We start from the raw sequence: 920,286 nt of genomic DNA, 5'->3' as shown, positions 1-920,286 counted from the left end.
GTGGAAAGAAAACCTGGGTCATCTCCAGGTCTCCATTCACAGAGAATCTAGTGTGAATTTGGAGGTCACAAAATCCTCCCTCAACCTATGTCCCTCTTCAGCTACCATCCTATCTTTATTCTTTCCCTTCATAGTCAAGGCTCTTGAAAACATTGCCCATACTCACCATCTCTCCATCGTCACCTCCTATTTGCTCCTGGTAGTTTATAGGATTAAACTCAACTGTGAGTAATTAAGAGGCTCAATCAGGAGAGAGATTTAAGAGATTTTAAGAGGCAGACTTTTACCTCTTAAAAGTTCAGAGGTACGCAGTCCTGGACTGGTTTAGTATCTCTCAAAGAGCTAAGAGACCCAGGCTCCTCCAAAATATTGTTCTGTCACGTGTGATCTCCCTTCCTGAAGTCATGTCATAGTCAGAGCTGGCTGCTGCAGCTCCAGCCATCATGTCTGCATTCCAGCCTCCACAAAGGTGGAAGGAGCAAAGAAGAGAGGCCAAGGAAGCGCACCAGCTGCCTCTAATGGAACACTCCCAGAAGCTTCCTCAGGACACTTTCACTTACATCTCTTTGGCCAGAATTCAGTCACATGGCCTTATTCAGGTTCCAGGGAGACTGGGCAGACAGTCTTTGTTCTGCATAGCCGTGAGCCTCGCCAGAAATCCAGGGCTCCATTCCCGTGGAAGAAGCAGTATTTTCTTACTCCTCAACCCTTAGCAGTCCAGCTTCTGCCTCTCCCATGCCACTAACACTGCTCCCCATAGTCACTGGTGCCAGATGCAACAGGCCTGTCTCAGGCCTCTTCTTGCATCTTTTATGAGCAGCGTTTGGCATTCTGACCACTCCCTTTCATATCTTTATTTTCTTTCTTTAAGTTGGTTTTATTGACACATGATTCATATACAGTTGAATTCATCCTTTTCAGGCGTACAGGTCAAAGAGTTTGGATACACTATACGCTCATGTAACCACCACCATAATCAAGATAAGGAACACTACCATCACCCCAAACAGTTCCTCTGAATCCCTAGTCAATCCCCTTCTCCTGCCTCTAGCTCCTGGCAACCACTGACCTGATTTCTGTCTCTGTGGTTTTGCTTTTCCAGAATGTCATATAAACAGTATGTAGCCTTTTATATTTGTCTTCTTTCACTTAGCAAATGCTTCTGGGAGTCATCAATGTTGTGTGGAGAGGCAGTTTCTTTTCATTGTTGAGTACATTGTACAAGCGCACTACAATTTATTTATTCATTCACCAGTTGATGAATATTTAGACTGTTTCCAGTTTGTGGCAATTACTAATAAACTTCTATAAACATTCAAGTACAGAGCTTTTGTGAACATATGTTTTCACTTCTTTTGAGTAAATACCTGAGGTCACTCCTTCCATTCTGGAACTGTCCTATTCGAGACCATATTTCCACAGCTCTATCTACCCTTTCTCTGATTCTTGTCTTCTAAATGTTAATGTTCTACAGGATCTGGTCTAAACTCTCTTCCCTTCTGACCATACATACCCTCCCTGAGCAATTTTATCTACTTCCATGGCTTTAATTAGCTGCTTTTATGGTACTCTCTTCCAAAACTAAATCTCCAGCACTTGTCACTACGTGGAATATCCAAAGTCCACTGTAACATCTTCACAAACACCTCAAACCCAATATGTCCAAAAAGCACTTATCATTTTCACCTGTAAATCTCCTCCTAGTAACCTGTACGCCTCTCCTAACAACAGAGAGGGAAATGTCCACACAGAAACCTGGGCACCTTCTTGAATTCATCACCATCCTCACCTCCTATATCCAGTCAATCAAGATTTATCAAGGCTGCCACCTGAAGAGTCATGGAGCCCATTCACTCCTATCTATCTCCCCAGCTGCTGATAAAACAGCCTCCCTTCTGGCCTCTTTGCCTCTAGTCCCACCTTACTGAGTTCCAACTCATCCAACTGTACAGCCAGAGCAATCTTCCAAAGACACAGATCTAATTATATCATCCCCTTACCTAACACCTTTCAACGGGCATCTCTTAACTTTAAGATAAAGGTCAAATTGCATTGTAGGTGCACCCCAAGTTTTTTTGAAGTTAGATATTCACTATTATAATTTTCAAATGCAGTAGAAAAATAAGAATTAATTCGTTTTACAGGGCTGGCCTATACCTTATTAAGAGTCGGAAATATATCATTTGCTACATTTAACTGTAGGAAAAAATAACAGATTTTAGCCAAACAGACTCCGGTTAAAATTCCAGCTTAGTCATTTATTAGCTTTGTGATTTGGGAAATGTTTTTTAACCTAATTCATAGGTTTCTTCATCTATAAAATGAGGACAATAATTCCTATCTTTAAAGATTGGCTTGAAAATTAGACATAGTGTATACAAAATGTCTAGTACAGTGCCTGGTATTTAGTAGACACTCAATTAACAGTAGTAATAAACTATTATCATAATTATTACTGTTGCCATATCATTATTATTACATTATAACTTTCCTCTGAAATCCCAAACATCATAACAGCTCTACCTTCACAGCATCCCTTTGAAGAACTGAAACTAAAACAGATGTCGAGACTGTGAAGATCAACTTGTTTAGTCTCTTTGATGAAATAAGAATATTACACTAGATGATATACTATTTATTCTTTAAAATGATATAGATATATCAATAATATAACATAGTAAAGTAGCATACAAAGTAACAGAGTATGGCTATGTAGATACATCGATACAAAAAAAGATACATTGATACACATTCTCTAATAGTTTACTCATTTAAGTTGAGCTCACTAGATACTATTAGTACACCAAATACACGTTAACACCTCTCTAACTTGGAAGCCAATACCTTAACAGATTTACCCATCTGAAATTTAGTCTAGAACCGGTAAATAAAAGGGTGATATAAGGTCCATGCTATAAGCAATTATTCTTAACCTCCTTAGGGTCATGAGTTCCTTGAGTATCTGACAAAAACTAGGGATCCTTCTCCCAAGAAAATCAAGTGGCACAAACTCAATTTTTCTTATAATATCAGATGATTTGCAGACCCCCCTGAAGCTGAACCATTGCCCGTGGCCCTCCGGCTAAGTTCTACTGGCCTGGAGTTTGCCACTTGCTCCCATATACATTATTTTATATTAACCTGTGATTGTCTTATGGACAGTTATTATTATCCCCATTTTGTAGATGAAGAGACTGAAGCTTAGAGTAGGTTTTTTTTTTATTTATTTATTCATGAGAGACACAGAGAGAGAAAGGCAGAGACACAGGCAGAGGCAGAAGCAGGCTCCACGCAGGGAGCCTGACGTGGGACTCGATCCTGGGTCTCCAGGATCACGCCCTGGGCCAAAGGCAGGCACTAAACTGCTGAGCCACCCAGGCTGCCCCTGAAGCTTAGAGTAGTTAAATACTTGCATGAGTCGCATGTCAACAAGGGTCAAATTCATAAAACCAAAACCAAAGTCCTCAACCTCCTGACCTAAAAAGAGAATAAGCAGCTCTGAGAGAAACCCCAACATGATTTCTATCTAACATCATAATGTCTAAGCTTTGGAATTCTCAAACTGGGCACCATGGATGGGCTTTGTGGGATCTGCCTCAGACTACAGGCAAAATTATGGGCTGGGATTGGTGTATGAAGTACAGAGAACAGGTCCTTGCCTCTCCCTGTGTTTCCTCAGTGTTCCCTGATTCAAAACAAAATTCTGAATAGGACTACTAATACTTAGTATGTTTGGTTAAATGGTTTCTGGGTCACTAGAATTAGAAACACACATTAGAAGAGGTTGGAGAGGATCGGGAAAGTGTCACTTTGGGCCATGACGGCTAATAAAAAAAAAATGAGGAAGAAAAGTATGAAAATGGTCACAGGACAATGAAACAAAAACACCAGCGTGGAATCATTCAGTGTAGGACCTGACAGTCATAGACATCAAAGTTGCTTCTGAGAACATCACAAGATAATCATGTTCAGCACCTGTGTTTAAGACTAAACAGGCTCTCAAATGTTCCCCTTCATATTAGGTTTTTAATGTTTATATTTCAGCTAGGCTAGAATCGAGTTATTTGGAAAGTGCATTGGTGATTCATGTTCAGTCTCATTTCTCATCCATGTTTGGTTAATGGAGATATTACTATAATTTTCAATGTCTAACTGGGTGGGAAGGGAATAAAAATAGGCACAATCACTTTGCTAAGCTCAAGGTATAATTCAAATACATGAACAAATCCAAAGCAACTCATTAGACTGATCATTAAAATAGAAACACAGGCAGTTCCCTAATTTACCTGGCATTACTGGATTTTAACTCTAATCCTAGAAGTAACAGGTCCTATGGAGATTTATGTATTTTTTTATATTTTATAACACACCACTTTACCTTTTTACTTCCATGTAAATAATGTTACTACTAGAGGTATGTAGGAAAGAAACATCTCTAACAGAAACTGGGTTATTTGCTCATCTAGAGCTGTGCATGTGGGGGATGGGGAAGTGTAATTAATTTACTGAGTTTCATTGATCTGTAGATTTCCCACTTGGCTTATAGAGCTGGAGTTAATACGGAGGAGGCACTATTAGACTTCAAGTCTCACTCTTCTTCCACCATTAATAAGTCCTCTCTAAAAATATGTCACCTCAAATGGCTCCATGTAATTCTGACGTTGGGTAAAATTAACCCATAGATTGTGACGGGAAGGATATTGGCAAAATGCAAGGAGTTCTTTTGTTTGGTTAAACACGGGCAAAGTTTATCTCTCTTCTTCATAGTCCTTCTATTGACTTCTCTATATATTTATGACTACACTCAGACAAGACACTAATAGCACTGCCTTCTGAATCATGGATGATTCTTAGAATCAGTCTATTGACAATGGGAGGGATTCTGGGGTTTACCTAGTCCATCAGCCAACACAAACTTCTACAATTGACCTGGGATCATCCTTCTTGTTGAAACACATTTATTGTTTTCTTTTAGTTCAAAAAGCTGAAAAGGCCTATTTGTTTTTTGTTTTTAGAATCCTCTCACCCACCCACCAAATGACGTATGTGTTCAGAACAGCCCATGATTATGTATGTACAGATGTAGCAAGAACATTTATTTCACTACTGCCAAGTCTGACCTATGATGGAAGACGAACAATGACCTCTCAGAGATAACGCCAGTGACACCATGGACTCATCAAGGGGACTTTGCCAAGGAAAAGCCGCCCCTCTACCACACACTGGAGAAAAACCAGTTCAATGTCATCCAGCTACACTGCACATTGGTTGAGCTGGGAACCAGAAGACCTTGGTGATGTTTAATTGATATAAGGCCATTAATACTTAATTTAGTATAATCCTATCAGCTCTATCATTCATTATCCTGAATGAAGCTGGAAAAGCTATTTGGTTACTTGGTGGTATCCTTAAAGGTTGGCTTATCTATATACTCATTAAATACTTTCATCTCCTGATACAAATATTAAATGTCAATGTTAAAAGTAACACGACTGAATATGAACCTCAAGATTTTTTTAAACCTGTTTCAGGGAGGATCATTGGAAAGTTGAAAACCACTTTTCCCTTCTGAGAATTGGAAATTTGGATTTATTCTTGAGGTAAAATGTTCTTTGACTCTAGGAAAAAGAAATGTGAGCGGAACATTTTGCTTTTGCAAATGCAATCAAGTACCCATTAGAATATAAGCCCTATGGGGACAGAGATTTCTTTTTCTATTTTGTTCACCCATATATCCCCTAGAACAGTGCCTAGCACATAGTAGGCTCTGAATAAATACTTGTTAAATAAAATAATGAAAAAAAATCATCTTATGTAAGACCCCAAGAAATTGTACTTTCTTGGATGTACCTTTTATCAAATCCAAGTCTTTCCCATAGAAGTGTTTCTTTCTCTAAGTCTGCATTGACTGCTCTGTATAATAGTGTTCATGTGTGTATGATCCTATCTCAGGGATCAGGAACATGACCCATTCACTCAAGCACACACACACACACACACACACACACACAAAGATAGGCAAGAAAGTATGCAGATCTGTTTCTCTTGGATGCTTGGATGCTGGAGAACATTTTAAAAAGGAACTGGATAATGCTCAGGTGATACAACTTGGTGTAGACTTCTTCAGTGTTTCACCTATTGATTGGTATTACTATTAATGCAAAAATGGTACTGGCATTTGGTATTAATACTCAACAAACCTAGACCCTGGGAATATGTGTGGGTCCAAGTATTGTGTTTAATGCCATTCAGGGATTAGGAAAAAAATCATACACCAGTAGGTAGGGCAAGGTTTCCAGTGAAGGAAGTATATAGTTCCATTCTCATCATCCAGGGAATGGGCAAGCCTTGGGATGGGAAATCTGAACTGCAGAAAGGAATGTTAGCAAATGGTCAAAGGAAAGATGGTGTCAGTTCCTACTATGGTAGGAACTGGGACTGCAATGATGCTTGAGACATGGTGTCTGCTCTAAGTATCTTAGGGTTTAGTGGAGGAAAAACTTATATCTAGTCAAAATTGAAATACAATGTTGTGAATGTGATCACAAAGGTGAGGATGAGTAGAGAAATAGGAAAAGCTTGCTGGTAGAGTTTGATGCCTATGCTAGGTCTTTAAAGATGAATAACACTTAACCAGAAGTGTGTGTATGTGTGTGTGTGTGTGTGTCTGTATGTGTCTGTGTATCCAAGGATGTGGGAAAAAGTATTGAAAAGATCTTCCAGGAGGGGCCAGAAAAATCAAAGACAAAGAAACAAGACCCAGCAGGGTAAGGTCTACATATTTCTGGCATTTACTGGAGTGTACAAAGAGAAGGACTACAGTATCCCACAACTCCAGAGGCACCATTTATATACAATCCAATGTAATGATATCCGCTGGAGTTGTCCTAAAGGAAGTGTTAAGGATGACACTAAAGAAGGTCAGGGGATCCCTGGGTGGCTCAGCAGTTTAGAGCCTGCCTTCGGCCCTGGGCTGATCCTGGAGTCCCGGGATCGAGTCCCGCGTTGGGCTCCCTGCATGGAGCCTACTTCTCTCTCTGCCTGTGTCTCTGTCTCTCTCTCCCTTTGTGTCTCTCATGAATAAATAAAATCTTAAAAAAAAAAAAAAAAAAAAAAGAAGGTCACCAGAGGTATTGAAACTTACCTAAGGGACAGGATGACATTGGCAAACACAACACCCCTCCTTACCTCCAAATCACAGCAGATTATCAAGCTGATTCATGGTCTCTCCTAATTTATAATCCTATTTCTTCAAAACTTTTGGGATGTGCACAGAATATACTCATGTTTCATGATTGACACAGCTGATTTCATCTGTAATCATAATTTATGTTTGCCACATTTCAAACAGTTTAGGTTTCCTCCCCTCTGGGATATCGAGACAATATGTGCTGCAAGGAAGGGGCTATCTGGAGGTTTGGCATCATGACTTCTCCCACTCAGTCTTGTGTTATTGCTTCCGTGTCATGTTGGCAAGGTACTGGCACTCCGTGACAGCATGGATGATGGATTTTAGGGTGGACAAGACTGAAGGCTGGAAAGCTAGTTAAAAAGCTGTTGCAATAGTTTAGACAGGTGATAAGGTCTTAAATTAGGGCAGTCGGAGTTGGTATTGAAAGGAAAAAGGGGGCGGCCCAGGTGGCTCAGCAGTTTAGCGCCACCTTCAGCCCAGGGCCTGATACTGGAGACCTGGGATCGAGTCCCACATTGAGCTCCCTGCATGGAGCCTGCTTCTCCCTCTGCCTGTGTCTCTGCCTCTCTTTCTCTCTCTGTTCCTCTCATTAATAAATAAATAAAATCTCTAAAAAAAAAGAAAAGAAAGGAAAAAGGGTCAAGAAATATGCCAGGGTACAGAATGTGTGGGTAAGAGAAAGGCATTACGCCTGATTCTCACTGCTCAAATGACTCACTGAAAGGTGATAAGACCAACTGAGCCAGAGCATTCCAGAGGAGGCTGCAGGTGCCACCAGAGGATTCTGACCTCAACAAACAAGCAGCTTATCATTTCCCTCTAGACCAAGACCACCTTGTATTTTGTACATTGAGCTGCTAACAGTAGAGCTGTGCAGAGAAGTCAGGAGAGGGGAAGCAACATTTGAGGACAATGGAATTTAATTTTCTACCATATACTATTCCAGAGAGCTATGAAAGTATAGTATCAGAGGGCTCAGGGAAAGTCGGTAAAGTAACTGATTATTCCAAAGTTGTGCTATTTGGTTATGTGTTAATCTAGAGAACTAGGTAAGTTACTCTCAATAAGAAATCACTTGATTTTCAGGTAGCAAACTTTCCATCAGTAGAAAGATTAGTAAATTAGGCCAGGTGTCCTCTTAGCTCCCAGTTGCCACTTCTTCCCCATGAAACTTCTATTCTCAGATAAAACTTTTAAATATCTCCCTTTGAACCAAGTAAACCATACCAACTACTCCCTCCATTACCTTTGCTGGTTACTCACATTCATTGACACTCCCAGAATTCCTCTGTAAGCCAGATACCATCATCACATCATTGGATTAAATGCTCATGTGAATGTCTTGGGAAAATCCTTTCTTCACAGTGTCTTGACCTCCTCAACCCAGCAACTTAACTTCCATTCCACTTAAGTCAATGACACCCATCAGATTTCACCCTGAAATGCCAAATATGAACATGACCTACTTTTAAAGGAAAGATAAGTTTTATTTTACTTTCTCAGATTTCTAGAATCCATGTTTTTCCATATCTACTTTGCTTCCTTATATTCCTACAAACTTATTGCAACATGAAAAGAACAGGGGGTGGCGAGGGTACTCCAGGGTTGAGGTGCAGATCTTAGGAAAGAGATGGTACAGTGGCATCTCCACACTCTTCTTGATTCTCCTTTACACAGGCATAGGTTTTGGAAACAGAAGCTGAGAGGAGGTATGGGGCAAGGGTAGGTTCTCTCCTTGCTTCCCCAAGCTAATATTCTTGGCCCTGGAACTCTCAGATTGCTTAGGGAAAATGGAAGTATACCTTGGTCTCTTTCCAATGAATGAGAGGGAATATTCCTGCCCACATCTCCAATGTGTGCCCACTGAGGCTGACACAAATGCAGATCTGGACAGGAAACGTGAGTCTGTAAGAAGGTCCAAGTCAGGATCAGGATAAGGTTTTATGGCCTGTAAGGAGTGAGTGTCTGGTACAACTTTTTGAAAGAGGATAATTTTGTCTGTAGAACCTCCCTACTGCTTTCCTATCCTCTCTGAACCATTTTCTCTGAACTTACTTGTACCAAGTGAAGATGTTAGCTAAGGATAGTTATAGGTGAGTTTGGCAAACTCAGCATACAGAGACCAGGCACATATTTTAAGTGATAAAGTGGGCTTGGTAGAGTGATAATAGGGAACTGTGGAAAATGTGACCAATCTATACACCATCTAGAGGTAATAACCTCTACTCAGCCTCAGCCAATTACCACTATGTAGGAATATAGGTCTGGTATGTCCAGATCTTCTGAATTTTCTCAAAGAAAAAAATTATTTTTGTAAAATCTCCCCCAAGAAAATATGAGTACCTACTAAAAATTTCTAAATAATCCTGTGGCCTTTTACACAACCTCTGCTTTAAGGAATCCACAGTGATGGATTTGAATTTCCCAAATCACATGGATGTCTTATAGCATCTTGCAGAGTCACACAGTTTATTGCATGGCTATTCGGTGATGGATTGGGAATGAAGGGTGTCCGGATAATGTTGGTTGTTAGGAATGGGGAGAGGCCAGGGCATATACAATTTTCTTAGGGGAGTTATGGGTTTCAGGACAAGTCAGAACAAGCTACTTAAGGAGCCTATAAGCAAATGAGTAACAGGAGGGGAACAGGGGTACTTCTCACAGAGCTCAGAGGTGGCAGCAGTCTCTGCAGCTTCTCTTCCTGGAGATGATTGGCTCAAAACCCAGTTAACAAAGATGTCGACTGTAGGTGTTATATGAAAGATGGTGGCCTGAAGTGCATATGTCCCTTTGTCAGACCCTCTGCCAAGGGTGGCCTTTCTGCCTCTCCAGTCGTCCTTGAAGCCTCTCAAGCCCACTCCACTCTCTGGGCCCCTGCCTTCACCCATGGTTTTATTTCACATTACAGATAACTCTCCCTCTAGGTATTCTATTTAATTTGAGCTCTTAAGCAGCTTACAAAGATGAACTTGAGCTAACTGTGTTTGTCTCCAACAATAAATAACTTCCCCTTTAATTTTCCATAATTCATAAGCTTCATTTGCACAGCACTGCAAAACCAAAACATGAGAAAGTGTTTGAGAAGTTTAAACAAAAATAGTGGGCAAGGAGAGGCTGCTCTAAAAAGTGAAATTGATCTCAAGAACCCCAGAACCTCTCCCAGTCTTACAATCCTCCTGTGGAGATTCAGATTTCCATGGAGGGCACTTAAGGACCAAAAAATATTTTCAAGCTCCCTTCATCATCAAATGAATCTCTGATGTTCAGATTCAGACACTGTGACTGGTCTTGGGAAAAATATTTGGGTACCACTTAGTCTTTGGAATAATATCAATTTTAAAATGAATATTAAAGTCACAGTATGAAGTTGCAGATTGACTAGACCAAATACAACATTGTATAAATCATAGGATTCTCCCATAAATAAAATGCTAACAATCAATGCCTTTTAGAATATAATAATTCTGGGCTTTGACTTCCTTTGCTATAAGGCAAAATGTTCTAGAATGTGTTTTGCTTCTGCACCATGTGCCTTTCAACTACCTTGTGAAAATCAAAGAGGCCTTTGCCTGATTAGCACTGCAGGAGCCAGGTCAATAACCAAATCAAGTGGAGACTTCCAAGTCAACAGAGGAGAGGGGAAGACATCAGACTCAGGGACAATCTGAGGTCAGAATCAGAAAACTTGAGGAAGAGCAAGATGAGATACCAACAAACCCAAGAAAAATATGCAATCTCACTAATGACTGAGTCAGAGTACCCTCAGGAAGTAGTTTGTTAGATGAAGAGTCAAGCAAGTCCCATGGGTCTTCCTGCAACTTCACAGGGTAAGAGCACAGGAGGAGTTTCAGGTGTGGAGTGTGTTGTTATTATTAGATCTAAATGTCAATAATAGGCTCTTCCAAAAGTTTGGCCTATTTTGATTTTTAACATACCGTAGCCCATTCTACCTCCACAGAATCCTGGAACCCATATGCACAATAGTTACTTTTTTGGCATATTGGTCATTTGAGGCATTTTCTTTGGCTTTAATTTTAATAACTGAGATTTTCTTCAGCTCTTGAAGTGTCTCTTCAAGAAGTCATTACCTTTCACTTTTATTTTTATACCATGTCAACCAACTCTGAAGACATATCCCCAATTGGTAGAGATGTTAACTCTTAAACCTCTAGTAGGGAGACTATCTGAAGAGAATAAGCACAGGTAACAATATATTTTCTATATTGTTTTATATATATACATTCTTATATAATAAAATATTTAAAAGTTATTGTATATCAGAACAAAGAATATATATGAGGTATTATTAAACAACATATTAGGATTACAATCAGAGTTGAATTATCAGTCAAGTCAAAATGAGGATGGTGGCATAGACTGGAGACTGGTCAGGAAGAGCAAACAAATAAGTAAATGCAGATGGGTAATGGGAGCCACGTTTCTCAGTATCTGCAAAAGGAGCAATAAATATACAAAGAGTGAAAATCAAAATGAAACCTGTGGTGTTGGACTGGAATTAGAGATATTGGTGTTAATGCATGGTCTTTAAATATAGATTGGCAGATATAAAAATTAATATAGATACAAATGTGTGTATATGTAAGATGTATCTGTAATATAAACGTGCAAACATATTCTCTCTGGCTCTGTTCATAGAGGGTCTGAAAACAATGACACCCCAACAAAAGTGAGGTGAGGATACCTACTCCCCCATTCTGGGTTTCTGGATATTATTCTCCACTAAAAGGCACCAAAGCCCCCAGGAGAAGTGACTCATTTCAAAATTGGGTCAAAAAAGTACAAGATGAGCCTGAAACAACTTATGCCAGAGAGCAAAAAAGTACTTGAAGAATGAAGAATACATCAGAAAGGCACAGGAACCAACTTGCACTGATTTGGTCTCAGGAACAATTAGGGACAATAGAAGTAATGATGGAAACAGATTATAACCCATTAGAAATCCATGAGTCAATAGTAATAGAAGGGAGGGACAGAGCAAGAGAAAAGCAGCAAAAGAAGGTAGCTAAGTTGGATGACAAATGAGCTACTGGGAAGAGACCTTTACAGTGGAGAAGACTGGAAGACACCACCTTAGCCAAGTGACTGAAGTGAAAACCCCCAGTAATGGGACAAAGTGACAGCCTGCACCACCTGATAGGATGCTGTGAAAAGAACAAGCATCACTTCTGTGATATTCCTGCCGAAGAAGCTTAACCTGTGTTAAGTCATGAGGAAACATCAGACAAATTCAAAATGAGGGATACTCTATAAAATAAGTGACCTATAATCTTCAAAGGTTTCAAGGTCATGAGAGTCAAGGAAAGAGTGAGGAAACATTCCAGACTAAAGGAAACAAAAGAGATGTGACAACTGGATGCAATTCATGATTCTGAACTAGGTCCTTTTCTTATAAAATATATTATTAGAAAGTTTGAATGTGGTCTGAGGATTGTAGACTGATAACATATCAAGGTTAATTCCCCAATTCCAATGGTTGTATCTTGGTCTTACAGAAAAATGGCTTTATTCATAAGAAATATTGTACACATTAGACAGAGTGATAGGGCATTGGGCTGGCAAATTGCTCTCCAGTTGCCCAGGAAATAAAAGGTCTTTGTAGTATTTCCAGCCTTTCTATGTGTTTGTGATGGTTTCATCTGTAAAATGTATAAGACTGTATAAATGCATATGTATAAATGTGTAAAATATAAATATATATAATATACAAAGTTTGCCATCTTAATAAACTGTACAATTCCCTTGATAAACAGACAAAACATCCATTCTCTTGTATATTAACATTTGTTATTTATTTATTTAAGACAAGGACAGGGCAGAGAGAGTCTCAAGCAGACTCCATACTGAAACCCAAGCCTGACAAGGGGCTGGATCCCACGACGCAGAGATCACAGCCTGAGCCAAAACCAAGAGTCGGCCACTTCACCGACTGTGCCACCCAAGCACCCCTCATATTTATTTTTTAATATGTTATACCAGTATATCAGCTTTTTCTATTAATTGCTCCCTTTAACCAAAGCAACCAATTTTTTTCTCCAGATACAGAAAACCTGAAGCAGAAAAGCAAGAACTACTTTTATCTACATTATATCTTTCTACAAAGAAATTACCTTTTAAATTTTAACTTAGTTGAACACATGCTTTTGTAATTTTGTCATCTTAAATAAAGGGATGTTAGTTTACCTAACCAACTAAACCAGTATTAAGAATTTAGGAAATTTTTTAAAAAAAGAATTTAGGAAATTCAAATTAATTAGCCTTTTCCATAAGAAAATATATCCAACATTGGCATAAAGGAAAGAGATAATGTCTTTAAACAAATTTATTAAATCTGTCTAGTTTTTAGAGGTATTTTGATTATAAATATTAAAAGAAAATATTTTCTATAACTTTATATTACCATATGTTAAAGCAGCCAACATGTTTAAAACCAAATTTTTCCATTTGATTTTTGACCCTATATCCAAGGCTGTTAACGAAACTTTCAGTAAAACCTTTTTCTGAGTTACAGCTTTAGCAAGAAAAAACTCTTATACAGTCAACTTATTTAAATCATATGTAGAATTTTTAGTTTCTCTTACTTGACATTTATATAAGGACTTAATATTTTGAAATTGTAAAAGCTAACTGGAAAAGGTATTTGCCCCATTAGATTTTAAGTACCCTTATAATCTAATTTATTAGCTAGCTCTGTAGGTAAACAAAATATATCCATTTAGTTGCTCAGAAACTGATTCATATTTATAAGCTGGGAACTTGTATCAGTTTTTATGCAAGTTAGAGGAGCTAATTGTGATAGGGAACTGAATTTGAGGTGGAAATACAGGTGCCCATATTTGTTAAGGATATTGATCAGCTAAAGAATAAAGCATGTAATTGATCACCATTTGCTCCTTTTAGGAAGCATTAGTGTTGATATTGTGTAATTTTGTGAGTTTTCCTTCTTAATCTTGGTAGATTTAGAAAGAATCTACAAAGATTCCTTTTTATCTAGTGCCCCTCCCCTTTTTTAAATAATAGTGACAAATCTTGCTTTGACCTTATTTATAATTCCTGAAGAAAGTAATTCTGGAATTATTCAATCACCAAAAGAAATGAAATCTGACCCCTGAATACTCATTCCAGATCTGGGACTAAGAAAGTACATGAGGGAAACCTGAATGGGAAGTCATCAGAGAGGGAGAAAAACCATGAGAGACTCTTAACTATAGGAAACAAACTGATGGTTGCTGGAGGGGCAGTGGGTAAAGGGGATGGGGTAAGTGGGTGATGGGCATTAGGAGGGCACGTGATGTGATAATCACTGGGCATTATATGCAACTGATTAATTATTAAACACGACATCCGAAGCTAATGATGTACTATATGTTGGCTAATTGAATTTAAATAATAAATAAGTAAATAAATAAATAAATACAAGATGAGCCTGAAATAATTTATGCCAGAAAGCAGAGATTCTGCTTCCTTTTAATTTGGGTGTAGCAATTTTCACTTTGCAGATATTGGCCCAATCAATTGGGTCCAGAATAAATACACGTGAAAAATTACCAGAGTTTTGAAAAAAGACTAAGACTCTGATGTTTGGAGTCAGAGGAGCCCAAATTGACACAAACCAAAATACATATAAATAGAAAGAATGCTATCAAATGCTATCAAAGCTATAATCAAAATGCTATCAATGCAAGAAAAACACTAAAAACTTTTCAACCCTGCATTTTCCAGTGCCAGGCACCATCAGAATCCCCATGCAAACAACCCAAGAAGGTCATGGAAACCAGACTGCAGACTCCCTTCAGCTACAACTTGACAGATACGACTTAATGAGCAGGCCATAAAATTAAAACCCAGATCCTACCACTGTTGTCACCAAAGTAGGTTCAATCAACCCGGTTCAAGCAGAGCAAGAACCAGAAGCAGAGAGAGATGGGACCAAGAATCAGCTTTAGCATGTAAGAGCCAGAGAGCACAACTGCCACACGACATAGGAACCAAGGGATGAGTCGAGGACCCAAAGGTCCAGGGACAGACAAGATATAGACCAGGTGAGGGGCGCCTGGGTGGCTCAGCGGTTGAGCATCTGCCTTTGGCCCACGGCATGATCCTGGAGTCCCAGGATCGAGTCCCACATTGGGCTCCCTGCAGGGAGCCTGCTTCTCCCCCTGCTTATATCTCTGCCTCTCTCCCTGTGTTTCTCATGAATAAATAAATAAATAAAATCTAAAAAAAAAAAAGATACAGACCTGGTACACTTTAATCCACATGTTTCTGTGATGGGCTGTGTCACAGTGGACCCTCCAGAATCATGGTCAAAAAATAACTCCAAGACTTACAGTAAAACTAACATGCTATTTTTTTTTTTGTACACAGGGAGAAATATCAATAAGCTGGTTTCCTCTAACAGAGGCAGAAAAAAAAAAACAATCGAACAGGATTTAGATATAAGAAAGAAGTAGAAGAGGGAAAAAAAGCCATTTTGGAATACAAACTTTAATTTCCATACTTAGGGTACAACGCTGATTGGCTGGCAGCCACCAAAAAGCAAAAGGCCAGTGCAGGGATAGGATTCTGTCCCTGGGCAGCTGAATGGCTCATCAAAAGAAGCAATTTGACTCGTTTTTTTATTCTCCAGAAGACCTGAGGAGGTTAACTCAGACTCTTACAGAACACAGTGTGTCTACATCGTGCATTACATCCCTCAGCGTATTCTCTGTCAAAGCTTCCAGTTCAGACTAGGCTGGGTCTGCACCATGTCTTTATTTGAATTGTGCACTTATCATCAAAAAGGTAAAGTAAAACAAGCCAAGTCAATCCAGATTTCAAATGAAATTGCAAAAAAATGAAAATGCATTTCCACTGTTGCAAGTGCAAGAATCCCTGATTGGGCTTGCTTTCAGATCAAGACTGCTTCTGCGCCCCCCCCCCCGTCTCTCATGAATAAATAAATAATAAAATCTATAATAATAGTAAAAAAGGGGGATCCCTGGGTGGCTCAGCTGTTTGGTGCCTGCCTTTGGCCCAGGACGTGATCCTGGAGTCCCGGAATTGAGTCCCGCATCGGGCTCGCTGCATGGAGCCTGCTTCTCCCTGCCTGTGTCTCTGCCTCTCTGTCTCTGTCTCTCATGAATAAATAAATACTAAAATCTTTTAAAAAAAAAAAAAAAAAAGGCTGCTTCCCCCCCTCCCCCATCTTGTTCTCCATGGTCAGCAATCCTGCCATCCTGTTGTCTTTCTTCTTCAAGACTGGCCTTTGCTGTATACTGTGAAGGTAACCAACTTGCTTCTGCTTTCCTGAGGCTCTCCAGTTTGGACACTGAAAGTCCCACCTCCTAAGAAACCTCTCCATCCTGGACACAGGGGGACAGTTGGGACCCCCCTTGCGCTTTCCCTCTGGATTGTAGTAATTAAGACCACACCACAAGGGTAATAAGATCAGGAATGCTACACTTTGAAGAGGTTTCTGGAAGCATCTTGTATTTTCCATCAAGTTTTTTCAGTAATTTTTTATATTGCGGTAAAATTATACATGACATAAAATGTACCATTTTATCCATTTTTAAGTCTACAGTCCTGGTGGCACTGAGTACATTCACATCATTGGGCAACCATCCATCTCCAAAACTTTTCCAGCTTCCCCACCTAACACTCTATGCCTATTAAACACTAACTCCCCTGTCCCTCCTCCCCCGAGCCCTTGGCAACCACATTCTACTTTTTGTCTCTATCAATCTGACTGCTCTAAGTATTTCATATACATAGAATCATATAATCTTTGTCCTTTTCTGGTTTCAAGAATTTATTAAGATAGGGACACCTGGGTGGCTCAGCAATTGAGTATCTGACTTCGACTCAGGGCGTGATCCCAAGGTCTAGGATCAAGTCCCACATTGGGCTTCTTGCAGGGAGCTGCTTCTCCCTCTGCCTGTGTCTCTGCCTCTCTCTCTCTCTTTCTCTCTCTCTCTCTCACTCTCTGTCTCTCATGAATAAATAAATAAATAAATCTTTTTAAAAATTATTCTGGTATAAATTGAATTTTATTGGTTTACAATTATCATAGCTAAAATAACCAGCTGTTGACTGGGTATCACTAGCAGAATGAAATCAATACACAACTTTTTCTTTTCGGCCTTCCACCCACCTGTAAAAATTCATTCAGTGAATGAATGAATGGTACCCTGATCCCTGCCTCAAAACTTAGGCCCTGGGACTTTTGCTAGTAGCTCTTAAACAATTAACAGTTGGTCATACTCAGTAGCAAGCAAAAATCTCAGTTCCAAAATCAGGGCACTTTTGAAGTGTTATCAGAAATCCCGTCATCTTATCATCATTCATTTGGGGGGTGCTTTGTGTTTGGCAAAGCACCCTCCTGGGCCTCTTGGTGACAGTGACACCCTTTGTAGCATTCACATATTGAGGAAAGAAGAAAGCGTGTGGTTGGTTCTCACAAATCTTTCGTAAATCTGATCTCACAAGACAGTGAGCGGAGGTATCTGATAGGAAGCCAGCTGAAGTACATTTACCTTTATACCTATGCTCTTCCCCCAATTTTAATACACCCGGGACCTGGGACCCAAAAGCCAGAATTTCCTTGCACGTAATACACACTGTAATATTCTACATTTTTTGATACAAAAAATGTATCATTTTTGTATCAAAAAATGATAAAAAAAAATGATACAAAAAATCCACATAAATAGGATGGAGTCTATCTTCTACCTCTTTTTTTGTCATAAAAATATTTCATGACAATATTTCATAAAAATCATAAAAATGTTTCGTCATAAAAGTATTACAAATATATATAGATAGATATTATGTTACATTATATCATTCATTCATATCACTCATTATCTTGTACCGTGCTCTCTTTTCTTTAGCAAATCATATCCTACTCTCTTTGAGTCTTTGTAATCCCAAAACTTTGAGAACAAGGGAGAGCAACCGCAGTGGGTACTCAGGGTATGATTTAGAGACACAGATATAAAGGAGACATTGTCTGGTTGTCCAAAGCTAGCATTATTTGTCTAGCTGTGAAAGGCTGCTGACTTTCATTCATAAAGCATAGGTGACTGTGTTCTTGAATGAAAGAAAAGAGGAAATGAATGAATGCCCCTTAGACGGAGGAGGTAAATGATCAAATTAAGCAGCCGGTTGGTTTAATTTCAGCTTTTAGGCTTCCTGCAGCTAATAAACATTGCAATCATTCCCCCTCTGGTCACATATAATAAGTAGATTGTATTATGTTTGTGATTATATGTCTGAAATCCATGAAGGGAAAAACAAATAGTAAATTCATTCCTCGGATTTTTTTTTTCTTACAGTTTTACATGTGATCTATCTATTTTGCAAAGATTCCACTGTTTCCACGTAATGCTGTGTAGACCGTCAGTATCATAATTGTGAGGAATGCTAAGTGCAAATGCAGATGCCTAGGCCATAGTTAGACCTCTCCTACTCCAATCAAAGTATCTGGGGAGAGAGAGAAATAATTTGCGTTTAAAAAACTTTCCCCAGGTGATTCTAATGTACACTAATCTGCTTGAGAACTTCCTTGAGGCCTTCTCAGAGGCTCTGAAATTTACCATCTTTCCTTTAAAAAACTCTAGCCATCTTCTCTAGACTTCAGACTCCTGACACCCCTCTTATCTCCTCTCCCTCTCCATCTGCTACACCTAAGTAGGTCATGAAAGGGGGAACCTTACCTACTCTTGGGCCTGACCCAGTGCAGGCAGGTCTATATAGCACCTAAGTCCCCAGTAGAACATGCAGAAGAAGCTGATGATTTGGCTGAACCTAAGAACTGCCCTTGACTCTGTTCAGATACAAGGAATATTCGCTTTGAGTCAGCTAGGACCCTGAGAGGTGCTAGAGATAAGATACTTTCTATCTCCAGGAGAGGCCAGAACAGTGTATGCTAAGAAGAAATGCCATGAAGAGTGAGGAGAGCAAGGACCAACAAGGGCACTGGCCACTGTCAACACTAGCAGCCATGACCATGTAAAGGTCACTCTGTGAATGAGTGACTGAATTAATCAGTTTACCACATTTTGATGACCAAAAAGAACAGCCACAACAACAATGTTCTAATTCCTGAGATTGTTGCCCACTTGAAAAAGATACATAGGTGCTTTATATTTGTCATCAAAAAATGGCATATATATAATATAAATTGCAGAATTATAAATATAAGTTGCAGAATGTCATCTACAACTTTTAGTAATGTCTACAAGTAAAATTGGTGGGAACATATTCGATAGGTTTTAAGATTCCAGAGGATAAAGCATGGAATTCCCTAAAAGTGTTTTGTCATGACTACTCCACAAAGAAAGAGTTCTGGAAATGTGTGGGTGTCTGATTCAGGGCGTCACAAACATGAGAGAGGAATAGTGAAACTGAGAAAAGCTAAGGTCAGGAGGCTGCCCTGCACACACAACACTGCCCACCAGCTAATTCTAAACTGTTCTGCCCAAACTCAAGGAATCTGAGCTCTTTCCTGGTTCTAATTTGACCAGACATTTCCTCCGTTAGATTATGATGAAAGGGGGTATAAAAGAAGAGATTTTTGGAGGGAATAGAAAATAATGTTTTATGGGAAAGATTAAAAAATCAGCTGATATAGGGACATAAATTTGCCACTGGGACATTATAGTTTCTCCGGGAATATACGTTGTCTGCTGAACCTATCCACAAAACTTTTTGAAACTCTGGAACATGCAGCACATTCTTTATAAGAGAATATTACTATGATTCCCTGAGCCAGGGACCACATCTTTGTGGTGGGTTGATTCCAGGTGGTTCCTAATGATCTCCTGGTATTCACACCTCCTGCGTAATCCCCTCCCCACGAGAGTGGGGTGGTCAATAGAGTACAGTGGAGATGATGGCTCTTGCATATATGATTATTATCATAATCTCTGTTTTGCTAACAGATTCTCATTGTTTTCTCTGCTTGCAAACTTTGATGAAATAAATGGCCATGTTGGAGAGGTCCACTTGGCAATGAACTCAGGGGAGCCTCCAGCCAATAGCTATAAGAATTTGAGGCACTCAGTCAATCAGTCCTCCAGGAACTGAATTTTGCCAACAATCCGAATGAGCTTAGAAGTGGCTTTTTCCCCATGTGAGCTTTCACATGAAACCACAGCCCTAGCTGGTAACTTGATCCCCTAAAACAGAGGAATCAGCTAAACGGTCCCCATGCCCAGATTCCTGATGCACAGAAACCAAGGTAATAAATGTGTATCATTTTAAGCCACTAAATTTGCAGTAACTTGTTAAACAGCAATAAATAACTAATACAACCCTGATCCAAGCTGAGATACTGAGGGAAGGATGTCTGGTTTTCACAGCTCTGAACAAGTGCTGCCCTTGCTTTGTCTAGAGTCTGTGAAATAAGCCATACTCTTCCAAGCTGACTGTGTCCAGCACATATATGACAACCACTGCAGCCACAGGAGAGCTCTGGGATGTTGCCAAATGGGGAAGATTATGTCCACGAAGATACTTACTGATTTGTTAAAATAGCAACTGGTATTGGTTTATGTTCTAAAGAGTCCTTTAAATATCAGGAAAGAAGATGATAAATCGAGAGCCACATCCTCATTTTCAGTCAGAGGCTTTAGATACAAGTAATTCCATGTGCTGGGGCCATCAGCTGTCTGCAAGGGGGCTACCATATGACATAAGCCTCCATTTACCTGAAGTCAGGACTTATTTTTTTCTTTAAAATGAGATCTACATCACCACACACACACCACACCACCCCACACCAGGCAGTGTTTGTGGAAAGATGGATTCCTTTTAACTCACTTTTCAATTGCATCAGCTTTTTTTATGTAGTGATGAATGGATTCAATTAGATGAAAACCATATTTGTGGTTGGCATATCAATGTGTCCTCTTTCTTCCCACAGATTTCATAATGTGCAATGACTAAAGGCATCGATTGCCTTTCTTTGCTGTCTCTTCAGGTCACACCTGTATGCAGCCCTCCCCTGAGATGGTTGTCAAGAGACAACAGCATTAAAAAAAAATAAAAAATAAAATAAAAGAGACAACAGCATTCTTTGTTTTCTTTTTACTCCTCAGGCCTTTCTAGACTCAGCTAACCAATGGAGTGTAAGAGCTGGGTCACCCAGGGTTTCTCTTTGCCAAATCTGTACCCCCCATTACAAAGGTCAGGAGTCTACAAAATTATCTTTACCTCTGTCACCAACTGCAAGTTAGAATGTAGAGGTCCCTAAAATTACAATTCTAAACAACACGGAACTGTTGAAAGTTTTTGAGCAAGGACTTACCATGACCAAAACTGTACTTTAAAAGAATTGAACTGGGGATCCCTGGTGGCTCAGCGGTTTGGCACCTGCCTTCAGCCCAGGGCATGATCCTGGAGACCCCGGGATCAAGTCCCAGGTTAGGCTCCCTGCATGGAGCCTGCTTCTCCCTCCTCCTATGTCTCTGCCTCTCTCTCTCTCTCTCTCTCTCTCTCTCTCTCTGTGTGTGTGTTTCTCATGAATGGATAAATAAAATCTTTAAAAAAAAAAGAAAAAAGAGTTGAACTAAGGGCACCTGGGTGGCTCAGTCAGTTAAGCCTCTGAATCTTGGTTTCAGCTCAGGTCATATGAGATGAAGCCCCGCATCATGCTCTGCACTCAGCAAGGAGTATGCTTGAGATTCTTTTCCCCTCCCTCCCCCTCCCCCTCCACTCCTCTATCTAATAAATAAATAAAATAAAAATATTTTTTTAAAAAAGATCTCAGGCAAGATCAGCTTCATGGCTATACAAACTATGCAGTCACATAGGAGGGTCCTACGCATGATGCAATGCACTGCTGTTGTGTTGAAAGTTTGAATAATTTTGAATATGAGTCCATGCATTTTCATCTTGTCTTGTGACCTCCACATTATGTGGCTGGTCTTGAATTTAGGCTATGGGGTTATGAATGATTAAAATGAGGGGGGAGTCAGGAGGCAAGGAGACCAGATAAGAAACCACAGTCACAGTTCAAGTGAGAGCTAATGAGGAAAAGAAGTGGGGTAGCCTTTCTGATCTAAGTAGACACTATAAGTATCTAGGGGTAAAGAAAGCCTTGGGTCACAGACCTAAGGATATTCTCTGAATCCCTCAGCCCCAAACTATACAGAATGATTTATCATTAAATCCTGAAGTCAGGAGGTAGTCAAAAGACTACAAGAAAACTTGAAAATGTTTAAGCAAAGCTATTACATAAGATCATCCGATATTTATTGAACACCTGCCATCTGCCAAGAAGAGTGGTGGGGTTAGGAACCCACTGGGCAGGGATCCCTGGGTGGCGCAGCGGTTTGGCGCCTGCCTTTGGCCCAGGGCGCGATCCTGGAGACCCGGGATCGAATCCCATGTCAGGCTCCCAGTGCATGGAGCCTGCTTCTCCCTCTGCCTGTGTCTGCCTCTCTCTCTCTCTCTGTGACTATCATAAATAAATAAAAATTAAAAAAAAAAAAAAAAAAGGAACCCACTGGGCAGCAAAAGATTGACAATTCCTGCCATAAATGCTGCCACAGTTGGGAGAATTTTGAAAACAGCTATCATTCAGTTATGGTCACTACATTTGATCATCATGTAAAGTGGCGAACAGAAAAGAATTTACCAGTTTGTGGGAAAATATGGGAGAATAGCATTCTGCTGTTAGAAATGCTCTGAGGACCTGTCAGTAAGAAACCGGGTGGTAGGTGAGGAATTGGATCCAAGAGGAATTTAAACCCCATGTCAAGCAATGTGCCATTTCAAAATGCAGGGCTAGCTTCTGGGATCTTCAAAATCAAATCAACAAATCTCGAAGAATACACTAGTCTTTGTGTTATGGGTCAGCTGCAATTTTTTTTCATTTTCAGCAGGCACAATGACAGAAAATGACCAGCTGGGACCTAGCTGGAAATATAGAGAATGATTTATTTTTTATTTTTTATTTTTTTTAGACAATGATTTAGGATCATTCCAGCCTACATTGGCTGTTACTTAGGACTGACACTAAGCAAAAGAATAGAACTCTTGCCCAGGTAATAATCCTACAGCCTTTCTCTACATTACTAGGGACAACTGTAAATTTTCTTTTTTTAGACCAAATGCCCCACCAATACATTCTTCCTGGCTTTTCCTTTGGTTATTCTGCTGACCTCAGAGTTCACAGCTGTTGGCTTACATAACCTGGAAAAATCTAATGGAATCCATGAAGTTGCCATTGAGGGTGAGCTGGCTAAGTAAGCTCTTGAATTTGTATCACCCTCTCACAGGGGCAGGGTTTATTTTTCTTACCATGAAAACAGGAGGTTGGCAGGGAAGGCGGTGAACAATACAAATGCAGAGACATGGCTGCTCTCTGAGATTTTTCATCTCCTCCTCAGAAGGTAACGTGAATAGACGTGGGTGTCTGTACTGTTCTTCTGCTTTGTTCCTTCCCAACCTCTTCCCTTCTAGCATAATCATGCATCAAAATTAAGCCTTTTGGGTAATGGGTATTGGCAAGAGAGAGGTGGATTTGTCTGGTAGGTGCCCCATTCTGAGAAATGCAAAGATCTACTGCTATCTTCCCAAGATGCAGCAGTCTCATGGGCCAAAGAGGTACATGGTGTCCCAGGCTTGGCCACATGGCAGCCGGATGGAACCAAAACCCTGACAGGGAGAGTAGGGGGCTAGGGAAAAGGCAGAGGATCAGAGAAGGAGGAAATGGGGGAAACCTGAGAAGGGCTCCCTGAATTCCAATTTAGGTTGTAATGTATATATACTACACCTTTGGTTAATCCCCTGGGATGATAGTAACTGCTTGTGAGGAGGACAGTTCTCCCAGCACAGAGTTGGTCATGCACACCTTTCTAGTTCTGCAGGGCATCATGACTCCCAGGGAACCAATTTCTTAATATGAAGTCTTCTCACCCTCTAGGTCTTTACATATGCTATCCCTCTGCCCTCAATTCTAATCCTCCATGTTGACAGCCATTTAAGACTCGATTTGCATTCTATTTCCTCTTGGGAGCTTTCCCTGACCTCTATAGACAGTTAGGGTCCCCTTTTCTAAGCTACTTCTGGACATCTCTGACAGGTGGTAAGTAACCATCACTTGTATAATTGTCTCCTTCACTCAATTGTGAACTGCACAAAGGCCGACTGGGTCTTATTAATTTCATGTCCATACTAACTAGGTCACTAGCCCTTATACTAAGGTATAAACACCTTTTAAGTGTTTAATTAGTGTTTAGTGAATGAAAAAGCCAAGAACAAAGGACCAACTTTTGTAAGTACATGTGCTACCCACTTGGAGATATGTATCCAGTGTAGGGTCTTAGAGACCTAAAGACCATACCTTCCATGGTGTTCTGTAAAATTTGGGGTAGATGGAAATTGTCTTGCTAGCTTAAGGAGAGCATCCATGCTCGATGCTCCCCTCTAGGGAGCCCCAAAGAAGATAATTATGAACTGCCATGAAAAATGAGAATGATATGGAGTAAATTCCTCAGACCTCTCAGGAAATCTTATCCATTCATAATCTATGGTGTTAGAGATTTGTGTGTTCCTCTCTAAATGTCACTCTTCTACTTGTCTACTTATAAAGGGCCAACAAAGGGCAGAAACAACCCTTCTTCATCTGATTAAAGATATTCTCACAAGCATCTAAAAACAAAGTTACCCATGAGTTTAGACTCCCATGGAAGTAACTATTGGGGGGAGGGGGGGTCATGCCAGGTGCTACCTTGGCCATGGCCTCTTCTCCAGGGTGTTGTGCATTAATTTTTTGTTGTTGTTGCTGTTGTGCATTAATTTTGAATGGTTCTTGATGTTTGGGCAGAACTGAGAAAATCATTTTCAGGAAAAGGCGCCTGTCTTCAAAATAGGTGTGTTTCCTCTTAATCTAAATGATATGAGTTAGAATTATTATCCTACCCAAAAGAGGCATATGATAATAATAGGAACTATCTGGGTGTGATATGCAACTGATAAATTATTGAACACTACATCTGAAACTAATGATATAGTATATGCTGGTTAATTGAATTTAAATTAAAAAAATTAAAAATTTACAAAAATTTAAAAATAGGAGCAAAGCTTTTTTCACATTTCAGAGTATTCTCATATATAGTATCTCACTGATAAACTCACCAACAATCCTAAAGGTAGCCAGATCAGAGGCTATGACCACAATGTTAAGATAAAGGAATTTGGGCTCAGAAGAGGAATAAGTGACCTATCCAAAAGTACAAGGTGATAAGTGGCAGATTTAGTCTCAAGATTTCAAAACCCTATTAAAACTTAACCTGATTTTGCCTAAAATATAAATGATGATGTTTCCAGATAATATTAAAGTATATACTACAGGGATCTAACTCCTTGTATCAACTATTTCAGATTCTCCACATAGGCACATGGTGGGATTTGCACTTTAGTGTCCCTTGAAATGAGGTGTGACCAAATGACTTGCTTTGAAAGATTGACGTTTTAGGATCCAGTGCATAAGTTGTGACACTTCTTCCCCCTGCCACAACAACCAGCACCACTTGGGTGGTGGCTGCTCCATCAGCCTGGGTTCCAGAGTAAAGACGATGAGGAGCAGACCCCCAGTTGATCCACAGTGAACCCAGGAAAAGAATAAACCTTTGTTTTATTGAGGTGTATTGTTACCACAGCACAACCTGACTCACTCTGCTTGATACACTACACACGTGGGCTTTCATTCAAGGGCGCCATGGAAATAACCAAAGAATCATAAAAATAGGGGGAAATGGCATCTCTCTAGAAGCTAAGGAAGAGTACCACCCATAAGCCACAGGGTTTGGGGAATTTCAGCAAAATTTCAGCAAAAATAAGTTTAAGGAAGGATCTAAGGGATGACCCAATACTCCTTCTTTAAACAAATTATATCTTAGAAAATTTTACTTCTTCATGCTAAATAGGGACATGGTGAGGAATTTTCACACACACACACACACACACACACACACACTAATGCTCTCCAAGTTTATACTGGTTTTGGAGAAGGAAGTGCCTTAACAGTAGTTGGTGGGGCATGCTGTGACAAGCACTAGCTTTGTTCTAGAACATGCCATTCTGCTCTCTCTAAGATAACACACAATATAGACACACAAAAAGAGCAAACTAGAGCTCACCTCCCAGGTGGAGCTGGTGGTGTGAGGTGACTCAAAAACTATGTGCTGAATCCAATGGAGTGTTGAGTCATGGGCAACACTGGCCCACCTGTTTCCCAACCAGTGTTCATATGGTGCCCCTGTGGAAGACTCCATCTCCTGAAGCAAAACTTGAAGAGTGAAAACGGAAACATACTTGGCATATTTCTGTTGCCTTTTAAATCACAGAGAATAAAAACAGAAATAACACTACATGAAAATTATTTGCATTTTGGGTAAAAATGATGTCAGAGTGAAATGAAGCACATTCAGACTGATAAGGTATGCCTACCACATGGGGAGCAAAGGAGGGACAGGCAGTGGGGAGTATCAGGTCACGGAAAGGGCAAACAAACCAGAAGGTAATCCCTGCCTCTCCCATTTAGCAGGTGAATTGTGTTGGCTGAATTTCTCATTAAAGTTCAGACTCTTGATCAGTGAAAATAATAAATAATACCTGCAATTGAGCATTGCCGTGAAGGTAAAACAAAATCACATGTGTGCAGAAATGCTTTGTAAATTATGAAGCCCTGGTACAAGTGGTAATTGCTTATCTTTGGTCAGTTCGGAGCATTGTAAAGTCCTTTTTTAAATAGCTTAAAGCTGCCTCCTCTATCCCCCTGAGTCCACCAGTTCAGTTCCTGACAAGTGACATGTTGGAGGGAAGGAGGAAAGTAGGAAAAAAGAAAACAAAAAAAGCACAAATTTTTAAAGGTGCAGAAGTAAGAATAATACAAGGAGAGGGAGAGGAATGAGCTTGGGAGAGGAGGGGCTTTCAGCTAGGCTATGTAGGGAACCACCAACTGGTTCCAAGCTTTGCCTTCAACACAAGAAACAGCATCATATATACAATTCCAACATCCATGAGGCAAAAAACAGATCCAGCATTCAGTAGTAAAGATAAGAACTTTCCCAAGAGGACACCATGGAAGGAAAGCATGACATCCTAGTATTGCTTTTTGACAGAATCAGAAGCTTCCTAGGGCTTGGTGCATGAAGACACTAAAGACATGCTAAAGGCTGAAGACATCAAATCAAGAAGCAATTCCCCAAAGCAAACTGCATGCCACCAGGACAGTGCAACCCACCTTCCTGGGTGTCTTTGATTCAATAGGACTCGGAATATGATAGATTATCTGGAGGAAAGGATCATTAGCATGTCCTTCAGCAGTGGTCCCCAAACAGCATTCAAGTCCCCACAAATGCTTAACTCTGCCAAAGGGTACGTAGGACAAATTAATAGTAAATGATCCTAAACATAGTACTATGTGACCAAGAACTCTTGGTGCAACTCAAGGGGAGAGGATGAAATAGTGAAGACAAACCTCGACTTGTTAATCAGCGATAAAATCAAAACCACAAGATAAGAGTTTCCTGTCATACAAGAGGGACTGCTTGACAGGAGTCCCTCTGAGGCTGATGGGATTAAGGGCACCTATTTCCCCCTTTATTTCTGCCATGCAGAAGTATAAAGGCAAAGATATAAAGCCTAAAATTAGGACTATACCAAGGTAAATGTGCTGAAAGCAGATTATTTATAACCATACCACATAGTAAAATGTTTTCTCAGTAAAGGCAATGTATGGGTCTCTTACCTTTCCAGAAGAACAGTCACACAGAAGGCCTCTCAAGGGAATGCAACAGGACAATGCACCCAGCTTTTTCATGATGTGGGTGGCTCCCCACCTCGATGGGCTGGCCCTCCCTTGTGCATAGCTCCTTGCTTATATCAAGGCAAGCTCTGTGGGCCAAGGACAGGCATTTTCATAATTTCCTGATGGGAAGTAAAGCTGAAGCTTGTAAAGGTCAGATCAGTCGTCACTAAGTGGGACTCATGGGAAAGAGAAGCCTCGAAACTCATGGCTAGAGAGAGGAATCAGATCATGAAACTGGCAGGGGAAGAACAGGAGCACCATCTTTCAGGAAAGACAGTGAGGGGAAGAGAGTAACAGTGAAAATAAGGACTAATAATTTCTTGAGCACCTGCTCTATCGCAGACACTGAGCACCCCTCTTCACACATAACCTTGATTATTGCCAAAATTAACTCTGGAAGTAGATACTCTTATTCTCTCCACTTTACCTAGGCTGCGGTGGAGGATGCAAGGTGCTAAAGAGTGCTTCCAACAGCTGAGTCGGGGGTGCAGGAAGGTGAATGGGCTGTGATGCTCCTCCAGGGAGCATGATGTCCCTCAGTGGAATCTACAAAAGTCTCCAACAGAGGATCTGTAAGAGAAGCCCTTCAGAGAGTTGAAACCCACTTCTCCAAGTAAGCTTCATTTAGGTTCTAGAGTCCTTTGAATATCATTTATTCTCTAGTCTAAGCATTCTTGATAAGGATGACATCAACCCCAGAGGGGCCAATGTTGGTTCTTGGGATCTGTACTGGGTCAAATAGTGTCCCCCAAAATTATGTCTACCTAGAACCTCAGAATATGTCCTTGTCTGGAAATAGGGTCTTTGCAGATATAATTAAGGTAAAGCTTGAGATCATACTGGATGGAACCACTCTCCAATCAGAGTGTCCTTGTAAGATGCAGGAAAGGACGGACAAAAACACGGAGAGAAGAAGGCCATGTGAAGACTGTCACCGGAGTTATGCAGCCACAAGCCAAGCAATGGTTGGGGCCACCAGAGCTAGACGCAGCAGGGAAGGTTCTCCCCTAGAACCTTCAGGAGGTGCACCACCTTGCCAACACTTTGATTTTGGATTTCTAGTCTCCAGACCCATAAGAGAATAAAGTTGTGTTGTTTTAGGTCACCAAATTGATGACAGTTTTGTTATGGCAATCCTAGAAAATCAATATAGGTGGTGAAAAAAAATCTTACTCTTTTTATGTGTAAAACACAGATAAACATACAATAAGTACATAAGCAGATATGCGATATTAAATTTTTGTGGGAGAAGGAGAGTAGGGAAACAAATGTCTGAAAAAGCTCCTTACTGGGCCATAATGAATAAAGGGTGAGAAACCTTGCTCTAGGCTGTGAAGACTTTGAGGGAGGCTGGGGGGATGGGCAGGGCAGGGAGAATGATTTGGTCAAAGGCTACGTTCTGTAGCTGCTAACATCATTCTTGTTCTTAGCATTTAAACTCACTATTCCCAATTGTTTCCTCTTCCATTCCGGCCCAGATGCAATTATTACAACTTCTCAAAAGTTTGTTCTGCTATCTATTTGCAATAGGCTGTCCCCAAACGAGGCAGAGCAATCACCTGCAACATCTCCCCTTGACATGTTCTCTTGTTGTCACGGGAGTTGTAAGGCCGTAAGGCAATGTTGATGTTCTCTGCATTTTTTTTTCTCTGGAATCTCCAGCTCTATCTCACAACTTTGATGTTTTACAGAAAGATAAAGGTAGTTGGTTATCTCTCCGTGAAACTTGCTTTTTCCCTGATATTTCTAGGATAGCTAAAAGGAAATTGCAAATGGTTGTTCATTATACTGACTTTCAATGGAAGCCATGGAATTAGATCATAGTCCTATGAAGACCATTCAGTGAATTGCCTGTCCTGGCCTGATATGGGAGAGAGAGTCTAGACGGCTGGGGTAGCTCCAACTGTGCCCAAGATATTGACAGAAACCATCTGGCAGTCAATGCAAAAATGAAGATCTCTAGAGACTTCCCAAAAGCTAAGTAATTCTGAGTATTTGATGTGTTTAAGTTTCTAAATTCTTCACAGTGAAAGACAGGGAATGTGAAGCTGTTGGCCCAATAGATTTTGAGAGCAGGCATTACTCAACCACATTTACTGCAGTAGGATCTTAATTATCGTGCTTCCTCTGGAATGTTCCGTTTTACTCAGAACTGCCTCTGGGTGTGTGCAGTTCGAGTTACAGGGTGTTAAATAGGACTTCTCTCATCGAAGTTTCAGCTGAGGACCATAGGACAAGGTCACCCTCCTAGGATGTGCTAGGAAATGTGAGGGAGGCTGCTCGGTCCTTCACTCTTCACATTGGGACAGACTCAAGGATTTGCCACAGATATCAGGAAGTGGGCAGGTTTTTTTTAGAAAGAGACTTGGTGCACTGTGGCATTTCTCCTCCCTTCCCATTGGGAACTAGGAAGGATGTGGGAAGTTGTTTTCACCGTAAGCCACATAAGGTTACTGAGCTGAGGCTACTTTCAGGTCTCAGAGAGCTTGATAGGTATACTCTAGTGATAGAGAATGGACCTGTCCCACACTTGACATTGTCAGCACATGAAAGGTCAGCTGGCCAGAGGGACTGCTGGTCAAAGGGGGCTGCAGTAAAACTGGCCAGCACTTGAAACATATGGAGGGGTCAGAGATGCATATATGCTTCCCACATGTTAGATAGGGATCCCTCAGAAGGAAAGAAGGCTCAGTCATCTAGAGGGACAAAGGGCAAGTCATCTAGGGGGACAATCCCACCAGAAAGGGTATGGAGGGAGCCACTGAGAGTCAGGGAGTGTCCAAGGAAAGTGCTATGTCAAGGAACAGGAGGCCTCCTTCCAGGAAGGAGCCTGTAGAGAGACGGGCATTTGTCCCCTGGCCCCACCCGGAGGGCACCAATGTGGATTATAACGATAGCAGTCAAGGCAAGCATTTTCTGACTCTTCACTCCCTCCCTTTCTGGCCGGAACCATGTAGAAGCCAGAGCAACAGAGAAGAGGACAAAGAGTACGGGAGTGAGGAAGAGTGAAGAATGCAGCCACACCTCCATCCCCCCCACAGCCCCGTCTCCTGCCTGACAGAGAGCCACACTGTGGGGGAGAAGAGGCTTTAACTGGGATGAAAGATTGAAGTTTGCTATTCATCAGACCTAGACTTAACGAATGCCTGGAAAATTAGACAATGTGTTAACACCTGAAGATTATTGGAAAGGCTGTGGGAGCTACCCTCAGTTTCATCCAGGGCAGAGGAAGATGAGTCAACGGACAGATTTAGAGAAAAGGTAAAGCCCTGCTTCTTCAATAAGCTGATGCCCTTGAGAACAAAAGTGCACCTACAAGGTTTATCAGATTAGGCTAGCCCATGAAATGTATCATCAATACTGCACAAGTTAACCCCACTTCATTATATAGGTGATGTTGTTCAGCTGCCTCAATAGTTCCAGGACAAAGGCAGAGTTTTGGTAAATGAAAATATTGTTTATATGTGACTTCATAACTGATGCCCAATATAAGGGCATGACTTGGAAATCCTAAGTGAACTCAGTGTGGAAACGCATTTGACATGCCCACAATTACTGATGCTTTATATCTTAATCTCAGGAGTCATCGAGACCGTGGCTGACTTACGTCTATGTGCTCTCTCTTGGAGATATCCAAGAATATTTGGAAGGGGCCCCTATTTCCCTTTCAGCCCTGAAATGATTTTCATAACCACTCTCTTCTTCTGACCTGGGAAGGTCCTCCATTCTCCTCCAGACACAGCCACCTTCTGGGAAGCCCCGGCCCAACTGGGGTTCTGATCACATCCCTACCTGCAACACCCTAGTCTTAGGAGCAGGTGAGTGCTGGGAACACTACAGACGCGTGGGGTACAGTGGTCAACAAGAGGCAAACTTTTTGGCATTTAATGAACATCTCATTCTGCTGCATACCCTTCAGTTATATTTATTTTCAACTGGTCAAAGAGTGCTTTCCATCCTGATTCCATCCTCAAATAGCTCTTTTGCAACTACAGTTTTCCAAAATCTTGGTAGAGAATATCTGTGTCTTAAGAGTCCAAATGCTTAGGACGCCTGGGTGGCTCAGCAGTTGAGTGTCTGCCTTCCACTCAGGGCGTGATCCTGGGGTCCTGGGATCGAGCCCTGCATCAGGCTCCCCTCGAGGAGCCTGCTTCTCCCTCTGCCTATGTCTCTGCCTCTGTGTGTCTTTCATGAATAAATAATATCTTTTTTAAAATGTGGAAAAAAAATAAAATAAAATAAAATGTGGAAAAAAAGAGTCCAAATGCTGTATGTTATAAATGAACTTAAGCTGCATTAGTCACCCAAAACTCTTAAATTCATTGTCTTGTCTAAATCAAAAAGCTCTGGGTGTAGGGATGAACTACTCCCCCATAACCTCACTACCAGGTTTTTATGAAAGCAGGTCTGAGACTAAATTCTTTCACATGTACAGATTTATTGATTAAACAAACTTTTATTACTAGTAGGCATAAAACATCATACAACCCTTTTTGGTTTATAGGTGCTCTCACTGCACCTCACATAGAAAGCAACCAGAATCATCCCCCTCTGGCTCAACACAGGACCACTTAGGTACCAAACCTTGAGGGCCATCCCTCCCCAAAAAAACAGGCTATAGGACTTGCTAAGGCGGCAACTGTCTCTAAAATATTATCGCCAATCTCCATATCTGGGGAACATGTCATTTTACTAGGAAAAGCTTATTTCTAGTATCTATATGCAGATTGGTGAGACATAAAGTTCATCCATGAAAACTCATTTCCGACATTCATTATGTTAATTAATAAAGTCTCTGGTGGTGATTGAGATACAACAGCTTAAATGCTATAGCAGCTCCCTTTGGGTGATGGACTTTCAGATTAAATGCTAAACTCACACCCCTGGAGTGTGAATTATGGTTGAGGGCAACCGACAGCCCTTAGAAGCTCAAATTCATTCTCAATCTCTCTCCCTCTCTTTCTCTCTCTCTCTCTCTGTCTCACACACATATCCATGCTGAAGTAATTTAAAGCAAACTATAGACATCATAAAAATCTACAAATAGAAAAGAACATCTGCCCAAAGAACAGGCTACCTCATTTTGGTATTGCTATAACTGACATTCATAACCATAAGTGGAATACTCCTCTCAATAATATAAAAGTAATGAAAGGTGTTGGTTTTATTCTTACAAACTCCACCTTTTAATTTTTTTTTAATTTGGGAACATAAAACCATGAATTGGGTTAAAATCGACCACAATCCTATATGGAATTCATATTAACTTTTAGTCTTTTTCTACGTACTCATTAGACACACTTTCTTTTCTAAAATTGGGTAGTCCTGAAGATAATACTGGACCATTTTAATTTGTCATTAAGTATTTTTTCAAAAACTTGAATTCAGACGCTATTATTTTATCTCATAGCTACACCACAGTTTGATCAACGAATCCTCTGCCATTTGTGATTATTTTAGGTGGTTGCTGACCTTTTACCCCTTGTCCTACCTCTCAGCAGGACACAGGTGGTACATTGAATCGGGAAACTCAGGGAGAGCTTAATCAAAGTACTATTTACCAAAAATAAAAATTAAGGTACTATTTACAAGTGAAGGGGAGGATTTAAGAAAAGCGACTGCAGATGGTGCACTGCCTGGTGGCTTGAAGTGCTGAGGAGCTGTTACCCTCCCCAGGCCTGATGGAGAATGAGTGCACACAAGAAACCAGACAGCATATGGAGAGAGCTGCCAGACAGGAGCTGTAGCCTGCATCAGAGGGATGTGGCCAAGCCACAGTGACCAGGCAGGGAGGGAGTGACAGGAATAAAATCGGGTCCCCAGGCCGTGCCTCCCATTGGCCAAGCCCAGTCGGAGCCAGAGGCGGGGGCGGGGGAGGGGGGGGACCCTCTGCTGTCGTGCATAGAGCATCAACCTCCCAACACAGAGCAAGATAAAGGATGGAGAGAGTGAATCAGGAAAGGCAGATATGCCACAACTTTGAGAAATATTTTTTATTTCCATGCACAAAATCCACCAAAACATATATGCTTAATGAAAGCATGAGCACATGATAAATAGCTTCAATATTAAGAAATACTATTGATGAGCACAGTAAGGGGCGACGGGGGTAGCCTTCTCTTCAGGGTAGGTTTAAGAACCCCAGCTGCCTAATCTGTTGATGGAGAAAGCTGATGCAGGACTGAACAAGCCAAACCACCGTGGGACTGGCAGGGAAAGAGGACTGGTGTTTGGCAGGGACTTCGACGTGTCTGGATGAATCAGTGAGGTAAAAGCCTGTCTCAAGAGGCTTCTCATAACAGTTCCCATTTTTCTAACCCAAACTACTTAACAGGCCCTGTGATAAGTGCCTTCCATACATTATCTCATTTAACACAAGATTCAAAGTGAATATTATTTCCTCATGTTTATACAGAGGAGACACTGAGGCTCGGAGGAGTCAGGAGCCGTGGCTAAGATCACACACCTGCTAAGTGTGTGGAGCCAGGATGTGGACCTAGATCCACCAGCCCAATGCCAGTCCACTTAACCACCCCGATAGACAGCCCCCTCCATCAACTATCCCACCTGGAGCTGCTTTAGGAAGGAATGAATGGTGGAAACCTGCAGAGGAAAGATTGAGCCTCTCCAGGGAACATCTGCCAAGAATGAAAGGAACGAGAAAACCACCTGAGGGTGCGGCCCAGGTTATGTGATCATTTAAAAATAATGACTGTGTGGAGGTTCCTCAAACAGTTAAAAATATACCTGCCCTACGACCCAGCAATTGCACTGTTGGGGATTTACCCCAAAGATACAAATGCAATGAAACGCCGGGACACCTGCACCCCGATGTTTATAGCAGCAATGGCCACGATAGCCAAACTGTGGAGGGAGCCTCGGTGTCCAACGAAAGATGAATGGATAAAGAAGATGTGGTCTATGTATACAATGGAATATTCCTCAGCCATTAGAAACGACAAATACCCACCATTTGCTTCAACGTGGATGGAACTGGAGGGTATTATGCTGAGTGAAGTAAGCCAGTCGGAGAAGGACAAACATATGTTCTCATTCATTTGGGGAATATAAATAATAGTGAAAGGGAATATAAGGGAAGGGGGAAGAAATGTGTGGGAAATATCAGAAAGGGAGACAGAACGTAAAGACTGCTAACTCTGGGAAACGAACTAGGGGTGGTGGAAGGGGAGGAGGGCGGGGGGTGGGAGTGAATGGGTGACGGGCACTGGGGGTTATTCTGTATGTTAGTAAATTGAACACCAATAAAAAATAAATTAAAAAAAATAATAATGACAATAGGGGCACCCAGGTGGCTCAGTCAGTTGAGTGTCTGACTCTTGGTTTCAGCTCAGGTCATGATCTCAGGGTGGTGAGATCAAGCCCCACGTCAGTCTCTACATTTAGCACAGAGTCTGCTTGATATTCTCTCTCCCTCTGCCTCTCCTCCCACTCACGCCCAATCAATCAATAAAATCCAAAAAATAAATAAAAATAATGATAATAATACCCATTGGTCACTTTGTGCCAGGATATCAACTCATTAGGATATTGACACACAAGAAGCAACTGGCCAAATCCAGGATATAGGAATTCCTGCAGGAGAAATGATCATATTTCTTCCTCAAATGAATAGCATGACAAAGGTGCGGGGTGGGAGTGGACCCCACTCCCAACAATCCCGTGCCTTTTGATTGTTAAGATCAAAAGATTTAAGGGAGCGACGGTCACTAATTTTTCCAACTTCTGGCTTTGTGTAACCATTACTTTCACTACCAAAAAAGAAAAAAAATGATCTTTTCCAAGGTGACCTAGCCCACCTTGAAGCAGGACTCAACATTTCATCTCAGCCTGTGGCCCCAAATATTTTCCATCATCAGGAAGGAGTAATATAAACTTTTCCAGGTTTTGATGATGTGATGGAGGGAGGATCTCCCTCCCCACTAATCCCAGTCCAACACAAGCCTTCTCCCAAACGTCTTTCCCCCCTAACTGCCCTCTAATCATTCTCTAGCTCTCGCCTACAATCCCAGAATGCTAAAGGTTATCTTCCCAAGGATGACTTTGATTTCAGCAAACAAAACAGTGTTCGACCACAACCAATTCAATGGGAGAATTATAAATTTCAACTAATTTTCTTCTTTTATGACGTTCCCTGTCACAAGCTGATGCCTCCAACTCCTTAGACTGCTGCACACACCACACAGCTGTCCCCACTTATGTGGGAGGTTACATTGCAGGACGCCGGCTGGATGCCTGAAACCACACACGGTACATTACCCTACATATACTAAAGCTTTCTTCCTATACCTGTGATATAGGTACATACCTGCGATACAGCTGAATGCCTGGGTGGCTCCGGAGGCCTGGGTGGCCCAGTGGTTGAGCATCTGCCTTGGGTTCAGGGCATGATCCTGAGGTCCCAGGATCGAGTCCTACATCCAGCTCCCTTAATGGAGCCTGCTTCTCCCTCTGCCTGTGTCTCTCTCATGAATAAATAAATAAAATCTTTTAAAAAAAAGCTGAATGCGTAAATCAGGCACAGCAAGAGATGAACAGCAATGATTAATAATAAAAGAGACCAATGGTAACAATATACTGCAATAAAAGTTCTGTAAGTGTGGTCTCTCTCTCCCTCTCCAAATATCCCACTTTGCCATACTCAGCCTTCTTTGATGATGTGAGAGGATAAGATGCTGCAAGGTGAGAGACAAGTGACGTGGATGACACAGGTGTGGGACGTCGTGTGACACGTGGCTGCTAATGACCCGCTGAGGATTCATCAGAAGGAGGAGCATCTGCTTCCCCAGGGCTGAAGCTGCGCAAAGCCAAACCGCAGGTTTGGGGCCACTACTGTAATTTCAAATGTTCTCACTTTCCTACACAAACATTTGAATTTACTCCACTTTCGTTATACCCACCTTCACACATAGAACACAAAACTACATGTAAGATCATGGCCTGAGATTTTAAATATAAGAAAGGACCCTAATCTCCATCATGCTAATGATTTTGCTTCTACGGATGTGGCTTCAGACCCCAAAAACTTCCATAGGGATCGCTTTCCACCAGTTATTTATGTTGAGATTCCTGGCAACAGAAATTCTTTTTTGCACACGCTTCCCTTAAACCACATCCTTTCCCCCATCCTGTACTTGAGGCATTGTTTTCACATGGAAGGGCTGACGTCTACAAGTTCTCCCAATTAAATATAATTTTAATAGATTACTCTATCATTTTGACCTGTCAACATTTGGGGCACCCCAATTCTATTACCCAGCATTTCTATATTCCTAACTTTTTAATGTCACATCGGAAAATTTGAGGCATGTTTCATCTAGAAATAAGGCAGATCCAAGGGCAGAGCACTATCATCTGCCCTAGAAATCTCTCTCCAAGTTAACTTGTCTCCGTAAATCAAAATTCTTGATGAGTCCTACTGATCATCACATTATTTTCTAAATGTTCCCAGGTAGGATAGTTGAATGCTCTTCAATTCTTCCAACGATCATATCCATCACGTTCCTGGTCTATAATTTCTGTCATCTACCCTTTTCCTGTCCTGAAAATCCGTGACTCTGGGCAAGGTGTGCAGGTGATACACTACTTTAAGAGCGACACATAGAGAGACCATACACCTGGGGGATATTGTAGATTTGAGTCCCGAATATTACCCAAATTGTTCTGGCAGAAGGCCATGAAGTGTCTTATTCTCTAAAAATTATATTATGATAATTTTTCTATAGATGGAAGCAAAGTATGTTGAGAAAGAGGTGCCTTTTGCTATGTCACACAAAGTCTTCATATGGGCCGGTGGTGGCCTTGCTGAAAATTACATTAACTCACACTATGACTGAATGTTTTTGCTCCCCCAAAACTCTCCATTAAACCCACTCCCCAGTGTGAGGGTACTTGGAGGTGGGGCCTTTGGGAGGTGCTGAGGTTATGAGCATGGAGTCCTCATGAACGGGAATAGTGCCTTTACAAAGAAGACCCCAAAGAGTTCCCTTGCCCTTTAGCCACATGAGGACACAGGGAGAAGAAGGTCGTCTATGAAGCAGGAGCTCAGCAGACATCAAATCTGAGGCCACCTGAATCCTGAATTCCTTCCTCAGAACTGTGAGAAATAAATGGTTTCTGTTTGTAAGCCTCCCAGTCCATGGTACGTGGTTCCAGCGGCCCAAGCAGATTGGAGACTCCCCTCCAATCTCCTGGATGGCACCAATTTTCTACAGTTTCTCATAGGTTGTTGCCAGCAACTTCCTATGGTGGTTCTAGCCCTTTAATCGCCAGAATATGCTTCATCTGGGCCGAGCACCTGCTATTTCCTTAACCGAATGGTTGCAGTTCCCTTTTCACACCGTTCTACCCTTTCCAGTTCGAAGACCATACCCCTGAGTGAGAGAGAATGGAAGAACAGATGGGAATCACTCTTCCTTCTTTGTCAACAGCCTGGGGCCAAGCTGTGGCCCTGTCACTCTCTCCTGTATGCCCCCTGGGATCCCTTCCTCCCAAGCTTCCTGTCCCCACCTTCCTCCCGAGTGTGGTCCATTGTCCAGGGCTTCCTCTCTGATCCCATTTCACTGATGACTGCCATTGATCGGGCTTCTGTTCTCACACCTGTCTCCCAGCTCACTTGTTCACATCAACTTGATGTGATTATCAAGTTCTTCCTTCTTGAATCAAAGATCTCTTTTATTGGATCGCTTTCCTTTCTCCACAACACCTAAGTATAATTTTTCTGAGCCAGCTCTGTTTTGCAAAACCTGCCATTCAGTCCAGCAGGTCTGCTCCCCAGCTGGCCTGCAACTTGCCCCGTGAAGCCACCTTTCTCCTGTCACTGTGAAAGCCTCCCCTGAGGAGAGCTGTCATGACACCCAGCGGACAATGTGCTCTGAGAAACCCACGATTCCTCTCTTTTCACTCTAAAATTCTTATTGATTTTTCTCCAGAGAGACAATAAAGCCATTTCTAACATAAAGTCAGCCAGGCCTCTTTTTTTTTTTTTTTTTTAAGTTGCCTTCAATAGGTCACTCTCTTGGAGAAATGTTTTCTCTGCAAGCTCCCTCTTTCTAGTTTTGCTGTTCATACTTCTCAGGTGTCCCCTTCGTCAAGAATGCCTTTGTTTACCTTTGCCTTAATTTGGGGCTGCTGGTCAGTGTCACAGCACCTCCTCAAGTCATCAGAGTTGTTAAATTATTAGGGGTGGGAGGTCCCAATTGTAAGATTTTTGTCCTAGCAAATTGACCCTTATATACATGCGTGCGTGCATTTGTTCCACAAATATGAGGACCTACTACATGGCAAACATTGAGATAAATAAAGTCACAATCTCCATCATTAGAGACCTAAAGTCCTGTCTAAATATAACTAGAGCTCTAGGTGACTCCCTTTGGTGCATGGAGTTGTAATCAAATGAACCATAGTTTGAGGGGTGCCTGGGTGGCTCAGTCATTGAGCATCTGCCTTCGGCTCATGTCGTGATCCCGGGATCCTGGGATCGAGTCCTGCATTGGGCTCCCTGCAGGGAGCCTGTTTCTCCCTCTGCCCATGTCTCTGCTTCTCTCTCTGTGTCTCTTATGAGTAAATAAATAAATAAACAAATCTTTAAAAAAATAAACTATAGTTTGATAAACAAAGATAATTAAAAACAACTCATTATCAGCGGCAAGCAGAAGACCACATTCTCAGTCCTTGGCAAAACACTATAACGTGCCCTTTGCCTATCTCTCCCATCCTATGTGTCTCCGGCTGTCGGCAGAAGTCTCCTGGATGCCCTGGGTCACCACAAAACACCGACCGGTCATAAAAGCATCTCCTCCCTCTCCCCACCTCAGCTACAAGCATGTAGAAATGCAAGATAAAATGCACAAGTCTCTCAAAATAAGAACCTTTTCAATATACATATGTATTAGCAAGAAAGAAAATCCATAGATACAGTGAAGGGAAGATATGCACAGCTCGACCCAGGGGCAAACCCTAACGCCATGTGGTTCACAGAAGGATGAGAACTGGGTCTGGCCTCTAGTGGTCGGGAGGCTCAGGGACAAGGGGCAAAGCCTCAATGTTCTTGCAAAAAAGAGAAGATAGATCAGGACTCCACACACCATGCCTTGAGCTACAAAGGGTTGCCTGGGGCATCAGATGGAGGCCAGAAAAAATGCCACACACTGACCTGGAGAAAGGATCTGTTCCCTATCTCAGGCCACTCTCTTCCTGCCCTTGTGTCTAGAATCAGACTTATTCCCACACCCACCCTAAGCCACAAGCACACCCTGAGGCTTCCAGCCATGTCCAGCTTCCCTTCCTAGGAAACCCCACATTCCACCCACTAGGACTAGGCCCTGGACCCTGAACATCACCCACGATAATCAAAAGAAAAACTTAATTTAATTTAATTTAAATTTAAATAAGATGTGGTTTCTATCTCCTGACAAGACCTTGACTGCTATGCATCAGCAGTGCCATTATAAGGAACCCTGAGCATCCCCTCTGAGTGAGGCCTTCTTGACAGGCCCAAGGCCAGGGCCAGGTGAATGATGATCATGTCCTGTGTTTCATGCAGGCTGGAGTTCCTCGTGGACTGAGAAATCTACAGACCTGCATGATTTCCACATTCTTGGGTAACCTTTACTCATAACTGACACATAAGGATTAGCTAAATCAAGGATCAGATTAACACAGGACAAAATCTCATTCGGAGTATCTCTCTTGTTCTCAAAACAATGCATGAGCTCCTGTTGGGAGATTCTTTAAAAAAAAAAAAAAAAGATTGTATTTGTTTATTCATGAGAGACACAGAGAGAGGCAGAGACACAGGCAGAGGGAGAAGCAGGCTCCCTGCAGGGAGCCCTATGCAGGACTCTATCCCAGGACCCCAGGATCATGACCTGAGCCAAAGGAGATACTCAACCACTGAGCCACCAGGTGCCCCAGTAGATTCTTTAATTGTGATTTCAACTTTGCCAGTCTAACCTACTGTCTCTGCTAGATTCGCTTAGGAATAGGCCTGTGTGTTCTGAAAGCTTCTTCTCAGTGAACAGGAGAAACGCTGAAAGTTTTTGCTGAGGACGCGAGTGACTGGACATATCTGACCCTGCAAATGTTTGAACAAACATTCACTAAGCAGCTACAAAGTCTGCAGGTCAGAAGGGCTTGGGGGATAGTTTAACTTTGTGCCAGGAAAAGCAAATACATCATATATTATCTCTTTTGTGAGGAGAAGTGCAGACACCTGATGGAGACAGGTCTATAATGAAACCATCACTCTCTGTCATCTCAGCCCATCTTATCCCTGTGGCCACAGGACTCCACAGCCAAGGCTCCAGGCCCCAACATGAATATACCACCAGCCTTTCCCCCATGTGTTGTCATTGGCCTTGCGGTGAGCCTGAGGCTGAGCAAGTCTAGCACATATTTTCTTTGTAGTGCTAACATGAACTGAAAATTAGAAAAAAAGGCAAAGTATGGTACACAGTGGGGAGGAATCCTCCTTGCTAATCCTTGCCATTAGTGATGACATCAGGTGCACCCTTAGGGGACTTGCCTTGGACATCGGATCACACTGTGGGCACTCACAGGGGGGAGGAGCCACTCTGTGAAATCTCAAGAGCAAAGGGATCAGGAGACTCCTCTGAAGGCAGGAGAGAAGTTCATGGACAGATTAGAAGCGGCAAAAGAACCGATAGTTCCAGGAACTCACATGAGACACCCCCTGGGGCACCAGAGGAAGCCCCACCGACCTCCTGAAGGCCGAAGTGTCAGATCTTACAAGACACAAGAGGAGTCTAGATGATTTTTTTCTTCCGATGGGGAGGGTGTGCTAGGTCCTCAAAACTCTAAGCCTAAAAAGAGGACTGTTGGAAAAAAAGAGGGGGTCTAGAGAATGAGGTATGATCATCATAGAGAAGCTGTACCCCCTTAGGCCAAGTGCTCTGTAGCAAGCAGGGAAGATGCAAAACAGGATCCTAATTCCCTATTCCTGCCTCACCCCTGTTGCCCTCCCCATCATCCAGCTTTGGTCATTGACTTGAGCTCTTGCAGGAAAACAAATGAGCAGATCTCCAACAGAGTCAAATGTTTAATTAGTCTAGGGGATGCAGGCAATGCGTGGGCTTCTGATAGACATCACGTGGATTATTAAGCGGAGAGGAGAACTGACCAGCTGGCAGACTCTTCAGCCTAAGAGAACCATGAGGCTGATTCCCCAGGTTCATTACCCGCTCACCCTCCTCTCACAGCTCCCAGCATCCTAGAGAACAGCCAGGGATCCCTTTGAAGGCACGTAGGTCACTCCCCCTTCAAGCCCTGGGTGTCTTCCTCTTCGGTACTCCTATTCTTGCTGAAAATTGGATAAGCCAAGGTTTCCTAAAATCATGTTCAGAATCAATCCGTGTTTATTCCAGTATATGCTGCGGGAAAAGGCAAGATCTCATCGCAGTCCAAACCCCCCCTGCCTGCCATGAGAGTGTGCAGAAATGCAGGAAAGCCAGTCCCACTTGGAAACCTCAGTAATTACTATGGGAACCTGTCGGATGCCAGGAGGCTGGGAAGACAGCTTAATTAAGTGCAGCCTCTGACGGTTCTGATTGGGAAATTGAGGGCACGGTAACAGGGTGCCATTCAGGCAACAATCTGCTCCTTTTGTTAAGACACGGGGAGGGTCTCTTCTTTTGCCTACAACAAACAGGAGAGCTATAATTACACAATGTCAGACTGCAGCTGGGCGTGCTATTTTGGATTTCGTATTTTCCTGAAGGGTTTTACAACCAAAAAGATGAAGTGCCTCCCCACTCACATAGTGGTTGTATTTAAGGTACTTGAGGTCCTACAACACTCTACAGCCTTAATTCTACTTCTCATGGTAAAGAGGGGGCAGCAAGCCAAAATCTGGTGGTTCACACTGCATGTAGCTATAGCCGCCTTGTGTATTTGTTTCCTAGGGCTGCCGTGACAAAATACAACAACTGGGTGGCTTAAACAACAGAAAAGTATTGCCTCCCAGTTCTGAAGGCTTAGAAGTCCAAGGTCAAGGTGTTGGCAGGTCGGTTCCTCCTAAGGATCATCTCCATGCCTCTCATCTAGCTCATGGTCGTTTGCTGGCAATCTCTGACATTCCTTGGCTTGTAGATGCATCAGCCTGACCTCTGCCTTTTTCACCTGGCCTTCTCCCTGGATGTGGGTTTCTATCTCCGGGTACAAATTTCCCATTTATAAGGCTACAGTCATGTTGGATGAAAGCCCACCCTAATGACTCATCCTAGCTTGATCATCCGCAAAGACCCTATTTCCAACGATGGTACATTCACAGGTACTGGGAGGTAGGGCTTCAACACCTTTTAGAGGGACACAACCCATGCCACTATGGTTCCACTGAAATCTAATGAGGATGCTCTCAAAAAAAACAAATGGAGCTTCTCTAATTGACATGAGCCTGCAGAGTTTCGGCCACCCCCTTAGCACCGCCCTCTTCCTGCAGTCTCTGCAAGGTGTAACAACTCTCCTCAGTTTTAGGGCAAGTCAACTGAGAGAAAGGGGACCTGGAGGGGTTTCTCCTTTCGTTTTTTTTTTTTTTTTTTTTAATGAGCACGTGTCAAAGATTTATTTAATCACCATAAGGTGTTACAACCAGATCAAAGGAGCATTCAAAGAACACACAGAGGGAGTCAATCCGGAATGCAGAAATGAATTTACAAACAAATGCAAACCTAGTCCACATCCACAGTGCAATAACCAACTGCATCTCCCCTGGACAAAATGCATTTGCATTTCTATGGGCAAGAATCATTTGCATTACTATCAGTTTTCTACAAATGACAGAATTATAAAAAAGATCTGAAGCAATAAAAGATGCAGATAACCATGAAGGGTGCACTAGACAAGACACCCAGTAGGCATTTTTTTGCCCATTTCAATGTCTTTCACATTTTCTTTTCCTGGCAGACTATATGCCTCCCAGGTGCTAGGGCCACCTGCTTAAACGTCATCAATCACCTAAGGCATTTACCTCTGTGAGGGGGGAGTCTCCTGGGGGGAAGGAAGTGGCCTTCAGGAACTTTTAGGATGGCCTCTCTCCTCCTTTACCCACTGCTGCTCCCAAGGCCCTGACAGCAGGAAAATTAATTTCTCAGTGGTTACAGGGCTTCCTCAGCTCCTCCAGGAAGACCAAGCTTTCCCGTCCCATTGCCCTTACTACCAAGTCCTTTTATTCCCTGTCCCTGGTCCCACCGATTTGTCTCTCCTTTTCCAGTATACACTTCCGGGGTCAATTCAGCCCTGGCCAAGCATCCTCCTCGGGCCACTTTCCTAAACTGGGAAGTCCATCAGTCTCAAGACCAACCTTGTTCTGCTTCTCTGTTGTGCTTCCTGACCACTTGGAGACTTCGAGCTAAAAGTCTGAGACCAGAGACGTACATTTTTCTAGGTCACTTGATGGCTATGCGATCTAAGCGACATAATTTCCCTGAGCCCCAATTTCCATCATCCTAAATCTCCGCACTTGTGTTTGTATAAATGAATATAGCAAATGCTATGGTCTTCCGTCCAGAACCCCCCACCCCAGGATCTAGAACTGGGGCACTCATTCCCCCAGCTCATAGCACAGCCTTTCCCCAGGGCCAAAGGGAGCTGCCTCACCCAAGGATATGACCTCCCCCCACCACCACCTCTACCCCCTACCCCCTACCCCCACCAGGAGCAGCCTACTTGCAACTCAGTCCAGGTGGGGATACAGAGCCTCAGCCCTCTTCCTCAATGTGGAACATCTCCAAAAGGCCACTTCCACTTCGGTGCTCCCCATGGGATCGGCTGGGGTCTCTGTTGCAACTAAATCACAGCTCAACTTCTCCTTCCGCCCAGTCCTGCCTCTTTAGCTCCCTTACAGGTGCGTTCCCAAGGGTCTATCCAATAAATTTCTTGCATGAGAGCTTCTGAGTCTCAGAGTGGGTTTCCTTGGGAACACGATCCTGCAACAATGAGAGAATACTGAGCATATGGTAGGGGCTCAAATATGCCACTAGCAAGCTACATGAGTCCCTTCTCTCTTCACAAACACGCGGTTCCACGCTGACACAGGTATGAGAAGAAAGGACGGCCGGCCTTGGCAACTTGGCTAAGAAGTGGAGCGGTGGGCGGGCAGGGGGCCGGTGTTTGCTTTCTGCCTGCCCTGGTGGAAATTCCACATAGCAGGATGAGAGTGGGGCCAGGTAAGCCAGCCTGAGATTGTTTCCCTTCCACATCCTGCCAGCCTCCCGAAACGGATATCCCTGGGAAAGGCTGACATCTTACAGAGTTACATTCTCCGGCAGGTCAGCGTCATCCTCGGCCAGGCCTCCTACATCTCAGATAAGGGCTGGGATCTTGTCAGGCAGCCACACAGCAGCAGCCACATGGGGGATGAAGTTTCAGTCCACTTTTGGGGTCACTGCTTCTTGCTCAGCCGTGCCCAGGAGCAGAAGGACATGGTGCAGCCCTCAATCCCTTGACTAGGGTACTAGGGTACCGTGTGGTCACTGAAACTCACATTTCTCTTTCCTGCTGGGAATTGCGGGGGGACCTTGGGGACCATAGAGCCCATAAACAGTGGTAGAAGTGTACTACACACACACACACACACACACACACTTCCCACCATTATCTGACTGCCATTCTCGCCACGTCATTCCCAAAAAAACACACATGATTCAAACTTACGTAGATCTTTGTTATTTGTGAGACCTTGGACAAATAAAATGTTCTGAGGCTGTTTTTTCCCTCTACAATGGAGATGAGTGTTCACGTGAGTACCACGGCTGCTCTAATAAGCAAGCTCCTAAAAATCTCACTGGTTTAACCCAGTAAACCTTTATTTGTTGCTTGCTGGAAGTTCAAAATGGGTGTCACTGAGTGGTGGTTGTCCTCCAAGATGTCACTCAAAAGTCAGACTCTGGGGCACCTGGGTGGCTCAGTGAATGAGCATCTGACTTTGGCTCAGGTCGTGACCCCGTGGTCCTGGGATTGAGTCCCTCATCAGGGTCCCCACAGGGAGCCTGCTTCTCCCTCTGCCTATGTCTCTGCCTCTGTGTCTCTCATGAATAAATAAAATGTTTAAAAAAACAAAAAAGTCACACTCCTCCCAGCTTATAGTTCCAACATCACCAGGCTTGCCTTCATAAGATAGAGGAGGAAAAAAGAACATGGAGGGCCAGAGCTATGGGAGGAATGGTCAGCCAGTCCTGGAAGGAACACACAACACTTTGCTAACAAGCCTTTGACCAAAATTCAATCATATCACCATTCTTTTTTTTTTTTTTTTTTTTTCATATCACCATTCTTAACTGCAGAGGAGCCTGGGAAATAGAGTTTAGCTGTGTGCTCACAAGGGGAAGCCAGCCAGTCACTGCCATAGGGTGATGACCTTATACGATTATGGCAAGATTCATAAAATAAGCATTCCAGGTACACTGTGAGTGTTCAGTAAATATTACGGGTCGCAGTTATTAACACCCACAAGGACAACTCAAAAGATCCCTGAGAAGTGGCTGCAAATGCTGCATTAGACGTGGGTCCCGGGCTAAGGAGATTGATTTTTGCCTTGCTTGGGTCCAAACACCACCCACGATAGGCTCGCATGATGAACTCAAGCTCACCTCTGCTGACTCCCCTTGTGGGGAGGAAGGGGGGTGGGCTTTAGTTCTGACAAAGGAGGAGGCAGGAAATAGTGGGTTCTTCAATTGCTCCCCACCTACCGTACCGTGACCAGTTTTCTCCCTAAAATACTAAAAGGCTAGCATGACTTGGAACCACAAGAATTCATTACCCTTCCTAGGACTCCCAGTCAGGCTGTAGGAAGAATGTATGTTCTCGCACAACTTTGACACTGGCCCACCCCTTGAGAAATAATAGCCTTGGCATTATATTTCCATACATAATATATTTCATTATATTTGCTTCTTTTCTTCCTTATTTTAAAATGTCTGCCTAAGACATTTGGGACAAAAGCTCCATGCTCAAATTTCTTCTCTCTGACCTCCAAGGTTCTTGCTCTCTCTCTCTCTTTTTTTAAGATTGTATTTATTGGGGTGCAAGGGTGGCTCAGGTGGTTAAGCATCCACCTTCAGCTCAGGTCATGATCTCAGGCTCTGGGATCGAGCCCTGCATCGAGCTCCCAGCTCATCGGAGAGCCTGCTTCTCCCTCTCTCTCTGCTGCTCCCCTTGCTTGTGCTCTCTCTCTCTCAGAGAGATAGATAGGTAGATAGATAGATAGATAGATAGATAGATAGATAGATAGATAGATAGATAGATATTTTAAAAAAATAAAGAGGGAGGAGCAGACTCTTTGCTGAGCAGGGGGCCTCACGGGAGGCTCCATCCCAGGAACCCAGGATCATGACCTGAGCTGAAAGCAGACACTTAACCAACTGAACTGCCCAGGCACCTGAGTTTGTTCTTAATAGTAGAACAAAGGAAAGGGGTATTAAAGCCAACACACAGGAAAAACACAAAACACAATTATCTGATCCAACTGCTACCTTCCCTACATACATGCGTGTACATATGTGAGTGCACACACACAAGCAACAGCAACAACCCTCAGATACACCTGTCATTTTGGCTTGGGACACAGGAAAGAAGCAGGAAATGGAAAAGAAGGGAAGTGGAGGGAAAAGGAAGACGCAGTATAAGATTTGGGAGAAAAAGGCAAGTAAAAGTTCCTTAGAGCTGTGCATGATGTGAATTGTTGCCATCAAAAATAACTTTATTTCTAATGACCTAGGCTTCTAACAAGAAGGAAGCATCTTGCAGCAAATATTTTTTTTAAAAGCTCAAGATGCAGAAAAACAGAATAAAATGATTTTATAGTAAAACACCAGTCTTTTGAGAAATATTGGTTCAGTGCCTCATGCAGATCTTCTAAATGTTGGCTCATATTATTATACAATATCAAAAAAATCCCATGTGTTAATATTACCACAAGTTTCATTAGAAAATTCTTTAAGAAAAAAAATTAAAAAAAAAAAAAAAAAAAAAAAAAAAAAAAAAAAAAGGGATCCCTGGGTGGCGCAGCGGTTTGGCGCCTGCCTTTGGCCCAGGGCACAATCCTGGAGACCCGGGATCGAATCCCACATCGGGCTCCGGGTGCATGGAGCCTGCTTCTCCCTCTGCCTGTGTCTCTGCCTCTCTCTCTGTGACTATCATAAATAAATAAAAAAAATTAAAAAAAAAAAAAAAAGAAAATTCTTTAAGAACCGAGAAGCTGTCAAGCTCAAGGTTGCAGAAACAAGTTTTCCAAAAATTCAAATTTTTGGTCGCAATTTTGTATTTTTATCATTGGTAGCAAATACCATCAGTTATTTCCTTGATTAAATAGGTTCATTTTTGGGATCCCTGGGTGGCGCAGTGGTTTAGCGCCTGCCTTTGGCCCAGGGCGCGATCCTGGAGACCCGGGATCGAATCCCACGTCAGGCTCCCGGTGCATGGAGCCTGCTTCTCCCTCTGCCTGTGTCTCTGCCTCTCTCTCTCTCTCTCTGTGACTATCATAAATAAATAAAAATTAAAAAAAAAAAAATAGGTTCATTTTGTTAACTTCCAAGAAAATATCCCCCAAACACCCTAGTCTGAATAACCACAATTTGTCTGCCAATCATTCTTTCAAGTAAAAATGGTGTTCTATTTAAAAAGATAGAGAGAGAGAGAGGGAACTAATTGAGTTCTCAACTCAAACATACAAGTGCTTTTTTTTTGCTTTTTTTTTTTTTACACAAGCACTTTTAATAAAGACAACCATTGTACCTCAGAATGCAGCAAAGGTACTTTATACATACTTCAATACTCCGGACATATTTTTTTGAAGATTTTTTTTATTTTTAAGCAATCTCTACACCCAAAGCAGGGCTCAAACTCACAACCCCAAGATCAAGAGTGGTGCACTCCACTCACTTAGCCAGCCAGGCACCCCCTACTCAGGATATATTTTTAAAATGTGTATCCAAGAGGGGCCACCTGGGTGGCTCCGTTGATTGAGTAGCCAACTCTGGATTTTAGCTCATGTCATGATCCCGGGGTCCTGGGATGGAGCCCCCATTCGGGCTCCATGCTGAGCAGGGAATCTGCTTGAGGATTCTCTCTCCTTCTCTGTCCTTCCTCCCACTCGCTCAACTCTTTCTTTCTTTCTCTCAAATAAGTAAATGAATCTGTAAAGAAAAAAAAATTGTGGCAGGACAGGACACAATGACAGCTCCTTGGTTTGGGGCCCGGGCACTAAGGACTCATGTCAATACCATGAAAAAGACAAAGAACATCTTGATGTTGTTATGAAAACAGTTTTGATTCTGAGGACCCCTGGAAGAGTCGTGGGGACTCTCAGGGATCCTCAGACCACACTTTTGAACAGCTGCTATGGATCAAGCACAAGTCCTCTTCATCTGTCACCAAACCCATTTCCTCCAGTAAAGCCACCACCTCCCAGACACTGAAATACCCATAATTATCGGATTGGTAATTGGCTATGGACTATAGCCATAGAAAATCTGTAGATTCTTTGTTATTTTTACATTTGGATAAATATCATGCTGAGTATGCCAGTTTGCAATGTGCTATTTTCTGGCAATAATGTATTTTTGAGCTTCACTCACATTGATTCAGACAGATCTAGTCCACTCTTTTAATTGTACAGAATTCCATCAAATGTATTACCCTGTTTTATTTAACCACTCCTCTCCTCAAAAATCTCTTTTTTTTAAAAACGTTAGTCTTACTTTGTTTACATCTTAAGCAGTACATTTTGAATTGTATCATGAGATGTTCCACACACATGATAAGCTCTATATGACATGCATGCACTATCAAGAATAATACACGGTCGGAGCCCCAAGGACAGGGGTGCACTCACCCCGCTGCAGGGGCCTCATGTTCAGCTGGGAATGGTGCAGACCCGGCCAGGGTGAGTTGGGTTTGGTTTCTCACTCAAGAGTTTTGGCAGGGCCTCAGGTACCCCTTGAAGACATGAAAAGACATCATTCTTGAAGGTTAAGATGAAACTTGCTATTTTACCCAGGCACAAGGCCCCCCCTTCTTCTGGAACTGAAAGATACACAAAGTTTCCTTGTTCCCCTAAAGCGGAGCCCAGGTTGGAAAGACAGGTCATTTTCCACTGTTTGCTGTCCACACAGGAAAGCACAATGAGTTTATTTTTTAAATGCCTTTAACATTTCTGAGGTTCCCAGGTTGCACTATGAAAACAAGTGATCGTCTTCTTTGGCAATTCTGTGAAAACTTCAGCATTTTTATTTGAAAAAGTGATTACTCTGTCAGTAGTCGCTAATTGTTTTCAGGCAATTAAAAATGGGGGGATGTCCTGAGGTTGGAGCTGAGGTTCAGAGGGATGGCCATGCACTCTGGGGTGGGGCAGAGATGAGTGCAACTTGCAGCTCTATTGCGCAGTGGTTGTGTGATCTTGAGCAGGTCGCTTAGCTCCCCTGCACTTCACTTCCTGCAGTGGAGGGGAGGAAAGGGGCACTCCTTTGCCCCTTTCGTGTGCCCATCCCTGTGTCACATCGGACAAGAAGGGGGGGCCTTGTGCCTGGGTAAAATAACAACGTAGGCAGTGTGTGGCCATCTGAGTGCACGATAAATCACAGCCGTGGATGCTTATTCGTCAGCTTTGAGGATCATATCACAACTTGAGGATACATTACTTTGATGATCAGAATGATGGACTTGACTTGAATCTATGATTCTGAGAAATTTTATAAATACAGCCTGAGATGAGATACCACGTCACACCAGTGAGAACGGGGAAAATTAACAAGGCAGGAAACCACAAATGTTGGAGGGGATGTGGAGAAAGGGGAACCCTCCTGCACTGTTGGTGGGAATGTGAACTGGTGCAGCCACTCTGGAAAACTATGTGGAGGTTCCTCAAAGAGTTAAAAACAGACCTGCCCTACGGCCCAGCAATTGCACTGCTGGGGATTTACCCCAAAGATACAGATGCAGTGAAACGCCGGGACACCTGTACCCCGATGTTTATAGCAGCAATGGCCACAATAGCCAAACTGTGGAAGGAGCCTCGGTGTCCATCGAAAGATGAATGGATAAAGAAGATGTGGTCTATGTATACAATGGAATATTCCTCAGCCATTAGAAATGACAAATACCCACCATTTGCTTCAACGTGGATGGAACTGGACGGTATTATGCTGAGTGAAGTAAGTCAATCGGAGAAGGACAAACATTATATGGTCTCATTCATTTGGGGAATATAAAAAATAGTGAAAGGGAATAAAGGGGAAAGGAGAGAAAATGAGTGGGGAATATCAGAAAGGGAGACAGAACATGAGACAGAACTCCTAAATCTGGGAAATGAACAAGGGGTGGTGGAAGGGGAGGTGGGCAAGGGGTGGGCGTGACTGGGTGACGGGCACTGAGGGGGGCACCTGATGGGATGAGCACTGGGTGTTATGCTATATGTTGGCAAATTGAACACCAATTTAAAAATTTATTTATTAAAAAAAAAGAATAAATACAGCCTGACTCTTCATTCCTCCTTGGACTGCCATTCACACTAAGCTTTCTGCGATCCATCTTCAGTCTGCCACGTCACAGAACCTTTCCTTTCCATAGAAGACATGACCTTCATGTGGCTGAACCCAGTGGCACATCCGTGCCCTCATTATATCTGACCTCTTCGTGGCACTGACATTGCCAACAGCTTCCTGCTCCTTGAGACTCTGGCCTCCTTGGCTTCTGTGACCATTGTGTCTCCTAGCTCTCCCCAGCTCCCAGGCAACAACATCCTTCGTGGACACCTAACTGGCAGTGTGCCCCCGGCTTGGTCTCCAGCCCTCATCTCTTCTCACTTTTCATTTCTCTTCCTGAGTGATCTCATTTGGTCTCACATACAGATAAGACCCATATCTCCATCTCCAGACCTGGCCTCTCTCTGAACTTCTGATTCTGTTTTTGACTCTAATGAACTCCTCTGCATTGCAGTCTTTGAGCATCTTGAAGTCAACATATCCAAAAGTCACCATCCCACATGGCTTCATCCTGAATTTGTGCTTCCTTCTGAAAGCCCCACCTTGGTCATTACCTTGTCACCATCCATTTGGTCACCTAAGTCAAAAACATTAGTATACGCCTAGGAGCATCACATCAGCCACCAGCTGTATAAATGCTGCTTCCATTTAAAAAGAAAAAAAAAATACACCTGCATTCTGAATTCTCCAGTCTCACCTGTGTCATTCAAGACCCTCCTAGAGGACTCTCTGTCTCTGGTCTAGCTAATGTCTTCCAAATCTGCTCTGCAAAGTGTATCCAGGATGATCTCCCTAAAACATCCTCATACACATAGAGTTGACCCACAAATTGCCAACTAGGTGTGACCACGTAATTTATCAGCCAAACAGACACTTTTGATAGTAATAGGGTGTGCTATGAGTAATTGCACTGGAACGGGAAATAAACCCTAAGTCTCTGCCAGGTACTGTGCTAAGTACTTTCTATACCCAATACACTTATCAAGCAACTATTATTATCCACTTGAGGTGAGGAAATTAAGGTTTGCAGAGGTTAAGTGATTTGCCCATGAACACACAGCTTGAAACTCACAGTTGGAATGAGTAAGATTCAAACTTGGCACCAGCAGCTGATCCTACAACTCATACTTTTTTCTTTTCTTTTCTTTTCTTTTCTTTTCTTTTCTTTTCTTTTCTTTCTTTTCTTTTCTTTTTTCTTTTCTTTTCTTTTCTTTCTTTTCTTTTCTTTTCTTTCTTTTTTTTTTTAATTTTTATTTATTTATGATAGTCACACACAGAGAGAGAGAGAGAGAGAGAGAGGCAGAGACACAGGCAGAGGGAGAAGCAGGCTCCATGCACTGGGAGCCTGACGCGGGATTTGATCCCGGGTCTCCAGGATCGCGCCCTGGGCCAAAGGCAGGCGCCAAACCGCTGCGCCACCCAAGGATCCCTCTTTCTTTTTTTTGAGGTATAGTTGACACACAATGTTACGTTAGTCTCAGAAGTACAACATAGTGATTGCATAAGCCCATATATTATAGAGCTCATATGCTTAACCACTTCCCTATACTGATGCTTATCATCCTCTTATTTTTAAAAAAATGTGCTAGGCCTCCCTGTCGATTTCACAACCAAGTTGTCATGGTCTGACATGACCCCCACCTTCTCTCTGACCACTCCATCATAGGAGCCTTTATGCAGCTGGGCACAACCAACCGACTTTTTCTTACCTCGGTACACTTGCTCTTCATTTTCCCCACAACTTTTCTCCTATATCCTTATCTAATCCCTCGTAGTCCATCAAACTCAGCTCATATGTCATCTTTCCAGGTTGGCTGCCTCTCCAGTGGGCTCCCTCGGTGTCCTGTGTATATATAGTCGGAGTGTGAATTGTGCTATAATTTCTGTCCCCCAACAGGAGAACTTGCTCTGTTGTCTTCTTCAGACTACTGTAACCAAATGCTTCATTTATTTGCCTTTAAATGTTCCTGTTTTCTGATGAATGCATTTGAAAACTATAATCTTCCAGGGCACCTGGGTGGCTTAGTCGGTTAAGCATCTGCCTTTGGCTCAGATCTGATCCTGGGGTCCTGGGATTGAGCCCCATGTCTGGCTCCCTGCTCAGCAGCGAAATCTGCTTCTCCCTCTCCCTCTGCCCCTCCCTCTGCTCGTGCTCTCTCTCTCTCTATCAAATAAATAAAATCTTTTTTAAAAACTATAATTTTCCCTTTAAATGCTGTTTTTTGGCTATGCCTCATGAATTTTGACATATAATGATCCCTTTAACCCAAAGATGTGGGGGGCCTTTCTTTGGTTTTGGTTTATTCCTTGTTAATTTCCAGGAAATGGAAAATGTTTAACTCTTTTATTGTTCTTGGTTTTTTATTTTATTACATTATGATCATAGGACATAGTTGACATGATATTGACTCTTTAGAATGAACTGTACCTTTTTCTATGGCCTAGAACCTGGCCAATTCTAATAAATGTACAATGTATGATCAACATGTACAGATTCTGTATGTTGGCTATGAAGTGTGATGTGTATGTATTTTCTCAGTCTTGTTAGGTATGCTATGTAGTTCTTCTATACCTTGCTTATTTTAAGTCTGCTCTGTAATAAAATTCTAATTACTCTACACAAAACTGTATACCAGTATTTAGTATAAGTACTAGACATAGTACAGTTTGTAGTTGAATAAGTAAAGATACTGCTATGACCTTCTCTATATCTAGGACTCACCTAGTTATTTATATTTTTCAAAGACTTTATTTATTTGAGAGAGAAAGAGTATAAGCAAGGGGAAGGGCAGAAGGAGTGGAAGAAACAGACTCCCCGCTGAGCAGGGGGCCCAAATTGGAATTTGTTCCCAGGATTTGGGATCCTGGGATCATGACCTGAGCCGAAGGCAGATGCTTGACCAACTGAGCCACCAGATGTCCTAGGCACAAGTCATTTAGGACTCAACTAACCTTTAGCTCTGACTCAATATGCCCTTGGCCACCCCAGTGCCACTTCCAGAGAAGGGTTACAGGGTGGACAGAGGCCAGGGCCCATGCAACAGAGGGTGCTAGTCCTTAAACTTCATAAACTCTGTGGCAACTCTTTCATTTGTGAAAGTTCTTTCTTGTGATGTAGGTATTTGGTTTTAGCTTCATGCCAGGACCACCAGGGAAGTGAGTAAGGATTGTTTGCTTGTTGCTTGCTTGCTTTATGGGGAATAGGAGGGGGTACAATTCAGGTTTTATTATCTCAAATCTCCAACTGAGAATCTGAAAGACTAGATCACACTACAGGTAATGATCGAGAATGATTGGTAATGACAGAAATCCCAGTCTGGTTGTTTCACAGCAGCATACAAAAGCCTACTAATTTCCTTTAAAAAAAAAATTAAGGGCATATTACTTGGAACCATGCTTGAGAATCTGGTGATTTCCCCTTCATTAATTTGTGGTCACAAGAACACGGTAAATCAATAACAAGTATTGGCAAGTATATGGAGAAAAATGAAAGTGGGAATGTAAAACGGAGCAACTATTGAGGAAAACAGTCTGGAAGTCTCTCAAAAAGCTCAGTAAAGAGGTCACCTGGGTGACTAAGTGATTGAGCATCTGCCTTTGGCTCAGGCTGTGGTCCCGGGGTCCTGGGATCATTGGCTCCCTGTGGGAAGCTTGCTTCTCCCTCTGCCTGTGTCTCTGCCTCTCTCTCCCTCTGTGTCTCTCATGAATAAATAAATAAAATCTTAAAAAAAAAAAAAATAACAGGGATCCCTAGGTGGCTCAGTGGTTTAGCACCTGCCTTTGGCCCAGGGACCGGTCCTGGAGTCCCAGGATCAAGTCCTACGTCAGGCTCCCGGCATGGAGCCTGCTTCTCCCTCTGCCCGTGTCTCTGCCTCTCTCTCTCTCTCTCTCTCTCTCTCTGTGTGTGTGTGTGTCTATCATAAATATATAAATAAATAAATAAATAAATAAATAAATAAATAAATAAATAAATCTTTAAAAAAAAAAAAAGCTCAGAGAGACCACATATGACCCAGCATTTCCACTCTGAGGTATATACCCGAGAGAATTGAAAACATATGTTCACACAAAAATTTATGCATAAATGTTCATGGCAGCATCATTCATAATTGCTAAAAATTGGAAACATCCCAAGTGTCCATCAATTGACAAATGGATAGATGAAATATAGTATATCTATATGATGGAATATTATTCAGACATAAAAAGGAATGAGGGATTGATATAGGTTGCAACATGGATGAACCTCGAAAACACAATGCTCAATGAACAAAGCCTAACACAAAAGGCCACATATTGTATGATTTATATGAAATGCCTGGAATTGGCCAATCCTTAGGGATAGAAAAGTAAATTCATGGTTTCAGCCGGAGGGAGGGGGGGTGTTGTCGGGGAGGGGGAAATGAGGAGTGACTGCTAATGAGTATGGATCTCTCTTTGGGGTAACAAAAATAATCTGGAAATAGTGACAACGGTTGCACAACCTTGTATTTATACCAAAAACCAGTGAACTGTGCATTTTAGAAGGGTATATTTTATGGCATATGAATCACACCTCAATTTTTAAAAAGGATGGCAAATAAGAATCACAGACCCCTGCCCTAAATCCCAGGAGGAAATGCCTTAGAAGCAGTGCAGCATACACGACCTGGACCTCGGAAAAACACAAAGTATATTCAAGTTCTACCCCTCCAACTATGATCTCCAGAACTCGGGCATTTTATTTCATCTCTATAAACATCAGTTTAAAAAAAAATCAAGTTTTATTTCCTCTAAAACGAGGGCATTATTACCTATTTCACGTGGTGGTTGTAAGGATTAAATGAAGCCATCTACCCAAGACAGCTAGTACTCTATCACAACATGTAATAAATGACCGCTCTTATTATTTTTACTTGTATTATCACAATTATTATTTTCACATCTTTCAGATCATTCGTATCTAATAATTTTTTTTTTTTAGTACTATTCTCATATGACACTTCCAATAACAGAGATACTGAATGGTCCCAGTTTCTAGGAGCACAATCTTGGCAAATTCTTTAGACAATATGGCGTAAAGGAAAATCTATTTTTAGTATACTGAGATATGCACTGTGCTTGTTCCATGAAATAAATAATAATTAGCAAAACAGCTGCTGAAAGCCCGTCACATGAATTCATTTAATATATGTTATAAATAGCCGTAGAAATATTTGCCCATTGCGCCCTCTTGTGAGAGTTTAGGGGAACTAACTTTATTCTAGAGAGAATAAAGGGAACTGCGGGCCTTGCAATTCAAAGGGTGGTCCTCAGATCAGCAGCGTGGGTATCATATCATATCTAGCAGCTTGCTAGAAATGTAGATCTTGCATTCCAGAATCCTCCATTAGAATCTACATCTTAACACTCTTCCCCAAATGATGTTTATACATGTTAATTTTGAGAAGTACTGGCTTGGAGCATATAGTAAACACTTATTTTTTATTCAGGAAGCATTTATTGAGTGTCTTACTATCAAATGTTAAACATTGTGCCAGGAACTGGAAAAAGCAAGACAGATGTCACTTTTCCATAAAGAAATCTGTGATTAAAAGCATGTAAGAAATAGAATTAATTGTGCACCGTAAAGAGGTAGATTATATGATTGGTGAATTATATTCCACCCCCTCCCCCCCAAAAAAAGTATGGCAAATCAAGAAACATAGATCACTGCTTTAAATTCCAATAGAAAAGTTCCAAGGAAGAAGCAGAGCACACAAGAGTGTGGACTTTTGAAATAGATGCACCATATTAAAATTTTACACTTCCCATCCAATGAACACTATGGTGGAGTTGTACATAAAATCAATGTACATAAAATCTCATCAAAGATGAGAACAACTAACTCTGACTGGAAGAACAGAAGGAAGATTCAAGGAGGGGGCTGAATTTGAGACTGAGCTTGGTAAGCAGAAATATGCCATGTGGAGAATGTTGGGCAGGGTATTCCAGTCTGAAGGAATCTACATCCATGAGGCAAAGCACATACACTCAAGAGCATGTGATATGTTAGAAGAACATCGAACCCTTTGTTGACTCTTTGGTGGGCAGAGTGTTGGGTTTTTTTTAAAAAAGGGGGGGAAAGGCAGTTCCCTTGGGGGCGTCTGAGTGACACAGTTGGGAAGTACCTGACTCTCAATTTTGACTCAGGTCATGATCTCATGGTTTGGGACACTGACTACCCTCCCCCCCCACCCCCCCCCACCCCCCCCCACCCCCGCTAAGTCAGGCTGCGTGCTCAGCAGGGTCGGCCTGAAAGTCTCTCCCTCTCCCTCTGCTCCTCCCTCTGCTCCTGCCCCTGCTCACATGGGCTCACTCACTCATAAATAAATAAATAAATAAATAAATAAAATATTTTTTTAAAAGGCGATTACCTCAAGGGGGATTGGATTATTGGAAATTCTTGCTTTCTGAAATATACATTTCTGTGAGTTTAAAAAGTTAATGAAATAAGCCATAGCTTAAATGATCTAAACTTCCATCTCAATACAGAAAAAAGCACACACACACCCACAAATTAAATGCAAAGTACGGAAAAATAAATAAATAAATGCAAAGTATGTAGAAGGGAGAAAATAATAAACATAAGAGCAGAAATCAATGATATACAATATGGTCAAACAAACAAACAAAAATCAATTACACCAAAAGTGAAGTCCATGAAGAAAATCAGCAAAATTTGACAAATCCTTAGCCAGACTGCCAAGTTAAAAAGAGAGAAAACACAATTACCAATACTATAAATGAAAGAGGAGTTGTAATAATGGACAGTAGGGTGACTATGGTTAACAGTGTATTGCATATTTGAAAGTTGCTGAGTAGATCTTAAAAGTCTTCATTACACACAAAAAAAATAACCTGTAACTATGTACAGTGAGAGATGTCAACAAGTCTTCTGTGGTGATCATTTCACAATATAGACACATATCAGATTGTTATGTTGTACACCTGAAACTAATATAATGTTATATGTCAATTATGCATCAATTTTTTAAAAAGAAAGAGGAGAAACACAAGTTAGTGATATCAGAAATAAAGGAACACCACCATCCCAGTTTGCAATCATGAAAGCAACAAAAAGATAATATTAAAAGATTTTTGCCAATAAATTCAACAACCTCAATGAAGTAGATAATTGTCTTGAAAGATACAAATTAGCAAAACTGACTCAAGAAAAAATTAGGAAAAAAGAAAAAATCAGGAAATCTGAGTATCCCAATATCTGTTATAGAAAATAAATTATTTGTGATTTTAAAACCTTCTGACAAAGACACCTTCAGACCCAGATATATTTACTGACAAACTCTAGCGAGCACTTAAAGAAGAAATAATACCAATTCTACACAAACTCTTTCAGGTGATAGAGGAAAAGAGATCACTTCCCAACTCACTTTATGAGACCAGGACAACTTGGTGTCGTAAACCAGGCAAGAAATGAAAAACGGAGACCAATGTCCATCATACAAACTTAAAAATCTGTAATAAAATTTTAGCAAATCGAATCAGCCAATGTATAAAAAAAGGTAACACATGGGCCAAGTGTTAACAGATCAAAGGAGAAAACCCACATGATTTGCTCAATCGATGCAGAAAAAAGCATTTGCAGGACAACAATTTCTTATAAAGTTAAATACACATGTGCCACAAACTCTGCAATTCTACTCCTAGGTGTTCCCCCCAGGGGGGAATTAAAACATTTGTCTACCCAAAGACTAGCATGCAAATGTTCATAGCAGTGTTTGTCATACTGATCAGAAACCCGACACAATCCAAATGCCCATTAACAGGGGAATGGACACACAAATTAGTACATCCATCCAATGGGAAACTACTCAGCATAACATAAAAGAGTACATATCGTATGATTTCATTTATATGAAACTGCAAAAAAAGACAAATCTATGGTAATAAAAAGCGGATCACTGGAACCCTAGGACCAGGGGCAGATGGAAAATTGACCGAGGAAAGGCACAGGGAACATTGTAGGATGGTGAACATGTTCTTATAGATTGATTGTGATCCTGATTTTACGAATGTATAAATACGTCAAAAGTCAACAAATGAAACCTAAAAGAAGTGCAGTTTAACATGGAAGTTATACCTCAATAAAACTGATTTTTTTTCTTTTCTTTTTTTTTTTTTTTTTTTTACAAAAACACATCCCTGGGGATTCCCATTGGAGAAAAGAAGTGTCCTTACAGGGTCTTGCAGATGCAATGAGGTATGAGTTTGGGCTGGACCACGGAATGCTCCAGCATCCCCAACTGGTGAGGTCAGAGAAGCCTGTCTGCTGGGGTTCTGGTGACAGTTTGAACCCCAACCTCATATCAGCGCAGTGGATATAGACAGAGCCGCTGCGGCTGCCAGATCGGTGAAGATGTGAAGATCTCAAAACACATGGGGGGGTGGGGGGAGCTTAGTACTTGGGTCACTCATGACAGTTCCCAGACTGGCAATATCAGCCTGGCTACGTGGACAAAGGGGATCAAGTCTCCAGCCGCTTTTCCAGGAAGCTCCTGGGGCTGGGGCTGGCCCTGTAGTGAAGAGGAACGAAGAGGGATGAAGTGAGAGGCAACCACAGGCAAGAGGAATATAGCTGTAAGAGTGGAGAGCCCAGTCGGGTGGCACAAAGCCAGCTAGGCAGGACTGTGTCTTTCCTAGGGAGGAAGTGAGAGTGAGAACCCGGGGTTCCTGGCTAGGATGGAGGGCAGAGAGGCACAGGGGAGGACATCTTCCATGTCCTTTCTAGGGGACCCAAGTGGCCTGAGGAAAGGCACCGCCTCCATGTCCCAATCCCTACCTTGTCAGAGCTTCCCTCCCAAAGCTGCCTGTTCCAGGCCAGCTCCGGGCACACACCTCTTGCCTGAATTACTCTCTTCAGACACAGAGCTGCTGCTCCATTGATCCTGGGTCCTTTCCTATTCTTTCCCATTTCCAGTACTGCTTGATGGTCCCCTAGGATCCTTGAGGTTAAAATGATGGTCTTAGAATCAGTTGTACCCCCTCATATTCTGAGAAGGAAAGCAGAGATTTGGTAGGGGGAGGTGGTGGTGGAGGGTGACGTCCAAATCATGAATTAGAGAACTTTAGATCCAAACGGATCTGAGTTCAAATTTCCCTCTCTCATTTACTAGCTGGATCAAACCGAACAATCTCCTCAAAGTCTTCAAGCCTCCTTTACCTTAACCGTAAAATAGGTACAATGACCATTTTAGGTCATTAGTGCATCATGGGGTTGTCCCAAGGATGACACAAGACAACCTGTGCCCTGCACCTGCAGGCTGTCCATCACATCACAGGCCATCAAAAACCATCCTGGGGGTAGGAGGGAGTGCTGTATCTTGCCGGATAGCTGTCCTGGACATATCTCATCGCCTTCTCTGGCCTCTGCTCCCGCATAGCTGAACCTCAACGTTCATCTTGGTTACTTACTGTTCATTAGTATCTTTTCTTCTTCCTTTTTTTCTGCTCTTCTTTATCCATGTAGAGGAAACTGAGCTCTCAATGGGAGTTTACTGGACCAACCCATACCCTTTGCCAGCTGTGTAACTGAGGGTGGTGGTGGCAGAGTCAGGGACACCAATAGCCATGGTAGGAAGGTTGTTGACACCCAATCCCACCCACACAGGCAGGCTCTGCCCTCCTTAGAAGCAGCAAGGGGCCAGGAACACATCAAGGCACAGATTGCCACAATCCCTGGCAAGCTAAACCCACACACAGAAGCCACTGTCTCCCCGTACAGAGTGTTCTCTCACCATGGCCTGGGCGAGCAGGACAGACGAGGGCATGAAGCTTATTCTAACAGGTCTCAGCCATGCCTGGAAGAGAAATTACAGGCAGATACATGTGCAAGAGGCTTTCAAACTCCAGCCCAAGGCACCTCTCTATCTAGAGCTCACATTCTTCCCTCAGTAGCTGGCCCCTCCCAACCCCTTCCTCTAGGTGGGGCTCATGAGCCACAGATTACTATTACTGATTCCTAGTTACTTCATCTGTAGGGGGGTGGCGCATCATGCTGTCATCAGCATAAAGAGGCAACTCAAAACTCAGGAAACCAGAAAGGAGACTCACACCATCAGCCCTTGGCCAAGACCCCAGGTCATATTCCATGAGTGTCCTTGGCTCACTTCCCTATAGTGGTCACAAGAAAGTCAAAACTTCACAGCTTTCTACCCGAATACATTCCATGTGCTTACTACTAAAACCTCATAACTGAAAAAAAAAAAAAAAAAAACCTCATAAGTGTCTAATAAGTGTCTATATTCTGATACTGTAGATTTGTCTTACGATTGGCGCTACTCTTCAAATATTATCAGTAATGGCCAACACTTACTGAGCCCTGCTAAGTCCAAAGAACTGTGCTAAGCATTTGAGATACAACGCTTTCACCTAATCCCTACAACATTCTATGAGGTAGTTATCATTATTATCCTCACTTCACGAAAGAGGAAACTGAGGTTCTGAGCCTTTGAGTCACTTACTCGACTGGTAAATAATAGAGGAGGTATTTGAACCCAGGTCTGTTCTAATTATCATCCCCAACCCCATTCTGTCATCACTGGTTAGAAAGCAGAAGAGAACCTTTTCTCTTAGCCGCTGTGATGTGGGGATAATTTCTTGGTGATGGAGACACATGATATCCTATTAAGGAGACATTTTACTTACTAGACAATCAGTTTATTATAAAAGAATATGACTGAACAACAGCCAGATGGATGAGATGCAGAGGCCAAAGTATGGAGAAAGGGTGCAGAGCTTCCAAGGGGTCTCCAGGTGCTGCATCTCCCCAAATCTCCACCTGTTCGCCATCCTGGAAGTTCTCCAAACCCATCCTTTCAGGTTTTTACCCCAATCATTGGTCATTGACAATTGATTCAACCTCCAACCCCTCTCCCCTCCCGAGGTCTGAAAGTTCCAACCCTCTAATCTCAGGGGTGCTTCTCCTGCCAACCACTCCCCATCCTTAAAGGTCTTCTAGAAGTTACCTCTTTAACATAACAAGACACCTTTATCACTGTTGGCATTTAGGAAATTCCAAGGGTTTTAGGAGATCTGCACCAGAGAGGAGAATGAAGCTCAAATATATATTATACATTATAGGGGCACCTGGGTGGCTCAGTGGTTGAGCATCTGCCTTTGGCTCAGGTTGTGATCCCTGGGTCCCGGGATCGAGTCCCACATCAGGGAGCCTGCTTCTCCCTCTGCCTATGTCTCTGTGTCTCTCATGAATAAATAAATAAAATCTTACAAAGTATAGATATTATACATTACAACATCACAGAAGGCAAGTGCCTTCATTGTGTCACCTTGTCACCTAGGCCTAACACAGTTCAACACAGCTCCCAGCCCCTTGTAGATGCACAAAGGTCACTGGCAGGCAGTGCGGGTTGCAGTTGAATTGCATAATGTAAGAAAACGCCCATCTGTAAAATCTCGCCCCACCGCGCACCTTTTCTTGATAAAACAGCTGGAAGCTTATTTTAGGTTCACAGCCAGGAAAATGAGACTTGACCTTGCAGTCTTCCTAAGCTTTTGCCCTCTCTGTGCCTGAGGGTGGCTTCCAACCACAAGCATGTTGTCTGGGGCTGATCTTTCCTTCCTCCGCAGGCCCGGAAAGCAGGGACCTTACCCCAGCCTTTGCTGTTGCATCTCCTCTCCCTCAAGCAAGACACATTGGACAGGCATTTCAACACCATTCCACCTCCTGCTGTCCCTTGGGGTTACATTAGAGTTTGTCAGTCTTTCTTGTATAGTGAAGGACTTGGTCCTGAAGGCTGCTCAGAAAAGAAGCTTGCACAGAGCTGAGCATCTGGGGGCATGTGGTTCAGTCAGTAGAGCACCTGACTCTTGATCTCAGGGTTATAGGTTTGAGCCCCGTGTAGGGTGTAGAGACTACTTGGGAAACTCTTCACCATCTGGGAACCCTCAAACGTCAGAGATACACGAGCCCATTAACTTGGATCTTTCCAAGCAGGAGCCTGTTTCTCAGAAAGAATCCCCTCCCTTCCCACCTCCACCTACATTTCCTGATAACTCCTGGCACCTCCACCTTGACTACAGGTGTGGCTTCTCAGGACCTTGACAATTAATTTAGATGTTTGTTTCATGTTTGTGAACTTGAATAGACCTCTGGGAATAGGAGCCACTCTCTGCCGGGCACCTGTTCTTGCAGGCAAGCTAGTTTCTCTTCACTTCCCCTGGGTGACGTCATTCAACACTCCCGGAAAGATAGAGAGGTTGGTTCTACCAGGCCCAGTTTGGATTAGAGGACCCTGAAGCAGTAAGAGGTGAAGTTGCTTATCTGAGTTCACAGGACTAGGAATTGAGGGACGCAAGATGCTCTGTCTTATTCTGAAGCCCAAGCTCTAGACACCTATGCTCGGTGCAGGGCTCCCCAATGTTGGAATCCCTGAGCCGGTACGGTAGTGACTTACATTTAAATTTAAGTCAATGAAAATCAAGTAAAATTAAAAATCCACTTCCTCTGTAGTAACAGCCCCATTCCAAGTGCCCCATAGCCATGCCTGGCCAGACCACAAACACAGAACATGTCCATCCTGGTGCGAGTTCTCCGGGACAGCCTACAATGTGGTGCTTCTATCATATATACACCTGGGCACAATGCAAAGTCAGTGCCTTGCCTCCCTGCCCTCACTGCTACCCAGTCCATTCACTGGAATAGCCCCAAAGGCTTCTTTGCAGAAGCATGACCCTGGCTTGTCTTTCTTTTCTTTCTCCCCTCTCTCTTCAGGCTCTAGGAGTGTGGCAGGAACCCTCACCACAGAACCGGGAGGGGGGAATGAGATTTGAGGGCCTCCCCACCCATCCTGGCTGTCCAGCAGGAGAACTGCAGGGAGTGAGGTCCCCAGCCGAGGCCCCAGGCAAAGGGCAGTCTGGACGTCACTGACCTTTCAGAGCGTGCTCCTGGCCCCCAGCTTGTTATGTCTTGGCCAACTGTCCCTGGAAACAAGGCTTCTACTAGGCTTCTGGGAGGGTTAGTGTTTTCCTGAAGCTTTGGGCTCCTCTTGGCTTCTCTACACTCAGAGCTTACGTCTGGAAAAGAGACTTCATTCTCAGATCAGCTACCATGTGGTTTCTTTCTACAAATAAACTTTACGGAAGGAATGTACCCAGCGCATGGCCTGTTGCCCCACCCTCTCACCACCCCATGCTCCGAAAGGATATGCAGTGCCCCCCACCCCCCAGCCCCAATTTGCATCCTTTTCATGTCTGGTCCAGACACAGCCTCCTGCTGGCTGTGGGTCCTGCTTAGCTTGCTTTTTTGTGACCACCCCCTACTCCATTGGGGTGAGAGACAGGGGTGAGCCCTGCTGGTATGGTTACATGCCAGTTGACCCATGATGAAGTAGAAATCAAGGTGCTGAAGTTCTTCTCAACGCAGTACTCAGTGTACATTCCAAGCCTCAAGCCACTGCGGCCAACTCAATTGGGGATTCAATCACAGGATAACTGAACCTCTTTTCCTTGGGTAGTGTCTCTAGCAGAGAGAACGACCAGGACCTTTCCTCTGGCTTTGCTCTTCCACATCAGACTCAGTGTCAGACAAGAGATTGCCAATGGACACACCCTCCCTACAGTCACCCCCTCTGGAAGGGCTTCTCTCCAGGTGACTCTGGACCCTCCCTCAGCTAGGGACATGCTTTACCATTTGGACTTGCAAATGGCAGGCATTAAGGATCCTCTTCCCATTGGATAACACAGAGAAAGCAGAAGAAAGAAGGGCAGGAGGAGGACCAAGCCCTGAAGAAAGGTTGACTGGAAGTAAAAGTTTTTACAAAACATTTGCTAACGAGCCACTGTCAGGTCCAAATTCATAACTATTCTGCTACTAGAAAAACAGCCCATACAGGCTGACAAAATTTTCAGTGAAACCCTTGAAAAAAAAATAATAAGCAGAGTTTATGAAAAGGCAATGCTCACACACATACATAGATGTGCCCACAGGATAACTGAAACGTCTAAAATGGAACGTGTTCCATGCACTGACCGCCAGGGAAACAAAATGTAGGTAACTATGAGAAACCAGTTCTCACCCATTAGATTGGCAAAAATTAAACAATGATCATTGCCCATGCTGGCAGGTTGCTTTGCCAAGAACTGTGAAGGGTCTGGAATGTCAGGTCACTTGCACAATTTTTGTACTTTCTCTGTGTGGATACGGTACAAATATGAGGTGCTTGGATGGGGGAAGGCATTCTTTACTGATGAACAATCAGAGTAAATTGCGGTGTCAGGCCCTGACACCTATATCAGTCCCTGACACCTAGACCCACAGGCAATGCTGGGACTGCCATAGCAATTCTCTCATGAGTGGCAGGTTTCACTCCACAGACAAAGGGTGGGAGAAAGGATTTCTTCCATTTGTATACAGGAGAAAGGCAGCCATCCCCCTTCTCTCTAGAAAGGAAGGAGAAAAACCTTAGTTCTTTGGAAAAGGGATGAGAAGGATCCTGGCTTTTCACTCTGCCTTTCGGAACATAAAAACAACTCTCTCCAAGGGCCAGCTAAACCCAGAGTCTTGGGCTTTTACAATCAAGAGATGTCTCTGAGGTCTGGACTTCATTCCCTTTGAAATGTAAATACCTGGCAAGATAGCAGTCCAGTATTCCTGACACTTTGGAAGCTTAACAGAAGTCTAGTCCAGGTTATAATCATTGGTCCCTCTTGGAGAGAGAAGTTTGATTACCCTCTTGAACTAGAGGAATTAACCAAAAAGACTACAGATCTAATTCTCATATTCGGTGGAAAGCAAAATGTGCCTAGGAGAAGTGAAGTCAGACATTCCCTGGCTTTGCACCATGCACATTCCTCTGTCTCAGGAGGCGAGGGCTTTTTACAGGAATGCTGACAAGTCCAGGGAAGATTTGTGCCCCCACAAAGGGTTGCAGAGAGAAAAGAGCATTCTTGGGCTTTGCTGGTAGAATGTGAATTGTCATAGCTCTTTGGGGAAGTAATCTAGCAAATCTATTCTGACCACACACCTTCATACTCTAGAAATCCCACTTATGGAAGGCAACAAATAGAAATGAAGCACAAGGTCAAAAGAATATACATGGAAGAATGCAAATTGCAGAATTGATAGAGAAATTGCAACAAACGGAAAACAATCAAAAGGCCTATCAGTATGAACTATAGTATAAATTGCTGAAACAGTTATGCCATCCATGAAATATTATGCGAGGGTTTTTTTTTTAATGCTTATTCTATGTCTTGACCTAGAAGAATTTCCATTATGTGAGAAAGGCGATGCAAGAGCTATATAAAATACCAGTTTTGAAAAACAATGAAAAAAACATACATGTACATATGTCATATGTGTGCATGATTGTACAACCAGGGAGAAAGATAAGGGAGGATTGACTTTTACTATTCATTGCCTTTGGGAAAGTGTAGATGGGAAAAGAAAGAGGAAGGTAAGGCTTAAATGCAGAAAAAGAAGAAGAAAGAAAGAAAGAAAGAAAGAAAGAAAGAAAGAAAGAAAGAAAGAAAGAAAGAAAGAAAGAAAGAAAGAAGAAAGAAAGAAAGAGGGAAAGAAAGAAAGACATGGATGGCCTGGTACCAATGGAAAATTCAGGACATAAAATTCTTTCTGTGGTATTGCCAGAAGTATATACAAATTGGATCCATTCATGGATAAGGACTAGAATAGGATATCAACACACGAGAATATTCGCAGATGGAGATTTATTTATGATTTATTTATTCACTCAACAAATACATTGAGTATGGACTCTGTGCCAGGCACTCTTCTCATCCCTGGAGGGATAGTCCTGGACAATTATCTTTGAGCTCATGGAGTTTACTCTCTAGTGGGGAGCTAGACAGTGGCTTATGGTTGGAAACAAACGTATCAGAAGACGTCAGGCGGCAATAAGAGCTAAGAAGAAAAATTAAACAGGAGAAGGGCCAGCACAACCAGGCTGCTGTTTGAAACACGGTGATCGGGGAAGGGCTGTCTCACCTGAGCAGGGATCTGAACAAAGTCAGGAAGCAATCCCGTGCTTTCTCTTCCCCAGGTGGAGCATCATCAGGCTCTCAGCCCCTCGTTTTGTTACCAGAGCCGGGTTCTTGGACCTGACAAGGGTAGAAACGAGGCCAGACCCATAAATCAGAGGCACAGGCAAGGATTTATGGGGACATAAGCACCAGCTAGCTGAAGGAGACATGGTGCGAGTGGTGAGGCTGGCCTCCCCAACAATCCCAAGGCCATGCTTCTCTAGAGAACTTTCTAGGAGACACTTCTGCTCAGGATCTCTGGGCCATTATATTAATGAGGGATACAAACCATGAGAGACTCCTAACTCTGGGAAACAAAGGGTTGGAGAAGGGGAACTGAGGGGAAAATGGGGTAACTGAGTGATGGGCACTAAGGAGGATATTTGATGGGATAAGCACTGGGTGTTATACTATATGCCAGCAAATTGAATTTAAATTGAATTTTAAAAAATATAAGGGATAGAAAAATGTCTCGTCCTGGTTCATTGATACTGGCAAGAGCAACTCATGCAGCTCTTTGGTGCTTAGGGGAGCTGTTTTTCAGGTTTGTGGAGGTTCTTGTGGGTTTTTTGCATGTCCGCCGGGTATGGCTGCAGCTGTTGGATTTAAGTCTGGCTTGTGTACTGGGCCACATCCTGGTTCTGCTCTGTAAGAGAGGCAATTCAGCAATCACAGCCAACAGGAAGTACCCCACGTGCAAAATGTTGTTCACTCGGGGCCTGCTCCCATGGTCCCTGACTGTCTCACTTTCAAGATTTATTTCCGGACCCTCTCTTAGAGGACTCCACTTGGTAGAGCCCAAAACCAAACACAGCGGTCTTCTGTGCCACATAGTTAGCGCAGGGTAGAGGCCGTGAGTCCGTGCCTACCTTTCTCCTGGAAACATACACCATGTCATGAGTCGAAGAAAATTGTTCTGGAGCCAGGAAGATGTCACAGTGAAAAGTATGCAATCCAGAGTCAAGCATTCTGGATTCTGCTCCTGGTTCTCCTACTTCTCAGCTGCATGGCCTTGAGCAAGCTGTTTAACTTCTGTGTGACCTTACCGGCAAAATGGGGCACAATAATTTTATCTAGTCTCATAGAGACAAAACATTTTAAAGATTTAATGCCTGGTGCATAATAAGAGCTAAAAACAAAACAGCTCTTGCAAGAAAATGCAATGAGAAAAAGTCTCCTCAACAAATGGTATTGGGACAACTGGACAGCTACATGTGAAAAGAAAATGAAACTGGACCACTTTTTTATACCATACGCAAACTCAATAAACTCAAAATGGATTAAAGACCTGAATGTTTGACCTGAAACCATAAGAATCCTAGAGAAGAACACAGACAGTAATTTCTCTGACATCAGCCATAGCCACATTTTTCTCCACATGTCTCCAGAGGCAAGGGAAACAAAAACAAACAATAAACTGTTGGGACAACATCAAAATAAAAAGCTTCTGCGCAGCAAAGGAAACAACCAACAAAACTAAAAGACAACCTCCTGAATGGGAGAGGATATTTGCAAATGACATATACAATAAGGAGCTAATATCCAAGATACATAAAAAAAAACCTATACAACTCAACACACACAAAAAATAATCCAGTTTAAAAATGAGCAGCTGATGTGAACAGGCATTTCTCCAAAGAAGACATATAGATGGCCAATAGACACATGAAGAGATGCTCAACATCACTCATCATCAGAGAAATGAGAATCAAAACCACAATGAGATATCACCTCACACCTATTAGAATGGCTAAAATCAAAACCACAAGAGACTAGTGTTGCCAAGGATGTGAAGAAAAGGGAACCCTGTGGGACTGCAAACTAGTGCAGCCACTGTGGAAAAAGAGTGGGGAGTTTCCTCAAAAAATTTAAGATAGAACCACCATATAACCCAGCAATTCTACTTCTGGGTATTTACCTGAAGAAAATAAAAACACTAATTAGAAAGGATATATGCACCCTTATGTTTGTTGCAGCATTATTTACAATAGCCAAATTATGGACGCAGCCCAAGCATCCATGGATTGACGAATGGATAAAGAAAATGTGGTGTACACATACCAACAACATGGATAGATTTAGAGAGTATAATACTAAGCAAAATAAGCCAGTCAGAGAAAGACAAATGCCATATATTTCATTCATATGTGGAATTTAAGAAACAAATGAACAAAAGGGGGGAAAAAAAAGAAACCAAAAAGCAGACTTTTAGCTATAGAGAACAAAATGATGGTCATCAGAGGGAAGGGGGGCAGGGGGAGGGCGGGTTGGTGGGATGGATGAAACAGGTGAAGGGGATTAAGAAGACACTTATCACAATGAGCACTGAGTCTTGCGCAGGATCATTGAATCACTATATTGTACACCTGAAACTGATGTAACACTATGTTAATTACACTAGAATTTTAAAGAAGTAAAAAATAAAAATAAATTTTAAAAAACCCACAGAGAACCAAATATCCTTTTAAAAATAGCTCTTAAAAAATAAAAAATAATAAAAAAATTTTAAAAATCGCTCTTGTTATTGATATTAGTATTACTACTTATTATTGCTATGGCTACTAACCGAAGGATCAGCATCCTTCTTACAAGGTTGACTCACATTGAGCCTGTAGAATTCTGAGGGCCCGGTTAAAAGTTATAAATTGTCACTGCTCTTCTCTTAGCACTTACCACCTGTTGGCAGGGAGGAAGGGGGACTGAGACAAAGCCAGGAATGAGGCACTGCTATTTTTGAATCATACAGTCCAACCAGGCTTCTCCAAGGAGGTGATATTTAAGTTGAAAAAAGTATGACAGACAAATATTTTTCATTATTAAGAAAATGAGCTTGTCTGAAAGAATATGTACCCAACCTGAAGATACTTTTGGATTCACTCTTAATTGAATCAATGAAACATGAAAAAATTTTTGACATCTGGAATATTAGTCATAGGATGAATTTTACAAAGTAATTTATTTGTGTTAATGTTCTTCTTTAATATTTTATTTAAAAATATCAGATAAAAATCATTTCCGCATATTTTTGAAATACATAATCTTATCACAGCCATTGAGTCACAATTAACAAACCTTGTATTTTTTTATTATGTCAGGGGTCTTTTTTTTATGTCAGGTTTTTAAATCAGAAAATCTCTAAAGCTTTGGGTATAACTCAACCCCAGAAAAATGATTCCTTGTTTACTATTAATGGTCACTCGTCATTTTAAAACAAGTAAAGTTATGAAAAATTATGTTTTAGATTTTTAAAGAGAATAACATTTTTTGCAGGATCCCCCCCAAATTCCATGAAACTGCCATTTTTTGTTCTTAAATCCCTAAGATAAATATCTATCAGGAATTTGGAAGCATTGCTTTCTAGTGGGAGGAGTCATGCAATAATATGGAAAATATGAATATATCAGAGAATGTCAGGTGGTGTTAGGAGCCATGAAGGAAAATAAAGCAAGATAAGGGGCTAAAGAGAAATGAAGTTTCCTGTTTTTTTTTTTTTTTTAAGATTTATTTATTTATTTATTTACTCATGAGAGACAGAGAGAGGCAGAGTCACAGGCAGAGGAAGAAGTAGGCTCCCTACAGGGAGCCGGATGTGGGACTCGATCCCAGGATCCCAGGATTCCAGGATCAGGACCTGAGCCAAAGGCAGATGCTCCACCACTGAGCCACCCAGGTGCCCCTGAAGGTTGCTGGTTTAAATAGGACCGTTGGCAATGAGGAAAACATGCAAAGAGAAAGAAGACAAAGTAGAAGAAATCCGAGCAAGTCTTTGAGCAATCACAAAGGAGAGAATGATGGATCATGAACCCATGAAGGAGGTCCTAATGAGCTTTGACTTGAAAGCTCAATGTTTGGGAATGTTCTGGCAAGGAAGGGAGGAAAGTGCCTTCCAGCTGCCAGGCACTGCAATGCATTCAGTAAGGGGAACTGAACCTGCCTGGGCGTGTTTAGAAACACGAAGGCGCTGGGTGTGGCCGAAGCACAGGAGTGGGGCAGGTTGCAGTGTCCAGGGAAGTGGAACTGGGACAGGTGCAGAATGCCTTGCATTCCGTGCTCTGGAGTTCAGCGGACAGGAAACCACCAGCATATCGTGGCTGTGATCTGGTTCCTTTTGAGGAAGATGCCTCAGGCCACAGCAGCATGACTGATGGACTGAACCCTTCCTTCCCAAAATCCCCACCAGGATCGTAGCACAGACCACAGCAGGACATGTCCTAATTTTCTTGCCTTTGCTTCCCACTTCCCGCTCTTAATCCATGCTGGGCTTGTGCTAAGGGCTGTGTCTATAAAGACAGGAGAACCAAGGTCTTGTTTTAAACCTGAGGAATATAGAGGTCTTCAGAGGGAGGCAGACAGATAATCAAAACAATACCACATACAGTTAGAGGTGCCAGGACAAAGGTGTGTGACTCACTCCATGACACTATGAAGCAGGTAGTAGGGACAGTGAGGATGGGGTGTGTTAAAAATGGGTCCAGAGTAGAGGTAATACCTAAGCTAGACAGGAAGGACATATTGCCCAGGCAAAGGGCAGATGCAGTGGAGGTAGGAGGTGAAGCCAAAGAGCACCAAGGCTGGACCACCACTCGCCTTTAGAGCAAGGTACGCCGCGCCACAGAGATTGATTGCTCGAATGTGGGGACTGAGATCAGAGATGCATCAGAACACCACATAACTAGGTGAGGGACCAGGGTCCACTAGATAATTTAATCTGGGAAGAAATCTGATCTAAATTTAAGTCTTTAAAAAATTATGTTAGTAGTAATACCCAGGATAGATTTGGAGAGGGCATATTTTTAAGCTTACAATCAGATATATCTAATGTTTTAATGCCATGGTAAACTCCGAAGAGTTGAAAGCTTTAGAATCCAGGGATCTCAACCAAGGTTCATGCTCTGTCACTCCCCAGTTATGAGGCCTCAAGTAGCTCATAGAACTATATTGAGCCTCAGTCTCCTCATCTGTAAGGTGGGGATAATAACCCACTACCCAGAGTTGTTATGAATGAATGAATGAAACAAATTATGTGAAGGCTCCTTGTAAACCTCACAGGACCACACAAATGTGCACATTTGTTCTTGTTTTGCTCTGAAGGGCATTTTTTGATCAAGGTGTCATAATCGAATAAAATCGATAATAATGTTTAATGTCTGTGAAGTGAAACAGGGAATTTGGAGATGGCAGGGTTGTTGAGGTTTTTTTTTTTAATTTTTATTTATTTATGATAGTCACACTCAGAGAGAGAGAGAGAGAGAGGCAGAGACATAGGCAGAGGGAGAAGCAGGCTCCATGCACTGGGAGCCCGACGTGGGATTCGATCCTGGGTCTCCAGGATCGCGCCCTGGGCCAAAGGCAGGCGCTAAACCGCTGCGCCACCCAGGGATCCCGAGGTTTTTTGTTTATTTGTTTGTTTTGCTTTTTGAGGTTACAAGATGGCCTATTGGATGGCAGAGCTGGGCCTTGAAGTTCAAATAGACCCAGATGACAGACCATCACTGGCTAATTGTCAAGGGCAAGACATAGGAGTCCAAACCAGAAGATCAGTTAGAGAAGGCAGGCAGAGGCGGAAGCAAGCATCACAAGCCAAGGTCCACACTAATTCAAGGCCTGTCCCAGACAGGTGCACATCTAGGCAGCAGAAACCAGTGATCAGCAGAGATCCACAGCATAGAGATCCAAGCCACCAGGGTAGGTGGTATGAGAAGAGTATGATGGCTCTTGAGGAGCCCCCTCTACAAAGATGTGGGTTTGTTCATTCAACAAACATGTACTTAGCACCAATTACATTTCGTGGTCTAGGAATACAAAATTAAAGAGTGAAGGAGCTAACAATCTCATGAAGAAGACAGATGCACGTGATAATGCTAATACAACCCGGTAAAAGAAACAACAGAGAGAAACACAAAGTATTCTTGGACTACCAGGAGGAGCAGCTGATCCAGGCTAAGTTGTGTCGGGGACAATTCTGGAGGACGTGATGACTGAGTGGAGTTCTAAAGGATGAACTGGAGTTAGCCAGGTGAACCAGATACATTTGGCAGGTGAGGGCATTCCAGGCAGCAGGAGCAGCAGGAGCAACAGTAGGGAAACAAGAAACAGGAAACAAGGGGATTCTGAGGAGGAGTGGCTGGGGGTGATGGATGATGGGGACCATGTGGGGTGAGACCGGAGAAGTTGACAAGAAAGCTCCCGGGTCCAGCCTAGGAAAACTGGGACTTCATCCTGAAGGCCACAGGGAGCCACAGAAAAGCCAGTGAGTGTTAGGATAGGAAGAAAATTACCGAGATCCAGGGTGCTCCGGCTGAGGGGACAAAGCAAGGGATTTGGGTACAGAGGAGGTGATGGGCCAGGAAGACACAGAAGAACAAAGCAGGAAGTTGCATTAGGCAGGGGTCTCCAGAGAAACAGAACATATCCATATTTAAATATGTATTCCCATATTTAGGAATTTATTTTAAAAGATTTATTATAGAGGCTGAGAAGTCCCAAGATCTGCGGTTGATAAGCTAGAGACCCAGGAGAGCCAATGGCATAATTGCAGTCCAAGTCTGAAGGCCTAAGAAACAGGAGAACCAATGGTGTAAATTCTGGTTCAAGCTTGAGCCCAAAAGCAAGAGAAAATTGATGTCCCAGCTCCAAGAGAGTCAGGCAGAGAGAGCAAAATCTCCCTTACTCCACCTTTTTGTTCTATTCAGGCCTTCAGTGGATCGGGAGAGGCCCACCACTCTGGGGAAGGCATTCTGCTCTCCTCAGTCTACTGATTCAAATGTTGATCTCATCCTAAAACACCCCCACAGACACAATGAGAATAATGTGTATTTTTATTTTTTTTAATTTATTCATGAGAGACAGAGAAAGAGAGAGAGGCAGAGACACAGGCAGAGGGAGAAGCAGGCTCCATGCAGGGAGTCCGAGGGACTCGATCCCAGGTCTCCAGGATCACACCCTGGGCTGAAGGCGGCGCTAAACCGCTGAGCCCACCTGGGCTGCCCAAGAATAATGTTTAATCAAATATCCTGACACCCCATGGCCCAAGCAAAATCATGTGACACTCAAAATTAACCATCACAGAAGCCCCACCGGAATCAAGGTCCCACAAAGGAGCATCTCCAGCTGCCTGATGGACTTGAGTGCTGAGCCCAAGAGCTGCTACTCAGAGCGAGGCCAAAATGGGAAGTGGACCGTGCATGGAGGGGGAGTGAGAGGGAGGTCAGAAGCTCTGTGCAACAGAGCTATTAGAAATTGTGATTAAGGTATAAATCTGTATTTCTAGACAGAGAAAGGTGTCCACTCACTATTGTCAAGATTAAGAGGTTTAAAAGGCAGAATTTCACAATGAGTATGAAACAACCTCATTTAAAAACACATCGTGTGTATGTGTGTGGGTGGATGTACGCGCACCTAGGGGGAAGTCTGGAAGGATAAGCACATATGTTAATTGCAATTTCTCTTGGTGTTGGAATTCCAGGTGACCTTCTTCCTTGTATCTTCCTGAACTATCTCTGTTTTCACAACTGGCATGGATCATGTTTATAAATCAGAAAAATCAAACTATTTCCATCTTGAAAAAAAATAACATTACAAAATGCAAATGAGAATCTTACTAATTCACCCCTTGTTTCCACTTTTGGGTGGTTCCTTGACATAACCTGCAGGATCTTTCACAATGTGGCTACTGCTATGAGAATACTGGCTTCTGACTACTGTTCTTTTTTTTTTTTTTTAAGATTTTATATATTTATTCATGAGAGACACACAGAGAGAGGCAGAGACATAGGCAGAGGGAGAAGCAGACTTCCTGTAGGGAGCCCCATGTGGGACTCGATCCCAGGACCCCAGGATCATGTCGTGAGCTGAAGGCAGACGCTCAACCGCTGAGCTACCCAGACGTCCCCTAACCACTGTTCTAACACCTCACACTGCCTCCTCCAGCAACACTGAGCCAGCACATGTGGACACACCCTGCTGTTTGTCGGTGTGAGTCTTTGGCTCCACTCTCTCCTCTCCCTGCTAATTCCTTCCCCCTCTTTGTAACGAATGGTTACTCTCTACGAGACTCAGTCCAGACACCTCTCCTCCCGAAGTCATTTCTAATGGCCCTATATCAGCCTTCCACATATGCCCTGATGCGTGTCTCTACTACAGCACCTTCGTGCTGAATTTCAGGACATGAGTGTGTGTCTTTCTCTACTGGATAATGTGTCTCTTTTCTCTGTCTCTCTTCAGGGTTCTGGTCCACAACCAGACTCAAAAGCTTTTGGTAAATAAAATATTAAAAAAAAAAAAAGGGGGGGGGGACGCCTGGGTGGCTCAGTGGTTGAGCATCTGCCTTTGGCCCAGGGTGTGATCCTGGGTTCCCAGGATCGAGTCCCACGTCGAACTCCCTGCATGGAGCCTGCTTCTCCCTCTGCCTCTGTCTCTGCCTCCCTCTCTCTCTCTCTGTCTCTCATAAATAAAATATTTTTTTTAAAAAAAGCTTTTGGTTGACTAATTGGGCTTTCTGAGTGATCTGTAAGAAGTGGAATCCAGATTATATTTTATCATGGCGGGTAACAGGGGGCAGAGGTAAGAAAGATTTACAAAGGGGAGATGTTGATACTCTTAATTCACGATAGTAGCTCGTCTCCTCTCTTCTCCTATTTTGTCTCCTGCTCTCTTTTCCTCTCCCCTTTCCCCTCTCCCATCCCCATACCCACCCTCTTCCTTTTCTTTCTAGAGAAGTGTTCCACAAATGTTGGTGCACAGAATTACCTGGGGAGCCTGCCAAATGCAGGTTCCCAGGCCCTGCCCACAGTTCTAATTTCTTACAGCAGGGATGGGGCCCTGCATCCTAGCAAGGGTACCAGACAATTCTGTTCTGACTTTGAAAAACTCTATCTTAGAAAATGTAGGATTCCTGGGATCCCTGGGTGGCTCAGCGGTTTAGCGCCACCTTCAGCCCAGGGTGTGATCTTGGAGTCCTGGGATTGAGTCCCACATCAGGCTCCCTGCAGGGAGCCTGTTTCTCCCTCTGCCTATGTCTCTGCCTCTCTCTCTGTGTCTCTCATGAATAAATAAATAAAATATTTGAAAAAAAGAAAAAACAAAACCTCACACATATTCTGGGGTAGAAAGCAGCTTTCTATGTGGTTTGAAGCATGTACAGTGGCTGAGCAACATCTCCCGGAGCCCTCAGTGAACCTGATGCACAAGTGTGATGACTCCGCCTCATTACTTACATAACAGCAATTATCACCATCATCATACCCCCTGTAACTGGACCAAGTCCCTACTAGGTGCCTGACACTGTGCAAAGTGCTTTACTAGCATTATCTCACTTAATATGCACAGCAGCTCCATGAGGCAGATGCTACAATTATCCCCACTACTCCAATGAAGAAGCTGGAATTAGGGAGGTTATGGCCAAAGTCACACAATCCTAAGGGTGGAGTCACCTGCAACCAGACTAATCTGACTGCAAATCCCATGGTCTTCCCACTCTGGTTCCTGATTTATTTTCCTACCAATGATGTCCTATAACAAAAACAACAAACAATATAGCAAACTCCATTACTCCTTACATTAAAATCAAGTCCAGAAGGATCAAAGATTTTTAAAAGATGAAACTTAATAAGTTTCAGGAGAACTTCTGGTGGGGTGCCTGGGTGGTTCCATTGGTTAAGAGTCTGACTCTTGGTTTCGGCTCAAGTCATGATCTCAGGGTGGTGAGATCGACACCTGCATCGTGCAGACAAGATGAATGATGCCCACTATCATCTATCTCTAGAGGAAGGATAGGAAGAAGAAAAGGAGAAAGAGAAAGAGAGGAAAATGAAACAGGAAATGCTTGAAACTGTTTAAAAAAGGGGGGGGGAGAAAAAAAAGGGGGGGTGCTATGCCAGTTCAGTTAGAGAGATTTAGGGGGTGGGATTTTGGACTGGGGAAATAGCCAAGCTGGGTGTGAGAACAATGAGTCAATGATAGATGATGGATGGATGGATGGATGGATGGATGGATGGATGGATGGATGGATGAATAGATAGATGGATGGTAGGTAGACAGATAGGATAAATAGGAAGGGAAAGGGGAGAAAAAATGAGAAAAGAACATATGGGAATAGGGGGGACTTTGCTCTCTATAAAGAACTTACTCTCAGAGCTTCTTTGAGAGGCAGAGGTAAAAATTTGGATTATATCAGGATGCCAGATTGGTGTTTCTTGACATGCAGTGGTGCCTACAAGAGACTACTGAGTAGGGGCCACATGGACATAACCCTACTGGCTTCATAGGGGCCACATGGACATAACCCTACTCACTCTAGCTGAGGTGGAGAAGGCCAGTGAGATCAAAGATACAAAACCGCAATTGTTTTATCATTAAGTTTCCTTTGGTTCTCTACTCGGATCTTAGTTCAGATCAGTTGCCCAAAATTGTGAGCACCAAATAGCTAGAATAACGAGGAAATTGTAGAATTGTAGCCTTTGCTTAGGTCTCCGAGAAGCACCAGTTGCACCCTACATCTGCTTCCTGTCAGCCACCACATTGCACTGCCCTCCTTCCCCTGGGCTACGGCTGGGGGTGAGGGGCATGCTTGTGCTTAGAGATATCAGGTACAGCCCAGGTTGGTTTGGTACATCCTGGAGGAGAAGGGACCTGTGCCTCACACCAGGTGACACCTGAGGAGAGATGGGGAAACAGTCTCCTCTGCCCACCTCCATGCACAGGAGAGGAGGGAGCAACTTTAGAACAAAAATGACATATGACAAGGCTAGACCAAGAGGGCCTGAGATAGCCCTCCGGCATTCCCCAGATCCTCTGCGTGGCCCAGGAGAGCCACCAAACATCTCCCTTACAAGGAAGACACAGAAGCTAGCGGAAAGAAAGAGAGCTAGCAGTTCTACAGATGCCTCAAGATCACGTTTAAACAAACCGACAAACAAAAACACCACATAACAATGAATGCCAAAAAAAAAAAAAAAATGAATGCCAGCATTTTCCAAATGTCTGAAGACCAGACGGGCCACACATTTTAATAGCAGCCAGGATGGGAAGACCTCTGACCTCTGAAGGCCATACACATCCTCCATCTCTCTCTCTCTCTCTCTCTCTCTCTCTCTCTCTCTCTCTCACACACACACACACACACACACACACACTCCTTTCAGTGGCTTGAACTTATATATAACCATGGAAAAAAAGGGAGGGTTGGGGAAGTGCTGAGCCAGCTGAGAAAACCTAGAATTGACAAATTTCTACTACCAGAAGGAATTAGGGCCCGGGAGAGAAAGCAATTGAAGCTGTAGAAGAAAGCCACCTTTGTGGGCAGATCTGAATTCTAAGTCCCCAGAGTCACACTCCCTACAAATGTTTGTTGATTGAATGAATGAACCAATTGTGTTGGGGGAAGGAAAATGTGTTGCATGCAGCCAGTTCCTTGGTAGAGCAGGCCTGGCTGTTCTCCAGGGAAAAATAGTAATTACTCAAAAGAGTATCTGCTCTCTAGCCCTCGCTCGGTGCTTATCTGTTGTTCCTTGAGCAGGTCGCAAGGTTCGTTAGGACTCGGTTCTCTGATCTGTAAAATGGGCATAATGAAATCTGCCCCGCCTTCCTCTTATCAGGAGAACAGATGGAGATAAGGTATAGGAAGTTGCTGTACATGTACACTGTCAATTAGGACATGTGGATCCCCTCGGTCTTGGGATTCAAGAAGCAAGAGTAAATGAGCTCAAGGATGAGAGTTGTGGGGTACCCCTCTCCTCCACCAAAAGGTCTTAAGAGCCCACAGGGAGCAGTGACCAAGTTTTCCCTGCGACCACAGTAGTGCTACTGGGAGGCTTCCGAGGACTGCACTCTCCACATCACAGAGCATACTTCACCGGGAAGAAATTCTCGGGGCACGAAACAGATTTATTTTCATTGTGAAATCGTCCGTCTGCTATGCAACAACAAATTAAGCTCTGGGTGACTATTCCCGTAAAACACGTCCTGTGCTCAGCGCTGCTATTATGGGGTGGATCGCGGAGGTAAAGAATCAATTAAAACTCTGACACATTAAATGGAGCTCAAAGACCTGTTTCACAGGTTTCCCCAGAGGAAAATAATCACGTTGCATTATGCTTTGGGAGCCGATCGAGGCAAGAGTCCTGAGACAGGTTCTGGGGTTTACCAGACAGACTGCGGCCTTTCTAAGTCATTCTCGAAGCGCCACTCGCAGCGTTAGGGCATTCCACGCTCCCTTCGTCCCGGGGCACCATGGTCGAGCAAGAGGGATTATCGTCCTGCGGGCATCCTTCTCCGGAAAACCGTAAGTTTCCTGGAAACAAAGCATTTAAAGAAATGGTGGAAATATTGCGGTGTTTGCATTCACGCCCATTCTGGAATGGAAGCAAATGTCAAGCAAGGAAAACCAGAGGCCTAATAAAACTGAATATCCTTTCTATTTTTATAATAGGGCTTTGCCACCCAAAGGGGGGTCATGGTTTAGAAGGTCTGTTTCCAGAGAAGTTCTAGGATTTCAAGGGAAGCCTCACAAGAGAAAAGGAGAAAGAAGAAAGAAAGAAAGAAAGAAAGAAAGAAAGAAAGAAAGAAAGAAAGAAAAGAAAGAAAGAAAGAAAGAAAGAAAGAAAGAAAGAAAGAAAGAAAGAAAGAAAGAAAGAAAGAAAGAAGGAAGGAAGGAAGGAAGGAAGGAAGGAAGAAGAAAGAAAGAAAGAAAGAAAGAAAGAAAGAGTTAATGCTAGAATGGGAATAATGGGAATAACGTTTGTGGTCGCACTGCTCAAACCATGTTTCCATGACAGCCGGTAGGAATGTTAACGTTAAGAACCTCGTGTGTGCTGGGCTAAGTCAGACATCTGTGTAAACCATCTTCGATCTCAGTGCCTGAGTAACTTCTGTGCCTCAACCTGAAAGAGGAGAAGAGATGTGGAAGTTCAGGCGGTGTCTTTTCAGCAGTGTGGCCTGCAAATGAGCTTCACAGCAATAAAGAACCGGACGAGGCCAAAGCAAGGCGAGTGTCAGCAGTGACCATTGCCCAGGGGACAGGTTGCGGCCTGCCAGCGCCACAGGCGTGGCAGGAAACGGTCGGGGGCGGGGGGGGGGGGGGGGGGGGGGGACCCAGCTAACCCCTGACTTTAGGGGCTCACTCAAAAGCAGAGAAAAGGCAACGCGAGGGTGCAGTGTAAATGTCCCACTTGCTTTTAAGATATTTTCCCCCCAGGAAAGCGAGAGAGACAGAAAGAAAAGGAAACTCGGAGGGTTAGGACAAGACGAAGCCTGCCCTTGACGTGCTCGGCTTTGGTTCAGAACAGGACATTTTTCAGAGGAAATGCTCTCATGGTGCAGGAATCCGTTCGGTTAGGAATGTAAACTGTGTGACAACTCTGTCACGAAGTCAACCGCCAGTAGCTCTGCTTCTTCCTTTTTTCAGGATGAGGAGGTGAGAAGGAGGTGGGATACCCTCTTTTTAATCAAGCGCGCTACTCACTAGAACTTTTCATAAAGAAAGACCTTTTGTTCTTTGCTCACGTTGCTGCCTCCATCCTTAAGTTCCCCTTTATTGCTTGGGGGCGGGGGGGGGGGGGAGAAAACTTTTTTACAGAATAATATGTACCGGGTGCACAAATGCTTTCCTAATCTTTGTGGAACAGAGGTCTCTCACAGCTACTGAGGGGAGCTCAGAATGTGCTGGCACCTTGGGATCTTGGGGTCTTGCCAAGGTCCTTGGGGCTGCAGGAATAGAGGGTGCCCTGCATTCTGGCCTCCCTCTCAACTCTGTCTCCTCAAAGGGGTACCCCAACCCCATTGAGTTCACAGGAAAAACAGTGCCCATTGCTTTAAAGGAAACCAAAAAATTGAGTATCACTAAAATATGCAACCTTTTCATTCGACCGAGAGAGGACTCTAACTTGCCAGAGAATTATAATGAGTTAGCTAAAGGCAAATCAGCAATAGACGCCAGGCATATGGATGACTGGTTCTAACTGGTTCTACTACACTGGTGTTCCCTTCCCCTTGTCCAAAGGAGTCGGCAGGCTCTTCTTCACCTCACCCACTCTCCATCTCCACTTAGCTCGTTACTCATATTCAAAGCTTTACCGCATACACCACATTTTCCTCAAGGATAAAACTGTATTTAGTCCTCCTAGAGTCAATCCAGTTCCACAAATATTTTATTTTATTTAAGATTTTATTTATTTATTCATGAGAGACACGGGGGTGGGGGGTTGTGCGGGCAGAGACACAGGCAGAGGGAGAAGCAGGCTCCATGCAGGGAGCCCGACGCAGGACTCGATCCCGGGACTCCAGGATCAAGCCCTGGCCCAAAGGCAGGCGCTAAACCACTGAGCCACCCCGGGATCCCACAAACATTTTACTGAGCACCTTCTCCATGAAGTCCTAGGCCCCCCTGAGATTCACAGATGAAGAAGACACAATCCCTGCTCTCAGATACGTATATAGCCTGTTATGATTTTTTTTTAATTTTTTTTAATTTATTTATTTATGATAGTCACAGAGAGAGAGAGAGAGGCAGAGACACAGGCAGAGGGAGAAGCAGGCTCCATGCACCGGGAGCCCGATGTGGGATTCGATCCCAGGTCTCCAGGATCGCGCCCTGGGCCAAAGGCAGGCACCAAACCGCTGTGCCACCCAGGGATCCCTAGCCTGTTATGATTAAAGGCATCTTCTAATTGTACTATGACAGAAATTCACCTGAATATATGGTGCTATTGAAACACAAGAGAAAGGAGAGGAAGACAGTCTGGCAGTTCCTCAAAACATTAAATATCGAATTATCATGTGACCCAGCAATTCCACTTTTAGGCCTATACCCAAAAGAATTGAAAACAGGTACTTAGACAAACACATGTATATGCTGCACTATTTACAATAGCCAAAGATGGAAGCAATCCAAATGTCCACCATCAATAGGTGAATGGGGAAACAAAATGTGGTATATTCATTCCATGGAATACTATTCAGCCATTAAAAAGAAATGATTTCAAGGGCACCTGGGTGGCTCAGTGGTTGAGCATCTGCCTTTGGCTCAGGGCATGATCCCGGGGTCCTGGGATCGAGTCCTGCATCGGGCTTCCTGCAGAGAGCCTGCTTCTCCCTCTGCCTGTGTCTCTGCCTCTCTCTCTCTGTCTCTTTTGTGAGTAAATAAATCTTGTTTTAAAAAATGGCATGAATTTCTAACACTGCCACCACCACAGCTGAGCCTCAAAAATTCTGCATTACTTAGAAGAAGCTAGACACAAAGTTCACTCATTGTATGATTCCATTTATGTAAAACATTCAAAATAGGGCAGCCTGGGTGGCTCAGTGGTTTAGCGCTTGCCTTTGGCCCAGGTTGTGATCCTGGAGTCCCAGGATCGAGTCCCACATCAGGCTCCCTGCATGGAGCCTGCTTCTCCCTCTGCCTGTGTCTCTGCCTCTCTCTCTCTCTCTCTCTCTCTCTCTGTCTCTCATGAATAAACAAAATCTTTTTTAAAAAATTCAAAATAGATAAATCCACAGAGACCGAAAGCAGATTGGGGATGGCCAGGAACTGGGGAGCAGGGCAACAGGGAGTGACTGCTTCATGGAATGCAAATGCTCTAAAACTAAAGGGTAGCAATGGACTGCACAACATTGCAAATGCACTAATGCTACTGAACTCTTCACTTTAAAATGGTTAGTTTTATATTCTGTAACTAAGAGGAGGGCTCTGAAGAACCCGGGAGGGAGCCAGGAAGCAAGCTTATAGAATCCATTGAGGATAGGCTCCTGCAAACTGGGGATATCTTTGAACTTCATCCTGTGAGAAGTGGGATAGTCAGTGAGGAATTTTAAGCAGGTGGATGACCTTTTAAACTGGACATTTGGGGGATGCCGGGTGGCTCAGTCGGGTGAGCATCTGACTCCTGGTTTCCACTCAGGTCATGATCTTGCGGTCATGAGAATGAGCCCCGAGTAGGGCTCCTCACTCTGCATGGAGTCTGCCTGAGATTCTCTGTCTCTCCCTTCACCTCTCCTCCCACTCCCGTGCTTCCTCTCTCTCTCTCTCTCTCTCTCTCTCTCTCTCTCTCTCTCCAAAATAAATTTAAAAAATCTTTAAAAACAAACAAACAAACAACCTAGACATTTTGAGTGGATGGCTGAGGGGCTGAACCCATGGAAACAGAATGTGCAGTCTGCTGGCCCAGGGAGAGAGCATAGCAGATATACCAGGATGCACACTACCTCCCTAATCATGTTTCAGTCAAGTGATTAAAACCATCTTCCACGAAATGTGAACTCAGAAACAGTAACTGGGAAGAAAAGTTGTGGGTGTTTTTTTAAACAGCTAAAGCCCCTATTTTTGCACATCCTACCACCTTTGGCATCCAACAGATTTTAACGTAAAATTAACCTGCTTCCTCTTTCTCTAAAGATTACTCATTAAAGACTTGTCTTTGAGCAAATACTTCACCGCAGAAGAAAGGCTGGTTTTGATGAAAGCAAATTGCAGTCTGAAAATAGGTTTAGAAAAGGAAGTATGATCCAAAATTAATACACTTATTTTCTCAGTCTCAATTTCAGCCATGGTACCATGTCAAGAAATACGGCATGCTGTAATTTTTTTAATTTAAATTCAATTTGCCAACATATAACACCCAGCACATATCCCATCAAGTGCCCTCCTTAATGCCCATCACCCAGTTACTCCATCCCCCCACCCACCTCCCCTTCTGCAATCCTTTTTTTTTTCCCAGAGTTAGGAGTCTCTCATGGTTTGTCTTCCTCTTTAATTTTTCCCTCCTTTCCTTCATGGTTCCTTTCACTATTTCTTATACTCCACATATGAATGAAACCATGTGATAATTGTCTTTCTCCGATTGACTGATTTCACTCAGCATTATACCCTCTAGTTCCATCCATGTAGAAGTAAATGATAGGTATTCATCCTTTCCGGTGGCTGAGTAATATTCTATTGTATATATACCACATCTTTATCCATTCATCCATCGAAGGACATCGTGGCTCCTTCCACAGTTTGGCTACTGTGGACATTGCTGCTATGAACATTGGGGTGCAGGTGTCCCATCATTTCACTACATCTGTACCTTTGGGGCAAATACCCAGTAGTACTGGCTGGGTCATAGGGTAGCTCTATTTTGAACTTCTTAAGGAACCTCTACACTGTTTTCCAGAGTGGCTGCACCACTTTGCATTCCCATCAACAGTGCAAGAGGGTTCCCCTTCCTCCACATTCTCACCAACATTTGTTGTTTCCTGTCTTGTTAATTTTAGCCATTCTCACTGGTGTGAGGTGGCATCTCATTGTGGTTTTGATTTGTATTTCCCTGATAGCAAGTTGTGCGGAGCATTTTTTCATGTCTGTTGGCCATGTGTATGGCGTCTTTGGAGAAATGTCTGTTCACGTCTTCTGCCCATTTTATGACTGGATTGTTAGTTTCTTGGGTGTTAAGTTTTGATAAGTTCTTTATAGATCTTGGATACTAGCCCTTTATCTGATATGTCATTTGCAAATATCTTCTCCCATTCTGTAGGTTGTCTTTTATTTTGCTGACTGTTTCTTTTACTGTGCAGAAGCTTTTTATCTTGATGAAGTCCCAATAGTTCATTTTTGTTTCTCTTGGCTTCGTAGATGTGTCTCGCAAGAAGTTACTATGGTCAAGTTCAAAAAGGTTGTTGCCTGTGTTCTCCTCTAGGATTTTGATGAACTCTTGTCTCACATTAGGTCTTTCATCCATTCTGAGTCTATGTTTGTGTCTGGTGTAAGAGAATGATCTAGTTTCATTCTTCTGCATGTAGCTATCCAATTTTCCCAACACCATTTATTGAGGAGATTGCCTTTTTTTCATTGGATATTTTTTCCTGTTTTGTTGAAGATGAGTTAACCATAGAGTTGAGGGTTCATTTCTAGGTTCTCTATTCTGTTCCATTGATCTATGTGTCTGTTTTTGTGCCAGTACCATACTGTCTTGATGATTATAGCTTTGTAATACAGCTTGATGTCAGGCATTGTGATGCCCCCAGCTTTGGTTTTCTTTTTCAACACTCCTCTATTTAGGGTCTTTTCTGGTTCCAAACAAATCTTAGGATTATTTGTTCCAACTCTGTGAAGAAGTCCACAGTATTTTGATAGGAGTTGCACTGAATGTGTAAATTGCCCTGGGTAGCATAGACATTTCCACAATATTTATTCTTCTAATCCATGAGCATGGAATGTTTTTCCATATCTTTGTGTCTCATGCTGTAACTTTTTAAAGGTAGTCAAATGGGATTTCTGTGTACAGAGAATAAACATTTGAATGAAGCCACAAGGAAAATCTGATCTACTCCATGCTCACCAAATACTAAATTGAATGTGACCTATTGGGACCATACAGAATCCATCTAACTGAACTTTAGAGGAAATTCAAAAGGTCTTGATCTTGTAGTTAGTGTATCTGCCAGTCAGCTTCCCCTTGTCTTTTTAGAGTGACCAATGGTTCCAAAGAAAGCCCCAGGAGGGAGGGGTTTCCCAGACCCCAGACTTCCAGTACTGAAGCCAGAACATTTGGGTACCTGGTTTCACTGCACCCACAACCCCTTCCAAAATTCTTTTTTTTTAAGATTTTATTTATTTATTTATGAGAGACAGAGAGGCAGAGACACAGGCAGAGGGAGAAGCAGGCCCCGTGCAGGGAGCCTCATGTGGGACTCGATCCCGGGACTCCAGGATCACGCTCTGGGCCTAAGGCAGGTGCTAAACTGCTAAGCCACCCAGGGATCACCCCCTTCCAAAATTCTATCTTCTGGGCCGGATTGTTTACAGTTGGAAAGTAAAAAATAAATAAATTAATTAATTAATAATAATAAATAATAATAATAACAGCAGTGAAGAAGAGAGAGGGAAAGATGGGCATCATTTGGCATCCATCATGTAGAAAGAGCAAGAATGCAGGAAGTCAGTAGGGTGCAGCTGTCAAGGCTGCAGTGCATTCCACAGGAGCTCCGAGACTCGAGCTTCACACGTGTGCCATGATAACCACGTGACTTTCACGCAGGCTGCAAGGGAATGTCTTCTCACCCTCCAACTCACTCACTGAGCAAACGTCTACCGAGGTCCTTACTTACCATGCATGTGCCAGGCTTGGGATCAGGTGTTGGGATCCGGAGATGAAGATGTGTTAGGCTGGCCTCAGGAGTTGCTCACAGGCCAGAGGCCAAGTAGAGGAGATGCACTAAGTGACCATCAGGTCTAACACCATGTAATTAATAATTAGAGCTCCCAGCTTCCAAGAACCAGACATTTATATAGATTGTCTGTCATTCTCAAGGTAGGTAAGATTTTCCCCATTTTAAAGAAAAAAAAATAAAAACTGAAACTCAGATTTGCAGAACTTGCTCAGGGCCACCCAGCTGGCAGCAGCAGAGGCAGGCTGTAATCCAACATTTTGAGCAAGTTTCCCTTGATCTCCAAAGCTCTGTCCATTCTACTATTCTCAGGTCCCTTTTCAGTGTGACCAAGGTTAAGATCAAGATCATTCTGATTCCTGACCTACTTACTCCAGCCTATCTTCGTCTTCCATCAGAGAGCAGCTATGTCTGCCCTTTGAATTGATAGCAAAAGTGCTGAGTTTTAACTATTCATGCTAATGACAGAGGCAGGGTGGAGGTTGAAAAGCTAGATATTTATGCATAATTAGCAGACAATTGGAAACTGTTATGAGAGGTTGGATCAAGACAGCATGCAGAGAAGAACGATGAGGGGGATCCCTGGGTGGCGCAGCGGTTTGGCGCGGGCCTTTGGCCCAGGGCACGATCCTGGAGACCCGGGATCGAATCCCACGTCGGGCTCCCGGTGCATGGGGCCTGCTTCTCCCTCTGCCTGTGTCTCTGCCTCTCTCTCTCTCTCTGTGACTATCATAAATAAATAAATAAAATTAAAAAAAAAAAAAAAAGAACAATGAGACTTCAACGCTATTGGAATTGGCCCTGATTTTCTTGGGGAAGACACTCAAGTCACAAGCAACAAGAGAATCAACAAAGTGGACTTCATCGAATAAAAAACTTTTTTCCATCAAAGGACACAATCAACAGAGTGATAAGGTAGCTGATAGAATGAGAAAAGATATTTGAAAATTACATCTGACAAAACATTGATATCGAGAATATAAAAAGAATGACAAAAACACAAACAACCAGATTCAGGTAAAGTACTAGAACAGACATTTCTCCAAGGAAGATATACAAATGATTAATAAGCACATGAACAGATGCTCAACTTCGCTAATCATTAGGGAAATGAAAATCAAGAACTCTAATGGGATACCACTCCATATTTGTTAGGATGACTATATTATCAAAAACAAAACAAAACTAAGAGAACAACAAGTGTGGGCAAGGCTGTGGAGAAATTTGAATCCTTGTGCACCACTGTGATGTAAACTGGTGCAGCTGCTATGGGAAACAGTATGGCAGTCCCTCAGAAAATTAAAAATAGAATTACTACCTGATCCAGCTATTCCACTTCTGGCTATATACCCAAAAGTATTAAAAGAATTGGAAGCAGGGACATGAAGAAATATTTGTACACCCACGTTCACAGCAGGAGTATTTACAATAGTCAAAAAGTGGAAAGAAATCCAGGCATCCTTGATAAACAAAATGCGTATATACATACAATAGATACTATTCAGTCTTTAAAAAAAAAAAAAAGAGAGAGAGAGAAAGAAAGAAATTCCAACACAGGGCATGACTTGCATAAAACTTGAATACAATATGCTAAGTGAAATAAGCCAGTCACAAAAGGGGCAAATACTGTATAATTCCACGTAGGGTAGTGAAATCCATAGAGACAGAAAGTAGAAGGGTAGTTGCCAGGCACTGTTGGAGAGGAAGGAATGGAAGTTGGTGTTTCATGGGTACAAACTTTCAGTTTGGGAAGAAGTAAAAGTTCTAGAGTGGGAAGGTGGTGCTGGTTGCACAAAAATGCAATACACTTCATGCCATTGAACTATATAATACCTAAAAACAGTTAAAATGGTAACTTTCATATAATATATATTTAACCACAATTTTTAAAAGATGGCATTCAAAGGACGTGCATCTACAGACTCAAATTCCACTTCAAGTTCTATTTAGTGATGGAAAAAATATAATGTATAGAAAGTGTACCAATATTAATAGAATAGTTCAATTTTTATACTTACATAGACTGTTGAAATCACCACTCAGATCAAAATAAACATCCAGCCCTCCAGAAGGCTCCCCACCCTAAAGATAGTCACCATTCTGCCCTTCAACATCATAGATTTGTTTCAACTGTTTTTGAACCTCATACAAATGGAACCAGAAATTACAATGCTTCCTTGCATCTGGCTTCTTTTTGATCAATTTATCTCTTTGAGATTCATCCTCTTTATTGTGTGTAGCAGTTTGTCCTTTTTCATTGATACATAGTTTTCCATTGTAGAAATATATCACAATTTGTTTTTTATGCTACGATTAATGAATATTTGAGTTTTTTCAGTTTGCTAAGAATATTCATATACGTGTCCTTTGATGAACATAGGAATGTGCTTGTCTTTGGTATACACAGTGGCATGTTTGGACATAGATTTACTTATGTTTAACTTTAGTAAATACTGCCAGTTTTCCAAAGTGGTTGTAGCCACAAGAATTCCCGTTGCTCTATATCCTCGTTAACATTACCTTTATTAATACTTTTAATCATATCAAGAGATGGGGTGGGGAAGGATGGAGGATCACGTGGGGGTCTTATCCCTAGTTTTACTGAGAAATAATTGACATACATCACTGTATAAGTTTTTGGTTTTTTTTTTTTTTTTTGGTTGGTTGGTTGGTTGGTTGTTTTTTTGTGTTTGTTTTTATGGGGGGGGGCAGTGGGAGGGGGAGAAGGAGAGAGCGAATCTTAAGCAGATTTCAGGCCCAGTGCAGAGCCGGGGGTCGATCTCACAACCCTGAGATCATGACCTGAGCCAAAATCAAGAGTTGGACACTTAACTGACTGAGCCACCCAAATAATCCATCACTGGATAGGTTTAAGGCATATAGCATGATGTTTGATGTACCTACAGTATGAAATGATTACTACAATACGTTCAGCTAACACACATCTTCTCCTAAAATTCAATTTTAAAAAAGAAAAAAGGAAGAAAAAAAAGACAAAAAAAATTTTCTCCTTGAGATGAGAATGCTTAGGATCTATTCTCTTAATGTCTTTCCTATATATCCTACAGCACTGTTGGCTACAGTGATCATGTTGTACACTACATCCCTAATATTTATTTATTACCAGAAGTTTGTACCTTTTGACTCCTTTCCTCCAACTACTGCTCCCTGCACTGTCCACCTCTGATAACAGCTCTGATCTTTTTTCTATGAGTTTGTTGTTGTTGTCCCTTATCAATAACTTTTTTAACTAACAGATTTTCTCTTGAGCAGTTATAGTTACAGAGTTCCCATACATCCCCTCAGAGGATCATAAGGTTTTAACTTGCATTAGCCAAATAAATAATGATACTGAGCACCTATTCATAAGCAACTGACATTTGGATATCCTCTTTTCTGAAACAATCATTGCTATTTTTAAAATTAGATTGTATGTCCTTTGTTTATTGATTTGTGAGAGCTCTTTATATATGCTGAGTATGAGTCGTTCGTCAGATATATGTGTATTGCTAATATTTTCGACTAGTCTGTGGTTTGCCTTCTCTGTTAATAGTACTTACGATGCATAGAAGTCATTCATGTTAATGAAATCCAATGTATCAAGCTTTTCTCTTATGGTTTATACTTTTTTGTATCCTATTTTTAAAAATCTTTGCATACCTCCCAAGATCACGAAGATATTCTGCAATGCTTCCTTTTAGAATATTTATTATTTCATCTTTCACATTTATATTTATGGTCCATCATGAATGTTTGTACATTATGTGAAGGGTGCAGTTTCTTCATTTTCTTTTCCTTTTTTTGAAAGTTGATGCTTTCTTCATTGATTTACTGTTGAACATTTGGCATAAATCAAATGACCATATATGGATGAGAATGTTACTGGGCTCTATTTTATTTCATTGGCCTATTTGTTTATCCAGGTATCACACTCTCTTAATTTCTGTAGCTTTATAATAAGTTTATACCTGGTAGTGGAAATCCTCAGCTATGTTAATCTTCTTCGATAATGCCTTGGCTATTCTACGTCCTTTGCTTCCATATAAATTTTAAAACAAACTTGCCAATATCCACTTTAAAAAAAAAAAAAAAAAGAAAGCTTCCTGGAAGTTTTATTGAGTTTGCATTAAGTCTGTAGATTCATTTAAGGGAAATTCATATCCTATCCATCCTATGTCTTCCAACTCATGAACATGGTTTATCCCTCAATTTATTTCATTTTTCTTTAATTTATCTCAGGAATGTTTTATGGTTGGCTGTATACTGGTCTTCAAAATCTTTCATTGGAGTCGTTCCTAGTTCTTTTGTGTTTCCTGTATTACAAATTGTATTGTAAAAATTTTTTCTAGTTGTTTGCTGCTAGTATGTAGAGGTATAAACGTGTTTTGTACATCGACCATCGATTCAGCTCCCTTGCCAATTTACTTATTTAATACTTTATATTAGATTTCCTTACATTCAAAACATACAATCTGTGAATAAATACATTTTATTTCTTCCTTCCCAAGATTCATGTCTTTTTTAAAAATGTCTTAATAAAGTACAGGCTTCCATGAAATAAAACTGGCCAATTTTCATTATACAATTTCATGAGTTTTGACAAATGTATACAGTCATGTAGCCATTGAGATGTGGCATTTGGCTGATATTTCCATCAGCCAAAAAGTCCTCTCAAGGGCCTCCTTGCAAAAAAGATTGGAAAAAAAAAAAACAGATATACTGTTTGCCCCTTCCTGGGCACAGAGCAGAAAGCTTGAGTTAAGTAGCATAGGGTTGCAGAACACAAGGCAGCTAGATTCTCCGGAAGAAGAGTGGGAGGTGAAGCTTCTCCACGAGTTAGTCTTCAATCCTACTTGCACGCTAAAATCGGCTCTTAAAATACTGCAGCCTGGACCCAACCCCCAGAGAGCCTGATTTACTTCATCTGTGTTGGAGCCCAGGCACTGGGGATCTTTTCAAATAGACAAGGTGATTCTCATGTGCAACCAACGCTAAGAACTTAGTAGGCTAAAGGCAGATGGAAGACAACTTTTTTAAAATTGTAAAAACCATATGGCAGCTGTCACTGAGGGAAATTACTTAAGAGGAGAAGAAGCATACGTAATCCTGTCTTTGTTGCACAGCAAATATTCTCAACATGCAGACATATTTTTGCACAACTGTGCTCACTGTGGTGATGCAATTTTACTTCGTTATTTACCATTTATAATGAATTTCTTGCTTATATCCCTTCATAAGGGTAGTGGTTCTGAGTGTGGGCTTTGGAGTTAGACACACCTGGATTAAAATCTAAGATTTTTGACTTGCCAGCTGTGGGTCTCCAGCAAACCGTTCAATATACTTGAACTTCATAGACTACTTGAGAGGTAGGAAGAATGGTACCTACCTCATAGGTTCATTATGAGGATGGGTGTTTGTAAAGAAACAACAGGAGAACGACTTGCCCACTTTGGGCTCTCTATGAATGGTTGCTGTTACCACCATTGGAACGAGTGAGGTTATCGACTGAATGGAACGCTATTCTAGGGCAGTAAATGTAAATAGACCAAGGGCTTGGGAGATAAAGGAAAGGATCTCATTTCCCCTCAGCAATAAAGACTCAGGCATCGTGAGGAGTTACGTGCGTGTGTGTGTGTGTGTGTGTGTGTGTGTGTGTGTACATGAAAGAGCTAGGAGTCCAGGGCTCTGTGGGGTTCAGTTCCCATGGTTGAGCATGATTCTAGGGGAGGGAAAATTGAAGAGGGCCCCTGGACCACTTGTTTCAATGGCAACACCAGACACCCACAAGAGCCATTTAGAATGGAATGCAGAGGCCCTTTGGGCAAATTCTCTTGTTTTCTCTCCTTGAGGCTAGAGAACCATACTGACTCCAAGGAGGACAGAGGAAACATCCCTGGGGTCTTGGACTTATCACAGGAGGTCAGGCCCTGAGGGTGAAAGAAAAGCATTCTTATGTCAGGCAAATGGGGTGGGAGTATCAGGTCATTCAATCTGACAGTTAAAAATAATAGGAGCACCTGGGTGGTTCAATGGTTGAGCATCTGCCTTGGGCTCAGGGTGTGATCCTGGGGTCCTGGGATTGAGTTCCACGTTGGGCTCCTTGAAGGGATCCTACATCTCCTTCTGCCTCTTTCTCTGCCTGTGTCTCTGCATCTCTCTCTGTGTCTCTCATGAATAAATGAAATCTTTTTTAAAAAATAAAATTAATAATAATAATAATAATATAGCAGTCCCTAGGTGGCTCAGTCAATTGAGCATCCCACTCTTAATTTCAGCTCAGGCAACGATCTCAGGGTCGTGAGATGGACCCCCCTCCCCGCGCCCCCCCACCTCCCCTCTCCATCAGGCTCTGTGCTCAGCAGGGAGTCTGCTTGAGGATTCTCCCTCTCCATATGCCCCTTCCCTGACTCATGCACTCATGCTCTCTCTCTCTCAAATAAATAAATCTTAAAAATATAATAACAATATACATTCACGGAGAGGACCATTCCAGGCACTCCAATCAATTCAATTAAATTAAGCACTTAAAAAGTTTTTTTAAAAATAAATTAAGCACTTACTCCTCACAACAGTCTTATGAAGTAGGTATTGTTAGTAACCTTGTTTTACAGATGAGGAAACTGAGGCATAGAGCAGTTAAGTAAACGTGCCCAAGGTTACACAGAAAATAGTAGAGTCAGGATTGAAAACGCAGAGATGATGCTCTTAACTACCCGCGTACCCCAAGCCAATGAAGTGAGACATATTAGTTACACTATAATTGTAAACGGTCTTTGGAAAGATCCCATATCCTGATTTGCTCAGACTGTTCTCTTTTCATGTCTTATTTTCCGCTTTCAGCTGAAATAAGCATCCTCATGCATCTAGCTTCTCTCGTCTGTCGGAAGTCTCCTAGGATCACTTTCTGTAAATGGCATTACTTGCTCCAGCAGGATAAAGTATGCTATGGTTGTTCCTACATATTGTTGTAGCGTTTACCAAACAGGCTGCACCATTTGACAATGTCACCACCACCTCAAGCAGCACGGTTGGAATTATTTGTATAAATGAATATACATTTGAAAAATATATATATATATAAATATTTTTTTTTAATTGGAGAACTTAAAAAAGCTGGAAATTTGCAGCAGAGGCTTGCTGATCAGCTGTGCTTCTGGGAGTTTCCCTTTATTCAAGGCGCCTTTATTCACCTCACCTGAATTTGAACCATCGTCCCCTATCAGGCCAGGCCCTGGACTTCCAAACCACCTGGAACTTTGGAAGGGGAGGGGGCATACGCTTCTGATCTTTTGCCTACAGCATGCACCAAATGCCACAATATTTTTTGGCCAGGTTCTCTTTCCCACTTTTCAAACTGGCTTTCCTGAACAAACTGGGATGACTTTTAAGCCAGGCTCGCTGTCCCCTTGGTCACTGAAACCAGCACCTCCTAGACTGTATGTGTCTACAAAACACCTGAGATCTCGTCAAAACTAAGATTGTGGCTCAGTGCATCTGGGCAGCCTGACAAGTCCCAGGTGGTGCTAATGCTGCTGGTCCAAAGAGCTTAACTCCTTTATCTCTTAGATAAACCAGACAGCAAAGACAACCCAGACAATCCACACCAGAGCCGTCTAACTCCAGCTCTGCCTCTGACAACCTGCAGGGCCTCTCTGAGCCTCAATTTTCCCATCTGTACAATGAGAGGATGACAGTAGACACTCTCTGAGTCCTTTCTATGATTTTCATCTCGATCTTGGATTTCTTGAGCCCGTTCATGTTATTTTTCACATACTATTTACTCAACAAAGAATATTTAAGCTGCAGGGGGGAAGCACGGGCACCTTTTTAAAACACCAGCAACGGAAGAGCGAACAAGAGAGGCACAGTCCCTGCTCTCATGGGAGCGCAAGTGTACTGAGGAAGACGAGCAAATGGGAGTCGGAAATAGTTTGCTAAGTGTTTTGGGAGGAAGAGCTCAGGGCACCATGGTACCAAATAGAAAACAGATGTCACTGCGACCAGTGGGAGTCAGAGGAGAGCTCCCAAAGGAAATCATTACTGAGCTGACCCCAGAAGGAACAAGGTGGGATCAAGTGGGATCCAGGTGAAGCCAGGCATGGGAAGTGGGAAGTGTTCCCACTGTGTTCCAGGCAGATGGGAAGCCATAGCCAGCCCAGCGTTCACTGGTTCCAAGCTCAGAGCTGCCCCTCTACTCCTGCTCCTCCCCAGCCTAGACTTTTCTGCAGGGGGCCCTCTCTCTTGTTGGTTCATTCATTCTTCTCACCATTCGTCAGCCATTCAGTAAGCCTGAACTGAGGGCCTTTGTGTCACACACTCTTCTGGGGGGCAGGAAGGGAATATAGAATGAGCAACCCCAGGTACCGTGCTTATTAGGATGAACGGCACGTCCACAAGTAGCTGCCACACAATCCGAGGACCATCAGAGTGCAGGTGGCACCACGTCAGGGTGTAGAGGCTTCGGGCAACAACTGAAATTCTGTGGGCAGGACTTCTGAGTCTTGGAAAGCATGCAACAGGCCTGGCCTTTGCTTCGCGTCCTGGGGGCTTCTCCTGGGGGCGCCCTTGCTTGCTCACGGCTGGGTGCAGACCTAGGTGGCCTCTCCTTTCAAACCGCTGGCAGGGCTGCAATTGGACAGCAGAGGGCAGTGAAAGACTGCGCTTGAGCCAAGCTGCCTGGGGCTTGGCAATCCAGGAAAACGCTTTTGCAAAGGCTTAGGCCGAGGAGGAAGTAGACAAAATCCAGAGAGGGGAAGACATGTGCCCAGGATAACACAACTGCTTAGTAGCAGAACAAGCACATTGCGCCAGGCCCATGCAATTTGCTCTGCAAGGTCCTAAATTTTCTAAGACTCTCAGTTTGTATAATTCAGGATGTTTCTAGAAATATTCTTCTTTTCCTTGTCCCCACCCCCCCCCCCCAGCATAATGTAGAGGCATAGTTTTGGTTTATAAACCTCTTGCAGATAAATACAAGATATAGAGGGGTGCCTGAGTGGCTCAGTAGGTTAAGCATCCGACTCGATTTCGGCTCAGGTCATGATCTCAGGGTGGTGAGACGGAGCCCTAGGTCAGGCTCTGCGCTGGGCACGGAGTCTGCTTAAGATTCTCTCCCTCTGCCTCTGTCCCTCTCTCACTAAAAAAAAAAAAAACAGCAACAACAACGACAAATACAATATATGTAAGTGCTTCCTCTTTCTTCCTGAATCTAAAGCTGGTGACACGCTCCCTGGGGAAAGTGCAGTGGTTTGGAGCATCGGCTCCCGAACAAGGCTGAGTTTGAAGGCAAGCTCTGCCTCTCCGTGGGTGCATTTCTTAACCGCTTCTCTGGATCCTAATGTTTAGAATCAGGCAATGATCGCACACATACCTCCCGAAGCTGAGGTCAGGGTTAAGTGAGCTGCTGGAAATGGAGTGCTCCGACAGTTCCTGGTCAGGAGCAATCATTCTGTCAACGGGTGCTCTTGTTTTCAGTCTCCTGGCCGAGGAGCACTGGTCAGCCACTGCACGCCACGCCCGTGTGGGTGAAGAGCCCAGCCATGTGTACTCGAGCCCTTGGAATCAACAGGCTTGCTCGGGTTCAAGTCCCAGTTGTGTCCTGTCATTTATGGGCTGTGCCACCAGGATGAGCAAGCCCCTTCACTGCCCCTGGGCCGCAGTCCCTCATTCCTCTAATAGGGCTGATAATATCGCCATTATTATTATTACTACTTCTGCTAATGCAGCAAGAATTCCTTTTAGTTCTGTTCAGCAGATATTTTCTCATGCCCTGTTATGCCCTGGGCCCAGTGCGGGGTCCCAGAAAGAAAGAGACGAGTAGGTCACAGCTATGTGTGCGAGGATCTAGTCGTTGAACAGGCTAGAAAGGCCGGTGATCGTACATATTACCAAAGACTATGATGAATATAAAGAAGGAGCACTAATGAGGGAGTTCCAGGAAGTCTTCCCGGAGAAGGTGGACTCTCAGTCGGCTTTTGAAGGATGAATAAGAGTTTGCCAGACTCGTCTTCCTTTAAAGACAATGGAGATATTTGTGGAGTCAGGAGTCCCAAATGGGAAGTGTGTTGCACATACCCGCCAGAGCTGCTCTTTTGTCTTAACCTCATGGACCAGCCCCCCTCCCCACACACACATTACTGCATGCAATCTCCCCTCTTTTCTCCCAGACAACCCTTGGAGCGTAGACCTGCTTTAGAAGGAGAGGAGTCCAGATCACAGAAGCTGGGAAAGAATGGGAGGTTCCCGGGCCACAGAGAACACTTGGAGGCAGGGGTACCCTGAGCAGCACCTGTCCCAGGCCCGCCCCCCACATCTCAAGACTCTGAGTTGGCTCCCAGCAGAGCGGGCACGAAGAGCTCAGCTTCTGTTCCTCCTCTCAGCAGACAAAGCAGACCTAACACTTCTGTCTCCACCTGAACTTCTATCTCATTCTTTTCCTGCCCACCCAAATTCTCCATGTCCCCTCTCCTGGGAAGCCTCTGTGTCCTGCCAGTGCTGGCACAGCGGTGCCCCCGGCACTTCCAACGTCACCCTGGGCCGCCACATCACCGCCCTGCATCCCGGGGCTCTGTCTCCCGTTAGGCTGCGAGCCCTCTCTAGGCAGGTACTGGGTCTAAGTCACTCTCCGTGTCCCCGGCTTCTGGCACCGAGCCCGGCTCGGAGGACCTCGCTCAGCAAACATGTTTGCTGAATTGAATTGAACTGAACTGAACTGGGCCCAGAATTCCTGACTCTTTCCAGTCACTGTTTTTGTTTTTCTGCCTTGGCAGGAAGCGGAGGGCACACTCCAAGAGGTAATTGATGAGCACGTAATAAACGAATTCTTTAGATGTCTGGATGGAGTCAGAGGAAATAAAGACAGCGAAGCCCCCCAGAGGCCAGCTGCTGTGAGAAGCCGTGACTACCCCGGGCCTGCAGGGGTACAGGAAGGGAGCTGGCATAGAATCTGGGGAGAGCGGCAGCCAGCAGGGGGGCTGCCCAACAGGAGCCATGGATATAGCGGCAGCCAAACCACAGCTTGGCGGGGGGTGGGGGGGGGGGTGGGGGTCAATGCCCACCCTGGTGCCGGCCACAGAAGGCAGCCTGACTGGACACAGACTACAGCTACCGGTAAAAGCAAAGAGCAGATCTGGAGGGAGGAATGGGGAATATCCAGCACGAGTAGCTTCGCTCAAAATATGGCCCACATTGCATCAGCATCAGAAACCTTTCAGGGAACACCTGGGTGGCTCAGTCGATGAGCATCTGCATTCAGCTCAGGGCATGAACCTGGGGTCCTGGGATCAAGTCCCACATTGGGCTCCCTGCAGGGAGCCTGCTTCTCCCTCTGCCTGTGTCTCTGCCCCTCTCTGTGTGTCCCTCATAAATAAATAAATAAATAAAACTCTTTTTTTTTTTTTTAAAGAAACCTTTCAGAAGCTTGTTTCAAAAGCAGAGTCTTAGGCTCTGGCCCAGACCAACTAAATCAACATATCTATCCGTGGGGCCTGAGGATTTGTACTCTCAGAAAATACCTGAAGGTGACTGTAGAGATCACCTGGGGATCTCTGGAAGGTATGGAATTATGAGAATTTTGAATGCTGTTAATTCGTAACTTGAACCTACAGAATCAGGTTATTTTTTTATTTTATTTTTTTTAATTAATTAATTTATTTATTTGTGAGACACACAGAAAGAGGCAGAGACACAGGCAGAGGGAGAAGCAGGCTCCATGCAGGGAGCTAATGTGGGACTCGATCCTGGGACTCCAGAATCATGCCCTGAGCCGAAGGCAGACGCTCAACCGCTGAGCCACCCAGGGATCCCCCAGAATCAGGTTATGATACAAGGTCTAACAAAGCTGGTTTTCCATCTGCTACTTCCAGAGCACCAGGGGACTTCACTCGTTCATTACTGAGCATGGCCTGGGCTCCCTGGAGAGTTCTGGCCAGATGAAGTTGAAAAAGGATGGTCCCCGCGTGAATATCCTAGGATAGCCTCTTACATACATGTAGGGGTTCTTCTAGGACTTCCAAAGTCATTCCTACCATGTGCAGATGACTCTTCAGTGCGTCTGCAAGCAGCTCTGGGCAGGCAAAGTAACAAGCCAAACCCATGATTTCAACCACCATCACACCTTATGACACCCAAATACTTATTTCTCCTGAGTGTGGGTGTTCAGCTGCCTATGAGACATACATTTAGAGGCTCCCCAGGCCCCCTGCTGACCCACGTGACCCTAAGGGAACACATCTTCCTCCCCACCCCACCCCAAGGCTCCCAACCTCAGTGAGTGGTATCATCATGCGGCCTGTGTTTAAGCAGCAGCCTGGGGCCATCTCAACACTGCTCTCTCCAGGTACCAGGCGCCAGGTACCAGATACCTGGTCCATCCATTCAACCCCTAACTCTCCCATTCCCTCACTTTTCTAGGTTTCTAGCAACACTCCAGGTCATCGAAATTTTCCCCCTGTATTCCTGTTATGACCGAATAAGCTCCCTTGCTCCTTCCCAAGCCACAACCACCGTCAGAGGGATCTTTTAAATACGTAAAATCTAAACATTTCACTCCCCTGCTTGGAATCTTCAGTGCTCCCCAGTGTCCTCAGGGCCTAGTCTAGACTCCTCACTGTAGCACACAAGGCTCTTCACACCTGGCCAGGCCTGAGTTTCTACCTCATTTCCCATCATTTCCCACACCCTCCCTGCCCTCCCCCCACACCGGGACACCCTCATCATGGATTTTAAGTTCATGCACTTGCTTAACCTTCCTCCCCAGAACGTTCTTCTCCTTTTTCTACCTGGTCAACTCCTCTTTGCCAATCAAAACTCAAGTGTCATCTTATCCTTGAAGTCTTTTTCTGAGCCACCAAGCTGGATTAGTCTGCACTGCCTTCTTATCTTGTTCTCATTTCTCTGACAGATCTTATCTCAGCACCTTGGAATAGTCTACTTATCTTTCTATTAATCTGTGATCTCTACTAGGACAAGATCTGCAATGCCTGATTTGCCTGTATATTTCAGGGCCCAGCACAGTGTCTTCCTTTTACCAATGGCAGGGTGTGGGGGTGGAATGGACAGATAAACTGAATTTACAATAGCCTCCTGCATGGAAAAAGATCTCGGGAGAGACAGGATCTAGGGAAGACTGCTTCATTAAATTCACTTATTGTGACCAGAGTTTCATCTGGACTCACAACTAGTGGGGTATACCATGCACTACACCAGGTTCTGTGCCAGTATCTCTTCCCTCAGGGACCTGTGACAGTAGAGGAGACATCACCTAAGTTAGGCTCATTCGGGTTGCAAGGAAAAGACCTACTTGGGTTTCTTGTCTTTCTTTTTTTATTTTTTTAAAGATTTTATTTATGTATTTGACACACAAAGAGAGAGCAGCAGGCAAAGGGAAAAGGAGAAGCAGGCTCCCCGCTGAGCAAGGAGCCCGATGAGGGGCTCGATCCCATGGGCCCAGGATCATGACCTGAGCTGAAGACAGACGCTTAACTGACTGAACCACCCAGGGACCCCCATACTCAGGTTTCTTAGGTGCTGGTGTAAATGGCTACATTAAAATATTCCTTACATGGAAGGGTTTACTTGTACAGAGGAAAGGAAGTGTGAGAGACCCCCACCCCTACCCCCCACAGCAGCCCAGTTCCTCTGGAACAGCAACCCCAGTGCAAGGATGTCGAGAGGAGCTCATGGAGGAAAGAATCGATCCGCTGTTGCCCCAACAATGTTACATAACAAACCACTCCACACACAGCATCTTAAAACGACCACCATTCCTTCACAGTGTGGTTCTACTTCTCGTGTTTCTCGTTCTCCTGGGACCAGCAATCTACCTGGGGCAGTCTTTTTATGGCAGAAGCAGAAATGCAAGAAGGACAAGCTTAACTACGCAGACATATTTCAAGCCTCTAATTGTGTAACACCTGCTAACAACCCATTGACCCATTGGCCAAAGCAAGTCACACGGCCAGGCCCCCGAGTTGAGCAGGGACATATCCATCTACTCGTAGCATAAGGAGCTTCAAGGTTACGTGGCAAAGAGCATGGATGCAGAGAAGAAGGAAGAACTGGAGCCAATGCAATCCATGCAGTCCTGCTTTTCGGGCTACAGGTCATCATAAAAGCAGACGACAGTGACTCCACTTTCTCTCTTCACATTTAAGCTCCATAAAATCAAAGACTTCACACTATCTCTAGAACCTAGAACAGAGTATGACGCATCACGGGTGCTAATCAATATTTGGTGAACAAATGAAGGCTTCTTGCTGCCTCCTCCTTACATTCTCACTTCCCAGGAGATGCTGTGCAATCAGACAGATGTGTTGCTATCAAATACCCTGCAGACTAAGGAGTTTAGACTTTTCCAGGAGGTAGGCCATGGGGAAGCATTGTATATTTTCAAGCAGAGGAGCCTTGTTCAAATCTGTGCTTCAGCAAGATGAACCTGTTATCAGTATTCCGAGAAAAAAAGTGAGAGGAAGCTGGCTGACCAACTGGGAGGCTATTTGCAAGAGCTCCAGTGAGAGACAAGAGGTCCTGAAGCAGAAAGCAGAGCTTGGGAAGGATGTGAGAAATCTTGTGGGGGTAGAATAAAGAGAAGAAGTCATTTTTCTTGGATGGCAAGAGAGAGGGAGGGAGGGAAAGAGGGAGGATTTGGAGCTGGGAGCCCAGGCCCCCGGGCAGATCGTCAATGGACAAGGAGCAGGCTTGTGGGCTGGAGCCAATTTGTTAGTTTGGAACTGGTTGGGTTTGAAGTGCTTCTGGGACACCCAGCTGGAGGTAGCTAGTAGACGCCAACAATTCAAAACTGGCCTTCAGAAGAGATTTCTCACTAATATCTTAAATTTTCATTTATATCAAACATCACATTTATAATAATACCCACTTAGGAAAACTCTCCTGAACCTGCTGGATAGTCCCACCCATTCGAGGTCAGGCAAGCAGCTTGTTGCAAGTTGTTTGGTTTTCCTAAGTCTTGGCATGGAGGAGAGAGGGATAAAGGACAACAGCAGGAAATCAGAGTCAGAGAGCCATAAGTGGCCACTGCCAGGCAGGAGCATTTTTCTTTCCCTAGAAGTTAAGACCTCCCCAAAGACAGCCCGGAACTTTCGTGCAATCAACAAATATTTGTTAGTCCCTTCTCTGTGCCAGGCACTGTGCTCAGGGCCAGAGACCCAGGGAGGAGTCAGGAAAAGTGCCTGCCCTCGAGGTGAAGGAAGAGGGTAGAGTGATCTAGGTAAGTGCAACCAAGTGCTATAGGATCTTGGATGGATGTTCAGTGGGGGTTCAAAACAGAGGCTGGTCAATTCTGGCCAGAGGGTGGAAGATAGTAACAGACACCAAAGGTTCAGGAAAGGTCCAGGTAGACAGGGATTGGACATTAATAAAGAACATTCCAGACGTAGTGCCCCAGCTTGAGCCAGGGCTTGTGGAGGAGGTGACCCAGCAATGCTGCATTAGCGTTTCTGAAGGGCTGGCATGGGGCAGGGTGGGGATGAGGGGGAGCAGGAAGGTGTGGAAGAGAGGGGTCAGGAGAGACGAAGGTGATGCAGGGCTCAGATTACACATGGCTTTGAACACCACATGAAGGAATTAGAAATGTAGCCAGGGCTTCCTATCCCTGAAACATTTTATGTGGGGATCCCAAAGGGCTGGCTCTCCCTTCCTTAGGAGAATGAGATAACCCATAATGAATCTGGTTGCTTATCTAAAAGTCAATGGAAATACTATAATCCCCTGCATGACACATTTATGATTAAAGGCTCACGAATCACGTGCATGGTGTGCTTAGTTTCAAAGTGCCGTCATGCACCTCACCTCATTTTAGTCCTTCAGGCACTAAAGAGGGCAGGTGTTAGGAACATCTGATTGACAGATGAGACATTTAGGCTTAGAAAGAGTCCCTAACAAATACTTCTCACAGTCATCATGAAAACCTCTTTAAAAAAAAAAACAAAAACCAGAGAGAGATTAGTGTGAGATATCTAATTGAGGGAGGGATGTGTCCTCTGTTCTCCAGAATGAGAAAAGTGTGTCTGGTGGCCAAATGACTTTCAGAAAATTGTGTTGGTTGGGCCAGTGGTTTCCAAATGCCCTTACGCTTGTGGACCAGCTGCATCACATTCACCCAGGAGTTTCTTAATAATACACATAATAGATTTTCACTTTCAGCAATTTTCAGATTTGGTAGGTCAGGAGTGAGGAGCAGGGACTAATATCAAGAACAAGCTCCCCAAGCGATTCTGGTGCACAGACAGCTGGAAAATTGATCAATTGGCTTTTGATTTTGAGTAACTTGAGGCCCTGATGGTGAAGATGGGTCCCACAGGCCACCTGCCTTGGCTTCACTCAGGTGGCTTAATAATGGTGCAATTTCCAGAGGAGGATGGGGAAATGGGGTGACTGGGTGACGGGGACTAAGGAGGGCACTTGATGGGAGGAGTACTGGGTGTTCTACTATACGTTGGCAAATTGAATTTGAATAAAATATTTTATAAAAAATCATGATGCAGTTTCCTGGACCCAACCCAGAGTCAGAGTCTCCAGAGGTGGGGCCCTGGAATATATATTTTATTTTAGTTTAGTTTATTTATTTTGAGAGTGAGAGAAGTGTGGGAGCATGGAGCTGGGGGGAGGGGCGGGGAAAGCGGGGAGAGAGTATCTTAAGCAGGCTATATGCCCAGCACAGAGCCTGACGTGAGGCTCGATCTCACAACCCTGAGATCATGACCTGATCGAGAGTCAGACACTTAACTGACTGTGCCACCCAGGCACCCCTAGAATCTATATTTTAAATAAGCTCCCAAGACCTGCTTGTTCATTTACCTACAAATATGTCCTAAGGTCTTGCTATGTGACAGACACCATTCCACTTGGGTGTCATGGTGAATAAGACCCACAACATCCCTCTCCTAAAGACACTTGGATTTCGGCTCAGGTCTTTGAACACTGGGGTTTGACACCACCTGCCTTAAAATAACACAGTGTTGCTAAAAGACTAAAAAGATAAGTAGAGATGATGGAAATCTCAAAGAAAAGCAGTTTGGAAATGGAAAGGATGTAAGGCGGAGTCCTCAGTAACAGGACTTCCTGTTCCTTCCAGTTATCCATTGCTGGTCACAAACCACTCCCAACACAGTGGCTGAAAACGACAATTTTTAATTTTTAAAAAATATCTCATGATACAATGTGTTGGCTGAGTGGTTCTTTTACTGGTCTTCTCTGGGTTCAGCTGAGACAAACCTGCATGGCTGTGCCTCTCTCCTCTCTCCTCTTCATCCTGGGCTTCTAAACAGTGTGGTGGTCTCAGGGTTCCAAGAGGGCCAGTCCTCGTGCACCAGTGTCTGTTAAACATCTACTTGTGTCATGTTCACTGATGTCCCATTGGCCAAATCAAGTCACTTTGGCTAAGCCTCTGTGTGGGAGGGGACAACACAGGGGTGTGTACATCAGGAAGTCAGTTTGGTACAAGTCTTTTGTGTAATATTCAACCACAATTCCTCTGGCTGTCTCTTGATCTTAGGCTTTCTTTGTGTGTCTTCACATCTTTTCTGCTGTGTTTAAATTTCTAGGAGGGAATCCGACTGATCATGCTAAGTGTCTCCCTGGCTCATGGGCTTCCCAACCAATGGGGATTCTAGGACTCAGAAGAACTGCCAAGAGGCCTGGTATAAGGGAGTGAGGTGGCCATGGGGATCATAGGTACCATAGTTAAACCTCCCACAGAAGAGTCATGAAATTCCTGTGGTCAATGCTACAGTCACCCGGATATAAAAATACCTTCCCATATGATTATCTGAGAAAAAAGCTTTATGTTTGCTACTGGTCACATAGATTTTAAAAAATATTTCATTCTTATTTTTGAAGTGCTATACATATGTTGTAGAAGATTTGAAAAATATGAAGAAAATCACCAGTTGTTATAAACTGAACATGTCCTGCCAAAATGTCTAGGTTGAAATCTAATCCCTAATGTGATGATATTTGGAGGTGGGGCCTTTGGCAGGTGATTAGGTCATGAACGTAGAGCCCGCATGATTGGGATCCGTGGCCTTATAAAAGAGACCCCAAAGAGTTCCCTCACCCCATTCTGTTGTGTGAGAACAAAGTGAGAAGAAGCTGTCTATAAACCTTGGAAGCACGTCCTCATCTGACACTGAATCTACCAATGCCTTGATCTTGAAATTCCCAGCCTCCAAAACTGTAAGAAATAAATGTTTGTTGTTTATAGGCCACCCAGTGTATGGTATTTTGTTGTAGCAGCCCGAACAAACTAAGATATCGGATAGATACATCATTATCTAGAAGTCATTACTCTTAATATTTTACTATACTTTCAGGATTTTTTACGCTCATAAATTTATTTATTTTTTTACAAAGTTATGCTATGAATACAGCTTTGTCTTACACTCTTTATCTAAACTATATCACAAGCATTTTCCCAGGTCATTACAAACTCTTTGTAAAATAATTTTAAGAGTTATAGGGTAATCGGTGGGACACAGGGTTGCATATTCATTCAGTCCCTTATTTCATATTTTTAGCAATTATCAACAGTGCTAAAATAATCCATTTCTATTCATAAGGCTTTATCTGCATTTGGATTTTTCCTCTGAATAGATTGGGTCCATATTTTTTTTTCTTTGAATAGCATGGTTTTCAAGATCACTTCAGTGTTTCTTAATAAATAGCAAAAGAGATATTTTTCCTCCTGGATGGGACGGGTACTCTCCTCGGCTCCACACACCAAGGCTGGTTTGCAGAAGGGGTGTACTTCCTCTTGCTCTGCAGTCCTTGTCTCTCCTCATTTCCGTGTGGGCGCACAGGATAGCCAGGCTGGGTTGGCTTTTCAATGACTTCACCAGAACCAGAGACAGAGCTGTACATGTTCCCACGGTCACCTCTTTATCCAAACCATGGAAAACTGACTTTTTTTTTTTTTTTCATAACTGGCACAGGCTGTGTTTGGGTCAGGAACCCAACATTAACTACAAAGACTGACCTCAACCCAGGGAACTTGAGAAGAAACTAGATAACACTGTTGGGAAATTGTTCTCTCATGTGAATTGGCATTTGAAATATGCGCTAGTATTATGTACATTTTTTTTATGCCAATGAACCAAATGTAATGGAAAATAATATGCTGGCCTTAGGAAGTCAAGGGACTTGGACTGACAGAAACACATCAATAAAGCAATCCAATTTCAACTAATTTTCTCACTCTTCACACTCTTATTAGGTGCCAGATTCTATCTAGGTTCCCATCATAAAAAAAAAAAAAAAATGATGTGAGTTCACAGTTGGGGCAGCTGGCTTGCTCAACTGTATGTGATGTGTTAAGCGTAAATCTAGTGGGATCTAAATGCAGAAGGAGGGGCTCCTGAGTCGGCCTATGCAGTCAAAGAAAGCCTCCTCTTACTCAGATTGTAAATGACCGAGAGAGAAATGAAAACTGCCCTCAATCCTTTGGACCCTATAATGTAAGGATAAAATATTTTCATGGGTGCTGACAAAACCGGGGCAGCTTCCCAAGCTTGAGACTGATCATGATTCTAGATTACAGTGAAATTGAAACTGCAAGACATCAAGGAGTTTTTAGGCCCCCTCTATTCCCTGGTAATTTCTATGATGGATTTTATTCACCCTGTGGTTCCTGGTCCTACTGCCCAAAGATGAAGGTCATGGGCCCCAGAGCTGGTTTGGAATTAGCTCACGCAGCAACCCAGGTAGACAACAAAGGGGTGTGTCCTTGACCTGTAGACCTTCTGCCAGCACAAGGAGGTGACTCCCAAGTGTGGAGAGGCAGGGGCAATGTCCTAATTCCTTTGTTTTACGTAGAAATTGAGAGTGCACAAATTAATTATACTTTATTTGAGACACTACTGCTCATTTTTCTCCCTTAGCTTATCTTCTATATCTTCTTATATTCCCTGTGTGTCTACATCTGTCTGTATCTCTTTTCTGTCCATTGGCCACTTAATTATTAAGCTCGCAAGCAGAATTCCAGAAAGAACTCCAGAAGGATTTTAGATATGCCAGAACTTCTTGCTTATTGCAGAGAGGCAGGCAATTTTTGAGAAGAGACTCATGGCCCTTTGCATACCTTGCTCAGAAATAATAGTCACAGCCCACATGGCATCATGGCATCATGACATCATGACCCCATTGAGAAGATTTTCCAAGAGCCTTCCAAAAGGGGCATGTACATTAATAACTACATGGGAGTCAGCACACGATGAGAAACATGAAAGAACAGACCAAAACTGCAGGGGTGCAGGGATTAGACTGTTCATAACCACTTGGGGTAACCTAGGAAGAGGTAGCTTGTCAGATAACTTCAAAAGAAGGGTAGGATTTCAACAGGCAGCGATGGTCAAATGATCTGTTTTAGGAGGTTGACATGAGTCGCCTTCATTCTTCAAGAGGAAGCAAGAAAGATTTGCCAGTGATTGGGCCGGATGACAAGGCTGGGCAAGGTGGTGGCATTGAAGACCAAACTAGGAGAAGCCCAAGGAGATAAAGAAATGGACAGAGAGTAATGTTTTCTGATATAATAGCTGGAGAACTTCACCCTGGATCAGAGAATTTGGGGTGAAGAAGAACAGTATCTGGGTAGGCCTTGGTGGCTGCCACATGAAGTCTGTCCCTGATCACTGCCCGGGTGTGTTGGCAGAAAATCATATGACTCTCAGTAACCGGGACGCTGTATGTGAGGATGGCTTGCCTTAGGAACTCTGATGTCCCTGGCCGAACACGGATTCCTTAAACTTCCCATGTGACTCGTGTTTATGGAGGCATCGCTGGACTATCTGTTTGGACTTCAATGCAGTGACTGTGTGTACCATGGAAAAAATGAGAGCAACATCCTAGCAGGACGCCGGGGCGCAGTTGAGGAAATCCTGTGGTGTGTCATCCACGCAACACTAGAAGGTCACCAGAGCACTGGGCAGGCTGAACAGTGCCCCCTGTTCTTGAAATGTCACCAGGGATTGGAAGCACAGTTTTCTTTGGGGGTCAGATCAGGTTTCTAGTGTCCCCGAGGATAGAATGGTCAGCCAAGCAAGAACAGATTTCAGATGATCGTCTTTCCATGCCTGTGACTTCCAGGCAAGGCGTGGGTAGCTACTCTGTCTTACTTCCCGGCCGTTTTCTTACCAGCTGTGTCAGGAAAGTATCATTCTTGACCTCGGGATCACTGAAGTGATTTTTCTTATTCCTTTATCCTCCTCCAAAGCGCTCTTTCTGTTCCATCCCTCAGCCACATGAATTGCCAGTAGGAGTAAGAGCCCGTGACCTATGGCTCTTTCGAGCAAGCTACACCGTGCTACGCCCTGCTGTTATTCATAGTTACGGCCTTGATTTGTCAAGTAACCTGGGCTTTGTATTTGGCCAGTAAAATTTAGAGGGACTCAAAATGTAAAAAAACCAATTTTTTAAAAACCATCATGCATGCATCATGATATATTTTTTTTCCCACAGAGAATGTACTTTTAAACAGGTTACACATCACATGGTGCATAATTCAGAAGGAACAAAAGGGTTTATGGCAAAAGGTAAACACTCATCCCTCCCCTGCCCCCACTTGTCCAATTCCTCTTCAGGAGGTAATGACCTTCTCAGTTTCAGTTTTGTGTGTACTCTACACACTCCAATGTGTTTATTTTAGTGTCTACTCCTCTCAGCAAACATCACCACCACTGTGACTATCACCATTACCACCTCCTCTCTAGTCACATGGTTCGCTTCCTCCTGGCCCCAGGAAAGCATGGTCAGGTGGATGGAGTCAGAGATCCAAGGTCAAGAGTAGAAGGCAGAAAGCCTGCCAGCTCTCTACTAGGGGTCCCTATTTGCCTGCAGGAGATGCCCTCTCTCTACCTCCTGTCCCCTCTCTTTCTACCCCTTTAAATGGTTAAGAAGCTGAGCCTGTGGTCCTTTGCCCCATCCATCTAAGTAAGCATCAGTGATTTCTACAGGACCACGGTCATCTTTTGGTAAAATTTCGAATCCTCTTAGTTTATCAGACTAGGTTCTTAGTGTGGAGGCTACAGGACAGAGATTATAAAACTTCAGTGTACAAAAGATTTCTTTTTTTTAAAGATTTTATTTGTTTATTTGAGAAAGAGAGAGCACACACGTGTGTGCACACACGAGTGGGAGGAAGGGCAAAGGGAGAGGGAAAAGCAGATTCCCCACTTTAGCAGGGAGAGGGCTCCATCCCAGGACCCTGGGATCATGACCCGAGCTGAAGGCAGACACTTAAACGACTGAGCCACCCAGGCACCCCTTTATAGTTAATTATAAAATGCAGGTTCTTGGAGTCCACAAGCAGAATCAGAAGCTCTGAGCTGAGGCCAGAAGTCTGCTTTTACACAAGGACTCCATCTCTCAAGGTGATCATGATGTGTGGTTCTGGATCAAAGTTTAAAAAATGCTGCCTTCAGTATTTCCCAGACTCTACTCCTTAGAATCTTCTATTAGGGTATTCCTTGAATCTTTCCCTTAAGGTTGCTGATTTTTCGAAGCCATGACCTCTGTATGACTATTCTATATTCCCTGGGTATTTTTTTCTCTCTCCTTCTATTGTTGGACATTTGAACCTTAAAGGTGTGGTTGGGAGACTTGACAAACCCATTCTCCCCAGCTTTTGTAAGATGACACCACCCACTGCTTAACCACCAACAGCCACAGTTCAGGATACCAACTCTCATTCCCCACATTTGTCATCATTTCTCTTTGTCTCTAAAGCTACAACCTTCTGCTGCCATTTCCAGAGCAGGTTTCCGAAATCCCTAGACTTACCTTTCCATTTCTTGTGTAGCAGCAAATCTATATGGTGGTCCATGGGCCTACTATTTTAAAAGATTTTTAAAATATTTATTCATAAGAGACACAGAGAGAGACATAGAGACAGAGGGAGAAGCAGGCTCCCCATGGCAAGCCCGATACAAGACTCAATTCCCAGGACCTTGGGATCACGACGCGAGCCAAAGGCAGATGCTCAACCACTAAGCCACCCAGGCATCCCACCACTGAGCCACCCGGGCAGTCCCCGTGGACCTATAATGGTCCTTCCAGTCCTCTGGTACATCCACAGTGTGTGCATCAGGAAATTATTTTTCCAACTCAGGTGTGTGTATCCCTAAGCGTTCACTCAAGTGTTCTTGAAGGCCCAAGATCCCTCTGAGATAACTGGTTACATTATTTTTGCATTTACATGATAATATTAAAAATGTATGCATACTCGGGATCATATGGCTGACTCTCTTATAACAGAGGCCTGCTACATCGAGCCCTGCATTGGGCTCCTTGCAGGGAGCCTGCTTCTCCCTCTGCCTGTGTCTCTGCCTCTCTCTCTGTCTCTCATGAGTAAATAAAGAAAATCTTAAAATAAAATAAAATAAAGTTGCAATTCCCCAACCACCTCACGTCCAGTACCCTTTCTATGAGCCTTACCCTCGGTCTCTTAACACACAACATAATTCACTGGTTTATCATGCTTGTTGTTCATTGTCAGGCTTGCCCTGGTAGAGCATGAGAGCAGAAATTGTTGTTTCTTTTGTTCACTCATGTCTCCCAAGCACTTAGAGCAGTGCCCGACACACAGTAGGTGCTTCATAAACATGTGATGAATGGGGCAGCCCCAATGGCCCAGTGGTTTAGCGCCGCCTTCAGCCCAGGGTGTGATCCTGGAGACCCAGGATCAAGTCCCACACTGGGCTCCGGGCATGGAGCCTGCTTCTCCCTCTGCCTGTGTCTCAGCCTCCTCTGTCTCTCATGAATAAATTTTTTTAAAAAATGTGATGAATGAATCCACAACGCTGCTCTTGTACCCAAGCCAAGTTCGTTCATCAAAGGACAATGGACAAGACTCCTTTGGTGGTGGTAATTTGCAATGGAAAGACACTTTTCAATGGATCCCACTTTAGGCTAACAATTTGTGTTTCTCAAAGGGACATCCACAAAGTCCCAGAGTCCCAAGAACACAGGCTGAGGGGATGAACTGGGTCCCGAGTCAGACGAACACCCCTCCACAGGCTCCTGACTAGGCCACTGACCGACCACTCCTTCCTCTCCCTCCCTCCTGGGCCTGGAGCAGACATTCTGTCAACTGCCAGTGCCGGTCAGGGCAGGGTGGCCTGCCCTCTCCGTGAAAGGAACCTCTCAGGTGTCTGTACAATTCCACAGTAGCTGTTTCCCCTCTCTCCGCCATTTTGTTTGGCTTGCCAGCTTTTAAAGCTTGTTTCGCTTTTCCTGATAATGAAAGAAACTTACCGTAAAATAAGATTTAGGGACATAGCAAAGAAATAGATGCCCAAAGACCTGAGGTTCTCCTATAAAAGCTCCCTTCCATACCTTGTTTCTCTGCTTGTAAATGCAACGCTCAGATAGAGTCACCATTAGTATTTTGGTGCAGTTCTTTCCAGTCTTTTTTCTATGTGCATGGATTAAGTTGAAATATAGGAAGTTGCCAATGTTCAACCGTTATTGACCTACAAAATGGCCGTTTTATGTGGTTTGACTTGGTAATTCAGCGCGGAGGCCATACTATTTATATAATTTTACATTGTATTCTTTTCGCTTGTCATTAACAGCACCACTTGCCCATGTATTTGGCGATGCTTAGGCCCTTCATGAGCTTGCATTAACAACACAAATAATTGATGAGCATTAGCATCTCAGCTGGGAGCCCTGCCCTGTAAATCATTGAAACTGTCTATGTGGTGCCCAGACTTCCTGAGTTTGATGTGAATGACAATCCTCAGTGATTCTTCCAGGAAATCCTTCCTATAAATGCCCCCAGCCAATTGCCTGTGTGCAGTGCTTGGCACCAGATTTTCTGTCCAAATGGCAGCTTCTGGGAATATGCTAGTAACCGTGTCCAGTTGCACATCTTGCATTCCTCTTGTACGAACCTGGCCCATTACGAGTGATGCCTACTGGCTTCGTGGCACACCTTCTTTTCCAATGAAATGACCCATTGGCTTTCTGTGTTTCTTGTTGTTTAGGGATTTCTGGGCCAGGAACAGTCAACCAGCATTACTAAAAGAGAGAGCTGGGGTGTTTTGTTTTGTTTTTGTTTATCAGCAGTAGGAGGAGGGCTGCTCTTAGGGCTCTGGCTTTCTCTTGGCAAACATCGTCAGGACTATCAGCCCTGTATCTTTTCATCACAGTAAAGTTCTGAGGAGTCCGTGAGCCAGGTAGTTCCATTATGCTGTGATTTTGACTCCCAAATAATTACCCAGGGAAAAATAATCTATGTCTGGACTGGCCTCATGATCTGGGACTAGGGATGGCCTTAGTCCCGACAAGGCCTCTATTTGCTCTCAATATGGCTGGGTTCAACCACACAGACTAAGAAAATTATGTGTCCATCCAAAAGCTTCATTTCCATAAAGTTTGGGAGCTTATGATATAAGATCAACTGTCATTGCTGATAATAACGTCATGTCACTCTAGGTGCAACAGCTGAAAAGGATGGACTTTAACATTTTGGCTCCAACAATAAAATAGTAACAGGAAGCCAGAACATTTAAAGGCAATTTGCAGCCTACAAGCACATCAAAGGTAGAAAAAATAAGGCAAAAAAGACACAAAATGAAGGATATGTGGTTTCTCTTCTGATCAACACATTGTAAGCTACTACACAGGCAGGCAGTGTTGTAAACCCTAACACCCTGGCTTTGAGGTCAGACCAACTGTGTTCAGTCCTAACCTTGTCTCTTACTAGTTGTGAATGGCTCCTAGATTGTTTCCTCTTCTATAAAACTGAGCTAGAAACACCCATCCTGGAGAGTGACTATGAGGATTAAAGACACATTATGTGTAAAATGTCAAGCGTACTTGAGCCTGATAATAGTAACTATTGTTTTATTATGATTAGACTTTCCCAAAACTTCACAAATTTGTAATTTGGTCTTTTGCTGTTTATTACTGCAAACACAACACTGTGACAATAATAAACTTGTGTTTTTCGTGTTTTTTTAGCAATAAACTCAAAGAAACCAACCACACTCCTTCCCCCCCTCCCATTAAATTATTGACATTTTCCCGTATTTCCTTCCAGTCTGGGTGAATGTGCAGACATAATCTTTATGCAGTGTATTTGTGTTTTCAGCTTTTCCCTCCCTCTGAACATTGTACTTTAAGTTTCCCCCTGCTGCAGTATGGTCTACTAGCTTAGTCTAAACTAGTTAGTATTTCAACGAATATACCATAACCTAACCATTCTGCTGATTTCGGACGTTCATTAGTTTCCAGTTCGCGGAATATTCTTTCCTTTTGTTCCTGCTTCTGTTTATGGTGATCGAAACGCGCAATTTTACAAAGATCTAGGTCTCTTTCCCTTACGTGTGCAGATATGTTTTCGCTTGAATATAAGAACACTGTTTAAGCTCATGACTGTTGAACGTGGGGAAAGAAAAGGTAGTTACTGCCTCAGCCGTCAGGGAAGGCAAACTGAGACAACTCCAAGAATCCACATGTCGGTGAACTTAACGTTTCCTTGCAAGCACTTGGCAAGCTAGTAGCAGATGACACACTGAGGTAGGCGCTCAGGACATGGATCTTTTTAAATTTTTATTTATTTATTTATTTATTTATTTATTTATTTATTTATTTATTAAACATATTTTATTTATTTATTCATAGAGACACAGAGAGAAAGAGGCAGAGACACAGGCAGAGGGAGAAGCAGGCTCCATGCAGGGAGCCTGATGTGGGACTCGATCCGGGTCTCCAGGATGACACTCCAATCCGCAGGCGGCACTAAATTGCTGAGCCACCAGGGCTGCCCCATGGATCTTTTTTAAAATTTATTTTTTAAGATTTTATTTATTTATTTATTCATGAGAGACACAAGCAGAGGGAGAAGCAGGCTCCACGCAGGGAGCCCGACGTGGGACTCGATCCCAGCACTTCAGGATCAGGCCCTGGGCCTAAGGCAGGTGCCCAACCGCTGAGCCACTCAGGTGTTCCAGGACATGGATCTTTAAAGTTGGATTAAACACGTTCACTTTTTTTTTTTTTTTTATCCCGTTCAGCCCCCACATTCCGCCCAGATCCAAGTGATAGGTATTCGAGTTATTGGAAGCACAGTGGGGGTAAGGGGCTTGGCCCAGATCACACAGCGCAGAGGGCAGGGAATAATGCCTTTTGGAGACTCTGAATTCCCAGGTTTCCTATTGCGCTTTGCGAGGGGGAGCGCCCCCAGGCCCTCCGGGAGGCATCGACAACCAAGGAGGTGCGTGCGGGCTGGGCTCTGCGGGGGCGCCCCCGGGAGACCCCTCCTCGCCTCCCCGGGCTCCGAGCATGCCCAGTGAACCCCCGTCCGGCTCCACGGGCGGGGCGGGCGCGGCGGCTCCAGGGTTTGCGAGCCACCGGAGGGCGGGGCAGGGCCGGGGCAGGGCCGGGGCGGGTCCTGTTCCTGGGACTCCGCGCCCGGGTCGGAATTCCCCCCGACGCGCCCGCTGCGGTGGCGCTCCCGGGACCAGGACCCAAGGAGGTGCCAGGGGCTGCCGGCGGCCACCGAGTGGCCCCGGGGCAGACCGGCCCCCAGGACCGCGGGCACCCCGGTCGGGACCGCGCGGCCCCAGACCCCAGGCCATCCCCCCATTCACTCATTCACTCCACAAACAATGTTTGAGCGCTTACTGTGTGCCACGTGCCGCCGGACGGGAGCTGGGACACCGCAGGTAAGACCGGCAGGGCCGCTCAGCTGCAGCGGGTCCCTAAGTGAAGACACAGAAGTCAGCGCAGGAGAGGGACCGTCACCTCGCCGACCTCACCTCCTACTCGGTCCTCCTTGCCAAAGCCCTAAGGTGTCGCCCCTTAGTGTCCGCACCAGGTGTCCCCTGAGCGGGGCTGCAACGTCACCTTCTCAAGGTCACTCCCACAGGCTGATGAGACCGCCTCTTTGAGAACCGTGTCCCCTAGACCATCACCTCCTTACCCTGTTCTTTTTCCCTTTTGGGGACTCCCCCCACCCTCTAATATACCCGCACAGCTTGCGGGTTTACCCGTTGATTGGTGCCTGCCTGTCTTTCCCCCAAACTCCACCTGGGGACAGGATCTTTGCCTCTTTGTTTACCGGCGTGAAGAAGCGGGAGTAAGGTGATCAATAATTCTTCGATGAATGGCTCCGTGGATGATGATCAACGTGAAGGAAATGAAATGAGGGCATGGAGAGTGTCCAGGAACAGGGTGTTGATTTAGCAAAGGTGCTCGGGCCAGGCCTCTCGGATAAGGAGGACACAGGTACGAGGAGAAGGTGCCAGCCGCGTACAAGGCCGGGCAAAGAGGTCCCACACAGCGGGAGGGGGACAGGCATGTGCAAATGTCCTGAGAGTCTGGGGGACCGAAAGGTGCCCGTGGGGCTGCAGGAAGGCCGGGGTCAGAGGAGCTGTCAGAGGGCAGCAGCGCCCAGACTGGGGCGGGGAGAGGGGAGGGGGGTGGCAGGTACCGAGAAATTCTGGAAAGAAGGTTCAAGCCGGTGAGCTTGCTGGAGGAGCGGGAGGAGCCCGGACTGCGAGTCCTCCTGTCAGATGCGCTGAGCGCCGTCTGCGCGACCTCCCTAAGCACAGACCCACGGCGGGCCGGGCGCACAGTAGGTCCCCGGGAAATGGTCAGGGAGCGGACGCCGCGGGCCTGCGCCGGGGCCCGGGGGCGCGGGGCGGCGCGTCGGGGCGCGCCAGGCCGGGGCGGAGCAGGGGCGCCCCGCGGGGCGGCGCGGGCGCCCGCCCCCTGCCCCCCGCCCCCCGCCCCGCGCGCGGGCCCGTCGCGGCCAGCCCGGCCGGCGGGAGCCGCCCGCGGGCGGCACTGGGCATGCTCAGACGGCGGCCAGGTCGCGGCGCGAGCGAGCTTCCGCGCCGCCCGCTCGCGCGACCTACCTGGGCGCCCCGCGCCCCCGGATGCTGCAGGTACGGGCGGGCGCGACCCCGGCGGCCCCGGGCAGGGCGCGCGGCTCCCCGGGGCTGGGGCGCGCTCCGAGCCGCCCCGCCCCCACCCGGCCCCGCGAGCGCCGCAGGCGGGCGGGCGGGCGGGCAGGGGGCGCCGCGCCCCGGGGTCCCGGGGCCACGTCGGGGCGGGGGGGCCCGGGCCGCGCTCACCTGGCGGGGCGGCGGCGGCGGCGGCGGCGGCGGGAGGGAGCCCGCGGGGCGGGGTGGGGCTCGGTCCCGGGCGGGACGCGGCGGCGGCGGCGGGGCGTGGGCGTGCGCTCCGACCCGGGCAGGGGCGGACGGGGCCGGCGACCCGGGAGGGCCCCCGCCGCCCCAGCCCCAGCCCCAGCCCCAGCCCCAGCCCCAGCCCCCGGCGCCGGGGGGCGCGCGGCCCCGCGGGGAGCCAGCCGGGCGCGGCGGCCAGACCTTCCCGGCTCCCGGGGCGAATCCGCCTCTCGGCTTTCAAAGATGGCATTTCCTGGGCCTGGCACGAACTCCAGCGCCGATAAATCCTCCCCGTTCCGCGGGCGATAGGGAATGATTTATCAGGTACCTGCGGTGAGACAGCTGCAGTGGGGGAGTGCACGGGAGATGGGCCAGCCCCCCATCCTCCCCTCCCCCCACCCCCACCCCAAGAAATTCCCATTTTCAGCGACCTGAACTTACTGAGAAGTTGCGGGTGCCTTAAAAATTCATGGGAAGTTGAGACAACTTGACACCTGGGGTTTCCGAGCCGGTGGAAAGAGCTTGTGACTCGGAAACTGGAGACCTCCGTTCAAGTTGGGCTCCCCCAGGCCAGCTGGTGACCTTGGGCGACTTGTTTAACCTCTCTGATCTTCCATTTCCTCCCCTGCTAACAGCCGGTAATAATGCCCACCTCACTCGGTGGTTGGGTGGATTAAGTGGGATAAATTATGTGGAGGTGTTTGGCACCGTGCCCAGCACAAAGCAAGGGAGCAGTTGGCGTGATGTGAATTTAATTCGTTTAGAGACCCTCGTGGCTCCCATTTGACCAGGAAATTAGAATGACGAAAGCATCTTCAGGGCCTGGTGGCAGAGTGACAGACCCTGTCTGGTGCCCTGGAGAACTGCAGAAGTCAAGGGCTTCGGAAAAACAATTTAGCCGAATTGTAGTCGGAGAGCATCTTAGTTAAAAGCAGTTTTATACATTCAGAAACTCCAGAAGTTGGCAGTTCAGCTTTACTTACAAAAGAGCTGTTTTGCAAGATGATCCATCTTGCGAATGTTTAAAGAGATGATGCGAGGCGAGGAAGAACAGCCTGGTTAGGAGGATTTCTGTTCTAAAAAGCTCTCCTACCCAACTTTCCCTATTATTTAGATCGAGGTTTCTTAACCTCAGCACTGTTAACATTTGGGGTTGGATAATTTTTTTTTTCTTTTTTGTGGGGCCTGTCCAATGCATTGCAACATGTTTAGCAGCATCCCTGGTCTTAGCCGGTAGATTCCAGTAGCAATCCTTCTCCCTCAATGGTGCCAACCAAAAATGTCTCCAGCCGTGGCCAAGTGTCTCCTGGAGGAGGGCAAAATATCTCCTCTCCCCCTTTAGAACCACCCTGCTGTCGTTGGCCTACCTGAGTTGTTCGAGAATTTTATCTTATGTTTGTTTAACTCGCCTTTTATAGCTTCATAGAACTGTACAGGGTGCATCCACATGCATCACCTCAATTTGTACAACTGCCCCATGAGGCCAGGTGTTATTCCCATTTTACAGATGAGGCAATTGAGGTCTTAAACAGCCATCACAGGGTATTGGCCTAGGTGGGATATAACTCAGGTCTTCTGCTTCTATGGGCAGGTCTTTTTCTTCTGCATCAAGCGGCTCTTTATTGTATGGAGACTTGCAAATAGATGACTTTCCTGGCGATTAAATCAACATGTAAAGGAGACTGGAAGCTGGAAACCTTCCTGAGATTGACTAGTTGAAAATTAACAACGGTAAGCTATTATCTGACAGAGAGTAGGCTGTTCTAGTTAAATATTCTAGTTTATAGTGAGCTCCCATAAATCCCACATACACTTAATGGAATACCAATTTGCAGAGAATTAGAGTAGAATAAAACATGCCTAATACTCTGTATTGATCCTGAATTGTCTCTGGTGATTTGCCATCTCCTAAAACGGACTCTTATATGTAAATTAGGCATTAGCTGAGGAATGTAAAAGGTCAAGTTACTGAAGGCATTTTTCTGAGTGGCATTCCGTTCAAGCAAGCATTTATTGAGCTGCTTCTGTATATTAGATGCAGTCCTGGGTGGGGATGCTGAGTAGGCCAGTGGACCCCAGCAAACTCAGGGTACTTGGAAGAAATTCCCTGCAAGGAGAGGGCAGGTCCTCGGGGACATCTGGGAGCAGGAGAAAGAACCCAACTTAACACAGTCAAATTCAGGAAAACTCACGGCTTCACCATTCCTGTTTTAAAAGTCTTCTCTCACATTTTTTCATAGAGAAGAATTCTGGTAGCTTTCAACCTCAGTCAAGTGGCAGGAACTTGGTCAGAGGCAAATCTTATCCCTGAAAGAGGTTGGGCTTCCCAGCTGGTAACTGGCCTCCGGGGATTGGGACTAACTTCCTTGACTGTTGACCGTGAATTGGGAAGGTTCACGTACATTGTTCAGTTTTAGTGCTGTTCTCTCCCACTATTGCAGTTGAGAAAACTAAGTTTAGCAAAGGCAGCCTGGGGCCAGGAGCAAGAGGGACCAACTGTGACCTTCTGAACCTTGGGTCCAGGCACAGAAGGAATTGTGTTTTCCAGGATGCACGGAACCCACCAGCTTTGGGGATTTGAGGGACCGGGAAGGCCTGGCCCCCTACCTCCCCGCTGAGCCCTCAGGGTTCGTGGTACGATGGAAGGGAACCTGTGCTATGGAAGGGAACCTGTGCGTGTGACTGTAATCCCAGTGCTCAGCTTCCTTATGCCAGACAGCAGTGGTTCCTGGAAAGCGGGGCCAGTCCCTCTTCATCTGTTCCCAGGTCTGTTGCAGGGGCTGGAATGCCTAAGGCAGTCGGCACTTGCCCTGGCCTTGACTTGCGCTGGTGGAGGCAGGGCAGCCTGCTAATGTTTCCCAAGCTTGGGCTCTAGACCGGCTCTCTTAGAGGCAGGCCAGGATCTGGTCAGTGTCGACGCTGCTCGGGTCTCACAGGTGTCTCCTTTCATCCACCTGAAGAGGGATGAAAGGGAATGCTTTGGTAGGCCCCTGGCTAAAATCTGATCTAGTCATGGGCTCCAAGACCTAGAGATCTTGCATCTACATAGCTTCTGGTTGTGTGTCCACCTGAAGCTACTTGCTGCCTCCGGGGTAAAGGCCAGCGGACAGCACAGATTTCACAGCAAATTCAGACACCTGTTGAGTTGTGCGTCAGGCCCTAGGGTTACCGAGAGGAAAGTCAGACCCTTATCTTGGAAGGACAAGTGGTAGAATTGGGAAGACAATGACAGGCCTGCGCACACGTGCTCTGTCTAGTTGTGTGTCTCACAATTACTTTAAAAGGAGATAAAGCCAGATGCCGGAGAGGCCAGTGGAGGCGGCCATTCATTCTGATGGAAATCAAGGAACACCATAAGGAGTAGTTGGCATTTGAATTCAGCCTTGAAGGTAGAAAAAGATAGTGGGGGGGGGGGGGGTGAGCAGAACATCAGGTGCTAAGGCCCCGAGACACAGAGACCTTGTGTATTTCAGAAGTGATGACTTCCCCAGGTCCTGCATCCTGACCTTGGCAAATGCAGGCCCTACCTCCCATAGTCAGGGTGCCAACCCCCACCCTGTGTCTGGAAGGGGCCCCAGCCTCACTCAACCCAGGGGTAAGGGCCCATTCTCCTTATTCTCCCAGAAGTGATGCCTGTGGGTTCTTTGAGGCATGAGCACTTTCCGCCCAGGATGCCTTTGGTTTTCATTATGAAACACTGTTATGGCACTTACTGGCTGCCAGGTGCTGTTCTGAATGTTTTCTAAATATTAACTCATTCATTTAAACCTTGGAACAACCCTCCGGCTGTGCTTCCTACCTGGGTACCGGCAGCTTGCTGGGTGGGTGGGGGCAGAGCTCATCTGACCAGTCCCTCTGGGGTGGGGGGGGGGTGCTCTGATCATGGTATGGCTTCTCCTGGCTGCGGTTTATACCAGTGTGCCGGGAAACAGCCCAGCCGAGTCTGAGCTGGGATGGAGTACTGGCTGCCACGACTCCGTTTCCATCGGGGGGCCAGCAGGACTCCACCGGCTATATTTTCTGAACGGAAGACTAGGATCTGTAGTCTGAAAAAGAATGTGCTGCTTCTTCATGTAAGAGGAGGCCTGGGAGGTGTTGTTTGGATACTGAGAGAGTGGAATTTTTGAAACCTTTTGATGCTTTCTGTGGAAAGTTAGGACAGAGGATTTGACGTTGGGATAGTCCTGGAAAATTCAGGTCCCATGATTTACTGTCAGGATATACAAGCTTTTAGTAAATATTTAAGCGATGTGTAGTTTGGAGTGGATTTTCTGTACTGAGCCCCTTGGTGCCTCAAAAGGGAATAAATAGTACTATCTAGTCCCAGAATCTTGTTCATTCCCACCAGCCCTACCTTGCCGGTAGGGTGAAAAAAACGAGGCTCAGAGAGATGGAGTGACCACCCAAAGGGCTTGTTACTCATAAGCAGGAGAGCCAAGATGTGAACCCAAGTTTTTTTCCTGAACAAATCATTTAACTGTAAAATGAGGATAATAATGGAACCTATTTCCTTTAAATGGTCTATTTTAAAGGAGTTACTGAATGAAAACCCACTATGACAGAACTTGGCACAGGAAAGGGTCCCCTCCCTTTGTGGTTGGGCCTCTGACCCTCCAGACAAATGGTATGTTCAGTGTTCGGTGCCAAGAGTCACTGTGGGTGAGTAATGGTCCACTCCTAGGCCAGGGCTTCAGGTCCTAGGTCTCAGGGCTAAAGGGACATTCCAAGGAGTAGGATCCAGGACCAGAAGGGGGGCCGTGGGCAGCTGGATGCTGTGTGATGGAAGGCGCTGGGCTGACTTTGGGAGTGGAGCATGAAGACCTGACCTCCCCTGCCCCCCTTGCTTCCCTAAGGTGGAGTCAGCCTCAGTTTAGACCCAGGGTACTTGTGAGCAAAGCAGCAACCACCCCCATCAGCCATCCCTTGACCCTAACCACTAGCAGGTCTGGAAAGGGGGTGTGACAGTCTGAGCCTGCTTCACCCCCGCCAGCCCTGTCCCCTGGTCTGGTTATCAATGAGTTCATACATGGTTGCTGTAGAAAATTAAAGTGTCAGGGAACAGAAAAAATTATCAGCGATGTTCATCCTGGAGGCGACAGTCGCCACCACCGCTCCGGTGGACTCCACATGCCTTCCCACCTGCCAGCCCGTTCTCTGCAGTCATGGGGGTCTTTCAGAAACACCTCCTATTGCTCTGAGAGGAGAAGACTGGTGTGGGCATCTCCTGCAGGCAGGCCCCCGTGTGGCATGTATGGTTTGGTCCCCGCCCTGCCTTACCTGCCACGGGGCTGTGAGAACCTGGAACCTTGCCTCCCCACCCCCCAACTCTTGCTTTGGGTGTTAGTCCGTGACTGCACATGACTGGGGTAAAACTGCCTGCTGTAAACGCTCATGCCTCCGGATCTCTCTCCTTTTACAGTGTTCTCGCAGTTGCAATTTTGCAGTTAATTAGTGTAATTATTTGTATTAGTACCTGTCTCCCCAGCGACACGGGGTGCTCTCTGAAGTCAGGGTCGATCTGGCTTTGTTTTCAAAAAAGGAAAAAAAAAAAAAAAGAAAAAACAACCTTTCTCTGGGACTTATTTTTTTTCTTTTAACTTTTTATTTTGACCTAATTCAGACGTACAGCAAGGTTCTCAGAATAGAACAAAGAACTCTCATACCCTTCACCCAGATTGCCCAAATGTTACCGTTTTATCACATTTATTTTATTCTGCTCTTTATGTATATATATATTTTTCTCTTGAGTCATTTGAAGGTTATTTATAGATTTTTCCTTTCCCTCAAAATACTTCAGTGTATTTCCTAAAAGCAATGACATTCTTCTATATAACTCCAGCACAATTTTCAGAACCAAGAGATCATTATTGAAACAATACTATTATCTAATCTGTAGATCTCACTTGGGTTTCTTCTAGCTGTCTCCATAGTGTCCTTTGTAGCAAAGCACCTCCTCCCCCCATCCTGCATTTCATAAGGTCATCCTGTCTCTTTAATCTCCTTTAAACTGGAACTGTTACTCAGCCTTTCTTTGCCCTTTATGACCTTGACATTTTTGGAAAGCACAGGCCACTTATTGTATAGAATGCCCTTCAATTTGAGTCTGTTTTAACTCCCCACTCTGTCCCCAGTACCACTGGAACATCAGATGCACCCCGTAAATATTTATTGAATGGAAGGAGGTGGAAGGGAAAAAGCAGAGGTTTTCAAGCCCCCGCCCCCCCCCCCCCCCCCCCCCGCCACTACTTTCCTTGCCGAAGGATGTTGCAGTCATACTGTCTATAGGTTTGCATCCTGCTATTTTTATGATACAGCTTTTCCCAAAAAAAAGAGAGGCTTCATCAGGGGCGAGCGAGCCTGCCGTCCCTAGAAGTATACAAGCAGACGCCGGGTGACGGCGTGGCAGGGGTGCTGGAGAGGAGAATGGGGCGTTTGAGGAGGGGCGAGACTCAGCCTGGAGGTCCCTCGAGTGCTCAGCACCTTTCTCTATCTGGGACGCCTCCTTTGCAGGCTTAGGGGCCCCAAGAATCAAGCGACGAGAATTCACCACCTAAACCAGAACAGTTTGAGATAAAAGTGGGGCTATTAATAATTGCATCCCGTGAACTAGCTTCAGCTGGGGCTGCCCTAGGCAAATCTGGAGTTGTGATCACCCTACCCAAATGTGACTTTGAGGTTGGAGATCAGCCTGGAAAGCCCTCTAGCACTGGGAATCCCCTGCCTGGATAAAAACAGAACTAACCTCCTTGGCACCGCCTGTCCAGCCCCTGATCGTGGCGCTAGCCCTCGTGGTGGTCACACTTCCCTTGCCCTGCCCAGTTTTGCTCCTGCTACACCAGCCTTGTTGTGGCCCTCCCCTCGCTTGGACCTTCCTGCCTGGGGACTAGGGAGGTCGTTTACATACTTTGGGCTGGACGGAGGAGGAGGGACTGGCTCTGTGATGGACCAACAAGCCAGCTGTGTTTCCCACTGATAAATTCTAATGGAATTTAAGAGCCAGGGTGTATAAGCGAGGTGGGGCGGGAGACCAGAGCCTCCCTGCCTAGACCTTATCTTTTTCCCCCGGTGCTCACACTTCCACTGTCCTTCCTGCACAAACACCACATCCCTCTCCCAGCCCTAGTTCTGAGATCAGAACCAAGCTACTGGCCTTTGGCAGAGGCAGGGAAGCAGGTGGCATCAGGGACCCAGGCACAAGAGGAGGCGCATTGGATGACCAGTAGGTGTAGACAGGGAGTTGGATTCAGAGAAACCAGGCAGGAAACCAGCGTCTCGGGATTCCGGTAACAAGGTCAATACGAGGCCATTTATCAGGAAGCCTAGACTTGCAATGCCCTGTCCCCAGACACTGGGGTCAGAGGGGGCAGGCACGGGGGTCTGTATGGTACAGCTCTTTAACTCGTTCTCTGCCTAGCAAAAGAGAACAAACCCCGCCTTCCTGGATTAAAAAGTATCATAGGATAAAAATGTGAAGGTTTGGAGATACTTTCTGGGCCATCCCAGTCATGTGGACTTCATGAACACAGGCCAGTGCAGGATAGTATTTTTATAACTCGAGGCATTGGTGGCTTTAATGGCAAAGCCAGTGAGGGAGTGTCCTCGTTCTTAGAATGCGAGACACTAGCACTTACTGAACTTTGGAAAGGTTTTCTAGTTAACTGTGATATGATGTTTTTACCAGTTAAAGATATTCTTTCTCCCTTGCTGAAGCACAGCTATGTAAAAGCGCTTGGTCCAAGGTCGCTTTTTTATAGGACAGAAGGAATCACAGTGTCAGAACTGGATGAGACCTCAGAAGAAATGTTTATAGCTCCCTCGTTTTATAGATGGGTAAACTGAGGTCCCAGGAGGTCTGTAGCATGCTCCACGGCACACAAGTAGCCAGTTGCTGAGCAGGGACTAGTCCCACATTTCCAACCCCAGATCTGAGGTGTGTTTTCTAGATCTCCGTCTAAGGAAGTTTATGAGGTGGACCGCATATTTCAGTGGTTAACAGAAATTTTATTAACCACAGAAATGAATTGTGTTGGCATTAAAGCAGTTATCATTTCTGGCTCTTTTACGTGGAAGTTGCTAGGCTTTTTTTTTTTTTTTTCTATTTTCATACGAGAAATGGTTTGTCTCTTCCACTCAATTTCTGTAGTATATACTGGTTTCTTAGATTTTATCACATCAGAATCATGTTAAAACATGGGCTGCTGGGCCCCACTCCCAGAGTTTCTGATTCAGTGGGTCTGAATCAGACTCAGGTGGGGCCTGAAAACTTGGATTTCTAACAGGCCCCAGGTGCTCCCGAGACCAAGGACTGTCCTTTGAGGACCTGAGGCTCAGCGGTAGTGTCAGACAAGTGCTCTGTGCTTTGCAGCCAGCTTGTCCCCACCCGCCCCCCAGCCACCTCCCCTCCATCCCACCATGTAGCCAGCTCTCTCCCCTGTTACTCCCACACCAGCTACCCTGACCATTCCACGCTCTCCAGGTCTCCTACCTGTTGTCCTCACCTTGCCTCTCCAGACGGCCCGTGGCCCTGAAATGCCCAGATTCCATCACCTTTCCGGCCCTGTCCTTCACACTCTGGCTCCTCTCCTCTTTCTTCCTGTTCTCCAGTCTGAGAAAACGAGTGTCCTTTGGCTCAGGCTTGCCTCTTCACTTACAGCTGAAGGCTGTCGCCCCATCACCTGGGAAAGAAAGACTTCCCCGAGCCCAGCTTCACCATTAGGTCACCACCCAGTCACTCTCTTCCCTTTTACTGCCAGGCTGGCTACAGGAGGAGTCTGTGGCCCCTGAAAAAGATTTGCTCTCACCTGTCAACACAGACCTCCTGCTCAGTTCTGTGAGTGCAGATTTTCTATGCCTGTGACAAAAGATGTAATTGTTCTAGATTGTGGTAAAATGCACCTAAGTGTACAGTTCAGTGGCTGATATTAGGTGGCAGTCATGTTGGTGCGCTCCTGTCACCCCCCCGTGCACCACATGCCACTCTTCATCTTGCAAAACAAACTCCGTACCCATTAAAACACTAACTTCCCAGCCCCCAGCGACCACCCTTCTACTTTCTGTCTCTGTGTGTTAGATGATTCTAGTTACCTCACATACGTGGACTCACACGGTATCTGATGTTTTATGACTAGTTTATTTTGTTTAGCATGATGTCCCCAAGGTTCATCTGTGTTACAGCATGTGTCAGAATTTCTTTCCTTTTCAAGGGTGAGTACCATTCCGTGGAATGCACGTATACCATATTTTGTTTATCATTCATCTGTCACTGGACACTTAAATTGCTTCCACCTTTTGGCCATTGCAAGTAATGCTACTGTGAACATGGGCATACACAAAGGCGTCCCTCTGGTTGGGACTTGCAACCTCAGGCAGGGTGTTGAAGCATTTGTATAGCAATCCTGACTTTATCTACCCCAGCGTCCCCCAGCTGCCTCTTGACCAGCACTGCCCTCACCATGATGGTCAGAGACCACTCACTCATCGAGACCAGTGGCTGGTTCTCATGTCTCAGCCTGCTGGGTCTCTGTGCAGCGGGCTGATTGCCCCTCCCTCATACCACGGCTTTTATGATGTGGCTCCACACCCCCCTACACACACACACACACACACACACACCATGGCTCATCTTGTTTTCATCCTTCTGCAAATGTTTCTGGGTAGACTCACCAGATGCCATCATCAGGGCCTCACAGGACCAGGTCATCTCTGGGCAGTTTTGGTCATATGTGCATCACATATGAACCTCTCCATGAGCGTCCCCAGGTCCCTCCTCTGCACCTTCTTCCTTAAAAACACCCTCTCCATAAGTGACAGGTCTTCCAGGTTAGAAACCCAGGGACATCCTTTACTCACCCCCACACCTGCACTGGACAGATCCTGCTCATTGCACCTCAGACATTCCACCTCCAGCCTGCAGCCTGCCCTTCCTTTCTACCCACTCCCCCACCCTCCCCACCCCTGCAAAAAAGTGGGTTAGTCCCTGTGCTTCTCCCATTTGCCTTTACTCTGGCTTCCTTCCCCTTCTCCCCAGTAGGTCCCTCACACCTATACCTCCTTCATATTGCTGCCAAAAAAATGTTCCCTACAAAAGCACCTAAGATCACCCTGTTCCCCCCATCTGGCCTTGATTCCCCCGTCTCCAACCCCAACCCCACAAGCCAAGTGCTGTAAGCCCAGGGCTTCCCAAGCTTTGGTGTTAAGTTGCAGATTCTGCTTCTAGGATGTCTGGGGTTGGGCCTACAGTCTGCATTTGTTACAGGCTCCCGGGTGGTGTTGAGACTGATCCACAGACCACACGTTGAGAAGCCAGACTCTGGAATAGATCTATGTTTCACAAATAAAGTTCTACTAACATATTTTCAATCTATAAATAATGCAAGAATTTTTTTAATGTGGTATAGTTTTAATGTTTTCTTTTTTATACAGTTCGTCTTTACTTTCTCAATCATAAAGGCTGACTCACTGTTGCAGTGATTACTTGCACTTTAAAGACATTTTAGAAGACAAAGAAAGGCTTCCATTTTTTAAGACTTACCAAATAAGTCAAAGTGTGTGAAAGTACAGGGGTCTCGAAGATGTTTTCCTCTTAAAGAGCTGTATACTCAGGGTCAGGGCTCCCTCTTAGCTTCTGCAGGGCAGAGACTGTCTCTTAATCAGCTCCATCCCTAGGGCCCAGCCCGGACCTCCTCAGGATGTTAGCTGGAGGCGAGGAGGAATCTGGGTCTTCCTCCAAGAGGAGCTCATCATGGAAAACTGTTGGTGTGATGTGCAATGCCTAGGTGGGAAGGGGAGCCTGTGCCCCCGGCGCTTCTGGAGAAGGCGCTATCCATCCTAGGAAGAGGGAAGGGATTCCTGACAGCTGGCCCTGGTTGAGGAGCACGTTGGCCCTCATTTTATGACTCTTAATAAGGCTTTGCAGAAGGGAGCCGATTGGGAGAGATGTGCTGGTGGTTTTCTGGGAGCTGGGCTTCAGCGTGGGAGGGGAGAGAGGAGGCCCTGGAGGGCTGAGGGCAAGGAGGCAGGGAGTACCTGGGAGAGTCTGACACCAGGAGGGCAGCAAGGACCACAGGCAAAGAATCCTGTACATGGGGGTGAATTGTGGGATGGATGTAGCCATTTTTGACCAGCCTGCTCCAAAATATTGCTACCTTCCTGTCACCCAGTAAGTCTAAGCTCTGTAGTCTGTTAGCAAAGTGTTTCATGACCTGGCATCTCCCGCTTGTGGGACCTGGCTCCTGGGCCAGTGCACATGGGCGGCCTCAGCCCAAAGCCCACATTCCACAGTTTTCTCTGCAAGGCTGCAGGGCTTGTTCTCTTATGGTACAGGTGGTAAGCTTGGGATCCTCTCTGGCCCCCTCCCCCACTAACTCCGTGGCCCTAGTTGAGCTCCTAACGTCTCAGTTTCCTCATCTTCACACTGGGAATGACAAGTATCTCCAACTCACCAGGTCCGGGGAAGTGCTTCTCCCAGTGGCATCATGGTTTTACTTAGGAGCTGCAAGGTTTTCACTTGCTGCCTGCCATCCTGTCTCCTCAGTAAGCTTGACAAAAGGACCATGGTGATATTTGTCCACAGGTGGAGCCAGAGGTCGCAGCTGGAGAGAGCTGTGGGTGCTGCCCTGGGCAGGGTGGGCCCCGAGGTGGTGCCACGGTGGGGGGTAGATGGGAAGGTCCTTGGAGCTGAAGACACAGGCGCTCTGGGGGTTGGGAGTCCGCTTGTTGTGTGAATGATAAAGGCACCAAAAGAAAAGATGGCAGCTGGCAACAGTAAAAAGGAGGAAGCTGAAGACCAGGGGGACGTTGGATTGAGGTGGAGAGCAGGGTCCCTCAGACTTTAACTTGCATACAGGAGGCTTCAGGTCCTGTAGCTCTGGGGTGGGGCCTGAGATTCTGCATTACTAACAAGCCCTCAGGTGACGCTGATGCCAGCTGCCTAGAAACTACTCTTTTGAGTGGCATTGGTCTGGAACGTGACTATGGTAGGGAGGAGGCTCCTGGAGAACATATAGAAAAAGCAAAATAAGCACAGCTGTACCCCTTTCTCTTCAGCTCCGTGGAGATACCTTGGAGTGGCAGGTGCACTCAGGTGTCTGCAGCCTGGCAGCTAGATTGGAATCAGATTGTGGTGATGGTGGAGGAGGGGCAGGAGGGGACCCTGAGAGCTCTGAGATCAGCGTTGAGTTTTGACTTCGTTGCTTGATAGTTCATCCTTCAAGGTCTAGCTTTGCCAGAAGAATTTCCATAGAAGCTGCCTTCGTCGCAGGCTGAGCTTTGGTCACAGCCTAGACAAGGCCCAGCGGCCAGGGGCACACAGCTGTTTTCAGAGCACTGCCACACTGAAAGGCGATTATTTGATTATTCATGCGTTTCTCTCTCTGACCAGCCTGTGACAGCCAGAGAGCAGCGAGCTGAGACAGCCTCTTGGTCACCTGAACCCCAGCCCTTGGCGTGGAGTCTGGCCGCAGGTGGGGCTCATTAAATGCCTCAAGTATTAGGGACGAAGGCAGAATGTTCAAGAAGGAAGCGTGTGTAAATCCCTGTGACCGAGAGAGCAGGGGAAGCAGGCACTGAGCTGAGATGGTGGGAGAACGTTGGTGTGAAGGAAGGAAGACGACTGAAGGAGTCTTCAGGACCTTAAGTAAAACGCCAGGAATGTCTTCTGAAGATAGAATGGGGCCTCACGAGGGACAGCTGCTGGGGATTTGGGCATCAGCTCTGCGAGTTGGGCTGCGTGCTCTCTAAAGGAGCCGAAGGCCAACCAGGGGATAGGGATTTCAGCCAGGCACCCATTGTCTTGGTCTGAGGTCCAGGAGCAAACTTGCTTTTCTTCTCCCTTCAGGAGAGGACAGGTGCCCAGACTTAGGCAGACAAAGGATAAAAAATTTCAGCTTCATGAGCCTGGGCAGAAGCAGCAGATTGAATCAACACGTCAGGGCTGGAGCATATTCATAGCCCTTAGCATGTTGAACCTCCCTACAGAAGGGTCCTGCGGGGTAGGGGTCCATTGGCTCCCTGGACCTCAGTGCCCTGCGGGGTGTGGGTCCATTGACTCCCTGGACCTCCATGCCCTGCGAGGTGGGGGTCCATTGGCTCCCTGGACCTCAGTGCCCTGTGGGGTGTGGGTCCATTGGCTCCCTGGACCTCCATGCCCTGCGAGGTGGGGGTCCATTGGCTCCCTGGACCTCAGTGCCCTGAGAGGTGGGGGTCCATTGGCTCCCTGGGCCTCAGTGCCCTGAGAGGTGGGGGTCTGTTAGCTCCCTGGACCTTCAGAGGCTCCCATGAATTGGGGTCAGCCTCATTCTCCTGAGTTGGAGATGGTGTCTCAGATGTTGAGTAACTTGCTCGAAGCCACAGAGCTGGGAAGTCGAGGAGCAGGCCTGGGGTCTGAGAGCTGGGAGAGTTGGGTGGGGCAGCCCAGCCTTGGAGCAGAATTTCTGGGGGAGGATTGGTTGCAGGTGTGGCTGACAAGGCCCAAGCGCTGGCTGCGGTTGGGAGGGGAGTTGGGGGCAGGCCAGAGGAAGAGGAAGAAGCAGGGTGGGGTGAGTGCAGACACAGGAGAGGAGGACGGGAAAGAGGAGGAGTGATGGACAGAAGGAGAAGGAGGTGGCCAGACTTGCATACTCTGGGGGCCAATAAAATATCAGGTGACAGCTTTTTTTTTTTTTTTTTTAGGTTCTATCAGTTTGATTTTCTTCAAATTCATTATTGCTTATTATAATTTAGGAAATACAGAAAGGCTGAAAGGATAGGAAAACCTAGCAATTATATTTATGGCCTTGAGTTCCTTTATAATTATCTTTCATAGTTGTATTCACTGTAGATACACTGTAAAAAAAAAAAAGCCTTTTTTACTTAATATTGTAACATTTTCCATTGTGTCACTATGCCATTATGAAGTCTTCATGGGCATCCTGTGCCTGTTTTGTGATTTACCTACCTAGCCCTCTACAGTTGGAAATTAGCTTTTCTGATTGTAATTCTCAATGTGAAGCGTTGTTGGGAGGAAAATCTTGGCTGATGACTTTCATGTCTGGCTATATCCTGGCTACTAATAGGTTCCTAGGCATGAAGTCCGTCAGACCACCTCCCAGCATTGTTGGGATGATCTTATTGCTGACACAAGCCTTCTGAAAGTGCAGGTGTAAGCCCTGTGCACATTAGTTGTTTGTTCACTCACTCCTGTGTGCATTTCACAAGCATTTATTAAGCGCCTGTGGGGAAAGGCTCCATTTTCTCTGGCCAGGTCAGCAGAGGAACAGCTGCCAGCATCTCTGGCTTGCCTGAGACGTGTGGGAGTGTTTGATCACACACGGCGTCCCAGCCCCGCAAGCCCCCGCCAGCAGGGACAGCCCGTGGGTCCAGAAGTAAACTTGCAGGCTTCGTGGCTGCAGGGTCCAGGCAGTGCTAACCATGAGTTTGGAGCTGTCTGCCCTGCCTGCTGTAATGCTTAGCGGTCTGGTGAATACTGGCCATGCTGTTCCCCACTTTACCTTCTGTTCATGCATGCCACAGACACCTACTGAATACTTCTGTGTGCGAGACACTATTCCAGGGGTGAGGGGTACAGCCCTTAACTAACCAAAGTCCTTGACTTTTAAGAAACTACCATTCCTGTAGGAGGGAGGGATGTGGGAATTGTGAGGAGACAAGAAATAATACATCCAGTGGTGATAAATGTTAGGGAGAAATAGGGAGTTAGAATGACAGGAAGCCCATCCTGATATGTAAAATTCGAGCAGACACAGGGAGAGCGCAAGGGTGGAGGATGTCTGAGGGAAGCAAGCTTCCAGCAGTGGGAATGAGCTGGGCATGACCTGGGAACAGGCAGAAGGGCAGAGTGAGAGCAGTGAGGTGCTCTCTAGGAGGGCAGGAGATGGACCTTGTAGCGTAATGAGATCTAGGACCCAAGGTTCAGTCTTTTCACTAGGAGGCTTTCCTGCTTTTTGAAGCAATTCAGACTAACCTCCTACCTTTTTGTTGCTTATCTATGGCGGGTGATCGCCAAAGCCTGTGTTGGGTGGGGAAAGTCATGGAAGCTGAAACCCAGACTTGGGAAAGTCAAGACTTCCGTTGGCCCTTGGGTCTCGTCTTCTGTGCGATGTGGAATGTTAGCTAGGAAATTGGTAGCTGGGGCTTTCCAGGGCTAGGACTCCATTAAGTGCCATTAGTTAAATCTTGGTTATTTCAAGTTAACTTATTAGAGTGTATAAAAAATCGTTGACAGATGTTTCTTTTTTTTTTTTAAGATTTATTTTTATTTTTTTAAAGAGAGCCCAAGTATAGGAGCATGAGCAGGGGAAGGGGCAGAGGGAGAGACTCTTCCGGCAGACTCCTCGCTGAGCTTGGAGCCCAACATGTGGCTTGATCCCGCAACCCATGAGATCATAACCTGAGCCGAAACCAAGAATTGGACCCCCAACCAACTGAGCCACCCAGGTGCCCCCATAGATGTTTAGTTCTTAGTAAGTGTAGCTTGTCAGATTTATTACAAGCAAGAGTTGCTCAGCTAGCTGTGAGTACTTGTGTAGTGCCAGGAAGGTGGTGGGGATGGAACATGCCCCCCAGTTTATCCATTCAGTCACCTATCCATCTTGCAATTATCGAGCACCTAATGCATACCAGGCAGTTGGCTGCCTACCCCAAAGTGGTGATTTATTACGGTTTTTATTTATTCATTTGACTGAGTGAGAGTGCAAGCAAGGGGAACAGCAGGGAGAGGGAGAAGCAGGCTCCTTGCTGATCAGGGAGCCTGATTTGGGGCTCCATCCCAGGACCTTGGGATCATGACCTCAGCTAAGGGCCAACACTTACCAATTGAGCCACCCAGGTACCCCTCACAGTGGTGATTTTTAAGAGACCCAGATTTCTGTCTTCATGCATTTTATGGTATAGTACAGCAATGCTAGCCCTGCCAGAGGATCATGGTGGGGAGGGACCCAGGTCAGAAAGGGCAGGGCAACCCTACCTCACACCATATACAAAAATTAACTCAAAATGGATCAGTGACCTAATATGAGCCAAAGTCCTAAAACTCCTAGGGATAATAAATAAATCATGACCTTGAGGTTAGCAGTGGGTTCTTAGATATAAGAAAGCACGAGCAAAAGAAAAGTAGATGTACTTCATCAAAATTAAAAACTTGTGCGTCAAAGGACATTATCAAAAAAGAAAAGACAACCTACAGATTAGGAGGAAATACTTGCAAATCCTGTATCTGGTAAAGGTATATTCAGGGTATGTAAAGAACTTCAGTAACTCAACGTAAATTAAGATAACCCAAAATATGGACAGAGAACTTTGAGTAGATGGGTCTCTGAAGATCTACACATGGCCAATAAGCACATGAAAAGATGCTCGACATCATTAGGCATCAGGGAAATGTGAATCAAAGCCATAGTGAGACACCACTTGACGCCTACTGAGATGGCTATAATCAAAAAGGATAAAAAGTACGAGAGCAGATGTAGAGAAATTGGAACCCCCTTCCATTGCTGATGGGGAATGTAAAATGGTGCAACCTCCATAGAAAAGTCTGGTTTCCTCAAGAAGCTAAACATAGAATCACCATGTCCCAACAATTCCACTCCTAGGTATATACCCAAAAGAATTGAAAGGGGGCTCAAATAAATGCTTGCACGGAGATGTTAAATGCAACACTGTTCATAGTAGCCACACAGGAAACGAAGTGTCCCACAAATAGATGAACAAAATGTGTCTCTGTACAATGGTGTATTATTATTATTCAGCCTGAAAAAGGCATGGCATTTTGACACCTGCTACCACATGGATGAACCTTGAAGATACTATGCTAAGGGAAATAAGCCAGACACAAAAGGACAAATAGTGTCTAATTCCACGTATATGAAATATCCAGAGTAGGTAAATTCATAGAGACAAAGTCGAGGTTGCCAAAGGTTGAGGGAGGAATGAAATGACGAGTTATTGCTTAATGGGTACAGAGTTTCTGTTTGGAGTGACAAAAAAGTTTTGGAAATAGTGGTTGGTTGCGCAATGCGGTGAATGTAATTCATGCCCATCAATTATATGCTTTAAAATGGCTAAAGTGGCAAATTTTGTGTCCTGTTTGTTTTACCACAAGAAAGACGGAGGAGAAGCAGTGTGAGGTTTGGGAGGAGCATGACTGCCCAGAGCCTCTCAGTTTGATTCCCTTCCGATTTCCCTGCACACCGGATCAGCTCAGGCTCCATCCTTGCCACCTGTAGCCTGGTTCTCCTTTGATATGGAAGTCAGATGTAGAGTGTGGTTCATGAGGGACACCTTCCCATCCCCTTTAAATGTGTCCTTCCCAAGTGCAAAAAGATTGTTCTGTCTGGTGGAAAAGACCAGAAAACAGTACATCTGGAGGCTTTGCCCAGATAATCCTCATCGATTATCTCCTCCTCTGTTTTGCCATTTTCCCTGGGGAGGTGGGGGGAGGGGCCTCTTCCTGTCCCCTTGCTGCCACATGTCTCTGGTGCTTTTGCCCTAAAGCAGGGCTCCTACGGGGCCCCCCCTTCCCTGACCTTTGTGGCAGCCCTTGGTCACGTGCTGCCTCTCTTCACATTTACTATGAGCTCTTTCAGAAGTCGGAGCCCTACAAACTAGAGTCACCTGGACACCTAGCCATGGTTATATGATATTACCAGGTGGACTATTGTAAACTGTCACCAAAAAAATACCGATGAAGTGTTTGAAATACCTGAACAAATGTTTGATATGGGATAAGGAACATGTACTACTAAAAAAAAAAAAAAAAGCCCCCAGTCAAGACAACACCGTCCCTTGGCTTGTTCTATCCAATGTGCACGGATCTCGGAGCACACCTTGTGTGGCAGCTCGTCCGCATAACTGCCACCTCCTTCCCCTCCAGGGTTAGCTACCTTCGGGTGATGGGAGCCACCTTGACCTTCACAGCCATGCAGCTAGATTCTGTGTTGCTTGCATACCTCCCACAGCTCGCTAAGAGCAAGGTTTAGATGCTGTGCAGCTGCCCTCCCTGGATCCTCCTGGAGACCCAGACCCTGGCACACCTCGAATGCCCCACCCCACAGCTGTCCTCCTGAGATCCTTGGCTTAGAGCTCCCGTCCCTGAAGGTGAAGGGAAAGGGTCCAGGTGAGCTCAAGTTCACTAAGAAGCCCAGCCTCCCGAGGGCTGCAGTGAACCTGGGTTTCCATCGGGACTCCTCCAAGTTCGAGGATCCCTGGAGGCAGGTGCTGTGGAAGGGGGCACTGGCTGCGTCGGGACGGACCTGTCACTCTCAGGGTCTCCCTGGAAGGAGAGCCCTTGGTCACAGAGGTCCCAGGCCACCCTGAGGGCCTGGCCTCAAAAAATGAAGTGACCTACTCCTGTTCTCCTGCTGCTAATAATTAACCGGGGTGGCTGCCTGTGGAGCTGGACGGGCCTGTAGATATCATGCACACGCACTCCAGCCCACACCTTTTGCAAAAATGAGAGGAAGTCCTTTACTACGGTTTCCTCAACCCTGAGAGTTGTGTGCCGCGTCTTAACTCCTGTCTAATCAGCAAGACCTTGGCGATCCAGGGGTACTTTGTGCTCTTTCTTTAAAAAAATTTTTTTGAAACACCTGTTAAATCAATTGTGTCATCTTAGAACAGAGGGATTAGGGTAATAAATACCCAAGTCATTACTCAGGTTTCTGATGTTGCAGAATTAGGGGGAAAAGGTCTTCTGGACCATTTCCTCCTTAAGAGGAAATCTACCAACATGTGAGCTATAGGGAGTGTTTACCAAGATTATCTCAAAAGGTAAGAACATACCTTTAGTCAGTAAATTACAGAGTGTCGTGCTTAAATGGGGCCTCACCATCCCCCCCACCCCCACCCCACCAGCAGTAGTGAATCACCAGTAATTCAACTTCCTTCCGGGTCACGTGGGCCAGCAGACTCACTGGGCAGGTGTGTGGTGCCTTGCACTGTGCTTGGGCTCATCACCCCGTTTGGAGACTGTGACCTGAGCATGGCTAATCTACCAATCTGTAAAATGGGAACAGGAGTATTGCCCACTAGGCCATGGCAGAGTGAATGGAGTCAGGAGGAATGGATGCAAAAAAGGTATTTAGGAAGCTCTGAAGCCCTGTAGGACCCTCGGCTGTTCCTCAGGACAAGAAGCCTGGGGATGGCAATGGTCCAGGGACTACAAGTGAGGTGTTGGAATGGGTGGGAGCATCAGTGCTCCCAGCAGCTGGCGGTGCCTGCCGTGGGCCAGGCAGGAGGGCATTGCTCCTCAGAATTATTCACCTATGAGGACACAGACTTAAACAGAGTTCTTCTGACCCAGGGGCCTGTCATCTTCCGGGTGGCAGGGCAGAGACTGGAGCTCAGGTCTGGCTTACTCCTTACTCTGGGCCCCCAGGAGCCCCCATGGCAGTGGTGTTGCTTTTGCTCTTTGAAATCAAAGAACTGACTTTGTATTTGTACAGTCCCAGCTCCTAGCGCGTGGAAGGCCCCAGTACAAATAAATGTAACCCAGGGCAGCAACCAGATACATTATTTGCATTCAGATCTTCCTAAGCACTGTTACTCTGATTAGCATTTTGGCAGGCCCTTATAAATCTTTTTTAGAATCTATGCGATTTCCTTTCATTAATCTTCTGACTCCATCTCACCAAACCCTAAAGCCCCGGCTGATTTAGGCTGCATAAAAATACATCTTATCTGGGTTTCTAGAGACGCCCGGTTACGTACCTAATATAACCCCCGAGAGATGGCCCCTCGGGTTAAAACCTTACAGGCAGGGGGTTCTAAAAGCTGGGAGGAGCCTTTGGCGGGCTCCAGAGCTGGGAAATCCGTGAAAAGAAATCAGTGAAAACTAAAGAGAAATGGAGCAGCAGCTTCCCGGGCCGCTTGGCTGGTTAGTGACCAGTGGGATGATGCTTTCAGGGGGAGGGCTGGAGGGTATTTTTCTGAGTTTCCTTGAGATAAAATGATGGCGAGGGCTGCTGGTGGTTGAGGATTGGGTTTCTCTGGCCAGGCCACCCCTGCCTTCAGACTCCCTGGCAGGAACAAAGCTGGCAGCATGGTCCTGGTGTGGGAGAGTCCAGCTCCTTGGCTGGGATGAGTTGCGATTAGCACATCTCAAACCTTTCAAAGTGACTTTAGCTGTTTTCTTTTCCGCAGGCTTCTGCTACTTTTGGCTGTAAAGGGGTGGGGGCTGGAGCTCAGGATAGAAATACCAGGGACTGACACCCAAATGGGCGTGTCTCTGCCGCCAGGGCAAATATTAGCACAGTATTTTTGTAAAGTTTATGCAACTTGATTCATGTCCCTGTAGAGTAAATTTATTCCATCCTGTTTTCCAGTCTGTTTGGGGCCTCATGGAACTATCCAGAGGGAGAATGGAAAGAGACTGGTAGCTTAATTTTCGATGGAAGCGGCTCAGTATAAAACATTCTATTGTCTGTATTTTGAGCTTTATGCATTGCTTTTTGTCCATGCCTATTCTTTTATCCCCCGCCCCCTTCCAACGATGGGCCATTCTAGTGTTTTTCAAGAACGAGGTCTCCCTTCAGAATTATTTCCCATGAATAGTCTGAGAAATCCAGTTTTAACAGCGCTGCCTTGAGTGGGCTTACATGCACAGAAACTTAACCTTGGCATCGTTAAAACAGAAGTCCTAATAGGAGCATGGTCTTGGAAGCTCGTGGTGAACCCATCCCACCTCCCCCAGCGCCAGCCTGCCCTCTGCAGCCTTCTCACTGAAGGTCTGATCCAGCCCCTCTGCTTGATCACCTCTGGTGACGAGGAGCTCCCTCTCTCCTGACACAGTCCCTTCCATAGTTGCGTGGCCTTTACTGTTCCAAAGCTCTTCCTTATGTTGAAGGGAAATCCTGTTTCTCTTAACCTTCTACCCATTGAACCCTTGGGGTCTAAGTAAACCAGTCTAATGAGAATAGTAATAAGTACCTTCGATTGGACCCAGCTAGGTGCCAGTTAATGCGCATACATACTCAGTGCTTAAGACTTTGGAAAGCAAATTTCTCCCCTTTTACAGGTAAGGAAATGGGTGAGTGATTTCTAAATTCATGCAGCTACCAAGTGGTTAAGCTGGATTCCAGCCCACATCTGGGTCCATTGTTGTTGACCTCCCCGAAGCCTAATCTCCTGGAAGCGCCTAATCTCCCTGAGATTTCTCTAGGATACCAGTTACTCCTTAGACACTCCCGCTAAATCTCTTTCTTTGGAGATCATAAAATGTGTTTTCCCCCCTGGCTTTTGCATATGTACTGTGTTGGAACCCATTCTACCAAGTAGACTGTTTTATTCTGCGGAATTCCCCCACGAGACCATTGTGGACTGGTCCCACTGGCCATCCCAGGCAGGTTGGGAGCCCTTCTCCTGTTCCTCTGGTGTCCTGGGAAGCCATCTCCCTTAGACACTGAAACTCCAGGCACCTTACTCTCCCCGCCTCGCCCCTTCAACCCCGCCTGACACAGAGCAGGTGCCCAGTAAATGAACATTGAGAAATGGTCCGGAACTCCTTTGCCAAAGTAGTAATCAAGGCTAAAAGTAATTATAAACAAGATTAAGGGTCTGTGAAATTGTAGTCCCAGTCCAACTGGGACTCTGTGGGACTTTGGCCAGTCGTTGGGAAGATGTAAGAACAGCTTGTCTGGGAAGTCCTGGCAGTCCTTTTCCTCAGCATGGTTTGGTTCAGTCTCTCTAAGGGCTGGCAGGTGTCCCCCCCTTCTTTCTTCCGGGAGGCAAGCTTGCTGGCCTCTGTAGTTTCTGGGTTCACCGAGGTGACATCTTAATGGGAGAAGTTCACTAGGCACTGTTCAAAGCCTTACCTGTGGGGAGACCACATCCCAGCCTTCTCATTTCTCTGTAGCCCACACTACACAGGTGGCAGAGGCATCCACATGCATGCTGAAAACAGCCCTGGGAGCTCTGAGTCCTGGGAAATTTGGGGATGGGGGTGCAGTTTAACACTGTACCATGATAACATTTTTTAAACATAAACAAAAACAACCCGACCTTCTAAAAAAATCTCACTTAAAAAAAAAAAAAATCTCATGAAAGGGCACCTGTCTGTCTTGGTCAGTAGAACATGTAGCTCTTGACCTCAGTCAGGGTTGTGAGTTTGACCCCATTTTGGGAATAAAGATTACTTTTCAAAAATTCTCGTGAAGATAGTGTTAAAAGTCAGAAGAGTGGTCCTCTCTGGGGGAGGTCATGTTGGAAAGAAGGCATGGGGGGGCTCATGCCAGGCTTCTTGAGAGCTGTGCACTAAGGAGTTGTGCTTCCCCTCCCCTCCCCCATGTGATCTTTGAAGGGGGTGGTGATAATGACTTCATTTATTAGACTCACAAGTCTAACATGAATTTTTCTCATTGCTTGGGGGCAAACTTTGTGTTGAGTTCCTCAGGGTCTCATTGCCATCCTGAAAACTTTGCTCAAAACTTTGCTCGTAAGAGGTTGGCTTCTCTTTATAACAGCGTTCCCTCTTTGCCCAAACTGCATGCAGCTCCCACAGAGCTCTTTATCTTGCCCTTCAGGGAGCTTAAAACTACTTCTTGTTATCCTCCCAGTATCAAGTATAACTCTCTCATTTTGTTAGTTTTGCAAGTGTCATGGTGTTGAACCTATAAATAAACCCCGACTCCATAATAAGAAAACTATTTGGCATTTTGAAGTTGTAGGAGAAGGAGGGTGCTAATTACCGATCTCTGTTTGAATACAACTAATCCTACAAATTACTCCACCCTGCTTCCCAGGGGGCTCCGGTTTAGAGATCCACTCCCTGAACAAATTACAGGATCTATGGAACAAATGATTTGATCCCAAGACTGTACTTCTGGAGTGTGAGGATTAATAATTGCAAGATAATTTGAGTATTGAGCTGTGCTATTGAAGTGACTTGAGTGAGCATCTTCTCTCACGTGATGACAAATAATGTGACATGTGAGAGTTAAGAGCTTTCATAAATGTGTTTATAGAAGCTTTATTTTTCCTCTGACCAGATTTATTGAACATAAGAAAATTCTATGTATAAAGTGACCTGGATGTGCTGCTTCAAAACATGATCTTTTCTTACTACTATTCTGATAAGTCAGTCCATTGAGTGTCAAAAAGCAGCTTACTCTAAAATTAACAGAAAAGTGCCCAATGCACACTAAATAAATGGCTTAACTACTGAAACTTTAGTCATTCTACAAGATAATTAACATAGGATGGAGCCCCTATGACAGGCTGCTGGAGAATTGGTGAGACGTCAAGAGGCCACTTTGTGCACTGCCACTGTGATGTCGTCGTGTTTCTGGATCATAATGTTCCCATTATCTGTCTCTAGACACACCACAGGAATATCAGTGGGGTCTGAGGTCAGCTTAGCTGCTTGCTGGGCTAGAACAGATACCACCACAGCATGCTCATCGGACAGGGTCCCCTTGCAGCTCAGATTAAGTCCTTGTGAATCTGTGCACAGGACTCCCCAACAGTGGATGGATTCTTCATGGTATCCTCCAAGTGCTGCTCCAAGTGGCCTTCATCCTGCTGCCTTACACCAGGCCCAGGATGCATTTATTTTTTAATATAAATATTACTTTTATATATGCATGCCCCAAATTAAAAATAAGTCTCGTGCACCAATACTTCCATTGTCAGCTGTGATCATTTTCAAACCAAGCTTTAAGCTTTAAAAATGCTATTTAAAAATTAATTCATCTGTAAAAAAAAAAAAAAATTCATCCTGAGTCTCTATGCCAAAAAATGAGTGCATTGGCTATAACGTTGAATTAGCAATATGAAAATGCCACCCTTCATAGACTTTTTTTTTTCTAATTTAGTGATACTCGTAGTGATTGTTTACATTATAAACTAGTTTTTAAAAGAAGCCTGGGTATTTATCTTCGTATTGTTATGCAGTGTCGTACTTTGGATATTAAAAAAGCCAAGAAGGGACAGGGGTGGTGATTGCCAGAAAGTAGTGTTGATAAATTTATGGAAATTGGTCATGAGGAAAATTAGATTTCATGTACCAATTGTAATTTTATCAATTGCACATAATTTGAAATTATTAAAGTGAAGGGCGCCTGGGTGGCTCAGACCGGTTAAGCATCCAACTCTTGATTTCGGCTCAGGTCATGATCTCAGGGTTGTGAGATCAAGGCCCATGTCGGGCTCTGTGCAGGGTGTGAAGATGGGTGTGGAACCTGCTTCAACTTCTCCCCCTCCCTCTGCTTGCACACAAGCGTTCTCTCTCTCTCTCTCTCTTTCTCTTTCTCTCAAAAACAAATTAAAAGGGACGTCTGGGTAGTTCAGTGGTTGAGCACCTGTCTTCAGCCCAGGGCGTGATCCTGGAGTCCCAGGATCGAGTCCCACATGGGGATCCCTGAATGGAGCCTGCTTCTCCTTCTGCCTGTGTCTCTGCCTCTCTCTGTCTCTCATGAATAAATAAATAAAATCTTTTAAAAAATTAATAAAATGAAATAGTATATATGGAAGTGTTTTTTTTGGAAGTGTTTTTTTTACGGTATATGGGTTTTTTAAAAATAAACTAAAATCACTGATTGGTTGAGCTGAGTTTCGTTAAAAATATTTGCAAAGCCTAATAAATCACAAAACATGTGCATCTCTTTTCCTTTTGTCACTTTCCTTCCTCGCCACGGTAGTAATTGACTTTGTCCCCCATTTCTGAGGAACTACATTACAGAAGGCACTGCTGTCTTTTTTATAACTTGGATATTACAAATTGTCAAGAGTCACTGTGCAAGATTGTGAACTAATTTGAGTGAACAAGCCAAGACATCTGGTTACGTAATATCAAGTGATAGAATCCTTTTTGAACTAATATTATTTTCATGTTGCTTTCTTCCTCTGTTATGACAACAGTGCTAATCCCAGCACTGACATATAGACTGGAAAGCCGGTGTTATTTCAACAGCGTCTTAGGAAGGGCTTCCCCAGACTGAGTAAGGGGACAGCTGCTAAGCTACAGAAACTCCTGTTAGCTCTGGGAAGTGATTTGTAATGTAGGAAAACTGACCCAGCCTGGGCTGTACCGACCTAACCAAGCCCCTTGGCTGTAGATAGGGATGTTTATTAAAAATGTGACTTCTTTCTGACAACTAACGCAAGGCAAGGTCCTGATTTGGATCCTGGATCAGGAGGAAAGAAATCAAGGATGTTAGAATGATTTGCAAAACTTGAATATGGGCTGTGTTACATAAGTGCTTTATCAATGTTAAATTGGCTCCGTGCAGTAACTGTACTGTGGTTTGAAAGGCCCTCGTTCTTGAGAGACATGCTAAAATATTCAGAGGTAAAGGGGCATGATCTTGACACCTTCTGAGTGTTCAGTAAAAAGCATAAGGGGTGGTGTGTGTGCAGGAGAGAAAGCGTGTTGGCAAAATGTTAATTAGATCCAGGCCGATAAGGGTATATGAGAGTTCTGTTTTTCTATAAGTTGGGGGAAAAAATTAACTTTTAAGATGCAATTTCCTTGGTCCTTACCAAACCATAATTTCTGTGGGTGGTGCCCAAGGATCTATTTTTAACAAATTCCCCCAGATGATTGAATCAAGCACATTGAAGTTTAATTTAAGTCTTTGGTTTAAAAAGTCTCGTTTTAATCGCTATTTCTTTGTTAGCTTAATTACTGAGCATACATACATTCTCACAGTTTGATCTGCCCTTAATCTAGCACTTAATAAATAAATCCCCCATCTAGGCATTTATAAATCTTTAGAAGGGAATCCCCCACTTCAGAGGTGTTGGAGGAACTGTTAAGCCTGGCTGTAAAACAGACCAGAGCTAGAAGCCATCATCCTATGCGAGATGCAGTCAGCCAGCAGTCGGGAGGTGGTTTATGTTCTCCTCTGGGCATGCAGTGAAGTCTTGAGTGGTGTGCATTTGCCCCTGAAGCCTTGGTTAAACCATGAATGCAGCCTGACTGCTGTGCATTTGCAGGGAAGAGGAGGAGAAGGCAATATTGGTGTTTGATGAGTCATCTCTCTAGCATGGCTGATGATCCTTGAGTGTTTATTACTTTTCCACGCTCTCCATCAGGCATCTGTTGGGGCTTAGAAATATCCTCCCCACCTCCCAGAAGCTGTTCTGAGTTTACCAGGGAAGAAGAGTTAGGGAAAAGGAGAGAATTGGGATACAAAGAAGGCCTTCTGTATCGTGAGGGATTTTTTTTGAAGTTGAACTGGGATAAGAAGGAGGGAGCGTGGCTGTGCCTGTTCCCCTCCAGGAAGGAAACAGGAAGTCCTAGGGTAGGAGGTGAAGTGTTTTCCTCTCGAGCCCACTAGATGGTAGCATCGGCCTAGGTCAGCTTGATGAGTATTCCGGTTGATTCCTGTATTGAGCCACTTGTGGTTCATTTGTAAGGTTTATTCACAGACCAGGTGTTAATAAATCAGGATTGCTTTCTTTTTTTCTTTCTTTCCTTTCTTAACTGAAACATGCACTCTTCAACTAGAGGCCTAACTTCTTATTTTGGGGGGGAAAAAAGGGTATGAAATAACCTTAACACTTTCTTTTAAAATGACCAAAATGGAATTGAGTTGCTTTCCGACTTTGTCTAATGGAGACGAGCATAGTTCTCTCCCTTTTTTTTTGTCTGTGGTTCATGAGCTTGTGAAAGAATAGAGTTCCCCAGGTCTATGTGTGGACTCGGGAAATCAAGCCTCACCCTCTTCCCCATCCCAAGCTCCAGGGCAGACAGGGAGCCCAGAAGGGATAGTGTTGAAGCCTTGTTACCCACCCCTACCCACGAGGGCTCTAGCAACACACGTGCCCCAGATTGCCATACTCCAGGCGACGTGCTCCTGCTCCTGGAACCCGAGTTTATAGAGCAGCTGATAGGACTGTCACACAGCTATTGTATCTTTTAACCTTAAAAGCTGTCTTTATTCAGGTTTTAAGAAACAGAACATGGGATCACTGGGTGGCGCAGCGGTTTGGCGCCTGCCTTTGGCCCAGGGCACGGTCCTGGAGACCCGGGATCGAATCCCACGTCGGGCTCCCGGTACATGGAGCCTGCTTCTCCCTCTGCCTGTGTCTCTGCCTCTCTCTCTCTCTCTCTGTGTGTGACTATCATAAATAAATAAAAATTAAAAAAAAAAAAGAAACAGAACATTTGTATATCTTAGAAGGTATTTGAAATCAGCATTGCCTACAAAATCTGGAATCTAGTTGTCACCTGATGGCATTAACTTAGCATTTTTAATGAGATGCCTTTTATCGAATACCTAGTAGGTGTCTCACATTGGTTAGACACTTTACACATGCTAACCCTAACACCCTTGGTATGCACTGGGGCCCAACTGTGCACCAAGTGAGAGGTGGCCTCTTCCTATATGTCTGGCAAATACAGTCTGATAAAAACTATAGTCACAGTAGAACCTTTGTTGTGCCATACAGATACTGAAGCCATAACAGATTGGTTTTTGTTTTGAAAAATGTGAAGAGGGATGCCTGGGTGGCTCAGCGGTTTGGTGTCTGCCTTTGGCCCAGGGCATGATCCCGGAGCCCCAAGATCGAGTCCCACATCAGGCTCCCTGCATGGAGCCTGCTTCTCCCTCTGCCTGTGTCTCTGCCCCCCGCCCCTCTCTGTCTCTCATGAATAAATAAATAAAATCTTAAAAATGTGAAGAACAAGCTTGGCTTCCATATTATAAAATGGGTCAGTTGCAGCTGTAATCACTTGTGGTTGGGGAGGCCGGTGTGTTCCTGGTTGGGGCTGTGGCTTTGTTTAGAATGAAGAGGCTTATAAAGGAAGCCATAGAAAGCCTGAGTTCCCCGATTGCTGTGGCACAGGAAACAGGCCAGTCAGGCAGCATCCATTGTCTTGACCCGATTGTTTAAGATAGAATTTCAAGACCATCTGAAAACGCCCCTTGGTTGTTCAGCATGAGGCTTGCTCTGATCAAGGCTTGCTGCAGGAACAACCGTGGGAAGAACATTTCTGCGACTTTCATGAAATTCCTATTTCCGAACGTTGTCGTTAGGTGTCAAGCCCTTTTCTATTAGCAGAGATCGATGTGTGGAGGAAAAAGTGTCTCTTCTGGGTTACTGATGTCCCTTGTCAGCTGGCTATGTGACTGTGCTGCGGGGGGGAGGGGCATTAATCATGGTCAAGTTACTAAGTCCCACTGGTACCCACACTGGTGCCAGCTACGTGGAGCTGCTCAGGTGAGCAGCAGTTTGAAAATCAGTGCCCGCGATTAGCCCGTCAGTCCATGGTACTGTCACTTGGAAACTCTTGTTCAACAGCACCTTTGGCTTTTTCCATCCAGGGTGCTGGTGTGACTAGCGGTTAGTTTTAGCTGTTGTGAGGAACTGCCCTCCTGTTGCACGAGTGTACCCTCAGTGAGTGGCTCCGATCCCGTGGGACCTGTGTTCTGTGACCCTCCGAGACACATCCTGAATTTCCCTGAAAACCCACTCCTCTGGCCATCGACTGCCTGGCCCTTCCTTTGAGGGCTTCCCAGAGGAAAAGTCATTCTGTGCCACACCCCAGGATGCTGAATCACCGTCCACGGGTGTGGCCAGGACAGGCCTTTTTTTTTTTTTTTTTTTTTTTGGAAAGCTCCCCAGGTGATACTTATGTGTACCTCCCACCAGGAACCGCACTTACAATGATTCTATTCTATTGTATCTTTAAAAAATATATAGCCCACCTGAAATTCTTAGACAAAGATTAAATTTGACATTTTTAATGCAGTACGGTTAAGGTATTATGGATCACATTTGTAGTCTTTTGATGACTTTTGCCATTACTCAGAAAACGCATCCCTGCCTCTGATGACATTTTCGATGGAAAGAGCAAGGTGGAGGTGGTGGGGTGGGCGGGATTGTGTAAGTGAGACAGTAAGTTTTCTTCCGCGGCCCGTCCCAAGGATTTGTTTTGCTGGTATTAGAGATTTCCCTGTGCCTGACTACAGAAGGATGGAGGTTTGCCTGGAGCTCCTTCAGGAGCAGGAGGACAGGGGACCAAGTGCACCTTGCACCTTCCCTCCTGGAGGCTCTACCTCCTTTGGGTTTTAGCTTCCTGCAGCTGAGCTATGGGCCTGTGGTTCCCTGAGGCTTCGATTCTAGAGGCACGGCTCTGCTTTGTCCTCCCCCCTCACTTGCTACTGATTCCCAGATCTTGATCTCTGGCCCTGCCTGACATTTAGAGCTGCTTTTCCAGCGTGGACCCTGGAGCCATGTGGGAGGCCAAGAAATGCAGACTCTAGGGCATCACTCAGATGCACTTGAATCCTAGTTTGCACCTGATCAAGGTCCCCAGAGGGTGTGTTGTGTGCCAGGAGCCCTGGTCTTCGGGATGTCCCCACCCTCATTCCATCCTCCTTTCCTGCTCCCACCAACCCACGTTTGTCTGTTAGGTAGCACTGTTTCTCCAGTGCTTCCGTTTTCGTTTCATCCTTCCTTTGTTCAGCTCTTTATTGGCTGCCTCCCAGAGGTGGGTGTTGGGAGATGCAGTGAGCAAAACCAGAGCTGTTTCCTACCCTTGTGAAGCTTAGCTTCCAGTGGCAGAAGGAGATCTTACATACCTCACCAGCTATGACTGTGGAATTAGACAAGCATCGGAGAGGAGAGTCAGTAACGCAAATGGAGAGTAGTTAGGGACACCAGGGAAGACTTTGCTAAGGAAGCGATGCCTGTGCTGGGTACTGGGGCTTGAAGAGGAACAGAGAGAACTTTCTAGGCAGCGGGAATTGCATGTGCAAAGGTCCAGCTCATCATAGAAAGTTTACAGAGAATTAATTAAAAAAAGAACATTAAATTGCACTCAAGTCCTCCATCTTTATCTGTTCTTCCATCCAGCCTCATCAGATTTTAAACCTTCTCCATTCCCTAAGCTGTGGAGCTAGCCCAGGCCCTTGGCTTTCCTGCCTGCGTGATGCGGCCCTGTGCTCAGTCGCACACTTCCTCAGTCTTATTTAGTCTTCCATTCTACAATTGCATTTGCTGGGAAAACCTCTTTCCTCACTGTTCCCTGAGTACACCAAAGTCAGATTGTAGACTAACTCCCGCTTCATATGTGTGTTATTTTGAGTGAATTTGATATCAAAATATACAGAAAAGAACACAAATAAGAATGGAGCTTGATGCAGCTTTACAAAGTAAGTACACCGGTATCATCAATACCCAGATCAATAGATAGGGTATTATAAGCTTCCCAGAAGATCTCTCTCTCTCTGCTTCTCTCTTTCTCTCACACACACCCTCACTTGATGCGGAAGTGACCACGCTTCTGTCTTCTATTAGCATTGATTAGTTTTGCCTGTTTCTGAACTTTATGTGAATGGGTTCAGGCTATTGGTAATATATCATGTCTGGCTGCTTTTGCCAACATAACATGAGAAGAATCCATTTGTTTCTGGCCTAACAATAGTTCATTTATTTCCTTTGCTATAAGGTCATGCGTGGTATGACTGTACTGTAATTTCCCCATCCTATTGATGGGCATTTGAGTCTTTTCCAGTTTGGGGCTATTATAAAAATTCTCATGCGTGTCTTTTAATGGATAAATCTACATTCTCCTGTGGGGAATGTGCCTGGGAGTGGAATTATGTCACAGGGTATGCGTATGTTCAGCTAGTAGTAGTAAATACGGCCAGTTATTTTTCCAAAATAGTTATGCTAATTTTCATTCTTACCAGTCGTGCCAGAAAGGCCCAGTTGCTACAAGTGCTACCACTTGGTTTTGTCAGATTTTATTGTAGCCACTCTTGGTGGGCCATATAGTGCTATTACTTTGTGGTTTTAATTTGCATTTCTTTGACGACTAATGTGGTTCCCATTTTTTACAGATCGCTTTGTTTTTTCTCTTATTGATTTATAGGAGTTCTTTATATATTCTTTATATATGCATATTGCAGATATCTCTGTGGGTTGTCTTTTAAGTGGTGTCTTTTAATGAATGTAAATTATTTAATGCAGTTTATAAGCGTCTTCATGTTAGATCATTTTTACACCACAGTTCTGTAAAAAAAAAAGTAGAATACACAAATATACATTTTTAAAAAATGATAAAAGATTAAAAGCCTGGGAAATAGAAATTAAATTTAGACCGGGGAGATAAGACACACAAATAACCCATATAATTCTATTAAGGTATTATAATTGAACAATAAATTTTGCTTAGAGCCACTTAGAAGTCAAAATTCAAATGGAAACATGGTCTGTTATCTGGTTCACATTCATTGTGAGTTCTTCAGTTTTATGAGGGGTCAAAGCAGACAAGGGATGGATGGACTGTGAGGTGTATCCACATGTAACAGGCAATTTGATTGTCAGAGAGCTAACAGGTGTACCTTCTGTTATAGGTTATTCAGCGATAGTTATGACCTCCCGGTTACGTGCGTTGGGTGGAAGAATTAATAGTATACGCACCTCAGAACTACCCAAAGAGAAAACTCGGTCCGAAATCGTCTGCAGCATCCGCTTCCTAGATGGCTTGGTACAGACCTTCAAAGCTAATGTAAGTTCTCCAAATTCAATGTTTTCTAAATTAATGCCACTGGAAATAATTGTTCTTCATTTTATAAGCCAAGAGATGAAAACTATTTTAAAATGAAACCCTGAGGGGGTGCCTGGGTGGCTTAGTCGGTTAAGCGCCAACTCTTGATGTTGGCTTAGGTCATGATCTCATGGTCCTGGGATCGAGCCCCAGATCAGGCTCTGCACTCAGCAAGGAGTCTGCTTGCCCCTCTCCTTTTGCCCCTCCTCCAGGCTCGAGTTTTCTGTCTTTCTCTCTGACTCTCATAAATAAAATTTAAAAAATAAAATAAAAGCTTGAGATCTCAGTTCTTGTATATTGTTATTGAACTGGAAATAACCCTAAAAACTTTGCCCACATTCCTGTTCACCTGGAGTGTCTTCCCCCGCCCCCCCCCCCCTTGGTGACATGAACCCAGAGACTCTTTGATGTTACTTCTTCTCTGTGACATCTTCGTCAGCTTCCTGAATTAGTTCTTCCATAATGGTGCCCTGTATGCTTTAGTGGAGCCCATATCGCATTTCATTAATAGTAGTTATAATCACTAGATTATATGTTCTTTAAACCGTGAGCTCCTCAAGGACAGAAATAGTATCATTTCCCCCTGAGCCTGGTCCAGAGCCGGGCACTTAGGACATGTGTGAGTGGATGGGTCCAATCTGAAGGGTGGTGAGACAGTTCCACTCATAGATGGCTGGGCTCAGGAGAGCCTGGCTCCTCCCACCTCAAGCCCACGACAGAGGCAGGACCAGAAACGCAGCCTCCAGTCTCAGGAGTTGCCTGAGTTGCAATAAGATGCCTGAACTGTAGCAGTCCATGCTGCCTCACTCCACCCCAGTCACTGCTTCAGCCAATGACCTCTGCCTCCCTCTCCCATCCTCTAGCCAGGCCTGAAGGGGTCAACCCCAAGTCTGGACTGGCTGCCAGCATCTGCCCCAACCTGGAAAGTTCAGTGTGCAAGGAAAGGGGTCAGAAAGAGAAGAGTGGGGGAAAAAAAAGAGTGGGTACAGGAGAACAACTAGGGGTAATAGAAGGCACAGGACTTGAAAGGGTAACAGTAACTGGCCCCTGGGTCTTCCATTCCCACCTCTAACTTTGCCTCCCGCTGGCCCCAGGTCACCATGGGCCTTGATGGCTGAATAGACCAGAGGAGAGTGCTGCTTACAGGAGGTCGCAGCATGGTGGGTGCTCTCAGAAGGTCACAAGTGTCTCTTCCACGTGCTATAAACTGACAGTATAAGTCTGGCTCCTTTGTTAAAATGTATGTTTTCTGTCTAGGAGCTATTTCTTCGCTATATATCTTCCTCCTGACAAGAACATGAATGTTTATCTAACATGTTTACTGAGCACCTACTATGTGCCAGGTTTCACGCTGGGTATAATGAATATAGCAGGGAACAAAATGGCAAAGTATCTGGCCTTTTAAAGGTCACATCCTCGTGTGAAGAAATGGACCATAATGAAGTGTGTATCAGGTGGTATGTGCTTAGAAGAGAAATAAAGTGGGATGAGGAGGGTAGAGCATGCCAGAGCAGGACAGGGGTGGGATTGTCACTCTACAGAAATGATCAGGAAAGACCTCACCTGAAGGAAGTGCAGGAAAGAACCATGTGATTCTCTGGAAGGGAAGCTTATTCCTGGTTTTTTAAAAGAGCAGAGCAAAGGTCCCGAGGCAGGATCCTACTCAGTGTAGTTGTAGTATGGACACTAGTATGTCTGGAGTGGAACGAGCAAAGGGGAGAGTAGCAAGAGAGGTCAGAGGTAATTGGTTTCAGGATGGTCAGGGGGACTGTGGGAAGCCTTATGGGTCATCCTGAGGGCTCTGGCTTTATTCTGAGAGAGGCAGCAAGCATTGGTAGTTTTGGGCAAAGACCTTACATAATCTGACTCATGATCTCACTCTAGATCCCCGTCAAAAGTGGACTTGATGAGGGTGGGGTGGCAAGGGCTAAGAGATTATTCTAACAGTCCAGGGGGGTTGGGGAGGAAGAGGGTTGGTGGACACGGTGGTGGTAGTGTGGAGGTGGCTAAGAGTAAACCAAGTCTGAAAATATTTTTGAGGGCAGAGCCTGTGGGATTTGCCAACAGGTGGAATTTGGGATGCGAAAGGGGCCTGATGGTGACTCCCAAGGTTGTTGGCCTGGACAAGCAGCAAGATGGAGTTGTAGTTAAGAGATGGGAAAGGCGGGATCCCTGGGTGGCGCAGCGGTTTGGCGCCTGCCTTTGGCCCAGGGCGCGATCCTGGAGACCCGGGATCGAATCCCACGTCGGGCTCCCGGTGCATGGAGCCTGCTTCTCCTTCTGCCTATGTCTCTGCCTCTCTCTCTCTGTCTCTCTCTGTGTGACTATCATAAATAAATAAAAATAAAAATTAAAAAAAAAAAAAAAAAAAGAGATGGGAAAGGCTGTAGGAAGGGCAGGTTGGGGGCTCTGTCATGGACACGTCTGAGGTGCCTGTTCCTCATCCCCATAGAGATGGTGATACACAAAGAAGAAGGTTCCGGGGAGGGTCTAGGCTGGGATACAGATGTGGGGCTTACTAGGGCGGAGATGGTATTTCAAGCTACGAACCTGGATGAGGTCCCCTGAGAAGTGAGGACAAGGAAGATAGGAACATGGTTCAGCGTCGGAAGGTTAGAGGGATGAAGAACAGGCATTACAGGGGATGGGGACAGACTGTCCCGGAAGGGAGGAGGAGAGCAAGAGCCAATGTCTGAGAATCTGGGCTAGGAACCTCTTTAAGGAGGAGTGATGAGCCCTGTAAACGGGGATGAGGAAATCGCCTGCCCAGAGCGATGATCCTAGAACACAGCCTGGCGCTCAGCGGGCGCCCTGTCTTTCTTGGTCACAGGCACCGCTGTTCGTGTGTGACTTCCCCAAGCCGCCAGCAGTCGGGTCAAAGCTGACTCACGCTGAACTTGAACCTGAGGGTTCTGGAGGTCTGGTGGCAGCTGAAACCCCATTTGCGTTAGATTTTCCACTTGCAGGGATCGTTGGCACCAACTCTTGAGGCATCATTGGGAAGCTGGCCTGGACATCCGTTCTTAGCCTGGCCCAGGGAGCAAGCTGGTCACGGACAGTGACCTGGCGTAGCAAAGATGACCTCTTGTGGGGTGGGGAACTGGGCTGAGAGGCTTGTTCTTTATAAATGTGTGCCTTATTGTATTTCAGTTCCTTTTGAGAACTTGGAAACTTGGGCAGAAATACTAGAAGGGGGGTGAGTTACACACTCTACAGGGGAGATGCGGCGCCATGGGGACGTGCAGGCTTTGACAGCCAAGGGCCTGGAGTCAGGCAGGCAGACCATCCATCATCAGCTGATGGCATATGGCATGGAGCCTCCCAGCACCTCTGTTTGCTCACAGCCAAGGGGATGCTGGTGATGCCTTCACGAGTAGCTACAGAGAGTAGAGATGGTTTAGGAAAAGTGCACCTCGTATCATGGCTTGTTGCGGGTGTTCAGTAGTTATTTACCTTTTAAATACAAAATCCTATAGAGATTTTAATAAGGGGAACCAATAGCTCTTTGATGCACCAGGAGAGTAGCTCGTAATTCAGGAGGAGAGCATCTCATGACTTGCAGTATGTGGCCTGGGCTGTCTTTCCCCCACTGTCACGATTCCCTCGTGAAGGAAGCTGTCCTGGGTAGAGGAAGCAGCAGGTGCAGGGCCCTCGGGCAGGAAGGGGGATGTGTTTGGGGAAATGGGTGTATCTCCTGTTCCCACACTTATGACCGAATAATACAAGATCCCACCAAAGAAGAGGTTGCAGGAGGGGGCCTGCCAGCTACCTAATTCTCCTCTTCCTGGTCCCAGTGGCCTGTTTCCAGGTACATCATCTGCTCTCAAGCACTCAGAAGAGGAGCTGTCATTTGCTTGTTCTACGTAGTCTATTTCTGAGTCTCATTGTCCTTAAGTCAATGGCTTGGTTCAAAAGATTCCTGAGAAGCCTGCCCGATAAAGGAGAATTTGCGATTTCCCAGCGGCACCATGCTGTCTCCCTCCCCTGTGCCTTTGTACCAGGCCCTCTGCTTAATGTTGCCTTTTCTTAATTTCCTCTGGAAGGGGACGGGTGACAGCCCTGTCACCCGTCCCCCTCCCGGGTCAGGAGTTGCTTCCGCTTGTCCCCAGGTTGAATTACCATCTGTGTCTGTTCTGTGTGTTTACTGGGCCCAGAGTGTCTCATGGCACTTGACCGCATCTGACACACCACGTCCTGGTCACTGCTTCCACGCCTGGCCTCTCTGGGACACTTACTGTGGCTCTGTCTCCGTGCTCAGCATCGTGCCTGCTCCGTAAGCTCCGAGTGGTGATGGTAGCCGAGTCCTGCTCTGGACGTGAAGCGTGGCCAAATGTCTCCACTGGCTTCTCACTTCAGATGGCGGAGAGCGGAGACGCAGATAATCCCTCAGGGTGTCACGTATCAAGTCACTTTGAGGGGGTTTAGGATGGCATTTTCGTGTCCTTAGCCATCTTCTTTCACACCGTTAGTAGAGCTGTGTTCCCTGTACACACTGCCGTGGCTCCCAAGGAGCCAACAAACTGATGTGGGATTAGCATTTTGCTCTGGGTAATCCACGGGTAGGTCATGGAGAGTTTACTCTCGTCGTGATCTCTGTTTTCCAATTCAGACATCACTTGGGAATCTCAGCTGAGGGGAAGGAAGAAGTCTTAGAAAATTAAGCTATGCTATCTTAAGTCATATTTATGTGGTTTTTTTAGCCCCACTTCCCATATATACCATGTGACTTCTTGATGTGACATTTATTAAAGCATTTCTTACTGTGAGGTATGAGTGCATATAAAATCTCTAAATGTTTTAACTCCTTTTTTGCCTACAGTAAAGACTTTTAAAAAGATTTATTATCTTAGCACGCAAGCGCATGCAGGGGGAAGGGCAGAGGGAGAGGAAGAGAAAGAACCTCAAGCAGAGTCCATGCTGAGTGTGGAGCCCGACGTGGGGCTCAGTCCCAGGACCCTAAGATTAAGACCTCAGCAGAAATCAAGAGTTGACTTCCTATCTGAGCCACCCAGGCATCCCTACAATAAAGACATTAATTTGTTTTAAAAATCTGCCCACTAGAGGCACCTGGGTGGCTCAGTTGGTGAAATGTCTGCCTTTGGCTCAGGTCATGATCTCAGGGTCCTGGCATCGAGTCCCCTGTTGGGCTCCTTGCTCAGCAGGGAGTCTGCTTCTCCCTCTCCCTCTGCTCATTCTCTCTCTCTCTCTTTTTCTTAAATAAATAAAATTTTAAAGAGACGCTTGGGTGGCTCAGCAGTTGAGCGTCTGCCTTTGGCTCAGGGTGTGATCCCAGTCCCGGGATCGAGTCCCATCGGGCTTCCACATCGGGATCGAGTTCCACATGGAGCCTGCTTCTCCCTCTGCCTGTGTCTCTCACAAATAAATGAAAATCTTTGAAAAAAAAAAATAATAAAATCTTTTAAAAAAAATTTACCCGCTAGACACTTTTTTTTTTTTTTCTTCTAGAAACAAGACACCGGTCAAGTTCTTCTGGATATGGCATACAACCACTTGGGTGTGACTGAAAAGGAGTATTTTGGTTTGCAGCATGGCGATGACTCAGTCGACTCTCTGGTAAGTACCAGCCCTTTAAGACATGCTGGACTCCTACATGGTTTGGTTTTATATCTTATGTTTTCTTACCCAACAGAGATGGCTGGAATCAAGCAAACCCATCAGGAAGCAGTTAAAAGGTGAGTGTGACCTTCTCATTTCAGTTGCACACCGAACATTAGTATATCGTGGCCCCTTTCTCTCCTCCAACCCTCAGTGTGCTCCTAACATCTGGGACCTGGATTCTCCGTGGTCCAGGTGGTATGATATGTCTGACTTCTCAGTGAGCGGAGATGCTTCCCAATCAGCCCTCCTCAGCTATGAGCAGGAAAGGGAAAGGTGAAAGAAGGCAGCCAAGAGCCCAGGAACCTACTTGCTTCTTATAAGGGAAGGAGGATGGCCTCTCTTAGACCAGTGTGAGAGCCAGGGTGGGAAGGACACATGTGCATGCACACACACACACTCACACTCCCTCCCACTGGAGCCTAAGACATAGGTAGGTAATATCATAGATACAACATACTGCTCCCCAGCCATGAGTGGGCCCCAGTGCTGTACTTGAACTCCCAGTTAGGAAAGGCTTCACAGCATGCCCTGTCCCCACCCTCCGCCCAGACTGTTCTCAGCCTGGTTTCCCAGCATCACACTCTCTGTTCCCCTTTCTGCACCTTATGCTCCAGACAAATCTGGCTGCCCTGCCAGGCTGCACACATTCCTCTGTATCTTCCTTCTGTCCCTTCCCTCTTGTTTGAAATGCTCCTCTCTCTCCTATATCCAAATCTTGCTGTTCTTCCAAGCCACTCAGACTGCCATCTCTTTTATTAGAGGCCGTGACTCTGCCTACCCTCCCTTACATTTGTTGTTACCTGCTTACCTCCCGAGAGCACTCTTTCATCTTGTAGTTGCCTGCCTTTATCTTCCTTGGAAACTGCAAGCTCCTTCAGGGAAGGATGCTTGCAACGTTGTCTGGGCACCTCACAATGCGCCCCCCTCCTCAGGAGGCAGCCAGTGAATGGCTGAGGGGTAGACAGCAGGTGGATTTCATACAAGCATAAACACACGTATGCCACCTCCCCCCACCTGCCCCAGCACCCCGATGGAAAGGAGTAGAGAGAAGGACCCATGGCCATGATCCCACTGCTGCCTCCAAGCCCTTACCTCCCTTAGCATTCAGAACTACCCATGGGGGGCCACAGAGCCACGGTGCAAGTGAATATCTGTCCCCCATTTGAATTCTCAGAGCCTTAAGTCCCCACAGGCATGAATAGGTATCATCATTCATTCTCTCACTAACTCATTCATTCAGGAAATGTGCCCTGAGCTCAGATTTTGGTAACACACTGGGCTAAGCTCTGAGAACCTGGCCCAAATCAGATTGGGACCCTGCACTCGAAAAGCTGACAGCCAAGCATGGGGATGTAGACAAGGAGAGCGATGGTTCTAGGCTAGTTCTGAGCACATGATAGGATGTTCTGGGTGCACAAAGGTATCCTGAGACACTGTGACAAGTTACAGTGGGGAGGGGAGCTGGAAGACTAGTCCAAGGCAGTAGGAAGACTGAGCTATCCCCCAGATGTACGGGTGGTCAGACTATACCGAGTTACAGCGCCACCCACTGGTACCCGAGCACCTGTGCAGAGGTACATTCGTAGGTGAACACACCACCCCCCATACCTTTGACACATGCCAGAGAGACACTGACATTAAGTACTACAGAGAGAGAAAGTGAGGTATCCCGCTCCGTGGCAGGAGCAGTGAGAGGAGCAGGGTGGAGAAGGCTTGAATTTCAGAAGCAGCGAAGCGCTGAGCACACAGGGCCAGCAAACATTCAGTGTGTAATGGAGAGGGGTGCCGTTGACCTGCAGAAGAGCGTGGAATCTTAGCAGCACAACCTGATCCTCTCCTGTGACCATCTCCAGCAAAAGAAATGGGCTAATTTTATCTCTACAAGCAAACTGACTCTTGGTATTGTCGCATAAAGCCATATTTGAGTATGTTAATTCTATAACACTTGCCGGTATGTTCATCACTTTGGGAATTTACTTTGCGTTAAAAGCATGAACTGTTTCCCAGTATCCAAAAGACTGAGGTGTGGCATAGCAGAATCAAAAACCTCAGTGCTAAAGTTCTGATTTTGTCCTCAGTTGTGTGCTGAAGGCCCATGTCTATGCCTGTTGGCTTATCTGCAAAGCAGTGCCATCAGTATCACCCTAGCCTACTCATAGTCTTGGCTATGACTGGTCTTTATGCTCAAGAACATACATGGAAGTGTTTGGGGGAAAAGTACAAAATCGCTATCTATGTGAGATTATTTCCTTGTGAATGTTGTATAATCTGTCGATTTAAAGAATTCAGAAAGAAATTCCTGCTACAAGTGACGGAGTGCGTTGTTTGAACACAGCCATGTAGTAGGGAGGGGATAATACCTCATTGTGTGCTCGTGTTGCAAAATATCTGACTCTTTGCAGACTTGGAGATTTCTAAACAGTCGATTGTCTTGTGCACTCCTTCTTTTGAAATTCGTCCTTCTATTGATGAAAAAAAGCTGTGGTCTAGTGAAAAAAAAATGCATCACTTGTGGGAGAGTAGCCGCTTACCTGCATTGACTTTTTTAAAGGGAAAACTTAAATTTGTTTTTGAAAAATGTTGTAGGAGGTTTCCCCTGTACTCTGCATTTTCGAGTAAGATTTTTTATACCTGATCCCAACACACTGCAGCAAGAACAAACCAGGTAATAACATTTTTTTTAAAGTTTCCTTTTTAATATATGAAAATGAGTAACCACTAAAAATGTACTCTTTATCTTATCACTGTGGCCGTACACTGCATTTGGGTATAACCACACCAGCGGTTATGAAACAAGTGAAAATCAGAGGGGTACATAATTGAAATTTTCATCAGCCAATTAGTTTCTCTGTCTTGGGCCTACTTCCTTCCTTATTTGGTGCAATTTCAAGTACACTCCCGCCCACCACCTCCTGCCCCTCCTGTTACCCCAAACCCCTCCTGCCTGTGGAGCCTGCAGGGGCCCAAAGAAAGTGCTCCTTGCTTCATTTGCTAACGCAGGCAGGGTTTGGAAGATAACATGGTATCTCTGTGGGGCGAGCATGGGGGCCCTTTAGGATCACAAGAGGTGTCTGAACTGAGCATTCTCGACCAGATCCCCAGTTGGTAGAAATAGAAAGGAATGCAGGCTGGACCAGCTCCTCTCCTGGGTGAATCAGGCTGTGCAGGCAAAATGTGAACCAGATAAGGGAGAGAGCCCAGATAGGATTGTTTACCCCTCAGGGCTTGGCATAGGGCCTGGCCCTTGTTTTGTACCGGCACGTGGGTTTTCTGGGTGGGGAACAGTGTTTGGAATGGAGGGGGCGGGCACAGGAAGGTGACTGCTGTTTGAACAGTGACCCCGCCTCTACTTGCCCTCCCCCACAGCAATGGTGAGCCCTTTTATTAATGATATGTTTATTTTTCATAGGGAGGGCAGCTTCCAGAGTTTTTTTTTCCTTCACCAGAAAAAAAAAAAGAAAACCCAATGTATGTTCAGGAATATTGACTCCCATTCTTTGTTCACTGTGCCCATGAGACTGTGTCCAAGAAGGTGACATTAACTCAGGCATCGAGTACGGTGTTTTGTTTTATTTTTTTGAGGGTCCTCACATGATGACATTTTAGCTTTCGGTTTGTTTAAAGGCTAAATATTAGTCTATTATTCTGTTTTGCCTTTGTGCACCTCTTCCCTCCACAATAGCAGACATTGGAGATTTAACCGTGTTTACTGTTGAGTTAAATTGTAAGCCAGAGTCAGAGATGTCGGCAGGGCTCATTGGGTAGCTGTGGGGGGTTCATGTGCTTTGAGTTTTCCCCATCATGGCTCCTTATGCTGGTGGCCTACGGGGTTAGTGTAGGAGCTCAGTTCAGAAGCCAATGGACACCCAGGGGTGACACTGTCTATAGGAATAGGCGTTTGAGGTCACCCCACTATGGTTCCCCCAGGCCATTACTAAATATCAAGTTCTGTTCAAGGGATGCATTAAAAATATTATGACGACACACACAGTATATGGTGTGTGTGTCTACATGTGTGTGGTTTTAGCCAGTGGACTTTTAAATCACAGCCACGCAGCAAAGATACATTGTGCTTCACCCTGCAGTACAGATATGTATTATGAAGCAAGTGTTTACATTAGCAAGGACAGAGCAGTCTCTCGTCTTCTCTATTTCCTTCTTTTAAAATTCCAATTGTGATCCATTAAATTCACGACGAACTGATAGGTCCCAATGCCAGGTATGAACCACCTTGCCTAAACTAGTCCTTGTCACCCCTCATTCTGTCTCCCCCGTGATGCTGGAGCCACTGGGGGTGTGGCGGCCAGTGGGCACGATGGAGGTCTCCAAACGTAGAACTAGAGTGGAGGGATTGCTAGGGCTGGTCCGTCTCCAGTGGCCCTCTTGGTCATTGGGCATCCACTTCCCGACCCCACCAGAGAGAAGCTTCCTCCCTCTGGGTGCCAACAAAATCATCCTGCTGAGCCTCCTTGTCATTTGAGGGACCATTTGAGATGGAGGGAGGACTTGGGGAGAAACCGGGCTGTCTTGAGATCTGGAAGGGCCAACATGGGTAAGGGGAATTAGACGTGCTTGGTGGTAGATCATGGCCAGTGCGGGGAGGATGCAGAGAGGCAGATTTGGGCACAAGATGAGTAATAGATAAATTTTTGTCCTTCCCTGAGTCCAAGATCAAAGTTTGTTTGAATCCCTGCTACAGTTCACTGTGTTAGGACTAACACCTGACCCTAACCACCCCACCTTCCAACTTAAGATGCATGGTATTCCCCAGGGTGGAATAGAGTGTAGCTGTCACCTCCTGGGAGTGTGGGCACCAGATTTCAATGTAACAGGAGCCATAGCAGCAGCCACCCACGTGGCTCCTATAGAGCTGGTGGGCAGCCAGGACTGACAGATCTTTTTCTTATGCTGAGCTAGACTTCCACCATTAATTCACGTGTGTGTGTGTGTGTGTGTGTGTGTGTGTGTGTTTAACTTAGAGTTTTGCCTTGTTTTGCCTTTATTCCTGACACACAGTATCTTATTAAGCCCCAGATCTGTAGTTTATCCAGAAATAAGTTCCTTTTAGAGAAATTTAGCTCTCAAGTGTCAGAGAAAGCAGTATTTGTTGTTTTCTGTTTGTTTTCTAGAATTCTAGGCAGGGAGGCATTCGTTGCTTTTGTGTGTGTGTGTGTGAAGTTGAGGTCACGGATGGGATACACTCTAGGAATGATCTTTACATTTCTGAAGTTGGATGCGCTGAGCAGCTCTTCTGTATGGTTTTCTTTTATTCTAATTGCTAGACATCTCTTTGACTGTGAGCCTCCACAACTGCTGTTCCTGATAAATTTAGGTCGTTGTATACCGAATTTCATTTACTGGCAGTCTCGAAATGAGGCTCCTGCAGGATTTCCAAGAGACCCCTTACTTTGGGCCTCCTCCCGCTATAACAGTCTCTTTGTATGATGTCATGGGGTTGACTCAGGCAAAATAGCCTTTGATGAATGGTGACATCCAGGTTCATGTTCTCCTTTCTATCCCTAGGAAGATACACCAATTAGGCTCGTCACTGGAGGGCCAGATTCACCATCGGATTATCTAGCATTCTCTCCCTTCTCTACTTTCTTCCAGTAGCATTGTAGGAGGAGAGAACACTTAATTCTGGTTGAATGTCAGCTTGGATAAACATAGGAACAAACTAGAAAGGACTGGTGATGTTCTCCTAGGTGAAAAATATAGTCTCCAATACAGAGTAAGTGTGAATCAGCAAATGTATGCTACACGATGTCTCAGTGCTGGTCTTCAACACGTTAAGGATAGTTGATGATAACTACAGGCTATGTGATGATATCAGAAACAGGAAATTGACCCTAAGCTGAAGTCATTAGATGCAGAAGAAATTTGTAGCATAGTCAGGGTTTTTCATAGTGTGAGCGTCCAGGTTAAAATAAGATCTAACTGACCCCATGTAACCTATCTGAATGCCTGTTTCCCCAAAAAAGAGGAGGTGGTGGTGCCTTCTTCAGAGCTGGTAGGAGGCTGAAATGAGGCAGTATATTATAAATTTCCCACACCCGGCCTGCATCTGTGCAGAGAGGAGGTCGTAATGCCCTGTGAAGTAGTCACATCTCGGAACACCAGCCTTGACCTTTGAATGTATAGCTATAAAGGAATAAGGAGACCCCATGTGTTTTAAATTGCCAAAATTATCACTCTCCTGCCCCAGAACACTCCTGCTGCATCTGTATTATATTTCAAGAAGTTCCCCTTTTGTCCTCTTGGCCAGACGCTGGAATGTCTATCCCATTTGAATCTGGGCTTTAAAAAAGAGTGGGAGCTAGTAGCCAAGTGTCACATGTATGCCACATCCCAAAATATAAAGCTTTCCATGGCCCTTCGTGGCTGGTGCAGCACTCTTGCTGCTGTTACCCAGTCCCTGGATGGTGGGCAGGTTCACAGGGCGAGGAGCCCGTGATGGCTTCCTGAGCGCTGCCCACAAATCAGGTCCTGGGTTTTGAAGTGACATTGCTGGTGGCTCACAAGGGCCAACCAATTTCAGCTCGGAGGTCCTGGCAGCTGATAGCTGACTGATGTTTATGTTTCTGCTCAAGTACCCACAGTTCCTGGGACACAGGAAAAAACTCAGCTGGGTGCTTGCACCCAGCCAAGGAGGTGTCCGCATGGCCCCACCTCCTCTCTGCAGCTTCATGCGGAGGGAATGTGGGTGTGTTCTGAACCGCGGCCCCCCAGCACATGGGGGCTGCCAATGCATGATGCCTGTGGGTCCTGTGCTCTTGGAAGCCCCAAATTTGGTTGGGAATGTCCAGGGTGGGGGTGCCCACTGGCAACAGCACCAGCTGATCTTTGGCGGGCTCAACCATCCCTGGGACAGCATGTGCTGGCGTGGGGCTGGCTGCAAGTCAGCAGCCACATGAACCATTGTTACTGAAGGGGCAGCTTTGCAACGTACAAAATAGTGCCTGATAATTCAGATGGAAATGTGTGTGTATGCATTTTGTCCTCCACATGTACAGATCTTGTCCTTATCACTTTTTTTTTTGTATTTCCATTTGAGTACGATGAATTAATAAAAACAATTGTTTCGTAGGCATTTGTATTTCTTACAACTGAAGATGGATATTTGTGAAGGAAGGTAATGAGAATTTCACGTTCTTCTTTTCCTGTCAGCTGCCGGGCACTAAAATTCCTGGTTTTTTAATCTAATGAGCGTGTATTTCTGGTAACAGTATTAAATCTAAACAAAGGGTGGATGTTGAAAGCAGCATCCTGCACGGCATTACGCTCTGGACATCTGGTTTTAACTCAGTCTTGATTTTGAGAAGCCGAGGATGGATAAAACTTCAGTTTTATGGGAAAAGGTACAGTTATCTTTCTGGTAAAGACCTGAGAAATTTTGAAGGGAGAATGTGAGACGGGCTTCATTCCAGAAGGCAGATTGGACCTAATATAGATTCACTTCCAAGCCCCTCAGTTATCTAGAGGTGATTCCTTTTCTCTCTGGGAGCCTTTCTGCTGGAAGACGAGTGTCTGCCTGCGAGTCAGCACGTCTTGTGTGTCAGGACCATCTCCAGGAGTGTCTGAAATGGCTCGGGAAGGGGGAAAAAATGCCAAGCCACTTGTCCCTGAGCTCCCTCCTTCAAATCCTGGCTTTTCCTTGACCTAAGGGAGAACCTGCAGCAGGTGAACTGTGGAAACAGTCACTGCTTATTCTCCTCATTCCTGCTTTCCTCCTGCCAGCTCTCCTGAGGAGGGTCTTCAGAAGCCTCTATGAGGGAGCCTGCCATGAGGTTGGGGGCAGTGAGACAGGAGCCCGTGAGGCGATTGGGACCAGTATGGACGTTGCAGACCCCAGTTGCCATGAGGATTTAGAAGGAGTGCGGGCTGGAGGTCTTTGCCCTGTGCCACCCCCTTGGTCTCAGCTGAAGAGCACATGTTGCAGGCTTACAGAATAGAGTTGGGAGGCTCTTCCTGTCAAAGCTAGACAAGCATCTTGTGTCCAGCAGGCAGAGGAGAGCTGTTGGAGGTTCTTAATCGGAAGGCATGTGGCCAGAGCAGCATCTACAAAGATCATGGCAGTGCAAGGAAGGGAAGGCTACAAGAGGCTGGAGGGGCTTCATCTAGGTGGAAGGGAGATTTGCGGGCAGGGCCATGAAGATCCTGGGGATGGGGTTGGGGGAGGAACATTTAGAAACAAGACATGGGTTGCTTTCTGGACTTCCAGAACCTGTTGACTGCTCAGAGCTCCTGGAATTCGAGAATTATTGTGATTTAGCTCCTTCTCGCACTCAGAGAAGGAAGGAACCCCTTCTCTAGCACAACTGCAGGCCTTGGGCCTCTGCTTAAGCATCCCCCAGAAAGGAGCTCCCCTTTTTTGTGAGAGAGCCTTCTCACATGTGAGGGTGACACAGGTGAAATTACCCACCCCTCTCCTGGGTCCAGCCTGCCCTCTGCACCAAAAGAAACTTGTCTCTCCCTCTCTCCTAGGCACTAATTTCTTTTCCCAGCAAATGTTTTGCAAGCACCTGTTACGCGATGAGCTCTGTGCTGTGCTGGTCAGATAAGGCCGGGCCTCCCACCCCCAGGAGCTCTCTGTCCAGCCAGTGGAAATTGGCTGTCTTCATTCTTCTCCAAACACAATACCCCCGTTAGTCTCTAGTCACACCTGTTGAAGGGCATCTCCTGCCTTCAATCCCTGGCATAGCTGGTCAGGTCTGCTGGTTGCCTTCACCACCTCTCTCAGGAGAGGGTCTCCTGCTACCAGACACTTGCTGGGTGTGTTAGGGTGGGCCTGGCCATTTGTGGCTGTGGGTCTTTGAACAGACGGGATGGATCTAGTTAGCCTTCTTCCTGGGTGCCCTGACTTGCTCCAACCATCTGTGTCAGCGGCTCTGGCTCCGAGGCATGCTCTCCTTCCAGCTGAGAACAGGTGACCCTGTCTGTCAGAGTGAGAGTCTAAAGCCTGGAGGGAAAGAAAGGGGTCTGCCTGGGGGCATCGTTGAGTGGCCATGCAGGCTCTCAGCATTCCTTTTTAGTTTGTATTTACACTATTATTTGGAAATATTCTTTTCTGACTTCTTCATAGTTGTTCCTTCCCCGTAAATGGAACCTCCGTAGCTTCTCCTCAGTTCCTTGAATCCCATTCATCTGCTCTGCCTCTAGCAGGAACACTGACTTAAGTGTCTTTGAAGCCCATCTGGGTCGGACAGCAAGTGGCTGGGGTTTGCTCTCCCCACGGGCTCTCTGGGTCCCCAGATGAACAAATAGTTGGTGAGCATCCCTGGACGTATCTCCAGACATGGAGAGATCATTCAGCAGTTCTAGCAGGAAACACCTAGTCACCTGAGGAAAGTTGGGGGCCCCTCCATTGAGGAAGGCCGGCTTCTCGTGCAGCTTCAGGACAGGTCCCAGCCCAGCAGACAGGAAGGGGAACCCTGGGCTGCCCAACCTGATTAGTCAGAGAGATGGGGGTGACTCACATCTTGGGAATTTCAGGAGCTGCCATGGAAACAGTACTTTTCCCCCACTTCCCCTGGGGCTGCTGGGAAGAATGCTCTTGAAATCTGGTTTCCCCACCCAGCAAGCCTTCCTTCGTGCTGCTTCTCTTCAGCCTCTCCTCAGCACATTTCTCTACCTGGCAGGGATCCCTGGCCCGGGTCTGCTGGCCAAGCTCAGACAGATGGTGGCGTTCATGGTTGAACAGAGGGAAGGGAGCAACTGGGGGACTCGAAGTATGACTAAGCTAGAGCTGGGGTCATTGGCAGAAATGGGCTGTTTGGAGGATAGTGAGCCTGAGGGCCGGGGAGCTCAAGTATAACCCCAGTCCTTGGGTCTCTGGCAGGTGGCAGGCAAACTGGGAGGCAGATGGACCATTCCCTACAGATCAGAAACTTCAGGAGGGTAAATAGATTTAGGAAACTTAAGTAGCTGTTACTAAGCAATTTAGAACTCACAGGAGTTTTTAAATTTTAAGATCCTTTTTTATTTTTCCCATCTAAGAGGGTGTCCCCTCTCTAGAAAGTGGGTAATCAAGAATCACGGAGTCAACAAAAGTCAACAATTGAGTTAGAAAGCCCTACAAAAAGTCTCACGTCTTTACTAGAAAGATATGAAGGTGGCCCATTGATCTAAGAGTATAATTTTCCTCACTTTTCCCTCTCAGTGATATGAGCCTGGCCTCTCTTGACCAGCCCAACAGTAGGCCTCTAGCTTCATGGTATTTGTATTAATGTGCATTAAATACAACAAAGTTCTCTTTTAATTTTGACTCTTTAGTGTTATATTTATCTTTACTATTTGAATTATATCCTAAAATTGTCTTTGTTACGATCCATGATGTTTTTTTAATGGTTAATCCATGAAAGGGACAGGTGTTCCCCATGATGGATGGTTAAGGCTGTTGTTGGTTCTTGTGACTTTGCTAATATCTTTTTCTCCTGACAGGTTAACCTGCCCCCTTAACTCGGCAGTGGTTCTAGCATCCTATGCAGTACAATGTAAGTCACCCAGGGAGCATTTCCGAGATGGACAGACTGTTCTGACCGATGTATTAAGAAAGTCCCTGGCCTTTCCTGTTTGACCAGGTCACTTCCCCTCTTCCCAGGAATCCCGTTGGGCATGCTTCGCTCCCACTTTCACCCTGACATGCTCCGCTGGCACAGAGATGTTGGTTAGGGAAGGTGTGGCTGAGCCCATACAGCAGAAGTCACCTATCACACATTGCCTTAACCAGACCTTTGCTCATGTATTAGATCTTATAACAAGCCCCAGGGGGCAGATATTTCTAACAGTCACCTCTTAGAAACATGGAAACCGGATCCCACAGTTAAGGAATTTGCTGGAGGCCACTCATGCTACTTGCTTAGGACCGTAGGAATTTATTTTTAGAATTTCAGTAGAAAAAAAAAAAGAATTTCAGTAGAGTTAATGAGTTATTTATTGGTTTGTACCAGCAGTGTCCAGTAGAAGTATAATGTGAGCCACATCTATAATGTTAAGTTTTCAAGTACCTAGTATTAAAAAAGGAAAATGAAACAGGTGCAATTAGCTTTAATACTTTAATTAATCCAGTATATCCTGAATATTATTTTATTTTTAAAAAATATTTTATTTATTCATGAGCGGCAGAGAGAGGCAGAGACACAAGCAAGAGGGAGAAGCAGGCTCCATGCAGGGACCCCAATGAGGGACTCAATCCTAGGACTCTGGGATCACGCCCTGGGCCGAAGGCAGCTGCTCAACCGCTGAGCCACCCAGGCGTCCCCTGAATATTATTTTAATATGTAAGCAATATAAAAAACTAACAAGATATTTTACCTTTTTTTTTTTTTTTTTTTACGTGAAGTCTTTGAAAACCAGTCCAGATTTTATACTTAACAGCATATCTCAATTGGACCAGCCGCACATTGGATAGAAAGTCTGTGTTGGAATTTCCCATTAAGACTTGTTTAAGAATTCACTCATTCAGTTGAACTTTGTTGAGCATATATACCACATCAGGCCCAGTGGTAGGTGCTGGGTATGCACCATAGAAAGGGTACATAGCCAGATGGAGGGCAAGGTATCACTTCAGAGTTAGCTGTGTGGTGCCACTGCAGTACACTAACAGAGTTACATGGTAGCCCAAGACTGAAGAAGGCTCCTCTACCTTTCTGTAAGCTCCACACCATAACTCTTTTGGCTGGCTGTATGGTAGGGAGTTGAGAGGACAAGATGGTCAGGTCTCAGAGCAAGTGCTGGCTAAATTACTCACTCTAATTTGGTCTCAGCGGCAAAATAGCAAGAGAAGGCTGACAAGAACTCCTGAGGTGACCTTAAGTCTGTCCACACCCCTGGCTTCAAGGAACAGGAATAAAAGAGGTAAAGAGCAAAGTGGGCCTATAGCTTACCTGCCCATCTGTGTGATACTGGGAGATAGAAGACAGACTTAACAGTGACCCTACTCACTAGTCAGCTAAGACCTGGTTTCAATCTCTGCAGATAGCCTGCATCTCCTCCTCAGTGGGAAACTGAGAAGAGGTTGCACAGTGGTGGGTCTGGGTAGATTTGAAAGTTCCCCTCTCCCTGCAGTGCAGCTGGAACAGACTCCGCTAATGTTACATCCGGGTGGGAAATGACATGGCCACAGTCAACCTGTATCCTTACTGATCCCTAGACCTCATGGATTCCGTCTCTGCCAGGCTGATCGGCTGAAGAGACAAACTTAGCCACATTCCAGAGTGAGTTTGTTGTTCACAGTGAGAGCTTCAGGTTTGAGAGACAGGAACACTTTTAGAAAGGACATAGCTTCGGATGCATTCCGACTAAATTTAAAGCCTGGCTCCTCCATTTGCCACGTACGTGGTATTACCTCCCTGAATCACCCATTTTTCCATCTGTAAGATGGAGGTGAGGATGTTGATGACAACTCAGAACTGACTGACTGAGTCCAATCACACATGTGAGATGATCTATAACTGGAAACTATAGTTGGACCCTTGCCGTTAACTGAGTCGATGAGAGCACACCTGAAGCCATATTACCTGGGCTTTGGCTCTTCCACATACACACCTATGACCCTGAGCCTCTCCAGGCCTCAGCTTTTTCATCTGTCAAGTGGGGCTAACAGTGTTTCCCTATGGGGTAGTAGTGAAGATAGAATGAGTGATTATATGGAAAACCCTGAGAACTGTGCGTGGCACACGGCAAGTGTTAACTCTCCGTTTTCATGTCTTCCCAGAAGAAAGCTTTCTAAAGAACTGCCTGTTGTAAACAATAAACTCTATTTAGAGTAAAATTTAAGAGCCAAATAAGAAAATCCTATTCTAAGTGTCAGTGGTCGGGTTCCCCTCTGCCAAGGATGATAGACTGAGGGTAAAGGACTGTATTAGCACCTAGAAAGTACAAACTAGTTTCAGCAGAAATAGTAGCAAGATCACCATGCTAATAAAATCATGGATTGTCAGACGAGCATTTTTTAAGTATAAGCTCTTTATTCCTTCACTATCAGGAGGTACATATGTATTTTTCCTCAAACTTCCCTGCACACATTTCTGTAAGATTAATTGTGGGATGGGATACTGCTGGATAGTCTACATTTTTATCTGCTCCCTTTCACTAAATAGTCCCAACAGGGTGTGTCGTAGCATGATAAGCCCCACCAGTGATGAGCAAACCAAAAGCACATTTTCTTATTAGATAAAAAGCAATGTAGGTAAATACTGAAAAGACTGTAGGTGGCTGGTGACCTCAATTATTTACGAGGCTCAGAGAATAAAGTTTTCAGAAATACATAATTTATCCTGTAATGTCTGCTGACCTCTGTCACGCGCAGGCTCTGCACCCACCTCAGGGCACAAAGACAGACAAAGCATGGCCTCTCTCTGCGAGGGGTGTCCTGCCTGGTGGGCAGGCAAAGGTGGGCCCGCTGATGCTGGCGTTGAGGGCGAGCATAGAGAATACACTGCATCCTGCGTGGGGTGAGAAGCGGGTGCGTCCAAAAAAGCTTCTTAGTGATGACCACTGAGAAAAACCTCCAAGATCAAGTTGGAGATGGACAAATAACATGGAAAAGGCTTATAAGATGCAAAGGACTTTCCCAGCAGAAGAGTGTAACCTCTGGAAATGCTGCACATTTGTGTGCCTAGAATATACCTCTCTCTTTCCTGAACAATATAAAATATTAGCCAGAAGAATGCATGGAACTTAAGACAATGTATTTCCCAAATAAACACTCATTTCCTTTTCTTCCTGCTATAATTAGCTTTCGCATGCGTTGCTTCTCCACAAATAGGAAAGTGTATTACCCTGGAGGTTAGGGTATGTGGTAGTCAGTAGATGAAGGATTTTGGACTGTGGTCAGATTCTAGGCTCCAAGTTACCAGCTGAGCAAAATGGGCAGGTCCCCTCCTTGAGTCTCCCTTACCTTAACTGTTTCATGAAGATAAAAGCAATGCCTGTCACTGGGTTGTAATGAGCATCTAATGGGTTGACGGCTTTGAAAACATCGTGGGAAGTCCCTGTGCTTTCCTGGTGTTTGCAGATGACTGTTTGACTTTGTTTCCCTCTAGTGGTTAGCATAGGACTTTGCACAGAGTAGCCAACTAAGATTTCAAAGGAAGACCACCCTACTGGGAGGCTCATTGACCATTTATTTAAGTTCACATATTTGTCAGTGACTTAACGAAAGACAGCCTTGCTATTCATATTTGTAGAAGGGCCTGGGGGTTGGGACTTGTTAGCTAATATGGATGACCAAATCAAGATCCAAGAGGATCTCCATGAGCTATAAAACCTACAGAGTAAAAATTTTTTTAAAGATTTTTTAAAAATTTAGGGATCCCTGGGTGGCACAGCGGTTTAGCGCCTGCCTTTGGCCCAGGGCGCGATCCTGGAGACCCGGGATCGAATCCCACATCGGGCTTCCGGTGCATGGAGCCTGCTTCTCCCTCTGCCTATGTCTCTGCCTCTCTCTCTCTCTCTCTGTGTGACTATCATAAATAAATAAATTTTAAAAAAAATAAAAAATAAAAAAATAAAGATTTTTAAAAAATTTATTATTTATGCGTGAGAGACAGGCAGAGGGAGAAGCAGGCTCCATGCAGAGAGCCCGACATGGGACTCGATCCCGGGACTCCAGGATCCTACCCCAGGCCGAAGGTGGCACTAAACCGCTGTACCACCGGGGCTGCCCTACAGAGTAAAATTTAATAGGACTCTGCCTTGAGGCTCAGGACAATCCCTTGTAGCATTTGCCTGCCTTCTGGGGACATGACCGCTGTCCTCAGCAAATGGCCCACCAGCAGCAGCCTTGGACCTGGCAGGCTGGCTGGTAGGTTAGGAGCACCAGCTGGGGCATGCATCACCTGGGTTCTGGTCTTGATTGCTGAAAGTGGCTTCTGTGACCAGGAAGTCCCTTCTCTGGTCCAGTTTCTTCCCTTTTTTAAAAAAAATTTGATTGCTTCTTCCCTTTTAAAATGAATTTACACAAGGTAACTTTATGGCTTTCTCAAGCTTTCCTCCCTGGGTGCTCTGTGTCAGGGCATCTAAATTATTTCCCAGATGTACTGTTGTACATTTCACCATTGTACAGACTCACCTGAGCGTCACACTGGTGCTTGTATAATCCAGCCTCGATGTTTCTGTCCATAGCTTAGCTGCATTTGGCTGGCCTTGACGGCCAATGGTCTGCCCTTGACCAAATCTGCATGCGTAGATCACTTGACTTTCTGCCGCCTTCCCCTTCCAAAATCGAACTTTGTAGTAGCTTTTATCTGGGTTAGTTCCAAGCACGGCATCCCTGAGCACCTACCGTGCGTGTACTCTGCCTAGGTGCTAGGCCCCACAGATGAGTCTGCCTCACTCCCAGCCCCCAGGGAAGACTGTAAGGAGGAAGCCTCCCTTTACGACAGTATGGATCTCAAAGAGCAGCTCTTATGTGTGATGGCAGTTGAGGATGAGTAGGGCCACACGGATGTAAAGAAAGACATGCTTGCATCTGGCTTCTCATCTTTGTGATGAAATCTCCCGAAGCAGCTCCCTGGCTCCTCTCCTTCCCTTCTGAGATTGGCCACAAAGCATCACTGCAGCTTCTGCCAATCCCCGTCCTTGTGACACAGATGGAGCTATTTGATTTAGAAATCTGTGTTGAATGGGTACTGTGAAACATCAGTCCTCAGAAGCTCGCTGGCGTGGAGACCAGCTGCAGGAAGAATTCATTGCAACCTCTGGAAAGATCAAGGTTAATATTTTTAAGAAAAAGATGAAAGTGTCTTATTAAGAAAATGAAATACCACATAATTGCCCATCAAAACTAGAACTTATTCTCCTATTTTTATAAAGCTGGAAGAACTGAATCGTGGAGAAGGGAAGCAGGTGTCCTTGGGTCCCACAAGCCAGATCCTTGGCTGTTCCACCCAGGGTCTTTTTCCCAGTCTCAACAGTCCAGACACCCAGACGGTTTGAATCCTCAGGGCAACCATGTATGCTTGTACAGGTTGGCTACTGCACAACTCTCAGGAATACCTATGGCCATAGATATCAATGAGGCATGTTTGTAGAATGGCAGTCAAGGATCTCAAGGGAGAGGTACTGTTTGGACCAGAGATGCATCTGGAAATCCCTCTAGAAAGCCACTTTCCTCGTAACCTTGCAGTTGCAGGTCCTCGTTTCCCTGATTCCTCTAAGAATGTTTCCTTCTTCCCAAGAACTCTGCCCTCAGCCTTGCCAGGGCCCAGACCCATGAGCCCCACCCACTCCCACCCCCTCATGCCATCCCCCACCTTCCCTCTGGGCCTCCGAACACATCCTGGTTCCATTTCTTCCAACCTTATCCAAATTCCAAGGAGCCAATCAAGGTGCAAGTAATAGGTCAGTGTGACCTCTTTGATGCCCACACCCATTGTTTTAGAGCAGGTTGGTCCAGTGCTCTAATCACCTGGGGGTACTAGACTGCCTGTCTGCACGGTGCCTGGCATACAGGACGTGGCATTTCCGAGTGGGCACTCTCATGTGTCTGTATCCGGGGTACAGTGCAAACTGCTGTGGGTTTAGAACAGGACCTAGGTCAGACTGCTTAAACATCTGGCCTCAGGGAAAGAGCATTCAGCTGAAGCATGCATGGAGGTACTTGACCCATGTAGGGTCCGATAACCATGTGGAATCTGAAGCCAACGCGAAGGCCAAGGGCATGTGGTGGTAGAACCTCTCGGAAGAATGCTCCCCATGCTTTGCTTGTGATGCTGTCGATGCCCGTGAATGCAGACCGTATTGAAAGGCGATTTCTTCCTCATTCTGTCTTGGTAGCTCATTTTGGAGACTATAATTCTTCCATTCATCATCCGGGCTATCTTTCTGATAGTCAGTTTATACCAGACCAGAACGATGACTTTTTAACGAAGGTGGAATCGCTCCATGAGCAGCACAGGTGAGAGGAGGGGTGGGGTGGTGGCCTACTTTGGGAACCCAGGCTGGGCATTTCGGACCTTGCGTCCTTATGTTTGATGTTTGCTTCCTTTAGTTCACGAATCCTCTTTTAAGCTGTCGGGGGTTTGTGAATCTTTGAGCTGTTATGATGGCAGATATATTTGGCATAACTAGCATTTCTGTAAAGTGCAAAATCCAGTAAGAGTTTAGGGGGATTTACAGTGTTCTTTTTTAGGATGTCACTGAAATCCGTTAATTCCTAGGGGAAATGCCCTTTTTAAAGCGGACCGCCCCACGAATGACCTACCAGGCAGACCTTTGAACGGTTGGCCACATTTAATAAAATGGGTGGCTCCTTTGAGCATCGTGGAATAGCCAGGCATCTGGACTAAGGTCGCCAGGCTGTGTGAATCCCACGTCCTCTCTGGGATCGGGTCACAAAACTCCCTAAATTCCTGAAAGGAGCCCCAGTGTCCCGCAGCTGCCTCAGGCCAAGCCTGCCCTCCACCAGACAGGCCCTCTCCCGGCCTCCTCATCCTTTGCCTCGTTTTAGTCCAAGCTGCAGTGGCATCTGTTCAGTCCCAGGTCAAAAAAGCGCCATCCCAACCGGGAAGGCCAGGTCTCAAGGGACCTGCCATTCTCTGGAAGGCTGAAAAAACAAAGGCCAAGCAGCCAGCGTCCCTTCTAAAAGGCAACTGCCAATCCTCCCTCCCAGAATTGTTTCCCAGGCAGAAGCCAGCATCCTAAAATAGCCCAGTGACGTCTGGGAGCTGGAGGCTGCCGGAAGAATAGATAAAGGTGGAGAGACCTGAACTTGGAACAAGGAAGGTGGGAATTTCAAAAGGTGGCAGTCTTCTGGATCTGATACTGAGAGCCCACTGGGTAAGAAGTAGTATTTAGTAAAGGATGGAGCAGGCTAGATGAAGTCCTATTCGGTGGACAAGAAAAGGTCCTGGTTTAGTAGGATCCAGGGTTAAGTTGTTTAAGATTTATAACATAAGGTATCTAATGACCTTACAACAATGTTATGAATTTGGAGAGGAATTTTATTTTTAAAGTTGGAATTATATACTCTATTGATTGGCAAACTCTGCGTCTTCTCTCCTCTTCTGTAGTGGGCTAAAGCAATCAGAAGCCGAATCTTGCTTCATCAACATAGCACGGACCCTCGACTTCTATGGAGTGGAGCTGCACGGCGGTAGGGTAGGTACCCTTGGCCCAGTCGGGTTCAGAAATTAACTTCTGAAAGTTTTAAAACTTCTTGAAACTGCCTTTTCCAGAATAATAATAATAATAATAATAATAATAATAATAATAATAATAATAAATAATAAAAGACCTTCCTAAACAATATTTAGAAACTTTATAAAGTAATGTTGAGTTTGGTTGGTTATTTATCCAGTTGCTTGTTTCATGTTTCCATGGGGTAGGGGCGTCATGGGGATTAGAAACAAGTAGTTTTTGTAAGATGATTTCATGTTACGGTTAAAGAAGCGAAGGAAGTATATGCTCATTAGAGCGATGCTTTAATGAGCCAAGGGTTTAACTGTTTCATCTCCGTGCTGCTCAAAATACAGCTAACTGCTCAAATATGACCGCTTCTAAAAATTATTGAAAACTATTTTAAATTGATTGTTCCTTTTAAATAAAATTGGCTAATATCTTTCAATGACTGAGCAATTTCTCTCTGCCAGACACAGTGGCTTGCTTATTTCAGTAATGCCATGAGGTGAGTATCCTCATTACCCCATTTTACAGATGGAGAAACTGATACTCAGGGACTTCTCAAGGGTCACATAGCACACAAGTAGCAGCTTCAGTACGTGACCCCAGCACTAATTGGCATCCAATCTTTATATTTTCTACCAGTAATTGTCCCACATCATGTCCAAAAGGAAGCAAATATTGGTTGAACAACTAATAGGTACTAGCCATTGTTCCAGATGCTTTTCACAAGACCACAAGGTCTCATTTAAAGATTATTAGCAATCTTGTGAAATCGGTATGCTAATCATCCCATTTTACACTGAGAAAATGGAGGCTCAGGGAAGTTGAGTAAATGACCAGCTTTACATCTGTAGAGTATTTTTGTAATTCATAGACACACTTTCATTTCTTTTGTGCCTCTTCGGTTTTATAACCCTGTGATAGGCAAGTTATGACCTAAGTAATAAAATAGGAAAAAGATATGAGATCTTAGAAAATACTAACTTTGGGACTTGATGGTTAATTTTCACTACATCTGCAAATAATAATTTGTTGTAGAATGTTGTCGAGAACTTTCTACACTGGTGAAGTGGGCTTTATATGTGTCTGAGTTGATCTGTACTCTCCCCACCACTTGCGTCCCATGAGAGACCTCAGGCCAGATGATTACCTGCCTGGCTGACACCCCCCAAGGTGTCAGAGGGAGTTGGGTTACCTTCGGCTATGCTGGATCACCCGAAACCCCCTAAGTATCAATAACTCAATACCATAAAGTTCATTCTTCAGTAGTTCAAAAGCTGCGATGGGTCCCAACAACCCTCCAGAGTAGCCTTCCTTCATGCAGTGACTTGCTTGGCAGCCAGGCTGCTTCCGTCTTGTGGCTTCACAAGCTTCACACATGGCCTCATGCTTGTGGCAAGGAAGGAGGAAGCTGGAAGGCGGGGTAGCAGCTCCTAAAATGATTCAGCCCAGAAGAGACCCATCACTTCTCCTAGAACATTGACCGTGCCTGGTCATGTGGCCCTGCTGAGAAATGTGGGGATGGGCATGGGAATTTAGTGAACAGTAACCGTCCGGGGATGAGATGCATGTGATTTCAGTGGGTTGCCCAATAGTAAATGCTCTCCGGACTTTTGCATGTGTCAGCACTGTTTTCTTTGGACAGTTTCTCTAATTCCCCACGTTCACATCACTGTTCACAAGTGATTTATCCCTCTATGTCTCGAGAGGCAAAAGAGAATGAAAGTTCATTACACCTGCCCCATATTCTCTAATTTCAGCCTGATAAAAACCCTTGGGGAGGTGAATTTGATAATCGTTCTTGTACAAAAGGAAAAATTGAGGCTCAATAGCCCAAAATAACACAGCTAGTAAGTGGCAAACCTACCATTCACACTCAGTGGTAACTAAGTCAGACTGTGCCCCCCTCCTTTTTTTTTTTTTTTTTTTTTTTTAAATTTTTATTTATTTATGATAGTCACAGAGAGAGAGAGAGAGAGAGAGAGGCAGAGGGAGAAGCAGGCTCCATGCACCGGGAGCCCGACGTGGGATTCGATCCCGGGTCTCCAGGATCGCGCCCTGGGCCAAAGGCAGGCGCCAAACCGCTGCGCCACCCAGGGATCCCCCTCCTCCTTTTTTAATATAATTACAAGTATCTGATTGGGTAAATTGGGATATAGATGACTCAGGGGAAGGAGCCCTTTTATTTTTAAATTTTATTGTACTCACCTTGTTCTTAAATGACTTTAAAACACCCTGTAGTTAGTCACCATATCTTCTGTATTTTCATTGTCAATGGCAATGCGTGGCACACAGGCTCTTAATGAATGTGGAGTGTACTGGATTTATAGGCAATATTTATTTATTCGTTGGATTTAAAGACAGCAGTCCTCCCCTTCAAAACAATAGATAACTAACGCCTTTTTAGTGATGGGAGCTGAGATTAGTGGGAAGCTGTGCAGAGGGTGAGGCCTTTCTGATACCAGCATGATATCTAATTGTTGAAAATGTATAATCGGATGCTCATTTGAAGATTCTGTGGAATGATGGGTGGACCTGCCTGGTAACAGAGTCTCTAAGCTGCTGGGACCCAGGTGTAGGTGCCAGGCAGTGTGCATTCGCTTTAGAAGCATCTGGTGCTGAGTATTTGGATCTGAAGTATCCCTTGCCTGTTTTCCATAACGTTTTCCCTTTGGAGCTTATACATACTGCTATTTATAAAAGCGTGGGTGCTTGAGTTACCAGAGGGCATCGGCATGACTGTGACACGCTGTGAATCTGAGTTCTTCCCTTTTACAGGATCTGCACAATTTAGAGCTAATGATTGGGATTGCTTCTGCGGGCATCGCCGTGTACCGAAAATATATTTGCACAAGTTTCTATCCTTGGTAAGTGCAAACCAGTTCTAATTATTTTTCTGAATCATGCTTTAAAAATATGCCGAACAAAAGAAACGTTATGTCTAATTTTAAACTTTTATTTCTGAAGGAGGGGTAGAGACTTTACCCTAGGTTTTTACCTCTGACCTCTGGGAGGCTTGACCCAGATTCAGTACTTGGGACCAGTAGTTGGGTTTTCACCGGCATCCTTTTCCCCCAGTCACCCTATTGTTGGGATACTCTTTAGAAACATGGATAAACTGGTACAAGCCCTGGGCAGCACATTGGCCAGAATTCAGAGAACTTCCTCTGGGCAGGAATTGTATTGTCAGTGTGGTTCCTCAGTTAGTAGTTGGCCCTTTACCAAGTGTTCAGACTTGAATCCTCCCAAGACCCTCTGAAGAAGGCAGTGCTCTCCATGGACTTCTGATGTGGGACTCCACGCATTCCTAGTTGCATGATCTTGAGCATTTAGGTGAGGTCTCTGAGCCTCAGTTTTGCTTTCCGAAAATGGGCATAATCATGGATTTCAGGACTGTTGCAAGGCTTAATTGAGGGACTGCTAGTAAAGCTTTTAGTAGGGGACTTGTGTATAAAAATGCTGTCTGTGGGAGCTCTAATCGTGTCCTTATGCAAATAATAGAGGAGCTGTTGACACGCAGCCACAAAGTACCAGAGCTGGGATGTAGATCCAGCTCTGTCTGTCCTCCTGCTTCCTGTCCTCCTGCTGCTGCTCCACGCTGCCCTCAGCCGTTCTCCCCAGACCCACGCAAGCTCAGGCCAAGCTGCAACATCACAAAAGCAGCTGACCACAAAGAGAGCACATTGCCCATGGTTCTTGTTCTTTAAAAGTTACGTCATAATCCAACGGCCCTTATGTGATCCTCAGCTTCAGTCAGCTCCTTGGTATCTGGCCGAGGCAACGAGCTGCCATCATTTCTACCCTGAGGTAAATTCTCGGAAGCTAGGAGCCCGCCTTCCTCATGGTCACAGAGTAGAGGACACACATGGAGAGGTGTCAGCTGCCACCCATCTGATCCCTATGTGCCTTTTGTGTGTTTTATTTTTTTGCAGGGTGAACATTCTAAAAATTTCTTTCAAAAGGAAAAAGTTCTTTATACATCAGCGACAAAAACAGGTGAGTTATGTCTGTGCTTGCTTTGTTTCTTGAGGTTTTAGCCACCTCAGCCAGTAGCTCTACGGCAGGTGAAGGCAGCTGGCCATCTGTTGGGGGAGAAAGAGCTTGGCGTGTGGTGGACGGAAAATGGGAGTCGGAATCCAGAGTTCCCATAGAATTCCCTGTGCTTCTCTGGTTGGAGATGTAACTTGCTTGGGAGTCAGTGAGATGGGTTTGGATCATCGCTCTTCCACCTCCACTGACCAGCCAGGCAGGTCCCTTAACCTCCCTTAGCCCAAGCTGTCTTGTTCCAGGAATGCAGTAGGACCTGCCTCTCAGGGAATCAAGTACATTAAACGAAAGAGCGTTGGTCAGAGCACCTGGCATGAGCCCACACAGAGTAGCAATGAATGTCAACAAGATGAGTTCCTTCCCTTGATGTGTTTAACGTGCACAGGAGGGGCACCTGGGTGGCTCAGTTGGCTAAGCGTCTGACTTTGGCTCAGGTCATTATCTTGGGGTCCTCGGATCGAGCCCTGTGTCGGGCTCTGTGCTCAGCGGGGAGTCTGCTCCTCCGTCTCCCTCTACCCCTCCTCCTGCTTGTGTGTATGCTCACTCTCAGTCTCTCAAATAAATAAAATCTTTAAAAAAATAAAATGCACAGTCATCTTCGCATATGTCTCCTAAGAGGTGACCACCCTTCTCCAGATGACTCTGGATAGAGAAGAAGACTCAAAGTTTTCGAAACTGAGGCTCCCACAGTTTTCTGAATTTGAATCAGAGACACCTGCTCTTTCCACGATACCACACTCTGTCCTGTTATACTCTATATTTTTTTACTTCTCGTCGCTATGTTCATTTTCCAGGGTTTCAGAGATAATATGTACTTAAAATGTCTCCATATAGCAGTGAATGCTTGGAAATGAGGACACTAATGCTCAAACTAGAACTAGAATCTGGGTCTCCTCTGACCCCCACCCCATTGCAAGATTGAAAGTGGCCCCAAAATGCAGAAGGTGGTAATTTAATTTGAAAACAAAAGAAAAGCTTAGGTAGTTGAAGATCAAGGAAATCATTAAAATGAAAATATGTGAGCACTTGATTTAATTCCGTGCTCGGGGGACAAATAGAGAAATCCACAGGCTTATAAAATATCAAGTTGCAGAGAAATGGAAGAGTGTGTTTCTTCAGGAGAGATTTTCCCAGAGCTAAATTTTAAAAGATGTATCACACAGCCTTTTTCTGGTTGCTCCAAATATATCCAACCTAGGAATGTAAGCACATTCAAAATCAGAGTCTTCATGAAGGATCACAAGTGATGGTAAAGAGTAGAGTCAGGTCATCTTTACCACATTAATAAGATGGTTAACAGATCCTGTTCCTGAATATTCCTGTAACATTGATTTATGGCCTCGGACATTTTGAAGCTGGTTTTCTGCTCTCTGTTGCACCTTACCTGGTGTAGACACAGAACACCTGTGAGCCTCTGCTCCTTCACCTGTGGAGATGAAATCTCTACTCTGTTTTTCTCCCCCAGACTGAATCCAGGGAACATATCGTGGCCTTCAACATGTTAAATTACCGATCTTGCAAAAACTTGTGGAAATCCTGTGTCGAGCATCATACATTCTTTCAGGCAAAGAAGCTACTACCTCAAGAAAAGAATGTCCTGTCTCAGTACTGGACTATGGGCTCTAGGAACCTGAAAAAGTGAGTATTCTTAAGTATCCACAGTAGGCTGAGATGTAAATATGTCCTGGTCACTGCCGGGTAGTAGACATCCTCGGGGGAAGGGGTTGCTATCATCCAGGGACCCCAGACACTGGAGCTGGAGCTGCACGGCTGAAAGTGTCTCCAGGGACAGCAGGGTCTCCTTCCACGAGGACTCAGGTACTGCTCGTGTTCTCATCCTTCCTTTCGGCCTCCACAACTCTGTTGCCCGGGCAGCGCCCAGGCAGCCAGAATTACAACTGCTCCCACTCCATGTCCCTGTAAGGGAAGCACGTGGCAGTGACTCTGGGGGTTGTCGTGGTACTAAGACAGGCTCTCCCACAGAATGTTAATTCGATACAGTGCTCCCGAATAGTGAATGAGCAGAGATGAAGTTTCCCAGAGTCAAGTGACGCTGGGACATAATACATATAACAGTCACAAAATAACAGCAATAACGAAAACTGGCAATTGTTTCCTTTGTACCATGCACATACTTAATTATATTTAAATCTTATAACAATCCCATGTGTACTAGTGTCTACAAGAGTGATAATCAGAATATTTCATGAGCAGTGCAGCGAAAGAAATTACTCTTATAAAATTTTACCTTTAGATTAAAGTGGATTTCCTAAACTAATCCAGTTTGTATTTTTGTGTATTTATTCTAAGACTGCCGCCTTTCTTTTTTTTTTTTTAAGATTTTATTTATTCCTGAGAGACAAAGAGAGGCAGAGACGTAGGCAGAGGCAGAAACGGGCTCCCTGCAGGGAGCCCAATGTGGGACTCGATCCCAGGACTCTGGGATCAGGGCCTGAGCCAAAGGCAGACGCTCAACCACTGAGCCACCCAGGTGCCCCCTAAGACTGCCTTTCTAAGTAAAGATACAACAGAAATTATCAAGTTAATTGTAAACTGTTTGTTGACTTGAAAAATTGTTTTCATAATTTTGTGTTGTTGATGTGGCTCTTACTAATGAAACAATGCCCCCTGTCTGAACCATTATCTCCTACGTGGCACTGTATCAGACTATTCCAGTGACTTTCCCATTATGTTGATAATCATTAGGTAGCTTTTTATAGACTCAATTAGTATTTCTGTTAGCATCAGTGATAGTATTTATGGTGCTAAGTGCTCTCTCTCAACTTCTGATGAACCAAGAACAAATATATTTTCAAAGTTTCTAGCTTCTATAATATCATCTAGTATTTTATACATTCAGTAGCCCTTCCTGAACATGTCACAGACGTAATTTATTGGAATATAGTATTCACTTTAGTTGGATCTGAGCCTTCAGGCCAGCTGACAGGATTGAATTGGGAGCAGTTGAAAACATGGATTTTGCTAAGAAAACTGAGTTCAAATCCTACTACCTGCATCACTTTTAGTTTGAATTTGTTTGATTTTTTCTTTTTTTAACTGACTGAGCCACCCAGGCAGGCACGATTTTTTCTTTTTTTAAAAAAGATTTTATTTATTTATTTATTTATTTATTTATTTATGTATTTATTCATGAGAGATACAGAGAGATAGAGACATAGAGGGAGAAGCAGACCCCATGCAGGGAGTCTGATAATGGGACTCGATCCTGGGACTCCAGGATTATACCTGGGCTGAAGGCAGATGCCCAACCACCGAGCCACCCAGGTGTCCCGAATTTCCTCATTTCTGTAACATACAGCCAACACAGAGTTAGGGGTGAGGTGGGCAGGTTCTGTTTATCCATTATAGCAAAATAAACTACCCCTATTTTCGTATGATAGAACAAGCCTCTTGGGGCTCCTGGGTGGCTCAGTTGGTTAGGCGTCTGCCTCGGGTCATGATCTCAGTGTCATGGGATTGTGTCCCGCATGGGGCCCCACGCACTCAGCGAGTTTCCTTGTCCTCTCCCTCTGCTCCTCCCCTGCGCACACACACGCTCTCTTTCTCTCTCTCAAATAAATAACATCTTTTAAAAACAAAAAAACAACCATCTTTCTGTTCTATCTTGAGATTTTGTGAATTGAGAAATTGAGAAGGGCTTGGCCAGCCACCTCTTTTGCTCCATGTAGCATAGACCAGGGTTTCTCAGCGACAAGCAGCTGGTGGCTGGGCTGGGCTGGGCTGGGCTGTAGGTCCAAGATAACATGGCTCCCATGCTTGATGGAATGATTGGAAGGCTGGATTCGCTTGGACCCTCCACTTCTCTCTGCTCTCAGGGCCTCTTCATGTGCACTCTCCAGCAGGGTCATTTGATGTCTTGTGCAGAAATTCAGGCTCCAAGGGCCTAAGGCAGAAGCAGGCAGTCATCATCAAGGCCAGGCCCAGAACTGGCACAGCTACTCTTGATCAGAGCAGTCACAGGCCAGCCAACATTCAAGAGTCCAAGAACTTGAGCTATTTTTAATCTGCCGTTGGGGGTCATTTGGGATATCGGTGGTTGGGGGCCATGGATCAGCAGTTCTTTACTATTAAGACCAACTTCATTGTATTGCAAATTTCAGCCCTCACAGTGTCCATTTCATAGATGAGAAAATTGAGGCTTAGTTTACATGATTTGCCCAACCCTAGAGCTACACACACAGATTTGCATATGGGGCCTCCTGATAGAGGTTCCACATAAAAGGAACTTGATCAGAATTTTGCAAACTTAAGAGACATTGGGACTCCTCCCCGCCCCAATCAAAGAGAATCTATTAATAATCTGTAACACATGGGCAGCCCGGGTGGCTCAGTGTTTCAGCGCCACCTTTGGCCCAGGACATGATCCTAGAGACCCGGGTTTGGGTCCCACACCTAGCTCCCTGCATGGAGCCTGCTTATCCCTCTGCCTGTGTCTCTGCCTCTCTCTGTGTGTCTCATGAATAAATAAAATATTTTAAAAAAATAATAATCCATGACACATACTATGGGGAACTATGACCTTAAACTTGTGAGTCCTCTCACGTGCTCCCCTTGTTCTGAGGCAGTGTTCTCAATCAATGCTAATTTGCTTTCTGATGTGATTCTCTCAGTGATGCTGCAGTGAGCATTTTGAGCAGGGTGACAACGGAGATTTGTTACTGTAAATTAGCACATTGATATTCTAGGGGGACTTTTGTGTTCTTCTGGGGTCTTAAGACATTGTTTAAAATTTAGGAATGTCAGAACTGAGTTTCTTTTAAACTGACTTCAAATGCCATCCTTTCAAGTAGTTCATTCCTTGAGGGGTCTCATTAGATAAGATTTAAATTCTGTAGGTGTCAATAAAACATGAAAGTCAGCCTCAGGGTGTCCCGTTCATGTAGCACGTGGCATGGAACTCTGCTGCCGAAGCATGTTCTCGGGCCTTCTTTCAAAGAGTGCTGTGATTTAGGGCTCATGGCTTCTGCCAGCTAGGATGGCAAAGAGCACCTTCCTGGAAGGATGGTTCATGTTTGTATTCAGGCCATTGTGAGCGAAGCAAACATTCCTTGACATTATGCGAACTTTATGCGTGTTATCCTGAAAATTCCTCCTCATCTCGTGGAAAGGTTTGGTTATATCCTTAAAGCAGCTTTATTGCTTGCAGTAGTAAGGCCCAAGAAAATATTTTCACCGGAAGAGAAGAAACAACAAGAAAAAGCCAGGACAGAAAGGAACCACTTGTGATCTGTGTACCTCTACTCCTTGTAACCTTGGCTGGTGTCATCCAGGTGCTAACCAGCCCTTCATCGGAAAGGGAGCATAGATAGACTGTTTATTATATGCTGTAATTTCTTGTTGAACACGTCTGTCCATGTAGAAAGTGAACCTTGCATCTGGTTTTTCAGGTCTGTAAATAACCAGTATTGTAAAAAGGTGATTGGAGGGATGGTGTGGAACCCAGCCATGCGGAGATCATTATCAGTGGAGCACTTAGAAACCAAGAGCCTGCCTTCTCGATCCCCTCCCATCACTCCCAACTGGTACGTCCTCCTTTTTTTTTTTTTTTTTTTTTGTATTACCCACCACTAAACACTTTATGTCTCTTAAAAATTCAGCTTTGTAAGTTTTCCCAATATAGATGTGGCCTGTAGTCGGAGTTTATGTTTGCATGCTTGGCTGTTACAGAACTAACAGTTGGCTGTTTTTGTGAAACATGCAAGCCTAGCTGAACATTTTCCTTAGTGTGTAATGCTGGGATGTCCTTTTTAAAAAACTTGCCTGGTCTGAATTTGAGAACTACAGCCTACTGAAAAAAACACCCCTCTTGGAATTAAGGGGCTCACTGGCAGATTAACATTCTGGGAAGCCCTGTGAGTAGGAAGCCCGCTGAGATTTATTTAAGCTGTTTTTCCATTAACATCACACAAAATGAACTAGGGGAGAACGTGGTAAAGGTACACGGTGTAGGATGCGTGGCCCTCAGCAACAGTAGTAGCAAATGCACGTGGGGAAGTAGCCTGCCAGCATTTAACATGATGGCTTAACAGGAAGGAAGTTGCACTTGGCGAAGTGCGAAGGACGTGTGTGGCTGCATCACCCAGACTCAGATTTTGGCTTTTCTGTTAATTCACAAGTTTCTTTACCTCTCTGGTCTCAGTATTCCCATCTGTCAGAGGGTTCAAACAATCACCACAAATGACAGTGTACAAGTGCTTTGTAAGTGATTTTTTTTTTAAATGAGGTGGAATTATTATCATTATTTTATTAGAATGGTTCTTCAGAGACATTGGATCAGTTTTGTGAACGTGTCCAAAATGGCCAGGCACTGTCAGCAGGAGGGAAACTAAGCCAGAAACATTGCCCCAGCTCCACGCAGGACTAGAGACTGTGGCTTTGTATTCATTTCACAGAAGACCCAGGTGGACCTGTAAATTGCCAAGGAGGGATCTAGGAGGACTGGGGGAGATTCTCTTTCTTTTTTCTCTAACTTAAAACCCTTTTAATTTGTATAATAATTTATGTAAATGGAAATGGACAGTATGTCTTAGAAATCGGAAGAATTCTAAAAGAATCCATGGAATTCAGTAAATTTGATAAAAGCAGTAAGAATGTTTGAACATTCATCATTCTTTAGGGCACTGAATAGTAATGCCTGAGAAAGTCTAAGGAAAATTATACAAAATGAGCAGACACAAAAGGGGTTCTGAAAAGAACAATTATTCGTTATTATTGCCTCAATAGGTATAATCAGTGATGATGATAATAGTGTTTTTGAGTACTTATTACTAACTCATTTCATCCTCACAGCAATTGTATGAGGATATACTATTATTATTTCCATTTAACCGATGAGTAAATTGAGGCACAGAGAAATAATATAAGTAATCTAAGGTTAGATCTGGGATTTGAGTTTAGTATCACTGGGTCAGAGTTCATATTCTTTTATTTTTTTTTAATTCAATTGATTAACATATAGTATATTACTAGTTTCAGAGGTAGAGGTCAGTAATTCATCAGTCTTATACAACCCCCAGTGCTCATATCCCGTGCCCTGCTTAATGTAGGACCAAGGGAGATCCTAACAGGCACAAATGGAGCTACTGTGCAAGACGGCTGGGTGAGGACCCTGCCCTGGGGCCAGATGCTCTAGGCAGAGATGCTGATGGTATTTAGTGTCAGAAATCTTAACATGACAACGTAGATTTGTGTCCTGGTTTCCTAAGATTTAGGTACTTCGTTCTAAAACGGTAAGTTTATTCTGTAAAGTAGCAGCTTAATTGGTCTGAAAGCCTCCAAGGCAGCGATGCCAGGGCCCCAGAGCAGAGGCCCAGGACAGCATCCAGGAGAACAGCGGGCTTTGATGTCGCCACACCCGTGGCCTGGAGCTCCTACTACTATTTATAGGTCCCCTCCTGAGGAGTCACAAGCCTTTCTCCCCTACTCTGGACACAGTATTATTGATTATCTGGGCCCCAAGGGAATAGGAATAGTGGAGGCCCTGACGGTGTCCAGGAGAAATGGCTAAGGAAGAAGGAGGTGGAAACACAGAGAGAAAATAGAAGGTGGCTCAGCAGCCTGGGGTCACCCACTACAGGAGCTGATGTCCGGGGAACATCGCTTCATTTGGTTCACTCTCAGGAGCAGGTAGGTACAGCTGAGGCCCAGAGAGGTGGTGTGACTTGCCTGAAGCCACACAGCTGCTGCTGCTATCAGGGGAATGGGATGGTGCTGCCGTGCCCATCTCATAGGGCATAGAGGATATATTTTTAAAAGCAAACCTTTCTTCTTGGATTAAGTGAAATTCACATGAAGGGATATAATTGTAGTAAGGTTTCGGTTTTGCCAAAAACTAACCTTTGGCTTCTAAACCCTTTAGTTAATACTGGTGTTTGAATGAATCTGGAGAACAGATCAGTAGTCAGTACAGCCTATTATTTTGTGCATTAAGAGCTTGAGTCCTCCCAGAAGAATAACCCACCCTAAATCAACACTCCCCACTTCCCAAAGGGCATAAATTAGTCTCGTCTGCCTATTTATATGGCTGAGGCTTCCTTTCTGGAGGCTACACTGCGGGGCTGAGAGTATCGAGGATTCGTGTGGCCCTTGGTGGATTGCAGTGTACTAACGGGTTAACCGGTTCTTCATTTCCAACAGCGTCTGCCAAGGCATCCTTAGAAAGGTCAGGGCACAAAGTTAGATCCCGATGCCTGATAAAGTTTTTCAGTGGAATTTGCTTTCAACACTTCCCACTCGACCTTTTCCCCACACAGGCGAAGTCCTCGGCTCCGGCACGAAATCCGAAAGCCACGGCACTCTTCTGCAGATAACCTTGCGAACGAGATGACCTACATTACCGAAACCGAAGATGTGTTTTACACGTACAAGGGCTCCCTGTCCCCAAAAGACAGCGAATCCGAGGTTTCTCAGAACCGAAGCCCGCACCGAGAGTAAGAAACCTGTTCTCTTCTTTGTATCTGCTTGTGGTGGCTGTTGAGGAATTTGCCCAGGCCCAGAGAGAGCCGTTTAAGTCAAGAGCTGGAGCCTGCAGCCAGCTCCCTAGGCTGCTCTGTGCCAGGACGGCAGCATAAATCAGGCTGTCCCTTCTGCCACAGGAGGACAAGCCGTGTGCCTGGGGTCTCGAGCTCACACTTCTTTTTTGTATGACAAAGACCTACCGTCCACGTACGTGTTAGATTTCTTAAATAAGTTTCCAGTTGATGATCAAAGCCCAGTTTAAATCAGTTCACATTCCAGAAGTATAGTTATGTTAACCTGAATAGTAATATTTCTCTAGATTGTCAGAGTTTTACCCCTGCAAGATTTCTGGATTGCTGGAAATATGCTTATGTGGACCCATCCACAGAAAGCCTTCTCAGATCCACAGTAGGCACTCAGGGTGTTGGGTGGGGAGAGAGGGTTGTTTTTAATGAATTGTTAGTGTAAAGCAAAAACGTGCGTAGAACGTCTCCTGAATTTCTGTTAAGTTTTTTGTCAGCAGTTCACGTTAAATTCTTGTATGTCCCCGCTTTGCTTTTTTAAATGTGACAAACTCCCTTCACATCTTAAGGCCAGGAAAAACTGTCTCTCCAAAAGTACTGGCTTGGGTTCTTTTATTATTCAGTAAGCTGTATCGAATTCACGAAGTTTCCTTTTTGTCTTGATTGCCAGGGAACTGAGAGCTCCAAGTTAAGGGTCAGTTGCATGGACTTCCCTTAGTACAGGTTTCTGGTGTAGTCCCTACTCTTCTTTGTCTTATTCATGGGTCTTTTTTTTTTTTTTTTTTTCTCTTAATGAATTCACAATTCTTCTGTATCCATACATTTTAGAGTAAGCTATCCTAAATCAAATTTTTGAAGTGGACAAGCCCTAATCATAAATAAAATGACATTTTAAGCTGAAGTATGAGAGGACTGGATCAACCATTAGGGAGTCAGCCAGAGGCACTGGGTATTGATTCTGTTAGGGCCCAAACTATACCTGATATATAGAAACCTAACACCTCCCTTCACAGCGTGGGATTAGGGAGAGGGCACTTCAATTAATCTGTCAATTTTTGCCACTCTAGCTGCTAGGCTTAAAGCATTAAATGCATCCTGATTATATTCTAGACATCGCAGGTGAATTGCAAATCTTCCCACTTATAGTGTGAGGTTGTTACCTCTCTGTTGTCTCTGACCGCAGCAAACATGGTTTCCAGCTTAACTGTGTTCTTAACACCTCTGGGTAAATAATCCTCTGGTCACTCTTTCCTTGTGACCTGAGCTCAGATGATGCTTTTGTTGAAATGATCACTATCTCTTGCTTTAACTTGCAGCCCCATTGAAGTGACAGTGTGGAAGGGCGTGAGTTCCTTTGTGTGACACCATGGTTTTGCAGATCTAGATCTACCGGGCAGGAAAGGCAGGCAGGCAGGCATGACCTGAGCCCCTTGGAGTCGGAGGTGGGGTCCTGTGGCTTTGGGGAAAGGAGAAGGAGGGTTTAGGAAATGGACTGGGGGTTCTGGGAAGCTCGGTCACACTGTCCCTGCCAGCCCTCTCTCTTGTGGCTTGCAGTCCCATCATGGAACTGTGGACCATCTAGACTTCCACAGACCAGTGCAGTAGCCAGTAGGTACCAGTGGGTGTTCAGATTTAAGTTACTTAACAGTTATATCCCGTTCCTCAGTCATATAAACCTCCTTTCAGGGGCTCAAGAACACCACATGTAGGTAGTGACTACCATACTGGCCAGCACAGAGAGAGTCTCTTTCCATCGTCACAGAAAGTGCTGCTTGCAGTACTTGGTGCTGGGTAGAGAGAGATGGATTCTTCCTGGCGGGGCGTGAACGTTGTCAAGGGTTCCGTGCATTGCTGAGTGCAGCAGCACACCTCATACACGCTATGCTGCTCACAGAGGGAACGTCAAGGCAAATTAGACAAGTCTTTGCCTTAAGGGGCCTCCAGGCCAGCCGAGCAAATATTGGCACATTGTCAGCCTCTATCGTTGCATTGTCTGCCACTTAGGTACAAGCAAGAAGTTTGGGGAACGGTCTGAGGGTTCTGAGAAGCCCAATTACGTGTCCCACGTCAGATTTTCTTGCTGTGATCTGCACTGTGGAGCAGCCAGACCTTCACAGTCCAACACAGAAGCCACCAGCCATGTAGGGCTATTTAAATTCATATTCAGGAGCTCCTGGGTGGCTCATTTGGTTACGCTGCCAACCCTTGATGGCAGCCCAAGTCTCCATCTCAGGGTCGTGAGTCCACACCCCCGAGTTGGGCTCCGTGCTGAGCGTGGAGCCTACTTACAAAAAACAAAAAAAAAAGAAGAAAAAAGAAAAAAAAAGAAAAGAAAAAAATTTACATTCATTGAAGTTACTTTGAAAATTCACTTCCTTAAATCCTGTTTGATTCAAGTAATCTCAGGCCCCGTGCACCCCTACGCATTGCACATCAGTTCTTTCTGAAACTCCTCCATGAGACCTTATAAGATGCGTCATCCTGGGGCCCTTTTTATTTTGCAGCTAAATGTTAAAAGTAGCAAATAAAGGTGATTGATTCAGAAGCAGCCTTCGTTGCGGCAGCTTCGCCAGGTGCACCAGTAGACGCCTCACGGGGTCAGGTTAGCAGCCATGGGTTGCAAGTAGGGTGAGCAGTTGAAAATGGCAGCCCTTACCACCTCGGGGGGCAGGGGGCTACCCCTTCCTGCTGGCAGGAAGCTGCGGCCTGCTGGGTCCTCAGGCAGCTGCCACCCCCTTCCCCTGAGAGTCTGGGGGCCCTCCCCTGCCCAAGGCAAGCAGGAAAGGCTGGTCTGTGCCCGGTGTGTGTGGGGGGAAGCCAGGTAGTTACCTGAGTATTTATTTGCAAGGCATTTAAGAAACGTCTGGCATGTTTTATGCAGCCCGGTTGTGCAAAGAGGCGAAAAGAAGCATTCTGTCAGAGAAGTCAGATGAATAATACCAGACAGTCCGGAGGGTTCCTTGTAGAAAGGAGAATTAAGTGTAACGTTCTGTACCCATGTAAACAAGAAGAAAGAGAAAGGAAGAAAAAGAGCAGATAGACTTTGGCTCTGAACCCAGAGCGGCGCGGCTCGGGCTCTCTGAACATTATCTTAGCGGGTGAGTCACCCTCCGGCTCGTTCCGTATTTATAGCAGCACAGCAAAGTTTATGATTATAGTTATGAATCCTTGGCAGTTTGCTTTGTGCCCGAGTCAGCTGCACTCTTGTTACTCCCAGGGCTCGCTCAGCCCGTCCGGGGCCCTTGGCTTGCTTCAGAGCGAAGGCCGAACTCTACAGAAAAGGAAGTTTCCATCATGGCAAAAAATAAAATAAAATAAAAATTCAATCCCATCACTCCCCACCACCCAGAAAACGTGGCGGGGGAGGAGGAGGTTCCCTAAAGGGAAAGCGACTTTGCACAGCAGAGATTGGAGGAAACCCCACTTGGGCGCAGAGGAGGGCTGTATTCCAAGAACTTTGCGGTGGGCGCTTCTTCACACTTGTCCCGACGGGTCCTCCGAGGGAGCGGGGCTTCGTGTCGCAATGCCCCGATGTTTGCTTGCCCCTTTCTTTAGAGCCTGCCTTGTTCCAGAGGACACGGGGCAGCTGTCACTTTTTATCTCAAAACTGTGCACGCAACGGTGTGAATGCACTTAATGCTACTGAACTGTGCACTGAAGAAAGGTTAGGATGGTACATTTTATACTGTGTGCATTTAACCACTGTTAAAAGCCTCTAAAAAGAACTTCCATGCCTTGAGAGGGACTTTGGGAATGCCCTCGGCAGCCCCGGCGGCTGTGCAGGAACGCCCTGGGCCCTGTCACCTGTCACCCAGGCGCCCCGCTGGCAACGGGGAGCTCTCCTGCGGTGTGGCAGCCTCTTCTGGGCCTCGACTGCCCGATTTTTCCATCGCAGGAAGTGTTGTCCTTGACGCTGACCCAGCACGAGCACTGCCATCCGCAGATCCCTGCCTGGAGCTTCTAGAACAACACAAGTAGCGTCCGTTTCTAATTCTCCCTGGCGACCCCGTCTGCTCTCCCTTAAATGAATTCCTGCTCCATCAGCCACTGTCCGTCCTCCAGCCTGCTAGTCACTGTTCTCTGAGTGCACCTCTGACCCGTACCAGGGGGTGACACCCGGATTTGGACACGGTGATGGGACCCGTGTACATAAGGGTCTCTGTCGGAGGAGGCCAGCCAGCGACAGGGCTGAGCCATTCTGTGTCCATGATCCCTGCACCTCGCCTGTCCTCCACCAGGCATCTGTCATTTATTTTGCAGCTGAATGTTACAAGCAGCAAATAATGGTGATTCAAAGGCAGCCTTCCCTGTGGCGGCTTCACCAGGTGCACCAGTAGGCGTCTTTCACAGGGTCAGGTTGGCGGTCACAGGTTGCAAGTGGGGTGAACAATTGAAAAATAGCGGCCCCTACCACGTTGATCTGGGGGACCCCTTCCCGCTGGGACGTATGACTGATACTTTTTTTTTTAGATTCTATTTATTCATGAGAGACCTAGAGAGAAAGGCCAGAGACACAGGCAGAGGGAGAAGCAGGCTCTGTGCAGGGAGCCCGATGCTGGACTTGATTAAGGGACTCCAGGATCACACCCTGGGCCAAAGGCAGGTGCTAAACCGCTGAGCCACCCAGGGATCCCATATGACTGATACTTTAAACCCCAGGGCCCCCGTCTCCACCTGTCATCTCTCTGTCCTTACCTGTGGCTCCTCCTGACCTTGGCGAGGGGGGCCACGTTTTGCTACCACCCTGTTTGTGCCCATATCAGGAGCTTCAGTCGTCCTCGACTCCCTTTTCTTTGCCCTTCCTCAGCTAGGCTCTCACCTTGGTAATCTTCCTCCCAGACCTGCCTTGAATCGGACCCCTGCCCCATGCCACCACACTGCCCGGGGTCAGCCACCATCATCTATCACAGGATTGTCGCGACAGTGCCCCATTAGTGTCCTCCTGTCTTGGGTTTCTCCTCCTTCACGAGCTGACGGGCTTCTCTTTGTGAAATCTGTGCCCCCGCACATCACCGCCCCCCCCTCCCCGCCCCATGCTTTTTCAGAGTTTCATGCCTCTGCACGTGCTGCTGTTTTGTCTTTTTTGTTCTTAGTAATCTGCCTCAACCACCTTCTCCTTCCCTCTTCCCTATACCTCTTAAGACTCCTGCTGATGCGTCTTTCAAAGGCCGGGTCCAGTGCCCCCCTCCTCTGTGAAGGCTCTCCTGGCTCCCTGCTCTTCCCCAGACGTCTGAGCGTCTCAGTTACAGCATGAGGATTTTATTCGATTGAGCTCTTTGAGGGCAAGGATAGTGCCCTGTTCACCTCTCCTTCCCCCAGACCTGGCATGATGCCTGGCATTTGGTATATATTCAGTGAGTATTTGCTATGGTTGGACAGACAGATGGACAGATGGTCACAGGGCAAACTCCTGCGTCTTCACAGTGGGACGCCCCGTCTGCCGCCTCCATGCTAGGTACCCATAGCCTAGGAACAGCATCACCCGGGATTTATATGCCACGAGGAGAGCAAACAGATCTACTTTGATGCTGTCATCGGTGAGCAGAGCCATGCGGTGGGTGCTGCTGCAGGGCACATGGCAGGAAACTTATCTGACAACTAAAGCATGAATTGACAGAAGTGTAACAAGTGCTCTCTTGCTGTTGAGATGTCTTAATGTCTGAGGGGCAGCCTGAGGTGCGGGATGAATGCATACCCCATGATTCCGTTAGTGAGGAAATGGAGAGCCCAGCAAGCAACCCATGTGCACCATACCCCCTGAGCCACTTCAGCAACTTTGTGCATTTTGATCTTGGGCTCTTGGCATTTATCACATGAAGAATGTCTCCAAGTCATAACCCACACTTGAAAAGAGTATTCTGTTTGCCATTCAATGACCCTGATGTGAAGATAAGAATCCACATGAAAAATTTCTCCAGGAATCCCATTCAACACAAACATGGCATTGGGAGTGAGCCAGTGTCCCTTCTTCTAGTCCCTCGTACTCCTGTTCTGGCCACAGCGCCAGGACATCAGCATCTCCTAAGTGCTCCCTGGAAATGTGAACCTCAGGGGGCATCTGGGTGGCTCAGCGGATGAGCCTCTGCCTTCAGCTCAGGGTATGATCCCAGGTCTGGGGATTGGGTCCCGCATCAGGCTCCCCGCAGGGAGCCTGCCTCCCTGCCTCTTCTTCTGCCCCTGCCCCTCTCTCTGCGTCTCTCATGCATAAATAAATAAAATCTTTAAAGAAAAAGAAAGAAAAGAAATGTGAACCTCAGGCCCACCACAGGCCTGCTGAATCAGAGTCTGCATTTTAACAAGAGCCTCAGGGGACCTATAGGAATGTGCCACTCTCAGAAGCTCTGAGCTCGCAGGAGCGGGGAACTTTCTAGCCCACCTTTCCACCCTGCTTCCAGGGGACCGAGTGAGTTCTGTGCTCTTCTAGAGTAACTCGGCCAAGCCCAGATGCTTCAGCACCTTCATGCACTCAGCACCTGGCTTGAGCACTTGCCGCGTGCCTGGCTGTCATATGTACTAGGAGAAAAAGAGAAAGAGGATGAAGGTCTGTTCCAACCTGAAGAAGCTCATAGGCTCGAGAGAGAAATGTGACACCAATGTGACACCAATGGCCCCTGTCCCATCACATGACACAGCTCACGCCTCCTCCCCGGGCACCCAGTTAGAGCCGGACACCCTCCGTGGAGCACTGCTTGAGGGTAGAGGTCATCGTCCTTTCGTAGGCTTTAGGGAAGTGTAGAGAAGCATCACGCAGGAGGCTTCCTTTCGTGGACAGTCCTGCCATTTATAACTTCTTTGGCTTTGCTTCTCTTCTGAGAAATGACTTTTGGCATGGCTTCTCTTCCTGATACCTGTTGATGGCACTTGCAGTTCTGAAGCATCTGCTTCCTCAGGGTGACTACCCCCTGGTCTGCCCATCGGTCTGTCCTTGCCCCTTTCTCCCCAGGGAGCTGGAGGTGGTCAGTCCCCCGCTGGCTGCTCTGGCTCCCAGACCTCAGTGACAGTCCCTCCTGAGTCCCCTGAGCACTCTGAAGAGTGCTCCCTTCCTGCCTCGGGGACAGACCACTTCCCCGATACTGGCTTTGTCAGCCCACACTGTCTTCTTGCTCCGGCTCACCCTACTCCTTTCCCTAGAACCCAGGTACCCCCGGCAGCTCCCCTCGTCCCTCATCCCCCCCTCACTAGCACCTCACACTCTGCCCCAAGGAAGGAGGAAGCCCACTTGGTTTGGTCTCTTCACTCCTGGCATCCATCCAGCTGCCACGTTCTTGTTGCTTCTCGTTTGATGTCCTCCTCACCATCTGTCTGTCCAGCCTCCACGCTGAGCAGAACGTTACTGCAGCCTACAGGGAACGTCTGCACATAGCTGATCAGCCAAGAAAAAAAATCGTCATATGTTTAATAAATTGCTCTCCAAAAGTAACCTCTCTATCCCTACTCAGAAAATAGGATTGGGCGCATAATGGCTTTGAACATACTATTTTTAGCACTGTGGGCTGCGTTAGATAGACCTGTTACATTTTATACTGGAAAGGAAAAATACTTCAAAACTTTATGTGATGTAAGCCATACATCCAAAATGTAGGAATTAAATATAATGACTATAAAATTAGAATTTTACTGAAATCAGTCTGTTCTCTTCTGCTTTGTCACCCTGCTCTTCTGCTTCCTTGTTGATACGCCCTTCACCCGTTCTGTGACTATCAGCCTCCAGAGTCTTCCAAACGTTTGCTAATAGTGTGTTTGCTATTCGCAACTTCATGTTAAAGGTTCAGCTCCACCCCTAGAACTGGAAATAGTGTTTCCTAAACCGGGTTTGGCCTGGTGTTGGTCTAGCGACTGTCAAAGCAGTTGCCCCTCTTGCCACCAGGGGGTGCTCTTAGCAACATTAAAACGGTGGAGTTACCCTACCTGGGGGTAATTTTTTAAGTTTTTTTTAAAGCTTTACGTAAATTAAAGATTTGTTCCTTTTCACTCTGAAAACTTACCACTGGGAGATAGCTTTACTTAACAAATATCCTGTCTCTGAAATGCCTTCCCATCCGTTGCACCCCTTCCCTCGCCCAGCAACTGGAAAGCCATAAGGCCAAACTCTTTTCTAGCATGTTGCAGTGTAATTTCCACACTGGTCTGTCACTGAATTTTTATATCCACATAAATTGAGATTGTGATTTATCGTGTGAATATGATACAGATTTTATATTTAGAGTGAGATAATTTGAACTTGCTAGGAAACCGAGAAGCCCCAATTTAATGAGAAATCCATGGAGAAGGGTTGGAGATAAAAATTTAATGAGGCAGCAGCAACCGTCTTTTGCCTATTATGTGTCACTGAATGCCTTGTCTACTGACCTCAGTCATCTCCTGAGTCCATATGAGGTTAGAATGTGGCAGAGTCGGTAGAAGGTAAGGAAAACCCTATAGGCTGTAGGCATTTTAAGGCATCTTCTGCTAGGCTTGTGGTTCTGGAAGGGAGATAGTGTAGGTGTGTGTGATGCAGAGAAGTCGAGTGTCCTACACAGTGACAGCTGAGATGGTTAATCCCGTAGCCCTCTGTGGTGGAGAGGGAGGGGGTCCCTAGGAACAGACTTGGCGTGGCCTGGAAGAGAGCGATGCTTGGGGACCCCAGTCCATCAGATTCTGTATGAGAAATGAGGGGAAAGCTGAGTGCCTTTGGGTGAGTCACTGCCTCTCTAGACCACAGTTTCTTCATCTGTGAAATGGGAGTTGGACCGAGGACCTCAGAGGTGTGTTCAGTTCTGATAGTCTGTAATCCTCGAAGACAGCACCGTCTCATAGAACTTCCCATGCTGATGAAAATTTTTCTATAAATGATGTGTCCAAAACAGGAGCCGCAAGCCGTCTGTGGCTCTTGAGCATTTTTGAAATGAGACTGATACAACCAAGGAACTTCCTGATCTTCATTTAAATTTAAATGGCCACATATGACTAGGGGCTACCATATCGGACCCCGTGTGGGCTCTGAGACACGGGAGGACATAAATGAGAGGGCGAGAAAGTATAACCTCATTGTAGACAATTCATGGAGGTCACAGCAAGTAATGCAAACTAGGATTAATGTAAATCTTGGATGTGGAACATTAGTCCTATTTGGGTGTGGGGGGGGGGGGCAGCCAAGAGTCCTACTGAAACAGAGCTAACAGCAGGAATGAAATGGAAGGTAAAAGCTTTCATAAGGGATGGAGGCATGCATCTGAGTGAGCTTCAGTAATTAAGCCACCAAAGTAGCTGGCACATTTCCCTGTCACCTTCAGAGCAGCTGGGAACGGAGCTGAGTTTTCAGCAGCTCCTGGATCCTCCCTGCTCTCCTGTTCCTTTTCCCCGAAATGTGATGATATTTGGCCAGACAAGGGGAAGGGTGGCCAGTGGGCCCCCACGTGTGCCAGAGCCCTCGGCTTGACCTTTGGAGCTCTTCTATGGTTGCAGGGATTCATGACAGCCCTGGGATGCCAGGCCCCAAAAGTCAGTAATGCTTGCTCTGCTAAAATGTCAATCCAGTTATTAAGATATCTCCTCCTTCCCCATAATGAAGGAGTATATCCGAGAACAATCCAGCACAAAGCTGCCTGACCCAGAAGTCATCCAGTTCTGTGTCTCCATCTTCAAATGCTCCAGGCTCCTGCTCACCAGAGGGCGTCGATCAGCAGTTCTTAGAGGACTTCCACAGGGTGACCAAAGGGGGCTCCACCGAGGACTCCAGCCAGTACTACTGTGACAAGGTGGGTGAGCTCGGGTCCTGTGGCACCTGAGCGGCCAGGCGACCACTCAGGCTTTCCTGTGCCGAGGTGCCTCATGGGCAACTTACGTGGTTAGGACCAAGAGAAAATACCTCCTCACCACCCGTTGGAGAGAGAAGTAACATAATTAATCATTTTTGCAATGTTTTCCAGAATGATAATGGTGACGGCTACCTAGTTTTGATCCGCATCACACCAGATGAAGATGGAAAATTTGGATTTAATCTGAAGGTAAGTTGTGTGTCTTTTTAAGGGTGGCTTTTAAATTTCCATTAGGAGTGTGTTGCGTGCCTAAGTCTACAGTAGGAAACTGGCTCAGCCCTCAGAACTGGGGAGGTTTTAAAGTGGCCGTAATGCTGCCTCACACCAAGGGCCTACTCTGTGTTTGGTACTTGCTGTGTACTTCTTTTTTTTTTTTTTTCTTAAAGATGTTATTTATTTATTTGAGAGAGAGAGGAGGCAGCAGCCAGCAGCAGAGGCAGAGGGAGAAGCATACTCCCCGCTGAGCAGGGAGCCCAATGTGGGGCTCGGTCCCAGGACCCTGGGATCATGACCAGAGCCAAAGGCAGACGCTTAACCAACTGAGCCACCCAGGCGCCCCATGCTGTGTGCTTCTTTATGTCGCCTTACTGAGTGCTTATAATCGGTGAAGGTGGTATTTTTAAACCCGTTTTAGAAATATGTACTAGGGCTCAGAGATGACACACAGTTGGCCAGAAGAGGGGTTTTTGAGGGAACCTGTTGGCATCACTAAAGCCGATGAGAGAGAGAAACAGCTCAAGTTGCAGGGCCATTTCCAGGGCCTTCACCTACATCTGCCTGCTTTGGCCCACAAGCCTCATCCTATCTGTTTCTGAAAATAAAGTTTTATTGGAACGTGGCCACACCCATTCATTTACAAATGGTCTGTGGCTCTCTTGGCCTCGTGGTGGCAGAGGTCAGTAGTTGCACCAGAGCCCTCACTCCCTTACCTAAAATGTTGGGTACCCTCAGGCCCTTTACAAAGTTAGAGCAGAATGAGGGCAGGTGGTCTCCGCTGCCACCACGGAGTCCCTGTGCTGTACCCAGCCCCGTGCTGGGAACCTGCCCTCAGGCATGTGACGACTTCCTACAGCTTCTCTCTCCAATGATGCTGGAAACTCCCTTCCCAGCAGTACTTCTAGGCTGTGCTTTTAGAGTCCTCTAAGCACGTTTGCATTTTTAAAAAGAACGTTGACCCCTCCGAGCTCATCTTTAGTTCATGGAATCGTAGGGGTGGCAGTGAGAGGCTTCTGGTTATCCCACTAGACCCCAAGGAGTCAGGAAACTTGTAATTCTGAAAGGATTCCCTGGGCTTAGAATAGGGTAAAGTGGAATTTGAACCCTCCATGTGTCAGCAGTATCTGCATGTCTTTGTTGCTATGAGCTATTCAAGTGTTTCTGTTGTTTTTTTTTTTTTAATTTAACATGTTTATAGGGAGGAGTGGATCAAAAGATGCCTCTTGTGGTATCAAGGATAAACCCAGAGTCACCTGTAAGTGAACATATTTCGTTCTCGCCTACGTTTGTTTTCTATTAAATCTAACGTTCCTATTTCTGTGTCCTGTTTCTCTGCCAGCAACAAAGGGGGTGTGTAAATGCATGCATATAGATGGAAAGAAAGTGTGGAACCCATGTTTTTCCAGAACTTTGCTAGTCAGGGTAGCACCTGCATCACCTGGGAACTCATTAGAAATGCGGAATCTCAGGCCCCACCCTAGACCTCCCAAACCAGAGTCTGCATTTTTAACAAGATTCCTGAGTGATTGGTGTGCACTTTAACATTCAGAAGTACTCTCAAGAAAAGGAAACTGAGGCGCAGAGTGTGTTGCTCTGCTCACTCTGTGCACGTGCACCCACCGTCCCACCAGCAGCACCCTGCCCTCTGCGCTCCGTGTAGGCCTCCTCAGAGGATTTGCTTTTCTGGAGCAGATGAGCAGCCAAGAGTCACTCACTGCGTCTCCTAAGGAGGAACTAGTTCGGGGGTTTTACTCGTAAGTGGTCCTTCAGCACGTAGTTTGCTTTCTCCTACTGCTTATGGCCCCACAGGTCAGGAGGGCTTCCATTCCTACACTGTTCAGTGCACTCTTCTCTCCGTGCTGGCTTCTGCCTTTGGGGTTATTTATGCTGACAGAGGCTTTCTCCACCGCAAGATAGACAAACGCTCACGTTCGGCTGACAAGCCATTTTCTAGCAGCACATCGAGAAAACAAAAGATCAGAAGCCTCGCGGTGACGACATTACAGTAATAGGTGAAGGTTGGCTCTCGTAGAGAAATGGCTTCAGTACGTTGCGTAGCTTTATTCCGAAATGCCGCATGACTTAGGTCGTGAGCAGCACTTCTTTAGACTCCCACAACCAGCGACCACGTCCGCGTAGCAGCGGATGTAAAAATAATGGCCCGGCCGCCCCCGAGGGAGACCAGAACCCGCACCTGGTCTCAGGTGTCTGGGCTCCGAGAGCGCCCGCGTCCTGCCCTTGAGGATTGTGTTATGGTAACCGAAGAAACTCGCTCTTCCTCTCCACCCAGGCGGACACCTGCATTCCTAAGCTGAACGAAGGGGATCAAATCGTCTTAATCAATGGCCGGGACATCTCAGAGCACACCCATGACCAGGTGGTGATGTTCATCAAAGCCAGCCGGGAGTCCCACACGCGGGAGCTGGCCCTGGTGATCCGGAGGAAAGGTAACAGCCACCGCAGGGGAGGAGCCACGGGGCCTCAGGGAAGCAGGGCCCTCTCTGGCCCATTCCGTGGTTTTGAAAATGTTGAGCTCGTAGCCAGCACTGGAAAATGGAGACCTTTCGCCTGACAACCAGGATGTGGGACTTCTCACTTGAAAAATGTGAAGATGCGCCCACGCGGGGCCCAGCCCCTCAGGGCCAGTGCTCTGGAGGTAGGCAGCACCTACCCACCCCCTCTAGCCAGGACACGAGCCCTGATTCCTCCCAGGCCCACTCCCCCCACATTACGCCCCTCCCTTCGCCGTCTGGCCCTGCACATGTTTGCTTTTTCAGCCCCTTCGTAAAGTGTTGGGTTCTGTTGACGTCGGTAAAGCAGAAGTGGGGCAGGAGCCTGGCTGTCCCCGGGGTGATCCTGCCTCCACCTCTGTTGGGTTGAGGGATCTCGAGCAAGTTTTTACCCAAGTATGTGCGTCGGTTCCCTCCGATGTAGAATAAGGGCACGATAACCACTCTGTCACAGGGTTCTAGCAAAGATGGAATGATGCTTATACTTGGAAAGCACCTAGAGTGCTTCCTGATACCTGGTGGGCATTTGAAGGATGGCCGCTGTTAAATACAATTATTTGTGTTGTTGTTGTTGTTGTAAAACAAGCCGAGTCCTTGGATCCTTCTGCCCAGGTTAAAAATACTGAAGGTAAATGTGTGTGTAACTCGAGGCCCTGCCACATCTCTGTTCTGGTTGCACAGGTGTACGTACAGCCCCCGGTCCCCCTCATACCTGCTTTCCCTCTGCTTCCATAAATCTCCAAGCCCAGAGCTGTGCTGCATGTGTGAGGCCTCACCAGATCTCTCCAGATCCCTTCCCGTGCCCCCCAAACCTTGATGCCACAGCCTCCCACCTGACAATGGCCTTGAGGTAGAGGTCGCCTGGGCTCTGTGGGACCATGTTGTTAATAGAAGGAGAGACAGGTGGGTGGAAGAGTAACCAGGTCAGAACAAAAGCAAAAAAAGTGAGGTCTCTTTAAAAACATTAAAATATACATATATATATATATATATATGTATATTTAATTTATTCATGAGAGAAACAGAGAGGGAGAGACACAGAGGGAGAAGCAGGCTCCCTGCAGGGAGCCCGATGCAGGACTTGATCCCAGGACCCCAGGATCACACCCTGAGCCAAAGGCAGACGCTCAACCACTGAGCCACCCAGTCACCCCACTTTAAAAGCATTCTTTCCAGGCACCTGGGTGGTTCAGTTGGTTGAGCCCACTTCTCCCTTTGCCCCTCCCCTGCTTGTGTTCTCTCTTGCTCTCGCTCTCAAAAAAAAAAAAAAAAAAAAAAAACTTTCCCTTTCTCTTACCTTTGTCAAAAGGCTCTAAGTACAAAACACCATCATTTAAGACTAACCAGAAAGATTAGTATGTCATTTTGTATAATTAGCACTTACTGAATCATTCAAGAAGTAGTGTCTTTGGTGAAAGTGATTACCATGAGCTTAATCGTTTAATAAGCTGTTTTAAACCATCTGCATTCAGGTGTCGTAAGTATAATTCTTTTTGAGGAAACCGATCAACCAGAACGTTTCTACCCCTGCCAGACACACTCTTTCTTGTTCACTACAGCTGTCCACTCATTCACTGACATCAAATCCGACGATGAGCTGAACCAGCTTTTCCCAGAGGCCATTTTCCCCATTTGCCCAGAGGGTGGGGATACCTTGGAGGGATCCATGGACCAGCTAAAGAAGGGCCTTGAAAGCGGGACGGTGCTGATCCAGTTTGAGGTAAGAGGCCACAAGGGCCATGTCCTGGGCCTGTGGGGAAGCCACAGCAGCCCAATGTCTCCGTGGGCTGCTCGGATGCTGCTGAGTGACCCAAGTCTCCAGGCAGCCTGTGCTCGTCATGGGAACACAGCAGGGGACTCAGAGCACAGGGCAGCAGAGCAGGCCCAGAACACCGGGAACGGGACCACAGCCTGGTGCTGAACTCAGCCTCACCCTCTTACCTAGTAATGCTCCGTAGCCATGGAGAAACGTGTCAGAAATTGAGGAGGAGGGACTCTGAGCGTATTTAGCTGCCAACACAAAAGCTCAGAATGCTCGGCAGTGGAAGGTGCTGGAGAGGCAGTGTGGGTGAGCCCCGGAGGGTGGCGGAGGAGCCAGCCAGTCCCTGACCCCACCAGACACCCTCTGTAGTTTGGAGCAGGTAGGTAGCATCATCCCATAAGGGCGGAGCAGCCGGCCTGCCCGGGTCCCCCAGAACCGTGTGAACGGAAGTAGAATCCAGAGGCAGACCCTGTCTTCCTTCTGCAGGAGGAACCTCTAGTCATAGAATTGAGCCTGTGACACAGCTCAGTTCAGGGCCCTCCCAGAACAAAGTGGGAACACAGGAGATTCGGTTTTTAAGTCCACGGATGGATTGCTAGCAGAATGAAAATGGAGTGTGTGTATCTTCTAAATTTTTTAAAGGTAGAAGAAGAGTAGTTCATGCCATAAAGGATAACAGAAGAGGATAACCTAACATAGACCATTAAAAGAAAATAGATCGTGATTAGCGACTACTTACAGAGTCAGGATTCATAAATTAGGAAAGAGTCCAGATTCGGTTCAAGCGCAGATGTCAGCAATGCCATTTGTATTTGGAAAGCTACAGAAAGGGAAAAGTCACAAAAGCAAAACTGAGAAGTTTGTCAAATGCATGTGGTCCCATATGGATTCAGGAAAGCATAAGTGACCTCAATATTGAAGAGCAAACACCATAAAGCAAAGACTCTTAAGTGAAAGAAAGGTTTATAATGGCTTAAGGAGTAGCATGTAGATAATGTGCGTTACTAGAGCAATGTGTATCCAAACAATAGTAGAAAGTATAAAAAAAAAAAACTAGAAATAAAAGATGAGAATTAACCCCACCCCGAGAAAAACAAAAAACAAAAAATAACCTCCTATCTTGTGGAAATGAAATCAGGGTAAGAGGGTAGGAGTACTACCATTACTTGGTAGAAGTAGTAGACAGGCACTGAGTATCTACAAAGAGGAGCAGCCCCTCTTTCCAGTGTCCTGCAGGAGGCTACACTGATTGAAGATTTTGAAGGACAAAAACGTAGAGGTTATGTTGTCGGGCCCTGCACTGCAAAAAAGTTCAAAATTGAAATATACATTGTAAACACTGTAAAACTCAACTTTTTAAACACTCTCCAAAAATCATTGAAACGAGAAGATAAAAGCTGGTTGCAGAATATGAATAAATACTTGGCATTGGAGGGGATGGTTCGGAAAGGCGGGGAGACACTTTGGAGGGGCTCATTCAGCGAGCCTGTGTTAGGTATTCACCACATGCCAAACATTGGGTCAGGAACACAGGGGAAGAGAGGATTTCTGGCCCCAAGGAGCTAATGGTCTAAAATTGGTGTATCTGGGGGATGTATCACGAGTCCCTGAAACAGCTACAGACCAAGGATAGGGCAAGATTTCCTTACGTAGGACGTATGTTCCCTAGGAAATGGAGGTGGGGCGGGGGTGGTTCCAGGAGGTCCTCCGGGGTGAGATGTATTAAGAGGATGGATGGGATTAAGTGTGGAGGGAAGGTCATGCCAGGAGGGTCACAGCCTGAAGGCAGACTAAGTTCCTAAGGTGTCAGGTAGTACAGGGAAACACACGTACCTACCTGGGTTGAGCAGTGCCACAAGGAGTCCTGGGAGGAGTCTCCAGGTGTTGGGAGTCCTTGAATGGCGCACCTCTGTCCTCGATCGGATTGTCCACAAGGAGGCACTGTGGGTCCTCAAAGAGGGAAAAAGAGCTTAACCGTGGTCTTCCACAGTGCTCCGGGAAACCCCCTCCATGCGGCCAGCTCCGCTTTGGTTTTACATATGGGAATCCCACGTAAGATTTTCCTTGAGCACTGTTCAACCGACCTTCACTGAGAGGTTCAAAAATACTTGAGAGACAAGTACCCGCCATCCCCTGCAGTTTTGAGTAGTGTCTCTCCAAGGGTGACCCACTGACCCACCGCCTGCATGGAATATACCCCCAGGTGCTTGTGAAATGGGGCTCAGCCCACAGCTGCTGGATGAGCCGCACGCATGGGGATGGGGCCTGGCTGTTGATCCTCCTCACAAGATTGGCGGGAGATTTCTGATGGACACGCTGCCCCAGGGGGACCACAGAGTGGGGACTGTACCACTGCTGCCCATGTCAAGTGTCCTCTTTAGAGCTTACAGTTGGACAGCAGCATGAGAAATGGAGACCTTAGAAATTTTAGGGTTACATTTTAGGATGTGCACGTTTCGTTCAGTCTATACGTTTCCTAGAAATCAAGTGGGGGAAAAACCCTCTTTTTAACTATGGTCTTTTGCAAAATAGGTAACACCAGAGCTGCTCCCTGATGGAGCTGGTGGGGTACCTGGAGCCCTGCCTTCTTGATCTCCCCACACTACCCCCCCCCAACCAAGGAACCCTAGAGTGTGGAACATAATATAACGACCCCTGTTATAGAAGGAGGAAGATGTCTCCCACACCTCCTTAGAGGGGAGGAATGCTCAAGGAAACCAGATCAAACAGGAAATGACTACAAAGGGAAACCTTTAATTGAGCACTTAGTGCATGTGCCAAGCACCTTGTGGGGGGCATCGCCTCACAGAACTGTTCTCCCCACTGTATTGATGAGCGATCAGAGTCTCAGAGAGCTTACTGCACAGTAAATGGTTCAGCCCGATTAGAACCAGACAAGCTAATTCAGGAGCTTGTTCTCTTAACAAGTATACAACTTTGGAAACAACAAAGTGGCATTTACGTGTGGGAGTTGTTATTAGAATAGTCCAGCAGCATCAGACCTAGAAAAGATCTGAGAAGCAATCTAGCCACACAGAGCCAGGCTTTAAATCCTGGCTCTGTCGCTCACTCCCGGCGTGACCTCAGGCAGCATGTCCCTTCACCTCTCTGTACCCTCTACTTCCCTGTCTATAAATTGGGGAGCTCATGAGTTGGCTATAAGGGTTAGATGAGATACATACTCAACGCATGGTTTAGCACATGATAAGAATGCAATAAAGAGTAACAACTATTATTATTTATAAACAACACGTTTAGTCTCCATATAAGAAGTGGTTGTGTCTCCTGGGTTTGGAACTCTGGGCTATCTGACTCCAGCGTCTTGGCTTTTCTGGTTTTCCACCTGTTTCTCCAGTACCATTGGCAGATGGTGGCAGCATATCTGATGGGGGCTGTGCTCTTGGCAGGAGCAGGGTGGGGGGGGCTGGTCCCTAGCAGGTGCCCGCACTACCCACCCCCTTAGCGTCAGCTAAGGGCCTGCCCTGGTGTAGCCGGGCCGTGGATGCAATACCCCCTGTGATGGCTAGCTGGTTTTCAGCAAAGCTTGTTTGGAAGCATTTTTTTCATTAGGGGAATTCCCCATCCCTCCCGTGGCTTTTGGTAAACAATTACTAATGTGTTCCAGAAAGCATTCGGTCCCAGCTGCGATAAAATCACGCTTAATAATTATTAGCATTTCTGTAGCACTTTGGAATCTGCCAAGTATGTTGCACATATGTTGTCTCTGTTGATTCTCGCAACTTTAGGAGGGCACCTTTGTAGATGGAGAAAATGAGGCTGGGGGGGGTGGGGACTTGCCTCGTGTCAAGTGGCCGGTGGGACAGAGGTAGGGTTAGAACCTGTTAACGTCTAGCGAGTGTCCGAACTCACCACTGCCGGGTGCTCCCCCAGCTCCTCACCCAGCCTCCAATCGGAGCCCTTCCCTCCGGGAGCTACAGATTGGCATCTAACTGCCTCAGTACTCTACCTGGTTCAGCCAAGCGAGGGCGTCGCTCTGTCTCACGTTAAAGGGGAAGATTTGGGGTTTGCACGCTCCAAGTCTTACCATCTCCAGGGTGCTCTTTTGTTAAGGAACTCATTAAGTCGGCCCCGGGTTCATTTCTTTGCGAAGGAAACTCTGTGGCTCGTTTCATGCTTTCCCTGAGTTGACCTATTTAAGCAAGGGGAGGGGTGTCCTTTGAGAACCAGCTTCCCAGCAAAGGACTTTTGCGCCCGTTCCCATGCGGTGACCAAGTGATGTGTAACTTCTCTGCCTCTTTCTTGTCCAGTGAAGACTTCTTTTTGGACATTTGGAGTGAGGACAATAGGAAATGAACCTCTGTGCTCCTCCCTCTCTGCACTGATACAGCAGAGACCTCAGGACTCCAGCTCAGAAACCCCCACCCATTGCACTTCAGCATCATTGTCCTCCTCTACGAAACCCAGAGCTTTTTCTCTCCCGACCCATTTTTCCTGAAGCCCCTCCTACATCCCCCTTACAGGAAACATCCATTAGTGTGAAAACTAGTGACTCACTGGCTCCTATGACTACTATAAAAGTCGATTTGGAAGGACTGAGGTAGCTGAAGACTTAATGAGAGGTTCAAATTGACACACGTAGGAATTAGTGAAGGCAATTACAATTAGAATTCATACCTTAAAAAAAAAAGCATTTAAGAATTTTCCTGGTTTTTTTTCTTTAAGGAAAATGTTTCATAATTGTAGAATACAGAAAGCAAGTGGGAGGGCTTTGCGTTTGAAATTCCGGAAGCCCTTTAAAGGCAGTGTCACCCCAACTCATTATCCTGTATTTATGTGTGAAAAGGACTCAAAGGAATGCTTAATCCCAGGCTGGGGGGATCTACATCTGGGATTGTGTAGCGCTTTTGGAGGTCCCCAAATTACTAGCAATAGTGTTTATTTCAGCAAACCTTTATGGGAATATAAGGGGAGGCTTCAGGTCCCCTCCAGACAGCGTCCCTTGCCCTCTGGCTGGGTCAGGTACCATCTTTCTCTTACCAAGGGAAAGAGAGGGGAAGTCCCCAGTGTAGACAGATCACCCCTGAGTAGCGAATTATGTCTACAAAGTACTACAAGGGAAACAGCCTCTCAAGACCCGCACCCTCGGCTTCCCTGTATGGCTCCGTGACGCCTCTTGTCATGCTTTACTCAGTGGTCTGCACCCTCTGTTCAAGCTGCAGATCCCACTGCTCCATCGCTCTACACATTTTGATGAAGCACCTACCGTGTGCCAGGTCCAGTGCTGGCCTAGGGTTTTTTTTTTTTTTTTTTTTTTATGATAGTCACACAGAGAGAGAGAGAGAGAGAGAGAGGCAGAGACACAGGCAGAGGGAGAAGCAGGCTCCATGCACCGGGAGCCTGATGTGGGATTCGATCCCGGGTCTCCAGGATCGCGCCCTGGGCCAAAAACAGGCGCTAAACCGCTGCGCCACCCAGGGATTCCTGGCCTAGGGTTTATGGCAATGGACAAAGCAAACAAGATGCTGCCTCCATGAAGACCGCTGTTGGTTGCTTGATACGGGAAGTAGGCTGTAAGCAGCTGTTTGAAAAATCCTTGCCCTTCAGTAGATCCTGGTCGTTGCTGAGGGTGTGAAAGGAACCTTTCTACTGTTTGAGCTCTCCTTGCCTGTTGCCCCTTCAACTCCCCCTCCTTTTTTTTCTCCCTACCCCCAGCCCCACCCCCTTGGGTTCTCAGCCTTCGAGAATTCTCCTTTTCTCCCGTGAGAGAGCTGACAAAATGTTCTCTTGCCCCGTGCGGGGCCTTGCCAGCATCCACGGATCAGAGCCTGTGGGGTGTCTGAAGCCTTCGTCCGAGGATGGCGACCACATTTCACACTTTTGCTTGGGCCAGTAGTCTGGGGAGATCAGAATCCTCTCCTGATGGCCTCTCTCTAATATTAGAGGATCTTTGGAAGAAGAAGAAATGTTTAGGCTGGAAAGCCACACATCCTACCCATCCCTGCGATACTGTGTTGGAGACATCTAGTTTCCGCTGCTCAGCTTTCTGTCTTTGGAGGCCAGGGCCACTGATATTGGTGCTAACTTAAATATGGTTGTTCCACGGCAACCCTTTCTCAGCTGATGTTTTTATCATTCACCCTTGGTTTCACAGCTTCTTAGAACTACAGTCCGGTAAGATGAGAACAAAGCACTATAGGATTTAAAAAATAATAGTTTTTTATAAAACTTCTAACCCTCTGCCCCTGAGACTCCCTTTCCAGCCTCCCGGTTGCTCTTGTCTTAGGGCACAATTGAAGGGTGCTGTGACTGGGAGCTCTTGCTTGCCTCACATACCTTCAGCCTGGGAATAACCGAAGCCAAGTATACTTTTATAATGAGTAGTAGTTGAAAGAGCCTGCTCTAAAGGTCGCCTCCAGACAGGGGGCTGTGGGACTTTAATTTCTTTCCCTCCATCCCTCACCATTCTGGGAAGACACATCTGGGTTTCCAACCCCTCACTCTCCACCCCGGACCACCCTTTTCAGAGTAGTGTTTGCATAGCCTACTGAGCAACTCACAAGATCTCGAGAAAAGGCCAATAAATTAAAGGAAGTGGAAATCCAACTCTTAACACCTTCAGAAGCTAAGTGGATGACTAGGAAGCAGTTCAGTAGAAATGGGGTTCAGTGTTCATCTTGGCGAGGCAGACATGAATATGAGTGTGTTGTCCTACTTTCTAAAGGCCCCCCAAAATCATCTCCCTGTTCACCCAGCTTTTGGTTGAATTTTAAAATTTTATGTATAGATTTATTCTAGTTTTTTTTTTTTTTCCTCATTTAGTCATTTGAATTTAAGAAATATTTTGGCTGGGCCTCCTGGGTGGTTCAGTCAGTTGGACATCCAGCTCTTGGTTTCCGTTCAGGTGGTGATCTCACAGCGGTAGGATCGAGCCCTGCCTGCATCAGGCTTCATGCTCAGCAGTCAGCAGAGATTCTCTCCCTCTCCCCAGTCACTTGCACTCTTATGCACACACACACACTCTCTCTCTCTAAAATCATAAAAAGAAAAGAAAAAAAAATCATAAAAAGAAAGAATTCGGCCGGAGGGGAGGAGTGGGCGATGGGATAAATGCATGATGAGTATTAAGGAGGACACTTGTGATGAGCATTGGCTGTGGTATGTACGTGATGAATCATTAAATTCTACACTTGAAACCAATATGACACTATATGTTAACTAAATTTTAAGACTTTTTAAAAAAGAATTTGCATTGTAATAATTCAGGCAATTCAGGAATAGCCAAAGTAGAATTGTCTCCTGACTCCCTTCTTGTTTACCTCTGTTTGTTACAATTTACAAAAAACAATTTGGTGCCTGTCCTTCCATACTTGTTCTGGTGCTCTTGCAAATATGTTTTATACACAAAAGTGCACACGCATATACATTATATATGCGTTATGTGTGTGTGCTGTTGTACACAGAAAGGATCACCACTTTATTCTGTGATTTGCATTCTTTGCTTAAAAATAGATGAATGCATATCATTCCAAATCTGCACTTTAATCTTATTCTTTTCATTGCCCATCGTTTTGTGGTATGACGGTACCATAATTTAATGCAACACTTCTTTCTCCCTATTGGGAAATTTTCAGGCTGTTTCCAGTATTCTGCTAATAAAAAAATACTTTGCTGTGAAGAAGTTTCTTTGATATGAATCTTTATGCATTCCTGTCAGATAAACCCAGGGTATGCACATTTAAAAATGTCTAAACACTGCTATTTTATTTTAGTACCTTAATCTTATTAACAGATCATTATTGCTAAGATATATTTATTCATGTACTGTACTTAACACCTTTTGTTACATCTGTGCTTTTCTGTTAGACCATCTCAAGTTGATTACATTTATGGTTTTTTATTTGGGGGGAAAAAAATCTTTCAACCTCCGGCTTAGCTTTACTGATTATATTCACTTAATTGGATTTTACCTCCATGCAGTTAGAACCAAAAAGTCATTTTGGGAAATTTGACTCAGATATTCTCCTTACAGTATCAGACCAAACCTTCTCATAAATCATAAATTTATTTCTAGAATGGTCTCTGTCCATTAAAGCTGGCAAATGTGTAAGAAGTTGTTCAGTGGCTACTTGATGGTTATGAACCTGAATGGTGAAGTTCAGTAGCTGAGCTGGGGGAGAGATTGCAAATTCTAAACATTTGGTAAATGCATGAGACCTGAAACAATTACTGTTGCCAAAACTCAGTGCTAATCCTCTCCTGATGATTTCTATGCAGCTTGTTTATTTAGTGAAAAAAAAACTAATAAGAGAAACGCAGACTCCCAGAGGTCAGTTTACAAAACAAGAAATACAATTTGCAAAAACACTGGGGGGAAAATACTCTTCAGCCTTCTTCAAATTGTAAACACATTGATGATTTTGGCCACAATTTGATGGACTAACCATTCTCATTCATCCCTGTAGGGCAACTTAGTTATACGTATCAAAGTCCCTAAAAATATGTTTTGAAGTAATTCTCCAGGAAATTTATAAGAATAAGAACATTGAAAACAGCCCAATCAAAAAAGTAGAGTCAAAGTTAAGTTATAAGAGACGCCGGGGTGGCTCGGTGGTTGAGTGTCTGCCTTTGGCTCAGTGTGTGATCCCAGTTGGGGGATCGAGTCCCACGTCGTGCTCCCTGCAAGGAGCCTGCTTCTCCCTCTGTCTATGTCTCTGCTTCTCTCTGTGTCTCTCCTGAATAAATAAATAAAAATCTTTAAAAAGAAAAAGAGTTCAATTATGAGAATATAAATTAATACAGGGAAAACATCATTTTATATCGAGAATATTTAGAAGATTTAATGGCACAGGGAAGTAGACACTGTAATAAGGAGGAAAAAACAGCCTTCAAAATTATGGTGGTATTTCCCAGAATACCTCTTAGGAGATGTGAGTTCCTCCATGGCCTCCAAATTAGCTTGAGAAATGCTCAGGTAATCAGAATTAAGATAAAGTACTTTAGGGCTGGCCTTCTTGGAGAGTCATAGAACCTACAGGTGGCTTGTATTTCCCAAATTTCTTTGACCTTGAAACTTTCTCTAAAATACTTATTTTTTTTTTTAATTTTTATTTATTTGTGATAGTCACAGAGAGAGAGAGAGAGAGAATGAGGCAGAGACACAGGCAGAGGGAGAAGCAGGCTCCATGCACTGGGAGCCCGACATGGGATTCGATCCCGGGTCTCCAGGATCGCGCCCTGGGCCAAAGGCAGGCGCCAAACCGCTGCGCCACCCAGGGATCCCTTTCTAAAATACTTATTAGCGTCTTTCAAAATGCTCAGGTTCCATGGAACATAGTATAGGAGGTGCTAATATGTAGTTGAGTCTCATTTTTTATTTTTAAAAATGTAGCACGTCTGTCTTACATGTTTACATGTGTACTTATGTTTATTTGTATGCATGTATGCATAGAAAATTAGAGAAAACATATGAAAAGGGTTGTTTTGGGGGTTGTGAAATTACTGGTAATATTTTTTTCTTTAAACCTGTCTGAATTTCCCAGATTTTCTAGGGGGAAGAAAAGAACACTTCCAATATTGAAAAAAAAATCGCATTGTTTTTAAACTTTCATAAAGTTAATTTAAAAAAAAAAACACTGGCCAAAAAAAAAAAAAAAAAAACCACTGGCAAGGGGCATCTGGGTGGCTCAGTTAGTTGAGTGCCCAACTCTTGGCTTCAGCTCAGATCATGATCTCAGGGTCATGAGATCGAGCCCCAGGTGGGGCTCCACCCTCAGCGCAGAATCAGCTTAAGATTCTCTCTCTCCATCTCTGCCTCTCTTCTCTGCTCACTCAGGCTTTTTCACTCTCTAGTTCAAAGAATGAGAAACAGTTGTATAAAAAAAAACTCTAGGGGCGCCTGGGTGATTCAGTTGGTTAAGCATCTGCCTTCAGCACAGGTCATGATCCCAAGGTCCTGGGATTGAGCCCCACATGGAGCTCTCTGCTCCGTGGGGAGTTTACTTCTCCCTCTGCTCCTCCTCCTCACTCATGCTCTGTCTCAAATAAATAGATAAAAATGTTTTTAAAAAAAGAAAACCCAAGAGCAGGGGAAACTGGTAAGGAATGGATGTGTCTGTGGCCTTTGTGGTGGTGGTGGTTTCACTGGTATATACTTATCCCCACCCGACTCAGCAAGTTGTATACATGAAGTATGTACTACATCATACATGACAACCACACCTCCATAGTCTGGTTTCAAAGAAAAAGAAAACTCAAGCTTTGAGTCAGATCTGAATTCAGCCTGTCATTCGTGATTGTGAGCAAGATATTTGATCTCTGTGTCTTGCTTGCAAAGTAAGGGTACCTCCACGAGCCGTTGCCAGAATCCTATCAGGTGCCGCACCAGTGTGCCCATAGGTGCTTAGAGATGTGCAAAGGTGGTTTGAATTGCATTTTTTTTTTTTTGCTAGCTATTACATGCACAGGGAAATGCCTGTTTAAATGAAGTTTACCGTTTTTTGCTGTAGAAACAGACTTCTGAAATGATGAATGAAATGCTCTTGTTCTTTAGTTAAGAAGCTGGTTCCTTCCATTGAACCAGAGGGAAATGTTCCTAGACTAATGTAAATGGTTTCCATGCAACTTTGAGTCAGGATCCTTTCCTTTCTCTACTTGCTCCTAGCATTTGTCAAATAACTGTCATAAAGGCGAGGTTTTACTTACCAACGTTCCATTATCTATGACTCAGACCCCTTCCTATGACTTCCTTTTCCCCAAAGATCCTTAGGTTTAAAAAAAAAAAAAAAAAAAGTGAATCTAGTCTGTTTCTCATGGGAGTGTAAAATTCCTCATTAGGAAGAGTTTTCTTTTAAAATCTAGTACCCACGGGCACCTGGGTAGCTCAGTCGGTTGAGCATCTCACTCTTGATTTTATCTCAGTTCGTGATCTCAGAGTTGTAAGATCGAGCCCCCTGTCAGGCTCTGTGAGATTTTCTGCCTCCCCCGTCCCCCACTCTCTCAACTAATTAATTAAAGCATCTAATCGCTTTTAAGTGCTAAGATCTAGTGCCAGGAGTGGTAGACTTTATTGTTAAAGTAGGTTTCCTCACTCCCTCCATAGCTGTCTTTTGCAGTGTTGGGTTGTTGGTGTTTTGGGTTTGGGTTTTTTTTTTGTTTGTTTTTTGTTTTTTTTTCTCACTTCTGTATTTGTTATATAGCAACTCTATAGAAAGAAGCCCGGTCTGGCCATCACGTTTGCAAAGCTGCCTCAAAATTTGGACAAAAACCGCTATAAAGATGTGCTGCCTTGTGAGTACCCAGTGTGAATGCCTCCCTCCCCTCCTCCACCGCCACCAGCCCAGGCCTCCCCCCGCCCCCCCAACACGCTGAGATAATGTTTCCCTTTTTAAAACAGATTGTCTGGTATTCTGGAACGATTCTCACTGTGTCTGTAAACACCACCGTCTTTATTGCCGCCATGTCAGACTCGGAACAGTTGGGGAATCGTGTTGATGCTAATGAGGCGAGAGCTGCAGATGGGGTTGCGCACTGAACTCTTGTTTACTTGGCAGGATAAAAATAACGCTCGGGATAATCGGCAAATTTTTTTGTTGTTGTTTTTCTCCCCCGCAGATGACACCACCCGGGTCTTGTTGCAGGGAAATGAGGATTATATTAATGCGAGTTCTGTGAACGTAAGTCAAGAACCTGGACCCCGGAGCACGTTGATCACTGTCACGAGCGCGATCGTGGCACGGGTGGGGCTTGCCGTGGACGAACCCCCTCATTTCAGCCCCTCAGCAGCCACTGAGGGAAGGCAGCGTAGTCCCATTTTACGGAGGGCAAGACTAAGGTTCAGAGATTAAATAATTTGAAAAGTCACAAAGCTCACGGAAGGTGAGACCAGAACCCGGATCCCCAAAGTTCACATGCCTTCTGGCCTCAGCTGTGGACATTTTGGGCTTTTTTATTTTTTCTGTTGTTCTGGGGTTTTGGTTTTTTTTGTTTTCTTTTGGCCCTTGCCAGTGCTATGCTTGTAACTTTGTGTTTCCACCCCCCTCCCACATTATTACCGTACATCCCACCTAAAAATAAGGGGTAAAAAATCTGCTTGTGCATATAATCTCAACAGAAAAGGTACAGGATATCACATGTTGTAGGAAGGGCATTCATTTCACCCTGAAAATGCATCGTGTGCAGCTTACTTGGGCTCTCTGAATCTCAGTTTCTTCATTTAAACCAGGGTCAGTACACTTTTTCTGTAGAGGGCCAAGTGATAAATATTTTGGTTTTTGCAAGCCGTGGCAAAATGGAGGGTATTACTTAGGTACTAACATGACCATTTAAAACACCACCATGTAAAAATATGTTTTACACACTCTGAGCTTGCAGGGCACCTGGGTGGCTCAAATAGGTGTATGACTCTTGATTTCATCTCCGGTTGTGATCCTCAAGGTCATGAGATGGAGCGCTGCATCAGGCTCCACATCTCACATGGGGTCTGCTTGAGCTTCTCTCTCTCTCCTTCTGCCTCTGTTCCCTCCCCTGCTCACACTCTCTGAGTAAACAAGTTAAATCTTTGAAAAAAGAAAGACTCTGAGCTTGCAAAGTGGCAGTTACATTTGGCCCTCAGGCCACAGTTTGCCAACCCCTGCTCTAAATGAACAGAGGATTTCTCAAGTTCTTAAGTTACAGCAAAGTATCAAGAACTACCCTAAAAAAATGGGTCTTATCAGTGATTCCATTTATTCCAAAACACCTATGGAATTCATTGATCCTCACTTCACCATTCCTGGTGTCTTGACAGCAGAGCATCAGAATTGGTGAGGTCAGCAAGGTCAGGTGATCCAATCTCTCTGATCATGGGGATGTAGGGACACTAAGGGTTGATGAAGCCATTTACCCAAGCATCAACCAAACCATGAATTAGGCGCCTCTGTTTGCCTTCCCCACCTAAGAATGAGTGAATCACAGTGTCACTTCAAAGCTCAGCAGGTTCTGCGTCGTTTTTCATAGAAATGACTCAGTTCAGAGGGAAGAAGTCAAAGCAGACCAACCAGGATGGGGGAGAGACACTGAGGACAGTTGAAAACATTTTGACGTTTAACGTTAATCAACTCGAGTGGTAACTGAGGTGGTAGATGTGTTCATTAGCTAGATTGTGGTGATCATTTCACAACATATGCGTCTATCAGAGCGTCGTGTTGTAGACCTTAAACACATGCAGTTTTGTGTCGATCCTACATCAGGAAGGCTGGGTGGAGGTCAACTCAGTGACACAAGCGTTGGCGGCCCCACAGAGAGCTAAGTGCAGCATTTGCGGTGGCATAAACCTGTATGGGCTGTGCTTCAAAGAAAAGTAAATGGATTTTGATAGAAAGCCCTGTCTGGGGAAAGATTTGGAGCATGAGGGCTGGTATGTATTGCTGAAAATACAGATGGCCACTATGGATTATATTTAGGATACAGCAGTAAAGGTCATTAAAATTCTTGCCCTCTTGTAGGCACATTTCTTGATTATTGCCTCCTGAGTGTCAAACAGCATAAGTGCTTAATGCTAGTGTTACGCCAAGGGTCTTTCAAGGATTTTTAGAAATAGCCTTTTCTTTGATTTTCCTTATTGGCTGTAAATTGATAGGATATTCTGATGTGACTGACATCAATGATCAACTTGAAGAGTCTTTAAGATCCAGTTCCGTGTCCACCTTGTCGCAGTGACAGGTACTAATGCCTTAACAATCTCTTGCCAGATGGAAATTCCTGCTGCTAACCTTGTGAACAAGTACATTGCTGCTCAGGGTCCCCTGCCACACACCTGTGCACAATTTTGGCAAGTCGTCTGGGATCAGAAGTTGTCACTCATTGTCATGTTGACGACTCTCACAGAGCGAGGACGGGTAAGTGGCTTGATTTCCAGTTCCAGTGTGGCCATGTCACACTGTGCTCTGTGGAACCTGAATCTCAGACCTGGAAAGGGTCTTAAATGTCCTCTGGTCCAGCCTGTAAATGACCCATAAGACTCCTTTACAGAGCTACTGATAGGCACCTCCAGTGATGGGCACCTCAGCACTCCTGCTCCCTCCCTGGCCTTCCCTGAGCTCACGAGTGATCCAACAGCCCCTCACTCCTAGCTTAGATCCATCATAACAAGCCAGAAGGCAATTCCCCTTGCCTCCCCTCCCCTCACCTGCCCCAGAACCCCTGTGTTGACTATATTCTCAGCCACCTAGGACAAGCGCTGGTCCTGAAAAGAACAGTGTGGGGTGCCACAGTGGCCATAAAAAAGTAGGAGAAGTTGTAACCTCTGTCAGCCTTCACTTGGGTTGCCTCAAAACCCGATGCACAAAGAGGAATAAGGGCTTGATTAGGAGAGTGATGGGCACCACACTGTGCTTAGCGGGCAGGCATTTCCAGAGGAGCAGATCGCTGGTTGTATAACAGAAGTCACTGTGCAAGGGATACCTGTGTTGTGCATCCTCTAACTTGTGCATGCATCAACATAACTTCATTATGAAACATTTATTCAGAAACCCATTCCAAAATCAGATATAAATTAACTTTGAGCCACCTGCTTTGAATGATTTGTGTGCAGCTTCCTCCGAGGCCTTTCTCCTTGGTACATAGTTCGGAATACCAAATTGATCCAGGCTGAAAATCAAATTATGCAGGATAGAACGACTAGTATGTTTGAGAACAGTCTACACTCTCACCTGAAACAGCAAAATAAGGATTCCTACTTATTCTGCAGAGCCCTGTGGATTGCAAAGGACTTCAGTGCATTGTCCCAGGCAGAGGGCTCCCGACTCTTGCAAAAACACCTCCAGGGTCCATCCTGTGGGTATTCAGCTCTAATTAAAAAAAAAAAAAAAAAAATTCTTCCTTACAACTAGCTGAAATCCACATGACTTTGGACCTTTACCCCATGTGCTTCTCCCACTTGGAAGATGCAGAATAAGTTACCCCTGTCTTCTCGTAACTGGCCTTTTAGGTATCTGAAAATAATCTCAGACTTTGTGAAAGCTTATAACCCACAGGCCCTGCTTCCTCCACCTGCCCTTGTGGGTCCTGCCCTGCCTACTGACGTCCCACCTCCCTGCCTTTTGTTGGCATCTGCCCTGAGCCTGAGCCCCTGTGAGGTCTCCCTGTGACCGTGGGCTTTGTCTCCCAGCCATCTACCTGACTGAGCGCATCCCAGCCGGCCCCCGGTCCTGAGTCAGCATTCCCTTCACCATCTGGGGCCCTGGGGACTTAGCCCTCCTGTTTATCGATCATGAGAAACCTGTTCTTCTAAAATCCAGGCTGCACGTTTCCTCCTCCTGCTGTTACACACCCTCGGCTGACCTGAGCCCTTTATCTTGAGGTCCCTTATCTGGTCCTCACCACCACCCATGGGTTCTCTCCAGGTCAGCAGCTTCACCCCGTCCTTGTTCTGAGAGATGAGGCTTTCAGCATGCCCCATGTGCTTTCACCCCCCACCCGTGCATTTAGCAGAGCGGGCCCCCCCACAGGCATGGGGCTGGCCGGAGTCCCCTCTCACGGCTGCGCCCAGCAGGCATGTCTGCTGGTGCAGGGTCTCCTCTAGCGCCTGTGTCGCCCTGTAGCCTGTGAGGGGCTCCCACTGCAGCATCACTTTGAGTTCTGCCTTTTCTCATGCCCACCCAAAATGTTTTTCATTATAGTCTCTCTTCAGGTTCACAGGTTTCCTCCTAGAGAAAAAAAGACCTATGGAGATACGGCTTTTCTACTGAAAAAGCATTCTCCCGAACCTTCCATCAGGGATGCTTCCTTTGAGTGAAAATTATTTCTTAGATCTATGTGTGCACCACTTCTGATACGTATGATCGGCGGCAGATTCACACTCAGAGCCTCCATTTACTCATATGCAAAGTAGAGACACCAATGCTGCCTACCTCGTAGGGTTTTTTGAGGCCCAGCTAATGTCCTTAAAAAGTGCCATTTAGCGCTGGGCATGCCCTGTTCAATAGCTGGTAGGCTCTAGCATCCTCACCCCCCACAGCCAGCATTAACATGGAGACGGAGACTCAAAAGAAGTCTGGTGACTTGCCCAGGATCACACAGTTGGTTAGTGGAGCTTATTATTAGAAACTCCGGGATTCCACAGACGCCTTGCTCTTTCTACTACACCCTCAGTGCTTTGAGATGCAAACAGACCTAAAATCTAAATTGGACCAAAGGGTAGAGTCTAGTTCTGGTCACATTCACTGGGAGTCTCTGGAAGTAGGTATTTGCATCTCTGCCTTGTATGGGCTGATCACTTCAGAGACCCTTCCCATCAGCTGTCCTGTGGGCAGGACACTCGGGAGTCTGTAGCAGAGAGCTACGCCACCTCATATTGGTCCTACCCTCCCGGGGGCTGCCCAGGTGTGCTCTGCACCCCCACCCCTCTATGCAGGGGGTGGGGAGAAACTGAAGGCAGGCCACCCCAGGTTGGCAGGTGGCAGTTGTAATAAGCAAAGGGAACTTCCAAGTCTAGTCTTGGGCAGCAGCAAGACACATGGATCCCTGCGATTCCCGATAAATCTTAAAAGTTTATAACGAGAGAGACCCTATCTATGTATGTGGTATGGGTGTCTTCAGCACCACATTACTTACTGTCTTAAGGCTGTGCCCTTGGAGCAGCCTCTGGCAAGCAGAACCCACATTCTCCGGTCAGGGGACGGCGGAGGGTTGAGAGGGTGAGATGCCTCTGAGTGCTCAGGGCCAGTTCACGGGCCACAGCGCAGTCACAGCCTTTTGATGATGTTTTCAAACACCCTGTGAGGATGAGGCAGGTGTAGACCAGTGGGTGTCGACTCTGCCTTGGGTTGGGGGCGCAGCCGCCCCTTCATGTCTAAGGGAAGTTGGGAAATGGCCACTAACCAAAACACACCCATATTTAAGGTTTACAAGTTAATTCTTAACTCCAGCTCTCCAGCCGCATATTTTAATTTCAGATATTCACTGTGACGTTCAGAAATAAGAATAGAAAAGCTGTTCTAGACAAATTACGTGCATCTGTTGGTTTATAGCCCCTTTTAGCTGTACACAAATATAATTTTTATGTAAGATGTTGCAACTATAGGCTTGGAGGAAAAAAAATTTGAATGAGTCAGAATTTGATGGAACTATGATGGGATGGACAGCTTGGTCCTGAGTTTTGCTTTGAAGCCGGAGGCAAGAGCTGAAACAGCTGTGGCCCAAGCGTCAGGATTTGGAAGGGAGGATCAAACAGAGGGAGAGGCTGTGGGCTCAGGGAGCCGGTGGGGAAGCCACAGCAGGCCCTACGACCCTGGGCAAGTCGCTTACCCCCTGTGAGGCCGAGGTTCCCTGTCTGCCATCTGGGAGATGCGTCAGCTCCGTGAGTCACGGACAATGGCATCTGAGGGTCTAGGGGATATGGCTTGAATGTAACGGGATGTTCATCTCAGTTTGGAGACTTCTTTCACTGAGATTTCTGAGGAATTTCTGATCATCCTTAGTGAAGTTGATGTGGGGCCCGTAGCAACAATGATAACCTGCCCCCCACCCCCACCGCACCCCCGGGTAAGCCTAGTACTACACACTGTTAACCTCCCGCCTCTGTCACCACCTGGGAAGCAGGTGCAGTCCCCATCTATCAGGCAAAGACGGTGAAAATCTGAGAGGTCGAGTAGCAGGTTCAAAGTCACAAGGCTAACCAGTAGAGGAGATGAGTCCAGGGGCGCTCTGACTTCCCCCTGTGTGCTCTTAACGGCTATGCCTTGAGGCCTCCTACTCGAAGAGGCAGGGGATGGATGGTGAAGGAGGGTGAGGCGAAAGGGGGTGTGGAGAGCAGAGAAGGTGGGGCCTGTGGCCTGGAGTGGGCTTGATGGGGGATGGGGATGAATGAGGAGGAGAGGTCGCTCCTGTATCAAGACACCCTGTCTGAAAAAAAATAAATAAATAAAAATAAATAAAAATAAAAATAAAAAGACACCCTGTCTGAGACCTCTCCAGTTCTTCCAGCAACGGGACCCGCGTAATGAAGAGGATGAGCTCTGGACTCCTCCTCCAGGCTCCAGCCCCAGCCCTGGCAGGCCCACCCCCACCCTGCTCTCCAGGGGAGGAGGGGAGGCTCCTCTGCTGCCCTCAGGAGACAGGCACAGAGCAGATTGGCTTTGCCTGAGTCTCTCTCCACCTGGAGCTCTCACGGTCCCTGGTGTGAGTGTGAGGGCTCTGGCCAAACACCCCACCTGGCCGTCCAGGTGACTGCTCATGTGCACCCCCCACAGCGGAGGTCAGCTCACCCCCAGTGGTTCCCTTGCAGACCAAATGTCACCAGTACTGGCCCGATCCTCCCGATGTCATGGAACATGGCAACTTTCACATCCGATGTCAGTCAGAGGACTGCACCCTCGCTTACGTGTTCCGAGAAATGCTGGTCACCAACACTGAGGTAAGCAGCGCCCCTGCAGGGACTGGTCGGGCACAGCCCAGCTTAGAGGCAGGTGCCACATCAGCATCCACCATGGTCCCGGATGATAGGGCAGTGCTTCCAGGTCTGTTCCCCATTTTTACCTGGTGCACATTTCGGTAAACGTACAAGCCGACTTGTGAAAGAACCAGCATCCTTGTTCACAGCACCACTGTTGACACTAGCCCGCAGGTGGGAACATGCGATGGACATTGACGGGTGAACCGGTGAACAAGATGCGGTATATTTATACAGTGGGATCAATTCAGCCTTTCGAAGGAAGGCCCTTCTGATGCATTTATAGCAGGGGTAAACCTTGAAGGCATCGTACGAGGTCAAGTTAGCCCGTCGTGAGAGGAAAGTACTGTGTGACTGTGGAGTACTTGAAGTAGTCAAAATCAGAGACAGGAAGTGGAAGGGTGGTTGGCTGCGGGGAGCAGCGCATGAAGAGTTAGTGCTTTGTGGGTACAGAGTTTCGGCTTGAGAAGATGAAAAAGTTCTGGAAATAGTGGTGATGGTTGCACAACACTGGGAACGTATGTAATGCCACTGAGCTGTACTCTTAATAGTTAATGGCAGACTTCACGTTATGTATATTTTGCCCCACTGATGGCAAGTACTGTAGGAGTGGAAGGGGAGAAATCATAGTGGGTGCAAGAGGAGAAGCAAGAGGTCCTGAGGGGGGCAGGCCCGAGCCGAGTCCTAGAAGATGGGCGCGTGGGAGAGTAGCCGTGGAGGGTGAGTGGGAGCTTGCAGGGGCCTCGGCAGGGTTGTGCACAGTGGGCGCAAGGGCAGCAGGAGACCGCACCACCGGAGCTGGGGCCAGGCCCGGAGCCTGCCGCCCGCCTTCCAGATTGACTCACCAAGGCCGCCCTGCATCTTCCGCAGACCGGGGAGGAGCACACGGTCACGCATCTCCAGTATGTCGCGTGGCCCGACCACGGCGTTCCTGATGACTCCTCGGACTTTCTGGAGTTCGTAAACTATGTGAGGTCCCTGAGAGCGGATGGCGAACCCATGTTAGTTCACTGCAGGTACCGTGGCTGGTCTTGTTTGTTTGAATCCACAGACTCCGTAGGGAAAGACCTGGAGAGAGTTGGCAAGGATCACCCTCAATCCCCCGAGACCATATGCTTTTACCAGAAGGCTCTGTTTACTTTATTTCTTCACTATTTCAAAAGATTCGGGATTTTACGAAAGCGTAAGTCTCTGGATGTAGACCAGAGGAGGAAAGCCCCACCCTCCGCTTTCCCTCTCTCCTTGGGTCGCCTCACATGAGATGTGAGAGTGGGGTGCAGCCTGCACTGAAAGGTGGGTTTCTTTTCATTGGTGTTTGAGCCCCTGGCCTCAGAATATATGAGGAGAGGCCTTCTCAGCCTGTTGGAGAGCACGCCCTGAATGTGTTTTGTATTCTTGAAGGTCAGGGGAGGAAAGCTCTGTTTGAGTAAACGTGGGAACTGGCTAGGAGTTAAGCTGGGCCGTGCAGAAATACGGCCTGAGCAAATCCCAAGTCTCCGCTTCTGTCCCCCCAGTGCTGGAATAGGTCGGACCGGTGTGCTGGTCACCATGGAAACAGCCATGTGCCTAATTGAGAGAAACCTGCCTGTTTACCCACTGGATATTGTCCGGAAGATGCGAGACCAGCGCGCCATGATGGTGCAGACATCAGTGAGTAGAAAGCCATTTGATAAAAGTAGTAACGATGGGCGACGCCTTCTGAGCCCTTGCCGTGGGCTGGACCTGCCGAAGGGTTTTGCAGGTCAAGAGACCAAGGCCACAGAGCTTGTCAGTGGCTGAGCGATCCCCAAAGCCCACCCCTTCACTGTCCTTCCCGTTTCCCTCCCTCCATGACGTGTTTCCTGCCAACCCCATAGCCAGGCAGCAGCCCTGGTTGCATTTTCTTTTTTTAAGATTTTTATTTATTCATGAAAGACACACACACACACACACAGAGGCAGAGACACAGGCAGAGGGAGAAGGAGGCTCCATGCAGGGAGCCCGACATGGGTCTCGATCCCGGGACTCCAGGATCATGCCCTGGGCCAAAGGCAGGCATCAAACCACTGAGCCACCCAGGGATATCCCCTGGTTGCATTCTACATCGTCAAGCCCCTGGCCCATCATTTATCCATCAGAAGTAAGCAGAATCACCCGAAGATTTTACCCCACCTGCCTGTCTGTGGGTGAGCCTTTTGGCTTAATGGATGTTTCACACGGCCCTACCCTCTCCTCCTTGGGCCGTCTCCCGGGTGTGTCACATCTGGGTAATGGACACTGCAAGTGTCCTCAAGAGGAGATCTTGTGGTTTTCCCCCTGGAACTTCAAGAGAAGCGGGGGGAGAGGGGGGTGATGTAGAAAAAAAAGAGCATGATTCCGGCTACCCCACATATTGGGTGACCTTTGGATGGTCCCTTAACCTCTCTCCAAGCCTCAACTTCCGCATCTGCAAAATGGGGACCAGCCCACATTCGTCTAGAGGATTGCACACGTTGGAAAGACCCGGGCTTGTATGTGGTGGGAAAACTGGATTAGTCCGTTATAAATGTCAACGGTAATGGAGGAAGTCCAGGGGGGAGTCTGAGAACTCAATGGAGAGCAGCGAAAGCCGACTTTGGAAAGTCAAGGAAGGCTTTCTGGAGGAGTGACTCCAGATGAAGGAGGTGGAGTCAGCAAAGAAAGGAGCGGAAATTCCACGTTACAGCCAGCTCTGTGTCCGCACAAGCTCATGGACAGAGCGTGTAAGATTTCTCTAATAATTGTGAGCTCTTGTTTTATATTATACTCTGGAAATATGGTTAAGAGGAAAAAATCAGACACTATTGTTCTCTGCCCTGTTTCATGTTATGGGGACGGCTGGTTAAAAATGTTTACAGTGCATCCTGGTAGATCTTCCTAGCTGCTGAAGCATGGTCTAAATGCTTTCTTTCAGCCTGTACACGTCACTAAGTAAGTTCCTTAGGTGTTGGTGAATAGAAAGAACCGTATCCTACAGAGCAGCTTTCAATGGCCCTCCTTAAGACAAAGTCCAGACCCCTTACCCCGGCACAAGGCCCTGCACAACCACGTCCCAGCCACCTATGCAAGCCCTGCCTCCCAGGCCCTGGGGTTCCAGGCAGGGGCTCTGAGCCCTGACTGTGCCACGCGGAACGGGCTGTCGGAGTCTCCACACTTGAGCATACACTAGAATGGTCACCCTGCAGGGTTGTGTCCCCGACCCGCCCCCCCAGACCCCTGGTCCCTCCCTACACTGTGGTTTCCGCCATCCATTGCCCAGCCCTCACATGTAGGCCTGACGGCTTCACGGGTGTATCTGCTCCACGGGTGCTTCCCTGGCGTGTAGCACAGGGTGTGGCCTGGCCCAGAGCTGGACCTCAGGGCATATTTATGAGCGATGTGAAAGAGTGGGCATAGATGCGAAACGGTGCAGTGTTCATGGAGCTGTGGGTGGACCGACAGCTTGCTTTTCTCTTCTTTTCCAGAGCCAGTACAAGTTTGTATGTGAAGCGATTCTTCGTGTTTATGAAGAGGGCTTAGTCCAAATGCTGGATCCCAGTTAAGACAACTGTGAAAAACGTTCATTCCTCTTTCCCAAGGGCATCCTCCTTAAGGACAGACCTTCTCTCTGGAAGCAGCAAGAGGGATTTGTAGGCTGTGGGGGAGGAATGAGCACATTTGAAGCCGGGCACTTTAAAGTTCTGTAGAAGAGGTATCGTGTACATAGGAACTGTGTAGATACGCATGCAGTTACAGCAACATTTAGGCCTGTTATTCCTCAGAAATAAGCAAAAGGGGATCTCAGTTTGGGGCCTGTCCTATTTGCCTTCCTCCCTAGACATTACTATGTTCCTGTAAACCATCCTTGGGCAGTTGAGAGGGGATGCCAGCGATGCTGCTGACCTTCCAGAAACAAGAGGGTGCGGCACTTCGGAGTTGCTTGGATGTTTTGTGTGTATATGTGTATAGGACTCTAAGGGCTGAGCTTTCTGGGCTTCAGGGCGGAGCTGGAAGCATTGGCGTTCACCTGCCGATGCTAAGGGCACCCTGCTGCATGTACTAAGTGGCAGGGTGGGGGGAATTCAGGCTGCAGGGCGGGCAGTACCCTTTCTGCCCTGCGTTCCTCTATCCCCACTCCCTCCCACTTCCCATACTGGTGTTTCTGAGAATCCTGTCTGAAACGCCCCGCTTGCTCCCTGCATCAGCGACCCTCTTCGGGGGCTCACACAGGGCCTGGACCGGATTAGTAACGTAGGTTCGGGCGAGTTTTCAGTTGAGACTCAGAACGAAGACTCCCAGTGCGTCTTGTCATCCGTCGCTAGTTTTAGGAGTGGGTGCTTCTCGCCTCCGCCTGCCTCTTGCTGCACCTGCAGAACCCAAGACTGGAATTATCGACTACTGAATCTACTACATGGATTGCTGCTACTTCAAGCTATTAAACTTGAAACATTACGATTTTCCTGAGGGGAGATGGGATATCATCTAACTATTCAGAATCTTTGGCCCTTCTGAGGAAAGATCTAGTCATGGAACCATGGGAACCCCAGCTTCTAGAGGGTTGTCCGTGGATGTGTGTGGATGTGTGTGTGTGCGCCCATGGTAAGTGTTTCTCAGGATTCCTAACTTGATTCAAATTACAGTTGAGTTTCTATAAAGAATGAGTCTCTGTATAGAAGAACAAATGTGTGCATTCACCCTCGGTTAGAATGGTCTCCATTTCATTTCAAAGGAGAGGATCAGGCTATCTGAATATAAACACAATTTGATGTTAATTTATTCTAAGTGCACCCTAATTTTGATTTTCCTAAAGAATTCTGCCTTTGTTCATACTGTGTTAAATTTTTTAAAAATTTGTGACAGGATTGTAGCAAATTATTATTTAAGGAAAATAAATTACATAAAAATTTTAACGTGGTATTTTTAAATAGCGGCTTTTATGTGTCCCGAAGGAAGAGGAAGCTAAGCCAGTTTCTCAATGGGACTTATAGAAAAAGGATGCTTTTATATCATAGTGCACAGAAGTGAAGCCATTTTGATGCCTTGCAAACTCTGGACCAATCGAGTAGTTTCCTGGTTGCAGGCTGGATAAAGACCTAGATGATGGGAGCCGGGTTTCTAAAGGTTCTTTATCTCCAGACTTAGCACATTTAGTTGCATACTTCCCATCTTTTGCCCACTAATATTTTACTGCTCACCGGCAGTGGTGGGAGGGAAGTGTTACGCAGTGCCATAGCGCTACCGTGACCGGGGACCCTGAAGCCCCATCGTTGTCCAATTCGTGCTAAGCTAGCAGAATGAGCCGGGAAAGCTTGGAATTAACGCAGTTGGAGATCTGGTTCCTGGTCCCACTCATCGATTAACTGTCTCCTGGCCTGGTCACTTGAGAGCATGACCTCCCTTTCATCTATTTCCTGTAAAACAGGAGAAATAATACTGAGGCTATGGGCTGAATATGAGGACTGAATAAAATGCTCTCAGCGGGAGTTGTCATCAGCGGGTAGCGATCTGACACTGCCACAGGTGCGTTACTTGGAAAAGTTAATTTACCAGCCATTAGCCCAGAAACCCATGAAATAGAAGTATGATCATATGGCTCTTTCCACAAAAGAAAATTTCTTTTGCCGAGAACAGAAGCACAAAGGAATATCCTCGTACCAGTGCCTTTCTTCAATCTGGACTCAAAACATTCTATCAGTTATGTCCCAAAAAAAGAGGGGAAGGTGGAAAGCTGACCTAAATTTAAATGTCATCAGGATGCCTAGCAAATCACTGCTATTTCATAAAAATGCATCCTTACCCTGTGTACAAGAAGCTTAAGAAGTCTAAATGTGTTTGGAGTGTTGTTTTTTTTTCCTTAAAAAAGCAAATTATTCAATATAGTTGCGGAAATGCTGTCATTATCGTACATAAATTTCTAAAAAGCTGGCCACGAGCCTTTTTCTGCCATCATGCAGGCCAGTAGTTCAGACCCAGCAGGGAACACAATTCATGAAATGCAGAGGAAGAACAGGACAAGAGAATTATCTAAAGGGGCGAAATACACAAATAAGTTATTACTACAGATACAGCCGATTAAATTCTGTGCCTCAACATTCGTGCTTCAATACCTTGTACATGTAGGCAATTACACTTAAGCCTTTTTTTAGTCGTAAGTGAAAAGCATCAAGACCACAGGGAATACTTTGCCTGGGAAATTTGGCGGGGAGTGAATAGAGAGGACATTTTACATCTGTGTTTTGTTCTCTGGAAAATCTGCTGGGACCCATTGATGTGCTGACTTAAGATGGGACACTCCTCCCTGTGTCACTATAGTACCTGCACTTGGTGTTTTGACTTTATAAGAAAGAAAGCTTGAACACAATTTGGGTGGGGCAGGATGGGGAGGGTTCTATCACGGACATGCTGGTCTGTAATTCCTACCATCGTAATTTATACTTTAAAATGTGTTTTAATTAAGTTTTTTTTTTGTTTTAATTCCAGATAGTTAACATTAAAAATGCTTTTAGGTTAGTTGCCATTGCTCCTGTGTTGCTACCTGATATTTTGTTGTTGTTCCTCAGAAATGATCATTTGAGTGGGAAACAACAGGCTGCTTCATCCTTCAAAGGCAAACAGAGAGGCAGGATCAATAGGAAAGGCTCAGAGGAGCTCAGATGAAGCTCACTGGGGTCTAGACCTAGATTTGGTGAGATGTGTCGCCCTCAGGCCTCCATTTCCTTATGTGTAAAAAAGGAAGAGGTTGGGCTGGACTAAATGAGTTCTTTGAATGTTTATCATTCTGGGAGTCATTGTTCCAGAGAATTGAAGTTAGCCCCCAAATCAAAGCCATATAGCTATTAGAGAGGTATCCCACTTCCATGACCTGTCTCCAAGAGATTGTCCCTCCAACCTTAGCAGGGTTGAATGCCGAGAATGACCAGGATTGCCACCATCTGGTTCTCGCCATTCTACACTGAGATTGGAATCCGCAAAGACCCTGACCTCAGCCTAACTCTGAGGAGCCAAACACGTGAGAGTCCAATGGCTGACTGTCCACCATCTTTATAACCCATTCTGTTTGGAGCAACGGAAAGATTGGTATTATGTAGTTTTGAAAAGTATCTTAACGAGCAATATTTTTTTTTCTGTAAATCGAGGATGTTTTGCGCTCTGTCAGTGACTACTGGAAAAGTTTAATCAATATAAAGACATTCAAGCTATGCAACACTTACGGTGTGTTGACATTTTTATTCTAGTAATTGTCTTGATTTCTGAAAGGGTTTTTCACTCTTTTTTTTGTTTTGTTTTGTTTTGTTTTAAGTAAATATTACCTCTCACGGACGAGAGTGCTCTCTGCCCATCCCTCCCTTCCCTCTGGTCAGGAGCACGAATGACCACGCACAGTCCCTGTTTCTGTCTTGACTTTGTGGGGCAAATTCTAGATCTGAATTAGGTTCAATTGTCATTGACAACAGTAGCTTTTACAGAAAGAAGTTTCTGTATTTTCTATCGCACAGGGCTGTCAGGGGGGCTCCATGATCCCTGGGGTCCCAGGTTCCTTTTCACTTGGTGCCCTGCCAACCCCAGTATGCGGCTCTGATGCTGAGGTCCACGATGATGGCTCCAGCCAGCAGGATGGTGGAAAGAGGAAGGAGAAAACAAAACCGCTTCCCTGGGGTGTGTCGTCTGGATGTTGTACATCACATCGATCAGAACTTAGTGGCAGGGCTATAATTACTGCAAGAGAGCCTAGGGAAGGTTTTTATTCCAACAAACGTATCTAACAAATTCAGGAGTTCTGTTTCTGAGAAGAAAGAGTTTGAGGGACAATTAATGATCTCTGCCATAGTTCAACTCTTTGGTTCCGCCATTCCATTCTCCCCAAGGTAGACAACCCACTCACCAGCCACCTGTGGTGTGAAGCTAAAGCTAAGATCACCTTCAGGTGTTCTGTGGACTTCTCCATCTCCAACTCTGGGTGGCTTCTTGTCTAATAACCTATAAATTTGAGACAAGTGATCGCTCAGCACAGCGCATAAACAGCAGTGAAGTAGAAAGAGGAAAACCATTCCCTCATAAGAGGGAAGAACAGCAAACGCTACCCCCAGCGATTATCCAAGCCCACTGCACAGGAAGAATGAAATCACTTCTGGCACGCCAGTAAGTCCCTTCGATAGCTGCCTCACAACCAGGTCCTGCTCCCTGGGAGGACCTCCTCATCCGTGGGCCTCCATGGCCACATCCAAGGTGGGACCACGGTGGGCAGCGTTCTTGGGGACAGCTTTTGTAGCCTATCTGCTCCTGGGGCAGTCTTGGCAGGGGCCCCAAGGTTGTGACTTCTTTGTCAACAGAATTCCAGCAAGTACCCACAGCTGAAGGTCTGGCCTAGAATGATGTTCTGCGCTCTGCCCGTACGTCTTAACTTAAAAGGTGGCTACCTAGAGGCGACCAGAAAGAGAAGCTTGGGTGGGAAGGCAAGACCCTTCAGCTGACCATTGGAGCTACCTGGTTCCTATTTCCTAGCGGAAAAGTCTTGAAGATGGCTTGCTGCCCCTAGCCTTGTCCCCTGCTTGAAGGTCACCACTTTGAGTAGCTGCATTTTGAAGAACAGCAGCAGTTGGCATTTACTGTACTTGAAGACCATCAGTTTTGAGCACAGGCTCTAGATTGCCTCCCTTGGCAAGCCAGGCTCCCTTCCGTCTCTGCTGCAGCACTCCCCCCACCCCCGCCCCCGCCCAGCAGGGCTCTAGCCCCAGGCAATCTCACTTCTAGGGGACTTTGCAAACAGCAAGAGGGAGCAACACCCACACTTTCTGTACGCTCCCACCATTTTCTCCATTATCGTGGCCTTGGTCAGCATGAGGTCCCTCCTCCAAAGTACCACAGATGACACTTTCATCAAAGTGACACATTAATCACTCGATAAAGGGCAATATCTGTCTTTGCCATCTGCTGGCCTGCCAATTCCACTAAGCCAATGCCACATTTTAGATGTTATTTGCAGCATCCCACTTTTGAGGACCAGATTCCGAATCCCAAAAACCAAAGTGAAGTGGACTGGAGCAAAACAGAAGTTTCTTTCTCTCTCAGATCAACGCAGGTGTTCAGAGCTAGTATAGTGGCTGCGTGGTTGCCATTCTCTGTGCCTCTCCCATCTGGTTCCTCCCCTCGCCTCAGCTGACACCTTCCAACTTTCCACCTCATGGTCCAATATGACTGCTCCAGCTGCAGTCATCATATCTGCATTCCAGCTGGAAAGAAAGAGGAAGTGAAGTCTTTATTTTGGATTGCACTCAAACAAAATTCAGGAGTTTTTGGACTGAAGAAGGGGAGATGATTCTTAGGGCACATTAGCAGCTCCCCTGCAGATTTCTTGACTGCAGGTCTACTGAAGAGCTGACTTAGGAGGCATTACCCTGCTCCAGCCCCAGCACACAGGAACAGATGTAATGATGTCATTTAAGCGAGGCCGATCCAGCACCCAGGAGTACAGCACTCACCCACTGACAAGATCAGCACCCACCCATTACATGCAGAAGTCATTGCAATAGGAGTAAACTGATAACCCAAACTTCACCTCTTTTGTAGAAACCCCAGAGCCCCACCCCTGAATTAAGCAAGTCAGTCTTCCTGTGCAGCGCCCACCCCCCCGCTTGTATCCAATGCTCATCAGTCCCTAAACCTCTGGATTCCTCTCGTGGTCAAGAAAGGCTCCAGGATTTCTCCTGAGGCTGCCCCCAGGACTTCCAGCATCGTCGTCCAAACCAGAGGAAGAGCCAGGAAAGACCTGTTGGGACCTGTGATGGCAGAGGTCCGGGAGAGAGATGGCGAGGATGAGGTGCGTGGTCACAGCCCCAACATATGTAAGAGGAAGGAGAGGGGACTCTGTAACCAGTGGGTCTGCCCAGGAGCCCAGGATGGGCCAGCGTCTAGGGTTGGGCAGCGGGGTGGGGGCGGGGGCGGGTGCCACCAGCCAGAGGGACTAGGTGTGGAGTAGGGGGTGAGATTGTTGTTTGGGTCTGAAGCGCCTAACATTAGGGACACACGTAGCCAGCCTGAGGAGTCTCAGCAGTGTCTGAGCACAGAGGTTCGTTGTTACCTGACATAGACCCCCTGGGTCCCGGCCACTCCCGTTGGCCACAGTAGATGCTTTTTGTTTGGTACCATTGGTGCTCACATTCTGATCTGCTCTAAAGCTCTCCAGGTCGCTCAGTTACGAAGGCAGCCGTCCGCAGTGATCCGCCGTTGTCCTGGGCGCGTCAGGCTGCGGTAGCAGAAGAGCACAGACAGGACGTAAAGCGGTAAAGGGAGAAGTGAGAGAAGAAAAGCAAGGTAAAATATCTCTAAATATTGATGCGGCAGGGGTGCCCGGGTGGCTCAGCGGTTGAGCGTCTGCCTTCGGCCCAGGGCATGACCCCGGGGTCCTGGGATCGAGTCCTGCATGGGGCTCCCTGCAGGGATCCTGCTTCTCCCTCTGCCTGTGTCTCTGCCTCTCTCTCTGTGTCTGTAATGAGCAAATAAATAAAATCTTTAAAACATATATAATATGTATTGATGCGGCCAGGACAAAGTACAACTGCCTGGTGTGAAGGGACCTGGCCCCGGAGGCACGCTGGCTGGACTCTGTCCCGGGTGCGGGGTCACCGTGGCCTGGGCCTCTGGGGCTCCAGCAAGGAACCGGGCGCAGCCTCGGCAGCAGCGAGACACCAACCTGGCCATGGCCAGATGTGTGCACATGAGAGCAGGCCTCAGTGATCGAGGCCGGGACGTCAAGTCACCCATAAAATTTTTTTTTAAGATTTTATTTATTTATTCATGAGAGACACACAGAAAGAGAGGCAGAGACACAGGCAGAGGGAGAAGCAGGCTCCACGCAGGGAGCCCGACGTGGGACTCGATCCCGGGTCTCCGGGATCACGCCCTGGGCTGAAGGTGGTGCTGAGAGGCACTTGGGCTGCCCAAGTCACCCATAAAAACTCAAGAAAATGGAAACAGAAACAACTGAGCAATGTCTAGAAACAGTCTAAGGTAAACGCTAAGGGTAGAGCCCTCCGGTGGCCAGTCCTCTCTGGGAGCAAACCTGGGTGGTGCCACCTACCGGGCCCTATGGGCCCCTTGTGTCCCCTGTGTCCGTATTTTGCAGGCACTGTGGCCACAAGGGGCCCCGGAGGCCGCCCTGCTGCTCCCCAGCCTGCAGACGGAGCCCAGCAGCCTCCGGTGGGCTCAGGCCGAAAGGAGACTGGTCTCGGCAGGCCTGCGCCCGCGGATTCCTTATCGTCCCCTTCCTGCCTCGCTCTCCCAGGTAGGCTCTCCTGCCTTTGCTTCATCCCACCGAGAACTGCGAAAGATCTTCACAGTGGCCTGCCTCCTAGGAAACCAGCCAGACGTCCTCAGCTGATGCCTAGAGACCCAACGCCTGCTCTGTCCTTGCGGTGGAATATTATTCAGCCACGAAGAGGAATGAAGTGCTGACACACATGACACCGTGGGTGAACTTTGAGAACATGACAAGTGAGTGCAGCCAGACGTAGAAGGTCACAGATTGTTAGGATTCTGTGTGTAGGAATGATCCAGAAAAGGCGAGTTCGTAGAGACCAAGTAGATCCCAGGGGCTGGGAGGAAGAGGGCTGGGGAGTGACAGCTAGTGAGTGTGGGTTCCCTTTGTGTGGCCCTCTGATGGCTGGGAATATGTCCCCCTCTGCTGTGTTAGCCCCTGGTGACGCTTACCTTCTCTCCCCGCCCGAGAGAATCACAGCACAAGTGGGTGTCGGTAAGCGCCTGTTGAATGAACATGAGCCAGTGCCCTCTCCCTTATGCTGCTGATCTCAGATAGGACCCCGTTCCCCCTAACATGCTGCCTTTTTTATGTCACTTAACACCCCCTCTCACCCATATCCCTCTGGCGAGAAGTTTTTTTTTTTTTTTTTTAAGATTTTATTTATTTATTCATGAGAGACACAGAGAGATGCAGAGAGAGATGCAGAGACACAGGCAGAGGGAGAAGCAGGCTCCACGCAGGGAGCCTGACGTGGGACTTGATCCCAGGATCAGGCCCTGGGCTGAACCGCTGAGCCACCCAGGCTGCCCTGGCAAGAAGTTTATAAAGGGGCTGGGAGGAGAGATGAAAGAAAAAAGATCTCTAGATCTGACCACATAAAAATTTAGGACACCATAAACACAAGAAAAAGGCAATCAATAAACTGAGAAAAATATTTGTAACAAATATGACAAAATTTTCAAATAAGAGATGCCATTTGCAGCTCCCACTTGGCAAAAATAAAAGTCTTGTTTTTAAGCATATTTAATGACAATCTTATGGGAGATATTTGAATAGAGAAAAGCCTAGAAAGAAAGAAAGTCAACATTTTAATCATGATTAGACCATAATTGTGGGATTGCCCGGAGGGGAATTTTTTGTTAGGTTTCGCTCTTTTCCACTTGTTTATAATAAATGAGCATAATCTGTATAATCATAAGGGCAAAGCAACAGATGCCACGTTTTGCTGACTTTCCTATAGGATAAGCCTCTATGGTAAGAGGGTCGTGTGATGAAGGTGTTGGATCATAAACGGGTACAAGCTTCCAGGAGGGCTACCAGTTTAACAGCATGTATTAAGATCTTGAAAAATATGGATATTCTTTTATCTAAATTCCACTTCCAGTCATTGATTCTGATGATTAGAATAAAAAGTGTCTGAAATCAAACAGAAATGGGATCAATTTATATACAGTATTACCCATTGCAGAGGCTTCTAAAACATAGAAAAATTGGAAACAAATAAGTGTCCAATATCAAGGATATAAGTTAAATAAATTATGGTATGGCCATATAATATAGAATATGCAATCACGGAAAATGCCATTTGTAAAGAACACTTAAATAAAATTAAAAACGATGATGTAATAATGTTCAGGGTAAAAGGCTCAATACAAACTAGGTAAGTAGCATGATCTTCAAGCTGTGTATGTGTGTGCGTGTGCGTGCATAAAAAGAGGTTCCAAGGATTATACCAGTAGGTTAACAGGGAATATTATCTAGGTTTTGTTTTTTTTTTTAAAGATTTTTTTATTTATGAGAGAGAGAGAGAGAGAGAGAGAGGCAGAGACACAGGAGGAGGGAGAAGCAGGCTCCATGCAGGGAGCCCGACATGGGACTCAATCCCGGGTCTCCAGGATCGCACCCTGGGCTGAAGGCAGGCGCTAAACCGCTGAGCCACCATATTCTCTAGGTTTATGAATTAAAGGTGCTTTTAGGGTTTTTCCACAACTACCATGTATGTTTTTATAATCAGGGAAAAAAAATCATTTTCTAAAAGGTCCCCAGGACTTTTAACTGGTCACAGGTTGCTTAGTAGTACAACTTAACATCACAAAGGCACATCGCTTTGGCCTGGCACTTTCAACCTCTTGAGTGTGTTCCTCACGTGTGTGAAGTAGCCCGTGTACCCGATTATTCACTACAGCACTCTAATGGCCAAAAGCCGAAAATAACCTGCATGCCCAGCATCGAGGTCTAAGGAAATTATAATACAGACTTACAATGGGATATTCAGCAGGCACAAAGAGGAAGCCCTTTATCGTCATCACTCTGTAGTCATACATTACTGGTAATCCTAAATATTCCATATTGCTCTTTTATTATTCTTCTGTACTAATACAGAATGCTCTCCAGGATAGTGTTAAATGAAAACAGCAAGATAAGAACCAAGTGTAGAGGAAACTTCCAATTACATAAAAAAGTTGAAAAAACATCCATCTATGTGGGCAGATAGATTTGTATATACGTGCACGTAGAGACGCCTGCTTCTGTCGGCATGAAATAACTGGAAGTTCACCCAAGAAACTTGGAACACTGGTTTTCAAAAAACAGACATGTTGCACTCTAGACGATTCTGTACCTTTTTTTTTGTCATTTTTATATTTTTTGTTTCCGTAGGACTAACATCCGATCACCAACTGTATTGCCCATTCAATAATAAGTAACACACAAAATTAAAGGCAAAATGAACAACTGCTGGTTCCCTAGCATCGTTGTTCAGAGCTCGAACTGTGGATTCAGCTTGCCTCATTTTAAAATCCCAACTACACTGCCTGGTGACAGGTGTAAACATTAGGGAGATTTCTTAATGGCTGTAAGCTCAGCCTCCGTCAAGAAATAGAGGTGACAGTAACACCAGCCTTGAGGGATTGTTAGAGGGATTAATGAAATTACTAAGTGAGGATTAAATGAGATAATCCATGCAAAGTGCTTTATTGTTTACATACAATACACCCTATTATTATTCCTTGACTGTGCTGGGCATGGCTGGTTCACAGGCCCACTGGAATCTTCCCTGCCTCCCCAGTGTGGAATGGTTATCACCCGCTTCAAAAGACTGAGCAGATTAAGTGAATTAATACAATTGAAATCCCCGAAACAGTGCCTGGGCCATAGGGAAGGCCAACGATTGTTATGAACAGAACCGTCCTTTAAAAGGCCGTTCCCATTCTTTCCTCACATCTCTGAACTCATGGGCTCCCTGTATTTCAATAATTATATCTTCCCTAGAATCTCTATGTAGAAGTGCGCCTGGGTGGCTCGGTCAGTTGAGCAGCCTGCTCTTGATTTCGGCTCAGATCGTGATCTCAGGGTCCTGGGGTCGAGCCCTGTGTCAGGCTCCACACTCAGCTTGGAGTCGGCTTCAAGATTCTCCCTCTCTCCTTTTGTCCCTACCCCTGCTTGCTCACGCACACACGCTCTCTCTCTCTCTCTCTCTCTCTCTAAAATAATAAATCTGGGCAGCCCCAGTGGTGCAGCGGTTTAGCGCCGCCTGCAGCCCAGGGCCTGATCCTGGGGTCCTGGGATCGAGTCCCACACCAGGCTCCCTGCATGGAGCCTGCTTCTCTCTCTGCCTGTGTCTCTGCCCCTCTCTCTCTCTCTGTGTCTCTCATGAATAAATCAATAAAATCTTTAAAAAAAATAATAATAAATCTTAAAACTTTAAAAAAAAATTTTTTTCTATGTAGACACTTTTCAAACCTGCCCATTATTTTTCCCTTACTGTTCTGCTCTGGTTTTAAGGTTCAACATATCTGCTTCTTTATCACTCCAACTGTAAACCTGCTTGCTTTAGAGGTTTTTTTTCACATCGTCTTATTATCTTTAGTTCTTGGGTTACAAATTCTCCATTCGTTGCAGCAGCCCACTGCATGTGGCTGATTTCCTCACTTGGGTTTGGAAATGTGTTGCAAACCCATCTTTATTGGGTGTCTGAGTGCCCTGTGCCTCCGACTATACAAGTGTCCCTGTCCCTTGGCTTCATAAAGGACCTTCATGTCCCCCTCCCGTTCTGGACAAGTTTTTACAATCATCTCTCCACTTGGATAGGTGAGGGGCACCCCACGTCTCCCCGAGGGCCAGAGCAAGAGGCCGAGTTGTTGAGGGTCCGCTTCCTTAGCCAGGCAGCCTTTGTGCCTCGTAGCTTTTTTCAGGCAGGCAACGCATTTTCATCTGCCTGCAAGCACAGAGCCCCAGGCGGGACTCCCCACGCAGGCGGGCCTGAGATCTCCAGCACCCACCACCCAGGTTTGATATCTTATTAGCTCCTGCCTTGAGCTTCACCGTGTAGTGGTCGTGGCACACTTCACAGGGACGGAGAACCTCCGTGAATCCAGGACTACACTGACATCTGAAGAGAGAAATAGGCCCAGGAGCTTGAGAAAGGCTGGGAGAAGAAAGCCGTAAGTGTCTGGCCCCACAAACCTCTTGGAAAATCAGGTTTTGGGACGCTCGGGTGGCTCAGTGGTGGAGCATCTGCCTTCAGCTCGGGTCGTGATCCCAGGGTCCCGGGATCGAGTCCCGCTTTGGGTTTCCTGCATGGAGCCTGCTTCTCCCTCTGCCTTTGTCTCTGCCTCTCTCTGGCGTCTCTCATGAATAAATAAAATCTTTTAAAAAATATGTTTTCAAAAGCAAATGACATAGACTCGTGGAAAACCTCTTTTTAACAATACACCTCTATATTGTTAAAACCACGTGCCCCAAATGGCATCATTTAGACCAAATCCCCAAACCGGGGGCTTAATATCTAATCTAATTGCAGTTTCAACATTCCCCAGGGGGTGAGTCTGAACCAGCCAGTCAGAAATTTTCTGATCAGCACCAATGAGGGGACCAGCCACAGGAGCTCTCTCTTTCCCCTAAATGAAGATGAGGTCATCTGCATGAGAGGACCCTCTGCTCTTCCCCCTAAAGGCAAGTGACCTTCCCTGGATACAATCCTGTTCCCTTGCTAATAACTTCCTTGGCCCAGCCTCCTTCCTATAAAAACCTTCCATTTTGTGCAACTCCTCGGAGCATCTCTCTACTTGCTAGATGGGATGCTGTCCAATTCATGGGTCATTTAATAAAGCCAGCTTTTTAAAAAGATTTATTTATTTATTTTAGAGAGAGAGCACAAGCAGGAGGGGCAGAGGGAGAGGGAGAAGAATCCCAAGCAGATTCCACACTGAGTGTGGAGACCAACCTCAGGCTGTGATCTCAGCCCGAGATCAAGACCTGAGCCAAAACCAGGAATCAGACGCTTCCAGGCGCCCCAGATGTGTAAATTTACTGCTTTGAATTTTGTTTTTTAACAGTACTGAAAAGACATTTGGAGGACATGTACCAAAATGTTAACTGAGCCAGTTTTTGCGTTAACAGGTATGAGTAACTTTTCTTTCTCCTTGTCTGTATTTGCCACATTCTCTATTCCCTTCACCTTAGGGGAAAACATCATAAGCCATTTTTTTAGAAGTGGTTTTCCAATCAGGTGGTGGGAGGTTGCTGGGGTGACAACGGAGGACCCACCTTCTCCTGTCAGAGCCTGGGGGCCAATAAAGCAGGGGCAGGGAGAGACTGAACAAGCAGTGTGCTGGCCGGGGAAGGATGGGCCGGAGTCCCTGCTCGGTCGCATATCTGCTCCACCACCCCTGAAAGTAGCATCTCTCCGAATCTTCTTTCCCCCCTTGTCAGTGGAGACTGTCAGTCAACTCAGTTGTCCCACAATGGTTCACTGATGACATGCCAGGTCCTTGGCCCTGCTGTGAGGTCGAGGCCTGCCGCAAGGAGCTGGACAGACACACGCTCAAGTTCCCAGCCAAGGGCAGCACCACCCAGGAGCACTGGGCAGGATGATGAACATGTGCTCTGTCTCTACCATCCAGGCCACTGACACATGGGGCTGCTGAGCACTTGGAATGTGAGCGCTCCTGAGGGGCAGACCGTTAGGAATTAAATGCAAACAGCCACGTGAGGCAGGTGGCCACCTCGACAGACTGTGCCTGGAAGAGCAGATGACACCTATCACCCTCTCTCCTAGTCTGTAAGAGGATCAAAGCAATGTATAAATGGGGCCGCAAGCATCCTGGGACGTGGGGATGTATCAGCGGAGAAACCTCCACGGCGGGGATCTTGCAGAGCAGGAGGCTGCTGCTGTGAGCTCGGGCAGGGGAAGAAAACACGCAAAGTGGTGGCGCATGGACTGCGATCACCTGCTCCCCGGGCCAGCGGGGGCCCCCCGGGGCACAAGGCGTTCTGTATGTGACAACAGGGAACCGCATCCGTCCCAGGGACATCCGACTGCCCGCTGGCTCCAGCTCGCTCCTGCAGTGGCCCTGGGTCCCCCCTCTGCCTCCGTCCCCGTTGTCCCCTATCTGCAGTTCAACTGCCCTTGAGATGGGCCATGCCAGCCCACGTGGCTTCATTCCACACACACCTGCTCTTCCCTCTGCCACCCTCACCCCTTCATTCCAGATCAAGCCGGTTTTCTCCTTAGCCGAGAACACAGGGGCAGCAGCCCCGCCTTCTTGCTTTGCCTGGCACGGTGCTGTCACCCTTTCCCGGGCTCTCAGGGGCCTCACTTGCTCCGGGAGCACCCTTTATAATATACTGGACACCTTTCCCACGACACCTACCTTCCCCGCTGAGCCCTGCTCAGGGGGAGGCCCTGGGCCACGGTCCCTTCTGCACCCCCTGTTCCCCCCAACCACAGTTGATTGACCAGTGGTGAGTGCATGACCCCTCAACCAGCCAATCTAGAGGCCCCCCGACAGCCTGTGGGGTGCTTGACCTGCAAAGGTGGGCCGAGCCTAGCTGGTGCTTTCTTGCAGGGACTCGTACAGAAATGCCCAGAGAATGAGGGAGTTAGCGGTGGGAGGTCAAGTAAAAGAAGTTCTGAGATGGCACCAGGACTACCAGAGGTCACGGGCCAGCCTGGCTCTCGGAAGCGGCAGTGCGCAGGAGCTGCGAGGGGTGGTGAGAGAGACCAGAGCAGGTGGCTCATGCCTCTCCAGCTCGAGGCCCGGCCCCTGTAATGAAGACACCTGAGAAATCTCTTGTGGGTACCTTGTCATGTAGCACAGTTGGGTTTCCAGGAAACGGGCTCTGAGGCAGGCTGTGTGCCCAAGAGGTATTGGAGAAGCTTCCGGGAGGTAGGCCAGGGAGAAGTGAAGGAAGAAGGACTGCGTTGAGGGAAAAACGATGAAATGCAGCTGCCACTGAGCCTCAGTTGATCCTCCAGGGAATTCCAGAGCCAGGATGGCCCTTGAGAGTTGTCCCAAAATCAAGACAAAGGGGCTGGGCTTTTGATCCGTGCATCAGCCAGTCCTTGGCCATGGACCACCCCATAGGAGGGTGCCTAATGGGGGGCAGGTGGTCCCCAGCAGCTGAAGGCAATGTCCCCTGAAGTGCACAGCTGGGAGCCATCAGCAGCAACTCTTCCCAGCGACTGGGGTACAGGAGCAGGGACACTGAAGAAAGAATCTGCGTGGAGTAGCATGGCACGGTGCGACACGTCTTCACACACACGTACGCACACACACACGCACTTAGAATTCCTGGAGGGCAGAGATTATGTGCTGTTGTGTTTTTTCACTTCTAGCCTAGCACCTGGCGCAGAGTATTGTTAGAGTCAACAGAAACATTGAGCATCTCTCCTGTGCCAGGCGTCGTTCTGGGCACATTACATGGAATACTCGCAGAATCCCCGAAATGATTCTGTATGGTGCAAATCTTTCCAAAGTACAAGTTGTTAACAGCATCTTACAGAAGCAGAAATCGAATCTCAAAAAGCAATGTGCCCTGTCAGCCAACAAATAAGAGCAAAAGTAGCATTTGAATACAGGATTTGACCCAAGCCTCTTTCCTTCTTTCTTTTTTAAGATTGTATTTATTTATCCATGAGAGACACACACAGAGAGAGAGAGAGAGAGAGAGAGAGAGAGAGAGAGGCAGAGACACGGGCAGAGGGAGAAGCAGGCTCCATGCAGGGAGCCTGACATGGGACTTGATCCCGGGTCTCCAGGAACGCGCCCTGGGCCGAAGGTGGCACTAAACCACTGAGCCACCCGGGCTGCCCCCAGGGCTCTTTCTGAGACACCATCTATGACCAAGACAGGTAACTGCCCGCCCAGTACCCATTCTCTTCTTTTCTCTTACTGAGGGAACCTTAATTTTATTTGGGGATGACTTGTTATCAGCTAAAAGGCTATATTTCCCAGCATTCGTTGTTTAAAGGGTGGCCAGTGTGACACAAACAGATATCCTTAGCTGAGACTTTGAGAAAGTTTTTGGAGCAAAAGCATTGACTCAACTTGAAGACTCACACTTGTCCATTCCCACTCCCTTCCTCCTGCCTGAAAGTCGACACGAGACCTGAAGCTGCAATAACCATCTTGGGACTTGGAAGATAGAAGCCATGCTCTCAAGTTGGCAGCAGAACGATAGAAGTCTGGGACATCAGAGAGTTGCCATGCCAGTCTTAGAAGGCCCACCGCTATCTGTTTAAGCCCCTGGTTGTAGAATCCACAATTCCTTACAGGTATATTAGAGTTTGCTTATTATTCTGTTGTCTTGTAGATACAACCTAAAATTATATTTGGATTGCACAGTCCCTCAAAATTTACTTTTGCCCCAGTTGGAAATTCTATTAGGTAAATATGGGTTGTTGTTGTTTTTTTTTAATATTGCAATGTTTATTTCCCACACTAACATATAACACCAGATCGAAGTAATAGTAGTAACACCCTACTTTCATTTAGCTCCTTGTGGAATATGCATTATCTAATTTGGTCTTTGTAACAACTGTGCAAAATAGACAGGAAAGTGCTACTCTTCTCAATGTATTAATGAGAGAAACTGAAATTCAGAGATAGCAAGTCAGAGAGTCTTCAGATCTTGGGACAATAAGAGACTGTAAATAGTTGGATCACGTCCATTTCATAGCAAGTATCCTTCGGCTCTTTCTTCTGGAACAAATAGAATCCAAACTTCTTAGATGGCATTGCAAGCCTTTAAAACCAGAATCCCACCTAGCTCTTGTACTTCATCTTCTTCTGATATGAATCTGTATCAGATACTGTTGCTCTGGGCTACAGGAGGAGTAACGTGATTGACAACTGAGCATTAGCCTGGGATCCCTCCAGAAAGGGAAACAAGAACTTGAGTGCAGATAGTTTATTTGGGAGTTGACCCCAAAAGTGAGAGGTAACAGGGAAAGTGAAACAGGGAAAGTGGGAAAAGACAGTTGAAGAGTATGTTATGTTAGTCACCACTGGGGCCATTGGACCTCAGTCTTGCTATGGCCCCCCCTGAGGAGCACACAGGAATTATCTACTCTAAAATCAACATGGAGAAGTATTTATCCATTGACTCCCATCCCCCACTATATGACGGCTGCCCCAGAAGGCCCACACTCCCCCACCCTTCTGGGCTGCACATGTGTAAACCATCCTTCCCAGGAGCATTGGAGAAGCCAAGTGGCAGAACATGAAAACTGTAGAGCTTGTCCTTGAGGTGAGATCTGTCAGGGCGAAATGAATGAATTAAAAATCTGATTAAATAAGATCTTGCTAGATGAATAATCCTACAGACCACAGCTATAAAATCTGGGCATGATGCAATGAACAGCTCCCTGAAATCACTAGAAGGGGGACCAGAAATCAGGCAGATTCTGGGGCAGGGAAATCGTACAACATGACTTCCCATTTTCATAATGTCCAATTTACAATGTAAAATAACCCAGTGTGTAATGAACAAGGAAAATGGAACACATTCTCAAGACAAAAGTAACTGGAAACAGCCCCAAGATAATCCAGATGTTAGAACTAGAAGATGAGGATTTTTCAATGGCCGTTACAACTATTCACAATGGAATAAAAGAAAATATACTTCTGATGGATGAAAAGCTAGAAAATCTCAATAGGGAAAGAAAAATCAAAATGATTTTTTCAATGAAATGGACATTCTAGAAATTAAACACACACTATTTTAATTTTTTTTAATGTAATGGATAGATTTAAAAGCCAAGTGAAAATAACAGAGGGAAGAGTAAGTGAACTTGAACGTAGAGCAACAAAAGTTATATAATATGAAGAACACAGAGAAAAAGAGGTTGTGTGGGTTTGGTTTTGTTTTTTTGTTTTTTTAAGAAGAGACTCAGGGAGCGCCTGGGTGGCTCAGTCAATTAAACATCTGCCTTCAGCTCAGGTCATGATCTCAGGGTCCAGGGATCCACGTCAGGCTCCCTGCTCACCGGGAAACCTGTTTCTCCCTCTCCCACTTCCTGTGGCTCTGCCCACTTGTGCACTCTCTCTTTGTCAAATAAATAATAAATAGAATCTTTAAAAATAAAGAAGAGACTCAGGGCTTGTTAGATACTATCAAGTGGTCTGTCATATATAATTGGAGTGCCAGGACAGGAGAGAAGGAAGTGGAGCAGAGAAAATATTTGAAAAAATAATGGCTGAAATTTCTCCAAATTTGGTTAAAAGCATAAATTTCAAGATTTAAGATACTCAGTGGACATTAAACAGGATGAACATGAAGAAGGCTATGCTGAGCTACATTAAAGTCAACTAAAGCCAGTGATAAGGAATAAATCCTGACAGTGACAAGGATAACAGCAGGTTACATACAGGAAAAATTGTGTCTGTGGGCATCATGAAAGTGTGCACAGAACATCATAAGGAATATACAAAAGAAAAAAAGCTATAGAATAATAAGTGAATCCATCAAGATTAAAGGAGTCAAGGCCAAGATACAAAACCTAATTGCATTACTATACTGAGACGAGCAATTGGAAAATAAAATTAAGAAATCAACTGCATGTATAATACACTCTAATGTACTATAATCAAGTCACTGAGACCCTAGCATAAAGGTAGACACAAAAATCAATGGAAAAAATAGAGATTTTAGAAATAGCCCCATTCTAATGTGGTCAATTGATTAGACAAAGAAGCCAAGGCATTTTAAATGGAGAAAGGATAGACTTTTCAACGAGCGGTGCTGGAACAACTGGGTATCCATATGGAAAAATTTAACTTTGACCCATATATCAAACCACGTAAGAAATTAACTCAAAAGCATTCACAGGGATCCCTGGGTGGCGCAGCGGTTTGGCGCCTGCCTTTGGCCCGGGGCGCAATCCTGGAGACCCGGGATCGAGTCCCACGTCGGGCTCCCTGCATGGAGCCTGCTTCTCCCTCTGCCTGTGTCTCTGCCTCTCTGTCTCTCTCTGTGTGACTATCATGAATAAATAAATAAAATCTTTAAAAAAAAAAAAGCATTCACAGTTCTAAATATAAAAGCTAAAACTATAACTCTCCTAGGAAAAAGAAAAAGAGAAAAATGCTTGTGACCTTGGGTGTAGGCAAAGAACACAAACTTTAAAAATAAAATTGATAAAATGGACTTCGTCAAAATGTAAGCTTTTGATCTTCGGAAGATATTGTTAAGAAAACCAAAGACAAACCAGAGACTGGGAGAAAGTATTTGCAAAACATATATGTGATGGGAATCAGCGATTTAGAGACATGATGTGATCCACAAGTACCTGAAATACAGAGCTTAAACAGATGAGGGTTTATTTTTCTCACACAACCAAAAATCTAGAGGTGAGAAATAGATGGCAATGGTTTGGCCTCTCAACGATGCTGTCAGAGACACTGGCTCCTTCTTTTTTCTCTGTGCTATTACTGGCATGACGTCTTTATCCTCACGTTTCTTGCTTCATTACTCAAGATAGCTGCCATGGTTCCAGTCAATGCTTCATCACATAAAGCAGGAAAGAGGAAAAAAAGACAAGGAGCCATCCCTGCTGCATCTCTTTTCTTTTATCATGGCAATAAAAGACTTTTCCAGAAGCACCCTTTCTTTAGCTGAAGTCTGCTGAGATCTCACTGGCCAGGAGAAAAATCACATGGCCATCACTAGCTCCAAAGGGATCTAAAAAGTGAGGAACAAAATGGTCATAATTGGCCTAGATCTCCTTGTCATGATCACCTTGGAAATGGTACTACAGATGCCTCTAGGATCTAAAATCAAGGATCCTTATCAGCAAGGAAAAAGAAGGGTGACCATATATTGGGAGTCAACTTAGTAGTGCTGTCACTTTACCCTAAACTCTAGCCATAAGCTTGTACTTTCCCATATATTCCAAGCTCTTTTGTGTGTCCATTTCTTTGCATCTGCTGCCTGGAAAGACCTTGCTCTTTGTCTTCACCCAACAAATGCCTTCTTAGCCTTCAAAATTCAGGGCAATTTTACCACGATAAAAATACATATTAAAATGACAAAAAACAACTGGGCAGACATCATCTCCTTTGGAATGCCTTTCTCTCTCTCTCTCCCTAACGTGGATTAAATATCCACCATCAGGAATGCCCGAACTCCCTGCAAAGCTCACCTACCTAATGGATTGTCCATGAAGCGAACAGCCAGCTTACTCCCTTTTCTCTTCACAAAATGGTACCAGAGCAAGAGAAATCTTGCAGTGGCTCTGCATCTCCTGATTCTAATCCCTGCCTGACGTTCAGTTGCATTTCTGCCATTTGGTTCTTGAGGACCACCCCAAATCCTTAAAACTCTTATAATAAACTTCCCTTTTTGTTTATGCTAACTCAAGCCGGTTTCTGTTACTTGAATCCAAAGAATCCTGGTTAATACATGATTCCTTGCTCACTGGTATCGTCGCATTACCCGCGGGGACAAAGACCCACCCACGAGGTGTCTGTGAGCTCCCCTGCATTTCCCAACCTCCACAGATGGTAATTTAGGGGTGGTCAGGTGACCCAGGTCTAGACAGTGAGCTATGGACAGAAGTGATGTGTGTTATTTCTGGGCGAAGGCAGTTAAGAGCCAAGGTACCCCTTCACCTCTCCTTATCCAACTGCGACCATAATGTGTCCTATATGGTGTGGCTATGAGACGGAAGGGGGCTTCTTAACCGGCATTGGACTTTGCATGGGCAAAAAAACACAAAAAAACCTGGCTTTGTTTCATGATCGGCCACTATTCTTGGCAAGTTTGTTTGATGCAGCAGCTACCATTAATTACACTATTCCATCCTTAAATTATAGCTCTGTGTTACCGATCTCTTTCATTAGAACGTGATCCATTTGAGGTCATTAGTAAGTGTTTGTTGTATCGCTCTAGCACCCGCCCCTACAGAGCCTGGGACAAGTGTGTTAAATGTGTGTTAGGCAACTTACGAGTGAATGAGTCATTCCACCTGATGTTTTAACACCTCAAGTAAACACTAGTAACCGGAGAGAACCTTCTAGAGCTGGAAATTGAGCCTAGAATCTTCTAACTCCACGCCAAGGGCTTTTTTGTGACTAGCCGTCGTCATTGCGGGTAGGTGATGGGAACTGTGAATTAACGCCAATGTGTGGCAATTCAGAGACAGGCAGTCTATGTGCAGCTTTCTAGGACAATTATTCTGGAAAGTCTTTTCTGGGAAAGGGCCCAAGAATTTATGCACAGCAAAGGAGAAAGACTTCTTTAAACATTGACTGCTTCTGTTGCTCTGGTCATGAAACTCTGAAAACAACGCAAGTCAGAAGCTTCCTAGGGGACAGAGGAGCATCTGTCCTTTCCAAAACTTCAACATTCCTATTAAAAACTCTACTACTGTCTGTCTTCAACGTGCCCCTCCGGTCACTCTACCTTTCTGCTCTGAGCTTCATAATGCCAACCAGTATGCGCTGCGGTCTAGGGCCCTGGCCTCCAGGAGCGGGCCCTGGCCTCCAGGAGCGGGCCCTGTCTAGCGGGGATCTCTAGCAGGAGCTCAGGAGGGAGGTGCGTGACTCTTTAGTGGGCTTTTGCCCCAACTGAAGGTTCCTGCTCTCTGTTAACTCCTTTTTTGCCCCTTCTTTTCAGCCTAGAGATGGTACCAGCTCTACTGTTTCTTCTTTTTTTTAAGGTTTTTAAAATTTTTTATTTATTATTCATGAGAGACATAGAGGCAGAGACACAGGCAGAGGGAGAAGCAGGCTCCCTGTGAGGATCCTGATGCAGGACTCGATTCCAGAACCCTGGGATCACACCCTGAGCCAAAGGCTCAGGCAGAGCTCTGCCCCTGAGCCACCAGGTGCCCCAGCTTCACTGTTCCTGTACCTCAGGTCTCACAGCATCCCTTGAGGTTCCCTTGTACCTTTGTAGCTAACCCCTTTATCAGGGAACCTTCCCCCAACTATTCTGATATGAGTGTATCATCTGTTTCTTACTGAGACCCTGATAGAATAACTTTTTCCAGATTACAGATTCCATATCCTGATTACATTTTTACATGCATAGTGTGGGCCCTTCAGACAGAGATTGAAGAAGAAAAATAAACATCATCCATAATGCTACTCCTAAAGATATCTAACATTTTTGGAGGATTTCTTTCCAAGATTTTTCTGAGCACACGTTACACGGGTTTTCTTCTTAATTGTGGTGAAATATAAACAACATAAAATTTACCATGTTAACAAGTTTTTAAAGATTTTATTTATTTATTCATGAGAGACACACAGAGAGAGGCAGAGACCCAGGCAGAGGGAGAAGCAGGCTCCCTGCAGGGAGCCCGATGTGGGACTCGATCCCAGGACGCTGGGATCATGACCTGAGTGAGCCAAAGACATACGCTAAACCACTGAGCCACCCACGTGCCCCACCATTTTAACAATTTTTTTAAGTATATGATTCAGTGGCACTAAATACATTCACAATGTTGTATAAGCATCACCTTTATCTTCTTCCAGAACTTTTAAAAATACTTTTTTTTTCTTAAAGATCTTATTTTTAAGCGATCTCTACATCCAACATGGGGCTCAGACTCACAACCCCAAGATCAAGAGCTGCAGGCTCTACCAACTGAGCCGCCAGCTGCCCCAATACTTTCCTTGTTTTAGAGCAATTTTAGATTCACAGCAAAATGGAGAGGAAGGTACAAAGATTTCCCATATACCCCAGTCCCCCCATCATCAACATCCCCCCCAGAGGTACATTCGTTACCATTTGATGAACCCACATTGACACATCATAAACACCTAAGTTCATAGTTTACATGAGGGTTTACTCTTCGTGTTGTACATTCTATGGGTTTGGACAAATGTATAATGGCCTGTACCCATCAATATAATAGTGTACAGAATATTTTTCACTTTCCTAAAAATCCTCTGCATTCCCCCTATTTGTACCTCCCCATCTTACTTATGTTTTTTTACACTATTTGTATCTCAGTGTATATATAATTTCATTAACACCCTTGCATCACGAACATTTCCCTGTGTCTTTTTTTTTACAAGTCATTTTTATTTTTTTGTATATTTTTTATTGGAGTTCGATTTGCCAACATATAGCATAACACCAAGTGCTCATCCGTCAAGTACCCCCCTCAGTGCCTGTCACCCGATCACCCCAATCCCCCGCCCACCTCCCTTTCTACCACCCGTTATTTTCCCAGAGTTAGGAGTCTCTCCTGTTCTGTCTCCCTCTCTGATATTTCCCACTCATTTTCTCTCCTTTCCCCTTTATTCCCTTTCACTATTTTTTATATTCCCCAATGAATGAGACCATATAATGTTTGTCCTTCTCTGATTGACTTACCTCACTCAGCATAATACCCTCCAGTTCCATCCACGTTGAAGCAAATGGTGGGTATTTGTCGTCTCTAATGGCTGAGTAATATTCCATTGTATACAGAGACCACATCTTCTTTATCCATTCATCTTTCGATGGACACCGAGGCTCCTTCCACAGTTTGGCTATTGTGGCCATTGCTGCTAGAAACATCGGGGTGCAGGTGTCCTGCTGTTTCACTGCATCTGTATCTTTGGGGTAAATCCCCAGCAGTGCAATTGCTGGATCGTAGGGCAGGTCTATTTTTAACTCTTTGAGGAACCTCCACACAGTTTTCCAGAGTGGCTGCACCAGTTCACATTCCCACCAACGTTGCAAGAGGGTTCCCCTTTCTCCACATCCCCTCCAACATTTGTGGTTTCCTGCCTTGTTAATTTTCCCCATTCTCACTGGTGTGAGGTGGTATCTCATTGTGGTTTTGATTTGTATTTCCCTGATGGCCAGTGATGCAGAGCATTTTCTCATGTGCTTGTTGGCCATGTCTATGTCTTCCACTGTGAGATTTCTGTTCATGTCTTTTGCCCATTTCATGATTGGATTGTTTGTTTCTTTGGTGTTGAGTTTAATAAGTTCTTTATAGATCTTGGAAACTAGCCCTTTATCTGATAGGTCATTTGCAAATATCTTCTCCCATTCTGTAGGTTGTCTTTTAGTTTTGTTGACTATTTCTTATGCTGTGCAGAAGCTTTTTATCTTGATTAAATCCCAATAACTCATTTTTGCTTTTGTTTCCCTTGCCTTCATAGATCCTCCTCTAGGATTTTGATGGAATCTTGTCTCAAATTTAGATCTTTCATCATTTTGAGTTTATCTTTGTGTCAGTGTAAGAGAATGGTTCAGTTTCATTCTTCTGCACGTGGATGTCCAATTTTCCCAGCACAAATTATTAAAGAGACTGTCCTTTTTCAGTGGATAGTCTTTCCTCCTTTGTCGAATATTAGTTGACCATAGAGTTGAGGGTCCACTTCTGGGTTCTCTGTTCTGTTCCACTGATCTATGTGTCTGTTTTTGTGCCAGTACCACACTGTCTTGATGACCACAGCTTTGTAGTACAACCTGAAATCTGGCATTGTGATGCCCCTGGCTCTGGTTTTCTTTTATAATATTCCCCTGGCTATTCGGGGTCTTTTCTGATTCCACACAAATCTTAAGATGATTTGTTCCAACTCTCTGAAGAAAGTCCATGGTATTTTGATAGGGATTGTATTAAACGTGTAAATTGCCCTGGGTAGCATTGACATTTTCACAAAATTAATTCTGCCAATCCATGAGCATGGAATATTTTTCCATCTCTTTGTGTCTTCCTCAATTTCTTTCAGAAGTGTTCTGTAGTTTTTAGGGTATAGATCCCTTCCCTCTTTGGTTAGGTTTATTCCTAGGTATCTTATGCTTTTGGGTGCAATTATAAATGGGATTGATTCCTTAATTTCTCTTTCTTCAGTCTCATTGTTAGTATATAGAAATGCCACTGATTTCTGGGCATTGATTTTGTATCCTGCTGCACTGCCGAATTGCTGTATGAGTTCTCGCAATCTTGGGGTGGAGTCGTTTGGGTTTTCTATGTAGAGTATCATGTCATCTGCAAAGAGGGAGAGTTTGACTTCTTCTTTGCCAATTTGAATGCCTTTTATTTCTTTTTGTTGCCTGATTGCTGAGGCTAGGACTTCTAGTACTATGTTGAATAGCAGTGGTGAGAGTGGACATCCCTGTCGTGCTCCTGATCCTAGGGGAAAGGCTCCCAGTGTTTCCCCATTGAGAATGATATTTGCTGTGGGCTTTTCATAAATGGTTTTTAAGATGCTGAGGAATGTTCCCTCTATCCCTACACTCTGAAGAATTTTGATCAGGAATGGATGCTGTATTTTGTCAAACACTTTCTCTGCATCAACTGAGAGGATCAAATGGTTCTTGTTTTTTCTCTTGTGATATGATCTATCATGTTGATTGCTTTACGAGTGTTGAACCAGCCTTGCATACTGGGGATAAATCCCACTTGGTCATGGTGAATAATCATCTTAATATACTGTTGGATCCTATTGGCTAGTATCTTGAGAATTTTTGCATCCATGTTCATCAGGGATATTAGTCTATAATTCTCCTTTTTCGTGGGGTCTTTGGTTTTGGAATTAAGGTGATGCCTCATAAAACAAGTTTGGAAGTATTCCAGCTCTTTCTATCTTTCGGAACAGCTTTAGTAGAATAGGTATTGTTTCTTCTTTAAATGTTTGATAGAATTCCCCTGGGAAGCCTTCTGGCCCTGGACTTTTGTGTCTTGGAAGGTTTTTGATGACTGCTTCAATTTCCTCCCTGGCTGTTCAGGTTTTCTGTTTCTTCCTGTTCCAGTTTTGGTAGTTTGTGGTTTTCCAGAAATGCATCCATTTCTTCTAGATTTCCTAATTTATTGGTGTATAGCTGCTCATAATAGGTTTTTAAAATCGTTTGTATTTCCTTGGTATTGGTGGTGATCTCTCCTTTTCCATTCATGATTTTACTAATGAGTCTTTTTTGTTTTTAATAAGGCTGGCTAATGGTTTATCTTTCTTATTAATTCTTTCAAAGAACCAACTCCTGGTTTTGTTGATCTATTCCACAGTTCTTCTGGTCTCTATTTCATTTGAGTTCTGCTCGAATCTTTATTAACTCTCTTCTTCTGCTGGGTGTAGGTTTTATTTGCTGTTCTTTCTCCAGTTCCTTTAGATGCAAGGTTAGCTTGTGTATTTGAGTTTTGTCCAGTTTTTTGAGGGATGCTTGTATTGCGATGTATTTCCCTCTCAGGACTGCTTTTGCTGTATCCCAAAGATTTTGAACGGTTGTATCTTCATTCTCATTAGTTTCCATGAATCTTTTTAATTCTTCTCCAATTTTATGGTTGACCCTTTCATATTTTAGCAGGATGCTCTTTAACCTCCACGTGTTTGAGTTTCTTCCAAATTTCTTCTTGTGATTGAGTTCGAGTTTCAAAGCATTATGGTCTGAAAACATGCAGGGGACAATCCCAATCTTTTGTTATTGGTTGAGACCTGATCTGTGACCCAGTATGTGGTCTATTCTGGAGAAAGTTCCATGTGCACTTGAAAACAATGTGTATTCAGTTGCTTTTGGATGTAAAGTTCTGTAAATATCTGAAATCCATCTGGTCCAGTGTAACATTTAAAGCTCTTGTTTCTTTGGAGATGTTGTGCTTAGAAGATCTGTGATTTGTAGAAAGTGCCATGTTGAAGTCTTCCAGCATTAGTGTATTATCTAAGTATTGTCTTTACTTTGGTTATTAATTGATTGATATACTTGGCAGCTCCCACATTAGGGGCATAAATTTTCATGATTGCTAGGTCTTCTTGTTGGATAGATCCTTTAAGTATGATATAGTGTCCCTCTTCATCTCTTACTACAGTCTTTGGGATAAACTTTAATTTATCTGATATGAGGATGGCTACCCCTGCAGGACCATTTGAATGGTAAATGGTTCTCCAACCTTTCATTTTCAGGCTGTAGGTGTCCTTATGTCTAAAATGAGTCTCTTGTAGACAGCAAATAGATGGGTCTTGCTTTTTTATCCAGTCTGAAACCCTGCATCTTTTGATGGGATCATTAAGCCCATTCACGTTCAGAGTTACTTTTGAAAGATTTGAATTTAGTGTCATCATAATACCTATTCAGTCCCTCTTTTTGTGGATTATTTCTTTGGGCGTCCTCTCTCTTTTACAGAGTCCCCCTTAATATTTCTTGCAGAGCTGGTTTGGTGGTCACATATTCTTTCAGTTTCTGCCTATCTTGGAAGTGCTTTATCTCTCCTTCTATTCTGAATGAGAGCCTTGCTGGATAGAGTATTCTTGGCTGCATGTTCTTCTCATTTAGGACCCTTAATATATCCTGCCAGCCCTTTCTGGCCTGCCAGGTCTCTGTGGAGAGGTCTGCTGTTAATCTAATATTTCTCCCCATATAAATTAGGGATCTCTTGTCTCTTGCTGCTTTAAGGATTTTCTCTTTATCTTTGGAATTTGCAAGTTTCATTAAATATCGAATGGTTTTTATTGATTTTAGGGGGGGGACCTCTCTATCTCCTGGATCTGAATGCCTGTTTCCCTTCCCAAATTAGGGAAGTTCTCAGCTATGATTTGTTCAAATATGCTTTATGGTCCTCTGTCCCTCTCAGCACCCTCTGGGACCCCAGTTAAATGTAGATTTTTCTTTCTGAGGCTGTCATTTATTTCCCTTAACCTTTCCTCATGGTCTTTTAATTGTTTTTCTCTTTCTTCCTCAGCTTCCTTCCTTGCCATCAACTTGTTTTCTATGTCACTCTTTCTTCTACCTCATTAACCCTCATCGTTAGGACCTCCAGTTTGGATTGCATCTCATTTAATTGATTTTTAATTTCGGCCTGATTAGATCTAAATTCTACAGTCATGAAGTCTCTTGAATCCTTTATGCTTTTTTCCAGAGTCACCAGTAGCTTTGTAATTATGCTTCTGAATTGGCTTTCTGACATCAAATTGTAATCCAAATTCTGTAACTCTGTGGCAGAGAGCACTGTTTCTGATTCTTTCTTTTGTGGTGAGTTCTTTCTAGTCATTTTACTCAGTGCAGAGTGGCTAAAAATTAGTTTTACTTGTTAGAAGTGCAAACTCTTCTCTCTGTAGCATTCCAGCTATGTATTCTGGTCGAATTCATAGGTTTTCAGGATGATTTGAAAGTTATCTAGATAAGTTGGTGGGGACAGGTGACTTGGGGACCCTACTCCTCCTCCATCTTGCCCCGACCTCCCTGTGTTTTTAAAGTCTTTCTTAAAAATCATATTTCAAAGTTCTATACCGTAATGTGGCATGATTATTTTTCCCCTGCCCTTATTTAGGTGATTTCTATGTTTTTGCTATCATAACTGGCATGGCAATGGTTATTATAATTCGTAAGTCTTCATTCAAATTTCTAATTACTTCCTTAGGTCCTTCAAAGTTTTTACGCTCAAGTAATGCCCAATATATTGTACACACTAGAGGGAGCTTGAGAGTTCTCAAAAACAATAGTTTTCTGTGTCCTGGTGAAGAATGAAAATAACCTGCCAAGACTGGAAGAAATATTAAAGGCATCTGAGGGCTTCCCCTCACCACTGGCAAAGCTATGCTTGATCTCATGAGGAAACAATGTGAGCATTTTCTTCTCAGGCCTGGTCCCATCTTGGGTCAGGAGCAGAGCTCAGTTGGTAATTTTGACAAGTGTGGTCATGAATCTTTAGATCTTTAGATGACCAATGGGTGACCACAAAGGCCAAGCTCAGCCGGTGAAGAGGGCTATGGAAGCAGGCCCCACCCCAGCCCCAGGGAGCCACAGTCCCCGTGAGCTCCCAGAGCCCCAGGCCAGATCTTGTGGAACTTGTTGTACTAGTTCTCTGCAGTTGTAATGACTGTATTAGAGAGACTGTTGGGGGTAACTGTCCTCAGCCCAAGGCTCAGGGTCACCAGCCAACAAGTGGGTGGCAAGCCATGTGACTAGGACTCTTGACCTACTTGGAGGAGGTGGAGGCAGGGGCTCCCCAGGCTTTAGATCCTCTGCGATCCCTCCCACCTTTTCCTTTTTTTTTTTTTTCCCCTCCCACCTTTTCTAGATGGTTCTTATAGCAGAAGAGTCCAACACAAGGAAAGCCTGCCAGACCCATGCAGCCAACAGTGGCTGGGCAAATGCAGATGAGAAGAGAAAGAAAGTGCCCTGGGAATGTGGAATACCGCTGTGGCAACCCGACATCCCCCGAGAATTAGGATGGCATGGTCTGTTGCCCTGGGACCACGGACTTTGCCTCCTCTTCCCTGCCACTCCATCTCCTCAGGGATTGGCCCCTCCTGGGTCACCAGCCTTGATGTGCTCATTTGTGCAGGCGATAAACTAAGACCTCCTTTCCTTAAACTATAAATATAGGAAGTTTTGACTGTGTGCTAGAGTACTCGCAGGTACCTAGGAAGACAGTGGATGTTTATAGTAGGCAGAAATAGGAAGCTTTGGGAAAGGTGGATCTAGCCAAGCTCAAGGACCCACACTTTTAAATGCTAAAAGCAACACAGATGGGGTTCAGGTAAGAATTTCCCTTAAAAAAATAATCTGTGGGGATCCCTGGGTGGCGCAGCGGTTTGGCGCCTGCCTTTGGCCCAGGGCGCGATCCTGGAGACCCGGGATCGAATCCCACGTCGGGCTCCCGGTGCATGGAGCCTGCTTCTCCTTCTGCCTATGTCTCTGCCTCTCTCTCTCTCTCTCTCTCTGTGTGTGTGTGTGTGACTATCATAAATAAATAAAATAATAATAATAATCTGTGGTTCTCAATCTTAACTGCCTAAAATCACCTGGAAAATTTTTAAATAAAAAAAATGAAATTCCCACTCCCAGAACAATCATATCAAAATGCCTGGGGGTGGGACCCATTCATCAATGGTTCTTGGAGCAACCAAGGTGATCCCATTGCATAGCCCAGATTGAGAACCATTGAGCTTAAAAGAATAATGAAAGAAGGCCAAGGCTTTAATGGATTGATGGCCATATAAATTTAATGGCCATATTTCTAGTCTGTACTTAGGTATCTGATTTCTTTAAATCTTGCTTTATAATGTACTCTGGCCTTCACTGACAAAGCCAATTAGAGATCTATAAACAAGTTAAAATGTTAATAGTTGGAATTAATGAGGGAAAAAAATACCTTGAGTCACTGTGCTCTGTGAGCTACCCCCATCTGAGAAAGGCTTTGTGAGCTGGCACATCTGGGGCCACCCTTTTTTCACTAAACAGGCTTGGCTTGGAAGACTGAGAGACGAAGTCAAAGTGCATCAAAGCAAAAACTGGAAGATAGCAGATCGAGAAGCTGGATGGACATCAGATATGCACCCTCGGGGAAGAGGCTGAATTTTAGATGCAGTAGGATAGCCGGGAAGACAAGAACAGGAGCTTACCTGGGCAGCGGCACCAGCATCCAGGAGCCCCTTGGACTGGACTTTTGTTCGCCTCGCAAGCAGGAAAGCCCAGGTTCGTCACATCCCAGAGCCTCAAAATGCTGCCCTCTGTTTTCTGCATCCTTTCCTCTTGTCAACCACAGACACTGTAGTGTAGGGCACAGCAGGAGCAGGGACCCGGGGTTAGATCAGCGTGGGTTCCTGGGTTCAAGCTCCATCACTTACTAGCCACGGGACAGTCATGAAATGTTCAACCCTTCAGAGTTCTGTTTCTCATCTAGGGACTCAGCGGGTGATCAAGAGTACAGAGTGCTGCTTTGTCAACCCTGCATGGCTTGAGATGAGATCTTGTGTTCCCCTTGGATTAGGGAATTTGCCTCTTGCACCTGGGTTCATCCTCCCAGGGATCGGCCCCCTCCTGGCCAGCTATATAGTTGACTCGCTCATTTGGGCAGGAGATTAATAAAGTCAGAAAAACTCTTTAGACTAAGGCAAGAGGGTTCCCTGCTCTGGTCCTCTCAGTCTATAGGGTCCTGGTCTGGTGTTCCTTTGCCTCAATGCCACCCTGCTGGGTGAGCGGTTAATAAGACCAAAAGGACCTGTTGCTTAAAACCCATGCTCCCCATCTAGACTACACAGAAGGAGCCAGATCCCCCAAATCCCCTTGTCCAAATGGCTTGTACCCATTTTTAGGATCTGTAGGGGCTGCTCCCCAGATCCCTGCTCATGAGGATATGCTACGCTGCCTGTGTGAAGCCCGGTGGAAGCCAAGGGCAGCTGTTGGGGAGCAGGAGACGGGGATGGAGGTGGGCAGAACAGAGACATCTGGTTTCCACACAGCTGTGTCCTCCTAGTGGCTTAGGACAGAGTCCGGGTTGAGAAGAGAAGGGGCGGTTCTCCCCACCTCCCCACACTTCAGCTCAGAACTCTAATGAGGCTATGGATTCTAAATTGGAACTTGGCCTCCCAGGTCATTATGAAAATATTTGTCAATTTAGGAGATTAGCACTTATTTCAGCAACTTCTTAGCTTGATTTTTAATTTTGAAACATTGAAGCATGTGGTATGCGGTATGTGGACTTACACTGGCCCTGCCAATGTGACAGGCAGGCCTGGGGGAAGCAATCCTATCAGTTAGGTGGTTGTGAGGATTAAATGCAAAAAAAAAAAAAAAAAAAAAAAAAAATTGTATCAGTACAGAGTAGATAGGTGCTCAATAAGGATTATACCCTTTTCCTTCTGGCTCGTCGATGTCACTCAAAAGATGAAGTTACAGGGGCACCTGGGAGGGCTCAGTGATTGAGCATCTGCCTTTAGCTCAGGTCATGATCCCGCAGTCCTGGGATCGAGTCCCACATCGGGCTCCCTGCATGGAGCCTGCTTCTCCCTCTGCCTGTGACTCTGCCTCTCTGTGTGTGTGTCTCATGAATAAATAAATGAAATCTTTAAAAAAAAAATGAAATTACAGGAGAGAATCCTTCTCTAGGTAGGCCACCACTTTCCTCATTTCTGGTTCTAGAATGCAGTTCATGCAATGTTGACTTACTGGGGTTAACATGCCCTCAGGCCTTTCCACTGAGAGACCAATCCAAGGTTGAGAGTTAAGCCCAGATCCCACAGTTAACTGTGGCCCAAAGAGTGGCTATAATGCCAACCAGGAAGTCTGTGGCCCCTTCTGAAGTGGCTCTAGGGAGAGGCAGTCTTAGGGCAGGGCTCCAGGAACCAAGGCCTTCTATGTGCATCCAGGGATCCGGCAAGACCTGTGGAGAGAGATTTCCAGGGTGGGAATCCACAGGGAGGGTAAAGCAGCCACCTTGGAGACCCTGACAGCTATCTGCAGAGGTACCTTGGCCTAAGCTCAGGAATGGTACCCAGAAACCCAGGAGTGCTTTCCTGAGGGCCAGGGGAAGGGGCAGGGGGAGGAGGGAGCTGGCCCATCTGGGATTCAGCCCTTGAGGACTCAGAGAAGCCAGGCTTCCTGGAGAAGCTGTTGGAACCAGCTGAACAGGTTCACTCTGCTATGTATGTCATATTTGCTAGTGGATCTACTTCATACTTTGAAAGCACCCACTTACTGTCTGCATTTTAAACAGTAAGTAAGAGTATGCCAAGCTGTCAAAAAATAGGGCTGGGCCAAGGGGACACCACAAGCACAGGGACTGTTGTGTGCAAAGGGCTGGAGGCACTGAGGAGGTGATGTGTCAAAGGACAGCGAGTGAGACAATGAGCCAGGGGTGGTGGGGAGACAGTGGGGCCATACTGAATCGGCCCCAGAGCCCTTTGCTGGGCCTTCATGGATCACAGAGCAAAATGCACTTAAGACCGTAATACAATTTCCTTCTCATTAGAAAACTCTCATTTCCTACAAACTTTAGGAGATTTTTCATATTGGTTACCACATGTTAAGGAATGTTTAACCCATGTAGGGGCTGGACCTCTTGCTGCTTGCATTTTCTCTCTTTCTTTTCTTCCTTTCTTTCTTCTTTCCTATCTTTCTTTCTTTCTTTCTTTCTTTGTTTATTATTTTAATTTTTATTCATTTATGATAGAGAGAGAGAGAGAGAGAGAGAGGCAGAGACACAGGCAGAGGGAGAAGCAGGCTCCATGCACCGGGAGCCCGATGTGGGATTCGATCCTGGGTCTCCAGGATCGCGCCCTGGGCCAAAGGCAGGCGCCAAACCGCTGCGCCACCCAGGGATCCCCTCTTTCATTATTTAAATAATCAGAAATAAAAATGTAATAAGAAACAAAATTTATTTTTCAATCACAGAAATTTCATCTGACGATTTTGGCATTCCACTTAGTTCTAGTAACACATAGTGGAAAATTACTATTAAAAAACATTCCTGGGGGCGCCTGGGTGGCTCAGTCGGTTGAGGGTCCGACTCTGATTTTTGGCTCAGGTCATGATCTCAGGGTTGTGAGATCCAGTCCCGCGTCAGGCTTATGCTCGGCACAGAGTCTGCTTGTCCCTCTCCCTCCCCCTGTGACCCTCTGCTAGCTTGCTCTCTTGCTCACTCTCTCGCTCAAATAAATAAATAAAATCTTAAAAAAAAAATTACTGGAGACTTAAGATGTCAAGAACAAATGAATTTTATAAATATTTTCAATGTATTCAAATGCTAGAGAGGGCTGTAACTCTGAGAAACAAGGTCTGTTTGGCCATCCAGGGCAGCATTATGCTTCCTTAAGAGCAAGAAATATGGGCTCACTTTGAGGCCAAGCATAAAAAGCCTTTAGATTTATCCTCGACCACATTTTACCTGAAGGGCTGGGGGTTAAAAATGCAGTAAATTCACCTCCCTGCCTAACATTGTCCACCCTCCCCACGATGCATACTTTTTAACTCCCTGTTGCCCTTCATATTAAACCCCAGTTGGCTAATTTTGATGATAAAACACTAGTTCTTTATACCTATTATTGGTATAAATGCATCATTGTTTATTTGCCAAATCCCTGAGAGGCAAAGATCTAATTAATCTATTAAGGCTTCTCTTGGAAAAAAGTCAAACCTTTCAGATGAGAAACCTTGGTCGATATCATCAGTGTGTTTTGTAACAGGGCTGGCTCGATTGCTCCAGACCAATCAGAAGGTCTCTGCTCAGCACGTTCTGAGGTTTCACGCAGGCTGGGAATGCAAAAGAGGGAGCAGTTGGGTTTGGAGCTATTAAGCAGAAGGGGCCCTGCAGTGGGGTACCTGGGTGGCTCAGTCCTTTAAGGGTCTAACTTTGGTTCAGGTTGTGACCTTGGGGTCCCGGGATCGAGTCCCACTTGGGGCTCCCAGCTCAGTGGGGAGAGTGGTTAAAGATTCTCTCTCTGCCTCTCCCTCTGGCCCTCCCCCTGCTCATATTCTCTCTCTCTCTTTCAAATAAATAAAATTAAAAAAAAAACAAAAAAGCAAGCAAGCAAGCAGGCACCTGCAGCATCTAGCAAGCCAATGTCCCAGGCCCCACATCCCTGCAGTGGAACCGCTAGGCCTGTGTCTCCAGAAGTGGGACCCGAATAAGGGGAGACTCAGCTGAAAGTGAGGCCTCAGGCACCTCTAGGGCATGTGCCAGTAATCTGCCAGTGAGGGCTCAGCTCTGCTGAGTGGAACTCTCTCCTGAGGCTTATCCTGATGGGACAGGGGTTCACATGATCCCCCCACAAGACCTCCCAGGGCAGCCTGGTACTTAGTAGTAGTTGACCCAGTGGGAGTGGGAAGTTTGGTTTATTTATTTTTTTTAAATTTTGTTTCCTTTTTTTTTTTTTTAGATTTTATTTATTCATAAGAGACACAGAGAGAGAGAGAGAGGCAGAGACACAGGCAGAGGAAGAAGCAAGCTCCATGCAGGGAGCCTGACGTGAGACTCGATTCCAGGTTTGGTTTATTTTTAAGCTACAACTTTCCAGGTGTCCCCCATTCCTTCATAACATTCAGACCCCAAACTCCTTCCCTCTTTCAAGGTTCCTCTCCCTTTATAGGGACACAAAAACCAATCACCACCTTGTTGAAATTATAGCAATGGTTGTGTTGCTAGGAAAGAAGGAAAGGAGGACCCAGTTGACCCTCCCTCTTGGCAAAATGAGAGAAAATCCAGGGAAGCTCTCCATCCAAGAAACCTGTGAGCAGTGACTTGACAGGGTCAAGTGTCCCTACTCAGATGACCTTTATCACGTGGCCCTGGCTCTTCGGATTTCCAAGCACAAATGCTAACCCATTAAGAGATTGCCAAGCTGGCTTTGTGACATCGGTACCCAGCAGGTGGGCCCGGTGTGACCAGTGTTCAGCGATGGGGTGGTGGGAAGAGACCAGGGCTTGCTCTACAGCCCTGCCCAACAGAACTTTCTGCAGTAAGAGGAGCGGTCTGCATCTGCAGGCAGCCCACGGCCACGGGACTCATGCGGCCTTGAGCACTCGCACGGGACCAGCTTCAATCCTCCTGGACTTCTCTGTTTTCTTGCTTCCCTCACATTCAGCTTCTCCTTGTTGGTTCATCAGTCTCTAGCAGCTCCACGGCCAAAGCCTCTCCTCGGCTAACCCTACCCCACTGGCCAAACTTCAGCAAGAAGCAACGTTACGCTATCTGCTTTGAAAAGACTGAGTGTGGCTTTCTCTGAGCAGGATGAGGTTGGCAAGGATGGCTGAAGCTGGGCGTCATGTTCCAAACTGCTAATTTGCTAAAATAATTTGGGAAAGTGCTACTTTAAAACCCCGACATGAACGAAAGCAACCTCTCTGCAATTTGTAGGAGGCAAAAGTCCATGCTACTGGAGGTTACACGTGCTAATTGTCTCAGTGGTTGTTTATGAAATGGCTATAGAATATTTGTTTCTCTCTGTCAGAGCACTTGGCCCAGAAAGGCAGGCTCCCTTGCTGAGGTTTTCTATCGTGGCCCAATCCAAGGACTCAGCCTGATTTCTTATCAACTGGAAATTTGGAATTACATAATCAGCTCCCTGCGCCTGCCCTCCCCCCACCCTCAGGAGCTGCAGATGTGTTCATGGTAGCCTTTGCAGTCCAGGCAGATTGTCCCGTGCAGAGGTCCTGCTGAGCAGAGACAGACAGGCGGACACAGGGGACTGTGTTTTGTACTATTCTGGTCAACCGCCTGCCGTTGGCTGGATCAGGGCTGGGCATTGACCCCAGAGCCCCTGGCTTCATAGGCTGGACAGTGACCTATGACCTTGCACAAAAGAATGCCCTCCATGGGGGGATCCCCAGCTGGCTCAGCAGTTTGGTGCCCACCTTCAGCCCAGGGTGTGATCCTGGAGTCCCAGGATCGAGTCCTGCATCTGACTCCCGCATGGAGCCTGCTTCTCCCTCTGCCTATGTCTCTGCCTCTCTCCCTCCCTCTCTCTCTCTTTCTCTCTGTGTCTCTCAGGAATAAATAAATAAAATCTTAAAAAAAAGAAAAAAGAAAAAAAAAAAGAATGCCCTCCATGGAGATTTCCTTTCTCTGGACTCTAAACTGGAAGCAGAAATGGCAGATGGGGGTTGAGAGAAGAGGAGCTAAACGGAGTGGCTCAGCGAGAGAGCCCTCTCAGCCAGAGACTGAGATTTTGCATAAATGGGGGAGAGCCTCGGAATCTGTGTTTTTAAAATTCCTCCGGAGACTCCAACGCACTCCTATCCAGTGTGTTTTAATTCCATAGGTACTTAGTCACCTCCCACAGGACACTTGTACCTAACCTCACACCTCCCGTTTGAAACTTTAACCTAAGAGACCGCCGGTATTTTGCTCTTGTTGGTAGTAATTCAGTGTAAGGCTTTCCATTTAATATTTCCTTAGGATAGATTGCTCCTAGTGGGGTTAATCGTCAAGGAGATACTTATCTTTGCGGTTCTCGCCACAGGTTACCTCCCAACTGGTTGTGTGACTTCACTGCATCGTTGATTAACTGAGCGTGTCAGTTTTACCACAACCTTGCCAGCACCGACAATATTATTTTGCATTTCCCTCCTAATCCCCTGCATTTCTTTAGTAAAGGTTTGAAAGTGCCTAAAGTCTGCTTTAATTTACGTTGTGTTTAATTATAGTTAAGATAATCATTAAGATAATGTGTCCCATCGGTGCAGTTACTACCTGTGTTTTCTCCCTGCGTTTCCCAAAGTAATGTCATCTAGACACCCCCTTCTCCTACTATTTTTCTCCTTGTCTCCCATTTTCGAAAGCACGCCCCAGCTTTTGATATTTCCAGCGGCAGCATCCCCGACCCCTACCCTCCTCCCCCGCCCGAAAAGCAGTCTTTTTCCATTGTAGCCAAGTCCCTATTGTGTTTTCCAGGGCTGTTCTGCACGCAATGACTGGGACGCATACTTGTCCAGGCACCATGTCCTTATAAAGACAAGGCAACCGGATTAAAGAAAATCAAGCCCATTTCTTAACTGCAGGGCTTCTCAGAGCCTTCAGTACTCCTTTAACAAATGCTTGGTGAACTTCCAAGAGAATTTCACACCTATTTGGCCAGCCTTATGATCCTTGTGTGCCCAAGCATGCCGAAGGAATGGTGACCTGGAGGAGGTACTTCGAGAAGCCCCGCCCTGGCCTAGAGGTCATGCCCACACTAAAGTCAGCAGGCTGCCCAAAGTGGGCAAAAACATGGCATCCCTCAGTCACTCCACTTTGGACACCAATACACAGTGATGAAACACAGCCATATCTTTCTTTTTATTTTTACTTATTTTAAAGATTTTATTTATTTATTAGAGAAAGAGAGAGAGCACAAGCAGGGGAAGGGACAAAGGGAGAGGGGAAAAGCAGACTCCCCACTGAGCAGGGAGCCCAATGTGGGGCTCAATCCCAGGGCTCCAGGATCATGACCTGAAGGCGGACACTTAACTAACCGAGTCACCCAGGCACCCCCATATCTTTCTTTTTAAATATTTATTTATTTTGAGAGAGGGAGGAGGCTGTGTGTGCACAAGCAGGGTAGGGGCAGAGGGAGAGGGAGAGAATCCCCAAGCAGACTCCCTGCTGAGAGGGGAGCCTGACCCAGGGCTCCGTCTCAAGACCCTGAGATCGTGACCGGGGCCGAAATCAACAGACACTTAACCGACTAAGCCACCCAGGCACCCATAAACCCTGACATATCTTAAGAAATATTTTAAATAATATATTTGAAAAATCAGTGAGGCTGCTGGAAAGATATTTTGTGGCTTGAAAAAGGAAGCAACAACATGACATGTGGAAGAGGATCCCATTTTTGTTTAGAAAAAAATATCTTACTGATGACTTGTCACCTCCAACCAACCCTTACTGTCACTTGAGTAGCTTTCCAACAGCAAGAAGGTCAAGTCATACAGACCATTCTAAGTCTGCTTAAAATTTTAGGATATATTCATATTGACAGACTATCGTGTGTGCTGATTGCACCGTCATATCACGCTTTATCTTTTGTTTTAAAATGTCTTTGTGTTACACTTCTGTGAAATAAAGAATGTTGTTTACTTAAGAAGGTTATTATTAAACTATTAAACTTTTAAAAACTTATTGTTAAATTAACTTTATTATTAAACCGACTCCCTCTGTTAGGTATTGCCTGAGAGTACTGTTTTCACAATGAGTACGATGCTGTAAGACGACATTGAGGGAAATAACCAGTCTATCGAGAGAGGCTCAGAAAGGCTTTACCAAGGGGGGCAATTTGGGTTTTGAAGGGTGAATAAGAGTTTGCCGGTGGGAAGGTAGGAGAATATATTGGGGGGGGGGGTGGATTGGCATATAAAGGCTTGCAAAGAGGTTTATAGTTTGGGTTTTTAGATTTAGGTCCTTGGTCCATTTTTGTTTTGTTTTTAAAGGTTTTATTTATTTATTCATGAGAGACAGAGAGAGAGAGAGAGAGAGAGAGAGAGGCAGAAACACAGGCAGAGGGAGAAGCAGGCTCCCTGTGGGGAACCTGATGTGGGACTTGATCCCAAGACCCCGGGATCACGACCTGTGCCAAAGGCAGACAGACGCTCAACCACTGAGCCAGCCAGGTGGTCCCTTTGGTCCATTTTTAATTAATTTTTGATTTATGATATAACATAGGGTCCAACTTCATTCTTTTGCATGCAGATACCCAGTTTTCCCAGCCCCAGTGATTAAAGACACTGGCTTTCCTATCTGAATGGTCTCGGCACCCTGGTAGGAGCAGAGTCTGAAACCCAGCTCTGTCACACTTCAAGTGCTATGGCGTTTTTGTAGTAGAGTGTGTGCCCCAGTTTTCTCCAGTCTTTCTGTCCCAGACCCGGAAAGGCTGTCAGCGGCCAGGCCTGGAGAGCCCCTGCCCTGCCTCCCCGTGGGGTGAGTGGGCCTCAGGCAAGGCCCGAGGGCAGTGCTACTGGGGCCGGGCTGCTCCCTCTGGATGGGGCCACACCAGCTGACGGGCCTGGCTCCGGCTCAGGACCGCCCAGACCGGTTTGCAGGGTTTCTGTTACTGGGAGCTGGTTCCCGGGGCCACCTTGGCGGCTTCCTCTCTCTCCCTTTCTTTCTGGTCTATTCTTAAATTCTCTTTTCCTTTCTCTTCTCTCCTCTCTCCCAGGCCCTGTACAGTCCCTGCCAACCCCCAGGCCCAAGGCCCGGGGCCACAGACTTCACTTCCACTTCCATGCCCAAGGCTTGGGGTCCCTGTCCTCCCCTGGGTCACCTTGCCTGGCCTGCCAGGCTCTGACCCAGAAGGTTTCTATTTTGTTTTGTTTTGTTTTTTTAAAGATTTTATTTATTTATTCATGAGAGACAGAGAGAGGCAGGGACACAGGCAGAGGGAGAAGCAGGCTCCCCGCAGGGAGCCCGATACAGGACTCAATCCCAGGACCCTGGAATCACGACCTGAGCCAAAGGCAGTTGCTCAACCACTGAGCCACCCAGGGGCCTCGGTTTCTTTCTTTCTTTCTTTCTTTCTTTCTTTCTTTCTTTCTTTCTTTCTTTCTTTCTTTCTTCTTTCTTTCTTTTAATGGATGTAAAATTATCGATAATTACAGGAACAGAAACACTAACAAGAACAAGTCACATTCATTGGGTAACCTTACCAGACATAGTTGGCATACTTCACGTCCTTTATTCCGCACACCAGAGCCGTGAGGTCAATACTATTATATGTCCTGTAAACAGATGAGACACTAAGGAGTGAGGGCTCAGATTCTGTGCCCAAGGTCATACAGCAAGGATTCAAATGCCACCTCTGAACCATACTTCTGGATTGGATTGCTTGGTGACCAAGGTCATTTACTGAACATCTATGTGCGTCAGCCATTGTGTGTGTGTATGTAAAAGAGAGAGAGAGACCAAGAGAGAGACACACAGAGAAAGAGAGAGAACAGGAGTGAGCACACCCTTAGGACAAAATGGCCCCGGCGAGAAGTCCCTTAACTCAAGTCAGGGTGGTAGGGAAGGGTAATATTGGGTCTCCAAGTGAGTTTTTCAAACCCCAACCGTTCTAGCTTCCCGTGGGCATTGATCCACCCATAGCAGTTGGGGAGCAGGTTAGGGGCAGATGGCCAACAAGTGAAGTAACTTGTAATGAATGTTCTTGGACACACGCCCAGGACCACTCACCGGGTGCCCCTTCCTCACGCCTGGATCCTGGCTGGTCTCACCGATACTGGTTTCTCAGCAGGCTCAGGCCTACCCCTTCTGATGGAATTCCCACAACTGGGTGCTCACTGGGGCAGGGGATGGACCCCTGAACAAGACATGCTCCGCCTTCAAGGAGATCTTAATCTGAGAGGGAAGAGGACTCACCAGCCCACAACCTAGGAGCAGCCTGACACTGCCTCCCTTGCCCCAGTAGCCCATCCCTCACCACATTTTATGGGATTTACCTCTTTTTAATCTCCTAATTCTTTCTTTGTGCACGCTAGCCCCAGCTGCCCTCATCCGTAACAGCTAAGGACCAAAGGTCTCAGCACAGAGAGGCTGCCCCATTTGTGTGGCAGAGGGAGATGCGTGTGCCTATGGTGCCTAAGATAACAGAGAGGGAAACAACCAGGTCTATCTGGAGAGGCTCAGAAAGACCTTACCCCGAGGGCCCATCTGGGTTCTGAAGGGTGAATAAGAGTTTGCAGGTGGGAAGGTGGGGGAATGTATTGGAGAGGGACTGATTTGCATTTAAAGGCTTAAAAGGTGCCCGAGGGTGTCTGAAGACAGGCAATCATTTAGAATTCAGAATAGGGGGTGAAGTGAGATGGGGCTGCTCGGGCTGCTCGGGAGGCAGGGCCAGACTAAGAAGGCCTTTTCCCCGTAGGTAATGGGGAGCTACTGAAAGACAAGACCTCCAAAAGTGAGGGCAAGTCTGGTTTAAAACCTGTTGCTCAGTGATTGAGTGTCTGCCTTGGACTCAGGCGTGACCCCGGGGTCCTGGGATCAAGGCCCACATCAGGGTCCCCTGCATGGAGCCTGCTTCTCCCTCTGCCGTGTCTCTGCCTCTCTCTCTCTCTCTGTCTCTCATGAATAAATAAAATAAAATCTTTTAAAAAAGAAAAAAACAACCTGTTAGGTCTCCCCAGCAAATAAATATAGGCCAGCTAAGAATATGTATGTGGAATTTGTCCAATATAAAACATAGATGGCCCCAGGCCCCCTTCCACACTCCTGGGACCGTCATTTTTACCAGTGTCCCTTGTCATCAGCCTCTGAGATGACATTATAAATAAGAGAGGGATTGAGATTATAAATAAGGCAATGGTTTGGCCTATTTCCTTTTCAAAAAATCATGGGTGGGGGGCTGGGTAAAGGGTGGATGGGAGAGGGAGGGACGCGTTGGAGTGGTCCAGGGGATGGGCTGGGCAGGGTGTGGGTGTCCCGGGGAGAAGGAGGGCTGGCGGGCCCTGCAGTCCTCCTGTCCTCCCTGCACCAGGGAAGTCTCCTTGGCACCCCTGTGCTCTCCACCCCAAGAGGACGGAATAGGAATCTGATTGGTCAGATTCCAACGACGCTGGTTAGGTCAAGTTTACTTGCATGGGGGTGGGGGTGGGGGGTCAGCGAGCATAAAAGTGACACTCGAGAATGTGCTCCTCTCCTCCTTACACCCACACCTAGTGCCCTGCCTCTGCATCTGGAGCCAGTTACTGGCAGGGAGGAAACATCCCACAAACAAAGGAGGTTTTAGGGAGAGAGGGAAGGGGGAGGGAGGGGGAGGGAGGGCGAGGCACTCCTAGGCCTCTAGGCCAGGCCCCAGGCTCCCTCTCAGCTTTATCAGAGGCCCTGGGTGCTGGGCAAGCCCAGCAAACCCGAAACAAAGCCGAGCCTGTGTGCAGCCCAAGTGCCCTGGCGGCCTGTTCCCCTGGGAATCTCCGGGGTGCGGGGAGGGGCAGGGCAGGGCAGGCCTGCAGTGGCTTCCATCGCAATGTCATCAAAATCCCTGCCTTTATTTCTCACAGCTTAATCAAAAGGGAGAAGGGGGGGGTGTGTGGAATGAAGGGATGAAAAAGAGGGCAGGGCCTCGGGAGGTCCGAAACTGGCTCTGGGGAGCACAGAGGATGGGGCCCCCTCCCAGTGAGTCAGCGAGGGCGGAGCCGAGGGCTGCAGGGAAGGGCCGGGCTGCTCGGAGAGGGCCAGGAGGGAGGGAGGGAGGCAGGCCCCGCCAGGCAGCTGTGGGATCCAGGGGTTCCAGGCCAGCTGCTGCTCACCCGCTATGGGGCCTCAGGCAGGTCCCACAACTTCCCTGCGCCCCCGGTTCCCAGGCTATAAACTGGGCACAAGAAGGCCTCACGGCCCCGGTGGTCCCGCAGCGGCCCTAAATGCTGTCAGGTCCGTGAGGGCGCTTAATAAACAATCCGACCTTGGGATCCCTGGGTGGCGCAGCGGTTTGGCGCCTGCCTTTGGCCCAGGGCGCGATCCTGGAGACCCAGGATCGAATCCCACATCGGGCTCCCGGTGCATGGAGCCTGCTTCTCCCTCTGCCTGTGTCTCTGCCTCTCTCTCTCTGTGTGACTATCATAAATAAATAAAAATTAAAAAAAAAAAAAAAAAGGATTCCCTTGGGAATGAAAAGCAGGGTGCCTCCGATAGGCATTTGCCACTTTGCAGCTCCAAGCTCCACCCAGCTTCTCTTTGCTCAGCTTCACCAAATGCCGCCTACCCCTTCCCTCCCACCCTCTGTGTGCCTGTTCTCCCATAGTCCCTCATCCCTTGGGGGTCTCCCCCTCCAGCTGCGTCTTCCTTGTTTTCCCCTAATGTGCCTTAGCCTCCGCAATATCAAAATAAGAACCATCGTCTCAAACCCCTGCTTGGTCCTCTTGCCTCTTCTAGTTACTGGCCTATTTCCTCTTCCTTTCGGTCTTCTTTGTTTACAGGATTTTGCTGTTCATAAAGTTTTCTTCCTTGCAGCAGCTGGAAGTCCTAGCATTAAAAAACTTCCAGGGTGGTAGTATTGCTATTGGTAGTATTGATACCACCAAATGGGTACTTGCCCATTTTACAGATGAGAAAAGCGAGTCTCAGACAAGAATCCCGCAGAAGTCCCACGTTCTTTCTTCGATAATTCACTGCCTCCTTTTGATGCTAAGCTTTTTTTTTTTTTTTTTTTTTTTTTTTTTTTTGATGCTAAGCTTTTAAAACGAGTGGCTTGGACCTACCATCTCCACTTCCCTGCTCTCATTTTCTCTTCAACCGTAGAATCCACTCACTGCTTCCACCCCTGTCCCATCCTCGAGGCCACCAAGGCCATAGCTCTTCCCCAGCTAGCCCACCTCAGAGGCGCCTCACAGAGCTCATTCCTCTTAAACCTTCACCTTCGCTGCCATCTGACCCTACTACCCACTACCTTCTCTTTCTTCAAATTCTCTTTCTTTGGGTTGACCTAGGGCTCGAAGTCTACGTCTGAGGAGGAGGTGATGGGGAGGGGTCCCTGGTTGTGGGGTGTTAACGCAGGCGAGTCATGGAAGCCTCGCTTATTGCAATACTGCTTCTGCAGTGCGCTCTGAGCCATAGCAGGGTCTCAAAAGCACGGCCCCTCCGCCACTAGCCCAGCTGCCAAGGGCTTTCCACAAAAGAACAATTTACCTTGGCTTCACCAACTTGACAAAAGTTTGTGTTTTGTTTTGTTTTGTTTTTGTTTTTTTTACTTGATGACAAAGAGGATCAGAGCTATCATCTTGTGACTTGGGTGGGCATGGCAAGGTTGATGTCAGCAGTCTGGGACAGAGCAAAAGGGGCCAGTCTTTGGAAGTAGACTCTCCTAGCAGGCGTGGAGCGGAGACTAGGCCGGTGAAGCCAGCTGTTGGTGACAGGGTGGGGTGAAGTCTAGTCCTGCCTTGTCTGACATGGTGACCCCTAATCATACATAGCTTTTTCGATTTAAGTGCAACAAAATGAGATATTTAGTTCCTTGCTTGCACTAGCTACCTTGCAAGTGCCTAATGGGCATGTGGGGTTAGTTGCTGTCACCTGAGATGGCACAAGATGTAGAATGCTTCACTGTAGAAAGTTCGATCGGACGGCACTGATTTTAGAGCACCGGGTAGAAAAGAATAAAAGGTAAGCAGCTGGCTAAGAGAGTAAGAGAAAGGCCAGCTCCTCGGGGACGGCCAGGAGGAGGGGCAACACTGGAGATGTAGCCAGGGAGCCAGCAGGGAGGGCAGGCTCTATACAAATGCCTCGTTTCTGCCCTTTGTGTGCATCTCCAGTAGGAACGGTAGGGCTACACGTCGGAGCCAGAGGTGTTTTCCCGAAGATGGATGCATGTCCTCTAGGGATGAAATGGGTCCTCAGATAGGAAACTGATGCTAGGGCTGGCATCAGGGAAGTCAGGGAGACAATCTGAGTTCCCTCCGGATGTTGGTCTTTTGAGTCTAGACAGAGGGCTGGAGAGTAGATGTATGGAATGGAGATCTAGGGATGAAATGTTGAGGAGGAAGTCAGAAATATGATCTGGAGCCGGGGGGGGAGGTGGGTAAGAATTGGCTAAAAATACAAATTTGGAACTCAATTGTAGTCACCACGTCCTTTTGTCATTGCCATTTCTGTATCTAAAAATTTAGATGATTTGTGTTAACAAATCCCCATTTATTTCTGTACAATTCAGTGCTGAGCATTGCCTTGCAAATTACTCGCTGGAAGACGAGTCCTTTAAAGAATGAACAAAGTGAGCGTCCATTCAAAACAATGCTCATGCATTGGAAAGAGAGTGAAGGAAGCAAAAGAAAGATCTGGGACCTGGAAAATCATCATGCGAATCAGATTCACTCCTTCAGTTGTAAATTCCAGGGGGTAGCTTCAGGCACGGCTGGATCCAGGTAGTCAAAAATGGAATTGTCACCAGAAAGTGATGTCTCTCCATCTCTTGGTTCTGCTTTTCTTAGTGTTGTTATCATCCTCGGTTTTCTTCCTACAGGGTGCCAAGGTGGGCACACGACAAGCAGTTCCAGGCTTAACACTGTGGGTTCCAAATGATTTCAACAAGAGGTCCTGGGCTGATCTCCATGGGTTACTGCCCATTCTTGAGGTAGTACCAGGTCTCTTGGGACACGCAATGCTCTGATTAGCCAGGCCTGATCAAGAGCCAAACCTGAGGCAGGGGATTGGGGTCAGCCTCAATTAGATCACCAGGCCTCCGGGTGCAGGGGGAGTAGTTTGTGATGTAACCCAAAGAAGGAAGGTGTAGGCAGGCACAAACCACCATGGCCCTCTACACAGTCCATAATCAATGAAAGCTATTATTATTGTGGAACAACCCCCGAAGGATTAAGCGGACATTTATCCAACACTAGAAAGCGTGTTTGCTATATAGTGGTGTATACCTAGCTATATATAGCTCGTGGCACACAGTAAGGCCTCAGTAAATGTCCACGGAGAAAACTTGACAAGAGAGTACATAGGAACACGTACTAGAGTGTAATCTTGTTCTATGAAGAAAGGAGTCTGATGGAATGAGGGCATGATTTTATGGAGTCTAGGAAAGGAGCCAGGAAACAAAGGATAGGGATAAATGGCACACTTGTGAACCGAGTTCCTTAGAGACGGGGCTAAGGGCTGTTTAATTAACTTGTAAAACGACTCTGGAGGCAGGGAGTGCGTGAGGAACTCTCCAAGGTTTGCGGATGATGCGAAGTGCGTGGAGAAGTAGCGTGGGCCGGGACAGTGGGGAGCTCTCGTGGACCTGAGCAGGTGGGTGATGAAGCGGGAGCTGAGCTTTGATGAGGACCCGGCAGGGAGGTGACTCTAGGGGCCAGACTCCAAATATGGCCCAGGACACCGAGGAAGTCAAGCTAGTAGTGACGATCCAGGAAAGGACCTGGCACTTAGCAAACACTGTTTCTTGGGAACTTCAGCTCATGATGGTTCTAGACAGAAATGCAAGGGAAAACACTGAGGCTCCTGAATAATGGTTTGAGGACCAAGGATCTCATAAAAGAGTGATGTGTTGGGACGCCTGGGTGGCTCAGTGGTTGAGCATCTGCTTTTGGCTCAGGGCGTGATCCTGGGGTCCTGGGATCAAGTCCCACATTGCGCTCCCTGCAGGGAGCCTGCTTCTCCCTCTGCCCGTGTCTCTGCTTCTCTCTGTGTGTATCTTCATGAATAAATAAATAAAATCTTAAAAAAAAAAAAAGAGTGATATGTTGGCAAACAGGATCCGTGGGCAGTTCTGGCCTGTTCACACTGAGTACAGAGGAGGGCTGGGAAATGGCAATTAATGTTTTTGAAGCGCTGGTTACAGAACCTTAGATAACAAGGAGAGGGATTTCTAGGCCCAAAAGGCAAAGATGAAGAAAGAACATTGCTCTTTGGAAATACACAGCACCGCGAGTGGACAAAATGAAAACTGGCTCATCAAATGTTGAAATTCTCAGGTTGAAACATGAATGACACGAAATTTAATCAAAGGAAGGCCTGAGCCTGTTTCTGCTCCGCGTGGTAGAGACAAGAGTGCTTGAATCACTCATGTGATGAGGACTGAATGAGATCCTGAAGGTGACAGTGCCTCATACAGAGGAGGTGGAGGGGGCAGCCCCGGTGGCGCAAGGGTTTAGCGCTGCCTGCAGCCTGGGGTATGATCCTGGGGACCTGGGATCGAGTCCCACGTCAGGATTCCTGCATGGAGCCTGCTTCTCCCTTTGCCTGTGTCTCTGCCTCTCTCTTGCTCTCTCTGAATGAATAAATAAATCTTTAAAAACAAAACAAAACAAAAACAGAGGAGGTGGAGGTAGACCTTAAGCCATGTGGCGGCCCCTCAATGATGAGGTGCTGTTGGTAGCACACGGGATCGGCAATGGCACTTCCTACCCCATAATGCCAATGAAATAAGATCCTGAATTCATGCAACAAGTGTTTTTTTGTTTGTTTTGTTTCGTCTTGACCACCTACTGCTTACCAAACAGCAAGCTAGGTGCTAGGTGGGGATACAGTGATGAGTATGAAAAAGCTCTGTCCTTCCAGAGGTTGGTGTCTAGCAGGAGACCATGTTGAGTGAATAATCACAAACTGAATGATGCTCACTATAGAGGGGTGGTTTGAAAACTGGTGCACCAAACTGATATGATTTAATACTGCACTTGTATTCGTTTCCTATCGCTGCTGAAATAAACTACCGTGAACTTAGTGGCCTAAAGCAATACACATGTATTATTATCCAATTCAGGAAGTCAGAGTCTGAGGTGGAGTTTATAAGCTAAAATCAAGGGCTGCATTCCTTTTGGAACATCTAGCAGATGATCTGTTCCTTACCTTTTCCAGCTTCCAGCAGCTGCCTGCATTCCTTGGTTCTTGGGTCCATCACGCTGACATCCGCTGCCAATGTCACATCACTCTCTCCGACTCTGACCCTCCTGCCTCCCTGTTATAAGGACCCTTGGGATTATAGTGGGCCCATCCAGATCATCTGGGACCATCTCCCCACCTCAAACTCCTTAATTTAGCCATATCTGCAAAGGGGATTAGGATGTGGAGATTTTGGCGGCCCATTATTCAGTCTAACTGCTGCTTCTGGGCTATCAAGTAGGAAATGAGCTGTCCTTAGAAACTGGTAAGCAGACTGGGCTAGCTCTGTACACCAACTTGTTGACGGTATTCCATGAAGTCGAGTCTTGCAGGGAGGGGAGCCGAGTGGGTATGTGGAGGCTGACTGCAGATGCCCCTCACGGCACCGTGTCACGTAGTAGAGCCCTGGAGAGCGTCCAGAGAGCACCATACAACAGGTGAAGGCACTGGCTGCTGCCATGCAGGAGCTCTGAGACCTCAGGCAAGGATATTACTCCTCTAAGCCTCAAACTCCACCTAAGTCAATGGGGATAAACAGAATTACCTGCAACGGTTGGAGGGAGGATTAATGAAAATATCATCCATGAAATCACCTAAGACAGGGCCTGATCCTCAATCAACATCTATTTCCGGCTTGTTGTCTGAATTCATCCCTCCCTCTTTCTCTGTCCCCTTTGCAAGGGAACACGCGGCAAGTGGCCACTGCCTCCTTGCAGGCCTCTCAGAAACCCTCACTGTTTGCGGGTCCTGCCACATGCCTCAGCCTGGCGGTGATTAGCAGCTCCCAAGCCCTGCAAATGAGCCCCTGTTAACCTTGAGATCTGGAGCAAGTCTCTTAGGCGTGCTAAGCTTCAATTCCTCCTCTGGACAATGGGGCTAAGACGTCTGTGGAACCAAGTTATTCTGAGGATTAAGTGGGATGATGAAGGCAAAGGGCTTACTTAGCACAGTGTCAGGCACAAAAAAAAAAAAAAAAAAAAAGCAGTGTTATTGTTCTGGAGAGGCCTGCCTTCCTTTCAACCGGGTGTTCCCAAGGTTTTTTCCAGCGACAATGACCGACCCACTTCTCCCTGAGGCCTGCTGGAGCTTGGATACCTGAGGAGCATGTTGGTCTACACTTCTCTGCCTCCACCTTTACCAGCCTTTCCGGTTATAGCTATTTATTTATCTCTGCCTCAGTATTGGATACAAGCTTCTTGAGGAAAGGTGTATATTTCTTCTTCTTCTTCTTCCCGCGGAGTAGGTTGGGAAAGTGCTCCCCCTCTATGGCTGGGGCTCAGTTTCCTTCTTTGGACTGATGCATTGGCCCCGAATGGCTAAAAGGGCCCTTCCAGCTCTGAGATCTTAAACGGGTAGAACTGAATCTAGCAGGGACGCTGCGGATCACCCGCTGCGCCCCTCTCCTTTTCCAAAAGGGGAAACTGAGGACCCAGGAGGGCCTTCCCTGAACGCTGGTCTCTCCGTCGCCCTCCGGCCGCGGGGCCAGGCCTCCCGCGGGGCACGCGGCCTCGCTGTCCTCCCGGGGCTGGGGCGGGGGGCGGGGGGTGTGGGGGGGCAGTCCCGGGCGGCCGCAGGGCTCCGGGGGCCCGGGGCGCCGGAAACACGTGTGTGCTCACCTACGTGCACACACGTGAGCACACCTACAGCAGCAGGGGGCGCTCGGGCCGGCAGGGGGCAGCACAGCCCCGGTTTGCAAGTACCCGGCGCAGCCCCGAGGGAGGAGGGCGTGCTGCAGTCCCGGCGGCGGCGGCGGCGGCGGCGGCGGCGGCGGCGGCTGGAGGTGCAGCCTCCCAGGTGGGAGGCGGGGGCCGCGGGCGCAGGAAAAGGCGCCTCGGGAGCCGGCGCTCGGCGGGGCCTCCTGCGGCCCCGGGCGCGGCGCGGCGAGTGGGAGCGAGCGCGCCGGGAGCACGCAGGCGCCCTGCTCGGCTGGCCCTCGGCCGGCGCGCCGCGCGGGAGCAGCCCGCAGCCCGCAGCCCCCCGCGCCCCGCAGCCCCCCGCGCCCCGCGCAGCCCGCGCCCCCCGCAGCTCCGCGCCCCGCGGCCGGCCGTCGGGAGCGGCCCCTGCGCCGCGAGCTCAGGCCGGCGGCCCGGGGAGCGCGCGGCGGCGGCGGCGGCGGCGGCGGCGGCGGCGGCGGGACGGCCCCGGGGCCGCCCCGAGCGCGCCCTCCCTCCCGCCCGCGGCCCCTGGCGGCCGGCGCTGGCCCGGGCGGGCGCGCCCCGCGGGCAGCCGGAGCGCGGCCTCGGCCTCGGCGGGAGCGAGCCCCGGGCCGCGGGCGCCGGGAGGCGGCGCAGGCGGCCGCGGGCACTGACGGCGGCGCGGGGCGCTCCCGGGCGGCGGCGCGGCGGCGCAGGGGGCGGAGGCAGGGGGCGCCCCCGGCCAGGATGCTGCGGTTCCTGCGCCGGACCTTTGGCCGCCGCTCCATGCAGCGCTACGCGCGGGGCGCGGCGGGGCGCGGGGCCGCCGGGCTGGGGGACGAGCGCGACGGGGGCCCGCGGGGGGGCCCGGCCGCCGCCGCCGCCTCCTCCACGCTGCCCGCCGCGCCGGGGGGGAGCGTGTTCCCGGCGGGCGGCGGGCCCCTGCTCACGGGCGGCGCGGCCGTGCACATCTCCGCCGCCGGCGCCGCCAGGGCCACCCTGTACTGCCGCGTCTTCCTGCTCGACGGGACCGAAGTGAGCGTGGACCTGCCGGTGAGTGACCGCGGCGCTGGCAGCCCCGGGGACCGCGCCCCCCGCCCCGTGTGCCCCTCCGGGCGCCCCGCCTGCACCTCCCCGGGGGCCCCTCCCCGGGTTCCCTCTCGGGCCTCTCCGCCCGGGTCGCTCCGGACCCCTCCGGACCCTTCCGGACCCCTCCGTGGGACCTTGCGCCGCTGGGGCGCGCGCCTTCCCCCGCTGCCGCCCGGTCCTCTGGGCCTCGCGCCCTCCCCCGCTCGCCGGGTCCCCTCGCCCCGAGTCCCCGCCCCCCCAGGTCGCAGCGGGGGCCTTCTGGGTGCCGCGCAGTGGGTTAGGCAATCCCAGAGCAATGCGGGGTGCCCCGGGGGGCCTGCTTGCCCCCGCAGAGTCGTCACCAGGCCTCGTGGAGATGGCGGGGGAGAAGCCCCCTCCCCTGCTGCCCAGCAGGCGCCCCAAGTTTGGGAGGGGATCGGGGACCTTTTCTCTCCCGGCCCCTTCTCGGTGCCGGCCCCCGCCCCGTCGGCACCCGGGAGAGCCGCGACAGCCCTCCGCTCGCAGGGGCTGGGTGACTTGGGAGCTCACTCCGGGATCGACTCTCCTGGACCTGCCCAACTTTGCAGCAGCGCAGCCTCTGCTGGGGCGCTGGGAGTCGGGCCTGGCGCGCCCAACTCGCCCCTTCCCACCCCCGGCCCCGTGCGTGGGGGCGGCGGGGGGGCCCCGGGGCTGCGGCGCGGGGTCCCGGCCCCCGCCCACAGGTGGTTGCACCCCGCCCCCCTCCAGCCCTGAGCTAGGCTGGCGCTGCTGCCTCCGCCTGGGCCCCTGCTTTCTGGCCCGGAGGGGCCAGATGTGATCGAATCAAATCAAATGGGGCGCCTGCGGGGCACCCGGCGCTGCGGCAGACGGTGCCTTTGGGAATCTCTGGGTGTGACTGAGGACACAGCCCCGATCGAGCTTTTCGATGAAATGTCACAGATCATTCCGAGGATTTCACGCGCAAAAAAAAAAAAAAAAAAAAAAAAAAAGCGCATACCCAGACTTCCAAAGGAACCATGTAGGCCTTCCCGCGTGGGGGACCTTCTTGAGACTTCCCGAGGGACCTAGGAACCCATAAGGTTTTTAGATGGGAAGATCAGAGTCTGCTTGGCCTGGACTTTAATGCTGCCTTAGGTTTTGATTTTGAGACAGTCTCAGTCGATGGCCATTTTTATATTCGTGCCTCCTAGCGCGCTCTCCATAGAACATCATTTTGTTATGATCATACCCTTGTGGGGCCTTTTTATTCACGGAGGAGCCGGCGTTCCTGTGCTTAGAGCTGTTGTCTTTAAAATAGCCTGAAAATGTTCCTCCTCCCCACGACTGAGGCTCTCCAGCTCGTCTCCGGCTCGGAGGGGGAGGCCCGGGGAGCCAGGAGGATCGGAGAGGTGGGCAGCTGCTGTGTGGAGAGGATGTGGCGCATTCTGCGTCTCGGATCGGGGGAAGGAATGCCCCCCCTGAGAACTTTGTCGGGGCTCCTTGAGGATTTTCTCGCTGTTCCCCAGGGATGGTGCGTTTAGAAAACGTATTGCTTCTGTCGGATTCGTGCGACAGGGCTTAAGGGGTGTTTCTGGGATGACAAACGCAAACTGAGTCAAGTGCATGCGTGGCGGGTAAACCCAGACAGGTACGCGAGGATCAGGCTGGGATGGGGCCAGGATCAGGCTGGGATGGGGCCGAGGATCAGGCTGGGATGGAGCCAGGATCAGGCTGGGATGGGGCCAGGATCAGGCTGGGATGGGGCCGAGGGCTGACCTGGGTGGCCGCTGGAGCCCTCCCTGGGCGTGGAGGCGGGGCCCTTTACATCCGGAAAGGTTTCTGCGCTTTACCAAAGGTCGCTTGACAAAAGATTTCCCCCGGTTTTCTTACGGTGGCAGATTTCTTGATGCTCTAAGAGGCGATCGCGAGAACCTCACATCTTATTTACACGGACGCCCGCACCTATGCACACACACGCCCTGTCCGAAGACCCGACACAGGCTTTTGTCGTGGGAGCCCCCGGGGGGACAATGATAAAAATCACCAGTGAGCAGGGCTCATCGATTTACAGGTTTATTAGATATCAGAACTGCATCCCACGGGCTCCTAGGCTCGCCTTCCCGGATCAGAGTTGTGGTTCCTTAATTAATTCTCAGAGTACGAGGTTAGCGCCGGGCGGCGGCTCCCAGTGAATTCGCAGGTGGATTTGCAGCTCGCGTGCTCCTTCCCCGGGGCTCCCTTCTAATGCCGGCCTGTTGGGCATGTAGCCCCTCTCGTCATTGTTCCCCCCTTCTGCTTCCCTGGATTTCTACCGCCTCCTGGGCCCCGGTGTTGCGTTGCTGCCTGTCACACAGACAGGATTTACCTCTGGCTGCCATAGCCCTTAGCTGGATTCTCTGTCCCCTGTCACTTCCGCAGGCACTCAGGGCACTTGACAGGCTTTCCCGGCTCCTTTGTAATTAAAACCCTCTGGTGGGTTTAGCTCCGCGAATTCTTCTGCTCAGCCTGCTAACAGTGGCTGTGCCTTGTCATAAGCCATTGTGTCAGCCCTGATCTGAAATCGAGCACAGCAGCACCTTCAGGGTACCAGGCCCCGGGGCGCCTCAGTCCTCAGTCAGCGTTTATGGGGCGCTGTGCTGTGGGCGCAGGGGGGAACGAGGGGTGTCCTGGAGGCTCTTGGGAAACACAGGTAGAAACAGGGCTTTTTATTCTAAGTGATGCTAAGTGATGGGGCTGGGCTCACCCAGCCGGGGTGCTGCTGGGGGATGAGCGGGTCAGGAGGGCCTCCTGGAGACTTCCACGCTTGAGGTTATAGGATCTCAAACCCGGGGTCCCTTGTGCATTTTCAGAAGCCTCGTCGTACCAGGTCCACTCCTTAGCTAACCCGTGGCCCGTTGGCGTAGGTCAGAAAGGACGAAGCGACCGTAGGCGTCTTCAGCGGTTCCCTGGCGGGGCCTGGAGCCTCCTTGCCTCCCGGTGGGCCGCCTCCCCTCGCGGGCCTGCCCGGTTTTAACCTTCGCTGTGGTTTCTCAACCTTTGAGAAAAACGTGAACAACAGGATCCTCTAAAAACAACCCGTCTGTAACGTGCAGCCTCCGATGGGCTACGAACCCCGCTTCCAGGGGAATCCCGGGCTCGCCCTACAGCCCCCAGAGGCGCCCTGAGCCACTCCTCTGCGGAAAGCCCGCCCCGCTTTGGACGGCCGCGTCCCTGCCCGGCCCAGCCCTCAGGTGTGGCCTGGTCGGGTCGGGCAGGGCTCCCTCGGCCTACCCTAGACACCTTCCTTCTATTAATGCAGCTGAAGATCCCATTAGTGTGCTTGGCAGCGGCACCCGCTGTTGACTCATATTAGCTCTCTGTTGACTAAATCCCTGGCATCGCTTTTGCTCGTGCGGCTGTTGCTCAGCCCCGTCTCCCCCTCCCCTGCGTGCACAGTCTTCCAGCAGCTCCGCGTGGAAGGCTGCGAGGCTGTGTGTGCGCGTGGCTGGCTGGGTGGGCAGCACTCTCGCCAGGCCTCGGGGGGCACGCCGGTCGGCCTGGAGCAGTGCGGGTGGCGCAGTGGCTCTCCCCGAATCCGGAACTCAGCGTAGACTCCCTGTGCTACCGTGCAGGCAGGGCGAGCCTCGGAAGACCGGGCCTGAGCCTTTGCAGGCCAGCTGTGCACCCTTGGGCGGCTCAGGCTGTCTGAGCATCGACTTTCTGGTCCTTCAGATGGGGGTGTTGGGAGGGTTATGCGACTAGAATGGTCTAAAAGGCTTCAGTACCCATGCACAGCAGGGCACCGAAGGGTTGCTCAAGGTGTGGCTGCACCCCAATTCTCACACCTCCTCTCTGGCCTATGGGAAGGGTTTGGGAGCATGTCCAGCAACCGATGTTAAAAACAAACCAAAAAAAGCTGGGGCAGGAAGGCTAAACATCTCATTTTGTGAAAATTGGAAGTGGTATGTGATACGAGACATACTTTTTGAAAGTTTCACTTTTTTTAAAGATTTTATTTATTTATTTACTTATTTATTTATTATAAAGAGAGCGAGCGCGGGGAAGGAGGGCAGAGGGAGAGGGAGAAGTAGACTCCCCGCTGAGCAAGGAGCCGGATGGGGCCCGTCCCAGGACCTGAGATCATGACCTCAGTGGAAGGCAGAGGCTTAAGGGACTGAGCCACCCAGATGCCCTGTTTCACTTTAGATGAGAAAGGGTTACCCCTCCCCCCAGCCTCAAATGCAAGTTCTTAGAGACTTATTTACTTATTTTAAAGATTTTTTTCTATTCATGAGAGAAACATAGAGGCAGAGACACAGGTAGAGGAAGATGCAGGCTCCCTGCGGGGAGCCTGATGGGAAGACTCGATCCCGGGACTCTAGGATCATGACCCGAGCCAAAGGCAGATATTCAACCGCTGAGCCACCCAGGTGTCTACGTTCTTAGAGTTTTAGAACTAGAATCGCTGAAAGAGCAGAATGCACTGGTAGGATGTAAAGATCGTGTGCTTTATTTTGCAGCTGAAAGGGACCCTCAACAGCATATACCCCATCCTTGGTGTATATGGGAAACTGAGGCCTATAGCTAGAAAGTGATGTTAGTCACTCAGAGAAGAGTTGGAATGGGTTACCCTGGAAACCCCAACTGCCTAGCCTTTGGAGTATCAGTGGTAGACTGCCCCCCTAGTCCTGACACAGGACTATGGAAAGGGGATGGGATATATTCCTGGCAGTTGGTAGTAGGACAGATCTTCTCGAACAATGGGGAACTGCGGCAGAATGGTTCTCTGACTTCGGCGTACTCCAGGGTGCTTCTGGGATTTCCTCTCCAGTTGCAATTCCCAGGGTCCACCCCAGAATTCCTGATTGAGCAGATCAGGAAATTGGGCTTCTTACCAGGATACTTATCCTGGGTGATTCTGATAAACAGACTCCCTTCACACCTTTTGAAAAACACTGGCTGTAGACCTGAGAGCAGAGGGCAGCCAGGCTGTGTATTAAAACTGCGTAGGCACAGGAGGCAATGGTCAGCTCTGAGCCAGGGCTTGACAATATGACCCCTGAGCCCTAGGGAGTTTTTGTCACAGCAGAGTGAGGCTGGGGCAGTTGTGCTGTTGCAGTGGCCCAGGGGAGGGGTGACGAGGGCCTGGCCCGGAGAAGTGGGCACAGTACCAGAGCAGTTGGCAGGGGGAGTGGGTTGAGTGAGGCCTAGTGGAGTCTAGCCTGGAGGCAGGGAGGTCTTCACCCTCAGTTGTGGGAAGAGATGGGACACCCCGGAAAATAGGGGACCAGCAGCTCCTCATTTCCACCCTCTCCCAAGGTTCTGGCTTCCGTGGACACCTTGCCTCATCCTGGGCCTCTGGCTGGCTGGCTTTATCCTGCCCCTGAGGGGATGGAGGTATTGGCTCAAGGTGGCCCTCCAGTGCTGACCCCCCTCCACTCCATCCCAGCTTATGAATGAGACCCCCCGGGAACTTTGAACCCCTACCTGGGTCATGCTGAGTTTATTTAAAAAAAAAAAAACAACTTTGTCTAAAGGAGGGCTAGTGGGGAACAATGGGGAGTCTGGGAGGAAGAGAGATGAATGGTGAACATCGTTCCCAGTGGGATACAGGGGTGACCCCTGTCACACTGTGGTGTCACCCTTGGTGGGTTGTCAGGGTTAAGATGGGGGGAAGGGGTGTCTGTCAGCCTTTCCTGTGCCAGTAACATGACCCTGCACCGGTCCAGGACCGAACAAATATTAACTCGCTAAGCACTTTCACGTGCATAATCTCATTGAATTCTGTCCCTAGTGCACTGCTGTGGATGAAGGCATAGGTCTGTTTAATTTTGAAATAGCAAAAGGTCAGCGTATGTGTGTGTGGAGGGAGTATTTTCCCTTAGATTCCTGCATAGGGACTCAGAAAAAAAAAATCTACTTGGTAACCACAGAAATCCTCCACCCACAATTTGTCCTCAAAACAGGTGTTCATCCTTGTCCACTGCCTGAGTGCCTGCACCCGGCCTTCGCTGCTCTGCCTGGAGCTCTGTTCAGCAGGGCCCCGGTTCTGTGGGCACTCGGGCTTCCTTCTCTGGCCCATGGCAGCTGCCTGCAGGCGGGGTCCACTGCTGATTCGTCTTGCTGGGTTTTTTGTTTTTTTTCCCAAGTTAGTGTGTGCCTTCGGCCCCTACTTTCATTTCACATTTGAACATGCTTAAAGCAGAGAGGCTAGAAAATAAATGTGGAGAAGCTGGAGAAGTGAAAACATCTAAAATTTCATCAGAGATGACCACTGTGAAAATTGTGGTGTATATCCACCTGTAGTTTTTTTCTTTTTGTGTTTAGATATAATTATGTACTCAGAATGATGAATTTGCATGGGTTGATCACAGTCTCTTCACCCCTTCAGCACAGTTGAATAGGGATCACAGACTCTGAGTTTGTGTCTCTTGGGGGGTGGAGGCTCTTGGCCATCCTATCCCCCCCTTACACTGCCAGCGACCCTTAGCTGGGGTGGGTACCCCCAGTGCTGGTTGGCCACTGGAGCTGTCCACCTGTACTGCCCCTGCCTGAGTGAGAAGCAAGCTCCCCGTCCTTGGAGCCTCTCCCCACCGTTGTCTCTGCCTTCTGGTCCTGCTGCTGTGGCCACAGAATTCTCTCATATTTGGGGGCTTGTGTGCTGAGCACCTGCTTTGGGGCCGTCACTTCTCTCACCTGCCAGGGATGTGCATGCTTTGCTCACCAGCCAGAGCTGGGCAGGAGCCTTGCAGCCTCCCAGGTGTGCCCCCTGTGCCCCAACCGCCCCCACCTCCCTGTCTCCTCCTGCAGCCTCTTTGGCTTCCCTCTAGAGTTGGATTTAATCTCACTAGCCCCACTGGATTTTAATTTCTGGCTTATTTCTAATTGTTTTCCAAAATGTTTTTGTTTACCCGTAGTGCATTTTCTCTAGTCAGCAAGGGCTTACTGAGCGCTTACACGGCGTTGAGCACTGGGGAGGGATCCACACGAGGGATGAGAGAATTCTAATCTCAAAGGGGAAACCAGGTAAATACATAACTTGAAGCTGCACATAAAGTAGCGCAGAGGGCGAGCAGCTGAACTGTGGGGTGGAGCTGGCGATGGTCTGATGCCCAAAGTGACATCACGTTGTCCCAGAGGATGCCCAGGAGTTCAGCTGTAGATTTGGTTAGAAGGTGTCAGGGCAGAGGAAACAGCAGGTGCAAATGCTTGGAGGTGGGAAGCCAGAAACCCCCACAGAGTAGGGGAGGATTATGAGCTCTGGCTGTGTCCCTGAATCTTAAAGGAGCAAGTGGGGAACCTTTCAAGTGCAGATACGTGTCTTAAGCTAATAAGAGCCGAGGCTTACTGAGCATTTGCTGTGTGCTTGGTGCTGTGCTAAGTGCTTAAGGGATAGGCTTGTTGAATTCTCACAAAAACTTTGATGGTGTTATTGCTGTTATCTCTGGTTTGTAGAGGGGACAATCGGGGCTCAGTAGTCAAGGTTAAAAAATTTGCCCGTGGTTTTTAAAGACCAGCTTTAAGCTCCGACTGGCCAGGGGAGATTTGTGGTCCGGAAAGTCCCCCTGACGGCAGGATGGAGCATTGGTCGGGTGGGTGGTGAGTAGGTTCTGAGACTGCCCCAGCGGCCCTGAGGTGGATGGGGACCTCTGAGCCTCCTTTGCAGGCCAGGTGGGATTTCCAGAAATCAGATTTACAACTTCCTTTTTTTTTCTTTTTTTTTTAAGATTATTTATTTATTTATCCGTGAGAGACACAGAAAAAGAGGCAGAGACACAGGCAGAGGGAGAAGCAGGCTCCATGCAGGGACCCTGATGCAGGACTCGATCCCAGGACCCCGGGATCACACTGAGCCAAAGGCAGATGCTCAACCACTGAGCCACCCAGGTGCCCCCATTTTATTTTCTTTTTAAAATATATTTCTTTTTTTTAAGTAATCTCTACACCCAGTGCGGAGCTTGGACTCCCAACCCAGAGGCCAAAAGTCCCACGCTCTTCCGACTGAGCCAGCCAGGTGCTCCCAGATGTACATCTTCAGTCACGTTCGTCGAATACAGTCTTACCCCGCGTGCATTCTGGTTTGATGGCCTTGAGTTTTCAACGCTGAGGTCAGAAGTAGGCTACATTTTTAAAAAGTGCTTAATAGGGGCAGCCCGGGTGGCTCAGCGGTTTAGCGCCTCCTTGCAGCCCAGGGCGTGATCCTGGAGACCTGGGATCGAGTCCCACGTCAGGCTCTCTGCATGGAGCCTGCTTCTCCCTCTGCCTGTGTCTCTGCCTCTCTCTCTCTCTCTGCATCTCTATGAATAAATAAATAAAATCTTAAAAAAAAAGTGCTCAATAGAACAATGTTAAACTTATCACACAGGAAAGCATATTACAAATTCCCATCCTGCTGCATAGCAGCTGGTCCCCCCAGTCTGTGTGCTTTCATAGACATGTGCATAAACATGGTGTAGGGTTTTTTTTTTTTTCTCCCATCCAAGCCTTCCTCAAACTCATCAGTTTGGTGCCCTCTTTTGTGATTATTCTAGATTAAATTCACCCCTGAATTGTGTGTGTGTGTGTGTGTGTGTGCGCGTGCGTGCGCATGTATGTGTGACGTGAGGAGTACCTGTCTCTACCTGTCGTGGGGTTGGTGGTTGATATGCAGAGCACCTGCCGTCTTCTGTGTTGGGCAACCCTGCCCTCTAGGCTTGCAGAATCCGTGTCACTTCCCTTAATTGCTGCCGTGTGAGAAGGTATTATTATCCCGTTTACATATGGTCTCAGGGAGCATGTGGCCTTGGGCCACTCGGGTAAGAAGTGTGGCAGAGTCAGAAGGGAATCTAGGTTTTTCTGACTCATTTTCCATTGCTCTGCCTCCAGCCCATGCTGTGCACGCTCAGCCTCCAGGATCGAAATGTGTGCTCCTTGGAACTCCTTCTGTGACTTGACGGGTCACAGTGTCATGCCATAGACCACCCTGTCATTCTTGAACCTCTTTGCCTTTCAGGACCCCTGGCACTTGGCTTCTGTTTTATCATTTCTGAGGTTCTTTGCCTTAAAGTCGTCGCTGGCCGAGTGCCCAGCATCTCCTTGGTGAAGCTAAGGGCTGGAAGATGATATCCCCAGGGTCCCGTGCCACCCGCGGGATCATGTGGAGCTTCCCTGTCTCCCAGGCCTGAGCTCGGTCCCCAGAGTAGAACTGTCCTGCTGGGAGGACGTGGACCGCCTGGTCTCGCAGGGGCCTGCAGGGCTGGCATCCGTCAGCCCAGCCGCACGGTTCTCTTCTCTTGTTCTCAGCCCCATGGTACCTGACCTCTGCCCAGGCAGGTGGAGGTGGGCGTGGTGGTGCTTCTCCATTAGCCCGCCTACCTGCTTGCTCAGCTGCAACCCCTTTGAATTAGGGATTTTCTTTTTATTACGATACAGTGGAAGTAACCTAAAATGTACCATTTTGAACACTTTTGGGTAGACAGTTCAGTGGCGTGGAGTGCATCCACGTAGTAGTTTTACAGCTGTCACCACCCTCTGTCTCCAGATTGTTTTCCTCTCTGCAAACTCAAACTCTGTACCCATAGGACAATAATTCTCCTTCACCGCCCCCCTCCCCGAAGCCCCTGGCAACCGCCCTCCCGTGTTCGGTCTCTACCACTTGGGCGACTCCAGAAACCTTCTGTACGTGGAACCGTACACTATTTATCCTTTTGTGTCTGACTCCTCTCACTCAGCGTGGTATCTTCGGGGTTCATCCGTGTTGTAGCGTGCGTCAGGATGCCATTCCTCTTGAAGGCTGTGTAGTATTCCCGTGTACGTATACACCGCCTTTGGTTTATCCATCATCTGGGTTGTGGATTTTTGTGCAGTTTCGGGCCTTCCCTTTTTTTTTTTTTTAAAGACTTTATTTATTTATTCATGAGAGACACGGGGAGAGAGAGAGAGAGAGAGGCAGAGACACAGGCAGAGGGAGAAGCAGGCTCCATTCAGGGAGCCTGACGTGGGACTGGATCCCAGGTCTCCAGGATCACGCCCTGGGCCGAAGGCAGGTGCTAAACCCCTGAGCCACCCGAGCTGCCGGCTGTACATGAATTTTGAAGTCAGTTGCTGCTGCTGGTGTTTGGTGAGGAATTGTAGGATCTACAGATTTTACTTCAATTCTGCCTACTTTTTTTTTTTTTTTGCAGTTTTTACCATCGACATGTCTAGGCGTAGTCAAAAATAGAGAGAACCCCATGTACACACCACATAATGAGCATAATGACCCCCACGTACCCATCGTCAGGCTTCCTCACCTGTCCATATGGCCACTCTAGTTCATCTTATCCTTACCCCTGTTCCTTCCCAGTGATTCTAAAACATATTCCAAACGTGTAATTTCAAACTTGTACTGTAGCACACATCTCTAAAAGACAAGGGCTATGTTTTTATAAATAGATCGACTATACTGGTAAAACGCCTTAAAAAAAAAAAAAAGTTTGGTATCAAGATATTTAGGCAGTGTTCAGATTTTCCTGTTTGGTTGTCAGCAAGGTCTTTTCATTGCATTTGGTTGCTATTCTATCTAGAGCTTTAAGAAAAATTTTTTAGAAATATTTTTTCCCTCGCTTCTTGAAGTATAGTTGACCAGTAAAGATCATATACATTTGGAGCGTAAAGCTTGGTGATTTGATAGAAGTTATAAATTGCAAAACCTATTACTGTGCATCAAGCTAATGAACACACCACACCCATTGCCTTACCAGTTACAGTCACGTGTATCTTAGTAAAGTTTTGAAATCCACCGTTTTAGCAAATTTCAAGTGTATTTTACATTGTGATCAACTATAGTCACCGTTGCTGTTTATGAGATCCCCGGAACTTGTTCATCTTCTAACTGAAAGTTTGTGTTCTCTTAACTGACATCTCCCCATTTTCCCCACCCAACAATTTAAAGCTCTTAATCTAGAGTTTTCCCCTTTCCCCACCTTTTTTTTTTTTTTTTTTTTTTGGTCATTTATTTGTTGATTTGCCCTGTAATAGTTTCTCACTTTCTGGATTTTGTTGATGGCATCCTCAACATTTGGTTACCCTGAGGTGCACTTGGTACAGGGAACTGGCATTATTTGAAACACTTGACTTAGGGCACACAGAACAATACGATGGGTTCTTTGCCCTCAAGAAGCTGGGGTGGAAACGAGTGCCATAGAGAACTTTATCAGTAAGCCCCCCAAAAAAGTCTAAGGTGTGGCGGCTGAGTGGGAGAAACGGGCAACCAGAAAAATCTCAAGAGAAAAAGTTGGGCTCTGAAGACAAATGGGAGAACACCTTTCCTGGTGGCCAGGTCAGCATATGCAAAGGCACTGAGGCTTGAAATAATACATCCAAGATTCCTGCTCCTCGCTCAAGCCCTGCCAGTGAGCCCAAGCATCCTGTATTTTTCATCGGTTGTTGCTTCTTTGAAAAGGTCCAAATTCCTCATCTCTGGAAAATTTTCAGTAGATTTGATGGAAGAATGTCTTTTTCTTTTTTGTCTAACTCCTGTTTCTTCATTAGCTCCTTGACTTTTTGTTTTAGAGAGAGAGAGAGAGAGAGAGAGAGAGAGAAAGAGAAAGGAGGAGGAGGGGCAGAAGGAGAGAGAGAATCCTAAGCAGGCTCCTGCGTGGAGCTCTAACACAGGACTCAATTTCATGACCCTGAGATCATGACCTAAGCCAAAATCAAGAGTTGGATGCTTAACCGAATGAGCCGCCCAGGTGCCTCTCCTTGACTTTGGTTTTGTTTTTTTTTTTTTAAGATTTTATTTATTTATTCATGAGAGAGACACACACACACACAGAGGCAGAGACACAGAGAGAGAAGCAGGCTCCATGCAGGGACTCGATCCTGGGACTTCAGGATCACGCCTGGGCTGAAGGCAGGCGCTCAACCGCTGAGCCACCCAGGCATCCCTTGACATTGGTTTTGAATGTCTCCCCTGACCTTGAATGTCTCCCTGACCTTGGATCCTTTCTTTTTCTAGCTCTCACTCCTGTTTGGATTCCTTTCCATTATCTGGGAGGCCCCCCAGGGAGCGCTTTCCCTCTCTCCAGGCTGGACGTGCCAGCAGACATTTTAGGGAGCAGAATCCCTGAACCCTTCCGAGAGAGGAGACACGGGGCAGATGGCAGGGCAGCAGGAACCGCTGGCTTGTACCCCTGAGGGAGCACTTGGGGACCACACGGTGCAGAGCCTCATTCCGGATGGCAGATCTTTCCTGTCTGCATTGGAACACTCACGCTGCTCCGTGCAGCCAGCCCGCCGCTCACCTGTGGCAAATGAGCAGTAATTAGCGTGTAATCAGCGCAGCCTCCTGCACGCAGCCCTCCGGGCTGCTCCTGCTCTCCCTCCGAGGCCAGCTGACAGTCGGCAAGCCTCTTGGCCTCTCTGGGGCCGTGCTTCCCCCCAGGCCCCCGAGAAACCTGGCCTGCCCCGGGGCCTGGCCCTGGACGTGGGCTCCATCCAGGAAAGAGCTCGGAAGCTGTAAGAGGCTGATGAGGGTTAGTTATTAACCTGCACTGCTCTCCGGCAGCCTGTTACGCGGCGTTTCACTGACCGTAGTCCGTTTATTGCTCCTGTTTGCTGGGGCCTGAGACCTGAGGTCTGAGCCACCTCCTGGTTGGGTCACAGGGTGTATGGAGTGGCATCTGCGGTGTGGATGGCAGTGAGAGTGGCCGGTCAGAGTCCAGGGAAGGGTTCATGCACACAGGCTGGCAGTGGCAGTGGGGTTCTCGAAGGCGAGAGCTGAGACGAGGGGGTCCGGAGTGTTTTTTTTTTTTTTTTTTTAATTTTTATTTATTTATGATAGTCACAGAGAGAGAGAGAGAGAGAGAGAGAGAGAGGCAGAGACACAGGCAGAGGGAGAAGCAGGCTCCATGCACCGGGAGCCCGACGTGGGATTCGATCCCGGGTCTCCCGGATCGCGCCCTGGGCCAAAGGCAGGCGCTAAACCGCTGTGCCAGCCAGGGATCCCGGTCCGGAGTGTTTTAATGGGAGAGCGGGGGGTCCAGGGTCGGAAATACCTGTTTAGGATACCTCATCAGGATTGTGTATGGCATTTATTTTGCTTTGAGGTCCAAAAGTATTTAGCTTTGTTCTAAAAGCTGTGATGGATAGTTCCTCTGAGACCCCTCCTGCCCCCCCACCCCAAAGAAAAATGCAAAAATTACCTGCTGTCTTCTAAAAGAAACAGAATTGTGTGTATTCGAGCTACTGGGACATGCCATTTATCTTATTACAACTCACTTCAGGGAATGAGCTCTTCCACACATAGGAGTTGTCCAGGAGAGCTCCGGTTTGCTTATTGTTTCACCTTATTAAGGACAACAGCAGTTAGAGATCATCTAACGTGCGTGAGGCCCAGTGCAGGGAATACGAAATGGTTAAAAATGGGGGCCCTTCTTAGGAGGAGCACATTTGGGTGTGGAATTATTCTTACATTGCGTTGCACACCTGCTGTCCCTCTTAAAAAGGAGAATGAACAACTTTAGCCTTGCCCGGGGGTCAGCGTGTGAACACCCCCCCAGCCCCTGTGGTTTCAGGCTGCTCCACCATAGGACCCTGGCGGTCAGCTTTACTCCCTGGCTTTGCTGGGGCGCACGCCAGGCTGCTAGCACCAGAGACCCCGTCATTACAGGGTATTTTTTTTTTTAGACTCCCCGGGGGTAATTCCATTGTGCAGCCAAGTTTGAGGACCAGTGTTCTAGAGCGTCATACCCCCGACGTCCTTGTAGTGTTTTAGGTTTGGTGAAATATTTAATCCTGTTAGCACCACCTTTTGGAGAGAATTACAGGCATCCCAGTTTTACAGAAGCTTCAGCAGGAAGGCTTTTTTGGCCATCCCACAGCGGGTAAACGTCGGAGCTGGACCTAAAATCCTTGCCAGGCCTTCCCACGGGCCTTCCCTGCGGCTGCCACCCTGCTGCTGCTCTGGCACCTGCTGCCTCCGCTCCCCATGCTTCACCTCTCCCTGTGCGCCTTGGCTTGTGCTCTTCCCCTCTCTAGCCAGTTCTTTCCTGGGAAGGGTCTAGCTCTTTCCGGACACGTCTCAGATGCTACCATGATTGTGAGGCTTGTCCTGAACACACACACACACACACACACACACACACACACACACACACACACACCTGCCCAGAGTATTCCCTCTCCTGCCTGGGAACCTGTGGGCCATTTGTGCCTTGCACGGAAAGTACGTTTCCTACTATAGTAGTTGTCTATGTAGTAATTTGAGTAATAGGAAACATTAGTGACGCGCCCCCCCCTTTTTTTTCTAAATGATTTTCCTTTGGTAAAATACACACTAAAAAATGTAGCATTAGTGACGTTTAGTATACTCACGGGGATAGGTCACCGTCATCCCTGCCTTGCTCCAGAACATTGTGGACCTTACGAGGAAACCCTGTACCCGCTAAGCAGTCCATTTTCCATTGTCCCCTCCGCCCTGCCCCTGGCAACCACTAATCTGTTTTCTGTCTCTATGGATTTGCCAGCTGTGGATATTCCATATAAACAGAATTGTACAGAATACTTAGCCCTTTGTGTCTGGCTTCTTGGACTTAGCATAATGTTTCCAGAGAATATTGACCCATGCCGTATCGTAAGCACTCTACATGGCTTAACTCATTGACTCCTCACAACTGTATTAGCTAAATACTCCCTATGAGCAGCCTCATTATACAGATGAGGAGATTGAGGCCCAGAGAGGTTAAGCAGCATGCTAGAGCACACACAGCACGTAAGTGCTCTTGGCCTCCTCGTTGGCCTGCTGGTGTCTGCGCTGCCTGCCGTTGACCTTGACCGATTAAAAGTGTAAACTCACCGTGTGAAGTAGAAATTTAAGGGCAAAAATGCAACTTGAGGAGAGAATTAATCCACAGCATCAGAACCACATACAATGCTGCTCCAGGAGCAGAAACCGTTGAGAGGTACCATGAGAGGTACCCCCTCAGGAGACTGACTGCAGAACAGAATTGCTAAGACGGATTCTACAGTTAAAGTTCTTGGTTTACCTGGAGCGGGTCAATTTTGTTACAGATTTTTTGCAAATGTCAGAGATTGTGTATCTAGTATTGGAAGCCAACTGGTATTCCAGGATCACTGAAATGTTGAGGACTGAGTCTCAAGAACTAAAAAGGGCTCCCACCTAAAAGGTTTCTTATAAAACTAGTGCCCGCTGTACGCCGGACACAGTTCTGAACGTGCACTGACGCTTTTAATTCTCACAAAAACTTTACACGGTGACTACTGCCATTTTACAGACCAGGGAACAGGTGCAAAACAGTCAGATCCCCTCTTCAGGGTCTTGCCACTAGAATGTGGTGCACCAGGAAGTCTGGCTCCAGCATCCAGGCTCTTCATCTTTTTTTTTTTTTTTAATCCTAATTTTCCGTTTCTGATTCTAACATACTTTTCCTGAAGGTAATGAGATCAGAACAGCCTCGTTGCCTGAAAAGGGGAAAAAACAATGAGAAGAATGTTGGTTTTATTAAAAAGAAATGCTACCTTGTTACACCAGTTCTGCACTTTTTATTTATTTTATTTTTTAAGATTTTATTTATTTATTCATGAGAGACAGAGAGAGAGAGAGGCAGAGACATAGGCAGAGGGAGAAGCAGGCCCCATGCAGGGAGTCTGACATGGGACTCGATCCCGGGTCCCCAGGATCACGCCCTGGGCTGAAGGCGGCGCTAAACTGCTGAGCCACCAGGGCCGCCCAGTTCTGCACTTTTTAAAAATAAAAGGAATCCTGTTTAGTTTAGAATTTTTAGGGATTACAGGTTAAAGAAGGTACAGAGTACAAAGCATAAAATGCCTCCACCAAGAGAGTACCACGTTAACATCTCGTGTATGGCCCTGTCACATTTTTTTTCCTAAGGGTTGCCAAAAAAGTCTTTTTTTTTTCCCCAAGAAAAATGTGATCATACTATGTATATATTTTTTAAAGTTTCTGGTGAAGCATGTTCTTAATCTTTATACTCTACGACCTCTTCTATGTAAAGAAGGGCTTGGAGAGATAGGTCCTTGTTGTGGGAGGGAGAAATCTCTTTGCAGCCGAGAGAGCAGCTATCCCCTGGTATAGAAGGATGCACAATGGCTGTGGTAGGAGAAGGCACATTGCTGGGAACTTATGGCTCATGATAGGGCTGAGGTTGGCCACAGGTTCTGAGCCCCGCTGACAACGTTGGATCTTCTGTGTGTTCCGGTCTGCATCTCATTTAAAGCTCATAGGCCAGCAGAACAGGTGTTCTCATTCCCATTTGGCTAAGGGGGTGGGTAGACCCGGAAAGGTAGATTTGTTCTTTTGACTCTTTGAGGCTCTCTGCCACCTGACTGTGCTGCTCAGATGACCAGGATGACCGGGCACCACCACGGCCGGACAGGTGCAGTCGTGTAGAAGCAGAAGTGGATTTGGAAGTAGAGGCGGATTTCCACTGGGGATGGCTTCAGGGGAAGTGACTGTTGGGTTGATTTTGACATTGAGCGGCGGAGGATTGGCAGTGCAGGTGGAGGAACAGTGGGACAGATGGCCTCACCAAGGAGGGCAGGAGGAGCATGTGTCTGAAAAAGAGAAGCAGAGGAGAGGGGAAGGGGAGGGAGACTAACACCGCTGGACAGGTGGAGTCTGGCTCTGCAGGGTGATTGGCGGATGGTGGGGTTAAGAGGCTGTTACCTGCATCGTGCGTCTAATTTAGGGTGATGCTGCTGGACTTGGACATGCAGGCAGGTGCACTGGCCTTTGAGGACCTGGAATCCAATGGGTTTGGCGGCTGGATTTAGGAGTGGGATTGATGGAGAAGCCAAGATGGGACCCCTATGTCTTGCACGTGGCAGGTTGGGGGGATGGAGAATCCTGAGGGCAGAGCAGTAGCAGAGGGGGGCCCTAATGCTACGTCAGCTTGGTCTTTGGTTTTTGGACAGTTTGCAGATGTAAAGGGGTTTTCTTTTTGTGTTTTCTTTCTTTAAAAGGACCTCCAGATGGTATAAGTTTTAAGGTGCCACAAAGCCTGGATTCACTACTGGTGTGTTTTCCATGAGGCCAGTGTGGGGCCAGCAGATCAGACTCCTGGCGAAGAGTCTGAAGCGGGCTTGGAATGCAGTTCATGTCTGGCAGGGCCAGCTAGGAGGCTGGAACAGAGGAGCAGGTGCCGATGTCTGTAGATCTAGAGACACTTGTTCTCTGCCAGGCGCTGCACTGGCTGCTTTACGTGGATTTCTCAGCTCACATAGAGTCCCTGAGCGTAGGTGCCGGTATTCCTGCCACTATTTTACAAATGACAAAAGGAAGGCACCCTGAACTCTTGGCCATTCTGCTCTTTTGCCTCCCAAATCTGGGTGGGGTTGACATTTTCAAAGAGCGAATAATGGAGAGATGGGTATTTATTGAGTGCCTGCTGTATACCCACAGCCAAGCCAAGGGGCCGGGTGGATACAAGACTGAGTCAGGGATGCATCTTTTTTCTTCAGCAGCTGCAAATTTAGCGAGAAGATGTGTCTTTTGCATTCGCAGAGAGCTCTACAGCTTTTCCATGCTTTGCTCCCATTTTCTCGCTCAACGAGGAAGAGTCAGGGCAGAGGACAGGAAAAAAAAAATAGTGATACACCTGGCTTTGTAAGTCAGCTCTTGTCAGTGAGAGCTCTGAGATGGTTGTTGCTAAAATGTGTAAAAATTCATATCTGGAACATGAGACCCAGGGAAGAAAGCAGGACTTGAGCAATCCCCTGACAATCGTGGCTCCAAAATCCCAGCGTGGGTTATTTTTAGCCTCAGTTGTTTACTTTATCGTGCTCCACCTAAGATGGCATGAGAAGGTGATGAAGACGTGTCTATGTGGTTTGGCCCAAACTGAATTTTTAAGCCTCCTCTTTTTGTATTCCTGTGCATTCCTCTGAGTGAAATAAACCTTCCACAAAAAAGTATCCCCCCCTCCCCATGATTTCACGCATATGCAGTTCTAGAACTGGCAAAACTAGTCTATGGAGAAAAAGAAATCCGGATAGCTGTAGCTTCTGCAGGCCTGGAGAGGGCTGCTGGGATTGCCTGGGAACTTTATGGGGAGACAGGAAGGTGCCGAATGGTACCAGAGCGGGGCAGGGGGGCAAGTTACACAGATGTTTCCACCTGTCAAAATGAAGCAGCACAGATTTGGGCATTTCAGGGTAAAGTAAATTTATTACCACCATCCGAAAAAAAGATGGGTAAAAAATTAATGGAGGGCAGTGGGGAGGAATGAAGGAAGAGGATACAGAATGTTGATGATTGTGAAAGCTGAGTGGCAGGTGTTCGCTATACTGTTCTGCTTCGTGTTTATTTGAAATCATCCAAAATAAAAAGTTTTCTAAAGAAAGAGCAGACCAGGTATTCTTTATTGATTCCTCCTTTTGGGAATCCAGTGAATTCTGTTCCTTCTAGAGAAGTCTGGTCTCCTGGGGAAAGTGCAGGCTCTCTGGGCACTGGGGTTGGTCCGAGCCAGCCCTGGCTCTGGTCTCTTGTTTGCTTACTTTCTGCCTTGCTGGTGGCCATGAATCTTGAACTCTGGCTTTCTCCCACTGGCACCTGCTGCCACCTCTATTTTTTTTTTTTTTTTTTTTTTGTCCCTGTCCTTTTGCTGCCCCTTTGACCCGGGAATAGACCCTCCCCTTCTATGGGACTTTGACCATCCCACTCCACCCATGCCTGGCTCCGTCTTATCTCTGACTCTCTGACTCCTTGGGGCCTCAGTGATTCCAAGTCATTCTCTGCTATAAATCTACTTGGGTCTCATTTCTCTTCTGCTTAGGGTTGTAAAGTGCCACCTGTGTGCCTCTGTTCAGACATACAAGGTCTGTGAATTAGAGGGGCACTGTCCCTGCATTCCTATGCAGCTGTAAACCAGCACCTGCTGTGTGATTCCATTTATCTGAAGTCCGAAACAGGCAAAACAAAGCTGCGGTACCTGCGGGATGGAAGAAAGCATAGAAATTGGAAAGAGGCACATGGTGGCTTCTGGGAGTCCAGTAATATTCTATTTGTTGACCTGTGCGCTCTTGCCTATGTCCATCACCCTTCAATTAAAAAGTAAACTAGAGGTCTATACCAGGCTTTAAAAAAATCATCACGTTTCACATTAAAAAAAAATTCAAATTTGTAGACTTTAAAAAAAAAATTGGAAGATCTGAATTCCCAGAGTGGTAGGTGGCTAGGTCTGTGTGGTGACTGCCCAGCCCCCACCCCCCTTCCTCTTGGCCCACTTCACTCGTGGGAATGGCCCTGTCTGTGCACTGTTTCCATTCCCCACCTCCCGCACCTCCGGCAAGAATCCCTCCACGTGCCTTGTGTGGGGGTGGTACCTGCGTAACCCCGCACAGGTGTTCCTCCCACTTTTACATTCCGTTGGTCTCTTAGAACGTCTGAGGGTTGTGGTAGGTTGGGGGGGGGGCAGTGTCAGTGCCTGATTTAGTGGCCGTCATGTAGGAATTACCTTTTGGCATGGATTTGAAGCCCTGATATGCTGGGATCTTGTATGTTGAGACATTCCAGGTGAATTAGTTCTGCTTGAACCGGGGAAAACTGGGTTTTCAAAATTGCTTATGACCAGTCCACAGCAATTAAAGAAGCTACTCTATTTGTACCACGGTGTTGACTTCTAGAAATTGTCTCCTACGTGTGTACTGTGTTTTGAAGTAGCATTCCACAGTAATACTAGTCAGTGCTTGCACCTTGCTTGGTCTTCTGTTGTTGCTTTTAAAAATGCATATATGATCGGAGGGCGGCCTGGGTGGCTCATTCGGTTAAGTGCCTGACTCTTGATTTCGGCTTAGGTCAGGATCTCAGGGCCCTGAGATCGAGCCCTGCGTCTGGCTCTGTGCTGAGCGTGGAGCCTGCTTGAGATTCTCTCTCTCTCCCCCTCTGTCCCTCACCCAGCTCCAGTGTGCATGTGTGCACTCTCAAAAAAAAAAAAAAAGTACATATATGATGGGAATTTTTTTTTCTTAGTTAATGGATATGAAAAGCTAACTTGCTGGGTGGTAAACTTACAGTCAGGATTCTTACAATAGTTCACACTAACCACAAACCACACACCTCAGGGAAATAATCTTGTTAATGCCATCCTTACAAATCCAAACCTACAGGCTGTAAGCATCACACCTCCTTTCCTCCATCTGAATGTGTCATTCTCTGCCTTCTTCTTGCAGGAGTTTTTTTTTTTTTTTTTTTTTAAGATATTGAGTCACCCAAAAAAAAAAAAAGGTGAGAGATAAAAGAAAAATCGAAGGCCAACCTGATAAAGACAACTTGGTTTGTATACCCCTCCATCACACGAATGGAAGCTGTGCCTCAGTTACAGTTTTATGTCTCTAACTGCCAAACTCACCATAGACAAGGTTAAAAGTCTTATGTGCTTTTTTACCCCGGAACTTTTTTGAAAATTGTGCATGCACACAGAGCCAAGTAAAAAGCCCTAAAATTCTGTGCCTTAGCAGTTGGTGTGATCACTAAAAGTTTTAAACTGTAGGCAAATTTGCTAGTTGAGTTCACCGCCCATGCTTATGGAATACCAGCTATGGGTGGGACCCAAGGAAGTTGGGCTCTATGACCATGCTGTGACTCAAGCTGTGCCACCCAGCGAAGGCTCTTGGATCCCCAGAGGGATATGGTGGGAGGTTCCTGGGACTTCACGTCTGAGGTCCCGGGCACAGCTCTGGCTCTGGCCCAGGCCAGCTGCATGTTTCCATCTTCTCCACACATCACTGGGTGCTGTGTCATCTCCATTTTACAGGCAGAAAACAGACTCCAAAAGCCTAGGGGGCTTAGTTGGGATCATGCTGGTCATGAGTGGTGCAGCCCAGATTCAGAACTGGTTCTGACTTGAAACTGTGTGCCTCCTTGTATTAGACAGCGCAGGCTGTTATAACAAAATACCATAATCTCTGATGTCTCTGTGTGACCTCATCTCTCTCTCTCTCTCTCTCTCTCTCAGGATACCAGTCAGATAAGAGTAGGACCCACTCTAATGAACTCATTTGAACCTCATTACTTCTTGAAAGGCTCTGTCTTCAAATCCAGCCACATTCTGAGGCATAGGGAGGAGGGAGTGTATAGGGCTTTGATTTGTGGACTTTGGGGAGACCCAGGTTCAGCCCAGGAACACACTCCCCTGTTACTTGATCTCTGTAAAGCTTGTCTCCTTCTGTGAACGGGCTTAGTAGGAAGAAAGAGGCCACCTCCATCACCGGGGGTGTCCAGTGGGCTCACCCTGGGCCAAGCCCTGTTCAGTCCTTCATTTCATCTCATTTCATTCTTAGACACCCTGACCAGGTAAGAAATTCCCTGACCCCAGACTCAGCCTGAGCGGGGTAACAGAGCTGGGACTCAGACCCCTGGCAGGCTGACCCTCGAGCCCGTGCCCTCAGCCACTGCATCACGGGGTGTGCTGCGGCATCCAGAAGCTACTTTCAGGGCCCTGGAGGGCTCCACAGAGAGGAGGCCGTCAGTGTCTACAGGCCTGGGGAGTCGAGGGAGGCTTCCTGTGTGAGGTAGCCCTGATGCTGTAAATTGAGTTGCACTCCTAAATCTCAGGATGCATGGGGGCAGTCTTCCACCCAAAGTTAGTTCTCTTCGTGTTTCTTGGCTAGTTTCCCTGGGAATTCGTTGCATATTTATTTATGTGGGGTTATTTGCTTTCAGAATTGCATGGCGGGGGAATCTGCAATCTGGCTGCAAAAAAGTAATTTGGCAATTTATTTTCAGGGCTGCCCTTCTTCCAGCAGCTTGTTTCAAACTCAACCTCTGGCACAGAGACATCCATCATTTTAATTGCGTGTTACTGTTTAGTCAGGCACAAATTTGTTTCATTTTCTTTTTCCTTTCTCCTGTGGGTTTTTAAAATTTTTTTTTCCTGAACCACCGTTTAAAAAAGCCAAAAATATTTCCCCAAACCAAGCACTTTTTATAGTTAAGGAGTTTTTAACACTGAGATTTCTGGTTTTTCGGGATCGCCTGTTTGGTTCTTAACCTTTCAGAAACGCGAGGCTTGCCTGTTCCTTTCCTGTTCAGATAACGTCCATAATGCAGTTGTCGCAGGATGGACCAAAGAAAGAGAGTTGTATTAGTCACAGGGTCAGAGGCTCCTGTTCTATTCCTGGGTTTGCATTGGCTGCCTGACAGCATGACCTGCCTCTGGCCTCATTATTGCCACCTGTAAAATGAGGGCCTTGGAGGTGCTGATTTCTAGAACATTCCTACCTTCTTACTTGGTACCTTGGATGTCGTATAGGGCTCCTTACCAAGGCCTGCTCGCTGTGGCTATCTAAGGATGCCCACCAGGAAGCATGTTCTGTTCCATAGCCAATGCTTTTACTCTGCTTGGTCACAGATGGTGGCGTTTTTTTAGGTCAAGGTTAAAAATCAATCCTGTGTCCCTCAGAAATGTTCTAAGGGGTAACATCATTGATTTCACAAAATCAGATAGAGTAGAGCGTTTAACTTTGGTGTCCATAGCTTAAAAGATGTAGCTTTCGTTGCTGCCCATACTTCCTTGCTATATAAAAGTGTTATTTGTGTCTGTAAAGTTGGACAGAGTGCACCCCTTTTATAAGCTGTACCAGGTGCTGGGGGTAGGACTTAAGATCCATAGGTAGGTACTGAGTTGGATCCCAACAGAAGACTGTATACTGGATTTTGTCTTAGTGTCGAGAAAGAAAGCGAGTTGTTAATGGCTTGGAGTCATTTCCCTCTTTTTTTTCAAATTTTATTTTATTTTATTTTATTTTATTTTATTATTTTTTTCCAGCTTTATTTTATTTTTTTATAATAAATTTATTTTTTATTGGTGTTCAATTTGCCAACATACAGAATAACACCCAGTGCTCATCCCGTCAAGTGCCCCCCTCAGTGCCCATTACCCATTCACTCCCACCCTCCACCCTCCTCCCCCTTCCACCACCCCTAGTTCGTTTCCCAGAGTCAGGAGTCTTTATGTTCTGTCTCCCTTTCTGATATTTCCCACACATTTCTTCTCCCTTCCCTTATATTCCCTTTCACTATTATTTATATTCCCCAAATGAATGAGAACATATAATGTTTGTCCTTCTCCGGTTGACTTACTTCATTCAGCATAATACCCCTCTTTTGCATCCCATGGCTTGCAACGTGGACTTGTCCCAGCCAGTGGCTTGGATCCTCAGAGGCAGGGCTCAGGCCAGACTGTGTTGACACCCCCCACCCCCTAACTCCTTTACAGTTTGTAACCTTTAAGTTTTTGTTATGGAGATTTTTCAAGTACACGAAGTAAAAGTAGGGAGAATAGTATGAGGAAACTCTCATGTGCACAACACCCATTTATTAATGATTTTTCTGGAGTAGTTTAAAGCAGCTCCCAGGCAACTTAACATTTAACCTGTTATACCCAAGTGAGTATCTCTTATGTGTAAAAACACGCATGTGCGTGTATGTGTGTGTCTGTGATACCATTGTCATACTCCACAAAGTGAACAGTGGTGCCTTAATGTCATTTACTGCCAAGTGCTTGATTGGTTTTCCCCAGTCCTCTCAAAACCCTGTTTAGCGTTGGTTTGTTTGAATCAAGAGCCCACGACAGACCACACATTGCATTTAGTAAATAATGTTTCTTAAGTCTCTTAATCAGAAACAGTGTCCTCCCTTCTTTTTGGCGCAATTTATTGAGTTCTTAATATGTAGTTGGTGAGTGTAGAGTAAGACAGCCTCGGATAGTCCAACCCTCGATTTTAATGCTTCTCCTAAGGAGAATTAGTGGCCTTTTTTTTTTTTTTTTTTAAGATTTATTTATTTATTTATGATAGACATAGAGAGAGAGAGAGAGAGGCAGAGACACAGGAAGAGGGAGAAGCAGGCTCCACGCAGGGAGCCTGACGTGGGACTCAATCCCGGGACTCCAGGATCACGCCCAGGGCCAAAGGCAGGCGCTAAACCGCTGAGCCACCCAGGGATCCCCAGAATTAGTGGCCTTTAAAGAATAGTTTTCTGATTTGTTTATTCCTTTTTTTTTCCCTAAAGTGAGTATGTTTAATATTCTACTTCCTTATCTCCAAGCAGGTGATACCCTAAGTTAGCATCATAGTGTAGGGATTTCCAAAGAAACATTTTTTAAAGTTACAAAAAGCTTTTATGTACATATGCATATGCCATGAACACCTGCTGTATCTGTGTGTATGTATGGTTTTCATCCTGGTTATCTGTTGTTGCATAACAAACTCCTCCACTTACACTTAGTAACTTAAAACAACAACAACGATTCTCTCGGTCAAGAATTTGAGTGGGGCTCAGCTGGAAGATTGTTCTGCTGCTCACGGCATTGACCAGGGTCACCAGAAGTACTCCTTTGGAAGATGGGCTGGTGTGGAGAGCCAAAGACAACTATGCTCACATGTCTGGGGCTTTGGTAGGGATGCTTGGAAGGCTGGGCTCAGCTGGGCAGTTGACTGGAGTATCTGCCTGTGGCCTCTTCAGCCTGGCAGTCCCAGGGTAGTTGGACCTTTTACATGGTGGCTGGCTCTACCCATAGAGAAGCATCCCAAGAGAATGGTCACCTCACCTTGGAAACCACAAAACATTACTAACACCATATTCTGTTCAGCTGAAGCAGTGCCAGGTTCTTCCAGATGCAAGGGAGAAGAACAGAGATCTTGCCGCCATGTTTGTAAGCACCACAGTTAAAAACCAAACCAAAACAAACAAAATAAAAACTCACAAAGAGTGACATCTTTGGTACCTGCCCCCTGAGACCCTTAGAGTTCCTTGTGTACTTGCTTGTCTTCTGGCGGGAGATCATGCGGAGAGCATGTGCCCTTTCAGGTCATTCAAGGAAGGCTCCTGTCCCCTGTTCCCATTCACCAGGGATTTGAGGGGACTCAGTGTGGGCAGAGAGCACTGTGATAGGTTGCACGACTCATCTGGCCTAATGAGGACGGTGACATGGAGAGGTCCCCCAACTTAGAACTTGTAAGAGCAATTGATCAGTGGATCTTGTGTTAGGGAGGTTGTCTGATGCTCTGTTAATGTCCGTCGGTAGGAATAGCTACAATTTGCCTGTTAGCAATGTCACCCCAAATTAAAGAGTAATCAGCACATGCGGTCTCTGATGTTTCTGATGTTACTGAAGAGTTGGAAGCATAACATTGAAAGATTTCTTTACTTGGGGGGTGGGAGGAGCAGAAGGGAGAGAATCTTTAAGCAGACTCCTCACTGAGCGCCGAGCCTGAAGCTGGGCTCGATCTCAAGATCCATGAGATCAGGACCTGGGCCTAAACCAAGAGTGGAATGCCCAACTGACTGAGCCACCCAGGCATAACATTTGAAGTGTTGGTCAAAACCACTTTTCAGACAGCCAGGATCAAGTGGTTTTAGGTATCTGGACTTCATTCAGCATCCTAAGGAATAAATGAGAAACCATCCCTTAAAGTAACAATTGAATCCCATGTGTTAGGCATGCTTGGAAGGACCTATAGAGAGACAGAAATTGAGGTCACTAGATGTTAGCTATTCCACATTGATTGAGAGAAGGTTCATAGGATCATGGCCAGTGGGGTCATTTAATTCTAGCAGCAGCCCTGTGAAGGATGTAGCATTAAGGGAACAAATGAGTGCCTTGCATTTCTGCTGCTTGGCCTGAAGACAATTTACCAGCCAGGAACAGAGGCTGATCAATAGTTGATCAATAATACAACCCACAGTCTGTGTTTTAAATTGATGTCCATTACTTGAAGCCAATATGGCGCTGTCGTGTGGTGGAATGGTGAGACCTAAAATCTGCCCGCCCAGTCCTCATGTGGCACAGCAAGAGCCCCTTGCCCAAGGTGGAAAGAGAACGCAGGCTCTCAGTGCTGCTGACCAGGTGCACCTCTGTTCACTGAGTCACGCAACCAAGGTGGCAGTCGCTTTCTTCCAAGATCCTCCTTCCTTCCCCTATTGATCAAAATTAAGGGCTGTTGTTTTTGTTACTTCCTCTGATTTCTAAGAGATTGTTAGCCAGGCAAGTCAGGAAATTAATATCATTGTGCTCTGTTTTACCAGAATTGAATTTCCAGGAGCTGCCCAGACTGTTGAAGTCCTTCTCGGCACAGTGTCTTGGCTTCTGTGTCCGTTTGTGAGCGAATCATCTGCTGTCCATTCTGCCACAACTTGCCTGCCCTCCAAACAAATTAGTACTTGCCTCCCCACCATGCGATCTGTTTTTGCTGGACCGTGTGGCCTGGTAACCCCCGCTGTAGCCCAGGCCCTGCTTGAAGGAGCCTCTCAGTATCTGTGTGTTGACTTGGGCTTAAGAAATAGTTCTTTAAAAAAAAAAAAAATTTATTTATTCATGAGAGACACACACACACACACAGAGAGAGAGAGAGAGAGAGAGAGGCAGAGACACAGGCAGAGGGAGAAGCAGGCCCCATGCAGGGAGCCCGACATGGGACTTGATCCCGGGACTCCAGGATCAAGCCCTGGACCAAAGGTAGGCACTAAACCACTGAGCCACCCAGGGATCCCCAAGAAATAGTTCTTGTTTGCAGCACACGTTCTGTGTGCTCAGAGCCACAGAGGCAGATGAGTAGAGAAGCAATGGAGAGAAGGAGAAAGAACTCTAGCCTAAAAAAAATATCAGAAAGGCTAGATCCAGATTCTAGGTCCACCACTAAGAAGCAATATGAACTTGATCACGTGATTTCTCTGAGGCTCAGTTTCCCTCTGTGCAAAATGCGGTCCAGCAACATTGGTCAACACTGAAGCACTCTTCACCTGGGTGGTGGAATTTATAAGCTGGACCGTCTGGCCTTCACTCCTGCAGATTATGGGTACTATTACGAGTCCCCAAATCTTGCCGATGGCCGAGATGGTAGGTCTCATAATGAAATTTCGTGGTGACACCTTTTGGTAATTTCAGATATTTATTTGGTAGATTCAGTAGTTGGTAGTTTCAGATACCCTGGAGTAAACAGTTTATATCTGTTCCTAATGACTTAGTACATTGCCTAATGGCAATGGGGACAGAGATGCCTGGGCTGTGTGTGTGTGTGTGTGTGTGTGTGTGTGTGTGTGTGTGTGTAAAATAGCTAGTTTCTTACCAAGAATGTAGGAAATTAGCAAATTATCAAGTTGTGAGGATGGGGGACCCACACTGGCAACAAATCGTGAGATTAGCACTTCCTAGAAACAGTTGAAACAGGCCCTGAGGCAGATGCCTTCTGGGAACCGTTGGCCACGAAGCAACCCCCAGGTGGAGTTCTGAGAGCTACTTAAACTGGGGGCGCTTAAGAACTTGGAAAAGAATTAATTTCCAGGGACCAACATGGGCTTACAGAAATCCCCCAAACCAGACCAGTCTCAGCTTTTGTTTAAAGGAATTACTAAACTGCTATAGATCATGGACTCCCTGAACTTTGGTTTTTGCGAAGTATTTGGCAAAAAGCACATTGTAATACGTCATTCCTGTGGAGGAGTGAGAGAAATGAGGTTTGGTTGGAACTCATAATAATTCCTTTGTGTGTGTAGGACACTGCAGTTTACAGTGCATGCTCATAGGCTTTCTTGCTTTCTTATTTTTTATTTTATTTTCCTTTATTTATTTTTTTAAGTAAAACCCTGAGATCTCACAACCCTGAGATCAAGAGTCACATGCTCGACCAACTGAGCCAGCCAGGCGCCCCTCTTGCTTTTTTATTAATACAGTGACTTAGCAAGATTGACTGTGCAGGGGAGAGTACCCCATTTTTCAGATGAAGCTGGGACTCCGTGTGGTTCCTGAGGTTATGGTCATATGACTAGAAAAGAGGTACAACTGGGTTCTAACCCAACCTGTTTGGCTCCTAAGAGTCTCAGGGCATGGCCCTGCCTCGATCACCCTATATGTGTTCATAACTGGGTTGAGGCCACCATCAGATGGGCAGCGTTCGTACTGTACAACTCAAGAAAGACAGCACCCCACACACCATCTCCACCCCCCGCCCTCACCCCCCACCCCCACCTGCAGCCCCATTCCCACATATTGTCAAACTGAGATCAGTTTCTGAAACATGGGATAACAGCCTGGGACTCAGGATGTTCTTAACAGGATATGTCGTGGGCCAACTTAAGTAAGATGACATTTATTTGAACGAATGTAAGTGCTTGCCCTTAGGTTGAGAAACTATCGCCACAATTATTTTGGTTATTTTCTTAGCCCATCTGTAAAAATCCAGAACTTGATAGTATTTTGCGGATAAATAAGGCATAGCTCAGTGTGCGGTGTGGTTTCCAGAACGCCAGTGCGTTAGAGCAGACAGGGTGTCTGGAAGGCGGGATGGTAGCACCAGGGTTCTGCAGGCCCAGATCCCAGCTGGCTGGAGAGAATTCCCAGCGGAGATGGACCAGGAAGATCAGGCTTCCGAAAAGCCGGTCATGTGGAGACTGTTGTGGGAACTGAGGATCCTCCTTAATCCATCCACATCAGCGTCTGCTTATTGAGCTTCAGAATGTCAGATGATCGAGAAGCAAAGAGGAACCGGACAGGGTGCCACCAAGGAGAAGTTTAATAATGACCCTTGTTACTTCAGTGTGGCCATGGGGGTTGGCTAGCTGCCAACCGGGATGGGACTAGGGATGGATGAGGAGGGCACCCACCCAGGGAAAGGGATGACACGGGCGAAGCCATGGGGATGGGACCTGCAGCGTTTGCTGGGTGGGTGTTGTGGTTGGAGAATAGGTTTGATTGGAGCCCAGGATACATGTGGGGCCTGGGGAGATACAACAGGTGTTGGGTTGGCCAGTGATGATTGTGCAGAGTCTGACACCGGGCTGAGGAGCCTGCATTTCATCCCCGGGTGCGTGTTTTTGTGCAGAGTAGCGACTGAGGTGAGGGCTGTGTTGTGTGCAATCCATTCTGGCAAACATGAGAAAGATGGGTTTTAGGAGGGGCTCTTGCTGTGGTCCAGATAGAAGGTGGTGTTGCCTGTGCCGTTGTGGGGAGGAAAGGGAGAGGGTGGGCGCGGAGGGGCATGCCATCGGGGAGAAGCGGAGTAGGTAGACAGAGGAGAGCCTCGGGTGCCCCAAGGAGAAGCCTCCTGAAGCCCTTGCACTGCCCGGACGTCCTGCGACCAGCACACGGCTTCTCCTTTCTAACCTGCCTGGCCGGCACCGTATGCTGTGGAGACTAATAATAGTCTCCAGGAAGATCAGGCTTCCAGATGGATTGGCTTCTATCTTCTTTTTTCTTCCAGGACCACAGTTGACCTGTTACGTTGCACGTGGGTCAGGTCGCAGTAGGACGTTGCCAGTTGCCTCTTATCTAAGAGGGTCAGGATGGTTAATTTATTTGGGGAGACAGTTAAGACATCAGCTGTCCAGGAGTCTTCCTTATCAGAGGTATGGCTGGGAACCAGAAAATAAAATAGGAACCTCTGAGTGGCCGGCACAGATAGCACGGTGTCCGTCCCTTTCCCCTTCCCCTGCTGGCTGCCTGCCTGCCTGCCTGCCCCAGTCTTCAGCTGGTGACTCTGTACCCTTCTTTTCCACATGATGTTAATGAGCTTGGTGATTTTTAGCTCCTTTCTGATCAGCAGTTGCTGCTCCCAAGAGACATACTGACTCAGAACCACTAGTTGCTGGTCCTTGTGAGAAGCGATGTGTTGAGACGGGTGGAGGGAAAGCTACGCAACGTGGAAGCAAGAACTTGAGGGCAGAGCTTTTGCCTCGCTGTGTTGGGGACGGGCTGCCCCGTGTGTCTCGAAGTCGAAGCATCGAGGAATTCCCAAATAGTGATCTGGACTAAGGCTTTCCAGTTCGGGACGTCCTGCTTCAGAAGGCAGGGAGATAAGTGCTGTTGCTGCACTGGTCCAGGTATCAAGCGGTTTTTGGAGGACTTGGCTCCCCAAGGATGACTTAGGCGGTGAGGGCTTCCTGTAGCTATTCCCTCCCAGAGTTTGTGACGCCAGTGTACCCCAACACCTACAGTTGTGGCTGACGCTTGATGAGCAATCGGTAAATATTTGTGAAAGGAAAGAGTGAGTGGATTCATCACAGAGGAGGAGACAAGAAGGCAGCGAGGCAACAAGGAGCGGCTCCCAGGCTTGTCACATTAATGGATCTCCTATTGTAACCACTAGACAGCACTTCACATAATAGCCACGAAATCGTGTTTAGGTAAACGGCCTTGGAAGTGCAGCACGGTTCCCTAGGCACTTGTTCCTGGAATACTTAATTTGAAAAGATTTTAATGAGTGTATTCTCACATTTAGGCCTGCTGCTTGCGAAGCATCAGTCTGTTGTCCGTGTTTTAGCGTGGTCCATCCAGAAGATCTAGTTCTTGGCCCCGGCCCCCACACATCCCCCAAGCCTGCAGAGCCAGCCAGCTAGCCATGCAGCAAACAGATGTTTATGGAGCGCCTGCTGTGTGCTTTGGGGACGGAGGGAAGGGGAGACAACACAGCTGGTCCCTGGCCTCAGCCTGAAGTCGGAGTGAGACAACGACGAAGGCAGTGCAGGGTGATGAGTGTGTGTCCTAAAGAGGCGTGCTTGCTTGGGGGCACTTAGAGCCCTGGGTTAGGGGAGGGGTGGGGGAGTGAAGGAGGCGCTGTTTGGGCTGAGCCCGAGATGCCAGTCCGTGGGCTTCCGGGCCCTGCCCCAAGTGGCACGTCCTGGCTGGCAGGACAAGTGAGTCCTGGAGCCTCAGTTTAGAGAAGCGCTTCCCACTGTGCGGTGGTGGGTTCGGGTGCTGTGGCCCGGCCCCACCTGTCTTCGCCTGACCTGTCCCTCACTGGGACCTCGGTTTTGAGGATCCCTCTATTCCAGCCCTCATAATCTCGCCAGGTTCTTTTTAGATCTGGAGAGGGCCATTGGGAATTCTGTCTCAGAGGAAGAGACCAAAGGGCACCAGGGGCCGGGGGAGGTAAGGTGGGGAAGCATCTACAGGCGAGTCGGTAAACGTGGTATTTCCTGTCCACCGCACCCTGCTGCGTCCGCCGCTTCCGAGTCCCTGCTTAGCGAGGGTCTGCCCACGCGGGAGCCAGTCTGGCTCAGCAGAAGGGACCAGCTGACCCTAGGAAGGTTCTTTCCCCATCCTCCACCTTGGGCTCCTTCTACATAGGAGCCGTTTTAGAAAGACCTCAGAGGGGCGCCTGGGTGGCTCAGCGGTTTAGCACCTGCCGTCAACCCAGAGTGTCATCCTGGAGACCCTGGATCGAATCTTGTGTCAGGTTCCCTGCATGGAGCCTGCTTCTCCCTCTGCCTGTGTCTCTGCCTCTCTCTCTCTCTCTCTCATGAATAAATAAAAAATAAATAAATCTTTAAAAAAAAAAAAAAAGAAAGACCTCAGAAAAGGAAGATCTGGAATAACCTGGAGAGAAGCTTAGACTAACGGCCCTTACTTTACACGTGTGCAACTGTGTTTTTTTCAGGTCCTATTCTGTGAGTGTTAAAACGATTTACCTGGACGGTAAGCCCTGAACCAAAATCGCAAGAGCAGTGGGATCTGGGGTCAGCTGAGTTTGAGCGAGCTTGCCCGTTCAGGGCGCCGTGCCTGATGTGCGGCTGCGTGGGAAATCCAGGATGGTCGTAGGGATTTGGGGAAATTATGAATTGCTTAAGGGTCGCAGTTGATGCCTCTGGGACTAGAGCGTGGATCTCTTGCTTCCTGCCAGCCCCGTTCTGTCTGCCACATCCTGCTGCTAAGCAGTGTGCTAACTAGTTCTGTCCCACTAGGAAACCCACTAATGAGGCATTGGCGCCGTGGTAATAGGTGTCGGATAGGCCGGGAGTGCCAGAGCCCTAGGAGGGAGTACATCCGGAAGAAGAGTGCCAGAATGGTGATTTTTTTTTTTTTAATTGTGTTTGTTGTCTAACAACTGCCAAAAGATCAGTGTTAAAGAACACTTCGGAAGCAAATCATCCATAGATTCTCTATCCCAACACAGCTATTTTTGTTTTCACAAGCCGTTTCTATCCAGCAGTCCATACAGCACATGCATATTCTTTTTTCTTTTTTTCTTTAAAGATTTTATTTATTTATTCACGAGAGACACAGAGACACAGGCAGAGGAAGAAGCAGGCTCCATGCAGGGAGCCCTGATGCGGGAACTCGATCCTGGGACCCCAGGATCACGCCCTGGGCCGAAGGCAGATGCTCAACCACTGGCCACCCGGGTGCCCAGCACACACATGCTCTTACGTAGTTGGAATCCCAGCTTCTTATTCCTTTGTGGTCTGTTCACTTAATGTCCACATAAGAATTTTCCTTATTTCAGGATCCCTGGGTGGCTCAGCGGTTTGGCACCTGCCTTTGACCCAGGGCGTGATCCTGGAGTCCCAGGATCAAGTCCCACATCAGGATCCCGGCATGGAGCCTGCTTCTCCCTCCTCCTGTGTCTCTGCCTCTCTCTCTCTCTCTGTCTATCATAAATAAATAAATATCTTTAAAAAAAAAAGAATTTTCCTTATTTCTGCCTCACCTTGGTAGTTATGTGTCCCAGCAGCCCAGCAGTATTCCTGAGTGTTAACCGGCCCAACTCTTGTGTCTCTGCGGTTGGAGTTTGGGTGGTTTCTTCTTCTAGCCCTGCCCCCAGCTTTATTTCTCCAGGAGGCAATGCTACAGAGAACGTCACTGTGCACGGAGCCTTCTGCTCCTGTTGAATCGTCGCCTTCAAGGGGTATTTCCAGGAAGGAAGGAATCTGAAGGTTGTAATCCACTGCTATAATTTTGAGGGGTTTTTTTTGTTTTTTGTTTTTGCTTTTTGTTAGTGCTGTCTTATATAACACAAATACAGGATGTACAAATAAAACAAAGGTACAGTCTAACAAACTACGGGAAGGCAGATGCCCTGGTACCACCCACCACCCGAGTCAGCAGCTGGGATCCTGCCGGCCAGCTGGAAGGTTACCGTGGGCCCTCTCCCCGGCACATCCCCACTGGGCCCCTGAGAGCAACAAGTACCCTGACTTTATAGTTTATTGTAACCCTTTCTTTACCAGCTCTTCGAGTTTTATAACCCAAGCGTGCATCCCTACTCATCGCAGTTTCTTTTTTGGCCTTTTTTTTTAAAGATGTCTTTTAGGGGCACCTGGGTGGCTCAGTGGTTGAGAGCCTGCCTTTGGCTCAAGGTCGTGATCCCGGGGTCTTGGGATCAAGTCCCACACCAGGCTCCCCGTTGGGGAGCCTGCTTCTCCCTCTGCCTGTGTCTCTGCCTCTCTCTCTGTGTGTCTCATGAATAAATAAATACAATCTTAAAAAAATAAAGATATCTTTTAAATCTTTTTTACCCTCTGGTGCCCCTTTATCCCTTTACTTTTCTGCCTCTTCTGTTTGTTGGAGAAGCTGTGTTGGAGGAAGAGTTTCTAGAATTCCCCACAGGCTGGATCTTGCTGATTGCAGCTCCATGTAGTTGAGAACAGTCCTCTGCATGCATTTCCTGCAGTTGGATCTAGTGGTTGAGTCGGCCCCAGCTTGGTTTGTTATTGTTGGTTTTTTTCCCTGTGGAGGGAGAATGGCGGGGAGCAAGATGACATCTTGGGTGGGGGTGTTCTTCAGCAGGAGGTACTCGATGGCTGGTTGTCTTGTGATGTTATAGCCACTGGGGCTCAGTGCTTAGCACCTACCGCTCGTTAGGAGTTGCAGAATTGTGATATTGCAATTCTGGTATTCCTTCTCCATTTTGTTGTTGCTGTACTACTATAAAGAGAAATTCTGTGCATCTCCTATTTTTAATACCTTTATTGAGGTAGACATACCATATAACTCATCTCTGGGCTGTAGGATTCGGTGGCTTTTAGTATATTTATAGAGTTGTGCGTCTATCCCCATCGATTTTATTTTTTATTTTGAATATTTTATTTATTTGAGAGAGAGAGAGCGAGAGAGCGAGCTCGAGCAGGGGGAGGGGCAGAGGGAGAGGGAGAAGCAGGCCATGTGCAGGGCTTGATCCCAGGACCCCTGAGATCCTAACCGGAGCTGAAGGCAGATGCTTAACTGACTGAGTCACCCAGACAACCCCCCATCATCGATTTTAGAATATTTCATTAACCCCTCCAAAAACCCTGCTCACCTTGGCTGTCACCCCACAAATACTGCAGCCGTAAGCAATCACTAATCTTTCTTTTTTTTTTTTTTTAAGATTTTATTTATTTATTCATGAGAGAGACACAGAGAGAGAGGCAGAGACACAGGCCGAAGGAGAAGCAGGCTCGATGCAGGGAGCCTGATGTGGGACTCGATCCTGGGACTCCAGGATCACACCCTGGGCGGAAGGCAGACGCTCAAGCGCTGAGCCACCCAGGTGCCCCCTCCATACCTTTTTATAGTCCAATAATATTCTATCATGTGGATAAGATTTTCTACCTATGTCTATCCATGCATCAAATGATAGATAGTTGAAGCAAATTGAGTTGCTTCCACTTTGGGGCTACTAGGAACAACGCTGCTATGAACGTTTTTGTACAGATTTCTGTACGACGCAGTGTTTTCATTTCCCTTGGATATATACTTGGGGTGGAATTGCTGGGTCAAATGGTGACTCTATATATAACCATTTGAGAAACTGCCAAATTGCTTCCCTAAATGGCTACGGTTTTTACATTCCCATCAGCAGTATATGAGGGTTCCAATTTCTCCAAACAAACAAATAACATTTGTTATTATCTGTCGTTTGTTATAGCCATCCCAGTGGCGGTGGGGTAGTATCTGATTGTGGGTTTTTTTTTTTTTTTAAAGATTTTATTTATTCATGAAAGACACAGAGAGAGGCAGAGACATAGGCAGGGGGAGGACAAGCAGGCTCCATGCAGGGAGCCCAATACGGGACTTGATCCCAGGATGCCGGAATCATGACCTGAGCCTAAGATAGATGCTCAACCACTGAGCCACCGAGGCGTCCCTGATTCTAGTCTTGATTTGCATTTCCCTAATGACTAATGATGTTGAGCATCTTTTTATGTGCATCTTAGGTATTTCTATATCTTCAGAGTTCTATCTTTATATCCCTTGTCCATTTTTAAGTGAATTTTTTATTATTGAGATGTAATAGTTCTCTGTGTATTCAATTTTTTAAAAAAGATTTACTTATTTATGATAGACATAGAGAGAGAGAGAGAGAGAGAGAGGCAGAGACACAGGAGGAGGGAGAAGCAGGCTCCATGCCGGGAGCCCGACATGAGAGCCAGACGTGGGACTTGATCCCGGAACTCCAGGATCACGCCCTGGGCCAAAGGCAGGCGCTAAACTGCTGAGCCACCCAGGGATCCCCTTCTCTGTATATTCTAGATAGAAATCCCTTATCAGATATGGGATTTGCAAAAGTTTTCTCCCCTTTTGGGTTGCCTTTGTGATTTCTTGTGTTTCTTGTGTCCTTGTGTTCTTTGAACCATGAAAGTTTTACATTTTGATGATACCTGGTTTATTGGTTTGTTTGTTTTTTTTAATTTAAGTAGGCTCCACACCCAAAGTGGGGCCTGAACTCATGACCCCAAGATCAAGAGTCACGTGCTCTGCTGACTGAGCCAGCCAGGCACCTCTGGTTTTTTGGGATTTTTTGGTTGCTGGTGATTGTGGTGTCATATCTAAGAAGTCATTGTTTAATCCAAGGTCATGAAGATTTGTTCCTTTGTTTTGAGAGTTTTATAGTTCAAGCTTTTGCATCTAGGTCTTTGATCCGTTTTGAGTTAATTTCTGTATATCTTATCATCTACTCCTTGGTTACCCAATGCTACATCTAACAGCCAGATCAGTGCTTGATTTTTCCCCCTTTATTAGCCAGTTTTCATAATAAGGCGTTAGTTCCCTCTTCATCCTATAAAAGTGTTCTTTGGTGGTTTGTTTGCATTATGAGTAATCAGATAGAATAATGAGTTTTTATTATAAAAATAATTAAAATTTTAAAAATGTGTACATATACACGTATGCAACATAAAGACAAAAGTGATTTTGGTTTTGTTTCTTTTTTTGTTGTATATGCGCTGCCAAAGCGAGCGCTGTTTCTTTTTAAAACGTTTTGCTCTTATCCAGCGGTCACATCCTAAATTTTCATCTGTCCAATTGTCTTCCAGAAACATGCCAAAGGCCAGGATCTTTTCGATCAGATCGTGTACCACTTGGACCTCGTGGAAACCGATTACTTCGGCCTCCAGTTCCTTGACTCTTCCCAGGTCGCTGTAAGTACTCCTTTGATTCGTCTTGGGGTAGGTTGACTTTTCATGCTAATTGCAAATCCACAGTTGCTAGAGATTGGTAGAGGAAAAAGAGGAGTTAAACCGTGATGTTGCTGCAGTAGCGAGCCTGGGGGTGGTGGTGATGGTGCCCGCGTGGAATTCATCCATATGCGCCCCCCTCCCCCGCGCCCCTAGAGGTGGCCAATAACAGGAGAGGAAGAGAGAAAGAAGGATTCCTGTTGTGCAAGGGAATGCATTCGGGAAACGTTTCCAAGCAGAGGGATGTGATATAGGCACATTTCTAGAGTAGGTAGGAAGCAGCAGATACACCATTCTGGAAATTCTTTTAATGATGCTTTATTTTTAACCGGCAGAGAGGCTGCAGCAGCATCTTCTGTGGACTCTTGCCGGGGGGAGAGCGCGGGTGCTGTGAACACACTGAATGTGATCCCAGCCAGGCTTAGCGAGTGCAGGGGGCCAGTCGGAGCAGGGCTTGGCACTGCTAGAGGACCATCTTGCTGGCTCCAGGAGGTGGTGTTAGGTCAGCAAAGACTTCCCTTGCTTTGCCTGAGACAGAACTGTCCACAGTGGGGGTGCCAGAGGGAGTGAACCTGATGTAGCTCAGAGCCACTCTCTTCAAAAGCAGGAGTGGCTTCAGACTCTCCCTCCCCAATGAAACCTAACATCGGGTTCCAAAGATAATATATTCAACAATCTAAAAATAGTCCTTGAGGTCGAGGGGTGGGGGGAATGAGTGAGATAAAGGGGATTAAGAGTATATGTATCTTGGTGAGCACTGAGAAATGTGTAGATTTGTGGAATCCTTATATTGTATGCCCGAAACTGTTACAACACTGTATGTAAATTATAATTGAGTAAAAGAATATTTATTGAGGATCCGTTATGCACTGGGCCCTGTTCTTAAGCACTGTGGATAAAGCAGTGAACTGCATCCATGACAGATGGTAGTAAATGTTAAGAAACAGAAAGCAGAGTAAGGGGATAGGCAGACCGAGTAAGGGGCGGTGCTATTTTAGACTGTATGAAAGGATGGGTTCCCTGATAGGAGGTGTCTGAGCATCCGTGGCTAAGCCTTGCTTCCTAGAGACACTTCTTCAGATACCCCCCGGGAGGGTCACATGTGACGATTAAGGCGAAGATGCTCAGCACCGGTGCCTAGAGATTAGGTCCGCCCGAGAACATCTGTGTGATGCGGAGTCCGAGATGGCGCAGTGGAATCAGGATTTCCCAGCATCCTGGCCTCCATCCCCTTCCCTCCCTGACTCTTGCCACCTCGAGATGGTGGCCGGATCCCTTCTCCATTTCCCAGCTGGAGACTCATCCCCACCCGCTGGGACCTGGGACCCTGGATGGGGGACGGATGAGCTTTTCTCCTCCTGCCTCCCTGCCGAGTTCTGCTGTCGTCTGACCTCGCCCTGGTGTCTCAGCCTGTCTTCCCCACCCCTCGAATTCAGATTACCTGCCCTAAATGTCCCGGGCACTGTTTCCTCACCTTGAAACTCCACTTGGGCAAACCTCGCGCATACGTTCGCTTGGGTCCCCTCACCACCCGATCGCTGCAGGAACTGGAATTCCATCGTTCCCATTCCATGATAACTTCCTTGCTTCCATCCTTCCGGTCCCTCTGCATGTGGAGCCTCTGACCTTCACCATCCCCTCCTGCCTCGTTCTCCCCTCTGGAGACCTGACGGAAGGAGCCTCAGCCACCTTGCCCGTGTGCTCACCTGCCCTTTGATGCTCCTGCCCCCATGACTGTGCCCTGGTCCCCCCTCAACATGCGGGTCCATCTGTTTCCTCTGCTGCTTCTCCCAGGCTGGAGGGTCACGGCCCAAGCCCTTTGGCACCAGCACAGGTCACAGATGACAGATGCAGTGAAGTCCAAGCCCCTGAGCTGCTCTGGGAGCCTTGTGTCAGCCCCTCGTGGCCTCGGTTCCCCTTAGGAATCCTGACCACAGCCCTGCAGTCCAGTCTCTGCAACGACTGTGCTCGCGCTTGGCCTTACCTCCTGCTGAGAAGACTGGGGTCATTTAGCTAAATCCCTTTGAATTTTCCTACCCTATAGGAAAAATTTCCTTCCCTCTCTATCCTTTACACTATTTGGTTTTAAGGAAACGTGTGTGTTTCTCTAGCATGTACCCCCTAGACCTGCATCACAGTTCCGTTTCCAGCTGCTTCCTGAGTGCCAGATTTAGAGTGTTCCCCTCTGTGTCTGGTATCTTCCAGCTGTCCCCAGCTCTGATACTCGTCAGCCCTCCTCTTCCCGGAAACGCCTCTCCCTTCTGCCTTCTGTGTGTCTACACACATGCAGTATTTTGGAGCTTCAGAATGTCTGCAGCCCCGGACTATGAGTCTGACCTAGTCCTCATTCCTGGCTCTGCCCCTCACTTATTTGGGGCTTTCTCCCTTGTCCTCAGTTTTCTCGTCTGTGAAATGGGGTACTTGGACCAGTTCCTAAGAGCTCTTCTAGTTCTCATGTTCCACGCGTCTGCCCCCCTTCGCTTCTCTTGTCAGAGGGAGAAAACAGCCATCGTTTCTGCCAGCAGAGCCATGTGCTGCCTGTTGCTTTGGTGCCGTGTCCTCATCCCCAGGTGACCCCTCTCCAGCCACTCGGATTCCCAGAAAGCCAAGGATGTGGCTCCATTATGAAAGACCTGGCTGTGCACCTCTGCTCACTGGGCCACCATTCATTCCCATCCGCCGGTGCCCTGGCACAGTCTTGTCAGGATCCAGGCGTCCTTCCAAGGCCAGACACCTGCAGACACTCAGACTCTACACCCTCTAATGTCTTTCCAGCTCCCAGCTCTGAGTGCCACGAAGCAGATGCAGGATCCTCGTCCACCTGACTTCACACCTGACTTTAAGGATTCCAGGATGTGCAGCAGCTGCTCCCAGAACCCTTCTTGTCAGTCTGATTTCTAGGCTGGGCTCATTACGGGCTGCGATCTGGTGATGCCTGCACTTACGTGTGTGCCTCTGCCTGTGGGTTCCCCTCCTGGCATGTTCTTTCTTACCCTGTTTAAACTTCCAGCTGTCCTTCAAGACTGTTTCAGACGACAGCTCTTCCTGCATGCGGCGTGTTCTGCACCTCCATTGCTTCTCCTCCTCTCAGGAAACCTTTGAGCTTCTTTGCCTTCTGTGGCCATTTGCTCATCTGGCCTTGGGTTCATGATCTCACCTTTCTGATGAGATCCTGAGACGTAGGACTGCTCCTTCTTGGTGACTCTTGTTGACAAGGCATACAGCCTACGACCTCAGTCTGCAGCCCCAGAAGGGACCTTAGAAGCCATTTGTCACATTTTTCTGTCTTCTTGATGGTGAAATGAAAGCCTTTAGACTTTGGCAGGGTGCTCAGTGAGTAGCATGGCTCGGATTCAAACCTAGGTCTCAGGACCTCAGGGGTAAGTGCTCTTTTCAGTACACTATGCTTGCGAGCCTGCTCTCAGCTGTAAAGTGGAGGCTGTAACATCTGTATCACGGGGAGGTTGAGGGGCTCCCCGAGCTCATAGAGGAGGAAGGGCTTTGTGGACTAACATGGGTGTTGGTTTCCTCTTTCTAGCTGGGCCAGCTGAGGGGGTGGGGGGCCAGAAGTCATCACAGCTGGGCAGCCCCGGTGGTTTAGCGGTTTAGTGCCACCTTCAGCCCAGGGTGTGATCCTGGAGTCCTGGGATCAAGTCCCACTTCAGGCTCCCTGCATGGAGCCTGCTTCTCCCTCTGCCTATGTCTGCCTCTCTCTCTCTGTGTCTCTCATGAATAAATGAATAAAATCTTAAAAAGAAAAAAAAAAGAAGTCATCAAAGCTCCTGGAGGTGACATACTTAGGCTAGCTGGAACCTGCAAGGCTGCCTTGCCTGTGGGAGAAACATTAGTGATTTAGGGTGATCCCTTTGGGACCGTTCCCTGAATCATTGATTTTCTGGGCGCCTGGGACAAATGAAGCAATTGATGGCAGGTATAATAGATGGGGGCCAGGAAGGGGACGGTCCACTGGGCTTATTGCCATGTGAGGCTCCTGCAAGAAATGATGTCCCCACCCTGCCTGGGCATGCAAATCAGAGGGCTGGCAGTGGCGGGGCTCTTGGCACAGCTCTCTGCATACCCAGCTTACGTCTCCCTTCAAAGAGCCAAGCCTGGTTACCATAGTGCGCTGCCCAGCCCTGAAGCAAGGTCAAAGTCTATTGGCATTGCCTATTTTTAGCAGTTGGGGCTGGGGCCCCCTGTTTCCCTTTTCCATATCAAGGCAGGCAGGAGCCCATTCTGTAGATCTCACCTTTGCGTAGCTCAAAGCAGGGGCAATGGTCTATTTTTATAGAGGAAAGCTTTCTTCTGAGAGAGGAAGCTCTGGCCTACACCCACCTGGCTTTCTTACAGACCGGTCAGATAGCTGCTGTTTCTCGAGTCCTCACTCTGATGAGCTCTGAGCCACACATCAACCTGAAAACTTTCCATAACCTTTATTTAACCTTCATCATCTGGAAAACGAGCCAGAGAGCAGGCCCATTTTACAGCTGACAGAGCTGAGCCTCACTAGGAGCCCTGTAAAGGTTCAGGTGAGGAGTGGAGGCAGGATTCAGAACCTGGTCTCCTTCCAAAGGGCAGCCCTTTCCACCAGGCTCCACTGGTACCCTGACCCATGGTAGCATCTCAGCCACGCACGTCCGTAAGCACGTGCCCGCAGAAAGAACACGTCCAGGCGGCAACCACTCAGCACACTGTGCCTCGGAGCTTCCTCGCTGTCAGTCTCTGTGGTGCAGAAGCAAGCAGGACACTGTCCCCGCCTGCCTCATTCTGCTGGGGGAGACGGACCATCCCCGTGGAATCCAGGGGATGGTCTGACTTCACTCTGGAGCGTGGAGGAGGACTGCCTGAGGATCAGTGATGAGCTGAGCAAGATGTCAGATGGGAGAGGAGTGGCAAGCTGGGGCAGGGGTCATAACAACCCCCCCTCCCTCGCCCAAGCTGGATCCCCCCTTCAGGTCCTGGGGGGACCGGAGTTCTGGAGGACAGGTGCGGCCCTAGTTAATCCCTTCCAGAGCCGCTCCCAGTGTGAAAAGGGAGCATTTTTGGGTGGTACACTTTGCAGCAAGGGATCCAGGAAAGGTGATTTTGGCCTTCGCCTCTAGACTTGTGGGATGTTTTTCCTCTGGTCTGTGCAGCCTAGAATCAGGTGGATGGGTAATAAGAGGCCCAGCACGGTGAGGTGAGGTTGACAGGGAATCGGTGGCCGCCCAAGGGGGTCAGTGGGCACTGAAGGGGCATTTTTGGCTTCACTCTGATGATCGCTTGGAATGCCCTCACATATGCCCCTTGTATGGACCCTACTGAGCCTTTCCGCCATCTCAGATGCAGCTGGAGGGAAGTGCTATTGGCAAGTGCATTACTGTGAGAGACCGGAAACCCTTCCTTGGCCCCTGAGTTGATTGTTCAGACAGTGTGTTAGGGCACAGCCCAGTGCTCACATGAGCAAACGGTGTCAGGGGTCTCACGCCCATGGCCACACCCCAGGTGGGTGGCAGAGCTTGGACTCGAACTCTGATCTCTTGCCTCCTTCGATTTTTGTACAAAGGAGTGTGAAACATTCACAGGCCTCCCAGCAGCCTGTCTCTGAAGGCTGGGAGAGCAAGGGTTTTCCTGCCCATTTGCAAATATTGATGCTGGATGGAGAGCTATTGATAAAAGGGTCTTTGCAGTTGATTCAGATGAATCCCCAAGAAAGTCTTGAGTAGCTGGTGTAAGTGAGGTGGTTACAGGGGCCTCATCGTGGATGAGGAGGAGAGGTCCCTCCTTAGGTGGGGAAGTGCTTCGAGCTAGTGTGTGGTGTGGAGACCCAGGGCCCTGGATGCTGACACCGCCTGATTTCTTTTTTTTTTTTTTTTTAATATTTTATTTATTTATTCATGAGAGTCACAGAGAGAGAGAGGCAGAGACACAGGCAGAGGGAGAAGCAGCTCCCTGCGGGGAGCCCGATGTGGGACTCAATCCCAGATCCTGGGATCATGCCCTGAGCCAAAGGCAGACACTTGACCACTGAGCCACCCAGGTGTCCCGACACAGACTCATTTCTGACCCTGCCTCTGCCTCAGTAGCACTGTGATTCCTGGGCCTCTGAGCCCTCAGCACAGCTACCTTCATCTGCTCTGAGACCTGAGTGAGCCATAGGTGTGACGCAGTCCAGCGTGGTTTTCTGCCGACACCCCCGAGCAAAAAATTCTGGCGCTGTCTACCTGTGGGTAGCCTCAGATCCCATAGGTGAAGGCCTAGTCCTACAAAACTGCCCCCTCCCACCTACCTCCACTCCACACTTCAGATGCCAGTCATAAGTCCAGTGCCTGTGCTTTCGCAGTGTAGATAGGAAGTCCCCCACGACCCCCTCTCGAGTTGAGTTAATTTTCTAGAACAGATCATAGTACTCAGAAACATTTTACTCACTCGATTGCCAGTCTGTTATAAAAAGAGGTAACTCAGGAGCAGCCTGACGGAAGAAATGACTCGAGCAAGGTGTAGGGCACAGTGGGCACGACAGAGCTTCCACGCCTTCCCTGCGTGTCCCACTCTCCAGATCTCTGTTCGGAAGCTCTCCGAATCCTCCGTTTTAAGTTTTTACGGAGTCTTTGTCACAAAGGCATGATGGATTAAATTATTGGGCATTAGTGATTGATCCAGCCTCCAGGCCCCGGCCCCCTCCCCCTCTCCAGAGGTCAGACTCAGGTTTAACCCTTGGTCACTGGTTAGTTCCCCTGGCAACCAGCCCCCATCCTCAGGTGCTTTCTGAACGTCCCCTCGTTAACAGAAACTCAGGTGTGGTTAGAAGGGATTTGTTACCAATGTCAGGACACCTTGATTGCTCTTGTGGCGTACAAAATTCCAAGGGTTTTAAGATCTCTGTGCCAGAAACTAAGACCATATATATATATATTTCTTATTATAAATCATATCACACCAGTAAGCTCCAAAAGTGTCCTTTCCCTTCTTTCTCTTTTCATCCTTTGGATATGATTTTCTCTTCAGATTTCCTTCCAGCTCTAATTTAAACATGAACTAGACACTCTGTAAGCTAAGAAAATCTACAGGTTATTAGGAAGCGAGCTACGAGTTCCACCCCTCCGACTTGATGGTGAGGGCGCAGGGGTCGTTCTGGCAGGTTTTAGACTCTTTCCAACCCCTGAGCTTCTCTTGGCCGTTGTGGTTCAAGTGCTTCTGCATAGATCTGAGACAGCTCAGTTCTACAACCAGCTGTGTGCATGTCATAGTCCATTGACGTACCGTCGGAACAGATGGGCTTTGCCAAATCGTCTCCCATCTTGATTTATGGCAGGGGTTTTGCTAAATAGACTTGGATGAGAAATTCAGATCAGAAACCACCTTTCTGGGGGATCCCTGGGTGGCGCAGCGGTTTGGCGCCTGCCTTTGGCCCAGGGCGCGATCCTGGAGACCCGGGATCGAATCCCACGTCGGGCTCCCGGTGCATGGAGCCTGCTTCTCCCTCTGCCTGTGTCTCTGCCTCTCTCTCTCTCTTTCTCTCTCTCTCTCTCTGTGTGACTGTCATAAATAAATAAAAATAAATAAAACGAACATTTAAAAAAAAAAAAAAAGAAACCACCTTTCTAACACCTGTTAGAGTGTTTGAGTTAAACGGCGTGCCCTTTGAACTTAGACGTGCACTCATCTATCTCCAGTGACTGGTTTACTGGTCCCTTAAGAGGGCTGGAGCCATTGGCCTTGGCCTTTGCCGACAGGCAGCGTGGCTATATTTAGCCGGGATGCAGGTGAACATCTGAGGCAGGTCCGCTGCTGCTAAATGTAGGCCTCCAGGCCCAGTCAGTGTAGGATATGATTTACCAAAGGCCACGTTGGGCCATAGTGCTTGGGTATTCATCATGAGTTGGTGTTGTAGGATAAAATATGAGTAATCAGAGTCTGGTCAGCTCCTGCAGCTAAAAAGAAAGTCGGGTCATTTTAAACTGGTTGGATACAAGATAGGTTTTATCATCTCTTGTTTTAGGATTATGGCTGGATTTCTTATCGCCTCTGATGCAGGCATGCCAACCTGATCTGAACCCTGTAGGGCCAGGGAGCTTTTAAAATGAAACTGTTTCCGATGACGTTCCCAGCTTACTGAGCCCCAGACTTTTCACAAGCCTCCATCCTGGCACGTCCTGCTTTGAGCTGCGCCCTGTGGCTGGGCACGAAGGATGGAGGCCAGGGAGGGATGGAGGCCCTGGGCAGGGAGCTCCTTAAGCAGCGTGGCCAGAGGGGAAAGCAGTCCGGGAGGAGCACTGGCCGTGAACTGTCACTTAACGCCAGCCATAAACCCTGAAATTGCTTGAGATTTTAGAAAGCCTAGACAACGATGTTCAGAAGGGGTCATGGGCATGTCAAGATCCCCAAGATCAGTAGGGTATATTCCTGGGTAAGAGGAGGATGTGGGAAAACTAAAGCACTAAATATTTAATGGGCTCTCAGGAGCCTTTAAAAAACCACTAATGCTCTGAGATTCTGTTTAATGGATCTTGGGTGGGACCTGGGTAATCGTGACTGCAATGCACAGCCAGGGTTGAAAACCACCGGCAAGGGAACAACACAGGTCACACTTGGATCAAGACTGTAGTCGGACAGCGGAGGGAGGGGAACAGTGGGCTTGACGTGTTCTACTCCAGATGTAAGGGGACCCGAAGCAAAGAAATGGGACCAGCCCCTTTAAGCTCTGAGCATCTGGGGCTGATGAGATTAGAAGGCTGGCTGCCCCAGAACTTTCTTTGCATGGCGATAGTAAATCCATTTCAAAGCGAGGGCAGGGAGTTTAGTCATAGCCATTAGCCTGATACTTTGGCAGGATAGTAAATATACTTTTATTGTGTCTGTATCTGTCCTCCTCTGGGGGCTAAGGTCCGAGGTTTTCTGCTTGGCCGAGGGCAGTGGTGGTAGCGTATTCCGATGGGGCAAGTTGATCTTCAGAACCGGCCTGGTAGGCAAACAACCGAATGCGTAATGGAAGGGACAGCCTGGCCCAGCCCCTGGAAACAGTATTCTCATTAAAAGTAAAAGATTAAAAAAAAAAAAAAAAAAAAAAAGTAAAAGATCATGCAGAAAAGTAAAAAAGAAAAAAATAAATGGCACTCACAGCCCCACATCTGAAACGAACATCCATAAATCCTTCCGGACGTAATCTTGATAGAAAAATAATAATTTTATATAAACAGGATCTTGGGTTTTTTTTTGTTTTTGTTGTTTTGTTTTTTTTCTTTTCATCAAGCGTTGAGCTGCGGGTCTCTTGCCACATCGGTAAATAGGCCCACATCAGTTTTAAAGGCTGAATAGTATTTCATCATACGGATGAGCCATTTTTTTAAAATCCTTCTCTGTTGTTGATGGACATTTAGGTCATTTCCAATTCATAGCTATTACCAGTGAGATAAAGCATCCTGCGCTTGTGCCTTTGAGATACACATCCTGCTGGGCTGATCTTCCTTTATTGCGTGATTGCTGAGCCGGAGGGTGGAGATGACAAAAGCCCACGTTCTCCCGTCGCGCTGCTCACAGCTTATTGTGTTATAAGTCACCTGTTATTTGCTTTTGTGTTTCCTTATTCCCCTCCTCCCACGCAGTCACAATGGGCTCTTTGGTGAGGGGTAAGAGTACACCACACTAATTTAGTCCCACCCTTTCTCATTATTAGAGTGTGCAGAGTTGAGATTGCTTCTCGAAGTGTGTCGGCAGTCAGCAGAGGGGTCTCTGATTCCGAGCAGCTAGCGAGGAACCCATTCTGGCTGTGTCGTTCCAAACGTTACCCCAACGGGGACATTTCAGTGTGTACCCAGTTGGCGTAAAGTGGTTGGAGAAGCTCCCTTTACTCCCTTTAAAAAACAATGATATGGATCATTTTATTTCTCACGGATCTAATCCGGGCCTGCTGGGGGCCGTGCCCTGTGCCTGGCATAGGACACGAGAATGATTAGAGCGCACCGTCCCTGCCCTCCAGGGCTTGGGATCGCCGGCAGGGGCTCACAGTGCAACGGTCCTAAATGCTGTTTGCCATAGAAGTTGAGCCGCTGACGCTGATCAGGATGTACGTGTCAACCACTTGAACATTACAGAGGGACCTGCATCTGAGGGAGATGGTTTTGTGATTTCCTGGGGGTGGATGGGACCCAAGTATTTTTTCTGATGAAAACGACAGGGAGTTGAAATGTCCTCGTTGACCAGAGCAAAATTCTCTCCAGCAAATCCCCTGCCTGTCTTCCCATCTTCCTTGAGAAAAGAATAAAGAGGTTTGGGTTTTATCATTTTCACATTTACAGCGACAGAGATTCAAGACCCATGCGTGGTCAGAGATCCCTGCAGCGTGGCTTGTAGTCTTTACTAGGCTGATGGTGACTTTGGGATAGATAGTTGAAGAAGATTGAGGGTAACTAGAGGGTCTTCTTACAGATCAATTAGTTAAAAGGTTTTGAGTTCTTTTAGGCACCTCTTTGAAACGTTTACTCTCCCAAGAAAAAATGTATTTATTGTGCATAAGCGTAGTTTTTTTTTTTTTAATACCATCCCAAGCAGTTTGCTGATCCTGGTCTGAAAGCCTCGATCCCTGGTTTTATGGGTGGAATGACTAAGGTTTACGGAGGAGGGTAAATGTGGGTTATATCGACTAGCTGATGAACTATACCTAAAGAAACTTTTTCTTTCTTATCTTTCAGCACTGGCTGGATCATTCCAAACCCATAAAAAAGCAGATGAAAAGTAAGTAAGCAGAATTTAGCTTACTCACTTATTTCTTTTATCAGAGAATTAAAAAAAACTCCTTTGCCAGGGTTTTGAGGTATTATGTTATCCTCAGGACTTGAGAGGGCTTTAAAATAGATTCGGTTTTAAGTGGATGATTTTCCATTTCTTCAGGCTGGCCAAAATGTGAGAGTTTAAAATATGGATAAGAGTTTTTGGGTGGGTATTAAAAAACAGACTACGCTCTCATTTGAAATCAGGCACCCTTGCCAGTGAGAACTGATTAATATGCTATTCAGAAGGGTGATTTTACACCTATTACATTAATTTGCTAATGAGTTAGAAAAGTAGACTCAGAGAACGGGAAAGCAGGAGTTCTGACAATCTGGTCCAGCTCTCGGATTTTACAGGTGTGGTAAGCACATTTCTTCAAGGTTGTGCATGCGTGGGTAATTTCAAAACATATATAATACTTTACGGTGTCCTTACTGTATTTTTAGATTACAGAACACTTGCTGTTTATGCGTCACTTTACTTTAGCCCACTTCGTATTTTGTAAAAAGTTAGTATCTGTTTGGAATATCTTGGCAATTGGGTGAAAGTAAAATGTCAGCTCTTAGTAATTCATCTAGACGGTTAGAGTTTTTATTCCAGAATGAGTTACTCGCTACTGCATCTTCGTCAACATGAAAGCACATTTTAGGTTTCCAAACTCAAGGATTGAAAAGGACTCACTAGCTTTAGAAGCCCCATCGTGCCCTCCCCAGTGTAACAGTGAATGTGTGACTAGATTTAACATGTTTTTTTTTTTTTTTCCTTTTGTCCATTCTGTGATCTTCAAAACTGGGGGAAAAAAAAAAAAACAACCTCTTCATCCTTCCATCTCCATATGTTTAGTCGGACCTGCTTATGCTTTGCACTTTCGAGTTAAATATTATTCTTCAGAACCGAACAACCTTCGCGAAGAGTTTACAAGGTAGGTCAAAATGTGGAACAAGATCCCCCCACCCCGTGCCCCCGGTAGCACTTACCTTATAACTCATGGGTCCTCTGAGTTGTGGGGCGGCCTCCTCTTCCATGTGCTGACTTTATATTCTGAGCAAGAGTTATTAGTACTTTGCCTGTGCTTATCTCTGCATTCTGTTGGAAATCTACCCTTTGCTCCATCTGACCTTTTTCTTAGTGAATCGCAATTAAAAGATTTATTTTCTCGCCACATTTCTATCTCACTGGGCTGTGGGTCAGTTGGTTAGTCGTTCTATGGCACTTCATTTTTGTCGAGGTACAAGAAGGGAAGGCAGGTATTGGAAGAGCGTTTCTTAGTCCCAAATTGCCATCTTATTATTTTTTTTAAGGGGCTGCACAGTGTTCCCTTGATTGCTACCCTATCAAAGTTGTTGGAGTCCCTTCATGTTGTCTTGCAGCCCCACTGGATTTCTTTTGAAGTGTGCCCGCCTATGCCTGTCTCTTAGACTTCAGAAACAGTGTTGAAGCAAAAGAGACTTTAAAAACATTTTAAGTATGGAATTTCCCTCCGGCTGCCCTTCTGTCAGTGAGCTTCTCTACCCAGCCTTCTGCTGCTTTTTGCTTCCCTAGAACCTCCTTGTCATTTACCTGATAGATAGTAGTGGTGACATGTTAGCCCATGGTGGTGGCCACTAGCCTGGAGATGAGCACCTAAGGAACACTTCAAAGACTGCTTATCACCATTCTCTGCGCTGAAGAGGTCCACTGACCTTGGGTAGTTAGGTTTTCCTGTAGAAATTGGAGGTTCTGGCCATATCAGCATATCAGCACTTGTGTTCTCTCTGATGTGGGTACTCAACTCAGTGGTGGCTAAGCAGCTGTCGGAAGCAGGAACATTCTGGAATGTACTAGAACCTTCAGCTCCCCCATCCTTTGATTTCTGGGTCACCCACATTCTCCTATATCCATCCCAACAGAGAGTGACTGTCTGCATTGTTTACAAAGTTTAAACAAATTATTCTAGAGTTCCACCTCCGAGTCCCTTATGAAACATGCTGCTTCTAGCCATCATCAAAGCCAGTGATTCTTAACCAGGGTTGTGTGAATCAGAAACACCTAGGAAGCTTTTGAACAAATCAGATTCCTGGGGGCCACTCTTGCATGTAAGGCTGATTCCCTAGGTATGGAGCAGAGCGTGGGTAGCTTTGGCTTTTACAAAGCACTATAAGTGGTTCTGATGCCCACATCCTCCTGGTTAAAAAAAAAAAAAAAAAAACAGTTAAGCCAAGACACTTAATCTTTTTTCTTCTTTTTACTTAAGTGAACACTACTTGTGCTATTTGCTGCTTTCCTCTCCCCATTTCTCATTACCCCACAACCCGCTGCAGCCCAGTTCTGGGATTTTTTTTGGGGGGGGGGGTGTGCGTGTGCGTGCGCATGCATGCGTACACGTGTTTGTTTTTAAAAGACAGAGTCTGCAGTTAACCTGCATCAGGAAAAAAGCCTCAAGCAGTTGCTAACTACAGTTAGCTGTAAACGTTCTGATACAAGCAGCTGCACCCTTCCCGGAATCTGCTGGTGGGACTGGCTGAGGGCCAAGCCCAGTGGCCTCGCCCTGTCCGTTTGACTGGACGCACCGCATGCCCGTGTGTGAGCTCCCTTCTCAAGCACCAGCCGTGCTGCAGAGGCCGTCATTAGACTGTGCGGTGTCTCATGTTCCATCTTCCAAGTATCTTGCAAATTCTATACCTGCGCTCACCTGCCTAAGCTAGGTTCTGGGATGCCTTCCTGGAGACTCAGGAGGAGATGCTTCCACCAAAGTTCTCATTTGATTTGGACTCCTTTTTACAATGCAGAATTCTGGGCTATGTGCGGGGCGGGATCTGTGATGGGAAGTTGGGGATTGGGAGCGGCTGGGAAAAAGTACCCTCTGTTGACTTTTGTGTATGTTTGTCAGGTACCTGTTTGTTTTACAACTCAGGCATGACATTCTTTCAGGAAAGTAAGTATGTTTTTGTTCTAACTCTTAACCCAGGATAGATCATAGTATATTTCTAAATCACTGTTGTTGTTGTTGTTGTTTTAACTCTTCTACCCTTGTTCCCTTTTCAAAATTCAAAAAAAGTACACCAGGCATTGTAAAGTGAGTCTAATACTTGTATCACTGTCATCATCATCTTATTTTTAAATGATTACTATATGGCTTGAAGCATTTCCAAGAGCATTAATATCTTAAGTGATGTGTATTTGGGAATAATTCTCTCCTTAATCACATCACTGCCCCATTCATAATGGCTTTTGTCGTATTTGCGAGCAAGATACGTTATTAGTATGTATACACTTACAAGCATTTGGGTAGTCAGAAGTCTCATTCATCACCATCTGCATTTAAGCAACGAAAGAGGTTATGTTCTGATTCTGATAGGAGGTTTAGACATCTCATCTCATTTCCTTTTCCCCTCTTAAAAAATGATTTTTCAATACTAGGCCTCTGGCGACAATGATTGCTGAGCACAAGAAGCATTGGCACTGATGTGGTTGGTCTCGCCCGCAGTATTTATTTTAAAGATGTGAAATTTCAGCGGTCATAGCTTTTACAGTTGTGTCACTTTTCCACATACACACTGACCATTTTCTATTCCATGGAAAACGAAGACTTATACTGAATCTAAAAAGCGATCCCTGATGTTGACAAGAGCACATCTTGATTTTGAATATAATCAGAAGGAAATCTGAAAAGTGATTTCCGATTTTGCAGACCCTGCACAGAACAACATGCTATTAAAAACCCTAGTGCAGCATATACCATAGAACAAGTAGATTGTACAGTGTATACATTTGCCTTATTCAGCTATGCAATACAAATCTTTGGTGTGTGTATTATGAGTGTGTGTCTATTTTTATCTCTCTCTCTCTCTCTGCATACTGTGCTCCTCATCCTGAAGGCCTCTTAACTCTAGTAACTGTCTTCAGTTTGGAAAAATATTAATGGCGACATCTTGCATTTGTACAGTACTTTGCAGTTTATGTGCGCTTCAGCCTCATTTACTGTACTTCAAAGCGGAATGGTGTTCTGGCCTCCTTCCCTCTGGATGGCCTTGAGCAAGACACCTGAACACTCAGTTCCTCGTCTCTAAATTGGGGGATGGATGGGGGAGCCCTGGCCACACCCGTCTTAGAGGTGTATGAACTCCACGCATTGAGCACACTCAGTAGTACATGTGAAAGGCTTTGGAAACTATGAAGTGCTATACAATGTGTGTCATTATTATTTTTCTAACTCAATTTGTAATTCTAAGTGTGAATGAGATCAGTGATTTGAGGTTTGTAATACACCTCTGTGGCTCTGCCTCCGTTATACTTATTAGAACGCTTGAGTGTATCCAGCTGTCCTGGCAGTGTTAGATATTGTGTCTGTCTGTTTATTTTTAACACTATGACCTGGTTTCAAGAAATATTTAAGGCAGCTTGAAAAGGCGCATGTACTGTATCAAGTAAGTTCCAAAATCACAAGGCAAAGGGAAGGCTTTTCAGTCTATTTCCCAAACCTCCCCATTCTTGCCAAATTCAGTGAAATTGCCCACAGGGTGGATAGAAACTATACCTGGTTGGGTTGTTTTGCTAGATGGTGAGCCTGACTTTGGGAAATAGGTAGTGGAAGTCAGCTTGTTTGCATTCTTTAATGTGGACGGCAAAAATAGAAGCCACTGGGAAAAATCATTATCTAAATATCACTACCTTTCGAAAAATGACTTTAATGATATTTTGTATGGTTTATGAGTATTAAAGTTCATATACAGAATTAATTTCCTCTCTTTTTTTCAAGATTGAAATGCCCCTATGAAACGGCTGTGGAATTAGCTGCTCTCTGTCTACAAGGTACATTATTCTTTAGTGGTAATTAGCATTTTCATGTTATGCTCTTGTTTCAACAATTGATTATCCTGTGTACCAGGCTCAGTTCTCCTCTTTGGGGGTATAAATGAATATAGTACGGCCTCCATCTCTCAAGTAGCTAATGGTCCCGTGAGGACATGGCAAAACCACATACAGGGTACAGTGTAGTTCCCCCAGGAAGACCTGCAGGAGGCTTAGAAGGCGAAGGCCCTTCGGGGGATAAAAATGAACAAAGGAATCAAGGACACAAAGTAGAAAAGTATAGAGAGGTGCCAGCAATGGAGCGGTGTTGGAGGGTGGAAGTTCGGAAACCTGGATAAGTGGACAACCTTGAACCTTGTTTAAAAAGCATGACCTTCATGCTGGTCAGCAGTAGGCCTTTGAGGGCTCTTAAGAGGAAGGCAGGCCTGGGGAGGTGTGCATTTGGAAAGGTCACATTGGCTGTGATGGGGAGAAGGGACTGGAGCAAGACCAGGGTGAGGGGTGCGGTGAGAAGGTTTTGCTGTAATAAAAGGAAATTGACTGGGGCAGAGGGGTACACACCCACACACACACATCCCCAAAAAACCAACATTGGTGGTACAAGAGAAGGACCTGGTCATTAGATCAGTATTGAAAAGGGGAGTCAGGGAAGGTCATAGATGGATTCCAGTGGTGTGTGATGGGAACAGTGAATGGTTAGGAGAGTTGGCTCCAATGGAGGAGATACCTGTGTAGGGCCTCTTGGTTGACAGATGCCAGTGGGACCTTCAGTAGCTTCTTGAGTTTGCACATCAGAGAGGTCAAGCCAGAGCATTAACAGGGAGTCCTCTGCTTGCAGGTAGGAGTTAGATGGTGATTTGCCTGCATGAGCGTCAACCTTGACTTGACTCTTCCATCTTTTGCACTGGTGGATTTTAGTTTAAAATGCACAAGAAACACTTGCTAGAGTCTCCAGCATTAATTAAGAGGATACTAACATGTAACTGCACATAAGGAATTTTATCGGCACATCAGAGAGACATATGTTGTAGATTTGTTTACCAGCATGTTCATCGGCTTCTATGGGATAATGAATTATGATGTATTCATTCATAATTACTAATTAATTTTGAACACCATATTAAGATTTGGCTTCCAGTTTTTGTATTTGCCAATTTTTAAAAGTGGATCTAAGTCTTCAAATCATAAAATCAGTACACATTTATCATAGAATATCAGGACAGCCGCACAGTAGACAAGTAGAAGGGAGGAAGGAACCCATCATCCTGCCATCCGTAGACAATCAAGAGTTTCTGTGAGTTGGGTACAGTTTTTAAAATGTAATTCTGATCAGTTATATACAATTTTTTATGATTTTCTACTTGGTATTTTTAGTACATGTATTTTGTCATAAAGATGATTTTTAATGACCGGAGGATATTCCCTTATCTGACATTTCTATTCCTCAGTCACTTTTCAATTCTTGTTCTCTAATGGGGGCTCGCATGTAGTAGGTGCTCAGTTAAGTATAGAATGAATCAAATGAAGTTGGAGAGGCCCCTCAAAGACTTTGGTTGGAGATGCCTGAGTGGCTCAGAGAATCTGCCTTTGGCTCAGGTCATGATCCTGGGTTCCTGGGATGAGTCCCGCATCGGGCTCCCCACAGGGAGCCTGCGTCTCCCTCTGCCTGTGTCTCTGCCTCTCTCTGTGTGTCTCTCTCATGAATAAATAAATATATAAAATCTTTTAAAAAAAACAAAGACTTTAGTTGAAGGAGGAGCCTGCCCATGAGGTCTGAGAGCTACCTCTACCATCAGGTGGTAGAGGTGACAATATGGCCATCTGTAAATGTCTGTGCCACATACAGTGCCAAGTGCTTCACGTCCACATTTTCATGACACAACAGTCCTTATGGTAAGTGCTGTAAGGATCTATAATGGCTTAGAGAACGTGGAAATCTCTCCATTTTGGCCAGGGACAGATTTCCCCAGCTGGCCAAGTGGCATCCACTCTGGAGTTTCTGAGTCTCCAGGAGGTATATACCATTAGAGTTGGTGGCCTGGCGATAGGTGTCAGAGTGTAGTTAACAGGATGAAGGCAATCAACCCACAGGTCCTGAACCATTAGAGCTGGAGGCGCATGTATTACCATCTCCCCTCACCCCCCTCCGCACTCCCTCACTTCCCTGCCATGTGCTGAAGGCATCACTACACTCCCAAAGCCCGGCTCTGATAGGACCATTTGCTGTGCCCCAGAGCCGAGGCAGACGTGAATGAGATCAGCTGTCTGTGAGCCTTTCTCCTGGAAGTGACCCACTTGAGTTGAAACTACAACAGAGTGTAATTTAAGATGCAGTCATTGTGTCAAGTACAAATGAAAAGGCTGAAGGCTTAGACACTCAAGTTGGGAAGTTCTTGTTACGTTGTCCCTCCATGGCCTCTTTCCCCCACATCCCATTGGGAAGCGCCACAGCCTTTCCAGTGCAACCACAGCGAAGCCAGCTTCATCAGACCATCAAGATCGCTCGAGCAGGGTCTGGGTTCAAATAAAATGTGGGCTGTGTTTCCTCCCTTGCTTGGGCCTTGAAGACGTGTCTTGCTGTGGTTGTCCTTGAGTTAGTGGTACCCCTCCAGAGTTGTGATGCAGTGGCCCTGAGTGAAGGCTGTGCTCTTTTAAGGTAGATTTGAAAGTTAATCCAGGCAAAAAGAAAGGGGAGGAGGAGAATGGAACAGTCGTTTGCTGGGTGCCCATGATCTTCCATCCTTGCAGCAGTTCCCATTTTACTGACTGGGCATCAGAGATGGATGGAGAGCTGTTAAGTGACTTGCCCAGATCCTACAGATAGCGTATGGTAGAGGGGGATTCCAGCATTCCCGCGTCCGAGCCGTTTCCACCACCCTCGGCACCCTCCACAGCGAGGACCCTGGCTGCAGACAGAGTTCACAGATGGTGGAGGGTCGTTTTGCAGGCAGATTTTTGGGAGGCAGGTGTGCTGTCTCAGAATCTATGTACCGGGCATCACTCAGGCCTGTTCTGGTCCAGTGATGGTGAGAAGGGACACTGGCACCCTTTCCCAGTCTCAGGAAAACTTTATCATCGTCTAGTTTCTCCCTCTGTGCTCGATGATTCCAGTGGTGTCGCCGAGACACCACTAAACCCAGGGCTCTGTTGCCCCACTTTGGCCCATGGGTGCAGGAGAAGGGTGGTTCACAGGAGGGAGATCTCCTCCCAGACTGTCCCTCTAGCCCCACCAGCTCCCCAGTTTCAGGGTGAGTGCTTGGTTAGAGGACAGTGGTGGCCCTAGCAGCCCAGCCCTTCCCTTGGCTGGGTGAATATTTCCAGAGCAGAATATTCATTTGTGACTTTGCCGGAGGTACAAGTAGCTGCACACACACCCCCGACCCCCACCCAGACCACCCTGGTGATTTTAGGGTGCCCTCTGCCTCAGATGCTTCAGAGTTGCAAATGAAGGGCTTCCATCAGGTGAGGAAGCATTTACCAGCATCCCCCACACACTCCATGGCAAGCAGTGTCTCTTACAGCACCCCCCCCCCCCCCGCCCCCGCCCCGCCCCATGGCTCCTCTGAGCTCACTTCTGCAAGCGCACCAGAGTCCCTCCAGGAGGGTGAGCTCTGGCACTGGAAAGGCTGCTGGGTAGTTAGTTGCCCGTTGCTGGTGAGGTTCAGACGGCTGCTGACTCATCAGTTGGTGGGATTTGTTGTGTTAAGCAGTGATTCTCAAGGTGTGTTCCCAGGTCACGCTGCATCAGCCTTACCTGGGAACTTGTTAGAAGTGCAAATTCTCAGGATGCCTGTGTGGCTCGGTGGTTGAGCAGCTGCCTTCCACTGGGTTGTGATCCCAGGGGTCCTGGGGTCAAGTTCTTCTGCATTAGGCTCTCCGCAGGAGCCTGCTTCTCCCTCTGCCTATGTCTCTGCCTCTCTCTCTCTGTGTGCCTCATGAATAAATAAGTAAAATTAAAAAAAAAAAATTCTCAGGCCTTATTCCAGACCAGTGGAATCAGAATCTTGGGGGATGGGCTTCAACAGTGTGTGTTTTAACGAGCCCTCGGGGTGACCATAATGCACATGCCAGTTCAAAAGCCAGTATTGCAGATCCATGCTTTTCAAAGTAACCTGTGCACCAGTCACCTGGGCATCTGGTGAAAGGGCAGGTTCTGCTTCAGTAGGTCTGATGATTGTGCGTTATGAGCAAAGTCCCAGGTGATGCTGATGCTGGACCACCCTTTGTGCAGCAGGGTGTTAGAGAAACCTCTGGAAGATTCCCTTTCATCCAGGGGTCTGCTCCCTGAGCTGCAGGGGTGGGGTCCGGGGTGGGGAGAGTGGATTTTCTCATTTGTGTCTTGGAAGCACGGGACCCCCTGTGTCCTCGGGCCCTTCATACTGTGGGGTAACTTGGCCAGAGCCACTAGGGTGCTGCACACTTTGGGGTTTTTGCTGGGGCTCCTGGTGTGGCTGCTCTTCTTTGCACTCCCGGCTTCCTCCTGGTTCTGGCCGACTTGCTGCAGTTGCTCCTGCAGCCGGATCACCCCCCCCTCCTCCCTGCCCCCCCCCTCCTCCCTCCGCCTCTCTCCCTCCCAAGTATTTTCCCCCAGACTCTACCCGTACTGAATCTGGGATTGGGCCTCTGGAGCAGGGCGGGCTGGGGAGCAGGCTGGGGGGTGCTGCTGGGGGGGTGTTGGGGGGCCTTCAGTGAGAGCTGGGTTAAATAGCTGTTTCTGAGCACGCCCTCATTCTCTGCAGTTGCCTTTTATTGCAGATCTGGGCTCTACCACTTTACAGGGGAAATACAACCTGGGCCTCCTCGGGTGGGAGAAACAGTCGAGAGCAAAACTGTCCTCACTGAGAGAGTGGTGTTTTGCCGAGTGGGGCGGGCGTGAGGAGGATTCTTGGGGATTCTGAATGTGCTGCGGGCACCAGGTGGGAAGGGCGCTCCCCCCGCGGGGGCACCTGCGCTTTATGATCGTGCCAGCTGCCTCTGGACCTGGTTGCAGCAGTCACCGAAGGAAGGTATTCAACGTCTCCCCGTTTTTCTCCCTTTTATGACCCTCGCAGCGGAGCTGGGGGAGTGCGAGCTTCCAGAACACACGCCAGAGCTTGTGTCTGAGTTTCGGTTCATTCCAAATCAGACAGAAGCGATGGAATTTGATATCTTCCAGAGATGGAAAGAGTGCAGGTACCTCGATGCTACCCTCTAGCATTCTGATAATGTTTATTTTGTGCTGTGTAAGCGTGTGTCGGACTCTGATGTGCCAGGAGAATCGCTCCGGGTGAAGCCTGTGAGGCTGCAGCTCCAGCTCTGCACTTCTGGCCTGTTGTTCCAAAGGCCCACGCGACCCCCCGTCTCTCCTGAGATACTGAGATACACAGTCAGGCCCGGACCAGGCCCCCGTCGCCCCCTGAAATCCAGAGCCCGGTCCTGATGGGCCCGTTACTGTGGGGCCGCCGCTCTCCTGGCCTCCCGGAGAGAGCAAGGAGGCTCTGCCTTGGTACATTCCTACAGCCCCGGCTCTGTGTCCACGGCCCAAATCTTCTAGAATGAACCGTTTAGAGAGGCCCCGTTGTTCCGAACAGGTGCACTCGTATTGGAGACCACGTGGAGCACGGCATTACCTTTCAGGACATGTGGTCACCGCAGCTAAATCCAGCCTTGTTGTTTATGTCTGGCCTCCTCCACCCACCTGCCTGGCCCCCCACCGCCCGGGGTCCCTCTAGGGCGACCGTTCCATGCCTGGACTACCGGTGCTGCCCTTCCGCCCTCCCAGCCCACCTGCCCAAACCCTGCGCTCCGAGTCAGTCTCGGACTCAGAGGGCTTAGCCTCGTTTCCTCTCGTCCCTCAGCCCTCCTAAGGGGTGCGATGACTTCTCTGAAACTGGAAAGTGACATTAGCCCATGCTCGTACCATGTTGAAATATATGGCCGTGGCACTGCACCCCCCACCCCCACCCCATGCACACGCACCCCGTCCTCTCCTGCGGGCAGTACTGTTACAGCCCCGGGGGGGCGGCTTCCCGGCCCTTCCACTTGGCATGTCCATGCCCACGTCCACGCACAAAAATTGTGGCCTTCCGTGTTCCCATCATAAGCAGGGCTGTCATCTCTCTAGTCCAGTAACAGTCTGTCCATGGAGGCCTTTTCCTGTTAGTACAAATGCGTGTCCCTCATTCTCTTAATGGCTACAGAGGGTGTCCCTTTAGTGTGGCTGTGCCCTTCAGAAACCCGTGGGTGTACGAGCTGCAGTTTACATGTATTTCCATTGGTTTTTCAAAGGGGAAAGAGCCCTGCCCAGGCGGAACTGTCCTATCTGAATAAAGCGAAGTGGCTGGAAATGTATGGGGTAGACATGCACGTTGTCAGGGTAAGAACTGTGTGCGTTTGACGGGGGGTCCTTGGGTTTTGCTGTGCCCGAGCCATGTATAAAAAATGTGCAAACAAAGTAACGCGGTGAGGAAACTGTTTTGCATTCTGCTCTGTGACGACCTGTTAGAACCCTCTACCGATTGTCACTTCGTTTATTTGTAGGGAAGAGATGGCTGTGAATATTCTCTTGGACTGACCCCGACAGGCATATTAATCTTTGAAGGAGCTAACAAAATAGGCTTATTCTTTTGGTAATTTAGTTTTGTCTAATATTAAAAATGTCTTTTCCTATTTTGTGGTGGAATTCTATGTGATGGATGATTCTTGAGGGATATTTGCAACACCCCAATTTGCTTTAAAAAACACACCATGCTCTTCTTAATATATTTGCGGGTGTTTGGCAGTGGCAATGAAACCTCTGGATAATCACACTTGAATGAATGAATGATTTCTTTAGCAAATCTAAGCTTAAAAAGTAGAAAGGAAACTGCTGTTTGTGTAGATAGCATTCCTTGCAGATTGTACTTTTAAAATGTTTTCTCTCTGCCCAGGCCTAAAATTACCAAAATGGATTTTAAAAAGAGCAAATTGACACTGGTGGTGGTGGAGGACGATGATCAGGTAAGCCTTGCTCCTGGATTTCCTCCTTGCTGCAAATGAGCCTTCCTCGAGGTTCCCGACACGCACTGAATCGAGAACCTTGTGCTTCACCTGTAAGGGGCGGGAGCAGGAGCACACGTTTGTATTCCGGCTGGACAGCGCCAGAACCTGCAAGCACCTCTGGAAATGTGCGGTTGAACATCACGCCTTCTTCCGACTGCGGACGCCGGGAAATAGCAAATCGAACAGATCAGACTTTATCCGCCTGGGGTCTCGCTTCAGATTCAGGTGGGCACTGGCACTGCTCTTTACAACGTGGATACCACGTTTCGGAGGAGGGCAACAGGGATGTTTCTTGTGAATGGAGCGATGAGCGGATCTGTGTCCAGAGGCTTGGGTCGGACTTCCCATCCCTGCTGCTTTCTTAGGATCTGCCCTTTGGTTGAATCACCAAAGCTCTTTTAGCCTCGTGTCCTCATTGATAAAATGGGGCTAATAACAAAATTGTTAATAGCTGACATTTAGCTGAAACTATGCCATCTTAAGCAGTAGACATTAGTAGCCACGTGTGGCCATTAAGATGAATATTAAATAAAAAAAATTTTAAGTTTGAGAGAGAGAGAGAGAGAATGTGTGTGTGTGTGTGTAAGAGAGAGAGAGACAGAGAGAGAGAGTGTGTGTGTGTGTGTGTGTGTGTGTAAGAGAGAGAGAGAGAGATTTGGGGAGGGGCAGAGGGAGAGAGCCATGAAGTAGACTCCTTGCTGGCTCTGGAACCCATCGCGGGGCTCGATCTCACGACCTGAGCTGAAATCAAGAGACACATGCTCAACTGACCCAGCCACTCCGGCTGCACCAAGATTAATTAATATTAAATAAATTTTAAAATTTAGTTCCTCCAGGGGCACCTGGGTGGTTCAGTCGGTTAAGCATCTGCTTTTGGCTCAGGTCATGATCTCTGGATCCAGAGCCCGCCTTGGGCTCTCTGCTCAGCAGGGAGTCTGCTTCTCCCTCTCCCTCTGCCTGCCTGCATATACTCACTTGCTAGCTCTCTCTCTCTCTCAAAAAAGTAAATAAATAAAAATCTTTTAAAATGTCATTCTTCTGTCCCAATAAATGCTCAGTGCATGTGAGGTAGGTGGCCACCATAGTGGGCCTGAGCATAGAACACAAATTGTGCTAGAGTTTTTCATGAACCAGTGTGTAATCCTTGCAGCAGTCTTGATGCAATTGGTCCTCTGGTTATTCCCATTTTACAGATAAGGAATCTAGGGCTGAGGAATTGCATAATCTTCCCAGAGTCATGGCCAGCAAGTGGTAGAGCTGAGATTCAACCCCAGATAGTCTGGGTCTCGTATTTTAATCACTACTCTATTGCCTTTCATGCACCAATGTCAAGAAATGTGGTTGATGGTTGAGAAGGAGAGCAGATGTCCATGTGTGTGCAAGTGACCCAGGGTAGGCTCAATAAATACTTCAATCCAAAAAAGACCCTGAAAACATGGAGAATTTAATCTTTCACATACTTTTACCTATGGCTTATAAGACTGTGTCTTTCAAAATACATAAAAACTTCCTTGGGGGGGTATTAAAAAAATGAAGACTTAGGACCTCATCCAAGACCCTTGTAATCAGAATCTATGGGTGCACACATGTGCGTTCATGAGTAAGGCCAGGGGATGTGCATTTTAAATGCCCTCCCAGGGTTGATTTTTGAGGCTTGTTTTTGGATCTGAGAATCGCTGTTATAAGCTCTAAAACCTCACCTGATTTCATAACCTCTCTCCACACATGGCATGTCCTTGAACTCTATTGAATATGCCACAGGGTGTGCATTTATCATTTCAGATTTATCTACTATGCAAGGAAATGGCTATTGGGATGGTTGCCAAGATAGGCTTTTCCATCCTGGGAGGAATCTCCCCCAGGATTTGGCCCAGACCAGGCTCCCTTCCACTCCTTGAGGAGAAGTAGAAGGAAGGGGAGGTTGAAGACAAGGACGCCCCTTGGAGGCACTTAGAGCAGGTGGCAAGTGGCCCCTTCTGTGTGTTAAATCATCCGCCAAGAGTGGCTTGAATAAAGCAGCGATCTGATAAAAACAGCACACCTCCTGAAAGCTGCGGCGGGGCCACCCAATGGTTGAAACCCAGCAAGTCTTGGTGAAAGAAGTAATGTTTCCGTTGGCATAGTAAGGAAGGCCAAGGCTTAGTCAAGTGGTCATTGATAATAGCATTTTAAAAGAGTTAAATGTCTACGTAATGTGTGTTACGAAAGGTTATTTTATTTGTGAATCATTGTTCTCTTGTCAGATGTTCCGAGTACTTGGACTTGCTCGGTTTCTGCAGCCAAGTGGCTGGGACTTAAATCGCAGGCTTTGTCTTTTGGTGGAAATATCTGCCCCTAGAATACATCTTGGATTTGGCAAAGGTGCATTCATTTCCAAATGCAGGGCTAAATTTAGTGTTTCTCTTCACCAGAGGAGTTCACGATAAGTTGACATTTACATTGGAGCTCTTGAAAACAGAAGCGCACTTCCAAGTGTGTATAATGTACTGGCACTCTGGATGTTGGTAACATGCAATAAAATATTTACTTTCCAGTGGGCGGACAGAGTATCAGGCCACGCATGGCGCCAGGTTACGAAGAACCAGCACCTTTGAGCGGAAGCCTAGTAAACGCTATCCATCCCGGAGACACTCGACATTCAAAGGTGGTGTGGTGTTCGTTCTACCTGGGATTTTACATTAAGGTTTAGTTGGTTAATTAAGCCCCAAGGAGCTTGGTAAAGCAGTTCTTAAAGGAACCTTCTGCTGTTCTGGTCTCATTCCAAAACTTTTGACTGAAACCCCAGTGGGAGAGATTCTTTGGAGGGGAGTCAGGCCACTTTTGCTGTCCGCTGTCTTTGGTTTTTCCCATTGGTTCTGTTCTTTTTCTTTTCCCTCTTTTTCCTATTTCTTTTCTTGTGCCTCTTTGTTTCTGTTGGGACCTGGGACCTTAGGAATATTGTAGGTAAAAAAAAAAAGGAATATTGTAGGTTACCATGTTTCTTGCCCATGGAAGATGATGATGTGTCTTAGAGGGGAAAACAGTCTCTTCTCTCCTCCATTGTACAATTTCAAATGGGGACATTAGTCTCATGCTAACCAGAATTCTGTCCACGTAAGAACAGCAGATCTAGAACCTTTTAATTCTGGATTCAGGCCCTCTGGTCCATCCAAACACAACCTGCCCTTGAATTTAGTCTGCCCCTCCCTGCTTCTCCACATCACTTACTCATACTGACCATTCCATAGGTTTCCTTGTATAACTCAGGACTTAGCGGGCCTTTGTGGGACCTGCACCTCTACTTTTCCCCCTTCTAGAATCTTTAACCTTGTGTTCCCCCACTGTTTCCTGCCTTTTTGAATGAATGGTGCAATAGCATGGCAGCCAGAAGCTCTCTAAAGTCATTCTTGGCTGCTCTGATGGAGGAAAAATAGCTAGAGGCTAGGAGATGTGGCCTCACCTTCAAGAAAGACCAGAGGGTGAGAGGACTGAGGGCATAGGACAGAGGTGATTGGTTGTAGGAACTGGGAATGACAACTGACACAGTGCAGGGAGAGGAAGGGCTGCGTTGCCTCCCTGTCAAGCCTCATGCCTGCTGTGGTCCATTGGGTTAGTGTTGTCCAGAAACACTCCAGTAAAGAACTTCCTTTACAATGGTGTTGTCCAAAGATAGAGCCATCTCAAGACTGTGCTGAGCTCCCAGGCCCTGGAGTAGTGTGCAGGCACAGAGGGAAGGACCCCTTGGTGTAGCCGCTGCAGAGGGAGGAGGTGCCTCTGACATGACCCTTGACCCCATGGGTGGCTTTGGAGCTCTTCCAGACTACGGGTTCTCTGATTCTCCTCTACTTTCCTTCCCAGTCTCTGTCCTCTTTTCCTCTTCTGTTTTACTGGCATTTTCTCCAACCAGAGTTCTGACATCTCTGTGAAGCTTTTAATGATTTTTCCATGCTATGTCCTTTGAGAAACGAAATGGAGTCTAGATGAAGAAGCTCTAGCTCTGTCCATGGTCCCCTCCATAGACACAGCCCTGCTCCAGCCCGAAGTGTCTGTCTCGAGCTCCCCAGTGCCATCAGGCTCATATTTCAGCCTGCATCATCCCCTTATGCCGCTTGATTTTACGCACCTCTCTGGCTCTGTGTCAGGACTGAGAGCTCCTTGACAGCAAGAATGTCCCTGCTCTTTGGAGAGCCCCCGGCCCTGGGAGCATGCTCAGCGTTCACTGGGGGAATCGGGCGGGCTTGGTGCAGGGGAAGGGAGACGTTACCTCCAGAAAGAAGTAGCGAGGGTGAAGATTCTGTGTCCTGGGGTGAGGACCCCTCTGGGATCACAGCAATCGCCACCCTGCTCATTGTCATCGCGTGGCACACGGTGATACAGCTCTCTAAGATGGCATACTTTCTGTTTTTCCTTTAAAGCAAGCAACCCGGTGATAGCGGCTCAGTTCTGGTAAGTGTCCCCAGACTCTGGGGTACGGCTCTTCTCTCTAATTATTATCTTTATTCGCAATGTTGACTTTTTCCTTAATACAATTAAACCACAGAGTGAGTCACCTGATGATTTTTCTCCCCTTTTTCTGCTGCTGCCTGGCTATACCATTCTCCTGGTATAAGTACACAATAGAATGTTCCAAGAGAGGTTTTTTTTTTTCTTTTTTTTTAAAACACAGCCGCTTTGTTTGCATAGCTTTGTGTGTTGTTCATTACAACGGTGGGTGATAAGGGTGAGAGGAATGTGTATGGCGCGCTGAGCTGATGGCATTGCAGGCTGTGATGGGAAAGAAGGGCCGTGCTCTTGAGCAAAAGCCCCACGAGGACAAATCCCGGATCCGCTCGGTGACGTGCAGGCTTTATAGTCCTACAACATAGAAGACCTTCACTAAACACCTTTATTGAATTTTGTGCAGACAAAAGAACACGTCACAAGCCTGAACCTCCACAGGTGTGAACAGACTTCCTGTAAAGTGCCAAAGAGTAAATACTTTGGACTTTGTAGGCTATGCTGTGTCTTTCATGACTGCTCAGCTCTGTCGCTGGCACACAAAAGCAGCCATAGACAGTATGTAAGTCAAAGGACACAGCTGTGATCCAATAAAACTTACCCCACGAATGCAGGTGGGCCAGGCCTGGCCCACAGGGTGAGGTTTGCCGACGCCCCACCCCTTCCCCAGCACAGGCGTTCTTGATCTTTGCTGTACAGTGGAATCTCCTGGTGAGCCTTGAGTTACCGGCCTCAGCCAGGCCACGCCCCAGGCCATTTGCATCAGTCTTGGGGAGAGGGACCCAGGCATCTGGTTTTTTAAAGCTCCTAGGTGATTCTAGTGTGTGGCCCAGGTGGGAACCACCACCCCACCTTGCATGTACCTCTTTTTCTCTCTCTGAAACAACCGTTTGCATGCATGAGTTTTGACTTAGAAGGACAGCTGTCGTGCTCTAGGGAATCACAGGCTGTAACTGTTTGGGCCCTGGTGTCCACGCTGCAGCCACTGGGATCCCTGTGTAGTTAGTCCCTGGGTCTTCCCAGGTACAGGTCTCAGGCCGCTGAGGGGGATCTGAGAGGTGAGCACAGCTTGACTGTGCATGTATTCCGGACGGTTGGCAGGGCCCGGCATGCGGGGGAGTGGGGAGCTGATGCCCTGGTTGGTGATGAGATGCAGGCCAAGGGACCAGGAGTCTGCCCGCCTTGCCCCAGCCTTGTTTTCAGCTCTGGGGCCTTCCGCCTTCCTTCTGGGCCTCCTTTTTCTCACTGAAAGCAAGGAGGTTGGGCTAGATCAGTGTTTGTCTAAACTTTTTTAGCCTCTGATCTTCGCCCCCTAGAAAGAAACCTGAGCGGGAAGCCCAGTGTCTAGCACAGACAAAAGTAGAGCTGCTCTGAGTGGAGCCAAGCGGGGAGAAAGAGGCTGGTGCCTGCCTGTTCGCCATGTCCCCTCTCCCCCCGAGCAGTCGCAAGACACCTGCCAGGGCCCGGGGTGCTAGAGAACGCAACCAGCCCCTCTGTCACCCAGCTGGAAACTCAGCCTTGTGCCTCTGATTCCAAGTTTCACCTGCAGTGCCGTTCTGTTGGGGGGGGCAAGCAGCTGACTCTTGAGTCTGGGTTCACTTCTCAGCACCCAAAGAAGGGGCCCCGGAGTCCTGTGGAGCTGTTGTGCATCACACCCCCGCCCCTTCCTGAGGCAGGGGGGAGGTCTCAGAGTTCCTTCCCACAGGCACGCCTGTCTCTAGGATCCCCATGGCAGGTAGCTTGCCAAAAGTAAGTCACACCTCTTTCCACCTGTCAGCGTGTCTTGCTTTTATTTCTCAAGGGCTTGTGAATTAGATCATTTCTTCCCTTTGCTTTCTAAGGAAGTGATTGTTTTGTTTGTTTACCCCTAATAAAATTATATTTTCCTTTTAGCATCTAGTGGAGATTATATATTATTAGGAACCAAAACGCACACACAAAAAATGTCCACTGGAAAAAAAAAACCCGTAAATATACCCTTTAGGAACAAATGAGCTAATAACCAGTGTTCGCAGCTGTTCAATTGCTCTTCACAGCCTGTGGGATCCCGGGGTGAGTAGGATTGCTATGGGAGCCAGGGATGAAATTGTGCTCCGGGCTGCAGAGGTGATACCAGAAAAATAGCACCTTGCTGAACACTTACCCTTCCTGATGAAATCCAGCTGGAGGTGAATCTGGCCCAGAGCCGGGTGCTCTGCACTGGCCCTCTCTGAAGACTGGAACACGGAGCCATTTAGACCCCAAGCTAGACTCATAACAATGAAATGTTTCTCTCATTGTTGGAGAAGCAATAAACCTTGATTTCAAGCACACCGCCCTGGCAGCGTAGCCCAGCGATTGTGCTGTGTTTGTGGTTTTCCCTGGCAGATGCCAGCCTTGCGTGTGAAACACATTGTGTTTTACCCCTAAAGGCAGCCTTCTCTGCCCATGTTTGTTTGGGTGGGGTTGGTTTTTCTTTTCTTTTCTTTTCTTTTTTTTTTTTTTTTTTTTGACCAGAGTAGTTACACTTAAGAGTCCAAGATAGGGTCACGGACGAGGAGCCCAGAACCTTTTCTCAGACCCTCAAGAAGCCAGTTTGGCTTTGTGGAACGTAGAGGGGCTTTGGGCTTGAGCAGATGTCCCTTCCAGTCCTGGCTGTGCCACGGACTAGCTGGCCGGTCCCGAGCAGGCTTCCTTCCTTCTCTCTTAGGCAACCTTTCCTTTATCTGCACAATGAGGTGGTACCAGTTATTGACCTCATAGCCTCATTGTGTAGGTTAAATAGTAACAGATGTGAAGCTCCCAGTACACAGCCTTATATGGCATGAGCGTCCCAAAGTGGTGGCCCGATCACAGCACTTGTTGGTAGCAGCAGGAACCACAGTGGTAGACGCTCAGGAGCTGCTGGTAGGTCTTCCTGCGGTTGGAGAAGGCGCTGGGTGGTGCTGGGGCTGCCTGGGGCCCGGGGTGCCTCCCAGCAGTGCAGCACGGACCTGGGATGGGAAATAAAATCCCTTGGCTTGTCCAACCGGAAGGATCTCGTTTCTGTCGCCGAAACATGACATCACGAGCAGGATTCTGGAATAATGCCTTCGTCTTTCTATTTGCGAGCTCAAAAGTGATGAGTGGAAGTTGCTATTTGGTTTCCTGGGTCATATGTTCATTTAAACAGCTAATAACCAAAAAGAAACGGTGTTTGTGGAAGTTCCTAACAGCAGTCGGTAGGATTTGTTTCTGATCGTCAAATAAATCGACTAATGATGCCACTTTACCACCTGTTACATGACAATTTTTCCCTTCTTTCCTTTAGCTCTAAAACAAATCCCGAAGTCCATAATTACCAGGTGAGATACTGCTTTTAAAGATTTTCGTCAATACTTCTTAAAGTTTCAAAATTCTCTACCTCGTGCCATCATTATGCTTATGGTCAGATTTTGAAGAAACAATAACAAAACATTTTGTGTTGGTTGGCGGGGCGTTGGGGGTGGGAGAGTTGTTTTTGTATTTTGAGAAACACAGTAAGAGGAGAGAGCCTTCTTCCGTGACCCCTGGTCGGTCCCTCTTGGTCATTTCAGCTGGGCCTATTTTTTCTTAACATTGTCAGCTGGCAAACAGCTGGGACATGTGTTTAAGTTTCTGGGTGGTCAAATACAACCTCTTAGGGGCACTCAAGTGAGACCGTGTTTTGTCAGCGTGTTCTCGGCCTAGGGAACATGAGTCCCTTGAGATGTGCCTCCAGGAAAGGACGTCTGAGTCACATGTTTGGGAGATGGCGTGTCCTTCATTCCCCTTCTTGGATCTCACAGTGCCTGTTCGGGTATCAAAAGTACTGAGAAATCCTACAAAAAAGACATTTTTTTTTAGGCCATTGTTTCCCCAAATCATTGGACTGTGAAACAACCCTTCCCTTAATTTAAAAAAAAAAAAAAAAAGACCTACAGAACAACTAGCCTCTCACCTCCCTGCCTACTTTTTTTTTTTTTTTTGGATAGTGTATCTGTTAACATCAGTGGAGCATTGATTTCCAGAACCTCCTTTGTAAAGTATTGTGCTGGGCCTCTTGAGCCCACAGAAGGAGCAGAGATAGGTTTCCCTGGCTGATGTTCTGCTGTTCCATGGGCCCTCACCCCCTGCCTGCCCACCCACCAATATCTGGAGGTGGCCCTTGCTGGCCATTCATGGCCTTCTACAACCTAGCTCCGACTTGCTTTTCTCCATTTATTGCCCCCCTCCTCCTAGCTCCTCCTCACACATCGTATGTTCAGCTCTCCGAGAATCCCTTAATCATTGCCCCATAATTTCTTCCTGCTGTTCCTTTGTCTGTGTTTCTCTGCCTGAAATTCCCTTACCTGTCCAGGCATTAAAATATCCCCCAGAGTCCCCTCAGAAGCCACCTCCTCCACAGAGATTTCTCTGATCCTCTTGATTGGAAAGTACTGACACCCCCCTGCAGCTGTACATTCAGACCATCTGGCAAGCTTTGAAAACCTAAGCAGTGCTTGGGCCTCACCCTGGACTGATTGAATCAGAAGCTGTGAAGATGGGTCTGGGGAATCAGACAGCTTCTGAGCACCTACGGTGGTTCTGATGAGCAGCCAGGCAGGGGGCCCTGCACTGACAATGTGTCCCTCGCTAGGTTTGTGCGTAGAGGCAGCATCCGTGTCTGATGACCTCCTCACTTGGGGACGTTTTTCTTGTGCTGGACGGGTTCTGTCCAAGGCCACTGCTCTCAGGTTTCTCCTGTCACCAGTCTGGTTTTGAATGTCACAAGTAAGAAGGAGTTCACCTGGGAGCATTATTCTGGTTAGTGTCTTTCTTGGTCATTTGTTACTCTCGATAGCAACTCCTTAGAGGGGGTGGGATCCCAATGTGTGCCATCTTTTCAAGGTCTCCAAAGTATGTTTTAGAAGACTTTTGCAGTATCATCTTCTGTCTCTGAAATCCTGTTCCCAACCTGCAGAACTTCTGAGTTTGAAGGAATAACACATAAAAAGTGCTTTGAGGGTTCCCTGGGTGGCTCAGAGGTTTGGCACCTGCCTTTGGCCCAGGGCACCATCTTGGAGTCCCGGGATCGAGTCCCACGTCGGGCTCCCGGCATGGAGCCTGCTTCTCCCTCTGCCTGTATCTCTGCCTCTCTCTCTCTCCCTATGTCTATCATAAATAAATAAATCTTTTTTTTAAAAATAAGTGCTTTGAACCCGGTAGGGGAACAGCCAGGTTTCTCAATCTCATTGGCTTCTTGAGGTTCTTGAGTCTTCTTGGTCACAGGTTGGCTTTTTGGCTTGGTCACAGCGTCTGGCTGTGGGGGGAAGGGAAGAGCTGTGGGTGGACGATCCCCGCTTGAAGGCACGGAAAAAGAAATGAAAATAAAGCAGAGCCTTCCCTGCTCAGAGTGAACGTTGGAGGCAGTCGTGCATTGAACTCCACGCTCAAAAACTGTTACCTAGACGTCCTTCTTCTCATAACGTCTTTGGCACCCACTGGTCCCCTACACCTTGCCAGTTTTGGAGGTTCTGTGTTGCTCCATCAAGGTTTGGGAGTGACTTGACCAGGAAGAGAACATCCTGAGAAGTGGCCTGATTGGGAAGCATCTGAGTGCTGAGAAGGAGGGTGGGCGGCTGTGTCCGTGTGGCCACAAGCTCAGTGAGGTTGGCCAGCTGCACAGAAGGATGGATCGCTGTGGTTTTTGATAAGGGCCCTGTTGACATTTGGGGAGGGACAGTTCATTATGTGACTGTCCTGAGAGTTACAGGATGTTTAGCTTCCCTCTTTCTGCCCAGTAGATAAAAGGTAATCGTGTAGAATATCATGAAAAGCAAAAGCGCACATAGATATTTCCAATTGTCCCCAGGCGGACACAACTGCCCTGGTGAGAGCCATCTGGGCTAACACTAAAAAAATTGCTCCTTGACAGCTTTAGAGTGTGAATAAATTACCAAAGGAGACAAAGGAAGGTTTGGGAATATCCTTCTAGGTCTTTCACTAATGAATCGGGTTTGATTGTGCTTGAAGACAAGGCGTAGAATAGAAGGTCCATTTCTATTCTAGATTATTCCCTTTTGTTGAAGACCCAACTGGTAGAGCCTCATTTGAGGCCCAGCTACGTAACCAAAACACTTGAAGCATTTCAGCTTTGGGCAAATCATCTAAAACTGGGTGCCTGCCCGTCTCCCTGAGAGAGGTCAGCTCTCAGGTTCTGCTCCTGAGATCTTTCCTCCAGATCCTTTTCCCTCTAGCATGTCCTTCTGGAGGCTGCACACTTAGCTTGCTGACAGGCATCTTTGAAGGAGAGAGGCCACTAGAATACAGAATAAGCAGGGAGGGGGAGGGCACCTTAGGTTCCTGAAAACCGAATGAACAGAATTACCGAGAATTTTCCACAGTACAGAACAGGTTTCTGCTTATTAACCAAAACAGCAGGGGAAGAAGCATTTGACAGAGTAACGGTGGCAGGACTATGGTGACTTAAAAGTCCGGAGGATCTGATGTGCCCCACAGAAAGTTCAGCTTTGAGAAGCCTCCTCCTCACCCCCCCACCCCAGCTTCTGGGGCCGCCGCCTTCTGCAGGCCAGGGGTGGATAGGCACCCCTGCTACCCGCCAGGCCCCCCTTGTCTTCACCTCTGGTCCTTCTGTGAGTCACCAGTCTGGGTCTGTTTTCCCATCTGTAAATGGACAAATTCTTCCTTCCGTTTGATTCAGGATAATAAATGCTCTGGGTGGTTTGGGGTTTTGTTTGTTTTTGGTGGCAACAGGGTGGGGGGTGAGGTTTGGTACCGGGTTTTGGATCACATTTTAGAAAATTGTTCTCACTGCTCAAACGAGAGAGAAAGGGATCGCCCACAGTCCTGTTGCCTTGGTTTTCCTGTCCAGTTCTCTTGGGTTTGCAGATGTCCCTGTTACGCACGGTTGTGGTCATTTTCAGCGATGACAAAAATCATTTCTGAACAAAGAAATTGCTTGTCATTCTCCCCACAACTTGGGTGTCTTCCGTCTGTTCCCTTGGGGGAGAGGAGTATTGCCTGTCCTGGGTGCTCTGGGGGACCCTTTCCGGGCAGATGCCTTCCCCTGCCCTCCAGCCTTTGTTATGGAGGAAACGTGATCATCCTGGGAAGCCACCTCCCAGCCAGGGGTTAGTGAGAGGTTTTCCATTCACATCTCTGGGCCCCTCAGCTGGATGCCAGTGAAAGAGAAAGTAAATGAAGACCATTGAAATCAAAAGGTCATGGAATAATCGAGTTTGGTCTTTCGTTTCTAGCCTCAGTACCATCCCAATATCCACCCCAGCCAGCCCCGGTGGCACCCTCACTCTCCAAATGTAAGGTAAGTGCTTGAGCTCACAGAGCTGTACTTTCTCGAAAGTTCTCCCTTCATCTGCAAAAACTCGAATTGGAGCTAGCTACAAATCGAAAGTCTGCATCAGAAGCAGCTGTTAAGAGTTGCCGTGTCATGGCAAGAGATTAATGATTTGCCAGGCAAAGGAAGCCAGTGATGAGTCTGGATTTGCCAGAGTTCTGCTTTTTGAAATAAAAATGAATTGGGTTTTGTTTTGTTTTTGTTTTTTTGTTTTTTGTTTTTTTGTTTTTGTTTTTTTAAGTCATTCTAACCTCAGATATTTTTGGTTTGGTTTTGTGTTAGAAATGTTACTTAAAATTTCTAAGTAACATTTTCCTGTCCCAAGAATCCAGTTACTAAAAATGTGCCTCAAGCTTGGGGATTTTTGTTATGGGTTTTTTTGAAAGGACTTTTTTCAGGGGTGGGGTGGGAGGGTTTGCTTTTTTGTGACAGTGGATCTTTTTTCTAAACCAGGGGGTCAGTAACCTTTCTCTGTCATGGGCCAGATCACTGGTATTTTCAGCTTTGTGGTCTCTGTCACAACTACCCAACTCTGCTGTTGTAGCTTGGAAGCAGCCAGAGACAACCCAGAAGCGAACAGGCCTGGCTGCGTCCCAATAAAACTTACGAAAACCAGGGTTGGGGGGGGGGGTGAGTGGGCTCCAGCCTGGGGCTGTGTTTCCTCACCTCTGCCCTAACCCACCACGATCCTTTCCAAGTAAACTGGCACCTGCCTTGCTGGGTTTTTCATTAGGCTTGAGGGTGTTTTAATGCCAGCTTTGTAAAGGCAAACGTTCCTTTTCAGATTTGAATTTTAGATCAGTCTTAATTGGTGTTTATGTGTGAAGCTCTTTCTGTTGGTGAATTCACTTTGCATAAAGTTATTTCTTGGTGAGGTTGCTAGCCTTGCTGCTTGAGAAAGTACCGAACAGAATGATGAAAATAAATCCATGTGGAGCAAAAGGCAGATGAGAGCCATTCATTCTTGATAGTTCTTGCCACTTTTGTTGGGGGACCTTGGAGGGCAACAGTGCAATTTTATCAATAACACTTGATATTCGGGTCACTTTTTAAAGCTCGTCAGCCCAGCGGAGTCATAACTCTAAATGTTTCCGAATTGCAAAGATGGTTTATTTTTTGGACATAAGAAAACAGAAGAGATGTCTAGAAATGCTATTTTTATTAACCTTATTTTTACAAAATTTTATGCTTTTTAGTGCCTAGCTTGTCACATTAGTTTCCTTCTGAGGCAGGCCCTCGCCCAGCAGCTTGCAAAGGGAATTCTGTGGGAGGCCACAACACGGCTCCCCTCCTGGCAGGCGTTAGCCTCATTGGGGAGCTTGCTGATACAGACCCCCTGCCCCACCCACCCCAACCCTGCTGGATCAGTGTCTGGGGATAGGGCCCCGCGTTCTGTGCTTTATCAGGCTCTCCAGAGGTAGAGAAGCACTGCCTGAGAACCTACCCCAGGAAAAGAGAGCTCCATGGTCCAACACTCTTGGCAAACGCTGCCTGAGACCTTGACAGTGCCCATTAGCTTGGTCGCGGCCCTGAGAGGCACCTGCTAAAGGACCCCTATTCACCCGACTTTCCCCAGACTCACTTGATCACCAGGGTGCCCTTAGAGAACTGACAGTTGTATGGCTGCAGAGCCAGCTTCCCTCGACTTGGATGTTGAGAGCTAACCTGCATCTGGATTTTAAAAATACCTTTAGAAAATCCATTCGTTTTTGTTTGTAAGCCATCCTCATTCACGTGGCTCGTGGTTTCTCCTGCCCACCTTCCCCCCCCTCCATCCCCCATGCTTGTGTTGTTTCACTCACATCTCTGAATTTTCTCCCATCCCTCCCGCTAACCATCCACTCTGCCAACAAAACAGGCCATGCTTTCAGGATGACAGGCCGCACTGGGAAACGTCAGCCAGTGGAGGTGACAGCCATTTCGATTATGTCCACGACCAGAACCAGAAGAACTTAGGAGGAATGCAAAGTATGGTGTATCGAGATAAACTCATGACCGCACTTTGAGAGACTGAAGCACCTTACCTCCATTCACCATCGTAGTATCATTACATCCCATGAGAAGTGTCTTGGCATCACAGAGATGTGTTTGCAAAGTGTCTTTAAGGAATAGTTCTGAAAGATGTTCCTGGCGTCCGTGTAAATATTAGCAAACAACCGCAATCACTAGTCATGATTTCCTGTTGACCGCAGTCTCAATAAAATGAAGGTAGTTAAAGGCTCAGGAATCATTTTAACATTCTGATTTTGAAAATTGGAGTAAAAGTCTGTGTTTATCGTATGGCTGTACGTGATATTTCTTTGTTATTTAATGAACGGGACTAACTAAAACCAGAAAAACGTAGGAAGATAGGTCTGCGTTGAGGACAAGACAATCCTGGGGTGAGGAAGAGGCTTCCGGGGCCCAGCCCCTGCCACTGCGAGATTGTGGACAAGCCTTTCTCCTCTGTTGGCCTCCTTTTCCCCCCATCCGAAAAGACTGGGTTGGACTGAGTGATCGCCAAACTCCTTCCAGCTCTACAAATCTGTGATCTGTGAAAAGTTAATATTTTAAGTCTGAGGATCTAACATTCAAGCAAAATCTCTCCTAGGAAAACTGCAAAATTCCCTCCTCTCACAGAGAGTTGCCCCTTTCAGAAACTGAATAAAGTATGTAACTGCTTAGGTGTGACATACATACAGGGAGGCTTTGAGTTTCCTGTCTTAAAGCAGTTTAGCCACTTTGAATCTTAGCAGTTTTACTAATCACAAATGCATAGCGTCCATTTTAATAGAATTTGCTGCTCAAGTACAAGAATAATTTTTTTAAATTATTGATTGGTGCTGCTAACTTGCATGATTTCAGAAGACATAATTATGAATACACACTGTCAGGATTTATAGAATTTGAGGCTTGGTTTTCACCCTGGACTTCATTCTTTTAAAAAGCAACATGCAATCCAAGATCCATTTGTGGCTCACATTAAAGTGTCTAGGATTTTAATGAAGTTGTGCCAAAGCATCCTATAGAATAGGATGGGATGGGTGTTGCGCAGTCATTTTGTAGTTCCAGCTAGCAATGTGTTGTCTCTTAGGGTAGAATCTTGTACCGAAATATTTATTTCCCCCCACCTCAAGCCACAAATCAAACATTTTTTTTCCTCTTGATCGACTTGAGATATCTTTCATTAGTCTTTTTTGCGAAAACAATTCGTAAACGCCATTTTAACACGTGTAATTGTAAGTAGGCCCATTTTAAGCCTTTTTTTAAAAAAATGTGTTGACATCTCTTGAGATATTTTATTGCTAAAATCTGGTCTATTTTTGGTTGCCACAAGAATCTGTCCAGAAGGAGGGACTCAGCTACACGCCCCGCACAGTGGAGTCAATCACCTACCAAACCCTCCCTGAGATATCTGTTTACAGGTGTATTCCGTTTTAGCAGCTGTTTTGATCCTCAGTGTCTGTGCTGCCTACAAATAAATGTGTTCAGAATCTTTTAATCTTATTGATACATTTTTACAAATGTGTTTCCAAGGAATAAAGATTATTCTGGCTTTTTTTGGACTCCATCTTCATTTTACATTGCGCAGAAGTATCATTGGTGGACGACATAGATAATGGGACAGGGAGCTTTTGGAAGTCTGAGGGTGAGCATTCAGTTAGGTGACCTAGAGCAAGTTCATCTGAGAATAAGGCTACTCTTGGGAAGAGTGGCTCAATAACGAGTGGATTCAGTTGTCTGCAACCAAGAAGTCTAACCAGGATGCATATTTATGACCTCCTGATTGTTAAATGACGTGTACACTTTTCATCCCTCAACTTCATGGACCTCTGTCTGCTGCATCTGATGGTGGTGGTCGCTCACTCACAGCTTCTTGAAATTTGTTCCCTTGGTTTCTGTGATATCTGGTTCTCTAGCTCTTTGACTTTTTCTGGTCTTTGTAATAGCTTTTCCTTCTGTCTTCCTCTTAAATATTGGTGTTTTCCAGGGGTCCTTCCTCTGTCTACTGCCTTTCTCACTATCATAGTCAATGCTGGGTCTTCTCATGCTGGCACCATTTTAGGGCTGTTGACCGTGAAGTCATTATCACTAACCTAGACTATTCCTATCAGTTTTTAGACTGACATTTCAACCTGTATATCCCATGTCATATTCTAGCTCATGTCAGAAATCAAATTCTTTATCTTTTACTGGAGAAAAAAGAAGAGACTTCCGCCTGATTCTCTCTCCTCCACCTGCAAGAAGGATATATACACACACCGTCCATAGCTCTTCTGAAACCTGTTGCCACCCATATCCAGGCAGTCCCCAGGCAGGCCTGCTCAGCTTGTCAACCCCAACCTTACAGCAACATCCTCCCTCTGCCTCAGAGGTGCTCTTTCAGTTCTCCTTGACTCCAGGCTCCTGGTGAGCTCATTGTCCTCCCAGTCATTCTGATGCTCGACATCTAGCAGGGTTCTCCAGCACCCACAGGGTGAGGTCCAAGGCCTTCTCTATGGAATTCCTTTGCTGTCTGCTTCCGTTCTATTGCTGTAGCCTATATCGCCCCATTTCTTACCCTCCCATTTAAATTTCTACACCACCAAGCTGCTTGTCGTTCCTGGCATGCACCATATCCTGCTGTTGCTCCCATCTGTGCTTTGCAAATACTATTCCTTCTGCCGAGAACATTCTCACTCCTATCCTCTTCTGCCTAACTCCTGCTCACCCCTTATGCCTCCGCTCAGATGTGTTCTTTTCTCCAGGACTCCGACTACCCCCACCTCTGCAAACTAGGTTAGTTTCTATGTTCTGCTCTGTGCCTTCCCCTAAGCCCTGCTATATCAACGTTGCATTCACTACTTTACATTAAAACTTCTTCTTTTGTTCATCTCATCCTGGAGCCTGCACACTCCTTAGGCAGGAGCTTTGTATTGTATTTGCTTTTGTTCCCCATGCCCAACAGAGAGCATGTGCTCAATGAAAGTCTGTTCAGCAAATGATTTATTCCACAGTCATTCTAACAGAGATGTCTAACCAGATAACAGGCAGCACGTGGTCTCTGAGCTGGTCCGAAGGTATCTGAACAGCCGTACCTAGTCCAGGGCGTCACGTTTTGAGTAGGACATTGGCCATCAGCTGTGTTCTGGCTTCAGCTTCATCATCTGAATATTCCCCAGTGTGTCTGCAGGTGTTCCCATTCGAAGCATCGATCTAATGATGAGCCTTGTTACTACAGGGCAGATGATACTGGAGATGATACTAGAAACCCTGGTAGGTCGACATGGATCCGTGCTAACGTGCAGGGACTGTTAGCCAGATGTGTGTTTCCAGCACTACATGTGGCACTTCACTTGATCTCGGCCACTCTGTGTTGGAGGGGCTGTCCTCTTTTCTCACATTTGGAAGCTCAGGCTTTGGGTTTAATCAAGTAGCTTACGTGTTATCACATGTGCAGTTCTGACTCCCAGCCCGTGTTCCCAGCCGTGTGCTCTAATGCTTCTCACTGATGACCATCTCGCCATTGGGACCCTGTCGATCTATAGATCTCCATGAGACTATTACTAGATGAACTTAAAGAGTTCACTACCCCAAAATCCGGTTACCAACTGGAAAGCCACTCACCACCACCAGCATCCATATGCCTGTACATCAGTGGTCTTGTCACCTTGTCCATCATCATCACCAGTGAGCTAATAACCCTGTTCCTCCCCTCCCCACACCCTTCCCAGGGGCCTAATTACCCCTACTCACCCCCTCCTGCTGCAGTCTAGAACCTGCATTCATTCAGCAAACTCCTTTTAAAAGGAGCAGAGATTGAGCATTATTTTCTTAGTGAACCACTCATTTGTGGTCATCCACTGCTTCCTTTCCCAGAGCTCACAAACTAGTCGTTTCTTCAGAAGTAATTACCTGCCTGCACAACCAAACTCGGGACTCCGTAATTAACAGATTTAGCTTTTGCATTTTTGAAACTTGGGTACTTACCTGTCTTGTATCCTCTCTTATTTTTCTGAGATTCCCTCAGAATTCCTAACAGTGAATTGACAGTGTTGTCAGATTGATGTAATTCATATGGACTGAAAGATTTGAAATCATGCCAGGCAATTATCTTGGCCTTCAAAAACCTCTTGCCTATTTCATTTCTTGGTTTGCCATTTCCACTGAAAATGGTTCTTAACTGTGAAGATGAAGGAACAAGGACAGTGAGGGAGTGCTGGGTTTTTTTTTTTCTTGCCTGTTAATATGGCATCATCCTTCCAGGTCAGTGACTCCAGCCTCCTGGGTCCTGGTCTGAACACAACTAATAATAGATCCTTTTTGTTGCCCTTGACTTTCCAGCTTTTAACTAGTCCTTTAAGATCCGAGCTCATCAAAGAACTCCCTGAGCAGCTATATTGATCCTTTGGATCAATATTCCCCAAACTTGGCTCTAAGTCAATTCCCTGACTGAATCTTCCAAAAGGACCAGGTAAATACCCTAAGTAGGCTTAAGGATGATTTGCCTCTGCCATTTCTCTGTAGGAGGCAACCGACAAATGCTGAGGCAAGGCATAATGGGGCAAAGAGAGGGAAAATGTGAGCGGCTGTTAAGGAAAGAATCCCTTTGCACAAGAAAAGTAGCACATTTTTAAGAAGCCCTATGGGTATCTAAAAGGTGAAACTAATGGGAAATTGACATTCAGCTGAGCCTCAGCAAAAGAAATCTTAAATAATTCTGCAAATTGGATAACTTCCTCAAAATTAGGGAGCCAAAGAATTGCTTGGACAGCTTATTAAAAATGGAAATTGCTAGGCTCTATTTTAAGTGGTTGGTGGTGAGATCGAAGGAAGCTTCATTTGAAGTCTCCAGGCGAGCCCACAATGGCCAGGTGTAGGACCTCCCTTTGGAAAGGCACAGCTTCCTACCTGGTTGGCCCTTCTACTGTGGTTCAATTTTAACTCTTCATTTAGAGCCCAACTCTTTTTTTTTTTTTTTTTTAAGTAGGCATGATACCAAAAAGTAAATGGATACATCATAATAAGTACCTAGATACATCTACTCAGCATAGCTTTGCACTTGTGTAGGTTCATAGTGAAGCAGAAGAATACAAAAATTCTAAGGTATCTTTATATGGCTTTAATTTCAACATGAGCACCCTCCCCTAAGTCTGTCAGACGGAGTCTGTCATGGTTTTGCTTTCCTCACGCCAGAAGCAAGGGACTAGAGAATTGCATCCACTGGAGAAGATGACATGGACATAACAGTGTAAGGACCCATGCTAACATTAGAACTCATCGTGGGGAAGACGCAGAAGTTTGCAGAAGCAAAATGGCAGGATGTTGCTCATTGATGAGAGACCGACTACGGGTCCACTGTGGAGTGGTGATTTTGTTGAGGGCAAGAGCCCTACAGTTCTCATGAGGTGAAATGTGAATGCTCTAGAACTTGCATGGTTTGAAACCCAACTGTGCCATTCACCAGCCATGTGTCCTTTGTCCAGTTTCTTCTCTATGCCTTATTTTCTTCATCCCCAAATGGAATTAAAGGACATTATGTATGCAAGGTGCTTAGCACAATGTTTGAGGCTAGCTGGTCGCGGTTTTTGGTAGTATTTGAGAGGTAAGGCCTTAGCATGAGAGACAGGTCAAAGAAATTCAGAGTCTTGTTCGAGGAATGGGCTATGTTAAAGGTTGCTGGCTTGAGATGTATGGTCTAAGTTTAGCAATGGAAAGGGGTGTTTGGCCCCAAGAGAAAGATCAGATGGAAGAGGGTTAGCGCAATATGTAAAGACTCATCTCTGAAACTCTTAACGAGTGAAGAGCAGAAACACAGCGGGGATCTTTTGAGATGAGATGAAAAGAAATAAAGATGATATTTCTGTCTGAGAGTCCTCGAGAATAACCGTCCAGGCGGAACGTGGACAATGCTTTCCCATCTGTAGACGGCCGACCTGGTGGAAGGAGGAACTGGTGAAACCACTGAGGATTCATTCTGCGGGTACAATGGGACCCACGAGTTAGGAGAATGGAAACCGCATCTGCTCAGCTCCCAATTTGTCTAGCTCAGGATTTCATCTTACACAAACCAGAGGAGGCTTTTTAACAATTAGGAGATTAAATAGAAAGTCAGCAATAAAGGGAACTGCTGCGCTTTTTGACTTATTTTAGTAGGTAATACCAATGGTCAGAATTCAAACAAAAATATCTAAGTTACTTTTCCTTTCCACCTTTGTATTTATTTTTATTTATTTTTATTCATGAGAGACACAGAGAGAGAGAGAGAGGCAGAGACACAGGCAGAGGGAGAAGCAGGCCCCATGCAGGGAGCCTGATGTGGGACTCAATCCTGGGACTCCAGGATAACACCATGGGTCAAAGTCAGATGCTCAACCACTGAGCCACCCAGGCGTCCCTCCTTTCCACCTTCTTTTTTTTTTTTTTTTAAAGATTTTATTTATTTATTCATGAGAATACACAGAGAGGAGAGAGAGAGAGAGGCAGAGACACAGGCAGAGGGAGAAGCAGGCTCCATGCAGGGAGCCCGACGTGGGACTCGATCCCAGGTCTCCAGATCACGCCCCGAGCTGCAGGCGACGCTAAACTGCTGAGCCACCAGGGCTGCCCCTCCTTTCCACCTTCTTATTCCCTAGATGCTTAGTTCTCCCCAGAGGCAAACGTTAGCATCTCATTGTGTCAATCTAGGGCTAGTCCACCTATAGACAAGCACTGTACGTATTTAACCAATCAATACTGATGACCATTTAGGCTGCCCCGAATCTCTAAAATTACAGTTTTTTTCTGCTACCCTCATACATTCCGTTGATGTACTTGAGTAAATCTATCTGTAGATAAACTCCCTGGGGGTAGGGGCACTGGCTGAAAAGGTACGTTCATATTTCATTTGGACTTTGCCTAACAGTTTCCCTCCCAAGTTATCCTACCCAATTACACTCTCTCCCAAGCCCCCCACCCGACCAGCGATTTGACAGGGCCTCTCATCCCACAGGGAGCAAGCTCACAGCCTTAACTAATTATTTTAAACCTTTGTTAGTCCGATGAGTAAAAATTAGAATTTCCATTTTAATTGTATTTCTCAATAAGCAAGTTTGCGTACCCTTTCATCTTTTTTGAACACCATTTGTTCTTTGTTTTCTCCGAACCGTCTGGAACCTCTGCTCTTGTGCCGTGCTCTTTAATAAAGACCAGACTGATGAAGTAAAATTAATCATGTCAGCATAGTCTTTTTAATAGTGGAGAAAGGGAAGGATGGGAAGAGTTGATATTTACCAGACGGGTTTTGAAAGCAGACTTCCAGAAGCTCAGGTAACAGTCAGCATGATACGATGCCCTGGAGATCAGAAAAAAAGAATATGGACAGCATACAAATAGCCAGAACGTGATTTCTCACATCCATATTTCCTTTCTTTTTTTGGGAGTTTGTTGAGAACTTTCCACTGCAACTTCGTAAATACCCACTCAGACCTTGTGAATGTCCCTGGTGCATTGGCCAGGGAAGGAAGGATTTACCCTTAATCACAATTAAAGTTCTAATTTATCAGGTCTAAAATCCCACTGTATTCCAAGACTTGCCAGCGGTTATGTTGGAGGAAAGGCTGCAGAATTTAAAACAAAACTGCTGTCGTCCAGGCAATTCACTTAATAGGGTTAGAATAATTAGAGGAACATCCCCGTAGGCTCGTGTTGTAAGAAAGCCACAGAACCTGCCTAATCATCCCCTACTGAATTGTGAATGGCTTAAACATCCACTTTCTGCAGCTGAAACCTCAAAAGCAAGAGGTGTTGCTATGCTAACAGCTCCACCAGCTTCGTTCCGAGGCTGAATAATGGATGCTGTATCTATATTCAAGGCAATTAAACGAGCCCTTAAAATTAGGTCCAGTGTATAGCTTCAGAGGCCAACTAAGGATGTTTATGATAGAAGCTTCTTGAAAACCTACAAGAATTGCGGGACAGAGAAAGGATCATTTGAGGAGATTTTCAAACACAAAAACCAAAATAGATTAGTCCTCATCTGTATCACCTCAAGAACACATACCCAGTGTTCAGCTCCAGCTCCTGCTCACACTGGTATCTTGTGCAATTAGAATGTCTAAAACCTGCCCTTAACAGAGCATGCATTTTATTCATCTAACTCGAACTTCATCCTGGAATGAATAATAGTTTAATTTCATTCATTCTGGTGAGTTGGATGATGTCTGCAGAGTGGAAAAATAACACTCTCAGCTCATGCCCAAGTCTGCTATGGCTCTTTTGAAGTGCAAAGACTGGCTCCTTAGACATTATTCTGCACAACTAGTAGCTGCACATTTGTGGCAATGATTATTTTGTCTTGCTGCTCCTTGAGGCTTCCCATATGATACTGTTTGGAGATGCATTTACGGCAGTAGCTAGGGGCCAGTCGGTTAATGCCATTATCCACCTGAAAAAAAAAAAATCTTCATTTAAATCAAAAAGTGGGCACTGGAATGCAGAAATGAGAGACAAAAAAAATCTGTAAGAAACCAAGAAGGGAAAGCACTGTTAGGTTTATTACAAGTGAATGCTGTAAAAGAAAACAACTATATTTGTGTCAGTATTTTTTTTAAGGCAGGAAAGAGATTGAATAAACTCTTAGTCATGAGCCTCTGTGCAGAAACGAACTCATGAAATATTTATTCTTTGGGCTCAGATCCTGAAACTGATCCGGAATTGCTAAAATCCTAGATTTCACCACGAAGTTTCTGGAGCCCTTCCTCACAGCTTCTCCGTGCCTCAATCAGAGAGACATTATAAACTTAGTAAGAAAAACATTAGGCTAAAATGGATTTTCTAGCAGAAGATCATCAAGGACTGCTTACCCATTTTTACAGCCGTTCCCTGAGACCACGTGATGCCAGTTTCGCCAAAGGAAAATTCTAGATTCAAAGACGGGGGCACGTATCCTGCTCTATCTCACCACGAAAGCTGAAGAGGCTCTCGTCGCTCCTTAAGATGTGGCATATTGTACAGTTTTACAGAGGCTGTCTAATGTTAGGAACAACCGGGGAGCTCCTGACCAAAGTGAAGCTTTTATGAATAGACACTTGATAAATTACCTAAGGAGAATAATTCAAATTTAATGCACTACAACATTTGTTCAACAAATATTTACTGTGCGTTCCACGCCGTGCCAAGTACAATAATAGGCACTAGGAATTGATGCTGAAGGAGATGCTGCCTTTGGCTGTAGGCAGTTAATAAACTCATCAGAAGGACAGCTACCAGTCTTATGGATTCAGACATTACCTGTGCTAACACTAGAATTAGTTCCAGGTTGATTGCTTGGAAGATGTCTTGAAAGAAATACAAATTGAGAAAATTTCCATCTGCCAATGAGTCTATATAAAGGAATCTAAACCACGAAAAAAAATATAATTTTTGACCTTTTCAGATAAGGGGAAAATGAGATCGGTTGATCTCTGCTCTCTCTCTCTCTCTTTTAAAATAAAACCACTACATTATTGTAAGAAATCATCCTTGATTAACAGACTTAACATTCATAACGTGTCACATTTCTAAGATGTTTGATAACAGTTTTCTTCTCGAACCCATTATGAAAAAGGTACAGTTTTTCAAATATGCTCTACTTACAGCCAAATGGTATGCTTACCCTGAATTTAATAAGAACTTGTAGCAATATGTTAGTCTAATGACCCACTCTGTTCAGTCTCTACTAAATTAAAATGGAAGTAAGTGACAGGTATCCTGGAAACCATGATGAGCAAATGCACCTTCTCTCATCTCTCGGTCAGACAAGGCACAAATCAAGTTATTTCATTGAGCTGTAGTTCCTGGCATATAAATACTTAATAAATGTTTGTCCAAAAATGCAGTGTCTGGGGCCCAGATCAGTGAAATGAGCTACCTGAGGTCACGTGGCTAAGCGGTAGCAAAACCAAAACTAAATGCCCTCCAGGTTTCAAATCCCAGTTCTGCCATTTACTAGCTGTGTGACTTTGAGAAAGTTAATTAATGTCTCTGCTACCATTTCCTTACCTGTAAAATAAGGATAATAATAATTATCCCTTCTTCAGATGGCTGTTAGAGGATTAAATAAGTGAATAGATGGCACAGTGCTGGGCAACCAAAAATGTTAGCATTTGAGTTTTTTCCTCGGTGAGTATTTAGAGAGCATGATTAATGCACCAGTGTTCCGCCAGGAAGTATGATTCTGGCGGACACCATCTGCTGTAAAAACATGGTAATTGAGGAGATTCTGCTAAGAGCCCCAACTGGAGAGCCACAGTTCAGGCTAATGGACAGCATGTGGACTAGTGGAACCTTTTTCTTGTCCTAAGCACACATAGAAAATGACATATTTGTATAGCACATTGGGGTAAGCAGACAAGGCTGCTTGAGCTGCAACCCATCCAGAGTCCATCAGATGGGAAGCTCTGCTGAGATATCTGTCGATACCTCCCTGATGCTTTAGCTCCAATTAGGAATGTGGAATTGTCCCTAGTTAGGCTAAAAGTGAAACAGGGGTCAGTTTGCCCAACCAGGTTCCTCTAGAAGGTGTTCAGAGCATCGACGTGCTGTGTAGGCTCCAGAGAAGCTGTTCCTGCCCCCCGGGAACCCTGCTGTGGAGCTAAGGCCAGTGCCATGAGCAGTAAAAGAGTACCTCTGAGTCCACAATAAGTGCAGTGAGCAATCTAGACGTGATGCCGGAGGACACTGGATAGAGGATATTCACTGTGTTTTCCTAGGAGAGCCTTTAAGCTGGCACAAAACCTATGGGGGATTTTTTTGGCCATCCAGACATTGGCATTTCATTAAAAGCAAAACATCTGTTGATTTCTTGGCCTACCTGCCTGATTGCTTCATTGTTTGGAAGGTAGAAGAAACACTGCCAGTCTAACCGTTATTAATTCTGGTCAGCAAGGGAGACTAGCTTGAAAATGTGTAAGTGGCAAGATCCTGGGGGAAAAAAATGACTCATGTCTTGAAATCGTTCATACAAAGTAAGTGGAACTCAGGGTTTAATCCTTCATGTCACAGAGAAAATAGGTCTGAAAGGGAATATTTTTCATGTGGACTATGAATATATCCTAGATCATCTGAAAGAGAAAGGCATTTAGGGATCCACAGCTTAAAACACTATTTTATATAGATGGAGGGTGGAACATATTTAAAAAAAAGGGGGGGGGGGTATAGACCATTTTGTTTTTTATATATAGACCGTTTTTTAAAAGGACTTTAAAGTTTTGTAGATGTATGGTTTAGTTGGAGCAAAAAGATGAATAATCTAATGACAGCCATTCTATTTTTTCATAAGATTTTATTTTGGAGTGATCTGTGATAGCCATTCCTGAGAATAGTATAGGAGATTAACGAATAGAATGAGCACTACTCAACTTCTGTTTTACTTTTCTCCTTTCCGATAAGGCAACCACGCAAAATACTAACTGCCAAGGGTGAAAAAGAACAAAGAGAAGGAAACTGAAGTCCAAGATGAGAGAATAGTCGGGAACTACTTTGCTGTTTTGTAATTAGTTTAAGCCTGCGGGCTTAGAAAAATGGCCATGAGGAATAATGAGAGAATTTGCATATGTCATTGCTAAGTCAGCATCACTATGCTTTGAAAAACTATGGAATCTCAGGGAAATGCCAGAACAGACAGGGAAATGTCATACAGTTTCTTGAAAAATGAATTTTAAAAACTGGACTGATAATCTTGATGGTGATATTGAAAATCTTTTTTAAGCACTTACTTAAGGAAATAGTGTTCACTGAGTATAGCATGGATTTGCTCGAATAAATGGTGCTAACGTTTCCAGGTTCTTAGTAGGCTAAGAGCAAAAGGACTGTCTCTAATCTGATGAGGTAGAATTTTTCAGAAACAAAACTTTAATGTTGAAACATTAGATAATTTACAAACCACAAAAATAAGGACTATTAATATTCAACATCATTCTGGAGGCCTTACCAATGCAATAAGCCAAGAAAACAAAATAAGCAATAAATGCCAGAAAAGAAGAAGTAAAATGTATGTGATTATCTAAAATACAAACGAGATACAGTTAATAAAAGAGTTTAGCAAAGTGGCCAGAAGCAGAAATATCCTACTCAATGATTTTGTGTATCTAGTGGTATGGAATTAGAGAAAAGATAGTAATACGTGAAATCTTATTTTCAATTGTGACAAAACTGAAGTATACCTAGGAATTAAATTAATATATGTTGCTTACCTTTATGGAAAAGTCAAAAATTCTAACTGAAGGACATTTAAAAAGATCCGAGTAAATGGTGAAAAATACTCTATTCCTTATGAATACCCTTTCTCAAATCCAAATCAGAATTCCAATGGGATTTTTTGGTGGTAGCTTGAGTTGTAAAATAATCTGAAAGAATAAGCGCATAATAATAGTCAAGAAAAAAATGATATGGGTAAGGGAACAGGATTTGTCCTATCCGATATTTTAAAATATATATTAAAACAGAAGTAATTAAGACAATTTAGTGCTGGTCAAGTTATAGATAAATAGATCAATACAAATAGGAAAGATTTAGAAACAGCCATAAATACATGTCCAGTATTTTCACCATAAGCATCTCTACCACAAGCATTTTCGCTGCAAACATTTTCTCTGCATAACTACTTGGCTGTAAGGTAATTTTGCCCTAAAAGATAAAAATCATGAAAAATAAAAGAAGGGCATTCCTTTATTTTTTTTTTAAAGATTTTATTTATTTATTCACGAGAGACAGAGAAGCAGAGAGAGAAGCAGGCTCCATGCAGGGAGCCCAACGCGGGATTCAATCCCAGGTCTCAAGGATCATGCCGTGGGCCAAAGGCAGGTGCCAAACCGCTAAGCCACCCGGGCTGCCCCAAGGACATTCCTTTAAAAGGACATAATAAGGGCAGCCCGGGTGGCTCAGTGATTTAGCACTGCCTTCAGCCCAGGGCCTGATCCTGGAGACCCAGGATTGAGTCCCACATCAGGCTCCCTGCATGGAGCCTGCTTCTCCCTCTACCTGTGTCTCTCATGAATAAATAAAATCTTAAAAAAAAAATAAAAGGACATAATGAAACATGTGAAATTGATAAAATTTCAAAGACTTCAATGCAAAATATAAAATATTTGAACACATCAAAAACATATAGCATAGAGTCGTGGCAACCCTGCACAAATAACCGCTTTATTTGGTAGGTTGTACCTAAGTGCTTGTCTTCAAAGTCTTCTGTTCATAGTATTATATGTATTTTGGATGGGGGGGGCTTAATGATCCATCTCCTCGTTTGGCATTGCCCTAAGATTGGCATTGCCCCATCTTAGTTTTGTCACTAAGATTTCTTCTTTCATTAACAGAGGCATCAGTTTCCAAGTGCTAGGATACATATTTACAGCTGGGCTGTGTATTGTTTCCTGAAAGCCTTCCACACTGTTGTTTGTTCTTAGCATATTGTCCCGTGTCTGCTGCTAGATGTTCCAAAGTTCTATGGGAGAAGAACTGCTAATGCTATAACGCGTTCGCACTGAGCTTTGTTACCATTGCAACTGACGTGTCGTTTTCTATCACAGTATACAGTGTGCAGTCTGGCTTTACACTCTTATTTCACACTTCCAGTAAAGTTTTTATCACCGTATTTTCTATCAAGCTGACATCCGTAGTTATCGTCCACTAAATTAAGACCACCCCATCTACTCATTGCCCTATGGACCATTATGAGGGCTGGCTAAGATTTACAGGCTATAAAAATGGGAACTTTGCCAATGGAGCAATGAAACCAGACTGTCAGCCAGTTATTGTATATTTTACGGCAGAATTCTCTTACAGCCGATGAGATATGCAGTGGAAATGGGGTGGAAGTGTTTGTGGCAGAGGTGTGTATGGCAAAGGTTATTTACGGAAAAACTACCCAGAACAAAGTAAGGATATTGTGTGTCAGTCATGGGCAATCAGGAAAACTGAAACCACAGGAGGCATTTCTTACAGAGGGAGCTTCATACGGGGAATTGGTTACACAAGGGATGAAGAACTAGGAAGCTAAATTGGCCAGTGAGGCAACACTAGAACTAGAGCAAGAGGGACAAGGGGACAGAGAGGGAGGTAGCAGTGCTCCAGCCATAGGGAACTCACAGCAACTGCTAGAAACATCACCTGAGGCAGAAAGAGGGAAGCAATACCTTGGCTTACCCCTTTTTCCCACCTTCCAGTCTGCCAGTGCCTCCCACTGGCCAAGCCTACATAAAAGCCAGAGGGCAGGGAGCCTGAGAAATGTATTTCCTTGGAAACACAGCAGGTGAGGGCAGAGCAGAGCAGGGATCTGAGCACACAGGGAAAGTGAGAGGCACCTGCAGAAGATGGCATTTTAAGTTAGTGGGACAAAGATGAATTATTCCTTTGCTGATGTTGGGACAACTGGGTCATTTCAGGGGAAAAAAAATGAGAACTTTCCCTTAAAACATGCACAGAGATTCTTTTTCCCTGTTGGCTCTTCCCTGGGCTACATTAGGTGCCCCTCCTCACTTAACCCTCATCAAAGCACCTGTCACACGCCTTGGACTTGTTACCCAGCAGTGAGCTCCTTGAGGGCAAGGACAGCCTTTTGCTTGTCTCTTCACTCTTGTGCCCAACGCAGTGCTGGGCACAAGAGTTAGCCCTTAAATATTTATTGGATACATTGATATTTAATTTTATTTTCAACCTAACCAGTATTAGTTGAACACCTGCTGTGTGCTTAGCACAGCAGAGGATATGAAAACATATGACATAACAGTCTCTGTTCCTACTGTGTCGTTGGGAAGGCAAGATGTGTACACAAGGATGTCTCAGGCAGTGAAGTTCTGAGGAGGTCTCAGGATTTTCCCGATGAGTGCATTCGCTGCCTTAAATAGAAGCCAAGACAGATGGGAAGACGTAGCAGATGGGCAGCAAGCAGAGAGGCAGTAGTCCTGGATTGTGTCCCAGGCTCAGCCAGTTGCCCACGGTATGACCCGGTCACCTCATTCCCCCAGCAGGCCCCATTTCCTCATCTGCAAAATAAAAGGGTTGGACTGGGGCAGTGCTTCTCAGCCCTGGCTGCCCCCTCGATGATGATTGTGTAACTGGTCCGGGGTAGGGGCTAGACATTGATATTTTTCAAAATCTTCTCTGGCGACTTTTAAAAATCAATTTTATAAAGATAGAAGCTAGTATCATACAATTCGCCAATTTAAATTGTACAGTTCAGTGGTTTTCAGCATTTCCACGAAGTTGTACAACCATCACTAAAATCTAATTCTAGAACTTTTCCACCTCTCCTAAAGAGACCCTGTATCATTAGCAGTCACTTCCTGTCCCTCCCCTCCATCCTCCCCAGGCCTAGGTAACCACTAATCTACTTTCTATCTCTATGGTTTTGCCTATTCTGAACATTTCTTACAAATGGAATCCTCAGCATGATGTTTTTCAAGGTCCCTTTACATCATAGCATGGATCAGTGTTTCATTCCATTTTACGACTGAATAATATTTCATCATATGGCTGTGCCGCATGTTATCTGTTCAGCGGTTGATGGACATTTGGGTTGTTTCTACCTTTTGGCCACTATGATTAATGCTGCTATGAATATTCATGGACAGGCTTTTGCATGGACATGTTTTCATTGCTCTTGAGTATATACCTAGGAGTAGAATTGTTGGGTCATGTGGTAACTCTCTGTTTAACCATTTTGAGGAACTTTCAGGTGTTTTCCCAAAGCAGCTGTACTGAATGTACTGAATGTACTTTTGCATTCCCACCAGCAGTGTGTGGGAGTTCCCCTGGTGATTTTAATATTCACATAAAACTGACAGAGGGTCTCCATTTTTATAATTCTGTGATTTCTTATCCAGGATTTGATCCCCAGAATTTGGCTGAGCTATTGAGTATATGGTACAATTGGCTTCAAGAGCACCCTCTTCATCCCTGGCCTTATTTTTGAGAGAAAGCCCTGTGAGTTCTGTGTTCCAGCTCCGGACCCTGCCCTGGTCACAGTTCTGGCAGTGGATTCTGGAGGATTATTCTGGAAAATTATACCATTATTATACTAATTGTAATATTTAGTAAATAATGGGACAGTAATATTATTAATATTATTATAGTAATACTATAATACCATAACAATGAATATGTTACTGATATTATAATAATATTATTAATATTTTAAATAATTATCCCATTACTCAGTATGCAACGCATTTTGATTGAGCATGCTGGGGTCCCAGGGTCTCTCTCCCGGTCCTGGGCACACAGGTAGCCCTCTTCTTCCGCCCCAGATTTCTTCTTAACTGCCAGCCCATGGAAGCAGAGGTGGAAGCCTACATACCCCTCTTCCATCACCCTCTGAGGAATCAGGACTTGTGACCTTCTTTCCAGAATGCCAGAAGCCTCATGAACCTCAGTCTCTGTTGACAACGAGCATGGAGCTGGTCTCATTTCTTGAACTTTAACCAGTGGTTCGCCCCAAGGCTCTGGGGCTGCTGAGTGCTGCTGGACCCTCTGGGTGGGCTTGACCTTCTCTGGGGTCCCTGCAAATAGGGCAGATACAATTCTCATGGATGCCATTTACATCATAGACGATGTGAACTGCACCTCTTTAGAGTCCATGAGGCCATGAGCAGTGGTTTCTTTAACAGACCCACAACTCCATAAAAATCCATGAACTAAGATCTCCGGGATGGTGGTCCTTCACGTGAATGAGCTGAGGGAGCTCCCAGGTCATCCCCCTCCTGCTTAGAAACCTTTGCTCGCCTAGACACCCTTACCCTGACAAGATTCAAGCAGCTTCTCTGACCCCTTATTTCTCTTCCCATTTGTCTTGCTCCGTCTTCCCCATAAGTAGCTGTGAAAGGAAAATCACACATGCATATTTCATTTGACTTGTTATTAAATGCAATTTATCACTCCCTGCATATATATTTATTTCCCTGTTTAACTTTTCACTCTGGGTTTCCTTGAAATAAAAAATCACACACTCGTAACTTGGAAAGACAAGTACATGATACCACTACTGTAGCCCAAGTCCATGGCAAACATCACTAATCAATCACAGCCCTCTCTCCTCCTGAGCTGGGCACAACCTCAGAATCCTTCTCAATCTTACTTTCCAAGCAAAGGGTGAGAATCACTTGGAGCTGGCATGGGAGATGGTGACTATTTGCCATTCCTCAGAAGGTCTTACTGAAAGCTTTCCAACTCCACCTCCAGCCCTAAATGTGCACCAGATCTCTGCTAGGGGACATCTTGCCCCTTGGGTGTTCATTCTCACACTCAGGGTAATTCAAGAGGAGCCCTAAGTAGGGAAGCCCCTAGAATCCTCTGAGGCTAAAGAGAATTTTGTCTCTCCTGAGACCTCACACTCTGTGTCTCTTTAGGACAGATAGTATTTTCAACATACATGAGAGACAGGAAAAGAATGCCAACGGGCTTTGGCATCCACATAGCTGTTGTCAAATTCCAGATGCACCGCTTCATGAATCCTTCTTCCCTCCCTTCCTCTCTCCCTTCCTCAAGAACTTATGGAGTACCTACTACTGTACCAAGCGAAGGTCTCGACATCCATAAAGTGGCATCATTTAATGTGAGATGGCTAGTACACTCCCTGGGACGGAGCAAGCCGTAGGTACACAGTTGGGAGAAAGGATGATTTTCAGGCCTGGAAATGCACCCAGCATCACCTGACCCACCTCCTGTCGCAGAGGAGGAAACCGAAGCCCAGAGCAACTGCCCCAGGTTCCTGCACAAGGTTGGGACAGAACTAACACTAGAGCCCAGGCCTTTCAACTTCCACTCGGTGCACCTTTTGCTGCCCCTGTTACGGGCTGCTTGGGAAGCTGGACACCCTTGCGTACGTTCCGTGGTGGGGAGGTGAGGCTGGCCTGTGAGCCCGAGAAGCCGAGTCACGCCCGATTCCACACCCTTACACACACGCACACGGTGTGAACCTGTCCTGAGCCCCGGCTCCGGAGGCGGCCCGGGGCATAAGCTCGGCGCCCTGGCTACGGCTCTGCGGCCTGTGGGCTGCACGGGACAGTGGAGGCAGGAGGAACGGGGTCTGTTTCAGGAGTCTAAGCCGGCGATGACCGATGACATGGGCTCCCTCTAGGGTGGTTGTGGTGGAAACGGAGAGAACAAGTGGAATCGTACCCTTAGCAGGTGTCTTCTGTGCGGTGGGGGGTCAAGACTTCTGTGTGCGTCATGATCTTGGCCCGGGATGGCTAACAGATTACTTGCTAGTATTGCTTTTTATTTCCTCCGCCCACTTAAGGGATGTCTTTTCTTGAAGTTATTTGGCTTCAAATTCAGCATTGAGTTAAGGTGCAGGGTCTCTGATATACGCAAATGTCCACCTTCTACTTTGAGCGCGGTGTCGCCATCGTGTCCTGTTTCACGCAAACCCCGCAGATCTGGTGGGTGAGCCCGTTTCTCTCGGTTGTGAAGGGCCAGAGAACGTCTTTGAAAGTACGCAGGGGGCAGCCCAGGTGGCGCAGCGGTTTAGCGCCGCCTTCGGCCCAGGGTGTGATCCTGGAGACCCGGGATCGAGTCCCAAGTCGGGCTCCCTGCACGGAGCCTGCTTCTCCCTCTGCCTGTGTCTCTGCCTCTCTCTCTCTCTCTGTGCGTCTCATGAATAAACAAATAAAATCTTAAAAAAAAAAAAAAAAACGCACGGGAATGTCAAGACACTTTCCTTTTCTAAATCCTGACTTTGACACCCTCCACAGCTTCCCGCTCCCTTCCCCAGGGCTCAGCAGCTCCGACCGGCTGCCCTTCGGCATCGAGGAGAACGGAGGCACTGCCCGGGCCTCGGCCAGACACCACCACCATCACCACCAGCACCAGCATCAGCACCACCCCAGCTACGGCCTCTCGCTGACGCTGGACAACAAGGAGGGGCCTGCGAGGTCTCCCAACTCCTGCAGCAAATCCCTTACGAGTAAGTCCAGTAAGTTGGGGAGGGGAGGGTGAAGGGAAGGGAGGGATGCTGCAGGGAATGGACAGCTTCCCTAGAGCCCCAAGACCTTCCAGAGCAGCGCAGAAAGGCAGTCACGTCAGAGCTGGGTTGCCAGGCCTGGGCCAGAGCAGACAAGAGCCTTGTGCATTTGGGGCGTCTGGGGGGCTCAAAGGTTGAGCGTCTGCCTTGGGCTCAGGGCGTGATCCTGGAGTCCTGGGATCGAGTCCCATGTCAGGCTCCCTGCAGGGAGCCTGCTTCTCCCTCTGCCTGTGTTTCTGCCTCCCTCTCTCTCTCTCTCTGTCTCTTGTGAATAAGTAAATAAAATCTTTAAAAAAAAAAAAAAAGAGCCTTGTGCGTTTAAGCAGGAGCAACTGAGGGATCGTGGTTTACCAGTAAACTTTAATTTAATTCCACTGTCGCAATTCCGTCTCCACCGCACACCTTAGCAGTTCCTACTTCCACTGGCTCAAGTAATAGGAAGAGGAGGGGGGGCCAGGAGGCTGGAATCTCTGCTTTTCCTGGTGACAGGACAACCTATTCTGTCCCATTTCAGACATCCCTCTTCTGTGAGCAAGGTGATGCCAGGGAGGACCAGGTGTGCACCCTTTCAGATCCCAGTGAGAGAGGTTGTGGAAATGGGAGAGTAGGCAGCTGGAAACATTTTAGCAATAGGATAGAGTGATTTTTATATCCTTTAAAACTAATTTAAAAATGGGCTTGGGTTTTGTATGATTTTATTTTTCTAGAAGCTCGCTTTTCTTATGCTTTATTATCAAAGAGTTGATCAGTGACAGACCAGAAGGGGAAGAGCTGGTCCTTTTTTTTTTTAAGATTTTTTATTTATTTATTTATTTATTCATGAGCGACACAGAGAGGCAGAGACCCAGACAGAGGGAGAAGCAGGCTCCATGCAGGGAGCCGGATGCGGAACTCGATCCCGGGAGTCCGGGATCACACCCTGAGCCGAAGGCAGACGCGCTTAAGCGCTGAGCCACCCAGGCATCCCAAGCTGGTTCTTTATCACATATGATGTGCAAGAACATTGAGCCAGAGGCAGGGATCAAGACACTTCGATTCTGGTTTTCATTATTGAGCTGTGTTCCCTCTTGTACCCTCAGTTTTCTCATCTATGAGATGGGGGAGAGGGTATCTGGTGGATGGCCATGGACTCTTCCAGCTCTGACATCTCATGAGTCTGGGTGGTGAAATGGTGAGCTGATGAGGAGGCTTCAACCGTAGACCACAGGGAACAGTTCTGGGTTGGCTGAGTCCGAAACGGAAATTTATCATTCACGTGGTGTTGGTGAATCAGAACTCTGCACCCCCATCGCTATGCACCACACTGCCTCATCTAGGCTGTGCCTCATCTTTTTGTATCCGGGTATCTGTCACAGCCCCTACGGGGCACCTCCTCCAACGCAGTCTCCATCTTATAGCTGCCAGAGTGAGAGCTCTGACCAAATGCCTTAAGACCTTTCAGCGGTGGGGCATCCAGGTGGCTCAGTGGTTGAGCATCTGCCTTTGGCTCAGGTCATGATCCCAGGGTCCTGGGATCGAGTCCCGCATCCCTGCAGGGAGCCTGCTTCTCCCTCTGCCTGTGTCTCTGCCAGTGTCTCTGTGTCTTTCATGAATAAATAAGTAAAATCTTAAAAATAAAAAGGGGGGGGCCTTTCAATGGTATGTCACTGTCCTGAGATCAAGCCCACCCTTCTGGGCATGGCCACACGCAGACCTTCCCCGCCTGGCCCCTGCCGAGGCCTTTGGTCTTCCCCGAGTCTTCACTACAGTCTAGCCACACAAAACTACTCCCCTCTCCCCAATTACTGTGCTGTGTTCTAGCACTATCCTTTGCACCTGCTGTTCCCTCTGCCTGGAAGGCTTTTCTCTACCCTAGTGAATGCCCACACATTTCTTCAGGAACCAACTCAAATGTCGTGGGTGAAACTTTCTCTAACACGCCTTTCTGGTTCCCGGCTTTGGAGCACCTTCCCTTTTGGCCCTCTAGCAACTACATAACCTTTGATGTCTGCACATGTCTCTGTCTCCCCCAGTAGACTAGAACTATGCCTCGTTTATCTTTTGATTCCAGCTGCCCCAATCCCAATTGCAAATGATACTTGGCCCAAGCTTTAATATGTAATGAATACTTAATAATTAATAAAAACTTCTCTGTATAAATGGGTAAATACTACCCAGTGGAAAGAGTGGTGGCAAACTAATCCAAACTAGTACAGAAATCAAAAATCAATGAGTTTGGTCTTAGAAACATAACACAGTTTTCAAGGGCACCTTCTTCCTACGCCTGTTAGCCCAAACACTCATCTTTCTAATTTGCGTAGCGTTTTCTCGTTAATAATGCATTTGTAGTTAAATGACCTCACCTCATATTCACAGCAGCCCTGTGGGGGATGTAGTTTTATTTTCATGTGAAAATGGCCCAGAGGCTCAGAGACATGAAGTGACTTGCCCAAGGCCACCCAGCTCGTCTGTGGGGGAGGTAGGCTTTGAAGCCTTGATTTTGGCTGTTTTCACAGCGCATCAGCTGGTGCGTATTCAGGGAATCGGAGGGGAGTGGAGAAGGCAGGCAGAAATGTGCTGGGGGGTCAGGGTCAGCATCTTTTATCACGTCTCTCTCTCTGTCCTTTCCACCTTTTCTTCTTCATCACCACCCCCCCTCCCGCCACTTGTAGAACTGAGTCCAGGAGCACCTGCCCTGTTCAGCGAGGCTGCCGCCCATCTGAAGAAGCTGGAACTGGAAACCGTGAAGGCTGCTGGCCCCTGGCCTGCTCTGCACATCAACATAAATAAGGTACCGGGGACCAGGGCTGGCTGATGAGCCTGGATCTGGGGACCGTGTCAAACCTCTCCTTATTCCCCTGCCCCACCTCCTAGATTACATGCCTTTGTCTTGGAGGGATCTCTACTCAGTTTTTCCTAACATTTCTGCTCAGTCTCCTAAAAGCAGAAATTCACTTACACTCTTTTTGGCTGAATTACAGCGCTGGGAATTGCCCTTGGTGCTGAGTCTGACAGGCTGGATCTGCTAGTGACCTCTCCTCCTTGACCTCAGTGAGGAGGCGCCCACGTTTACCTCTTTCTGTCTTTACCCGTCTGTATTGGTCTGCTCAGGTTGCTATAACAAAATACCATAGACAGGGTGGTTTAAACAATAGACATTTATTTTTCATTGTTCTGGAGGCTGGAAAGGCCAAGATCCAGGTGTCAACCACTTTGATTCCCTGGGAAGGGCTCTCCTCTTACCTTGCAGATGGCTGCCTTCTCATTGTGTCCTCACCTGCAAAGAGAGCTCAATTTTTCTTTCTTCCTTTTTAAAAGATTTTATTCCTAAGTAATCTCTGTACCCAGGGTGGGGCTTGAACTCACAACCCTGAGATCAAGAGTTGCATTTCTACTGACTGAGCCAGCCAGATCTCTTTTCGTCCTCTTATAAAGCCACTAATCCTATGACGAGGGCCCCATCCCATGACCTTATCTAAATCTGTTCACTTCCCAAGGGCCCCATCTCCAAATGCCATCCTATGTGGGGTAAGGCTTCAACATATGATTTCAGGGGAGACACAGCACCCTCTCTCTCTCTCCCTGACAGCACCTGGCATAGTAGGTGTTCAATAACTGTTTGCAAATGGAAAGAAGGGAAGGATTGAAGGAGGGAGGGAAGGAGAGAAGAAGAGAGAAAAAGATGCTGGGAGCAAAACTCTCCTTTGGCTAGACCTGTTCTTATATCCAAATGAACAGCCTTATGAAAGCCAAAGTTTATCCTACAACTGGAGAATGTCAGTACAGGATTCAACGTACGATTTAGTTCAACTTTCTTACCACCTGAGATCAGAGGAAGGGAAATTACTTTCTCAAGGTCCCACAGCTGGGGCTGAATCAGTGCGTCCCTCACTCCCGGTCCAGTGCCTCTGCACTTCAACATGCCTCTTCGTTTGCACACCAGGGTTTCTCAGCTTTGACACGGCTGACATTTTGGGCTGTGCTTGTTGCGGAGGAACTGTCCTGTGCATTGTAGAATGTTTGATGACATCCCTGGATTTCACCCGCTAAATCTCCATCAGTCTTGACAACCAACCTTGTCTCCAGACACTGTCACATGTCCCCTAAAGGGCAACATCATCCCTAGTTGGGAACCAGTGTTTTACACATATTTTAATTTTTAAAATCCCCAAAGCAGTGTCTTTCACTTGTGAATTGTTTCTTCCACTCTGATGCTTAGCTTTGCCCTTTTCTAAGAGGGCATAGGAAGTCGGAAGATCTGGCCCAGGAAGCTCTACCTCCTTATGCACGCTGGTGAGCATGGAAAGGTTACACTTCCTCCCTGGGCTGTTTCCCCACCACAGCCAACCCTCTAGCCTACACCAGATTTCCAGGATTTCTCAGAGCACCGTCATTTCCTTTCATTCCCTCAAAGGGCAGCCTAAAGTCCCTTTGACAACATCAATGGCCCACTCACCCTCTTTCTCTTCTATACCTACGTCCCTGATGGCCAGCTGGAAAGAAGCCCTCCTGTAAAATAGCACTGACATTCACTCAATCCATGAATGCTTATTGAGCAGATCTATACTAGGTGCTAGGGAACCAACCCAGTGTCTCACATACCCCCTGCACTGATCTTCTTTCTCTTAGTCTGTTTTCAAACTTTTGTTCTGCAATCCATACAATAAATGGTTTCAACAGGCTTACCTAGAGTTTGGCAGAAACCAAAACTATTTTTGCAAGGAAATAAGCAGAAAGCAAGCAGCAGATTGCTCACAAGCTCTATGTAATTTGTAGTTGCCATGAATATCGGTGGGCCATCAATAGTAGTGGCTTGCTCTGGGTTAAGGTATATCTGAGACAACTGTGGGTTACTGAGCATTTTTTCTCCTTCTCTTGAAGAGATACATCAGTGAGCAAGTGGGCTAAAGTGATGTCAGATAACTTTGAGTTTGTCCTAACACATAGACAAAGGATGTTACTTCATGCTACAATTCTTTCTCCTTAATCAAACATTCTGTGCAACAGAGCTCACAATTTTTTGTGACATCACAGTTGGCAACCAATGGCTTCAATGGCTTTCAGGGTTTTTTTTCCAGTCTCAAGGATCAAGAATCCTCTGATTCTTCAAAGATTTGGTAAGTTCCTGTTCTCGATTTGGTGGTGAGGAGACCTTTCCGTTGCCTATGTCCAAAGTTGTGCCCGAAATTATCAGAGGAATTTAAATCTCACCAGATTTCAGTGTATAAACAATTTTATAAACAACTAAAAAATGCATCTGATCATTTCTTTATCCCCAAATGACTTCCCCAAACAGATGGACTGTTTCCAAATGTAATCATCTCAAAGCCCACTTGTCATTCATTTGTATGTTTTAAAATCTGTATTTCAATATTGAATGATAAAGCATCTTTTCACAATTCAAATTGAATGCAAAACACAACACGTGGTCATGCAAAAGAGAGAAAGCAGCACATACTTGGAACCATCCTTCAGGCTAGAATGATGGACTCCTTGTAATCCAGATGTTTATCTCCTAGAGATGCCTTTGATGCAAACATATTTATATAGAATGATAGTCAGATTTTCCAAGTTTTATATTGATCCTCACCTGAATCCATTCATAGAGCTGACCAATAGCTCCTGCTTCGTCAGATAGAACAAGCCAGCTTTGATTTTATATCCAAAAAAGCAGTTTAAAAGGATTAAATGCAAAGGGAGAACCAATGCTGAATTCTCATTCTTTTCTCATTTTAGCAGCATTCACTTTTTCTAAAATAGATCTTCGGTCATTACCATCAGTATAACTATATCCCCTTAAGCAATTGTCAAAAACCTCAAGTGGGCTTTAGAGCCAATTTAATTCTTATATTCCAGCATATCATTCCAGAAAATTAAATCTAATTAAAAAATTAACTCTTCACACCCCAGTGAAAACACCCATGCTCGTGTTAAACAATTATCTTCACGTGGCAGGATTTCCAAACGTAAGATAAATTATCCTAGAGCTCTACTATCAGGCTCATTTTTCAAGATAAATAGGTGGCTTGTTTTCAGGGGGATGCTGAGTCTTTTAGGATAATGATTCCAATCAAAGAGGCTGTTCTCTTTATACCCAATGCGATGGCTTAGGATTATTAGTAGTCTCATATCTGATGTTCTTTCAGTTGTGTTTTCTTTTCCAAACAAAGAATTTAACATAAGAGTACCATTCCTATCTTGTTTTTTTTCTCATTTGCTTATCACAATATTCTTATGATGAAAGAAACTGAGATTCGGGGAGGTTAAGGGGATCCAGTATGGCTGAGTGGTCAAGATCTGTAGCCTTGGAGTCTCCCGATCCTGAGGGTGAATCGTGGCTCTTCTGTGTCCTTTCTGTGTGACCTTGGGCCAGTGACTTACCATCTCTCTGCTTTGTTTTTGTCATTCTATAAAATAGCAATAATGATCATATCTACCTTCAAATGAGATGGTTCAATGAGAGGAGCCCCTGAAATGTCCTTAGTCAGTGGCTGCCCCACAATAAGCTCTCCGTAAATATGAGCTTCTGGTATTGTTTTTCTTTTCATCCTCATCGTCATCATCATTTTTGTTTTATGGTGCCAGGGAGGGAGAGAGCTGAGATTAAAATCCAGCTCTTCTGTCTCTGCTGATCTTGCTGTTACATGAAATTGCTTCGTTCTACTTGTTACACCAAATGCTCCTCAATGCATTTGGAGGTCCCGCTGGGAGACTGCCTTCTGTGCTCTCTTTTCTTTATTAAGTGATGTCAACCAGCCAATTGCCCTATACTTCCTCTAGGGCTTTCATAACGCTCCTGCTATGTGTACCAAGGTACTCAACTGGACTTTTGAATTAGCAAATGGGATTAATTTAGGAACTCACAGGATTTGAGGCCCTTAGAACATTTTGCTCTTGCACTGTACTAACATGCCACCTTGAGTTCTGCTATCACTAAGTTGACTTTTAGCAATCATACAGTCTTGTACCTTTCTTACTAAACACATCTTTTTTGATAGTAACTATATATCATTATCATCTTCTTTAGTAGGTATTTATTAAGCACCTGCTGTGTACGAAGCACCACATTAGCATTGGGATATGCAGTGACCACAATAGGCATGGCTGACATTAAGGTTTTATTCCCAGTGTGGTGTGTGTACCATCAAAGATGATTTCAGGTTATACACATAGATGAGTATTTTTTTAATAGTTGTTAATTATCATAATGTCTATTATAATAAATATAATAGTCACAAAGCCTATTATTTCAAAGATATTATTGTTTAGGACACACTTAAAAGAGGTAGTCTCAGGATAATCCACCTTAACTAGATCATATAAATGATAGGTACATGTTGGGGCACCTGGCTGGCTCAGTCTGTGCAGCATGTGATTCTTCATCTCAGGGTTGTGGGTTTGAGCCTCACATTGGGTGTAGAGATTACTTAAAAAAAATCTTTAAAAATAAAATGGGGGACACCTGGGCGGTCCAGTGGTTAAGCATCTGCCTTCAGCTCAGGGCATGATCCCTGAGTCCCGGGATCAAGTCCCACATTGGGCTCCCTGCATGGAGCCTGCTTCTCCCTCTGCCTGTGTCTCTGCCTCTCTGTCTGTGTGTGTCATGAATAAATAAATAAAATCTTTTTTAAAAAAATAAAAAATAAAATGGATTATAGGTACATGTTTAGTTAGTACCTAGAAAATGCCAAAATAGTGAAGGCAGGGTACCAGATTGCTGACATCTGAGACACTCTGCAATGAGGTGGCATAGATAGAAGTTTCTTGAGATTCGCAATTTGCAGCAAGATTTGCTGTAAGAATACCAATGACTAAAAAAAAAAAAAAAAAAGAATACCAATGACTATTTTGCAGTCTTTCCCCAACAAGTCACAGAATTGAGTCTTTCTGTGTAAGAGGTGGCAGTTATGGAGGGAACAGCCCTGTGTTAAGGGATGGAAAACTCGAACCTTGCGTCCTGGAGCTGCTGCTAGCTCTCGCTGCAGAACTCCGGAAGAGACTCTCCTGTTTGTCCCGTCACCCCGATGTCTGGCTCGGAGGTCCCCTAGTACATCCTCTCCCTGCTTCACAAGAGAATGAGAGCATGTGCTTGTGAATCCTTTGCAAAGAGTAGAAGCAGTGGCACCCATATAAAAAGTTGGGGGCACACTTGTGATAAGACCGTGTTATTTGCAGTTATGCTTGATGGAAAGGTTAATGTAGGTGTTTTCTTTCCTCTTTGTTGACAATCTGTCGTGTGTGTCTCAGGCTGAGGAAAAAAAAGTTTCTGAGAAGACTCTTCAGACCCCACTTTTGCCTTCCCCTGTAGCCGATCACGTGAAGTGCAACATTTTGAAAGCCCAGTTGGAGAACGCATCCCGAGTGAGTGCGCAGGTACGTGGAGCTGGTGCATTCCTTCAACTTCACGTCCCAGATTTGCTTCCTGCCCTTCAGAAGCAGGAGGCACTCTAGGCCTGAAATATGGTGTCTGACAGGGTCCAGCCAGGAGACAGGAGCCACACCTGTTATGTGAACAGAGATTTAAACACCGAGTTCTTCACTGGGAAAGTGTGCGGGCCAGCTCTGTAGGTTGTTGATGGGTTGAAGGCCACGGGCTGCTGCACTGACACCCCGTGTACCTTCATCAGGCCTCACTGGCCGAGTGGGTGTCCCCTCCTCCCCCACCATTCTTTGTGGGACTCACCAGAGGGAGGAGGACAAGGCTTCTATCAAAATCGTATGACGTAATTCCTCCCAGGCTCGTTACACTGATATGAAAAGACAGATTCTAAATTCCTTTGTAAGCTGTAAGTGATATGTGAGCATGGAGCTGATTATTATTCTTGATCTACAATGTGAGGTGGGGGATTAAACTGTGGGTTTGACTTTTCCCACACTCTCCCTTTCCCATTCAAGCATGAGCTGGCACCTAGCAGGTGCTCAATAAATGTCTGAATGCAAGCATTGATTGCCTTTGAGTGATTAAGTGTTAATCCCCGTGATGGGGAGTGACTCACGAAAACATTTTTTTCTTGACTTATATAAACACCGGAGAAAATTTGTTATTGACGGAGTACTCAGTGAACTACCTCTCTGAGCTACCTTCCCATTTCTGGGATCCTTCAAACGTTGGAGCCTTGAGAACAGTTTTGGCCCTTAGAAGATTTTCCCTTTTGACTAACCTGCCTGTTTTCTCTAACAGGTTGGGAAAGAGGAATCAACGTTTGTAAATATCAATAAGAAATCCAGTCTTCAGGATGCTAATGTAAGGTCTGTTGCTTCTTGTTTGACTGGGGAAACGATACTCTGTGCCATCAGTGTTATCCTCGAAACATGACTCACAAGGGCATTTGCTAATAAACTCAGAGAGGAAAAAAAAGAAAATTGCAAAGCATGTCAGTACGAAGAGAGAGAAAAAGACTGGCTTAAAACAACTCAAGTCTCAAAAATGCTGCTTATTCTCGGTTTTCTTATTTCTAACCGCCGTGCTAACAAAGAAATCACTTTGAGTTGCTTCTCAAGGATACAGATAAGACCTTGTCATTCCCCTGCTTGACATCCTTTCTTTAAAGACTCTGCTCTGCTTTCGGAGTGGAGTCCAGACTTCTCCACAGAGCACGGGAGACCCCTTCACACAGGGCTTTTGCTCTCTGTCGCCATTCAGTTCATCACTCTTCCCTTGGCCATTGATGTACTCTTTATCCTGAGCTCCTTTCTGGTACTAGAACCACACGTGTTCCTTTTTTTTTTTAAATAAAGGTTTTATTTAGAGACAGAGAGAGAGAGGCAGAGACACAGGCAGAGGGAGAAGCAGGCTCCATGTGGGGAGCCTGATGTGGGACTCGATCCCAGGTCCCCAGGATCACACCCTGGGCTGTAAGGTAGCGCTAAACCGCTGAGCCACCTGGGCTGCCCACCACACATGTTCCTTAAAGCTTCCAGGCCACTACCACTTTAAACCCAGAGGAAAACCTTCCTCTTCTGATCTCACAGAGAGCAGATGCCCTTCCCCTCTCACCCCAAGTAAGGAACAACCTGAAAATCATGGCAGTTCCTTGCCACCTTGGTGGTCTGCTAATACTGGCGGGGTATCACTACGGTAGAGTTTCCTAGAATGGGTCCAAGGGTCACTGCAGCAGTATTGCATTAAAAACACAGACCTTTAGGGGTGCCTGGGTGGCTCCATTGGTTAAGCCTCAGACTCTTGATTTTGGCTGGGTTGTGATCTCAGGGTCATGAGATTGAGCCCCATATCAGTCTCTGAGCTCTGTGGGGAGTTAGCTTGAGATTCTCTCTCTCCCTCTTCCCCCTCCCCCGTACCATGTGCATGTGTACTCTCTCTCTCTCTCAAATAAGTAAATAAATCTTAAACACACACACACACACACACACACACACACACACACACACTCTTGGATCCTACCCCAGACCTTTCAGATGCTTTGGGGTGGGGTGCGGTGGGGTAGACAGGAACCAGAATTTCAGCAAGTACCCTGAGTGTTCCAGGAACTGCTACTCTGGGGAATTCTTGATGTTAAAAATAAAACTGATACTTTTCTATGTCACCTTTGATTCCTAATCTGTGTTCTCAGTATAAGGTTGTCTTACTCCAGCGAATGTACCCAGCTGCCTCCTGGAGTTTTCAAAATCTTAATTCATCCCTTCCCATCCTACCCCAGTAACCTATTTGTCAATCTTGGTTAATGGCATTATTACCTACCCATTTCCCAGATCTGATGCCTGGGAGTCCTTGACTTTCCTCTTTCATCCCCTCATGAAATTGGTCACATGTCTTGCTAATTCGATATTCGTATTTCCCCTCACATCTATCCTTTCCTCCTTCATGACCCTTATCCTTCATGACCCTTATCTACCACAAGCCTTCACCATCTCTCTGTCTGTATACCTACTACCACAGTCTCTAAAGATGCTCCCAGCATCTTTGAAGAGACTCCATCTCTTCACCAGTATTCTCTTCCTTGCTCTAAGGGCTTTTCCAGAAAGCAAGCCTGACTATGCCATTCCCTTGCCTAAAACCTTTAGTGACACCTTGACCTTCAGTGTAAACTCCTGAGTCTGAGGCCCCTCATGACCTGGTCCCTGCTTCCCCCTCTTGTGGAAATGCCTGGTTTCTCTGCTGAGACCTCACCCACAGGAGGTTCCAGCACCTTGCATTCTGTAGCTCTCTACTCTGTCTTCCTTGGAAGTCTTCCCTCCGTCTGCCTAAGTGTAAACTCCTCCATGAAGCTTTCCAGATGCCAACCATTCCACCCAAGTGAAGTTATGTGCTCCCCCGGTTGAGCGTGAGTTCTTCCAGGGACTACGTTCAGTTGACTCTAGGGTCCTAGCTTGAGGAAATCATGAACCTAAGCTATGGTGATTCCAGTTTCTCTATTTGCTCTTCTTTCACATGTTTATTCAACAAATATTGATTAGGCACTGGCCACATGCCCATCACCATATTAGACACTAAATAGAAGAGGAAATGAGGGCTCAGAATTGTTCAGTGACTTGCCAGAAGTTCCTTGTTGAGGACCTCAACTTCTTTTGATGTCCTTAGGTCCCAGAAGGTAATTTCTGATTTGTTAAATGAAATTAGTCAAAACTGCTACAAAAACACGTGAAAGCTTTTTCTTAAAAATCAATGTTTTGATTGAGCCCATTGGTTATCTGGCATATTTCCTTGAGGAAATATAGAAGTGAAACAATTTTTACCATTTTCACATATACACAAAATTAAAATGTTATAGAACAAGTCTTAAAGGCCTTCTGATTATGCATTTTTCACATTAAATACTGTGTTTATATTTAAAAAAATATATTCTGTGCTATATTTAAAATAACATAGCTACCAGATTACTTGGAAGTAAAAATGGGTTATCCACAGGCTTCTCTTTGCTCATTTTATTGGCAAAACCTGGGAATGAACCAAACCCTGGAGGTAGGTGTTTTGGGCAGGGAAGCTTTATGCTGTACCCCAATTACACTCAGTTCTTACTTGCTATATTTTCTTCCCTATGATTTTGGTTTTTGTTTTTGGATTTTCTATGACATATTTAAAAATTATATTTAATAAGTAGAGTGGAAAGGAGGAAAAATGGGTATGTTGACCATCAATGTTATTAAGGGTTTAAAATAACTGAGAAAGCAGTTCCTACAGCCAAAACTAGACCATAAACTTTTCTGTTGGTGATGTTCTGTTTTTGGTATGTGTCTAGAAGTCCTATTCCTATACGTGTGGAAACTACCCAACCAGCAATGGAAAAGCCGGAAATCAAGCCTCCCCGAGTGAGGAAGTTAACAAGACAATACAGTTTGTGAGTTCTGTACTGCAAGTTTGTCAATTATAATCACAAAGTTGATGCTATATTTTCCGTTATAAATGCTTCTTAGCGTCTCACACCATTTCCAAAGAGCCATCCCCCAAAATATAGTTTGTTTCCAATTTAGGTTATAATGGTACTAGACTTTTCTCCCTAAAAACATTACATGGTTGGCATATGTATTAATCATTGATTGCTGTGTAATGAATTACTCTGAAATTAGTGGTTTTAAATAGTCTGCATCTATTACCTCACAGTTTATGTGAGTTGGAAGTCTGGGCATGGCTTAGTTGGATCTGTTGTGTCAGGGTCCCTTAACATTCGAGGTGTGGGCAAAGGCTGTGGTCTCATCTGAAGGCTTATTCTTGCAGATTGGGACAGGATTTGGTTCTTGCCGGCTGTTGTCTGGAGGTCATCCTCAGTTCCTAGCCACGTAGACCTCTCTAGCTTTCCCCATCAGAGAAAGTACACAAGAAGAGCCAGAGAGAACTCTTGCAAGGCAAAAGTCACAGCCTTTTGTGACCTAATCACAATGACATCACATTATTTTTGCCATATTCTTTTTTTATTTTTTTATTTTACTTTTTATTTTTGCCATATTCCGTTCATAAGAAGCAAGTCACTAGGGCCAACCCATACTCAAGGGTCAGGGATTACACAGGGGCATGAAAACCAGGATGGGGAATCATGAGAAACTATATCGAAAGCTACCTCTATTCCATAATTGTGAAATGGTAGCATGGTCTGCAAAGAGAACCAAAACTAATCACTGAGCTGTATGAGATCTATGGGAGGAGTCATATCCCAAAGTATCCCAGAACCACCAGGGCCTGTCCAGTTTTGTTCGGATTAACAAAAATTTATTGGCTACCATTTGCACAGCGTTGTTTCAGGCTGTTCTAGGAAGAACAAAATGACTTTGACTGTTCCCATCTGAGGGGTCACAATTTATTGGAGGGAGAGACAGATTGTAAATAATTACAATCCAAAGAAGACAGGCAACTGCTGTAATAAGAGTAGTAGTATTGTAGTAAAAGTAGTAGTGCTAATCACAATGGTAGTTCCATTTCTTGACCTTGGTGTAGCACTCTGCTGGGTGTGTAATTGGTCAGAGGGTTGCAGGGATATCTTTGGTTGCTATGGAAACCATGCAGCTCTGGAGTCAGAAAGGCTTCTGGCAGAGTCCTGACTAGTTTATTGCTCTAAACTCTTAAAGAAATTACTTTTTCAGCCTCTCTTTCCTTGTCTGTAAAATGGGTGACATACCTAGCCCTGAGGAATTTGGTGAGGGTTGACATGGGGTAATGTGAGTACAGCCCATAGCAAGGGACCTGGCCAGAAGATGAGCTATCTCCCTTTCCTCTCTTCTCAAGGACATGAAAGCCTCTGAGAAAAGGTCAAGATTGGGGGGTACCCTGAGTGCAAAGTGTAGGCTGAGAAGGGTGACCTTGGATAAACAGCCATCTCGAGCCTGCCACCTGCACCTGATGAAAAGGAAGACACAGCCACCTCCCACATCATTAGCCTTAATAGAAACTCTGGACAGTTAGAGCAGCTGTATTTCCTAGGAAAGCCAAAATGAGTAATTCAAATAATTAAAGTCCTAATGGTTTCTGGGGGACAAATTAAACCATGAAAAAATCTGCTCCCTTGAGGATAAAGCTGTCAGGATTAGACTTTCCTTTTACATTTTGAAACTCCAAATGCTATTATCACCTATTTGGGATATGTAATCATGTTGGAAACAATGACTAATATGTGGCCTGGAAGGGAAGAAAATTTAACTCACTACAGTGGCTCTTTTAAATAAACCCTTTTCAAACCTCTAACTTCATATATGTATTTCTTAAGTTGCCCCAAAGTATTTTACTTCAAAAATCAAGGAATAGCAGCATTTTCTGCATTAGTAATGAAAGAAAAATTAATGGATGAGATTTTCCCAGGTTTAAGGTTTTGCACCATAAAAATAGTTCTTCAGTTGCTGACACTAGTCACCACGTATTTTCTCATCTCTTCCAGTCATAGATATTGATAACTTAATAAACACAATGTCAAGGAATATAGATGGAAAAAACTCAGATTTCCCATTTTATTTTTTAAAAGATTTTATTTATTTATTTATGATAGACAGAGAGAGAGAGAGAGAGAGAGGCAGAGACACAGGCAGAGGGAGAAGCAGGCTCCATGCCAGGAGCCCAGTGGGGGACTCGATCCCGAGTCCAAGACTCCAAGATCACACCCTGGGCAAAGGCAGGCACCAAACCGCTGCGCCACCCAGGGATCCCTCTGCATTACTATTTTTGAAACACACACACACATACATACACACATACACACACAGCCCTTTTGACTGTTGGGATATTCCAAGTTCCTAGACCAGCATGATGTGTATTTGGATTTTAGGGTTCCCCACCAAGAGCATCATGATGTTCAAATGCTCTGAACAAGTTTTCAAATTGATGTTTTTATCTATTTTTTAAAATATGTTTTAAAGATTTTATTTATTTATTCATGAGTGACACAGAGACAGAGAGAGGCAGAGACCCAGGCAGAGGGAGGAGCAGGCTACATGCAGGGAGCCCGACGTGGGACTCGATCCCAGGACTCCAGGATCATGCCCTGGGCTGAAGGCAGACGCTCAACCGCTGAGCCACCCAGGCGTCCCCAATTGATCCTTTTAAGGATATAAACAACTCAGCCATGTTCTTTCCTGGAAGTAATGACATAGCGAAGAAACATAGCCACGTTTCTGTGGCTGCTGTGTGTAGAGAAGAGAGAGACACAGAACTCTATGTAGAGTTTGAGGCAGGAAAGAGTGTCCTTCTTTGATACTAGCCAGGATGTTTAGAAAATGATGGGCGGCTTTATTTTCATCTAGAAATTTAACTTTACTATTTATTTAAACATAGTATAAAAGTCTGAAAATATTCTAAAGAGAAAAATATTGTAAGTCTGAAGAGAAAAACTAACCATTTTCCTAGAATCACGCCATCAAAAATAACCCATGTTCACATTTAATGACTATTGCTGTAGACATTTTTCACATATTGTTAAAATGGAAGGAAATCATTTCAAAGAAAATAATCCAACTATACACAAAATTGTCCTTATTAAATGATATTTCATGAATTTAACATGAATTTACCTCAAAAACTGAGGTTGAATTGAAAGACGCTTTGTAGTTAGGCAGATTATCTCTTTGCCACAAAATCTGAGTTAGGACAAAAGGTTATAAAAACTATCAAGAATCTGGAGTCTTTTTCAATTTTAGGCAGTGTCAGTTGACTTCCTGCTGTGAGAGATTAGCTATGTTTTTTTTTTAATGGCCTATAATGTTAAACTACATAACTATGCTTTTAAGGTTAGGATTTTCTTTTGTAATGAGGCAGAAAAGAATTTTAACCCCCGTCTTCCACTTAACTAGCTGTGTCACCTTGAGCAAGTCGTGTCACAATCAGCCACTGACTAGCGTCTGCTTCTCTGAAGAGTGGAGATTATAATGCAGGGCTGGTGTAAAAATTATATGGGCAAATGCATGAGTTACTGATCTGATTAACTTCATCAGCATGGATCTACATATGTGGCATCTTATTCATTTTTCCCACTTACTTGTTCCAGCCTCACCTGTCTCCTTCCTAAAACTAAGTCCTAAATCCTCCTCTTAAGGCTTTTCCGTCGACAGAATGATCACAAGTCGCCCAGAAACTCCCTCGACCAGTCCCACCTACAGCTCAGTTGTATACCATGGCCACATTTTGCACAAGGCCATTGGCATGATGAGGCCCCTGTGAGGGACCCTGCTCAGGCCGCACTGGTGCCCACTGTCCATGGAACTTTTATCTACACCTTTTGCTCAGCCACCATTTCTAAAACAGAACTCCTGGGATGCCTGGGTGGCTCAGTGGTTGAGCATCTCTCTTCAGCTCAGGGAGTCATCCTGGGTCAGGGGATCGAGTCCCACATAGGGCTCCTTATGGGGATCCTATGTCTCTGCCTTTCTGTGTTTCTCATGAATAAATAAGATCTTTAAAAAATAAAAATAAAACATAAATAAAATATAACTCCTGTGCCGGGGTAGCTCTAGGAGTTCCACATGGAAGCCCCCCTAGGAAACATGTATCAGGGTCCCTAAGACTACCCTCAAGTCTGATTATTCCCTGGAAGGACTTGCAAAACTCAGAAAAGCTGTTATCCTCATGGTCATGGCTTATTCCAGTGGAAGGATACAGATTAAAATCAGCAAAGGAAAAGACACAGAGTGGATAAGAAGACTGGGCGCCAGCTTCCACTTGTCTTGTCCTGAGGAGTCACAGGGTCAGTGTTTAATTCTTCCAGCAACAACATGTGACAGCATATGTGAAGTAGTACCAAGCAGGGCAACTCACTGGAGCCTTGGTATCCAGGCTTATTATTGGGGGTCAGTCACATAGTCATGGAACAGGTACCCAGTCTCCAACAACCACCCCCTAACCCCAAGATCAAATTGATATTAGTGTGAGCATATAGTGAAGACCTGTAATCAAAAGCAGGTTTTGTCTGCAGGTCTTCACTAGAAGTCACATTGCTAGCATAGACTATGTGGCATGGCCCAAGGTCAGGTATGCAGTGACACCCTTATCATGCAGATATGCCCAGGGCCCCGAGGTTCTCCCAGAAGCTCATCAGTGGCCAGAGGTTTGGAATGTGCCGAGTTAGAGCACCCCAGGCCTGCAGGGTCAGCCCTTTACTGCACAGGCAGCATTCTGGTTGACATTAGGGGATCAAGGACTTGGCTTAATTTCTGTAAGTTTGAGAAGATACTGTCCATACTAAGAATGGCTGATTGATGGCACTGGTCTGTCCTGTGCCAGTATGAGCAGATTAACAGGGCGTCCTGCCTTAATATACTTGGTTGTAGGCCAAGCCTGCCCCACAAATCCAAGCCCTGGAAACAAACCCAGAATGCAATCCAGACTTCTCCTCCATCGTGGTGACTTCCTGTCTAGTGTACTTTCGCACCTGCATCATCCCATTCCACCAGAGAGGTCCCAAGACCAGAGCTGTGAGGCCCCAGACAAACATGCCCAGCTCCTCCCCTGTAACTATTTTGTCACACCAGAGGAACAGTTGTTATTAGGCCATGACAGGGGTGATTATACTTTTCACTCAGGTGGTCAGTTGGTTGGTTCTTAAATGGCTTGTATTTACCCTCCTAAGGGAGGTCACTCCCTTGGTTTGGTGGCTCCTCAAAAAAATTCAGCATAGGACTACCATATGACCCAGCAATTCCACCTCGAGTGGAATCCCAATCCAAAGGAATTGAAAGCAAGATCTCAAACACATGTTAGTACATCAACAGGTGCATGGATAAATAAAACATAGCCCATCAATGCAATGGAATATTATCCAGCCTTAAAAAGAAATGAAATTTTGGTGTATGGTGCAACATGGATGGGCCTTGGAAACATTATGGTAAGTGAGATTAACCAGATACAGAAGGACATATATTGTTTTATTCCACTAATATGAGGTCCCTAGAATAGTTAAATTCATCCAGACAGAAAGCAGAACAGCTGTTACCAGGGGCCTCAGGGAGAGGACACTGCAAGTTACTGTTCCATGGATACAGAGTTGCTTTTGGGGGTGATGAAAAAGTTTTGGGTGGAGATGGTGAGGATGGGCCCCCAACATTGTGAATGTATCGAATGTCACTGAATTGTACGCTTCCCAATGGAAAAGAAATGATAAATATTATGTATATCTTTCCATAATAAAGACAATTTTTTTAATCCCTTGGCAAATGACAAAAAAAAAAAAAAATTTCAGCCCAAATTGGCTTTGGCAAAAATGTCACTGTCTTGCCTCCTGGAAGCTGGACATCTGGCAGACATCTGTTTGGGGAGCTCCCCCACCCCCTCCCGGCCCTCCCTCTGCTCCCCACAGCCTGTTTATTGTCGTAATGAGCAGAGCTTCATGTGCTTTTAGTAACCGCAGTGATGAAGATGACCTCCCTCCTGACCTGGCCGAGGCAGTAGGAGCGCCCACAGCCGCCGCCACAAACACCACCACGGCCACCACGCAAGTCTCAGCACCGCTGGTGTCCCCCAAGGGCCACAAACTCAGCTCGCCTCAGAACTCAGAAGGCAAGGGCCAGCTGTCCCCGGGGGCCAAGGTACGGGGGGGAAGCCCCAAGGAGTAGCTGCACTTGCTAGGAATTCAGTATCAATTTAGTGCATGGCATCCCACGTGCATTGAAACTTGGCGCAGTCAACCGTGTGCTCATAAAACAAGGGTGACAACCACGAGGGCAGGGGTTTTATATAACTCTCCCCAGAAGAAGACCTGTTTATGAGCCCCAAATGATATCATAAAGGCTTTGCACACTGTACTTTAAGAGAAAATGGAAGAGATCTTTGAGGGCAATTTTGGGTTTAGAGTATCATCCCTATATAATCTTCACTGCACCATAAACATAGGAAACAAGAAATGGTTTTCCCCTCATCGTGGAAAATTTGGAGCAGTAAAAACATGGCAGTGTCCCCGTCCCACTCCTTATATTGGATGGGCCCATGTGAATAGTTTGAAAATGGGCAATATTATTTTGACAGTTCACAATTTCAGGAAGTCGCCAGCTGCGAGAATGGGCTGTGACAAAGGCCTTGCTCAAGGCATTTCTCTCGGTTTTCTCTGAGTGACCCTTAGCTGTGGTCATTCTGCAGCAGTTGGTCTGAATACGTTCAAACCTATTGCTCTACGAGTAGATGGCAAGTCAGAGGCTGCTTGGTCTGTGGTTCCCACTGAGGAATGGTGGGGGCCTTGAAGTCAAGAGCAGCCCCCAGACTCTGTTCCCAGCTGGTCCTTTCACACGCTTGAGACGTGCAAGTACGCCGCAGACCTGTTTCCCCAAGCCTGTTTCCTTCCCTAAAAATGGGAATAAGGTCTGCTTCCCTGCCCAGCTGATGGGCCAGCATCAGGTCCAGTGGAGGTGACATCTGGGCCAACTGGTCATGATTCCTAGTAGCCTCTAGGTAACAATGGGCCAGGCCGTATCTGTATCCTGCTTGACCAGCTGGTCATTTACCAGCTCCTCCTGCCCAGGATCTTTGGGAATCCCTTTGTGGTGCTCAGCAGGAGATCCTGCTCAGGCCAGGGACCCCTCAGCCAGGGACCAGCCCAGACTGCTTTCCTGTAAATCACCTCCTGGTATGTTGAGCTAAGTTTCCCTGTCTTGTGCAGAGCCCCTCACACTGCTTTGTTCCCCCTCACACTGCTTTGTTCGAAGTGTGAACATGGGTTCCTATCATGTATTCTTCACCATGGTTAAAACCAAGCAAAAAAAAAAAAAAAAAAAAAAAGTATGAAACAAAGGAGAATTCAGTGGGGATGGGGATGTGGGTGGCTTCCTACCAGAGGCCACAGGGCTCCCTCTCCTGGCCATCTCTCTCCTTAGGGCCCTGCTTGTACCAAGTTGATGGGGGTTATTTTTTTTCCCCATAAAGGGCCTGTAGGCTTCCCATGCTGCTGAGACTCCAGGGCAAAAAGGGAAAAAAATGTTTTCCGAAAAACTGCATGTGGGTTTCAGAGATACCTTCCTCCCATCATGAAGATATTCCTCATTACTATGCAGTTGGCGTTTTCTGTTTTTTAATTTTTCGGGGCGCCTGGGTGGCTCAGTTGGTTAACCATCTACTTTCAGTTCAGATCATGATGATCCCAGGGTCCTGGGATAGAACCCCGCCTCTGGCTCTCTGCTCAGGAAGGAGTCTGCTTCTCCCTCTCCCTCTGCCATTCCTCCTGCTTGTGTGCTCTCCCTCTCTGTCAAATAAATAAGTAAAATCTCTAAAAAAATTTTTGTTTTTAAAATAAACTCTGTGCCACACATGGAGCTTGAACTCATGACCCTGAAATCAAGAGTTGCATGCTCGACACCCTCTGGGCATGTGAGTTTAGCTCCTTGAGGGCTTGACCCACTAGATCCAGGATGGGATCTTTTCTCTATATATATTCAGAGGACTCTTTTTTAAAAAATTTTTTTAGATTTTATTTATTCATTTATTCATGAGAGACACAGAGAGAGAGAGAGAGAGGCAGAGACACAGGCAGAGGGAGAAGCAGGCTCCATGTAGGGAGCTCGATGTGGGACTCAATCCCGGGTCTCCAGGATCATGCCCTGGGCTGAAGGCGGTGCTAAACTGCTGAGCCACCCGGGCTGCCCCTCAGAGGACTCTTTGAAGCATTTCCCCTCACAAAGACCAAAGAACACTCAGAGCACTTAAAAGAAGTTCTTTGCACCTTTTTAAAAAAGGCGGTTCCCTAGCCTGCACACAGTTTCTACCCATTAAGGTTTCAGAAAACATTTGGGGTTTGGTTTCTATAATTTGCACACTGCTGGGCAAGCAAACATTCTGGGGGATTGGCACGGTCAGGGGCTCAGTGATGGAAAAAGTCTGTGTTTTCTGGGGACTTCCCTTGTTGGTCCAGAGTTGACACTGACCAGCGATATTTTTATCTGCCTTCCTAGAGTCCCTCTGACCGAGGAGGTGCCTTTACCTTGGAGCCAGGCGATCTCCTGATGGACTTCACAGAAGCTACTCCTCTGGTAAACTTCCCATTTTGCTAAAACCAGAAAAGCCACAGACCATAGAAACATCTTGGCAGTGGGTGGGCAGAGGTGGGCATCGCTGTTGGGAAGGCTCTTCCTCTTGTCCTGCTCACAGCCTGGAGGCTTAGGGATCAGCCTTCTTTGGGGGTTCAGGCACATGGGTCCCTTTACCTCCCAGAGCCCTCAAGGAGACGGTGCTCTTTTTCCCCTGAAAAGGGCGGCTACAGGGGTCCCACCCTGCCTGTCTGCTGCTTCCCCAGCGGGTTGGGATCCTTGGTGCTTGGGTCTTGGCTTTTTGGCTTCCTGGGCTGCTCCCTGCATGCCCACCCATGGGGCACCTCTCGCTGCTGCTTCCAACAATGTGCTCTGGTCCGAAGCACTGGCTCAAGGCCTCACTCCAGCTTTCCAAGGCCTCTCGTGCCCCCCTGCCCTGCCATCCTCCATCCTCTGCATACAGGTCTTCCCTTAGGGATGGTGGTCCTCATGAGACTCCTGCAGGCGAGAAACCCTTGCAGGGGAGAGAGCCCTGGACCAGGAGTCATGCAGGCCAGACCTGGCTCCAGTCTCTGCTCCTCTCCTTAGGAGCCTTGCCATGGGGTAAAGGATGCCATCGTTTGCCGTATCTGCCTAAGAGTGTCTTAATGATCACATGAGACAGAGAAAGCCCTCGAAGAATAGAAAAGCACCATAAATGTGTGTGAGATATTATGAATAGCATTAGGTGACACAGGCAAACTTGGATGCACTTTCGGCTGATACCCAAGTGAACCTCAGCATAGATCATGGTCCGCAAATGTGGAATGTGAGTCAAAATGTGAACCAAGTCAAAACCTACCTCCCGAGAACTCAACGCACAGTGGGTCGTGTGTGGGAGGCTCTGGGAGAGGACGGGGCAGCTGGAGGCTGGAGGGAAGTCAGGTTGATGGAGGGTCAGGCTTGACAGGAGAAGCCAGGAGCGGGAGTCGTTCAGGAAGGGCTCGCGGGAGGAGCAGGTGGTGGATAGGAAGGGTTTCTGGAAGGCTTTCAAAGAGGGGACGAATGAGGCAGACAGATTATGGTCTAGGCTTTAGGAGGGATCACCGTCCCTGCTTTAGCTGGCACAGGGCACTCATTTGTGATCTGTACAGAGTTGGTACCGTCCGAGAGCTTCGAGTCAGCACGTTTGGATGAACAGCTGAGAACGGACAGTGGGCGAGCTGGCCTGCTCCGGGAACGTTGGGGGTTACTCCCTTCCCGTGTCAGAGAAAATGCAGCTGAGTTATCGATGGCCTTCTTGTTAGACAAATTGCCAAAATAGGATAACCCAGAAGCAGGGCCTTCTCTCATCAGCTTGTCATCCTTTTGCACAGATGGGGAAACTGAGTCCCCAGGTGGGGATGGGGCCAGAGCCCAGGTGTTCCAGTTCCTTCTCTGCTGCCCTTTGCATCACCAGATTGGGCTGATGTGGCATCTGGATTTCAGAGACTCGCCACTTTGGGGTAGAGCAGTGCCTGGAAGAGGGGCTGTGTTTAAAGCACTCCTCAGACTGAGACGGGGTGTGCGGGACGAGACAGCAAGTTAAACAGCCTGGGCCTGGTGCTACGTCAGGATCCCAACTGAGTGTCCCGGTGGAGGCCTTACACCCTAGGAGGGCCATGGGGGTGGGGGGCGGCTAGAAGCCAGGGCAGCAGTCTGAGGACATCAGTCTAGCTGGAGGGCAGCAAACCCCAAAGGGACCTGAGAACCCCTAGGGCACAATGTGAGGGCCTACGGAGGCAGAAGGGGGAGAAAGCTGAGTTCCTAGACCCATGCTGAAGAAAACACGCTGGGCAGGAATAGGAGGCAGTGGGGGAAGATTGCTCTCTGAGTTAGGCTTGAGCAATTTCCAGAATGTGGAGGCATGCTGCAGGTAATGCCATCTAAGAGCCTATAGGAACTGCTACTTTTGTGGGACCCAGTGCTTTAGCCTGTCTGGGGGCCACTGAGCAAAAGAAGGCTTCATAGCATGGGGTTTTTGAAGTATGAGTAGGAGTTTGCCAGATGGAGGAAATGGACCAAAGCATCTTATGCCAAGGGTGCAGCATGAACAAAATACTGAGTCTTTATTAAAGGTTCTGGCAGACCTGAGAAACTCGGGGTAGTTTATAAAAATATATCTTACGTGGCTCTGACAGGATCAATAGGATTTCCTGAAAACACATTGTGTTGCCGATCCAGAGGGAAGATTTCATTGTCCCATCTTTATCTTTGAACGTTAATGGTCTGATAATAGAAAGGAAGCAGCATCTGTGTGGGACCCAGAGGTCACCTGATCTGAGGTGCCAGTGCCTCTGCTGGTACCCCCCTGGCCACAGGGAGCTCACTCCCTCTCTGAGGATACCTTGCCATATCTGGGCTGCTCTGACTGAGCTCTGAAGCGGGGCCCAGGGTGCTGCACTGCCCGGGCACAGGGCAGCTGAGGTCCTCGTCCTGTAGCGGGACCTGGCTGCCCCCTTCACAACTGGAGTGTGCTGTGAATACAGATCTCAGGATGAAGCATCCTTTGTCTTGCTTATGTGGCTTTGGGGTGGGAGTGCATGTCCATCCACGTACATGTTCACACGGAAGGTATGCAGGAGGGCTGGTGTTTTCATGAGAGCCCACTCCATTTGGGGCTGTCCTTGGCATCACTGGCTCTGACCTTATGTCCCTCCAGACTCCTGTCTTCACCAATGCCAAGTGGTCCTGGAGAGGGAGGGGGCTCCAGCAGCTTTTTTCTCCTGTCGGGTCTTCTTACCCCCATGCTTCACCTGCTCTGCCTCGCATCGAAATGCAAGCAGCAGTCCTCTCTGTTCTTCTGGAGGAGAGGGTGGGGGCGTGGTGTCTCTGCCCCAGAGGACAGCGGAGGAGAGATGGATTTAGGGCCTGGGGCTGGATGAGACTCCCAAAGCCACAGCACCACCCTGCTTCCTTGGGCCAGAGCTCGAAGGACAGCAGAGAGAGGATTAGGACCAGATTCTCTTGCCTTCGTTCGGTGACGTTCCATCAAGGCATTAGAAGTGCTGGTCTAACCCTTAGGCCTCCAATCCTGATGATCCAGTCTCTGTGTGGAGTGGTTTTCAAAGAAGCACAGTCCAAACAACTGAGAATAAGAGTAAGCTTCAGTCTTTAACTGGCATCTCTCAAAAAGCATCCAGGATTAAATTATCACCTCTCTGGTAACACTTCTCAAATCCCACTTCTCTTCCTTCTTAATTCTCTTGCACCCTGCACGACTCCAAGGATTTTCATCCTCAAACTCTCCAAAAACACATTCTTTCCAGTGTGTCAGTCTTGCAACACTCTCTCCTCCTTCTTTCCCATGTCTTTTCTTCTCCTGCCCCCAACTCTTCCATTCTGTAGCTCCATTTAGCAATAGACGCCCTGCCACCTGTGTAGCTTGTTGCTTGCCCGGGGCTGGAATCCTCATCGCACACCTGACAGTCAGACTGGAGTTTCTAGCCGGGATGGGAGAAGTGGGGCAGGAGAGAGGATCGGGAGGGAAGAAAGCAAATGAGTGGAGACCCACTGTCCACGGTGGAAGGTGAGTCTGGGCACGTGCACGGGGTGTTGGTGTTGGCGGAGTAGAACGAGGACACCTCGCCCAGCTGCAAAGCGGAGGTGCTCAGGACCCAGATCTGTTCTGGGCCTGGGAATATTAGAGTTCACGTGCCAGGGAGGAGCCTGGCCTGGCCACAGGAAGGTTGTGTCGGGCAAAGAAGTGGGCCCTGGGCCGGGTGTCAGAAGAAGTGGTTTTCCATCTCTCTCAATAACGTATTTTTTTATTTTGAATCTCGTTCTATCGGGAAGGCTGAAGCTTGACCCCAAGTCAAATCAGGATGCCTCTTCCATCTTCCTGGGGAATCATCCATCTTCCCCAGGGCACAGGAAGATGGAGGGAAGTCTGTTTAGTTTGTGACGTCATCTGTTTGCTGATGCATCTGGGGCATCCCCTGCTTCCCTCGTGCCCCTTTTGGATGAGAGGCAGTCTCTGTCCTGCTGGGACGAGCATCCCTTGTCCTTCTGGACATGCCATACAGCCATCCATTCTGCCCCGGGACCTGCCACCTCCCCAGTTCCACCTGGGCAGAGGGACACTAGTCCCTCTCTGCTCTTCAATCCCTGTGCCCGAGCCTGAGCCTGTGAAGGAGAGGCACAGGCCCCGCTGCTCACTACTTCCCAATGTCTACCCGTCCTCATGTGCTCTCTGACTTGTCTCTCCAGTCCTCAAACTGGCAACCTCTTTGCTTATCTGAATGATAAAGAAGCCTTTCACATTTTCATCTTCATTTGTCTATGCCAGAAATCTTTCTGTTCCCCCAAAGAGTCAAGATTTTAAACCTCAAAAGCCAAGTAGCTTAGAAGAACTTAGGTGCCTGGATGTGGAAAAAAAGAGCCAAGGAGGAGAGGAAATGCCGAGAGAAAAAAAAAATAAAATGGAATCTCAAAATTGTATTCTGTTACACGTGTTATCTTGTTTCCTGTTCGTTTACTAACAGATGCACATTTAGAAAGGTCATGAATGCGTGTGGGATGGATCAACATTTCTTCACCGTAAAAGTCCAATGCTGGGCAAAGCCTTAGGACATTCATCATAATCTTCAGCTAGGACACTAGTGGCTTGTACACATTATGGCATCCAAGCAATAGGGTCCATGTTTATGGATCATTTATACCAGCTTTTATTTCCTTCAAAAAGCACACAGGAGTGCCTGCTTATCTGCAGAGGCAAAGGCCCTGTGGCCTGGGGTCCCTGATGTAGCTGATTCTGGCTGGGGCAGCGTTGAGAAGCGAGGCTGGAGGGCAGGCTGGAACCTGTTTCAATCAGGTCTCAAATGCCAGCTTATGGAGGGTAGAAGGATTCCCCCCGAAGGCAGGAGAGAGCAGTGAGGGGGAGAGTCTCAGGAGGCCGCTAAAACTTGGCAGCCGGTGGTTAGCACGGCCTCGAATGTGTCTGAAGGATGGATGCAGAAGCAATCAACAAGAAGGTCTAGAACCACAGGCTTAGACTTCGCAGATGCCATTTTTCTGTATCTCCAGATCTGAGTAGTAAAGCAAGGTGGTCCCCCAGACGGTTGGAGACCCTGGTTGTGAAAGCCCTTTGGAACTGTCCAGGCCGCACCGGTTGTAGAGGCCGGCGTCAGATCAATTTGGAGACAGAAAAGGCGCCTGCAGTGGTCTTGATCATGTTTCAGTGAGACTTCCCCAGAGGCTGTACTTCGTCCCTTATGGCAGGATGTCCCCAGCTACTCAAGGAACTCTCTGGAATGCAGAGATGCGTGGACTTACTGTCTGGAGTGAATGGTCCCTCCTGAGGGACAGGCCACAGCATCCTGGGCAGCGGCCCCCGTCCAGGCCTCAGAGCATCCTCTCCTCACCATCCGAGCCTCCCAGTGCAAGCTGTCGGCCGCTGCTGGTGCATGGCACTGTTCAGGGCTGGGGTGGGGAAGCCGTAGTACCCCAGGCCATCTGGCATTTTCTCACGATGCTCGATGCCTTCCAGCTAAAGCAGCAGGGGCCCTCAGTGGCGACACGAGGTGTCGAGGTGTCATGCGGCCTGGGCCAGAGGGCTGGGGGCCGGGTGGGGGGCGGTCAGGGCCAGTATGTTTTCTGCACCCGGAGGACAGATCCGAAAGTGCACCGAGCCGTGTCTCTCCTGGAGCACCTGTTGGCCCCCCGCTGAGCCCTGCACCCCGACGTGGGTGCCCCCAGGCCTGGCAGGCCCGCCTCCCTGATTCGTCTGTGGCCTGGGCAGGTGCTCCAGGAAGCCGCCACAGGCCCTGCCTGCCAAAGCCCGGGAATGGGGTTTTTGGAGGGGTGGTTCTGCTCAGATAGTGGAGGAGACACCCGAGCATCAGAGAGGAGGAGAGAAGGCGGGGAGAGGAGGGAGGAGGGGGCCCCGAAGCCCGCTGGCCAGAGACTGGAAGCAGGCGGGGCGCAGGCTGGCTCCAGGGCAGCCTGGGGTTGACAGATCCTTCTTGCACTGTGCTGTCTTTCTCTCCTCCCCGTCCCCCCTCCCCTGCCTCCGCCCCCCCTCCCCTGCCTCCGCCCCCCTCTCCTCCGCCTCCCCCCTTCTCTCCTCCCCTCGGAGCAGGCCGAGCCAGCCAGCGCCCCCCACTGTGCCCACTCTCGCTGCTCTCCTCCACTCTCTCCCCTCATGAAGGAAGAGACCACTGGAGTTTGCATGCACCCTCCAATCAAAACGAGGCTGGTAGGTACCCTGGCAGGGAGAGGGGCCTGGCCAGGAGAGCTGAGGCGGGCAGGAGCCCCCAGGCGGCCTCCCCACCCGTGTGCATGGGCGCTAGACCTTCTGGAAGGGCCCAGCTGACAGGTGCTCTGACTCCGGGATGGATGACACAGTTTGGCCAAGTTAGGCCCCACAGGCTGCAGTCCATCCTGCCCTTTGTCTGTAGGTCTCGAGGACCAGGAAGCATTTGTTTTCCTAAAGTTCCGATGAGCAGAGATGCTTTTCCAAGAAAGAAAGAGAGAAAGAAAGAGAGAAAGAAAAGAAAGAAAGAAAGAAAGAAAGAAAGAAAGAAAGAAAGAAAGAAAGAGAGAGAAAGAAAGAAGCTGCCTTTCTACTGAAAATAAAAACTTTTTTTAAAAGGTTTTATTTATTGATTCATGGGAGACGTGGAGAGAGGCAGAGACACAGGCAGAGGGAGAAGCAGGGTCCATGCAGGGAGCCCGATGCGGGACTCGATCCCGGGACTCTGGGATCACGCCCTGAGCCAAAGGCAGTTGCTCAACCACTGAGCCAACCAGGCGCCCCAAAACTTTTTTTTAAGGTTTTATTTATTTATGCAGGAGAGTCACACACAGAGAGAGGCAGAGACACAGGCAGAGGGAGAAGCAGGCTCCTGGTGGGGAGCCCGATGGGGAACTTGATCCCGGGACCCCCCGGGGTCCCGGGATCACACCCTGAGCAGAAGGCAGACACTCAACCGCTGAGCCACCCAGGCATCCCTGAATGTAAAAACTTCATAAACTTGTCTTTCCCTGCTATGTTTCAAGGTAACAGGATGAGTGTTACATGACAACCTGAAAGGAATCACCCATCATCCCAGCGTGGCACGGTGTTTTTGTTTTGTTTTGTTTTGTTTTTTCCATTTGTGCATGTTTCCTTCTAATAGCATTCGTATTCATTCATACTTTTACAAAGTGAAATCATAGTCTCCATATCATCTCCCGTTTTTTCTCTTTTCCCTTAGCGGTGGACTGTCTCTACCTTGTTCTTGTTACTGCATTGTAAATGACCGTATTCCATCCAGTGACTGACTGGTCTACCATTTACGTAACAGATTCTTAGGGCAGGACGCCTGCTTTGTTTCCAGTGTGTCATTATTCGAGGGGACACAGATAGCTTTCGTGTCAGGTATTTTATTTTATTAGGCTAGACCCTAGGCCGGGTTCAATATTGTGACTTTGGCTTTGCTCCCTTTCTAAAGTGGTTCTACCAAGTGTCAGCACCATCGGAAGAGTGAATGTGCGTTGCTGTCGCCGAGCAACACAGAGTGTAACTGTTGGGATCGATTTTTTTTTTTCATTTAGGGAAGATAGAGTATATAATTCATTGAGGCTGCTGATATTCACATTTCTTTAATAGCAATAATAATAATAATAATAATAATAATAATAATACTTCTTTTCCCTTTGGCTTCGTGATGGTCTGAGAGTCCTATCTGTATGTTACTTTTCACTTTGCTCTTGGTCTCGGCACACACGCTGAACCATGAGGTGGTGGGAGGAGAACGCACCATGGGGAGAAGCCGCCCCCCCGCCCCCCCGCCCCTGGGTCCTCTCGCTGCCTTGCAGGCAGCCGCTATCAGCAATCTGAGCTGGCACCTGGGTCTTAAGGCAGTTTGGGGCCCATTCTGGGAATTTTGAGATGTTTAAAGAGACCAAAGAAAGTTTGGGAAAGAGGAGCAGGGGTGGACTGCACATCTCCATGCACATTGCAAAGACACTGTCATGCTCTGAGTGGTTGAAAACTCCTCCACCCATTCAAGAAACCGCAGCAGATTTGGGTCTGTTCTGTTGTGCTCTTGCACATCTGCCTTAACCCCCATCAGAGTGACTCAAGAGCATAAAATAACTACCCTCGGGTCTGCAGACAAGCCCCCAGGGAGAGACACAAAAGCAGCTGCCCGTGGGCAGTGGTGGCCTCAGTGCCCGGGCTGCAGCCTGCTGGTGGCAGGTGGCCTAGCGTGCATTCACCAGCAGGTGTGCAGGCAGTTTCTGTGCCCTGGGGGCCGCAGGCAAAGCTAGTACCAGAGTCGTTAGACCCCTGGGCCTGCTGGCAGTCCTCTAGGCTGGTATAAAGAAATAAGCACACTCCATATTCCCTGAGGCCTCCAAAAGTCCAAAGACAAAATGACCAAAGAGAATGAAATAGAAGCAAAGGCTGTTTTCGGCCACTCGCCACACCTGTGCTTACTTCTGACCAGCCCTGTACCACAGCCACCCCAAGCACTGGGCACTTCTGATCACAATGCCTTTTATCCCAAAGGCTACGGCCGCAGGATTCTCATGTGCATACAGGGGCCTCCCACTTCCCCAAGGTTTTTCCCTGTGGCCCACAATTTACAGGGAGCCCAACAACTGAAGGGAACAGACAGGAAATACTTGCTGGCCTAATTAGTGCAAAGCCTCCTGGTTCTCTGTCCACCGTCACAGACTGTGTCCCAGGATGTGGCCTGCCTCTAGTCCCTGCCTCACAGCTGTGGGGAAGCCATCAGCAGCCACCCAGGCAGCTCTGGCCTGCCGCATTACACACCCTGACCGTGGCCTTTATGGATCAGGCCACACATAGGGCCCAGTGTGTCTAGGAGACCCACACAACCTCCAGGGAAGGGAGTTCTGGGGACAGGTAAGCGTGGGTGGCCTGCACACACAGGATTGCAGCCTGTCAGCCCTGCTGGGTCCCAGCCCTACAGCACAAGGACCAGCACAGATACAACCTCTGGCCAAGGGGTCTCTGGGACCTTCTATATGTTTCTTTATGCAAAGGACGAGGGCTCTGCGTGTGCTCCCCTGAATCCTTCAATTCGGTTTTAAAAGCGCGCTGCCAAAGATTTCAAAACTTTTGTTTTCTTTTGTAACCCTCCTGTCTTTCTCTTTTTTGAAGATAAAAACATTCCCGGCTGATACAGTGACCCCATTTCCTGATGCTTTCAATACAGGGCCACAGTTCACCGTAAGTAGATTCAAAAAACAGGTCTACGTTCTAAAATGTTGTTTCTGTGCTTTTCTGTGGCGTGCCAGACAGCACTGTCGACGGTTGGTTTTGTTTTTTTTAAGATCTATTTACTTTGAGGGAGTGTGGAGGAGGGGCAGAGGGAGAGTCTCAAGCAGACTCTCTATTGAGCTCATAGCCCAACACAGGGCTCAATCCCAGGACCCCGAGACCATGACCTGAGCTTACATCAAGTATTGGAAGCTCAACTGACTGAGCCCCCCCAGCTTCTTTTAATCATATGAACTCTGTGAGCTTGAGAAGGAGTTGGGGTTTGGGACCTCCATCCTTTGGTTATTTTATTTTATTGAAGTGAGCATCACATAAGATAAAATGAATCATTCTAGAGTGACATTTACTACATTTAGTGTCATGCAACTGCTACCTCTCAATCCAAAGCACTCTTTAAAAAAAAATTATTTATTTATTCATGAGACACAGAGAGAGAGGCAGAGACACAGGCAGAGGGAGAAGCAGGCTCCCCGCAGGGAGCCCGATGTGGGACTCAATCCTAGGGCCCCAGGATCATGCCCTGGGTGTGAAGGCAAGCACTCAACAGCTGAGCCACTCAGGTGCCCCAATCCAAAGCATTCTTATAACCCCCAAAGGACACTTCATTCCCATGAAGGAATCACTCCCCATTTCCCCCTCTCCCTCCAGCCTCTGGCACCCACCAATCTGCCTTCTGTCTCTGGACTTTCCTTGTGGATGTTTCAGATAAATGGAATCTTATAATATATGACTTCTTGTACCTGGCTTCTTTCACTGAGCATCATGTTTTTGAGGCTCATGTACACTGTAGGGGGTATCAGTACTTCATTTCTTTTCATGGTGGAATAATATTCCATTGCATATATATACACAGCCCAATTTGTTGATCCATCCAGTCACTGGTGGGTCTTTGGGTGGTGTCTACCTTTTGGCTACTGTGAATAATGCTCTGTGAACACATGTGTACATGTGTTTGAGTTCCTGTTTCCAGTCGGGTTGGAGCTACATCTTGATAATGGTGTGATCTTAGGTAAGTCACTTTGTACTCCTGGCACCAGTCTCCTCTTATGTGAATGGAAATGGTAATATGAGGGACCCCTGGGTGGCTCAGTGGTTGAGCCTTTGGCTCAGGTCATGATCCCAGGGTCTTGGGATCAACTCTGCATCAGGCTCCTTACAGGGAACCTGCTTCTCCCTCTGCCTGTGTCTCTACCTCTCTCTGTGTGTCTCTCATAAATAAATAAATAAAATCTTTTAAAAAAAAGAAATAGTAATATGAATATCCTGTTTGTATCCAATATGAATATCCAATTAAGGATCAAAAGGATCACAGAATGTCCCACAAGTGTCAAGCATGGTGGTTGTCCCTCAAGGCCACAGAGGAAGAAGGGTGTAATTAATGAGAGCAGGGAGTCATGACAACCTGCTTCATGTCCCCACCTCCCTTTGTGTCACTGAGCAGCTTGTTTGAGTCCTGCAAAATGTCAAAATATTCTTAAACATTTAAATACTGTAGTTTTGGGGCAGCCCTGGTGGCTCAGCAGTTTAGTGCCACCTTCAGCCCAGGGCGTGATCCTGGAGACCTGGGATCGAGTCCCATGTCGGGCTCCCTGCATGGAGCCTGCTTCTCCCTCTGCCTGTGTCTCTGCCTTTCTCTGTGTGTGTCTCTCAGTGAATAAATTAAAAAAAAAAATCTTACCCCCCAAAAAAATAAAAATAAAAAATAAAAAAATTTAAAAAAAATATTTAAAATAAATAAATAAATACTGTGGTTTTCTCATGTGCAACATGAGTGAGTTTGGTGATTTTCAGACTTCGTTTTAGGCTGCAAGTCTTTTCTTTAAATGAAAGCTTCTGCAGAAGCTCACTACATAAGGAGTGGCTGCCTGGAGCAGAAGTGGGGGGTCCAGGATCACCTTCTCTTTCCCCTCACCCTCTCCTCCTCCCAGGGATCAGAGTTTATAATTCCTGGAACTGAGTGATCCCCGAGGCTCCTTCCAGAGGCTTCCTGGCCAGCCTGAAGGATCTGTGAGATGGGCTGGGGGTAGCCTAGGGGTAACCAAAAGTGCACTCTCTTGAGCTAGATGACGGTCACTACCTGAGGTGGCTTTGGCCACGTGGACAGAGAGGGAAGGGGCAGTGGCTGGTGTAGCTTTGGGGGTTGAGCAGAGGTAGGGAGGTGTCCAGCGGTCCAGGCAGAGGCAAAAACAGGTTCCTGGAATAATGCATTTCCAAGGTCATGAGCTGCTTCCAGCACCTGCCTTGTGAGAACCAGAGGGCAGAGACACAGGGCTCAGGCCAGCCAGTTAAATGCTACTACCCTGCAGTCATCCTGCCCCTGCAGCTCCACTGGGCACAGCTCCCCAGCTGGAGGCTCCGGCTCCACTTCCCTCAGCTGGCCCATGGCGGGCTCTCTGGCCTCCTGCCCAGCCTTGGCAGTGCTGTGAGACACCCAGGGAAGCCCTTCCTGAAAAGCTGGGGGCCAAGATGGAGCAGGAAGCCAATGTCAGAAACCACACTGGCACTTTTAAGAACTGGGCAACCGTGGCTCGAGGGCAGCACTTTTCCCAAGGTTCAAGACAGTACTGATGCTGCCAGTCTGGGGACCATACTTTGGGAAGCACCGAGATACTGGTGAGAAACACCAATTCTGGAGTCAGCTTATCCTGCTCCTAAGTACTGGTTCTTCTTAACATTTACTGTGTGACCTTGGGAAAATTACTGAACCTCTCTGAGCCTTACTTTTCTTTATCATGAAGTCAGCTCTAAGTAAGATACACATTTGTTTCACCTTTTAACTCTCCAAAGTCAGAGTTCATTGCGTTAGTGGGTGCGACAGAGTTCGAATGGCCACATTTTTCTTTCTCTGTGGCACATGCCAAAATGGTGGATCTCACAATGGATGGTGTCTAAGGTGATGGAGGATGCCCTCTACCTGAAGGATTGTCAAGAGGTAATACGTATAAAGTGCTTAGCATAGAGCCCGGCTCAAAATAAAACCATTTAATAAGTGGGAACTGATTTTAGCTGTTATTAAAAAATAACAGGAATTGTGTGCTAAGGCTTAGGGAGTAGCTGACAGTTTAGAAATGGAACCCAAATTGAGATTGATTTCCTCTTTTCTGTTTTCTCTCCAGGCGGACTTTAGAGACAGTAAATTACCGTGCTGTCCTGGCCAGTCTTCCCCACTGATTCCAGCAGTGACCCTGAGGCCTTTGACAGAGACCATCTCCACAGTGCAGACCATCTACACCACTCGGAAGCCTGTTTCTCTGGCAGCCAGGTGAGTCCGACCAGTGGGTACCTACCAGCAGGTAACTGGTGATGGGAAAGCAGGCACAGGCCCCAGTTTCATTGGGTCTCTGATGTCTAGAAACCTTTTATTTATTCTTTCATTCATTTTATGTATTTGTTGAAATGTCTACAAAGGCTACATAGTATTATTCGAGGTCCCTGGGATGTAACCGTGAATAAAACAGATAGAAGTCCTACCTTTGTGGAGTTTACAATTTAGTGTTGGGTGTGAAAGAGAGAGAAAGAGAAGAGAGAGGGAGAGATGGTGACAAGCTAGGGAGGGAAATGAAACCAAGGGCAGGCCAGGAAGGCCTCACTGAGGTGGCTTGTAAGCAGATACCTGAAGTGGGGAGGGAGCAGGCTGTGGATATTATGCACTTAAACAACTCATCAGAGGGAACAGCCAGTGCTAAGACCTCTGAGCTGGAGCATGCACGGAATGGTTAAGGAAGGGAAAGGGAGCCAGCGTAGCCAGGGCGGAATGAATGACAAGACAAGAGGCCCATGATGTTGTAGGTTGGGGCCAGACTGTACTTGTTGGCCACAGTAGAAAGGGATTTCTACCCTGTATGAGATTATTTAAAAACTTGGTTTGTGCTTTCGATGTACACTTCGTGTGTGTGTGTGTGTGTGTGCACGCGTGCCTGAGCGTGTGTAAACAATGGAGAAGGATCCCATAGTTAGGCTGCCGGGTCCAAGGGCCAAGAAGTCAGAGGCAACCCCTCAAAGGAGCCAATCTTATTTCACTCAATTTGTTTATTAAGATATGGGGGAGAGGGGGCTCTGGGAGAAAGCGCATCTGAAACCGATTTAGAGCATGACTGAAAGAATTCTAAGCCGTGGACATCTTCCGACTCATTCAGAAGACCTTTATGGAGAGGCGGCTATGTACCAGGTCCCATGCTGGGCTCAGGGGCGTGAGAGACGAGTGACACATACGGCCAGTCGGCTGGGGAGCAGTGCCCTGAGCAGCTGTCAGTCTGGTGCAGTGGGGGGGGACCCAGTGGGCAGCCAGACAGTTTAGGTCATTGTAATGCTAGCAAATGTCAGGGGTCCTTAAGGAGCCTGAAAGGGAAAGTCAAGAACCAAGGTCAGGGAAGAAGACGGTGGGGGGTGGGGTGGGGGGAATGACACCGTCCTTGTCATTTTTTTTTTTTTTTAGTGTAATCTCATTATTTCATCACCTGCTCTTCTTCAGCGCAGAGACGCTCCGGCAGGAACTGGAGAGAGAGAAAATGATGAAAAGACTGTTGATGACCGAACTGTGAAATTCTCCGCTTGTTGCCTGGAGGATGGCATGGTGCCTTCTGTCCGTTTTCCTTCTTCGGGCTTTGTGTGCTCACTCCAGCACAACACACGGATGTGTGCTCTGCTCACCCAGGTCTCCGTGGTTGGGTTGAAGCCAACGTCTGGCTTGACTTTCATTGGAGAGGTTATTTTCTGTCTCCTGAGTATTAGAGGTTTTCTGCTACTCAATCTAGCTGGGACGGGATTGGGTAAGCCTGGGAGAAGAAAGATGGGGAAATGGGATTCCCTTTTAGTACTGCCTGTGTGTCTATATTCATAACCACAGGGTTAATATGGAACGGAATCCTTTGTTATCAGTCTCAACCATGATTTTGTATGATTGAAACTTGCACCAAGCTTCGACTGTTTGTTAAAGAGTCATTTTTAATGAGAGAACAATTCTATACTGCTGGTTTTTCATTTACACTGGTAATTATACAGGTCTTATAAAGTCTAACTTAACACTCATTTTTATTCAGACATGAGTCGATGAGCTAAAAAAAAAAAAAAAGAAAAGAAAGAAAAGAAAAAAGAAAAGAAAGTTGTGATCACCAGGACTGAAGAACTTCAGCGAAATCTAAAATACCATTTAAATTGTGGATCTGTTGGATGCAATATTATTTGGCATAAACAGAATTCTTCATTTGGACCCAAAGTAGGGAATCAGAGCTGACAGTTATCTAAAAATTCTTACAAAGATGAGATAATTCAATATCAAGATCCATTTGGGTGTCCCATTAAGGAAAATTCTTTCTAAAGTTGATGAATTCTTGTCCTGTTGATAGAACCTTGACCAGATGACACTTTGTTCTCTTTTTATATAGTTTCAAGAAATGTGTTTTTAAATTTTTATTATGCACTTGAACAACTTTGCAGGAATAAAGGCACCCCCTAACCACAGACTAGCCCCCTAAAGTGTTTCCCACGCTCTCAGTGAATATGCACACATTTTTTTTTCCACAGCTGTGATGAGTGTGTACATACTCTTTGGTTGTACTTCTCCACCTCACACATATCTTCCCTTTTCAACACAGACCCTGTGCCCTCAGCAACTTCAGTGTCTGTATATCCACATAACATGGTTAACCTCACTTCTCCCTGTTATTAGGTATTTGGGTTGTATCCAACTTTTCACTCTTATAAATAGTGCTGCTATGAATGTCTTTGTAAACAGTGCTCCTTCCTTTGGATTCTTCCCTTGGGAATATCTCCACGAAGGGGTTACAAGGTCAAAGAGCATGGAATATTTTATAGCTCTTGTTTCATATTGCCAGATTGCTTTCTAGAAAGAGCCAATCTCTGGGTTGGAAGGACCTTAAAGGTCGTGAGGTCCACTCCCCCTTCTTCCCTCTGAATGCTTGAATCCCTCTACAATTTATGATGCCACCAGCAATGTATAAGCATTTCTACTTACCAACAGTTCTGCCAGTATTGGGTTTTGCCATTTTAATTTATTTTTGCTAGTTTAATAGGTGTGTACAGTTGTTCTTGAAAGGTTGTTTTCTTTCAGTAATTGCTAGCAAGGCTGAGCACTTTTCCATGTGATGATTTACTAGCTGTATTTCCTTGTATGTAGACTGTCCATCCACTTCTTATGACCACTTGTTAAGTGGAATCGATCTCGTATATTTGTATCAGAACTGTATTTTTATGTTGTATTGTATAGTTTGCTCTCCTGTCCCGATCCTTAAAACTGAATGGTGCCAATAATTTGATACTAATGATTATAAAAAAAAATGTAATGCCTCATTTTCTCGCATTGTTGTAAGATGAGGTATGTAAGCAAATATTCAGATAACAGAGGATTAACCCTTTAAAGTGCTGAATCTTTAAAATTTTAATATTTTTTTGAGGGGAATCTTTCTAAAATGCGTTACGCACTTCCCTGCCTTAGTAAACGGTATACTGGAGAGTACTTAACCTTTTCTTGATGAGTCACGGTCATCCTTGTACACATCTGCCCCTTTTGTACCTTGGTGTGGTGCCGGTGATGTCCTCGGGAGAAAACATAGGGCTTGGCTTTGCCTTTCACAGACTATTGTGCTGTTCTCACTGATGAATTTTGTTGCTTTCTGCTCTATTGGTGAAGCCATCTGGGGCATTTGTGGTGTTTGGGACTTTTTACTCCCATTCTATAGCCCCCCCCCCCCTCCGGCTATACTTTCAAAACAGCTTTACCTGTTCTTTATTCTTGTGCACACGATCCAAACTGTGTTCCTGTACAAGACGGGGGAGCTATCTGTGTCTGGGGTTGTAACCTCTTGCCAATCCAGCACCCTCCTCCCAACCTGCTTTCTGAGTCTTCTGCTCTTCACCTCCTGCTCTCTGACGGAAACCTCCTGGGCAGAATGGAAGTTTTCTCGGAGAAGCCAGGGAGCCAAGTATGACATATGTGTCAGGTGTGCTTTGCTTCTGAGGAGGGCTGCATGGGCTTTTGGGACGCTGTTTTCAGGAGGCTGTGAGCCTCCTGCTTTTTTTCCCCACATCCCCCTGGGTTCACAGATGTTCAGCAGTTGATGTCACTGGAAGTCTGATCCCAACAAGTTGGCTGTTACTGTATATGAAAACCCAGTACCTTTGGCAGCTCAGCTCTAACCAGTAAAATCAAGAGGATTCCATTGTTTCAGCAGTTGTCCTGGTTATTTGCCTACTTAAATGTATGACGGGGGCTTGGCGTGGTGACCTGAGGAGATGACATCATGTTGGTTGGATTCATAGGGACAAAAATAAATTGATATAATTTTATCTTTTTTATATACTTAAAACAACAGCACCATCCAGTCACACAACACATACCTGATGTCTGGGGGCGGGGGTGGGGGGGCAAGGGCAGGGGGGCAGCTTATTGACATATTCTTGCCAGAACAACGGCTCCAAACTGTGGACCACAGACTCCTGGTGGGCATGGGTGGGGGCACTACAAGGGGCCTGAGAGTCCTGCAACCCACAGAGTTTGTGGACCATAGACCTGCATGGAAGATCCTTATGTCCGAAGAATTTAGAAACTAGGTCCTAAAGCATTCAGAAGATCCCATCTGAATGTACCCCAAATTTTATATTCTCAATATATCACAGGAATATCCTGAGGTCTTCATCTCTCTCCTTCACCATCTCAGTTTTTTAAAAACCGGAAATCCACCATCTCACCCACTTTAAAGTGTACAGTTTGGTGGGGCTTTTTGTATGTTCCCATTGTTAGGCAAACCTCACCACTCTCTAATTCCAGAATATCTCCATCGTTACAGAAAGAAACTGCCTGTCTACAGTTACCACCAATTCTCCCCTCCCCCTACCTCCTAGCAACCACTAATTTACTTTCTGTCTCTGGATTTGCCTCTTCTGGACGTTTCATATAAATGGAATCATACAATATGACGTCCTTGGTGACTGGCTTCTTCCACTTACCACAGTGTTTTCAAGGCTCATGCATGCAGTAGCAGGTATCAATACTTCATTCCTTTAATGGGTGAATAATACACACCATTGTATGGTGGTACCACATTTTGTTTATTCATCATAAACATTTGGGTTGTTTTCACTCTTTGGCTCTTATGAATAATATAAACATCCACATACAAGTTTCTATATGAACATATATTTTCAGTTCTCTTGGGTATATAACTAAGATTGGAATATAGCTGGGTCATATGGCAACCAAAGGTAAAAAAAAAAAATCACATATACTAGGCAGTCAGAAGAATGGGTATATCTGTTACTGGTCAGATACTGTAACATAACACTGATTTTGGGGAGTTTTTATAACAGAAAAATTATTTTAGGGAAATGGTTTTGGTGAGAAAGAAAATAAAGTTGCTGTCTGTCTTTTAAACATGAAAATGAAATTCAATTCAGGTGCATCCCTGAGTTCTTGTTCGAATAGCCGGCTCTTGTTCAGCCAGCAGACTCTGAATGTTGGGAAAAGTGCTTCTACAGAACATGTGCACTGTTGCGAAAACCACAGTGTTGATTGGCTGCTCGGCAAATTCACATCATTGAGGAACAGAGAGTCTCTGCAAAATCTGGGATGTAATAGAGGGGAGTGTGTGCTGAGAGTGGGAACAAGTCTCCCTTTAGGGCTCAAATCTTATAAGAAAACACAAAGAAGGGCACCCAACTGGCTCAGTTGGTGGAGCATGTGACTCTTGATTTTGGGATTGTGAGTTTGAGCTCCATGTTGGGTGTAGAGATTACTTAAAAAGAAAACACAAAAAGAAAATCCCAAAGGGTAATTTAAGTAAATGGGAGAGAACCTCATGAAAGGAAGAGCCAGGTCTGTAGGGAACTGAGAACCAGAGTGGTTTGCAGGCAGACTGAGTGATGACAGCTATGAAGATTTTCCCTAGGAAAGAATCCGCACATCACATGGTATTCCAGCACCACCCCTGAAGCCCATCTATGGCCCCCACCTTGAGCCCATGGGCTCCAGATTCTTGATAGTTGAAACCCACAGATTACCTGCAAGCTTCATTTTAGGCTGTGATTGCAAACCCACCTCTAACACCACTCCCCAACACCCCCTACCAAAGAAGGCCCACAAATTCCAGACCAATTCACTGGAAGAATGACCTGGTTTTCATTTGCTTTCTATCCGGCATCATCACTGTTCATTATAGTAATTTAAGTGAAGGGAATAAAAAAGAAAGTGAAAGATAACAGGTTGGATTCTAAAACCAGAGACTCAGTACTGAAATCGGAAGTCCAGTGCTTCCTTTATTGATTGATTGGTTTTTGCTAAATGTCGGTCCATTGATAACTTACCGTATCTTTCCTGGTGAATAGGAAGAAAAAGAAAAAGGAATTGCAAGTTTTAAGAATGAGTTTTTCTTTTTTCTTTTTCTTTTTAAAAGAATTACAGGGGCAGCCGGGGTGGCTCAGTGGTTTAGCGCCACCTCTGGCCCACGGCCTGATCCTGGGGCCCTGGAATCGAGTCCCACGTTGGGCTCCCTGCATGGAGCCTGCTTCTCTCTCTGCCTCTCTCTGTCTCTCTCATGAATAAATAAATAAAATATTTTAAAATAAATAAATAAATAAAAGAATTACATATTAGCAGAGTTTCTATTGGCTTTTTTTATATTTTAAAATGTCACACATTGTAAAGCTATGGGGGGTTTTTGTGTGTTTTTTTAAAGATTTTATTTACTCATGAGACACAGAGAAAGAGGGGTAGAGCACAGGCAGAGGGAGAAGCAGGCTCCCTGTGGAAAGCTGGATGCGGGACTCGATACCGGGACCTGGGAATCACGACCTGAGCCAAAGGCAGACGCTCAACCACTAAGCCACCCAGGTGCCCCACAAAGCTATGTTTTTTGAGGAAGAAGCTTCTTTTTTTGATTTTCTTAAGTAGTTACAGTTCATCTTATCTTTTTTCAAATAATAAATCTATTTCTTATACAACTGGTGTACTGGGAAACCTAGTGAAGCCCAAGCTTTTCATGAGTGGCACCTGATTCACCTGTCAGGCTAAACATGTTTAAACTTCAGTGGGACAATTCACCATCGGTATTAGCTGATACACAATAGCAAACACCTGCCTCTGGGTCACATAGCGCTTTTTCCTATTTCCATCCCATCTCCCATCTCCCCCGGTTCAAAAAAGGTTGAGATCACTAGTATCTCTTTGAGTCTTTTGTAATCCTAGGCATTTCGCTCATGCCACCTATGGCATCGAACCCTATCAAGCCTCACCTGTGTCATCTTCCCTCACCTTCCTTGTCTTCACAGAGGCTACAGATGCACCACTCCTAAACTGGCTTTCTGGACCTGCATTTGGAACCTCTATGCTCTTCTGCCTCCATAATTATTTTCTTTGTTTATGCAATGAAATATAAAGAAATGGAAAAAAAAAAGCAGGCTAAAATGCTGGCTCTGCACTACCAGCATGAAAGGAATTGGTCCATGTTTTCTAACGGAAAACAGCTTAGCAGTTATCACTTCAAAACCGTCAGAAGGACTCCAGGACCTGGCATCTTTAAGTGGGTGGTGTGGATAAGTCGAGTAAACAAGTGAAAGGGAATTGCAAGCCACAGGAACGGATTTGAGAGAGTGGAGACTTGGGGGCGGGGGGTGGGGGTGGGGTCATCAGGCATGGTGAGGTCCTGCCAAGGTCTGTGCTGCCTGCTTCCCGGGAAAACAGGGTAGACCAGTTGCTTAGTTTGGAAGGGGTTAGGTCATTCAGGGGAGCCGGGGGGCAGTCTTTGCTGAGTGCACATTTCTAAAGTGGAGAGGAAGCAGTGAATCCAGCCCAAGAGCGGAGTTTCCCCTCTGGCTCTCGGCGTCTCAGTTCACCTACCCAGAGAGTGGGGATCCTGCTCTCTCACCTTGTGAGATGATCCCAAGAAATAATGGGTGTAGTAAGTGCTTCGTGTACAACAAAAAGTGCTGGAGCAAGATGATGGGGCGGGGGGGAGGCAGCAGTTCCGGCAAGGTGCGCCCAAGGTCCACCCTCCAGGACTCGGGTGCGCATCGAGGCCTCCCGGGGACGTCCTGGCTCACGGGTCTGCAGTGAGGCCTGGGACCTCCGGGGCTGCCCGCGGGCTTCCTGGGGATGCCCAGGCCGCGGGGCGCGGACCGCACGGAGGCAGGGGCGTAGCGGGGCGGGCGCCGGGGGCGCGGGCGCCGCGGAGGGAGGGCGCCCGAGCGGGAGCAGAGGATGCGCGGAGCGAGGGGAGGCGGCGCGCGGGCTGGAGGCTGCGCAGAGCGGGCGCGGGCGCGGGCGCGGGCGCGGGCGGCGGGGCCGCGGGGCGCGGGCGGGGCGGGCGCGGGGCGCGGGGGCGCGGGGGGCGGGCGCGCGCGGGCGGCGGCGGCGGCGGCGGCGGAGCACAGTGCCCGGCCCGGCCCCGCGGCGCCCCCGCTGCGGCCGGAGCGGCCTGGCTGCGGGCTCGGAGCGCGGGATGGCGCGACCGCCGCGGCGGCGCCCGGGGGCCTGGGGGCCGCTGCTCTGGCTGCTGCTGGCGGGGCCCGGCACCTGCGCCGCCAGCCCCGCGGACGACGGCGCGGGCCCGGGGGGCCGGGGACCCCGGGGCCGCGGGCGGGGGGACTCGGGCGCCGACGAGGCGGCGCCGCGCCACGACTCCTCCTACGGCACCTTCGCGGGGGAGTTCTACGACCTGCGCTACCTGTCGGAGGAGGGTGAGGCCGCGGGGGCAGGGGGCGGGGGGAGGGCGGGGGGGGCAGGGCGCGGGGGCGCGCGCGGAGGAGGCGGGAGGCGGGAGGCGGGAGGCGGCCCGGGCCGGGTGCGGAGCGCGCTGCTCGGACCCCGCGGCCTGCCTGGCTGCCAGCGCCTTCCGCCCGCCGCCCGTTTCACAGGCGGGGAGACTGAGGCCGGGACGGGGAGGTGGTCAGCCCGGCCCTGGAGGCTGCGGGCAGGGGGCGCTGAGCCTAGGCTCCCCCAGCCCCCGGCCGCCCGGCCCCCACTCTCCCTGTCGGGGTAACGGGTGGCGGGGGAGGAGGCCGCCCCCTGGCCTGGGGTGTGTGAGAGCAGGGTGCGAAGCAGAAATCACAGGTTTTTAAAATTAATTAATTTATTTATTTATTTTAAAGATTGTATTTATTTATTAGAGACAGAGAGAGAGAGAGAGAGAGGCAGAGACAGAGGGAGAAGCAGGCTCCATGCAGGGAGCCTCATGCGGGACTCGATCCCAGGACCCCGGGATCACGCCCTGAGCCAAAGGCAGCCGCTCAACCGCTGAGCCACCCAGGCGTCCCCAGAAATCACAATTTAAAGTGATTTATTTTTCCTCCTCCTTGTCTGTATTGACCTACATTTGCAGGGACGAGTGCCCCAACCTTTCAGCGTTCTGTTGCTGCTGGCTGCCCTGCCCTATTTCTGTCCCCACTCTCATCCCAGTTCTTTTGTGTGACCACACACGTTAGGGTTCCCGACTGTGAGCCACCATTGTTGGGTGCTGCTGGGCCCGGAGAGGAGGGGTTTATCAGCCACAGACCTCCCTGTGGAGTTGCTTTAGTGAGCACAAAAGCCAGCTGATTCTGTGTAGAAGGAATAGAAACTGGCCTCTTCTGCAATTTGGAAGGTAGCAGTTTTCCTATTCTTCTGCTGAAAGGACTGGGCAAGAATAAAATTGGGTTTGAAATGTACCCGCAACTGATATGATGCTGGGTATATCTGTTATGAAGGATTTGGGTTAGCTGTATACAACAGGCACACATTAATAGCTTAATTAAGATAGAAGTTTCTTTGTCATGTAAAGAAATCTAGGAGGAGGCAGTCTGGGCTGGTATTAGAGGCTCTACGCTCATTGGACACCCTGGATCCTGATCTTCTGCTTCTTTATAATTCCTAGCGTGTAACTTCATGGCCCAAAACGGCTGCTTGATCTCCAGCCACCTCATTCACTGTCCAGCCAGCGGGAAAGAGAAAGTGGAAAGGTCACTAACCTCCTTTATAAGGGGATTACTCAGAAGTCCCATATAGCAATTATACTTCATTTGCCACAACTTACGTGGTCACATGTAAATGTAAAGGAGGCTGGGAAACAGAGCCTTTTAGCTGAGAGGTAGTATGCCCAAGTAAAAAATTGAAATCATTGTATTGAAGTGGAGAGGATGGATTTGAGGAATACAGTAGTTGGGTGGAGGTTCAAGCGCTGAAACAGAGACCCCATATTTAGTGGCTTAAATAAGATAGTTTTTTTGTTTTTGGGTTTTTTTTCCTCCCATGAGTCTGACTGGTCTGGGCAGTTGGGACAGCCCTATTTTACAAGGTCATCAGGCAACCCAGGTGCCTTCCATCTTGTTCCCCATCCAGTAAAGCTTTGTCCTTGTCTGTGTGGTAGAAGATGGGTTGCCTATGTGGCCTTGTTCAAGCTTGAGGAAAGGTGGGATGCCTGGGTGGCTCAGCGGTTGGGCATCTGCCTTTGGCTCAGGGTGTGGTCCTGGAGACCCGGGATCGAGTCCCACATCGGGCTCCCTGTAGGGAGCCTGCTTCTCCCTCTGCCTATGTCTCTGCCTCTCTCTCTGTGTGTGTGTGTGTGTGTGTGTGTGTCTCATGAATAAATAAATAAAATCTTTTAAAAAAATATTGAGGAAAGGAGAAAGAGGAAACTCAGAACAAGCAATTACCTTTGAGGCTGGTTGCACAGATCACTGCTGTTCACATTCCTTTGGCAAGGATATAATTCCATGACCTAGCTGCAAGAGAGGCTGAGAAATGTAGGCTTCCAGCTGGGGGGCCATGTGGCCAGGGAGGTGGAGAGACAGGGGAGGGGTGAGGGGGTGAGGATGGCAAGCAGAAGCAGCATCTATCACTCTGGAAAAGAATAAATGTTTCAAAGCCCATCTGGTTCCCAAAGGATCGAATACCTGTTTATTCTGTTCGTGCTCAGCCCAGCACACTGCCAGGTGACTCACACGTGATGCCTGAGAGCTCATGTCCTCATCGGGCGGACGGACCTAACAAAGGGAGGAAAGAAGGTCAGATGTTCTGTATCCAGTTGTACGTACGGAGAGAATGAAGTTAGTTGTAGAGTCCAGACGGTTTTATGAACACGGACCCCAGGTGGCTGCAGACGTAAGGAAGGCTTTATAGAGTTGAGCTAGGAGGTATGAAAGACTTTGATGAGCTAGAAGACAGGACATTTAGGTGAGATGCTCCCCCCTCCTCCCAGGCAGCAGGGCTTGCAGGGTGTGTACAAATCCCTGGTTTGCCTGCTTGCCCTTCTCACCCATTCTGCACATTCAGCCTGAAGCTCAGTTCTAACCCCCAGAAATCCACGATGGTTCCAACCTGCACACTGGATGAAGCTTCAACTCCTTTATCTGGAACTTTCTCTTTGGCTCAACTTCCTTTTATAGCCCTCTCTTACTCCTCCCCTTCGCTCTCCCTGGGGTTTCACTGTCCTTTCGCCTGTCTAGCACTTTCACCTATCTTCAAATGCAGATCCTACAGCCAGCTGGTGGGTGCTAGTTGGGGATGCTTGTGGGCTGACCTTCTCAGGGGCAGCCCCTCCGCTAGATTCCTTTGGGCCTCGGTTGTAGTGCTGTGGATCCTGAATAGAGACTTTCTCAAGATCCTTAGAAATAATCAGTGACATTGCCTTAAAAGGGTTACAGCCAGAGAGGGAGAAGCAGAACCGGGAAATGTCCCAGGTGGATGTTGTAACCCAGAAAGCCATGGGAACACTAGCAGTGTCCCTAGCCATGGTGAGGCCTAATAGCGTGAGGCTGCAAAATAATTGATGGATTCAGGAGATTAGAGGTGAATTTTCCTGGGATAAATTCAGTGGAGAAAGGAAGGACCCTGATTGATTTTGAAGGAAGTGGCAAGTAAAGAGGTAGAAATAGTGCATTTAAAATACTCTATTGGTACAAATGAGACTGTCTTTTTCTAGTGATTGGGCTACTTGTTTCCTCTATGCAGGGTACCCTCTTCTCAGGTTCAAAGTAGACAACTAACTGAGTTTTCAATGAAAAGATGGTCTGGTACTATGTAAATTTATTTATTCATTTATTTATTTTTTAAATATTTTATTTGTTCATGAGAGACACAGAAAGAGGCAGAGATGCAGGCAGAAGGAGAAGCAGGCTCCATGCAGGGAGCCTGGTGTGGGACTAGATCCCGGGACTCCAGGATCAGGCCCTGAGCCAAAGGCAGATGCTCAACTGCTCGGCCACCCAGGCGTCCTGTAGTATGTAAATTTAAAAAAAGGGGGGGGGGGCGGAATTAGAATAATGGGGATGGAGAATTCACTGAAACTTTAGGAGAGTCCACTGACCACTACCCACCCTGTCTAGAAACCATTTCTCCAGTGTCCTGATCGCCCAAGACTACCCAAAGCCAGAGGCTGAAAACTGGCTAATTTGGTATATTTAATTGCCCCTAAATATGTTCATTTTTAAAAACTTATTTTATATTTTGGTTTAACGATGCTAAGTGGGGTTTTTTGGTGAGTTGTTATTTGGAGACAGTGTGAAGAGGTGGGGGTGGGGTGGGCAGAGGGAGAGAGAGAGAGAATCTTAAGCAGGTTCTACCTGCAGTGAGGAGCCCGTCACAGGGGCTCCATCTCATGACCCTGAGATCATGACTTGAGCCAAAATCAGGAGTCGGACACTTAACTGACTGACCCACCCAGGCCCCCATTAACTGTGTTATATTTCAGAATTCTTAGCGGTTCCCACTGTCTTAACCTATACCTCTCATCCTTACATTCCTAACTCCACTGCCACCTCTTTCAGGGAGCCTTCCTGGATTTCCTCCTTTCCCATCCCCTGCCACTAAGCAAGGATGTTGTCTCACACCGTACAATCTAGCCCCGCTCTTGACCCTATTGGCTCTCTATGGTTAAGAGTTTGGATAGGGTGCTAATGCTTGAATCCTACCATTCATACCTCTTCCTCTTGAGGCTCTTAACACAGAATCTATATATCCAGAACAACAGAATGTAAAACAGATTACTTTGTGATTATGGGCAAATATTCTATTCTGAAGGTTCTTTGAAAAAACTGAATTGGATGTTTTTGGCTTAGTGTTACATCCCAGGTAAAGCCTCCTGCTCTCTTTTCCCTGCCGTGAAGATCTCTACAAACCCTGAAGCCTTACCAGCCTGCCGTATGGAGGGTGGTAACTGACTCGCCATACCCTGCCTTGGCAGGAAAAGAGGAAACATATTCATGATTGCTTATCTCTAAGGCACAGTGATCTGGCCACTTGTAAAATGTGGCCCATTTCTGAGCATCGGGTTTTGACCACAATTTTTCCTACTTGGGAAAGAGCTAGTAAGACAGTAAAGAGAAGAACAGAACTTGGGGAAAGGGCACGGACTCCTTCATCTACCTGTGTTCTTCCTACACGTACCATGTAATGTATAGGGATACCTAACTCGTCACCCTGCCAACCTGGAAGTTCTTTAAAGGTTAATAACCTCTATCTGAATGATCTATATATTCTCCATGATTGTAGTCTGATGATAACACTAAATGGGGCTCACTTTTAATATATACTTACTGTGCATCAGGTATGGTTCTAAGTTCCTTATACATATTAACTTTTTAAAAAAGATTTTATTTATTTATTCATGAGAGACCCAGAGAGAGAGGCAGAGACACAGATAGAGGGAGAGGCAGGCTTCATGCAGGGAGCCCAATGCAGGACTCGATCCCAGGACCCCGGGATCACGCCCTGAGCTGAAGGCAGGCGTTCAACCCTGAGCCACCCAGGGGCTCCTTTATCCATATTAACTTTCATTCTGACAGCAAACTGATGTCGATGCCCTTTAGCCCGACTGAGAGTTCAAAAATCTGACCCACAGAAAATTTAAATATCTTAGCTAAAGCCACATAGCTAGAAAGTTAGCAGGAAACTACATAGATTTGTTGATTGACTTTATGGATAAGGTGGCACAGGGTGGCCACCTCTTTGGAGCAGAGGGTCCCTGTTGATCTGCAATAGGAAATACAGTGGGACGGGCTGAATGAGGTATTTTTGTGTGCAAACTTGAGCAAAGGGGTTCGGGATCGATGAGGTTGGGCGATTAGCGTGGGGAAGCGTGGGTTCCCACCTGCTGGACTGCTGTGGTGAAACCCAAATGGTGGGACATCCAGGTGGCTCAGCGGTTGAGCGCCTGCCTTCAGCCCAGGGAGTGATCCCGGGGTCCAGGGATTGAGTCCCACATGGGGCTCCCTGCATGGAGCCTGCCTCTCTCTCTCTGCCTATGTCTCTGCCCCTCTATGTGTGTGTCTCTCATGAATAAATAAAATCTTTTAAAAAGCAAGCAAGCAAGCAAGCTGAATGGCCATTCGCCTGTGTGGGGAGCATTACATATTTTATACTTTCTGAAGCCCCTTGCCATTTTTACTTCATTCTATGACTGAGAAGCAGAAGCAACGATTCAGGCAGTTCAGAAAGAGAAAGAGGCTGGTGCAGTAGTCTTCAGATTTGAACAGACATCTGCTGGTTAAAACTTTAAGGAATCAAGTACTAAATTAATACCTGAGGGCTGTGAGCCAAGCAGTCAATTAGAAGCAATAAATAGCGAACCAGAAGCCATTAACCACCCAGCAGAGTATGGCAGGACAGGCCCAAGGAACTGCAGAAGAGGAATATATCGTGTCTGTGAATTAGACAAGAGAGGAAACCACAAATATTCACCAATTGATGGATATTTGGGTTATTCCCCACTTGGGGCTATTATAAATAATGCTGCCATGAACATCTGTGTACAAGTTTTTGTGTGAATATATGTTTTTTTTCTCTCCGATATGAGTATTTACATGGAAAATTGGAAAGAATTAACAAACAGATACATAATCAAGAGATCGCAGTAAGGTCACCATAAACAAGACTAGCATGTGTAAACCAAAAGCTCTCTTCTTCTTTAGCAACAATAAGCTAGAAAATGTCAAAACAAGATACTATTTAAAATAGCAACTGAGGGCGCCCGGGTGGCTCAGCGGTTTAGCGCCTGCCTTCAGCCCAGGGTGTGATCCTGGAGACCCAGGGTCGAGTCCCACATCAGGCTCCCTGCATGGAGCCTGCTTCTCCCTCTGCCTGTGTCTCTGCCTCTCCATCTGTCTCTCTCTGTCTCTCATGAATAAACAAATAACATCTTTAAAAATAAATTAAATAAATAAATAAAATAGCAACCGAAATCCATATAATGTCCAGATTTTGTCTAACAAAGAGTGCCCTGGTCCTGTGTGGAGAAAAAAATGTAACTATTAAGTGATATAAAAAACACAAAGGGGAAATATACTATGATCTTGAAAGGAGTAACTTTGTATTATAAAGAGGTCAGCTCTCTCCCCACTCATCTGTTCATTTAATGCAGTCCCGTATAAGAGCCCAAGAGTATTTGGGGAGAGAACTTGACAAATGAGGATCTATCCTTTGCATGGAAGAATCAAGTTTTATGAATTGCTGGGTTACAAAGCTTAGTATTTCACATAGTGCGATCCTGGCTCAGGAACAGTCAAAAAAAAAAAAAAAAAAAAAGAAGAAAATCCAGAAATAGTCCTATATTCCTATGAGAACCAGTAAGTTATTGAGGTGTCATCATAAATCGTGTTATTTAGTAAATGATGTTGAGAAAAATTGAGTCCATGTAAGGAGAAAAATAAAACTGTTTTCTTCACATCATAGAAAACCATAAATTCTAAATGCGTCAGGTCTAAATTGAAAAGAGTACTACAAAGTTAATAAATAAATGTGTAGGGAAAGATCTTCGTGTCCTTAGAATGGAGATTCATCTCTTAGGCAAGACTCTAACAGCACAAACCAAAAGAAGAAAAATTATTTCCTCAACTACATCACATTTAAAGATTTGAGTCCAGGGAAGAATATCATTGAAAAAAGTAAGATTGGTGGCAGACTAGAAGGCGGGGGGGGGGGGGGGGGGGGGGATGCAGCATCAGAAACCACCAGTGAGTTGATATCTGGAATACACATAAACTCCCATAAGAGAGACTGAAAATGAAGTTTAAAAGAGAAGCGCAAAATAATAAAATAAAAAATAAAATAAATAAAAAAGTGTAAAGATTATGTGTATACACGTCATAGAAAAGGAAACCCAAGCGGCTCATGCAAAATATGAAGAGATGTTTAACCATGCTAGTACCTGGGGAAATAGAAATAAAAATACTGAGGATGTCGGATGGTATCCAGTACAGGCAAGAATGTGGGGAAATAGGAGCCTCATGTACTATGAATGAGATTATAAACTGGTGCTGGTAGTCTGAATCCTAATCTTACTGAGCTTTGTGGAATTAAAGATGGGAACTAGCTATTGCTCTCTGGGGTTTACTGAAACAAATCAAAAACCTCTTGCATATGTCTACGAGAAACATATGTAAGGCAGTTCATCTCATTATTGGACAAAGCAAACATTGAAGGCATTTTAAACATTAAGGCAATGGGGAGGTTATTTCAAAACCTGTGTTTATATGCACATCACAGAATGCTATTCAATCAGGAGTAATAAGAGGTCTCACGTTTACATATAGGGATAGATTTCCAAAGGAAAATAAAAATAGTAGAATGAGATTTACTGCACAGTGTCGCTATTCTGCAGCTTAAAAGCATACAAAACCATCTACTTTTCAAGAACACCCATGTCTAAAAATAAACATGAAAAAATTTTAAAAAATAAACATATGGATGGTGGATGGTAAATGAGGCTGGGCTCTTGATACTGCTTTGCTCTGGTGCTTCCAGACCTTGGGCAGGCCTTGGGATGGCCAGTAGAGTGCAGCTGTGGACAGCATGGCAGGGTGGCACTGTTGGCATAGTGAAAAATTGGCCTGGAACCTCAACTTTATTTTTTTTAAAGATTTATATATTTATTTATTCATTCAGAGAGAGAGGGAGAGAGGCAGAGAGAGAAGCGGACCCCATGCAGGGAGCCTGACGTGGGACTCCATCCCGGTCTCCAGGATCACGCCCTGGGCTGCAGGCGGCGCTAAACCGCTGCGCCACTGGGGCTACCCGAACCTCAACTTTAGATCCAGGTTCTGGTGAAGGCACTTTGTTGATTATTTTATAAGGTAATCATGCAGGACTTTCAGGATGGTGTTGTTGGGAATACGAAAGGATTTTTGCAACAGGGCAGGACCTGATCCTGGGCAGGTGGAGTTCCGTGCCCTAGGAGGAGCTAGCAGAGATGAGAAGCTTACCTCCCAACCCCATGTTGTCTGGTACCCATTATTACTAGTGTGTGCTTTCCGTTTATCATGGTAAAATATTGCTTTTCTAAGATATATGTGTCAGAGTGCTCATTTTGTTAAAACCTGCAGCCTTTGCAGAAGGATGTGCATAAAATACTCCAGACCAGGAGGAAAGTGGGTTTAGGCAAGGATTAGGGTGAAATAGAAGATGAGCTTTGTATAGACTCCTATGAATGTCCCATAAACCAAGAAATGTCATCAATTTAATTTGGTGCACCTACATACTTAAAGATTAAAATTCTGCCATCAAGATAATTTTCCGGTAAAATTGTACAGTGCGTGTAAAACATCCTGTTGGACGACACTATTCTCTAGCTTGTTATCGAGATAACGGCTAATAAGGTACAGTCTGCAAATCCATTGTGTAGGTATTCAAGGATTAATCAATTTAGTCTCTCTCCAACAAGATCCAATCAGAAAAATAAATCATTTCTAGGCTTTTTTTTTTTTTTTTTTTAAACAGGATGACCAGCCCAGGAGCTATCTAAGTAGGTGTCGGGGCATGGGAGAAGCAAAAAGGAGCACAGAGAGAGTAACTGTGAGAAGCAGCTGCCACCACCCCTGGGCCTGGGGTGGTGAGAAGGGTCTGGGCACAGAGAAGGACTTGAGGCTGTAAGAATCTAGAAGCTCAGACAAGAGACCCCCGCAAAAACTCCAACCCATTCTCTGAGAATGGGGCTCCCCACCCAGTGGCTGTTGGTTCCTTTGAGGGCACGACAAGGCTGGTTATGGGAGTCTAGATAAAAAGCCAGAAGCCAAAAAAAAAAAAAAAAAAAAAAAAGCCAGAAGCCGGAACCAACTGGCCACTGCAAGGATGAAGCAGAAGCGCCCGGACTTGTATAGTGGACAGCAATCCAATCGGAAGGGATGGTCTTCCTGCCTCCTGCCTCCTAGCCTCCCTCCAGTGCTTCCTTTTGGCAGAGCCTAGCCAGCTGGCAAAGGAGAAATGTGGTTTGCAGAGAATTCAGCCCATCAGAGAGTTGGCTATAGAAGGCTGGGTTCTCAGAGACAAGAGCTTAAATACTGGCACATGATCCAAACTAAATTTATGCCAAATCATTTAAATTCAGGGGAAAAGTGTTATATTGCTGCGCTTAATATTTTTCTGCCAACACCAACTAGTATAGTGCAATTAATTTCTGGTGCTAATAACCCAGAGCTAGCACAGACCCCCCTCAAGCTAAAAGGGGTGGTCCATCACAAGACTGCTCTCACTTAAGATCAACTGGCTGCAGATCTTGGGGCTACCCACAACGCCCCTCGGATTCTGTGATTCACTAGAATGTTTCACAGAGTTCAGGAAAGCACTGTACTTGCTATAAAGGATACAATTCAGGAAGAGCTGGTGAAGACACACTAGAGTAAAGTCCTGGGGGGGTCTCCCAAATGCAGAGTTTCTGCCCTCTTCTCATGGAATCAGGCCTTGTCGCCCTCCCTGGTATTAGTTTGTTCACCAGCCAGGAAGCGGTGCTGAGCTTATGTCCAGAGTTTCGATTGGGGTCTCATTACATAGGGATTATTGATTTAATCACTGGCTACATAATTAAATGCAATCCCCAGCCTCCCTTCCCTCCCAAGTAGCTGACAGCCCCAAACGTCTAGTCACATGGTTGGTTTTTCTGGTGACCAGCCCCCAATCCTGAGTCATCTTCCGTCTTAGCATAAGCTCAGGTGTGATCCCAAGGGGCTCAGGAATCACGAAGACAGTCTGCTGGGAAATTCCAAGGATTTGGAGCCTCTCTCACCCTCTCTCCAGGGACCAGGGACACAAACCAGTCAAATTCTTTATTACACAACACCTTACAAAACAAGAGAAAAATATACCCCAATGCATCTGGCAAAACAAGTTCTCATTCCAAGTTTTAGAAGCAGATGAGAGAATAGGAAATTAGTGCTAGAAAAGCCCCGAGAAGCCATTTGCCAATGCTAATAAGGTAGTTTGGTACATTTATAAGTGAGTTTTGTTCCAAAGCTTGCTCTTAATTTAGAATTTAGAAACCCATTCTTTTAGAGATGATCTTATCCTATGGTTACTAGTTCTCAATCCAGTTTATAAAACTTAATAGTAATAGTAATCCAATATTAATAATAACTGGCGTTTATTGTGATGGAATTCTGCTGTATGCCAGTGCGTTATTTTAGGTGCTGGGAAATGGTAAGGATAACAGGAAAAGATGGGGAAATTGAGAAGCTACATTATAAGAGATCGTCTTTTTCATTTACCTATAGAATTTTTTTTTACTTATGTATTTATTTGAGAGAGAGTGTGTGAGCAAGAGGGGCAGAGGGAGAAAGAGAATCTCAAGCAGACTCTCAGGTGAGCATGGAGCCCGAGGCAGGGCTTCATCTCAAGACCCTGAGATCATGACCTGAGTTGAAACCAAGAGTTGGACACTCAACTGCCTGAGCCACCCAGGCGCCCCAGTTACCTGTAGAATTTTTATTTTCTTTAATTAATAAAATTATTTATTAGAGAGAGAGAGAAAGTGAGCATGAACAGGGGGAGAGGCAGAGAGAGATGGAGAAGCAGGCTCCCCCTGAGCAGGGAGCCTGACATAGGTCTCATTCCCAGGACCTGGAGCTCATGACCTGAGCCAAAGGCAAATGCTTCACCAACTGAGCCACCCAGGTACCCCTAGAATTGTAAAAACATAACTAGTCATTGCATTCCTGGATAATTATTCTGAGAAAAAAATAGCCTCAGCATGGTAGTGAGAAATCAGAGCATATATGAAGATGCTTAATGTAGTTTGTAGCATTAAGCAGTTGCTCAATAAATGAGAGAAAAACAAAAAACTTGTCCAAGGCAGGACTTAGTCTAGAGTACTGAAGTAGATTTAGGGCTCAGCGTAAAATAAGCATAAAAGTAGAAAAAGTAATGTACTTGGCCCAATTACTTAGAGATAGAAAAAAGCTACTAGGGCTGTATTTTAGCACGTGAGCAAGATCTAGGATAGTAGAAATGAACTGTCCCAAGTGTACAGATAAGTGGAAACCATGGCCCAGTGGCTTTTTTTTTTTTTAAGTATAACATGATGTGGGAAACAAAGGCAAAAGAGAAATTAAATTTCCTTACTATTTACAGCCCATTCACAAGTCCTTGACACAGGCAGAATGACATTCCTCTAGGATCTCCGCTGCCTCGATGTTAGTTCTTTACTAAGGCCAACAGTCCCCCAGGACCCTATGAGTCTACTTTAACATATAAAAATTCCTTTGGAAACGTCCTTTATCTCTCCCCCCAAGATATATATTGGCAGTCAGTCATCCCCCAAGCATAGAACCCACTGATACACATCTGAAGGGTCTCATGACTGAGTCTTTACTAACTAGTAATAAATGACTTGTTCCTAACAATAGTTGGCCCCCTCAAGGCCCTGAAAACCTTGTTTCCAAAATACAGGAGGTTTGTGCCATCCCTTCGCCCCCATCCCAACTTGAAAGTGTATAATGGGCCACTCCTCCTGACCCCAGTGCAGCTCTTTCTACCCACGGGTCCTGTTTCTGTGCTTTAAGAAAATCACCTTTATGAACCAAAGATGTCTCAAGCATTCTTTCTTGGCCATTGGCTCCAGACCCCAATGTCTTTCCTGCATCATAATGGAACAAAGTAAACAAAGCCTCAAGTTTATATATATATATATTTTTTTTTAATTTTTATTTATTTATGATAGTCACAGAGAGAGAGAGAGAGAGGCAGAGACACAGGCAGAGGGAGAAGCAGGCTCCATGCACCGGGAGCCCCACGTGGGATTCGATCCAGGGTCTCCAGGATCGCGCCCTGGGCCAAAGGCAGGCGCCAAACCGCTGTGCCACCCAGGGATCCCTCAAGTTTATATTTAATTGCCTAATATCTGTGGGTGATTTTATTTATTCATTTGACAATCATGTAGTCGGTGTCCAGTGCCAAGCACTATGCTGGACAGAGAACCCAAGATGACTCACGTATGGTTCCTGTGTGCATGAAGTTAACCACGGAGGAGAAAAATCTTGCTGTCACCAACTGGAAGCATAACTCAGGCCTACCTTTCAGTGTGTGGTTGAATGTATCATGATATGAAGTGATCTTACAAGAAAGATACCGAACTGTTAGAAACAATGTGTTTGTAGAATTTAGTGAACTATGAGACTGTCCTATACAGCTTGATGACAAATGCAAGTTCAGAGAAATGGGAAAATCCTATTATCGTGTGTAGGTATAAATGGAAAACCTCTACGATCCAATATACAAATATTTCATTGTTGGTTTTTTCCCCTCTTAGAGCACAGGTATCGTATGAAAGCTGTGATTTTTGCACTCCCAGGGACGGTGATGAGCCGTGGTTGTTGAAATTATGTCACCTCTCTGCCTCAGGTTCCCTACCTATAAAATGGGGGAAAGGCCATATATTCTCAGTTAGCATGTAAGTCTGGCTCAAAGATGTGTGACCTACACCCTCCCCTCAGGAAGAGGGTAATGAGGCTTACACAAAGCCCTCTTCTGAGGCCCTAAACATTCCTGGACATGTGTGTTTGAAAATAGTCAACCTATTAAAAAGAAAAATTTCTCCTCAGGAAAGCTGTCACTGGATTTTCTAACCATTGTTTATTCTCACCATCTAGGTTATCCTTTCCCTACCGCTCCTCCTGTGGATCCATTTGCCAAAATCAAAGTGGATGACTGTGGAAAAACTAAGGGATGCTTTAGGTTGGTAGATCCGTGAGTTGGATAACTTGAAGGCTAAGGAACTGATTTACTTCTCAAGGTGGTATTTAAATCGCATACAGCTCATTCTAATCAGGGCCCTGCACCCCCTCAAAGCTTCAGCAGGGATGTGGCCTGTTTCAAATGGCCACCCCTGTATTCAGTCTTAGAGGCCATATGCTCTAGAAGGCTACTGGTCACTGGAACATTCTTGTCTGCTATTGACCCAAGTATCTACTCCTAATTAATTGGCTATATGAAAAAGAATCACATGGCACAAGCTATATTTTATTAGGGCTGTGAGTGGGACAGACCATGATAGACACGTCTAAGACCCAATGCCTTCTCAATTAAGTCATGACTTAGGGATCTCTGGATAATACTAACTAGTCCTTGAACACGGGTTATTGTAGTTAGCTTGTTATCTCTGGTTTAGTGACTCCCTACGTGATTGCTAGCAGTGTTCTATTAAAGCATAATGGGGTGAGCTAGCGAACACTAGTATAGACAGCTCTTTTTTTGTTGGAAAAGCTGCCTCCTCTTTGAAATTGTTATTTCCTAAAATAAATTGCCCTTGAGTAAAGGTCATGGTGGCCACGGTACTGAAAGTTTTTAATTTTCTTTTGTTCAACGCTCAAGGTCTAATGAGAAAAACTTGAACAAAGGGGTTTTCAGTTCTCTTTGGATTACAAGGGTATTTTTAAGGAATTTTTTTTAAGATTGTATTTATTTGAGAGAGAGAGAGCACGAGTCAGGGGAAGGAGGAGGGAGAAAGAAAAGCAGACTCCTCGCTGAGCAGAAAGCCTGATGCAGTGCTTGATCCCAGGATGCTGGGAGCATGACCTGAGCTGAAAGCAGACGTTTAACCAACTGAGCCACCCAGGCACCCCTCCAAGGAATTTTTAAGAATCCAAATAATACAATTATTGAGGAAGATGGCCAGCAATGTTAAGTCTGGTGATTGGGGGACATTTTCAAAAAAAGAAGGAATTTCAGTACCTGCTGGCTTCAGGGTGACTTACTTTCTGGCCCACTCACTCTTCCTGTAGCTTTCCCTTACTTCCATCCAGCATTTTCACCGTGTTCTGCATTGTCCTGAGCTTACATCTCTTCCCAGCCATTCAGGGTACCTGCCAGCCTGGTGGCATGTGCCTACAGATACCTTCCACCTGACCTTCGATTGTCTCACCCATTGCTACAGGGTTCTGTTATTTGGAAAATGGCGTAAAACAACCTTCCTCCACTAGACCTTTCTGATTTTAAAGGATCCACAAGTCCTCTGTAAAGAAAATTTAAATCTATGTTTCCATTTCATTCATGCTTCTTAAAAAGATTAATGTTTGCATAATCTGATTATCTGGATAACCAGTTTATACTGCTCTGTACTCTACAGTCCCAATTTGTAATTATGTTAGCACCAAGTAGCCCAATAGAGCAAAGGCAGATTTTATAAATCAACGATGCGTTCATGCTCAGTGAATACCAGATGAGGTTTCATTTCATGTGTCGTATGTATGAGGGTTTTACAGCAGTTCAAACAGATTAAAGTGGAGGGAGGTGGAATCGTAATCGTAGTTAGTAGTAAGAACGAGCTCAACCAAGAGATCCCGCACAGTGTAGTCAGAGAGACCCCATGCAGGTAAGCAAAATCTGCCTTCAGTAAAACGACATCATCCATCACATGAATGCTGAGAACTTAAATGCTCCGGGTTTTGTAGTTTATATTTAATTTGTATGTTTTTGTTAATTTAGCTGTGTTAAAATGTCTAAGTAAAAAGAAATTGGTGTACATTTAATTCACAAAGACAGCTTATTAGTTTATTCACTCGGAGAATTTCTGCCTCTGAAAGGGATTCTGAAATGATTCAGTAATAAGTAATATCTGAGAAAACTCTGAAATAATGCTGAGAACCCTGGTTGCACGTGAGGCCCACGTGCAAGTCCTGTTGCAGCTACTGACTCAACCACGCAAGCAATCCCCTTCCCATCTCTGGTCCTCAGGTTGTATGTAGATAAAAAGGAGCAGATACTCTCCACGGTCTCTCCCGAGTGAAATTGTGGTTTTCAGATCCCTGGTAGCAAAGAGCTAATTTATGTGATAATCTTGCTTCACTATGCCTAACATATTGTTGCCTTCGTAATGTATTGTGAATAAGTAGATGAAGCAGCAGTGCTGTTTTGATACATCCTCTAGATATGGCAAACCGGGCTGCAATGCGGAGACCTGTGACTACTTCCTTAGCTACCGGATGATAGGGGCTGATGTGGAATTTGAGCTGAGTGCTGACACAGATGGTTGGGTAGCAGTTGGATTCTCTTCAGACAAGAAAATGGTAAGATGCAAATCATGATAAGAGATGATTTTTTTTTTCCCCTTTAGTTTGCTGTGCTACTTTAGATTTTGGAGAATGGGCATGGTTTCTCCAAGCTACCATGCCTCTGTTAAATGTGTGAATTTCTAGCATTTGATTTTCTTTCTCAAAGCAAAGGAAATAAAGTGATAAAAGCGGCGTAACGATTATATTAGCTGTGGCTCTCTGATTGCAAGTTAAAAAAAATGAAGCTAGCTTAAACAGAAAAGGAAGGGTTGGTTATGGGAATACGAGGTATCTTGTGGTGCCTGGGTTTATTAGTTATTATGGCAGTAATGCTGCAAGGAGAGCTTCCAAAACCACATGGCTTATAAGCATTTATTTCTTGCCCACGTGTGTGTGAATTGGACAGGGTTCAGCTGGGCTTGGCTCCAGCCCATGAATTGGATTCGGGCTTTTTCTAATCATTCTGGAACCAGCAGCTAACAGGGCATGTTGTTTTCATGGCAGAGACAGAAGGGCAAGAGCCCTCCAAGCCTATTTCAAACCTCTGCTCACATCATATCTGCTAACATTCCATTGCTCAAAGTAAATCACACGGCCAAGGCCAGAATGAAGGGAGAGGGAATTTCACTCCCCTTCCCAAGAGGCCCTGTGAAGGTGTGGGGATATAACACTCCTACCAGGGAATGAAGCAGTAAGGCCAACAATTCAGTCTTCTGCAGTATGCATAGGCAAGAACACATCTGGACCTCAGAAAAACCAGGGACCAGGATCAGGACGGGTGTCTGGATCCCAAGCAGCTGTCCATCTCTTACCTCTGCTCTTTCTGTGCCTCTGCTATGCTCTTCCCTCCTCCCATCATTTGCCATCTCACTGTGGCAGCCTGCTTCCCAGACAGCCAGACTTTCTTGGGCCTCTGTACCTTTGCACATGCTCCTGCTCTGCCAAGAGGAGCCTCCTTCTTCTCTTCACCTGGCCTGTCTTGAGGCTCCTGCAATGACAGGAGGTCAGCTCAGATAGGCCAGCAGCAGTGGGAGTGGTGAGAAGTGCTCAGATCTGGGATATCTTTTGAAGGCAGCGCTGTGTTCGCTTATGGATTGTTGATGGGTTGTAGGTGGGTGTTAAGTAGAGACTGGAGGATCAGGCTATGCAGTCAGAACTCCAGTGACTTTGTTCTTGGAAAGGTCACCAGAAGAATGAGCTGCTACCGAAGCCAGTCCAGGCAGTAAGACAATGGGCCTAACTGGTAAGACTGCATGGATGTGAATCTGCATCTCTTGTCTTCCACTTTAGGGTCAGTGAGAGGAACAGCAGGTGTGTGCCATCCCAGAAACTGGCTTGCAATGCAATTGACCATTTCCCATCCTAGAATGCATTTGCACCCATAGTGCAGCTTTTAAGATTAGGGCACTCAGAGGAGGGAGGTTGAGTAAGACATGTTCTAATTTTATGTTTGGCTTTTTTTCAAAAAAGATTTATTTATTTATTTTAGAGAGCGCAAGTGGGGGGAGGGGGGAGGGAGAGTGAGAATCCTCAAGCAGACTCCCCGCTGAGCATGGATCCTGACTTGGGACTCTATCCCAGGACCCTGAGATCATGACCCGAACCAGCTTAACAATAACCCACAACCCTCGGACCAACTCATGACCTGAACCAAAACCAAGAGTTGGATGCTTGACTGACTGAGCCACTCAGGCACCTCTATGTTTGACATTTTGCTATCTGAAGGCTTTTTTTTTTTTTAAAGATTTTATTTATTTATTCATGAGAGACCAGAGAGAGAGAGAGAGAGAGAGAGGCAGAGACACAGGCAGAGGGAGAAGCAAGCTCCACGCAGGGAGCCCAATGTGGGACTCTATCCCGGGTCTCCAGGACCGCAACCTGGGCTGAAGATGGCGCTAAACCGCTGAGTCACCCGGGCTGCCCTATCTGAAGGCCTTTAACAGATAAATCTCTTTTCTTCTCCTGTTATTCCAAAGAGAAGCACAGCTGAAAATGTTTTCAAAACCAGATGCAAAGGAAAAGCAAAATGAACTCCTTTTTAATAGTCTTAAACTTTTTTGAAATGGTATATTATTGGGTTTTTAAAAATGAGAACTTTTTTTTGAGACTTTATTTTTAGAGCAGTTTTAGGTTCACAGCAGAATTGAAACGAGGTACAGAAAATATCCATATGCTCCCTGCCCCACACACGCATAGCCTTCCCCATTATCAGCATCCCCCACAGAATGGTATATTTGTTATAGTTGATGGATGTCTTTAACTTTTTGGACCTGTTTTTTTCTTTTTTAAAAGATTTTATTTTTAAGTAATCTCTATATCCAGAATGGGGCTCGAACCTGCAACCCCGAGATCAAGAGTCTCATGCTCCACCGAGTGAGCCATCCCGGCACCCCATTTTTTTGGACCTGTTTTTATTTTTATTCTTTTTATTTCTTTATTTTTTTAAAGACTTTATTTATTTATTCATGAGAGACACAGAGCAAGAGAAAGAGAAGCAGAGACACAGGCAGAGAGAGAAGCAGGCTCCACGCAGGGAGCCCAATGTGGGACTCCCGGATCACGCCCTGGGCCGAAGGCAGGCGCTAAACCACTGAGCTGCCCAGGGAGCCAGCCCCTGGATCTGTTTTTAAAAAGCTTAAATGTACAGACAACTGCAAGGGCAGTGCAATACATATGCTTCACAAAGATTCACCAAACAACTTTCTTTTTGTTGTGTACAGTGTACAGAATGTAAAGTCTACCATTTTAACCATTAAAAATGTGCACCTCAGTGGCTTCAGTTATGTCCATAGGGTGCAACCATCACCACTATCTACTTCCAGAACTTTTTTTTTTAAATAATGAGATTTTGCCACATGCTTTATTTCCCCTGCTGTTGCTGCTACTACTTGCTTTTATTTTTATTTTCTGGAAACTTTAGAGATTCAATCTATTTGTTAAATTCAGGAAGTTTAATATTAATATGATAGTATCATTGCCCATTGTGCCAATACTACTTTTTTTTTTGAAAGAGTTTATTCAAGAGAGAGAGAACGAGTGGGAGGAGAGACAGAAGGAGAGGGAGAAGGAGACCCCCCTGAAGAGTGGGGAGCTGAATGCCATGTTCAATCCCAGGACCCCAGGATTATGACCTGAGCCGAAACCAGATGCTTAACTGACTGAACAACCCAGGCATTCCGCCCCCCCAATACTACTCTTTATAGAAATTCTTATTTTATGAATTAAGATTCTGTCTAGGAACACTATTAGTTGTCATGAATCTTTAGTCTTCTTTATTTTGAAATGATTTCTGAAAAAAAAAAAAAAGAAAAGAAATGATTTCTGGGACGCCTGGGTGGCTCAGCGGTTGAGCATCTGCCTTTGGCCCAGGGCGTGATCCCCACATCCTGGGATCGAGTCCCACATTGGGCTTCCTACATGGAGCCTGCTTCTCCCTCTGCCTGTCTCTGCCTCTCTCTGTGTGTCTCTCATGAATAAATAAATTAAAAAAAAAAAAAGAAATGATTTCTTAGCCTTTTGTTTTTTTTATGATATTGGTCTTTTGAAGATTGTTTAAGTACTTTTTGTAATCCTTTTTTGTAGAATAACTCTCACTTTGGGTTTGATTGTTTCTTCATGATTAGGTTTGGTTTGCATTTTTCAGCAGGAAAACTCAATAGCTGGTGATGTATTTTCTGAATAGCACACTGGGAGGTACCTGATTTCAGCTCTTGTGATGCTAAATTCCATCAATTTGGTTAAAGCTTTTTAAATAAAAAATAATTTTGAGGGGTGGGATTTCAAATTACAGAGGTAATGGATATATCTGAGTGAAATTTCTTCCTAGCAGAGAAGTTTGCAAAAGATGCACCTTTGACTTTTTCCTTCCTCGTTTTTCATGTTAGGGTGGTGATGACGTCATGGCCTGTGTCCACGATGACAATGGCAGGGTCCGCATACAGCACTTCTATAATGTAGGCCAGTGGGCAAAGGAGATCCAGAGAAATCCTGCCAGGGATGAAGAAGGAGTCTTTGAGAACAATCGGGTCACCTGCAGATTTAAACGCCCTGTGAACGTTCCCAGAGATGAAACAATTGTCGATCTGCATTTGAGTTGGTATTACCTGTTTGCTTGGGGTCCAGCCATTCAGGGTAAGCTTACATTGTGGCATCTGGATTAAACACCAGGTGCTGTTTTGCTCGTGTTCATTATTTACTGGGCAAGAGAGTGGTCAGCCCTTTGGATAATGTAAAGGAAAGAGGAGATATGATCCTGCCTGTAGGAAATTGTAATGGACTTACTATATACGTGGACATACAAATGGACAGTAATACTCATACATAGCTAGCACGGCACAAGGTAGCGTATGATGAGCTACCGGCTTCATGGAACAGATCATGTGTCTGCTGTATGTGGGGGTATGTGCTGTATTCAATTCTCACAACATTCTCATTTACTCCTTACCACATCCTTGAGAGGTATAGATAGTATCATCCTCATTTTAGAGAGATTAAGGAATTGCTCAAGGCTATACAACTAATTAGTGGAGGAACTAAAATTCAGTCCTAGAACTCACTGACTGCAAAGTCAGTGAGTACTCTTAGCTCCTGTGCTCTAAATCTAAAAAATACAGAACAGGAAAGGGCATCTGGAGACTTCTGCAGAGATGGGCACCAAGCATCTCATTATCATTAGTGTTCACTTTATGACTGTCCTGGTAGTCACACATCCACCAAATTATCCTATAATTTAGCCCATTGCTCCTCAAATTTTAATGTGTACAGGAATTGCCTGGTTGTATCATTAAAATGCAGTTTCAGGGACGCCTGGGTGGCTCAAGCAGTTGGGCATCTGCCTTTGGCTCAGGTTGTGCTCCTGGAGTTCCAGGATCGAGTCCCGCATGGGACTTCTTTATGGTGCCTGCTTCTCCTCCCTCTGCCTATGTCTCTGCCTCTCTCTGTGTCTTATGAATAGATAAATAAAATTTTAAAAAATAAAAAAAAAAATAAAATAAATAAATAAATAAATAAATAAATAAATAAATAAATAAATAAAAATAAAATGCAGTTTCAGTAGGTCTGGGGTGGGACCTGAGATTCTGCATTTCTAACCAGCTTCCCAGTGGATGCTGGTTTATTGACGACCTCACTTTGGGTGGCAAGGCTCTTGAGCAGACCCCGGCAAAGACCCAAGCGTACATTGACGACCTCACTTTGGGTGGCAAGGCTCTTGAGCAGACCCTGTCAAAGACCCAAGCGTATCATTAGACCTTTTGGAGGCTGCCAAAAACAAGTTACATGGTGTCAGCGTTCCTCCTGTCTGATCAAGCCTAACAGCCTAAGCATGGAAGTGAGTTGTTCATGGTCTTTGTAGGAGAACTCATTCCGGCTCCCAGCAATTGAGTCTTTCTCTGCTGTGTGTTCATCAACTCTCAGTTGCCTAATCTGATCTGGGTTGTCTTTTTCTATTCTTCTTTTTCAAAGTGTTTCCAGGGATTGGTCTGGAGATTTTATACCTTTTTTGCCTGTTTTTTTTTTTTTTAATTTTTTATGTATTCATTTTGAGAGAGCAAGCCAGAGCATGAGCAGGGGGGAGGTGCAGAAGGAGAGGGAGAAGCAGGCTCCCTGCTCAACAGGGAGCCTGACGTGGGGCTTGATCTCAGGACCCCCAAGATTGTGACCTGAGCCGAAGGCAGATGCTCAACTGAGCCACCTAAAAGCTGCCTTTTATTGCCTGTTTCTAATTGGAAAAACATTTGGATGCCTCCAGATTTGTGATACCTTTCCCATTTGCTTATTTCCCAAGATCCCAACAATGGATCTGCAGTTATATCTTTGGGTACTTCTAGTACTCACGGAAGTAAATTCTATCTCATCCCGGAAAAATGGACTCATTTAAAATGGTGGGAATTGGAGCCTAAAACTTTAAATTTGAGCATGGGTTTTTCCCGTTGGTAGCAATACCCAGCCTTCATCTGAGTTCTGAACTTCAATTTCTTTGTATCTAAAATGGGGGTGATTGGGGCAGTCCCTGTGGCGCAGCGGTTTAGCGCCGCCTGCAGCCCAGGGTGTGATCCTGGAGACCTGGGATCGAGTCCCACATCAGGCTGCATGGAGCCTGCTTCTCCCTCTGCCTGTGTCTCTGCCTCTCTCTCTCTGTGTTTCTCATGAATAAATAAATAAATAAATCTTAAAAAAAATAAAATAAAATGGGGGTGATGATAATACCGACTTCATAGGATCATTGTGAGCATTAAATGAAAACAAGTATTTGAAGTTCCTTTACAAATTGTAAGGTGCTGTACTTCAGAAAGTCATCGTCTGACATAAATGGAATAATAATAGCCTAATATATTGGGCCCCACTCAAGTCTGATCCCACTTCATCTGATTAGCCCTCCAGGGCTTTGGTTGTTTTCACTGTCCTCAAACAGAACAAGCATATTCCTACCCCATCTACAGGCTTGTATACCCTTTATTGATTAAATACCTCTCTATTGATCAAATACACATTAAGCTAGGGTTTAAAGGGGATATGGGATTAGGTTTCCCTCAAGGGAAGCAGAGGTGCATGGTTATGCCTAGGAGCCTATGTACATGACCAGTCACCAGGTACATGACCAGGTTAGGTTAGATGGGAGAGGTGAGTGGATCTGTTGAAAGAAAAATTTCTGCCAACCTGAGGACTTGGCATGAGTGGGCACAGATGCTGGAGCAGGGAATTAACATGTCAAATTTGGCAGGGCCTCCCTAGCAGATAGGATTTTTTAAAAAACCCTCACTCTGAGCGCTATTTCCAAGGAAACCTTTGCTCTGAACTCACATGCCTGTAGTCTCTTTAAGCCAAGTTCTATGTGGCTTATTCAGGAGGTCAAGCACTATGAATGGGGTGCATAATAAGTGCACAGCCTTTTTCTCTTTACACATCTAACCAGTTTATAAAAATGTCTCTAGTCCAACCACTTGTTTGGTATCTTAACCCTCCTACCCTCTGTACCATTCCACCTCATTCTGACTCTCAGACCTACAGATGCACACAGAGCACACCCACACACTCTCTGATCTGACCTGGGCAGGCCACCACTTCATCTACCACAGCCAGTGACAGAGCCTGCCATCTCTAAGCAAGCATAGCGTCATCAGAAATGTTGATGATCCGTATATAAAAGGCATATTTGAGGGGAATAAAAATAGTAGCTCTTGCTGTTGAAATCAACATACAGTTTTCCTGATCGTAGGAGTAGGATAAAACTCGTTAGAGACCTTGAAAGTAGGCATTCATACAATACTGAGCAGCAACAAAGTGGGGTGAAATGGAGAGAACAGCACTATTGTTCAGGTAGTGGGAGTGTGGATTCATGAGAGCCAGTCTTTGGAGGTATATTTAGGTCATTTCGATGTTCTTTTGTATTTTTAAAAATATTTTATTTATTTATTAATGAGAGTCACAGATAGAGAGAGAGGCAGAGACACAGGCAGAGGGAGAAGCAGGCTCCATGCAGGGAGCCTGAGGTGGGACTGGATCCCGGGTCTCCAGGATCACGCCCTGGGCTGAAGGTGGCGCTAAACCGCTGAGCCACCCAAGCTGCCCTGTATTTCTATATATATACAGTTGTGGAGAATTCTGATGATTAGCTCTAATTCCTGATTCCAGATCTTTATAATTTCTACTTATGTATTTGATGCTAAAGACTTGTCTAGTCTTTCTCTTGTTTGCATACAACATTTTAAATCTGTTTTTTTTTTTTTTTTAACTGTCCTCTTCCTTCTTTCCTTGAAGGCTCTATCACCCGACACGACATAGACTCACCACCGACTTCGGAGCGTGTTGTCAGTATTTACAAGTATGAAGATATTTTTATGCCATCAGCTGCCTATCAAACCTTCTCCTCTCCATTTTGTTTGCTTCTCATTGTTGCCCTGACCTTCTACTTATTGATGGGAACCCCTTAACCACAGCTACAAAGCCAACATGTTAAACGGATTAGAAAGTCTTTAGTATAAATATATTTTTAAAGAATATGCAGTATAATTTTAGCTTTTCTTATTTAAATAAAAAGACTGCTATGATTTCAGTTTTTTGGAAGAAAGAGCAAGCTGCTTTTCTAATCAAAGAGGATTGTTTAATATTGATCCCATACTTTTGGAAAGTACTTAAAAATTTTTTTCTAAGCACTTTCAAATGTGTTTTCTTATTTGAGCTTCATAACATCTCTGAGTTGGCTTGATGAAAATTATTAGTGCCATCTTACTGAATGGGATTTGAGGTCAAGGAAAGCTGTCTTTTTTTGGTGACCCACACGCCATGTGGCCTTGGCTACTTGGTCCGATAACATGTAGCAAGGTAGAGAAAGAGCAAGGCATAGGGATTCTCAACAACCTTTACTCTTCCAACTACAGCTCAGGAGAGTTACTTGAAGCATTACTAAAGAGCACTTCACTGGATGGCCCTAGTTCACAATCAGCCTTTTAAGGAGAAGTTTTCAATTTCCCTGAGTGTGTTTGGATGTTTACACAGCTGATGGGGGAGAATGGGAAAGATTACAATGATAAGATAATCATTCGTATTTACTTGAAATTTCTCCTTAGTAGTTATGAGAAAATATTTGTTACTGCTGTTTGGAAAGGTCAGAAACAGAACTGTGAGTGTTCTTGAGGACGTAAAACTATATTAATGATATTAATTAATGATAAAAAAATAAGAGCATTCATAGTGGTTAGAATTTGGACTCTTCTATTACTGTATTTTATAAGTTACGTGATTCATCTGTGGTTACAGCTAATTCTGTTGTCAGAGTCGAGATCCATGGAACATGGTTAACTATGTTTTATAATAGGCAAATCATCTTAATAAAAAATTTAAGGCATTTTGAAAAACAACATTTTTGGAGATTGTGGGGATTTGGAGTAGAAACTTTTTATAGATGAAATTTCTTTTTTAAATCAGAAAATGGGAGATGACCCCTAGAGTGAATTCACCTAGAGTTTCCATTCCAACAAGTTCAGACTTGTAAACTGGACCAGCAGTTAGCAGAACTTATCATAAAGCCTTGACTTTGTGCATTCCCTTTTTTCAAAGGAGCCCAAATGTTCCTTTGTTCTAAATATCTGTGCTAACAGCCCATTCACAGGAAAAGAGTCTATGGGGTGTCTTTGAGTTGCTGATGGATTTCCATTGTAGAGTTTTGCAGTCCTCTGGCTTGCCCCCTTCCTTGCTTTAGACCTGGCTCCAATTTTGTGGATTTTGTGATTAAACAAGAATGGAGACTGATTTCTAAAGCCATCTTTGGAATTCACTGGCAGGGTGAAAGTCTGCCTGAGGGGAGAGCTTTCAAATTCTGGAACTGTACAAAAACAAAGAAAACGTTGAGCTTCTATGACACACAGTCTACCAAGTGATGTAGGGAGAAATAATCCTCATTGCAGGTGGGGAGAGTTTAAATGACATTAAGTGAGCAAAAGAACTGGGTAGGATTCAAACTCAGGTCATCTGGCTCCAGTCTGTGGCTCCACCTCCTTGCCATGGCCTTGGAGCTAAGCCCTCCCATCCCGCTGAGGGTGGCCTGTGCATACCTTCTGAACTATAGTGGTTGTTCAGTATTGGGGATACAGAGTATGCAGGCACCCACTGTGTAAATAAGAAGGCAAATATTTTTATACGTCACTCTCTTATGTATATAGTATTTCAGCTATAAATAGGTTAAGACTAAAGAGAGCCGGGCTAGCCTCTATAGCAGGCAGGGAAGGAATACATTAACGGATTTTCCCTCTGCTTATATTTCAAGTCAAGCCAATTATTTCACGAATTATTTCCACATCCATAACCAGTCTTGCATATTTGTACTTAGAACTTTTTCTGACTTCTAATTGCCATTAGGGTAAAATGAAATCCATTTCAATTACCTCCAAAATCATCTTTTGCTACCGTTCCTCACTTGCAACGTCCCTGCAAGACAGTTGCTCTCAAGTCATCTCTCACGGTGTTGCCTGTGTCCAGACTCTTCCACTTCTGGTGCTTGCTAAACTCTTTCAGCTCACAGCTTCTATATTTCTTCCAATCTCCTGGACTAGATAGGTTGGGGTCCCCCCCACATGCTCCCACAGCACGCTGGGCTTCCCCATCCTGTCGTTCACCACACTTTCCTGCAATCCATTGCTTGCGCTCCCTTGCTAGCTCCCTAATGCAGGGACCATTTCTTGTTGCTCATCTTAACAGACGCTGCTACACTCTAGGCACTCAGCAAACACTTGGTTGGACAGAAGAAGTAAGTGAAGCTGTACTCTTGCAGCAACTTTGTGTGGTTCAGAGGCTTGTATTTCATATACAGTGCCAGCCTGGCTGGCGTTTTTCTATTTTCACCTGTGATCAAACCATAAACCATTTCTTTAGCAAACACTGAACCTTTGAAACACAGAGTCCGTGAGTACCAATGCTGTTTTGCCCTGCAGTGAACCTTAATTGATACTTTTAACAATAATTATTCTTCGCAAATAAGAATTAACAGAGCAGGGATGCAGAACAGCATTTGACTGTCATTTCAGAGGATTGTTAGTTTATAGGCACACTGAAATTAAAATTCTGTAGACTTCAGTTTCATTTATTCTTACCTAATTGAGAGTAAATTTCTGTTTTATCTCTGCATTCTCAATTTCCATATAGTACTTGTCATAGGGGAGATGCCTAACCAATGTTTTATGTTTTTTCTTTATTTTTTTATTATTTATTGATTGATTGGTTGATTTTATAAATTTATTTATTTTTGGTGTTCAATTTGCCAACATATAGAATTGCACCCAGTGCTCATCCCATCAAGTGCCCCCCTCAGTGCCTGTCACCCAGTCACCCCCACCCCCACCCACCTCCCCTTCCACCACCCTTAGTTCCTTTCCCAGAGTTAGGAGTCTTCATGTTCTGTCTCCCTTTCTGATATTTCCCACTCATTTTTTTTTCCTTTCCCCTTTATTCCCTTTCACTATTTTTTATATTCCCCAAATGAATGAGACCATATAATGTTTGTCCTTCTCCGATTGACTTATTTCACTCAGCATAATACCCTCCAGTTCCATCCACGTCAATTCAAATGGTGGGTATTTGTCATTTCTAATGGCTGAGTAATATTCCATTGTATACATAGACCACATCTTCTTTATCCATTCATCTTTCGATGGACACCGAGGCTCTTTCCACAGTTTGGCTATTGTGGACATTGCTGCTAGAAACATCGGGGTGCAGGTGTCCTGCCATTTCACTGCATCTGTATCTTTGGGGTAAATCCTCAGCAGGGCAATTGCTGGGTCATAGGGCAGATCTATTTTTAACTCTTTGAGGAACCTCCACACAGTTTTCCAGAGTGGCTGCACCAGTTCACATTCCCACCAACAGTGCAGGAGGGTTCCCCTTTCTCCACATCCTCTCCAACATTTGTGGTTTCCTGCTTTGTTAATTTTCCCCATTCTCACTGGTGTGAGGTGGTATCTCATTGTGGTTTTGATTTGTATTTCCCTGATGGCCAGTGGCCAGTTTGTTTTTTTAATATATAAAGTGCCAGAGTAGAACCATAATAACAGCTAAATGTATTTAGTGCTGTTCTAAGCACTTTATGGGGATTAACCCATTTAATTCTCACAATACCCGTAGGAGATAGATTGTTTTGTTAATCCAATTTTACAGATGAAGAAACTGAGGCTAGTCATTTGGCATAAATGACCAATGCTGGAAAAAAAAATGACCAGTGCTGGTAAGAACTTTAGAGATCATTTAACCTAATGCACTAGTTTTACAAGAAGGCAGCTGAGGCCTAGGAAGGTGAAAAGATTTCCTACATATTTGTGTCTTTATCCACACTCATTAGTATGTTTATTAAATGGAATCCACTCTCCACATTTAAATTAGGTAGGTGCTCCCCCTCTCCCCCCTTTACTGATTCACAATAAATAGGAGGACTTTTGTAGTTCTGTTTGGGGAAAGAGGTACATTTTTCTTAAACTTTCTTCTCAAAAACATTTAAAATCTTTATCAGCCATGTTAGTGCTTTTAATAGGTTTTTGTTTTTTGTTTTTGTTTTTAATACACAGATTGGACAATCCTGGAAGAGTGTATTTGCCTTAATGTTTTAGAAGTGATTTGCCTAAAACCCCAGGTCTTCTCTTTTGGAACCCAATGTCCTATTATAGTTCCACTGTAGTCTCAAAGTTGAATTTATGACCATTATTTCAGACAAAATGCAGGAGCCATATTCAGTGATTTTTTTTTATATTCAATGATTTTTAAATTGACTTTTGTCAAATCAGAAAGTTCGGACAGGTCAGGGATGGATTTTTCATCCCAGACGGTTTTTACTACAACTTCTTGTAATTAAATTTACTGTCCAGATTCTGGATTTTGTGCTTCCAAGATGTTACCACTGAGGTTGTGTGTCATTCTTCGCCCTCGCCTGGGGTCCACAAACTTTTTCTGTCAAGGGCCAGATGATAAAGATTTCAGGCTTTGTGGTCTCTGTTTCAGCTGCTCAACTCTGTTGCAGTAAATTCAGAACCGAGTAAGCAGCAGTTTTAATTTCTCTAAGCTGTGGCGATCATGAATGACTCTTACTGGTGAATTGCTCTTCATGGTGGGGATTACAAGGTTTCAGAGTAATTAATTTCCCTGTAGATTTCTTTTTAAGCACTATCTAAATCTGTTACACCCAGGGGAGAGTTTTACACACGTGACTATGGCATCTCTCTCGTGTGTCCTAGTGGAAAAATGTTTGAGAACCCCTTCACTAGGCCAGATGCTGAGATGTATATACTTTGTTGTATATAATTGTAGTGTATATACTTGTTCTCTAAACAGAACCGGTTATGTTTAGTGGACAGTTTGATTATTCTGAGTGTGTGTATATATATATATTTGTACATACATGATGAGGTCTGTGTGTGTTTGTACATAAATGCCTATAGATACATGCCATGCCCATGTGAAGGTCTTTGTCAGGATTGTTCCTCTTACTGATCTCTTGAATACTCTAAAACCCAAGAGATACCGCATTGTGCATATTATAGGCAACACTACCCTTGAGTTTTTAGGAATTTAGTTTGTAGAAAGGATTCCTTTATTAAGCCTTGCCGCCTCCACTCTGCATTATATGAATGGTTAAGAATGTATAAAGTATCACTCTTGAGTTTGACTTGTCTATACTTTTAGTTAAGAAGCTAAGGCTAATGTTAATTAAGTAAATGGCATGTTGATACAACCTACACATAATTTGTATTTAGATTCCTTATTCAGATATTCAGTTATTTAGTTTCAAGTTGGACTTCTTTGCTTTTTATATTTAATAAACAACCTAAGTCTAAGTTCCTTTTCACAAAAATAGTGGCTATGCTAGTGTGATTTTAAATACATCTGGAGACTGAATATTGAAGTGAATCATCAAGCTTTTTGAGATTTTTCACTTAAAATATACTGATGCTTGACTGTTTTCAGCCCCCTTACCCCCACATTTGTTATTAGGCAAATAGCTGTTCAGTTCCATCCTTCTGGAGGGTAAGTGACTCTCTAGTGACGGGGTGTTGCAGTGGTTGTGGCATTCACCCGGGTCACTAGAGTAGTTACCATTTCATCACGTACAGTGTCCACCTGAAAGAATGAATGCAGCTTCTCCACATGCCTTATTCCCGCAGACACGCTGATATGCTGGAACAATCTGGCTCCAGGAGTATTAATATACTTTTTTGAGACTGTCTACAAGATACTATTTTGTAAAAACTGCCTTTAAATAGACACTGATGGGTTATATTTGTTTTATAATAATTGTGTACCTAATGTTCACTTGAAATTGATTTTGAGATTTATGTATATTTATAAGCCTGTCCTATGTGAATTTTTACTCTAAGATGTGATACCTTACTAATAAAGACATGGATTTCTATTTATGTAAAGTAATTGTAGCAATATTCCTAGATGCTACCTAAACGATTGTTCTGTCCATTTGCCATCTCAAGATACTTTTATCTTTAGAGGATTATGTTACAGTTAGAATATATATGAGCTAGGTTAAAACTTTAAAATATAAATTCTCAACATGGTTTGAACTTCTTCCTGTTGATATAATTAAAGTTAGTTTATAATTCCTTATTGCTTTGCTCTGGTCTATTTTTGGTTTTCTGTTGTTTGTTTTATGTGCTTTTATTAGTAGTCTTCCTGAGTTTATAGACCTTGGAGAAGATGATGGCCTGTCTTGTCTGACAAAGAGGAAAATCATGTTGCAGTAGTCAGATAAAAGTCCTCGTAGAGAAACAGCTTGCAAAATGAAATTGTATTTATAGCTTCAGCTTAATACTTTTATCAAATAGTAATGGAGGCCTATAATCCCATTTAAAGTATACAATCTTAATTGGTTAGTAGCACATCATTAGCTCATAACTCATGATCTCGGTTATGAATCTTAATGGAAGCTAAATCATATTTTATGTTAAGAATAGTTAAAGATGCCTGGGTGGCTCAGCGGTTGAGCATCTATCTGTCTTCGACTCAAGCAAGCTCCCAAGAGGAGCCTGCTTCTCCCTCTGCCTGTGTCTCTGCCTCTCTCTGTGTCTCTCGTGAATAAATACAATCTTTAAGAAAAAAAAAAGAATAGGGTTTAGTAGTAGAGCCTCATGATCATGAGGGAGGTGTGGGACTTGCAGAATGTAGCAGCTGAGCTTCAGTACTACCAGGGCTAGACTGAGAAGCTCAAGGAATGTCAGGTTAGGAAAGAATCAGGCATTATCACATTCTATGTTATAGGCTCTAATCCTCAATGCCCCCCCACTCCCCCACCCCCATGAAAACAAGTATTTTGTTATTTCTTGGTATTTTAAGTGTTCCCTCTGGCATTTGTTTGGCAGGATCCTCAGTGGCTAGCTCAGCTGTTAGACCTGAACCTGGCTGATGGCTGAGTTGGAATCTTCTTTGGGCTCAGTCCTAGGTACAAGGGCCAGGGGACAAGCTGTAAGAAGAGACAGCTGAAGTATAGTGGATGTGAAATCACCTGAAGCCGGGAGGTCAAGAAGCTTTACCCACTTGTTCATTCATTCATTCAACATATACTGAGGATTCTTTTTCTTTTTAAGATTTTATTTATTTATTCATGAGACACACAGAGAGAGACAGAAAGGCAGAGACACAGGCAGATGGAGGAGCAGGCTCCCTACGGGGAGCCCGACGTGGGACTTGATCCTGGGACCCTGGGATCACACCCTGAGCTGAAGGCAGATGCTCAACTGCTGAGCCACCCAGGCATCCCTATACTGAGGATTCTTATGTACCAATTCCTGTGCTAGACACTGAACAAAGAGGACTAAAGGAAGAACAGCTTTTGATTTTTGCCCCTATGAGGCTCATAGCCTGCTGGGGAGGCAGACATAAACACCATGATAAGACCTTTTGGTGACTGCAGTGCTAAGGAAATACTCAGGTGTGGTGCAGATAGGGAGTAGGGACCCTCCCCCAGCCTGGGGCAACCAGTGGAGCTGGCAGTGATCCTGAAGCTGAGCCTTAAGGATGAAAGGAAGGAGTAAAGCAGGCGAAAGGTATGGAAAACCAAGAAAGAGGACAACCCCAGAAGAAAAACCAGCAGGTGTGTCCAGGACCACTGCCATTTGACAAGGTTGATATGTTTCCCATTGCTGCTGTAGCAAATTCCCATAAATTCAGTGGCTTAAAATAACAAAAATGTGTTCTCTTTGAATTCTGGAGGCCAGAAGTCTGAACTGAATCTTATGGTGCTGAAATCAAGATGTCGGGAGGGCTGATTTCTTCTGGGAGCTCCAGGGGTGAGGATCCTCCCTGCCTCTTCCAGCTTCAGGTACCTGTAGGCATTCCTTGGCATCTGGCCTCACCACTCCAATTTCTCTACATCCTTGGTCAGATTGCTGCTTCTCTTCTGTAGCCTGATCTCTCCCCTCCCTCTGATAAAGATACTTAAGGGGCAGCCTGGGTGGCTCAGCAGTTTAGCACTGCCTTCGGCCCAGGGTGTGGTCCTGGAGACCCTGGATCAAATCCCACATCGGGCTCCCTGCATGGAGCCTGCTTCTCCCTCTGCCTGTGTCTCTGCCTCTCTCTCTCTCTCTCTCTCTCTCTCTCTCTGTGTGTGTGTGTGTCTCTCATGAATAAATAAATAAAATCTTTTTTTAAAAAAAGATACTTAAGATTAAAAAAAAATACTTAAGATTAAATTTAGGCCCCACCCATGTAACCCAGGATAATCACCCATCTCAAAATCTTTTAGGTGCCAGGTGCCTTTTACTACCTAAGGTAGCACACTTGATAGGTCGTAGGGATTAGGACGTGGCCATTCTTCTTTCCATCACAGTGCTGGAGGATAAAGGACAAGGCAGAGATGGGGAGAAGTGAGAGTGAGTGTGGCCTGTTCACAGAAGACCTTGGAAGTCAGTGTAAGGAGCTTGGACTCTTCCTAGGGGGTAAGGAGGTATTTTGTTTTGTTTTGTTTTAAGATTTTATTTATTCATGAGAGACACAGAGATAGAGAGAGAGAGAGGCAGAGACATAAGCGGAGGTAAAAGCAGGCTCCTTGCAGGGAGCCCTATGTGGGACCTGATCCTAAGACTCAGGGATCATGCCCTGAGCCAAAGGTAGATGCTCAACCACTGAGCCCCCCAGGCGTCCTGGGTAAGGAGATTTTGAAAGGATCAGATTGTATCTGAGAAAAGCTGCACTGCCTGTATTGTAGAGAACTGACTGGAGCAGGAGGGCAGAGATGGTAGGAGAGACCACCCAGAGGCTTCAGTGACATCACCGTGTGGTGCCAAGAGCATATAAACAAGTGACACTTAGGATTCAAACCCAGCAAGACTTGATTCCCAAACACAAATAGTTTATTTATAAATAAAGAGGGATTAGTCTGGCCAATTTGAAATGCATCCAGCATCTTCTGGTTTTCAGTCTTATTCTGATTTACCCAGAAGGGTGGGTGTGTTTATACATTGGGTGGCCTCAGCCTTAGTTTGGGTATATTGTTGGGAGTAGAGCCAAGGAAGGGGCAGGCTCAGAATTCCCAATTCTGATCTGGAACTCTCAACCTCAGCCATTCCAGATAAAATGTAGATCTCTCCTGTGAAGATGCATAGCTATCAACTAGGGACGCTTAAGGCCAGCTACTTTCTGGATAGGCACCCTGACTTTCAGCACAGAATTGCTAATCACAAAATTCACCCTTCTTCCCACCTTAGAAGAGGAAGAGGGGGCTGTCTTGGTTGCACTTTTTTTCTTTTTTTTTTTAAGATTTTTTTTTTTTTTTTTTTTTTTTGAAAGAGAGAGAGAGAGCACAAGCAGGGGGAGGAGCAGAGGGAGAGAGAGAAATCGACTCTGCTGAGCAGGGAGCTGGTCTCAGGGCTGTATCCCAGCACCTCAAGATTATGAACTGAGTCCAAGGCATACACTTAACCAACTGAGCCATCACAGGCACCTCACTGTTGCAGACTTTTAAAAAGTGTGTGTGTGTGTGTGTGTGTGTGTGTGTGTGTGTGTGTTCCCAAAAGGACTGACCAAATTGCTTTTTATTCACCTGGCTCTCTCCTGGGTGCATGGGTCTCAGTTGAGTTGATTGAATCCATTTAATCATCTCTTCAGTCATCTTTTCATTAACTAGTGAAATTGTCTTTGGTGACACAGCATGGAAGGTTAGCTGAAGCTGGATGTCACAGCCCGGAAGGACAGGAAAGCCTACACTCCATTCAGTGACCCCACGTGGGGTCATGTGTTCCAGCGTGGGATGAGGAGAGGGAAGGGGGAGCAGTTAGGGAGTCAGGCAAGACCTGATGGTTGCAGACTTGTTTGCAATATTTGTCCTTCAGCCATTCAGATTTTTAAAAAAAACAAAACTCTCAGTAATTTCTCACATACACACTAATTCACTTCCTAAACCCTTCTTCTACACCAGTTATCTACCTTTTTAGTTTGCCGGTTTTACCTAGTATCAGATGCCCCATTGTTAGTTACAGTAGGGAATACAAATAAGTTTAATCGGTTGATAGTGGTTTCCTAGAATGTTCCGCTGAGGATTTGGAGGCTATGTCTAGGCACAGGAAGAAAGAGATTAGCGGTTGATCAGCAGTGTCTGTATTGGACTTAGCAAAGAAAAGTGGTAACTCATATTTGGAATTTGAATGCATGTCTGATTACTTTTCACATGATCTTTCCTCCTTCACTGTACATACTTATCACTTTATACATGACATACACACTCCATGGTTTCTTGTTTTATTTTGCTTATTTTTTATCTTTATTCCAGTATAGTTCATACAGTGTTAAATTAGCGTACACTATAGTGATTCAACAATTCTGTATATAACTCAGTGCTCCTCAAAATAGGTATACTCTTCATCTCCTTTACCTATCTCCCCTATCCCCCCACCTACCACCCCTTGGTAACCATCTGTTTTCTCCAGTTAAAAGAGTCCGTTTAAAAAAAAAAAAAAAGAGTCTGTTTTTTTGGTTTATCTCTTTTGTTTCCTTTGTCTTTGATACGGACTCTATTGTAAGCACTGGATTTTGTACAAAGCAGGTGCTTAGCACAACTCAGTAACTTTTTAGAGACACTTGGAGAACTCTAAGATACAATGCCCAGGACAATCCTCTCCTGCCTGTATTTGCTTTATCTCTGGGGCTTTTATCTTTTTTTTTTTTTTTTTAAGATTTTATTTATTTATTCATGAGAGACAGAAAGAGAAGCAGAGACATAGGCAGAGGGAGAAGCAGGCTACCTGCAGGGAGCCTGATGCGGGACTCGATCCCAGGACCCCAGGATCATGACCTGAGCCAAAGGCAGATGCTCAACCACTAAGGCACCCAGGCGTCCCTCTGGGGCTTTTATCTTGATACCTTGGGTAAGTGTGTGTGGTGGGTGGGGGGTGGGGGTGACTTCGGACATTAATTGTTGTTTAAGAGCTGCCTCTGGCTTCAAGACATCCAGGCATCGAGTCACCCAGGGTCCCCTATCAGGTTTTCACCAAATCCCAGGCACTATGCTGCTGCTTCAGACACACTCTTACTTTGAAAATCCTCACAGCAACCCATAATGTAGGTATTGTCATTTTATCTGCCAGAAAGCTTTCTGTTGCAGGAAATGTAAAACCCAAAACTGGCTTTTGTGATTAGGGAATTGATGGTTTGCGCAACTGGAAAGCCAAAGGCAGTGTGGTCCTAGGGTCCGCTTGATCCACTCCTGAGCCCATTTTTACTTCCACTGGGATCCTGGATGTCCGTGGAGGCCGTTCTTGCCTGGGGTGGTCGGGGTGAGTTGCTATGTGAGGTGAACAAAGCTCAAGTAGCCTTGCATTTTGGAGGTGAAGCTTAAAAAGTACATGTCCTGTGAACTAGAGAATTGAATGGACCATGTGTACTCAAATTTAGTTTGTGGGTTCTCCATCTCAGTAACTCTCAACCACAGGAATGCCTGGCAGAAGCATTCTCACTGTTTCAGTAACATTTCGGACAGGAAGTACAAACAGGCTTTTTGAAAGGCGATCACCCATTCATTCACTTGCTCAGCAAACATTGAGCTTCTGCTCTGTACTGTGAATGTCACATGCTGTGTCTGGTGCCGGGGACACAGAGATGAAGCAAACCCATATAAAGCACTGACCTTGAGCACAGCATGGTAGGGACCAGTATAACGTGGTGAGCAAGATGCTGTGGGAACCCAGCCTTAAATTAGGCCATACAAATGTTAGTCTAGTTTCCAGTGCATCAGCCATCATTTCTATTAGAATTTCATTCTGGGATCCCTGGGTGGCGCAGCGGTTTAGCGCCTGCCTTTGGCCCAGGGCACGATCCTGGAGACCCGGGATCGAATCCCACATTGGGCTCCCGGTGCATGGAGCCTGCTTCTCCCTCTGCCTGTGTCTCTGCCTCTCTCTCTCTGTGACTATCATAAATAAATTAATTAATTAAAAAAAATTAGAATTTCATTCTTCACTGGGAATTCTATTGGAAACTTGTCAGTTCTTTTTTTTTTTTAAGATTTATTTATTTATTTATTCATAGAGAAACAGAGAGAGGCAGAGACACAGGCAGAGGGAGAAGCAGGCTCTATGCAGGGAGCTTGATGCAGGACTCGATCCCAGAACCCCAGGATCACCTGAGCCAAGGGCAGATGCTCAACTGCTGAGCCACCTAGGCATCCTGAGACTTGTCAGTTCTATTGCTTTGGCCATTAGAACAGTTTTGAAATGTTTGGCAATTTTGCTTTTTGCTGAGACTTGGAAGCAGAACACCGTGACAGGGAATTTTTGGTTTGCTGAGTGGGAGCCAGAACACAGGTTAGGCAACCTTATTGCTACCCCCATCCCCCACCCCCAACCAAGTCCAATGCATACCTAAGTCAGTTTCTGTTTGTAAAGGCTTTAGTTATGTAAAATGGAGTTGTTGGGGAGGTTTGGGGTTTTTTTGGGGGGGTTTTGTTTTTCTTTTTTTGTAACTAGAGGAAGACAACTGAGTCTTTGGTTGGAGGAAGACAGGGGATGCTTGGTCTTTGTTACCTCACTGACACTGTTGGATTTTTTTTTTTTTTTGGATTGGTTTTGAGCCCCTGTGACTAGAGTAGAGAAGGCCAGACATGGAAAGAACTCTTTATGAGAAGAGGTACAATACGTTGAGCACAAGTGGCCTGGTTTAGGGCGTGAGTCACAAAGGGGCAGGCAAGTCAGGGCAGAGGACTTCCTCCCCTACCTCTGAATGGAACCCAGCTCTTTGGCACTCTGAGGTTTAGAAGTTAGGTTCTGGGAATAGTGACATAGGCACTGCCAACCCTATGACAGGAACTGGAGGCAGTGAGCTGTGTGGGCAGCGGGGTGGACGTAGGGTGGTTGGTGGTTGACTCATGTCTCTAAGTATATGTTAGGCACCCTCTTTGGGATTCCCCACTCATTACTGAGGACTTTTTGGGAGGGAGGCTGAGGCCTTGTTGTGATATAAATAGGAGCTTGGAATCAGTGTAAAATGGGCATTGAAAGCAAATGTGGCCATGATGGAAATATAATCTCAGCAGCACTGGACAAAGTAGAGAAGCAAACCAAAATGTAAGACAACTGAAGCGATATATTTACAGAGTTAAAGTCCAAAGACCACTTGAAAAACAAGAGCTGTGACCTGAAACCTAGAAAAACGAGATGGAAAGGAATTATATTTTATTTCCTGAATCCCTTTGTCTCCCAGCCTTAGTAATCAACAGTTTCTTCATCTGAAAACTGTGGATAATGATACTTGTCCTGGCTACTTTAGAAGAGAAGCAAAAACTAAGTTTAAATTAATATGAAAACTTACTGAAAACAGAAAAGGGATAACCTGCAGGGTTTCAAAGCAGTCACATATTACTTAGTAAAGCATGCCTGCTTCCCTTTTTTTTTTTTCCTTTCTGTTTCTCTTTTTAAAGATTTGTTTGAGAGAGAAAAAACACTGTGGGAGTGGGAGGAGGGGCACACGGAGAGGGAGAGAGAATCTCAGGCAGACTCCACATCCTTGGGGCTCTTTCTTTCTTTTCTTTTCCTTTCTTGCCCTCCCTCCCTCCCACCCTTCCTTCCGTCCTGCTCCTTCCTTTTCTTCTTTCCTTCCTTCCTTTTGTCTTCTTTTAATAAAAATGCTGTTTGAGGTGTGAGTAGTACGCTTGGGTCCCAGGACCTTTCCAACATAAACAGGAGCAATTTGCACTGCCCTAGAGCTTCCTCTTTTTCTCTCCTGAGATTAGAGCTTCTGTTATTATCATTTCCATGCGACAGAGGGGGAAATCAGGGTTGGGAGCTTAATTAACCTGACCCCCAGGCCTTAAAAACAAAACAGTGGCAGTTTGAGACTCTGATCTAGAGCTCTTTTAGAAGTTTATCTGGCTCCCACGTGACGCCTACCCCAATGTCAACAGTAACCTTACTTTACAGTCCACCAAGGAGCTTTGAAAAACATGCCAAAGATCACTTGTCAAACCAATTAGTATAGTGGGTAAGACAATAGATTTAGGAGCCAGATTTGGAGGTTTTTTTTTTTTTAGGTTTTTATTTATCCATGAGAGAGAGAGGCAGAGACACAGGCAGAGGGAGCAGCAGGCTCCATGCAGGGAGCCCGACGCGGGACTCGATCCCAGGTCTCCAGGGTCACGCCCTGGGCCGAAGGCAGACGCTCAAACCGCTGAGCCACCCAGGGATCCCCAAACTCGGAGTTTGAAGCATGCCTTTGCACTCAGGAGCTGCGTGACCTCGCCAACCTTGGCAAGGTGCTTAACTTCTCCGTGCCTCAGTTTCCTTTTTTTTTTTTTTTTTCTTTTTGTAAAGTGGGAATGACATCATGTTCTCTGCAGGGCGTTGTCCTAAGGATTCAACGAACGAGCCACTTGGAACAGGGTCTGCGATATGGCCACCGCTACTTAAAGCCCTGCACCGGAGCGAACCCTTTGCTTGTATCAAAGGAATCAAATAGAGCTGAATGCGGGGATCCGTCCCCTACCCCCACCCACCCCGGGGTCCCGAGGCACAGCCTGGAGTCCCAGTCTACGAATGCAGTGCGCCCCTTTTGGAATTCCGCCTCCTGAAAAGTTGAGTTTACCCCACGGGCGAAGGGACGTCTTTCCCCGCCCCGCCCCGCATCTTGGAAGATGTTGAGCCCCGAAACCTGTTACCTGGCTCCGCAGGAACCAATGGGCGAGGGAGCGCTGTCCCCACTTTCTGGGAGTTGTAGTTCCCGGTGGGTCTCGTGCGCGCTCGGTGCGCAGCGGGGAACTACGACGTCCACAATGCCGCGCGCCGCGCGCCTGGCCTCGCTCCCGTGCCTCCCGCTCCGCTTCCCGGCACCGCCTCTCGGCGGCCGCAGCTGGGGCGCTATGGCCGACGGCGCCGGCCCCGCAGAGGCGCCCAGTCCGAGGGGCTCCCCGGGCCGGGCGCCCCGGGTCCCGCGCCCGGGCGGCGGCGGCGGCGGCGGCGGCGGGGAGCCCCCGAGGACGCCGGCGCTGGCGCTGCGCTTCGACAAGCCTATCAAGCAGGCCTTCTACAACACGGGGGCCGTGCTGTTCGTGTGCCTGTGCTGCGGCGCCGCCGTGCTCGTCTACTTCATCCTGGAGGCCTTCCTGCGGCCGCTGCTCTGGGCCGTGCTGTGCGGCACCTTCCTGCACCCCTTCAAGAGCTCCCTGACGCGCCTGGGCCGCCACTGGCTGCAGCGCCTGCACCGCGCGCACACGCCCATCGTGCTGGCCGCGCTGCTGCTGCCGCTCTGCTTCGCCGACTACGGCGTCGAGGCCCTGGGCGAGCAGGCGCTGCGCCGCCGCCGCCTGCTGCTGCTGCTGGGCGCCGGCGGCCCGCTCCTCTACGGCCTCTACAGCCTGGGCAGCTACCTGGGCGTGCAGGTGCTGCTGGCCTACGCCGGCGCGCTCATCTGCCGCGGGCTGGACTACTTCAGCAGCCTGTGGGTGAGTAAGCGGCGGCCCGGGCCCCGCTGCACCCCGCTGCACCCCGCGTAGCTCCCGGGGGTGCCGGCCCGCAGCGCCGCCTCCCGGGTGCGGGGACCGTCGGAAAAGCCTGCGCCCTCCTCCCCGTGCACCCGCGGAGCGTGGCCCGCTTCCTTCCACGCAGAGCCTCCCCTGTCCCCCTCCCCCGCACCGTGCAGGGACCGTCGGAAAAGCCTGCGCCCTCCTCCCCGTGCACCTGGGGAGCGTGGCCCGCTTCCTTCCACGCAGAGCCTCCCCTGTCCGCCCCCCCCCCCACCGTGCAGGGACCGTCGGAAAAGCCTGCGCCCTCCTCCCCGTTCACCTGCGGAGCGTGGCCCGCTTCCTTCCACGCAGAGCCTCCTCTGTCCGCCGCCCCTATCGTAATAATAGACCTCCCTCCTTGGGGGGTCGTGTCCCCCACGTTGGGAGTCGCAGTCCAGCTTGGCAGGTGGACGTGCGCATCGGCAGGTGGACTTGGTTGGACTTGCCCCTGGTCAGAGGAGGCGGAGGGTGGTTGGTGGCGCCGGCCGTCTTTCATCTTTCGTGCCCATGTGGGTTTTTTTTCTGGACGGCAGAGAGGGACCGACCTTACAGACCTTAGTCCAGCTTGTCATTCTGCAGGTTGGAGAGCTCACTTCTTGCCAGACTAGGGCTGGTTAGTGGCAGAGAAGGCCCGACTTGGCTCCAGTTTCTCGAGTCCTGAAACGAAGCTTGCTTCAAAGGCCCTGTGCGGCTTCTGAGTTCAGGTGACTTTTAGTTTGTGGGAGGCGCCCAGGTCTGCTCCACACCGCACTCTACTTCTTGGGAACCACCTGTGGAGGGAAGGCTGTACCACAGTCCTTTGCCTCCAGCTTGGATTCCTGGAGCACACTGGGTGAAGGAGACGTAGATTGGTGATTCTTGGATCACCCTGAGCTTATTCTTAGAAAATTAGGGAGCTTTAGAATGGGAAGGGATTTCTTTTTCTTTTTTTTTTTTTTTAAGATTTTATTTATTCATGAGAGACACAGAGAGGCAGAGACACAGGCAAAGGGAGAAGCAGGCTCCCTGCAGGGAACCCCGCATGGGAATCGATCCCAGGGATCATGACCTGAGCCAAAGGCAGACACTCAACCACTGAGCCATCCAGGCACCCCGGGAAGGGATTTCAAAGACCATCTAGTGACACGTTTCCTAACTCAGACTAGATACCCAACTGTTTAACTGAAGACTCTTAAAAATGGGTGCATATTTAATGGGTAAGAAGGTTAATTTGTCCATAAACGGTACCATTTAAAAATAATTTCTCACTTTTGTCAGTGGTCAGGGCACTTAGACATCAAGTTCAAAATAATACCCCGTATGTGTCAGACAGGGCTTTAACTCGCCAAGGTTATTTGTAGACTCATGATTGATCCCAGAACTCCTGTATTCTCTCTTGCTCTATCATTACCACCTCTCAGTTTTCATTAAAAGTGATCAAACGTGTTAACAGATACTAGGGTTTGTAGGGGTTTATTTATTTATTTTTTATTTTTTAAAGATTTATTTATTTGAGAGAGAGAGAGGGCGAGCCCAGAGGGAGAGTGAGATGGAGAAGCAGACTCCCCTCTGAGCGGGGAGCCAGACGGGGGGCTCCATCCCAGGACCCTGAGATTACCACCTGAGCCAAAGGCAGACCAAGGGAGCCACCCTGGTGCCTCTTTGGTAGGGGTTTATTATTTTTATTTATTTATTTTTAAAGATTTTATTTATGAGAGACACAAAGAGAGACAGGCAGAAGGAGAAGCAGGCTCCACGCAGGGAGCCCGACATGGGACTCGATTCTGGGTCTCCAGGATCAGGACCCGGGCTGCCTTTTAAGGGGTTTATTTTATTTTATTTATTTTATTTTATTTTATTTTATTTTATTTTATTTTATTTTATTATTTTATTTTATTAATTTTTTAAAAAAGATTTTATTTATTCATGAGAGACACACAGAGAGAGGGAGAGACACACAGAAAGAGAGAGGCAGAGACACACAGAAAGACAGAGGCAGAGACACAGGCAGAGGGAGAAGCAGGCTCCACGCAGGGAGCCCGATGTGGGACTCGATCCCAGGTCTCCAGGATCGCACCCTGGGCTGAAGGCGGCGCAAAACCGCTGAGCCACCTGGGCTGCCCTCTGTAGGGGTTTAAAAGGAGTAAGATGCACGCGTTGTCTTCAAGGTGTATATAATTATATATGAACAAATTCTCATGCAGAGGACAGACACACATGTCATTACCCACTAGTTATGGGCCAGCAGGATATTGGGGAGTGACGCATTCATAATTTTGGGACACTGCCTATGTGTGCAACTGCTAAGTGATCAGATAGACAAGCTTTGGCCTCCAAGTGGCCTGGGCTGTTTCATTTGTGGTAGGTAGGAGGAATGTGGAGTGACCTTTCAACTCCTAGGGCTTGCTGGATTGCCAGGTGGGAGTGATCCTGGAGTTTATGTACTTTTTACTGCCAGACGCCTGCCACTTTTTAGGAGAGGCTTCTTAGGCACAGAGAATGTGATTGTCCCAAAGGCACACCATGTGAAGAAATCTATGGTTGCTTTTCTGGAGTATGCCCCTTTTCCTTTACCCTGTTATTTGTACCTTCAGTGCTATTTCTTGTTTCACAGTTTAGTTGATTGACTGCCTCATATAAGGCAGACTGCTGTATGCTGTTAAGAAATATAAACACTATGACTTGATTCCTATCCAAGAACCTCCATCTTGTTGGAGGCAGACACATACATAGTTTCTGCTGACATTTTGACTGTTGATACTGTAATTTAGTGTAAGTTATTGTAGGCAAGGCCAACTAGCTTATCCATCAAAGTATAGGAAATTGGAAAATAAAAGCCCCAACATGTGAATAGTGTAACTTCATACTGTAGTAAGAAGTTGGATACATGGGTAAATTAGGATGAGTGGAAACTGGAGCATTTCAGCCAGTTACCCTCAATAAATAGGAGGAATTTGGTACCAGTGAAGAAGCATCTGTAGCTGAATGTGTGTAGTTTCGTAAATCTTTTTGCAGAGGAGAAACCCTCAGAGAGGCAGAGACACAGGCAGAGGGAGAAGCAGGTTCCATGTAGGCAGCCCGACATGGGACTTGATCCCAGGATTCCAGGATCATGCCCTGGGCCGCAGGCAGGAGCTAAACCACTGAGCCACCCAGGTATCCCAGAAACCCTCATTTTTGTATTTTACTTAAATACCCTAGTTGTGGGTGAATGGAAGAGAAGTTAGGGCCAATATCAATTTCAAGGCAGGAGGCAGGGATTAGGGTGGTCAAAGCAATTAATGATTTTTAAAAGGCTTGAACCAGCTCTTTAGTTGGAGAGGAGTACCCAGGAAGCAGAGACAGGGAGTCCTCAGCTCTCAGCCAAAAGTGGTGATTAAGCCCTGACCCGAAGCGAAGGAACATCATGTGACCAGGCAAGTGGCCGACTCTAACTTTTCTATCTCATAGTTCACCTTTGGTGTGGTTCTGTGAGCCCAAGCAGGGCTGCCTGGTTTAGGAAAAAGAGTCCGTGTTTTCTAGACAACTTGTATATTTGAGCCTGTGCTGAAGAGGGAAGGTATAGATGGGAAAGGCAGGAACAAAAGCCACAATTAAAGCAAATTCACATTTTGGAGAGCTGACAGTTCATACATTTACGATCCAACTTTTGAGCATCTGTTATGTGCCAGGCACTGGATTAGGTGTTGTCATGAGTATTGTTTTATTCTTACAACTAACCTGTGAAGGAGGGAGGAATTTCGTTGGTGCAGAGATTGATCTAGAGATTGATTTGTTTATTCTGTTAGTAAAAGGTATCAGCAGTTAAAGTCCTTTTATCATCAGAATATTCTAAGTAACCTTTGATAAGGATTTTTAAGAGTTTTCCCCCCATGATATTGTGTTTAAATGTTTTAATTTAACTTTATTTTATTTTATTTTATTTTATTTTATTTTTTAAAGACTTTATTTGTTCATGAGAGACAGAGAGAGAGAGGTAGAGACACAGGCAGAGGGAGAAGCAGGCTCCATGTAGGGAGCCTGATGTGGGACGCCATCCCAGGACTCCAGGATCAGGCCCTGGGCTGAAGGCAGCACTAAACCGCTGAGCCACCCAGGGATCCCCTAACTTTTTAAAATAAAAGTTGATTTTACTTATTTGGGAAAAAACATAAAAGAATATCAGGACTGGACTAACCACACATGTTCCCCCAAAAACCCTTGGATTCTAGTCGTCTAGAAACCTTGGTCATCTCTTTTCTTCCTTTATCCTTCTATCTATTCAGCTATTTCCATGTCCTGTCCACTTTTTCTTTGTAGTGGCTTCAGTACCTGTATTTTCCTTTGTTGCCAGCTTATCTTTCCAGTTCAATTCTTCTTCACCTCCTCTTTGGGTTTCTTCAGTCTCCTACCACTCTGACCTGCTTACCAGTGAAAGACCAGTCATTTGTGGTTTGAATAATTCTTTTAAACAGTTTCAAATATATTAGAATTTTGTACGGACTTAGTAAATGATTTCTAAATACTTAAAAAAAAAATACCTGTTGCATCATGCTCACATATGACACAATCCTTGGGGCCCTTGGCATCTTCCTGTGATGTGGAGTTGTCAAGATAAAATTGAAAAGCTTATATCTCCCCCCCACACACACACACACCCCTTTTCTTTGTTGGGAATGTTTTGATCTTCCTCTCTCTCCTAGTTCAGACATGTTAGAATATTTGGAAACCATTTACAGTTTTTGCAGTAGTGATAGATTTGGTTTCTCCATGGTCCCTGGTCCCACTGTTTTCATTTTACTTTATAAAGAAGTATAAGGTAGAAAGAAAGAATAGTGGTTGAATGGTGAGCAGACTGTAAATTCTATGTATGTATGTATGTATGTATGTAAGTAAGTAAGTAAGTGATCTCTATGCCCAACCTGGGGCTCGAACTCGTAACCCTGAGATCAAGTGTCACATGCTCTTCTGACTGAGCCAGCCAGGTGTTCCAAGACTGTAAATTCTAAATTGAACTCTGTCAATAACTTGTTTTGTGACCTTGGAGAGACCAGGGCTCTTCTCTGAGCTACTCAACTCCAGATATGTGAAATGTGGGGTTGGCTTGGAAGATTTCTAAGGTTCCTTGTGCAGTTCCCAAGTGCTTGTAGGTGCTGCCCAAGAGGCTCTTGGGAGGTGTACATTAGTCAGCCAGCCAGGCCCACTCCATCCCACTTCTGAACCCTTTCCTATGTGTGTTTTTGCTTGCCTGGTATTGGTAAGGAGGAATATTTCTGATGCTTAGGTTCTTTCTCAAAGACTTTGATTATAAAAGATTCTTTTTTTTTTTTTTTTTAAAGATTTTATTTATTCATTCAACAGAGAGAACACAAGCAGGGGGAGAGCAGGAGAGGGAGAAGCAGGCTCTCCACTGAGCGGGGAGCCTGTAGGGGATTCCAGGACCCTAGGATCATGACCTGAGCCAAAGGCAGATGTTTAACCGACTGAGCCACCTAAACGCCCCTGATTATAAGAGATTCTTAATTCTAAGTTGCCACACCACAAAAGAATAGTTTTCAAATTAGAATAAAGCTGTTTTATTTATTTTGTGTGTGTGGCTGTGTGTGTGTGTTTTAAAGTTTTTATTTATTCATTCATGAGAGAGAGAGAGAGGCAGAGACATAGGCAGAGGGAGAAGCAGGCTCCTGCAGTGAGCTGTATGCGGGACTTGATGCCAGGACCCCGGATCACGACCTGAGCCAATGGCAGACACAACCACTGGGCCACGTAGGTGCCCCAGAATAAAGCTGTTTCAAAGGGGGGTAAAGTACCTGAAGTGTCCACTGATTGAGATTTGTACATTAGTGTAATTGGGATTGTATGTCATCTGTGGTTTTATTCTCTCTGTAAAAGACTTAGGAATCTGTTTTGCAAAAACCTGCAGAAGCAAGCAGAATTGTTTTTCTGGTTAATGCCCACATGACAAATACAGCAAGTAGTCTAAAAGGCAAAGTCTACTTATGCATTTGATATTTTATTTAATCAGAAAAGTGTGTGTGGTTAATAAGCCAGATGAAAGGAAAATGAATTGTTTATTTGTAGTGCTAAATAAATATTGGCAGTTTTTACGGGGCATCTGGCATGATATCTATCACACGTTGGTGCTTTAGAGTATTGAATGTGCATTTTGAAAAGGATACATTGTTTTAAAGAACATAAATTTGGGAAAGTATGTTCTTTTATATATAAATTGTAGTTCATTGATTTATGACTGGAAGAAAATTCATACTTAAACAGGCTTGCTCGCTCAGAGGCTAAACATAGAGACACAGAGAAATAAAAAAAAAAAACAACTCTTAAAGATACACTTGTAGGAATCCATCCTAAAAATTACATATGAAATTTAAAACTACAAATCTTTATTTTTGGTAAAATTATTTTAAAGAATATTTAACAATTTCAGAAATTGATTCAAGTCAAACATGTTTGTTATATAAGAATCAGTTTAAGCAGCACTGAAGTCTGTATGATAAAGTGAATAATTTCTTTGCCACCATTCTCACTGTGTAGATGTTACTGTTAACTGATGAATAGGCTTCTGAATGTATTTGTATGCTTATGTGAACATATAAAGTATAGGGTTTTTGTTTTACAAAACAAAAATGGGTAACATATAAAATTTTGCAGCTTGCTCTTTATCATTGTATTGCAGATACCTTTCTTTGTTAGCACTTCTAGATAAAATTCTCTCTTTTGAATAGTACTAGAGTATAAAAAACTTTTTTTTCAAGATGCCTTTATAAAGTGTTCCTATCAGATTATTGTAACTCAGGTTTTGAATTAGATAAACTGATAAACATTTTTTAAATATTAGTAATCTGTATAATGATAATGGTTAAATAAAAATTCTCAAGTGTTTATAAATGGTCATGCTTTTTAAGCTAATATTCTATGAATCTTTTCTGAGGAGATGCTTCAGAATAGTGAAAAAAATTCATAGGTCAAAAGAGGTTTTTTTTAAGTTAAAAAACATTTGCTATTTATAAAGGTAATCATAATCTTAGAAAATTCAGTACTTGAAGAAAAGCAGAAAGATGCAAATTACCCCCTGAAATCCAACCATCTAGAGATAATATTTTTAAATATTTTGGCGAGTGAGTGTATTTTCACCATTGTAAATTTACACATACAGTATGCATTTATACTAGGTCATTGAATGTAGATGTATTGTTATGCCCTGAAATTCTGAATAATTATTCCAGTTTTTTGAGGTACCAGTATTTAAAGAGTCCTTTATAAAATGACATTTAGATTATTAGTTTTTTAATATTTTATACTGTCGTAGTGAACATTTTCATATCTGCACAGTCTATAATGCTTCTGTAAACCAAGTTTAGGAGTGGAATTCGGGAGTGTATTTAATGAGTGGTTATTCTATCTATCATCTATCTATCTATCTATCTATCTATATCTATTTTGAGAGAGAGCATAAGCAGCAGTGGGGGAGCAGGAGAGGGAGAGAATTGTAAGCAGGCTCCACACCCGGCATGAGCCCAATGACCCTGAGATCATAACCTGAGCCCAAATCAAGAGTTGAGTGCATAACTGACTGAATCACCCAGGTGCCCTTAATAAGTGGTTGTTTTAAACCAAAATGAGGTTATCGGTGAGTTTCAGGCTTACTAGGTGAAAATATGTGCTTCTCTTTAGATCATGAATTTTCCCTTAAAAAATCTGAAGTATGAAGTCTCCTTTCTCTCTCCATATTTGATACTGATCCTTATAAGTCCAGGCAAAAAACAGAAACTTATTGGAGATCAGTTTAAAAACATCATAGACTTAAAATCTGAAAGGATGTGCCTTTTGTGATCCTCTAGGTCAACTTCTCACTGAGAGCAGACTCTCCTGTTTTATCATCCTTGACAGCTTTTGCTTAAATAAAATATTCCATTTTTAGACAGCTGTAGTTTGTTAGAAAAATTTATCCTCCTATTGAGCTGAAATGTGTTGCTTCCTAATTCCCACATACTCCTTCCTGCTCTCAGGACCACAGGGAATTAAGACAAATGCCTCTTCCAGGAGACATTTTCACAGCTATTTGAAGATAGCTATCAAATCTTGATATTTCCTTCTTTTTTCTTTCCTTTTTTTTTTTTTTAAAGATTTTACTGATTTATTTGAGAGAGAGAGCGAGCATGCAAGCAAGTCTGAACAGGGAAGAGGGGCAGAGGCAGAGGGAGAAGCAGACTCGCCACTGAGCAGCGAGCCCGATATGGGGCTCCATCCCAGGACCCTGGGATTAAGACCTGAGCTGAAGGCAGTTGCATAACTGACTGAGCCACTCAGGTGCCCCTTTCCTTCTTTTTTCTAAAGTAAACAGTTTGTTTCTCCATCTATATTTGTATCTCCTACTTTGTGTTTTCTATTTCCTTTCCCAGTCTGAATTTTATTGCTGTGGTTTGATAGTGCAAAAGTCAATGAAACAATCATTTCCCCTGATACGAGCATTATTAATAGGCACTCATACCATTTATACTCCTGATTCACATTGAACTTCCTATCTAGTACTTGTAGAGTTTTGAACCTACAAGCAGATTTTTGTATCTCTGTATTAAATTTAATCTTATTCTAATTTTTAAAAAATTTTTATTTATTTATGTTAGTCACAGAGAGAGAGAGAGAGAGGCAGAGACATAGGCAGAGGGAGAAGCAGGCTCCATGCACCTGGAGCCCGATGTGGAATTCGATCCTGGATCTCCAGGATCGTGCCCTGGGCCAAAGGCAGGCGCTAAACCGCTGCGCCACCCAGGGATCCCTTATTCTAATTTTTTAAAAAAGATTTTATTTATTGATGAGAGAGAGAAAGAGGCAGAGACACAGGCAGAGGGAGAAGCAGGCTCCCTGTAGGAGTCCCTAATGCAGGACTCAGTCCTAGGACCTCGGATCACGACCTGAGTTGAAGGCAGATGTTCAACCACTGAGCCACCCTGGCATCCCAAATTTAATCTTATTTTAATTACCTGTTTTCTAGCTTCATGATACTGCTTTTTTTTTTTTTTTTTAAGTGTTTATTTATTTATTCATGGGAGAGAGAGGCAGGCTCCATGCAGGGAGCCCGATGTGGGACTCGATCCCAGGACCCAAGGATCATGACCTGGGCCAAAGGCAGGCAGGCACTCAACCGCTGAGCTATCCAGGCCTCCCCAGGATATCATTTTGAATCATTATAGTCATCTCAGTTTTTATTGGCTGCTGCCAATTTTGTGTAACCTGGGAATTCAGGTAATAAGCCTTCTAGTCTCTTACCTGAATTACTGACTAAATGTTTCATGGGGTGAGGCTGGTAACCCCTGTTGTGGCATACCCACTGAAAACTGACCATTTGCTAAGGATCGTTTTTTATTTCAACAGTTTGTAGTTGCCAAAAATAGACTGTTTTTATTTTTGCTTGTGAATATTGGGGCAGCTTTTCATCTTAATTTTTTAGCACCACTCTTTTTTTCCCTCACCATTAAGAAAGACTTTGGGGCAGCCCGGGTGGCTCAGCGGTTTGGTGCCGCCTTTAGTCCAGGGCGTGATCCTGAAGACCCGGGATGGAGTCCTATGTCAGGCTTCCTGCTTAGTGCCTGCTTCTCCCACTGCCTGTGTCTCTCCCTCTCTCTCTCTCTCTCTCTCTCTGTGTGCGTCTCATGAATAAATAAATAGAATCTTAAAAAAAAAAAAAATAAAGTTGACTCTGGATCCAGATTCCTGGGTTCTAATCATGGCCAGTTTTTAGCTGTGTGACCTTCAGCAGGTCACTTCCCCAAAGTCCCAGTCTCTTTCCTCTGTAAAATGGGGATGGTCGTAGTATTTATTTCCTGGAGTTATGAGAGTTTTTTTTTTTTTTTTTTGAGTTATGAGAGTTTAATGAGTTTATATACATAAAGCATTAGAACAGGTCCTGGTCTGTAGTCAGTGTTACGTAAATGTACTGTTTTACTCAGATTTTGTTCTGCGCTCTACAGCCCTACCTCAGATTGAATTCCCAGATTAAATGTATGTGGTTCTGCAGGCTTGAACTGCTTTGAAGCAGCTGTGGTCTCACTTCCCATGTGCTCATGTATATGTGGGGCTTAAGATCTCTTGAATATTTCATCTAATGGCGTTGCTTGAAGAAGAATATTTTAATATCCTTTCCATGATGAAAGAGTTAGTTCTTACTAAAGGCTCTTTGTAAAATACAGAAAAAAGTAAAAGGAAAACCAAAATTTCACCACCCCAATATAACTACTAATGTCTTAGCACGTTTCTTTTTCCTCCCGCCATGCAGTGGATACAATCATGTCATATATATGTGATTTTTGTATTTTGTTTTTTCTTTGAGAATACCTTAGGAGTGTTTTTTAAAAATACAGTTTTTGTTTAAAAAGCCTATTTTAATGGCTGCATAACATTTTATTGAGTGAATCCTCTGTACTCACTTCCCAGTTGTTGAACTGATTAGGTTATCCACTTTTTATTATTCTAAATTATACTGTGATGAGCTTCTTTATAGCATAAAGGCTTTTTCAGAATTTATTATCATTTAGTAAGTTTCCAAAGCTGAAGTCTTAGGTCAGCAGCTATAAACCTTTTAAGACCAGAAGACTATTTTATTGATCAGTATTGATCTCCAAATAAAGTAGGAGATAGTTTTTTTCTTCTTCTTTTGTAGTAATCAGTTCCTTTTTCTTCATTCTCTGAATTGTAACAAAGTTTTTTTTGTTTGTTTGTTTTAATTTACCTTTCTTCCCCCAAGGTTCAGGTTATTTTTTTTTTTAAAGATAGATTTATTGATTGATTGATTGAGAGAGCAAGTGAGAGAGAGCACGCACACACAAGCAGGAGGGGCAGAGTGAGCGGGAGAGAGAATTTCAGGCAGATTCTACCCTGAGTGTGGATCCTGGTTGTGGGGCTGGATCTCACAACCCTGAGATCATGACCTGAGCCAAAACCAAGATTTAGACGCTTAACCAACTGCACCACCCAGGGGACCCCAGGTTATTTTAATAGGTTCTTGGTGTTCACATTGTTCTGGGTTATGTATTTCTTCCATCTTTTGTAAGTGTTATGAGAGAGTTTTACGTAGGCTGTGCAGGTGTTTCATTAGCACAGGAGTCCTTTGGATTTAGTGGAAGAAAATTGGGGAGGGGACCTTGGTGGTTCCTCTGTTCTCAGCTCTTGCTGTTTCTTCCTCTGATAATATTTTTTTTTTAGCTACACTTCTTGAGCTTTGCACATAATTTGACTGGGGTTAACTCTCTGTGACTTAGATTATTTCATGGGTTACACTTGAGTTGGCTGCCTTCTTGCTAGCTTAAAAAAATTCTTTACACATTTAACAAGTGTAGATCATAGGCTGTGATGGAATCTTTTAACCTGATTCTTTTGGAAAAGCTTTCTTTCTTTTTCTTTTTTTTTTTTTTTTTAAGATTTATTTATTTATTTTAGAGAGCTAGCAGGAGTGGGAGGGGCAGAGGGAGAGGGAAAATCCCAAGCAGACTCCATGGTGAGCATGGAGCCCGACACAGGGCTTGATTCCAGGACCCTGAGACCGTGATCTGAGCCAAAACCAAGACTGATGCTCAACTGGCTGCATTCCCAGGTGCCCTGGGAAAGCTTTCTTTTTTTGTTGTTCTTTGCTAAATATTAATTTATAGAACTTGAAGAATTCTACCATATTAAGCTCCCACGTCCATAGCTTAAAAATGAATATTTTATCTTAAGCGTCTTTATACATTCAGTAACTTTTGAACTCCAGCATATCCTAAAACCATGTTTTTTTGTTAAGACTATTTTTTTCTTTTAAGATTTTTATTTCTAAGTAATCTGTACACCCATTGTGGGGCTCAAGCTCACAACCCTGAGATCCAGAGTCGAACGCTCCATGGACTGAGCAAGCCAGGCACCGCAAGACTATTTAATATCACTATGTGCTGGTTTATTTCAAAACTTTGATTTATCCACACAGAAGAGGAAAACCTACACACCTACCATTTAGCACCACCACCTTCATCTTATTTGTGTTGTATCCACAGCTCTCATGCTAACGTAGATGTTTGCAGATTCTGTATAATTGTATGTTTATTTCCATGTGTATATATTTACAACTGTGTCTATATTTCATTTAAGATCTGGACGTTGGTAGTTGGCTATGTGTTGACTGTTTCATTCAAGTGGAATGCAAGCACTGAACGCTACTTGAGAGCAGTTTCAATTCCTGTCTGGATTATATTGCTTTTTCATTTAGGTGGGTCCCTTTTTCTAAGAAAGTCTAGCTTAAAATCAGCAGAGGCTGATCATGTGAATCAAAGTGATTTTTTTTTTGTAGTGTTATATGTTGCATTTAACCTTCTTTAAAATAATCTTCAGAAAATGTTGTGCTTTAATCCTTAAGCTTTAATACAAATGTTATGTTTTAACATGTCTTTTAATTATATGAGATGTTCATTTTCAGGAGGTCCTTTAAACAGAAATATATCCTAAAAAAATAGAGCACCCTTGAACTATCATGGCCACTTTTGAGTGTCATACTTAAGGAGGAGATAGATAAGCAGTCAAGTGTGTGAGAAAGGTATGGGAACCAGAGGTATTTACTCAGGATAAGAGAAGGGGCCTGGGCCACATGGGTGGGGAGGTAGTGGAGGGAAGGAAGAGATAAAATGTGGAAGGACTGTCCTGTGAAAGAGCAGTTTAAACATCTTTGTAACCATGAGGGAGAGATGTCAGAGCAGTGAGTTAGCTTCAGACAGATACAACTGTTCAACGTAAGAACCATCAATGTCAGCTGCTTGAAGGAATAAGTTCCCTGTTACTTGGGACTCTTTACTGTTAGCTGGGTGGCTGCTAGGATGTTATAGAGTGATTTTTTTTTTTTTTTGGAGACTCTTTTATTTCCCAATCTTAAGCTTATGGCAACATTAGGTTCTAATTTAAAAACAAAATTCAGGAACCTAGAGCAGTAGTTAGCCTATTTCAAGTAGTTTTTAGAGCTGCTTATTGTTAAACATAAACTAAAAACCAGTTGACTGAAGGTAGGTCTTTGCTTAGAGTATGACATGAAACAATGCATTACTTTCTAGCTTTGCTGATTTGGAATCCTAGAGGAGTAAGTTATATTTTAGCAAGATTCCCTGATGTCTGATGTGACTCATTTTGAATTTGGGGAAGGCAGTGGAGGGAGATAGGTAGTCCATGAGGCTCTAGATCAACTCAGGGAAATGCAGATGCCTACTGGTAGGGACCAGATCTTTGGATACTTGTTAGCATTTTTGCTGTATACACTGACGCTACACTGAAACTTTTTGCAGTGCTCTTTGGGGTCATTTCACCCTTTCTTGAGAGATGGGAGTCCACACCCAGTGGTATTTCCAGGAAATAAAGTCAGGCTTTATGGCTTTAGGTTCTATGTTTGATGCAGGTCATTTTGGGGTTAAATGAAAGGTTTGAGTTCAGGATTATCTTCAACACTGGGTATGCATTGGAACAGACTTGATTCCTCAGGTGATAGAAGCCCATTAAGGTTAGGCTGGCACATACCCAATGCTTTAGACTAGGGGCCTCAGAACAGGACTGGATTTACCTAAGAGAAGTTTTGAACTGTTGTTTCATCTGTTTTATGGCCTTTAAATTTTTTTTTCTCCTATGAAATGATTTTGTTAATGACATCTATGCCAAATTGTTCTGTCAGTCTGTGGAGTCTTGTTTTTTTCAATCTAACCTTTACCTTCAGTCAGTGTTGCTAAGAATAAACTGAGTCTTTCAAAGACAAGTGCTAGATTTTTATCTAACTAAAAATGTTAACTCTTAATAATTTTCAGCATCCCTGGCTGGCTCATGGAGAATTCCTGTATTCCTGGTTATTGTTTTCCTGATGTCTGTGGGCACCCTCTATGAGAAACAGAATGGAAAAGAGTCTTCTGGTAAGAAATAGGGCATTCTATTAATACTACTTTAAGAAGTATTTGGGAAAGGAGCTTTATTTAAAAAAACATGCAATGGCAAAACTGTTTTAAATCTGTATAAAAATCTGTGGTATTTTCTGAACAAAATAAACATGTTTAAAATATTTTAAGTTTTAAGAATGTGCCTCACTCCCTTTCCCTCCTCCCCCCCCCCCATTTTTTAAAGATATAATTCACCTAACATAAAATTAACCATTAACTTTTTAAAGGTGGATTTAGTATATTTACCTGTTGTGCAACCACTACGTCCATCTAGTTTTAGGACATTTTCATCACCCCAAGAGGAAATCTTTTACCCATTAAGCAGCTAACCATAAAGTTAGGCTATTTATTTGAGATCTTTTTTCTTTTTCAAAAAGATTTTATTTATTTCTTTGAGAGGGAGAGAGAACACAAGCAGCGGGGGGGGGGGAGAGAAAGAAAGAAAAAGAAAGGAAAGGAAAGGAAGGAAGGAAGGAAGGAAAGGAAGGAAGGAAGGAAGAAAAGAAAGAAAGAAAGAAAGAAAGAAAGAAAGAAAGAAAGAAAGAGGAAAGAAAAGAAAGAAGAAGAAAGAAAGAAAGAAAGAAAGAAAGAAAGAAAGAAAGAAAGAAAGAAAGAAAGAAAGAAAGAAAAGAAAGAAAGAAAAGGAGAAGCAGACTCCCCGAAGAGCAGGGAGCCTGATGCTGGGCTCCATCCCAGGACCCCGGGATCATGATCTGAGCTAAAGGTAGATGCTAAACTGACTGAGCCACCCAGGCTGCCCAAGAGATCTTTTTTCTTTTCTTTCTTTTTTTTTTTTTTTGAAAGATTTATTTTTATTTATTCATAGAGACCCAGAGAGAGAGAGAGGCAGAGACACAGGCAGAGGGAGAAGCAGGCTCCATGTAGGGAGCCCGACATGGGACTGAAGGTGGCACCAAACCACTGAGCCACCAGGGCTGCCCGAGATCTTTTTTCTTAATGTAGGCATTATCATTCTAAATTGTCCTCTTAGAATTGTCTTTTCATCCCATAAATTTCATTTCTTATGTTTCCATTTTCTTTGGGTCAAGATACTCTTAGATTTCCTTTTTGAATTTTTCTTTAACATATTGGTTAATCGGAATTGTATTGTTTAATTTCCACATCTTTGTGAGTTTCCCATTTTTTTTGTGGCTTGTGATTTTGGTGTCCTATCTAAAAAAACCATTGCCAAATGCAGGGTTGATCTTGTATCCTGCAACTTTGCTGAATTTATTCATAGACTTTAATAGTTTTTTTATGGTTTCTGTAGGATCATCTATCTCTAAGATCGTGTTATCTGTGAATAGAGATAGTTTTACCTCTTTCTAATTCGAATGCGTTTTTTGTTTTTTTGTTTTTTTTTTTTGCCTGGCTGCCCTGGCTGGAACTTTTAGTACCATGTTGAATACACCATTTTCTCTTAAAAGAGTATTTTTTAAATACTCTTGTTGCATGTGGTTTATATCCAGAAATAGTTTGTTAAAGATATAGGTTTCTAATAAGTTGTAAGGCGAGGCGTTGGGTAGTCAGATATTAATGATCCTCAGATCATCACACTGGACTTCCCCTTATCCATCCATGTGGAAACAGCTGTGACTGGAGAGGTAGGTCTGAGTAGCACACAGTTTCTACAGCAACTGACATTTATTCCTTCTTTCTGATGAAGTAAAAGCAAATTACTAATTGCAGCAGAATTTTCAAAGAAAAAAATAATTTCTCAGATATTTTGTTATAGTTAGGAAATTAACTTATTTTTTCTATAGTTAGAAAATAAACATTCAAAATCCCACTGTCCACCTAAATGTTAACTAATGCCTTAAGACTTTTATGCCTTCAGACTTTAAAACCCAAGAGAATTGGCTCATAGTGAACATTCTGTTTTGTAATCTACATTTTAAACTATGTCACGAGAACCTTTCTGTGTCCAATATACTTCTACAACATTATTTTTAGCATCTTCATTTTATGCTAATCGCAGGGCTATTTGTGGCACCCTGGTGTTATGTACAGCTGCCTCATAGTTTGTGTTTTTGTTTTTGAATTAAATTGCTCTGTTTATTATTTTATATGGAAAGCTTATAAAGCTTCCCTTTGATAGTGGAAAATAGGAAAAATTTTATTTTGCTCTTTTTCCAATTTTTCTTTGCTCCACCTGTCTTCCTGGTCACAATCTGTTAGACTCTATGGTTATATATGAGACTAGTAGAAGTGAATTTCCTGTTTTGACAACAATTGTAGGAAGCTTAGTGGTCACCACTTGTTCCTCTGGATAGCTTTATCTCCCCCCACCTCCTTATTTCTGCTAATAGTGGTGATTCAGATAACTCGGCTTAACTCTCACCCTTCATCCATCACCCCAGGATGGTTTTATTTTTTTGTTTGTCTGGAAAGTTCTCCCTCCCTCCCTCCCTCCCTCCCTCCCTCCTTCCTTCTTTCTCTCCTTCCTTCCCTTCCTTCATTGAGGTATATTTGACATATAGGATTATAACAGTTTTAGGTGTATAACAATGATTTAATGCTTGCACTGTACATTGCAAAGTGATTATAAGAAGTCTAGTTAACATCTGTCACCTTATGTAGTTACAAAAAAGATTTCTTGTGATGAGAACTTTGAAGATCTCTCTTAGCAACTGTCAGATATGCAATACAGTATTATTAGCTCTAGACACCATGCTGTACATGACATCTCTAGGACTTATTTTATAATGAAGTTTATATCTTTTGACTCCTTCACCCATTTTTCCTATCTCCTACCCCCAGCTATGGCAACCACCAATCTGTTCTCTGTATCTATGAGCTTGGTGTGTGTTTGTGTGTGTGTTTAAATTCTACATGTAAGTGAGATCATATGATATTTGTCTTTCTCTGAGTTATTTCACTTAGCATAATGCTCTCAGGGTCCATCCACACTGTTGCAAATGGCAAGGTTTTCTTCTTTTTTTGGCTGAATAATATTCCATTGTGCACACACACCACATTTATCCATTCATCCATTGATGGGCACTTAGGTTGTTTACATGTCTTGGTGATGAAAGACATTTACTTACTTGGTAAGTAATGCTGTCATGCACATGGGGGCATATAAATCTTTTCCAGTTAGTGTTTTTTATTTCTTTAGGTAAATACACTGAAGTGGAATTGCCAGATCTTATGGTAGTTCTATTTTTAATTTCTCTAGGACAGTTTTCTCTTCTTGACTGTTTTTGTCTAGGGCTAAGTCAGTATGTTGTTGCAAGTATATGAATAATGTGGCCTGAAACGGTTTTTCTCTTGGGTGTAAATTCTAGCTAGCTGTGGGGCACCTGGGTGGCATAGTCAGTTAAGCCTCCAATTCTTGGCTTTGGCTCAAGTCATGATCTTAGGGTTGTGAGATTGAGTCCTGTGTTGACTCTGTGATGAATGCAGAGTCTGCTAAGGTTTCTCTTACCCTCTCCTTTTCCCCACCTTACTCATTCTCTCTCTCTCTCTCTTAAATAAATCTTAAAAAAAAATTCTAGTCAGCTAGTGATAGCAGCTTAGGGAGCTATGTGGTCAGGTTTCTAAGACCAAGTTTTGAGCTGTGGGAAAAAGAAGACCATGTTTGATCATTATTATTGTTTTTCATGTTCGATTATTATTATCAGCCATAAACTCAGCATGGTGATGTGCTGGCATGCCAGCCAGATATCTGGTAGTTGTATTCTAGACTATTAGAAGGAAGGAGATCACAGGGACACAATACGTGTTGAGAGCAGATTTGGAAATGTTGTTTTTTCTTGTTTTGTTTGCTCTTATTCTAGCCTATTTCAGAATAGATTATTTTTTTGAAGATTTATTTATTTATTTGGAGAGAGAGAATATGGGGATGGGGAGAGAGAGAATCTCAAGCAGACTTTCCACTGAGCTCTGAGCCTGACTTAACCTACTGAGCCACCCAGGTGCCTCCAGAATAGATAATCCTTTCTTTTCTTTTTTTTTTTTTTTAAGATTTTATTTATTTATTTATGAGAGAGAGAGAGAGAGAGAGTCAGAGACACAGGCAGAGGGAAAAGCAGGCTCCATGCAGGGAGCCTGATGTGGGACTCGATTCTGGGACTCCAGGATCACACCCTGGGCCGAAGGCAGCGCTAAACCACTGAGCCACTCGGGCTGCCCCAGAATAGATAATTCTTGACCCAGAATCCTTTTACAGACTTCTAGTCTAATCTTCATCATAAAATAAATCTTTAAACATTTTTTGCCACCTTAAATTTCAGAGTCTGTCTTTTTACTCCTAGTACCTTGTTTCTTGAAGGCATCTAGTCTATATCGGGACAACCTTTCCCTTTTATTAGAGTCAGTTCTGTCCTGTAGATGTCACTATAATATCCTTAGGTACAGGAAGGGCTTTAATGCACTGCCGGGGCAATATGTGCATTTATCTCTTCCTTACCATTACTACTGTCCCATTGTAGGACGTGTCTCCTCTTCACCTGTGCAGGCATTTTTCTCTGTGTCTTAAGAGCTTTGAAAGCTTTGAATCTTGCTGTTGTAGGACTTTTATGGTATATGGTTTGCTGGAGTCACAGAATTAATCCTTTGGATCGAAGCATGAAGTTTGTTTAGTTCCTAGATCTCGAAAACTCTTCTTGTGAATCATCATGGAGTTAGTTTCAGTGGTTCCTTCTGAACCCAAGGTGCCTTACTCAGTGGTTTTCTCTTAGACCTTGGGAACTCTTACATGGCATTTTTCTGGAACCCCAAGATAATGTAGGAAAAAAAAATGTGTCTACTGTATTTTAAAATGTACTGTCTTTTTAAATCCATAGGTAACTCCCCAAAATAAAACCCTTGTAAAGTAGATATGTCCATTTTACCAATGTAGGCATTTAATTTCAGAGTAAGACACTTGCCCACATAGGCAACTGGTAGAGCTAAGATTTAAAACTTAGAGCCCTTGACTCTATGCCTGGTATTATTCTGCTTCACTCTTTGAATAAGCATCAGTCATCCTGGAAAGGGAGTGGCTGCGCATCTCTTTTGTGCTCAGGTGTACCTGTGAGCTCCTTAGTCTTGCCATGGGCCCTGTAAGCCTACCGCGAGTGTGGGAACTAGCTTCTTGGCCTCCTGCATCCTACATGTCTCACTTGGTAGAAACCTGGAATTCAGTGTCAGGGTGTGCCCTTGGCCTGTGAGGAAAGAAGAATACTCGCTTTAATAGCAACAGTGGTGAGGCCCTGGTGGGCCCTTTAAACATGCCATATTATTTAATTTTCTTAAAATCCAGTAGGATAGGTACTTATTTTACAAATGGGAAAACGTAGACTCATTTACTCTGAGTAAATTTACACTTAGAAGTACTTTTTCAAAAGGTAGGCAAACAAGCAAACCGATGTATTTTTAATGCCCTGGACACCCAGTCTGACAAGTATGGGCCAGTCCAGCTGAGTCTATTCCTCTGAATATTGGTGATGGTTTATAAATGATGAGAAATACCTTGGCAGGAAGGCTTAGTAGTTGCCTTAATCATTTTGGGATAACATGCAGTATGAGTGAACAGGTTTGGTTCAGTTGAGCCCAAAACTAGAAAAAGAAAAGGAACACACTGGATTTCTTACTGCTCCTGTGTTACGGCCCAGTCTGACACAGTCAGTTAAATGGGCCTAGAGAAACTCCTGGTTTATATCCAAGCCCTTGATACTGACCAGTATCATTGAGAGGGAGGCATATTTTCCATGTTAGTGATGGAAACAGAAGCGTTCTTCAAAGGGAAGTTTGCATGCTGGAGAGAGTTTATTTGGTACGTAGTAGAGCCCCCTTCCAATAAGCATCCTTGGATGTATTTCTGGCATCTGCCACTATCACTGTGAAAGAGCACTGAGTAGATTGAGTATCTCCTTATTTAGACTGTTCTTGAAATATATTATCCTTTGGTTATTAGAAACGTCTGCCCGTTGTTAAGCTACCCATATTAACAGATACAGACTGAACATGTGATCTGTGTCTTAATGTGCCATACTATGAGTTTTTGTCCCCTAGTGCTAGGCTGCTAATGTTAGTGGCCTGCTTGTTTGGTCTTGTGTAGATCCCTGTTTTTTGGGCCTCCACTTGATGCCGGCCCCGTCTCCGGGGTAGACTGACACTTGAAACCTTGGATGCTCTTTCCTTTTTTTGTTTATAGTTCTTAGGTCCCAAGATTCCCTTGTCTGTGTGCCTATTTTTAAATGGGGCTTTTTTTTTTTTTTTCTAGTACTGTGCCTAGATTCTCAATCCTGGCATTCTTGTGTTTTAGTTCATCATTTCTGTCAGAACCCTTGGGTTTTTTTTTTTTTTTCTGAACCCTTGGGGTTTTTTGAAATGCAGGAGGATATCTCTAAGACAGAAATCATGAAAGTGTCTGTTTGATAAATAAGAGCAGTTATCAAATCTTACATCCATAATTTTCAGATACTTTCTGTGGATTTTCCCTGTGTGCTCTTCTTTTCATTCCTTTGCGAAGTTTCAGGCACTCTAAAAATTTGCCGAATTGTGTATTAGCAAGCATGATATCACATAGTTTTCATTAATTTAGCTGTGATATATTGAATACTTACTGCATTGTTTTAGTGACATCAGCAAGTTAGAGAAAGGGTCTTTAAGCCGTAATTGTCAAGGTTTAATTTATTGGTTTTAATTTTTCCTTAAGTCTTTCAGTGCCTACTGGATACAAGATACTTCGCATAACTCTGGGGAGATTTAAAAATGTGTGGTAAGGGCATAAGACTTAGGAAGATGTCTATAATATGAAATAGAAGGGGGATGAGAGGCACAGACAAATACTATAGGAGTGCTAGTGGCTTATGCTCATAGATTCTACTGTCAAAGCCAGTGGTTTTGAAATAGGTGATGGTGATGTGATGGCTAACATTTATTGAGCAAGTCCTACACACCAGGCATTGTTCTGATTGTTTTATATGTATTGTTTCACTTAATTCTCACATGCAGAAGGAATTTATATAAGCTTCCTTTCAAACGTGAAGACACCGAGGCATCTAGATTTTAAGTAACTTGCTGTGGTCATCTAGCTTGTAAGGAATAGACCTGGGATTTGAACCTGGGCAGTCTTGTTTCCTCACCTGTGCTCCCAGCCACTGCATTGTGCTAATTGTACTACCTGTGTGCATAGTGAATATGAGACACCCCCCCCCCCCCCCCCCCCCCCCCCCCCCCCCCCCCCCCCCCGCCGCCGCCGCCTTCTACCTCTGCATTCTTGCATCTCTCCACTCTTCTCATTGTCCTAGCCTTACTGGATTTCTTAGAGAAATCAAGCACACACTGCTTTTCCTTGGCTTTGTGTTTTTACACTTGCTTTTTATTTAGATTTGTCCTTCTGGAAATCTTTTCTCCCTCTGCCTTCTAAGACACCAGCCTCTACCTTCCCCTCCAAGATAGACTTGCTGTGTCTTTTTTCTTTTTGGTCTGGATATCATCTTTGAATGGATTTAAAGGGTGGCATCTTTTACCATTCTTGTCATGTGGTAGTCCTTGCCTGACCTCCCAAGCATGGATTAGGTTTCCATCTTCTGTGCTCCCCAAATGTGCTATACTTGTTTTTATTTTAGCTTCTAGCTTACTGAATTGTAACTGTTAGTCTAAATATTAGACTGAGTTTAGGACTTGGGTCTTAGTCTCTAATCTCAGCATGTAGCCGAATCACCTGTTTGGTGAATGAGGACTTTGTGGGCGTTTAGAAATTAGAAGTCAAATTGCAGCCTAACTGAAAGTCCATATTTAAGCAGTTATAAAATTGTTACTTCAGAGCAGCTTAATTCAAGGAACTTATTTTTCAGGATCTCTCAAAGATGAATCACTCCTTGACTAAATTACTTGTGAAGAGGTGGGTTTAGTAAGTTAGGACCCTTGACTAGTCTTTGATCTTATGTAAGAGAGAACACTTTGTTTGGATTCTGACTGGAAGTGTTTTTCTCTTTCTGTTCTGCTGTCCCAGGCCATTAGTCATCAGGTATTCCCATTCTTTGCTATGGAGCAGAGCCTAAGAAACCTCTCTTGGGTGCACAGAAAGTCCTGTCTTCTCTCTGGCGTAATCAGTTTGTTTTTGAAAATTCTGTCTGGAAGTCTGAAAAAGCACTTTAATATGTCCAAATCTTCCTCTGTTTCCCCTCCATGATTGTCGACATGGGGATCCCTGGGTGGCGCAGCGGTTTGGCGCCTGCCTTTGGCCCAGGGCGCGATCCTGGAGACCCGGGATCGAATCCCACGTCAGGCTCCCGGTGCATGGAGCCTGCTTCTCCCTCTGCCTGTTGTGTCTCTGCCTCTCTCTCTCTCTGTATGACTATCATAAATAAATAAAAAAATGTTTAAAAAAATAAAAAAAAAAACATGATTGTCGACATGTTATTCCCCTGCGGTTATCTCTATAACCATAATCTGGAAACTTGGGGTTTACCTTTGACCCTTCATCTCTTTCATTTCCTTTATGGGTTCGTCATCCAGTCTGGTATATTTGACTACCCCCTGTCTATTAAATGCAGTCACTTTTCGAACTTCTCCCCTGTTAGCTGCGGTAGACTACACTGTCATCATGCCTTGCCTGTAGTATTAGTTTAACTTCTTTCCCTGTACCCATTCTTGGTCCCTTCCAGTCTACTCTTGACCAAACAGCAAGAATGATCTTTTTATATCTCATAACTGTTCATTTATTCACAGACTGGGGCAGGGAGGTGGGTGGGTGTGGTCATGAAGGGGCAACACAAGAGATCCTTGCAGTGATGAGACTGCCCTGTATCTTGTGTCATGTTGATATCCTGATCACGATATTGTGCCCCAGTGACAGGACATTATCACTGGGGGAAACTGCGTAAAGGGTAGACAAGATCGTGCTCTGTCATTTCTTACAACTGCATGTAAAGCTATAATTATCTCAGTAACATTTCAGTAAAAATATTATTACCCTGTTTAAAATTCTTCACTACTTTCCTACTCCTTTTAGAATAAAGCCTAAAGTACTTACTACTTACTGTGGTCTCTCGTAATTTGCATCATCGTCTAGCCTGGTTTATTCGATACCAGTTTCCTGCTAGCTGTGTTCCAGACACACTGACCTTCTTACACTGTCTTTAACATGCCAGTGTCTTCACTTACAGCCTTCCTGCTCACTTCCTTTTTGCCCAAAATATTGTTCTTTACATTCTTTTGATTAATTTCTTCTCATCCTTTGTATATCAGCTTTCTTTTCTTTCCTTTTTTTTTATTGCATTTTCTTTTTATTGGTTTCAGAGGTGGAGTTCAGTGATTCATCAGTCTTACATAACACCCAGTGCTCATTACATCAGGTGCCCTCCTTAATATCCATCACCCAGTTACCCCATCTCCCACCTTACCCCATCTCCCACCACCCCCTCCCTTCCAGCAACCTTCAGTTTGTTTCCTATGATTAAGAGTCTCTTATGGTTTGTCTCCCTCTCTGATTATGTCTTGTTTTATTTTGTCCTCTGTTCCCCAATGATCTTCTGTTTTGTTTCTTAAATTCCACATATGAGTAAGATCATATGATAATTGTCTTTCTCTGATTGACTCATTTCATTTAACATAATACCCTCCAGTTCCATCCATGTCGTTGCAGATGGCAAGAATTCATTTTTTTGATAGCTGAGTAGTAGTGCATTTTATATATACCACATCTTCTTTATCCATTCATCTGTTGATGGACATCTGGCTCTTTCCATAGTTTTGCTATCGTCGACATTGCTGCTATGAACATTGGGGTACAGGTGCCCCTCTGGATCATTCCATTTGTATCTTTAGGATAAATACCCAGTAGTGCAATTGCTAGGTCATAGGGTAACTCTGTTTTCAACTTTTTGGGGAACCTCGGAACTGTTTTGCCGAGTGGCTGCATTCCCCTTTCTCCGTATCCTTGCCAACATCTGATGTTTACTAATTTGTTAATATTAGCCATTCTGACTGTTGTAAGGTACTATCTCACTGTGGTTTTGATTTGTAACTTTTGATGCCAAGTGATGTGGAGTATTTTCTCATGTGTCTGTTGGCCACGTATATGTCGTTTTTAGAGAAATGTCTGTTCATGTCTTCTTCCCATTTCTTGATTGGATTACTTGTTTGTTGGGTGTTGAGTTTGATAAGTTCTTTATAGATTTATAGATTTCTTATAGATTTTGGATACTAACCCTTTATCTGATATGTCATTTGCAGATACCTTCTCCCATTCTGTTGGTTGTCTTTTGGTTTTGTTACCTGTTTCCTTTGCTGTGCAAAAGCTTTTTAGCTTGATGAAGTCCTAATAGTTCATTTTGCCTTTGTGTCGCTTGCCTTTGGAAACATGGCTAGTAAGAAGTTGCTGTGGCCAAGGTCACAAAGTTTGCTGCTTTTTTTCTCCTCTAGGATTTTGATGGATTTCTGTCTCACATTTAGGTCTTAAATCCATTTTGAGTCTATTTTTGTGTATGATGTGAGAAAATGGTCCAGTTTCAATCTTCTGCATGTAGCTGTCCAATTTTCCCAACACCATTTGTTTTTTTTCCAATGGATGTTCTTTCCTGCTTTGTCAAAGATTAGTTGACCATAGAGTTGAGGGTTCATTTCTGGGTTCTATATTCTGTTTCATTGATCTCTGTGCCAGTACCACATTGTCTTGGTGATTACAGCTTTGTAATAGAGCTTGAAGTCCAGAATTATGATGCCTCGGGCTCTGGTTTTATTTTTCAGCATTCTTTTGGCTATTTGGGGTCTTTTCTGGTTCCATACAAATTTTAGAATTGTTCATTCCAACTCTTTGAAAAATGTTGATGGTATTTTGATAGGGATTGCATTGCATGTGTGGATTGCTCTGGGTAGCATAGACTTTTTAACAATATTTGTTCTTCCAATCCATGAGCATGGAATGTTTTCCCATATCTTTGTGTCTTCCTCAATTTATTTCATAAGTGTCCTGTAGTTTTCATAGTACATATCCTTTACCTCTTTGGTTAGGTGTGTTCCTAGATATCTTAGCCCATTTCAGGGCCTGGCCTTCTTGTCTCTACGAGATGACCAGTCCTGGATTTGCTAAGTAGGTGGAATTCATTTGGAGCTGAAATTCATTGGCTTTCTGAATGATCAAGACTCTTTTCATTGGTTTGGCTGAATTCTATGCTGTTACATTGTATATTTGCCTGCCAAAAGTAAGGTCCCATCTCTGTGAGGGTGGGTATATGATTTGGTGAGTGTTAGTGTTCTTAGTTGTGGACAGTAGAATCCACACTAGCTAGTCTAAATAGAGATACTGGTTAGCATGTAGAATTTTTACATATAGAATTTTTGGAAAGACTAGACAGTTAAGCTTGGATCTGACACAGGCAGAAGCAATGCAACTAGGAAAGGTGCTCAGTGACACCAAAGGACTATTTGAGAAGTGCCACAAAGTTAGGGATCAGATAGCAGAACTTTTAGAACTTCTGCTAAGTTCCTGTAGAAAAACCATATGCCTTCATGAGTGTTTGACATGAGAGTGTCTAAATTGCAGTGAGTCCCACTTTGGTCTTCTAGGTCTTACACAATTGTTTCTTCTTGGTAGAAACTGCCTTATACATAGGACCTTAGCTGCAAGAGAGTCTAAGGAGTATAGTCTAGCTTTACAGTCTCTTGGAGGAGGGAACACCTGGTATTGTGTGAGCTAGTGTGTGTTGTTTGCAGATTAAAGACTGACTGTCACAGACAGACCTCATTGGTCAGTAAATGTTTTATTTCAGTTTACTGCAAATGATTAAGCTTGGTGTACTACCTTTTAGGAACTTAACATGGGAACATATAGGAATGAAATGGAGTAACAATATGTTTTAGATTTTCAGTGGTGGGTTTTGCCTGTGCTGAATTATGTACTTTATAGAACTATATGATTTTTGCATAGTACCCATATGTTTGCCTATTCATTCATGGAATGTTCTTATCGAGAGCACCAAGTGTTGGCTGTTTTATACCATACTAGGAGCTAGTAATACCAAGTAGAGTAAGACCATCTGCATTCAGGAAACTTGCAGACTTGGTGTGGTAATGTTTTTCAACAGAGATGTGCATTCAAATTAATTTGTTAAGTTAAAAAGTAAAGAAAAAAAGCGGACTCTACTTTTATATAACTACTCTCAGCTGCATACAAGAGTGTGAAGTCCCTACGTGAAACTGATACACAGAGTCCAGGAACCAAATTTTTCACATATTTTCCTGTTAATTCCTAAGGATTCTCCCTTGGTGTTGAACCTCTGGTCCAGTGGGTCAGTTAATAAACATTTTGTTATACTGCTTTAGAAATCTTAGGGCTGTGTTTCAGTTTGTAGTAGTTATTTTCCACCTTTGCTTTAAAAAGTTTTAAAAACCCATGCTTGTTTTACAGGAGCAGAGTTACCAGGGCAGGTTATTTCCATGGCAGCTTCTACCCTAGCAACCTTGGCCATCTCTATCACAGGATATGAATCGAGCTCTGAGGACCAGCCCTCCACTGAACCTGCAGGTGACTTACCTTATGAAGGAATGTTTTCAGAATCATTCTGGAAAATGAAATTCATGTAAAGGATAAACTTAAGGCCATGAGCATCACAGAATACTATCTACTGGTCCTTCATTTTCCTCTGATTTCTCTTTTTACACTTTTTCCTCCTCTCATCTTTGTTCTCACATAATCACTTTTTTCATGTTTTAATTATTTAACTCTTTATGTTTCCTTTTTTTTTTTTAATTTTTTTTTTTTTTTTTATGATAGTCACACAGAGAGAGAGAGAGAGAGGCAGAGACATAGGCAGAGGGAGAAGCAGGCTCCATGCCGGGAGCCTGACGTGGGATTCGATCCCGGGTCTCCAGGATCGCGCCCTGGTCTCCAGGATCGCGCCCTGGTCCAAAGGCAGGTGCTAAACCACTGCGCCACCCAGGGATCCCCTCTTTATGTTTTTTATCTTGAATCTTTATCTTCCCTCCCCCTTTAAAAAAAAAAAACCTTCTTATTTTTCTTTTCGTATTCCTTCTCACTTTCCTTTCATAGTATCTTTTTTTTTTTGCCCCCTTTAGTGCCCTGTGTACATTTTCCATATTTTTCCCCCACTTAATCCTTTCCTTATTTTGTAGCAGTCGATTCTTCTCCATTTTTTATTTTGCTCTCTTCACATGGCTTTTTTTTTTTTTTTTTTAAGATTTTATTTATTTACTCATGAGAGACAGAGAGAGGGAGAAAGGCAGACACAGGCAGAGGGAGAAGCAGGCTCCATGCAGGGACCCTGACATGGGACTCGATTCTGGCTCTCCAGGATCACACCCTGGGCTAAAGGTGGCGCTAAACCACTGAGCCACCCGGGCTGCCCTTCACATGGCTTTTGTTGTTGATTCAACTTTTTCTTTTGGTTTTTGTTTTCTGTCTTTCAGTCATCTATTTCTCTGGCATTTCTTGCCTTTTTTCTCAAAATTTGCCTTGCATGCCTCATGCTGTTAATAAATTAACTGCTTCCTATAAAACGGACCAGTCTGGTTGTTCTGGGTACCATGCTCCAAGATCTAGCTGATAGATTTATATCAGTTTTAAAGTCACACAGAGTTCTGGACTCACACAGAGTTTAGGAATGGAAAAGGCCATCTCTGTGCCAAGTGGTCGATTAGTGCCAGGGGTTTCACAGTTAAGGAATATTTTTGGTGAGCTATTTCTGAAGAACTGCCTTTAGAAAAATCTTTAAAGGAGGGATCAGCTAAGAAAAAGGCATTTGAAGTGGTAGGAAAATGTATTTTCTTTTGCACATTGAATCATGTTTTCAAAATGAAGGAGGGTATGATGTTTATGGACTTACTATTCTTCTCAGTATCTGCCGCACCCACCAACATGAAGTTTCCAAATTAGAAAGATTCTCAAAGAGCAAAGTCAAACAGAAGCACATTATAACTAGCTTGGGCTTTCGGCCCAGACCTCAGGGTAGAATGTTAGTTCTGGTGAGATTGGGCTGATTTACCATGGTGCTATTATATCAATAGTAACGGTTTACTCACAGATTAATATTAACCTTAGAAGACACACTTATAATTATAATACAGCACTTAGAGGACTACTGTGTAGTTGCTTATGAACATTATCAAACAAGGGAAGGCTGTCTTTCAACAGTATTTAGTGAGTGCCCACTATATGTCAGGTACTTAGTGGAGCAAGAACAAGACAGACACACTCTTAGCTTTCCTGGAGGTGGCATTCAACTGAAGGAAGAAAGTGCAACAGGGTAAGTGGAACATGATATAACTGCGTAAAACTATATAAAAACTATGGGACACTTAGAGAGTTAGGGTAATGGGGGCTCTTATTTCTTTCCTCTGTTTTCAAGACTTATGAAATGTGACATATGTTTATCATTAGTTTTTTTTATGGAAGACAAAATGCAAATTGTAGTGTCATTTCCATCTTCATGGTATATACTGAATAATATTGCTTTAAGAGTTATATCTGACTGGGTGTTATACTATATGTTGGCAAATTGAGTTTAAATTAAAAAAATAAAAAGATAAAGACTAAAAAAAAAAAAAAGAGTTATATCTGAGTTATATGGTATGTTTTGGTAAACCAGGAAATAGAAATAATATAACCCTATAGTAAAAAGTAACCTGGTAGTTGCATTGTTACAACACAGTACCTTATGTGAAGTCATTTGGTATGACCTTTATTTGAAAATTTCTCACCCCCAGCAATATGTCATTGTTTTATTTCTCATTCTAAGGGAAAGCCCTGTTTCAAAGCCCTGGGTTCGTTCTTATAAGAGTGGTTGGCTCTATTTTTAGGTAAAATGACACTGAAAAGCCATGTTGTATCGGAAATACATATACATCTAATAAAATTATATTAAAAGAGGAGAAATTTTTAGATAAAGGAATTTTGTATGTTAATATTTTGATTTATAGGAGGATCCCTGGGTGGCACAGTGGTTTGGCACCTGCCTTTGGCCCAGGGTGCGATCCTGGAGACCCGGCATCGAATCCCACGTCGGGCTCCCGGTGCATGGAGCCTGCTTCTCCCTCTGCCTGTGTCTCTGCCTCTCTCTCTCTCTCTCTCTCTGTGACTATCATACATAAATAAAAATTAAAAAAAATTTTTTTGATTTATACAGTTTGAGTTTTCATTATAATTATAATAATTATAATTCTTAGCTATTGTCATAGTCTTTTGTTTAAATTATATATATGTATGTATAGATGTCATAAAACCTTGAACAGTGTAAAGTATATAAAGTAAAAAATTCACCATACCCAACCCTATCCACAAACAAACTTAATTTCCCTCAGTTTAAATACGGTCAGTAGTGTAATTCCCCACACATTTTTCAGTGCATACGCAAACATGCCTCTAGATCTTTTTTCTTTTTTAACTCAGTGTAATCATACTAACAGAGTCCATTTGGAAGGCTTAAAAGAGTAGCCTAGGGAGTTGCTCCCTAGGACTGTTTCTTCTCATGTGGACTAATATGATGGTGATTTCCCCCCCCTTTTTAGAGACCATGGACAGAGGAGAACCCCCTCCAGCGTTATCTTCAACTCCTTCACCTTCCTCCCCTTCACCCACCCTGGGCAGACAAAGGCCTGAAATGGGAACATTTGTCAGGAAGAAGAAAACCAGTGACATCTACTTCGTGTCCCTCGTGTGGGCCATTATTGGAGTCCAGCTCTGGTTGAACCTGTGGATTGTACAGTTGCTGCCAGTGCCTATTGCAGGTGATTGTTCACTTATGGTCTGGTCTTGGAAGACTTTTTTTTTTTCTTTAACTTTTGGATTTTATTTTATTTTATTAATTTATTGTTAACTTTGGGATTTTAATATTTGAGATAATATTAATCTCTTGTAAGATAAAACAAATGTATATATATATAAAGCTGTCTTCTAAGACTGGAAAAGTAAGTAATTCAGGTACCTTGTAGAAGAGTCTTTTATTTCATACTTTCCTGATTATTTGGGCTTAGCCTCTTACTCTAGTCAGAACCTTTGCCAAATTTGTTAAGTCCTCAGGTGATGCTCGGGGTATCTGCCCTGCAGATACCTCCTAAATTTGATTAGTCCTTTCTCCTTTATCAAAGCTTTTCACTATTGATATAAATATAGTTTGATTTTTTGAAGCCTGTTTTCCACCATGGTTTAAAAATCTAAACTCATTGGATCATTTATCTTTTAGATCATTAGTTTTAAAACTTATTATTCTCATTAACTTGGACAGTTAATGAAATAGTTACCTTTATTTTATTTTATTTTTTTATTTTTTTAAAAAAATATTTTATTTATTGATTGATGAGAGACACACAGAGAGAGAAAGAGGCAGAGACACAGGCAGAGGGAGAAGCAGGCTCCATGCAGGGAGCCCGATGTGGAACTTGATCCTGGGTCTCCAGGATCACGCCCCTGGCTGAAGGTGGCGCTAAACCTCTCAGCCACCGGGGCTGCCCAAATAGTTACCTCTAAAAAAAAAAGTTTTTTTAAAGATTTGTTATGACCAAAACACTGTATAGTGCCTGTCCTTGAGTAACATAGAATATAAAAGTTTGACGTTTGCATCTGCTTCTTGCAGATGCAAGTTCTCAAACAGAACTTCTCTTTGGCAGTTGGAGCAAGTTACAGTTGTAATTACACAAGTCACCAGAGTACATCCCATAGCCATGCTTTCTATTAAGGAATTTATAGAAATGCTTAGTAAAAACAATTTAAATTGCTCTTCTGGATTGTTCCATACTTTTTTGGTTTTGCCAGATGATTTATTTTATGCTGCCAAATTGTGTCATGTACTGTCGGAACCTCCTTCTCTTTAAAATTTGTTAGCAGGAGTTAACATTTATTCTAGTCATTTCTTAACCTTCAGGCCATAACATTTTGGCATGGCATTGGGAGAGCGGTCTTTGAACAAGTGGCCCCAGAACATTTTCTGCAGCCTGTAATTAACCTGGGCTCATTCTAGAGACCATAGGAGCTTTCCTAGGACTTCTGTAGAGATTTAAAAATGCTAATGGTGTAATTATTGAATTGGTATGTAACACTGAGTTCATGGTTCAAAAGAGTAAACTGTGAACCATTAGATTGCATGGCCAGGGTTAAAGACACAGAAATCCCTGGAGTTAGGGAAATATTAGTAGCTGGGATCCATTATCCAGGGTGCAGACTTCAAGGCTCCCCACAGATAAGTAGCACTTCCTTCTGTCCCCCACAGCTTCTTAGTTGGCCTTTAATAGGAGGCTTACCCGCTGCGTACAGGGCCACCTCGCTGTCCGGTGTGGAGGGTACCATCATATTGTGCTCTGTGAGTGGTCTCTGCAGAAGTTGTCCCTTGTGTAGCCTCAGGGACCATTTGTGACAACCCTGCTTGTACTTACTCTGCTTCTCTATTGAAGCCTGCTGAGAGATTCAGATGTACAGAGCAGCATCAAGTAGAGAAACAGGAATACCGGTGGTATAAAAGCATGATGCCAATGGAATACCTGATACTTTTCTGGTCACTAACATTGTTAAACATCCAAGGAAGAGAATAACATTTGGCGAGAGCAGCTATAATAGCCAAGGACATGTCAGGGATTAGTATTCTTTATCCCAGAAGGGTGAGGTGTGAGAGTCCAAGATAGCAGTCCCTGAAACCTTCATGACCAGGGTGTCTTATATTTATATGGGCTGTGAAATAATCCCTGGCTCCTTCAGGGATTCGGATTTCACAACTAAGGTAGGATACGGGTGGTATATTAGCTTCACTGTTTTAGAAAAGTCACATGATATTAAAGGACCTTTTCATGTTCTGACTTTGTAATCTGTGTTTTGGTTTTATATGTATTCCTTCTAGTCTGGATCCTCAAAAAGCTTGTTATTCACTTTGGAGTTGTGGACTTCCTGGAGAAGCGCTGCCTCGTGTGGTGGCAGGCTGTAGAGCACTTCCTCAGGGAGCGGCAGGAGGCTCTTGCACCCTGGCCAGTTGTTGGGCTTGGAAAATTCTTGTTAAAAGTTGATAGCAAGGTATTGTGTTTTAAGAACATGGGCTGTTTTAATGGAGCATATATATATTTTTTTTCCCCCATTTCATGGTATTTGTTGTTCACACTGTGATTGTTGACAATACATTTAATGTCTAAATCTGTGATGAGATTTAAAATTTAGAATTATGGCTTATATAAGGATAAGATAGATTTAGTTTAGCTTAGTATTGTGTAAGTAGTTTTCCCTCTTAAAAATAGGAGAAAAGGATGTTATGGGACACCTTGTTAAACTCCCTCATTGTATAAAAACCAAATTGAAATCTAGAGGGGAAATTACCTGCCTAAAATTATATCACCAGGTAATGCTGCCTCAGTGCAGTGTTTCTGGAGTGATTTCCACATGTCAGATAATGTGGAAAATCCACTGAGTCACAGGAAACTGGATGTAGAAGCTCTGGTTAGTGGAGAGACAGCAATCCATTAAAATTTAGAGGCTGTGTTTGAAAGCATGGACCCTGATTCCAAACTGGTTTCAGATCCCAGTTCCACTACTTACTAGCTCTGTGACCTTGGATGAGTTTCTTAACTTTTCTGTGCCTTGGTTTCCTTATCAATACAATAAATATAATAGCATGCCTCTTGTAGAATGGCTCTGCAGATTAAGTGAGTTCATATCTGTACAATTTCTAGGTCAGAGCCTGGTATATAGTAAGCTCTGTGTAAGTGTTAGCCATGGTTTTAATTTGTGGATGAAAGAAGGTACGGGATACAGTGGTAGTACGGAGCAAGAAAGGACTTACGGCAGGTGAGGCAGTGGGAGAAGGGAGGTTTTGCAGAAGAGGTGATGCCACAGCAAACTTTGAAGTACAAGTAGGAGTTTCTTAGAAGTTGACAGGGCAAGAAGGACAGGTGATGGAGCAGTGCAGAGATGGAGACTGCCGCAGCATGACTTCTTAGCACCAAGGAAGCAGTCGTGACTGGGATATATGTAGACGGAGGCTGGGGAGGCAGGCTGAATCAAGGTCCTCGTGGGTGCTGTGCTGTATGAGCCGGACTTCCTCACAGAGCCTAGTAACTGCTTCCCTGAGCTGGCCTATCCACGACTTCAGGATAAGAAATATTGGTAGGTGAAACCAGCGTAGAGAGGGGTGACAAGGATAACTGGGGTTCACGAGAGGTGGAAGGAAATAAATCTTTTAAACCCATCATAAAATCTCCTGGGGCAACAGAGAAGCAGGGGGATATGTTTTACATATTGCCTTTCAATATTTTAGTTCTCATCAGTGCAAGAGGGGACAATGCCCATTTCCTGAGCTCTTGCCAATGCTAGATAGCATAATGTAACAAAAAGTCCTTTGCAGTTTCATAAAAAGTATCTCAGAGTTGTTTTAAATTGAAATAAAAAAAAATTAAAATGAGATTGCTTATTGGGTATTTATATTATATTTTATTTTGTGATTTGCCTGTTTGTATTCTTACCTTTTTCAAGTTTTTAAATAAGAAAGAGTCTAAGACTTCTCACAGATTTTAACATATTTATCACATCTTCCTGGTGGTAGGGTAAAGCTTTGTCTTACCAGAGCAGATAGAGTCCTTCAGACTGTTTAAATAGAGCAACTCTTATTTCAGTTAACTTCTGACAGCCTTACCACTGTCAGAGGGGATGCACGCTGAATCTTGTTTGCAGAATCCCGTGTACTTGTGTTTGGAAAACTTCACTTAAGACCAACTCTATAGACGTGTCAGTTGAAGTTCCAGGGGTATCGGAAGTATTTGTTATGGAGTAGAGTTTTTGTTTTTTTTTTTTAATGGACTAAAAATTTTTCATTTTTTATTTAGATTTGTATGCCAATTTGTCCTTCTTAAGGATAGTAAAATGAATAAAACTAGCTTTTTTGGCTATAATAATAAAAAAATAATATAAAAATATTCTGATAAATATATCAGAATAAATGGCTATTACAAACTGAATATTTGTCTAATTATAATTGATGCTGTGAACTCACTTATAATTGTTCTGTCTAGTATAATGATATATATGAGCTGCTGCTTTGGAGAGTAAATCTATTTTTCATGTTTCCGTTAAATTTTGATTGATCAGACTAGTGTTTTTGAAAATATTCCTCTACGAGAGATGGTTTAAAAGTATAGTTTTAAACATGCATTGAATGTACTTTTAGTAAAGACACTGCAGAGAGCATTTACAGTTTCTCTGATGAAATTGTGCTTTTTATATCACTAGTAATGCCTTAAATTCTATGGTTAGTGATTTTTACCTCATTTGTCCACTAGCATTAGTTATTACAGTGCTAAATATTGTGAGATATTTAAATGAGGTAACATATATGTGAAAGAAAGGATGTTACATAAGGTAGAAGTCTGCCAAAAAATTGAGATGGAAGGAAATACACCAAATTTTAGCAGAATCTTAGATTTGTCAGTGAACACCTGGTGTTCCAAATGAGCACTGAAGTATTTTACTGTTTAAAAAATTTGAAATAACCAATACTGTAAAGCTACAAAGTTCAATAAGCACATAGTATATGAACATGAGTTAATTTATTTAGGAACTAAAATTTTTTTTGGTGCATGATATGTGAAAGGATCTTAATTATTATTTCAACTTCTGGAGTTTGATATAACTAAGCTGACAAGCATTCAGGTTATTTTATATATATTTTTTTAATTGTTGAATTACCAACAAAGCTTGTAGTTATTTCAATCATTGTGTATCTTAAACGAATACTATATTCACTTAATTTTAAAACTTTGTTAATGCAGTACAGTTATTTTTCTAGGTTTTTTTTTTTTTTTTTTTTTGGTCTAGGATTATTTTCCTCCTCATACTCTCGGTGACTTTCTTTTCTTTTCATACTATTATTGCATTCTCTAATGATATTCCACTGTTCTTATCTTCCCTTTCTTACCTTACCCCCTGTCCTCAAGCTCTGGCACTGGCTAAATAAGAAGGTAAATGAACACATGGATGTTGGTTTTTACTATTGAATTCTGTAACTTCCCCCTGTATCTCCTTTCTCATTCTGTTTCTGTCCATATGTCAAAACTAGTTTTTGCTTTTAAAGTTCAAATTAATAAGCTATGGAAGGTCGTGAAGCATTGATACCGTCACAGTACACCTTGCTAAACACCCAAAGCTATTTAGGATATATGATTGCTGTCTCCTTGCCCAGGTGTGTGTAAGAGGTTCTGTCTTATAGTCTTTTTGTCCACTGTGAGTGATTGCCTCATTTTCAGCTCTATAATGTGGCTCAACCTGATACTCTAGTCTCCTTTGATGTGTGAGAGAGCACATTAGGTAATAGTTATCCAAAAGGAAAGGGAACTTTTTTTTTTTTTTTAAGATTTTATTCATTTGTTTGAGAGAAAGCATGAACAGGAGGGAGAGGCAGAGGGAGAAAGGCTCCCTACTGAGCGGGAAATCAGACCAGAGGCTCCATCTCAGGACCCCGGGATCATGACCTGAGCTGAAGGCAGGTGCTTAACCTACGGAGCCACCCAGGTGTCCTGGAAAGAACTTTTTATTGCTACTTAAATGACAGGAATTTTTTTAAAAGATAAATCTGTGAAATATTTGATACACTTGGCTGGTTATTTTATATACTTTTTTTTTTTTTGAAGATAGTATTCTAGGATTTCATTTTTAACTTAAAAAAGATCCTAGTCCTGGTCTGTGACCTTTAATTTCATGTATTTCCCAAGGTATGAGGTTGTGTGTATGGTGAATGCTTCACATGATTTGCATGGAGTAGGTACATTGTTAATAACTTCGATAAAGGTTAATCCAGATAAATTAGGAGTGCCTTACTTCTGACATGTAGTCCACATATAGTAGTTGTAGACTTAAATTCATCAAATCCCTAGGATGGATAGCAAGAGATGACACTTATGTGTATTGTATTTAAACATAACAAGACTCTAAAATTTTCAGTGGAAATAATATACAGGCCTTAAGAAAGATGTGGCACTTCTTAGAAATAGATCTCTACACTTTTTTTTTTTTTTTTAAGATTTTATGTATTTATTCATGAGACACAGAGAGAGAGAGAGAGAGAGAGAGAGAGAGAGAGGCAGAGAGACACAGGCAGAGGGAAAAGCAGGTCCCATGCAGGGAGCCGGACGTGGGACTTGATCCCGGGACTCCAGGATCACGCCCTGGGCCAAAGGCAGGTGCTAAACCGCTGAGCCACTCAGGGATCCCAGATCTCTACACTTTTGAGTGTAGAGATTAGGATTTTCTTCTTTCTGTTGAAGAAGAAGAAAAGGCAGACTTGACAATGCCTAAACTTCTGAATTTTCAATTGAAAATAAACTGTGTAAAATAAAAAGATAAATACACTTGCCAACTGACCACCCCACCCCCTGCCCCCATCAACATATATGCTATTGTCTGTGTCTCCATTCCCTGCAAAACTAATATGAATAAATGAATTCAATCCTTGGCAAATGATAGTGTTGCAAACAAAAGTCACATTTTCTTATTTTGATCAAAGTAGGTGGTTTTTAACATTTCTCCAGCTTTTGTATATTGAAATGAAATTGTCCTCAAGGGATAAAAGGAGAGCTAAAGTCATTAGGTTCAATTTGATTTAACTTTCAGGGCTACATGAGTTAGATGACCTAATTTAGGAGCCTAATTCGTAGCTCATCAGTTGTGACTCAGTTTAAAAAGATTCCTAAGAGATCAAGTGACGATTTCCTTTCTTTGATGATTCCATGGTGTAGCATAGGTGGAGAGCAGGAGTAATTGCTTTAAGTTCTGGGACTGTGCATTCCAGGAAAGCACATAAATAAGTTGAGGTCTATTTTCTTACATTACATCCAAGGTCAGAAAATTTGCAGCACTGGGTATTTGGTATTTCAGGTTCAAGTGGGGTGAACTAGGAAACTAATTCAAGTGAAGTGAGGGTGAGAGAGAACATATCTGTGGTTAATTGAGACATAAGGCTTGTTTTATTTTTTAGTATTGATTATTTGCACTAAGACTCAATGAGAATTTGGTTAAAAAAAAACAAAAACAAAATGGAAGCCTACAGGCTCAGACTAATGAAATAGAAGAGAAAGCTCAGTAGTGGAACGATACACTCTTAATAGCTTGCTATAAATGAAGCCAGTTTAGAAGTTTCAAAGTCTTGCAGTATACTATACATTTACTGACTTCTCTAAATTTAAAAAAATAGTATGCCCTTCTTTCACACTTGAAACATTCAGAATGTCATTTTTAAATTACCTCCCTTCCTCTTTAAGAAAATAAAGTTTAAAAACTAAAATAATTTCTCAGAGCATAGAGGGCCGGGGAGATCACCAGGGACAGTGTGGCTTCTACAGGCAGGCAGTAATGACAGCTGATGGCAGTGGTGACAGGTGGTGTGGATCCTGCTGCCCAAAGCTGAGCACGGCACAGGATCTGCCCCTGGCATTTCTTTAGGAATTTTCTCCTCCATTACCTTCTGCTTCTCCATTGCTTCTTACATCCATATTTCTCCTTCTAGTGTCTGAGTTTCTGTTTTCTTGAGAGTCCTTGTTCCATTTACTCTTTCTGGGAGTTCTTTTCCTCTATGTAAATTTTCTGTCGCTTTGTTGTTTCTTTTTTATTAGTTGGTCCTTTGTTCTATACACCAACTACCCCCAGCCATGCTTTTTTTCCCTCCTGTTTTGGCTTTTTATTTATTTATTTTATTTATTTATATCTAAAGATTTTACTTATTTATTCATGAGAGACACACACACACACACAGAGGCAGAGACACAGGCAGAGGGAGAAGCAGGCTCCATGCAGGGAGCCCGACATGGGACTCGATCCCGGGTCTCCAGGATCAGGCCCTGGCCTGAAGGCAGCGCTAACCCGCTGAACCACCCGGGCTGCCCTTGTTTTGATTTTTTAAAGAAAATCACTCTTTATTCTTTAATAAGTCTTTCCCTTTCTTTCCCGGTCTTCTCTCTCTTTACCTGTCTCCCTTTTTGTTCTGTATTTTTACCTTACCTTAGCTGGCCATAATGTGAATAGATTCCCCCTCTCCACCTTTTTTAGTTGATGTACTGAGCATCTTAAATGGTTTTATTTATTTTAAACTTTGAATGAAACATCTAACCCTCACTGTTACCCTTGAAAATAAATTTTTATTTTAGGTAATTGTTAGTGTGGATTTTCCCCAATCCTTGGGTATTTTATTTGGCTTCTGATAGAAAAATTCTACCCTGATTTAAAAACAAAGTTTGGTTTTGTCATGTTAATATACCTAATGTGTTTGTGAATTCCATGTTTTATATGTGAGAAATACCCAGACTTACATTTAGATATATTTTATAAATAAAGCATGTTTACATTAAAAAATGTATTTCAGAATAGACATTTTTTTAAACAATTGGGGCTTCCAAGTTATCTTTGGAAATTGTTAATTTGTGAATACAAATCTGTTCTTAATTCTGAAATTATTTATGTTTGTCTGTTTATATATATATTTGAGCTTTTACCATGCGTCATGCACTGTCAGGCTTGGGAACTACATACAAAGAGGAACAATACAACACTAGCTCTTTCCTCAGGACACTGTCTCAAGAACCATGTGCAGAGATGGTTTCTGATTGTAAAACTTTTCAGTTTCATTGATTTTAAAATGTACATTCAAAATATGACATCTGACCTTCCATATCTTAGAAACTTGTTACTACTTTATTTTAATCTCTGCATTGTCTCTGATGCTTTGGTAGCATGCACTGAAAATTAACTCTTCTGTTCGAAGCTGTAATTGTCAAGAGAAAAGATGAACTTTTTAATCTTTGGGTTCACTGCAGCATTGCTCTCTTAGTAACAGTTATCTTTCATAAAAGATAAAGGGATGCAAGCTTATAGCATGGATTGGGAAATAAATGTTTTAGAAGTCATGTTTTGTTTTTAACCACCATTCTTTGCTCTTGTATGTTTTAACTCACTGGAGAGCATAATTCAGATATAAATTAAGACTAACCTATTCAGCAATGCTGTAGTTTATGTAGGGGTTGAGGGGTGCAGTATGGTGTTTCTATTTGATTTTATTTTTGAAATGTTAAATGGTAGCTTTGTATGGCAGGAATTTTAAAAATCTGTCAGAATTATTACAAATTCTGAAAACAAAAATTCTTTTTAAATGTACGATTATTTGTGATTGTGAAAGATGAGAGAAGTTATACTCAAAATGGAATGTTGTTTTAGGGAGTATTCAGGGAGAACATAATTATAATTATTCATTAAGGAATAAGCATTACGGTAATGTTTATTCTTTATTTACAGTCAATTTGTCCTAAAGCTTATGTTTTAAACAGAATGGAAATTTCAAATGGAATATCCTATTTCAAAAAGTATTTTGTTATGAAATATTTCAAATATAAAAAAGATGTAAAGAATATCAGTGAAACTGTCCTCCAGCTTAATAAAGCGTTACTGTATAATTAAAGCCCATTTTATATGCCTCCTGATTTAGCATCTACCTCCTCACCTTCCCCCGCCTCCAGGGTAATATTCTGAAATTGATACTTATCATTACCTTAATATTAGATTTTTTATTATTACTGTTTTTATAACCTTAATGGCATCAAAGGGAAAACCATATTTTGAATGTAATTCCTATTTTAATTTGTTCCTATTTTGCCTACATAATTTAGGGTATACCTCTTTTGTTAGAGGCATACTTTTTCTAAAACCATCTATATTTGCTAATTGACAGCAAAATTTCATGAGATTTGAGGTCAGCTAATGTATTATCATTATTTTTCATTTAAATATTTTATTTCATTTAGAATATTTACCAGATTGTAAATTACAATTTGAAATGTAAATATACCACTGTATAGGAATTCAAAGGTAAATATAAATTATGTTCAAATTGACTACCTTTTCTTAGAATAATAAACTCTGTATAACAACAGTAATTAATGCTATTAGTTAATTTTCTGAAGTTGCTTACAGCTTTCACTGCTTTAATCATTATGCCATAGTTTGATTTGCAATGCTGAATATCCTATTTTGTCTTGATATTTGAATATGTATGCATTTTTATTAAGTTGTGCTTGAAAGATAAGTAATTCTCTTTTTCGTTTCTGTGCAGATGATCATCTGGTTGGAGAAGATGTTAGACAAAATAATAAGCATTTTCATCATATTTTTGTTAGTGATAGGAACCCTTCTTTTAGCCCTACTCCTGACTGCAAAGGTAGAGTATAACAATTACTATTGCCATTAAAAAACTCTTGTTAGAATTGTATATGCAGGGGTGCTGCATGACTCAGTCAGTTAAAGCCTCTCACTCTTGGTATGAGCTCAGGTCTTGATCTCAGGGTTGTAAATTTCAAGTCCTGCGTTGGGCTCCATACTGGGCATGAAGACTACTTAATAAAGAATTATAGTATGTATAAGAAGCTGGCAGAAGCTGCCAGGGAAAACTTACCTTGTTATATATAACGATTAAATTATTTATGATTTTTACATTATGAGTTTTGCCATGAATTTACCTACTTTATATTTTCTTATGTGCATTTCAATTTTGTTACCAAAATGCTCAGATATGATGGCAGATGAAGAAATTGAGATAGTGAAGAATAAGTGGCTTCTTTGAATGGGAGAACTATTTTGGTGAAAATGACCATTCAGTTCTACTTGTGTAGGTGAAAAATTTCAGGATCATCCTTGACTTCATTCTTTCCTTTTGTATCTACTTCATCAAAAAATCCTTTTTGGCTTCATCTTGGGGTAATACCAGGGCAAGGATGTCATAATTCCTTTCCACTGAAAGCAAGATCAAAACAGTATAAAATTATTAAAAACCCTCTGACACTTGAGTGGCTCAGTCTGTTAAGTGTCTCATGGTTCAGATCATGATCCTAAGATCCGGAGACTAACCCCTGTGTTGGGCTCCCCACAGAGCAGGTAGTCTGCTTCTCCTTCTCCCTCTGTCCCTCCTCTTGCTTGCATGCATAAATCAATTAATCAATCAATCGTCAAAAAAGTTACTAAAATACATATCAGGGCATTGGAAAACCATCAGGCAATGATTTGAGGAGTATTTGCTCATTAAAAACTGTTACTGTAACTGGTGAAACAGGTAGTTTGTGGCTTTCTTGCTTGGAGTTTTTCTCATCCCGCATTGGGTAGGCAGCAGAAACCTGCAGCTTTTCCTGTGGGAGGTGGTAGACTTGGTTTGGGGCTGACAGGAGAGCAGCTATAAATTAAAGGGGTGATTCTGGAAGCAAGAGAGCCATGGATGGCTTATTAATAAGATTAACAAACCATATATCCTAAATTGATATATGGGAGCCTGCAAGGAGCCCTGTGAACATTGAAAACCTGGGAGGATTTGCAAATTGTGCCTTTGATTGCATTTCTCAACTCTTACACATCTTAGGCTGCAGAGGATGAAGATTCCTATTATGAAGTATCTGAGCATGATTTCTGCCAAAATCATTTGCTAACCACTAAGGTATACAGGATCAAGGGAAGGCTTTAGGCCTTAAAAAAATAATAATAAAAAACACTGAGCAGAAACATCAGTAAAAAAAAAAAAAAAAAAAAAAGAAAGAAACATCAGTGACCGGGAAGGCAGATTTTGTAGCTTGACTACAGATAAGTTAATTGCTTACTGAAGCAAACAGCAGCTCTCAGAAGAAGAAAACAAAATCCAGAGTTGTTAGAACACATTTCTAAATGTGGAATTATTAACCAGAAATTATTAGACACAAAAGAAACAGCAAAGTGTGACTTGGAGGGGGGTGGAGGAAAGCAGCTAAAGAAGTGGATATTTAAGTAGCCAAGATGTTGGATTTAGCAGCTATTATAAATATATTTAAAAAAATTAAAGGTAAGTATGCTAATAACATGTAAACAAATAGAGGTGCTCAACATAGAAATGGAGACTATAAAACAGAAACAAATAGAAATCCTAGAGCTGAAAAGAACAATAACAAATGAAAAATTTACTAGACAGGCTCTACAGCAGATTTGACATCCAGAAAATAAAATGAATGAATTTGAAGAAAGATCAGTAGAAAATGTCCAATTTGATGAACAAAATATTTTTTTTATTTTTTTAAATGGTGGATGAGGAGAGACTCAAACATTTGTAGGACAATATCAAAGATTCTAGTAGACATGGAATTGGTATCCCAGAAAAATGAAAGGAGAAAGAGAAGACTAGAAAAAATATTTGAAGAAATAATGGGCAAAAATGTATGAAGTTTGATGAAAAACATTAAAATAGCCAAGAAGCTCAACAAATGCTGAGTGGAATAAATCTATACAAAACAAAACTGTACCTAGACACTCATCATAGTCAAACTAGTAAAAGCCAAAGAAAGAAAAAAAATCTTGAAGGAAGCAAGAGAAAAATTACACATCACACATAGGAGAACAACAAAATAAATAATGACTGACTTCTCATAATAAACAGTGAGTATCACAAGACATTGGAATGATATATTCAGTCTTGGGGGGATAAAAAAACTGGGCAACCATGAATTTTATAATCAGTGAAACTATAAAAGTAAATCCAAAATAAAAGTATTTCTAGATAACCAAAACTGAGAATTTGTGAATAGCAGACCCACACTATAAGGAATGCTAAAGGAATTCCTTCAGACTGAGAAGTGACTCCAGAATTAACTTTATCCAAAGGGAGGAGTGAAGAGCACTTGGTAAATATGTAGGTATATATAAAAATTATTTTCTCCCTTTTTCAATTTATTTAAACAACAATTATTTAAAGAAAAGTTGTAACAATGTATTGTAGAATTTATAATGCACAGAGATGAAACTATATATGCATAACCATAGCCCAAAGAAGACTGGGAAACAATTATAGTGGTATGAAGTTCTTACAGATATTTTATTGGAAGTCACCATTAACTTGAGGTGGTCTGTGACAAATTAAGATGTAGTAATCAGGATGCCTGGGTGGCTCAGCAGTTGAGCATCTGCCTTTGACTCAGGACGTGATCCCGGGGTCCAGGGATCGAGTCCCACATTGGGCTCCCTGCATGGAGCCTGCTTCTCCCTCTGCCTGTGTCTCTGCCTCTCTCTCTGTGTCTCTCATGAATAAATAAATAAAATCTTTAAAAAAAAAAAAGATGTGGTAAGATTAAGATGAATAGCAACCACTAACAGATTTTAAGAGGCAATTAAATGGTATACTAAAAAAAATAGTTGCTTAACACAAAGAATAACAATAGGGATGAGGCAGAAAGCAAATCACAAAATGGCAAATCTAAATCCAGTTGTATCAATGCATATATTAGATGGGAGGCAATTAAATCATCAAGTGGCAGAAATTTTTCAGACTGGGTATAGAACAGCAAGTTCTGGCTAATTGGTATCTATAAGTTATTTAACCTTTAAATTCAAAGCGATAGGTTGATAGTAAAAGGATGAAAAAAGATACACCACACAAACTGTAAACATAAGAGTTGTAGAGTGATTATATTAATATTAGACAATGTAGTTAAATATTACTGAAGACAAGAAATGTGGGCTTTTCATTATGATAAAGGAGGTGATTCTGTAGTACGATATGGCAGTTTAAATGAGTATGTTCTTAACAGTAGAGCTCTAAAATATGTAAAGCAAAATAATCAGAATTAAAAGGAGAAATAGATAAACCAGTGATTGTAGTTAGGGATTCAGTAATACTCATCTTGCAATAATTGAGAGAATAAGTAGATAGCAAATTAGTAAGAATATAGAACTCTTGAAAAACACTATCAACCAATGTGAAATGACAACAGGAGAATCATGTTCTTTCGAGTAAACATGGAATGCACCAGGATAAATTATATGCTCAGTGTGCCTAATTTAAAAATAGTAAAATTCAGAGAATGTTCTCTGAAACTGACTTGTTTCTTTTTATCCCTCTCCTGTTTTAAAAAATTAATTAGCTAATTAATTCAGAGGGGGAGAGAGAGAATCTGAAGCCGACTCCATGCTGAGTGGGGAGCCTGACTTGGGGCTCAGTCTCAGCCCTGAGATCACTGAAATCAGTAGTCGGGCACTTAACTGACTGATCCATGCATCCCTATTCCCCTCGTTTTGTTGGTAAATTCTGAGATGCAGTTTCAGCTGGCTTTTTTTTTTTTTTTTTTTTTTTTTAACTCAGAAACCTTATAGAATTCCTTATTTTCTTGGTAAATTCTGAGATGCAGTTTCAGCTGGCTTTTTTTTTTTTTTTTTAAACTCAGAAACCTTATAGAATTCCTTATTTTCTTGTGTTTCACACTGCATCATAATTCTTTAAGCTTATGCAGTGTTGATATTGGTTACTTATGCTGCAGACACGTGTGTGTGTGAACTGAATGTGCTTGTCTTGTGTATAAGTATTTAGATGTATCTTTTTATATAATTTTTCCTGAAGTTGTTGAGCTTCTTGAAGTCAGGGAGCTATTGTGTACTTTTTATTTTCCATAGTGAGTGTCATAGGGCATTATGTATAATAGCTGTTCAGTACAGGTTTCTAAACTAATTGAAACTAAGATGTGTAATTATTTGTTTCTAAAAGCATTGTTCCAATAGTAGTATAAAAAATGTTAAATTTGGCTTATTTTTTATTGAGATTCTTTTCTCTCCTATCCATAATACAGGTACATCAAGAGAGTGTACACATGATTGAAGTCACAAGCAATTTGATAAATGAGACTCTAGCAAATCACCCTGAGTGGGCAAAGTAAGAATATTATTTTGGCAAAAATAGAAATGGATGTCCTAGGTTCATTATGTATTTGGATGAAATTGATCTTCACTGATGCAGCTACTTTGGAAGAGAAAAGCTTTGATGACTGTTGTCATTGCTGTATAAGAATGGCATGTATTGGGGGATGAGGGAGAGGGAAGTACCTAAGATTTTGGAAACAGTTTATGGTAAATGTCTTTATATTTGAATTGAGATTTACAGTTTATAATATGTTTATGGTTTGCAAAGCATTTTCAGCTGTGTCCTGTGTTCCTCACAGTGACTGAGGAGGTTGAAGAGACTGTTCTCATTTCACAGATGAGGAATCAGGATCAAAGGTTAAGCAAATTGAGATAATCCCCCAGTGGTAAGGTCAGCGGTTTTTCCACATCGTGTCATTTTAAAGATTTATTTATTTTAGAGAGCGTGACTGGGAGGAGGGGCAGAGGGATAGGGAGAGAATCCCGAGCAGACCCGCAGTGGAGTGCAGACCCGGATGGAGGGCTTGATCTTGCTACCCTGAGATCATGACCTGAGCTGAAACCAAGAGTCCGATGCTTAATGGACTGAGCCACCCAGATGCCCTCACATTGTATTGTATTGTATAGGCAGGGTTGGCAGTCTGTGGCTCAAGGCCAAATCCAGCCCCGTGTTTCTGTAAAGTTTAATTGAAACAAACCCATAGCCATTCGTTTACCTACTGTCTATGGCTGTTTTGGGGCTGCAAGAAAAGGTAGAATGGAGTAGTTATAACACAGGTTTTATGTCCCCAGTAGCCTCAAATATTTACTCTCTGGCCCTTTACGGAAGAAATCTGCCAACCTCTGCCTTATAGGACTCTCTCTCTCTCTCTTTAAAATATTTTATTTATTTATTTGAGAGAGAGAGAGAGCACAAGCAGGGGAAGTGGCAGAGGGAGAGGGAGAAGCAGGTTTCCCGCTGGACAGGGAGCCCGACTTTGGGGCTCCATCCAGGACCTTGGGATCATGACCTGAGCTGAAAGCAGATGCTGAACTGACTGAGCCACCCAGGTGTTTCTTAGAGGATCTTTTTGTGTACTTGCTTAATTTGGCTTTTGTGAGAGATTTTATGTCACTGTATTGAATTTGATGACAAATGTATGGCCTGTTTTTTTGTTTTTTTTTTTTTACTGACTCCAGGATAGGCACTAATTTAAATTTAAGTAGGAAATATCCTGCCAATTTTAAGGCTGTAAATTGAGATGTAGCTTAATTGTCTCCTTTCAACTGACTTTATTCCTTTATGTAAAACCTGCTTGGACATTTCTTGAATTTGGTTAGAATCATATTTGAGGGGATCCCTGGGTGGCTCAGCAGTTTGGTGCCTGCCTTTGGCCCGGGGCGCAATCCTGGAGTCCCGGGATCGAGTCCCGCGTCGGACTCCCGGCAGGGAGCCTGCTTCTCCCTCTGCCTCTCTCTCTCTGTCTATCATAAATAAATAAATAAATCTTAAAAAAAAAGATATTTGAATATCCTTAAAAGGATGTCTTTCACAATATATTTCTCTGCACTTATCTCCTGTTATCCACAGCATACTCAAAGTGTTTGTCCTTAGTGTTTCTGGTTAGTTACAAATTGTATATCTGTACAAAGGAATGATCCTTAGGATTAAATAAAAATGAACTGTATATGTAGCAGCATGGATGAATCTCAAAATAGTTATAGTGAAAGAAGTCAGACAAAAAAAATACAATGTGATTCCATTTATGCTAAGTTCTAGGAAATGCAAACTAATCTATAGTGACAGAAGGATCAGTGGTTGTCTGTGGGTAGGAGTGGACTCTGGGAAAGGAGTACATAGAGGCACAAGGAAACTCGAGAGTGATAATGTTCATTATCTTGATTAAAGATAGAAGAAGAGAAGTGGCATAAACAGACTCATTCTAGAATAATGTTTCCCTCTGTACTGTGGAGAAAACATGACAGGGTACAAGATTTGAGCCTTTTAGACCAGTTAAAATTTGGAGTAAACCAGATGAGAGATGATGAAGCCCTTAATTATGGACAGTTGTGGAAATGAACAGGATGGACAGATTTATAAGACCTTAAGGTGGGTAGTTGGTGATTAATTGGATATAGTTGGAAAAAATCTAGCATTGTGTTTCTGGTTTTGGAAGTTAGAAGATGATGGTAGATTCACCAGCATAGTAAATTGAGGAGCAGATACGGTGGGAAAGAATTCACTTTTTTACTTGTTGAGTCTGAAGTGCCAATGATAAGTGTAAGCATCCAGTAGGCCATTGGCTATGTTGGTGTGTAGTTCAGGAGAGAGATCTGGCTTGAAGTTAAAAGATTGGCAGCCTTGATATCTCAGTGGCCCCCCTTCTTCAGTGGTTATTCTTCTGTAGTGGAAACAAGTCTAGAGCCCCTCTGTACTGGTTTTCTATTGCAATAGGACTATCTCTGCTACAAAATTGAAGGCACATATAATCTGTGGAGCTCCAGATCAGAGTAGTTTAGAAAGTTGCTTGTTGGGGCGCCTGGGTGGCTCCATCAGTTAAGTGTCCACCTTTAGCTCAGGTAATGATCTCAGGGTCCTGGGATCGAGTCCCATTTTGGGCTCCCTGCTCAGTGGGGAGTCTGCTTCCTCTCTCTCCCTGTGCCCCTCCCCCTGCTGTTCTCTCTCTCTCTCTCTCCCTTTCAAATAATTAAAATATTAAGAAATAATAAAAAATACTTGTTTTCATTTTTAAAATTTGAAATACTTCTGGATTCACAGGGCCTGGCAAAGAAAGAGTCCATGGGGAGGTCCCATGGACTCTTCATGCCACCTCCTCTAATGTCATCTTGCATTACTATAATACAATAACAAAACTAGGAAATGGACATTTGTGTGTATGTGTGTGTGTGTGTTTGCGGTTTTATCATGTGTAGCTTCCTGTAAGCTATCAAGACCATCAAGATACATAGCTCTTCCATAACCACAGGCTTCCTCATGCCGGCCCTTTTTAGCCAGATCTACAGCATAATTCTGTTGAAATTCAATGAAGATGTTGTATGTATTGCTAGTGTGTTCCCTTTTATTACTGTGTAATATTCCATATAGGAAGGTTTCTTTTCTTTTTTTAAGATTTATTTTATTTAAGCACATGTGAGCTAGGGGAGAGGCAGAGGGAGAGAGAGAGAATCCCAAGTACACTCTGTGCTGAGCAGGACCCCGACTTGGGGTTTAATCTCAAAACCCTGAGATCATGACCTGAGCTGAAACCAAGAGTTAGATGCCCAACTGACTGAGCCAGGTGTCCCATGTATGAAGGTTTTTAAAAGCTGTTTAGACTTTGATGATTTGTGAAAAGTGTGATTCTTTTGTAGCAGATTAATGGAGGTGGATATGAATACTAATGGCTCTTGAAGTCTGAGTACTCAGTGGATTCCTGTTCTGAAGATGGCAGTTGACTTTGTGGAAAATTCACATGTGTATACCTAATGGAGGAGAAAGAGTTAAGAATGGGTCAGGGGTGCCTGGGTAGCTCTGTCGGTTAAGTGACCAACTCTTGGTTTACACTCAGGTCATGATCTCCAGGTCCTGAGGTCAAGCCTGGTATTGGACTCCCCATTCACCGGGGAGTCTGCTCTTCTCCCACTCCATCTCCCTCTGCCCCTGCCCCTGTTCAGAAGCGCACATACACATACTTTTTCTCTCAAATAAATAAATATATCATTAAAAAGAAAAAATTGATCAGGTACACTTTCTTCCAATGTAGTGCACATTTTTACACCCTGAGTAGGTACCTCGACTTCCCATGAGTGTGTTTGGTGAGTGTGTTTGGTGACAAAGACAGGACAGGGTCATCTTTACAGAGCTTCATAGAAAATAAAGTTGAAGGTGGAGCACATCTTAATTCTTGCCTCGGATGGTTCTGTTCACTTGGAGTCCATGTCCTACTTTCTGTGAACTAGTCTCAAGCCTGTTGATTCTCATGACCCTCATTAGGAGATGGCATTAAAATGATACTGAATGTGACTTCCCCCTTCTATTACTTGGGAGGAATCCAGGCTAAGCTAAGTTGTTTTTAATTGTTTTTTTCTCTTTGTAGGTCATATCTTGATACAGATTAACCAGGAAGATTGGGGTAGTCCGGGTCAGTTTGTAGGAACTTGATTTCTCCTGAGGGATCCCTCTTAGGGTACAAGAGTTATTGAATGGCTTTGATTGGTATAAGGTCAAGGCACATCCACCTTGTCTCAGCCAAGGTTGCTCAAGTGTTTTTGGCCCTTTGTCTCCTAGAGGGCACTCATGTGATCTGGACAGAGCCAAGATCTTTGACTTGGCCTCAAGACAGCTCTTCCTATCTGTGGCTCTTAGGACACCTGTGTGTACATGTTGGCAAAGTGTTTTCACAGCCAGCAAGAATTTATCAGGCCTAATAGACACTTGTTAGTCATTAAAGATCTATTCAAATATTAATATGAATCCCCATACTTTAACACTAGAGGTTATAATTTTCCCCATAAAATGTCATGCCAGAAAACTGAAAATATTCAGCAGTTCCTTCAAAGCACTGATGAACCTCTAAATACTAGAGTAATTTAAGAGCTACTTAATTTCTCCCAAATCCCATCTCTATTTAAAGATCTCAATTTCCTGTTCACATTTTCATAGTTAGATTATTACATTTATAATCAGCTCTAAAGTTTTGTCTTCACTTGTTGAGAAATATTTGAGAATTTGCCAAAAGTTTCAGGAATATTTTATTTGGAGTGTAGGAAGAACTGGTTAATATTAAAGATTAAAACCATTACCAATTTGACATTTCACTTTCTAATGCCTCCAAGTGCCTTTTTCTCTGGTTACAGACAAATGCTTTCCTAGGCATCACTTTTCTGGCTGTCAGAGGCAGTTGGCTTTTTCTCTTTATGACCATGTGTCTCTCTCTGTCCCTCTTGCACACACACAGAAGCAAATTATCACTTCTGATTTACTATATAAATTACTACAAGTATATTAAAATTTCTGTAAATTGAGTACATTACACATTTGACTTGACTATTGATTCTTTCTCATAAGCCAGCTTTGTAGCGTGTGTCATATTTAGGCCTCAGGAAAGTATTTAGTTACTGCTTGCCTTGATCTTTGGTCATCACTCATGGATAGTTGAAATCAGGACTATTAAATTTGTGAATGTCAACATCTCTAGTGTACAAAACTTGGGGCATATGTGTGTTACTGATTAAGGCAGGTGATACAGCCTGTGTAGTTAACAGGATTGCGGGGAGGGAGGCTGTCTCTCATGGTGCAAAGAGTGAAGCTTGTAGATGCAGCTCCTTGTATAGCTGAAACTCGGCTCAGGAGTTCCTCACATCTTAAAGAAAAAGATCTTCAGTGGGTAAAAAATTGAAAACAGTGATTCACCCTCTTAATTTTCCTTTTTTCTCTCTCATTTCTTTGCTTAGTTTCTTAGATCAGCGGTTCTCAAATTTCAGCATGTATCAGAATCACTTTCAGAGCTTGTTAGCCCCAGCCCAGTTTCTTTTTTAGTAGGTCTGGACCTGGGCCCAAGAATTTGCATGACTAACAGGTTTCCAGGCAGTTATGATGCTGTTGGTTCATGGACCATACTTTGAGAACCATTGTCCCAGATATTGACTATCCTAGTGACCCAGAACCACTTCTACTGGTGCTAAGGCAATGACCCAGGACATGTATGGACAGAGAAACCAGGCAGAGCAGAATGAAAGGGAGGTTGTGGGGGAAGTGAGTCTAAAAGTTACGGAAAGCTTGAAGGGAATCTCGAATAGTAGAATTAAGTGTTTAGGCTTGAAGTCAAGGACTCCTGCATGTGATTCATTTGTATCCATGTGTGATGACTGATCAATAATTTGTCAGTTACTGATTGTTTTAAATACATGGAATTCTAAGAGTTATTGATACAGTACATTAAAAATGTACTAGTTTTAATTTTTTCTTTCTTTTTTTTTTTAATTTTAAATTAGTTGGCTTCCTGAGGCTCAAGTAGTCCAAAGAGCCCTCAATTCTGCAGCTAACAACGTATACCAGTATGGAAGAGAATGGATAACTCACAAGGTAAGGGAAGAGCCTCTCTTTGTGGTTTTTTCTTTGCAGGGTTGTCATTGGTAGGGGCTTCCTGCTTTGATGAAGTATAAATGGAGATTCTCTTTAGAACAGTTTCTGTTTTTCTTTTTTTTAAAGATTTTATTTATTTATTTATTCATGAGAGATACACACACACACACACACAGAGAGGCAGAGACACAGGCAGAGGGAAAAGCAGGCTCCATGCAGGGAGCCCGACGTGGGACTCGATCCCGGTCTCCAGGATCACACCCTGGGCCGAAGGCAGGTGCTAAACCGCTGAGCCACCGGGGCTGTCCCAGTTTCTGTTTTTGAAATAGGCTTAAGTCTACAAGTCAACAAGAAACATACAAGGAAATTAGACTTTCTGAATGATTGTATTTAGTAGTGCTAGTAGCCTGAACAGAGAGATTGGTCCCTTACTGTTTGTTCATGGTAAGTATTCATTATTTGTGCATTGGTACAGAATGATCATTAAGATTGGGTGGTCAAATAAGACTTTATGGAGGAAAAAAAGTTACTAGCAAATATTAAATGTTATCTGCTGGTGACTGTGCTTGGCAGTTTCTGGTTTGTTTCATTTAATTTTTCCAAGAAACCTGTAGTAGTCTGAATTATTTTGCCTGCTTTACAGAGGAAGAAACAGGCTTAGCAAGGCTAAGTAAATTTCCAGTGGTCATGTAGTAAATTGCAGCTTGGTTTCAAACTGAAGAGTAATTCTAAATTATTTGTTCTTTCTACTGTAGCATGCTAGAAATACATGCCTAGAACTGGCTTAGGTGCTTTAATGTGTCACTCATTGAGATAAATTGTGAAGGAATGATAGGTTTTAGATGACTGAAGAGAAGGAAGTGTGTATTTTAAGGGGTGATTATGTGAGCCAAGATAAGGATGCAGGAGTATGCTTGAGAACACCTTGTCTGAAGCTTTGTGGAGGGGGGTGAAGGATAGAAGAAAAGACACAGTGCAGATGAGAGTCAGCCTCCATGATACTGATTTGGGGTACCCCCTCTCCCCAGTATTACCTGTGGAAAAGAAGGTTATTTGGAGTTACAATATAGTGAAGTAATAGGAAACATCTAGGGATTGACAAGATTTGTTGCCCATAAAAAAAAAGTATCATGTGATTCCTTGCTCAAAATTCAGAAAATAAAACCTCAAAAAAAGTTATCTTGAAAATTATGCATTCGTACAGTAATCGAACATAAGGATGGAATTTTTATCGAGTAAAAAATTAAGAGAAATGGGACGCCTGGGTGGCTCAGCGGTTGGGCATCTGCCTTTGGCTTCCTGCAGGGAGCCTGCTTCTCCCTCTGTGTCTCTGCCTCTCTGTCTCTGTCTCTCTCTGTCTCTCATGAATACATAAATAAAATCTTAAAAAAAAAAAAAAAGTTCAGAGAAAGACCTATGTAACTGATTTTCTTGAGTCCGTACCAGGTAACCTATTCAAACGTCACATGGAAATCTTTAAAAAATATTTGCTGAGTAAGTAAAATATAAGTTTTTGGGTATTGATCTCTTAACTATCAGAGAAGAAGATCCAGCCATTGCAGAAGCCTTTTAGACCACTAGAACTATGTTGTATGATTTACTCTGCTGAAAGCGTGGAATTTAGTTCTTTGGTTTATCTGTTTGAGTTCTGGAATTCTTACCTATTTGGGAAGAGTTGGAGAACTGTGCTTTAGATTTTAGGGAAATGAATTTCAAATTATTTAGAGAAAAGATCTGAAACCTTTTGCTCAAGACTCGAAAAGGGAAGACAGTTGAAGAGAGATGGGTATTGCTAACAAAAGCCGTTAACATAGTCATTAGCCTGATTTGGAAGACACGGGGAAAATATCTAAAACCAACCATTGAATGTTCATTGAGTGATGAATGGGTAAATAAAATGTGGTATATATATATAATGGAATATTATTTGGCCAAAGAAAGGAAGGAAGCACTGATACATTCTGCAACATGCATGAATCTTGAAAACACTATGCTAAGTGAAAGAAGCTGCAGACCACATACATATGATGCCATTTATATGAAATGTCTAGAAGAAATATATCTATAAAGACAGAGAGTAGAGTAGTGGTTTCCGGTGGGGGGGGGGAGCGGGTGAGGAATGGAGAGAAATGAGAGACTGCTGTGAGTATGGAGTTTCTTTTTGGGGTAATGAAAATGTTCCAAAATTGATTGTGGTGATGGTTACATAACTCTGAATATGTTAAAAGAAACCCTTGAATTATATGCATAAGTGGGTAAGATGTATGAATTATCTCAATAAAGTTGTTTTGGAAAAAGAACCATTGAAATTGTAAGGTAGCTTTTCTAATCTTATCCAGCTATAAAAAATCATATAAAAATTGGGTCCTAAGGAGACTGAATTGTAGAAAGGGTTGAAGCCTGAGGAAAAGGTCACATTCAGGAAAAGAAGAGTTTTTTAGGGTGTGTTTAGGTATGAACAGAGAAGGTTCCTGTCTACCTGCCCCAGCCTACCTTGTCAGCTTTATTTCCCGTATCCTCCATGCATTATTTGGTTTCTACCCAGATCTGCTAGTTTGCTGTTTTCTCAAATCCAGTGTACTTTCTTCATTCAATATCCTTGCTTGAGCTTACCTTTCTGCTTGATATGTTATTTCCAAAATTTGTATCTGGAGATGCTGCCCTGAAACAGCAAGAGAGTAAGTTGTGAATGCGTTTTGAATGTCCCTTCTCCCATGACTAGAATAAAGAAAGTGACAGCCAGTCCATAAATGTGCCAGGCACTGTTGTAAGTGTTAGGGAAAAGCAGTAAATCAGAAAGAGTTACCACCCTCCAGGAGCTTACTCTCATGAGAGGAGGCAGACATGAAACAAGTAACCATTGCAAAATGACCTAAAAGTGCTGTGACAAGGTAATATAGAGAGTGATCCAGGGTGATGTATTAGCTAGAATGCCAGAGAATGTCTCTGAGAAGGTGATGCTTTCACTAAGACTGGAGGTCTGGGAAAAGAACATTTCAAAATGAGGGTATAGAAAGGAACAAACTTGAAGGAAAGAAAGAAGGCCAGTATGGCTGGAATGAGGGATGTGGTGACAGGACAAGCCACAGGTCCTAACAAGAAGTTGGGATTTTAATTTAGTTACAAAGGTAAACATGGATTTAAAGCAGAAAGGAATATGGCCTGATTTAGGATATCGAAAGCTCGTTTTGGCTGCTCTGTGGAGCGAAGGGCAGAAATGGGGGAGAGGGCAAGGGGCTGGCTCAGATTATTCTGGTAGTCTAGGGGAGATTGTTGACGACTTGGATGAGGATGGTAGAAAAGGGAATTGAGAGAAGAAGTCACATTTGGGGTATAGTTTTGAGGTTGGTTCTTCTAGGAATTACTGTTTGTAATTGGATACGGAGTGAAAGGGAAGGAAGTTTTCGGTTACCCAACTGTAAGGGTTGCTGTGCCACTTCCTGAGATGGACAGACTTGGAAAGTGATGGGGTCACGGGAGACTTACAGACAGTCATAATTCTGTTTGGGGTGTGTTAAGTTTGAGATACCTATCAGACCTCTAAGTCAAGATTTCAGAAAAGGCAATTGGACATACATAGCTGGGGTTCTGGGAAGAGATCTGGGCTGTAGGTGGAAATTTGAATATCGTCAGATAGCACCTATCACTCTACCCATCAGTAGAGATGAACAGTATTAATTTGGTAGCGCTGCCATAACAAGGTACCACAGGCTGGGTGTTCATATAACACAAATTTATTTTCTCATGATTCTGCAGGCTAGAAGTCCAAGATCAAGGTGTTGGTGGGATTGGTTTCTTTTAAGGCCTCTCTCCTTGGCTTGTAGATGCTTGTGTCTTCTTCACATGCTCATCTCTCTGTGTGTGTCTGTCTCCTAGCCTCTTCTTTTTATGAGGACACCAGTCATACTGGGGTAGGGCCCACCCTGACAACCTCATTTTAACTTGATTACCTCTTTAAATAAAGACTCTATCACCAAATCCAGTCACCTTCTGAGGTCCTGGGGCATTAGGATTTCAACAGATGAATTTAGGAGGGACACAGTTTCTCTCATAACATGGCCTAAGGAGACAATACAGACAGAAGAGGACCAAAGAGGGATTCCTGGAACACTCCAGCTTTTGAAAGTCATAGAAGTGAGCCAGTAGAGAAGACTGAGGAGGAGTAACCTGTGAGGTGGGAAGAATATCCTGTGTGTCCTAGAGGCTGAGAGATGTTTCAAGAAAGACTTGGTCAGCGGTGGTAAATTCTGTCAAGATTCCAAGCAAAGTGAGAACAGAGAACTGCCCACTGACTCACTATCCCCATTTTTTTTTTTAATTTTTAATTTTTATTTTTTTTATTTTTATTTTTAATTTTTATTTATTTATGATAGTCACACACAGAGAGAGAGAGAGAGAGAAAGAGAGAGGCAGAGACATAGGCAGAAGGAGAAGCAGGCTCCATGCACCGGGAGCCTGACGTGGGATTCGATCCCAGGTCTCCAGGATCGCGCCCTGGGCCAAAGGCAGGCGCTAAACCACTGCGCCACCCAGGGATCCCTCACTATCCCCATTTTATAGATGAGGTTATTCGCCTTACGTTACCCAGCTCCCAAATGGCATTCCGACTACTCTTAGTGCTTCATTGTCTCTTGTATGCAAAGAGCATCTCATGTACCAACAATGGTGTCTGTGCTTTCTTGTTTCTTCTGAAACCTGGGTAGCAATGACATGACCATCAGGCTCCATGCTCTCTGGCCCAGTCTTCCTTGTGACTTGCAATACGTATTGTAATGTTACAGGATAATGTTTCAGGTTTGTGATGTTCTGCTATGGTTGGCGGCACCACAGATTTGAAATGATGCTGAATTCTGCCTCAATAGTTGTGGTGTTGTAGAGTTATTCACTGTTGTGCGATGATAAAAAGGATGCAGGTTTGAGATAATGCTTTATTGTGGCAAAAGCCACTATGCAGACAGCTTAGACTGGGGGCTCTTATGATTAAAGGAGGATCTTGGAAACTGAGCAGACAATGACAGAAAGAATTGGTAGTAGGAAGTCTGAGAGTATCTGACATTTGTGATACTTAAAGGACAAATTTAAAGTAATTAAAGGAAATTAAACTGGGGTAATTGTGGCTTTTAGCTATTTTGGGCAGCTTGCTGTGTTAGGTGTTCTTTGTTCATAGGTTGTATATGCTGTAGTTGAAAGAGTATTTGAGTTTTTAATCCTACCTCTACCAGATAGTTGCCTGGCTTTGGGTCTGTCATGGGTCCTTTCTAAATCTGCTTTCTCATCTTGGAAGAACAAAGGTGATAAAAACCTTTTTTTTCTGCCTAACTCTTGGAGTTGTAAAGATCACATAATGTAGGTGAAAGCCGTTTGGAAATTGTGCAATGCTGTGCAAAGATAAATGCCTTTTATTATATTCACTAATTTGTGTTTGGTTTATGAATAAATAAAATATAGAGGAAAACATTGAGCAGATGTGTTTGCATCAAATATGTCTAAAAAATGGTTCAGATATCTATAACAGTGCCAAGCGAGCAAAAGGTGTGGATAGTCCAGGCAAAGGAAAATATACATTGAAAAATGGTCACTCTTGTAACTGAAAAAGAAAAGTATAAATAATTGGTTACGATTTCACACCTATTATCTAAAAGTTTATTAGTCCATAAGTCTTTTTAAAAAGATTTTATTTATTTATCTGACACGGAGAGAAAGAAAGAGCACACAAGCTAGGGGAGTAGCAGAGTGAGAGGGAGAAGCAGACTCCCCGCTGAGCAGGGAGCTCAAAGTGGGACTCGATCTCAGGACCCTGGGATCATGACCTGAGCCAAAGGCAGATACTTAACAAGATGAGCCACGCAGGCACACTGTCCATAAGTCTTTAGAAAATTTGGTTTATTTAAACAATGTTGGAAAATATTAATTGATACAATCCCTAAAGAAGACAATTTAGCAATGCATAGCATAGCAAGTACCAAAAAAGTCCCTCTTTCCTTTGATTCTTGTACATTTATCTTACTATCAGTAAGAAGGAAGTTGTGTTTAAGGACATTCATTGCAGTGTTACTTGTGACATTAAAAATTGGGAACCATCTCTATCCCATGATTGCATGATGATAAAATAATATCAAAACTTAATAAACTGGGATGCCTGACTGACTCATTTAGTAGAGCGTGTGACTCTTGATCTTGAGATTGGGAGTTTGAGCCCCAAGTTGTGTATAGAGATTACTTAAAAATAAAATCTTAAAAAAACCACAAAACTTAATGAACTAATATGGAACAATTAAAAATAAAGATGAAGGTTAGTGATGAAGAACTCTAAATTATATCTATAAAAGACAGAAAGTTACAGAGGATATGGAAAAATGAAAACAGTTGTGATAAGGAAGTGGGACTACAAATTAGTATATATTTAAAAATGTCTTTGGGGCACCTGGGTAGCTTAGTTGGTTAAGCGTCCAACTTTTGATTTCAGCTCAGGTCATGGTCTGGGTTGTGGGAATGAGCCCCACATCAGGCCCTAAGCATGGAGCCTGCTTAAAAATTTATCTTCCTCTTCTGCCTCCTCCCCACTCCCATGCATTCCATAAACAAATAAATACTTTACTGTTATGCTATGTTTTAGTAATAAAACATTGGGTATTATAATGAATAAATTTCCTCAAAGTTGTCTTACTGTGCTTGATTCCCACAGATCCTGAAGCCAGTCTCTTTAGTCATAACTCGGAGACCTGATGTCTTTCAGCAAACTATGGGAAATATGTGTGTGTATAGCTCAGGTCCTAAAATTTTACTTGAAGTTCAGTGGTAATTCTTTACCAGTGGTAAATGTAACATGAGATTTATGTGTAATGGATGAGCACTTGGGCCATCTGCAACAGATTCTTCTCTGGGCAAATAAGATTTGCTAAGTCAGTGATCATGGCTTCATATGTACCATTCTCTTACAACTGGAAGTAGCTCTCTCAGAGACCCCAAAAACAGAGAGAAGCAAAAGGCCAAGAAAGGCAAGGAAATTGGCCAGGAATATTGAAGAGTATAGCTTAAGGAAAGATGATAAGATGGTTAAGGAAAGATGATAAGATGGCCTAGAGGCAATTAAATAGTCTGGAACATTTTAGTTTGATTTGGAACAAATGTAAAGACCCAGCATGAATTAATTTTACTGGATTATTGTCTGACATATTAAACCAGATCATATCTGTATTTTTCCAGCTTCATAAAATTCTGGGAGATAAGGTGAACAATACTGCTATGATTGAAAAGCAAGTACTAGAACTTTGGGACAGATTGTACCATTCTTGGTTTGTAAAGGTAAGTTATTTTATTAGAGGATTTCAGTTGTAAATTAAAGTCTTTTAATTTTACAGACTCGTTGACTAGATAGATGTTAATTAGATAGATATTAACATTGAGATATCATTTATTGGAATTTTTAAACTATAAGGTCTTAAACTTTAGGTCACTGAACATTAGATTGATTTGATGGTTCATGTCCATGGCGGAACCCACCAGTCCCCGTGATGTAGTGTTGTTGTTTTTTTTTTTTTTTTAATTTATTTTTTATTGGTGTTCAATTTACTAACATACAGAATAACCCCCAGTGCCCGTCACCCATTCACTCCCACCCCCCGCCCTCCTCCCCTTCCACCACCCCTAGTTCGTTTCCCAGAGTTAGCAGTCTTTACGTTCTGTCTCCCTTTCTGATATTTCCCACACATTTCTTCCCCCTTCCCTTATATTCCCTTTCACTATTATTTATATTCCCCAAATGAATGAGAACATATAATGTTTGTCCTTCTCCGACTGGCTTACTTCACTCAGCATAATACCCTCCAGTTCCATCCACGTTGAAGCAAATGGTGGGTATTTGTCATTTCTAATAGCTGAGTAATACTCCATTGTATACATAAACCACATCTTCTTTATCCATTCATCTTTCGTTGGACACCGAGGCTCCTTCCACAGTTTGGCTATCGTGGCCATTGCTGCTATAAACATCGGGGTGCAGGTGTCCCGGCGTTTCATTGCATTTGTATCTTTGGGGTAAATCCCCAACAGTGCAATTGCTGGGTCGTAGGGTGATGTAGTGTTTTTATTCAGTGTTCATCATCTTCAACAGCATCTTAATCTTGTTATGTAGAAGTGCAATATAAACCACATATATAATGCTAATTTTTCTACTGGCCCCATTAAAAAGCTAAAAATAAACAGGTGAAATTAGTTTTAATAATATTTCACATATCCCACTATACCCCCATATATTATCATTTCAATATGTAAGCAAGTAGAAAAAAATCTTAATGAGATATTTTAGATCCTTTGTTTTTTTTTCTTACAAGACTTGGAAGTCTGATGTATATTTTATACTGATGCCCCATCTCAATTTTTGGTCTAGCTCCATTTTTATGTATTTATTTATTTATTTTTAAGATTTTATTTATTTATTCATGAGAGACACAGAGAGAGGCAGAGACAAGGCAGAGGGAGAAGCAGGCTCCATGCAGGGAGTCTGATGTGGGACTCGATCCTGGGACCCCAGGATCATGCCCTGAGCCAAAGGCAGATGCCTAACCGCTGAGCCACCCAGCCATCCCTGGAAATTTTTATTTTTAATCACCCTCGCCAGCTGCTTTTGCTGATATACTCTTACTTCAGCATTAATGATGGAAAATACTGTCATTTTCCACTAAATATACAAATGCTGGTTTTGAAAGCAGGCGGTTGTGTGGGGTCTGCTGCACACTGGGTTGGCAGGGCCTGTGGGCCTCCAGGACCCGTGCTGTGGAAGATGACTGTCCAGTGGGAAAGGAGGTAGGCAATGGGACAAGTTGGTGGTCATTTTTCACAGGGTTGACCATAAGGAGAAGAGGACCATGTACATACCAACCTCTTAACTTGAGGTGGAAGGGAGGAAAGCTCAGTTTCAGATTTGAATTTGTTGCTTAGTGACCTGTTTTTACTCTTCCCCTGGGATGAATTAAAGGAACAATGTTGGTTTTTGTGGGTTTCAAAGATGGGAGGGAGGTTAGAAATAATTGAGGAATCTCTAGGGAATTATCTGCTGAAGAACTGGTCAGTTGGAAAGGTGGTACATTTTCCCTCTGCTAACTCTAGGGTTTTGCTTACTAGTAGTTTTTTTTTTTTTTTTTTAATTTTTATTTATTAATGATAGTCACACAGAGAGAGAGAGAGGCAGAGACACAGGCAGAGGGAGAAGCAGGCTTCCATGTACCGGGAGCCCGACGTGGGATTCGATCCCGGGTCTCCAGGATCACGCCCTGGGCCAAAGGCAGGCGCCAAACCGCTGCGCCACCCGGGGATCCCACTAGTAGTTTTTTCTATCCCTTACCCCCTTTAAAAAGCTTCATTTTATAGTCTAGGGAAGTCAGTGGTTTTTTTTTTGTTTATTTTTGTTTGTTTGTTTTGTTTTGTTTTTGAGGTCAGTGTTTTAAAAGCATAGTTTTGTGATAGCTGAGTGGCTCAGTCAGTCAAGTGTCTGTCTTCGGCTCAGGTCATGATCTCAGGGTCCTGGGATCAGCCTGCGTCAGGAGGAAGCTACTTCTCCCTCTACCTCTGCCCCTCCCCACAGCTCGTTCTCTCTGTCTCAAATGAATAAATAAAATATTAAAAAAAAAATAAAAACATAGGTTTGTAAATAGATAGATGTATTGCTTTCTTTACATCTTTAGGACCTAATGTTTTCATTGCATAATGAAGAGATGTCACTGTGCCTTTAGCAAAAGTGTCAGAATGTAAACAAAGTGTTAAAAAACTACTTCTGTTTTTGAATGGTAACCTCACTACTCATTTATTTATTCATATCTCTTTCAAATATAATTATTCCTGTATTCTTGTCAGTGTAATTATCTTCCATATAGAAAAGCTAGATTTTCTCCCATTCTTTTTTTTTTCATTTCCCCCCACATTTTGTTGAGATATAATTGATAGGTAACATTGTATTAGTTTCAGGTGCACTTTATATTCTTTTCTCTTCCTTGCTCTCATTATCTTGTATGGAAGATTAGGTTGATGAGGAAAGGAGGAAAAAAGCAAAACCCCCCCCAAAAAAGGTAGAGGGGCTGAAAAGAAAAAAAAAAAAAAAAAAGCTGTGTTGGTGTATAGTTATATGTATATTGAGGAATAAACTCTGTTCACAAATATATTTAGGAAGGGAGCACTTGAGCTAGGCTGACACATGGTATTGAGAAGGTAAACAGGAAAACATATTTCAGGTCTTTAGATGGACTTCTTAGCTGATTTCCTAAAGAATGCAAAATTTCTCACCTTTGAGTAGCTACTAAAATACTCAAGTGGATCTAAACCAAAGTGGGGGTATTTATCCTTTTTATGCTTTGGGCTAAGATGGAAATTTCATGTCTGAACCATTTTATTCCATAGAATGTAACGCATTCTGGAAGACACAAAGGACACAAGATGCATATAAATCGTCAGAATAGCTGGCTGGGAGACATTCTGGACTGGCAAGATATTGCTTCCTTTGTTCACGAGAACATTGAGACATTTCTCTCGGTAAGAAATATTATTTTTAGTTAAATTGGACTTAGAAATGAAAATAGAAATGCTAATTTCCAGTTTTCCTCGCACACTAAGAGGCCTTTAGTTACCCTGTTTTTAATGCCAAAACATCTACAATTTTGAGAGTTCTAAATGCACTAGGTGTCTGAACACTGTAGGCCTCCGGAGCAGTCCCCCTGGTGCCACCTCTGTGGTTGGAGAGTAACTGAGAGATGCTGAATCTGGAAGCCTCTGTGCAGTGTTGTGGACTCTCAGCTTCTCAGATGCAGGTCTCCCTGTCCCCCTACGCTGACTAGAACATCTCCAAGCTGGACCACTAGGGAGAGGACAGCCATTCTGGTGGGTAGAGTCTTTGGCAGATGGAAATACGGTTCCAGTTATGTCAGAGAGACTGGATGTTCTTTGGAGGCTCAGCATGTTATTTTCTGCCCACTCTCCGGCCATGTACCACCCACCTCTCTGCCTCATTTGCTGAAGGTCAAAGGCAGCAAGGAACAGCTTGCAGCACTGATGAAATTTTATGACCCTCTTGGTTCCACAGTGTGTTTTTTAAAGGGTCTTGGCATGTCGCTTTTCACAAGAGATGAGAGGAATTTTCTTATGAATAGACTCATGACTTCCATCACATTAACAAAAGTTGAAGTTTGTAATGCTAGATATTTTTTTAAGATTTTATTTTTCAGTAATGTCTCCACCCAAAGTGGGGCTCAGACTGACAACCCCAAGATCAAGAGCTGCATGCTCTATCAACTGAGCCAGCCAGGCACCCCACAATACTAGATTTTTTTATTTTTATTTATTTATTTTTTTTACTAGATTTTTTTAAATTAGATTTTTATCAAAGTAATAGATGACCATAGCAGAGAGTCAAAACTATTTTAAGATTTTTTTAGTAAAAAATAACCATGCCCTTGCCTTGTGCTTCTCCACTTCAGTCTCATTTTCCAGAAATAGCTATCAATTCTTTTAGCTTTCTCTGGGTATTTAGCTCTAAATTTCCAAAATAATGTTTATGTATCTTTGCTCGGTTTTGTAGTTTTCAGTATTATATTTTGACTTCCTGATAGGAAGATGATGATAAAGATGTGATTTTGAAGTTTCTCAGTGTTCTTGCAACACCTTTGGTTCCTTCCCCCATCCCTGCACTCACATTTGCCTTTCCTCCCATTCACCTAATACAGCTATCTCAATTTGGAGTTAAATCTAGAGATTCATGCCCTTCAGCTCTAAGACTTTATGGTTTTGATAGTCCCTTCCTTCTGTTTTCTCTAGTCCAGTGGCCATGAAACTTTTTTATCTGAGGATTCCAGGATTTTTGTTTATATGGGTTCTGTTGATTATTATGATATTGGCAGTTAAAACTGAGAGCTTTAAAAATACTTATCAATTCACTAAAAATAACGTTACATATTAACACATTTTTTGCATCTACAAAATAACCATTTTCCAAAACAAAAAATAATTTAGTAGGAAGAGTCTTTCTTTAATGTTTTTGCAAAGCTGCTTAGTCTCTAGATTCTCATATCTGCTTCTCCATTCAGTCCATTGGAATACATTGTTTTGATTGAAGTATACCAGGAAAATCCAGCCTTGTACAGATACATAGTTGCAAAAGAGGGGAGTCTTTTAATAGCTTTTTTTGATAATTGTGGCTATTTGACACTACACCAAAACTCAACAAATGGTATTTCTTAAAGGTTAGTTGCTGTGTGGAATTTGAAACCATATCAATAAACTTTTACTGTCTTATATTCAAGTCCATTGATCTATCTTGATTAGAAATGGGTCTTTTATTCTTGCATGCTTTTGTAATAAGCACTGGTCATTTGGAATATTGGTTCTCTGATTTCTGTATATCATCTAAATATCAACACATACTCTTACAGAGTATAAAACAATCACATTCAATCACATATCACTACCAAGCTCATCAGAAAAAAAATCTTACAGCATGAGGGTCAGCTCTTGATCGAATTTTTTATTTCTTATTTCTGCCTTCATACTTGTAATATCCAATAGCTGTCACATTCTGAACCTTTCTTCCTAATCCCCTTGGGGTACATAGAAAGGTTATTTGATTGTTGGGGACCGCCAGTCTACAATTCGTGTATTCAGTTAATTTCGTAAGAATTACCATAGAGTATTTCCTATCAGTGTGACCCAGAAACTATTTAAACATTTTTTTGATAAAAATTCCAAAATGACAGAAGCCCCCAAAAGAATGCATGTAAAAATCACAAGTAAGGGCATTGTTGGTTTGATTTTTGGAATCAGTGGCATTATTCATTCATTCTTTATCCCACAAGGTCAAATGGTCAGTCATGCATATTTTTGTAGGCATTGCAAAGCATTTTCAAGATTTTCTGTAAGGAGTTATTGTAAATGACACCAGCCTGCAAAAGTTCTCTTATGAAGACTGAGCTGAGGTTTGCAAGAAACGCCAGAGACAACAGAATATGCCTTTATAAGTGGTACATTTGAGATAGGAAAGGAATGGATAGTCCTTTCATAGAACAGATGGTATAACTTGCACATATGACAAAAAACAGAACTGCTGTTTTGGAAAGGGCACACCAAAATAAAATCAGACATTAGACTTCTGGTCCCAGCTCTAGTTCCACTTATTAGCTTCAAGGCCCTTGGGCAATTTAAAAAAAAAAATCTCTGAGCTTCAGTTTGTCTATCTTTAAAATGAAGATCATTCTCCGACTGACTTACTTCACTCAGCGGAGAAGGACAAACATTATATGTTCTCATTCATTTGGGGAATATAAATAATAGTGAAAGGGAAAATAAGGGAAGGGAGAAGAAATGTGTGGGAAATATCAGAAAGGGAGACAGAACGTAAAGACTGCTAACTCTGGGAAACGAACTAGGGGTGGTAGAAGGGGAGGAGGGCGGGGGGTGGGAGTGAATGGGTGACGGGCACTGGGTATTATTCTGTACGTTAGTAAACTGAACACCAATAAAAAAAATAAATAAATAAATAAAATGAAGATCACATCATCTGCATTGCTTCTGTCACAGGGAGCAGATGTTATCATGAGGGAATTTAAGTTCCGAAGAGATAGGAAATGGAAACATGTAGGTGTGCCATAAATATTGTACATCTTCTTTTAGTAATATTTAACATCTATTAATAACTATTTTAATAACTGGCTCTAGTGAATTTGCAGGTGATGGAGTAAATGAAGGCAGTAGGTCTTGGGTTTTGATATAAGGGTCATCATCTATCTGAAGAAAGATTTTTCAGCTTATGATTCTAGTGAAAAAATTTTTTTAAAGATTTTATTTATTCATGAGAGACACAGAGAGAGGCAGAGACACAGGCAGAGGGAGAAGCAGGCTCCATGCAGGGAGCCCAGTGTGGGACTGGATCCAGGGACTCCAGGATCACGCCCTGGGGCGAAGGCAGGCGCTAAACCGCTGAGCCACCCAGGGATTCCCCCCAATTCTAATGAAATTATTGAAGTGAAATTACAATGCTTATGTATTTCTAGGTGAATCTAAGTTGGAGGTGGCAAGTGGGAGGGGGCAGCTAAAACCAATACTAGAATTTTCATAGTCTGCACTTGTGATCCTACACAGATTGCATTCTGGCATATTCTCCTATAGGTATTTTTTTCTCTGCATATCATTTTTACGTAGTTCTAATCATGCCATATATAAAATGTTTGTTTCCTGCTTTTTAAGCTTTACAGTATATCATAAAATGTTTTTCTGTGTTATAATAGAGATTTCTTTAATGGCTACTTAATATGATTTGGAATTAGATTCACCATGATTTTCTTAACCATTTTCCTTACTATTGTTCAGTCTTCAGATGCTTTCAGATGATTTTTTTTTCCATTTAAAATAATACTCAGTTCTTGTTTTTTCAGTTTCTGGTTCTAATACACTTGTATTAAAAGCATAGTAGAGGGGTGCCTGGGTGGCTCAGTGATTGAGCATCTGCCTTTGGCTCAGGTCATGATCCCAGGGTCCAGGGATTGAGTTCCACATTGGACTCCCTGCAGGGAGCCTGCTTCTCCCTCTGCCTGTATCTCTACCTATCTCTCTGTGTCTCTCATGAATAAATAAATAAAATCTTAAAAAAAAAAGAAAGAAAAAGTACAATAAAGAGCTGTAGAAACTTCTTCCTTGAGGATTAGTGCTGATGTTTGGCTCTCCCTCTTCATCAGATCTTAGAGTCTCTGTGGATTGTCATGAGCCGGAATGTGAGCCTGCTTTTCACTACTGTCACCACACTCCTGACCATCCTCTTCTACAGTGGGACCGCCCTTCTCAATTTCGTGCTGTCTCTGGTATGTACATATAGATAAGTGCATGTCACCTGTCCTTCTGTAGTAAAGCATATTCTTGGTTCCATTTGTGTTTCCTTCCTCTAGTTTCCAAATGTGATTTTTTAGGAGATACTATCCTTTGTTTTGCAGATAATTTTCCTGACCACACTATTTTATCTATTAAGTTCCAGTGATGAGTACTACAAGCCAGTGAAGTGGGTGATAAGCCTGACACCACTGTCTCAGCCAGGCCCTTCTTCTAATATAATTGGCCAGTCTGTGGAAGAAGCTATCAGGTAGGGAGAAGATTTATGCTGCTCTTCTTTCCATCAGAAACTGCTTTCTCTGAGAAGCCTGCTTTCTGTCCTGAGCCTTTCTAATAACATTTGGTGCTAAGCTAGTGAGAGACCCTGGTATTTTCAAAATTTCGTATTTCCTTGTGAGAGAATAACGTGAGCAGTGCAAGTGTTGATCAGAAAAAGATCCAGTTTCCTGCTGTCCTGTGAGTTCCACCTTTCTTTCCTCCACTGCAGGCTCTTACTCTAGCTGCGGTTCCTGTCATCATGTCACTTGTTGGGGAGAACCACCTCTGGCACCACACAAACACCTCCCCTTCTCTCAGAGCCCTCCTGTTCTCAGAAACTGCAGCTGTGCTCCGGGAGGGGCAGTTGATAGTCTGTTTCTTCCTGTCTTCCCTTGTAGCCAGGCTGTGCCCTTTGCATGAGAGTAGATTGGATACTAGAAATGCAAAGTTTATTATTATTATTTTCAAGTCCCAGGCTATGTGTGCATTACTGGTTCTGGCCAGAAACTTCCATCATGTCTTGTGGGGTCCGTGTATTGCAGGCGTGGCTTCTGAGTGAGATGATTCTTCAACTTTGTTTCTTCATATGTACTTTCCAAGTCATTTTCCTCTTTGTCATTTCAGGTAGGGAGAGGCCCTTTGCAGCCCAGGCCTGTCTCAGCTTTTTCCCCACTCTCATCCCCACTGTTTTTAGCTCATTAGGTTCTAGTATATTTTTTACTGCTTGCACATAGCTGCCCAAATTAAATCCTCATGTTATCCATCAGAGCTGCTTTTTCTAAGAAGTTGTTTACTAAGTGCCCTTAAACTTGAATAGTGAATCTTTGCCTGGCAAAAGTAAGTTTCTACTTACTTTTAAGAAATAGTGTTGCTTGGAAGTCGTCTTTCTTAGAAATCTTGATTTGCCCTGATAATTCTGTCTGACTGACCTTGGTTTATTTCTTCATTGCGCTCATTTAACAATTGATTGAGGATACCACTTTGGTCTCTGGAAAACCCTTAGTTACATTCAAATAGCATGCATGTTCCTAAAATATATTCTTTCTACAAAGTTTGCTGGGTTATCTTTCTTTTTCCTACTAGCAAGGCCTGGGTAATGTCTTCATCAATATCTCACTTCATTGGCCATCAGGTTGAATTTTTATTTATTTTTTTTAAAGATTATTTATTTATTTATTCATAGAGACACAGAGAGAGAGAGACAGAGACAGAGACAGAGACACAGGCAGAGGGAGAAGTGGGCTCCACGCAGGGAACCTGATGTGGGACTTGATCCCAGGCCCCAAGGATCACACCCTGGGCTGCAGGCGGCGCTAAACCTCTGCGCCACCGGGGCTGCTCCAGGTTGGATTTTTAAAAATGCTCTTATCCTCTATGGTGCTCTTGGATATCTGTGTGGGACCATCTATTAAAAATTCCAAGTTTGGGAGTATATTATCTAATGTAACAGTTTTCTTCAGGAAAGACACTTGCTGGCTTTAGCATCCCTTCTAAGTCCATATGATCATTGGTTATCATCTTTATTGAGTAAATGCTGAAAAATCTAACAAGTCACGTTAGTTTATATGAGTTACCTATGTCTGACTCAAGGAAGTTTATGTAAATAACTCTACCAAAAAGAAAAATAGCTGTCTACCTTCCCAGTATGATAAAACTAATGAATGAATCATGTCAAGGGGTGACAAAATCCTTTAGTCCATTGACTAAAGCCAAGCCTTACAGAAAAATATCTATTTTGTCCCATTAAGAACTTTAAGAAAGATACTTCATTTTCTTGAAATAGCCTTTATTAGCACTGACTCTTATTCTCACAAAAGCTTTTCTGTCTTCAAATCATAGTTCTTGAATTTTCTCTCCTTCTGCTTTCTTAGAGTGAACCACTGGTCAACTGTCCTCTGTCATTCCAGTTACCTTTGTTTTCATACCAAATATGCCAACTCCTTTGTTTTAAACTTAGTTCTTTAATGTCATGGTTGTTTGGAATTGGTAAGCAGATCTGTGGTTTGTACCTTGGTCCAGCTGATTGAAAGTACATATCCTGGAGCACCTGGCTGGCTCAGTTGGTGGAACATACGACTTTTAATTTCAGCATTGGGAGTTCGAACTCCACGTTGGGTTTAGAGTTCACTTAAAAATAAAATCTTAAAAAAAAAGAAAAGAAAGAAAAAGCACATATCCTTCTGGTATACCGTGGTGCCTTCCAGCTAGTTGGGGCAGAAGATTATGAGTTAAATTTGTGGTGCTTTAGGACTGTTCAAATGGACACATGAGGCTAACAACTAAAAATCCAAGTTTCTGGCTCACAAGGAATTTGAAGTTAGAAAGAATATGGTCCTCTACAGGGATAGGAAAGATATATGCCTTTTCACAAAATAGATTTGCCTTTTCTTCCTGGGATTATACATACTAATTATGCACTATAACAGTAGCCCATGTCTTAGTTCCAAAGGATACTGGTATAAAACCATTCATTTTATCATATTTTTAATATAGGAAAAAGTTTAAATCCTCAGTACCAGAACTGTAATCTTAATCGTTCTCAAAACTGAAAAAAACAATACAGACTAGATAACTTGTCTGGAACTTTTGTGTAACCACAGTGATATCGAGTTATGTAAATTAAAGATTATAATGCAAGACAATTTTTAGCAGTCTAAGTGCTTCTTTTTTTTCTCTTTTCTTTTCTAAGTGATTTTTGTCTCTTTCTTTATTGGGTCAAATTCAAGACCTAAAATGGACAGGCTTTACACAGATGCCTCTGAAGAACCTTTTCACATATGTAAGATAACAATGAGTTCTAGTGCTCAGAGGTCTTGTGAGATTTTTTTCATTCTGAAGGATTGTGTTCAAGATGGAATATGTTTCTTCATGGACAAAGATTTCAAGCGGAAAAATATTATACAAGCGATTACAAAAATGTTGTCATGAAGTCCTGAGAGTGGAACTTAGTCTGCAAATCATCAGTGAAGTCAGACTTCATTAACACCAACCATTACTCATCATCACTGTAGTGGTCAAGTGAAAATCATCCAATTTGTTTTATGTGATCCATCAATAAGCTGAAAATGGAATTGAAGTTGGGAGTTAACTGCATGGCCGGGCACCAAAAGTGTGTTGGCTCTTGAAGCTTCGCCTTCTGAAATACATGGCTACTTGATGATTGCTGTCTGTTGAATATTTGAACCTCAGTTACAATCCTCAGTTCTGAACAAGTGTTTTTCTGAATTGAATATGTTTGTGTATTCATTTGGGTTTTCATTTCATGATTTTTTGAGTTAGTGGCATGCCTCCATCAACCCCAAACCATTTTCGTCTCCGTAGAGCATGTTGTGTCCTGAATGTTTGCATCACGCCCTTCTCCCCCGATGCTCCCATTCTGCTTGCTCTGGTGGAGATATTGCACATTACTAAGTTGCATGTTGTCACGGCCTCAATGCAATTTAGTGTGTGTGATATTTCCACATGAGTGCATGCACACGGGTATGGCTCTTGCTTGTGGGATGACAGCTTTTCAGTATTGGTGGGTGGGCATCCTTCTTAGGAATTGGATGGGAGAATGTACGTACTGTGAAATTTATTTATTTATTCATTTTTTTTCTTTTTGAAAGTGAACGTGCTTCTCACCTCTCCCCCCCGCATCCAACACCGGAGAATTAAAAGTATCAGTGTCGATCATTCAGTAAATCTGTATTTGCATTTTGACATTGAACAAAGTAAATATTCATTGAAAAGAAATTCTCATGAATTTCAGGTTATAAACAATTGTTTAAAATGTATAAGGAAGAGTTTAAAGCTGTAAGAAAATGTATTTTCACTTATTTGAAAAGATAGCTCTCTTAACACTGGAATAGAGACAAAATCTCTTATGCATGTTTGGGAGCCTCACATTAACTGGAGTTCTTAAATAATAACCAACTCAGTAAAAATAAAGCCTTTTTAACCTAATTGATTAAAGATTGGTCTAATAATCCTAAACCTTTATGTCAAGTTTCCAAGGAAATGACCTTAAGAAACTTTGTCTTGTATTTAGTTCCTTATTGTGGTGCTTTAAAACTTAATTAAATTAATTTTAATAGCCTTATAATTGGACTAGTGTTGAGATACAACTGTTTGCTATTTGCCTATGTGTTTGAAGCAGCCCCTTGTTAATTTTTTAGTTAGCATTAGACCAAGCCTCCGTGATCAGTGGGCACTGTCAAAGACACAAAACCATGCATTAATGATGTACAAATATTGACTGCCAAGGACTCCAGTTGATTGAACGTGACACCACTGTTGTGACAATGACTCACTGTTTTTTCTGGGGGGGGTTGCAAGGCTTCCGAGACGGCTTCTCCCTGTGCTCCTCAGCAGCACACCAGGTCTGCTTGTGCAGCGTGACCATCCCCCTCAGGAACGGGGAACTCCGCTGTCAACCAGGTTTCTGTACATTTTACTGTGGAGCCAGGTCTCTGGGGCAGATGAACCAGGAAACGGAGGGAGATACAACTTTTCAAGAGAGTTTAGGTAGTAATGAAGAGAGCTGGGTGATTCTTTTCCCCAGTTGATAATTTTACATGCTGTGTTTCTGGAAGCTGGCCTGCCCTCTCTGCTACCTAGCCTTCCATTGAGGGGAAGTATATCGTGGTGAGGGTAGATAAGGTAATGCTCGTTGTTTCCTGAGGGAGCAATAATCTGATAGTCTTCCTATTTGACCTTTAGAAAGAAAAGAGGGCAGAACCAGTGTAAAGAAGGGTTGGGGGTAGGCAAAGTTTGATTTTTGGACTCTTCTTTCTCCTTCCTTAGACACGTGCACTCTACTTGTCTGTGGTCTAGAGCCCAGTGTCTTCTGAGGGCATATAGCTTCTTGACCATGGCTTACCATTTTCCCCAAACCCCTCCTTGCTTCTGTCTCATTCCATTAAAAGCAGGTCATATGATCAAATCCTGGGTTGTCTGGCCAGCTTTCTCTCACTCCATTTAGAAAAGTAACCATGAAACAGCCCCCCCCCCCCTTTTTTAAAGCTTCCTCACCATCTCTCCCCACAAGAACACCCTTTTTGGTCAGAAATGAGAGAGGGCTGAGAGTTGAAGGGAAGTGTTATTAGCTAACATGTAAAAGAGTTAAGTTTCATCTTAGAATTTATAAAGGGTGAGGAAGACAGCTGGTTAAGAATTATATCCTAACCAGGGGGACGCCTGGGTGGTTCAGCGGTTGAGTGTCTGCTTTTGGCTTCTGAGATCTGGGATCGAGATCGAGTCCCACATCGGGATCCTTGCAGGGAGGCTCCTTCTCCCTCTTCCTATGTCTCTGCCTCTCTCTGTGTGTATCTCATGAATAAATAAATAAAAATAAAATCTTTGAAAAAATCCTAACCAGGCATTTTTTAAAGATTATTTATTTGAGAAAGAGAAAGTGTAAGCTGAAGGAGGAGCAGAGGAAGAGGGACAAGCAGACCCCATGCTGAGCGGGGAGCCTGATGTGGGGCTCAACTGCAGGACGGCTCAACTGCAGGACGCCAAGGTCATAACCTGAGCCAAAGTCAGAATCCAGACTCTAAACTGACTGAACCACCCAGGTGCCCCCTTAACCAGGCATCTGAAACCAGTTCAAGCCCCTGGGGTAGAGGAGTTAGATATATAGTTGACCCCTGAACAGTGTAGGGGTTAAGGGACTTGGACCCCTTGCACTGCTGAAAACCCACAGAAACTTAAATACTAATAGTTTACTATGGACCAGATGCCTCACCGATAACATCAACAATTAACAAATTAACACACACTTTGTGTGTTGTTCTTGTTAAATATCGTATTTTTACAATATAGTAATCCAGAGGAAGGAAAATGTTATTAAGGAAATCATTAGGAAGAGAAGATACAGACCATATCAAAAAATCAAAAAATATCTGCATATAAGTGGACCCACATAGTTCAAACGCATGTTGTTTAAGGATCAATATACAGTTGTGTAAACAAGGCATGGACACACACCTTTAGTGCCGTACAGTATACGTCAACAATGGCATTTACTAGGGGAAAACTTAGACAAAAACTGATTATAAGTAAATGAACCTGGAAGTTTTATTCATAGAGAGGTATGCTTCAGTGAGGCCTGACTGGATTGGATGCACTGTGGCCTGCCTTCCAGTAGAGGGGAACCCTGCCATTTATGGGTCTGTGTATAGCTCGGGGCAGGGGACCATCTGTAGGGATGCCTGCCAGTGGAAGGTTTTGAATGAGGATGTGGCCTTGTTAGAGGGGGGAGCTTCCAACTTTGTGGCTGTTATCAGTCTCACCCTCGAGCTAAATGAGACCTGTGGTACCAGCTTGACTGAGCTACAAAAGAGGGGAGGAAGAGGAACATCCAGGGTCTTCTGAATTTCATTCTTTTAAATTGTTGAGTTCTGGGAAAGCCTGGAGATGTAATTGGAGAACATTGTCAATGACCTTTGAAAAATCACCGAAAAAATAGGTCCCAGAAGACTGGGCACAAGCCAATACCCTATTCAAGAGAGAGGATTGAAGTAGACAGTAGAGGAAAACTAAATGTCACATACATATTAGCCTGATGAGGTTGGTGCAGGTTTTCTGTGAATTTTTATAATAGATGCTTGGTAATAGGGTTGTGAACAGTTATAAAAGGAAGGGTAATTTCCAGTGAATGGCACCATGCATTCTCGTGGCACAAGTCATATATAACCACTCTTAGAAAATGCCGCAAGTCAGAGCTTTTGTGATTATTGCAAAAGATTTGATGAAATATATCAGAGTGTCTTTCTTTTATAGCAAGATAGGAAAATGCTCACTGAATTTGAGTATCCAAAAAGTGTTGATTAATGGGTTGATATCAGGGAGTGAACGAAATGAGAGAATGATGTTTCACTGGTATGATTTTAAGGAATAGATACTCTTTACATTGATTAGACGAGTGATTTCTGGTACCCGCATTCAAACTGTATCATGCACACCGTTAATTATGTGCCAGATAAGGTTGTGTTTGGTTCTGAGAATGAACAATTCCTAGCGGTCTCTGAATTTTAGGTTCCAGAGAACTGAGAGATGAGTGATTATGTACACCGTATTTTGGGTTTTTGCTCATGTAGCTTCATTGGTACTTTATAGTTTAAAATAATTAATCTACACCTTTGTGGTATGCTACTTCCACTCTCAGCTTTGCCATACCCCGTATCTCTTTAGCACACTGCAAAAATTGGTATACTTCCAAAAACTGGAAGGAGAGAAGAGAAAGTCACTATGTGCATTATTTTTAGCCTTACTAAAGTGCTAATTGGTAATAATGACATAATTCTGTAATAGCACCAACTTAATTGCATGCTTACTGTGCACCAGTCATGAAGCTTATCACTTTCGTTGGGTTATTAATCTTCATAATAATATTATGAAGTGAATACTTGTCTCTGTTATTTCTGTTTCACAATTAAGGCAAGTGAAGCTCAGAGAAGTTTACAGTCTTGAAGATCATGCCACTAATCAGTGACAGAACTGAGATTCCAGAGAGATTGGTCACAGAGCCAGAGCTCTTTCAGGTCTTGTGACGCCCGATTCTGTATTCTTGCTACCAAATCCAGGTCCTGTTGGCCTTCATTAACATTTCTATTTACCGCATTCTCGACTATTGCCTTCCTCACCACCACTCCTTTCCTTCCATTCATTACCTCGCTGAGGGGTCTTCTAACTTCGGCTCGGCTCGAGCCTCCAGTTCTGTCCTTTCTTTCATCCATCCTCTACCTGATGTTTGCTGAGCACCCGCTGTGCGCCAGCATGGAGTTACATGCTTTGCATATATTATTTCATTGAATCCCTCTTGGGTTGCCTCATTCATACAAAAAAAGAGACCTCTTTTACACTGTGAGTGTAGTTCAGTTTTTTGTTTTGTTTTAATGAAGGCAATAAAAAGGCTCAGAATGCGGGCCTGACTTCTTTCAAGTAAAAAGGCAATGGCGACCCTCTTAAAATTGTTGGATCTGTACTAGATCATTCTGGTGTACAAATGCCCACTCTAGGCACCCAACTCACTAAAAGCCAAGAAAGACATCCAGTGCTGGGGTAGGTCATAGAGCGCTCAATAGAGTCATACCAGCAAGCCACGGATGCACACACACTTGGCAAGCTGTGTGGCTTGTTGCATCTCTCCTTGCTTCTTGCCCCCATCCCCATGTTCTACCTCTGTTTGTAAAATTTCTTTCTTTTCTTTTCTTTTCTTTTCTTTTCTTTTTTTTCTTTTCTTTTCTTTTCTTTTCTTTTCTTTTCTTTTCTTTTCTTCTTTTCTTTCTTTCTCTTCTTTCTTTCTTTCTTTCTTTCTTTCTTTCTTTCTTTCAAAAAATATTTTATTTATTTATTCATGAGAGACACAGAGAGAGAGGCAGAGACACAGGCAGAGGGAGAAGCAGGCCCCACGCAAAGAGCACGACACGAGACTTGATCCCGGGTCTCCAGGATCCGGCCCTGGGCCGAAGGTAGCGCTAAACCACTGAGCCACCCACGCTGCCCTGTATTCTCTTTTTTATTGGAGTTTGATTTGCCAACATATAGCATAACACTCAGTGCTCATCCCATCAGGTGCCCCCCTCAGTGCCCATCACCCAGTTGTTTTAAAAATTTTTTAAAGATTTTATTAGAGTGTGCCTGTGTGCACAAGTGGGGGAGGGGTAGAGGGAGAAGCAGGCTCCCTGCTGAGCAGGGAACCCAACACAGGACTCAATCCCAGGACCCCGGAGTCATGACCTGAGCCGAAGGCAGTTGCTTCACTGGCCAAGTCACCCAGGTACCCCCTACCTCTACTTTCCAGAACATTTCACTCTAATAGGGTGAACAGGACCCCAGTTTGTCTCAGGATGCGTATACTGAGCCCCAGCCCCCTTTGGAAGTGGTCAACTAGGATAGCCACTATCGAATAATGGCCTTGGCCAGAACCAGATGTAGGTGTCATGTAGCTGCCCAGGCTTCTGTTAGTGGTGTCTTGGCTTTGGGGACCATTAAGTATGTGTTTGGCCTGCAGGTAAACATCTTAGTACTATATAATAGGAATCTGGATACCAAAAATATATTGTCATCTAACATCTTGATCTTTAGTGAGTTGGGTGCCTTGATTAGGAATTATTATATCAGAGCTATCTAGTACACAGATCCAACAATTTCCAGAAGAGTTTTCTTGCCTTTTAGCTGTAAATAGCTCAGCACCATCTCCCCCAGCCCCTGCCCTCATTTTGAGCTATCACGTTTTTTTCTTTTTTTTTTTTTTTTTAAATTTTTTTTATTTATTTACTTATGATAGTCACAGAGAGAGAGAGAGAGGCAGAGACACAGGCAGAGGGAGAAGCAGGCTCCATGCATCGGGAGCCTGATATGGGATTCGATCCCGGGTCTCCAGGATCACGCCCTGGGCCAAAGGCAGGCGCCAAACCGCTGCGCCACCCAGGGATCCCGTTTTTTTTTCTTTTTTAAAGAAAAGTGCACCTGTACTTTTAGTTTAACAGATTTATCTGATTTTTTAAAAATGATTTTATTATTCCCAAGAGACACAGAGAGGCAGAGACATAGGCAGAGGGAGATGCAGGCTCCCTGTAGGGAGCCTGATGTGGCACTCAATCCCAGGACCCCAAGATCACAACCTGAGCCAAAGGCAGACGCTCAAGCACTGAGCCACCCAGGCATCCTGATTTATCTGATTTTTGACCAGGAGTCATTTTTCTGCATGAATGAGAGGACCCAACACAGAGCCAATGGAACAATATAGGCAAAGCATGTAACTCAGCACTTGGGACATGGTGAGTTATATTAGTTTCTGATTGCAGCTATAACATTACCTTAAGCTTAGTGGCTTAAAACACAGATTTTTTTTTTCTACCATTCTGGAGGTCAGAAGTCCTAAAATTAGGGTGCCAGCAGAGCTGTGTTCATTCTGGAAGCTTTAGGAGAGAATCTGTTTCCTTGCCCTTTCCAGCTTCTGGAGGCTGCCCGCATTCCTTGGCTCATGGTCCTTCTTCCCTGTTCAAAGCCAGCAGTGTGGCATTTTCAAATGTCTCTTTCTCTCTGACCTTTGCTTTTGTCCTCATGTCTCCTCTAACACTGACTCTCCTGCTTCCTTCTTTTTACAACTTGTTTTTATTGAGATAAAAATCCACATACGTGAAATTCACCATTTTAGAATATACAATTCAATGGTTTTAATGTATTCACAGTTTTTGCCTTCCATCACCACTGTCTTATATGAAATCCACCTTCCTCTTATAAGGACTTCTGTGATTACATTGGGCCTACCCAGTAATCCAGGATAATCTCCCGAATCTCACAATGCTTGTCTTAATCACATCTGCAGAGTCCCATTTACCACATAAGGTAACATATTCCCAGGGACTGGCCATTAGGATGTAGACATTTTTGTGGATTTAGACATACCTACCACATGGGTACTTAGCAAACGTTAGTGTCTCTTGACCTTACCTTCTCAATTCAGATACACTAAGCTCTTGTACTACAACTTTCCAGAGTTGTCATCATCAGAATCTTCTGAGCATCAATAAAGTATACTGTTCTCAAGAAATAGAACCACAATAGCTTCTGTAGCAGCTACTGTTTATTGGGGACCTAGTGTGCACTGGGTCAGTAAGGAGGGGATTTGGATGCATTGCCATTTAGCTTTTCATGAGTTGAATTGCTCTTTCTGCTGGTATTCACCCTCATAATACCATAAGTATGAAATTTAACCTCGCGGCTCTAAGAGATGTGGTGTAATATAGCAGGCAATGACTTCTGGCTAATTGTCCGTGGACCATATGTTTTATTTGAATTGAAAGATCAAAGGAATTGCAAGTGTTTCTTATAAAATTAAAACATACCATATGACTGAGCATCTCCATTCCTAGGTACGTACTGAAAAGCAGAAAGCCCATGTCCATGCAAAGGCTTGTGCTTGAATGTTCACAGCAACATTATTCACAATAGTCCCAAACCGGAAATAGCCCAAATGGCCATAAGTTGGTGATTAGATAAACAAATTGTGGCCTATACAAATAATGGACTACTACTCAGCAATTACAGAGGAACAAACTGATAATGATAATGTGGGCAAATCTCAAAATATTGTACTAGGTTGAAGAAGCCAAACACAAAAGCTGTATAATGAAAGTGTGAATGTCCTTGACACTACAGAACTGTACACTTGAGAATGGTTAAACGGCAAATTTCTTGGTATGTATATTTTACCACAGTTTTTTTCTTATTTTTTTTTATTTTATTTATTCATGAGATACACAGAGGGGGTGGGGGTGTGCAGGCAGAGACACAGGCAGAGGGAGAAGCAGGCTCCATGCAGGAAGCCTGATGTGGGACTTGATTCCGGGTCTCCGGGATCATGCTCTGGGCTGAAGGGGGCACTAAACCGCTGAGCCACCTGGGCTGCCCTTTACCACAGTTTTTTAAAAAGCTACATAATGTATGATTCTGTTCAGATGAAATTCTAGAAGAGACAAAACCATGGTGACAGAAAGCATATCTAGTTGGTGTCATAGTTCAGAGAGGGATAGACTATCCAAGGACGTGAGGGAGTGTTTTAGGGTAAGTGTTCTATATCTTGACAGTAATGGTGGTTCTGTGCTGTATACATTTGCCAAGACTTAACTGAATTAATACACTTAAGGGTGAGTGTTATTGTTTCTAAGTTATAGTTCAGTAAAGCCAATAAAAAGAAAAAAATGGCTAGGAATTTGATGGAGTTAAAAAAAATTCTGTCTCCTAGTAAATTGTTAAGAGATTTGTCTTTGCTGTTTTATAAAGCTCATGTACCAGATCATAAATAGCAAGAGGGTAATCCATTGCCCTTTCATCCCTCACTGTGTTACATGAACATGTTGAGTAACTGTAAACAGTGTCTAATACATTTAGGGTTCACAAAATTATTTGAAAGTTGCCTTAATGAGAATGTTATCAACACTCAGTATTCCCAGAGGTAAAAGAAGGAAGACTATGTGCTGTTTCCTACAAGTGGTCCTTTTTGGATTGAGTTTTGCCTACGTGCCACGCAGAGGGGTGATTCAGTTGAAGTATTTCATGACACCTTTGATGTCAACTTCATTTTGGTGTAAACATTTTTGGATACCATGAAGTTGGTAAGCCATTTTGATTAACATAAGATTGGTGCAAACATCTATATGTTTTATCATTGACCTCCTCAGTTCTGGTCCAATCTGTACCAATTTTTTTTTTAAAGACCTTATTGTTATTAATCTCCCTGGGGTATTTGACCTTAATATCATCCCCTCTTCTCAAAAGCTTCTTTCTCCTTTGGCCTCTGGGAATACTATACCCTAGTGATTGTCTCCCAACTGCTGGTGTGATCTCATTATCACTTTGGCCTTTGTCCCTCTGTCCTTAGGTCCCCTATGGGAACACAGCCCATCGCCCCATTTTCTCTAGGCTTGCCCCTGGGGGTATCTTATCCTTTCCTGTGATTAGTTGCTTCTGGCCCATTCAAATCTCTTGCCCCAAGTTTTCCATCAACTTTGTCTTTTACTTCCAGTGACCTCCAGGCTATTTTCACCATCCTTTCACCATAATTTCTCCCCTTATTATTTCACCCCGTATTATTTCTAAACTAAATATATTCCCTTTTCTTCCATGTCTCCTCTCGTTTAGGGCTTTTCCATGCTCTTGAGACACTGCCAGTCTTTCTCCCTCAGGTTTAAAACCTGAAGCTTGGCTACTTTCTCTTTTTCCCCCATCTCCTTTATTCAGTTACTGTTCAGATATTTTGTTTCCTCTGGGCTCTCTCCCTTCCTTTCCATCTTTTTGATACCATTTTAATCTGTATCTTTATTGTCAGAGATCACATGGTAGGTTCACATTCTTGAGTGAAAGCTGCTGGTCAGGATGACAAAGGAGGTTTGACAGTCTGGGGAGCCACTGTGTCACCCAGTTCATGTGTCTGAACCCTAGTAAATGAATCTCTAGGTTTTGGAGCTTGGCTTTCCTCTTACCATGTATCTCTTGGGATGCTTTGGAAAAGCTCGGTGTACAGTGTCCCCTTTGCTGCCATAGCCTCTGATATTTTAATGACAGGTTTTCCTTCTCTCATGAGTATATGACCATACTTCCCCTGTGCCCCACAGAACTCTGTTTTTTATCATTTTACGATGCCTTTGGAATAACTTGAGGTTTGCTGCTTTTGAGCTCTGCGCAGTTCCTAATTTCTCCTCCTTACATAATACTGCCTTAATCTTCCAACTGAAAACCAAAGCTGAAGCACCTGACATTGCAGATTTTCATGTACTTCATTCCTATTAATCACCAACTGTGTGGGTCTGTTTTTACCCCTTTTGTATTTTCCTCTGATTTTACTTGGGAAATAATAAGACTTTTTTTTTTTTTTTTCATAAATTCTCTCCCAATGACCTGCATTTTTTTTGATAACATTGATATAAGGTGCTTTGTAGGCTAGGTTGCAGAGCTGAAGGAATGTTGGAAAATTTGTTAATAAGAGAAGATCCACGAAATGCAAATTATATTATCCTGCACTTGTTCTTCCCAAAGGGGAGGCATGGTGACAGCCTGTATTTCTTAGAATTTAACTATGTCCTCAGAAATAATATAGTCATACTTAAATTTTTTCCCACTTATTTTGGCAGCAAAATATGTGCTTCGGAAGTGAAAAGTTGATGAATTATTTCAGTGAATAGGCTATTTTAAGGTGTTTTATTTCAGTTATTTTTTTCATCAGAGAAATTTAGTAAACATGTAGCCAGAGCCCTGGAAATAACTGATTTTTCTGAATCACAACGTGATGCTGTGTTTATTTACTTTCCCTTTTATCTTTGGGCATTCTAGAGGGGTGTTTGATGCTTCCCTCAAAATGGCTGGCTTCTACGGACTGTACACTTGGCTGACTCATACTATATTTGGCATCAATATTGTCTTCATACCATCAGGTAACAGTAGTATCATAACTTCCACTGTCCTCTGTTTAAGGAAAATTAAGCCATTTTACGTACATTGGGACATGCCATCCTCCTCAAGCTTAAAATACTAAATTTCGAGATCTATTCCAGATTAGGAGCAGAAGTATGATTTGTAGTGTGTATTTATGCTGTATTCCCATGAGCTAGAATGATACCCAGCACTTAGAAAGCAGTGCATAGGGATGTGTTAAATCAGCGAATGTCCTAGCATTTAGCACAACACCTAGTACATACTTGGCACTCAGTAAGGGTTTGAATTGAACTAATTGGCAGGGAGCAATGAGTTGGTCAAATAGCTCTGTCCCCTGAAGGACACCGTCCAAGGAGCAAGACGAATGTCTCTGAGAGCACACAAGCTATCGCCCTGCCTCTTCAGATCTATTCTAATAATAGGCTCATTCTGTAAGCACCAGGGTGGTTCAAAACCATTTTTCCCTTTACATTATCTTTGCTCCTCTCCTTCTACTTTTCCTTCCACTGTTTCCATGTCTCCTTGTCTTCCTGAATATATCTGCCTTCCACATTTTTCTGCTACCGCCATTTTTTCCCTTTCTTCTTTACATTCCCAGGTTCATTCATGTTCTTTCCTTCTTCTGTGTCCACTAAGCCACCCTCTGACGTGTAGGCTGCCTGCAAGCACACGGTGGTTGTTGTCTTATAACAACCTTGTGAGGCAGGCAGGGTAGATGGAATTCCTGGTATAGAGGTGAGAAATCAGAAGTTTTCCAAGGTCACATCTCTGGGTAGTGGTAGGACCAGAACTAGAATCCACATCTGCTTGACTCTTGGTCTGGAGGGGAGCCAGATGAGAGAGAGAGTGGACATCCTGCTCTGTAAGGGGATGAGCTTGAAGTCAGGTCCTTCAGCTGGCTGGACTCTTTTGGTTTTGTTTTTGTTTAAATTACATTTCTGGGGGAGGAGGGCGGGGGGTGGGAGTGATTGGGTGATGGGCACTGGGGGTTATTCTGTATGTTGGTAAATTGAACACCAATTAAAAAAATAATAAAAAAATACATTTCTGTTTTATTAGAAAGGAACAAGATGAAGAGTTTACATTCATCTCTGAGGTTTATAAACTAATTTCTAATTTGGCTTTGGACTCAGTACAAATTTTGACCAATGCTTCACAGTTACATGATAGGACTGTATATTAACCATTGATTCAAAATAACTGCGGGACACTAGAATTTTGTTGCTTAAGGAGAGATTCATGGACTAGGCATGCGCTTTAGATTTTTAGCATCAACTTTTGAGATACATACCACACCTTCATTTAACTAGCACATTCAGTTAAATGGCATTATCATGCACCTGAAATTTGAGTTTGTGTTTGTTTAATTTGTTTTGGTGTCATTGAGGAGCTAGTTGCTTAGGTTCTGCTGTTTTATTATTGTTTTAATGGAGATGTTAAGTTGCTTTTCTTTTCATCTTAGCTTTAGCAGCAATCCTGGGAGCAGTGCCCTTCCTAGGGACATACTGGGCAGCAGTACCTGCAGTTCTAGACCTGTGGCTTACACAAGGCTTAGGGTGCAAAGCCATCCTACTGTTGGTTTTTCATCTCCTGCCAACGTATTTTGTAGATACTGCCATCTATTCGGATATATCAGGGTAAGTCCACAGAACTTCTCAAGTTGCTAGTGGATCATATCCAGGGATTTATGTGGCCTTTTTTAAAAGAAGGGTTGTTTTGTTTTGTTTTGTTTTCCCTTTTGCAGATGGGAAAAGGGCAGAGGGTAGGACTTTTCAGTGAAGTAGTCTTTTGTGATCCCATTGATACAATCAAATTTTAATGTAATATAATTAATACCGTTTGCAAGGCATGCTATTTTGTTACATAAGTATTTATAATAAATGAGACCCTGCGTTAACACAAATTTTTGAATAATCTTAGTGATATTTAAGCTAGGAAAGAAATATTACTAGATGTACATAAAACATTACATTTTAAGTACAGTAATGAGTTAGTGGTTATTTTTAGAACTTATATGCCTTTGGAGAAAAACATTGAGTTGTAGGTCACATTTTCCATGTGAAACCAAATCTCATCAAGTTAATGTCTGATAAACAGAGCTCTATTTACTTAAGATATTATAGTATGGACCTAGAATGAGTACAGGTTAAATTTAGGACAGAATCTAGGCCTTGACCATATAACATAATAAATACATATCTGTTTTTATAGATTTTGAAATCTCTTAGAAATTGTATTAAATAAATTATGCCAGTTCTTATTTATTCATGTATCTAGATTCACATTGATTATTAGAATCTAGGATGTAACCAAATGCTGAAATTTCATCAGTTACTCAAATTCAGAATGTGCCTACTGAAACTATCATAATAGTTAATATATTAAATATTTTTAAGTAAAATTCATCATCACAGTAAGTGTAGACAAGGGCTAAGTTCATAGAGTACCCATTAGTTAATTTGAAAATACATACAAATTGTATGCCATCCTGTTTTCTCTCTAGTATCCTGAAATAGAAAACAAATGAAAAAAAAAAAAAAAGAAAGAAAAGAAAGAAAACAAATGATACGTAACTACTCTAAAGCCCAGAGTTCCAGAGCAGAAAGAAACAGCAACTCCATAAGCGAGCCTTAGGGAAACTTTTGTTTAAAACTTGAGAGAGGGATCCCTGGGTGGTGCAGCGGTTTGGCGCCTGCCTTTGGCCCAGGGCGTGATCCTGGAGACCTGGGATCGAATCCCACGTCGGGCTCCCGGTGCATGGAGCCTGCTTCTCCCTCAGCCTGTGTCTCTGCCTCTCTCTCTCTCTCTGTGTGTGACTATCATAAATAAATAAAAATTTAAAAAAAATCTTTAAAAAATATATATATATAAAACTTGAGAGAGAAATTTACAGACAAAAGGACATTAAAACGTGGTTAACTAGTGCTTAACAGTTGAAATTTAGGGACGCCTGGGTGGCTCAGCGGTTAAGCATCTGCCTTTGGCTCAGGTCGTGATCCTGGAATCCTGCGTTGGGCTCCCTGCTTGGATCCTGCTTCTCCCTCTGCCTCTCTCTCTCTCTCTCTCTGTGGGCCTCTCATGAATAAATAAATAAATAAAATATATTTTTTTTTTAAGAAAAACAGTTGAAATTTAAATAGTAAGAGTAATCTTTTAAGCTTATTAAATGTTTTCATTTCTCTTTACTGTAAATTTTTTATTAAAGTTTCTAGCTAGATTTTAAGATTTATATGTGACTTTATCTTAATAATAAAATAATACCTTATTTAACCAGCATTGTTAGGAAATGAAAGATTTTGTGTAAATTGTTTTATTTTTTAATAAATGAAGCCTTTGTTTAAAAGCTTTTTTTTTTTAAGCCTTAAGCATTTTTGATAGAAATTTTTTTTTTTAATTTTTTTATTTATTTATGATAGTCACACAGAGAGAGAGAGAGGCAGAGACACAGGCAGAGGGAGAAGCAGGCTCCATGCACCGGGAGCCCAATGTGGGATTTGATCCCGGGTCTCCAGGATTGCGCCCTGGGCCAAAGGCAGGCGCCAAACCGCTGCACCACCCAGGGATCCCTTTTGATAGAAATTTTTAAAAAATGTATTATTTAGGGGAAAAGCTTGCTTACAAAGCATGTGGAATGCTTTGTGGAATACTGCCCTAAATTTTTTTTTTGGAATGAGAAAGATAGATTATGAACATAATGTATTGATTTCCTGAAGACTAGCTAACCTTGATTGTTACTTATTGAACCATTTATTGAATTATAACATAATACAGAATATTATTCCAGAGGTGTTTGCCCTTTAGTAAATTGTTCCAATCACCTCTGTCTGAAAACTGGAAGTAGAACATACCTTCTCTCCAAGTCCCTCTTGTGTCAATGGTCATTTGTTCTTGCTGTCAGTGTGCCATGCTGGTTGTCATCTATCTTACTGTTTTCCAGTTATGTAAGTGATCCTGTGGTAAGCTGGAGGGCGGTGATGACTCTCCTGTAAGATAGAAATCTTGGGCTTTGTGACAGGTAGTTTCCTCATGAGGCCTTTTGTCATTACCTGTATTTAAAAACTATTTTAGGATATTGCCCCAAGTCTAACCTGTGAAAAGCATGAGTGCTATTGTATTGCCTTATAAAAAGTGTAATTCTTTGAATTGCATGCTAAATTGTGTCTGCTTAACTGTCAGTTGATGGAAGTCCGTGTAACACATGACTTATGTAACCGGTCCTCGGCCAACACTAATCTAGGTCAGGCAGCCATGTAATGGGTATAGGATATTTATATACATTGTGACTTCACACCCTCTGTTGCTGAAACTTACAGAAAGGCAGATGTCCTATGTGTTACATAGGTAAGAAAATGCTTGCATTCAATATTACAACCACTGTTCAGTTATCTGCACTGATGTAATCTAGAGAAACTTGGTCATGCAATCAAAGGCCTGGTGTGTTAGGAGTGAAGATTGTTTTGGAGGTGTGTTTCAGATTTACTCTGAGGTTTGTGTTTGTTCAAAGCCCTGAGCTAATCTGTATGCTCTTTGTTGCAGAGGCGGGCATCCTTACTTGACAGGTTTGGCAGTGGCTGGTGGGGCCTACTACTTGGGCCTGGAAGGAGCAATCATTGGACCCATACTTCTCTGCATACTTGTGGTCGCTTCCAACATCTATAGTGCCATGCTAATGAGTCCTACAAATTCAGTGCCCACGCCAAACCAGACCCCATGGCCTGCTCAGACTCAGCGGTAAGTTAGAGCAGAAGGATCATGAACTGGGTATGAAGCTGAATTATTCCATGTCTGTAGTCTTTTTTACCTGAGTAGCCTGTCAGGATACAGGTATTTCAGTGCACATGGTCTGCTAAAGATTATAGAAAACTCTAAGTAATAGAAACCATCTGTTTGTAGATGTTTGAGTTTCAGATACCAGGAAAATTTTAAAACTAAATTGAGACAGAATTGTGCATATCATAGAAGACCAAAAATAAATAAACCATATAAAAAACCTCTTGGGGACATGGTGTACCAGATTAAAGGGGAGTCAGGACAGTCAGATGCAGTGTAGGAGTCAGCGGGAGGTCCTGAATTAGTGGTGAGGAGAATCGATAAAGAACATTTATGGAACAGTTGGAGAAATCTGAATATGGGATATATATTAAATAGTTCTTTTTTATGTGTTAAATTTCCTAGTGTTAAAAATTTAAAAAGTGTTAAATTTCCTAGGCATGATACTGATACCTTTGTTGTGTAGCAGAATATCCTTTAGGGATAAGATGTCAAGATGTCTGCAACTTATTTTCAAATAGTTCAGCCAAAACTAATAGAGGGGAAAAGTGACTATAGCAACATACTAACAATTGTGAATCTAGATGAGTGACATTTGGTTGTTAAATGTACTTAGTCTTTCAGTTTTTCTGTAGGTTTCCACTTTTCCAAAATAAAAAGTTGGGGAAAAAATTTTGGTATAGAGTTAGAACTTGTTATTTTGCAAGTACAGACAGACAATCCATAATTGCTGTCATCTGCTGTCACCAACAGTTCATAAAATAAGTTTATGTAATATAAATTATAACTAAAAAAATTTCCCTGATTGTGTCAAAATTTACAAAGCTTTTTATTGAGGTTTATCTTACATAGGCTGAGATGCACATCTTAAATATACAACTAGATGGATTTTTTCATATACACATACCCATGTAAGCATCACCTACATTAAGATAGAGTATATCCATTGCTCTAGAAGGCTTCCCCATACAGTTTTTCAGTCAGACCCCTTCTCTGCTAATGATCTGACCACTGTCACTTAGATTGGCTGTGCCTATTTTTGAACCTAAAAGAAATCCTGTAGTAAGTACTCCTGAATCAGGCCTCTTCTGCTCATGTGTGTCTGTGGCTTCCAATCACATTGGTACATGTACCAGTCATCCTTTTTTCATGCTGCCTAGAATTCCAGTACATGAATATACCAGTTTATTCATTGCAGTGTGATGGAGATTTGTGGACTTGCCAGTGTCTTCTGGGTAGACATGAGTATTTAGTTTGAGTATCTACCAAGAAGTGGGGTGGCTGGGTAGACATCGGTTTTAACTTCAGTGGATACTACTTGTTAAACAGTTTTTCTTTGTGGTTATGCCACTAATCACATGGTAACAACAGGTAAGATGGACCTTTAACAATTAAAAAGTAAGAAATCGGGGATCCCTGGGTGGCTCAGCGGTTCGACGCCTGCCTTTGGCCCAGGGCGTGATCCTGGAGTCCCGGGATCGAGTCCTGCGTCGGGCTCCCGGCATGGAGCCTGCTTCTCCCTCTGCCTGTGTCTGCCTCGGCATGGAGCCTGCTTCTCCCTCTGCCTGTGTCTGCCTCTCTCTCTCTCTCTCTATCATGAATAAATAAATAAAATCTTAAAAAAAAACAATTAAAAAGTAAGAAATCTTAACTTTTCAGAGACTCTACTACCTTGTCCTTATTTTTCTCCATTGGAAAATAATTTTTCCTGCATTGGGTCTTCTAGCATAATGAATTATTAACGAGTTGATACTGAAAATGTATTTACTGAAACAATTTTATGTTTTTCTTAAAAATTCTTTAGAAACATTCTGCTTATTTTGTGTAAAGTTTTGTATTTTCTGAAGAAAGATGTTCTTTAACTCAGAATAGGTCAGATATAGTTCCAGAGTTAGACCCAGTTGATTAGAGGGCCATTTTAGCTAATGCAAGGCACTTACTGGATGGCAGGGAAAAATCCGTTTCCTTAAAAAGAATAAAAAGAGAGGTACTTGGGTAGTTTTAACAAAAGCGTCACCATTTTGAAGGTGGTGACACTATGGTATCTGTTTCTGCCTTTCTGTGGGTACCTAAGAAACCAGTGAACAGTAACTTGAAAGAATAGAGAGCCCATGATAACTGGATACCCTACTCCTTGGGTATCCATACAAGAAACCAAAAGAAAATTGGTTGATCAATATTTTGCTGTTATTTTAGAAAAAAGCTTTTAATGATTCCAAGTTAGAAAAGTAGGAATTGGTTTTTAAGGTGAGACAAAAGAAACTGAATTCTTACAAAGGCAAGTGACTCTTTTCCCCCCCTTCTCCCTTCTGAAGGTAGAATGTGGGACGCTTGGGTGGCTCAGTATCTGCCTTTGGCTCACTTCGTGATCCCTGGGTCCTGGGATAGAGTCCCACATAAGGCTCCCTGACTCCTGCAGGGAGCCTGCTTCTCCTTCTGCCTGTGTCTCTGCCTCTCTTTCTCTGTCTCTCATGAATAAATAAAATCTTTATTAAAAAAAAAAAGAAGGTAGAATGTTATTAATTAGGTGGTATGGGTGTTAAAGATATAATGTGAAGGGGGATCCCTGGGTGGCTCAGGAGTTTGGCGCCTATCTTTAATCCTGGAGTCCCGGGATCGAGTCCTGCGTCGGGCTCCCTGCATGGAGCCTGCCTCTGTCTCTGCCTCTCTCTCTCTCCCTCTATGTCTATCATGAATAAATAAATAAAATCTTAAAAATATATATATAATGTGAAGGCTTTTATAGTCTTCATCTTTTTTTTTCCTTAGAGGTTATGTATGCATGTTGTTGAAAGAGTCAAAAATTTCTGCAAAGCTTGTGAGAACTTGTGTGAGATCCTTTGCCTTTCCTCTGTCTTTCCTTTTCCCCTCTGAGAGGAACCACTTTTTTAAGTTTTTTTTTTTTTTTTTTTTTTAGAGAGAGAGAGAGGGAGAGAGGGAGAACGAGCAGGGCAGGGGTAGAGGGAGATGGAGAAGCAGACTCCCTGCTGGAACCTGACACAGGGCTGGATCCCAGAACCCTGAGATCATGACCTGAGCCATAGTCAGATGCTTAACTGACTGATCCACCCAGGTGCCCCTGAGAGGAACCACTTTTTGACTCTCATTTGATTTTTTATCTCCATTTCTTGAAATGGCATGTTTATTTCTTGTTTTTGTTTTTTTGTTTTTTTTTTCATGAATAGGCATTATCTATTAGAAATCACCTTTTACTACCCAACCCCCACTATTAAACTGCGATAATTGGTCTGATCCGTATTTGGCACTTAAATTATTATGACTACATAAATAACGTTCCTATTTGAGCCTTCTTGTATATTCTGTATGTCTTTACTTCATACCACTTTTTGGTTTCCTTTGAGTTACACCATTTTTTTGTTGGCTTTGTTTTCTGAGTACTTATAGTTAGCCTCAAGCTGTGTGCCAGGTGTTTACATCTCCTCTTGCTCAGTATGCTCAGTTGTATCAGCTATACCACAAGTTTTACCTTCCTGATGAAGTCTCTAGAGTCTTCTGCTCCAGTGGATGCTGGCTGCCCCTTTTCCTGCTGTTCAGCTATCAACTGTGATTCCCTCAGCTCTCCCCTGTGTTGGGATTCTTACTTCCTTTACGATTCCCCATTTCATTTTCTTTTTTGATTTATTATTCCCTTTTTGTTGGAGCGCAGCCTCCTATAGATTTTTGGGAAAGAATGTGTGGGGAGTGAATTTTGGGAGGATGGTCCTGTCTGGAGAGGTTTTTCCTAAAGTCATACATAGTAGCTTGCCTGGGTAGAGAATTTTATGTTGGAAATGTTTACCTTTAGACTTTATTTCTTCGTTGTCTTCTGGCCTCCACGGTGGTTAAAAGTCTGAAGCTGTTTTAATTCCTGAGTCTTTGTAATTTAACTGTTTGAAACCCTACATGATCTTCTGTTTTACTTCTTCTTTTGTTGTTCTGATTGATATTTGGTAATACCTTTATTTTTTATTTTTTTTTAATTTTTTTAAATTTTTTATTTATTTATGATAGTCAGAGAGAGAGAGAGGCGCAGAGACACAGGCAGAGGGAGAAGCAGGCTCCATGCACCGGGAGCCCGATGTGGGATTCGATCCCGGGTCTCCAGGATCGCGCCCTGGGCCAAAGGCAGGCGCCAAACCGCTGCGCCACCCAGGGATCCCCTGGTAATACCTTTAAAACTGGAAACTTACGTTCTGCAGATCTAAACTTTTTCTTGAATTATTTCATTTATGATTTCCTTCTCATCCTTTCAGAAACTTATTTTGATGTTAAGTCTCATACACTGGTCATCTCATTTTCTTATCTCTGCCGTTTTTCTATTACTGATGTTTTGCCTTTGTTTTCTGGATGACTTCTTCAATTTTATTTTCCAGCCCCTCCATAGAAATTTCCATTTTTATCACATTTTGAAAAATCTGGTTTATTGAGGTATTATTTACATTAATAAAATTACCTTTTTCGCATTCAGGTAGTTACTAGTTTTCTGTGATGCATGACAAATTACCACTTAGTGGCTTTAAAACAACATGCATTTTTTCTTTCAAAGTTTCTGGGGGTCGGGAGTCCAGGCACAGTTTAGCTGGATCTTCTGCTTAAGGTCTGACAAGACTGCAGTCAAGGTGTCAGCTGGAGCTGAGGTTTCCTCTGTGGCTCGGCTTCTAAGCTTGCCTTTATTAGCAGGATTCAGTGTCTTGTGGTTATAGAACTGAGGCTGGCAGCTCCTAGAGGTTGCCTCTCTCTCCATAGGCAGTTTCATAACATGGCTGTTTGCTTCTTCAGGGCCAACAACAGAGAGCATTTTTCTGATTTGTGTTTCTGACTACTCAGACCTCTTTTAAAAAGGCTTGTTTGATTAGGCTTGGCCTACCCAGTGTGCTCTCGTTTTGATTAAAGTCAACTGATTTGATTAAAGTCAATTAGCCTTAATTACATCTGTAGAATCCCTTCACCTTTGCCATATTAACACAACATAATCAGAGTTTCATGTATTTTTGGCTGTTGGTTCCTAGTAAGAGACATTCAGTCAGGAGCTATGGGTGGGTTATTACGTGGGTTATTATTACATAATCTAGCAGAGCCATTGTCTTGTGCAATCCTTGATGTTAGCATTTTTTGGTTCCCCCTTTGGACTGCTAAGCTCCTCAGAGAAAGATCTTCCTAATCTCCTGCCTAGGGGTTGGTGGCCCAGGTGCTGGCAGAAATTCTGGGAGCCAAGAGAGGGAAAGGGACAGGCATCATTCAAAATGGAAGCATTCATGCAGTCTCCCAGTGTCAGTGTGCAGTCGCGCCCTTATCTCTGCCTGTTGTCCCTTACTCCAGAGACTTTTTGTTTTACCTTCTCTCGTGGGGAAAAAACTCTTAATTTTCTGCTGATGACAGGGGCAGCTGTGTGGCCAGGTGGAGGTGGGTGAAGATGCTGAGCAGTGGAGTTGTACTGCCTTTTTTTTATTTTTTAAGATTTTATTTATTTATTCATGAGAGACACAGAGAGAGGCAGAGACACAGGCAGAGGGAGAAGGGGGCCCCATGTAGGGAGTCTGACATGGGACTCAATACCCAGCCCCCAGGATCACACCCTGGGCCAAAGGTGGCGCTAAACTACTGAGCCACCCAGGCTGCCCTGTACTGCCTTTTAAGTAGACTTTAAAGCAGTCTTTTTGCATTTAGCCCCACCTTCACCCCACTTCCAGGGTTTACTTGATATCACCAATTCCTGAACCTCATGGGGGATTTTACTGAAGAAATCAAATTGTTTCCTGGCTTTTTCTACTACTGGCCTAGGATCAGCTTTTTAGGGTAGGCAGGGTCAGAGTGGTTGCTCCACCTGCCTTCCACCTTCTCATAGTTTATGGCTCTTGCCTCTTATGTTCTCCACTTGCCCCCCGGCTCCACCCCCACCTTTTGAGTTTATGCCTTTAAAAAAAAATACTTTCAGTGGCTTTTTTTAAAAAAAAATTTTATTTATTCATGAGAGACAGAGAGAGGCAGAGATATAGGCAGAGGGAAAAGCAGGCTGTCTGTGGGGAACATGATGTAGGATTCGATCCCAGGACCCTGGGATCACGAACTGAGCCAAAGACATCAGATGCTCAACCATTGAGCCACCCAGGTGTCCTGGTCATCTTCGTCTTTTTTTTTTTTTTAATGGGTGGATTCTATTTTTTTTTTTTAAGATTTTATTTATTTATTCATAGAGACAGAGAGAGAGAGGCAGAGACACAGGCAGAGGGAGAAGCAGGCATCATATAGAGAGCCTGACGTAGGACTCGATCTAGGGTCTCCAGGATCACGCCCTAGGCTGCAGGCAGCGCTAAACCGCTGTGCCACCAGGGCTGCCCTGGTCATCTTAGTCTTCTGATTCATCTCCCACCCTCTGCTTTTATAATTCTCTAGTCCCTTCTCCACACTGCAGCTGACATGTTCTTTTCAAAATGCAAGCATATCTGATCGTGATACTGTCTCACCAAGAAGTGGCCCCTATTGGTTTTACGAGGAAGATTAAAATCCGTGCAGGACCCTACATGATCTAATCCTGAAACATATCCTCTTACTAACTGAGCTGCTGTCATAATGGTTTTCTGAGGGCCTCAGACCTACCAGGCTTGCTGCAGTGTGATACTAGGGGGTGGGTGGTTGCATTTCACGAGGCAGACATACCTTCTATGTGCAGATGCAGGCACTGGTAGCCAAAAGTACACATTTGTAAGACTGTGTGTACTACCATCTATCTGCATAGGGATGAGCAGCTGTCCACCTAAGGAAAACGATTATCACTGTTGATAGTGCTGTTTGCAGTCTGATGGGGGTGAATATCGTGGACACAGCAGAGCATAAAGCTACCAACTCTTTTGGCCTCGACTGAGTAACCCAAGTGTACCATTTCCTCTGTTCTCTTTCAACACTGGGGCTGTCTGGAAGGTGTGGGGAAGGGCTGGGACTCTCCAGCAGTCCTGTATCTCAGAGTACTTTCTTGACTTTTGGATAGGATATTCAGACTTGATTTGATGTCTTATTTCACTTATGCCAAAAACTGAGCTCAGCAAAACCTGCAAGGAGCAAGTAGTAATATATCCCAGGGACTCCTCCAGGAATGTTGTTCTCTGTATTAAAGTTCTCCTGTATCCTCTGTCACCTCTTGACAGTACCAAGAGGGACAATTCAGCGTGGTCTTTCACGAGGAGTTATCAGGAGCTGATTGCTGTTTTTAGAAGCGTGCTTTTAACCAGACTGTGAATGTCTCTCATAATTTAATGCCCAAAGTTGAAAGTGCGTGTTTTGTTATAAAAGAAATTGTCTAGTAATTAAGCTAAGGTTTCACACACACACACACACCAAAAAAAAACGTATTTTTTTTGTCTTTGCAAAATGAGATATGACGGTTTTCTCTAAAAAGCATCACCACTGCTGCAGACCTTTAAATTTTTTTTAATTTTTATTTATTTATGATAGTCACAGAGAGAGAGAGAGAGAGAGAGAGAGAGAGAGAGAGGCAGAGACATAGGCAGAGGGAGAAGTAGGCTCCATGCACCGGGAGCCCAACGTGGGATTCGATCCCTGGTCTCCGATCCCTGGTCTCCAGGATTGTGCCCTGGGCCAAAGGCAGGCACTAAACTGCTGCGCCACCCAGGTATCCCCTGCTGCAGACCTTTAGATTAACCTTCAGAATTTCAGCCAGAGTGTACTCCCCGTCATGCCAGTTTGGACTAATGAGGGAGAGGAGAGAGAGGTGAAGGTGGGACGGGAGCTGGGTTCTGCTCTCCCTCTGTTCACTGCTGCTGCTTCTCTGCTTCTGTCTCTTGAAAACTTCCTGAATCCTCTCATTCCTCTGTATTTCCAGTGGTATAACCCAGTGCTGGGGCTATTTGGACAGCCTCTTCACTGGTCCCTTCCTCTGCCCTTTGCCCCTCCAAGCTGTGCTCTGTAGTGCAGCCTCTCTGGTTTTTCTGAAGCAAGTAGAAGTCCGTGTGCTGTTAAAATTCCCACAGTGGCTTCCCATGCCCTTCAGGATAGGCTGGGAACTTGAAGTCAGTCCACCAGACTTCACACCTGCTTTCTGTCTACATCTGCAGACTCCCCTCTCTCTCTCTCCCTCTCTCTCTGCTGTCTGGCTTGTGTTTTATTTTCTAGCCATATGGAACTTGTTTTAGTTTCCTGAAGTTATTGTCATCTTTGCATATGTTTCCCTCTTTATAAAGAATACCACACCCTTCCCAGGCAAGGCTGGTACTGTGGCCTGTCCACAAAGTACTCTTCTTCTCAGAAGCATTGCCAGAACTCTCTGGGCCAGGGAAGATGTGCCTAGTGTGTGGTCCCCTGTGCCACAGCATCTTCCACTTTTCATCTGTTTACCACTCTTTTACCATTCCTAGCATGGTGTCTGGCACATAGAAAATGCTCAGCAAACACTTAGTGAATTGATAGATTAGTAAAACCAAGAATGGATCAGATGATAAAGATTTTTGCAATATTACCTTGAGGCTGATAAGAGAGGATGGGACATAGTAAACTGCAGGCTTAGAGCTGTATTCCAAATATGCTGGAAAGGAAGGGATATGCATAATAGTGATGACATGTGCCCTGTCGCAAGATTTGGTACCTGTGTGCTAGGTGAGGGTTTAGGGAATACACATTCAGCTATGCCAAGCCCAGTAAGTTAAATTAGTTAAAGCCTTTTATTTGTAAACGTCCAAAGTTTATTCCGTATCTCTAGGAGGCAAGGAGTCAACAACTCTTGAGTTGTTAAATCGGAAAAAGTTGGGCAGCCCAGGTGGCTCAGCGGTTTGGCGCCGCCTTCAGCCCAGGGCGTGATCCTGGGGGCCCGGGATTGAGTCCCGTGTCGGGCTCCCTGCATGGAGCCTGCTTCTCTCTCTGCCTGTGTCTCTGCCTCTCTCTCTCCTCTCTGTGTATTCTCATGAATAAATAAATAAAATCTTAAAAAAAAAGTTTAAACATTTACATAAATGAATTTTTAAAAATCTTACAGAAAACTTTTGGGGAAGAAGATTAAGAATTCAAGGAGCTGGGATTGTAAATGAGAAATCACATGGCACAATTCCCATGGCCATTAAAGGAACTGTGAAATACTCCGAGCAGTCTGTCCCTCTAACCTCATGTGGTTCCTGTTCTGCATTTCTTGCTCTGAAATGAGAAATTCTATCACTGTAGTTCTTAGCATAATAATTCCTTAGGGTTTACAAAAGAATACTATATTTATGACTGAGGTAGGACATACACAATTTCTAGAAATACTGTCAATGCAGTATTATCCCTTTGTTTCTTCCTAATCTAGAGAGTTCAAGTTTTATGAGCCCTGCTGATTAGTTAGTTCAGTGTTTCTCCACGAGGACTGAAATAAATTATTTCTGTATCACTAGGTTAGGAAGTTTGTTTTCTAGGAGATAGACTTTTAAGATCAGTGTTAATTCTGGGGCGCCAGTGTGGCTCAGTTAGTTGAGCATCTGACTCTTGGTTTCAACTCATCTCGGGTCATGATTTTGGGATCCTGTGATTAAGCCCCGTGTGGGGCTTTGTACTCAGCAGGGAGTCTGCTTCAGCATTTTCTTCCTCTCCCTCGCACCACCCCCTGCGCACACAGTCATTCTCTCCAAAATAAATAAATTAAAATCTTAAAAAAAAAATTAAAAAGATCAGTGTGTTCTTTCTGTAGGCTTCTACACCCGCCCCCTGTCGCTGTCCCCCTCCCCCTTCCACACACACACTCACATACCCCGCCATCACCACTCTAAACATCTAGAAAAGGTAGACTGTTGAGTTGGAAAACTGTTAGTAACTGTTTTCTCAGCTTGATTCACTTTGTTTTCTTTTTTTCTGGGTCCTTTTGGAGGCTTTCTTGGCCTGGGGGCAGAATTGAATAGTAGGTATGAATTTCAAGGTGACAGCTAATCTTACTTGTCAACAGAGAGCAGTCACCAGGCCAACCACAGTCTTAATCTCATTTCATGCATCTCTGCCCCAAGGCAGAAGTTTTCATTCATAATTTAGAGAAATTGAATAGAGATCCCAACTTGCAAGTATCTTAGAAATGTGAAAAGATTTCAAAGGATGAATTTAAAAACCTGTTGTGTATTGGATAATGCTTAATATCAGCCAGTTTTTGGTTACTGGTTTTAAAGATTTTCCACGGCTTCTCACAGCTCATAGCCAACTTTGTACACAAACGAAGGAACACAAATTTAGGTGAGACTATGAAAAATAGATAAATAAGTAGACAGCTAGGGCAATGGTTTGGGGGCGTGGGGGCATGATTTTTGCTTCCCTCAGGAGATATTTGGCAATGTCTGGAGACTTTCTGATTGTTACAGCTCCAGCAATTGGAGGCAGGGATGCTGCCAAACATCTTATAATGCACAAAAATGTTGATGGTGCTGCTGTTCAGAAACCCTGACTTGATGTACAGATAGATGGTAACACATATAAGTCCTGTGTGTATATACATCTTCCTTTTCTTTTCTTTTTTTAAATCTTCCTTTGGGAGGATTTCTTTCAGAGTGTAAAAATATTTAAGGAAACAAAATTCACTCCAATTCTCTTGCCTATCAGCATATATTCACCATGGTAGGTTTGGCCATGTTCACACGTACACCCTTTCAAAACAATAGGAAGGGTATCCATTCTTCAGAGCTGTTTTTTTGGAAGTAGAGCTGTGCTAGTTGGAGGCATGCGTCAGAGGTACAGAGGCAGCCTTGAGATAAAGCAGTGTCCTTGAACGTAATCTCTTCTCTAACATTGTACCTGTGCTCTTTTGATTCTGAAGTACTTCTGACATTGTGCTAAAGGTTTAGTCTTTAATTTGCCTGTGCTTCACCCCGCTAAACCTGCCTAATAGTGTTACATGAAAATTGAGAAGACAAAGGAATAAGGCAAAAAGGGGTAAGAGAGGTGGCATGAGTGTGGAATTGCACCTGAAGGACAGATTATTTGCTTTCTGAATTTTTAGATGATTTGTACTCGGTGACAACTTTTTGTCACCTTTTTGTTTCTGTAACTGAGTTGTTTTCTGAATTTTTGGAATACTTTCCTTATATTCTTCTTTAGGCCTAGTTGTAATGAAAAAGTTGAGTAATCGGTTTATAGTAACCAATACGTGATTATAGGTATGCAAATAAAATGGGCTTTTTTTTTAAGATTTTATTTATTTATTCATGAGAGACACACACACAGAGAAAGGCAGAGACACAGGCAGAGGGAGAAGCAGGCTCCATGCAGGGAGCCTGATGTGGGACTAGATCCTGGGTTTCCAGGATCTCGCCCTGGGCTGAAGGTGGTGCTAAACCGCTGAGCCATCTGGGCTGCCCTAAAATGGGCTTTATTTGACTGATAAATTAAGAAGATACAACATAGTATAGTGGTGTGGCTACAAATTAATATAACTTGAAGACTTCAGAATTGTTTTTGAAAAATGTAAACATTTTAAGCTTAGCTATTTTTCTGAGTTCCTAGTTGGTGATACTGCTCTAAAGGAGCAATGTAACTTCTGTCTGAAAGGGTAATACATGTGTGCTTTGTCTCTTTGCCATTTAAGATAGAGTTGAACATATATAAACAGGGGAAAAAAGTCCCCAAAACTAAAAAAATCCTACCATCAACAGAACTCAAAATAATAGCGACTTAAATGAGCTAGAAGTTTACTTCTTGGACAAAAGAAGCCAGAGGTGTAGGCAGTCTAGGGGCTCGAATGACTGTTCCTAAGACATTCATGCCCAGTTTCCCTACATCCTGTTCTGCCAGCCTTGGTGTGAGATCTTTTAGTCTAAGATGGGATCTTGAGCTCCTCATCAATAAACTCTGAGCTGGCCACCAAAGACACAGACCTGAGTGACATCTTCGTAGCTCGGTCATGTAAATGATGTAGCAAAGGCAAGCTAGCTGTTATGGGAGGCACTTCGGATATGCACAGACCACCTCCATCCAGACCAGATATCACTGAATCATATAGTTATACATAGTTTCAAGGGAGTCTGGGAGATAGTCTTGGGTGGGAGACAAAAAAAAAAAAAAAAAAAAAAAAAGGAATTCTTGTTACCAAAGACTGAGAGACAACTAGCAGACTTTAAAACAATACAATACTCAGTGAAAGTACTAACGATATATAGTGACTATATAACCTTCTCAAGGCCTTCAGGTTATAAAAATAAGGTATTATTCTATTATTCTATATTACTTATTGGTTGGACACTGTTTTGGTTTTCTTTTTTTTTAAGTATTTCTTTGGCTTTCTCTACCCCTGTTGCCTTTTCCAAAACCAGAACTAATCATTCTCTCTTTTCTTCTTACAGGACTTTCCATGATATTTCTGATGATCTGAAATCTTCCGTAGACTGACATGGTTTGCACCACAGTGATTTCTGTAGGAGGTTCAGTCTTGATAGTGAGCCCAGCTCAGCTGTGGCCTTGTGTCCTTTCATCTGTGCCTAGCAAGCAGAGCCCGGGGAAGAAGCCGAACCCTCCTGGCCTTCCATACAGAATACCTGGACAAGAGAGAACTTGCTGTGGGTTGCTTTGCCTTTTAAAGCACAGCTTTAGAGCTCAGATTTGTGGTTTGCTCACTTACTCGATGGCTTGAAAAGTTTCAGTTTATACACTGGTACCATGGCTCAAGATTTCCCACTTTGGTTATCTATATCATTATAATATGTATTTATAAAGTTATTTCAAGAGCCCTGAACTACCTGCCGTTAAAAGTATTCACAGCGTCATTTTCTCCTGGTTTAAGAAATCTGTTCTTAAACTTTTCTATGACCGTCACTTTTTAATGAAGAGGGTTTTTCAACTTTTGAATATGTAGTTGCTTGAGCAGGAAAAGGGAGTCTTCGACCCCTCTCCCCCATGCATGGTCCCTTCCGTAAGTGTAAGGCGGGATGGCGTATTTGAAGGTCAGCTAGTTGTGTGTTGCAACCATAGGAGACACAGAAAAACAAGCTCTTCCTCCCCTTTCTCCTCCTCCCATCCGCCATTACGCTATTGCCAAATTCCTAAAACTCGGCTGACCACTTTGAAGTAAAATGCTTATTACGCTGCTATTAATGGTAACAGTACAACAGAATTCATGTCTGGTTCAGTTTTTCTTTCCAAAGGCCCTGAGTGAAAAATCTCAGGAGTAGCAGTTCTCTGAGTTGTTAAATGTATCCCTGTTTACTTATTTGGAATTATGCCAATTGGTTACTTATTAGCAGTAGAATGTTACATTCAGGTAGTATTTTTCCATCACTTAGCACAGTGCCTTGCACATAAGACTCTAGGTGAAGGCGTGTCGAATTATGACTTAAGTCTCCCAGACATCACAATAACCAGCATAGTGCTTTGCATCTTACAAAGTCATTTTGCGCATATTATTTCACAGTCCCTTCCTGGCAGCTTTCATATAGCTTTATGTCATTTCATACCACTTCCGTACAGATGGGAAAACTAAGGTTCAGAAAAGTTTAGTAAGATTTTTACCTCAAATCTTTCTGACTCCATAGCCTGCAAACTCTGCTATGCTGTATCATTTCTTCCACAACTGTATACAGTTTTCCCAGTATTTGTCCTATAGTTAAGGACAGGCTGGGACTAGAACCCAGCTCTTAGCTTGGTCTCCTTCCCACTGTACAAAACAATCATTGGGCGCTTTCTCCATCCCCAGGGGAATAGGAGGAGAAAGCGTTCCTTGAATATCAAAGACTTCCCTTTCAAAAACGCCTAAAAGTAAAAATCATTTTGTTTTCTAAACCATCTGACTGAGAAGCATAGTCAATGATAATTAGCTTAAATTTATTCTGATATTACTTAAGAAATTAACTCCGTATAGGAAAAGAGGCTCCTGTGAGGGTTTTGACTGTTTCTACAGTAGCCTACGTGCAGATCTCTTGTTTTTGTTATCCTTCTACAATTATAATCTGGTATTATACCAAGCGTTCCATTTGACCGCTAATGGACTCCTTTTTTTTCCTTAGTCAGTTGTTCAGTCGTTTGTTCAGTAACACATTCATTGAAAGTTGGCCATCTCTGGTTTCCATGCCAACCACTGTACAGGGTGCTGTAGGGGATAGCTCCTAGGAAGGCCCTTTCCCCCCATGTAAATCTTGTGGGTGGGAGACAAAAAAATTGTGCTTGCTAAAATTATGAATTTTGCATTAAAAGGGTTAAAAAAGAAATCAGGTTTGTTTTTGTTAATTGTATACTGGTAAGTTTATAGCTATAATTGGCACATATCATAAGAGACAACTATATACATAGTGAGTTTAGTGTGCATATACAAATTATGTTCCTCCAAAGTGTTTTTAGCTGTATAAAGTGATACAACAAAACAAAACAAAAAACTTGAGCCTAATGTATGACTGTTACTGGTCATAATAGTATAAATATCAGGTTCCTAGGAACTTTGAGCCCTAAGAGAATGGTTTGGAGCTCCAAAATTGGCAGTGATATAATATCACTTGAAAAATCAGGAGCAGAGGTACCTCCAGAGTGCAACACAGTTTTCAGGAGGCCTGAATTGCCCTGCCCCAGTGCTCCAGCAACTGCGTAAGGACTCAGAAGGCCAACCAGCTGGGGGAGGAGCCCTCAAACAGAGACACATATTCCTTTAGATAGTGAAGAGGTTTTGCACAATTTTCACAGGGCACAGAGATCACGTGGTATGAAAATCAGGGAGTCTCAAGCTCATGTCTCAAAACAGCGTATCCCCATATTCTCAGGATTTATCCCAGAAAGAATACATTTCCCTAGGGACAGACAGTGCATTAATGAAGTAGTGTCAGTAAAAATGGATACAGAAATCCTATCACATAGTCTTACATTTTTATAGCTTTATTAAAGATTAGTTTTAAGTTCACATTCACCATTTCCGTTGAAAATCGAATGGAGGAACGGGAGAAGATAGAAGTCTCTACACAGACGTGCTCCTCTTTTTTCTGAGAATGAAGTATAACGTTTTTATCATAAACCCCATGTCCTATAAATCCTTCTTCCATTCCAAAATCCCTATCACATTCTGTGTTTCTGGAAGTGATCTGTCGCAGTGCCTGAGATACAGGTCTTATTTCTGTTTAAATTTGTGAGGACTCCTAACACTCTGTCCTATTAGAGGTAGTTAGCTTGCAGAATTTTCCTGTGCCTTGTGAGACTGGTGTAGATTGACTCTCGACAAGGGGAGGATTACCCAAGAAGTGTTTCTGGAGGCATGCTGTATTTAAACAAACTCAGAGCCTTTGGAAACAGCAGCTTATTCCATTTAAAGTGCTGCTAAGGGGCTTGCAGACAAGGTCTCTGGCTAACCTTGGTCTTCAATACCCATTGTGACCCTACTCGTACCCCTAGTTCCCACACAGGTTGTATTTAGTACTTCAGAATGTATCACTACTGGGCAATAAATACTCAGAAATTCAGGCCATGAAGGGTCAGATTAGAGCAAAAAAATTTTAGGTGAGCTATCCAGGGCTCTCAACTTCAGGGTTTATAGGAAAAACCCCCTTCAGAACTTCCCATGCTCTAGTCCCGACTGCCAGTTTCCTCTAGGGGGTCTTCTAAGACTCTTAGAAGAGTATTACAGTAGGCATTTCACATTGGAGATGGTCTCTAGCAACAAGTGTGAGTTCCAGCTGAGAGCAAGTGCTTTTTTTTTTCTTTAATTTTCTTACACATTTGCCATCAAAATATATTCATTTCACTAATGTATTAAGGACCTGCAAGAAAATGAGCTAAAACCAGAGCAGTTATTTTTTGATAGTTTAAAAATAATCGAGAGAATTGTAAATCGAGATGTTCTGTCTACTTGAGTCGTGGAAATTCTGTGCTACAAAGGGCCTTATATAATTAGGTGATCCTGTCCTTTTCTAGGGGAGAAAACAAATCTATAGGTAAAATGACTTTTCTAACACATACAGAGCCAGTTAGTAACAGAATTCTGAGTAGAATACAGTTTTTTCTCTTAGCCCGTTTTTCTACTTCTCTTCCCTTTTTTCCCTTATAGTTGAGCAGCTTTTGGAAAAATGTGTTTCTTATAGCAGTAGTTCCAAGGGATGTTTATTAGATGTTATAAGAGACAAAAGTGTGCATGGGGAAGGGGACTCTGTGGTCAATTAAAATTGAGGAATGCTGAGATTGTTTCCTTTCTGTAGGACTTCTAAGAGTTTTTAGTGTGCTGTTACATATTGTGAATTTATGAGGGGACAAAGACTGTGTTTACTAGACTTATTTGACCTTACACTGCAACCCACCCCCCGTCCCCTGCCCCCATCCTTTTAGTAGAGCTTCTTCAAGGACTATTGGTCCTTTGGGAAACATGGCTCTTGAGTAAGTTTACAGCTCTTTTAGGAGACATCCTTAATGGAAATTCTGAATGGTAAATCTATTACCACAGTACCACATAAACTATAATAAATCTCAAAGTTTAGTGAGATACCAGAAAGAAAACATATTTGCCATTCAGAGCTATACGTAAAGTATAGAGATTCTTTTCCACCTATGGTGTGTAAAATCAGTATTTGTGTTTAGTTCTGCAAGTTTTTCAAGGATCTGTTAATGTGCAAATACAGTGGTGATCTATTGATGATACATTTTAATAATGCTTTTGTATGTCACTTTTTTGTTTTCAGACTGCTTTCATAACAACCTTGTGAGATAGGCAGGTGTTAAGTATTATCAAATGAGGCACTGGAGGCTCAGAAAGGTTTTTTTGTGATTTTTCCCTTAAGTTTATACCACAAAGTGATGGAGCCAGAATTCATTTGCAGGACTTCTGACTCCAAGTCCAGAGTTCTTTACTCCACACCTGGTTTCTTATTTTTCTTCTGGCTTTATATCTTACAATTGAAAGGTGTGGAAGGCGAATCTTAAAGTAGTATCATTTTGGCCTACTATCAAATCCTATTTCTTTTTTATTGCAGTGACCCAGAAAGTGTAACTCTCATTAGAGCTATCCCAAAGAAAACCCTTCTTTTGTCTTTTGCAGTGCCACTTGTTTGGGTGACTAAATACGTTTCAAATACCATTTGATTCGAAAACCAAGCTTGGATACATAGTTGTAATTGCTTATGTAACTTTTGGAAAAGATATCCTCTGCATTCTCAGGCAAAGTAGAGATGGTTTGAAAGCGGAAAAGTTTATTCAAATACAACAGTACATATTCTTTATTCTCACACAGATGCTACTTAGCTTTAACTTGCTTTGACAACCTTCTAATGTAACCTCTTTGTAAATGTGAAATATTTATATTTTGAAATAAAATTACTAGTGTTGAATGAATGAGGTGCTAAACTTAGTCTCATTTCTGTTGAGAAATTTGACCTTCAGTGGGGTGAAACTTTCACGAATACATCCATCTCCTAGGCCTTCTATACTTTCCAGTGCCTGCGCTGAATTTTTATGTAATATAGGCAGCTTACATAAAAGAACATGTGTCCAGAGAGTGGATGTGGGCACCTTAAAAAGGTAAAAAGGTCCAGGACTGAGGCTGGAGCCCTCAGAGCACAGAGGAAGGTAGCTTTGTGTGTAGCCAAGGAAATGGTAAGGTGAGTGGCTGGGGAGTGAGAATACAAAGGAAGAAAGCTGGTTAAGGGAACTGCACATTTTGAATGAAGAAAAGTCTACATAATGTCTGTCTTCAATAGCAAAGATACCTATGCAGCACTGGCAGACGGAGCTGAACGCCAAGTGGGAATACTTGAAGCACATCTCACCAGTGCTTGGCAAAGAGCCTCTGACACCTGGAGTTGGTGGTATTGAGCTCATCAATCTGACATGGATGGAGAAATGATCTGGGTAAAAGTGAAGGGGTGGACTCGCCAGCCTCAGATTTTCTACTCTGCTAGTTGCTTATTGGCAGATATGGTAATTCACAAATATTTCTCCATGTCTCTCAGTACTTAAGCCAAGGATCCCCTCACAGGGTGGTGTGTGTTTCTGACAACCTTTTGGCTTTGCTTCTGGAACTCCTGGGGAAAGGGGTGGTCTGTTCTCCGTCCCATCTGATCATGTCGGGGCTTCCTGATTCTTAGCCTTACTGTTAAGTGGTTTAGTGAGAAATGTATACTAATGATCTTCTCAATCGATAAACAGCCTTTAGGAAACTACTCTGTGCTAGGCCCTAGGGGAGAAGCAATCCTGAAAAGTAGTCTTAGGGGCGCCTGGGTAGCTCAGTCAGTTAGGAAGCCGACTCTTGATTTTAGCTTAAGTCTTGATCTTCGGGTCATGAGTTCAAGCCCCCTTTGGTGAAGCTTTTCCATATGCCCTAGTTAATTTCCTTTTAGCCTAAAAGATACCCAAATCACTGCCTCGTTGCTACGAACCCAGACGTACTCCTTCAGACTGCATTACCAGGGGATCCCTGGGTGGCGCAGCGGTTTGGCGCCTGCCTTTGGCCCAGGGCGCGATCCTGGAGACCCGGGATCGAATCCCACTTCGGGCTCCCGGTGCATGGAGCCTGCTTCTCCCTCTGCCTGTGTCTCTGCCTCTCTCTCTCTCTATCATAAATAAATAAAAATTAAAAAAAAAGACTGCATTACCAAATGTTTCATTCTCAATCCAGCCCAAATTGTGAGAAAGATAGGGTCAGAGGAGGAGGAGGGGGAAATGGGACCTACAGGAGAAGCTGCAGAAAGACCCTTTTTCGTTAGAATAACTGCGTCAGGGTAAAAGACCCTTCCGGCAGACTTGACTGTGGTTCTGCTCCACCAGTTAGCTCAGCTTCCAGAAGTCCTCGTGGGAACTCGGAGTTAAGACGAGTCACCTACCAGGAGGACGAAAAGCGTTGCTGGTGGCAGGTGTCTGGTGTGGCGGGTCCTGGCGGGGACCAGATGGAGCGGGGATGCGGGGCGGACCCCAGGCCTGAGCGCGTGGGGGCGTGGCCCGGGCGGGGGCGAGGCCTCGGCGGGGCGTGGCCTCGGCGGGGCGTGGCCTCGGCGGGGCGTGGCCTCGGCGGGGGCGTGGCCCAGGCGGCGCGGTTCCCTGGCGGCGGCGGCGGGCGTGCAGGCTGGCGGGCGGCGGGCGGCGGGCGGCGGGCGGCGGGCGGCGGGCGGCGGGTCCGCAGTGGCGCGGCGTCCCGGCTGCGCGACGGGCCGAGGGCCATGGCCGCCTCCTCGGGCCCGGCCGGCGTCGGCGGCGCCGGCCCGTCGGGCTTCGCCTTCGACTCGGGACTCGAGATCAAAACTCGTTCGGTGGAGCAGACTCTGCTCCCGCTGGTCTCTCAGGTAAAGCGGCGCCCGGCGCGGCCCCTCGTCTCCCTGCGGCCGCGGCCCGCGATGGCGGCGCCCGCTCGCACGGCCCGGGGCCCGGGGCCCGGCGGGGAGGCAGCCCTGCCGCACACTCCGCAGCACGACCGCGGCGTCGGGTCAGGTCGGGTCGGGTCGGGCCGCCCGGCGGGGGTCTGGGGGCCGGCCTCGGCGGCGGCGGCGGTCTGGACCCTCCGAGGTCCCGCGAGGCCGGGGGCTGCGCGGCGGCGGAGGAGACGGGCGGGGGCCGGGGGCCGCCCCGAGGGCCCCGCGGGCAGGTGCGCCTCCCGGCCTGCCCCGAGCCACCCGCGTCGGGATGCGCCCCCGGTCCCCGGCCCCCCCCGCCCCGGTCCCCCTGGTCCTCCCGGCCCCCTCGACCCCCGGCTCCCCCGGTCCCCCCGGCTCCCCCTCCCTCCCCGCCCCCAGGTGCCCCCGGTCCCCCCGCCCCCTCCGACCCCCGGCCCCCAGCCCCCAGCTCCCTTGGACCCCCGATCCCCCGCCCCCGGTTCCCGCAGCCCCCGATCCCCGGCCCCCAGTCCCCGGTCCTCCCAGACCCCCCCGACCCCCGGCTCCCCCGGCCCCCAGTCCCCCCGGCCCCCTTGGCCCCCCCGATCCCCCCGGGCTCCCCCGGCCCCCGGTGCCCCCGGTCCCCGATCGCCCCGCCGCCTCCGACCCCCGGTCCCCAGCCTCAGCTCCCTTGGACCCCCGATCCCCGGCCCCCCCCCGCCCCCCACTCCCCCAGTCCCCCCGGTCCCCCCGAGACTCCCCGCCCCCCCGCCCCCCACTCCCCCAGTCCCCCCGGTCCTCCCCGAGACTCCCCGCCCCCCCGCCCCCCCCCGGCCCCCAGTCTCCCTGGTCCCCCCCCCCCCGGCCCCTTTGGCCCTCCCCGGCCCCCGGCCTCCCCGGTCTCCCCAGCCCCCGGTCCCCCGGTCCCCCCGGCCTCTCTGGTCTCCCCAGCCCCCGGTCCCCTGGTCCCCCCGGCCCCCGGTCTCCCTGGTCCCCCCCCCCGGCCCCTTTGGCCCTCCCCGGCCCCCGGCCTCCCCGGTCTCCCCAGCCCCCGGTCCCCCCGGCCTCCCCGGCCTCCCCGGTCTCCCCAGCCCCCGGTCCCCTGGTCCCCCCGGCCTCCCGGTCCCCTGGTCCCCCTGGTCTCCCCGGTCCCCCCGACCCCCCCGGCCCCCGGCCCCAGCGCGGGCTCCCCCGAGGCCGACAGGACCCTGCGGGGCCCACACGCCGGCTGCTGGCCACTCCGGCCGGGGCGTTCGTGCGGGTGTCCGGGCCCAGCGCGCTGTCCCCGAGGCCTTTGTCCCTGTGCCCTGCGCGTGTCGGCTCGCTGGGCGCCCGTTCACCCCGGGCCACCCTGCCCGCCCCCGCCCCCGCCCCCGCCCGTAACCTGCCGCCGGCTTCAGGCGGCTTTTGTGTGGCCTCGGCAGAGTGCCGCGGAGCCCGTCCCTCGGAGCGTCCGGGTGCGCGTCTTTCTGCCAGGTCCCGTCTGGGATGCGTGCTTTATTGTATCTGTTGGTCGTAACAGAAGCCTGGAATCAGCTAATTGGCCGCGCGGAGCCTTAGAGAAGTTTTTGTTGTAGAAGTTCTATGCAGCCCGCGGGCTGGAATTCCTCGCCTGGCTGCGCGGTGATGTGCCAGCCCTGGGGGAGTGGAGGATTCGGGCCTTCAGCGCGTTGGCGACTGTGACTCACAGCCAGATTGTAATGTCTTGATGACTCACGCTAGTGTTGCCAAGACTTTAGAGGTAGAAGGTACCTTAAAGGTTATCTGACTCTAAATTAAAAAATTCTTTCCTCCAGCATCCTTACACCTGGTCACCAGTCTCCTGCTTAAACATGTTCAGTGATGGGGAGCCCGTAGCGGTTGCGCAGAATTTACATGTTATCTCTTCTCCATCCCAGCCCTGCAAATATTTGAAAATAGCAGTGACACATGCCCCTGGATTCCTGTTATGCTGATTAAATAAACAGCTACTTTTCTCCTTTCTTCTTTTCTTTTCTTTCTTTCTACCTGTGCTCACTTTAGCTTTGCTAACAGAACAGTGAATGAATACCTAACACTACCACCCCTCCTTCCCTTCCATGTCTGATACAGTCACTGACCTGGGGAAAGGAGTACTAGGATCACTCCATAATCTGATCAGGACAATCTGCCCGGTCCTCCTCCCTCAAAAGAATGCCACCAATACAACCACAACCCAGAATGAGAAATACCGGAGTAGTGTAAAGAGTGATAGGAGAGTGGTGGAGTTCAACTTGTATATATATATATATATTTTTTTTTTTTTTACAGTATTTTATTTATTTAACAACATGTGTGTTGCTTACTATATTTTAGGGCATGGTCTAAGCACTTTATAAATATTAACTCCTTTAATTCTCATAACAATCTTATGAGGTAGATATGTGTTTATCTCATTATATGGAAGAGGAAACTGAGGAATAGGGAGGTTAAGTAACTTATCCTGGGACTTTGAACTGCATCAAGTTAGCATTTGAACCCAGGCATCCTGATTCCAGATTCTGTACTCTTAGTTACACCGTATGCTGTGTTCTCTCTAGAGATTAGAAGCAGTGATGAGGTCATCTAGTAGTAGGTACAGAGAAGAGAGTCCACAATGGAAAACCAAGGTGGAAAGTAGTTGTAATCTGGAGAAATGGCAACTTTTCAGTTTCACTGCTAAAAATGTATCAGTCCCACAGTTTTGCATTGTGTAATTCTGGGATAAAAGAGGGTGGAGTGGAGGAGGAAATGTGTGAATCTGTGAATTGCTGCTGAGAGTTAACTAGAGGCCAGTGCTAAAGGGGAAAAATGTCAGCTTTTTTTTTTCTTCCTTGTTAAAGATTCATTCAGGGTCATAGCTGAGATTCTGCATCCCACATGTTACATATCCACACACAAGACCATAACTGGTGTTCCTAATGATTGACTGTACTCAACAAGTAAAAGTTGACTTTGCTTAAAACTGCAGTTTTCTAGAAAATTCATGTCCAGAAGACTAATTTTTTAGAGATTATGCATTATCCAATTCCTGTTTCACCATTTTATCCACAAGAATATTTTAAGTAAGCATTTATTGTGTACTTACTACCTAGTCCTTGAGGGACCTATAGTCAAGTTGGGAGACAGACATATAAAAATTAGCAAATGCTGAGTGTCAAATGAATAACATCAATAGTAAATGCTCTAAGAGCTCAGAGAAGGCATGGATGAGTCAGGTATGATGTCGTAAAGGAGACAGGGTCTTGAGGGAGCAAGTAAGACTAGCATCATAAAACTTAGTAAATTTTAAGCAGGTATCATAAAACCTCTTCTGACTCTGTAAGACTCTGGCCTTATTCTAGGAATGCAAGGTTGAGTTAATATTAGACAAATGTGTATTATTTTCTGCATTCACATATTAGAAAAGATACATGTTCTTATCAGTAGATGCAGAAGACGCGTTCAATTAAATCCAAATTACAGTCATGATAAAAAGCACTTAGCAAACTAGTAAAGAGAACTTCCTTAACCTGATAAAGATTATCTATAGAAAACCTACAGTTAACATCATAGCAACTAGTCAGATTTAAAACAAACATTTCCTGGGACGCCTGGGTGGCTCAGTCTGTTAGGCATCCAACTCTTGATTTCGGCTCAGGTCATGGCCTTGGGACTTTGGGATCAAGCCTCCCTCGGAAGGGAGTCTGCTTATACTCTTTCTCCCCCTCTTCCCCTGTATTCTCTTCTCTCTCTCTCAAATAAATAAGTAAATCTTAAAAAGCAAAGCAAAACATCTCTTTTAAAACCAGAAACAAGAGGAGGGATATATGCTATTCCAGCTTTTACTCAACATTGTACTGGAAATCCTAGCCAGTGCAATGAGACAAGTAGTGGAAGGTGTAAAGATAGAGAAGGAAAAATCAAAACTCTTGAGAGTCCACAGATACATCATAAAAACTAGGAGGTTTAGTAAGTTCACTGAATGTAGGGTACTAAAGTCGACTGCATCCATCTACATTAGTAAAAAACAACAGAAAAGTAATTCGAAAAAAATACCAGTTAAAATAAAAATGACAGCAAAAAAATGAAGTTCCTAGGAGTATATACATAGTAAAAGAGATGCCAAATTTTGTGAAAATAATTTTTAATTTTATATTTTTTAAAGATTTTATTTTTAAGCAATTTCTACACCCAGTGTAGAGCTCAAACTCATAAGCCCAAGATCAAGAGTTGCATGTTCTACATACTGAGCCAGCCAGGTGCCCTAAGAATTTTAAAAATTTATTGAAAGCCGAAGTAGATATAGATAAATGGAGTTGAAGTACTATGTTCATGACTAGATTGACTCAATACTATAGACACATCAATTTTCCCTATTAACCTATAAGTGTAATGCAATTCCAATGAAAATTTCAACAGGGTTTTTTGAGTAGAATTTGATAAAAGGTAATTATAATTTCATATAATTATATGAAAGAGCAAAGAGCCAAGAATAGCCAGATGAGAAACAAAGTGGGAAGATTTCAAGACACTATCAAGCTATCATAATTAAGGCAATAGACCAGTGAAAGGGAACAGAGAGCCTAGAAACAGATCTACACATATGTGGAAACTTGATAACTCACATAATTGGCACTGCTAGTTAGTAAGGAAAAGAAAACTTTTTTTAAAATGGGGCTGAGACGATTGTTATATAATAGTAACACATGAAATTGGATCTCTGTCTCACGGCATATACAAAAATCAATTCCAGATAGATTGAGGACATCAATAAGAAAGTAAAAATGAAAAAAAAAAAAAAGAAAGTAAAAATGTGTAACACTTTCAGGGGAAAAATAATGGGCAATATCTTCACCAACTCATGGTGGGAAGTGAATTTTTAATACTTTGAAAGTAAAAATTCTAAGCAAAGATTGCTAAATTTGACTCCATTAGAATGAAGAACCTCTGTCAAAATTGAAGGGACAAGCCATAAAGTGGGAGAATATGATTATTATTATTATTTTTTGGTTTTATTAAATTCACTTATTATTTTTTTAAATAATAAATTTATTTTTTATTGGTGTTCAATTTACCAACATACAGAATAACACCCAGTGCTCATCCCGTCAAGTGCCCCCCTCAGTGCCCGTCACCCATTCACCCCGAGAATATGATTATAACACAAATCACCAATAAATGATTGGTAGTACCCAGAATAAGTAAAGGACTGCAATAAATCAAAAGTAAAAAAGATTACCTGTTAAAGATTGGTAAAAATAAAACAGTCATCTCATGGAAGAGGAAATAGGTAGCTAAAAGACATAAAAGATGTTTCATCAGAAATCACTGGAGTACAAATTAAAACCATAATGAGAACAAGTATTGGTGAGAAATGTGGAGCCAATGGGAATGTCAACAGTAAACCACTTTGGAAAACAGTTTGATATAATCTAATGTTGAAGCTGGGTATTACCTATGGCCCAGCAAGTTTCCAAAATCCATACCCCTGGAGAAAGTCCTGCATGTATGTTAGAGACATGGCTTGGAATGTTGATAGTTTTGTTTTTTGTTTTTTGGGTTTCTTCTTTCTTCTTCTTCCTCCTCCTCCTCCTCCTCTTCTTCCTCTTCTTCTTTCTTATTTCTTCTTCTTCTTTTTACTTCTAATGGCCCCAAACTGGAAACTACCTAAATCTACATAAATGTCTTTTAACAGTAGGATGTTTAAATAAATTGTGCTACATTCATACAGTGAGATACTGTGAAGCAGTGAAATGAATGAACCACAGCTATAATTACCAGTATGGATGAATCTCAAAAACATAATGTTGAGTGAAAAAAAAATTAAAGGCTCAAAAGCAGGCAAAAGGAAACCTGTATATCATTTAGGGATATAACATCTGTGCAGTAGATATAATAATAAGGAAGTGATAAGCCCAAAATCAGGACAGTGGTTTCTCTGAGGGAAGGCAGTGAGTGGAAAGGTAGGGAAGGGCCCGCAAGATGTGTGGGTTCTCAGATATTGGTAATATTCTCCTAAGCTTGGTGCTGGGTGCATATGCCTTCCATTTCTTTATACTGTGCACATATGTGTTATATATACTCCTTTGTTATATATTTTCTAATTCCAACAGTTGTTTAAAATGCCCTGGGTTGGGGCCCAAACACATTTTCTGCAGAGCAGCTCTCTACCTTCTTTGGTAATCACTTTATTCTTCCTGTCAAAGTGCCCACTCCCAGGCTTAAATTGTTTTTATTCCAAGGAAGGGAAGAGGGATATCTGCCATATACTCCACCCTAGTGTGGAATGTTATTCTAACACCCACTAGTCTTTTCCTGTCTGATAGATTTACTTCTTTCACCATTGTACAGACCCTTCACATTTATTTCTAAGGTAGCTCAGCTCACCTTGTCTTTCCTTTTCTGTCTCTATATCGTCCTATAGGCTTTTTAGGATCCTTGTCTCATTAATTGAAGATGAATAGAGTATGTATGGGGCCTGCTTTGCTGATTTATGTCTGTAAATATATTTGTTTTTTTACTTGCAAACATAAAACACATAAGGTAAGTGGCAGTGCCCTTTTTTTTTCCTGCTTCCTTTAAAGTGCCTCTTATGATTTGGTGTGTTTTCTTCTATACTGGTTTCTATAGCTGATTAGCTAATTATTATTATTATTTTTTTAAAGTAGGCTCCCTGCCCAGTGTGGGGTTTGAACTCAGAACCCTGAGATCCAGAACCACATGCTTTACTGACTGACCCGGCCAGGCACCTCTAATTTTTATATCTAATAATTTTGAGAATTCACTCATGAGTTAAGCCCAGAGACAAACTTCTCTGTACTGGGCTAGCTCCCTTATTTTCAGGTCCCAGGGGCTTAAGCTATTGTTCTTTTATCTGGGCTACTGTCATTTTTTTTTTTTTCTTCCTGGTCTTCACTTGCTTTCTTGCTTCCCCCCAAAATAAGTAAGTAAACTAAGAAAATCCATTTCAATGAAGAGATTACTGTGAGCTACTCTAGAAAATAAGAATAATATCACAAACATGAGGAAAGAAGAGAGATTCTAGAAATGTAAACTGTAACATCTAACAATTATGTAATGTTTACTATATACCAGACACTATTCTAAATACTTTATTTAATTTACTAATGTATTCCCCACAATGACCTTGTGAAATGGGTACTATTATTCCTGTTTTTACAGATGAGAACATGGAGTTATAGAAAGGTTAGGTGACTTGCCACATTGTCACACAACAGAGCCAGAATTCAAGCCCAGGCAAAGTATGCCATAGTTCATATTCTTAACTATTGGGATATACTTTGTCGGAGATTGGTACTTCTTGGCACCATTTGGTAGAAGGTATCAAATAAGCCCCAGTTCTTACTCTTTTATTCCACAGCAGAATTCTTCAATATATCAGATCTTCTTTCTTCCACATGGGATACCTTTCTGCCCTCTTTTTTTCCAGTTCATTCAGGCATTCTCTAGACTCTGGGGTCAGGGCATCTTCAGGTTGTGATTCCTAATTTAATATGCCTCCTATTTTTGTAGAATAATAGCTAAAATTTTATTTGGCACATATAATTTACAAGGCACTCTCACCAGCTTTCTTTTCCCTGATCTTTAGCATAATCCTGAGATGAAAGAAGCAGTGTAGTTACTAACAGGTAGGCAACTTACTCCCTTTGTGACCTTAGGCAAATTCTTTACCTCTTCAAAGTTTAGGTCTTTATCTGTAAGATGAGGGTAATAATAGTATCTGCCTCATAGAGATGTAAGCGGTTAATGAATCAGTATGCGTAAAACACACAGAATAGAGCCTGAGTGTTAAGTGCTTAGTGTTAAATGTTACCTAGTCTTATTTTTCACATGACAAGAAGATTGAAGTTTGATCTCAATTTTGTAAAACTGTGTGTTTAGGTATGTATAGAACAAGACTGAGAAAAATGGTGGCAAAATGTTCCTGAGGTAGTGTGATGATGAGTAATTTTTATTTCTTTAGGTTTTCCTATATTTCCCATTTTTAAGAAACAATCAACATGTATAGCTTTTTGAACCTCCCCTTTTAAAAAGTTTGAGAATAATTTAAGCATCTAAATTGACCTTTTAATAAGGCGTTTTATAAATTGACTTGGCTCCTGGGTATGTCAGTTTCAAACGCATACCTGTATTTGGATTAAACTTTTTCTAGGCTGTTTCCAGTAAAAGGAAGACAGCCACACCTAATTATGCACTGGGGAGGATGCTTGTAATGAAACAAAATGTGTGTTTCAGAACTGAACAATGGTTGGCATTTTAGCCTAATTGCTGATCCTTTCTATATAACTTTAAATGAAAATTTAAAACTTTTGATAACAAATACAACTTAAACTCCTTTTACTCTAGAGTTTCTTCCAAGTTAATTGTTTGGATTAGTCAATGGTGATTAAGTCCTCTGTTCTCCAGGTGGTACTAAGAGTTCCTTAAGGTCTATCTGGTCTGGGGAAGGATCAAAGATTCCTAAAGACTCCACACACACGCACACGCACACCCACACCCACACCCACACGCACACAGAATGAATGAATTCAGTAAAGTTGCCAGATAGAAAATCAACATGCAGAAATCAATTGTGTTTCTATACACTAGCAACAAAATTTTTTTTAAAGATTTTTATTTATTTATTCATAGAGACACACAGAAAGAGAGAGAGGCAGAGACACAGGCAGAGGGAGAAGCAGGCTTCATGCAGGGAACCCGACGTGGGATTCGATCCCGGGCCTCCAGGATCACACCCTAGGCTGCAGGCAGCGCTAAACCGCTCCACCATAGGGGCTGCCCAACAAAATATTTTTTAAAAGATTTTATTTGAGAGAGAGTGAATGAGAGAGAAAGAGAGCACAGGTGAGCCCAGAGGGAGAGGGAGAAACAGACTCCCCAGTGAGCAGAGAACCCAATGTGGGGCTCAACCCCAGGACCCTGAGATCATGACCCGAACTGAAGGCAGATGCTTAACTAACTGAGCCACCCAGGTGCCCGCAACAAAATATTTATAAAAGAAATTAAACAGTCCCATTTATAATAGCACCAAAAACAGTAAAATACTTAAATATATATTTAATTAAGGAGGTAAAAAATCTGTACACTGAAAACTGTAAGACTTTGATGAAAGAAGAAGATGCAAAGAAATGGAAAGATAGCCGATGTTCATGGATCTGAAGAATTAATATTATTAAAATGTCTGTAACGCCATCTGTAGATTCAGTGCCATCCCTATCATAATTCCAAAGGCATTTTTTCCCCTGCAGAAATCGAAAAACAATCCTAAAGTTTGTATGGAAGCACAAAAGACCCCAGCTAGCTAAAACAATCTTGGGAAAGGAGAACAAAGCTAGAGGCAACATACTTCCTAATTTCAAATTATACTACAAAGCTGTAGTAATTAAATAGTATGGTACTGACATAAAAACAGACACATAGTCCAATGGAACAGAATCAAGAGTCCAGAAATAAACCCATGCATATACGGTAAACTAATATTTGACAGGGGAGCCAAGAATAACCACTGGGGAAAGGAGAGTTTCTTCAATAAGGGGTGCTAGGAAAATTGGATCATTGCATGCAAAAGAATGAAACTGGGCTCCTATCTTACAGCAGTCACAAAATTAACTGGAAATGGATCAATGACTTAAATGTAAGACCTTGAAACTGTAAAACTCCCAGAAGAAAATGGAAAAATCTCCTTGGCATTCATCTTGGCAGTGTTTTTTTGGATATGACACCAAGAATATAAGTAACAAAAACAAATATAAGCAAGTGGGACTATGTCAAACTAAAAAGCTTCTGCACAGCAAGAGAAACAACCAACAAAGTGAAAAGACAGCCTACAGAATGGAATAAAATATTTGCAAACTGTCTGATAAGAAATTAGCATTTAAAATATATATAGGGAGCTCATACCACTCCATAGCAAAACAAAAAACAAACTAACATCTGATTTAAAAATGGGTAGAGGAACTGAACATTTTTTTTTTTGAACTGAACATTTTTTAAAAGATTTATTTATTTGAGAGAGGTGGGAGGGAAAGAGGGATAGAAAGAAAGAGTCTGAAGCAGACTCCACCCTGCCTAATACAGGGCTCAATCTCTTGACCTTGATATCACCACCTGAGCGAAAACCAGGAGTCAGATGCTTAACCACCTGAGCCACCCAGGCACCCCAAACAAGTCATTTTTAAAAAGAAGACACACATAGTCAATAGTTTTATGAAAATATGCTTAACATCACTAATCATCAAGGAAATGCACCCCAGTCCTCCTGAAAGTCTCATCCCTCTATGGCATCAGCTGGAAATCCAAGATTTAAGCATTTAATTCTGATTCACATGGGGCTTCTTGTATGTGTCTCCTTAAGTGTAGCTCCTTGAGTATAGTTCCATTTGATCTGAAGATGTGTGAATTAGAGCGACAGATTATCTGTTCCCATACACACAACTTATAATGGTAGGACAGGTGGAGGATAGCCATCATGGACATTTTTGTTAAAACAACAATAAGCAACCCCCCCGAAAATAAAACAAAATGAAACAAACAGGAAAATAGGCATAGGATAACTGCCATATACTTCTGTTTGAAAATGGGAAACATCTCAAACCCACCCAGACACAGTTTAGCAGTACTTTAAGACCTGAGGCCTGGGAATGATTATTCTTCATGGCTTCTAGCACTGCCCTCTGAGCCATCCTCACTCATGAGAGGCAGCCCATGTTGGCAGCTGCATAGTTTCTCAGCCTGCTCCCTGCCTATGGAAGCTTGAAGATACAAAAGCCTCTCTTCATTTTGATCTATCTCCTTCAGTCCAAGCTGGTAGCATTTCTCTAGACGCAATTATCTTTAAAGTTGTGTAGGTCTCCTGTGAACCTTATTGGGCTCACGCAATTAGACAGACCTTCCCCACGAGTCTCTTTATGATAAGCCCTGCTCTAACTTGAGCTTCTGCTGGGGCTCCTGAGGACAATACCTTTGAAACTTCTCAGGAGGCCTGTTGTTTAAGTGAATGGATCTCTGGAACACCAGCTTGAGTCTTCCTAAGATCTTATTAAAAAGAAGAGAGAGAAGACTCAAATTAATAAAATCATGAATGAGAAAGGAGAGATCACTACCAACACCAAGGAAATACAAATGATTTTAAAAACATATTATGAGCAGCTATACGCCAATAAATTGGGCAATCTAGAAGAAATGGACGCATTTCTGGAAAACCACAAACTACCAAAACTGGAACAGGAAGACATAGAAAGCCTGAACAGGCCAATAACCAGGGAGGAAATTGAAGCAGTCATCAAAAACCTCCCAAGACACAAAAGTCCAGGGCCAGATGGCTTCCCTGGGGAATTCTATCAAATGTTTAAAGAAGAAATCATACCTATTTTACTAAAGCTGTTCGGAAAGATAGAAAGAGATGGAGTACTTCCAAACTTGTTCTATGAGGCCAGCATTACCTTAATTCCAAAACCAGACAAAGACCCCACCAAAAAGGAGAATTATAGACCAATATCTCTGATGAACATGGATGCAAAAATTCTCAACAAGATACTAGCCAATAGGATCCAACAATACATTAAGAAGATTATTCACCATGACCAAGTAGGATTTATCCCTGGGATACAAGGCTGGTTCAGGGATCCCTGGGTGGCGCAGCGGTTTGGCGCCTGCCTTTGGCCCAGGGCGCGATCCTGGAGACTCGGGATCAAATCCCACATCGGGCTCCCGGTGCATGGAGCCTGCTTCTGTCTCTGCCTCTCTCTCTTTCTCTGTGACTATCATAAATTAAAAAAAACAAACAAACAAACAAAAAAAACAAGGCTGGTTTAACACTCGTAGAACAATGTGATTCATCATATCAGCAAGAGAAAAAATAAGAACCATATGATCCTCTCAATAGATGCAGAGAAAGCATTTGACAAAATACAGCATCCATTCCTGATCAAAACTCTTCAGAGTGTAGGGATAGAGGGAACATTCCTCAGCATCTTAAAAGTCATTAACATAATACTTTTATAGCCACACTTTAAACTTCATCTATCTTTCTTTCTTTCTTTCTTTCTTTCTTTCTTCTTTCTTTCTTTCTTTCTTTCTTCTTTCTTCTTTCTTTCTTTCTTTCTTTCCCTCTCTCTCTCTTTCTTTCTTTCTCTCTCTCTCTTCTTTCTTTCTTTCTCTCTCTTCTTTCTTTCTTTCTCTCTCTCTCTTTCTTTCCTTCCTTCCTTCCTTCCTTCCTTCCTTCCTTCCTTCCTTCCTTCCTCTTCTTCTTCTTCTTCTTCTTCTTCTTCTTCTTCTTCTTCTTCTTCTTCTTCTTCTTCTTTCTTTCTTTCTTTCTTTTCTTTCTTTCTTTCTTTCTTTCTTTCTTTCTTTCTTTCTTTCTTTCTTTCTTTCTTTCTTTCTCTTTCTTTCAATATTTATTTATTCATGAGAGAGTCACAGAGAGAGGCAGAGACGTAGCCAGGGGGAGAAGCAGGCTCTCTGTGTGGAACCCAATGGGGGACTTGATCCCAGGACCCAGGGATCACACCCTGAACCAAAGGCAGATAGATGCTCAACCACTGAGCCACCCAGGCGTCCCTTAGCTTCATCTTTAGACCTTGCTTTCCTGAAAGTCCCCTAGATTTTGTTTTTGCTTGGAAGCCATTCTTTTAGCATCATTTGCCTTCTGGAGAAACAAGGAATTTTCAAATCCAGCAAGGCTTGACTTCTTTTTTATTTAACAGTGCTTCCTTTCGCTTTTCTCTCTCCTCTTCTATTTTACATTTTAAATAAAAAACCAAGTGGGCATTATGCATGAGAGACAGAGAGAGAGGCAGGCACCACACAGGGAGCCTGATGCGGGACTCCATCCCGGGATTCCAGGATCACATCCTGAGCTGAAGGCAGGTGCTTAACCGCTGAGCCACCCAGGCATCTCTCCAACAAGATTTTTCTCACTTTCCTTTCAGCCTTCACACATAGCTTCCTCAGTGGTCACCATGCTTCTACGAAATTTATTCAGCACTCTCTAGCATTTACTAACTCCTCAAAGTCATTAAGCATCCAGGGCCTGATGTCAAAGCCATTCCTATATTTTAGGTTTTATTACAGCATTGTTCCAGTTCCAGGTACCAAAACATGCTTTAGTTCTCTGTTGATACATTAAAAATTACCCCAAATTTAATGCTTTAAAACAATAAACATCTATCATTCCATAGTTTCCGTGGGTCAGGAATTCTGGCGTGGCTTACCTGCTAGCTCTGAATTAAGGTCTTTTGTGAGATTGAAATCAAGATGTTGGCTCGGCCCACAGTAATCAGAAGGCTTGACTGAGGCTGGAGAATTTGTTTCCATGTTCACTCCTCTTGCTGTTGGCAGGAGGCTTCAGGTCTTCACTATCTTTTGGCCAGAGGCCTCAGTTTCTTCTCCTGCAAGTCTCTTCATAGAGTTGCTGGAGTGCCCTCCAATATATGATAGCTGGTTTTCTCCCACAGTGATGATCTGAGATTGAGGAGGAAGGGAAGATGGAAGTTACAGTGTTTTCTATGACCTGTTCTCAGAAGTATGCCATTGCTTCCGCTTTGTTCATTAGAAGTGGGTCACTAAGTTCAGTTCATACTTAAGGGGAGAAAGATAAGGTTCTACCTCTTTAAGGAAGTCTCAAGGAACTTGTGGACGCATTTAAAAATACTATAGGGGGTACCTAGGTTGCTCAGTCAGTTAAGCGTTGGACTCTGGATTTTGGCTCAGGTCATGATGTCAGGGTTGTGAGATCGAGCCCCGCGATGGACTCTGTGTTTTGTCTGCCTGGCCTCTCCCTCTGCTCCTCCCCTGGCTCTCTCTCAGTTTTTCTCATAAACAAACAAACAAACAAACAAACAAACAAATATCTTTAAAAAAATCACTACAGAGATTACAACAATTTCCTGCTTAGATACCTTTCAGTGGCTTCCTGTCACACTTAGAATAAAATACCAACTTTTCACTCCAATTCACAGCCTTTCATGGCTGATCCTGGCCACCTGCCGGATATTGCTTTTATATTTGTTTCCTTGCCCCTGCTCTTTTACTGCTTCTGGCCTTACCTCATTCCTTGTACAGGACAGGCTCCCGTTCTTTCTCTCCCCCGTCCCTCTTTCTCTCCCTATCCTTCTCCTCATCTCTCCCTTTCTCTCTCTCTCTCTTTCTCCAATTATACCTTCTCCCTAGAATGTTTTGTCTCCTGATATTTGCCAGCTTGGCTACCTTATATCATTTACATCTTAGCTTAAATAGCATTTCTCATAGAAGGAAGATCAACTAATCGGAGGTAGCTACACAAATACTTTCTATCACATTATTCTATTCGATATTTTACATAGCATTTACATTAATTTTTTCTGTTTACTTCTTTAATTATCGTGCCTTTCCTCCCTCCAACCTGAATGAGAGTTTGGGTCTTTTTTTGTTGTACATTGTTTTTTCATCATTGCCTGAAATTTTATTTGGCATATAATAGGTGTGTAACAAATATATTTTATATGATTGAATCATTTTATCCTGATAGACTGTAAACTGAATAGGGAGAGGATTGTGTTAGTCTTGTTCACTGATATACCTTCAGGACCTAGCATCTAAGAAATATTCAAAAATTTAAAAATAATATTATAGGTGAGGAAATTTGGAGAGATTAAGTGAATTTCCCTAGGTCATTTAGCTAGTAATGGCAGAGCCAAGGTTCAAACCTAGGCCTTCTGATTCTAAATTATTAATACGGTAACATATAAAATGCTTGACACATGGTAGTTGCTCAAAGAACCATTCCCTTCCTCTTTTCATAATTCTCTATTCTAGTGTTTGTTAATGCACTTATATAAATCATTTCACAGTTATATTCAGTGGACATGTACTATTTAGGATCTATGTTTTTCATGTAACATTCTTTAAATATTTTTATGTGTCATTATGGTTCATGTACTAGATCTCTAAGACATTTTAAAGATTTATATTTGTTTCAACAAGCTTAACTTGTCACCTTTTATATTTTATTTCAGTGCCTCGAATCAAGTATTAAAACTCTTGGTATTTAATTTACTTTGGATCTACAACAACATGTAGAGAAGTATAAAACAGAGATTACAGTGGACATTCTAAAATGTCTGGCTAATTCAGTAAGCACGTACGGCACGCATATCATTTTGTACAGCCTATACACTGTGCTAGGCAGTGGAGTGGAATACAAGGGGAACAAGGTGTTGTCTCTGCTCTCATAGCAGCTCAAGCCATATTAGAGGAAACCAGATCTCTATTATGCAGTAATAACTAAGAAGTGCTTTGATTTTTCTGTGGGTTTTTTTTTTTTGGAATGTAATGATCTCTCCTTTCCCTCTTTTCTCCTGTCTTTAAATTTGTTGAAATATCCGGAGGGGGCAGCCCAGGTGGCTCAGTGGTTTAGTGCCGCCTGCAGCCCAGGGTGTGATCCTGGAGACTGGGGATCGAGTTCCGCATCGGGCTCCCTCCATGGAGCTTGCTTCTCCCTCTGCCTGTGTCTCTGCCTCTCTCTCTCTCTCTCTCTCTCTCATGAATAAATAAATAAAATCTTTAAAAAAAAATATCTGGAGGGCTTCTGGAACTATATGTACCAGATAACTGTCATCAGGTAAACTTGGAATTATTATTAATGGAAACATTGTCCTGAGGAGGGATGCAGGATGGATGCTTTACTGGTTGTCTCTGGGTTGAAGCAGTAAAGCTGTCAATTTAGTCTGTTAGGCCAGAGACTTGCTATATGCTGGGTCTAATCCAGTATGGTTGGCTTAATTTTCTTGGCTTTTGTGATATAGCTTTAAAAGATTCTGAGATAAAATTTAATCAAGTTGCTTTCATCTTTTATTTTTAGATCACCACGCTTATTAATCATAAAGATAATACCAAAAAGTCTGATAAAACTCTGCAAGCAATTCAGCGTGTAGGGCAAGCCGTCAACTTGGCAGTTGGAAGATTTGTTAAAGTAGGGGAAGCTATAGCCAATGAAAACTGGGATTTGAAAGAAGAAATAAATGTTGCCTGTATTGAAGCTAAACAAGCAGGTATGTGATATTGATATTAAAGCCTATTTATGTCAGTTTTATTGCTTTGGATATGATGACAAATTACCATCTTATTTTGAATAAAGATTTGTACTGTGCTTTAGCCCTTATGATTACAGATTCCTAGGGCATTAAAGGGCTGGATTAGCTTCCAGGAATATTGAACTTCTCTTGGCTCAGATCCTAAATCTGACATATTGAATTCTTTCATTGGGTAGGGTAGTGTCTTCCATTTTTGCCATTAACCATAGAAATGACAGAGGTATAGACAAATGTGAGGCATGGACTCTGCCCTCGAGGAGCATATTAGCGTAACTGCTACCAAGTAGAAAATAGAAATAAAAATTAGCATGTTCAGGGTTTAAGTTTGAGCCTCACATTAGGTAGAGAAATTACATAAAAATAAAATCTTTAAAAAATTAGCATGTTCCTTTGCTCATAGCAGACAAATTATAGCAACTTCAAATTTTGTGATGTCCCACAATTCTCTATAGCTGGTGGCACCAAAGCCTGAGAGAACCTGGGGTGTTTTGATGGATACGAATAGTTCAGCTTTGTTGAAGTGTAATTTATCCATTTATTCTTTCAATCAAGGTTTACTGAGTGCTGGCTTTATGCCAGGCTTTCTTCTAGGCCATAGGGATATAACTGTACACATCAGTCAAATGTCTGCCCTCATAGAGCTTGCGTTCTAGTGAGGGAGACCATAAACAAATGAACAGATATATGATAATTATTCATGAAAAAACAAAGCAGAGTAAGTGTTAGTAGATCAATGGAGGTATATTGAGAACAAGGTTTCTCTACTTTGATGCTGTTGACATTTTGGGCTGGATAATTACTTGTTGATAACTCTTTGCTGGGGGGGACGGGAGCTGTCCTGTGCATTATAAAGCGTTTAACAGGATCCCTAACTTCTACCTATTAGACACCATTAGGTTCCCCTCTTCCCCCACTGTGACACCAAAAATGTTTCCAAACATTGCCAAATATATTCACGGGGTCAAAATGGCCCCTAGTTAAAAACTATTGAGGTAGGGGGTTAGGAAGCTCCTCTAAGGATGTAACATTGGAGCAGTCCCAATGAGGGCTACATGAATGAGTATTTGGAAGAATGGCACTTCTGGCAAGGAGAAGAATGAGAACAGGTATGGCTTTCTAGAAGGGCAAAGATAGGAGGTTTGGAGTGTGTTCTAAGTATGATAGGGGGCCTAATGGGGGTTTGGTGCAGGGTGGTGACATAATATCATATTTTTAAAAGGCCACTGGTGGTTCCTATATGGAGAATAGATATTAGGAGGCATGAGGGTGAAATCAGAGACCAACTAGGTTGTTGCAGGAGTTCAGGTGATGAGTGATGGCAAGTTAGATCAGGTCATGGCATTTAAGGGGGTGAAAATTGGTTGCATTTGGTTATATTATCAAGGTAGTGCTAATAGAATTTGCTGATAGTTTGGAGGTAGGATGTGGTAGAAAGAAGCCATGGATAACTTTGAGGTTTGAAGTATGAACAGCTAGGGAAACGGTGGTGCTGTTTACTGAGATGGGCAACCCTAACGGAGGAGCAGGTGTATTTGGAGAGTCATCCTAAGTGAGATAAGGCCAAGTTCATATGGAGAGGCCAACGAGATCACGCATGGTCCTGTATGTTACATGAGTGACTTCAGGTATTACTCTATAGATGACAGATTGAGGAATTTTCAACCAGAGAAGAAACATAGTTTTGTGTTAGAAATATTTCTGGTAGGATGGAAGAAATGAACAAATGAGGGTTAATTAGAGTTGAGGATAAAGTTGGGGAAATTAATATGGAAATTTTTACAATGAATCAGGCTAAGCCAAGGCAATGCCTAAGGGATAATAAAAAACAGGGAGAGTACATGAAATATTCATTAAGGTGTTAAATAGATAAGACTTCATTATTGGTTAAAAGCAGGATTCTGAGTTGACTCTTGAGTTTGTTGCCTCTCACTGTGATAGTGAATAGATTTTAAGTGGGGAAGGAAGGATGCCTTATTCTATTCATAATTTATATTTTGCCTTCATTTGAAAGAGGATTTGAAATAACTTACAATAAAAGATACATGTTTAATAAATCCAACAATGAGAGATGAAAATAAATACACTGGAAACTTTGGCCCACATTGTTACTCTAATTAAGCATGAAAGTTATCTTTGTACTTCCTGGAAGGCAAGACAAAAATGTGGGAAAGAAAGGGTTATATAATTCTCATTGTTTGTTGAAAAGAAACAAACCAGCTTGTCAAGTGGAGAGCAGTTTCTTTCCTGGCACTAAATTTTTGTGTGGGCACTTACACAAGAGACATTACATAATGCAGTGGACAATTCAGCAGAAAATGTAGAGATGTTCTACATATTACTGTGTTTTTTTGTTTTTGTTTTTTTTTATAACAGCCCTTAATTAAAGCCAAGAGTAGGGGTTTTTGAATGAAAGGGCAAGCTGAGTCCTACTCACCTTATGGACTTTGTAAGAGGTCACTGTGCTCAGCATAGGGTGACAAAAGAGGGCATGATCCACGGACCCACACTCCTGAAGACTGTGGCACTTTGGAAGCCCTCTGTTGTCATGGGCTCCACCTGTTTTCTCTTTTTGAAGTGCCCTTTCCCTTCTTGAGAACTACCTCTCTGTCATTCTGGTTAAAAGAATGAGAATGGCACCTCCTGGAGTTGTGCAGTATGGAAGCCCTATTTTCTCTTAACATGTACAAATTTAAGACTTAACTTGAATCACTCCTGAAATATTTCTAGCCCACTCAGCCCATAGTAATCAACTTCTCATTTGGACAATTTAATATTTATTGAGGGAAATAATGTAAAGTAGGACTTTGGAGTCAGACTGCCTGGATTTCAGTCTTAACTCTTTACTTGATAGCAGTGTGATATCTAGACACCCCAAAAATATGCAGTATTTTAAAAAATATGCAATATAGTATTGACTTACCTTATCAAGTTATATATCACATCCCCAGGACTTTTCTGGTAAGTAGAAGTTTCTAACTTTTGACTCCACCCAGTTTGCGCCCCCCTCCAACATTTTCACTTATTTGCTTAGCCCCATATTTTTTATTGGAGCTTGATAAATGTTTGTAATTGACTGACTTTAGGTTTTCATATTAAGACATATTTTCATATTAAGACACAACACTAATTACATATACAAGCTAAAAATGGCAACCACGAAGCTAAAAGGACAGCTTTGTGACTTTTTCAGGGAGCTAATTTCTGAACAGTCTACACTTTGAACAATTTTATAATGTTAAGGAAGAATTTGACCATGATAGTGGAGCTCACCAAATGTTACCATCCCACGTAGTTAGGAGTTTAATGCCTGGGTTAGTCAGAAAAAGGAAAAGTTACATAATGCCATATGTGCAGGCTCATATGTAATAATTTTGAGGACTGAGAGCTGTAGGAAAAAGTACCATTTTTCAGAGGCAGATTGGAAACATTTTTATCCTCTAAGCTATTGCAAATGGATACTTTCCCTCCTGCCCCTTTCTATGTTCATTAAGGTTTAATTCTCACATGTCTTCGTATATTTTGCTATATAAACTGTGACCTATTGCTGTGTAACAAATTAACCCAAACCTAGCAACTTAAAGCCACAAACAATTTACATCAGGGAGTGACTTAGCCAGTGGGGTCTAGGTCATTGTCTCTCATAAGGTTGCCCTCCAGGTATCTTCTGGACCTGTAGTTATCTGAAGGTTTGACTGGACTCCAGGATCTGCTTTCTAGTTCCCTGTTGGTTATTGTCAGGCTTCACTTCTATTTTGGCTTTTGGGCAGAGGCCTGAGTTTCTCTTCACCTATACCTCTTGGTGGGAATGGCTGCTTACAGCATGGTAGCTGGCTTCCCTTAGAGAGCGAGCGAGCGAGCAAGCAACCAAGATAGTTACCTTAATATCTTTAAAACCCTATCTTGGAGGTTCCATACCATCATTTCTGCCATACGAGCCCTGGTCTGATGTGGGAGGAGACAACACAAGGATGTAGTAAATTCCAGGAGGTGAGGATCCCTGGGAGCCGTCTTGGAGGCTAGCTACCACAGACTTCCTCTATTAGTAGAGTTTCAGCTATTGTCAGGACATGTAACCAGTCCATACCTACAGGCTTGTCTTTTGGGTTTTCCTGTGTTCTTTCAAATTCCTGTTGTCTGAAAGTGAATTTATCATCTTCCTTTCTGTGCCTGTGATTTTTTTAAAAGTGATTTAGGTTCACAACCTTGAAGCCATTTTTTTTTTTTCCATTTCTCCTCTTCTTATCACTGCTCAGGTGTCAATTTTATATTTTCTTTCCTTGGTATCTTCCAAATCGTCTTTTTTACATTCCTGTAGCTACCATCCTTGCAGGATCCTTACTGCTTCATACCACAATTGAAATGCTGCCTGATTAGTACCCTGACTTTGAGTCTCTCCTTTCTCTAGACTGATCCTAAATCTTGATTCCATTATGTCCTGCCCTGTGACCTGTCCATTAAAATTCAGGTATTTTTACTCGAGATCCTTAGCCTATGGGCTGATAGTTTATTTGGTATGTAATAATATTGACAAGGGAGCTTTTGTGAGAAAATCAATCCAGTATGCACTGAGGTTTATTTAGTATGTGAAAACTTACCTTGAACATTGCAAGATGATGAGAAGCTTATTATTATTTTTTTTTAATCTTGTTAAGTTAGGGAAGCCCGGGTGGCTCAGCAGTTCAGTGCCTGCTTTCAGCCCAGGGTGTGATCCCGGAGTCCCGGGATCGAGTCCCACGTTGGGCTCCCTGCATGCAGCCTGCTTCTCCCTCTGTCTGTGTCTCTGCCTCTCTCTCTCTGCGTTTCTCATGAGTAAATAAATAAAAATCTTAAAAAAAATTAATCAATCAATCAGTCTTGTTAAGTTAAACAGTTAAGTTTGGAAGAAATTATAGTCTGGCTTAATTTTTAGAGTTCAGATATTTGTATTATTTTATTGATGGGTAATTGCTCTTATAGAAATCAAAACATTTTGATTGTGAAGAGACTTTTTCTATAGAGTTGGGAGTTCACCTGGTAGAATGGTTTATGCTGGGCATCATAAGAAGTATAAATTCAAACAGCAAGCCTCAGGGTCAGCCTCTGTCTTGAGTTCTCAGGAGAGATACTTTTATTGTTTTCCCACTCAGAGCCCAGGCTGCCCAATAGATAAACTTGCATATTATTTCCCTTTGCCTATGGATGATTTTTCTAGGCCCCCTTTATACTGAAGATGCCTCCCAAAGGGCCCAAAGCTTTGTCTTCTTTCCATGGGTGCTCATAAAAACTCTAGGCTCTTCAGCTGTGGAGATGGGCAGTGACCCTCCACCCCTACCCCAGTGCCCCTCTATCCCCTCACCCCTGGCCAATGCCTTGGCAATTGCTTAATGCTCTGCTTTAGGTTCTTCTTTGGCTATTGGCTCTTGGGATTTCTCTTACTTAGTCTTACAGAGAAGAAGGTGTTTTTATTTTTTTTATTTTTATTTTTATTATTTTTTTTAAGAAGGTGTTTTTAGGTCATGTAGTTTGCCATACCACTGGAAGAAAAGTTAAAATATTTTTCAAACTTGTTGAAGGCAACACGTTTTTCAAAGTTCTTAAGAATGTGCCATTATTTTGTCATTAGAGAGCCTCATATGATAATCCTTGTGCTCATCAAGGAGAAGCTGTTTCTTCTTCCTGAAATGAGACTCCAAAGCCAAGCGTCTACCCACTTGAGCACATTACCTTCAAGAGTAAAGTCTGGATTTTAATTTAAGTGCATCTTATTCCCAATGTAACTTTTCACCCTTGCCTTTCTTCTTAGGAGAAACGATTGCAGCACTTACAGATATAAGCAGCTTGAATCATACAGAATCTGATGGCCAGATCACAATTTTTACAGATAAAACAGGAGTTATAAAGGCTGCAAGATTACTTCTTTCTTCAGTGACGAAAGTGTTGTTGCTGGCTGACCGAGTAGTCATTAAGCAGATAATAACATCAAGAAATAAGGTACTTGTCTTTCTCGTGTTTCTATATTTGTGTCTTTTAGGATTGTTTAAAAGTGTTTTTTAGGTTAATAACAGATAATTTGACAATGCTTCTCAATTTTACTTGTTTATACCTCCAGTTGTCTATAGTTTAAAAGTGCTATTTCTTCTATACCTATAATTCCTGAACAGCGTGTGTACTGGTCTAAATTTTTAGATGTAAATAATATTTCTTCTCAGAAAACCGTTATATACTTGTTGAGGCTTATATGTGAAAGCTTTTCATGTGTACAAATTTGAGAAAAAAAAGCCAAGAGCCATGACAACATATGTAATAGAAACCTAGCTGATAAAAATACCAAATACCTCAGTACCTTACCTTTTTTTTTTTCAGAGTCAGAGGATAATAATATATAAACTTAAGAAAAAATTCAGTCATCTGAAACCACAATTATCTATATGACAAAATTTCTGTGTGCAGCATCCCTAGAGATTATGAATAATCATAAAGCTTACAGAATAATTTAAACTCTCCCAGTCTAGAACTCTTCCAGTCTTTCAGATAATGTTTGTGCTCCTCCATCATCCAGGGAAGCCAGGGCACATACAGTCATTTCTTTCTCTGGATAATTCCCTAGGAAAGGAGGAGGGCAATCTGCCAGGGAAGGGATTATCTCAGTCGAGCCTGAGGACAAAACTACCAGATGAGTGTTGAGTGAATTAAAGAGTGTGAGTTTCAAGCAAAAAAGAAATTGGAGAGGTAGATTGGGCAGTGGTAGGGTGATAGGAAAAAGCCCCTCTCTCTCTGACAGACAGAGTTTGTGGTCAGTGGTAGCAACCTGCCTTATCTGTGCTGGTCGCTTGGACTTCCTGAGCTGCCAGGGCAGATTAACATGCCAAACATTCATCATATCCTCGTTTTAAAAAGTAAACACAGGATATCTGTGTTTTCTTTACCTATCTTGGTCTGACGAAAGCTAATCCAGTGCTATTATTTTTGAGAAAAGTATTTGAAAATATGTTTCACATCTATTTGCCTTAATTCTAATATCAAGAAAACACCTAACATTGTCTATTGGCTCTACTATAGTTTTCTCATTTTTTTGGCTCCTGCCTGCCCAAAGTCTCTTGGCAATTAATTTTTTCAACACAGGCAATTCCTGAGTGATCCAAGCTGTGTAACTGCTCTCAAAGTGCCACACCTTCCTTTCCATTCCTCACTGTGCGGTGACCTTCCTTCCACTTTCTTGGAAAGAGTGGGGTTCCCTCAGTTCTGGTTCACTGAACCAAGGCTCCTGTGTGTTGCATTTATTTATCCTCCCTGTCACCCTAGTTCTCTGAAGATTTGATTACCTCGGTCCTGCACACTTCCACCTTTCCCAGACTTTCCTACATAAACGACCTCATTTCCTATATATTGAGGTGTTTCTTGTATTCTTTTTCCTTTTAATTTTCAAGTAAGCTCAGGTCTTCCCATCGTAAAAACAAATCATTCCCTCGATGATTCTAACCTGTGGATGTGCTTCTCCTTCTCTGGGCTCCTGTTTCCCTGTCTTCCCCTCTGACGACTCCTTCTCAGCTCTCCCCAAGAATTTAGTGTTTCTCCTTTGTCCTCTCTATTCAGTCTTGACATCTCAGTTTCCTTCATATCTGTACCTGACAATCAAATATTCTCTGTTTTGCAGGTTCTTGCAACTATGGAAAGACTAGAGAAAGTGAATAGCTTTCAAGAGTTTGTCCAAATATTCAGTCAATTTGGAAATGAAATGGTGGAGTTTGCACATCTAACTGGTGATAGACAAAACGTATGTGTTTGCCACATTTAAGAATTTTCAAATACATGTATACTTTTTAATTTCGATGGATATGTGATCTTTATGATCATTTGGGTTGGTTTCTTTGCTTATTACATTTATAAATTTATAACCTTGGTGTAGAAAGCCTTTCATAAAGGAGCTAGGATAATGTAAGTAAATCTACATGTCTTTTTTTGCATACATGTAACAATTAAATATGTTTCAACCACACACACACTAGGAAAGGTCATACTTGCCACCATGGCTCATATCTAATACTTCCTCTTTTATGAAAGTACATTGGACTCTTCTACCAGGGCTCAGGCAAATAAATTGAGTCATCATCTATATTCTGGTTGTATTTTGTAACATGTTATATGTTATTCTGCTGTTACTGATTTCTGTCAGTTTTCTCCATTAGCATCAGTAGTGATAAGTCAAGCCATTATTTACCTGCATTAGCTATGTGCTAGGTACTTAATATATATGATCTTATTAATTTTGAAAACATCCCTATTAGGTAGGTATTGCTATTATTCACACCTGAGGAGATGGAACCTGAGAGGATAATAAACTTTCCCAAGGTCACTCAGCTAGCAGATTGAACTTCATTATGTCTTATTTTAGAGGCTGTAGTTTTCAACCTACACCATGATATTAGTTTTTTATAGGTCTGTTCCTCAATTTAGACTATAAGCTCCTAAATTTAGGGAGGTAGAAGACCATATTATATCTAGAATTGACTTTTCTTTCTTGGGTTATTCATGCATGAGTGCATCTTGTCAGCAGGGTAGATATATAATATAATGAGGAAGCTCTTGAGATGTTCCAATATAGTCCCATAGGCTATCATGATGGACATGAACTTTCCTGGTTGTAGCTGGAGTTAGAAGATGGATATTGGCTTGAAAAGTGGTAGGCTGGTTCGTATGCTTCACTTAGTGCCTCTTGGACCATCTGGGATTTATGGAGGCCTCTTTTTGTCCCATGAACCAGCCCTCTAACAGATTGAAATGCCATCTTTTTCAATCATTTGTTATCACCATATAATACATGGCATCATGTATGGCCTACAACTCACAAATGGAAAAACTGACCAATGTGACAGGTGAAAATTTTATGTAATTCAGATTTCAGTGTCAATAAGTAAAATTTTATTGGGACACAGCCACGTTAGTTTGTGGATTGTCTCAGGGTGACTTTCACACTGTGATGGCAGAGTTAAGTAGTTGTTTTAGAGACTATTTGACCCAGAAAGCCTGAAAAACTTATTATATGGCCTTTTGTTGAAAATGGCTCCTGACCTCTGATTTAGATGGCCATGACCAAATTATAAGAGTTCTAGATTTGATCACAATATTTAGGTACTTTTTGTGACAGCACACATTCTATCAAGGGCTCTATGAAGAGAAACTAAAAGAAAAAAATTCAAAGCAAGTGCCTGCTTCAGACTTCGTAATCTAGTTGGAGAAAATGATAGACCCGAGGAACGTCTTAAGAATATTTCAGGGCATTGTATTTGTTATGTTTAACCAGACTTGGTCTCCGAAAGAGTTGACTTCGAAGTATCTAATTTAGAGGAAATAATAGCTCATAAATGCTTGATAAATAGGTGACTCTTAACTGAGTAAAGAATAGGATGGCTGTTTCTGGTCAGGAGTGAGGTGTATCCATGTGAGCACGAGAATGTCAAGCGTGCAGGCCACCAGAGTGTGAGCCTCAAGGCGGTACCCCGCTCCGTCTCAGTCCCTGGCTCTGCTGCCCTCGGTAAGGGCACCCGTTTCTTTCCATACCTTGTGTTGATATATCTAGGTCAATGTGGTGACATTTTATAAAACTTTATCCTGGTTTTTTTTGTTCACTTTGTCACTTTTTACACATTACCTAATTGGTTGAGTCTTGTGTAAATGATTTTTCAAGAAATTGGATTGTTTACAGGATCCTAGACTGCTCAGTGGTTTTATTTCTTTTTTAGGATCTGAAAGATGAGAAGAAAAAGGCAAAAATGGCAGCAGCCAGGGCAGTTCTTGAAAAGTGTACAATGATGCTTCTTACAGCCTCAAAGGTAGGAACACTTTCGTTTTACCTGGTTAAATGCATCTATTTTATGTATTGTATGTTTTTTAAAAGATCAAAGTGATAAATTGGAACATAGGCTATAGCTATCAAATCTCACTTACCCTTTAGCAAGAAGGCTACCTCCCTTCCCAGTTCCAAAGGGCAGTTAGATGGCGAGTCAGCTCTGTGCGAGCAGCCGAGCGGAAGATGGTGTATTAGGTGCTGTGAGTCGGGCCTGTCACACACGGTCACTGCCTGCAGGCTTTGCCAGTCTTGTCGGGGAGCCAACACATGTACTCTCGAAAAAGCTAGGCAAGTTAGAATCTGTTAAGTAACAGTGGAGTATCAATCCAGCCTTTAATTTGTTTATTCTGTAGATTCATACCTCTAATTCCCTATTCTACTTTTAACAAAATTGTCACTTGAGTGTTGGTCATTTCAAACAGCAGCTGGCCAGCCACTCGATACGATTCAAAAATAAACTAGTCAACAGCTCCTGAACAGCTTATTTAGAATTGCCTTTTCTGCTCAGTATATTTACTTTAGGCTGGGTTGGTGAGGCCACAACAGCTCCCTGGAGCTCACTTGGAAGGCTCTGTTCACATTGAGGCCCCTTGAGCAGCTTTCATTTACATCATTTTTAAAAAATCAAAGCTGTAGCCACAGGCATATAACATTTGTTCATTTGTCCTCATCCTTTTTTAGTTTTTGCACATGGAAGGCAACATTTTAAAATCGTTTTAATCATGATGAAGATAGTTTTTTCCCCAAAAAATTTTAGGTAAACTTATTGAAGTATAAAGATACAGTTGTGCACTCTGCCTTTTTCACTTAACCTTGCTATCGCTTTTTACTCATCCTGCTTCCACTTTTAGTGAGGAGAAGCAGCTGAGTGAGCCAGGGACCCAGGAGATTTTGGTAAAGAACCATTTTTATTAGCATGACATGTTCTCTGTAAGATTTTGTGTATTACAGTATGGGCCAAGTCTTAAAATGAAAATTTTCAATTGTTTTGAAGACATGTCTCAGGCATCCCAACTGCGAATCAGCTCATAAAAACAAAGAAGGAGTATTTGAGCGAATGAAAGTGGCTTTAGATAAGGTGATTGAAATCGTGACTGACTGCAAACCAAGTGGAGAGACTGACATTTCATCTGTCAGTATTTTTACTGGAATTAAAGAACTCAAGGTAAGAATAGAGAGAATAGATTTTGTTTTGTTTTTTTTTTTCTTTCCATATCGGAGGCACACCTTCATATGTAGTATCTATATTTTGGTATAATATTTTAGAATAGATGCTTCACAAAAGCAGAGATTTCTCTTTAAGACAGTGCCACTCTATATAAACTTAATATTCGGTAACATTTGGTTTAATGTAGTTTGTATGGAGAACATTGGTTGGGTTATGGTAGCTACTCTGGCTGTGTGTGGCTCTGTGGTTCAGTGGGAGCCTCCTGTCCTCTATTTAGAAAAGTGTTCCCTTCCCAGTCTTTTGACCAGTCTGTGCTATCCGTGGCTGATAGCAGACAGCAGATCATTTCTGCTGAAATCCCTACTCTTTCCTGAGTTCTGGGGTTGATACTTTGAAACCATAGTAGTAGTATTAGTGTTAATTAAAATCTAAAATGAAATCTAAATGAGCATTTACTTTGTGCAACCCTGTTCTGAATGCTTTAAATGTATGTATATGTATAATCCTATAAACACTATTGTTACTATACTGCTGAGGAGACTGAGAAACAGAGATCAAGGAATTTGCCAGGTAGGAAGTGCCAGAATTAGGATTTGAAATCAGACAGAGGGACGCCTCGGTGGCTCAGTGGCTTGGCGCCTGCCTTCAGCCCAGGGCGTGATCCTGGAGACCCGGGATCGAGTCCCACGTTGGGCTTCCCGTGTGGAGCCTGCTTCTCTCTCTGCCTGTGTCTCTGCCTCTCTCTCTCTCTCTGTCTCTCATGAATAAATAATTAAAATCTTAAAAAAAAAAAAAAGAAAGAAACCAAGCAGAGGCAGTCTGACTCAGAATCCCTACTATTTTAGGGCAGAACTTCTGGGAAGTCAGAGAGATGATGAAGTTGCTCCCTGGGTAAGAGCAGGGTCTGATTGAGGAGGGCCCTCGGAAATCATCTAGTACAACTCCTCCTTTAACAATTAGGAAGACTAAGGCCCTTGGAAATTATCTGATAGGCTAAGGGCTACAACAAGGAGGACATTCTTTCCACCTTTTTAATTCCTACTTAGGTAGGAACATGAGGTGAAAGAAAGTCATGGAAAGAACAGTTATTTTTAGGGGCTGTTGTCTTCATGAATATTATCTAATTTAATCACTAACTTCCCTTTTAGGTGGGTACTATTATCATTGTGTTTTTGAGGAGGAAAACTGTTAAGTGGTAGAGCCCTTCTTTAGAACCAGGACTCGCTAATCCCAAAGTCCATCAGCTTTCAGTATATGCCTCTGGGTTTGCTAGTATGCTCCCATTCCCAGTCCTGCCCTAAGTCTCTTTTGGAGGGGGAAGAAGTGCCGAAGACCAGTCGTTATCTTAGAGTTTTCATTGCTGAAGGGATCTTAGAGATTAGTTTTCTAATCCCTTCTCTTTATAAAGGCTGAGGGGGAGATGTCTTTTCAAAGGTTAAAAGATAATTCGGGAAACAAATAGGGCTGGGGTCAAGTCCTTTGCTTCTTGACGCTGCACCTGAGTTCAGGTTACCCTGGGGCAGGCTTGTGCCTGTGGCTGCTGCCAGCTGCTCTGGCTGCTAACCCATCACCATCAGGCATCAGGCATTCTGGAGGCTGAGGCTGTTATGAATAGACTGTGTCTCACCATCAGTGGGTATCTTTTTGGCATCTTACCTATTTTACTGCTGGAAAGTATAATCTGTAGACGGAAACTGGACGCTTTACTGTGTTCGGCGCTGTGAATATGTGGACAAATCATATGAAGTGATATAAATGAATAGCTTTTGAAAAAGCTCAGTTGCTGTTTAAAAGCATGTGTATGTTCTTTCAAAAGGAAGAATCAAAAACCTTAACATAGGGCAGCCCCGGTGGCTCAGCGGTTTAGCGCTGCCTTTGGCCCAGGGCCTGATCCTGGAGACCTGGGATCGAGTCCCACGTCGGGCTCCCTGCATAGAGCCTGCTTCTCCCTCTGCCTGTGTCTCTGCCTCTCTCTCTCTGTGTCTCTCATGAATAAATAAATAAAATCCTAAAAAAAACCCCCAAAAACCTTAACATAAATGGTGTGTGGTCAACATGATTGATTTTTTATATCATAATTCTGTTTAAATTCCAAAAGATGCTCATTTTCCATCCCATACCTCACCTTTATCCATGTTCTTTCCTAGCTTAAGAAAAAATCCCACCTACCTAGGATGGGGTGGTTATTGGTGGCCCCTTGGGCTGAGAGGAGAAGGGGAAGCAAACCCCCATTATGGCCTCTTGATCTTCCCACATCTTGGTATTTTCATGGGTCCTATGAAAATGCGTCAGATGTAAGGATTAACTGGAGACTGTATTTGTGAAAGGATTTTATTTATTTTTATTTTTATTCTTTTAAAGATTTTATTTATTTATTCATGAGAGATAGAGAGACAGAGGCAGAGACCTAGGCAGAGGGAGAAGCAGGCTACCTGCAGGGAGCCCGATATAGGACTTGATCCCAGGACCCCGGGATCACTACCTGAGTCAAAGGCAGATGTTCAACCACTGAGTCACCCAGGCGCCCCTGTGAAAGGTCTTTAACGTGCTAATCAAACGTAAGCTATTCATATCAACATATTCAGTGTGACCACAGTCATGGTCATCACCACAGATCGCCTCTTGGCCCAAGTCGTTTCTATGGCACCGTGCATGGGCTAGAGGCTAAATCCAGCTGAAGTGGCGTAGTGTCATGTAGACAGCTGAGAGAGAGATGTGCTACTCAACATGTGTCCATCACACATTGGATGAATGAAATGACAGGTTGTTTGGGACCTTTGGAGGTGGTGACACAGACTGTCACCAAGATCTATAAAATCCAGACTCTAGAGGATTTTCTGTTGTACGTAGAAATTTTGAACTTAATTTTATGGGTGGTGAGGAATCAATTAGAGGGAGGTGACAATATTAGAGGCTTTCCATTTTATTATTTTTTAAAGATTTAATTTATTTATTTGGGGAGCGGGGAGAGCATGAGCATGCTTTTTCCAGCCCTTCCCATAGGCACACCCTCCACACCCTGTCCCCCTGGGCTTGGCACAAGTTCATATTTGTGTGTAGTGTCTTCCAGGACTTTGCCTCAGCATTTTCTCAGATGCAAATCCTCCACCTGCAGGCTGGCTCATTTTTCCTACCAGTTGCTACATGATAATGCTTTTTCTGCCTTAGTATTTACTGATTTCATAGGAATGTTGTGTTAACAGCTATTGCAGTGGAACTCTACGTGGCCACTAGTGACTCCCTCAGACAGGGACAGAGATTGCTAGTATCTCTTTGGGCACTGTTAGAAATTATAGCCCATTTGGTTAGGTGGGGATATTGACTCATGTAGACGGATATCCTTCTTGTTCTCAGATGAATATTGAAGCTCTTCGGGAGAATCTTTATTTTCAGTCAAAAGAGAATCTTTCTGCGACTTTGGAAGTCATCTTGGAGCGCACAGAGGACTTTACTGACTCTGCCTACACCAGCCATGAGCACAGGGAGCGCATCTTGGAATTGTCAACTCAGACGAGACTGGAATTGCAGCAGTTAATTTCTGTGTGGATTCAAACTGTAAGAACTTTGTTTCATCAAAGTAAATTTTATACAATAGCTTTTCCCTAAAGCTCTGAGAATTGTGGAAGCTAACATAATCACCAGGAGTGAATGTGGTCTGGAAAGGGAGAAGGATGTCTCGTTCCTTTCCTCCCACTTTCTTGGCCAAAATGTCCTTCCCATCCATCACAGTACTTGACATTTCTAGGCCTATTGTTTCTCAGTTTCTAATCCTGGCCAGCCTAGATTTGGTACCACCATCACTATCACGAGTTCATCCTATAATCCCCACTCATCCACCAAACTCACCTCTGGAAAATTCCTCCCCAAAATGCTGCTTCACAGTGAAGAGCAGATGAATTGACCCCTACTTAGAGGTTCTTGGCATCTGAATGATACTTCTGAAGCCATTCACACATGCACAGTTCTTAACTCTGGGGATAGTTTATTTACAGACACAACAATTTATTATTATTTTTTAGAGAAGGAGAGAAAGAGGGGGGGAGAGAATTTTAAGCAGGCTCTGTGCCCAGCAGGGAGCCCAATGCAGGCTCAGTCTCACAACACTGAGATCATGACCTGAGCCGGAATCAAGAGTCAAACACTTAACCAACTAAGCCCCTACAGACACAACAATTTAGACAACTTATTGAAGACAAGGGTAGATCCAGCTAGCAGGTAAAAGATTTTTCACCCTTGCACCGATTCCTGGTCTAAGATTATGAGCAGCTGTTCAAAAGTAGATGGCTGATGTGCAAATAGCCTGGAAGGTTTTATATGCAAGAGTGGTAAAATTGGACAGAGTTGGAGGCACCTGGCTGGCTCAGTTTGGAGAGCATGTGACTCTTTTTTTTTTTTTTTTTTTAAGATTTTATTTATTTATTCTTGAGAGAAACAGACAGAGAGAGAGACACAGGCAGAGGGAGAAGCAGGCTACATGCAGGAAGCCCGACATAGGACTCGATCCTACGAGGATCATGTCTCTAGGATCATGACCTGGGCTGAAGGCGGTGCTAAACTGCTGAGCCACCCGGCCTGCCTAAGCATGTGACTCTTGATCTTGGAGTCATGAGTTCAAGCCCCACATGTGGTATAGTTTACTTTAAAAAATGTTTAAATAAAAAAAAGAAAAGATGGACAGAGTGGGACAACACAGAAAATGTGTATCCAGACACTTTTAGAGAGTGGTTGCAAAATTGAAAGGTAGAGGCTTGGGACTCAGCTCTAGCACAATTTGTTTATTCCTTAGAACTAGAGTATGTCAAGAAAAGTTTATAAAGTGATTTACAACATACAGCATAGATGGAATAAATCTGGAAGCTATGAACAAAAGCTTTGGCAGTAAAGATGAAGACGGGTGAATGTGGCTGAGAATAGTGAATGAAGCAGCAGTTGACTTTCTTGTAAAGAGATTGTTTTGTGAATGAAGAATAGATATACATCAAGATTTCTCTCCTATTCCTATTCCTTGGCATAACAGCGCAGGTGCTCATATTAATGGAAAATTAACCTAGAGTAGAGTGCTGTCAGGGCAAAAAGCAATATTTTGTGATTAGTTTGAAATATTCAGGTAACATCTAATCTGGAGTATAGATTGCTTCAGTGTTAAATTTTAGACTCAACAGTCAACATAAAGAGTTTCTGTGAGGAGATGCTCTGTGTATTGGGAATCTGAGTCTGTCGACACTTAATTTGCAATTAGCATCTTTCCCATATTTCACAAGCACTCAGATCTTTGATTCTGCATGCCAGATGTATTGTTCATTCATTCATTTTTTTCAGCAGTTGTTACTGAGTGCCTTTTATATGCCAACCACCGGAAATCTAAAGATGAATAAGATAAAATCTTTGCCCGCAAGAATTTTGGAATGTAGAAAAATGTGGGAAGGGGTAAGATAAGTACAGAAAGCTTTGCGAATATCTTATAAGAGGTACAGACCATGTGTTGCAAGGATTTGAAGGAGGGTGAATTTATATTTAGGGAAAGGAGTCAAGACGACTTCTGGAAGATATTGACATTTTATTTTCATTTATGCATTCAAAGAACTGAGTACCTAATACCTTCCATTTGCAGTGCCAGGTATTGTGTATTCATTGGTGAGCAAAATAAATGTGATCCCAGCCTTCATGGAGCTTACGGAGGCCTAGTGAGGAAGATTGACTTTAAACAAACAAACAAAAATAGAGAGTAAATATGTAATTGCAAATTAGAGTGATTACTTAGAGAAAAGATTAGAATGGCTAAGAAGAGGACCTAATTTAGATTGTGTGCTCATAAAAGGCCTTTCTGAGAAAGAGACATTTATGTAGAGACTTGATGGTAAATAGGATTTTAATTTTTAACTCCATTAAGAGTGAAGAGATGAGCATTTTAGGCAGAAGATAAAATAGATTCATTTTAGACATGATAAATTTATTAAAGAAATGAGATTTTAAAAATTCATCTTTTTATGGTTAGAATGGGAAACTATAACTAGATAGTTAAAATTCTATTTTCCATTCTACCCCTAAATAGGTGAATTTTTAAAATCTATTTTTTTTATGATTCACAGAATGATATTAAACATTTATTATAATTTATAGTTCAAGTAAAATTGGAATTACCAGATAAAAAAGATGAGGTAACACTGTATTTTTTTAATTTTTAGCAAAGCAAGAAAACACAAAGTATTGCTGAAGAACTAGAACTCACTGTATTGAAATTCAGTCACAGTCTCAATGAACTAAAGAAAGAAGTAAGTATAGTTTGAAATTTAGCCTCTTTTAATCCTTTGCTAATTTTTGTGTTGTATGATATGTATGAAATGCATAAGTATTAGTATATCTATGTGCCCAGAAAATGCTTTTCCACTTTGAAGCCACCATTTTTTTTTAATCTTTTTTTTTTTTTTTTTTTTTAATTTATTTATTCATGATAGTCACACGGAGAGAGAGAGAGAGGCAGAGACACAGGCAGAGGGAGAAGCAGGCTCCATGCACCGGGAGCCTGACCCACCATTTTTTTTTTAGTGCCATGCTTCTCAAAGCTTGACCATAGATGTTCATAGTTTTATTTATAAATAAACCTAGCTCTAAACTGGAAACAATCTGAGTTTCCATCCACAGAGGAATCGATAAATGAATTTTGGTATAACTATAACAAATATCCAGTAATGAAAAGGAACAGTATCATCAATACAGGTAATAATATGGATGAATCACTAAAACAATGTTAACTGAGCAAAAGAGGCCAGACACCAAAGATTATGTGTTTGTGTGCGAGAGTGTGTGTGTATATATAATTCCACTTAGAAGAAGTTCTAGAAAAGGCAGGACTAACTTATAGTGACAGAAACCAGATCAGTGGCTGCCTGGAGGCAGAAGGTGGGGGATATTTACCACAAAGGGGCATGGGAGAACTTTTTGGGGTAATGGAAATATAGTAGTTTTGATTGTGATGGTAATTACATAGATATAAATGTTTGTCAAAAGCAATCAAACTGTACCATTGATACATTTTGCTGTATATAAACTAAAACCTTGATAGAATTGATTTAAAAAATATTTTTGGTTGAGATTTCCCTGCTTCCTGAAAAACTTGGCTTATTTGATCACTTTCAGGTAATTGGAAGTCACTTTAAGTCAGATGTTTGCCAACTACAGCCAGGCCGTCTGTTTTAAGTAAAGTTTTGGGAGATGTAGTCCTGCTCATGTGCTTACGTATTGTCTACTGTTCTTTCAAAACAGCAGAGTTGAGTAGTTGCAGTAAACACTGTGTGACTTGAAAAGCCTAAAATATTTACTATCTGGCCCTTTACAGAATAAGTTTGCCAGTCCCTGTTTTAGGTCATGAAACACAATCTCAGTTCCAAAATTAGAATGTTTTCTCCACTATATTAATTGCTACTTTGATATTTATCAATTATAGGACTTATCCTCCATGCCCCCACGCCCCCTCCCCCCGGTCCCCACCCCCACCTAGGGCTTTTAGGAAAGGTGTGATCTCTGGTCTCTTTTCACACCTTTCTTCCTTCTCCCCGCTTCCCCTTACCTAGCTTCAGTTCCTGATCTGTGCCAGGTGTGGCTCAGGGCCAGAAGAGAGGATGTGGGGAGGTGGAAAGTTCTTTGAAACTGATGCCCTTACAGGATGCTTTGGGCTCTGTTTAAAACTGATTTTCTCTATCATGAATGATTGTGTTCTTCCGAGGCCCTCCCATGGGGCCCTCCAGCCCCTCACTGCAAATCCCATGTCATCCCCCACCCTCTCTACTTTGGGGTGTGTTTGGAGGTGGCACTCAGTAGGTACCTATCAGCTCTCCAAACAGAGCTTCCCTATCTCTAATTCCTTTTTTCTTTTATAGTTTTACAGAGTCAAGAGTTCAAAAGAATGGAATTGGGTTTTGGCTTTCTTTTATAAACTATATACATGATGATTTGTTTCACAGCTTATTAGACCTCTATTGATACCTTCATTTTAACATCTTGTTAAACATAGAAGGATGTTATGGTTTTCTTTAGTTTAAAAAAAAGCCTGTCCATTTTTTTCCAGCCTATTCAATTTTAACTGAATTATTGTTAAAACTTGATAATCAGTAAGAGGATAAAATCCTTTGGTGATAGACTGAGTGGCTTTCTACCAGCTTCATTTTCCTTACCTCTGAAATGGGTATAACAATATCAACCTAGAAGAATTTTTATGAGGATTAAGGCAGATAGTGTCTATAAAGCTGCTGTAATTTAATTGCACAGAGCAGAACTTTGGGTTTATTCACCCTTCCTCCCTTAAGGTTGGTAATAAGTTGTTTCTAGAACTACTCCTCAGATTTACATGACCTTGGGCAAGTCACTCAGGCTCTAAGGACCTGTTTTTCATAGTCTATTAAATTTTTTTTTTAATTTTTTTTTTTTTTATTTATTCATGATAGGCACACAGTGAGAGAGAGAGAGGCAGAGACACAGGCAGAGGGAGAAGCAGGCTCCATGCACCGGGAGCCCGACGTGGGATTCGATCCCGGATCTCCAGGATCGCGCCCTGGGCCAAAGGCAGGCACCAAACCGCTGCGCCACCCAGGGATCCCTTTTTTTTAAAATTTTTTTTTAATTTTTTTTTTTTTCATAGTCTATTAAATAAAGGGCTGACATTAGCTATTCTCTAAGGTACTGATAGTTAAATAAAATCTTTTGAAATTTGTATGTGGCATTTACTTTCCAAAGGAAAGTACATTTTAATGTTTTTGTTTCTGACTGTAATTATTCTCACTTGATTGCATGAATGCGGACTACTCTATTGTTAATTTTGTAGAAAGTCCTGTAATTTGAATTGACATTGGATTATTTCCAGGAAAAAAAAAAGTCACTTCATTCAGTAGGCTTCGTTCAAAGTCAGATTTTCCTTAGGACAGTGCTATTAAAAATGATCTCTTCCTGAAGAACTGTAGAATAACCCATCACATCATCTTTTTTTAACACAAAAGGCAGGATGAAGGAAAGATTTCAGAGCTAATAGTACCCAGAGATATCTGCTGAGAGTGGGCCATGCTTAAAATCCATTACAAGTCAGATACAGCCTCAGGGTTTTGGTTTCCCTTTATCATTTCTCCTGTGACCCAAAAGTTGGAGTGTAAAGTTCTAGATAGCAGCTACAGATGGTCTGTAACCCCCTGAGGGAAGGGGGTGTGTCCTATTTATCATGTATGTCCCACTTCTAGTACAGTGTCATGATCTGGATATCCAATAAAATTGTGTTGAATACCTAATTGAATCTCAGGATACCTTTTTTATTTTATTTTATTTTATTTATTTTTTAGGATACCTTTTTAAAAGTCTATTAAAAAACATTAATGGGGATGCCTGGGTGACTCAGTGGTTGAGCATCTGCCTTTGGCTCAGGACATGATCCCAGGTCCGGGGATCGAGTCCCACATCGAGTTCCCTGTGGGGAGACTGCTTCTCCCTCTGCCTGTATCTCTGCCTCTCTCTCTGTGTCTCTCATGAATAAATAAATAAAAATCTTAAAAAAAATTAATGATCATGAACTGCCATTTGATTTTCCTCACAGTACTTTGAATACCTTCCTCTTAATATGTTGTGTTCCTTACTAACTTCTAGAATAGTGGGGACATTTTTTAAGTAAGAGAGAAGCTGTGTGGGCAAGAGCTGGTTAATAGCAGGATGAAAAAGGGACCAACCACTTCACACTAGCTGAGCAGTTCATCTTCTGCAGACAGCATTACTGCCAACATCAGGAGACTCAAAGATGTAGATGTCACTGCTGCCCTGGGAGAACTTACAAGCACCCCAGTGCTATACAGCTTCTACTATTACCACAAAGAACTTTATACTTTCCTTTCAGTGGATCAAGTGGGGACTGTTTTGAGGTTGCTCTTTTTTTTGTTTGTTTGTTTTTAAAGTGCTTGTGAGGTGCTTGATTACAAAACCTTATTGTTTGTTGTCTTTCTTTCATTACCCTTCACCCCCCACATCTGCAGCTTCACAGCACAGCAACTCAGCTGGCAGCAGATCTGTTAAAATACCATGCTGATCATGTGGTTCTAAAAGCATTAAAACTTACTGGAGTAGAAGGAAATTTAGAAGGTTTGGCTGAATATGCCTGTAAACTCTCTGAACAGAAAGAGCAGCTTGTTGAGGTGAGTAATAGGTTCGTTTGTTAAAGAAATTGTGGTTTTGGGGTAGCCATACCATCATCAGGGAATATTAACACAAATGCAGTTTTTGGTTAACAAATTTATATGAGCATTTTCTCGGTCTCCTTTGGAATCTTGGAGACATTATATTTATCTGTTCTATTCTTAAAACAATCTGGCCTCTAAAACAAAAGAAAAATTGCTAGAACCTGCAGATGCACTTATTAATCTTCTTGTCCTTTATTCTCTCAAAGAGGTTAGGTTTTGGAGTAGAGCAGTGGGAGATACATTGTATGACCTTGTTCCTATTTGAATCTGTGGGGTCTCAGCAGGAAAGAAATGGCACACTTGAATTAGGATAATTTAAAAAGGCTTTAATAAAGTTGCTATTTACAATGGCATAGACAGGGTGTGGGGAGAACCATGGGAGTGCAGTAATTGGGGTTAGTGATAGCAGAGCTGGTACTGCTTATAGGCCCAAATTAATAGGTTACTGGAAACTGGAAGGGGATGGAGTCTTTCAGAAAGCTGCCTTGAGAGGTTATGATTTCAGGACTAGACACAGAGACAGCCCAAGGCAACCATGCAAGGAAAGAGCATGAGAATAAAGGCCCTTACTCTCTTCATGCCTGCTGGTCTATTGCTGGGGCTTCCCATCGGCCAAACATAACTATAGACCAAATATGTTGATCTCCCAGGGCAAAAAGCAGGTTTGAGAAGGAAGGTGAATGGATGTGGATGGACAAAACGAAGATATTCAGCACATTATTCCTTCTCTGAACCTCTTCTGTTCCGCCCAATGTGTATTATTGATGTTGTGTATTACTAGTGCTTTACCTGACACTTTTGCTATAATTTCAATTATTAGTTGATCTCCTAAGCCTTCTACTTATTGAAAACACAAGACATCTCTTAGTAAAAAATATATATACTTAGCCTGTGTATACCTTGTACATATGAAGTATATCCAACATGTCTTTAAATGCATAGGTATGAACCATAGAGCTGTCTCCATATTTCCTGCTGTGCCACCTCAGCAAATCTCAACAACTAATGATAATGGTTAGAAGCAACCTTTAGGGCAGCCCTGGTGGCTCAGCGGTTTAGCGCTGCCTTCAGCCCAGGGCCTGATCCTGGGGACCCAGGATCGAGTCTCATGTTGGGCTCCCTGCATGGGGCCTGCTTCTCCCTCTGCCTGTGTCTCTGCCTCTTTCCTCTCTCTCTCTCTTTCTATGTTTCTCATGAATAAATAAATAAAATCTTAAAAAAAATAAAATAGATTTGAGGGGCACCTGGGTGGCTCAGTTGGTTAAGCATCTGCTCAGGTCATGATCCCGGGGTCCTGTGATCGAGCCCTGAATCAGGCTCCCTGCTCAGTGGGGAGCCTGCTTCTCCCTCTCCTCCCTGCTCCTGCTCTATCTCTGTTTCTCTCTCTCAAATAAATAAATTAAAAAAAATAAATTTGATGCTTATGTTTTTTCAAGTAGTTTTTAAAGATATAATTAACATGTAACATTGTGTAAGGTTAATATGTCTGACATAATGATCTGATACATGTATATATTGTGAAATGATCATACGATAAGTTTAGTTAACATCCATCACCTCAGATAGTTACAGAAAATTCTTCTTCCTTACGATAGGGACTTCTGAGATCTACTGTCTTAGTAACTTCCAAATATACAAAACAGTACTGTTAACTCTAGTTTTATATACAGTATATCCTAGAATTTATCTTATAGCTGGAGATTTGTACCTTTTGATCACCTTCACTTAATTTCTCCAGCCCCAGTGCTGTTATATTTATAAACCAAATATTATGACTATAAACAAACTTGCTACTTATAGGAATCCTGCAGCAAAATTTTTTAAGTGAAAAAAAAAAAAAAAGTTTTCTCACTATCCTAAATCTCAAGAGTTTCTTTTGTCTGCTAGAAGCTCTCTACTCCTTACCTCAGTCTTGCCTAATCCAGTGTTACCTCCAGTGAAAAGTGTGTTAATTAATTGACATGAAATGAAGTGTTGCTTGTTGTTAGAATGTGTAGCTTGACATAGTAGAGCTTTGGGACCTTGGGCAAGTCACTTCTCTGAGTTCAGTTTCTTCATACATATAATGTGCGAACACTTACTAGATCCTTTCAAAGATTCCTTCTGGTTCTGATATTCTTTGACCACTTGCCATAATCAGATATGAAAGTGAGACAAAGAGACAATATGCTCTACCTAATCTGAGTAATGTACAACTTGATTTTTAATAAGTAAGGTTTAATAAAGTTTTAATAAGTTATGTGTAAGGCCTAATTTTCTTTATTAATTATAAAATGAAAACTGAACTACAAAGAACGAGAATGCGGAAGTTGAACTGTAGAAATGTTTTCTCATAGATCTGTCGATTGTTGCGTCACATATCTGGGACAGAACCTCTTGAAATAACTTGCATGCATGCAGAGGAGACATTTCAAGTGACTGGCCAACAGGTATGATCAATAGATCATCCCTTTATATTGTGTCATGTCTGAGTGTTGTAACAAATTGTGTGGAAGGAAGATGTACATGGTTCTGCCTAACTAGAGGCCAAATCTATTGAGAGTAATGAAGATAATGGCGTTTTCATTCACACTATGCCAGAACATGGCTGACATTCCATGCTAATGCTGCTCATCTGCAAAACTGGGAATTGGCCCATTTAATTGATGTCTGAGTTTATATTTATTTTCAATGAAGCTGTTTGCAGTGAAGGTTGCCATGACACCTTCGAAAAGTAGTTTATGAGGGTGCCTGGCTGGCTCAGCTGGGTGGAGCGTGAGTGTGTAGCTCTTGGTCTTGGGATTGTGGGTTTGAGCCTTGCATTGGGTGTAAAGATTACTTAAAAATATAAAATCTTAAAAAAAAGGTAAGTTACCATTATGGACCAAGCCATAAAAATATTTACATGTTTTGACCTAGGATTCCTAAAGACATAAGGAAATTAGAAAAATAAGAACTAAAGTGATGTTTGTTACAGTATTACTTATGACAAGATTCAATTGGAAGCAAAATAACTACCTTAAGTTAGGGAAATAATACATTATGACCTTAAAATAATAATTTGATAACTAGAATTAGCAGGATTGAAAAAGGTTTTGTTAAAATGTTAGATGATAAAAGCAGAATACAGATTTGCATTCTTACTATAATTGCTACATGTGAAATGTACATATATAAGAAAATGAGGGGTGCCTGGATGGCTCAGTTGGTTAAGTGTCTGACTCTTGGTTCTGGTTCAGGTTGTGATCTAAGATCGTGAAATCAAGTCCTTGCATCAGGCTTTGTGCTCAGCACGGAATTGAGAATCCCTCACCTGGGAATCTCTCTCTCCCTCCTCTCTGTCCTTCCTGTTCATACTCTCTCTCTCTCTCTCCAAAATAAATAAATCTTAAGAAAGAAAGAAAGAAAGAAAGAAAGAAAGAAAGAAAGAAAGAAAGAAAGAGAAAGAAAAGAAAGAAAGAAAGAAAGAAAGAAAGAAAGAAAGAAAGAAAGAAAGAAAAGAAAGAAAGAAAGAAAGAAAGAAAGAAAGAAAGAAAGAAGAAAGAAAAAGAAAGAAGGAAAGGAAAGGAAAGGAAAGGAAAGGAAAGGAAAGGAAAGGAAAGGAAAGGAAAGGAAGGAAAGAAAGAGAGAGAAAGAAAGAAACGACTACATAGGGATATGTGGAAACGAAAGTTCTTGTGGTTGTTTGGAAGAATTGTGAGTTATTTTTTCTGAATTTTCTGAAATATTACTTTGTCTTTATAATTTTCCAGAGCCTTTTAAAAATTGATAGCTCATTTAATCCTGTCCCTGTCAAATTAATCTATTAATCTAAAGAGAAAAGTGCAGAACAGAACTTCCTTTCTTTTTTAGGTCTAAGCTCTAAAATACAATTTACTGGGTATTCTTGTTTCATTTATCATGGTCAGCCAAAGGACTTACTCCTAATTGCAGTATTAGATGGTAGATGTAGAGCCCTTGGATTTAGAGTTGAGAACAACACAAGTGACGTAAGAGACCATGGTGGCTTGTGTCCTCTAGCAGAAGTATGTTAAATGTTGGAGGTATGTATGCTCCCTTGTAGAAAACAGTGTCAAAGGCTTATCACAGAAGGAGGAACTTTATGAGTGACCCTGCAATGGTCATCTGCTGAACTTTTTTTATAATCAGAAGATCTCTGCTTGTTAAGAGAAACCAAGGTTTCAATAATTGTTGGTCCACTTGAGATTCATCTTGCTTGCGTTGGCTTTAAATGTATCTCAGAATTAAAGGGTTTGATCTGCAGCCATATGCAATCTGCTGTTTCTATCCTCAAACCCTACTTTGTACTTATACAAATACAACTATTTGGCTGTAGTTGTCTGCTTACTCCTTTTATTGTAGCAGAGATATTAGGAATAACTGTACTTTGTCCCCAGGATGGTGATAGATCCCGTTGTCAACTTCCATAACTTGAGAAGCATTTTTTTTCTCAACAACCTTAGCTTTTACTCCTAGTCTTTGCCACCTGTTTCACAAAGGAATCATTTAAAGAAATAGAACATGCCCCTGGGATAATTTGTATTTATTTCTTGACATCTCTGCTTGAGCTATGTCATTTTTATATTTCCTTTATTTATTTATTTATTTATTTATTTTTTTAAAGATTTTATTTTTTTATGATAGTCACAGAGAGAGAGAGAGAGAGAGAGGCAGAGACACAGGCAGAGGGAGAAGCAGGCTCCATGCACCGAGAGCCTGACGTGGGATTCGATCCCAGGTCTCCAGGATCGCGCCCTGGGCCAAAGGCAGGCGCCAAACCGCTGCGCCACCCAGGGATCCCTTATATTTCCTTTAAAATGTTAGATCCTATCTGGGCACAGCTGAGCAGCTGATATGGCTTACAATGGCTCCTGGTTGAGAGGGGAGTCACACTGAAGTCTAGCCTCTGGTTCCCTGACAAGCCCATGTGCCAACTCTCCCTCAAGATTGGGAACCTCATTTTGCTCGTGAAGCTGCCACCTACTTGTCAAGTCCTGTGTCCGAGTGACTGTGCCCACCCAGGAGGAGCATGTAGCTCTAATTCCCTTGGATGGGACATGGCGTGGATCTTATCTGTCTCCTGAGAGCTCTCCAGTGACTTCCTGTCTTCCTGTGTATGTTCCTCATCACATGGGTCCTGGCAACCCTCCTATTTTTCAGGTCCATCCAGGCACACTGGCCTACTGGCTGTTCCTTGATCACACTAGAAATGTTCCCATCTCATCCCAAACGATGCACCCTCGATTTCCTAGTGGCCCCCCTTCCTTGCCTTCTTCACTTCATTGCTTTGATTTTATATGCCACCTTTTCAGTGACCATCTAACACTGTCTATCCTCTTTACCCTTTTTTTATACATATAATTTATCATGATTTAAAATATCTTATCATTTACTTGTATGTTTTTTATTTGTCACCCTCCATTATACTGTGAGCCCCATGGAAACAGGCATATTTATCTCTTTCACTGCTAGCTATTTCCCCGGCTTCTGGAACATAGGTACAGTGCTTGGCACAGAGTAGGTGAATCAATAGCCATGTATTGGTTACTTGGTATCTCGGAGCCTCAGTTTCTCTAGCTGTATAATGGGAATAATGTATTTTATTTTACTGAAGGGTGTGTTTTGGAAGGTTAATACTAATATATATCAAGCACCTAAGACAGTATCTCAAAAATGTATATGCCACGTACTGCAAGATGTGTGTATATGTTACTACTACTACTACTACCGATACAACTACCTACCTACCACTATTACTACTAATATCACTGCCACCACTACCACTATACTCTGACTACTGCTGCTACCACAACAACTACACCATCTCTTGTGTTACAGTGTACAATACACTCTTTGTAGTCTAACTCTTTGAATTATGCATGGAAACAACTTTGTTGAAACAGTGTTTCTGGACTAAAGACCATTGCTCCCTGGATAAAGGTTTGTATGTAATAATGCATGCTATTTAGTTGTAGATCAGATGAGAAGAAACAGTGGGTTTTGTTCCATGTATCTCCACATTGGCCAACTTGGGCCTTATGTGTGGGAAGCAGTTCATTGTTGTTTGTCGAGTTGAATAGGACAGACTTAAGTTTGGTCTCCAATATGATTCTGATAGCTGAGATTTTGAAATGGACACCTGTATATGTTGTATCTCATTAGATAATTTCTGCTGCTGAAACACTGACATTGCATCCATCTAGTAAAATTGCTAAGGAAAATCTAGATGTATTTTGTGAAGCTTGGGAATCCCAAATTGGTGACATGTCAACACTGCTAAGAGAAATCAATGATGTGTTTGAAGGAAGACGAGGTGAGAAACTGTCCTCATATTTAAATATATTATTATTTTAATTAACTCCATTAGTTTTTTAATGTCAAACTTCAGTTGTAAAATGAATTATCTTGTTATAACCCAATAGGTTATTTTTGTAGTAACATATCTTCACAGAAGATATGTGAAAGATTGTGGAAATGTTGTGTGTCCTTCTTTATTGTAGTATGTAAGCAGTATAATTTCTTGTACAATAGTATAGTAGATTTCTTTGAATTAATATTAATATTCTAGTTTTCCTATTGAAATTCAGTCATTTTATATTTTATCTAAATTGCTTCTCAGTTTTAGTACAAAAGCTCTTCTGTAATACAATTATTCTCTGAGTTAATTCTGCTAACTTCATAATGAAATGAATGTAGTTATTTGATTTTTGAATTGCTTTCCTTCCACTTGGATTGAATCTCTTTCTTTGATGACTACATAATCTTGGAATATTTCCTGTGGTGGGTAAGTTCATTGGTACTTCTACAACATGTAGAATAGCACTGCACAATGTATAGGAAGGCATTGTTTTTATTATTTTAATGACAATTGGGAGTTTTGTTTATTTTCCATTGTATCATATGTCCTCTTATTTATGTTTATGTGTTTTCAAGTATTTGTTTCCCTTTTGAATGGCTTCTCTTAGTGTCAAGCATGCTTTTTTTTTTTTTAATAAGATGTCCTTCAAGTCATAATAACATCACATTACATAATTATTTGTTGTTGACTTGAACATCTAAACATTTCATATTTTTAAAAATACCTATTTAGGATGATTGCTGATTTACTTTTAAAAATCAGGAAATGATAGACTTTGTAAATATAGTATAATTTGTGAAGTATAATAAATGTTTACCATGCTTTTACATTTAAAGATTTCTGTGAGAGCTAGTCTAAATGGCTTATCATTTTGATGCTTTTATAAAATATTTATAAGCACATGGATTTTTATGTGAGGCAAGTTTCATATATTAAAAGGTAAAGTGATGCTGTTGATCTACATTTGAAGAAGAATGGTCATTTAGCTGTAGGACTTGTTAAGGAAATGAAGAAAGTGACTTTCTCATCTTAGCACTAGTACCCACTACAGATAGACCAGAGCTGAAACAGGAAAATCCTAAACTTATATTTGGACTATATGGTCTCTGTGGTTTCTTTTCCTTTCAAGCTTTCAAGCTGGATATTATGTGAATGGTCTCTTCTTTAGGTTTGGGTAACCTAACCTCAAAAAATCAGGGTTATCTTAACTTCCTTAGGACTGAAAGAAATTCCTCTTTAGGTGGGAAACTGCTGCCCTGATCAATGGTACATCCATCGTTTAACTGGTAAAACATCTTGCTGTTCAGAAGGATCCTTCCGTGGAGTAACTGAGACAGAGTTGGTTGATTTCTTGTACTGCCTTTTTTTGTCCTGACATTTATCATTAAGCTCATAAGAATAGCTTTTCTGACAAAGAAGCCCAACTCTGGGTTTGCTATTATTGCCTGGGCTGAGTCCAGTATCACAGTGCTGTTTTTCCTGTTCTGTGTGGTTAATATGACAAGCTTGCCAGTTACCTTGCACCTGTCCACTACTTTCCATACAAAGGGCTGACTGTATTCTTCAGATCCTGATTTCTCTCTGCTACTGTTATAACTCATGTTACAGCTATTATTGAAAAGCCTTTGCTGTATTCTAGCTACCTTTGTTCTGCCCTGAATATCTTGACTCTCATTACTAGAAAGATTATCAGATATGTTTGCAAGGATCCTTTCACCAACCAATTAAAGCAAATAACATGGTAAGAATGAGAAAGGGACTCAGAGCTAGGTCATTATCCCTCTTACCCTGAGACACCCAAATTTCACAGTAGGGCCTTCTGGCCTTGTTTTAAGAAGTCAAAAATCAATACTTGTCTTCCTACCTTACTCTCTTCATTCATTTCTGCCTAGTTACTCAACCCTCCTGGGAAGCTGTGGTCTTCATATTAGAAAGGACTAGATCAGAAAGACTCCACTTTCCTTTCGTGATGAATATGTAATCATAGCATTTAGAATTTGAGATTATTTTAGATAACTAAATGTTAAAAGAAGCTGTCTTTCACAGCTTGCAGACTCCCTGTCCTTTAAAGAGCCTGAATTTCTCTTGTTCTCTTTGAACCATCTTAGAATTAAATATGACTAGGCTTCTGTGTATAGGATGCACCTAAAAGTCCTGTTCCATAGCCCTGAGCCTATCTTACCACTTGGCAGATTGGATGCTAAGGTTCTGTTCACTGAAATGGGAAGCATAGGAGGGGGAACATGCTTGTCGATAAATATGAGCTTATTTGGGGGACCTGGAGTTTGAAACAGGGAGTGACCCATCCAGACAAGAGATGATGAGATGCTGATAGTAGAAATGGAGATGAGAGTGCTGATTTAAGAAGAATTCTGTAAGTCATATCGGTGATCACTTGAATGTAGAGGTAAGGGAGAGTTTAAGGGTTACAACTGGGTTTGGATTAGAATACCCCAATCTTACTCCTGTGGTTAGCTCATGATCGCCTATCCTTCAGTAGTTAGTGATTCATTTTTAGCAGGTCTGGGGACATGATCATTCTGATCATGCTATTAGAGCTCCTTCCAGAATCAAAGAAACTAATGTGGGAACTTCTAATAGGGAATTATATAACACATCTTTAGTGAAATAGGCTTTTCTGACCTTGGGAAATTAGCATTAGTTTGTAGAAATGCAGACGAGTTCTGGATATTGAGAACGAGAGCAGCATTTCTCATTTAGGTTTTCATCAGAGATCATTTTGGTACTCCCATCTCATGAGAGGGGCTCTTGAGCTTAACTCTGAACTTAGTTTTTCTGGACATATAAGGTGAGAAGTAAAGATGATACAGTTGTGTTGGTTTAGGGACTATTAAAGGATTTAGGGAGTGCTAAACTTATGATACCTCTGTGAAAATAGTGCTTTGAAAACAGTTTTATAATTCAAATATCGACTCTATTTTCCCCATAAATATTACTGTTTTTCCAGTTACTTCTAATGTTTATAACATATTTCCACCAGAGATAGAAATTGTTAATGCCACTTCTTTAATTTGATATGATAGCTAAATATAACTGAGTATGTTTGCTCTACTTAGAATCAATAGCAATAATTAGGCTTGTATGGAAAAAACAACTATGAAATTAATTATAAAATGATTCAGATTAATGATTTTTGATATCTTTATCAACTTGTTTGTTTTTTTGGTATGATTATCAACTAAACTTGGCTTATATTGGAATTGGAGGAAAGAGAGACAACCTTACCTGCATAGCATTTGGGGGGAAAACTATCTTGAATGATTAATTTTGCAATTATCATCAAGTATGCAAATCATTCTGAGTTCACCTGAAAGGTGGGAATAAGGAGCAAAACAAAGTATCTGTAAGACAGTCTCAGGGACTGGAAGTGCCAGGTGATTAACTGGTGATCGTAATGCTAGCAAACCAGATTATATAAAGGCTCCTTTTTTCATTGCATTTATTTCTCCCAGCTTTTTGGTTTCTTTAACTCTTTTGTTTCTCTGAGAAATAAGAGATACTAAGATAAGTAGCCTTTTTTTTCTCTTGGAGAGTAAATATGAACATTTCAGGGTCATAGGTACTATGCAGGATCACAAGAGTGGATAATACAAAATTGCTCATGCCTAAGCTAATTATGCTTAGGTGATGATTATGATTGTTTCTGCAGCTTATTAAGACCACTTTTTAGGGATATTATGGGAAGGATTTGGACTTTGTATTAAGATATATGGGGAACTTGGAGGTTCTAATGACTTAAAGTCTTCTGTTAATTTTTCACAGCTAAATCAGGCACTTTTTATATCAGGTCTAGGAGACAAGGCATGGAAATGATGGCTTCTTTAGGTTTATTTTTCTCTCACAATTCTGAATATGGAAAATCATTAATAAAATTCCCTTACAATTCTGACATTACAAGGAAATGATTTGAACCATAAAACTATTCCCAAGTACCAATGGTTCATTTTCTAGATCAGCACTGTTCAACAGAAATATAAGGTGAGCCACGTATGTACTTTAAAGTTTTCTGGAGAAAAATTTAAAAACAAACAAGCAAAATTCATTTTAATGTTTTTTACTTAACCTAATATGTCCAAAATATTGTTTCAGCTTAGAATCGATACTTAAAAATTATTAATGAAGTCTTTTACATTGTTTTTCTCCTTTACATTAAGTCTTCAAAATCTAGTATGTATTTTATACTTATAGCATACCTCAATTCAGACGGGTCATGCTTCAGTTGCTCAGTAGTCACGCATGGCTACTGGATTCCATATTCAACGGTACAGTTCTTTTTTTTTTAAGGTTTTATTTATTTATTCATAAGAGACACACAGAGAGAGGCAGAGATATAGGCAAAGGGGGAAGCAGGTTTCCCACGGGGAACCCAATGTGGGATCCTGGACCCCGGGATCATGCCATGAGCCAAAGGCTGACACTCAACAGCTGAAGCTACCCGGGTGTCCCCAACTGCACAGGTCTAGATGAAAATTTAAATATGTTATGAACAGGCACACCTTGCTTATGTAACAGTCATTCTATAAATAAGTGTATGACTTAGTGCTCTTATACTGTATTTACTTTTATTTGGTGAAACTGTATGAAATTGATGTTCTTGTATTTTAAAGTGGTCAAATATCAGCAATTTCATATGGTTCCACCTAATGTATTACAGTTGAACCAACTTCCTTCCATTCCTTGAAATCGAGAAGCAATTACTGTTCAATCTTACTATGAATTCTTTTCCCAGATATAACAAACTAGGCTTTAAAAACAATCTCCCATCCACTGTAACCTGACTCTATCCATGATCCAGAAGTTTGAAACATGAAAGCACAGGGATGAAGTGGGCGTCCCACGCCTCCTTCCTTTCCTTAGTTACTGTGCTTCCTGTGTTAATTCACAGCCCACGGACTGTTACTTGGTTTGCTTCATCCTCCTCTCTTGTACACTAGAGTTGCTCTCTTCTTTGGACGAATACTTTAAGAAGTTAGCTGTGGATGATTTGGTTTGATACCCACAGAAAAGGAAGCAAGCACTGATAACTGGTACTGATAAAAGAAGAACCTGGTTTTATTAGAGGCAGGCCGCTATAAAAGATTTCACTAAGAATGAAGTTTGTCGTGAATATAGGTAAATATCACTGAGATATTTTGCCTTTCTGCCATTATGTTGGGGGAGGTAGAGATTGTCCAACCAGGTACCTTAGAGATAAACTGTTGACAACCTTCACGTTCACCAAATTACGATTTTGTTTCTGAAACACAGGTAATCAGTAGACTAAATTATCGAAACTAAGGTACTAACATTCCTTTTTAATAATATTTAAAAAATTAAATGTGAATAATAAGAAAAACACTAATAGAAAATTTTTAAAGTTATATGTGTTATTTGTAGGAGAGAAGTATGGCTACCTGTCACTTCCGAAGCCAATGGTAAGTAGAAGAGCTTTGTACATTTGGAATGTTTTATTCAGAATTCAAATTATAAATTTGAAACTGACACTGATGCATCTGACTGTATTCCAAAATAGTGTCCACTAGGTGGCCAGCTTGGTGACATGTATGAAGATGGTTTCTCTACCTTTTCAGGCCAGTTCCCTTTCAGTCTTCATTAAGCACTTTAATAATAATAATTTGTAAATGTAAAAATAAAAATAACAAAAACACAACTAAATTTAAAAGAATAAAACAGGTGTAAAATCCTAAATAAAATAAAACCGGGCTATTTCTTATATGCTTTATCAGTTGTTTTATAGTCTAGCAGACTAAGGAGGAAGGTACAGGTGGTACAACTATTTATACAAGGAGGGGCCAGTCAGAGATCACTGATCATTCTCTGTTTTCCAGTGAATGCAGGGGCAGCTTGTATTTGTACATGTGTGCAGCTTTCTAGTTTTCCCACATTCATTTTTCTGTCCTGTTTCCTCTATAGTAAGCAACATTAGAAAATCTCAAAAGGGCTATAGTAAATGAGCAAATATAAACCATGAGACAGAAAAAAAAAGGAATAGTTGAGGCTCTTCTGTTTTGCAGTGAAACTGGTAATAGAATAGCTGGTCAGATGTATCAGTCATGGTAATAACAAGGGAAACAAAAAACAAGAAGGTACACATATACCTCAAAGGTATTGGTGATGACCTGTTTCTTAAGCTAAGGAGGCTAGGGTATTTTGTTTTATTATGTTATAATTTATACTTTGTGTACATCTACTCAATGTGTGTATGTGAGTCTGTTTATAGTTTAAGTAAATGTTAAAAAAAAAAAAAAAAAAAAAGGCTACCAGCCTCTCCTGCCCTTAATGTACACTAGGCCCAGCCATTCTGGAACTCCTGCCCAAACTAGGGGAGCTCCCACCAGACCTCAGAGTGAGTGGAATGGCCAACCTGGGCTGCCATCTCCTGAGAGCTTCTGCATATATTTTTCAAAGAAATGTTGCTATTGGTAGTTTCTTTCTTTCCTTCTTTCTTTCTTTCTTTCTTTCTTTCTTTCTTTCTTTCTTTCTTTCTTTCTTTCTTTCTTTCTTTCTTTCTTTCTTTCTTTCTTCTTTCTTTCTTTCTTTCTTTCTTTCTTTCTTTCTTTCTTTCTTTCTTTCTTTCTTTCTTTTTCTTTCTTTCTTTCTTTCTTTCTTTCTTTCTTTCTTTCTTTCTTTCTTTCTTTCTTTCTTTCTTTCTTTCTTTCTTTCTTTCTTCTTTCTTTCTTTCTCTTTCTTTCTTTCTTTCTTTCTTTCTTTCTTTCTTTCTTTCTTTCTTTCTCTTTCAAGATTTTACTTATTTAGGGACATCTGTGTGGCTCAGTGGTTGAGCATCTGCCTTTGTCTCAGGTCGTGATCCCGGGGTCCTGGGACCAAGTCCTGTATCAGGTTCCCTGTGGGGAGCCTGCTTTTCTCTTTGCCTGTATCTCTGCCTCTCTTTCTGTGTCTCTCATGAATAAATAAAATCTTAATTTTTTTTTTTTTTTTTGAGAGAGAGAGAAAGAGCATGAGGGTGAAGCGGGGAGGGGGAAGAGCAGAGGGAAGGGGAGAAGCAGCCTCCCCATTGAGTAGGGAGCCCAACATAGGGTCAGTCTCTGTACCCTGAGATCATGACTTGAGCCAAAGGCAGACGCTTAACCAACTGAGCCACCCAGGTACCCCTCTATTCTTCATATAAATAGGCATCTGTGGACTAGCCTGGTAACCTACCTACAAAGTTTTCGCCTTTCTTAGGGGAACTATATTCTGAGTTCCATATAGCTTACACAGAAACAAACTTGCTGTTTAAAAATAGGGGCCCATTAAATATGTTGATTCAAATACGAAGTTCTATGTTCTAAGTATAATTTCCGATACAGCCTAAAGTAGAGGATTAGAAACTGGGATGTCAGTGACACTAGGGTGCTGAAATTTTGCCCTCAAAGGGAAATTGGTTAAAGGAACTGAACTCCAGAGTCATAACATTAGGGATATATGGAAAACTACATATAGTGGTTAATTTTATGACATCGTGTCATAAAAGTAACTCAACAGATGGGCCAGGAATGATTGAAGGTATAGCTGGACCCTTGAAGACTACAGAAGTCTTTTAAGTCCTTCTGGGACATGATCTGCTTTCCCTGGTCCCCGGTTTCTAACTACCTACCTGTTCAAAGCTGAACTCACATGCTAGAAGAGTATTTGCAATTAGTTGTTTGTTTTAACTTAATTTAATATAGTTTAAGTATATTCTGAAAAATGTTTAAATTAAAATTTAATTATAGGTAATTTGTTTTCTATTACTATTGTATTTCCTCACAATTAATTCTTTGGCTTTTTAAAATGTCTTAATCTTTTTATTGTCATAGAAGAATAATGCAAACCTGAAATCGTTAAAGCCAGACAAGCTTGACTCTGAGGTAAGATCTTTTTCTTTTAACAGTTTTACATCTAATCTTCCTTTTACATCAATAATGATAATATTGTCATGATTAAAATATATATTTTATAGGAGCAAGCCAAGATAGCAAAGCTTGGACTTAAGCTGGGTTTGCTTACCTCTGATGCCAACTGTGAGATCAAGAAATGGGAGGATCAGGAAAATGAGATTGTTCGAAATGGGCGGAACATGTCCAGTATGGCCTATTCTCTGTATTTATTTACTAGGTAAATATAGTTATATTTGATTTTTAAAAAATCAATTTAATAATATTTGCTGTAAGGAAAAACTTGTATTAAATCATTGATAGGTTAAAGATTATTTCAAATATATGGTAAAAAAGAATGTAAGTTCTTATGATAATTAAGTGAATGCAACAAGAAGACCTTTATTTAATTAGGATTTAGATTTAGAGGATAACTCCTCTAGGTTTGTGTCCTGATCTTTTCAAATTTTTGAAATAATTTTGGCATTGGATTTTTGTCATTCTGTATATCCTTGTCTCTCCTAGCCAGCATCAGGAAGCTTAGAAGACATGCCTTTTAACTCTTTATACAAGTGATTGATAACTGATTAGATAATAGAGATCAAAGAATAGGACCATAAGGACTACCAACTCAGTAGAGTGCCAAATCCCCAAGAATCAGTATTCATTATATAGCAGAGAATTTTCCTAACTTTGCTGTTACACAACCTACATTCTCTGTCTTGTTCACATTACAAGACTCTTGATCAAATGCCTCATAGAAGTACATGTTGATCACATTCCACAATCTTCTGTTAAAATAATCTATACATATGGTATAGTAATTCCATGTTGCTAAACATTTATCAGTTCTCTGCTCAATAATCTGTTCTAGAATTTTCTCAGGGAATGATTTTAAACTTTTCACTAATTTTCTGAAATTAATTTTTTAAATTTTGGAAACCTGGAAAATACTTGATATCTCTAATGCTATGGCTCTTCTACTTGTTTTGATTTTGAAAATATTATCAGCAGTGGTTCACACCTACAGGTAGCTTCAGTATTCTGGGATATAATCTATTTCATCTGAAATCTTTTTTATTCCATTTTTTAAAAAAGATATTTCTTTACCTTTAGAGAGAGAAAGCATGCACTTGTGAGCAGGGGAAGGGGCGAAGGGAGTGAGAGGCAGAGAATCTCCAGCAGACTGTCCTCTGAGAGCAGAGGCTGACGTGGTGCTCGATCTCATGACCTGAGCCGAAACCAAGAGTCAGTCACCCAACCGACTAAGCCACCCAGGCACCTTTCATCTGGAGTCTTAAGCTCAACTAAAGTAGTTAGGATCTCCACAACTGTGGGGGGCATTGGGGTTCAATAAATAGCACGCTTTTCCTACCCGAGTTCTGAACAAAATGAAAAAAAGCAAAAGAATAGGCAGATAGGGGCTGTAACCTTTATATTGAAAAAGCCATTATTGGATAATGTAGTTTATATCCACTAGTAAGTACGTTTTTAAAAATGATCTTTAGATTAAGAAATCTTACTCTATAAGGACAGAATATGTCTCTTAAAATACCTAGAAGAGCAGGTGTCTCCCAAAAGCAGCTTTACTTCTAAGAGGAAAAGGAGGAAGGAAAGGCCTACCATATCCATTTTCACAAAGTCCCCAAAAAGATGGAAAAGCTAAATAAACATCCACACTCTTCTATGGGATGAAATAAGTGGGAGAGCCAAGAGAAGTGAGGGATGTGATGCTAGTGAAGATTCCTTCGTACAGAAGAAAGATCAGAAGTGAGGAAAAAACATTCATTTCCTCTTGATGAAGTCCTCTGCCTTTTCAAGGCAGAATTCTTCTGGATGGTGCAGGAGAAGTGATCGGGGCTGAGTGATTTGGCCTCTGTATAGCAGTCATTTGTTAATACTTTTGCCAAACTTTCCAGCTTGGGTGACCTTTCCTTTCCAGTGGTTTCCTTCCTCTGTTCTTAATTGTTTTTCACAAGCTTCTCCTGGGATTGAGTCTTCCTAACACAATTTTGACCTTTTTTTTTTTCTTAGTTCCTGTCTTTAAAATCTGGTAAGTCAAATTTGCAGAAGAAAGTAAAATGGAACTCCTTTGTTGGCCCACACCAAATGTGCATAGATTAGCTGAAAGATCTTGACATTTGGCTGTAGTCATGCTAGTTATCTTATGATGGTAAAAATCAGCAGATCTTTAAACAAATTTTATTTGGACTGATGAAAACTGGAGGAATATCATTATCACTAAGTAAATGTAGTTTGATATATAAAATCTTCCTTAACAGAGTACTCATCAGAATTTTTAAATTTTTTAACTTCCTCTTTTATTTGTTGTTTCTTATTTCAGAATATTCCAGGATGATATGGTCAGCATTTTTTGTTTCAGGGTCAGGATAGTGGATTCTGGTAAGGGAATGAGACTAGGAAGCAGGAGAGGCTGCATTATGAGGGGGTGGAAATAACTAAAGCTCTGTGGAATGGGATTTGTTACTAGTTGGAGTTCTTACACAGGAATGCTAAGTTCAGGGAAAGAATAGATTTTCTGCCGTAGGGAACACCTGGTGCCATTTTGACGCATCTTGCTGGTATGTCTGTAGTAAAATCTCAAGGGGCCTTTGTTTTCTACCCACACTGTTTTTCTCCAGCATTTATTCCTGTTTTCCTTTATATCCGTGGTTTACCAGTCTCATCTAGTTGCTCGTTTCTTTTTTTAAAATATTTTTTAAGGGTTTATTTGAGAGAGAGAATGTGCATGGGTCGGGGAAGGGGCAGAGGGAGAGGATCTCAGGCAGATACCCTGCTCAGTGCAGAGCCTGACATGGGGCTTAATTTAATCCCACGACTCATGAGATCATGACCTGAGCCAAAAACCAAGAGTTGGAGGCTTAACTGACTGAGCCACCCAGGCACCCCTTGTTTCTGAGACCCATCTGTTAGCCTTCACAGTGTCCAATTTTCTAGTTTTCCTGTGCAATTTTATAGCTTTTCCTCAGGCTGTTAAGGCTGTCTTAACAATTTATATAATTTCTTAGTAATTTATACATGATAATTCATATTTCTTGATCATTTTAAAGATTTTATTTTTAAGTACTCTCTAGATGGGCAGCCCTGATGGCTCAGCGGTTTAGCACCGCCTTCCGCCCGGGGTGTGATTCTGGAGATTCGGGATCGAGTCCCCCACATCAAGCTTCCTGCATGGAGCCTGCTTCTCCCTCTGCCTGTGTCTCTGCTACTCTCTCTCTCTCTCTCTCTCTCTCTCTCTCTCTCTCTGTGTCTGTCATGAATAAATAAATAAAATCTTAAAAAAAAAAAAGTACTCTCTAGACCACAATAAGGGGCTCAAACTTACAATCCCAAGATCAAGAGTTGCTCTACCAACTGAGCTAGTCAGGCATTCCTATTTCTTGATCATTTATATATTTAGGATTTTTTTTTTGTGCCTTATAGCTTAAAAAAATGTCAAACTTACCAGAGCCTTATAGGTCTTTAAGTGATTTCTGTTTCATAATTTCATTTATCATCACAGCATTTTATCAGAGAACAGGAATAATTTGTTCACATGTTACAGATGTTAAGGGCAGAACTGGTTGTTACTAGATTTCTTCTGATTCATGCCTAGGTTACTGCTCTTCTCAGTGTCTTCTCTTGTTCTTTCTGCTGTGGTTGGCTTTTCGTTTGTAGAAGTCTTGGTTTTTCTTGGTAGTTTTCAATCTGATGTTCCCTAATCTTCTGATGAGAGTGGTAGCACAAATATTATCATGGCTATTTTGTATACTCAGCACTGAAACTTAAATGACATGCCTTGTCAAAGTTTTAGAATTCAGAATGAGAATTTTTTGAGTTTTGGTCTGATCCTTTTTCCATTATGTAACAAAGGCCTTTTGGTTAAGACATCTTGTCAGATCTCATGTATTTAATTTGTGAAGCAAAATGAGAAAGGTTAAAAAGGAAAAATAAAACTTAAATATTACTCATTGGTTTTAAATTTCTTTATACTATAAAATTAACATATATAATATGCACTGAAAATTTTTGAAGCACCCTAAGAAGTAATAGTTTTAAAATATGAAAGTTGTTTAAGAACAAAGTCACAATATTACTAGTCTATTCAATATTACTCTTCAAAATTTGGGATCTACTAATACACAAAATGTTCTAGAACTTTTATGTTATAAAACCAATTTTGAGGCAAAAACTTTTTCTTAGACTTTCTTGCTAATTCATTTTATTTCAGAGGAGAGGGGCCACTGAAAACTTCCCAGGATTTAATTCATCAACTAGAGGTATGTTTTGTTTCCATTTTATGCTACTAATTTAATTCTGGGCTAAAAGTGGGTAATAACAGGTTTTCTAAATGATTTACCATATCACGTTTGTATGCTTACCTGTACACACATAATATCTACAGAAAAGTGGGAAAGCAGAGGGCTTGCAGTAGCATTTTGTGGAGCTTTTTTTTATTATCTTGTTGGGTAAAATTCAAATATTATAAGGATAAAGCAGAGTGGCCTTTGTTGACAGTCAATATGTGCAGTAAGTTATAGGTTTTCCAAGTGGGTGGAAATATCCTGTTAATAGACACATATCCTGGATACTTTCCTCAATGCTAGAAAGGCTTTTTGGTCTCCTCATTATTGGATTGGATGAATGACATTGAGTAAATGAGGACAACACATGAGAAAGCATCTGTCATAGGCTTGAGACAGTTAAGAGGGTACTTGGTACAGCTTCCTTCTTTCCTTCTATATTCCTGCTGATTTAAGGTATTCAAGGAGAGATAGACATGCTTATCCCACTCCCTGTGCCCCATTGTGTCTAGTGGAACTCCATATAGGCCCATCTTGAATTCTTCTCCTTTGGTTAGAGGCTTTAGATTGGCAAGTGGGTTACAAGATTACTTTCCCTAACTCTCACGTTAGTTTGCTTTTCTAGAACCAAGGGCATTCTTGTATTTGAAATGTGAAACTTCTATAAGTTTATTACCTTTAGTAGTTTCCTTTGGCATTCCCTTTAGGAAAGGGATTCAGCTTAGGAGGATGATTATCATCAGTGTCAGAAGATTTATAGGAAATATTTCTTTTGTATTTTTTTATAAAGTTGACTATAAATGAGCAATTTCCCTTAAAACAATTGGAATGAATTCTGGATTCATTCTGTTCAGTTTGGCTCATATCCATTTGAAGTCATACCACATCACAGTGGGTATTTCACTGCAAAAGATTCATTAGTCACCTTCTTCCTGTGTGAGCTTATTCATTAAACCAGTGTCTACTGAATTGTCTACTGATGAACACGAAACGCTCATCAGCTATTTACTGAGCTTGTACTGTGTGTCAGATCTTGGGGGTAAGAGCTCTGTGGAGAAAAGAGAACAGAACAAAGCCAGTGCTGCCAGTACTCCTCCAGTGGGAGGAAGTAGGCAGTAGAAAGTAAAGTATGCAAAGCCCATATATAGGCATTTATAGATAAAATCATGAAGGATCAAGAGAGAAGGTGATAGAAGGGTAACAAGAAAGGACCTTTCTAAGGGGGTAATACTGGAGTAGAGACATTAATGAATGAGAGAGTGGGCTGGATACCTGGAATACTGGAATACTTCAGGCAGACAGAGCAGGTGCAAAGGCCCTGGGATGTTGGGTTAGGCTGGAGGGGTCATAAGAACAGTAAGGAGGCAAATGTGTATGAAATAGAATGAGCCAGAAGGAAAATGGTAAGGTATGACATCTCTGTAGCCATGGGAGGAACTTTGACTTTTTTCTCAGGTATGAGGGAAAACCCATTGAGGGTTTGGAGGAGCAGTGGCAGGATCAGACTTAGGTTTTAAAGGTTTTTGGCTTGACCACTAGGGTAAATGATGGTGCCATTTACTGAGCAGGGAACACAGAGGGAGAACACCAGATTTAGAGGGTGGAAAGCTAGCAGTTTGATTTGCTTAAGTAGTAAATAAAAGACTGGTGTCAGGATTGTTCAAGAGACTGGGGAGTCATCAGCTCTAAGGTGGTTGTAAAACCATGATATTCCAGGAGATAGACATGGATCTTGCCTCTGAGGGCTTTGCAGGCCAGAAGAGAAGAAATGTAAACAGAAAGTGGTAATGTGGGATAAGTGAGTCATTCTGTTTGGTTAGAATCTAGGTGTATAACTCATTGGTTTCCCTTTTAAAGGATAAAGAAGGGAGCAACGGATTATTGACCTTGAGAGCAGTTCACCCAATGATAGCAAGGTGTTAAGGCTGTTGGATAGAGTTAAGGTTAATAACCCTGAAAGCACTGCCTCCCTCTTCATGTTCTTCTTCTAATTCAATACCAAGGCATGTTACTTTTCTTCACAAACCACCCTCACATTTGCCATTCTCGTCTTTCTTACTGCTGCCATCTAAAGCTAAGAATCTTGCCTTTACTCCCCTTCTGTCTCTTACTATGAAAAAATCTGTTATCATTTTAAAATAATCATCCTAAGTATTCCTGTCTTATCTGTCCAACCTTATTTTTCATTGTTTTCTGCCACCATCCTGCTCTCACTAAATTGTAAAATGGTGAATACTCAAGAACCAATTTAAATTGGTCCTCTCAAATGGCTGGTTAAGGAATCTGTATGGGTGACAAACTTTAGCTGGAAGTAGGAAGTCCTAATGTTCTACAATTCATCACCCTTTTGCTGTTGAGATATTATGAGCTCCAGATCCTTCCAGAAGCCAGGACATAATTTGTATGGTTAAATATCATAGGTCTCTATGACCCTCCAGAGTAACTGGAAGTTTCCAGGTGTAGAGGAACCTCTCCAGGGACTGATTTTGCACCCAGCCTGAGCAATCTCCTTCTCAATACAGTTAAACACTTATGTTTCTTGGGTAGAAGAAAAACTTAAGGAGTTCCATGACAGACCTTTAATGTTTAGACTTTACTTTTAAAATTCAATATGACAATTAGTCATGAGTATATTTCTTATGAACTATCTGTAAGGTATACATACATCTAAGTAGTGATACTTTTCTTTTCCACTAGGTTTTTGCTGAAGAGGGCTTAAAGCTTGCTTCAAGCGTACAAGTTTTCTCAAAGCAGGTAATGCAAGTCTGCCTGCTTGGTCTTGGTGGTGATGTCATGAATAGCCACTTTGGGGGTATATTATTACAGTAAAAGCATATTTAAGATTTATTTTTTAAAATATTTTATTTATTTATTCATGAGAGACACAGAAAGAGGCAGAGACACAGGCAGAGGGAGAAGCAGGCTCCATGCAGGGAGCCTGATGTGGGACTCAGTCCTGGGTCTCCAGTATCATGACCTGAGCCAAAGGCAGACGCTCAACTGCTGAGCCACGAGGCATCCCGGGTATTTAAGATTTAAAAGATGGATTTTGTTGGAGTTGTTATAACTTCCTCAATTATATTTCAGCTGAAAGATGATGACAAGCTTATGCTTCTCCTGGAAATAAACAAGCTAATTCCTTTATGCCACCAGCTCCAGACAATAACTAAGACACCTTTGCAAAATCAAGTGTTTCTAAAGGTAAAAGGAGGAGTGGGTTATTCAGGGAGATACTTGAGAAACTTTCACACTTATCAGGTTTGTTTCTAGCCCATTTTTCTTCAGAGGTGTTATTAGTTACAGGGCGTTTACTTCCATTTTTCATACCTTGATTGCAAGACTCATTTATCATCTGTAGTTATAACAGCCTGGGGAGCAGTAGGTTCACCAAATAAATTAGCCTTTTGAGCATAATTCTGCAACACTGGGCAACTACCCTTAAATCCTGATGTCGTCACATGTCTAACCAGGGCACAGATTCCTCAAAGCAGGGGCTCCCATTGTTTGTCTTCGGGAATTTGGCTAATGCCAACAAAGCAGAGTGCCAGAAGTTGCAAAGTAGGGGGCTCACTGTCACTATTTGGAGTGTTTTAAGAAGTGCCAAAATAACTTGAAATAGAACAGGTTGATTTTCCATTTATTCTTCATGGGGTTCTGTGAAGTGGGCATGAGACCTGGGCAGCAGTCCCTGCGCTTGTGTTCTGGGGCCTCAAGTCGGCTTATGTGCCCTAATCCATATGCCTTTGAGGATCCTTTAGATTTCCACAGTGAAGATATTTTATCAGTTCAAAATTAATCAATGATACAGTCTTTTGAAGTACCCTTTGTAGAATTTGATTTGCTTGCTTTCTGTCATTATAGATTGATAAGTGTATTATAAAGACAAGATCCATGATGGCTATTTTGGTCCAACTTCTCTCACTTTGCTATAAACTACTAAGGAAGGTAAGAGTTTTTCTGAAAATCACACTTAAAAACTAGTTTCAAGAAAAATGCAAAAGAAATAGTTACTATTTAATTTTGGCAATTTTTGTTTTGAAAGTAAAGTAGAAGCTAATTGTCTTACCCCTTTCCAGCTTCAGATGGAAAATAACAGATGGGTCTCAGTTACAAATAAAGACTCCGTTGATGGTAAAACTTGAGAAGCTTTTGGGGTCAGATCTCTGGAACAGCATGGAGCAAAGCTGGTATTTTTAGAAAGCAAATGATCCTTTATATTTTCAGAAATTTAACAATTTTATAAGGAAAACAATAATGAAATTTTGCTTTATTTTCTGATCACAAAACTGATTGTGATGTTTTTTGACAACTAATAAATTCAATGGTAGTTGCTACATTCTTAATTGCAGTGTGAATTTACAATGGGACGTTGCCACTAATACTGTTCTTGAAAGTCAAACCAAATATCCCAACTGTCTTAGTGACAGTTTTATCCAAAGAAGCTATTTTGAATATGTGCTCACCTTTGGCATAAAATACCTTAATTTCCTCTTATTTAAGCCTATCATTTAGAACACTAATTTTCAGCAGGAAAAAATATATATATATATTCATAGTTGTCTGGGTGAACGCAGGGGTTTCCTTAAATCTGTGGACTCTTCTTCAGTCCCTCTGTCCACAATTGTGACTGGCCTCTTTGCTGTCCTGTCACCGACCACCCATCGTGGTAGCACACGTTTGTTCTCTAACAAGCATTTCATAGCATGGGCTCTGTTGTGCTGCACATCCCTCTCCCATTCCCAAAAGTGGGGTCATGGAGCTCACCCACAGAATCCTACAGGAACTCACTAGGGGATGGCTTTCACTTCTCCTTTTACCATAGCCAGCTATCAATATTATTGCGTAATAGCTGGAATCCTAAGCCTGTCTTACTGGTGTAAAAAATGTCTTTGAACCATCCTTCTCTGTACTGACTGATGGAAGATTCGAGACAGAGAACAATGGAACTAAGATGTTTAAAATAAATTCTGAATAATCGTGCATTTTGTAATGTGCCTTTGGAACGTTCATTATAAAACAAATAAACATCTTTCATCTTTTTAATTTTAGTGTTTAAACCTTTGTTTCTGTTTGGGGTGGGGCTTTGATCAAGGGACGTAGTTTATATGTTCTCTCCTTATGGTTTAACCATGTTTTGAACTTTTGCTAATGCTTGTATTCCAGTGCTGTGAAATTCATTTTGAAATCTGATAGGACACGTCAGTTGCCAGACTGCAGTAGTTATATAAGCTTGTGTGATGATTGTTATCTGGGTCAGCTATCACAATCAATATTCACAAGATTCTGAAGAACCACAGTACTACCAATTAGCTAGTCAATATTTTATTGAAAGACACTTGAAGTTACTGTAAGCATTCAGGAGAATATGGGATATACTTGGCTTAGTTAATACCTTTAAAAATACTTCTTTTATAAAAATTATCAAGCATGATTTTTATTCTCTGAGACCAAAATATTATTTAAAATTACAATAGAAATAGAAATAATGGGAGAACAATGTGAGGTAATGTTATATGCAAAAATACATCTTTTACTATCTTTAGTATCTTTTTGATGTCTTCAGGAATCATTATGCTACTCAAAATGGGGATCAGCTGGTTTGTGCTTCTGTTTCCAGCTCTTAGCACCATCAGTGTAGATGTCTGTACACTTACTACCTATATTATGTCTGGTGGGTATATTTAAAGGACAGTCATGCTGCCACTCAAGTTACAAGAAGTTTTTCTTGTGAATCAAAAATAACTTCTAGATTTTATTTACAAAATACTTTTATATACCTGAAATGAGAATATTCTCTTATTTAAGTGCAATGGGGGGTGAGGAAGGGGTGACTTACGACCAACAGGCTAAGCGGATAGAGAACCAAAGGAATTTACAAGTAAAGGGATTTCTTCTGTATTAAATTACATCTTCTGTTTTATTTACAGAGATATTTAAATGTACATGTGCTACAGCCTTTAAGAAAAAAAAAACAATTTAAAAAGTCCTTTTATTTGAAATTCAGTGTAAGTAGACAATCTTAAAGCCTATCAGTTCTGTTTTTAGTTTAGATGATGTAAAAGTTTTTGTTCTGTTCAAAGGCATCTATGTCTTTGGATTACAGCAACTTCTCAATGACTTCTTGGCTGGCTACACCACAGCTAGAGTGTGTGAGCAACTACACTGTACGTACTGTGATAAGCAGCTTTACACTGCATTAGAATACTTCCACGTTGGGAAAGCCCTTTGTAGTTTTCAAAGCCTTTTCCTATATCCCTTATTTAAGAAGCCAGTGTTACATTCGACTTTGTTTCAGAGAAGGCCATCCGAGCTACAGACTGTATAAGGAGTGGAGGAGGTATACTCTATGCTCTGCCCCTCCCCTACAATCTAAAGGGAGAAGAGCTAGGGCTGAAGAGGCTGTTCTAGCCTTTTCTGTAGTGTCATTCAGAAGCCAAATGGGCAAAAAAGGCCTGATTTTTTTTTCCCCAACTTTAAACTGAAGGAAAATCAAGGCAAAAGCAATAACCATGCCGTAACATTCAAACCGAAGCATATCAAAATGTAGTATTTACTAATGGGTTATGGGATGATGGTTAAATTATTTTTTTTAAATTTTTTTAAATTTTTATTTATTTATGATAGTCACAGAGAGAGAGAGAGAGAGAGAGGCGCAGAGACACAGGCAGAGGGAAAAGCAGGCTCCATGCACCGGGAGCCCAACGTGGGATTCGATCCCGGGTCTCCAGGATCGCGCCCTGGGCCAAAGGCAGGCGCAAACTGCTGCGCCACCCAGGGATCCCAGTTAAATTATTTTTACTTTGCTATTTAACACTTATCTGTTTTATCCAAATTTTTCTCAAAGTGCTTTATTTTTAATCAGAAAAACATCCTCTCCTTGCCAGTTGTTAGAAAAGCACAAGAACAGAGTGAGTACATAGGGCAGATCTGGGAGGCTGAGGACAAAACAAGAACCAAGACTCGTTATAAAAGATAAAGGGGGAAAACTAGGTTAAGTTTTAAGGTCAGGCTTCTCTGCGGATGGCTTGGGGTGAAGCACTTCACATGTGTAGGTGGTTCTTTAGTGCATGGATCGCTCAGGCCACAGGCCAGGGAGGGATAAGCATGCCGCGTTGTTCATTACCCCATTACAATCCTCATGATGGAGCCGTTGTGGCATTAATGCGCTTCACCACGACTTCTTCATACTGTTTCTGTGTCAGTAACCCTTCTGTTATGCTTTTACTTTCTTCAAATTTGGGCAATACAACCGCAATGTAGCCTTCAGTCGATGGCTAGAAAGGAATTGAATATTTAATATTGTCTTATCTATAAAATGAGATTAAAAAGTATGTAGAATGGGATACTTTTTTCTCCCTCCTTTACCTTCTCTTGAAGAATAGATGGCTTATGGAGAATGTTTTCATTCACTTCCATCAACCGTCCTCTAACACAGCTATTTAAAACAAAAGTTGTTTTGAAGAAAGATACTACCTCCTTTGTTTCTCCTAAATTGTGGTTAAAAAGCGACTTACCTAGATATGGTGTATTCTTCTCCATCTGAGCAGTAAATCTTACACAGAGGTGCAAGCTCTGTTAGAAACTGTGCCCCCTGATAATAAAAGGGAAGAAGTAATTAAATGAGGGACATCTTCATTTTCCTTTGAAAGGCAGTCTTCAGTGTTAGAATACATTCCTGGAGCTACTGTTTTAAATAAAAATATAGTATTTGCCAATACTACAGAAAAGCCATTTATTCAAACATTTATGTAAGTGGGCCAGGTACCATCGTAGGCTCTAGGGGAAAGAGCAGACTAAGATAAATAATAGGTAGTTTAATTAAAGATTAAAAATATATTTTGTCAAGTTTAAAAAATTTTTTTAAATTTATTTTATCAACTTTATTTTTTAAAGATTATATGTTTATTCATTGGACACACACAGAGAGAGAGAGAGAGAGAGGCAGAGACACAGGCAGAGGGAGAAGCAGGCTCCATGCAGGGAGCCCGATGTGGGACTCGATCCCGGGTCTCCAGGATCACGCGCTGAGCCAAAGGCAGAGGCTCAACTGCTGAGCTACCTAGGCATCCCTATTTTATCAACTTTATTTTTTTTTAATTTTTTTTAAATTTTTATTTATTTACGACAGTCACAGAGAGAGAGAGAGGCGCAGAGACACAGGCAGAGGGAGAAGCAGGCTCCATGCACCGGGAGCCCGATGTGGGATTCGATCCCGGGTCTACCAGGATCGCGCCCTGGGCCAAAGGCAGGCGCCAAACCGCTGCGCCACCCAGGGACCCCCTATTTTATCAACTTTAAATAAGAAAGCTACATGTGGCCAGATACAACAATTTCCAAAGTGTAAGAAAATCCCTCAATAACCAATAATATAAAATTCAACACAACAGAGTATGATAACATTTATACAAAGTTACTTTCATTAAATTTCCTTACTTATTTATACAAACTTACTAAAGGAACTTCTTTATTAGGGTCAATCACTAACAGTTTTTGAAGCAGTGATATTTCTAATTAAAAAGAATGCACTTTGAGGAAAATTGGGAAAATACAGAAAAGTTTTAAATAGCAAATAAAACTAGTTTACCCAATATCCTGTAACTGAGAAGCAAATGCTACATTTTGACATGTGTTCCAATGCTACAGCATGACTGTTTCAGGTACTCCACTATACTGATGTATCCCGTGAGGTTCTAGCAAACATCTACAAGGCAGCTCATGGGAACTGATGCACAAATCTCTCATGTTGCTCACTTTTTTCCCAGAAATTTTTCCTACACTTAACATGGGTATTTGAGGTTAAGAGGCTATTCCTATAACCTCTTTACCACTCAAAACGTTATTTTCTCTCTCTCTCTTTTAAAAAGATTTTATTTGAGAGAGAGAGAGAGAACTTGTAAGCGAGGTGGAGGTGAGGAGAGTAGCAGATGGGCAGGGAGAGGGACAATCAGACTCTGAGCTGAGCACAGAGTCCTACATGGGGCCTGATCCCCAAGATCCTGAGCTTATGACCTGAGCTGAAACCAAGAGTCAGATACTCAACCGACTGAGCCATCCAGGCACCCCTTGCTCAAAACATTATTAGACAGTATAAAGATGCTACCACATTGGCTTCAATCCTCTGCATATGGGTACTTCATTTCAAAATACCTGTCAATGTGACTCCTCACTTTCGGGCTGGGGATTTGTCCCAAAAGGTGTGTCTATCATTGGGTCTGTGTTAAAAGAGCAGAAGTGTTTTGACCCTTTTTTAAAATCACTTCCCTTGGGAGAATAAGTGAATGGCAGTGCTGAGAATCAAAATTTATCTGTAGTGGGTTCCACATGCAGGTCCTCTGTTTTTCAACAAATAAGTGTTATGATTTTGGACAAAGATTTATCACAGGAATTTCACAAGTACCCTTATGCTTGTAGTTGATGAACTTTACCTTTTTTTTTCTTTCTTATTTTTTTAAGAGAGGGAGGGAGGGAGGAGTGAAGGGGCAGAGGGAGAGAGATGATCTCAAGCATGCTTCATGCTCAGCACTAGCCCAATGCAGGGTTTAATCCCAGGACCCTGAGATCATGACCCAAGCCGAAATCAAGAGTCGGATGTTCAACCAACTAAGCCATTCAGATGCCCCTATAGCCTTTATCGTTGTTTTTTTTGTTTTTTTTTTTAAGATTTTATTTATTTATTCATGAGAGACAGAGAGAGAGAGAGAGAGGGAGGCAGAGACACAGGCAGAGGGAGAAGCAGTCTCCATGCCGGGAGCTTGACGTGGGACTTGATCTCTGGTCCCCAGGGTCACGCCCTGGGCCGAAGGTGGTGCTAAACTGCTGAGCCACCTGGGCTGCCCTAGACTTTATCTTTTAAGAAAGGTTCATGCTTTTCGAAGTCCACGTGTTCCCTGAACAAAGAGAAATTAATAATTATAAGGTACATTATAATTTCAAAACCACAAATGGGGGATTTCAAAACTACAAATGGGAGTATAAACGAGGGTCTTCTATGGGACGCCTTGGTGGCTCAGTGGTTGAGCATCTGCCTTTGGCTCAGGTTGTGATCCTGGGGTCCTAGGATTGAGTCCCACATTGGGCTCCCTGCAGGAAGCCTGCTTCTCCCTCTGCCTGTGTCTCTTCCTTGCTCTGTGTCTCTCATGAATAAATAAAAAAATTTTTAAAAACCTGAAAATATGACAAATCCTATACTTCCTGAAATACTTCATTTTTTGGTCTAAGAATTTCTTTAGGGTTAAAGTATTCTTAAAATCAGCATATCAGGGGTGCCTGGGTGGTGCAGTCAATTAAGTGTATGACTCTTGGTTTTAGCTCAGGTTGTAATGTCAGGCTCTGCACTCAACATGGGAGTCTGCTTGAGATTCTCTCTTCCTCTCCCCCTGCCCCTCTGGCTTGTGCACGCGCGCGCTCTGTCTCTCTCTGTCTAAAATAAATAAATAGATCTTAAAGAGAAATCAGCACATCTAATTGTCTAGATCTATCTTATGACTAAGACATTGAAGACTTAAGTAGAGGATTACAGGACGTACCCGCTTAAATTTCCCAGAGACCTTGTTCTGGAGTCGGCTACAGTTAGTACTGATTTGATAGGAGATGCTTTTGATTGTTTTCCCACTTTGAAGAACTGGATGAGATTCTGCTAATGTGATGACACATATTCTACAAGGAGCAAAAATTTGATGCTGTTACGGGTTGGTATAATTCTTCCTCACACCACACAGTACACCTACCGGCCCAAGAACATACCCAGCGACAGCTGTTTAGTCAGACTATCATTCCCCCCATTTTCCTCTGCATACTGCTGGACCTTAACTGTAGAAGGGAATGCACTAATAAGAGAGGAGAAAAAAGAGACTGAATTGCCTTCCCAGAAAAAGGCAACGCACCAGAAGTCCTCAGGTGGACCTGAGGTGGAAGAGAGAGGGGTAAGGCATGGCTGTGCGCACAGGACACTCCCTGTGCCTCTGCCCTTGTCCCTGCTGTGCGCCCCCGCGGTTCGCTGTGATTGGGCAGAGGCTGGTCACTGCGGGGGTGGCTGGCTGAGGGGGGGGTCTCCCCCACCCGCAGGTCTGGAGTATGCACTGAACCGCTCCTCGTCCGCCAAACTATAACAAACGCCACACAGTGGAGGAGAATCACTTAATGAGTATGTGTTTAATCCAGGACCATACCAGACACGTTATTTTTATAATTTAAGGTTCCCAATTTGCTTACCGGTTGGAGTGCTGTAGTATACAGTGGTCCTCACAGGGTTTGCCTTTGACATCTGGAAGAATTGATGAACGAGCCTGTTGGCTGGTGCCACTGTGCTCGTAGAGACAGTTGTGAGGATGCACACGCACTGATCACTGGCGTCCCTTCGTTACTTAAAAAGATGTGCACAGAGGCTTTCTGTAAAGTACTGAAAGGGATCTGCCCAGGTGGGATCCTTCGCTCAATATTAAATGACTGACTCTTTGCTCCATCTCGCTTCATCTTCACTTTAAGACGAACACAACCGTTATTCCTATCAGAACAAGCGGCCGTCGTGTAAGACAGCGGCGCCGGTCTCGTCGGTCACTTTTATAGTGACCGACTCTTCTGGTTTGCCCGGCACTGTCTTCATGTTAGCTCTCAAAGTCTCAGATTCTGGGAAATCCCTGAGTTCTGGGTAAGCCGGGACGTTGAGTCAACCCTAAATTTGGCTTAAAAAAACTGTGTGCCACGGTATTTTTAAAAAAATAAGTACGCCTAGATCTTACGTCAAGCAGGGGTTAGAGGCGGCCTCGAGGACGCTCCCCACGGACATTTACCGGGCACACGGGGCAGGTGTGTGGCACCGGCACCTTCCGGGGAAATGCTGGGTTCCGCCGTCTAACTGCCTCCCCTGAGCCAACTGCCCCTCCCTTCCTGCCGCTACCCTCCTTCCGACCCGATGGCTTAAGTCGTCGCGCGGCCGCGGCTGCCGTGGGGCCGAGCCGGTCCTCGCGGGCACCGAATGCGGACGGAGGGCTCGGGTCCCTCGGCCGCGCGGAGGAAGCGCCGGGGAAAGCGCGCGTGGCTCGCGACCTGTCAGCCCGGTCCGCGCAGCGTCAGAACAGCGCGGCCGAACCCCCCACTTACCGGCTTTGTACCAGCGAGTGAAGTAACGATCCACGAGCGACGGCACGGCGGGTTCCGCGGCCGCGGGCTCGGTGGCCATGGCGACCGCGGGCGCCACCACCCCCGCCCTGCGCGCCCCGAGCACTTCCTCCGAGAGGGCGCGGGAGGATGGCGCACTTCCGGCGCGCGGCCCGCGGTGTGCGCACGCGCCCTGCTGTCCCGGCCCCGCAGACCCCGCAGACCCCGCCGCCGGGCCGGGTTGGCCCTGTGCGCTGGAGGCCGACGTCAAAGCCGGGATCCGACAGCAGAAGCGGGCGGAGGGGCCGCGCGGCTCCCCACCTCTGGCGTGCCGGGCTCGGGAGCGGGCCGGCCACGCCCCCTGCGCCTCGTGACGTCACTCCCGGGGCGCCGGGCTGAGTCCCCCCCGCGGCGCCCGCGGTTCGGCGTCTCCCGGGTGCGCGGCCCGAAGGCCGGAGGGGCGGGCGGGAGAGCGGCCCTGGGCTCCGGAAGGCCGGCCGCGCGGCGCCGGTGAGGCCAAGGTGGACGCGCCGCTGTTGGCGGAGCGCGTCGCAGGTGAGCGTTCGGACGGCTCGCTCGCGCGGGGGCGGGGGGCACGACGGGTTGCTCCCGGGCCGCACGTGTACGGCCCCCGGATTCCTCGCGGTGCTGGACGGCGCCGCCGAGCCGCCTGACGCGCGGCGGCCCAGGGTGGATTGCGGGGGGCGCGGCGCTGCTTGTCGCGCCGCGACTCCTCGGGGAGACGCCTCCGGTGCTGCTCCGTGTAAGGGGTGTTCGGTGCGCGCCGTCCCTCCGGCCGGTGACCCCCGTGTGGCGCTGGCAGCCCTCCACGTCCCCAAGGCCCGACGCGTACCCGAGCGCCCAGCGGATGTTTCCTGCGAGCCACAAACCGGGTCGTGGAATCGATCGGACACGGTGCGAAGGATTGAAGCTGTCTATTGACAGCGACGGAGCCAACCAGTAAATGAATAGCTTAGTGAGAAATGTGAGCAAAAAAAAGGGGGGGGGGGAGACCATTTTTCAGCTTGGGGGACAGAGAGAGTAGAAATGCCTTGTCCTCAAATAGAAGCTCATTTGAGTGGGAGAACAGCCGTGCTTCGTTCTCCAGTGTGTGTGTGACGTGCTTGTGAGGGCTCCTTGTGAAAAACCTCAGAGGGGGGCACGTGTGGTTTTACTGTTCACTTTGGAGAGGGTCAGGGCTGGACGTGGGGATCTCATCAGCCTGTTAATGAGCCGAGTGGTACTTGCCTGCCGTGGGCATGATCATTAGCCAAGAGGCGACAGGGCGGAGGAACCAGGGTGGAGGAGTTGCCAGAAATTTCAGAGAGGATACAGATTTGATAGGAAGAGGCTAATTGAGGGTGAAAGAGTTGGGGATTGCAGTTGTAAAAGAAAAGGTACTAGTAAGTTGAGGTCCTGGGGGACTGTGGAGAATACTGCTTCCCTGACTTTGAAAAGGAGTAGGGGAGAAAAATAAAGAAAAGAAAAGGAAAAAAAAAAAAAAAAAGAAGAAAAGGAGTAGGACACTTCTGAGAAGACAAGGAAATAACAATGATGGTCCTGAAACATCACATACAGTGTGTGTGTGTTGTATATATCTATAGGGTTTTATATGGATTTATAAATCTTTCAGGTTGTAAAGATTTTTTTTTTTTTTAAGATTATTTGAGAGAGAGCATGAGCCAGCATGGGGAGCAGCAGAGGCAGAGGGAGAAGCAGGCTCCTCACTGAGCAGGGAGCTCCATGGGGCCCCATTCCAGGCCCTCGGGATCCTGACCTGAGCCGAAGGGAGTTGCTTAACCGACTGAGCCACCGGGGCGCCCCCATAAAGATATTCTTATATGCAAAAAATGGAAGCGTTTTCCTATTTATTTTGATCGTTCCAACTCTCCTGAGGAATGACTAATGTTAAGTCTTTTTTTTTTTTTTAAGATTTATTTATTTACTTATTCAGAGAGAGAGAGAGACAGAGACACAGGCAGAGGGAGAAGCAGGCTCCATGCAGGGAGCCTGACGTGGGACGCAATCCTGGGTCTCCAGGATCACGCCCTGGGCTGAAGGCGGCGCTAAACTGCTGAGCCACCAGAGCTGCCTTGTTAAGTCTTTTTGAAAAAACAATTCTGAAGTTGAGAGTCTTACCTCTCCCAAAGAGTAAGAATGTAGAGTAGATTCCAGAATCTAAGTTTGTAAACCATAAACACTCTGAGTTGGTGAGGTTGCTGCCACACGTCTCTGTGTGGGTTCAGATGAGATCTTTTTTCTTTTTTTCTTGATTATTCTAATGACCACATCTCGGCCCCTGAATCATTTTGCTTATATGAGTGACATTTATCCCTGGTAAGCTATTCCTTTCTCTCAGAGTAATTCTTCATCAAGGGGTATTTGTACTTTTCTTTCAGGAATTGCCTCATCATGAGAAATCTAAAGTTACTTCAGACCCTGGAGTTCAGAGATATTCAGGCTCCAGGGAGACCTCAGTGCATCTCTCTTCGAACTGAACAGAGCACCGTGCTTATTGGCTCAGACCATGGACTGATAGAAATAGACCCTGTCACAAGAGAAGTAAGCTAATGATGGAGAATGCCAGCACTTGCAAGACCCTCGACTTATCTTTTTCTTTCTTTCTTTTTTTTTAAAGATTTATTTATTTATTTATGATAGACATAGAGAGAGAGGCAGAGATACAGGAGGAGGGAGAAGCAGGCTCCATGCCAGGAGCCTGACGTGGGACTCGATCCCGTGCTCCAGGATCGCGCCCTGGGCCAAAGGCAGGCGCTAAACCGCTGAGCCACCCAGGGATCCCCGACTTATCTTTTTCTAAACCTGCTTCCCCCAGATAGTCTTTAGTTTGAATCTTACTGAATTCATATCCTCCTAAATGAACATTCCCTTGGCTTTATACTGGTGTCATATGAGACATTACTAAAGTTGTAACCTACCCTTAACTCTTCTTCTATTTGAATTGTAAGTTGGCAAAATTCTGACTTTACATTTTGTGTGGGTGCCCTTTTTACCCTTTCCATCATGTAAATACTACTTATAATTGTGGATCTCAACTGAGAATGCAAATGAAAATTGCCTGTAGAACTTCTTAAAATTGTGTTTCAGCCTCTGTCCTGTGCCAGCTAAATGAGAATCCTCAGTGCTGGATCCTGAGTGTACATGTATATACTTACATATACACATATGTATATATGCATATGTATGTACGTGTGTGTATTTTATGTACGCACGTACTTTAAAAAATCTTTGAGTTGATCCTGAGCTCTTCCCTTAATTATATTTGCTACTAATGTATTTTAGGTGATTGCATTCTTTGTTCTTTCTCCCCATGCTGTAGAAATTTTAGGAAACCTTAGTTAAAAACCATAGTTTTCTTCATGTTTTATTGAATATTTTTTAAAGAGACCATGTTTCTTTTGTATAGTGCTTACTTGGCAGAAAGGTCCCGTTAACTTTTTTTTTTTTTTTTTTTTTTAATTAAAGACAGTAGTGTGATATTTCTCAAATGGAAGTTTGGATTTTAATCTAGAAAAACACTTGAAAGCTTTTATATTAGAAAAGGAGCATTAAAAAGTAACTTATTTTTGGAAATGTTATGAATTGTCCTTGAAAATAGATTGGCCTAATTTGTTTATGTATTTGTTTTGATGAAAGGTGAAAAATGAAGTTTCTTTAGTGTCTGAAGGCTTTCTTCCAGAGGATGGAAGTGGCTGCATTGTTGGTATTCAGGACTTGCTGGATCAGGAGTCTGTGTGTATGGCCACAGCCTCCGGAGACGTCATACTCTGCAATCTCAGCACATGCCAGGTAAGTGGAGGAGTCCAGTGGGGAGGAAACCTCAAGCATCCTTAAATAAGTCATGTGTTTTATGTAGAAGCTTAAAAAATCAGGAGCTACTGCTTAAATATCATATTTAAGCATTTTGCAAATTAGAGTCTTTGCGTTACATATTTTTTTTTTTTTTACAAAAAGTTGTTGTCATGGCTTTAGCTGTATTTCAACTACACTTCAGCTGTATTTTGAAAACTCACTTGGGGGATCCCTGGGTGGCGCAGCGGTTTGGCGCCTGCCTTTGGCCCAGGGCGCGATCCTGGAGACCCGGGATCGAGTCCCACGTCGGGCTCCCGGTGCATGGAGCCTGCTTCTCCCTCTGCCTGTGTCTCTGCCTCTCTCTCTCTCTATCATAAATAAATAAAAATTAAAAAAAAAAAACTCACTTTTGTCTACTGATGCAGCTGGAATGTGTTGGGAGTGTAGCCAGTGGTATCTCTGTCATGAGTTGGAGTCCTGACCAAGAGCTGGTGCTTCTTGCCACAGGTAAGTCTGTCACTGTTTCTCCCTGTGACTTTTATAAAACATGACTCCTAATATTTTAAAGGCTTAAATTTTGGAGTGCTTATTCAAAAAATTTCTTTGAGCAGTGATACCAGCATTATAATCTAGAGGGAATGTGCTCTTTTTGACTTAAATTTCATCTCTTAATATATTATTTTAAGAAGTTATTTCACCTTACTGTTTCAATTTTTGGAAACGAAGTCACAAACTTGGAAATCTGTGTGGTCCACATTTGTAGATAAAAGTGTTAGCAATATTTGACCTACACTAAGAGGAATAGCTGCTATAAACAGATTCTGAAGACTGCTTTTATAGCTCTTTAGGAGCTCCCATGAGCTTTTAAAAATTACTTTTTTTCCTTTAAGTCTCTTTATTCCAGATGCGTTTCTATAAGCTGGTACCCCCGATGAGGTAGGTGTGTGTTTGTAGAGATAGCTTGGTGAAGTCTTGAAGTTAGTGGAGGAGGGCTAAGTAGACTTCAGTGTTAGCTTTACACACGCAAATAGCTGATAGTAAGCATCAGGTAACTTAGCTGGTCGAAGCTTTTTTTTTTTACTTTTTTTTTCAAATGAGAGTCAAAATATTTAGAATGAATTATGTCTTCCCTCTTCTGACTCTAGACTCCTCCACTCCAGCTCTGTAGCTTCCAGTGTTGTAGATACTTAGGAAATGGCAAATTTGTGCACAAAAACAAAATTATTCTTGTTTGTGCCCATCCAAGGTCAACAGACCCTAATTATGATGACAAAAGATTTTGAACCAATCATGGAACAGCAGATCCACCAGGATGATTTTGGTGAAAGTGAGTATAGCTCTGTTTGAAACATTTTGTGATCTGAAGTTCCTCCCAGGTTTGATCATTTTCTTGCACACTAATAGCCACGTCATAAACCCAGAGAGCTATGAAACAGGAAACCTCGTGCATTCAGTGTCTGATAACCCCGTTCCTGTAGCCCATTCCAGACAAGGCATACCTCTGGTGCCTCTCCAGGTCTGAGAGTTCACTTTGCCAACAACTGGGAGAACAGAAACCTACCGAATGTCACCTACATAATTGTTGCCCAAACCTCGTGACAGGCATAGGCCGGGGCTTCAGTGAAAGGAACTGTGCCAGCTAAAGTAAAGAGAGTATTTCTGGGGTACAGTTTTGGGGCAAAAACAAGAGAGGTAGGATAGAAGGCTGATTTTTTTTGTTCCTACTAATTAGACCTGAATCTACATTTTCATGGGAACCATCAGATTGCTTTCCTGCTAAGATCTAGCTGAGGTGATTTGGGCCTTGAAGCTGTGGGAGTATTGAAAGGGGAGAAGAGGGGAGATGTTTATTGTGTGTAAGAGGCTCTGACCAACATGAGGGCACCAGATGGAAGGCCCAATTGAGAGAGATGGTGGGGAGAAGGGATTTTAACTTTTGCTGATAACTGACCTCATGCCTTCTTGTTCTCCTAAATCATTTAGAATGAGGACATCATTTAGAAAGTTGTTACTCATTCGCTCAAAAATAATTTATCCAGAAATGACTTTCGAGTAGGTACTATGAACACAGCAGTGTGTTTGGTGCTATGGATAATCAGCTTTTCCTTTGAGGAGTCCCATGATAACATGTTGTGCAAGGTATCAGGGTAGCATGAGGGGAATAAGGGAGCAGTGGAGAGGAAAGATTTCCCAGGAGAGGCTGGGGTGGGCTGAGTGTTTTATCCGGGCTGAATTGGTGTTGGGTAGGTGAGAGTTGAGGGTGGAGGGCTGGGGGGTGGGGTGGGGTGGTCTAAACAGTAGAATTAGTCTAGTCCGAGGCACAGATGCTTCATAGATATGTCCTGGCTTGTTTAGGCAGCTGTGAGTAGCTGCTGGCAGGACATGAGTGCGGATTGAAATAAGCAGGATAGGGCAGCCCGGGTGGCTCTGCAGTTTAGTGCCACCTTCGGCCCAGGGTGTAATTCTGGAGACCGGGAATTGAGTCCCATGTCAGGCTCCCTGCACGGAGCCTGCTTCTCCCTATGCCTATGTCTTTGCCTCCCCCCCCCGGCCCCCCCTTTCTCTTTCTGTCTCATGAATAAATAAATAAAATCTTAAAAAAAATAAGCAGGATATATTTTGGTTGAGTTTGATGGGAATCTGGACATACAATCAGCCATTAAAAGTTTTGATGATGCAAAATTGATTGGTTGATTGGTGGAGAAGGAAGAGACTGGAGGCAGGGTGATCGGATAGGAGTGCTATGGGAATCCAGATAAGAAAGGTGGGTGTGGGGCTAAAAGAAGGGAGGAATTTAGAAGAAATTTGATTCTCAGGAGGGGAATACATTTTTGAAATTATCTCAGAAATGTTTTTGGAATATGTATGCATAGTTTCCCTGCTGTCCTAGCCAGTTTGAGAAATAGCAGTTAAGAAAGTGACATAAATGGGCATGGATATGTAAGGTGAGGAGGAAAGAGTTAATGGGACTCTGGACAGAAGCTCAGGTAACCAGAATAAAGATGCCAGTAACAGAGAGAGTGGGTGGGGGGAAGTGCCAGCTAATTAGTGGTAGGTGACAAGTTCTGTTTGTTTTAAGGACCGTATGGAATCACTATGTAGAGTATGCACACATAAGGAGCTGAAGCTCAGGATAGGCCAGAGCTGTGGATTGGGAGTCAGTGACACGTAGGGAATCTTTACAATCTTGGGAGGAGGTGAACTTGCTCAGGAGCAGACGTGTCTTGTAAATTCTTCACGTTTCATTCTTCTTACTTGTAAAGTGGGAATTGCTGTCATCAAGGGAATTTAGAATATATAAGATGGCAGTAAAGTGCTTTCCAAAAGAAAGGCATTTCAAGTTCTTCAAAAATCATCGATGCGTATACTCTGGAATACTGATTTTCCAAATATTGAGTGCTGCTGGTCAATTTATTGAGAGGTCTCAGAGGACCCAGGTAATTGACCAGTGACTAACTTAATGAAGAATAGCAATGAAACTGTTTTATTTCATTTTGTTTAGCTTATTGGTTGTCTTGCATGTTCTTAATCATTTCCTAGGCAAGTTTATCACTGTTGGATGGGGCAGGAAAGAGACGCAGTTCCACGGATCAGAAGGCCGGCAAGCAGCATTTCAGGTGCAGATGGTAAGATTGGTCTGATGGATATAGGACCTTGACTGAACAAGTAGAAGTTTTGCCTACTACCAGGAATTCCAGGTGTCCTGTTAGAGGCTAATGATGAATAGAGCTCTTCTTTAATAAAACTGAAACTGGGGATCCCTGGGTGGCACAGCGGTTTGGCGCCTGCCTTTGGCCCAGGGCGCGATCCTGGAGACCCGGGATCGAATCCCACGTCTGGCTCCCGGTGCATGGAGCCTGGTTCTCCCTCTGCCTGTGTCTCTGCGCCTGTGTGTGTGTGTGTGTGATGACTATCATAAATAAATAAAAATTAAAAAAAAATAAAAATAAATAAATAAAACAAACGGTTTCATTCCTTAGGGAATGAGTCATTCTAGAAAGACCCTTTTTCCTTGCCAAGTTGCTTTGTAATTTCAGTAGAGAGAATAATTTTAACCAATATTTGGTTTAAACAATATGTCCTCACAGATAGAAATGAAGCATTTTGTGTATCCCTTCCTGTTTCTCTTTCCTTCCTCCTCAGAAAGAGCTGTTGTCCTCGATTCACTGTTGATCATTTATGTGCATGTTTTCATACATGCACACATTAGATACTTTTCATGATTTTTCTCTTTGGATGAAACTCTTAGTCTTCCTTTTTTATGAATACCTTTTGAAGGTAGAACTATAGGAGTTACTGATAATGGATTAAATGTGGGGTGACAAAGAAGAATTGAGAATGATCCCAAGATTTGGGCAGAACAAATGGAAGCATATAATTTACGTTACGTGTAGACATTTCCATGAGCTTGTCATTTACATTTTCTATCCATAATGATTTCTGGCCACCTTCCAAGTAACTCATATGTCATCTCCTAACCCTTCACTAGAGCAGGCTTGTGTTCTCTGCCATAGGGCAGTGTCATTGAGCATAGGTCTTGATAGGCTTCCTGTGTATTCTCTCCCGTGCAAGTATGGTGCTGAGGGCATTCTGTTGCACCCTGTCACTGGAGTGTGATGGTGGGTGCTTGGGTGGCCCTGTGTCCCCCATCTTGCAGATCGGCCTTTCTTCAAGGCCTTCAGGACCGAGATGTAGGCGGCACTGGAGACCTTTCTTCTTCCCATACTGCAGAACACAGAACTTTTCTGTTTCCATCACTGCTATTGACTTTACCACCTCTGGCTTTCCCTGCCGACTTCTTAATTCATCTGTACTGTTGGGAAGCTTACACAGTAACCAAATAACTAGGACTCTACCCTCTTACATTGAGATAAACATTTATTTCCTTATTCTAACAACCCGGTAGATTCTTCAGGTCTAAATATTTAATATCCAGATCTACAGCTCTTTTTCTCTGTTGCCGTGCTTGGAGGCCCCCCTTTTTTAATGCCTGAAGACAGATTTTGTTTTGTTCTCTTGATGATTTCTGAGTCTAAGAGGCCTTCTAGAAGGGTTCCTGAGGATTCTGTGAGGTTGGTTTTCTAGATAGCTTATGTCTCATGTAAAAGATTTAGTTTTAATACCCTGGGGCTTGTTTGATCCCAGACTATTTAAGTTCCCCAGTAAGATTTGTGTTTCTTCCTCTCTAGTATGAGTCGGCTTTGCCCTGGGATGACCATAGGCCGCAGGTGACCTGGCGTGGTGATGGCCAGTTTTTTGCTGTGAGTGTTGTTTGCCCAGAGACAGGTATGGAAATACATTGTAGTTAAAGGGAAAAAATTATTTTATGAAGTTCAAGTTATTTTCTTCCTTTTATTTTTTAAAATTATACATACAAGGTGCTGCTTTAGATGTTAAATGAATTTAGAGCTAAGAACTGAAAGAGATCTTTGAGGTCATTTGGTCAGGCCTCTTACCTGTTGGGTACACATTTTTTCCCCCCAAAGATTTAATTAATTTATTTTTGAGGGAGGGAAGGTGGGAGGGTGAGAGAGAGAGAAAGAGAGAAAGTTAAATCATGAGCTGGGGAGGGGCAGAGGGAGAATTAGACTCCTCGCTAAGCAGGGAGCCCGATGCAGGACTCAATCCCAGGACCCTGGGATCATGATCTGAGCTGAAGGCAGACACTTAAACAAACTAGCCATCCAGGCACCCCCGCTGGGTACAAATTCTTAACAAGATTAATCTACTCGGCTTTGTAAAACTGTGGCAGTTTTTATTAATGAGATGTTTGAATAGTTCGGACTTAACAGCATTTTAAGTTTTTCTATTTAACTCTGCCTGCTATACAGGAGCTCGGAAGGTCAGAGTATGGAACCGAGAGTTTGCCTTACAGTCAACCAGTGAGCCTGTGGCAGGCCTGGGACCAGCTCTGGCATGGAAGTGAGTGGGAAAAGAAACCTTGTAACTTCTTCCTCAGAGAAGATAGTAGTAGTGGGGTAAGGGTGGTGGTACATGTTAAATAGAGGTGTTCATGTAACACAAAAGGATATTAACTTCTCATTTGGCTATAAACTTATATCTTTCTCTTTCTAGTTTTTCTGAAGTCAGAATTCATTTTGAATAGTAGATTCAGAACTTTTTCACAGATGTTGTCATTCCAAGGCCCGCATTTTACAGCTTACAGGGTGGGCCTATATGAAGCCATTGTGTAGAACAGAAAATGGTGCTTAGAAGGAAAGTCACTCTACAAAGCTTGTGGGGCAGTGGAGCTTTGGTGGAAACTAGAAAAAGGGCTTTCTTCTTTGCCCAAGCCACAGCCTCTTAGGCCAGAAGGTTCTGCTTGCTGAGGAACATGGCAGGCTGGATTCCACCTCAAGTTATGTCTTGTCCAGTGTCTGCAACTACCCAGAGGAAAGACAGAAGAAATGTTTTCTGTCTCAGTAGCATCTGTTATATAACAGACTCCTCTGTCTCTGGGTTATAGACATCGTGTTTCCCACCAGTACCTGACAATTGAATGAGAGAGCAAAGAGAGAAAGGTATTTAAAGTAAAACTGTAGAGACAGATGTGAACAAGATGAGGCAGTTGGGATGTTTTAAGTAAGTTGAGAAATCTTAATACCTATCTGAGCATAAAGTAGTTGCCAAAGTCATATATTTGAAGGAAAAATACATTGTGGTTTTATAGGATATTGTATTTGGAATAGTTTTAAAAATTTATTGTTGGGTTTTTTTTTTTTTTTTTTAAGTCACACTAGTGCAGTCTAAATTTGTAAGTCTTTGTAAGCAAATGGAACCTTTGTGCAAATTAAGAATAGACGCACTCTCTCTCGGCAGGTGTAGTCCCCCACTAGGCTAAAGTGCTTACCAAGAGACATGTGGGATTTAAACCTTCCTTGGATGGAGATTTTTTGGAAAAATTGTTTCTCTGACTTAAATCTCATTCTTAGCCAGCTGGCTCTACTTTCAGAGGTTCTAACATCCAGCGTTTGCTTTAAGGCCCTCAGGTAGTTTGATTGCATCTACACAAGAGAAACCCAATCAGCAGGATATTGTGTTTTTTGAGAAAAATGGCCTTCTTCATGGACATTTTACACTTCCTTTCCTCAAAGATGAGGTTAAGGTAAGTGCCTGAGTTATTTCACCATCAAATTTAGGGAACTTCCCACAGCTATAGAGGCTTATATCTGATATGGGCATGTAAGGAGAAGCTCCAGAGTAGATAGTAATAAAAATAGTGGCTTCTTACAATTGAATTTTTTTTGAAAGAGGTTTTTTTTTTTTTAAGGATATTTTGCAAAGAAGAAATGACATTCTTACTCTAGGTAAAATACAGATAGAAATAGAAATCCTCATTTGTATTGTTCATTTGGACAAAAGCATAATGCTTCCATTGGTAGATACTTTTCATTAATAGCACTTAAACCTTGAGCCACTTGTATACCATTAGGATTTTTATGAGCAGAAACATCAAATGGTGGTAAGCTTTAATAATTAAACATAAACATAAGTTAAAATTATGTTACACGTAAATTACAAATTGAAGCTAAAAGTTGAGGAAGTTTAATTTGCTCCCATGACCTTCTTATTCACTTTGAACAGATGCCAGCATTTTATAGTTTTCATCCAGTCACCACTTTCTAGTCTAAACACACTTTATGGTTCCCTGGGGTTTTGATTCTAGAAATTGATTTTTAATATTCATTTCTAACAGGTAAGAAAACATTTTTCTTCTCTAACCACAAATCTATTATCATACCTTACAAGATTTGTAATAGTTCCTTAGTATCATGTAAAACCTAGTCCCTTTCAAATTTCCTTGATTGTCTAAAAATGTCAACTTGCATTTGGTTAAGTCTTGTAAATTTTTAAGCATAATGCATTTTTTGACATCCCTGCATATAATGACATATTAACTAGATTTGTTAATGATTCTATGGGTTCCTAATCTATAGTTGAGGATCAGCTCAAGTAATGGGATTACTTGGTTGGTGAGGACAGGGAATTCAGCTCTTATGTAAGATTTTGAAGTATATACATAGTTAAAAGCCAGTGACATTGCCTTTTTTCCCTATTAGGTAAATGGCCTGTTCTGGAATGCAGATTCCACTGTGCTTGCAGTTTGGCTAGAAGACCTTCAGAGGGGAGAAAACTGCACTTTAAAAACCTATGGTAAGACAGCACCTAGCATCTTAGCCCCATGCCACATAAAATGTCGTTGAAAGTAGTAGGCTATGGAGTTGCCTTTCTCCCTTCTGCTTTGTCCTGTAATGGAATCGGAGATAACTGAGGGGGATAAATGGAAATAAGGGAATGGTTTGGTTTTGATTATTTAGGGATTTTTAGTCATGTATCATTTAGGGTTCTCTAGACAAATAGGTTGACAGGTTGGAAATTCAGTTAAGAGTTGATATTTCAGTCCTGAGTCTCAAATTTATAAGGACAGGCCTGAACTCTGGAAACTCATGCAGGTTCTGTCTTACAGTCTTGAGGAGGAATTCCTTCTCTGGGAAACCTCAGTTTTTACTCTTAAGGCCATAAACACCTTACATGAGACTCCCTCACATTATGGAGGATAATCTTTTGTATTTAAAGTCAATTGACTGTGAAGGGTAATCACATCTACAAAATACCTTCCAGTAATATCTAGGCTCTGTATGAATAGTGTTACTGCAGGAAGCTAAAGTGCTAGCCATAGGAAAACTATAGCAGTGAAAGAGAAACGGCATTAGATACAAGGAAGAATAATCTCTGTGCCTTTTTATTGTAGATTAGATTGTAAATATGTATTTTTCAGTATATGTGTAATATGAGAAAATATTAGAAAGTAAAGATGAAGAAACAGAATTTTTCCATAATTCTGTTGCTCAGTAATGAGCACTATTAAAATTTTCTTGTCTTCCAGATTCTATGTGTATGGCTATGATCTCATTTTTGTTAAGTATATAAGTATGATACATGTAGTTTTATAACAGACATCTTTCCATTTCAGATACCCATGGACATCATTTTAAATTGCTGTATAATATTCATTTGTGCCACAGCTTATTAAATCTCATTCTGTTATGCACTTCAAGTTTTGTGATTTTTCATATCAACAAAAATGCAGTGAACATTTTTGTTGATAAATCTTCTCGCTTGATTGTTTTTTTAAGTGGCTTTCAAACTTTTTAATCAGTAGAACTTTTTCTTTAGCTGAAATGTTATTTAGAAGCTCATTTAATTCATTCATGGCACAGTCCTTCTCAATGCTGGCTATGCCTTTAGAAAAAAAAAAAAAATGCCATCCAGGCCTCATCTCAGAGTTGAATTTGTTGTGTTAGAATGGCGTGTTAGAATGTGTACATCAGTGCTTAATTTAAAAATAAAAAAGCTTCCAGTTGATTATTAATATGCAGCCAGAGTTGTGAACCACTGATTAGCCGGAGTGTCAAGGGCTGGCACTGTGTTATGCTCGGAATAAAAATATTGCTCAGGAACAGCCCCATTGTCTGTCCTCACAAAGCATGAGTATGTAGTCTAACTTAGCAACTTACAGCTTGGTAAAAGTGTTCTAACAAAGGTTGGTTTCAACATCATTAGGTCTTTCCCCCTCCAGCTTTATTGAGATTGAATTGACACACATTGTGCAAGCTTAAGATGTATGCTATGATAATCTGACACGCATATGTTTTGTGAAATATTTACCACAGCAAAGTTGGTTAACATCCAACTTTGGATGGTTAATTCCCATTTTGGTTATTACGGCAAGAACATTTAAGACCTACGCTCATAGCAACTTCTGAGCGTACCATACAAATTGTTAACCATAATCACCATGCTCTGTGTTAGATTCTCGGAACATGAACTCGAAGTTTGTGCTGTCATCAGCATCTCCCCCATTTCCTCTGTACCCCAGGATTAGATCTTATTCTTTTAACAGATGTTGGAAGGAACAATTGCTGATGAAGGATTAGTATTGATCTTCTTCCTTGGAGAGCTGAATTATGCTTAATACCAGATCGCCGGGACATAACTGCATGTAAAGCTCCTAGAAGAAAATAATAAGCATCTTAAGCCTAATACAATATAGTGATGCTAATCTAATGTTCTCAAATTGAGTGTTGTCATACTTTTAATCTAATTGCCAAATTTTCTTTCTAAATCTTTATATGAGAACACAACTCACTAAAGCACTGTCTTCCTATTAATTTTCTGTCCACATGACCCTAAAGTTTAAAAGTAGAGACAGCATAAATGTGTGCTTCTGGCCTTAGATTATCCCCATGGAAAACTACTTCTTGACTATTATTATCATTACTATTACTATTTGAGTGAAGAGGCTAAGCAGGAAGGGTCATTTGAAAAAGGAACACTTGCCCCTATCCCTGTCCAGCAGGTAATAGGCAGTCTGGTCCTCTGGCCTCTGACGTTTTTCCTCTCATTTCTCCCTTGCAGTGCAGCTCTGGACTGTGGGGAACTATCACTGGTATCTCAAGCAAAGTCTGCCCTTCAGCACCTGCGGGAAGAGCAAGCTTGTGTGTCTGATGTGGGACCTGGTGACCCCATACCGGCTCCATATTCTCTGCCAGGGCTGGCATTACCTCTGCTATGACTGGCACTGGACGACTGACCGGAGCTCAGGAGATAATTCGAGTGATATGGCAAACGTGGCTGTCATTGATGGAAGTAAGGAGCTAGAAAGCATGTCAGTGAGCCTGTTCCTGCAGATGTGATGGTTTAACTAAAACTGGGAAATTTTGGCTTGTGTGGTGCTTTGGTTGTTTGGTTTATTTTTACTTATTTCTTGTTTCATTTTGATTGGATGGGGATGCCCTTAGTGGGGGCATGTACTCTGCTGAGAATCATATCCCTTCCTCCTCCTCCTCCTCCCTCCCCCTGCCCACCCCAATTCTTCATGAATTTACCTCTCTGGCCTTTGAAGACATTGAAAATTTTGACCCCAAGTATAGAAGAAAACTGATTTTGTGGCATTGGTGTGTGAGCCTTATCTCCTAGCTCTGACATAGATTTACATTGACCCTTGCCCCCACCTCACTTGGGTTGCTTTGTTTTTTAATATAATACTTGTTAATTGTATAATCTATCCAATACGTTCAAGTCACAGATACTGTCTAATGTGAGGATTGGTTGGTGTTCTTTGTATGATGGGGAGAGGGAATTGGGGCAAGAAGTAGTCACCTGAATAGATGGTTTACCTACTGCTGATAACATAAAGAAAACTTGTTTCTAAGATTGCAATGTGTGATGCTGTGCGAATTTTATTCTCTGTAGCAGTCCTAATATAATTTTATAATTATATGTTCTGTACAGGGGACTTAATCAGATAGGTCTTATTACTAAAAACGTGCATCAGGGAGTGGTTTAAAGATTTCGAAGGGAATCATTGCCTTGGTTCAGTCTGGCTTGGTCGCATGCCTTGGTTTCAAGCTAGACCCAAAGGCCTTCTTGCCCTCATTGGACTGCTCTGGACCTGGAGGTGACAGTAGCCAGACAGAGACAGAGCCCTGACACTTAAGCTTCGCTTATTTACAATAAAAACACCAAACATTTTTAGGAATTGCTGTATATTTTCTATCACCGTTATTAGTGCCACCGTGCTGTCAGATGTTGGTTGCACTTTACAAATGAAACATGCATGTATCTGATCTCTTCTCTCTCTCATACCCAGACAAGGTATTGGTGACAGTCTTCCAACAGAGTGTGGTTCCACCTCCCATGTGCACCTACAGATTGCTGCTCCCGCACCCTGTGAATCAAGTCATGTTCTCTGCACATCCCAAAAAGAGTAACGACCTTGCAATCCTAGATGCCAGTAACCAGATTTCTGTTTATAAATGTGGTATGTTCAAAACCATTAACCAAGAAGTTCTGAACCATGTCCCTCCTGCACAAAAGAGAGTTACAGTGTGGTGTTACCTTAGCTCCAGAATAATTAATCTCATTATTATGATAATATCTAATGAATTTGTGGGGTTTTGGAGTGGGAGGGAGTCTGATCCCACTCTGGCCTATAAGAGCGATTCTCTTCGCTTGTTGAACTTGAAGAGTCCGTGATTGAAGAATAACATTCACCCTGGAAGTAGCAAAGTATCTTATTGCATCTTTAACATGTTTTAAGGTTCCATTGCCTTTGCACAGATTTCCATTTGATCCCACAGCCTTCCTAGGAGTGGCATCAGAGCTGGTGTTTTTCTGTTCTTTTTTTTAAGATTTTATATGTTTATTCATGAGAGACGCAGAGAGAGGCAGAAACATATAGGCAGAGGGAGAAGCAGGCTCCCTATGGGGAGCCTAATGCAGGACTCAATCCCAGGACCCTAGAATGAAGACCCAAGCCAAAGGCAGATGCTAAACCAATGAGGCACCCAGGTGCCCCATGTTTTTCTGTTCTATAGATGAGGGAAGAGAATGCCAAAGTGTTTGCAGTTTGCTTGAATAAGAATGGATGAGGATCTCACTTAGGTGTTCTAGCTTCTCCACCTGTCCTTCCACCATCCCATTTCTGTGAGTTTTTAGTTGCTTTCCTGATGTGTAGGAGAAGCCGACATTTGTTTTTATCTGTGAGTTCTGTGATCATGGTGTAAATTATATTGGCACATGATACTGGTAGCATTGTTTACAAATCATCTTGGATTCTCAGCTTTAAAAGTAAACAGAATTAAGAGGTTGAGATGTGGTTATTTCTAGATTGCTTTATTTCTAAAGTGGGGTTAAATGCAGGATTAGTACCCTTAGTATTAGGAAAAATGTGTGTGGGTTACTAAGATAGTAACTGCATTTTTATTTTCTAGATGATAGTCCAAGTGTGGACCTTACAGTGAAGCTGGGAGCTGTGGGTGGAAATGGATTTAAAGTTTCTCTTAGAACACCTCATTTGGAAAAGCGATACAAGTAGGTTGTTTTTTATTACCTTGTACCTCTGGGAACAGCAGTTAGTCCTAAATTCAGCCAACTGTTACTGTTCCATGCCTGTTGCTGAATGAAACAAGTAGATATGATGGCTGGGCCCTGGTTTTTCAGCCTGGTGGGGAAGTCTGTTATCTTGTATCTGCATGCCATATGCTGATGGGTGGCAGTGGAGCCAAGCTGGTAGTTGGCTTAGAAGCCATTTCTTCCAGCAGCCCTTGGTTCTCCAGGGAAGGTCATGTAGGAAAGGTAGAGGTAAGGGTGGTAGGGCCAAGCTGCATTTGCTTGTGTATATGAGGGGCTCTCTTGTTCACATACTGGCTGACTGAATGCAGTCTCTGTCTTTGTTGCATCCCACACTCCGGAACTTTGGGTTGCTGTGTTTTGAGTCCCTCAGGTTGGAAATCAGAATGCATTTTCCCATTGAAACAATGTTATAAATGATTGGGTATAAATGAGTACCTCAGGTATAAGTATTGTGAAATGACCCTGAAATATAATTACTAATTATAATATGACTTCTGTGAGAATCCAGGATTTGATTGCATTCTATTTGATAAGCGCATGTTCTTTAACTCTGCCCCATGAGAGCATATGTTTATAAATTAATAGGGACAGTAAACTGACTAAAATGAGTAACTGAATTTCATAAGCAATATGTTTCTTAAGTATATGCAGTATATTTAATAGATCTATATAAGCTTTCAACCTGCTTATGATTTGGTGGCAGCCTATATAATGCTTAGTCGTTTTCAAAGAACATTTTATGTGGATTATTTCATTTCACAGAATTGAACCCACTAGAGGACAGACTTAAGGCAAACTAGGAAGTGTGAGACAATTTAGAACATAATTTCATTTTTTTAAAAATTGAGAGGACAGCTCCAAGTCATTTAGGAGATTTCATGAAGGACATGAATACTTACTTCATCTTTGAAGAAGAGATTAGGTTAGGATCAGCAGAGATGGACGGGGAGGGTTGGCCATGGTGAGAGAAGTGTGTCGGTGGGGACCGGAGGGAGTAATATACTCCCATGGTGGGAAGAACACAGTGGAGGGACTGGAGTCCTGGAAGAGCTGATTGAGTAGAAAGATCAGGGTAGTGACCCAGCTTCTTCAGTGCGTGCTGAGGATTTGCTACTTAAGCTAGAAGGCGGGAGAAGTAGCCCTTATGAGTTCCTGCCAGAGGTGGCAAAAATGTGCTATCCTCTGATGTGTTAATACTACAGGAGGCAGGTGTTACAGGCCAAAGAAACCATCTCTGAAGCTAATTAGTTGTTTTGGTATGAGATGCTGAAAAATACCACTCTTCTGAGACCCACGTATCTGCTGGAGCCTGGTTTGAATGCTGGCAAGTGGTGATGGGGAAGCCTCCGGAGTTTGTTACTATAGGGCCTGGGGCAAGTGATTTCTTGGATAGTCAGTTTCCTGAAGTGTTCTCTTCAAATCTAAAGATCTCAGAATATAAGAAGCCTAAATAAGTAGAAAAATATTCTGGCATTACCTCAGGTTTTGTCCCTCCAAATAATTAGGAATTGATCGTATACAAAGTGGTTCATTCTTCACTTAGGAAAATCTCGGTCATACTAAGTTTGATTCATGTATTGCACGTTGTTCAATATTTAAAACAGACTTCAGTTTGAGAATGGTGAAGATCAAGAAATAAACCCATTGAAGTTCAGCCTTATCACCTGGATTCAGGAAGACGTTTTCCTGGCTGTAAGCTACAGTCCGTCCAGCCCTCAGTCTGCCATTCACCATCTGACTGTGGCCCCTTCTGAGGCGGATGACGAGCACAGGCAGCTCCATATTAGGTATGGCCACACTTCCCTGAATTTCATGTGCTCGTAGGCAGATGGTGTTACACTTTTGTCTTTTCTGGGTCTAGGATGATTTTGACTTCTAGTGAGCAAGATTGAGGGCAGAAGCTTCCTTGTTAAGCACACTTAGCAAGAGAGTGAAGTGTAGTTTTGAGTCACGTCAAGATACAAACCCAAAAATGCATCAAGAAGTGGGTGGAACATAGGACAAATACCAGTAGATGGGGCGAAACATTTTGAAGATGTGTTAAAATTTTTCATTCAGCATATACGTACATTCTAGCAGGGTAATTGTTCGCCAAAGAGAATTAACCGCTACAGTTACCCTTGTTAATAGGTCTATATACATGCACTTCACTTGGATGTGGTGACTTCGAAATGCTGCTTCTGGCTTCTTCTACATATTCAGTTTGGCACTTAACTACATGTAGTACCAGAAAGTCTTCTCTGTTTTCTCTTTGCTAAAATTTCACTGCTCGCTGGCCCTGAGTTTTGTTTTGATCCTAGACTGCATCTTTGTCACAGTACAGGTTTCAGGTAATGAATGCTATTTTCTGTGACGCAAGCCCCATTGTGCAGTAGATAGCTTTGTGAGGACAGCTCCGAGAAAGCCTCAGGCTTCCAGTGTCAAAACTTGGCACATTACGTCTAAGCTAATGTTTAATCCTCAGGCTACTTTGTAATTGAGAGTTTCCTAGGCAGATTATAATTCTGAAAAAACCCTTGTTGCAAAATTAGGAACTTTTTTTTATTGTATACACAAAACATACTCCATTGTAGTCACTAACTACTAATTTTTGACTCGCATCCAGACGGATACAGGAAGTGTTCTAGCTATATGCAATACTCAGTTAACCGTAACTGGAGCTTTTAAAAAGCAGAATGGATGGGAGATGGGTGAAACAGGTGATAGGGATTAAGGGGGACACTTGTGATGAGCCCTGGATGATGTCTGGAAGTGTTGAATCACTATATTGTACACTTGAAACTAATACTACTCTGTTACCTACATTAGGATTAAAATAAAAATAATAAAAAGTAATAGCAATTTACATCCGGAAATACCTAAATTGTACAAATTTCTGCTTCTGCAAATTTGAAATTCTTTTTCATCAGATTGTATAAAGAAAACCTAGATCCATCTCATTTGCTGTAAAGGAAATGAGAAGCCATTTAAAATTTCTGTTGCTTTGATTTTTGTTTCCCCCCCAAAAAGGGCTATTTTGTTTATATACAGTATTAATGTCTTTAAGGAATATAAAGTCTCTTAATTAGCTTATGGGTTTTTATACCATATATATATGATATTTTATATCTTACATTAATATACCTTACATTCTGTAAAAGATACTCTTTTAAATGCTGTGGTAACTTATTTCTCATACTACCTCTTTGAAGTATGTATTATTAGCACCCTTGTTTTATAGCCAGACCACGAAGGTACAGAGCAGTTAAGTAACTTGCCTGTCATCATATAGGTAGAGCCTAGATCCAGTCCCAGTCAGTTGTGGTCTGGAGTGTCTTCTCTTAACCTATTCACAGATAATTTATCCTCACAAAATTTGGGCCATTCTTTGTATTGGCCAAAAAGTCTCTGAATAACGATTAGCATTGGCAACACTTGCTTCTTTTTTACTTTTTCCACTTCTATTAAGACATATCTACTTTCTGTTCATTGACACATGAAAAAAAAAATATAATGACAGTAACAGTTTCCCCTCTTCTCATTAATGAAGACCCACAGATTTCCATGAGTGAATATGATAGCAATAAGAGATACTGAGTATGCTCATTTTCCTACAGATTCATTGCTTTATTTACTACAGTATGTATTTTAAGGAGACAGAAATGATACCATGCATGTCTAACAAAGACATTAAGTTGTTATAAATTGTATTAAGTTGCTGCCAGAATGGGAGTGATGACCTCACAGCGTAGACACCTAGCTTATTGGCATTGTGGAAAACAGTGTCATGTGATGGGTCATTATTTTGTGTGGGCTACTGCTTGCAATATTTATCTATCAGTGTGTATCTTCGTGCACGTGTGTGTATGTATTATGTATATATTGTATTGAATAGGCAGTGCAGCCCAAAGGTCAATTGCTTATTTCTTTTTCTGTTCTGCAAAATCAGTGAAATGCTACTACTTTTGAGAAAAGTGGTCTGCTCACATTCCCATTCTTGCTTTTTTTTTTTTAATTTTCATCAGTTCATCTGTGACAGTGGATGGAGTCATAATCAGTCTGTGTTGTAATTCCAAGACCAAGTCTGTAGCATTGCAGCTGGCTGGTGGCCAGATACTTAAGTACTTCTGGGGTGAGTATCAGAATGTTAGGAAAGCGAGTTTATGACTTACATAAATGTTTAATTCTTAAGAATGTTTGCTCGTGAGTTTCTTGTCAGTGCCACATTGACTGTTAAGTCTTTTAACCGTCCTAGAAAACCGTAAGCTGTAGAGTGGAACTAGCAGATGGATTCTATCCCTGTTTTCTCCTATATTGGACCAGGGTGTCCTAATGAGTTTCCAAAATATACGTGGAAAGTGATCCAAATTGCATGTTAAATGTTTCAGCAAGTATTGATGCAACAGTGTTTTACAGCGAGTGTACCAGCTTTTTGTAAATCTCATCTGCCAATCCTGCAGAGTCCCCCTCTCTGGCTGTTGAGCCATGGAAGAACCCTGGTGGATTTCCTGTTCGGTTTCCTTATCCGTGCACTCAGACTGAATTGGCCATGATTGGGGGAGAGGTAAGTGAATGCAGGGCCGAAAGCTTTACCACTTAGAATGTTGGCCCAGAGGGAGGTGGGGGGGGGGGGGTAGGGCAACTGGGTGACAGGCACTAAGGAGGGCACTTGATGGAATGAACACTGAGTGTTATACCGTATGTTGGCAAATTGAATTTAAATTTTAAAAATTTAATTTAAAAAAAATGGTGGCCCAAGAACTGATGGCATTTGGTAAAAGGATGTGGGCTTGGGAGGTAGATATGGGTCTCCACCTAATCTCAGGGTATCAGAAGTTTCTGAGCCTTGGCCTCTTCATGTATGAAATGGGATTAAGAGATCATCCAGGATGTATTTAGCAGATAGTTGATTCCTTTCCTTGGAGCTATACATTAAAAGACAGAAAAATGCAGTTGATAGACTTTTAGCCCCTGTTGTACAGATTATTCAGAGTTAGTTTTATTTAAGTACCATTTGGGGACAGCAAAAATGTAATCCCCAAAATAGTATTCAGTAGGTTGTCATTCATCAAATATTGGAATGTCTGTAATTGTGTTGGGTGGGTGGATACAGTGGTTACAGAACAAAATAGCTGACTAACCTCTGCTCTTCTGGAATTTATAATCTATCAATATAGATATGATTGTCCCCTCTGATAGGAGAATGAAGGAATGGACAGGGTGTGGTGGTAGTATTGAGGTGTTCGGTGGCTAATGAGAGGGTGGTAACTCTGAGGATAGGTAACTGTATTCAGTCTTGACATGGACTTCGTTATGAAACCACAGGGCAATAGAACTATGTAATAGAAAAATTAGTTTAACAAAGTTGGTTAGAACTATTTGTAATTTCAGTTTTGTCTCTTTGCAGGAATGTGTCCTTGGTCTGAGTGACAGGTGTCGTTTTTTTATCAATGACACTGAGGTAACAGGGCTTGGTTTGGTGTGGGATCTTTTTCAGTTTTGGCTCCAAATGATAAAGCTAACTTTCCCCTTTGCCTTGTTGTAGGTTGCTTCAAATATCACATCATTTGCAGTATATGATGAATTTTTATTGTTGACCACCCATTCCCATACCTGCCAGTGTTTTTGCTTGAGAGATGCTTCATTTAACAGTAAGTGTTCAGCATGTATAGTAGAAAATAGTCCCTCTTCTAATATTTTTTGTCCTTTGAAGTCTTAATGACTTTTAATGTTCACCACCTACTTTGGCTTTTTATCAGAGTCCTAGACTGAGAAAACCTTTAGAGTTCATGTACTTAGCCCCTAATCTCAACATATTTCAGTTCAATATTTTACATGAGTTAGCAAAGACCTCCAGAGAAGGAGGTCCTCCATGGACCAGAACATTGTGAAATTAAAATGTTTTCAGGATTATATAACTAATGCAGTATTTTACCTTAGGGTACCATGTAGATGCAAACTGGGTCTAACTTCTTTGTAATCTTCCTTTGCTCACTGTGACTACCCTCCATTGTAGATGTGAAAGACTTCCTTCCTCTCATGGTTTATAGAAAACTGTGTCCATTTTTTCTTTAGTTCCACGTGTCTCCTTCCCCCACCGTGTGTGTGTGTGTGTGTGTGTGTGTGTGTGTGTGTGTGTTTCTTGTTCTAGAAAACTTCACTTTTAGTCTCTGCTTCCAACTTGGAAACCAGGAATCTTTCACTGATGTCATTTCACTGATGATGAAATAGAAAAACCGCATCCTCCCTGTGTTTTCTAAATCAGTTGAGAAGCTATGTATGTGAATATGCATGAGGGCTCTGTGAAAGAGAAAGCAGGTTCTAGGAATGATATAGTCAGAAAGGCTACTGGTCTTAAGGTTGAGTGGGAGAGCAAAGGGGTATGGTTGTTAATTGCTTTCTTCTATTTTGTTTTTGTTTTTTTAATTTTTTTTAAAGATACTAGTTATTTGAGAGAGCACAAAATGAGGGGCAGAGAAAGAGGGAGAAGCAGACTCCTCGCTGAGCAGGAGCCTGATAGGGTCCCCTGGAATCATAACCTGAGCTGAAGGCAGACACTTAACTGACTGAGCCACCCAGGCATCCCTGCTTTCTTCTATTTTGGATCATATGTTCAGTTTGGACTATGGTTAATGGAAAGTGGCTTGTCATGACAGTGATTCTTATGGCTTAGCCACTGGTGTTTTTAGCCTTACATGCAGGTCTGAGCAGCAGCCATGTGTCTAAAGGGGAATCTCTGCGGAAGGTGGAGAGGGGTTCACGTATTGTCACCGTTGTACCCCAGGACACAAAGCTTATATTACAGGTAAGCTAACTTTTCAGGGTGTGTTTCTGATTATTATTAGACTGTCAATACGAAACAGTTCTTGCAGATTGTATTTTAGGCCCTCTTATCATTTGTAACAGTTTATCATAAGCCAATCCTTCCTGGGTGCTAGGTTCTGTTAGCTTTACATAAAGGAGTAAAGTTAGTTCAGGCTGTGCCCAGCAAGGCTAGAAGAGAAGGTTGTCTGGAGCACAACTAGATTCTGCAGGAAGTGTGCTCATTTTTATAGTATTGTAGTTCTCTATGAAGAGTTAGGTAAAGTATATCCTGGGTATTTAAATTTTTTCTATTCAATTAAAAACATTATTGTTCTGATTTATTTAAGATGCCAAGGGGAAACTTAGAAGTTGTTCATCATCGAGCTCTGGTTTTAGCTCAGATTCGGAAGTGGCTGGACAAGTAAGAACCATGTATATAACTAGTTTACTTGTTACAACTTCTGTGTGAAGATAATAATTATTCTGTTAAAAATTTTAAAACTTAAAGTATGAAAAAGGTGTACTACACATGTCATCAATCAGATTCTCTGAGGCTTTTTTTTTCTTCCTATACTTTGATTTTTGTATTACAAAGTCTGATAAGTATTCCTTGTAGAAAGAATGATGAAACATACCATGCAAGACAGGGTTTCCTAGCCTGAGGGGATCCATATGGGTTTCAGATGGTCTGTGAACCCAGGGAAATTGTACCAAACTCTGTGTGTATTTATTCAAGCAGAAGGCCTAAGGCTTTTGGCAGATGTACAGAGGAGCCTGTGACCCAAAAATGCCTGAGCCACTGTTGTGAAGGAAATGATCCATTGTTAATTTATTTTAGGGAAACTTTGTATTAGAAAGACCTTTCTTAACATCTTGTTAAGAGAGAAAGTACACCCAAGTTTTGTGATGATTTTCTGTCACACATATGTGGGGATGTAGTCCACCAGATTGCCATGGTGACTAAGTCCCACCTTTTAAGAAGGCAAGTGAATCTGGTACCTGATTTTTCATTCTGTTAGTTGAGAGTAGCAACCCAGTAGTAGTTGTTAAGTATAACTGGTTTGTATCATAAGGAAATGTGTTGGATCCAGGGAGTTTAGTTTTTATAATATGACCTTTGTGTTCATTCCCTGCTGCTTCACAGACTTTTTTTTTTTTTCAGACTTATGTTTAAAGAAGCATTTGAATGCATGAGAAAACTGAGAATCAATCTCAATCTGATCCATGACCATAACCCTAAGGTAACTTTGTAAATGTGGTATTAACTCTAGCCTACCTAAAACTTGATCCAGTGCGATTGGAACTAAAATTTTTTTGTCCTTTTTTTTTTTTTTTGGGTAGGTGTTTCTTGAAAATGTGGAAACCTTCATAAGGCAGATAGATTCTGTAAATCATATTAATTTGTTTTTCACAGAATTGAAGTAAGTATTTTGAATAATTTGTGAGTATCATATCCACAATTTATCTAGTTTAGGAAATCAAACAGATAAGTAGCTAGAGGAGAAAAATTAACTTGGCGTTTGATACTGTTTTTATCACTATAACTCTGAGATGCCACCTGTAATAGATTTTTGCCCTTTACCCTTTTTAAAAACAGCCTATTTAAAACTAAGACTTGAAAACACGTCATTTAGAATTATAATTGACTGTTTTTAGGTGTACCTAGGGACTATGTGTCTCATGAAATTGAGGGCAAATGGCATGTTTTTCTGCAATGTCTTGTTTCCAACCTAAGAAACAATTTTAATCATATAAGAAAAGTTGAGAGAATTGTCGAGTTAGCATCCTGTGCCACCACCTAGACTCTCTAGTTCATATTTTCCTATGTGTGCTTTGTCATGATGTACCATCTGTCCATGTCATTCATCGTTTTTAAGGCAAATTTTAAGTTAATTGCAGCGTCAGTCTACTTTATCTCGTAATCTCGTAATATTTCACTTTGTAGAATGCTGACTAGAGTGCATTCTCTGCGAGTCAGATTCACATGTGGTGAAACGCATAAATCATAAATGCACTATTCAGTGAGTTCTGACCAGTGTGTACTTCCATGTACCCAAACCTCTGTCAAGATAGAGAACACCTCCTTCACCTCAGAAAGTTCCTCCAAACCTTGTGTCAGTCAGTCTTGTCCCCACCCACTAGGCAACCACTGTCATGAGTTTTTCACTGTGGATCAGATTTGCCTGTTGAAGAACTCTATATAAGTGAAATCCTATGGTATTTACTCTTCCTAGTAAGTTAGGCTGCTCTCATTCGGCACATTACCTTGATTCACCCATGTTTTTGCTGGTATCACTAGTTTGTTCCTGTTTACGCCTCAGTAGTGTGCCCTCATGCAAATATGCTACAATTTGTTTATTTGTACCCCTGCAATTGGACACCTGGTCTGTACCCAGTTTGGGGCTAATGTGAATGAAACATCTATATCACTGTACAAGCGTTTGTGGATGTGCTTTTAAAAAGAAAAGATTTAGCGGGATGCTTGTGTGGCATGCTCACATGATGCTCAGCAGTTGAGCGCCTGCCTTTGGCCCAGGCCGTGATCATGGAGTCCCAGGATCAAGTCCCACATCAGGCTCCCTGCATGGAGCCTGCTTCTCCCTCTGCCTATGTCTCTGCCTCTCTCTCTCTCTCTCTGTGTCTCTCATGAATAAATAAATGAAATATTTAAAAAACAAACAAAAAAAGATTCAGTTATTTGAGAGCGGAAGAAGGAGAGAGTCAAGCAGGGCGGAAGAGCAGAGGGAGCCTGACTTGGGGCTTAAACCCAGGACCCCGAGATCATGACCTGAGCCAAAGCCAGATAATTAGCAGCCAGCTGAGCCACCCAGGAGCCCCTCATTGTAGACATGTTTTCATTTCTCAATTTGTTTGTTCATTTTTCACCTTATGTGAATATGATGATCCTGTTTCCACATTTGGTCTTAGCCAAAAGGCTGAAAAGCGATGAAACTTTTCCAAAAGCCATTTTTATTACCTCTTCAGCATGCCTGGGTATATGTCAGTCATTTGGTATCAGGAGCCACATGTTCAGTTAGTGACCTCTTAATGACTTGTTCTTAGGGAAGAAGATGTTACAAAGACCATGTATCCTCCACCAGTTACCAGCGCTGTCCAGCTGTCCAGGGAGGATCCTGATGGGAAAAAAGTAGATCTTATCTGTGATACTCTGAGAGTAGCCATGGAGAGCATCAATCCCCACAAGTATGTGCGCCATCATTAGTTGGCACTTTTTGAGTCACAGAAGCGTACTGCTATCCTTACTCACCTTGTTCATTCTTATTCTGGTGTTTTTCACTTACCTCAGGTATTGCCTGTCAATACTCACCTCTCATGTGAAGAAAACAACCCCAGAACTGGAGATTGTGCTGCAGAAGGTACACGAGCTTCAAGGTAGAGACCCATTCACGGTTGGTATTTCACGGGGCCTCGGCTGTCACCAGGCTTCCAGGCTTCTGGAGAGCTCATTGACCACAGTCAGAGCCACATCACACATTAATATGTGGCTTTTTGGTTGCCATTTTAAGACCTGTGTCAGTTTTTTTGAGTACTTCCCTACAAAACTTGTACAAAAGAAATCATATGGTATCCAATTCTGTCAAGAAAGTTTGTTACTTTTTCTTTTTGGTTATGTTGCTACATGTGTGGGTTTTTTCCCCAACTGGCTTTGTTGTGTTTTGTTTCCGTACACTCTGACAGGCAGGACTCCACCAGTTCCTGATGCTGTGAGTGCTGAAGAGGCCTTGAAGTATTTGCTGCTTCTGGTAGATGTTAATGAGTTATATGATCATTCTCTCGGGACCTATGACTTTGATTTGGTCCTCATGGTAGCCGAAAAGTCACAGAAGGTACGTGCTGTTAACTGCTTGAATGTCCTTTTGGATCTTGGTTCTGTGGTTGTGGCAGTTGGAAACCCTGCCCTGGGCAGCACGGGATCTTGTCTGATGTGAACACAGCGAGTACAGGCCTGGGGGGCAGAGCTGGGGCTTTCCAGGGTTTCTGCTTCTAAGCCTCATTCTCTATCATAGTTCGGGGCTGATCAGTGTTTTGGATGCCAGGTTGAACAAGTGAAATAAAGTTACATGATTATTTTTAAGATTATGGTCATACATGTGAACAAATTCTCTTGTAGAGGAAATACAGCGAATGATTCCTATTCCCATGCAGTTCCTTCTTAGATGGCTGGCAAGTGGGCGCACAGAGAATAGGAAGGTTTGGGGCCTCTTGTCCCACCTTGGCATGCTCATTGAAAAGCTTGGGCGCCCCTGGTCTGCACAGTGTTCAGTCTGGTTTCTACAGCCTCAGTTTCATCCTGTCATCCTTCTCCTTGCTCTTGCCAGAAGCATCTTTCCAAAAGGAAATTTTGATCCTTCATTCTCCTATTTGAAATCCTTCGTAGGCTCCCCATTGCCCCTGGGATAAAGTTCAGAAGCTGTAATACGACTTAGGCACCTGCCTCCCAGGACCTGGTCTCTGTGTATCTGCTCCTCTTGATGTTGTGCCTTTTTCTCAGCTCTCGGTAGAGGAGAAGCGGTGCTTTTGTCCCCCTAGCAACCACACACCTCTGCAGGTAGTGTTATTTCTGCTTCCCATGGGCCTGTGGGCTTTCACCACCATCCCCTTCCCCATTCACCAGCCTAATTCTCACTCGTCTAAGGAAAGGATGCCAAGGTAGCATCCTGCCAGTGCTCCATTCTTGCCTCCCTGCCCACCCATAGGGACTGGATGAGATTGGCCTCATGCACTTCTGCACTCGTTGCCTACCCCTGCATATCATTCTAGCTCCTCTACTAGATGGTAGGTTTCCTGAGGGTGAGGCTTGGTTGTATTTTTTGTACATAGCGAATTATTTCTAAATGTTTGTCAGTTGAGCACTTTGGCCTGTAGTTGTTCTCTATATTACATGCATGAGTATTTAATTTTTTTCTCTTGGGTTTTTTTTTCTAGATTATTATTACATGTATTTATTCTGTCTTCTGTCCAGTGAAATTGCATTAAGAACAAGGAGCATCTGTTCTTTAGAAAGAAAAGTTTTTGGGGCATGGCACAGAGCTGCAGACAGTGCTAATAAAATCTTGGTTGGCAGGGTCTTAGAGTTTTGTCTTCAACTCAATACAATTTTACCTTTGTTTTAAAACTTGCTGGAAGGTAGGGCAAGTTGGTTAAGCGTCTGACTCTGGATTCCGGCTCAGGTCATGATCTCAGGGTCCTGGGATCGAGCCCCACCTCAGGCTCCATGCTCAGCATGGAGTACCCTTGGGATTCTCTCTTTCCCTCTCCCTTTGCCCCTCCCCCAACACACAAGTGTGCCTATGTGCACATTCTCTCTCTCTTTGTCTATAGAAGTAAAATCTTAATGGGATGCCTGGGTGGCTCAGTGGTTGAGCATCTACTTGTGGCTCAGGTTATGTTCCCGGGGTCCCGGGATTGAGTCCCACATCAGGTTCCCCACAGGGAGCCTGCTTCTCCCTCTGCCTGTGTCTCTGCCTCTCTCCCTGTGTCTCTCATGAATAAATAAAATCTTAAAAAAAAAAAAAAAAAACTTGTAGAGGGAGGGCATGAGATGTCATGCAAACAGCTCCAAGCACAATGCCTTGCACTTCTGGAGAAACTTGGATGCATTTTTGAATATCTTATACATTGAAACCTTGTTTTCCTTATTTGCCTCTTAAATAAGTGGTTGTGAAACTGAATAGGAGAACATCGTCATTATTCAGAATGAAGACAATGCTTATAGGTTAAAGCATTTTCACCAAAACTTGTTTTATGTTTCATTTTATATGTTATATAGTATGCGATTAATATACTAATGTAGTACGTAGCTTAAAAATTATGTAGCTTTTGGTTTATTGAGTATTATAATTGTTTTATGCATATTATAAATAAATGTAATTGTAAGCAATAAAAGTCACTTATTGGTGTGTGTGTTTGTGTGTGTGTTTTTAAGGATCCCAAAGAATATCTTCCATTTCTTAATACACTTAAGAAAATGGAAACTAATTACCAGCGGTTCACTATAGACAAATACTTGAAACGATATGAAAAAGCCATTGGCCACCTCAGCAAATGTGGTAAGTGCAAGGATTAATATGTTTATTTCTGCTTCAGATTTTCTTTGGAGCTAGACAGATCTAAGTTAAAGTGTTGGCTTAGACATAGACTGTAGTTTCTGCTCCTGAAAATTTAAAGTTAATGTATGTGCACCTAATTTTATCATATGTTCTGAAAAGCTGAAGGCAAAGCAAATGACTTGTAATGAACTAGAGGAGCTCCCTAACTAAAACAATGGAGCAGATCCTTTTTGGGTTAAGGATGACCACCTCCTAAATTCATTTCAGTATCTCAGAATGAAAATTGATAATTCACTTTTCTCCCATGGTATTTGCAAACACCTGAGGGACAGGTAGTTTATCTGGAGTGAGTATCGTGCCCACCGGTAGCTCCCAGAGGGACAGAGCTGTAATTGGTAGTGATGGAATAGGACTAGCACGATGCCAGTTGTTCTGCTTTACCCCAGCCCTGTCCCACGCTGGAGTTCCTGGTGTCAGCAGTTGTGGTTTTTTCCACAGAGCTAAGATGGGGATAAGGAAGTTACCTGGGTGTCATTGAGCTTCTTTGGAGAATCTAATTGAGCTGGGCTGGGATAGGACTCAGGCATCCGTATGGTTGATAAGCTCCCCAGATGATCCTAATGGAGGAGGTTGAGAAAACACAAGGTCAGGTGGTTATTTTATCAGGGATAGTGTATAAAGTAGCCTTTTACATAGAACTCTGATCCCAAGCAGTGCCTCTCAATACGTCGTATCTGCCAACGTGCTTTGCTAAAATTAAAACTCCTGTATTCTGTTTTCCTGATACTCTGATTCTGCAGGTCTTACCAAGGTCCCTTGTTGATTTCGTTGAGAGACCATTGGTATAAATGAAATCCATTATGCTTCTAAAGTCTTAAACTTGTGTGTGTATGAATCTTATTCTTCAGGACCTGAATACTTCTCAGAATGCTTAAACTTAGTAAAAGATAAAAACTTGTATAAGGAAGCTCTGAAGTTATACCCATCAGATTCGCAGCAGTACAAGGTGAGTGGAGTGCGAAATGAGGCTCTTCTGACTTTGCTTTGTCCCTTAGCTGGAAAGGGGTCAGGATCCCGAATTCTTGGTTTCAGGGTTTATCTTCAAATGAATTCACCTCATCTTGAAATCTTCTCTAAGAGAATGGCCCTGACCTACCCCTATTTGAAGAAATTGCCCAGGCTGGAAACCTAGGAGTTGTCCCCCATTCCTCATCATGAATACCATGGCAGCTTCTGCATGGGATACCTTGCTCCAGCGCAGCCTTGCTGTCACATGACAGGTCATCCTGAGGCGTGTAGATTTTTCTCATGTAGTTTAGAATAAAAGGATATACAGTTAGGTTGTTTGTTTAAACAAACATCTATTTAGTTTTGCTTATATGTCGGATACTTTGCTAAATGTACTGTATGATTCTCATAAAGACCTGATAAGGTGAACAGATGAGAAAACAGCTTGCTTCCTGGAGCTGGAGTGTGAAGCCACTGGCCTGGGATGCAGAGCCCAGGCTGTCTGACCCCAGAGCCTGTACCCATAACCACTGCTCATCCTTGCCACCATCACTGACTGCCCTTTGCAGTTGGTCCATGTCTCTGTGCTCTGGCTCCTGCCTGCTTTCTTAGCATCGGCTGCCCCTTCCAGGCCTCTTCCTGCCCCTGTGTTCAGCCTCACTTGTCTTTCAACTATCAGGTCTCCTCTGCCAGAAAGCTGTTCCAGGGCAAGGTGCCCAACCAAGCTCCCAGGTCACCTTCTTCCCTCAGTGATGACACATAACAAAGTGCTGATGCACTGATTTGTTTACCCCACCGCCTGTGGGCTGCTTAAAGGCAGGAACTTTGTGTGTCTGTGTTCCTGCGTAACATTGAGCCTGGGGATAGAGAATTGGGCTGATGGCTGCCTCTTGGCTCTTATTTTCATTGTCTCTTCCTCTCTTCTGTGGTCTCTTTTCTCCAGTCACCCCAGCCTTCTTCTTACTCCGTCTTGTGTATTCCCTACACATCCCTGCCAGATGGCCATGGTGCTTTCTGTAGCTCTTGGCCTGGGATACTCTGCCGTAACTCTTCACATGGCTTATTCTCCTCACAGTGCTCTGAAATAGCACCCCCATCTCGCTCTCTCTCGACCACTATGTCACAGGCCATATTGTGTTTATAAGTCCATTCTCTGTCTCCACAAGAGCAGGACCTTTTGGTGGTTCTTGTTATTTGTTTTTCTTGCCTGTTTGTTATTTTTTGCATTACTGTGTGATTCCTGCTGTCCTGAGTAGTACTCAGTAATTATTTGTTGAGTGGATACATGGCACATCCTCAGTGATTGAGATCACTGACTAACCACAGGATATTCCTAAGTAATTCAAGAGAGGGTCAAATGTAGTGACTGAGACAGCCTACATTGGAGGTTAAGAAACTGTACCTTTCCTTACTAACCCGCATCTCCTCTCGCCACAGGATATCAGCATTGCTTATGGAGAACACCTGACACAGGAGCATCTCTATGAGCCAGCGGGGCTTGTGTTTGCCCGCTGTGGAGCCCACGAAAAAGCTCTCAATGCCTTTCTGGCTAGTGGCAGCTGGCAACAAGCTCTCTGCGTGGCGGCCCAGCTTAACTTGACCAAAGACCAGCTGGCTGACCTTGGCAGAACTCTGGCAGGTAAACGTGGCTGTTCAGGTTTTCTGAAATAACTCTCCCAAAGGTGTTCTGTTTCTTCCTTTCTTTGGCAATTTTTGCAAGTAAATTTAGGACAGCATACCTTGAGGCAGTCTCCTGTTCACTAATAAAAATTAATGAGATGATATAGAAGGGTTTATTAAGTAAAGGTTAAAGTGCTACAGTGAGAGTCCCCCAGTACAGTGACATGATAAAGCTTCTGTCTCTCACAGAAGAACTGAGAAGTCCTTCCATCATGACACTGTCATCTCAGGCAGATGGTTGTAGCTGGATTTTTCTCCACACCCTTATTCCAGTCCTTAGCAAGAGGAAAAAGCTAGAGCTGCAGGAGAACACTGGAAGTTGGAAATGACCTGAAAGTTACACTGTTTCTTCTGTTCCATCTCATTTGCCAAAACTTACATCATATGGCCACACCTAGCACAGAGTAGCTGTGGGGCTATGTGCCCAGTCAGAAGGTAAACATGAGTTTTGGAGTGGAGCCATTCAGGTATAGACAGTAGATCACTGGGAAACCATAATAACATTTATGAGAAATGAGGTAAAAGAAAAGGCAAAATGTATAAGCATTCTGAAAGCAAAGGCAGTTTAGCTGTGTCAGGGTCTGGGGATTGTCTGAACCAGAGGCAGCCCTATGTCAGTCTGATTTCTTAGAGGGAGGGAAGCTTAAGGGCTACCTGGGAGAAGAGGTGAATAGGGGCTCTGCTCTCTCAGCTGTGCTTGAGGAAAGTGATTAGTGTATTATTCCCCCTGCCCTTTTTAGAGTTTTACAAATACTGTGGTTTTTTTTAAGATTTTATTTATTTAAGAGAGAAATCGAGAAAGAATGAGTGAAAGGAGGGGCAGAGGGAGAGGGAGAAGCAGACTCCCCACTAATTAGGGAGCCCCATGTGGGACTTGATCCCAGGATCCTGAGATCATGACCTGAGTTGAAGGCAGGTGCTTAACTGACTGAGCTACTAAGGCACCCCAAAAATACTGTTATGGTTTCAAAAAAAATGCAGTCCTGAAAAAACTCCAATTTAAATCCTGTTAAATGTATATACAGTATCCTCCTTAGTTGTTTGCATTCTTCCTTTTTCTGTGGGTCATAAAAATGTGTAAGGTTACCACATTCTTTTTCTGGTTATTGGATCTGCAGGCTCTTCTATAAGGCCTCTTAATTTCCATTAAGAGTTTCCAAAACTCTTTAGTTTTTGTGAATTCCCTATATTAAGCCTTTTAGTTTCTCATTCTGGCTCCGTTGTTACTTCTGCTTTAGGAATTTATGTTTTGGTCGTTTATACCTTACAGCTCTGTTCTTCGGGACTATTATCATCTCTTACATTCTTTATAACTCCGAGCTTGCTGTTTGTCATGCCTTATGGTGTTCACCCAGTTCTCCTAGATGGTTAGCAAAAAAAGGTAGGGAAGGCGGTTGTCAGAGATTGTTGAGAAACGGTAGAAGGTGGAGTCACTTCATGTGCACTTTAACTTAGGCAGTTTATATAAAAAAGAAAGAGCTGTTTAAATTGTGGAGATGATTCTACCTGTTTTTATCAGGGATGATACATGTACTGGAGTTTGCCTGAGAGGGGATACATGAATCTGCCAGCCCCGTAGTCAATTTCAGGTCTTGTGTGCCTCTCACAGCATGATTATCTCAACTGTACCGAGTGAATCGAGGATCTAAAGATACCGCATGACCACCCCCTCCCCACCCCCCAGCCAGCTACCTTCATCTTAGTGCTCAACCAAAGAACAGCAGCCTCTTCCTATTTGAGGAAGAAATGGATGAGCCAGAGATGCTAGGTCAGTTTCCCATACCTGTGCCTTTATAAGCTTTTTTGATGGATGGTTTTGACAATACATGGGTTTCACATTCCATGCTAAATTTAGATCATAACTGTCATTTAAGATAGGACTCTGGTATTCCTGCCTATTTCCTAACAGAAATTCACAAAGTATATATTTTGGTAAATTATGAAGATATATTAGTGAAACATTTCAGCAAAGGAATCTGTTTAGCTTTGTTTTGCCCAGTGTTTCACAAACTTACTTGACCTGAGAATGGTTTTTTGGTGTTGCCTTTTATTATCCTATGGAACAGTTAGGGAACACTATGGGAAATGCTATTTTAAAGCAGTTTTATTTGACTGTATACTGTAAAGCTCACAATTTGTAGAGGACCATTTTTATTTTAAAAGTACCTCCTGTGCCTGGGTAGTGTAGTCGGTTGGGCGTCTGACCCTTGGTTTTGGCTTGGGTCATGGACTCAGGGTTGTAAGATCAACCCTGAGTCAGGCTCTGCACTCAGCGTGGAGTTCGCTTAAGATCTTGGGATTCTCTCTCTGTTTCCTTCTGTCCCCCCCCCCCCCCGCCCCGCCCCTACTCAATGCTTTCTCACTCTCTTACCCTCTAAAATAAATAAATCTTAAAGAAAAAGTACCTCCCAAAACTATTTAAATTTGAGTTTTGGTAATACTGTTCTTAGCAAGCCAACTATGGTCAAGTGTTTATTATTTTTGCAGGAAAACTGGTTGAGCAGAGGAAGCATGGTGATGCAGCCACAGTCTTGGAACAGTACGCCAAGGTAACCTCATTTCTTTCCGTAAACCACTCAATCAACAAGCAAGGTCTACCTTGGTAGTACCTCACTAATCAGAAAATTAAAGGAACTCGGGCTAATTAGGAAATCCAGAGACAGTATTTGCTCTGCAGATCTTCCCTTTTGCTGACCTGACTTAGAAACCTAAATTTAATCCATCTCTCATTAGGTGTTTAAACAAGAAGTTCTCTAAGGTAGAATACTAAAGAACTCTGCTCTAATGGGCACTAGTGGTTTGCACTTGGTATAAAGTATTAAATAAATCAAGGGAGTTGTGCTTTTTTTTTTTTTTTTTTTTTTTTTTTAAGATTTTATTTATTCATGAGAGACACAGAGAGAGAGAGGGGGAGAGAGGGGCAGAGACACAGGCAGAGGGAGAAGCAGGCTCCATGCAGGGAGCCTGATGCGGGACCTGATCCTGGGATGCCAGGATCACACCCCGGGACGAAGGCAGATGCTCAGCCGCTGAACCACCCAGGGATCCCCGGAGTTGTGCTTTTATGTTAACTTGCCAAGGACCATTCTAAAACAAAGGGATTGAACTTCAGATACTTTTTTGGATTTTACAACCATTCTCTCTGTTGGAAGTGTCTTATCTTAGGCAGTTTGATGGGTTCCAATTTTCTAGCAGATTATAAAGATGAGTGCCTATACCAGCTTTTGATAGAATTGTAGAATTTATTATGGAAATAATAAAACTGTGTGTTGACATGGGGTACCTAGATGACTCAGTTGGGCATCTGACTCTTAGTTTTGGCTCAGGTCATGATCTCAAGGTCCTGAAATTGAGCCCTACCTTGGGCTCTGTGCTCAGCAGGGAGTCCGCTTGAAATTCTCTCTCCCTCTACTCCTTCCCCATTCACTCTCCCTCTCTCTAAAATAAATAATTTTATTTTTTAAGATTGTATTTATTTATCCATGAGAGACAGAGAGGCAGGGACATTGGCAGAGGAAGAAGCACGCTCCTGGTGGGGAGCCTGATGTGAGACTCAATCCCAGGACCCCGGGATCATGCCCTGAGCTAAAGGCAGACGCTCAACCAATGAGCCACCCAGGTGCCCCTAAAATAAAATAATCTTAAAACAACAAGAACCAAAAACATGCACTGACTCTGGCCATTGACTAATAGGAAGTAGATCCACAGTTGACACCAGCGATTACTGCTTTCTAGAGTTTTGGACTTTGATGAGAGAGTGTTCGTTACAGTTGTTACTAGTAGGCACATTTGTGTAATATAATTGTGCTTTTAAAATACCTGAATGTCTTTCATGTAATAAGAGTGAGTGAAAAAAGGTCACTAAAATTTGATAGATCCTGGCAAAAAATTATATTGGGTGAATGAGCTCAAAACATCAATAAATAAGAAAGATATACATAAAACAAGGCAAGAGTAGAAATGTATACCACCTAAAATGGTTAATTAAATGAGTAAGATGCCACCATCTTTTCTTTCCTCTATAAATCAAGATTAATTCATATATGTGTGTGTGTGTATATATATATATTTAATTTATGTACTTAAAATTTGTATTTTTTAAAATATTTTATTTATTTATTCATGAGAGATAGAGGCAGAGACACAGGCAGAGGGAGAAGCAGGCTCCACGCGGGGAGCCTGATGTGGGACTCGATCCTGGGACTCCAAGACCATGCTCTGGGCCGAAGGCAGGAGCTAAACCACTGAGCCACCCAGGGATCCCAAAATTTGTATATTTTTGGGATGCCTGGGTGGCATCTGCCTTTGGCTCAGGGCGTGATCCTGGGATCGAGTCCTGCATTGGGTTCCCCATAGGGAGCCTGTTTCTCCTTCTGCCTATGTCTCTACTTCTCTAAGTCTCTCATGAGTGAGTAAATAAAATCTTAAAAAAATAAAATAAAATAAAATTTGTATATTTTTAATTGGATATACTTTACATATAAAAAATTAATTTTAAATGAACAGTTGGATGAGTTTTGACAAAGGTTTATGGTCATGTAACACTACTACAACCATGATAATAGAACATTTGTAACACCCCAGAAAGTTCCCTGCTTCCCCTTTTGCAGTGAGTCTTCTTCCTCTACGCTCAGTTCTTACCAAAAAGATGTGCTTTTTGTCATTACAGTTTTGATTTTTCTAGAATTTTATATAAACGGAACCATCTGGTATGTGGTTTTTTAGTCTGGCTTCTTTCACTCACATAACGCTTTTGTTTTCTAACATTTCTTTTTGATTCTTTCTTCGAATTTTTGTCTTTCTGCTTACATTACCCATCTGTTCCTACATGTTGTCTGCTCTTCCCATTAAAGCCTTTAGCATGTTAATCATACCTCTTTTTTTTCTTTTTCTAATTGAAATATAATTCACATACAGTGTCACATTAGTTTCAAGTATAATCAACTTAAAATCATTCCTGACTTCATGATTTCAATATCCCTGCCATAGGTAAGTCGTCGTCGTCGTTGTCGTCTTCTTCTTCTTCTTTTTCTTTTTTTTTTGTAAGTCTTCTTCTGATGCTTCCTCTGGCTCTTCAAACGATTTTTGTCCTTTTAAATTTTTTGTTGGAAGCCTACCATGAGATACTGGGTAGAAGGAAATTTGATAAATAAGGCCTTTAGTGATGTGGTGATAAGGTGTGCAGAGAGGAGAAACATTCCACGGTCCTGTGATTATGTGTCAGTCTTTTAGTGAGCCTGTAGCCCTAGAGCTTGAACTTCACCAGTGCTTCTCATATTTTTCACTCCTTAGGTAGGACAGAAGGGCCAGGGGGAGCTGGAGTTGGGTATTTCTCTTCACTCATGTTAGTTAGGCCCAAGTCAAACCAGTTTTAGTTAGTTAGGCTCTGGCAAAATAGTTTCTCTTGAGAGCAGGCCTTGTTAAGAGCACTATGTTACTCTGGGCATAATCAAGATGACTTTTCCCTTCTTACCAGAAGCAGGAGATTTTCATCTGATCCTCACTGTGAGAACTTCCTAGGGTTCATGGAGGTAAAAACTCAACAAAAGTGTAGGAGCCTCCCTAAGACCGGACATCCATAGAGTTTTCAACTCTAGCTTTATCTACAGTGATCCTTCAGCATTGGTCACTTTAGATTTTCCTACCCTAGTACTGGTTCTGGTGGAGAGTTCTATGTGTGAGTCCCTGCTTTCTTCTGGTAAGATGTAAATCTCTGCATCTGCCTGTCTCTCCACTTCTTAGGGCAGCAGTTTGCCCTATGACTTCAGTTCTCCAAATCGATCAAAGGAGAGTTGATTTTCAGTTTGCTCAGCTTTTTACTGATGGGAGGATGTCTTCCAAGTTCCTTGTGTGTTGGACTAGAGAGTGGAAGTCATATAATGCTTTTGAGATTCATCCATGTTATATTGTGTATCTGTGTATTGCTTTTGATTGTGCTCATTGGTCTTTTGTTGTTTGAATAGGTCATGATTTGTGGATTCATCAACGAGTCGATGTACATTTGGATTGTTTTCAGCTTAAGGTTAGAATAAAGTGGCTGTGAACAATCTGGTACAAGTCTTTGTGAGGACAGATGTTTGCATTTCATTTGGGTAAATAACCTGTGAGTGGGAATGGTAGTGACGTAAGTGGGATCCGTAACTTTGTAAGGAGGTGCAGAGCTGCTCTGCAGTGGCTATATCATTTTGTGTTCCCATCAGTGATGTGTGAGTACCTCCTCTGTTGCTCCTGTACTCCCTACACTGGATGTATTACTTATTTATGGATATGTAACAAATCACCTTAGAACTTAGCTTCAAATGACAAACAAAATATTTGTTTCTCTGAATCAAGAATCTGGGCAGGGCTTAGTTTAAGGCCTGTGGCTCAGGGTTGTTCAAGGACTGCAGTTGAGGTGTTGGCCAGAGCTGGAGTTATAGGACTTGACTAGTATTTTTTTTTTCCACTTACCAGTTTTTTGTTGCTAGTAAATAGAAATATAGTTTTGTTTTGTCTTATTTTGATTTGTTTGTATGTTGACCGTATATCCTACAACCTTGCTGAATTTATTTATTATTTCTAGGACTGTTTGGAATAAATTCTCTAGGATTTTCTATATTAATGAGCATAGTTTCTGTGACTAGACAGTTTTATCTTTTTAATTCGTATGCCTTTATATTTTTTTCTAGCCTTACTGTATTAGCTAGGACTTCCAGTATAGTGTTGAATAGAAGTGGTAAGAGTGGATGGGCATGGCATTCTTGCCTTTTTCTTATAGTAGTCTTTACCAGTCTTTCACTGGTAAGTGTGAGGTTTGCTCTTGGTTTTCAATAGATGTAAGAACCTGGCAGGGCTATTGGAGTTGGCAAACTATATAGCCTATGGGCCAAATCTAGCTGGCCACCTGTTTCTATAAATAAAATTATATTGAAACATAGCCACACCTATTTGTTTATGTATTTTTTGTGACTGGTTTTGTGTGTGCAGCCACAGAGTTGAGGAGTTGCGACAGAGATGGTCTGGCCCACAAAGCCTAAAATATTTGCTTTCTGGCCTTTTACAGAAAATATTTGCCAATCCATGTCTTCTTGGCTTAAGGAAATTCCCTTCTGTTCTTGGTTCTAAGAGTTTTTATCATGAGTGGGTACTGAATTTTGTCAAATGCATTTCAACTAAGGTATTTTTGTTTTAGATCAGTGCTAGGGTGAGTTACATTGATTTTTGAATGTTAAAGAGTCTTGCATCCCTGGGTTAAACCTACCTTTGTCATAATGTATTATTCTTTGGTGAATTCAATTTGTTGAAATTTTCTTGAAGATTTTTATCCATAAGGGGTATTGGTTTATAGTTTTCTTGTTATGTCCTGAATATGTAAAGAAATTTTACAGCTTAAGAACAAAAAGACAACCCATTTTTAAAATGACCAAAAGATTTGAATAGATATTTCTTTAAAGAAAATATACAAATGGCCAACAAGTATGTGAGAAGTTGTTCAGTTTCATTGTTCATTAAGGAATGCAGATCAAAACCACAATACCTACTAGAATAGCTTTAATCAGAAAAATGAAAAATAAGTTGGCAAGGATGTAGAGAAACAGAAACCCTTGTATATTGCTGGTGGGAATGTAAAATGGTACAGCCTCTATGGGAAACAGTTTAATGGTTCCTTAAAAAGTTAAACATATAACCCAACAGTTTCACTCCTGTAAATATATACTTAGGAGAAATGCAAAAATATGTCTACAAAGAAACTTGTGTGCAAATGTTTATAACAGCGTTATTTATGATAACCAAAAGGAAGAAATAGCCCAGATGTCCATCATGACAGATGAATGGATAAATCATGAGATACACACGTTTATTTGTATGCACACAGAAGAATATTATTCAGTTGTAAAAAAGAATGAAAAACTGATGGATGCCTCAATTTGGATAAACCTTGAAAACATTATGCTAAGTGAGGTATCCAAAAGGACTAGTAAGGTAGGATTCTACTTACAATGAGGTACTTAGACTGGTAAAAGGAGAATGGTGTTTGCCAGAGGCAGGGGTAGAGAAGCATGGGAAGTTATTGTTTCACGGGTATAAGGTTTCAGTTTTGCAAGATGAAAAACATTCTGGAGATGGATGATGGTGATTGTTTCACAACAATGTGAATTTACTTAATGCCACTGGGCTATCTGGTAAAAACTGATTAAAATGGTAAACTTATGTGCATTTTATTATAATCCAAAAAATTAATTAAAAAAAAAAAGGAACAGGGGCATCTGGGTAGCTCAGTTGGTTAAGTGTCTCCTTTTGGCTCGGGTCATGATCCCAGGGTCCTGGGATCCCTTCTCAGTGGAGAATCTACTTCTCCCTCTTCTCCTGCTCATTCTCTCTCTCTCTCTCTCTCTCTCTCATTCTCTCACAGACAAATAAATCTTTAAAAAAAATACAAAAAATTTAAATCTTAAAAAAGGAACAAAGACCTGATACATGCTACAACTTGGCTAAATCTTGAAAGCATTATGCTAAGTGAAAGAAGCCAGACACAAAAGGTCACCTATTGTATGGTTTCTGTGGTATGATAGAACCCAAGGAGGCAAACCCAGGAAAAAGGCACATCAGAGGTCACCAGGGAGGAAGGGAGTTGGAAGTGGGAGTGTTTTTTTTCGGGTGATTTAAAAAGCTTTGGTGGTTATACAACACTGAATATAGTAAATGCCATCAAGTTGTACTTTATTTATTTAGGTGCAAAGTGGTGGTTTTATTTAAAGTACAGGGACAGGATCTGTTGGCAGAAACAAATTGTACACTTTACTGTGCTTGTATGTCATGTGATTGCCACCTCAGTAAAACCCTCTCCCTCTCTCTCACTCTTTCTCTGTGGGTCAAACAGCACATACCCTGCTATGTCCGTTTGTGGACCTGTGGTCTAGGCCCGTTAGTGTGGTATATGCATTGGGGTCTGGGAAGAAAATTTATTTTATTTTATTTTATTTTATTTTATTTTATTTTATTTTATTTTATTTATTTTATTTATTTATTTATTTGTCTGTCTATCTATCTATTTATTTATTTATTTAATTTATAGAGAGCGAGAGAGAGGCAGAGACACAGGCAGAGGGAGAAGCAGGCTCCACGCAGGAAGCCCAACGTGGGACTCGATCCCGGGTCTCCAGGATCACACCCTGGGCTGCAGGCGGCGCTAAACCGCTGCGCCACCGGGGCTGCCCGAAAATACTTATTTTATTTAATATTTTTAATTAAAAATAACTTAAAGTAGTATGTATGTATTGTAGATTGTTTAAAATGCTGAAAGTTGGGCAGCCCCGGTGGCCCAGAAGTTTAGCGCTATCTTCAGCCCAGGGCATGATCCTGGAGACTCAGGATCGAGTCAGGCTCCCTGCATGGAGCCTGCTTCTCCCTCTGCCTGTGCCTGTGCCTCTCTCTCTCTCTGTGTTTCTCATGAATAAATAAAGTCTTTAAAAATAAATAAAATGCTGAAAGTAAATAACAAAACACATCATTCCTATCACTCAAGAGATTGTTGCTATTCCCTCCAATTTCTAAATCTTCCTAGAATGCTCTCTCTGTGCACACACATAGGTACATACATGTACATTTTTAAAGAAAAGGAGATTATACTGTGCTGTTCTTAAATTTGCTTAGTTTATGTGGTTTTCATCTTTCTCTGTTAACACATTTTAATTTATCTAATAACTAAAATTCAAGTCCCCTTAATGGTTCCAAAATTTTTCCAGTAGATTGATCCAAAATAGGTTCCTATCTAGGGTCATGTATTACATTTTGTATCTTAGGTCTCTTAAGTCTCTTTTAACCTAATGCATACTCATCTTCCCTCTTTTTATGACAGTGATTACTAGAAGAAACCCAACCATTTGTCTTAAGTATTTCACTTTAAAAAAAAATAAAGATTTTATTTATTTGAGAGGGAGAGAGAGAACACTCATGTGGTGGGGAGGTACAGAGGGAGAAGTAAAGAGAATCCCAAGCTGACTCCATGTTGGTGCAGAGCCCAGTGAGGGGGTTGATGTCACAACTCTGAGATCCTGACTTGAGCTGAAATCCAAGAGTCAGATGCTTAACTTGACTGAGCCACCCAAGCGCCCCAAAGAACAGATTTTAAACTTTTTACCCTTTAAAAAGGTAAAATACAACACCTGGATACTGAGCATGGAGCCAGCTTTAGATTTTTCTCCCTCTCCCTCTGGGCCTCACCACCACCCACTTAAAAAAGATAATTTAAAAAAAATATGTTTTGCTTTGTTTACTTCCAGTTTCACAAACTTCTAGTTATAAAATAAATCACAGAAATGAAAAGTACAGCTTGGAGGGTATAGTCAATAATATTCTAATAAGGTTGTGTGTTGACAGATGTGACTATACTTACTGTGGTGAGCGTTGAGTAATGTACACAATGGTCAAATCACTATATTGTACACTTGAAACTGATAATAACATTGTATGCCAGCTATAATAGTATAAAGATAAATAAGCATGAAATGTACATATAAAAATGTTTTGTTTTATATGCTTTACAAATACAATAATTATATATTGTGGCACATGCTCAAACATTTTTACTAGTAAAGCTACAAGCATCAAAAATTTTTGAAGACTTAGGATATGCACGTGTGTGCTACACTCATGTTTATTACACTCATTTTTCAGTTCAGTTTGAAGTTTTTCAATATAAAAGTTGGAGAAAAAATAAACATTGAAGAGCAAACAGACGAGTATAGAAGCCCCTAAATCTGCCGAATCAAACTGAGTGGTGTAGCCAAGACATGGGATTTCTGTACCTCTGTAGTGGTGTTGATGCTCAAGGATGAGAGGAGATGAGGCTGTGTTTTTTATAGTTATTTTCAGAATCTGCATCACCTTGGACTCTAGGCCAGACATGATACTAGAAACTGGGACTACAAGGGACAGGCTGGAAGGCAGAGAGCCCGCTCTGTAGGCAGCTCTGCACTTTGTCGTGGTGGCATCTGACACGCTTGCTCCATTCACCTGTTCTCTCCCTTGATGTTTCCTTGTCAGGATTATGAAGAAGCTGTGCTCTTATTATTGGAAGGAGCTGCCTGGGAAGAAGCTCTGAGACTGGTAGGAAAATTTTTAAAGTCCTCCCTGTGTTGGGTGCTTAGCAGAGCGAGAGCGCAGTGGAGACGGGGTCAGCTGGAATCCCTTGTCCTCTGAGGCTAATGAAATTAAGTCGTAAGAGTATAGGTTCCTGGTCTAAGGATTTTTAAAACCATTTAAAACCTTTATTCTTGATGTTTGGAATTAGTTTTTTAAATGTGAAATATTACTGATTTTTACTGAAATTACTTGAATGTTTGTTAGCTACCTTGTAGAGGCCTGCTTCTCTTGAAAATACCTCGTAACCTCTGAAAGTGATCCATTTCCTTCCTAGTGTCTTAATTCTATAGTGACTTACAGTTTTCTTGCCTAAAATTACTGTATTTTTCTTTTTAGGTATATAAATATAACAGACCAGATATAATAGAAACCAATGTAAAACCTTCCATCTTAGAAGGTAAGGGTTACATCTCAGAATCCTACATTTGGAAGTGTAGACGTGGGGAACAACAAATACTCACTCTGTTATTACACTTTAATAATGTTTTACAGAGAGTTGATCAGAATTCTCCACTGGGTGTGACACTTAACTCTGACCAGGATTTTTAAATAAGCTAAACAGTTAAATGGGTAATATACAATATATTTGAGTGTTAAAAACACATCATATGATATGGTTAAGAATTTTTATATTTGAGAATAGTTGGTAAACTTGAATATGAACTAGATATTAGATAATGGAGTTGTCAGTGGCCAATTTCTTGCATTTAATCGTTGTATTGTGCTTATATTAGATAATGTCCTTTTTTTTAAAGATTTATTTATTTATTAGTGGGGGAAGGGGCCGAGAGTGAGACTCTCAAGCAGACTCCCCTTTGAGTGTGGAGCCTAAGAGCTTAATCCCACAACCCGTGAGATCATAATAATATCCTTATTCTTGAGAGATGTTCTGAAGTATTTAAGAGGGAAGGATCATATCTGCAACCTACTCTCAAAAGGCTCCACAAAAAAATAATAGTTCTCTTGTGTGTATGGAGAAAAACAGGAAGCCAAAAATACGGCAAAATGTAAATAATTAGTAAATCTAGGTGGAGGGTATATTTGTACATTGAGTTTTACCAGTTCTGGAATGCTCGGGTGATCACTATGACTCCCTTAAAAGTAGAGTGGGAAAGCAGGACATCAGTTTGGCTTACAGAAATTTCCAGGGATGAGGGTTGGTTGTAAGCTCTGCCTTTTTAAGCACAGTTCACTCTGAGATCTGACTTTTGGGCCATGTACAGATACTCACATACTTACCCTGCCTGCATCCCCCTCTCCCATCTTCATTAGCACCATGGGAGGATTCTTTCTGTATCATTCACCTAGGTACCCCTACCTGGTTACTGAAGGCTTCAGTCCTGACCCTGCAACTGTCCATCGAACCAGCTCTTGCTTAGATTTTTTTTCCCCCTAATGAGCATGTAGAAAAATGCTCACTATTTGTCTGCATAGGCCTAATACCCATGTTTAGGAAGCATCTCAGTGACTGTCCTTTGTTTTTGTTAACAGCTTACTTGTACATTCCTTTTCTTTGCTAGTCCACTCCTAAGTTAGATACCTAGTCTTTGTTCTGGTGATTTTATCAATTTAAAGGCAGAAAGTATTCCAGGATGATGTTGATGAACTCTGAGATTGGAAATCTCAATGTACATGTAGTTCATTCTCCTAAAACGTTGTAGGTTAATTCTCAATAAGAAAAAAATCTTACTTGGAAAACCTAAGTAACCTGTTTCATTTTGTTAAATTCTTACTCCCTCACTGCCCTCCTAGTTTTTTTCTCTTAAACATCTTGCTCAAATTATTTTCTATCTGCACCCCCAGCCCAGAAGAATTATATGGCACTTCTGGACTCTCAGACAGCCACATTCAGTCGCCATAAAAAACGTTTATTGGTGGTTCGAGAGCTCAAGGAGCAAGCACAGCAGGTGAATCTGGGTGAGTGTCTGCGTGAAGATATTGATGCTCTGGCCCGGTGGGGACACATCACACTTTGTCTTAGTGGCTTATTGTGCTTCCTGACATGTGATTACCATGCCAGGGGACATCTGTGCCCTCTGAAACCCCTTAAGGGCCGTGTATGTCTGTGTTTTGTGTGTTGGGGGGGGGTGCTGGAGGCAGGACTAAGCAATCATAAATGGGAAGAGCTCTACCACACATTCCCTCCATCCCCACCAAGCAGAGCAGCTGACGTACGTTTTACAAAATGAACCTCCTTGCCCTTGTCCCTTTGCTTTAAAAGAAAGAAAAGAAAAAATGAGTTGGTATTGGTGTGATGGTGTATGGTAGTAATAACTTTATTTAGTATTCTCTCATTTCACTTTGCGATCTACTTTGTAAGAATTTTCATCCATCCTCAGCTATGTCCCGGTTAACTATACTCCACTTGCCCCACTGAAGGTAAACCTACATTAGCAGGGAGTTTTCATTCTGTTTCTGATTGTTCTTTTCTAGATGATGAGGTGCCCCAGGGTCAAGAGTCAGACCTCTTCTCTGAAACTAGCAGTGTCTTGAGTGGCAGTGACATGAGTGGCAAATACTCCCATAGCAACTCCAGGATATCAGCGTATGTATCATGTTTATTCAGCACATTGACCATGCCCTGGGTGTATGGAGAAGCTGCAAGTAAGTAGGTTCTTTTTCAATAGGACAGTGCAGGGGAGAGAGAGGACAGTTCTCAAGACCAGGATGTAGTTTTGTGCAAGGACTTTCCCCACATATCTAAGAAATTAGGAAATGTTTTCTGCTTAGCTTTGTGGATTGTGTGTTTACCCATGCGCATGAGGCCCTTACACTGGTACTCAATTGTTATGACATCTGATTATGTATTCATTTAACAAATAGTAGGTGACTGGACTGTGTAGGCACTGAAAACATTAAAAGATTATAAAGAGGGGCACCTGGGTGGCTCATCCAGTTAAGTGTCTGCCTTTGGCTCAGGTCATGATCTCAGGTTCCTGGGGTCGAGTCTTGCATCAGGCTCCCTGCTTAGCGGGGAGTCTGCTTCTCCTCCATCTGCCCCTTCCCCCTGGATGTGCTACCTCTTTCTCAAATAAATAAAAATCTTTAAAAAAAAAAAAAAAGATAAAGATTGTAGGCATCCTCAGTTCAAAGTCAGGATTAGAAGAGGTCATCATGCTTATGCAGAACACCCATATGCTAGTTGTAGTGGATATTACCAGAAACTTTTAAGGAGGTAAGAACTTATAGTCATCCTTGGGGAACATAAAATGCAAGATTGTGTATTTAAACTGAATATTGCTTTAGGAATTCAGAATAGAGATTTCTGAGGTTATGTAGGGTGATCAGAAACAAGAAGAGAGGCAGCTAGAAACTGGGCTTTTCAGAGTCAGGACAACAGAGTCCCAGACAAGACAAGTGGCATAATTAAAGGCCTCTGAGCAGGAAAGATACAGGATTTGTGTGTGTGTGTGTGTGTGTGTGTGTGTTTTAATTTGACTATTTAAAATTTAAATTTAATTAACATATATTATTGGTTTCAGAGGTAGAAGTCAGTGATCCATCAGTTTTTATAACACCCAGTGCTCATTACATCACCAAGTTATCCCATCGCCCATCCCTCTCCCCTCCAAAGACCCTCAGTTTGTTTCCTATGATTAAGAGTCTCTTATGGTTTGTCTCCCTCTCTGATTTTGTCTTGTTGTTTTTTCCTCCCTTCTCCTGTGATCCTCTCTTTTTCTTAAATTGCACATATGAGTTAGATCATATAATAATTGTCTTTCTCTGATTTAGTTATTTCCCTTAGCATAATATCCTCTAGTTCCATCCATGTCATTTCAAATGGCAAGATTTCTTTCTCTTTTTTTTAATGGCTAACGTAGTATTTCGTTATATATATTCACCACATCTTTATCCATTCATCTGTTGATGGACATCTGGACTCTTTCCATAGTTTGGCTTTTGTGAGCATTGCTGCTATGAACATTGGGGTTCAGGTGCCCCTTCGGATCACTCCATTTGTATCTTTGGGGTAAATACCTAGTAGTGCAATCGCTGGGTCATAGGGTAGCTCTGTTTTCAACTTTTTGAGGAGAGCCTCCACACTGTTTTCCAGAGTGGCTGCACCAGCTTGCATTCCCACCAACAGTGTAGGTGGGTTCCCCTTTCTCCACATCCTTGCCAACATCTGTTGTTTCCTGACTTGTTGATTTTAGCCATTTTGACTGGTTCAGTGTGATGATATCTCATTCTGGTTTTGATTTGTATTTCCCTGATGATGAGTGATGTTGAGCATTTCTTCATGTGTCTGTTGGCCATGTGTATGTCTTCTTTGGAGAAATGTCTGTTCATGTCTTCTGCCTGTTTCTTGACTAGATTATTCTTTGGGTGTTGAGTTTGATAAATTCTTTTTTTTAAATTTTTTATTTATTTTAATTTTTTTATTTACTCATGAGAGACACAGAGCGCGAGAGAGAGGCAGAGACACAGGCAGAGGGAGAAACAGGCTCCATGTAGGGAGCCCAACATGGGACTCGATTCCGGGTCTCCAGGATCACGCCGTGGGCTGCAGCCGGCACTAAACTGCTGCGCCACCGGGGCTACCCTGATAAGTTCTTTGTTTTTTTTGTTTTTTTTTTTTAAAGATTTTATTTATTTATTCATGAGAGACACAGAGAGAGAATGAGAGGCTGAGACACAGGCAGAGCGAGAAGCAGGCTCCATGCAAGGAGCCTGATGTGGGACTTGATCCCGGGTCCCCAGGATCACACCCTGGGCTGCAGGCGGCGCTAAACCGCTTCACCACCCGGGCTGCCCCCCCTGATAAGTTCTTTATAGAATTTGGATATTAACCCTTTATCTGATAAGACATTTGCAAATATCTTTTCCCATTCTGTTGCTTGTCTTTTGGTTATGTCGACTGTTTCCTTTGCTATGCAAGTTTTTATCTTGACAAAGTCCCAATAGTTCATTTTTACCTTTGTTTCCCCTTGCCTTTAGAGACATGTCTAATAAAAGTTGCTGTGGCCAAGGTCAAAGAGGTTGCTGTCTGTGTTTTCCTCTAGGATTTTGATGGATTCCTATCTCACATTTAGGTCTTTTATCCATTTTGAGTCTTATTTTTGCGTATGGTGTAAATAAATGGTTAATTTCATTCTTCTGCATGTAGCTATCCAAATTTCCCAACACCATTTGTCGAAGAGACTGTCTTTTTCCATTTGGATATTCATTCCTGCCATGTCAAAGATTAGTTGACCATAGAGTTGAGGGTGCATTTCTGGGTTCTTTATTCTGTTCCATTTATCTATGTGTCTGTTTTTGTGCCAGTACCACACTGTCTTGATGATTACAACTTCATAATGGAGCTTGAAGTCTGGAATTGTGATGCCAATAGTTCTGGTTTTATTTTTCAACCTTCCTTTGGCTATCCAGGGTCTTTTCTGGTTCTATACAAATTTTAGGATGATTGTTCCAACTCTGTGAAATAAGGTGATGGTATTTTGATAGCGATTGCTTTGAATATATAGATTGCTCCAGGTAGCAGAGACATTTTAACAATATTTTTCTTCTAATCCATGAGCATGGAAATTTTTCCATTTCTTTGTGTCCTCAGTTTCTTTCATGAGTGTTCTCTAGTTTCTGAGTACAGATCATTTGCCTGGTTGGTTAGGTTTATTCCTAGCAATCTTATGGTTTTGAGTGTAACTGTAATTGTTCATATATACTTTATTATATTCAAATTTTACTATGCTAATTTAAATTTTACTTTATTGCCTTTAAGTTTGTTTTTTATTCTAAAATTTAAGTTGGTTCTTCCGTTTTTCTTCCAGCTCTCATTATCAGATATAACCTCATTTTACTCCGTATTTTATTTTTATTTATTTACTTATTTAGTTTTAAAGATTTTATTTATTCATGAGAGACAGACAGAGAGAGAGAGAGAGAGAGGCAGAGACACAGGCAGGGGGAGAATCAGGCTCCACTCAGGGAGCCCGACGTGGGACTCGGTCCTGGGTCTCCAGGATCACGCCCTGTGCTGAAGGCGTCACTAAACCTCTGAGCCACCTGAGCTGCCCTACTCTGTATTTTAATCAGAATTTCAAGACCAGATACTACTTTTTAGGGTTTTCTTTATTACTTCCTGCCTTGAAGACTTGCCTCTCCCAAATTTATTTTAGCTGTTACTCCTAACACCTCATCACCATTTTTCCCCAATATACATACCATCTATAGACTCTCTGGGTTCTCAGAAAGTTTTGATGGCCAACAGGTACATTTATTTTAATCTATTCAGTGCAAAAAGAGCCCCTTCTATAACGTCTTTCTAACGTCTTCTAATAGGCGATCATCTAAGAACCGCCGCAAAGCAGAGCGGAAGAAGCATAGCCTGAAAGAAGGGAGTCCACTGGAGGATCTGGCCCTTTTGGAGGCACTGAATGAAATTGTACAGAGCACTGAAAAACTGAAAGGTATATTCTCAATACTGGTGACTCTTGCTCCAAAAAAAGTGAATGGATAGCACAGAGTTCAGTGGTAATTAAAGTAGTTTTCCCAACTTGAGGAAAGACAGAAACTTTCGGCAGGAAACATCCTTTCAGGGCACATTCCTGAACCACTCTTAGCTGGTAACCTAGAAGCCTTCCTTCACTGGCCCCCCGCCCAGGCACTGTGGGAGACATCAGTGCCAAAGCCAAAGTATAGGTAATGGATTATGAAGACATTGCTTCCTGCTTGGGCCCCAGTATGTTCCTTTTTCTTTTTGAAGTAGAAATGTTGAATTATTCCAGCATTTGGGAAGAAAAATGTGGGAGATAGCAACTATAGTGTGATATTAAATATTTTTTTGCTTGGGAAAGAAACCATGATATGATCCAGCAAGGAGCTGGGGACCCAAGTAACCACTTTTTCAAATTTCTTCTCTCTAGATGAAGTACACAATATTTTAAAGATGCTCTTTCTCTTTGAGTTTGATGAGCAAGGAAGGGAATTACAGAAGGCCTTTGAAGATACCCTCCAGCTGATGGAAAGGTCACTTCCAGAAATTTGGACTCTTACCCACCAGCAGAATTCAGCTACACCTGTAAGTTTTCCTCAGAGACAGAATGTGCATTTTTAAAAAATCATTTCGCAGGTTCTTATGTTCACACAGTCTCTTAAAAGTCAAAGCAAAAAATTTTCTTATTCTTAAAAACATAGTATGCTGTAGTTGCATTACCTTAGGCTTATGTTTAACCTGTTGGTAAGAAGATTTCCTATTTGACTACACCTTGGCCTAGGTTAAGTTTGTTTTTATTTCTCCTATCCATGTGAAACAGCTGTCATGGAAATGACAGGCAAGTCAGACAGTTGCCCCCGCCTTCAGTGAAATCGGAGTGGAGAAGGGGGATGCTGGGGCCACAGGTGGCCTCTTACTTCCCTGTTCAGACTTTGGAGGGGATCAGAGTTCTTTAAAGTAACCCAGACAGGGGCACCTGGTTGGCTCAGTCGGTTAAACATTTGACTCTTTTTTTTTTTTTTTACATTTGACTCTTGATTTCAGCTCAGGTCACGATTTCAGGGTTGTGGGATGGAGCCCCACATTGGGCTCCATACTCAGCACAGAGTCTGCTTGAGATTCTTTCTCCCTCTACTTCTCCCATCTGCCCCTATCCCCATTCTCACACACACTCTCTGTGAAAATCTTCAACAACAACAAAAGTAACTCAGACAATTGCTTTCCCTTTTGTTTTATGGAAAATTTGACTTAACACTTCTATCTACCGTTATGAGGATCTTTGCTACTTATGTTTAAGGCAGTTGTGTCCTATCAGGAATGCTGAATTGTTACCATCTCTTTATTGTGTATACCTTTGCTCAGTCTCTCACACCTGAGGCCTATTGTTAAGAGTTTCTGAGTTTCTGTTTTGATTTAGAAAGGCTGGTGTGTCGGGCTTGGTCCATTAAGGAAAACAAGCACAGCTATTATTTTAGCAGAGAGAATTTAATATATGGAACTAATTGAACAAGTATTAGAGAACTGAAAAGGCAAAAGGGCGCACAGAGAAGGAACACCAAAATAGTAACTATGAGAGAACAAAGGAAGAATTTGGGATTATTACAGTTTAAAAGCTTGGGTGTGGGGCCTTGCTGAGCTGGTTCTTAACCCTCTAAGGAGGGGTGCCAGCCAACTGGTGCTGATATTGCTGAGGGGGCACGATGGCTCTAAGTCTATAGAAATAAGCAAATTGGAATAAACAGCCTCTACCAGGGTAAAGAGGTGTTGCGTGAAAACAAGGAGCGCACCCCCGTTTTTCCAGCCCTGCCCTCTGTCGGGTGTCTGCTGTGGGTGGAGCATAGTGAGCCAGGTGGCAAAGGTGGGATGGTTTCTCAGGCTCCCAGTCCCAGCGTCATAAGCACTGTAGAGAAGGGAGGATTTGGAGCCTGGGGAGAAACTGGTATTGAGCTCACTGATTGGAAACACTTGAGCTTTACTGGGGCCTCAGTTTCCTCAGTTATAAATGGGGATAGACCGCCGTATACACTTCACTAGACTGCTCTGAAGGTTAGATGAAAGGGTAGATGGAAGCACACATAGCATACCATAAAAATAAAGTTGAGAATCAGCACCCCATAAGTATTTGAATTTACTAAAATAGCTATTTCCTAGAAGAAATGTGATCATCCTCAAAACTATACTGGTTTTTTGAAGCTTTAACACTTTATTGTACCTCCCTATGCTCTTCCCTGCTCTCTTCCCTACTCTTTTCTATTCAGATCGTATTTTAATTTTTTAAAATTTAAATCTTACTTACTCTACAATACAGTACTGGTTTCTGAGTAGAATTCAGTGATTCATCTTACATATAATAGCCAGTGCTCATCACAAGTGGCCCTATCACCCGTCTAGCCCATTCCCCACCGTGTCCCTCCGTCAGCCTTCTGTTCTCTATCAGAAGAGTCTCATGGCTTGTTTCCTTCTCTCCTTTTCTTCTTTTCCCCCTTCCCATATGTTCATCTGTTTTCTTTCCTAAATCCTATATATGAGTGAGGTCATACGGTATGTGTCTCTCTCTGACTGACTTCATTTAGCGTAATACGTTTTAGCTCCATCCATGTTATTGCAAATGGCAAGATTTCAATCCTTTTGATAGCTGAAGATCATATTAATTTCTGAGACACCAACTTTAAGAGTCTTCTGGGGAAATAAAACTAGAATTCTGTGTTTGCTCTGGTTGGTAAATTGTGGTAATGGCCTTGTACAGGATCCCGTGAGTCCTGGGGAAGTGCTTTGAGCAAGACATTGCTGCTGAGAAGGTGCCCCCAAGGATATGCATGCTGAGCCAAGTGAAGACAAAACAGAGGGATGGCCAGTGCCCCCTGAGGCTTATACAGACACAGAATTCCTATGAAGTGTCTTGTTTTACCTTGAACACGTGTGCACAGTTTCCTTTCTACTCCATGATATGCAAGTATTTGTTTTAATATCAAATTCCCACAAATCTTTGAGTGCAGTTTGATACTCTGTATTCTATAGCATCTTGTACTTCTCCCCTCAGGGTATGACTTGCTTATTTGGAAAAGACAGTTACCTTCTTATCATTACCTTCTCTTCTGGAAGAAAGGAGATTGGGACATCTGAATTGAGACTGGGAAAACTGGCAAAGTAAAATCATGAAGGAAAAGAGAATAACTATGCTTGATACCATGAAAATGACGTATTTACTGCTGGTGAAAGTTTGGCTTTTGGTATCTGTAGTCATTAGAAATATAAAATAATCTTTCCTGATTACTTTCTGCTTAGGTTCTAGGTCCCAATTCTACTGCAAATAGTATCATGGCCTCCTATCAACAACAGAAGACTTCAGTACCAGTTCATGGTTAGTATTTTTTCCTTTTCATGATCACAGTTCTCAGCAGAAGGAGTATCTTTGTATAAGTGTTGAGAAGGTCAACAGTATGAGGAGAGATCAGGTATTGACTACAATTTTCCCTCAATTTTATGACTTTTTAATAAAAGTTTAGTGCCTCTAGTTGTAAGAATGGGAGGGGTGGGCAATCCAACATGACATTAAACATATGAATTTTTAAACGATTATCTTGACATAACACTGCCCATACCCTGGTGTACACTTGTCCATACAAACACATCACAGTTGAAGTTGGAGTCTAAACAGTCCAATTTACATATATATTTTAAGGATCCTTCTGAATCATCATTTTGGCTCTTGGCAGTTAAGCATTGCATCTTGGGGACATTCTCATAATCATCTTCAGGATTAACAATAAAATTTGTTACATTCTTTGTAACCAAAGAATGTTAGCATTTCATTTACATTTCCTATTTAAATTTACCTAAAATGTTTTGTTTTGTTTTGTTTATTGGTCAGGGAGATGATTCCCAATTAGACTGCAGAGCCCTTAAAGTTAAAAGCCCTAGGGGATCCCTGGGTGGCGCAGCGGTTTGGCGCCTGCCTTTGGCCCAGGGCGCGATCCTGGAGACCCGGGATCAAATCCCACGTCGGGCTCCCGGTGCATGGAGCCTGCTTCTCCCTCTGCCTGTGTCTCTGCCTCTCTCTCTCTCTCTGTGTGACTATCATAAATAAAAATAAATAAATAAATTTAAAAAAGTTAAAAGCCCTAAAGGCTTTCTTTTTTAAATTTGGTTAGAAACAGATCTTTTTGGTGCCTGAGTATTTACCCTGCAGGTGGCTCAATCAAGCATACCGGCCTCTTTCAGAAGTTAGTGGTATATTTTGAAATAATTGGGAGTTTTTACTACTGTAATTTGTATTTTCTGAATATTTTTTCCTTTAAATGCTATGCTATACCAGCATTCTGATGACATTTGAAGTAGCCTTTGGAGTATACAGTAAGTTTGAAGTTTAATAGCTTATGTTGCTCCTGGGAATAAATGATCTACTTTCCATCCAGCCTGGCTCATGTATCTGGACAGTAACTACTATGCTCCTATCTCTCCTTCTTCCTGAAGGCTGACTGCTTTTGCTGTATCAGTCCTGACATACACGTAGTGTTCTGAGTTGCTAAGAGTTCATCTTAGATCTGAGGCAGCTTGGTAATTGCTCAGCTTGTACTCTGCAATCTAGGTGTGATTTCTGCCCCACTTTCCTCACTATTGGCCTGCTGCTGACCTTGAGGTCAAGTCTAGACATCTTTCCCTAGAGTATTTTGGTGGCTTTATCAAAGAGCCCTTGCATTTTCCAGCTGAGCCTTCAAGACACTAATATTTTGAGGGTCTTCAGTATCTGAATACATAAGTATTATCAGTGTCCTTGTGGTTACAAGATGGTGTAGGAGAAGAGAGGTTCTCATATTCTAAAAGTAGGCAGATGAACTACTGACAAAGCCCCATGCACAGATGCCTCAACTGCCCCTCCCAGCTAAGGGTACAAGTGAGTAGTTAAGCACACTCACATCCCTGAGTGGGATCTGTGACATGATGGGCATTTTCTCTCTTTCACATTTACAGCCCAGTATCATGCAGATCAGTTGTAAATCTTGCAAAAATGTAGGGTTTCATAAAATGGATTAAAGTGTTCTCAGAAAAGTGCTTGAATTTTTGTAGCTGAGTTGGGCTTGTTAGTTATAGTTGATAACAAATTAAGTGCTTCAAATGGGAATGACTATCAAAAGATTAAGAAAAGTCCTTGGAAAATTGATAAGACCCTCAAAGTATTTTTGCAAACGTAACTCTTGTACAGAGAAATTCAAACATGGAAAGGTGAAGGATGTTGTGCCTTGTCTTACAGTTTGTCAGAACAATTACTTTCCTGCTAAAAAGTGAATGGTTGGTATTCTTAGTTAAGTGTAAAAATCAAATGTAATTATAGTTATGTCTAATTTTTAAAAAATAGAATAGTTTATTTTCATAACCTGTTTCTTTTTTCTTTTTAAGATCATTTAAAGTTTAGTCAATATTTCACATGAAATGATGGACCTTGCTGATAATGAATTTCCAGTATCAGTGTCCTTAAATTAGGAAAATCTCCTGTGGTCTTTTTGTCTATCTGGCTTTTTGTTTAGGGGAGTAGAAAATATTAACTGTACATGAAATTATAAAGCTGATGTGATTAGTGGTAAAAATCTGGATTGTACAGAAAAGTATGTCAAAGAGTATTAAAATTTGATAATTTCTAGTACACGTAAGTATATGAAAATCATATTTTTAAAAACATCTTATTTTATCACATTGTTAAATATTCTTAATACTTTTTAATACAGATGTCCTTCTGTTGGAAGTGTATTACAAACAATGCTGAGAAAGAGTGCCTTTATATATACGTATTTTCTCATATCTAAGCTACCTCTATATCTATCTCTGCTACCACAAATCTGATTGAAAGGGGCCCCAGGTGGAGCCATGTCTCTTGATCTTAGGGCTGTGGGTTCAAGCCCCATATTGGGTGAAGAGATTGCTTAAAAATAAAATCTTTAAGGGGATGCCTGGGTGGCTCAGTGGTTGAGTGTGCCTCTTTGGCTCAGGGCGTGATTCTGGAGTCCCGGGATTGAGTCCCACATCAGGCTTCCTGCAGGAATCTGATCTCCCTCTGCCTATGTCTTCCTCTCTCTGTCTCTCATGAGTAAATAAAATCTTTTAAAAAAAAAAAAATCTTAAAAAAAAAGGAAAAAGGCCTGGGAGTTTTATCTAATAGTGACAGTTATACCGTATCCTCCTCCTCCTCCTCCATTTGCTTTTTTCTACAAATATTATAGGGACATTTTTATTGATTGGCATATTCATAGAATTTATTTATTAATTTTTAAAAAGATTTTATTTATTCATGAGAGAGAAAGGCAGAGACACAGGCAGAGGGAGAAACAGCCACTCCCCCCCCCACTCCCCCCTTCCCAGGTGGGGGGCCTGCTGTGGGACTCAATCCCAGGATTCCAGGATCAAGATCTGAGCCAAAGGCAGATGCTCAACCACTGAGCCACCCAACCACCCCCGTTCATAAAATTTATCATAAAAGTATTTTCTATTCATTAATTGTTAACCGAATAACATGCTCCCACATTTTTTTTCTCTTTTAATTAAGGTAAATTTTGTAGTGAAATGTACAGATCGTAGGTATACAGTTTGATGAGATTTAATAATTACATATGGCCTTGTAACCCCCACCCCCTCCCTCTCAAAATATAGAAAATTCTTCTACTTTGTATCACTCAGTGGGCATTTTTTCTTCTACCCTTCCCTATGCCCAAAGTGGAAATCTTTTTTCTTGGGGCAGGGCCTCCAGGCTGTTTACTCAGACTGAAGGTTGTGAGGGTAACAGGAACATTAACTCTGGTCTGTTGGTTATCTTATAGCTGCAAAGCCCAGTCGCCCAGTTTTAGCACAGAGTTACTGCCTCAGCTTGCCCCAGCAGGAAAGTGTGTCTGTCACAGTTTCCCTTTCCTTTCTTCTAGATGCTGAGCTCTTTATTCCCCCGAAGATCAACAAAAGAACCCAGTGGAAACTGAGCCTTCTAGAGTGATGGAGGCCAGCAGAGATGGTTTTCCTTGCACTCCTCCCTCCTCAAGGACTGGCTTTCGGGAGCTGGGAAGAGTAAAACAATAATCTACCTTAGTGGTGTGCAGAGTTGCACAGTGGACCTGAGCAGACACCAAGCAGTTCTGCTTTATTTTATTTTGTGCATAATTTTAATCCTTAGCAAACCAGTAAGCTTTAGCCAATATTGCATCATTTTGTAAGAATTACTGTTCTTTTGTTTAATGCTGTTTGAGAGCACATACTATTTATGGTAATCAGAAGATTGGCTTTCATTTCACAGCTCCCAGTCTGATTCATTTTGGGACCTTCGACAAGGTCACATAATTAATTGATCTGTGTTTCAGTTAATTGAGAGTGATGTTTCATGGCTTCTACCTCAAAAGCGTGAAGAAAAGAAAATAATGTTTTTAAATTGTTTTTATGTTCCTGGAGGAGAGATTTATTATATAAAAAACATGGCTATTAGCGCTACAAACATTTGGTGAAATTTAACCCCTCAAAGGACTTCTTCACCTTGACCTAAAGCAGAATAAGTAGCTAAATATATCCTTTGAAATTCTAAGCTTTCAGATCCTGACAGCTGTTACTTTGTTACATCTTACCAGGGCAGGTGCTTCTAGTTATAACATTGAGCTCACATCACCTTAGGGACTATTTTTCCCGCCTGTGAATTTTCTGCTGATGAGTTGGCAGTGTTAGAGCTGGAACCGATTAGAATTTCTGAACCAGTATCATGCACATTGGGTATGGTGAACAGTGGTGCACAGTTGCAAGTTGTTCCTTTCTTCTCCCAAGAAATTGCTGTCTTTAGCTAAAAGGTTTCTGTCAGTGTCGAAGCCATTTCATTTATTTTTCCTTATGGTGCTTCACTGACCTTTGTCTTACAGTTATTTTCTTTGGAAAAAAAATGAGAATGTTTTCTCTTTTTTGAGAAGTCTAGAAAAAAGCTTAGTTCATTTTGACAATGATTTTGTGGCAGTTTCCTGGGTAAAGTTAAAAATTTCTTCCATGCTTTTAGTATTGGAACCGGGCCTTCATGACTGTACATAAACGATTATGGAGTATAGATAGGCCCAGAATTGTAATTACAGTCATTCCCTAAATAGCAAAATGTTAACTATAGCATCTAGGTGTGTTTGCTTGTATAATTAAACTTTTCTGTGTGTCTGAAAATTTTCACAAAATAATAGGAGAAAAAAGAAGGTACTTCCTGCCCTGTAGAAATCTACTTTTGGAGTCATACCCATAATTGATTAGCTGTAATTAAGTGCCCCACACTGAAAGGCTGCAAGTGCTTTATGTCTACTCTTCGACCTGGGTAAATGAACATGGTAACCTACATGACTTTTTAAATATATTAGAGTGCTCTTGTTAAGGACAATGGTAAGGGCACCCAACGCCTGATGGATTGGAAATAGAAGTAAATGTGTCCCTTGATAATACTGTGACTTTTCATAGATGTTCCATGTCCTTAGGATAATGTATTGAAGCAGCAAGAAAGAATTTGCTGAATACAAATTACTATCAATTACTATCTCTTTCCTGTGACCAAGATGGAGCTTTGTTCCTTTGGAGAAGCAGCAGGTGGGAGCAGACCTTCCGAACTGAAGGCAAAATCAAGGAAGAATTCATGGGGAAAGTGCAGTGTATGGGAAGAAGAGAAACTTGTGGAAGTGACGAACACTTAAATTTGGGGAAAGGCTCTGTCAGGATTCTAGATAAGAATATATAATTCTACCACTAAATTGGAACTCTGTCCCAAAGCAAGTTCATGCTGCAGTAAGCTGAAAACCCCAGTTATTTTGTTGGTCCCCTTGAGTCAGCTTGGCTCAGATGCTCCAGACAGCAAGAGGAAACTTGGAGAGGACGATCTCCTACAATCAAAGTGCATTAAATTTATGCTTAAAAAAAAAAAACTGAGGCAGGAGGTAATGTTTTTATTATGTCCCAGTGTAGCTTGGTGTAATTTTTTAGCACTGCCGTACACTTTAAAATACATTTTCCATACATGTCTCCATGTATGTACACACACGTGTTCACCTTTCAGGCATTGTTTATAGTCCTAATTGGAGAGGGTGTTTTCAAAAATAAAACTAATGATTCTTTGTAATTTAAGGTGACTACAAGCTTGGGAAGCAAAATCAGCTTTTTTTCCTGCCTTCTTTGCCACCTCATCAACATGTGCTTTGTTAGAAGCACCACCTGGACAATCTCTTGGGAGTTTCTGGCTTCCTGTCCTTTCTCATCTGTCATAATTAGTAACATCGTAGTCACCAGGGAACCGTTAATACCCAAGACGTTGTAGACAAGTCAAAGCTAGTGCAGTGGCTTCTTGGGACGCTGTATTGATCTTGTGTTCTGTGCTCCGTGAGCCCTTGCCTGTGCTTCGCGCCTACATTAATCCTACTGGTTTGCTGGTGCCAGTCGGCCGTGCTTACCAGGCCTGGATCCAGGGCCGGACATTTCAGTCTTTGAGTCCATCTGGGCAAACCTGGATATTATGACAATGGCTCTGAGGGGCTTCTCCCTGGGGATGGTAGAGATGCCCTACCGCTCCTGTGAGTGCTTGAATGCGTGCATTTGGGTGTACGTGTGACTACACCATGGGAAGGGACGCCGAGGTGACTTAGTAAGCGTCTGAGTCGGGTTGTGGTCTCAGGGTCGTAAGATGGAGCCCTATGTCAGGCTCCGCGCTTAGTATGGAGCCTGCTTGAGATTCTCTCTCCCTCTGCCCCTCCCCTCCTGTCTCTTTCCCTAATATAAATAAATCTTAAAAAAAAAAAAAAAAAAAAAAACAAACATGTAAGACTTTGGGGCTCCTGTATAAGAGAAGTCTAGCTAGCTCTGGTGATCATCTCCCAGAGGCCAGTTACTAGTATTTCAGTGTTTATCTCTGTTTTTTTACATCAGCTGTGTGAAGTAGGCATTAGGATTCAATTTTATAGGTAAGTGGACACAGGCCACACAGGTGATAGTGAAATAGGGTTTCAAGTTAGAGTTTGAAGCCCATTTCTTTCCACTGTTTGATGCTGCTCCCTGCCAGTGTTCAGATGCTGAGGTTTAGAGATAGGGCAGGGAATGTTTTGGGAACTGTCCTAAAAAAAATCTATGTTCCATTTACAAATGGCCCTGTAAGATGATAGGGAAGGGCCTCTCTGGTCTTAAGGGACTGTGTGTGCCTTCTGGCCCCTCAGTTGGGTTAGAATGACCAGCATAGGGCCGGTTCCCACAAAACCTACACCATTAGCCCTGGAACCGGCAGCCTCTATCCTGTGCCCATCCCAGATTCCAGCCGTATATCCGATAGGCTGATGGGGAATCTCGTGGGAGACGAGCAGCTGAAGAGTTGCCCCCTTTAGACAGATAGGTGTACCTTACTCATATGCCAGGTTTCACCAGCTTGTCACCATGATGGCTTGATAAGAACTGATACTGAGACCTAAGTGACTGTTGGAACTAAAAGTACAGTGGAAGCAGGGATCAGACATCTTCATCAGCTCTTCACAAGCCTTCATGGAGCATGAAGTGTACTCTGCTGCTTTGTGGGAGACTGTACCATAATAGCATGCTTCCTGCTGTTTATCAAAAGGAATGTGCCTCTACGCCCCAGCAGCCCTGACGCTCTAACCTATCTTCTTCACACTCCCCTTCTGAGCAGATTTAACAATGCAGTCGTTCCTGAAGTGGGGAGTACAAAAAAGGGACAGTCGTTCTAAGCTTGTTTTTCCCAGGAATGTTTACACAAGCAACACGTAATACAGGTCTGTGTTTCACACATACCCCGACTTTTGTTTGCCAGCTGTATATTTTAAGGCACCTGTTGCATATACGAACTTGCTCTTACCAAATCAGGACACAGAGACACACGCTATGGAGGGAACACAAGGCTCGTTTAATACTGCAGGAGCAGACGTGGGCTCAGCTCCGTATGTGTAGGGTGGGTGCTCGCCCAGCAAAGCCGACGCACGGCAACCATGCTTCTTCAGAGTTCAGAAGCACCTTCTGTAGAGGAAGAAAGGCCCATGTTCCTCATACTCAAAGCGGTGGACCCACAGTGGTTGGAAGCCCTGAAGTGACGCCAGGATGGAGCCGCCCGTCCACACTGCAGTGTCTCTCTCGGGCAACACGTTTACCTGGGGGTTGTCATTGGGACACATGCTGCTCAGCTCCTTCTGCAGGCGGTTAGGGAAACCGCTGAGCATAGTGCTGCCCCCGCACAGCAGGATGTTCCCCATGAGATCCCGTTTGAGGGCAATGTCACACTTGTTAAGGCAGGACACTGTCTGGGTGTGAAGGCCCAGCTGCATGGACTTGATAAGAGAAGGCTTAAAGAACATTTCCGAGCAGAGAAACCTCTCCTGGCACAGGCTTATCTCCTTCCCGTCAGGCAGAGTGTACTGGATCATGTGCACAGTGGCTGGGACTTTCTTCTCTTCGATGGGGTCCAGGGCCACAAAGCAGCATTTCTTCTTGATGTCCTCCACAATGCTTAGCTGGTCCTCGGTGAAGTGGTTCCCCAAGTTATTCATCAGGCCCATCAAGTAGGCTGTCAGGTCAGAGCCCGCGTAGTCCAGCCGTCCGGTGATGCTGGGCAGAGGATAACCCTCGTAGATGGGGACCACGTAGGACACGCCGTGGCCAACCTCCACCACCAGGCCGGACGTCCTTCCGTAGGAGTACATGGACAGGCGGGATTGGTAGGCGATGTGCATGGCGGGGGTGCTGAAGGTTTCAAACAGCATCTCGGCGTACTTCTCTCTGTTGGTGTGCGGGCTCAGGGGTGGGTCTGAGACCAAGACCGCGTGCTCCTCTGGGGAGATCTTCATCTCCTTGTGGAAGAGATGTTCCCAGATATCCTGCACCGTATCCCAGTCCACGATGATGCCATGCCGCAAAGGGTTAACTAGCTTGAGGCGAACCTCTGGGTTGATGAGCTCCTTCCCCACAAACGTCTCCTTGCGATTGTCCCCGGTTTTGGCCGTCTCCATGTAGGGCTTGCCCACCGTCGAGGAGATGTTGTGGGTGGGCTTTGGCAGCCCGGCGAAGCCACATTTGCAGTAGCCAGTGCCAAGGTCCACGACCACTGCTTTGGTCACCTCTAACCTGGGCTTCTCCCTGACCGTCGTTGATTTAGTAGGTTCTTCTGGCTCCGAACGGTTGCAGCGGACCCACACTGCCCGCTTTGCCGGGCCGTCCTTTAGGGAGGCCGTCTGGAGGACGTGGGCCTGTAGGGGGGCCTGTTCGCCGCCTCTCTTGGCAGGCCCATCCCCGATGATTCCTGCCTGTGGAGCCCACATGCTATCAAGAGCCATCTTGCTCTCAGAAAGTTCCTCGATCCCACTGGGGTCAAGGCCTGAAAGGCTTATTATCAGACGGCAACTTGGGAATTTCCCCAATGATGACATCACTGATTGTGACATAATCTGGTGACCCGGGGCTTTCTAGATACTGGGAACCTGTGTCCCGTGTTGGGGTGGATTTAAGGTAGTGTTTTGGAGGTGACTTCACCCTTTTCTAGATTGTGTAATAAGCCTGATCTAGCCAATCACTTATTTATTGAGCACTTGCTCCGTGCAAGGCAGCTGGGAGAAAAAAGAAAACCTCTGTGCCCTCGTAGAGTTCACACTCTAGTCAGCAGGAGCTGGGGGGAGAGGCAGTGGCCGAAACACACAGGGCAGAAGATGGTAAGGGCAAGAGAGAAAAGGCAGGGAAGGGGCCTGGGGAGGGGAGCACGCTGCTGCTGCTTCCTCTACCTCTCCTCCCCTCTCACTCCCCCAAGTAAATAAAATATTAGGAAAAAAAATAAAAGTGTTACCTTCTTGGTTCGATGGGTGAACCAAGAGGATGAAATGGCATCGAATCTCGAGAGAACAGGAGTTCACTTTGCTCGATGCCCGGCTGCCTAAGAGCTCACGTACTTGCCTCTGCTGTGCAGCAGGGGTTCGCGCGGCCGCCTTGGATTGTTCGACTTCACCTCAAAAGAATGTTGATGTGAAAACCAAAGGCATTTTTAATTTAGGATGACCCTGTCTTTCCTTCTCAACCTTCGTCTTGAATTCGGACAAATGTGCGGCAGCCCGACGGCATTCTCATTGCCCTGGATCCTCCGTGGCTGCTCTAACAAATTACCACATACTCAGTGGCTTCAAACAGCGTCTACCACTCCGGAGGTCGGGAATCCGCAGTCACCCTGCTACCTTCACCTACGTTCCTTGGCTTGGGGCCCCTTCATCTTCAAAGACCTGCCATCTCTCCCTTGACCTGACCCTCCTGACCCACCCTCTTACCAGGACCCTGGTGGTAACGCGGGGTCACCTCCCTGCCTCAGACTCCCCAACTCCCCTATCTGCGAGGTCCCTTTTGCCCTGAAAGGTACCATTCACACAGATCCCAGGGATTAAAGGTGTGCATACCTTTTGGGAGCCATCACACACTGTCACTTGGCCTGTGCTCCCCACTAAGGCCTGCCAGGCCGTGTTTCACATGCTCCCTCCCGCCCCACGCCCGCCCCGGCTCGCCCCCTTGGCCCTTTGTGTCCGTGTGGGTGGGAGAGCTGCTGTGCTGGCTCAACGCCAGGCGCTCGCTCCACCTGGTCTCTGAGGCCCAAGACACAGGGACCCAGGGGCCCCGCACGTCCTGCAGGCTGCAGTCACCGGACTCTCCACTCCTTTTACTTCACCTGTCAGGATCTTGCACGCTCGGATGCTCTCTCTTAGCAAAGCCTTTCCCCTTAGCTTCTACGTCCCCCTTTGTGTCCCTTCTCTCTCCGGGGTCAGGACACAGTGTGGTACCGATGATGGGAGAATATGGAGACGCTTGGCACACTGCCCCCAGGATGTTTCGCTCCTGGCATGCACGAGCCCCCATGCTTGGCACTAGCCATCCCAGGCGCTCGTGGGCTCCCTGGGGTCTCCGGTGCAGTCCTTCGAGGTTAGAGGCACCTACTATTACTCAGTATCTCAGGCCACGTTTGCTCCTCTGGCCCGAGCCTAGAAAACCATCAGGTGACTCTTCTTGAAAACAACTCCCAGGCCCTCCTATAGGGGAGAAAGAAACCTGTGAAGGTTAGACCAAGAAACCCATTTCTCTTTGAGCTGGTATCCTTGCTCCGGCCTTTGGGACACAGCCCACCCTGGATTCTCAAAAGGAAGGTGAACTGGGCCCCTGTAATTTTAGCAGCTAGAAGAAGGAAGAGAGAGAATCTAGTAGGGCAAATGCCAAAGTACAGGGTTTCTTATGAATCACCTGGAGGCATTTTGTTTGTTTTTGTTGGGAGGACGGTTTGGGTGGCGGGCCCTATGGGAACCTAGTGAATTTGTCCGTTCTGTACCACAAGCCATCTTCCTTGCTTTGGAGGAGGTGAGGGATGCATCCTCCTTCCCTCACTCCCCACGGCCCATCTAATCATCTGACGTGAATACAGTTTGAAGCGAGAGATGTCACAGGGTCAACAAGAGAAGGCCTCAGATGCTAAGAGGAAGATCTTGGGTTGAATGGAGGACGGATGGGGAACCACCCAAGTGGATGGGACCCCACCTTCTAAACTTCTGGAGAACCCGTCCCTGCTCTTGCACACACTATCACAGCCTGGCTTCGGTCCCCCTCAGGTCTTACAGGACGGTCTTCAGTGGCCTTGCCCCTCAACATCACAGCTAGACACTAATCTTTTTCAAATTTTCTAGCAGGCAGATCTGACTGCTCTGCCCCTGCTTTTTTTTAAGATTTATTTATTTATTTTAGACAGAGAGAGAGAGAGGCAGAGACACAGGCAGAGAGAGAAGCAGGCTCCACGCAGGGAGCCTGATGCGGGACTCGATCCTGGGACTCCAGGATCGTGCCCTGGGCCAAAGGCAGGTGCTAAACCCCTGAGCCACCCAGGGATCCCCTCCCTGCCCCTGCTTAAAGCGCCGTTGGGGCCCTCACGCTCTGGTGTGTTGGGAGTTGAATGAACTTGAGTGAAAATACAAACATCTCAAGAGCTGTTTGCTCTTGGGCGAATCTTTAGGATTCTGAGCCGCCTTTTCCTCAGCTCTGCCTCCCTCTCAGGATCCCGGGAGGTAACAGGGAGGCACCTGGTACAGTGCCTGGCTTACTGGGGGGGGGGGGGCTCAGATATTTATCACCCCGTCAGCCAAGAGGCCGAGGAAGACAAGGTCGGTGGACAGGGCATCAGGAGCAGGGCGGTAAGGGGAGGGGGCAGCAACGCGAGGCCCCAGTGTGCTGGCCCCAGCCCCGTCTTGGGGCAGAGTCGAGTTAGGGGATGGCCGTGGGGCGGGGGGGGGGTATCCGGCCGGCCCAGGCCCGCCCTCCCCGGGCTGCCGGAATGGACCGGCCCTCGGTGACCTCACAATGGGGTGGGGGGTGCCAGGCAGCGCTGGAGGCCCAGCGGCTTATTTCTGCCCACGGAGCTCTGGGATGTGCATGTGAGAAAGGCGAGCCGCGGAGGCAGATGGCGGTGAGGAGCAGCCCGAGCCCCGCGCCCCTGGGCGCGGCTCGGGGTGACCCGGGGGAGGCGGGGGCGCTGCCGGGCCCCGACGCCGGCCTCCGGGGCGCGCGGGCGGCCGCGCCGCTGAAGGCGAAGGCGCGGAAGGTGCGCAGGATCAAGGCCCTGGTCATCGACCTGGGCTCCCAGTACTGCAAGTGCGGCTACGCGGGCGAGCCCAGGCCCACCTACTTCGTGTCCTCCACCGTGGGCAGGCCCTGCGCGGCGGCCGCCCAGGCCGGCGACACCCGCAAGGAGACCTACGTGGGCCACGAGCTGCTCCGCACCGGGGCGCCCCTGAAGCTGACGAACCCGCTGCAGCACGGCGTGGTGGTGGACTGGGACTGCGTGCAGAGCATCTGGGAGTACGTGTTCCGCACGGCCATGAAGATCCGCCCCGAGGAGCACGCCGTGCTGCTCTCCGACCCCCCGCTCGGCCCCGCCGGCCAGCGGGAGAAGTACGCCGAGCTCCTGTTCGAGGCCTTGGGCGTCCCCGCCCTGCACGTGGCGCCCCAGCCGCTGCTGTCCATCTACTCGTACGGCAGGACGTCGGGCCTGGTGCTGGAGAGCGGCCACGGCGTCTCGCACGCGGTGCCCATCTCCGAGGGCAACGTGCTGCCGGGCCTGCCGGGCCGGGCCGACTACGCGGGCGGCGACCTCACCCGCTACCTGCTGCGGCTGCTCAACGAGTCGGGCCACGCGTTCACCGACGACCACCTGCACATCGTGGAGCACATCAAGAAGCAGTGCTGCTCCGCGGCGCCGGCGCCCGGCCGCGAGCTCGGCCTGCGCGTGGACTACGAGCTGCCCGACGGCCGGCGCCTGGCCGTGGGCCCCGAGCGCTTCCAGTGCGCGGAGATGCTCTTCCGGCCCAGCGTGGCGGGCAGCAGCCAGCCCGGGCTGCCCGCGCTCGCCGCCGCCTGCCTGCAGCGCTGCCGGGACGCGGGCCTCGGGGCGGAGATGGCCGCCAACGTGCTGCTGTGCGGCGGCTGCACCATGCTGGGCGGCTTCCCCGCGCGCTTCCAGAGCGAGCTGGGCCTGCTCTGGCCCGGGGGCGGGCTCGCCGTGGCCGCCGCCCCCGAGCGGAAGACGTCGGTGTGGACGGGCGGCTCCATCCTGGCCTCCCTGCAGGCCTTCCAGCAGCTGTGGGTCAGCAGGGAGGAGTTCGCGGAGCGCGGCGGCGCCGCCATCCACAGCAAGTGCTGAGCGCGGCGGGCGGGCGGGGGCCGCCGCTCATAAACCCGTCCGCGCTCTCGCTCTCGTCTGCTCTGGCTTCCTTGCTCTCGTCTGCCGCCGGGGACCGGGGGGGCGGGGGGGAGGACCGGGCGCCCTGCCCGCGGGCTCCCCGGGGCCCCCGCCCGCCGCCCGGCAGCGCCTCCCCGACCGACACCGACCCAGCGCCCCCGCAGCTGTTGGGGCCACGGAGCCAGGGGAGGCCCGGAGCCCGGGAGCCCTGCTCCTCTCCCCGCCTTCCGGCCCGGGGGCTTCCAGGGGGGCCAGCGCGGCCGCCTGCGCGTGGGCTGCGGTGACGAGACCGCGGGGCGGCCCGGGGGCTCAGCGGCTGAGCGCCGCCTCCGGCCCGGGCGTGATCCTGGGGCCCGGGATCGAGTCCCCCGTCGGGCTCCCCGCGGGGCCCTGCTGCTCCCTCTGCCTGGGGGTCTGCCTCTCTCGCTGGGTCTCAGGACTACAGAAGAGCTTAAAACAAGAAAAAGACCGCGGCCCAGGTGGCCTCCGACAACGGCAGTTCACCTCTGGAGGCTGGAGTCCAAGAGCGGGCTGCAGGCGCGGCTGGATCCGGTGGAAGCGACCCCCGGGTTGCGGACGCGCAGCTTGCCGAGCTCTGGGGGGGCGGGGGGGGCGGGGGGGGGCGGGGGTCGTCCTGCCGGCCGCACGCGGATCCGCGTTTTCCAGAGCGCCAGCCCCCGCGGCCCGCGGCCCCCCTCGCGCTCCTGCTGCCGCAGCGCCCCCGCGTGGCCAGCCCGTGCTCGCTGCTCCCGCTCGCGCCCCAGGAGCCGCGGAGAGATCCTGAGATCCCAGGATCCCGGGGCCCAGGCGGGGAAGCGGGGCCGCCGCTCGCTCCCACGTCCTCAGCCTCAGCCGCTCCGTCCGCAGGCCCCGCGGCGCTGCCCCCCGTGCCCCCCGTGCCCCCCCGTGCCCCCCGTGCCCCCAGTGCCGCGCGTCTCCCCGGGTGGCAGAGGCTGTCAGGCCGCCGCCTCCTCGAAGTCCCCGGAGCCAGGCACAAGGACACGGGGTCCCGCCTGGGCGGCCGCCTAGCGCTCGGGGACCCCGCCTGCGGGAGCCGCGCAGCCGAGCGCGCTCGTCCGGGTCCCTCGGTCCCTCGGTCCCTCGGGCGACAGGGCGGCGGCCGGCGAGGATGCGAGGGGCGCGGCGGGACGCGGGGAGCCTGCCTGGTCCCCGGAGGCGGGGCGGGGGCGGCCTGAGGCCTGCAGTGCCGGGTGGCCGAGGGCCCCCACCCGGCTGGCGGGGTCTGGGGCCCCTCCCGCGCCCGCGGGCACGCGCAGCCCCGAGGAGCCCTGTCCGCGACGGCGGCGCTGGCCCGGGGCACACGAGTGTGCGCAAGGCCGACGGCGCCCTCGGGCCGCCCCCGCCGCCCCCTCGCGGGGCCCGGGCGCCTGGCTCCCCGCCGCCACCTGCCGGCTACGGGGATGGGCCCCGGGGGGGGGGGGGGGCGCGGGCCCGGGCGCTGCTGCGACGGCGTTTGCGAGCGGGAAGGAGGCGGCGGAGCCGGTGCCGGTGCCGCGGGAAGGGGCCTCCGCTGCGCCCGGGCCTGGAGCGCCCCCTGCCGCCGCGCCGCGCCCGCGAGCTCAGCCTCACCCGGGGGAGGGGGGGACCCCGGGCCTCCTTCCTGCCGCGGGAGGGGAGGCCTGGACAGCGGAATGTTAAGAGCAACACATCAACTTATTCCCCAACAAATCGGCCACTACACACGAATTTTTATCGAGATGTAGAGTCGCAGGAACACCTGGGTGGCTCAGGGCGTGACCCCCGGGTCCCGGGATCGAGTCCCGCCTCGGGCCCCCCGCATGGAGCCTGCCTCTCCCCCTGCCTCTGTCTCTGCCTCTCTCTCATGAGTAAATAAATAAAATCTTAAAAAAAAAAAAAAAAAAGATGCAGCATCACACACTAATGCTCAAGTGCAGAAACCTAAGAACATCTACTGGCCGCCGTCCTATATTCTCTGGTTCAGATATTTGTCCCTGGGGTCTGGAGTTGGAGCTCCTTAGGGGCAGGAGCGTCCTGATCGTGGTTTCTTGCAAGCCCGGCGCGGGGCTTGGCCTCAGGGATGACTCACTCCCAACCTGGGAGGTACAAGTCCCAAGTTATTGTCCCCATTTCACAGGTGAGGATGCTACGGCCTGGAGAGGTCCAGAAAGCTTGTCCATTGGGTGCAGCTGCCTGGTAAGCCAGTCCTGTGCCAAATCAAGGTTTGGTGATTCCCAAATACCCCCTTGCCTTTGTCTCCTCCCCGCAGGCAAATAACCGATTTATTTTAACCAAGAAAAAAACATTGACCTAAAAGCGGCTCTCAAGTAATGAACAGCAAATACGATGTAATTTCATGATCAGCTTGAGATACCAGAGTTAAGAATGCTGACCTTTGGGGGATCCCTAGGTGGCTTAGCGGTAATTTAGCGCCACCTGCAGCCCAGGGCGTGATCCTGGAGACCCTGGATTGAGTCCCCACATCCGGCTCCCTGCATGGAGCCTGCTTCTCCCCCTGCCTGGGTCTCTGCCTCTCTCTCTCTCTCTCTCTCTCTCTCTCTCTCTCTCTCTCTCTCTCTCTCTGTCTCCCATGAATAAGCAAATAAAATCTTAAAAAAAAAAAAAAAAAGAATGCTGACCTTTTAGCAAAGGAGAGACTTCTCTTGCTTGATTGCCAGAGACATAAATGATCAAGCACTAGAGTGACCTCAGGTGGTGAAAGTCTACTGTTAAGAGCCTGTGAGCGGCTGTCATCCTCACTGTCCCTCTGGGCAGCCTCACCGCTCTTCCTCTAGTGGGTCTTACCAACTCTGCTCTGGGAGTTTCCTGCATGAGATGGGTTTAAGCAATTAACCCTGTTATAACATCTATTAATCGTGTTCTACTTGACTCAGGTGGGTTTTGTATGTGATCCTACGTTTTCCTGGAGCGTAGTGTTTCTTGATCAGTGGGGAGCAGGAGTGTGGGCCATTGGTTATCCTGGCACTGGCTCTTATCACGGCCTGTGAGAGTCCTAACTATATGGGGATTTTGCAAGCCAAACCCAATTTTTAATTTGTGTTGGTGGCTTGAACTGAGCCTGGTGGGCGTATTGGGTGCCTTAGAAATCAGCAGGTGTTACTAACCAGGTTCCCCCAACCCCAGAGAGTTTGTTTAAAGGGGGGGAGCTGGAAAGGGAGAGAGAAATGGTGGGCAGCGGAATTGTCTCAGGAACTGGTTCCCCCCAAAAAACAGCAACAACAACAACAAAAAACCAAATAACAAAACCAGTGTGGACTTGTCCTAGATTGAATCAGTAGACCTGGGGAAGCACCTGGGAATCTGCAAGTGAGAAGTTCCGCCCCAGGTGATTCTAACGGAGACACCTAGTAGAGAAGCTGCTCAAAACACTACAGGGCTGGTGAATCCCTGGGTGGCTCAGCGGTTTGGCGCCTGCCTTTGGCCCAGGGTGCGATCCCGGGGATCCCGGGATTGAGTCCTGTGTCGGGCTCCCTGCATGGAGCCTGCTTCTGTCTCTGCCTCTCTCTTTCTGTGTGTCTCTCGTACATAAATCTTAAAAAAAAAAAAAAAAAAAGAATGGGGCCATCTGGGTTTGAATCCCAGTTCAGCCACTTAGCTGGTAAAAAAACACTACAGGGCACATGCGGAGCACAATGTAGATGTTCCGACGTAAATCAGAAGCTGTGGCATAGTGTGGGACAAGCCAAAGCGGCTGGGCGCCCGGGATGCTGCTCCTTCGGGTCATAACGTTGCTCAGGACCTATTTAAGCCTAAGTCTTCCTCCAAGGCACAGCCCCGCGCCCGCCCCTCTGGACGCATTCCCTGGCATGCTCTCCAGCTGGACGCCTCCTCCCTGCGGGGCCGCTGCACTGCTGTGGCTTTGCAGGCCTGCCTTGGCCCTTTTTATGTCTGCACAACTTGGTGGAAAGGACAGACTGTGTCTCTTCCATCTTTGAGACCTGGTGGAGCCTTGGGTTTGGCGTGGAGCAGGTGCCCAGGGAAAAGTATGCTGCATTTATTGCTCCTAGGCTCCTTAATTTGTATTTCTTGATTTGTTGTTGCTCTTCCTGTCCAGAACTCTGCAGGATCTCTGAAGAAAATATAGGTAGTTGGCCCTGTGGTGAACGGATGCCAAATAGGCAAACACAGAAAACACACTTAGACTGGGTTTCAGTGGGGTTGAATAAGGAATTGGTCTCCCAACATCCTCTGCTCCATGAGTACCATACTCGGAGGCCCCCAGTGGGGTAGGGTCTGCAGATCCAGTGTGAAGATGTATCTTTATCCCCATTCAGAGCAATGAGGTGGGACAAGGTGATGAGACGTGGGGCTATCTGGTACTTACCTCCCTCCTCCTCCTCCTCCTCCTCCCCCCTCTTCTCCTCCTCCTCTTCCTCCGGTATTAATGGGGCCCAGGGAGGAGCTAATCTTTCACCTCCACTTGGAGGCAAGTGATTGGTGGGTATCGCCACACTGAGTCTAAGGTTTATATGGAAAAACAAAAGACCCCAAATAGCCACCACCACAGGAAGAATACAGTTTGAAGACTGACACTATCTGACTTAAAGCTACAGTAATCAAGACAGTGTGATGTTGGTGAAAGAATAGACAAGTAGATCGATGGAAACAATACGGAGAGCTCCAAAATAGATCCATGCAAATATATAGTCAATTGTTGGCAGAAGAATAAAAGCAATTCAATAGAGAAAGAATAACCTTTTTATTTAAAACAGTTTTTTATAAGATTTTACTTACTTATTCATGAGAGACAGAGAGAGAGAGAGAGAGAGAGGCAAGACACAGGCAGAGGGAGAAGCAGGCCCCATGCAGGGACCCCGATGTGGGACTTGATCCTGGGTCTCCAGGATCAGGCCCTGGGCTGCAGGCGGTGCTAAACCACGAGCCACCCGGGCTGCCCAGGATAACCTTTTTAATAACATGGAGCTAGAACAATTGGAAATCTTTTTGCAAAAAACCAAAATGATCTAGACACAGACTTTACCTTCCACAAGGCTTAACTCAAAATGGATCATAGACCCAAATGTAAACACAAACTCCGGAACTTCTAGAAGACAATATGGGAGAAAAGCTAGGTGACCTTTGGTGTGGTGATGGGATTTCAGCTAGCACACCAACACAATCCATGAGAGGAACTATTGAATCGATAACCTAGACTGTATTAAAATGAAAAACTTCCACTATGGGAAAGAACCTGCTAAGAGAATTAAAAGGCAAGACTCAGAATGGAAGAAAGTATTTGCAAAATGCATGTCTGAGAAAGGATTTGTATCCAAAGAACTCTTAAAACACAGCAATAAGAAAACAACCCAATTAAAAATGGGCAAAAGGTCTGAATGAACACTGCACCAGAGAAGAGATACAGATGGTAGATAAGCATATGACAAGATACTCAACCGTATATAAAAGACACAAAATGGTGCAGCCACTTTGAAAAACCATTTGGCAGGGTGGTTTTTCTTTGTAACCAAGATAAACATATTCTTATATGATCTAATAATCACACTCCTAGATATTTACCCAATTGAATTGAAAATTTACATCCAGGGCAGCCTGGGTGGCTCAGCAGTTGAGCGTCTGCCTTTGGCTTAGGGCGTGATCCCAGGTCTGGGGATTGAGTCCCACATCGGGCTCCCTGCATGGAGTCTGCTTCTCCCTCTGCCTATGCCTCTGCCTCTCTCTCTCTCTCTCTCTCTGTGTCTCTCATGAATAAATAAATAAAATCTTTAAAAAAAATTACATCCACATAAAAACCTACACACAAATATTTCCAGCAACTTTGTTCATAATTGCCCCAAACTGGAAGGAACTGAGATGTTATTTAGACAGATGAATGGATAAATACATCTATACAGTGGAACATTATTCAGTGATAATTCACTGATAATTCAGTGATAAAACACTATGGACTTTAGTTAATAATAATGTGTCAGTATTGGCTCATTAATTATGAGAAATGGGCCACACTAACGCAAAATGAAATAATAGGGCAAATGGATGGGTGGATGGGGGGGTGGTATATGGAAACTTTCTGTGCTATCTGCTCGTTTTTCTGTAAATCTAAACCTATTAAAAATTAATTACAAAAGTAATGGTAATTAAAAAGATAAAAAAACAATCTATAGGCCAGGAGAAAATATTTGCAAACCGTATTTCCAGCAAAGGACAAGCATCTAGAATATATAAAGAATTCTCAAAACTGAAGAGTTAAAAAAATTAAAAAACAAAAAACAAAAGACAAACCTGAACAGTTAGAAACAAACAATCCAATTTAAACAATGGACATAAGACAGGAACAGACCTTTCACTAAGAATGATATGCAGTTGGTAGATAAGCACATGAAAAGACACTCACTAGGGTGAATCACTAGCCATTAGGGAAATAAATGCAAATTAAAACCCCCAAAACAACTATCACACATCTACCAGACTGGCTTTTAAGAAAAATTTGTGTCAAAAACTTGATCATTTGTGCATTGCTGATGGAACATAAAACGGTACAGCCGCTCTAAAAAGTAGGTTGGATTCTTATAAAATTGAACATGCAAATTTCATACCACCCAGCAATTATACTTTGGCATTGATCTCAGAGATATCAAAACTCCTCATCATACAAAAACTCATACCCGAGTGTTCATGGCAGCTCTCTTCCTAAGAGTCAGAAACTGGAGACAACCCAGATGTCTCTCAATGGTTGAGTAAACTGGCACATCCATACCCTTGAGTACTACTCAACAAATTTTTTTTTTAATGAACTATTAAAACATGAAACAACTTGGATGAATCTCCAGGGAGTTTTGCTGAGTGAAAAAAAAAAAGCCAATCCTAAATTGTCACAGACTGCGTGATTCCATTTATACAACATTCTTGAAAGGACAAAATGACAGAAATGGAGAACAGATTAGTTAGGGATGAGTGTGTAGAGGGAGTCGGCCGTGGCTACAAAAGGAAAGTGCAAGAGGTCCTCGTGGTGGTGAGACTGTTCCCTATCTCGACCACAGGCACGCCTGTCTTGTGGTTAGGGTGTTATACTGTAGTTTTGCAAGGTGTTGCTATTGGGGCTGGGGGGGGGGGCGGGGAGAACTGGCTAAAGGTACACGGAACCCATCTATATTATTTCTCACAACTGCCCGTGGATCTACATTTACAAGAAAAAAAAAATTAGTTGAAAATGAAGAGCTGGAATGAGAAAGAAATACATCCTCACATCCAGACTACACGTTTAGCCTAATTCAGTCAAGATCTCTATAGGTGGGGGCAGCCTGGGTGGCTCAGCGGTTTAGTGCTGCCTTCAGCCCAGGGTGTGATCCTGGAGACCCAGGATTGAGTCCCACGTAGGGCTCCCTGCATGGAGCCTGCTTCTCCCTCTGCCTGCCTCTCCTCTCTTTCTCTCTCTCATGAATAAATAAATAAAATCTGAAAGAAAAAAAAAAGATCTCTGTGGGTGGGATGAGGTATTGGCATTCATTTTTAAATTTTCCAGGTGATTCCAGTGTGCAACCAAGTCTGAGAGCCAGTACCTTTGCAGCTGTGTGGGGCATGGGGCGTCGGTGCAGAGGCCGGGGAGAGGTTAGGGGTTACACAGATCGCCTCTGTCCCGCTGTGCGGCCTTGGGAAAGCCATTGAACCTCGTTTAACCTCCGGCTCTTGAGCTCCCTGTTCTTTCTTCCCAGCGCTTTTCTGAAGATTGAAGAGAAGATGCAGGTAAGGATTTCATGAATTGTAAAGAGCAACATAAATGTTCCGACCAGCATACAATGTGTGTTGTACGTACGCGCAAATGTGTTTTTAAATATGTACAGAGCACCTGCTGCACGCAGCAGTCCTTATATTTATCGTCTCGTTTAATCTCATCAACAACCTGACAAGGTAGGAACTGTGATTCTGAGTTTTACAGAGAGAAGGAGCCTGAGGCTCATAGAGATACTAACACTCTTGGGGTTAGGAGCACACACAGACTCTGCTGAAGCAAAACTCCCCTGGTCGTGGGTTTGCCAACAGAAGTGGTTATCAGTGTAGTTTAGGTGAAAAAAGTAAGCTCCTACTCTCACTTCCAAGAGACATAAACAAATTCCTGCAAGGACAATTTGGGTTGAATGATCTGATTTGAACAGTTTGAATTTTTTAACTTCATCTTGCCACTATAGATGAAGCTTAAGTGTGAGAGGGAGAAACAGAAGTGGAGAAGGAGAAAGCACCTGGTTCCCCAATGATTTCGCCTAGCAGGAAGTCAGAGGCCTCTGGGGTCACGAACAAACTGGGACATGTGGCGTCCCGTTAGTGAATATTAAATCCCTCTTAATGCCTGTGTGTGATTACAAAGGTAGTTAAGAAAGCACTGAAGTACAGAAAAGCTGACTCTGGCGTCAGACTTCCACAAAATGAAAAGAATGTCAGTGTAAAGGGGAAGGAAGCCAGCATCTTGTTATGTGCTTGTTATAAATTAAATGAATTAAACCACTGGAACATTTGTAAAACTAAGTCTAAGAGAGATCGGTTCAAATAGATCAGAGAACTGAGGCAGTTTTATGTGGAAAAAAAGTCCACATATGCAACTGGAAAGGTCTTGATTGCTGGCGTGCTTTTTGGATTAAGACAATTACTTGATTGACCAGCTATGTGCATATAGAGACCAAATAATTCAAGGTCTTTTACCTCCTTTTTTTTTTTTTTAAAGATATTTATTTGAGAGAGAGCCTAGAGAGAGAGAGAGCAAGAGTGGGGTGAGGGGAAGAGGGAGAAGCAGACTCTCCGCTGAGCAGGGAGCCTGATGGGGGGCTTGATCCCAGGACCCCAGGATCATGACCTGAGCCAAAGGCAGACGCTCAACCACTGAGCCACCCAGGTGTCCCCAGTCTTCTACCTCAAAGGGATTTGGAACAAGGGATCAGTCTCAGTGTTGGCCGGCAGTTTTTCTAATGTTCCTCCAAGAATTTCAAGTTTTACGTGAACCAGCCATCATCTTTCCACCTCTAAGGACATTTGTCCACCCACTTTACTCTCTAGTGATATGTGCTGGTTCCCCAGTGAATTTTTAAAGCTCTGGCTCAATAAATTGAAAGTAACTTACCAGATGAATCTTTGGAGATTGGGGAAGGGGAACATAAAGACAGGAGAATATTTTTGCAGCCTGTTCCTTTTGAAACCAAGGAGGAACCCTCCTAGTGACCCAGGTCTTGGGGAAATGGCCGGATTCAGTACTAGCTTGAAGATGTGGAAGCTGTGAAGAAGTCGGGCATGGCATTGCACTTGGGCATTGGCTGGGGTCTTATTTTCTTAAACTGATGAAATGCTTAAAAAAAAAAAAAAAAGTAGGGGCACCTGAATGGCTCAGTTGGTTTAGTGTCTGCCTTCAGCTCAGGTCATGATGTTGAAGAACTGGGATCGAGGCCTGAGTCGGGCTCCCTGCTCAGTGGGGCGTCTGCTTCTCCGTCTCCCTCTGCTTGTGCTCTTTCACTTTCTCTCCTTCAAATAAATAAATAAAATCTTAAAAAAAAAAAAAAAAAAAGAAGTATGGAAACCCATCTGGCAGTCTCGAGTGAGCTTCCTGGCCTTGGCCTGGGAGATTGGGGTTTCTGCGGGGGCATTCCTCAGTGCAGTATCTAGGCTGCATCTGCTCCTGTCTCCAGTGGATACTTGCCTCTGATCTTCCTGGCTATCGGGGAATACCTGGCTTTTCTCACCTTCTCCATCTTTGTCTGAACTTTCACCTCCCCCTGGTGTTTAGGTTGCCAAATACCATGCTGTTCCTTAGGGAGCAAGTGGTAGCCTTCAATATTTAAAACGATCGAGAGGCACCTGGGTGGCTCAGTGGTTGAGCCTCTGCCTTTGGCTCAGGTCATGATCCTGGGGTCCTGGGATCGAGTCCCACATCGGGCTCCCTGCATGGAGCCTGCTTCTCCCTCTGCCTGTGTCTCTGCCTCTCTGTCTCTTGTGAATAAATAAATAAAAGTAAAAATAAATACATATCATCTTTAAAAAACTATTAAAATCAAGTGAGATAAAGGTTGTATGTTTCTCTATCACTAAGTTAGAAGAGCTAATGTTAGTATCAGTCATCTTTAACCACTGTGCAGCTTTGATTTTCCATCACAAAGCAACTTCCCTGGGACATTCTCTCCTCACAAGCAGCCTAGAATAAAGAGGGGTGGGTGGGTGCGTGGGTCGGTGTTGAACATTATTCTCATTTTAAGGATGACAAAAGTGAGGCTCAGAGACCTGTGGGATTCAGTTATTGTGCACATAGCCCTGTGTCTGGTGCCTTGGGGGGTGTCTAAGGGATATATCATTCTCCATGGGATGGATGGCAAAAACCATCATGGCAAAGTCACCACTCATGAAGCATCTAACTTCAGGTCAATATGGTGACCTGGTCTAGGCTCTGCACCAGCCCCTGGGGGGGGTGGGTCAGTGGGCCATGAGGATGAATAAGCCCTGATGTGAAGCTGCTTATGGTTTCACGGGGGTAGGGTTGTCCGATTTAGCAAGTAATGAGAAAGATGCCCAGTTAAGTCGGAATTCCAGCGAACAGGGACTCATCAGTATAAATACGTCTCCTGTAACTGTATCTGGCAGTATTTTACACGGGGGAAGGTAGAGACTAAAAGTCCCAGACTATTGCAACCAATAGTGGGGACTCTGGGAAGGTTTCTTGGAAGAAGTTAACAGCTGACTTGGGTCTTGAAGGCAGAAGAAGCCGTGGAAAATCTAGTAAAAGGAGGCCCGTAGAGTCTGGCGAGCTTAGGGAATGGGACTATTTATCATTTTGATCCTAGTTTTGTCTTTTATAAATGGGGGGATATATGTCCCTTATAGGGTTATTGTGGGAACAGAATGAATTTATACTCATGAGGCATTTAGGACGGTGCCTGGCACACAGAGGGTGTCGGATGTGTATCTGCTGCAGTGAGAGGGACGTTGACACCAACGAGGGCAGGAAAGGAAGGGACTTTCCAGAGGTTCCAGTGACTGTAGTCAACTGACCCGAGGAGCAGAGCATCCATCCCCAGCGGGGGTGAGAGGGAAAGGCTGGAGCCTGGGAAGAGGCCACCAAGAGTAGGTTTGGGGGAAAGTGACCAATTCCTTGTGCACCTGTGTTTGGGGGACCCACTCCAGGTGGAGAGACGTGGCTGGAATCTGAGCACAGGCGCCAGCCAGGGAGGGGGGCCAGCAGCAGAGGCCTGGGGGATGACAGATTGGAGGTGAGGAAACCAACGGCATGGATGAAATCACCCCAGGGCTGAACGACAAGTGAAAAAGAGAGCTACAGTCCCATCTCGCCCACGTGCTACTTGCAACATGCAGATTTTTTTTTTAAGATTTTATTTACTAGAGAGAGAGAGAGATCAGGTGAGCACAAGCTGGTGGAGAGAGATCAAGTGAGCACAAGAAGGAGAGACAGGATCTCAAGCAGACTCTCCGCTGAGCAGGGAGCCCCACGTGGGGCTGGATCCCAGGACCCCAGGATCATGACTGGAGCCTAAGGCAGACACTTAACCAGCCCAGCCCAGCCACCCAGGTGCCCCCACACAGATGTTTTAAATATTAAGTGTAATTTATTCTCACTAAGGCGATTCCATAAAAACTAAGGCAACCGTGAAGACCCCCTCCCCACCTCACTCCGAGTTGCAGAGTCGTGGGTGTGGACCTGTGCCGTCTGGGAAAGGATGGCTTTGGTGAGAACTGAGGCCCCTGGAAACGGTGGGAGGAAAGCTCACTTTTTACTTGACACCCCTTTGTGCCTTGCAATTTTTCCTCCAACAAAACGTGCTATCTGTTCAAATGTGATGTATTTATTTATTTAATTTATTTACTTATTCATGAGATACACAAAGAGAGAGAGAGAGAGAGAGAGAGGCAGAGACACAGGCAGAGGGAGAAGCAGGCTCCATGCAGGGAGCCCGACATGGGACTCGATCCCCGGTCTCTAGGATCAGGCCCTGGCCTGAAGGCGGCGCTAAACCGCTGAGCCACCTGGGCTGCCCAAATGAGGTTTTTTTATTTTATTTTATTTTATTTTATTTTATTTTATTTTATTTTATTTTATTTTATCTTATCTTATCTTATCTTATCTTATTTTATTTTATTTTATTTTATTTATCCCAAATGAGATTTATTTTTAAGAAAAAGAGAAAAGCTAGAAATTTTGGTAGCCAGGTGAGAGCTTGAGAAAGGTGCTCCCAGTTACATTTTGCTCTTTTATTTAGTCATCGCAGAGCAGGGTTTTGTGGAGACCTATGGCTTTGGTCATTTTACCCTGCAAAACAAGTATTTATGCGTCGGGACACCTCATGTCTTGGGTGTGTCCACAGAGTCTCAGCTTAAGGAGATAATATCTCTCCAACCACTGCATCCATTTTTCATTTGTCTTCACACCTACTGTCTCCCTGTCTCTTGAGGACTTGGATTGTGGGACAATAGTCAACACTATGTTAGCATTCCTTTGACATGTGTCTGGGATTGGCCCCAACAAAGGGCCAGCCCTAGGTCCTGGTCCCCAGGAAGTGCATAGGGCCAGTCCCTTTGGAGATCCTGGATTTTCCCACCTCAGGTAATGGACATAGGATAAATGAATGAGAAGGAAAGAGGTATCTCCCCTATAGTTACTGCTGAAGGAAAGAGGTATCTCCCCTATAGTTACTGCTGAGGTGTTCCGAATAAGGAACGGACAAGAAAAGGTCATGGACAACTGGGGGGTTGGAACAAAGAGTCTAGAGATGACCTGGTCAAATATTTTAAATGAGAAAACAGAGGCCCAGGGTTGGGAAGCAACTTGCCCAAGATCACATAGCTGGCGAGTGCAGGAGCTGAGATCATCGTGAGATCCCCGGCCTCTGGTCCTGTGCTCTCTCCACACCACCGGAGATTCTTGTTGAGGAACGTGCAGCTCGGCACATCCAGAACTTCACACTGTGTACCTCCTTGATCCTTTGAGAGTCACTTAAAGAGGAATGGACCTGTCTGTGGTGCCACAGGAGCATACTTTTTGCAGAAACAATGTGACTGTGCTCTCTCTACCAAGAGCAGGAATGAGTCACTTCCAGGAACAGCCGAGCCAGGATCTCTCACCCTCCTGGGGGAGAAGGCCCCTCACATCAAAATACCATTTTCAGAAAACAGCTGGGGGTGCTTCGGGCAGAGCCCTGGCCTGCTCCCTTTTTTGGGGGCCCAGCTTTTCATCAGAGTTAGAGAACCAGAATGGTCAATTATATCTCACTGACGACATCAAGGAAGCTTCCACTAAGTGAGGCCCAATTTAATAGGTGGCAAAGGCTCATGGCTAGACCAAGGACAAGCCAAGTGTTGTTGAAGAAGAGTAAAACAAGACGAAGGTTGTGGCAGAGGATGGTAGCTGTCTAGCAAAAGAGTCCTCCGCTCTGATAGGATTTGGAGCTGGGCACGTGGCTCTGCGGCACGGAGACTGCGTGCCAGCCTCTCTTGCAGCTACGTGTGGCCGGATGACTAAGTTCAGGCCCATGAGGTATGGGTGGAAGTATTATATGGCATTTCTGGGTCATCTTCAATGAACAAACTGACATCCTGCAGCAGCTTCCCCTCCCTCTTCCCTTTAGCTGGAAGATGAACGTGCCTGTGACTTAGCCGTGTCCATGCAGACAGGGATGATGTCCTTGGTGGGTGATGGAGCAAGAGGATGGAGGGAACCTGGCTTCCTGGATGGCCACATGGTGAAAAGACACTTGCTAACCTGTATGTTGGGACCGTAGCGACAAATCTCCCTCTCTTTTAATCTACTGTATTTGGCGGGGGTTCTTTTAGATGTAGAAGTTTATCCTTTGCTCTGACTTTATTGGGGGAAGCGCAATAGGAAGTGGGTGATGTTTTGAGCAAAACTAGAAGGACTCCAGGCCAGAGCAGGAAGATGTCCCACCCTTTTGGATAATTACTGGACTGGGCATGAATTTCTCTGTAGAGCTTTGGTCTATCACTTTTCCTTTCCTGACAGTTTCCTAAGTAGAAATCAGCTGTCTCACATAACCTTCACAAAAATCCTGTAAAAATCCTGTGAATAGGGGTCCCCCCCATCTTATAGCTGAGAAAACTGAGATCAGGTAACTTGCCCAAGATCATACAGTTTACCTATGACGGGAATATGATTTGATCTTGGGTCACTGTGACTCCAGGGTCCAGGAGCTTTACTCTGTGGCATGCTGCCCCTCCCAGTAAGCTAGGATTGTTTCTGAAAATAAGTGCTCACTATGCTTTGGTGGTTTTAAAGTAAGTTTATAAATAGAATGGGCTTGGCTGTTTCATGCAGGTAGGGGCTGGCATGAAGCTGTACAGGCTGTACCTAATTTATAAAAATGACCCGACAATTCATTTGCATTCCTGTTGTTTGGAACTGAGATCATGTTTTTTTCCAAAGAACCAATGTGATTCATGGTGACACATACCCAGGCTAGATCCTAGACACCTTTTATAACTCACAGTCTGAGTTCTGGGTCTAGTGAGCAAGGAAAGTCATGATAGTGATGATGCCTTGTGCCCTCCCTGCTCTATGCTTTTATGCCTTCCTTACAAATTGCCACCTCCCCTACATTTCAACCAAATCCCCCAACTGCTCAGTCTAGCTCATTTCACAAAGGAATAAATAAGAAAGCAAGCTGCTTGAACTAATTTACACTAACATGCTTGTTTTCTGAGACAATCTATGCCACTCAGCATGGTGGACTTACAAACATTTGCTTTCTATGCAGTGTATTTTATTACAGTGCAGTTGTAATCTATAAGCATGCTTGGATCAGGTCAAGGAATTAGGTTATATTGTTGACCACAATTCATTCTTTCAGGTGGGTTAAGTTTCAGATGGAAAGGCATAAGCAATGCCTTGGAGAGTAAAGTGGGGAAACAATCTCAAGAGGCCATCAAGTACATAGCTACTTAATTAGTTCAATTGTCAGAAGACTGGATGGCATTTATAGAGTTTGGAAAGGAAAGGGATGATCTGGAAACACAAGAGCTATGTTGTAAATCTGCTTTGTTTCACATCCATCAAAATTTTGTATCCATTCTGGATATTTTAAGCAGGAAGAGATTTTAACACATTAAATCTTACCAAATTTTGCTTATAATATAGTGATGCGTGTTGGGGGAACTGATTCTGGGCCTGTAGGTGTATAGAACACTACAGTAATGACGCACCTGGAAAGCTACGACCTGTTAAGCCTCAAGAACTATTGAGTTCAAGAACCTACCACTGCAGGTTTGAGTTGGGATAAGGCAGTGGGAATCACAAAACTGCTGACATTGTTGACAAGGCCAGTGCTGGTGCCACGGCTGCCTTTGGCATGTAAAAAGCTGAACAGACACTAGTGTCCTGCTGCAGAAAAGCTTGACATCCTCATGATTGTGTTTATCTTTTTTTTTTTTTTAAAGTAAGCTCTATGCCCAGTGTGGGGCTTGAATTCATAACCCCAAGATCAAGAGTCACATGCTCTACCGACTGAGCCAGCCAGGTGCCCCATGTTTATCTTATTTTTGCCTCACCAAACTCCTAGAAGGGTATCTAATTGGTAAATAAAATCTGCATCTAGAACCTGCAAAGGAATGTGGAAAGTATAGTTTTAGCTTCTGGCTTCCCATACAGGAAGGCACTCTGGATCTACAGAGCCCAGTAGAACTTTCTGTGCACTAGCACAGTTGCCAGATGTGGCCATTGAATACTTGAAATGTGGCTAGGCAATTGGGGAAGTAAATTTAGAAGTTTACATAATTTTAGTCATTTAAATTTAATTTTGGAGAGTCATGTGTGGCTAATATCTAGGGTATTGATCAGTGCAGCTCCAGAAGGAAGATCAGTATCCGTAACACTGATTATAGTCCTTGAGAATCACTGTGGAGGGTAACTCTCATGGCCTCTATTTCCACACCTGTAAAATGAGGATAACTACTTCAGAGAGTAATGTTATAATAAAGTAGCTGGGAAACAACTCATAGTTAGCAATAAATTCAGCACCATGAATACCAGGGGGCTAGGTATTAAGCCCTGGTGGGAAAGATTATCCCAGAGGATGAAGATAAATACACTTGAACTAGGGTCTGGCACAGTAGTCTTGACAACTCAAGAGCTTTCCAAAGTGGACCTTTCTAAGAGAAAGCTGATGATGTGTTCTTGGCTGAATTTGGCTTCTCTCTAATCCAGACCTTTCTCCTGAACTCCATGTCCACGAATCTGTGTAATGGATGGCTTTACCTGGATGCCTGACAGTTACCTCAAATGCAGCACATTTATCCATCCGTCTATCCATCCGTCCATCTATCCAAATGTACACAAACATGTATTACATGCTACCATATATGAAGTAATGAGCTAGACAATAGGAGTGCAATGTTGAACAAAACAGATAATAGCTCTTCCTCAGAACTTCTAGCTTATTAGGAAAGACAATAACAGGCAGTGGGGTAAGTGGAAACACAGGGTACAATGGGAGTACCTCGGAGGGGTAGCACCAGACCTAGACCAGGAGCTGCCCAGGCTGGTGGAGAAGCCTCCCTGGAGAAGCAGAAGAATTGGATCTAGCCAACAGAGGCTGAGGGGAGCATCAAAAGCAGAGGCCCAGAGGCAGGAAAGAATGCAACACGTTCTAGGAGGCAGAGATGGTCAGTTACCCAGAATATGTAAGGCAGTGTGTAAGATGAGGTAGGTTCAGACAGATGATGCAGGATCTTGAAAGCCAAGCTAATTGGACTTTAACTCAAAAGCCCAGGGGGACCATAGAAAGATTTTAGGCAAGATATTTGCTTTTGGGGAAAAAGCTCTGCCAATGTCAAGGGAATTGTTTCCCTCCCCCAAATTCATATTTTGAAGACTTAACCCCCAATTTGGAGATGAGGTCTTTGGGAGGTAATTAGGTTTTAGGTGAGGTCATGTGGGTGAGGCCCTTATGATGGGACTAGAATCCTTACAAGAAGAGATGCCAGAGAGCTTGCTCTCATTGTCTCTCCCCATCGTATGCGGACCAGCGAGATGGCGGCCTTCTACAAGCCAGGGAGAGGGTCCTCACCAGAAATGGACCATGCCAGCACCTGTGACTTCTAGCCTCTAGACCTCTGAGAACTACATTTCTGTTGTTTAAGCCATTCAGTCTAGGATATTTTTTTATAGTAGCATGAGCTAACTAATTTGAGCCCTCTGGTAGCAGTGTGAACGAATTCTAAGAGAACAAGTCTGGAGCCTGGCGGAAGCAGGAAGTTGTTGATGTAACTGCTATGTGAGAGGAATGAGGGTAGTAGCACACAGATAGTAGGAAAAGGGAAGGAGAGAAGAGTGCAGGTTATGGAGATAAATACAGAATTCTGACTTGGGCAGGGGGAGAATATTTGGTGCGAAGGTAGGGAACATTAGAAGAAAAGTTGGTTTTGAGATGGGGGAATGAGTTCAATTTTGAATGTGATAGCAATGCATATGACTTGTTGGACCTTTCCTGCACTATGTCTAGAAACTTCATTTGATCAACAGGTTTCTCTAGTGTTCTTTTAGGGAGATGAGTCAAGAATGGAAAGATTAATAACTGCTTTTGAAGGTTTTGGGGGAACAGACCTTGTGGTAGGCAGCATCACGGTCCCCCCAAAAATGTCTACACCCTAATTCCAAGAATCTGTGAGTGTCACTTTACACGACAAAAGGGTTTTATAGATGTGATTAAATGATGGGAAGATCATCCTGGATTAGCTGGATGGGCCCAATCTAATCGGAGAGTCATCAGTAATGGAGAACCTTTCCTGGCTGGGTTGGAGAGAAAAGGTGGAAGAGAAGAAAGAAGAGTTAAACCCTCCATTGTTGGTTTGAAGAGGGAGGAAGGGGAGGAAGCCAAGGAATGTGGTAGCCTCTGGAAGCTGGGAATGAGTCTCAGTTGAAAGCCAGCAAAGAAATGGGGATCTCAGTACTACAACCACGAGAAGCTAGCTGATTTCTGCCAACATTACCCAACGAACAGGAAACAGGGTCTTGTCTAACATCTCCAGAAAGAAATGCAGCCGGATAATACCTGGATTAGTCTAGTGAAATCTGTACTGGATTGGTGGCCTGCAGACCTATAAGGTAATAATACATTTGTGTGGTTTTAAGTTCCTACATTGGTGATAATTTGTTAGGGGAGCATAACAAAACAAGTACTGGCCCTCACCTGCAGAGTCGGTAGGCACACCAGTTTGTGTCTAGTTAGGAGCTTAAGCCACACTAGTAATTTGAGCAAATTTTGAAAGAATTGTTAACTAGTAAAAGGTGATTAGTAAATAAGAGTAAAAGAGAGCTTTAAAGCTTATAGAAATAGCAAATGTAGGGAGCAGCCAGCAGGGCAGAGAGAGGGTACCCAAGGGAGGAACAAACTTGGCTAGGTCTTGCAAGGGGTGGAATTGATCGGGATTGTTTAATTTATGGCATAATGGCTTTGGATCAATGGGCACAACAACGCGAAGATCTTGCAGCAAACCTTGACCAATGATAATATTTAGTCCTGATGAGTAAATCATTTTAGTCATTTAGCACTCCATCTTCTAGGAGTAATGCATTTCCTGGAATGAACAGTTACATTAGTTTTATTGTTTAGCATAATGATAGAAAAATATGCAGGTCCAAAAAAAAAAAAAAGAAAGAAAAATATGCAGGTCCCAGTATTATTTTAATACAGGTACAGACAATGCATTAGTTTCAATTTTCATTACTTTGCTATTCTTAGGGGAGGAAGAGATGCTCTCATGGTTCATTTGTGTTTCATGGGTGAGCTGAAAAGTTTCCATATATGGTTCTGTGTGAACGGCTGTGAATTAATCCTCTTTTTCTCATTGGTTTGTAAGAACATCGCATAAAATAAGGGTGTTCTTTGTTATTGGAGTTCTGATTTTTCCCAGTTGGTCATTTGTTTTTGACTTTGTTTTTGCCTCTTATTTTAATATAAAAATATTAAACCTATTTACTTTGTCCCACGAATCAGTTCTTTTGTGGGTTCAGGTTATGCTTTAAAATGTCTTTCCATACATACCAGATTGTTAACTGCGCCAACTTCCACAGAGTGGGGGTGTATAGGGATGAGAATGCTTCCACTTTGGGATTTATACATTTATGTGTTGTTTGAACTTATTATAAAAAGCATGCTCTGCTATTACACTTTTAAAATATTTTTAAAACATAGAAATGCTTTTTCACACTCCTAAGCTTCTAGAGCTTTTTATGTTTTATATGTTTAAAAAAAGCATAAAAAGCTCCTGGGTGGCTCAGCTGGTTAAGCATCTGACTCTAGATTTCAGTTCAGGTTGTTGTGTTTTCAGGGTCATGAGATCCAGCGCCCTGTTGGGCTCCACCCTCAGTGGGGACTCTACTTGACATTCTCTCTCCCTCTCCCTCTGCCCCACCCCCATTTATGCTCTCTAAATAAATAGTAATAGAATCTTTTAAAAAATACTTATTTAAGGAGCCAATTATAGCCAGTTTTTCCTCCCAAACACCTACACAATTGCCCCAACTCTGTTGAACATCCCATCTTTACTCCCCGATTTGCCATGCTATTGTTACAAGATGCTAAATTTCCATACACGGTTGGGACAATTTATGGACTATTCACACCCACATTCCTATATATTTCTGTGTCAATACCATATAGTTTTATTTACTGTAACTTTATTAAAATATTTTAATACCTTTGGGACACTTGCCCCCCTCATGACTATTATTTTTCAGGATATCTCTGACCATGTTCCTATGTTTTCTTCTTTTTATATTAATTTTAATAATATTTGACTCAAATCACCACGAAATCATGTTGGTGTTTTCATTATAATTGTAATCCTTTATAAATTTAGGGGAAACTGGCATCTTTATAATACTGTATCTTTCCATCCTACAATAATGTATACCTTCCTCTCCTCAAACAAATTTTCTCTTCTTTAAGTCCCTAAGTAGAATTTAGGAAACTCGTGATTTTGTGAATTTATTTTTTTACTTAGCTACTTTTGTTATTTTATTGTTTTATCGGCTCTCTTGGCTTTTCTAATTTTCTGGGTCTCCGCTTTAGGCATGGACTTCATAGACAGCATAGATTGTGGTTTCATTTTTGGACTCAATCCGAGTTTTTCATTTTTTTAAGGATTTTATTCCTTTCATGTAGGGCTGTATCACAGATGTTTGTTCTGCTTCTGCATTCTTATTTAAAAAACTCTTAGCCTGTTTGGGCCACTATAACACAAATACCATAGCCTGGGTGACTTAAAAACATTTATTTCTCACAGTGTTAGAGGCTGGGAAGTCCAAGATCAAGGCACTAGCAGATTGGGTGCCTGGCTAGAGCCTGCTTCCTGGTTCATAGACAGCTGTTTTCTACCTGTGTCCTCACATGGGGGAAAAGAGAGATCAGAATAAGCTCTCTTGACTCTTATAAGGGTTAGGGTTAGGATGAGGGCTCTACCCTTATGACCTCATCTAATCCTATGCACCTCCTAAAAGCTCTGCTTCCTAATTTGGGAGTTTTGACATAAATTTTGAGGGTGACACAAACATTCGGTCCTTAACGTAGTTTGAATTTTCTTCTTATGGCCTTTCTTGGTCGTCTACCTCAACACTGCCATCGAGACAAGTTCAGTTACTTTTTGTTTCTGTTTCTTTTTTGTTGTTGTTCAAGTAGTTAAAATATTTACTTTTATATCTCTTCAAATATACGTTTTTGTTTTGATCTTCTGAGCTCTGTCCCAGACTATTAGCATACATTATTATTTCTATATTATACATAAAGGACACCAAAATGGGGTGACCTGTTGGTCTAAAATTTCGAAGTCCTACTAATCTTTTTCTAGTGAATAGCTCTCATATTCTGAGCACTCACTATGGACCAGGCATTTCACATGTTATCTCATTTAATCTGTAGATTATTTCTAGGACATGGGTATTATTATTCCCATTTTCATGTGAGGAAATCAAGTCTTAAAATATCTAATAGATGCTCAGCTTCAAACAGTCGTGGATTTGAACCATAGTCTTTCTAGTTTCTGCTCTTTCCTGTTATTCACATTCTTTCATCCTGAGGGAAGAAATAAAAGCCAGGCTATCGTCTCTGTTTCTAGTGATGAATCAAAGGAAAAGGTTGGAAACGTGACTTCTCTTAAGTATTATTTACTTTTGACTTTTGAACTATGTGTTTTGTTTTTTTCTGAAGACTAAAATCAGTAGTGAAAAGAAAGCTACCCCTAAAATTGAAAATAAATTGAAATTAATAACTTTAACTCTTGGGGATCCCTGGGTGGCTCAGCGGTTCAGCGCCTGCCTTTGGCTCAGGGCATGATCCTGGGGTCCCGGGATCGAGTCCCGCATCGAGCTCCCTGCATGAAGCCTGCTTCTCCCTCTGCCTGTGTCTCTGCCTCTCTCTCTCTCTCTCTCTCTGTGTCCATCATGAATAAATAAATAAAATCTTTAAATAACCTTAACTCTTTATCAAATTGGTTACATAACCACACAGCGAAAAGAATTCTTTCTAGTGACTTTGCTATATGTTCTTCTGGTATACTTTCTTGGTAAGGTATATTCTAAGGAAAAAAGACCAGTGAGTAATTGCAAACTTCACTTAATAGTTTTATTTTTAGAAGTAATATTTGTATTATAATCTTTTTTTTTAATTTTTTTTTTTTTTTTTTTTTTTTATGATAGGCACACAGTGAGAGAGAGAGAGGCAGAGACACAGGCAGAGGGAGAAGCGGGCTCCATGCACCGGGAGCCCGATGTGGGATTCGATCCCGGGTCTCCAGGATCGCGCCCTGGGCCAAAGGCAGGCGCCAAACCGCTGCACCACCCAGGGATCCCTGTATTATAATCTTGAAACATATAATTTTATATATTAGGAAAGAACAACTAAGAATGTTAAGATCCAAACTTCTCATTGTGAGGGAAAGCGGATACACATAAAAATTAAAGTAAAAGTCCTGTATTAAATTTGATATATTAATATCAGCTCAAGGTTTGTATATTTTTACTTTCTCTGTTCACTGAAAGGACTGAAAAGCAACAATATCCCAGTAGCCATGTTAACTAAGCATCTATCCTTCATGCTTGTTTTTAGCTGCCAGTTTTGGCAAAGCCTCATCATTTGGGTGGGAGAGGACTGGCTGCCCCAGGCTAAGTCTGTTTTCAGGCAAGGAAATAAGCCAGAGCTTAGTTCAGCAGCTGGGGATTTTAAAGTTCTTTGCCAGGAATGAGGTCTTCTCCAGTCCTCTTCATCATCTTTTTGTGAAGGCTACATTGCTCACTAATGCTTTTATGTGAAAGTGGACTCTTTTGGGTAAACATGAAGGCGGAGCTGTATCCTATGTCCGGATTAATGCTGGGTAGGAATTTGGAGTTGAGAACAGGAAATCCTGAGAATTGAAAATCCCCGGGAATTAGCAAAAACTCCTGAAAGAACTTCAGATTTTGAAAGGCTATATAATGGGTAGGATCAAAGCTGAGATGACCAAGGGGGACAACCCAGCTAATATCTGGGTTGGAGGAGGCATAAGTGTATTTATGATATGAAGAAAGGATGGAATTGGTAAAATACTGAGGCCCAGAGAGAGATGAAAGGATTTAGAAGGCCCAGGGAGAGGTGAATAGATCTACTAGTCTGGATGCTGTAGGGAGGGATTGTGGGTTCACCTTCCTCTTTAAGGACCCCCTTCCACCTCAAAAACACCGTCACTTCCATAACTCCACGTGGGTGACCTGGAAGTCTAGTCTAGAGGGTATATTCTCAGTGTCAGCTCTTTGAGGCTTCTGTGCACTTCAGATAAACTCTGCTTTCAGATGCTTCTCAGTGAGCCTTGGGGCACTAGTTCCATTTTATATTTTCTGTGAGTGTGGGGTTCCTTGTTCTGTTTCTCCACTATTTAAAGAGGAATCAGAATTTACTAACATTTAGGGAAAAAAGACATGTCAATTTAGCAAAAGAATCTTAAGGCCGGCCCCCAGCAGAGACGAACCTTGTCTTCTACTTGCCTAGATTAGTTATGTTGATACAAGAGCCACCTGAGAGGGAAACTCTCAGGAAAGAGTAGAATATTGATGAGGGTACAGGGTAGGGGTAGGACTGGGAACTGGGGTTTATACTGGAAGCTCACAGACCCCCTATCTGGGTGTGGTAGAGGGCTCCATGATAGAACCCTGACAACAGTGAGTCACCGGCCACAGATTGGATTATTAAGAGAGTTCAGGAAAGTCCCTCGACTCTATTCATCAGTCAAGAACCCAATTCAGGTCTATCTCTGGGCCAAGGGTCCCCTTTGCATTAGGGCTGATAGGAAGAACAATGCTCCTAACCTTTGAAAGCCTTGAATCAGACGCCGGAGCCCAAGTTCGATCATCAGGGTCAAGCCTTATGTGAAGGAGTACACCTGAGCTTGCTGTTCAGGGACATTTGTGTCCTTTATCTGAAGAGGATAGAGACTGAACAATCAATTGAGCATGACTACAGAAAACTCTTCTTGAAATTTTTGCAGAAGGAAAAGTGGTCAATATTTTATCCGCCTTACCGTGAAGTACGGGGATGGATCCCAGGGCTCTATTAATATAGAAAACCAGATCATCCATGAATAATGAATAATGAATGTGTGCAGCTAACCTCAAGAGAAGAGAAGGAAAATTTGGCCCCAGCCACTCACTCTAGTCTCTTAAGATCAGTGCAGAGTCAAAAAGAGGAACAAAGGTGTAGCACTAAAAGGCAAGGTTTGGTCTCGTCAACCGTGGGATGCCCAAGGTTTAGCCTTAATCTCACCTAACCAGGTGACCCAGGTCCACAATCTCTGAGGAGGGCAGTTCCTAGAGCAAGTCCCTGTTAGAAAACAGAGCGCTGAGAGGGGAGGTTCACAGCAAGCATTCCCTGTTCTGCTGGGGATCTGGCCCACGGGGGAGCCGTGTGAGGTCCACTAGAACCACTGTTTGTTCTGGAGGCAGAAATCCCAGGTCCTGGTTGGGGACAAGCTATCTGACTTCCCCAAGCTTCAGTTTCCTACTCTGAGGTGTCACCTGGTCTCCGTACCTCACAGGGTTGTTGTGAGGATCGCACAAGATAATGTCTGGGAAAGGCCTTCCTATTCCTGTCACGGACTACTTTACCTTGTGCACTCATCTGGGGGCTCCCAGAGTCTTAGTCTGCCAAGAGTGTGTCACAAAGGATCATTCCGCTCAGACTCCTAAAATATCACTTTGCTCTTCTCTTCACCGTAAGTAATCCAAGCTCTTGCTCAGATTGGAGGGGATGACTGGAAGAATCTGATGAAGCACAGGACAAGTTTTTCCAAGGAACAGGAGAGGACTCTCTCTTCCCTCTTTCCTGTGTCCCTCTTCCTAGGATGATTATGCAGTGGCAGGGCCCAGTGCAACCTGGGGTTGATGTTGGCTCGGAAGCCTCTAGGGAAGGGAATGGGAAAGCAAGCCTTGGTGTGAGGAATGAGGAAAACATTGTGAAGTCTGGGATGTGTGTGTGTGTGTCGGGGGGGACATAGTGTGTTTCCAGGCCCTCTACCAGGGCCCTCTACCAGGCCCTCATCCCAGCTCACTGACTTTAGGTTAATTCTCTCGTCTTCTACAGCCATTTGGACAAGCTCCCCATTATAGGCAGTTTGTGCCAACCATTTTATCAAGATCCCCCACTGTGAGTTGTGCGATGTGGTGGCCATGGAAGCTGACATTCTGCTGTTTGGGGAGCCTGTGGAAGATGCTGCTGCCGCCTTAGAGCCACACAACTGCCACCATTCCTCTGAGGGAGTTAGCTCAATCTCTGCCTTCAACCTCTCACTGACCCTCGGAAGACCTATAACTGACTCCTCAGCCCCTTTACCTCTGGTTTCCACCTTCTCTGCAGTCTGGATTCTGCAGACACCCAAGTTCCAGACCCTCTGCAGACTCCATAACACTGGCTTCCATATTCTCTGTGGACTCTCCAGAAGCATGTTGATCTCTGCTACTTCTTTGCCTAAGTACTCTTTGGGGCCCATCTTCCCTCAGTGGCCTCTGACCATCTGTTTTCCTTTCACTGTGTCCCATTTTCTCAAAACACCTCCTTGTCACTCATTTTACTATCACTGCTGGCTTTCTTTTTGTGAAAACCTGGGTGGAAAAGCTAATTTTCAACAAAAGGCTTCTGAGCATTGTTTTGTTTAGAACCCCAAACTTCCCTTCCATGCATGAGGTGACAGGGGTTTTAGAATTCTCTTTGACCTGTTATCCTATTTTTTCACCCCCAGCTCACTTCTTGGTGGAGTCTTATCTCCTAGGAAATAATTTGATTAATTCCATGCTATTGATAGCAAAGGAAGTTGGATGGCACCCAAAGAAAAGTAAGTACAAACCCAGCAGACAGTGTAATTGCGTGTTGTAGCCACATCATAAACAAAGTGCAGCCTGGCCTTGGACTCATACGGAGGAGTGACTAAGGTAAAATAAAAACAAACAAAAAAAAGTATGAAAGATAAAGACCCTGGAGTTACTATGGTTAATAGGTAAGAAGGGTCAACAATTTAAACCTTAACTCTGCAGAGAGGGAAGAACAAAGAAGCAAAAATATATAGAGATGAAGGCACCGTGGTGGGTGGTTCTGATGGTCTCATCTGGTGGATCTTGAAGGAAGGTGACACTTGCGGCAGTCACCACTGTGGTCCCAATGGTCTTGTGTGGAAGGGGCAACTTCCTGCCCTTGTCTGTTTTGGAATGAATCCTCAGATGTCGCTGTTAGAGGTCTCAGGACAGCCTCCCAGGGACTCGGTGCGGTTTATGTCTTCTGACTTGGGAGGCACAAGTTTACTGTTGTGTTAGTTGTTAACAGTACTTGGTAAGGGCCTTCTCACTGAGGTTCAGGTGCAGTTTTTCTTTGCTGTCTCATCTTGTAACTTAAAGAAAAGAAAATTTGGGTCACTAGTCAAGTGAATGATAAGACAGAGACTTAATGGAATATTTTGGTGATTCCAAAGAGAACCCTGTGACCTAGGCCCAAAACACCCTGGGGCATTTTATGGAAAGGGAACCCTAATTTTATTCTTTTTGTGTACTGTCCATGTTACAATTTGTAGTAAGGTATTTAGAAGCCTGTTGCTGTGAATACACCCATCAATGTGGAATATATCCTTGAAATTGTCTTTTTGTCATTTATAGAATTAAAGTTTATGAGTGTATCTTTATATGTTTATGTAGGCATACAGAATATGTATATATAATAAAGTTAATTTTAACCTTAAGACATGATTTAGCTTAGAATATAAAAACAAATGTATATGTTACAGCGAATTACCGTTTAATAAAATAAAAATTCCTTGGGCACCTGGGTATCTCAGTTGGTTAAGCATCTGCCTTTGGGCTTGAGCCCCCAGGAGGGCTTCTGGCTCAGTGGGGAGCATGCTTCTCCCTCTCCCTCGGCCCCTCCCCATGCTTGTGCCTGTTTTCTCTCTCTCTCTCTCTCTCTCTCTCTCTCTCATAAATAAAATCTGAAAAAAATTCCTTAACAGATAAACCATATTCATGATCTTATATACACATTCATATTTTCTATAATTTTCATACTAAATATATAGTCTTAATCATTTTTATTTCCAACTACATTTAATCAAGGTGACCAACTTTTGTTTTCTCCAGACACAAGGACAACTAAAAGGTAAGAAAGCAAGAATTGACCAGATTTTTATGAGTACGCATTTCAGATTATCTTTTACACTTTCAGGAGGAAGAATAAAAACACTGTCCAAAGGCACTTACATTGTCTATTAATCTGCAGTCCTTATGTAATGTATATGAACAAGGATAAATTAAAACTGTTATATATATTTTATATATATTTAAAAGCTTAGAAACTGCTCAGGTATCCAAATGTTATATATCAAGTAATGCAACATTTTCTAAAGTCTTACCGTTTTGCCTAAGTATTTAGAAATTACAATTTTAGCCAAAACATTAAATCTTTATGATTCATAGTACTGTAAGAATTTTACAAGATCACAACCCTTTAAAAGACATCTGTCCTATGATTTCACTTAAACACAATTTCGTATTTTATAATCTTAAAAAGTTTGCTTCAACAATGATTCTTTTCTTGTCCCATAAAACCAATATACAAAATTTAGAAAGTTTAAATCCTGAAGTTTTATTCTTAGTTTCATATAAACTAGAATATTGCCTTAGCATTAATATATAATAAAACCAGAGCAGTAACTTTATGTAATAAACCAAAGCACTATAAACACAGAGTTGTCTTTAATCAATATGATTAACTCATTCCAATTTGCCCAAAATTAATTTATGAGAAAATTACACGATACTCAAAAAAAAATACTTTATAAACTTTGTATTAACGAAACAAAATTCAAATAATCTTAAAGTCTTATTTAAAAGCTCTTAGACTGAAGCTAAGATCTCTCATTGCTATAGTAATGAAGGCTATTATTTAAATACATTTGTCTACATTTTATAATGCACAATAATTTACTGTCATTTTTATTTTTTCTTACATATTTTTGACTACTTAGTATGCAAAATAATGACAATGATTTTTTTTTTCTGAGCAATTGATCTTTTAGAATTTCCTAAGTGAGGGAAAAACCGAAGAGGATAGGATAACAACAAAGTTGAATAGCTTTAGACAAATATGAAATTATCAGTGTAAAGGTTATCTCTGTCTGTAAGGAGAAGGGAGAAACTTTAGATGCAGGAAAACCTTTTTCATATATACTAGACACCGAAGACAAAGGCATTACAGGTTTAAACAGTAAGTCAAGCCCTTGACAATTTTATCAAGCCATACAATTAAAAGCCAGTGTTTATTAATCCCTACAGAGTGGAAACAGAGGGGAACTCTACATTAATCACAGTGATCGCTCTGCTCTCTTTTAGACCAGTTATACAATCTCCTCTTGAGAGTTTCTGTTCCCTTTTTACCTGAGGCATTTCTCAAATGAACATTCTTGTTCCTGTCAAAGTTCCCCAAGTGGCCACTATAGTTCTAGTTTATCCTCAGTGAAGTTATGCCAGGTGCTAGCACAAGCTTATTAGCAGACAAGCCCAAGAGAGATTTTTGGACTGTTGATCAGAGGTAAAATATCACTTGCGTTTTAAGTCCTCAGCCCTAAGGTTAGGCTGCTTCTACGTGCTGGCCTGGGAAATCGGCAGCCACCTGGCTCACAGAATGCGTGGAGAGATCTTTCCCAAAGCCAATTTCTCACACCCAGAGAAGACTGGAGAAAGTTCTCTTGGGCAAGCAGAAGATGGCAGACAAATAGAAGGCAGTCGATGGTGTTAAAAGCCAAACTTCACCAGGGGATACTCAGGTCTGATCGAGAAACCAAAAATTCCAGCAGACAAATATTAAACTGGTTATATCTTTGGTTCTCCAATATCAGAATCGAAATTCAGTATAAAACCACGCAATTCAAGACAGGGAGACCGCCAGTGTCTTGAGATTTAAGGAGTCTCAGATATGCACATTATTAGTGAGTCGCAGGGGCCAATGCTCAGTAGGGAGAGTTCTGACCAAATATCAAGAGAACCTCCAAATGTCTTAATCAGGGCACCAGGAGCAAAGTTGTAGTCGACAAAGTCAGGTTTATTGGCTCATTGCAATGATGGAGGTCACACACCAGAGGAACCATGGGGTGTGTTACCAAGGAAGGGAAAAGGTATGAAACAGTTTTGAAGAACGGGTGGCATTTAGGTGAGATTTATACAAAACAGTATTTTGATAAGTTAAAGCAAAGGAGGACTCTGTGTAAAAGGGGCAATGTGAGGTCTGGGTGGTGAAATGGGACACAGGTCTCCTTTTCTTTGAAATTACAAATTAAGATAAACATGGAATGTTGTACACCCAAACCTCTACTCTGAATCTGTACCTGGGTTGGATATCTAGGTTGCTGCTCTGTGTCAAAGTGAATTAGATCCTGTAGACAAGAGCAGGATGTTTTGTTCTTATTGAAATTATTTCAAAAGTCAAGTTTCTGATAAACTATAACGATAGAAAGCAAGATTTCTCAGTAACAAAGTAATAGTCATGCTACTGAATGTCTGTAGGACAGTTTACAGCTGCAGTGTTTCCTGGGGAGAAAGAGAATTTTCTGCTAACTTTGCAGCTGGCTTTATCTGTGTCCTGTGTCTGTTTTCCCAGCTTGATGAATGGCATGGTAGATTTTCAGTTTCTCAGGCCAAACTAATTTTCACTTTCTCAACATGTAACTCAGTCTCTTGTTTTACCAGCTTGTAGAACTTGCCAGAAAGAAGTCGTGGTGGCATGGGACCTTTTCTGCAAGTGATTAATCTCTTCCCTTCTTTTCTGTTTCCCAGCTTCCTAGGATGGGGTGTGTGATTTTGGGGTCCCAGCGCAGCTTGGGGTTGTTCCTGAAGGATGAGAAACTCATAGGGAACAGAATGAGAAAGCAAACCTTGGGCTGGTGAATTAAAGGTGTACAGGTTTCCCCCACTATCCAAAGTAGTGTGTTCCTATGAAAACGTCATAAGCCAAAAAAAAAAAAAAAAGTCATAAAGCAAAGAAGCATTACCATTAATTTATATAGAAAATGATTCGAGTGCTTCCAGACCACCCAAAAAACGCCTTAGGCTTTTCTTTTTTCTTTTTTTTTTTCCTTAGGCTTTTCTGATACTGTAGGGCACATCTTGCTAACGGAGGCACAAAACAAATCAAGATCAAGCACAGAGGCTCACAGACTCAGCTCAGAGCTCTGGCGGCTTGATGCTGAGATGCTGAGTGTAGTTCTGGGGAAGCTTGGTGGGGCGCCTCTGGCTGCCACCACTGCTGCTTGGGGGGCACCCTGAACACAAATGCTGAACGCTATATTCACTGTTCTATTTTTTTTTTTTTTTTTTTTGGTAAAAGCAAAAATTCTCTTTGGATTTCTTGCGGGGAGCAAAAACAGGTGATAGCGTAGGTCTGTCATACAAGCGAGGCTGTATAACACAAACTTTCAAAAGGCGGGGGTGGGGTGGCATCTGGAACTACCTGAGTGTTAGGGGGCAGATGAAGCGAGTGAACACCTGCAAAGCGCTTACCAGGGTGTGTGCATGGGGTAGGAGGGCAATATGGGTTGGTATTCGAAAAAAGGGCTCACGGCAACACACTTTGTGCTTTTCATCTTTTGTTGTGAAGGTGAAAATCCTCTTCGGATTTCTTTCAGCCAGCAAGAACAGGACCTAAAGGAGGTCTTTGTAAAAGCAAAGTGGTGTTACATGAACTTTGGATAAGCCAGGGCAGAGGCGTACCGGTGTTGTGAGTCTCGGATGTGGGGGGACGGGCAGGGCAGCATGCCTCAGGTGTCCTCACCCTCTCCAGCCTCTCTTGTTCCTATTCTTTTTTTTTTTTTTAAGATTTTTTATTTATTTATTCATGAGAGACACACACACACACACACAGAGAGGCAGAGACACAGGCAGAGGGAGAAGCAGGCTCCATGCAGGGAGTCCGATGTGGGACTCGATCCTGGGTCTCCAGGATCAAGCCCTGGGCTGCAGGCAGCACTAAACTGCTGCACCACCGGGGCTGCCCTTGTGTTCCCTATTCTGTTCCTGGTTTTAGTTAAGGGCGCAGGGAGGGTTGGGAGAGCATCAGGGTGGAGGGGGACCTCCTGTGTTCAGCGGGCCTGTGAAAGGTGCTGCCCTGTTAGTGTCTGCAGCTCCGCTACTTGAGCCTCTGTAACTCTGGCCTCCACTCTTTTACCAGACCTTCTTGAAAACCCATTACCAGCCCTGGCTGAGCCTGTTTAGTTCTGACCTATTTCTCAGCCTTTCTTTCTAGGACCCCGGCGAGTCCCATCGACTCTTGCAACGTTCCTAGCTTGTGTCTGCCTCTGCTCCCACAGAGCCTGTTTTCTTCTCATTGTGCCCTGCCCTTCCCAGTGGGACCCACTCCCTTATCCCTCCTTTCACCCTATTATTGCCACGAGAGGTTCTCCCACATTCTCACTCATCTCTTTCTCCACTCCCATTGATGGCTTTGTCTCCTGGGCCTGGGAGTCCTCCTTGCCTTGGTCTCGCCTAATCCTTCACTGTCCTTCCTCCACCTCCACTACCAGCATCCTCATTTTCCCCCCGCAAGAGCTCTCTGCCTCCACTCATCCCCCAGGTCCCCTTATTCAGTCTCATCACTGGGCGCCGGATCCCTTTTTGCCTCTGGAGCTACAATCATAACAGACTATCTTCGACTCCCTTTCTTCTCTCTCCTGGAACGACACACTCAGATACGAGATACTCTTCCCCAACCAGATCCTCCCCTTCACATGATGCTACCCTCTCTCTCTCTCTCTTTTTTTTTTTTGATGCTACCCTATCTGTAAGGACTCCAGACTCTCATCTCTCACCGAAACCCCATCCACTCTGTGAATCCTACTGATTCATTTGCCTGTCACCCCCTCCACCGACTGTCTCTGCCCCACCATTGCCAGACTCAGTTTGGCTCTGTTTCAATCTTACCGAACATTGTTCCAGAGGCCCTTTTGTCTGGCTTCTTCTGTTGCAACAGCCTCAAGCACAGACTGCTCAAAAAAACTTGCCCCTATCAACCTTCTGGTGGCAGGTGTCTGCTGAGGACTTGGTTTCCCCTACCTTCTCATACTGTGGCTTCCAGCAGGAGTTTTTTTCCTATCAGGTTCCTTCTCTGGGGAGATCCTGTAACCAGATAGGTGGATGCAGGTAGACATGCTTTCCTCAACTCTACTGTCCGGAAGCTCCTGGAGATACAAGTCACAAAGAATGTTGATTTCCAGATTTGGAAGGAGAAAGAAGAGGGGATCATTTCTAGAACAAGAGAGGGCAGATTACCAATTCTGTTGCTGATAAGCATCCCTTATGGTTGTGCACTACTCCACAGCCCTCTGACTCTTCCGGAGATATGAAGGCGAAGCACGGAAATTGGATAGTCTGTAGGAGCTTACAAATCCCCAAACCTTTAGACTCTGCAGCAGAAATGTAAGCTAGCTCTTCTGGGGTCCCCGCTCTGCACAGCAAGTTCCTGCTGGCCACTCTCCTGTTCTTTAAAAACTTTAAGACCTGCCAGTCTCCCTTTCAAACTTATTTGATCTCTAATGCCCTCCTTCTGCAATCCAAATGCAGGTAACCAATCCCCAGACCTTTTCCTTACCCTAAGCCCTAGCCCCAGGTGTTGGGGGAATGTCCGAGAGAGAAAGAACTTACCAAAGGAGGTTGGTATCGTCTCAAAGTCGAGTTTCCACTTTAGGAATATGATGATGGAGATGAGTTTGGGAATGAATTGGAATTCTTTCATGGATTAAACAGTTGAGGGAGATATAGTCAAGGCCAAAGCATCCCTAGTTCCGGAGTAGACCAGGTTAGTAGAAGCCCTGTGTGTCCATAAGTTTCAGGCTCCAAGGAAGAGCCAGAAGAATGTAGCCCCAAAGGATGAGAGGACCTCACGAGATCCAAGGCATAAATGCATCAATCAAGGGAGGTGGGATTAGGGACATACCAAGCCAAACAGTCACCCTCCCAGCCCAGGGACTTAGGCGACACCCTAATGAGCAAGACCCATGGTTTTTGCCCCAGCTGGAATACACTTCTCCAAAAAGTTCACTTGGGAGCAAAGGACGAGATGCTTAATTCAGTGGCTTTGTCCCAGGACACAGGTTAAGGGCAAGAGGGTCGCTTGCAAAAAACTCCATCACCCGTGCATCGTCCACATCCAGTTGAAACCAGAGGAGTCTGGGTTAAGTGTCATCGTCATCTTTCCAAGCATTTGGGACACAATTAGTGAGAAAACCAAAACGGCCTGCCCTTGGGTTTACGTCTTGGTCCCTGAGTCGGCTTCCTCTCCAGCTACTCAAAACTGTCACGCCTCCTTCATTTTCCCCGAGCTCTTTCACCCTGCCCCTCCCCGACAGCTTTGCCGCGTGGCCCGCAAGCCGCCTTCAGATGGGGGCTTTTCGTCATCGCATCTTCAAAGCCGTCGCGCCCCAGCCTCCTTTCCTCCTCCGAACTGCTGCGCCAAGCGGGGTCCTTCGGGGGTCCCTCCTCGACCCTCCCGGAGAGGCGCCGGGGCTCTCACCGCCGCCATCACAACTCTGGTCACACTGCGTTGTGACTTGGGGCGACTGTCCAGCACCTTCGAGCTTCCCTGAGGGGCCCCCTCTCTCCCTCACCGCAGGCCTGGGGTGTGGCACCCACCCAGGTAACGGTCAGCGATAACGGAGCGAGACTTCACCAGCAAGAGCCCCTCTGGGGGCGGGGCTTCGTCGGGGGCGGGGCCGGGCCACAGGGCGGGGGCGCAGTCAGGGGCGGGGCCACACGCGGGCGGGGCTTTGTCGGAGGCGGGGCCACACATGTGGGCGGGGCCGCGGCCAGGGAGCGAGGCCGGGCCACAGGGGCGGGGCCGGGTCAGGGGCAGGGCCACAGGGCGGGGGCGCAGTCACGGGCGGGGCCACACGTGGGCGGGGCTGGGTCAGGGCGGGGCTTTGTCGGGGGCGGGGCCACACGTGTGGGCGGGGCCGCGGCCAGGGAGCGAGGCCGGGCCACAGGGGCGGGGGCGCGGTCAGGGGCGGGGCCACAGGGCAGGGGCGCAGTCAGGGGCCGGGGCCACACATGGGCAGGGCTGGGTCAGGGCGGGGCTTTGTCGGGGGCGGGGCCACACGTGGGCGGGGCTTTGTCGGGGGCGGGGCCACACGTGTGGGCGGGGCCGCGGCCAGGGAGCGAGGCCGGGCCACAGGGGCGGGGGCGCGGTCAGGGGCGGGGCCACAGGGCAGGGGCGCAGTCAGGGGCGGGGGCCCACATGGGCGGGGCTGGGTCAGGGCGGGGTTTTGTCGGGGGCGAGGCCACACGTGGGCGGGGCTGGGTCAGGGGCGGGGCTTTGTTGGGGCGGGGCCACACGTGTGGGCGGGGTCGCGGCCAGGGAGCGGCCGGGCCAGAGGGGCGGGGGCGCGGTCAGGGGCGGGGCTTTGCCAGGGGCGGGGCCACGCATGGGCGGGACTGGGTGGTCAGGGGCGGGGCTTTTCGGGGGCGGGGCCACACGTGGGCCTTGCTGGGTCAGGCACGGGGCTTTGCCGGGGCGGGGCTGGGTCAGGGACGAGGCCACACATAGGCGGGGCTGGGTCAGGGGCGGGGCCGGGTCAGGGCGGGGCCACACATAGGCGGGGCTGGGTCAGGGGCGGGGCCACACGTGGGCGGGGCTGGGTCAGGGGCGGGGCTTTGTCGGGGCGGGGGCGCGGCCAGGGGCGGGGCTTCTCGGGGGCGGGGCCTACACGTGGGCGGGGCCGCGGCCAGGGGGCGGGGCCTACCCTGGTGCCGCATCTCAGGATGTTGGGGCGGGAAGGAAGAGCTGGGGCTGCACCCGCACAGGCGAGGCTGGGATGGGACCTTCCCTCACCCTGCCTGCGGGGCTTTACCAGCTGTCCCTGACCGCAGCCCTGCGGGAGCTCCGCGCAGGTCCCCTTCATCATCATCCCGTAGCACTGACCGTAGCACCTCGCCCCGCCGCCCAGCTGCGGGCCGTCCCCGGCCTTGGAGCTCTATGCACACCTGCCCGGGGAGGGCCCACGGCAGTGGAAGGGGGGGGAAGCGGCCTCGCGCCTCGGTCAGCTCTCGGGGCTGAGCAGCGGCCGTGGGGGCCCGGGGAGGCCAGCACCTCGCGCTCCCCGCACGCCCCCCTCCACACCGCGGCCTGTGCTCCGACGGCGCTGGGGAGCTGCGGAAAGGCCCAGCGGCTGGTTGCCGAGAGCCCTCAGGTGGAGGCACGAGGTCCCCCCAGGGGCAGAGGCAGAAGCAGGTGCAGGCCCCGCGGCCTCCAGCGCAGCAGGTGCAACTGCCCTCAGGACTCAGGTACGTTCTGTTGCCGCCTTGCTCGGGTGGAGGAGCCCTGAGGCTCAGGGCCTCGGGCTGTGACGGTCGTCATCAGGGATGGAACTGCGTTTCTTTTTTTTTTTTTTAATTTTTTTCTTTATTTATTTATGATAGAGAGAGAGAGAGAGAGAGAGAGAGAGAGAGAGAGAGAGAGGCAGAGACACAGGCAGAGGGAGAAGCAGGCTCCATGCACCGGGAGCCCGACGTGGGATTCGATCCCGAGTCTCCAGGATCGTGCCCTGGGCCAAAGGCAGGCGCCAAACCGCTGCGCCACCCAGGGATCCCGGAACTGCGTTTCTTTTCCTTTTTTTCCGGAAGAGTTTTCTCGGCAAGAGTATTATCTAGCAAATTTGCAAGATACAGATTACCCCACGGTAGTGCTCATAGGCTCCACCCCAAACGTTTAATACTAACACTTTGATGTATTCTTTCTTGCCAGACTTTGCTATCCGTATTTTTAGTGCTTAGTATATATATTTTTGAAAGGTCGGAAAACATTTTAACATTTTATCAGAAGCAATCTCTACGTTATCGTATACTCTTCCTAAATGTAATTTTTAGTATGTTCCATAGTGACTTACCATTGTTTTTTCTTTGTATTCAAGTTTGTTCTGAGGTTTCAATATTATAAGATGTTGCTTAACATATTTGTGCATAATTGTAGTTGCTTCTGAGCTGGCTTATTCCAAAAAATCATGAAACTTTTCCTGAACTTCAGATGATTTTTCTAGTCCAGGGTTCTATTCTTGAGCCATTTCTCTTCTTTTTCTATAGTCTCCTTAGGTGTCAAGTGTGTTATTTCAATGCTGACTTCTCCCTTTTGCTTAAAATTTATACATCCAGATGCTTGCTAAACATTCCCAACCTTGATTTCCCACAGGCACCCCAAACCTACCATCTGTAAATTTAGCTCTACCAGCACCGCTCTTGTTCTCCTAGTCCCAGTATGGATTGGTAGCACCTGCTTACCAACCAAGCCAGGAACAGGTGAGCCATTCCCTCCTCTGCCCCCTTCATCCTTCCCAGGACTAGTCACTCACCAATATTTAGCACCTATCTGCTAACTGGTTCTCAATTTTTAATCTCCTCTTGATTCTTATTCCCACCTTGGTAGTTCAGGCCCTCATCATCTCTCACCAAACTATGCAACAGCCTCTTAACTAATCTCTATTCTTAGCTAATCCTCTGTTTGCTGATGTCTATTTGTTTAGCTTCTTTGGTCACTCTCTGCATTTTTTTTTTTCCCTTCAGCAATTAATACCTATTTTGTTCAGCACTTCTACATCTTCGCTGATTATAGTTTTTCTACTTAGAGTGCCTCAGGCAGATAAACACTTGAATTCTCACCTAGGTTGGGGGCTTTATTTATTTATTTATTTCCATTTTATCCGACTTAATGAACTTATAGTCATAGTTCATAATATTTCCTTATTTTTCTTTTAATGTTAGTAGATCTGGTACTGTTCCTTCATTCTTGATATTGGTGATTTGTGTCTTTTTGTGATCAGTCTGACTAGAGGTTTAACAATTGTCTTTTTTTTTTTTTGCAAAGAGACAGCTTTTGGTTTCATTTATTAGTATTTTTCTTGTTTTTATTTGATAGATTTTTGCTCCTATTTTTATTGTCCTTCCTTCTGTTCGCTTCTTTCTGTTTCCTTTTCCAGTTTCTTAGGGTGAATACTTATTAGATCATTAATTTGAGACATTCTTCTCTTCTTAGTATAAACTTATTTTTTTCAAAATGAACATAACCTCAGGATTTTATTGCCTTTATTATAACACAAAAGCTGAAGCTCAAAACTGGATCATTTGGCCTTTAATTTTGTCATCTCTTGTTATCTCCTCCTAGTTAAAAATGCTTGCATCTCTTAATACCCGGCATTCTCTTAGATCTATTAGTTGGTCCCATGCATTCTCAGTTCAGCATGATCTTCTCTGTGGTTTCAGCCTTTTCCTGGAAAATTGGCTTAGTCTGATCAATGTTGCTCTGCCTCCTGTCCCAACACTGCTTCCTTTGGACACGCGAAAATCTTTACCTTTTCTTGTACTGTGTTATTTTCTTGGCACCTGCCACACTACTTAGAGAAAGTCTGCTGGGTTTTAAGAATGTGTAATGTGGTTGTGTGGGTACTTTCACTATACGTGTTTAATGCTATGAATTTTTCTATAAATACCGATTTATCTGTAGCCCATACATTTTGATACATTGTCTTCATGTACAATTGAAATTATCTTTTAAATTTTTTTAGATTTTATTTATTTGAGAGAGAGAGATTTTATTTATTTATTTATTTTAGAGAGATTCTTTCTTTTTTCTTTCTTTCTTTCTTTCTTTCTTTCTTTCTTTCTTTGATTTTTATTTATTTTTGATAGTCACAGAGAGAGAGAGGCAGAGACACAGGCAGAGGGAGAAGCAGGCTCCATGCACCGGGAGCCTGACGTGGGATTCGATCCCGGGTCTCCAGGATCGCGCCCTGGGCCAAAGGCAGGCGCTAAACTGCTGCGCCACCCAGGGATCCCAGAGATTTTATTTATTTGCCAGAGACACAGGCAGTGGGAGAAGCAGGCTTCCTGCTAGCAGCCCGTTGTGGGACTTGATCCCGGATCCCAGGATCGCGTGCTGAGCCAAAGGCAGATGTTCAACCGCTGAGCCACCCAGGCATCCCTATCTTTTAAATTTCTTGCTTGACTTTTTCTTTGAGTTATTTAGAAGTATGTTTACAATTTTCAAATATTGGGGAATTTTCCAAATATCTTCCTATTTTGATTTTTAATTTAGTGCCATTATTATGAGAGAGCATACTTTGTACAATTTCAGTATTTTAAACTTCATTGAGGTCTGTCTTATGAACAGCGTATCTTGGTGACTATTTCACGTGTACACGTGGAAAGAGTAGGTATTCTGCTGTTTGGATAGAATTCTCTATAAATATTAGGTCATTAGTTTATAGCGTTTTTCATGTCTTCCATGTCTTTCCTAATTTTCTTTCTGCTTCTTTTAATCCCGACGGAGGATTGTTGAAGTGTCCAACTGTGGTCATGGTATTTATTGTCTGTGTCTCCTCTGAGCCCTGCCAGTTTTTGCTTCATGCATTCTTCAAGCTCCACTGTTAGATGTATATGCATTTAGGATTCTTATGTCTTGTTGGTGAATTGTCCCTTTTATTATTATCTATTGCCTTTCTTTATCTGTGGTAATACTCCTGTCCTGAAGTCCACTTTGGTATTTATGAAGGCACCCCAGCTTTCTTTGGATTAGTGTTTTCATTATATATCTTTTTACATCTTTTAAACTTTTGACTTAGTTACGTCTTAATCTCGAAGGTGAGTTTCTTGTACACAGCATATGATGCTGTCTTACTTTTTTATCCGATCTGACAATCTCTGCCTTTTAATCGGGGTGTATAGACCATTTACATTGCTATTATTGATATGGTTATATTTAAATCCACCATCCTGCCAACTGTTATTATTTGTTCCATCTGTTCTTTGTTCTTTTTACCATCTTTGGAACTTGCTTTTGGATTCTATTTTCTCTTCACTCTTGTTAAACCTCTTTTAACATTTTCTTTTCTTGTGCATGTCACAGGATTTAAAATATTCATCTTTAGTTTACACATTAAAAAAAGTTATCTTCAAAAAGTCATTTTCAAATAATATTATACCACTCATGTATAGTGCAAGAACTTGACAAGATGTTTTTCCTTTCCCCATCCTTTGTGCTATTATTATATACTGAGGGGTTGTATTATTTCAAATTAATTTTAAATTTCTTAAAAAATATATTTTTTTGGTGTAAAAATTTTAAAACATTTTACGTAGTCTGAAGTCCCCTTGACCATCCTTTCCTTGGAGGTAAACAATGTTATCAATTTCTTATATGTTGTTCTAAACCTTTTCTGTCCCTAAACTCTGTGTGTGTGTGTGTGTGTGTGTGCACGCGCATGCCTGTGCATATGTATATACTTAGAATATGTATAGTTGATTTATACCATTTTCTTTTATGCAACAGTGTATCTTGTCTACCCATATTAGCACCCATAGATCTGCCTCATTCTTTTGAATTGCTGCGTGGTACTCTATTAAATGAATTGCCCACCATGTTATTTAAGGTGATGGACATTTGTTTTCTATTATTCATTATGATAAACAAGCTTCCAGTGAGCATCGTTCTGTATGCCTTACTGTGGACATACGCAGGTACCTCCCTAGACTACCTGTCTAGAAGGGGAATTACATTTTTCATAGAACCCTCTAGCAAGAAATAAAGGGGAGAGGGCAGCCAAAATTAAAATTAAAAGGTTTTAGGGTTGCACTGGGGCTAGTAGGTGTGGTATTGGGAATGGTGGGTGTATTTGGGATATGATAGAAGATTTAAAGCCTTGGAAGTCTTTGGAAAAATCTTATGAAGTAATGGGATAATCTTTGGAACTCCAGGACATACAAAGGAGCATGGATTGGTTGCTATTTTCATGCTTTGGGCATAAAGAATCCACTTTTTGCCTTCATTGGAAGTAGAAAAGAATGGTGCGATTCATTTTGATGGTCTATCAGAGCCATTAAATAACTTGCCCAAAGCCATATGGCTAGGAAAGGGCTTATTTTCTGGTTACCTCACAGCAAAGCGAGTGACAGCCCAGTGGGCTTATGAAAGTAATTGAATTTAGAGGTCATCTGGTTAGACACCTTCACTATTCACATGGGAAGACAGGCCTTGAGAGGAAAGAGACTTCCCATATCAAGTCAGTGTTAAAGCTGGAGCTGCAGCCCTAAATGCTAACATATTTTGACCTGGCTGTAGGAGGCAGAAAAGCAGAAACAGGAAGGAGATAGCTTAGTCCAGCTAGGAAGTGGTGGTAGGGGACCTAGGAGACAGAGAAGCAAACAACATTGCCGCCCACTCCACCCCCTAGAGCCCACTCTCTTCCTTTCTCCAGATTCCTGCGGATTTCTTGCTTCAACAGCATCAAAGAAGTCCAAAAAGGAAAACTAAACAATCCAAATGATAGGATAGAGAAAAAGACCCATTTCCATGTAAATGTTACCATTCTGCAGCAAAACAAACATAGTGGAAATAACGAGGCTTTGGTTTGAATCTGCGATGTGGAAGAGGGGCATAAATAGTCTCTAAACCAACAAGTGGAGCCGCAGTAATTCTCTCCTGGAGGGTAGAGGGCTGGGGGCTGGGCACATTACCCGGAGACTGCTGTTTAAAGAGTGGTTGAGATCCCTTTGCAATAATCATTAATCTTAGGCAGCAAAAACAAAATAAACCAAATTAAAAAAAAAAAAAGCATAGGTCATTAAAACAAAAAAAGCTGAGCCCTCAGAAGACTCCTCACAGCTGGGAAGTTGTAGAAGAAGGGTTGGAAACTGGCACCAGGTTCTTGTCTACTTTTACAGCAGAGGTCCCTCAACTGCCTACAAACAGATTAAAGACGCCCTTTGAGAAGGATGGCATTTTGGGGTGCTGTCCTCCGAGTAGTAGAGCAGTAGAACATATTTTTCCAGTTCAGAAATCTTGCAGGGGAGTTCTCCTTAGAGCCATCTCTCTGCCTTGGGATGCCTGGGATGCCTTTTAAAAAGGCAAGTTCCTGAACTACCCCACCCCAACTCCAGTACCGATTATGGGGGTGGGACCAGGAATCCTCATATTAAAAATCATCCAGGTGGTTCTTGTGCCTGCCTGCTGATGTTTGGCCCAGGATGGGCTTGTTCAATCATTTTGCAGTGATAGAGGAACTGTCTTTTTGAAAACCTGCATCAATTTCACCGAACCCAATCAATGTACTATTTTAATTTTTTCGTAAGTCAAAAAACTGTCAAATATGGGAAGCATATGGTTCAACCTGGTATCTTTGTTTTCTTGAAGTTTCAACTGAGCGCTAGAAAATGAGGTTTCTAGATTTTTTGATTGGAGACTCTCAAGGTGAAGAGAATTTTCCAGAGTGTGAATATTAACTGGCAAATGAGCTAGGGCAGAGTTTCCATATTTGTTACGTTTGGAAACCATTTCAGGGGCACCTTAGAGTTCTCATTTCTATTTGGAGCTTTGAAGTTCAAACATATATTTTATGAGATGGCAGGTCCTCAGGTTTTTTTTTTTTTTTTTTTTTTTTTTTTTTAAGATTGATTGATTTGAGAGAGAGAGTATGTGTGATCAGGGCAGAGAGAAGAACAGAGAAAGAAGCAGACCCTTTGCTGACTGTAGAGCCTGAGGCAGGGCTCGATTCCAGGACACTGAGATAATGACAGCCACAATCCAGAGCTGGGGGCTTAAATGACTGAGCCCCCCAGGCACCCCAGGTCCTCAGGTTTTAAAGACAGTTCTGGCATTATTTATGTTTCTGACCTAATCCACTTTTCAGGATCTCTACAAATACAATGGCAGGAATTTCTGCCCGTATCGCAGAAAAGGATTTAAGATGATAAACTTCTGGAATAATGCAAGGACAAACCCATGAATCCATCAAAACAAAACTCTCAGTGGTCAATTGATTAGGGCCAGGGTTTCAGACGTAGCAACTGGGAGAATTAGGCTTTGGACTTAAGTTTTTGGGAAGCAACCTGGTGTTATAAAGAGTATGAATTAAATTAAACTTTGATGCTAAATTAGGATCACCACTTACTAGTTATATGATCCTGGTCAAATCAAGTAAAGGAACCTCCTGGAGCTATCTGCATTTCTTAAACAGGGAGAATGACATCTCGCAGAACTGGTAGGGTTGGCAGTGCTGCTGTTTGGGGAAGGTGTGTGAGATGCTCGGAGCTGTGCATACCCATAGGAGGTCCTTGGTAGTGGTTATGATGAGTGACTTCTAGGCTGAAGTTTTTTTCACAGATGCACAGCAACCTTGCAGGTAAGGAAAAGAGTCTCCCAGTGCCTTTTAGACTAGCTGCAACTCTTCCCCTACTCCCCCTACCTCCCTGTTCATACATACAATTGCCCTGGGGCATTTGCCCTCCAGAGGATAAATCCCTGTTGATGCTGGCACATTTACTGTGGGCACCAGCAGGTGCCAGCACAGGCTAAGCTTTCAGAAGGGCTGCTTCATTTGATCGCATCATTCTTCTATCCCTCAGTGTGACTCATGAGAGCCCAGACTTCCTTTCCTTTCATCTAGAGTGATTTTGGTTTCTCACAGCCTCTCTTGCTTGCTCTGCTGAGCCGGGAGAAAATGCTCGGGGTTGCACTGTCAAATACTAAGGAAGAAGAAAGACCTCCTGTTTGGGGATCCTTGTGACAGAACTAATAAACACCAGTGGCTACATTTGGGCAGCACTTTAGTTGTAGACTCCTTTCGTATCTCTTCGCTCCTTTAATATTTGCAAAGTCCTCATTTAATATTTGCAGGGCAGTGTGATGGCTAAGGACCGGGCTCTGGAGTCTGCACACTGCCTTTAAATTCCCTTCTCCGCCTTCCCCAGCTAAGTTATCTTGGGCAACTAACTTACTGTCCCTGAACCCCATAGATTCAAGTGGGAAGTAGTTACAATATGCTTAAGACCAGGTTAGCTAGTGTTTCAAGTGACCTCAAGTGTTTCCATGACCTAACCACTTGTCCTTAACCTAACAGGCCAAGCCTGCCTTTATTTTCTTCCCCGTATCTTTTACTCCCAGCTCTCTGCCTCAGTACCCTCCTCGGCCTTGCTTCCCTTTCCCGCACAGCATACCCTGAACTTGCCTTTTCCTGCGTGGTGCAGGCTGTCTCAGGCCTTCGCAGGTGCTGTCCTGTTTGTCCTGAGCCTGCTTCCTAAATCCTGGTAAGTACTTACCCACCCTCCAAGCCGACTGATGCCCCCTTTTCCTGCAGGCCTTGGTTACAACACTACTACAGACTGGGACGGTCGCTCTCCCTGTCTTCTCATCAGACCGAGTGCTCCCTGGGGACAGGGACAACATCTTCTCAATTGTGTGTGCCTGGTAGCTATGAAGTACCAAATAAGTGCTGTAGAATTCATCAATACAACTTAAGTTATTTTAGGTAGGCATTCGAGTCATTGAGCTCAGAGGCTGTGGGGCCAGCCCTGGAACCCGGGCTCCAGCTCCCAGTCCTCGTGTTTCTCTGGGCACCCCCCTGAGGCTGCCTCTCAGTGTGGCTTCCTGACATCACCGAGTGATTTGGAGGACTAAGCTGGACACAGAAAGACACACATGAATGATATGAGAGCATAGACTTTATGTTTACAGGCCCAGTAGAGGTTTCCAAAGGACACCAAGCAGCCAGTGTGCAAAGGTCTGCTTTTAATGCATCAGAAGAGACACAATTACAGAATGCCCGCTTTTGATGTGCCGTCTGTTTCGTCTTTCTGAATAAAAGGGAAACTCTGGCTCCAGGCTGATTTTCAATTGCAAAAATAGACTAAATTCCAACCCTTAAATTATCAAAAGTGCCACATACTTGACAAGCAGCTAAGCAGAGAGCAGAGACTACCAAGTTAGTAATTAAACAGAGCTTAAGTCGAATTAGCAAAGACAGACATTCTTGTCTGGCGGTCAGAATGGAGGCCCGGAGAGCCCTGGATCTGGCTGTGGTGCCCACATGTGTCAGTCAAGTCCCGATGCGCAGCCACGGTTGTTCAGGAGAGACCCGTCTCTCTCCGCCCCCATCTGTCTTCCTGGAAGGGCTCCCAGGGTGGGAAGGGGCTGTGTTCCTGTTGAGAGATGAGAAGTGGGGGAAGATAATAGGCCTGAAAGGAATCAGGAGGCGACCACAGGGACCCAGCTAGTCCCCATTTCAGGATTTGTTTCCAAATATTACAAGGACCATGGGAGATCTTAAAAAAATAAATAAAATGACTGTAGTTTAGGAACTCTTATAAGTATTATAGTGGAAATTATTCACTTAAAAAATAGTGCCTACCATGGTGGACAAAGCATAATCCTAGGCTTGGATTGCTGGCATGCCGTAGAGGCAGACAGACAACGAACAGGCAAAGAAATGTGTGGCTCTAAGTGACATGGATATAACTATAGTGAAGGGGGGAAGAGAGGCAGTTCAGGAAATAGAAGGGATGGGGGAGAGGGAGGGTGGAGTTGTTATTTATATTAGGCAATTAGGGGAAGCTCTTCTAATAAGGGATATTTGAGCAGAAGCCTAAATGCAGAAGGGAATCCCTGGCAGAAGGAACAGCAAGTATAAAGTCCCTGAGTTGGGGGAGTGTTTAGCATGTTTGAGGAAAAGCAAGGCACCCAAGGTAGCCTGATTGGGGCAAGCAGGTAGGAAGGGTAGGAAAATAAGCTTTGAAAAAGATAAGGAGGGGCACCCAGGGGTGCTCGGTGGTGGAGTGTCTGCCTTCAGTTCAGGTCCTGATCCTGGGGTCCTGGGATCGAGTCCCTCATTGGGCTCCCTGCAGGGAGCCTACTTCTCCCTCTGCCTATGTCTCTGCCTCTCTCTGTGTGTGTCTCATGAATAAATAAATAAATAAATAAATAAATAAATAAAATCTTAAAAAATGAAAAAGATGAGAGGATAGATCATTTAGGCATTCTAAAACCATTGGTTTTTTTTTTTTTTTTAAGATTTTTATTTATGAGAGAGAGAGAGAGAGAGGCAGAGACACAGGCAGAGGGAGAAGCAGGCTCCATGCAGGGAGCCCGACGTGGGACTCGATCCCGGGTCTCCAGGATCAGGCCCTGGGCTGCTCGGGCTGCCCACCATTGGCTTTTATTCTCAGTTAAAAGTGAAGGCACGATATCCTCCTCTCTCATGACTGAAAAACAGTCTATTGTGTATGGCTATCACATCTTTCATCCAAAAAAGAAAAAAGGGCATTGAAGATCTACATGACTTATAAGTAGACACATGATTTACAGTCACTTGGGCTGCTGTGTTGAGAATAATAGGCTGTAGAGCAACAAGAGCAGAAATAGAAAGACCTGCTATAGGCTATTGCAATAATCCAGGGAAGACAGTTGTGACTTGGATCAGATGGTGGCAAAAAGTGGTTAGATTCAGAATAATTTTTGAGAGCAGAGCTTGTAGGATTTGCGGGTAGTTTAGAACCAGGATGTAAAAAGGATTCTTTTTAAGGGATGACTTTAAGGATGACTTTAAGGATGTGGGGCTGACCGAGCGAAATGCTGGGTGTCTATTGAATGAGATGGGGAAGACTGGGATCCAAGAAGATCTCGGATTGGAAACTAAGAATTCATCTTTGGGTTTGGTGATTATGAGATGGCTATTATACCATGGTGAACAGGTGTTGTGATAATATATTGTGTAATCTAATGGGCACTGTGAGGAAGCACGGCTCTGGGAATCCATGAGACTGCAGTTTTGTTTTTATCTCCCGATGTTCCTTTAACATTTCTTTGGTGGAGGAGTAGTTTTCTCTGTTGTTGGGTGAAATCTCTGGCGAATACCATGATTTTTTCGGGTTGCTCTTTGGTAACAGTAAGTCTTCTACGATTTTCTTTAGGCAGGAAACCAGAGCCTTGGTTCAGAAATAAGAATGTCCAGTTTAGTTTATTAATACTTATTAAAAGGCCATATTCCTTCTGCTTCCATTTTTTTTTCTACTTTTAAACCTCTTCCTCTACCTTCAAATATGTCAAGCTAGGGCCTGCAGCAGATAGGAACAACTTCTCCCAGTGGGAAAGAAACTATGGTTGCCTTTTTTTTTCTCTTTCCTGCTTATGTTCTCCTCATTAGCTATGCTTTCAACCACTCCAGAGTTGGACGCCTTGGGAAGTACAGGGGGAAGGGATCAGAAAGTCCCCACTTGATGGAGACCGCCCTAATCAGATCTCACTTTCTTGGAGTCTAGCTAATACTTCTAGTGGTGTCTTTCTTGGTTCTTTTGGGGTTTCTGTGGCTGCTCCCTTGCTGTGGCTCCTCTTTCTGCAGTACCATTGGAATGGGTCATATATCCTGTCCTCCAGCTGCCACTAGTTTTCCTGCAGCTCACACCACACAGACTCTCGCTTATAGTCCCATCACCCCACCAAGTGGCTCCTGGGTGCCTTTCCTGCGTGGCCCACCTCCTGTCCACAGGAAGCACATACCCTGTGCCTCAGCGGATCCCCAAGGGAATATCTCTTCTCTGCTACTTTAGCAACCTCTCACCTTTAGATTCCCTTGGGGGCAGGCAGTCTCCAGGGAATTAAGCAGCTCCCATCATTCCCCTTTCTCCAAATTTCAAGGAACACATATCAGTTCTCTAAGTCATAGTTTGTCCCTAGATCTGAACTGAAGGTTGACTTCCCCACCCTTTTTATTCTCCAGTGAGAGGAGATACTCAGCATAGCTGTCTTTTTCTTTTTTTCTTTTTTTTTTTAATTTTTATTTATTCATGATAGGCACACAGTGAGAGAGAGAGAGGCAGAGACACAGGCAGAGGGAGAAGCAGGCTCCATGCACCGGGAGCCTGACGTGGGATTCGATCCCGGATCTCCAGGATCGCGCACTGGGCCAAAGGCAGGCGCCAAACCGCTGCGCCACCCAGGGATCCCTCAGCATAGCTGTCTTAAAAGAAATTTCACAAATCCCCTCTCTCCAATTTCTAGAAGTCAACTCCAAAATCTAGAAGATTTTATAATCTTAATTACAGTGAGGGGCCCAAGGTAAACTGTTCTCAGATACCACTGTGAAAATCTTGATATGCGTGGGCCCCTTAGTTAATCAGTGTTTATGTCTGTGGTATTGAAGCCTTGCCTCCAACTCCTTTTATAACATCCTGTTATATTTTCAAAGTGTGGGAATCAAAGGCGTATGAGTTGTACTTAAAGCCATGAGATTAGGGGAAATTACCTATGGTATGAATAGCACAAAGGTCCAAGGATTGAGCCTTGAGACTTTCAGAAATCAGAGAAATGAAGAACCAGCAAAAGGACATTGAGAAGGACATTAAGAATTTGTCCTTTTTCTGGACTAGCTTAAAAAAAATAAAAAACAAATAATCCTTCCTTCAGGCTTGTAGAACTCCTATTCTGAATTATAATCAATATTCTAATAACTGGCTTTTCCAAAAGTGACTTTTCCAGTCTTCATGATGCCACTCTTGATGTACAAATTTACACAGTATCCATTGTCTCATTTTAACCACTGATAACTTTGTGAGGAAAGTTCATTACAGACACGGGAGCTGAAGGGCAGAGAACTTTCAGAGACTTTCCCAAGGTTCAAGAAGTAAGAGGCAATGGGTGGATTGAGGTATTTGGTTTCATGTTAATTTTTTGTAAATATACTTAATGTAGTAAAAAAATGTTTTTTTTTTTTTTTTTTTTTAAATTCCAGTTAGTTGGCCTACAGTGTAATACTAGTTTTAGGTGTACAATATAGTGTTTCAACACTTCCATACATCACCTGGTGCTCATCAGGACAAGTGCCTTCCTTAATCCCCATCACCTGTTTAATACCTTTACCCCCCCCCCCCCTTCGGTTTCAGGTTTTGAGCTTTTTTTGCATAGCTACCTCAGAGGCCCTCATGAAAATCATAGTATTTTAAGGTTTTGTTGAAGGTAGTCTGTTTAATAAATGGATGGCAAAGGTTTTATCTCACCAGCTCCAGTGCCTTGATCATGGGTACCTGGAGAACTGTGTTGAGAAGGATTCTGAGGCATAATGAAGTTCAGCAGGATAGAGTACCCTGATTGATTAGTTATGTCTGCCATCGGCGTGGTAGGGGTTCTGGTGGTGTATATGCCGTGTATCTGGCATCACCCATTTAATTATTTTCTGTGTGTGTGCTCTGGAACAGTTGCAGTTTCTCAGAATATATTACAAGAATGCGAACAAGAAGAAAGGGCAACCTAAACCCATCCTGGGTTACTGGAGATGACAACATTGTACACATGCCGTCTAAGAGCACAAAGTTTTTAAGATGTTGCTTGAGCAGAGAAGATAGCCTGAACTCAGGGCATCCTTACAAACCAGCCACTGCTCAACAGCAGTTTTCTCCCTGAATTTTAATTTTGAGAAATTTTGAACCAACAGGAGAGGGAGTAGCACAATGAGTGCCATATGTCATTTTCCTAGATCCATCAGTTGTTAAAATTCTCTATGCTTTTATTCTAAGTTATTTGAAACTAGTTAAAAAGTTCATGGGATTTGGGAATTCATCTCTTAAGAACAAGAGATTTTCCTACATGATCAAAATATCATAATTATACCTTTAAAAATAATATATAGGCTATATTTAAATATACCCAGTTGCCCCAAAAGTGAGATCAGATAAAATGTACAACTTTCTGACAAGATTTTATCTTAGTATATTATATGTTGTAAGATTTTTCACTTCATTGATAAAATGTTCATCAAAAATGAGCATATTATTACCTGGATATACACATTCTATTACCAGCCTTTTGCTTTTGGGCATTTAGTCTGCTTTCTACTTATCAATTGCTCTTGTAAATGCTGCTGCAATGAATAGTGTGGGAACATGGTAAGTTGGTCTTAATATATATTCCAACCTCTTTTTCCAGGGCCTTCCTATAGTAAGAGGCTACATTTTTCCTAGCTTTCTTTGCAGTTTGAGTTCTATATGTAATTTAGTTTCCACCAATTGCTTGCACTTATCTAAGATTTGGAAGGCAAGAGTGGGGTAGATGTCATGCTTTTGCTGCTCTTGTGTTTCTCTAAGAAAGCATGGCCATTTATTTATTTATCTCTCCTGCAGGATCAGAGGCTATGGAAAGCCTTTGGAGAGTTGAGGGCAGAGGCATGGAATGATCTGATTTAGTTTTTAAAATCATACTGGCTGCTGTTTGGAGGACAGATTATAAGGGAGTATAATTAGAATCAGAATTGGAACCAAATTCCAAATTTGAATTTGGTTAGGAGGCTCTTGCTATCTGGGTGAAGATGATGGTGGTTTAGACTAGAATGATATCTATTTGTAGAAGAGACAAATGATAGTTGGATTCAGAATATATTTTGAAAGTGGAATCATCAGAAATTTGCTGCTAAATTGTATACAGGACATGAGAAAAAATGATCCCTGGCTTTCTTGTTGTTAGAGTTCTGGATGTAATTCAACTTCCACCTATCAGACACACTCATGTGAGATTTGGAAGGAAAAATTAAGGTGAAGGTCTTCTCTGCTATTTCTGGCTTCACCCACTGCATTGGAAAGAAGGCAGCGTGTCGATTTGGTGGTGGGATCGTTGAGTGGTTGGCTCCTGGTGTTTCACTTTTCTCATGAACTAAGATACAAAGACATCAACTGAGATTGGGGATCGTGGGAGGAGGGACTGGGATTTATTATTTATCATGTGTTGCTTCCTCCCCTGCCAGGACCCTACATGATGCCTGGCCTCTAGAAGATAGCCACTTTGTTGTTAACTTGAACAATTCTCTACTTTCACAGAAAGATTTACACAGAAACCATCAGCTTTGACTTTAAAAATCAATGCAGTAAACTAAAGCAAGGAGATTCTCATTCACATTGTTAGAAGAAGCAATCCTTTTACTATTTAAACCTCAGGTTTCAAACAGTAGTTATCTTTGAAAGTGTTGCTAGGTTTAGAAATAGTTTTTTGATTCTGATCTATCCCCAAAAGTTCTGTACCTTTTTAAGAAATGACCCCGTCTCCTCAGGAGCTGTTAATGTTTCTTTAAGGGACAAATTGCCACCTATATTAGAAAACACTTGAGAAGTCTGGATTTTTCTGACAAGTTTTGAGAAATAATTTGGTAAACCAGCCTTTAAAACCTTATGTGATGAAACCGGTCATTCCAGTCATGGCCTATCTATTTTTTCAGAGCATGTTGGGCTTTTTTCATCATCTTTTGCTGTATTGATTGAATCCTAATTTCTTGATTCAAATTTCTTAACCTCTAAGTAGCCTCAGATTGAAGTTGAGTGTTTAGATTGTATATAAGGCATCTGTAGTACCAGTGGTGGAAAAAGCATTTGATTTGGAGCTAGAAAATATACTCTTGGGGCCTTCCTCAGCAAGGTCCTGACTGTGTGACTTTGGGTTCTTTAATTGAATTCCTGAGATTACATTTCCTTTTTATAAAACAGGATGATACTTATTTGATATAATTACTATAATAATAACTAACATCTCTATAACTTACACCCATTTTTCCACATATCATCTTATTTGTTTTTTTTTTTTAAGATCTTATTTATTTATTTGAGAGAGAATGAGCAGGGAGGAAGGGGGGGAGGGAGAGAGAGAGACAGAGAGAGAGAGAGAGAGAGAGAGAGAAGCAGACTCCCCCACTGAGCAGGGAGCCTGATGCAGGGCTCAATCTCAGGACCCTGGGATCATGACCTGAGCCCAAGGCAGACGCTTAGCTTACGGAGCCACCCAGGTGCCTCACATATCATCTTATTTGATCTTCAGATCAACTCCATGAGCTTGATGGGGCATATAATATCAATCCCCTTCTACAAATGTGGAGCCTGAGGCTGGGTAAAGCTCATGTGAAAGGTCAAGTAGGAGGTGTCAGTCCTGGAGTCTGAACTCAAATATTTTTTTCTGTCAAAGCCCATACACCACCTATCATATTCCAAACTTTTGGGTTTACACAGCATTTTCTAAATCTCAAAGCATTCTTCAAAATAAAAGCATTATTATTTCTGTTATGTTGCTATCTATTCCTGAGTAGACATTCAGTGGTGGTTTTATTGTGACAACAGCCAGGCATGCAGCTTGATTGTCTAGAATTGCGCTATTCATTATGGAAGCCACTAGCCGTGTGGCTACTGAGTACTTGAAGTGTGGCTGCTATTACTGGGGAATGGAAGTTTTATTTTTAATTTTTTTTAATTTTTAAAATTTTGGGGGGAATGGAAGTTTTAAATTTTGTTTAATAAACTTAAGTTTAGAAACTGAAACTCAGTTACTGGAAAACTTGTGAAACAACCGTGAAACAACTTGGATACGTGAAGATTTTTTCAGCTGTAAGTTTTGTGATCTAATACAGTTAAGCATTTCCAATGAAAATTTAGCAGTCATATTGAGATGTGCTAGAAGTATAAAAAACATGCCAGATTTTTGAAGACTTAGTGTGACAAATGTAGTGTAAAACATCTTAATAATATTTATATTGATTACATTTTGTAATACTGGATATATTGGGTTAACATGTATTATTAAAATTAATTTCATCCGTTTCTATTTGCTTTTAAATATGGCTACTAGAAAATTTAAAACTGTGTGTGTGGCTCACCTAATATTTCTTGGATAGCACTGCTCTAGAATTAGCTCTGAAAGAACATTTGTGTTTTCTTGACTAGGTATTTCCAGACCAGACAGTGCAAATCATAGTTCAAATTACACATTTTCTCTCAAATAAGGAGTCTCTGGAGCAACCTATTTTGTATATATTTGGCACTGACTATTTACTATTCCTTCCAAATAAGTAGAGTGTCTCATGCACATTGAGGTTTGTGCAGACCTTCTGTGAGGAGCTTTCCTACTTCCCCTTGGTGCTTAGTCCCAGCAGCCAGCAGACATGGCCTTCTAACTCTCTTCTACCCTCAAGCCTTCCTGAGTTTGGGGGCCTAGGATCCACTTTGACCTGGCCCCCCATGCTTGGTTTTGGTGCTTCCTGTCAAGCCTCCACTTGGGTCTGTGGGGGCTTGGCTATTTGCTTGGAGTGTTCCATTGTGCACGATGTGATTGGACATAGTTGTGGAAACCACTAGGTTGCATGTAATCCCTTTGTACATATCCACATTTCTGAAAGCATATGTGAAAGTTCAACACACTCAAAACAGAGCTATGTAAGGTGAGACTGTAAACCTAAGAGCTGAAATGTAAGTCTTAAGTAATTCCTTGTCTTTTATTTTAGTTTGGTTCAATATTGGTATATATTGCAAATGATCACCACAGTAGGTCTAGTTGACATCCATAACCATACATGAGAACTTACAAGATTTACTGTTTTAACAACTTTCAAATATGTAGTGTACCATTATTGACTAGAGTTGCCTTACTGTACATGACATCCCCGTGACTTATTTATTTTATAACTGGAAGTTTGTACCTTTTGACCTTCACCTATTTTGCCCATCCTGTACCCTCTGCCTCTGGCAACCACCAATCTCTGTATCTGTTTTTTTTTTAAATAATATATTTCATATATAGGTGAGATTATAAAGCATTTGTCTTTCTCTATCTGACTTATGTCACTTAGCATAATGCCCTTAAGGTCCATTCATGTTGTCACAAATGACAAGATTTCATTCTTTTTTTATGGCTGAATATTCCATTCTATCCAGCCAGCCAGCCAGCCACATGTCACATTTTCTTTATTCATCCATTGATAGATACTTGGGTTGTTTGCATATCTTGGCTATTACAAATCATGCTGCAGTGAACAGGTGGATGCACATATCTTTTTGAGTTAGTGTTCTTTTTTTTTTTTTTTTGAGTTAGTGTTCTTGTTTTCTTGTGATAAATAGCCAGAAGTGGAATTGCTGTGTCATATAGCAGTTCTATTTTTAGTTTGTTGAGGAAGCTCCATCCTGTTTTCCACAGTGGCTACACCGATTTACATTCCCACCAACACTGCGCAGGGTTACCTTTTCTCTTATCTCCACTAATGCTTGTTATTTCTTTTTCTTTTTTCTTTTCTTTTTTTTTTGATAGTAGCCATTCTAACAGATGTGAGGTGATATGTCATTATGTTCTGATTTGCATTCCCCTGATGACGAGTGATGTTGAGCATCTTATTGTGTACCTGTTGGCCAAGTATACGTCTTCTTTGGGAAAATGTCTATTTGGATCCTATGCCTTTTTTTTATTGATTTTTTTTCGCCACTGAGTTGTATGAATTCTGTATGTATTTTGGATATTAACCTATTATATATATGATTTGATAATATTTTCTCCTATTCAGTAGTTGCCTTTTCATTTTATTGACGTTTCTTTATTGGGCAGAACCTTTTTAGTTTGACATAGTCCTGCTTGCTTTTTGCTTTTGTTGCTTTTGCTTTTGCGGTCAGATTAAGAAAATTGTTGCCAAGACTAATATCGAGGAGCTTCCTGCCCCTCTTTTCTTCAAACTTTGTGATTTCAGATCTTATGTTTAAGTCTTTATTCCATTTTGAGTTAATTTTTGTGTATGGTGTGAGGTAAAGGTCCAGTTTCATTCGTTTGCATGTGGCTGTTCAGCTTTTCCAATTGAAGAGTTTGTCCTTTCCCCACTGTATATTATACTTTGTCTTTTTTTGAATAACAAAAAATATTTTACTAAAACCTAAGATTTATAGAAGTTTCCAGGCAAGCCATAGGAAATGGTCACAGGCTTTTTCTTGAAGGAAGGACTCTACACTTGACAAGAAAGTCACAATGTGTTACTAGTGAAGGCTGTGATGTTTGCTTAATGTTCCCATTTTGGTTCAACAATCAAGCTTGTCCATTTACAGCATCTAAATAAAGTTAGACTTGGCCACAGAGCATATTTTAAAGAACTGGTTAGTACTTTTAACCAAATGCAATTAGATCACCATTAAAAGGGGGGGGCGGAAGAGCCCATAAAACTAAAATAAAACTGTTTCTCCCCCAGGGAAAAAAAAAAAAAGATAAAGAAAAACAGCCACATCCCTGCAGCTAACCCTGACAGCTACCTTCGTTCGCAATTCTTTGTACTTAAACCATAGTAGGGGAAATGAATAAAAGCAGAGAGGGGCCACTGCTTTTAAATGTTTCGCAGCAATCCAGACGGTACTTGTAGCCTCTGATCATGCTCTGCAACAGTGAATCAGGACAAGACATAGATTTGCTATTATGCATTTAATCACCAAAGGACTAGAGATGTCTGGGCTTTTGTTCTGTAATGTTTCTAAGACTGTGTCCATGAAATGCAAACAAAAAAGGAAGAAGTCTTGGCAGATTAGGGGAAGTGATGCACACTTGATGATCAGATTGATTTTAAATATTATTCATGGCATATAGCCTAGTCCACGCTCCAGCTATTTCTCCAGCTTGGGCTTTGTTGATCTTCCACTGCTCCGCTATATCATCTGCTAATGGATCATCTGGACTGGAAGGGCTTCACCAAGCGGGGGTCAGTAGCAGAACTGTGCAGACCTGCAGTGCTGGGGACCACTTATCTTTCAATATATCTAAACATATTTTCCCCAGCTTGTTTACATTAGGATGGTAGAGTTCAGTCATGAAATGTAGCTGAGGGGCTGCCATGTGGTTGGTCTTCTGGAAGGAACCGTTCAAGTTTAAAAGTCCTTCCCTCAAAGGAGGGAATCCTGGGGGCCCGAGATGACCACATGAGAATATGGGCGTTGCTCTCATCTGGCTCTGCTCTAAGCCAGGAACTGGTTCTGCAAGCGAATGCTGGGTTTCCATGACAAGTCCTGCAGGGCAGCCGGGCCATCTTGTCACATCCTGAGTTTGGTCTCTGGTCTTGACTCGGGCTTCCTATACCTTGTCTTTAGCCACAGTGTCTTTGATACTATATTTCTTTTTTTTTTTTTAAATCTTTATTTTATTTTTATTTATTTATGATAGTCACAGAGAGAGAGAGAGGCAGAGACACAGGCAGAGGGAGAAGCAGGCTCCATGCACCGGGAGCCCAACGTGGGACTCGATCCCGGATCTCCAGGATCGCGCCCCGGGCCAAAGGCAGGCACCAAACCGCTGCGCCACCCAGGGATCCCTGATACTATATTTCTAACATTCATATATGCTTTTTGATTTTGTGGGATTGTTTTCACAGTAGAAAGAAAACAGGACGAACTATCTAAATGTACCACTGTGGCTACAGATTTGACACTTTAACATCCCCTGGTAAGTGCCCTCATTTTTCTCAAATACATGAAGTTTGTAAATCCCAGAGTTCTTACTGATAGTATCAATATTTTAATTTTTCCCTCTGTGGAGGAGCACCCTCCTTTCTCTTCCTGACAATTCCTCTCTGAGGTCAGGAGTGGGTTTCACTCATTTTGTACCTGGAAGGGCCTCCTACTCTCTGCCCAAGATCTGGAAATGAAACTCTAATTTCTGGTAAGTGATCCCCTCAAATCTGTGTTTGCCTTGTCCTTGCTTTCTAAAGCATTTCTCCTGTCTTATCAAGTTCTTCTCATATGTTCAAAACATAGTTCAGTGTGAGTTTCAAAACTTCATTTGCAGGAAAAGGTCCATTGAGAAAGGTGGGGGAAGAGGTGCCTGTCATGGCTATTGCATGTCCCTGGAGCCCATTTCAGAGGAGAGATCCATGGACTTTGAGGAAGTGATAAGAAAAAAAGTATTTCCCACTTAGGAAAAAAAAAAAAGCATTTATTTATTTAAAAATTTCCAGCAATTTCTTTGATTCTTGGGAAGGCTTTGAGGGACTTTGTGAGATTTTAGGTAATTTCCAAAGACTTTTCCAGTTGTTTTCCACAGGAAATGTAAAAGGACATATTTAATTTTAGTTCATTTGGAAGTATTTCAAGAAAACAGAATGTGGAAATAGGGAGAAATGTATAAATAAACTTTTTAAAAATCAGGAAATGAGTCATTTCGTGTTTTACTAAAACCCAATTAATACTAATCATGCCTACTCTTAATTATTTGAAGTTCAACTCTCTTTTGGCAGGCAGGGTTGCTTGGTAAGATGGCTCTGTAGGGTGGGTTTATGGGATTGAACTCATCTTAGTTATTTTAATAACTGGTGCAGAGATAAGTACAACCAGGAGCCTGGGATATATCTGTAGAATCAAATGGATACCCACAGTAGAAAGAGTTTCATTAATGGATGTAATTGATTCATGTCTTGAAACTTTGATGAGAACCTTATAAACTTCTGGCCATTCCAGGGGGCAGGGGGTGGGGATTCAATTTATAAGTTAATTAACTAGCCTCACAAATTATTTATTTACTTCTAATTGATTATGAACTTTATGCAGATGGTTTTGCTCTGGATGAGAGAATCAGTGTCCATAAATAAGTGAAAATATTTGACTTCTCTGCACTCTGTTTAAGTGTCTGTATTATGTATATTATAGCAGGACCTGAGGTTAACAAATTATTTTGACACAGAGAATTGTAATCAGGAACTTACTACCTAAGTAAGGATGTAAGCAGTTCTCCACAGTGATAGTATAAATAGAAATTTGCATTTGTTAATTGGCAAAATATGGTCATTTCCATAGGTCAGTCTTAGAGCCAATGGGGAATCTTTTGACTATCCAATTAAAAGTATCAGCAATTTGGGACATCTTATGGAAGCCTGTCTCATGTATTTTATATTAGTAGCTGTGAAATAATAGAAAAAACTATATTAATTAAACCTATTTAATTTCCTAAGTGATAAAGACACTAATATTTGGTCTTTGATCCTGATACCTGACACAGTGCTCCTAAACCCCTTGTAATTTCCTGGGTAATAGCAATGCCTTTTGTTTTAATGAAATGACTCTTGGTGGGCTCCTGGATGGGCTCTGGTCACCAGGGAGACCACGCCATCATTAGATGCTTGGAATTTTAAGCTCCACCACCTTTTTTCCAGAGGTGGGAGGGGGGAGAGGGATTGGAAATGAAGTTAATGATCCATTATGCCTCCGCGATGAAGCCTCCATAAAAAAATCTCAAAAGTATGGGGTTTGGAGAACTTCTATGTTAGTGAACACATCCACTTATTGGGACACCCACTTATCTTCATAATGCCTTGTCTGTAGTAGGGGGAGCTCAGTAAATGTTGCATGAAATTATATTAAAAAGAAGTAAATGAATTCTACCAAAAGCCATTGCCATTCCTTGAATGATTCTAAAAGTAATTATATTGACCAAGGCACCTGGGTTAGTTGAATATCCAACTCTTGGTCTCAGCTGAGGTCATGATTTCATGGGTTGTGAGATCAGGTCCCACATCAGGCTCTGTACTCAGCAGGGAGTCTGCTTGAAGATTCTCACCCTCTGCCCCTCCCCCACTCACACACACTTTCTCTCTCAAATAAATAAATCTTTAAAAAATATTGATGATAGTCTCTTTCAAAGTTTTATATTTCTATTTTTAAAAAGATTTTATTTATTTATTTATTAGATTGAGAGTACACGCACAAGCAGGGGAGGCAGAGGGAAAAGCAGACTCCCCACTGAGCAAGGAGCCCAATGTGGGGTTTGATCCTAGGACTTTGGGTCATGACCTGAGCTGAAGGCAGATGTTTAATCGACTGAGCCACCCGGGAGCTCCTATTTCCATTTATATTACTTTTAAGAGCAGGTTTAGAGGTACCTGGCTGCTTCAGTCAACAGAGCATGCAACTCTTGATCTTGAGGTTGTAAGTTCAAGTCCCGCATTGGGTGGAGAGATTACTTAGAAACAAAATTTTAAAAAATGAAGCACGTTTACATTTATTTTCTCACTTAATTTTCACAACTGCCACTGAGGTAGGGCGATCACACAGCCTGCAAGGGGTCATAGGACTAAGGGATTTCAGGGCAGGATCTTTGCTTCTTCACCAGGAGAAATGTATGACCAGAGTGTATTGTGGTCTCAAAGGTCTTGAGAATTCTTGGTTTCTATGACTCACAAAAGGAGACATCTTCATCCTTCATTCAGAGACGTTCCAAGTATGCAGATAATTCACAACAGGGCTGGGGGGAAAGCTGCTATCCATTTATTCATGTATTATTCATTCTTTCTTGATTACTCTTTGCCAGGCACTGTCACAAACAATAGGGACACAGCATGGAACAAGACAGATACTGTCCTTGTTCTCTCTTGGTACTTATATTCTAGAGAAGGAGACAGAAAATCAATAAGTAGACACAAACATAGACAAGTTGATTTGAAATAATTATAGTGTCATGAAGACCATAAATAAGGCTAACACGAGGGTCAGAGGGTGGGGAGCATGGGATGGTCGGAGAAGGCTTCCCTGAGGAGGTGACTTATTTTGCAAAATAAACTTTCACTGAAGTATAACACATGTGCAAAAATGCGTGCACGTCATAAGTGTACAGGCTTAATAGATTTCTGCAGAGTGAACATGTGCAGTTAACGATCACTCAGGACAAGAACTAGAACATTGCCAACACCCTAGGAGCAGCCCCACTCCCCGAAGAGGTGACATTTGAGCTGGACCTGCATGCTGAATGGGCGGCTGTGCAAAGCTCTAGGCTCAGAGTGTTCCCAAAAAGGAGGAGAACAATTGAGAAGGCAGAAAGAACTTGGCGTGTTTGAGGGACAGAAAGAAGGCCAGTTTGTACCAGTTTGTTGATTTAGCACAACAATGCTTGAGCTATGTGTTTGTAATATGACTCTCAGCTTGGAACTGGAAAAGAAGCAAGCCCTTGATTCCAACAGTTATTCAGGCCTCATCTCTTAGTAAGTTGGGCTCTTGGGATCCTAAAGTAACTTGGAGCAGGAAAATCTTTGGATATTTTATTGATCACACAGTGTCCACCACATGCAAGGAGGGCAGTTCTCCTAGTCCATGCCCAACTCAGACATATAGATTCACACAAAGATTTTATAATCTCTCACATTACAATAATTCCCCTAGATTGTTGTTGTTGTTGTTGTTGTTTTTCCAATTCCATCAACCTCCCTTTACCATGGTAACCCATTTAGGAAGAGTTCCTCCTGTTATCTTGTCCAGGGCCCTGGTTTTGACATTTGATATTCCAGAATTTCATCATTACATTGTGCTTGAAAATCCCAAGTTATCTAAACACTTGAATATAGGTCTGGTTGATTCCTGAGAAGGGGAGGTGGGGAAGTGATACAGGTAGCGAGAGGCACATAACTGGAAACAGCAGGAATGATGGAGTTGTTACACAAACTTCTGTACCTTAGAGCTGTTATGCTCAGAGGAGGAGATATGTCAAATTGTTTTCTTACCACCCTAGTTTTAAAGATTTTATTTACTTACGAGAGAGAGAGAGAGAGAGAGAGAGAGAGAGAGCGCACACAGGAGCAGTAGGGGCAGAGGGAGAGGAAGAGAGAATCTCAAGCTGACTCCACGATGAGTGGAGCCTGATGCGGGATGCCCAACCGACTGTGCCACCCAGGTGCTTGCACCCTAAATTTTTTTTTTCCTAAATTTTTTTTTTAAGATTTTATTCATTTAGAGATGCCTGGATGGCTCAGTGGTTGAGCATCTACCATTGGCTCAGGTTGTGATCCCGGGGTCCTAGGATTGAGTCCCACATCAGGCTCCCTGCAGGGAGCTGCTTCTCCCTCTGTCTATGTCTCTGCCTCTCTCTGTGTGTCTCTCATGAATAAATAAATAAAATCTTAAAAAAAGATTTCATTCTTTTATTTGACAGAGAGCACAAGTTGGGGGAGTAACAGGTGAAGGGAGAGGGAGAAGCAGGCTCCCCCCTGATCACGACCCCGAGATCGTGACCAGAGCCAAAGGCAGATGCTTAACCAACGAGCCACCCAGGTGCCCCCTAGTTAAGTTTTAATTCCGCTTTAACATTAGACTGTCCTGGAAGCACTGATATTTTCTTGAATGAACAACACTCATTCAGAACCTGACAGCTGAGCCCTTTGGTGAGGCAGTCATGCCTTCACACTGGGAAACAAATTAACCTAATTTGGGCCCTGACTGCCTATGCAGAGGCTCCATCTGGGCTCCAGAAACTCTTTAGGGTATGTTTCCCATGAGCTCAGAGCATATCTGCTGCTGTCAATGTCCATGCTTGTGCCACCATGGAGAACTCTGCAGGGTATGACCATTCCTGCGGTGGACACGGCTGCTATAAGGGAGGCACGGCCAGGGGCACTGCTCTGTGCCAGCCTGTAGATGGCTGTGACTTTTCTCACAGTTCTTCACTGGCTGCTGCCCCTGGTCCTCAGATGCCAGAAGTGTATGGAGGCGGACTGTCTCCTCTACTTTTGCTATCCTCTGTTAGAGGGTCCCCAAGCAGAGCTGCATGAGCTCCAAGGTGTTTCCATGTTTATTTACAACCTTTTGCTCAACAGAGAAGTCTGACATGATCCCACTGGGGGCTGAGTCAAGAGACAAATTAGAAGGACAGATACCAGGCTGAGCTCAGAATTTCCCCATCCTTAGGAGTTTCTTCCCCTTTGGGTATATTCCTTCCCAGGGGGCTCCTTAGCTTACCTTCATACAGATACCTGTCAACTACTTCCCATCTGCCAGGTGTGTGCAGGCATCCTGACTCTCTGGCCTCAACACAGCACGAGATCTTTCTCAGGGTGGCTCTGCAGCGTACTGATGGTTCACTGTACAGGCTCAGGAAGGTCTGAATCCTACAGCCTAGCACTGGGAGCCCCCACTCCTTTTAAACAATGTGCAGTGCCTTTTTTTTTTCTTTTTTTAATCAGCGAAAGCTTGATCCTTGTTTTAACAAGTCATGTCCCAACAAGAGAAGGCAGTGCTTATAGTCAAACCTCCTCCGCATGTGAATCTCCTGGGAAGTTGGATCATTTCTTTGGCTTAATCTTAGTGGGGAGGATGAGGGAAGGCAGTGGGCTTTTAAGTGATCTCTCAGACCAAACTGTCACCCCTGTGAGTTATCTGCTTCCATGGGGCCATTTGAGTAATCTTTCTAAAGTAGTGAGTCATACCGCTGCTTTCAAAACTCGTACTGCTTACCCATCCCGTAAAGGCTGATGCCCGTCCTGGTCCTTCTTGATCCAGCGACCACCTTACTTCTCCTACCTCTACTTTTCCCTACTTCCCTCTGCATGTCATACCTCCTAGTCACATCAGTCTACTCCATACCTTTCCTTGCTGTTCCCTTGGTTTGGCATACCTCTCTCACTCCCACCTGGCAAGCTATTCATCCTTGAGGCCCAGCTGTAAAGGCCTCCTCTAAGAATCTCTTCCCTCCTGGTATCTTAAATTGTCTCCTTACTATAGGGAAGGTGTCCCTGGCAGGACATGAAGGGCCTGGTTCAAGTGTTGAAGCAGAGTTGAAGTTCTATTTAGTGGTTGGTTGTTCTGAAGGCCTGTATGCCTCTCTGTAAGGCATGGGTTTTCTCCCTGGTTGTCTTTGTGAAATGCGCTTTCTCTCCTTATTTGGCTTCTGGGACCCAGAGCCCCAGCCATTACTGTGTAAGGGAGTTGCCTCTTCGTGCAAGCTCACCAGCCTCTTTAATCCTCCTTTGTAACTGGATTATGTCAGACTTTGCCATGTGCCTGGAGGCTTCCTATGGGTCTCATTTCAAAATAACAGAGAAATGTCATACTAACCATCCCTCCCAACCCCCCACTGCCACGTATTTGTTTTTGAAACAGTTTAGTAGAATAATATTCAGGGAAGAAAGAGAAGCAAGAGGGGGGAAAAGAGCCCAAAACATCCTCCCAAACTCTCAAGACAGCTAATTCACTACGTATGCCTAAGGATGCTCAGCTTCTCTAGGAGGTCCGCAGAACCAACAAGGAGTCACCGCGTGGAGGGGTGAGTGCCTGTGCTGCCTGGACAGGTGAAACTCTATGGGCCTGCCAGTGGGGAAGACGTGTTGTCAACAGACCCTTTAATCAAAGCCCAAGCCACTGCTAATTGGTTAGGTATAAAAGCAACAAGAGGCAGATACTGAGGGTGGCAGTGGGATAGGGGTAGAGGGGTGGCGTATGGGTGAGGGGTGGGAGGATTAAAGTCTTAGAAAGTCGTAGCTGAGGCACTTGGAATGAGCCCGATTCTCTGGCCCTTGCGATTCATATCATTCCTCTGCTCAAAAACCTGTCATGCTATCCTCTTATAGCCACTTTTCTGTCAGCCTCCTTCCCTGGCAACCAGTCATCTGTTTCCATCTCTATTGTTTTGTCATTTCAAGAGCGTTATATAAAGAGAGCCATACCGTCTGCAACTGTTTTGAGGTAGGCTTTTTCACTGAGCATAATTCCTCTGTGTATCAATAGTTCATTCCCTTTTATTGCTGAGTAGTATCCCATGGTATTCATGTATCATCACTTGTGCAACCATTCTGTGAAAGGATAGTGCCGGGAATTCTCGTGATGGAGCTACTCTGTGTCCTGACCATGGTGGTAGCCACATGAATAGACACATGTGATAAAATCGCATAGAATGAACCACATGCACACACGAGTGCATGCACAAGTGCTGAAAGTTGAGTAAGGTGGGTGGACTGTATCAATGCTAATTAAAAAAAAAGATTTTATTTATTCATTCATGAGAGACACACAGAGAGGCAGAGACACAGGCAGAGGGAGAAGCAGGCTCCCTGCAGGGAGCCCGATGTGGGACTTAATCCCAGGACTCCAGGATCACGCCCTGAGCTGAAGGCAGATGCTTTAACTGCTGAGCCACCCAGGTGTCCCTCAATGCTAATTTCTTTTTTTTTTAAATTTATTTATTCATGAGAGACACAGAGAGAGAAAGGCACAGAGACACAGGGAGAGGGAGAAGCAGGCTCCATGCAGGGAGCCCAATGTGGGACTCGATCCTGAGTCTCCAGGATCACGCCATGGGCTGAAGTTGGCACTAAACCGCTGAGCCAACCGGGCTGCCCTCAATGCTAATTTCTTAATTTTGATTCTGAGCTATAAGTTTAGAAAATGTCAACATTGGGGAAACTGGATGAAGAATATATTGGATTTATCCGTATTATTTCTTACAACTGCATATGAATTTACAATTATCTTAAAAAAAAAAACAACAAACCAAAGCAAAACACAATGGGTGGCACTTATTTGCTAATGGAACAAAGGATAAACCCTTTGGTCTTGAACTCAAGGCTGACTTGGCAACGTTTCCCATCATATCAATCACTTTTCCTTAAAGTAAACTTTTCTTTTAGTTGAAATATAATGTTCAGATGGAAAAGGGGTTAAATCACAAAGGTACAGCTTAATGAATTTTCACATGAACTCACCCGTATAACCAACACTAGAACAAGAAGTAAAACATCTCCAGGACTCCAGAAGCCCCCTACTCCTCCTGTCTGTTTACTATGCTCAAAAATATAATTGCTCTCTGGTTTCCATCCCATATATTGGTTTCTTGTTTTTAAACTTCGTATAAATGAATTCATGGATTCATTTTAATTAGCTTCTTTTGTTCACCATGTTGGTTAGATTTATTCATGTTGCAGGTAGTAGTGGTTCATTATCTCTGCTGTATAGTATTTATTCCAATGAGTGACAAAAACCACAATTATATGATTTCTACATGGTACTGTTGGTGATTATTGGCTTGTTTACAGGTTGGGTTATTTCAAGTAGGTCTGTCATGAATGCTCTTTAATACACCTTTTGGCTCACGTCTGTGCTCATTTCACTTAGATTAAGACCTAGAAAAAAAAACAAAGACCTAGAAGTGGAATTGCTGGGTCATAGGATATACATGTGTGTAGCTTTAGTTGGTACTGCCAAATACTTTTCCAAAGTGGTTGCACCAATTTAGTAGACCCTTTCCCAGGACCATAGGGGAGTTCTTGTTTTTCTACGTCCTGGCCAATTTTTGGCATCATCAGTTTAATTAATTGCGGTCATTCTGATGGGGTGTGTAGTGGTAGCTCAGTATTGAGGACTGGTTGCAAGAGGGTTTTTTTCTTTTCCCCACCAGGAGGAGAGTACTATTACTTGTTATTCAGTGTGAGGGTTACCATGGGGATAGAGGGGTTTCCCACTTCTTTTCCCAGAGGCAGATAGCTATGTTTTTATCCCTTCTGCAAACAGAGAATCTTAGCCTGGGCCTCCTGAATGGGAGAGTTGCCTACCCCTCCCCTAGTGGCTTAAGGTTTTGACTTCTTATGAGAAAAGGCTCTGGAAAATGGGTGGGGTTTCATGCCCGCAGGCCCAAGAAGGCTCTCTTAGCTGTCCTGCCTGCCTCAGTCGTTCTTCTGAGTACCTGGCAGAGATTGTGGAAAAGAGCTTAAGTATATGAACTCTTCGGTCTGGGGTTCCCATGGATTCTCAACTTCATGCCAACTCACACTTCACTTTTAAGAATTTGTTGTAAGGCTACCTCTTTTCTTCTTACCCTCTTCCTCCAAAGAGGCTCTGACAAAGGTAGAAGAGTTCTTGTGTATTATCTGTGGTAGGGCTTCTCAGTCACAGGAATTCAGATCTTCTGATTTGCCGTGTAACCTTTATACTCTGATGGACTCAAGGGAAGTTACGATTTTATAGATTGTCTAGTTTTCTCTCGTTGTGGTAGGAGGTGTATTCTCTTGTGGCTTTATACTTCTCACTGTGGTTTTTAATTTGAATTTCTTTCATAATTAATGAGTTTGTACTTTTTTTTTTTTTTTTGCAGAGCCAGCTAAAGCTTTTATTTGGGAAAAAATGCTTGAGTTGTCTTTTAGTTTGGGGTAAAGACAAGAGAGGATACCCAGGGCAGTAGACTACCCCTGAGAGTAGAATAAGGACTGGGGCTAAGCCTCAGGTGGGTCTTCTGTTCCCAATAGCTCCCCTGCACATTCCCCCAAAGGCTCTATGGCAGCCATAGGAGAGGAGAGACTGGGAGGCAGTGGCTGTTTACTTGGGTGGGACATCAGATGATACAGACACGAGTTTCTCATTGTGGGTCTCAATCTTCTTTGCAACCATGGCCTTGGAGAAGCTGAGCAGCTGGAGCCAGAGCCCCTGACAGAGCTGAAGCTGGACTGGAAGAAACTCAGGCTGTAGCTGAAGTCAGGGCTCATGAGACCCTGATAGATTGAGTTCAGTCCACCAGAGTAGCTGCTTGGGGTCCTGGTAGTCAGGCAGCTGCCATGCCATGTCCTGCTTGGCTTGCCACAGGGCACCCTCTAGCTCAGCCACCTTGGCATTGGAGTCCTTAATGGCCAGCTGCCTACACTGCTTAGCATCAGTGATGACAGCCTCCAGGGAAGCCTTTGAGGCCCTGAGAAACTGCAGTCTGGATTTGTCTGATGTTCTAGTTCATCTCAGAACTCTCTATCTGTGTGTGACAGAGGTTATCCCTGTGCTTCCCAGCCAGTATCTGCAGTTCCTTGTACTTGATCTGGTACACAAGCTCAGCCTTGGCCTGGCTATGGTTGGGGATCTCCTTGGACTGGGCCTTGACCTTGGCAATGAGGCTGTCTGGTCCAGAGAGTGCTGTTGTACACGAAGAGGTCCATGAAGGTGTTGGAGATCTACGACCACAGCTCTCAGTTCTCTTCTTCATATGGGGGCCTTAGGGAGATGATCTTATCCATCAGCCCCTCCAGGTAGCTCTGCTTTATTCAGATAATCTTCATCCACAGCTGTTCTGGCAAGGACAGTTTCATTCTCCATCGCTGCACATTCTTTGATCGCTCCCTTGTGCTTCTTCTTGAAGTCCATCACCAGCTCTTGCATTTGCCAAGCTCTGTGTCCAGCTTCAGCTTCTCCTGGGCCACTGTGTCCAGCTGCTGCCTGGTTGTTGACCTAGCTCTTAAACACGTTGTCCATGTTGCTCTGAGCCATTTTCTGTTGCTCTAAGAGGCTCCACTGGGCTCCACCATCTGGTTCTGCTGCTCTAGGTTCTACACCTTGTTGATAAAGACTTGTTCTTGAGGGTCTTGGTCTGTTCCTTGTCCTGGATGCACATGGCTTGGGCACTGGAGTCCATTACCAGCTTAAGGGGCTGAGCAGGCTCTGTTTCACTGAGACAGCTGTGATGTTCCCCACACCCTGGGCCCAGTGTAGGCCCTGAGCATACTCATACTGGTCCCCAGGTCACCCCAGAAGCTGCTGCTCCTGCCCACCTGGAAGAAGGCCGAGGAACTGATGTGGGTGCCAGACACACTTATGTATGAGTGGCTGCTGAAGGCCCAGGGACCAGTGGTGGGCACCTTGTAGGACTTCTGGGTCACCTGGATGGACTCAGTGGAGGTTGGAGTAGGCTGAACCAGACAGAAACTTGAAGGCGCTGAGAAGGTGCTTCTAGATGTGGGGCCTTGAGCACCTTTTAATGTAACAACCATATCTTTCATTTACCTGCTCCACTGCCTTTGTCTGAGATGCCTTTTCCTTTTGTTCTCTATTCCTTTAAGGGTCAGTTCAAGGGTCCCTTTGTCCATGCAGCTGTCTCTCACCACCTGTGTCCTCATCCACTGTCCCCACCAAGCCTTGCTCTCTCCTCCCTTCCATTTCCCCAGCATTTTATACTCCTTGAATTAGGCAACTGGGAGTTGGGCAAAGATATTACAAGGCCCAGTCCTAGGAGATCACCAACCATAGTGTCTATCAGTTTTCCTTATGATCAGCTAGGAGAAGCAGAGCAAGTGGGTGAGAGGTAGTATAAATGTCCAGGGTGAGTTCTTCCTGGGACTTGAAGAGAGGAGTAGAGCACAAGAGATGATTTCTTCCAGAGATCTTAAGGTTTCAGCTCATTTCTCCAAAGGCAGAGTTTATAGTCTGGGAATTTGTAGGAGGGTCATCTCATAAATGCCCTGAAGGCATACTCCTGGTTTTGGTTGTGTTTTGTTCTTTGCCAGGCACTTTTCCTGGTTAATTGAGCCCAAATTGCTGAAAACAAACTTTCTCGGGGTTGCCCTCATCCTGCTGGGTATCAGCTTTCCCCAAAACCAAAATTGCTGCTTAGTCTAGACCTGCACGTTTATCGTTCTATTTTAAGAGAAGCCCCAAATCCACACCAGAACAGCAGAGGTGGCTTCTCTACATAAAACTGCCTTTCCCTTTGGCATTTACTTGTCTCCCTCACAGCCATGAACCCTTTGTACATTGTCCGTCCCTGGCTACTTCTGGGCAGACCTCAGCTGCTTTGTTACTGCCCAGGGCAGCAACAAAGCCAGAAATAGTCTTTTCACAGTGAGAGACGAGAATAATAGGATACATCTCAGTCACAGAAAAGGAGGCCCGAATCCTGAGGGTGGTCATGGAAGACCACCTGTTAATTAAGCCATGACCAGACGTGCCTGGCTGGGTATTCCTGTCTTTCTTTTCACCTGGCTCCAGAGATGGCATTTTCCCTTTGCATTTTGCTTCTCTGGATTTCCTGGGTGAGTTGATAAAGCACTTTAGTTTTCTGTGATTCTCTCCCGCAGTGACCTCAAGGCAGTGGTGTGCTGGTAAACTTATAACAGCCAGCTTCCAGGAAGAGAAGCTTTGATTTGCAGCGTTTGTCCATTTCTGTAGTGTAAATACTTTCACCATAGCTGATTTTAAGCTACTAATGTGATCTCACTGGAAATGGAGTTGGGCAGAGATGTGCAAGAGCACACTATTGTATGGCATCTCCACCATGTGAGTGAAATAAGTGTAAATAACCTCAAGATCGTAGATCAGTGATTGGCAAATTACGGCCCGTAGACCACATCTGACCCTTGCATGGCCTGTTATTGTGCAGTCCATGAGCTAAGATTAGTTTTTATCTTTTTTTAAAGCATGGTGAAACAAACAATATGTGACAGACTGTGATCCTCAAAGCCTAAAATACTTAGTATTTGTCCCCTTACAGAAAAAGTTTGTTGACCCCTGGCATAGGTAACCATAAAATGTAGTAAAGTAACTAGGAAGTGGTGACTTTTGGGTATTTTTGCTGTTGGATTTTGGTAAAATTTATTATTAATGTATATTATTTAATTTTTTTATGACAGCTGTGTTTAACAACAAGCCACAAAGTTCCTCCAAATGTAATAGTTGGTTCTCATGATCCAGCGAGAGCTGACTTGAGCACACCACTGCCTCAAGGGTCATTGCTTCAGGGACCCAAGGATTCTTTAGCCCAGTCTCTTCACATTATATGTGCGGAAACTGAGGCCCAAAGAAAATGACTTACTCCAGATCACTTGGCAAGTTAGTGGCAGAGCCAAGTTTTCTGCCCCCTAGTTCTATTCTATTTGGTCGTTTGATGCTGACAAATACCTATGGTCCTTTTTTTGTATTGCTTTTACCTCTTAACTCCCTGATTTCCTCTGAAGTCTGAGCAAGCACTTGGCCCCAGATGGTGCGCCCCAGCTCTGCACAGCCTGAGCCAGCAGGTGGAAGAGCTGTTCCGCTGACTTAACTGGGACCCTGTTCAGATTTACCGACTGACTTGTTTTCCTGCTTACTTTGAGGATGTTCCTTTTTCTCTCCTCTAGATTGTTGCCTCCACCCTGGGTGTTTGCTCAACTCCTTTACCAAGTTTTGGTTTCTTCCACCAGGATGGGTGTTCTTGTACTAGCTTCCTTGATCATCATCTTCCCTTTGGGGTTTGCACTGGGCACTCTTCTGCTGAGTCTTTGTTCTCAGCATCCTGAGGCCCGTTTATTATGAAAGAACCTGATGTTTTCTGAGAGGTTGAGGCATGGGTCAGAGGGAGCAGAGAAGTTTGGCCTGAGAAAGAGGAAAATGCTGGGTGGGTGGCTGGGGCTGCATCTCCTGTGAGTGGTTGAGTGAGGAGTAGTATCCAGGCAGGAGAGAGGAGAGAGAGTAAAGAAGCAAGCAACAGAGACAAGCTCTGGGTTCCATGGGTTCCATTGTCCCACAAGGCTAGGGCTAACCTCCTGTGCTTTGGGGGGTAATCCCTAGTAATCTTATACTCAACTCTCACATACTTTGAGCTAGTCTAAGTGGATTCCTGCTTCTTGTGACCACTAAAACACTGGAAGTCTCAGATCCTTATGGACTGGGAGTAGCTGAGGCCTTGAGAGCAGGCGACGCTGTGAATGAGTAGGCACTTTTCCATTGGGGAGTCCCCTGGCTGTCCAGAAGCTATGGCAAGGTTCTGGTTGCTTTCTGCTGTCTTCTCTTCCTCTTTTACCAGAGTGGCTGAATGCCGAATGGTTGTCACAGCACAATTAATACAGTCAAAGGCAGAGGCAATATAGATATTGGCCTGACTTTGATATATTCTAAGGTTCCAAAGAGAAAGTGATAAATTATAAAATATCTTCTATAAATATAGAAGTAAAAAAAACTTAGTTTGAAGAAAGTTTTCATTTTATGTTTTACTGCTGTAAAGGAAAATTCAATTTATTTGAATAGGCAGATCAAACATAATTTGGGAAAGTACATACATCTAGCATTAGAAAATCAGACATTTGGGGCGCCTGGGTGGCTCAGTCAGTTAAGCGTCCAACTCTTGATTTTGGCTCAGGTTGTGATCTCAGGGTCATGAGATTGAGCCCTGCATTGGGCTCTACACTCAGTGCAGAGCCTGCTTGAGGTTCTCTCTCCCTGTCTCCCTCTGCAACCCCCTTAGTCACATCCCCCCTCCACTCACAGGCATGTGTGGACTTTCTCTCTCCCCCCCCACCAAAAAAAAAAGAAAACCCCAGGGATATTATAAACCCATTTATTGTTAAGATAGCAAATGGCACTGAAAAACACTTGTGAAGAAAAAAACTATTCTGTAAATAATATACTAATTTTGTCTGACTTTCTGTCTGTCCTTATTTACATAGATAAACTTTTGCACAGTTGTGTGCAAAATGATATACATACACATTTTGCAGTTATGGAAAGTTTCCATTTTTCTATAATCTATGAAGTTTTCATTTCTAATGGTTGAGTGATCATGTGTCTGTCTAGTGGATGTGCAACAGTTTGCTTAATTATTCTTACATAATTAAATATTTAGATTGCTTCCAGTTTTTGGTGTCATTTTCAATAATTCAATGAAAAAATTTTAAAAATATTTATTTTAGAGAGAGTGAGCAAGCAGGGGGAGGAGCAGAGAGAGAGGGGGAATCTCAAGCAGACTTCATACTGAGCACAGAGCCCGACATGGGGCTCCATCCCAGGACCCTAAGATCATGACCTGAAATGAAATGAAGAGTTGGATGCTCAACCGACTGAGCCACTCAGGTGCCCCAGTGAACATTTTTAATATTTGATTTTAAAATCAAAATGCAAAATTCCTCAGCAAAAATCCCCTGGAGTGGAATTACTGGGTGACCGGGGAAGGCTGGCTCCAGAAGGAACACAGAATTTAGAGTCAGAGACCTAGGACGGATCTTTGATCAGTGTGATCTTGGGCAAATTACTTCATGACCTACAGTTTTCTCACCTGTAAACTTGATTTATGCTATTTAATACCTCATAGAATTTTTTTAAAGATTGTATCTATGCATAAGAGACACACAGAGAGAGGCGGAGACACAGGCAGAGAGACCAAGACGCTCAAGCCACTCAGGTGCCCCTATACCTCCTAGGATTTTGATGAGCATTGATGAGCTATCACAAGTATTAGCACACAGCATACTCAAATGAGTTAGTTGGAAGAGGATAGACATTTTTATTCTTGATCCACATCACCAAATTCCTTTTTTCAGAAGATAGAATCGTCAGCGATATAGTATAGGCGGGTTTGAGGGCCAACTTACCAGAATTAAATTTTGTGATGTTAAAGGTCAATATAACAAGCAATATGATGTTAACAGATACTTCGGGATATCCTGAGGTATGCAAAAGAAATGCTTAAATACTAAAAAAGTAGAAAAAAAAATCACAACAGCAGGCAAAGCACAGCATGATCCGAAATGACTGAAATAAGAGGAAGGATCAAAGAGGTTGGGATGCAGAGGGGGCTGTGGCAGAGGAAGTCCATACTTTTCTGCTGCATCTCTAACATTTGTCAGGTCGGCTTGTGGGTGGGCCCCGTTCAGCATTTCCCTTCCTCGAGATGGGCAGTGCACAGTTCTCTCCCGGGGTCCTGGCAGATGCTCCCCAACGCAGCTCTTCCCTGCCCTCCACCCTTAGGGGAGCAGATGAAGCGCAGAGGGAGGGAACAGTGCCCACATTGTAAGCCCAGCCGTCACACACAGCTCCCTGCTTCCCTCCCCAGCGCAGAGGCTGCCCACCCCCCGCTCCCCCCATGCTGCCAGAGCCTCCAGGCCACTGCTCTGCCCACGCAGGCTCAGCCCTGCCCGACCCCAGGGGCAGACAATGCCTGCTTGTCCTCAGGCCCTGGTTTCCTTCTTGCAAGGGAGCCGACCTCCCTTTGCACAGTAGCCTTTGGTCCATCTGTGACCTAGGAAGGCGGATTTCTCTCTCTAACGCTGTTGGAAGAAGGGGCAGCCACCTAAAGTGTCAAGGGATCTGGTGAAAGTGACTTGGGTCTATTCCTTTTTCTCACGAGGTTTGATGTGGTCTTGACCACAAAATGAAGGAGAAGCATCAGAACAACTATGGTGAGTCCCATGCCTCAGAACTGTCCTGGAAAAGTCCATGGTTTCTACAGCAGTGGTCCTTACTGAGCACCCATCCTGTGGGAGGAAGAAATCTCTGCATCGGGCAATTGATTTAAAATCCCATACAAAAACTTTCTAATAGGGGAGGAAGATCTTTTCTACTTTCTTGGTCCTTGATAGTCTATAAAGCTCATTCTCATCTATTTTCTATGAGAGAGGCAGGAATATAAACAGGGAAACTGAGGGCCAGGGACGGAGAGTAGTTAACAAGTTTGGGACTGGGACTTTGGAATCTAGGTCATCAGTGTCTTGGGAAAAATTGTGTTCCTTTTCCCCACACCACACTGAGCTTAGTAAAAAGCATGGAGAGGGCAGAAAATGAGCAACTCCAGGGATGGAGTTAGAGATGGATAGTCTATGTTTTTTCCTTCTAATGGACCCTCAATGTTTCTCCCTTCTCATCAGGGGCGATTGTTTCTATTTTATTTTATTTTATTTTATTTTATTTATTTTATTTTATTTTATTTTATTTTTTTTATTTATTTTTAATTAAATTTGCCAACATATAGTGTAGTGCCCAGTGCTCATCTCATCATGTGAGAGGCGATCGTTTTAAAAGGAGACTCCCCTGCTCAGTAGTTTTCCAGGGCTCCTCATTCCATCAGGAAAAGTACAATCAATCCCTGTGAGATGACATACAAGGTCTTTCTGGGCCTCTGTTGGACCCCAGCCCCAGGCCCTCCTCCCCACTGCTGTTCCTCTGACTCTTGCCCTCACCCTGTGCTCTCTTTATACAGAACTTTATCAAGGTTCCTAAACGGACTATGCTATTTTATGCTTCCATGCTTTTCTCCATGCTGTGCCCTCTGCCTAGAATGCCTTTTTTTTTTTTTTTTTTTAAATCTTATTGCCCTGCAGAGTTTGTATGCATTCTTTAAGACCCAGTGGAGTGTCCACTAATCCCACTTCTGGTCTTTCGGCAACCACCGCCCCTATTACATCACCGAGTACTCTGGTCATGTGTCTCTCTACCTCTCTAGACTGAGAGCTCTTGGAGGACAAGGATCAGGCCTCATTCGTTTCAGTGTCCTTGGCACCAAGCTGGGGTCAGAAGGCTCGTTGAGTGATTGGCCAAGGGGTTTTCTCTGGACTTCTGGCATAAATTGCCTCCTACTGGGCTCCAGTCCATTGCCACGCAGTAGCCAGTGTGTTCTTTTAAAACCATAAATGGTGCCCTAGTGCTCGTCTGCTTAAAATTCTTCAGTAGGCTCATGTTGCATTCTGGGAGGAATCCTTATGAATGGTGGCCCTGGCTGCCTCTGGTCTCACTGTCCAAGTCTCTAGAGCCACACGGGGTCTTCTCAGTCAGTTCCTGGAGCATTTCTTCCAATTTTTAGAAGTTCACAGCACTACTTCTTCAGTCTAGGGTGCGGCCCCTTCAGTTTTGACATGCACGAGCCAGCCTGGCTCTCTGTCAGCCCACCTAGGCCTTGGGATGGCCGAGCTTGGGTGCTGGTGCAGGAATGCTACGCGCCATGTGGTGGCTGACCACTAGTAGGGCTCACGTGTGTGCACCCATGAGCTGAGGCCGCCACCATCCTTTGAAAGAGTAGAAAGAAGAGAAACAAAGTGTTCTGGGGCCTCGAGGAGGCACAAAAGAGGAAAGAAAAGGAAAGAAGAAAGGTAGGTAGGAATCAATCAGTCAGACTCTTCTCAGCTCTAAGTCCAAATTCTGGACCCACACTCAATAGTTGTAGGGTTTTGGCCCAGTTACTTAGTCTCACTAGCCTTAGCTTTCTCATCTGTAAAATGGGGTTCATTAATGGTTTTTGCCTCATGGTGTTAGTGTACACACTAATGAAGGTTAGCACAGTGCCTGCTGCACGAGTCCCCAACTTTATTTATAATTTATTAGAAGACACAGTGTAAGTGAATATATAAGCGTTTATTTAAAATCACTTCAGCATCTCTGTTTCCTCCCCCCTTCTTCTTTTCCTCCCTTCCCCACCCCCTTCCCTCCTTCCGTATACTTGCTGAGTTGCCTACTGCGTGCCAGGCAACATCCCAGAGTCTGGGAAAAGATCTCGGCAAGAAGGATGTGTGTTTTATTCTCTTCTCTTGCCCACGTCCCTGGGTGAACTTTGAATCTGTCTATATGACTTCGCCTCAAATGACAGGCCCAGCAAATCTGAGGAGGTGAGGGGTGGTGGGGGTGGATAAAAAGGTTCTGGGGATGAAAAGGTTTCAGCTGGGCCTGCCTCCCCCGGTCTCTCCTCTCCACCCACGGCCCAGCAGGAAGTCTCCACTTGTGATATGAAAATGCCCTTTCAACAGCACCAGTGTGGAAGCTCAGATGTTTGTAACAGTTGCTTAATTTCAGGAACAGAGATGTGTTTTGCCAAGTTGTGATCCCACCGGGCTTCTGAGCAGTCTGAACTTGGAATGAAATCCAAACCATGAGGCCTTAAACTCTTGAAACTGAAAATAAAAAAGGGTAGGGTGGGTTGGGGGGGTGGGAATCATTTCCAGGTTCAAAGGAAAAGCTTCACCAGGCTCCTGGGTAAAGGAGTTGATCTAAAATATAATCATCCAAAAATAATATGCTGAGGGTTTCCTTTAGTAGACTCAGAGACCTCTTGGTAAAACTTTCTTTGTAATTGAGAGATACAAAAAGGTGGTGTGGGGGGGATGGTTCTCCTTTCCAGAGCATTCAGTCAAGAGTTGTTTTGTGAGGTTACCTGCTCAGAGAGAATGTTCTTTTTTTTTTTTTTTGACTAGGGAAGGTCATCTATGGAGAATGGATTGGTAAGTTTGAATCCCAGTGACATCGCTCACATTTTAGAGGTGTGGCTCACAACTATCCTGTCCCAAGGTGGAGAGGCCTCAAGATGAGTGAGACTGAAGACTACTATCATAGCTCAGAGCAGATCAGCAGTTCGTAGACAAGCTGGGATTATGAAGGGTAGTTATTCTGAGGTGATATCCCTACTCCTCCTTCAGGACGCACCTCAGATTTCAGCTGCTCTGTGCAGTGTTCCTCTTCCCCTTCCCCTCAGCCTGTGTCTGCCCACTTCTGTTCCCTGTTTCCCTCCTGACTCCTACCTGCTGCCTCAAATTTGTGGTCTTCTCACTAGACCTGCCGCTCACAGCCCCCGCCCCGATCTGCTGTCTTCAGGACCTCCACGTAAAGCCTGAAATCTTCGGGAAAAGACTGTGGGGTGGGGAGCGGTGGCTGGTCCCAGATGAGGGGTATTTCCCCACCGGATACTACCCTGAGTGGGGGGGCGGGTGTCATAGTCTACCCGCCTGTCTATGGGCAGGAATGAGAAGAGAGATGGTTCCCACACCAGTCCCTGGGAGGGATTGCTGGCGAGGATAGGAGTCCGAAAGCTCTAGAAGGAAGACCCGCAGTTGCAGACTAGGGATTGGGCTTCGCTTAGCGAGCTCTTTACTAGTCCTCTAGTGGAGAAGGAGGGCTTGCAGGAGACAGTTCTGCTGGCCTGAGTTGACTTAGACCATGGGTGTGGTGAGGCCGGGGACCTTAGGAAGCTTACCTAGGGAAAGAAGGGTCTTAGAAAGGTAGGAGGCATGAGGTTGGTTATATGTTTTTTTTTTCCATTTTAATTTACTGATTTAAAACTTTTGAAGTATGTTGCATTAGTTTTGGGTATATTCAATAGCAATTCCACATCTCCATATGTTATGCTATGCTCAGCACAAGTGTAGTTAGCATCTATCACCATACAATGCTATTATAATATTGATTATATTCCCTAGGCTGTGCCTTTTATCCCTATGACTTATTCATTCCATATCTGGAAGCCCGTATCTCTCACTCCCCTTCACCCACTTTGCCCATCCCTCCACCCCCTTCCCTCCGGCAACCATCAGTTTGTTCTCTGTATTCATAGGTCTGATTCTGCTCTTTTGTTGTTGTTGTGTTTATTTATTTTATTTTTTAGATTCTACATGTGAGTGAAATCACATGGTATTTGTCTCTCTCGGTCTGACTTATGTCACTTAGCATAATACCCTTGTGAATTTATGGTTTCTGTTCTCTCATGGCTGCCCCAGAAGTTGGGCCCATGAACCTAAACTTGAGAGGACTAGAAGAAGCTTCTGGAGGAGTAGGAACTAAAACCCTAGAGCTTCATGGGATGGCAGGGTTAGTATGGGGCAATAGAGGGAGAAGCTTACATCTCTGAGGCTAGACCTTTCCTGCTTTCTGGCTCTGGATTCAAGAACCATGGTTAACACCAACACTGCCCCATCTGTGAAGTCCTCAGCTCTCTCCTCCAGGAAGCTTAAAGCCTGGCCTGGGCTCAGAAGGAGAGGAATGCACACTCCTTGGGCTAGGAAGTGTGGCTTCAAGAAAGGACTTCAATGTGAGGCTTTTATGTTAGTACCCAATAATGATGATTTTAGAACAAGTTTGCAGTTTATTTGACACCACCCTTCCAAAGGTAGAGCCGAAACTCCTTTTGAATATGGGCTGTCTTCTAGACTCACTTCTAATTAATGGGGCATGCCAGGGGAGATGCAGCATGACTTCTGAGGCTAGGTTTGAAAGAGCTATACAACTTCTTGGCACCCAAGCCACCATGTTGTAGGGAGGCCCAGGCCACAAGGAGAAGCTATGTGTGGGTATTGGTGCTGACGGGATCAGCTAAAGTCACAGCTAACAGGAAGCTTCTATTGCCAGACATTAATTAAATGAGAGAGCCTTCAGATAGAATGAGATGAGCCCCCCCCCCCCCACTGCAGTGGTTGACCCAGCCCAGCTGATGTCACCTTCCACCCCCAAGCCCTGCCCAAATTGCAGATTCATGAAAGAAATAAATGTTGTGTTGTTTTAAGTCACTAAGTTTTGGGTTAGTTTGCTATAGGTGCTTAGAACACAGGATGCCAGCGTTCTTTGGCCTGTCATTTGTTAGATGTGTAGTATGTTCTTTTCTGTCTCCCAGCAGGAGAGTGGTTGAGTAAATCATGGCACACTCAAAATGCAGAATGTCATGTGGCCATTAAAAAGGCTGTTTTTGAAGAATTTCTAATGACTTGAGAAAATGCTCTTTTCATAATACTGAGTTAAAAAAATCTAAGTGAAATGTTGCATGTATGATAGGATCCCAGCTCTGTTTTAAAAACATGCATAGGAAAAGAACTAAAAGAGATTGCATGTGTAGGGTGAAGTGGTAGGATTATATCTTTAATTTTTGTCCATTTCCAATTTTCTGTAACGCATATATGCTATTCCGATAGTGAGAAAAAAATGGTTACACTAAAAGAGATGCTCTCTGCCTTTCTTTTTTTGTCACAGTAAACGTGGTGTCATCTTCTCGTCCTTAAATTCCAGTTTCCAGCTTTGCACAAGGGTAGGTTTCATATTCATTCCAGGAAGCAGTTAAAATAGATAACAGTAATCGAAGAACCAACTACATCGAAATGAGTGTAGATTAAGTGAGCTTTCATCAGCCTTTCAAAAACTCCCTTTCATTTCTCTGCTTTTCCTCTTCTCTCTCATTTTCTTCCTCCAGAAGCGTGGCTGAAACATGTTGCATCCCACTGAGTGTCAAAGTCTTCTCAAAGCCTCACGCTTTCTGGAACAGTCTCCTGGAGTGGCCTCTGTTCTGCTCTGATTCCCATTCCCAAACTTATAATATCTCTCTCTCTCAGGAGCAAGAAATCTCTTTCTGGAACCGTGTCTCTGAAAGGCACACACACTGTGCAAAATTAGTCTCCAGATGAAAGCCTTCTCTCTCTGTATGGCCCTAACTCAATGTTGTAATCCAGGAGATAGTCAATGAGTCAAATAATATTATATTTGGAAGAAACCCCATAGATGATCTGATTCTACGTCTTTCTTTCAAAGAGAGGGAAATCCAGTGGTATTCCCAAGATCAGAACATGAGTGATGACAAACCAGCATCAGGGCCAGGTTTTCCTAACTGGAGACAACAGAGCCTGGTGGAAAGAATGAGAGTGCTGGTACCTGACATGCCTGGGGTCAAGCCTTCTTCGCTCTGCCAGTTACAGACTATAAAGTTGAGCAAAGTTACTTAATCTCTTCAGACTTCAGTTTCCCCATCAGTAAAGTGAGGAGAATAGCACATACCTTGAAGAATGGCTGTGATGTTAGAAATACTATACTATACTATACTTCATCTTCCCTTCACATGATCAAATGAAAAAGTTTACTTTTGCTGGGCTTTATTTGAACACAAGATTTCTTCAGAGGAATCAATTCAAGGATCACTGATACAGACAAATACAGTCCACAGAAGCAAATATAGGCATTTTCAAAGTCCACAATTTTAAACACCTGAATAAATATCTTCCCCAGGCCAACAGCACCCTCCTCCCAATCTGACCACTTCACCCCTTATTACCTGGTAGCTTCTCATTGCCCTTTCACCTCACTGCACCCCTAGCTAAATACCTCCTTCTCCTACCGTCCATGGTTTACTTTACTTCTGCACTTATTTTTAAATATAATCCTTTTCCGGGATCCCTGGGTGGCGCAGCGGTTTAGCGCCTGCCTTTGGCCTAGGGCGTGATCCTGGAGACCCGGGATCGAATCCCACGTCGGGCTCCCGGTGCATGGAGCCTGCTTCTCCCTCTGCCTATGTCTCTGCCTCTCTCTCTCTCTCTCTGTGTGACTATCATAAATAAATAAAAATTAAAAAAAAAATATAATCCTTTTCCTTCTTCTATATCTTCTAACACATGTCAGTTACCCCAGAAAAATCTCTCTTTATCCATAAATTTAAAAAGTCTCTAAGTCCTGGAACACATGTTTAAAAATACTTGTGGGCCGGAAGATGAAACCCACATTCTTTTTTTTTAGTGTTATTAGATTGTAATAAAACATGATTAAAAATGAAATAACATTTTTCACCCATCAGATTGGCAAGAATAACAAAGATGTATTGTCTATTGTTGATAAAGGTGAGGAGAAATTTAAATTATTATTTACTATTATGTTTTTGGTAATATATAATGTATAATATTATGCGCTATTATTTTATATCAGTAAGTGATTGTTGATATATCCCTTTTGGAGAACATTTTGGCTGTTAAAATAAAAAAAATGTATCCTTTATTTGGATATATACACAGGCATGTCCAGGAATATTTACTAAAGTATTATTATTATTATTATTATTATTATTATTATTTTAAGTAGGCTCCACACCCAGCGTGGAGCCCAATGCAGGGCTGAGATGGGGACCTGAGCTGGGATCAAGAGTTGGAAACTTAGCCAACTGAGCCACCCAGACACCCCTAAAACATTTATAGTAAAAAAAAACCCACAGATGTTTCTTGGTAGGGAAATGATTAAATTAATTATGGTTCATTCATGTTATGGAGTACTCTGAAGCAGTTAAAAATAAATGTAACAGATATATGTTTGCCAACATGGAAAGGTTTCTACTACTGGGTTATGTGAAAAGCACAAGTTGATGAACAATATATATGGTCTGATACTATTATATAATAAGTAAATTACATAATATGTGGAAGGATGTGCTTCAAATGGGTAGAGGGTTTTTGGAGAGGAAGGTGGGTTTTTGGGAAAAATTTTAAATAATTAGAATTTTTTTCTTGTAAAATTTAAAAAACACTTTGAAATTAAATTATGGCTAAAAAACATAAAAATTCCCCGTGTGATTTTGATATTCATACAGGTTTGGAGACCAAAATATGTAATCTTGTGCTGTGTTAACAAATTATCTCAAAACTTAGCAGCTTAATGTAACACACATCTAATGTGTAATACTTTTTTGGGGGGCCAGAAATCCAGGTGTGACGTACCTAGACCCTCTGCTTTAGAATCTCTCAAAAAGCTGCTTGCTCTCAAGGTATTTTCTGGGGCTGTGATTTCATTTCACCAGTCTTTTGGGAAAGGTTCTGCTTTTAAGATCTCTTGCATGGTTTTTGGCAGAATTCAGTCTTTCCTAGGCTGTTGGATTGAGAGTTTCAGTTCTTCACAGCTCTTAGCCAAAGGCCACCCTCATTTCCTGGCCATGCAAACCTTTCCAATATGACAGCTTGCTTCATCAAAGTGTGTTCGTTGAAAAGGCAATAGAGAGAGACCAGCAAGATGGAAGTCTGTCTTTTGCAACCTAATCATGGAAGTGACGTTCCATCACTTTGCCATAGTCTGTTCATTAGAAGCAAGTCACTAGGTCCAGCCAGTACTAAAGAGGGAGTGCATTACACAATGGCATGAAAACAAGGAAGGGTGATTACTAAGAGATAAGATCCTGCTTACCACAGATTAAGGTGGTAAACTTAGGTGATTAAGAAAAAAATCTACAAATGAACTTGTTTTTTTTTTTTAATTTTTTTTTTTTTATTTATGATAGTCACAGAGAGAGAGAGAGAGAGAGAGAGAGAGAGAGAGAGGCAGAGACATAGGCAGAGGGAGAAGCAGGCTCCATGCACTGGGAGCCCGATGTGGGATTTGATCCTGGGTCTCCAGGATCACGCCCTGGGCCAAAGACAGGCACTAAACCGCTGCGCCACCCAGGGATCCCCTGAACTTGTTTTTGTCAAGCACCATCATTCAGAATTTAAATTTGCTTATTTAATTGCCCTTTCTACTTTAATTATAGTAATTGCTTAAACATTTTTATACCTTCATGCATTTCTTAAACAATATCTCATAGTGGTTAAATATACCTTTACAGATCAGCCTAGAAACTCCATTGTCATCATCCAGGTCAGAGTTCTTATGGGAAAATGCATTTGAGTTCTGCACAGCACTTCCACACATTGTGGGGACATCATTCACTTATAAACTGGGGGCATAGGACCACTCAATCTAGAAATTAAGATGATCAATATATCTTCAAATCTCTTCCTCACTTTAGAATTTACTTGTAATGGGTATCTGTTTCAGTTACGTTGGTGTATAAATACACTCCAAGACCTAATGGCTTAAAGCAACACCATTTTATTACTGTCCATGAATTGGTGGGTGACCGCAGTCAGCTGTTCTGACCAGTTGGCTGGAGCCGGATGGTGTAGGATGACCTCACTCACATGCCTGGTGACGGGCAGACTGGTTGTTCAGCTGGGATAGCTCTTCTCTACTCCATGTGGTCTCTCATTCCCCGGGAAGCCAACTTGAGCTTCTGCATATGGTAATCTGAGGGTAAATCTTATCAGTCAAAGCAAGTTACAAGGCCAAGTCTGGAGGCAGTATGGGAGGGGACCACTGAAGGGGACCCCTGAGTGACCTCAGGAACCATTATTCAACATGACTGCCACAGCATAAGAAGTTCTCAAAACCTTTTGTCACTTTCTTGTTCCATACTATTTTGTTAAACATAGCCATCAAAGGGTTTGAATCTTGTCAACGAGTAAAGGAGTCACTATGTTTTGGGTCTTGCTAGGGAGTATATCTCAGTGAGAACTGATCCAGTCCTTGTTCAGAGCTGGGCCAGGGTTGTTGCAGTTTGAGGAAGTACATTTGAATGACATTTCTTCCATCCATCCCTGTACTCCAAGCTCTATCCTCATGGCAATGAAAACCAATCAGCATCCACATGCATTCCTGGGCTGCAATAACTCAGCCACCTGCAAGGAAAAAAGCATCACCAAGTAACAGTTTAATGTGATACCCTTGACATTTATTCATGGTCAGTGTGAGAAATGACCATTGGAAGAAATCTGTATATCTTCAGTAGAATCAATGTGGAGGATACTATTGGGAGTGATTTTCAGTGTTCTCCATATGAAGTGGCAAATGATAAATTCCTCCCAGAAATTAGTATCAGGAAAAATGCTTATCTCGCCTGAAGAAAGGTAATCAATCAGTTTTCCCTTATAAGGCCATAAGAGTCAACAACCTTTCTTTTTTTTTTTTTTTTTTTTGCCTCTGGATGGTAGAAATAGCTAAAGTTAAATGTAATGTTTTATTATGATAATTCTATTAGCCCTGTTAGCTATGGATTTTGATACATTTATTTCCCTCTTTCTCTTTACCAGATGATATCTTTCTATTTTAATCCTAATCTTTGGGGAAGTGTTTTGGGGATAAAATTACAAATACATGAACAAACAGATAAACATATTAAGCAATCTCATTTTTGCTGCTAACAAGTTGTATAATCGTTTAAATAAGCAATCATCACATGATTATTTAAATAATTTCCCTTATGTAGATAAGACCGGTAAGCCTGAGATTAGATCGAACCAAGTAATATTTTAAGTTCCTTTGGCTCTCAATAATTCTCAAACTGTTTCTCCTGTGACTCTTCCACTTGAACATTCTACATTTTATGATTTATATTCCAGCTACTCAATGCCTTAAATGGCTGAGTAGAAGAAGGTAAATTCAGACCTCTTTCAGTGTGGCTTAAATTTTTTCAAATATTGTGAATTTGGCAAAAAGTGATGGATATTGGCAAGCCTTTGTCCCTTGTTGCTAAGATCCAGATGTACAGTGTTTTTAGGGAAGAGTAAAGCATATGGCACTGATTCATAGTATAGCTCATCCACAGTGCTCATCAAAACCCACTTGACACCTATGAAACCTCTATGACTTGCCATATAAAAAGCTTTCAGTTTGATTTGCTTTTAAAAAGAACTTAGATGCTAAAAGTTACCAAAAGGCAACCATTAACTCTCAAGTGCTCTTAAATTCAACCAAGCACTTTTTTAATGGTTGTTAGGGGATAATTTAGCTTTTAGACGCTATTCTAGGATTCTGTTGTTTAGATTGGCTGATTTTTTTTGTACAGAAAACTTTTTTAACTTTTAATTAATTATTTATTTCGTAAAAATTTTATTTACTTATTCATGAGAGATATACAGAGAGAGACAGAGGTAGAGGCAGAGGGAGAAGCGAGCTCCCTGTGGGGAGCTCGATGTAGGAATCAATCCCGGAACTCCGGGATCACACCCTGAGCTAAAGGCAGATGCTCAACCACTGAGCCATCCAGGAGTCCCAACTTTTTTATTTTTAAACATTTTATTTATTTGAGAGAGAGCGAGCAAGGGGAGAAGCAGAGCAGAAGAGGGATAAGGAGACTCCACACTGAGCACAGAGCTCAAAGTGGGGCTCGATCCTGGGACCCTGAGATCATCACCTGAACTGAAACCAAGAGTTGGATGTTAAACTGACTGAGCCACTCAGGCACCTCCAGAAAGCTTTTTAAAAAGAGGCTTTGGATTGAAATTTCTTATGAAAACCCATTAGAAAATAAATAGAATTCCCATACGATTTATTAATTGCTGCTCTAAGAAGCATAAGGAAGCATGAGTATTTGTGCTGCAGTCTCATGGTTTCATGGTTAAGAGATTAGTTATGGATATTAAACTCTACCTCTGCCTCTCTGATTCTGGCAAGTGACTTTCCTATGCTTACTTAGTTCCCTAAGTTTTATTTATTTTTAATTTTTATTATTTTTTAAAGATTTTATTTATTCATGAGAGACACAGAGAGGCAGAGACACAGGCAGAGGGAGAGGCTTCCTGCAGGGAGCCCGATATGGGACTCGATTCCAGGACTCTGGGATCATGCCAAGCCAAAGGCAGACACTCAACCGCTGAGCTACCCAGGCATCCCAAGTTCCCTAAGTTTTAAAAGAGTGGCCATAACTATACCTGCGTTGTAGAAGTGTAGGTAGGAAATGCATTTTTTTTTTTTTTTTTTAGGAAATGCATATTAAGCTGGTTAGCACAGTACCTGGTACTATACACTTAATAGCCACTAGCTATTATTAACGCTGTATTATTGTTCACGTTGAATTACATAGAATTAGGTCTATTTTTTCCCCTTTGTCTCCCTCTTTATGTGCAAAGGTTTTATTGAGATTGAAATGAGCTCAATGAACTTAGAATTGCTGATAGTTCAATTATCATAGATATGTAAAAGGAGCCAGAAGATCTGGGTTTATGTCTTGATTCCTTCACTTACCAGCTGTGTTACCTTGAACAAGCAAGTTTCTTCACTTCTCTGAACTCTACTTTTCAAAGCATAAGGTCAATTTTCCTGCCAATCTGGTGGTGGGTATGTGAAGCCCAGGGCTCCCCACTGAGTCACCAACATAGTATGCCTTGTCATGAATAAGCCACCAAAATTCAGACAGCAAGATTTGCCTAAGAGAATAGTTCCTGAGAGTCCCACATGGGGTTCTCAGCTGGAAGATATTTGGAAAATGTTTGGGGTTGCTATGATTGTCACAATGACAAAGGGTGCTGCCCATAATTAACAGGCAGGGGGCAGGGATTCTAATTTCCCTACACTACGTGAGATAGTCCCATACAGTGGAGGATTGCCCTGCCCCAAATACCAGTGGCATCCACACAAAGAAATGTTGGATTTGAGGGCCAAGAGAGGGGTCCTTGGTTCAGAGTCCTAACGTCAATTGAGGTGTGGAAGGTGGTGCCTCCTAAAGAGCTAAGACTGTTGAGGTTCAAGGATGTTTTTGTGGGTGCTACCTTTTCCAAGATTTCACTAATGGTATGAGTACCGAGTCATATCCTTAAAGCACTGTACAAAAATCACTGGCTTTCCTTATTAAGTGACTTCCTTGCCCTTCCATGCTGGCTGTGCTCACCACTTCAGGGCCTTTGCACTGGCTGCAACTTTTGTTAGAGCACTTTCTTGGGCAGCTCTACATCACTTGCTTTGCATCCTTTCTCAAAGACACATCAGTGAGGCCTACTCTCACCACCCAATTTAAAACTGTGCTCTCCCCCAGACTCTTGATTCTTCTGATTCTGCTTTTTTTCCACCCTCAAAAGCACTTAACATCTTCTGAAATATTATATTGCCTATGTTGATCATGTTTGTTTTCTTTATTTTCTGTCTCCCTGCCACCAGAATATAAGCTCCACAAGGCAAATTGTGTGTGTGTGTGTGTGTGTGTGTGTGAGAGAGAGAGAGAGAGAGAGAGAGTTCTAAGCCCTTGATCCAGTGCCTGACACATAGTGAGGCTCCATAGGTATTTTTGAGTGCACATATGAATGAATGAATGAATACCAGCAAAAAGAGCTAGAAAATACAATGGCATGAAAGGTCTGGGTCTCAAACACAATAGCAATAGAAAAAAGATTTTTAAAAAGGGATAAATTTGAGAAATATGCAGAGCCTATGTGAGAAAACTATAACATATTATAGAGAGGTATGAAAGACTGGAGTAAATGAGATCTCTGATTATGTTATTTGAGGATTTTTTTTTTTTTTTTTAATTAAAAAGAAGGCTATGGGGAGCACTAGGGTGGCTGCTCAGTCAGTTAAGTGGCTGCCTTCGGCTCAGGTCATGATCCCTGGATCCTGGGATTCCACATCGGGCTCCGTGCTCAGCAGGGAGTCTGCTTCTCCCTCTTCTGCTCTCTCACCCTGCTTGTGCTCTCTCTCTTGCACTCTCCTTCACATAAAGTATATTAAAAAAGATGTGGAAGGTGACTTTAAAGTCACTATGACTTTAATAAAATTTTGATTAAAAAATGAGTTTTTTTTGAACTTGACAAAAATGGTTCTCAAACATTTTGGGAGAATAAATGTTAGAAAAGCTCAAAAATGTAAAAAAGAATAGCAATAAGGTGAGGCATTCCCCACTTTTACTCAAACCATTTATAAAATAATTAAAAGGTGCAAGAGTAATCAGAGCAATGGAACAGAATAGAAATCTCAGGAAAAGACACAAGTATGTATACACATCTGGAGTGGGATAAAGGTAGTATTTTGAATTAATAGGGAAAAGTACATATAACATTTATTAAGCATTATCTATTATTTGTGCTGTTTACTTCTTGCTGCAGAAGGCATGCACGATCATTGCCCATTTATTGCAGACAAGTGACTGCATCAGGTGCAGTCACCGCCTGGCCTGAAGTCCCCTGGTTGGTACGTTGCAGAGTCGTAAACCCAGATCTGACAGCAAAGTTCATACCCTTAACCTCTGTATTACATGATTAAAAGATACTGGCTAAATATTTGAAAAAAAGAGTCACACAGAGATTTAAAGGTAGAAAATGAAAATGTAGCAAACACTTAGCTTTAGGGAGTTTTTACAAAATATTTTTATGATGAAAATTTGAAGTGACCTGCATTTCATTTTTCTATTTTAAAATACATATTTTAAGATTAGTTATATCTACAGATTGGAACACTAGGCAAATATCAGAAAACGAGGGAGAGGCATATTCAAGTAATTTGAGAAATTATTTGCAGTATAGGTTTAATAAAAAACAATTTGCAAAATAGTGTCCAAAGTATGATGTTATTTCTATAAAGTGTATTTATAAGCATCAACAAATGAGGAATGCACCCCCCACCCCCCTGTATAAGTTATATATGTGGAAGGAAAAGCTAGCTAGGACCTGAAGAAATCTGTGACTGTTTTTCTCTCCTGTGGGATGGTTTGCTACCGGTTCCAGGTGGAAAATGGCACTCTGGCACCTTGCAAAAATAGATGCTCAGGTCTTTTTTGGCCACAGTCATTTCTTAACCTGTCACTCCTATCAACAAGCCAAAATAATAGCCCGACTTTCTCTGCGCCGACTTCCCACAGGGTTCCTATCTTCCTTGACCTGACATGTCAAACCCTGTAAAAGACAAATTGGAAGCCTTGTTAACTCTCTTTCGACTCTGCCTTGACTTGGAGTGTTTGAAGGTTGCGGCTGGCTAATGATGTCTGTTTTTGCAGTTACTCAATCCAGGGCCTTGTTTCTTACCCAGGTGTCAGGCTGACGGGAGGCCGTGCTTCAAGCCGGGAGCATTAACAAGCAAAGAGGTTCATGCACCAGCTCCCAGCTCCAACTGGTGTCTCATCGGGGACCCCGGGGGGGGGGGGGCGGAGGGAGGGCGGGCCGGGGTCCCTGAGCACACTGCCTGTGCTCACTCAGTTCCTGCCTCCGTGCAAACAGCACTTGGGACTCTGCGTCTGATTCTTTAATGAGTCGGCCTGCCTAGTTAAAATATGGGAACACAGTGAGATCAAACAGCCCAACAGGGGCTGGATCTTATTCATCTCTGTGTCCTCAACACTTTGTACTCAGTGTGATGTTGAGGAAGGAGCCCTGGACCGGGAACTCCCCTGGATCTTAGATGGAATCCTTACTAGGGTGTTTACTCTGGACAAACAATCTAAGCTTTTTTGAGCTTCTTCATCGTCTATAAAATGGGTCTAATGATAGTCACCTAATATGAGCAGCAGTGAGACCAGGTATATGAAGGCACAAATCCCAGAGCATGGTATGTGGGACCAGGTCACAGTGAATCCTGGCTGGACGGGGCTAAGGGCTCCCAGCGGGTGAAGAGGAATCCTCCCCGGCAGTAATCCCCAGTACTGCCACTAGGAGGCGTGCGAGCTCCATGATTTTTTTTTTTTTTTTTTTGGCTCTTCCTATTCAAAGCCAGTTAGTAGTATGTGCAATTCAACTTCTGCAACTTTACGTTTATTATTCAAGAGTTGATGAATGGCCTGCTCCTGTATTCCTTTCCTATTCAAATTATTGTCATTAAATTCAGACAGCGGTGCTGGCTCATAAAAATGTTGAATCCTTTTTGTTTGTTTTTTTGCTAATCTCCGTTTAGGGGAACCAGCCTTGTTAGTTGGCTACCCACCGCTTAGCCTGCGTTTTGTTCTGCCTACACTTTATACCCTTGTGTCTAATACCTTGTGTCTTGGTCCGACAGTTTGGACTATGGATGTGAAACTGGTCTTGTCTTGATCCATTATCTTTTATGCAACCAAGGATACCCATCTGCGGCCCGAATGTGCTGTGACTCCCCTTTCCTGCCTTTAGAAGATGCATTCTCAGCTCCATTTTTGTTTATTGTCTCTGGCTGTGCTCCTTGAGCTGTCGCAGTGCACCTCCAGTCAGAAGAGCTGGGTTGGAGCCTCAGAGATCATCAAGTCAGGAAGGGCCTTCGTAGGGGAGTGAGTCCAGGCCACCCTCCGATGGGGAGGCGGAGGGCCAGAGAGGGGCTAGCACGTTGGGCTTTAGTTTCTTCCTGGGTAAAACAAGAGGATCGGCCTGAGTTATTTTCTGACACCCTTCCAGTGCTGACATTTTTCCACTTCGAATCTAGAGGACACGCTCACAAGCCCGGTTCTCCAACTCACCTGAGCTGTGTGAATTCTGGTTCTGGAGAGCAGACAGAGATGTCGTAAATCTGAATGTCCCTGTGATTTATGGGTGTTGTAGCAACCTAGCTTTCTCAGAGTAGACATTATGCCTTGGAACAAGCTGTTCTGATGAGCAACACAAGACTACATCAAAGCCTCCAGCTCTTCTGCTTGGCAGTGGGGCCCATGATTCTCCTTTTTATAGTCTTGTGACGTTGGGATGGCATCGACGTTTGCTTCCATTTGCTAAGTAGGCGACACGCCACGTGAAGTCAAGGCTTCTGAGTATTCTCCTGGAAGTGAGTGGCCAACCTAGGAAAAGGGCTCGGTTTTCGGACACACGTGAGGCATTCGGGGTCAAGTGCAGCAAGAACACAGAGGATCGAACCCACAGCTGTGTGGGTTTAGATCCTGCCTGCCGTTCATGGGCTGTGTGACTTGAGGCAGGCGGCCGAACCTCTCTGAGGCCCACTTCCCTTCCTGTGAAAAGGGATAATAATCCCACCTGGTGCCCGGGGTTGGCCTGAGGGTTGAGGAGAGAGTGTTACTGTAAGGTGTTCGTGAAAAATGAAACTAGTTTTATTTCCTTTATTTTGAAGCCCAAGGGCAATGAAACATGCTTTTCTGTCCTAAAAATGAGGGCTTAGGCCTCATGAAAAAAAATGAAGCAGAATAATGGGAGAACTTTGAAGAATGTCTGTGAGCAGCAACAGGGTCTGAATTAAGGAGAACTGAACATAAAAAGGAAAGAGTGATTGAGATGATGTCGAAAAAGTAAAAAAACAAAGAACAACAAAAAAAAGCCCTAATTGCTCATGTCCTTGAGCTTCTGAGAAAAGGGAAGTCAGAATCTTGAATTCACTGGGATTCCTGAGGGCCAGATCGCCAAGGATGGTATCGCACTGGTGACCGTGGCTTCTTATCTTCTATTATCAACTTGTCAGAACGTTTATCCTCTTCCTGACCCTCCGCTTCACTGGGCCATGCAGGCATTTGCTAAGATTCCATCGTGAGCCAGGCATGTGCCACTGCTGGGGACACTTGGCAGCCAAGGGCAGGTCCTGGTCTCCGTGGCCTGATAGGGAAGACCCAGGTGAGAAGGCAAGTTCACTGTACCTTCAGCTCAAGCCTTCCCCAGCAGGGAGGGGCGTGTGAGGAGCACCCAGCCCTGTCCTCCAGGCAAGGGTCTGGGAAGACCTGACCCAGGAGGAAGTGTCTGGGGGTGGAGGCTCCTGCGGGCATGGACAAGGTTGCGGAGGAGCCCGCGATGGGAGAGGAGAGAGCCAGCTCCTGAGGAGGACTGTACCGCCTCTCAGAGTTGAGGAGGAGCAAGGTGATGGTCAGGATTGTTGGAGGAGCCTCTTCACCCTTTCTCCTTCCTTCTCATGTCCAACACAAGGGCCCAGGTTAGGCCCATAAAGAAAACTGAAACCCAGTGAAAAAACTTTTTTCTGCCTTTAGCTCTAGGAAGATCATTCAGACATATCAATGTCCCGTTTTACCTCTGACCTTCATCATCTGGGAACATCATCTTAGATGCTAAAGAAAGCCTCTGAAGGAAGAATATGAGCACCAGGGAGCGTGCATGTTTTTATTTTTTATTTATGATAGTCACACACAAAGAGAGTGAGAGAGGCAGAGACACAGGCAGAGGGAGAAGCAGGCTCCATGCACCGGGAGCCCGACGTGGGATTCGATCCCGGGTCTCCAGGATCGCGCCCTGGGCCAAAGGCAGGCACCAAGCCGCTGCGCCACCCAGGGATCCCCTGAGTGTACATGTTTTTAAATCCATAGCTTCTCTCCAGGGACTATTGTGAACTAACTCAACTGGCAGGTTTTTTTTGGGGGAAAAAAAAAAGTTGACACTCATTGCTGATGAGTTTTTGTTGAAAACAGCACATTTGCTGTCTACCGGTAGCAGTGAAAATGGCCTTAGGAGAACAATCTGGTAATACATAGCACCGAGCAGTGACGCTGTGTGTCTCTAGGCCTACTCCTGGCCCTTTGTTCCATTCACCTACCCCCTAGAGGAATTAAAGGAATCTGCCCCAACCAAGCAACTCCCCACTGTGGCCCATACAGGCCATGCACTGCACTCTGGGGCATCATTCACACACACACACACACACACACACACACACACACACACACACGGGCATAACTGACATCCCCTGGAGTCGTGTGCTGCTGCAGTCTGGAGAGCAGGGACCTTATCTTGTTCAGTGTTAGGTTTCCGGGGACCTGGAGTCACATCTGGCACACAGTAGGAGTCCAGTAAGTACTTCCCGACTCACTGTGAAATGCGTAAGCGGCAAGCCAACCCGTGAGTCCATTGTCCAGAAATTTAAAACGATCATCATGAAGATAATCCATAAAGTCACATATGCTGAAACTTTAACCAGGAGAAAAACAAGACTTAAATATCACTTCTACTGTGTAATTACCACCATGCAAAATTGTATATGAATATGAAAACAAGGCCTGAAATGGAATGGGCAGAAATGAAAACAATTATGTTAGTGTGCTGAGATTATGGGCCACCGCTTTCCAACGTTAAGATGTTTCCAAAATAAAGTGAAGTCAGATACTTTTGGACCACACATTTAAGGCTGATTTAAGAAAAACAAGGCAAGACGTTATTAGTAGTAGAAATGGATTTAAATAACTACTTTATTTCACAACTTTTTTTTTTTTTTTTTCCCCTCCCTCGGAGTTCATAGATCTTCTTCAAGCATCTGTAACCCACACTTTGTAGCATCGGTCTCAAGGCAGTCCACACGCTCAACAGCAAAAGGACTGCCAAGTTGGAAACCAAGAAGAGCACTTTTGTTTTCGGGATCTACTGTGAGAAAGCACGCAGACGGACAATGCAGAACCGCAAAGAGAAAAGCCAGCCCTGGTTTGTTGGGAGGGTTTAGATTCCCTCATTGGCCAGAGATAGAATTCCCCTAGTGAGTTGAGGGTGCAGGGAGGGCAGGCAAAATAGGGTCCGGCGCTTCCTGAGGCAGGACTGGCTTCACCCAATGTTCTAATTTGCCCGTTTCAGGGTCAGCGTCTCTCCTTTGTCGCTGCAGAGGATGGATGAGCTCCTAACTGTGGGAACGGAGCTTCCAGCGAGGACTTCTGGGTCCAGTGCCCTGTCCCACAAGGGACGTGGGGCCTCGGAGGGAGATGCGTTCCTTTTCCATGTCTAATGTTTTCAGTGTGTGGCTGCCTGGTAGTGATAGTTGCTACCCCGGCGCAGAGATGCCACGTAGGGCCAAAGTCCTCCGTGTTGGATGCGCACCTGCGTCACCTGGGAGAGCTTGCCAACACCAAGTCGTGGGCCCTGCCCCCAGCCATTCTGACTCTGTAGGTCTGGGTGGGGCCTGAGGACGTGAATCCTGTCCAGCCCTCAGGTGATGCTGCTGCTGCTGGTTGGGGGACCACACTTTTTTTTTTTTTTAAGATTTTATTTATTTATTCATGAGAAACACACACACACACAGAGAGAGAGAGAGAGGCAGAGACACAGGCAGAGGGAGAGGCAGGCTCCATGCAGGGAGCCCAACGTGGGACTCGATCCCTGGTCTCCAGGATCAGGCCCTGGGCCGAAGGCAGCACCAAACCGCTAGCCACCTGGGCCACCCACTTTTTTTTTTTTTTTAATTGGAGTTCGATTTGCCAACATATAGCATAACACCCAGTGCTCCTCCCATCAAGTGCCCCCCTCGGTGCCCGTCACCCAGCCACCCCAACCCCCCACCCACCTCCCTTCCACTACCCCTTGTTCGTTTCCCAGAGTTAGGAGTCTCTCATGTTCTGGGGGGACCACACTTTGAGTAGAGCTGGTGTCCAGCTTTCCCAGGTGGTCACCAGATGCGGGTCTGGTGAGGCACCTGGGTAGGAACCAGGTGACAGTCACTCCCTGTGAAGTAATCCACTTTGATTTTTTGAGAGGTAGCCCGACAACTTTAGAGTTAGGTCCAGGGTCCAGAGCCTGCTCTGGCCTTTTCTCTGTGACCGTGGGAGCCTAACTCTCTGGGCTCAGTCCCTTGTCTACAGTAGGGCTGATGTTGACCACCTAGTAGCGTTTCTGCAAAGACTAAATGAGACAATGTTAGGAGCGTACCCTGCACAGTGCCTCGCTTATCGTAGGAACTCAGTGAATAGTGGTTCTTACTAGGATTTCTTTTGGGATTCTACAGATGACTAAAATACTATTGAGCTAAGCCTTTAAGTATCTCTAGGGAGGTTCACAAGAGCATCTCTGAGGGGTAGATGGGTGGAGCTACAGGTTAAAAAGGAAAGTGGGAAGGGGAAAAACAGTGCATTAAACTGCAGCTTCTCAATTACCTATTTTTTTTGTGTTTTCTGAGGGAAAACACTCTCTATTCTGATTCGTTCCATCTACTGTACCCCTACCCTATCCTATCTTACTCCTTAAGAATTGAAGCCTCTAGAATGCCACGTCCCCCACCAAATGTTTTCTAAAGGAGAAGCAGATGGATTTTGAATCAGGCTGATTGGTGTTTGAATTAGGACTCTGCTGATTTGTGTGACCTCCAAGCGGGTCATTTCACTTTTCTGAGCCTTAGGGTCCTTGTTTGTAGAATGGGAAGAGAACACGCGGAACACTGGGTGGGAAGGTGCTTAGCTGCCCTAACTGGCTGGGAGTTCCTGACGGAGACTGTGGACTGTGATGGGTAGATGGAGCCTGGAGCTTCTGGGGCTGAGAGCCCTCCTTGGCTAGCCTAGACGGCTTCTGTCTTCACTTTGGGCAGAGCTCAAAGGATCTCAGCTCCCGAGGGACCGGGGCGGTGTGGGAGGCCTTCCCCGGAGGGCAGAGCTGAGTCTCTGGTATTTCACTGGAGTGATAGTGAGAGGCCAGTACAGCTGTGTAATCACCCAACCTGAGTTCCACTCCTGGTCCTGACCATACGTGTTTGTTTTCTTCTTAGCACCTGTCACCATACGCAGTGACTTAGTTGTTTCTTTTTCTGGTCATTGTCTCTCACCCCTACTGGACTGTGAGTTCCAGGAGGGCTGGGACAATATGGCTTATTTTAACTGCCAGTCCCCTGCCTTATCAATCGCCTGGGAAATATTTGTTGTCTAAATGAATGAATGGTTGGTGACTGTGGCATAGACCATTGTTCCCTTTGTCTGCCGTCGCTTACTAAGTGAATGTAGTGCGGGGATTCAGTTTCTTTTGTCACAAATAGAGAGCGATGAGTCTCGTCCCATAGAGATACTGTGGACATGAACTCAACTAACAGATATATGAAAATGCTTTGTCATAAATCATATAGTACTGTGCACATGTGGGGTGAGGAGGAAATTGTTTCCTTTTCGCTGTGGGACTCTGATGAATATCCATATCTGTTCCCCCAACAGCCTTCTTGAATTTTGCTCTTTCAATCCAATGAACTTTGGGCAACTCAGGAAAAGTTAATGCCACCTTAGCCTAACGACTTCCTACTAAAGTAATTTTAAGCAAATTATGCCCCACATGGTAAATTCTCCCATTCTCTATGAAGGCCTGTGATACACCGTCTCAGAGCTGGAGGTTTCTTGGTTGGGTAGATGGTCTCCTATGGAGGAATGATCCTTGAATTTAAGATTCAGAGACTCAGTTTTCAATCCTGGTTCTGTCATGAGAGACTCTTAACTCTGGGAAACGAACAAGGGGTGGTGGAAAGGGAGGTGGATGGGGGTAGGGGTGACTGGGTGATGGGCACTGAGGGGGGCACTTGATGGGATGAGCACTGGGGTGTTACGCTATATGTTGGCAAATTGAACTCCAATAAAACAAAAACAAAAACAAAAACAAAAACAAAAAAATCCTGGTTCTGTCAAATGAAAGACCTTGGGCAACTTCCTTCCTTTTAGGTGAAAGGCCATATCAGGGCTAGAAGTTAGAGGTCCTCTAGTCCAGGAAATGCAAACTATAGGCTTGTGAGCCTAATCTGGTCCACCACCTGTTTTTGTAAATAAAATTATATTGGGACACAGCCATGCTCATTTGTTTACATATTGCCTGTGGCTGCTTTCCTGCTACAAAGGCTGAGTGAGTAGTTGCAATAGAGACCATATGGTGTAGAAAGCTGAAAATATTTACTATCTGGCCATTTACAGGAAAAGTTTGCTGACTTATGCTCTAGTCCAATACCCCCCTCCCTTTTTTCTTAAGTATTGGAAATTAATTCCAGAAAAAGAAAAGAACTTGAAAAAAAAAAGAAAAAAAAAAAAGAACTTGCCCAAGATCACATACAAAATTAGCAAAAATGAAAAGGCAAAATACTTAGGAAAGAAAAAAAAAACTACGGTCCAGAGGCTAGACATATCAATTGCTCTAAGATCATCCAGAGACGTTTGAGGCGCTTTTGCCCTCCCCTACTTTATATCTGTCCAGATAAGACTAGTATTATCGCATTTAAATGGTTTCAAGGAGATGAATGCCTTGGAGAGTCCTATAATGAAGCTTTTGCTGTATGAGTCTAACAAATTCATCCTAATGAACATACAGCCAAAATATCCGTTGGCATGTTGTTTTTGTAATAATCTCCCTGATGTCATGATTCATGTGAACTTTACTAATTTGGAACTTGTGTTAATTTGATGACATCGACTCTGGTTAAATTTATCTTTGCATAGCGCCTGACAAAACGCTTCATTAAGCACACTGATAATGTAAACAAGATTTTGGGGGAGTAGTGTTCAAATTACTTAAGGGGCTGGATGACTTTTTAGGTATTGCCAAATCATTTAGAAGTGTTTATTTGAAAATAAGTGATTACGAATGATTTCTATCTGCTTATTAATGTATGTTCAAGGTCCTTCTAATTGGAAAATGTTCTGACAACGTTTAGATGTTGAAAGTCATTTCTCTTAGAATAGTCTGTAACTCAAATTTTCCACTAATTATGATCACCCTTCCTCTTCACTGGGGCCAAATGAAATATCAGTGTGGGAGAAGATCTTAGAAATGATCAGTTGTTTCCTAAACCATAGGAATATTGAGATCACTTAGGTGATAAGGACAGGACGTTAACATCAAGTTCCGTAGTGAGAAGTTACTCCCTTTTAAGTTTTCTTTCAGTCTTTTTTGATGAGTCACGGGAAAGTCTCAAGTGGGTGTTGGGATGTCCTTAACACCTCTTTACCATTTATGATTCTCCCTGCTTCAGGAACAGCAGATCTCAGGCAGCCAGTCCTCAAGAGACGGCACTTCCCAGAGATAATTAAAAGCATTGTTCTCCTTTTGTCGTATTTACTTTTATGGCTGCCTTCTGTTCTGGCAAGTGATAGTGGTTTCCATTCATGGTAATTCTATGAAGTTTCCTTTTAAAATCAATTTCAAGGAAGAAAAAAGTGAGGAAGTGAGGCAAATTTAACCAAATACATAAACAGCGCAGATGATGTAGATATGACAAAAATGACAACATGGCATATTGTTGATGTGGAAAACCGTGAAGATGGACTCACATGACAAAAGTTTGGGAAAAAATAATATAGCCTTATTTTATGGTGGAGGAAAGTGGTGTCCCAAAAGGGATGGAAAGGGGAAATTTCACCCAGCCCTGGTGTGAGAGCTGAGAATAGGGAAAAGCCCCTGACTCTCAGCTCATGCTCTTTCTGCCATGTGACACCACCTTGCACCCATTTTGGTGCTCCTGCCCAGGTACAAGCAAACATTTGGGAATGGGAGCTTGTTCTCTAAACGTGAATTTTTTTTCCCCACCAATCCACCCTGCATCAAAATGTTTGCCTCAAGTTAGCCTGCCCTGTGGTACTGAAGGAAAACGTGCAGAACTTAGTGAGTAGAATACAGGGTTGTATTCCCTCACCCTAGCGTGGTTCCATAATTCCTTCTGTGACTTTCCATAGGAAGCTAGAAAACATCAGCTCTTTGAGAAACAAAAAGAGATTCTTGCTCATAGAGTGGCCTTTTTCTCAATATCTCGGGAGGTATTAGTATTTCCCCCTCAATGGGTAATTCATTACTTCATAATATGGCCCTCCCTCCCTTCCATCCATCCTTCCTTCTTCCTTCCCTCACTCCCCCCCTCCCCTCCCCCTCTCTTTCCTGCTAATACAGTGTTACATTAGTTTCAGGTGTACAACTTGGTGATTTGACAATTCTATACGTTATGTTTGCTTACCGCAAATGTAGCTGTCACCATACGACACTATTACAATACCGTTGACTCTGTTCCCTATGCTGTACCTCTCATCCCTGTGATTTATTCATTCCATAACTGGAACCTTGTACCTCCTACTCCCCTTTACCCATTTTTTACCTGTCTCCCCACCCCTTCCCTTCTGGCAACCATTAAATTGTTTTCTGTATTTATAGGTCTGTTTCTGCTCTTTTGTTTATTCATTTGTTTTGTTTTTTAGATTCCACAGATGAGTGAAATGACATAGTATTTGTCTTCCTCTGTTTGACTGATATCACTTAGCATCATACCATTTAGGTCCATCCATGTTGTTACAAGTGGCAAGCTCTCATTCTTTTTTATGGCTGAGTAATAGTCTAATATATATATATATATACACACACACACATATATATAGTCTAATTAGACTATATAGTCTAATATATATCCATATATATATGTTTACCAATTTATTTATAGATGGATACTTAGGATGTTTCCATATCTTGTATCTTATAAGTAATGCCATGAACATGGTAGTTAGTGTTTTCATTTTCTTTGGATAATTACCCAGAAGTGGAATTGCTAGATCATATGGTAGTTCTATTTTTAATTTTTCTTTCTTTTTTTAAATTTTTATTTATTTATTTATGATAATCACAGAGAGAGAGAGAGAGAGAGAGAGACAGAGAGAGAGAGAGAGGCAGAGACACAGGCAGAGGGAGAAGCAGGCTCCATGGGGAGCCCGACGTGGGATTCGATCCCGGGTCTCCAGGATCACGCCCTGGGCCAAAGGCAGGTGCTAAACCGCTGCGCCACCCAGGGATCCCTATTTTTAATTTTTCAAGGAACCTCCATATTCTTTCCGTAGTGGCTGCACCGATTTACATATCCACCAAAGTACATGAGGTTTCCCTTTTTCCACATCCTCACCTGTATTAGTTATTTCTTGTCTTTTTGATAATAGTCTTTCTAACAGGTGTGAGGTGTCTTCATTTTGCTTTTGATTTCTGTTTTCCTGATAATTAATGGCGTTGAGCATCTTCTTATGTACTTGTTGGCCATGTGTATGTCTCCTTTGGAAAAATGTCTGTTCAGATCTTCTGCCCATTTTTAACTTGGGTGGTTTGTTATTTTTCCATTAAGTTGTATGAGTTCTTTTTATATTTTAGATAGTAGCCCCTTTTCATGTATATGATTTACAAATATTTTCTCCCACTCAGAAAGTTGTCCTTTCATTTTTTTTGATGATTTCTTTTGTGGTGCAGAAGCTTTTTAGTTTGTTATAGTCTCACTTGTTGATTTTTGCTTTTGGTTTCAGGCTTAAAAAATCATCGCCAAAGCAGATGTCAAGGAGCTTACCACCTATGTTTTCTTCTAGAATTTTCCTGGTTTTGGGTCTTTAATACATTTTGAGTATGGTGTGCATTTTTTGTACGTATGGTGTAAGTTAATGATCGAGTTTCATTCTTTTATTGATTGATTTATTTTTAAAGATATATTTATCTGAGAGGGGGGGAAGGGCAGTGGGGGAGAGAGAATCCTCAAGCAGACTCCTTGTTGAGTATGGAGCCTTATTATGGAGCTCGGTCTCATGACCCTGAGATCATGACTTGAGCTAAAATCAAGAGTGGGACACTTAACTGACTAAGCCACCCAGGTGTCCTGAGTTTCATTCTTTTAAATGTACCTGTGCAGGGGCATCTGGGTGGCTTATTTGGTTGGGTGACCAACTTTTGATTTCAGCTCAGGTCATAATCTCAGGGTCCTGGGATCGAGCCCTGCAACAGCCTTAATAATCGCCCATGGTCTTACATAATCTATGCTGTTTTGCCTAGCTAACTCAAACTATGAACGAATTCACAAACTATAATTCTTGCATGAGGCCTTCAAACTCTCCTCCCTTTAATAGCAGCATGATGACTATTAGCAAGCCTCACTAACCTAGCACTGAGGCTCCGCACTCAGCAGGAAGTCTTGAGGATTATTGCCCTTTATCCCTCTCCCCCACTCTCTCTCTCTTTAAAATAAGTAAATAAATCTTTACAAAATGTAGTTGTGCAGTTTTTCCAAAACCATTTATTAAATGAGACTGTCCTTTTCGCATTGTATGTTCTTGGCTCCTTTATCATAAATTAATTGAGCATACATGCATGGATTTGTTTCTGGGCTCTCTATTCTCTTCTGTTCATCTATGTGTCTATTTTTGTGTCAGAATCATATTTTAATTACTATAGCTTTATAATATAGTTTGAAATCAGGGAACATGATGCCTCCAGCTTTGTTTTTCCTTTTCAACATTGCTTTGGCTATTCAGGGTCTTTTGTGATTTCATGCAAATTTCAGGATTATTTGTTCTCTTTCCATGAAAAATGCCATTAGAATTTTGATAGGGATTGCATATGTTTTTAGCAATATTCCAGGAAGTATTTGCATTCCCCCTTTAATGGGGAACTCGCTACTTTATAGGGTGGCGATGAATGCAATTCTGAGGACCTTCTGGAATTTAGGAGAATGGCCCGTAGCCCTGAGATTTCAGATGCCCACTCCCTTGAGCTAAATTAGCAGAGCTATTGAGGCTTCAGTTCTTAGAATCCTGCTGGGAATAGGGGGCTGCAGTAAAGGCTTCCTTGGTTTCTGTCTTTCCTTGCAGCAAGCCTGGAGGAGGTCTTGCAGGGTGATTGGGTAGGCGATTGCCCCATTTCCCCTCAGTTCTCGGCCTCTGGGTACAGCTGAGACACTGGGCCTTCCCATTGCGGGGTATACCCATTGGCTGTGGCTCTGTGGCATCCCAGGCATGTGGAGCATGGACAGATGTCACCTCTTTGCTTTGAAAGTAAAGTGACGGAGAGAACAAAGGTTTGCTTCTCAGAGTATTGCGCCAGGATACATATTTCCTATGCATTTTTCAGATGCCACTTGACCTGCCTGAGCCAATAATTGTCATGAAACCACATACCAGCTCTCATAGAGCATGGTGGCATCTGTTTTTAGCAGTAGCTCTTTAAGTGACATGGTGACTGGCAAATCAGGAGATGAAAGGTTAAATGAAGAAGCCGGCTGGAGATCAGTATCCCTCCTTGGTCCACATTTGGGAATGACTAAAGTAAGATTGAAATAATGGTAATAAAATTGCAGCCACTTATTGAGCATCCACTTTGAGCCAGGCATTGTCCTAAGCACTTTATTTCTCTTGTCCTATGGAGTTCTCTCAAAAGACTATTTTTTTTTCTCTCAAAGACTTTTAAAGATATATTTTATTGACCTCAATTTTCAGATGAGAAAATGAAGCCCAAAGAGGTTAGTTACAGTATTTGCCTCCAGCAAGAAGCAGAAGTAGGATTTGATTCCAGATCTTTCTGGTGTTGGAGCCCCTTTTGAAACTGCATCAGCCTTTATAAAAACACTGGATTGTCAGGACTCCCTGCTCTTGGGCAAATTCCATTGCTTATCAATAACACATTGGACTCGAGTCCACTGAGTGAGAACTATTACAAATGGGCTTAGAGGACGGCTGACATTAAAAGGAAAAGGTTATCATTGGCTTGGTTTTGGGTCCTCCAGGCAGTTGTCCCAGGGTCTCATGTCCCCCAGACTGTGGGTGCTTCGAGGACTGGCATCAGCAGACAGCACAGAGCCCTGCACCCAGGGGGGGTTTCCAGTTGAATTGGATTTAGGATCATTATTACCCAGTGCCCTAGAATAAGCACTTACTGGGGAGAGGGAAAGTCATCAGGAACAGATTACACTGAAGTTTGAAAAATATTATTAATAAGTGTTTCACATTTTTAGTTGCTCGTTTTTTCCCCCAATGTTATGTTTTTTTTCCTTTCCAGTATGTGTCCTCACTCTAATTAAGTCATTTGGATGATAACACATTCTCACATCCAATCTTCCTGCCTCTAGGGTCTCCCTCTTCCAATCTCATTAATCTCCCGTGGACCCGCTAGGACAAGGGGAGTCTTTCTCAAGTGCAATCCTGAGTACATCCCTCCTCACAAAACCCCTCTATTGGGAGAACTGAACTCTGGGAGCCCTTCTTCCCTCTTGAAGCTGGGAGCAGTTTTGACTGTGTATCATCATCTGTCTCAGGCCATACTGCTGTGCCTGATGCAAAGCAGGGGCGTTACAATTTTTTTTAAATTGAAGACATTCCCTCTTACTGAAATGTCCTTTCTTTTTTTTCTTAATTAAAATACCTTGCCACTCATTCCTGAGACTGTCTTGGGTCAGGTTCCTTGAGGCAGAGCCTGAGATGGGGCTAGTTTGGTGTTGGTTAGTTGAGGGAGTGCCTTCAGGGGGGAGACACTGTAAGGACGTGGGGGTAACAGGGTAAGGCAGGGATGGAGCCAATCAAAGAGGAGTTTTATAGCTGAACTCTTGCCTCCACCTGATCCCACATGCAGCTCTGGAGCATGAAGAGCACCCTTGAAGTCTTCTTTACCCTGAAGCATTCAGGGTTTGAGGATTATTGCTGCTTTTTGTGGGGTGGGGGAAGAGCTCAGTGTCGGGCTCTGTAGCAGCTGACACAGCAGCTGGGGGATGGGCATGCTGATCAGGCCAAGGGTTGCTGGGCCAGAGGCTCCACCAGCATCTTCTCTAAAGACTAAGCTCAAATATCATCTCCTCTGTGACTCACAGGGCAGGGCGCTAAAAATTATTGCTTTTTACAGTTACAAACACAGAACTAGCTGCCTTGTTCAACATATGAGTTACTTGCTAGTCATGGAACAAACTGAGGCTTCGGAGCCAGACACATCCGGGGTTCGAATCCAGCTCCACCCCTTCTTACTTTGGCACTTTGAACATCTCTTTTTACCTCTCTGAGCTCAGTTTCCACCTCAGAGAATTGTTGCAGCAGCACATGAGCTATAGACGCATAGCACCTGGCCCACAGGACGCTCAAAAAAGTGGACTTAACCATTAAATGAGTGAGCAAACGTCAATGAATCTTTTGCTTTTCAAAGAGCCCTCAGTCCCCCCCACTGTTACTAACTGCACTACGTGGATGAAGAAACAGCGTGGAGGGATCTGGTCAATTGTAGAAGGTAGCCGGCCATAAATGGCAGGGCTGGGCCTTATCTTGGAAGTCCATTAAGCAGCACTAGTGGGCTTTGCTCTCTTTCCAGGTCACCGTTACTTTTAGCTCTGGGGAAACTCTGGCGATGATTAGATGGATGGGGAAGGTCAATTGAGAGTAGGACTGATATTTATTAGATACTTGCTGTGGGCCAAGCACCGTGGGAAGCTGTTTTGTCCCTAGACTCTTTTAATTCTTTTTTAAAGATTTTATTTATTTATTAATGAGAGACACAGAGAGAGCAGCAGACTCCTTACGGGGAGCCTGATGTGGGACTTGATCCCAGGACCCTGGGATCACAACCTGAGCCTAAGGCAGATGCTCAACTGCTGAGTCACCCAGGTGCCCTGACTCTTTTAATTCCTATAAGCAGGAGAAGATGATATACCCCCCCCCCTCATTTAATAGACGAGGAAAGTGAGTTAGTTGTTCAACTCATGTATTTACTATGTGGAGCATCCCTTTCTCCCCAGGCCTGGGCTGCCTTCTTCTGGGAAGAGGTGCTGGCTTCTGCATTGCCCTCTGCCATGGTCAGATCTGACAGTGGTGTCTTACCCAGCCCTCATCACGTGCAGCCTCCTCTGTTTGCTGTGTCTCCAGCCCTGCCCAGTGTGGCTGGGGAGGGGATTTTTACGGCTGTGGGTGCAGAGCTGGGCTGTTCTCGGGCCGGTGGACACTGGAGGCTCTTCATAGCAGATACTGTCCAGAGGCACATTCCACACTGTGCTGAAAGGCAGCGTTGTGTGGGCCTACGTGTGCGCACTTGCCCAGGCATCTCAGTCTCCAGGTGAGGCCCCTGGGATCAGTCTGTAGGTATGCCTCTCAGGAAAGAGGTTGGCAGGATTGTCCCTGTTGCCTGTCCGCAGGTGTCCCCGTGCTGCAGTGCCCTGGTGCTTGGAGCCCTGGTGCACCTTCCCTTGGTGTGCCCTGACATGGGGAGGCTGCAGCGTTCAGCCACTGCCATTCATTCCTTGGTTCGTCCACTCATACATTGCTCCCACTCCTACTCAGCATCTGCCATATGTCACTCAGATTCAGTGGAAAACACAGAAGATAAAAGACTGTGATAATGTAGTTTGTTCAGCGATGGAAAATTACCCAAACTTTACTGTAGAGGCTGCTGCTTTCTCAGGGAAGCAGAGTAGTAATCCCTCTCAGGGAAACCCCTTAAGATCCTAAGCCTTTCCTCCTTGGTGGAGTCTTCCCTGATGGGTTCAGGCAAGAGTAGCCACTCACTCTTCTGTGTGCAGCCAGCCCCTTGTAGTCATAGCCCCGGTGGCCCATGTCACTTCTCCCATCTACTTGCCACTGTCTGTGATGCTCCTTGAAAGGCTGAATATTGTCTGGTCCTTTTGACTTTTGGAAGTATGGCTTTGGAATCAGAAAAACCTGGATTTGAATCTCAGAGCTGCTGGTTACTAATTTAGGGCCAGGACGAGGATGAGAATGAGGCACTCACCTTAGGTTAGAATGTAGAAGGGCACCAGTAAACTCAGTAATCAAGATAAATCCTAATTTTATGCAATATTTAAAAAAATCAACACTAATGCAAAAAAAAATCCAAAATGAACAAAATTTTAAAGAAAGATAGGATCTGACCCTGAACTTGGATGACTTACTTCAACTACCTCTCTGTAATACTGGACTCGCATATTAAGTTTTCATTAATTTGCCCTGATTTCTGCAGCAGTTTTGACCTAAAGAATACTGCCTTCAAGGAGCTCCCATCGTAGTTGGAGAGGCAGATACTGTGCACAAACAACCATAACACATTCCATAAAGACACCATCTATCTCCCACGGTTGGTGTTGCTGGGAGTGGGATGGATGTTGGGAAATGCTGTTGAGAAGTGGTGACATTTGACTGGGTCTTGAAGGATAAGTAAGAGTTCAACAGCTGGTTGACAGGTAGATGGTGAAAGGGAAGCAGAGGGAGTTGCCTGAGAAGCAGAAAAGCATGGGAGTGCTGACATGTCTGGGGCATGCAAACAGGTTGGGTGTTAGGTTTAGCGAGAACTATTCAGCTGATAAGAGAAATGGTTATTTCCATTCTTGATGTGTTGCTGAGAACATTCGAGTGAAGTTTCCCTTCGGGCAGTTAGAGATGCTGGAAGTGAGACCTGAAGAAGGATTTTTGGAGTCAGAGGTAGTAAGAGGTAGGAGGTAAAGGTATGAAAGAATGTTTCTCAAGGGAATAATATGGGCTACCTGGTTCTGTACAGAAAAAGTTAGCTGACCCCTGGCCTATTACACAGCAGGTGTGCATTTAGTTGCTTAGATCATTATGTCATTCCTTCCTCATGACAATCCTGTGTGATAGATTTTATTGGCCTATTACTCTCTCTCTCTCTCTCTCTCTCTCTCTCTTTTTAAAGTAAGCTCTATGCCCATTGTGGGGCTTGGGCTCCTGGCCCTGAGATCAAGAGTCCCATGTTCTACGGACTGAGCCAGCCGGGGGCCCCTATTAACTCTCATTTTAAGGGTGAAGACCTTAGAAGGGTTAAGTAACTTGTCCAAAATTACATAGTGTGAGAGTCACGGGACAGAAGAAGAGTTGAAGTCATGGAAAATTGCCAACGGGGAGGCTATCACATTTGTAGAGGCTAGAGCATTTATCCTAAAACTTTCAGAAAGGTTGCAAACCTCTTTGGAAATCTGATGAAAGCTAGGGACATCCCCTACATAAACAAGATTGTGCATATAATTTCAGGGGGTTCATAGAACCCCCGATATTCCCTGTGCTATTGTGATTTACAATAAAAAATATGTATTTGGTCTTCGTCCCTTTCTATGACGTCGCCATGCCCAAGGTCATCTAGGTTTTCTCCTATGTTACCTCCTAGGAGTTTTATAGTTTTTCATTTTATATTTGGGTCTATGATCCATTTTGAGCTGGTTTTTGTAAAGGGTGCAAGGTTTCCTTGTGGTTCTAATTTGTATTTCTCTGATGACTAATGATGTTAAGCTTTTTTTGGTGCTTATTGACCATTTGTGTGTTTGCTTAGTGAAATATTTATTTCAAGTCTTTTGCTCATTTTAATTGGGTTGTTTTGCTTTTTAATTGTTACTTTGTATGGGCTCTTTATATAGTCATTTTTTTTCTGCATGGATATCCAGTGTATCAGAAGCATTTGTCAAAAAAAAAAAAACCAACCTTTTCTCATCGAATTGATAAAAAAAAAATCAATTGATACTATACATGGGGGTTTATTTCTGAATTCTCTCTTTTGTTCCAGTGATCTTCTTGTCTATCTTATGCCAGTACCACACTATTTTGATTGCAATAGCTTTCTAGTGAGGCTTGAAATCACATAGTGTAAACCTTCCAACTTTGCTTTCGTTTTTTTAAGATTGCTTTGGCCGTTCTAGGACTTTGCCTTCCATGTACATTTTAGAATCAACTTGTCAGCTAGGATCTTGAAGAGGGTATCTTTTTATTTAATATCGACTTGGAGGGATGGATACCTAACACTTTGCCTTTTGGAATCCATAAACCTGATAGTCCTATATCTAAGGCTTCTGTTGTTCTTAGCAGTGCTTGTAGCTTTTAAGCATGGAGGTATTGTGCATTTTTCATTAGATTTACTCTGAGATATTTTGCCTGCCCCTATTTTTTTTTTTTTTTTTGAAGGCCACTGCTGAGCACTTTGTAAAGTCCTACAGTGGCTCAGAGGAATTTCCCTCAGTTCTTCTGGTCCTGCCCTCAGCTGTCTGTAGGCACCTGCCTGTACTAGGCAAGTCTCTGCTTCTCAGATCTTTCTCAGAGATCCCTGCCATACCTCAAGCCTTTAGAAATCATCCCCATTGACTTGGTGCAGGCCCGTGGCAAGGACTTGGTTGGTGGGGTCAGACTTACTCTGTGACCGCACCCCTGGAATTCTGATTCACCACTGCACTCTGCAGTTAACAGGTCGTTAACGTTCAGCTGGTTTCTCTTTTCCCTGTCTATGGTGGATCTCTCTCCTCCTCCTCCAGAAAAATTCTGCCACTTTCTGGAATGTAGTTCATTTGGGTTTTGTTATATCATCACCTCTCGGATGGGTTTCTATAAAACCATGATTTTGTAGCATACCCGGTTTGGTCTTGTTTTTACTGTGGGTCTGATAGCGTCTTCTGACTCTCTGCATTCTAACTGGAACTGTATCACACGTTTAAACAAACACCCAGAAACATGAGTATTATTATTTTGGTTGAGTTCTGGCTGCAAAGCCTTGCTAAACTTTCAACAACCCGTGAGTTCTCACTTATCATCTTCCATGACCCCTCCCCACCCCATCAGTCACTCGGTTGCTGAGTCTTAAATGCTCATAGAACGTGCCAGACTCAGCTTTTGTGTTGGATTCAAAGAGCTCTCTCCCCAGGAAAAATAGCTTGCTTATTAAAGAAAAGAGTCCAGGGAAGCGGATGCTGACGTGATGGTCCGGACGGGGTGCCCTCTAATTTGTGGACTTCATGTTTTGAGAAAGAATGAAAACTTCTAACCTGTGACACACCCTGCCCAGGACTTGTTACAGCAGCTAATGTTTATCAGTCATAATATTTTTCATGTTCTGTTTTGGGCTGCCTGCAATCTTGTCCCCAATAAGAGGATGGGTCACAGTAGAAGTAGGTAAAACAGGAGTAATGCAACCTATCATACACAGCTGGTAATAATGAAATGAGGTAACGTCTCTGGCATGGATGGCATGTGATAGGTGCTTAATAAATACCACCTCTTCATACCTTTAGTTAGAAGGAAAGGGCTCTCAGAATTGAGAAAAACAGAATTCCTCTTTTCATGTAGAGACTGTATGGGATTGTTGAGAATGTGTGGAACAAGGAACCCATGAGATTCAAAGCTGGATAGAGAGTTGGGGGGTGTGTGCCCCATGGTAATCTACTTTCATCACCTACCATGGAGCCTCCTATAAAAAGCTCATCCAAGGGGAGAAAGAGTCAGGTGCATAGCTGGGTCCAGGCCTTGAGGGCAGGGGCGACTCTTATCCTGCTCTTACTTAGGCTTCTCTTCAGCATCAGCCCCTGTGGATTCCTGTCTTGCTCCCGAGAAGGGAGAGTGCTGTGTGTAAAAATAGTTCTTCTTTCTTTGGTATAAAGTCATTTTGTGTTTAAAGCAGGATCTCAAAGAAATATCTGCCCTCCCATGTTCACTACAGCATTATTTGTAATAGCCGATGTGTGGAAACAGCCTACATATCCATTGGCAGAGGGATGAAGAAGATGTGGCATACAGTTTTAGGTTGACTCCAGTATTCCATTTATGTTAACTGTTGCTTCAGATAGAATAATTTGGAAGAACGCCACCGTCTTTGGGAGAATTGAATGAACCCACTGCAAGAGGGTTCTCTTACAAATGAAAATAAATCCTGCTTAACCTAGGCAAAATGGCCTTGGTCTCCATAGTACTATTGAAGTTCACATAAAACTAGAGGCCCCTGGTTCTGTCTCATGACTCCATGGGATCTGTAGAATAGTGAGTTTCATACAAAGCAGTCAGTAGTGGTATTTATACTAGAACATTAGGTAAATGAGAAGAACTTACCTCAAGATTGGTAAGCTAGTAACTAGGGCTGGGAGCTAGGGCTGGGAAACTAGTAGCCATCAGATAACCTTTTAAGTGTGAGGATAAAAAAAAAATAATTAAAGTTGGCTTTGAGCAGAATTTAAGAAAAAAAAGACGTGGTGAATACATACGTAAAGTTGAGTGCCTTAAAAAAGAAGGAAACCCTACTATCTGTGACAACATGGGTAAACCTGGAGGATATTATGCTAGATAGAATAAGCCAGTTTCAGGACAAATACCATGCGGTTCCACTTATATGAGGCATCTACCTTAGTTAAAGTCATGGAAGCAGAGTGGAGTGGTGCCAGGGGCAGAGGGGAGAAGGAAGTGATAAGCTGTTGCTCAGTGGGTATAAAGTTTCAAGTATGTAAGATGAGTAAGTTCTAGAAATCTGCTGGACAGCACAGTGCCTATACTTAACAGTACTGCACCACTTGAACATTTGTTAAGAGGGTAGGTCTCCTGTTAAGCAGTCTTACCACACACACAGATAGGGACACAAGGTAGCTTTCGGAGGTGATGAATATGTTTATTACCTTGGTATGGTGATAGCATCACAGGTGCATGCACATGTCTAAACTTATCAAATTGTATACGTTAAACATGCAGGGTTTTTTTTTTGGGGGGGGCATATCGATTATATTTCAGTAAGTCAGTTAAAGTAAATTAATTCTGTGATGCTAAGTCCAAGGCCATGTAACTTGAGAATCAGTGCAATAGAATGTGGCATGACGGTAGCAGAGAGGCGTTGTCCCATTTGGCAGGGGGGGTGGCACGGGGCTCTTGTTATCTTAGTAAGGGTCTTGGCTGAGTGGCTGACGTCTGTGGGTAGAGGTAGAGTCTTAAGCTGGAGCGCTGTGGTGTCTTTCCAGGGTCTCCCTAACTTGAGGATACCTCTTTTCTCTGGGCCTGACTCCTGTGTTTTGCTTAATGTGAATGGGATGGAAATTTTGGACCCCAGAAGGCAGAGATTGGCAAAGAGTCTCAGCCAGGCTAAATTCACTATCAAATCCAATGGTCAAGCAACATCCTGCCTGACAGTGGGGGCGTCTTCAATTGCCTGAAGGGTCCTGGGCCCCAGAGCTGATGAGTTTGGACCGAAAGAGAGGGGTTGTCCTCACGGCCGAGTCTCTCTTGGCCTCCAGCAAAGAGAGGGGACCTCCTCTGATCCTGTTTATTATTTGCTTTGGTGTGGAAATTGTCGACTCAAGGTGAAATTCAATTAGACTGTTTTGCTTCATTTGGGATATAGGGACAAGTTTCTCTTTAATCTACTTATGGAGGCCAACATTTCAGAAGAGTAAACAACACACTTCTGACACCAGAGCATGTCTATGTGTGGGTTTAGTGGATGGCACCCACTTTTCCCTCGATGTAGACATGCAGATATCGTAGAAGAAGGGGGCTTACCTTGGATTTATTAGTTTACCCCATACCCCCAGGCAGGAAGAATCCTGTTGAGGCTGATTCAGCCAGGGGCTTAGGTACCATTGTGGGTTGTCCCCAGGGCCCTCCCACGGCAGATGGCACCAGCAGCTCCATTAGGTGGCAGTGTCAGGGGCTATAATGGGGACTCACGGTTGCAGAAGTATTTGCAGCAACTGGAAGCAGGGCTGGCAGCTTTGGAAGCATCGAGGGACAAAGCCTCCGCCGTGATTCACCAGGCCCTTGCTGATGGGTGCTGGCAGCATGGTGGTAGGAGGCACAGTGACATGACTTGCCAGTCAACAGAGGCCCAAGTAGGATAAAGGGTGCCGCAGCAAGAGAAAAAGAAACCGGTGGACACCCCGTGGTGTTGCACAGAACTCGCTTGTGTGCCCGTGTGTGGTCACCCTGCCCTGCTGGGGCAGAGCGGAAAAACTTTGAAAAGGGTTCTATTAATTTCCTAGGGCTGATGTAACAAATTACCAAACAACTGGGTGGCGTAAAGCAATAGAAATTTATTCTCTTACAGTTCCGTAGGCCAGCAGTCTGAAATCAAGGTGTTGGCAGGGCCGCACTTCCTCCAAAGGCTCTAGGGGACAATTTCTTCTTTGCCTTTTCCAGCTTCTGGTGGCTGTTGTCATTCCTTGTGGCTGCCTTACTACAATCTCGGCCTCTGCCTCCAGGTTCTCCTCTTGCGTTTCAAATCCCCCGTTGCCTTTCTCTCTCCCTCTCACTCTTTTGTGTAAAGATTTTATTTATTAATTCATGAGATACAGAGAGAGAGAGAGAGACAGAGAGAGAGAGGCAGAGGGAGAGGCAGAGGGAAAAGCAGGCTCCCTGCAAGGAGCCCGATGTGGGACTTGATCCCAGATCCTGAGCCGAAGGCAGACGCCCAACCACTGAGCCACCCAGGCGTCCCTGCCTCTCTCTTATAAGGATACTTGTCATTGGATTTCAGGCCCACCCAGATAATTCAGGATGATCTCATCTCCAGATTCTTAATGTAATTGTATCTGCAAAGATCCTTTTCTCAAATAAGGCAACATTTACAGGTTCTGGGGGTTTGATGTGGATGTATCTTTTTGGAGACCCAGTCCAACGCACTGAAGAGGGTCAGAGGCCTACTGCGCTGTAAGAGAAAAGAGTCCTTGAGAATCCTTCTTTAACCCTCTTTAACCCATATGGCCTCATGAATTATCTAACCCCTCTTCAACCAGACATCAGCTTTGGTCCTGAGCACCAGAGCCCCTTCTTGGTCCTGCCCCTCTCACACAAATGTGCAACCATATACCACCCTCTAAAGCCTTCGCTTTTTGGTCAAAGAACCAATTTGCTGATTTTCACAAAGCCTTGAGATCCTTACTTTTACCAGATGATGAACATATAATATATACGTGTGTGTGTTGAAAGATTGCCCTTTTGCAGCAAATGATTTGGGGGGACCAGCACCTTCCCCGTGTCTATGGGCTCACTGGCATTCTTTGTGCCTATGCCCAGGCATCATCTGGCAATATTTGCCTTTTTGGGTCTAGACCAGTGATCTGGTGATAGAAGGAAAAGAGGAAGGCTTTGGAGTCAGACCTGGATTGAACGTTGGCCTGGCCACTTGGCTCTGCTGTGGGCCTCTGGGCATGTCACTGAGCCTCCATCATTCTTTTGGGAGAAAGGGGTCAACAGCTCCTATTTATGGGGTGGTGGTGGGGAGTAAAAGAAGAAAACGCACACGTGGCGCCTGGCACAGGGGAGGGAGGTGCTTAATCAGCTAGTACCTTTTATCCTTTATTTCCTCTCATTCGGGTGTCTTGAGAAATCACCTTCCTGTCCCCCCAAAGACATAACTCACTTCTAGTACTTCAGCTCCAAAGACAAACACACAAATTGTTCAGCAGCGACCAATTTTGCGCCATGGCAACCTGCTGTTTTTAATTATCCGCCTTTACTCCGTAACAGCTGTGGGGCACTTGGCCTGGCCAAATGTAATTGAGTCTTGTGACGTGCTCCAGATGTGGAGGTGTTCCGCCAGGTGTTGATTTTGAGTGTATAATGTGGCATTTCAGCACACCCGGTCGTTCTCCCCCACCCGCCCTCCCCACCACCTCCTCGTCCACCGCGAGTGTCCTCCCGGGGAAGGTCCAGGCTCTGCCCCCAGCTCTAGGCCTGGGCCTTGGTGAGCCAGTGATGTGAGTTTGTAGTCTTTACAACTGGGCTTCCTACCTCTTCTGGAAGGGGGGTAGGGGGAGTTCCTCAGTTCCCTGGAGACTTGCTCTGTTAATTAGGGAAGTCACTGCTACTGCTTTGAGAAGGAGCCACACAGTGCCTTGGGCCTTGCCACCTTCCTTGGTGGTCTGGGTCAAGTCTTCTGGGTTTTCGCTTGGCTGGGCCAGGCCTTGCTCAGTGGCTTCGTTGTTTTTTTGTTTGTTTGTTTGTTTTTTGAGTAGAGGCTTATCTTCTCTATGAGGGAGGCAGCAACTCCCCTTTTGGAATATGGCTGGAACAATTAAAAATATATGTGATTCAGAATCCAGGAGGCCAGCCTTAAACCCAATATACGGAGTGGCTCCCTCCAGCAGTGCCGGGCTGCGCTTTCTCACGCTGCAGCTGCCCTGGAGCCCTGCCTGGACCTGGGGTCTGGCTGTCACAGAGTAAAAATGGGGCAGCTGTTGTGAAAGTGCTCCCTTTGGAAGTGGAAATGTGTTTGGGGATTTTTTTTTTCCTTTTTCATAATCTTTGTACGTTTGGGACAAGTCCTTTGGATTGTTGAAGTTTTTCCCCTTTGTTGCATTTGACCAAAACCTTTGGGGTAATTTTTTGGAAGTCTTAAACAAATTTGACTTGATGATGGCTGGTATGAAACCGGGTTTAGGTTGTCATTTAATTCAGTTTTACTTTTAACCTAATATTTTTTTAAAAGATTTTATTTATTTATTCATGAGAGAGAGAGAGAGAGAGAGAGAGGCAGAGACACAGGCAAAGGGAGAAGCAGGCTCCATGCAGGAAGCCCCATGTGGGACTCGACCCTGGAACTCCAGGATCACGCCCTGAGCTGAAGGCAACCGCTCAACCACTGAGCTACCCAGGCATCCCACTTTTAACCTAATCTAATCCACCTGGTTTATACATTCAGCAGTTATTTTTTAAGCACCAACTATATGTCAGGCTTCTCTTCTAAACACTGAGAAACAATGGTTAGCAAAACTAAGCCCCTGCCCTCATGGAGCTTATAATCTAGTACAGAACAAAAATAATAAATAAAATGAATAAATATATGTTTAGTTAAAAATAAAGCAGGAAGAGAGGAGAGAAAGGGAGGATTTGTCCTTTTAGAAAACCCTCGAAACAATAAATTGAACAAGGTGAAGTATAAATTTTTTTCTCACGCAAAATCAAATAATCTTCTTGTTCCATCATCCTCAATATGTGGCTTGCACGTCATGGTTGTACGTGGCTGCTTCAGCTCCAGCCATCACATCTGCATTCCAGTAGGAAGGAGGAAAGGGAAAGAGCAGGGCATGGCCCTCTTTTGAAGGTATATCCTGGAAGTCAGTCTCATTCTCTTGGTCAGATGTTAGTCACATGACTGCAAGAAAGGCTGAGGAGCTGTTTTCTTTATTCCAGACTTTGTTCTACGCTTGGCTAAAAATCCGGGGTCTTTTTCATAGAAGAAATAGAATGGACATGGGGGGGTGACCATAGATTGCAAGAGAAGATATCTCTGAGGAGGCACCATCTGAATAGAGACCAGAATGACATGCTTTTCATTTAAGCCATTTAATTAATCAGCTTACCTGAGTGCCTCCTCTCTGCTCGGTATTAGAGATATAAGATGAATAATGATGCCTGGTCTTGTCCTCAAGGGCTTCTAATCCGGATAGAGCAGGGGGGCAGAATTGGGAGTACAGGGGCAGTGTCTAGGCAGCATGTGTGTAATTTGTTTGGCTGGCACCTGTTTTCACAATTGGGAAATTTCATATAAGAAGTCAGATTTCTAGGTCTTCATGAACATGGAGAAGATCAAGTCATACAGGATCTGCCCTCCCACAGGCCCGGGGCTGAAGAGCTGCTGACCTATGCTGGTCGGTCATGAGTATTACAATATGCTCCAGTCTCCACCATTCCCAACTATAGTGCACTGGCTTGTTTTCCTCCTCTTTCCTCTAGACTGGCCTGACCCCTCTAGGCAGTTGACTTTGCAGTCCAAGAAGTAAAATGAAATAATAAAAATAAAACAGGCTTCATGATTCGACTTATTTCCGCCCCCACCATTGAGGATCCACATCTCTTTGTCTCCTCTCAAAATCTTGAGCACCTGAGGGAATTATGAGAATTCCAGTCAAATGTACTCTGAATTTCTGTTTTTCCTGATCGCATGATAGGAGCCAGAAAAACACCACACCTTGGGCTAGAAGACCTGAGTTCAGATTCTACCCTTTATAGCTAGCTGGGTAAGTCATCTTGGAAAAGTTTCCTCCTCTCTTTGGGCTTCAGTTTCCTTATCTGTAAAAGAAGAGTGAGGCTTACCACTGGTCCTTCAGGGCTTGAAGAAGGGCCAACAAGATATTGTAGGTGGAAAAGATTTGCAAAGTGAAGGTGCATTATTGCAGAAGGGAGCAGAAAGCAGAAATTCAGACACTAAGCCTCGAATGAACCTCGAGCCATGACCCAGGAATGGAGCACAGCCTGGCCTGTGAGATTTGGAGCTGGGAATTGGGAACTGTTAAAAATTAAGGTGGCTTGTGCCTTGTTGGTAGGAGTGTAGATTGGTGCTGTCACTATGGAAAACACTATGGAAGCTCCTCAAAAACAAAACAAAACAACAAAAACAAAACAAAACAAAAAAACAACCTAAAAACAGAACTACCGTATTATCCAGCAGTTCCACTTTTGGGTATTTATCCAAAGAAAACAAAAACATTAATTTGAAAAGGTATATGTACCCCTATGTTATGGCAGCATTATCTGCAAGAACCAAGACATGGAAGCAATCTAAGTGTCCATCAGTAGAATGGATAAAAAAAGAGATATGCAACACATACACACACAATGGAATATTACTCAGCCATAAAAAGGATGAAATCTTGTCATCAGTGACCATGTGGATGGACCTAGAAGTTATCATGCTAAGAAATAAGTCAGAGAAAGACCAACACCATGTGATGTCACTTATATGGGAATCTAGAGAACAGAACAAATGAACAAACAAAATGAAACAGAAACAGACTCATAGTTACAGAGAACAAACTGATGGTTGTTGCTGCTGGCGGTGGCGGAGGAGATGGAGTGACGAGGAGAAAAGTCAGGGGGGTAAAGATAGTAGCCACTTTACTTTTTTTTAATTGACTTAAAACTGACAGGCACTATATTAGTTGCAGGGGACCTCTCTGGGACCACATGAATTCCTTTCTTTTTTTTCTGTCTATCTGAGCCCGTTTCCTTCTTATGTATAAGGCCAAGATGGGTAGCTCCAGCCCTAAAGCAATATGACTGTTTTTTTGAGATTTTATTTATTTTTTGACAGAACAGGAGTGAAAGAACACAAGCAGGGGGTAGTGGCAGAGGGAGAGGGAGAAGCAGGCTCCTCACTGAGCAGGGTGCCGATGGGGGCTCAATCCGAGCATCCAGGGATCATGAGCTGAGCCGAAGGCAGACACTCAACTGACTGAGCCACCCAGGCATCTCCCTATAGGACCTTTTAATTTAATTGCCCCGATCGATGAATGGCGGTCTCTGTATCTTTTATTTCAAGATCCTAACAGAAAGATTCTTAAGTGATATATTGGGTTCCTCTGGGTCAGGTGACAAGTTGAGTTTCAACATTGAGACCATGGAAGCAGGAGTCACACAGTTCCTATATGGTGACTTAGACCCAGTCTTTCTGTAGGTGCGGAGCCATTCCTGGAGCAAGGGATGTGGCTGGGCAAGGACATTAAGCATGTCTTCTACAACATAAAATATTTAACATTACACCTCCAATGGCTCTGTCTTGAATGGCTCTGCTGACAGTTTTTTTGGCAGGTGGCGTGGAAGGCTTTTTCTAAAGAGACAGGTCATCTGAGACAACTCTGATGAAAACATGATCATTTCCAGGTGATGGACACGTGTCCCAAAGTCCTTTGAAAAATTATGCCACCTCGGTGCTCTACAGAGCATATTTAATCCATAGCTGCTGCTAACTTCTGGGCTCCAAAAGAAGGAATGGTGCTCAGAGAGGCTGAGGAAATGAAATGAGGGTTTCCATGGCTACTGGCCTAAGTGTGCATGAGACAAAAGTTTTTGAACTGCAAATCATCAATTCATCCAAAATATTTTTCCTCTCCTATTTCAGTTGTTTATTTGGTAAGCAGAGAAACAGAGCAGGGAATGTTCTGGTACAAATACATAGCCTGAGGGAATCAGAACTTTTCCAGCTGCCAGGAACATCCCAAACAGAGCTTTGAGTATTCAACAAATTTTGGGGACACTCAAAACGAGCTTGTAAATGTGAAACTCGGAGTTTGGGTCTCGCTCCTGCCAGTCTCTAGCTGAGTGATGTTGGGTGAAGAACTACCTGAGTTTAGATGTTCCATCTGTAAAAGATAGAGATGCTGCTGGTTGAACGTGAGCCCTTAATTGAGGTTAGTGCTAACAACCTGTCTCAGGGAAGATTAGGACTCAGCATGTGAGAGAAACTCAAGTCGAGAACAACCTTAACACTTAAGGTTTTATCCTTTTGAGTGAGAGGCAATGATGATGTGACGAAATCACCAGGGAGTCCTTCTTCTTCCTCTTTTCTGACCCATCATCTCTAGGGTGTGACCCTCATTCCCACTAGCCAAGATAGCTGGCAGGAGTCTAGCTGTTTTATCCACGTTCCAGGCAAGAGGAGGGGGGCTGGCACATTTCTGGAACCCGCTTCTCTCAAGTGTGGTTTGGACCTACTGACTCACTTCTAATGAATAAATATATATAGCAAAAGTGATGTGGTGTCATTCCTGAGATTAGGTTACAAAAAGACTATATCCACTTTTCTCTCCCTTCTCTCCTCTTCCCTTTCCATTTTTTAAAGAAAAGATTTTATTTATTCATGAGAGACACAGAGAGAGAGACAGGCAGAGACATAGGCAGAGGGAGAAGCATTCCCCTGGATATGGGACTCGATCCTAGGACCCTGGAATCATGACCTGAGCCAAAGGCAGACGCTCAACCCCTGAGCCACTCAGGTGCCCATCCCCTTTCTGTTTTTAACCCTCTTTCTCTCCCTCACCCCTCCCCAGCTTCCCCAGTGTTGGGGGACGTGAGCTGCAGTGTTATAAGGCAGCCCAGTGGAGAGGCCCGGTGGGCAAGGAACTGAAGCTTGCCACTAGCCATGGGTGAGTTTGAAAGCAGATTCTCCAGCTCCAGTTAGACCTTGAGACAACCGTAGCCCTCGCTGACCGCTTAGCGGCAACCTCACCAGCAACCTTGAACTAGTGATGTCTTGCTAAGCTGTACTCAAGATTCCTGACCCATAGGAAATTTGAGATATGAGATGCTTGTTGTTTTTAGCCACTAAATTTTGGGGTGATTTGTCATGTAGCAATAGGAAACGAATTCACTCTGCAACTGCTTTAGAGACATTCAACGGACTTTGGGTAATACAGAGACCACCAGAGACAGCGTAAAAGGAAACTGGACTTGGGGCTTCTAGTTCTCCCAGGTGGCACCTTAAGCAAGCCTTTGGGCTGAAGCTTTGCTCAATTTCCTATCATTTGGGTATTTTACTAAAGTTTGTTCAGTGGAAAAGAATAAAACCACCACGAACACTCTATGCTTAAGAGCAGAACTGAGAGCACCCATTCTCGGAGCCTGCTCTTGGCATGCCTCGGTTTGACCCTGTGCTCTGGGGCATGGGGCATAGATCTGGCCCAGACGCGGCAGGTGGATGGCACCAGTGACAACCCTCACTGGTTCCAGGGTTGTCAGAAGCAGGCCCTCTGGATCCAGGGTCTCCAGGGCTAGAGTCAGCCTTCCTCAAAGACCAGCACACACAGCGCCTCCATGCCAATAGCACAAGGGCCTCCTTCCCTGGATGTTGTAGCTGTGCCAGGGAGCTCATGTGGAGACTGGAGGGGGCTGGCCTTTGTGAGGGCACAGGGCACCACAGGTGATGATGCTACCTCTGAGGCCCAGTTGGAGAAGCCATTAAGAAGATGATAAATAAGCCACCTGGTTCTTTTCACAGGGCTGATCCAAGCACAGAAGAATGGCCTCCTGAAAACAAAGTGTTCTTGATTTTTCACCAAGTATAATTTGAATGAGAAGAGTAGATCACAAAACAGCATGAAGGGTGTGATCCCATTTATTAATAATTATATGCACACACATGTAAACACAAACAGATTTCTTATTAGCATTAAGATGCTAATAATCTCTGGGATAATGGAATGGGTAATGTTTAGTTTTTCATTTTTTTTTCTATTTTAGTCTTCTACCTTAATATATTTTTTTGAATTAGAAAATAACAATCTTTTCATTTTTATAAAAACACCCCTTCTCTTTCATTTGTCTAGTACTTCATGGCTAAGGAAATTGTTTTCAATTCATAGATTTACCTGAGGCTCAGAGAGGAGAAGTGATTGGTTTATTCATGGAGACAATTCTCCACAGTACCTTTTCTCTCTGTCTCCCTGCCCACCCACCAGGGGTCACCCATCTAGAATTTTATTTGACATCATCGAGCTTCTATAACTTGGATTAGTCATTTTCCCTTTCAGTTTTCTCATCTGTAAGATGAGGTTAGTCATAGCATCTACCTCATAGGGTCATTGTGAGAGTAGATGTGCTAATATGTATGAAACAGCACAGACCTGTGACCCCTAGCATCAATACTTGTTAGCATTGGTTATTCTTGCATGACTTTGGAAAAGGCATCTCCCCTCTCTGGGTCTGTTTCTTCAAATTTAAAATGCATGGATTAGACTTGATGGCTATTGAAAATTCTGCATTTCAGTTTTCTGGTTCCAAAATTTCGTTGCTAACGTATGAAACAAAGTTGATTTTCAGAAGCCGGATTGCAAGAAGCGATTGTTGCCTGCTCATTACTCGGTTGGATTAGCTCAAAAACGATTGGAACGTATGAGCACCTAAAAAGAATCTCGGGGAAGGGTGTTCTGGGCAGAGGAAGAGCACGCACCCTGGCAAGGGCTAGGCAACCTGGAGGGCGTGATAGAAGCCTGGTGCCAGGGGTGTGGGCTGACAGCTCTTTCCAGAACCAGGTTCACAGCCACAGTCAAGGAAATGGTGTCCTGCTTCTCAATGAGCTCTCCACACCGGTTGCCGGACAGCTGAGGTGTTTTTAAAGGTGGTACATATTCTCTTAGTGCCAGTTTTACATATCTGCTTTTGCTCATTTGTGTGGGACTCAAGAACATGAGACAAGTGTTGAGTTTGTGCCGCATCGTAAATCAGAGGTCTAGATGTGGCTTTTCCATCTTCAACTAGTCCCCTGGGCCATCTGGGGGAATCCGCTGCCCTAATGGAGCTGATGGCAGGAGCAGGTATGGTGAGCCAGGAAGCTGCTGGGATAGAGATATTCTGGAAGGCCCTCTTAGAAGCTGATCAGAGAGATGTAGCTGCATAATTGGGATCTTGGGAGCGTCTGGATCATGGAGAAGTTGGACTGGTGGCCAAGCATTGACATGATCTAGGTGGGGAGCAGTATCCTGGCCTTCTAGCAATTAGCTGAAGGTGGCAACCCTGTTACCATGGTGTCATTATGCTCATCTGGTGTGAGGGGACCCAGGAATGACATGGTCTGCAAGTGAAAAGAGTCACTTTTACTTAGCTTTTTGAGGATGGGAATGGAGTTAGAAAACAAACAAGAAAACCCAAAACAGGATGGAGGATGCTGGTGAGTGAAGGTTGTCGCCCCCTCTTCCATCCATTTTTCTTTCCTATTTTTCACTGATGAAACACTGATACACTGCTTCCTGTTTGGACAGTGCTGGAATAACACTACCACCCAGCTTTCACCAGCTTGGATGTGTCCTCCACTCATCCAAGCCATCAGGGCACTTGGTAACATAGTGACCTGTTCATTTGTTCCCCTTTCATGGTTCCCCACTGGCTAAAGTGCAAATGCCCCAGCATGGTGTGCAAGGCTCTTCATGATCTCCTGTTAACCCTCCCTTCCACCCTCTTCTTGAAGCAATCCCATTCCCTCCATCTGGAACCATAGACTGTTAGAACTGGAATGGGTTTGGAGATCATCTAGTTCTTTTTCTTGCTTAAAAAACACGAAGGGTTTTTCGTAACAAAATCTTATTTGGATCATCAAAAGGGAAGAGATTGTGTAGCTGATGGAGTGATGGTGATAGTGGGGGGATTCAGAGGCTCACCCTTATTTGGACTCCTTACTATCTTTTCCCTCAAACCTGCAGTGGCCTCTGAATGTATAAAGGGACTGCAGCGCTTGAAAGTGATTGAAAATCATTGATCTCATTCAATTCTCCCCAGTTACATAGAGTTTGGGTTACTTTCCCAGGGTTTCTGAACTGGTGTATTGCAGAGTCAGTTCTCCAAGACCCAGGGTAGTGGCCCTGCCTATGTGTCTTCCCATTCCCACCCCACACTGTTCTGCTCTGATTTAGATTGTAAGCTCCATTGAAATGTTATTCAATTGCATCTGCAGGCAAAGTTCTTTCCACAAGGTGCAAATAAAAAGAAGGTCTAAGTAACCTTGACTGTATATTCCTTTCCCAAGTGTTTTGTCTTTAGAAAGGTAGGTCATGAGGATGTGAGTAGCCCATCTTGCTTTGCAATATTTTCCAGACCCACACAGAATCACAATAAGGACCTTCCTTTTTCTTCCTTTTTTTTTTTTTTAAAGTTTATTGAAGAGGCCCTCTTGCTCTTCAGAAATCTTTCCTTCCAAATAGATTTCTTGGCATGGAATCAGATTACCTTGAAAATTCCACCTTTGCTGATTTATTTAGCTTTCACATCATTCTGAGGAATCCTATTCCAGCATTTAGGAATTAGAAAGCTGGGGAAGGTGCTTCTTTCCCCTCATCTCACATGATGTCTTTCTGCATCTCTGGCCTATCCAGGTTCTGGTAAAATTTGGTCAGAACAGACTTTATCTCTTCCATTCACTATGCTGGCTGGGAGGACTCAGATCCTGGGTAGTAAGAGCAAGTATTGCAATTCATGACCAGCTGATTATTTTTGATGTAATAAATAGGATAGGGGAGGCTGAAGTTGGCTGGGAGTAAATTTGATACTCAACCTGAAGCTCTGAAAATGGCTTTCCTGACTCAATGATGATGGTATTGGTAGTGGTAATGATGGTGAAAATAGCAACTGATGTTAATTTTGCATTGACTTTTTAAAAAAATTTTCCATTGACTTTGTACCAGGCCCCATGCTAAGTAGTTTACATGCATGCTTATTTATTTATTTATTTACTTATTAATTGCTATGAAAATCCCACAAGGCAGATTCATTTTATAGGTGTAAAGAAAAGAAGCTTGGAAAGGCTGGATCATTGCTTCTGGTTGTGCAGCCAGAACATAGTGCAGCCACCAAAGAGAGGCACCTGATTTCAGCTCTACGTATGATACCATTTCTATTTTAAAGTCAAGGGAATTGCACACATAGTGAAAGAAAGTGACAGCTGAAGGTTAAACTGTGTCCGAGCCCATTGAAGAATGTGATTTTCTTTTCTTTTCTTAAAAGATTTATTGGAGGGGAGGGACATGAGCAGGAGGGGTAGAAGGAGAGCGAGAATCTGAAGCAGACCCCATGCTGAGCACAGAGCCCAACTTGGGCCTCAATCTCATGACCCTGAGATCACAGTCTGAACCAAAACCAAGAGTCAGGTGCTTAATGGGCTATACCACGGAGGTGCCCCAAGAATGGTTTTTGAGAACCCTACTTCGCCTCCATTCCTTGGAAATGAACTCTGGAGACAGACTAAGATAGTAATATTGGTACAAGATAACCTTCACCCCTGGCCCGAGTTGACTGGTCCAGGCATAGACACCTGAACATGGGGTCGTCAATTCATTGCCTAATCAGCAACTGATCAGACTCTCCATGTGAATATGAAATGAGACGTGGGAACTAGAGTAAGTTGGTATTGGGCCTTTGGCCCAAATGATGAGTCAGAGTGGAAAAGAAAACTGAAGTTGGCTTCCCTGTGTGCTTATTTTTTCTTATCCAGATTGTTCTCTTGTTATGAGAGCTGGATGGGAGAAAGGGGAGAACAGGCCTTGAAACAGAGAAGAGAGATTGGTGAATTTGTACTCTATCCCTGGGTCGCTATGATTTTGCTGGCCCGTCTTGGAGAAAACTAGGAAACCCCGAGGTCAGGGAAGCTGTGCCTTGGCTTCCCAACCAGTGGGTGGCAGCAATGGGCCTAGAGTCCAGTACCTACTTCCCTGCCAGGGGAGAGGGACTCTCGGAAAGGGGAGGGAAGGTTGTGTTTCACATTTGCATCAGGCGTTTAGAAAGGAAAAATCTGCTTCAAAGAGATAAGCCTGGATTATATATTGCCCTGATCACATAAAAGAAACTTATTAAATCCACTCCAAATGCAAATATTTCATAGACATCATTACATTTCTGCCCTATTTACCCATAGGGGTAAGGACATGCATATTTGGGTTTATAAGCAAATGCATCTTGTTAGGACTTCAAGAAGGTATCCCTCTCTGAAAACTGGGGTGAAAAGGAAAAAAAGGACATCGGGATAAAACAATGACTTCAAGCTGAGCTGAGATTCCCTCTGCTGGTTTATTTATTTATTTTTGATTTTTTTTGATTTTTTTTTTTTTTTTTTTTGGTGTGAGCTGTGCGTTTGCCCTGAGAAATGTACTTTGTCCAGTTAGAAGTTAATTTTCCCGTCATTGATGATGTTGGATACTAGCAACTCTGTTTATAATGCACTGTGGGATTACTCTCTGTGTAACACAATCACTATTAAACAAGGGCTTCAGGAAAGCCTGAATCCTTGTTTTGATTGTGGTTACTATGACGACGAGTGGCCCATTGGTCCTGAGTCTCTGGTGTGACGCTCACAGTGTTTCCTTGTTCTTCTGTTACATCGTTACATTCAAGTAGCAAGTTACGTTTCCAGTAACTCACGTCAGAGTTTTAACGTGCCCAGGCATAAGCCAGGAGAGGCTGGCAGGGAGAGGAGAGCCTGCTCATGGAAAGGGAAAGGGGTGAGGTTGGATGGCTGCTGTCATCAGGCTGAAGAAACCCTGTGAGGCCCGGTAGACCCTGTCCCTGCCCTGCCTCTGCGTCGTTACCTTGTCCCAGGCCAGACTCATTGACTTTCCTTCTTTCAGCTGGCCTCCATCCAGGCCTTAGATTCCTTTGGACCTGAGTCAACAGCTCCAGCCCCTTGGAGATCTCTCTTTGTGTCTTAGACTCTGGTTCCAATGAGCTGTCTGGTCCTATAAGCCTCTTGCAAGGTCTAGGGCCTTGGTCTGGCCTGGGACCCGGCTGCCTCCTGGTGACAGGGACGTGATGACCTCCCATTGCCACTTCTACCATAAGGGCTTGTCAGTGCCCCCTGCCCCTTGTTGTACTCCACCCCTTACTGGTATACCATATGTACGACCATCTGGGAGTGCCACCATTTGCCAAGCATTACTCCTTTGGATCCTATGCGTATGCCTTAACTACCTAGCCCACTATCATATGGGCTTTCTCCTCCAGAATTTTCCCTGGTCTTTATATGTTTGGCTGGAACTCAGCTCTGGCTTTTCTCTGTCACTGGTCTTTTAGCCAGCTTTACGTACAACTTGTTCGTCTTTTCTGAAATATGACAGCAAGCCAGAGGGACAGCTAGCTGTGCAGGCACTTTTTGGCCTAGAGGTAGCTGTGAAAATTTATTTTGTTTCATGGGCTCTTTCTGTTGGATTTTAAAGAATGTACAGATAATGCAGACCCAGCCACGGCTGAGAGCCAGAGAAAGGCAAATCCCTGCTTTCTCTTCTGTCTTAGGGTCCTTTGATCCTTTCTCTGATTTTGGAGAATCCAGCCTTTGCTCAGAAAGCATTACCGCTTTCTCCTGGTTTTCAGAATAAGGTTCAATGCCTCCCCAGGTCTGTCCTCGACTTGCCCCTGCAGCCTGTGGAAGCAGTTTGCAGGACGACTGCATGCATTTGGGTACTATCAGGCTTTATTGCCCTCTCACCTGCCCCTTTGAGGGTGCTCCGTCACCCTTCTCCCACGCCGCATGCCAACTTGGAAAAGGTCCTGTCGGTCGCTGATCACTTGCAGTATTGAAAGCCCAGTCCAAACCTAAATCTCAATCCACATTCAATTCAAAGCTGTCTTCCTTTACACAGTCACCAACTCAGGCTTGGCCTGTGCTTGGGGACCCACTTTGTGGCCTTCTGGCCACATGGCTTCCTGAAAGTTTCTAGAACTCACCAGCCACATTTCATTTCAGATCCTGTCCCCTCACCATCTCTGCCCAGAGTGATCCTCAGAGCAGGTCATGTGGGTGGCTGTGTCTCAGCATTCCGTGTCCCGCCTTAAAAGGACTGATCCTGAGTGTCCAGTCTGAACTGTACCCTTGCTCCAGCTTCTAGCGCATAATAATTCCTTGGGGCTTTTTTCACTATTTTAATTTGTTTGTTTTGGTTAGCTGAACTATGTCTGCTTTTTGCCATAGTAATATTAACTCCAAGAAGGCAGAAACTGTGTTTGTCTTCCTTAGAGTTTTCTATCCACAGCCGGACTCCCTGTTTGTCACACTGTAGGCATTCAAAAATATTTATTTAATCAGTATGGATTCTTATATGAAATAAATTCTTACAAAATGGCCAAATAATAGATTGAAAGGTAGGAAATTGCTGGCACTGATTTTGTGTGTGTGGGTGGGGGGGTGGGGGTGGGAAGGGCCTGGGAAATGGCAATTTCATATGGTTCATTCTAATATTTGAAGCATTCTTGTTAAATTTTCCTGGTAATTCAATTCTGACCAACATAATAAAATGAGGGAAAAACCCAGATATAATATTGGAAATACCAGCTGCAGAGGATAAAAATTATAAAAAATTACAGTTCTCTCCCTAATTAATGTCAACATTTTTGTCCATTCCAACCAAATTTTAATAGAATTTTTGGGGGAACCTGACAAAAACAAGTATAAAGATCATCTGAGAGAAAAAAAATCAGATCAGCCAAGAGTTTTCTTAAAAGGAAGAGATACTTGTGGGGAATTTCCATGCCTAATAACAAACTATCCTGCTGCAATAATTAAAATAGTGAAGTGGCCCATGAAAGGCTAATGTATGAATGAAATCAACTTTCCAACTAATAACTTAGTGTATACCACAGGTGACATTGAATTCCAGAGGAGAGAAGGGATGTGCTCTAAAAAGTATTTTGAGGTAACTAGCTACCATTTAGGAAAAAAATTAAATTCCTGTCTCACACTTAATGCCAAAATAAATTTCAAATGAATTAATTTAAATATTATGCTATTAAACCATAATATTTTAGAAGAAAATATGTTATTCAACCTTAGGGAAAAAAGGGCTTTCTAAGCAAATAAACTAAATATGCAACTCTGAAGGAAACGATTGATACATTTTGTAATATATGAACAAAAGTATAAACTTCTGTATATCAAAAATGTCATAGAGTTGAAAAGGAGCTATCAAAGAGGGGGAAATGTTTTCAATATGCGTGATAGAAAAAATAGTCAAAATTCTTAATATATAAAGGACTTTTGCAAATCAAAAGGACTTTTAAATATCACAATTGAAATGGGCACAGGCCATACATAGGTAAGCAATGAACTGAGAAATATAGAGGATGAGCCTGTACAGAAATGTCAAGTTAGCCAGTAAAAGAGTTGCCTCCCTTCAGTTATTCTTGTTGTGTGAAATAATGCACATTTATTTATTTATTTTTTAAATAAATTTATTTTTTATTGGTGTTCAATTAATGCACATTTAAGTTATTTTGAGTGGAGGGTTTTTTTTTGTTGTTTGTTTGTTTCTTTGTTATTTGCAACCCAAAGTTATTTGGAGTCTTTCCTGATCCATAATTTGGTGCCAGGAGTAGACTGTTACTACAGGTAACTGACCTAAAATGTGGAAGTGGCTAAATAGTGGAGGAAGTGTCCTGGGCTAAGATGGGCTACTGATTTCAGGTTGAGAAGGTGGTGACTCTTGTTCTATCACCGTGAACCTTTTTCTTAACCTCTTACTATGATACCTTAGGATCTTAACTGTAGGTCTGCAGAGACATAGAACTGGGAGGGTGCTGGGGAACGGTAGGAACAACTCAGGATGTTAAACTGGGTGGACTAATTCTGTGTTCAGCTGGGTTCTACTAGAAAGGAACAGGCTTAGCTGAAGGTAACCCCTCTGAATGCAGAAAAGGAAGAAAATATAGCTTTGCCAGGAGAAGTTCTTTCTGCCTGTGGCCTTCGATACTGTCCCATCATTTGGAGTTTTCGCAGTTAAAAAAGCTGAATGTTGTACTCCAAGGGTGAAATAGTCGAGGCAGGGAGGTGAGAGAATTAGGAGACAATTGATAAGATTTGTTCCTCTCTCCACTGAAGCCTTCTTTCTTTCCCAACAAATTTTCCTTCTTAAAAAAAAAAAAAAAAAAAAAAAAAAAAAGGTTTGATTTGGAGTTTCTTTTCACTTGGAGTTGAAAACACCTAAAGTGATTTTTTTAAAAAAGCAAAATATTGAAAACAAGATGTCCAACAATGGGGGATTGGTTAAACTATGGAACCTTCCCACAATGGGATATCATTGCAATGCTCATGATCCTTGAAGTGAAAAAAATAGGTAGCAAAGTTGTTACTAGAACAGGAGTGGGGATTGGGGAGAGGGATCTTTTGTCAGAATTAATGTCATGATGACTGCTGTTTCATGAATGGTTGCTAAATATCAGTTACGGGGGCAGCCCTGGTGGCTCAGTAGTTTAGCGCCGCCTTCGGCCCAGGGCCTGGTCCTGGAGACCCAGGATCTAGTCCCGTGTCGGGCTCCCTGCATGGAGCCTGCTTCTCCCTCTGCCTGTGCCTCTGCCTCTCTCTCTGTGTCTCTTGTGAATAAATAAATAAAAAAAAAATCTTAAAAAAAAATACCAGTTATGGTGCTTAGGGACCTATTTGTATTATTTCATTCCATCTGCCCGACTGCACTCTGAGGAAGACCATGCTCTTACTCCTTTCACAGATGGGGAAACTGAAACTGAAATGTCATAACTTGCTCAAGTAAGTGTTAGAACAAACAAGTCAAGCTCAGGTCTCCGCTTCATTCCAAAGTAGGTACTTCAAACTGGGCTATTTTTTGTGTTCTCTGTCTTGCCATGGTATCCAGCCAGTTTCCAAATTCTGTCAATTCTTCTCTGTAAAGTTTATCATTTCCATCTTTTCCTCTTATGTCCAATGATGCCTGCCCCATTCAGGACCTTTTTATTTTTGGCTTGGACAATTGCGGTAGTCATTGAACTTCTCTCCTTCCATTTTCCCTTGCTCACATCATAAATTCATTTGTATCTGCCATTTCCAGATTAATCTTCCAAGCATTTCACTCTGCTTATTTTTTTTAACAGTTTTGTTTTTAAAAGATTTTATTTGTTCATGAGAGACAGAGAGAGAGAGAGGCAGAGACACAGGCAGAGAGAGAAGCAGGCTCCACGCAGGGAGCCGGATGTGGGTCTCGATCCCAGGACTCCAGGATCACGCACTGGGTGTGAAGGCAGACGCTCAACCTCTGAGCCACCCAGATGTCCCTTTCACTCTGCGTATGATTAGAATATTCCTCTCTCCACTAACTGTTCAAAAAATCTCTGGGGACTTCTGAGTGTTCACCAAAGTATAAACTCACTGGCATTCTGAGTTCTTTACAATCCCAACCTGCCTTTTCAACTCTTTCATTATTCCTCTCAATAGGGATCACCAAGCTAAGTCCTGGGACTGTTTTTGCAAATAAAGTTTTATTGGAACAGAGGCATTCCCATTCATTTACATGTTATCCCTGGCAGCTTTGGTGCAGCAGAGCTGCATAGTTAGGATAAAGACTACAGCCCACAAAATTGAAAATATTTACTGTATGGCTTTTTATGAGATAAGTTTGCCAACCCCTCTAACCAAATGGTTCTACTTTTTGTCCCTGTCTCAAATAATTTTTGGAACAAGATAGGGTATGTTAAAAGATGTTCATTGTTTCCTGAATATCACCTGAACTTTCTCACCTTCCATGTCTATTTAAAACTTTTTAAAACTTTTCAATTGAAGTATAATTAACATACAGTGTTATATTAGTTTCAAGTATACAGTCTGATTCAACAATTCTATACATTCTCCAGTGCTTGTCACGTTGAGTGTACTGTTAATGCTCTTTATCTGTTTCCTCATTCCCCCCCCCACCCCGGCAAACACCAATTTGTTCTCAGTATTTAAGAGTCTGTTGTTTTTTTTGTCTCTTTTTTCTTTGTTTTGTTTCTCAAATTCCACATGTGAGTGAAAACTGGACGGCTACGTGCAAAAGAATGAGAACGCACCACTTTCTTACACCATACACAAAAATAAACTCAAAATGGAATAAGGACCTAAATGTGAGACCTAAAGGCTTGTCTTTAAGAAAAATGCTGCCTCATTCAATGAGTGAATGATTAAACAAATTCATGGCACATCTATCATCTGTACTTTGGAATACTAAACAATAAAAAGGAACAAATGAACACTTCAATGGTTAAAGTTATGGCTGTATGCTCATATATGAAAACTTTTTTGATTAATGTGGAGATATCCATCTTTGAACTTTTCCTCTGAATTACCCTCCCCTGCCCACACACCTAAAAAAATTGTTTTGTACCATTCACATGTTTGTTTTATTTTTTTCTGATCAAGTTTTTGATTCTTTAGGGCTTTTTAGGGCATAGACACTTGTAGATCATTTTTCCACGGTATTCCCACAGCAAATCAGTGAGGGTAGGTAGCCATGAGTTCAGAGTTGCCATTTTTTTGAGGGAAGAAGCCTAGTTGTCCTGAGGTTCTGTGATTTGCCAGTTGTCATGAGGTTGGTTTTCAGAATCCAAATGTGGTGCAGGTCCCCTTTACCATCTCCCTGAGAAGAGCAGCCAGGCAGTGTGCACATTTATATTGCTAGTATAGTTATGGCATTGGGAAGCAGTCAGTGAAACATGGATCTGTAGTTCTCCAAGTGTGGTCCCTGGACCAGCAGCACCATCATCCCCTGGGAACTGTTAGAAATGCACATTATCAGGTCCACCCAAGACCCACTGAATTAGTCACTTTAGGGTGGGGTTTGAGAACCCATATTTTTAACAAGCCCCCCAGGTGATTTTGATGCTCACTCAAGCTCGAGGAGCACTGGTCTTGGTAATTATGAGACCTACATCCTGCTGCTCTTCTCTCAGCCTGATGGTATTGAATGGTGGAAAGGCAGGGACACACCTGACTCCCTTTTCTGTCTTTTTTTAAAATTTAAACATTTTTAAAAAGGATATATTTATTTTATATTTATTTTTTTAGAGACAAAGAGAGAGTGATCAGGGGAAAGGACAGAGGGAGAGAGAATGAGGATCTCACGCAGTCTCCCTGCTAAGCTTGAAGCTGATGCAGGGCTTGATCTCACAACCACGACATCATGACCTGAGCCAAAACCAAGAGTCAGACACTCAACTCCCTGAGCCAAGTGTCCCCTGACTCCTTTTTCAATGGTAATCTCTAATGCAGTGAACTGAGCAAGAATAGAGTGGAGGTCAGTCCACCAAAATGTTGCAACTGCATATGCAGTACCTCAAATGAAGTTAATGAAGCCTGTGTTTTTCAACATAGGTTCAGACTAGAAATGACTTCTTATGTTACCTTGGTTCCCCCCCCCCCCCCCATTAAATAACCTTTACCTTCCCAGAAGAGAATGAAGGAGTTAGGATGGAACTCATAGTATGCTTTTCTCACAGATGAAATGAATGAATGAATGAATGAATGAATGAATTTATCCATTTAAACATCATCTACATAGAGTCTAGTACTGAGCAGGGACTGCAGCCATCTTTATTAATAGAAGACACAAACAGGTAGATATAGACTTATAATATAGACAGTAACAGTATTAAGCACAGGATATGAAGTTATATGGAGAAAGAAATAGTGCCCTGTGGTTGTGTGTGTCTGTACAGGTGTGCATGTACATGCATGTGTATGTGTGTGTGTGCACACATGCCTGTGCACGCATGTGTACATGTGTGTATGTGCCTATGTCTTGTGTAAGGCAGGATGGGTTTCCACACTTCACAAAGTAACGTTCTTGAGTTGAAATTTTTTTTAAGATTTTATTTATTTATTCATGAGAGACAGAGAGAGAGAGAGAGAGAGAGAGAGAGAGAGAGAGAGAGAGGTAGAGACATAGAGGGAGAAGCAGGGATCCTAAAGTGGGACTCAATACCGGGACTCCGGGGTCACACCCTGAGCCGAAGGCAGATGCTCAACCAATGAGCCACCCAGGTGTCCTCTTGAATTGAATTTTAAGATTACTTAGTTCAGCAGGTAGACAAGGGAGATAAGAACATTCCAGGCATGTGTAACAGAACATGTAGATGTAAGGAGGCGTGAAATAGCATGGTATCCGTAGGGAACAACGAGTGGTTTGGAGTTAGTAGAGTCTAGAGTGTTTGGGTACAGCTGACAGGCCAGAGGAGGGCTGTGAATGTGCTGCTAAGGAGTCTGCTTTTGACCTATTGATTACTGCTTCCCAAAGGGTATCTATCACAGAACATTGTGTCCAGAGTATTGTGTTAGCTGTTCCTTGGAGGGGGGGGGGGGAAGGCTTCTCTGGTCAGGCAAGTGTGAAAAGTTTAACAAAATTAAATGGATTTTTTTTTTTAAATGTGAGAACTCTGAGAGCCTTTAACATGTATATTGAGAATATCCAGGATGGAGTTTCAGAGGGCATGGGAGGCTGTCTGATGAGCCCCCTCAATATCTCAAGTTCCTTAAGAAAGGACTTTAAACAATGCCACTGTGCACCACGGGGGAGGGCTATTTTGTCCTATCCGTCTTAAGATAAAATCCAAGTCCTTAGCATGGCCTCTTCCAAGGCCCTGCAAAATCCAGTCCTGCTTACATTTCTGATCTTGCCTCCTACTATCATTTTTGGGAACATGGCCCACATGTATTCATTTGCATATTGTCTATATGCAACTCCCTGCTCTATAGCAACTACTCTGCAAGTAGTTGCTATAGAGCCTAAAATATTTACATTTTGTTCTTCACAGAAAAAAGACTTGCTGATCCTAGCATTATAATATTTTCACAGTGTCTTCTGTATGCCCCTCTAGATTTGGAGCTCCTAGTTGCTAACGTTTTGATCTTGTTATTTTTGACATACTCGTCTCCGTGTCAGCAGCACCAAGCGTAGGTCTTAGCCTATAGGAGGCATCCAGTGAATGCGTAATGAAACAAGTGAAACTGTCATAATTATCATAATGCATAACCATAACAAAAGCTTAGTATTTATCCAGGCATTGTGGTGTCACGTATACCACCTAATTTAGTCTTCATTCCAACTCTCTGAGATGGACAAACGATATCCCCCTTTTACATATGAGGAAGCAGAGTCTCAGAGAAGCTACGTGATATTTCCAAAGTGCCACAGCCACGTTAGAATTAGGGGATGGCCTCCTGCTGCCATATCTTGTGTTGGTTCCCTTGCCCTCGGGTGTCTCACGCTGTGACCCTTGCTATCAGATCCCTAGTAGCGGTTTCACTATGACTCATTTGTCAGTCTCATGGTTCTTTCTGTTAGAGCCTCTTCCTGTGGTGCCCCTTCCCCCTGTCCCCGCCGCCTTCCTCTCTTTCTCCTTATCCTCCTACCTCCCCCTCCTTCTCTTGCTTCTGCCCTCTGTGTAATTTGTGGCTTGATCACTGGGTACGTATTTCCTGGGAAGTCCACTCACAACCCAATATGTGGTCATCTGTATTTTGGCTTGTTTTTTCTCATAATCAGAAGCAGTCAGAGGTCCAGGAGAAGAGATTGACCTCCAAGCCATGCCCCACTAGGAGGGATAGTGTCTTATTCTGTTATGCTATCACAGAACCACCAGAGACTGGGTAGCTTATAACCAATAGAAATTTTATTTCTCATGGTTCTGGGGGCTGGAAGTCAACATCAAGGCACCAACAGATTCAGTGTCTGGTGAGAGCCTGCTTCCTGATTGTTAGGTGGCCATCTTCTTGTAGTGTCCTCCTGTGGCAAAAGGGGCAAGGATGTTCTCTGTAGGGCACTAATCCCGTTCCTGGGGGCTCCACCCTCATGATCTAATCACCTCCCAAAGTCCTCATCTCCAAGTACCAACACACTGGGTGCTGGGATTTAACATATGAATTTTGGGGGCACACAGACATTCGGTCTATGGAGATTGACTCTCTGCCAACAGACAGGACTTTGTACTGCATGCAGGATGCTGGGGGTCTGCTGCTCTGCTCACAGCGTAGTGCTCGTGGCCTGCAGAGAAATGCAATCTAGCTTTTCCTCTAAGACTCTTGTGGGCTGGCCTAAGGGTACTGTTTGTAGGAAAAATATTATGCTGAGCACCCCCGAGAGAAGATGAAGTCATTGCTTGCCTGAGAGTGATTTATTCGTTCATTAATAACATATTTGCTATCTTTTCCAATGATAAATTAGGTCCTTATGGCAAATACTTTTGTTCCTAACCTGGCTCAGAGGCGAGGCCTGTGCATCAGTAACAGGCTGTCAGTTTTCCTGGTGTTCATGTTTGGTCAACTGACAAATCCTCAAACTCATCACTAGCTGAATGATGTTTGAACTTGATTCTTGAGCTAATTGTCATATGATATGAGGCAAACATCTAGAAGGGGTTGCTTTATAACTAGCAATTTGGCCTTTGAAGGAGGTACAATATGCAAAAGAAATTATGTGAGAAAAAAAATCTAGCACCTTCTCTATCGAAGTTACTATAAAGGTCCAGATAGAAGTCTTGTAAAATGAAATCTGAGGTCATAAACATGCTTTGCACATCTGGAACCTTGCCTGTGGCGGATATTCTAAAATTGGAGATGCTATATTAAAAGTAAGGAAAAGAGCATTTATTGAATACCTACTAAGTGTTAGGCTTTTTCACACCTCACCTCATTACAGCAGCCTTGTGAGCAGAGGCCATTAGTATCATCAGTTTACATAGTTAAATAACTTGCACAAAGTGAAGATTTGAATTTAATCATTTTCTGAGTTCATCTTGCTGCCACTCCAAGCCAAGTATATGAAAGGAGCACCAAAGAGTTTCACCTGGGGAAGAGGTGGGATTGTGGTTCCTCAACATCCATCCATGAGTGAAACTGTTTGTCATGTATGAGTGGACTGACGTAGGGCTCTAAGCTGACGATGTGAGTGGGGTTTTAGGATAGTTGCTCTATACGCAGTGGATGCTTTTAAAGTGAATGTTGACCAGCTGGCTATTTACCACTCAGTTACTGATTTGTGTTGTGACCCTCAATTCTCTTCTGATACCCTTTCTCGCTTCTGTGCTGGAAGATGGAGAACCAGGATTTTATTATTATTATTTATTATTATTTTAAAAATTTTGCCATTTAGCTGAGAAGCAACCTTCTTTCAAATGACTTGTCTATGGGCAGCCCGGGTAGCTCAGCAGTTTAGCACTGCCTTCTCCCTGCATGGAGCCTGCTTCTCCCTCTGCCTGTGTGTCTGCCTCTCTCTCTCTCTGTGTGTGTCTCTCATGAATAATAATAAAAAAAACCACAAATGATTTTTCTAATTTGTACTGTTATTAGAAATCAATAAGTGGTTTCCTCCTTCTTGGGTAGACTTTCATATTTCTGCCTACATTCCCTGTCAAGTTCCTCCTTAGGATACCCTTGAGCTCAACAAGTTCCTATCAGTTGAACACAGGTGTTTCATAGACCTGGTGTTCATGAGTGCTGCTCACCACATCTTTGTGGTTCTCCAAATTCCTGACCCTGTGGTCAGGTGGGGCACATGGCCACTTCTGGCCAATGGGTTGGGGTGGGGAGTGATGTGTGTCACTTCTTGAAGCATTTGATTGTTGATACTTTTACTTCCTTCTGAAGCATTGACTGCCAGTGTTCTAGAAGATGCTGGCTTCTTGCTGAACTGGTTCCCTGAGTGATTTTGTTGAGCAGAGAGATTTTCTGACATCCTGTGATCAAGTTATACATCAGCCAGAGAGAAAAATCTATTAAGACACTGAGATCCTGGGTGTTTGTTATCATATTATAATCTAGACTATCCTACAAAATAGGAATGGTTTACTAAATGGATAAATCCATTCCCAGTTTCTATTCTCACCATTGTAAATCCCAATAAACCCTACGACATTGTAAATCCTCAGTAAGTCTTTTTGGTTCTTATTCACTTGTGTAATTATACTATCTTTGGCCTGCTAACTTGTAGGGCCTTATTTTGTCCACCTCTCACTTTTTTTTTTTAAAGCAGATTCATCTGCTCCTGTGATTCCAACTATTCCCTATATTTATAGCAAAACAGCATGATGTGAAAGAATAATGGATTTGAGGATGGATAGGCCTGAGTTCCTGTCTTGATTCTATCACTTCTCAGAGGTCTGGGCAAACTGCTGCAACTAGTCAGTTCTCTCATCTGTACAGTTGGAGTGATGGATGACTGTCATTCCTGTTTCACCAGATGACAGGGTAGCTTTTGTGAAAGGCAAAGAATTACTCAAATGGGAGGAAGTGTTGTAGGGATCCCTGGACCTCTATCCCAGCAAAGCTTCTGCCCTGAGCTTGCTCGCCTTCAGGATCCACCTTGTACGGCTGTCCTCATTCAGATGGCCTGCCTCTACATCTGTGCCAGTGGCTTTGCTGTGGCTGCATTTGTATCACCAGCCTTTTGTCCTTAGGGCCCGCCCCACCCTCTCTCCCCATGGGTGACCACGTCTTTATTTCTCCATCACTTTTTCCTGGTGATTCACCTGAGATTCTTACTGAATCTCACCTGTTCCAACCTGGTAACTATCTCCAGGCTGTGACTGAAAGATCTTATACTGCAGTTTTGACAGCCAAATTCAGCGGCACATCACCTTTCTTTTCAACTTCTCAATCCTTTGACCTAACTCACTCTCAGCAGTGAAAACAAATTTCCCTAAGCCTCACTTAGCTTGCGTCATTTCAATCCTCAAAATTAAACACTGGTTCCCAGTTGCCTCTTTAAAATACGCACATGCGTGCGCATGTAATTTTTGTACTTATTACAAAAGCAACTCATGCTTGATGTGCCCTAATAGCAAAATACAGAAAAGCAAATGGGAAAAAAAAAAAACAGCAACCCAAAACCAGATTACCTATTATCCAATCACTCTAAGATAATTGCTGTAAGCATTTCCATTTTTTCTGTGCTTCTGTATTTTATAAAAATGCTGTCAAACAATGTATACTGTTTTATATCTAGCTTTTTTCATTAGCAATATATTCTAAACATTTTTCAGGACATTAAATAGACTGATTTAATGAATCTATGGCTTCACCAATAAAAAATAAATTTATTATTAAAAAAATGAATCTATGGCTTCATTACAGTCCATTGAGTAGATTTACTGTAATTGACTTAATTGCCTTTTGTAAAGCAGTATTTTCTATTATAAATAACATTATAAAATATATTCCTGTGCATAATCATGTGCATGTGCCCATTTTATACTTTTTTTTTTTTTAGAAGGAAGTATTCTGTATAGGTATAATTGCTTGGTTGAAGGGTACACATATTTTAAGATTTCTGAGATATATTGCTGTTTGCCTTTCTAAAAGTGTGTACCCATTTGTGTTCTGAGCAGTATGGAAGAGTGTCACTATCCAAATACCTTCAGTGAGTTATAGTCTTTGCTAACTTAATGGGAAGCATAACCCAACTTGAACTTTTAATTTGAATGGTTTTGATTAATAATAGTAAAGTTGAACATTTGTTTATATATTTATCAATTGTATTTCTTCTTCTGGAAATCGACTCCATATAGTTTCCCCATGTTTATAATGTAGGGCTAATCTTTGTATCACTGAGTTATACAATCTCTTTAATGTATTAAAGATATTAATTCCTTACCTATCATAGATGTTTTTAAGTTTCATGGTGTATCATTTTTTTCCTCTATAGTATGAAAATTCTTTATTTTCAGATGGTTCAGTATATCTGTATTTCTCTTTAAGTTTTATGACTTTGCTGTTATATTTAAGAGGAATATATGTACATATATATATATATACACACACACATATTTTTCTATTTCTTTTATGATTTAGTTAAAAACGTTAACTCTGAAGTCCAACTGTAGTTTATTTTGGACTATGATATGAGTAAAAGTGTAGCTTAATTTACTTTTACATAGTTAATCCATTAGTTCAACCAAATATCCCATGAAACATAAATGCTGTCTTTGTCATTTAATAAATTTTTATATAGTTATACTTGGAATCATTTCGGAACTTTCTGTTCTGCTTCTTTGATCTTTCTCTTCTGGCACCTGTACAGCAATATTTTATTTATTGTAGGTTTATAGTATATTTTAAAATCCGGTAGAGCAAATTTAGCCACATTATTCTTCTTTTTTCAATATTTTCTTGATGATCTTCATGCATTTATTTTTGTAGCTGAATTAGAAATTACTTTCTCAAGTTCCAAGAATACCATTGTAATTTTGATTGAAAAAATCCCATTTACAATTGCACCCAAAAGCATAAGATACCTAGGAATAAACCTCACCAAAGATGTAAAGGATCTATACCCTCAAAACTATAGAACACTTCTGAAAGAAATTGAGGAAGACACAAAGAGATGGAAAAATATTCCATGCTCATGGATTGGCAGAATTAATATTGTGAAAATGTCAATGTTACCCAGGGCAATATACACGTTTAATGCAATCCCTATCAAAATACCATGGACTTTCTTCAGAGAGTTAGAACAAATTATTTTAAGATTTGTGTGGAATCAGAAAAGACCCCGAATAGCCAGGGGAATTTTAAAAAAGAAAACCATAGCTGGGGGCATCACAATGCCAGATTTCAGGTTGTACTACAAAATTAGTAAGTTTATAAATTAATGTGAAGGCTTACCACCTTTAACAAAGTCTGACTTCCCATTCAGGAGCATGGAATTTCTCTCCACTTATTTGAATCTTTGTCTATGCCTCATTATAAAATTCTAAAGTTTAATGAGTACTAATTATTAACAAGTACAACTTGGTATTTTATTTTAAGTTTTTGTTTCCTTATTTTGATGGAGACTTTTTAAAAATTCTTTTTTTTTTTAACTGATTATTGCTGATCCCTCTGAACTCTTTTTAGTGGTTCTTAAATAAATTCTCCTGGATTTTTCTGGGAGGAGAATCTTAGCATCTGAAAATAATTATAACCTGATTTTCTCCTTCCAACTATTTCTACCTTTTATTTATTTTTCCTGTCTTATTGCATTGATTAAAACTTCTAAAACAAGGTTAAAAATAGGAGTAAGATTTGGCAGTCCTATCTTATCCTGAATGTTTCCCAGTTAAGTAGGTTACTGGCTGGTGCTTTCAGATATCCTTTCTCATGTTATAAAAGTAAGTTTCAATTCTCAATTGTTGTTGTTGTTTTTCAAACCCCGAACGACTGTTGAATTTTATCAAATGTCTTTTGGCATCTTTTACAATGATCATATGGTTTTTCTCCTTTGACCTATAGATGTGATGAATTATGTTAATAGGTTTTTTCATATTAAACTATCCTGCATTCCTGGAATAAACTCTACTTAGTCATTCTGTATTATTCTTCAAATGCACGGCTGGATTTGATTTGATAATATTTTATTTAGGAGTTTTGCTTCTATGTTTTTGAGATTGGTGTATAGAGTTTTTGAGAGGAGTGTCTGTGCCAGGTTTTGATTTCAGGGTTTTTCTAGCTTTCAAAAATATAATGGGATGGTCTTCATCTTGAATCAATTAAGTGACATTCCTAACATGGACATGTAGGCTCTCAGGATGGTGTGATGGAAAGAACACAAGACTGGGACTTAAAAGACCAAGGTTTAATTCCTGTCTCTGTCTCACTGACTCTGTAAATTTAGGCAACTTATTTTAACTCCCTAAACTTCAGCTTCCTTGCCCTTAAAATGGGGATTATACCCAGTTTCTGCCCCAACTAGCTTGCAAGGTGGTTGTGACAGTCCAGTGAGCTAATGAGAATGGAAACACTTTGCAGAGAAGAGAAACAACATGTAATATCTGTTCCATGTAAGGTGCTGTGTGGCATTTCACATAAATGATGTCATTACTGAGAATCCTCACTATAATCCTCAGATGCTCCAGTGACAGTGAGGACTCCTGACAGCCTTGCAGCAGTGGTCCATGGAGCAACGTCACCAGCATTACCTGGGGGGCATGGTAGGACTAGCAAGTCTCCAGCCTCTCCCATTGAACTGGAATGCATTTTCACAAGCCTTTCAGGATGATTTAGACTCACCTTAAAGTTTGAGAAGCACTGATGAATACCAAATCACAATAGTGCAGATTCCTCAGCATCAGACTAGAAATACAAATGTAGCATTTAGAAATAATTCCAGTGGTGATTCTCTTTTGTTCATGCTTCTGATATTCTGGATGAGGTGGCAGCACCACTGAGACTATAAATGTCAGTCCTTTAGAACAAATATCATGAGTATGCACACTAATTTCCAGTCCAAAGTTGACTATCTTTGGAACCTGAGTTAAAATGACCCATCAATTGTGAGTTATTTTCTAATAAGTCCAAAATTAAAAAGTAGTTTTAGTGTCTGCAGATGTGCTTTCCTCTAGGGAGACTCAATCATAGTGCATTCCCATCAGTCAGTCTGAAGGAATTTTTCAGCTGATCCTATGAGCAACCACAGACCTTTTAGTGGGGCAAGGATTAGTATGTCATTTTCATCACAAAGATTACACTAGTCATTCCTCAAGCATGTTTTGGCTTCCACCAAGAGCAAAGGACAGCATGCACTAAGCTTCATTACACACATTAATATATATACATGCATGCGCACACATGCTTAGAGAACACCTAACATCATGGTGAGAACTGAAACCATGGTGACCAAGGGATCAACAAGGATTCCCTCCGCGGGAGTTCTATAGGGATGTGTAATGCAATCGAGGTAACTGTTTGTAGGCTGTGGCTGGCAGTTGCCATGGAGACTGACAGTTGGGTGAGGGAAATCCTCCTCAGTGACGTGGTCAACAGCTGTTTTATTCCTGTGGGTCTTGAGCGCAAGCAATTTTTTGTGCTCTATATGGGAGGGAAGCACAGGTGTGACTTTGCTAAACTAGGGAAGTATACAGGAGAGAGTCCAATGTAAAAATCTTCCTAATCATGGAATTTTTCAATGATGGAGAAATGCTTTTTCTTGGTTAGAATTTAAATGGACATTAAAAAAAGAACATCCATCGTGTCAAAGATGTTATCATTTTAACCCAAAGTGGAGAACTTTCTGCGAATGTGAAATGATTTCACTGCATTAGAACCTACTTCCAAGTTCAGATGTTGTATTTATAAGGCTTTCTCCAGCTTCCTAGGGCAGGAATAATTGCTTCTGTAGCTGCGCACACTTGGAAATCTGTTTACATGTCTATTATCACATTTTGTAAATTATATTGTACTTTAGGTATAACCATCATGTTCATTTAACTAGTTCACCTCCCACTGTCCCCATCTAGGACTTGGCCTATGGCTTAATCGAGTTAATAGGACAATTGTGCCTAGACCATTGGCCAATTTAAAGCATGTTTATGGGGCAGCCTGGGTGGCTCAGCGGTTTAGCACCTGCCTTCGGCCCAGGGTGTGATCCTGGAGACCCGGGATCGAGTCCCATGTCTCTCTCGCTCTCTCTCTCTTTCTGTGTCTCTGATGAATAAATAAAATCTTAAAAAAAATAAAGCATGTTTATGACTGTATTAATTACAGGTATTACTGTGTAACAGATTACCACAAACTTAGTGTTTTAAAAAACATACATTTATCATCTTACAATTTATGTGGGTCACCTATCTGGCCCTAGCTTAGCTGGTTCAGAGTTTCATAAACCTGCAGTCAAGGTTTTGATGGGCTAAATTCTCATCTGTAGGCCCAAATGCAGAAAAATTTGCTTTGGAGATCATCAAGTTGTTGACAGAATTAATTTTCTTGCAGCCTGTAGGAGCCGAGGGCTTCAGTTCTATAGATTACCTACAGTTCCCCACCATGTAGCCCTCACCGTAGGAAGTTTATGATATAGCAGCTTTCTTCTTCAGGGCCAGTAGGAGGACAAGAGTGACTCTGGGGAGACAGAGTTTATATAATGCAGTGTAATTGTGGGAGTGACATCTCATCACCTTTGTTGTATTCTCTTGGTGAGAAGCAAGTCACAGATCCTGCTCACACTCAGGGAGGGGGTTATGCATGAGTGTGAACACTAGGAGTTGGGGATCACATTAGGGTCTGTCTGCTTTAACGACCCTTTGTAATGTTGCTTGTTGAACTGGCCTTTTGAGTGCACCAGGAATGTGAATACTCCATTTGAGCTTGTTAGGATGGGAAAGGAGGCACCAGTCTATCACAGAACTCTGTTATCATCCATATTTTATTCTTGCAAGAATTAAATTTCATCATAAACAGGATGTCTGAACTTTCCTCCATGCTGAATCCATGTCTCTTTAAAAAGGCTTTTTAAAAATTATATTGACCATTTTCACATTTAGAAAAAAGTTGCAAAATATTCAGCTGGGATTGCAAACAAAACAGACGTTTTGGAATGCATGGGTGACTTAGTTGGTTAAGGGTCTGCCTTTGGCTCAGGTCATGATCCCAGGGTCCTGGGATCGAGTCCCAAATCCAGCTCCCTGCTTAGTGGGGAGCCTGCTTCTCCTCCTCCCTCTGCCTCTTTCCTCTGCTTGTGTTCTCTCTCTCTGTCTCTCTAATAAATAAAATCTTAAAAAAAAAAAGTGTCTCAAAAGAATTCTAAATGTTTTTTACCTGAGTCTGTACAAAATTACCATGGCAGCTATGAGAATGTACCTCTCTGACTTGAGGGCATGTGACTGATCAAGCCCCCAGCTGTTCTGAAGTTTATCACTGCATTTAGGCCAAAGCCACACTTCCCACAGTTACTCTTGGCAAGGGAGGAGCCTGGTAGAGATACTGAAAGAGGCATGTTTCTGTGCAGTGAGGTACTCCCTGATGGGCCACTTGGTCTGAGGTGTACCCGCAATGGTGTGGCCAGGCTTCCCTTAGGCCTGAGTGGCATTTTGAGACACTTCTACACAGCTTTTCTTCTTTCCTTCCTTCCCTCTCTCCTCCACTCAGGGTCAGACCTCTTACAGGGTCAGCCGACACTCCTGGCCTCCTCTGACTCCCTTGCCATCTTTTTTCCCACAGCTGTTTCTCATAATACATTTCTGGTACATTTAATCCCATCTGGGAAGATGGCCCAGACCAATACAATCATTATCATTTACATAAGTCTGCAGCATGATTCAGTGCTGTATCTTTGAATACAGTCCCTTTCTCTCTGCCGACTCCAGGAATGGCTCGGGGTGACTGGAAAGAACACTGAATCTGGGAGACCCAAGGTAGAACCTTTGTATTACCTGCGTGACCTCAGGCCACGCTGCAGTCTCTCTCAGGCTTGTTAATCTCATCTGTAGAAGGGGAATAACACTACAAAAAAAAAAAAAACCAAAAACAAAACAGTTATGACAGGGTTAAGATGAAATTGTGCCTAAAATCATCATGCCTGGAACACAGTTGGTGCTTAGAACGTAGTGTGTTGAGATTTTGCAAGACATAGTAAAATCGTGACACTTTTTACAAATCGAGAGGAGGCATTACCACAAGATGCATCAAGGGACATAGGGAGCATGGGAGGCTGAAAACAATCTCAAAAGACCAACTAAATCAGCATCTTTTAGTGACACATGCCCTTGGAAGCCTGGGCAGAGAAGGGGGAAAGACCGTGGGTTTTACATTCAAGGCAGTGGGAAGGAGGGCCAAGCCTTGGCAGGTCTAGAGGGATGGAGCTCGCTGGCCACTGTCTCTTCTGCCCAGCAGCAGGAGTTGCAAGAGGAGTGATGACTGTGTTTCTCATTGCTGGGGCCTTCACTCCCTTCTTCAGTTTAACCTCTACTGTACCTTCCAGAGGGGATTTGTGGCTTCATCTAGTGAGATTTCGGTAGTTTCCTTGACCTCCCTCACCCTTTCCCCTTTGCAGTTCTTAACTTCCCTAAACTGCCTCTACCAGGAAACAGGATGCTTCCTTCCACCTTTATTTTTTTTATTTTTATTTTTATTTAATTTTTATTTATTTATGATAGTCACAGAGAGAGAGAGAGAGAGGCAGAGACATAGGCAGAGGGAGAAGCAGGCTCCATGCACCGGGAGCCCGATGTGGGATTTGATCCCGGGTCTCCAGGATCGTGCCCTGGGCCAAAGGCAGGCGCCAAACCGCTGCGCCACCCAGGGATCCCTTCCTTCCACCTTTAGGTATAACCAGCTAAAAGTGGAAATGCCTTTAGGGGAAGCGCATAACTGGTGTGCATGCATGTGTTGCAGCGAAAAGCTTGGTTTTGGGACTCAAACAAGTCTGCCTTTAAATCCTGTGCTCCTCCTCCTGTGGGACTCTGGGCAAGCTTCTCTCAGTGCTTCTCCTCATCTGTAAAATGGGTAAAGGTCTCTTTCTCCTATGTTGTGAGGACTGACGACCTCTTATAAGGGTTGGCCCATGAGATGGGCTCAGTAAATTGGGTCCTTCCTTTCTTTGTGTACAATATCACTTAAAACGGCCTTTCCAGTGATCCTGATAGCAATTTCAGTTCCTAATAGCAATATATAAAATTGGATGAGGGTCTCTGCGCATTTGCTCAGGTTGTGGCCATTGAGCTTCAGAAAGTGAGAGGTGCAAATGAATCCTGTGTCTAACAGCAAAGAGTAAATGGCCTTGGGCCTAGCTTTAGAAGTTGGCTTAGGGAGAAACAGATCACTCTTAAAAAAATAAGCAGGAAACAAAAAGCTTTCATATGTATAAATGTTAGAGCCATGTCAGTGTAGGCCAAAAAGCTGTTTTAAGTGGTCACAAGAAAAAAAAAATTGAGGAGGAAGGTTAAGCAAAAACTTCTAGTTAGAACCATCCCACTTCCTTCTACCTCTTACTTTTTCTGGGAAGGGAAGCGAAGTGCTAATTGTGTGGAATCTCCCCCCTCAAGTGAGGGTGGCTGTTGGAATCAGAGCTAGGGCAGGCCCTTTGCAGTATGACCAGGGGAAGAGTGGGGAAGTGGAAAGTCACCAGACACAGAATCTAAAAAAATCTAGGCTCCCATCTACAATCTGTTACTTATACTATCTGTGAGACTTGGAGCAAGTCACTTTATCTCTCTGAACTTGTTTCATTATCTGTAGAATGGGTTTAACAAGATAAAACATAACACAGGGCTGTTATGAGTGGAATAATGAATGTATATGAATGTTCTTATAAATTACTGTGTCAATGTCAGCTATTTATTAGAATGCTATGTACTATCATAGCCCACCTGGGTTAGAACCTACTTATGGTTATTATTGAAAAGTGTCTTTAAATCACATAGTCATGAGAATCCAGAATAACTGGGGGCATCATATAGTGGATGACAAGGAAGAGGAGGATGATGATTATGGCAACATTTGCATGACTCAAAGTGGCAATTTCTATACAGAAGGAATTTATAAAAATTTTTTTAAAAAAATTTTATTTATTCATGAGAGAGAGACACACACACACAGAGAGGCAGAGATACAAGCAGAGGGAGAAGCAGGTTCCTTGCAGGGAGCCTGATGTGGGACTTGATCCTGGGTCTCCAGGACCACCCTGGGCTGAAGGTGGTGCTAAACCACTGAGCCACCTGGGCTGCCCTATACAGAAGGAATTGGAGAGAGCAATTGGACTGGGAGCAGATGCTAAGAGACCTGCCTGGAAGCTGCCCTTGCATAGCATAACTCTGTGTTCACACATATCATGCATTTTTTTCATTTGGGGCAGGCTAGGGGAAATGTTGGCGAAGGTAATAGAGAGATGGGGCCAAGGGAGAGTTGAGTCTAAATGTCTATAAAACTTTTTAAATAGAAATCTTAGCTCCTCTGTTTAATTTGAGCCTCACACCGACCCTTCCATTTCTTTCCCTATTTTGCAAGGAAACTGAAGTTCAGAGGGGCTAGTTAGCTTGTCTAAGGCCACACAGCTCACAGGTTTGAGTAGGGATTCCATGTCAGGCCTGGCTTGATGCATCTGAGACAGTGCATAGAGGTGAGCAGCACAGTCCCACAGAGTTGGACATCATCGCTTCTCTTGCATTCAAAGGGGAAGTAACTAAAGCCCAGAGGAGTGCAATGAATAGCTTGAGCCCACACAACATTAGAAGCCATCGAGGACCCTAGAAGCTGGATTTCCCCATTCCCAGAACATGTCCTGCTTCACTCTGGCTGCGCCTTAAGACTGCTCTCTGGTCCTGCCCCCTTCCCCCCTGTCCCTTTTTCTTTTTAAAAAATTAATAAAAGGCAGCCAAGCAATGGCTAATGGGCTCATGAGAGGTTAAGAAGCATACTTGTGAGGCAATCACAAGATCGCTTTCAGCGAAACACATGATCTTGGTAACAAAAGGAATACAGAAATAAATTTCTTTGAATGCTCTTCAACCTAATCAGCCCTGATGCTGCTAAACTGTTCCTGACATTCTCTGGTCCCCCCTCCTTTAAAGCCCCAAATAAAGCATAATGAAATAAGCTATAAGCATTTGGGGGTTATTCAACTCTCTGAAGTGCTTGAGGATGCAATTTGTAGGCAAGATGTTAAGGAATTAAAAAAAAACACACACACAAAACTGGCCGGTGCCAAGCCGCATTGTACCAATTTCTCCATGGCCCTGCTGCATGTTAGGTATGCATATGGTCCACACATTTCTCAAAAACATACCCCCAGGTGTCAGAGCCCGTTCTTTAGAGCATATCAACTAAATGTGGAGAGACGGGTGTGCTGAGGAAATAAAAAATAAAACCACAGCTGCTCCTTAGAACATTGCTGTAGTTTGGAGCTTGGTGTAGGCTGCAGTGTTCTTGTCTGGAGCACTACAAATGCAGCATCTAAAGCATGGGCTCCTGGAGGGCAGGATGGAAGGCCCTGCCTCTTCATCCCCTGGCTCAGCATGGGACACAGCACAAAATAGGGGCTCAGAGAATTTGAGGCAAAGAAATGAATAAGCGAGCAAGGCTAGCCATGAGATTGGTACCAGGACAGAAAAGCTAATTAAAATGAGCCACAATCCCAGCCCCATGGCCTTCTCAGCCACTTCCCGAAGAACTGGCTGCACACACGGTGAAAGAGAGACAAGGAATGACCTTGGAAGACATGGGTAGGACCAGCAGGATTGAGTTTGAACTTCTTTCTTTTTAATGAGATTGTTGTCGAGCATCTAGGGCAATGTTTGATACACAACAGGCATGCATTTCATTTGTTCAAAATTTGTTCAGTAACCCTACAATGTGCCAGAAGTCCTGTCATAAGCTAGTGGTGGAAAAGCCACTTCCTTCAAGGAGCTCAAAATTCAGTGACCATGAGGAACTTTATTACCATTATTGAATTATCCAGATAGCCCCTTTGGAACAAATTATTTTTATTCATTGAGTGATGAGGAAGTCTAACTTCAGAGAAGCTCCATGGCCAGATACCCTATAGCCCTAACTGCCAGTGCTTCTAGTGGAACTCAGCCACAGAAGTCACCCATGGGCAACTCACAGATCAGTTCCGCCTCAACACGTTTTGTTTGGGTGCCTGTTGTTTGTCAAGAAGGAAAGCATGGATTGGGAATGCCTTTACACAGGGCATGTGCTTCCCAGTTCCCTTAGTCCCTCTACTCTCAAGGTCTAACCCATGAGCTGCTAAGTGTGTCATCCTGGCTCGGATTCACTGTTTCCACATGTGGTGCTCTTTCCAGTGCACTTACAGCTAAACTACCACCAGCCTCGGGCAGGGCCAATGCTCAGATCTGTCTGGGTCTTTTCTGACCCAGCGCTGATGGTCACCACTCTCCCTGTTAGTTTGTTCAACCCCATGGGCTGTCAGCTTTCGATTGAGTAGACCAAAATTACTTGAAGCAAGCACAGATTCTGGTATAGTTTCTGGGCTTTTCTGGGGGCAGGGCCCATGATGATGGTGGTGATGGTAGTGGGGACTTTGTATGGCACAGACTTGGCACATACTAGATGCTTGGTCAGTGTATCTCAAATAAAAGAAAAATATTTTGAAGCTAGAGTTCCAATTTAAAAAAAAAAGAGGTTTTTTCCCTTCTTTTCAGAGTAAGGAGCATTCCTAGGACTCTATTCAGTTCACTTTCAGCAGTTCTCTAACGGAAAGGGTGGGTAGCTGGTATTATATCCTCCAAAATGTTTCCATGCTGAGGTCATCTCTTCCATTTAATGTACTGTGGGAGCTCTGGGGTCTCCATCAATCACTGGGAAGTGAGCTGGAGAAAATGTCAATCTCCCTCCAGGAAACTCACATTGCCCTTGGATGTCCATGCTAAGCCTGGCTTGGACTGCTTTGGGTATGGGCAGGAGTGGAATCCGGTCTAGAATTGTCCTTGGGGGAGGCAGGGCTTCCCTGGGACCATTAAGAAGGATGGCCCACTACTGTGCTGTAGCTGAGTGTACAACCTGTCTGCCCCATTCCCATTTAGGTGACGTAATAAGGAGCTAAGTGAGTTCCAACATGTGCCCAGAGCTCACTGAATACAGAAGGTGCCCAGTGGGCCAAAATCAGTCAAGTTGAGGTGGAATCGCCTGATGTGTAAGAAATCATGAGGGTTTGGAATCAGACTACCTGGGTTAGAATCTGGTTCTACTACTTCTAAGTCCTGTGACTTTGGGTACATTAATGTCTCTGTGCCTCAGTTTCCTTACTTGTAAAATGGGGGATGACGATAGCACCTACTGCATAGGGTGTTTTTTTGAGGATTTGATTAGCTATTCCACATGGTGGCTTAGGACAGTATACCTTGAAGCACTCCATGTGTGTAGCTATTATCCATCTTTCGAGATCCCCCTCAAGCCTACTTCTGAATTAGCTCTGATCTACAGAGAGCAACCGACTTCCACTGACCCATCAGTGATGTGACTCCTTTATTTTATTTTATTTTATTTTATTTTATTTTATTTTATTTTATTTTATTTTATTTTATTTTATTTATTTTATTTTATTTTATTTTATTTTATTTTATTTTATTTTATTTTATTTTATTATTTTATTTTTGATGTGACTCCTTTAGTTGTTAGCAGTTGATGCAAGGACAGCATTTCTATTTTTTTTTTTATAAATGACAGCTGGAGATGGCTTCATTACCCATATGGTGTATTCCCAGAAAGGCACCCACCTCTGTCTGTGGATATGTTTGCTTTGTGTTGACAAAAAATGAGTAACATTACTCATGTTTTCTTTCTGCCTAAACTGTCAGGAAATCTAGAATGTTGCCCACTGCCTCTCTTGAGGGCTCCAAAGCGTCTATTTCTTCCATTTCCTTCAAATGGAATATTTATCTTAAACTAGGGTTTCTTAATTTTTTTCATGGAATCACTAAAAATAGTCATGTATAGTGACCAAGGGGAATCTGGAGATTTTTGTCTTTGGAATCCAGAAGCCTGAATTGCCTTCTAAATTTTGTATTTTAACTTGAAAATCTATGCATGTCTTGCACTTCAGCCCATTCTGTATCTATGTTTGTTCCAAGATTCAGTGTTTTGAATTGTCAGTCTTTAAGTGGGACTCATGTTCTGGGCAGGTGCTCCTCTGATTTTATGACTCCTTATGATAGCAGGAGTGCTGTTCATCAAGTATTTGTGGTCCTGCCTCCTCCAAGGCATGTTGTAGGACTGCGTGTCCCTGTCTGCCTGAAGTCAGACCATGTGACCAGCCTGACAATGGGAAGCATTCCAGCTCTGGCCAGTGTGCGGTTTGCCATGTTACTCTGCTGTGGAGAGGCAGGAACGAGGGCTACGAGGAAGCTTCCATCAGCTAGCTGGGTCACCGTGTGACTGATGAGCCAAGTTCTTCTACTGGACTGGGCTGGGCGGGCTGGGTAAAAAAAGAAGTAAATGCTGTTGTTAATAGCCAGTGGGAGTTATGGCTGTTGGTCATCCTTATATGACATAGCCCATCCGGACGGACATTCCCTTCCTCCCCTTCGGTGCCCATCAAGTTTCTGAAGGGGAGCCCATCTTCCATTTTGAAAGAGTGGCCTTCAACATCTTCCTTAGAGTCACACATTTTGGAAGATGTGGAACACAGATGAGAAATGAAAAATTTCAAATGCTGGTTCCCTGCACCGCCACCCCCTCACTTTCCCAGAAAGAGGATTCTCCTCCTCCTCCTCCTCCTCCTCCTCCTCCTCCTCCTCCTTCTTTTTAAGGATTTTATTTATTTATGAGAGAGAGAGTGAGTGAGAGAGAGAGAGAGCATGAGCAGGGGAGATGGCAGAGGGAGAGTCAGGCTCCCCACTGAGCAGAGAACCTGATGCAGGGCTCGATCCCACGACCCTGGGATCATGACCTGAGCCGAAGGCAGATGCTTAACTGACTGAGCCACCCACGCGCCTCAGAAAGATTATCATTCCTCATCTTTAAAATACAACAGATAGTATGAGATTTGTGAGTCATTCTCAGGCTTAGAGACTCAATAGATAAGACTAAAATCAGCCTGTCACTTGTGAATTTTTGGAGCCTATCACTCATTTCACAGTTATTTATCTACTAAATGACCAGGATGACATACTGTCCTGAAAGTGTGAATTCTAAGTTTGGGGTCATAAACCTCATAAACCTCAACGGGTCATAAACTGTTGGCTTCTGGTTGCAGTATTGTGCCTAGAATGTAGTGGGTGCTTGGCAAGTGGTAGGGTGAATGGGTGTCCCTTCACAGCATGGTGGTGTCAACCCACAGTCCCTTCGGCTGCTTGCATCTTGCTGGAGCATTGATTTCATTTTGTCACTTTGTTTTATAGCTTCCTGTTGATATGTTAGTCCCTCTGACTTAAACATTAACCCCTCTGTACAGGAACTAGATCATTTTAATCTCTGAATCTTCCAATGGGAGTAAACTCAGTTTCTGCACCCAGCAGGTGTTCAACAAATGCTGGCTGATTGGATTGAATTAGATGGCAAGTTAGTCTAGTTTAGAAGCCAAGGATCCCGCAGCGTGTCCTCTCCTACTATGCACGGATTCCCCTTGTGCTGACCCTAATTCTCAGCCGGAGCTCACTCCCGTCTCTCTGTTAGGACCTTCTCACCTTGGTCAGTGCGGTCCCTGAGATATGTCATGTGGGCAAAGTACAGCAGCAGCCTGACTCCTCCTGTCTCTCCTTTCCCAGGGAGGCTGTGCCCAGGAAAATGAAAATGGCCTCAGCCCCTCATTTACAAAGTGCTACAGGATTCCTACTGCCCCGACTGGTAGGATCAGAGCATCTCTCGGGGAATTTGCATATGTCTAAAGCCTCCAGCTGCATGGTTGGAATAGTTGGAGGCTGTCCGGTCTCACTGTGTCTCCACATGACTGGCTGGGACTTGCGTCTAGCGTGGCGGTCTGAGGGGAGTAGGACTCGTTACAGGGCATCTGGCTTCCCTTAGAGCAGGGTTTCTCAACCTTGGCACTAGTAACATTGTGGGCCATTCTGTTTTGGGGGTTGTGTGTGCACTGTAGGATGTTTAGCAACATTCCTGGCCCCAGTCCATTAGTAGCAGCCCCTCTTCCCCCTGCCAATTTGTGACAACCAAAAACTGTCTCCAGACATTGCCAGATGTCATCTGGGAAGCAAAATTGCCTTGCGCTGAGAACCATTGCCCGCGACTGAGTATTGCAAGATGCCCAGGTGGAAGTTGCCAGGCTCCTTATGACCTGGCCCTGGAAGTTAGGCAGAGGCACTGCTTTCTGCTGGTCCCAAGCAAGCTCCAAGGCCAGCCCAGGTTCAAGAGGGAAAGGAATATATGAGGTCATGAATATTGGGAGATATGGTTCATGAGTGGGGGAGTCACCTTAGGAAACCAGATGTTTGTTGACAGGATACTGAGGGAAAACAGTGTTCCAAGACTCTCTTTATGCTTATTGTCAGCTCCTTTCAACGACTTGCTGCTCTCTGCTCACTTTGTCCCCATTTCTGTGAAAGGCACTGGATAAAATGCAGCCTAAGTCACGCTCCTGCTTACGGAGGGGAGACAGACCCGTAACTGGAGGTTTTCAGGGTGGTGGGGTGTGTGAGAGGATAGCGAGTGCAAGGTGTGAAAGGAGCATGGGGAAGGGGCGCTCGATTCTGTAGGGGAGCTCACAGAGGGCTTCCTAGACGAGGCGGCCCTGAGCTGAGACTCCAACGATGAGGACTCAGTCCAGCAGGTGAGGTGGGAAGGGCATTGCCGGGTGAAAGCACAGTGCGAGGAACAGCGGGGCACACACATGTGCATGCTCTGTCCACGGGCCCTTGGTGTGTAAGTGTGGGGCTGGGTGAGGTGGGAGCTGATGCTGGCAAAAAGGACAGGATGCAGTGGCCCTGTGAAGCCAGCTAAAGAGCGTGGACCTGACGCCTATCAGAGTCCTGGCTATTGGCTTACCGGTTCCTGGTCCCTAGGAAACGACACAGCACTATCTGGTAAAGCAAATAGCAGTGAGGTTTTCCTTTTGGGGTAGGCATAGATGACGTCACTGAGGGCCGCAGACTTTAAGTGACTTGACTGATGTCTCATAGTGAGTTGGAGAGCTAGGATTGTACCTGGGTTTTCTGATGGCTGTACACACGCATGCACACATACATGCACACACAAATGTTGCCTAAAAAGAAAAAAAGTAAAAAGAGAGAAAAAGGAAACTGAGCAACATTTTTTTTTTTTTTTAATGACTGAAGGGTTAGGGAATGCTGACTTGTGAACAATGCCTCCGTGTACTGGGGTTCTTTCTGGTGCTTGGGAGTCCACATGTCCCTTTGGTTCTTGCTCTCTACCTCTGCAGCGTGATCTCTTTCAGAGGACCAGCAGCCAACCAGCAGGGACACTTCGGATCCATTTGAGGGATAAGGTGGAGGATTTGGACCCTCCAAGTGGAGGGGGCCTCCGGATAAGAGAGATCAGGATGCTGGGCAGATACCTGGCTAGACTTGGATTGAAATCCTTAAACAGTCACTCCCTGGGCTAGGCTACAGCTACCAAATGAACGCCTTTGCTGTTAAAGAAAAAAAAAAAAAAAAAGGAAAAAGAAGCCTCCAATTTACTGAAGTCCAAGGCACAGTGTTTTTAATTGAGAAAGGATTTCCACATGGATCTACCCATGGGAAGCCCACACTAATAAATGTACCCTTTGTTCTCAGGATGGAGTTCCAGCTTCTTTGCATGGTATACTGAGCATTTCCCAATCTGAGCCCAGCTTCCTTTTCTATTTTCTAGCCTCATCTTTTCGCTGTTAGCAGCACCGCACCCATAGTGAAATCCTTGTCCTTCCCGCAAAGGCCGGCACAGAGAACCTTTTTTCATGGCGCCCTCTCTCCTTGATGCACCTCCTTTCTCTTTTTTGTCTAGCGACTCCTACTCATTCTTTGAGATCTTGATGATTGACTTGGCACCCATCTCTGAGCACCTCTGATGAGCCAAACTGCCGTGCTATGGCTAGGGGGCACAGTGATGAGTAGGACATGGTCCTTGACCTCAAAGAGACCGCAAGGGTTACTTTCTCTGTGAAAATATCTGAAAATATCTTTAATCCCTTTGGTAATTCCCAAAGCATGCTCTTAGGGTCTCTGTTACACCACCAATTACAATATGTTGCAGTTATTTGTAAGTCTGACTTCCTCCTCATTCTAAGAGGACGGAGACCACACCTGATTTGTTCATTGTTGCTCATGTTCACGATACCTCGTTCATGTCTGGGTAACAGTCAATACATATTTTTAAGTCAATTAATAAATGAACGAGTGGTGAATGAGTAAGTAAGTACAGCTTCTTGGTACTTAAGCATATGGATTTTCACCAGTATGTAGCTCACAGTGCTGGGCCAGGAGAGTGATTTTCCTACTCTGTGGACGTGTTCTGAAGATTTCTATACACGCACTTCACCTCAGAAAGCTCTTAGTGGAAGAACAGGTTTTTGACACACAGCCAGTAAACCCAATAGAGTCAAGGTGCTTTCTTTAAGAGGATTAATGAATAAGGACTTAAGAGAAGGGATGGGTGAACTGGTTACTAACAAGTAAGAACCAGCCGTCAGCTCAACCCTATTTTGGGAACAAACCAAACCAGAATCTTTAAGGTTGAGCTTGGCTTGGTTCAATTAATCCTTCTCCTTCGCTTTGTGCTTCTGCTGCTCCCACACCCACCACAGCCTCTCACTCATCTCTTTTGAATCATGAGTCACGAGCCAGTAGCACCTCCACACTCTGTTCTCTGTTGGGCCTGGTGTTTTCCTTACTTTGCTGTCGTATGAGGACAGAGGGCTTGGGGTGGAAGGAGGGACTCAGATAAATAAGCCACTTTGAGTCTTTCATGGGGAACGAAGGTCGGAGGGGGCCTCAGGATTCACAGTGAAAGGAAGATGCAGAGGAGGAAGGAGACATAGGTTGGATGGGAATCAGGGGGGAGAAAGGAAGGTAGGCGATGTTAGTGGGGGAATGTGAGCCACCGGAGCCAGATGAGGAGCCAGATGAGGAGGTTTGCAGCAGGTGGGTGAGGGATTGCAGGCAGAGTGAAGACACAGCTGGGTACTTTTTACCTCTTCTCCATGGGTGAATTCCTAGGCAACTTTCAGGATCCAAGCTGAATGCTCCTTCCTTGTGAAACCTTCTCTGGCTTCTCCGGTGTGCTCTGAATTGCTGGCATCCCTCAGTTCCCTCCTCCATTGTGTCATTTCACACACTGGTCCCGTCTTTCTCCGTCACTGTCTCTTCTAGACGGTGAGCGCTCAAAGGGCTGCGGCTTGGCATACCCTGACACTGACCATCTTTTCCTAACCCCAAATTGAGTCATGTGGCCTGGCACAGTGTGCACCACGTGGCCTAAGCCAGGCACAGAGCATCTGAAATGAGGACCATCTTAGAAAATCTGGGACACATGGTAAAAACGTGCTTAAGACGCCCTGTGCACCAAGTCAGTGGAATTTAATAGTATTCATTTTATTGTCTTTCCCTCCAAATTCCTGGGTTTCTGCCTTCCCTAATATGAAGATGCACTTTGCTGAAATGATTCATTTTATAAAATTCCTGCAGGCCAAACAAGAAGAGGCAAGCATTTAGCTTCAACGGAAATGTGTGATCTGGAAATCTGGGGTTTTGGTTCCAGTTCAGTTTATAGGTTTAGCTAGTTTCAAAGTGCTTTTTCTAACCAGGATATCAGGCAGAAAAGGAGTGCCAACAGACCCAGTGTGCAATTATTGAGCCCCTACTGTATACCAGACCCTTTCACTTACATTATTCCATTTAGAACCATCCTAGGAGACAGGTAGCTATCAGTCACATTCTGGCTCTTCGAGCTATGCCAGAATCATTCCGGCGCTAATCACCCACATCACAATCCAGACAGTCCATAAAAACTAAAAAGAGCCTTTGTTTGTTGAGAATCTAAGGTTAGTGGCGGCTCTTGTTGCCTTCATAGATGGCCTAGAATCCCTCTTCTGAGACACTGGAGGGCAGTGTGGTATAGTGGTTTGAGCTTGGGATTTAGAGTAGGAGCATTTGGGTGTGAGTTTGAAAGCTGTGTGGCCTTGAGCAAATTAAGCAACCTCTCTGAGTGTTAATTTCCTTGTCCCAAAATGGGGATGATCACCGTAATCCATACCTCACCAGGCTGTTGTAAGGTTCAAATGAAAAATGGATCTGGGAAATGCTTTGTAAACTGTGAAGAGCTGAATGCATGATTCTAATGTGATTATAAGTACATAATTGGGAGAGGGTGTGGGGTCCAAGGCCCTTTCTGACCAAAAAATTATTGCTCTCGAAACTCCCTTAAGGATCATCCTCCTTGACTCTGGAGTTTCTTCTCAGGATTCACATACACCCTATAGGAACCCATTGCTCAAATAAGCCTGTATTCCCTGTGTTGGGGGTGGGGAGGGGTAACCCAGGTACAAATTGGGGGCCCATTTGTCGGTTTCATCTAGTCTTATAAAGGAAAGCAAGTTGTTCAGGATCCAGGACAGGTTTATTTGGCTGGAGAAGAGGAAGGGATGGGTGCCAAGCCTGGATGTTCTGGGAGGCCAGGTGAACACAAGGGCTCTGAAGACTCCAGCCTTGGGGCCTGCACTTTGCTAGAAGGAGAAGGGCAGAAATCAAAAGTGACCCCTGGTTGGAAGATGAATGTGGGCCATCAGAGAGTCTTGAGGCAGGGATGAGCTTTGTTGGTCTTCTCGTCATCCACATTGCTTTCTTGTCTTCAGTCGTTCAAGAATGTTGCCATGTCTTCGTGACCCCTCTACTATATTTCATTTGATGGATTTCTTTGTATTGATTGGCTGACTTGAGTAAATCCAGCCTCATCCGAACCAAAGATATCTGTGAGATCAAATTCTAACTATTAAAATAAGAAAAATACCTGTTCACGTACCACCTGAAATGACCCTACAGACCACCAGTTTCTGACTTTGTTAGAAACTTGTGTTTCAGATGATGCTCCCCCCACCCCAACTCCACAGCCCATCTGAAGACAGAGTCTGTTCTGCAACATCTTCAACAGGTAGTTACCTTGCATCTGTTTGCATATCTCTAGTAACATGGAGCTCACTGTCTTAGAGCAGCAATGACAGTTCTTCTGTGGATTGTACCCAAAATTTCTTACCTGTGATTCCACCCACTGGCTTTAACTCTTGTGTCATGTAGACTATATCTATTTTCACTTCCCTGCATAGCTCTTTAGAAATATGAAGCCAACTTTCAGTTACCCCACACTTCAGCCAGGCTGGACATCCATAGTTCTGTTCAATGACATGATTCCCATCCAGATGACATGGTTTTAAGTATTCTTTTTTTTTTTTTAAAGATTTATTCATTCATGAGAGACACAGAGAGCGAGAGAGGCAGAGACATAGGCAGAGGGAGAAGCAGGCTCCCTGCAGGGAGCTGATGTGGGACTCCATCCCAGGACCCCAGGATCATGACCTGAGTCAAAGGCAGACACTTAACCACTGAGCCACCCAGATGCCCCGGTTTCAAGTGCTCTTGACATATTTTGTCACTCTTCTCTGACAAGACTCTAATTTTGGAGTTATTTTTTAAAATATCACTTCCAGGGTCACCTGGCTCAGTGGGTTGAGTGTCCAACTCTTGATCAGCTCAGGTCATGATCTGAGGGTGGGGAGATTGAGCCCCAAGTTGGGCTCCACACTTGACATGGAGCCTGCTTAAGATTCTTTTCCTCCTTCTCCTCCTTGCTCCCAAATAATAAAAATAAAATAAAACTTCAAGCATGGAACACAATCCCCCAGGTGTAGTCTGGACAAGTAAGGTTGAATGTGAGTATCCCCTACCTCATTCTAGATATGCTGCCACTATTAATGCTGCTTTAAAAAATGCCCTCTTACTAATATATCTATCAAGAGTCAGTAGGTCCTGTGCAAAATAATTTGCTTTTACAACAGCGCAGATGCCTTGCTATAAGTAGACATACTCTCTCATCTCTCTCATGTGCCCACCCTGAAGCCAATAGAAGAAGGCATTTGTGGGCTAATTGACTGCCATCCTGAGCAGCATTCTCTAAATGCTTATGCAAGTGTCTCAGTAAAAATATATTGAGCAAGCATCTCTAAATGTGTACATTTCTTTACTTATAAATTATATAACATACAATTTAGCACGTGTAAAAATCAGAAATTTTAAAGTATGAGATAATCAGATATGAAAATTTTAATATATCCACCCTCACCTTACTGGATTGTCTTGCAGACTACCTGGGGATGTTTACTACCAGAATTCAGACTACCCAGTGGCCTTCTGCTAAACAAAGCCAATCTCTGTATGAAAGAACTAAACTCCCAGTTATGATCACTCTAGCACCATGCTTAAATTAACTGTTTTTCAGACTTCCCAGAGAGTGACAGCGACATGCTTAGGTATGTACTCAGAAGAATTAAAGCAGAGAAGGGGGGGGGGGTCATCTCTACCCACCAGTCCCATTCCCATTCACCGCCCTTATTTTGCTTTCTCCACACAAATATCCCAACTTTCCCTTTCCCCATGGCTTCATCTGTCTTCTACTCTGCATCCTTTGTGCATTTTATCTCAAAGGACCAGAGATGTCTTTGGAATGCACAGAAGTGTGATGACATGCTGAAGAGGTAATTGTGATTTTGGGTGCCAGAGAAGTAAGGAGGAATCTTTGAAATAAGATTCCTTCCGACGTCAAAACCCCAAGGAACAAACTGGAAGTGATCTGGCCTTGGCATGAATTCAGAGGAGCGTGAACAGAAGGAGGGTAAATGTAAAGTCACTCTGTGGGGAGAGGCTGGAACCACTGTCTGGCTTTAACCAGGAGAAGAGGGGGTGGGGCATCAGGGGTATCTTCAGATGCTCAAAGAGAGTTAAGCAGATGGGGCCCTTGGGTATATCAGAGGGGTCTCTTGGGTTCAATATAAGGAAAATAGTCACAGCTCTCTAAAGACTGGCTGGACTGTGAGAGCCAGGCTTTCGCTTTGCTGGAGGATTTTAAGTGTGAGTTAGGCAAGCAGCTGATGGGAGGCTAGAAGGCTGACAAGTCCCCTTGAATCCTAGTATTCTGAGCTACAGGACAGAGTGGGACATTGACCAGAGGGACTCCAGTTTCACCTGATTCCCCCGTGATTCCCTGAGGGGCCTGGCTCCCCTGCTTGGAGTTCTGACATCTCCACTCCTTTCTGCAGGCACGAGGTTGCCCCCTTTTGTGAGGCCAGGGACTAACAGGGTAGGTTGATCTGGAGCACCTTTGGTATGGCACGGAGCCCTGGTAGATGACCACCTGCCATAGCTGAGGCAGAGTTAGCTGGGTGTGCACGAGCTTTCAAGGGACACAGCACCCACATTACTTTTGCCCTCAGCGGGCACCTCTATTCTGGATGTTTCCTTATGAGTTTCTTCCTTGAGTCATTAAGAAAGGTAAGAGATCTGAGAACCTCTGGGCGACTTTCTCTTTCCTGAAGATAAGAAGAAGACATTGAGCATCATCCCTCATAGGCCAGTCTCACCTCCTATTGGCAGCCTTGGATCCTTTGGAGTCTGGGTCAACACAGTCTGCTAATCTGGCCTCAGGAATGGCCTGGGGATCCATTGGTCCCCTCTGCATTTTTTCTGTGTCCAGGACAGTCACAAGAGCATCTTGCTATTTGCTCTTCTGGCCCCCAGCCTCTCTCCGTAGAGTGAACATCCTGAAAAATAATGTGATTACATCCTGTTCTCTATACACAAGATAACCACCCACACCCAGCCCTTTGTGATGTGATGTGCAACCTCCCCTGCTTCCTCTTCATGCAGGAGCCCCTTCTTGCCACACCTTCTCTATACCCCCTGCTATGGGGACTCCAGATCTTTGCTTATGTGGTTTTGGTTTTTCAGAATACCCCGTCCACCTCTTCTGCTTGGGAAACTCCTGATCCTCACTTAAGACCTTTTCAAATGTCACATTTTCATTGAAGTCTTCCTTGACCCTCCCAGACAGAGTGAGAGGGGAGTTTTAGTTGGCTGCTTTGAGTCCTCCTAGCCAGCCTCTGCTGTGTTTCACCTGCCTGGTGGTAAGCCCAGTTCTGTGGCTCATGCGTGTGTGCTCACCAACTGCAGGGACGGAGCTGTGCTTATGGTGGCACTTTGTGCTCAGGAAGTACTAGTCACAGGAGTGAATAATCACATCCCTAGCCTATAATTCATTGACTTTCTGACTGTCTTATAAAGAGGCATGATATTAGGCTTGCCCGTTAGAAGTCAGCAGAAACGGCCTCCCATTTTCTCCAGAACTATTGATCTGCAGCAGAGAGAGTACTGTATTACTTTGCAAAGGGCTATTGTAACAGTATCACAAACTGAGTGGCTTAAGCAACAGAAACGTATTGTCTCACAGTTCTGGAGACCAGGAGTCTGAGATCAAGGTGTCGGCGAGGTTGATTTTTCTCCAAGGACTATGAGAGAGAATCTGTTCCATGCTCTTCTCCCAGCTTCTGGTGGTTCGCTGGCAACCTTTGGAGTTCTTTGGCCCACAGGAGCCAATCTCTGACTTTATTTTAACATTATGTTCTTCTCGTATTTGTGTCCAAATTTTCTTTTTTTAGTAGGGCGCTAGTCATATTGGATTAGGGCCCACTCTAATGACTTCATTTTAACTTGATTACCTCCATAAAGACCCAAATGGGGTCATACCGAGGAACCAGGGGGTAGAGCTTCAGTATGTGATGTTTTGGGGGGACACAATTCGGCTCATAGCAAGTACCATGTCACTGGGAACATGACTTCACCTCTCTGAGCGTCCCTTTCCATGCCTGCAGAATGGGAGACCAGACTGACTCCATAAACTCCGAGGCCCCATTTCTAATATGTTCTCTTTCACTTTGGAAAGTCCAGTGGTAACTTTGTTTTCATTCATTCATTTAACGTATATTTATTGAGTACCTACTATGTGCCGGGCACAAGTTGTGCTCCATAAGCAGAGTTCTTTCCAATGGTTTGTGCCCTTCCTGCCAGATGAGACAGAGCAAAGCGCCTCTGATATATCTGTGGTCGGCATCTTCAGTGGAACCTGTGTCATTCGATTGGGAATCTGCACCATCAGCTTTGTGAATATTGGTTTCACAATCTGAAGAATAGACTTGTGGCTGCCAAGTTTAAATCTTAGGCATCATCTGGTTATGAAATCTGTTTGGAAACACGAGGAGTGAGTTCCTTTGCTCAGTCATTCTCCGATCCCATGTTTCTGGCTTCAGGATGCTCGGGCACCCTGTATTCATCCAGAAAGCAGTAGCATCCACCTGTGGGCCTACCTTGTCCAGAACTGATTCTAAATGTGCGTAACGTAGCCAGGTATCCACCCAGCAGGGAGCTGGGACTGGGCACATCCAGGGGGTGGTAGATGAGCCCATTGCCCTGGATCATTCCCTGGGGCCTCCCACTTCCCTCACCAGAACCATGTTTATTGTTTAAAAAGCTCCTGTGGGGCCAGTGCTAGTCTTGCACTCTGGGACCTGTGGTAAGCACTGAAGTGCTTTTTCTCGATCTTTCCCTCAGCCTCATGAAGTGGGAACTATAACTATGACCATTTTATAATGAGAAACTGAGTTGCTACGTATTAAATCAACTCTTGAGGTTGTGCAATTGGGCAGGGGCAGAGCAGGGTCTCACGTCCAGGTGTGTTTGACCTTAAAATGGGGACTTTTATTTTCTGTTCTCCCGCCGTTTCCTAGTACAGGGATTGATCATATCCTCTCTTGCTAAAAACAATCCGTGGCTCCGTATTGTGTACAGCGAGGGCTATCTAAGCAGAGATATGAGAACACTGCGACGCTGAGCGTAACATTTTGTATTTGGGTGTGAGTGTATTTTTTGGGGAGAGGATTCAGAGCTCGGCCAGATGCTCAAAAGGTCCTGGACTTCAAAGTCTAACATACACATGCCTTCGAGAGGCGGTTAAGACTCATCGTTGTCAGACCTCCACGTTTGTCACTGGGGTTATTCCCCACCACTTCCTCCCTGTGCAGTTCTGTCGTTGTGAACTTTTGACAATTTCCTGGAAGGTTCCCCGCACTCTCACACCTGGCCGGCACTTATGTGGTTTCCTCTGCTGGTGCTGCCTGCTGTCTTCTTCCTCACCGGGGGAACTCCAGCTCATCTTTGAAGGTCTCGCTCAGATGCCACTTATGCCAAGCTGTCCTCATCCCTCTCAGGCAACGTCGTTTGCTCCTCCTGCTCTTTGCTGGTGTGGGCTTTACTCCCACGATGCATGTAGGACTCATGGCATCCCCTGGGAGCTGCAGAGCAGTTGTTGACCCCTGAAGAGTCCAGAGTCTTCTTCATTCTTCTCTCTTGCCTGATAGAGGGGCTGACCTAGGATGAACATGCAACAACCATCTATTGAGCAGAATTTTATTTTATTTTATTAAAAAAATTTTTAATGGAGTTCAATTTGCCAACATATAGCATAACACCCAGGGCTCATCCCGCCAAGTGCCCCCCTCAGTGCCCATCACCCAGTCACCCCAACCCCCCGCCCACCTCCCCTTCCATTACCCTTTGTTCGTTTCCCAGAGTTAGGAGTCTCTCATGTTTTGTCACCCTCACTGATATTTTCACTCCTTTCCCTTTATTCTCTTTCACTATTTTTTATATTCCCCAAATGAATGAGACCATATAATGTTTGTCCTTCTCCGATTGACTTATTTCACTCAGCATAATACCCTCCAGTTCCATCCACGTTGAAGCAAATAGTGGGTAATTGTCGTCTCTAATGGCTGAGAAATATTCCATCGTATACATAAACCACATCTTCTTGATCCATTCATCTTTCGATGGACACCGAGGCTCCTCTCACAGTTTGGCTATTGTGGACATTGCTGCCAGAAACATCAGGGTGCAGGTGTCCCGGCGTTTCACTGCATCTGTGTCTTTGGGGTAAATCCCCAGCAGTGCAATTGCTGGGTTGTTGGGCAGATCTATTTTTAACTTTGAGGAACCTCCACACAGTTTTCCAGAGTGGCTGCACCAGTTCACATTCCCACCAACAGTGCAGGAGGGTTCCCCTTTCTCCACATCCTCTCCAATATGTGTTGTTTCCTGCCTTGTTAAGTTTCCCCATTCTCACTGGTGTGAGGTGGCATCTCATTGTGGTTTTGATTTGTATTTCCCTGATGGCAAGTGATGCAGAGCATTTTCCCATGTGCTTGTTGGCCATGTCTATGTCTTCTTGAGCAGAATTTTAAAAACACTGAGTCATTTAGCTTTCTCTGAGCGCAATAATATAGGGAACACGTTTTCAGACTCTAGCCTTGGAAGACAGTATGAAGTACTCCTTTGTAGGCTACATGTGCTCTTCTAGTTCTTCCTTTCTGGAAATATGTGATTTGGGGAATGAAATTTGTGCAACAGTAGACCCTGGACAGAACAGAAAGAAAGCTAGACCAGCCTGGGATCAGCCTCTGTGCAGTGACTGCTGGAGACACACTGGTCAGATGTGATAGTGAGATATTGGACTTGCTCCACTTATCTCTCTGTCTCCTACCATCTGTCTGTCCAACCATCCATCCATCCATCCATCCAACCACTGCATGAAACATCTTCCCTAGTAAGATTTTCTTTCCCTTTTCTCCCTTCCATTCTCATCCCTTCTCTTTCCTTTTCATATTCTGGAACCAGACTATTTAGGTTTGAATCTTCATTTCATTTGCTAGCTCTAAGCCTCGATTTCTTCATAGATAAAATAGGGCATAACTGTGCACTAGAGGATGTTGTAAGGAGTTAATTAAATGAGTTAATACACATGAAACTCTTAAGACAGTGTTCGGTCAACCTCAGTGATTCTTGTTTTTACTTTTCTTTTGTGGCCTGTCTCCTCTCTCCCTCTTTGGGTCTCATTTACTCTCCTTTTCTCAATCTCAGCCTTTTTGTCTTCTCCTCTCCCTCCGAGTCCTGGTTCTAGGAGCTCATAGACCTCTGCCTCTCCTTTCCTGAGCCACTGTATGGGAGGATGGTGCCAGGAGGGCAGAAGGGTCTCAAGCACCTGCTCTGGGCCCATGAGGCCTCTAGGCTGCCCCAGGAGACCCACATCCTCCAGGCCTGCAGGAGCTGCCTGGGTCTTGGTTGTCATCACCAGCCTGGCCCTGTGATTCTTTTCCTCAGAGCCCTCCTGGGCATCCCTGTTGTGAACTCAGACACAGGACTCCTGCAGCAGGCAGTAGTGGGGAGTTGGCTGGAGACCCTTCCTCCTCTTCCCTTCCTCATTGGCCATTCTTTTCCTTCCGCATATGGTGAGGAAGACCGGAAACCTTTCACTCATTCTTTGCCTTAGAAGGTTCTGTATAGCGAGGGGAAGAGTAAGCCTTGCTTGGGCCCTCTCTCATCACACCTGAGCCGTGAGCAAGGCTTATATCAACTTCTGGCCTATGAAAGCAGAAAGCCCCCTTCCTTTAACTGCTGCTCACTGGTGGCCTCAGCCCCAGAGGCTCTCCTCTCTTCCCACCTCTTACTCTCCCGTCGGGGCCCTCCTGTTAGCTGCTGCGTGTCTACTTCCATTAGGTATGAAAGCTCCCACTTTCATTTATTATGTTATTCTTCTAAGAAAATGCATGAGCCAAACCTAAACATATATCTACATATTCAGAGGGGATTTTATTCCTTGAGAGCTGAAAACTGATACGAAATCTCTATTTTTTTTTAACCTTGCTTTTGGATAATGCAACTTTAGCGTGAAGAGTCTGTTTAAATGTTTTATTCTTCTCTTTCCTAAGTAAATACACAGTCTGGCTTCAGTCCATCAAGTATCCAAATGAGGCAAAAATCTGCCACAATGAGCTTGCCTAAGGATTTCCAGTTGAGTGAAATCTCTGAGATCTGAGCTGCTTATTGTTGGTGTTAACTGGTTGATGTTCCTGTTTTCCAGGAAGGCTGGATGGGGGACAGAGATTCCCTGTGTCCTTTCCCCCCACCCCGGCTGATTTCTAATTTTGCCCTCGGGGCAGCTCCCAGGGATGCTGGGCATCCCTGCAACCCTGTCTTGCAGTCTTCCAGCACAGAGGGAGGTGCTTCCAGAGAGAGATTTGACTTCCTTGAAGGAAGCTCTGCTTCACAACCCCCACTCTTCCCAGGTGGGGACCTGGCTGGTAAATAGAGTTAGGGTCCTGCTTGCAGAATTTTGGTAGACATGCAAGGTATTGGTGAGCAGGGGGGCCCTTTCCTAGTTTGCAGGGCAGGCTGCAGGCTATCTTGCAGGTTTCTAGAACACAGAGGGCACTGAACAACCTCCCAGGCTAATAGGCGTTTATTTCTTTCCTCCTTCACTCAGCAAGTAGTGAGTGAGTTCCAGGTACCATGCTGAGCCCAGAGGAAACCAGAGTGAAGGGCACATTGGCCCATTCTCAAGGGGGCTCAGACTCAGGAGAAATAGAAATGTAAATAAGCAGCTGAGTGCAGAGTCTTAGGGCAGTGTAGGCAAGGGGACTATAAAAAGGCAGGGTAGGGATCACCTAGTCTCATTTATTGTTTTTGTCATTTTTTTTCATCCAGCATTTTTGGTCATTTTTTCCACCCAACTCTGATGCCTACTGAATTTGCATTCTGGGTTAGCCTGCTCAGGTTTATGACTTGCGTATCTGTCAGGAATAAGTGTTTTTAACTTCCTCATGGGATTCTCAACAAAAGTAGGCCACCAACTCCCAATTGTTCCCCAGGGGAGAACTTAAATTCTGCAAATCTAAAAACCACGTCGATCTTATTCAGTACTATACACACAGCATCTAGTTGCAAGGTTATTAAAGAATAGTTACTCAATAAATATTTGTTGAATGAATAATAAAAAGGCAGATGAAGAGAAGATGGTCTATGGAATGGGCACGCAAGCTTTAACAAGAAGAGCCTGTTGAGATACAGATTCCCATCCCCAAAGACTGTTCAGTAGGTCTAGGGCGGAGCTGGGAATGGGCATCTCTCATGGGCTCCCAGGGGTGTCTGCTGTTGCTGCTGCTGCTGCTGTCAGGGCCATACTTTGGGGAGCACTGGCCTGGTGGGGGAAGGGGGTCTTCCTCCCTGTTGGAGATTGATGATAAGAAATGGTGTTGGATCCTAGTCTCATAGGACCACCATGGGGTTTGGCCCTCCCCACCTCCTCACCTCAGTACTGTCACATGGGACAGGTCCAAGTGAATAGGGTTCTGTACAGGTGTACAATAACAGCCGTGATGCAGGTGTTTAAGCCAACGAGTGGGAATATGAATGTGTGCCTTGAGCAGTCACCTCATTAAGTGAAATATAGGGCTATTAAAATATCTCTGCTTGTGAAACCCTTTTGTCTATCACACGGATCATAGTCCCTTCTTATGCAATCAGCTTCTTCAAGGAAAAGGACCTGCTCTCGTGCAATTTGGGTTTTTACTTATTCATCATCACTGCCTATTCATGCTGACTAAGTTTTAATTGTCTTCGAAATTGAGCAAAGAGCCCAGTGCAGGTGACTGGGGTGTGCTAGTGTCTCTCGCTGAACTGCTCAAGCAGGCACTGACTCCAGGCAAGGGGTGGCTTTTGACTGCCTCATGCGACAGTTCTGAGTGAAGAGGCCCAACTCGGTCTCCGTGAGACTCTGTGCTCTTTTCCCTCTCCGCACATCTTTGGGGGCTGGCTGGCATGCCTGCCTAGACGTACTGCAGACTTCACCTGTCAGGAGTACATTTGTAGTCCCTCTGGAAAGCTGTCTGTCATCTGATGAAATAAGCAGTGTGGTGATGTGGGAAGAGTTTTAGAGGCTTTCAGGATCCCTTTGGGTGTTGCTTCCCCTATGACCTGGACGGAGTCAGGTTCCTCACCTCTCTGCACTTGAACAACCCCTGGCCTTCTCTTCATGGCCTACAAGAGGCATTATGGAAACTGCAGGCCACACATCTGCCTCCTTTGCTACATTTGGAGTTTCTTGAACATGGGGATCATCTCTTGTTTCTACTTCAGCTGTAGAGTCCAGAACAGGACCTACAGTGTGATAACAGCCCCTTGGTTGCCATTGAACTGGTGGGGAGTCACATAGTCCTATGTTGGCATCCTAGTGGGGCTGCTTGCTGGCTATGTGATCTCTCAATCATTTCCCTGAGCCTCACTCTCCTTTTCTGAAAAATGAGGATGATAATGTGTTGTCTGAGTGTTGGCTTTCCTGTACCAGGCCTGATTGTACATGCTTCATGCATGATGTCTCATTGAGTCTTCATAACTGCTATGTGTGGGTATTAACATTAACTCTATTCTTGGTTAAGAACACTGAGGAATGGGGATCCCTGGGTGGCGCAGTGGTTTAGCGCCTGCCTTTGGCCCAGGGCGTGATCCTGGAGACCCGGGATCGAATCCCACGTCGGGCTTCCGGTGCGTGGAGCCCTGCTTCTCCCTCTGCCTGTGTCTCTGCCTCTCTCTCTCTCTCTGTGTGTGCCTATCATAAATAAATAAAAATTAAAAAAAAAGAACACTGAGGAACATGGGATGCCTGGGTGGTGCAATAGTTGTGCATCTGCCTTCAGCTCAGGGCATGATCCTGGGGTCCTAGGATTGAGTCCTGCATTGGGCTTCTCACATGGAGCCTGCTTCTCCCTCTGCCTGTGTCTCTGCCTCACTATGTGTGTCTCATGAATAAATATAAAATCTTAAAAACAAAACAAAACAAAACACTGAAGAACAGAGAAGCTATGGAGTTTTCTCAGGTTACCTGATAAGTAGGGCAAGAAGTGGGGCAAGAATCAGGATTTGGATTCTGGCCGCCTGATGCCACAGCCTCCAGAATTACATACTGTAGTAGTGGTTCTTAACTTGGGTTGATCCTTCCTCTAGGGACATTTGGCAATGTCTGGAGATGATCTGGATTGTCACAAGGGGTGAGAGGAAATGCTGCTGGTACCTGGCACATAGAGGGCAGGGATGTTGGTAAGCATCCCACGATGCATGAGACGGCCTCCCAGCACACAGGATTATCTGTTCATAGTGTCTTGATGGAGAAACCATGCACTATACCATCCTGCCTTAGTGAAGTCAGGTGGGCTAAGAGCCAGGCCCAGAGCAGGCCCATGACAAATGACACTTCGTTCTTAAAGTTTGCAGGTTGCAGCCCTGGGAAGAGGGATCAAGCGGTTTCCAGTTTCCTTCAGCAGCTCGAGTTTTCTTCCTAATGGTTCCCGGCTGCTTGGCATCTTGGTCTCAGGAGTTCCTGTCTTTGTGAGACGTGCTGACAGTTACCAAGAGTCAGGGCAGAACTTTCCTTGGTAGAAGTCCAACTTCCCTGAGAGCTGGCAAGTTCAGACATTCCACGCAGAGAGCGCGCCTTCCCGAGAAGACTCCTGGCCTCTGACCCCATGGCACACACAGCTCTGGAGGGAGCTGGGTCTTGTGCGGTGTTTCCTCTTTCTGTGGGAGCCCACATTTCTCGCCCGTTGCACAGAAGGCCTTGGGGGTGCTTGCCACCATCAATGAGGTCTTGATGGGAACACACTGTATCGTTCTGGCCCTTGAAAGGGAATGAGCCAGGGATGAAGGTGACAAATGACTTGTCAGCTGGAGCAGTGAAAACACCCGGTGCACTGGCCACTTTTGTTGGTAGGCAATGAGATCGTGGCTTTTTTTTTTTTTTTTTTTTTAAGATCATGGCTTTACCACTGACCTGCAAGGTGGCCTTCGGCAAGTTCTGGACCTGACTTCTTTCACTGTCAAGGTGATGACCTCATTCCCGCTTTAGGGAAGCTCCAGGGAATAACCCCAGGGTCAAATGGCACCCAGGGATCTTTTTGTGTATAAAGAGAAATAGAAACAGGAAGGTAGTGGCACAGCAGAAAGGGGCTGCTCTGCGTGCCAGAGGCTGCAGGGGTTTAGCATTTGAGGTTTCGTTTCTCTGTAAACTCACATTCTTTCAGGCTTCAGCAATATTGAGTGGAGTTTCACCAGAATAGTGTTTTCAGCACTAAGGGCTGTTGAACTTTTGTTGAAAGCCTGCCCACAACCTTGCCTGGGTCTCGATACCCCGTGCATTATTTCTAGCCATGAGTTCAAGGAAGTTTTACTTAAAATGTTGGCCAACACTAGACAGCATAAATCGACTCTGGAGAACCAATGGCAAACAATGAGCTATTATGTCTGTCCTGGCATCAGAGCAGACACAACTGGCTTCTCTGAAGTCTAAAGAAAAAAATAATTTCAGTTTGGATGTTACCTGGGATTTATGAGCTGAGGAGAATTTGTTCCTTCTTAAGGCTGACATCATGCATTTATGCTTATCTCTAAACTCATCAGGTTGTATATATTAAATACGTACGACTTTTTGTATGTCAATCATACCTCAGCAGAGTGGTTCAAAAAAAAAATAACAACAACCTGGCAGACATAGAGCTCCAGATGGAAGAGTCTGTTGTTTTTCTGGGAGTGGATGTGTGAGGGAGTCCATAAGAGGACTTTTCACTGCTTGTGCTTCACACCATATGAGGATACTTGGAGAACTCTGAGGAATTGGCAATTATCACTTCTCCTCAGCACTGACATGGTTCAGAGCTTTAATTTCATAAATGGAATTAACAGCTTGGCCAGGGCGTGCTGCTGCTGCTAGTACTGCAAGGTATAATTGTGGCTTCCATGCTGTACATCTGGAAGCTCCTTTGAGAAAATGCAAGAGGGCAGTAGAGCCAGTGATAAAGTTCTTCCATAGGTCTCCTTTTATGACTCAAGTTGATCAGTTCAGCTGGTCTCAGAAAGCCATATCTGGTGAGATGGAATCAGTCATACCATAGAAATGAAAGGAACAGCTTCTAACTAAAACACCAACTTCAGGCAGAGAGTACCTGGCCACCTGCAGGGCTTCAGTAGATGTAGACCTACCCACTCTCTACTGCTTAGTTGTGGAGGCTGCCCCTCACGTTCTAGTTGTTGGGCTGACAGGCAAAGCACCAAGTTGAAAGGCTGTAGATGTTCAGAAGTGGGATGAAGCCACGGGCCAGGTAATAGAATTCATATCACGTTCCATCAGATGAACCTGACTGTTCATAGGATATTGGAGCCTGAGAATTCTAACATATTTAGGAGGTTCCGAGTTGGATGCCTCAGGGCACTTGTGGGATTTGCAACAAGCCTAGTCAGTGTCTTGAAGTAAGATGATAAAAATAACAGCAATTTTAGCACTCCTTGTGTACCGGAATCATACAAGGTCCTTTATTTCTAATCCTTTTACAGTCTGAGCATTTGATATTATTTGCCTTTTTTCCATGTGAGACAAATGGGACCAAGGATAATGAACTGACTATAGAGATTAATTGTTGGTAAAACTAGAATTAGAACCTAGATCTTGTAGGCCTTTAAGAAACCCCATGTTTCCTGTTTTTACTTTCAGATGAAACCTAAATAGTTAAGGAAAGACTAAGCTGTAACACAGTAACCTGAATACACAGTGGATTAAATAAAAATGTATTATTTATTTATACTGTTACTATACTATATTAATTCCATAAAAATTAATGTATTATACTATTAGTATACTGTGTATGAATATACTTTATTATGTATGTTAACATTTTATATAACATATATATTATTAATATCCTATTAAATAAAATAGAAGCTTATTTCTCCTTCATGTCACAGCTCTATTGTAGATGGATGGCCCAGGATGGCTGGGCAGCATCATGGGGTCATTCAGGGACATTTAACAATTGCTGATATATACTTCTATATAAAATTAAAAGCATAACTTTCTCTGTTTAGAAAAAGTGAAGCGCTTGAAAATTTAATCTGACAAAGCACCCTTGAGCCAGTCACGCCTACCCACTGAGTTGGCACTAATGCCAATTGTGAGAGGAGTCTCTGGGGCAATGGCCTGGGCTGAATGAGTAAGGCATTAAGCATTGCACCTTGCTAACCTTACCTGTGGGAAGGTCTCGGGAAATCCTGACCTTGGCCACACTTGCCAGGAGTTGGTCACTCATCATTCAGCAAAAACTTGGATCACGATCCAGTACTCAGGATCACTCCAACTTAAGCACTCTCTTTGGAATTCCTGTAAAATTCCTTGGTCTGTGGATAGGAGAGCTGGGATGGTGGGATCACTTTAGGAAAATGGTGCTGAGAGTTGTCAGGATGTGCTGCTCGCTTCCTTCCCTCTACTTCAGTGAAGACAAAGGAATTAAACAATTCAGATGTTGGGGCACGTGGGTGGCACAGTGGTTGAACATCTGCCTTCGGCTTAGGGCATGATACCGGGGTCTTAGGATCGAGTTCTGAATTGGGCTCCCCAGAGGCAGCCTGCTTCTCCCTCTGCCTGTGTGTCTCTCATGAATCAATAAATAAAATCTTCAGAAAAATACAACAATTCCAGTGTCATTCTCTAATGCCTGAATTTAGATATGGCCACTCTTTAATAATGGAATGACCCGGAATCTCTTCTGGCATTCTATTCTAGGGACAAACATGCCTGAGGTTGGGGCACCACATTTCCCATTTCCACCTCCCCACCCTTTGTACTTTTTTCTTTAACTATACTGCATAAAAAAAAGACCTTTAGTTCCAAGAAATCTGAATTTCTTTCATGCCATTTTTTTCCTTTCATATGCAGTTCCCTGTCACTGTGGTCTCTTAATTCACGCTGCCCCTTCCCTGGGTTCTGATATACCTCCCTGCGATATTTAATCAACTTCTTTGTAAAATCTCATCGCGGCCTCTCTTCCTCTGGGGTGCCTTCCCTCAGTTCCCAGTCCAGTTCAGGGGCTGCTTGCCTAGGATTCTGAGAACCTTTGTACTTCTTTCTCTCTTTGTCATATAATGTGGTTGTCAAAAACCAATCCAACCTTGGCGGTTTTCTTCCTTTTGTTACGTTGTGGGTTATCAGTAATTTTGTTAGTAAAGTACCTGTCTTATAGGACCGCTGTGAGGATTAAATGAGATACTGCATGATTGTGTATAAGTTGCTCAGCGTAGTGTCTCGCATGTTGGAAGTTCTCTGTGAACATTCGGCTGCCTGGCACCTGAAACCCATCCTTACATCACCAGGATTCTCTTAGAGCAAGTCCTGGGAAGACCGTATCCATCTGCATCTACCTTTAAAGGCAAAAGACCAGCTGCTGCTTCCTCTCTCCATTGAGACACAGGGCCTGGGCTGGGTTCATCGGCCACCCCAGCTTCAGAGTTAGTGTTGTACTTGGCAGCAGCAAGCATAGCCTGTTTTCCAGAATACCTGTGGAAACAGGACCAGCCACTGTGTCCTCACTGGATCTTCCCTATGGTGGGATTTTGGCTGTGGTCCCGTTGTGTGGCCTCTCTTAGTTCCTGCTCATTTCCAACATCTGGTTCTCCAAGCTTCCCAGAAATTCTATGAGCAATTCCCCACTCCCTCCACCCCAATAAACCCTCTTTTTGCTTAAATAAGCCAGAGTTGGTGTTTAGTGCTTACAATCAGAAGCTTGATCAGAATTAACTGTTAATTGTTGTCATAGTGGTTACTGCCCTCTCATAGTACTGTGGGATCACTGAGGGACTTACCTGCCTCCTGCCTGGGAACCCAGCCACTGAACAGCCCCCTGCACAGCACTGAGCTCACAATAGACTTGTCAAATGAATGTCTGATGTTTAACGATGGATGGGAAATGAATGAATGAGGAGATAAATATTTGCTCAGTGCTTATGATGATTCTTATAGCACCGAACTTAGAGTTGAGGTGCCCTGAGTAATAGTGACATAGCAGAGCTCAGATAAGGCACTGTCATTTCTGCTATACATTTTAATATTAGAAAGCCTAAATAACCTGCTTTTTCATGATGAAAAAAATTGACAAACAGTTGCTGAGGCCCCCAGATTGACATGTGTCTTATCTCATCCAGGTTGTAGCAGGGCTCCCTAGGAATACCCATAACCAGGTATATGATGTTTTGCCCTTTAGGATGTGTGTGGTTGCACATTCTTTTAATCCTCACAAAAATGTTGATTGATAGGTATTACTATTCTCATTTTACAGATGAGGAAACAGAATCTCAGAAAGGATAAGTAGCTTATAGAGGATGACTCACCCAGGAAATAGCAGACATATGTCTCAAACTATACTAATTCCAAATATTATGCTCTTGCTGTTTTACTTCTCCACCCAGGGAGTAGTTAACTGTCAGTGAGGGTTACTTATTGAGAGTGCTTTTTAAAATGAGGAAGTTGAATTATTCTTGTTGAAGGCACTAATCACGTTATCTTAGGCGCTCCACTGGCAATATAGCAATGAGATTTGCATATGTCATAGCCCAGGAGCTACGCTTGATGTTTGGAATTTATTCTGATTATTAGAAAACCACAGGATTGTAGCACATATTTTAATTTACAATGAAATTAACCAATCCAGGACTAAATTTTGGTGGTAATAAACTAAGGAGCCTTGACCAAGAATTCATATGGGTTTTACAGGATACCTCCTCAAGGTGTTCTTAAATGGTCTTTCTCTCCCTCTCATATTGGTTTAAAGAGCCTCTAGTTTTATTTCTGACGTTAGCAGTACCTGCCTCCTCTGTGTTCCTTGCAGGAAACATGCAGATTCTGGATTCCAGGAGGCCTGACAAGAATGGACTATTACCGCAGTGGAGCTATGGAATTTGCAGACAGGAGTGTCTTCAGGGCCATTCCCATTTTGTTCCACAGCCTTAGGCTGGTGGACAACCTGAAAGGAGGTGTAAATAGCTCAGGATATTTTAAAGAGGATTGTTGGGTGAAATTGCAGTCTTCCAGAGTACCTAGCCCCTCTGTGTCGATACCTGTATATTGATAACAGGAAGCTTTTATCTTGGGCCTTGGATCATTTGTCTTTGGCGGAAGAACAAGATGGATGGCATTGTACAGACTCCATTTGATGTTTTGTTGAGGATAATATAAATTTTTAAATATGGTAAGGGACAGTTTTGTTTGTTCACTTTAGTCATTGTTCAAATGTCTGCTGAAATGTTTTTCATAGCACCTGTCAGAATGTGAGAATATTGTGTTGATGTATTTGTTCGCCAATTTATAATCTGTCTCCTCCGTCTAGAATACGATCTTTGAAAAAAGCAGAGCCCTTCTCTTTTCTGTTTAACACAGTAACCACAATATCTGGGGGCAATCCCGGGTATCTGGTAGGGACTCCATAAATGTTATCTACATGAATGAGCCAACGAAATAAAGCAAATTATTGGATAGGACTAGGATCTTGATACCCAAACTGAATTTTCTGGTAGAAACATATCGAAAGAAATGCTAAAAACAGAATAAGAAAATTGTGGAAACATGATTAGGTAGCAGAACAAATTCGAGGTCTATTATCATCTTCATCAAATCATGTTTCGTTCTCTGTAAGTTGAGAACAATGGTAGTTACCTGGCAGGTTTTGGGGAGGATCAAAGTTAATTCATGTACATGTGGGTGGCATGTAAGTAGATGTGTGATGAATATTAAAATACAGTTAACAGGAGAGGCAAAGGAAAATGTGAGGATTATCAATCCATAGACCAAACATGACATTTTCATGAGGATTCTGTTTTCAAGCTTCAGGTTGTAGTCTAGTTTATATTTGAAGGCTTCTTCATAATTTAAAAGGCTCCTTCTGCATATTGATTTCACCTATTTCTCGGTCACCACCATCTTGCCTAGTGGCTGAAGTTAGTTCTGTTTTATACATGAGAGTCAGGTAGAGGGACAGATTTAAGCTTGAGGAGCTCGGTGTCCATCGAAAGATGAATGGATCAAGAAGCTGTGGTCTATTGGAGAAGGACAAACATTATATGGTCTCATTCATTTGGGGAATATAAATAATAGTGAAAGGGAATAGAGGGGAAGGGAGAAGAAATGGGTAGGAAATATCAGAAAGGGAGACAGAATATGACGACTCCTAACTCTGGGAAACGAACTAGGGGTGGTGGAAGGGGAGGAGGGTGGGGGGGTGGGGGTGACTGGGTGGCGGGCACTTAGGGGGGCACTTGACGGGATGAGCATTGGGTGTTATTCTGTATGTTGGCAAATTGAACACCAATAAAAAATAAATTTATTATTAAAAAAAGAAGCTGTGGTCTATGTATACAATGGAATATTCCTCAGCCATTAGAAATGACAAATACCTACCATTTGCTTCGACTTGGATGGAACTGGAGGGTATTATGCTGAGTGAAGTAAGTTAATCAGAGAAGGACAAACATTATATGTTCTCATTCATTTGGGGAATATAAAAAATAGTGAAAGGGATTATAGGGGAAAGGAGAGAAAATGAGTGGGAAAAATCAGAGAGGGAGACAGAACATGAGAGACTCATTACCCTGGGAGACAAACAAGGGGTGGTGGAAAGGGAGGTGGGTGGGAGGTGGGGTGACTGGGTGATGGGCACTGAGGGGGGCACTTAATGGGATGAGCACTGGGTGATATGCTATATGTTGGCAAATTGAACTCCAGTAAAAAAATAATTAAAAAGCAAACAAACAAAAAAACCCCAAACTTTCCTTTCAAGAGCAGACCTGAGCTTCCTGAGTGACCTCTCCTCTGGTCATGGGCACCTCCTTTCGCCTACCTGGCCAGACTTGCCTCTCCAGCCTGCTTTTAATTAATTAATTTTAAATTTTTAAATTTCATTATAGTTGACACATAGTGTGGGGTGTTGCAACATAGTGATTCAACATCTCTATACATTATGCTCTGCTCACCACAAGTATAACTACCATATGTCACCTGCAATGCTATTACGATACCCTTGACTGTGTACTTTATGATTTACCTTTTGTTCCTGACTTCTTTAGCCCATAACTGGAAGCCTGTATCTCTCACTCCCCTTCACCCATTTTTCCCATTCCCCACCACCCACTTCCCTCTGGCAACCATCAGTTTTTCCTCTATTATTTATAGGTCCGCTTCTGCTTTTTATTTATTTGTTTTGTTTTCAAGAGTCCTCATATGAATGAAATCATGGTATTTGTCTTTTTCAGTCTAACTTACTTCACTTAGCATAATTTCTTCTAGATCCATCCATGCTGTCACAAATGGCAAGATCTCATCCTTTTTTGTGACTGCATAATATTCCTCTGTGTGTGTGTGTGTGTGTGTGTGTGTGTGTGTGTGTGTGTACACATACATAGACATTTACCATCTCTTCTTCATTCGTCTATTGAAGGACAGGTTGTTTCCATATCTTGGCTATTGTAAGCTATGCTCTCTAGTCCAAGTTTGCATTGCTTCTGTAGAATTCAGACCAGGAGCCCCTTGAAGGCAGGAACTGTTTCTGTTGTGCCGTCTTGCAGCATCCCAGATGCAATCTGATTGCTTATGTGATTACTAGCAACAGGATTATGCAAAGATATTGCACAGCTGGTTTATGTTCAGTTTAAGCAAATACACAGGCATTTCCTCCTCCCCCCACTCCATTCCCTGGCCTCTTTCCCTCACAATCTGAACATCCTCTGTGTCAGCCAGTGGTTTCTGTGGGAAAAGGAAACAGGTAGAAGTGAGCTTAAAGGTAGGATGAGAATGTGCTACGTCTCCCATCTCTTGCCTCTCCCCTGACTTTTGCATATCCTCTCTGCATCTGTTACAAAACACCAGATTTAACACTTTGCTTGTGACATGTAGAATCATAAAAAACAAAACAAAACAAAACAAAACAAAAAACCAAAACCAACCAATCAAACAAAAAACCGCACTCCAAAACCAAAAAACAGAAAACAAAACAAAACAAAAAAACCCCAAACCAACCCAATACTATCAATTACAGATTGAAAATGCATATAGTAGGGCCTAGAGAAACTCCAGGTTGAAAAGGACCAAAGGATCCAAAGAGTTGGAACTCACACTTTTTTTTCAGTTTAACCAGTGTTTAGTGAACCCCGTGATCTATGAAATACTTGTCCTGCTATTCTCTCTCTAGTTCACTGGACTGACAGTCATTCTTATCATTTCTGGATACTTCTGCTGAGTGACAGTTCACCCAGGAAGAGAGTTTGGGATGGTGGTTAAGAGCAGGTTTTAAATACCTGGGCTGTGTGACATCAGATGAAAGGTCAACCACAGCAGAAGTTACAAAGATAGGAAATCTGTTTCTCCAAACCATATAATCTGAGATTATAGATCGCACTGAGAAAAAAAAAAAAAAAAAAAAAAAAAGGAAGAAAAAAGAAAGAAGAAAATCCTCATATCTTATAGATTATTGCCCCAAATGATTAAAAAGTAAATGCTATGTAGTATACACATATGCTTGAGCTAAATTCATTTGATGACAGGAGAGCATTTAGAAACAAAACCGAGTCAAAAATAGGTTACTGGAAGAAGTAGGAAGATGATGTAGGTATGTTTCAAAATGTGAAGTACTTTGTCAAGAGACTTAATGGTGACTGAGCAAAATTGTAAAATTACCGTGCAATAATCAAAGGAAGGAAGGAATTCACATAATATAAGCAATAATTATAAAAAGTTCTTGATATGAATGTAACACCTGGAGCTGCCACTGCTAATGAGTTGAAAATACCTGCGATTGGCACCTTCTACAAAGAAGTGCTAAGACAGCTCCCACATAATCCACGAGGGAAATTTCTGTTCACAGAGTGTTAGCGCTCAGCGAGGGTCATGGTGATCTGAAGCTGTCAGAAACCTACTTCAACTGGGGCAGCTTTGAGAGAATATTTAATTCAATCCCCTGTTCTACAGATAAATAAACTGAGGTGCAAAGAGCGTGGGTTTTAAAGCCAGAAAGATTTGAGTTCAAACCCTCAATCTCTAAGTTGATGATTCTCTCTCTCACTGTTTCTAGCTAAAGGATGTCAGACAAACTGCGTAATTTCTAGAAACCCCAGTTTCCTCATTTCTACCACCAGCATAAAGCAAAGCCTTTGCCTTTAGTTTTGCTGAGAGTTAAGTTGAAGTCTCTTCTTAAATCCTTCAGAGGGATCTGTGCACACCAGACCCCCAGTAAAGGTTAGATACTCTTACCTCATAGGGCTAACCAGCCCACTAAAAAATAATTTTAGTGTCAGGCTATTTTTTTTTTTTGAGCCATAAAATGCTTATGTCCTTTGATCTAGTAACATGTAAAACAGGGACAATGATGCTTTGTCTGAAGAATGAAAAAGCTATAAGCGCTAAGAAATTTGTGGTACTATTATTTGTAATAAGAATTTTTTTTTTTGTAATAAGAATATTTTGAAAATCATTTAGAATGCCTTACAACAGAGAGTGAGTAAATTACTGTCTGTCTATTCTGAGGGATACAAGATGTACCATTGCAATAGCAATGAAGACAATGTTGGATTTAAACATGCTGAATCCCAATTTGAATTTACATTAGGATTATAAAACTGTAAATATGTTTATGCATCTGGGCAGGAATTGGTGGGCAAAATAGAAAAAAGAAGAGGAGATTTTGGTGACTGGTGAAATTTTGGGTGTATTTTTTTTCATTTTCATTTCTCTTACCATCACTCCTGGATTATTTATAAAATAAGCAGTCACATAAAATGTTTTTATTTAAAAAAAAGAAAGAAAATTCTTCTCTTCTTTTCAGTAAGGCAGTGACCTCTGACTGAAGTTTCACCCTTCCATACCTGAAGAGCCGCATTATGTTTAATGCTCTGCAGGACATTGTCTAAATTGGTGGAACCTTGGCCATAAGATCACTTGCGTAGAAAATGATTTGAAAGTTGGCAGAGTGGGAAAGATGGAGAGCAGAAACTCTCTGATGTTATGTGTTTTCTTCGCTTCTGACTAAGGAAATAAACAAAGAAGATCAAGGGGAGTTAGCAAAGTCCAGTTTTGAAGAAGTTATGCCAGTGGCCACAAAGGCTTCCTCCTGCCTGGGCAGGTTAGCACAAGGCCAGTGACTAGGGTTGTGACAAGGCTGGAGACTGTGTCCCACCAGAACTGATTGAAAGAACTGGGTCAATCGACTGTGAAAGGCTTTCTGCCCTCATATTTTTGAAGATAGGTCAAGTGCAAGAGAGAGTAGACTTGTTCTGTTCGGCTCCAGAACAATGAGTAGAAGATATCAAGTGACAGAGTTCAACCCAATATGAGGAAGAAATTTTTTTTTTGACAGTCACAGATGTCCCAAAGCAGGAGGATTCAACTGGGGGAGGTGGTGAGCTCACCGTTCTGGGAGGTATTCCCACCTTGGAGAGGCTAGAGGCTCTAGTAGGGACATGGCATTGGCTAAGGCTGAAGTAAATAAGGTCGAAGATGGTTTTTGAGGTGACTGCCACCCCTGAGTTTCCTCCACTGTGACTCTTCCTGGAGCGTTATTCCTAGTTGGTGACAGCAAGTCTCAGGGACCCACCCTCACCTCCTTTCTTGTCACCCACCCTGGGGCACTCAAGGGAGTTATTCCCTGTCACCACGTCTCAGTATTGCCATGACCAAAATAGGGAAGTTAATGACCTATTATTAACTATCTCAGTTTACTGTAGGGATTAATGAAGATTAGTAAAGAAGAATTGTCAAGAGATTAAATTTCCCTAAGGACAAATAATTTGGCTGCAATTTAGGTGAATCATTTTAGGAGGAATAGCTGCAGATGACAAAATATTCTGACTCAGTATAAATAATTATTTTTACAAACTCATTCATTCATGAAATATCTATTTAGATGATCTAAACACAAGGAATTTTGTCTCACAGATGTGACATATGTATATAACAGTGTACAATGCACAAAAAGTAATTACAGAAAATTGTTTTTTTCACCCCAAATCTTTCTGCCTTAATCAGAATTATTCTAAATCTCTTATTTTTATCCTCTGGCCCTTATCTCCAACTTACAGTCCATTTAGTGTTTTATTTTAGGTTCTGTTTGCAGAGGGATTCTTTGATATGTTCAGCAATTGGAAAGAAACACTAAGGATGATGATCTTGTTTTACTAAATAAACAGTGACTAATGAATTTTACCACTTTTCCAGATTGTGCTAGTTTATGCACATAACTTATAAGAAAGAGGGCATGAAACAGCAAAATACTTACAAAGACAAAAGGAAGGTAGATTGACTAGTGGCTGCAAGGAGGCAGGTTTCCTTTTATTTTTTCCTTTAAGATTTATTTATTTATTTTAGAGAGAACACGAGTGGGAGGGGCAAAGGAAGAGGGAGAGAGAAAATCTCAAGCAGACCCCATGCTGAGCATAGAAATCACCGTGGGGTTCGATCTCATGATCCGGAGGTCATGACCTGAGCCAAAACCTAGAATTGGATGTTCAACCAACTGTGCCATCCAGGTGCCCCAAGGGGGCAGTTTTTTCTATGTGCACAAGAAGCAATGCAACAGGGAGCTTTACTGAATAACAGGTGCATCTTGAAGACAACTGGGACTAGGACCTCTTATTTTCTTCTAAAAGCAGGGAGGTCTTCATGGGGCTCTGTGCTGAAGGAGAACTGGTCTTCCTACCCTGCAGAGATTTGCATGGACTTAAAGGATGACTAGGAAAGAGCATCATTGAGCTCGAGGAATACACAGTGAGTACAGAGGTGACTGGGAGATTGAGAGCCACCTTCGGGAGTGGCTCACCAAGGGTGGGTGGCGCTGGGGGAGGAGTCAGCTTCAGATGCAGGTGACTTAAGGTGTATTACCTATAGAGAATTAAAAAAAAATGATACAAAGAACTACAAATGGGTTTCCTTTTAATTATTACATGTTGTCATGATTCCCAAATGTTGCCAGTGATAAGATACACCTTGAGAAAAATCTTTTAAGTTGTAGAGCAGTTACTAGGGTAACTGTTAATAATACACATGGAACCTTCGCAGTAGTCCATTTTGTATATCGTATCCTTTAATGAACATTGTCTTGTACATGGAAGTTATTTCAGGAAGCTCTATGTCATAGAGCTGGTGTACAGTGCACGTGGACTCAGCTACATGTGTTGGTCTCGAGGATCAGTTCATAATGGTTTGGAATTTGTGCTGCTCCTTTCATATGTGCTTTGCATCCCCAATACACGTGGCACGCCTATTCCTGTATTTAAACTGAAGATTCGAAATGAACAGCGATAGCACACTAATTATGAAGATGAAGAGCTAGAATGTTTCATTATTCTGTTAGTCTATGTGACCACTTAAAGGTTTTCCAAAAACAGTGAGACCATGTATGAACTGCAAGGTACAATATTTTGTTTGCTAGGTACAAGTTCTAATCACAAAAAATAAAATAAAAATAAAAAGCAAGTTCTAATCACATGTGAAATACTATGTAGATCTTGAATAATAATGTTTAAAGTAAAAATGTATTCTTCTTTTGAATGAATTGCTTTAAAACTAAAGAACAAAATCGTGATTCTTTTATGATAATTACTGAAAATGATTTTGTTGTCTAGAGGTAGAAATTTTAAAACACTATCTGTTTTAGGTGTTATAATTTCTAGGTCCCCCAATAGTCTTTGGAACTGGGCAGTTTGGGGTCAAGTTCTGTTGAGTTGCTGAATCATTTTAGACCTAAAGTTTCTCATGAATGAAAAAGGCATATCCTTTGTAGAGTTATCATGAGATTAAATGATATAATGCATGTAACCACCTAGGACAATAACAGGAGCATAGCAAATGCTCAATAAATGAGTTTGATGATGATGATGATGATGATGATGATGATGATAGAAAGAGTTATTGCATTTTATGAAATTCATTTGCAGATAGGCTTCGCATATCAAAGAGATCCAGACTGAGAAACAATTATAGGTAGAGACACTGAGACTTTTCTGGATATAGTTTGCTGTTCTTGTTACAGGGAAGTGAGTAGTCACGTTCATTCATTTAAAAAATGTCTTGGGGCACCTGGGTGGCTGAGTTGGTTAAGTGTCCAACTCTTGATTTTGACTTAGGTTATGCTCTCAGCCTTGTGAGATTGAGCCCTGCATCAGGTTCCACACTCAGCATGGAGTGTGCTTGAGAATCTCTCTTTCTTTCTATCCCTCCTGCTGATGTTATTTCTCGCTGCCTCTCTAAATAAATAAATAAAATCTTTAAAAATAATAAAATAAAGAATCTCTTTTTTTATTTAATTTAATTTTTTAATAATAAATTTATTTTATATTGGTGTTCAATTTGCCAACATACAGAATAACACCCAGTGCTCATCCCGTCAAGTGGTCAAGTGCCCCCCTCAGTGCCCGTCACCCAGTCACCCCCACCCTCCACCCTCCTCCCCTTCCACTACCCCTAGTTTGTTCCCCAGAGTTAGGAGTCTTCATGTTTTGTCTCCCTTTCTGATATTTCCTACCCATTTCTTCTCCCTTCCCTTCTATTCCCTTTCACTATTTATATTCCCCAAATGAATGAGACCATATAATGTTTGTCCTCCGATTGACTTACCTCACTCAGCATAATACCCTCCAGTTCCATCCAAGTCGAAGCAAATGGTAGGTATTTGTTGTTTCTAATGGCTGAGTAATATTCTATTGTATACATAAACCACATATTCTTTATCCATTCATCTTTCGATGGACACCGAGGCTCCTTCCACAGTTTGGCTATTGTGGACATTGCTGCTAGAAACATCGGGGTGCAGGTGTCCCGGCATTTCACTGCATCTGCATCTTTGGGGTAAATCCCCAGCAGTGCAATTGCTGGGTCATAGGGCAGATCTATTTTTAACTCTTTGAGGAACCTCCACACAGTTTTCCAGAGTGGCTGCACCAGTTCACATTCCCACCAACAGTGCAAGAGGGTTCCCTTTTCTCCGCATCCTCTCCAACATTTGTTGTTTCCTGCCTTGTTAATTTTCCCCATTCTCACTGGTGTGAGGTGGCATCTCATTGTGGTTTTGATTTGTATTTCCCTGATGGCAAGTGAGGCAGAGCATTTTCTCATGTGCGTGTTGGCCATGTCTATGTCTTCCTCTGTGAGATTTCTGTTCATGTCTTTTGCCCATTTCATGATTGGATTGTTTGTTTCTTTGCTGTTGAGTTTAATAAGTTCTTTATAGATCTTGGAAACTAGCCCTTTATCTGATATGTCATTTGCAAATATCTTCTCCCATTCTGTAGGTTGTCTTTTAGTTTTGTTGACTGTATCCTTTGCTGTGCAAAAGCTTCTTATCTTGATGAAGTCCCAATAGTTCATTTTTGCTTTTGTTTCTTTTGCCTTCGTGGATGTATCTTGCAAGAAGTTACTGTGGCCAAGTTCAAAAAGGGTGTTGCCTGTGTTCTCCTCTAGGATTTTGATGAAATCTTGTCTCACATTTAGATCTTTCATCCATTTTGAGTTTATCTTTGTGTCTGGTGCAAGAGAGTAGTCTAGTTTCATTCTTCTGCATGTGGATGTCTAATTTTCCCAGCACCATTTATTGAAGAAACTGTTTTTCTTCCAATGGATAGTCTTTCCTCCTTTATCAAATATTAGTTGACCATAAAGTTGAGGGTCCACTTCTGGATTCTCTATGAACAGATATCATGATGACACTAAACTCATATCTTTCAGTAGTAACTCTGAACGTGAATGGGCTTAATGACCCCATCAAAAGGCGCAGGGTGTCAGACTGGATAAAAAAGCAGGACCCATCTATTTGCTGTCTACAAGAGACTCATTTTAGACAGAAGGACACCTACAGCCTGAAAATAAAAGGTTGGAGAACCATTTACCATTCAAATGGTCCTCAAAAGAAAGCAAGGGTAGCCATCCTTATATCAGATAAACTAAAATTTACCCCAAAGAATCTCTTTTAAGGGGAGGTTACAGGCCTCATTTTAGGTGATGTATTTAGCAGTAAAGAATAGAGACAAGGTCTTTGTTCTCATGGAGCCTATTAGCAAAGATCTTGTGGAATTAAAAGCCCCTTATAGGTACTACTACATGAACTGGGTAGACCCAAGCCCCATTTCTGTTTAAATATTGTGCCCAGAGTAAGTGGGGAGTACATGGGATCTCAATCTCAGATCAGCAGTGTGGTTTATTTGGAAGAACATGCACTGTACAGTCAGACTGGGTTGAATTTCAGCTTCTCCACATGAGTTGTGTGACTACGAGCAGATCATTTCACATGTCTGTGATTCAGATTCTCCATCTCTAGAATGGTGGTAACAATCCCTCCTCACAGCAGTTTTGTGAGAAATAAGTATAAAAACAAAGAAAAGGATATAGTAGTATCCTTGGCAAAAAGAGGTACTCAACAGATGTTAACCTTTTTCCTTGTCCTCTTAGCAAATGGTGTCTGAATAGAACCTAGCACTGTTGGGTTTATGGTTCTTTACACAGACGTACACATATGTATGTACATATGGACATAGCACATTTGGGAAAACCAGAGCTGGAAGGACATTCATTGATTGATGGCATATTACTCAAGGTTGACATTGGCTGTTTGTTCTAGCAATGAGGGTATACTTGGAGGCATGCCTACGGATAGCATGTAGTCCCCTTCTATTTAATAGACCAACCACTACTCCTTCCAAGCTATAAACGTGTATGTTTACCAACCTGATGTCTACACTAGGTACCTGTTTGCTTCTGACAAAACACGCATGTCATATCTTGGACTAAATCCGTCACATGAGGAGTCAGTCAGCTTTAAACACTGTTGGCAACATTATATTCTTTACCACCTTGTGGAGAAAACTAGAACAAAAAAACTAGAACAAAACTTTAACTTTCATGGAATGTTTCTTAAGCTTTCACTCCATGGAGAAAGAATTGCTTATAAGAGAAGATCTATGTCCCCAGTAGACCAATGCTCATATAGAATCTAAACTTTAATACTATCATAGAAGTCAGTAGGGATAGGAGGCTCCTGAAGGAGCAGATGCTCTCTTATGGGGGAAGTGATATATCCTGCTGCTCCATTTTTATAAACTTGTATGGCGATAATGTGACATCGTACCTGGGTGACAGGACATATGCTTTCTACCTCCCTTGACAGAATAACAATATCCTGATTTCATCAGGGTTTTTATTGTTTCAAAGTGAGGATGCTTCAACAGGATAAATTGATGCTGTCATCTAATGGCCTGCTAGGAGAAGATCACTGAATATCAACTAGTCCCAAAACCTCTGACACTTAACCGGCTTAGAGTTAAGAATTCTAGACAATTGTTATTGTATTGTTTACCTACTTACAGTTTGCAACTAGTTTATCTTGGGGAGTGATGAACAAGGAAATGACCTTTCTTAGTACCTGATATTATACAGAAGCCCAACTGATTCTTTTATGGTCACAGCTGGCATTTAGAAACAACAACTTAAAAATTTCTTCTGGATAAAATGAGCATAATCATGTATATGTTGTAGAACGTTGGGGTTATGATCCTTTATTGTCCGTGCACTGGAAAGAACACGTGAATGCAAAAAACTTGAACCTGTAATATGTGTCCACCTGTATTTTCCTTTGGCAAATAGTGCATTGGCCTTTAATCCACGGATTAAGCAGATGTGAATTCCCTTTTGCAGATTTACATGGTTTCCCTCATCCACTCTTCCGTTCTTCCTGGAGGTAATATTATTCTCCTTGAGTTTTAGGTAGATGTGTGGCTGCCCAAGAAAATTCCATTCCCAGTCTTCCTTGCGCCTATGTTTTTCCACGTCACTAAATTTTGGGCAGTGAGATGCAAACAGAATTGATATGTGTAGCTTTCAGATCACATTTTTATAAGGAAGTTGTTTGCCTTTTGCTCTCTTCTTTCCTTGGGCTTTAAAATGGTGACAGCCAGAGCAACTGCCTTGGGCTCAGAGGGAGCTGCATGTTGAAGATGGTAGGGGCAGGCTCCCAGACGGGGTCCCTACATGACCCTGTGGAGTGGAGCTGCCCACCCACCCTGAATGATCCTCCTATACCTAGACTGTTACTCACAAAGAAATAAACTTTACTTTTATCTAAGTCACTATATACTGGGGCCTCTTTGTTACAGCTTCTGAACCTACACTGTAACTTATATATACTCCCACAGGTCACCTGACTGATAAATCATATGGAACTCTTCATAGTTCCACAGTGTTGACCATGTTCCGGATGCTTGCCACTTTCAATTCCCTATTACTTAATGTTTATTAGAAGTTTTCCCATGGGAAGTAAAATTCACAGAGCCCAGCGTATGAAGGGTGTGCAGTTAAATGATTCCTCCAGAATCTCCAGATGTCCTTTTTGGATTAAGACAGACCATCGGAGAATTGCACACCTGGCCTGTCTTGATTTGGTTTCTTGGAGAATTGTTCCATGGATCAGAGCCTTGGCCTTGTGCCATCAGCCCACACTGAGGAATGCTAGCAAACAACCCTGTGAGCCCCACTGCTGTATGTCCAGGAGGATGTGTTTGAGGATGTGGTTTGCTACCCTTTGTGAGGACTCAAGGGAGAAGTTTCTTTCAGTCCTTGTACCAGAAATAGTTGTGCTTCTCCTGAGCAACTGGCTTGTTTTGTTTTTGTGGACGCTCTAAATTGTGTAACTGTCTGTGTCTTTCAAAGCCACCTCAAATCCTTTGGGAATAAGACAGGGTATAAAATAAAGCTAGTCAGAGTCAAGACCAGCCTCCCTATTTAACTCATTATATTGCTTTTGGTAAAGTCACTTTATTTGGCTTTACTTTCTTTGCTTGTAAGGTAGAGATAATGGGTTCTTCTTGTGCATAAAGTATAAACTAATGTTTATAAAACACTTAGAAGGGCGGGGGGTGGGAGTGAATGGGTGACGGGCACTGGGGGTTATTCTGTATGTTAGTAAAATTGAACACCAATAAAAAATAAATTAAAAAAAAAAGCACTTAGAGTTCCCTCAACATAAGTAATTATGGAAACTAACAGTAATATTTAATTGTTTTATAAATCTCTGCTACTTTTTTTAAAGGTTTTATTTTTTTAAGTAATATCTATACCCAGTGTGAGGCTCAAACCCACAATCCTGAGATCAGGAGTCACATGTTCCACTGACTGAACCAGACAAATGCCCCAAAACTCTGCTATTTTGTAATTCTCTGTCCTTCTATGTGCTTTCTGAACTTTGCTTGTTCCTGTATTCAACAAATTTGAGGACATACTAGTGCACCAAACACCCTAAAAGGATACAATTTAATAAGCGTGGATCCTTGCTCTCAAGTAGCATGAGAAGTTGAGGATGTGAATTCACCAAATTCAAGATTTAAATAAGAAACAAACAAATAGATGGATAAAGAAATCCCCTTACTTATGAAATTCTGAGATTGCAATGAAGAAAAGGAGTAGGGAACAGTGGGAGAGAATGATGATAATTCTAGAGGTGGAGTGGAAGGTGCCCATCCTATATGATGGCTGAGCGGAGTTGTTGAAGAATGAATAAGAGTTAGTTAGTGAAAGGGAAGGAAGGGTGAACTAGACAGCAAACTGCATAGACGGATGTACAGAATGTGGAATTGCACTGTATGGATGCTGTTGTATTGAAGCATTAAGTGAAAGAGAGATGAGGGGAAGTGAAGCTGGAGCAAAGGCTAAGAATTGGATCATGGAGAACCTTGAATGCCTAATGCTTTCTTCCCCATTACATGCCTGGTGGGTAGGAGGGAGCTGGGTTTCAACTCCTAATGATTTTAGGACAATTATTTGGGACAATATTTGCTGGCAAGCTCTTAAATAAAAACTTACTCCCTGCTCCATACTTTCTTTGAAATAGGGCCCTGAGAGTAGAGATGGCCACGAATGACTCTTGAAATCTGAGATAAAGCAGTTGAGAGAAGGATAATCATCCTCACACTTGCTTGTACCTTGTTAGCTCCCATCTGCCCACTGCTCCTTTTGCTATCTCTTATCTTCTTTAGATCTCTGCAGGGAGAGTTACCACTGGGTACTCATCCCACTTCCTAATGCACGGAGGCATGCTTAGTAAAATGGTCTACAGATAGAGCCATTATTATTATTAGTGCTAATAGCACTAGATTTATTTTTTAAAAGATTTTATTTATTTATTTGAGAGGGTGAGCAAGAGAATGAGAGAGGGAGAGAGAGCATGAGCAGGGAGAGGGGCAGAGGGAGAGGGAGAAGCTGACTCCTTGCTGAGCAGGGAGCCCGATGTGGGGCTCCATGTAGGGCTTGATTTGGGGACTCCAGGATCATGACCTGAGCAAAAGGTAGATGCTTAACTGACTGAGCCACCAGTACTCCTAATAGCACTAGATTTAGATTCACGGGCTGGTCCTGGGTCCTCTACTTAGTAGGGGAATGAGCTTGGATAATTAGTTCTTGGAGCTGTTTCCTCACATGTGTAAAGGAGAAAGTACCTGCCTTCCTGAGTTGTTGTGAGGATTAAATGAAAAATGTAATATGTGTGCTTACACAGTGTCTGTTTAATAAATTGTAAGTGCTATAGGTCATAGTAGGAAAATAATCAAAAGGGAAAGCAAATTCAAAGTCCTTTTCTGAACACGGAGCATGGAAGACTGGGATACAGGGAATCTGTGAAAAAAATGAGGTAACTGATCCCAACCAAGTCACTTAACCCATTTCCTCATCCAAACAGTGGGGACTGCAATTTCCCTTTTGTGCAATTTATTGGATATTTATAACGAATAGATATGATTATAGATACAAAAGTTTCTTTGAAAACTTTTTTTTCTTTTGTTTACAATGTTAGTCTGGATCCTCTAAGAGAGAGATGCCAAGGATTTTATTAGGGGAAGTACTTGTGAGCGAAAATGAGGTGGGAGCTAGAGAAGCTTGACAGCTGTCAGACCCCAATGGTTGTCTGACCTGAAGAAAGGAAGGAGGCTGAGTCATTGGGTGGAAGCTGTGCCAGTCAAGGAAGGTTTGGCAAAGGGAGACAACCTTGAACCAAAGTCAGTCAACGGAGGAATCCTGCATGTTGCATCTTTCAGCAATGGGATAGCCAAGCTATCCCTGCAGAGTCCAGCAATTAGCTGGGAAGAGCTTTTGGGAGGTGTGGCCTCAAAGAAGTGATGGGTTTCACTGTGGCACCTGAGGCCATCAGTCAGTTCTGCTCCTTGTAGCTGGTACATTTTACATTTACCACGATGGAGACTCTATTTTCTACACAGGAGAATAAACTGCTTACAACTAAAACTTTATTCTGATTCCTCTTAATGTGCTTAAACTCTTTCTAGGAAGTCTGATGAAGCCAGTTTTTCCAGTGAAGGTCAAAAATAGCATGTGGTGCTCTGATCATGAGCTAGAGGAACTTGTGAGCTTGGGTACTGATTTTATCCTGTGGATCCTCAGAAGAACTAATGGGGGTGGGGCTAGTGTTCTTTTTTAGATCTGGTACCTTTTCTTTCTTTTTTTAATATTTATTTTTATTTTTAAGATTTTATTGATTTATTCATAGAGACAGAGAGAGAGAGAGAGAGAGAGAGAGGCAGAGACACAGGCAGAGGGAGAAGCAGGTACCATACAGAGAGCCTGACGTGGGACTGATCCAGGGTCTCCAGGATCACGCCCTGGGCTGCAGGTGGTGCTAAACCACTGTGCCACCAAGGCTGCCCTACTTTTTCTTTCTTGATACAAAACTGAATTTATGGGTAGTGACCTCTGTATGCATTGATTTTTTAAAGAGAGAAATGTAAAGCACTCTCTCCTTGAACAATTATTTATGCTTATAAAGCACTTCACATTTTACATACTTCATATATATGTTTTCTCATGTGAGTGTCACAAAAGTCTTGAGGAACAGGAACTCTCATTTTAGGGGGGTCAAAGTACAGATCGAAAAGGTTAAATAATGAGTCCAAAGTGCAAGGCATACAAGTGGCTAAGTGGGGACTTGAACCCATACTGTCGAATTTCCAGCTTTTGTCACTGTAGGACAGAGTTCACACGTACCTCTAACTTGATGAAAAAGAAATGTTCAGAATCTTTCTCATCATTGCTCTCAGTTTGAATGTCCTCATTTTATAAATAATGGGAAAAATCTGGAGAGGCTCCACAGACAAGCATCAGACATTTTTAAATGGGCCCTTGGAGGAGCACTGAAGGGAGTTGGAGTCACTCATTTTGGAAAAGAGAAAACCGAGGATTGATTTCATTACTTGCTTTACAGCCACATGGGGTTATTATGAAGTAGAGATGGACAAATTGTTCTCCATCTCCAGAAACATCAGGATGTCAGGAAATAGGGCTTAATGGGGAGGCGGAAAGAACTTTCTGAGTTGTCAGGGTAGTTAAATAAACCCCCAAGACCATGAGGAAAGGCTTGAATGGCTTTACAGATAGGAGTGAATACAACTGTCTGGTCAGTTTTCTGCTTACGTGGAGAAGAGAGGGAACGGAGGACCTCCTGCTCTTTGAACCACGTGGGAGCTGTAATTCTCTGACCTTAGAACGGAGACTTCTGCATCCACTGGTTAGCACTGTAATATGGTGGCTCAAATCATGTGAAAAGCCTGACATAGCCCAGCCCTTGTGTTGGTGTTACAAAAAGCTCACTGTCATTTCATTTATTCATTCATGCAACAGATATTTCCTGAGTGCCTACTACTTCCCAGGCACTGTGTTAGGTGCTGAGGATCTATGAGGATCTATGAGGTGAGTAGACAAGGCCCCTGCCTTTACTGCTCTTATGTCTGTGAGTGGAGACAACTTAATTAACAAATAAACAAATAAATAACAAATTCAGATTGCTGCAAGTGCTATGGAAACAATAGAAGAGTGGGATGTGGTGGAGAGAAGCTCAGGCTACTTTAGACTCAGTGGTCTGGGAAAGTCTCTTCTAAAGAGGTGCCATTTGATCCGAGGCCTCAGAAATGGGAAGGACTCAGCCCTGCAAGGTTTAAAGGAAGAGTGTTTCAGGCAGAGGTAACACCAGAGTAAGGTACTATTTGGGCTGGGCCTTGAAGATATAGTAGAGGGAGCATAGGAGAGAGAGAGGGAAAATCAAGAGGGAAGATTTATTGACTAATGGTTGGGAAGTGCTTTCTGCGACTGGTCTAGTTTGGCCGGAGAGAGCGATGATGTAGAGCCATGATTTTCAAGCTTGAGTGTGCTTCAGAATCGCCAGGAGAGCTTATTAAAACCCAGCTGCTGGACCCCACACCCAGAGTTTCTGATTCAGTTGGTCTGCTGTTGACTCCTGAACATTTGTATTTCTAGTAAGTTCCCAAGTGATACCAGTGCCGCTGGTTTGGACTATGCTTTGGGAACCACTGGAAGGATTAACAGTTTACACCTAATTAGCTCACTAACATTAATAAGAAAAGCTAACATTTGCTGTGCCATCACTTTACGTAAGGCACTGCATGGGCTTTCTTATGGAATCTGTATAACGGGTCCACGAAATAGCAATCGTGACTATCCCATTTTACAGTAGTGGGAGTAAGCGCAGAGAGCTCAAATGATGTTCTAAAAGTTTGTAAAGCTTCTTCACAAAGGAAGCAAGTGGCAGAACCAGAGAGTGAGCCATGACCTTGGGATTCTAGAGTCCTTCACCACCACACTTCAACTACAAAACCCAGAGAGGTGGAGAGGCAGCAGCTGACTGGGTAATTTAATCAACGAGGAATGAAGGGATCATATAAGGAAAGTGAAGCATGGGCCTATTGAATCCAATTGGTTCCCTCCTCTTGCTTTTTCCTAAGAGAACCCTGATTTTATTCAGCTACCACTTTCCCAGCTCAGGGGGTAAAACTTAATTACTCCACATCTAGGTCTGTCAGCACACAGCATTTGCCTGGCAACTGTTATTGTGTATGTCCTACTGATGTATGTCCTAAATTGGCCACATCAGACTAAATGGAAGTCTTATATTTCATGGCTGGGAGGGCAAGCCTCTTTTTCTCTTTCCTTGGGGGCGCGAACATGTTAATGTGTGTGATTGTCATCATGGCCATTTGTCGACACACAAACAGGCAATCACTGCACAAAGCTGACATGCTGAGGCTGCAGAGTGAAGAGATGGAAGGAAGGTCTGCATGACTTCTGGACTTTGTTATGTGAAGTAGCCAATTTCCATATTGCTTGTGCCAGTTTGAGTCAGGGTAACAGGCAGCTAAGAGCTTCATAACTGGTCAAATGGGCTCTTACAGTATAAAGGAGAATGTTTGAGATGTATAAACTTTTAAAATAAAAATGAGAAGTAAGTGTTCTAAGTCTGTAGTATGTTGGGGGACGTAATGGTATCTGTTTTATCTGGGATGCTGTCTGGAAAGGGGGAGGCATAGATGGAGGGGAGCAGGATTGTAGGGTCTTCTCTGTAATGGCCGTGGTTCCTCACACCCTTAAGAACGCCTACAGTAAGTTCCGATGGCTTTAAAGTAACAATCATGTCAACACCTCTCTATTCTTTCCCTCTCCAAGCCCTTCACCCTGGTCTCTGGTTTTCTCCTCAAAATAAGCATGTAACTCATACTTCAGGATTCTAGGTGAGATGGCTGAAAACATTTTGGCCAAAGCAGTTTGGTGAAGAAGGTTTGGCCACTACAGTGAGGTGGCTGAAATGATGATTTAATAAGAAATAAAAATTGTACAATCACTACTTTTTTTCCAAATACGTCTAACGTTGGTACATAATGAGGATGATTTTGTACTTCCCGTGCTTCCTTTTTGTGACAAAGAAGAACTGAAAAAACTTGTATGTCTGGTAATAGGGGATTCAGTGGAAAAATTAAGTAACCAGTAATAGAGGATTGGTTGAAAGAACCTAAGTGGCAAAAATAGATTAGCTGAAATAAGTTAAATGTCCTTTACACTGTGCACAAAAATAAAGTCATAGCCAAACGTAAATCTTTTCTGGAGAAGAGGGCCAACAAGCACATATGTATTATTTAGAAAACTGCTAATGCCTACACATATGTACGTAGAAGCATATAAACATTTTTCCAAGTAACATATACATGTTGGTATTTTTCTTCACAGGGATTTATGCTATTTTTGGTATAAAGCAAAAAATGTTTGTAATTCAGACCATGGTTTTTTTTTTTTTTTTTTTAAAGTGTTCCATTATGCTGGCTGATGAAGTTTTGGAATATAGGTGAGGTCCGGTGTTGACAACAGAGAAAGAATTCTTGAGACATCTTTGGTGCAAAATGGTGGTTTTATTAAAAGCCTGGGGACAGGACCCCTGGGCAGGGAGAGCTGCTGCCCCAGGCCTGTGAGGGGAGTTGGGAGGGGTTTGGGGATAGCTGCTCTCTAAGGGATTTTGGAAGCAAGGTTTCCAGGACCTTGAGGGGGCTGGCTATTGTTTAGAAAAGGGCACTTACTACCATCTAATGAAACCTGAGTCATGAGACTCTTCAGATGTATATCAGTGGGCCACGTGCTTGGGGGATGATTGCCAAAACGTGTCTTGGGGGTTTAGAGATAAAGGGAAATTTCTAAAGGAATTTTTATATGTTAAAGTAGACTCATAGGATCCTGGGGGTGGAGCTAAGATTGCCTTCTGCCCTTAGCAAAGTATGAACATCGAGGCAGTTGACTCTGTAGAGGAATGTCACTCTCCCTATTTCAAGGGCTTGTCGATGTGCTTTGTCCTCAGCTAGTCCTCTGTTTCCCCATCAATGGCCATTAAAGTGACTCCAGAATTTCTCTCTTAAAATCATGGAAGGAAAGATATAATACTAAAAAATGAAAAAGAAATAGGGGAACCTGGTGGCTGTGTTGGGTCAGTGTCAGACTCTTGATTTCAGCTCAGGTCATGATCTCAGGGTCGTGAGATTGAGCCTCACATCAGTGTCCGAGCTCAGTGAGTAGTCTGCTTAGGACTCTCTCTCCCCCCACTCCTCCCACTCATGTTCTGTTTCTCTAAAGTAAATAAATAAAAATCTTTAAAAAATGAAATAGAAATAAATAGAGCAGGGAACTATTTTTGAAACTGTGGAACATTTAAAAAAACAGATAAATATGTTTAAAGACACCAAAAATGTTTGCCAGACTGTCATATTGTACATTGAATTGACAATACTTGGAGAATAAGTGATTGGGGATATTTACTTTTGAACATAATCGTGATTGACTTTTGCCTTGATCATCTTTTTAAATCATCTCATCACTGGGGATAGTTGTTAGGGTGAACCAGAAGTGGCATGGCATGCAACCAGGAAGTGCCAGATAAACATCCTCGTAGACATGGGCCTGTCTAGTTTTAAAACTAAAAGTCCCACAGCAAAGCAGATACCTTTTCCATCCTGGGCAACCTCCTTCAGTCCCAAGTAAACCAAGACAAGTGGCCATTCTTTATTTTTGGCCATCTCTCCATTTTTGAAGGAAAAAAACCTTTTTTTTTTCCTTCAAAAGCTGGGGAGTAATATAACCCTCTTACCTTGAAGGCTTTTTGAAGAGCTGTCTGTGGTCTAGAAGGTAAAACATATTTGCTGTGTCTTTAGTATTTGCAAAGGTCAGTGCAGCAGTGGACAGGAAAAAGAAGTAATTAGGACTACAGCCTACTTTAAATGGTGTACTTGGGGTGACTCAGAGTAGAGCAGCAAGGGCCCAGCCTTCTGGTACAGCTCTACTTCCCTGTTCCCCCTTCTTGACTCCTTTTGAGCCTATTTACCTACTTGGGGATTTAGGGATTTCCTGAGTCATCCTAGAGCCAAGGAATTCAGAAATCCACCAGAGGTGGATGAGGACAATTTGCTGGAGAAGGAAGTAGTATAAAACCTCCTAAGGAGTGGGGAGTGGGACATGGGAGAGGAGAGCCGAGATGATAGGATCAATAGAATGGGTGCTACTTCCACTCCTCCACATAAGAGAGTCTTTATATGATTACAATTAAGAACACATCATTATTGTCCAAACAGAGCCAGAACACAAGGAAAGGTAGGAGAATAAAAAATATTTTCAAGTAAAAACCTGAAAGGAAAACCAAAACCAAACTCACCCTTACAATTAGCCTTAGAAGTGGTTATTCTCTGCCAAGGAAAGGGAACACCCAGGAGGACAAAAAGCACCTGAATGAGGAGGAGGAGGGAGAGGAGGAAGAGGATTTGCTGAGACAACCACACAGAATGGAAGCTATTACATTTTGGACTTGGTGAAGACGTTCGTGACTTTCTTAGGTTGGAAAAGATAGTTGAGTGTTTGCGGGCAACTGGAAGACAACAGACTTAAGGATGATTTACTTCGTTAAACAATTGATGCTTTGTTGTATTCAAGGAGCAAGTTGGTTTCAAGCAAAAAGTGACCTAGTAACTATTTGTCCAAATTAACATCAAAATCTGTTTTAAAGATATCTTGGCAAGTTTATCTGGTCTCAGTTCCATCAGTCTGCTTGTCTGTCAGTCAGTCAAACAAACGTGTAGTTTATTTGTTTAGTTTTATCTTGTTTGGGATTTTCATTTCATTTTATTTTATTTTATTATTTTTTAATAATAAATTTATTTTTTATTGGTGTTCAATTTGCCAACATACAGAATAACACCCAGTGCTCATCCCGTCAAGTGCCCACCTCAGTGCCCCCCACCCAGTCACCCCCACCCCCCGCCCTCCTCCCCTTCCACCACCCCTAGTTCGTTTCCCAGAGTTAGGAGTCTTCCATGTTCTGTCTCCCTTTCTGATATTTCCCACTTATTTTTCCTCCTTTCCCCTTTATTCCCTTTCACTATTATTTATATTCCCCAAATGAATGAGACCATATAATGTTTGGGATTTCATTTTAAAAGTGAACATAGGACTTCTGCTTCTTGCCACAGTGGAGTCAAAAGACCAGATACATCCTCCCTAAAGTAACCCTCCCAAACCATACAAAATATATGAAGCAACAGTGTCAAGACCCCCCAACATTAGACAATGAAGTACCTTTGATCCCTAAGAGATGAGAAACAAATGAAGTGAGGTGAAACCCCCCAGATTACTGCTTGGAGACATTTCCAGGCCATGGTTCAGGGAACAGTTGATATGGAAGGGCCCAGGAAATGCTATGGAAGAATTATTTAGTTATTAGAAGGCGGGGGGGGGGGAGAAGGAGAGAGAAAAGGAAAGAGAGAGAGACTAAGCTGCATACAATTGCAGACAGGAGACAGATTTCTCTACAAGACGTCCATCAGCTGTACTGTCAGGGGGCAGACTCTCTGGAGGTATCCCAGCATGGAGCAAAGGAGGGGGGCAGCAGATGAAAAGACACAGGACTCAACAGAAGTAGAGGAGCAAAGCCAGGGCTAGCTCAGGGCTTCATATATTTTCTAATAAGGAAGGATTGATAGCTAATGCTAGAACCACGGTATGGCTTCACTGGAAAATTATTTGCAGCATGTTTTCTGGTATTTATGCTTAAGGACCCAATGAACTGTACACAATTTATTTTATAGGATGAGGATGAAGTTCCTTTCTCTTGAGTTCCCACTTGTTTTCAAAAGTCCTGAATAAAAGCCTCCTTCATCAACTTCTAAGGACAGGACCTGAACTGAGCACGATGCAAAATCACTTGTTGTCCTGTATCCCTGGTGCCCTCCTGCCCTTTCCAGGAAGGGGGCCTAAGGAGGACTCATTCTTGTTTAAGCTGACTGTAGCTTGACCTTCACATTTCTAGTGGTAAGAATTAAAGAAGCAACAGTGAGTTTATGAAAGGGAAAATGTTTTTTTAAAAAAAGATAAAATGAAATTTATGGATGAGTGTGTGTGGGTGTGTGTATTCTTTCCTAAAATGAGGCGGGATTTTCTGGAAGATTTTACATCAGAGGTTTCTTAGCACCTTAGATTAATTTTATATTTATATATGTAATAATACTATGGTGTCTATAATCCTATAATTAGATTAACCTTTTAATCTTTATATTCTTTCCAAAGTAAAGAACTTGAATCATTTAAATAAATAAATAATGTGAGTTGAATTCCTACTATGCACACATCATAGAGATGGAAAAAGGTGAGTTCGTCCCCTGAGGGCTCTTATGGTCTGGGAGCGTGGGGTTAGGGTTGCGGTGGCAGAGTCGTGGGTGGGGACAGAGTTGAGGGAAGCCAACAGACAGGTACACACATACCAGACGGTGTGTGGTAACTAGAGCCAGAATTAGTCCTTCAAGATTCCATGAATGAGACAGTTTTCTGACATTTAGAAGGCAAAGGGGACCTTATATGGAACTATACGCAAGGGAAAAGTCATACCCACAAATCACATGTGGATCTGCAGGCATGTGAGCTGCCTGGCACGTGAAATGTCTTCTGCAGCTTCAATTTAAAAACAAAATCAAGCACCAAGATGTGGGACAGACATTTTCTGAAATGTCACTGGTTACACCTCACCATAAATAGCTGGGAACATCATAAAATTATTTTGGTGTCCTGTGTGTGATGGTAGTGATTAGGCCTGAGTAAAAAGTCACGTTCCTGGGGTTGGTATGTCAGGCCAACACCCCAAATTCCCATCAAGTTTGGTCCTGTGGTGGTAGAGGTTTGCTTTTGAGTTTGGACTGAGTCACCATCATGATGACTCTCCATCCAAGTACTGTGGCATTTTTTTTGAGGGGCCCCAGAATCAGAAACAAGTGTGAACTGGTTATTTGTGAATTTTCCCAAATAGAAACAGTGGCTGAAGTGGGTAGATAGAGGACGGGATTTGAATCAGAGATGGCTCGAGTGGGATGGCAGACATCTTGCTGAGCTGTGTTCTGGAAGTGAAAAGCAGTCCTTGAATAGGGATCAGAAGAGGGTTAATGTATAGGTTTTGTTAGAGAAAAATATTTAAAAAGCCATAAAAGTCAAAAGATGGCCTCACAGAAAGCATCAGCTTTGTGATTAAGGTATCAAGCTACTAATTATTCATGGGAAGGTTGTCTGTTTGTCCAGACTTACGAGTTAGAGGCAGTGCTGTGAGTCACTGGGGATATTTGGTTGTTACAACCAGAAAAACCAGATTGGGCTTTGGGAGCAGGATCCCTTAGGCTTAGCAGAGACCCTATAAAATATCTCAAACATCCAAGGGTTTATTTTCTTGTATAAATTAAATCTGGGAGTAGGTTGCCCAGAGCTGCTATGACAGCCCCGAAAAGTCATCAGGAGCCTGCTTATACTCTTCCGGCTTATAGCATTTGCATCCCAAGTCTTGTATTGGCAGTCCAAGATGGTGGCTGGGGCTCCAACTTGACAATCCAAAAGTGGGAAGGAGGGAGGAAAGAAGAAGGGCCTTTCCTCTTCCTTTTAAGGAAACTTGCTGGAAGGACCACTATTGGTCAGTCTTGGTCACAAGGCCATACCTACCTTTAAGGGAGGCCTGGAAAATAGATGCCTTTAACTGGGTATGTGGTCTCTCTGAATAAGTTCAGGAATTCAGCTTTTTGTTACCAGGGAGATGGGGGGAGAAGAGATTTTTGGGAAGTGACTGGCATCTTTGCCAAGGAAGCTTGAAACTGATTTTGAAAATGGACAGAAGCAGCATGCACAGAACATGCTACCAGCGGCAGAAACGAGTGACCATTCACTTAGTTATCCACGTCCTTCGTTCACTCATCATTTAATTGGCCCCTGTGTATGCCAGTCCTGGGGATAAAGGGAAGACTCTAGACTCTACACTAAGATTGCTGGAGGTCCTGGTCTCTCTTGAAAGGCAAAAGCATACCCTTTAATTAGAACAAGGCTTTGTGAAGCATTTGGGAAAGAGACTATCTGCAGGCCTATACTGTGCCTCTGCGTTGATTCTTAGTGCCCGTTATGCGTGCAGAAGAGTTTCAAGTGGTCCTTTTGAAACGATCAGATTTTTCTGTTCATGCTAATGAACAAAAAATTATTCATAAGGTCATAACTTGTAGATGAAGAATGATTTTTCTCTGAAAACGTTCAGAGCAGCTGAATGCCAGGAAGTTCACTGCTATGATGGCGTCAACTTGTACCACCCCCATCCTTACCCTCATTCCCCAACCCGGAACTTTTATCCAGCCAATTTGAGTTGTTTTTTGAGGACTACTTAAAGTTATTCTTCTCTCCTCTCTTCTGCTCACTATCTTTCTGAGGCTTCATTTTTCAACACTGAAAAGCCCTTATGCTTCTTCAGTTGTTCCCCAGATGACATGATTGGGGAAAGGGAGTAAGGAGGAGAGTGACATTTTTTGTGGGGGCTGATTATGTATGTGCTGGATACAAGGCTAGGGCTTTCATATACGTTATCTTATTTCAGCTTTCACAGCAACCCTGGGAGGAGACGGATATTCTTTACATGTTGCAAGTAAGGACCCAGGTTCATGGAGGTGACCTTCACAAGTCACCTTTCCAAGTTTCTACGCTCAGCCAAAGTATAGGGAGAATTTGGTCCCAATCTGTTGGGAGACCAGACTATATTTTTCCACCATACCTTGCTGGTCCATCTTTCTCAGTCACTCCATTCTGAGGATGTTTGGTTTCCTCAGCTACAAAATAGGACTCACTCCTTACCTACCTCGGGAAGAGACTTCAGGGAAGATTGATGCACCTGGAAATTGACCTTCCTCTCCCCCAGACTTGGGGTAGGTACAGAGAAGGTGGGTTGCTTTTGTCAATCCCCTGCACAGGTGAGAGGCAGACAAAGAGCCAGAGTCCCCAGAATGGTAGATGAGGCCATAGTGATCTCAAGCCACATATAGGAATGCCAGTGGGAATTTCTTGAAGGGCATCTCAGCCAGGTACTATTACCAACAGCTTTATGGAGACTTGAAAGCTGGGGAAACTCTTCTTTCCAGTGGGGATGATGAAGTGGAGCCTCCTGCATCACACAGCTGCCTTCATCTCCCTATTTTTATTGTGTTCTTTATTGACACTCATGGAACGTATGCCCTTTGCCCGTGTCTGTGCTTTTTGTTGTTGATTATCATTGCACTTGTTAAAAATGCTCTCTATTCTGACCAAGTGGTTTATAAGAATTAATAACAAGTAACAGGGAAATGTGTAGGAAACTTCTTCATTAAAATAATGTAGCTAGGGACACCTGGGTGGCTTAGCGGTTGGGTATCTGCCTTTGACTCAGGGCATGATCCCAGTCCAGGGATCAAGTCCCATATTGGGCTTCCCTGTGAAGATTCTGCTTCTCCCTCTATGTCTCTGCTTCTCTCTGTGTCTCTTAGGAATAAATAAATAACAAAAAATAAAAAATAATAGTGAAGCTAGATGGAAATGTTGGTTTATGTAATTTAATCTTCAAAAACCAGTGTACTGTGGGCAGAACCATCTAGCATTTCTCTGTGATTTTATAGAGAAGGAGATTGGTGGCATAAAACAGGACCATGTAGCTAGTTTTTGGATTATTTGGGAGGAAATTTGCTTGAAGCCCCAAATTTGAACATGGTACTGCAGGTACAATGTAAGTTTTAGAGATAATTCAGTGGTTAATAGGGCATAGTATATAAGAGTGCCCACCATCCATAAAAACTTGGGTGAATTATTTAGCTTTTTTGAGCCTGTTTCCCATCTTAAAATGGGTATGGTAAAAGTACCTACCCTCAAAGCTTGGTTATGAAGACCAGAGATTACTATTATGAACCACTAGGCCAGTAACTGGCACATGTTAAGTGGCATATGATTGTTTAAAAATGAAAACTGGGACACCTGGGTGACTCAGTGATTGAGCATCTGGCTTCTGCTTAGGTTGTGATCCTGGGAGTGAGTCCCACACATCGGGCTGCTCTCAAGGAGCCTGCCTCTCCCTCTGCCTATGTCTCTGCCTCTCTCTTTCTTGTCTCTCATAAATAAATAAAATCTTTTTAAAAATGAAAGTAAACTTTTGCTAGAAGAGAAAGTGACCCATGGGTCTATGAGATTGGGATGTCCTTATTCCTTACCCTATTTGTCATCAGTAACAGCATTTTATAGCACCTGGGTATTTTATGGCTTATCAAATAATTTTATGTGCATTATGAAATTTGGCCTGCACAGAATTCTGTGAGATGGGTTCTATTAGCTCCTTTTTAAAGGAGGTAAACATGTTGAGGGTCAAAAAGCAAAGTAATTTGTTTAATCTCACATGTCTAGCAAATGACTATTTTCCTACTAGGACTATTGATTATGATCATTTTCATAGCACTTGCCATGTGCCAAGCAGCATTTTTTTTTAATGTTAACTCTAACCCTCTTAGCAAGCCTGTAAAGTACAAAACCCATTTTACAGATGGAAAAAATGAGGCTTAGAGGGATTAATTAACTTGCCTCAACACCCATGACTAAGTAATGCAGTTATCAGAATTTAGAAACAAGTCTGCTTGAGACCAAAATCCTTGTTGTTCCAACACACTAATTCTTGTTACCATCTTCCAGAAGAAAAGATGGATTGTTCATTCTTTGGCAATAAGGGCTCTGGTAAGCAGGATTATGTTTTTCCATTTTATATTCCCCAAGAACAGTGCCTGACTCCAAGCCCAATGTGTGCTGTGATGAATGCAAGCTGATCTAAATGGAGCTGGTCCCGTGTTGGCCATCCCCTCCCCTTCTAGCTAGGTAAGAGGATGAGTGGCTAGAAACCTGGACTATGGTTTAGCTGCCGTTGATGCCAGGTCTCGACTGAATGTAGTTTCTAAAGTTATTTAGTTTCTTCTCAATCACTGGATGTCATCAGATGTTACTTCCTTTGCATTTTTTTTGGCTCTTCATCGGGGAAACTGCTTAATGTTATGATTTCACTCGTCCATAGCAGAACAAGGACCCAGTAATGCAATGATAATTGAATTGTTAAAGAAAACAGGCTTTGATGAAATGGAAATCCCAGTTCTTTGCCAATTGGGAACATTCAGAACCAGGGCTGTGGGGAGCACAATGGATAGATTCAGCTGTGCTATCAGTAATTGAAAGAACTGTAGAGAGAGGTGAGATGGATGATGTTTGAAAGGGAATGAGACTCTAAAATAACCAATCCTTAGGTACTCAATAGGCAAACAGGCCTAGAAAGCAATGGCTTAGGTGGATTATACCCAAAGGAAGGGTTGAGCTCGTTCACTCTTAATCCTCAATTGTACAGCTGAGGATGCTGAGGCTTGGATATGGTAGTGGCTAATATAAAATCACAAAACAAATTGGTAGCAAGTTCTAGGCTGGGACTCAGACTCTTTCATCTCCTTGTAGGCTTCTTTTCATGTAAGATTTGTGATTGATTGGCTGTGGGGGGTGATGAGAACACCCTGGAGATAGCCCCCATGCTTCTGGCTGTAATGATCAAGGAAGAAGAAAAAGAAGTAAGTGAGACTATTGTATTTGACAGGTTAACTCATGCAGCTACTGAGGTATTAGTTTTTATTGTCAAGCTATGTTTCAATGGTGATGTTTCAGTGGAGTCTTTAGGATAGCCATATTGTAATGCTTTGAAGACGAATGGGAATTGAGCCAGTAGAGACAATTAGTGTTTGTTACACTGTCAATATAGTTGATGAAGGGAAAAACCAAGAAGTAAAGTGGGAACTGGAAGGGGAAATGAAAAGTTTGTTTGTTGGTTGGTTTTTAAGGATCTCTAAGACTTACGCATATTTGTAGGCTGAGGGGAAGAAGCCAGAGTGGAGGAAATTGAGAACGAGTATTAGAGGGGATGGATGGCTGATGGAGCACAGTCTTGGAAGTTGAGGGTGAAGAAATCTGGTCCACAGGGGAATGGACTAGTTTTGGAGGTAAGGAGAAGGATATGTGAGCAAGGGAAATGAGAAAGCATGAATGCTCTTATATTTAAATTTAGAGGAGGAGGGGCATATGGTACCAGTGTTGAAAACCTTTCATATTCTCTATGAAGTAGGAACTATTCATTGATAAATTGGGTTGGACTTTAGTAAGTTTTGCATCACTCATAGATGAATCAAGATCAGACAACACATTCACATAAGAACATAAAGATAAGGAATTATATATGAGTTAGACCAATCACCATTTGTCTTTTGGAAGTGAAGCGTGAACAGAAGGGATAATGCCTGGCTTTTCTAATAGTTTGGTCTCATTTGGGAACAGTAGTGGGTAGTTGGTCTTTAGCCAGGAGGCTTGTGGATGTGTACACATAACTGATGTTTTTGCATGCTTGCTAAACCTACCAGAAAACTGCCTCCTTCCAGATCGTTACCATTCCCTGATCAATCCTGAGTTCCTAATCTGGGTAGACCACTGTGGTGTATTCCAACTCTCTTCCCACCCTCTACTGAAATGCAGCCACCTCTGAGATGTAGCGTGAAACTGCTTATGACAGAGCCAGGAAATTGTCTCCTTCTGGAAAGGATGAGGCTGATGAAACTAGTGTTTCTAGGCTGGAATCTCTGTCTCCCTTAGGACTGAGAAGAGGATGGACTTCCAGTTGTCCTTTTATGAGCCCTCTGCCCACTGTCTCACAACTGCAGCCTCATGTTACAAGGTGTCTGTCTTATCTGTGGAGCTCATAAAATCTGGATGTTGCAGTAGAAAGAGTTTTAGTTTGGAGACAGATGTGCCTGTGTTTAAGTCCTGGCTCCATCATGAATGACCTGAGCTTCTAGTGGAGACTCATTTGACTTGCATGCTTGTCAGTAAAAGGAGATGATGGTATCTACCTTGGTTACCACAAAGGTTCATTGAGTGGATTACATAGATCAGTAAATGTAAAAATAAAGTGCTTTTCTTAAGCAGTGGGGGAAGGAGCAGTTCTTTATTGACCACTATTGGTGTGCCAGATGTCACACTGGGCACTTCACTTTTATGGTCATGTTTCATCTTGTGGAAAACTCTTATTGGAACTCTTACTGGGTTAGCTTTATTAACCCAACTGATAGATGATGAAATGTATCCAAGGGTAGGGTAATCTTTTGTCATTTTTACTTGGGACAGTCCTGGGTCATAGCTATTGTTTCAGAATAATCATTAATAAACCTTTTCTTCACTCAGAAATTTGGAATATGATATTCTGTGGTCACCCTGTAGGAGGGTAAGAGCCTTGGTCAGGTAATATTCTGCCTTTCATCCTTTGCAGGTGTAGGTGGGAAGGATTTCCTTGGCACAGTTTTTCATGTTCTAGCTCTGCCCTGCAACCAGATTATACTCTTCTGCCTCAAAAGCACGAGAGAGAGATTCCCTGCTAATCTGCTGAGCCCAGCTTGGGATACCCTTAGCAAGGCCAGTTCATCTAAGAATAAGGATCAAGAAATTAAACTATTGTAGGAGAGAACCACTGGTTAGACATTTGCTGGATTCATTCATTCAGTCATCAATCCATCCATCCATCCATCCATCCATCCATTCATCCACATATTCATCTTATTTTTGACTGCTTACTATTGGCAAGGTTCAGTGGCAGATACGAGAGTGGGAGGATAAGAAGCTGAACACCACACAAATCCTGTCATCAAGAAGCTTGTTGGGGTAGGGGTGTGGGGTGGGGTGTTAGGAGGTAGGGCATGCATGGCTCGCTCAATCGATAGAGGATGCAACTCTTAATCTCAGAGTTGAGAGTTCAAGCCCCACATTAGGTATAGAGCTTACTTAAGAATTAAATTAAATTAAAAAAATTAAAAGGAAAAGAGATATTGGTACGTTAACTAACTGAAATTTAAATGAAAACTTGGGAGGAGGGGAAGCAGCAGCTCGAGTTCCAAAGGGCAGATGTAATGCATTGAGATGCCAGGCTGAAAGTGCAGAGTTTAAGGGACTTGTCAGGGGATGCATTACTGGGATTTGGCGAGAAAGACTGCTTCCTGCTTATAATAATTTGGATAAATTTCTTATAGGAGGCAGCCTTAGGACTAACTTTGGTAGGATAGGAGCCCACACACAACAGGGAAAAGGCTGTCAGATGGATCACTGAAAGCAAGGAGGATATCTTAAAATTAGGTGCTAGGAGCAGTTCAATTTTATTAAAGAGTATATAAGAGGAAGTGAGTGGAAAGTAAGGTGAGAATATTTGGTTGGTTTTACATCATGGTTGCATGCATACTGAACTAAGAAAACCTTACATTTTAATCTGTTTATAGAAGTTATACATATAAGATAAATTAATTAATTTATCTTTTTTTTTGTAGCAGGAGAGTGAAATGATCAAATCTGGTAGTTGAGTGGAGGTCCCCCTCAGCGGAGACCAAAGGCATGGAGAGTATTGTTGAGTATTTTGTCTCAATAAGAAAAATCTATCTATAAAAAGATAATAGTAAAATTAATCCCAATTTACTATTTCACAAGGTATTACAATTTTTGTTTATATACACAAGGACCATGGAATATGGGGCATGGCATTGTTGAGTATAATGACGTGACCCAGGAAATATTATGGAGCTGTAAATGGGGATCTTTTTCAGTTTAGACTCTGAGTAGGAGAAAAAAGGGGATTAAGCTCCCACACATCATCCATAGTGTGGAGAGCACTATTGAGGGCAGATATGGCAGCTGCTATAAGGAACAAGAATATAGAATTCTCAGGTCAGAGAGACTCAGAGCTGGCTAGTGCTTCACCCAGCCATTCTGATTAACAAGCTGAGCAGTGGTTCTCAAAAACTTTGCTTGCCATCAACAGTAAAAACATAAAAATAGTCAAAATGGCAACAGTGTAGTTGGTTTCTCAAGAACCAAACAGCAAGGATAAAACCCAATAGCATTTCTATACATCTGTTAAAACAAGAGGAGAGGCAACTGAAGACCATATTTAACCTAAGACCCCAGTGATAAAGCTCTGGGAACAATGCATTCTTTCTGAAAATTGCTAGAATTCCAGCCATTGGAGATTGTACACATACAGTAAGAGCTTTGTGTTTTGTAGAAATAGCGAGACTTCTTTGGTGAGCATTGAATTGAAGAGTTGAGTACATTTTAGCAATGTATTCATTTTTAAATTCAATTTTAGTAATCTTCCATAGCTCAGTAACTGATAAGTAGTCCTTAGTTATACGTGGATATGAAAATCTGTGGAATAGTTTAATATTTGCCAAGTAGAAACAGTTCATTCATTGCTCATTAGGGGCCACTTTGGAGTGAAACATGCTTCCAGCATTTTTTTTTTTAAAGCAATTTAGGGGGAACTGTGGTCGTCATAGAAATCAATTGTAAAGACTCAATAATTTGATCAAGAGTATTAGCAATAAGACTTGGAAATGAGAGTCCTAGAGATTAAAAAACACTCCTCCAACCCAAGTCAAATCATGTGAGTGAACACAGTCAGTGTCAGCCAAACAGTTGACAGGGAGAGCATCTAGACCTGCAGGGCAAGGTAATCTAGAAACTGTTGGTTCCCCTGTAACCAGTCTGGGTGAGGGTCCCTCCAGCCCTATGTAAAGGCCTTGGGGACTGAAATCAGGACCTACTATATGCCCCATGAGACAGCAACCAAATGTAGCTCATTTCAGAGCATAGGCTTGGCCATACTCAACAAATATCTTGCCATCTTCATAAAACTATAATTGAAACAAAACAAAACAATTCTGCTCTTGTAATACAGTAGAAGTCCTCTTATCAGCTATGATTGGGACCAACAGTTGGTTGGTGTTTTTGAAAAGTTGGTTAAAGCGGGGATAAGATGATACACATATACCATACACATTTTATTTTAATGTAGACAACATACATGTACATGCCTTTGCCAGTCTTTTGATGTCAGGCCAAAGCTTTTGGATGGGGGCAGGGACGGTTCACCGACTGTAGTCAATTGTCTTTCATAAACCACAGCCATGATGCACAATCTACAATTGCACTTCTGTTTTTTTTTTTTTTTAACGTGGAGTCAGAACTTAAGAACATTCATGAAGCAACATAGGCATAAAATCCTTCTTTACTTTTATGATTTTTACCCCAATTATTGTCATCTCACCAACACCTATTTCCAAAGCCATTTACTTAGTGACTCATCCTTATTGAATCTTTTCAAAGTATTCAAATTATTTCTCATAAAAGCAACTCTTTATGCATTCATATTTTATTAAATTCCTCAAATTATTAAATTATGTCATTTTACTGGTAAGTACAATTGGCATAAACACACTTGGATGCAAACCCAAATGACTCTTGGTAAGCCAGCAACAGACTTGACAGAGTGTTTTTTTGGGGGGGGTGTAACCTGCTATCTGTTCTGTGTGCTTTGGGTGTCTGTCCATATGCTTTGCAGAAAGACTAGAGAGTGTGATTAACTTAGCAAGAAGGTTCAATGGAGGGCATGGGTACACAGGTTCCTGTACTTGTTACCTTCCTCTTCCTAAAACCTTAAAGATCCTAGTGCCTGGAGTGGACAACCCAGACAAATACCCTTTCCTATTTTACTGAAATCTGGGAATGAGTAGTATTCCTGTCTGGGTGAGTGGCATGTTATAAACATTGTGATTTTTTTAACTGCTAAATGGAAAGTTTCTTGAGGTCTTCATATTCTTTTAATACCTGTAGGTCTTGGCTGCAGGCTTTTTAAATTGTAGGTGTTTGGCCTGTGTTGGTTTGATGATTGAGTGACTTCCAAACACCTCCCATTTAAAAGTAAATTTTCAACTTTTTTTTAATCCCTTTAAAAATTGGAGCAATGACCAAATTATCCCCATGTTAGAGGTGAAATAACAGGCTGAAGTGTTGAGGGATTTAGCCGTGATCACCGGGCAGGATAAGTGGAGAATGTGGGAATGCGTTCAGTTTTCCTTGCCACACCAGTTATGCTACAGCAGTGCCTGTCAGTAGCAAAAGTCTCACGTGGCCTACCCCAGCTTTGAGCCTGACACTGTCACTCACTAACTGTGTGACTATGGGCAAACCACATGCTAGACAGTGTTTCTGAGCTTCACCATATCTATGTGGGAGCTAGGAATAAGACTCACCTAACGGAGTGTTACGAGGACTACGTGGCAGACTGTAGGCAAAGCGCTCAGCATACTGCTTCCACACAGAGTTGATGCTTAATAAAGGGTAGTGGTTTTTTTTTTGTAATTAATAAATAATAGTGTTTCAGTGCTGATCTAAAAGGAAAGGACTTTATACTAACAGTGACTATCAAGCTTCTCTGACTTCTGTGCTTCAGTGGACTGTTGTCCTGTTCCTTTACTTTCTCAGGTCATTCTGGAGTTGTGCTGTTGTTGACTGAACTGAGCATAAATTTCCTTCATTTCTGTACATTGCAAAGAGCTGGAACATTTCTTTATTTTTCAGCTGCTGGAGCCTTCTCGGTGGCTCCTGGCAGGTCTGCAAGCATGATAATGCCTACTGGAAAAATGAGGTTCATCTGTAGCCTGGAAAGGTTTAGGTTGAAGTAGTTGTGATGAGTAGAGACTGCAGCTCAATTAAACTTAACTTTGCTATTTATGTTTTTCTAGGGCATTGTGAAAATAGAAACCCAAAATATTGTGCAATGAGAAAATACAAGCATGAAGCTGAAGCAGGAAGTTAAAGACAATGAAAACACCAGCTCTAGCCCCATCCCTGGGAAAACAAACAAGCAACAAGCATATCAACCACCACTGAAAAGCTTTAGAGTATACCCAAGAGAAATGTTTGCTTATGGGCAAAGCCCAGACTCATCAGAACCATACATCAGGCCCTTTGTGATTTGGCCCCACCTGCTCATTTCTCATGATTAAGCCCTCCCTCCTCACTCCTTCCTTCCCAAGTATCTGGTGCAACAACCAAACCAAACCATTATCCTAAAAACCCGATGTGTGCTTTCAAGCTTCCATGAAGTTGTGACTTCTCTTCCAAAGGCTCCTTCTCCCTATTTCTATCTGGTGAACACCTCTCACTCTTCAAATGACATCTTCACCCTGCATCTTTTCATAAACACCATCGCCTTGACCCTCAAATATTTCAATGAAAAGTTAGTCATCACATGGTTATCAATAGCTTATTATATATATACTCATAATCATACTCAGCATACTCTATTATTTGTCATCTTCCTCCTCCTTCTCCTCTTCTTTCTTTCTCCTCTCCTTTTTCTTCTTCTAATATCTCTTTTTGTTCTAACTGTGCTGTGTGGTAGCGACCACTGTGTGGCTCTTTAGGTTTAAATCTAAATTAATTAAAATGAAATAAAATTTCCATTCCCCAGTCACATTTCAAATGTTCAGTAGTGACATTTGGCTAGTAGCTACGGTGTTGGATAGTGAAGATATTGAATATTTCCATTATTGCACAAAGTTCCATTGATTGAAGCTGTGCTGGAGTATAAGCTCCTTGAAGGCTGGGACTATGTCAAAATTACTCCTCTATCTGCAGAAACTAGCCACTTGTCTGGAGGTTAATGAAGGCTTGAGAGAATGAATGAAACTTAGTTAAGATTGTGGACTCTGATAAATAGGTTTGAATTCTCAGGCTTTTTAAATTTTATTTTAAAGGTTTTATTTATTTGAAAGAGAAAGAGAGCATGTCCGAGCAGGGGGAATGGCAGAGGGAAAGGGACAAGCAGACTCCACACTGAGCATGGAGCTTGATGTAGGGCTCCATCTCAGGACCCTGCGATCATGACCTGAGCCAAAGCCAAGAGTTGGATGCTTAACTGACTGAGCCACCCAGCCGCTCCTCCCAGTGCCTAGGCTTTTCAAAAAAAAAAAAAAAAAAGCCAACTTTTATTCTTTTCCAGTGTCTAAAAATGTATCAAATGTACAAATTTCCAGGATAGAAGCAGGAAAAGATAGTTTTGATTGGCTTTTGCATTCCTACTTTAAGAATACTTCGTAAGTGCATTTCCCAAAGGTGATAGAATCTTGAACAAAATAGTGACTGGAAGGGAAAATAAAGGCAGGTTTTTACCTTAGATGGATGTCATTTATAATCCCACATCTGTTCTGAGAGGCTCGTTTGTGGGGAAAAGCTTTTGAAATCCCGAAACCTTGTTTTGACAGTTGGTCACTGAGGTGGCTGAGTTTATCTTTGCCAAAATTCTCTTAATTTTTGAGGGAAGTAAAATATGCCTCCATTCTCTAAAGGAAGCCAAACATTAAATGAATTCATCCTAAGCTTTTGAGACAAGGGCTTTAGAATCCTTTGCAGAGGTAGTGAGATTAGGATCAATGTGTAGCATATGCTATCATTAAGAATCAGTTTCCATGCCAACTCATGTTAAGACATTTAAAAATATTGCTTCTCTTTCCAAGATGACGCTAAAGTCATGGGACTTAGAAAGATCACATAGCTTTCTAGGGTCCTAGAGCTAATTAGCCATCGATTCTGGCTGGAACCCCAGTCTTCTAGCTTCAATCTCAGAGCTATTTTCATTATGCAAAAATTTTCTAACTCACCTGGTTCACCTGGACTCTCGTTAAAAATAGCCAGACTTACTGAATCAAAATCTATAGATTGGGAGTCTGAGAATTTGTATTTTTACCAAGTGCCCAAGGTGGTTTACTATACGTTAAAATAGAATGTGTCAATTCCCTATGAGGTTAAAATGCCATTTTAACATATGAGGATCTTCTGCAAAAGATCTTACTATTTAATCATCTGGGATTTAGAGTTGGGTCTGGTTATTTCACCCAGGTTCAAAGTCGCAGACTTTTTTAAAAGGGATATTGAGGTCATTTATTCTTATTCTCACTGCATACAGGAATTCTTACTATAGCATCCTTGGCAGAGGGTCAAGTAACTATTAATTGATTAGCTCCATTACTCTCTGGGGGAATTCTTCTGTTCCTCTTATCAGAAAGCACTTTTTTTTCCTCCTCAACTAAACTCTACCTCCATCTTGGTCTGGTTAGGACTTCCAAGGCAACAAGGAATGTGATTCAGTGTCCTAAGGAGTTGGATGTCCTGGCTGGAGGGACCTTAGACATCTCATGGTTGAATTTTCCTATTGTTCAGGTAAGGAAATAGACATACACTTTTCCACATTCATTTAACAAATTTTTATTGTGCACTTAATCTTTGGCAAGCCCCATACCATGTACTAGGGACAAAGGAAGAAACGTGGACCTGGATGGACATTGCTGTCCTAGAGGTTACAGCCTGTGAGGAAGACAGACACACACTGGTCACACTGTCACAGCAGCATGTCATTTATCAACACATTGGTACATGCTATGGAGGGAAAAAGAGTGGACAGTGGAGATGTCTAACAGGGGCCTATCTGATCTGGGGGGTCAGGGAAAGCATCCCAGTGAAGCAGTCCCTGGGAAGGTCACAAGAGTAGAGAGCTGGTGAGGGAAGGGAGGAGCCATTCAGGCTGAAAAAACGAAAGGCTGGAGCTCAGGGAACAGTGGGGGTGGGGGTGAAGGTGGGATGAAACTAGAGTGGGGGCCAGGGGTCTTGTGTGCCATGGGAAGGATTTGGTCTTCTTTGGAAGGACAGATGGGGCACCGTGATAAGCTTGTGTTTTTAAGGCTCAGTCTGGTCCATTCTTGGATCGGAGGCCAGTCTGAATGGGTATCGACACCAGTGATGAATTAAGAACTTACTGCACAAGTTTGGGAGAGAGGACTAGAGTTTTGATAATGAAGATGGTCAGATTTGCAATATAGTCAGGGGTGAAAGAAGTAAAATTTGGGGACACTAGGGGGTGGCTGAGTGGTTGAGTGTGTCTGCCTTTGGCTCAGGTCATGATGCTAGGATCCTGAGATCCAGTCCCTCATCAGGCTGCCTACAGGGAGCCTGCCTATGTCTCTACCTCTCTCTCTGTTTTTCATGAATAAATAAATAAAACAAAGAAGTAAAACTTATAGATCGGCTCTCTGGGGTAAGAGAGGGTTTTAAGAAAGGAGTGGTCAAGAGATCCAGATAGGGGGGGAAATGACTTGTCATTGACCACATAGCTAGCTAATTGCAAAGCAGAATAGAGACGCCAAGACCAATGATCCTAAAGTCAGGACGTGGGTCAGGATGCCACAGTGTGAAAGGACTGTGACAGTAGGCACCCAGCTTTGAACACTAGCCATGCAACTGAGAAGCTCTGTGATTTCCAGTAGTTTCCTCATCTCTTTGAGATGGAGATGAGGATGATAAACATCTGGGGGTGGGGACTTGTAGGGAATTAAATGGATGTTTCTGAAGTAGCTAGTAGGGTGCCTTATACATACCAGACACCCAAATAGTAACCTACCCGTGGTTATTGTTTGTATTGTTAACAGCTTTTAGGTCTTCTTTGAGTTTTCTTCAGGCCTATTTTCTTCACTTCTTTTTCATATGTCATGATTTCTGGAAACCTTTCACTTCCCCCAAATACTAATAGAACATAGTCTTTGGATCGTACACATTCCACTGGGATTCAGTTATACAATATTAAAACCTTGTGATGCTTGCAATAAGTAGATTAAATATGATACTGAATTGTGTAGTAGTTGCATATCATGTAGACTCTGCCTCCAATGACCAGAAAACACTTCCTAAGCTGCTGTCTAGCTCAGCCTTGAAGGGTGAATAGTTTCCAGTTGGAGAAGAAGCAGAAGATAGATGGTGGTAATGACCGCCAAGATGGTGGTGAGGCATTTTTATTAAGGAGGAATACCAAGTAGTAAAACACAGAGGCACGAGAAAGCCTCTCCTTTCTTGAGGCCCTGCAGGAAGTTTAGCATGTTTGAACTGAAGATTTCTTAATGTCTCAACGGCACAATGTGTCCCTGAAAAGATAGACAGGGACTGGACTATAGAAGAGTGTGTTTGTCAAGCTAATATCTTGAACTGTATTCTGTAGACAGCTGGGAGACACTGAAACCTTTAAAGTCGAGTGACATAATCAGAGTTGTATTTAAAGGAGGTTTTTCAAGAGATTAAGTTTGTATTTTTTTTCTCTAGTGAGTCATTGTGAGTAGTTCCTCTAGAAGGATTGGTATTAGAATTACTAGGGAAATATTATTTAGAAGGAGGTAGCCTCCCTCACAAGGCTGTCTAGGAATAAGGAATAGAATATGATTCTGAGTGTTTTTGAGTATTTCCTAGGAAAGACTGCCTAGTCCCTTGGTTGATCTCTGGGAAAGAAAGGGAATGATGGATATGGGTCCCTATGGTGATAGATGCAGGAGCTAGTACTAACCAGTGCAGACAGAGCTCAGACAATGAACTTCGGACATAAACATGTGACCACACTTGTGCCCACTTTGTGGAAAAGCACACACAGGATGCACGTATCTGCCAAGACCAGGATCGTCTGATTATATTTCCCAGCCATCTAGAAAGAACAGAATGTGATCTTCTAACTGCTCATAGTATCTGAAAGAAGGCATGTTTATCCCACTTGATTTCCTCTCTTGAAACGGAATTTATTTAACTAACTTAAAAATAAGAGTCTTAAGAAAGTGGGTATTTTTTTTTTTTTGGTGATGTGTGTGTGTGTGTGTGTTTGTGTTTATATAATGAGCGTTCTTTATCTGGTTTTGTTCTTTCCTGAGCACCAGAATCTTGATGATCATAGCCAGGTGTGTTCTGTTCAAGTATCTGTATATAAATGATATTCAGAGGGGTGCTTTATGAAGAAGACAAAAAGATTTGTTGACAGTGACTTAACCTTCATTCTGAAATAAGGACAGTTCATAAATACACAGTACGATCAATATACTTCAAAGAACCCGGAGGTTCAATATGCATTTGATTCTTTTGCCCTGAAGTTGCTTAGGAGATCATTCTGGTTTCATCTGCATTTCCCTCCAACATGCCCCAGACTGGTTAGTTTCACCCTTTCTGATCTGTACCATTTGGATTTGCAGTTATTTTATCTTTTTTAAAAAAGTTTTTATTTAAATTCCAGTTAGTTAACATACAGTGTAATATTAGTTTCAGGTGTATAACATAGTGATTCCACAATTCCATACAACACCCGGTGTTCATCACAACAAGAGCACTCCTTAATCCCCATCACCTATTTAACCCATCCTCCCCTCCCTTTTATCTTGTTAACCTTGAATGTCTTCATGCTTTTGTCTTTCTACCCTCAATTTTTTTTTTCGTTTGGTGGCTGGATTCTCTGTTTCAATCACATTGAGGTTTTAAAATTCCTTTGGTTAAACTATTCTCTCTCTCTCTCTCTGTGGAGCTGGAACTGAATATATATATTCTCCCATTTGTACGACACCTTGACAGTTTCTCCATAATACTTTAAGCATCCCCTAGACTATGTGAACTTACGAACACTATTTTCAAATTACTTCATTACAAATTTAGGGTAGGATATACTTTTGTTCATGTTTAGTATTGATTCAGGGGTCCCACTGAACTCAGTAAATTATTTTCATGAATTGGGTATAACCACCCATGTCTCCGATCTTGAAGTTCTGGAACTAGTTCACTGCCTTATTTGTTTAGGAACTTACCCAAAGTTTCTTTTATGCATAGTTTAACATTTCTTTTTAAGTAGCAATGCTGGATTTGGCATTTTCTAGATAAATTATATTTGGTGGTAAAGGGCATTGCTTAAAATTTGTGAGCAAAGGATATTTTTTGGGACATTCAGCAAGCTTGAATTTTGTTGTTTGTAGAAATTAACCTTTGAGAAGCATCCTGGTAAGGGTGGCCAAATACCCTATGAGTGTTGGCAGCAATATTTTGGAATTTTTTTCCTCATTTCCATTTGCTTTCTCTATGATCCATTGTCTTTAGCCTTTAACTCTTGCTGTTCATTATCTCACGCATACACTTTTATTTTTTTATTTTTATTTTATTTTAATTTTTTTTTTACTCATACACTTTTAGATTTGATGCTTATATATGGTCTATGATTATCAGGTGTGATTCACAAATTTGGGCATATGTTCTTTCTGGGGTTCTTCCTTATTTCCATCTCTTCTATAGTTTATAGTCCTCAGCCAGTCCCTCTAGAATCTAGTTTCTGGGCATCTAATCCCAATTTTGGGAGTAGAAGGGATTAACTAACATAGGATTTAAGAAAAAGAAATTTGGAAATTTGGTCAGTGAAGGATGGGTATTTGAAACAAATGGGGGGAATATTTGAATTGAGATGAAATAAAACGCAAAAATCTAAAAATATTGGTTGACAATAACCTTCAGTTAACTGAAAGATCAATTAACCAGACTTTCCGTCCCTCAAACATTTCCATTAACTTTGAAAAAATTCTAAACAAAATCATTAAAAAAACAAAACAGATGGATGAGGTCTGGGACTTCAAAAGAGGCAAAGTTTAATACAAGATTTTAATAGGACCCACCTGACAAAACAAAGACAGGACTTGAATGTGTACTGTTGGAAATAAAGAGACAAAGAAATAGAGGCACACAATACAATGTCTATTGGGCTGCAAGAGCTTAAACTAACCTCTAATGCAATTTATAAAGCACCAAAGCATGCACAGGACCCAGAAGACCTGCTTGGAATTAACTTCTGATGTTGCTGACTTCAAAGGCAATCAAGGATATAGACCCCAACGAGGCAAATCTTCCTATAATAATACAGGAGGCATATTTCATGGCCAAGGAACCAGGAAAAGAGTTCATTGCTATAGATCAGACAAGAAAAATGAAGTATTTTTCTGCATTGGGGAAAGACAGTTTTCCAAATGACTTGCCAGATCCTAAAGCAGCTCTTTCAAACCCCATTTGCTGAACCTGAGGGTTAGAGGCCATAGAAAGAAGATGATGTCATTGCCAAATGTCAGCAGCCAAACTACCTGGATTTTTACTCTTTTCTCACTGTTAGCAAACTTTAGGGTTTAACCAGTTATTGCACAGTTGACTGACTACCAGACGTAATGGAACCTCAGTGGGTAGAAAAATTCAGGCTGTTGTTGACCTATTGTTGGAATCATAACCGGACCATAGGAGTGACCCCAAATGTATTACCTAAAAATAATTTATGCTTGCTTCCCTCTGGGCTAGACTTAACAGCCAAAGGTATTCAATCTGGTAGCAGGGCGTAACAGCAAATAGTGATTTTACTAGTTCATGGGCACAGCCATGGCTATGGGTGCTCTGTTGATTTGGGGATAGGACATCAGCCAACTAACTGCTTAGCAAGGAAGCAGGGACCAGTCTCCAGGAATATCGTGCCCACCAAAATTAGACAGGGCATCAAGGCCACTGACTACTACCTATAGTGTTAAGAGGGCTCTGCTCTATAACAGTCAATATGCACTAAAGATTGGGACCCAGGCAAGAAGCTTGGTCATTTAAGCTTAATAACTGTGTAATAAATGTGATAGAGATCATCCTGTAGGTGCATTATAGTATTGGCCTAGGCAGCAACTTAATTTCTGAACTTCCTGAATGTGCTAATATACTGGCTGCCCCATTAAGCCCTGGCTCAGGGACCAAGTGGTAGAAGTCTCCTTGGAGGCTGTAGCAGAATGAGGCTCAGAGGAGGGGCTGACCCAGTCCTAGATTTGGAACAAAGAAACTTAGACGAGCTGGGCTGCTCTGCAGCCATCTGGACCTCAAACAGAATTCAGAGGTACTGACCACATACTCTGCTTTTTAAACCTTCATAGCACTCGTGGCTCAAACTAAGAAAGACATAAGCAAGTTGTTGAGCAGGATATTCTCTATTTGTCTCTTGGATTATGTCGGTTTGTCTCTTCTCCACCCTGCTCTCTATCTAGGGAGGTTGAATGCAATGGACACCAACCTAGCTCCTTTGCCCTCTGTGTGCTCGCTGGCTTCTGCTGTTGGCAAGCCAGGGCAGTCAGAGAGCAGGTGGAAAGAGAGGGTAGGCTGGCTCCCTCCCAACTGGGACGTGGTTTGGGAGTGGCTGCCTTCCTCACCCAAGGCCACATCCCCTGTCAGGTGGCTCTTCCTTCTCTGCAGATCTAACTGGGTTCTGGTAGCTCCAGAACCCCACCCTTTGCTTATTTAAGCCTGACTAGTAGTGGCTTCCCTACTGCTTCTTGGCTCCACTCCTTTTTGCCTCATCATCTTTGTTGAGTGGGTTTAAAGGAAACCCACCAATGCTTTCATAAATATTCTTTTCATAAAACTCCTTTTGCATCTGCCATCCTGTCTGGCTCCAACTAATACAGGAGCATAGCCAGATTTACGTAGTGGGATTTTTTTTTTTGTTGTTTTGTTATTTGTACTGACAAAAAACTGGAAACAAACCAAATTTCCATTGCTGAAAAATTGGCTCAATTATTTATGATACAAGGCATTATTTAGCCAATAAAATATGTTATTAAAATATTTAATATCATGGGACAATACTCAATACATTGTGCTAAAGAGAAAAATAGATATAAAAATGGTATGTACAGAATGGTGTCATACACCCCCCAATACATATGTTTGTAATGAGTAGAAATTAACAGAAAATACAGCCAATTATTAGAAGTGGTTATCTCTGGTATGATTGAAGGTGATTTTTGTTTTCTTGTTGCTCCTTTTGCATTTGCCAAACATGACACAATGGACATATATTACTGTATAATCAGAAGAAACATTCTAAAAAACAAAATACAGCAACCTGTGATCTGGAAGGATGTTCATCACTTGTGGACATTCTCTCATATTTTGAGGGTTGCCATAGGCATATCTGGTATATGGCCAGGTGACCTGTTACTGTTGATAAAGGTCATCAGTCTTTTATACAAAGTGTCTGAATGGATGTCCCTTATCCTACCAAATCTCATGGAGTTGTGTTACGTTTTTTATAATGTTGACTTTGTTTAGCCCTTTAAAGATCAGGTTAGTCTGTGTCACGTGTCTGAAATTTTCCAGGGAGGACGCTTGCTCCAACTCAGAAGCCTTTGTGCTGTGGTACAAAGGCATAGACTTACTACGTCTGATGACAAATGCATATATAACAACAAAGAAGCAGGAATCAAGCAACACATTCACATATGAAAGCAGAGAAGAGTAATTATCGTCTCTAATTTTTGGCTGTAATCTTTCTGTTGCTGCTGTTACTAATCAGTTGTCTGTGGGACTGGGATGCCCCGCCCCCCCCCGGAAATGGCCAGTAGGTGTCTCAAGTTCAGCAGGTCTTATATTAAACTCATTAATTTTTGTTTCCTTCTGTCCATGCTGCTCTTCCCCTGTCATGGTGAATGTTACTATTACCAACCAAGTCACAGTGCATTCAGGATGATGCGTAAAGTTAAAAATTCAAATCTGATTACTTAAATTCCAAGATCAGCTCACAATATGATCTACCAAGCTATTGGAATAGACCTTCGAAGACTTGGAATTCAGCTTGTCCCCTTCTTAGGTGGCTCAGCAGCCTCAAGATATCATGAAAATATCTATGATGAGAAGATGGCATCCTGAAACTTGTGGGCTAAGGATATCAGTGTGGGCTTCTGTCGTGCTATGAAACCCCATGGGAATCACATTAAAAAAAAAGAAGGATCACATTTTTCTTAAATTACATTATTATTGATCCCATCGGTTCTTTGTTTTAAACTGATATTGTCTTTGGTCCAAGAAGAAAGATTCCCAAGGAGTTAAGTGAACCCCGAGTGAGACTGAAACATGTGTTTTCCTTCATTGAAATGGACATAAATAATCTCCTGTTACTTTATGGTTTTGTGTTTTCATTAATGAATGTCAGGCATCTATTAGTGTTCATATGGGTGATGCCTTTTCTTCTTCGCATCTTTCTTCTCACCGTGGCCACTGTTTTGCCTCCTAGAAGATCGTTGTGCTGCCTTGAAACTCTCTACTAGGACTTCCTTGGGCCCCTTTAAGCCTCCTCCAGGTCCTGCATTGGAATTCACACTTTGTTGCTTTCCAAGTGAGGCTCATCTATAACATTTTAATGAGTGGGGCAATTACTCATGTGCATGAGAAAATCTCTTATAATGCTCGCTTGAGTCCTGTCCAAGTTTGAGGTAAGAGATAATTGTGCCTCTGGTTGGGAACTCCATACTCTGTTTATGGTATTTGGGCTTTGTTTGTCTTTCAGTAACTGTGCGATTTCCCTCCCTCCTTGCCGACTTTTATGGAAATGATCTTCCTGCTGCCTGAAGTGTGTCACTCTGCATCTTGCCAAGAAGAAAACCTCTCCATAGAGAAAATGACCCATCTCTTCCCCTCTGCAACCATCTGACTTAATTATGCACTGCGCTTGGCCCCTGGAGAGCCCAGCGAAGAACACGAGGAAGTCCTGGCTTGATCGCCAAGCCCTAGGGTCTTTGTCAATTATCATCTGGCACCCACGAGTCTGGCCAAATTTACAGGCATGTCTGTCTCTCAAAACATGTCAGGCCTGAAGAGTGATTCACTTTTTTTTTTTTTTTTGGAGCCGCTATAAGTAGAACAATCTTTTCCATTAAAACTCACTTTACTGTCTTCTCAACACCCCAGAGCCTCTTGAACACACCTTCCACTCCACGTGTGATGCCTGGGAGACTGCAGTTGAATAACATTACTCCTTTCCCAGGACTCATGGCATGTATGGAGGCGTTGCCGTCTAGAGGAAAGGACACGGGCTTCGCAGGTAGGCAGAGGTGGATTTGAGAGGCCCATTCTTCTCTCAACTAACTATGATCCCTTAAGACAACCATTTACCTCTCTGAGCCTACATATTCTTACCAGTGCAATGGAAATAATACTATCTACCTCATAGAGGCAAAATTAAGATCATGCATTCAAAAGTAATTTGAACATTAAAACAATCAAAATATTAACAAATTTAATGAATAAGAGAAGCAGCAATCATTGACCATAGTCTTTATCCTTGCCCACTCTGCTCTCTAAGGGAAAAAGAAAATAGCTTTGTTGACATCTCTTTTTATTAAGATTTCGTACCATAGAATTCAAGGATCCCATCAAAGGCATGTTTTCCTAACAAGTTTTAAGGCCCAGATTTGCAGGGCTATACAAAAATATCATACCTACTGAGATGCTTCTTTTGACCCTGACCTCCAGTATTTCAAACAAACAGGTGATTTCCCCACGCTATTTTGAATGTTTCTTATCTTCCTGAGGGGGCAGTAGCATCAGTCTGTTCATGCCCGTGCCCGTCATACTCCTTTGGGATTATTTGCCAGTCTTTCCCATTAGGCTTTAAGATAAGACGGGGTCTGGCCTTCATTCGTTGCAGTACCCCCAGGTCCCAGTGCAGAGGCTAGTGCACAGGAGGAGGTCCGGGTGTGACGTTGGAGGAGGGAAGAAGGAAGGAAGAAAAAGCAAGAGAAAAAGGAAAGGAAGGAAGAAACCCAGACTCGATATTCTTAGAAGTATAATCAAGGGACACTTGTAACTCTCTATGGAAGCAGTCATACTGGGAAAACCTATTATTACAACCTGGCTCCAAGCGTTGTTTTCATATCTGGGGAGGAAATACATTATTTGTGTTCTGGATTAGCACCATCAATCTGGTCTCTCCGTTCCTGTCCCAGATGTCCCCTGGAGTTGTGTGGGCAGAACGAGGAGGTCCCTGGTTTGAATTGGTAACTGAAAGCTCATGAATGTTTTCCTGCTCAGAGCCAGCGACTTGGAGCTGCTGCGGAGGAGATGGGGCTGGCGAGCCCTCCAAGTCAGGATTCTTGGGCTTTTGGCTTACTCTCAGCACCGCATGTAGCTGCCTGTATCTTGGGAAGACTCTGGGAATTGGAAGGTGGCAGCCAAACAATGCTCTAAATGGGTTCAAATATCCAAAAATATATATATTATTACATCAATCAGGAATTCTGTTCAAATTTGACGTCAAATATCTGTTTTTGATGCATTTCCCCACGGAAAAAAAGAGTTGAGTCGTTTGTCTTGATTTTTGTACATCCCACAGAGGCCATTTCTTCCTGCCTCATTAAATAATCTTTGCTAAAATTTGCAGCTGGCCCAGACACAAGATGGTGACAGCAAAAGAGCACAGGTTTTGGTGTCAGAGGAACTAGATTTTAACTCCAGCTCTGCCACTTACTGGCTGTGTGACTCTAAACAACCTACTAAACTACTCTGAGGCTTAGTTCTTTTCTCTTCAAGGTAGGGGTGATAATACCTACTTTTCTAGCTTGTTGTGAGGTTTAAATCGTTTGCTGTCCATAACGCATAGTGTCTGGCCCACAATAAATCCTCAACATGTGTTTGGAGGGGCTGAGGATAATGATGATTTCTTTGCTATCTTTTAAAGGCTACAGATGGGAATGCCTGGGTGGCTCAGCCGGTTAAGCATCTGCCATCGATTCAGGTTATGGTCCTGGGGTCCTGGGATCAAGCCCCACATTGGGCTCTCTTGGTTGGCAGGGAGTCTGCTTCTCTGTCTCCATCTCCCTCTGCCCCTGCCCCCTGCTTGTGTGCCTTCTCTCTCTCCCTTCCTTTATCTCTCTCTCTCTCAAATAAGTAAATAAAGTCTTTTTTTAAAAAACTATTTAAAAAAATGAAGGCTACAGGTGGCCTAGAGAATTGGCGTGGGCTGCGAGTTTCTAATCCTTGGGGAGAGGTAGACAATAATGCCAGCTATGCCAGAAACGTGTGGAGCTTCTCCAAATGGCTCACAATCCCAGCAGCTTCAAATGGACTGTAGATTTGTTGGCTAACGGATATAATCCTATAATGTTTTGTAAACACATGCACACCAATCATGATGGTTTCTCTTTTCCCCCCAAATGGAAACAAACAAACAAAAAATAAGCTCGAAATATCTCCAACCTGATAAGTAACCCAACCAAGTGTTTTTGAGTTCCCTCCCAACCCTGATCCACACACACTTATTTTATTCATTGGTAGGACCAGAGAGCAGAAACTTTTAGGCCACCTTCTTTCTAAAGCTAACTTGTCTGTTGAACTGACTGATAGCCTCAGGTCTAGACAGGGCAGGCACAGGGGACCTGTTTACTCTCAGGGCTGGACCCTTTGAGCATTGCTCATTGAGTCAGAGCTGAGGCAGCTGGTGTCTCTCTAGGGTCGGTGGTTCTCAACTGGGGCAGTATTGCCCACCACCCCACCTCCCTGCCCCCAGGGAACACTTAACATGGTCTGGAGACATTTTGGGTTGTCATAACTGGTAGAGGGTGGGGTCCATGCACATAGTGTATAGAGGCCAGGGACACTGCTAAACATCCTAGAATAGAAAGGATGGACACCCCCAGCAGAGCATTACTCAACCCAAAGTGCTAGTATTGCTGAGGTTGAGAAACCCTGCTCTAGAGAAAAGGAACTGGAGGTAACACTGTCAAAGAAACCCCTGAAAATACACACAAAATTTGCATGTATATAGATTTCAGGGAGTCTGAAGCTTTGATGAGATTCTCAAAGAGTGAGAATGGTTCAGAAGCCCGCCCTAATGCGAGCGAATGGCTCCGAGGTCGGCTGAACTTGATTGTAACCAAATGGATGGTGTCACATTCGTGTGCACCTCAAGAGGTGGTGGTCAGCATGGGACATAGGAAAACTGAGTCAGGGAGGCAAACTTGGGCTCTCATCAGAGGAGTCAGGAATCTGTGCTCTGACAAGCAAACAACTGTTGACAATCTTCCTGCCAGATCGGTATCTACGGTAGACACCAACATCTGTACCTGTCAGAGCCTCATGTTATTAAATGTTCAAATCATGTTAACTAGTCTGGCTGTGGCTCTGTGCTCAATAGGGATTTTAATTTCTCTTCAATCTAGATTTGTTGACGTTGTTACTATAAATTCATTACCAGGCCCCTAGGGGGAGGGGGGTGGGTATTATTAATTTGTATCCACATTGCTTACCTGCCGTGGTGTTTATAGTCCATAATTGTGTGCTATAGTGAGCAAAAGAATTGAACTAATTTTGTCAACACAAGCATGCTACTCCACATTACAGGGATGTTTCTTCTTATAAATGGACTTACTGTTTTTTTTTTTTTTTAAGATTTTATTTATTTATTCATGAGAGAGAGAGAGAGAGAGAGGCAGAGACCCAGGCAGAGGGAGAAGCAGGCTCCATGCAGGGAGCCCGATGTGGGACTCGATCCCGGGTCTCCAGGATTAGGCCTTGGACTGAAGGCAGGCACTAAACCACTGAGCCACCCCGGCATCCTGACATATTGGTTTTTAGGCTTAGGCTTCAAGCTTCTATAAGCTCAGCTAGTATGATTTGTCCTTCCCAAATCTGACTGCCTTTAGGACAATGCAAGATAGAGTTTCAGAGTCTGTAGGCCTGGGAGGAGACAGGTATGTTGTGTATACATAGTCATGTAGGACATCTTGGGAGAGGGAGAGTCAGTTAGCATTTTCCTGGTAACACCCTTAAACTCTATATGCCTTTATTCAGCCTTAATACTGGATACCAAAGGGAGACTCAATTAGGCTGATATGCTAATTCTCAGATTGTTTACTCTCAGATCTGCTCCTGGCTCCTCCTCTGCTCAGCCCCATGTTATAGAGAGGCTGCCCCTGAAGTCTGTGTTTCCCAGGCTTGCATGCAAGTTGGTTTGTGGCTGGGTTTGACCACTGGAAAGTACTAGTAGGAAATTGGAAAGTGGACAGAAGGGAAAATCTAGGGGATTTCTCCCCATCTAAGCATTGTGCAACATCTCTAACAGTGGTAATATTCCCTCCATGGTTTTTGGAGGATCCAGGTTTTGTGAAGATGATAGCTTATATGATTTTGGGGGATCCTTTTAAGGAAAAAAAAAGTTAGATCCAGAACTTTGAGGAGGGTAAGGAGCCCCAAAGCATGAGGCTCATTAGCTTTATGATAAATCTGCCCCTGCCAAGGCTCAAACTTCTACTAGGTGACTGGCCCCTGGTCTGCCATTGTTATTCTAGCCTGGAAATGGTACCATCATCCTGCTTTCCTCACCATCATCTGCTTAAATGTCTCAATTTCTCCACCATTCGGATCATTAAGCAATCAATTATTTTAATTGAATTATGTCTGTATTAAGTAGAGTGATTTCTTGTTTCTTCTGGTTGGATTTTGAATGATAAAACAAGTTAAAGTAAAAATAAATAACTTTGGTGAAATTATTTTTGCTATCTATCATATATAATGAGACCTTTTTTTTTTCTTGATGAGGATAAAAAACCAGTTAGGAGCAGCTCAATGCTATAGAAAGTTAAGGTGGGGGCATTCATCTCTCCTAAAAATTTTGGGATACTTTGGTGGATTTTCCATAATTGCTCTGTAGTTGATCAACAGCTCTTGATCCTCAAATAATCCGAGAAGACCATTTTGATTTTGGAAAACAGGGCTAGATAGCTGGGAGTGCTGACAGCCTGAAGATTCCCTCATTTCTCCATGTGCTTGTTGAGCACCCAGTACAGCTCAGGCTGTTGGGCATCTAGCCACTAAGGAACAGTTGTAGCCACTGAGGAGTTTATGATCTAGTAGGAGAGACAGACCCCAAATGTATGTTCTCACTATATTGTAGTATTAGATGCCGTGCTAAGGAGACGGTGTGGCAGGGGGTGCAGTGAGGGTTTTTGCTCTGAAGTAAGTCTTTGTGCTTTATAAAGATGGCAATGAGGAGGAAATTCTGCAAAGACAAAAGGAGCAAGCAGGAAGACTGGTTATGAAGTGAAGGCAAAAGCCCAGGCAAGAGTTTTTGGCCAGGAGCTGGGACATTTAGGAAGGAAGGAAAGAACTGATACAGCTCAGTACAGTGGGGTAAAATAGAAGGAGTCAAGAGTGTCTGAGCCTTTTACCTTGGGTGGAGGGGATGATGATGCCACCAACAAGGCAGCAAATATTGGAAGATGAGCAGGTTTTGATGGGGAAGTCGGAAGTTTGGATTTGAACAGCTGTGTTTGAGGCCAGCATAGGACAAGCAGGTCCTACAGGGATTCCATGAGGGGGCTGGCTTTGCTGTTTTAGATGAGAAAGAGAGAGAGATAGAGATGAGCTAGAGTTAAGGCAAATTATATATTCTTATGGAAGTAGGAAGCATCTGGAACCATGGTGGGCTGCTGTGTAATCTTCTAGGAAGAGAGTTCTGGAAAAAGTCCATATCTTCTAGTTAAGAGAGTTATGGAAAAAGAAGAGGCCCTGGGGAAAAACTCAGAAAGCGTACAGCCAGAGATGGGCAGAGGAAGAGAAGTCAGTCATTGTGAACTGGGGTGGTGGGGAGAAGGTGGGCAGGAGAGTGGGAGGAATGGCAGGAGGTCAAGAGAAGGACAGCTTTCCAGGAGGGCCAAGTAGGGTGAGACCCTGTTGGATTTGGAAAGGTCACTAGTGACTTGGCCAGAACATTTCAGTCTTACGGGGAATGAAGAAAGGGATTTCCAGAGGCGGAAGGGTGACTACCAGGTGAGATGCAGCAGTGGGTGTGGGCTACTTTGAGCAACATGCAGTGGTAGGTGGAAGGAGAGAGTTGATGTCTGAACCGGGGACATGAGAAGTTTCCAGAGTGTTTGCAAATGAGAGAATGAGAGTCAGAAGATAGGAGGAGACATAATAGTTGGCAATGAGCTGTATCTTCATCCATGAATGCCCTTACTTTCCAAGCAAGAGGTTTGGAGCAGGAATCTCAGTCCTGCTGGGAATATCCGAATATCTGTGATCATGAGCCATGATTCTAGAACCTAAACTGTTCCTGGATGGTAAATTAGCTGCATTAATTGTGGAAGCTGTGTTCAGAGCTTTGGGCCATGAGGCTGGTGCTTTTGCTATCTAGAAGAAGTAGTTTAGCCTTTAGGTGAGATAGGAAGTAGAAGAGTGATGCGCAGGTGCTTAAAACAAATACTGAGGCCTCCACTCTGCATCATAACTACCCTCCTAGGGAGACAGAGATTGTCAAAACGTCTCTGGGTCTGGTAGATTCTGGGCCTGGTAGATTCTGCCTGGAAGCTGGGCACCGGGCCAGTGCAGCTTGTCAAACCAGGTTACATGGGAATGTGCCCAGGGCTGCTGAGAATCCGCAGCTCTGATCAGTGTGTATGGGCTTGTTAGACTTAGGCTGGTTTTTGCTTTCCTTCAAAGGGACACCTGAGCCTCTCGTGTAGGTAACAACTCTGGGTTCGTCCCCACTGCTCTGTTTGCTTTGGTTACTGGCGCTCAGCAGCAGTGGCCTCTGTTTCAGTGAATGGATCTTTTCTGAGGATATTCTTGGCAAAGGGCTTTTCCACTGTAATAATGGTGGCTACTACTTAAAGAAGAGCCGCTCTGTGCCCCTTGCTCTGCCAGGGACCTTGTGTTCATCTAGCTCATGGCCCACCAACCAGGGTGGTGTTGGGATTGCTATCTTACGCATGAGGAGAGTTGGACTCCATGAAGTTCATGGAGTTTGCTGGTGTTTCCCAACTGATAAGTTGTAGAACTGGGGTTCTTGTTGTTCTTTCTCCCTCTGAGCTCGCCATTCTGTGCTATTGCACTCCCTCTTGGTACTGTGTCCTGATTCTTCAGTGGGTGTCCACCTACCTGGTGCTAAACCGTCCCCACAGTAGCCCACGTGGAAAGTTATTAGGCCACATGACTTACTCCTCTATTGTTGTTTTCAGAATAGATAGAAGTTCCACACAAAAATAGCAGTAAAACTCCTCCCAACTTGCCTCCTTGCCTCCAACAATCTGCCTTCACAGTGCCCCAGAAAGAGCTCTGTTAAAGTCCATGTCACTCCAATGTCTGAAAGCTCTCAAGGGCTCCCCACGGCTGTTGGACAAAGGCCAACCTCCTTGCCTTGGCCCACAGGGCGGCCCTTTATGACTTGGCTCTTGCCCACATCTCTGGTTGTATCCTCCACAGTCTTTGTCTCCAGACGACTCACTGTTTTTTCAAGCAAGAGGCTGAACAGGTTCCCGTGCCCCTTTACCTCTCTGAGCCTTTGCTCAAGATATTCCTTTTGCTTGACATGTTGTTACTCTCTTCTCTGCTTGGTACCCCAAATCTCAAGTCTTTCTTTTTTTTTTAAGATTTTATTTATTTATCTGAGATAGAGCGAATGTGAGAGAGCATGCACAACCTGCGGTGGGGGCAGAGGCAGAGGGAGAAGCAGATTCCCTGCTGAGCAGGGAGTCAGACCCTGGGATCGTGACGTGAGCTGAAGGCAGATGCTTAACCAACTGAGCCACCCAGCCTCCCCCAAATGGCACCTCTTCTGTGACACTGTCTCTGACTGCCCCGGATAGACTTGTTCTAGAATATTCCATTGTGAATTTTCCTTAATTACATGTCTGACTTCTCTAAAGTTGGTGAGCAAGAGGTCTGTATCACTGCTCTGCTTGAGGTCAGCTTTGGGCCTGACATGCAGCTTGGAACTCAATAAAGGTATTCCATTGGGATTCATGTATTTGCACTTGGCATTGAGTTTGATGATCTGGCGGGGGGGGGGGGGTTCCATCTTCATTATGATGTTTAAAACTGAAAGTAGAGGGAGACGACTGGCATGGAGAGGGAGTACTCTCTAACCTTTAAGTTAGACTAGATTTAACCTATTCATGAGGAACTATACTACCTTTTCTATTTCTCTTCTAACTCCAAAGATGCCTTAGGTACTATGTTGAGAAAGTTTTATACAGGGAGCACCTGAAGAAAGACTACAGGTACTTAATTATATGACTTTAATTAATTCTTTAATATTAGAGTTGATCATTGTGCTCATGGAAGTAGGGCCCCAGTATCATGTCTCCCTTCCCTCTTGAATCTTATCATGGTGTTGCACATGTATCACATCAGATAGCTTACTCTGTATTTCAGGTAGGTGCTTCCTAAACCTTCATTAAATTGAAAAGGTCTATAACTATGGAGCAATTTACACAGATGAAGGAACTAAGGTTCAATTCAAATTTCAAAGATTTTATCTTTTATAAATCATTCATTTTTCTGCTTGTTTCTACTTGTTACACTGACTTTTATCATGACTAGAGGTCCAGAAAATGATCATTTTTAGGTTCATTAGATACCACTCTAACTACTGTCACTTCTAATACCCTCACGAAAGATAGATGGCCTCCTCCTCATTCTTTATGGTCTCTGACCTTTACTTTAGGGATTGCGCACCTATCTGTGGGGGCTGGGGGTTGTGTTGAGTCCTCTTGGTTTACATGTATAAGTTAGTATTTGGCACATACTAGGTGCTCAATGCTGTGTCTCTTTCTTCCAGAGCTGCTTTACCTGCTCTCTTTGTTGATTTCTAATTAAAACAAATTTGGAGGATGGGGGGAGCGTAGCCAGTTCAGTGAATAGAGCACACAACTCTTGATCTCAGGGTGGTGAGTTCAAGCCCCATGTTAGGCATAGAGCTTACTTTAAAAAAAAGGTGTGTTTTTTTTTTTTTGTTGTTGTTGTTGTTGTTGTTGTTGTTTTTTGTTTTTTTTTTCCCCTTAAAATTTAGCTTCTGGGATTTTAAGTATATTCATGACCGAGGCTTAGAAAAATCTTCCAATTAGACATCCTGACGACTCTTCCTAACAAGGAGGAGAAAGTGTTCCATAATGAATGAAGCATTCCAAAGTGGCAACGTGCTCTGAGGGGTTCCAATGCCTTCTGCTCTCCTTTCTTGCTATTATGCAAATTGAGGAGGTATACTGTTACTTCTTGGCCCATCCACTATCACTGATGATCTCCACATGGATGGTCTTTTGGCACCATCTGACTTGTCAGCACTGCCCAACTCCCAGAGTCCTGCAGTAGACATCGTGTTGTTTCATCCATTCCCAGAGTGTCAGATCTCAGGGGGGCCCTTAGAGCCTATCTGGTCCAAGTCTCCTTCATTTCCCAGAGACAACTAAGTGAGGTCTAGATGGGGAGGAGACAGGAGGTAGAGCACAGCCAAGAGTGGATACCCCTCTTTCCCCAACCCTCAACTGATGCTGTTAGTATATTTTTACTTGCCTAGATTTAAGCTTATTACTATTCCCTTGTTAATGTCAAGCCCTGATGACTTCCACAGTAAGCACACATCCCTATCAAGGTTTTATCAGCTCGTTCGCTGGAGCACACAAGTGGTGGAATTCTTGTGCGTGTCCAGCTCCCTCATTAACATCTCTTCCGTGTCTTTGATTCTGCCAGAAAGAAAATGTGATTTCCTTCAGGCATGGCGGAGGGGGAGGGATATTGGGTTGGTGGGAGAGGCTGGCCTCTTCTGCTAAATGGGGAGGCGATTAAACTGTAGATACACGGTTTGTTTGAGGAATGTTAAAAAAAATCGTGATGCTAATTGCTGTGTAGATTCAGATGGTTGCTCTTTCACGTGATTGTGTTGGGCTCAACATTGAAGCACGTGACACTGATGACAAACAAAGAGCTTTGTTTTCTCTTAGCTCCAGCAAGACCTGTATGCATATATCTTTCTAGAGCATGTAACTGGAGAATTAGTCATGAGTCATTGGTCTTGATAAGGCATTACCTGCGAAAGGAACTCTCTTGGGTTTCAAAAATGTGGCCAGCATGGGGTAGAAGGAATCCCTACTAAATGAAAACATGGGGAAAAGGTTTGCAGAACTAAAACTTGATCCCAAGTTTTGACTGAGAGTCAAACAGATTTGCTTTTTAAATTTAAAAAAAAATCCTACTAAAGGAAAAAGTGAAAAGAATAGATTTGATTGACTTTTGTTTTTCATTATTTTTCCATTTTACTCATTTCTATACTTCTGGCTTCCCACCGTGACTAGGGAAAGTGCCAAAGAATCAGACGAGGTAGTCCCCCCGGAATTTAAGTCTTACCAAAGGCTGAAAATATGAAAACTCCACCAAATGAAAGAATCCAAATTCCAGGCCTGTTGTGCACACCATGGGTTTAGGGGCATTTTATTCAGACTTTTTAAGGTTATTCTGTTTTTATGTTTTACACAATTAAGTGTTGGAACATTTTCTGGTTCATTGAAAGGCCTTAAAATAGGGACATTGGCAATCAAAAGAAGAGGTGTGGGGAGGTGAAAGGAATGACCACTTCTTAAGCCCTTATTATATTCTACATATATTATTTCATAGAACTCCTATAAAAGTTATATGAGGGTTCATTTTACAAGTGGGGAAATTGAGTGTAAGTTTACTTGTTGGATGTCAGTTTCCTATGGTTATATAATAGGAGGCAGAATTGGGATTCAGAACAATTTGATTCCAAAACCCATGCCCTTATCCACTCCCTATTTCCTGGTCACAGTTTTTAAAAAGTATTTTATTTATTTATTCATGAGAGACACAGAGAGAGGCAGAGACATAGGCAGAGGGAGAAGCAGGTCTTTGCTGAGCAGGGAGCCTGATACAGGACTCAATCTCAGGACCCTGGGATCATGACCCGAGCCAAAGGCAGACACTCAACAACAGAGCCACCCAGGTGCCCCACCTGGTCACATTTTGAAAAGAACACAAAATGGCAATTATTTGTTTGTGCTAATTTTGGTAATCCCTGAGCTCTGGTTAATTGAGTTTGGTTTCTTAAAGTACTAGTAATTAATTTATCCTAGTAAGTCAGAAACCTTGGCCAAGACCTGAGATTTTTTTTTTTTTAAGATTTTATTTATTTGAGAGAGCATGAGTAGGGGGAGAGGCAGAGGGAGAGAGAGAAATGCAGTCTCCCCATTGAGTAGGGAGCTAAACATGGGCCTCGATCCCAGGTCCCTGGGATCATGACCTGAGCTGAAGATAGACACTTAACCAACTGAGTCACCCAGGTACCCCAAGACCTGAGATTCTTAAGTATATTTAGATGCTAAACTGGGGTCAAGACTATAGAATTTATGTCTTTCAGAATTAACAATGATTTATAGCACAATGACTTCTCTTTAAGATCATGATGCCAGACATTCTGGAACCACCTTAACCTAGACAGGTTATTGTGAGGGGTAATTGCTAAATTTATGGTCAGGAAATTGGAGTTTAAATTCTAGCTTTGCTACTAACTTTTTTGGTGACCTTAGAGGGAATTTCTTCTCTATGGATCTGAATTTTTGTATCTAAATAATGAGAAAGTTGAACTATAAAATCAACTTCTGACTCTAAAATTCTAGGATAATTTCTGACTCTAAAATTCCAGGATTTTGTCACACCTGACTTAAATGGAAGTTTCATGAAGGTAGGGACTTTGTTCACTGCTATATTCCCGGGACTCAGAACATGTGCTAGCACATAGTTGGCATTTGGTATACACTTACCAAGTACATGAACGAATCTGCTTCCTTTATAAACTCAGCATGGATTATTATTTGTTGAGTATATCTTTTTTAAAAAATATTTTATTTATTTTAGATAGTGAGTGGAGGGGCAGAGGGGGAGGAAAAGAGACAAGCAGACTCCACGCTGAGCATGGAGCCCATAACAGAACTCAGTCTAAGGACCCTGAGATCGTGACCTGCGTCAAAATCAAGAGTTGGATACTGAACCAATTGAACCACCCTGGTGCACTGTTGAGTACCTCTTATGTGCCAGGCACAGTCCGGGGTACCAGACAACCTTGAATCTGTTGGTAACATGGCCCACATCACATACTAGTAAGCATAACTTTTTAAAAAAATTTTCTGTCGATTTTTTTAGATCATAAAATGGTCTTTTAAACTTGTCAATATTCAGATTCGGTATTGAGCATCCACTAAGGATGAGTCAGGGATCTAGTTAGTCAATTTTAGTAAATCATGCTCCTAGGGTTTATTTCCCAAGAGTTCTCCAATACTGTCCTCATCTCCATTTGAAAGTCCTATAAAAGTAAGTCAAATGTGGATGTCTCCAATATTAACACCTCTGTTAGGTTTCAAAGCCAGGAAGAGGTTAGGATTAGTTAAAGGGGTAGCAGAAGTAAACTCCATACTGCTAAGATAATTCTAATTCTGTCACTGCTTTTCAGGATTTTCTTTTTCTTTTTTTGTATTTAAGTTTTTAAAAAAATTTAAATTCAACTGAAGTATAGTATATTATTAGTTTCAGAGGTAGAGTTCAGTGATTCATCAGTCTTATATACCACACAGTGCTCATTATATCATATGTGATCTCCTTAATGTTCATTACCCAGTTACCCCAACCCCTATCCACCTCCCCTCCAGTGACCCTCAGTTTGTTTCCTATGATTAAGAGTCTCTTATGGTTTGTCCCTCTCTCTGGTTTTGTCTTGTTTTATTTTTTCCTCCCTTCCCCTATGATCCTGTTTTGTTTCTTAAATTCCACATATAAGTGAAATAATATGATAATTATCTTTCTTTGACTGACTTATTTCACTTAGCATAATACCCTCTAGTTCAACCATGTCAGTGCAAATGGCAAGATTTCATTTTTTTGATGGCTGAGTAGTATTCCATTACACACACACACTCACACACAGACACACACACACCACGTCTTCTTTATCCATTCCTTTGTCATTGGATATCTAGGCTCTTTCTATAGTTTGACTATTGTGGACATTGCTGCTATAAACATTGGGGTGCAGGTACCCTTTCAGATCATTACAGTTGTATCTTTGCGGCCAATACTTAAAATGCAATTGCTGGATCATAGGATAGCTCTATTGTCAACTTTTTGAGGAAACTCCATACTGTTTTCCAGAGTGGCTGCACCAGCTTGCATTTCCACCAACAGTGCACGAGGGTTCCTCTTTCTCTGCATCCTCGCCAACATCTGTTGTTAATTTTAGCCCTTCTGATGGGTGTGAGGTAGTTTTGGATACTTTTCAAGATTTTCTAATGGCTTTTTTTGGTAAGAAGAATGAGAGACAAAGACCAATAAATGGCTTATTCTAAATTCCCCTGGGGAAGGTCACACAAGAAGCTTCCATCAAACTCTTTCTCCTTGAGTGCTATTTCAAAAAATAAGTATGACCATGTTCCTCTCCTGTTTATAATCTTCTTTGTCTCTCCCTTGTCAGGGTAAAATTCAAACTTCTTCATACTTCATCTACAGAAAGAAAACCAGGAAGGTATACCATGTTCTAATGCATTGCCTGTGAGTGATAACAAGATATGGTACCATTTGCTAGGGGAAGCCATTGCTAGTTGAACTGTGGCACAACTGAGGGCCAACCTTCTCATTTACTTATGTACTTACTAATTTTCCTTATTCTTTATCTGTTCTTTTACTCTTTCACTTTTTTATCCACTCTATCCCTTTATATCATCTACCCGTTCATTCACTCACTTGTTCATTCCTCTTTTTTTGTATATTTTTTATTGCAGTTCAATTTGCCAACATATAGCATAACACCCAGTGCTCATCCCGTCAAGTGCCCCCCTCTGTGCCCATCACCCAGTCACCACACTTGTTCATTCTTGTTGGCTAGTGAAGGTTCCCAGGGAACTCACCCAGCCCAGGTCTATCCTATTTACATACTGAGGGGGGAGGGGCAGGTGTCAGTAAGTAGCGGCAGTGGCAAGAAGTGGGAGATGGAAGAGCTGGATCTTCACCTGTTAACTCAGTTTCTTCTCTAAATTTGAAAGGATAGACTAGATTAGCTTTGATCAAATTGACCTTATGCTGGATATTCTCTAAGATTTAAGATATCTAGCACAAAAGGAGTTCTGTAGTAAAAGCAAAACAAAAATTTGGGAAACATGGGGCTAATTGAAAATAAACATTTGATTAATAAAGAGTTTTATTTTATTTTAAAAAGATTTTTATTTATATATTTGAGAAAGAGAGCCCATGCACACGAGTGGGGAAAGGGGCAGAGGGAGAAGTGGACTCCCCTATTGGAATGTCTGCTCTATCCCAGGACCCTGGGATCATGACCCGAGCTGAAGGCAGATGTTTAATTGATCCCCCCAGGCACCCCCTAGTAAAGAATTTTAAAAGATGTCTGAACCATAGAGCTTTTCAGAGCCTCTAATATGCTAATACATATGATTCTCTCTAAGAGGGAGTGGTGGCCTGAAACGGCTTGGACATTTTGAGAGTTTATGAGCATCCAGAGCAATTGGGTGTCCTTCAATGTGTACAGTACTTAAAGTTTTAAAAGTATGAGCTTGGCAGTAGACTTGGTCCTTCCAGATCTGAAACTGTTGAATTCAATATAATGCGGTAGTTCCACTAGAAAATAAATGATGTCATTAAATTTTTAAATGTCTATGGTATATAATTTGATACATTGAAATCCAGCAGTGGCAATGGAGTGGTGGTTGGGTAGGCCTTGGTGATGGGGTAGAAAGGATCACTAAGTCTTTGACAGTCTCCTTTGCGTCATTTGCCTCTTACAAATCACAAAAAAATTATGATGTAAAGCCACATATTTCTAGAGGGCAAGTCACTGACCTACTCAATCTCTCCATCTGCAAAGTGGAGAAGAGGAGCCCACAATTATTTTCCAGCACAAGTGGTTGGTGATTTTGTGATTTTTCTCTCTGGTTACTCATCAAGAGCAGGCCCAACCTTGAATACATATGGCAATCAATCATACCATTGGGAAATGAAACAATATTTGTTTTGATTATACCACTACTAATTAGGTAAGGTTCACCCTGACCCTGGCTGAATGGTGCGGGCAGGGGCTTGTAATGTGAGAAAAGGATCCAAACGAGAATGCATTACTTGAGTAGAGAATAGGAAGCATTTAAGTTCAGATCTTTTTGAATTAGGATTTGAGTAGGATAGTTTCTGGAAGGCTGAAACCAACTTTGGTGAAGTACAGGTCTGCTAAGCTGATACTTGTACATTCTTATTCATACCATAATGTTTGCCATCTACTTTTATTTAATGCAATGCAAATAATAAAACTAATACAACCACTATTACTTAGGGAATGCCTACTAAGTACCATATGTTCTCCTAAGAACGTTACAAGTAGTACTTTATTTACTCTTTACAACAATCCAGTAGAGAGCTATCTGTTACAGAAGTGAGGAAAATAACTTTCTTGGGACTCCACTTGATTGCATGAGGATTCAAACTCATGCCTGCCTGACTTCAGGTGGTGATGTGCAGGCAGATGTTTAACAACCATTGCTCTGTGGGGGAAACACAAAGCCTTGATTTCTTGTGTTCGCTGACTTTTGTGGTGTGAACATCCCCAACATGCCAGTTTCCAGCTACCATCATGATAGTTTCCAGCTACCAAGCTAATTACAGAGTTGGGAAGAGATGTGTACGATTGGCTCCATGGAGCTAATAGGACCCGATGCCAACATATCACTGCAACAACTATGCTTTTACCCCTGTGCCTGACCCATTTGCTCATATTCTGGGTCACTGAGGTGTTGTGCTCAGTTTCTGGGTTTATAAATAAACAGGTAGGGACATACTGTCAGTTTCAGGCTTTTCAGATGCAGGAGTCTGGAACTTTCTCCTATGGACAAGAAAATAGTAAGTAGACATTAACATGATAATGAAAATGGTAATGGTGGTCATAATGATGACACATAGCCTTAGCAGTAGTTAAAATGGTAACTATTTTTTTTTTTAAAGAATGTAATTTGTGCTAGATATAGCTCTAAGCATCCCCAAGAGCAACAGAATAGGATGCTTGAGGGTTTGGGTCTGGAGTTAAGACGGCCTGTGTTTAAATCCCATTCCATTAGTGCTTATTAGCGCTGTGATTTTTGGGCAAGGGATAGTATTAGTTCCTACCTAATACGATTGGTGTTGCTTAGAACAGAGGATTTTTATGAGATCAGGAATGTAGCATAATGGTAACTAGATGTTCTATAAATGCTAGCTGCCATTATGTTACATGTGTGATTTCATATAATCCTCACATCAGCCTTCTAAAATTGCATTATTCCCACTCACCAAAGAGAAAACTAAGAAATTGAGTGGTTAAGGAAGAGTTTGGGCAGGGACTGGAACTCTGGTCAGTGTAATTACAAAACCTGTGCTTTTATTTTTTAGGCCATGTTGGATGTATTTTCCAGATTGAAAAAAAAGGTGAGACTCACAAGGGTTAAAAGGCAAATGGCTAGTAAAGAGCAAAATCAGGATTTGAACACAGGAGACCCTAGAACCGTGCTACTCTCTTCGAAAGTATTTAAACATCATCCTTTGTGGAGGTCTCACTGGTGACAGACGGTGAAGCTGAACTTTCTGTCTCTTCCTTTCCCATAAACTGACTCTCCTATACCTGCCAAGAATCTATATTTGTCTCTATGAATAATATATAGCAAACATGCACTTGAATTTGGACTATGTATAACATGTACATAGAAACTCATATTTATACATAGTGACATTTTCACCTGAGATTAACTGAGGCAATGGACAGAAATGTATAACTGCCCCAGTAGCAAAGGCCCAAGAAAAAGAAGGAAATTTAGGTCAGGATTTGCAAAGAAGAAATAGACTTTCTTTGTGTAATTGCTTCTTTGTCTCTTCCCCTGACTCTACAGTTTCTTCCTTCCGCCTATTCTTTCCTCTGCATATACTAGTGTAATGCAGAGGAAGTACTTGGGCTGTGGAATCTCACTTATTCATATAGACTAATGTATATTAATTGAATAGGATATACCAGGCACTGGTCTAGGTAGTAGAGAAAGAGCTGGAAATGAAACCGGGCAATATCACTGCTCTTGCAAATTTCTCATTTTGCTAGTAGGAGGCAAGTAATAAGTGAGTCTAAAATATATTACGTGGTGATATATGCTTAGAAGAAAAATAAAGCTTGATAAAAGACAGAGTGATAGGGTGCTGTTTTACATAAAATTCACCAGAGAAACTCTGATGTTTGAGCAGAGCCTTGAATAAATCCATGTGGTTATCCAAAGGAAGTGGATGCCACATAAAGGGAAAGCATATATGAAGACCTAGAGGTAGTAATGTGTCTGGCATGTCAGAGTATGTAGGTCTGTGTGGCTGGAGTGGAGAGAATAAGGAAGAAAATGGTAGGGAATGATGTTCCAGATAGTCATGGCTGTGTAGCAAACTATAACATGGTGGATTAAAACAATCATTAGTATCTGTGATCATTCTGTAGGTTGATTGGGCTTGTCTGGGTCTTTTTCCTTAAAGTCGCCCATGTGGTTATACTCAAATAGCGTTTGGGGATGGAGACATCTGAAGGCTTGACTGGGCTGCGAGAACAAGATGGCTGCAGTTGGTGGTGTTACGCAGGATCTCAGATGTAGTTGTTGACTAGAGTGCCTGCCCAGGGTCTTATTGCTATCATGTTGTCTGGGTTTCTAACAACACGGTGGCCTAAAGGCATTGAACATCTGAAATGATGGCTCAGGACTCCCAGATGCCTTGCATGCCTGTCAAAGCTACTAGTCCTCTTAAAGACTGGCCCTGGGACTGGCCTAAGGACCCTTCCATCATATGTCTGGTCATACTGGACTCTCTGATTCAAGGGAAGGGACAATATATTCCACCTTTCAATGAGAGGGGGCCAGTTTTTATCCATCACAGAGGAGATTAGAAAAGTAGTGAGGGGTCAGACCCTTGCAAGCCATGGGGAAAACTTTGGAGTATGTTTTTCTGAGTGCAATAAGAAGCCCCCAAAGGGTTTTGAATGAAGAATGTCATGACCTAATTTATGTTTTACAAAGATTGCTTTGACTACAATCAGAGATCAGACTAGAGTGATGAAGGTGGAAACAGACCAGTTAGGAGGCTTTTTTAAAAGTTCAGCGAGAGATGATGGTGACTTGGATGATAGTAGAGTGGAATATGAGGTGTGTTCCAATTCAGCATATAATCAGAAGGGAGGAACTTCAGGATCTGCTGATAGATTGATTAGATGTGAGCTATGAGAGAAGTAGAGGAGTAAAAAAATATCTCCTCTCTGGTTGTTTTGGCCTTTGGGGAGGGAGGCACAGAACTGTTCTTTTTAAGATTATGAAGACAGATGAAGGATTGATGTTTTGGGGGATGGGTGTGGAGATCAGGGTTCAATCCTTGACATATTAGGTTCAAGTCATTTATCGAATTTCTAAGCAAAGAAGGCAAGTATTTGGTTAGATGTGCTAGTCTGGAGTTCAGAGGAGAGATTGGGCCTGGAGATTTAAATTTGAGAATCATTAGTAAATAGCTGGTATTTAAAAAAAAATCAAGGACAGAATACAATGATCTAGGAAGTGAGTGTATAAATTAAGATGAGAGTAGGTCTGAAGCTGAAGCACTGGACGCACTGCATGATTCCAGGTTGGGAAGATGAGGAGATTTTAGCTAGTACATGGCTAGTGAGATGGGAGGTAGCAAAGACAGACCAAAGGAAGAAACCATTTCAAGGAGGAGTCAATGATCTGTTGTGTCCACCACCATGGAGAATTGGCCATTGGGTTTTGGCAACATGGTCCCAGAGATTGTCCGCATCCCAACTCTGTATGACTTTAAGCACATTATTTCTCCTCCACTGCTCCTTAGCTTCCTCTTCTGAAAATGAATATAATAATACTGATCTTATGGAGTTGTGATAACCATTAATAAGATAATATGTATATGTGTTAGATGTTTATGTGTATTTTTTCACTTAGTATCACTCCTGACACACAATAGTAGTCCAAATGTGTCAACCAGTGCTATCATCTTCTTTTTTGTAAAATGCTTAAGTGATGCTTGATCAAGCGACAGGAAATTGCCAATTTTGAACCATTTTTAATGTATGAAATGGCAATTTCATATGGTTCAGTCTAGTAACTGAATTCCAAAACAGGCATGCTTTTACTAGCCTATTCTCTTGTATTAAGATTTCTTAATTGCACATTTACCACTTAATAAATTATCTGGAAGAACATTAGTTTCTAAACTGTTCTTCAGTTCTGGTCTTGCTGTGTATGTATTTTCACATTGGTACCCCATCAAGGCCCATCATATGGACCCAAATTCATCTATGTGTACCACTTGGAGTTTAGAACACAGGTGTATGAGCTCAGCTCTTCTGATCCACTTCCTGAGGGCTTGCTGTGATGTTCATACTTTCTGGAAAGGTCTGGTCGTTTCCTATCAGACACTCTTGCCTGCAATTTGGGGAAGCTGCCACCAAGTGGACTATGGTGTCAGCTCAGAGGTGACCACATGCATCCACACTTTTATTTTATTGGAAACGTTTTCTCCCTTGACATCCATGGGCTTCCCTAGTTACTAATGCTCACGGATCTGATTAACTAGCTGCCCGACTTCTTCTCACATCTTATTAGCTCAGGGGAAACATAGCCAAACAAAATATAACAAAATGAAATTATCTTCTATTCTCCAAAATTTGGCAGAAACTAGAAGAGAAAGTGATTAAGGTCTATCAACAGCATGATTTCCAAATGATGTGCTTTTTCCAGAGGCATTTTTAAACCACCTGGCTACCTCTCTTTAGCTTAGTTCTTGCCCTGGAAACTTGAATTTATTAATTAGCTTACATACTTAAGTGAACTCATTAAAACCTGAATTGGCCACTGGCCTTCCCTCTCACTCTGAAAGACCCCCTTTAAATGGGCTATACTCCCATTTCCACAAAACAACATGTGAATCTATTTTAAAAACAAGCCCCAGGGGTTCAATGAAAAAACAAGTGTTCTTATTTTTTTCTTCACCATTCTAGCAATAGGAAAAAGATTTTTTAAGACTTCAAGAAAAAGTGAAGACTTTTAAATAAAATTGTCCTATTTGGTGTATATGGTTCCTCAGAGTTCTGGGAAGGAATACATATTGAAAAAGAAGACCCTGCCAATGTGTTCTGAGCTTCCTACCCTTAATGGGAGAGTAGAGAAAAGCAGCTAATTTCTGTCTGCCAGCATATGACCCTGTTTATGTCTCACACAATCCAGAGGGCAGGTAATATCTACATCTTAAAGGAGGTCGAGGCTCACAAGAATTAATTGACTTGTTAAGTCAAACAACTGGTAAGTAGCAAAGTCAGGATTCAAACACAGATCTGTGGGATCCCAGAACCCTACTACTTTCTTGAGAGTATCAAAACAGTGAAAGAGTCTGAAGAAGGATGCTAGAGGCTCTTTGGATGCCCCTCCTTTTGAAAACAAGGGTACATTGTGATGAAAGAAGGGTTTTGATTTGTAAGAACTTGCCTACAAATGACACAAGTCTCCAAGAAAGCCAGAGAGAAGCAAAATTTGTCATTGTTTACCTGGGACAGAATGGCACAATGTTAAGATTTTGACATGGGATTCCTGGGTGGCGCAGCGGTTTGGCGCCTGCCTTTGGCCTAGGGCATGATCCTGGAGACCCGGAATCGAATCCCACGTCGGGCTCCCGGTGCATGGAGCCTGCTTCTCCCTCTGCCTGTGTCTCTGCCTCTCTCTCTCTCTGTGTGACTATCATAAATAAATAAAAATAAAAAAAAAAGATTTTGACATGGAACTGAATTTCTCTCCAGGGTCAGCCTGGATAAGTCACCTAACTTCTCTGATTTTCAGTTTCCTCATCTGTGAAATTAGGAATGGTAATTATTAGCACCTACTTCATAGAGTTTGTTGTGAGCATTAACTGAAGGTGTAAGTCGTTTGAGTCTGGTACCAGGCAGTAGTGAGTCTGTGGTTATTAGTGTGGTCTATAGTCAAGATACCACCATCACCTAGGTCTGATTATGCATAGGGAGCAGGTGAAGAGCATTGTCTCTTGCACAACTGTTGGACAAGTTTTAATGTTGACACATGTCTTTTGGTTTCCTTTTGCTTCAGGAATGCAGGACAAGTAAGTGCTTTAGGAAGCAAATCTTTTAAGTAACTTTTAGCCTACTCAGCTTAGCACACCTAATAGGAGGAAAATCCCCATATATACACAGACTCTCCAATTCATCTCCAATGCTACAAAATATTTCAGGACATCTGCGTTTACCATCCACTTAATCTCCTTTTTATCTTCCTTACCACTGCACATGAATAGGAAAAGCCTTAGGCTGGTGTAGTGGACATTTGTTGATTTACCTCTCCAGCATCTTTGTCCCCTCCTTCCCTCTCAAGGACTCCTGATCTCTTCTGGGGTTTCATAGAGTTTCACAGAAGCTCCCTGCATCTCTTCCCTTGGCCTCTATGATTGGTTTGGGGAAGCATGTAACTGACATCGTTCCAGTCAGAGGGAATCTAGGCATTTTTCCAGGTGTGTTGGGGCAAAAACTTTCTTGCTAGATGTGTATGAAGAAATGCAAGGCAGTCATGATGGAGGCTGGTCTTAGGGCAAAATTAACTTTGCTCAGAGCAGAAGGGAAAGATGGCGAAAGTATGGTTCTTGGTCATATCATCGGCCTTATTTAAGCTTCTTTGAATCTAGCACCATTTCTTGAATATAGCACTTTTCTGTTAGAGAAAAAATACTTTTTTATTTTTTGAGAGAGGGAGAGAGTGGGGGAAAGGGGCAGAGGAAGAGGGAGAGAGAGAGAGTCATTAGCAGGCTCCGTGCCTAGAGAGGAGCCCAGCACAGTGCTTGATCTCACAACCCTGAGCTCATGACCTGGCTGAAATCAAGAATTGGATGCTTAACCAACTGAGCCACTCAGGCATCCCTCAAAAACTTATTTTTAATGTTAAAGCTTTGCAATTGAAAAAGTCTCAGCTGACATAATTGGAGGCAGGCAGCCTGTGTTGTTGGGCTGGTTTTGCCGGAACTTCTAAATCTTAAATTGGGAGTTAAATGAGATTATGGAAGTGAACACATTTTTTTTTTTTTTTTACTCTCTAAAGTAATTATAAATGTAAGGCATTTTTATGATAATTAGTATCATAGGTTGACATCATAATGGATGATTCTGTGTTTCTTTTATTTCAAAGGCTTGCATTGGCAGCTTGAATTGATCCCCAAGCTGTAGTCAGGTCCGCATGACTGGCATTTGTCGCATTTCATCCTTGCAGGTTTTGGTTGGTGATGTGGATTTCACAGAGGACCTGATGGTTTGTCAAGTCACCATGAATAGGTTTACTCTTGAAAATAATAAATATGATAATCATCAAGCATGTGGTTTCCTATCCTTTAATTTTCCTTCACCAGGATTTTGAGTTTTTTAAAGTCAAAGTTCTCTTTACCAGAGGATTAAAGCAATGTAATGAGCACAATGATGAAGTTACGAAGTATCCAAATAACTTAGCAAAACACAAAAAATATCACGTATAGGATTATTTCCTCAAATGTTTCAGTCATCCCTGCTAAGGCTGATTCCCAATGTGACCATACATGGTGTTATTCAGATGTAATAAGCTAACTGGAATATTCTGACATAGCACACATTAGATGAAAAGATACATGTACTTATGGATGCAAGAGATATGAGTTTATTTTATTTATTTATAAAACCTCTGGGAAGTTTGAAAAATAAAAGAAAAATAGAAAATAGTAGAATACAGAAAGGCAAAGCTCAGATTTCATCATTGATCAAGAACTTCTGATCCTATCTGATACCACCCTAAATGATTGACTACTCCTTGAATTATGTGTTCTTATTCTAGGATAGTAATTTCCAAAGAGTTGGGATTTTTCATTCTAGTGTTCTAGATTGGTGAAATGCAAAAGAAATACAATTTAATTCACAAATGTAACTTTAAATTTTCCAGTAACCACATTAAAAAAAAACAGGTGAAACTATTTCTAATAATATATTTTATTTACCTGAATATAGTAAGAATGTTATTTTAGCATGTAATCAGCATAAAACTTCTAATGAAATACTTTGCATTCTTTCTTTGAATGAGGCCTTCAGAATCTGGCATATACTTTTATCCTCATGTCACATATCAATTCAAACAACCTCATTTCACATATACAATAGCCAGATGTAGCAAATGGCTCTTGTATCCAACAGTACAGCTCTAGATTTTTACTTTTTATTTTTTTTTTTAATTTTTATTTATTTATGATAGTCACACACACAGAGAGAGAGAGAGGCAGAGACAGGCAGAGGGAGAAGCAGGCTCCATGCACCGGGAGCCCGATGTGGGATTCGATCCCGGGTCTCCAAGATTGCGCCCTGGGCCAAAGGCAGGCGCTAAACTGCTATGCCACCCAGGGATCCCAGCTCTAGATTTTTAGATTCAGAAAGACCTGGGTATGAACATCTATTCCATCATTTATTTCCTTTGAGCAAGTGACTATCTTGCAGAGGGGTCACAAGGCTTATGAGATGAGTCATATGAATATACACCTCTTCTAGCATCTGGCCCATAGTCGGTGGTCCATATATGTTCATTCTTTTCCTACTTTTTCAATATGGAGGTGGAGGATGGAGTGAGAGAAAGGCAGAGGCATTAGCAGCAGGAAACCTGAGTGAATCTTTTCACTTCTGGAAAAGCTAAGCATGGACACACAGACTGAGAGGTTAGAGGTTGGGGGGAGGGGCTGGACTGGGTGAAGAGATGGAGACTGGACAGGCATTTTCAGATTAGTGCTACATGGTTATTACATACCTACTCTGAAAGCTGAAGTGCCTGTCTTCTCTACTCTGGTCTAGAATAAGCCATGTAATTCTGTTCAAAGGAGAATTATTAGAGATGAGAGAATGACTCAAAATCATGTCCTAGAAGGAATGATTGAAGAAGGTGATTGATATGTTTCCATTTGAGAGGGAGAGTGAGTGTGTGAGCGTGAGCATGAATAAGAGCCTGAGGGAGAACACCATTTTTATCTTTAAATCAGCTTTGTGTGGCCCTAAGAGGAAGAGTTAATATGGAAACTCCAGGAAGGAATATTTGAGCTCAGCAAGAAACGACTTTTTAACAGAGATGTTTTGAAAATGGAATGGATTGTCTTATGGCATGGAAGGAGAAAAGTCAAGAAACTGGAAATCCAGCAAAAGGTTTCCAACTTCTAGGCTTTTCTCCTTCCAGGCCACATTACAAACATACAACAGTGATTTCTTTAAAGTGAAAATCTAATCATGTCATCTCCAAGTTCAAAATGTTTCTTGGATTCCCACTGCCTACAGGGTAAATGTCAGCTTCCAGATGAGGGTTTTCACGATATGATTCCTGCCTGTCCCTTTACCTTTCTTTACTACTGCCCCCTTACATCCCATAGTCAGGATTTTCCTAGGCCCCAAGAACATGCAGGCATTTGATCTCACTGCTTCCTTTCCTAGGTATTCCTCCCAATTGCCAGCTGTCTGGTAAATGCCAGCTCCTTCCTCTCTCTCTGATTTAATTTATTTTTTTTATTTTTTTCAAAATTTTATGTTAATCACCCAGTGCTCATCATAACAAGTGCCCTCTCTAATCCCATCCCTCCCACCCACCTCCCCTCTGGTAACCATCAGTTTGTTCTCTAGAGTTAAGAGTCTGTTTCTTGATTTGTCTCTATCTCTTTCTTTCCCTTTTCTTGTTTGTTTTGTTTCTTAAATTCCACATATGAATGAAATCATATGGTTTTTGTCTTTTCTCTGACTGACTTATTTCACTCAGCCAGTTCAAGAATCTGCTCTTCTCTGAAGCTTTCCTGGTTGCATAAGCAGAACTAGCTACCCCTGTCTTTTGTTCCCATTCTCCATACCTTGGCATACAAGTTCCCATAACATGGAGTACTCTGGATACTTTATTTGTATCTCTCCTCTGTTCCATAATGAGCAGGAAATATGTCCGTCTTGGTTGTATTTGTATGCCCAGTGACCAGCAAAGGGCTTGGCTTGCAGTCAGTGCTCAGTAAATATTGAAAGAAAATTTGAACCTAAGGCTTAGTTACATCATAGGAGTGAAGCTCTGCAGATGGGCTAGTGCTGAGCTCTTTGTGGGAGGCCATCAATGACATTTTTCCATGATTTTTTTCATGTTGGAAATAGAAAGTATAGCAACCAGTGAATATTCTGATAGCTCCACGTTGGTATATAAGTGCATTTATTTATATGAACCTAATATAATCAAGTCAGCTTCTGTCCAGTCTCTTTGGATTTGATTTTTGGGTAATATCCTTTAGTGCCAAACATAATGGTGATAAAAATATTATTTGTACTAAACTTTGTAGCTACAAATTGTTTTACTTCCATATCTTATTTGATATTTATAACAACCCATGAGTTGGGCTGGATAGATATTACTCCCATTTTATAGACAAATGGAACCAGGTGCTCAGATGTCACATGACTCGCTCAAAGTCACACAGCTGGTAGTTAATAGAGCCAGATGTTAAATGTCTTTTTATTTCAAGGTCATTTGGATATTTGTATCTATTTGAGGGTCCTGCTACCACTAAAGACTACTCTTCTATTTCCTTGAACATAATAAGTAGGTCATTGGGGTAAAAAAAAAATCCTTGTTGACGCACTTGTCTCAGAGTCAGTCATCTGGAGAATGGGGTTTTCCATCATCTTATTTACTTGCTCCCCCATTTCTTCCCTCAAGGCTTCTCCATGTCAGGTTGCCAAGACTCTGCAATGGCCGCCGCAATTTGTTGACAAATAACAAAGATGCTCCTTGTCTTGCTGTCAATTTTACATCCTCTGGGGTTGCCAAGTGAGCCTGACATGCCAGGAAGGGCTTTGTTGTGGTCTGTGACTCACTGTGCTCACTCCTCTGCCGCTCCCTGGGTGCAGGCGATTACAATCTGCCTGTTGCACAACTTTAGAACATCCCTGGGTGAATCGTCAGAGGATGAAAAAAAAATCCAGCAGACCAAGGATTCAGCCACTGCTACATGAATCAAAAGACATACTACTGTAGGAGAGTTACTCTAATCTCATCTGCAAATTGCTTCTGTCATCAACCAGAGATTTAGTAGAGGCATTCGCTACTGGAGGGAAAAGCTTTCTCCTAGGTGGTTTTATCAACAAAGTCTTGGAATGTCCTTTGGAATAAGGAATGTAAGTAGGAGAAAGAGCCCTTTTCACTTATTCAGAAGTAGCTCAGTTCAAATCCTGTTGATGAGAGGTGGTGTTTATACGGCTTGCTCAGAGATGACTCCATGCACTCATGCTTCACGTTCTTCTTCTCAACAGGACCTTGGAGTGTCATTTTATTTTTTGGAGGGTCACTTTATTCAGAGAGCAAAAGAATCATTTGTGAACTAAAATTCCAGTATGAAAAATAAAATAAAATAAAATAAAATAAAATAAAATAAAATCCCAGTATGAAATGAAGCAGTTCAACTTCCCCATGGAAAGTGTGTTTGTGATAAATCACAAATTGTGTATAAGTAGGACTAGAGTTGACTTCAACTGAGAATGTTAATTGCTACTTTGCCTTCAGAAGGTCTCCTGTAAAACTCTTAGGCTGGAAAGCTAAAGGGAGTTAGTGTCTGGGCCTG

General features: G+C 43.9%; 9 protein-coding genes, 10 long non-coding RNA genes and 2 pseudogenes across 59 annotated transcripts; 9 read left to right on the top strand and 12 right to left on the bottom strand.

Moving 5' to 3' along the window:
- Positions 1–79,694: 79,694 nt before the first annotated feature.
- Positions 79,695–221,195, top strand: PTPN3 (protein tyrosine phosphatase non-receptor type 3). Of its 9 annotated transcripts, XM_025432050.3 has the most exons (27): positions 115,477–115,611; positions 117,446–117,585; positions 147,150–147,304; positions 152,810–152,917; positions 152,994–153,036; positions 155,549–155,627; positions 160,050–160,094; positions 163,403–163,455; positions 169,742–169,862; positions 170,977–171,064; positions 173,867–173,955; positions 175,021–175,084; positions 176,601–176,773; positions 180,544–180,678; positions 183,409–183,585; positions 193,187–193,373; positions 193,545–193,622; positions 194,848–194,904; positions 195,940–196,096; positions 197,719–197,879; positions 209,078–209,168; positions 209,493–209,554; positions 211,610–211,756; positions 216,145–216,273; positions 217,180–217,325; positions 217,824–217,959; positions 219,771–221,195. In XM_025432050.3, exons 3-27 carry the CDS (start codon positions 147,167–147,169, stop codon positions 219,846–219,848), a joined length of 2,742 nt encoding a protein of 913 aa, XP_025287835.1. In that variant the 5' UTR covers positions 115,477–115,611; positions 117,446–117,585; positions 147,150–147,166; the 3' UTR covers positions 219,849–221,195. The 9 variants fall into 9 exon arrangements, with proteins under 9 accessions (XP_048972320.1, XP_035552574.1, XP_025287837.1 ...); XM_049116363.1 differs by lacking the exons at positions 115,477–115,611; positions 117,446–117,585; positions 219,771–221,195 and adding exons at positions 79,695–79,847; positions 218,720–219,019; XM_035696681.2 differs by lacking the exons at positions 115,477–115,611; positions 117,446–117,585 and adding an exon at positions 79,696–79,847.
- LOC118350175 (uncharacterized) lies at positions 112,786–115,379 on the bottom strand. 2 transcript variants are annotated; one of them, XR_004803483.2, is made up of 4 exons: positions 115,155–115,379; positions 114,783–115,068; positions 114,347–114,423; positions 112,786–113,682 (listed from the first exon to the last, which is right to left on the bottom strand). It is a non-coding gene; the product is annotated as an uncharacterized LOC118350175 (long non-coding RNA). The 2 variants fall into 2 exon arrangements; XR_007414135.1 differs by having other exon boundaries at positions 114,783–115,379.
- LOC118350320 (ragulator complex protein LAMTOR5-like) lies at positions 139,082–139,389 on the bottom strand (annotated as a pseudogene).
- Positions 221,196–232,856: 11,661 nt separating the features above from the next.
- On the top strand, positions 232,857–258,127 carry LOC112650143 (uncharacterized). 2 transcript variants are annotated; one of them, XR_003129993.3, is made up of 4 exons: positions 232,857–232,942; positions 248,787–249,248; positions 249,953–250,186; positions 254,368–258,127. It is a non-coding gene; the product is annotated as an uncharacterized LOC112650143 (long non-coding RNA). The 2 variants fall into 2 exon arrangements; XR_004803731.2 differs by lacking the exons at positions 232,857–232,942; positions 248,787–249,248 and having other exon boundaries at positions 249,261–250,186.
- An 11,511-nt stretch (positions 258,128–269,638) lies between these two features.
- EPB41L4B (erythrocyte membrane protein band 4.1 like 4B) lies at positions 269,639–398,679 on the top strand. Of its 9 annotated transcripts, none has more exons than XM_025432215.3 (26): positions 269,639–269,959; positions 305,940–306,044; positions 316,751–316,793; positions 317,673–317,751; positions 319,699–319,743; positions 321,568–321,620; positions 326,672–326,792; positions 327,888–327,975; positions 328,140–328,228; positions 328,529–328,598; positions 328,696–328,865; positions 331,175–331,284; positions 333,035–333,065; positions 336,406–336,439; positions 340,352–340,416; positions 361,119–361,330; positions 364,039–364,157; positions 369,614–369,739; positions 370,548–370,615; positions 373,564–373,662; positions 379,642–379,819; positions 382,169–382,246; positions 388,341–388,457; positions 391,374–391,442; positions 394,610–394,755; positions 395,965–398,679. In XM_025432215.3, the coding sequence occupies exons 1-26, from the start codon at positions 269,654–269,656 to the stop codon at positions 396,032–396,034; spliced, it is 2,691 nt and encodes an 896-aa protein (XP_025288000.1). In that variant the 5' UTR covers positions 269,639–269,653; the 3' UTR covers positions 396,035–398,679. The 9 variants fall into 9 exon arrangements, with proteins under 9 accessions (XP_025288000.1, XP_025287997.1, XP_025287998.1 ...); XM_025432212.3 differs by having other exon boundaries at positions 379,633–379,819; positions 395,929–398,679; XM_025432213.3 differs by having other exon boundaries at positions 361,119–361,339; positions 395,929–398,679.
- On the bottom strand, positions 395,503–448,478 carry LOC125756079 (uncharacterized). 3 transcript variants are annotated; one of them, XR_007414133.1, is made up of 6 exons: positions 442,478–448,478; positions 422,578–422,714; positions 419,540–419,715; positions 405,372–405,461; positions 395,951–396,268; positions 395,503–395,831 (listed from the first exon to the last, which is right to left on the bottom strand). It is a non-coding gene; the product is annotated as an uncharacterized LOC125756079 (long non-coding RNA). The 3 variants fall into 3 exon arrangements; XR_007414132.1 differs by having other exon boundaries at positions 419,647–419,715; XR_007414131.1 differs by lacking the exon at positions 419,540–419,715.
- On the top strand, positions 402,918–432,824 carry FRRS1L (ferric chelate reductase 1 like). The gene is made up of 5 exons (XM_025432686.3): positions 402,918–403,181; positions 416,328–416,412; positions 418,604–418,742; positions 422,612–422,858; positions 426,486–432,824. The coding sequence occupies exons 1-5, from the start codon at positions 402,944–402,946 to the stop codon at positions 426,656–426,658; spliced, it is 882 nt and encodes a 293-aa protein (XP_025288471.2). The 5' UTR covers positions 402,918–402,943; the 3' UTR covers positions 426,659–432,824.
- Positions 440,747–441,493, bottom strand: LOC112650515 (uncharacterized). Its single transcript, XR_003130249.3, has 2 exons — positions 441,355–441,493; positions 440,747–441,045 (listed from the first exon to the last, which is right to left on the bottom strand). It is a non-coding gene; the product is annotated as an uncharacterized LOC112650515 (long non-coding RNA).
- On the top strand, positions 441,556–543,811 carry TMEM245 (transmembrane protein 245). Of its 6 annotated transcripts, XM_025433269.2 has the most exons (18): positions 441,556–442,137; positions 454,288–454,405; positions 455,976–456,077; positions 468,445–468,561; positions 471,561–471,779; positions 473,879–474,048; positions 476,955–476,978; positions 482,111–482,215; positions 486,624–486,706; positions 492,667–492,757; positions 499,964–500,062; positions 503,150–503,281; positions 507,469–507,591; positions 507,721–507,866; positions 521,696–521,796; positions 523,260–523,434; positions 526,334–526,528; positions 538,864–543,811. In XM_025433269.2, the coding sequence occupies exons 1-18, from the start codon at positions 441,556–441,558 to the stop codon at positions 538,907–538,909; spliced, it is 2,628 nt and encodes an 875-aa protein (XP_025289054.1). In that variant the 3' UTR covers positions 538,910–543,811. The 6 variants fall into 6 exon arrangements, with proteins under 6 accessions (XP_025289054.1, XP_025289055.1, XP_048972314.1 ...); XM_025433270.2 differs by lacking the exon at positions 476,955–476,978; XM_049116357.1 differs by lacking the exons at positions 521,696–521,796; positions 523,260–523,434.
- Positions 477,970–526,029, bottom strand: LOC112650514 (uncharacterized). 2 transcript variants are annotated; one of them, XR_003130247.3, is made up of 4 exons: positions 525,886–526,029; positions 525,646–525,780; positions 495,251–495,419; positions 477,970–478,271 (listed from the first exon to the last, which is right to left on the bottom strand). It is a non-coding gene; the product is annotated as an uncharacterized LOC112650514 (long non-coding RNA). The 2 variants fall into 2 exon arrangements; XR_003130246.3 differs by lacking the exon at positions 477,970–478,271 and adding an exon at positions 482,479–482,787.
- A 1,753-nt stretch (positions 543,812–545,564) lies between the features above and the next one.
- On the top strand, positions 545,565–606,614 carry CTNNAL1 (catenin alpha like 1). 4 transcript variants are annotated; one of them, XM_025432631.3, is made up of 19 exons: positions 545,566–545,754; positions 561,620–561,809; positions 567,634–567,821; positions 569,485–569,604; positions 571,571–571,660; positions 572,672–572,842; positions 576,200–576,400; positions 579,031–579,117; positions 582,850–583,008; positions 585,390–585,482; positions 589,195–589,345; positions 594,788–594,825; positions 597,211–597,261; positions 597,354–597,508; positions 601,499–601,547; positions 604,269–604,325; positions 604,659–604,772; positions 605,433–605,516; positions 605,648–606,614. In XM_025432631.3, the coding sequence occupies exons 1-19, from the start codon at positions 545,632–545,634 to the stop codon at positions 605,711–605,713; spliced, it is 2,187 nt and encodes a 728-aa protein (XP_025288416.1). In that variant the 5' UTR covers positions 545,566–545,631; the 3' UTR covers positions 605,714–606,614. The 4 variants fall into 4 exon arrangements, with proteins under 4 accessions (XP_048972319.1, XP_025288417.1, XP_025288416.1 ...); XM_025432634.3 differs by lacking the exon at positions 545,566–545,754 and adding an exon at positions 547,397–547,522; XM_049116362.1 differs by lacking the exon at positions 579,031–579,117 and having other exon boundaries at positions 545,565–545,754.
- On the bottom strand, positions 554,379–601,073 carry LOC112650019 (uncharacterized). Of its 2 annotated transcripts, XR_007414134.1 has the most exons (4): positions 600,734–601,073; positions 571,776–571,961; positions 558,993–559,242; positions 554,379–556,815 (listed from the first exon to the last, which is right to left on the bottom strand). It is a non-coding gene; the product is annotated as an uncharacterized LOC112650019 (long non-coding RNA). The 2 variants fall into 2 exon arrangements; XR_003129873.3 differs by lacking the exons at positions 571,776–571,961; positions 600,734–601,073 and adding an exon at positions 564,286–564,669.
- Positions 606,615–607,469: 855 nt separating the features above from the next.
- On the bottom strand, positions 607,470–613,826 carry ABITRAM (actin binding transcription modulator). Its single transcript, XM_025432637.3, has 6 exons — positions 613,671–613,826; positions 612,783–612,834; positions 612,098–612,227; positions 609,086–609,162; positions 608,937–609,006; positions 607,470–608,845 (listed from the first exon to the last, which is right to left on the bottom strand). The coding sequence occupies exons 1-6, from the start codon at positions 613,747–613,749 to the stop codon at positions 608,708–608,710; spliced, it is 546 nt and encodes a 181-aa protein (XP_025288422.1). The 5' UTR covers positions 613,750–613,826; the 3' UTR covers positions 607,470–608,707.
- A 64-nt stretch (positions 613,827–613,890) lies between these two features.
- On the top strand, positions 613,891–672,605 carry ELP1 (elongator acetyltransferase complex subunit 1). Of its 3 annotated transcripts, XR_004803545.2 has the most exons (38): positions 614,509–614,652; positions 616,067–616,229; positions 617,325–617,477; positions 617,906–617,987; positions 618,727–618,807; positions 621,021–621,106; positions 622,670–622,766; positions 623,312–623,402; positions 624,462–624,585; positions 625,541–625,634; positions 627,900–628,130; positions 629,134–629,304; positions 630,257–630,356; positions 632,003–632,185; positions 634,403–634,509; positions 634,838–634,941; positions 635,785–635,838; positions 635,923–636,028; positions 637,067–637,182; positions 637,529–637,602; positions 638,344–638,422; positions 638,523–638,602; positions 640,245–640,385; positions 640,489–640,574; positions 640,881–641,029; positions 643,129–643,252; positions 644,161–644,258; positions 645,698–645,899; positions 648,428–648,489; positions 656,966–657,028; positions 657,401–657,461; positions 658,868–658,981; positions 659,498–659,609; positions 663,344–663,471; positions 663,928–664,082; positions 666,244–666,644; positions 666,783–666,858; positions 670,406–670,455. XR_004803545.2 is itself a non-coding variant. In XM_025432629.3 (37 exons), exons 2-37 carry the CDS (start codon positions 616,080–616,082, stop codon positions 670,471–670,473), a joined length of 4,002 nt encoding a protein of 1,333 aa, XP_025288414.1. In that variant the 5' UTR covers positions 613,891–614,222; positions 616,067–616,079; the 3' UTR covers positions 670,474–672,605. The 3 variants fall into 3 exon arrangements, 2 of the variants coding, with proteins under 2 accessions (XP_025288414.1, XP_025288413.1); XM_025432629.3 differs by lacking the exons at positions 614,509–614,652; positions 666,244–666,644 and adding an exon at positions 613,891–614,222 and having other exon boundaries at positions 670,406–672,605; XM_025432628.3 differs by lacking the exon at positions 666,244–666,644 and having other exon boundaries at positions 670,406–672,605.
- Positions 626,208–647,771, bottom strand: LOC112650018 (uncharacterized). The gene is made up of 3 exons (XR_003129872.3): positions 647,633–647,771; positions 643,777–643,869; positions 626,208–627,492 (listed from the first exon to the last, which is right to left on the bottom strand). It is a non-coding gene; the product is annotated as an uncharacterized LOC112650018 (long non-coding RNA).
- Positions 672,606–674,361: 1,756 nt separating the features above from the next.
- ACTL7A (actin like 7A) lies at positions 674,362–676,925 on the bottom strand. Its single transcript, XM_025432635.3, has one exon. The coding sequence runs from the start codon at positions 675,908–675,910 to the stop codon at positions 674,480–674,482; it is 1,431 nt and encodes a 476-aa protein (XP_025288420.1). The 5' UTR covers positions 675,911–676,925; the 3' UTR covers positions 674,362–674,479.
- Positions 676,926–678,161: 1,236 nt separating this feature from the next.
- ACTL7B (actin like 7B) lies at positions 678,162–680,216 on the top strand. The gene has a single exon (XM_025432636.3). The coding sequence runs from the start codon at positions 678,751–678,753 to the stop codon at positions 680,176–680,178; it is 1,428 nt and encodes a 475-aa protein (XP_025288421.3). The 5' UTR covers positions 678,162–678,750; the 3' UTR covers positions 680,179–680,216.
- An 18,583-nt stretch (positions 680,217–698,799) lies between these two features.
- Positions 698,800–713,376, bottom strand: LOC112650141 (uncharacterized). 6 transcript variants are annotated; one of them, XR_003129990.3, is made up of 5 exons: positions 712,361–713,374; positions 711,773–711,897; positions 704,300–706,071; positions 703,717–703,745; positions 701,836–703,614 (listed from the first exon to the last, which is right to left on the bottom strand). It is a non-coding gene; the product is annotated as an uncharacterized LOC112650141 (long non-coding RNA). The 6 variants fall into 6 exon arrangements; XR_003129989.3 differs by adding an exon at positions 698,800–701,240 and having other exon boundaries at positions 703,505–706,071; positions 712,361–713,376; XR_003129988.3 differs by having other exon boundaries at positions 701,835–702,567; positions 703,505–706,071; positions 712,361–713,376.
- Positions 713,377–733,853: 20,477 nt separating this feature from the next.
- Positions 733,854–744,992, bottom strand: LOC112649735 (ubiquitin-conjugating enzyme E2 N-like; annotated as a pseudogene).
- A 51,132-nt stretch (positions 744,993–796,124) lies between these two features.
- Positions 796,125–893,976, top strand: LOC112650158 (uncharacterized). 4 transcript variants are annotated; one of them, XR_007414128.1, is made up of 5 exons: positions 796,125–797,085; positions 855,228–855,342; positions 882,879–883,375; positions 885,255–885,357; positions 893,330–893,976. It is a non-coding gene; the product is annotated as an uncharacterized LOC112650158 (long non-coding RNA). The 4 variants fall into 4 exon arrangements; XR_007414129.1 differs by having other exon boundaries at positions 855,225–855,342; XR_007414127.1 differs by lacking the exon at positions 855,228–855,342 and adding an exon at positions 865,240–865,308 and having other exon boundaries at positions 796,126–797,085.
- On the bottom strand, positions 831,390–834,595 carry LOC118350254 (uncharacterized). Its single transcript, XR_004803692.2, has 2 exons — positions 834,422–834,595; positions 831,390–831,761 (listed from the first exon to the last, which is right to left on the bottom strand). It is a non-coding gene; the product is annotated as an uncharacterized LOC118350254 (long non-coding RNA).
- Positions 893,977–920,286: the final 26,310 nt, after the last annotated feature.

This window comes from Canis lupus, chromosome 11 (assembly GCF_003254725.2).
Source record: "Canis lupus dingo isolate Sandy chromosome 11, ASM325472v2, whole genome shotgun sequence".
Lineage (NCBI taxonomy): Eukaryota > Metazoa > Chordata > Mammalia > Carnivora > Canidae > Canis > Canis lupus.
Note: the sequence above shows the minus strand (reverse complement) of the source record. Positions and strands in the feature narration are given on the sequence as shown.

What these genes read in the sequence shown, in the direction of transcription:
- PTPN3 (XM_035696681.2), top strand. Translation starts at nt 79,796, where the DNA reads ATGGTCGAGCAAGAGGGATTATCGTCCTGCGGGCATCCTTCTCCGGAA. An exon ending in TGCACAAGTTTCTATCCTTG is followed by an intron (nt 173,956 to 175,020) that starts GTAAGTGCAAAC and finishes ATTTTTTTGCAG; the next exon opens with GGTGAACATTCTAAAAATTT. An exon ending in GCCAGTACTACTGTGACAAG is followed by an intron (nt 193,374 to 193,544) that starts GTGGGTGAGCTC and finishes AATGTTTTCCAG; the next exon opens with AATGATAATGGTGACGGCTA.
- EPB41L4B (XM_025432211.3), top strand. Translation starts at nt 269,654, where the DNA reads ATGCTGCGGTTCCTGCGCCGGACCTTTGGCCGCCGCTCCATGCAGCGC. An exon ending in TCACAGAAGCTACTCCTCTG is followed by an intron (nt 382,247 to 388,340) that starts GTAAACTTCCCA and finishes CCCTCGGAGCAG; the next exon opens with GCCGAGCCAGCCAGCGCCCC. An exon ending in ATACAGGGCCACAGTTCACC is followed by an intron (nt 391,443 to 394,609) that starts GTAAGTAGATTC and finishes TTTTCTCTCCAG; the next exon opens with GCGGACTTTAGAGACAGTAA.
- FRRS1L (XM_025432686.3), top strand. Translation starts at nt 402,944, where the DNA reads ATGGCGCGACCGCCGCGGCGGCGCCCGGGGGCCTGGGGGCCGCTGCTC. An exon ending in GCGCTACCTGTCGGAGGAGG is followed by an intron (nt 403,182 to 416,327) that starts GTGAGGCCGCGG and finishes CTCACCATCTAG; the next exon opens with GTTATCCTTTCCCTACCGCT. An exon ending in TCTCTTCAGACAAGAAAATG is followed by an intron (nt 418,743 to 422,611) that starts GTAAGATGCAAA and finishes TTTTCATGTTAG; the next exon opens with GGTGGTGATGACGTCATGGC.
- TMEM245 (XM_025433269.2), top strand. Translation starts at nt 441,556, where the DNA reads ATGGCCGACGGCGCCGGCCCCGCAGAGGCGCCCAGTCCGAGGGGCTCC. An exon ending in TATATTGCTTTTTCATTTAG is followed by an intron (nt 454,406 to 455,975) that starts GTGGGTCCCTTT and finishes AATAATTTTCAG; the next exon opens with CATCCCTGGCTGGCTCATGG. An exon ending in GCCCTCCACTGAACCTGCAG is followed by an intron (nt 468,562 to 471,560) that starts GTGACTTACCTT and finishes CCCCCTTTTTAG; the next exon opens with AGACCATGGACAGAGGAGAA.
- CTNNAL1 (XM_025432631.3), top strand. Translation starts at nt 545,632, where the DNA reads ATGGCCGCCTCCTCGGGCCCGGCCGGCGTCGGCGGCGCCGGCCCGTCG. An exon ending in TAATAACATCAAGAAATAAG is followed by an intron (nt 567,822 to 569,484) that starts GTACTTGTCTTT and finishes TCTGTTTTGCAG; the next exon opens with GTTCTTGCAACTATGGAAAG. An exon ending in GCTATAAACTACTAAGGAAG is followed by an intron (nt 605,517 to 605,647) that starts GTAAGAGTTTTT and finishes ACCCCTTTCCAG; the next exon opens with CTTCAGATGGAAAATAACAG.
- ABITRAM (XM_025432637.3), bottom strand. Translation starts at nt 613,749, where the DNA reads ATGGCCACCGAGCCCGCGGCCGCGGAACCCGCCGTGCCGTCGCTCGTG. An exon ending in ATACTACAGCACTCCAACCG is followed by an intron (nt 612,228 to 612,782) that starts GTAAGCAAATTG and finishes TGCTCCTTGTAG; the next exon opens with AATATGTGTCATCACATTAG. An exon ending in TCTCTGGGAAATTTAAGCGG is followed by an intron (nt 609,163 to 612,097) that starts GTACGTCCTGTA and finishes TTTTATTATCAG; the next exon opens with GGGGCACAGTTTCTAACAGA.
- ELP1 (XM_025432628.3), top strand. An exon ending in AGCACAGCAGGTGAATCTGG is followed by an intron (nt 658,982 to 659,497) that starts GTGAGTGTCTGC and finishes GTTCTTTTCTAG; the next exon opens with ATGATGAGGTGCCCCAGGGT. An exon ending in GACTTCAGTACCAGTTCATG is followed by an intron (nt 666,859 to 670,405) that starts GTTAGTATTTTT and finishes CCTTTCTTCTAG; the next exon opens with ATGCTGAGCTCTTTATTCCC.
- ACTL7A (XM_025432635.3), bottom strand. Translation starts at nt 675,910, where the DNA reads ATGTCACAATCAGTGATGTCATCATTGGGGAAATTCCCAAGTTGCCGT.
- ACTL7B (XM_025432636.3), top strand. Translation starts at nt 678,751, where the DNA reads ATGGCCGTGGGGCGGGGGGGGGGTATCCGGCCGGCCCAGGCCCGCCCT.